Source organism: Typopeltis vanoorti, chromosome 13 (genome assembly GCF_054136105.1).
Source record: "Typopeltis vanoorti isolate ZY-2024b chromosome 13, IOZ_Tvanoo_1.0, whole genome shotgun sequence".
Lineage (NCBI taxonomy): Eukaryota > Metazoa > Arthropoda > Arachnida > Uropygi > Thelyphonidae > Typopeltis > Typopeltis vanoorti.
Genome location: NC_143561.1, coordinates 35,584,349 through 36,682,063, shown reverse-complemented (window position 1 = coordinate 36,682,063; position 1,097,715 = coordinate 35,584,349). Strand labels below are relative to the sequence as shown.

General features: G+C 35.3%; 3 protein-coding genes, 2 long non-coding RNA genes and 1 other non-coding gene across 13 annotated transcripts; 4 read left to right on the top strand and 2 right to left on the bottom strand.

The window, feature by feature from the left end:
* The first annotated feature begins 16,265 nt into the window (after positions 1-16,265).
* Positions 16,266-65,331, top strand: LOC150100051 (uncharacterized). Its single transcript, XM_090403204.1, has 9 exons — positions 16,266-16,315; positions 19,202-19,369; positions 26,849-27,005; positions 43,166-43,485; positions 49,186-49,219; positions 51,286-51,387; positions 52,166-52,341; positions 53,137-53,170; positions 65,162-65,331. The coding sequence occupies exons 2-9, from the start codon at positions 19,202-19,204 to the stop codon at positions 65,329-65,331; spliced, it is 1,161 nt and encodes a 386-aa protein (XP_090259330.1). The 5' UTR covers positions 16,266-16,315.
* Positions 65,332-171,077: 105,746 nt separating this feature from the next.
* On the bottom strand, positions 171,078-610,727 carry tgo (Aryl hydrocarbon receptor nuclear translocator homolog tgo). 5 transcript variants are annotated; one of them, XM_090402556.1, is made up of 16 exons: positions 610,579-610,727; positions 557,265-557,313; positions 364,753-364,833; positions 314,639-314,796; positions 287,140-287,219; positions 277,189-277,281; positions 264,500-264,617; positions 252,195-252,224; positions 231,967-232,161; positions 228,708-228,891; positions 218,625-218,731; positions 204,035-204,185; positions 195,612-195,823; positions 183,692-183,972; positions 180,559-180,664; positions 171,078-172,610 (listed from the first exon to the last, which is right to left on the bottom strand). In XM_090402556.1, the coding sequence occupies exons 1-16, from the start codon at positions 610,619-610,621 to the stop codon at positions 172,417-172,419; spliced, it is 2,082 nt and encodes a 693-aa protein (XP_090258682.1). In that variant the 5' UTR covers positions 610,622-610,727; the 3' UTR covers positions 171,078-172,416. The 5 variants fall into 5 exon arrangements, with proteins under 5 accessions (XP_090258682.1, XP_090258679.1, XP_090258680.1 ...); XM_090402553.1 differs by lacking the exons at positions 557,265-557,313; positions 610,579-610,727 and adding an exon at positions 449,611-449,833; XM_090402554.1 differs by lacking the exons at positions 557,265-557,313; positions 610,579-610,727 and adding an exon at positions 449,611-449,833 and having other exon boundaries at positions 195,612-195,820.
* Positions 450,403-504,744, top strand: LOC150100050 (uncharacterized). Its single transcript, XR_016549238.1, has 3 exons — positions 450,403-450,611; positions 498,235-498,434; positions 504,577-504,744. It is a non-coding gene; the product is annotated as an uncharacterized LOC150100050 (long non-coding RNA).
* A 128-nt stretch (positions 610,728-610,855) lies between the features above and the next one.
* homer (protein) lies at positions 610,856-1,061,661 on the top strand. 4 transcript variants are annotated; one of them, XM_090402481.1, is made up of 10 exons: positions 610,863-610,951; positions 771,490-771,540; positions 827,212-827,368; positions 835,413-835,544; positions 953,913-954,263; positions 1,017,905-1,018,026; positions 1,032,078-1,032,234; positions 1,053,756-1,053,875; positions 1,058,124-1,058,204; positions 1,060,521-1,061,661. In XM_090402481.1, exons 1-10 carry the CDS (start codon positions 610,926-610,928, stop codon positions 1,060,704-1,060,706), a joined length of 1,383 nt encoding a protein of 460 aa, XP_090258607.1. In that variant the 5' UTR covers positions 610,863-610,925; the 3' UTR covers positions 1,060,707-1,061,661. The 4 variants fall into 4 exon arrangements, with proteins under 4 accessions (XP_090258605.1, XP_090258607.1, XP_090258604.1 ...); XM_090402478.1 differs by having other exon boundaries at positions 835,413-835,643; XM_090402479.1 differs by lacking the exon at positions 771,490-771,540 and having other exon boundaries at positions 610,856-610,951; positions 835,413-835,643.
* On the bottom strand, positions 646,814-843,089 carry LOC150100047 (uncharacterized). Its single transcript, XR_016549236.1, has 3 exons — positions 842,965-843,089; positions 720,974-721,079; positions 646,814-647,279 (listed from the first exon to the last, which is right to left on the bottom strand). It is a non-coding gene; the product is annotated as an uncharacterized LOC150100047 (long non-coding RNA).
* Positions 780,741-780,932, top strand: LOC150100048 (U2 spliceosomal RNA). Its single transcript, XR_016549327.1, has one exon. It is a non-coding gene; the product is annotated as a U2 spliceosomal RNA (small nuclear RNA).
* Positions 1,061,662-1,097,715: the final 36,054 nt, after the last annotated feature.

Genomic DNA, 1,097,715 nt, shown 5'->3' with positions numbered 1-1,097,715 from the left:
GGTTTTTACTCCCGCAAGAAGGCAAACCGTGAACACACGCTTCGACAGGTATAGGATACCTCTAGGAATAAGGAATAACCCAAACTATTCCGTAGGATTTCGGTTCCGAATGCCTATACCGTAAAAGGTGTAGGTCTACGCGTGAGCGTAAATCAGGATCGTTATACTTGCTTTTGCTCTTGTTTTTTTTTTTTTTTTTTTTTTTACTCCGCTATAGATTTGTATATAGTTACTGTATTTGTTTATTTGATACCTTTTTGGGTTTTACGGTCCTTATATTCCAAGTTGCGATTTTCATTCTATATTTCTTCTTCCAGTTTCGTTTACCTTTGCCTGAATCGTGGTCGTTTCCCTGATAGCAGAGGCGCAGCTAGAAGGGGGGAGAGGAGGGGGAAGTCCTCCCCTGGCGACCCTTTGAACATTTTTGAACTTTTGCAGTTAATTCTAAACATACAGTCTCGAGAAGTCAGTTCCCATTATTGTCATACTACAGCGAATTTTCCTCACAATTGCTGTAAGTGTTGCTAGCTGTGAAAAAAGTTTTTCTAAATAAAACTGATTAAGAATCACCTACATCACTATGAAATAGACTTCGACGATTTTGCTAACAGAAAAGCAAGAAAAATAACATTTAAAAAAAAAAAAATCAGCTAACGCCTTTTTTTATTCCCGTATACGGGGAGTAGGCGAGGCCATTTAGCCCTATCTAACTTTTGGAGATTGAGTGGGCAGTTCAATCTCCACTGGTACCAATCAGAGATAGATGGCCCAAGGCTATCACTAATTAAGCGGTGCTCAGTGAAGAGAGACGGCTCAAATGTGCCGCCATCTCGTGGTCCCTAACCCTAACACAATATATTTAATGTCTGAAATAATGTGGGTTCTACGGTCGATTTTCTTGAGTTTACGGGACGAAAAACCCGAGTTTCCGGGACGAAAAACCCGAGTTTCCGGGAGGAAAAACCTGCTTGCCCGTGCCAGAGATCGACTAACTCGGGAACCGGTCGAAAAAAGGCTTAGAAAAATTTCCTCTAGTCGCCGACTAGACTCGAAACCAAGTCTTCCTTCGTGCGGCCAAGCGCCGTGGTTGGCAAACGCCACATCCACTGAGCTACACAGGCTCTTAAAAACATTTTAGAATGTTGAAATTAAAGTTTTATTTCAAAAATAAACACATAATGTTTTAATTTATTTCCATATACATCGTTTTGACTTTTTGTAGTATTTTTGATGTTATTGAGAGGGGCGACAAACTCAGGGACCGCCCCCGGCGGTAAATGCTCTAGCTACACCACTGCTTGATAGTCTTCTATATCAAATTTTCTCGGGACAAGTTACTAGCCTTTCGCTGGGTAAGTCCAGTGGTAGGGTTGGTGCCTAATACCTCTGAACAGGCAGTTCTAACAGCATTTGCCATGTTAGGATTATATCGCCAATACCTGGTCCCCAGTGCCTTGTTTGGAATTTTAGAACAAGGTGGATCATGAAAAGGTGAGGTTAACATTTGAGTGGGGAGAGGCTCCACACTTTCTCACCCCTGTTAGCAGAATTAAGAACGTGATTAGATACAGCAAGGGTTGTAATTCTTACACGCTTCTCTATCCTATCCTTCTCATCCGTCCTAGGACGGGTTGAGTCCCCTCCTAATGAGGGGTTACTGGCGTATTAATGCAGCCGGTTCACCACTCCTCTGCTGCATCCCCCTAAGGGCAATATTCATGACTGAAATCCGTGTATGTGTTTACGGGGCCGGTTTGCTTGCTTGAGGGATGAAAAACCTCAGATGAATTGGGGGGGAAAACCTTGCTGTCCAACCCCAAAACCGGCGAACTTGGCTATGGCTGAGGAAGGGCTCTTCATGTCGTCGACGAGGACATGAAGAGGACACTCCTTCCCCAGATTGCGAAGCGCATAACCACTAGGCTAACAGCGCCGATCTGCTTCTCCTAATACATACATTTTTTCGTCGGCATACTGCAATTATACCAAAGACGGTAAACGTCTAGATATTTTAAGCTGTCATATTTAGGTTTTGCTGTACCAAGCATGGAACATAGTTTGGTTAGAGGAGTGAAAGAAGTGTGGATCTGATATTTTTTGAGAATATTGGCTAACTTGGGTGAAATGGAGCCGATATACGAAAGAGATATAAAACCTTTTTTACATCATCTTTAATCATTATTCTCTTCAATACGGTGAGCAAGTGAATTAAACAGCAGCTTGTTAATAATAAATTGCTTACGATAATTTCTTTCATTGTTAAAAAGCAAAAATATAAAAATCTAATATACATATCAAAAACTGCAGAATTCAGTGAAGGATCATACAGACGAACTTACACCATATAATTCACAAAACTATTTCATGGTTAATTCAATACAATATCAAAACAATAATCGATTTTTTGAATGCCGAAATATCAGTATCATTGTTTGATTTTATTTTTATCTTAATTAAAATTCACTTTAATTTTAAGATTTAAAATGTTAAATAATAAGAAAATGTAGCGATAAACGTAATAATAAACGGTATTGCAGATACATCACCAAAGCGACAGCAAAATCTAGAAGATAGCAAATGAATAACTTGCACGTTTCACAGGCTTTACAGTTCATGTGATATCACTCCGCGACTCTTTCACAGAACTGCAAATGGATAGGATATTTGCACTTCAGCTGATATCAGACAGTCGAATCAAGAAATACGTGACCAAACTGTAAAATTTATTCTATTGGTATTGACGCATTCTTCAACAATAGATGCTCCTGTATTGACTGCAGATTACAGCAACATGTGCAGGCATGCATGTGAAAAGAACTTCTATTTTATTAGCAATTATACAGGTGAAGAGAGGAAAAAAAAAACTCGATTAATAGTTTAAAAGAAGTATAATAAAAAAATTGGTAACTTTTCACAGTAATTATCTTTCTGCAAGAAATAATCTAAAGAGGGCGCTTATTTATTTCTGTTTTATGATTTCGTCTGCAGATATGAAGTACAGTTTTAACATATCTAATTCTAATACTGTATTCTAAAAATTTAATTATAATTAAATAATTATTTAAATATATAATTATTTATTTATATATATAAATAATTATTTAAATAAATATTTTATAATTAAAATTATAAATTTTATTTATAATTTTATAATTAATATTTCTCAAACCCCTCATACACTTTAAATATTAAACGAATTATACGAATATATACAAATAAATAAATATATATTTGCTCCATTGAAGTTCATTAATAAAATTATTCATTCAATTAATATTCAAATGTCTACTTAAAAATACTTCTCTACTTATTACTGTCGATTAAGTCTGGATGTTTTGGAAATTAAAGATAAACAGCGTTCAATGTAATAATACTCTAAAAACAATTTCGCAGCTTCATACAAGTAGAAAAAGGTGAAATCAGCCATTTTCATTATGTTATTTCCTAAAATATCATACTCCACAAAGTAGTTATTGATTCACGAAGCCATACAAGTGTTATTTAGGTACTAAAAGGCTTCAATATTTTTTTGTTATTTTTTAATCTCATTAATAATGTATTGTCCTTATTCTCTTCTAAGATAACGTTGTATAAATATATTTTTGTTTCCATATTTTTTCTCTTTCGTTCTGGCATATTCTAGTATTTAATATATCGAATTATAAAAATAAAATAAAAAATTAATATATAAAAATAAAAAAATAATAGCAATATAATGATTTGCAGAACACGACTTTGGCTTGAATTATTTTGTATTGTACTTCTTAAAATTTGGAATTGATTTTAACTTCTTTTATGAGTTTTTTTAATTATCATTTTGCTAATTTGAGAATAAATATATTGTGAACCTGGAGAAATTACTATGCTATACTTCTTCTTCAAAATAGTTTCTCAAAGTCTTTTTTTTTTTCTATACTACATTTCGATTCAGAGGAGGAAGCATTTTGCTCCCAGAAATTCTCCCTCCTCTCAAAAGCGGTAAATGGGCTAGATAGAAAAATATACAATTAACCGACGCCATTCTCATATAGCCCTAGGCTATAATTCAAAATAGTCCAATAACTCTAAATTTCAATCTCCAATAAAGAAAGAATTCATTCCAATATTATGACAAGCAGGGATCAAGAATTTTCCTCTAAATATTATATTATTTAAAAATTACATTTTTATTTTATTTATTTATCTGGAAAAGTATACATGTGATGTAACTTGAAAGAAACATCTCATCCATTTACAAAAATCACCAAGTGATAGAGCTGTATTCGTGATATTCAAGAAAGAAGTACAGCCTACCATTAAAAAAATAATAATAAATAATTTATTTAAGTTAAGGGATATTACATCCCATATTGTTTCATAGCCGAATAAGAAACTCAAAGAGTTTCATGCCGAATATAGTAAATATATAAAGTTCGGCGAGTCCAAGCGTAAGCAAATACCTGGATAGTGTTACAACTGACCCTTTAGGGAGTGCAACACTGAGGCAACTCATGATAAGGGTGGAGCAAGCTCCGATCACTATTCTTGATATTGACACCTTCTTGGCAATTCTCATAGTAGGGTATATGTAAGTTCTGTTTGCTACAAACTTGGTATTTCTAGGTCTACCTACTCACTGATGAGACCTCAATAAAGGTTGAAACCGGTCTGGGTAGTGACCTTCTCTCATAATGTAGATGAGTAATACAGCTCCTAAGAGCTGGGTTTCACGTTATGGGGAAATATCAAGAATAGTGATCGGAGCTTGCACCACCCTTACCATGAGTTGCCTCAGTGTTGCACTCCCTAAAGGGTCAGTTGTAACACCAACCAGGTATTTGCTTACGCTTGGACTCACCAAACTTTATATATATATTCGTGATATTCAAGAAAGAAGTACAGCATGAAATATTCGGCATGAAACTCTTTGAGTTTCTTATTCGGCTATGAAACAATATGGGATGTAATATCCCTTAACTTAAATAAGTTTATATGTCGCCGAATTGAAGCTTTTGGCTCTTCATATAATAAATAAATAAACTAAATCAAGTGCAATATTCACAGTTAGTTTGTAACGAGTTACAGAACACTACATGTTACATATAAGATCGGATTCGTAAAAACTATATAGCTAAACAGAGTGTATAAGTTTTGTCACGACCTCTAGGAAATATTTTGGGTTTCCATATGGTCTCTGAGGATAAACAGAATTCTGAACTAGACAGATTCGAGTTCAAAACTGTTACATAGTAAAACAGTAATAACACTGGTGCATTACCGACAAGATTCGTTGCGAGGGCGAAGCAAACTCGTTATGCTTTCCGGAACTTTAGTTTACATAACGATTTCCCTTTTATAGGTAAGAATTATGGGTATTATACAGTATATATAGTTTTTAAATAAATAAGAATATTTAGTGAATAAGAAAGAATATTTGCAAGGGAATCGGTCAGTTTAACTTGATAAGAACATTGATAGAGAATTTGAAAATTTTGTTGGCTTAAAGACAGTTTGTAGGTCAAAGATCACCCAGTAAATCTTAAACTGGAGAAGGGCCAGTTATGATTTTCAATTATAGTTAATTGAAATTTCAATTATATCTAAAAATACTTATATTTTCGGATATTGAACCTTATTTTTATTTATGTGAGCTTTCGAAATCAGATGCAAATCAGCTTAGCGGTTTAAAAGCACCAAACGCTTCAGAACCATCGATAACAATCGTCAGGTTCGTAGGCTTTTTTTTCTGATATCAAACTTTGATTTCGGTTTGTGTTTTGGTTTATATTTGTCATTCTTTGATCGATGACAGACAGCGCGTACATGTTACAGCCTGTATTTGCACGATAGACGTCATCATCATCAATAACAATAACAAAAAAGATTGTAGCACGTGAGGTAACAATAAAAACGTCATTTATTCAATACAGTAAATGCAGCGAGCTAGCTTAAAATTCTGTTTATTCGATATGCTTTCAAATTCCTTTACCAATAACACGTTGTTGTTGTTGTTGTTGTCTTGTCCTTTGAAGAGTCTTAGATGTTTCCGTGCGCTCCTCGTACTGCTTTGGCTATGTCTGTGATTTTGTTTGTATAGAGCTGTTGTTCAGGATTAGGATCTATTTCTTGCAAGGCTGCTGTAATTGCTGGACAGGTAAAGATGTGAGTGGGTGTCAGTTCCGTATTGGGGCAGTTGTTGCAGTTTCTATATGTTCTCGTATCATCTGTATTGATCTTCATTCCTCTATAATGTCCTGTTCGTAGTCTTGCTATCGTAGTGGAGGTCCTTCTGTCAGCATTGATCTCGGGAATTTGATGTTGTATCACTGATTTCAATGGAATTAGTTTAGCTTTTGCTAGTGCATTGGCATCAGCAAGAGTTATCATATGAGTTTCTTGGTTGAGTTCTCTGGCCTCTTTTGCTAATTTATCAGCTGCTTCGTTGTGATCAATGCCTACATGAGCAGGAATCCATTGTAGAATGCAACTTTTACCTAAACACTTTAGATGATTTAAGAGTTTATGGATGTTATGGATCAATAACACGTTAATGATCCTTTTGGGGATAGAATGAGATTTAATACCGTTCACTATTAGCACAAAATCAGTCGGTAATCTAAAAAAGCTCTTCTATACCTATCTTGTAGTTGTTGTTTTTTTAATTCTTTATTATTTGAGAGCATCAAAATGAAAGGAATTTATTTAGCTAGATATGTGAGTAAACAAAAGGGGAAACGAATGAAAAATCCACGAAGAGATAACATCGAACAAAAATCTTAGCTTTATTAAAAAAGATATGAAGATGGCCAGTGAAGTATTGAAGCTACATAGATAACGGATGAAATCATGGGTGACCTACTTCGGATACGGAACAACTTTGCCGTCGAAGACATTCTACATATGCTCCTGATAGATTTCATTCAAGAAATAAAATTTACTTTTTTTTGTTTGTTTTAAAAAAAAATTGAGAGCTTCCTTAGTCAATTTCGACGACTTCATATGATTGGAAAGACCTGACTTCGAATCCTGTCTAGGACCCGAACAACTTTTATCCGTGCTTTTTATCTTCCTATCAGCACTTCTTCCTAGTGTTCTCCTAGATGTAAACTAAATTTGGGACAGATCTTTAGTATCCTCAAACATTAAGAAGCTGATGAAACTGTTCGCGAAGTTGATTGGGGTAAAAAAAAAAGGAATAATAACCAGTTTTCATTGGCATCGTAAAAATATAAAGTAACGAATAGTTGATTTTCTTTATCTGGGACTCTCTGACTTATGATTATATGTATTAAGCAGGCACATATTATTATTATAGCCAACTAAAAGTTTATCTGTTTTTATTAAGTTGAATATAAACTTCGTGTAAATGATTAGCAGGAAATGATAAGGTTGTTGCATTTTATTAGGAAAGCAAAACGCACTAGCAAAAATTTTAAATATCCTTTAGGGCAAAAGTGTAATGTTCGCTTTTATAAACACTCTCGAGCCAAAACATTATGACCACCTACCTAGTAACATGTTGGCATCCTTTGGCCGAGATTACCCTTTGCGCGCATCTTGGCATTTACTTCCCAAGACCACGGAAGGTGTCAGGTATTCTGGACTAATCAGATAGAATAGCATCCCGGAGGTTAGCGACCACGAAAGGTAGGTTCTTCGACCTGCGGATGCAGCGTTTCACGAGATTCCATGAATGTTCGATGAGATTCAAATCGGGAGAATCAATCCGTCAGGGTGTTTATATGGAATGCTTGGATATGCTCTTCGAACCATGCATACACAATGCAAGTCTTGTGACACTTGGTGTTGTCTTGCTGGAAGAGTTTCTGACTCATTGAGTCTGGTCCGAAGCAATTCCCAGGTAAGAATTAGCGCTGAAGGTGTACTCAGAGGAGATGAGAGGACCTAGTGATGTCCGTGAAAACAATCCTATAGTAGAATGCCACCATCACCACCGGCCAGTTTCTACTGACGGCAGTCTGGAGGGTCATAATGATTTGGTTCATGAGTGTATTTGTAGTTTAAAAGCCTAACCAGGCTTTTCATGTCACTCTTGAATACTACTTTTAATACTCGTATGTAGTTTCGCAGATAACCACCCCATGACAGTCATTTGATGAAAGCCTTGTCCCCTAAAAGAGCCAAAAGCTACATTTCGGAGATGTTAAAGAGATAAAAATTGGCTCTATTTTGATTTTTATAATTTACGCGCTGGCCGACAGTTCACTTATGACAAATGCGACCCTCTGACATTAGATTCCTTTGGTAATGAATGAGGGCTCTTTCCATCTTAAGATTTCTGGTTTCTGATGAGAACCAACTAGTTCACAACAGCTATCATGCCAATGAAACCTTTATCAAAAATCACTAAGAAAAAAAGACAACTATGAGGATACCTGGTCAGCGCTCGTGTCTTTTAAGTAGTTCAAGCTAAGGCAACTCTGATGCCGAGGATTATATTCTCATAATCTCTCTGATCAAATTTTAGGAAACTTTCGAAGTTTTTATTTTTTATTTTTTGATTCGACAATGACATAAGGATGGATTTTAAATATTCCATATTTACTTATATAGTATTTGAAATAATTTTTTTCTTTAAAATATTTAAAATTTATAATTTTTGTAACAAAAAACTTTTTGACTCACTTCATGTCACATCAGTTTATATTAGGTATTTTAATTTCTTTTCTTTAGTTTATTTTTTTTATTTTATTTGCTTTAATAACATCGACCTTTTGTAATATTTAAATTTCCATATGTTCGACAAAATCTAAGCAGCCTACAGATGATTAGAGCCATATTCTAATCGTGTGTAATTCCACTTTATAGTCAAGTCTTCCAAATTATGCGGCATAACCACTCAAAAACTTATTTATTTGTTTATTAATTTATTTTTTTTCCAGCCCTATACACAAAAGGCTGCAAGACCTCAAAAAATAATCTTTTAGATCAAAGTAATGTAACGTTAGATTTCAAATTTCCCTAATTGATATAATAATCATCTATGGTTTCATATGAACGATGACTCATGTTCAATGTAGGAATGATAATATTTGCATAGACTCTCTCTCTCTCTCTCTCTCTCTCTCTCTCTGAGTAGCTTCCGCCGTTCAGTGGATATCGACAATGTCTTTTTGTTGGAAAAGCCTGGGTTCGAATTCGGTCTATGGTCCGAGGAGTCGAGTCTCTAAAAATGTTTTTCGATTGAAAGTGAGTTAGCTGGACTTGTAAGGTGACAGTAGAGTTTTCCCCTCTCGGATTTTTCATCTGGGAAAAAGAGATTAGTGTTTTTTTTTTCTTTTACAAGAAACTTTTCCATATATTATTATTATTATTATTATTATTATTATTATTATTATTATTATTATTATTATTATTATTATTATTATATCCACTAATATCAATACCTGCACAAACTTGTCATATTATGCATTGAAGTCATGCACCGAAACTGACTCTAGCAGTCCATTCCACTCATTCCCTACTCTCCAAGCAAAAAATCTAGTCCAGACGCCTTTGTTGCTAACTTCACCGTTACTTAATTTCCAGGGATGATCCTTACTTTTCTCTACACTCGCTATGTACACACGAACTGATGATATCGTGGAGGCTGAAGAGATTTTGTGTGTAGTTTATTTTTAATATGATTATTTTTTGTTTATGCTTAACCGTTTTGCTCGTTTCTTTGTCATCTCTCTCTCTCTCTTTCATCCAAGTGCTAAGAATTGTACCTTTTTATTCTTTCCTAATGTAAAAAAAGAAATTTGTAAAAGATTGAAATTATGTAAATAATTATCATCTACATTCGAGTTGAGGCCTACTATTTCAGAAAGTTATCCCATTAAATTTAACAAGGAGAAGGAATTATTTATTATTTATTACATGCAGAATAGCTTGAATTGATGCTGTGCTGAAATAAGGTTATTATTATAGCAGAGATAATATATTTTTGATTATTTCTAAAGCGATGAAAATTGGAATGCGATCATTTGTGGTAAATAAGGCCTACCTAAGAAACTAACTACTTTGCTGATGGGGGTTAATAATACTTCATTTTTCATATCAAATTCTTGATACAGATTCTTCTATTATTCTCATATTCAGTTTTATTAGCATTTTTTTTATTTATAAATCAGTTGGTACAATAAGACTTGTACTCCAATCATCTTTAACTGAACCTTGTAACAAAGCCTTATTATTTATCAGCAGGTGTGCAAGTCTGATTACACACACACACACACACACACACACACACACACACTTGAAATCGGATCTGCACAAAGAAGGGCTGCAAGACTTATATTACACCATTATTATATTCGATTCGTGAAGTCAACTACCGTTTGCTCTAAAATCCTTAATAATAATATTCTGCGTTTCGACCTTTACATTAAATCGTCTTCAGGAAGATATAAATCTAAATGCATACTATACTACACTACAGCAATTAGCAACCATAGTAAGCTACATCACGTCTAAAAATTACTTAGATCTACTAGCTTAAATTCTTTGTGTGTGTGTGTGTGTGTGTGTGTGTGTGTGTGTGTGTGTGTGTGTGTGTGTGTGTGTGTGTGTGTGTGTGTGTGTGTGTGTGTGTGTGTGTGTGTGTGTGTGTGTGTGTGTGTGTGTGTGTGTGTGATTAAATCTGAAATATGCAGTCGTTTATATTTTACATGCTACTGTATATTTATTCTTTTCTCCAGTTTTCGAATAATAATAATAATAATAATAATAATGCCTTTTCCTCATACTCCTCCCATACATATGCCTAATGAAGTTTACTTTGTACCGATTATTGAGATGATCATGTGATTCAGTGTCAATCTTCTTAAGGAATAAGGGCGTTGCATTAGTTTCTCCATCTCCAACATTTCCCTTTAAATTTTACCATAATATTTGACACTGCTTCTCGCCCCATTTGTTTCAATTCTTAACAGTCATTTTACACACATTCCTATTCCTCTTCACACAAAAGGCAAACACTCTTTTGACATGTTTTATTCTTGCACACAGCAAGTCATTGACAGATCAAGGCATTCTTCACTGTACTATCCATCGCGGTTTTTCCTAACCACTTTCTCTTTTACTAGGCTCAACTATAATTATTTTTACTATTCCCCTTTATCTTCTAATCCTAATGAATCGCTTTTGCAATTTTTTACCTTCACTTTACATTTTCTACAACTGCTCTTTAAGTTCAAGAGCTTTCGTAGCTCGGTCTGTATGGCGTTCGAATTCCATTCAGAACGCGAAGAATCTTCATAAGAACTTTTCGACTGATTGTGTGTTGACAAGTCTCATACGGAGGTGGAGTTTTCCTCCGGAACTCTTTTATCATCCCGCAGACCGGTAAGCAGACTACACTTGATTTACATACAACATATGCATATACTATAGGCGCGTAACTAAATACTTTAAGGGACGAGTCGTTGATTGATTGCTTCCCCAACTTCCATAATTGCTTTATAACCGTTTCGCATTTCACTTCGATTATACGCTTACTCACCTCACATCCATTCAATTTATGCTCATATTCTTTTAGGCTTTGGTGCCGACAATGTCCTTCCCTTGGAAGGATTTGGTTCCGAAACCTGTTTAGGACACAAAGAATCTTTATAAAGTCTTTATTTTCAAATGAAATTGAATTAGCTGGTCTTATAATGCACAGGAAGGTTTTTAAAACCGGAAACCCGTTCAGACGAACGTACGCAGTCATAATGCATCGATGTTATACAATCATAGTACATCTAAAGGATGACAGTATCGGAGACATTATTACTTTCTAAATCCAGTGCCGGTTAAGCGAGCTACAGGCCAAAGCTACAGCTTATGGCCTCTCATTATAAGGTACTTCCGCTTCAGAACAGATAACTAAAATTTAACCCACTAGAGGGAAGGGGAGCGCTCTTAAAAGTTATAACTAAGGTCATAAACAATTTTAAATACGGTCCTACCTAAATCTCTTGATTCTTTTTTTCTTAATCCTACAAAAAAAAAAAAAAAAAAAAAGACAACCGGACCATAAAAAAAAAAAATGCAATTTACAGGCCTGATACATTGGACTCGTAACCTTAATTTCAAAACTTCTTTGGTCGTAATTCAAAACAAATCACCTATCCCCACCATTTTTTTTAATCATTATTCTAAACTGAATCGGTTGATTTGAAAGTACTATCGCCTCACTATTTATTTTTTACTCTTCCTAGAAACGAATGCTGCTATCTTAGCATATATGCGTAATAGAAGGTCTCAATATAAGCTGAACAGTTGGCCAATGGCATCTCCACAGCAGCGATGTGTTCAGAATTAACCAAATCATCATCAACGAAATTTAGAGGAAGAATAACTGGTGTACGATAAAATTTGTAATCGGAATTGAGAGACTAGAATTCGTTGATGGTTAAAGGCTGAATAGGCGACAAGGTCTAAATACCTCCGTCTGCCTTAAATGAGTCATCTGAACCAGAAGACAAAAAAAGGGAAGCGAGAGAGAGAGAGAGAGAGAGAGAGAGAGAGAGAGATGGTCACTGGAAACGTGTTATTAATCATATATTTCACGAACTTTTAATTTTAATAATAATAATAATTTAAATGGTTAATTCTCATATATGACGTGTAAAATCCGCTTCTTCGATTTCAAAAACGATGAACGCCAAAATCCAATTTCCTAATTATTGTTATCATATTAAATTTCAAATTTATTTATTTTATTTAGCGTATGGCTCACACATGAAAAGTACATTACAATAATCTTTAATATATATAAGCATTTAGTGAAAAATAGACAAAATACTCAAACACGATATAAAACGGTCCTAAAAGAGACACTCAAGAATAGACTTCAACTGAATGTCTAGGTTGATTATCCAATCAACTGCACTTGGTGTAGTGTGGATGAAGTCCAATCCAACAGTTTTCGATTGTTTTCTACTGTGATATGACTAAATGTCTGGCGGGGTGATCCACAGTCGCACATGGATGAGGCAATCATGCCCCATTTGTAAAGGTGGTCTGCACATCTGCCATGATTGATGCGGATTCTGTTAAGGGTAGACCAAGTTTGCCGAGGTAGGTCAAAACCCGAAGGTATCTGTGTTGGATCCACTAATTCATAGAAGTCCCCTATTGAAGTGCTACTCCAGGACTCTTTCCACTTCTCCTTCATGTTAATATTTGTCTCCGCAAGATTTTTCGCTGTTAGATATGGAAGATGCCTTGACTTTAGCCTATTTATTTCTAGGCGGGGAGATGTCTTCTTAGAACGGAAGGTCTTGGATTTCCCTAATTTTGCTGCATTCATGTAGAAGAAAGTTGGATCTGCAGAGGTGTGATGTTGCTTAGCACTGGGAGCCAATAGAACGGGCTTGATTTCACAGTTCTAGAAGTAAGGCGCATAAGGGTGTTAACCAGAGCATCAACCAAGTACACATGGGCGCTGTTCAGCCTTACGGGTGAACAGCGATGATGCCACGTGTTGAGCCGTCTCTCTTCACTGCGTGCCACTTAATTAGTGATAGCCTTGGGGCAGCTTTCTCTGATTGGCTGCCAGTGGGGATTGAACTGACCACTCAGTCTCCGAAGGTTAGATAGGGCTAAACGGGAATACAAAGGCGTTAGCTGATTTTTTTTTGATGATATATATATATATATATATATATATTATTGCATGGCAGCATTATTTATATATATGTAAAAGGTTTTTTACCTTGGGTATAATATATATTAAAGATGCCAAGTTATTTTAAACCTGGTTTTACTCCATTTCCCAAGTAAGCAAACAGACAAGTAAATCAAGTTTGCGCCTGCAAGTAGTGCAAGTCTGGGTGACCCTGCACGTAGTGCAAGTCTTAGGCAACTCATGGTAAAGATGGAATAAGCTCTGATCACTATTATTCGTATTTACCCTTAATGCAAAGCACATCTCCTTGAGGAGACGTATGATGCTATGAAAGGGGGACACGACCCAGACCGGTTTCGACCTTTATTGAGGTCTCATCAGTGGAAGCTAGGCTTAGAAATACCAAGGTTTTAGTAATACAGAGCTTATAAGTATTTTACCAAAACAAGTTACCATAAGGTGCTTTGACCTTATTAAATAAAAATCTCCAGATGAGAGATAAATGTAGAAAGTTTAAAACCAGGTTTATATTTAAAATAGCTTGGTATCTTTAATGTATATTATACCCAAGGTAAAAGACTTTCTACATCTATCTCTCATCCGGAGATTTTTATTTAATAAGGTCAAAGCACCTTATGGTAACTTGTTTTGGTAAAATACTTATAAGCTCTGTATTACTAAAACCTTGGTATTTCTAAGCCTAGCTTCCACTGATGAGACCTCAATAAAGGTCGAAAAACCGGTCTGGGTAGTGGCCCCCTTTCATAGCATCATACATCTCCTCAAGGAGATGTGCTTTGCATTAAGGGTAAATAAGAATAATAGTGATCAGATCTTGTTCCACCTTTACCACGAGTTGCTTAAGACTTGCACTACTTGCAGGCACAAACTTGACTTACTTGTCTGTTTGCTTACTGCACATCACGGCGCTTGGCCGCACGAAGGAAGACTTGGTTTCGAGTCTAGTCGGCGACTAGAGGAAATTTTTCTAAGCCTTTTTTCGACCGGTTCCCAAGTTAGTCGATCTTTGGCATGGGCAAGCGGGTTTTTCCTCCCGGAAACTCGGGTTTTTCGTTCCGTAAACTCAAGAAAATCGACCGTAGAACGCACATTATTTCAGACATTAAATATATTGTGTTAGGGTTAGGGACCACGAAATGGCGGCACATTTGAGCCGTCTCTCTTCACTGTGTACCGCTTAATTAGTGATAGCCTTGGGCCATCTATCTCTGATTGGTACCAGTGGAGATTGAACTGCCCACTCAGTCTCCAAAAGTTAGATAGGGCTAAATGGCCTCGCCTACTTCCCGTATACGGGAATAAAAGACGTTAGCTGGTTTTTTTTATTTTTATTTTGCACAAATTACAAAATACAAAAAGGGGCGAAGCAAGAATGCTTTTCATCTTCCCCGTTATCTGTAGAGGACAGTGTTGGGATAAAGTGTTATTCAGCAATTAAAGCTCTGATCATGGCAGGAGGGTAACAGCAATAGTCGAGCCTCAGTTAGAACTTCATTGGCTACAGCATTGCCATCCATTACCCTCCAAGGGTATTAATCACCGCATCTCACGGTCGATTAACTCTAAAACCTCAAAACATTACATGAAATTAATGATTTTGGTAATTATTTACTGTATACAATAAACTTAAAAGGTTTGCTATAGATTTTTATTAAATTTTCGGAAAAAATGCAAAAATTAAAAATATTCTTATTTCTTAAGATGATATCTTAAAGATAACAGGGAACTTTGTATCAATTTTTCTTTTCTTTTTAGGGTTGAAAAACCAAGTGTAAACATGTTTAACTTCGAAATTGGCATCAGATTATAACCGAAATAAGGGTTAAAACATTTACTCGAACACGATTTATATATGGAGAGTGGTAACCTATCTATAACGTTCAGTAAAAAAAAAAATAATAATAATATTACAAGTTGTAATGTTCTCTTCCCTATGGTAGTCTCAGAAAGTAGTAAAATCACTTAGCAAACAAGTACCGTCCTCAGAACCAAACGTCACCTGCTTAATCTTGTCAATGACTTGTAGATTTGATTGCGATTTGCAATAAGTACATTGCACTGACATCTACTGCCACATCAAAACGAACAAGAAAAAATAAATAATACTAAAAAGTAAAAATAAAACATTTATTTTAATAAATCATATCAGAAAGATATTTTAAATTGGAAAAAATAAAAAAAATAAATAAAAAAAAAACTTAGAACAAAAATCAAACAAATAAAAAAATTCTCTGTTATTTTATTCTCCAAAAGGAGTAGGCGGAAAACCTGGAACATTACATATTAATAATTTAAATTAAAGCACAATATTGAACCCTTTATACATTAACGTTAGGAAGAACTTGCAAATTGTAATAGAATTGAGGAAACCTGTAATACTAATCGATAAATTCTAAAAATGCTTGTTACATTGAAAATTGAAGTTTCTGCGTTATCTGAGGTAAATTCCCGTAGAAAAAGTGTATACGCGTGAGGTTATATTTGAAAAGAACACTCGCATTTCAAAAACATTAACGATTGGTTGTAAGTGATTTTAATTTTTGGTTTATGTATGACTTAAGATTACGTAGTTAATTGCAATGACAGTGGACACTATAAACAGTAGTTCAGTGCCACAATTTTCAGTTCTGTCCCCTGAATGGAAAGGGTACAGTGACTCATTGGTGAAAATAGCTTTAAAGGACGCTTGCTTTAAAAGTAAGTAGGGAGGTCGTATTTTATTTAAATAATTTCAACGTCAAAATAGCAGCAGACGATCATATTCGACTAACGAATAAAATTATCGTTCGTTGACTATTTACAACAAGAGATGCATTTAATATGTTTTAATCTTGAATCTATTCCTTGAAAATTAATACAGTGTGTGTGTGTATATATATATATATATATATATATATATATATATATATATATATATATATATATATATATATATATATATATATATATATATATATATTCCCTGATATATATATATATATCAGGGAATTCCTCCTTAATCCTGAACATTTAAACAGCAATTTGAGTTATAACATCCCTGATAGCCATACTGCAGTTGTTCAATACTGGCGCTCACGAGAACATGCAAACACGCATGCAACAAACAATAGCGCGTTAGATAGAACGACTTGAAAAATACGTTTTACAACGTTTTTGTGTCAATTATGTATTGCATTTTTTTTTTTTTTGCCTGTAATTCTCAGTTTTTTGTATCTTCAATTTTTATTACAGTGTTCTACCTTTAGTGGATACCTGAAGAAGGCTGTAAAAGGCTGAAACTAGTTGTATCATTATCATTAAATTTAATATTTTATCTCGGTTTAAAGTCATTTAAAATTTATTCTTTAAAAAAAAAAAATAAAATAAATATTTAAAAAAAAAATATATATATATACATACATATGCACACACTGTATTATATGAGATAGATAGATAGATAGATAGACAGAGAGAGAGAGAGAGAGAGAGATGTATAAAAATCTATAACATGTTAAAGTGATAAAAAGCACGAATCTATTGATATGTTCTTTAAACATCTGCCAGTTGTACCTCTAGAAACATTAGGATTAGGAAAGCCCGTTCCTAAGGGGGGGCACAGATAAATGAATGCATGAGAAGGACGAGAAATTGGTTCGATAGGTTTGAATCTGCATACAGCGAACTGATGTTTATCAGCAGCTACTAGTGCTTTACTGTGGAATGTGGAAGAATGATAGTGACCAGAAACCTATGACCCACAAAATAGCTATTGAAAAGATATAAGACACAAACAGAATGTCTATGAGAAAGTAATCAGAGAGAGAGAGAGAGAGAGAAAGAGATTGTTTGTATCTATATAAGAATTACGTAATGAATCAAAACGTTTTAATAATATCCAATTTTACTGTACCTTAAAAATATGACCTGTTTATATATAACACTATACACGAGATGAGATGCTGTACGAATATGAGATAAGAGGATACAAAAGATAACTCCTCCATTTATTTCTGTTTCGTTTTGATTCTAGCGAGGCAGTCGGCTTTACAGTTTCACTGGGTGCACAGTAACAGTATGTTGTTTCACCACAGTGAATGACGCTGCGATCGGCGCCATTCAAAATGGCGACTATTATAGATCCGTGCATGAAGCAGATAGTGATGACGGAATTTCTTATTGTGGTAGATGCGAATGGAAATTCATATCCTACTGAAAAATGCAGCATTTCTACTGATATGAACAAACATAGCTAGACGCTGAATGAGACATTATAAGAGTACCACTCCATGACAAAACCAAACCTCTCCATAATGTACTCACAAGGAATGGAACTGACTGATCTTTCCCATATTCCGGATAAGGCACCACCTGACTACAACCTGTTTGTGTCCAGCTGGAGAATGCATTTCAAGACTCCATTTTGAAGACCGAAACAAGCCGATCGCGAAGGGTTTCGATGTCAGAATAAAGACTTTTAAGTGGATGGCATATAACGTCTTACTCAGCATCGCAAAAGTATATCAAGAATGATGGCAACTTTATAGAAAAATGATAGGAATCATTGCTTTCATACAGCATCTCATAGATTAAGTCGAATTGGATTGCTAGAATTACTGGATTTTTTTACGCGTATTTACTGGATTATATCATTTTTGCTACAGAATTTTCGTTATTTATTATTAATAGTTAGTAACTATTATTAATTTATTGATAATTCTGTTGATGTTAATAATAATGTTTAATAAAGAGTTGAATGGTTTCTATGGAAGAAGTTAAATTAGTAGGATTTCCTCTATTCAAATATATACGTATCTACTCAATATTCAAAATTAGCTAGTCACCAATTAATATCAACCATCAGTAATATGTACCTTGAGAATGCATTCAAATTATTTATTATCCAAGACTAATATTACTTCATTTCGATATCTTTTGAAAGATCTTGATTTGAATTTTTGCGGTGTTCCAGAACGTGACAGATCACTTATTATTTCGATATTAATAGGTTCATTTATCTATGATTAAACCAAGTTAATTGAATTTATAGCATTATTCTGAGTTTCTTACTTCAAGTTTTATGATCTGTTTCCTATCGTAATACGTGGAGCGTACAACTTTGAAGGCAATGCGTATTACTTATCCGCCATCTATCGGGCATTTATTGAGAACATTTGAAAATTACAATAATACACTTGAAGTGTCGCACATTCACGCTTTCAACAACTTCACGGAGGTTAATTTTAATCATTTTGTCTAAATAATAATCACCGAGCTTTACGTCAAACGCTACAGAATTCGTTGTCATTATGGCTACCAGCAGCAAGTGATATATAAACTACTCATTAAAATAAAACTCATTAGTTTTAAAGAACATCTCACATTAAAAAAAAAATCACTTTCAACGTTGTTTATAAACTATCACCACGAAATTAATTTAGACTTTATAGAAGACGATGAAACACTACTGCGTGTTGTTAAATATATCATTCCAATTTATAATGTTGTGCAAATTTTCTCATAATTGAGGCAAAAAAAAAAAATAAAAAAATATATATATATATATATATATATATATATATATATCAGCAATTTTCTTCCTTGTAGATGCCGAAAACAAACTCAGAACTTCTAGAATTTCTACTACTGGCGCTTTTGTCCAATAAATACAAAGAAGGTCTGAAGATAGAAAGCCATTCGGAACCATCATTCTCTCTGACATGTTCCCATAAGGGAAGTTCAAAATGGCAAGAAAAAGATTGCCAAGTGTTTGTGGTGAGCATTTACTTAGCAAATAATTTTTATTATTAAGTTTGAAGATTATTCTTGTATAACAATGCAGAAGTATATTCCTACCTTTCGAGGTGGGGATTATCATAAAAGTAGAAAATCAAATAGATTAACGATACTCTATTCCAGCGCTTCCCAAACTGTGCGGCGCGGTCCCCCCTTTGGGGGCCGTTAGTTTTGTTGAGGGAGGGTCTGTGAAAGAATGAAAACAAATTTAAATGTTTTAAGACTAAGTAGATTTTTTTTTATCTTAAAAGAAACGTATTTAATTTTTATTATTTATTATTTCTTTTTTTTATTATTATTTTTTTATATTTTAATAGAAAAAATCCGACATTGGTGTTGGTTCACAAAATTTTGTTGGATTTTTTGCAATCAACAAAAACCAGCAATGAATTGAATGTACCAATATGTATGTATGTATTAACTGTGTATATGACTGTCTATTCTATCGAGTAGATTCCAAAAGAGGTTTCAAGATATATAGGCATAGCTCGCTCATCATACGCTACGTTCAAGACCACAGTCGTATAGCGAAATTTTTATTTTATTTCATTTCATTTTATTTATTATTATTATTATTATTTTAAACAACTGTAACAACAGCAGTGCGAGGTAAGTTTAGCCTACGGCGGATTCTCTTAGTGTTTGATACACCATCGTCAGTAAATTTAATAATTTTAATCTTAGTATTTTATGTAACAGGTTTACGGGTCTTCTTTATTTCAACGGAAGCAGCAAAACAATCAGCGCATCGGTTGATTCATGGCAGAATTATATCGCTAAAACCGTCGTATAAATGAGCATTGTCAAAATTGAAAAGCGTCGTATGAGCGAGTCGTCGTAAAGAAAAACGTCGTGAAGCGGGGTATTTCTGTATGTATATATATTTATATACTGTATATACATACAGAAACATATCTGTATGTATATAAATATATACATACAGAAACATATCTGTATGTATATATTTATATATATACATACAGATATGTATGTATATATATAAATGTATATATACATACAGATATATACATTTATATATATATATAAATATATGTATGTATATATATAAATGTGGCATCGCGTGCCCATTTCGGTTGGGTGTGATGGGTGTGTGTGTGTGGGTTATGCAACCCACGCTACAAATTTCACGCCAATTTGACCGTATGCATGAGCGTCCGCAGAAAATTTTTTCGGGGGGGGGGGGGACAAAGCTTGGAGACAAATAATTACATCAATAAATTTTTATAATTATTGATGTAATTAAATAATTACATCAATAAATGTCTTTCAGCATTTTTTTATATAATTATCTGTCAATTGAAAAAAAAGTATTCGAAATTAATACAGTTTTTAGTAAAATTTCATATATAAAAAAAATTTGACCAGCATATTTTATTAAAAATCAACTAATTAATTAATCCCCAAATCCTAAATTAAATTATTTCAGTTTAAAAGCAAAAAAAAAAAAAAATGATAAAATTAACAAGTAAAATAATATTAAATTACATATACTTACCTTTCAAAAAAACTGTATTTTTCTGTTTAAATTTGTTTCATTATAAATTTAAAATTTATAGTGAAAGATTTACAGACACAAAGGGCAAACGAACTGGTTGCTCTTCACAACAGTAATGAACATTTTTTTCACAAATCAGAAAAAGATGAACTGAAAACAGGAACACATGTTTTATTGCTGCAATGAAACACATGCTCTATGGCTACCCTGCTGTGGGCCAAAACAGGCCAACCCATAATAAAATTTTAAGACAGAAAAAGTGTCCCATGATCGAGGGTGTAAGGTGTATTTCAATGACTTTTACGATTATAATTTGTGGAATTTTTTACTCGATCCCGGAGGAGTGTCTCGTTTTCCCCTATGCATATGCACATGGCCATATAATTGCATTTTTATCGATGTATGAAAATTTTGAGAGTGCATAGCGTATCAACACTCATCTTAATTGGTCCAGTGCAATTAACTGCAAAATAACTTTGAATACTTTGCATAGAGTGGGGGAACAATCTGTTTTAGGATTTATTAAAAACAGCAACTAAGGAGAATGCTATATTTGGTTGGTATATTTGAAATACTCAAAGATTAAAAATGTGAACCATCATGTATAAGACATGTGAAAATAGGAATGAAAGGAAAGAATAAGTGTGAGTAGAAATACTTTCATTAATTATCATTATTATTCGTGAAACCTCCAAGGAGTCCAAAGACCCATCGCGGGAGGACACCCACTGTACAACTCTCTGTCCCCAGCATTACCGAACTGCCACTACCAATCAACTACATCAGCACCATCCACTGCCCACAACCACCACAAGTGTTTATTGTCTGAAAATTGCTTGTGTTCTGAAGGGCCGATTTGTCTGTATGCAAAATGAAAAACCCGAGTTTCTGGGAGAAAAACCCTGCTACCTCCATATGAGATCGGTTAACTCACCTTCAATCCATATAAAGTCCATATAAAGATTCCTACCATCACGACGGGAAGCAAACTCAGGCCTTTTCCAATCGAGGGGGCAATGGTAAACGGATTATTAATAATGGACATTTGTGATATGTGTGTGTCCTATAAGTTGCTGAGTAGAGCGAATAGCATGATCCTATAAAGTCTAAACATAAATAAGTGAATTTATGATGACATAATTTAAGAGAAAAAAACTTATGAAGAGAGAGAGAGAGAGAGAGAGAGAGAGAGAGAGAGAGAGAGAGAGAGAGAGAGAGAGAGAGAGAGAGTATTGCAGGAATAAATATGTGGTTTGATGGAACAGCAAATCATTTCGTAAAATTTGTTGCTCATGTTATGTGTATTTGTCTGGTTTGTGTATATTTTTTCGCTCCGTTTTCCAAGAATTTTTTTTTGTTTACTGAGACATCTGATCATTTTCGGAATTATTCACACTTTCAGGAATCCTACATTCATTAGTTTTTTTTTTTTAGTATCAGCAGTTCCTCGGTCTTATCAATCTCACATATGCTGGTATTTTTTTTGTAGATCAGCAACGTCTTATAATACACAGAATATTCATTTTTATTCAGGAATAGATATTTTTTACTGTCTGTTGTTTCCAAAGACTAGAATAAAATGTCTCTATACCATTAAAAAACTTTCCAAACTCAACAGATGCCATGCTGCACAAGCAAGAGAAACATTTATGTTTTTTTCTCTTAACATTCACTTTCAAATTTTCAGTTCCAGAAAACATGTGTAGCAGCTGTTTGTAATACAGCCATCAGATACAGAAAGCACTCAACTCATGACAAGTGACAACATTCAATTGGATTGGTTGATGCAATAACCAATCACAGCCGCTAGGTGCTGGGTGAGCTCTCAATGCGAGATCACCCGGCCTCGCCTTCCGAGCGGTTTAAAAATACTAGAACGCTAAGAATTTGACCTGCTGCACCCCCCTTTCCATCTTTTCAAAGAGCTCAAATATTGAATGTATGCACATTGAAAGCTATTAACGCGAATGTGACGCAATGTTTACGCATCGAAAAGTGCCCTCTTCATGAAGCACTAATGCTTCATTATCCTCGTGAAGAGGGCATTGAAGCATTAGTACATTGTGTTTAATTTTAGGAATCACGCAAAGCCTGCAAACAATTAGGGGAGACTTTAACGGAATAAATGCAAAAATATAATATCGGTGATACTAATATTTCGTGGATGAGCACTACACACCTAGCACACCCGGAATATTCGCTCCTGATATATATATTAAATAAATCAATATTTACGAAATGTTTAAAAAGCTACTGTTTAAGTAATATAGTTTACATACAATACTTTATACCCGTCATTTACTTACTCCTCTTCCTCTTTGTTGATCTGCTTCAAACCAGTTTTAAAAGAGACATTCCACTTAGAAAAGAACTTTGCTGCTAGAGAGTGTAAGAATGAGGAAATATAACGGATATTTGTGTCTCGGTGAATCTGTACATTTCGGACGAACCATGGAGCATTTAGTATCGTTCGTAAACATTTGTTTTGTACACGTTGTAATTCAAGTATATTAGCATTAGAGGTATGGCTCCAAGCTGGAGAGGGATAAGTAATTATAGGACGAATCACCATCTGGTGGAGTAGCAGTTTATTATTTCTGCTTAATTTGCTGCGTCTATTAATCAAGGGATAGAGTTGAGCGATAACTTTAGATACCTTTTTACATATGTTCCTAATATGGCTGTTGAAGCATACGCTTTTGTCTAGTAATATTCCGAGGTATTTAGCTACAGTTTTTCATGGAATTTTGGTATTAAACAGAACGATGTTCCCTGCCATAATGGACGACATTGGGGTTATGTGGGATATCTGCCATGTAGATAGAGAATAGAATCGGGGATAATAAGGATCCTTGTGAAACTCCAACCAAAACTCGACGTAGGGTTGAGACTGTATCATTTAGCTTGACTTGCATCTTTCTATTTGCGAGATATGATTTGATTAATTGTATCATCTTCAATGGTATGTTGTAGAGGATAAGTTTATAGATCAGTCCGTAGTGCCAATTTTTCTCAAAAGCCTCTGCGATGTCAAGGAATACAGTTGTTGATTTCTGTGATTTTTTCAGAACGTTCCTGACTGAGTTATTCAGTTTATTAATGATTTTTTTTGTCTTGAGGAGCGCGTGTGTTATGATATCTTTGCCTTGCTTTGTTTTTCTCTCTCATTAAATTCATGATATCCTCTGGAAGGCGATTGGGCTTGAGGGCTGCTGTAGTTGTGGTGACTGCTGTCAGACCTTTATTGATTTGATTTGTGAGATTTTTTTATTGTTATGTCAGCTTCTTCCATTGATCTTATACAGAGAACAGGACCAATATATTCCAGAAGTATTTTAGGTAATTTTTCCCAAGCTATGAGAGAGTGAGGGGGAGAATTGTTCTCGTTTTCTTAGATGAAGTAAAATGGAGTTATGACTGACGATAGTTCATTTAATATTTGGAGGCCGTACTGATATTTAATGTTCTGCTTAATGGCAATATCTAGGATGACAGCTGTGTCAGTAGGACTGTAATGAGTTGGCTCAGTGGGACCTGTCAAAGCAGCGTAGTTAAATCCTGTAACTGAAAAGGATGCGACCATTTTTGTTGGTAGTTTTAGTGTTCCAAGATGGATGCTTGGAATTCAGATCCCCAGCGATGATGATGGACTCCCTAACACCAAGGATGTCATCCAAATCAGAAAAATAGCAAATTGCTGGCCGGTTAGTTGTAGGCAGCGTACATTTTAAATTTTCCAGCTGTGTTGGTATGAACTTCAATGCCTGTAATCTCAAGATTAGTGGTTGGAGGGTTTGTTAATGAATGATGTTTAATGTAATTTTTGATAAAGATCGCAGTGTCACCGCCTCTGTAATCTAATCTGTCATTTCTATGGAGCAGGTATCCTTTCAGTTTAGGATTATCTGCAGGTCTTCGATGGGTTTCGTTTATATCTGGGTGATATCTCAGTGAGAATTCTTGGAGTTCTAAAATCTTGCTAGTTAGGCCGTTGGCATTCCAAGCTACAATCTGTAGAGAATCCGGAAGAAGTCTATTTCTGATCATTTGAGAGTGCTGTTAGAATAGAATGTGTTTCTTGAAGGAATCTTTTTGTAGAATGTAGTGATGGGTTGAATTTACTAAAGTCTTGAAGCATATTTGAGAGAGAAGCTGTAATGATTGCAGTTAGATTTGGATGTGATTGGTCCTGATCGTGGTGCGTTACCTTCATCGGGCGAGCCAAGTCGGTGTAGCTTCTTGTGAGAATGGTTATTCATCCCCTTAAAATAAAAGTGGTTATTCACCTCCCTTAAAAACCTCTGCCTGCGGTTGCGGAGATTCTGCTTTCTTGTGTTGAGCTTCGTGAGACTGGGAGACCGAAGCCTCCGATACCTGAATGTGAGAAAGAGAGGTGGAGTGATTATTTGTAGGTATCCTCATGTTTTTTGGATAGTAAATACGTCCTCTATAATTGGCTGGATGAGTGCCACTGCAGTTGGCACATTTGTCCGGAGTGGTTTTGGGCTTCGTGCAGGTGTTAGTGTGGTGGCCTTCAGCACATTTCAGGCATTTGTAGTCAGCTTTATAAAGCTTTTATGCATGACCATATTTCTGACATTTGTGGCACTGACCTTTTTTTCCTTAGAGGTTCAGATGTGATCTTGAGCCCACAGATTGATGTCAGATCGCAAGTATTTTTGGAGGAGTTTTGAATCTCCACAAGAACTAGTGTCATCGGGCTCTTGTCAGCTCGTAACATTCTGCTAATCTTAACTGGTGGTAGGTTGGTAGCAGAGATCTGCTGCTATCTCTTCGTGGTGATGTACGCTGAAACTCTTCAGAGCACTATCTTTAGGTTTTTTTTCAGAGCTGAGGGAGAATGTGTGGTATTGCATAGACCATCCATCGTTTCGGTTAGTTTACGATAATCTTCCACTGTGACGGACTGAACTTTATGCCATCGTTTACATTTTTCCCCCTGTGTAAGTTATTTACAGAAATGTCAGAGTGGACCTTAGAATTGTCCATTTGTGCTCTTCTCGAAGGACAATCGGAGGTACCTTCTCTTTGGGAGAAGTGAAGGAGTCAGTAATGGGGACGCCTTCCTCCAACAGTCGTCCCTGTGCGTTTCTGCTATTTGTGCACATGCTCCACTTTACAATCTGTGGGTGAGGAAATCATATAATGAATCAAGCAGATTTTTCTGAACCTATATTCCATGACACGGAAGGAAAACATACAACTACATGTCTAATTTTTCTTCCCCTGGAGTTGTATGTTCTCCTTCCGTGTCATGGAATATAGGTTCAGAAAACCCGGCCAATCGACATCGAATTTTTTCAACTTTTTCAGCCAATTTAATTTCAGTTTCCTATCTAGTGTTTCAATGAAATGATCGGAATGCATAATCACCTAAATATTTAGGTGATTCTTAGTTCGTATATATTTAGGTGATTCTTAGTTCGTATATGGTTTTGCTTAAACTGTGATAGTCCTAAATATAGTTGTTGTGAGAAGAAAAAACATTAGTGAATTCTCAGTTAAGTCAACAAATAGTCCTTATATAAAGACTATATAAAGACTATTTATAGACTTTTAGTGAAATTGATTGTATTGCTATATTCATATACAAAAAATTGAAAGGTGTTTTAATAAATTAAATTTTAATAAAAGAAAATTTAAGAATCTTAATATTTTACTTAAATATATCAATTAGATATTAGATGCAACATTATTTCAAAGCCGAATGTAGAAACTATGAGTTTCATAAGGTAAGTTGACGAGAGAGCTTATTGGAATACATTCCCGGGAATTCACGAGTTTTGAAGCCTTTTGTCTCTTTATTTTAGTAATTAATATTTAAAATTAATTCATTTTTAAAATATTACATTTTTTATAAGGAAGAGTTTACGTTGAATTTAATAATATATCCTTATTATAGAATATCGGTTTTCTTATAGGACTGGGACAAGAAGAGAGGAAAATGGCACCCAGCAAAGAAAAGTTATTTCATGGAAGCTCGACAACGGTTTTTGAACGCGTTAAGTAGAAGTCGATTCCTGGAAAAGTTAACTTCTACAGCTAACAAGAAGTGCTTTAAAATTCTGAAGCCTCCCCGTAAGTGTTCATAAATTTATAATTAACAATAATTCAAAAATAGTCGTTTGAAAACGTCTTTCAAAATTCAAATATTCTTTACTTCTTCTCAGCTAGATTCAAATCGCCGCTTGTTGGCTAGTAAATGGTTTAACTCTGACATCCAAGGCTACACGCTGGATGATTAGTAGATGATATTTGTTTTGAACTTTTTTAAGTTTCAGAAAAGAGCAGGCAAAACGCGCTTCATGCTGCTTTGAACAGTGATCACGTGCTTGCTTGTGCTGAGAAGCGTTTATAATCTTTCGAAACATAACGCGCTGCTTTTTATGATTTAAAAAAAAAACAAAAAAAAAAAAACTTTTTTTTTTTTTTTGACAAGAATGGCAAAACATACGTCATCTGAAGGATCATCAGTAAAGTTTGCAAGCATAAATATTCGAAGGAGAAAATAGGTGGCGCTTGTGCCTATGCAATCGGTTCGACTTTTTCCGATACTATAACACATTATCATATATTGTGTATATCATATATTGTGTATATATATCATATAACTCAAATCAGACAAAAACATAGTCATAATAAAAGCAGACAAAGGTAGTAGTAAAAAAAAGTAGACAGATATAAATATATATATATATATTCACAATATACACAATATTTATCATATATATTGTGTATATTGTGTATATACATCATATATACTTATTTAACAGAAACCTAAGCATTTTGTACAATTAATATTTATGTCTTTAGGGGTGAAGCAAAATGCTTTTCATATTCCCCGCTATCTGTTGCGGTTACAGTGAGGGTAAAATTTACGAGCAGATTGCTCGCCCTGAATGGGGATGGAGATTATGCATCGCTATAGGAGGTTAATATAGCTTTTGGTCTTCTATGTTTGAATATGTCCGTTGCCTCGTATGCTGCAGCTTGCTGAACCAAATCATTGGGGTGTATGGACGTCTTTAGGAAGAACTTAGATGCTAAGGACTGTAGGAAAGAGAAAATATAGGGAATATTTGTATCTCTATGAAGTTGATTGTTTCTAACATACCACGGGGCGTTCAGAATCACTCTCAAGCACTTGTTCTGTACTCGTTGTATCTTAATAATGTTAGTATTAGAGGTGTGGCGCCAGGCTGGAGAGGCATAGGTGATTATAGGACGAATCGTCATCTGGTATAGTTGCAATTTGATTCTGTTGCTGAGCTTGTTATTTCTATTAATTAGTGGATAGATCTGTGCGATGGCTTTAGATGCCTTTGCGCAGGTAAACTTGATGTGTTGGTTGAAAGATAGCTTTTTGTCGAGAATTACACCCAGGTATTTTGTTTCTGTCTGCCAGGGAATTTTAGTATTGAATAGTAACACATCTCCTGCAGGAGATATTGGCCTTTTCGAGAAAAGAATGGCTGAGCTTTTTGGGGGGGTTGACTTCTAATCTCCATTTGGAGAACCAACCCTCCAGCTTTAGAAGGTTTTCTTGAAGCTTTCTGGTAATGAAATGGGATCGGAGAGATTTGGTTAGTATTGCTGTGTCGTCCGCATACAGGGCCAAAATGGAAGTCATCGGATTGTGCGGGATGTCTGATATGTATACAGAAAATAGCAATGGAGCCAGTAGAGATCCCTGCGGCACTCCAGCAAAGACATGGCGCTGGGATGAGGTAGAACCGTTGATTTTGACTTGTATTGATCTGTTCTGAAGATATGAATGGATTTGACGAACCATGTTTAGTGAAGTACCGGCTGAGATAAGTTTGTGTAGCAGTCCAAAATGCCAGATTTTGTCAAATGCTTTGGATAGGTCTAGGAAAACAGCTTCTGTGCACTGGCTCCAGTTATAGCTGGAGCTGATGTATTCCACAATTCTGTGGATTTGCTGGATAGTACTGTGGTGTTGCCGAAAAACCAAACTGTTCTTTAGGGAGGATGTTTAGGTCATTTACTGAGGTTTGGAGTCGTGAGAGGATGACTTTCTTCGCAACCTTACCCAGATTGGAGATGAGACTGATTGGACGATAATTTTGCTGTAGGTGTGGGTCCTTACCTGGCTTATGTATAGGGATTACATCAGCCAGTTTCCAGGTGGAAGGAAAATAGTGAAGTATTAAGATTGCATTTATTATAATGGTCAGGTACACTACAGCTTTTCGAGGCAACAGCTTGATCACCCTATTCGAGATGCTGTCCGGTCCATGAGCTTTATTGTTTTTTAGTTTTTTAATAATATCATGTAATTCAACAGGTGATGTGGATGCAATATGGTCAGCACCGGTATCTGGGAGTTTTAATATGTGTCTGACCTGTCTGTGGATTTTGTATAACTGATTGAAATCTAAGTTGTTATATGAAGGTTTGAGCTGCACCTCTAGATTCTTTACTATGGCTCCTGTCTTATCTACATCTGTGTGAACTAGTCCCTGGTTAGAGATTATGGGGGGAGGGATCTGTTTTTATTTCTGATTTTTCTCAGTAACCCCCAGATAGAGTGATCAATAGGTGAGATAGAAGCTAACTTTCATCCCAAACTTGGTTTCTGTGAGTTTTAAGTGCGTCTTTCACTGCCCCATTCAATCTATTAAGAACTGTTTTGTCCTGAGGAACGCGAGTGTTACGAAATCTCTTCCTAGCTCTGTTCTTCTCTCTGATCAGGTCCATAATGTCCTCAGGCAGACGATCAGGCTTGGGAACAGGTTTGTGGAAGGTTGCAACCGTTATAGTGGACTTAATCTGTTGGGTGAGGCTAGTCACTGCAGATTCCACATCTTCTGGTGTGCATATGTGAGTGACGGGTCCTATTTGATCCCTAAGTGCTTTAGACAATCTGTCCCACGATATGCATGAGTGAGAGGGAGGAGACAGGTATTCTTGTTCTCCCAATTGCAGTAGAATTGGGTTGTGATCTGATGACAGCTCGTTTAGTGATTTAAGGCTGTACTGAAGTTTAATGTCTTGCAGGATAGCTATATCCAGGATGTCAGCAGTGCCAACCGTACTGAGCTGAGATGAGTTGGTTCGGTAGGTCCAGCCACAACAGCATAGTTTGATCCTGTGTAGCTGGAAAGGATGCATCCATTCTTGTTGGTGGTTCTACTATTCCAGGCAGGGTGATTGGAGTTTAAATCCCCAGCAATAAATAAAATAACTAACTCCTAAAATGGCATTTAGATCAGTGTGCAGCAGAGTTTTTAAGGGTGGATTGTAAGCTGAATAGATTTTCAATCTGCGGCAGAGCTGGCGAAAACTTCCACGCCTGTAATTTCAAGGTTAATGTTTGGTGGGTTGTTCACAGAATGGTGCTTAATGCAATTTTTAATGAAGATGGCAGTGCCACCACCTCTGTAGTTGGATCTGTCATTTCTGCATATGAGGTAACCCGGTATTTTGGGACTGTCAGAAGGTCTAAGGTTTGTTTCACTGATTCGTATAATATCAGGTTGGTATCTGTAAGTGAAATCTTGTAGCTCCAGAATTTTGTTCCTTAAGCCGTTCGCATGCCATGCAGTGATCTGAAGAGAGGCAGGAATGAGTTTGTTTTTATTCATTTATGATTGCTGTCAGGATGGCCTGTGTTTCCTGTAGGAATCTTTTAGTTGTGGTTGCTGAAGGGTTAGACAGGCTGAAATCTTGTAGCATGTTATCTAAAGAGGCTGTAATAACTACTGTCAGATTAGTAGGTGCTATTGACTGATTTTGTTCTGATATTGGTTTGTTAGTACGGGCGACATCAGCATAACTTCTTGTTTGCCTTTGGCTTCCACTGTCTTTGAAGGTCACCGACTGTTGCTGCCGAGGTCTCAGGCTGTGGAGCAGGGCCTCAGGTGATCTTTTGCTAGAGGAAGAGGGCGGTTTAGCTGTCTCCATCCCTCTGTTTTTTTGGGTGCTGAGTACATCCTTTGTAGTTTGCTGGATGAGGGCCACCACAGTTGGCACATTTTGCCGAGGTGGTTTTTGGCTTGGTGCAGGTGTTAGTGGGGTTGGTCTTAACATATTTCAGCGTTTATACTCTGCCTTGCAGAGTCTTTGAGCATGGCCAAACTTCTGGCATCTATGGCATTGACCAGTAAATGCCGTTTTATGGAGTGGCTCTGGGGTGATCCGGAGTCCACAAACAGATGTTAAATTATAGATGTTTTTATAGGCTTTGTGGATCTCCACCAAGACCAGAGGCAGAGGGGATTTTTCCGCTCTAGTCATTCTGCTGATCTTAATAGGTGACAGGTCCTGGTGGTGGAGGTCAGCCTCAATTTCATCTGTAGTTATATCCTCCGTGACACCCCGCAGTACTACCTTCAGATTTTTCTCCTAGCTAAGAGAAAAGGTGTGGTATTGAATATTGCTAGAGTCAAACAGTTTGTCAGTTTCCTGTAATCAGTCACTGTAGGCGGCTGAATTTTTATTCCATCATCAGTGTTCTTGGCTGAGAGATACTGTATCTGTGAGTTTATCATGGTGGACCTTAATTGTGTCCATCTTTCTCTTCCCGGAGGGCTATCGGTGGAACCCTCTCTTTCGTGGCGGTCGAGGGATTGGAACTTGGAGTATCCTCTTCCATACCAAAATCTACGGGAGGTTCTGTGTCAGTGGTTTTGCGCACATGAACTTCTTCAAAGTCTGAGGAAGACTGCAACTGAGTAATGAGCTCCTCACTTGTATCGTCCGAGTTATGATCTGTGACTGCAGAGGGTGGGAATGAGTCAAAAAGCTTAACTTTTCCCGGCCAACTATCACTCAGAAGTTTTCCTAATCTGAGGAATTCATTATAAACCTCCTCGAAAATGGTCTCGTTCATAGACCATTTTACATAGAAAATTCCGTTTTTCCATAAAAAATCCCGTAGACACAATCTGATGTTTTCCAGCAGTACGATATATAGTTTAGTATGATCTGTGATTAGGCTTAGAAGATGGTTTCCGACAGAACTAAAAATTGAAATTAAAGTATTTACTCACCTGTAACTTACAAAAACGTTTCGTAATCAAAATGCTTGATCAATACAAATGAACATAATACTCAACACGAAAGCATAAATCGCTAAAAAACATGTCAATCAAATTCGCAATTCACCATCAATAATACATGAACGAAACACTTATACGCGAGCCGCCATCTTCATCCCAAAACTGACAATTGTAATGAATCTACCGCATTACAATCCTTATAAGGACTGGCTTAAAGGGGCGAAGCAAGAATGCTTTTCATCTTCCCCGTTATCTGTAGAGGACAGTGTAGGGATAAGGTGTTATTGAGCAATTAAAGCTCTGATCGTGGCAGGAGGGTAATAGCAATAGCCGAGCCTCAGTTAGAACTTCATTGGCTACAACATTGCCATCCACTACCCTCCAAAGGTATTAATCACCGCATCTCACGGTCACTCTCTCTCTCTCTCTCTCCCCGCATTATATATATATACATACAATCTTAAAGTTCTTAAAAGAACTGGGCGATGGACTGAGTCCTTGACTCTTTATCCCGTCATCTGAATGAAGAAAATCTGTGTGGATGGGGTGTTATTGAGCTAAAAAGCTCTAGTCATGGCTGGGCAACGGCAATAGCAGAGCCTCAGTTAAAACTTCATTGGCTACAGCATTGCCATTCGTTACCCTGGAAGTCCTCATATATATATATACAATGTATTTACAATGTATTGATTATCTCACGGTCTTATAAGGACTGGCTTAAAGGGGCGAAGCAAGAATGCTTTTCATATTCCCCGTTATCTGTAGCGGACAGCGTAGGGATAAGGTGATATTGAGCTATTATTAAAGCTCTGATCATGGCAGGAGGGTAACAGCAATAGCCGAGCCTCAGTTAGAACTTCACTGGCTACAGCATTGCCATCCATTACCCTCCAAGGGTATTGGCCTGAATGAATCAATCACCGCATCTCACGGTCGATTGAATTTGATTATCAATTAAATCAAAGAGAAGTATGTCGAAATATTTGGAGTGTCTAAATGTAAACTAAATTCGTAATTCTAGTTTAATATCTGTTACATTTTTTCGCAGAAATTTCCTTGTAAAATACAAGAAACTATGATATTTTAAATAAAATATAATGATAAAGTGAGAGAAGAGTGCGCTGATTCCAATATTTTTCATACAAAAAGGATAGAAGAGCGAAAGAATACAAACAATTAACTCCATTAAAATTCTAATTTATCAAAATATTTTTTAATTTATCACATTAATTTGTTATTATATTAATTATATTTATTTATTATTAATTGTACTAATTTATTATATAAATTAAAATCGCTTTTAATTTATCAAATTACTTTTTATTATTTATTTTAGTTTAGTTTTAGTACAATGCTATAAGCTAGCTTTGAGTCTATATCTCTAAATCTTCACACAACTTTGGAAATATTTCGAACAGTTATGATTTCGTACTCCGTAATTAGTTTCGAGGGTCTAGGTCGAAAAATATGCTGCAGTGTCCACTAGCTACGATGAGTCCACTTACAGTGCACAACGATAGAAGGATATTAGTAGGAATATTCTAGGATCTATCATCTTCCCGTAGGATCTAACTGCAGATCTCTACGGGAAGATGATAGATTAGAAGAACTGATGAAGGAATTGGACCATATAAAATGGGACGTTGTGGGCCTTTCAGAGATAAGAAGGAAAGAAGAAACTCTCATGCGATTAAAAGATGGACATCTATTCTACCATTGCGAATGCGACAGAAACTCAACTGGTGGTGCAGGATTCTTAATAAATAAAACAATCAAGGACAATGTCCTGTTTGTTAATAAAATAACATCAAGAATAGCTGAACTAAGATTCTTCATAAATAAAGATACCAACTGAAAATTATACAAGTATATGCCCCAACTATGGACCATCCAGATGAAGAGATAGAAGATTTCTATGAAACATTAGAATCCACGTTCAAGAATTCTAAAGAATTCTACATAATTATAATGGGTGATTTTAATGCCAAAATTGGAAGCAGAGGTAACCATCTGAACTCCATCAGTAAATTTGGACAGAGGAATGAAAGAGGAGAAAGACTTATTGAATTTGCAGAAGAAAATAACCTCTTTATTATGAACAGCTTTTTCAAGAAGAAAATCAACCGAAGATGGACTTGGAGAAGCCCAAATGGACAAACTTACAATGAAATAGACTTCATTCTCTCCAACAGAAGATATATAATAAATAATACCGAAGTGTTTAATAGATTTAACACAGGAAGTGACCACAGACTAAGTAAGAATCGTTACCTAATTTTTATATTATGTAGTTTCCAACTCTCGGAGATTATGTGGACGTTTATTAAGTTTTTGTCGCATTTCATGGCTATCGTTTTCGATATTCTAAGCATTGTTTCGTTTCCCTGTATGTCTACTATTATGGCCTCGTCGATTTGTGGGGTCGATTCTATTGAGGGGCGTGGACAGCTATTTCTGTTTTTCGTGTATTTTTTATTCTGTTTTTTCTTTTGGTTGTTGCGTTTTTTTTTTTTTTTATTAATGTTTAAATGTTCTGGAAATGGGATGTTGCACTCACGGAAGTGTTCTTGTAGTCTTGCACATAAAGATCTGATAGTAGAACCCGTGTAGGTGACATTGCAATCTTGTTGGCAAGGAAAGTTGTAAACCACATTGCGGTGTTCTAGTATTTCTTTGTGTGTGTGTGGGGGGGGGGAGGCATGACGTAGCCTCCACTTCCCCCACGAGCTTCGAAGACGACGCACTGTCGAAACGGCTCACACCCCGTTCTCCCACCCCTGATCTTATCCCATAATATCCTTCTCCTTCCCCAAAAATGACTATGTTCACCCAAATCCCAAAGTATTTTCTGCCCACCTTTAATCATTTAAAAAATATAAAAAAAAAAAATCGGGTTTTAAAAAAAGTTGAAAAATATTCGCATACGTCTTGCCTCACCAATAATTCTCCCACATCTCTCAAACCCCACCTTTCCGACCCCCCCTTACGTTCAGTCATACTCCCTTCCTTCAACAATGAATATATATCGCCATACGCTGGGATGCCACCAAAAAAGAAGACAGCCAGCAACATCCCACAAAGGTATGTCCGTTTTTTCTTCCTATGTATTATTTTTTCTTCCTATATATTCTTCATATATCTGTCCATATAAAACATCAGCAATGCCCTACAATTTGAGTAAAAAATCAATGACATTATAAAAAAGGGGGTACTATTAAACAAAAATAGGCTAAATAACCATAAAAATAATATTTACTTAGAGCAGTGGATCTTAACCTTTTTAGTGATCGGCACCCCCTTGAATCTAAAAACAAGGTCTCGCACCCCCCTTGAAAAATGTGTTTCTATTTCTTTATTTAGGAAATTACATCTATTGCAAGATAATTTATTTATTGAAAAATAAACACAGACATTTACATATACATACAAAACAATATCTCAGTTTTTTAATGGCTATGTTGTTGTTTATTCATAATAATACTTTTGAAGCGAGGCTCCTTTTTTGAAAGAGCCACGCGTAAGTCATCACTTGCATTTAAGCGATTTCTGGCTTTTGTTTTTATGTGCAAAAGTGATGAAAATCCCATTTCACACAGGTAGGTGGTGGCAAACGGCAAAAGCATCTGCAATGCTGCTTTTGCCAGCTGTGGATAAGGTTCTAACTGTGTACACCAGAATTGTTCTAAGTTCAGTTTTTCAAATTCTATTTGAATACGTGCATTGGCTCGTATTTCAATAAGATCGTCTTTTATTAAATAGCTGTCGTCCATCGAATCTGGGTCAAAATTTAGAAACTTCTCTCGCACCCCCAGGCGTGCACACACACACACACACACACACACACACACACACACACACACACACACACACACACACACACACACACCAAGTTAAGAACCACTGACTTAGAGGAATGACATGGGAATATTCCCAAAAATAATACACATTTGAGGATAATTAATATAAAAATATAGAAACTGAATTTAAAAATAAGAATATATTTACATGATTTTTCTCTTCTCTAGCAATATCGATAACTTATGCAAACAGTAGCACACCATATTAATAATTCGATAAGCCAAACCTAAACCTTTAATATCTCACACAGAGTTTTGATATGAGTTTGTGTTTTGAGTCACTAAAGATATTTTAAGTCGCTGTTATCAGATTGTTATGTTATATACTATATATTTATATATCTACCGGTTTTATGATTATAAATCCGAAAGATTTCTAATCGAATAAAACATTGAAAAGAACAAATTAAATAAAATGCCGATAATTCGGGCGTAAACTCATTTCTGGTCATGCGCAAACCACACGCTGATTTGTATAATAATGTACGGAGATTAATTGTTTTTATAATCAGTTGTGTTTTGAAAATTTCTTTTAAGAATGCAATGATTTTGAAAACTATTGTTATTCATAGGAAGAACATGCTGTCTCATCTCTTAAGTTTAATGACAGTTGATGATGTTGTGTGTTGGCCTCTCTTGGAGTGGAATACACCGGTTTATCACTGTGCTCGAAAACTGAACACATCGAACATTAATTTAAATTTCCTTTTTTTTTTTTTTTTTAATCAAGCCATGCAAGAACTAAATGCAATTTTAATAGAATACTGAACCAAGAATTCCTGTGTCGATTTATCAAGATTTATTCTACTCGCATTCTTTTTTTTTTTTTTTTTTTCATCTATCCAGTTTTCTGAATCTTATAACTGCATGGTTTGATTTTTTTTTTTTAAAAAAGACCATTAAACTATAGATTTTACTAGTGATCCCAAATATCAAACTTCATTAAATTTTATCGAGCAGGAATTATTATTATCATATTAAATCACTTTGCTAAATACCGACCGAATTATAAAGAAAAAAAAATCTTAAGAAGCAAATAAAACAATTTGAGAATTTTTCAGAATTGAATTTTAGATATCTATATTTCAACTAATGTCATTCAAAGAACTCAGTCGACTAGTTCTACTTTTGTAAATCCACCACGTGTGTCAACGCGTTAATGACACACTTTCTGGCCTATGCACTGTGTGACTGTCGTTATTGATAATGCTCTTCGATTGAAAAACATCGAGTGTTCGAATTCTGTCTAGGGTACAAAGAATCTTTACGCGCCACCCCTTTGGGAAACAAAAATGCGTTATTGTTTTTAGTGATTTATTTATGAATAACTGTATTTCGAAATGGATCAATATAAATTAATTAAACAATTGAGTATACAGATGATAAAATTTAATCAGAATGCCTCTGAAAATATCGTCTTCAGAGATAAAAGGAAAGCGTTAAAACCTAAACTAATTAACTCTTTTAATTAACTATTATTATTATTATTATTATTATTATTATTACATCACACCTCCAGGGAGTCCAAAGACTCATCGAGGGAGGGCATCTACTCTACAACTCTTGATGTCACTACTCCATCAACCTTCATCACCTAACACCAACGCCATCTACCGCCGACTACCACCACCACCATTAGTTAAGGTGAACCAAGACAAACAAGAAAGTTTATATTAAATACGTAGCATCTCAGTACTCAGGACGTTACTGTTTCATAGGATAAAGCAAGATGCTTTTTATGATCCCCATTGTCTGATATCTAGGAAACAGTAAAGGTTAAAATTTATGAGCTATTAGCTCACCGTGTGAGGGCATGGGGGTTACGTATCTTCACCTGATATTAAGAAGGCTTTAGGTCTTTTTCATTGTAATTTACAGCTTGTTGTATCAGTTCATTAGGGTGTGTAGTCGTTTTCAAGAACTTTGCTGGTAAGGAGCGTGAGAAGGAGTAGATTTATGGGATATTTATGTCCCGATGAATCTGAACGTTTCTGACGTAACATGGAGCATTTAGAATCATTCGTAGACATTTGTTTTGCACTCGTTGCAATTTAAGAATATTAGTATTGGAGGTATGGCTCCGAGTTGGAGAAGCCTATGTAATTATAGGACGAATCAACAACTGGTAGAGAAGCAGTTTGTTTCTTGTGTTTAATTTGCTGTGTCTATTAATCAAGGGATAGAGTTGGACGATGGCTTAAGATATCTTTGCAAATATGTTCTTAATCTTTTGACTGGTAGTATTCTAAGATATTTGGCTTCTGTTTGCCATGGAATTTTAGTATTGAACAGAAAGATGTCACCTTTGGGAGATGCTAATCTTCTGGTGAAGAGCACACACAGCTACACTCTTCTGAGGGTTGACTTGTGATCTTCAGTCTGAGAACTATTGTTCTAGTTTTAGAATGTTTCCTTGAAGTTTTTTGGTTACAGGGTGTGGATGAAATCTAGCTAATACAGTCGTGTCATCTGCATTAGAGAGCCATGATGGATGACATGGGATTATGCGGGATATCTGCCATATAGATTGAAAACAGAATCGGGGCCAGTAAGGTTCCTTGTGGAATCCCAGCCAAAATACGAGGTTGGGTTGAAACAGTGCCGTTTATCTTGACCTGCATTGATCTGTCCATGGGATATGGGATATGATTTTATTAATAGTATCATTTTGAACAGAATGTTAGCAATAATGAGTTTATACAACAGTCCAGAATGCCAATTTTGTCAAAAACTTTGGCGATGTCCAGGAATACAACTCCAGTGTGTTGTTTCCAATTGTATCCGGTGGTAATATTGGCGAAATTGAAATTGTTCTTGTGGAATGATTTTAAGTTTGTCTACTGAATCTTGGAGTCTGGAGAGGATGATTTTTTCAACAATTTTTCCTAGATTTGATAGCAGGCTAATGGAACGATAATTTTGAGGTAGATGTGGATCTTTGCCCAGTTTGTGTATTGGGACTATGTCAACAATTTTCCAAGAGGGAGGAAAATATTGTATTCGGAGGATTACGTTCATTATGTTAGTAAGATGCACAACAGTCCTACGGAGCAATAATTAATGACTTTGTTTGTAATGCCATCAGGACCAGGAGCTTTTTTATTCTTAAGATTCTTTATGATGTCAATTATTTCCGCTGGTGAAGTAGACGTGATCAGGCTGAAACTGTTGTCAGAGAGTTTTAGTGTGCATCTAACATGGCATGTCAATGAATTCTGTTTATATTGTTGATGGTTAAGTTTTCATATGCTGATTTACACTGCTTTTCTAAATTCCTTGCTATGACTTCGGCTTTTTCTGCAACCGTATATGCAAGGTCAATATCTGATTGGAGAAGAGGAAGAGATTTACTCTTGTTTCTGAGATTCCTCAAGAGCTTCAAGAATGAATGATCAGCAGAGGGTGAAGGATGATAACTTATTTTCCCATAGTTGGTTTTTGTGATTTTTTGAGAGCAGTTTTGACTGAGCTATTCAGTTTATTAAGAGTCTTGAGGAGCACATGGGTTATGATATATTTTCCTTGCTTTGTTTTTCTTTCTTATTAAATCCATGTTATCTTCTGGAAGACGATTAGGCTTGAGGACAGCTGTAGTTTTGGTGACTGCTGCTAGAGCTTTATTGATTTGACTTGTGAGAATTTTTATTGCTATGTCAACTTCTTTCTTAGATCTTATACAGGGAACAATATATCCAGGAATTACTTTAGATAATTTTTCCCAAGCTATGAAAGAGTTGGAAGGGTGATAGTTGTTCTTGTTTTCTTACATGAGTAAAATGGGATTATGGTCTGACGATAGTCACATTTAACGTTATGAGCCTGTACTGATATTTAATGTTCTGTAGAACCACAATATCCAGGATGACATCTGTGCCAGTAGGACTGTAATGAGTTGACTCAGTGGAACCTGTCAAAACAACGTAGTTAAATCCTGTGTAACTGAAAAGGATGTGGCCATTTTTGGTGGTAGTTTTACTGTTTCAAGATAGATGTTTGGAATTTAGATCCCCAGCGATGATGATGTACTCCCTAACGCCAAGGATGGCATCCAAATCAGAAAATAGCAAAGTGCTTGCAGGTTAGTTTTTAGGCAGCGTAGATTTTAAGTTTTCCAGCTGTGTTGGTGTCAACTTCAATGCCTGTAATCTCAAGGTTAGCAGTTGGAGGATTGGTAATGAATTGTGTTTAATATAGTTTTGATGAAGATGGCAGCAGTGCCACCGCCTCTGTATTCTACTCTGTCATGTCTGTGGAGCAGGTATCCTTTCAGTTTAGGATTATCTTAGGTTTCACATGGATTTCATTTATTAAAATAATATCTGGGTGATATCTCTGTGTGAATTCTTGGAGTTCTAAAATATTGCTAGTTTGGCCGTTGGCATTCCAAGCTACAATCTCTATTGAATCCAGGAGATATGTTTCTGATGATTTGAGAGTGCTGTTGGAATAGAATGTGTTTCTTGAAGGAATCTTTGTGTAGAATTTAATGATGGGTTGGATTTACTAAAGACTTGAAGCATGTTAGCGAGAGAAGCTGTAATGATTGCAATCAGGTTTGGATGTGATTGTGATTGCTCTTGATCCTGGTGCGTTACCTTTATCGGGTGAATCACGTTGGCATAGGTCCTGCCCTGACGGTGTTTATTCACCCTCTTAAAAATCTCTACCTGCGGAGATTCTGCTTTCTTGTGTTGGGCTTCGTGAGACTGGGGAACCGAAGCTTCCGATGTCTGAATGCAAGAGAAAGAAGTGCACTGATCATTTGTAATTATATCCTTTTGTTTTTCATATAGTAAATACATCCTCTATAATTGGCCGGGTGTGGGCCACTGCAGTTGACACATTTTGCTGGAGTGATTTTTGGCTTGGTGCACTTGTTAGTGGGGTGGCCCACACCACATTTCAAACACTTGTAGTCAGCTTTACATAGCTTTTGAGCATATCCATATTTCTGACATCTGTGACATTGACCAGATGAAGCTTTTTTAATTAAAGGTTCGGGTGCGATCCTGAGCCCAGAGATTGATGTTATATCGTAAATATTTTGTAGGAGTTATGAGTCTACAAGAACTAGTGGCATCGGGCTCATGTTAGCAGGTAACATTCTGCTAACCTTAACTGGTGGTAAATAGTGGTAGCAGAGATCTGCTGCTATCTACTCCGTGGTGATGTCCTCTGACACTCCTCGGAGCACCACCTTTACGTTTTTCTCAGAGTTGAGGAAGAATGTGTGGGATTGCATGCCCGGCCATCCATCGTTTTGGTTAGTTTGCGAAAATCGTCTATTGTGGCGGGCTCGATCTTTATGCCATCCATATTTTTAGCCTCTGCGTAAGTTATTTGTAGATCTATGTGGATGTCATAAAGTTCTCTCGATCTTTATGCCATCCACAGTTTTAGGCCCTGCGTAAGTTATCTGTAGATCTATCATAGTAGACATTAGAGTCGTCCATCTGTGCTTTTTGACTATCGATTTTTTGAATAAGGACTATCGGAGGCACCTTCTCTCTAGGAGAGCTAGAAGGTCATCTTCAGGGACTTCATCTTCCATCCTGTCATCCCTCAGTATTTCTTCTGGTCTGCGCTTCTTGCGCGCGTGTACTTCCTTAAACTTTGTAGTTGGTGGGTAAACCACCAAATAAATGTTTTCCCCCCTCCGTTCTTATGTCTTACCCTTCACTACTTGTCATGGAATATAAATTTAAAAATTCTGGCGATTCCTCATCAAATCTTTTTAAGAGCTTTTTAAGTAGCTCAAAAGCAAGTTTCTTGTGAAGGCTTTGGATTATCTAGATTATTCATTTTAAGTGACTTACCCGTGAATCTTCTGATACTTCTTCCAGGTAGATAAAATTACCGCAATGTCACAGTTAATAAGAAAACTACTAAAATATCACAAGTCAAAATTCAATCCTCATCATACTATTCACAGTTCACTGGAACTACGCATTACATTTCTATGCCGAATACATAGCATGTATTTTATTATTATTATTATTATTATTATTATTTTGGGGGGAGATGGACCGAGTCCTTGACTCTTTATCCCTTCATCTGAATGAAGAAAATTTGTGTGGATGGGATGTTATTGAGCTAAAAGCTCTAGTCATCGTTGGGTAAGGCAATAGCCGAGCCTCAGTTAAAACTTCATTGGCAACAGCATTGCCATCTGTTACTCTGGGCGAGTCCAACTTCACGTCCATGTATTTTATCTTTATCTACTTTATCTATTCATCTATTCATATGTAGAAAATAAAATGGCGTTACAGAGACTTTTATAAATAACTAAAAATTTTAATTATTTTGAAAATAACTAATAATTAATAGGCTTTTATGTAATATAATTATTTTTTTTATTTCGTATGGTGATTCAACGGTAGTGAGCCCCTATTACGGGGAGCTACGGCACCACCTCATTCCACCTTATTTTTATCCTGGCTTGGGACCAGCATAGCTGACAATTCAGACCCATGGCTGAAGGGATCGTCTTAGGTATTTCTGATTGTATCCGTGTGTGTTCACGGGGCCGGTTTGCCTGTTTGCGGGATGAAAAACCCAGCTAAACTGGGGAAAAAACCCTGCTTTCCACACCCAAGACCAGCTAACTTGGCTATGGCTGAGGAAGATCCTCAAGCTCCTCATGTCGTCGACGGGAATCGAACCTAGGACACGTCTTCCCCAGGTATATGGTTGAAGCACAAAGCCACTAGGTTAACCGCGCAGACAATATAATTATACAATTATATCAAGAATTATATGGTTTATGTGAATTAAAGGAAGTTAAAAGTTGTAATGTTTTTAAATTATATTGTCATCTGTTGCATTGATTATGGAAAAAAAACAAGAAAATTTTATTCTGTCGTCCGCTTAAATAATCTACATTTTTCTGCATTTTATTTGAACAACAATTTACTTGAATATGCACTTTAAAATACTTAAATACTTAATTAAATATAATTCTTATATATAAAACATTTCATTTGCTGTTTACAATACCGAACATTCGGATTGATGCTTTTTTGATAGCACCATTAAATTACTGCGTGTCATTGTTGCTTGCGTATCATAAAATTTATTTGTAATTTGCAATATTTGTATCATTCCTCGCGCGTGGTATTAGGTGTGATGTTCCATACATGGAAAATAGTTCCCTCTTCTGTTTGTTAGAAATTGATTAGAATCTAATTAAAATTGTTAGTGACATGCTTTTTTTTTTTTGTGTGTGTGTGTGTGTGTGTGTGTGTGTGTGTGTGTGTGTGTGTGTGTGTGTGTGTGTGTGTGGGTGGGTGGGTGGGTGGGTGGGTTCATGTTTCTTGTCATGCATATAACCATATATTATAATGAATATCGTTTGCAGGTCCTTTGCACAAGTTGTTTTACCAGCTAAAGACTGGTCAGCTGACCAAGTCAGAACCATTATCTCCACCTACTTCTCCACCTCCACCGCATTCGCCAATAACGCCTCCAGTGGAAGAGATCCGTAAGGTACCGAGTTATTGCCCAAATATCTACACGTATAATATCTCTAACATAAACGACGGACATAATAACAACACTCCATGGACAAACACTAGTCTCGGATATGGCAACTCAGACTCTCTCACTTCTGAATATGAAGAACCATGGGTAAATCTCGATGCATCTAGAAGATATAATTCTTCAACACATTCCAGTGAGGTTAGTTCATTGCAAATCATTTTAGAAGATAATTTTGCTAGTTAATTTTTTTTGAAATGAATAAAATTAAAAGCAATCTGATGTGTAATGGATGCACAAAACTACCATTCAAAAATTATATTATATTCAAAAATACAAAAATTGAATTATTATATTTTTTCAGAAAAATTCTATGTCATTTGCATACGTTTATAGAACACAAATTTTTGAGAACAGAGAATTTGAATTTGCTGTTATTATTATTCTGGTTCCAAAAAAAATGGTTGTCATCCATACGAATGGCAACCCGCTAAGCCCACCAGTGGACTCTATTGCCTCTCCCACTTACTACCTTGCAAAACATCATCATCTTGCAAAACATCATCATCTCTCTCATCATTATCTTCGGAATCTCACTGACCACATTAGTTCTTATATTATTATTATTATTACTTGACACCTCCACGGAGTCCAACGACTCATCGAGGGAGGGCACCTACTCCACAGCTCTCTGTCTCCACCACTCAATCCACCAACCACAACGAACCGCAACGACACCAACGCCATCTTCTGTCTACTACCACTACTAATATTTTCACAGACAATCACAAACATCCATGCCCGCAGCGGAATTCGAACCTGCAGCCTTTTGGCTGGAGAGCTAATACGCTGACCACTCGGCCAACCAGGCCGGCTAAATAAATATTAAAATCAGTCTTGACTGTGAAGAGGAAAATAAAATATCTATATCTGTCTAATAACGAGATTATGGTTTCGTTTGATGTAGTCTTCCTATTCACCAACAAACCACTACAAGACATCAGTTTTTACAATCTGATTTCCCTGAAGACATTGTCAACCTGTTTAAATTCACCATCAACGCAGGCTATTTTACATGATATAATAAATTGTTCAAACAGATCGAAGGAACGGCAATGGGCAGTCCTATCTCACCAGCCTTAGCTGATTATTTTATGAAGCAACTAGAGAAATTCTTTGGCACTATATTCCCTCAGCCTCATATATGGTTACGTTTTGTTGATGATATATTTATTATTACTTAAGGAAATTACTTAAATTTCCTTAAAGGAACCTCGGAACAAATAACAAGGAGTCTTCCTAAATTCAACCTATAAGCTTTCTTCAAACCAGCTCGTAAACTGTCTTCCTTCCTACCATCAACAAAGGCTACATGACCAGCTTTTCCCTTACCAAGTGTTTATCAGATACTCTGCTCACGTCATCTTTGCTATTTTGAACAGACTAGTCGTTCTGCCAATTAGAATCGAAGAACATCAAGAGTATATTACATTTTTGGAATCCAAGAAGTCTGGCTTTTCTTCTGTTATTGACACTAGGCACAGAGTTCTTTAAGACCAGACAAAACTTCATCATTCCAGTAAGTTCAAATTTAAACGTTTTTGGCTTGAAACTTGTGAAACGCTATAAAATCGTTGGAACTTCAACCGCTCGGATTGCATGCAAATCTCTAAGTTTGGGGAAGTGATCACTATTAATTATTATTATTATCATTATTTTACGGCATCTCCATGGAGTCTGGAGACTCATTGCGGAAGACCCAAATCAACTATCATACACACAAATCCTATCATATCTCTCCTTGAATTCATTCAGCGTAAGGAAACCAAGAACCAATTCTGGCAATCCATTCCACTCACCACTCTGCACGCAAGAAATCTGGTCCGTGCACCGCTACTAACTACACTCTTATTTGTCTACACAATTTTACAATTGTTTCTTTGAACTTTAACAGTGTAATCATATGTTTCAACTGCGACCTTTATTGGATGCCGTATGACTGGTCTGTCTACCTTTCGATGTCCACATAATGTTCGATGAAATATGTTGGAGTTTTTTAAATAAAATTCTATTTATTTTTGGTACACGTGTAAGCCTTGAGATTTTTTTCTTTTAACTTAAGTTAGAGATTTTTTTTTGTTTATTTTTCATAATTTTTAATAATTTCAGTTGTACAAAAAATGCTAACTTGTATACACACATGCACACGTCACTGTAGCTTAACATATATGTACATTAGCCAATGCTAGATGGTTTAACGTTGTTGGTTCTAAGGGTGAAACCAGAGGCTTTCTACACTCCCTGCTATCTGATAGGGATACGGTGAGGGAAACGTTTATGAACTATATGCTCTCCCTGTGAGGGCATGGAGCTTATATGTCTATATTAGAAATTAATATAGCTATTGGTCTTTTACGTTTCGTTTCTAGAGGATCAGTTTCGCTGTAGTTTGTAGCTTGCTGTACCAGTTCGTTGGGGTGTTTGTAGACGTTTTTAGGAAATACTTTTTTGCTAAGGATTGCAAGAAAGCGAAGATATAAGGAATATTTGTGTCCCAATGAAGTTAAATATCTCTGACAAACTATGGAGCATTTAAAATCATATGAAGGCGTTTGTTTTGCGCTCGTTGCAATTTGAGAATATTAGTATTGGCAGTGTGACTCCAGGCTGGAGAAGCATATGTGATTATGGGACGAATCATCAGCTGGTAGAGAAGCAATTTGATCCTGGTGTTTAGTTTACTGTTCCTCTTAATTAAGGGGTAGAGCTGGGCGATGGCTTTAGATACCTTTGCACATGAGGCCTTGATGTGGTGGTTGAAGGTCAGTCTTCTATCCAGTAATAGACCAAGATATTTGACTTCTGTTTTCCAGGGAATCATGGTATTAAATAGGAAGATGTCCCCCTTTAGGAGATACCGTTCTTCTGGTGAAGTGCATAGATATGTTCTTCTGAGGGTTTATTTGTAATCTCATTTGGAGAACCATTGCTCTACTATTAGTAGGTTTTGTTGAAGTTTTTGGTGACAAGGCTGAAGAGATCTGGCTAGTATCTATCGTTGTATCATCTGCGTAAAAGGCTATGATTGATGACATTGGGTTGTGCGCAATGTCTGCCATACATATCGAGAAGAGAACTGGGGTCACTAAGGATCCTTGCGGAACTCCTGCCAGATTAGAACGCTGGGTGGATATCATTCCGTTTATCTTGACCTGCATCCATCTGTTACAGAGGTATGGTTTGATCAATTGCACCATTTCAATTGGTATGTGAGCAGCAATGGGTTTGTACAGTAATCTTTGATGCCAGATTTGGTCAAAAGTTTGGCTATATCTTTGAAAATTTGTATAGCCAAACATATAGCCAATATCTTTATGTTTGGAAATACAGCTCCGGTGTGTTGATGCCAATTATAGCCTGTAATGATATAGTCTGTCAGTCATTTGTTTGGTAGTGCTGTGAAATTGGCGAAATCCAAATTGTTCTTTTGGGAGTATGTTTAACTTGTTTACTTTTGCTTGGAATCTGGAGAGGATGACTTTTTCTGCATTTTTTCCTAAATTTGAGATCAGGCTGATAGGAAGATAATTTTGAGGCAGATGTGAACCTTCTGATTAAATCCATATTGGATTTAATCAGAAATAAAAATTGGGGGGCAGTTGTGGTAAAGTTGGTTTTGTTAAGGCTGCATTAATTTGTTTGTTGAGGTTTTTCACCGCTAATTCAAATTCATCTTTGGATTTGATATGAGGCACAGGGCCAATATGTTCTGGGAGTATCTTGGATAGCTTCTCCCAAGATGTGAAGGAGTGTGTGTGTGTGTGGGGGGGGGGAGATGCTCTAGTTTTCCCAGGTGAAAAAGAATTGAATTGTGGCCTGATGATTATTTGATGATTCATCCAGTGATCTAAGATTGAATAAAAGTTTGACATTCCGTAGTATAGCAACATCAAGAATGTCGGCAGTGCCAATGGAACTGTGATGAGTTGGTTCGGTTGGGCCTGCCACGACAGCGCAGCTTGATCCTGTGTAGTTGAAAAGGATATGGCTGTTTTTGTTGGTGGTTCTGCTGTTCCAGGTAGGATGCTTCGAGTTAAGATTTCCAGTGATAATGCTAGATGGTCATTATAGTCCTTATAAGGACTGGTTTAAAGGGCCAAAGCAAGAATGCTTTTCATCTTCACCGTTATCTGTAGAGGACAGTGTAGGGATAAGGTGTTATTGAGCTATTAAAGCTCTGATCATGGCAGGAGGGTAACAGCAATAGCCGAGCCTCAGTTAGAACTTCATTAGCTACAGCATTGCCATCCATTACCCTCCAAGGATATTGGATTGAATGAATCAATCACCGCATCTCACGGTCGATTGATTCATCCTGGATTGAATGGTGCAACAAATGCTGATGTTTATTTAAAATGGATTTATATAATGTAGTGGTGGCTTACCGTTTTTTAAAAAATCACAATCAACACAATGGTTTCCAACATAAAGTATTTTGTCAAATGTAATTAAATATCAGATTATTTGTTATTTGAAAGAGAGGTGTACTTTTTATTTAAGTGAATAACAAAGATAGTAATTTTTAAAAATTAAATAAATTTCTCAATAAAATGTATAAGGATTTTTTTAAACATTTTTATGGAAAATTTATTATTATTTTATATATATATATTTTTTTTTCAAATGGAGATTTGCTTCACTAGAAGAACCAACAAATACTTTACCTTTTCACTACATGTGGTGGCTAGTTGTTTGGACACCAGAGATATGATATTTCAGAGATATTTCTTTATATTGATAATAACAACTGCTACAGATACATGCTTTAAGTCGGAGTTTCTGGAACAAAAAAAATAATTAAAAATATAATAATAATAATAAAAATTAGCGAAACTAGTATAAAAATCAATAATTATTAATTTATTCTCATTCTACAGAACCGGTTAACTGCTACAGAAGTGATGCCTGATCTTGCATAGATTTAATTTTCGCATTGCCCAGTCTTCCCGTTGACATTAATAACACAAGAGAGCGCCACTGTCATCCTACAAGCACGCCACTGTCTTTGTTCTGAAGATGAGTTCATTACTTATCTTCGTTACGTTAATATGCTTGTGCTAATGCTAGCTTGAAATAACGAAACGTCGGGTTCTAAATAACTTAAGTTTAGTTAATAAATTATTTATTTGTATTCCAGTTTCAAGTAGTTTTGTTCTAGAAACTTCTACATGAATCATTGCAACAGGTATGGAAATTTGAACACGGGATACAATGCATACTATCTGATCCTATTTAGCATGTTAATATCAGGTGGATTTTTATTTTATTTTATTTTTTTTATTTTGAAATTTCCTTTCGTAGTCACATTACGATAACAGCTTGTGTGGCTATGAATCTTGCACATGTTATTTTGTTTTATTCACTAAAATAGTTCATATTATATTGTTATTGGCAAATCGGCCTTCAGAACAAAAGAAATTTACACAAAAAAAATACTGTTGGTGTTGATGGGCGGTAGATGGCGTTGATTGTAGTTGTGTGTAGCAGGTGAATTAAGTAGTAGGGAAAACGATTAGATGTATGTAGAGGAAGTAGAGTAGGATGCCCCCCCCCCCCCTCCTTCCCGCGATGACTCCTTGGACGTTTGGAGGTGTCACCTAATAATAATAATTTTTAAGTGGCACATATATCTTAATACATTTATCAGCCGTTAGCTTTTGTATCCAACTCATATAAGCAAATTCCGAATAATTTTTTAAAACAACATGAAAAAAACGAATCACAATCCTGCTCATAAACCCACAAATTTAATAAACGTGCACGAACTTTTATATTTAAAGTTCTTCATAACAGTGGATTAATTTTCAACGTTTTGTAATTATGTTTTCTTTACGTTTGCAGAACTTTGCTGTAGTTCTGTTTCCTGATTTACAAGGTAACTAATAATAATTATATTATTATTTCTATATTTTTTTTTATTAATAAAAAAATTAAGTGTATTCTTTTGTTGTTAAATATTAACATCTCACTATGATCTCCACTCAGCTGTTTATATATATATATATATATATATATATATATATATATATATATATATATATATATATATATATATATATATATATATATATATATATATATATATATATATATAAACAGTTGAGTTTATATAATTTCAAATCTCGCATTGAAAAGAACAACAGATAAGAAAGTTTTAAAAACAACTAAATACGGGTAGATTTCACTGGTGAATTGTATACTGTACACACAAATGTCTACAGTAATGTCTTTGAAAGACAGTAAAATGAAATAAACAGTAACAGAACAGGTACAGAAAACATTAAAGAATGAATACGATTACTTGAGGTAGACAAATCCATCAAAAACTTCAAGCATGCAAAGACAGCCAATGTAGGTGATATTCGACTAAGAATTCGGAGACAGTTTTTCAGTGGCTTCACAGCATAATATAGAAGTCATAATCTTAAGGAAGAATGCTAGATGATTGGTGTAAAGCTCTCATAGTCCCCATTTATGAAAAGAGGCAAAACGCTGAATGTGAGAATTCCAGAGGAATTTCCACTATGCAAGTTCAGAAAAGACAGAAAAGTTGTGGAAGGGAAACTTGGAGAAGAAAAAACTGGGTTCAGGCCAAATAGAGGTTGTCAGGATCATATTTTCACTTTTTAACAAATAAATGAGAAATCTTAGGAATATGACAAGGATCCGTACTTAAGTTTTGTAGATCTGGAAAAGGCATATGACAAGGTTCCAGAGTAAAGATTTTCAAAACTAGGGTAGATGGAACATTATACAGACTATACAAATTAAATATAGACTCAGTCTATATTTAATTTGTAAGTCGGCAGTCAGAGTTGAAGGAATTACAGAAAAGTGGTTTGAGGTAAAATCCCATGTTAGACAAAACCGTAATCTATAATCTACTTCTTCGTTTCGCTCTTCCATCATCTATGTGGATGATGATGAGGACGAATGAACTCTTTCCACTTCTGTCTGTCCCTGGAGAGTCCGAACAATTCTGTCCAGTTTGGTGTCGCTTGTTGTGATTTGGTTTTCAGGTCCTCTTTTATTTTTGTCTATCCATCTAATTCTGGACCGCTCTTTGGATATTTTACCTTCCATCGTTGTATATAGGGCTTTAGTTGGTCACATGGCCAAATCATTGCAGTCTTCTTTTTGGATTTTGTCTATTATTGTTATTTCTTGTTTTAGTCGTTTCCTTAGTATTACATGATGAATATCACGTAAGCGTAATATTCATCTCGTAATATCATAGTATCTTGTAACACAAGATACACACACACACACACACACACACACACACACACACACACACACACACACACACACACACACACACACACACACACACACACACACACACACACACACACACACACACACACACACACACACACACACACACACACACACACACACTTATCTAGGCATGTCCTATGATAAGCTAATTTGTATTTGTGCACTCTTGGCTGAGCTGGCATTTTCCCACACCCATCAGCTTAACGGACTCGAATCTGATGAAACCTCTATTGAGGTCTTTAAGTTTCCACACATTTATTGACCATACAGATACATACTTTCTACTCCTTTTTGGCAAATATAGTAGCGCGGAGCACGTGACGATAGGAATATACCAGTACACATCAGTGTTTTATAGTGTAACAGGAGAGTGTCAATATTTATTTCAGCTTAGTTTATAAACCTTTTATATCATGCCAACACAGTAAATTTAAATAACTTTTATAGATTTCTGTAAAGAGATTTATGTATAGAGAGATTTCAATATGGACTAAAGAATCACACCGATGTATAACAGAGACAGCAATACATCGACATACTTTGTTGTTTTGGTACTTTTAATCATTAACTTATTATTTTTAAATTAATTTTCCTAATACTTTTTAGTGCATTCTGCTCGGAAAAATGAAGCCAACTTATGTGTGATTTTTTTTTTTTTAGGAGTATCCCAACCGCCGCTGGCTCAGGATTTGTGCGATATGGATCAGGCTGGCACAGCCGAATCTTTCACAGACTTAAACAACTGTCTGAACAGTTGTTTAAGTCTGTGAAGGATTCGGCTGTGCCAGCCTGATCCATATCGCACAAATCCTGAGCCAGCGGCGGTTGGGATACTCCTAAAAAAAAAAAAATCACACATAAGTTGGCTTCATTTTTCCGAGCAGAATGCACTAAAAAGTATTAGGAAAATTAATTTAAAAATAATAAGTCAATGATTAAAAGTACCAAAACAACAAAGTATGTCGATGTATTGCTGTCTCTGTTATACATCGGTGTGATTCTTTAGTCCATACTGAAATCTCTCTATACATAAATCTCTTTACAGAAATCTATAAAAGTTATTTAAATTTACTGTGTTGGCATGATATAAAAGGTTTATAAACTAAGCTGAAATAAATATTGACACTCTCCTGTTACACTATAAAACACTGATGTGTACTGGTATATTCCTATCGTCACGTGCTCCGCGCTACTATATTTGCCAAAAAGGAGTAGAAAGTATGTATCTGTATGGTCAATAAATGTGTGGAAACTTAAAGACCTCAATAGAGGTTTCATCAGATTCGAGTCCGTTAAGCTGATGGGTGTGGGAAAATGCCAGCTCAGCCAAGAGTGCACAAATACAAATTAGCTTATCATAGGACATGCCTAGATAAGTGTGTGTGTGTGTGTGTGTGTGTGTGTGTGTGTGTGTGTGTGTGTGTGTGTGTGTGTGTGTGTGTGTGTAACTTATTATTTTTAAATTAATTTTCCTAATACTTTTTAGTGCATTCTGCTCGGAAAAATGAAGCCAACTTATGTGTGATTTTTTTTTTTTTAGGAGTATCCCAACCGCCGCTGGCTCAGGATTTGTGCGATATGGATCAGGCTGGCACAGCCGAATCCTTCACAGACTTAAACAACTGTTCAGACATTCATGGAATCTCTTTCCCTATCGATGACATTAAGCAAGAAAAGTGCGAATTGAATCCATGTGGATACTCTTATAGTGGAAACGTGAGTTATACCAAAGACTATGGTAGATTATCCTTCAATGAAATAAAATTGGAAAAACAAGAAGAGATCAGTTCCTGGAATACGATGGAACAGGTAGAGATTACGTTCGTTGGGATATTTGTATTACTTTTATCATATATTTGTTCGCAAAATTCATACTTTATTACTAAATTATGGATTTATTGTTTGGATAACGTCTAAAACTACACTCGATGACTCGTATGAGACTGGATCTTCTTAATGTCTATTAAGTACTTTAGACGCAGACTCGGGTTATTTATTATATTATGACAATATGATAAACAAAGGGCAACAATTAGTTATTATAATTTTGTAGGATTAATTGCACTATGAATTTATACTAGTGGAAAAAGAAAGGGACGTTTTTTCTCAAGCGACCCCCCCCCACACACACACACGCATTAGTGAAGTCTGTCGTCAATGTGGGAGTTTTACTTCACACATATTTTAAACTCCATATTTTAATTAAATATTCTGAAAAGCTACGAAAACTAATTTTTTGCTAGATAAACATGATCCCATTTATAAGAAAAGTACCGGCAATTAAAATTTTACAACGAAATGTAAGAATCATATTACAAATAAATTTTCGTCAAACTGATTCACTTTTCTTCTTTTTTAGCGTAACATTTCCAAGAAATTATTATTATTAAAAGTAGATTAAAATTTATAATTAAAACATTTGAACTGTTATTGATTTGTTATCAATAACTTAAACACATTATTTATTTATTTACTTTTTTTTTTTCATAATGGTTGTTATTATTTTAATAGGAAATGCATCCAGCGCCGCATTGTGAAGTCCAGTGTAAGTATTCTTTATTATCTGAAATTACCATGTGAATGATGATAATATAGTTGCCTATAATTGTAGTAAATGTAATAAGTCAAGGTGGTGGTCAGCTCCAAAAAGACAATCCAAGACTAGAATCTGCCTAATCCACATTCAAATATAACAGCCGCCATCACCTCTTCTCTTGCAAATATGCTGTAGGATTTCAGTTACTCAAATCCGTCACTAAATACTACTAAAAGATTTTTACAGCAAACCCAGTCCATTTTATCTGCACTCTCTGATGTATAAGAAAAAACTCACCCCAGATTTTCTAAAGATCATTGCTTGCTTGGAACGCAAATGGTCTCAAAAACAAAACACTAGAAATCCAAGAATTCAATTATAGATATAACCCGGATATATTATTAATTAATGAAACGCACCTGAGGCCTACTGACAACCCCAAAATCAGAGGGTACCAGATTTACAGAAATGACAAACTTGAATATAGAGGTGGTGGTACAGCCATCCTTATCAAAAACTACATCGGTCATCATTCTGTAGCCAACCCTTCAACCACTAAGCTCGAAATCACAGGTATTAATGTCATCACAAACTCAGCCAGAAACCTAAAAATCTACGCAGTCTACAACCCATCATCAAAAACATTGCTGACCTTAGATTTGGATGCCATCCTCGGAGTTGAAGGGTCGGTCATTAACGCCTGAGACTTAAATGCAAAACATCCTGCCTGGAGCAGTAAATCTATCAACAAGAATGGCCGCATCCTATTTAACTACTCAAGTTCCAATTGCGCAGCTGTGGCTGACCCCTCATTACCAACTCATCACAGTCCGATTGGCTCCTCCGACGTCCTGGATATAGTTGTCCTCCAGAATGTTAAATTATAGTACAACTTGGAATCACTAAATGAATTAACCTCTGACAACACCCCTATTCTGCTCCAACTGAGTAATCAGAAGGGACTTCCCCCTCTGCCTCACACCTTCATAATGGGAAAATTTATCCAAAATGCTCCCCAGACTGCATTGGCCCTATTCCTCATATTAACTCCAAAGAAGAAGGCGAATCTGCAGTCAATAAACGTACTCAACAAATCAATGCAGCCTTATCATCTATCACCTCAAATACAACTGCTTCTAAGCCTAACCGACTACCAGACGATATCATGAACTTAATCAGGGGGGGGAAAAAAGGCAAGAAAACGATACCATAACACTCCAAGACAAAAAGTTTCTCAACAAACTGAAACAGTGCAGTGAGAGATGCACTTAAAGCCCACGGAAACAAATTATGGGAAGAAAAATTAGCCTCCATATCACCCAGTGATCAAACCATCTGGAAACTGCTGAGAAATATCAAAAACGAAAATAGTTCTCTTTCCCCTCGCAAATCTGATCTAGGTATTGTTCACTCAAATGCTGAAAAAGAGGAAACTATAGTAAAAAATTTAGAAAAGTAGTGCAGCCCGTGGTCTATATTTATAAGCCTGGCAAGGATCAACAGCTGCCTCAAAGTTATCGTCCCATCAGTCTGATTTCTAATTTGGGCAAAATTGCAGAAAACGTTATCCTTTTCAGAATCCAAGTCTCTGTAAACAAGTCAAATATCCTTCCAAAAGAACAGTTTGGCTTTCGTCAGTTTCACAGCACTACTCAACAAATCCATAGACTGATTGAGTTTATTACCACCATCTACAATTGGCATCAATACACCAGAGCACTTTTTCTTGACTTAGAAAAGGCATTCGACAAGCTATGGCACTTTGGACTACTATACAATGATTTCAGCCGGAATTCCACTGGATCTGGTCCACCTTATAAAGTCATTTCTTTGTGGAAGACGAATATAAGTCAAATTAAATGGCACATTATCTACACAGCGACAGATCTTGGCAGGAGTGCCTCAAGGGTTCCTCCTGGCACCGATACTTTTCTCGATTTACATGACGGACACCCCGCACAATCCAATGTCATCTATCATAGCCCTCTACACTGACGACAGCAATACTAGCCAGATCTCTTAAACGCATCTTGTCACCAGCAGGGCCGAGCCGTGCGGTTGTGCAGATTGTGCACTGCACAAGGGTGCTTGAAGATAGGGGGCGCCATTTCACCACGGGAAATAATTTTAAAAAATATAAATTTTCTTATTCTTGAATTATATCGTTTGAAGTGAAACGTTATCAATATTACCGCAAATTTTATTTCACAGAGTAAGCATCGACTCAGCGAAAATTTTAGAAATATTCTCGATTGTTTATTATATCTTTAGTGGAAATTGTTAATTTAAGACTGACCACGAATTCATTCTTACGCTGTGCTTTGCCCAGTACCGTCGACAGGATGTAGCATAGAGGCAGCCTGCCTCACAGCGCTTCTTAATAAGGGCGCTCGCTCAGCCGTATTACGGCAACAAGATATTTTACAAAAATACAGCGTTTAGTTAACAAATAAAAAGGCGCCATTTCCCATTGACAGTTAAATATGTGTTAATTATGTTTTATTAATAAAAAAATTACAGTCATACATACTAAAACTAAACATTTTCGAACCCACTTATTAGATACTTAAGGAAACAACCCAAAAGTATCATACGATGTGAATTTCATAAACGTTTATAGTCTATATATAAATATATATCTACTCAAACTGGTAATTTTTGCTTGATATAATGGGAAAGAAGATGACTCTATTTGGGTAGATAACTTTGATTACACGCAAGGAAACTGCTCTCGAGGACAGAAGAAGTGATGGAGAATAGAAGCTTCTTGGTAAGTCATACCCATTTTCAGTTGTTGTTGTTTTTTCCTGAAAACTTTAGTTTCCGAAAATCCCCACATATATCTCGCAGCACGATTTTTTAGCTTTAATTTTGGGAAAAAAAGTGCGAGTTATAGTCCAGTAAATACGCTAATTTTTTTAGCTTTCAAATTGTTAAGTATGGATCATTGGTTAAAGACTGGATTTATAAAACGCACAAAAGAGAGCAATAATAGCAGATATAGAAATTAGCAATTTCACTCCTCTCATTGATGATAAATTATTTATATTAAGTAAAAATGATTAGTATCTTTATTAATTTTGTTCTATTAAAAATAATAATGTTTTTTTGTTTAAATGTACATCTAAATTCAAATAAAACACAGTTACAATGAAATATATTTTTATTTATTTATTTATTTATTTATTTATTATTATTATTATTATTATTATTATTATTATTATTATTATTATTATTATTATTATTATTATTATTATTTTGATAAGGGTATTTTGAAAAGGTCCTTGGTGATAATGAAAATTAAAGAAGGGTACACGGATATTTCTGAAGTTTCAGAAACACTGATCTATCCAAAAATATTTAGTCTGAAACATACATTACGATGTTCGTTTTCTTAAATTCCGCTTCGAATTTGAATAGACGAAATAGCGTCTATCCAAACACGCACTTACATGTTTTTCGGAGTCATTTCAATTTTGAATGTGAAACATAGTGAGCGTATTGTGTATTCTGAGTTTAAGTGACTTTGGACAATTTGACTTTGAATTTAATTGTACTTATTTTTAGATTTTTGATAGACAAATAAAATTTTAAAGATAATAGTTTATAAATTATAAATATATTAATCAGCTGAGGGACCTTAGCTAAAAATCCCGTATATATGCGGGATAGACTATCGGCGCAATCAGGCTGACGCGGCTCGAATTAAATTAATAAACATAGGTTATTTATGAGCTATAAAACCCTTTAGATGAGCTTTGTTTACATAAATTGGCCCTTTCTTGATAATTTTTGGTGTATTTCATTTTGTGCGCTACACTAACAGTGTTACTGTGCAGTTGCCTTTTGTTTTATAAAATATATTTATGGTTGTTTAGTAAATTTTTTGTGAATTTGGATCATTATTCACGTAACGTAAGTACATCTATTATATTTTTGCTAAGTTTGAAAATCAGTTAAATTGTTTAATTTTAGTTAATTATCTTATTTTGAAAACAAAAGATTTTTATGTTATGTTGGGTAGACGTCTAGAAAATAAATAATTTTCAATAAGAGTTTTATTTATATATTTGTTCTTGTTCTGGTTGGAAGACATTGAGGTTGGGGTCCTTTTACTAATTTCTTTAATAAATAATTTTAATATTCTAGAAATTTCTTAATTATTAAACAATTACCAGAATATAAAAAATATTGAATAAATATCACTGAGAAATCAATCGGTGCCTAATATCTCTACATGTTAATTTTCAAAAAATACCTAAAATGTAAGCATATTTATTATTCAAAACATCTGAAAAATCAAATTCTGTAATTAAAAAAAATAGTCAGTCTTTGGCCATTCACGCCTTAAAAATAATAGTCGGTTAAGGGGTTAAAAAATAAGTTGAAGGGAAAATTTCAGAAATTATTATTTATTTTGATGGACAATTTTTAATGCTCTTCTTATTTTAAACTCTAACCAAGTGTGTTAACCCTTAGATGTCGGAAAAAAAGCCAAAGAAGTTATTTGGTGCACAAAACAGGAAAAGACAATTGCTGCGAGTACAATTGGAACATAAACTGGCTGGTCGCTGAATAAATTTTTAACTTCAGGACCACATAAAAAACGAAGAACAGAAAGTTCTGACGAAGCAAGCACTCCGTGTAGCTCTACTCCAGAAAAAGAGAGGACACAAGATAACTATGAAGAAACAAATGTTACATGCGAAAATGAAACTGGACTGTCTACAGAAGTTGCAGCAGAATAAATATTGGATTCCGATTCAGCGAAACACGAAACTTCAAATTTTAATGTTAGTGATCCAGGTACTTGGCCGAATCATATAACTACCAAAGTTAGAGATTGTTTAGTTGAGCATTTCCCGCGTCAAGTAGTTAATAAAGAATTTCCCAAAGATGAATCTGGCCGCAAGTTTTCCGATTCATACTATTATCGAACTTTAGCAAATGGAGAAAAACTTTTACGAAGTTATTTAGTTTATTCAGAATCGCGAAATTCGGTTTTCTGTTATTATTGTAAAATATTTGGTAGTCAAAATTCCCAACTTACTAACGAATACGGTTGTAACGATTGGCAACATTTGAGTCATATACTAAAAATACACTAGACAAGTTCCGCGCACATTAAAAACTGTTCAAAATACAGCGAACTTAAAATGTCATTGATTAAGAAATGCACTACTGATTGCACACAACAAAGATTATACGAAACTGAGAAAAAATATTGGCAATCTGTTATAGAACGGTCAATCTACATAATACAACATTTATCAAGACATTGTATAGCTTTTAGAGGTTCTTCACGAAAACCTTTTGACAATGATAACGGCAATTTTTTAAAGTTAGTAGAAACTGTGCTAAATTTGATTCGATAATGGCAGAACACTTGCATCGCATCCAAACATCATAAAAAAACATTGCTTAAACATAAAGGAACATTGCTCATTATTTAGGTGATAAAATACAAAATGAAATCATCCGTATAATTTCTGAAGCTATAAAACAAAAAAATTTAGAAATGGTTAAAGAAGCGAAATATTATTCATTAATTCTTGACACTACTCCGGATATAAGCCACACAGAACAATTTTATCTATTGTTATTAGATTTGTTAATCAGAATAAAGATACAAATATAGCAGAAATTCATGAACATTTTTTGGGGTTTTCAATCTGTAGAAGATACCACTGGGCAAGGACTATTTCAATTTATAAAAAATTATTTAAAATTATTGAATATTAACATTTCGGATTTACGCAGCCAAGCTTATGTTAACTGCTCAAATATGCGAGATAAACATAATGGACTGCAGAAAAAAATCCTTGAAATAAATTCAAGGGCTTTTTTTTTATTCCGTGTGCTGCTCGTTCATTAAATTTGGTAGTTAATGATGCAGCTAAGATATCCTGTGAAACTGTAAATTTTTTTGGGCTAATGCAGGAATTATATAATTATTTTTCAATATCTGCGAAACGTTGGGCTATATTAAAAATAACATATTCGTGTTTTAAATTTGAAACCACTTTTTGCTACAAGGTGAGAAAGTAGAGTAGAAGCAATAAAGCCACTTAAAAATAATATCAAGGAAATTTACCAGGCTCTTTTTGATATTACAGAAGATGAAACTAAAGATATCGATTCTAGAGTTCAGGCAGACAACTTAATTTCAAAGATTTATTCGTTTAAATTTATTTGCTCTGTTCATGTTTGGTACGAAATCTTAAGTCTCGTAAATGTTGCAAGCAAAATAATGCAGAATCCGACTTTTGATATAGGAAAAATTACAGAAAATCCTGATTGTGTTATACAAGAATTAAATACTCGCCGAACAGACCAATATTTTGAAAATATTATTAGAACTGCAAAAGAAGTAGCAAGTAATCTTAATATTGATCCTATTTTTCCAGACATTCGCAAAAGAACAAAAACAAAAATGTTTGGTTACGAAGCATCAGATGAGACAACGCATGATCCTAAACAAAATTTTAAAATAAATTTTTTCTTCGCGATTTTAGACACGACAATAACTTCAGTCACGGAAAGATTCATACTCTTAAAACAACATAGCGAGGACTTTAAAGTTATAAGAGACATTAGCAAATTAAAAGATTGGAGCGATGAAGATTTAATGAAACATTGTAAAGATTTGCACTTAAAACTGAGCGACAATCAAGATTCCGACAATCGCGATGCTGATGGTATGACTTTATTTGAGAAATTAAAAACTTTGCAATGTTTTATTAAAAAAGAGTCGGCTCCTCAGGATGTTTTAAATCATATATAGGAAAATAAATTAACTGGCACGTTTCCGAATACTGAGATTGCGATGCGTATTTATTGAACATTACCAATATCCGTAGCATCAGGAGAAAGAAGTTTTTCAAAACTGAAACTAATAAAAAATTATTTGCGGTAAACAATGTCTGGAGAGCGTCTAACGGATTTATCAATTATATCAATTGAAAATAATATTATGGATTCATTAGACATTAAAGATATTATTAAAAATTTTGTGGCAGCCAAAGCAAGACGGATAAATATGTAAAATAAATCTATATTTATACTAATTGTTATATAGTTAAAAGCATGAATCCAAATTATCTTCGTTATGTAATATTTCTTTTTATATTAAAATAAAAGTAATTTATATATATATATATATATATATATATATATATATATATATATATATTGCGAAATATAAAATAAAATATAAAATTTCGAAAATAAAATTTTTCGCAAAAATTTTTCATGGAAACTTATTTTGTGGTGGGCGCTGAAAAAAACGTTTTGCACAAGGGCGCCCCTATCCACGGCGCGGCACTGGTCACCAGGAAACTGCAAGAAAACCTGCAGAGATTAGAGCACTGGTTCTCCAATTGGAGATTGCAAGTAAACCTTCAGAAGAGCACTGCCATGCTTTTCATTAAAAATTCAATATCTCCTAAAGAAGACATCTTCCTATTTAATATCAAAATTCCCTGGAAAGCAGAAGAAAAATATCTCGGTGTACTGCTGGGCAGAAAACTAACCTTCAGCCCACATACAAAAGCCTCATATGCAAAGACATCAAAAGTCATCGCACAGCTCTACCCTCTTATCAATAGGAATAGTCAACTAGATACCAAAATCAAATTGCTTCTCTACCAGTTGATGATTCGTCCCATTATTACTTATGCGTCCTCCGCCTGGAGCCACACTTCAATCACAAATATCCTTAAACTACAGAGAGTGCAAAATAAATGCTTACGCATGATTCTAAATGCGCCATGGTATCAGAGACGTTTAACTTCATCGAGACACAAATATCCCCTATATATACTTTTTCCTGCAATCTTTAGCAGTAAAGTTCTTCGCAAAATTGTCCACACACCCAAATGAATTAGCTCAACAAGCAACAAACTATGATGAATCGGATTTCCTCAGATATAGGAGACCAAAGGCCATCCTAGTTCCTAACGAGGATCTATAACTCGCACCCACTCGGGCAGAGCACTTAGCTCATAAACTTTCCCCTACACAGTAACCTTATCAGATAGCAGGGATTATAAAAGCATTTTGCTTCAACCTTATAAACAGTAAATGTTCTGCGTTCTACAGTATACATTTTGAGTCGACAGCTACATTCTGCAGTGTCGAGTAGTTAATATAATATAATAGTTAATATAATATATACTTTGATTAAAGATTTTGCGGTGGAGCGTGTAAGACGATTTTAAAAATTAATGTTATAATATGATATAATATAAGTGAGGGTACGCTAGGCTTAGAAAAAGTTCTTCTAGTCAGTGACTAGAACAAAACGTACGATCTTTCTTTGGGCGGTCTAGTGCTGCTTCATTGGTACAGGCTACTAGAATACCCTGAATGAGTACAACTTGTCCTCACAGAAGAAATAGAATTGAGCAATATATCCAGTGAAAAAAAGAAAAAAAAAAAAGACAAACATGCAGGAGAACAAGCATATTAACCAGTCATAATATTTTGGCCTCATGGCCTTAATAAATTAGTCCTCAATTACTTTAAACTCGTCGCGCACTTTTACATAAATAAGATGTAAAAGTAATATGCTGTAAGAATTCAAAAATAATTCAGTTTCTCACACCAAAGAAAGTTACTAATGTTAGATAGTAAGTTCATAGATAGTAATGTCACATAGTAAGTTAAAGTTACTAACTCCAAGGATGTCCATAATAATAATAATAATAATAATTTTTATTAAATAAAATTATCCTATGGAGTATTTAAACATAGTCAATTAAAACCTAGGATTTTACTTTCTGTTCAGTACAAAATGTAGAGTATAATTATATTTCTTTAAATATAAACATATATTTTTTTTTCAATATTACTATATCATAGTTTATTATCATACAGCGTATTTACATATACAGTACTGTATAAAATTAAAAACATCATTAATGTATTTTTATCATTACAAAAATTCAGTTTCAATTATTGAGTACATTCATTTTTGATAAGTAATGTGTGTGTGTGTGTGTGTGTGTGTGTGTGTGTGTGTGTGTGTGTGTGTGTGTGTGTGTGTGTGTGTGTGTGTGTGTGTGTGTGTGCGTGCGTGTGTGCGTGCGTGTGTGCGTGCGTGCGTGCGTGCGTGCGCGCATCGATTTCTGGCATAGGCAAGCGGGTTTTTAGTGCCGAAAACTCTAGTGTTTCGTCCCGTAAACTCAAGAAAATCGACCATAGAACCGACACTATTTTGAGACAGTAAATATAGTGTTAGGATTAGGGACCACGAGATGGCGGCACTTGTTGGTCGCCTCTCTTCACCGACGCCATGTATAATTAGTGATAGACTTAAGCCAGTATCTCTGATTGGCTACCGGTGGTGATGTGGAAAGTCGTCCAGGCCTGGGATCATCACCGACAGACGTTCTGCCCTTTTCAAAACGCTTAAACTAATCATAGCACTGCGTTTGGCTCATTCAGTCCTCCCAGTATGCTTGCTTAAGCAATTGAAATGTCTCAGCAAACTTTTTACCAAGTTTGCAGCCAAATGTCACACACACACACACACACGCGCGATGTTGTTCAAGCTCTTTCATCGTCAATTTGTCATTAATCCGATGAAGGGCTTGTGCACGTGCTCACTTCAGCGGATGTAACGCGACGAATAATGCTCATAGCATAACGGGGGAAATGGCATTTTGTTGTCAAAACCTACCGCTAGGTGCACTCAATAACCGCACTGCGCTCTCTGTGCCAGTTGGTGTGCTATTTAAAAAGTTCGGTCCTTTCTTGAACACTTGACGTACGAGGGTAGTCTGAAAAGTTCTCGACCTCGACCATAGATGGCAACACTATCGGCAAGATTTGTTTTTCCAAGTTGGTACATCTGACATAAGCATCCATGTGAATTGCAATTCATTCTATCAAGTAGTTTGTTTTTTACAGCTGTCAGAAGCAAATGTTGTGTGTATCCCTTGAAATGGATAAAATTGAGTATCGTGTGGTTAAAAAATTCTTTGTAAAAGAAGGTTTAACGCCAAACGAAATTCATTTGAAGTTCCTAACAGTTTACGGACACTCTTCTCCTTCGTTTTCGACAATTAAGAAATGAGCTGCCCAGATTAAACGTGGCCATACCAGCCTTGAAGATGATTCGCGTGAAGGATGTCCAAAAAGTGTAACAACACCAGAGATCATTGATCAAGTGCACAATATGGTATTGGATGGCCGGCGAGTCAGTGCGTGAAATTGCTGAGACTATAGGCATTTCAAAAGAACGTGTAGGATATATTTTGCATGAAGAATTGCAAATGAAAAAGCTTTGCGCAAGATGGGTGCTGCGCTTGCTTACAGCAGATCAAAAACGCACTCCCATGAAAATCTCTGAACAGCGCTTGGAGTGTTTTAACAAGAATAAAATCGATTTATTACTATCCTTAGTAATAAACTTGGATTCACAATTACACACCAGAATCCAAACAGCCGTCAAAACAGTGGACAGAAGCCGTCGTTTAGCACCAAAGAAGACAAAGTCGGTTCTAACATCAGGAAAGATCATGGCATCGGTGTTTCGGGATGCTAAAGACATTTTGTTTATGAGTTATCTTGAAAAGGATAAAACAATAACCAGTGAATATTATTCCGATCTTTTAACCAGACTAGACGAAAAAATTCGTGAGAAAAGACCCGGTTTGCAGGAAAAAAAATCTTTCATCAGGACAATGCACCTGCCCACAAAAGTGTTTTGGCAATGGGAAAATTAAGGGATCTGCACTATGAATTGTTGTAAAATCCGCCCTATTCCTATTCCCCATATTTAGCTCCCTCTGACTTCTATCTCTTCTCAAAACTAAACTCTTCCTAGCTAGTCAGCGTTTTTCTTCGAATCAACAGGTGATTGCAGCTGTAGAGGGGTATTTTGCAGATCTTACTGAGAACCACTACAGGGACGGGGTAATGGCGCTGGAGCATCGCTGGAATAAATGTATTAGTCTTACGGGAGATTATGTTCAAAAATTAAAATAATTTTGAAATTATAAATTCGTTTTTTTTTATTGTTTGGCCGATTACGTTTCAAACCACCCTCGTATATACGAGGGTGGTCTGAAAAGTTCTCGGTTCCGTATCTCTAACTCTCTCTCTCTCGTAGACAAGAGAGAAATAGAGATCATTGTATTGGTGGTTAACTGAGATTTCAAAGAATGATTGATATTAAGCAGAGTACTTAGATTTTTATTGCACATTTTCAATTATCAATATTTCGTTAAACTTGCTTGCACTATTCGGAAAAGCCTTACTCTCGGACTTTGCTGTAGCCCTGTTATTTAATAATTTTCTTCGTCGCGTTTTTAAGACTGATTCTTTGGTCCTTGCTTTGTGTGTGTGGGTGTGGGTGGGTATTTCATAAACCTATAGTTATATTCGTACCATGGGTGGGCTACAGATTTTTTTCCTTATTTTTATTAAATTTATGTATTTTTTTTGTATTTATCTTTTACATAGTGCATAAACTCTAATCTAGAGACCAAACATGCAACTTTATTTTGGGGACTTTGGTCTCACACTAGATAATGTAATTCATCTCTCACCTACAGCAGATTTCGAACCCACAGTCTGTTGGGTGGAGAGCGAATTACACTAACCACTCGGCCAACCAGGCCAGCATTTAAATAATAAGGCACTATCTGAAATGATTACATAAATGAAAATTAGTTAAAAATGCAGTATCTGAACCGAGTAAAAGAATGCTTAATCTACTATTCCTGTAAAGCATCAATGAATGCAGTTTTATATGCAAAATATTCAAATTGTTTTTAACGATGCATAAATTTTTTTTATGTAGAACTTATTAAACAATTAGTTTAACAAGTTATGCATAAAATAAATGATAATTACTCGTATTTACCTGTTTATTGTTATTATTATTATTATTATTATTATTATTTAGCAAACTTGTAACAATGCTATTCCGATAACATTTATTTGTGTAATCATATTTATTATTATTATTATTATTTTTTTTTTTTTTCACAGCATCTCCATGGGTCGAGCACGTAGTGGATGCTAGGCAATTTACTTACTTAACCAACAGCATACAAGAACCAAAATATGACGAAGGCTACTGGGATGGATCAGAATTAACAATCACTGAAGGAACTTCAACTAGTGATGTGATAGCAAATACATTGCAACATGTATATTGAACTTTTTTTTTTTTTTTTCAGTCTTAGAACTATGATGTCCTTATAACACCCCGATGTACATACAATGAAAATTTCGCATCCGGACATACGATTGACGTATTTAAGTTTTCTTTATTACAATGATTCCTCAGCCATTCAGTTGCCCTTTTGTTAGGAAATTTAAATTCGAATCCCGTCTAGGAACATCAAGAATCTTTCTAAGACTTAGGCGGAAACTTTATTAATTAAGCGCCGAAATACGCAGGAAGCAAAATTTGTGAACCAACACCAATGTGTGATTTTTTCCATTAAAATATAAAAAATTACAAAAAAGAAATAATAAATACTAAAAATGAAATACTTTTCTTTTAAGATAAAAAAAATCTAAATCTACTTAGTCTTAAAACATTTTTAATTTGTTTTCATTATTTCACGACCCCCCTCAACTAAACTTACGGCCACCAAGTGGGCCGCGGCCCACAGTTTGGGAAGCGCTGCCTTAGAAGAAATATAAGATCTGATAATGTTGGAGTCTTGACAAGTAACAGACTGATTTGGAGGAAAATTGTAGATAGGAAGTTAGTAATGATGTAAATTTTTCATGTAGTACTATCATATCCTGTACATCCTTTGAGGTTACATGTCAGGAATTTGATGATGATGATGACATTTTTGTTCTAGATGTTTATCAGAACTTTCCAGATCCCCCCCCCCCTCGTATTTAGCATACCGCTCTATTAACTTACTCATGTGAAAGGGTATTTCAGAAGTGATACCGAATCACTTGTGGGTCTGATGAGACCCAGAAGTGATTCGGTATCACTTCTGGGTCTCGTCAGTGGGCCCAGTCAGCTCCCACTGAGAAGACCTCAATAAAGGGTATTCGATATTTTTTTTTGTCACTTTAAAGTATCATATATGGTACAGAACAGTCAGACATTGAAACTGTGATATTATATACAACTAAAATAAACTTATTAACTTTTTTTTTTAAGTCAGGAGTTTCTAGCTTCTGATCTCAGCATATTATATGCAATTTAAAAATTGTAGGTTTGATATACTTTGGAAAAAGCTTTATGTTCATGTAAAAAATTTTACAGAATTTTGCGAGGCTTTAATGTTTTATTCTTAAATTTCGTTCACGATAATTAGTAATTATATAAATAAAGTGACACGAGGCTTCTCTAACTCATGGTTTTGAATTTGGACATATAGCTATTAAGTTGTCCATTAAGAAAATATGTTTTCACAATTAAAAAAACGTTCATGAAATATAAACATACTTCAGAATATGTGCAATGGTTATTGTGATATTTTGAAAATTATTCTTATTTATATATTTGATATTCGTATTTATATATTTTGATGCTGAAAATACTTTTCGTTGTTAATGTATACAACTGTCTTGTTACTACTCACATCTTGTTACTGTATTAACATAATTGCTTGTCATAAGCAAATTATTAAGATTGTTAAAATACGGGCAATCGCCATGGGATAAAAAAATTGTCTTTTTTATGTGTAATGAATAAAATACTTTACTGTAACATGCTCAAGTTTCTTAACATTTCTTGTATGAATATAGTATTTCTGTTTAAATAAACTGTTGTTGTTCCCTCTGGTGTTCATTTAATTATCACAATAAGCAGACTATTTTCTACTGGGCGCATGCGCCATCGCTTGTGCGTAACTTCGCATTGTGCTTTCAAGTAGTGTTTATCGTCTGCATAGAATATGGAATGTCGGGAAGACCTACACAGAAAAAGTGTTTCAAGTCAAAAATAATAAGAAACTGAAGATGATATTTATTATAAAGCTGCGCGTGGTATTGTAATGAAATATATATATGAACAAATTACATTCATTCCTCTTTATATGACTTACGGAACTTATCCTGAAAGAGCTACAAAAAATCCAACATATAAAAATTTTACTTACTGCTTATACGTCACTCGGAAGCGACCTAACAGTGGTAGTTTTTATTTTATTATTACGATGAACAGACCACTGATATCACTGAAACCTAAATCAGTTTTAAAAATAACAACAAATAAAAATACAGATTGATGATACAGGTTTTGATTATCATGAATTTCAAAATAACTAATAATTATTTTCTTCACTCGCATTTATAAAACGCGTGTGTCAGAGACAGTGTTGATAGTTCCACAGCGGCCGCATTCGCTTCCAGGCACCACTATACACGCGCAAATGATAGCAGCGACTTAATGACATCTCATTGGCGCTTGTTTCAGGGCAATTGTGCTGATTTGTTTACTTCTTAAAGTTAACTTGATTATGAACAATTGATCATGGAGCGTTTCCTGAATAGTGATAGAAATCTAGTGGTGGGAAAGAAGCTACTCGGAGTGTGAAAACAAGAAGGTATGATGAGAACTATTTATCACTAGGCTTTACGAAAACTGTAATCAATAATGAAGAACGCCCGCAATGTGTAATCTGTTTAAGTATTTTGGCTGCAGATAGTGTGAAACCTAACAAATTAAAGAAACATTTAAAACCAAACATTCTGAGTTTACAAATAAACCAAAAGATTTCTGGAAATACAAAAGAGACAACAAACAGCTATAGTGGAGACACCGAAGTATTCAAAATGAGTATGTTTTTCAATGTTTCTGAACGTGATATATACACTTTCCTAATATGTTTATCCTAATATATGAATATCACCTACTAGCCATGAATGACCCAACGGTCCATTTAGGACTACGGGAGAGAACAGAAGAATATGTTTATTACAAACATTAACTAATTTCTTTGCCGATTTAAAAAAAAAAAAAAAAGTTCATAATCCTTGAATTGGTGAACCAGTGTTAAACACCGACGTTGTTATCTAGTACTCTTATGTATATGATTTCATTAAAACAGCTTAAGATATTAAATAAAAGGGTGTATTGAAATAACTTTAAATTTTAAAAATGTGTTTCTTAAATTGAAAAAAAGCGAAACAAATTTTAAACTGTATTTAACATAGAAACTATATTTCATATAAATGGTTACTATAATTTCCATGTATATATAAACCAACCCTAAAAATTGAATTCACAACACATGGAAATCATACTGCACGCTTGTGCAAAGCTTAAATCAAAATATTTAGTAACCATTTATATGAAATATAGTTTCTATGTTAAATACAGTTTAAAATATTTTCGCTTTTTTTTTTCAATTTAAGAAAAAACATTTTTAAAATTTAAAGTTATTTCAATACACCTTTTATTTAATATCTTAAGCTGTTTTATTATATAAAATGCATGTTATCATTTTATGTAAACAGCTGTTAAAGTTCTGACCCAACAAATTAACGCAACCTTTACAGCAGTCACTACTTACACAACTACATGCCAGAAGATATCATGAACCTGATCCAGGAAAAAATAAGGCTAAAAAAAAGGTTTCATGATACCAACGCACCACAAGACAAACGAATCCTGAACAGTCTCAATTCTGCATTGAGATATGCCCTTAAAGCATATAGAAGTCAACTTTGGGAAGAAAGACTGACTTCTATCTCTGTTGACAATCGCTCCATTTGGAATCTAATCAGAAAGATCAAAAAAAAATCTCTTTCCCCCCCCCCCCTCTCCTAACAGATCTCGGCCTTATCCAAACCGATGCAGATAGAGGCGAAACAATAGCAGAAAACTTAGACAAGCAATGTAAACCTTCATATGAACATCCTGACTTCATTCACATCTAAAAGATCCATCGACATGTCGTGTTCATTAAAATCTGTAACCGGCTCCAATCAAATTGCACCCACATCACCAGCAGAATTATATGACATAATCAAGAAATTAAAAAAACAAAAAGGTTCCTGGACCTGACGGAATCACCAACAAGGTGATTACAGTTATTGTACATCTGACCAACATAATTAATTCCATCCTCTGTTTCAAACATTTCCCTTCCTGTTGGAAGGTGCCGGATATAATTCCAAATCAAAAGACCGGAAAATACCCGCACCTGCCTCAAAATTATCGGCCAATCAGCCTCATCTCAAATCTGGGTAAAATCGCAGAATCCGTACACAATTTAAACATTCTTCCTAAAGAGCAGTTTGGATTTCGTCAATTCCATAGTACCACCTAACAGACACATAGACTTAGTCGAATGCATCTCCATTGGATACAATTGGCATCAATGCACTGGGGCTATTTTCCTTGACATAGCCAATGCATTTGATAAAATTTGGCATTTCGGATTACTGCATAAACTAATCTCAACTGGAATACCATTGGAAATGGTTCACCTAATTAAATCATACCTTTTTGACAGGCGCATGCAAATCAACATCAAAGGTGCGGTTTCTGCACAGAAACGTATCTTGACTGGAGTCTCACAAGGATCCTTACTAGCACCGATTCTGTTTTCCATATCCATGTGTGATATCCCGCATTGTCGTCTATCATGGTCCTCTACGCGGAATGATACAGCAATATTAGCCAGATCTCTACAGCCGCATGTTGCCATCAGAAAACTAGAAGAAAACCTACTACTGATTGAAAAATGGTTCTCCAAATGGAGACTGCAGATGAGTCCCCAGAAAAGCATAGCTGATATTCACCAGAAGACCGATGCTTCCTAAAGGGAACATCTTCCTGTTTAACACAAAAATCCCGTGGCAATCAGAAGTCAAATACCTTGGTGTACTACTGAACAGACGGCTAACCTTCAGCTGCCATACCAAGGCTCTCTGTGCAAAGGCATTGCAAAAGCCATTGCTCAACTCTATCACCTAATAAACAGGAACAGTAAACTAAACACCAGAATCAAACTAATCATATATAAATTGATGGTTCGTCCAATACTCACCTACGCTTCTCCTGCTTGGAGCCATACCGCTGATACTAAATTCTCAAGTTACAACGAGTGCAAAATAAATGTCTACGTATGATCCTAAACGCTCCATGGTTCGTTAGAAATGTGCAACTCCATTGGGACACAGATGTCCCCTATATTTACACTTACCTGCAGACTATAGCAACAAAGTTCTTTTTAAAAGCATCTGTACACCCAACAAACTGGTTCAACTAGTTGCAAATTACGAAGCAACGGATTTCTTCAAACATAAAAGACCAAAATCCATCTTAAACTCCAATTCTGATGTTTAATCTCCAAATCCGCTCAGGGCGAGCAATTGGCTCATAAATTTTTCCACTCACTGTTTCCTTATCGTATAGCGGGGAGTATGAAAATCATTTTGCTTCACCCCTTAAATCAGAAATGTTACTCGTTAATCATTTTATGTAAGTGTTGGTTATGGCTTGTTCTTGCTCGTGGTGCTACAGGAAAAGATCGATCTTTTGTAAATGTGTTGGTTCTATGGAAGGAACACAGTAAGAAATTCAACTTATCTCTGTATACAGGGTAATATAAAGTTTAATATCTTTGTAAAATAAGCGCTATTATGATTGTTTTTTTTTTAAAGAAAACGACAAAAAAATCAGTTGGAAGTAATATGTGAAAATTTCTTTATTGTCGTGCAATTAAAGTGTAAATAAAATCCGCTCATTTAAGCATTAGTAATGCAATATAATATGCAGTATTTTTACGAAGGATAGAAGGGAGAAGAGGAAGAGAACTTGAAAATCCAGTTACAGTTGAGATCTGTGACTGCAATACCAGTAAACGTTTTTCATGTGGCGCCATCTGGTGTGAAGTGGAGACTCACAAGATGAAATACATAGTCGGGTGATGTTACAGACCTAGTGGATCGGTTACAAGTGATGAAGAAATGCATCACCAAATAGAAAAGATGAGCGCGAAAAGAATAATCAGAATGGGAGACTTAAATTATCCAAATATTGATTGGGTAGCATTAAAATCTCATGAGAAGAATGAAACTGAATTTACTGAGCAGTTGAGAGACAACTTTCTCAAGCCGTATGTGACAGAAGAAACTCGATGGAAAATATTGTTAGGTTTAATTATAGTGTCAGAGGGTGTTTCAATTAATGACGAAATTATTCTGCCTACGGTTGGTGACAGTGATCATGCGGTGCTCTCTTGGGAAGTGATTACGTTTATGAATGTTGCATTCAGAAAAGGTTACACGTTGAACTACAAAGCAGGAAATTATGAACAACTGAGGAGTATTCTGAGTTCAGTGGAATGGGATCGGTTGCTTGATGGAAAGAATAGCAACAAGGCATGGGAAGCATTTAAACAACACTTGAATGATGCAATATCAGAATGTGTCCCGAGAGTTCGAAGAATAAATAGGGTAGGAGTTAAATGGATGTGTAATCTTATTATTTTATTAAGAAAATGATGATATGGAAGGAATACCGCATGCATAAGGATGAAGTCCGTTATGAAAATTATAAGCAGCAAGCTAGAATAGTCACAACTGTTGTATGGAAAGTCTGAGTATGAAAAGAAACTGGCTCTGCATGCTAAAGACAATCCACAAGAATTCTATCGATATGCTGCACGTAAAAAAAAGAATGAATATGAAAGAATAACTCTTCTGAGTGCAGATGGTGTCAGGGTGACAGATTCAGAAGAGATTCTTGAACAATCTCTTCTGAATCTGTAAAATGAGTGTCCATTTTGCTAAAAGCTATCAATTTGGTGTATGCAGCATTGAGCTCACTGCTATCTCTTCACTGGCTTAAGAAACTCAGATTATGAAGACGAGGTATTTGAGCTGTTGCACAAATTGAATAACAATTCAGCAACAGGAACAGATTGGTCAATAGCACAGGTGCTAAAAGTGTTCAGATGAACTGGCTATTTCTATGACCAGGCTATACAATTTGAACCTCAGAACAGGGAAGATTCGGCAGGAGTGAAAAGAATTTATGGAAATTCCATTGCACAAGGGTGTTGTAAAGACCGACGTATTCAATTATCAACCAATCAGTATTTCAGCAGTGGTGGTGAAGATTTTTGAAACGGTGGTTAGAACTTGCATTCAAAAACGGGTTGACAGTGAATCTATCTACACTTTACAATGAACAGCATGGGTTTACTAAGGGAAGGTCATGTTGTAGCAACTTGCTGACATACTATAATAATGTTGCCATTGAACCAAATAAGGGGAATAGATATCCCATGATACTTTGGATTTTGCTAAGGCCTTTGACACAATACAGAATGGAAGACTGTTGCATAAATTGGAGAAAATGGGTTTGGATTATAGAATATTAGCACAGATAAGAGGATGGCTGACTGACAGATATCAAAAAGTGGTATACGGAGGATGTGAATCTGCAAGATTTAAGGTAACTAGTGGTGTACCAATTAGTCCACTGTTATTCAATCTATACATTAATGATTTTGGGAAGGATTTGACAAGCGACATACAGCTATTTGATGATGATGTAAAAATATGTAGGGTAATCAGGAATGCTGCTGACATGCAGTACTTGCAGAATGGTTTGAATAAGCAGGAATTGTGGGAATGTGAAAATCTATCATCTCAATGTCAATAAATGTAAAATCATTCACTTCGCCGTGATTAGATATCCAATGTCATATTTTATTGGTGGAAGTTTTCTAGAAAAAACTGATCAGGCTAGGGATCTTGGAGTGTTAATAGATAGGAAGTTGAAATTTGGGGATCATGTAGCAAAGATAGCAAATACAACTCAAAAGATAATTCCAATGTTGAAACGAACACTTTCACGTATAACGATAAAGATGTCACTTGGCCTCTTTACAAGGCCTTGATAAAACCTCACTTGGACTATTGTGCGCATGTCTGGTTTCCGTTGTGATTCTGATACAGTGGAGAGAGAGAGAGAGAGAGAGAGAGAGAGAGAGAGAGAGAGAGAGAGAGAGAGAGAGAGAAAGAACACAAAGGAGAGTGTTCAAAATGATATTTGGATTGTGGAATACTGATTATGTAGCCAGATTGAGAATTTACAGACTACAGACACTAGCGGGAAGGAGAAAGGGGGGGGGTGATATGATTGAGACTTACAAACTTCTGAAAGGGTCATACAGGATTTCAATTGATGGAATTTTTTCAATTTATGGAGGGTAGAAAAACGACGAGAGAGCATCCTTGGAAACTGAGAATGAATGCCTCTAAGATGTTTGTGTGGGGGAGGAGGGGGTGAAGGCTAGATTTTTCTTCTCTCCGAGGGTGGTGCGTGATTGGAATGGATTTGCTGTTGGATGTTGTGGGTGCAAGAAGTGTGAATGAATTCAAGAATAAGTATGATAGCAATTGCGTGTAGTATGTGGCCTCCCTCGATGAGTCCCTGACACCCTGGAGATCTCTCTTAATAATAATAATAATAATAATACTTGTTAATCTTCTGAAGAAAATGAACATTTCATATATTATATTTTATGAAGTTGCAAGGCATGTTCATTAGCATGCGAGAAAAAAATTCAAAGTGAATAGATTCCTTATAAATTTATGGATATATCGTTTTGTGTAAAATATTGTACTATTGATTGTATTTTTTAAATCTGATCCCCATTGACAAGTCGTTAAACTAATACGATATTATTATTAGTACTATGGATAAAGTAAGGTCAGATAATCCACTGCAGAGGCCAAACAGAAAAAAACTTCCATTAGCCACTTGATACATCCAAAAAACAAGATGGTGCTCGTATAGAATTCAAGGGTGAAAAGCGCTTATGTGAATCTAATACATAGTACATATTTAGATGGGCATGATATCTAATATCTATTGTATGTGCCGAATGGATAGCGAATCCGCTTTCCAAACATCAGTCTGTGGATTTGAATACCAAAGAGATGATATTCCCTACATTATAACAACCTTGTTGTTGTTGTTATTATTATTATTATTATCATCATCAACCTTTCCTCACACAAACGAACATTCTCCACTAGGTCCACGAGCAACCCAGTCGATGTGGTTCCCCACAGTAACAAAAGAACTATCACTGGCAATTCAACAAATTAACCCTAACAAAGGACCGGGGATAGACGGAATCAGACCAAAAGACACCAAGAAACACTTAACCAACCTACTTCCAGTTATACAAAAACTGTTAAATAAAATCTTCAAAACGGGACACATATCAGAAACACTAAAGACTGCATTAATCACACTATACAAACATGGAAAAAGAAACATAAGTAATTACCATCGTCACGTTCTCTCAAATAGAACACAAGTCACAAAAATAGGTACATGTCACAGTCGGAGTATACAAGTAAAACACGGTGTACCTCGAGGTGCCATATTATCACCCACTCTATTCAACATATACATTAACGATGTTCATATCATATCCATAAGAAGTCAAATATTTCAATCCGCAGATGACACTGCACTACTAGCAATCCACTCAGACATTAACACAGCTCTCTGCAAAGCACAACAAGACCTAAACGAAATCACAACATACTTCCACCAAAACGCAATTCTAATCAACGGCACCAAAACACAGATGTTGATAATACACAACCCAAGAATCATACGCCCCGCATCACTATCGATACATTGTCACACACACACACACCGCTGCATTAACAACAAAACTACCTGCCAATGTTCCGAAATTAAACCTGTAACACATGCAAAATACCTCGGTCTCTACATAGATTCCCACCTTAAATGGACCAACATATAGAATACCTACACACCAAACTCCGGATCATCGCAGCAAAACTCTTCCTAGTTAAAGACATTATTCCACCCAACATAAAAAAACTCCTATATCACGTATCTACGAATCCCTACTCAGATACGGAATAACAGTCTATACAAATACATCAAACAGCCACCTAACAAAATTAGAAACACTACACAAGAAAATCGTGTCAACAGTGATCTGGACACCTTACACGCAACAACTAATATCCGACAAGCACATGGCGATACACAGAATCTTCTGAGCATTAAAAACCTGAAACACTACATGACATTAACAAGGAATTACTTCAACATCACCTATCGAAACAACAGAGACGCATATCGTATAACACAACCCATAACAACCCTTTACATCCCCACGTCCTTCAACAACTCATACGGTTCTTTTGTGAGATCACATCAGATACCCACGCAACTCAACAACCTGCCAAGAAATTTAAAACACATAGATAACATTAAAAAATGAACTCTGGAAAATATACCAACAAAGTTAATACACCATTAACACTAATATACACATCACAAATCACCAGCATCCAATGCCAACATCCCATACATAAACAGCAGCATCAACATAAACAGTGAAGCCTAAATCCCACCCTCTTCACAAAAGCTGACCCAAGCTTCGAGTAGGTGGTATTAACTCGCCTCACTCAACCACACGTAATCCTTATAACCAGAGAAGCAGATTATGTAATAAAACAGTTAGTAAAGTATACAACAATAAAGAAGATACTGAATATATTGATGATAACATAATATCATTAATATAATACTCTTATGTAACATGAAAAAATAATGTAATAAATTATTCTTATAAACAAAAAAATTTATTATACTTCATTGTTAATATTAGAACATGTGTTGTAAATATATAATATAGAGGCAAAAAAATACTATTAAATATTTTAGTTGAAATCAATGTAGAAAATGCAGCACTTAGAGTTGATTTTGTAAAATTATAACTTGCAATGTCACACAAGGTGTTTATTGTATGTGTAAATATTTTAGCAATCAATAAATTACTATCACTAAAAAAAATTTTAAAAAAAATCATGAACTAACAGCAGGGTAGTGATCTCACATTGTTCGATTAAAAATTTCTATCACAAAGATTTGCAAATAGCAATTCGTTATCTAGTCTTATATACAGGGTGTTCGGGATAAATTTGACAGTTTCGTAAGGAAAAAGAAAATCTTCTTTGTATCTATTAAATTTAATGAATTGACAAAAAAAATTACAGGCAGAGTTAATTACAATACTATCAACAAGATTTACTCAAAATAACCACCATTAGCATCGATCACAGCTTCAATTCTGCTTCGGAACCTCGAACAAGCTGATGCTACAGTCTCCCTGGGAAGGGCCGCAAAAACTGTTTTAATTTTATCCATTAACTGGGCTTTTGTATTACTGGAAGTGCGATTGGTGTCTTTTTCAACTGCGCCCCATACAAAATAATCCATGGGGTTAAGGTCTGGGGAGTTTGGAGGCCAAACATTTGGACTGGTGAAGTCGTAGAAATTTTCAGACAACCATTTTTGACTTTTCCCAGAGGTGTGGCAAGGGGCCGAATCCTGCTGCCATACATACGGCCTACCATTGGCTACCCTTGTTATCCAGGGCTTGACTACAGTTAGCAACTCCACGAACAAAGCCCGAATTCCAATGCCAGGGTTCTTCAACGCCTGTTCCTGCAGATTTGCGAGGAAGTCTGCTGTACGAACGCAATCAGATCGTCTGCTAGGGATCTTTCTTCTTGCTACATCCTCGTAGTCACCATTGCAAGTCTCTAGTTCATGCCTGATTGTTTTTACTGTATTCAGGGAGCATTGGGCAGCAGTCGTAATATCCTTATTTTGATGGCGGGCACGAATCATCATGATACAAGTTATTCTCTTCCATGATTCAGGTGGGTTCCAGCTATCCATCCTTTCTGACATCTTGTATATGAATGAAGAAGGGTCCAAACTTTTAAATGAAGAGAAGTGTGTGTTAATACATGTAACTTACGGAAAAATATAATTAATTATAAATATGTCAAATTTATCCCGAACACCCTGTATAATGCTTATATAAAAGTGTTATAAATTACTCTATAATATTATGTATAACATAAAATAATACTCAAAATCCGCATAAGAAATTAAGTTTTAAAAATTCTGTTTTTTGTTTTCAAAAATTACTAACACACCATTTAATTTTATGAATTATAGGAATATATTTTTTATGGATATGTATCAAGTAACTAACGAGAGGAAATCCAATACCCTTGGAGGGTAATGGATGGCAATGCTGTAGTTAATGAAGTTTTAACTGAGGCTCGGCTATTGCTGTTACCCTCCTGCCATGATCAGAGCTTTAATAGCTCAATAACACCTTATCCCTACACTGTCCTCTACAGATAACGGGGAAGATGAAAAGCATTCTTGCTTCGCCCCTTTAAGCCAGTCCTTATTATATTATATAAAGTAACTAACGAGAGTAGAAAATGATGGCGGCTCGTGTGTTAGTGTTTAGTGTCGTGTATTATTGATGATGAATTATGAATTGGTTTGATATGTTTTTAGCGATTTATATTTATGCTTATTCATTAGTAATAGTAGTTAATTGCTTGCTACCATAAACAATCACTTTATATTCCATAGTGCTTTATCCAGGTAAGTCATTTGTAATTACAAGCGCGATTCGCTCGGCCTACATTGCTAGTAGACTAACTCAGTCTACAGGACATTTGCTGGCAGGCTTCAAGCCCTGCGGGATCATATATTGCTAGTAGTCCGTCTAGGTCTACAGGATACTTTGCTGGCGGACCCTTGGCCCTGCGGGATTATTATACTGCTTTTAACCCATCTCTGCTGGCAGGAAATCGCCACTTTGAGATGGACAACATCAAAGATCACATCCAGTTCCTTAACAAGGAGCAGTCTCTAGAAGTGCTCAAACTTATAATAAGCAAATTAGAAACTGACTGGTCAGGATTCATAAAAGAGTACATTCACTCTAATCATGGAGAAGAGGAGGAGGAGAATGAGATCTCACAAGAGGATCTCATTGCTGCTCTGTCACCAAAATCCCTCTGTCAAAACATCTCTCAAGGGGAGCACACTTACAAAAGAAGAAGAATCATAGAAGACCAGATGGATGAAGACACATGTATATTAGAAGTCCCAAAGAACACCGAAAAGGTTCCACCAGTAATACTTAGGGACAAGGACAAATGGACCACTGTCACCACAGCCCTTAGGGAACACAAAATTGTATATTCCTGGGCAAAAAATCAAGATGGAGTCAAAATCCAACCAGCCTCAGTCACTGACTACAGACAGCTAACAAGACTAATGGATAACAAAAGTCTCCTATATAATACTTTTACTTTACCCAGCGAGAAAAATCTCAAGGTTGTGCTTCGCGGAGTGACCGAGGGTGTCACCTGTGAAGAAGTCACCACTGATCTCATGAGTCGGAACCTAACACCAGTGAAAGTGAGCAGGATGCTCAGGGCAGATAAAAGACCAATGCCACTAATACTCGTAGAAATTGATAAGACGCAGAAAGAGATTTATGAATTAACAACGATATGTGGCCTCAGAATTTCTACTGAACCACTAAGGAAGAAGTCGATGGCTGGGCAGTGCCATAGGTGCCAAAGGTTTGGCCATGCCCAAAAACTCTGCAAGGCAAATTACAGATGTTTAAAATGTGGCGAGGGCCACCAGACAGTCATGTGCACAAAACCAAGATCCACTCCAGCTAAATGCGCAAATTGTGGAGGACCTCACCCTGCAAACTACAAGGGATGCATTACACACCCAAATAACCGAGGGTTACAAAAAACTAACCCTCCAACACAATTCAGCGATGCTCAAGCCAGCCGTGCTAATCACACCCCAGCCCAAACTATCAGTAGCCCAACAACTCAAGAAAGGAAACAAATTGCAGAGGTAGCGCGAACAAAGGCTGCTCCATCTCATGACCAAATAGGCTCAAATCTAACTTCAGTACTAACTGCCTCACTAGCTACCATGTTACAAGAATTCAGTTTGACGAATCCTTCACCGTCCTCCACGAAAAGATTCCTACAAGGTACCCACTCAATTCTGACAGCCCTCAACAATGAATAGAAGAAAATTCCATTCCAACTCGCTCATGATCACGGCATGGAATGCCAACGGACTCAGCAATAAAACCCTAGAACTACAAGAGTTTTCTCACAGGCATAATCCTGACATAATACTAGTAAACGAAACACATCTCAGGCCAGCTAATAATCCCAAATTACGGAACTATACTATGTACAAAACAGATAGACTAACCGAAAGTGGAGGAGGAACAGCTATATACATTAAAAACTATCTAAGCCACAATGTTCTGACCAATCCCCAAACCAAGAACCTAGAGATAGCAGGCATTGAAGTTAATACCAACAACGCTGGCAATATCAAAATCTATGCTGTATATAATCCACCCAGCATTCCATTGCTGGTATCCGATTTGGACCCAATTCTCGACATCTCCGACTCCATCATCATGGCTGGTGACTTTAATGCCAAACATACAGCCTGCCATAGCTCCACAATCAATGATAAAGGTCGAATTCTAAACCATTACGCAACGCAAAATTCTATTGTTGTAACCGGACCCACAGAGCCCACCCATCATAGCTGAACTGGAAGTTCAGATGTACTTGACATAGTTGTCCTCAAAAACATCAGATACCAATACCAGCTGGAAGGAATAAATGAACTTTCATCAGATCATAACCCTATTCTGCTTAAACTTGGTACACAAGAACAATTCTCCCCTCCCCCACTCTTTCATATCTTGGGACAAACTCACCAGAATCTTACCTGATCACATTGGCCCAGTCCCTACTATTCATACTAAAAAGGAGATATAAATGGCTGCAATCAACTTTACCAATCAAATAAAAAATGCAATAAAGGCAGTTACCCAAACCACAGTTTTTCACCCTAGTGGACGGATCCCCGAGGAAATTATGAATTTAATTAGACTGAAAAACAAAGCCAGAAAGCGGTATCATAACACAAGAGCTCCTCAAGATAAAGCAAATTTGAACAAATTAAACAGACAAGTACGTGAAGCCCTCCAGACACATCGAAACTAGGAGTGGGAATCTAAGCTAACAAAATTAAACCCTGAGGACAACTCCATATGGAAGTTTCTGCGAACCTTCCGCACCAAAAGACAACTTTTACCCCCAATTCAAACCTCGAAAGGAATAGCTCACAATGATGGGGAAAAAGCAGGGGCTCTAGCTGACAGCTTGGAAAGTCAATGCAACCCCTCATATGAAAATTTGAACATCAATCTTATCTACAAGATTCACCGCCGAGTTAGGCAGGCCATAACAGAACAAAAAGATGATCTAGAATCTCTCACACCCACTTCTCCAACAGAAGTTATAAAAATTATAACCCACCTGAACAACAATAAAGCTCCAGGCCCAGATGGAATTACTAACAGAATAATTAAACTTCTCCCCAGAAAAGCCATTGTACATCTAGTCACCATAATTAATACCATCCTCAGATTCCAGTATTTCCCTTTAACATGGAAAATAGCAGATGTCACACCAATCAAAAAGATGGTAAAAAACGCTCAACTCCCTGAAAACTATAGACCTAACAGTCTTCTGTCTAACCTTGGAAAGTTTGCAGAAAAAGTAGTCCTTACTAGACTTCAATCACAAACGAACCAACTACATATAATCCCAAATGAGCAATTTGGAATCAGAAAAAACCATTCTACCGTTCAGCAGATCCACAGGCTGATCGAATGCATTTACGAAGGCTTCAACCGGAATCTTCATACAGCTGCAGTCTTTTTAGATGCTGCAAAAGCTTTTGATAAGGTGTGGCATCAAGGTCTTCTCTACAAACTCATCACATTCAATATACCTATTAATCTAGTTAAAATAATTCACTCTTACCTCAGAGACAGATACATGCAAGTCAAAATAAATGAAACTATATCAACCAGACGCAAGGTTCTGGCGGGAGTACCGCAGGGCTCACTCTTGGCCCCCTTGCTGTTTTCTATCTATATTGCTGATATCGCTCAAAACCCAAGCTCAACAATCACTGCATTATATGCTGATGACACTGCATTATTAGCCAGATCTCTCAGCCCAAAACTGGCTACTAAGAGACTCCAAAGCAGCATTCACATGCTGGAAAGATGGTTTATGGACTGGAGAATTCAAACCAATCCACAGAAGAGCTCAGCCATACTGTTCACTAGAAAAAAGCCTCAAATCAAGGAAGATTATACATTTACTAGGTGTTAAAGTCCCATGGCAGAATACAGTCAAATATCTTGGAGTAATTCTGGATTAAAAACTACAATTCACCAACCATATAGAACACATAAGTTCAAAGACGTCTAAAGCAATAGCGCAGCTCTACCCCATGATCAACAGAAAAAGTAAATTAGATACTCAGAACAAACTGCTCATATACAAGATGGTAATACGCCCAGTCATAACTTATGCATCTCCTGCGTGGAGTCACACTTCGAAGACAAATATTCAGAAGCTGCAGAGAATACAAAACAAATGTCTGAGAATGAGTTTAGATGCTCCATGGTTTATTAGAAACTCCCAAATCCACAGAGACGTCAGCATTCCCTACATCACAACTCTTCTTCATGACCTTGCTGAAAAGTTCTTCAATAAGACAATTAATCATCCGAACCCACTGATCAAGCAAGCTTCAGACTATAATGAAGCAGATTTCTGCAAATACAAGAGACCCAAGTCAATTCTATGCTCAGCTGAACAGAGTTAACCTCACTGCTCTTTCAGGGCGAGCTTAAAGCTCAATAATTCTCCACCTAAAGAACTTTCCTTTTCAGATAGAGGTGGAATATGAAAAGCATTTATGCTTCACCCATCAAGTCAGTACCGTTATGCGTTATGCGTTAAGTAACTAACGAGAAAAATGGAGATTGAAAACAGTCCTTTTTAGGACTTTCAGGGTAACAAATGGCAATGCTGTAACCAATGAAGTTTTAACTGAGGCTCGGCTATTGCCGTTACCCAGCCATGACTAGAGCTTTTTAGCTCAATAACACTCCATCCACACAGATTTACTTCATTCAGATGACGGGATAAAGAGTCAAGGACTCAGTCCATCGCCCAGTTCTTTTAAGAACTTAAGTAACTAACGAGTATTAACAGTCTTCGTTTGTGTTCTTATGGACGTGGCATTAGGAGAAATATGATGATGATGTGCATTCGTACCGTAAGTTAGATGTTATTCAGTGGTGATATCTGGTCTTAGAGCAACCGTGGGAACTTGTAAAGACTTCGTTTCTCATGAGAATTCGCCGTAAAGTCTATATTTCCAAGTCGCGCTGTTCATTGTCATTCGAGTGTGTTTTGAGTGTTGATTGCGGTCTCACGATAGGCCTTTAGTGTGATGTATTTTGTGTTTATACGATATACGGAAGTCCTTGAGATCCAGCTCAGGTAAGCATATATTTGAATATTTCAAACGTGACCAGTTTAAGTCCCGATGACTTTATCCAATCGTTGGATAAGAAGCTGGCACTCGACCTCCTCAAAAAACTGTTGAAGCAATTTCAGGTAGAGTGGCCAGGGTTTCTAAACCTATATTCAGCGAAAGACGACTCCACAGAAGGGGACAACTCAACACCAGGGGAAGAAGGGAAGATGAACCTGATAAACTCTGCTCCCACTCCAAAACATGATACAGAAACCCATGCACGGAAAAAACGTACTCAGATAAACGAGGGGATGGAAGAAGATAATCCCAACACTGACCTCCCCACACCCAACAACGAAAAAGTTCTTCCAATTGTTCTACAGGATAAAGAACGTTGGACGGCCCTTAGGCCTATTATGCAAAACCACCAAATTGCCTATTCATGGGCAAAAAAACGTAGACGACGGAGTTAAAATCCAGCCTGCCACAGTAGGCGACTACATACCCCTCACAAAAACCATGGATGAGTCAAATATTAAATATCATACTTACTCACTGAAGTCGGAGAAAAACCTAAAAGTTATACTCAAGGGAGCAACAGAAAACATCTGCACAGATGAAATTACTGAAGACCTCTGCCTCCACGATCTCCCACCTGTCAAGGTTAGCAGAATGCTACGGGCTGAGAAGAGTCCAATGCCCCTAATACTTGTTGAGATACCCAAAACACACCAGAACATATACAACATAACAACGATCTGTGGTCTGAAAATCACAACAGAACCACTAAAGAAAAGAGCCTCGTCGGGACAGTGCTACAGATGTCAGAAGTACGGACACGCACAGAAACTCTGCAGGGCAGACTACAAATGCCTCAAATGTGGGAAAAACTACCCCACAACAACCTGCTCAAAACCTAGGCCCTCACCAGCCAAATGCTCGAACTGCGGGGGGACCCCATCCGGCAAACTACAGAGGCTGCAGTCACTACCCTATGAATAAAACAGACAACAAAAGGAAACAGATCTCTCAAACCTGCCCACAGGCACCAGAGGTGATGGCTCCCCAGTTGCCTGACACCCAACAAAAGACAACAAAATACCAGCTCTCACAAATTGAAAATACCAACAGTCTGGAAAGCCACCGTCGAAGCAGGACATACGCCGAAGTAGCCCGCTCATCCAAAGATATCCAGCAGGACCAAATTCTTCCAAACATGACAACAGTCATCACAGCCTCATTGGCAAACATGCTTCAAGACTTCAGTAAGTCAAATCCTTCACCAAACTCCACAAAAATATTTCTAAAAGAAACTCAAACCATATTATCAATGCTTGTTAATGAATAAAACTAGATTACTCACAGACTCACTACAGATCGCCAATGGCCTAAAAAACAAGACACTGGAGCTTCAAGAATTCTCTCACAGATACAACCCTGACATAATCCTAATTAATGAAACTCATCTAAGACCTGCAGACAACCCAAAACTGAGAGGCTACACACTATATAGAAATGACCGACTGGACTACAGAGGTGGTGGTATAGCCATATTTATCAGGAACTGCATCAGGCACAATGGAATACTCACCCCTCTAACCTCCAACATAGAACTCACCAGTGTCGAATCCACACAAACTCAACTGGAAGACTTAAAATCTACTCCGCCTACAACTCCCCTGCTAAAACCCTGCTATTTTCTGAGTCCCTCCTGGAACAGCAGAACCACAAATAAAAATGGCCGTATCCTCTTCAGCGACACAGGATTAAACAACACTGTCGTAACAGGACCCACTGAACCAACCCAGCCCAGCCCAACTGGCACAGCCGACATCCTAGACATCGCCATCCTACACAACATCAAATACCAGCACAGCATTCAAGCATTGAACGAATTATCATCTGACCACAACCCAATCTTACTTCACTTAGGGAACAAAGATCAATCACCCTCTCCCCAAACCTCCATTGTCTGGGAGAAACTTAGGAAAGTGCTACCAGAACACATTGGTCCGGTTCCCCATATAAAAGCCAAGGAAGAAATAGACACGGCAATAAAGAATCTCACTAATCAAATCAATAAAGCCATAACAGCAGCCACAGTATCCACGATTACCCACAAACAAAATCGTCTCCCGGAAGAAATCATGGACTTAATAAGGGAAAAAAACAGACAAAGAAAAAGATATCACAACACTCGTGCTCCCCAGGACAAAACAGCCCTCAAGAGATTAAACAAATCTGTCCGAGAAGCTCTTCAGAACCACAGGAACCAACAATGGGAAACAAGCTCACCTCCATCTCCACAGCAGATCATTCCATATGGAAATTCCTAAACAACCTTAGTAACAAGCGCAAATCCCTCCCCCTCTGCAAGCAGAACATTACCTTGCATACACAGATGCTGACAAAGCCGAAGCCATAGCAAGAAACCTAGAGAAACAATGCAGTCCTGCATATGAGAACCTAAACATCAGCCATGTATACAAGATCCATCGTAAAGCCAGGTTTACAGTAAATCGTCCCGATGTCAATCCAAGCCCTATAATGCCTACCTCAAGGGACTACCTCAACCAACTACCGAAATAACTGGCATCATCAACAATCTCAAGAACAAAAAAACCCCAGGTCCTGTTGGCATCACTAACCAAGTCATCAAGGCACTACCACGCTAAGCCATAGCACATCTGGCAAACATCATAAACTCCATCCTCAAATGGCAGCACTTCCCCAGTCATGGACAATAGCTGACATCATCCCAATTCACAAACCAGGGAAAGACCCACACCTACCTGAAAATTACCGTCCCATCAGCCTACTATCCAATTTAGGGAAAATAGCTAAGAAAATCATCCTCATCAGACTCCAAGATCAAGTCAACCAACTAAATATCATTCCACAAGAACAATTTGGCTTCCGTCAAAATCACAGCACCACCCAACAGATCCATAGACTGTAGAATACATCACCAGAGGATTTAATTGGAATCAACATACTGGAGCCGTCTTCCTAGACATCTCAAAGGCCTTCGATAAGATCTGGCACCAAGGCCTCCTCTACAAACTTATCATCGCTAACCTTCCACTAAACATGATACACCTGATCAAATCATACCTCTCCAACAGGAGGATGCAAGTCAAAATCAATGAAACAGTCTCAACCCAATGGAAAATCCTCGCTGGAGTTCCTCAAGGATCACTGTTATCTCCGATCCTGTTCAACATCTATATGGCAGACATCCCTCAAAATCCTCTCACATCCACCATTGCCCTTTATACTGATGACACAGCTATTCTAGCCAGATTTAGTCAACCATAACTCGTTACCAAAAAACTACAAGATACCATCCTGAATCTAGAAAAATGGTTTAAAGACTGGCGACTACAATTAAACCCTCAGAAAAGCAAATTAATACTCTTCACAAGAAGACGAACATCCCCAAAAGGAGACATCAGCCTGTTCAACTCCAAAATTCCCTGGAAAACTGAAGCAAAATACCTCGGAATAATTCTAGATAAGCGATTATGCTTCGACAGTCACATCAAGAGCACAGGCACCCAAGCTTCAAAAGTTATCGCCCAGCTATACCCCTTGATCAACAGACACAGCAAACTAAGCTCAAGAAACAAAATTCTATTGTACAAGACAGTGATCCGTCCCACAGTTATATATGCCTCCCCAGCCTGGAGCCATACCTCCAAGACAAACATCCTCAAAGATTACAGAACAAGTGCCTGCGAATGATACTGGACGCCCCGTGGTTCATCAGGAACGCGCAGATCAACGGGGACATAAATATCCCCTACATCTCTCCACTACTACGCTCCCTAGCAGAAAAATTCTTTATGAAGACATCTACGCATCCAAACCAACTAATTCAGCAAGCCGGAAACTATGACGGTAATGACCACTGGAAACATAAAAGACCGAAAGCCATCCTAACACCCAATGACGAGTAACCACATTCAGGGCGAGCTAAAATAGCTTACAAATCTCTCCCATCACTGCTCCCGAAACAGACAACAGGGAATATGAAAAGCGTCAAGCTTCACCCTCTGTGCCATATATGTCCTGCGTCCAAATAACTAACGGGAGGAATGTTTAATCAACCGTGAGATGCGGTGATTAATAACCTCGGAGGGTAATGGATGGCAATGCTGTAGCCAATGAAGTTCTCATTGAGGCTCGGTTATTGCTGTTACCCTCCTGCCATGATCAGAGCTTTAATAGCTCAATAACACCTTATTCCTACACTGTCCTCTACAGATAACGGGGAAGATGAAAAGCATTCTTGCTTCGCCCCTTTAGCCAGTTCATATAAGGAAATAACTAACCGTGATAGGTCTGTAGCTTTCGGGGAGCTGAGAGTTCTTTCTAACTTTTCTGATATCCGCCGTCTTCCATGTTAAGGGAAAATACTTGAATCTGAGGATAGCATTGATTATATTGACATGCACAATGGCTTTTCTGGGAAGTAGTTTGATTATTTTGTTTGTGATTATGTATGGACCTGGAGCCTTGTTGCTGTTTAAATGAGTTATGATATTTATAACTTCTGCTGGAGAATTGGGTGTGATATGTTCTGAGTTATCATTTTGTTGTGTTAGGCGGTTAATCTTGTAGATAAGATTGATGTTCAGATTTTCATAAGAGGGGTTACATTCAGTTTCCAAGCTGTCAACTGGAGCTTCTGCTTTTTCTTTGTCAATGTGGGCTACTCCCTTCTTGGTCTGAATTGGGGATATAAGTTGCCTTTTAGTGTAGATGGTTCTCAAGATTTTCCAGATGGAGTTATCCTCTGGGTTTAGATTCGACAGTTTGGTTTCCCAATTTTGGTTTCGATGTTTCTGTAGAGCTTCACGGACTTGTCTCTTCTGTCCAAGCTTGGAAAGGTTGCGGAAAAAGTCATCCTTATAAGGCTTCAATCAGCAACGGATAAATTAAGTATTATTCCTAATGAGCAGTTCGGATTCAAACACCATAGCACCGTACAACAGATACACCGACTGGTCGAATTTATCACTAACGGCAACTGAAACCTCCACACAGCTGCGGTCGTTATAGATGCTGCGAAGGTTTTTGATAAGATGTGCCATCAAGGTCTTCTCTACAAACTCATCAAATTCAATATACCAATTAATCTAGTAAAAATAATTAACACACACCTCAAAGACAGATTCATGCAAGTCAAAATAAATGAAACTCTATCAACCAGATGCAAGATCTTGGCAGGTGTGCCACAGGGCTCACTTCTATCCTCCCCCTTGCCATTTTTTATCTACATAGCTGATATCCCTCAAGTTCAACAATCACTGCGTTATATGCAGATGACACTGTTTTATTAGCAAGATCTCTCAGCCTCAAACTAGCTATCAGAGGACTCCAAAGCAGTATTCATACATTGGAGAAATAGCTGATGGACTGGAGGATCCAAGCAAAACCCACAGAAGAGTTCAACCATACTGTTCACTAAAAAGAAGTTTCAGGCCAAGGAAGACATACACCTGCTAGGAGTAAAGATTCCATGGCAGAGCGAAGTCAAATATCTCGGCGTGATGCTTGACAAAAAATTACAAATTAGTTTTAGTCATATAAAACACAAGCTCGAAGATATCCAAAGCAATCGCTCAGCTCTACCCCATGAACAACAGAAGAAGTAAACTGGATACCCGGAACAAACTACTCATATACAAGATGGTAATACGCCCACTCATCACTTATGCATCTCCTGCATGGAGCCATACCTCGAATATACAAATGCAGAGAATATAGAAAAAATGCCTGAGAATGATTCTGGATGCCCCGTGGTTTATTAGAAACTCACAGATTCACAGAGAAGTTCTCTACATCACATTCCTCCTCCATGACCTAGCAGAAAAGTTCTTCACCAAGACAAACAATCATCCAAACCCGCTGATTAAGCAAACTTCAGACTACAATGAAGCAGAATTCTGCAAATACAAAAGACCCAAGTCAATTCTATGCTCAGCTGAACACAGTTAATCTCACTGCCCTTCCAGGGCGAGCTTAAAGCTCAATAACTGTCCACTCAAAGAACTTTCCTCTCAGACAAAGGGGAATAAGAAAAGTATTTATGCTTCACCCATCAAATCAGCAACGTTCTGCGTTCTGCGAAATAACTAACTCTACAGGTGGGAACGTAACACAACCTGTCTCCCACCTCACACTCATTCACATCCTGGGAAAAATTAGCAAAAGCACTCCCAGAGTTCATTGGCCCTGTTCCTCGTATAAGGCCAAAGCAAGAAATTGAAACAGCAGTCAAAATTCAACTCACAAATTGATGCAGCCATAACTGCAGTCACCTCTTACACAACTCGCTCCAAAACAAATCGGTTACCGGAAGATATTATGAACCTGATCAGAGATAAAAATAAAGCTAGAAAAAGGTTTCACAATACTCGCGCGCCTCAAGACACAAGAATTCTTAACAGATTAAATGGAGCTGTGAGAGGCGCCCTCAAAGCTCACAGGGATCGACTATGGGGGGATAAGTTGGCTTCCTTCTCACCTGCGGATCAATCTATTTGGGGACTGTTAAGGAATTTCAGAAACAAAAACAAATCTCTTCTCCCTCTACAATCGGATTTGGGCCTTGTGCACACAGATGCAGAGAAGGCAGAAACCATTGCAAAAAATTTAGAAGGGCAGTGTCGACCTGCTTATGAAAACTTAAATTTCAACCACTTGTATAAAATTCATCTGATGCCTGTACTAATCAAATCACCCTACTTCACCAGCAGAAACCTACGAGATCGTTAGGAATGTTAAGAACAAAAAAGCTCCTGGTCCAGATGGCATCACCAATAAAGTTATTAAACTACTACCCCATAGAGTCACTGTGCACCTTACTAACATAATCAACGCGATTATCATATTCCGATATTTTCCTTCCCCGTGGAAAACTGCTTATATAATCCCCATTCATAAACCATGCAAAGACCCACATCTACCACAAAATTAGATCCTATTAGCCTGATTTCAAACCTGGGAAAGATCGCCGAAAAGGGTGAACCTCACCAGACTCCAATCCATAGTAAATAAGCTGAATATCCTCCCAAATGAACAATTTGGATTCCGTCAACATCATAGTACTACTCAACAGATCCATAGACTAACTGAATATAATACCACAATTGGCATAAACTTACTAAGCTGTCGCTGTTCTTTCTGGATATGGCCAAGGCCTTCGATAAGGTGTGACATTATGGTCTGCTCCACAAACTCATCGCCTTTAACATCCCGCTACAGATGATACAGTTGATCCAATCATACCTCAGCAACAGATTTATGCAGGTCAAGATAAACTACACTAGATCCTAAGCGCGCCCTTCTGGCCGGTGTCCTACAAGGATCATTGCTGGCCCCATTTCTGTTCTCGATATTTAATGCAGATATTCCACATAATGCAATGTCACCTATCTTGGTCTCTATGCCGATGACATAGAGATACTAATCAGATCTCTTCGCCCAAACCTAGTCACTAAAAAAACTACAAGAAAACCTACAAATATTAGAAAAATGGTTCTCCAATTGGAGATTACAAGATTACAAGTAAACCCCCTTGAAGAGCATAGCCGTGCTCTTCAAGGAGTTCAAACTGTTCCTGTACAAACTGATGATCCGTCCAATAATCACATATGCTTTATCAGCATGGAGCCACACCGCTGATGCCAGGGGCGCGCCGGCCATATGTGCAATGTGTGGGACGCACACAGGCGCCAAAGAGGAGGAAATACTTTTAAAAAAAAATCGTTTTTTTTAAAGTGATTTTTTATTGGAGGGGGGATAGGGCGCCAACTAAAGTTTTACACACAGGCGCAGGACACTACTGGCCCGTCCCTGGCTGATACTAATATCCTCAAAATGCAGCGAGTGCAAAGCAAGTGCCTTCGTATGATTCTGAACGTCCCATGGTTCAAAGTTGTTCGACTTCATCTGGACACAGACATCCCCTATATATAATCTTTCCTCCAGTCTCTTGCAGCAAAGTATATCCTAAAAACGTCTACACATTCCAATCCACTGGTGCCATAAGCTGCTGATTATGATGAAACGGATCGGTACAAACACAAAAGACCTAAAGCCATCCTGATTTCAAGAAATAATCTATAATCCCCTTGCCCTCTCAGGGCGAGCATATTGCTCGTAAACTTTTTTCTTCACTGTATCCATTCAGACAGCAGGGACTATGAAAAGCATCTTGCTTCACCCTTGGAGTAGGTAAAAGTTGAAGTTGAATTAACTAACCCATGTGATGGCCTGACTAAGAATAGCGCCGCTGTAACCCATGCATGTCGTAAGAGGCGACTAAAATGGGATGCAGCGTTTCGCTCTCTTAGGTTTCTTCCAGAATTTTGCTCCCAGTGAGGGGGAGGAGCTTAGAGTTTTGGGGGTTTGCCCTGAAAGAGCATTTTGAGTCTCTGTGGAGGGTATTCTCCAGCATGGCCCGTGAGGGGACCCTTGTCGGTGGACGCCTTTACCTGGAATATGAGATATTCTGCTCAGTGGTAGGGTGAGCCTGTCACTGAGTGGAACCAACGCTGAGTTGGACGATCCTTCGGTTACTCGTGAGGAGTGGTTCGTGGGATCGTCTTAATTTTTAGAAAGGGCTTTACTTACATACCAGTCCATGCATGTCGTACGAGGCAACTAAAATAGACAATGTCGTAGCCAATGAAGTTTTAACTGAGGCTCGGCTATTGCCGTTACCGTCCTGCAATGGTCAGAGATTATAGCTCAATAATAACCCATCCATACATTTTCTTCAACAGATAACGGGGAATATGAAAAGCATTCTTGCTTCACCCATCTAGCCAAAAAAAGAAGAAGAAGAAGTAACTTACTAGCTTCTGTCTGTAGAAATAATGTGTATAACTTCACAACCATTTTGCACTTGGTGAAATTTTTTTTTCTGTTAGAAAAACATTCACAAGATTGGCATATTCTTATAAAGCATCTATGTCAGCATTCCACAAACTGTTGCTACGACGGAACACTTCATAAATCCTGAAATTTTCTCTAATTAATAATTAATTGCTAATTTAGCTGATATTTTTTATTAATTAATATTTAATTAAACTTCAATTAAACATAAACATCATTAAACTAATTTGTGCTGATTTTCATTGACATATCCCATTCTGATCACCGAAAATTTATAATATTATTATAAGTACTTACGAGTGAATGCAGACTTTTTCTCCTGTGTGCCGGAAGTTTTCCCCTCCTTTTGTACATTATGGAGATCGCTTTGTAGGCTGGTGGTAGATGACTCACTATCTGTTGCATCACAAACACCTTCAATCAGAGATTTCTTAACACCAAAATTAAACTAAGTCCCTTGTCTCTTATTCATATTAAAATTTAAATCTGCAGGCCTATTACTTTTAAAAATCACGGCACTACTGCTTCGAAACTTTCACCTTACAATACGAACTTGCAAAGAAAGTATTCAGTATTACTAGATTTGAGAACCGGGATACAGACTACCTTGATCTTCAATTTTAGTTGAAAAATTTCTTTATACCGGGTGATTATAAAATAACGTCAAGTGTTCAGAGCCCTCTAGCGAGTAATGTCTTAGATGAAACACCCCAATATTCGGAAGACGTACACAGCGGACCATGGGGATTCGATTTAATGGAGGATAGTACCAAAAGTCGCCAACAGGGGAAATTTTGGCGCTGTTTACTGAGTAAAATGCATTAATTTGCATTGTCGTGTTTCTTGTGAGCGATCATGCAATAAAAGGAAAGCCTGTGAGATTTCTTATCATTGGTAGACGAACTGCTTTTCGATGCCTCTTACCTTACGTGAGCGTGCTTTGTTAGTCAAACTCTATTATCAGCGGAACAATAATGCAAGTGCTTGTCTTCGTGATTTTGCGTATGAAAAAATTACGAAAAGGACCGATTAGCGTAACAAACTTACGAAAACTGATTCGGCGATTTGATACTGGAACTCTAGCAGTGCAGGTAGGCAGGGGATGCAAATCAATCAATCACCAACGAGTTGAACAAGTTGTAACTGCTATTGTGGAACAGGAGATGACGAATGTGCAGGGTACCAGCAGTGCACGAGCAATATCCCGGCAAAAGGATATCGCATACACAACGGTGTGGAAAATCCTACATCAGATGTTGACGTTTTACCCCTATAAAATCAGTCATGTTCAAGAATTGCGCCCTGGTGATGCGACCACACGAATCGACTTATCTTTGAGATTTTTAGCGCGCATGGAAGTGGATGATGCATAGTCGTGGCAGATTTTATGGAGTGACGAAGCGCACTTTTATTTGAACGGCGATATCAACACACGCAACTGTCGCAGTTGGGCTGCAACTAATCCGCACGTGTGTCTGCAGATGTCTATCCACTCGCCCGAAGTCACAGTGTGGTGAGGATTTACGGCATCTTTTATCATCGGTCCATACTTTTACGAGGAAAATCGCCAAAATGGACCAGTGACCTGTTCCGTCAATGCTAACAGGTATGCCAATATGCTACAGAACTTTGTGGTTCCACAACTGCAGCAAAGAGGATGTCTCGATTCGACCATCTTCATGCAGGATGGTGCACCACCCCACATCGGACTTCAGGTACAGCGTGTTTTGCAACAACATTTCTCTGACAGAAAAATCATTAGTCGTGCATTTCCCACGCCATGGCCACCGAGATCGCCTGATCTCAATCCTTGTGACTTTTTGGCTGTGGGGATTTCTTAAAAGCATTGTGTATCAAGGACATGTACCCGATTTTTTTTTTTCGTTAAATCGAATCCCCATGTTCCACTGTGTACGAATATTAGCGAGTTTCGTCCAATACATTACTCGCTAGAGAGCTCTAAACACTTGACGTTATTTTATAATCACCCGGTACTTGCTTGCTGATTGGTCACTAACATTTGCAACACAGGGGTTATTTCTTTCAGTTTTGAGAACAGGGGATACGCCACCCATTGTTGTAATCGGCTTGCAGGCAATTTTTACGATCAGTCATAAACAGCGGTATTCTCTTTCCCGATTGTTGACAGATTTCGATGTGTGAAAATTAACGATAATTCATGAATATTTCATTGTTTAGAAATATGCCACTTGGTCACTGACATTTGCTACACAGATGTGAATTCCTTCAGTTTTTAGAACAGAGGATACGCCTCCCATTGTTATAATCCGCTTGCAGGCAATTTTTATGACCGGTCATAAACAGCGGTATTCCCTTTCCCAAATGTTGAAAGGTTGAGATATCTGAAAATTAACGATAACTCATGAATACTTCCACGTTTAAAAATACACGGTTTGGTCACTAAGCCGTGTATTTTTAATTGCTACGCAGATGTTATCAGACGTTCTGGGTCTGAGCTTTTCGACATATTCACGAATATTATTCTCCTCAGAATATTTCTACTATAAAATATTTATTAATGAAAAATGCTTAGGAAGCTAAAATGACAAATTCCATGAGAACTTCTCGCGGAACACCAGTGTTACGCGGAAGGTGAATAGAGGAATAAAGGTGAAAAGAACACAGTTTGGGAAACCCTGATCTATGTAATTAAGTATGTACCGATAACGTCTTCGCGTACTGAATGAAACCGAGACTAGATCTTTCCATCCAAGACATTACATTGATCCAAATTGAATTACATAGATTCTTAATAAGAATATGCCAATCTTGTGAATGTTTTTCTAACAGAAAAAACTTATTTCCATATATATATATATATATATATATATATATATATATATATATATATATATATATATATATATATATATATATATATATATGTGAAAGATACCAATATTTTAAACCTGGTTTTTACTCCATTTCCCAAGTAAGCAAATAGACAAGTAAGTCAAGTTTGTGCCTGCAAGTATTGCAAGTCAAGGCAACTCGTAGTAGAGGTGAATAAGCTCTGATCACTATTCTTAATATTTACCCTTAATGCAAAACACATCTCCTGGAGGATATGTATGATGCTATTTTATATATTATTATTATTATTATTATTATTATTATTATTATTATTATTATTATTATTATTATTATTATTATTATTATTATTATTTCATTATATATATACAGGGTGGCCATAAAACAACTTTCTCTCTTCAGAGGCATCTGTAGCTAAAACCAATAAACGGAATGAGATCAAATTTTATATTGAGACTTTTGAAGGCATGGGGAGATGATTTCCGTGAAAAAAAAAAAAGATTTAGTATCAAAAGTTGCCAATAGGGGAAATTTTGGCGCTGGAGGAGGCCGAAAACAAGCGGATAATTTCATTAAAGGCAGATAAAATGGAATAATAACAATTCGACGGTGTAAGCGACAGCCGCATCACGCATTCGAGCTGGATATGTGGCGCGTTACAATTATAATGATAATAATAATAATTAAACTAAAACAACAACTTGGGAGAGACAGAAATTAATGTATTGATTGAATTCACGGGAAATAACGTTTTATTCCTCAGAATCAGGGTCCCCTGGACCACGTACACGATTTTCAATGTGCTGACCTTTTTTGTGCACAACAAATTGCATCCGATGAGCGACATGCTCTTCATCTGAGTGAGTGGAAAGAGTCGGATTGGATGTTCATAACAGCCTGTTTTATGTTGTCTTTCAAGACACACAAGTTGGGACACATATTGAGCATAATTCGTCAGTCATTCGAATAACTGCTTGAAGTGAAATTGGTGGTGCTGCTGTCACGTATAAGCACAGTAAAACTTGCATAATCCTTTTCACCTGCGTTTACTGCAAATATTTGACTGCTTTCGGCTTCTCCAGCGCCAAAATTTCCCCTATCGGCGACTTTTAGTACTAAATCTTTTTTTTTTTCTTTCTTTTAATATAAAATTAAAAGAAATGGCTCTACAGACATTCCTGACTTCACGTTTCTTTATCAGCGACATCGCTACGACGTTCGCCTTTTTAATCTCGCGATATTTTTTTCCAGTCTGACAAAGGGAATTATAGTATTCAATCGTAAAGAAAAGAAGCAATTTGAGTAGAAATTTAACCGCAGTACGGAAGATAGTCGCCTATGAAATATTTGTGTTTTAACAGGGTTCTGTCGCTATGAATTTCTAAAGAATGAGATCAAGTTTATTTACTGTGCGACTAATCGCAAATGCATCCTTTTAGTTTTTAAATATTACCAAATATTGCTATAAAAATTTATTTAAAAGATAAGTTGATCTTAAAGTTTTATATTTTTTTTTACTATATCTAATCAAAATGCCTTTAAAATTATGAAATTACAAGTGACACCCTTTGAATTATATTTTAATGTTAAATGATATTTACTTGAATTTGGGTTAGGTAGTAATAGGTAGTAATTCTTTGTAATGAATTGCTATATTGCTATATACAAGTTTTTTTTAATATTTTTACTCTTGCTGCAATAAACAAGTCGAACTACGCCTGCACTAATCGACATAAATAACGGGAACGCTTAGTCACTGGTAGTTCCTGCTGTAAGGGAGATTTTAGGCAAAACACACACCAGAAGCTTCCTTTTGAAAGCTTCTGGTGTGTAAAACACACATAAGAGAGGGAGTTGTTCTTGCTAGTGTTCGCATGGGTTATCGTACACATTCAGGGCTGATGACCTGACTATGTGTGAAAAATGCAACACACGTCTTACCGTATGATCACATTCTAGAATCCAATTTTTACCAATCTAGTCAAACCATAGACACTCAGGCAGATGCTATCAGACTCAAATGGCATGACGTTTTTAACTTTTTACAATGAATTTATTATACAAACATTTGATTTTAAATTTTATTTATATAAACACCGCATTGATCAAATTCCTTACAAAATATATAGCAGAATCTTAAATAGCAAACTAACGAAATATTCCGAAAACTTTATTCTAGAGGTACAGAATGGATTTAGAACGGAAAAGGACGATCATGTATAGACCCGGCCTTTTGCCTAAAATTAATAATAGAGAAAAGAAGAGAATACAATTTAGAAACACATATTGCATTTATTGAATTTGAAAAAGCATTTGACAAAGTTAAAAGAAACATTTTATTTAACATATTAAAAGAAAGACAAATACCAAATAATATCCTAAAAGCTATCACAAGTATATATGAAAATAATCAAATACAAATAAGATTAAATCACGAGCTATCATATACGAGAGAGATAAACCAAGGGGTCCTACAGAGATGTCCCCTCTCAGCAACTCTTTTTAATATTTGGATATCTAAATGAGATATCCAAAGATTATGGTATGATAATATCAACAGAAAAATAAAAAACTATGGCCTTTAAAGGACAAGATCGCAAGAACTAAAATAGTAATAGATAACAAGATCTTAGAACAGGTGAATTCATTTAACTACCTAGGATGTACGATCACATATGAAAATGAAAAAGATATAAACGTAAAAATTGCAAAATATTTAAAAATAACAGGTGTAATTAACTCTATATTTAAACCAAACCTCGTTCATAAACAAACCAGGCTAAAAGTATACAATACATTAGCCCTACCGGTCTTAATGTATGGAAGCGAAATCTGGACAATAAAACAAACAAAGATTAACAACAGCAGAAATGAAGTTTATGGGAAAAACTGCAAAGTATACCCTACTTGATCACAAAAGAAATGAAGAAATTATGAAAGAATTAAACCAAGAACCAGTAATTGAAAAAATTAAAAAAATATAAACATAAATGGATGGAACACGTTCCAAGAATAAAAACAGAAAGATTACCAAAACAAGTTTTTTAAATTACAAACCATTAGGAAAAAGAAAATCAAGACGTCCTCTTAAAAGATTCAAGGCAGGAACAGGCCATGCTAGGCCTAAATCCTTGATACGCTTGATGATGATGACTGTTCTGAAAAAACAGTATTCTGGTTATACTATGCAATGAAGTTTACGTATGGTTTGTAATTTTTATAATTTTATACTATGTATTTGTTTCATAGTTTATGTTTTCTTAACTTATATGAATCACCCGAATTAAATAAAAAAAAAATGCTGGATATGCCATTGTTTATATAATAATAAAAAAAAAACGATTTCGGAACATAACCCCACTTTTTGTATGTGATCTGAGTTTCGCATAACGCGATTTATATAACGCGGCATTTCTATGGAACTTAACATCCGCGTTATACGAGGGTTACCTGTATACTTTAATATTGGTCAATCGTAAATTATCATGTGAATCCTTAGTTCACAGGAAGAACTTGTAGTTTTTGTCTGTTTTTGTCTTCCTTGCTTGGTATAAAAGATTTTTGGAGTGTGGAGTCCAGTGTTCAGATATATAGATTGGTATTGGAAGTTTCTTGTCAGTTAGGATCGATGTTGTCGGCCTTGTTTTCTTGCTTACTGCAAGAATGGAGTCTATAGGTTATTATTCATAACCTATAATCGTATACCAATAACATGTATACCAGTGATTTGTAAAACCATGGAGTGGCATTGTTCGATACTAAATATCGATACCTGCTGTGATTTATTCAGGGAAAATAAAAAATACACGTTGGCAACACTGACTTGTCTTAGACGGAGCGTATGTTCTGTTGTATGTTATTCAAAGCCCGTGGTTTAAATTTCATATTTTTTAAAATTTTAAGTCTTCTTTTTTTTTAAAGCTTTAAGTCTATCCTTGAGTGGTATGCGAGGGGGGGGGGGGGTTTCCTTCTTCGTCAGCCTATTCTAGGCGGGTTTTTCAATGTACAAAAAAGATGTTGCAGGACATCTAGTCTCTATAGACTGGAAGTTTGGGGGTAAAACCATCCACTTCCTCACTGTTTATGGCCCTAATAATATCCACCAGTGATGTAGGCTCTTCACGTCCGTAAAACCCTATTTTTATGGGGTTCAGTATATCATCTCGGGGGGGGGGGAACTAGAACTGTATCGTAGACACACGATATGACAAGGTGAGCGGTAACAATAATTCTGGTGTATCCCCACGTTGCTGTGGGGGCTCGTAAACGGTGTGGGGTCCATAGGGGCTCCGCTACAACTGATCAAAATAATATTGATTTAATCTTGAAAGAAAATTACAATCAAGCTTTTCTAAATTGTTTCCAAAAGATAGAAAAAAATGAATCAACTCAAAGAAATGAAAACTTTACATTAAATACTGTATTAATGATGATACATGATGATGATGATGATGTATCATCATACGATAATTATTATTAATTACTGTATTAATAAAATGTACCCTAGAGCCTGTGTGGCTCAGTGGATGTGGCGTTTACATACCACGGTGCTTGGCCACACGAAGGAAGACTTGGTTTCGAGTCTAGTCGGGGACTAGAGGAAATTTTTCTAAGCCTTTTTTCGACCGGTTCCCGAGTTAGTCGATCTCTGGCACGGGCAAGCGGATTTTTCCTCCCGGAAACTCGGGTTTTTCGTCCTGTAAACTCAAGAAAATCGACCGTAGAACCCACATTATTTCAGACATTAAATATATTGTGTTAGGGTTAGGGACCACGAGATGGCGGCACATTTGAGCCGTCTCTCTCTTCACTGCGTACCGCTTAATTAGTGATTGCCTTGGGCCATCTATCTCTGATTGGTACCAGTGGAGATTGAACTTCCCACTCAGTCTCCAAAAGTTAGATAGGGCTAAATGGCCTCGCCTACTCCCGTATACGGGAATAAAAAGACGTTAGATGATTTTTATTTTTAATATAATGTACCCATTAACAACTTAAAGTGCATAAACCATAGACAACAGGTTCACATTACAGTTTGTCTTTTAAAAGCTCATTTTCTGTCAGATGTCAGTTAGTAAAAAATTTCGACGCAACCTATGTATGTGTAATGTGTAGTGATGATCATTAATGCTGGAAAAATTGCCATCGATGTTCAATGACACAAAAACGATTGAACTTACTTACCATTATGGCAACTGAATACGACGTCTTGCAAAAGGTAGACTTGCAAGATATCCTGAAAGATCCACAAAAAACTGAGGTGAAATCTTTCAGGATATCTTGGAAGTCTTGAAGTTTTGTTCGTTTATTAAAATTAAAAATTCCTTACTTTTTTGTTAATAATCTTATGTAATATTGTTTAATAATATTTAATAATTATTGTTTGATAACGTAATATGTTTTTGTTTAATAATTGGTAATGTATGTTTTGTGTAATAAAACTGGTTTATTAAAATTGTTGGTTGGTAAAATTAAAAAAAGTATTAGGAGATAATTTGCGAGGGGGGGGAGGAAAGACTGCCTAGAAGCCTCCACAGAGTTTAATCCGTCACTGTGAGGAAGAGTTTCAACAAGACTTGATCGCGTTTACATTTCCAGCAACTTAGAGCCACAAGTTGCTGGAGTAACAGATCATAAAATGGTTCTGTTAACTATCGAACTACCATGATATATCCAAAGGACCTTGAAAACTTCCTCTAAACAAGGATTTACGACTGTGTGCGACAAATGGAAGAACACTCACTGGGACGCATGGACCACCTTTAAAAACGAGGTAAAACAGCTCTTTCAGAACTGCTCGAGAGAAAGGGCTTATTTATGTACAAAAGACAACGATGAGAGATCTTTAACGAGAACTAGGGTGGTACCGTGCGTAAAAAACGGTATTCCCAGAGATTCCCTAATTGTTCCTCCGTTATGGGAAACATCCTCGGCCGCGTTTTTAAATCGGCAGCGCATAGCAGCATTGAACGAGAAAACAATTCAACAAATCCAAGTTAACGGTGAAACCTTCAAGACCACGGGAGATATCCTGCAGCAATTTTTTTAATCATTATCCGAGAGCCTATTCCGATGATGATAGGCGACCTTAACGCCTGGAACATAACAAGTATGCCTGAACACCTACGAGTATGTGCAGTTCAAAATAGACCGATAACATCGGAAGAGGTTACTCGCGCTCACAAATAAGTAAAGCTCAGGAAAACCCCGGCCTAGATGGACTACGTGTTGAGTTTTATCGATGTATCTGGAATTTCAGCTTTCCTGTTTTGATCTCGATTTTCAATATTTTTATCTACCGAACACGTGCCTGCTGACTTTGTTAGTGGGTACACGGATTTTATCCCCCCCCCCAAAAAAAAGGGAAGAGACCTAAGCCCGGTTGTGAGTAGTAGAACCATCCACTGTCCAATACAGATTACAAGTTATTCATAAAAGGGTGTGCAATCGTCTGAAACGTTCGAACCATAATCATTGGCATCGAGTTATCCATCTGACAATCTAATTAAATACTTCATTGGATATTTACTGTTTTGTGACCATTGGCCGTGCTGGACCATGTGCGGAGATTTTGCGAGTTATACTATGCAATACATAAAACACTAAAAGATTTGTTACTTTCAGTTGTAATCTCTGATAAAGATTCTTCACCTCCTAGAGGGCATCCAAACCTAGATTTTTCCAACTGAATCGCATCGTCAAAACTGCTTTCCTGGCCACGAACACATTGTCTCTACAGTATCCTCAACCTCCAAGAAACTTGGGATCCTTTTTCGCTTAAATACTCGTTCTGTAAAAATTCCAAATTCACCTATCCTTAGAATACTGTACACACGTTTGGAGTTCTGTGTTAAACAAATTATAATAATATAGTATTAAGAAGAAACCGTGCATTTCAAGATGTTTTTTGCAAGATGGTAAGAAGAAAATTATGTAAAAAACCTGATAGGTCCGTACAGTCTTCATTTTAATACCCTTGAATTGAACTAGAGCATCCGCTACGGACAGGACCATTAGTCAAATTGGACGAAGAATTTTTCCCAATACCTGTTTTGTTGAAAAGTGTGATTAGGACTAAAGAAGGTTACATACGCTATTTGAAGTTAGTGAGGTTTAATTACTGTTTATTATGTACAAAGTTAACTTACCTCAGGATCAAACATCATAAATAATTAAAATACAAAGACAATTCTATTATATGCAGGAATTTCTAATCAATTTAAGGGAAAAAAAATCTTTGTTTTCACTTTTTTACAGACGAAAATGAAAGCAATCGAGAATCGAAAAAAAAATCGAGGCCTCACTAACAGTACATCAGGTTAAAGTATGTTTAAGGACCCGTTAATAATTCTATGAGCTCAGAATAACACACTGAATTATTTGAACTCATCCAATGTATCTCCATTCACCACAATGTCAAGCAATGCATTCCACTCATCAACCGCTCTCCATGCAAAGAACCTGCTTCTTATGTCCCTGCTCTGACCCGCCTATCTGATAGCCAGTCACCTATCCAACTTACTAGTCTGTTATCCAGTTCCATTTGCTTCAGTTTAGTGACCAACTTGTGGGGTGGCAATCTATCAAAAGCTTTTGCAAAATGTAAGTATACCACCGTGACTAAGACTAATGGAGGCTAAGACTGATGCTAGCTCCTCGGAACATTCTCTTAAAACACATGGTGATATGTCATCAAATCTTATTGCTTTATTGGTGAGTGAGCAAGAGATATATAAGAAGTTAAGTCTTCTCTCATTGAACACCACGACGAAGTCCTTTGCAGCAGTTATCAAAAAAAAAAAAAAAAAAAAAAAACTCGTGTGGATTTTTCTTGGAGTGATCATGCATCTGATTATCATCTTGTGTTGCCTTCAAAGTGCCTTCTCCAAGTTGTCTCCTCAGTTTGTCATAATCACCAGCCGTGTACTTCCGCATATGTCCTTTTCTCAGAGAAGTCTTCATGTGCTTCACCACAACCCAGGTGATCACTCTCACCAATTGGAGGAAAGTACAAAATCCCAATCACAAATACATCCGCTGATGAAATAATAAGATCTAAAACTCTCAATCTTCGCGTGCCTGCCCTCCTTTGCATACTGCCTGACATAATTGTCTCTGAAGAAATTTATTTTTCTTATTCCCAAATTAGCATCTGAAAAATAACTCTTTCTTCTAATCTCTACTACCGTAATTAGAATCGCCCATAATAATTACCCTCCACATGTTCATTAACCCAAGTTAATTATACATTTATTCACCTTTCTCCGCATTCCCTGGCCTATAGCAACATCCAACGAAAGATGTCTTTCTCTTTCATGTCTATTGAATGTGGACATACTTCCCATGATGTCATGAACAGCAGGACGTTATTTTTTGAGTTCGATTTTTTATTCCTTTTAAAAAATTAAACCTGAAATACAAATCCGTATAGAAAGGGTATTGTCACCTATTCTCTAAATTTTGTGTACTAACTTCCGGGACCTCCTTCACATTAAGCACCCAAATTGAAAAAAAAAAAAACAAAAAAAATATATTCACGATCTCCAATAACGAAAATATTTTTACATCATTGTTTCTGCGCATATTCTTTTGAGTACATAGAGGGCTATGACGTCATTATCGTCAGACAATAGCAAAATTGCAGTATAATAATAATAATAATAATACGTCATAAAAATTAACGCGGAACTTCCGATAAATTGAATATTTTAGGCATTATTACCTCACAATTATTACGTTGATTGTAGGAAAAGTATATAATACGGAATTTATTCCAGAATTTTGTAGCAGGTTGCACTTGTTACCCTTAGTGGAATGAATGCATTAGGTTGTGACTTTAGTATATATATACTACTGTACGGAGAAATACGGAAAGACTTTGTAACGTATGACGTATGCTGAAGGCAATTTAATCTTTCACAACAGAAAAATTTCTGGTTATACTCTAATTACAAGCGGAGAGGCGGGGGGCTGATATATGAATAACAACGATAATTAGTTAGTATTATCGTTGTTATTAATAAGTACTAATATTAACAGTAACGTTAATAATAAGATTCAGATTAAATTTTTTTAATTAAAATATTACTAGCGGTAATATTAATAACAATTAGGAAATTATCCTTAATATTAATAGTAATTGATAATATTAATAATCGGAGGCGTAATAAATGTAGAGAACCAGACTGTTTGTCGGCGGTGTGGTGTGGCAGTGGTTCTCACTAAGATGCGATGTTTCCGCCATCATTCGTAAACAAATGGCGGCTTGGAAAAAAGACATTTTCGGGAAGGGAGGGAAGGGGACCAACATTTCGAAACTTTTAATATACTATTGTTATTAAGATAATAAAAATATGTGTTATTAATAAACAGTCAGTATATATATTAGTAATTCTGTACAAAAAATTAATTAACCAATGCGGTGTTTATATAAATAAAATTTCATATCAAATGTTTGTATAATGAATTCATTGTAAAAAGTTAAAAACGTCAAGCAATTTGAGTCTGCCTGAGTGTCTATGGCTTGGCTAGATTGGTAAAAATGTCATTCCAGAATGTGATCAGATGGTAAGACGTGTGGTGCATTTTTCACACAGTCAGGTCATCAGCCCTGAGTAAATAAGAATGTTTACGATAACCTATGCAAAACTATCCAGGAACAACTCCCTCTCTTATGTTTCTAAGTTGAATAGACTACAAATGCTTAATTCCGGGCTTAAGATCATGTAATTTGTTTGTTAGTGCTTCCTGCCATGATCACTGCCATTGAGCAATTAGATTTGATCTTATAAACTGTGTAGTCTGTTTAGGGTTATGTGAACCAGTACGTGGAGAATGTATGCCAATCTAGCGGCTGCAGCCTCATTTCCCTTCATTGGATCTAAGAGGCCGTGATCAAGTGCTTACTGAATTGTCTTTCAATTACACTTATGTTACAAGAGTGACAGTATACATTGTGACGTTATCAAACCTAACCTAAGCTTTCACTGTAACCTCTCAAATGCTCTACTAGTGCAGACAATGCACTAATGACACGCCACTGTTAAGGAGCTAGCGTTCACTTTGGCAGTGTGACGAATCAACACTCTAAAGCAGTGTTTCCCAACGTTTTTTGGATCGTTCCGTGAACTTTTTTCTCGGAAAGTCAGGGTTGCAACATCGACAATTTATCGCCGACAATGGTAAGTTTTTTTTAGTATATTGGCGATGAGGTGAAGAATGCAACATCATTTGTTAACTGCCCCCCCCCCCCCCAAAAAAAATTCAAATTGCTGCCCTGTGGGGCGAAGCTTCACGATGGGAAACACTGTTCTAAAGGACAAGATGGTCTTCAATCCCACTTCGAAGACGGTACTCAACTCCTACAGTTTACAATAAAAAAAATAATAAAAAAAACATTCTAGAAATAACGAAGAGCATCTCAATGTTTCAAATAATCCTACTTTTAAATATTGTATGTCCATTGGAAACGAAAAAATTTGTTAACCACGAAGAGTAAGCGAGATCTTCGTCGCAATGCCATCGATTGTGAATTCTGTCTGTCATCCTGAATCTTTCGAGGCATACAAAAGCTCAACCCCCAGTGTCGTACCTATCGTACTGCGGACTGCCCTAACGCTACACTACTTTAGCCCCAGCAACCCAGCACTAGAGACCTGTCAGCAGCAAGGAAATAGCGTTTAATTTAGCGATGTATCGAATCAACCCGCGAAGTTTTGATGGTCTTACATCTGAATTCCACATGGTACTCTGTTCACTCCAGTCCATTAAAATATTTGTATAAGAGAATAATAAAAATGGGAGTTATTCAAAGTTTCAACTAAACCCGTAGAGAATTTAGTAGAGATAGAAGTGGATTGGTAAGAAGACGTAAGAAGACTGAAAGAAATTGACGATAGATTACCTTTGCTTACGGTTATGTTTGCAATTTCCAATCGCATGTGCTCCACCAGTATATGATCATGGTCCGAAAAGGAAAAAAAAAAAAAAACCGTTATACAAGGTAACCCATACAGCAAACAAATTCTATTAATGAAATAGAAAATCTTCCTTTTGGTCAATGGAATACGATGTGATGTCCTCATCTAAGATGATATCCAGAAAAAAACTTATGGAAATGGTTTTCCAGAGTGAAAGTTACCAAACTGGTTCTGGTTCTAAGAAATGTTCTTGTGGTGAAAAAAGTAAATATGCAACTTTTAACATGAAAACGTCTTTGCTATTATGGTATTTTTGCAAACCCTAAGCAAATTTCAATTTTACCTTTTATTCTTCGATAATCCGGGAGTTATCTTTAGGTTCTACATGACACGCGCAGTTAGAAATCTTAACTTCCCTGGATTTCAAACTTTAAAGCGAAATCGATCTCTCATCCTCCCTCCCATGGTGATATCTTTATTTTCATAAAAATAAACTAATCCATACGTTTACTATTAATAATAGAAAGGTTTAACTTCGAAATCTATTTAGATTAATGTTGCTTGGAGATTTATTTGTTTTATTGAGAGTAATTAAATCCGTTGATGATTATGTAATCGAATCATGTTGTTTCAGAAAACTGACACTGCAGAATAAAGAATAACTGAATACAAATTGAATGAATATTTCCTATATTTCGCTGTAGTGAAACTGTCATCTTCACGGATTAATACATTGGTATCAGTGTATATTAATCCGTGTGCAGGTAGGTACACTTCAGTAACAGAAATGGAACCGGAGAAATAGAGACAAGCCTAAAATCCCATAAAGACGCCTTCGTTTAGGATTTTAGTTATAGGAATATTCAACTAAAGCTACGGATGTAGAGTCTTTTTGGATAACTATTTAAAGATAGTTCTTTGGATATTGTAGTTAAAAAAACTCACATTTTATAGATAAAATAAAAACATCCCTATCTATGAAGAGGATATACTAGCAAGCCTAGATATTACATCTCTGTTTACAAACATTCCAGTGGTTGAAGTCATCAGCATCTCAGACAACTTGTTCCCAAGAAACATCACTACTTTGTTCAATCACTGTTTAACTTCTATTTTATTTAATAAAAAACTCTCTATAAACAACTCACCGGATTAGCCATGGGTAGCCCCCCTCTCCCCTCCTTGTGCTGACTTATTCATGGAAGATCTAGAAGAAAAAATCTTATCCCAGATCATTCCAAAACCGAAAATTTGGTACAGATATGTGGACGATATCTTGCTCATTTGGGATCATACGAAAGAAGAACTAATGGATTAACTTAACCAAATCAATAGTTTCCACCATACCATCAAATTCACATTAGAAATTGAAAAAGATGGAAAATTGCCATTCCTTGACATCCTAATAAAGAAACAAACCAATAATAGTATCAATCTATCTGTTTATAGAAAACCTACAAATACTGGACGTTACCTCCATTTCAACTCGTCTCATCATATAGCTCAGAAACTTAGCATTATCCATATGCTCAAGAAAAGAGCCATACAGTACACAACAGATATGAATGACCTACAAATGGAATTAACTACAACATCCAGAGAACTATCTTTAAATGGTTATACAAAAAGACACTATAACAAGCTTCTCTTTACTGATATACCACATAGACAACGTGAAGCTACGGATCTTTGGTTCAGTGTTTTTGGCCATTGGGTGAATGTCTGTAGATGAGGGTTTTACGTATGAGACGCAGTTTGATGCAACCATATTTGTTCGGGTTGGGACAGTTGGCGAGAGATGCCGCAGATTCGAGGAAAAGACTGAAATTTAAAACTATTTCCTTGGAGTAAGGTGGTTGGGTTTTTTCTAACGGATCCTGTGATGAGTGTCCAGGGCATGGTCCGCCATAGCACCACTTATGTATAAAAAAATACACAGCCATTTTAAGTCCGCTATACAAGATCTCACCCTCTAACACTAACCTAATGGTCAGTTTCGATGTCTCCTCCTTTTTCGCACACTTAAACACACCTTTGTTCTAATTCAAGCAAAATTCCCTCTTGACATCTTAGCCATCTTCCAGTTCACTATGAACTCGGGCTATATCGTTTCTTTATGCTTTTTTTTTCGCTATTCTACTCCTCTCAATCATATCATTTGACTGCGCTGCGCGGACGATGTGTTAGCCATCTGCAACATGGCAGACAACCTCAACACTTCCCTGTCCCATTTGAAGATCCTAGGATCCAATTCACAAAAGTAACAACATCCTGATCTTCCTAGACACCCTAGTTACAAGACAACCAAATGCATGTTTGTCCTTCATTGTCAACAAAAATTCCGTCCCCCCCATAGGTAAATATATTCATCAACAGCCGCATTACCTTCCCCATCACAACCCCAGAGATAATACAGCACTATAAAATCCTTAGTCCACAGAGCAAAATTAATTTGATTAGATACCATCGCACTCAGCCCGAACTCAACCACAGTTTTTCGCCAATGGTTACACCCAGTTAGTTAATTAAAACACTATCAGCCTGTATCCATACTCCCTTTCCCAGTCTAGACATAGATTAAAGAGAATCTATCCCCATTCGTGAATTCCCAGTCAAGGTGGCCGAGCACTTAAAAATACCAAACGCTTGTTGTCAGTTTCCTGAAACAGTATCACGTATGGGAATCAATTCAAAAGTCTAAACACGAGTATTGCTCTGAGTGATTGGTAGAAATAACCGATTAAATCCTCGCACATAACATTATGAAATACGAGGGTGGTCTGAAAAGTTCCCGGCCTAACAATGAAAAAACAAATTTATAATTTCAAAATCATTTTTATTTTTTAACATCATCTCCCTTAAGACTAATACATTTATTCCAGTGATGCTCCAGCGCCATTATCCCGTCCCTGCATTGCTTTTCAGTAAGATCTGCAAAATACCCCTCTACAACTACAATCACCTCCGGATTCGAAAAGAAACGGTGACCAGCGAGGAAGAGTCAGAGGGAGCCAAATCTGGGGAATAGGGTGGATGTTTCAACAATTCATAGTGCAGATCCCTTAATTTTCCCATTGCCAAAACACCTTTGTGGGCAGGTGCATTGTCCTGATGAAAGATGACTTTTTTTTTCTTCTGCAAACAGAGTCTTTTCTCACGAATCTTTTCATCTAGTCTGGTTAAAAGATCGGAATAATATTCCCTGGTTATTGTTTTATCCTTTTCAAGATAATAAATTCACAAAATGCCTTTAGCATCCCAAAACACAAATGCCATGACCTTTCCTGCTGATGGAACCGACTCTGACTTATTTTTCTTTGGCGTTGAACAACAAGCTTTTTTCCACTATTTTGACTGCTGTTTGGATTCTGGTGTGTAATGGTGAATCCAAGCCTCATCCATAGTAATCCATAGTAATGTTCTTGTTAAAACGCTCCAAGCACTGTTCAGAGATTTTCATGCGAGTGCGATTTTAATCTGCTGTGAGCAAGCGCGGCACCCATCTTGTGCAAAGCTTTTTCATTTGCAATTCTTCATGCAAAATTTATCCTACATGTTCTTTAGAAATGCCTGTAGTCTCAGCAATTTCACGCACTTTGACTCGCCGGTCATCCAATACCATATCGTGCACTTCACCAATGATTTCTGGTGTTGTTGTTGCACTTTTTGCACGTACTTCACGTCGATCATCTTCAAAGCTGGTACGGCCACATTTAATCTCGGCCGTTCCAACCATTTCTTAATTGTCGAAAACGAAGGAGAAGAGTGCCCAAAAACTTTTATGAACTTCGAATGAATTTCGTTTGGCGTTACACCTTCCTTTACAAAGAATTTTATAACCGCACGATACTGAATTTTATCAATTTCAAGGGATACAAACTACACTTTTGCTTCAGACAGCTGTATAAAACAAACTGCTCGATAGAATGACTTTCAATTTCACAGGGATGCTTATGACAGATGTTCCACCTTGGGAAAAAAAAATCTGGCCGATAGTGTTGCCATCTATGATCGAGTCCGAGATCTTTTCAGACCACTCTCGTATATTTTACTTAAATATTTTGGTAATATTTAAGTAAAATATACTTATTTTACTTAAATAAGTATATTTTACTCACTAAAAGTAAATATTGAGTGCGCTGTATTAGTTTGGCGTTTATTTATATAATTTCCGTTAAACTTAATTATTATAAATTTATGACTTAAATCATTAAAAATAGATGCATCAACGTTACCATTAGCATTTAATACTAATATAAACATTCAATTATAACATATTAGTAACTAATTAGGATTAATTATATTTAATAATTATTACATAGAATGAGATTAATAAAGATTAATTACTAATGATATTTCCAGAAATCTACTCACTTTATGCCGTATTTTGAAATGAAATGAACAGTGAGATGTGTACGTCATCAGCGGTCTTCACCTTTTGAACTTCAGCGTTTGTTTAACTGAGTCTATCGAACAAAATTGTTTTACTGATGACCAACAACGAAACATGAAACAATACACTTATTTTTATTCGAACGATTAAAGAAACAACTGATTTGAATTAGAATAATATGTTTCCTACCTAATAATTAGCGACGCTTGCAAAAGAAGGATCTGTAATGGCCGAAAAATGATATTCGAAAATAGCTCTCCCATTTCAAATATTATTTTTAATTTCGTATTTCATTATTTCATTATTTTTAATTTCTTATTTTCAACACTCACACCTTTCATTTCAATGTTTATTTTATTTTTATTTATTATTTTAAAAACTATTGGATAAATAGTTATTTTGATATAACAGTTGTACTAATATTCCTTTATTTTCGAAAAATGACCTAATAAGAACCGAAAGACTATAATCTCTTTGAAAATGTATTATTATTATATTATATTTATTTTATTTTTTTAATTTCGGAGTGCTGAATTTTCATGAAAATATTTCGTATTTACAGAAGTGTTTCGGATTTTTTTTTCTTTTTCTTTTTCAGAGTAAATAACGTAAAAAATCTCTTAGACAACCCATGATATACGAGTAAATATACCATGGTTGTAAATGAGCCTCCGTATCTTAATCGGTATAGATGAAGCCCTTTGGTCGGAAACATCATATTTAATGTTACTATGTTAAGACGAGAATGCTGGAGTGGGAAGATAGAATTAAATTTAGAAATATTCTGCACTTTGCTGGAATGACAGAATTCTCCACATAGATTGGGGTGGGCGGAAGGTGAACAAGAAGTTGGTGGTATGGGTAAGAAAGTAGCATTTTTACAGATAGGCAGAGTAGTCGACATTTTTTGGAAATCACGGAGTAAAAAAAAAAAAATTAAAAACTGTTTGTGTTCACTATATCTTACTTTGGGGTTTAAAGAACTATTTATTTATTTTTAATTTGTTAAGATGTGGAACACTGCTATCATACGTCACAGCCTCATCTGGTACCCACTAACGCAAAGCCTCAACACCTGGTGTTGTCAGAGTCAAGCAGTGATATTATAAAAGAGGTTTTTAGTAAGCCTCTGAAATACAGAATTATTTCGCATCTCAATGATGGATCGATTCCGATTCAGTCGGTATCGACAATCCTCTTTTGTTGGAGAGATTCCGGTGCGAATTCCGTCTAGTATGCGAAAAGCTTTTGATCTTTTATGAGGTTTCCTCATTTAAAGGTAAGTTAGTCGGTCACATAAGGAGGAAGTGTTTTATGCTCTTAGGGAGTCGGGTTTTTGTCACTTGTAAAACAGGCAAAAGGGGTCAGTGAATGCTTTACAACACATGAACATAGTGAAAAAGAACATGCTTGTATATACAAAAGTTCATTTTGAAAGTGACCATTCTTGATTCGATAAAAACTAAACCCTAAATGCGGCTATTATATATTTTAGTTACACCACTCCCATACATAAACATGAAAAAAGAAACAAGTAATTACAAGTAATTAGAGCGCATTGTGTATTGCAAAATCTTTACATACATTGAAAAATCTCAAATCATCCGCAAAACACACTATAGCTTATAAAAAAATAAACTAATAGCAACACTCCTGGAAGATTTCTTCTCTTCTGTAGTCCTAAATGGATCGTTGGGTCACTCATTGCTGGTAGGTGATATTCTTTGTTAGCCTCCTCCAATCATCGTAGTCTCTTCTTCTAGGTATCAGTGGAGAAAGGGATGAATTTGTCCATTTTAATCGAGGTCGACCCCAAACCCTTGATCCCAGAACGATTCCATCTAGTGCTTGATTGGGAATGCCATTAGCCCTCTCCACATGTCTGAACCATTTTACCTGGCTTCTTCTAATGACTGCCAGAATATTTTCCCCTTTTCTCCTGTCTATTTAATCAATCAGTTTTTGGATATTTTCATTGGCTTCTTGAGCAGTATAACGAATTCTCAAAAGACACCTGTAAGTTTTCATTTCAAAAGACAGGCGTCTCCTCTCCTCTTCCCTCAAAGTCCAGGCCTCACAACCAAACAAGAGGATAGAATTCACCAAGGTGTCAATTAATCTTATTCTGTTTGTGACTGCTATTCTGTTATCTCCCCACGATGATTTTAACCTTTGTAGGGCCACGGTTGCCTTTGCAATTCGGTATTTAATGTTGGTTTTTGAGCGATCATCTTGACTCAACATGCTTCCTAGATAAGTGAACTTGTTTACATTCTCTTGTTTACATTGGAAGATTTCACAGACCTAATAAACGCTGTGTTAGATAAAAACAGAATAGTATTAGTTGTTTTTATTATTAATCTAAAAAAAAAGCGTTTGACACATTAACACACAAAACCGTGTTGAACTAAACTTATTGGAATCGGAGGTTTTCTGCTCCAGTGGGTCAAAACATACATGAAAAACAGAAAGCACATCACACGTATAGGATCAGTGCACAGCAAACAGGTACCGATAACTTGTGGAATCTCCCATTCTGTTCAATGTGTACACACACACACACACACACACACACACACACACACACACACACACACACACACACACACACACACACACACACACACACACACACACACACACACACACACACACGATGCCATCTTCCCCTAAAAAGTAAAATCTTCCAATACACAGATGACACGGCCATAGTATCCATCCATAACGACGAAAATATCGCTTACACAAATATGCAACATGACATCAATCTGATCGCTAACTGGCTAACTAAAAATGACATATAAATCTTGAAAAAACAAAGCTAATGATATTCAAAACACCCCAGATTCTACCCATAGAAACTACCATACTTTTCGGACGATAAGATGCACCCCAAAGTTATGAGACAATTTTTAGAAAAAAAATATTCACAAACCTTAAATTTATCATAAATTGTACCAGCAGCATTCAGTGGGTTTTCACTAGTCTCGTTACTGTCACTTTTAATACTATTGTCTGCACTATTGTTATCACTCTCTTCAAAACCTAAGCCATCTTCACTACCATCCATCGCGTTACTTATGCTGCATTTTTTTAAAAGACTTAATCATCTTGTCCGTTCAAAACCGCATGTTACCCCACCAACTACTATTGATGCCGATCAAGTTTTTCATATGTAAATTGGGATTCCACATACACAGCGAGACAGGTGTTTGGCTCGCATCAAAAATGTGGGAATCCACAACTTACCCGGTATCACCTACCTTCAGACCATAGGACGTACCCCAATTATAAGTCGATTTCTCCACGTAAAAAGGTGCGTCTTATGGTCGGAAAAATATGGTAAATATCTCAGAATCCAACATCCATCCTCCTATACACAAAGCGCTGATCCTAAAACCACAACCATCACACAGGTGAAAACAACACGCTATCTTGCACTTCACTTCGATGCTGATCAAAGTTGGAATACCAAACAAATTATCTATACAACTCAGGATAATAGCAAGCAAACTATATCAATTAAAACACATTGCTCCGACACACAAAAATACTAATTTATAAAGTATTATGTGAAAACATTTTAAGATACACAATTACATCATACGGATTCTGCGCAGACTACAAACTGAACAGATTACAACTGTTGCAAAATAAAATGATAAAACTGATATTCTGGGAACAAACAGAACCAGAATATCAGTTTTACTTGTGCCCTTTTACTTGTCCGTGCTGCCCTTAGACACTTATAAGGGCAGCAAGGACAAAACACAAAATATTTCAGGTGAAGCCTTTATGCCACTACACAATCATGCTAAAACATTACTTCAGTCCAACCTGCAGAGTAACCTCAAGAACATATCAGATAACAAGACCACAGTGAAAAAACTACATAACATATAAATATAATAATCACTACGGAAAAGTCACGTGAAGCTTCTACATACCTGACTTGATCAACAAACTGCCATTCGACGAGAGAAACTTAGGTACCTACAGAGAGCTGGAACAGGCACTGTATAGACATTATAGCGAGACTAATATTACAAACAATGCATGAAGTTTGTTCCACAAAAAAAGCCCAAATGTCACTTTGTAAAGATCAAATTATTTTATTATTTAATAAACAATATTTTGTTTTATTAAAGACAAGAATATCTTTACAAAACACAGCACTTAATAATTTTAAACCACAATAAAATTTCTGACAGTAACACAACTATCCAAATCCAGTAAGTACATAATTTTTTTTTAAATGCTTCACATTTCATTTTGCCAAAATAACATCAATAATGGGCACATCGCAAGTGCCAATATACGTATTATGAAACCAAAACTAATAATGTATAACATAAACAATTTGTAAAAATATTCATAATTTTAAATTATGACTGCTTTCAAACTTCGTAATACAGGTTAACCCAGATACACGTCCGCACCTCATGTCCAGATTGGAGAATACGCGCTGCATGTAAAAAAGAAAGTCGGCAATGTAAGGCGCCTCCCTGTAACACGACGACCCGAGTCATTTAGGGCATATGTTATTAAATATCTCAGAATTATTATTATAATATATTTAGTAAATATCCACATTTAATAAACGCTAATATTAAAACGTGTTTTATTTTTTCTACTCACGTCTGCGTACCGTGTTACGCTGGCCCTGGGGAGTGAGCTGGAAGATCACCCTGACAGTTGACACAGCTTTTTTTGCTGAGCAAGATTTGTTACCATGTTCTTTACTACCACATCAGGCACAGGTGATAGAGCCATGCCAAGCAGTTTGAACATGTCTGTGTTTCTCACATTTATAGCATCTTAGGATTTCCTATCAGGATGTGTACCACAGGTGAGGCACATCCTGATAGGGATGGCATCATTGATGTTAATATCAGAATCTGGTATCATTATGTCTTAACTCACTCTCTTTACAAGATTCGAGTGTTTTATGAGTTATTATTATTATTATTATTATTACTACCCAAGACCTCATGGAGTCAAAGACGCATCTGGGAGGTCCTTTTATCACACACACACAGCTCATCATTATTATTATTTATTATTATTATTATTTTTTTTTTTTTTTTTTATTTCAGGCTATCCCAGGGAGTCCTTAGACTCATCGAGGGAGGCGCTAAACATCATGTCCACACAACTATTCGACATTCTCACAGTATCTATCATACCTTGCCTTGAACTCTCTCACTGTCATAGCACCCACAACAGACTCTGGCAGCTTATTCCACTCATTTACCACTCTAAAAGTAAAGAACCCAGCTCTACCACCTCTGCTAACCACACTCTTGCCCAGCTTCCATAGGTATCCCCTAGTTCTCCTACCACCAGTCCTGATCTCAAAAATATCCTTTGAATTAATCCTATAGAATCCTTTTAGCAATTTGAATGTCTCAATCATATCTTCCCTTATTAATGTTATTGATGTTATTTTGGCAAAATGAAATGTGAAGCATTTAAAAAAAAAATTATGTACTTACTGGATTTGGATAGTTGTGTTACTGTCAGAAATTTTATTGTGGTTTAAAATTATTAAGTGCTGTGTTTTGAAAAGATATTCTTGTCTTTAATAAAACAAAATATTGTTTTATTAAATAATAAAATAATGTAATCCTTACAAAGTGACATTTCGGCTTTTTTTGTGGAACAAACCTCATTCATTGTTTGTAATATTAGTCTCGCTATAATGTCTATACAGTGCGTGTTCCAGCTCTCTGTAGGTACCTAAGTTTCTCTCGTCGAATGGCAGTTTGTTGATCATGTCAGGCATGTAGAAGCTTCACGTGACTTTTCCGTAGTGATTATTATATTTATATGTTATGTAGTTTTCTCACTGTGGTCTTGTTATATTATTATTATCATTATTATTATTATTATTATTATTATTATTATTATTATTATTATTATTATTAGAAACCTTCAAGGAATCCAAAGACTCATCGAGGGAGAGGGTGCCAACAGAATCGAACGATTGGTCCCCTTCCAACTACTCTGATATGTTCTTGAGGTTACTCTGCAGGTTGGACTGAGGTAATGTTTTAGCATGATTGTGTAGTGGCATACAGGCTTCACCTGAAATATTTTGTGTTTTGTTCTTGCTGCCCTTATAAGTGTGGGTTGTTCTGCTTGTTCCCAGAATATCAGTTTAACCATTTTATTTTGCAACAGATGTAATCTGTTAAGTTTGTAGTCTGCGCAGAATGCGTATGATGTAATTGTGTATCTTAAAATGTTTTCACATAATACTTTATAAATTAGCATTTTTGTGTGTCGGAGCAATGTGTTTTAATTGATATAGTTTACTTGCTATTATTCTGAGTTGTATAGATAATTTGTTTGGCTGTTCCAACTTTGATCAGCATCGAAGTGAAGTGCAAGATAGAGTGTTGTTTTCACCTGTGTGATGGTTGTGGTTTTAGGATCAGCGCTTTGTGTACAGGAGGAAGGATGTTGGATTCTGAGATAATTACCATATTTTTCCGACCATAAGACGCACCTTTTTACGTGGAGAAATCGACTTAGGATTGGGGTGCGTCCTATGGTCTGAAGGTAGGTGATACCGGGTAAGTTGTGGATTCCCACATTTTTGATGCGAGCCAAACACCTGTCTCGCTGTATATGTGGAATCCCAATTTACTTATGAAAAACTTTATCGGCATCAATAGTAGTTGGTGGGCTAACATGCGGTTTTGAACGGACAAGATGATTAAGTCCTTTAAAAAATGCGGCATAAGTATCGCGATGGATGGTAGTGAAGATGGCTTAGGTTTTGAATAGAGTGATAACAATAGTGCAGACAATATATGAAAAGTGACAGTAATGAGACTAGTGAAAACCCACTGAATGCTGCTGGTACAAGTTATGGTAATAATAAACAAAATTTAAGTTTTGATAATATTTTTATATAATAATTTTTTTTTCTAAAAATTGTCTCGTGGGCTTGTCTAGCTCAGCAGAAGTGGCGTTTGCATTCTACAGCGCTTGGCCTCACGAAGAAAGGATTTGGAGGTTCAAATCTAGTCGTGGACTAGAGGAAATTTTTCAAAGCCTTTTTTCGGACGGTTTCCGAGTTAGTCGATCTCTGGCACGGGCTAGCGGCTCCCGGAAACTCGGGTTTTTCATGGCGTCAACTCAAGAAAATCAACCGTAGAAGCCACACTATTTTCAGACATAAAATATATTGTGTTAGGGTTAGAGACCACAACATGGCGGCACTAGTTTGCTGTCTTCTTCACTGCATACCGATGAATTAGTGATAGCCTTAGGCCAGTTATCTCTGATTGGCTACCAGTGGAGATTGAACTGCATACTAAGTCTCCAAAAGTTAGATAGGGTAAACGGCCACGCTTACTCGCTGCACGGGAACAACATAGGCGTAAGCTGATTTTTTTTTTTTTAATCGTCTCAACTTTTGGGTGCATCTTATAGTCCGGACCGTATTATCGTCAGAAAAATACGGTAGTTTTTATGGGTATTATGGGTACAATCTGGGGTGTTTTGAATATCATTAGCTTTGTTTTTTCAAGATTTATATAGACAGCGTTTTTAGTTAGCCAGCTAGCGATCAGATTGATATCATGTTGACATATTTGTGTGAGCGATATTTTGTTGAACAAGAGTTCAAATTTATTTCCTAAAGAAATTTGTATTTCTGATGGAATTAGTGTAAGATATGCAGTGACAAAATCACCTTGTAGTTGGAAAGAATTACCTGAAAGAGTTAAAAAACAGAATTCTTGGTTAATAAAATATAACCATCAGCTGAAGTGGGAAATTGGTTCACTAGCTTTGGACAAACTAAGAGCTTGGATGATAGAATCAACATGCAAATATCATATATTACTTGCCAAAGGAAAAGAAAAATCAAAAACATTAACGAAGCTAATAGGGAGGCCTGTTCTTGATTTAAATGAAATTGGATGCCCGAAACGTGAAAACATAACGTGTAGTTTTAAATGCTTTTGGAAACACAACAAAAGATTCTGTGCTTTTAATAATTCTCTGAAGTATACGTATTGGTTTCAAAGAAATAAATACACAACCCTTAATTTTACTACAGTAATAAATTCCCAACGAACGCCAAACGAAAAATTAACTTTCAGATGAGAGTCACATTGTCAAAACCATACGATGGCAATTCCACAACCATGGAAGAACCTTTGATGTATTTTTCAATTTATTTATTTTCCGTATTGTTAGATTCAGTAAATACAATTTGTAAATAATATTTCGTTCAATAAAATGTGTAAATTAAAATGAACAAATTGGGTGTCGTATACTGTATGTGTTATACAAATTTAAGAAGGAAGATAATTTTTTTTTTTTTTTTCCTTGTGAAATTTCATGCCACAAAGTAACCAGAGAATTTTTTTTTTGATTCATTGAATTAAAAGTCTTATTTGTTCGTTATCTACAAACAAGGTTAATGAATGAAAATTAACAGTGTGGGAAAATAATTCACAAATAAATTCTACTTACAGAAATAAGTTAAGAGCACAAGGAATCGAAGGTAAAATTAATAGTTATATTGGTAATTTCCCAACGGAAACCAAGAGTTCAAAACAAAACACACGATTTCTCACCTACGTACAACAAAAGGCGACCGGATAAGATAGATACCTTAAAAGGTAAGACTTAATCAGAAATATACAGTGTTGGAAATAAATTCTCATATACTTTATATATTTATTAATTCTGCTCAGTTATTCTGTTAGAATATGACCTGTAAAAGTAAAATACAGAAAATAACGAATCAATTGAAAAAAAAAAAAAAAAAAAAATTTCACTTGTCTGAATTCCATACTCTAACAGCAATCGGAATTCGAAACCGGAAATAACACTTACCCTAAACAAAACGGCGCATAGACTTTCCCAAGTGGGAAAGAATTAATACAGACAACCAATCGGATACTACTCTAAATTAAAATGAAATGTAAGCATTAATTTACAACACCAATGAATTCCGACGGTAACGAAGAATGAATAATTTAGGATATGTGTTATTCAAACATCTTGATACTAAGTCCTTAGTCATATGTAATTATTTGAGAAATATCCAAACTTGAGGAAATGCTACCTTTTGAACAATATCCAAATTTACGGATGTGACTCATGTCATCCCCTTTGAAGAAAACCGCTCGCTGGAGGATATTGCAAATGACGAAACCACAGCATGTACGGTCTGTAATCCAAAAGGACGAAGTAACTAGTTCAGGTTACAGTATTTACAGAAATTTCATTCTTTGTGGTTTTTGTGTTTGTATTGTGTGGTGGATATAAAATTGAACTATTTTGGAATATTCGTATTTAGAAGAGTCATCTGGAAAGCTGTAAGTACTTTTTTAACTTAAACATAACTGATCGCATGTTGTTTGGTAAGCGTAATTCTAATACTGAATAGTATTTTTTTTTTTCCCTTAAGAATAATCATAGGGTATATATTAGAGTATCAACATGGACACATTAGCGATTTTTATGTCTAATGTGCATGTGTGTGTGTGTGTGTGTGTGTGTGTGTGTTTAAGGACAGGTACTTTAAGTATATAATTAATTATTCAGAAAAGCTCGAAACATGAGAGCCATCACGACTTTCTCTAAGAATTCCCACACTTTAACAGGAAAGAAATACCCAAAATGTATTGGAAAATTAGTACAACCATCTATAGAAGAAAAAAAAACTGCATGTTTGTGTGACATAGAATATAGTTAAATTAAATTATCATTCCAAACTCAATAACAACAAACATTCACGTCACGAATCCTAATGTTATCTTGATCTTGATCTTGTCAGAAGTGTCCCACCAATCACGACACGATTACTTAATCACTAACTGCCGCCATCACGACTTACTCTAAGAATTCCCACCCTTTAACAGGAAACAAATACCCCAAATGTATTGGAAAATTAGTACAACCATCTATATAAAATAAAAATAAAAAAAACCGTATGTTTGAGTGACACCAGTATATAATTAATTATTCAGAAAAATCTAATCACATCCGCCATCACGACATACTCTAAGAATTCCCACAGACGACAATGACAGATCTGTGTGACATTTAACTTAAACATAATAACTGCTCGTATGTTTTTGGTAAGCGTAATTCTAATACTGAATAGTTTTGTTTTTTTTCCATAAGAATAATCATAGGGTATATATTAGAGTATCAACATGGATACATTAGCAATTTTTTATATCTAATATGTATATGTGTGTGTGTGTGTATGTGTGTTTAAGGACAGGTTTTTTAAGTATATAATTAATTATTCAGAAAAGCTCGAAACACGAGACCCATCACGTCTTTCTCTAAGAATTCCCACACTTTAACAGGAAAGAAATACCCAAAATGTATTGGAAAATTAGTACAACCATCTATAGAAGAAAAAAAAAAAAACTGTATGTTTGTGTGACATAGAATATAGTTAAATTAAATTATCATTCCAAACTCAATAACAACAAACATTCACGTCACGAATCCTTATCTTATCTTGATCTTGATCTTGTCAGAAGTGAGCACCAATCACGACACGATTTCTTATCCACTAATATCATCCTTTCCATCCAAAACAACAACATCACTTATTTACAAATAACAAATGACGACATTTATTTACAAATAACAAATGACGTCACTTATCTACATCTCATAACAACAAACATTCACGTCACGATTCCTTATCTTATCTTGATCTTCATCTTGTCACTAGTGCACCACCAATCACAACACGAATCCTTATCTCTACCATCACCCATAATCCCATACGCGAACCAAAACACAACAACTGAAGCCAGTGACACAGTTGCCCACAGGGAAATTCCAAACATTCCAGACCCATGAAGCCATGCACACAATGACGTCATCAACCAATCACGTCACGATTCCTTATCTTATCTTGATCTTGATCTTATCACTAGTGGCTCCCATACTACTAATGATGACCAGTGAGAAAGAATCAGAGGGAGTCGAATGTGGGGAATAGGGTTGATGTTTCAACAATTCATAGAGCAGATCCCTTAATTTTCCCATTGCCAAAACACCTTTGTGGGCAGGTGCATTGTCCTGATGAAAGATGATTTTTTCCTTCTGCAAACAGGGTCTTTTCTCACGAATCTTTTCATGTCATCTGGTTAAAAGATGGGAATAATATTCCCCGGTTATTGTTTTATCCTTTTGAAGATAATAATCACGCAAAATGCCTTTAGCATCCCAAAACACCAATGCCATGACCTCTCCTAGTGATGGAACCATATTTGTTCGGCTTTGTCTTTGTCTTCTTTGGCGTTGAAAAATCAGCTTTTATCCACTGTTTTGACTGCTGTTTGGATTCTGGTGTATAATGGTGAAACCAAGCCTCATCCATAGTAATAAATCGATTTTATTCTTGTTAAAACTCCTCAAGCAGTGTTCAGAGATTTTCATGCGAGTGCGTTTTTAATCTGCTGTGAGGAAGCACGGCACCCATCTTGCGCAAAGCTTTTTCATTTGCAAATCTTCATGCTAAATATATCCTACACGTTCTTTGAAATACCTATGGTCTCAGCAATTACACGCACTTTGACTCGCCGGTCATCCAATACCATATCGTGCACTTCATCAATGATTTCTGGTGTTGTTACACTTTTTTGCACGTACTTCACGTGGATCATCTTCAAAGCTGGTACGGCCACGTTTAAACTAGGCCTTTCCAACCATTTCTTAATTGTCGAAAACGAAGAAGAAGAGTGCCCATAAACTGTTATGAACTATGAATGAATTTCGTTTGGCGTTACACCTTCTTTTACAAAAAAATTTATAACCGCACGATACTCAATTTTACCAATTTTAAGGGATACACACAACACTTTTGCTTCAGACAGCTGTATGAAGCAAATTGTTTGATAAAATGACTTACAATTCCACAGGGATGCTTATGACAGACGTTCCACCTTAGAAAAAAAAATTTTGCCGACAGTGATGCCATCTATTCGAAGCCGAGATCTTTTCAGACCACCCTCGTATATTTTACTTAAATAGTTTGGTTATTCACTCACTAAAATTAAATATTGAGTGCGCTGTATTAGTTTGGCGTATTTATATAATTTCCGTTAAACTTAATTATTATAAATTTATGACTTAAATCATTAAGAATAGATGCATTAACGTTACCATTAGCATTTAATACTAATATAAACATTCAATTATAACATATTAGTAACTAATTAGGATTAATTATATTTAATCATTATTACATAGAATGAGATTAATAAAGATTAATTACTAATGATATTTCCAGAAATCTACTCACTTTATGCCGTATTTTGAAATGAAATGAACAGTGAGATGTATACGCCAACAGCGGTCTTCACCTTTTGAACTCCAGCGTTTGTTTAACTGTGTCTATTCGAACGAAATTGTTTTACTGATACCCAACAACGAAAAATCAAACAATACACTTATTTTTATTCAGATGATTAAAGAAGCAACTGATTTGAATTAAAATAATATGTTTCCTACGTAATAATTAGCAACGCTTGCAAAAGAAGAATCAGTAATGGCCGATAAATTATATTTATTCGAAAACAGCCCTCCCATTTCAAATATTATTTTTAATTTCGTATTTTCAACACTCACGCCTTTCATTTCAATGTTGTTGTTTTTTATTTATTATATAAAAACAATTGGATAAATGGTTATTTTGATATAACGGTTGTACTAATATTCCTTTATTTTCTAAAAATGACCTAATAGGAACCGAAAGACTATAATCTCTTTGAAAATTTATTATTATTATATTATATCTCTTTATTTTTTTAATTTCGGAGGGCTGAATTGTCTTGAAAATATTTCGTATTTACAGAGGTGTTTCGGATTTTTGTTCTTTTTCTTTTTCAGAGTAAATAACTTAAAAATCTCATAGACAACCCATGATATACGAGTAAATGTACCATGGTTGTAAATGAGCCTCGTATCTCAATCGGTATAGATGAAACCCTTTGGTCGGAAACATCATATTTGATGGGTGTTAAGACCAGAATGCTGGAGTGGGAATATAGAATTATCTTTAGAGATATTCTGCACTTTGCAGGGATGAGAGAATTCTCCACATAGATTGAGGTGGGCGGAAGTGAGCAAGAAGTTGGTGGTATGGATAAGAAAGTAGCATTTTTACAGATAGCAGAGTAGTCGACATTTTTGGAAAATTTAAAAACTGTTTGTGTACACCATATCTTACTTTGGGGTTTAAAGAACTATTTATTTATTTTTAATTTGTTAAGATGTTGTCAGAGTCAAGCAGTGATATTATAAAAGAGGTTTTTAGTAAGCCTCTGAAATACAGAATTATTTCGCATCTCAATCAATGATGGATCGATTCCGATTCAGTCGGTATCGACAATCCTCTTTTGTTGGAGAGATTCCGGTGCGAATTCCGTCTAGTATGCGAAAAGCTTTTGACCTTTTATGAGGTTTCCTCATTTAAAGGTAAATTAGTTGGGCACATAACAAGGAAGTGTTTTATTCTCTTAGGGACTTGGGTATTTTACGCTTGTAAAACAGGCAAAAGGGGTCAGTGAATGCTTTACAACAATTAACATAGTGAAAAAGAACAAGCTTGTATATACAAAAGCTCATTTTGAAAGTGACCATTCTTGATTCGATAAAAACTAAACCCTAAATATGGCTATTATATATTTTAGTTACACCACTCCCATACATAAACATGAAAAAAGAAACAAGTAATTACAGATTCATCCCCACATTGTCTGTAATCAACCAAATCATAGAGCGCATTGTATATTGCAAAATTCCAAATCATCTGCAAAACACAATATAGCTTTCAAAAAAATAAAAAAACAGCAACACTCCTGGAAGATTTCTCTTCTTTAGTCCTAAATGGATCGTTGGGTCACTCATGGCTGGTAGGTGATATTCTTTGTTAGCTTCCTTCAATCATCTTAGTCTTTTGTTCTTGATGTCAGTTGAGAAAGGAATGAATTTGTCTATTTTAATCGTGGTCGGCCCCTAACCCTTGATCCCAGAACGATTCCTTCTAGTGCTTGATTGGGAATGCCATCAGCCCTCTCCACATGTCTGAACTATTTCAATGATCTTCTTCTGATGACTGTCAGAATATTTTCACTTTTTCTCCTGTCTATTGAATCAATCAGTTTTCGGACATTTTCATTGGTTTCGTGAGCAGTATAGAAAATACTCAAGTCTTCTCTAAGTTTTCATTTCTAAAGACAGGCGTCTCCTCTCCACTTCCCTCAAAGTCTAGACCCCACAACCATACAAGAGGATAGAATTCACCAAGGTGTCAATTAATCTTAGTCTGGTTGTGATTGCTATTCTGTTATATCCCCACGATGGTATTAACTTCTGTAGAGCCACGGTTGCCTTAGCAATTCGGTATTTAATGTCGGTTTTGAGCGATCATTTGACTCAACATGCTTCCTAGATAAGTGAACTTGTTGACATTGGAAGATTTCACAGACCTAATAAACGCTGTGTTACATAAAAACAGAATAGTATTAGTCGTTTTTATTAATCTAATAAAAGCACAGTAGCACACAAAAGTGTGTTGAACTAAACATATTGGAATCGGAGGTTTTCTGCTCCTGGGTCAAAATGTACATGAAAAACAGAAAGCACATCACATGTAAAGGATCGGTGCAGAGCAAAGAGGTACCGATAACTTGTTGAATCTCCCATTCTGTTCACTGTGCACATACACACGACATAAGACATCTTCGACTAAAAAGTAAAATCTTCAAATACACAGATGACATGGCCATAGTATCCATCCACATATATTTAGCATGAAGATTTGCAAATGAAAAAGCTTTGCGCAAGATGGGTGCCGTGCTTCCTCACAGCAGATTAAAAACGCACTCGCATGAAAATCTCTGAACACTGCTTGAGGAGTTTTAACAAGAATAAAATCGATTTATTACTATGGATAAGGCTTGGTTTCACCATTATACACCAGAATCCAAACAGCAGTCAAAACAGTGGATAAAAGCTGATTTTTCAACGCCAAAGAAGACAAAGACAAAGCCGAACAAATATGGTTCCATCACTAGGAAAGGTCATGGCATTGGTGTTTTGGGATGCTAAAGGCATTTTGCGTGATTATTATCTTCAAAAGGATAAAACAATAACCGGGGAATATTATTCCCATCTTTTAACCAGATGACATGAAAGATTCGTGAGAAAAGACCCTGTTTGCAGAAGGAAAAAATCATCTTTCATCAGGACAATGCACCTGCCCACAAAGGTGTTTTGGCAATGGGAAAATTAAGGGATCTGCTCTATGAATTGTTGAAACATCAACCCTATTCCCCACATTCGACTCCCTCTGATTCTTTCTCACTGGTCATCATTAGTAGTATGGGAGCCACTAGTGACAAGATCAAGATCAAGATAAGATAAGGAATCGTGACGTGATTGGTTGATGACGTCATTGTGTGCATGGCTTCATGGGTCTGGAATGTTTGGAATTTCCCTGTGGGCAACTGTGTCACTGGCTTCAGTTGTTGTGTTTTGGTTCGCGTATGGGATTATGGGTGATGGTAGAGATAAGGATTCGTGTTGTGATTGGTGGTGCACTAGTGACAAGATGAAGATCAAGATAAGATAAGGAATCGTGACGTGAATGTTTGTTGTTATGAGATGTAGATAAGTGACGTCATTTGTTATTTGTAAATAAATGTCGTCATTTGTTATTTGTAAATAAGTGATGTTGTTGTTTTGGATGGAAAGGATGATATTAGTGGATAAGAAATCGTGTCGTGATTGGTGCTCACTTCTGACAAGATCAAGATCAAGATAAGATAAGGATTCGTGACGTGAATGTTTGTTGTTATTGAGTTTGGAATGATAATTTAATTTAACTATATTCTATGTCACACAAACATACAGTTTTTTTTTTTTTCTTCTATAGATGGTTGTACTAATTTTCCAATACATTTTGGGTATTTCTTTCCTGTTAAAGTGTGGGAATTCTTAGAGAAAGTCGTGATGGGTCTCGTGTTTCGAGCTTTTCTGAATAATTAATTATATACTTAAAAAACCTGTCCTTAAACACACATACACACACACATACATATTAGATATAAAAAATTGCTAATGTATCCATGTTGATACTCTAATATATACCCTATGATTATTCTTATGGAAAAAAAACAAAACTATTCAGTATTAGAATTACGCTTACCAAAAACATACGAGCAGTTATTATGTTTAAGTTAAATGTGACACAGATCTGTCATTGTCGTCTGTGGGAATTCTTAGAGTATGTCGTGATGGCGGATGTGATTAGATTTTTCTGAATAATTAATTATATACTGGTGTCACTCAAACATACGGTTTTTTTTATTTTATATAGATGGTTGTACTAATTTTCCAATACATTTGGGGTATTTGTTTCCCGTTAAAGGGTGGGAATTCTTAGAGTAAGTCGTGATGGCGGCAGTTAGTGATTAAGTAATCGTGTCGTGATTGGTGGGACACTTCTGACAAGATCAAGATCAAGATAACATTAGGATTCGTGACGTGAATGTTTGTTGTTATTGAGTTTGGAATGATAATTTAATTTAACTATATTCTATGTCACACAAACATGCAGTTTTTTTTTCTTCTATAGATGGTTGTACTAATTTTCCAATACATTTTGGGTATTTCTTTCCTGTTAAAGTGTGGGAATTCTTAGAGAAAGTCGTGATGGCTCTCGTGTTTCGAGCTTTTCTGAATAATTAATTATATACTTAAAGTACCTGTCCTTAAACACACACACACACATACATACACATTAGACATAAAAATCGCTAATGTGTCCATGTTGATACTCTAATATATACCCTATGATTATTCTTAAGGGAAAAAAAAAATACTATTCAGTATTAGAATTACGCTTACCAAACAACATGCGATCAGTTATGTTTAAGTTAAAAAAGTACTTACAGCTTTCCAGATGACTCTTCTAAATACGAATATTCCAAAATAGTTCAATTTTATATCCACCACACAATACAAACACAAAAACCACAAAGAATGAAATTTCTGTAAATACTGTAACCTGAACTAGTTACTTCGTCCTTTTGGATTACAGACCGTACATGCTGTGGTTTCGTCATTTGCAATATCCTCCAGCGAGCGGTTTTCTTCAAAAGGGATGACATGAGTCACATCCGTAAATTTGGATATTGTTCAAAAGGTAGCATTTCCTCAAGTTTGGATATTTCTCAAATAATTACATATGACTAAGGACTTAGTATCAAGATGTTTGAATAACACATATCCTAAATTATTCATTCTTCGTTACCGTCGGAATTCATTGGTGTTGTAAATTAATGCTTACATTTCATTTTAATTTAGAGTAGTATCCGATTGGTTGTCTGTATTAATTCTTTCCCACTTGGGAAAGTCTATGCGCCGTTTTGTTTAGGGTAAGTGTTATTTCCGGTTTCGAATTCCGATTGCTGTTAGAGTATGGAATTCAGACAAGTGAAATTTTTTTTTTTTTTTTTTTTTCAATTGATTCGTTATTTTCTGTATTTTACTTTTACAGGTCATATTCTAACAGAATAACTGAGCAGAATTAATAAATATAATAAAGTATATGAGAATTTATCTCCAACACTGTATATTTCTGATTAAGTCTTACCTTTTAAGGTATCTATCTTATCCGGTCGCCTTTTGTTGTACGTAGGTGAGAAATCGTGTGTTTTGTTTTGAACTCTTGGTTTCCGTTGGGAAATTACCAATATAACTATTAATTTTACCTTCGATTCCTTGTGCTCTTAACCTATTTCTGTAAGTAGAATTTATTTGTGAATTATTTTCCCACACTGTTAATTTTCATTCATTAACCTTGTTTGTAGATAACGAACAAATAAGACTTTTAATTCAATGAATCAAAAAAAAAAATTCTCTGGTTACTTTGTGGCATGAAATTTCACAAGGAAAAAAAAAAAAAAAATTATCTTCCTTCTTAAATTTGTATAACACATACAGTATATCACAGTATATCATTTTAATTTACACATTTTATTGAACGAAATATTATTTACAAATTGTATTTACTGAATCTAACAATACGGAAAATAAATAAATTGAAAAATACATCAAAGATTCTTCCATGGTTGTGGAATTGCCATCGTATGGTTTTGACAATGTGACTCTCATCTGAAAGTTAATTTTTCGTTTGGCGTTCGTTGGGAATTTATTACTGTAGTAAAATTAAGGGTTGTGTATTTATTTCTTTGAAACCAATACGTATACTTCAGAGAATTATTAAAAGCACAGAATCTTTTGTTGTGTTTCCAAAAGCATTTAAAACTACACGTTATGTTTTCACGTTTCGGGCATCCAATTTCATTTAAATCAAGAACAGGCCTCCCTATTAGCTTCGTTAATGTTTTTGATTTTTCTTTTCCTTTGGCAAGTAATATATGATATTTGCATGTTGATTCTATCATCCAAGCTCTTAGTTTGTCCAAAGCTAGTGAACCAATTTCCCACTTCAGCTGATGGTTATATTTTATTAACCAAGAATTCTGTTTTTTAACTCTTTCAGGTAATTCTTTCCAACTACAAGGTGATTTTGTCACTGCATATCTTACACTAATTCCATCAGAAATACAAATTTCTTTAGGAAATAAATTTGAACTCTTTTTCAACAAAAATTGTACATCAATTATCCGAATGATAACTGAAAATTCGTATTTTTCAACCACTGTCGATTTTTCATAATCGTTTTCCTTCATTCTTCTTCTTCGATTACTTCATATGGCACCACAAATAAATAGTTATTTATTATTATTTCACTGATTATTAGCTCTGATCGTATACTTTATGGTAACATTCGTTTACAAAATTCTAAACAATTAGAACTTTCACAAAGAAACTTTCAAAGAATTTGTGGCTCACCCATTATTTTTGCATTACCAAACACAAATCACAAAACAGCAGCTGCAGTAGTCCAAAGTCACTCGACTCTCTGGTATTTTCTTGTAGTACTGTTTACACTTAACATCCCCTACCCTGACCGTTCCTTCAAAAATGAACCTTTTGCGCAGATGACTCAACGACATGTTTTCACATGCTGTTTGATATACTGTTGGTGTGTTTTTATCTTACTTTGTGTAGGGAAAGGTAAAATTTGTATATGTGTTATCTGTAGAGTACAAACATTTTCTCTATGCCAAACTTTAAAGAAGTGTTAAACTCACGTTTCGTTGGTTTAATTAGGTGCTTCTCTCTCTCTCTCACTCTCTGTAAAAATAACCAAATTCTAACAGTTCGGATTTTCGATTATGTGAACGATTTGTTTTCAGATAACTCAAATAATGTCAATAGGTAGCATTAGACAATTTCTAAAATAATCAATACATGGATTTTCGTTTTCAACACCTTTTTTTTCCCTGTCCTGGCATTAATTTCACAGTTGTGATTTTTTTAAAATAATTAAACAGAATTGCATTAAGATATAAAGTTGTGGATTTAAATATCAAGATCTAATCAGAATAACTGAGTAAAAATTCACTGTGGAAAAACACGACAACAAAAACACACATCTTTGTTCATTTAAGTTTACAAATGCACATTTTATTTTGCTGAAATACTATTTAGAAAAAAATATTTGGAAAAGTACTATTTGGAAAAAATACTATTTGGAAAAATATTTGGAAAAAATATACTAAAAATACTATTTGGAAAAAAATAAAAAAACGCGTTTTTTTATTTTTTTCCAAAAAAGTTTTCATAAAAAATGCGTTTTTTTCCTAAAAAGTTATCATAAAAAACCAGTTTTTAAAATTTTTTTCCCAAAAAAGTTATCAGTATCAATTGAAGGTGACATCACTAAAAGATATCCGCAAATGATGAGCTCGCTCATCTCCACTAGGCTGAGCAGACATCTTCTGGAGGAGAGGGGGATGGTGAGAGACTAGGGTGATGGGGTTAGGTGGAGGAGCATTGCAGGGAAGACATCTGTCACCCTCTGTGATATCACAATATGAGAGACATATGTTCCCCAGAAATATCCAAACACATAACGACATTGTTGTCATGTTTTGTTTGGCTATGGAATTGTGGGTGATGTTTTTGAGATAAGATATCTTGGAATTTTCCCAGGGTGACACACATCCGTCATTGTCGTCATGGTTTATCCAACAACATGTAGAAACATGTCCGTGAATCATCTGCGAAAAAGTTTCATTTTGGAAGGAACGGTCAGGGTTAAGGTCAGGTAAACAGTACTATAAGGAAAAATAAAGGGATAATGGCGCTGGAGCATCCCTGGAATAAATGTATTAGTCTTAAGGGAGATGATGTTAAAAATAGAAATGATTTTGAAATTATAAATTTGTTTTTTCATTGTTAGAACTTTTCAGACCACCCTCGTATTTCATAATGTTACGTGCGAGGATTTAATCGGTAATTTCTACCAATCACGTAGAGGGATACTCGTGTTTAGACTTTTGCATTGATTTCCATACGTGATATTGTTTCAGGAAACTGACAACAAGCTTCTGATATTTTTAAGATCTCGGCCACCTTTACTGGGAATTCACGAATGGGAATATATTCTGTTTAATCTATGTCTAGACTGGTAAAGGGAGTATGGATACGGGCTGATAGTGTTCTCTTTAACTAACTGGGTGTAACCATTGACGATAAAATGTGGTTGAGTTCGTGCTGAGTGCGATGTTATCTAATCAAATTAATTTTGCTCTGTGGACTAAGGATTTTATAGTGCTGTATTATCTCTGGGGTTGTGATGGGGAAGGTAATGCGGCTGTTGATGAATATATTTACCTATGGGGGGGACGGAATTTTTGTTGACAATGAAGGACAAACATGCATTTGGTTTTCTTGTAACTAGGGTGTCTAGGAAGATCAGGATGTTGTTACTTTTGTGAATTGGATCCTTGGATCTTCAAATGGGACAGGTGTTGAGGTTGTCTGCCATGTTGCAAATGGCTAACACATCGTTCGCGTAGCGCAGTCAAATAATATCATTGAGAGGAGTAGAATACCGAAAAAAAAAGCATCAAGAAACTATATAGCCCGAGTTCATAGTGAACTGGAAGAAGGCTGAGATGTCAAGAAGTAATTTTGCTTCAATTAGAACAAAGGTGTGTTTAAGTGTGCGAAAAAGGAAGAGACATCGAAACTGACCATTAGGTCAGTGTTAAAGAGGGTGAGATCTGGTATAGTGGACTTAAAATGGCTGAATATTTTTTTCTATGTAAGTGTTGTTATGGAAGACCATGCCCTGAGCACTCATCACAGGATCTGTTAAACAACCCCAACACCTTGCTCCAAGGAAACAGTTTTAAATTTCAGTCTTTTCCTCGAATCTCCGGCATCTCTCACCGACTGTCCCAACCCGAACAAATATAATTGCATCGAACTGCGTCTCATACGGAAAACGCTCATCTACAGACATTCACCGAATGGCAAAAATACCATAACAGAAAAGACTTTTTCATGCTAAAAGTTGCATATTTACTTTTTTCACCACAAGAACATTTCTAAGAACCAGAAGCAATTTGGTAACTTTCACTCTGAAAAACCATTTCCATAAGTTTTTTTCTGGATATCATAATGGATGAGGACATCACATCGTATTCCATTGACCAAAAGGAAGATTTTCTATTTCATTAATAGAATTTGTTTTCTGTATGGGTTACCTTGTGTAACGGTTTTTTTTTTTTTTCCCTTTTCGGACCATGATCATACACTGGTGGAGCACATGCCATTGGAAATTGCAAACATAACCGTAAGCAAAGTAATCTATCGTGGATTTCTTTCAGTCTTCTTACGTCTTCTTACCAATCTACTTCTATCTCTACTAAATTCTCTACGGGTTTGGTTGAAACTTTGAATAACTCACATTTTTATTATTCCCTTATACAAATATTTTAATGGACTGGAGTGAACAGAGTACCATGTGGAATTCAGATGTAAGACCATCGAAACTTCGCGCGTTGATTCGCCACATCGCTAAATTAAACGCTATTTCCTTGCTGCTGACAGGTCTCTAGTGCTGGGTTGCTGGGGCTAAAGTAGTGTAGCGTTAGGGCAGTCTGCAGTACGATAGGTACGACACTGGGGGTTGAGCTTTTGTATGCTTCGAAAGATTCAGGATGACAGACAGAATTCACAATCGATGGCATTGCGACCTTGTACACCAAGTACACCTTGGTTAACAAATTTCTTCGTTTTCATTGGACATACAATATTTAAAAGCAGGTTTATTTGAAACATTGAGATGCTCTTCGTTATTTCTAGAATATTTTTATTTATTTATTTATTTTTTTTATTGTGAACTGTAGGAGTTGAGTACCGTCTTCGAAGTGAGATTGAAGACCATCCTGTCCTTTAGAACGGTGTTTCCCATCGTGGGGCTCGCCCCCACAGGGCAGCAATTTGAATTTTTTTTTTGGGGGGGGGGGACAGTTAACAAATGATGTTACATTCTTCACCTCATCGCCAATATACTAAAAAAACTTACCATTGTCGGCGATAAATTGTCGATATTGCAACCCTGACTTTCCGAGAAAAAAGTTCACGGAACGATCCAAAAAACGTTGGGAAACACTGCTTTAGAGTGTTGATTCGTCACACTGCCAAAGTGAACGCTAGCTCCTTAACAGTGGCGTGTCATTAGTGCATTCTCTGCACTAGTAGAGCATTTGAGAGGTTACAGTAAAAGCTTAGGTTAGGTTTGATAACGTCACGATATATACTGTCACTCTTGTAACATAAGTGTAATTGAAAGACAATTCAGTAAGCACTTGATCACGGCCTCTTAGATCCAATGAAGGGAAATGAGGCTGCAGCCGCTAGATCGGCATACATTCTCCACGTACTGTTTCACATAACCCTATACAGACTACACAGTTTATAAGATCAAATCTAATTGCTCAATGGCAGTGATCATGGCAGGAAGCACTAACAAACAAATTACATGATCTTAAGCCCGAAATTAAGCATTTGTACTCTATTCAACTTAGAAACATAAGAGAGGGAGTTGTTCTTGTTAGTTTTGCATAGGTTATCGTAAACATTCTTATTTACTCAGGGCTGATGACCTGACTATGTGTGAAAAATGCAACACACGTCTTACCATCTGATCACATTCTGGAATGACATTTTTATCAATCTAGCCAAGCCATAGACACTCAGGCAGACTCAAATTGCTTGACGTTTTTAACTTTTTACAACGAATTCATTATACAAACATTTGATATTAAATTTTATTTATATAAACACCGCATTGATTAATTTTTTGTACAGATTTACTAATATATATACTGACTGTTTATTAATAACACATATTTTTATTATCTTAATAACAATAGTATATTAAAAGTTTCGAAATGTTGGTCCCCTTCCCTCCCTTCCCGAAAATATCTTTTTTCCAAGCCGCCATTTGTTTACGAATGATGGCGGAAACATCGCATCTTAGTGAGAACCACTGCCACACCACACCGCCGACAAACAGTCTGGTTCTCTACATTTATTACGCCTCCGATTATTAATATTATCAATTACTATTAATATTAAGGATAATTTCCTAATTGTTATTAATATTACCGCTAGTAATATTTTAATTAAAAAAATTTAATCTGAATCTTATTATTAACGTTACTGTTAATATTAGTACTTATTAATAACAACGATAATACTAACTAATTATCGTTGTTATTCATATATCAGCCCCCCGCCTCTCCGCTTGTAATTAGAGTATAACCAGAAATTTTTCTGTTGTGAAAGATTAAATTGCCTTCAGCATACGTCATACGTTACAAAGTCTTTCCGTATTTCTCCGTACAGTAGTATATATATACTAAAGTCACAACCTTATGCATTCATCCCACTAAGGGTAACAAGTGCAACTTGCTACAAAATTCTGGAATAAATTCCGTATTATATACTTTTCCCACAGTCAACGTAATAATTGTGAGGTAACAATCTCTATAATATTCAATTTATCGGAAGTTTCGCGTTAATTTTTATTACGTATTATTATTATTATTATTATTATTATTATTATACTGCAATTTTGCTAATGTCTGACGACTATGACGTCATAAACGTCTATGAACTCTAAAATATTCAATTTATCGGAAGTTCCGCGTTAATTTTTATTACGTATTATTATTATTATTATTATTATTATTATTATTATTATTATTATTATACTGCAATTTTGCTATTGTCTGATGACAATGACATCATAGTGGCCTCAAGAAGTGAAAAGAATATGCGCAGAAACAATGATGTAAAAATATTTTCGTTATTGGAGAACGCGAATATATATATATTTTTTCCAATTTGGGTGCTTAATCTGAAGGAGGCCCCGGAAGTTAGTACACAAAATTTAGAGAATATGTGACAAATAACAATAAGTGTATACGCTTTCTATACGGATTTGTATTTCAGGTTTAATTTTTAAAAAAGAATAAAAAATCGAACTCAAAAAATAACGTCATGCTGTTGATGACAGCAGGGGAAGTATGTCCACATTCAATAGACATGAAAGAGAAAGACATTTCGTTGGATGTTGCTATAGGCCAGGGAATGTGGAGAAAGGCGATGGATTTTCAGATGCTAATTTGGGAATAAGAATAATAAATTTCTTGAGAAACAACTGTCTCAGGCAGTATGCAAAGGAGGGCAGGCACGCGAAGATTGAGAGTTTTAGATCTTATTATTTCATCAGCGGATGTATTTGTGATTGGGATTTTGTACTTTCCTCCAGTTGGTGAGAGTGATCACCTGGGTTGTGGTGAAGCACATGAAGACTTCTGTGAGAAAAGGACGTATCTGGAAGTACACGGCTGGTGATTCTGACAAACTGAGGAGTCAACTTGGAGAAGGCACTTTGGAGGCAACACAAGATGATAATCAGATGCATGATCACTCCAAGAAAAACCCACGGGAATTTTTTTTTTTTTTTTGATAACTGCTGCAAAGGACTTCGTCATAGTGTTCAATGAGGGCAGACTTAACTTCTCATATATCTCTTCCTCGCTCACCAATAAGGCAATAAGATTTGATGACATATCACCGTGTGTTTTAAGAGAATGTTCCAAGGCGCTAGCATCAGTCTTAGCCTACCTGTTTAACAAGAGTCATGCAACAGCATAAGTCCCAATGGAGTGGAAGGAAGGCAAAATTGTATCACTGGATCTGTATATCGTGTTGTAATTATGGTATCAGAGAGGTTGGCGTGATGGGATACAAAAATGGGTTGATAACATGGAATTATTCGTGCTTGTCAGTGGGTTTGTCAACTGTCCTGAGGTAAGTCAACTTTGTATATAATAAACAGTAATGAAACCTCACCAACTTCGAATGGCGTATGTAACCTTCTTTAGTCCTAATCACACTTTTCAACAAAACAGGTATTGGGGAAATTTCTTCGTCCAATATGACTAATGGTCCTGTCCGTAGCGGATGCTCTAGTTCAATCCAGGGGTATTCTTTTGGATTAACATCAAGACAGTGCCGACCTATCAGGTTTTTTACATAAGTTTCTTCTTACCATCTTGCAAAAAAACATCTCGAAATGTACGGTTTCTTCCTAATACTGTATTATTATAACCTGTTTAATACAGAACTCCAAACGTGAGTACAGTATTCAGGAATTTGGAATTTGAAATTTGGAATACAGTACACAGGTGAATTTGGAATTTTTACAGAATGAGTATTTAATCGAAAAAGGATCCCAAGTTTCTTGGAGGTTGAGGATACAATAGAAGCAATGTGTTCGTTGTCAGATAAGCAGTTTTGACAATGCGCTTTAGTTGGAAAAATCTAGGTTTCGATGCCCTCTAGGAGGTGAAGAACCTTTATCAGAGATTACAACTGAAAGTAACAAATCTTTTAGTGTTTTATGTATTACATAGTATAACTCGCATCATCTCCGCACATGGTCCAGCACGGCCAATGGTCACAAAACAGTAAATATCTAATGAAGTATTTAATTAGATTGTCAGATGGATAACTCGATGCCAATGATTATGGTTCGAACGTTTCAGACGATTAAACACCCTTTTATGAATAACTTGTAATCCGTATTGGACAGTGCATGGTTCTACTACTCGCAACCGGATCAGGTCTCTCCCCTTTCGGGGGGATAAAATCAGTGTATCCACTAACAAAGTCAGCAGGCACGTGTTCGGTAGATAAAAGCGTATTGAAAATCGAGATCAAAAAAGGAAAACTGAAATTCCAGACACATCGATAAAATTCGACACGTAGTCCATCTAGGTTGAGGTTTTCCTGAGCTTTACTTATTTGTGAGCGTGCGTAACCTCTTCCAATGTTGTCGGTCTATTTTGAACTGCACATACTCGTAGGTGTTCAGGCATACTTATGTTCCAGGTGTTAAGGTTGCCTGTCTTCATCGGAATAGGCTGTCGAATAATGATTAAACAATTGCTGCAGGATATCTCCCGTGGTCTTGAAGGTTGGATCGTTAACTTGGATTTCCCGAACTGTTTTCTATGCTGCTCTGCGCTGCCGATTTAATCCGTAAATAAGCCCTTTCTCTCGAGCAATTCTGAAAGAGCTGTTTTACCTCATTTTTGAAGGTAGTACATGCGTCCCAGTGAGTGTTCTTCCATTTCTCGCACAACAGTCGTAAATCCTTGTTTGGAGGAAGTTTTCAAGGTCCTTTGGATGTATCAACGACCTCTGGTAGTTCGATAGTTAGCAGAACCATTTTATGATCTGTTACTGAACATGCCAATCGCTTTATGCCTCCTTCCAGCAACTTGTGACTCTAAGTTGCTGGAAATGTAAACGCGATCAAGTCTTGTTGAAAATCTTCCTCTCAGTGACTTCTAGGCAGTCAAACTCTCTGCCCCCCCCCATCGCAAATTATCTCCTAATAAGTTTTTAATTTTACCAACCAACAATTTTAATAAACCAATTTAGACATTAGCAAAATTGCAGTATAATAATAATAATAATAATACGTAATAAAAATTAACGCGAAACTTCCGATAAATTGAATATTTTAGACATTGTTACCTCACAATTATTACGTTGATTGTAGGAAAAGTATATAATACGGAATTTATTCCAGAATTTTGTAGCAAGTTGCACTTGTTCCCCTTAGTGGGATGAATGCATTAGGTTGTGACTTTAGTATATATATACTACTGTACGGAGAAATACGGAAAGACTTTGTAACGTATGACGTATGCTGAAGGCAATTTAATCTTTCACAACAGAAAAATTTCTGGTTATACTCTAATTACAAGCGGAGAGGCGGGGGGCTGATATATGAATAACAACGATAATTAGTTAGTATTATCGTTGTTATTAATAAGTACTAATATTAACAGTAACGTTAATAATAAGATTCAGATTAAATTTTTTTAATTAAAATATTACTAGCGGTAATATTAATAACAATTAGGAAATTATCCTTAATATTAATAGTAATTGATAATATTAATAATCGGAGGCGTAATAAATGTAGAGAACCAGACTGTTTGTCGGCGGTGTGGTGTGGCAGTGGTTCTCACTAAGATGCGATGTTTCCGCCATCATTCGTAAACAAATGGCGGCTTGGAAAAAAGACATTTTCGGGAAGGGAGGGAAGGGGACCAACATTTCGAAACTTTTAATATCCTATTGTTATTAATATAATAAAATATATGTGTTATTAATAAACAGTCAGTATATATATTAGTAATTCTGTACAAAAAATTAATTAACCAATGCGGTGTTTATATAAATAAAATCTAAAATCAAATGTTTGTATAATGAATTCATTGTAAAAAGTTAAAAACGTCAAGCAATTTGAGTCTGCCTGAGTGTCTATGGCTTGGCTAGATTGGTAAAAATGTCATTCCAGAATGTGATCAGATGGTAAGACGTGTGTTGCATTTTTCATACATAGTCAGGTCATCAGCCCCGAGTAAATAAGAATGTGTACGATAACCTATGTAAAACTAACAAGAACAATCCCTCTCTTATGTTTCTAAGTTGAATAGACTACAAATGCTTAATTTCGGGCTTAAGATCATGTAATTTGTTTGTTAGTGCTTCCTGACATGATCACTGCCATTGAGCCATTAGATTTGATCTTATAAACTGTGTAGTCTGTATAGGGTTATGTGAAACAGTACGTGGAGAATGTATGCCGATCTAGCAGCTGCAGTCTCTTTTCCCTTCATTGGATCTAAGAGGCCGTGATCAAGTGCTTACTGAATTGTCGTTCAATTACACTTATGTTACAAGAGTGACAGTATACATTGTGACGTTATCAAACCTAACCAAACCTTTCACTGTAACCTCTCAAATGCTCTACTAGTGCAGATAATGCACTAATGACACGCCACTGTTAAGGAGCAATCGTTCACTTTGGCAGTGTGACGAATCAACACTCTAAAGCAGTGTTTCCCGACGTTTTTTGGATCGTGCCGTCAACTTTTTTCTCGGAAAGTCAGGGTTGCAACATCGTCAATTTATCGCCGACAACGGTAAGTTTTTTAGTATATTGGCGATGAGGTGACGAATGCAACATCATTTTGTAACTCCCCCCCCCCAAAAAAAAAAAAAAAAATTCCAATTGCTGCCCTGTGGGGCGAGTCCCACGATGGGAAACACTGTTCTAAAGGATAGGATGATCTTCAATCTCACTTCGAAGACGGTACTTAACTCCTACACTTCACAATAAAAAAATAATAATAATAAAAACATTCTACAAATAACGAAGAGCATCTCAGTGTTTCAAATAAGCCTACTTTTAAATATTGTATGTACAATGAAAACGAAGAAAGTTTGTTAACCACGAAGAGTGAGCGAGATCTCCGGCGGATGCCATCGATTGTGAATTCTGTCTGTCATCCTGAATCTTTCGAAGCTCAACAAAAGCACAACCCCCAGTGTCCTACCTATCAATACGGGCCGCCCTAACGCTACACTACTTCAGACCCAGCACTAGTGACCTGTCATCAGCAAGGAAATAGCGTTTAATTTAGCGGTGTGGCGAATCAACGCGCGAAGTTTTCGATGGTCTTTTACATCTGAATTCCACACGGTACTCTGTTCACTCCCGTCCATTAAAGTATTTGTATAAGGGAATAATAAAAATGGGAGTTATTCAAAGTTTCAACCAAACCCGTAGAGAATTTAGTAGAGATAGAAGTAGATTGGTAAGAAGACGTAAAAAGACTGAAAGAAATCGAGGATAGGTTACCTTTCCTTACGGTTTTGTTTCCAATTTCTAATGACATGTGCTCCACCAGTGTGTGATCATGGTCCGAAAAGGGGAAAAAAATAACCGTTACACAACGTAACACATACAGCAAACAAATTCTATTAATGAAATAGAAAATCTTCCTTGGTCAATGGAATACGATGTAATGTCCTCATCTATGATGATATCCAGAAAAAATCTTATGGAAATGGTTTTCCAGAGTGAAAGTTACCAAACTGGTTCTGTTTCTAAGAAATGTTCTCGTTGTGAAAAAAGTAAATATGCAACTTTTAACATGAAAAATTCTTTGCTATTATGGTATTTTTGCCATTCGGTGAATGTCTGTAGATGAAATTTTCCGTATGAGACGCAGTTCGATGCAACCATATTTGTTCGGGTTGGGACAGTTGGTTAGAGATGCCACAGATTCGAGGAATAGATTCTGAAATTTAAAACTGTTTCCTTGGAGCAAGGTGGCTGGTTTTTTTTTAACAGATCCTGTGATGAGTGTCAAGGGCATGGTCTGCCATAACACCACTTACATATAAAAAAATACTCAGCAATTTTCAGTCCACTATACAAATCTCATCCTCTTTAACACTGACCTAATGGTTAGTTTCGATGTCTCCTCCTTTTTCGCACACTTAAACACATCTTTGTTCTAATTGAAGCAAAATTTCTTCTTGACATCTCAGCCTTCTACCAGTTCACTATGAACTAGGGCTATATCGTTTATGCTTTTTTTTCGGTATTCTACTCCTCTCAATCATATTATTTAACTGCGCTGCGTGGACGATGTGTTAGCCATTTGCAACATGGCAGACAACCACAACACTTCCCTGTCCCATTTGAAGATCCAAGGATCCAATTCACAAAAGTAACAACATCCTAATCTTCCTAGACACCCTAGTTACAAGACAACCAAATGCATGTTTATCCTTCATCGTCAACAGAAATTCCTTCCCCATAGGTAAATATATTGATCAACAGCCGCATTACCTCCCCAACACAACTCCAGAGATAATACAGCACTATAAAATCCTTAGTCCACAGAGCAAAATTAATTTGCTCAGATACCATCGCACTCAGCCCGAACTCAACCACAGTTTTTCGCCAATAGTGTTTTCTTTAACTAACACCCAGTTAGTTAAAGAGAACACTATCAGCCCCTATCCATACTCCCTTTCCCAGTCTAGACATAGATTAAACAGAATCTATCCCCATTCGTGAATTCCCAGTAAAGCTGGCCGAGATCTTAAAAATATCATAAGCTTGTTGTCAGTTTCCTGAAACAATATCACGTATGGGAATCAATGCAAAAGTCTAAACCCGTGTATCACTCTACATGATTGGTAGAAATAACCGATTAAATCCTCGCACATAACATTATGAAATACGAGGGTGGTCTGAAAAGTTCCCGGCCTAACAATGAAAAAACAAATTTATAATTTCAAAATCATTTCTATTTTTTAACATCATCTCCCTTAAGACTAATACATTTATTCCAGTGATGCTCCAGCGACATTATCCCGTCCCTGCATTGCTTTTCAGTAAGGTCTGCAAAATATCCCTCTAAAACTATAATCACTTCTGGATTCGAAAATAAACGGTGACCAGCGAGGAAGATTCAGAGGGAGCCAAATCTGGGGACTAGGGTGGATGTTTCAACAATTCATAGAGCAGATCCCGTAAATTTTCCCATTTCCAAAACACCTTTGTCGGCAGGTGCATTGTCTTGATGAAAGATGATTTTTTTCTTCTGCAGAGTCTTTTCTCACGAATCTTTTCATCTAGTCTGGTTAAAGGATCGGAATAATATTCCCCGGTTATTATTTTATCCTTTTGAAGATAATAAACACGCAAAATGCCTTTAGCATCCCAAAACACCAATGCCATGACCTTTCCTGCTGATGGAAACTACTTTGACTTTGTCTTCTTTGGCGTTGAACAACCAGCTTTTATCCACTGTTTTGACTGCTGTTTGGATTCTGGTGAGTAATGGTGAATCCAAGCCTAATCTATAGTAATAAATCGATTTTATTCTTGTTAAAACTCCTCAAGAACTGTTCAGAAATTTTCATGCGAGTGCGTTTTTAATCTGCTGTGAGCAAGCACGGCACCCATCTTGTGCAAAGCTTTTTCATTTGCAAATCTTCATGCAATATATATCCTACACGAACTTTTGAAATGCCTATAGTCTCAGCAATTTCACGCACTTTCGCCGGTCATCCAAAACCATATCCTGCACTTGATCAATCATTTCTGGTGTTGTTACACTTTGCCCGTACTTCACGTGAATCATCTTCAAAGCTGGTACGGCCACGTTTAAACTGGGCCGTTCCACGCACTTTCTCCGGTCATCCAAAACCATATCCTGCACTTGATCAATCATTTCTGGTGTTGTTACACTTTTTTGCACGTACTTCACGTGGATCATCTTCAAAGCTGGTACGGTCACGTTTAAACTGGGCCGTTCCAACCATTTCTTAATTGTCGAAAACGAAGGAGAAGAGTGTCCGTAAACTGTTATGAACTTCAAATGAATTTCGTTTGTCGTTAAACCTTCTTTTACAAAGAATTTTATAACCGCACGATACTCAATTTTATCCATTTCAAGGGATACAGACAACACTTTTGCTTCAGACAGCTGTATTAAATAAACTATTTGATAAAATGACTTGTAATTTCACAGGGATACTTATGACAGATGTACCACCTCAGGAAAAAAAAAAATCTTGCCGATAGTGTTGCCATCTATGGTCGAGGTCGAGATCTTTTCAGACCACCCTCGTATATTTTACTTAAATATTTCGGTAATTTACTCACTAAAATGAAATATTTAGTGCGCTGCATTAGGTTAGCGTTTATTTATATAATTTACATTATACTTAATTATTATAAATTTATGACTTAAATCATTAAGAATAGATGCATTAACGTTACAATTAGCATTTAATACTAATGATATTTCCAGAAATCTACTCACTTTATGCCGTATTTTGAAATGAAATGAACAGTGAGATGTATACGCCAACAGCGGTCTTCATCTTTTGAACTCCAGCGTTTGATTAACTAAGATATCGAACAAAATTGTTTTACTGAGGACCAACAACGCAACATGAAACAATACACTTAATTTTATTCGAACGATTAAAGAAGCAACTGATTTGAATTAGAATAATATGTTTCCTACATAATAATTAGCGACGCTTGTAAAAGAAGGATCTGTAATGACCGAAAAATTATATGCGAAAACAGCCTTCCAATTTCAAATATTATTTTTAATTTCGTATTTTCAACACTCACGCCCTTCATTTCAATGTTGTTGTTTTTTATTTATTATTTTAAAAACAATTGTATAAATAGTTATTTTGATATAACAGTTGTACTAATATTCCTTTATTTTCTAAAAATGACCTAATAGGAACCGAAAGACTATAATCTCTTTGAAAATTTATTATTATTATATTATATATCTTACCAAAACAAGCCTTAAAGTACAAGCCATTAGGAAAAAGAAAACCAGGACGCCTTCTTAAACGATTCAACGATGACTTCTAAGGCCGCAACAGGCCATACTAGGCCTAAATCCTCGATACGCATGATGATGAATGATATTATATTTCTTTATTTTTTTAATTTCGGAGCGCTGAATTGTCTTGAAAATATTTCGTATTTACAGAGGTGTTTCGGATTTTTTTTTTCTTTTTCTTTTTCAGAGTAAATAACTTAAAAATCTCATAGACAACCCATGATATACGAGTAAATGTACCATGGTTGTAAATGAGCCTCCGTATCACAATCGGTATAGATGAAACCCTTTGGTCGGAAACATCATATTTGATGGGTGTTAAGACCAGAATGCTGGAGTGGGAAGATAGAATTATCTTTAGAGATATTCTGCACTTTGCAGGGATGACAGAATTCTCCACATAGATTGAGGTGGGCGGAAGCGAGCAAGAAGTTGGTGGTATGGATAAGAAAGTAGCATTTTTACAGATAGCAGAGTAGTCGACATTTTTGGAAAATTTAAAAACTGTTTGTGTTCACCATATCTTACTTTGGAGTTCAAAGAACTATTTATTTTTGATTTGTTAAGATGTGGAACACTGCTATCATACGTCACAGCCTCATCTGGTACCCACTAAAGCAAAGCCTCAACACCTGGTGTTGTCAGAGTCAAGCAGTGATATTATAAAAGAGGTTTTTAGTAAGCCTCTGAAATACAGAATTATTTCGCATCTCAATGATGGATCGATTCCGATTCAGTCGGTATCGACAATCCTCTTTTGTTGGAGAGATTTCCTCATGAGGTTTACTCATTTAAAGGTTAGTTAGTTGGTCAGCTAAGGAGGAAGTGTTTTATTCTCTTAGGGACTTGGGTTTTTTCGCTTGTAAAACAGGCCAAAGGGGTGGTCAGTGAATGGTTTACAACACATTAACATAGTGAAAAAGAACAAGCTTGTATATACAAAAGTTCATTTTGAAAGTGACCATTCTTAATTCGATAAAAACTAAACCCTAAATATGGCTATTATATATTTTAGTTACACCACTCCCATACATAAACATGAAAAAAGAAACAAGTAATTACAGATTCATCGCCACATTGTCTGTAATCAACCAAATCATAGAGCGCATTGTATATTGCAAAATTCGAAATCATCTGCAAAACACAATATAGCTTTCAAAAAAATAAAAGAACAGCAACACTCCTGGAAGATTTCTTCTCTTCTGTAGTCCTAAATGGATCATTGTTTCACTCATGTCTGGTAGGTGATATTCTATGTTAGCCTCCTTCAATCATCTTAGTCTCTTGTTCTTGATGTCAGTTGAGAAAGGAATGAATTTGTCTATTTTAATCGAGTTCGGCCTCTAACCCTTGATCCCAGAACGATTCCTTCTAGTGCTTGATTGGGAATGCCATCAGCCCTCTCCACATGTCTGAACCATTTCACCTGTCTCCTTCTGATGACTGTCAGAATATTTTCACTTTTTCTCCTGTACATTGAATCAATTAGTTTTCGGACATTTTCATTGCTTTCGTGAGCAGTATAGAAAATTCTCAAGTCTTCTCTACGTTTTTATTTCAAAACACAGGTGTCTCCTCTCATCTTCCTTCAAAGTCTAGGCCACACAACCATACAAGAGGATAGAATTCACTAAGGTGTCAATTAATCTTAGTCTGGTTGTGATTGCTATTCTGTTATATCCCCACGATGGTTTTAACTTCTGTAGAGCCACGGTTGCCTTAACAATTCGGTATTTAATGCCGGTTTTGAGCGACCATCTTGATTCAACATGCTTCCTAGATAAGTGAACTTGTTGACATTGGAAGATTTCACAGACCTATTAAACGCTGTGTTAGATAAAAACAGAATTGTATTAGTCGTTTTTATTAATCTAATAAAAGCACAATAACACAGAAAACCGTGTTGAACTAATTATATTGGAATCGGAGGTTTTCTGCTCCAGGGTCAAAACATACATGAAAAACAGAAAGCACATCACATGTAAAGGATCGGTGCACAGCAAAGAGGTACCGATAACTTGTGGAATCTCCCATTCTGTTCAATGTGCACATACTCACGACATAAGCCATCTTCGACTAAAATGTAAAATCTTCCAATATACAGATGTCATGGCCATAGTATCTATCCACAACGACGCAAATATCGCTAACACAAATATGCAACATGACATCAATCTGATCGCTAGCTGGGTAACTAAAAACGCTATATATATATATATATATATATATATATAAATCTTGAAAAAACAAAGCTAATGATATTCAAAACACCCCAGATTGTACCCATAGAAACTACCATATTTTTCGAACGATAAGACGGACCGGACTATAAGATGCACCCTAAAGTTGAGACAATTAAAAAAAAAAAATCAGCTAACGCCTATGTTGTGCCCCTGTAGGGAGTAGGCGGGGCCATTTACCCTATCTAACTTTGGGAGACTGAGTAGGCAGTTCAATCTCTACTGGTAGCCAATCAGAGATAGCAAGCCCAAGGCTATCACTAATTCATCGGTATGCAGTGAAGAAGGCGGCAAACTAGTGCCGCCATCTCGTGGTCTCTAACCCTAACACAATATTTTTAATGTCTGAAAATAGTGTGGGTTCTACGGTCGATTTTTTTGAGTTTACGGGATGAAAAACCCGAGTTTCCAGGAGCCACTAGCCAGTGCCAGAGATCGACTAACTCGGGAACCGTCCGAAAAAAGGCTTAGAAAAATTTCCTCTAGTCGGCGACTAAATTTGAACCTCCAAATCCTTTCTTCGTGCTGTCAAGCGAAGTAGAGTGCAAACGCCACCTCTACTGAGCTGCACAGGCTCTGGAGACAATTTTTAGAAAACCACAACCATCACACAGGTTGAAAACAACACGCTATCTTGCACTTCACTTTGATGCTGATCAAAGTTGGAATAGCCAAACAAATTATCTATACATCTCAGGATAATAGCAAGTAAACTATATCAATTAAAACACATTGCTCCGACACACAAAAATGCTAATTTGTAAAGTAATATATGAAAACATTTTTAGATACACAATTACATCATACGCATTTTGCGCAGACTACAAACTTAACAGATTACAACTGTTGCAAAATAAAATGGTAAAACTGATATTCTGGGAACAAACAGAACAACCCACACTTATAAGGGAAGCAAGGACAAAACACAAAATATTTCAGGTGAAGCCTGTATGCCACTACACAATCATGCTAAAACATTACTTCAGTCCAACCTGCCGAGTAACCTCAAGAACATATCAGAGTAGTTGGAAGGGGACCAATCGTTCGATTCTGTTGGCACACTCTCCCTCGATCAGTCTTTGGATTCCCTGGAGGTTTCTAATAATAATAATAATAATAATAATAATATAAAAAGACCACTGCGAAAAAAACTACATAACATATAAATATAATAATCACTACGGAAAAGTCACGTGAAGCTTCTACATACCTGACTTGATCAACAAACTGCCATTCGACGAGAGAAACTTAGGTACCTACAGAGAGCTGGAAAATAGGCACTGTATAGACATTATAGCGAGACTAATATTACAAACAATGCATGAGGTTTGTTCCACAAAAAAAGCCCAAATATCACTTTGTGAAGATTACATTATTTTATTATTTAATAAAACAATATTTTGTTTTATTTAAGACAAGAATATCTTTACAAAACACAGCACTTAATAATTTTTAACCACAATAAAATTTCTAACAGTAACACAACTATCCCAATCCAGTAAGTACATAATTTTTTTTTTAAATGCTTCACATTTCATTTTGCCAAAATAACATCAATAATGGACACATCGCAAGTGCCGACAATACTTATTATGAAACCAACACTAATAATGCATAACATAAACAATTTGTAAAAATATTCATAAGTTTAAATTATGATTGTTTTTACAACTTCGTAATAGAAGGTTAATCCTGTCGACTGGGCCATTTGTTATAAAGAGGGATTATTTATTAACTATTATCAATCCTCAATTGTTATGAGATTTTCTCCATAACGATTATTTCTATTTTCGAATGTTTTTATATATGCACATGGGTTTAATTCCGATTGGTGTAATGACTTTTAACTGTTTCTTTCAGAATCTGAAAAATCACTGACCCAAGACCGAATACAAAATATACACATTTAATAAAACAAAAACAATATATCCACTTCAAATAAAATTACACAAATAACTATAAAATTAACTGGATTCAAGGCCTTTTAAAATAAACTTACACTTTAGAGATTGCTCATTCTATTACTGGTCTGTTAACATATACTTAATCACGTCTACAAAACTAAATACCTTGTTTACACAATAACAAAATGCAGTCAGTTTCTTTGTTAAGACCTTTTTATGGAGATGTAAAATTCTCTTCTTTTCCATAGAATAATTTCTCATCACCCTTATGTAGCACACATTATTCCTCCATACTCCGAGGTATAGATATTCTGAATTCACCGAAGTATAAGTACTCTTACCTCATGCAGTCCAATTTTGTTAATTTTTGTACCACAAAAAGGTTTCTTCTACTGCTTTATCTAAGTTGCTAAATTCTGTCTCCTTTTCCAGTAGAAATAACAGATAGATCCGGTGTCCTTAAGACAGATGAAATTTTCCAACCAGCGTTTCCTCCAACGTTCCTATAGAAAGTCAATTGCAATATTTTCTTTTATTTACCCATACTTATTTACAGTCTTAACTCCTCCATTTTAAAGGCTCACAGTTCTACGATTTCTTTTACGGAATCTTCTATTAATATTCCTCCCACTGTCACATACAACTAAATAAACTTCGTAAGACAAAAGTCCTCTCTGCGTTCTTAAATTTCCAATAGCTCTCCCTTGTTTTTCCTCTGTTACCGATCGTTCTCTTGTTTTTCCCATAACCTCGATACTAAAAGCTCTCTCTGACAGCTGTCACGCATCAAATTCTTCGGCGAGCATGCGCACTGCATGAAGATGGAAAGCAAGAAGGTAAGTATAATTGCTGACGTGTGGTCTCCGTTAGCGTTACAAGAATATCTTTACAAAACACAGCACTTAATAATTTTAAACTACAATAAAATTTCTGAAAGTAATACAACTATCTCAATCCAGTAGGTACATAAATTTTTTAGATGCTTCACATTTCATTTTGCCAAAATAACATCAATAATGGGCACATCGCAAGTGCCGACAATACTTATTATGAAACCAAAACTAATAATGTATAACATAAACAATTTGTAAAAATATTCATAATTTTAAATTATGACTGCTTTCAAACTTCGTAATACAGAGTAAGCCAGATACACATCCTGATTGGAGAATACGCGCTGCATGTAAAATAGAAAGTCGGTAGTAAGGCGTCCCCCTGTGACATGACGTCCAGAGTCATTTCGGGCTTATGTTATTAAATGTCTCAGAATTATTATTATAATATATTTAATGAACATCCACATTTAATGAGCGCTAATATTAAATCGTGTTTTATTTTTTTTACTCACGTCTGCGTACCGTGTTAACTTGGCCCTGGGGAATGAGCTGGATGATCACCCTGACAGTTGACACAGCTTTTTTTTTGCTGAGCAAGATTTGTTACCATGTTCTTTACTACCACATCAGGCACAGGTGATAGAGCCATGCCAGGCAGTTTGAACATGTCTGTGTTTCTCACATTTATAGCATCTTAGGATTTCCTATCAGGATGTGTACCACAGGTGAGGCACATCCTGATAGGGATGGCATCATTGATGTTGATATCGGAATCTGGTATCATTATGTCTTTCCCATTCCGATATCACTCTCTTTACAAGATTCCAGTGTTTTATGAGATATTCTTCTTATTATTATCATTACTACCCAAGACCTCATGGAGTCAAAGATTCATCTGGGAGTTCCTTTTATCACACACACAGTTCATCATACAGTGCTTTGAACACATTCAAACTCCCTGCAGACACTACTCTCAGGCAAGGCATTCTAATCATTTACAACTCTGCATGAAAAAAAACCTGCCTCTCACTCCCCTATTCACACCTTCTTTATACAGTTTCCAGGGATGACCTCTGGTTCTCCCCGATCTCCCACTATTTTCTGTAGAACTTCTCCAGCACTGATCCTATAACAACTCCTTACCAACTTGAGGGTCTCTATTAATATCCCCCCCCCCTCTCTTCCTCCTGTCCACCAGACTCTGTAAATTGCATCTCCTCAATCGTTCCTCTTACTCGACATTCCAGAGGTCAGAAACTACCTTTGGAAAGGGTCCAAAGTCAGTTGTCTTTGGACCCTTTCCAACATCTCTTCATCCTTCTGAAAACCAGGTGACCAAATTTGGGTACAATAGTCCATGTGTGGCCTAATCAAAGCCTTATACAACGGAACAAGAATCTCTCTACTTCTACACGTCAGTGTCCTCCGCATCATTCCCAGAAGCCTTTGTGTTGTCTTCACAATTCTGGCTATGTGTCCCCTAAATTTCAGATCCTTATCCACTATCACCCCCAGATCTCTTATTTCTTCCACCTCCAACAATGTTATTACTGTAATTAGTAAGGGTTTAATACTGGCAGGGGACCTCCCAAAACCATTAAGAAACTACATTCTGTTGATATTCTTGTGGAAGTAAGTCAGCAACATACTGAGAAACTGATGAGAGTAATAGTTTTCCAGAGGTCCTAAACCCTTTTGAATAAAGAAGGATGACATTTTCCCTATTGGCTTTTTCACCTATTGCATGCAGGATCAGAAATATTGGTACATTTCTACTGGTATCATATTTTTTATTTCTTACTTGTTATCAAATGATGTATCTATATCATTACTTGGTTGGAACCTTGTAGGATTCCTGAAACATATGAGAATGAAGAATTGTCAGGGAGATCATCTAGCTTACTTCTCCCCAACCGCCACTGACCAGTAAGCAATGACAGTGCTCAGTAGTGGAAAGCCAGAGCTATCCTAGATGCCACACCAGCACTACAGTAAGTCTCTGGTGCAGATTCCGAGGTGAGAAACTTACTGCATCACCATTAACTGTTGCAGGCAAGCCCAATTGATCCTGGCAAGGCCACCAATTTTGCTGGAGCCAAAGGAATTCAAGACTATCAGGATCCCCCCTTCCAGTAGTCCATAGGTTACACTGCACAGCAGTATGACATTTGATCCCAGTGATGGCAGTGTAGAAGAAAGAATATTACAAAATCCTCAAAAGTAGCATGAAGTGTACAGGAAGGAAATCAGAAAGAGGATGAAACGGACAGTATCATCACTAGGAACAGGTGCTTCACAAGCTTATCAAAGAACTAAGGGACTTCTGGATCACCTGAAAACAAGAATTAGGATTGGTCATTCCATGACTGTAGAAACCTGGTCATGTGGTGTCCTGATAGCACTTTGATATGTTATCCATAGCTGCATGTCCTTTTTTTATCATGGATTTAGGTCAAGTGGGCTGTTCCATTGTATTTTTGTTGGAAAGGTAACCCCTTTCCAACAAAAATACAATGGAACTGCCAACTTTTTTTTTGGAAATTTCACCAACTAAATGAGGGGGACTTGAGTTTAATCATCTGGAAACCTTGCCTTATAAATATATGTCTGCCTAATCTTTTTGTCACCAATAAGATTCTTTTTGGAGTAATTTCAAAATTGTAGTAGTGCTGGAAAAAATATGCACTGCGATTTCTGGGCAGTACATTAGAATTTTATTTTAATAGTTTCTTTGTGTATCTTATGATTTCATAATGAAATCATAAGATACATGAAACTAGTTTAGAACCATTACAATAAGTTGTAGATGTGGAATAATTGCAATCATGTTATCGTAGGTTTAGCAGAAATGGGGAAATGGATGCCAATTCTGCTGAACAGCACCCATGGAAGTATCTGTAGAAACTTGCCATCTATGAGACAGTGGCTGGAGAGAAGAGTTATCGATTAACTTTTTAGAGTGATTTTTGGTACATATCCCAAATGTGAGAGTATTCTAAGATATTGCTATAATAAATTTAGTTTAATCCTTTATCTAAGTGTGAGCAAACAAAGTTTGCGCCTGAAAATATCTTCAGGACTGCAGAAAGGTAGTGCAACACCAGGCAACTCTGAGCAAAGGTGGACCAAGCTATCATCACTCCTATCTCAGTATCTCCCATAATGCAAAACACATCTCCTTGCGGATATGTATAACGTTATGCATTAAGGGAAGGGCCACTACCCAGACCAGTTTCGACCTTTGTGTAGGTGAAGCAGGCTCTAAAAATAAAACGATCCTGAAAGATCGCCCAACTCAGCATTGTTCCACTCAGTGACAGGCTCACCATATCACTGAGAAGAACTTCTCAGCATTGGCTCTACCCAGTGGCAGGCTTACCCCACCACCAAGCAGAGCCATAATCTCAGCAGTGACCACACTTGGAGACAGGCAAAAACCTAACAAGCAGAGCCTCTCAAATCATCAGAGCCAGGCCCAGAGGTGGAGATACCAAGGCAGAAGCAATGGAGAGGTCATCTTTACCTATAGGAGTTGCCAAAAGGTGTGCTACCTTATTATTAAATTACTCTGGATTTAGAGAAAGATGTTAAAAGTTTATTTTGCACTTGGTTAGACTATAATAAATTTAGTTTAATCCTTTATGTGAGTGAGCAAACAAACTTTGCACCTGAAAATACCTTCAGGACTGAGAAAAGGTAGTGCAACACGAGGCAACTCGGTGGACCAAGCTATCATCACTCCTATCTCAGTTTGGCCCTTCACTTAATTCATAACATTATACATATCTGCAAGGAGATGTGTTTTGCATTATGGAAGATACTGAGATAGGAGTGATGAGAGCTTGGTCCACCTTTGCTCTGAGTTGCCTGGTGTTACACTACCTTTCCTCAGTCCAGATGATATTTTCAGGTGCAAACTTTGTTTGCTCACACTTGGATAAAGGATTAAACTAAATTTATTATAGTTTAACCAAGTGCAAAATAAACTTTCAACAAGTAAGATATTGCTGTTGTCCCCTTTATAGAGATGGGTAAAACTTTCTGCTATATGCAACTCTTAATGATTGCAATACAAAAAATAAATAATAATAACACGAGGGCCACTAGTGGAATTAGCCACTGCTATTCTACTACAGTGATGCATAAAGCATTATGCAGTGCTCAGGATGAAAGAAGTGATGTCTACTGCTATCCACACATCATTGTAGTGGACAGTAGTAGCTAATTCCACTACAGTGAACAGCACTGCAATCATTCACATAAGCACAGCATACTAGTAATTCAAAATGGTGGCTATTATAGATGCATATATAAAGTATAGAGTAGTGATTCAACTCCTTATTATGGAATATGATACTGTTGACATGAGTGTGATCAGACACTGGATCAAACTCTTTGTGAAACCATGACAATGTCTGACCTCACACCAGTTTGAATATGAGATGCAATTGCAACATCTGGCTAGATCTGATGTTCCCATAGATATTTCCACAGTCCAAATCTGGCATCTACATGTGTAGCCCAATGAAGGATACACTCTGAGGGTGATATTTTATAGACAATAAAGGGCTGAAACGAGTTATGAAGTCAGAGGAAAGACTTTTATGGGCTGGCACATGATAACTCATGAGTAATGGGAAAGTGTATAATATAGAGAATAATGAAGATTTTGCTGAAAAATTGAAATAATGCACACAAAAGATGGGTTAATCCATGTAAAAGCTACTGTTGAATGAATTATATTTTCTGAGCAAAATATACAAGAGAGACATCACTTTTTTACTGACCCTTGTAATAATACTAAAAAAATCCATTGCAATGAATTTGATGTCTAAAACAGCCAATTTTGTATTTTTGCATCCTTGACAGGAGTTTTGAATCCAGGTCTTTCCAACTGGAGGGCTTTGTTTATACTGAGAGTTATGGAGAGTCTATTGTTTATTTATATAAAAGGGACTGCTGATAAAGATGAACAATAAGACAATTTGTTTGGAAAGCATGTAGCTAGTATAACTAATGAAATCTACTACAAGCAATAATGGAAAATTATGAGTTCATGCTGGAGGGTTAATGGAATATTATTAGCACTGAGAAAGGATTAAAACTAATTTTAATGCTTCCAATATTCCGTCTCAGTCACTGAGACATCTTCAGGGATTACAAATAACTTTTTGTAACGACTCACACAAATACAATACAATGATAAGTAAAAACACATGAGTGAAACTAAAGTCCTATCTAGGAGATGTGCCCTCTATGGGCATTTTCAGGTGGCCTAGGATGTAAAGAGGGATCGCTGATAATTAATGGTTCCCAAATTTTGGGAAGTTTTATGCGACCGTATTTTTTTTAAATTTGGTTGGTTCCTGAGTGCAGATACAGATTCAAAAAACAGTCATTCTTTTTTGAATTTACTATGAGGGAGCATGGTTTTTTTCCAGATCTTGTGGGTTGTATCCAAAACATGGTCTGCAAGGCCAGATTGACCATAATCATGATTTCAGATGTATGACTTGTGTTTTTCTAACTGGATGGTTGCTGATCTGCCTGTCTGTCTGAAGTAAGCCAGCTTACAGGAACAAGGTACTCTATATATTCCAAGCACTGAGAGAGCTGATCTTTGGTGGAACAGATAAGAGTAGTAAGCTTAAGGTAGAGCTTAAACTTACTACTCTTATCTGTTCCACTGTTCGCTGTATGGAGGTTGTACTTTTTAACGACCTGGCTATTTTTTCTGATGCCATGGATGCAAGGTATGGTGATGGAACTGTTTTTTTGAATATGCATCTGCACTCAGGAACCAACTAAATTTAAACAAATACGGTTGCATGAAACTTCCCAAAATTTGGGAAATATTGGAAGCATTAAAATTAGTTTTAATCCTTTCTCAGGGCTGATAATATTACATTAAACCTCCAATATGAATTACAAAGTGCTCAACGCACGAAAACTATGAGTCTTGAAAGCATGACTATGAGAATATTCATGATTGGTGATAACAGTGGGAGATAGTGTTCCTTAATGCTGCTTGTTTGAATTAATGAATACAGTTTTTTTTTTTTTTTTGGACGGTTCCACTCTTAGGACCTCAGTACAACCAAATCATGCTATGCTATTTGAACTCATGATTTCACATAAGCACTGCTTAAATTTCTATTTATTGTTATTATTTTTGTTCTTCTGTTCAAGTTCAGACTAGAAGATACTCTTTATAACTTGGCAAAATTTTATAATATATATTTCTTTTCTGCTTAAATAAGTTATCTGCATCCAAACTGTCATACATCAAAAGTATTCAAATGATATATTGATGTGTAAACACATCAAGGCTGGTTGGTGGTTAAAAGGTGTTTAATCATGTTACAAAACACAGCTTAAAAAAAAAAAAAGGGCAGAATTGTAATGCTGTAATTTGATAAACTAATGAAGTATATACTGTACTTTGAATATTTTATTAAATGCTACCCCAGGGTCAAAATAGGCAAAATCAATAAGATCTTTTTACTTCCAGTAATCTTAGTACAGAGGCATCCATTACACCAGTGGGAAAATTTAAACATAAGCATCTAATTTCTCATATAAAAAAAAAAAAAAAAAAAGTCAATATCTTAATCCACATCAGAAACCTTCATTACAACACCAGTTTATTTCTTAATTGCACACAGCAAACCACTGGAGAGAATTTTTTAAATTTTTATTTAAAAAATTAAGATATTTCATAATAATTTCTGCAAAAAAATATATCACATCACATGTCTTATTAAATTATAAATTCAAGATAAAATATTTCATTAAGAATTTCATTTTCTAGATGATGAAGGAGGGATGCGTACTGAAAGAACAATACTAAGTTTTCAAATATTTTTATATCAAAATGTTAGAAAGCAAGCACTACTTTGTCATGAAAATCACATTAAATTGTATTAATATTATTATTATTATTTATTATTTCTTGAGACTTCCAAGGAGTCTGAACAATCATTGAGGGAGGACTACATCACTACATCAAATCTCTACTACCATCATCATCTACATCAACACCATCTACTGCCCACCACCACCACTAGTATTTTTTGTCTGTAAATTACGTGCATTCTGAAGAGCTGATTTGTCTGTATGCAGGATGAAAAACCTGAGTTTCAGGAGAAAAAAACCATCCTGTTACCTTCAATGTGGATCTCCCCTGACTTTCCTGTCTGGTCTACATAACAAATGCTATAAGAGCAATGAATCTCATAAACACCTGCTTTTTTTCATGGGGTGATGTGGAGGTTTTGGTGAATGTAAGATTTTTTGAGTAAGGGAGTTGCAGGAGATGTATTAAGAATTTTTCTAATCATCTTGGGTTCATAACCATCAAGTGCGAGGTTGTCATTGATGTGCTTGCTATATTGGATGCCTTGTCTCATAAAGTTTTAATTATGACTATCTTTTGTAATGGATGGTGGTGGTGTGAAGCGGCATTTAAAAATCTTCCTGTTGTGGGAAGTTTTCTGTATATATGGGAAAGGATGGCCTGTAGTAGGCCTTTTTTCTTCTTCGTTTAGTTCGCCAAGGATATCATGGAACACTAATTTGTTGTGCTGTTCTAGTTCAAGAGTGAATTTATATTGGGATGTAAGTTGTTTAGATAATCTTTGAAAGTAATTAACTCATCCACTGTTCCTGACTAAATAACAAAAATATCATCGATGTAACATAACCAAATTTTTGGTTTCTTCTGATGCATTAGTTTCAAAATTTTCCATAAACAGGTTGGCTAAGGTTAGAGAAAAGGGGGTGAGGGACCCACCACATGTCCTTTTTGTTCCCAATATTTGTCCTGAACTATGAAAAGTGTTTTCCATACGTTTGAATAGTCCTGCAGTTCTGTATGAGTATCCCTGGTGATGTAAGTATTACGACTTAAGAAACTTGACGGGCTTTAATTGCTTATTTCTATTAAACTCTTTATTTACATGATAATGTGGTCTCAATACTGAAAACTTCTCACAGAACTGCTAAACCTCAGAAACTTATGTTTGCATCTACAAGTCTTATTAGCTTTTTTTTTTTTTTTTTTTACATTAGAAGTATTATAGCTGAAATTCATTATCCTTTAATAATGCTTGGGATTTTGATTTCTTCTTTTAGGCAATTTCTTCTTGAAAGTATATGTTGTTGTTTATGATTCAATTCATGGTATGAAAACTATAGCTATGATATCTCTCATATTTCTCTCTCTTTTTTTTTTTTTTCAGGAGGAAAACCTGGAGTTCCAGTTCCTGTGGGAGAAAACATTGCCACCCTTGAGATTTGCTAATCAGCCCTTGGATGAGAAAGATCCAACCAAAAAGTTCCTTGCTGGGTGAGACATATTTGAGTGATTAATAGTCTCTCTCTCTCTATTTTATTATCATGTCCTGTCTCACAGCTGACTACTGATGTTGGTTACATTCAAATGAGTCTTGCACTTAACATTCATGCATATTTAGTAACATTTTGTGTGAGGGGATTCATTCACGATGGAATGAATGCATTGACAGCATTTCAAAGCTCAAAATTTAAAACATATGTTAAAGAAATACAAATATATGTATTTCTCTTGGAAAGGCTTAGACGTTGGTTATGCATTTTTTACTAAGTAATTTAAGGAAATTACAATATCATTAGGATATATGTTAAAATAAATTTTAACATACTTCAATATTTCGGCAACGTCACATTGCCATTTTCAAGAAACTTAAGAACAAGACACGTGCACGCAGGCACAACAAACAGTAAATGAGGAAGAAGCAGGAAGCTATTATTTCTCCTAAATTCCTGATGGTATCCCCTAGCAGGCAATGTTGGTATTCTTGGGTGATTGAGCTGAAGGTCTTCTGATGTAGATTTCCCAAATTTGAGGCAGTCTCATGCAGCCAAATTTGTTGAGGTTCGGATTGTTTCTTAGGGCTGAAACTGATTCCATGAAAAGCCTTTCATACTTGTGTTTACTACGGTGTACTATCGTGGCTTTCTTCCACCGTATTCTATGGCAGGTATCCAGTGCATGGTCAGCAAGACCAGAGTGGCTGTACTGGTGAAACCGGATGTAGTCCTTGTGTTCTGAAATTCTGATATTGGCTGTCCTGTCTGTTTGGCCAAAGTAGGAAAGCTTACAGCTGCAAGGGACCTGGTATACACCAGGTAGGTCTAGGGGGGGGAGGTTGGTCTTTAGTAGAGCGGATAAGAGATGCCAATTTTTTATATGGTCTGTAACAAGAAGTTAAGTCATGTTTATAGAAAGGGGGGATGGTAAATCCCTTTATATTTTAATAGCTGGGTACGAAACTTGGATCGAAATCCATAGAGTTTCATGCCGAAAAAACTATCGGCAGGCCCCAGGTGTAAATGATCACTTGGGTAGTACAACACCAGGGCAACTCCATGCAAAGGTGGAGCAAGCTCCCTCACTAACTTTAATATTCTCTCATAATGTAAAAGCCAGCTCCTAAGAGATGTATATATATTGTCTTTCATTATGAGAAGAGGTCACTACCCAGACCGGTTTCGACCTTTTTTGAGGTCTCATCAGTGAGTAGGTAGACCTGGAATATCAAGATTTTAAGTGAACATGAACTTACATACCTCTACTATCTAATTGTTGAAGTGGTGTACTCCTATATTTAATGTTAATTACTAATTTAATAAGCCGAAAGGATATTTTACTGGCGAATATGTTAATAGAAAGGGGAATGATAAATCCCTTTATGTTTTAATATTTTAATAATTTTTTTCAACTGGTTCTTGAGTTAGATGATCTTCGGGCAGGTAAGTAAAGTATGGTTTCCCCCATCCAGATACTTGGATTGCAAATTTTACAATTTGGAAAAATTAACTGTAGAATTCAGTGCTATATCAGATAATAATAATAATAATACCAGTTTAGGTTAGAAGCATAAGTTGGAGGGAGCTGTCTCTCAGCTGTACTCTTATCACTTGTAAGTCTAGAAATCATCATTAGAGATGATCTTAACCATCTAATAATGACTAAGAGCAAAGGCTAGCTTCTGCCAATTTCTAAATGTCAAAACTAAAACTCTCTTTGATAAATGTTAGCAAAAACTGAGAGTATTTTTAATGGCAACTACAACTACATTAATTAATGAACCTACTAGTTTTGCTACTAAATCTTGTGACTTCTTCTGGGTAAATATATAAAAATAAAGTCAGCAAACATAAACTAAGACATTACTAAACAACGCTATGTAAGAACCATTATAATATAAATCACAGAAACACACAGAACATAGGAGGTAACACGAATTATCTGTTGTTCAGCATTATTTCAGATGGTTAGCTGAAAAGCAGAAGTCTGACGTGAAAAGATCTGATAAGTAATTTCCAAATATCAGACAGCATCACTTCTTGGTTTGTATTAAATATGCCATGTGAGAAAAAAAAAAAAAAAAAAACGACCATAGTAGATTATTTTAGGTTGCAAACAATGAAGTTGTCTTCTGTGTAAGACATAGAGCTCCTGTACCACTCAATGTCATGGTGTGTGTGTGTGTGTGTGTGTGTGTGGAGGGGGGGAATAATTGGACTTAACTACTGGACTCTATAATGTTCCACATTTTTGTGACCTTAACACGAAGTCTACAAGAACATGGAATTTTGTATACTCCAGGATGCCAGTAGAAGGGGTTGTGGTCTTTAGGAGAATGGAGTAAAATTCATATAGCATAGGTTTATAAGCCACCCTAATATTGTGAGCTTTGAGGAGACTAGCAATACAGATAGAAAGTCTATTGATGTAAGAAATGGAAACTTAGTCCCTATAGTGGATATCAGGATTTTGCTGTGGAGCTGGATTAGAGAATAGTAGTTTCTGTACAAGTTTTTTTTTTTTTTTTGGATATCCATTATGAACAAGTTGTTGGAGAAGATGTAGTAGTGAAACTAGTAGGTTCATTAATTACTGTAGCTATTTATGATGATTAAAAATATCCAGTTTTTTCTAGTCATGCTCAATAGTCAAACGTTTCCTGTCAAATAGGTGTTAGATTTATTATTTTATTATAGAAATCAGTTTCATTAAGCATTTCAAAAGTGTACTTAAGATAGTAGTCTTATGATATGAATGTAAGTCATTGTAGGTTGCTCGCTATCCAATTTAAATTATGTTCATTTGTTAAGTTTCTACAAAGGCTGCTTTGCTATCCAGTATATTTAGGAATACATGCTCATTGTATGGCTGTACAGATATACAAATCTGAATATGGTGAACTTCTGACAGAGTGTTTATAAAATTAGGAAAATATATTTTAATGTTATAAATAAAATATTAATATTCTAATGTTAAAAATATTATGCATATTCATTAAAATGCATAATACTGTACTATTATTTTTTATGTATATACACTATTTTTTAAATGCATATGGGATTAAGAAATCTGTGAATTTGCTATACCAAAAGACTTATCCTTAAACAATCTCAAAAACTAAGAGAAACAGTTATGGAAGTAGAAGTTAAATTATTCTTCAATCTTTATTTTATTTTTGCTTTATTTTTTATTTTTATTACAAATTTATTTAGAATAGACTAGTGAAATAAATGAAACCTATTAAAAATCAATAATTTGGTTTGAGCTAAGTGAAAATATATGTAACAAAAACTATTTTATTATATATAATATATATATATATAATACATATATATATATATATATATATATATTTTATTACTTTACATGCAGTGTAAGACCATGTTAAATGTTTATATACATGAAAAGAGAGTTTACTTAGGGATTCTGTAAATTTACATGCCTAAAAAAGAAAGAAAAAAAAATTGCTTATAACCGAACATGAATACAAACATTGTAAATAATTCCTGAAATTGTATTGAAAATAGCATCTATTTGCAGTTTTAGAGGATCATTCATTTTGCAAAAAAAACTATATTTTTTCTCTGACCAAGAAAATTTATGCAAAAAAAAAAAATAAAAAAATAATAATAATAAAATAAAATAAATAAAAAAAAAAATTGCTTATAACCCAATATGAATACAAACATTGTAAATAGTTCCTGAAATTGTATGTGAAAATGAGATCTATTTGCAGTTTTCTAAGATCAATCATTTTGCAAGGAGATGTTTAGATATACCTGTTAGAGCAATTTTTGGTATTTAAGTTCACGGAGTGGCTATTTCTCCATTCCATCCTCCCATTTGGAAAGATGGGAAAAAATGCAAAACAAAAAATATAGCTGTTTCTTGATTGTCACTTCCAATTCAGAGGTCTGGTGATCTCTGGAATTGAAGAAGAAGTCTAACATATTTTACTTGTCTTCAAATATCATGTTGTGTCGGAAAAAGTGCTGATTCACTTTTGATGAGTCATTCTTTTTCCGACCCAACATAGGGTTACCTCAGAAGGAGTGGATAAGGACATGCTTATGCCTCCAGATAGAAAATGTGTCTATTTATGACCCAAGAACATGTACAGATTCAGATTTTGTAAATTCTAAGTAATGTTAAAGTATCCCATATACTAAATGGAGAAGGTTTGTTAAATTAATTAAGGTATAAAATCATGTATAAATTCCAAAAGATGTGTACAAGCTAATACTAGTTTTAGGCCATGTCAAAGACAGTTCGTGGCCACAGTATCTAATCGGCAGCCGCTGTACATATGAAGACACCACTGAGTGAGGGCGCTGTTTTGTAGTATATAGGTTTCGGTGGGAATTTGAATCGCTCTCTTTTTCTTCTCGTTTCGTTGGTACCTGCTTTCCTGTGCGGAAAGCTGTATAGTTGTGAAAAGCTTGCCGCTATGCGTAGCAAGAATTTCCCCTTGCTATGTGTGCTACGTGGATCAAAGCTGCAGCTATAATGCGTCCAGTTTCCTAAGAAGAAAGGGCAACTGACGAATCAATGTCAATGTATAAATCAGTGTAAGAGTGTTTCGTGTCATGTGGAACTAAGGAATAGTGAAACCACCATTAAAGAAAGTACAATAAGGAGATCTGAATATCCAGAAAAAGCAAGAACGGTAAGCAGAAGTCTTTTCATATTAATATCAAAGTAACCGTGGAGTAAGGAGAACTGAATTTTAAGAAAATAGCCCATTTCCACAGTGTCACAAGAACGGTCTGCAATTTTGGACATTTTGTCTAAATCTTAGGAAAAGGAATTTTAGGCTTGAGCCGAGTAGGAGACCAAGGCTACGAACTGTTTGTGTCTAAAGGACAATAATGTTATGTTGTTAAAACCTAATAGAATGCTAATGAAAATTTTGGGGGAGGATTAAGTCTAAAAACTAAGAAGAAGCATTGCCTCAAGAAATCTATATCAGAGTTACAGAAGCGACTTGTATATATATGTAGTTTGCATGTGTGATAGTAAATAGGTAATTTAGTATATGTTGTCAGTCTGAGGATAGTTATATATATAGGAGTGAAGAATTTAGTGTCAGTATAAAGGATTACAGTGTAGAAATTTTGGATGTGTAAAATTAAGAAACGGGAGGGAACCTAGACTCTTTCAATTAAAGGTTTAACTAACATGTATATTTATGTTTTGTACTATAATAAATGTATTTCTTTATGTGTAATCAAATGAGCTTGTCATGTTTCTGCGGATTGAATTACCGCTTGGAAAAATCACGAACCGTGTATTAAAGGGGAATCCAATTGTAACATAAAAAACAGGGACCACGACCACACACTTCATAATTCCAGCATTTTCTTTATAAGTAATCTTGGATAGCATATCAGAATTCAGTTGCCGGCTGGTGTGGTCATTAAATAGTATAAATTTGTTGGCAAACAAATTAACTGATAATAAATAGTACTAAGTAAATAATAACTGATAAGGATAAGATAAAGTAAAGTAAAGACACAAAGAGATGATGATATACAAAGATATAACAATCACATCACTTTCAATGGAATTTGTCATCAATCATAATGGATCAATATCTTTATGAAATCCAGCAACAAGCTAAAGTAGAAGTGATAGGATAACCTGACTTACTGATTAGCATGTCATACATTAAACATGGTATACAATAAATCTTTTTCAGAGAAAATCTTGATGATGTGACTATAAAATGAAACAGATATATATGAAATATATATGTATATATTCTATTCCATCAGCCATATGGCTGGTGGGAGTTGCTATATGCTACCATACTAGGAATATGATTATGAGCAAGGTGGTTTCCCGTTGCCTTCCTTGCCGTACTATATCCTATGACTGTAGCCTGTGTGTTCATGGGGCTAGTTTGTGGGATGAAAAACCCCAGATAAACTGGTGGGAAAAACCCTGCTGTCTACACCCAAGACTGACTAACTTGGCTATGGCTGAGGACGTTGATGGGAATCGAACCCAGGATACGCTTTCCCTGGGCATATGGTTGCGAGGCAAATAGCCACTAGGCTAACCGTGCAGACATATATATATATATATATATATATATACTAATACAATTATACAGATTAAATGTCAAGAGTTTTAAATAAAAGAACTTGTGATATTAATAACTGTTGTGGCGTTTCAAATTTCCTCAAACTTTTTATCAACATTTAAAAATAAAAAGTGAAAACACCTTCTGGATGTAAAATGACTGGATACATCAGTGGAATTTAGATTTTTTTAATTAAAAAAAAAATTAGCAATTAACATGAACTTATTTATTTATATCATGATACAATAATAATAATAATAATAATAATCAGCTTCTACTAGCAGTGCCTCAGTATACTCATTTGTTGAAATATCTGAATGTTTAACAATATATTGAAAACTTTCAGCATGCATCCCTAATTCTGTAATTCAACTAATTAAACAAAAACATCTCTTTAAAATTGTTGATTTTTTTTTTTTATTTCATAAGAAATTTTATATAACATTTCTATTTTGATAAGAAATACTTTCAGAGGGATGGGGGGAAAAAAACTGCAATTTTTCTATTCTAAACAAAAAAATTTCCTTTATTCTATAATGTCTATACTTTATTTCTTTCTTTTAGAACTGATATAAAATACACAAAATCAATGGTAACTTGCAAATTTAAGTAAAATACTTTTTTTTTCCTTGAAAAGGAAAAAAAAAAGTACTATATTATTCAAAACAACCATACATAAATTATTTCAAGATTCTTTATTTACAGACAGCTTTCCAGTCAGAATTATATTCTTAACCATTTTTGACATCACTGAAACTAAATTATTGTCATAACCATAAGAAAACTATCTTCTGTAATCTCACAAAAAAAAAATAAAAATAATAAAAATCTGAACTTGAGGACATAAAAAATCAACAATAAATTTTCAGATATTATTTCAAGAATAATTAGAATTATGCTTAATTTATAGAATAAATTCTTTGCCTGATCAAAGCTTGCATACTATTATATGCAAGCTCTATCTTACCCTACACATATTAAATAAATAACCTACAGATATTCTTAACAAAATTCCATTTATATACATAAGAAAAATAAAATTGGTCTCAAGACTCTGAACTTATACACATGCATACACACATAAAAAAAAAAGTTTCTATTACTTCACATCAAATGCTAAGGCATTGTGTTTGGATTTTTTTCTTGCAGTTTTATAAATATATATCAAACTACTACCTTCAGAAAATCTCAAATAAATATGAATTTATATTTAAACAAAATTAAAAGTTAAATAATAAAACCTTATTTCAACTAATTAACTCAACTTTTGATTATAGAGAAAGCCTTATAAATTTACAAACAATTCATGTTGGAAAAAAATTGTATTTTCAAATATGCTTTTGAGGTAATGATGAATATAAGCACTTAATTTAAAGTTGCTATATTAAAACCCACATAGGGAGTGCCAGTTTCCACTAAAAGTTACTATATATTTTGAAATTATGTTCTGAAAACATTCAGGACATTTTTTTCCCCTTCAAATATACATTCTTTTTTTTTTTAAATGGACTCATGTTAACTTTTTTATTTACAAATATAAGTAAATGAAGATAAATTATGGAAATACTATGGCAATTATGAGACATTAATTGCATTTAGTTGCCAATTTATGCTACTTAAGTTGGGTTTGGGGATCTTGAGCCTCAAGCTGGTTGCTTATAACATAATGTAAATCTTTCCAGCAAAAATAACTTGCTATAATTTAATGATACTCTATCTGACAAATATAGAAAATGATTTGTCAATAAATTAATAAAAGTATAAGATTTCTGTTTATCAGAAATCCTATACTTTGATTAAAAGTTACATGACATATTCTATACAATTTCAGTGTATTTTATCATATATACTTATTGATCAATCCTGGAATTCACAAATGGTTCAGTGTTTCAATGGTTAACCAACAAGCCATAATCCTCATATGCAGAAAAGTGAGGCCAACGTGGATAGCACTTGCACAAAGAAGTGTTCAAACAGATGGTTTGAATAAATCACTGATTAATGGACACTTGGGAGACAAATGTTTAAAAATGAATTGATAAACACATATTTTGAAGAATAGCTTCTGGCTTCTATGAACATATTTTTGCTTTAAATTCATAGTAGCATGATTCACATTGTTACCTGAACTGTTCAAATTCATCCATTCCTGTTTACCACAGTGTGTAAATGTGGTTATCCTTTTCTTTCATGTTAGGATAAGATTTTTTTTTTTTTTTTTAATCCCTTCAAAGTGTCATTTTAGTATTAAGGTTGACCTACTAGTGACATTGTTTATATATGAAGAATATAAATGAAGAGCATTGGCTTTCTCGCTTGGTATATAAAAGGAATACACACACATTAGCCACCATTTTCATCACTAAAGATATTAAGTCATGTCTTTCCTTGCTGATAAAGAGAGAAAAAAAAGTAAGAAAGAAATCTTACAAATAAGACCAAATCTAATCAAAACTTTTACTTCAATACATAAATGAATGTCACTGACAGAATCACTTAATATAGTACAATATATTAATAATAATAATAAAAAGAGACAAGGTAAACACAAGAAAGATGTATACACAAAAGAACAGCTAAACTAGTCTCATCTTCTAGGACAAAAATATGTATGTATTCTAAAACAAGTCTGAAAGATGCTGAGCACAGAAGTGTGTGAATGCAAAGAATTCAATTCTTTGAATTCAGAAAGTTGCAGTCCCTATAAAGAAATTCTAACAATGAAGAGATATGCTCCACAAAAGCTGATATCATGTGTCGACAATCAGCACCATATACAGAATATCCTTATCTGATATACATATAATTTTATGAAATTGAAGCAAAAATATTAATAAAAGCTAGACGGTATGTGTTTATGACACGTTTGAATTTTTTTTCCCATAGTAATTTATCACTGAATGAAGCAAATAACTGACTTGCTGGCAGAGTGGGTAACAGCTTTACTTTTCAGTCAATAGATGTGAGTTTCAAATACCCTCCCCGATATGGATGTCTGTGAATCTTTAGGTGGCACATGGTTCCCGTGCATTAAGACCACAATCCTAAATACTTTGAAACATTACTGTATAGGAACTGGATGATGATAATGATGATATTGAAGGCTGGAAATGGCTTGAAAAAATTCTATGTTTGGTCTCTAGAACAGAGTTTCTGGATTATCTAAAAATTAATGAAAAATTACAAAAACATTATGAAAATTAATAAAAAAAAAAAGAAAAAATTATTAGTCCATGTATGCAACATTTCATTGATGGGAGTTACATAATATATATGTCTTAATAGCTCAGTCAGTATCAATGATATTCTTTGGTTGGAAAGATCTGGATTTGAAATCCCATCTAGGACATAAAGAACCTTTACCAGAGTTTTTTAACTGAAGGTGGGTTAGCTGGTCTCATACAGTAGCAGGATTTCCTTCCAACAAAACAGGCAAACTGGTTAGAAGTACACATGCAATTTACAGGCAACAGAAAATGCAGGTGGGATTAACTGCTCTATCATAAGCAGGTTTCTAATAAGACAAGTTACTTGGTTCTGACACAAAAGGAAAAGTGTAATATATGCCACATAGACTTTGCCAGCCAGAGAGTAGCTGAAGATTGGGCAAAGTGAATATTTTTTATTTAATAAAAAATAACTTTCTACACAAAATCTTTTTTTTTTTTTTTAACTTTAAGAAAACACAGAAGAATATGCATAATATAAAGGGCATTCTAGGAACAAAACTAATGTAAGAAATGTAACAATTCATGTAAGTTATTTAGTGACTTGCTTCTTGGAAGTTCTTACACAATGGAAATGCTCTCTAAACAGTGATACAACACCACTAATCAGTTTTTTGATATTCCCACTGACTTAATTGGGAGGAGATATCATCAAAAAAATTGGTGTGTGGTGCATATGGGGGGGGGGGGGCTTGGGTGAGTACATATTTTTTTTGATAAATAGGATTTTGCATAATTTGTCAATACTGGTGAACTACAAACAACGAACTTTTTTTTTTCCAAACTTGTTCATAACTCCACTTATCAGTGATGGTGGTGTCACATTTCATGATAAAATGTACCTAAACCTAAAGACATTTGCAAACATCCCACTCTCTACCTCATGGTATGTAAACCCACATCTGGTGGTAAGACAGTGAAGAATATACCCACTCTGACCCATACACTGGCATAAGAATAATGCCACTTACTTTTTTTTAAGAAGTGGTTCAGTTCATCCTGCTTAACATGAATAGAAACTTACTAACCAATTTTAATCATAGAAGGAATGTAGTCAATGTGGTGAAACAAGATAGTCTGAAGATTGGTGGGAGGAAAACAGAATATCTCTCACAAGGTGTTTTACACAGAGGTAGGATTTTAGCAATAATTCTTGAGCATGCTTTAAGTGCACTAATTACCGCTTCAAATCATTGTATAAGATCACTAAATCACAATATGAGTAAATGTTTGTGAACTGAAACTGTCTAGTATGGCATGTTAATATTTAAATCAAATAGAAATCCTTAACCTATATTAGAAAAACAAAATTTGTTGATCTGTGACCAACTTTTATATTTAAAATAAAAAGGGAAGCTTTTGCTTGACTCAATTAATTTCACTGTCTAGAAATCTTACAGTATACTAGAAGTAAACAGCTTGGGCTGATAAAAAGTGTAAATAAAATTTTTTTCATATGCAGTAGATGAAGAGAAAGGAGGTCAGGAAACAAAAGTTTCACATATGCCTCTTTGATTCCATTTTTATTCTTTTACCGATTAAAATGTGGGATTGTAGTGTTTTAAACCAATGCAATGCTTATCCATAGAAAATTGAATCTGAATTTTCTTACTTGCTATTGTAATCAGGATTTTCAAATAAGCCAATAAATGAGGTACTTAATGAATTACAGCTATTATGTGGCTATTTTCGTACAGTGTGAGACTGATCATGGTATGTCCATGCTAACCATTATTTGCACAATACCTATCATTATTAATTATTTTCTTATTTATTATTCTTCCTTATAATTTGTTATTTTTTCATTATAGCTGAACTTGGTATAGGCTGGTCTGATTTTCAGTGATTTTTTTATAGACATCTTTATGGTTACAAAAGCATGTTGATCCTCATTTATAAAAAAAACCCTGATAATTAATAATATTAAGATAGACATCTTGCTATCTGGTTGACAGCAAACTATATAATGCTGCAGCTTAACTAGAATATTGTTAAGGACTTGCTAAATTTAATGTTATTGTTGTGATTAATCAGCTTGAAAGGCTATTAACAACTAAATTCTTATACACAATGAAACTGTTTGAATAAAATTAAAACTCATCCTAAACTATATATAATTTTGTTCGAATGTTTCCTCTTATTTTTATTAGCATCATAGATAGAATTATCTTCTTTATGAAGATAAAGAACAAATTACCCAAACAAATTATATTAATGTTACCTGATTAAAAAAATATCTAGATCCTTCATAAAAATAAGATTTTATTTCATTCTTTATATGAAATGTAAAGGAAAAAAAATCTGAAACATAAGTGGAAGGTAATAATTTTTTGTCATTCAGGTTTTGTTGATAATTTTTTAAATTAATAAACTGCTTCTATAAAAATTCATCTTTCTTTTATTAACGACTACATTTCTGTGTTTCTTAACTAAAAGCCAAAATCGCAAATAATTTAAAATGCTTATATATATATATATATATATATTTCAAAAAATAGATTTAATGACTCCAAGACCGAGATAACATATAAAGATTTTAATGATAAATACTACTAGTTTCGGCATATAGCAGCCTTCTTCAGGTATTTATAAAGGAAAGGAATACTAATAAACATTGAATTATTTAAATAAACAAACTGGAAATTACAGGTACAAATTGCCTCACATAATCGATACATAAAAACGTTGTATTTTTCAAGTTGTTCCAACTGGCGTGCCATTGTTTGTTGCAATTGTGCGTGTAAGTTCACGTGAACGCCAATATTGAATAACTGCAGCATGGCTATCTGGGATGTTATAACTTAAATTATTATTTAAGTGGACCGGGTTCAGTAGGATTTCCCGTGATTCTACGATTTTTCTTTCAAACTCATCTTCACAGCGAAAAATATTTTCTGATCTATTCCAGCATACAGAGTGGCTTTGTTGGTCATCATTAGGATTATTTGAAAAAAGAACATGACTGGATAAAGCAGTTGCATGAGATCTTTTGTATGAGATGTCTCTCTTATGCTCTTCTATGCGTTGTTCAATAGATTTGTTAGTTTGACCAAAGTATGGGATATTGCAATCACACCACAATTTATATACTCCAGGGTACTTAAGGTTGTGATGAGTAGGTTTTGGATGGCTGATTAGAGAGCGGATTTTTGGAAGTGTGGTGAAGAAGGTCCTGATATTATATTTTTTAAGGACTTTAGCTATTTTCTTAGAGACTGTGCTAATGTATGGAATAGAGATGCTACCTTTAAAATTAATAGTCTCTGTTGTGCACTGCTTAGGATGGTTCAGAAGAAGTTTCTTAATTGTTTTTTCAGAGTATCCATTTTGTTTAAAAATAAGAGTGAGGTGATTCATTTCTTTTTGTAGTTCATCTTGTTCATTTAAGAGAGAACGTGCTCTGTGTCCTAAGGTAGATATAATTTCAAGTTTTTGTGGTGGAAAATGATGAGAAAGATTATGCAGATATCTATTGGTATGCGTAGGTTTTCTGTACATAGAGATTTTTAATCTTTCAGAGTATCGTGTAAGCATAACATCCAAAAAAGGTAAAGAGTTATTATTTTCTATATCAGCAGTAAATTTTATATTAGGATGTTGGATGTTTAGATGACGAAGAAAATCTGTGAGAGCTGTGTGCCCGTGATTCCAAATAATGAATATATCATCAACATATCTTTTCCAAACTTTTGGTTTAAATGAGAAGGAAGATATGGCTTTCTTTTCAAAGTCTTCAAGGAAGATGTTAGCTAGCACAGGGGACAAAGGGTTGCCCATTGCCAGGCCCTGTTTTTGTTGGTAAATGGAGTCCTTATATCTGAAGTAACCAGAATGAATGCAATGTTTTAATAAAGTGAACATTTTTTTGGATAATTTATCCTGTAGTAATGTAAGTACCTCGTCCGTAGGAACGTTAGTAAATAAAGATATAATGTCCAAACTAGCTAGAATATCATTATCATCGATGGGAATATCTTTAATATGAGAAACAAAATCTGTGGTGTTTTTGATGAAAGATGAAGATTTATTGGAGAAACACTTGAGGTACTTTGCTAAATATTTTGAAAGTTTATATGTAGGTGAATCAATTCCTTCCACAATTGGGCGAAGAGGGATGTTTTCTTTATGAATTTTTGGAACTCCATAGATGCGTGGGATAAGAGGATGTAGAGGGCGTAATGAGAGCCGAATATTATGAGGAAGTTCACTCGCAGTCTTTAACAAGTTGTTTGTACGGTTTTGTAATTCTCTTGTAGGATCTTCCTGAAGAATTGAATATATTGAACTATCTTCAAGTAATTGAAGCATTTTGTTGTGGTAATCTTCAGAGTTGAGGATGACCGTAGAGTTGCCTTTATCTGCAGGTAAAATAATAATGTTACTGTTCTGTTTTAGATTTTTTAGGGCTTTTCTTTCAGCCACTGAAATATTATCTGTTGGAGGTTTGGCATTGTTAATTATTATGTACATTATTATCATTTTTACTGATAAAAATAGTAACAGCATTCTTTAACAAATTCTGTTAGGATGACATCCAATATAAAACAATGAATGAAGAATGTAACATAGCAACAGATCCTATACATCAGCAGGTCTGTTAAGGTGGAAAGGAGAGTATCCAATTGTGCTACCTTTTCCTTTCTTTCTTTTTTTGTTTTTATTTTAACACACAGCTCTCACAGATTTTCTTCGTCATCTAAACATCCAACATCCTAATATAAAATTTACTGCTGATATAGAAAATAATAACTCTTTACCTTTTTTGGATGTTTCAAATAATCCAAAAAAAATGTTCACTTTATTAAAACATTGCATTCATTCTGGTTACTTCAGATATAAGGACTCCATTTACCAACAAAAACAGGGCCTGGCAATGGGCAACCCTTTGTCCCCTGTGCTAGCTAACATCTTCCTTGAAGACTTTGAAAAGAAAGCCATATCTTCCTTCTCATTTAAACCAAAAGTTTGGAAAAGATATGTTGATGATATATTCATTATTTGGAATCACGGGCACACAGCTCTCACAGATTTTCTTCGTCATCTAAACATCCAACATCCTAATATAAAATTTACTGCTGATATAGAAAATAATAACTCTTTACCTTTTTTGGATGTTATGCTTACACGATACTCTGAAAGATTAAAAATCTCTATGTACAGAAAACCTACGCATACCAATAGATATCTGCATAATCTTTCTCATCATTTTCCACCACAAAAACTTGGAATTATATCTACCTTAGGACACAGAGCACGTTCTCTCTTAAATGAACAAGATGAACTACAAAAAGAAATGAATCACCTCACTCTTATTTTTAAACAAAATGGATACTCTGAAAAAACAATTAAGAAACTTCTTCTGAACCATCCTAAGCAGTGCACAACAGAGACTATTAATTTTAAAGGTAGCATCTCTATTCCATACATTAGCACAGTCTCTAAGAAAATAGCTAAAGTCCTTAAAAAATATAATATCAGGACCTTCTTCACCACACTTCCAAAAATCCGCTCTCTAATCAGCCATCCAAAACCTACTCATCACAACCTTAAGTACCCTGGAGTATATAAATTGTGGTGTGATTGCAATATCCCATACTTTGGTCAAACTAACAAATCTATTGAACAACGCATAGAAGAGCATAAGAGAGACATCTCATACAAAAGATCTCATGCAACTGCTTTATCCAGTCATGTTCTTTTTTCAAATAATCCTAATGATGACCAACAAAGCCACTCTGTATGCTGGAATAGATCAGAAAATATTTTTCGCTGTGAAGATGAGTTTGAAAGAAAAATCGTAGAATCACGGGAAATCCTACTGAACCCGGTCCACTTAAATAATAATTTAAGTTATAACATCCCAGATAGCCATGCTGCAGTTATTCAATATTGGCGTTCACGTGAACTTACACGCACAATTGCAACAAACAATGGCACGCCAGTTGGAACAACTTGAAAAATACAACGTTTTTATGTATCGATTATGTGAGGCAATTTGTACCTGTAATTTCCAGTTTGTTTATTTAAATAATTCAATGTTTATTAGTATTCCTTTCCTTTATAAATACCTGAAGAAGGCTGCTATATGCCGAAACTAGTAGTATTTATCATTAAAATCTTTATATGTTATCTCGGTCTTGGAGTCATTAAATCTATTTTTTGAAATGTATAACAACCGAGTAAAAACTAATCGCCACATATATATATATATATATATATATTTTTTTTTTTTTAAAAAAGATAAGTCTAAACAAATATGCCTTCTGAATTTCTGACATCTTTAAACAGTAGTTTTCACTATGTTAATAAAATCTGGCATACTTAGAACAGTGTTACTGGAAACTGCTAATTCTGTTTTCCCATTCTGGTACTTTGAACACTATACAATTATTAAATGTAAAACTTAAATGTGAATATAATGCAAAATACAAATTTTGATACATTGAAACAATTTACAGAATGTGTTATTCACTGGTATTGTGGTAAAGCTGTAAACTAAGCTAATGGAAAATAATACCTTAAATTAAATAGTGGTTCTCAACTTTCATAGGATCATATGTTACTTATGTTTATCATAAATTTGTTTATATTTTCAGTCCATTTGAAAATAGGACAAGTTCCATGGCATGACAACACATTTGGAGATTTAAAAAAAATTAATAATAATAAAATATAAAACAAAATATGGCATACACATCGACCTACAGTAACTCTGCAAGTTGCATGTTGAGAACCACTATCCTCGCAGGTATTCGTAAATAATACTTTTAATGTTTATTTTACAAAATGAACTATTACTGGCTGAAGCATCTTTTTACTGATAAAAATAGTAACAGCATTCTTTAACAAATTCTGTTAGGATGACATCCAATATAAAACAATGAATGAAGAATGTAACATAGCAACAGATCCTATACATCAGCAGGTCTGTTAAGGTGGAAAGGAGAGTATCCAATTGTGCTACCTTTTCCTTTCTTTCTTTTTTTGTTTTTATTTTTTATTTATTGTACATTTGCAATATAGATAACTTACCCTTTCCCTTAGACATATGCTTCAGAACATGCCAGCTTTAACAGTTTTATTCGTATGATTGTCCATCATGTTCTTGATGCTTCTTCCTCTCCTAACCAGCAACAGACCCACACACTAAATTTTATAATGGAATGATATAAGTGACAAAACTGTTCATAGTTTTCTGTATATAAAAAGGTGCATTAAACATTACATTTCAAGATGCAAATTATGTTACACAGTTTTGAACTTCCTTTTGCAGACTTTAACTGAGTAACTTTTACATCGTTCACCATACTGATGACAGGCTAATGAGAAAATGCTACTTTTCCTTTGATGATGATGATGATAATGATGACAGTGATTATGATAATGATGATATGGCCATATGCCCTATCCTTCAGCAAAATCTGGAGAAAGGACATTACTGGAGATAACATGGATTAATGAGATTAAAAAAAAAAAAAAAGAAATATGGCATACAAACTAGGAAAAATTTCACACCTGTTCTGTAGAGCATGGTACCTAATGATGAACTGGTCTACTTGACATTCAAGTCTGTTCATTCAGAAAAGGTATTAAACATTGATAGATCTTCAAAGGAAGTTGCTCCCGATTGGTCTAACATCTGTAACATATCTGTTAACTCTTGTTGTGGTGCACCACTACTTGGGCCATGGGCAGTCTGATGATTTCCTGCACCTGAAGGGGCTGAGTTATCAGCTGGAGCCCCACCTTGCCATTGGCCCCACATACCTATGGAGGAATTAAGTTTAGGTAAAAGAAATGCAAGGACCAAGCAAAGTGCACAAAACTTTGTAATACACTGATTTTTTATTTATTTATTAAGAATCAAATATGATTAGGCATCTGGAAGTATTTAATAATACACATTTTTTTTTTAATTCATTAGCAGGGCTTGCAAAATGTGCTCATCCATGACAAGCAAGAAGATTAAGTTCACAACTTAAAAAAAAAAAACATAAGAGGAATTTAAACATTTAATTTACATAATATCTATTCTATGAAATGTTTTATGTCGTAAATATTTCATATTTTCACCTTACTTCTCACGCTTTTTGGGACACATGGTCATTGCCAACTGTTAACTTTTGCAGTTATTTCATTTATTATCACTGTTTTGTCATAATAGAATATGATGAATAACAGGAGAGGATAGCATCACAGAAATCTTTTAAAGAGCATGCATTGATAATGGGAAACAACCAGCCATTTGTAACATGGAAATGTTTTTTAAAAATTTAATTAAATGAATTAATTAATTTTATGGTAACTATCAAATAGAAATAAGTCAATTACTGATAGCAGTAATTGGCTTATTTTGTACGAAACAATGGAATGTGTAAAATTTTTAACAATTACAGCAAATCCCTCGATTAAAACAGGTGCATTAATCGAAAATGCACTAATCGAATATAATAACCTATGGGAAAATGTATAATTTGTTCCACAGATTTCATTTTTGACCCTTAATTTCATTTATAAAAGAATTAGGTTTTTGTCTCAGGGTCTAATTAAAGGAAAACCATGAAGCTGAAAGACAATAAAACATAATCAGAATATAAATTTATTATTCTACTTCTTAACAAAGAATTGAGCTGATGTAGTTTGGCGGGCATTCTGTTTCTTTTTTTCATACAACTGATGGTATGGCCCTATTGCCTCTTCTGCAAATTTTACTGGTTCTCTCTTCACCAGGGTTAGTTTCTAAGCATAGCTGCTTAAAAACTTCGATTGTACGAAAATTATTTTTAATTTGTTTCTGTGAAATCTCTTTTGCCTGACTATCAGTGGTTAAATTTTCTTAATATTCTTCGGGATCTTCCTGCTGTGTATCTAAATTTAACAGGTCGGAATCACTCAATTCTTCAGAATGAGATTTAATTAACTCATAGACATTATCACTGAAGGGGAGAAAGAAATGAAGGACGTATGAATTAGCCACCAACACTGAAATCACGTGCTTTATAGATAAAATTTCCCAACTGTTATAGAAGCAAAATAGTTACCACTTTAAAAACTACAATGATCATAAAAGAGAATTTAATTTTCCGATGTGTAATGATAAACAGCTCATCCCAGAAGACGGACTGATTACCCTATTATCGGAATTGATTTTGCTTTTTGTGACATACGCAGAAGTGTCGAAGGGTCTTGAATCTGTGGGCGTACTATAGCAGACGACATAAATTTTGGCGGTAAAAGGAACATACTAGTGTACATGGAAGTAGTGTAGTATGCCATTAAAAATATCTTTGTAAAATGTTTTAAATCGGTAACTAAATTATTTCATTCTGGCGAGTGATTTTTTAAAATAGTTAGCCATAAAATTGTATAGATAGAAAATTTTTAAAATCTGTAACATTTATTTTTAAGATGTATATAGGCACACTAATCGAATTTGGGTATTGAAAAAAAATGACGCACTAATCGGGAGCACATTAATCGAGGGATTACTGTACTAGTGTATGTTGAAACTTAGAAAGATGAGAACAAAGTATTGCAGTTTTTTTTTTTTTTTATATTTTTAAAAATATATATTCTCTTCATGGTTTTTTCCAAAGCCTTTGGAAAATGCTGTGAAACACTCAAATGAAACATCCCAATCTGCCTAAAAGAAAAATATTTGACAGTTTACTTTTGGTAATGACATATGGAAGTGAAATGTGAACTTTGACACAAAAATTGACCAACAAGTTGAGGACTACTAAGAAGAAAATGGAAAGATCATTACTTGGTATTACTATTCTAAACAGACAGCACAATAGTTGGATCACAGCTCAGACTAGGGTGAGAGACATTATAACTGCCATTAAAAGATTCAAATGGATAGGCAGGTCATATTGCAAGATATAACACTCAAAAATGGACAAAGTTGATATCTGAATGGTATCCCAGAGATGGAAAGAGAGCTGCAGGAAGACCAAAGAGAACGGTGGGAGGATGAGATGAAAGAGATGGGTGGAATTCAATGGCATAGAAATGCTAAAGATAGAAATGAATGGAGAACTTTGAGGGGGGGGGGGGGCACTCGTCCAGCAGTGGACAGAAAATGACTGATGATGGTGATGATATATTATCTTTAAATGAATTCTAAAAACATAACCTAAATGCTTTTTGAATTGCTATTTATTATCATTTGCGGTAGATAACCTCAAACGATAATAAATATCTACATGGTCAAAGACTTTCCAGTATCAGCTGATACTATCTATTTATAAAAAATACATGGGTATAGATATTAAAGACGATGGCATTATCATCAAATAGCAATTTTTATATTTTGCTATAAAACAGATAAGGATTGTTATCTAATTTTATGGGAATACTGAGTTTTAAAATTCATGATACTTCTTAAAATTACTTTCATCTCAATTCTATCTTTTGTGCAACCTAGAATACATTTCCCCTCCCTAATTTAACACATACAAATTTAAACCTTGAAAGGGTATATTAAGGAAATTCTATTCTAGTAATTCAGAAATGCATGAGCCCACCACATCATCATATCTGGGATATTATTCCTGTACACCTATTATTCAAGTGTTGTTGTGGCATCAAAATGACACCACATGTGAAAAAAAGCTAAAGCTAAAAAGCTTCAAGATAAGTTATATTCTCCATATAGTCTTCAAACCAGTTCCTTACAGCATAAGCTCCATCTCTGCACATGACTTACTATCTGTAGTTAGACCCATTAGTCAATAAACAACAAAGGCTCTAATTCTAATCAGTGAAACTTATTTCATTCCAGGCTGGAGGAGGTGAAGTGAAATTTCACCTCCTTCAGCCTGGTAGATGGAAGCCATGCATAAGGGGTTCATCTGCATGGCAGAAGGAACTGTTATTCATAGGTCCAGTCCACTCTTTTCCAAACACCATGCTGCTGACACAACAGTATCCACTTTCACAATGATCTTTGCAAGGAGAGGGTATATTATGGGACTTCTATTTTGGAAATTCATAAATGCATGAGTTCACCACATCATCATATCTGGGATATTATTCCTGCACACCTATTATTCATGTGTTGTATTGTGACAACAACTGTAGAAACATCTGTGGGCTGCATGCAACCAAAGTGGTTTAGATCTGTGACTCTTGAGCTCACAATGACCATGTCCTTTTTTAATTCTGTGATATTGTTACTTTTATTGTTTTTAAGCACATGTATCTTGTGTAACATTAATATATATAATTTTTCTGGATAACAAACACATTAAGGAAAATATTAAAGTTCGTTACAAAAATTTACAGCTAATATTTCTCTAGTGTCACATCCATAATCATAACGGGGACTAAGGGTAAACAATTCAAATCAGCTAAATAAGATGTTTAAAGTGACAGTGATAATAATAATATAAGGATATGAAATTTAATTATTTATTTATTTTTTGATAACTATTTTCCAAATATGGGAGACTGACATAGAATCAGCTTTACTGAGATTTGGCTTATGTAGAAAATTTTTTCAGGATCCCTTGAATAATTTCAAATTTTAAAACAATTGTGTGAAGTGTAATATCCTGCTATTTAATACAATCACCTGTAATATCAGTCACCTAATCCAAACATACCAAGTTGAAGTATATGGATCTAGTTCTGTTCTTTGTCTAACAGGTAAATGCTCAGTTTGACCAACATAGTTGAGGCTACACGAACAAAGAATGCATGCAATATACACCAGCAAGAGTCCAAGGATGAAGGGGGAAAAAAGTTTTAAAGTAGGGGAAAAATAAAAAAAAAAAAAGGCAGAGAATTTTAAAGGAACAGAAAACTGGAAATCCTTTTAATAGGATAGTTTTTTCTAGGTTTACAACCTTATCCAGTCCTGAAAAGTCGTAAACCAATAACACATTTGTATTGTGAGTAGCTAAGGATTTTTTTTTCTCTATTTTTATCAATGTTATATTTTTTTTTTGTATTTTCATGTAATTTTTTATATAATCTGGAAACCTCAACTCTAGAGACCAAACATGCAACTTTTCAAGCAATTTCAGGCCTCCAGTAAGGTAGGCAATGGTATTAATACAGGACAATTAAATTCATCTCTCATCTAAAGATAATCACAAAACATCTATGTCCATAGCAAGATTCAAACCTGCTGCTTGATAGTTGGAGAGCAGAGGTAAGCTAACCACGTGGCCAACCAGGCAGGCAAAATTGTTCTGTTAAAAAATATTTAAAAAAATTCACTCATGTTAAAATTTTTTTTTAGTTTCCTACATCCTTCTCTCCTGTTCAAAAAAAATCTCTTCCTTTTTTCCTATTTTAAAAGATAAAGTACTCCCTTGGTCTCTTCCTAGTCAAAATGGATGTTCAGCTGAGGTTATACATGAAGGACATGAAGTATATTTGTTTCTATGAATTTGGCATATTCATATTAGTCGACTATGGCATTAATATGATATTAAGTGGAAGGACGTGATACTCCACTGCAGTTCTTTAAAATTTGCAAGATTATTCAAAGAGTCCTGTAAAGGTGTTCTACATCAACCAAATCTCAATACAGCTGATTCCATGATGCACTCTCTCTCTCTCTCTTCCCCTCTCTATTTTATATGTGGGAAATAGTTATCTGAGAAATGAGCACCTAAATTTAACATCTTTCTGTTATTATTATTTAGCAAACAGATAATGTTGCTATCACTTTAAGTGTGATTTTTAACACTAACTCTAATGATGCTAGTGTGACACTAGATATATATTAGCTGTAAAGTTTTGTAAATAAACTTTAATTTTTTTCTCCTCAATGTGTTTGATATCCATAAAAGTATTTGTAATAATCATTACCTTTCCTGTGAATTTAACTTTCTGGCTTGTACAATCATATATGAATTTTCCAGTTCAAGAGTCTGAGTTGCAGAATGCTATACAGTGGAATGTACCAACATATCAGTTTCTAGTGGTGTGGTCATTTTAATTGATAATGAATGGAGAGAAAATGGAAAAATAGAAAACTGTGAAAAAGCATTAGAATGCTGCATCAATCACAATTAACAGATTACCTAAAAGAAGCCCAAATCAGTGAAGATATAGAAGAATGGAAAACATTAATCAAGATAATCCATAATAATGCTGCCTCTGAAGTTCTTGGAAAGAAAAACAAAATATTAAAAAGAAAAACGTTAAAAATCTGGAACACAGATATAGAAAATGCAATAAAAGAAAAACAACTAGCATACAAATCACTCCTTCAAAAATATACAAAGGAATCAAGAAATACAGCTAAAACCATAGTACAGAAAGCTCACCAAGATGCTTGGGACAGATTTATTAATAAAATAGAAGGCATACAGAAGATGAAGATATAGTTTACAAAATATTAAGGAAATTAAACGACAAAGAAAGAGATACAACACAAATCAACATAACAGAAAATAATAATGAAGAAATCAGTACTGATATACTGATACCTTTATTGCATCTTTTAGTTCTTCCAATTTTACTGGAAGAACTAAAAGATGCAATAAAGGTATCAAAAAATAGAAAATCAACCAGATTAGATGTCATAAATACAGAGTGTTGGAAATATGGTGGAGAATATTTACATCACAGATTCTTAAAATTAATAAATAACTGTTGGAGGAAATGTGAGGTTCCATCAGACTGGTTAAAAGCTAAGGTTATATATTTATATTTAAGAAAGGAAACAGAGATGATTGTGAAAATTACAGAGAAATAAATTTATTAAATATAGGTTACAAAATTTACAGTAACATCCTGAATAAAAGACTTAGAAATATTGCAAAATATCTATTCTCAGAAGTACAAAATGGTTTCAGACATGGAAGATCATGTATAGACAATATTTATGTATTAAAACAAATTATTGAAAAAAAAAGACGAGAATTTAATTTAGAGATTCACATGACCTTTATAGATTATGAGAAATCTTTTGATAAAATACACAGAGAAAAACTATGGAATATAATGAAAAAATGGATATCCATTATATTTGGTACAAGCTATACAAAGTTTATATAAAGATACAAAAATACAGTTACAGTTAGGTAATAAATCAACAGAAGAGACTGAAATAAATCAGGGCATCAGACAGGGATGTAACTTATCTTTAACTCTATTCAATATATATATATATATATTGATCAGATTATTAAAATATGGAAAACAACAATAAAACAAGATATCCAGTTAACCAGAAGAACTGTTATCAGTATAATGCTGTATGCAGACGATCAGATTCAAGACAATGAAGATGACCTTCAAAAATCAGTTTATGAATTAAACAAAATAAGCCAACAATATGATTTAAAAATTTCACAAAAGACATGGTATTTAAAAGTGAAGATCATATTAGATCAAAAATAGTTATAGAAAATAAAATAATAGAACAGATGACAGAGTTTAATTATTTAGGCTGCATAATAACATATCTAAAGGATAAAGATATAGATGAAAAAATAAAGAATTTCAGAAAATCTGTGGAACAATTAAAATGACACTGAATAAAAAAAAAAAAAAAAGACAAGAAACTCGATTAAAATTTTATAAAGTATGGCCACTCCCACTCTAATATATGGTTCAGAAACATGGACTTTTAAAAAGAAAGATGAAAGTAAAATACAAGCTGCAGAGATGAGATTTTTAGGAGCAATTAAAGGATGCACAAAACTGGACCATATAAGAAGTGAAAACATCAGAAAAGAACTAGATATTTACAATGTAAATGAAAAGATCCAGGAAATATATAGAGAAATGAGAAGAACATATATTTAGGATGGAAAGATATTGACTACCACAAGAGGTGGATAGATATAGACTGGGGTGGGGGGGGGGAGAGAAGACCAGCTGCAAGACCAATCAAGCTGAAACATGCAAATGCCTAATCCTTGAAGAGTAGAAGAAGACAATCATACATCCAACTATATTATGCTAGTAAGCATATCACAACATACACTTTATACAGCAATATACTGGGTCTGTTACACTCTGGATGACGGCAGTCATAACCCAATGTTATGTTAGCGTAGTGATCAGTAACATTTACTAGTTGCATATGTTTTCGGGCTAGTTGGTCTCTTCTGCAGAAGGAAAAAATTTGTTGTTGCAAGGGAAATCCTACTAACTACATCTAATACTGGAAATTTTAGCCTGGCCTGATAAAAGTCTAGAAATCTTCTATCTCAGATAGGATTTGAATCTGAGTCTTATTTTCTAGGCAAGACATAGACTGCTCTATGAGAATGTAGATAGTTTGAAGGAAGAAAGAAAGAATCCTTAATTCCTTTATAACATCAAAATGCAAGCTTCTTCTAAGATCAAGATGTAATTTTTTGCATAGCAAAGAAACCAACCTTTCTTCACCTTTATAAGAATGATTCAACTTAAACTCTTTTCTTTTTCTTTTTATAAACTTTGAGTTCCCTCCAACATTCCCTTCACTTTTTTAAAGTTACTCCCAGCTTGTGTGTGAGTAAGTAGACTACTAGTCACTCACACACATCTGTTCCATTAGTTTATTTCTCTTTTTATACATTACATGATTTTCAAAATTAACTGGGTTATTCGGATGCATATTCAATTTTAGTAATCAACAAGATACTAAGATATACAGAATGCAGAAGAAAAATGATAAGAAAGCCCATTACTTATGTGCAAGAATTTTTAACAGAATGAAAAAATGAAATCAAATTTTTATTTCTTAACACATATATCTTACCTCTAGACCCTGGAGTGGATCCTAATTGAGTATAAGTAGGACCAGAGGGACTACGGGCTGGGGAACTCATTGGACCATAACTTTGACTGAAGGCTTCTGAACTTGGCTGTATGAATATAAGAGCATAAGATAAATGCCTGAGAAACATAAAGATTAAAATGAACTAAAAGGGCAATTGATTAAAATAAATGTTTTTTTTTTTTTTTTTTTTTTTTTTTTTTTTAATACCATCAAAATAACACTATGCTAAAAGCTAAATACTCGATAGGGTTTGATTCTAGGGGGGGGGGGACCTTATAAAGATGAATCTCAATAGTATTTATTTGGAATCTAAGTTTATATATAAATATTATTTTTCAGGGAATTACGATGTATACTAAATATTAATTATAACTTTAATTAATAGAAGAATCTGTAGAAAGAAAAACTAGTTGTTGCAAGGGAAATCCTACTAACTACATCTGTAAAATTTAGCCTTGCCTGATAAAAGTCTAGAAAATTCCTCCTGTCTCAGATACGTTTATATATATTGTTGTTGTTGAAATTTTAGATTTACAGTTCAGCATCGTTATAGAAAAGTGTGGATTAAAAAAAAAACACCTTTAAAATAATCCATGATAAACTGGCTAGAATGCTTGGATTTTCAATGGGAAGTTATTTTTAACATACTAAAGTATTTTCCTTATGGGTAAGCCTTTCTCACCTAGTGTTCCTTGAGGATTACAACCATAAAAATAACTTGAATAAGTTCCTAATTCATTCTCAACCACTATCCCCCAATGTGCTATAGGTTGTGCAACCTTCAAGCAACAGACTGCTATATAGGCGTACCGAGAATGTGTAATAAGTGAAAGAGTTTGCATCAACAACATGGGTCAAAATCTCTCAACCACTGTTATAAGTTATGATGAAATGAAAAAGAGAAAAGTCAAAGAAATGTTTTTTAAATGAAAAAAAAAAAAAAAGTAAACTGTGACACAATGTACATAAATAATGGCTTGACATTGAAATTACCTGTAAAAGTGGCAGTGTATAACTGAATTAATTTTAAAACAGCATAAGTCGCTTTCTATATACTTTCATGATTGTTCTACATTACAGTACCACAGTCCATGACAAGTGGTAAGAGTTCATTGCATGTCTGCAGTTTTTTATAATATACCACATCCATTAAATACATCCCTGCAAGCAGAATTCAAAGGATGACAAGTTTGAATTCAGGGATATGGCCAAGCATGAAGTGGAAGTAGATGTAGTGGAAACAGAAAGATTTATCACTTCTTTGAAATTACTTATAACAATGATTAGGAGTGTTGATGGATTGCACATGAGTGGTTCACCCATCTCATGTGAGTTAGATCTCATCTGAAAACAAAATACATTTTGTAAGCTATTATTCTATCCATTATTATTAAGCTTTACTGTTTTCTCCAAATTTTACCAAAACATTTTTTTTATAAGTCTAGTATTCATTTTTACTATGCTACTGATGTGCTGTTTTGGCCCCCTTTGCAATATGCCTTCTAAACTTCAATTTCCTATCCTCAATGACCCCCAAGTTCCTTGTCTCATCAACATCTTTCAGTTAAATTCCATCAGTATAGTACACAGCATGTAATCTCATCCTCCCAAAGTGCATCACCATGCACTTGGCCACGTTAAACTGGCCGCCATTTACCTTTGTCCATACACCAGCATATTTAAGTCATCTTGCAAAATCACTACATCACCTTCATAGTCACCCAGTTTTGCATCATCAGTAAACAAGTGGATATTTTCCATCACATTATGTCCAATATCATTAATGTACAAATTAAACAATAGAGGACTAAGTACTGAGTCCTGAGGTACACCACTAGTCACCTGCCTTTTCCTGGCCTCAACTCTTCCATAAACCACTCTTTGACTATGCAGATATAATTAACTGCCCAGTCATAATTAAGTTTATATGAAGCCAAGTTTCTTTGCCATCATAGACCACTGAGCCTAACACATTATGGAAAAGGTAGATAGATAAATAATTAAAAGGCATGCAAAGCCTTCTGGTAACTTCCATAATACTAGGACTGCACAAGAAAAACCATTATAAGTTCAATTTTAGTAATCAACTAAAGAAACTTTCTCCTTTCAGATAATTTCAGCTGATCTTGATCATTTCCTCCAAGAAGAAACTCAGTTTTTCCCGAATCAACATTTTGATCAGCAGAATTTACCACCGAACATTGTCTCTTATCTAGTATGCCATGAGACTGCACCCAGCCTCGATAATGATGAGAGGTTGAGACCTGCTAGTGATTGATTTCCAAGAAGCTAAGAGCTAAAAGACTGGCACCTACTCCTTTTGAGGAAAGCAAGGTATTAATGGATGTGTGCATATGTGTGTGTGTGTGTATATATTACTTTTATATATGTAAATTATATATCCTACACACGAAAGCTGCAGAACCTATAATGCAATGGTGTGTGTGAGTGAGCGACAAGAGTTAAGAGAGATGATTACAGGAATAAATTTGTGCTAGAGACAGATATTTATATGCTTCATTCTTTATCCTAGTGGTGCTAAATATACTTGTAAAATCTCTTACAATGGATGGAATACAGATACTAGTGATGTGAGAACTCACATCCATTGTAGCTGAAATTTGAGAATGATGGCAGTAATTTTTTTTATTCCTTAAATTACTAATGCTAATGTTTGAGAAACACTGATACAGGACACTATACACTTTTTAAGCATGTGCTCTGCATTATGAAAACAAATGGTAATAAATATATTTCACATACAAACTTTTACTGTTTGCTTATGCCAAGATAAAATATAGATGAAACAAAATTTTTTCTTTTAAGCTTACACGGTGATCCGAATGCATTTTTGAAAATTATGGAGACAACTACCGTGTTTGAATAAAAACTTTAGTTTAAGATTTTAGTTATATTAAACTAAAAGTTTTTATTCAAACACGGTAGTTGTCTCCATAATTTTTAAAAATGCAAAAATATAATTTCTTGTTAAATGTAATGTTTAATAAATATCTTAAACAAACTGAATTAGGTATTTTCAAATTTTATTTATTTGTCTAAATGAAACTTTCTAATAAATTATAGAAGATAAACATTTTACAATTTATATTACCTGTCCCATATGTCTCTGTGTCCATGCAGCTTGAGGTGAAGAAGCTGATGATGTGGTAGCAGAAGGTTTACTTATGCGTGCTAGCACACCACCTGTTGCAACAGTCACAGCAGCTGATGGAGGTGTCTGAGCCATAGAGCCTGCTAAGCCACTTGCTGCTCCTCCTCCCCCGACACTGGTACTAGGGTAGGTTAAGGTTGTATGCGTTTGTGTTCCAGACTCATAGCCTCCATAAACTGGCTGGCCTGATCCTGGACGTCGTTCCTGTAAACCCTGAGTTCCTAGATAAACATGCAGAATGGTATTTTACATTGAAAATAAAATAAAATTATACAAATTTTCCTTTTTGCTAGTTTATTTATTTTGATATCAAACTTATTTCCAATTTCATAATAGTAAAATTAAGACTGTTACCATGCTGGAGTAATAACTTCAGCCATTTTGGTTTTCATATTAAAGTCATCATTTGAAGCGTGCACGCACACAAAAAATAGATTATAATTCATAACAGCACTATTAATCTGACTAGCTGTTGATCATAGCCTAATCTCTTGTGAAAAATAAATAAATTTAAATAAAATCAGCAAATAAATAACTGTGTGTGTGTTTTTTTTCTTCCAATAGTAACCCTACTAGAAGTAATTTATTTCCTACATGCTCCATTGCATATATCGCATGTAGCTTCTAAATAACTCATTAACATTTGTATTTATAGTTTTGTGTCAATGTTCATATTTATATTTATAGTTTTACATCTAAATGTACATATTTCAGATGTTAACATTCATATTTACATATTTTAAACTATATAATCCAAACATTATTAGTAGTTATATTAAATTACAATGATTGGAAGTTTATCCTATTGGCAAAATTAAATAATTTTGAGTAATGCTTTTGGATAAGTCTCTATTTTGAAACTGGCCACTAGTCAGTTTTTTCAGAATCTGAGATAATCAAAGACAATAACTCTATGTGTCATATTAGGGACATCCAGATGGAGTCTAGTAGCTGACAGTCATACAATAAGTGATCAACAGTCTGTTGAAAGTGTGGACATGGAAGGTATGTAAAAGTGCAGTGGAAAGAATATGCAATCTAATGAAATATTCTTATAACGCTGGTATCATATCATTAATAGTGACTATTGTACTTCGTGCTATATCAAATTATTTGTGTGTGTGTAAATGAGGGCTGTTCAATAAGTCCATGCAAAGTCTAAAAGATGGTGCCACCAGTATGTACTGAGGTTATTTTTAGTTGCCGGCAACTGTTGGAAGATCACACACTAAGTTTCTGTCAGATAGATCTATTATTCTGTGTTTGGCATTCATTTGAAACAATCAAGTATCACGATTTGTGGAAAAATGGATGAGAAAGAATTTCGTGTAGCGATTAAACATTACTTTTTGAAAGGCAAAACAGCTCAGGAAACCAAAGTTAAGCTTGATAAACATTATGGTGAGTCTGCACCTTCGATTAGAATGGTTTATAAGTGGTTTAGTAACTTTCGAAGTAGCCATATGAGCACACACCCTGTTGAGGTCACTACTCCAGAAATTATTGAAAAAATCCATGATATGGTGATGGATGATAGAAGAGTGAAGGTGAGTGAAATTGCTAAGGCTGTGGGCATCTCAAATGACCACATACATAATATTTTACATGAACATTTACATGTGAGAAAACTATCCGCAAGATGGATGCCACGTTTGCTCACACTGGATCAAAAGCGTCAACATGTGAACTGTTGCAAGGTCAGCTTGAAGCTGTTTCAACGGAATCCACAGGAATTTTTGCATTGTTTCGAAACATGGATTCATCACTACCAGCCTGAGACCAAGGAACAGTCAAAACAATGGGTTGCAAGCAGGGAATCTGCACCAAAGAAAGCGTTCCTTCAGCAGGAAAGGTTATGGCCGGGATGCTCGTGGCATCATCTTCATAAACTTCTTGAAAAAGGGCAAAACGATTACCGGAGTATATTATGCATGTTTGCTGGATCGTCTAAATAATGAAATCAAGGAAAAACGACCAGACTTGTCAAAAAAAGATTATTTTTCACCACGACAACGCACCCGCTCACTCTTCTGCAATTGTGACCGCAAAATTGTTCGCTTTATGCTACGAAGTCCTTTTGCCTCCCTTTCCCCCTCTCCAAATTTGGCTCCCTCAGACTACTATCTGTTTCCAAACATGAATAAATGGTTGGCAGGAAAGAGATTTTCATCAAACGATGAAGTGATTGCTGAAACAACTGCTTATTTTGAAGAGTTGGACAAATCATATTATATGGACGGGATCAAAAAACTTGAGCATCATTGGACTAAGTGTATAGACCTCAAAGGAAACTGTGTTGAAAAATAAAAAAATATTTGTCCCCAAAAAATTATGTTTTCTTCATTTTTGCATGGACTTATCGAACAACCCTCGTAAATTATATCAATAGCTATGAAGTTTAGTTTATTAAAGTTTGCTTATTTATTTATTTTGGTGGTAAAGTACAATTATACTTAGAGCATTGGAATCTTCACTAGTTTTAGTTTGAAAGGCAATTGCTTTGATGCCAGCGATATTCCTAGGCAGTGATGGCCTATGATTCTATTCTTCCTAAATATGGTATCTGATATATGAATTGAAATTCTTCTATATGGTGACTAGTGTGGAAAATACTGGTAACCTTAAGTGTTCATTTATGTTATTTGCAAATTACAAAAAAATCACTGTGTAACAATGTAGTAAAAGATTATTTCCATTTTTAACCATTACTTGTAAAATGTTAAAATAGTTATTATATAAAAAAATGAAAACACCCTCCCTAAAGGAAGAACGCAAAGACAAATATAAACATATAAAAAATATGATACATAGAAAGTGTAAAGAAGCAGAAGAACAATGGTATACAGAGAAATGTAAAGAAATAGAAGATCTAACAAAGACTGGGAGAATCGATAAAGCTTATAACATTACAAAAGGAATAAGCCAGCAAAACAAGACAAGAAGTACAATTATCAAAAATAAACTTATAGATAAGGAAGAATTTCAGAAAGATGGAAGGAGTACTTAGAAGATCTATATAGTGAAAAGATCTAGACACCAAAGCTATAGAAGATGAAACAAGACTTGATGTGGAAGAAATTGGTCCAACTATATTAAGAGATGAATTTGAATGGGCACTGAATGAATTGTCAACCAACAAGATACCAGGCATTGATAACGTTCCTTCAGAATTAATAAAATACTCAGGAAACATAACTAAGTCATACCTTTTCAAGATCATAAAGGATATTTATGAAATTGGAATCGTACCCAAATATTTTACACAATGCTCTATCACCATTCCTAAAGTAAATAATGCAAACAAGTGTGAAAATCATCGAACGATAAGCTTAGTATCACATGCTTCGAAAATTATACAAAAAAGATTTTGGAAGTTTATTTTGCACTTGGTTAGACTATAATAAATTTAGTTTAATCCTTTATCCAAGTGTAAGCAAACAAAGTTTGGGCCTGAAAATATCTTCAGGACTGAGATAAGGTGGTACATCCCTTGGCAACTCGTAGCAAAGGCAGACCAAGCTCTCATCACTCCTTGTCTCAGTATCTCCCATAATGCAAAGCACATCTCCTTGCAGACATGTACACTGCTATGCATTAAAGGAAGGGCCATTACCCAGACCGGTTTCGACCTTTACTGAGGTCTCGTCAGTGGGAGGCAAACCCTGAGTGGTGATACTAAGGCAGAAGCAATGGAGAGGTCATATTTACCTATATGAGTTACCAACCGGTGTACCACCTTATTTTTAATTACTCTGGATTTAGAGGAAGAAGTTGGAAGTTTACTTTGCACTTGGTTAGACTATAATAAATTTAGTTAAATCCTTTATCCAAGTGTAAGCAAACAAAGTTTGTGCCTGAAAATATCTTCAGGACTGAGGTAAGGTGGTACATCCCTTGGCAACTCGTAGCAAAGGTGGACCAAGCTCTCATCACTCTTTGAATCAGTATCTCAGATCTCAATAACGGTTGAAACTGGTCTGGGTAGTGGCCCTTCCCTTAATACTTGTTAAAGATACTGAGACACTTGTTAAACATTTTTACCAGTAAAGAACTTAGCATCCAGCTCAAAAAAGGCTAGTGAAAACATACATATGGAGCATTGCATTATATGGTTGTGGGGCCTGGACTCTAACAAAACAAGACATTAAAAAGTTGGAGGCATTTGAACTTTGGTGCTGGAGAAAGATGATGAAAATTAGTTGGACAGAAAGGAAAAGTAATGAGGAAGTTCTAAATATAACTCATGAAGAGCAGTCATTAATGACACACATCAATAAGAGAAGAAAAAGCCTAATTGGACACCATTTGAGGCATGGGGAAACTGATTACAGAAATAATGGAGGGGACTGAAGAAGGAAAGAGGCCACGAGGCAGACTAAGAATTTCATATATTATTATTATTATTATTAGACACCTCCAGGGAGTCCAAAGACTCATCGAGGGAGGGAGGGCACCTGTACTACAACTCTGTCTCAACCCCCTGAATCCACCAACTGACCACAACTACGCCAACGCCATCTACCGCCAACCACCAACACTAGTATTTCCGCAGACAACACAAATATCCATGCCCGTGGCAGGATTTGAACCTGCAGCCTTTTGGCTGGAGAGCGAATACGCTAACCACTCGGCCAGCCAGGCTGGCATATATAAATAACATAATAATGCTAACTGGCACTAAGAGTTATGAAGAGATAAAAAGGAGGTCACAAGACAGGATGTTATGATGTGCTGCTATAATTACCAATCTTCAGATTGATGCACCGAAGAAGAAGATAAAAAATGATATTATTTTGGACTAGTTCATTTCTTAAAATCTATTTGAGAATAAATAAATAAGGAATTAATATCCAATAAATTTTCATATGATCGTTTTATTTATGTCACTGCAGTAATGCCCAAGAGCATTCACAGAGTCAGCTGAAATGATGAAACACCCTCAACAGTGCAACGAGAAACAAGGGATGATTTTAAATCAAGTGATCTCTCATTAAACACAACATATATGGCTGCCAGCAGCTTGCAGAGGAACATGAATAAGCAAATATCTTCATAGCACATGGATATTTTCCTTTCTGTTATTCATGTTTTCAAATATTTCACAGTAAATGTTATCTATGTGTAATCTGATTTTTAATGTATTTTTTTTTGTTTATTCACTTATTTCTTCTAATGATGTGAAACATATGAATTTCACAATTCCAAAATAATAAACTATTTCAAATGCCAGTTGTTTCATGTATTATTTACCCTAAAATAAAATAGTCATCAACATCCCCAAGTTATCCCCTACTTGGTGATAACCAAAACTGAAACCTTTCAGTTTTGGTTATCACCAAGTAGGATCCCAACACTGGTTTTCATGGTCAATGTGGAGAAAGACCCTCAAAGAGTTCCTAAAGACATGGCATATTTTCTCCACATTCAAACAGCTTCTATGCTTCTTCAAGTGAAACCAGTTGGTAAATACACTCCAAAAATGGCTCAAATAACTCTACAAAATACTAAACAGGATGAGATCATCAAAGTTCTGAAAGTGGATAGAGGCAACACAATGGTTATTAAGAATTCTGCAGAATACAAAGAAAAAAATGCAAATTCTAATGAATGATGAGAACATCTATATTAAACTCAATCACAACCCAGTCATTCTCATAATAAAACAAATAATATGATCAAAGACATGCTACAATGGCCCAAAGATACCCAAAAACAGCTCATTTCAAGACATCCTGGTTCCAAAAGCAGGGTTGCCACTGAAACCCATTGTGGATGCAAGGTATTCTCCAATTTCATTGCCATCTAGAAATCTAGCAAACCTGCTAAGCTCTCATGTCAGCAAGACAACTTCTTTTATAAAGTACATGATGAATTTCACAGAATGCATCAAAGCCATTACAGTAGAACCTACTGATCTAATTGCAAGCCAAGGCATTATTGTTTAATGTTCCAAGAGCAGAAACCATACATTAGATGGAAGAAATTTTCACACAGTACAGCCTAAAAATTAATTATAAGAAAGCAAAATTATTAATTACTACAGGATCTATTTCCACCAAACACTGTAGATTTCCTCAAACGTATAAATAGCATTTTTTCAAATTCCAACAGGAATATTTTGAACAGAAGGAAGGACTGGCAATAAGTTCTTCCCTTTCTCCTCTGTTAACAAATTTGTTCATGGAGTGGCTTGAAGAGAAAGTCTTACAGTGGAAAACACGACCTAATGTTTAGTCCAGATGTGTTGACATATTCATTGTTTGGCATGGCTGTACTATCTAATTAGAAGAATTTGTATGTAGCTTAATAACATTCACCCTCATATTAAATTCAATTTGGAATTTCAAGTCAACAAGTCTTTACCATTTTTAGACACACTCGTAGAAGTGTCTGAGCAGAAAACACTCAATTTCTCAGCAGAAAGCCAGAAACATTGGACGAATAAGTTACTTGCATGCCATTCCCATCACTACCCATCACAAAAAAAAACAGTCAGATGAACATCAAATGCAAAATTTCAGAAGAACGATGATTCTCCCCTATATATACTAAGGTCAGCAGTCACAGATAAGATATCAAGGTTACTACAACAACAAAATATGACAGTTGCTTCTACCCCTCAACAAATTCTCCAATCTCCTAAAACTTCCCAAACCTTTCCATCTGCTAGTTAAAAAACTTGGTGTCTACAAGATCAACTGTATACCTGTGGGTTGTGTTACACTGGACAGACACAGACAAGGCAGGAGAGAAACACAAGTCTGAACACATCAAGGATGTGGAGAACAAAAGAAAATAAATATCAGGATTGGCAGCACACACAACCAAAACTATATACAACCCTCGTATAACACGGTACTTATACAACGAGTTTCGATATAACGTGGTCTACAAATGGTAGTAACCCTTGTTCAACGAGGTTTCGATAGAACGCGGTCTGCAATTTCTAGTAACCCTTTATTTTTTTTCATATATTTTTCACCACGGGACTTAAAAAAATCAAATTTTATCTTCGTTAAATTTGTGTCTGCCCATATCACGCAAGTAGTTATAAGTATCGAATTTAGTTTTATTGTATCCCTGAATAAGGTACTGTACAGAGGCTTTTGCAGTCTGTGTAATTCTCAACAAATAGTGCAATTAGAGACAGCTGGAATAAAAACAGCGCTAACTAATGAATCACATGTCCCCCTCTCACAGAAACTATGCTGTATGGACTCAAGCAAAACCATATGTTGCACTGAAACACAGTATCTAACTAAAAACTATTGTCCAATATTTCAATTATGAAATAAGTGTTTGTTTTATTGCATTTGAAATTCTCGATGTCATTATGACAGATCACAAAAGCTAACTTCAAATAAAATTCTACCAAGAATTGAAACATGCCATATAATGAGTGTGTGAGTTCGCCTACCATCTTAAATGCAAACAAGCAGCCATAAAATTCAACGAAGGGTCGAAACTTTGTGTGAGTTGAGCCAGTTGGTAATGAGAAGATCCGTCGGAACGATAAATTACACCCTGTCGTGAATGTGTTAAAACTAATAGTGAATGTTGTTATGACAGTTTCAGATGTTATGGAATTCGATTGAAGAGAATTGGCATTTCAACTCAACACTTGTCGGTTGCCTTTGTCTTTGGATCCCGCGATTTTTTGTTAATACTGCACCAATCATATGCACGTTTTATAGCTGCTCTCTCATGTAAAACAAAGTTCAACTTGTGCGTATTGTAATAATAAAAAAAAAGTTGAATAATTTATACGCATATAAAAGGATATCACCTGTAAATTGTTGATGTGCCACCTCTGGCACGAGTGCCATAGGTTCGCCATCTAGGGTTTACCGTAAAAGTGTTTATTGTTGAAAATTGTTTTTGTTTTCTGCCAGGAAAGCACATTAAAAATCATAAGTGTGTTATTCTCAAGCTGAGCAGTTTATTTTCTGGTGAGTTACATACATATGTAATGCTTTTTTTTTATGTAAAAGTTTATTTTTATTGTAATGGGCACTAAAACTGCAACAAAAGGGGAAAAAAACCAACATCGAAGAGGAAATTAATTTCTCTCGAAGAAAAAATTAAAATCTTGGATCGGTTGAAAATTGGAGAAAAACCAGGAATCGTTGCAAGGACTCTGAATTTAAATGAATCAACAATTCTAACAATCAAACAAAACGAACATAAAATCCAAGAAAGTGTTATTGCTGGGTCAACGGTAAGTGCAAAGCGTGTTGCTCGTGTATGCGATATTCTAATAGAAAAATTGGAGAAATCTTTAATGATTTGGATAGAAGATTACACTCAAAAGAAAATTCCTTTGGATGGACACCTTATTAAGGGAAAAGCTCTCAAAGTTTATAAACATTTAAAAGAACTTGATCAAGATTCTTCAGAAGAAATCTCTCAGCATGGATTTTGTGCCAGTAAGGGTTGGTTCGAAAACTTTAAAAAGCAGTTTTCTTTGTATAATCTTAGCACGTTCATTGCCAAGCTGAAAATTGGAATTTCATGTGGCGGCCAATTTTTTTTTATTTGATAGCGACATCCACGCGATAACGCATGATCGGCCAACGGGTGAGAACTTGTATCATGCGATATCGCGTGGTTATCAATGAACGTGTTCAAATCCAGGGAGAATCAGCATCAGCAGACATTGAAGCTGCCCGGAAATACTCAGCAGAACTTTAAAAAATCATTGAAGAAGGTGGTTATAGTGCAGATGAGGTGTTCAATCGGATGAATCTGGGTTATATTAGAAAAAATGCCAAAATGCACCTATATTTCGAAAAATGAAAGATCAGCTCCTGGATTCAAAGTTTCCAAAGATAGAATTACTCTACTGTTTTGTAGTAATGCATCAGGTGATTACATGACAAAACCAATGTTTATTAACCAATCCACAAATCCTCGTGCAATGAAAGAATACCTGTTTATTGTCAGGCCAACAAAAAGGCATGGGTTACAGCTAGCATGTTTGAAAATTTGTTTTTCAAATGTTTTTGTACCCGATGTGGAAAGTTACACAAAAAAAAGAATATGGACTTCAAAATTCTACTAATTTTAGATAACACACCAGACCACCCAACAAATTGAAGCCATCCAAATATTAAAATAACTTTTTTGCCGCCTAATATTACTTCATTTATTCAACCACTTGACCAAGGAATAATATCAACATTTAAGTCATATTATATTTGGCAAACATTCCAATTAATTTTGGAAAAAATGGAATCTAATCCAAATATGACACTGCCTCAAGTGGGGAAAGAGTTTTCAATATTGAATTGTGTGAAAATTATTTCTCTGTCCATTAAGGAATTACAACCCTCTACGCTGAATGCTTGCTGGAAAAAAATATGGCCTGAAGCGGTTCTGGAACAAAATTTTGTACCTCCAGTGGATGCCGAGCTAAGTTGTATAATAAACGTCGCACACATTTTTGGTGGAGAGGGCTTTTGCGATATAGTTGAAAACGAAATTAGTGAATTAATTGATGGAGAAATAGATTTAAATGAGGAGGAACTGATACAATTAATAGACGGCATCGAACCAAATGGCATGAAAAGTTCTGAAGATTCTGATTGTGATGAATCTGTTAAAGAATTCAGTTTAAAGAAATTAGCAGGATTGGACTTGGCAAGAAAGTTAGGAAGTTATTTTATGGATAATGATCCCTCAATGGAGCACTTGGGAAAAATCACGAGACAATTGGATATTTGTTTAGCGCCATATTATGAACTTAATAAAATATTGAAGCATAGTGGTAAGCAAAGTCTTATTACTGACTTCTTGATAACTAAACCAGCAGAAGTATGCAATGAGAATTATACAAATGATGTCCAAGAGATTTCCAGTGGTGACGACCTCTGGCCACTTAAAGAATATCTACAAAATGTTATTTCTGAAGACAGTGATGACGATTAAAATATGTGCTTTATTTTATTGTGTCTAAAACATTTATGCATTATGTGGAATGAAATTTATGATTTTTATATTTATATAGATTTGTATACATAAAAATTTATGATTTTTATATACACAATTTGTGATTTTTATAATTTTATACTATGTATTTGTCTCATAGTTTATGTTTTCTTAACTTACATGAATTACCTGAATTAAATAAAAATATTGTTTTTGTTGAATGTCATTGTTTATATAATTAAAAAAAAAAAAAGATTTCCAAACCTAACCCTACTTTTTCTATGTGATCTAAGTCTTGCATAACGCGATTTATATAACATGGCATTTCTATGGAACCTAACATACGCGTTATATGAGGGTTACCTGTATAAAGTACTATGGCAACAAACCAAAATGCTCCACATAGATTATTAATTCTTTTCAAGAGCATTCAAGAAGTCAGATGAAGTGATAAAAACCCTCAACAGTGTAACAAGGAACAAGGGATGATTTTACATCAAGTCCAGTTTTCTCTCATTAAAGATATGCAAGTGGCTGCCAACAGCTCACAGAGGACCAAGAATCGGCAAATACCTTCACAGCCAGCCTGGTTGGCCGAGTGGTTAGCATATCCGCTCTCTAGCCAAAAGGCTGTGGGTTCAAATCCTGCCATGGGCATGGATGTTTGCGATTGTCTGTGGAAACACCAGTGGTGGTCGACGGTAGATGGTTGGTGTAGTTGCAGTCAGTTGGTGATTGAATGATGAAGACGGAGTTGAAGAACAGGTATCCTCCCTCGATGAGTCCTTGGACTCCCTGGAGGTGTCAAATAATAATAATAATAATATTATTACTTAAATATAAAGAGTCAACAGGCTTCATTTCGGCGATATAAACATTATTTAAATTAAGGGGGATATTAAATCCCACATTGTTTTAAAACCGAATAAGAAACTCAAAGATTGGAATCAGAGAGTTTCATGTCAAAAATAGTATATTAAACTATAAAAGTATTGGCGATTACTAGCGTGAGCTAATGTAGTCCTAGTACGTAGCCCTAGTACTATGTACTAGGGCAACTCACAGCAAAGGTGGGTAAAGTTCTGATTGCTATTCTTGGTATTTTCCATAATGTAAAAACACATTTCCTAGGAAATGTATGCTGTTATTACATTATGGTGGGAGATCACTACCCAGATCAGTTTCAGCCTTTATTGAGGATTCATCAGTGAGTAGCTAGACCAAATTAATACCAAAGGGTATAGCGAAAAGAACTTATATACTCTGCTATACGAGTTGTCAAAAAAGGTGCCCCATTAAGTTACTTAAATATAAAGAGCCAACAGGCTTCATTTCAGTGATATAAACATTATTTTAATTAAGGGGATATTAAATCCCACATTGTTTTAAAATCGAATAAGAAACTCAAAGATTGGAATCAGACAGTTTCATGCCGAAAATAGTATATTAAACTATAAAAGTATCGGCAGTATAAAAAACTATAAAAGTATAAAAGTTTCGGCATGAAACTCTCCGATTCCAATCTTTGAGTTTCTTATTCGGTTTTAAAATAATGTGGGATTTAACATCTCCCTTAATTTAAATAATAATAATATTATTATTACAAGTTCCCTTTAATGGTAAGCACTGATGAAAAGAAAGTTTAATAATACGGTCAAAATTTTCTAACATTCAATACTGATGGAATATAAGAATTTTATTTCTCAAAATAATTTCTATACTAAGATGACTAAAGAAAAACAAAACAGAAAAAGTTTCTTGTTTTTTTTTTTAATTCTTATATGAGGGAAAATTATATACAAAGGATTTCTGTAAGTAAAAATGAAAAAAAAAAAAAAAAAAATACTATGATGCAATTATTTAGTAATTATGACCAGCATTTCATTTTCAGAAATTTAGTTTTCAACTTTTCAGAAATTTTTTAAAATATTACCTGGTAAATGTGCCCTTGGAACTACAGATGGATACACTTCCCCTGATCTAGGTATACTATAGTCTAACCCTTCAGGTTTTGCTTGAGAAGTAAGAAGCCCTCCAGGAGGCAATGGATGACCGTACTGGCTCATAGAGCCATCTCCTGCTCCCACACCTGGAGGTCCTTGCTCAGCAACTGATGGTGCAACATCTTGTTGATGATGGAGACTTCTGAAAGTAAAAAATACTAGCTATTATGTAATCCAATCCAATGTGATCAGGGTTTCGTTTAATATAAACGACATTAAAAATTTTCAATCTTATGATAATTAAAACAGTTTTTTTTCCCTTTTGAAACTATACTGATGTTAAATTCCAAAATACATTTGGATATTGCATATAATTAAACTTTATTTCAGCATTACTACTTATGTTAGAAAAGGGGAGTGATGTAAAATTGTGTGTGTATAAAAGTTGATATATATTATTATTATTCTTTTTGGTCAGGCAATTCATAGTTTATGGACTCATCATTTTCTACTTGTATATGGAAAATATATGATTTCTGCATTATTTAACCTTGGTATCTTCTTGAGTCTGGCTCCAAGTGATGACATTTTAATCAAGTTCATCTGGGAACTGTGATGAAGGGAGCCTCTTGTAGAACAGTAGGCTGGTATGGTGGTGGATGTTGCTTGCAGCTGTAGTGGGCTGAGGTTTGGCATAGTGTTTTGGGTGTAGCAAAGAGTTATATGAGTAAGTGATCTTTTCTAGGTCACTTATGAGTATTTGGAACCCTGAAGATACTGAACCAGTGAAATCCTTAATAAAGGTTGAAACTGTTCTGGGCAGTGACTCCTTAATGTTTTTGCATGGTATCTGATGTGAAATCAACAGCCTTTATATTGTTGTTGTTATGATCCATTGAATCGTTTCCGACTCCTGGCGACTCCACGAACATACACTCTTCATCCCGATCTGTCTCTGATCTTGTCTTTCAGAACCGCCAAGAGCACTCCAGTTGCTTCTTTAACTCCATCCACCCATCTAATTCTTGGTCTTCCTCTTCTCCTGCTTCCATCAACTTTAGCAAGCATCATCATCTTTTCCAGACTGTCATTTGCTCGCATAATATGTCCGAAGTATGACAATTTTTGCTTGATGATTATAGCTAGCTTCAAGGGAGCAATCTGGCTTTATTTTGTCTATCAGTGATTTATTGGTTTGCTTTGCAGTCCATGGTATTCTTAGTAAGCGTCTCCAAACACATAATTCAAATGCATCTATCTTCCTTCTTTCACATCCATACAGCACCACAGGGAATACCATTGCTTTCAGGTTTCTGATTTTTGTTGTGAGGCTAATATCTTTATCTTTAAAGATCTTGCTTAAATTTGTCATTGCTTTTTTTCCAAGTAATAATCTTCTTCTAACTTCTTCGGTACCATAACCATCTTTATCAATTCGGGATCCTAGGAACACAAAATTGTTAACTGCTTCCATTTTCTTCCCATCTACTTCAAAATCATTAAGTTCGCATGTTGCCATAACTTTTGTCTTTTTGAGGTTAAGTTTAAGACCATATTTAGTGCTTTCTTCTTTAACTTTCATAATAAGTTCCTTTAAATCTTCTTTGCATTCTGCTAGCAAGGTGATATCATCTGCATACCTCAAATTATCAATATTTTTTTCACCAATTTTAATTCCAACTGGAGACTCCTCCAGCCCTGCCATTCTTAAAATGCATTCACTGTACAAGTTAAACAGGTACAGAGATAAAATACATCCTTGTCACACCCCTTTACCTATTGCGAAATACTCAGGTTTATATATAAGTATATATATATATATAACCTTTATATATAAGTTGATTAATTGTGAAGTTACTTAATGTTCATGCTTACATTTGGATATCGGATCATATGTATGTTCTTACCTATAATACTAGGTAAGAACATAAGTTCTTATGTTCTTTGGCCTTTTCCTGTGATATTTTGACTATCTCACCATGCTGATTACTCTTTTTGCCAGTACTGCTTACACTGTTCATGAACCTGCCAATCATCTTTCACCTTATATACCCTTCCTAACATTTTCTTCTTTTGTGGCTTTTACTTAATGACACTACTCATCTATTTATTACTCCCACCTGATTTCTCTACCTAACCTTAGATATGCAATCAGATACTGCTTTGCTTAAATATCCATTGACCATTTCCCACATATTACTAATATTCTTTCTTTGCAGTTTCTTGAACATAACACTGCTAAAAGCTGCCTCCTGAGATTGTCATAATCACATTTTTGTAGTTCCTCATATACCACTTCTTAACTGACAATTCCATATGCTTAGTCCCTTCCCAGGTGAAGACTGCATGATCAGTCTCTGCAGGTTAGAGGCAAAGTGGTTATCTTGGTTATGAACAATTCTCTAGTGCCATCATCAGATCTGATACTATGAAACTCTTGGTACCTTCCACCAAATCACCTGTTTCAGGTGATTATCTCTCAACATCTGCATAAATTCCATTTCTTTCCATCCCCAGGTCCACTTTCTAATTGTTGTTCATATAGTTGAAGTTTCCTATAATGATTATTTACCCTGAGTCTCAATGTTCTAATTTGGAAATTATTTAACCTTTATACTTACCCATGGTATCCAGAAAAATAAATATAATAACTCACTTTTGTAGTTCATCTTTTGATATCAGAAATGTAACTAGAAAGAAAACTCAAAGAGCAAACCACTGTAAGAGAATGCTACAAACACACTCTGCTAAAATATATGCTATAGTGCTTTTGAACTATTCACCACAAATGAGTCTAAAATGTCTTTGTAATAATATTCTCCAGTTACAGTTTTCTTCTGAGATACTCAGTGTTAAAGAATTATGCCACTGGAGTTAAAAAAATAAAATTTCTTCAGTAGATGGGATATTTTTTCCCCTCAACACTTAATAACTGTCTGAGTTGGAATGGTATTCATTATAAGGTTTAATATAATGAGTACAGTACATATAAATAAATAATTAAACATAAGTTTAATCAATCCTATATTTCACCTCAATCACTGAGACATCATCAGGAAACAATATTAAAATTGTTAAAAACAATATTAAGTAATTAACATGTACAGTAAATAGTATATAAAAAAAAATCAAATTGGCATTCATTTTTTTTAATAATAAAAAAACAAATTTTTTAAAGTACATAGTTTAATACTCTTGCATACTTTTCAGAAGAATGTGTTTTTTTTAGTACTGTTTTTCCTTTCTGCACAAGATCATAAATATCATCATCACACTTCATTCCTTTGAAATGTGTTTTAATAATTATCGTTGATTTTATTGTGTCAATGTTCAACTGATTTTTCTCCTTGCTCAATAAAAAAAATTCTCTAAAGAGAAAACTCGTTCTACTGAAGAAATGAAACCAGATAGTGTCAAAATAAATTCAATAAGGATTTTCATATTCTCAAAATGAATGTTTTCATTATGAAAGTGTTGGAAAATGGTTGGAAATAAAAGAAAAAAAAGATAACATTTTGATAATAATGACTACAAGTTATCAGAATATAACAATGCTATTTATTTCTGCAATAGATGTTTGTTTTATGAAATTTACATGAAAACATTTCATCTTCAAAACTGAATATCAAAAAACAGGGCATACTAGCAAGCCAAAAGCATGTATGGAAACAGTAGGACAATTTTTTTGAAAGAGAACTGTCCCATTCAAAATGGAATAGATGAGCACCATAGCACTAGTACAGAGACACTATTCATTCAGTGAACAAAGCCAGCAAACCAAACTGGAGATCAGAGGTTATTTTTCTTTTCTGGAATGGTTAGAAGTTGAAATATCTTAGGATTTTCAAGACAAACTATAAAAAAACACAAATATAAAATTTATTACTTTTTTTTTTAATGTAAATCACACCCTCAAAACAAGGCTATAAGCCTATATTATTATAGTGTTCTGGACAGGCTAAAGGCTGTCTAGAGACCACACATGGAACTTTTTTTGAGGCACTTTTTGAACCCCTCTCTCTTGGGTTGATTTCAGACACTCTCTCTCTTTACAGGGCATGCTGGTGAACTTACACAGAATGGTTTCTTGAATCTCCAGGTCTGGAGTTGAATACCACAGGAGTTGAGGACTTAAAAAAAAACATGTAGGACCTCTTCTGGTCCTACATGTGAGACCATAGTATGAAGAACTGTTTTCAGTTAAAAAAGTTAAAAAATGATCTAACAGCAATAAAAATAAAATAATCTCCAATAAACAGGGTAATGATCTCACATCAGGCAATGATTCATAATTATATAAACAGTAATATATTTTCCATTACAATATAGAAGTATCATCAATGTTGATTGAAGAAATAGAAAAAGCTTTAAAAGAAATGCCAAATAATAAAAACCTGGTACTAGACTGCTGTATGGTGCAGAAACTTGGACCTTGAAGACAACATCAATAAAAAGACTTGAAGCCTTTGAAATGTGGTTATACAGACGAATGTTAAAAATCCCATGGACAGCAAAAACGTCCAATCAGGAAGTACTGAAACAAATGGGGAAATCACGTGAACTTTTAGATACCATAAAAAGAAGGAAAACTGCATATCTTGGTCACCTACTTCGTAATGAAAAATATAAGATACTTCAATTGATTATAAAAGGGAAGATAAATGGAAGAAGAGGACAAGGAAGATGAAGAAAATCTTGGCTGGCAGATATCAGACAGTGGACTGGTATGAACTCTGAGAGACTGCTCAAAATAGCTGAGAATCGCTCAAAATTTGCCAAGGTGGTCGCCAACCTCCGATAGGAGATGGCACTCAAAGAAGAAGATGATAAGACATGAAGGAAGAGAATTATTAAAAAATGTTCAAATGCTTGACAATATCTAAAATCCCAGATGACTGGGTTTGTCTTAATATACAAAAAAGAGATCATACAGATCTAAAAAAAATACAGACTAATCAGCCTGCTTTCACAATGTATAAATTGTTCACCAAAATACTAGCCAATAGGATGAAAAACAAAAGACCAAGCAGGATTCAGAAGTGGATATTCAACTAATGATCACCTCCAAACTATTAACCTGATAATAGAAAAAACAAATGAATACAATATGCCACTTTGTATGGCATTTATTGATTATGAAAAAGCATTTGATACAATAGAAAGAAAAGCAATAATAGAGACACTAAATAACCAAGGTATTGAAAAACCATACATACAACTAATACCAGAATGCAACAAGTAATACGCAATTAAATAATCTAAAAGCAAAAATTAAAATAGACAGAGGAATAAGACAATGAGATACAATGTCACCAATAATGGAATTGTTGGAGGAAGTAGGGGAGACAAGAGATCTGGGGTTGATGATTGATAGAAACCTGAAATTCAGGAGACATATTGCGAAGGTGGTGAAGGTAACCCAGAGGATTGCTGCAATACTGAGAAGGATGCTGATCTGCAGAGATAAAACAGTTATCATTCCATTGTATAAGACCCTGATCAGACCACACTTAGACTATTGTTCTCGGATTTGGTCCCCAGGATTTGAAGGGGGATAAATTAACTGTAGAAAGGGTACAGAGGCAGGTAACAAAGATGGTTTCAGGATTGTACAATGTTAGTTATGAGGATCGGCTGAGAGAATGTGGACTGCAGAGTTTGGTAGATAGAAGAAGGAGAGGTGATATGATTAAGACTTTTAAACTGTTGAGAGGTGGTTACAGGTTTGACAATAGATAGTTCTTCCACTTGGTTGAACAGCGGGAAGGAGTAATGACAAGGGGCCATCCCTGGAAGTTACAAAAGGAAGCTGTGAGCAAGAGGGTGAGGAGTAGTTTCTTTGCATGGAGGGTGGTTGAACCGTGGAATGCATTGCCTGATAGAGTGGTGAGAGCGAGAACGGTCAATGAGTTTAAGGAGTGGTATGATAGACTTTGTGTTTTCTAGGAAAGGACCTCCTGCAATGAGTCTTTTGACTCCATGGAGGCCTGAATAATAATATTCAATGCTTGCCCAAAAGAAATATTTAAAAATCTAAATTGAGGAAAAAAAAAAAGGTATCAGAATAAATGGTCAATATTTAAGCAATTTAAGATTTGTATATGACATTGTACTATTTTCTAAAATACCTGAAGAGTTAAAAGAAATGATTAAAGAATTAAGTACAGAAAGCAACAAGTCTGATCTCAACATAAATATTGATAAAACTAAAATAATGTACAACAAAAATACAAACTACAACAAAAGAGAGAAATAAATCACAAAGAAATAGAAAATGCAACTAAATTCAAATATCTAGGTCAAATAATTAACATAGATAAAAACTGGGAGCATGAAATAAAACAAAGAATAAACCAGGGATGGAGACAATTTGGAAAATACAACAAAATTTCTCAAGAAAACATATCTATCTGTCTAAAAAGAAAAAAAATTGAACAATGCATCACAAGACATATGGAGCAGAAACTTGGAGCATCACAAGAAGACTGGAAAATAAATTAGGAGCTGCATAGAGAAACATGGAAAGATCAATGTTAGATATAAAAAGAAAACAAAGTAAAAAACATAGATATCAGGAAAAAAACATGATTAAAAGACATCATTAAAGAAATTAAAAAAAAATGGAGATGGGCAGGACATCATTGCAAGACAGGGAAAAAACCAATGTACAAAAATTTGTACAGAATAGCAAGCACAAGAAGGTTCAAGAAAACTTGGTAGACCATCAACAAGTTGGATAGATGAACTACATCATTCAATGGGAAACAAATGGAGCTTATGGGCAAGAGACAGAGAAATGTGGAAAAATATGAAGAAGATCATCACCCAGCAGTGGATGGATAAGGATTGATTATGATGATGATGAATATATTCTCCACAAAGTAAAATGCAATCTTTTCTAATTAAGTGGAAGACGTTATTGCAAATATGCCAGAAACCTGGGTTAAATTATCCAAGGTCAATGGATGAATGACATATGCCTGTGGGGTTTAGATTCTTCCTTGGTGATAAAGATTAAGGTATTTTTTAAAATGAGAATCCAGTCCTAAACAGGTTATAAATCTATTACAATCATGTACATTAGAATCTATAAGAAGGTTAGAAGTTAGGAAATTCAGAGACCTTGCTCTAGATCTAGACCAAACATGGAACTTTTTCAAGCCACTTCACATTTTTTAAGCGGCATGGTATTGAAAGTTTTTTCACTTGGTTATATTATAAATTAAAGATGCCAAGCAATTATATTCTTGATTTCATCTTTTATCCAAATGTAAGCAAACAAAGTTTTCACGTGAAGTAACTTCTTGACTGGGCTACTTGTATATAGAATCTAATTACTTCACATCAATTGCTTTAGTATCCCATAATGCAACACACATATCTACACTTGAATAAAGGATAAAACCAAGAATATAATTTCTTGGCATCTTTAATTTATAATATAACCAAGTGAAAAAACTTTCAACATCTATCTCTAATCCAGAGTATTTTAGTAATAAGGTAAGACACATTTTGACTACTTGTATATGGAAACATGACTTCTGCATTTGGTATTGTATTGCTTCTGGATCTGGCTTCCAGTGATGACATTTATTAATGCTTATTTTTTATATACTTCTATAGGAATAGACAGGTTCCACTTGATGGTAGGTTTTTGCTTGTCACTGCTGAGTTTCCTGTCCTGGGGTGATTAAGGTCAGGAATGGCTTTAGGAGTAATGAGTTTGGTAGCAATCCTTAACTCTGAGTGATCTTGTAGATCACTCAGAGTTTTTGGAGAGGTATCCCTGCACTTAAACATACCTCAATAAAGGTAGAAACTGGTCCGGGTAGTGGCCATTCCCATAATGCATAGCATTATACATGTTCTTAAGGGTATGTGCATTGCATTATGGGATACTAAGGCAATTGATGTGAAGTCATTATCCTCTATATAGAAGTAGTTCAGTTATGAAGTTACTTCACGAGCAAACTTTGCTGGCTTACACCTAGATAAAGGATGAAACCAAGAATTTCTTGGCATCTTTAATTCAAAGCAGGATGGTGGTCTAACACTGGGTGACAAAGATCACCTACTAGCTAAGGACATTTATAAGCATCCACACATGAGGTGGGATTCAGACCCACAGGTTATGGGCAAATCTGCTCATAAACTCAATATCATAAAAAGATTCAACAGAACTAGTTTGAAATGTATTGAATGAAGTGTTTCCACAGTGCATGAAAAACTCAGGTTCATTTTAAAAATAATGGCAGATTTTATGAGTCAATGTTTGCATTAAAAGTTTATAACATGTCAAAGAGAAGGTTAAGAAAGAATAACATAGTATAACTAAATAAATACCATATACTGTCAGCTTTTTTGCTTTTTGACACAACTTTTAAAACCTGATCAAATTAAGAATGACACTTACTTGGCAGAGGTGTTTGTGCACACAATATATTCCACGTCATTTGTATATGGATTTAGAAAAGCAAAGCTGCTTGTCCTCAGCCATACCCATTCCCGATTCTTGGCACGAAAGCGATACATAACTGACATTACTTGACCTTTTAACTTCAGAACTGTTGGAATTACATGATATTACTTTAATTTTACATGTAGCTTTAATATAAAACAAAAATATATACAAAATTCAAATAAGATCCGTATAACATATTATAGTAATTAACTTTACTCGGTAATAATAAATTATGTTGAAAAATTTTAACTCTCCCAAATTTTAATCCAAATAATGAAATGTAACTAAAATACAAAAATATGGTTCTATAAAAAAGGTGCCCTCCATTACTTTGCATTTATATCATAAAGGTCATATTCCGTATACGTTTTAAATAAGTTCCAAGATACAATTTTTTTTTGTAACATGATACCTGAATATAATGCTATCTAAAGCAATTATTCTGCTTTTTAAAGAATAACTGAAACAGTTTTACAATGATTTTTGCATTATACACACATTTCATTTCTATCTATTATAAGTAAGTAGTTTGTTAGTTTTTCATTGTTTTGTATATATTTGCCTTCTGCCTAAATTATAAATAAATACCAACTAGACTGGTGTTTTAGAATAAACTGAGAGTAAAATATTTGTGTGTACTTTGTATACATATTCTATGGCTAATTTATCAAATTTATAGAAGAAAAACTAATCTAGGATTAATAGCAAAAAAATATTTTGCTGGTGATAGCATACTCCTCCTACTCATATGACAAGCCTTGCAGTGCTCTAACATCTCAAGCTTCATGATCATCTATAATAAGTACCCTGAATCTTTGATTAGTGTGAAAGCAATCTAGCCAACTTCAACGCTTCCAAAACACAGTTTTGCTTGTTTTCCCATAAAAAAGACCTCAGATCTCAGAAAAAGAACCCTTCTTACTTTTGATAATGCTAAACTTTTCTTGGACCGACTTTGACTCCAAACCTTTCCCGGCATAATCATATCACTTTTGTAGCATCATCAGCTTCCAAAAAACTTGGCATCCTTTTCTGGTCAAGATAGTACTTCTCTGCCGAGCAGCTACTTATTTTGTATAAATCTCAAATCCAACCAACATTGAAATACTGATCTCATGTATGGGGTGGTGCACTTAAGACCTCTCTAAAAATTCTTGATGCTGTTCATAAAAGGGAAGTCCAGTTGATAAATGACACTTCTCTTACAGGCCCCCTTTAGTCATTATCCATAGAAGATCAATTTCTGCACTGTGTCTCTTCTACAGATATTTCCATGGCTATCGTTCAACAGAACTAGCATCCATTATGCCTCCTATTTCTGCCAGATCTACAGAAATTCAGGCCACAGTCGAACTGCATACTAACAAAACCTGCTTACTCTGTCTTTCAATCTTTCCACCTCAATTCTGTGGAACAGAACTGAGGTGGAAAGAATGAAGAATTTCCAAAGGATTACAATCTTCAACAGTTCAAGAAGAATATCAACCAATTACTCTATTCCTGATGTGCCTTCACACATCATTTGTTTGCTATAGGCCCTTCTGCCTTTCATGTGTGGAAGAAATATATATATACACATACATATACTCATGTATATACGTGGTGTGTGTGTGTGTGTAAAAGAAATAAATAAAATAAAAAAAAAGTCATGCCTCTTCTTTCTGGAAAACTTAGATTTCTTTGTAACTTGTACTCAATTCAAAAGATTTTCACATTTTTGACAAACATTAACCAAAAAAAAAAAAAAGGTGGTCAAAATTCTAGCAAATTAGTTATATAGCAATAGGATTACTTCAAGAATTAATTGTTGCCTGCAGACCACTTCATTGGTTGTTTCCAAAACATTGGCATTGAACTTTATCACACAGACTAAATCTTTCCAACAGTTTCATACAAATAAAAATAAATAAAATAAAAACTGTTAAAAGAAGTGTCAATATCATTAAAGATATGGAATTTTTCAGTTTAAAAGAAACACAAGTCACCTTATAATGTTCTTGATTGCTAATAAGAAATACATTCTAAAGTCAGGATTACTGAGATTTAGTAATGAAAATGATGTGACAGCAGTACAACTTGTGGAAAGGAAAGAAATGAATTGAAAATTAATGGTATATAACAGTGTGACTGAATAATGCAGAGTAGTGAAACCGATAAACTGATTTCTCTGATAGTATTTCATGAATCAAACTCCATATGTTGAAGAAATTCCTCCTTCAGCCCATGGCCAACAATACATTAACTTCTTCAAAAATTAACTTGATGTGAAAAAGTAGGCAATGTGTAAGTGACATAAACTGTTTTTTTTAAAAAAAAAAACCCATCACTTTTGTTATTTGTGTAACTAAATTCATCATCTTATCTAAGTAGCAGTGCTTTGTTGAGTTCAACAGTGCATTTATGAAGTTAGCAAACTTAAGGGTATGTTTTTCACTCTAACGTACGCAGCCTTAACAGAGAATGCTATCTTATTTATTTTTTTTAATTATAATCCCACCCATAAAAGTCTGGAAAACTATAATGCATAAGTACCTACATTATGTAGGTACTTATGCATTTGAATTTGAATATGCAAATGCATTTGAATTCAGTTCTGTTAAAAAGGGTATTTCCATTACAATTATCATTTCCTAGAATGGTACATATGTACTTAAACTTGAATTTTGGGGAACTCCCCCTCAATGTTTTAAATATCAGGGATTACTCTATGCTACAGAATATAGACAATTGTGGCAACAACAAAAAAAAAATTTTTTTTGTAAATACAATTTCCCAAAATGAAGCAGACAGATGATTCGTTATATTCATTTGCTGTTGGTTCCTGGAAGCAGAAGGGTGCTAAGAAGGGTCCTCGAAGCAAAGTTGGTCCATTACGGGAGGCCTGCCTATATAAAGCTGCTTAGAAGAAGTTAAAATGTTTGCTAAACAATCATTTCTTGTTTACAATTTGAAATGTTTACACGTCTTGTGTTTTGTTCATGAAAGTTTTATTCGTGCAATAATTATACAGGTATGTATTAAATTTTGAATTTTTGTACAAGTAATATCAAATTAGTAAAATTAATTACTGATTATTTTCAGATACTTTCGTAACATTACCCTATTAATCACGATGCCAGATAATTCAGTTAGACAGAAGAAGAAAAGAAAAGCTATTGCTTTAGAAACTAAGATCTAAACTTAGAAAATTTGGCACCAAGTCATCATCATATACGAGAGACATTACAAAAGTGTTGAAAAGGCCCTAGTGATGTGGATAGAAGATCCGGCAGCTATGGAATGTCTTTCAAAACTGTCCAAAATTATTGAAAATGGTGGCTACACTTCTGATCAAGTTTGGAACATAGATGAGAACGGATTTTTTTTTTCGAAAAAAATGTCAAGTAGAACATATATAACAACTTATATAACAACATCACAAAAAAGTGTTGGTGACTTTAAAGCAGCTAAGGATCATGCAACTATGATTATTTTGCAGCAATTCTTCAAGAGATCGTATATTAAAAAAAATCAACCTTCAGAATTATTGCAAATTAGTTCCTTTTACTGAAGAAAATGTTTTCACACTGCAGTATGAACAGGATGGCCAAAGTGTTTCCAGTGATGGAAGTGATTTAATTCCAGTCTCACACAAAAGAATGCAGCAACTGTCCGAAATTGATGGCAAATAAAATTTAACTAATAACCACATGCACAGGTGTATTTGGGCCTTTTCGAATTTCTGTTTTATTAGTGACACACTACAGTATTGTCTTTAAGAAAGATATATATGTACGAGGGAAGTCCAGAAAGTAAGTTACGATGGACTGTCAGTGAAACAAAAATACGCTTACAAAAAAAAATTTATTGGAAATTAAAGTAGACATCTTTCAATACTTTTCTACACGATTTCCGCCATCATTCAGGCACTTATCATAATGGGACACCAAGAGTTGTATACCTTCATCGTTGCCACCTGTGATGCAAACCACGTATTGCCTCCTTCTTTGACCTTGTCATTGTCTTGAAACTGCCGGCCACCAAGGAAAGATTTCAGATATTTGAAAGGTGAAAAGTTGCTTGGCATAAGGTCAGGACTATATGGGGGATGATGGCAAGAAGTTGTGTTATATTGGCCATGTGTGGGTGGGAGTTATTATGAGTCAAAACAATGCCTGTGGTAATCATGCCACGTCGTTTATTCTGGATCGCACGACGCAGTTTCTTAAGGGTTTGGCAGTACATACTCGTGTTGATTGTGGAGCCCAAGAAGTCTACCAGCAAAATTCCTTGTCTGTCCCAAAACATAGTGCACATGATTTTCTGAGTGGAAACCGTTGTCTTCAATTTCGTCTTGACTGGTAATGAGGTGTGCCTCCACTCCATGGACTGTTGCTTGAATTCAGGGATTGTGTGTGAGACCCAAGTCTCGTCCCTGGTGACAAGTCTGCTCAGGAAAGCATCGCCATCCTCATGGTAGCATGTCAAGAATTCCAATGTACTGCCCATCCGATACACTTTGTGTTGTTCTATAAGCAACTTTGGCACCTAGTGTGCTGCACAGAATTTCCGTGCAGCACACTAATTCAGTTTCTCCAACACAATTTCATGAAGACATGAACGTAAAACTTCTGGAAATTGCAGAGCGAGTGACATCATAGTGAATCCCCTATTCTGTCGAATCTTCTCTTCAACTGAATGCACCAAATCATCAATCACTAAAGATAGTCGCCCGCTCCATTCATCATCATGCACACCTGTCCTTCCTTCATTAAAAAGTCTTACCCATCTTTGTACCATTGAATTACCCATTGCATGTTCTCCATAAATCTCAATAATTTGCCGATGAATTTCAGCTGCTTTAACTTTCCTTGCATTCAAGAAATGGATAACTGACCTAATTTCACGTGCGGTAGGCGATTCGATTTTCTTAGGCATTATAAACACACAAAAAGAAGCGTACGCACTGCGAGAATGTCTGAAAATGGCATCAACGCCTTGCTAACAAATCAACAAACTCAGCACGCATGCGCATCATTGCGATTGCAGTATTGCAGTGATAATATTTAAAAACATTCTTTTTAAATATTATCTTATTCTCTGGACGTTCTTTGTACATACTTATAAGTATTTAAAATAAAAAAAATATTCCATTAAAATTAAATAGAGTTTTTTTAAATGATTTTCATATGTTTTGTTTGAAAATAACTTATTGTTCGTATCGAGTTTTCACATCTTGAACCATTCTTCTATTTTTTCATATGCACTGTATTCTTTTTTACATGGTATTTTTCTGCAACCAATCTACCATGTAAATGGAGAATTGGGTGTATTTTTATTAAATTTTTGACCTGCTGCTTGTGATTATTGATGTGACATACACAATAAAACAAGAGCTTGAAATGATCCAAAAAATCATGCATTTTATGTATCAGTATGAACTGGAACCAGTAAATAGAAGGATGATTTTATTTCAATAGCTCACTGCCAGAAGTAAGCAACTGCTTTATTATTAGCAGATGATGTAATGCAAATATACTCTAAAACTTCTGCTAACACCAACAATTTACTATTATCTTTTATTTTTCATATATCAATCCTGAACAGGGCAATAATTACAAGAGTGCTATGAGCGAATTGTCAGAAAGAAAGAAATCTGCTGATGTGTTCCATGAAGTGGCTGCAGGTCATAGCTTATCAGGAAAACACTGTAAAGCAGGTAGTTTTCCAAAGAACAGCAATAGAAAGAATAAAAGAGGAGAATGAATGTTGACTAGCAGCTAGTCCTGTTTTTACATCTTGAAGAAACATGAAAGAATACGGGTTATAGTTCAATCAAGCAGTATCTGTGAACAAAATACAGGGTGTCTCAAAAAAATGTATACACACTTCAACAGCTGATAACTCACTTAATTTTTGTTATTTCGCAGATTTAACCAGACTAAGCTTTGAGGAAAGAAAATTTATCCTAAAATGCTACTGGAAGTATGAAAATGTAGTGGAAGTGCAAAGACAGTTTAGAAGAGAATTTCAATGAGATCCACCTAAGAGACTTACTATCACTTGAATTAGAGATAAATTTGAAGAAGATGGAACTGTTCAAAATGTCCATAAGCAAAGTTCAGGAAGACCATGAACAGCTACGAGGCCCGCAACTGATCAAAACGTATCGTCAAAGTTCAAGAAAAATCTGTGCGACAAGCGTCTCATGAGATAGGAGTATCAAAATCAAGTGTCCATTGCATGTTGAAGCGCAGTCATTGGAAAAGTTACATTCCAAGAAGAGTACATGCTCTCAATGAAGATGATCCAGATAGGAGAATGCAGTTTTGTGAGTGGTACTTGGAAACCATTGAGATGTGAGGGCCTATCTTGATGAGACTCTACCCAACAGATTGGAAGAAGAGGTTCTGTAGAATACCCCTCCCCCCATGTTCACCAGACCTCACACCAATGGACTTCTTCTTATGGGGATTTATCAAGGATAGAGTTACACTTCAAAACTGGCAACAGCTGACGACTTGAAAGCAGCAATCGAAAGAGAAGTTACAAGAAGAAATGATTCTCAGTGTTTGCAATTCCATTGCTGCATGCTGCATGTTATCAGCAGTGCCTGGACCAGGACGGTCATCAGTTTGAATACAGACATTGAGGGATGAAAAGTACATTTATGTAGTGTACTTTACAATGTGAAAGTTAACTGTATTATAATAAATACTAACTTTATGAGCATTCAAAGATTTGAAGAAGATGGAACTGTTCAAAATGCCCATAAGCAAAGTTCAGGAAGACCATGAACAGCTACGAGGCCCGCAACTGATCAAAACGTATCGTCAAAGTTCAAGAAAAATCTGTGCGACAAGCGTCTCATGAGATAGGAGTATCAAAATCAAGTGTCCATTGCATGTTGAAGCGCAGTCATTGGAAAAGTTACATTACAAGAAGAGTACATGCTCTCAATGAAGATGATCCAGATAGGAGAATGCAGTTTTGTGAGTGGTACTTGGAAACCATTGAGATGTGAGGGTCTATCTTGATGAGACTCTACCCAACAGATTGGAAGAAGAGGTTCTGTAGAAAAAAATGTGTATACATTTTTTTGAGACACTCTGTAGAAAAAATGTATTTTCTGAATTTTTTTCAGAACACAGATGCTCTGTTTCTGCATTCAGAAACAGAGCATCTATAAGAAGATTGGAGGAAGTCTGTGATGTAGGAGTTAGGAAAGTTACCTGTTAAGTACCAAGCATTCTTAAGGAGGTTTTTGGTGCACTATCCCAAATGTGAGAACAGTATTCTATTCTAAGGTTATGTAGATTTTGGTTTATACAGTGTCGGGAGTTGTACAAGCAAGAAGTGGAAGAAAATATCAAGATTTCTGGAGGCTGAGAAGGCTATAAAAGTGATGTGATTGTGCCAGGAAAGGAGGTATAAGCTCAAGAAGAGAAATCTGATATTGATTAGATAATTGAATATTATCAAAAGCAAGGCAGAGTGAGGTGAGATCTTTATTAAGAGAAATAGGATAGAACTGTGTTTTATTAACACTGAAGTTTGTTAGATTATCTTCATCCCACTGGAGAGTGATACAGAAATCAATATTTATGACAATGGTTATATGAGATCATGAAGTTTGAATCATTTGAGCATTGTAAAGTTTGTCAAATTAAGATGAGGACCGAAGTGTACTTTCCTCACCAAAACTATGGAAAGGATTTGAGGTTAGTGAGAGAAAGTCACTAATATACAAGAGAAAGAGTGGATGCAAAAGCCCAGGAGTACTTGGCACTAACAGACAAATCTAAGGAGAGAAAACCATCTAAAATGGTATGTATTAAACAACCAAACTGAAAACTGGTGACCAAATCACAAAGAACAGAAGGAAGACTATAAGATGGTAATTTGTTAAAGAGGTCTCTATGCCAAATCTGGTCAAATGCTCTGAAAATGTCAACAGCAACCAGATGAGTTTCTCCAAATCTTTCAAATGGCTTTGGTCAAAGGTGGTTGGAAAACATGCAGTGGAACAAGAGTGGCAGAATCCATACTGATCATTAATTAACTGGTGGGCTGCTAGGAAGCAAAGAAGTTGGTTGTTGATAATATCCATTGTTCTTGAGAAGAGGAGGAAATGGGATGATAATTTGATGGCTGACTCATATCTCTCTTTTCAGAGACAGGCTGGATATAAGCTTGCTTCCATGCTGACAGATGCCAGACAGCATAACAGCTTGTATAGGTGATAGAGAATGTTAATTCTGGAATAGGAAGATACCATGAGACAAGAAGAGTTATTGGTATTCAGAGTAATGAGGATCTTTCTGATGCCTTTCAAGAAAAAAGAAATATCACAAGAGGCACTCAGTGAGCTGCTCATATCGTGGGAGGAGACTTAACTTGGTCATCTACATGATAGTTCAAGGAGAAGACTGAAGTGGAAGCATGGAAGGGCATGAAAAGTTGCACCCAACAGCCTATTTGAGAAAGAGCAAGTTTTTGGTCCTTTTAAAAGTGTGATTTGGATTTTTAACAGATTTTTGTTATATAAATATGAATATATATACACACATATTCATATTTATGTGTTGCAATTGTTACGTAATGCTAACGCACTGTTCTGAATTTAACTGCATAATTTAGTCTTTGGTTAAATTGACAAAGAATCATTTATTAATACAACAAGTGAACCCAATTGGTCCTATTTAAACCAAAATTTAAATGACAAAATTTAATCAAGATCTAGAAAACCAGAGTTTATTATAAATTCTGCAATATTATTATAAATGATAGGTATTATTGAATATTGCACCTAAAAAGAAACTGTAATAATTAGTGCACAATTATTATACAATGCATAAAAATATATGTACAGTATATCCTCTACTTAATGGACTAACCGGAGAAGAGGGTGTCCATAAAATCAAAAAAGTCTGCTAAATCAAACCATCCATAAATTATATCTATATAAAACCAAAAATCTGCTAAATTTGAGGCAGAGCATGACCCTTGTTCATGTGCAAAACAACAAATTTCACTATATACAGTAATGGATTTATTATTTATTGCATAATAGCTATTTCATTAGGTGATATATAATCATAATATAAATTAATCACATTGCTTAACTTTTTTGCATGATCTTCATCATCATCATCATCATCATCAAATTCCTGCCATGTACCCTCACTCAAGGGGTGTACAGGATATGACAGTACTACATGAAAAATTTACATCATTACTAACTTCCTATCTACAATTTTCCTCCAAATCAGTCTGTTACTTGTCAAGACTCCAATATTATCAGATCTTATATTTCTATCGTCTAAGGCACTTTGTACCGTATCAATCCACCTATATCTTGGTCTTCCTCTGGGTCGTTTCCTGCCAATCTGGCAGAGAACACTTGTTTTGCTAATCTTTCCTCTCCCATTCTATTTAAGTGACCATACCACCTGAGATTAGCTCTGCTAACGCATTCCTGGATGCTGACAATGTCAAGTTCTTTCCTAATATCCTCATTTTTTAATATGATATTGCCATTGATGCCATCTGTTCACACCTCTAATCTTTCTCAGGACTCTCATATCTGTGGTCTCTAGTCTTTGGTCAAGTGTTTTACTTCTGACCCAGCACTCAGATCCATAAGTTAAAACTGGTTTGAACACTGTGTATACAGCTAATTTAGTGTTCCGACTAATTTCTCTCTTATTCCATATGAATTTATTCAATTGACTTCCCACCATACCAGCATTGCTGATTCTGTTGTCTATTTCTATATTTAATTTACCATCTTCAGTAAAAATCGTGCCTAAGTAGCTGAAATGTTTTACTTGTTCCACAGGTTCTCGATTCACAACACAGTTGACATTTTCAATGATTCTACCTATTTTCATTGTCTTTGTCTTGTTATTGCTATTCAATTTAGTCAGAGAATCTTGCAGACTTGTAGTGGATTTATTTAGAAGTATAACATCATCCGCATAAAGCAAAGAGCTGACATTAACATCTCCAATTTTGATATCAGGTTTAATACCACTTTCCTTCATAATGTGATCCATATAGATAATGAATAACAGAGGGGATAATGTACATACTTGTCTCACACCAGATTTAACATTAAACCATCTTCCTGTACTTCCTTCAATTCTAACTGCTGACTTACAACTCAAATAAAGACTAAGTATTGCTTGATATAATGCCCCATTGACACCATATAACTGCAGTGTATTGAATAGCTTCTCTCTTGGCACCTTGTCATATGCCTTTTCCAAATCGACAAAACTTAAATACAGATCTTTGTTATATTCCCATTCTTTCTCGACTATTTGTCGTAAAGTGAAGATCTGATCCTGACAGCCTCTATTTGGCCTGAATCCAGCTTGTTCTTCACCAAGCTTTTCTTCCACAATTCTTCTTAACTGTTTCTTAAGTATACTTGCATAGATCTTGCCAGGAACACTCAGTAGGGAAATACCTCTGTAATTCTCACATTCAGTTTTATTTCCCTTTTTATATATGGGTACTATGAGAGCTCTACTCCAATCATCGGGAATTCGTCCCTCTGTCCAGGCTTTCTGAACTATGCAGTGCAGCCACTGTAAGACTTTTATACCACCATACTTCAGCATTTCTGGTCGAATATCATCTACTCCTGCTGCCTTTCCACATTTCAAGCATGATCTTTGGTTTTGCAAATATCTGAAACAGCTTACCTCTGCACCATGTTCTTAAAAACACAGCAACAGATATCCCTGATTTTAATTTATTAATCAGTTCTAATTTCTGTTTTGCAGTCAAATGTTTTTTTTTCTTTTTATATCCATAATGATTAATTTTTTTAAAAAAAATTGTGATGTGGAACAAATTAAACACAGAATTTATAATTTACAGTTGCAGTACTGTGCCCAAGATGTTTACAGCAAAGAATCATAAATGAAAGATTAAGAGAAGAAGTTAATATTGCAAAATTAATGAATGTGGAATTTATTCTGAGGCAGATGATCGAAAAATGCATGGAAGGACAAAGGCCACTACATGTCGTTTTTATAGATCTAGAGAAGGCATGTGACACAGTACCTAGAAAAGAGATATGGAGGAGTTTAAGAGAAAAGAAAGTACCAGAAAAATATACTAGACTGATACAGGAAATATACAGAAATGTGCAAGCAACAGCAAGGTGTTAGTTTGGGAATAACACAGAGTTTTGAGGTAACAGTTGGTTTACATCAGGAATCGGCATTCAGTCATTTTCTCTTTAATGTAGTAATAGATACTTTGACAGAGCAAGTCAGAGAGAGAGAGCACCTTGGAGTATGTTATATGCAGACAATATTGTACTGTGCGTGGAAACAAGAGTGGAAGTGGAACAAAAGCTGATATGATGGAACAGAGTATTAGAAGAAAGAGGACTGAGAATTAGTAGAAGAAAAACTGAATATCTGGTGTGTGTGGTCAAAATGTTGACACTGAGGAAGATGTAGTGCTGAATGGAGAGGTCATCAAGAAAGTAGATAAATTCAAATATCTGGATTCAGTAGTGAATAGTAAAGATAAAAAGGAAAGGAAAGTCAATAAGAGAATTCAGGCAGGATGGAAGATTTGGAAAGTAATGTCAGGAATTTTGTGTGATAGAAAAGTTCCAGTGAAATTGAAATGAAAAATATACAGAACAGTAGTGAGACCTACAATGTTATATGGAATGGAGACACTGCCTATGAAGAAGTCCAATGAAAACAAGATTAGTGCTACAGAAATGAGAATGCTTCAATGGCTGTGTGGATTAACAAGGAAAATTCAGGTAAGGAATGAACACATCAGAGGTGACTGCAATTACAAACAAAATACAAGAAGCACAATTAAGATGGTATAGACTTGTAATGAGGCAAAATGAAAAATATGATGGATGAAGTATCATGATGATGATGGGAATAAAAGGAGAAAGAAGAAGAGGAAGACCAAAGAAGATGTGGAAAGATAATGTAGAGGAAGATCTGAATGAGAAAAACCTAGACAAAGATGCAGTCTACAATAGAAATCAGTGGAGATGACTCATCAGAAAAAGCAACTCCATATAGAAATGGGAGCAGCTGAAGAAGAAGTACTGTGCCTAAGATGCAAACCTACTCAATGCAACTTCATGTCTCCAAGAAGCATGGTGATTGTTGTACACCAGATAGCAAAATTCATCTACCACCTAAAGACATTTACAAACATTAATGCTTGCAATGGGATTTAAACCCACAAACACTCAACCAATGGCCTACCTCTTCTACTGTTGTTCTTACAGTGTAATAGTAGAAGAGGTAGGACATTGGTTGACAATCTGGTAACAATATATATATATATATATGGAATAGTTAGGCTATAGCTTTGTAACTGGGACTCCTGTTAGGATTTCTGGTAGTTTGCTATACTGAGTAAGTTTGTTATAATAGTATTTGCTACAGCAAACGTCAATTGTAACAGTTTTGTAGTTTCATACATAGGTTTACAGATGGTGCATGTTGTTAGATCTTGAATGGGGGACTCTTTCAACAAAAGAGTCACTTATACAGGATCTAACAGGAAGCACAAGACTGAATAAGAACATACTTGTGCTCCTAGCAATCAAGCTCATTTATCAGAAAACATGTCATGTTTAACATAGAAAGGGTAAAATAGAAAAACGAGATAATAAGTCTGAGATTTGAATCTGTCATCTGAAACGATGCTATTGAAATAATATGTTTGGATTATGTATAATATTTTAAACATTAGTATTAAAACCGTGTCCTATGCAAGAAAGTAAATGTACTGCCAACAAAAGTCCAAAGGTTGCGGGCTAACCACCATCGGTGACGTAATGCCCGAAGCTAGAGTATTTGTAGAAGGCGGACGGGGCACGCGTTCCCCAAAAGGAGCAGACACTGTAAGGCAGCGGAATGACATCACCTCGTCGGGACGAATAGGGAGGCTCCGGTGAATAAGTTTCCGGCATGGAAAGAGGGCACTAGAAAGGGGGATAAATACGGTTATGCAGATCTGGTATCCCCATGTTTTTTCTGTTCCTGTTTCCCTCGTGCAGACCAGTGATGACCAGTATCAACTCTCCCATGGCTGACTAACGTAAGTCCGGCAAGGCTATGCACAAGACGACGGCAGATCCCAAACGCGGGCCATCGGTGAAACGGTGCCGATGAAAGACAGTTTTTGAAGAAGGTAGGGAGCCATAGCGATCTATGTGTAAGTGAATGTTCAGCAAGAAAGAGTGGCCATTTCGAAACGAGCACGTGACCTCCACGTGGTAGCAGTTTGCAGCAGCAGTGATATCCCACCACTGCTGCAAACAGAGGATGGACAAAAGGTTCCCAACTTCAACACTGCAGAGTGGTAGAGTACTGTGACTTTTCTTGCTTTATAATGATAAAATTTTGTGAATGGGAAGGAATAAGAACCTGGCTGAAAGAAGGAGAACTTTAATGATAATACATCTTCAGGGGCTCTCTAATCTTATTAGACTAGTAGTCTGAGAACCCAAGTATCGTATGGTTCCAAGAATATTGTAAGGGGATTGTTAGTTAATAATTCATAAGTTCAGAACTAGAACAGTGTCTTGTACCATATACGTACCAAATTGTATGTGAATAATATGCTAATTATTTAGTAGATGAATTGTGTATAATAGTGAATTATATGCATAAAGTGTGAATGTTGTGATTTAGATCATTCCATTTAGTATTGCTTTGCTTGAGATAGAATACTAACTTCGTATTGTATCTAATTTATTGTAATCCTTTTAGCCACATAATAAATATGCTTTCTTATGTAAGCCTGTGTGTGATCAAAGCATGAGACTGACTTCACCAATCATTAAATTTCGGACCTATCTGTAGGGGAAATATACAAACAGTTTTAGAGTTAATATGCCATGACTGCAAAGTTAAGATATCTATAGCTTCCTAATTTACTTTACTAAATTACGTGGCACTTAATTCTGGTAAATTTCCCTAGGACAAGAAATTTCTGTTCTTAGGCTTTGGCTGGTGCAGCAAATCAAACAAATTTGTTAGAGTCCGAAAAGGGTAATGGCCCCCAGAGAACTAGTTTATAGATAATCTTAGAAGGCACTAGAGTGATAAAATAGATAAAAATAACTGAAAGTAACGACATAATAGTGTGAACAGAAAGCACATAAGATTATTACGAACAAACAGATTAATATAAGAAGATTATAAGCAGTTCCGAACAACATACATTGATAAAAGTTTTCTGTAAAAAAAATGGCACTTCATAATAATACAGAACAATGTCAATTTCTGTCAGCTAAACTAGGCATAACATAAGGAATTTATAACAGAGTCAATTTGGCAAACTTTTTTAAATTAAATAATCTGTACATGCGGTCTCAAGAATGGTAGATCAGATTATAGAACAATAAAATGTGTGGTGTGTTTTGACAAGTCTTGCTTCATAATAATAAATTATGAAGTAAAAAAAATGTTAATGTAATATGCAATAATAATAAAAACTGAAATTCTATATTTAACTAAATTAAGCAAAGCTTTGCATTTGACATCATACTAACCTTGTTCAAAGCTCTCTTTCATATGTGTTTGGTCTTCTGGATGAAAAAAATCAAAACATGTTTTCCCCAGTAATTCTTGAGGTTGATAACCAACAACGCCTTGCACCCTTAAAAAATAAACAGAATTTTTTAACCAGAAACATTTTAGTATCTTAAAAATTAATATGCTATTCACTGCTGTTATTTTATATATACTGGTCAATAATTTATAACTCAAGAGGCACATATACTTTTTATTGATAATATCTATAATAAACAGGATGTAATTCTGAGCTCTCAGAAACAAAACTTAATTCAATAATCAAGAAAGATAAGTAGCTGATGCCAACTCTCCATACAATGCTTCCTACAGTTCAAAGGTGGTTCAGTGGAAGGATCATGATCCTCACATAGGTTGGCATAGGAGTGTGAATCCTAACAGAGAAAATCATATTGCATATGAACAAAATGCTATGCATCGACTGCACTTAGTAAATGTCATTTGGTACCACTAAAGAGAATTCTTCTTCTTCTACTCCTATTCATCAAGGATTAGGTATTTGCTGTTCCAGCTTCATAGGTCTTTCCATCTTGTTTAGTAACTGCATATATCAGCTACCAAAAGCTGATATATGCAGTTACTAAACAAGTTTCGTCCTAAATGTTCTATTTTTTTTCCCCCTATATTCCTTGATCTTTTCATTTAAACTATAAAAACCAAACTCTCTTCTAATGGCTTTATTTTTCATATGGCATACACAATAATTTTTGTGCATAATTTAAATATTCTTAAAAATATCTTTTCTGATGATGTGATCTTTCTTTTCCACAGTCCATATTTCTGAACCATATAACAGACAGGATAATGGCATTACTTTATAAAATGTAAGCTGGATTTCTTGTCTGTTTTCTTTATTCAATGTCCTTTTAATTGTTCTGCAGATTGTCACCTGTTATTTTTTTTTTTTTGCATTTAAATGCCATGATGTTTGTTTTCTTTTGTGAAATCTTTAGAATGTACTGCTGGCTTATTTTACTTAATTCATAAACTGATTTAAAGGTCATCTTCATTATCTTGCAATATAATCTGATCATCTTCATATACAGCATTATGTTAACAACAGTTCTTGTTAACTGGTTATCTTGTTTTACTGTTGTCTTTTATATATTTTTTTTTCAATTTGATCAAATATATATATATATATACACACACACAGGGCTGGCCCTAGAAATTTTGTCGCCCAGTGCAATAGCATATTTTGATGCTCCTGCCTCCTAAAAAAACTCCTTTAATGATGTCTTAAAAGCCATGATGTTAAGCTAGGCTCCAACATGCCTGATCATAAACTATATTTTTTACTTAAAGAGAGAGAGAGAGAATTAACCCTTTAATGGTGGAATTTTGCTCTGAAAATGTGCATCTGATGTGTAATGAAAATCAAGCGAAGACGAGTATAATCGTCAAATGCAGAGTAAATGCACCGGCTGTGAATTTTAATTAAATTATAACAAAGTGGCAATCATTAAAAGTTACTTTATTTGAAAAATCAATAATTTTATTGCTCCAAAATTCATTAACAAATAAATTAACAAACAAATAATTTATAAAAATTTGAATTTGACTTGCTAAAAAACACTACAAATTAGAAGTATACTGCACAATCTATTTTAAAAGTTTTTCATATAGTTTTCATTATTTTCTGGAGAAAATTAGGCACCGTTTGCACAATTCTCACAAGAAATTATTTGAATTGCATGCAATGGTATTTTATTTGCTTCACATACAACATTATTTTCATAAAGTATAAAAAATCATTGATCATTAGATTCCTTTATAATAATAAGAGAAATAAATTTTTTAATTTTTACTAAAATTTTAATTTTTGTCACAAATGGTAATTTATTTTTTCACATGATGAGTATACTCGTCATTACCCAAAAAAGTGGTCATTTCTAAAAAATGCTGAGTATACTCGTCAAACACCTTTAAAAGGTTAAAAGAAAGAAAGAAAATAATGTATTACTATTAACTTACATGTAAGTAATGCTCATCATGTCATGTAGAATGAACTGCTAAATCACAAACACATAACTATGGTAAATATAATTTTTTTAGATTTCAGAACACATGCCATATCTTAACATAAGACATTGTCTTGACATTGTCAGCATCCAGGAATGCGTCAGCAGAGCTAATCTCAGATGGTATGGTCACTTAAATAGAATGGGAGAGGAAAGATTAGCAAAACAAGTGTTCTCTGCCAGGTTGGCAGGAAAACGACCCAGAGGAAGACCAAGATATAGGTGGATTGATACGGTACAAAGTGCCTTAGACGATAGAAATATAAGATCTGATAATGTTGGAGTTTTGACAAGTAACAGACTGATTTGGAGGAAAATTGTAGATAGGAAGTTAGTAATGATGTAATTTTTCATGTAGTACTGTCATATCCTGTACACCCCTTGAGGGTACATGGCAGGAATTTGATGATGATGATGATGATGATGAACTTACATTTTCACTGTAAAATGTAAACCTACTGTTTAAAACAAAACTTTTCTTGCTTTCATATTTGCAAAAATCACAAATAAGGCCAATATAGTCTAATTTCTGATCGATTTCATGTTCAATTGAAATCATGGCAAGACCTTCCAATCGAGTTTCGGCCATTGTAGAATGTAAATAAGTTTTAATAAGCTTTAGTTTTGAAAGAGTACACTTGCTACTTGGGAAAGAACACAGCCACATTAAAAGTTGAAGATTACTTCAGGACTGGCTACATTCCATGGGCTCACACCAATGTAAAACACTAAAAGACACAATCATCACATCATTGTTAACATTGCACCATAGACTGGTCGGATTCTCGCTCACAAATAAGAAACAATGGAAATCGCATATGAAGACAGGATAACGACCATTGTTATGTTATACAAGATTTCAAATTAATTCAATCATTCTGAAATTTTATATATAATATAATCTTGTAATTCTATATTCATTAAGAATATGTTACTGTACTTTCATTAAGCAATTTTGATAAATATGCATGTATTTTAACCTCAGGTCGAGGTCAACTCATGGACAACAATGAATCGGAAAATGCAACATAGAAGCTGTTATTAACAACTGACAGTGTGATATTAAATGCAACATAATACTACATTATTTTAAATGATTATGATTTTTAAAAAAATATACAGTACAATGAAGTTTTATTATGCAAAAATTTAACTAACGACATCTTGAAGTCTGATTTCAACAGAGAAGGAATAAATTACTTTTTTAAATTATTTTTCGTATAGTTTAGGCCAATTTTACCACCCCAAAAAACTTGTTACCCTGTGCTAATGCACGTGCTGCACCATCAGTAGAGCTGGTCCTATATATATATATTCAATAGTTTTAACACACACACACACATATATATATATATTGAAATATTGAATAGATATGGAGACAACTACATCCCCTGATTACATTCAGTCTCTTCTGTTAACTTAGTAACTTTATTTTTGTATCTTCTATTAAATCTTGTACAACTTATACTAAAAGTAATGGATATTCTTGTTTATTCATTATACTCTACAATTTTTTTTTTTGTATTTTATCAAAAGCTTTCTCATAATCTATAAAGATTATCATCTCCAAATTAAATCCTCATTTCTTTCCAATAATTTGTTTTAAGATATAAATATTATCTATACAAAATCTTCTGTGTCTAAAACCACTTTACTATATATTTCGTAACCTGTATTAAATAAGCTTATTCCTCTATAATTTCCACAATCATGTCTATCTTTTCTTAAATATAGATATAACCTTAGCTTTCAACCAATCTGATGGCACTGTCCTCCAACAGTTATTTATTAACTTTAAGAATCTCAAAGAAAGAGAATTCCAACAACAGAAATTGACTTTAAAAGGGTAATAAAGAATAATAACAAAATATCAATATCTATATAACAAACTATTTGAGATGAATTTTTAATGGAACCTGTGCATTGTAACATTTATTATACATGAGCCTGTGTAACTCAGTGGATGTGGCATTTGCACACCATGGCGCTTGGCTGCACGAAGGAAGACTTGATTTCGAGTCTAGTTGGCGACTAGAGGAATTTTTTTCTAAGCCTTTTTTCAACCGGTTCCAAGTTAGTTGATCTCTGGCATGGGCAAGTGGGTTTTTTCTCCCGGAAACTCGGGTTTTTCATCCCGTAAACTCAAGAAAATCGACTGTAGAACCCACATTATTTCAGACATTAAATACGAGTGTTAGGGTCGGACCACGAGATGGCGGCACTTGTTGAGCCGTCACTCTTCACTGCATGCTGCTTAATTAGTGATAGCCTTGGGCCAGCTATCTCTAATTGGGTACCAGTGGAGATTGAACTGCCCACTTAGTCTCCAAAAAGTTAGATAGGGCTAAAATCGGCCTCGCCTACTCCCTATATATACGGGAATAAAAATGCATTAGCTTAGCTTAGCTTAGAATTCACAAGAATATAGTAATTTTATTACTGCAAATATTTCAACTAGAAACTAATTGGTCATCATCAGTGCATCAGCATAATCACAAGGCACAGCTACAACAAAGAATTCTTTGTTCTTTATTGTAGTTTCACCTTGTGATTATGCTGATGACCTGTTAGTTTCTAGGTGAAATATTTACAGCAATAAAATTACTATATTCTTGTGAATATGAGTGTATAATAAACTATTTGAGAAGAAATATAATGAAAAATAAATAAATAATGACTTAAAATAATAATAATGCAAATTCTTCTTTTCACCGTGTAGGAAACAAATGTAGTTTACGTCTCCATTATCTTAGTATTTGACGATTACACAAGAAACACAATCTTCAAAAAGTCTGTGTGCTCATCTGTCTCTTTCATTAAAATATGTAAACAACTGTTGTGAGATGTAACATAATCCATTCACATACAAGAAGGTAGTTTGATAAAATTGGAGCTGAACAATGTGCACTGGTTGTCACCAAAAGTTGTTTGTGTTCTTTCATATCTAGAACAAAGTGGAGAAATGATTGCAAGAGCAGCTAGTTCACTGGAACAGCAGCCATGAAAATACATAGAAAAGGCATGATGCAGAAACAGAGCATCTATAAGAAAGCAACTGGAGGGAGTATGAGAGAGAGAGAGAGAGAGTCATCTGCTGAGCAGATTATCCTCTTCTGGATAGCATCAAGCACTACACTGCTTGGAAAGAAGTGAATGGACACCATTGTGTGAGGAACAAACAGACATACAACCAATGTTAATAACATGTAGGGCCTCCTTTTGCTGTGATGACTATAGCAATTCTGTAGGGCATACTTTCAACAAGCATGCAATAACGATCAATGGGAATTTTGCACCATTCTTCTTGTAGGCATACAAGGGAGTCCTGGACTGTTGTGGAGTGGGCGTCACTTGACCTCACCCAAAGTTCATCTTTGGGTTCTCCAGTTCATCCCACAGATATACAATAGGGTTGAGATCAGGACTTTGTGGAGGCCAGTAAAGTGTTGTGTCCACAAACTATGCAGTTACAGCAGGAGCCTTATGACATGGTGTATTGTCTCTAAAAGAGACAATGTGCAGTTCTGTAGAAATGCCACAAAGTAGGAAGCATTGCATTGTTCAGAATGTTTAGATACCTTTTGGAGGTCAATGTTCAGGGCACTATAAACAGAGGTCTGAGGCCAAACCAAGAAAAACAGGCATTATACCATCAAACTACCACCACCTAGAAATTTCATAGTTAGGGTTACGCACTCTGGTAAGAGACGTTCATTGGACACCCTCTACCAAGCAGATGGCCAGGTGTCCAAGTCCATCTGCTTGGTAGAGGGTGTAGTGTGATTCAGTGCTCCATAACACAACTTTCCAAATTTCCACGTCCCACTGTACATGCTCTGCACCACTGAAGATGAGGGTGCATGTTGGTTTGAGTAATGTGGGGCTTACATATTGCAGTTCTATCATGGAAACCCATGTTATTAGCCTCAGTTCTGATGTTTTTGTGCCCTGAACATTGACCTCCAGCAGCGGATGACTCACCACTGCAAGTAACACTTGAAGTTGACCCCCCCCAACTTCCATCTCAGAATGGTATCACTGATTGTTGACCTTGGATGACCCAATATGTCAACAATTTGCCAAACAGATAGACCTGCAACATGGCATCCTATCACAATGCCTCTTTTAAACTCCATCAGTTCCCTTCTCACAGCCATTTCACCCAGACACATTTGCTCTGACTTGGGAGCATCATATTCCTTGGATTTATACTGGCTACAAGCATGTGACTTGTTGTATGGCAAAGATGCACCTTGGCAATTGGGGTGTCCATTGATTTCTTTTCAAGCAGTGTATGTATGGTTTTTTTTTTTTTTTTTTTTTTTTTTTGCACCATCCCAAATGTAAGAACAGCAAAATAAAGTGTGGATTGATTTATGATTTATGTGGATTTATGATGTGTCAGGAGTTATGCAGGTGAGAAGTGTTTTTAAATGAAAGGCTAATGTGAAACTCAATCCAAGAAGAGAATTATGATCTTGACTAGAGATTGGAACGTTATCAAAACCAAGGAAAGGAATGACCACTAGAAAATGGTGAGAAGATCAGTATTTAAGTAGTTTAAACATTGATCTTTCCAGTCAGTAGATCTTGAAGTTTCAATCATTTGAGCTACAGGGTTTGTTGAATGAATGAATGAAAATGAAGGAAGGATGCTGTCATCAGCAAAACTATGGACAGGTTAACGAGAGAAAATCATTAAATATTAATTCAAATACTAATAGATTTTTTTTGGAACGGAAGAAAGCATGAGGTTAAAAAAAGAATATCTAAATCTCAAAACCAATCAAGGGGGTTTTTCTCACTTCCGAAATTAAACTGCCTATTCTACGCAAACACTCTCAAAACCACAGGGAAGGCCTTAAAATCTAACCATATTTCAAGATCCCTAATTAAATACTTTCTAAGGCATTTTCTCCCCTACTTTGGGGCCACGGGACATGCTGATCCCAGTGCAGAGGTTGTTCCAGAATGGTATTATCCATTATGCCAACAGCTTAAAAAATTTAAAACCGAAGGGAGGGAAATCCTAAAATTAAAGCCACAAGCAAGATATTGGGAGTTCTTTCAACTTTCCAGATGTGATATGCCAAATATAGAAACTAACATGGAAACGCTATTTCAAAATATCAGAAATAGCTGGGGACAGCCATTTCACCGGGACCTAGCATGGCAAATAGCCTATGGTCAGCTACCGGTGAAACTGGTTATGTCCCGATACAATTCAAGACCGTGCAACCCCTTCTGCGATGTCTGCCAGAGCGTTGAAACGGTGGGACATTTCTTTTACTTGTGCCCCTCCCCCCCACCCGACATGTCTGGCAGAGATTAAGCGTGGGAATCCAGCCACTTACACTAGAGGAGGTCTTGTACCTGCAATTTCCCCCACCAGTCAAAAAATTTCAGAAATTTACAATTTTCCTCATCAATGTAATCAAGTATCACATCTGGAAAGTGCAGAAAAAGTCTCAAATCAGCGATGAAAACAGTATACAAGCCAGAATACTCAGCGGGATCTATTTCTACCTCCCTAGGTTTTTCGCACAAGAAAGGCATATACCAGGGGATGGGAGGTTTGTAAATAAATGGTGCAAACCTCGTATCCTCTGTGTCCTGAGACAGGGCCTAATCATACCATGTCTGTTCCTTTAAAAAGTAACATCTGTTTTTCTTTTTCTTTCTCCACAGGTTCTTACAGTTCATATAGGAGGGGACAAATTTGAGAACCTGGGCTGCGAAGGCTTACAGCAAGGTGGTGCTGCTCCTTGGGAGCAGCATCTCTCGGGCCAGATTCTTCCCCCAAATCTTGTTTTGCCTGTGGTGTAAGGTTGGCCAGTTCTTTACTGCTTCTTTTATTAAAAAAAAAAATTTTAAATAAATAAAAATAAATAAATAAAAAAAGCAGCATCTCTCGGGCCAGATTCTTCCCCCAAATCTTGTTTTGCCTGTGGTGTAAGGTTGGCCAGTTCTTTACTGCTTCTTTTATTAAAAAAAAAAAAATTTAAATAAATAAAAATAAATAAATAAAAAAAACACTCATAACTTTTATGCTCTAATTCACGCAGAAATGTTTTCATTCCCGCAGTAATTTTATCTTTTGACTCCCGTAGCTAAGTGTTCATTTTTTATTTTTTATTTTTTTCCAAAAAAAAAAAAAAAATCCGGCTTAAGTTTTATACTAAAACAGGTGTTAGGAGATGACCTCCATAGACACCTGGTTAGTTAAATTGTTAATTATTTTACGGGCGCATATAAGAAAAGTTTATTTCAAAGTTTTTTTTAAAGAATAGGTGCAAGGAGAAGATGTTCACAGACCTTTTAGCCACAACCTCTGGGTTATACAGCTAAACAGGTTGACTTAGGCCTCTTTACTACCTCCAACTATCATACTCTACCTTTCGCTCTCTTCCCCTCTTACTACCAGCTGACTCTCAGCAATCTTTTATACTCCAAAGGCCGATGATGAAAGACATGAACTCCCATTCTACCAAGTAATTTTATATGAACTTGGTTTTTAACCCTATTTCCTAAGAAAGCAAAGACAAGAAAGTCAAGTTTGCGCCTGCAAGTACTGCAGGCGCAAACTTGAATATCCCCTTAGAGAAGAACTATGAAAACCAAGAAAGATGATCTCACTGCTTGGAGAATTAGAATGTAGAAAATCATCCTTAATAGATAAATTATCAGAAGTCAGTGCGGTGATTTGTGATAATTTATTTATGAAGATAAATATCAGAATTAGGAGAGTGATAAGAGGTAGCAAAAGTAAAGCAACAAAATATGTATATATATATTAGCACACACACAAATATATATATATATATATATATATATTTGCGTGTGTGCTAAGAAATATTGTTTTTCAACAATTTTCGTAGCATCTCCTTAAGAATTCTTGCAGAAATATTTCCTGGATAAGATGAAAGTTCCACTATCTAGCATTCAGTTTTGGTTTATGCAGCATAGCCACTGTAAAACATTTTATACCATTTATACTATATTTCAGAATTTCTCATCAAATATCATTTACTCCGGCTGCCTTTTAACATTTCAAGTTTCAGATAGTTCTTCCCTCCCACCACTTCTATTTACTGCTGTTCTATCATTGGCTACCTCATTTAATAGTTTTTTTTTTTTAACTCATTATTCTAGATACCTAAATATTCAGCAGGTATTTACCATTACTATTAATCCGTTTCCCCCCCCCCTCAAAATTTTTCTAGATTTCCTAAAATAGTCTAGGAAAATAGATTCCTAGATCACTAGGTCCGGTTTCAGCTACCCTCCTAATGCATATTTTACCAGGACTTGACAAATTATGCAAAATCCTACTCATCATGAAAAAAAAAGAAAAAAAGTACTTGTCTAAGACCCCACCACACACACTCTTCCTTTTTAATAACATGTCCCAATAAGTCAATAGCAGTTCCATAAAGTGATTAGTAGTGTTGTATCATGATTGGAGAAAATTTTCTTCATGTGAGAACAATTTCAAGAAGGAGCCATCAATATATAATAAGAAACAAGAATAGGAAGAACAGTAAAAAAAAAAGCATTGCTTTTTTTGGGGAAAATATAATTTGTTGCATTAATTTTTGTTACTAGAATGGCTCTTTATATTATCATGCATATTCTTCTATGATTTCTGAAAGTTAAAAAAAAAATAAAAAAAAAAAAGATTTTGTTTAGAAAGTTATTTATAAATTAAATAAAAAATATTCTATTTTGTCCAGTATGCCGTACTCCCCAGCTGCAAAATCTACTCACCACAGGCAAGTGGATGAGTGTATTTATTGAGCTGTGCACATCACAGTTACATATGCTAACCAATTTGAGGAATTAATTGAAGGTTTAGTTATTTGAAAGTCAAGATAAATGACAGGTCACTGTATATCAGTATCAAATGGAATAATATTTTTTTTAATTTTAAAGAATGAACTTTTGAAATGTTTACTACAAGATCAAGAGATTGTAATTAGACCAATAGAATTAAACTTAACAGCAGTTTAGAAATTGTGTTACCTTTGGTCAACAAAGGTGAATTTTCCTTCCATACTGTGTCGAGATATGAATTCATTGGATGAATTTGAACCCATCAAGTCACTGGTATTGGGTGTACTTGTAACTTGCAGACGTCCAATGGCAACAAGGCAACAATGACTACCACTATGAGCATCCTCAGGATCTAGTCGTTCTATTTGAACACCTATTATAAATAAATAATTAATCTCTGAAATAAGTAGGAAAAGAAAAGGAAAAGTTATTAAGAAATATAAAATTTTCATATCAAAACATTATGTGTATTTATGATTAAAGCAGAGAGAGAGAGAGAAAGAGAGAAAGAGGGTAATATTTTGAAGAGATAATCCAAACATTACTACTGACATTCTAAAAGTAATTTATGGACTTATTTCACAATATACAATATGATATTTTAAATACATTTTAAAAATTTATTTTTACCTAATGCAATACAACATAGCCCATCTTATCTCATCATATTTTCACCAATATATTAGACAAATGGCCTGTTATGATCAAGTAATTTGGTTTTCATTAACAGTCTTACACATCAAATCAGCTAGTTCACCTTCTATTGAAAAGTCTTCATAAATATTCCTTAAATTCTGTATAAGATTCAAAAGTCTTTCTAATCAAGGAAGGCATTTTTACAACTGGACTACAGAAGCCATTAATACAATTAATAACTTAATAAATTTCTAAAAAAATATAATTAAAATTCAATTAAGATATTAGTGTTTTTTTTAGTCCTCGTATGTGAGAAATAGAAGCACCTATAGCACATCAGTGCCGTGTGAAGTGCTGGTAAGGATTGAGAAAGAAGAAAGCTATTGAGCTGGAGGATGTATTTGGTGGAAAACACTTCAATAGGAAGGCTGTTCCAGTGGAGAGAGGTAGATAGAATAAATGAGGAAAAGTAGGTTCAACATGTTTGCAGCTGTACTGAAAAGAGATGCTGAGCAGCTGCATTCTTGTTTTAAGCCAAACAGAAAGTGAAGGAATGATGGCTGACAGTTCACTGGAGCAGTGACCATTGAATTATCTGTAGAAAAAACAAAGAGCCAAAACAGTATATCTACTAACATTAAGATAGACCTCTTGGCATCATTCTTCCCCTCCAATGCTTGGCAAATCTCCTCCCAATATTCCACAAACAATGCTCAACTTGCTTTCTCTGATCTTTCATGAGAAGGAAATTGAGAAAATACAATACTCAATAGCCATGATGATAATAAGTCTCCTGGTCTAGATTTTATCTTTTCAGTTGTGATAAAATCTTGTGATCCAGAATTAATAACCATCCTGTATCACCTATATAACCTGTCATACTCAACTGGCATCTGCCCAACAGTACAGAAGCAAGCCTTTGTTCAGCCATCAGTTAATTAATGATTGCCAATTTGGATTCTGCCATTCTTGTTCTAGAGCAGATCCTTGCATATTTGGAGAAACCTGTGGTCATTCTTGATATTTCCAAGGCATCTGTGCTGCCATTGTGTGGCTAGTTTAGGTCTCCTGTGATGAGTCTTTGGACTCTATGGAGGCGCCCGTAATAATAATAATAATCTTATTGTGTCTTGCAGTGAGATCTCCTTGCCGAGCTATCATCTTATGGTCTCTCTCTCTCTCTCCTGCCCTTTGTGATTGGACTGCCAGTTCCTCTCAACAGGTTTCTTTATCAATGATGGAGTACCTAAGAGTTTAATACTCTTACTTATGCTCTTTCTCTTATCACTGACCTACTCTCCTTCTCTCTCTCTCTCTCTCTCTCACTCTTTACCTCATAGTTTTGCTGGTAATGGTACTCTTCATTCCTCTTCTTCAGTTGAGAAATACTGTAGTACTCAAATGATCCAAGCTTCAAAATCTTCCATAACATGTCTTAAAACACTGATCACCTCACCATTCTCAAGTGGGGTTGAAGATAATCTAGTGAATTTCAATGTTATCAAAACACATTCCTCCTGTCTTATTACCTAGAAGAAAGAGTCTACTTCACTCCCTCTTACTTTTGAGAATGTTCTGATTTCCACTCAAAATCAGTTTTCTCTTGAAGGTGATGTCACTATGGGAAAGAGTAGGAAAGGCAGAAGGCCAACATCAAGGAACAACAGTGACTGAGGTGCACACTTGTTAAGCATAGTGTATGAGCATTACATGACTGCAAAACTATGTGTAGATCTGAATATGAATCATGAACATCTCATTGTCAATGATATTCTCCCCCTGTAAATAATAATTTACAATATCAGATGCAGGGCAGAATATCATAACCAATGTTGTTTTGCACAGGCTACCCATCACATTTTTAATGCCTATTTGCAGATTCAATAGTAATGCACTAAGACTGCCAAGTAGAAGGAATTCTATAATTTCATAGGTTATCCTTCAGTGTGTTTTTCACAAGTAGTGAATGCAATACAGCAAGAGAGAAAAGAAATATGTAGTATGCTTCACTGTTGCTGGAAGTTAAGCATGGGACTAGCCCTAGAGGTATGATGGTCTTGCACATACTGTGAAGTCTTCCACTGGCAGAGACATTGGTACTGAAGGGGGAAAAAAATCTATTTTCTTAGTATTTTATAGCAATGAGCATATTAAGATAGGCAGCAGAAATATAACAAATGACAGATAAAAAGTATAATGTAAGGAAGATGATGAGATGAGAATAAAAAACATAACTTAAAAAAAGGATGAACAAATCATTTAAGAAATACAGTCGAAGTTCATCATAGAGTCAGATACCAAACCCAGAAGTTTACCATTCCTTTGATATCTGTGAGTTAACTGTACTAAAAGGAATACAAGAGACTGAAATTAAGATGGAAGTGTGGCAGGTTAGATGGACATGCCTCAAAGAAGATGATGTGATATGACAATGATTATTTTCATTTTCAAGCCCAACATCAACAACCATCTTGCTTAGTAAAGGGCAGAAATGGCCAACGAACCATTTACTCTTCAGTAGGTTATTCTACTGAAGAGTATATTTATTTTAGTAAGTTTATTTATTTATTTTTAGGTTATCGTTAGTTCATCCTTGTATTAAGGCATTGGATGTTTTTAGGTTTTTATGAATCAGGTTAGAAAAAAAATTTTAATCTTAATTTGCCAAGCCATCTGAGCATGTTTTTAAAAAAAATGTTCCATTAAACATACATTGTTTTTTCATTGTGTCTTAGATCTTGTCTACAGATTGTATCCTATCAAAAAAAAAGAAAAAAAGATAAATATATGTACATAAACAAAAATGATTTACCTGAAGGTGGCCAATTTTTTATATACCCTGTACAGTGAACAACAGCATATGCATTTCCATCTGTTGAAGGTCCTAAACTATTTCTTTGCCTTATGCGATGCAAATGTCCAGGACACATAGCATCAGGTTGAACATTACCAATCTTCATTCTGCAAATAAATCCTCTCCGAGAGCCCATACATAATCTCATGGATGCTAATGGATAAAAGAGAAGATAGAATAATTTCTAATAAAAGTGAAAAAATTATATGATTCATGGATCTAAAATAGCTACAAGATATTAAATATAAAAATTAATCAAATATGAAATAAAAAAAATAGCTTCGCTTTTTTTGTATAATTAAATCAATATTTAATTTCATAACTTCAAAACAAAAAACAAAAAACATTATTGCATTTTTATTCCCACTATTATAGTTGACTCGCACTATAACAAACTACCAAAATATTCTTGAACAAAGTCCTATAAACTAAAGGAACTTCACTATAGCAAACTATTCATTGTAATAAACTGTTCCTGTAATCTCTATACATTTGCCAGAGGAGAGTAAACTGTAAAAAATATTCTTAGAACTGAACAGTGACATATACAAACTGTGAAGGTTGTATTCCCAGAAAATGTCATATTAAGCAAAAACTATATCAGAAAAACACAGTAACTTATCAAGTAAATTAAACAGTTAAGTCATGAATTGTGCCAATGGACATGATTGGGTGCTCACTATCATTGGAATGATGGGCTAAAGACAAGCATTTCCCAAATGCAGTTTTACACAACCAAATTTAGTGAAGTTAGGATACACTAAAGCAGAGACAGATTCAAGGAAGAGTCTTTAATCTTCTGCTGCTTTGAAAACCTATCATAACCTGATGAGGCCAGGGATTTGGGAGTGTGGTGGATAGGGAGTTGAAGTTTAGGGGGCACATTGCAAAAGTGGCCAAAACAGCTCATCAAATCACTTGGTTGCTGAAAAATACTTTAACAAGCAGAGACAAACAAGTCATTGTTCCTCTATATCGAGCCTTGATAAGACCCCATCTAGATTACTGTGCCCAGATATGGGCGTCAGGGTTTCTTCTTGATGGGGAGGAGGTGGAGAGGATCCAGAGACGAGTGACCAAGATGATAGCAGGTCTGTGGAATGAACCTTATGAGAACAGGTTGAAGATTTGTGGGTTACAAAAATTGGTTGATAGGCAGAAAAGGGGTGATATGATTGAGACATTCAAATTACTGAAGGGTTTCTATAGGATTAATCCAGAAGATATTTTTGAGAATAGGATTGGTGGTGGGAGGACTAGGGGCCATACATGGAAGCTGGGCAAGAGTGTAGTTAGCAGGGGTGTTAGAATTAGGTTTTTTACTTGGAGAGTGGTGAATGAGTTCAAGGCGAGGTATGATAGATACTGTGTGAATGTCGAATAGTTGCTCTTGACACGATGTTAGGGCCTCCCTCGATGAGTCTGTCAACTCCTTGGAGTTGCCCGAGATAATAATAACCTCATAAATTTGGATGCATAAAACTGCCACACATCTGAGAAATGCTCATGCTCAGGACATGAGTCCTATGTTAGACTTACAAGTGGTCAATCAAGTCCCCTAGGTGGTGCAATTTAGAACTTCAGGCCTTGCTCTGTTTGTTCACTTCAGTCTCACATACTTATACAGTACCAGAGTGCATGTATCTTACTTGTGCATTGTTCCATGATAATGCCATCTGACTTTGGTGAAATACAGTAAACAGTCATTAAATAATTTTAATTATATTATGTATGTTGTCATGTCCTTTATAAAAATACCAACAAGATTATATGCAGGACTTGAAAAAAAAGGCCTCATCTATTTAATTTTTCACTTGGTTAGACTATAATAAATTTAGTTTAATCCTTTATCCAAGTGTGAGCAAACAAAGTTTGCGCCTGAAAGTATCTTCTGGACTGAGGTAAGGTGGTACAACACTGGGCAACGAGTTGCCTGGTGTTGTACCACCTCACCCCAGTCCTGAAGATACTTTCAGGCGCAAACTTTGTTTGCTCACACTTGGATAAAGGATTAAACTAAATTTATTATTATTCCAGTAAGAAATGTACTAAGAATTTCAGTAAGAACCTGAAATTCTTAAGCATCTTCAGAATCCCTTTATCTTCACAGATTGAACTGTTTCTGAACTGCATGATAGATTCCATATGGTCAAGATGAGTTCTAATCAACAAGAACTAATTTGAGAGTTCCAATTTTACCAGTTACCCATTGAACTTAATGAATATATTTGGATTTTTTAAATTTTCACAAAGATTGAGAAAAATTTTGAAGTTCTTACTGATTTTTGGAAGAACTATAAAAAGGTTGATAAGAATATCATCTATTTTCAATGTATAAGGATTTCGATGAAGTGATTTTGATTTCTAACCAAGATTATGAATAAACAAAAAAGAAATGTTTTTAAAATTCAGACATATAAGATTCTTCAACAAAAAAAAAAAGGGGGGGGGGATGGGATGCATTATCAACTAAGCATAATTGGGCAAAATTAACCAAATGAAATTGATTCTGAAATCGCCTTTCCATTAGATAAAATATTTATGCACAGCAAATGATTACAATGATTTCCTATATCCACTGGTAAAAAAAATGGAAAAAAAATGCATTATCAATTAAGCATAATTGGGCAAAATTATTATTATTATATAAGCATGGAGTCTGAACACTCATTGCGGAAGACACAATCTATCCACACAGTCTATCACGCCTCTCTTTGAACTTATTAACAAACAAAAGCACTGACAAGTGACTCTGGCAACCAAATCCACTTATTTGCAACTCTCCAAGCAAAAAATCTAGTCCCCCCCCATACTAACCACACCTTTATTCAACTTCCAGAGATGATCCCTTGTTCTGGTCCCTCTAGCCAAGTGCTGAAATATTTCCCCCTGCATCAATCCTATAAAACCCTTTAAGCAACTTAAATCACATACTCTCTTTTTCTCCTATCAATCAACTTCTGCAATCCACAAACCTTCCACTTATCCCCATAGGGAACATTCCACAGGCCACTCACCTCTGAATCCTGTCTATTGCTTCCTTATCCCCAATAAACCCAGGGGACCAGACTTGAGCATATTAACAAAAGGAAATTGATTCTGACAACACTTTTCCATAAAATAATTTATGCAAAAAATTAGGGCCCCTGCTTTGTGAGCAGGTGCATTATCATGCTGATACAGAAAAGGGCCTATTCCAAACTGTTGCTACAGTGTGGGAAGAATGGAATTGTCCAAAATGTCATGGTACGCATTAACATTTAAAGATCCGTACACAGAAAAAAAACAATGGGCCTAATCCAAACCAGGGAAGAACAGCCCCACCCCATTATGCTACTGCCTCCAAATTTCATGGTCAATACAAGACATTTCTGTAAGTATTGTTCACCAGGTCCACACATGTCCATTGAATTGCCAGATCGTGTAAGAGGGTCCTGTGATTCATTGCTCCACAGGACCCTCTTCTATTTATCCACAGTCCAATGACAGTGTTGGTTGCACCATTCCAGATGCTAGGTATTGGCAGGTGTAATCAAGGGCTTGTAAGCTGCAGCATAACCACGAAACCCAAGGGAAAACACCTCCCGGCAAATAGTTCTGACACTGGCATCCATTTCAGAACTCACATAGAAGTTGTTTGTGAAGGTTGATAAAACTGACTGATGATTTACTGCGACAACATGCTTAAGAGTTCACCAGTCCTGATTTGTCAGTTTCTTGGGCTTATTAGTTTCGCAGGGGGGGGGGGGGGATTTGGTGATTCCATCATGTTTATACTTCACAATAACCCCACTGACAGTAGACTGGGACACATGCAATGTGGCAGAAATCTCTCGGATCAAATGACTGAACTTGTGGTCTTTGACTATCATATCACATTTGAATGGTCTCAACTCTTTTCATCCACTAATCCTGACGGCAAAGAATATCTACACGGCTAATGTCCACATACCTATGCTTATATAGTGACTTTTTGGCAACATAGTGTGTGTATATATATAGTATTTAATGCATTTGCTTCAATACTGAGGTAATTGCACAGGATAAAATTTAGTCATAGTATTAACAAAGACATAAATTGACCAGGTCCAGGATTGAATACACACAATGATGATACATTAGGCTACCATAGTTCTCCACTAGGCAGACACATGACTGTTGAGATATTTGCTTGACTAGTAAGCCAGAACAAACTGATCATATATACTGTATATATATATATATATATACACTTACAATTTTTTTGAGAAAGACTATCTTCTAAGATAATGATGGCTGTTCTTCATCATCATCATCAAATTCCTGATATATACCCACAAGGAGTGTACAGGATAAGATAACAGGATAACACTACATGAAAAATTACATCATTACTAACTTCCTATCTACAATTTTCCTCCAAATCAGTCTGTTACCTGTCATGACCTCCAACATTATCAGATCTTATATTTCTATCTGCTAAGGCACTTTTTACTGTATCAATCCACCTATATCTTGGTCTTCCTCTGGTTCTTTTTCTTGCCAACTGGCAGAGAACACTTGTTTTGCTAATCTTTCCTTTACTATTCTGTTTAAGTGACCATACCACCCGAGATTAGCTCTGCTAATGCATTCCTGGACTGACAAATGTCAAGTTCTTTCCTAATATCCTTGTTTTAATATGATATTGCCATTGATACCATCTGTTCATGCCCCTAATCTTTCGCAGGACTCATATCTGCAGTCTCTAGTCTTTGGTCAAGTGTTTTACTTCTGACCCAGCTCTCAGATCCATAAGTTAAAATTGGTTTGAATACTGTCTTGTATACAACTAAGTTAGTGTTTTGGCTAATTTCTCTCTTATTCCATATAATTTATTCAGTTGACTTCCTACCATACCAGCTTTGTTGATTCTGTTGTCTATTTCCATATTTAATTTACCATTTTCACTAAAAATAGTATCTAAGTAGTGAAAATCTTTTACTTGTTCCATAAGTTCTCCATTCACAATGCAGTTGATATTTTCATTGTCTTTGTCTTGTTATTGCTGACCTTCATACCATATCTATTACAACAGTTATTAATTTTAGTCAGGGAATCTTGCAGACTTGTAGCGGATTTATTTAGAAGTATAACATCATCCGCATAAAGCAAACAGCTGAGATTAATATCTTCAATTTTGATATCAGGTTTAATACCACTTTCCTTCATAATGTGATCCATACAGATAACAAATAACAGAGGGGATAATGCACATCCTTGTCTGCCACCAGATTTAACATTAAACCACCTTCCTGTACTTCCTTCAATTCTAACTGCTGACTTACAACTCCAATAAAGACTAAGTATTGTTTGATATAATGCTCCATTGACACCATATAAATGTAGCGTTTCGAATGGCTTCTCTCTTGCCACCTTGTCATATGCCTTTTCCAAATCTACAAAACCTAAGTATAGATCTTTGTTATATTCCCATGATTTATCAACTATCTGTCATAAAGTGAAAATCTGATCCTGACAGCCTCTATTTGGCCTGAATCCAGTTTGTTCTTCACCGAGCTTCTCTTCCACAATCCTTCTCAGCCGTTTCTCAAGTATACTTGCATAAATCTTACTAGGAACACTCAGTATAGAAATACCTCTGTAATTCCCACATTTAGTTTTATTTCCCTTTTTATATATGGGAGCTCTACTCCAATCATCGAATTTGTCCCTCTGTCCAGGCCTTCTGAATTATGCAATACAGCCACCATATGACTTGTATACCTCTATACTTGAGCATTTCTGGTCGAATATCATCTACTCCTGCTGCCTTTCCATTTCAGGCTTTTGATGGCTTTTTCTACTTCAAGTATGGATATGTATAGGAATACATATCCATAAATATCCTGACTGCACACCCGGTCAGTGTTTTTTACCACTGTGCTGTCGTCACTGCTTGTTTTACTTAGCAATTTTTTGAAGTAATTACTCCATACTTCAACGATATCTTTTTCTCATGTTTTCATTTCACCTTTATCATCTCTAATTCTCTTTACAGCACTCTTTCCTCCATTTCTGAGCTTCTTCAACAACCTCTAGAATACCTTGCCACCTTCTTGATATTTATTTTCTATGTTCTTATCAAAGTCTTCCCATGACTTCTGTTTAGCTAGTTTTACACAGTGTTTAGCTTTCTTACATTTGTCTCTGTATTCTCTGAGAGCACCAGCTGACTTATTTGCCAGGAATTTTTGATATGCTTTCTTCTTTTCCTTCACTGCCTCTTTAACTTCCTGTGTCCACCATGGAGTTCTGATTTTTCTATCTTTGCAGACAACCTCGCCACATGCCTCTCTGGCTGAATCAATCAGTGTTTTCTTCAGGGCATGCCACTGAATCTCCAAGGTTTGGTTGCTGTTCTCAAACTCTTTCATTTTTTCTTCAATCATGTTTGTGTATTTTAGTCTACAGTTCACATCTGAGAGTTAATATTGTTATTTGCAATTGTTTTCTTACCACGCAAGGTAAAGTTTATAAATAAAGAGAAGAAAGACATGCATTAATTCATTTTTTATCTGTACATTATAAGAGGTTTTTAACTTCAGTTTCTTTCAAGTTTATACTTTCACTATGAGAATAGTCTATTTGTAGCTTGGCTAAAATGCAACAGATAAACTATCCTTTCATGATCTCAAGATGGTAAACTTTCCTTAGAGAAAACTGATTCATATTTGCAGATATATAAGAAAGATCAAGGGATATTTGGATAACTTTCTCAACACTTCCAATATCCTTGATCTTTTCTTAACCAGTTCTCCTTTCCAGTGTACCATAGCGGCCACATCTCCTCTTGAATTTTCCAAGAGGAGAGGTAAATCTCACACAACACATCCTCTCTCCAGCCATTTCCAACTTCCTTTGACACTACAAAAGTACCGTGTGGGACAAGATTTGCACTTCTGCTCCTCATTTCCAGATAAACCACTGCTTCCATTCTTCTGATACAAATACCTGCTCAGTGCAAGTTAAAACAATTATCCTTGCTGGCACGTAGGCCTTTGTTCTCCACTCCATCCAAAATTCTGGCCCTCTTTTCAAGCCACAGTTTATCGAATTGTTTAACAAAGCAGTTAAAGTAAAGGATTTACTATCTGCAGGTGACTCATAAAAAGAACCCAAGTTCCATACTCAGCCTAAGCTGAGGCACATAATAAATGCAAAACTACAACAAATTGAAACCTGACTTCGTGAAAGCCAAATAACAGAAAAGTCACATCATGCTTTCTGGTCTCTTGCAAAGACCACGTTGTATCTTGCAGAGATACAACTTCTGTTCACATGCACTTCACCTTTTTCTCTCTCTCTCTCTTTCTCATCCAGACGGCAGTGATAAAACAATAAAAGTAGAGATCAGCTTTACCTTTACTGTTATATTACTTAAAGTAAAGCTGACCTCTTCACTATTCTCCAACTGCTGCAAAGGTGACCAAGGCAAATTGTCTCCTGCCATACCAGAAACAGTGCACCATGTGTCTCCCGCGATATCTTTCAGGAAAACGATATCAGAAGAATAATAAATAACTTAGATACTACAAAGACTTTTTGTCCAATGGCATCTTTCCAATTGTACTCATATATTGTAATCCGACTAACTAACTTCTTCTTCTTAAGCTTTTGATGAACCATTAAGGTTCTTAGCTGTGGATTTCACAACATTTCACTGGCCCTGTGAACACATGCATCTGCAGACATAGAACACACCAGGAGGCATAGAGCAAATACGTGTGTTCAGGGGGGAACAAAAAATCTGAGTTTCTGGGTGAAAAAAACCCCTACCACTGTATGAGACTGGCTAATTGACCTTTAGTTGAAAGAGACTAGATAAAGTTCCTCATATCTTGGATGGGAATCGAACCCAGGTGTTTCCGACCAAAGGGCTTATTCTATACCGACTAAGCTAAGGAGGCTTAATCCAACTAACGCCCGTCCTATATTATCTCTACAATATTTTATACTCAGCTGGTACATATCCCAATGCATGGAGGCAAGCATATATCCAATCTACTCAAAAAAGTGGAGATAAAAGTCTGCCATCCACCTACTGACCACCTGAATTCTCTCCAAAATCAACAGTTGACCTCTTCATTAGATAGAGGTCATCATGATGACCACCAGTATGAATTCTATCACTATAGATCAATAGTTGACCTTATAGCCTACAACAACCAATGCTGGACATGTACCAAAGAAAGATTTGGAGAAACATGTGTCACTCTTCACATTTCCAGTGCATCTGATTGGGTTTTGTAATGAGGCCTACTCAGTACACTGCTATTTTATTCGACATTTCACACTCTTAGTAACTGGGTAGTGAGTTTTCTCTCTGGCTATTTACTGCATGTCATGAGGGATGGCTCCCTCTCATTCTCCCTTTCAAACTTTTCCACCCAAGCAGGCTTACCTTGGGGACTCAGTTCTAACACTTATCCTCTTTCTCCTATATATATATATAATTACCTACTCTTGATCACTATTAATCCTTTTCACAACTGTACTAGGAACAGTACACTTCATTTATATTTATTCAACAAGCCATACAGGGCTAAAATATTTCAAGCTTCAAGATTGTCTACAACCAGTGCCTTAAATATCTCAATCCTTCAATGGTGGCAAGGATAATATAGTTGCTTTCAATGCTACAAAATGCACTCTTGTCTTTTATCTTGCAAAAGGGAACTGAGTTCATTTATCTGTACCCTCAGTAATATACCAGATCCGGTGCATTACTTGTTGGACTAATATTTATCCTCAACCTCTCCTGGCATAAATTTGTCAAAGGTTTGGAGAGTTGGTAGTTTCTAGGCATTCTTTTCTTCTCAAGATACTATTATTCATCCATCCATCCAACCACTAGCTCTGTACAAGTCTAGTTTCAATCGAGATTTTGAGGCATGTTATGAAATGTTAAGGGTGAGTTTGTATCATTAATTAATTGAACTCAATCTGAAGATAGTTGTCATTCTAAGCTAGTAATCATTGTCATCTGTAATATGTCTGATCTGATGAATAAATGTCTTTCATTTTATTAATCTAACAACTTGTCTGATTTTGATCTCTTTGCACCACTCATAAAAGTCAGAACCAATGCAGAAGTTAAGACATAAGAGTAGCTATGACTGCAATGAAATATAGGTTTTGTAAGATTTAAGTACTTAATGAACTTATCAAGGAATTAGTTAATAGTGTACAATTCTGAGTGTTAATTCTCTGATATTGAGTTATTCTTTTGTCTAGAATTTAGGATGGTGCAGCATCATAATATAAATTTTTCCTAACGAAAAGGGATCAGCACTAGAAACGAAACAAAGGAATTGGCGCTACCCAAAGGCAATCCCTTTGTCTTCCAAATTTTGCACACTCTTTATTCAATTAATTGGCGGCCTAGAATTGAAAGTGCGACTGCATATGATAACTAATGATAATATATATATACAAGCAGAAAATTATAACAAACAAGAGTAAGAAAATATTATACTCTTTTATTCTATCTTAGGAACAGCCTTCTTCATGAAGTGTTTCACCTGACACTTAAACTACCAACTCTCCAAGAAAAATGTCAATATTTTCCACCCCTCACCTGCACTACACAGAGCATTGATGTGCTATAGGTTCTTCTATGTATGGGATCAATATATATACAATGGAACCTTGGTTGTCGAACATAATTCATTCCTAAAGGCTGTTCGGAAACCGATTTGTTTGAAAACTGAAACCATTTTCCCATAAGAATTAATGTAAAACGGATTAATCCATTCCCGAACCCTGGATGATTGCTTATTTAAACCTTTGTAACAGTACTTCATGCATAAAATCATATTCAAAAACAATGAAAATGCGTAGAATCTTACACAAAAAGAATAAACACAATAAATAGATAAAATATAGACAAAAATTGATCGGCTCTTTATTTTTGAGTATTGTACAGATCGTTGATTTCGCCATATCGAACTGCATATAGCAAGATCTGAGACACGAATGCCATTTTCATGTTTGGATACGATTTCTTTTTTTCACCTCTATCTTGGTTCTAACAACTTTTCTTTTCGCTTTTCTTATCCTTCTTTGGCATGGTGGCTTATTTAATAATAATTTATAAAAAAAAAAAAAAAAAAAATCATAAAACACAAAGAAAATCAAGAAAAGGTACTGCAAATTCAAGAATGCAAATGAGTTTAAGGGGAAGTATGTGAATAATGGTTAGTATGCAATGTTGGGTTTCCTGCGATGAGTCTTTTGACTCCATGGAGGCACCTTATAATAATAATAATAATAATAATAATAATAATAATAATAATATACAATAGGTGTCTTAAATTAATCAATTCTCCAGAAATTCCAGCATGTGTCTGCTCTGAGCGTAGGCTACAGCATAACTGATGCTTTCCCGCTGTAATCTCAGCCTACAGAGCATGTGGTTGCCGGTTTGCCTGTTCGGGAACCGAGATTCTGTTTGGAAACTGGGGCGTTTGTTGTTCGGCAAATAAGTTCGGGAACCGATTTGTTTGAAATGAGAGTCGTTCGACAACTGAGGTTCCATTGTATAATATTGCTGTGAGAATTATCACATTACATATTTCAACAATCAAGTTGAAGAACAGAGATTTACCAAAATTGTTTATAAAAATATTCCTTGAAATATCATATTGGAAAGTTTTCCCACTCTCAGCTAATTTGTCTTTGTGGTTAAAAAATTCTCTCATATAAACATAATTCTCCAAGTTCCTTCAGATATTTGTCTTGGTAATCTGTGCCAAAACCTGTCTCACGGAAGGAAATGGACATGTGAAGGTCGCTGCTGCTTTAAGTTGGTTTTTATAGTGTGGTTTTAAGTTTCAATTAATTGCGAGTTATATATCTACATAAGCATAAACACATGCTCTATCATGCTAAAATATTAATTTTTTAAAGATATCAAGTTAGCTAAAGTTATTTCAAATTTTAAAAATTTCCTTTGTTATCACTACAAGGGTTCTAGGTATTAGTCATAAACATATCTTTGAATTTACCAAGCTATGGCCAGCAAGAGTTCAGCGGCCAGCATAGCAATAATGAGCATTGATGTTTCACTATAAGCAACAATCATCTACCCTGGCTCAGCAGGAGTTGTTCAACAGTCACAGGATTCCAACATCCAACGAAAGGATGCCAGCCTAACCCTACAGCAATGGACAAAGATCAATAGTTTCTCCTTCTTATGCAAATAGTTGCTTAAATAACCACATACATTTCCCAAAACAATGGAATAGTCATTTTTACTATTAAAAATACATTGTTGAAGCAATGTCTTGAATCTGTAGCGAAATAAGTTCCACCAAAAAATATTACTCATGTCTCAAGAGTTGCAGGCACTATACAAATGTATTTTAATAATACATCATGGTCCAAGGAATTAACATTGGTGCACACCCATATTAGTGTGTCACCTATTTCAAACATCCTGCCTGAAATCAGCCATATGGGGATTAGTATCCAAATACACAGCCTGCATACCTCTGCAACCAGGCCTGAGTTCTCCTACATTAAGAGCTTTTGAAGGCAGGCTTTGTTGCACTTTGGCATCAATACCGACTCCATAACAAAAATAATAAATATTGAAACTGACAGAGTAGCATACACATTTTACATTACTGTGGCTGTTCAATGTTTCTACTGCCATGAGAGAGTCACAAGGAAAGCAGCCCAGATATCTCCCCAAGAATGAGAAACCAGATGACAATACTACAAGTGCTAATGAATTAGAAAGCCAAGGGCCTGAATTAACATTCCCAAAAAACTGCAAACTACCTGTTAAAAAAAAAATATATATATATATATATATATATATAAAAAAAATTGAGGATTTAAAATCAAACACTGCTCACAAACTTCTGCTTTTGGCAGGCTGCCTACTTCCACCATCTAAAAGCAATTTCAGATAAAAGGAAGTGGACAACAGACAAATAGCAATAAAATCACATGAATTAAATAACAGAAACAAGAAAAGAACAGTACAATAAATGCAGGAAAACAGCTGCCCAAACAACCAAAGATGAATAACTGTGTTTACATTAATGAACCTCCCCATAGCCTATTGCGGTAGATGAGGAGATTGAGCTTCCTGAGTCCTCAGATAACAAAGACGAAACTGAAATTAAGTCTTCCTTGCACTGAAGGCCTGCTAACAACTGAGCAGCTCCGAGCTTCCTTAAGAGTTCGAGGCTGATCACAAAAACTGGTCACAGCATTTGACTACACTGTCGGCATCAATGGTCTAATTACTTAGCAAGAAGAATTAAAAACTTTCTGGCAAGAAAAACAAAAAGAACCACCAACCTCAGAAAAAAGAATATATTACCTGATCAATGAATCCTAGTAGCAGCATAACCATAAGTCTCAATCATATCTCCTTCCAGGTCTCAGAATAACCCAGAAATCATATTCCATTAACAATTCTGACATGACAGTTGCAAAATAAGCTTTCTCCACAGTACGTCCTCGAGCACTGCTGAGAAACAGTTATGCTGCAGAAAACTTCCACTCCATAAATAAAGCTTCAACCAGTGGAAGCATCAGCACCATGCTCTATACACCACTGTCTCACCATACAACTGGATCAGAAATGACCACTGGGATCTGCAATGAAAGCTCAGAAAGCCTACAAATCACTGATTTTTTTTTTGAATGATGTGCAATTTATGCTCTCATGACTCCCACCAGGAAGAAATTATACATAATCAATGTCTAAAAAACACAGAATGAACAGCTTGCAGTGCAGGTAATAGAATTCATTCAAAGCAACCTGATATTGCTAACAAAGACCACCAACTAGCTTTAGCTAAATATCTGCAGGATCAACAACTAATATCAATAACTTATATTCTGCTCTAATCAGAGCAGAATATCACAATAGCTTTTTTTTGAATGATGTGCAATTTATGTTCTCATGACTCCCACCAGGAAGAAATTATACATAATTAATGTCTACAAAACACAGAATGAACAGCTTGCAGTGCAGGTAATAGAATTCATTCAAAGCAATATTGCCTGATATTGCTAACAAAGACCACCATCTAGCTTTAGCTAAATATCTGCAGGATCAACAACTAATATCAATAACTTATATTCTGCTCTAATCAGAGCAGAATATCACAATAGCTTGAGAAACTGCACTTCTCTTCTAATCAAAGCCCATATCACAACTAATCATTGACCGGTGATCACGCTTCAAATCTAAAGTGAGATATTCACATAAAAGTACAGTCATTAACTGAACCTTAACAGCATTCAGCCTTACACTAACTGAACCAACAACAGCAAGCGGTTCACACAAATACCAATCCTTAGAAGCAGTAATAGTTTTGCATTTAGAACACCCTGCAAGATGGGCCTTAATAAGATCAGGATGCAGGCATCTTTGTGGGTGCATCTGTGAAGTTTCTAATTTTCATTAGAAAAATGTCAACAACCATCCAACAGCTTTCTGCCATAAAAGATAGATAAAGCATCACAGAGGATTCCAATGAAATTCTCTTATACACTCACCTTGCAGTACAGTACCATCAAGGCATATATAAAGCTAATGTAACATCTATTGATATCACCAACAAAATCCTATGTGATGCAAAAGGATTCTCATCTTTGATGTGCCACAAAACAGAGCTTCCCATTATACTACATGATTTGGAAGAAGCCAAGAATTCTCTACTGAGAGAAAAATCTGCAAGAATAGACAGACTAACTACTGAATTTATCAACCCCTTTTGGGAGTAGCTTCTTTTCTCCATAGAAGTGTGTGTTGAAGCATCTACTAACGGCTTCCCAAACATCAAGCATTAAGTTTATCCCAAAGAAAGGGGACCTTACAAAGCTTGAAAACAGGTAACGCATCTTGATTATAAGGTGAATGCAAAATAGTATTATCAAAAGTTCATTTCCAGCAGACTGAAACCTATTCTGATGAAATTAGAGGGGAGGCAGAGCTATTCCATTCTGGAAAGATCCATCTATGAAAACCTGTACTTTTTTAATGATATGGTAAGTAAATCTGGTAAAATGCTTATTCAGTTGCTCAAAGGCCCACAGTTTGGTTCTAGCATCATTCAAGCAATTTGAAATACTACAATGTAATGCTCACTATCAAATAAGACTATTGGATTGATGTAGCAAGTGAAAGACTGAGGTAGCACTCCTGTACAGGTAATGGTCTGCAGTGGGAAACAAATACTCCGGAATTCATCCATGTAGCACATCTTACATGAACAGGAACTGGATATATCAATTCAACATTTTAAGCAAGTACTAAGAAAATTGGCTGCAATATAAGCCTCTACATCCAAAAGAATGTAATAGTTATCCTTCAAATAGCTGCCAGTATCCCATAGTATACACAGACCCCCCCCAGAGCACTTTATTAAGCAAATGAAGACAATTTACCAGTTTATATGGAAACAAACTGTTTTTTTTTTTTTTACTTCATTTGGTGTTCTCTTCAAGAAGAAGGTCAAAACTTAATATCTACATAACACATAAGGACATACAACCATACCACTGAATATTTCTTCTGGTGATTAGTTTACGGGATTAACAATGCACATAAAGTATATTAATTAAAGGTAACTTTAATGAATAACTTCTATATTTCGGCAACATCACATTCCCATCTTCAGGAACATAAAGATATGGTATGTGCACACAGGCACTAACACAAAGCAAATGAGGAAGAAAGCAAGAAACTAATATTGTTCCTAAAGTCCTAATGGTGCTCTTTGGCGGGCTAATTTGGTAGTCTTGGCAATTTGGGCTGAAGTTCTCATAATGTAAGTCTCCCAAATTTGGGGTAGTTTCATGCACCCAAATTTGTTGAGGTTAGGAACGTTTTTTAGAGCTGCTGAAGATTCTTTGAATAATCTTTCGTATTTAAACTTGCTGCGATCAATTATTTTTGTTTTCTTCCAACGAATTTTATGGTGGGTATCTGAGGCATGGTCTGCCAGCTCAGAGCAGCTGTACTGGTGGAACCGGATGTAGTCTTTGTGTTCTGAAATCCTGATATTTGTTGTTCTGCCTGTTTGGCCAAAGTAGGACAATTTGCAGCTGCAAGGGACCTGGTATACACCAGGTAGATCTAGGGGAAGTGGTTGGTCTTTGGTAGAGCGGATAAGGGATGCCAACTTTTTATATGGTTTGTAACAGGAAGTAAGGTCATATTTTTTGAGGATATTGGTTATTTTCTCAGAGGTGCCCTGGATGTAGGGGATGGTGATAGACTTGGTGTAATCTTTATTGTGGAGGGGGTTGTGATTTACTGGTTTTAGAATTTTTTGGATTTTTTTGAGGTTATAGCCATTGGCTAAGAAAGTGTTGAGGATGTGGTTTAGTTCAGTAGTTAGGGCCTTGTCATCTGAGCAGATTAATTTTGCATGTTATATAGTGTTTTTATAACCCTATATTGTTGTGAGGGGAGGGGACTGCTAGTGAATGTATCTGCCAGTATGGGTGGGTTTTCTGTGAACAGAGAAAACCAAAGATCCATCAAGCTGGCGGGTGATTAAAGTGTCTAGGAAGGGGAGGGTGTTGTTTTCCTCTTTTTCTAAGGTGAACTGGACTCTGGGGTGTTGGTTGTTTAAGTGTGTTAGGAAGGAGTGGAGTGTGTCTGAACCATGTGGCCAAATAGCAAACACATCATCCACATAACAAAGCCAAATAGTGGGTTTTTGTGGGGCGGAGTTTAAGGCTTTCTCTTCAAATGTCTCCATAAAGAAATTGGCCAAGGGTGGGGAAAGCAGTGAACCCATGGCTGTCCCCTCTATCTGTTTGGAGAACTTTCCTTGCCAAACGAAATAGCCTGAGTTCATTGTGAACTGAAATAGGGCTGAGATATTGGGAGGAAACTTGGCTTGGATGAGCTCTAGGGTTTCTTTGAGTGGGACATTAGTGAATAGGGAGGAGACGTCAAAACTGACCATTATGTCAGTGTGTTGGAGTGCGAGAGGTTTTCTATACTGGCTTTAAAGTGGGCTGAGTTTTTTTATGTGTGATGGTGTGTTGCCAGTGTAGTGTGTGAGCGTTTTGGCTAAATGTTTGGCTAATTTATATGTGGGGGAATTAATGCCATCCACTATGGGACGCAATGGCACATTTTGTTTATGTATTTTGGGGAGTCCATATAATCGGGGGGGGTCTAGAGTTATAAGGTTTTAGTTTGTTGGTGACTTCCACAGGCCAAGAAGTGACCTTCTTAAGGAGTCTGTGGAGAGTTGTAATCTGAGAGCTGGTCGGATTATGTTCAATGGGGAGGTAAGTCGTACGGTCTAGTACTAAAGCAGTTAGCTTACCTTTGTAGTCTTTTTGATTGAGCACCACAGTGGCGTTTCCCTTATCCGCCTTGGTGATTACTATTTTTTTGTTGTTTTTCAATTCTTGTAGGGCAGCATATTTTTTTTTGGATAAGTCGGTTTTTGGAGGTTTGGCTTTAGTGAGAACACCGACTACATCCAGTCTAACGTTGTTGGGGATATGGTTAGGCAGGTTGCGAATCCCACGTTCTATCTGGATCATGATTTCTTCGGCAAGTATTCTTTTAGGAGCTAGGGCGAAATTGTGGCCACGTGAAAGTGTGGTGAGTGCTTCAGGCTTCGCCCTAGCTCCTAAAAGAATACCTGCCAAAGAAATCATGATCCAGATAGAACATGGGATTCGCAACCTGCCTAACCATATCGCCAACAACGTTAGACTGGATGTAGTCGGTGTTCTCACTAAAGCCAAACCTCCAAAAACCGACTTATCCAAAAAAAAATATGCTGCCCTACAAGAATTTAAAAACAACAAAAAAATAGTAATCACCAAGGCGGATAAGGGAAACGCCACTGTGGTGCTCAATCAAAAAGACTACAAAGGTAAGCTAACTGCTTTAGTACTAGACCGTACGACTTACCTCCCCATTGAATATAATCCGACCAGCTCTCAGATTAGAACTCTCCACAGACTCCTTAAGAAGGTCACTTCTTGGCCTGTGGAAGTCACCAACAAACTAAAACCTTATAACTCTAGACCCCCCCCCCCTGATTATATGGACTCCCAAAAATACATAAACAAAATGTGCCATTGCGTCCCATAGTGGATGGCATTAATTCCCCCACATATAAATTAGCCAAACATTTAGCCAAAACGCTCACACACTACACTGGCAACACACCATCACACATAAAAAACTCAGCCCACTTTAAAGCCAGTATAGAAAACCTCATACTCCAACACACTGACATAATGGTCAGTTTTGATGTCTCCTCCCTATTCACTAATGTCCCACTCAAAGAAACCCTAGAGCTCATCCAAGCCAAGTTTCCTCCCGATATCTCAGCCCTATTTCAGTTCACAATGAACTCAGGCTATTTCGTTTGGCAAGAAAAGTTCTCCAAACAGATAGAGGGGACAGCCATGGGTTCACCACTTTTCCCACCCTTGACCAATTTCTTTATGGAGACATTTGAAGAGAAAGCCTTAAACTCCGCCCCACAAAAACCCACTATTTGGCTTTGTTATGTGGATGATGTGTTTGCTATTTGGCCACATGGCTCAGACACACTCCACTCCTTCCTAACACACTTAAACAACCAACATCCCAGAGTCCAGTTTACCTTAGAAAAAGAGGAAAACAACACCCTCCCCTTCCTAGACACTTTAATCACCTGCCAGCTTGATGGATCTTTGGTTTTCTCTGTTCACAGAAAACCCACCCATACTGGCAGATACAGTCACCAGCAGTCCCCCCCCCCCTCACAACAATATGGGGTTATAAAAACACTATATAACAGGGCAAAATTAATCTGTTCAGATGACAAGGCCCTAACTACTGAACTAAACCACATCCTCAACACTTTCTTAGCCAATGGCTATAACCCCAAAAAAATCCAAAAAATACTAAAACCAGTAAACCACAACCCCCTCCACAATAAAGATTACACCAAGTCTATCACCATCTCCTACATCCAGGGTACCTCTGAGAAAATAACCAATATCCTCAAAAAATATGACCTTACTTCCTGTTACAAACCATATAAAAAGTTGGCATCCCTTATCCGCTCTACCAAAGACCAACCACTTCCCCTAGACCTACCTGGTGTATACCAGGTCACTTGCAGCTGCAAATTGTCCTACTTTGGCCAAACAGGCAGAATAACAAATATCAGGATTTCAGAACACAAAGACTACATCCGGTTCCACCAGTACAGCTGCTCTGGGCTGGCAGACCATGCCTTAGATACCCACCATAAAATTCATTGGAAGAAAACAAAAATAATTCATCGCAGCAAGTTTAAATACGAAAGATTATTCAAAGAATCTTCAGCAGCTCTAAAAAACGTTCCTAACCTCAACAAATTTGGGTGCATGAAACTACCCCAAATTTGGGAGACTTACATTATGAGAACTTCAGCCCAACTGCCAAGTCCACCAAATTAGCCCACCAGAGGGCACCATTAGGACTTTAGGAACAATATTAGTTTCTTGCTTTCTTCCTCATTTGCTTTGTGTTAGTGCCTGCATGCACATACCATATCTTTATGTTCCTGAAGATGGCAATGTGACGTTGCCGAAATATAGAAGTTATTCATTAAAGTTTCCTTTAATTAATATACTTTATGTGCATTGTTAATTCCGTAAACTAATCACCAGTTATATCTGACCAACGTATAAGCCTTGCTAATAGAATCTTGAATATTTCTTCATCACCACCACCACTAGCACCAGAGGTCTTTCTTTCTCTCTCTCTCTCTCTCCAATAACTTTAAGAATGAAGTTATCGTAAGTACCAATAAAACTAATTAATTTCTACAGAGATACTCTTCAAAAATCAAAGAACTTAAATTTGCATCACACTGTGAAGACTTTTTCCTGAGATCATTGTGGAACACATTTTCCACAATACAATGGCAAGAATAACAGAAAAATCATGAAGTATGATGGGAAGTTCTATTTTATAGTACATCAAGGATGACAGTCCTTTCACATCAGATAGGAATTTGCTGGTGATATCAGCAGATACTACATTATTTTTACATATGCATTGATATTACTGCAAGTTGGGTAAGCAGAATTTCATTCGCATCCTCTGTGATGTTTTCACTCCTCTCTTATATGGATGCAGAGGCTTATAGTGCAGCCAACTTCCTTAGTAATTGCTTAAAATGTTGAATTAGTATATTGTTTCTATTCATACAAGACAGTGTGTTACCTAGATGAATTCATTAAGAATTTGTTTCTTAGGTGATCTTTCCTGCATGGGGCTGGCAAGATCTTGGAATACTGGTAGTGGTGGTGGGGACATTCTTTCTCTGACCTTCATGCCATTTTCAAATTCTACCATGGGCATGGATGTTTGTGATTGATTTTAAATAAATTTCATGAAATTGGAACCTTGGGCAGTCATTCACAATATGAGTGATCTGGGCTATGGGGGAAGGGTCACAATAAGGATGGTCTGACAGTTTCCATTCGTGTAGTAGGTAGCCACATCTGCCTGGTTAGTTCTGATCCTGTTGACAGATGACCAAATCTTCCTAGGAAGAGTAAAACCAGGTTGCGGAGCATAGGGATCTTCTAACAGGAAGCCATTTGTTGGGAGAGTGTTAGGCCAGTGTTCTCTCCATGTGTTAGATGTTGATGGTAAGGCAGCTGAAGAGAGTTCGTCCATGAACCAGAAAGGGTTTCTTGATTTTAGGTGAAGACTAGGTGGATTTCATGGTAACCTCCAAGACATCCATGAGGTGATGGATGAAGCCCTGGATTGGCTTTCTGGACTAGACATTAACTTATAGCTGCATTGTATTCTTTTTCATCATAAGAATAAATAAATAAATGAATTTCATTGCCTGGTGTGAGAGACCACTATCCCACTTATTGAAGACCTGAAAGAGCTTCATGTTTGGTCCCTAGAGCAGGGTTTCTAGACTAGATAAAAAATAAATAAAAAATACAAAAATAAATAAATAAAAATAATTAAATGGTAAAAAAAAAAATCCTTATCTCGCCCATGGTGCTAATGTATCATATCCTTTGTGGGTAAGACACAAAACTTTACTATCTGAAGAAGATTGTACTGAAATTTTAGTTATAAAAGATAACATTTACTGTATAAATACAAAATCAGAAACTTGTCATTTGTTACATAACTTTCATATATTACTTACACTGATGTCCTTCTTTCTTCACTGTCCCAGCTGTAATAGAATTATAAAAAAAAAAGATAAAAATTAAATGCTTAATTCTGGAAAATTTCATATTAAAATTATTCACAGTTAATGGCTAAGGGTTAGTTTCAATAGATTATGAAATAAATGGATAATAAAGATGCTAGAAAACGTATGCACATGAGTGTACTATAATAATCCAACACAATTTCATTAATATTTTCCAATTAATAAACTGCTTCTGAATTTTGGTCATTTCTTGGCACTTTAAATGATTCATCATTTAAATGCATTCAATTCAGATATATTTATACAAGAAGATGATCATCACAAGTCACCATTAGGTATAAAATATTTACAATTCTTCTTCTTCAGCTTATCCCACTTAAGTATGATCACTGTTTTTAATTAGTCTCATCCACATCCTCCTGTCTTTGGCTGTAACCACATCTAAGCTCTTCATCCTCGGGTCCTCCTCCATCTCTTCTTTGGCAGCCTACACTTCCTCCTCCCCTGCACATCCATCTGCATGACCTTTCTTCTCACATACTCGTCCTCCCTCCTTGTCACATGACCAAACCATCTCAACCTTACCTCCTGTATTTTTGCTCCTAAGTTCATAACTTTCACCGTTCCCCCTACATAGTAATTTCTCAGATGATCCCTTCTGGTTACATCACACATCCACCTAAGCATTCTCATCTCTGCTATCTCCATCCTGCTGATGTTATTTTTCCTCAGGGCCACAGTTTCCATAACATACATCATAGCTGGTCTCACCACTGTCCTGTAGATTGACTGGCACCCTCTTATGACATAGCACCCCAGCCATCTCTCCCTCCAGTGCCTCCATCCAGCTTGTATCCTGCATCCCACTTCCTTCTTAGCCTCTCCATCCTCTTTCACTGATGAAAGAGGATGTAGATGAAAGTATCTAAAGTCACTAACCTTTCTGATGACATTTCCGTCCAGCTCCAGATTTACCTCTTGGCCATTTCCTTTGCAACACACGTACTCTGTCTTCCTTCTGCTCAGCCTCATCTCTCTCTCTTCCAGTAGTCTCCTCCATTTTTCCAATTTACCTGCCACTTCTTCTCTTCATTCTGCACACAGCATGATGTTTAGACAAGAGTTTGGAAATGCTCCCAGGCATTTCCAAATTCTTGTCTTCACATTTCTGTACATCTCCTGCATCAGCCTGACATATTTCTCTGGTACCTTCTTCTCCCTCAGACACCTCAGGACTTCTTGCCTTGGTACTCTATTGTACGCTTTTAAAAATATAGTATGTATACAAATATTTACAATGGCTATTGTTTATGTAAAAAATATATAGAGGTACTATACACACAGTACTTCTTGCCTTGAACTAATAACAATGATTCCAATAATAAACCAAACTATCTCTGAGAATTTTAAGGTAGGTGTGTTTGAAAGAACTGCATACAAGTGTAGTGTTTATTTTCACTGTTAAAAAAGAATGGTAGAGCTTATGCTATGCAAATTGCATCACAAAAATATTTTATGATGCAGTTTTCATAGCATAAGCTCCACCACTCTTTTATTAGATTCTAGTTTTTGGCGAATATGATGGATATAGCAAAAATATTCAAGCCAGGTATGAGAAACGGTATTTAACTATCTATCCTGAAGTTGGGAACACACTTTTCTGCATTAATCCATTATATATTATAAAAAAAGAACCATAATCTTATTATTACTATGCAGGCCCCTCTGCAAAAGCAAAGACTTATCAAGGGCAGAGCCTCTTCCAGATCACCTATAATCTAAATACCTATTATATTCCTATTTGAAAAACTTCACTAATGATGCACTCACAACACCCACTAGTAGCCCATTCATTCCAACATTCATTCACCAAATGCCAAGTGCCGAATGAGTGTTGAAAAGAATATGTACTGCTCATGCTTCCTAATCACACCCTTACTAAGCTTCTAGGAAAAAAAAGCTGAGTTTGTTCCTTACTGGCCACGAGCTCTAAAATCATACGTATTTATAAAACCCCATTACCAACTTGGATTTTTCTATCATTTCTTCTCTTTTCCATCTATTAATCCAACTTTACATACCATATTTCCTCATTCTCTACTCACCGCACAATTCCATAAGGCAGATATTATCTTGCTTACCCTAGATTTTTTTCCAATTGTCTCCTCTGAATCAAGGTAACCATATTGGAGCACTGTGTTGATGTTCCCTTCAACACTGCAGTGACTTTTTCAACTATCACCTCAGATTTTGGACAACCATATCTGAGTAAGTACAGCATTCAAGATTTGATCTTATCAAGGCACTGTAAATTGCAAGAATAACTTCCTTATTCCTATATGATTATTGGTAGTAATGAAGTAGACATCTTAGGAATGCAGCTAATGCATTTGCACCAAAGGAATCGACGATTCCTATTTTTGTGTGGCACGTACACTGAATTCCAAGAGGTATATGAACATTCTGGATAATGCAATGCTTCCTACTTTGTGGCATTTCTACAGAACTGTCTCTTTCAACAAGACAATGCACTGCGTCAGAAGGCTGCAGTAACAGCATGCTTTGTGGATACTGGTCTCCACAGAGCCTTGATATGAATCCTACCAAACATCCTTGGGATGAACTGGAGGTCGGATAAGGTCAAGGAATGTTCGCCCACAACAGGGGTCGGCAACCTTTTTTGGATTGAAGAGCCATTTTTAAAATTATATCTGTTAAAAAAAAATTTAGGGAGCCACACGCAGTCATGAGCAGCCAATGGTCCACAGGTTGCATGTGGTCCTCTCAGGTTTTTTGTGCGGTCCACGGTGTTCGTTTTGCAGTAGAATTAGTATATTTTAATTAAAAATTTATTTTATGAATGTTGATTTTTACATATGGATTTATTTGTGCAGGTTAAAAAATTAAAATATAGCTAAATAATCGAAAATAAATTAATATTTTCTTATCAAAGAAAAAGAAAATATTCTTTATGCAGATCGAACTGAGTATTTGATTTACTATTAAATTGCTCTTGTGTAGAGGCTTAAGTGCTGTGAGGACATTATGTTGGAGGTTTAATGGATTTTTTACAACACTCAAAAAAGAATTAAAATAGAATTTAATACTTCCTATATTTCGTCCTAGTCACTAGGACATCCACGGGGATTACAAAAACAATTAATGTAACATGCACACAAAAACTTACAATACTAAGCCCAACCACGTGGGTGACACTAAAGTCCTATCTAGGTGGAGCGCCCTCTAAGGGCGGTAGTAGGTGGCCTGGAATGTAAGGTGGGACCTCTGGTGATGAGTGTTTCCCAAATTTTCGAAAGCTTAATGCAACCGTATTTGTTAACATTTGGTTGGTTTCTGAGAGCTGCTGCTGCTGATTCTAAGAAAAGTCTCTCTTTCTTGAATTTGCTGTGGTAGAGCATGGTGGTTTTTGTCCATGATACTCTGTGGGTGGTGTCCAAAACATGGTCAGCCAAGCCTGAATGGCCATACTTGTGTTTAACGATATACGACTTGTGTTCCTCCAGGCGGATGGATGCTGATTTGCCTGTCTGTCCAAAGTACGCAAGCTTACAGGAACAGGGTACTTTGTAAACTCCAGGCAGAGAGAGAGGAGGGAGCTGATCTTTCGTAGAACGGATAAGGGTAGCAAGTTTGCAGTAGGGCTTATATACTGTGTGTAGGTTATACTTTTTTAGTATCTTGGCGCTATTTTTTCCGAAGTGCCACGGATGTAGGGTATGGTGATGGCATTTTTAAAATCTTGTTGACGAGAGGGACGGGGAATGGGGGAGGAATTGATTATTTTTTTGATACTGTGTTCACTGTAGCCATTGGAGAGGAAAGTTCTGTGTATGTGGTTAAGCTCATCAGTGAGGGCTGTTCTACTGGAACAAAGATTGTGGGCTCTCTTGGTAAGGGTTTTAATGATGCCATATTGTTGTAAGTGGTGGTGGTGGTGGGAGAGTTTGTGAATGTATCTGCCTGGGTGTGTGGGTTTTCTGTATGCAGTGAAGGCAAGTGTATCATTAGGCAGGCGCATGACTAAGGTGTCTAGGAAGGGTAAACAATTGTTCTTTTCCTTTTCCATAGTAAACTGGATTCTTGGATGTAGGCTATTGAGATGACCGAGGAAGGAGTCTAACGTGTCTGGGCCATGAGGCCAAATAGAGAACACATCATCTACATATCTTAGCCAGATAGAAGGTTTGAGTGGGGCTGAGTCTATGGCTCGTTTTTCGAAATCTTCCATATAGAAATTGGCAGGGGGGGGGTGAGAGGGGGGAACCCATGGTGGTTCCCTCTATCTGCTTGTAGATTTTTTTTTATTCCAAGAGAAATACCCAGAGTTGATGGCAAAGGAAAAGAGATCTAAGATGTCAGAGGGGAAAACGTTTTCTAAGAGAGATAAAGTGTCAGTTAAGGGAATATTGGTAAACAAAGAGGAGATATCAAAGCTTACTAATATGATACTTACTAATACGAAGATTTGGGAAACACTCATCACCAGAGGTCCCACCTTACATTCCAGGCCACCTACTACCGCCCTTAGAGGGCGCTCCACCTAGATAAGACTTTAGTGTCACCCACATGGTTGGGCTTAGTATTGTAAGTTTTTGTGTGCATGTTACATTAATTGTTTTTGTAATCCCCGTAGATGTTCTAGTGACTAAGACGAAATATAGGAAGTATTAAATTCTATTTTAATTCTTTTTGAGTGTTGTAAAAAATCCATTAAACCTCCAACATAATGTCCTCACAGCACTTAAGCCTCTACACAAGAATTCTAATCATCCATGGAGAAGATTTAGCACGTAAATCCAAGCAATACGGTAGGTCAAAACTACGACTATCTAGACAACTAAATAGGCTGGCCTTTTTAAAAAGATGTCGGGATACAAGAGTGATACGGAAATGTGTTAAAATGAAGACCAATTTCCATTCCAAAAAAGCACTCCGTATATATAAACATGCCAGCCTAGCATTACTATGCGAGCAAATCGCCTCTACTTGTGCCGCCCCCGCAGTGACGAACGCCGCCATTGGCTCCTTACATTCAGAGCTCTCCACCGTTCTTAACCCTGAACATTGGTCGATTCTCTCTGACATTTCGGAAACTTCCGCACAGAGAGAATTTCAAAAAATAAAAAACAAACACGTCAAGAAATACAGCAACCTGGTTAAAGACAAACCACAACCACAAATTCAACCGCTCCAGACAGTAATAAACCTCTCTTCCAAAAGGCTCAACGAGGCTGCCGTCAGCGCCCTTTGCCTCGGCCGTAATTTTGTCGTCGCCCTGAAAGAAGTGCCGGTGCTCGATGTAATGGTTAACGTCGAACGGGGGATCGGTCACTTACCGTCGGAGGTAGCCAACAACATCAGACTCGACGTAGCCAACATTCTCGTTCACTCTTCGCCTCCAAAAAGTAACTTATCTTATGCCCAACGCATGGCTCTCCAGAAACTACGCAAAGAAAAAAGTATCGTCATCACCAGAGCGGATAAGGGTAATGCCACAGTTGTTCTTAATACCAGCGAATACAATCGTAAAATGAACATTATCCTCATCGATCACGCTACCTACATCCCGCTAGAACACGACCCACAAAAACACAAGTTAAGAAATTAAAAATCTTACTTAAAAAAGTAACCCCCTGGCCCCCTGACGTCACGAAAAAACTTAAACCTTTCCGCTCCCCCCCCCGAATATACGGTTTACCAAAAATCCACAAACCCAATTCCCCACTCAGACCTATAGTAGATGCCACCAATGCACCTTGTTACAGACTGTCTAAACAGCTGGCCAACTATCTGTCCCCCCCTCACCGGAAATTCAGCTTCCTATATAAAAAACTCGACCCACTTTAAAGCCCTCACAGAAAATTTAACCTTGAATAATACAGACATATTAATAAGCTTTGGTATCTCCTCTTTGTTTACCAATATTCCCTTAACTGACACTTTATCTCTCTTAGAAAACGTTTTCCCCTCTGACATCTTAGATCTCTTTTCCTTTGCCATCAACTCTGGGTATTTCTCTTGGAATAAAAAAATCTACAAGCAGATAGAGGGAACAGCCATGGGTTCCCCCCTCTCACCCCCCCTTGCCAATTTCTATATGGAAGATTTCGAAAAACGAGCCATAGACTCAGCCCCACTCAACCCTTCTATCTGGCTAAGATATGTAGATGATGTGTTCTCTATTCGGCCTCATGGCCCAGACACGTTAGACTCCTTCCTCGGTCATCTCAATAGCCTACATCCAAGAATCCAGTTTACTATGGAAAAGGCAAAGAACAATTGTTTACCCTTCCTAGACACTTTAGTCAAGCGCCTGCCTAATGATACACTTGCCTTCACTGCATACAGAAAACCCACACACACAGGCAGATACATTCACAAACTCTCCCACCACCACCCCTCACAACAATATGGCATCATTAAAACCCTTACCAAGAGAGCCCACAATCTTTGTTCCAGTGGAACCGCCTTCACTAATGAGCTTAACCACATACACAGAACTTTCCTCTCCAATGGCTACAGCGAACACAGTATCAAAAAAATAATCAATTCCTCCCCCATTCCCCATCCCTCTCGTCAACAAGATTTTAAAAATGCCATCACCATACTCTACATCCGTGGCACTTTGGAAAAAATAGCCATGATACTAAAAAAGTATAACCTACACACAGCATATAAGCCCTACTGCAAACTTGCTACCCTTATCTGTTCTACGAAAGACCAGCTCCCTCCTCTCTCTCTGCCTGGAGTTTACAAAGTACCCTGTTCCTGTAAGCTTGCGTACTTTGGACAGACAGGCAACTCAGCATCTATCCGCCTGGAGGAACACAAGTCGTACATCGTTAAACACAAGTATGGCCATTCAGGCTTGGCTGACCATGTTTTGGACACCACCCACAGAGTATCATGGAAGAAAACCACCATGCTCCACCACAGCAAATTCAAGAAAGAGAGACTTTTCTTAGAAGCAGCAGCAGCAGTTCTCAGAAACCAACCAAATCTTAACAAATACGGTTGCATTAAGCTTCCGAAGATTTGGGAAACACTCATCACCAGAGGTCCCACCTTACATTCCAGGCCACCTACTACTGCCCTTAGAGGGCGCTCCACCTAGATAGGACTTTAGTGTCACCCACGTGGTTGGGCTTAGTATTGTAAGTTTTTGTGTGCATGTTACATTAATTGTTTTTGTAATCCCTGTAGATGTCCTAGTGACTAGGACGAAATATAGGAAGTATTAAATTCTATTTTAATTCTTTTTGAGTGTTGTAAAAAATCCATTAAACCTCCAACATAATATTTAATTGCTCATCACTGCTTTAAATTTAGAAACTACATAGAAAAATATTATAATTAAATTATTTATTCAGTTTTTTTTCTTTCTTTTTCTTTTTTTTTTTTTTTTTTTACAGTAACACATTATCATACTTGTAAAACACAGGGGTGGCATGTCACATGAAATTATATGATATTTTTAAATATTAAATAATAAAACAAAAGATTTGCTCCTCCTTACAAAAACGTGTATAAAATCCAATAACATACCTATTTCTTTAATTTAAAATATCTTCTTAGTGCGACTTTTGCTGTTAAAACTTCCTGGGATAGTGTCTCAATATGCGGCGAATACGCCGTAATTTTCATTTTCAAACATGACGAAAGACTCATGTTGTTTTGTATGTTTCTCAACTTACTTTTAATAAAATTCATATTAGAAAATATTTGCTCACAGAAATATGTTGATCGGAAAATCAATAGAAGTCCAAATGTGTATGTTTGAAAATACCCAAATGTAAGCGTCTGGTAAACAATTCCACGTGTCAAATACAATCTGATCATGCTTTTTAAGATCGTCTATTTCACACCATTTTTTTGTATTGCAAAGGTAGATTTTTGTCTTTCCAATTCCTCCAGGTCAGCTTTAAGATTTCTAAATTTTGAATTCCACAAATCCTGGGTTTTCAGGTCCTCTAACTGAAGTTGAAATGCAGCCTCATCAATTCCAGCAGAAAGTGAAAAATTTAATTCGGCAGGATTAATTTCAAGTGGTTGCAATAAAAATGACATAGTTGCCTTGTTATTTCTAAATTCCTCAAATCTCCCATTAAATGCAGATCGCATATTTACCACAATTTCTTTGAAAAAGGTTAAATTTATGGAATTATTATCAGCTTGTTATTGTTGATATTTCTTCAATGCAGGAAAATGTAATAATGTACCTTTCTCTAAGTCTGTCGCAAACAAATATAATTTTTGTTCAAATGAAATCACTTCTTCTAAAAGGAAAACTGCTGTATTTCCCTTTACCTGAAGTTTCTTATTTAGTGCGTTTAAATGGGAAGTCATATCCACCAAAAAGTAGAATTTTTGTAAAATGTAAATAGAATGTAAAGAAGGATTATCACGTATGATTTCAAAAAGTTCAAACATGAAAGTATTAATTTTTTCAGCATCGCATGTACTATTTTCGATTGTAAAACATCCTTGACTTAATGTAAAATGTCCTTAATTTATTGCAAATGCTAAATTTAGGGTTTTTAGTTTCTAATTTAATAAATAACATTCATTTTGCATTATTCAAAAATAGATTGTTTATTAACAAAAAGAGCCGCAATTATTCATTCAAAGAGCCGCAGGTTGCCGACCCCTGGTCTAGAACCTCATTATGTGTCTAGGATTGCTGCAGTCTTTGCAGCAAAAGGTGGTCCTTCATCATATTAAGGTAGGTGCCATAGCTGTTTGTTCCTCACACTATGGTGTCCATTGACTTCTTTTCAAGCAGTGTATATTCATTCCTGCTGCCTTTTTCTTATAGAATACGCTTTCTTTATCAGTCTCCCAGCTACAAATTTTGAAAGTTAAAACAAATATTAATCATTTTTGCAAGTTCATCTAATTCTTGAATGACCTTCAAATACTGTGTTATAGATGTTTAACCTTGTTGTGTCGGAAATAACTGGCCCACTATAAGTCGGCCATTTGTTTCAAACACAACATGAGAAAACGGTATCTTAACATGAAGACATGCTAAACTCTCAGGAGCAGAGGAAGAGAGGTAATAAATAACTTGTAATTGAAAGGTATAATAACTTAATTGATAATATTCTTATAGTGTAATCCAAATACTGTTTTAGAATCATACCCAATACAGGGAAAATTATGTTAACCAATTAGCGGAAGGCCTGATCACTATGCAATAGTCCATGACACGGCAGAAAATCCGAAAAGTCATCCGTAACCCCTGCAGTAACAGTTCCATCGAGAAAAGGACATGACCTCATCGTTATCTGACAAATCAAAGATGGCCGAGTGAGTGACGTAGACAGAGAGTGAGGGCGCTTGCCGTTGAGATATAAGGAGTGGCACGGACTTCAAATGCTTTCTTGTTTCTGCATCTTTCTGTGTTCCAGTTCGAAGGCCGTGAGGGCTGAGGAAGCTTGTCGTCGTTGTCCAGCAACTTTCCACGTTGCTGTGGGACCAGATGTCTAAGGACGTCCAACTGAACAACAGGGAACCAACAGACAGGGCCACTGGTGAGTTTGCCGCCAATGTAATGATAGCGAAGGAACCACACTTTGAAAAGAATGAATAGAGAAAGACAGCAGAGCGACAAGGAAATCTTGCCACGTCTGAAGGAGGACCAAATCTAAAACAAAGGAACCATTTCGCTATTCGCTAAGGAAAATAGCCCGCAAGGTGCATATCGTTTACCCTATATATATATATATATATATATATATATATATATATATATATATATATATATATATATATATCAAGCGCTGTAAAACCAGAGAAAGCAAAAAAAAAGGAGGAGAACCTTAAGCATAGCCCTGCTCGACCCAACTAGAAGATCCATTTTTGGACTGAACGTCTTGATAGGACCTTCCTGTTGTAATTTGTATTTTTGTGTTCGAGTGATACTATAGTGGGACAGTTAAGAGATGATTTATTATATGAAACACAATGAGTGAAGACACTGCTCTGTACATTAAGCCTGTGGCTTGTATAAGATTTATAGCAAGGAGTTTTTCTATTACAAAAATAGTAATTGATAAAATTGAGTGAACATATCATGTGTAATCTGATTAAATTTGTATTGCCAAAGCTTGCACTGGAGTATCATTTAATCTTAATGCAAACCACGGAAATAAGATTGATTAATTGATGCTCCTGGAATATAATTGTATGAGCCTGCAATTTAAGAAGTATGTGAGAGGGATTGAGTGAGCTTATTGCAGTTGCGTGAGCATTTGTGCATGAACTTATTTCTTTTATTTTATTATTACATGATTTCCTGTATATGATTTATTATTTTATTATTTATATTAAAATGTATATTATTTTAAATCAAAGTTTGTACGTTCTGTTGTTTGAGACTGACTTACCACTTATAAAAGTTCGAACCAGTGTAAGTGGGGGGGGAGACATTTGATGTAAGATAAAGAGAGGAGCCGCGACTGCACACCATGTGTTCCCAATGCAAAATAATATTGTCGAGATAGTTAGTAGAGTAGGCTTAAGTATCAGGAACTAGTTACCGGCTGGCGCAGTCGAACTAAAATAAATAAATTTGTCAGAAGCTAACTTCTGGTACAAGTAACCTTAAGATATAAAACTAAAGATAGAAGTAAAGACAAGGCAAAGACGTAACAACCTTTTATAGAAAAGCTATTAAAAAATAAATAAAAACAGAAAAATAACAGGACATAGGTAAAGAATGTCCGTTTAAGGAATCAAATGTCTGAACAGTCTAAACAATAAATGTATTATCTGAAGAATGCTTTCATAGTGATAACCCCCCCCCCAAAAAAAACCTATTCCAGTTGTTCATGAGAGGAACTTTCTATCCCTGGCCTTTCCTTCAGCTAGTTTCAGAGTCAGTCACTCTTTAGCACAACATGTAGGGTTTCCCTCACTGAAAATCAAGTTTTAACTGCACAGCTAGAAAAATCAACTGTACAACTCACACTACTGTATATAATTGTATATAGCACTTATCTGCTGTAATCTCTTCCAAGAAAGAATCTCAATTTGATGTTAGCCTCGAGATCAGTCATCAGTGATCGCTGAAGAACGGAGAATGGCTGCCCACCAATGTTTAAAAAACATTACTTAGGGCTAAAGAAGCTCCATCTACTCCTTTTGGCATAAAAGTCATCAGTTTTTTTGTTTTTTTTTAACGTATATAGTTTCTCTCTTTACTATCATTTTATTAGATATGTGTGAACTAATGAAGAAAATTTTCATCCTGATATTTAAAATGATTTTGTTTGTGATCAATTCAGGATATTTTACATTCCATTTTTTTTTAATGTATATAGTTTCTCTCTTTACTATCATTTTATTAGATATATCTGAACTACTGAAGAAAATTTTCATCCTGATATTTAAAATGGTTTTGATTGTGATCAATTCAGGATATTTTACATTCCAAACAAAATATTATTATCATTATTATATGGACACCTCCATGGAGTCCGAAGACTCATTGCAGGAGACCCAATCTATCCATACAAACTATCATGTCTCTCCTTGAATTCATTAACACACAAAACACTTACAACTGACTCTGGCAACCCATTCCACTCATTCACCACTCTCCAAGCAAAAAATCTAATTTTCACAACCCAACTAACCACACCTTTATTCAACTTCGAGATGAATCCTTATTCTAGTCCCTCTAAAGTGCTCAAACATTTCCCCTGCATCTATCCTATAAAATCCTTTTAAGCAGCCTTAAATGTTTGTATCATATCCCTCTTTTTCTCTGATCAACCAACTTCTGCAATCCATACACCTTTAATCTATCATTCAACAGGCCACTCACCATCTTGGTCACTTGCCTCTGAATCTTCTTCACTGCTTCTTCAACCCCAAGTATTTAAACAGTTAGATGATGTAGATAATATTTCATCAAAGTTTCAAACAATATAATCATACTTCTACCACTCCTTGTTCTTCAGTTGTGGTTATCTTATGTTGACAATATTTTTGCCATGTGGAATTCCTCATTAGTAGATTAGCAAGCATTCCTATATAGGATGAATTATTTCATCACAGAATTTCATTTAGAAGGGTGAATCTTCAAAAGGTAAATCTATTTTCTTATCCAACATTGTTAAACTAAGTAATATTGTTAATTTTAGTTATTAGGAATATAATTATCCTTTCTTAGTCTAATTCTTTCATGAGAAATTATCATATAAAAAAGAAACAAAATGTCAGTAGATGTGGTGTACATCAGATTAAGGGAATTTCATTCTACTACTTACTCTTTAAGTCTAAAATTCGACCTGCATTTGGCGATTCTTGTGTCGATAGTTGTTCTCGAATTTTCTCTACATCCTCAGGATGAATTAAATCATATACACAGGCATTAAACCAGTCTGACTGCAGGAAAAAAAAAAAATTATACATAGTATATCAATCCCCTCAAATATGCAGTTATTAGTTACGTACACAAATGTAATAAATGACTGATATTGATTATCTGAATAAAAGAAAACTCTTAATATATTTCATATGATAATTGTTATATTGACATCAATACTCTATCAATTGTCTTATTAAAGGCATAAGAAAGGGGAAGTATAAGTAGGCCATATCAAGAAATAATCATACCAAAAATGCTAGCAACAAAAGCAAAATGCAAGCAAGACTACAAGTATCTCTCACACAAAAAGTAATACAAAATAAAGTGAAACTTAGTAGCCTAGAGTCCTAACTAGGATGGATACCCTCTACGAGAATCAGAAGCCTGGGTTGTAACATGGGATCCCTAAGAATTAATGTTTCCCATATTTTGAAAAGTTGGTTTTTAAGGGCAGCTGTAGATTCTAAAAAAAAAAAAAATTTTCTTTCTTTCCCAAAATTCATCATAGTCCTTAAATCACAGTCATGATTTAAAGATGGTGGCTGATCTTCCAGTCATCTGCAGTAGGCCAACTTGCAGAAACAAGGAACTCTATCCACACTAGGAACTGAGAGTGGAAGGACAGTCCTTAGGAGAATAGATAAGGGTTGCCAATTTCAAGGCAGTGCACTTTTTTTTTTTTTTAATTCTGACTATTTTTTTGAATATATATTGGACATAGTTAATGGTAATAGTTACTATAATCTTTTAAGAGAAGGATTGGGTGAAGGATTAAGTATTGTTTTATTGTAGCCATGAAATAAGAAAGTATTATTATTATTTTTATGAGACCTCCAGTGAGTCAAGGACTCATAGTGGGGGAAATACATCACCTGCAACAGCCATCATGCTTTCTCTTAAATTCATTTACACTAGATGCACTCACCACTTCAACAGGCAAACTGTTCCACTCACTCAGTGCTCTGTGAGAGAAAAATCTAGCTCTTACCATTTTCTTAACTGCAAACAAACTTAACTTCAACTGATGCCCCCCTTATTCTCTCCCCACCTTCCACATAACAAAAAACTTCATCAGATGATACTCTATAACTTCCATTCAGAAGTTTATAAATCTCTATCATGTCACCACCAATCCTGTTAACCAGAGTGTGTAGTTCACATACTCTTAATCTGTCCTCATAATCTACATTCCATAATCCTGATATAATCTTTATAAATGTTCTTTGAATCCTTTCCACAGCTAGTTTATTCCCATGAAACCCAGGAGACCAAATCTCTACACGATAGTCCATACTTGGACTATCGTGTATTCCTTAATAAGGCCTTGTAAAGAGCCAAAAACGATTTCCTTATCCTTACATGTCACGGTTCATTTCAACATCATAATTATTCTCTGATTTATATTTCCAGGGGTGCTCAAGGATCAAAGCTGTATAACTGAGAGGAGATCTCCACATAGCCTTTAAAGGAATGAGGAGAACCGACCAGGGCTTCTGACCTAATGTCCAATCCTCACCTTCTCGTGGTGCAACCAGTTGGATATCTACCTGGATACTGGACAAACGAGGATGGGCTGGCAATTTGGGATTTAGCCAACCAAATTGTATTCTTATTGGCTTAAACCAATATACAAAATGATGGTACAACATGACCAAATTTCGTGCCACCTGGGGCGTCGCTTGGTTAAACAAGGCCCCCCCATTGTTATTGCAAGGGAACCAGGGCGAACAGCAAAAAGTTAGCTACTGGAACAAATCTGAAAGCACACCCCAACTCAACATCACCAGAGTTAAAGATCAGTACTATCAACATAAGAAGCCTCAATAGCAAAGAAATGGAGCTAGCTGAGGAATTAGATAAGTATCAGATCGACATAATGAGGTCTTTTTTTGTTTCAGTCATCCCTGAAACAAAAAAAGACAAAAACTGGTGAGATCTTTCTGAGCAATAAATACAAAATGTTATATTCAGGCAATGACAATCAAGGAAAAGAAGGAGTAGTCATAGTATTCAACACAAAATACGAGGCTAATCTTCTTGAATGGCAGGCAGTCTCAAGTAGAGTGATGTGGGCAAATATTAGAATGGGGAACTGGACAATGAGACTTATTTGTGCCTATGGTCCCACAGAAGGTTCTACTAAGGTAGAAGTGGAGGATTTTTTGAGGCTCTAGAGAAAGCTACTGACACAATGAAAAAGGAAAAGTTGGTCCTGGTTGGGGATCTAAATAGCAGAGTAGGAAGTGATTGTCAGACATACAAAAATGTTTTGGGAAAATTTGGAGAAAAGAGCAAAGCTAATATAACTGCAAATACCTGTTGGATTTCTGCTCAGGACATAGACTGGTTATTACTAACACCATGTTCCAACATAAAATTGTGCACAAATTCACATGGAGAGAAGAGGCAAGGAATTCAACTTCAACTCATCACTGTCAATAATAACCATGTTATTGTTAATAGTGATGTTTTCTCCCAGTGCAAGACACCAGAGTGTACAGAGGATTTGAAGTTGGAAGCGATCACTATTTAGTCCTGACCAGGATAAAATTGAATTTCCTATTGAAAAAAATGACATGTAAGAAAGTTTTAAAGCGAATCAAAGTTGAGGAGCTCTCAGATGTGAACTGTAGACTAAAATACACAAAGATTATTGAAAAAAAAATTAAAGAATTTGAGAACAAGAACCAAACCTTGAAGAAAACCCTGATTGATTTAGCCAGAGAGGCATCTGGCAAGGATAGAAAAATCAGAACTCCATGGAGGACACAGGAAGTTAAAGAGGCAGTGAAGGAAAACAAGAAAGCATATCAAAAGTTCCTGGCAAATAAGTCAGCTTGTGCTCTTAGAGAATACAGAGACAAATGTAAGAAAGCTAAACACTGTGTAAAACTAGCTAAACAAAAGTCATGGGAGGACTTTGGCAAGAACATAGAAAATAAATATCAAGAAGGTGGTAAGATATTCTGGAGGTTGTTGAAGAAGCTTAGAAATGGAGGAAAGAGTGCTGTAAAAGGAGTTAGAGATGATAAAGTTGACATGAATATGGGAGAAAAAGATATCCTTGAAGTATGGAGTAATTACTTCGAAAAATTGCTAAATGAAACAAGCAGTGATAGCACAGTGGAAAAAAAAATTAACGGGCATACAGTCAGGAATACATATCCATTCTTGAAGTAGAAAAAGCCATCAAAGACTTGAAATGTGTGGAAGGCAGCAGGAGTGGATGATATTCGACCAGAAATGCTGAAGTATGGTGGTATAAAAGTCTTACAGTGGCTGCACTGCATAGTTCAGAAGGCCTGGACAAAGGGACGAATTCCTGATGATTGGAGTAGAGCTCTAATAGTACCCATATATAAAAAGAGAAATAAAACTGAATGTGAGAATTACAGAGGTATTTCCCTACTGAGTGTTCCGAGCAAGATTTATGCCAGTATACTTGAGAAACGGTTGAGAAGAATTCTGGAAGAAAAGCTTGGTGAAGAACAAGCTGGATTCAGGCCAAATAGAGGCTGTCAGGATCAGATCTTCACCTTACAACAAATAGTGGAGAAATCATGGGAATATAACAAAGATCTGTATTTAAGTTTTGTCGATCTGGAAAAGGCATACGACAAGGTGACAAGAGAGAAGCTATTCAATACACTACAGTTATATGGTATCAATGGGGCGTTATATCAAGCAATACTTTGTCTTTATTTGAGTTACAAGTCAGCAGTGAGAATTGAAGGAAGTACAGGAAGATGGTTTAATGTTAAATCTGGTGTGAGACGAGGATGTACATTATCCCCTCTGTTATTCATTATCTATATGGATCACATTATGAAGGAAAGTAGTATTAAACATGATATCAGAATTGGAGATGTTGATGTCAGCTCTTTGCTTTATGTGGACGATGTTATACTTCTAAATAAATCCACTAAAAGTCTGCAAGCTTCTCTGACTAAATTGAATAACTGTTGTAATAGATATGGTATGAAGGTCAGCAATAAAAAGACAAAGACAATGAAAATAGATAGAATCATTGCAAATGTCAACTGTGTTTTGAATGGGGAATCTGTGGAACAAGTAAAACATTTCAGCTGCTTAGGCATGATTTTTAGTGAAGATGGTAAATTAAATATGGAAAGAGACAACAGAATCAACAAAGCTGGTATGGTAGGAAGTCAATTGAATAAATTCATATGGAATAAGAGAGAAATTAGTCGGAACACTAAATTAGCTGTATACAAGATAGTGTTCAAACCAGTTTTAACTTATGGATCTGTGAGCTGGGTCAGAAGTAAAACACTTGGATAAAGACTAGCGACCGCATATATGAGAGTCCTGAGAAAGAGAGAAAGATTAGAGGTGTGAACAGATGGCATCAATGCCAATATCACATTAAAAACGAGGATATTAGGAAAGAACTTGACATTGTCAACATCCAGGAATGCGTTAGCAGAGCTAATCTCAGGTGGTATGGTCACTTAAATAGAATGGGAGAGGAAAGATTAGCAAAACAAGTGTTCTTTGCCAGATTGACAGGAAAACGACCCAGAGGAAGACCAAGATATAAGTGGATTAAAAGGTACAAAGTGCCTTAGACGATAGAAATATAAGATTTGTTAATGTTGGAGTCTTGACAAGTAACAGACTGATTTAGAGGAAAATTGTAGATAGGAAGTTAGTAATGATGTAAATTTTTCATGTACTATCATATCCTGTACATCCCAGGAATTTGACTATGGTTATATTTCCAGTTTTTGCTATTTGATCTTTGAACTTTAAATGCCTATCCACCATAACACCAAGATTCCCAGTCTCATCAGTTTCTTGTAATATAACACTGCTAATATAATATAATATCCTGTTGGAAATCTCATCATATCAAATTAAATAACTTTACATTAATAACATTGAACTGAATGGCCATTATCATTTGCCCACATTTCCACCCAATTCGAATCGTTCTGTAAGTGCTGGATATCAGGATATCAGTATCTCTAGTGTGGTGGTGAAGATTTTAGAGAAGTTGGTAAGAATTTGCATACACAAATGAGTTGACAGACTGGCTATACTCTGCAATGAACAGCATGGGTTTACTAAAGGGAGCTCATGTTTTAGAAATTTGTTCATATTTTATAATAACGTCAATTGGATAAAGGGAACGGATATAATATGATACTGATGAATTTTGCTAAGGCATTTGATAGAATACCACACGAAAGGCTGTTGCATAAACTGGAGAATATGGGTTTGGAATATAGACTCTTGACTTGGATAAGTGGGTGGTTGACAGACAGGTATCAAAAAGGTGGTATACAGTGGGTGTAAATCTGCCAGATTTTGATGACCTGTGGTGTACATAACAACAATAGTCCTGGGACTGATCTCTGATGTACACCACAGGTCACCTAAAATCTGGCAGATTCACACCACCGTATACCACCTTTCTGATATCTGTCTGTCATGGTTACATGTTAAAATTACACTGCCAAAATTACACAAAGAAGAAATTACATATAGATAAAAATACACTAAGAAAAATTACACAAATTTGAATATTCAGACCAAAGTTTTTTACTTTAGAGTTTTTAAATTTTTTATGATGAATTTTATATTTATTTTCAGATAACAGTTCCGTTAATTTTGTAATACTTTATATGACCTACCAGTTGACTTTAATTCGATTAAAATATTATTGGTATTTTGTTGTCAAATTAAAAACATAAACTTTCTTAATATTGCAAAAATTACTTTTATTTTAAAAGATAATAAAAAACAAACGCTAAGTCATATAAGCTATGCAACGTAAAAAATCCAATCGTCTATTAGAGTCGTAATTTTGTACATTTAAAATACGTTGTTTTAACGAAATGTACCTACGATGTCCTGGGTTTCATTGACCAGTTAAATGCTACAAATAGTTTGTATGTTGTAAAGATAATTCTTTAACAATGTTATCCAAAAATTTTCAAACAGTTGGATGGGAACACTAAAAGAGCGACTGAAGTCCATAGTGCCATCCTTCGATACAATTTGTAGTTCTAGCTATAGAGTTGGCTGCAGAGTGTCTATGGTTCCAAGTAGAAATATTGAATAGAGGTTGTCTATAAGTGCCGTTCCTGAGCTGTCGACCTCGAATATATATACGTTAGAAGTAAAGGAGAACTTGCTCAATTTGTTCATTATATTCATCTAAATTAGAGAACAGATCAGCAACTTCTAAAAATGTTTCTACCATTTCTTCTTCTGGTAAAAGTGCAAGTAATTATAACATTTTAATGTGTACTAGAAATGACTGATTGGATTCATATAGAGATTTTAGTCCCCATTCATTTACTTTGCGTATAATAGATTGTGATAAGTAGAAAAAGCAACCACCAATTTCGAACATGGTACGGAAAGCATTCATTGCTGCTGTTTCAAAATCGGTCAAAATTTTTCATGGTCGAGCTTGAGAAATTTTCTCCAGTAACATGTTCAGCATCTTCACGTATATTTCTTCCTTTTTCCCTGGTAGAAGAGCCAGTAGACAAGGAAAAGCGATGCCTGAATCATATTGGACATAGATACTGTATAACTGATAATATATTTCTGGAACCACTTTAAATGTACCATCTGCTAGCCAAAAATCATTAACTACAGGTTATCTAGAAGAGTCTTGTGACCAATTAGTATTATACGTTCTGGATCTTCTTCCCCGGAATCATCAATAATCCATTTAGAGTACTTTCCTGGTATTTCAAAATTTTTGTTATCTGGATTTGATGGAACGTTTCCGATTGTTTTAGCTTTGGATCTATTTAATCGCCTCATCATGGAGCTCTTCTTCGGTAGGCACATTTTTAATCCATCTGATACAGTCACTAAACTGTTAGCTATAACTGCACGAGCCGTTGCGCCTGGATTCGACATTTTTTTTTCATTTGATTTGCAAGTTGATGAGCTTCAGATTCAAAAGTCCTATTAACATGACAGTGTTCTGAAGACTCACGGATAATCTTTTCTCTGGTATGGTGCAGCAATCGAGAATGTAAAGTTCTAAACTTTGCACAACACCAATGAATAGTTCTGATAGCAGTTTCACGGTGACGAACAAACTCAAATCCTTTGTAAATTATAATTTGATCACCTTTATTACTAACGTCGTACTCAAAATCAGCCATGGGTAAATTAAAAATTAATTTTAAAAAATTAATCACGAAATTTATTACGTTGCACGTTATACACTAGTTGTATTAAGAGTCACTAAACTGCTTAAATAAAAACTAAACTTAGCTTAAAAACTAAACTAAAGACAAAAATTTACTTATATACCTTCACCCAAACAATTCTTAGAAATTCTTGAGCAGTTTATGGTGATTAACAATTGTTGACTGGTTTGACCTTAGGAAATTATTCCTTGTAAATCTGGGGTAAGTACTAATTAGGGTAGCTAATCACTACATAATTTTGAGTTTCCAACTAAACCATCTCCTTAATCCCCTTGCCCAAATCTGCACTAGTGATTTATCCCTTGCTGGTTATAAATTTTGTACAATTTTTGGTAAATTTTATTTTATGTATAATTTCTTACTTGTGTATTTTTTTCCTTTTAATTTTTTTCTTAGTGTATTTTTATCTATGTGTAATTTTTGTTTGTGTAATTTTTACAGGGCAATTTTATCATGTGTAATTTGGTCTTGACACGGTCTGTCAACTACCCACTTATCCAAATTATTCCAAACCCATATTCTCCAGTTCATGCAACAGCCTTTTGTGTGGTATCCTACCAAATGCTTTAGCAAAATTCAACAGTATTATATTATATCTGTTCCCGTGAAACTGGAAATTAGGGATGCAAGATACAAGCAGGATGGAGGAGGAGAGAGATGGCTGGAGTGTGCTATGCGATAAGAGGGTACCGATCAATCTAAAAGGCAATCTATAGGACAGTAGTGAGACCAGCTATGACGTATGGAAACTGTGGCCTGAGGAAAAATGATATCAGCAGGATGGAGGTAGCATAGATGAGAATGCTTTGGTGGATGTGTGGTGTGACCAGAAAGGATTGTCTGAGAAATGACTATGTGAGGGGAAATGGTGAACGTTACGAACTTAGCAGTGAAGATACAGGAGGCAAGGTTGAGATGGTGTGGTCTGGGAGGACGAATATGTGGGGAAAAAAGGTCAAGCAGATGGATGTGCAGGTGAGGAGGAAGTGCAGACGGCCAAAGAAGAGATGGAGGGAGCTGGTTGAGGAGGACTTGAGGATGAAGAACTTGGATGTGGTTACAGCCCAAGACTGGAGGATGTGGAGGAGACTCACCACAAACAGTGACCATACTTAAGTGGGACTAGCTGCAGAAGAAGATTCATTGTCACAGGTCTATCGCAACATCCCACACTATATTTCATCCTGTTAGTCTCAAACTCACTGCTACATGGGACATTATTACCATTATTGCTTTCATGCGTTTCTACCCTAACTGGATTCAAGTCATCTAATATCATCAGTAGTGCTCCCCCCCACTCCTCTCTAATCTCTTCTATTATTCCTAAAATTACCATATCCTTCACACTTAATCCCAGGTACAATATGTGATTCTGATTGCCAGGTTTCACTAATGTCAACAATCTTAGGCCATAACATATTCAATAAAGCAACGAACTCAACCTCTTTGTTCCAAACCAATGCTTCTGGCATTTGTGCATAGACATAACAAATTACCACCTGGTTTTTTCTTATAGTGAGATCTTCAGTCTACTTGGTCCTATTGGACAATTTTCTTTTTCCTTCCCAGATACACTCAAAAGGTCAAACTCAAAGGATAGTACATTTCTTCCCCGTTGCCAGATGCATAACCACGCTCAATGGTATTTGTATCATTATCACATTTGCATACCATCAATGAGTTTACACACATTCTCACCATTAATCTGTTTGTCAATTTTTCTTTGCCAAGTAAAGTAACCTGTATACATACAGGGCTGTACTTACATGTTTCTCTAGGTGGGCAGAACCTGAGCTGCTAGAGTGCTCCAGGGACCCTCCCACATTGTTTGGAGTCCTTAAATTGTCCCAAATTTTTTGGGATCCCCTCCAGCTACATAAATAGCTGGAGGGGATCGTACTTATGTGCAAGATCCTCTTGCACATAAGTACGACCATGCATACATATACATTTGAATAATTCAAAGATATCACAGGAGAAGTTAGATTTTATTAAATTAAAGGGGGGGTCTGTTAGTGGTACATTAGTAAATAAAGAAGTGATATCGAAACTAACCTCTATGTCTAAATTATAAGGGTGTGATTTTTAACTAGTGATTTAAAATTAACAGAATTTTTTTTTATAAAAGTAGAGGAGTTATGAGTAACAGGACAAGCAACTTGCTAATTGTCCAGCAAGTTTATAAGTAGGACTGTCTATGCCATCAACTATAGGGCATGAGGAATATCAGATTTGTGGAGTTTAGGTACTGTATAAATACAGAGTATTTTAATATGAACAGGTTTTATTTTGCTAATGATTTCTTTATGCCGAGATGTCAATTTTTTTCAATAATTTATGAACTCTTTCTTTTGAGACATAGTGGAGACTTTATCTATGATTTGGTAAGTAGAACAGTCACTTAGAAGATTAGATTAATGTCAAAGCTGACCATTATATCAAAATTGTCAATTAAATTTAAATTAAATTAAATTAAATTGACAATTAAATTTTCGATAGAGGCTTTAAAATGCATAGAAATTTTAATGACAAAAGAGATATCATTAGTAAGTGAGTGTAAGAAATTTAGCAAACTGATTGGATAAGCTATAAGATGGGGAATCAATAGCATAATGGCCTAAGAAGTATATTAGGTTGTGGATTTTTTGTAAACTGTATATCTGGGGGATGGGACCTAATGGGTTTAAGTTGTTTAGTAATTACAGGAAAGAAGTTACTTTTTTGAGTAATTTTTTTAATGCCTTATTTCATATTTAGTGGAATCATAGTCTAATCTAATGGAATAGAAGACTTCGAACATAAATCCATTTTGCAATTATATTTACTAACATTGAGGATTACAGCAGCACTACCTATGTCTGCTCATGTTGATTATATTATCTCTTTGTAGACTCATGAGATCAGGAGTCTAGATCAGTGTTTCTCAAAGTGTGGTAACATACCCCCCTCCTCCTGGGGGGTATGCAAAAGATCTTCAGGTGGAACGTGACAATTTTCGGCTATGCATCATTAATGCATGGAATCATTATTAAGAAAAAAATAATTATTTTAAATGCATATATTTCTCAATAAATTATATATTATGTATGGATTTATAAAATGTAAAAAAGAGAGCAATATAGCAAATAGAAGTAGCTGTAAGCAACAAGAAATCATTGATATTGTATAAGGATCAAATGAAATTGATAAGGGTGTGTCATCTGACATCTCTAGAGAACCAACTAGGAAGAAGAAGAAAAATCTTCGTAAATATGATATGAATTACTTGAAATGTGGATTTTCATAGATGGGAAATGAAGAGGAAGACCTATTCCAAATTTTGTTCTATTAAAAATAAATCATATTTTTTGTTTACATGAACATATAAATTCAAATAAAATAGACATTTACAATGAAATATACTTTATTTATTTATTTATTATTTTTTGATAAGGGGATACTTGGTAATAATGAAAATTTAAGAAGGGATAAGCAGATATCTGAAGTTTGAGAAACACTGGTGTAGATGAAAGTTACATTTAGGGGACAAACCTCGATATAATAGTTGTGACATCAAGACTAATGCTGTTAGCAATATCTAGAGCCAAGTTGTGGGCACCATGCTAACATGAAACATTAGGTCTAATGTTGATACTTCTGTATGTGCTACAACAAAAATTGTGGCCAAGATGAAGGATGCTGACAGCTACTTCATTTAGCTTTTTTTTTTTGATGGTAGGTTGTTTACAACATGAAGAGGCTGAACTTTTGAATTAAAAAAAAAGGCTGTTATAACTTGCACGACTCTTTATGGGTGGAGGCATCAGAAATGTTTGAAAGAATAGTTCAGAGATAAGGTTCAAGAAGGGGTAAAACCTCAGATTGCAATGAGCTGTGAAACTGCATCAATTGCAGTTTCACAGGCTAGTACGAGTAGCAGTGATCTGTGGCTTAACAAAGCAACACTGGCATGCCCATAAATGAAGATTTATTTATTATTATTATATTTCAATGACACTTGATTTAAACTTAGTACACATTAGCAACTCTCCTATATCCCATTTTTTAAGGCAAACCAGCCAATTTAATTACTTATATAGATGAAGTTTCCTCTTACCATATTGTTTTGCTTCGCATGCTATGATTTCACCATGAATAATCAATAGTTGCATGTTTAGGCTTAAGTGCTACTGGGTAAAACCTCACATCAAAGACTTAGTGCCATGAAAGCAGCACAGAAAAAGAAGACCTAAACCAATGTTTAATGCTTCCAATATTTCATCTCAGTCACAGTAATATCATTAGGGAGTAGAAATCAGTCAATACTTGATGATCATTTAGTAAAAGTACTTGAACCTTCTGGAAATGGTATTGGTAAAGTTGATTTCCAGACATCCTCTTCCACTGCAGTGCTCCATGTAATAGTGCATGGAACCACTGCCAGAAGACACAGTATGTTTCCCTCAGTTTCCTGATGCTCTCATAGTTCAATGTCTCTCTCCTTTATTTCAGTGCAGAAACTGTGCCAAACTCACAAAGGCTGTGATAAAGACATGAGCTCAACAAATTATGCAAAAACCCTACTCACTATGAAAAAAATTGACTTGCCCATGACATCCATTTTTAATGATGTCCTAATAAATCTAGTAAAATCTGCATGTTATAGGCGAGTGTATCTGTTGAGCCCTGAACATTTCCATAATGAAAGTACATTATCAGGCAATTTGGTAAATTTGAATTCACTCTTCATTGCCCACACATGACTGAGAAATACTGAAACAAATAGCTGTTGGAAGTTTTTCCACTTAGTTACTATAAATTAAAGATGCCAAGAAATTACATTTTGGTTTAATCCTTTATCCAAGTGCAAGCAAACAAAGTTTGTACATGAAGTAATTTTAGGACTGGGCAACTTGTATATAGAAGATAATATATCTTCATATAACTTGTATATATCTTCTTGTGCTATAGAAGCAAATGTCATTCCCACAGAGCAACACAAGTGTGTGTGTGAATCATTAGGAAGATAGATAATTGAGATGTTTAGGATCTAGAAAATTACTGTTTCATTCTTTTTCTATGGCAAAATGTCTTTTGGGAAATGTTCAAATGTGCCTGATATGTTTGGGCCATGAGAACAATTGCAAACAGCTCATCACCAGTGTGCACAGTCAAATAGTGAGTGGGTGGTTGCAGTTGCAGATCTGGTTTTCTAAGTCAGTATAGAAATTAACATGGGGGTGGAGTAGAAAAAAATTACATTTTTATATGCACAGTCTAGCTAAGAAGCATAATTTATTGAGAAGAAAAGTTGTGCATAAGTTGTAAAAATTTGTTAATGTATGCAGTATTTTAAATATTTTTATTGATTGATACCTAAAAATAAAGCAAAGAACAAAAACAATACCTGAGCTTGGTTAAGTACAGGGGAAACAGAATCTGACACATAAATAATTCTTCCAGTATCACAAGCTATTACAAAAAGGAAGCCATCTGCAGCCTAAATTAAGAAATAGAAAGGAACACTTTTAATCATAATATATATACTGGTTAAAAAAAAAATTCTGTTGAATAGGATATTCATATACAAAAACTGGATGAAAAATAATGCCAGTTCTTACATAAAATTAGAAAAAAAAAACAAAAAAAAAAACGTGCGTGTGTGTGGGGGGGGGGGATAGTCCAATCAGATAGTCTGATTGGACTATCATGTCACATTCAGCTTATAGCCTAGGAAAGTTATTTATTTAATCTTCTGTAGACTCATTTCGACACTATTGGCTAACCAAATGTGGAAGTTTCATGGTCAGATTGGTGAACAGTACAGTTCAAGCATCACTGTGTAAGGTCATGATTTCAGGTTAAGCCCCCCCCCCCCCCCCCCCCCCCCGCACACACACACCACTGTAGGACCATCTTTGATGATAGCGTTACCTGGATTTATCTATAAAAAAGAATGTTTTCATTATCTCAAAAGATAGTCGCTGGGAGTCTTTCATCATTCACACGGAGTGGGAATGATGAACCAGGAAGGAGAGAGGGTTGTGGACTTTGCAGTAGCGTTTGATCTGGCAATTGTGAACTTGTTTTTCTACAAGAGGGAAGAACATTTAATAACATTTAGGAGTGGTAACAACAGCTCACAAATTGACTACATTTTGACTAGAAGAAAACATCTTAAGGTTGTGACAAATTGTAAAGTAATTCCAACAGATCAAGTAGCACAACAACACCGACTGCTGTGCGCAGACTTTAAAATAAGATCGAAGATAAGAACTTCTGGATGCCGTGGGATGAAGACAATTAAGTGGTTTCGCTTAAAAGAGGAGAGTGTGAGGAATCGTTTTAGGGAGAGGGTGTTAGAGAGGATTTCAGATGGACTGGAAAGTGTACAGGATTGGTGGAAACATAATTCAAAAGTAATCCTGAGTTGTGCAATCGAGGTGCTTGGTGAGACATCTGGAAAGTTTAGAGAGCAGAAGGAGGGTTGGTGGTGGAATAATGATGTGCAAGTGGCAGTGACAGCTAAGAGGAAGGCAAAGCAGAAGTGGGATGAGTCAAGAGTGGAAGAGGACAGAGAGGTGTACAAAGAGAGAAAGCAAGAAGCCAAGAGAGTTGTGGCACAGGGGAAGGCCATGGCATATCAAGATCTGTATGATCAATTAGAAATAAAGGAAGGACAGAGAAAAATTTACCAACTAGCGAAATGTAGAAATAAAGCAGCAAAGGACATCTTACATGTGAGGCAGATCAAAGATGCTGAAGGAAGAGTATTATGGAGGGATGTGGACATAAGAAACAGATGGAAAATATACTTTGAGGGACTTCTGAATGAGGAAAATGCAAGGACTCACAGAGGAGATGGGCAGCCTTCTGAGGGGATGGTGCAGAACATCAGTAGAATGGAAGTGACGGAGGCCATGAAGAGGATGAGGAATGGAAAAGCGATGGGCCCCGACAGAATTCCAGTGGAGGCATGGAAGGCACTGGGGGAAGAGGGAATTGACCTGCTGTGGGACCTGTTCATGAAAGTTTGCCAACAGGAAAATATACCCGAGGAATGGAGGGAGAGTACTCTTGTTCCCATCTACAAGGGTAAAGGGGATGCACAAGACTGTAAAAATTACAGAGGAATAAAGTTGATGTCCCACACAATGAAGATCATAGAAAGGGTTCTTGATGGTAGATTGAGGAAGGAGGTGGAGATTGCAAAGGAACAATTTGGCTTCATGCCTGGTAGATCAACAACAGATTCTATCTTTGGTTACGGCAGATGATGGAAAAATATCAAGAGAAATAAAGGGAGCTACATCTGGTATTTATTGATCTGGAGAAAGCATACGATAGAGTTCCAAGGCAAGAAGTCTGGAGGTGTCTGAGGGAGAAGAAGGTGCCGGAGAAATATGTCAGGTTGGTGCGGGAAATGTACAGAAATATGAAGACAAGTGTTCGGACCTATTTGGGACAGACAGAAAGTTTTCAAGTAACAGTTGACTTGCATCAAGGGTCAGCATTAAGTCCGTTTCTGTTTAATATTGTGATGGAGGTGGTAACAGAGGAAGGAAGAGAAGATGAGCCTTGGACAATGTTGTATGCAGATGACATCTTGTTGTGTGTAGATTCAAGAGAAGAAGCGGGAACTAAACTGGAAAGATGGAGAAAAGTACTGGAAGAGAGAGGTATGAGACTGAGCAGAGGTAAGACAGAGTATATGTGTTGCGCAGTGGGTGGCGGCCAGGAGACAGATCTGGAGCTGGAAGGAAATGTCATCAGGAAGGTGAGAGACTTTAGATACTTAGGTTCAACAGTGGAAGAAGATGGAGGAGCTGAGAAGGAAGTGGGATGCAGGATACAAGCGGGTTGGAGGAACTGGAGGGAGATGGCTGGAGTGTTATGCGATAAGAGGGTGCCGATCAATCTGAAAGGCAAAATTTATAGGACAGTAGTGAGGCCAGCTATGACATATGCTATAGAAACTGTGGCCCTGAGGAAAAATAATATCAGCAGGATGGAAGTAGCAGAGATGAGAATGCTTAGGTTGATGTGCGGTGTGACCAGAAAGGATTGTCTGAGAAATGACTATGTCAGGGGAACAGTGAAAGTTACAAACTTAGGAGCGAAAATACAGGAGGCAAGGTTGAGATGGTTTAGTCATGTGATGAGGAGGGAGGACGAATATGTGGGAAGAAGGGTCGTGCAGATGGATGTGCAAGGAAGGCGGAAGCGTGGGCGGCCAAAGAAGAGATGGAGGGAGCTGGTAGAAGAGGACTTGAAGATGAAGAACTTGGATGTGGTGACAGCCCAAGACAGGAAGGTGTGGAGGAGACTCATTACAAACAGTGACCCCACTTAAGTGGAAGCAGAAGAAGAAGATAGTCGCTGGGAGTCTTGCACCTGATTTGGAAAGTCTTGGTTTTCCAAGGCTTCTTTAAAACAAGAAGGGTTGTTTGCATTATGTTTGTAAAAGATCTTAGCAAATCAAATATCTCAACTCTTCTATCTCTATTTCTCTCTCTCTCTCTCCCTCTCTCTTGCAACTCAGTAATTTCTGCATCATATATGTTGAATATTTTCATCTCATACATATCTCTCCTTAAACAAATTCACTGGCAAAGCACTCACACAAATGCCTCTGGCAACTGTTCACTCATACAGCATATCTAAGAAACAATTCAGTCCTCATGCCCTCACTAACCATATAACACTTGAAAAATTTCTTCTGAATGAATCTTATAAAACCCTTTTACTAAGTTTAATTGCAAGGCAGAAAAGAGAAAGATATATATATAACAGAAACATGTTGAAAGTTTTTTCACTTGATTATACTATAAAATTAAAGATGCCAAGAAATATTCTTGGTTTCATTCTTTATCCAGGTGTAAATGAACAAAGTTTGTACCTTGGTCACTTCACAACTGGGATACTTGTACATAGGGCCTGATGACTTTGCATCACTTGCCTTAGTATCCCATAATGCAACACACATCCTTGCACACATGTATAATGCTATACATTATATACATACAGCCACTGCTCAGATCCAGAAGTGATACCAAGATTAGAGTAATGTAGAAGTCATATTTCCATATACAATCAGCCAAAAGGTGTCACACCTTATTACTAAAATGCTCTGAATCAGAGATAGATGGTGAAAGGTTTTTCACTTGGTTGTACTATAAATTAAAGATGCCAAGAAATTATATTCAAATCTGAAAACAAATCCCAACTCAACATCACCAGAGTTAAAGATCGGTACTATCAACGTAAGAAGCCTGAATGGCAAAGATATGGAGCTAGCTGAGGAATTAGATAAGTACCAGATCGACATAATAGGGGTGACTGAAACAAAAAAGACCAAAACTGGTGAGATCTTTCTGAGCAATAAATACAAAATGTTATATTCAGGCAATGACAATCAAGGAAAAGAAGGAGTAGCCATGGTATTCAACACAAAATACGAGGCTAATCTTCTTGAATTGCAGTCAGTCTCAAGTACAGTAATGTGGGCAAATATGACAATGGGGAACCGGACAATGAGACTTGTTTCTGCCTATGGTCCCATAGAAGGTTCTACTAAGGTAGACGTGGAGGAATTTTTTGAGGCTTTACAAAAAGCAACTGACACAATGAAAAAGGAAAAGTTGGTCCTTGTTGGGGATCTAAATAGCAGAGTAGGAAATGATTGTGAGACATACAAAAATATTTTGGGAAAATTTGGAGAAAAAAAATGCAAAGCTAATAATAATGGCAAATATCTGTTGAATTTCTGCTCAGGACATGGACTGGTTATTACTAACACCATGTTCCAACATAAAAATGTGCACAAATTCACATGGAGAGAAGAGGCAAGGAATAAGAAAAGTCTCATTGACTATGTTATTGTTGATAGTGATGTTTCCTCCCTGGTGCAGGACACCAGAGTGTACAGAGGATTTGAAATTGGAAGTGATCACTATTTAGTCTTGAGCAGGATAAAATTGAATTTCATATTGAAAAGAATAACATGTAAGAAAGTTTTAAAGCGAATAAAAGTTGAGCAGCTGTCAGATGTGAACTGTAGACTAAAATACAGAAATATTATTGAAAAGAAAATGAAAGAGTTTGAGAACAAGAATCAAACCTTGGAGATTCAGTGGCAAACTCTGAAAGAAACATTGATTGATTCTGCCAGAGAGGCATGTGGTGAGGTTGTGTGCAAGGATAAAAAAATCAGAACTCCCTGGTGGACACAGGAAGTTAAAGAGGCAGTGAAGGAAAAGAAGAAAGCATATCAAAAGTTCCTGGCAAATAAGTCAGCTTTTACTCTTACAGAATACAGAGACAAATGTAAGAAAGCTAAACAGTGTGTAAAACTAGCTAAACAAAAGTCATGGGAGGACTTTGGCAAGAATATAGAAAATAAATATCAAGAAGGTGGCAAAATATTCTGGAGGTTGTTGAAGAAGCTTAGGAATGGAGGAAAGAGTGCTGTAAAAGGAATTAGAGATGATAAAGGTGAAATGAAAACAGGAGAAAAAGATATCCTTGAAGTGTGGAGTAATTACTTTGAAAAACTGCTAAATGAAACAAGCAGTGATGACAGCACAGTGATAAAAAACACTGACCAGGCATGCAGTCAGGAATACATATCCATACTTGAAGTAGAAAAAGCCATCAAAGGCTTGAAATGTGGAAAGGCAGCTGGAGTAGATGATATTCGACCAGAAATGCTGAAGTATGGTGGTATAAGAGTCTTACAGTGGCTGCACTGCATAGTTCAGAAAGCCTGGACAGAGGGACGAATTCCCGATGATTGGAGTAGAGCTCTCATAGTACCCATATATAAAAAGGAAATAAAACTGAATGGGAGAATTACAGAGGTATTTCCCTACTGAGTGTTCCTGGCAAGATCTATGCAAGTATACTTGATAAACGGTTGAGAAGAATTGTGGAAGAAAAGCTTGGTGAAGAACAAGCTGCATTCAGGCCAAATAGAGGCTCTCAGGATCAGATCTTCACTTTACGACAAATAGTCGAGAAAGCATGGCAATATAACAAAGATCTGTATTTAAGTTTTGTCGATTTGGAAAAGGCATATGACAAGGTGCCAAGAGAGAAGCTATTCAATACGCTGCAGTTATATGGTGTCAATGGGGCATTATATCAAGCAATACTTAGTCTTTATTTGAGTTGTGAGTCAGCAGTTAGAACTGAAGGAAGTACAGGAAGATGGTTTAATGTTAAATCTGGTGTGAGACAAGGATGTCCATTATCCCCTCTGTTATTCATTATCTATATGGATCACATTATGAAGGAATGTGGTATTAAACCTGATATCAAAATTGGAGATGTTAATGTCAGCTCTTTGCTTTATGCGGATGATGTTATACTTCTAAATAAATCCGCTACAAGTCTGCAAGATTCTCTGACTAAATTGAATAGCTGTTGTAATAGATATGGTATGAAGGTCAGCAATAAAAAGACAAAGACAATGAAATTAGGCAGAATCACTGAAAATGTCAACTGTGTTGTGAATGGAGAACCTGTGGAACAAGTAAAACATTTCAGCTACTTAGGCACAATTTTTACTGAAGATGGTAAACTAAATATAGAAATAGACAACAGAATCAGCAAAGCTGGTATCGTGGGAAGTCAATTGAATAAATTCATATGGAATAAGAAAGAAATTAGTCGGAACACTAAATTAGCTGTATACAAGACTGTGTTCAAACCAATTTTAATTTATGGATCTGAGAGCTGGGTCAGAAGTAAAACACTTGACCAAAGACTAGAGACCGCAGATATGAGAGTCCTGAGAAAGATTAGAGGCGTGAACAGATGGCATCAATGGCAATATCATATTAAAAATGAGGATATTAGGAAAGAACTTGACATTGTCAGCATCCAGGAATGCGTTAGCAGAGCTAATCTCAGATGGTATGGTCACTTAAATAGAATGGGAGAGGAAAGATTAGCAAAACAAGTGTTCTCTGCCAGGTTGGCAGGAAAACGACCCAGAGGAAGACCAAGATATAGGTGGATTGATACGGTACAAAGTGCCTTAGACGATAGAAATATAAGATCTGATAATGTTGGAGTCTTGACAAGTAACAGACTGATTTGGAGGAAAATTGTAGATAGGAAGTTAGTAATGATGTAATTTTTTCATGTAGTACTGTCATATCCTGTACACCCCTTGAGGGTACATGGCAGGAATTTGATGATGATGATGATGATGATGAGAAATTATATTCTTGGTTTCATCCTTTACCCGAGCATAAGCAAAGTTTGTGTGTGAAGTCACTTCACAACTGGGTTAATGCACAGCATTATGGGATACTGAGGCAATTTATGTGAAGTCATCAGCCTCTATATACAAGTAGCCCAGTCACAAAGTTACTTCACGAGCAAACTTTGTTTGCTTACACTTGGATAAAGGATGAAACCAAGAATATAATTTCTTGGCATCTTTAATTTATAACAGAAACATGTAACGTGTTCAGCTATTCTCATAGAGAACATTTTATATACCTCTCATCACCACCACCACCGCAATGGTGTAATTCACTTCTGGATCCTGTCCACTATTTCCTTATCCTCTGAGAAACTTTGGTGATCAAATCTGTGTACAGAATTAAAATGCAACCTTATCAAAGCCTTATGAAGATGAAGAACTTCCTATCTCTGTTGTCAAAGGGTTCTTCAAGATTTGAGTGGTCTTTTGAAGTATTTTGTCCATTTTACCATATTTCCTCCAAACTTCAACTCTCTATCCATCACTGCGTCCAAATTCCTAGCCTTATCAAACCAGTTCCGTTAATATGATACACAGTTTCTAATCTTTTCATCCTAAAGTGATCTCATATTAAACTGATAACTGTTACCCTTTTACCACACTGTCAGCCAATTTAAATTCCCTGCTTATCCATCATCTTTAACCCTCCCAAATTTGCATCTGGGAGGGGTAAAAAGTACCTGTTCAACAAGCAATTGGATATTTCTCCTTAAATCATTTCCTATAGTATTCATGTGCAAATGAAATAGGACACCTATGTATTTAGACTTAGGTGTGGGCTGCAATTCATATTAAGATTTAATAGTTTGAATATTTATATTTTATCTCTGTCACAGTGACATCAATTGGAATCCCACCCATCCAATTCTTGTCCATCCAAAATGGGTTGATAAAAAAAAAAATGTAATAAACAATTTCATAATCGTTCTAAATCACATACACTTCTTTACATTATGTTTTATTAATTGTGTATTGTTTTTATCCTTAGTAATACATGCACTAACATTTAGATTAGCCATCACTTGCATATTACATTTCGTTTCTTTTGAATGTTCTCTTTCTTTTTGTACTTTACAATGATGATAACTATAATATAAGAGATGCATAGTGAAATATTTGTACATTATCATAATTTAAACTAATTACCATCCTCAATATAGTTATATGTAGTTCATTCCAGGGATCTAGAATCGAAAATCCAAAAAGTCTGCAAGATTGACTTTTATTTTGTTTATTTATTCATATATATATATATATATATACAGGGTGTTCGGGATAAATTTGACAGTTTCGTAAGGAAAAAGAAAATCTTCTTTGTATCTATTAAATTTAATGAATTGACAAAAAAACATTACAGGCAGAGTTAATTACAATACTATCAACAAGATTTACTCAAAATAACCACCATTAGCATCGATCACAGCTTCAATTCTGCTTCGGAACCTCGAACAAGCTGATGCTACAGTCTCCCTGGGAAGGGCCGCAAAAACTGTTTTAATTTTATCCATTAACTGGGCTTTTGTATTACTGGAAGTGCGATTGGTGTCTTTTTCAACTGCGCCCCATACAAAATAATCCATGGGGTTAAGGTCTGGGGAGTTTGGAGGCCAAACATTTGGACTGGTGAAGTTGTAGAAATTTTCAGACAACCATTTTTGACTTTTCCCAGAGGTGTGGCAAGGGGCCGAATCCTGCTGCCATACATACGGCCTACCATTGGCTACCCTTGTTATCCAGGGCTTGACTACAGTTAGCAACTCCACGAACAAAGCCCGAATTCCAATGCCAGGGTTCTTCAACACCTGTTCCTGCAGATTTGCGAGGAATTCTGCTGTACGAACGCAATCAGATCGTCTGCTAGGGATCTTTCTTCTTGCTACATCCTCGTAGTCACCATTGCAAGTCTCTAGTTCATGCCTGATTGTTTTTACTGTATTCAGGGAGCATTGGGCAGCAGTCGTAATATCCTTATTTTGATGGCGGGCACGAATCATCATGATACAAGTTATTCTCTTCCGTGATTCAGGTGGGTTCCAGCTATCCATCCTTTCTGACATCTTGTATATGAATGAAGAAGGGTCCAAACTTTTAAATGAAGAGAAGTGTGTGTTAATACATGTAACTTACGGAAAAATATAATTAATTATAAATATGTCAAATTTATCCCGAACACCCTGTATATATATATATATATATATATATATGAATAAATAAATTTTTTTTTAAAGTACCTGTCCAGTTAAATGAATTCTACTTGCATGATTTCATGTGGTTGTTTCTGACATGCTGATTTTTCCTGGAACAGATGCTGAAATTCATTCTAAAAGCTTTCAGCATTCAAGTAATTAGGAATAAACTAATTATCTAATTAGAATTAGAATTAAAATTAAATTATTAAACTATTAGTATTAAACAAGAGCTTTTGCACTCTTAAGGTTTTGCCTGGTCTCTGAGGAGAACCAACCAGTTCGAAACGGCTCTCAGGCCAGTGAAACCTTATCAAAATGCACCAATAGAATGGACAATGGATGCTTAGGCAGCAATCATGTCTCCTATAAGGTCCGTGCTAGGCCATCTCGTAAATGCCGGTGAGTGTATTCCTGTAAGCTCTCTGGTCAAATTTCGTACAAAATTTTCATAGTTTCTGCATCCGGCTTTGAAATAATACTGGATTTAATATCCACTTGATTTATATAAAACTAATTATATTTTTACTGTGTAAAGCATAGCAATATAGACAATTTCAGAGTCTGATATATCATTAAAGCTACACCATGATTGCACCTTTCAATAAGTAGATTAGAAAAAAAAAATGGAGTTGCAATTGTTAAGTGGTGGTGGTGGTACCTATTATCTAGTTTTCTCAATTATCTGTGATGCTGCACACCTCAGGGAGAGTAGATAATATGTAACTCACTGTACTTGTGTTTTATTATTAGTGCAGATTTTATAAAATAAAGCCAGAACAACTTCAGTAAATATTTCAAAGGTAAAATTTTTAAAAATTCACTTTGGGTATCAACCACTGTTAGCTGTTATATAATGAACATAAAATTTAAAAAAAAAAGTACAGGATAAACTTACTTCTAATATGAGATGTTTCAGCTCTTGGTCTGTAAGAAAAGAAGGCTTATATGTGCCATCACTGCTAGTGTTTCCTGTTCCTGCCAGAAATGAAATAAATTTTAGTTAAATGTAGATTCTGGAAGTAAGAAGATATTAACAGAAAATACTAAAATTATTATTAATTGCATAATAATTAATAATACTGTTCCTGCTTGTTTTAAAGCAAAGGCAATATTCCAACCTGGAAATATCAATCTCTAATTCAAGAATAAACATATGTAATTTATTCATTAACATATAAAAATATGACATGGAGGGAAAAAAAAAAAAAAATTAAAGTAGCTACCAGAACATGTTTTCAGAATTGGAGGAAATGGAAATTACAAAAGATGCAACTAAAGCTATGTCTGTCTATTAATTTGTGTTATCTTCACCTGCTTGATTAAGGCAAGAAGATTCATGTTTAAGGCACTGGCTTATTTAATAGAGATTACATCTATTAAATAAGATGTAATATCTCATATGTAATTTTCTCATACGAAGAGTGTGCATGAAACCACAGAGCCTTGTGTACTTTGACATGCAATATATGAAAAGAGAGGAAGCTAGTAATTGATTTACAAAGGGTGAGAGGAAAACAATAAGATGGCAGCTTGTCAAGAAGGCCAAGATGCTAGACTCGATGAAATGCTTGGAAATATCAAGAGTGCCACAAAATTTTTCTGTCCTGTATCCAAGGATAGATAAGGTTAGCAGGGGGGGGGTCTCTGCTATAGAATGGGGGATGCTAGAATCCGTATTGGTGATCACTATTAACTGACGGATCTGTAGGTAATAAATAAGCTGGTTGTTGATGACTTTCATCACTTTCATGAGCACTGAGGTAAGGGCAATGGGATGAGTGATGACTGACTTTTAACTCTGTTTTTTTTAGGAATAGGCTAGATAAAAGCCTGCTTTCATGTTGTTAGACAGATACCAGATGAGTATGTGACAGTTCTGGAGCATAATATCATATGGTATCTGAAGGGATATCATAAGTATTATGATATCCCTTCAGAGACTTATTAGTATGAAAACTAATGAGGATTTTTCTTGTATCATTCTGGCAAATGATCAGAGGAGGCATGCTATGAAAAGATCATGGTACTACAAGAAGTAATTTGCCTTGGCTGTCTATACAAGAGTTGGAAGAAAAACTGATACCAAAAGGTTTGTCTTATCTTTAGGAGATGTTACCATTGTTCCATCAAAATAAGAGAGAAATACAGTAAGGCATAGGAAAGAACTTCAGTCTGGCCAAGGGATCATGAGAACTGACTGCTATTTGAGGAGTATGCAAGCTTAACACATTTGGCTATTACAAAGTCTGCTTTGGATTTGTTGATGATTTTTTTGACATTGTTATGCACTGTAATTTAAGTTGAATGAGAAGTTGAAAATTTTAACTTGATAAAATCAGTATTGCAAACTGAAAATACTGCATTTTCAGCTTGGACTACTTTGGCACATAATAAGTGTTTAGTATTGGGTAGTTTGGCATGCAACACATGAAAAGAGAGGAAGCTAGTAGTCTATTCTCAACGGGTGAGAGGGAAACGATGACAGCTTAGCAAGAAGGCTGAGATGCTAGACTCAATGATATGTCTTTGAAATATCAAGAGCAACCTGATTCTTATCCAAGGCTTGGATAAGATTCTGGAATTTTGTGTGGAGTGGGGAATAAAGGCATAAATAATTTCAGTCATTATTTATGCCTTTCATAATAATTAGACTAGAGCAAAGGCCTGGATCAGAAGAGTAGCACAATAATCAGGCCATGAAAAAGAAGCACAAAAATTCCAGAGGTCACCTTATGTAGTATAATATATGAGGCTAAGTGATAAGGAGAAGGGCAATCTATAGGAAACATGGAGAAGGTTATGGTCAGAGTTGCCAAGAATAGTGCTAATGTCAACAGTATACTGGAAGAGAGAGCTGGGCAAGAAAAGATACTGATGGTGATAATTATCTGCTATTCTGGTTGGTAGATAGGTAGGTGAACAATTTATGTTAGATCATTTCTAGCGGCAATTAATTAACTTCTTTTCCAGCTTGATTTTTGAAGGTAGAAAAGGAGGAGCCAGTAGGAATTACAGATATTAAAATCTCCAAAGAAGATCATGTGACAACTTTAGAGATAAATAATTAAAAAACAATTGATATAGTCATCAGAATTAGAAGGAGTAGAGGCAGTAAAAGAATGCAACAAAATGAGGCTAAGAAATTTTGAGCCAAATAAATCATATAAAAGGAGATTCTATGTGCAATAAGTTTTGGAAAGGGATTTTATACCTGACAAAAACAAATATTCTGCCCTTCTCACAAAACCTATTAAGTTGATGTGAGCTCCAGTCATAGAGGATGACATTTGAACCAGAACAAAGCATATAAAAGAGATTCCAGGTCTGGTAACCTTTAGCATGGGGTATTAGACATGACAAAAACATATGCTCTGCCCTTCTTACAGGATGTGTGTTAAGCTAAGATGAACTGGAGTCATAGATGATGTCAGCTGAGTTTCAGTGATGCACATCACTAATATCAGTACTAAAACCTTAGCATTGGTAAATTCTGTGTGGAATTTTTTTTAACATGAAAAATCTGTTGTTTGGTTGGATTTTTTTTGGATGGTTTTATTGTTTTTTGCAATTTTCTTATTTCTTGAATTCTGTGGGGTTTTTGTGGAAGATTTCTTTTAACAGCAGTAACACCATAATTTTTATAGTGTCTTTTACAGTGCCTTTCTTTTTTATGCTCTCTTTGTTTATTCTATTGTCTGTTTCCATATTTAACATGGAATATTATGAAAATCTATAGAGCAGGAGAATGCAGCAGGAATTTTCAGAACTTGTGGACTCGCCCACACAGGAAGAGAGTCCAGACTCCAATCTTAGCATGGTTTCAACAGCGCCATCTGCAAGCTGCTATATTATTGTTTTATTGTTTTTTGCAATTTTCTTATTTCTTGAATTCTGTGGGGTTTTTGTGGGAGATTTCTTTTAACAGCAGTAACACCATAATTTTTATAGTGTCTTTTACAGTGCCTTTCTTTTTTATGCTCTCTTTGTTTATTCTATTGTCTGTTTCCATATTTAACATGGAATATTATGAAAATCTATAGAGCAGGAGAATGCAGCAGGAATTTTCAGAACTTGTGGACTCGCCCACACAGGAAGAGAGTCCAGACTCCAATCTTAGCATGGTTTCAACAGTGCCATCTGCAAGCTGCTATATTCAGACTCCTTTCAGACACAATCTTATAGTGAAAGCAGTAGGAAGATTATTTACCAACTGAAATGAGAAGCCTCCTAAACTGTTACCAACAGTTTGTCCAATGTATTCTTATTCTCTGGACGCTGGCCTGTGGAAACTACTACACTGCTCTAAACTTGAATTGAGAAGGTGCCTAGTTGAATAACTACAATGTGGAGGGTGTGTTCAAGGCCACCATGTGTACTTCATGTTAAAAAAAGGGAGAGAGAGGGGGGGAGGGGGGGAACAGAAGCTAGATTTTCTATTTCAGTGATGAAATATGGCAATAAACATTTAGTGTTATGACTAATTTCTCTCATATTGCATATAAATTTATTTTGGAGATTGTTATTGGATCATGTCCATTTAGTAAGGCTGTTTCTTTGGTAATTTCCAATTCTTGTTTTAGGAATTCTTCAGAAGAACAAATCTTGTGTGCTCTGGGATACTAAAGATTTTATGATGCCATATTTTTGAGATGGCTAATGAGCTGATGTATTATGGATATAACGACCTGAAAAAGTTGGTTTTTGGTAGACAGAAGTGGAAATGGATCCATCTTGTTTGCACTGGATGTGAAAGAAAAGATGTTAAGAAAGGAAATACCTTTTGATGATTCCTTTTCTAGTGTGAACTTGATATGAGGATTCAGGATGTTTTTTTGTAGAAATCAGTTGAGTTCTGGTTCTGTGTGACACTCCAAACTGCAAAGGCATCATTAACGTAGTGTAGTTGTTGGTTTTGGATCAAGAGCAAAAATTCTATCTTCTAGGTGTTCAAAAAAAAAAGTTGGCTAAGTTAGGTGATAAGAGTGAGGAATATATAAGTAACAGGAAGGAGCCCATTGCTGCTCCTTCCTGTTATTTATATATTTTAACTTTCCATGTCTGATGAAAATATTTGGGTTAACAATTCTATTGTTTCTTTGAAAGGGATATTAGTAAAGAGAGAGATAATGTCAAAGCTTACTAACATGTCTGTATCTGCTAGTTTAATGTTTTTTATCCTTGTATGAAATTCTATGTAATTTTTTTTTATCAAAGAGGTTGAGTGGCCAGTGAGGGGATGGAGAAGATTAGAAAGGAATCTTGATATTTTATATGTGGGACTGCCTATAGAATCCACAATAGGTCTGAATGGACAATTACTTTCATGTAATTTTGGTGAACTATATATTCTAGAAGGTCTTGAATGGTATATGTTTTCAGTTGATGGTTTCTTAATCTATTAATGTTGTTTCATCCAGTAACTTGTTGATTTTTTGAGCTGACTTTTGGTAGGATCGTTATTAAGCTGGGAGTAAGTATTACGATCATGAAGAAGTAAATTCATTTTGTGATCATATAATGTAGCATCTAAAACTACAGTGGTATTGCCTTTGTCAGCTTTGGTGATAATTATATTATTATTACGTTTTAGTGAATTCAGGGCTTTTAATTCTGTTGGTGGAATATTTAATTCTGATGGTTGGGCATCATAGATCACTTTGGCTATTTCAAAATGTAGTAGTCTATTAGCTCCAATACTAGACATATGACTGGTGCTCTTTTCAATGTTTTGTATGAAATCTACATATGGAATACATTTGGGTGAAATCACAAACTTATGACTTTGTGCTAGTACATTCAGCTCATCTTCAGTTAGAGGCCAGCCAGATAAGTTAACAACCTATTTGTCAGCAGGTAATTTAGTTGTATTTTTCTTAAATCATTCTAGCAATTAAGTTAAGTATTTTTTTATCGAGATTTATGATACTTTTTTTCAAATGCTTTGGTGCCTGCATTTTTTGAAATATTAATAACCATGTGTAGCAAGTCTTGATTTAATGTATGTAATGTAGCTTCCAATTCTGTTGTTTTTATATTTTAACAATTTTAACAACAAAAAAAAAAGCATAGGAACATACTGTGGGAGGACAAGACTCTACGACCTATTACCTATATACAGAACATGCAGTGTGTGTCCCTGCAACAGTGCTCCTTGCATAGCATTACACAACCTTACTTCAGGCATGATCTTGCTGCACTGCAGATGTCAGCAAGATTATTACTAGCTGATTGGGAAGTCTCCTAAATGCATTACTATCTGGTGTAGACACTTGTACACTATTCGCATCTAGTCTTCAGAACTGCTTTAGTGCTGTATCCTCAAAGATGGGAGAAGTTCTGGATCTCAACAATATGTTTGGCATGACCTTGAGGGGTATCACTCACACTGTATGTTGGAAAATGGGGGGGGGGAGGGCACAGAAACCAGAATCCATGATCTAGGAACCAAATAGGGCAAAAACTACTTCATGTCTCCTTCCACAATAACCAAGGTGGTGCTGGTATTTCACTGGGCAGTGAAGGTCATTTACCACTTACTGCAGGTGCTGCATTATTGAAATATATATGTAATTAACTGGATATTAATCATTCTTAGCATTAGTTTCCTAAAAACAACCATTTGAAATGATATTTTGTATATAAAAAAGTTTAAATGCATTGTTATATTAATCAAATACATTGCCTACTTATGCTTTATTCGTCATTATAATGTGAGTGGCCTACTGTAATGAGTAACTGGAATCCATGAAGGCGTTGTAATAAGGAATAATCCATCAATATTTTACAATAACAAAAATATTTCCTCTTGATTTTTAAGTAAAATACTTTTAAAATGGTTTTTAAACTATTAAATATAAAACTGGAGGTTTTTTTTTATATTTTTTTAAATTTTACTGTATAAGTGATATATGTGTACATTGACAGCCTTTTGTCTGAATTCATTTCGATAAAGTTATTGTATGGTGAAATCTTTATTTCGTTTTCCAAAAAGCGCGTCATGATGTATTTCGGGCTATTGCGCCATCTATCGACAAAACGAGACAAATTCAAATTATTGAATTTTCAGAAAACCTTTCGGTATTTCAAATTTTAATATTTTGAATTATTTTTAGTAATAAAGCATTTCGCCTCTATTTATCAAAGATTACAAAACTTTATTACGCCTATAACGTTTTAAATATTGATAAGTAAAATGACTCATTATTGATCCAATTTTTCTGAACTCTAAAAACATACGGTATCATTAACATATTATTGCACATTTTAATGAAATTACAAACATCTTTCTTTTTTTTATATATATTTTTCTTGCTTTTTTATCTCCCATTTATCTGTAAATTGGTGCACAGACTACAAAGACTTTACTAAATATTATTTACAGCTTCCATCATATCGAAATAAGAGATTCAATTTTCCAATAACATCGGTGCTCTTTTTCCCCCCTCTTTTTATATTTATTTATTTGTTCATGGGTGATAAGGTACTATTCATTTAGCTTCCAACATAAAATGAAGTTTATATTTAACGCGTGGCTACAATTTATTTTTGCTGTAATTTGAATACTCTTGTCCTCAATAGTTCACTCCAGAATTTTCCGCTCAATGTAACATGAAGCTGCCTAATGTGGCCTATGTTCATGAGTGAAATCCCCCATTCGCTCGTGCATACTAGGGGGAAAATGAAAGGGGACGGAATGCGTGTAATGGTCAGAGGCCACAAACTTCCCATTGCTTTTTACAGCAAGTCCCACTTCAATTAATCATTTCTTGTAATACCAGGGTTAAGGGAGTTTAGGGACAAGTTTCTCCGTCAACAGCCCGTCCGATCGCGAAAGGCTTCCTTTTCTTCAGCTATAGAACACCAAATAATTACCCACACAACCGTGCGCGCCTCAGTCTTGTTGTCATGGTGACGGGCTCAGCTCTGGCAGAAGATTGATGGGGCAGTCTGATAAAATCATTACCTCGACTATTTCTTCCTTTGTTATGAGCAGCAGCTATATCGCCGTTTAATGCTGCACTTATCCAACCTCATGGCAAGCCGTGTGCGCGTTTCCCAGCACAGGGAGAGTTGGCGCCCTGCTCACAAACACAATGTGGGTCGACAGACAAACTAACCGAGATAATAGCACTACAAGTTTGAACAACGCTGTATTTAGCGTTTCTTTATTCTTTTTTTTTTCTTACAAAAAGGGGAAAAAAAGTAATCTCCGAGTCTAATCCAGTGAGTATAATCGATTTCGTTGTGTTAGGAACATTATATTAGGAATCCAAGAAACCAATGAACTGGAAGTATTAAACAAGGCACTCTAGTAACTGTGGTTGTCTGATCACTTAAAACCAAACCTTTATGGAATAAATATTGTTAGTGTGGTTAGAAATAGACCAGCCCATCTTCAGGTTGCAAATATATGGCTGTCCACATTCCATACTTATTGAAAATACAATAACAATACTACGTTGAAGGTCAGCTTTTTAAACATATATGGTATTTTATATATGCACAGCCAATGCTTTAATATAAAACGATTGTGGATAATACGTTTTTGGACTTCACGAACATGCAGAAAGAAACTACACGCTTTGGTCCTGGTCGAATTCAGTTTAAAAGCACTTCGCTAGACTGTTGTGGTATTTTTAATTTGGTGAAAACATAAATCCTACTAGACGAATTCATCAAATTAACATTTGTACCAAATAGTAAACCAAATGCAAATTAGACCTTAAAAACGATGGAATTGTCTCAAACGACTGTATCTGTCGTTTTCCAAGCTATTCACTATCCTTTGTCACCAACAACGGATACTTGAATCCTAGTGTATGTGTGACACTTCACACATACACTACTGTGCATACTAGCTACAATTAAGTAAAGAAACTGCAGAAACTTGCATTTATTTAATTTATTTAAATTTATTAACAAACTTGCACGCCTATTAATAAAATTACAAGGAGTCTAACATGGCTAGTTCGCCGAGGGAAGGAAATATTCTCCCTCCGATTAAGGGGCTCACACAAAAATCTACATATCAGAAAACGCACCGCTTGCCTTCTCTCTCCATGGAGGTTCAGAAATTGCACACAACTCAGACATTTTATTTCCAACGGAAATGCAACGCTGGTAGTACATGCAACCCTCATGAAATAATTATGTATGTATATTTTTTGAACAAGATGAGACAAATACGCAGAATCACACAAAAGTTCTCAATTCCTTTAATACAAATGCATGCGAAAACACTATGAAACATGAACGGGAAGTTTAACTTCCCGTTCATGTTTCACAGTGTTTACACAATATTTCATCTTCTCCTACTTTTAATGGCTATGTTTAAAACGTCTCTTTTAACCCTTCCCCCGAAACTGCAGCTCCGTTCACCTCTAGCAAATCATAAAATTGGCAGTGGTCGGTTAAATTGTTTAATTTGTACAGAGAAACAAACAAAACAAAAGCACATTAATTAACTTTTGGGGGAATATAAAAGGTGGATAGGAATTGTACCTCAGAGATTGAACGCAAATAGAACAAAAACACATTTAAAAAAAAAACGACTTAAAGCAAGCGGTTATGCCCCCATACAACTACTAATCAACTGGTTTCACCAAAAGAAATTCTATATGTCAGACACTTCCATGTTATCGTTAGGAATCAGAAATCGTGCAGTTTGTTATGACACGATTGATCATTTAGTACGTATTAATGATATCATTAATATGCAAGTAATTATGCTTTCAGGTGTATGCTGATTCTGAAATCACGCTTCAGTTTGATTAGGGCATAATAAGTCATATGAACTGAAATGAGTGGTGTTACAAAACCAGAAAAGTAGATGTAACTGAAGTAATGAATGATGTAACATAATATATGTTCTACCCCTCCCGCCCTGAATGAATCAATAAAATGGACAAACTACATGAAATTTTGGTATTCAATTCTTATTACCGCTTTAGAGCCTCCGTAGCTCAGTCGGTATAGATGAAGCCCTTTGGTAGGAAAAACCCGGGTTCGATTCCCGTCCATGACGTGAGAAACCTTTATCTGGTCTTTTTGGACTAAAGGTGAGTTAGCTGGTCTCATACGGTGGTAGAGGGTTTTTTCACCTCCTGTGCTCACAGAAATGATCTTACTCTCATTCTTTTTAAAGAGCTACACGCTGTGGTTCTTTGGGAGAAAATGGGAGATGAACGAGAAGCAGGTTCGGTACGTGGAAACTGGATGCCACATAATTTTTGCAGAAAAAAATATTTCGCAAGAAAAATGAAAGGGTTATGGATGTCGATCCAGTTGAACAACGCCAAAGAATCAGCTACAAAAAGGCAAAATGTAGGCAAAGCCTCCCCTCTTTACATGTGATGTGAGTCACATGGGTAATTACCCAAGGATTTTCATGAAGTTTTTTGGTGCTTCATCTCAACTATAGAAAAGATGGATAAAGTGGGTTTGACAATTCTTTCTCCACCCACCACAAAAATAAAATTAAAAAAAAAAAGTCGATAATCTGGTCCATGCAGATTCTAGAATCGTAAGCCTAACCAAAGTCCAAAATCGAAAGCATGTTTAAAAAATATTCTCAGATTTAACATGTTTATATTTTATTGTAGCAACAGAAAACCCCAAATGACGTTAAGGCATCTCAAAAGGGCCTAACTCACATTTGAGAAACGATATAATGCTGAAAAACCCAAAAGTTCGCAACAGACCCATCGCAAGTTGGGGTGTGGGGGGGGGGGGCAGTCTGTGTATACAGTAAGCAGTTCAAAATCTGTTTCCTTGAATTATCCCAACATGAACGCTTCTGAAGCTTGCCTTCATGTTTAACCAAATGAGACCTTTCCGAGAATTAAAACGAGCGCTGTGAACGAGGTTATATGGCAGGAAATCTCCCAGAACGAATTTAATGACACCAGCGAGAAAACAAGGCTGGGGAGGGACATTGTCATGTACAATACTCTTATATTTTCTTTATCAATGCAATAATAAGGATTTTTTTATTCACCTCCTTTTCCCAATCCATTTTTGATATAGAATGGATCGTGCATATAACATTCATTCAACTTGCTTCTTTTGGTGATAACAAGTGGGTTTACTTTTGAAGAAAAATACGATCAAGGGCAACGAAATGGAGCAAATGAATCTCTTGAATTATTTGTAAAGGAAGGTCATTAAAAATATCAACAAAATGATCTCTCGTTTATAACTTTGGATGCATAGCCGCAAAAAAACCAATACAATGACGCAAATGCTAAAAGTTCTGCAGCAAGAAGTTGAGAAATTCATTCGCTGCCGAAAAATTTCTACGAGATTATTTTTTTATACAATAAACAGGCAGCAGCAACACAAGCCGAACTTTGGAAACGTGACATACCGACGATCACTTTTCGATGCATTAGTGGAGCGGCGAGCCTATAAATTATTGATCAAGCTTCTTATTCCACAATTCAGCAGGGTAACATTTAGCAGCCATAACCTAATGGTATTAAAACGGAATCGGCTATGATTTGCAGCCGCATGCCAAGCAGAAGGTAGCATTTCTACCATATTACGGTAGCGACCAGCACCTAATGTCGTCAAGCGCGCGCGCCACGCTCCGTATTACGTCGCCCATTATCTTCAATCATCTTGTGCCGCATCCTTCACAATATCGCTAACCATGTTACACCTTAGTCCTTTCCATCAAACAGACACTAAAGCACCCTTGGACGTTATTCCGAAATAAATTCCCAGGAATGAGCTCGCCAGATTTTTCGGTTAATATCGAACCGACGCCAGAAGTTAGCGCCCCCTAGGGAGTTGCGCCGTCATGCGGCAGCCATTAGAGCAAAATAGCAAAGCGGAGTGCCACTGCGTGCGCGAGCAAAATCCACACACTTCTGATGCCCAAAGGCCTGGCCGTCGCCGCCTCAAACTGCTGTGTGCGGCAGTCCATTTGATTATTCCGCTACGGGGCGGGATCGCATTCCGAGATGTATGGCATTAAATATTGACGGTCTAGAAGCTGGCATCTACTCCCTCTGATTTATACTCCTCGCCAAGACTTGGCGGCGGGGCAGGGCAGCACACCAGGCAGATTCCCCGCCCAATCACGACCGTGTACTGGTTCCCATGCCACGTCACTGCCTGTAATGAGTGAGCACATCAATAATTCCGGACGCCACTCTACGCTCGGGCGGCCAGACTTGCGGCAGGTGACCACAACACACCTGGGAAGTCCTGTTTAACGACCTGCGATTTCCTCCAGGCCAAATGTCAAACGGGCGAGTTTCAGATTTTTCGTTTTTATTTTCCCCTTCTGCATCTTCTTTTTGTTTATTTTTACTATCTAAAAACGTAGGAATTTCTTAAGAAATACCTTAGTTCCTTCCCAGAAGATTTAAACAAGTTCAAAGAAATCAGTAATTTCTTTAAAATCTTCAGGCTAGTAATATCAGCCAAACGATTGTTTTTAATCATGTAAGTGACAGCACTAATTGAGAGAAAGTGCAATAGAAAATCGCGCCTGTAACAACCTATACTTTGCAGACTAATGCATGATTGTTTTCATAATCCTCTTCACGGATATTCATACAGTTTCCTACTGTCAGAGATAAATTTTATACAATTCACCGAATCCTTATTCTAATTTTAATTTTTCTGTTATATTATCCAGATATATAAAAGTCTAATTAGCTTCTTTCATATATGTACACGTGGATCAGATATTAAAAAAAAATTTTTTTTTTCAGATAATCCTTACTAGTATTCATATACACAAAACTTGCCATAGAGCATTTTGTAATTTTTTTATAGTTAGGCTGAGCTTTCGGTTCTAGGTGGCGCTGGCTTCGTAAACAGTTTCTGTAATAACGGTTATTTTCGTACCAACTATGAAATTACCTATGATTACAGAAACTGCTCAGCAGTGTTTTATTTATACATTTTTTTAAATCACTTCACCTACCTGAGTGATTCCCTTCTCCCCCACTGGAATGCAACTTGAAAAGTCAAATAATAATAACTAAAATTACGATATAACATCAGTTTATTTTCTTTAATTAAGTGAAAATTAATAATAGGAGAGTACCAAACTCGGAATTCTTATGGCAGGACGCAATTATATGCTTTGTGCTCGGGAACCATTATAGATGTGTATGCTGTTGTGTATCGTTACTTAAATTTATTTGTACGTCCCAAAGTTCTGTGACTGCTTTAGTGCAACAAATGTTTGGATTTCATTTCATCAGCGAAAAGCTAGTCAGGTAAAAGGAAAATATGACGAGGGAAGATATTGCTTTGGTTTCTACGCTTTGACAGATTTAACCCTTAGTCTAGAAATCGGTTCTATTTTCTACACATGGCAGTTTTTCAAGCCACTTCGGTGTCCAGTAAGCATGGCGTTGGTGGCAACGATGACACACGCAATTAAGCGAGATAATATGCTGGCTTCATAGTCCTTCAGTTGCGGTTCCAACTAACCGACCGAGTGAATTAAAGCCACTCACCAATTATGAGGATATTTACAAACATTCATGCTACCGTCTGTTGGTTACAAAGCGTAGACGCTTCCGCTCGATTACTCACGCATTTTCTTGTAGTTCGGAAACATCAATTCAGAGTATAAAAGATAGAATACTCTTCAACCTATTGTTAATTTTTTTTGCCTGTTTTTTTTTCTCGGAATGATTATTTATATATTTTTAATGGGAGAGCCAATTATAGCTTTAGGGTACAGACTACAGAGATCAAAACTTGAAGGGGGGGGGGGGGCGGAATGCAGTGGCCAGATATTCTTTCTGATTATTGTTTTATGGTTTCGTGCAATAACATAATATAAACATCTGCGTATGCACATTTGGATTCATTCAGAAAACTATTTCAGTAGGACAACAGCCGGCAATAATATGCTATTTGTCCCAATTAAAAAAAAATAAAAAAATTTCAAATATAAATTCACAAAGTGTGGAAATTTGAAAGCTGCTCCAGATCATCGATATATATATATATATATTTTTAATGGGAGAGCCAATTATAGCTTTAGGGTACAGACTACAGAGATCAAAACTTGAAGGGGGGGGGGGCGGAATGCAGTGGCCAGATATTCTTTCTGATTATTGTTTTATGGTTTCGTGCAATAGCATAATATAAACATCTGCGTATGCACATTTGGATTCATTCAGAAAACTATTTCAGTAGGACAACAGCCGGCAATAATATGCTATTTGTCCCAATTAAAAAAAAAATAAAAAAATTTCAAATATAAATTCACAAAGTGTGGAAATTTGAAAGCTGCTCCAGATCATCGATTTCGTATATATATATATTTGGATAGGAAGGCTTTTTTAAAGACAAAACCGGAACCTAGAGAACTAGTGTTATAAATTTCACTATAACTGAGCGTAATAAACTTCTTATCGTGACTAAGTTCCACAATTGAGTTTCAAGACTTTGGAAGAAAAAAAAAGCTATATAAATTCAAAAACTAAAAGTATTATTTTGTTAAGTGTACTCATACGGGCTTACGTAATGTGCGAGACACAATAAAACAATATGGACACATATGCATTTATGATCTAAACGTCATATATATTACCAGCGGCTTTTTGGAAAACCATAGGTGCGGTACGCATTATTTACTAGAAGGGAATGATAGACAAAAATTTTACATTTTTGGTTTATATGGGTTCAATGATCAAATGAATGATCTCGATGATCACTGGCTTCAGAAAGTTTATGTTATTTTATTTATTTTTCTATTAGCGAATTACCTAGTTTTGAGCCACGCAACATTATAGTGCTCCAATAATACTATAATTGGAGTTTATCAAGATTACGTTATGATGGAAGCCATTTTCTAAATTAAATTTAAATTTTTGATCATGGCAGGAATTTCTGTGTACCAATAAAGTTCCTTCTGTTGAGATGGATAAGCACATTGTTTTAGTTTCTGTTTTAAAAAATCCACTTTTTTGTATGTAAAAGCTCACTGAAATTTTTAATTGTAATTGTAATTCTAATTGAAAGTTCTAATTTCTAACATGAGAAATCAGAACCACTATTACCAATTAAACTAATGAAACATAAGTTAAAATGAGAAAACTGCAATAATATTTTTCCGATAAGATAATGAGAGAGCGAGAGAGAGTAGGGGATTAGAGACAGGAAAAACTACTTATAATGAAACATCCGAACAATCCATTCACAAATGCAGGATTTGAACTTCCCGCGAAAAAGGCCAACTGTGGTAGAACGTTAAAAAAAAAAAAAACCTCTTATTCTCCCATATAAAAATAACAAATACAGGCAACTGTGTTATTCAATCGTTTTTTGAATAACGATAAATAGAGGGCTCACACTTACCAACCTTTCAGAGAAAGGCCAGAAACTTGCAAGAAAAGTCCTGCTGGGAGTTCCCTATCCTCACTCTGACGAGTAGGAAACCCAGGCCAAACCTCAGTTGCTGCTATAAAAAAGTGCAATTGTGACAGTATTAACAATTTGCAAAATGGCAACACAAACATGAAAAACTATGCATTAATATGCCCAATAAAATATTTATGGACACTGCATAATTGTGAAATATGTTTTGTATTACCCTTTGTACTGAGGACATCAGTAAAATATCGTGGACTCGATAATAAAAATTAGCCATTTAATAATTTTTTTTTTTTGTAATGAAGGAAAAAAAAAAGGTAGCAAGAACATCTCAAGAATGGTCAAATATACCATAAATTGAGAGAGAATTAATATTGCATAATACTATATTTTTAAGCAGACCATGGAATAACTAAAGATTTTCTATTTAAAAGTAAAATAAACTATTACCGTATAAGATTGGTTAACTCACACTCAACGAAAAAAAAAAAAAAAAAAAAAACTCGCGTCTAGAAACACCATAATTACTGATTCGCGCAACTCCGCTACTGGACGAGGGAAAAAAGCTCAGGCAAAAACTAATAAAAGCGATCATGAATCAACAAAAACTTTTAAAAGAGAATTAAGGTTGTAATTACACCATATTTTGATCGTAATAAAGCCATACTTTCCTACCATTTCTAATCTTAAAACAGTAACCTGTTGATTTTACATTGATCAAAATAACAGAAGTAAGAGAATCAAGACTTTCTTGTCCCATCTTTTAATTTCAGAGTAATTATTCTGCCATAGCCATCAACAGGCTAGTTTCGTGCAAGAACTTTGCTAATTTTTTTTTTTTTTTTTTACAATGAGCGAACTTTTGTTTCGTTAACAAAAATAAAGGAAGACACGCACTCTACGCGTACTGTCCAGTGAGTGCTACAGTAACCATCACAGTGGAATAAGGTGTTCCCATATGCTTTGATTTTAATTAACTCATTTTTTGTGTACTAGTCTTTAGACATTCAATGTTTTTCTTTCACAAAAAAGTACGTTGGTATGTGCGAAATGCAATTTGAAAATCTGATTTTTTTTCCATATTTTACTTTTTTTCACATTTTTTTTAATACGAACACTGTTGATTATATTCTTTGTTTCTAACTGTAGAGAGTAACTCATCTTGATAATTGGTGTGCCGACCAAATTCTTATCGCGCATGGAAGGAGAAAAAAATCTTTCCAGAATATAAATTTTGTCCCATTAGCAGTAGTGACAGCGAGGTTAAAATAAAAAAAAAACTACGGAAGAAATGAAAAAAGGTAAAAATATTTATGACGAAGTCAGACGAAAAGTAGAACGTTTCGGAAATAGCAGCTAGCAGATTACCACTGTGTTACTTAAGCCAAATCTGTTGTCATAGAAACATTACGCCAGATCCGCGTGGAGCAAACGAAACTTTGTCATCAACAGATAGAGTCTAACGTTTGGTCACGAGAATATATCAATAAGTATTTAGAATTTGAAATTTCAGTGTCTGAATTTTCTGAAATTTAAATATTATTTGAACATTTAAAAAAATGTTAATTTTGAATATTGCTTGCATTTCCTAAAATGAAATATTCTGCAAATTGATCACGATTTCAGTATAAAAACGATATATATATATATATATATATATATATATATATATATATATATATATATATATATATATATACGTTCCCTGCATCCAAAACTAAACATCCAAACGTATAAAAAACGTCACCAGTCCAGAAAGGGTTAAACTGATAATAAATCACATGTGAAAAGAGTATGGAAGTAGCAAGCTGAGAAGACATTACGACTAGTTGACGGGAGAATTTAAGGCTCTCCGAGGCAAGATTAACTGACCAACACAAACGGAGATTTTTAAGTGGCAGCGGGGTGGGTGCAGCGCAGTCATTTAATCTCCTTATCCTGAGCTGCACGAGAACTTTGAAACGCTGCAGAAAATGAAAGCAGTAGTTTGAGTACTTCCTTTCCTGCCTACCAAGAGTAATGTGTCAAAGAGTTTGAAACTAGTTTCGCAAAAATAAAATGAATGATATTGGAAGTTTCGTAATTTATAAAGAGTTAAGCAGTGGCGCACCCAGAGGGGGGGGGGCAAGGGGCCCGGGAACCCCCCAAAGAAAAGGAAAAAACACTAGAAAAATTTCCAAAAATCTTTTCCTAATTAAAATTCATTTTTTTTTATTTATGTTGTGTGCTACTTATGAATTAGCGATCACTGCCGATGCTCAGTTATAGGTCGTATGCGATGTGTAGTGTGTATTCGCAAAACGCCTACTCAACTCGCCCCCCACCCCCCAAAGGTTAAATCCTGAGCGCTCGGCCCCCTCCAAGATTAAATCCTGAGTGCGCCACTGGAGTTAAGTATAAGACTCATGGTATTCTTGATCTCGTGTTTTCTAATGATTGTGATGCTCAAGTTTTTTTCTTGGTGGGCCGCAATCATGTCTTCATAGGACTGTGGCCGCACATGCTTTCAGTTATGAAGTACAGTATAATCCTTCAGTGGTAAAAAAGAACATTGTGGTAGCTGACGTTAATAGTGATATATATTTCTAATAAGAATTTAAAGATCGAGGTATTCTGGCTATCACAATAGAAAAAGATCGTACAAGCTAGCTTATACATTTCTAGTGATTTTTTTTTTTTTTAACACCTAGTTACACGTGGAAAAGAATGTAACCATTAAAATTTCTTATCGAATCTTAATTTTTCAACAAAAATAATGTTTCCTAATGGCTGGGCAGTTCGGCTATATTTCAATGAAAAACAATAAGTAACATCAACAACAAATGCAGAAAACTGGTCGAGTAGGCAGCACGAGACTTTTAAAAAATGTTAACAAGAATTAAAATACAATGCATCAACATAAACCTCGGTAAAAGCAAACGAGAAGTGATGCTATAAAACTGATGTTCGTGAACTTATTTTATTTGATAACTGAAATGAATAAAAATAATAATAAGACTCACGCCAGCATGACATCGTTAAAGTAATCAGGAGTAAAAAGTATATACACGAAGGGGATGGACTAATTAAAATTAATAGGAGTTGCTGTTAAAATAAAAGAAAAAGAAAGAAAGAAAGAAAGAAACGGTTGCTGTAAATCCAAACCAGAATGGGATTCAGTCGTTTAAACCAAATTTGTAGCAGGTTTTGGTTCGTACTTTTTCATTTTATGAAGTTAACATAAACCTTAACAAATCTCCTCGTTGTTCTCACTGAACCAGATAATTGTGAGTGTGGGACAACCCAGTCCATGGAACGCCTTCTTTTTTGCCCCCTTCTTCAATCACTTTGCACAAAAGAGGACCTTATATCCTTCACAGAAAGAGCAGTTAATTGCGCAAGATTCTGGAGGAACATCTGACCATATTTATTGTATATAACTTATGCATAGTTTATTTTTCCTTCATATTTTACTTATTATTCCCTGTATAATGTACCTACTAAATGTAAGCTGTTCTCATTTGTAATGCATCCTAATTTGTTGTAAATAATGCTGTAGCACTTACTACTGTACCACTTGTGTTTGGATACGAAATCAACTGACAGCAGCACCCAAGTTCGCTATTAAGGTGGACCGGAATATTCTCCGGTTATTTTTAACAAAATGCAAAGAATCACCAGAAATTATGAAAGAAATAAAGGAAAAGAAAAAGAAATGCTCGTTTTATTGATTTATTTTACTAATTTGACTTAAAACTTCGAATCTGACGGTGTCTGTGTGCCCCGTTAACTACCTCTCAAATAAAAATAGCGAATGAGGGGTATTCAACTTAGAATCGTAGTTCTAGTATATTAAATTTATGCGCTAACGGTTCTTGTAATAAGCTGTAAGAGACTCGCTAAACAGTACCCGGATTAGTGTTACAACTCTTGACTTTCCCATATTGTAATTGTATAGTTTCTGTTTAAAACACATGTTAGAAGACTTTTCCCCCCCCTCCCCAATATCTGATTATGATAATAGCAATCCAGGCACAGATACCAAATGTTAAAATGGAGTGAATTAAAGCATAGTTATAAATCTAGGAGGGGTCATATAACTTACATTGTTTCTTCATGATTTTTTAAATCATGCATTTGGTTTACAATCATCCATGCTCTGTCATATTACCTTTGATTCCATAGCATTACGTTTATAAGAGCTTTTTAACCGAAGATGAGTTAGCCTATCTCAAACAACTGTAGGAGGTTTTTCCCTGCAACAAACTGGTTCCAACACACACACACACTACTTACAAATGTCAACCAGGACAACGACTGGCTAAAACTGATTTGTAACAAATACCAAGTACTACGTCGATCCCAACAAGGAAAAGACGAAAGAAAGCAAAGACTTATAATTAATCTACAGGACCTCCAAACACAGCATTTGTCTCTTCAACATTTATTTTTTCCCTTTAGGTTGGAGATAATTGCATAGCGCGATGTGAGACTACCAATCTGTTTACCGGAAACCTGAAGTGGATTGAAGAAGTGTCCATGTTTGGTCTCCGTAGAGCAAGGTTTGCAGATTATTTAACTCACCCAAGGTACCAAATACTAATGGACTATAGGTTAAATGGCTTTCGTGAATCGGATTTAAATTAAAAACTTTGTGAATTGAGATATTCATATCTTCCACGTACATAATCAATTAAGTTGGGCCTTTCTGGAAAACAATGTCATTCGTACACAATAAAAAAACAGTAGCGGTTCGAGTGTTCGTATTGAACGTCTTATACTGAGATACTGTATTACCAATCTGAACTACCATTTCCATCTTGGATTCGGATAACTTCTTAATTATCTTTCAACGCAAACCGCAAGATTCTTTTTTAACAGTGCAATCATATGCAATCAAATGCCCTGAAAAAGTCAACGCACAAAAGCGCAGAGATTCAGCGCAAGTTTTTTTTTTAACATAATTGCATCTATAATCACAGTTTGCGTTGATTTCCATAGTGATAATCAACGCTGTTCAATAGCAATTAAATGTCTTTTGACAATAGATTTCCGAATTCCGCTATGTATTAATTTCTTAGACCTGCGAAAAGACATTAATGAAATGGTCTTGCACTGTAGTAAATTTCGTGTAGACAACCACTCTTGTGTACCGGCACGATTTTGATGAGTTTTACTTTGTAAATAAAGATATCCTGTATCAATCAATGGACAAGTTGCAGATTCACAGTGAGGGGCTGCTTTATTTCCTCTTTTACTTTCTTAATTACAATAATGGAAATATCTATAACACAGGATGTATTACCTTTCATAGAGATTATAATCCGGCAGATTTTCAAGTTATGTAATGGGTTCTAGTTATAAATTGCTTTTAAGTTTCTGTTGGATAATTATAGTGTCGGTTGTAAGATTCCGTTGTGATTATTAGGGACTGAATTTTTTTTTTTAAGTTATTATAATGCCAACGTATACTTAATATCTGCAACGACAGCGTGGTGTTGTTTGTTCTGCCTAGACATAAGATTATTAAAGTATTTTCGCTTTGATTTATTGTTTTTGCCATTATATATGCCAAGTTTGGTTTCATAGTCAGTTTTGTTTACTCTCCTGAATTAATTTAGTAACAAATACAGTGATAAAATTAAACAAATAAAAGTCAAGAGTAATATGGATATATCTCCGCATTTTCTTGCTAACTGCTTGAATCTCGAAATATTTTGGTTGTTTTCAGCAGGCAGTGATAGTCAATTGGTGATCTGCGGTACATTTCTATCCGGTTTTAAAAAAGATTAGCGTTTTGTATAAAAATTTCTGTGGTTTTTCTTTTTTTCATTTCTTTCTTCTTCTAATAATTCGAAAATTAATTTTCTTGTTAAATGACTGGTTTGCACGTCTATTTTATAAGTAAAACTATGCAACAATATTTTTGATTATAAAAAAGAAAAAAAAATGTAAGTTATGACTTTTAATCGTTTCACTAATTCTGTGTATCATTTAAAAACAAACATATTTTGTTTTCAATAATACACGAAAATTAATTTGAATAATAAAAAGCAACTTAAAATAGGGGGATAACACGTTTAAAACACACCTATGACTGTAGTATTTATTTAAACAAAAAAATAATAATAATGTTTTTTTTTTACTTAATAACACTCGAAATCAAATACTGTTTTTTCTATGTAATGATGCTCATAATATGCATGGTACTGATCATCTTTTCATCCCTGTTAATATTAAAGATACAGTTCCATACAACCAAGTGAATACTGAGTCTGATTAACTTCGTACCATCAGGATTATCTAACCCAGTGGTCTCAAACTGGCGGCCCACATCCGGCCCCCGAAGCAATTTTACACGGCCCGCGAATACATTTCAATTATGTATTTGTTGTAAATACGGTGCTTATAGTTTTAGAGATATAGAGATATGGACTGAGCTTATGTGCGCATAAGCTCAGTCCATATCTACAATTTACAATCAGTAAATTTAGTTCTCTAGCCGACGGTTGGTGGCGCTTCAGTATTCTCGTGTTTCCGATGCACAGCTGCACAGTTCATATTGCAATATAGATGGAGACAAACTAACGTACGGCTTATAAAACCTGTTTATTTGTGCTTGTTTTTAGATCTACATTATATCAATACCTATCGTTTAGAATTGTGCATAACTTTTGAGTGTTGCTTTCATACGAAAATTCATCTTGTTGAATTAAAGTTGTAAATAAAATTATAATAGTGATTTTAATTAAGAGATTAAACTGCAAGCCATGTCTTTAACAAAGAGTAAAAGAAAAGTGGAAGAAGAAGGACGTGTTTTTCAAGATAAATGGGAAATTATGTACTTTTGTGGTGTTGTGCGCAATAAAATTGTATGTTTTATTTGTAATAAGGGAATATCAGTTCCAAAAGAATACAATTTACGTCACCATTACGAAACGAATCATGAAGAAAAATTTGAAATATTGGAAGGCAAATTGAGGGATGAAAAATTACAGTTTCTGAAATCTGGCTTACACCGACAACAAAATTTTTTTACTGAAGCAAATAAATCTAGTGAAGCAACAGTTCACGCAAGTTTTGCTCTCGCGCACATCATTGCAAAACGATCAAAACCATTTACTGATGACGAATTCCTTAAAGATTGTTTGATTAAGTGTGCTGAACTTCTTTGTCCTGACAAATAACAATTATTTAAAAATAGTAGTTTGTCAGCCAACACGAGAGCGGAACGTATTAACGAAATCGCTAGTGATTTACGATGTCAGTTAAAAGAAAAAAGTATAGAGTTTGCAGCATTCTCAATAGCAGTTGATGAGAGTACTGACACCACAGATATAGCACACCTTGCCGTTTTCGTACGAGGTGTTACTGATGAATTTGAAGTAATTGAGGAATTATTGGAAATAATTCATATGAAAGGAAAAACTGGTGCACAGGATATTTTTTCTGAAATAAAAACTGTAATACATAAATATAAATTAAGTTGGGATAAAATGGATTTGCAAGTGATGGTGCAGCTGCCATGGTTGGTAAAAAAAATGGAGTAGCGGTAAAATTAAGAAATATAGTGAAACAAGAAAAATTTCAGAATAAATTTTGCACTACACATTGCATTATTCATCAAAAAGCACTTTGTGCTAAAAATTTGCAGATGAATAATATTATGGAAACAGTAACTAAAACAGTAAACTTTATCCGTGGACGAGCTCCGAATTATCGAGAATTTGTTGCATTGCTTGAAGAAATTGAAAGTGACTACGGAGAAATGATTTATTATAATGAGGTGAGGTGGTTAAGTCGAGGAGCTGTATTAAAACGGTTTTTTTTTTATTTAATAAATGAAATCAAAATTTTCATGACACAAAAAAATGAAACCATCGACAAGCTACGTAATGATACATAGATAACAGATTTCGCATTTCTTGTTGACTTAACCGGCCATTTAAATATTCTCAATAAAGAGCTGCAAGGAAAGAATAAACTTATCACTGACATGTATGCTTGTATTGAAGCTTTTAAGTTAAATTGCAATTATGGGAAATACAACTGGAATCAAAAAATTTCGTACATTACCTACATTTTAAATCCTGCCCTATTATTTCAAATGAAAAATCTCAAGAATACGCAAGAAAAATAGCATTATTACGACAAGAATTTGAAGAAAGATTTTAATGATTTGGAGTCCGATTTTACATTATTTTTATTACATTAAAAACGAACGTGAATAACACACCAGAAAATCTACAAATGGAGCTAATTAATTTATAGTGTGATATAAATCTTATTCAAAGATTTGAAGATACAGATCTGATTAACTTTTATTCGTACTTGTCAAAAGATAAATACCCTCAGCTACGAATATTTGCAATAAGAATAATCGCCTTGTTTGGGAGTACATTTATATGTGAACAGTTTTTTTCGCAGTTGAAAATTAATAAGTCTAAGAAAAGAACCCGATTGACCGATGAGCATCTACAATCCGTGATGAAGATAGTTTCTAGTAATTTTTCTCCAAGGCTACAAACTTTATCAGAATCAAAACGCCATCAAGTGTCAAGTTGCAGTAAGAAATAAAGAAGTTTATAATTATTTACATGCAAACATATGTATTTTTTTCTGTATGTGTCGAAGAAAAATGTAATAAATAAAAGAAAGAGAATAGGTTGTCATTATTTGTTCTCAAGGGTTTCATAATTATAAAGGGGTGGTATCTATACATTAGGGGTAAGTACGGTTCAATATATATATTCACTCTCATTTTGTTAAAAAAAAAAAATTCCGGCCCGTCGGCTGCTTTCGCATCGTGCATTCGGCCCGCATGCAATTTGAGTTTGAGACCGATCTAACCCTTAGTCCACCATGGTGGTCAACATTCACAGTCTTTAATGGGTGGAATTCACATAGAAATAAATAAACAAGAAATCCGCTAACTTTTGGAGACCGAAGAGTAGTCAATCTGCACCCTTAGCCAAGCATAAAAATAAATAAGTAAATAAATAAATGATACATATTAAATCAGAAAATAAAAATTACACTTTATAGGGGATCGTCCTTAAATAATGTCCGATTTGTGGGGGAGAAGGAGGGATTAGCAATTTTTCAAAAATCTGTCATTCTGTGATTCAAAATGAGTTAATGCTGATATTGTTAGAATAAATACCAAAAGCAGAAATAATTCTAAACAAATGTAACGGATAAACTTAATGAATTGTTGCTCTCTTGCGATTTTTAAATATAGAAATTACCACATGTTGGATACTGTGTCTTCTATCATAACTAGATATAACTAGTTTTCAGTGATACTGTTAACGACCTTGCATGGTATACATACATGATTGCACGATGGTGTAAATACATATGGATGAACGAACAGGTCACTAATATGTTCAAGTCGAATTTGCTAGTAGCACCTGTTGCATGTCAAAAATTATTACTTACCTTGCAGTCTTTCTGGCTGAAATTTGAAACAGACCTGACTTGCCATTATTTCTCTGATGCTGGCTCAAAAAGAAAGAAAAAACATTTTTCGTCGTTCATTTTGTGGCAGGAAGATGGTTAGTTTTATACAACCACAGTAAACCACAAGGAAATTGTATTTTTTTTTTTTTTCATTGACCTCCCCGCTTCATTTTGAAAAGATGGTTAGCATTCCTACTGAATTCCAAATGGTATTAGAGGCAAAACGAAAAAAAAGATAAAATCACAAAACAATAATATTACAATTCGCAGATTATATTTTGATTAGTTGGGTCATTTGCATCTCGAAGGTTGTTGTTTCTGCAACAGCCAAAGGGGAAATGACCACTTAATTATTGATAACCAGAAATTTCAAAATGCTACTTCCTTCAAATATCGCGAAATATTAATTACTACAGATAATAATACAAACTAGAATACACGCAGTTTATTACTCACTATATCATTTATCATCTTTCAATATTCTCAATAAACAGAATTTTAAAAAAATAAAAGTATAAAATAAAATAATATTAATCCTCCTGTTTTATATGGAACAGAAACCGGAAACCTGTCAAACCAACCTGGAAAAAAATTGCAAATCTTTGAAAATGAAATCCATGGAAAAGTCTTTGTACCTATAAGAAATAACAGAACAGGAAAATGGAGGAAAAGACACAATGAACAGCTTTATCAAACTGCAGAGATCTCCGCTATTAACCGATCATATCAGAGCTTACACGCCGAGTTGGCCTGGAGATCTCTGTAAAGAATGGAAGAGGAGAGAATGGTTACAGAAGGCGATCTAGAAGAAGGTCATGATAACATCCGAAAACTTTGGACTTCATATGGCTAATGATAAAAAATAATAATATGGTCAGAATAAAAGTAATACAACTCCGTATTAACATTTTTAACTGACACCATTCATTAACAGTGGCCTCCCATATTTAATGAATTTGTGCGTATACAAGATATTGAATAAGATGCTGTACAAATTCATATACTGTACCAGCAACTTGTCATTATTTCTCTTATTCTGGCTCAATAAGAAAAAATTTCGTTGTTGATTTTGTGGCAAGAAGATGGCTGGCCTTATACAGTCACAGTAAACCACAACAAAGACACAAAATTTTTTCCGTTGATACCCAGAGCGTAGCATTATTAACATTATAATGGCTACTATAATGTTAGGACAAAATCAGGCACGTCGAGAATTTTAGCACAAGGAACTAAGGCTAAGAAGATAGCGTATCATGTCTGTTAATTGCATGTTTTTTTTTTTTTTTTTTTTTTGGGGGGGGGGGGGGTTCTGAAAATTCTGAAATCTCGAAATTCTGAGTTCTATGTTCTATAAAACAGTTCAGATGCTGTGTAAAAAGCCGACTACTACGGGATATACCACCATTGATTTTATTGAATTATTAAACATTCTTTTCAGAATCGTTTGCTGACTATCTTATGTCAATCCTATCCACAAAAGGCTGTAATTAATTCTAAACTGATTAACTTTTTCACACCACTCCAGGCCTCCAATAACGAAAACTGTGGGGCCACACAATCATCTACCACCTAAAGACTTTCCTAATCCATGTCACAAGGGGAATTTGCTACAGCCCAAGAATGGATACGCTATTCAGCCAACCAACCAGGCCAAAAGTCTACCTACTACTACATACCGCTCTTAGCAATGTGTATAGGTTACTTTACCACATAAAAAAGTGGTAAAGTTATGCGCTGCTGCTAACGGTCTAATGCAAAAATAAAAAAAGATGTCTGTTTCATTCTTAATACAATGCTATCCCATCGGTCTATCTGCCATCCTTTGGGTAGCGTAGCAAGCTTTCTCTATGGTCGTTCAATGCGTGTCATGGTGGATGAATCATTCTCTTCCAGCTTTGCCACCATCTACTGGTAAATGACCCATTCTCAATCACCACTAATGCTACCCACAGCTTTGATGATTATAGTACAATCCATTTATCCTACTTATTCGACAAGCCATGCACTGCTAAGACATTCCAGGCTTCAAAATCATCTGCAACCACCATCCTTAAATGGGACAAGAATAATTTGGTCACCGTAAATACTACCAAAACGCAATCATACATTTTCTCTAGTAAAAGGGATCTCAGCTCACTTACCCTCAGTAATACACAAATCATTAGACAGGTTCCTCTCCCTGGAATGATATTTACCTCCGGCCTCTACTGAAATAAACACATCGCATCAATAGCTTCCTACGGCTCTAAAAACACTACACATTCTTTTCCGCTGAAGGTGCTACTTGTCACCCGTCCACCTGCTAACTGTATAGAAATCGCAAATCTGCCCATCCTTAGAATACTGTTCACACGTTTGGGATGGTACATCTAAAACCTCCCTAAATAGTCTCTATGCTGTCCAGAGGAGAGCAGTTCGGTTCATGGATGATCCCGACCTCATTCACTCACGTCAACCTTATCTCAGATGGATTGTTTCCGCTCTATGCAAAGTAGTACATGTAGCTGCTTATAAAACTACCATCACAAAGACTGTGTAACACACTTCAGTTTAGCCCAAACTGTACAAAACATTTTTATGAGCAAAATCACCACTACTTAGACGAAGAATTAAAATTAGTGCAGTATAAGCAGATATTTGCGCAATGAAGCTAGAGATAGGAAGAAAATACGCTGTATATCAATATAAGGAACGCTCTTGTCTTCGAAGCAGAGAACTTCGCTTCTCACGGTGGCTTACAGGTGTGAGAAGCTATCAATGTTATTAACATACGTAGGCCATGCCAGAAAACTTGAACAGCCTATAATACCATAGAGAGTAATTTTTATTTCCTGAAAACCTTTAAGGGAATCCCTATATTCTCGTGTTTCTATCAATCTATTACTGATGTCTGAAACAATTCAATTTTCGAGATCTCTGTAAGACTAAACATGGTACAACAACAGCGCACAGAATTCCCACATAGTTGTTAAATATCCTTCCTTCGTGTGTATCTTTGTTATCCTATTTGGTAATAACCCAGGGCCACTTCCAGCACATAAAAATTATACCTTAAGCATACTGATTGTTCACAGGTTGATAAACCATGGTCCCCAATAGATTTTTTTGTTTAAGTAGTAATAATGACGGTGCTTTTCAAATAACATCTTTACACTGTTTGACCAACAGTGAAGAACCGTTTGTGGAGCTGTTTTCTTTAGCTACTTTATTTATCGAATGTTATCTCAAAGCCGAAAAGCCAGCAGAAGTGTAGAGCCTATTAGACACAATATGTCATGGGGAGATGGATTGGTCAGTTAACGAGTAATGCCAAATGTGGGAGGCAAGGTAATGTGATGTTCATTCCACCATGAGCTGTCACTCGATTTTTTACCATCGTACTCAAATACTTAAAAAACAAAATTCCACAACTGGCCTCAAGAGCAAGGATTCCGTATTATATAATTAATCTACACTGTTAATGTAAGATAGATTTTACATCTTTCGTGAATGAGACACACATAAAGAGAACAGCTGAAAAAAAATCGCTGGTAACTTGTTTTTTTAAAAAAAATAGCCAAAAACATAAATAAAAAAAGTAGAAATGATATAAGAATCTTGCTTACCTCGTAACGACTTCATATGTGCCACTGCCATTCGGAGGATGGTTAATTTATCTGGTTTCCGGGCAAGGGCGCTGCAGGTGGGAACCATGTCGGAGAGTTCTGTGATGTAGGCTGTCATTTTATTACGCCTCCTCCTCTCGATCTCGCTATGATTTTCCCTGCAAAAGAGAACAGGATAAACGTGTTGATAAAATTGGAAAATAGTCGAAATAAAAATATATTAACTGCAAAGCCACATTTTGTAATCTACTACAAAAACCAAAGACCATTAACTGATATGTCTGCCTACGAAAATAATACTTTTCAACATTTTATTCAGCAAATTACGCCAGCGCGCGCGCGCGCGCGCGCGCACGCACGCACGCACGCACGCACGCACGCACGCACGCACGCACGCACGCACGCACGCACGCACGCACGCACGCACACACACACACACACACACAGAGAGAGAGAGAGAGAGAGAGAGAGGAGTAATTTTAAATGAAAAAATTAGACTAAACCTTAAAGAGTTCTCTTTTCAATTATTGTGAAAGTTTCTAATTAAAAACATAATTTCATTTGGCATTTCAAGAAATTTACGGCCAATTTTTCATCCTGCATAAGTCTCAAACAAACCTACCGAAACACAAATCTACGACTAATATGTTACACACTCAATACATTTCAAAACTACGCTCATATTTTAATAGTTCAGTAATACAAACGTCGAGAAAATGCAAAATTAGAATACCTGGTTATTTGTTTCACATATGGAAAGGTAGGTAAAAAACAGCAAAGTGTGTTTAATCACAAATGAGACTAAACCTTGAAAATTCATCAGAAGGATGAAAACCAAATGGATCAGTCATACATAGAAGCCGGAGAAAATTAAGCAGCTATTACACAAACATGCATGGTAAAGTATCTTCAATAAGAGTTAATCTAAGGCATAATTCAGAATTGTCTGTCTATGTAACCGAATATACAACTTTGTACTTTTACCATGGGCATTTGTGAAAATGTTTAGGTGAGCTACTGTCTGCATCGACAGTAGCCCACCGGCGTGGATATTTTGTGAATGTATTTAGGAGTGAGATGAAGGTCAATGCCACTGTCTCGCTTGGGAAAAAAAAGTTCCTTGTTTGATCTCTAGATTAGGATACTGGATTATGTAACCCTTAACTAATAGACTATATAAATCTATGTATGAAGGATTCAGATATGTTTACTCTATCATCCACATAGCAGAATTTGTAGCTCGTTTGCTTCCTGGCTTTTTCAATGGAAAGGCATCAACAACACATTATCCGCAAAATAAAGAATACTAAAACTCCAGAGAATACTTGGATAACAGAATTTGAGCGGATTTCCCCAGTGCCATGTCATAAATCGAACAAATATTATTTTAATGGAACACAACTATCTGGAAATTTTGGTTAAAACAAATAAAACGCACACATGACATTCAATTCAACAGCATGCTATTACACGTGGTTTCCGTACTAATTACTACCCAAGGAATTTAATGACTCTATCATTAAATTCGCGTCGAACAAGTGAACGTTTCGGAAGAACGTGGTTTTGCTGCTAAATTGGCTTTATTGCATTTCGCTGGCATCGCTACGAAGTAATTAAAGCGATATTTTTAATGTGTTATTAATAATTAGTGAAACAAAATGTCCGCTTTCAAAATGTAATTTATACGGTTTTCGCATACAATCACGATAAATGATTTATAAAAAGAAATAATAATAATTACCAGATGATTCAATGATTTTATGGAGAGAAGAAACAAACGTTGAGAATGGACTATTTATAACATTTCCTAGAAGCTCCGTTTTATTATTATTATTACTACGTGATACCACCAAGAAGTTTAAGAGCTCATTGCGGGAAACACTCTCTACCCACAATCCATTCCACTCTACGCTACTTAACCTTCCACTACTTAATTTTCCTTTATTTTTGTTTTATTTTATTTAAAAATAAAAATAAAAAACAATGCAAATTCCACTCACGAAACGTAAACCTATAGTATTAGTACTGATGGTGTATATTGAGGATTATACAATCAATTAACCTAGTATAAGGAATCCAAACATGGAAATCTGTCAAACTACTTCTGGCTGCTACTAAGCAGGGGTAATGCTCTGGCAACGGACGATGATATTCAGCTGCCACTTAAATACATTTTACAGAAATTCATGGCTCAAATTCAGTCCATTAGTTGGAGAGTGGAGACGCCATCCAGTCGGCCAATCACGCTGGCAAATACTCATTTATCCCTTATATAGAGACTGAACTAGGGTGAAGAGAGAGTGGTGAATATCGCTCAGGGTGCAGGTTGATAAGGGAGGCGGGGATAAATGGGCACGGAGATCCAGCTATCAAATAGATAATCTAACATTATTAGAAAACTCCCGTATCTCCTGAGTAGAAGTGCAAATATCCTTCAAGCGATGATCTTTATCATTATTAAACTATATGAGTTCTTGATTCCTGTACGAACCTACTGACAGTGCAAAGAACGCAGTAATAATCAAGCAGAAGAGAATAAGGAACATGAGCAATTCTCTTCCGCGAGATGTCGCTGTGTATTAATTACAGCAGAAGTAACCAGTATATTATGTTTATTCGTTTGATTACCTTGCTCTGGTGGAAATTTCAAGAAAAATCCCACCTTCCCCGTATGAGTATGGTAGGTTTTTCTTGGAAAAGGAGGCTAAAATTTATTCAAACGCTGAGATGATGCTATAATCCGGACTTAGCACGATAGCCTTGGATTACATCAAAAGATAAGAACTAAGACAAATGAGAAATGGAGAAGAAAAAACAGAAAGAAGGAAAGAAAGAAAGAACAATGTTACTCCGCAAACTGTATTCAAATACAAATTGCATACAATATGGAAATTTCACACAGTCAAAAACCGTAGGAGTGCTCCTTGACACTTTTAATTGTTCTGCTTTTTGATTTATCAGTGTAAGGTGTTCTTTGCATCTTGCAATTAAGAGACCACATTAATTTTCTAATTTTTTTTTATATATGAAATTATATTCCATTGACCAAAACTGCTTATTGTTGCACCGTATTAAAAGGCGACAGTGAAATAATGTGTATTCAGTATACTTGATGATATCCAAAAGGCTATAAAATCTGATCTGAAATGAATAGTATTAAAATATTAGGCAGATGAAAGCAAAGTTAGAGATTTCAGAGCTATAAAAAGTATCTCTAGTCAACAGGGAGCAGGAGTTCAACATTGGTATTACCAATAGGAAATGTCTTTAATACAGTTACAAGGAGTTGGCTATCGGTTAACACATTTCGTAGAATCTTGCATATTTCATCTCCAGACAGACAGACAGAGCGCACTGGTTTCGAGCAGAGACCAGGACTCTTGAATATAACATCAATGGCGATAGGTAATAACAAGTCTACATTTGTCTTTTCCTACAGAAAGAAGAGCAACTAAATTTAAGCTATCTATAAACAAAATACAATAGTACACAGTATCCCAATAAGCACGGTACATCTCCAAATGAATAACATGACTCTTAAAAATTTTGAATACATCCATACACTAAACAACAAAACACTTTTTTCTAATAGTATGCTTAAATCGGGGTAAACATTTTGAACGAAGTCAATTCTTCATGTAATATGTCCATAAGTAAGTACAGCATTAACTTTAATAAATACCAATAAATACAAACATTTGATTACACAAAAAGACAACTAAACCTAACACTTCAATTGGATATAAGATGAAATGACGATCAGCTGAAATATGATCAATCAATTTGTATTACTCCAAAGAACCCTTTTTCCACTCTTAAATATACTAAACAGGTATGGAAATGACTGGAGACTCATAATAAGGTACGTTTCGCAACAGCCCCTTCTTGTACAGTGAAGATGTTTATTATCAGGGCAATTGACGTCCGAACTATTTCTGGATTCTGTTCTGTAGAATTGCTGTTACATATACTGTAATTTTATATCATTTCGAATCGTTTTATCTAATTTTTTTCCCACCGTAAGTCTAATTTAAACGAAAATTGAAATCTCTCGTATTATATATCTCAACTATTCGTAGAGATGGACAGACAAAATGAATCTATCAAAAGGTGCTTCCCCCATTTTTAATACTGACCTTAAAAATGACTTAGAATATTTAGAAAATTTAAAACACATTGACTGCTTTAAATTTTCAGACTGTCTATGGCAAATATAAGAAGCATAAGGATTCGAAGAGAAAGAAAATGGGCAGGAAATTAAAAAAAAAAAAAATGGACTACTCCAAATATGGAAATCATTTTAGTTCAATGACCGGATATCGAGCGTTACGGCCTATCGTTCGGCTAACTGGCTGCTCTGCGTACCCTTACTAGATGGAGAATACAACAACGTATCAATCAACCCAACGGAGTCTTCTCTTTTTTTTTTTTTTTTTTCTTTCCCTCTGACAATGCTACGTTTATCGCCACGGCTTGACAGGACTCTCTAAAAGTTATTTTTCCCGTCAGCACGTTATACTACACGCAATTCGCACATCATAAAAGCTGAAAACAGAAACGGTAATCAAATATACAAGTGACGCACAAAGCACTGTGAAGCTATTTTAGAGGCATTATTTTCGGTATGACATGCAAGTTTGAAACCAAAAAATTCTTACTACAAATATATTCAAGTTACATTTTTGCTGGTAACAGTCGTTCATGTTGTTATTTTTCCTTCAGCTCCTGGAGATATGAGCTATCTTCAATTGTTCTTTGAGATAAAGAACCAGAAAGACTGAAATGACTGGGGGAGGGTCTGCCCCACAAAAATAAACTGAATAAACCTTATGGGTAATGTTTGTTATACAAGGGAGGTGGAGGTTCATAAACACCTAGAACCAAAATGATATTAAAGCAACGGGTACAACCACAAGAAAGAACATACTAGTAGCAGAGTTATGAAGGTAACTTATGTTCTTTCTTGTGGTTATATGAGTTGCTTTAATATCATTTTGGTTCTAGGTGTTTATCAGAACTTTGCAGACGCCCTAGTATGTCCTTATCTATATTCGGGATTAAGTAAGTAACTATGAATCGCTTTTCCCAATGTTTTCTTCAACTGTACAAAGGTGATTTAGCCGGTCTCATATGGAATGATTTTTCACTCAGAAACTCGGGTTTTTCGTCCCTCAGAACAGGCAAACCGGCCTCGTGAACACACAGATTTACAGTCATAAAATGCACACATATATATATACACGTAATCCCTCATTAGGAGGGATTAGGTGTGTGTATATATATATATATATATATATATATATATATACACCTAATCCCTCCTAATGAGGAAACCCCATACGAATAAATAAATAAATGTTATCTTAGTTATTCAATTTACTGCAAAATCATTTACTGAGAACTTATCTATATCTTGTACACAATCCTGTTCTTTTCATTTATTGCTATCTTAGTAGAGCCTCCGTAGCTCAGTCGATATAGACGAAACCCTTTGGTCGGAAAGACCTTGGTTCGATTCCCGTCCATGACGTGAGGAACCTTTATCTGGTCTTTTTCGACTAAAGGTGAGTTAGCCGGTCTCATATGAAGGGTTTTTTCACTCGGAAACTCGGGTTTTTCGTCCCTCAGAACAGGCAAACCAGTCTCGTGAACACACAGAATTACAATAATAAAATACATATATATATACCTAATCCCTCATTAGGAGAGCTCAACCCCCCCCTCCTAATGAGAAGGGGAGAAAATCCCATACAAATAAATAAATAACTTAGTTATTCAATTTACTGCAAAATCGAAATGGCTCCAGTAAACTGTGTTTCAAGCATTCTGATATTACAAGAGATACACAGAAAAATGGATAATAATCTTTGAAACGAAATAAGGTAAGAACTAGAAAGAAGAAGGAAGTAGCTATTCAAACTTGTTCAAATCAACATTTGAAACGGTCGTATGGTGCGCAAGCAGTTGATTTTACCAACCGAAGCCACCAAAGTCGGCAAAAATTCGAAACATAATATTGTTATCAATGTGTGGAAAGAGATTAAATCTGGACATGGATAATTCGGGGGTGTGAGATCTTGATGTAAAAATCACGGCAAATTTAGGAATATTACTATGCTATCTCATACTAAATGAATTCCCACTCCCACCTCGAAGGTTGTACCACAGCAAAAAAATAAGATCACACTTTCAACTGATACCCACGTTTTTCAATCGAATGATTAACCCTCCTTTTTTCAGTCAGTAAATCTCAGAGATAAACCCTCGTGCATCTGTTCAACTCATAACCTTTCGATGGTCTCAGTCCTATATCATTGCCGATGATTTCATGACTTGCAATTCTGTGTGATCTCGGTCGGCTTTGGTGGATTACAATGTGTGGATTCTACGAGGGAAAAACCTCCCCATCTCCGTATAAAGTCGGTTGACACAGCTTTAGTTGAAAAGTCTTTATATTTCTCTCATACTATGACGAGAATAGAATCCAACTTTTTCCCACTTAAAGAGCGTTATCATTACTAAGCTAATAGACTGCATTGAGTCCTTCTCATTTATTTATCTCTTCAAAATATCTTATGATGGTGGTTTTTAACAACTGGGGCGTACTGCGATGTGCTTCCTGACTGGCAACATTTTCTTGGGAAACTTTTTTTTTAATATTTTAGAAACATGCACAGCATTTGAAAGGAGAACCTAGATGCGGTGGGATAGAATTAGTGATGGCCACAGGATAGGCAAATATTAGTTCTTTACGTTCCTTTATTACACAGTCGACTTTATTGTGGTGGTAACAATGTCTACTCATAGCGCACAACACGGCAATAAAAATTTTCCGATTCCAACACGCCTTGCCCCGAGTCATACCATATAATAGAGGTCTTTCCGCACTGCATACGTGCTACAGCAGATTACGCAAAGGGTCAGGAACACCATGTCACGGTTCGAATAATGGAGCAGGGGGTTCTTGTCACACGCCATGATGGAAGACGAACACAGTAGAATTCACGCATCGGCCCCGCAGACACTGGAGTTACTGCCATGATGCGGTTATGAGCGTTCATAATAATGTTCGGTACAGGTACGGTGACTCATGTGACATGGGAAGTAGCCGGTGGGTTTCGTGCACACCCTCTACCTTGGATGCACTTGCTAATCTTTCACACATGGTTTTTTATACGCTCGATTAAGTTTTTCCATTAATGCTAACGAAGCTTTACAAGTTTAAACGGAATGCAGCAAATTGAATCAAAGAAAATTTAAACACACAACACGCAAAAGTATTCCGATGAGTATCGCTACCTTGTACTCCTTACACTGCTCGTGGAAATAGTGTAGCTTTGGGATTTACAACAGACATGACAAATAATGATGCCAAAACACCGAATTTAGAAACCAAGTTTAACAGTCCAATAGTAACAGTTTTCGGATATATTTCCAAGATAATATTCTGTATAATAACTTGATATTAACTTAAGAATCCCAATGTAAAATATGTTTAAGATAGTTTACAATATTTGCTTTTAACAGCGGAAACTCTGAGGCTAGTTGAAACAGTATAACAATTATAATAAATGTAGCAAGCATAGGAACAGCATAATAGGTTGATTACAGACAGAGGTGGCTGAGTTTTCACAATCGAAAACTCTGATTTCTCATCCTGCAAAACAGGTTAATCGACCATAGAACACACGCAATTTACAGACATGATTGTGTCAGTTGCTTAGGCCATAATTTACAATAAACACAGTCAATCAATGCGATCAGAAGCATGATAGAGAAGAAATCTTAACAGGGGGAAGAATAAGATTATGGCTCTAGTATAGTCATCACAACAATCAGAAAAGACGCTATCTATTCCATGAAACATTTGACAGAAATAATGAAATACAATCGGAGCTTTTGGCTCTGATATTATAACAAAATTCTGAAAAGGGAACGCTTATCGAACAATTTACAAAAACTTTAGATGGTTATGTTACAAAAATTCTTTACAAAAGGGTTTTTGTTTTTGTAAAGGAATATAAATCTTAAACCTCTTTTTGTTATTCATTATATGCTTATTACATGCAGAGAGTACATGAAAAATCCATCGCTTTGAGGTATATTGATCTGTCCCGATACCGATTATTAAAAATGCACAAGTTCACATTACCGAAATTAGATTTTTGAGGACATAGATGCCAGGTTCCTTGCTACTGACAAGACCATGGTGTGTGTGTTTTCGTAATGAGTAATTTCATAGAATAAGGTAAACAATCCAAATCTGAATGCTTGTTATGTTAATTGAACGTTCGCAGCAGGACATATAGTATCTAATAGTACATTAATACCGTGGGTGAGCAGAAAATTGAGGAGAAAGTTATTAACACTGGATTTGACATCTAGTTTCTCATTGAATTTGAAATTAGATTAAAACTCAGTTCTTTCCATTCAGAGAAATGTACTGAAGTCTATATGAAAGCAATATTTGTCACATGCTTACATGCCAATTACTCAGCAGATTACGACAAGTCCATATATGACAATCTTCTTCTTCTTGCGTATATGCCTACTAAAAATGAGAGGTGCGGCAAGATTTATATCCCTTTTGTTATACAAAGTCTCTTGTACTTCCTTAAATAATTTTCATGAATTATGCATCATTAAGGTATTAGTAAATTTTTATTGTTGGCGACGTAAACCATCGTAAATTTTATGTGTGAGAGAGAGAAAGATAGAGGGGAGGGGTTGGCAAGATACTCCTTCTCTAAAAACCTTTTCAATTTATGTATCTAGACGAAATAGAAGAGGTGAACAATGAGAGAGTTTCTTAAAGGAGTCATAAAATTTATTTTATTAAGTCTACAATTAAGGGAAAAAAAACGGGAATGGCGTCCAGTTATAAATTCCGCTTTGAGCAGCTCTAAAAATGGAGTCAAAGCGAATAAATAGTGGAATCTATGTGAAATCCTTGATACTGTTTCCATTTGCACGCAAATGGAAACAGTATCAAGGATTTTAATCAAATTAAAAGACCAAGTATCTCACCAGTAATGTTGACTGTACAAAATACAGCGCTACAGAATCAAACATATAACTTAATTAGTAGAATCAGAATCGCGGTTTTCTTCCATTTGATTCCATTTTTGAACGGTCTCGAGCGAACTATTCTCAAACGAAAGAGAAGCGACTTTCATTAACCATCAAGGCTGCACTGAGTGGACAGACATGGTCTGCTGATTCCACTTATCTGCAAGAAATAAACGCAGTGTTGGAAGAACTTTCACACACCCATGGTCATGGAACATTAGAGAGTTAAAGCCTTCCTAATATTTCACATTTTCCACTACAACGCTTCGTTTGACCTGGTCGAAGAAAGGACTAAAACAGCCGCCAGGAAATTCGTAATTTTTTTTTTGTAGGGTTAGACGCAAAAATTCACCAATTGTAAAAGGCAAAAAAAAAAAAAAAAAAAGGAATAACGACTCCACCGATTCAGACCAAGCAAATACTAATTAACAGCACAAACGGAGTATGGTTTCGACTACAAAAATGAAATATCTTGGCGACCTACTTTTATCTGTAAATGGTATGCAAAAAAAATTCAAAGTGTTATTCAAATTCAGGACTGTAACACGGTTGAAATGTTGGCAGTAATCAGTTATAACTGTCAGCAATTACCGTAGTTTTGTAAGGTTATCTCACAATAGACATATAAGCCTTGTATATGGATGACAGATGCAGCCCGTTACTTGAAATCTTTAATTTTAAAAGAAACAAAAGAAACCCACCTAATACTAAACCTCGCGCTTCTTGGTGATAATTATGAAGTAAAAGAACAGAAAAAAAAAAAGGAAATATTTTAAAGTGCTTATTTCCCATTCATTTTAAGACAGCATTAGCATACAGAATTTGAGGTATTGTCCAATGGGATGATTAGATCAATTTTGGTGTAGGAAGGTGATATAGGTTACAGAAATTATTTACTCAATAATTATTTTTTGAACTATAATGTAAAAGAAATTACGCATAAAAGAAAGAATGAATTAAGGGTTTTTATTTATTTATTTTTTATTTGAATCGAAAGATGGTGGAATCTGCCTGTAAAATTGGGACAATAGACACGTTTTCAATTCCAAGAAAGAGCCCAAAGATGCGATCCAGAAATAATCACGAAAATAAAGTTTCTTAATCTGTATCGCAAATAAATTAAGGAATTATTGCGAGATAAAGCACACGATTAAGGTAAGAACAGTGACTACTGGTAAACGCAATAGTTATATATTCTCATGAGTAGTTGAACCTGATGTATATTTAGCGATAAAAAAATGCCACGATGTGCGCATTAATGATGCTATCGTGAAAATAGTAATTTCTATAATACAGACTAAATGGACTACTCGAAAATTTATTTTCTACAATAGTTCATTGCGTTTATTAACTCTAGTGCACGTCACCCTTCCGTTCAAGTACATCATCAGATGTAACTGCGTAAATAAACTTAACCCAATTTTAATTTATCTACTTCAAGGATCTTAGCAGCACAAACTTACAGTACTAGGATATACTGGAAAGACAGTATAATAGTATTCATTATGATACCGTTCCTTGCTTGTGAGTATAATCACAATTAATGCTATGTATGAATTTTATACAGCTGGTATATGCACATGTGCTCATTCCAAAGAAGTTGGAATGAGCACATGTGCATATACCAGCCTTGATAACACATGCTTCAGTCTTTATAAGACATTCTTGTTTCCTATAATTAGCACAACGAATCAAAGGGAACAAGTCGTATACTCCAATACACAAAGATTGCATTACAGATAGAATAAATTTCTTTTCCTTATTTCAGGTTCAAAATCTTGGGTTCTTCCAGTTCGCTTTCAGACCGGCCTCATTTGTCAGACCACTGATTCCATCACGCATTTTGCAGATAATGGAAGCTCAGAAAGCTCAAATAGAACTTCTTTTCTTCTGAAATAAACGGATCCTCTAATGAACATCACAAAACCTTACTGTGCCTTCATCTTGCGAGATCACTTACCCAGTATCAGACCACTTACTTTGTCGGTGAAGAAAAAGAATGACCTCCACAAATATATCTATTTTAGTCCAATTATTCTACAGAGTAAGAGAAAGGGGAGGGGCGGAACTCTGTTCCGTGGGTGCGTGATTCAGTCCTCTGTAGCTAGCTAAACTGGGGAAGTGAAAAACGGTATGAAGTCATTTGGGCTAAATCGACAGCATGCGGAAACGTTGGACGGATGAAATAAACAGAAGTACAATCAAAAATAATATTAGCTCTGTATTGCTTTGTTCTAACAACATTTAAGATGTATTTCTCTTTAATTCCTTGATTTATCTACTTTATTTATATGAAAGATTGCCAAAAAGTTCGCAGACGGACTTTTTTTTTTCTTTTTTGTAAATGCTGTTTACGTGTTTGCAATATCTTCTTTTCTCCCCAGCTGTTTCTTCCTGATTTCTACTTCATCCTAAGAAGGTATTTTGGATGTGACTTTTCTGATAAACCGTTATCCAAGTACATATTTCATATACCCGGGAACCATGTGAGTTTATGAATATACACCTACCACTGCTGTGATCAGTAAAACTATCAGGTACTCTAATGCCCCTTAGAATATTAACAGTCGACAGAAAAATTATGTAGCACAACAAAGAGTTGGTTGTGGATATACCGTCTACGAGACTTCCCACCTGGACAATTTCTTCAGCGAAACCACACACATTGATATAACCGTCTGCAATAAATTATGTCAAATGATGACAGAAAGTCGATATACAAGGGACGAACGAGTGTTACAGATGCAGATAAAGAGAAAACAAGGACAGAAAAAGGAACTTCGCAATGAAAGAGGCTTGACAATATGAAAGGGTTCTTCTGCGGTTGATAACTGTGTCATATCTCAACAGTTTAACCTTCTATTGTCAAAGAAATGGATGATGAAAACTTCTTTAGTCCCTTGCAATCGAGAAGTGTTTTAACATATATCCTTATTTTAAGCTATAAATGCATACAAACTGCTTGCATTGTGTGCAAGCAGTTTTTAGTTTTTGAGTACGTAATTTTTCCTGATAACGTCACAATGTATTTGTGCATTAGCATTGATTGTTATAATGGTTTTTCATGTACAACTTTTTTTTTTAAATCTTATGAAATCACATTTCATCCAGAGGATATCGTTACCATTTTCAGCAAGATACGTTCATGTATTCGAAGTTTGCAAGTTTCTTATAATGAATTCCCACAAGAATAATGAAGACCTAATTTCAGAAGCCAAAAGATACTACTGGTTACTGGTGCTAATTAGAATGGCCCCCTTTCCATCAGAGAAATCAGAGGGTCATTAACAGACCTTCTTCGTATAAATTTAATTATCTTTCGTCATTCTATCATTAGCTGCTAGTTACGACACTTCTTTGCTTAACTAGCCACAATGTTTATTCTACTTCAGAGAGATCCGAAGTTCAGGGAATCGTAAGAAGAAATGTGGACACTATCAATTACATGAAGACACACAACACGCCACAGGGGATGGTAGCATTTGAAATATATATGATGATCATTCGAGAACAGCGCGATACGATACGCTCTCTAGCATATCTGAAAACTCTTTCACATCTGATCGGTACAAAACGCCATAAATAACCCAACAAAGAAAACAAAAACATATAACAAGCTTTCAACTTCTTGATAATAAAAGAACAAAGCGGATTCAAAATGAACAATGCAATTTATCCCGAGTCTACACTTAAAATCACATTTTATCAGATTTCATGGAAGTATCGATACTACTATGCTCACTTTACATTCATACGAGGGATAGTCAAAAAACGGGGACCTTCAAGTTAAAAGTTTTGAGAAAATATATTATTCCGAACAAAGTTTTCAATCGTGTATTTAACCCGTAACTAACACGCAAGGCACACATCAAATCAATCCATTTTGATGTGTCTCTTCTTGTTAGTTTATCCAATTTTTTCACCTTTTAACTTCTTTTGCGGGTAAATATTATGATCGTACTTACAGATCTTTAAGACTCACGACCGGCCATGTATTCAACTTACGAACTATAAATTTTAACAGAATAAGGTGGTTAGCCTTATGCCTACTGAATATGTATTTTTGTACGTAAATGCATGCAGTTTCTAGGAGATGAAACCTCCGAATTTTCATGAGAAAGAACCTTGTCTCCTCCGTATGAAACGGCTAACTTACCTTCGCATGAAAAGTCCTTATGAAAAGATTCTTCGCGTTTTAGACAAGATTGGAATCCAGGTTTTCCCAATCGATGATAGCGAATGCTCAATGTCAGTAGAAAAACTATTGACATTGAGAACTATATATATATACACACACACCACGAAAGATTGGAAACTATGGTACATTAGTACAGTAGATAAGTTAATAAGTTACATAATTCGGAAACCTACGCGATAATCTAACATTAGGTGATGAGAATTACCATATAAAAGATGTTCACGAAAATCCATGCTACAATGGGATTCCAATCCCCATAAACTGTTGATTGGATAGTGACTCGGCTATACTTCGCCAGCGAGGGCAGTACAGTATTGCAACAGTTCATTATCTACCACTCGAAAAGTGGTAACAGCACTGAAGATTTTGTCATCAATTTCTAGAGAAAGTCAGATAAAGCTATGTTTAGATCACTGTAAAACGACCGATTATAAACAAACAAACAAACAAAAAATAAACATATACAGTCACTGATGAATTCTTCAATCTTTATTTTGAATAAAATAGCTTCACAGATACAGTTAATGCAATTGAGTTTACTGAACTCCTGGGAAAACAAACACGTATGTATTTTTTAAATGTGTTCGCATTATTCCTACTGCACTAGAAACGAGTCTACAGGTTATCACTAACTCTACAGGAATATTTATCTCCCCCCCCAAAAAAAAGAAAGAAAAGAGTTAATTAATGTCTGCAGAGTCGTTCTACTCCCTATATTCGTGCACTATCAGTTAAAGGCGCTTTTAACTGATAGCAGAAATGGGAAACTGTTATCTAACCATGGACTTTAATGGAAGAAATATAACATCCCAATCTTAGTGTTATCGATGCATGTGAAAATTCTAAAACAACTTGTTGTTTTGGGTGGTCTACTATGAAAGTGTTTATGGTAAAATGGGAAGGGGAAGTAAGAATCTCGATCAGAAACTTAGTGCATTAACCCAATCGTAACGAGTTCAGCAACCATGTGGTGCATCGCCTAGAAACACGCACGAAAGTATACCTGGGTTGGTCTGGAAGTGGAAATCCAGCAATGACTGAGTATACGCTTGCGTGTTTGTAGTCATGTACGTAGATACACATGTAGGTGCGTGTTAGATGCACTCTCTTTTTTCACATATGCAGGTCACACTTGTCCAATCTTATGATCTGTATGGAGGTGAAGTTATTTGTTTCCAACCGATTCGTTTGTTTTTCTACAAAACCAGTTACCAAATATAACGATGAGCACTCGAAAACGCTGACTTGTCTCAAGGAAGCCGGCTGTACTTGCGACATATGACCTTTTGAAATAAGTATGCAATTAGGAGTTCTAGATGGCGCAGGTTGTGGTTGCTTTGGTTTAACAATTTAGAAAAGTACTACGAACGAATACTAACAACGCATGATATATTCTAAAGCACATCTTGTGTCGTTCATACTTCTTTATGCGTCATTAATAAAATATTCAATGATACTCCTGAAGAAACATCTCACAACGAACATCAAACTTGGTAGATTTAATAAACATTTAATTTTTTTATTACTAATTCTGGCAAACACTGACATAAAATTCAAATCACAGACACTTAAAAGAGATAGGAATATTATGTCTGTTTACAGAATTCATGTTACCTGCGCCCATTAAGTTTCCCAACTGGAAGGAGCAGTGAGACAGAAGAAAGAGAGAGAAATACGAAAATTGTCAAATTTATAAGAGAAATTGGTGAATTTGTTCTTTAGAATTATCGTCGATGCAGTTAATACCACGACTTGTCAAAATATCAGTTGACATTCTTGAGACCGACTAACTTTAGCTTCATTTTAAAATGCCTATAAAATCCATTCAACATTTACGCTGTTGAGGAGTGAGTAATCGCTGAAAGCATTTGAAATACTTAAGAAGAGTTGTCTAAGCTTGAATTCTTCGGTTTCTCAGAGTCTAACTAATGTGTCTTTGTTGATGTCTCTCTTTGGAAAACAGCAAAATTATCCCCCCCCCCCTCCGATCAAATGGAAAATTTGAACTATACCAGTGCCAAGCCATCGAAAGCAATTTCAATGCAAAAATTAATAGTAAACTTTTTATTATTATATTAATCCCTTATAACAAGGATTAGTTAGCCTGGATGAAAACTGCTTCTCGCAATTTTAATTCCAAGAGTTGGTAAAGGTTGTGTAAAAAGTTTTTGTTTAAGACTTTATGTAGCTGAAAGAGAAAAAAAAATCTATGACCTGGAACTATTTTTACTATTCTTAGACAAGCTTGAATGTAAGCTAAACTGAGCTGCACTAAAATTAAAATCTTAATCCGCTGATGACCAATAATCGAATTCGAAGCCATCTCTATCGTCAGAGATGGCTTCGAAGTGATTTTCCCCCCCTTTCTACTATACTTAACAGATCCTTTAAAGATACAAGTGCTTCTTAGCAGTAGTTGAAACACGTAATCAAAAACACTAAGGAATTGCTATTATTATCTTAGATTTGAGGTGCTTCAGTATATTGGAAGGTATATACTCCTTGGTAGGGATTATTTGGAGTTATGGCGGAAGCAACTATGGAAGTTATAAGGTTGTATTTGTCTCTTAATTGAGTGTGTTCTTGTGGACCGTGTCTGTTTTGCGGGCTGAAAAACCAAAGTTTCGAGGGGGGAAGAGAACCCTTTCCCCCATCTCTTCCAATGCCATCAATGAAGCATTGGAAGAGGAATCCATGCCTTGCTAACAATGTTTTTACTGAGTCTATACCTTCGCTTGAAAGGTCCGGAAAAGGATCCTTCATGCCCTAGAAGGGATTTTTAATACTAAATTTTAATGAATTTTAATACCAAAATTCAGTAAAATCCGACAGATATAACTGTAGAATAACATGCGTATATGAATAGACGAACAAAACAATCGAATGGATGCATAAGCATTTTTGTTAAACACCGGTAAAAAAATGCACATTCATCCGCGCTATGCTACTCGTCCGCGTTTTTTTACAGACGTTATAAGAAACAACAAAACACACCTATACGAGTGCTTCGAAGCTTTACTATTAAGTAGCAGACATCTAAAGCACCTCTTTAAGTCAGAACTTATTCTTTCATCTGAAAAGAGCCACTTTGTACGACTAATGTAACATCGTACAGTTTTCACGCCAGCATGAGGGCGAATATTAACTGGGCCTAATTACACTTTAAAGGGAGAAACACTTGTAGTTTGCGTCATCAACATCACAAAGAAGGAATTACTATAGCAACAATTATCTTAGGGCTGAGGTGCTTCAGTATACTCGAAAGAATATGAACGTAAGTTGACCGCGTGCTTAGGGTTCATTTCCCTTTCTCAGTGAGCTTTTCTTAGAGTATATGCAGTGATAAAGCTATGTGAGATCAATACTAGTCTTGTCTTGCTTTTGGAACAAAACTGTATTACATACTGAATCTTGGTGATATATAATTTCAGTTTTTAAAGGAACTTCTTTCGAGTAAGTTAAGCCTAAATATGGAATAATTAATTACATGAAGTAAGATTTTCGATTTTCTCTCGATGAATGGGTAGACATTGATTTTCTGAGGAGCATAGGAGTGTCAAACTGCAATCAGTTAGGCAATTTCTCTAACTGCAACTTAAAGTCATTTGCCTTCTCTAATCTCCATACGGAGATGAGGAGTGTGCCGAGATCATGCCTGTAGTGATGATGGAAGGTGTGGCATCAGAGACATCTCAATTTCATCTGATGACTGTTCTTCAGTCGTGGATAGGCGTAACGATTTTCAGATAAGGTGGCAAAGCGTCTTACTAATGGTTTGATAGATTAGCACCCTTCACACCACACGTTTGTGGACGATCTGTCATCTCATCTTTTTATGATTTGCTTTCCTATATGGAGAGGAGAAAGAAAGTGAACTGACTGGACAATTTTACGATCCTTACATAATAAACAATAAATGAAATCCACGAAATTCGTCAAAAGCCAAATAAATAAAATACAATTTTTTACAAAAAAAATTCTCTACAACCTGAAATGAGTTAATCGTTGAGAAAGACTCTTACAGGTATGTCGAGGTGGGTAATTTTACATAATATCTCTTTTCACACTCTTCAGTGTTATATGCTTTGAATGTTCGAAAACTCTCTCTCTCTCTGTCTCTCACTCACACAACCATCCAACAATCCCCACACACATTACGTTTACATAGAAAAAATTCTTGACCTCAAATACTTGTAATCAGATCGACCCCTCTCCGATCAAATACAATAACGCAAAGATTTATTTTTCATATCTTCGAGACGTTTTCCGAATATGTCTCCAGAGTCTTATTTTAAGTGCAAAAAGTTAAAATAGAAATGCCTCTCGCGATTTCTAGAATTGGTCACTCTCCTGATAAGATCAGAATCTTGCCAATGCGGTTAAATTCCACTTACTCGAAGCAGGCCACTAATGTCTGCCTGTGCCATATCTGATGATCGTTCTACTCGGTTAGAAATCACAGAGGAAATCACAAAAAGCCACAAACCATCACCGGTAATGACTCCAATAGCTCACCAAGACATCAGCTGAAAGACGTGAAGGTTTATGAGGTCTCAGGGCCGAGCACCCATTGCTCGGCGGTCAGCAGAAAAAGCGCCGGTGCCCGTAAAATAGCAACTGGCCCTGCGCTTCGTCTCGATCGACCTCAAGTAGCTGTAGTCAGTGCTTAACGTCTCCCTGGAGATCCGGAACGTCTCACTCCACAACCACACAAGATAAGGGTAGAAGTTTCAATGTACTACACATCGTTAGGTGGCCAGACGCATTAACAGCAGAAAGCCTCAAGGCAACTTTCTAAGGAATTACAACCACCCCTTTAATGTTTAAAAAGCCTGTAAACTTACTTTGGAAAGGAAACATTCCTAGAAAACCAAACATAAAAAGGCACCTTTTCGAATGCTGTTCATACATACTCTTTCTCTTTGTGTCTTGCGTTCGCGCGCGCACACACACACACACACTACTAAGAGAGGATTCAGCTTCAGAAGTGATTATTCTATATAACTTAGCCGCATATACATGCTTTATTAAGACTACATAAAAAAAAGTAAATCGGCAATCACTATGAGAGGAAAGAATAAAAATAAAAACTCCACAGTTTAGCGTAAATACAATATTCCATTTGTATTAGAAGAGCAATTACTCCTACCGAACCCATTTCTCTTCCTCTTTTTTTATTTTTATTTTTAGGGATGGGGGAGAGGGTGGTTTAATGGAACAAAAGTGATAAAGATATAAAGATCCGCTCTTTAGTTTGCAAAATAAAAAGTGGATCGTTATATCTTCATCGATTCTGTTCAAAAATCATTGTATGTCCACTCTCAACACATGGACAGCAAAAAATACTTCGTGATCTTGAAGCAATTTCATTAAGAAAATTTAGAGATAAAAATGAAGTAATATTTTTTGAATCGCAGATACATGGCTCGCGTAACCCACTAAATAACAAAGCAATGTCTAATAAGTTTGGAGAGTGGCAAAAACCGGCAAATTTGTATCTCAGCAGTAAAAACAAGTTTTTTTTTTAATTTATTAATTATACATATTTATTGAATAGTTCTTGCCTAAGGGTAGTATATACGTTAATAATGCGCAGAGATTTCAAAGACCATAGAAACTGAACCTATAATATGTTTGAAGCAGGGAGAGTTGAACTTTTCATAATCTTGAACATAATAAAGTGCTTGAAGTTTACCGGGTACACTTCGATAAACAATATATAAGTATTGCTTATCAAAAAAAAAAAAAAAAAAAAAAAAAAAATTCAATAAAAATACTATTTATAAATACCATAAAATTTTCATTTGCTTGACTAAGATGGATGGAAGTGAAGTACTCTTTCGTGGTAACAACAGATTCTGTTTGCAGCAGTCGTTAAAGAACAGTTCGGAGCTTGGAAAGCATTCGACACTAGTTCCACGTTCCATCAAACTTATGCCACAAACATGCCGACTTCATTCTCAACTAGTGGGCGCGTTACAAAATAACAGAGAAGACCTTTGAAACTTCAAGTCCTTTCAAATGAGAGGAAAATGAAAGCAGGCTATATTTTAATTAATTATTAAAGAGAAAATCTGCTTCCCCTGATGTGTTTCCTTTTTCTGCTTGCACCTATAACTTGCGATGACAAATACATTATTGATAAGATATATTTCTTTAAACATGTTCGCAAATTGGTATGTATTCCCACAGCAGAGAAATAAAAAATAAGGATTAAATTGTAAACTAAAGTTAAAAAAAATAGAAAAAATACGGAATTTTATATGTGTATAAAGACTTATACGACTTTCATTTACCACTGAAGTATTTGCTATAAACGTTTTATCACACAACTCATTTGTGTGTTTAAAATAAGCATTATGCAGTTAAAATTGTTATACAATCTTAAACGAGTTCTTTTATTTATGCTTAAAGCATATGTATTATTATTTGCAGTTTCTCTTCCTTTCAATAAATGACATTTATAAATTTAAAATCAAGCTCCAGTAATCTACACTCTTTTTTTAAAAATTTTTAAGTGACTTTCCGTATTCTGATTTTCTTTCTGAGCACAAGCATCCTATTTTAGAACTATTTATATCCACGTCATTTATGTCCTCGCAATACGACCAAATAAGAATGTCAAACTCCATTCATTAAAATGAAAAATAAATATTTCTAAATAATAAATAAATATGAATAAGCACAGATTGAACAACCGCATCATTATATAAGATTGACATTTTCAAACTGATTATCTCTGGATTTATTGGGTGGAAGAAATAAAATACAAACACGCCACTCCTTGTATAAAATAACCACAATTTCATCTTTAAATATGTATTTTATTTACTCACGATTTATTTAGTCTAAGAAGGATTTCTTTTATACAAAGTAAAGTTTGAAGATTTCAATGTTTACAGAAAGGTTGCTATATTTCGTACTGAAATTTTCAACTGTCTTGAAATACTGCATGAAATATAGCTTCGTTTACCCAACTAGATTTTTTAATAGAATACAAGCACTAATTGCAACTAACCAATACCGCACTTCGAATAACCTTTCTGATTTACGCTAACGTAAACTCCACGCTTCATCGTGCAGGTATTCGGAACCAAATCTGACGGGATAGGTTGGTTACTCCTTATTCCCAAAGTGTCCTATGTCCATATATTGCGTGTCTTCTCCCAGCAGGTTTGCATGTTTTGAGGGAGGAAAAACGCAAGTTTCCGGGAGAAGAAACCCTCCGTATGCGATTGAAAATACCCGATAAAGGTTCCTCACTTCATTCATGATTCGACCTAGGTCTTTCCAACCAAAGGATTTGTCTATACCAAATGAGCTACCGAGGCTCTCGAAGAGCTATATCCAAGAAACTCTTACTTAGTGAAACATACCCACTAAACTCGAAGTATTCAATTCTCCGTATGCAACCATAATACCACTACTCACTAAAGGTTTTTAATTTTACATATCCAGCTTAAATAGCAACACATCTAACCACTAACATCTAGTCACTTAAATAGAACGGAGAAGAAAGATTAGCATATGCAAATACTGAAATATAAATGAGCCGATATTTTTAGGAATGCTCTACAAGTGTCTGCCTGTTTTGAGGGACGAAAAACCCGAAATATTTTTTTTCTTATCTAAATATCAAAATTATTACGACAGACAATGTTGTTAGAGAAAACATTTTATGAATATTATCATCCTCTGATTCAACATTAGACAAAAAGGTTGGTGATTTTTCTTTGAGAAACAGGATGTTGTCTTATTTCGGATAAAGTACTGTGTTAGATCTTGACTGATCGCTCTATCAAGAATAGAATTGCTCCATTCAAGATTCAACAAGAGAATAATATCAAGCAAAGCACACTTGTACTCTTGGCAAAGCAGACATAATATGTGAAGATGCAGATATTAACTTTGCTTAAAAGGGAATTAAAATATAAAAGAAGATGTTGAATCTTAAATTAAAATGAAATCGAAGGAGGAAATAAATATTAAATTGTACTATGTTTAAGGTTATTGTCTAAAATAGATGGAATCTTAATTTGTCAAAAAACATTAATGTTAAACTATGCCTTGTATAAAGTCGTGTATCATCGTGCGAACGAAAGTTCAAGGTTGCAGTTTGACCACACTACCAAAGATGACGTAACGAGCGATGGGTAGGCATTCGTGGAAGGCGCAAGAAATTCGCGTTCCCCGAAAAGAGCGATGCGCGTACAGCAAGGAGGTGACGTCACTCGGTGACAGCAAATGGGAGAGTGTCATAGACAAGTTTGGAATGTGCGGAAAGAGGACGCTATAATGGGGTTTAAAACGGAATTCACATCGTTGAGAGGGGCCTTTTTTCTTTTTTCTCAAGGTTCCTGTGGTGTTCCCTGGTCGCATGTGCCCTCCCCGTGGATCTCCTGCTCGAAGTTCCCGAGCGGATCAGCATATCTGATATCCAACAAGATGTGTGAAGACGGCAAAGCGGCAGCGTGTTTCCTGTTGCTGAGCGACGCGAATCGAAGAAAATATAGCACGAGATGACGGCAGTACTCGAGTTTTAGACCATTGGTGTGGATCTATCTGATGAGAAAGCAGCAAAGGATTCCTTTGAAGGTAAATCGTGTTAGAAGCAGATCGCGAAAAGTTAGCAAGCCCAGAAGAAACAAGTGGCTAATTTGGGACCAGCACCTGACTCCCACGTGGCGGCAATCCATCGTACAGAGGAACAAACCATCTAACAAGGTGGTAATGTACAAATCTTCCCTTTTATGTGCTATCTATTGGTGACGAAGGTGTAAAATGGACAGAGTTTAGAAAAGAAGAGAGAGAGATTTTTGAGACAATTTTCTGTGTTATGTTAATCGAATTGGACTGGTAATCTACGTTCATAAGTTGTCTAGACCAAGTTTAATGTATATGGGTCGTTAGCAGCAGTAATCTAGTTTAATACCGACATCCATGTCTGTGATATAGATGAACATAAGATTCTCATAGGTGTGTTTGAATAGCCTGTCTGTTTGATTATTATTACCCTGCTTTACTTGTACTTTAGTATTAACTTTGATTTGCTTGATTACATGTGTTGTTTAAATTGTAATGTTCTTAGATAAATAATAAAAATGTTTTCCCATGTATACCTGAGTTTGTCTGAGTAAGAGATTGAATTTTACCACTCACGAAAATATCGAACCTATGTTTAGGTTCGAGGAAAAAGGGGAATTTGAGATTGTCAAGGCCATGACTGTATACTGAGAACTCAACCTACCTAACTACTTAATCTATATAAGGTATTACTTGAATTCTGGGAAAGTTTCTTCGGATAAGAATTTCTATCCTAGAGTTCTGACTCGACTTTGAACGTGCATTTGAGAGCATAGATAGAAAGATTATATGAAAGTTAATCAAGCACTATGGAATTCTTCAGAAAATCATAAATATAACAAAAAAACTCATGAAAAATACAAAATCCAAATAATAAATAATGGCAAACTATCAGAACCATTTGCAATAAACATAGGAGTAAGACAAGGATGTATACTATCCCCGACCATCTTTCTGATTGTTATTGATTGGGTGATGAGGAAAACATCTGAAGAAAGAATTGGCATTCAATGGGGATGGTCAAATAAAATCTGTGACCTGGATTTTGCAGACGAAATAATGCCTTTTGGCACAAAAACATCAACACCTCCAAAAGAAAAGAGATAATTTAAACCAGGAAGCAAATAAATGTGGATTGAAAATAAATCATAACAAGACTAAAGTAATGAAGATAAACCCCAAACAAGAATTAGTCTTTGAAATACTAGGGAAAACAGTGGAACAGGTAGATAACTTTATCTACCTGGGATCAGTGATCAGCACACAAGGAAGAACCAAACAGGACATACAAAATAGAATCCAGAAAGCACATATTGCATTCAGTATGATGAAGAAAATTTGGGGGTCCAAAGAAATAAAATTAAAAACCAAAATTAGGCTCTTCAACACTAACGTTAAACCAGTTTTACTATACGGAGCTGAGACATGGTCACTAACAAAGGAAAACAAATAAAATACAGGTCTACATAAAGAAATGCTTGAGGAAGATACTAGGAATATAGTGGCCAAATAAAATAACAAACATAAAACTTTGGGAGAGAACAGGTCAAACCAGCATCAGAAATGAAATCACTAAAAGAAAATGGAATTGGAAAGGTCACACAATCAGGAACCCAGATAAAGAAATTGCAAAAATTGCACTAGAATGGAATCCCCAAGGCAAGAGGAAGACCCAGGGTAACATGGAGAAGAGAACTAGAAACAGAGGCGAGACAGCTGGGACATTCCTGGAAAGAGATAAAAAAAGAAGCATTGAATAGAGTCAGATGGAAGTCAATGGTTGAGGCCCTACTCTCCGCAGGGAGCGAAGAGGATAGGTAAGGCAAGGGGGTTCTGACTGGCGCAGCATAAACGAATAAATTTTGTCAGAGCTCGAAGAGAGAAACGGTCCCAGAAAGTCAGTTTAGAAGCCAGATCAGTAGGCACAAGAAGAACAATAGAGGTAAAATACGTAAGGAAAAACAACGACGTAACAACTGACTTCAATAGATTGTATAATGAAAATTGGATCTAAAAAAAAAGAATCAGACGAATAGAAAACAAAGGGAAAGAAACCATATTAAAAAATCAAATGAGAGGAGTGACGATTTGAATTGCTCGTACAGAAATATGTTTTACACACAGGATCATGAATTACTGCATTCAATGTGGTAGCCGGAATCACGAAAAATGTGCGGGTTCAGAATAGATGGGATGGATGTTGTTAGAAGTGTTCGAAATTAGTTTACAAAGACTTATTTAGAAATGAAATAAGAAATACATTTTTACCCATCTCCAATACACACACACTAGGGTTAAATAACTACTGAAATATTTATATATGGTTTCAGAAGTAATAATTTCTACACCTTCAAAAGATGAATTTAAGGTCTATTTTGTACCCGTGTAGAAGTCAAACTTCTGCGCTTTCATACACCGACTTATACGCAGGAATATACGTAACTGTTTAATTTTTACACGTTAATAGAATTTCAAAAATTCAGCAGTCATATTACAGTTGATCTGTATTAGAATGATCGTGTAAATTGCTATTTTATAGTAAGTAAAAAAAAAAAAATACTGGCACGTCACCTTTAATATTTGCTTTTCGCATAAACACAATAATTTTATAAATAAATTTGAAATTGGTTGGTTGAATTGGATTTATGACAGAAGCAACTCAGACTGTCTGTAAACTGCGTGTGCTCTAATGACTGGCTTGCCTGTTTTATAATTTATAGATTACTACTTTTGCTAATCTTTATTTTTTCTTATAGCTGAATTTAAACATCCTGTTATTTCATTAGCCATCATGGATCGCTCGGTTACTTCATTCTGTGTTATTTGTTCCAATAATTTTTTCCCTTAGTTCCAATAAGATCCAATTAATTTCAGAAAATAATCAAAAACAGGATTAATGAATATCTACAAGGATATCGAATTCCACATTTCAGAATTTAATACACAGATAACTCAGAAATCTAAGATATCAAACTGGAATTTTCCATTTTTTTTATGCGCTTCCCACCGACGAAAAGTTGTGTATCTACAGTATATTTATTGCAGGCCACTTCAGGACTCCAATAAATTTCATCCAATCACAAACATCCATGACCACGGCGGATTCGAACCCACAGATTGTTGGTTGGAGAGCTGCTACGCTAACAGCCAGCCAACTAGGCTGTATTTCCAAGATAATTTTATTTTCTTTCTAGATAATTATCAATTTATTACCACGATAATTAACAAGAAAATTAGGTACAAAAAGGAGTCTTTTAGAGTATAGGAATGCAAAACGCTATCACCCAGTCTTAGATAATAGTAGGTTAAGGATTAAATAACCCAGAAATGCTGTTCTGGTAGTCGACATTAACAAATATCCATGCTACAGTGGGATTCGAATCCGTGGTCAGTAGGCTGGATCTTATATATATATATATATATATATATATATAAGATCCAATCTACTATATATAGTCTTTAGGTCCTTCTTTCCAACTTGCCGTGGAAAATTCTGAATCCTACAACTCCCAGAAGTTAACGTATAACTCGCATTATTTCACATAACAATACGAACATTATTTCACATAGCAATACGTGTTGCTTTCGTCTATACACGTCGGTTAGAGATCGTATTAATATTTTGGAGATGATGAAAGTGAAGACTGTTTATCAATCGAATTTAAAATTTAAAAAAAAAATATAAGTAGTAGAAGGTTGGGAGGCGTAGAGAATTATTATTATTACTAAAAACAGAGTACTGTCACGAAACTATGTAGTTAAACTTATTACACAAAATGGGATTTTCGAATATCAGTAGCTGATGTTTTTCCTCAAAAACAAGTGATACTAATGGATACTACATTCCATATGTTCCTATCTTTTTTTCATAATGGATATTTTGTTTGTATGTGACGGTAACGAAGGTACAGCTGTAATATCAATTAAGACAGTGTATTCTCAAGTGCAGACCACATTTTAACTTCAATGGATTTAATGTTAAATTTGTATTATATATAACACTCGATGATGCCAATTCTGGAATTAAAAAAACAACGAGGTCTGCTGGTCATGAATTTTCGATCGAGAAACCACTGTGTTACATTTAACTGGTTAAATCTAACACATGGTCTTTTCATTAGATCAGAATGAGAATCTATATATTCAGAGAAATCCATTTAAGGTGGAGGTTGCGTCAAGATCGAAGAATACCCCCCCCCCTCCCACCAATGATTATGAGAAGTATACAGTACTTGGGAATGATATAACGAGGACATGCGTGAAAAGTGCAAGCAAAGCAAAACAGTGTTAAAAATGAAATAGCTTATTTATTTACTATGCCACAGATTATCATCACCAGTCAAAAAATCAATGAAACCATCACACGGACTGTGGGATTCTTGCGTGTGTCTTTGCAGCATCTGTCATTCTACTGAGCCATCAATCAGGCAACTAAATAAACCTGACAAGATCAAGTTACATGCCGTTCCGGATGAAATGGAGTTTGCTAGCCTCCAGGCGAAAAAGCATAATAGTCAGTGAACTAGACACGATAACGACGCCGAAATGTCTACTTAAGTTTTTTCTCCCCATTTTTTTTAAAGTAATATTCAGAAAAGTAAATATATTAGCACACTGAAGTCGAAACACGGGCTGTTTAGTTATTGATGGGACATATTTGACTTTTCACCAGATCATAAATTGCAGTAATTAATTAAAATTATTATTGCAATTCCTTCTTCGTTTTGGCCTAAACGTTTTAAAAATCTGTCCATCACTTAAAATTATCTGTAATAAATAAATACATTTATTTCAAATTTAGACACGTAAAATAAATATTTTGAATAAATTCACAACAAAAATGTTGCTGTACATATGGAGATGTGTGCGATACATTGTTCCCATATTCTGATTCTAAAAATACACCCAGGAAGTTTATAAATTGTGAATGTAGATAGATGCGGGTAAACATGAAGATTTTTCGAGATGCTCCTCCCCCCCCCCAAAAAAAAAACCTGCTACCAAGTTGAAACAACACGCGAAAGCACACAATCAAATTTAAAGGAAGTTCAAAGAAATTTAATTTGTCTCCAGGTTAAACTCCAATCTAAATAACCACCAAAGATTTAAAAGTCCACAACAATCTGGAAAACTATACTTAATAGAAAATATCCTCGACGTACGCTATTCAGATAACCGATACATAAGGGACCATAGAAGTCTCCAAATTACATTCCAATCTAAACAGGACCATGATTTAAAATCTCCACGACGATCTGGAAGACTATATGCAAACATAATAACGCAACTTTTGCGGAGGCACGCAATAGCGTATGCACGACAACGTATGTATATATGCTGTCGTTCTGCATGTATATTATACACACACATGTACACTGTTCCCGAAAGACCATCAAGCATGGGGCTACTTAATGAGTAAAGGACTCAAAATGACGCGGAGAGAAATAATAATAATAATAAATGATGGAAGAAATAGAGTGAGATACACCTTAAAAGCCACTGACGGGAATTAACAATTTGCTAATATATATATTTTTTAATTTTTGAAATATGAAGACTATATTCAGCCGAACCACTCCTATATATATATATATATATATATATTGGTGCTGTTGTGAATATGTTGATACAGTGAATACTATAATATGCACGCAATAAATCTACAGCTGGCAAGAGCATCCTACTTCAGCAGAACAAATATTTGGAGTGGTGTCCTACATATATCAATACATATTAAAGATAAAACACGTTCTTTTCAATATTTTAAGAAGGTAATATACATCTGTATTCAGATGTATACTACCTACGCCTTCTCCTCTTCTTGGATTTCTATTTTACACCCTTCTCGAACAACTCCCAAAACATTTTTAACGGCCAAGCGAAAAGACTCTTAGTGTCGAAAGGATTCGCCAGCTCTAAGGTTCCATTTCGAAGGTTATTTATTCAATAGAGAAAAAAAAATCTCCATATATCATGGAACTTATATGGACACTATACACAAGAAATTGTAAAATTTTAATAATGTGAGAACAAATACATATAACCATAAAATTTCTATTTTAACAGTGCAAATTTTACATGGGTTTTTCGCTCGGTTGAAAGATAAGAATTTTTATCCGATTTCGATAACATATATTTAGTTACATTCCCCAAACTTGAAGTCCTTTCAGACTTCTAGCATTGACGGAATTTTTGAATTCGAAATGCTCTATCTTATACGTGTAATGGATATCGATAAATAGTCTTAAAATCAGAAAGTGAACGTTTATGTTCAACTGACAAAAGCAGGTTGTTATTCATTTTGCATTGGCGAAACGACTGTTTTTCTCTGCGCCCAAAAATAAACTCCTCTCAACCAATAAGACGTTAAAAGTATCGAAAGCTGTTAACTTTGGACTGTAAGTAGGCATCGCAGACAACAGTATGAACATAAATGATTCGAACGCCTAAACCTTTTTTACCCCTCACTAACACACAGAATACCAAACGGTGTACGGATACATCATCCTTAGCTGAAACCATTTAATCGATAAGTTCCTGAAGTCGGAAGTTCTTCCAGTACATTAACTCGAATCAGAGGTCACTCTACAACAAGATCTCTTCAGAAACATTAAGCTAGGAAGTTTTAAGAAAAATCTTAACTCTGTTTCAACCTTTTTCGACTTTCTGAAATGCAATAAAACGGCAAATGTAAATATCCGAAAGACAAATTAAATCAGAATAATTATTTATGTCAATAGTTGCATGATAAGTACATTTAAACATCGGAAGCGATATTAAAACCACTTCTGCAATCTACGATTCGCAAGCAGAATAAATATTTATCTCATGACCGTGTAATATCCTAATGACACTGCATACCCATATTTGTGCATTTTAATAGCTTCCATAATACACCCGGATCCGGAGTTCTAGCCAGCGATTTCGGCTACGATTTGATGTGTAACGTTTCACGACAAAAAAACTAAGATGAATGGGCATTTCTTGACGAGACAAAATTTAAGGAAAGAGTAACGAATAAACTATAAAACAGAACTTAACAATCAGTGATGTAGTTTTATTATAGACTGAACACAAAGGTTTTTAATAGATAGCAATCCATGGACAAATATCTGAGGTATATCTTGCAATACGACATGTGGTGATGGTAATAATTCATGAAGGGGGGGGGGGGGTACTTTCCGAGATCGTATAGATGAGAAAGCAGATTGTTTTCAATGAAGACTTTATTAGCGTAAAATTATTGAGGACTGGAAGGGGGAGGAGGAATGAAGTAAGTACCTCATCTAGAGCGTAGTACCTTGTAGTACAGTAGTGTTGTCATCAGCGACTACCTAAGTAAAAAATGAACTTGACAAGCCACTCAAAATGTAGATAATTTCCTTACAATCTCTGCGCAATTATTATTGCTCAAGAGAAGGCATAGTTTAAGCACTAATCTCTTCTCTGTAGCATTTCTTAACCATTGCCATTTTAGAGTATTTCGGATCTTTTCTTCAAGCCTTCAAAGGAGAAAAATGTCGAGGTAAATGTTACCTTATACATAACCTTAGAAAATAATAATGCAATTACTTCAAAAAAATACTGTGTGAATCTCGATCAAAGGTATGCCACCTTGTGGCATTCTAAATGAACTGAAATTACTCATACTAATGCGCGGACTTCTGATAATGAATTATTTATGCGAACGTCAACCTATCGGTACACTGCAGATGAATAATATAACCCTCATAAATCCCATACTTGATTGTGCACCCACGTTTTCTGTCACTATTAGAAAACGAAATGCTCTTTTATAAATCTTAATTTTGCTTGATACTATCGAAATGCATGCTGACGCTATAAAGGCTGAGTCACCATTGGTCTACGCAGGTGAAAAGTCTCACACTTAGAATATAGACGGGAAATATTTATGCTTCATTATTCTACAATTAAACTTAACAAACATGCAGTAAAAAAGATAAGATATAAATATCCAATTACAGTAGACATGCTCAATTTAAAAATTTATATCATTACAAACTCTGCATTATAACCTAACAGCACCGTTCACTAGTTCTATGAGTACACCAAACATGGAACTTTTTTTTTAGCTACTTTGCATCTGCCAGTAGATGACATTCGAACTCATAACTTCTGTTGGAACATTTACTTTAACATGTCAGTTCAATGCATTAAAAACGGAGCCAATTTCTCAGAGATGGACACAGTATAAGACCCATATACTGTGTCCATCTCTGAGCATGTTTCATTTAAAACAAACAAAGCATGGCAGTGTTTGTTTTAAATGAAATGAAGATCTCATTCATCTGTTAAGATATTAATCTTCCCTAATGTTTTTCTATACCACGAAAACAATGAAATTTGCTTTGAGATAATCAACAGGATTTTAAACCAAGTAACTGTATAAAACTAGCAAAAAAAAAATTCCAGCGCTCAAAGTAAAATAAAATAGACTGAGCATAAAAGCCATGATTTAAAAAAAAAAAAAAAAAAAAAAAAAAAAAAACTTAATCGTCTTTTGATATCTTTAATCACGGTTTAGAAATGGGAAAACGGCTACATACTTTCTTGAAGGGCTGATTTTTTCAAAATTTGTTTCTGGCTGTGAAGTTTTTTCTGTCAGCATTAATAGACAAGAAACAGCTCTGCAAGGTAAAAATATGTTGCGTATGAGGATTGGAAGTGTTCAAGTCATGGGTTACTTGAGTACAATTACTAGAAATCAGAACACGGAATATTAGTAAAAGGATTATGACGTAAATAACCTTAATGATTTTTTTTCCCTTTTGGTACATTTACTTCTGACTTCACGAAGAACAGGCCAGTAACCATCTGTTATAGTTGCTTTATGTGTGTGTGCGTGCGTGCGCTCGCTCGCTCCGGTGAAAATTCATATTTTGCCCCAAAGTACTAAACTCATCAGTGCCATCGACTTCTGATGGACTCACACTGCACACTCTCTCTCTCTCTCTCACATACATGCTGGCAAACTAACGGTGCAACCAATTAGGAGTGGAGTACACTTGTGAGTTAAATTAGCCCAGACGGGCAGCAGGCAGGGCCGATTAGCTGCATGCAATGTGTCCATCAGACTGATTTTTTCCCACTTCCTCTCCGTATGGACGTGTGTCGCTGTTTCTAATCAATTCAGTCTCCATCCAATTGCACGCACGATGAATAACGCTAGCCGTTTTCAAAAGCGTGTGTGTATGTGTGAGTGTGCTGTATGCGTCTAAAATGCATGGGAGAATGCTTTCAGGTGGGACGACGCGGGGATTGTGTGCACAGCCCACTTTACCTACAGACTATTGTATATGGTTATGGGTGGCGGACCCGCCCCCCTTGTGCGGTCACATGCTGAGAGACATTCCAGGTTCACAGCATGGCTCATGGTGGCGTCAATAATCGCACGATCAATACACGCTGGACATATGAAAGAGGGGGGGGAATAGAGAGGGATGGTGAGGAAGAAAGAGGTCGTCAGAAAAGGTACATAGCGACGGAAACAAAACAAGAGTCATTTGTGAATAGACCGCCTGACAGGCCTTATTATGTTAGAACAAAACAAATATCCTGCACGTTTGAACACCGCCACTGTATCCGCTTCATCCATTATCTTTAAATGAAGTCAACGAATGCATAACTTGATTGTCTACCCAACTCTTATGAAAAGGCGGCACATCTGTATCCCTGATAAAGATCAGAGAGCGAGGATATAACTTCCCCCCTCTCCCTTCCACTACCCTGTAATTGCACAGGCGCTTACAGCGCAGAACAATACTGAGACTTCGTACTGACACAAGTAGCAAGTACGCACAAACTAGTAGCAGTTTGGTTGAGTCGATGGTTGCATCTGTAGGGAGGCACGAGAGTTGAGTGGATTCCGAATGCACTTTTCTAAAGTGCGTTCAGGAGCATCTTTAAGAAAGGATAATATGATCATCTTTAAAGTTTATTTATAATGAGGAAGTCGCTGAACATCTTCGTGATTAGATGAAATATCCAGATGCTAGCATAATAAATTCGACCGATTTTAAAATCGACTTTATATCTGTGTAAAAACAAAACAAACCTTGACTCTTTCGCCGACATTAACAAAATGTAGCACAGATTCATCAGATACAGGTTGAAAAGGTTAGATTACAACCGAGTATCGCAGACGTGACATCCCTTAGTGATGCCTTGTCTGTCATATCAGGCACAGTCCCGCTATGTGCACGCAGAGAGTTTTCAATAGTGCTCTTCATTTAGAACAACTTTTGCATGAAAAGAAGCAAGATTTTAGATGTTCTAGTGATATCCAGTCATGTAAACACTTTCGCTAAACAACACGGTGAAGCACACAATCAATCAAGAAGAAACTCCATGACTCGACATGTTTGGGAAGCAGCAGTCAGTCGCCAAAGATTCTGTTCGATCCTCTACATTTTGATCAATGGGAGATGTGATTATTTTCTTGTTAGACTTTTACTGACACGAAACCTTAAGGATAAATGCAATTGGTTACTATAGGAACCTCAAATTAGTACTTCTGCTGATAATCTCTCTCTCACACACACACAATGCAAAAAAAAAAAAAAAAAAAAAAAAAAAAAGCAGAAATTCGAGGAACTTATATTTTACTATTAACTACTGGGGGGGGTCTAAAAAACAGAACCCAACTCTAAAATGCTACAGGATGACAAAGCACAAGCAGAAATAGAATGTGAAATGGAAACAGACAGAACTAGGGGATAAGTCTACTCCGTGAAAAGAATATACAATATTCATAGACGTTCTTTATTATATAGGAATCATCTTATATAATAAAGAACGTCTATGAACATTGGATTTTATGTAAAGTAGAGATTCCGATCACAGTGATTTGAAAAGCATACAATAGCTGGAAAAGTTTCACACGTTTCCCTTTGGGAGAGTCGTGTAAAATTTTTACGAAATACAGTCTCATTAAGTCACCTACAAATAAAAAGTTCCTTCAGAATAAATGATCTTTCTACTATTAACTACTGATCGTATATAAATAACCAAGCTAATACACGAACAAATGCAGAATTAAAAGATGATTGGTATATTGCTGACACAAAAGTAAAATATAACTAACAATAGAGGAATTACTTTTTATAGAGGAGATTTACCGCTCTATACGAAGTAGTAGATCAAGCTGAACGTGAAGCGTTGTATTTTAGTAATGTTCCCAATACTAAATTTCATTATTGAATCTCATTACTATTTGAAAATTCAGGAAAATGTGATAATCTCTACAAAACCAGCATAAATTAAATAATATTGTAACGTGTCGTGTGTGTGTGTGTGTGTGTATATATAGCACATCACTTGGATAAAAAAATAAAATAAAATAAAAGATCAATATTGTACAAAAAACAAACCGAATAGAAATAATTCTGCTGATCTATCCATACAAGGATAGATAAACAGAAGAATGAATAATTGAGAATGCATACTACAGAAAATTGCCATCAATAACTAGTAATTCGCTGAGTTTTTAGTCGGGTTGTGTTTAACATACAAGGGAGGGAGAAAGATATTCGTTTGGATCCTCAAGTCTACCCCACAAAAAGTACAAAACTCAGTGCCTCGGCCCAAATTGAAATAATACACTAATCACCGAACATAAAGCAAAGAAAAAAAAATGCCGTGGAGCTAAATATAGAAGCGATTTGAAAGCATAAAGGTTGTAATTATTATATTACAGGCATGAACATCATCTGATCTCAATACGAATCTTAGTATACTTGACAGATTCATTAGCACGGCAACTTAACCTGTTTACAGATTACAGGTATACAATATATAACTGTACGTAATTTATTAACTGTCATATGTTATATGTATTTTTTTATCATTTCGAGTTCCTGTCTAATTTTGTCACTAAAATGGTCTGGTCGAAACTGGTGATTCGACAAAACTGAATAAAGATTTCAAATAATAAATGTCACTAATATTCTTCAGCCGGGGAATTGTCAATAACTAAGGATGTGAGCTGTTCGTCTTCTGAGGATATAGTGATAAATACAAGAATGAAAAAAAAAATATTCATATAAAATAGTATCGCCTAGTTATTTCTTGAAGTAGTGTATAACAGTTCATGTTTCTTACAAATGCAATCCCAACTTTTCATAAGAAAAGTAAAATGACAGAATCATTAAATGGAATTTATCGGGTATAAAGAATTTCAGTACAGATATGAAAAAAATAAAAATATCTTTCGCGTATATTCAGTAAAGAGAGGAAAAAAAAAAACTGAGTGAAAACTTCCGTACACCATTCAGGATATCTTTCTCATCACAGCTAACAATTGCAAAATAAAATAATAATAATAAAAATAAATCGAAAATATAAGCAACAAACTACACCTGATTTTTAATTAGAAAACATTCATTGTTTGAAATTGCTTCAAACATTTAAGGGTTTCTTTCTCTTTAGAAATCCCAAATACTTCTCATGTCGAGCTATTTTACAGTAGCGCAAATATCAGTCTCTGAAAAATTCTGATTAGTTAAGAATTACGACTACTTTTATTTTCCCTTACTTGGCTTAAAAAAAAAAAATTACTGGGATAAAACTTTTAACTTATTAAAATGAAGTCATGATATCGAAACCTAATTAGGAATTGCCAATTCACAATACAACTAACGTAGTTGTAACTGCTGAAACGAAGCTTACATATTCAAGAAAAAGATGGTGTAATTGTTCTTAAAATAGCATTTAAGCCCCCCCCCCCCCCCCCAAACGGATGAAGCCCGATTTCGGTTATCTTTTCCAAGCGAACCAAGTTAAAAAAAAATGTCTGAAAAAGCACTGACAGATTATTCAAACTACATTTTAAAAGCCTATACAACGGCCTGGAAGTTAAGTAAGAGAAACGCAACCCACTTCCGGTGATAAGCTACGACTTCAGTGCAACAACTTCAACTGCTCAAATTATATAACAATGGGTTTACACAGTGAGAGTCGACCTTACGTAAGTGGGAATCAAGATAATAAAACACATCCTGTTCGACAGCAATGTACCATATGTCCTTGGTCTACGGAACTGACATAGAGTCATTTTATTCCATTCAATTATGTATATTTAAATACATACATTTAACACACTACGAAATTTTTTATGTGGTAGTAAGCCCATGTTGTACATCCAACAAAGAAAACACAAAGTAAAATCATGTTCTTGGTACCAATACAAAACATGCAAATAGTAAAACGAGTGAGATGAGTAGATTTCTGCTCATTAGTTTCATAATAAGCAAATCAAGTTATTTACTAATGCCATTTTCCAATCTCTCTCTCTCTCTCTCTCATTTCAACTTTCCATATGCAGTGTCCTGAAGTGTTGATGTAATGATGAATGAATTGAGAATGGATGAAAAATTTTGTGTTAAAACGTAGGAAATCATCAACGAATGCAAAATTACAAAAATGCACAAGGGAATGGCACTCGAATTCCTTCAAATAGAATAAGCATTTTAAAGAAGATAAAAGCCTCCGTAGCTCAGTCAGTATAGACGAAGCCCTTTGATCGGAAAGACCTGGGTTCGATTCCCGTCAGTGACGTGAGGAATTCATCTAGTCTCTTTCCACTAAAGGTGAGAAGAGGTTTTTCGTTCCCCCAGAACGGACAACGGCCCCGTGAACACACGCATCTACAGACATACGACACTCCTGGAATAAGATTAACTGACCTATTCCGTGGAATTTCCGTAATAAGCCACGGATAAGTGGCTTATTCCGTAATTCGAAATAATAGGTATTGCAAACATGAAACAACGTTTCATGTTTGTTTGCAACACCTACTAAACTTACTAGACCTTAATCCCTCTGATTTCTCAATTTTTCCGAAAATGAAGTCTCAAGAGTTGACGACCCGCTGAAGTGACCATATACTGATCTATTCATCCAATGGAATCATCAGAAGCCTTTAATTTTTCACTTGGAAAAACAAGTCATTCTTGAAGGTCAAGGGAGAGAGGAAAAAAGGTACAGTTAACACAAAATAAACATCCAACTACCTTCTCGCTATGCTCCTCTCGAACAGCGGTATCTACAAGACGGCTGTAGATCATCATAAAGGTTTTATTGTAACCAGCGCAACCTCACTTAACCCAAGTAAGTGCAAGAGAATAAATTGTGCCTGAAACACTATAAAGCCATTATCTTTAACAGTCATAATAATAGAAGTAACCATTGAAAAGCACTTTATTCATATCATTACGGAGTATAAGACCGCATTCAGAAATACATTTAAAACTCAAAGCTAACTATTATCATTCTGGACAAACAAACAAACTTTCATTAACGTGTCTGAATCAATTAAACCAGTCACGTTTTCCCTTCCACGTTCTTCCATTAATTTCAAGATCGTCCCTTTTGACACGTCTTTAGCCTACCGCATTTCGAAAACAGACCTCTGGGTTGGTTGCACAGCAGAGTAGACAGGTGGATGTGTTGTTCATTCTCAGGCAGTATACGAATTTCCAGTTAAAAATTTATGAAGGAAAACAAATAAGGGCAGAAAGGGGTAATTGTTTTGGAACACACACGTTTAACGAAGTGAAGTGCTATTGGTTTTTACTATCAATTATGTTTGCATATCGCTTAAGGCGTTGTTAATGTGTCTCTCTATTTTCTTTTCCTACGTAAGATGCAAAAGAATGAAGTTTAGCGATAAACTGTTGGCAACAAAAGATACCGACACATTATCAAGCTTTTGCAAGGTTCCCGTGGAAAATGTTTCATCGAATGAATGTGAAAGAATTCGTGAAGAGAAATGCTTCTTTTTAAGTATGGCACGTACACCCTTCAGGATATCTTTCCTATCACAGATAACAATTCCAAAACTAAATAATAAAAAATAAATGGAAAATACAAGCAACAAGCTGTGTGATCCTGAAGCAAATTCCCACAAAACTACACCTGAGTGTAGTCTAGAATTTCTAATAATAAAGCAGGTATCTGTCCAAAGAAATGCGAATCAATTAATACCTTTCCAAAACTATATTTCCGTCAATTACACACACACACACACACACACACACACACACACACACACACACACACACACACACACACACACACACACACACACACACAATCTTGGTCTTACCTGTTGTTTATTATTAGTCAAAGCAACTATGAGGCAAGTATCTCCTGTTGATGACATGTTGGCCAGTTGTTTTACAGAAATAAAAATCCGCATTTTCTATAGTATACTACTACTGCCATGAAAGAATGGCTACCTCATTTTCTGTTCTTAGTCTTAGCTACTTCTAATTCGAATCTAATCACTAATCCGAAATAACTACACGATTCATAACTAAACTATACTAGCATTGTAACAGCAACAACAGAAGCACAATCAGCGAAGCCTACACGACAAACGTATTTAGTAACTTTTTGTCTTGAAGAGGAGGAAGAAAGTCTTAACTGAATGAATTATCGAATTAACGTCGAGGAAGCTTGGATTAGACAAGTCGGCATATCATGTTGGGTTGTGATACCAAGCAAACACAATCTCACTATCAAATCAACTAAGTTTGAGTTGGCCTGCCACAGTCGGTGGGGTATTTTTCTCTCGAATACACAAACGCTTAGTCTGACATATGGAATTACCTGCCAAGACAAAGTAATTCTCGATTAAAGAAAAATAACTAAACAAACAGCTCCAAAAGCGCCTGATGTGTTAAATCGACACGCAATAATAAAAAAAAACAACCTTAAAACGAGCTAGTGAGACCTGTCTCAACTATCAAGTGTTTAATTTTTATTTTCCGGTTAGTTTTTCTGATGGAATGAAATAACGAATCAGCATAATGCGCATGCTGGGCGAATATGAAGATATAGCAATTTCCACCTTCACGCCAGTTATACGTAAAAAACCTTGTGTTCTCGTTTGTTTCCGGTGTTCTTGCTCCACGAAAAAAAAGACTTCAAAATGGGTCGGACCAGAATATGACTCAAGTATATAGCACATTCTGCGTGACAATGCAAGACCTTTTCCCTCCCGTTCCATTTCCTGTTTCCCAAAATAACCACTCGACGAAAAATGTTTCACTATTATTGACGAAATTTCTGCTGATGTGATCGACTTAGCAAACACATCAATAAAAGGGATCTGCTGATAGGAATACAAAAATCATCCAAACGTTGAGCAGAAGAGATAAAGAATGGAAATTATACTGAAGGCCAATAAATGCATTTTGTTAAATAAATGTTTGGTTTAACAACAGGAGTACAGTGTACAGAACATTTTTAATGCTCTCCGAATATATGCTGGGAAGCAGCGTTTCCCAAGTAGCAACTAAAGACAATTCGTTACTTACCTTATATACTGCATGTGTGTGTGTGTGTGTGTGTATAAAATGTGAATCCTACCCAGGAATTGCTGGAAAGAAACCTCGTATATTAACACTAGGAATGGTCATGTAATTTATTTATGTATATGTATATATATATATGTATATATATATGTATATATATATATATATATATATATGTATATATATATATATATATATATATATATTAGGAAACTGACTGGTTTCCCACTTTCAGGACGAAAAACCCTGCCACCTTCATATGAGACCGGTGTTAATAACCTTCAGCTGACAAGTCCGAAGATTCTTCGCGCGTCGTAGACGGGATACGGACCCAGGTCTTTCCAACCAAAAGGCATTGTCTATACCGAATGAGCTATGGAAGCTCCTGTTTTATAATCAAATGGTTATATAATTCAAAAACTTTGCTCTAAGAGAAGCCAAACATAGAATTTTATTTTCGAGCTACTTGAGGCCTGTAATATGCAGGGTCGTGGTCTTAAACCGGTCCATGGAATTTATTTGCGTCCTGAACTGCTCAGAGAAGATCCCACTTCGCAAATAAACGAACGAGATAATCTGAACGAGGAAGCAATTATTATTAGCTTAATTACATAACCTATGGTCTACTTATATCAAAAGTTAATAATTTTCATAAATGCTTTTCAACTTTTTTTTTAAATGTGTGCGCCATTGGTTTATTAAAGGGAAAAAAAAGACAGAAAAATATACTGAAAATCAAACAGATAACCGATAGAGGATTCTGAGACAAATTAAGGGGAGTGAACAGATAACATTAATGACAGAAACATTAAAGATATCAAAAAGGAACTTGCCGTTAGCGTTCAAGAATGTATAAACAGAGCTAATCTACGATGGTCTGGTCACTTAAACAGGAGAGAAGAGGAAATGTTAACAAAACCGGTGTCTAGTGCCACAATGGCAGGAAAAAGACCCAGAGGAAGACCAAGATCTAGGTGGATCAAACAAATAAAGATTAATTTGGAACAAAACTATTGATAGGACATTGGTAACAATGTAAATTATGTAGTACCATCTTGATAGCAAGAATTTGATGATGGTCCAATGTATGTTACAATGTCAACAATAAAACCGGGAAACTAAGACGGGACACTGACTTCGAACTCAAAGCCTATAACACCACTACTTCACTTATACATGCACAATTTCCAGATTATGTGTTTTTTTTCTCCTTTACATTTATACTTCATACTTTTTTTTGGCATATTAAAAGGTCTTAAATGAAAATAATGAGATCTTAAACTAAACACTTTATCTACAGTGAGTTCAGAGGAGTTTAAAAACGGAGAAGTATAAATGATAAGTGCAGGAGGTGATTGATATTATGCAAAACCTCTGCAGCACATCGCTCGCATATATGTGAAGGTCACTAATTGGGATAGGCAGTAACACTTAGAGTTGATTGATTTCCAAAGGCAAGAAGACGAAGGGCTAATAGCAATACTAAATTTCCTACCAGTTCGGTCAGTATCATTTTCAGAGTGTCAGCTAAAGACAACCCCTTCACGCAGATTATATTTTGCAATTAATTAAATGGCGTGAATAAGTGAAACCCAGTAATTACACAGTTTCCACCTCTTTACTGGTGATTACACGCTGTCTCGGAGCTATCAAAATAATAAATCGGGGGGAGGGGGGAGAAGAGAAAATACATACAGGTGGTCAACGAGTTCCGGCTGGCTGATACACGGATTTGTTGAGGGACCCACCGCAAGCGACAATTAAGCTTCATGCAACTTGACTCGATATAAACGAAGAAAAATTGTAGACCGACTGTTTAAAATTCATTTATTTTATTTTATTTTATTTAAAATTTCTGAACACTTAAGAAGCATTCGGATTCTCTCACTGATATAAAGCTCCGGACTACAGAATGTGTTCCACCGATGACAAAAAACATCCATGGTTTTAAGAAAGAAGTTTGTTTTTCCACCAATTGAAATCTATTTAATTTTTTTTCCCTTATGCAAATGTTTTATCAGGCTGGATTGGAGGCGGCACCTTTAGATGATCAAAATGTGCCGTTAACTCAAATCATTAACGTAGGAACAGTATTTTTTTGTGTGAAATAAATGAACGTCTTTCCGTTTTGGACTAACAGATTGACAAGCAAGTGCACTGATTCTTTCTGAAGTTCACTAGGATATATTCAGAATTTCTTACCTAGTTAACGAGTAATTTATCACCGAACGACTGAAAATTAAAAGAGTTAATAATCTATATGATGACTGAAGAATCTGATGTGATGGACGAATAAGTGAGATATCGGTTCAATGTATAAAATTTGTACCTGGGACTACGATGGAACAGAACACAACGACTGATGGGAATGCAGTGCAAGGATTAGTTGAAAAAGCAAATAGATAAAGGAAAGATACTGATGGTTAAATGAATACTGAGGATGTCTGAAATAAGAAGGGCAAATAAAAAAGTGGTCGAAATGCTTTATAAGCTGATGAATGATCAGGCATGCGGATGGTTGTAAGGATCCATGGACGAATAACTTTAGTATTGAGGACAGGATGAGAGAATGCAAATTAAGGAGCTTGGCGACCAGCGGGAAAGGGGCGATGCAACTGTGATTTAAACTTTGTTCGTACTGGTATAACGTTGAATGAATTTAAAGCAAAGTTATGAAAATTACTCCGATGATCAGAACCTACTGCAATGAATCACGTGACTTTATTAAGAACAGAAGTAATGCAGTATGAGACGAGTATATAATAATTTTCCCTAGATAATGAGATATGACATATATCTTATACAATACAGAGCACTTATCAATATCAACCTGTAACATGCTACGAGAATTCGAAGACGATGGTTCATCTCCGAATGCAAATATCATCGATCTTGTATTAGATCTGGGGGGGGGGGAATGCTGCTAGGACTGTCAATAATGCCGTTCTGCCAATGGAATTTTGAATTACAAGATTTTTTTTTTTTTAGCAGAATCGATAGCATTACTAATCCAAGACATTAGCCCTAACGTTTGTCTCGGAGATTCCATGAACGCACCGCTACAAGAAGAGAATGAACCACTAACAACAGGAACAAAGCAGTTCTCTATTCATTTAGGAAGAAATATACGCCAAAATTTAAGATACAAAACTGCACACATCACAAATGGCCATCATTTCCAAGTTATCTTGCTTATATTCAAAATCTGTGTACGATCGATATTTGTCTTTTGACTGCATGTTACTTAGATAATATCCATGTTTTGTCACCACGCGTATCCTACTTATTGGGGGCCTGAAGTGGCTTAAACACAATACCATGTTTGATCTCTAGAGCAGTATTTTCGAAGTTACTTTGTAGCTGTTCCATAAAATAAACTTGTTTTTAATTATTTATTTTCAGCTTTATATATATATATATATATATATTTAAAAATTAATAACTATACTGACTAAGAACACCGAGAAAGGTAAGAAAACTTTAATATAACACGACTAGTTTCGTCGGAACGCCGACTTCTTCAGGTGTGTAAATAATAACAAAAAAAACAACAAGGTAAAAAACATAAGACTTCTCAAATTAACAAAATAGGAATGACAACCCTAATATTTAGTATTAAGGGTATACTAATAACGAAGATAATCACGAAATCTTATTCCAAGAGAGCGAAGGTGTTCTTTTTCAAGCCGCTTCCTTCCATAAAGCAAGGCGGTGATCGTATGCCAAACAACGATAATCATCTAAGGAATTTTTACAAACGTTCATGCAATAATGGGATTTGAACCGGCAGAATTTCTAGCAAAGGAGAATAGAGCTATCCATTCGGCTATATTGGTTGGCTATTAGATAAGCTTCATTCTGAAGATGATAAAACATAATTTAAAACTGTGATAGAAAAAGCAGATCAAGAGCCAACGTTGGGATTTTCGAACAGCGTATTATAGTTGCAAAATCAATGTTATCTCAGAGAACGATATTGCTTGTTTGATATCTATTTAAATGAAAAATAAAATGCATCGTTAAATAGACTATCTTTTGAATTTCCAAGAGAATGAAAATTTCGGTAGTTATAAATACAAAAAAATAAAGCTTACAGGACAACGCTAGGAAAGTTCCCACTCCCCCTTTTTTTTAAGACCGAATATAGAGATACAAAAGAAACAAAATGCATTTGGGAGAAAGAGTGAATAATGAAACAGGCAAAAATGCGGAAAACCACTTTTCTAGGTTGCCAACTGTGCAGTTCAAAGAGATTCCAATCCATGTAGTTAAGTTCTTGCTCTTGAATAGCATTAAGCAAACACTATACGAGGGCTATAACAAAACCCACAGGAGACCTCGATGTTCCAACCTATACACATACCAGGCTAGCATTTTATTGAAAACTGCAAACTTTTTTATAAACAAAAAAAACAAACAAAAAAAAAAAACCTTTCGAATCTTATTGGAATGCGCAGGCCTTCTGCTCTGATGTTGTTAAAAGGCAAATTCTTCGGAAACATGCCGCAGATAAAAACACCAAATAATGGCAACATAACCTCAGTCGGCTGATGATACGAAAATTCACTTTTTGTTTGCTGTAAACTTTCTGAGTGCTGATTGCTCCATTCGGTTTATCGCCTAATGTCACTGTATGCTGGGATAACATTCTTAACAGGAAGAGAAAATCACAATGGAATATTACCATTCGTTGCTAAACGTGACTCACATTTCGTGTATTAACTAAATCTTAAATGTACTAGGGTACTCTACATGATTTAATAGTATTCAGAGTTAAAAATTGCGAACTGATCAATCCTAAATGCTAACGAATATAGTAAAATAAATTTTTTTAAAAAAATGACAGTATTTAAACGAAGTAAATTTAAGCGACGAGTTTGGTATTCAAAGATCTTTCAGGATTTGGTTTGGATTGTTTAGAAAACAAATAACGTGACGCAATTAAAGCTATGAGAAACAACTCACGCCACCTTCCTCAGTGACGTGTGTTCACGAGCTAGTTTGTGTATTTTGCGGAGAAACAAAATGTTCTTCATAGTCTATATAACACTCAGCTTCAACTAGAAGGCCTTATAACGACTGAACTAGGATCTATCCACTACTCTACTTTTATATTTTGCACCAGGCAGGCAAAAAAACAGTAATTAATTAATAATTGGCATATGACAATACAATGGCCCTTTTAAGGGAGGGTATGGCAGCATCTTATGAAACCAGTTTTAAGTTATTGGTTATAAAACATAATTCTGTCTATAAATTGCGTGTGTTCATCTCGCCTGTTAGCCTGTTTTGAAGAACGAAAAAACCCTTTGTATGAGAGCGACTGACTTATCATTTGACTGAAAACACCGCATAAAGATATATATATATATATATATATATAACTAGGAAAACTAGTTACTCAGTCTGGGAAGCGAAGAACCTATATATCTGAATTATAAGCCAGTTTTATACGGAGATGGTAGCAGGGTTTTTCCTGCAGGAAAAACTAGTTTTTTTTTCCATTCCATAAAACAAACCAACCAGAAGAACACATGCAATTAACACGCGCGCGCGCGCACACGCACGCACACACACACGACAGTCCTTAATACAATTTATCACTAAACGCACTGTATTAGCTAAAAACTGGACTACTACCACTCCCACCTCACAATTAAAGATCTGAATGATATATTTTCATAATTTATCACATCCGTGTAAATTCATTTTCAGACATACCCGTTTTGAAATGTAAAAGTCATGTTTATTGTAACACAATGCTGACCGGGTTGGCTGAGTGGTCAACATACGCACTCTTCAACCAGCAGGCTGCATGTTCATATCCGCGGTGGGCATGGATGTTTGTGAATGCTTGGAGTATGAACGGTAATTGGAGGATAAAGTTCATCGCCCAGTGGGAAGCTATAGTCAACTTACTGGAGGCCTAAAGTGGCTTGAAAAAGTTCTGTGCGGTCTCTTGAGCAGGGTTTCAGAACTATGAAAAATATCAAAAAATAAATTAATTAAAAAATCTCTTCGTCGACACCCATGATACTAATGCACTATTTGATGTGTGTGGAAGTCATATAAAAATGTATTAACACACAAATGAAACCCAAAATGAAAGTCAAATGCTATATGTAAGTATTCTCATATTCCAAGCACAGCCTGTGTGGAAATCGAAGTAATTTAACACATTAAATCAGAGTGTCCGATACTAAATTAACACCAATTTTGAGCGTAGAATGCATGCACATTATTTACAATATTACAAATATTGTAATGTTTTCTTGCAAAAAAATATAATAAATAAATAAAAATAAAATAAATGATCTTTAGCGAATTTTATTTAATAATTCCCTATTTCTGCTTACAATATTTAGTAATAAAAAGGCTTACAAGACTTCTTCGATTTTTTTTCCCGATAATCATAAACCGCCACAACGAAAAGAAAAGTAGGTACAAATAATACATTCCAACTGCAATAATCACGATTATTGCATAACGATTACAGCCCCCATGTAACTGAATGTATTTTATTATCAATAACGTGTACTACCAGACCTAACTACATATTTATGCCTCAAGCCCACGATAAGTTTGAAACCTACAACCAGTACTATAAGTGGAAAGGATAAGGAATTCTTTTCATTATTTTATTCATTTTTACTCGTACATTACGAACAACCTACTCTGGAAATCAACCATGGCACTTCTTCAAGTGTCCAATAAGCGCAGCGATGATCTTACACACGATAATAAAATTCATCTCCCATCTAAAGACAATTACAAACATTCATGTCCACGGCATGATTCGAACCCGCAATCTGCCACCACTTCGAACGAGAGGTTTTCAAAGCAGGTACACTAACCGCAGACATATTTACCATATTGTGTGGACTTGATGTTCTATTTTTCTCACCACGAAGGAATGACCTGGCTGATTGAACTAAAAAACAGCCGTTATGAGCATGTGTGTGTGTATACCGACCATATGGTCGGAAAGACCTGGGTTTGATTCCGTTCCAAGACGTGAGGAACCTTTCAACTAAAGGTGAGTTAGCTGGTCTCGTAAGGAGATAGGTTTTTTTTTTTTAAATATATATATATAACTGGAGATGTTGGTGTAGTCCTCAACACACGTTCTAATGATTTTTCGAGGAGTTTTCTAAATATCAGATCGGAATATGTGCTTGCCAGTCTAACATTTGTACTCCATTTTTCACAAACCATATCGCCACAACCATGTCGATACTTGCCAAGAAGATTCCATAAAACCGCCACAGCGTAATTCTACACAATGTCCAGAATGTCAATACAGCGTTCAGTGATTTCTTCGGGTCCTACAAGGACGTTTAATTCTAACCTGATGAGGATAGAAGTTGGTTAACTCTAAACCACAACTCCACCTCCTAGTATTGTATGCAGCAGTCATTTAGAGTACATCCTTTGCTAATATTTACACCTTGCTGTGAGGTTTGTCAGTGATACGCAGTATTCAAGAACATCTCCATAAAACAGTCACGAGAATGACACAAAGTTTGTACTTCGGTCGAAAACAGTTGGCTTTGAATTTTATCCAAGATAGGAAGTGGTTCAGCAGAAGACGACATAACTGATCACACCAGAAGGAACAGGATTTGACTTGCAGTGAAATCAACAAAGTCAGAAAACACGCAATTAACAGATAACATGCTGTTCTCGTAGTTTTGATTGCCTTGTCGGTAATTCTAACCAACTGCCACAGAGGTATTCTAGGGGGGGGATGATAATAATAATAATAATAATACTAATCGGTATATTTCTGTAGCATCGTAGATAGGTTTTCCTCTTCCCGATGATAGCAAATGATATATGATTTCCGCAAAGTAAAGAATTTTTTTTTAAAATTATTAACAAATCATATTTTACGCGAAAGTAACAGCAATCTCGTAAAATCAAGAGAGTTGTTTTCGGTACTATAAGAAATTTTTACAACTGTTTAAGAGATCATAACTTAAACTAGGAGATCGTGTGATCTAGGAGACCACACGTGATCTTATGTAAACGTGCTGCCTACAAAAGCTATAGGATTTTTCTAAAAACAAAGAAAAAAAGTTTTTTTTTAAAATATTCATAACAAAATAAAAGTGTTATGTTTTAAATAAAAATGATTTTTTTAAAATTAAAAATCAAAATCGTTTTCCGAAAATAGAGCTAAACTCAAGTTTAGCTGTATTTTCGTACCCTTAAAGACCACCTACGTGTGAAAAGTAAAAATCAGGCAACCCTGGTCTAGCATTTTACGAACGGAAGTTCCAGAAGCTGACGCTAAAATAAATGGATCATCGTTTTACATGTTTGTACACATAAAGAAGGAAAAGTGTTGGTTTGAAAATTGCACAGAAATCCCCATGCCGCTCTCGTTACATCCAGAGAAAACATCCCCCTTAAATACGGCTCTACTTAGAAGGAAAACTCACTAATGAAGTGTAAAGTGTATAATTAGGGGTGGCGCTGGAGAAATTCAAAAGGTGTAAACATCATTACTGCGCTCATATCGTCACCAGGTGAACACTTGAGACTGTATTCACGTACTTATTAGCAAGAGGAAACACCTGCCATTTCTAACCTTGTAACCAACGAAGAACGATAATAAGACGTCGGACTTGCTACAGAGATGAGTTTGTTTACTCCATTAAGTTAAAAAAATAAATACATAAAAGGGGAAAAAAAGGTGAGTGAGATAAAAATCAGCAGATGGCGTGACTAAAATATAATCCCGACTAACTATCGTAAAATGATTCGTGCAGGGAACACATTTTATAGCTCAGAACAGGATTCGTCAATTATCCCTCCCACCCATTTTGTGTGGTAGGCCGTAGTGTGAGAAATCTAACTGGTTAGTAAATATTTTAATAACAATGACCGGGCAGTATTTTAAAACCGTTTTATTCCAAGAATTGCGAACTGCATTACAGTATCGGACTCTTTCGCTGAACTTCATTAGACTGATTTCTCATTCCACAGCATTTGGTGGATATTTATTTGCTGTCTCAACGATTATTCTGTGTAGATGGTTCTGAAATTTCCAGCGCTGTCAATCAATAGATTGACAAAAGTCCTCTCAGGAGGATTTTATAACTCGTATGCAACCGTAATATCGACTGCTATTTATATTTTAATTCTAGTCATAGTAATCCATATAGAAATGAAGACAGACATAAGTTATGCACCAGTTAATTTTACTTTTACTTCGAGCAAAAAAAAAAGGAAAGAGGTCACAAGGTAATTATCCAAACTCAAGTTATATATATGCAGCAAAGTCAGGCACGCGATCTGTAACTATGACAAATGACATTAAAACTGGCCTTTTAAGATTATAAAGACGCTAATCGACACGGTGTCTGGCTTCAAAATGTTCACATTTGTGTAGTATATTCACGTAGCAGCTATGCCGTAAAAGCTTGAGGGAAAAAAAACAAACAAACAAACAGTAATTTTGAGTAAACTGTGATAATTAAAAAAAAAGAGGGGAATGAATTTCGTATATTCCACTTGCAAAACAGCAAAATCGATCATCAATACATTTTTAACAGAAAAGCAAACATCGCTTTTATATAAGACAAATAATTTCCAAACTGCACTTTCTGCTCAGTGATTTAAAATCTGAACTACTCTGAGCCTAAGACATGGTCGTAAAGTACAAAATGGGTTTTTCAATTTATTTGTCAACTATTGCAAGCTAATTAAATCATTTTTTCAAATGCCAAAATCGGAGTGCTTAAAATGAAGGTCTCAGTCCCTCTGACTGAGTCGTTTTCGCATTACTTGCCGGGAAAAAATCGTCAAATCTTGTATGAGGTGCGAGGAACTTTTTAACCGGTTAACTCTTCAAGCTAACAGGTCTTTACATCTTTAACTTGAAGAGCTAAATTAGTCTTAATGGTTGCACCCAAATTTTTCTGTCAATAACTCGGATTGTTAGTACAAAACAAACCTCCACGTATACTCAAGACATGAGACCGGGCGCCTTAAATGGTACAAGCGTAGACAAAATGCAATCTCGGAATATTGCCAGGTTTTGTTCCAGTCAGATATAGGACCTAAAATTCAACGAACTACATAGAAAAAAAGAGGCAATTATTTGATATTATATCAAAAGTATTTTATTAAAAATTCCAAAGCAGCAGCTTTTTATTAGGCAAAAAAGTGCTGCATTTGATTTCAAAATGAAACGTGGAGTTGAAATTCAGTTACTCTCTGCAAAAAGGATAAAATTAACACCAATCATAATCCCAACAATGGGGAGAGAAACAGCCTTAATGGATGAGTATATTAAGTATGATTACCTCAGCTTAATTCGAATCAATATCGTACTAGACATATGTGGAATCATAAGCATAAAAAATGGACAGTTCCAAGAATAACAAAAAGGTGTTCATTTTATAAAATAATACTTTATTATCTTATAAAATTTCTTATGTTATTCTCTCTTACACGACCAAAAATGAACCAATATATTACTGTTATTATCCAACGATAAGTAAGAGTACTTATTGGAAAACCTGCTGTCTCCGAACTTGAATCGAGTTATATGGCCAACAAGATATCTAAGAATCACGACCTTACATCTTCGAGTAGTGCTTTTGCATTCTTAGGTTACTTGGTAGTTTATTGGCCGTTTCATTATAAAGTGATAGAAAAAAAAAAATATATATATATATATATATATGTGTAAAAAAATAGAATATCTGGGAAATAATACCAATTCTCACAATGATGCACTGCCGAGATAATATATCATTCAACAAGCTACAAACAACTTTGGATACTGCAATATTAGCATGGTTATCATTCGCACGTCATTTCGTACTACTGTTCATGAGTATTGGAACCGTTCCAATCAATCGATAGTACTGAAGGATGACAGAGTGTTAAAACAGGAAATGGATACAGCTTACAGTACCTATTAATTGTTTTGCCAATTTTTTTTCTCGCCCAATCAATCTATCAATGCTTCTACAGAAAGAGCATACGATTATCTATCCACAGTTTGTTTTTTACTTTCTCCTCACTTCTTGTTCTTTTTCCATTCTTTCAAAAGTCAATTATCATACTGTATCATGGCTTATATTCGTACTTTGCCAAGACTTCGCTTTACAAATACTTGGTAAGAAAATTGTGACTGGCTCTACCGTCATTCTATGAATAATGGTAAAAAAATATGGCCCCCACGATTTCTAGTTCCTCGGCACAAACAACGGGAAATAAGAAAAAAAAAAATATACGTCGGAACTAATCCCATCCTCCTTTCCTACATTAAGACATTCTTCGCCAAAATTGCAAAGTTAAAGCGCTTCATAAACGCAAATCTAGTCCCTTAAAGCTAATATCACAATCCTTTTCTTCCTGCACTTTTTATTATCCTGTAACTTGGAAGGTATTACATACAATCATTATTGAATTACGGTAGTTCCCAGAACCTATTCACACTGTTCATCAAATCCCTCCCGCTCAAGTTGTAGAAACTTAGTAAGAAACATATTCCAGTACTTCTAATCTTAGACTTACTGAAATTATGTTAAAAGCGACATGTCGCTGTTTCGCGAATATCTACACTGGCAACGAACAGTTTAACTGGCTCTCAAACTAAAAAGGAGAGGCGGATAGGAAGGAGTTGTTAGGTTATATATTTTATAAAGTACTACAGATAAAATGTGTTTGATTGATATTAATTTAATTTATGAATATAAAAAAAAATTCGAAAAGACCAAAAAAAAAATAATAAATAAATAAATATAATTAAAATAAATTCAACTCGAAAAATAGTGCTGGCGAAAATGTTTGAGAACCAGATTAAACTATTATGACATTAAGCTCCCCGAACGGTTTCAAATACTAAGGGACCACGCACTGCACAAGCGACATGGGTGTTGTCACCTGAAATACTGGGCTGGACTTACCTAGCAAACCTCTCTTTGTCTTGCATTGTGTCTTCGTCCATTCTACTGTATTTTGGACCCTGGTTATCTTCTTCATCAGAACTGCAGAATGAAACAAAAAGAAAACGGGGAAAATAAATTAGAATGGCCAGAATTTGACAAACAGCACTGGAACAAAATAAAAAAAAAAATACAAATACTAAAGTTTCTGACTAACACATTCACAGAAAAAAAAAAAAAAAAGAGCTAGGGTTCGTGCAGTCATGCTTTACATAATAGTGGGCTCAAGAACAGCAAGTAAAAAAAAAAAAAAAAAAAAAAAAAAAAAAAAAAAAAAAGGAACAAAAAAGCAAGGAAATTATTTTAACATATTCAAATAAAGCTGGCACGGTTTATTTATTTGAGCTTGTGGCAATTCGCTTCATTACCCCAGATATGGAAAACATAATTATCCTATGTAAATATCTAATAATACTCGTTAAAATTTCATTTAAAAGGAAGCAGTAATTAACTCAGATACATTAAAAAAAGGACATTTATAAACGAAATTCACAAGAACAGGTGCAAAGTGCATCGGTGAACACAGTACATTAATCTGCTAAGCAATTTTTCATTTGTAATTACTAAAGGTCTTTGTGAAATCTACATTAGGGTGCTAGAAGGCAAACCCTGTTACTAGGTCTTGCTCAAATAAGGCCTGTTAGAACTCCCTTAACACTTATCCTCAAAACGAAAACATATTCATTAATATAAACGATTCATGTAGCAATAAGGCAGTATAATGAGGCGATCCCAACCTTCACTGTCTTGTTTCCTTCCAATATGTGAGCATGGTCTTCAAGCTATGTTAAGCAAAAACAGATCGGCATGCGGAAAATTAAATCAAAAACACAAAACGAAGTTGATAAAAATACTGATTCAATTTCTTTGGTCTATTGATGGCAGCCTCCATAGCTCAGTTGGTAACAATTATTCCCTTTTGTTTGATTAGAAAAACATGGATTTGAATTCTGTCAAACACGAGGACTCTTTATAAGGTCTTGACAACTGAAGATGAGTTAGTCTCATACGGAAGAACACACATAGTTGCTTTGGTCGTAATTCAAAACACCCAACCCATACCACGTCAGTTGATAAGTATGAACCTCTGACGAAAGCATGATACAATAATATGCCAGTTATATTAGCAATTGAAAACAATCATCATTCAAAAAAGTTAATTATTGAAATTTTTAATGATATGTAAGATTAATTTGAGGCCTATATTTGCATACATAATGAAAGTTCAAAACTCAACCCACAATGAAACTCTTCAACTAACAAAGAAATCATGTTTTATTTTATTTGTTAATACAATAACATAAAAGACTCGCTTGGTAAGGACAGAAAAATTATAGTATGAGTAGCAGTTAGCTAATGCGGCTAAAAAAAAAAAATTCTAATTTGGATATGTGGCCAATAGAAGAAAGGCACTGGTTGGTAAAAATGATGGAATGAGAACCACGGCAGAGGATTTATAGTAGAGGTGTCTAATGAGCGATTCATAAAGGCATTGCATTCTTGTGAATGTGACATCATGCAGACTTGAATGAGTGGGAAGAGAGGAGGAGGAACTGTTAGTAAGCGAACAGAAGTATATAGGGAATTGAATTAAACTTCGTGTTAATAAAACTGTAGGACTTGGTAATATTGCACTACGCGTTTTGAGGGCATGTTCCGGGGAATTAACAATAGCTTTACATATCATTTTAACATGAGTCCTGCACTAGGCCAAGTTCTATGTGGAAAGAGTGAAAAATTATTTCGCTTTATAAAGGAGATGACATGACCTTGAATTATAGGCAAGTATGTGTGTCTGGAGGGTTGAAGTGCTAGAGAGGTCGGTTAGAAACAAGATTCAGAATTGTATTGACAACAGCAAAATACTCTTTGATAGTCGGTATGGCTCTGTTAAAGGAAAATCGTGTTTTAGCAATATGCTTATGTATTATAACATTTAGCATTATAACAATATGCTTATGTATTATTGTATATTACATATTATATTCTCCCTCGATGAGTCCTTGACTCCCTGGAGGTCTATCTCTTCTTCTTCTTGAGCTTCACGAACCCTTAAGGTTCTTAGCTGCGGTATCTCTCTCTTAATAATAATTATTATAACAGAGTGACAAATGCAATGGATAAGGGTGATACATGCAAAGTGGTATATTTTGATTTTGCAAAGGCCTTTGATAAATTGCCACATGACAAGCTGGTAATTAAATTTAGAACGGATGAGGTCAGACAGTATATTTGTGCAGTGGATTGGAGATTGACTGTCTGATAAGCATCAGAGAGTTTCCTATAGAGAAGCGATATCCCAGAAGAGAAAAGTCACTAGTAGTGTATCCCAAGGGTCTGTTTTGAGACCTTTGCTATTCAATGTGTATGTGGGAGAGGTCTGAATAGTGATATGCAATTGTTTGCAGATTTTGCAAAATTGGGGAGAACTATGAGGACTAGAGCGACTATTGTGGCTTTGCAAGAGAACTTGAATGCACTGGCTTAATGGGCAAGTGAGTGGGATTATCAATTAGTTGGCGAAGATGGGATGTAGAGTACACAATTAGTGTGCTATTTGCACCTTGATTGTGAATTTAACCTTAAATGCCGGGGCATATTGTTAAATTTGTGAGGACAACAATGGATAATGGGAATGATGCGAAGGACGCTGACTTGTAGAAGTAAGGATGCTAAGGTTCCATTGTGTAATGCTTTGGTCAGGCCACATATGGATTACTATGCAAATTTCATCACCTGGTTTTCAAAAAGATGTACTAGAAAATGTCCGGAGACAATTGAATAAGATGGTTTCTGGTCTTTGGAATGTTTAGTATGAAGAAAGACTGAGAAAATGCAATTTGCAGAAACTGGTGAATAGGAGGAGACAGGTTGAGATTGAGACATGTAAGGGGTTATTACCAGATTATTGTGGAGGTGATTTTGCATTTTGCATAGAATGGTTGAAGATAGGGAGGTGAAATTGGGAGCTGTATAAGGAGAATGTGAGCAAAGGGGTGCGGAGCAGATTTTTCTTTATGGAGAATGGTGAGTGATTGGAATGCGTGGAGAGTGTGGTGAGTGCGGAGACGGTTAATATATTTAAGGCAGGTATGATGAACTGTTTAGGTGTGTGTGTGTGTGACAGTGGTACCTCCCGCGATGAGTTTTTTCACTCCATGAATAATAATTCCAGCAACGAGAGCTTTCGTACTGCGAGCAGGCTAAGGATCTGATAATTCGGGAATTGAGAACCAAACATGATTCTTTTCATACCATTTCAGGCCTCTAATATTTAGTAGCAGTGATTTCGCAGTGGACAATAAAAATTTTACCACATTTTCGCAAACATCCATGTCATAATGAGATTTCACCCAACAGTTAGTTGATTGCAAAGCGAAAACGAAATATCGGATGAACATACATAACAGGACACGAAAATAATACACTCACTGAGGTGGTTGCGGTATGTTTGTCTGTTGTGTTTTATTCCTGCGAATAAGGAATAACTCAGTTGATAACTAGGTGACGAAGTCTATCTCAAAGAAGGAGGTTCAAATCTGTCTACCCAAACTTGGAAGGGAGAGATTCTGAACTAAAATGACATGAAATTAAACGATTGATGCAAATCTAAACCCCTGGTTGTTTATGAATCCCCCCCCCCCCAAAAAAAAAAGTCAAGAAGAGTATCACCGAGTAATTGCGATACCCATCAATGGAGAAATTTTTGTTGACGAATATCAGAAGTAGAATGTCTAGATTGTCAGAACAACCGCAGAAATTGTTTCTCAAAGTACAAAGCATGCAATTCGGGAAGATATATGATCGTCAGATAAATAAAAGGCTTCAAGAAAAGTACCATAATGCACAATTGAGTTTATCACCATCTTTGTGTGGAATCTAGAAGCAATCTAAAACAAAGAAGCAGAAAGTGAAATCACAACATCTTATTATCTTGATATCATTCATCAGTGCTCCACACAAATGGAACTGCTCTCTGAACTCACCTGATAAGATGATGTAAAATTGTGACAAACATCTTGGTTCAGAATAATATGAAAGTAAATATCATTCTTTGGTTCCCAAAACCACACGATAATAGTTCGAAGATCTTTCTCAATCTCTGAACAGTGAAGAAAGTTTTCAGTGGCTACTTTGAGATATGACTGAAAAAACAAAACTACGAGGCCAGTGTATTATGTACATTGCGTGTGTTCTTCTGGCCTGTTTGTATATTTTGCGGGATGATAAACCCTATAGTTTCTGACAGAAAATTCAACAATTACCACCGTGTGAAACTTCCCAGTAAACAAAGCACTTTATTATAACAAACATCGCGCTACGAAACGCTCCAATTACACTGATTAACTATTTACTAATCTATGGTTAATAGGTAAGACGATAGAAAGAAAAGATATATTCACCATCAGTTGATCTATTTTCTCCATAATATGGAGAATTTTTTTTTTAAAGAACAGACTCTGTCAATTAGTGAATGAGAATGATTGTAACAGAATTTGCAAAACACTGTTTGCATAATTAATGGCTTGACCAACCAAGAAATTACACGAAACGCACGCACGGTTTTGTAACTAGGACTAGTATATTCAAAAGATTATCAATCTCCGTTTTCCATTCCATTATTTCAGAATATTCCTTCACACTCATGCGATGATCAGCGGCAGTTGCGAATCATGCAAAGACATTCTTTTTAAAACTAAAGTCATATATATATAACATTTGTGAAAATGCTAACACAGTGAAACAGTGGAAAAATATAACTGAGGAGAAAGTGAAAACCAAAATTAGGATTATTGATTCTATAAATAACAGAGCTGATTTCTCATGATTTTGATATAGTCTGCTGTACAATGCATGGTCAGTATGTCCAAACTACGAATTGAGTTTATCACAGTGCAAACTGGATTCACAGTCGTTGATTTTTTTCCCCCCTGGATATTATTTACTATAACTTTATAACAATCTATTATCTTTCATTTGGATATCGATAACTGGTTTCTTTACAATAATGGCTCTAATAAGTTCTAATTGCCATATAACACGACTCTCAAATACTACAGAAAACCCCTCGAAATCATAGGTCGTCTTATACGGCGAGTATAAAAAGGGAAGCTTAATTTCTTGGATGAATATTTAGGTAGAGTTACAATACATCGTTATATAAGAAAATAGGCACTGTTTATAAACAAATCACATTAATTTTTTGTTACATAAATTTATTCAGAATATTACAATAGATGTAAGTCTTAAAAAACAAATAATAATTATTAACCTCAATTTTCATGTTAATTTTCTTCATCATCTGTTGAAAATAGTTCTTCAGATTCATCGTTTAAATGATCGTCATATGGATCCCAGTTCAAATCCGGTGAACTGATTTCGTTTTCATCATGATTTTATTACAGTCTCTACTTTTACTTTATTCCATGCTTTGATCACAAAATTGCACAACATGCCAAGTGATGCAGCGCGCATAGATCCACCGTTTGTAAATGATTTTTCACTAGTCAACATCCAATTATTCCGTTCTTCTCGCATGCGATCTTTAAATGGTTTGTTCAAGCAGACGTCTAGTGGGTTGCAATATAGAAGTTAAACCACCTGGTATAACAGCAATTTTTATTACTTTTTTTTTTCTAGAAGACACTTTCAGTATTCTCAGTTAAATGACTACGAAATATCCCATACTAATAAACTGTGTTTCTTCATATATAGGGTATGAAATTTATCCATAAATTCACACCATTTTCGTCCATCCATCCTTTTTCCTGAAAAGGTACAAAAACACCTGAAGGAAATTTTATCTTAGGTTTAGTTTTACGTTTGAAGATGGTCATTGGTTTTAACTTGGTTCCATCAGCCAAACATGACAACACAATCGTAAACCTTTTTTTTTTTTTTTTTTCATGACCGGTACTTCTAACTAGCACACTCTTACTACCTTTAGACTCCACTGTTTTATTGCTTATCATATCAAAGCTCATAGGAGTTTCATCCATATTTCTAATATTTGACAACAGAAATTTATGTTCTTGTCTCAACTGAATAATAAATTTATGGAAACTGATAAAGTGTGGTCAAGAGCTGCTGGTAGTTTTTTGAGCAATTTTCGTCTTTTGTCGTATTACCAGATTTGTCTGTTCATAAAACGATTACACCATCCTGAAGTAGCTTGAAATTCTATACTTTCATCCGGATTCAATCTTGACCATTTTAGTGCATATGCACTAATCATATTTCTTGCAACAAGGTAGCCATTGTGCCTTTGTTCGAATACCCAATCTGCACCGTGATTTTCCAGTTGCGGCCATCGGGCGATCCCCGTTCTCATCGAACATTTTTTATTTGGCAAATTTTTAAAAATATCTTCTTTCTTCCTCCATTCTCTTACCATCTTCTCGGTTATGTCAAACTTTCTTGCAGCAGCACAGCTATTAGTTTGCTTTGCCATTTCAATTACCCTTATTTAAAATCGAGCTTCATACTTTTTTTCGTTTTGTTGCTGGTTCCATGATTTTAAATGATAATAATTTTAATAATCCTAAAATTTAAAAAAATGCAAAATTAATAATTAATTAAAATTGGGGCTGATCACTTTTAATTAGGGTAATTCGCGTAAATACCAAATCTATGCTATGCAAAAAAAAAAAATAAAAAATAAAAAAAATAATGGATATGCATAGTATAAAAATAACGGATATAACAACGATACCTATGCATTAATACAAGAAAGGGGGAATTGGGGGGGGGGTCGTCTTATACAACTGACATAAGCTTAAAACCTAAAAATAGCCTAAAATTTAGGCCTCGTCCTATACGCCGACATATACGGTATATTAAAATCACTTTACACTTATCTTGGTTTCTAACAAGACGCACGGGATGTTCAAGACATGAATAAAGTACAAATATCGAATTTGCATACTCTTTTCTCCCTTATTAGCTTTATTTGTTGGAATCAGATCATCACTATTATTTCATTCAGGGTTGCTTCAAATGCTATAACCATTTAAAGAATACACCCAGATCCAACCTGCTATTTTTTAAAACTAAATTCGACTTAATGTTTAGACTGTCATTGTAAGGCAAAATTCTCCATCATGATTATTATAGAGTTAGTAGTTAAGCTTTTATTTTTCCCCCCCCTGGGCAACCTGCCTGGGTCATTATGAGTTACTTATTACGCACAGAAAGAATAAAGATTTACTGGTTTTGTTGTCTGGAAAGTGGTGCTGATCTAGCGAATGTCCTCAATTTCAAATTTTTTCCTCATCTTCCCTATCTACAATTTCAAACTCTCCCATACTTTCTCTTTTCTACAAACAATTCCTTTCTTTTTCTTTAATGTTAGACTGTCGTTGTAAGGCAAAATTCTCCATCATGATTATTCTGTTGATTACCGAATCAACAGAAAAACAAAAGTTCCGGCAAGACAATCAGCGCTTTTCAGACGATAAAAACCAAGAAAGCCATTATTCTTTCCAAGCCTAAGCAATATACAGAAACTCAAGAAAATACTCTGAAAAACCACAGTTCTGCTACCTACTTTAAACCCTTACAGAATAACTACTGATTGAACTACCTTCTTATGATTCCTCCTACCAGAAGGTTGATAACCTGTGCATATATTCAATCTGATATTGTAAGTCACAGAATGCCAAATATGGAGTCCCCATCTTTCTGATCTATGATTCAATATTTCTTTTCTCCGTTCGATCGTTTGCTGTATCTTCCATTATCAAACTTCTGACAAATTTTTTGTTCCAAAAAAGATCAATCCTCATCAATTCAGCTGTCAGTCACCAAGAATGAAGTTACCATTCATTCTTCTTCTCCTTGTTCTTCCCTCATTTCCTATCATGCTTTTTCTTCTTGAGAACAGCATGTGCTCTCAAGATATTCTCTTTTCGAATATAATGCAAAGGCTACCTCTCTTTCTCTCCTCTACGCTCACTCAGATCATATCCTTCTTCAAATTTCCTCTCTTACAGAACTTCCGCCCCCGAGTGGGACAAATTCAGTAGCTTCTAGTGTGCTTATACATGATCAGATTCCTACTCTCCAGATTCAAACACTTACTCCAATCGAGTTAATAATTATTACCGAAATGAAGGTTTATCCTTCCAATATTCTATCCACAAATCCCTAGCCCACTACCAGGACTAGATATTTCACTAAGTGGTTTTCCACCATGACAAGGGAAGTAAACTACTGACATACTAGAAGTGGCTCAAGCATAAAATTCTAGCGCTGCATTTGCAGCCTACAACGATGTCCCATACCGGCTGGAGAAAGAAATCTTAGTCGCTATGAAACTAACGACACGAGTTTTGAAGAGTTGACATTAATGCCATAATTATTGTCTTGGTTCAGTTATGTAGTTGACGGAGAAAGCAACATCTAAGCTACGAATAAGATCGGAAAAATAAAAAATGCTTTACAGAACCGAGTTATTTTAATTTCGAAGCACGTCATGAATTATCAACCACATGCATGAAAATAGCAGATGTCCTTTACTTTCATGTAAATAAGAGTAATTTTATATGTAAGTTTGTATAACTTAACAGTTTGGTGTGATAGAAAGTGAGTCTTGAGAAGCGCCATTAAATACGCATTTGGTATTCAGTTCGAAAAGGTTACCATCAAAAGAACGAGGTCATTCCTAAGTCAAATCGAACTACTCTTAACATTAAATGAAAATCTAACAGATCAACGTAGAACAGTCTGGGAAACTACTGGACGGAAATACAAATCTTCGCATAAAAAAGAAAGCCATCACTAGACATCATGGATTAACAAATGTGCTCCATTATGTGGCGTAGCAAGTGGCTGCCAAAAAGTTGAACTACTGTGCGTTGTTATGATAATCTCGTTTTACGGCATTCTTTTTGTTAACATAGGAACGCTCCACGCTATTCAAAACAGGGCGCAATGGCGAAGATATTATGCAACGATATATTTATGACGTCTGTCAGAATAGTGTGACAAATTTAGTGAAATCCCAGCATCTGCTTATAGTTGTGGCAGTCGGGAACAAGGCAACACATATCAACCTTGTAAAGTCTCATCTAGCTGGAGAATGTAGGTATCATATTATAAAGATGATATAATATGATAACATGATCCGGAGACAGAGGATTGTTTGCATCCATTGGAGAGAAAACAGTCTGTCTATTGTTGATTTTTTTTTCTCCTTTTGGATAGCTGTCTGCATTAAATGATCCTGTAAACTAAGCAGGTGACCCATCCTGTGATGGAAGAGAAGGAAAAGATCTAATGGTTGCACGTGTTCAGACTTCAACACATCTTTAATTCTGGATATTTTTTCATCCCCATCAATCATTCACAGTGATTCAAATGCGAAATCTACCAATAACTTGATCAACAGAAACGCGCTCAGAAAGCAATCAACATCATAAATTCCTGAGCCATACTCTCAAAGGAAGCGCAGACTGCTATGATAGTGTTGCATAATTAAGTTCACGTTATTTCTAGCTTCCTATTAAAGGAACCTTTATAAGGGAAATCAGTGTCTTCATTTAATGTAATATCTATACATCGAAGAATTACTTATTTTCCACTCAATATACAAACTATATTAGCGTATACAAAAAAGAAAGAAAGAAAAATTCCCACACTTAATTTCTTACTTGTAATCGAAAGAGTGATTTAGCCATTTTCCTCAGAATAATTATATAAACGTTGGTGTGAGTGATCTCTGAACAATCCCATTGTATTCGGTAACATAAGTATACCCATAATATCTCTTAAATCATAGTTTACTTCGCTTCTAAATGCACCCTTCGTGTCAAAATAACTGCTCATCATTAAGAGGTGTTTTACGAATAGCATTTTATTTCGTATTTTAGTTTTTATCTTTTTCGGACAGCAGTCAAGTTAGGTGCGCTTCTGATAACACTGATTTCATCAAAAACTGGCACTGTTAATCATACACTGCAATAAAGATAACTTAAGTCACTAAATGACCTTCTTAGTTCACTGTTATATCGCACTGACAGGTTTAATATAGTGTACAAATATAGAATATGGACTAAAAAAGCAAAATCTGCTCTTAACTGATTTCGACCAGTTCTCTGTCGTACTCTACTTCATCTAAAAATAATAATAAAGATAAATAAATTAAAAAAAAAAACGACATAGCTTAAACATCTCATAAGTGCTATTTTTTAATGTAAATCCCGCTCATAAACCAGTAAACTTATAATACCTGTAGGTAGGTATTAATAAATATATGTATTGAGAAATTCGCTGCAATTTAGAAGCCGCTACTTGGTTGATATTCTTATTTTGATTGTAGTGGATGAAAATGTGACTTTAAAATTTCAGCAATAACTAACAAAAATAGCTTTAATAGCTAAGATATATAGCATGCATTGAATAAACAGGTCAGGTTAGATATAATTTATCGAGTCGCTGTATCAATCAAGTTCGCTTGGTTTGAGAAGAAATCCTTCCACCATGGAATGAAACCCAACTTTAGCCGAGGGTGGGGATGGGGAGAGAAACTTGATAAAGGTTCTTTGCATCAAAGATGGAATTCGAACCCACCTAATGGCAAAGTCGCATTGTTCTTCCGACTGAACTATGGAATCGCTTTCTCCTCGGATGACTACAATAGATAAGTACACACCAAAAGTGCATCGCAGTAGGAAAAAGCACTCAATGAGTTTCAGTTGACTGGTTGATAAACAGCACTGAGACAGGTGATCGTTGAATGAATGAATGAATTAATATCTCGCTACAGTAAATAAGACATTATTACTGCGAGGCCTTTAAACTGGAAGAAATACTAGCAATAGTAAAAAAAAAAAGCTGTACGTCAGAAATTTAGATAAATAAAAATACTCAGCATACGTGCAAAAACAGCCTTTTTTCCGCTGGAAAGTAAATAACTGAATTTACAAACTATTGTTTCCATTGCAGGTTCACATGAAACAAAGCTTTTTCATTGTAATATAGAACGATAGCTGGCAATGCAGGAATTAGCCAAGAACAGTTAAAAGTGAGCAGAAGAAATCAATAAATTATAATACAACAATAAATTTTGTTGTATCATAATTTAAACTCCCCCAAACCTCAACAAATTTGGATGCATGAGACTGTCTCAAATATGGGAAGCTTGCATTCTTAAAACATCAGCCCAACAGCCAAGACTACTATCTAATTTAGCCCACTAGGTGGCACCTTTTAGGACTCTAGGACCGACTTCAGTTGTTGTCTTCAACCATATTTGTTCAGTGTTAGTGCCTGCCTGCACATATCGTTAATTTTATATTCCCTGGAGATGGTAATGTAACATTAAAATATAGGATGTATTAATTAAAGTTTCTTAATTAATATAACAGTATACGTTGTCTTTCCCTAAAAATTGCAGCAGTTACCATTATTCTATAGTCGTATAATGGTAAAGGAGGTCGTATATCTTATTCAACGTAAGTTAGAAATGTTTCATTCTAACTTCATGTGTACGTTCAAAACAAAACGTACACTTCATGTGTATCATACTCATTCACTTTTCAGGTAAACATGAACTGGGTGTATAATCACGCCTCAGACAGTCATGATACGGTTCAGGAAAGCATCATGATGCAGCTGTAGATGTGCATTTTACAATTGCGATTTCTCTGATGACAAGTAAATTCTCTCTCGCGATCATCACAGACTGCAGTTTCTGATGGCAGAACTGCAGTAGAAATCATCTGAATTTACCTATCGAAACCGTAATAAAACCATGCTATATACCACATAACGGAAAAGTGTTGTCATGTCTGCTTCTTATACAGACAATTCGAATTTAACTTCTACATGATTACTCGGTTTTATACTAACTATTAAATGATATTTAACACGTAAGTGCAATCTAAAAGTTTTAAAGTAACCGGAAGACAGCAATACCGATGTTAACACAAAATTAATGGCTCTATGACTGAAACGGCAAATACCGAGATATACAAGGCCAGTCGCGCAAGCAGTCAACATATCCTAAACAAATTTCTGTTAAGAAAAACACACATAAATTCAGTGTAGAAAAGCAACTGAATATTGAAGATTCAGAACGTTCAACAAGCATCACACAGCACCTTGTTGAAATGATTGACAGAGCTGAGGCCTTTCGGCGATTTTAATTCTGTCTCAAATCAAGACGATCTCATGACATCACCTCGATCCAGCAGAATACACTTAAGTAGATTGAATATAGAAGATCACAAGTAGACAATGACGGTATATATATATATATATATATATATCATTACAATCCCTTTTCGTACTATTACTTAATACTATTTGTCTGTTCTATTTTCATGGTCATCCAAGTTGTCTTTTAGTATATGGTTTCCATTTTTCTAAATTCTTTACAAATATATATAAAGTTCATCATCTCATTCTCATCTGTTCATTTTCCCACTTATCAAATTTTTCCGAGGGTTTTCAGTTCTATAGTAGCGTTTAATTGGATCGTAAATACTGCAGCTCTTGTTACAAAACGTAACTTAAAACTGGTCGTATTATACTTTTATATTTAGTCGTCTTACTTACAATATTTGAATTCATATTCTTTCATATTGTTGAGTTTAAACAACCAGAAATCCTGTTTGCTCTCTCTTTTTTTTTTTTTTTTTTTTTTTGTTATTCCTTCTGAATTAACCCGAATTCTTAAGTATGTCAGCCTGGTTGGCAGAGTGGTTAGCGTGCCCGCTCTGCAACCAACCGACTGCTGGTTCGAATCCCGCCATGGAGGCCTGAAGGGGCTTGAAAAAGTTTCAGGTTTGGTCTCTATAGTATATTCGAACCCTATAGAAAATAAGTTTTAAAAAAATCTGAAGATTTCATGATCACATCTCATACATTAAATTTAACAGGAAACAATTGAAATGAATATTTTGGAAATAAACCGTTCCAATTCGGATTCTGATAAATATGGATTTATTCAAGATGCAAGATTCTTACTTTTCTAAATAGCTGCACTGATTTACTTATCGCTAACTTTTGTATGCGAACTTATGAAAGTGTGAAATCGTAATTTCCAGAAGATCTAGTAAAAATATTAACATTTACTTTAGCGCATTAACTATTATATGGATTAAGACAAAGAAAAAGAGTTCAGATAAATCCAACATTCTTTAGATTTGAGGTGAAAGTAACAAATAAATCAAGAGGTAATGGAAGGAAGGTATCCTGTATTCAGAACGTGCGCAAAAAAGCACAAACACATCTGGATGGTTTTATATAAAGTCACAGGCACTAATCGAAAATGCCGGTCATGATACATTAATAAGTTATTACTTGTCTAAACTGCAGATTCGAATCCCATGTGAGGCTACGACTGATTGACTTTGGACCAGCTTGTATAGCTTCCTGAGTTTATAGCGAATAATCTTTAAAAATTACACTACTCTTCACTGGTAAAACCAAAAGCCACTAGGATATATAGCGTCTATAAAGGTTGATTAAAATATTACTGCAAATCAAACAATGATTCTAAAGCCATTATTATCAACTAACGCTGAGGGAATTTGGTTGAATGGGCAGAGTTAATGCTATTAGTACAATACCCCTCCCCCATTTCATTTTGCTAGTAGTACCCAGAGTTTGATGCAATTCGTTCACCACAATGTGCGACTGAAGTTAACAGAATTTAAGTGATTTGATAAAAATTGTATGTGATTAATAGATAAAGTGTCAAGAAAACAAGGTCGAGTAGAAGGAATAGGAAGCGTGATAAAAGTATACAAAGTTCAGAGGGAAGGAAGCAGAGTCCACGTAAACAAACAAATAATCCCAAACAATTCTCTGTTAAATTCGATAAAACCTTGACAAAGAAACTATGTATACTCTGTTCACTGAACAATGTAATAACCTTTGGGCTTCAGAATAATGTCTGCACTATAATAATATTTCGTGTCTTTATGCTTTCTTGAAGGGGGGGGGGGAATTCTGAGAATATTGTGACTCTGCCAAATACTAAACATATTATTTATTTATTATAATTAGAATTTCTAGTGAGGGGGGGGGGGAGCTTATAAGAACACAAGTCCATCTGCGGTATTTTCGAGTTTCGAGAATTCTAAAAATAGAGGTTTTAATTCGTTCTGGAAATCACCACAGCACATTCTGTACAAGGACAAGTTTAGTCATTAAAAATTTTAATAGAGAGAGCAGATGTAAATAATTATTCTATAAACTCCGCAACTGAGTAAATGATGGTAACTCTACCGTTGTATAGATAGTATACCAGAAGACCTGATTGGCTATAAGGCAAATAAAATACGGAAGTCACTTATGTTAGTAACACTATTCAATATGAGCAGAATTTTTGGTCTCTTTTCAAGACACAGTTAAAGAGACAAAATATAATGTCTAAAACTTACGCATCTATATTTCGTAATACGGCTGGCTCTAGTTTACAGAAATCGTCCCTAGTTTACACACACACACACACACACAAAAAAAAAAAAAAAAAAAAAAGGCACGGATAATTATGTGTACTTTATATTATCGTGTATCTAATATTGCAAAAATGACACGGACGTCACCATTTTCTACAAATACTACGTCCAAGAATGTACACTAAGTTATGTACAGTGCGAAAGTTTGGAAGATTTAGAATTAACAGACTCAATGAGGAGCTATCGCAGGCTAATTGCTGCATTAGCCATTTAATAAGTTCGGACGCTTACTGCACTTATATCATCCAACATGAACTGTGAAGGATGAAAGATGAAAATGTCACTGAAAATACACCCAAGAAACATTCAGGAAGAAGACATAATCGGATGAAAAGGAATAGCAGCATGCTCGGTAAGTTGTGAATTAGATTTTCTCAACGAGGAGATAAGAACGCAGGGTTCCAAAATATTACATATTTAACTCCAGTCTTGCCTTCAGTGGAAGACACTGCGTAGAAGCCAAACACACCAAACAATGGTCGACTGGACAACAGATCGTTAATAAGCTGCACTCTGGAATGGCAAATCATGTTATACACTCTTCACATTAGACAAGTTGGGTTTAGATCCTCCTTCCCCCGCTTGTTGCAATATCCATGACAATGAACCCTGAACGTTACATTGGCATTCCGAATAATTCAGTGTAGTGACACGGGTTAAGGGTTGGAGAATGCATAGGCAAGAAGGGTTACCACAAAACTTCGATACGAATTCCCGAGAGCAAGTTGAGGAAGATTTAAAACGTCAGAGTATACGTTCAATTTCATTACAGAAATGGCTGTCATTTTGGTGGAGCAAGAGAACAAATAGTTATATCCGTTTATCAACGTTTACTGGAAACTCTATCAAAACGGGAGGCCCTACGCTACGCAGGGAGTGAAGAGGACAAGTAAATAGCATCAACGGGAGTATGGTACTACCTGTAATTACGACCAAATGTGGCCAAATAGCGTGAGGTCTGCGAAACACTAGTCTCCGATAATTTCTGCAACTAGTACACTTTAGAGAAACAGGTACGATTCGCAACATCACTTTGTGATGTCTGAAGGTCGTACTTGACAAAAATAGATATAGCAATTCGCTGAATAATATCTTATTTTGTATATCTTTCCTCATTCATGGTTTTGATTAGCAATCTGATATCTATAAGCGATTAGTCTAAACTGGGCGGTTTCACGGAATAAAAAACCCTTTCTTCATCACAGCCAGTAATCAAAACCAGCAGCATGAGATTAAATTCAGAGGTTATAAAAGGTTAAAACAACGCAGTTTTTTAGAATCGATTTTCATTCTCTATAGGACTGTTTCGAAGAAACTGAGCACTTATTTTTTATATAAATGATTGGGCATAATCACAAGTGGTTCAATCCTGATCTTGCAAAAAGATATTGAACCATGGTATTTATGCAAGTATTTAAAAACATTGCCAATGAAAGTTTACAGAATTTTTTTGAACTTTTGTGGACGTTAAAAAGAGCAGAATAATTTACTACGATATACACTGTTTGAAAAGAAGTCAACGGTCACTCCGATGGGCAAGGATCATGCCATATAACGAGTCACGTATTTTTAGTCGGTATAAATTAGTGGAATATGATGCTCCTAAGGCAGTGCAACTGTGTCCGGGTGAAATGGCTGCGAGAAGGGAACTGACGGACTTTAAAACAGGCGTTGTGATAGGATGTCATGTTGCAGGCCTATCTGTTCGGTAATTTGTTGACAAATTGGGCCATCCGGTCAACAATCAGTTATACCATACTGTGATGAAAGCGCAGAGTCAACTACAAGAGCTATCTGCAGTGGCGATCCACCACACACATCGAACGTGACCGTAGAGCCCTACGAATGCTATGTAAAAACCTCCATTCGTCGGCCGACACGTTGAATACGGAGTATCGACTGAAACACTAATCTGCACTAAAACATTCAGAACCGAGGCTCACAACATGGGTTTGCTGTAAATTGGCGAATCAACATGCAGCACAGTGGTGCAAAGAGCATGTACAGTGGGACATGGAAGCTTGGAAAGCTATATTATGGAGTGACGAATCACACTAGACCCTCTACCGAGCAATGGATAGGTGTGGGTGTGGTGGATGTCCGGTGAACGTCTTTTACCAGATTGTGTAACCCAACTATGAAATTTAGAGTTTCTGGTGTGATGGCATGGTCCTGTTTTTCCTGGTTTCGCTTCTGACCTCTACGGTGCCATGAACACTGAACTCGGAGAGGTATATGAACATTCTAGACAATGCAATGCTTCCTACTTTGGGGCGTTTCTATGGAAATGATCATTGTCTCTTTCAGCAAGACATTGCACTGCGTCATAAATCTTGTGCAGTAACTGAGTGGTCTGTGGACATGAACGTTACACTTCACTGGCGTCCACAGAGCCCTGATCTCAACCCTATTGAACAACTGTGGTATGAACTGGAGTGGCGGGTGAGATCAAGGGACGTCCGCCCCACAATAGTCCAGGGCCTTATATGCCTACAGGATGGTCTAAAATCCCCATTGATCGCTATCATACGGTTGTGGAAAGTATGCGCCGTAGGATTGCTGCAGTCATCGCAGCGAAATGCGGTCCTACATCTTATTAAGGTGGGCGCCGTGTCTTTTTGTTCCTCACACTATGGTGTCCGTTGACTTCTTTCCAAGCAGTGTATATTATTGGTAGCTAGTTCAAAGAAGGAACATTGCAGCAGTGTTGCGATTTTATCGCTTCCAGCAAACATCGACGGCAAGTCAAACCCAATAAACTGCCAATGTTGACGGGTCAAATGAGTGAAGAATTAGAACACCATTTTGCATATTTCGTAAAGAAATACGGCTCAATTAATCTATATATGTTGAAAGTGGCATTTTTTCCCTGATCACCACTTGATCAATATACATCAGGTGCAGGTTAGAAATGAAAGGCAGATAAAGAGAACAATGTTATCATTTTGAAAAGTTCTCCTGAACAAAACAGACGAAGAAACAATCTAAAAAAAGAGAACGCTGGGAAACATTAATAGAAAATAAAAATAGGAACAAAAAAGAAATTGAGCCTACAAGCAGTGTCGGGGATAATAATGCAATTCGTGTCATATTTAAATGCACACATAATTTAAAAAAAGTGTCAGCAAACAATTTAGAGCATTTCATTAATTTTAATAAATCCTATCTATAAATAGCTCAGCATTTAAGCATTAATTTAGTATAAAAAAGTATAAGATAAACTTCAAGAATGAGAGAGAGAAAGAGAGAGAAATAAAAAAGGAACTAACCTTTGGTTGTCTTCTGACGTCCCTGAAACTGAACACAACAACATCGTCTACAAATTGGCTGTAACTGTTGTTTCTAGCAGATATTATAGACATAAGGATGTTATTTGTAAAATCTTTTTTTTTTTTTTCTCCTGTGGTTAATAGGAAAGAAGTTACAGCGATTGAAACTATCCCACAAAATCATAATGAGTTGTTAGTCTTATTACACACCGCATAATAACGCTTGGGTAAGTATAAAATCACAGAAAGCTGGAGCGAACAGCGAAGAATTTAACTGCTGCACGATTCAACATATCACTCCTGGATTACGATGGATAAACATCTTTAAACGCATCTGATCGGGTGAAATATACTTCTAATAATTCGAATATTTCAATGAGAACCCCCCCCCCCACAAAAAAAAAATAGAAACGAGAGGATACTGAATATACGAAGGTCTCACAAAAAGTTCGTAGTTACAATTTATTTCTTTCAGTATATGTTTACTTAATATTTTTGTTGTAAGAAATTGTAATACTTAAGAAAAGACATTCACTTGTTCATTCAGCTACTATTTCTTTTCTTTTATTATTTTTTTTCTTGCACCTTTTAGGAATACAGTCTACCAGAGTCATCATGATAGATGTTGAATTACATGATAATGAAAAAAATGTATATGAAACATCACTGTAACCGGTGCAACTGCTTTCAGGCGTTTCAGAGGAGATGTATATTCTGAAAGCCTTGAAGATGACGGCCTTCCACATCAATTAGGAAAGCTGGTCAGCGAAAAAGTGATTGGCGATTAGATCATACTCAACGATGATGCAGGTGTACATATTTTTTGTAAATATTTTGTACAGAAAACCAACTACAAGTAAGCATATGTAACGATATGCATGCCGTGACTTAACTACATCTTTGCAATGTCATACTCGCCAATCACTTTTTCGATGTGACTTCTAATTGTTCTCAAAAACGAAGTCTCACCTCAAGGGGCGATAACTGATCAAAAGATCAAGGCGACAAAAGTGAATTCCATAATTCCCCCCCCCCCGCCCCCGAGATCTCACAAAAAGTTCGTAGTCACAATTTCTTTCTTTCAGTATATGTTTACTTAATATTTTTGCTGTAAGAAATTGTAATAACAATTTCTTACAACAATTGTGTCATCAGAGACTAGAACTAATTTTCACTGTGCGCACACACACACGTCTAGGAACTTTTTGATAAACCTTTGTAACATTGACGATAGTTGTATGGGAAATATATAGATATTTGATTATAAACAGTGTGTATACGTCCTCCATACCTCCTTACATACACACAAAGTAATCTGTGTGTTTGTTATATATATATATATATGCAAACGAGGTACAGTAATGACAAACGGGTGGGAAGCCATCAGGTAGTAATGTTTTTTGCCTAACCACAATCCACCCAATGCCCGGTAGCAGATGGGTAATCAAAAACAGGTATAAGTAAGGCACTGAACCCTCTACATGCCTACAGACTGGATTCGGTGGTGCAGGTCGTGACAGAGTAGGAGTAATGACAGCTGGCGAAGGGAGAAAAAAATAAATAAGAAAAGAAAAAAGAACATTTTCCTTCTAGTCAAGAAAAAAAAACAATAATAACATAAAAAAAAAACAAAAAACTTGATATCTCTCCACCCATCATTCTGAGTGCCTGGCCGGCAGCATGTAACTCCACCGGCTTTTGTAGTTGAAATAGAGAGATAGATGCATTACGAATGTATCACAATAAAAACCTGTTCTTGAATACTTCGCTGTTACAAGCATACATCACATGAAGCGGTGAGCGATAAAGCCCTGTGGAATGTGAACACACGCCCAACCAACCACAAACTCAGGAAGTTGCCGCACTGGTTACTGTCCACCAGAGAGAGGAGACTACTCAGCCAAATGATGAAGGGGAATGTAACTCCATGGATGCATGGCTCTTTGGGATGCTATTCTGGCGAAAAAGGGTGGGAGGTTGTACGCTGCACTTGTGTGCGATTCACATTCGAATTAAAATTTCCCATTCATCCGGGTCAATGCAACATAAACATGTACTGGAATACGCATAAGGGATAGACGCTTGTTTAGCTGATGATTTATGGCGTCTTGCAAGAATAAATCAAAAACCTAAGAGTGCAAAAGAATAATTACAAGATTCCTCGCAAGTCAAGCAGTGAGGATAAACAATATTTCAGAGAGGCAGTCAGTGACTGCATCGATCATTTAGTTCTTAAATGATGACTAAACAATAAAACAGTAGCGAAATATGAGTTTAGCGGATTGCTGTTGCGAAAAATGTATTAGCAGAATTAGATCTAACGCATTAACAGCCGCAGGGGAAACAACTAGATATAACTTGACGGAAGTAATCAGGACATTCGTCATCGTCATATTTATTTTGGCTCTTAAAAAAACCGGGATTTTGTTTTTAAATAAACACACGTATTTCGAAGCAAACGAAACGCAACATAAAAAAATCATCATTCCTAAAGGTGGAGAGTGCAACTCTTCTGTTGGCAATCATTCTAGAAAAACGGTTAAGAGAATGAAATTTAAATACTTCGATCCAAGCAAAACACTACCCGTTTCTATAAACACCTCATTAACTTCGCAACTGATTTATTTCACGAATAAGAAAGAGGACTGACTTCTCTCGATATTTTTATTTCGTTCCGAACTGCCGTAGTGTTAAACGAATTCGCATCTTAACTTCCCCACGAAGTGAGTTCACGCAGTATCGGCACTAATTATACATGACAACTTGCCTCACGTCAGTAACGCCTTCTAATAGTCCATTCGAAAGGGGATAGTAGGGGGACGAAAGTTACGTGGTTGGAATTTTAAGCAAAGGAAGTAGAAAGTTGGGTTATCTACCTCTGATTAATACAAAGCCAGCACTTCTGACACCTGTATAGCGTGACACCTCGATATAAAAATAAGGAGAATTAAGCTGCAATAACTTTTCCAAGCCTAATCAGCAATTAAGATCTCGCTCGGTTGTATTGGTCAACGACTACAGAAATTCCTCACAATGAAGTTCTTAAGTTCTCCATCACGTCTATCCGCGTACCGGCAGTACCTAGTCATTACAGGCAGCCGATCTTCCAAAGATTTACAAGACTTCTTGATTAATTGAGAGCGGGCAGTAAAATGAAACTGGACACATAATGACAGGTGAGTTACTTTAAAAGTATATGTCTCGAGCTCGCTTTTTGACATATTCAGGCCAATCGTGTGACCTCAGTGTCAGGTCATATAAAACTGAGAAGCGTCACGAATGGAAGACTAATAAGCACTGTTATGACGACCTCTGACTGTTACGCGGTTTCTATCTACGAAACCAACCAAAGATAGACAGATAGGTGGGTTTAATAGAGGAGAATAAAACATTCGGTATGCTTAAGCAGGCTGAAATGTCTGGGATAAAACTGCGATTTCTCATTCGGCTTTTTTTTTTTTTTTTTTCACGGATACAGACCAGTAAGCAAGGGCAATGAACGCACATTTTGAACTAAGTCAGAATATGCCATCCATAATTAGTCTGGTAGAAACATGGCGATCAGGAAACCAGCTGACTGGATAGTATCAAGGCAACTTACGCCACAAGAGGTTCGAATGTCACTTTTATATTCTCAGTTCGGTTTGTTTGTGGAAAGAGGTAACCCTCCGCTTCCGTCTAGACTGGATGATTGAACCACAGTTAAAGACAGATTCGAATCGTTGTCGGATTCGAATCAGGGTCTTTCCAAACAAGAGACGTATGGCTACGCTAACACAGCATAGCCATTTTTTCTTTTAGGTTATTTGAAGGGAGTACATACCTTTCATGTTTACTGAACAACGGCGGTTCTTGAAAGTGTATTCAATCTCTTTATCTTTTTAGGTAACTCACATCCATTTGCAAGTGAGCAACGTCCCACTACACATGGTACATATAGAAGGATCGTATACATTCAGAAATCAATCAGTCTTTTGTGGTCACCATGACGAGTTCAGTTGGGTTGAGTTGTTTTAAATTATGGCCGAAACAACTAAGGCTATGAAACCAGTGTATTATGTCTACTAACTGACTGGTTTGCATGAATCCTTCCATCATCATATGAGACTAGCTAATCGATCTTTAATTGACAAGACAAATTAGCCTATGAAGGTCCCTCTCATGTAGGCGGAATTCAAAACTAGGCCTTCCCAACTGACATCGACTGAACCACGAAGGTTCATTGTGGCGAAAGTACGACACATTCTGCTGCCGCTATACTTTATGCTATGAATAGTTCAGAATAAGGGGGAGGAACCTCATTCTGAACCGTTTCATCGTATAGAAACTATCGTAAATGTAAATACCTGTTTAAATGTCGATAAACGAGACTGTCTAGCAGTGTCAAGTCGAACTGGAAGAACAGAGGTGACTCTCCAGTGCAAAGCGTGAGAGCGAGCATTGTTTTCAAATTCATCTCCAAGCCAATGACATTCGTCAGTAGTGTCAACATAGTCTGATAAGCAGTTCCGATGTTTATTTTCACCAGATGGGTAGAATCAGCCAGAATGACTCCATGTTCACGAAGTTGGCTGCCAGCTTTCCGACACTTGTTGATTTGAAGTTCTGATAAGAAGGGTGCCAGACGTCTATACGATTCCGCTTTAGACTCAAGATAGTAGAGGAACACCAAATTTCCGGTGATTATCCTATTCAAAGAGTCCGCCGTTTCGACGTTACAAGTTAGTGAGCAATGACCCATGAATGCTTTCTTGTGGCTGTTGGCCAATTTTTAGGTACCCATAAAAGTCACACGTCTGTATCTCGTTGCTGCATTGATATGCTAGATAATGTGACGAAAGTTCCTCTCCTCACTCGCTTCCAACTATTTCCATATTTGTGACCACTTCATATGCTGTATGATATGATACTGCCAAGTGTTCTCGAGGTCAGGGGGGCTCTCATGGTTTTTAGAAAGATTCGAATTCCGTCCAGGACGCAAAAGATCAATTGAAGGTAAATTATCCGATCTCTTACGAAAGTGGAAGGGTTTTCATCCACAAAAACAAGCAAACTAGCTGAGTGTGTGGGGGGGGGGGACACATGCAATTAAAAGTCATAACAAAGCCTCATAGCTTTAGTTGCTTTGGACGACTAAACCAAATTAAAAAGTACTTCTTTCGTACACGCATTCGGTAACATAACTACGATTACTTTTATGCAAGGCGGAATCTGAGCGGGATATCGCTGTCACTTAACGGCTAAACCATATAGCTTCCTATAATAGTTTGTTAGATGGGAATTTTTCCTGTTCACCTTACTTTATGACCTGTTTACCTTACTGTATTTTCAACCCAGAAAGCACAATAGGCCAATGTTAAGTAAGCAGGCTGAATCATAAGAGTTTTATCAACTATTCTTCACGTTTAACTCACAATATGTTGTTGTATTGAAAAATGATTGTAATTAATTCTAACTAAAGGATAATAACTGTGCCACACACACACACCGAGTTTAGGTTATAGATTGTTCACTTACACTAAACAAAGATAGCTGAGATTATACATTTTCTTCGTAAGAAAAATGTTGCCAGAAAGAATGTGAAAGGCATTTTATCCATTCTTATTCGTAATTTATAAATTGAGCATTATGTTTCGATTTAATTTATAGATTCGCAAAATAGGAGGAAATGCATATATTTGACACTCGCCTCCATAATGTACATTTATACATCTTGCATACATAATACACACGTGAAGAGATGATAGTTTTGACATCTTAACTGAAGAAACACAATGCACTAAAAAAAAAAAAATTAAATATTTTCACGTATTGTATTTGAGATCGCAATAATGATACAAATATTAACTGCAATAAGATGTTCATTTCTGCAATGTATTTATCTTCAAATTTATTATAATTTTTTCCCATTTTCAAAGCTATTAGTCAGAGCAAAATCAGAATAGGCAATTCTTGACTAATTTTCATGAAGCTGTGTGAACCGCAACAGTTTTCTAGATTATCTATTCCTAAGAAGTCTTTATGTGCTACCAAGCTTAGATAATGTTTCATTGTAAGATAAATGAAACAATAAATCAATCATTAAGCAGAAACCATAATTTTAATTACCCGTATATTTATTGACATGCCAATATTGAGAACACTTAAAAGGAAATACAGATGAAGTTCTGTGTCTATTCAGTTGCAAAAAATACAAATAGCAAATATAGGTTCAGTTAATAATGTAGACGGGGTTCAAGTAGAGTAAGAATAAATAGAACAGCAGAGTGCGATTTGTCCAGTTACAATCAAAAAATAACGAAGAGTATCTCAGCAGAGATTTGAAGGGAGATCTGTTAAATAATCCAGGGCAAGTATGAATTTTATCAATTCCAATGTAATTGAGGACCTACGGGCAGCGTATTTTAACACACAAAAGTCTAAGCGTGGCCATATATGCCATTCGACTGATCTATAATCGTTTTCAAGATCGCACTAACAACAGAATCACTAAAAAGATTCAGATACAAGACTAGTAATATACAGAGTGAAAAAAAATTACAAAGATACTTCGACTGGTGATACCAGAGGCAACAAATGGAGCGATGACTTCAATGCTTACTATGTTTCTTTAAGGAACGAGGTCTTAACAGGATTTTTTTTTTACAATAGATTAAATGAAATCTAAGTTCCAAATAGCTTTTTTCGGTATCCGGAGAGTTCATCGAAAGGGCAATTCATCGAAAGTGCAATTCATCGAAAAAACAGTTCACCGAAAACACTGAACCGTGCAGAGTGAGATAGCAATACTACTTTAATAGGAAAAAATTAGAGAACAATATGGTTTCTTATATCTGTTTATGATTTGCCTGTTTCCGGGAGGAAAAGCCCAGCCATCTTCGTATTATGCCTGCTAACTTACCTTTAGCTGAACAGGATTGATAAAAATTACGCGCGTCGTAAAAGGGATTCCAACTACCCAGATCTTTCTAACTAAACGGAACGGCTTCGTTTATACCAACCTAACTACGCAGGCTCCATTATTATTATTGTTGCTAGTAGTAATATGCGACTTCAATAATATAGCAATTATTATGTGATGAATTTTACTCAGATTCGCTATTTGAAACTTTTACAAGAAAATGTCGAACCGTTCCAGTTTTCAGTTCAGGTATATTCGGGACAACAAAGAAATAACGTGTCCAAATTATGTACTGTATTACAAAATCTCTTTGACTTAGCGGAATTAGTAGAAGTTGCCAGTACAAGAAGCTGTCTGCATGGTTCAGTTTTTGTTCTAAATGGATTACTTTTATCATAACTTTATCGAAAATTTAAAATGTTCGGTGAATTGTTTTTTCGATGAATTGCATTTTCGACGAATTGTCGTTCGATGAATTTTCATGGAACCCTTTTTTCCTGTACCAAAATACTAGATGGAGACCTAAAGAACGAAATGCAGTCAAGCACTTCAACAGCCGATTGTATTTCTAGAAGCACAACGATACCAATGAGGTTAAGCACACTTCACCTAAGGGAGAACGACGCGTCTTTTCTGTCTGAAAGCTGAGGATATATATCCGGACCTGTAATTACTATAAAATTTATCCGCTTATGAGGGTGAATGAAATAAAACAATGGGCCTTTAATCACACAAACGCTATTGGCATGCGTGACGGACAAAGGGCGAAACATGCGACCTTGAAACACGCCGCGAGTATAAGGCGATGACAAAAAAAAATTCGAAGTGTAACGTGGTGCACACTGCTTGGAGAATAAATTAGAAAAAGTCCAATTAGGTATGGAATAGCTGCAGGAAGGGGAAAGAAAAAGTTTATCCCATTATCATCTTGTTTTCATTATAAGGTAATGGGTGGAGTAATAGCAGGAAAAAGGAGGCACGAAAAAAACGTGTGTGTAATGGGCTAACCGAAATGACAATATTAAATGCACACGGATAATAAATTGAGAGGAAACCTCGACCTTATTTTCAACTTAACTTTTCGGACTTTACTTCGGCCTGAAACAAACGAACTAGGGGTCGATGCGAACTTGGAGCATTTTCGCCTAGGAACACGAAGCATTATCTAAAATTTAATTACACGCTAGGAAGAAAGCGAAAAGCATGCGCTGCAGTAAAAGAAAATATCTTGATAAAAACAGGTGCCTTCATACACCTGTCTTATTAATTACTGGGGTTATTAGGAGCGGCAGGTGCAGAGATGACTTCGCATTTCGGCGTGAACATACTAGTATGGGAAATACAACTGCGAATAAGAAGCATGACTAGTAATGGAGCGAGGAAGAAAAGAAGGATGACTGGGAAATTTTTTTAGGGGGGGAAAGGACGACAGGTGATTACTTAAAGTGCAGAGAAATTCGGCTCCCGGAACTGAAACCATATTTAAACAAGGCCACACACACACACTTTACAATATCAATAACCGAGCTCATTGATATACGAAGTTACGACTCCCGAAATACAATCCGTCGCAAAGGCTTTGGACTCATATGAAAATCATTGATGAAGCGGGGCGATGCTATTTTTAACGGAAATAAAACCCCAAAAAAACTCACTCTCATTAGATTTTTCGCGAACGCTGTGAACTGTGCTGGACTTCGACGGTTGTCCTATTATACTAATACATTTTAAAACCATTTGAAAGTGATTTAGTTTTCGATGTTGTATGGACATTGACGTCATCATTTCGCAACATTGTCCATTCGTGTTTTCCCACATCGAAAACTATCTACTCATGTATTCAACTCCAACTACTGTGCCAACATTAGATGATACACCACTTATGATAAAAAAGTAATAAAAATACAAAATTACCTGATGGTCAAGTAATTTGTTTCTGAAGTGTTCAGAAACAAATTCAGCAAATGAAGGTTCACTATTCAGAAATATCTCTTATTGTGATCTTAAGAAGCAAATACGACAAATTGCTGATCCTATTTAATTTTACGCCTATAAATACATGCAGAGATTTGGTTGGTTGATTTGGATTTACGGCTGAAGCAACTCAGGTTATGATGCCATTGCATATAGTACACTGCGTATGTTCTTCTGGTTGGTTTACCTGTTTGTGGATTAAAAACCCGAGTTTCCGCGTGGGAAAAACTCTGATAAGGGTTCTTTATGTTGCAGACGGAATTCGAACCCAGGTCTTCCCAAATAAAGAGCACCGTCGAGACTGACTGAGCTAGGAAGGAAAAATGCTGGAATATGTGTGATTAGGCAGAATTAACAAATACAGAAATATCTCTCTCAAATGCCATACATACTCACTCCCGATGTGCTCGTAATCGAAACTTTGTTATATTTTTAAGGCCATTTTTTTTTGAGGAATTTTGTCTTCTGTTTTCAGAACGTATGCAATAATAATAGTTTCGCAGTCTTTTATGCTCAAATTTAAAATAGCAGTAGTATAAATATGTGAGCATTGTGATTAAGTAACTAAAGATCAAACAATAAAAGTCTTCACTCTGGTATTATGTAGTTTAGTTCGTGAGAACAAAAATGAGCACAGAATCACAGGCTACTCATCTGATACATAACTCTTTTTTAATCCATAAATCTGGAAATGGTAGTTGTCCTCTAAGACGAATCAAGAAGAAACTGGTTTTTGAAGTTGGATGACGCTTTGAGCGAACTAAACTGAGACAATTTAGTAGAATGTTATTATAGAAATATTCTAATTCAATAATATGGTAAATTAAACACAATGCTAACATTTTGTTGTTGTTGTTTGTAGTTGTGTTCACAGTAAGTCAAAACATACACCATAAAATTAAAAAGAATAAAGTGTCAATACTCTGGTGTCTTAAAATTCTAATTTTTACGGAATAACTTAAAATGATGACTCATATCAACGGATAATAATGCCTAATATTGTGTGGATATAAGAACCACGAAAACTTCGTAGTTTAAATGTAAGTAACTCAGACTGTACCACCATTTCATACAATACAATACCAACCAGACAGTTAAGAATTGCTCATTATGCGTTCGGTATAAAATCCAATGCGTAATTCCAAGTAAGCTGATATTCATAAAATAGGATAATTAAATATATTACTCGTGATCTGTTATATCTGTCATTTTTTTTTTTTTAAATGTGAATGCCACTCATAAAAGATGCAAACCTAACATAAATACTGTGGATAAAATAAGTCAGATTGGAACCCGTTTTTGAGACTAAACGGTGAACGTTTTCAAGCCGCTTCGGGTTTCCAATAAGCATGATGGTGATCTCACACAGGGCAATGAAATTGCCACAGGTAGGATGGATATTAGCGAAAGTGTATATTCAAGAATTTGTCACATTTGCAGGAGGAAAAACCATTCAAAAAATCGTCTAAAACAAGCCTAAAAAAACGTCTTGCTTCGATAGTACTGAAGTAATTACGAAAGAGATGAAAATTTTGTATAACGTAAGGTCGTGTGCAAGAGATAACGATTCTATATGAAACTCATTTAAGGTTCAAAACTGCACCTTCAAGTAGGTTAATATGCAAATCAAAATAGTTAAAAACAAGCAGTTGGTCATATGTATGGGATGTTGGATTACCTGACGAAATTTTAAATGATTCTATTATGTTCAACAGTTAATATTTAGGTTATAGTGAACCCAATAAAATAAAATAAGCGGGAAGTGCCAGGATAGGAACTGTGACATAGTTCTGAGTGCAACTCTCCAAGTCTGATGACTTTTTATCCTCCACTATAAAGCTAATATATTATTTATCATCGGCTTCAGAGACAATGAAAGCACCCTAAATGGGATCCCTTTGTTGCGACGACTTGTTCTTCCAGATTTTTTATTTTTTATTTATTTTTTTTATATACTTCCTCTTGATTCTGATTGGGCCAGTCTCCATATGTCGTACCTATCGCAATCGTATCTGTCCAAGAAGTTAGAAACTGCAAATTTATGGATTAGATACCACGCCAAAGAGAACATCGAATGTACTTAACGTCAGTTGTTTCAGTTCAACTAGCACTATGCTGGGTAAGCAACTAACTTCGTCTCGGACACCTGTTTTTTCATCGCCACCGACGCTTTGACGGAACAAACAAAAACAAATAAAAAAAGCCCCACAATTTTCTAATAATGGCACTTTTCTAACTTTGCAACAATAAAACCGCTTACGACCCCAGTTGTGGCACTTTTCCTAGCAGCAGGTAGTACTAGTAGTCAATTCTGCTAAATTATTCTAACAGCCATAAAAGTTTTAAAACTACTACTCTGAAGATTCTTGTCAGTGCCGTGTAATAAATTTCCCTGATTCGCTTGGTTTTTCACTGGCAACCAACAACTTATATCAATCTGTTAGCGTTCCGTAAACCTGCTCGTCCAGTCATTTGAAGAATAAAAGTACTTGAGTAAAAGAATAGACACTCAAAAGTTCAAAATTTCGAGGCAAGACTGGAGAAATCTAACAACTGAATGCAGAGTGCATGAGTTCTATTTTTAAACTCGAGGATCAAATGTAAAAGGAAGTTAGTAATTCTGCGTAGAACAACCAACGATATCACTAGACCACTCACATTTCAGAGAGAGAGAGAGAGAGAGAGAGAGAGAGAGTGAAACTTGTAAAGAATAAAATGTATTTTACAGTGCGATACTTTATGTACACAGCAGGCTGTGAAATTTTGGCGATTTCAAAAATTCAACTAACTCTCCAATATCCTGAAATATCTATATTTCAGGACACTCCGGACGATATGACACGTTGATAAAAACAACCGATATTGTTGGAAGAATAGATGCTAATATAAAGATGACGCAGTTTCACGCAACCATAGAAAAGAATAAAAGATTGTCTGAATAGGGTTCACCTGCCTATAGCAAAACAACCCTATTAGTCACCTCATGGCAAATGCTGCCTACGTTCTCAGTGCCGACTTGTTATGGATGACGAAAGGAGCATAATTTACTGTAGTCCATTAATATTAGTGGCGACACGACTGTCATGAAGCTATGCACCGAAGGAAGTCTAAGCTAAATACTTTTTTTTATTATTTTTTTTTTTGTTTCCCCTTCTGCCATCGGTCGCTATCTGCCCGCTGGGATTTGAGTAATTTATTAGCAGTGGTTCCTTAGCCAGGTGTATGAAGTTAACATTGGTATTCACCGTGAAACCAGTATAATTCAGCAAGCAAAATTAGTGCATACACAACAGAAGCCTGCCGACAGGTTCTGTTTAAACTCGCTGCAAAAGGAAAGGAAGGAGCTGTATGTCTATGCAGTTCTGGTGTGCACTGATGTTATCAGCCTCTAAATCAGCGGAAGGGTGGAAACTTACTGCTCTTCCAACTTGCGTGATTACCGCCCAGTTTCCGGACCTGAATATACACCCCTGGCTACAAGGTTGTAATGTATTAGTATATAAAAGACGTCTGTGTTTGGCGCGTTTTCGAATCAGACATTAAGCACAATTTATTTTACTAAATGGGGTGAAATAGAAAAGAGCTAAACCGATCATTTTAAATTTAAAAAATATAGTATTTTTTTTTTATTCTGAAAGGAAAATTTGAATGTACTCGTACATGTATTAAAATGCAGTGCACGCAGAGTATTAATGATACCATTTATTTAGCTTCTGTATGATGAACAACGTAATTCAATTCATTTGTCCACTTAATAAATAATTAATTATATATAAGAAAATTGAAAATTAAAAAAAAAGTCTAATTTCAATAATTTTCCCAAATACCGAATTTCATCAAGATTCGTCTAGCTGGTTAGGCTTTAGAATAAAAATACAGATGGAGAGGAAAATCATCGCTAATAATTGCAACACCATAAACACATCCGTAAAAATATGAGGTCAAGAACAAAGAATAAGTTCTCACCAAAACAATTCACTTAATCTTCAAAGATGAGGAGATCAGTTTCTTGGGCATAAAATATTCTGAACCTTGATGTACTCGTATTCACGAGACATATAGACTCCCTAACGTCGTACTGGAATGATCCGTTCGTGCTAGGTTTCGTTTAAAGATTTGAGGGACAACTGTTCACTTTCCTACCATCAACGGACAGTTCTCTTTTATGCATCACTGCAACTGTAATCGGATTTTCTCTGAAATGAGATGTTCATATGTCGTACCAACAATGTGCTGCTGTTTGCAATTGCACTGTTCCTGCTGATATGGATGCCACTTGTCCCACACCCCAAGTTAAGGTGATATTTTTTGATTGAGATGGGCTCGTAATCATTCATTCTATTTTGCTGAGTATTTTTTTTTCTCGAGCCAGAATTATTTTCCAGTTATAATTCTGATTACCAACAGGTAGGATGAACGCAATGGTGACATCGCCTGTTTTCTTTCAATGCACTGGTTTTACATACACGAAATAATAACCCAATGGTAAAGTTAACAATATCGTCTTTCCTTCTCCATGTACAAATGATATTTATTTAGTTGTATAACAATTCATATACTGTAGTATACAACGCTCAGCCAAATAGTTGAGTGACTATTACTGAAGATAGATAAAGTCATTGCTTTTAATATCCAAGCACTGAAAAAACAACTAGTAACAGGCGATACGCCTAGAGACGGCGCAAGGGTCTTTGACGCCCGCATGCAATTTCTATCTAAGCGCCCCTGTAACGATAATATTAAATTTAAATTATTTGAAATTTCTTAAATAAATTTAAGAATAATAAAAATTTAAATTTGAAATTTTTAAAATAAATTTTGACAGAACAGCCACACGTTGGTTCGCTAAATGTAACGAACCGGGAGTGTTGACTAGGCAGGATAATCGTTAAAAACCAGTATATTCAAAAAATTCAAAAAAGTTAAAGCAAATTTTGATAAAGCCACTTCACTTTAATCGTTGATTATACTGATACAGGGATTATAGCCTTCTCACCGACCCGAATCGCTAACAAAATTAAAATGAATTTTAATTAAAGTTAAAATTTATTTGAACTAAAGTTTAAAAAATTCTTGCATTTTACAAGTTACTAAATTCTTAGTAACTTGTAATAATTTTTATAAGTGGAACTATCTTTTAGGAAATTAAAAGAAACTCAAGATAGATGAGAAAATAATAAAAGAATTCAGAAATAATTAGAACATTTAATATAAGTATTCAAAAAATAATATCTTTACAGAATAACAGAAAATAAATTAAATTACATAAATATACTTTAAATTTTTTTTATCAAAATTTTAAGGTTTTTGATTTCATATTCACAAAATTAGAAATAATGGTCTTAACGTCTAATTCCGCACATACAGTATATCATTTTCAATAGCTATTAACGCCAAACTAACAAGCCTTTTTTGTGACATATTTGTTCTTAAGTAGGTTTTAATCAATTTCCACTTGGAAAAGGAACGTTCACCGCTCGCTACACTAACAGTTAAGGTTAATAGTATTCTTAAAGCAATTGAAAAGTTACGGAAAGATAAATTATTGGACACAATAAAATTAAGAATATCGAAAGGGCATTTGAATATTTAAATTATCCATCCGAAAAATATCCCGGAAAGCACTAACTCGTCATATAGTTCTATTGTATTTACGTTTTTATTGTCGCAGTCCTTCAAGAGAATCTCTAAATCGTCACAAATTTTTCGTAAATCTTCGTTATTAATTTGTAGTAATCTATACAAGATATTGAAATTATCATATATTTTAGTTGTTCAAAACGTTCTATTAACGAACACATTGCAACGTCTAGAAGCGTATAAAACACATTCACTCTAAATTTATCTTCTGGCGATTGTGGCGTTTCGTCATGATGCTCGTAGTCAAATTGACGTGTCTTCCTTCGTCGTCGAACTTCCGTACCAGTTTTAAATTCTTGTTCTCCATCCACCTCTTTGCTCAGTTATTTTGCTGTTTTTAGAACTTCTTTAAAATTTGTATCTGATCGATACTCTTGTAAGAATATTTTTAAGTTTTCGATAGATTCTAAAGCAAGTGTAATGTTCATATTTTTGTCTTGAAGCATTTTACTCACAGGGTTTATTCTGTTAAGTAAATCATACCAAGTTATAAGACAGCAAATAAATTTGTAGTCCTTTATTTTAGCACATAATATTTGTGCTTCATGCTGAGTTTCTTTATTAAAATTTTCATTATTTAAAATTTGAAAAAGTGCATCATAAATTTCTCCTAACTGATATCGTAGAGGGCGGATTGCATTAATTTTACTATCCCATCGCGTTTCTGATGGCTGTTTCAATGTTAATTTTTTTTTTACGAACTTTTTTTTTAAAGGATTGCCCAACGTTTGTAAGAGAATGAAAAGAATTCTATATTTCTTGAATAATTGCACCTGCATTCACTTTGGCTGCATCGTTAATGATTAAATTTAGAGTATAAGCAGCACATGGCACGTAAAAAGCTAAAGGATTTTTGTTCAAAAGCAAATTTTGGAGCCCATATTTGCCCATTGTCATACCCTTCACCTCGCATATCTTCAATGGGAATGTTCCATTTTTCCAGTTGTTCCATTATTGTTGCACATAAACCACGTCCTGTGGAATCTGATATATCTGCAAAACCTAAATGGTTTTCCCTGATCTTGACAATTCCATTGTCAGAGGAAACAAAGCGAATAATAACGGTCATTTGTTCTGTTTTACTTGCATCAGGTGTGCAGTCTAAAATTATGGAATAATATTTAGATTTTAGAATTGATAATAAAATTGTATCCCTGATTGCGTTATTTAAAGTTTCCAATATTTCATTTTGACTGTCTTTACTCAAATAGTGTACTCCATTGTTTCGTTGTAGGGCCCTTTCAGCATGATTTTCCATAACGAAATCAAACTTCCCAAACAGTTCGACTAATTTTAAAAAATTGCCGTTATTTCTTTCATATAATTTATCAGATGATCCGCGAAAAGCTAAATTTCGGCTACCAAGGAATTTTATAATTTCAATCAAGCGTTCTAAAACACTCGTCCAATGTTTCTTTTCCATTTCATACATGCTTTGAGTCTGGAAATCAATAGTAGTTTTGTTTTTTTTAAATTTTTATCAAGTTCCTTCCATTTTAAGAAATTTTTCATGTGAGTTAAACTAGTCTCATGATGTAAAGTTGTACTTACATTTCTCCAATCGTTATGACCTTCTACAAGACTCAGTGGGTGATTCAGTAGGTGCGACAAGTTTGCAACAAAAGCAAAAAACAGAATTAAAAGTTTCGAATAAATGAGCCATGTTCTTGGCACGAACTCCCGTTTTCCATTTTTCTATTATAATACGTGTCACCAAATTTACGACCATATGTACCTCTGGAATATATTATATTTTTATTTTGAACAAGCCTCATTTCAATTAAAACAACTCGTAATTTTTCATCAATATTTCCCCGTTCACCTGGATCTTCTAAATTCACAGAGACTAACAATGTGTTAGTTTCGTGGTCAACTACAACTAAATCTTGTTGTAGTTGACTAAATCCTAACTATTTTTCACTTAAATCATGTTCAATAGTTGCAATAGTACCTTCAAGCAAACTGGATGATGTACATGGTTCTTCAACTCTGATTTCTGATGTATCGAGTTGGTTACAATCTGCATCAGAATGTTTTAATAAATTTATTAAGAACCTCAGTTTGTTTCTTAATATCTGCTTCTTTCGCAGCGTGACGCTTATGATTTTGTGCACTGGATAACTTTTTTTTTAAATTTTTGATTCCATTTCTATTTTATACCCACAAGAAATTATTATACAACATGACACAGAGACGAAATAATAGTCCGCACTGCACTACTGTCAGTAGCCTATTGCGATGCGTATCATATGACTGGTTAACTAGAAACAAATGTTTTGTACGAAAATTCGTTTCTGCGCCTAAAAACTGTTCACCGTTTCACTTTAGATAGACTGCAGTAGACAACATTCTGCAGGCAAGCATTTAGCCTGCTCTAGCTGCAAAATTGTATACAGCCGGCTGATCAAAGAGGCGCAATATACATTTTTTTTTAAATTTTTATTCAGTGTATACGGCCTCATTTATTTTAATATTGATCATTCTAAGAAATTTTTTGTTTTTATGATAAAAATTTTGTTTCTTAAAAATTAACTTATGAACCGTTCTCTGGCGGCGGCGCCCGCATGCCCGCTTCCGCCGGCCCTGGATACGCCTGATTATTTATGACGAACACTTCGATGTTTTGCTACTAATTACGGACTTCCTTTTTACTCATTTCTAAAATAAACATTCAGACTAAGTTGGTTACCATTGAGTACAAGAACGACCATATTCCTCAGGTGAACCAATTAATGAAAGAACTGTTTGTTCCAAAATATGACAACACTTATAAGGAAAAACGTAAATGCAATTTAAACTGATTTGATTTTCGAGTTCTTTTATGCTAATATTCGCTGTTCAATTTGGACTGACATGTTCTTTAATTTCCGTATTTTATTTTGTCTTTAGTTTTAACTTGTTTATCAGGTCGAAATTTCGAAATATGCTGACTGCCACTTCATAGACTGCAGACTTTGGGGTTGGCCATGTCTATTTTAGTACGCTCTGTACTGAGATCTCTGATTTCACATTTCAACAAAAATTGCAAGGCTCTCTAACCAGAGTCAATGATGAAAAAGAGATGAATGTTAAATGTACAACATGATATAATGGAATACACCACAAGTAGTGGGAATGTTATACTTAGCCACCAACGGGGCGCACGGTCTACCACCTTCCAGACAGAGCCACTACAGTATGGTGTCAGGTGTCCACAAACGACATGCGACCTTTGGATCAACCGACCTTAGGACGCTGAGTGCCGTATTTGGATCCAAAGTTAACCGTACATCAGACAAAGTCATAGGGATATTGAAGGTTTCACTTATACATACCAAACGTCATCTAAGATGAAAGGATTTTTTTTTTTTCGCTTTTTCGGCTTGTGATGCTATGAACGGCTCTGGGATTATTCGAAATAACGATTCCATGATTTTTATTTTATTTTATTAGCTTCGTCAGTATCAGTATCAATCCTGCCTAGCACTATAAACAACTTTGACATGAGTTTATCAAATGAAGGTGGGTCAACCATTCTCATGGAAATAGCCATATGAGACCGGCTTTTCCTCCTGGAAACTGTGGTTTTTTCATGCAGCAAAAACTAGTCTAATAGCTTTAGCCCTAATTCCAGACAACTGATTGAAGACAGAAAGCTCAGGTATTGGCGATCAGCATCTAATATGTCTTCTCCGTCCTGTTCCTCACAAAAAGCGAATGCGTCACTTTCAGAAATAAGCGTGTCAGTAATAACATACTTAAGTCTCATTTCTTAAGCTAGCAAGGATTTACCAGCAAGTTAAATGTATTGGTAACTACAGATATCATATGATTCACCTACACAGTTCCATGTTTATTTCTATTTATTTTGCGATGTTGATGATATGATCCACAATGCACTAATCTAATATTTTACTGGTATTTGATGTACTAAATAAGCTACAAACGGATCCTGATGTATGGAAGGATTGTGTTCGTGAGTAACTTATCGCAAATCGAAGCACAACTTCCATTATATAATGCAAGCTTAAGTTCCTGAGACGGCGGCGGGGGGGGGGGGGGGCTATTTTCATATATATAACAAAACCAGAATATCTGTTTGTCAAAAATTACGAGCACACATAAATAAAGTGTGTAATTAAATACCAGCACATCGCGATAATAGTCGAAACGGTAGTATTCGCCATTCTCGAGTTACAGATTGGTAGAGATAAGCATGTTTTTAGGGCATTGGGTGGTGAGTAATTATACTAAAATATAAGTTAGAATTATAATATATGCAGTTTGTGTAGCAATAAGTTTATCTTTAAAGCGACTGTCTTGATTAGACTGACAATTACTACCGAGTAATAGAAGAATAACAGCAAGAACTGACTATAAAATAGCTAAAAAATATTTACATTAACTATTATTTTGAAGAAATGTTACTTTAAAAATGAACGAAATTATATTTAATTTATTTTACCATTTCTTCTTTAATTATTGTTTAGGATTTAGCTCTGCTAACTGTGCAATAAGCCTTCTAATATTTTCACCGCAAAACAGCTGACTTGAATGTTTTGTATAATAAGTTTAGTTTAATCCTTTATCCAAGTGTGAGCAAACAAAGTTTGCGCCTGAAAGTATCTTCAGGACTGGGGCAAGGTAGTGCAACACCAGGCAACTCGTTGCAAAGGTGGAGAAAGTTCTCATCACTCCTATCTCAGTATCTCCCATAATGCAAAGCACATCTCCTTGCGGATATGTGTAATGCTATGCATTAAGGTAAGGGCCTCTCATTGCTTCTGCCTTTGTATCTCCACTACTGGGCCTGGCTCCCACTGACGCGACCTCAATAAAGGTCGAAACCGGTATGGGTAGTGGCCCTTGCCTTAATGCATAGCATTACACATATCCGCAAGGAGATGTGCTTTGTATTATGGGAGATACTGAGATAGGAGTGATGAGAGCTTTCTCCATCTTTGCAACGAGTTTCCTGGTGTTGCACTACCTTACCTCAGTCCTGAAGATACTTTCAGGCGCAAACTTTGTTTGCTCACACTTGGATAAAGGATTAAACTAAACTTATTATAGTCTAACCAAGTGAAAAATAAACCCTTGAATGTTTTGTGTTGATTGGGGGGGGGGGGGGGGGGGGAAGGAGTTTCTAGGGTATAAATACTGCTATATACGTACACGAACAGCTAACTCACTTTCAATTTTTTTTTTATTTTTTAAAAAACTCTTATAATAAAATGTTTCTCATGCTATCCAACCAAAGGGTGTATGCAGATTTTCTGGCTTTTCCACCTGGATTGCTTAGTAAAAAAAAAAAAAAAAAACTCTAGATTTGTTTTAAAGTTTTTCGTTTAATAAAGGTTCTTCGCGTCTGGGAGAGACGCCAGGAACCTTTATAAGGACCTTTCAACCAAAAGTGAGTTAGCCAGTCTCGTACAGAGTTTAAGAATAGATATAACAAATGGAACACAGTCAAAAATCCTTTCGAAATCGCTCAAGTAAATAAATAAAAAAGCGGTGTGATAACTAAGAACTATTCAACTGTGAACGAACTGTGCGATATCATTTATCTATACATTTCGTGTCGACAGTGTCTCTTAGCATGCATAGTGAAAAGTGCGTCAAACATGCAACGTAAAAAGGAGAATTACAAAGTCGGAATTATCCGAGCACATATCCTGTGTCGTTTCTCAAAAAAAAAAAAAAAAGTGCTTGTTAGAGTAGTCAATTATTGTATTCTGTTCGTCCAAGAAAAAAAGAAAAATAATCGAGAAAGTATTGATCGGACATACAAATTGGACAACTGAATTTCGACGAATAGGGTAGTAGAGGAAGTTCACGCCCAAAATATGTTCTCAATTCATTCGCACTTTTACGACGTAGAAAGGCACAGAAAAGTGCAATTTCAAAGGGCATTGCTTTCAGATGAATACGATATAAACTCGAGGTCACAAAGTTGCGACATGGAAAAAGGGAGGATATTCTGTCAAATGCTAAACGTTTCCTGGAAATGACGAAGAATGTCCTGAGCACGCAGCCAACAATTTTCATAAGCTTCCGTACGATTAAAAGAAGTTCACCCAAACTTTAGGTTTTGTACTCCTACGAAGCCTGAGGTCATGCTTACGTAACGTTTCTAGGAGATGTCTTGATACACAGCCAAAGGCCAAACGTGATTGTCATGATGATCGTTGCGTCTAAAACTTTGAATAATCAGGTTAGATATCTGAGGAATCCTATTTAATTCTGAGAAAACTGGTCGGGTGATATTCACGCAATAATAGGCTGAGTCTGATCCAAGATGTTCATGTCACACGCCCATGGCGAAATTAAAATGCTGAAAACACAATTAACGATATCTAGGCAATTTAAGAAAGGACTGTTTGACTAAGTATGATTTTTGATGCAATGCTTGATGTGTTAGAACGTGTTAATTATCAATAATTGTGCGATCGCTTTCTGATAGGGAAAACGATCCAACCATCTGCGAGTACGTAATCCAAAAGCACATGACCTAAATAGTAACAAATACTATCTTATCACGGTACTAAGAAACATAAAGATGAATATAAATTCAGTTTCGAAGATGAAATATCTCAGATGGCATTGAACAGCATCATAAGAACTCGATTTCTAGTAAATGAATGTGGACATCACTGCAAAGTAACTCTGCGAAACTATTCCATTGATTGACAAAAACTTATATTATTCACATAATCTGAAATGTAAAACCCTCTGAAGTCGTTCAAAAGGTCTCATTAGGATTTAAACAGATTCTAAACTGTGGTGAGTATGATCTCTGAAAGCAAGACATCACAACAAACCACACTGCAGCGTTTAAATGATAACAATTACCAAACTAAAGGAAAAGACTGTTTTAAAAATTATGTCCATTATTGCTCTCCGAAAATCACTGTCACGTATATGGCCTGAAGTCCTATAGAAATGCCTCACCTGGTTTCGTAGTGCCGGCATTAATCGATAATTTTTTTTTTTCTTTACACACATTACGATGTCACGCTCACCACACTGAATATGTTGAAATGAACCAGAAACAATCTCAACCGCAAGAAACTTGTGAATAAGCACCCATCCTTTATACAAATCTCTCTCTCTCTCTCTCACACACACAAATCTTTTCTCTATCTCTAATAATACGAAATCGTAAAGAAGTACACATTTTTCTACTAAAAAATAGCCTTAATTCGACATTTTCAAATGCATATATATATATACAGTATATGATAACATTAGCAGTATCCCCAAACCCAGACTGTCTTTCACTGCCAACAAAAGTTTTCATACTACTAACCGTTTAGAAATTAGCGATTGGGGTAAATGGTGGTGTCCCTAATCCCAAAGCCACACTAAAATTGCTCGCTCTTCTGAGAAAAAAGAAGAAAAAAAACGGTAGTCGGAGTAATCAGTTGTACACACAATCACCAATTTTATATGCTCGAAATTGTCTTTAAAATAACGTAAGCCAATTAACTAATTTGGTGGTATTAAGGCCATGAAGCACGTCAATTGTGTATGCTCTCAAGTTGATTTCTCGGTCTCATGGAAGAAAAATTCCAACCATCTTGGTCTAAGAAAGTTTCGCTGAGTCTTTTTTAGGCCCTTTCAAGTCCATTTATCTGTAACTTATTATTTAAATATTAATATATTTTTAAATAATAACTTCCAAATATTGTTGGCCTTACAATTAGTCTTATATTATTCGGATTAAGCATTTAAAACCGTTATTTCAATTCGCTAAATTAAAAATACATAAGTTCATTTATTAAAGTAGTTTTTTTTTTCCCCCCAAAAATTATGTAATGGAAATAAAGAAAGGCATAAGGTTTCTAAGATAACAAAGGGAAGTAACAATGCTCGAAGCTTGGGGGGAAGGCATCACATTACATGGCGTTTGGAAATTATTGTATCACGATGATTTAAACATGTGAGGGCAACGGATGAACATGAAAAGTATGGAAACAGAAGTAGCACTTTTATTAACACTCAACTTCTCATAGGAAAAAAAGTGAGTTACCATCGAAAAAATAACAATAAAAAGTAGGGAAAAAAAGTTTCGAGCAGCCTATTTTATTTTGACAACCTTCATCGTTTATCGTACCTTCATTTGAATAAGAATTCTGTCGTGGCTAATCAGTCACGCACGTGCAAAGGTAGCCGGTTCGATGCCGCATTTCGGGTTTCATCAACTGGTATACGGGTTAAAAAGCAGTTTAACGTTCAAGCCCACCGACTGGTAGTTTCTCGGCTCTACCTCCCTGCGGTGAGCACACGACAAGGGGCACGCGCCGCAGAGCATGTCACGTGACTCACAGCGAGACATCGCGCGCGGTCTTGTAGATCTGCCCTGCCGCCTGTCAACCCTTACTTCCAGCTTATTACCGAGGTTGAGGCAAACCTGTCATCGCAGGAACTCTGAAAGCCAATGTCGTGACCTGCTGATCAAGTCGGGGCCCCACCGAAAAGGGAGAGGGCCACTGAAGAGAAGCGGTCAATAGACTCGCGCAGCACAGATGAAAATCGCACGTGAAACGGAAAGCTTCGGATGGAATGCAACATTGATCGCCTAAGATTGCAAATATGTTTGTAGTGAAGCCAACTTGGAAAAAGAATTACATTTAAAAATAACTACATTGCTATCTTTTATACAATTATAGTAATATTACTGATATGATAATAACATTATTTATATTACTGATAGGCATAAACATCAGTTACTTGTGCGAAAATGTTTCAATACTGAAGGCTCCTCCCTCCCATTTCCTAACAAAAGTGATTCTGAGTACAGTCAAACATAAGTACATTCCCATTTAATATATATAAATGATACTGTATAATTTTATACTGTATAACATAAATACGTTAATTGATAACTTAGATATGATGAAATAATGAATATTTGAGACCTCAGTGGCTTTGGGAAGAGACAAAAAAAAAAAAAAAAAAAAAAACATATCTTACTCCGGAGACCCAACATGGAGCTTTCAGAAGTCACTTCAGGCCTCCAAAAAGTCTTACACTGAGAGATAAATTTTATTTCACACCTCGTAATGTTTAATGTCAATATGTCTTTCCAAATTTTTATTTATAAATAATTATTTATACTTTACATCCATTGTAAAGTATCAAATTTCATTCAAAAAGTTTTTTTTTTTTTTTGTAATTGTTTCGAAAAGAATATGCTAAAAATTGAAATATTTTCTTATTAGAGCAGAACTGAATAATCTTTATTAAATACCATAATGAAAGGAGAAATACTTCCATGCGTAGTAGGAAGCAATCTTCAAGGCAACTTCGCAAAGTGGATTGGTCCACATACCGAGCATTACTTGTGGCAATAAACCAAACTTAGTATTATAAACAAATATATGCAAATCCATTTTAATTCAAATTTCTTTATATCTCCTACTTAGTTGTTAAATATGGATCCAGTTCGATGTTTGTTCGGAACAATTCGCGAAATTATTCAAACGTGGCGAGTCGTGATGAAACTAGTATTAATTTTTATTTTATTATTTATTTATTCATTTTGTAAGAAAAATCTTTGCTGTGGAGACCAAATATGGAGCTTTCAGAAGTCACTTCAGGCCTCCAAAAAGTCTTACAGTAGGAAATAAATTTTATTTCCCCGTCTCGTTTCTCACAAGTAAACAACGGATACGCAACACAAGGCAAATTCGCATAAGAATTTTTGTAGCACTTTCTGCCGACTGCATACCGTACTACCATCCAACCTGAAGGTTGGATGGTACACAATGTTTTCCTCAAAAATAAGCTTCCCCCCCAAAAAAAAAAAGTACTATCGGTAATCGGAAGAGGAGCATCTAGAATAGATCGTTTCGAAGAAATATTATATTATGGGAGACGTGGTGGCACACACATATATGAACACAAATCGGCTGAGTACACATAACTGCGCAGAGAAGTCCACGAGTGCCATGCTTAGGGAAGGTAGACTTTCTGTTTTATGATTTGTTCCTATTTTTTACGTAAATTCCATCCAGATGTGTATTCGCCGGATTTGAGGAAGGGAAAAGCCGACTTTTCAGGAAACACCAAAACAATAATCACTAATTCCATCTGAGACGGCCTACCATAGTTTTCAGCTGTAGAAGCCCTAGATATTCGGAGGTAGAAGAGGGTTTTTGTTCCCGAAACTTGGATTTTTCGTCCCTCAGAACAGGCAAACTGGATATTAGAAACACGGGCAATTAACATACACAATACACTGATCTCAATGCCTGAGTTGCTTCTGCCGTAAATCTAAACAAATCAAACTAAACCAAATCCTAGATATTTGTACGTATCTGTTCTGTATATAAAAGTCCTTTTATATTGGGGATTGCCATTAGATCATCAGAACTGGAAACATGCGAGTTTCCTAAGAAAACTAAACGAATGAACGTAGGACGACGGGCCAATTTTTCATGAAATAAGAACTACGAGAGGAAGTTTCGGGGTGCTAAATCCAAATCTGTATCTGAGATTTCCAGTTTGGTACGCACCATTAATCATACGTTCAGTGTGGAAAACTGAAGACAAGCAAAGTTTGTGGAAGCATTTTTACAGCTGAAAGAAGACACTTCATCATGTTTAGCTGTGCATATGTATACCAGACAAACCAAGAACGAGGTGTGATATAAAAGGAGGAGGCAGATGCGTGCAGTGATAAATTATCTAACGTTCTCATCTGCCAATACCAAGAACGTGGATCTTCAGGAAAAGCGGCAGACTGCGACGAAGCCTGCTACAATCCCCGGGTCATTACGGCGTGGCTCCAAGCGATTTTTTTTCTTTTTCTTTTTTTTTTTCTTTCTTATTCTTCCTCTCATCGTTTTGTCGTGCGTCGGTCTACGATGTTGGGGCGCGATAAGAGTGCATGCAATTCAAAGCGAAAATCCTTAATGGCCAGCTTTCGGAGAGAGGAAACAATGGCCTGAGATTTAGCGTTATCCAGGGTCATTGAGGATATTTGCGCAACTAAAAAAGAAAAAAAAAAGGCAGTGAGAATTAAGAGACGAGTGGACAACCATCTCAAGTAGCTATCAGCAATAAACGACCACCTACAACAAACTGGGAACTGAAGAGATAAGGACCAACCGCTGGGCACAAAACCTCGATAATTCCACAGGCAATCCTGCCACTTTCGTGTCATTCATTTACAGAAAGAAAGAAAGAAAAGCGAAGAAAGGTCACTCAACAGCTGTCCGTGAAGAGTTAATTGATACGAACGTTGTCAAATAACTTCTTACGCTCTGCTTGGATTTACGAGCCATACTTTAAAGAAATGGACCCACAATAAGAACAGAAAGGTAAAACGAAAGCCCACACATGGCTTGTGTGGTCGATCAGCAGGCGCTTTAAGGTGTGTCTGAGGTACTCGAAATCGATTCGCGAGCCGTGCTGCAGTGCTACTGACCACTCGTTTTATTCCAGAATAGTAGACATTGCCCATGCTACCGATAGATTTCCTTATTAGTAACCATTGCTTGCACCTTTGCCGTCAACATGTATGCATTTTAGCATTTTGTTTGCACAGAAGTGATACGAAATTGTACTGTTAAGATGTTTTTTTTTTCATTCTATAAAGGAAAATTCTCTTTCGTTATATCTTCATCCCTCCCCTCTCAATTATGCAAGTAGGACAACCCCTATTGAGTAAATTTTGTGAGATGAGAATATTAATAAGAGGTACTTGCATTGTGCAACGGTTCAAAAGCATTTTTGCCATAATTTTCTTTATTCCTATTATGGCAATTGCAACCAACCCTTTATTTCCGAGAATATCACTACATCGTTATATTCTTATTTCCTTTTCAGCATGCGAACGTTTTATAAAATATGAAGCTCCCCCATTCAATGCTGTTTTGCATATTATTCTAGAACAATGATGCCCGTGGCGTCATGAAGACTGCACAAGCTGTCGAGATTTGTGACATCGCATTCTGCTAAATTTATCCCAATGTTTATCATTCCTTGTTTTATTATTAATTCTACGAACATGTTAATCAGAAATGTATTAAATATTACAAAGTTTCTTACTTGAATTCCCAACCAAGGTAATAGAGCAAGGTTTGGGTTGGATTATTTGGAATTACGATCGAAATGACTAAGACGGTGTCGGTAGTGTGTTAGGACTGTTAACTGCATGTGTTCTAGATGATTTTGCTGTTTAAGGAGATGGAAAAAATCTGCAAAATGGTTCTGAGTTTCAGAGAAGAAAATCGTCGGATTCTCCGTATGAGACACCAACTCAAAGGGTTTGTAAGGTAGACACGGTTTATAATCCACACATATATAGTAATAGAAGTGATTTTCTATCGCAGTAGTACTGAACTAACAGAATAAAATAACTGTCTTGAAATATTCCAAGTAAAAGCAGGCAAAGTAACAACTGACATTAACTTAATGTGTTTTCGAACGCAGCTTTTCAAAATGAAGTCTGTGTCACAAATACGTAAATCATATAAGTTTTTTCCTTTTATAAATTGATTAAAAAAAAAAGGCTTCATTATTTTGAAGTTTGTTTCTGCTGATAGTTACAGAGAGAAATAGGTCGTGTAATTTTACTCGATGGATCGGATTCGGCTTGTAAGTCTGACACTACTGTCCTTATTTCTTTCTGTGAACCAGAAGATGAACTTGACCTGTACCAAGTGAATATCGACATTTAATAAAATCTGTCGTTTTCTCTATGATTATAAAACAACTTCAGTGAGGTGCGGGATCCCGTTAAAAAATTATACAGTAACACTATTTGTGTGATTAGTTGGATTCAAAGATTTCTTTCAATTCTGAGTACAGGAACTGACCTTGTTTCTACATGAGTTATTCACTGGTACTATCAAGCAAATAAAGAAAATCTTTACTGTTAGGAGTGCTGATAAAAAATGTCTGCAACAAAACACTCTATAATTTATCCTGCATTAAAAGGGTTTCCAGAAACAAATGCAAACGAGAGGAAATGTACGAGTTTTATTTATTTACTTGTCATCATTTTTGAAAGACTAAACAAAGTGGAATGACTCTTCATATCTCTGTTCTTGTATATGACCCAGTTATGTGGAAAATTATGACCAAGTTATACGGTACCGTCCAATCTTCAATGCTAAGCTATTAAAGAAATCTAAAAATAAATTCATTGCTCAGTATTATTATTAAAAATAAATACTTAAAGGAAGATGTTATTATTGGGGCGAAGATATGTTATTATATCAATGTTTAATTATTCCCTAATACTATCTTTAATCAACCAAAATAATATCCCTTTTTAAGAAAAATTGATACAAACTGAGTTTTATATTGGCCGAAGGATTTTTAATTGATACTAAGTAAGAAATACCAACACGGTTCGCCAACTTAGCTGTTTGGCTTCTTCAGGGTGACTAAAAGAGATACCAAACTACTTAAACAGTTCACGAAGGAATGAACCGAATACAATTGTATTTTTTTTCTCCCACAAATACAAATTGATCCATACGATATTTTTCTGCGACCCCCAACAACAACAACAATTTGAGGAAATACGTTATAAATCCACCATCGCCATTCCTTATGCTGGGATAGTTTTTAAAAAGATTGCTACACTCCTCAAGCCACATTAAATACGAGTGACTTTTAAACCTTTAAAGACTATCCGCCATTTTTTAAGATCTCCGAAAGACAGTCATGCCTTCTTCAAATATGCCGGTGTCTATAACATCCCCTGTTCATGTAGATTAAATTACATTGGTCAGACCTCAAGAAGTTTGGAAATTTGGAAAAAAAAAAAAAAAAAAAGAACACGTAGGAGATGTAAACAATAACAGAGAAGACAATTCTGGGTTAGCCCTTCATTTCTCGAGGACAAACCATACCATCGAATGGGACAAAAGCTCCGTGCCCCTATTTAGAGGAAGATTTCCGCTCCCGATACATAAAAGAAGCCAAAACAGTCATCCGTTCTAAACACAACCTCAATAGAAACCAAGGATTAATTCTAGCTGATATTTGGAAGACCCTCATAAGATTATTAAGTACGCCAGAGTTAAATTTCGCTGCTAATTACAGAACGTTCCTGCATAACAACAGTTGACATCATACAAGCTCCATGCGTTTGATGTATGCGTTCTGTATTTGTAAAAAAAAAAAAAAAATAAATAAATAAAAATATATATATATATATATACATTCCTTCATGAACGGTTTAAGTTGTTTTGCTCTTTTAGTCACAGCTCTTTTAGTTCTGAAGAAGTCAAACAGCTAAGTTGGCGAAACGTGTTGGTATTTCTTACTTAGTATCATTTAAAATCCTTCGGCCAATATAAAACCCAGTTTATGTCAATTTTTCTTACGTTCAGATGGTCGAAAATAACATAGAATCAATATCCCTTTTAATCACGCTAAACATTTAAAATGGTGGTCTTTTTTCTCGAACTCTTCTATGAAGTGTGAAACAAATTTTTGAAACAAATAGAACTTATAGTTCTTAGAGAAAACTGTGTGAAGAAGACTATTGTAGGTATGAAAGAGTAGAAGGAAGAGGACGAGAAGATTTAGTATGTTTGGCTTATTATGAATTCTTCCATGGATTCATAATCCAAACCAACCGAACAGTGAACAGTAGTTCATTTTGGGATAATGACTGCATGATGACCAGTCTGTTCGGCGGAACAGAGCTAATGAACATATCTGTAGCAGAAGCACAGGAGGAAACACTTCGTCTATGAGGTGAACGGAGGGAGTTTGTCAAAGAAGGGTCACTAATCGATTGATGTACCACCTCATATGTGAGAACAATATTTAAGTCAGAGCGGATTTGGAAAACTGAGGCAAGACCTGTTTTAATGGCACCGAAGCTGAAATTGTTGTCCTCACCCCACTGAAATATAACAAGATCAGTGATTATGGTAGAGCTTGTAGCTTGGACTAAAATCATCACTGTATGATTTGTCGAATGAAAAGATGAATGGGGTTTAATGTCATCAACAAAACTGAACAGGATTTGAGCTTATCATAGATCATTTATGAAACGGAGAACGTGAAAGAAATGAAGAGCGCTGATGTAGCCTGGCACGCAATGAACAAGCAGAGAGAAAATTAGTAATCCAGTTGCAAAGGAGGTCTTTGTGCCATACACGATTAAAAGCACTGAACTAGACTGACCACAAGGGTTTCACTCAACCTTTCCAACACTTTGATCCATTAATGGGAGGTGTTTGGTAAGGAAATCTGCCATGGACAAAGAGTGACGGAATCCATACTGGTGGTCACCGATTAACTCGTTGACTTCTAGGTGAAAAAGTTGAATGGTAATAACTTTCTCGATAGAACTGAGGCGAGTGCAGTGATATGATAGGTGGATAGATGGCTTTTATCTCCTTTCTTCGAGACTGTTGGATAGTGACTAGTTTCGATGCTGAAGGGTGGGATCCCAAGTGAGTACGAAATATTGCAAACTTGATGTATATGAGTGTAGTTTAGGAAGCAAGTATTAAGCACAACTTAGGGGGGGGGTACATCAGGACCATAAGACTTGTTGGTATCCAAGCTATTCAGGATTATGATGAAAAAAACTAGAGAAAGCATGACCCGCGGTGTGCAGTTTGTGTCAATGTTAGTGGTACTTTGCCATGATTATCAATGTAGGAAGACACGAATGAATGATGTTAGGAGGTTTCTTTGGAGGGGGAGGGAATGTCGCAATGGTACCATCTGGATGTGGGAGAGGTGAAACATGAACGGATAGAAGTCGCACCCAGCAGCTTTTCCGAGAGACCAGAAGCTCAAGTCGTTTGGATAGGATGCAAGTTTATTACACCTGAACCTTTTAAAGCTGAGGCATGCTGCCTTGTAGTCTGAACGGAATGCTGGAGTTTTGGTTTCAAGCCACTGGCTATATGCAGAATTCTTTTCTTGAACTAGTTTGTAACACGTGTTCAAAAAAAAGCAAAGTTTAGAAGGTGATCTGGGCTTTCTGGGGAAATGGAAGATTTATTCCAGTAAAAATTATTTCAGTTATTCAGTTGGAGCAGGTGTGTGGATTAGAAGAACAAAAAGTGGCCAGCTTAAAGGAGTAAAAATCGTGCAGGTCATTCCAAATAATGACACTATTATGATGCCAAATGATGCGAATCTGAGAATAGCTGAATAAATGGCGTTCTGCAGTAAAGGAGACATAAGGTTATCCGAATTACCAAGAAGGGAATAAACATCTACCATATATTTATCAGGAGAACTGGAAGAGGGTATGGAGGATTATCAGGTATTCTGGTAGGTAGGTAGATAATTTGTGAAGGATTGTTGCTGACAACAAATACCCCGCAATTCTGCCAGCTTGATCAGTGGAATTAGAGAAGGGAAGCCATTCTAAGTGGTGAAAGAAAGGCGACCTCAGTGGGTGTTTGGACTGCAAATACGGTCAGGGTAGTTATTCGAATTTGAAGAAGGATTGATTTAGCAAATGAAAGACAGTTCAGCATGCATATCATTATACTCAGATTCCCTCCAAGTTAGCTGATCGGGAAATCTGATGATTTGCTATTGGGGTTGGTCTCGTGTGCTATTCAGCAGCCGGCCTGCTGGATAGTGTAGTACCCTCGAACTATGTGTGTGTGTGTGTGTGTGTGTGTTGGTGGTGGTGGGAGGGAATCATGGGTTCCTACAATATGCTTAGCATGTCCACGAGACTGTAACCCACGCTACATGTAAAAAGACGGGGCAAGACGGGTTAACCAATATGAAATCACCTATTATTTTTAGATTAACTGGACAAGTAGAATGATCAGCATGTGATGATCAAAGGAATTAAGCTTAAATCTCCTCGCCATCTAAGAAAATGTTAAAAAAATGGATTTTTTATTATTTATTTTTTTAATGCGGAACTCATTTAAGGAGTCATTTCCCTATGACATCAATAAATCGTGAGCCGTGATATGCGTATAACTGCTGGAACCATTCTGTCACCGATTCAAAATGAGCAAGAATATAAACATAATCGACAATAGGTTGCGCTATTGTACCTTCAGGCAACTAACGACGAAAAGCCATTCTGAAAGGTCATATCAAGGAGATGGGATCATTTATGTTTTGTCATACGACAATAATAGTCCAGAAGGTTCTGAAAGGAAAAGAAAATGACAGGAGTCGAAAACGCCTTGTATTTTACGAAGGATTTCTTTAAAATAATTTTTCTGAATATCAGTTATTTAACGACATGTAACTCGAAACATCTGTGTATTTGAATAACAATGATTCCATTAATCTTTTCCCAGCGGTGTGTCTGCACCTGCAGCTCGGTTAGCTAAAGTACCACCTTTCATTCGTGTAGAAACTCAGGTGATAGACTCCTGCAGCCTACTGCGCGTTCTGCACCTGTGGGTGGGTAGGGGGAGGCACACTTGTTGTCAGTACTCACGGAGTTCGTGACATTGCTGTTATACAAACGAAAGTGATTATTCGTTATCCCCATAATCCCAACGTAAATAACGCATCTAATGAATGTTTTCACTATAGTGTCTACAAAGAGGATGCTAATACAGCGGAACTATAGATTTTGCGCATATCACAAAAAAAAAAAAAATCAAGTTTGGGGTTAGTGAACTTTTTTTTCCATAAACAATAAGTTGCATCGCGATTTTCATCCATACTTTTGCGACGGAGGATATCATAGATAATATTACATTTAAGCACCAAAATATCATTTGCATACGATCAATACATAAAAACACATCAACATTCTGTTTAAGAGTTAAACTACAGATTTACAAGGCATGACGCCAAAGATTTATAAACAACAGGGTGATGACCGGCAACATGTGAAATATGAAACTTTTATGCAAATTATTTATCGATCCAAATGAAGTACTGTCTTTGCTGGTCATGTCTTATATTCAACCTTTCTCATGCTTATTGCTGTTCTGATAATTAGAAGTGATATTTGCAACTGTTGGTCTAATGCGCTCTGCTAGATAGAAAGACAAAACTATCAGGCTGTCTTGGTCTGAAATTGATGAAAATAGAAAAAGAAAAAAGTATACAAAATTTGAAACTATCGATGGCATTTTAAACATATCCTTTAGTGGACATTCTTTTAAGACAAATGTCGTATATATATTTCATGCAAGAACCAAGAAACTGATTGAGAGTTACAGCGTAGTACTACACTCGTTAAGGGTTTCCGTGCACCACAGTAATTCACGAATTGTTTCCAAGTATTTAAATATTTTTTCCACTGTTTTATAATTAATCTGAATAAAACCAGTGGTTCGAGAATAACAAAACACATTCGTATCAATGAAACTTCTATGGTTCATTGGCTATATGGGAAAAAAAGTATAAAATGCTAACGAATCCCACCCACCTGCCCCGAATTATCTCAAGCAAAACTCAAAATTCTGAGTGAAAAGCTAGTCAAAAATCTTTTAAGAAAATATTTACTCTTGATCATGGTCGTGACATTTTTCATTAAACACTTCAATTCCCTGCTCGTCAAAAAATTGGAACAGGAAGTTAGAACTACAAGTTATCTTAGTTTGGTGCCAGAAGGCTATCTGGGTGCAACTCATAGTTTGGTCACATAGAAGATTACCTTGGTTCGTCCAAAAACAGTGTGTGTGTTAGCAGTATTGTCATGGGTTAGACTACCGGATCTGGCATTGGCGAATTTACCTAGAGATTCAACATTTTTTGCCTTCTGGCGCCGCTGGAAGAAAAGAATTTTAATTGTATAGTTGCTAAAATGACACTGAGATGTATTGGTTTGTTTCAACATGGCTTAAACAGAAGGACACGAATGCAATTATGAAAGCCAACTGATTTCGTGATACAACCCCCATGCTTCGTCCGTCGCAACTAACAATATATGCAGATAACTGTCATTCTCAGGTGATTTCGGTGAGAGAAATTTCAGTTATTTTACTAGTAGTAGAAGTATGAAAACCGAATGAGGTAGCAAGTTTCAACATACTGGGACGAAAAGAATATTTTATATTATATTCAATCATTTTTGTATCGAGTATACTCAGGGGTGGGGGTTTCAGTAACTAAAATTCAACCATTAATTCAGGGGTTTCAAACTCAAAAGCAGCAAAGGGCCAGTCAATTAGATGTATATCAGACGCAGGTCGTATTCAATATTATTCTGTGAACCAAAACATTAACTAAAAAAAAGAAAGGCTCTAACAAAAGCCCTTTCATAAAACATTTAGAAGTTTGAATTTTTTTCTGTTTTAATCCCCGCAGGATGTTAGAAACATTGATTTTTAGAAAAGAAATCAGCCGCCAGTTTGCGACTCCTGCATTAATTGGTTCGATTCATTTTTTAATATCGCTCTTTTGTCACACGATGGCAAAATATTGTATTGATATCAATTCCTAGATTGTTGGGTCTAAATTTTATACTAACTGTTAAAAAAAAAAAAAAAAAAAAAAAAAAAAAAAAAAAAAATCGACTGCTAACCCAGTGAACCAGCTATTTCCATCCATCTTTTGTTTCATCTACTGTACTTGTGCTCTCTGGAGAAGTCTTCACTATGAAGTATTTCCCAGGAAGCATATCTTCCACTGTTCAAAAAGAACATTAACAGCATTCTCTCTCTTAATCTCTGTCTACACACAACATCAGTTTGCTATCAGTTATGAAAAGCTATCAGTTATTATAATCACCATGAAGGAATTTATGTCTTCTTATATATCCTAAAAGAAAAAGAACAAATCATTACAATTTGATGAAACAAGGGGGTTAAAGGGTTTTAAGATATGTTCTTTCTTGCAGTTATATCAGATGCGTTGATATCATTTTTGTTCTAGGTATTTATCAGAACTTTTCAGCTCAGCCCCACCTCTCGTATAACTTAGTAGGTGTATGTCAAATTTCCTCACAACTATATCTGTGAGAATTCAAACGTTAGCGATAACAGAGGATGATAATTTACATAGGACTAGCCGGGCTTTATTATATCTATGATGTTATAGTGTTTGAACATACATATCACTGAATAATTAACGTGGATGGTAAATTTGTTTTGAAATATAAATTCCATAACCGCTATCCTCCTTTGAGCTTGACTAGTGTCTCAAGATAAATGTCTCAAGCAGGTCTATTCTATATCCTATTATGAAACCAACGTCTCCATTATCAATAATTAGAGAAATTGTCGTCATTCATATGATGAAGAAGACTGTCTTTTCCATTTCCTGAAGACAGTTCACAATGCAGTTTGACAGTTGCACGTTTCAAGAAAATATATAAATCCCCCCCCCCCCTTTAGTATCTTCATTTTGCAAGAGATAATGTTGGAACTAAGAATGATGTGAACATGCAAAATTACCGACTGTTAGTAATTTTCTAGGCCTGACCAACTCTTCAATAATACCGTCCATGTCCAATCAATAGACATGTTCTAATACACCGAGAAGAGTACTCTAAATTCAGTATTATCTTCCGGTGATCGTTAACCAGACAATAGACGCTGATGTTATCAGGAAGTTCTTCTCCTTCTCAAGAAGGAGAAGAACCGGCTAATTGCCTGTTGCGGCCAGAGTCTTTCCTTGGCACACTGTGAGCAATTACGTTTACCGTCCTGATGGGTTAGTAGCCCAATAGTTCGGACTTATCGCAAAGTTTAATATTCCAAATATGAACCGACATTTGTATAGCGAAAATAAGCACGGCGCTTGTTATCATAAAATACAATGGAAATGCTGCAGCGCGTAATTGTGGAAAAGATTAAAGTAATAAAGCAATTTATTTAAGAATACGATGTGTGGGCCGAGAGACTCATAAAAGCAAATGTACAGCAAATAAAGTAGACATGCAAAGTTTAAAAAAAAAAAAAAAAGAAAGAAAGAAAGAAACAGCGATGTATTTTCAATGCTATTACATCATCTGCTCTGCCAGATAACATTCTAAAGAAATGGAAAATTTTGTTACAATAATCTTTCTCGATTACTGTTTAACTGAAAATCCAGTTTAACTCTACTTAAGAAATGCGAGTTACATAAAAACATTGTGTCCAAGCATGCCATCAATTTTACTAAGATGTTTTTCGCCAATACTTCCATACTTCATTAAAAACTGTGTGAATAGCATGAGTACTAATGACAATAAATACTTCGTTAAAAACATGGCAAAGCATACTCCATAAATAGAATATATTGAGCTATACAAAAAAAAAAAGCTCTCTTCAGGGTTAGTTTCAGATTTTCAATTTCGTTCGAAGTTGTTTACTATTAATGGGGAAAAAATGTATATGCTAAAGATCACTTTGTCGTGTGATCACACAAAACTTGAAAACGGCATCTTCACACGCATGACATTTGAATGCATTTACATAAATCGTACATCGTAAGTCAATATATCATGTTCAATACAAGTAGACGGTTAGCTGATAATCAAGGAAAGCTTAAAGACAGTGCGAGGCGCCAGTTACCATTAATGTCCTATTCCTACTTTGCTAACAGAAACGCACAAATGCAATCATTGATTATTTGCTACTTATTTGCCATTATATACGGACTGATCTATACAACAAGTAAATCATATTCATAAAAGAAATAAAGGGTATCTTTACCTCTTTTATAAATATGATAAATCGTTTTTAACACATGCATACGAACAACCCTCGATTTGAAATGATGAGAACTGAAGTCTCGATTTCATCTTGGATATTAGCCAATTCAATTTAAGGAGTTTCGAAATTCTTATGAATGTTTACAGTCCAACAGATAAAAAGAGAAAATTATATTATTCAGATAATCAGCAAGCAGTTGTTTGCTGGGAAAACATAAATTCCATTCTTTTTCCCCTTCTTTTTTTTTATTTAAAAAAAAAAAAAAACACTTCATCTTCACTTTGTTTTGACATATGCTATCACCTGAGGCTCAGGGCTCTGCATGGACCATAGTGATCAAGTAGCCAATACATTTTGTTTTCTGTGAACAGAAGGACTGAGACAATTGGTAATTGGATCTGTGCTTTTCTTTAAGTGCTATACAAGGTAGTGTAATTAAGAAGGAACGGTGTGTGTGTGTGTCTGTACATGGGGGTAAGGTAACCTATTTTACCTCCCGATCTCAAGTGCATTCCTCTGTTGATGACCTTGCTATACGACAGGTGAACCCGGCCGCCAACCTTTCGTTCTTGATCCTTAGAGCAGTAGGTTTCCCACACCCGTGCCAGAGAAAGTTATCTGCTTATCTGCAGCCGTTAGTTAGGGTCTGCTCTATTCCTCTGGTTGGTGATCCCGGAACTAGAGCGGAGGCGAAGGTGCCGCAGGGCCACAAAAAGGATCACGAGGCCAGTCGAACGGATGGTAACCCGCAGATCATCTTGTCCGCCAGCCAAGAAACCTGCCTTTGTCAGAACGAGACCGGCTTTTTAATAAAGAGAAATCCGAAAATTCCTGTCTGGGTAAGGCGAGAAAGAATAGAAATGAAGACAGAGAACTGCAAATTAACACCTTCAAAAGAATCAAAGGATTCGGTTTTTCCCTCGTCTCCGCAATGCCATCTTCATTTTCCATGCTTGGAAAATACAGATGGTGCATTGTGATGGTATACTATTTCGAAATGCATTGTGAAAATGCATTTCAAAAAAGTATACAAGATCAACGGTCGTTACATTGGTATTTAGAATTATATATGAACTTCATATAAGTAAAGCAAAAAAATATGACTACAGTTATAAATTCTATATATAAGGCACAGATATCGACTATTTTTTATTTTTTTTTCTATTAGAGCTGATCGTTTCTCCCAGTGAGTTTGCCAATTTCTCAATTAGTAAAAATTAGCTAACAAAAACACACAAATGAACTTCAAACGGTATCATTATTTGCCATTATATACGGACTGATCTATACAGCATGTAAATCATATTCATAAAAGAATGTATATAATTAAAAATAATTATAATAGTTAATTCTATATTTTGCTCCTTTACGGCGTTAATCTGAATAAAAATTCAAACATTATTCCTTTTGACTACTTCGCAAGAATAAACATATCATATACCTGTTACATGGTGTAGTAACTGGCGAGCGCGCGGACACACACACACACACGCATAACAAATTAACGTTAATGATCTGAGTATCAGAAAAACTACTTTTCTGAATAAGCGTAATTTCAACTGACCAGATTAAATCCATTTGACATGACGTATTTAAAAATCAACACAAATTACTAATGCGACAAGCTTCTAATTCATTCAAGAAGACTTCGAACTCCAACAGAGACTTTCCTCGAGACTTTTTTTTTTCTTGACGATTTTAATAGATTTACTACTGTTTGGGGGTACATCCATTTGTATGAATTTCGAAGTTTCTCTGTTACCTTTCAAAAACGTCTCTTCCACTCATTCTGCTTCGTTAGTTGCAGTTTCTTTGAACAAAGAAGTGTTCTGGGCTTTGATGCAAAATGCCCAGCGCAATAACGAGAATATTATTAAATACAACAGTTATTTATACCGTCACAAAGATAACCTGAACTAGTGAAACGTGCTGTGAAAGAAAACGAAGTATCTGTCATTAAATGCAGCACCAACGGATTTAATATGCATTGCACTCCAACCGTTGGAAATGAACTTCAAACGGTATCTGAATGCCGTTACTGGCAAAGAGAGTAGCATTAATGGTGCCTGTCTAAACAATCGAAAAGCATCGGGAAAGCAATGATTAATCCATTGCTTCCACTGAACTACAGTCTGCACGCAATCGGAAAAAGTATTTGGATGATCGTTCTCCTGTGATAGCTCGAACAACGTTCATCTATTTTTGCTTACAGGAGTTGGAATTAACCGGAATGAAATTTATTTACCAAAAGTAGTTATCCAGTGCCCAACAATAACATAATATTCAGACTAAAGAAATTTCTCGAAACTTGCAACAGTATGTAAGAAATAAAACATTTTATCAAATTGAGATTTTTATTCTTGACACACTTATTAATGAATCCATATTTATGAATAGCTTTAAAATGACATTCAGTGTCAACATATTCCATAATTCTTCAAACGGCGCTGTGTCTAAAACACTGAACGAAAGAGTGTTGTGAGCATTATATCTCCATTACTCCCACCTACTGTGCCGCGATTAGTACGACATCCAGCAGCAACAGGTTCAAGTAAACCCTAGGGCACTACACCCACTGCGAGGTCCCATCCAGTGCACACTCCCCATTCCAGTGATGAGACCTACTATGGTGTGCACCTCCCCCACTATCGGTGTCAAGAGCCGGTCTTCGACAGCAACTCGGCCAGACCAGTTTATCGGCTAGCTAAGGAAAAAAAAAAAAAAAAAAAGAAGCACTCTATTGTGTTCTGCATACGTGTCTAACATCTCGCCTGGTCTACCTCTCCCTGCTTACCTCACAATGAGGTGCAATTGGGACACGCATTTCAACCCTCGGCTTTTGGGGGCTGTAAACATTGACACTACTTTGGTAGTAGTTAACAAACGAATTACATTTTTTTTTCCCTTTAATTTTTATCAGGAGGTGACATTCTTCTCGTAAGCCATGACTGAATTCGCGTATTATGATTTTATTTACAATTTCATGAAAAGTGCAATTTAATTACGTATACTTCTGTTATTCTCGTATATTTTTTTTTATTATTTTTATCCAGAAATGCCACTCTAATATTAATTTATTTTTTTATTAATTTGTAATTTTCATCTAAAAGTGTTACTTCTCCCGACTAGTGAAGATTGTTAGACATTAACCTTGACCGTAGAATCTCTGGTCCGCTAGAAATTCAACAATTAAGGTTAATGGCTTTATTTAATTTAAATGACAAGTCCTAGTCTGTATCATGATTACTGTTATGCTAACGATAAAAAGTCTTGAATAACAGTAGTTTTTAAAGTGATAATTAATGACCGAATTCAAAAACAGATCTTCATTAGCATAACAACTGAATGCAACTTATACATAAATTGGTTCTGGTCGCCGAGGAGGATGACAAGTGGTGTGTGCCGCAGGGTTCTGTACTTGGGCCAATTTTTAACTTGTATTTTAATGATGCTGGGGAGGATCTGGCATTATGAGAAATGTAGTTGATACAGAACTCCTTGAAGGGTGGTTTAAACAGATTAGTTATGGGCAAATGATAATGAATTGAGAGTTAACTGCAGATAGTTAATTAAAATTTAGGGACCACGTTACTAAGGTGGTTAAGTCATCCTATCAGATAACTGCGCTGTTAAAGACAACACAAACTTATAGGAATAAGGAAGTTATTCTTCCACCTTAAAAGGCTTTGAGAAGCCCAATCTGGTTACTGTGTACAAAATATGCACCTAGGTTCCAAAGAGATGAGGAGATAATTGAAGCGATACGGCAGGTAGTAACCAAGATGATAACTAGCCTATGGAATCGTGCAATGAGAACAGATTGTAGTCATCAAAGCTCGAGAAATAGTTGGAGGAACATATTATCAAAACAAATTAATAAGAGGATCTTACATTAGACACATGCGAGATTCTGCAACTTCTGACTGGTGGAGGCAGAACTCAGGATCGTTCCTGGAGGTGTGGTTAGGAAATATGTGGGGAAATGGGCTACCGTCAGTCTTGAGTGCGACGTCGATGGATGTATTCAAGGAGAGATACGATGGGTATTAAAATATCTACATGGATCCTCCCAAGATGAGTCCTTGGACTCCCTGGAGGGAAACATTCATAATAATACATTTGAATGTCAATAGATGAATAAAAGCAAATGAAAACTAATCGAGGGATTATATCTTAGGTAAATATTCTTATGTCGCTCAATGAGCATTCTACCAACAAATTCAATGATAAAGGTCATTTTTATGAATGGAAATTATAAAACCGGCCTTCACTGATCTTTTCGTTTACACAGAAATAAAGCTTAACTTATTGTAAATAAATTTAAAAAAAAAAAGTAAAATTTTTGTGTTAGTTCTCGTCCAATAAATTGATGTATCCATTTGTAATTTTCATCGAGGAACAGTTTTCAAAAAAGACCATCACATAATTCGTAATGGAGCGTCGTTAACTTCTCTTCAAATACTGATGTGTTGTGTTTCAATTCTCATTTAACGAAATAGACAACTTTATTATAAAAAGCGAATCAAATGCATTTTCATAGTTGATTAATGCCAATGATTTCACCACTCTTTACAAAGACGTTAACTACTTTTGTAATATGATGATAGTCCACTAACAGGATAAATGCATTTGAAGCTTTGCTACGCAACAAAAACTCCGAATTTGAGATAGACAGACAGGCTCTAGAAAGACAGCTGTAGCCAACCGACACTAAACATTTATAATATAACATATTATTTAGAATAAAACGCTACACATGGAACATCGTACAAGGCGATTATGTCAATATCCTCCTCGGATTATTTATTTTTTATTATTTTTTTTTTATATATTCCTGAACCGTCTGCTCTACCATTAAGGTGAGGGGGAGAAGCTTTCCGGCTGTCCAATCGATCAGACGATAATTGCCAGTAATGGGGCAGGTGATGCGGTTCTGAGCCCTGAGGAATACCAGTAACACAAGGGACTGGAAGTGGCGCCCGTCTTCGTCGAGTGATGGGTAGTGATAAGGCTACAATGTAATAGTTCTGTCTCTTGCACCTTAGAAGATGTGGTGTATAGTTTAGAGTGGGTGGCCTCCTTCCAGCAATGTTTTATCTTCTTTCTATTTAACCCCCCCCCCGTTAAACAATTACACGTATTTCCCTTAACTGCTACTTTTGTAGCACAAAAATATGCATTTTCATTTAGGAAAAGAAGCAATGATTTAGTTCGTCGGTCTTTCGTCACACCTCCTTAATCAAGCTACTTCCACTCTTATGCCATTCACAAACAGAAGGTGGAAGAAGAATAGATTCGAAGAAGAAAAAAAAAAATCTCAATTACCTTGCAACCGTAAGCTGAGTGTGTGTGTGTGTGTGTGTGTGTGTGTGTGTGTGTGTGTGTGCGCGCGCGCGCGAGAAAGAGAAAACGGTAGACGGAGGGGAAAGGAAGAAGAAAAAAACAAAAAAAGAATGCGCAGCACGCTAAAGTCAACCTTAATTACAGTGGCGACCCACAGGATAATGGAAAGAAAATGAGTTTCGGCCGAAGTAATAAGGAATTTCTTACAGCAAAGAGAAGTCATTTAATTCTTTGGATCTGAAGAACAAGAACGTTCTTAGAGTTGCAAAAGAATAACGAAAACACCTTTATGAGCCCCCCCCCTTCCCTCTTTTTTAATTTTTTTTTATTCTTCTAATTTAAAAGAAAATTATGAGCTAAAATGACGGAAACTGCGGTATGTGACGTATCATTCTTATAATCTCAGATTGCCCGTGTACGACACACGGCAAATCCAATCAAGGAAAATGGAGCCAAGAATTGAGAATATTAGACTTTGGTTGGCAAGGTACTTGGCAAAGTTCACATTTTAAAAGTGTGCGACACAACTCCATTACCTGAAATGACTAAAAGTACTTATCAAAACTGACGTCATCTTGTTTATTTTATGTGCTGTTTGAGGAGCATAACCAGTTTGACGAAGGTCTGCTCCGAGGTCGGACGAGAAACTACTTGGCGTGTTGGTGATTTATTGTTTTTTTTTTGTTTTTTTTTTTTGTCGATAATTCCGCATTCCGTGTGAGACTGATGCTTATAAATCTTAAGGTCTCATCTCAAAAAAAAAAAAAAAAAAAAAAAAACATATTATATATTTCTGTTGGACTAAAAGCTTCGATTATTATTCGATATTAAAAAGGCAGAGACAAACACGTTTATGAATTTATATGACAGTTGATGGCTCTGACTTGTCAAATTATGCCAAAGCTGCGAGGCGAGTGTATTTATTCCGTAAATTGTTCTCTGTTCATTTAAATGTTATTATTATTATCATTATGTAACACCTCCAGGGAATCCAAGGACTCGTCGCAGGAGGAGTGTGCAGTATGAAAATTTAACTATTCTGAGGAACAATTTTGCTATATCCGTAAGAGAAACAGATAATTCACCTATTCTTATTCAATCGTTAGAAGTGTTCTACTCGCACTGTGATGGATTACGGAAATTATGAGAGAACGACAATACGGATGTCCATAGTGCATCACAAGATCGGAGAGAAGTTAATTGGCATTAACTACTCTCAAAAAATAAAATGATAAGGTACTCAAGGGCATGACACAAGTGTTCATTGTCTGTATTGCGTCGGCCTTCGATCACTTTTGTAGGTGGAAAAACCCAAGTTTTCGGTAAACAGTATGAGATCGACTAACTCAACTTCAGCTGAAAAGCTTACAAAAGCTCTTCGTGTCTTAAACGGAATTGGGACCTAGAACTTTCTAACTTAAGGGTACAGAAGTTTTGAACGAATTACAAAGGCTCTGCATTGAGACGGTTCTGGTTTGTGGTTTAGATATGGAATGTTTAGAATCAGCGTCGATACAACAAAAATCATGAGTGGAATATGTCTGTCAATCAAGTGTGTTCACTTTTCCTGGATTGAAAATACTAAGCTTGTAGAAAGGGGACGACGAGAATCTCCACTTTAAAATTCTTTCAAAATAAAACAGGAAAAAAAAAAAAAAAAATCAAACAGCAAGCTACTGTATATGAAAACACCACCTTACTGTAGAAAGTGGCAGCAATTAAGTTATTCCCATAAGTGCAAGATAATAAATGACTATTTATAGGAGATTTTATGGGTTTTTTTTATTAAAATGCTTTAAAAAAGTAAATCATATCATCGGCCAAACCATCATAGGCGTCAAGTAGTTTCGTGATACTTTAATGATACACAGAAATTGATTCTACGCATGGTTACACTGGGATAAATCCAATAGCTGCGAATTATAACGTCCAGCAGAAAATCATCATGAGTTATGTAAGAATATTCTATATTCCCAACAATTCGGTATGCAAAATCCTTAAGGAAAATCTTCTTAATGATATAGTTACCAGTTAGCATTTATGCTACGATCATGCAAAGATTCGTGATCACCAAAAAAATTCCTTCAACATTTCAACAAAACTACTTCTGGCACTTCCTTCTCGTATTTGAGAGTTTGTGCATCATGAACAGCTAATTTTGAAGGATCAACAGGCGCCAGTCAGTCCAGACCTATCCCTTCCAGATTTATTTAATGGAGTTTTAAAGATTACTGTATATACAAATTACCTTCACACTTAGAAGAGCTACCGATTCAAATCCACTCAGAAGCTAATGCCGTTTTGAGGAGCATTACAATAACTGTTCCTTAGCTTAACTGGAAACTGCTGTCAACAATATCGTCAGACATAAACCCAACTGTAGGCAATGTCTGTCTAAATGATTTATACAATGCATTTATACAATTTCGCTGTTGGTTGAGTTTCTGTATGAAGTACTGTAAAAATCAGCATTTATTTATAACAGAAATGATAGTGTACGCTACCGTCCTACATTTTATCCTACACTGTGAACGGCATTTTCAAATTTAAAGCAAACATCGCATTGTTTTGTAAAATGTTTGGAAGAATATATCTGGTTTATAGGGAATGAAATTATACATAATTTCAACGGGTTGAATCGTGTGTAGTTTCCTGTCGGAATATATCAGCTACCAGACGCTGCAGTCACCAACAGATCGTAGAGTGATAACACAAGCGAACGGAAAGAAGGCCACATGTATAGGTTTCGTTAAACACACATCGAGAAACAAAGGACTTCACAACATGAATGCTTACTGACGTCGAGGTTTAATAAAGACATCTTTATGAGACTCCGACTCGCCCTACAAGAGGCGACAGTTATCAGAATGATTAGAACTGGCAAGTCAAGGGATCACGTCTGTTGCGCGGAGACAAGCAGCAGCAATAAAATAAGCGACTGATTTGCAAAGCAACAGACGGGGTGTCACCAATTAACTGATTTGCCCAGTAAGGAAAAACGAGTTGTCCATCTTTAGCGCTAGATGTGACATGCAATAACTAACATGTGCTTCCTGTTAACTGATCCATAAACATATACATTTCTCGTTAAAAAAAAAAAAAAAAGTGCCGCTTCAGTGCTCGCTGTAGGATCAAGGTGGTCACACACTGGTTTCGTGAGTCACATTAATAGTGGTTAAACATATGGCGATAATGCTTTTTGAACCCGAACGCTCTCATAACCGAGAATAATTATATCTATGATGTTTTCGTACTATGGACACAGTGGAGCCGAGTAACTTCCCATGGTTGGGCACCTTCGGACTCCCAGTACTATCAAAATAATGGTATATATCTTGAAAACATCTGCGCCCCCACTATGAATGCGGTTCAATGATACTTGTAATAATACTGAATACAAGAATAACAGTAGACGATACAGTGATCATGTTAATTTTATATGCATGAGCTAAATTTTCCTGCGGATTCATTCTCCTAATCAATCAAAATATATACTGGGCAATGTGAACTTATTTGCTAACACATTTCGAAGGTGTATTATTTGGCTTGAAGATAAATGGAATGAATACATGAGAGAAATTTCCATTTCCAACTAACACATACGCAGCTGCCATAAATCATTGATAAAAATAAATAATACTAATAATAAAAAAAATAGACAAAAATGGATTGAGAAGATTAAAGGATACTGGAAACATTAGACATCAGAATCATTTCTTAAAAGATAAAACAACATATAACAGGTATGGAAATCTCTTGGATCAAATAGCACGTTTTGTGAGGAATGAGACCAATCACATGAATGGAACAGTCCTAGAAAGGTTTAGCAGAAGACGCAAGGACGATCATCCAATCATCTATCCGGATAAATAAGCTGTAAATGCAAACAGTAGATGTTTCTCACCAAAATCTGCACGTTCATCTATTTGTCTCGTCTCAATTAGGTTGGTATGTTTGTAATTAAGGCTAAAGCAAATAAGCCTAAGAGGCAAGTGTATTACGTTTCCCGACCTATTTGTGGGAGGTAAATATAAAGAAAAAATAATTTGTATTTGGTACGAAATAGAACGTCACCTCGGACTGACACTAGCATCATACTCGAAAGAAAGCTATTACGGATTAGTTTTAAAATGCATGGTTAACTTCCCAAGTTGACTATCGCCTTAACCGATGTCTTTTAATTATTAATCCACTTGAAACACGAAATATTAGCCACAGTACTTCATATACTTAGTATGTACGTACTGACGTTGGAAAACTTTTATTCTAAACAATACTTATTTACTGACATTTCCTTCTTCTTCTTTTTTTTTTTTTTATTATGTGCACGCGCGCGCGCGTAAACAACAAGTATCTTTATGTTTGCTTGCATTATCTCTTTTCATTTAATTTAAATACTTTCCAGACAGTTAAAAGCCTCTCAATTCCTCGCTTCCCAAAACCACCTGTAGTGAATATTTAAAAGTAAATATATTGTGTTATGAGAGTAGCCAGAAAGACCGAGTTTTGGAATTTCGTAGCTAATCCTTTGAATTCATTATAAGCACACAGCAGTGAGTGGGTCACGAATATGCTTGAGGGCAATCGTCTGAACGATCTGACGAACAATTAAAGTTCACTAACGAAACATCTGCTACCTCTATCAATTATGAACGTCTGTACAAAAATCGACTACTTACACAAGAGCACAGAGCAGACTCCTGTTTCGCTCTATGTTCCTGATGAAGTGGGGAACCAATTCGTCATCGTCACGGTGTCAGCTACAAGCCGAAAGCTGAGTATAATTATGATAATTGACCCGAGACGACTCGGAGATTCTGCTGGGGTGGTAGTGTGGTCTGAGGTTCGGTAGTGTCAGCTGCCAGTTAAGGTCAAGTCTAGACGTGACTCCGATGCTGTTATCGGGCTGACAAGCTGATATACGGAGAAAGTAACGGATGCAGCCCAAATCTTCCTCTTAAAAGAAAGAAAAAGCCAGTTAAAAGGGTCCAGTTTGCTAATAATACGTACAACCCGTTTACGATGTCCTGGCACCCTGAGAATACTCAGAGTAGGCAGAGCTAGTTGCCTGGAAATCCAGATATCTACTGTGCAACCGAGTGGTATGTTGAAATCAGTCAGTAAATAATTCTTAGTGTCCATGGTCCTAATCCTTTTCATTACACATCGATGGCCACATTATAACGAACATAAAAAACAAGTCGCATGGAAAAAAACACACAAAAAAAAAACTGATGCCTAGAATTAGAGGCGAATAGCAGCTATAACAGCAAATCCTTTTTCTAAACTGGTGGTAATGGTAACCATCTCCGGCAGTTTAGAAATACTACAAACAACAACAACAAATAGGTTTATATAAAATTCACATTATTATATATAAACTGAAAATTAGGAACCTTGTTCATTTGAATCAAAGTATTTTTTCAAAGAAATTTTATAAAATAATAGTCACCCTCGAGATCTTAATACAATCTGCATTAGCAAAAATAGGCAATCCAATTACTGACAGGTAAGAGCATCAACTTCGAGAATGGCTTGAGTGCAAACAACGACAGCAAGAATGATGAAAATCATCGGAGTGAGTCTAAAAAAAACTGTACAAAATAGTCATAAGAGAGGACTTTCCGATCACAAGAAGTTAGCTGATGTAAATGCAACTGAAGTCCAATGTCAATGCAGCTGAACTAGCCGATTTAACTAAGCTGGTTCGATTGAAAAAGGTCCTAAAGAACAAATCCTGATTTCGAATCCAAGCTTTCCAATCAAAGACAACTTTTAGGTGTAATCGTCCTTCTATCCAGTAAATAATTTATAGTTTCAAGTTATCCAGATCAATTCATACCGATCTGGACCATGTAGAGGGAAGGTTTAAACAAGGAAATAGTAAATGTAGCGTTTAGCCACTTTGGCTAAATCAGACGCAGTCAGCGGAATATGCATACAGTTCGGAACTTGATCAGTGAAGGATTGATAAAATGCTACCGTGTACTTGAATAATATTTCACATCACGTGCATTCTAAATGTTCTATTTTTACCCTAAAAGCGATAGCTACTTTCAAGGTAATAATATAATAACACACTTATCCATCAAGCAATGATTCCAGGAGCATGATGATAGTGAAATCCATCATCTTTCCTGTTCACCTTGGTCTTCGGATTTCAACGCAAATGAGAATCTGTGGAATATATTAGGGTGCACGTGTGGAGTCCGCTATCCTCAATACTAAAGGATCTAAAAGTATTACTACTACTATTACATGAGAGATTTCAAAGTATCTCTGATACCTTTCGAAAATTATGATCAAATATTAGAAGAATAATCCGAAATATTAAGATCAAAGAGTAGAAAACTATTTCAAATATTATCGCTACATTTGCAATTCGGACTTTATTTCAGTTCAATTTTAGATGTGCAAAATACGAAATATCAAACAACGCAGGAAGTACAAAAAAAAAAAAAAAAAAAAAAAAAAAAAAAAAAAAAACTAGCTTATTTTTTTAAATTTTCTTTCTTTGCACCAGGGAGAAAACTATACGTATACAAGGTACGCATTCCAATTCGTGAACGAGAGGGAGGAGTTAACAGAACTGAAAAGTATTTGGCTAATCTATAAGGCCAGCCTTGTTTGTGTGAAAATAATTTATGGGTGTAATTAAAATATTTTTATTAATAGTGCACGATTTTCCAATTCGGAAAATTAAAGACACCGATTTAGGTCAAACGTTAATCACAGAGATTAGCCCGATATTAATTACACCAGACTTGGAAGTCCTTGAAATATCTAAAGAACAACTCACGCAAAAATGCGCTATATTAATATCTTTGATTATTGTTTAAATGGAAGGAAGCGGCAACTGGTCTTAAGAAATTAGATCACCAGATACACTAAGAGATATTTTAATGCATCTTGACAGAGGGCTGAACGGTTAGCTTATAATGCCGAACACACGGATACCCAAAATGTAGCCCAGAAAATAGTTCAAAAAAAAAAAAAAAGCAAGTGAGAAACTGTATTATTCAACAATTTATTATTTTATTTTTTTAAAAAAAGTGGCATCAAAAGCCAAGTTAAAACAGCAACACAATATATGCACGTTTGTATTTTTCATTATATGTGTGTGTGTGTGTGTGTGTGTGTGTGTGTGTGTGTGTGTGTGTGAAAGTGGCATAAGAATCAGACCCACGAAAGGTAGTAAATCTATAGCAGATTAGCAACGGGAGTGAGCTAAGCAATAGTTAATTGAGACTAAGATCTAATGACAAACCATTATTTTTTTTTTTCAGGTCTTTAGGTCTCAAAAAGCAGAAGGTACTAGCATACCGATCGGTGAAAAGCTTCGCTATGTAACTAATATCGCTCTCTCTCTCGCGCGCACACACACACACACACTAAGAAATGGCCTCCAACCATAGGTAAGATATATAAATAAAATTTGGTAATTTTAAAGCTATGATGAGCGGACTACTTAATATTGTGATGGAGGTGGTAAGAAGACGCGTCTTGGACAATGTTGTATGCAGATGACATCTTGCTGTGTGCAGAGTCAAGAGAAGAAATGGCAGCTAAACTGGAAAGATGGAGGAAGTACTGAAAGAGAGAGAGGTATGAGATTGAACAGAAGTAAGACAGAGTATATGTGTTGCAAAGTGGACGGCGGCCAGAAGAAGGAAATGTCATCAGGAAGGTTAGGTACTTTAGATACTTAGGTTCAACAGTGGAAGAGGATAGAGAGGCTGAGAAGGAAGTGGGATGCAGGATACAAGCGGGATGGAGGAACTGGAGAGAGATGGCTGGAGTGCTATGCGATAAGAGGGTGCCGATCAATCTGAAAGGCAAAATCTATAGGATAGTAGTGACACCATCGATAACGTATGCTATGGAAACTGTGGCCCTGAAGAAAAATAGCAGGATGGAGGTAGCGGAGATGAGAATGCTTAGGTGGATGTGCGCTGTGACCAGAAAGGATCGGCTGAGAAATAACTATGTAAGGGGAACGGTGAAAGTTATGAACTTAGGAGAGAATATACAGGAGGCAAGGCTGAGATGGTTTGATCATGTGATGAGGAGGGGAGGACGAATATGTGAGAAGAAAGATCGTGCAGACGGGTGCGCAGGGGAAAAGGAAGCGCGGGCGGCCAAAGAAGAGATGGAGGGAGCTGGTGGAAGAAGACTTGAGGATGAAGAACTTGGATGTGGTTACAGAAAAAGAGAGACCCCACTTAAGTGGGACAAGGTGCAGACGAAGAAGATGATGAGTGGACTACTAATACTCAAATTTCGTTCCAAATGATTTAGTACAGACTGAGTACTAAATCAATCAAAGTATAGTAGTTTTTATGTAATTTCATTGCGCTTCATGCTGTTCCATTTCAAATTAGAATGTGCCTTTGTGAAGGAAATAATATATATACTGTATATATAAGCGATAGACAGCTATGATTACTACCGGTTTTTGCAATTCAATCATCCTAGATAATTTTATTTTTTTATTAAAAAAATTCTGTAAATGAATTGAAGAATTTTCATTAGTCTGCAGAATGGTGTTATACGATTTGGTCTCAATAGCTCTAAGGTTCCTATCTTCGGTTATTTAAAAATTGCTGCTATCAATATGTACCTCAATTCTGAACTGATGTAAATTTTCGAAATCTTTTCTGATACTAAAATTCATAAGTAATTTACATTTTTTTTTTTTTTTTTTTTTTTTGAAACACAAAAATCTTAATATGTTCTTTTGATTATTTAAAAAAAAAAAAAAGATTCAGCCAGTCTCTTCAAGTATCACGTTTGTGGCGTAGACAACTTAAGATGCTCTATTAGCACTCAGATGATGAAGAGAAATTAGGCAATAAATGTCACTGTTGCAAACAGGAAAGAAATAAAGGTTCCTCTTCACTTCGATTCTTTTCAAAGGTCTCCCCAAAGGTCCCCCATTTTCAGTCCTATCTTGAGCCTTTCTACGTCAGAGTTCCTGCCATCTCTTTAATCTCATCCTCCCACTGTCTCTTTGGTCTTCCTGTAGTTCTCTGAGTGTTACTCCTTGCAGTATGACCTGCCCATTATTATTTGGATATTTTAATGACAGTTATAATGTCTTTCAAGTCTGTCTGACCCAAGTATTGCGCTTTCTGTCTAGAATGGTAATACCGAGTAATGATCTTTCCATTTTACTCTGGCTAATCCTCAACTTGTTGGTCGATTTTTTTTTTGGTCAAAGTTCACGATTCACTTCCACATGTCATGACCGAAAGTACAAGTGTCGAATATTTATCTTTTAAGGCAGATCGAGATGTTTTATTTTTTAATTTCTTCTTTTACAGGCACCCTCTACTATGATCTTTTGTCCTTGGTAAACATAGGAGGTTTATCAATTTCCTGGTATTCCATTTACACTGGCTTTTTAGTAATGTATTTATTATACATTATTTTTTATTTGTCTTTGTTTATATTTAATCCTTCCTCTTTACTTTCCGTATTCACTTCAGTGATCATTTGTTGAAGTTCTGCAGACCTTACAAAAAAGAACAATGTCATCAGCAAATTGTAGGCGATTTAGCTCTTTCCCACTTACCATAATTACTGTTAATTTAGTAATAATGAATTAACAGTATTGCTTATAAACCAACACACACACACACACACACACAAAGGTTGCTGGTAAAAAAAATAAAAAAATCAACGAGAGAAGACCGTCTTTTCGCATTTTATTCTACTTACCAACTATTAACTGATATTGTTCTGGATAACGATTTATTAAAAATGCTTGGCAACAAAACCTCCCGGCACTTAAAGCATTTTTTAATTAGGGACGAAATAATTATTTTTTCCATTTAATTTGTTTTTCTGTAAAACGGAATTTAAATTTCGAATATATGCCTTATAATAGTAAATACTTGCTGGCTGTGTAGCAGAGGAGAGATAACATCTCAGATCTGCAACCAGCATGCTTTGGATTCGAATTCCACTTGTAAATACCTTTAAGCAATAGTTGAATTCCGTCGCTCAGTGTGACATCACACTCATTTATTAGAGACCTGAAAAAAGTGCCAAGTTTGTTCTCCAGAGCAGGGAATCCGGATTATTCAACTTCAGCCAACTCACGGTAATAAATATAGAATTGGATTACAACATTTCGTGGGTGGAATTCACATAATACAGGTAACCTTCGTATAACGCGGATGTTAGGTTCCGCAGAAATGCAGCGTTATATAAATCGCGTTATGCGAGTCTCAGATCACATAGAAAAAGTAGGGTTATGTTCCGAAATCGTTTTTTAATTCATGTAAGTTAAGAAAACAAACTATGAAACAAACACATAGCATAAAAGTATAAAAATTACAAATTGTACTTAAACTGCACATTGCACATAATGCATAAATGTTTTAGGCAAAATAAAATAGTGCATATTTTAATTTTTCATAGCACGAGGATTTGAGGATTGGCTAATAAACACTGGTTTTGTCATGTAATCACCTGATGCATTACTACAAAACAGTAGAGTAATTCTATCTTTGGAAACTTTGAATCCAGGAGCTGATCTTTCATTTTTCGAAATATAGGCGCGTTTTTGCACTTTTTTCCAATATAATCCGGATTCATCCACATTGAACACCTGGTCTGCACTATAAATGTTTATAAACTTTGAGAGTTTTTTGTTTAATAAGATTTCCATCCATAGGAATTTTCTTTTGAGGTGCAATCTTCTATCAAAATCATTAGAGATTTCTCTATTTTTCCATTAGAATATCGCGTACACGAGAAACGCGCTTTGCACTTATCGTTGACCCAGCAATAAACACTTTCTCGGATTTTTTGTTCATTTTGTTTGATTGTTCGAATTGTTGATTCATTTAAATTCAAAGTCCCTGCAAAAACTGCTGGTTTTTCTCCATTTTTCAACCGATCCAAGATTTTGAATATTTTTCTTCGAGAGAAATTAATTTTGTTTTCAATGTTGCAGTTTGTGGCCATTACTATAAAAATAATTTTTATACAAAAATGCAAGCATTACATATTGTATGTAACTCACCAGAAAATAAAGTGCTCAGCTTGAGATGAACACACTTATGATTTTTAATGCACTTTCCTGACAAAAAACGAGGCAATTTTCAACAATAAAAGTTTTATACGGTAAACTATTGAGGTACATGTGTGCAAAAAGGTATTTCCCCTAATATAAATTCGCTACTTATAATTACATGCGGGATACAGGCAGACACAAATTTAACGAAGATAAAATTTGATTTTTAAGTCGCGCGGTGAAAAACATATGAAAACAAAGGGTTACTACAATTTGTAGACCGTGTTGTATAAGTACCGCGTTATACGAGGGTTACCTGTATAGAGTTTAACTCTTAAGTACTAAGAAACAATAAAGAAAAAAAAAAGATTCTGTTTAGTCAACAACAAGCGTCTGATAATCGACACACTTTAACTGATTTAGTCAAAAAATGCTAATAATATGTAAAAATTCGCTTTAATTTGAAACTAGATTAAAATGTTGCTATTTACCGACGAAAAACTATAAATCAATTTTCATCAATTAGGTATAACTTGGGACAGTTGTGTATAATTTTAGAAGCATCGCATTCTAAAGAGCAGGGTAATAAAAGAGTGGTAGAACGAGGGGGGGGGACGATAAACTGTCATTACTGAAAATTAAATTAAGCTACAATATTTTAAAGATGGAAAACATTAACACGGAAAACTGGACACTAATGCAGCCAGCCTTTTAAGGTAAAGGGGATACAGTACAGGCTACATAGATCATTAAACGAATCAAATACTACTGCTACACCAAATGAGGCACATCTAATTGTAGTTGGAGGACAATGAAGAGGAGGAAATCCATGCCAGCGGAAGGGCACAGAATATCAATGGAACTGAGATAGCGTGGATAAGAAAAATAAAGTGTCATGAAAGGAAATGAGTAGTGGGACAAGAAACTATGATGAAGTAATAACCGAACAAAACACTCAAGAATATATTTACTTGTAGCCTGTGGCGATATGTCTGAAATAATTTCAGCAGTTTAGTGCACGGGAGAAGAAAATAACTCTTAGCATTAGCATCCATTTTCATTGCACTCTGAGAACGTAATGCTTGAAGGATGGCAAGGACTGAAACGGAACAATAACAACTCCACAAATGTGTGTTTCATGCAACTCTACCGTAGTTACAATATCATTCATGAAATTAGCTAGGGGAGAATGCTAATGGATAATGTGGCAGCCGTCATTTCGCATATCTGATCTAATATTCATATAATGCTTTGAATGCCCCCCCCAGGGGATTGCACCATATGCGTGCAGATACACAAGAAACTAATAACGATTATGAACATATATAGGAAGTAAATAACGATTTATATAGCTGCTATGAAAAGAGAAACGTGACAAGCCATTTAGATTAATTAGGCATTGAATTCATACTTTAACACAAGCTTGGATTCCAAAAGAACTACAATTTCTTTCTTTTTTTTTTTTTTTTCATGCATTCCAAAATCGATTTTCGTGTGTGGAAAACAAAATTTTATCAAAAATGACAACAAAACACTAAGCAATAGAGTGCTATTACAAAAATTTTATAAGCCATTTGTGAATAATCATTTGATACTATTGTAATTGTAAGGTTCAACCTTTTACCCTGAACAGATTACATTTAGTCAATCTACACCTGCGACGGTATCGTGATTTTAAAAAACTTCTAAAAGCTAAGAGATATCAAATATATGAGCAAAATACTAAATAACTGGCAAATATAATATATATAAGATTCACTTTTGAGAGATACACAGAATTAATCGGAACGCATTGGTATACACCGCAGAACATTATTAAATGAGATTCAGCTCGCAGCAATTTTAAAAATTATCGGAAAAAGAATGGCGCCCTATATAAGCACTGCTTTTTGCGTCGAATGTTAAAATCCATTGGCGTAATTGTGCACAATTCCAACATATCCTTTTTCAATTAATGAACAGTTAACGAAGCCAAACATAGTTATTTAATAACCGTTGTTAAATGCACCTCCAACAAGAGAACGTTGGTTAATTTAAGTTAATTATTGACCGAAGAAAGAAAGCGCAATGTACAGTAAAGAAGTAAACTTAAAACATAGGAACGACATTATGAAAAGATATAAGTGGATTGTGTCTGAAAATCCAATTTTATTTTATTCTTAAAATAAATATTTCGGATGGGAGATGAATTTCATCGCCAAATACGAAAACCATCCCCCGCTTACTGGAGGCTGAAGTATCAAGAAAAAGTTCCATGTTGTCTTTAGAGCAGGGTTTCGGAATTATGCAAAAATCAATAAAAAAAATAGGAAAAAAAATCCTTATCCCACTCACAGTACTAATATGCTATACGCTTACAACCTTTTGGAAGTAGGAGTGATAAAAAATATAGATGAATGAAACAAAAGCTCCTAAAATGAACAAACGAACGAAAAAAAAGAATTAAATTGTCCAGCATACAATAGAAGTTAAGAATTTTAAACACTTTAACAGCTAGGGCTAATACTGCTGAAGGTAAAACTGACAAGGATATAACACTTTTGACAAAGGCAATTACTGCGCTCAGAAGATTGAAATAAAATATGAAAATCATTCAAATAATATAATAAAACCAAAATAAGGATCTTCAATAGCAGTGTGAAGGCTTTGTTATTATATGAACCATAAGACATGGAAACAGGAAAGCTACAAAGTTTTTAAACGAAGTGTTTGCGTAAAATTTTAAAAATATTTTGGCCATAACCTATATAAAATAATGAGTTATATTATACAGAATGAAAAGGATTTTGAGAGTCCGTGGATTGTAATTTTCAGGAAATAAAAATGTTCCCTTAACAATTTTTGCTCATCAGTCTAATTCTAAAAATAAATAAAATCTCTTTCTTTGTTCTGAAATTGAACGTATGAAAAACGGCATTCCAGTGGTTTAGTTTACAAAATGTAAACTGTTCCGTTGCTACGAGAAAAAAAAGTCTTCAATACAAGAAAAAGCAACGCCTCCTAACTTGCAAATATATGACTAAAGCAAACCACCATTATTTCGTCGTTAGTCATTCGGAAAAACCTGCCACACGAAATCGAGAGAGAAAAAAAAAATTACCGTTAGGCAACATCGTATTATGAAAGTACTGTAAAAGTTATGAGTGATCCATATCCTGCTAAAGTAATGCATAATCTTTATTAATTTAAGAAAACCGAGCTCTTGAGGATCGACCAAGAACAAGTCAAACTAACACTCATAAATAGAAACGAAATGGAATGTTAAATCGTTCGTTCAGTGAGTTTTGCTGTTATATGATTAGTGGATCCTCACTAATAACCATTAACAGCATTGTTGTTGTTAATAATAAAATATAAACTCTTTACCGCAACATATTTTTATTTCTTCCATTTCCTCGGTTGTGAACATTTGTCAGTCAATATTGACTTTCTATTCAACGTAGATTAGGAGGAGACTGAGTTATTTAGAAATAATGCTTAAGCCATGAGGTGAGTTTTTGTCTGTCGACCGGGTGATCACTGGCCGATTTGTCCGCATTGTGGAGAAGAACAAAAGGATTTCCAGAAGAAAAACATCCGTTCCCAGTTTGGGAGTGGCTGTTAAGTTCGGTTGAAAAGACATGTTCCTCGCATCTATGACTAATTCAGTACTAAGGAATTTCAAACCAAAGGACACGTGTCGCTCATCGTTCCCACTGTTACTTAGCAATAAAGTGACTTGTTCGTGACGGCAGTGATTGAGTAATAACGACTATATCGGTTTAGAATTCACGACTTGCTTAATAATGAAGAATAAAAATGTTTTTCGACATCCCCAAGCTCCCTTCTCGCTGTCCTTTTCTTCTTCTTTTTGAAAATTTTCCAGTTGCTTACTTACTAATTCAATTTTAAATGAACAATTACTTTTATTAGTTATCTGGAAATCACGATCACTAATCATTTTAGCATTTCATTACTTTTATACCAAGTTCTCACTCCTTCATTTGTTGTATAGCGTTTTCTGAAGGCCATTTTCATTTCATGTGTGCCGTTCCAAGAAAAAGTTCATGAATAATGATAAGAATGTATTCGTGTGGAATTATTTATTGTTTTCTCTCTCTTTCACTCGCTTACTCACTGTATGACAGGGAGAGAGAGAGAGAGAGAGAGAGAGAGAGATTTTATCATTAAATAAATTAGATTTTGCTACTCGACTGCAATCAAGATTTACGATAGATCAGACACCTTGAATATCAGATAATGTTAATCAAAATGAATGTCTGCGTGTTTATCAAATTCATGTTACTTCACGACAAATTACTTTGCCATAATAATCACCGAATTCAATCGATAATTAACAATTTACCTTTCGAAAAATATATTTTTTGAAAACAGTGATGACCAAATGCAACACGCGTAACATTTGTAGCGACGTAAAAGCAGTAAATTTATTATTATTTCGCTCATATCAACTTTCCCACGAAGACTTCAAAACCTGCAATACACTAGATTTTCGAGAATTACCTAATAGCAACACCAGACAATGAAAATTAACTTCCAAGTTATTTTTTAACTTTAAAATGAACAAATCTCCAAAATGAAAAGATACAAAATTCGAATCCACAGACTCTCTGTAGTAAAACATAAAGACTTTGGTCGACCAGTGAAGCTTTCTACTACATTTATGTTATATATTTACACGTTATTTAATAATAAATTATTATTTTAATGAATATACATCCGAAGTCGATTACGCATTGTTTTTAAAAACAAATATATAATATTTAAAACAGATTTTTCATTAGAATCACTTCGATATTTTCTAAACTGTGGGTCGATTCCCCCCACCCCCCGGTTCTTGAAATTTGTGATGCTTGGGAATGCATACTTAAACTGACGATTTCATTTGGTGGCTACGTTACTAATTAAATATGTCATTTGCAGGACGCTATAAACCTTTTCCACTTCGATGCAGGCACTAGCAAATTTTCTTAAAGAAAATTCTGACCAACACTACCCAAACGAGTGGCAAACACTGTGCCACTCTTTAAGCTAAGAAGCACTTGGGTTCGAATCCCGAGTAGGACGCTAAGAACAGAAAACGATTATAAAGGCTTTTCAGCTGAAAATGAGATAACTGATCCAGATGTTGTTTGTCTCTGGGTCATGGTGATAAAGCCATGTTTCATCAACAATCACAATACGAGCCAAAAAATTTGCACCTGATTTCTCAAAATGACCCAAAATCCCTTGAGATGACAGCACACGCTCGTTTTGGTCGGCATTCAAATATTTGGGGGCCCACTTCGCTGAGATAAACATGCAGAGCTTCTGCATGTCCAGATGTTGGTGGATAATGACTCCAACTCATTCCCTAGATATCCCCAGATTCTTTGCAATGTTTTTGGCTAGTATTCGTCTATCATCAAGGATCATGACATGCACCGCATCGATGTTTTCAGGTGTGACCTGGGGGCATATGTTGTAAACTTGGTTTTAAACTTGGCTACCCATTTGGCAACTGTTGGATATGCTGGAGTACAGTCCTCTAAAGTCTTACACAAAGTTTGGTGAATCTCAGTTGCAGATTTTTCTCGCAGCACGAGAAACTTGATAATGGCCAACCATTCTGTGTCTTTGAATTTCTTCACCTCTGACATGTCTTCTTATATATGCTAAGAGAAAAAGAACAAATTATTACAATGAGATGAACCGTTGGGGATTGAAGGGTTTTAAGATGTTCTTTCTTGTGGTTATATTAGTTGCTTTAATATCATTTTTGTTCTAGGTGTTTATCAGAACTTTTAACTACCCGTCTCGTGTGTGTGTGGACAGGTGAAATGAAGCTTAGCTTGCGGGCCGCAATATGCCATTTGTTTTTTATGTTTTTTTCGCTAATTTAATATTTAAGGGGAATTTTTTTTATTTAAAATAAACTCATGGTACTTAATTTCACATGTCAGCATTATTCAGATTTTTTTTTGAAAAAAAATAAAAAATAAAAATAAAGATAAAATATGTATATATTTAAAAACTCAAATTATCAAATTAGTTCATGTGCCTTTATGCACTTACGAAAATATTACTTAAAAGCAATGCCAAAATAATAACCAAAAGATATCTATAATTCTTCCTAGAAGCAGTCTGTATTAAAAAAAAAGAAAAAAAGAAGAGGAGTACACAACAAAGATCCGAGATAAAAAAATTTGGAATATACAGTATATTCAAGAAACGTGTTACAGAATAAATACATTCGCGCGCGCGCGCGCATGCACACACAGAGGGTTCCGAAACTAATGTTTCCTTGACTGTGCATCAACGACCTTAAAAAGACTACCTCAATAAAAGATGCCAATAAAAGCCAAAAAGGAGACCGTTCTATATCCATTTATTGTGTTCGTTTCAGAAACTATTCAAGCTACCGAAATACTTCCTCTTTCTTATCCACAGATCATTAGATGAAATCATGAAAAAAGAGTACACATCGACAAATGGATGTCTTCTCCAGATCCTGGTTCCCAAAGTGCTCGATGTTCTTTAAGTTATCTCTTGGCTCGTTTTTCCTGCTGATTGGTTAGATCACTGCTTCGTTTTGAAAATAAAAACAGTCCAAGATAGAATTATTCACGAGCACAGTATCTTGCCTGGATAGATTGTTTTTGATGGTACAGTATACATACTACTAAATACCATATACAAACTGATTAGATGCAATATTTATTTATTATTTTTTGTGCTTTACTTACTGTTGAATGTTTAAACTGTCCAAGTTCATTGTTTGTCCTATCAGTAACAAACAGAAATGCTTGCTCAAAACCATCGTGTTCATCCATCCACATCACTATAAATAACTGCAATTAGTCTTCCGTTATGAAATTTGAATTAAAAAAAAAAAACGGGATATGACTTTTTCAAAAAAAAATAAGGATTACATCAGCACCATTAATTATCAATTTTTTAATTATTCAGAAATAAATAAGGAAAATAAATGGAAACAAAATTTTCTGCTCATTTCCTATTATTTGACAGCAAGGTAAGATGAACTTTGATTACAATCCAGTGCAGCAATTATGCTATAAAGTAGTGGTTTTATCATCACAGTGATTAATTTGATTTTAATGAGATTCGATGGAAATCATTATATTTAATCTTCTCTGCATACGTTTTTCGTCTCAGATTAACAAAATTTCATACCTTCAATGATCTGCAATATCCTCTATCTGGAGAGGATGAAGAGTGCAATAACGCATTTAACAAGTCACTCCCTTTACCTATTCAAAAAAAAAAAAAAAAACACGCCAAGTAAACAAAATTAAGGATTTGGTGTACTTCATTATGTCACAGTGATTTTGTTGCCACAGAAAAAAGGAACGGAACATTTTTTTTTCAGTGGCTACTGAGGCAGAATATTCTTACCGAAACACAAAGGTATTATTAATAAGATGAACTGGAAGAAACAGACAAGTAATTGTAATTAACGTTGTTAATAGGCGCAAAAAATCATGAGACCTAGGCATCAGATTTATCCATTAGCAGAGGCTAGGTTATTTTACGTAGATTCTAAAAATGAATTTAATGAAATGCTTTGTGTGTGAGAATAACTAGCACTCCAATTAAGATTTACACGGAGATTGTGCTATGCTATTTCTGAAAATGCACTGAAGAAAGAAAGAGTAGGATGAATGAACCATTTTGTAAACGAATTCTCTCCTGGTCCACGACGAATCTGTAATTATAATTACACCTATGCCAGGAACCCCTATTACTTCGCCAGTATTCCCTCTCATTCGATCCTCAGTTATATTTTAAGTTTTCGTAAAAGAAGAAAATATGAATCGATGATTTAACAACCAACTTCTTACTGCTAACATTACCGATAACACCAGCATCACTGGTCAACGGCTGAGTCATGGCTAACCATCCTTATTATCATTAAATTGAACGAGGGGGTAGGGCCGATCCCAAGAAACCAGCCTAGCTATTTGCAAACGTTCAGGTCCCAAAGTTAGTGTTATTCGGTCAATCTCACGAACTCAGTCACTGAGCCATTACGAACAATTACGTTCTAAGAGTTTTACCACCACCCCCCGCCCCTTCTCCCCAAATGTAAGCAGAGAAGTCAATGGAAATTTCGTTTGTGCAGAGAGAGAGAGAGAGAGAGAGAGAGAACTTCCCATCACTGACTTCTAATAGATGATACGACATTCGTATCAGATAGAGAATTCTTGAATCCTCTATCACCTAAAGCAGAGTTTTTTTTGTTTTTTTTAATGAAAAAAAAAATCTGATGTCTGTTACCAATCAACAAACCTTTGCTATGCTTGGAAGTAATAGACGAAGATTATAGCATTGTTTGCAGTGAAGAACAGATTAAACAGAACGAAATGACAATAAAGATATAGTAATCATCATCAGTCAAACAAGAGATGCGTATATTCCGTGTTTATTAAATGATCAGAATAAGATTCAAATGCAGAATTTTTCTAACACAGTAATTTATACGATAAACATCCATGAAGTTTTTACATCACGCTGCTTCCAAACATCTGAAAATGGAAAGCATTCTTATCTCACTTATCATTTAAAGGAAGTACTCATTAAAGATCGTTGATGACCGCAAGGAAAAGCGATCGTGCCTGGAAACCGGTAGTATAAATTGTGAAGCGTCAAGGGCTACAACAAGGAATGATTAAAATCATATCACTGAACGAACGTCAATAAACGTTTCGGATGACTACTTCTTAACCTTTCTCAAAAATTATACCACTTGCTAATTTGACAAGCGCCTTTTCAGCAGTATATGCTGGTGTTCTTAACCTGGGGGAATCTCTCTTCTCCTTCCCCCAGTGAAAAGGGAAGTATGAGGAATCAGATTACGTAATGTCATCTTACTGCCAACTGGCTGAAACACAAAGCAAGCTTGTCGGCTGAGCTATGCGTCGAACCCAAACAAAGAAACAGATAAGTATACATGTGGAAACCTGTTAAAATAAAATAAAATAATAATAATAATAATACGGTTTCAATTAGTCCAATCCAAATGTGAAGAATTGAAGATATCGGCCGAGGCATGACTTCAGTGGATATTCTACTGGTTATCTCGAAACAAAATAACGCAACAGTAAATTTATGAGGAAGAGACAAACTCTGAAATATATAGTAGAGAAGCTTAATGTAAATTGCCTTCCATCGACGGCTATAAGCAATGTTCCAGTCAGCAGGCAATGTACAACGTTACCCTTCTGAATACAAGTTGGATTAGAGCTAGTCAAATAAACCTTTGCATGTCAGAATACACTCAATCAATCTGTACAAATAAGAGCCAATCATGACACGATATGAAAATGCATTTTTAAACAAAAAACCATCACTGTTTATCGAAAACATTTTGTTTCACTACAAAAAAAAACAACATACAATCAGATAACCGCAAGCGAAAAAAAAGCATGTACTTATTTTCGAGTCTAATAATATACAGGATCCATTAGCTGAAAAGCATAATTTCGGAAGAGGTAAATATTTTCGAAGCGATACTAGTAATATCGAATCAATCCTGAAAATAACTGGTAAAACAAACGTGAACTGAAATGCTCGAAGCTGAAGCTTATGATTACGAATTATTAACTTCGCTGTTCACGTATCCTTCTATTGTACGTAAACAGGCATTTCAATTAAAGAATTTTTGGATTAATAGAAACTATTATGTAAAAAAGTTCATTTGTAAAAATTGCGCAAGCAAGAAAAATAAATAAATAAATAAGCGAAATTGCATATACTCTATATGCCATCGTCGTATTGAGATCAGCGTTTTCTCAAACTGTAGTATCCAAATGCAACTGAAATTTCACATTTTTTCCCAAGATAATCAAACCTTTTAAAAAAATACCTGTTCAAGATTGAGAATAACTGTTTAAAGTTAACATTATTATTAAATCACAAAAAATCAGGTATGCACTGTACTGGGGGGGGGGGAGATGGAAAATTTAACTCTACAGCACAAAAAAGGGGTGAGAAAATGAAGTAAGAATTACACACGCAGTTGAGTCTCGACTATGTAAAACGAACAGTTGATCGTTACCAGCTTTCATCCAAATCCATCCATAAAAATGCTTGTCATTTGCGCACAAAAACAGGAACACGGAAAAAACATTGTTACTATGGCTCTGCATATTCTGCAAAATTTATTAGCTGAAATCCGGGTAGAGGGACAGTAAACAAAAACCAAGTTCATTTTAGTATGCTGATGAGACAACTGTAGGCGAATACTAATTCTAACATGAAAGCTAAAGGTGTTGACTATATAAACAGCACTTTTTTCATAGATGCAAAATATGGGATATAAGTCATGATTCGTCAAGAAAATACATTTTACGAACACCATAAAAACCTGATCTTGGGTAATACTTTACGTAAAAGAGGACAATAAAGCTATTTGGATGCCATCCAGCTAACCATCCCCCCCCCCTTACTCTTCCCCACTGAGATTCAATAAGATGTTAAACCTGTTTCAGGTGGTTAATAATGGCGACATCCGATCTTTTCAAATGACAGTAAAGACTGGTACTAATGATTTCAATACAGTGTAGCAAGGGCATCATCTTTCTTTCTCCGTCACTACTATATTTGAATGTTACGTTGACAATATCAAAAGAAATTTATTTATTATTTTTAAATGTCTTAATTTAGGATAACCATCGAAGAAAAAATATATTTCTGTGGCTATTTCAGATGATTATACGCTTTTGACTTTGAGGTTTATCCTTTCTATTCCCTAGCCTCAAACGAGGTTCACGTTTGTGGGTAAGAAGTGGACATCTTAATGTGCATAAAGGTACGCATTGGACTTTTTTAATAAGTAAACGTAATATGAATTTATTTATTTATTTTACAGATATTTAATGCTTTCAAATGTAAACACAGAGTTAAGCGAGCATGCTGTTATATAATTCGTTAAGAATAGTAAATTTCAGAGTTTATACTCTTTCATTTAAAATTTTAAAGCAAATTCCTAGTTCCATCCACTTCGTATAACCAATTTAATAACACAAAAAAACGTTGAAGTACAAGGAAAAGTCTCAGCCTAATCATCGTATAAATAAAGTTTAATATTCATAAGAAATACTGCTCCCTTGCTTATAAAACTATAGATTAAAAACGTTAATGACCAGCTTAGACAGTTGTTTCTTATAGCATTTGCAAGGCAGCAGCACTGGGATCCTCTTTGTATCGTACGAACTTTTTTTATTTATTCATATGGAGTTCCTCCCTTTTTCTCCTCAAGTCCCTATTGGGGCGAGTTGAGCCCTCCTCATTGGGGGGGGGGGGGTAGTTAAGTATTTATGGCTGTAGATCCGTGTGTGTTCACGGGGCCGGTTTGCCTATTGCGGGATGAAAAACACCAGATAAACTGGCGCAAAAAACCCTACTGCCCGCGTCCAAGACCGGCTAACTTGAAGAAGATCCTCAAATTCCTCACGTCTTCGACGGGAATCGAACCTAGGACACTCCTTCCCCAGTCATATGGTTGCGAAGCGCACAGCCACTAGGCTAACAGCCCGGATCGTACGAACTAATTAGCAGTAACTACCCCATTGACACAATTTACGACAGAATAGACTCCTTTCTTGTTAAGTCACCCTATCTGATGTCACGTCCTAAATAAGAAAATAGTGACAAATTTGTAGGTTATCTTCTTGGTAGAATTCTAATAAAGGCATGAGGTGAAAATCACACACACACAGCTCGTTAATAGACATGTGTGTGTCGGCCGATGAGTGGAGTTAGTCTTATCATTCACATGGTGAATTAAAATATAATAAATTATAAATCATTTATTATGTATTTCAAGTTAGCATTACTCTTGTTTATATACAACTGACTATCACACATGGCAAAAATGTGACAACGTTGACGTTGGTTGACAGTGTTCAGCCGAAATAATAACTCTTATTGTATTTTAACATGAATTTAGAGATATGCATTGTCTTTATTTATACATTAAATTTTAAAAAAAATTAAAAAGCGATTACAGTCTGATGTATCCGAGAAATATTTTTAAAATTAACTATAACAATATGCGCATAACTTAACTAGCATCAGATCAGATAAATCCGATTCTTTCTTTGGAATGATTTCAAAAGAAATCTAAGCAAATTAGGGAACATCAAAAATATTTTTGATATCTTAAGATAACAGTTCAAATAAACAAAACTAAAACGGTCTTTATGATAAAAGTGTCACATAAGTGATCTCTAAAAAGGTTTATTGTTGGACTAACAAGCAAAACGGTGACCACTGCAAAAAGAAACAAAATCACTGGAGTGTGAAATTATCATTGAAAAAGTACACGAATAGACAAGCCAAAATATTACTAGAGGGACCAGATATGAAAGGGACAGGATATTACTGCAGAGAGATCACAGAGCTTTACAGGGAACTCGGACGTTAAATCTGTAATTCTATCAAGCAGCAGTTGACTGATACTGGAGTCAATTCATATCGACTTGAAGCATGAACAAGGGCAATCAAGCCTAATGATTTTTAGGTCCCATGATGAAACCAAAAAATCATTACCATTTCCGTAAAGCATTCGCGCCCGAAGAAAATAGAAACCTAGACCAAAGTCGTACTGTAGGGATGTGTTCAGCGTGAACTTGGGAATTGGTTTTGGGAAAAACACACACACACACAAACTTGCAGGAATGGTCCATGGGAACAAGCAAAACGTCACGGTCCTCTTATGTTCACATTCACTGTACAAGCAGCTTACGTGAAATAATGTAACAGAGAACTGTTTGCATATCACAGACTGGTTTCAGTAATATTTTGGACAGAAAGTCATGAAAGAAACCACATATGTGAACAATATTTCAAATCTCGTACATCCTGAAATGTCGCATTTCTTTTCTGAACTCTTTTCTAGATGAAATGTATTTGGTCCAGTGTGCCAGATCTGTCAATGGTCTGAAGCTATTTTACCACCAGGCTTCCTTACAATAACGACAGATCTGGCACGCTGGACAGGTGTATTATCATCTTGAAAGGAATTTTTTTTTGGGGGGGGGGGGATGGACGGTAACATTGCAAGACACGTGATCTGAAATATTGTTTAAACTTAATAAGTGATGGCATTTTGTCAAAAAAAAAAAAAAATCTAAACGAGTGTCTGAAAAATACTGGGAGTATTTCAGACAGCGAATTAAAGTCAAGTCAAATTTAAATTGTTATTAAGAGTCAAGAAGGTCCAACAATAATATTAAATACGACTTCAAATATTCTGACCGAGACGGCGCGCGCATTTATTGTGTTTTTTTTTTTTTTTTATAAAAAAACTCTTCATTTCCTCACTGATAAAAATTCTATTATTTTTTTCGAACTTGTACCGTCTCAGTTTAGCATTTAAATGTCAACTAGCCAGATATGAAACCACACACATACACACACACACAAAAAAAAAAAAAAAGAATTGCTCATCATCGGGGAAAAAAACAAAAAAAAATCCTTAGTGTATTTGGTTAGACAAGTAATCATAAGAAAACGTAGTTTTTGTAACCTGTCAGATATCTAATATCTAGAAAGCACCAGGCTTCGTTGCAATGTTGCTGATCTTTGGTCAATCTAGATAATGCGGTCCTAATCACTTTAGGTCCGAACTCCCAACCCCATTGCGTGTCGTCGTATGTCCAGTTTTTGTGGAAATGGCCTTGGAAATACATGGCGGATAGAAAATACAGAATCTGAGCAACTGATTGAACTCATTCTTGACATATTCGGAATATATCGACATTACAAAATTTCCATTCGTATTAACGATGTAAAACCTTTCAAGTATACCAATAGATTAATGAAATTTTATTCGATTGCACGACCAACTGCTATTATTATAAATCAAGTTAGTTAATATTATTTTGCATCGTGACTCAGAATATGAAAAATATATTATCAACGACCTAATAAGAAATTATGACTCAGTTTTCATAAAAAAATGATAGTCACGTGAAGAATTAAGTGCTAACCAAAAACACGGTTTAGGAAACAATACTTGCTTCCATTCTAATGGAAGCAAGTATTGTTTCTAATGTAATAACTATCAAAAGTTCATTCCTCATTTGCATTCTTGTCTCTTTTTATTCTTGATATATTAATAAATTTCAATTTCTTGACTGCTTGCATCTCCACTTTGAAGAAACATTAGCACTCAACTTTCTTAGGATTTCTTATTAAATGGTTTAATAAGAAAACTCCAAGTAAACCATTTCAATGCTTGTTGAATTTAATTAACGATTGTGAAATTGAAAGGAATCAGGAATTTCAATATGCAGTAAGGTCTAGAAGAATTAAATGGGTTTCTTTCCACTCTCTTCCTGCTCACATGTGTTCATAAGGGGGGGGGGGAGAGTGGGGAAGAAAGAATGTGACCAGTCCAGCTACCCTCGCCTTTAAGTACTATGAACAACAAAAATATAACTGTAAGCTACTGCTGCATTTAGACGGTGACAAATATTGCCAATAATAAAAGATGTATAATGTTACCAAGCTCAAATAAAATAAACAAATGCCAACGTACACGCTAAACGTTATCATACACATCATGCAACACATGCGGGCCCTAATGACCTGCCGAAGGCACATTAAAGATTAATCACAAAAACAAATACATGATGAAAGAGTGACTTACACAAATCTTCTTCTTTTTGAGTGAGGACTAGTCGTACCAGGAACCTGAGTAGCAGTTGGAGCAGGAGGCCCAATACCTCCCACAGTAGCCATACCCCCAACAGCGCCCATAGGAGCAACTGATGGAGCTATGTATGTTGTTGGGGGTGTATAGTGGGGAGGTCCAGCGTAAGTAAACATTGTCGACGGGGGTCACAGCGTCCTTGATATTGCACGAAAAAGTCTTCCCATAACAAGGAAGTCGGGTGATGCTGATGAACAGATCAGCTTCACCGGCACGTGGACCAAAGTACACGCGGTCACTTGACGATCGGATTGCTCCAGGTAAAACAAGGCTACGGCGTGAATTACGTCACCGGTTCTTCATGACATCGGCCGACGGCATCGAGAAACAGACAAAGCTTAACAGCGAGACGAAATCAAGCGTCAGTAACTCGCACGGGCTTCTGTGTTTTCTTTTTTACTTCGCATCCTTCGCACATGCATTCTGTGTGGAGCGAGAGTCTGACCGGGGGAAAACAGAGGCACTATCCTACTGAGAAAATCGGCACACCGACTTCGGTGAAGACACGACGCGCGCGCGCGCTGTTGGAACACTGGGCATCACCTGGCAGGAGGTACGTTTCGAAGGAGGGGGGGAGGAATACGACGATGGGCTGCGGGAACGAGCCCCGCCTCTAAGGCGGCGATGTAACCAATGAGGGCGGCGGCACCTGACCTGTCGCCGGCCTGCTGGCGCTGCGGTACGGAACCCGTCTAAAACGTTCAGTATGGCCAGGCGAGGCGTGTAAGTAGGGCTGACCTCGGGGGTCATTTACCACCTGTTTAAGAAGTAGCCGGACCAAGAACGGGCTTCTGTGGTAACTGAAATGAACAGTATAGAACTCGGTTGTTCTCATCCTAGCTTCTCATGTGAGTAACGATCCGGAAAACAGACAAAACTTTCGATTCTCGGTGCCATTTAAGGATAATCAGTTCTTAATGTTTCCCGCTGACGAACAGGTAAGAAAACAAGAATCATTCATCCTTCTGTATAAATTAAATCTCTAAGAAACGGCATGACGTGAAAAAATATAATAATAATTATTGTTTGTGAAATTAAGAACAGAAATGAAACTGTAGTGCACCAATAGAATTAGGCATAAAATGTTGTCAATAACCCGAAAATTAGTGTAAATTATACGAACATTTTTGTAATTCAAAAGTGGCGTCGTCAAGGTCGCGAATGTCGATGTTATTTTAAAGGAAATGAAACCACTTCAGAAGATGCCTTCTGAGTGCCGATTCATGGATGGTTTGTCAGCCTGGATGAAAATAATTTTGTTGATCATGGAAATAACATTCAATTAAAATCAATGCCTAACATCGGGGGGGGGTTGTACTAACGATTGGCGCTTCATTGACTTGACTATAAAGTCCATAAAAAAACGGAACTGCTCTTGTTAGACATTTATGAAGAACTTTACTCTTGGAGTTCAGAAAGAATAAGGAAGACAGATGATTAATAGAGCTGATAAATGAATGCTACTATGCAACATTTCGTATTTTTTAATTGTAATAAAAAAAAGAGGTTGACTGCACTTTTTGCTATAACTTTTGATCATCTCCAACGTACTTCCCTTTTCTGTCCTTCCGAAACGGATCAAACAATGCGAATTCTAACTTGTGCGTTTGAATTTCTAGAAACTATTCCGTTTTAGTTGAAGTCATACTTTGTCGTTAGATTTAGATATCGTATTTAGTCGGAAACATTACATATGTACATTCATTTATAAATACATTTTTGTGACTTGTAATTCACACAAGAAGTTAATTATGTTACACGTGGCTTTTGTAGATTTCCAATATACTCAATCACGTGTCTATAATAGATATGAATTCAGTATCACAAAATCATATATTTTACATTCGTACATGCATGAAAGTAAAGCCACAGAAGAAGGTGTTCTAAATATTTTTATTAAAATTAGCATGACGACAACAACAGGTAGTACACATGCATACTATCTTAAAAGTTCCCATTGTTTTGAGTACACTTGGCGACAGATAGGTAGCGTCTCCACCTCTACACTACTACCAGATAATCATTTGAATGTGCTTCCGAGTGGCCCCAAAAAAGGCACGGTTCTATAGCATCATCCTCCATACGGTCCAGCGCCCCAAAGAAGTCAAGTCTGGAGTGTACTTACAGTAGCCTACAATCAGGTTTGTAGTGATGGATCCACATTTGTCACCACTGAAAACGCCCTAAGAAAGAAGTAATTTTCTTCAAATATCGGTTCAAAAGACGATAGCAGATGCCTAAACTGCTATGCTTCTGTACGTCTGTGACCTATTTGGAATCCATCTTTCATAAACTTTATGGAAGTAAAGCTTACTGTAGATGGCTTCACAATGCAACCGTGGCTAAGCTGCACATGGTTTGCCACTTCAATGGCAATTACCCTCTGCTGTTGAGAAGAGGTTTGGGGCCACTTCAAAGTTCTCATCAATAAACGTGAAGGATATTTAGTTTTCCATCAGTGGCACTTGTTAGGAAGCTTTTGGATGTATGGATTCCCTTGAATAGGCGTCGTCAGAGCAAAATTGTCTCAATAGCAAGTCTTCAATGGATTTCTGCACCTACTACAACTTCAGCACTCTTATATGATACTCACACACACACCTTACAAGGCTGGTGTTCTACTACAATGTGCGTCGTTACGAGTTTTCTCTGCGGTGCTACTTTGCATCATTCCTCGATTGTCACTAATTTTTTTTTTTTATATATTATATATGCATGTTCAAATCAATACTGGGGACGTAACTGTTTTTGAATGAAATATACTGATAATGTGCACGTTTCATTGACACTACAGCACACATGTTCTATATTATCAATGACAAGGGAAGTAATTATCACGTGATGCCCTATTGGTGGCTTATCCGTTCGTGACGTTATTAAGACTACATCACCCTTTAGCTGACAAACGCGTAGGACTACCTACGCAGCTAACAACAATGGACTATAGGATCCTGAGAAGAATCGTATGAAAATCTCGACACCCGATGTGGAAATGGTGAACAAATCTATAGGAAAACGGTGCAAAATACCTGACTCATATTATCATCCTCTCTCTCTCTAAACCAAATGTTTGCAAGATATATTACTATGGATTTTGGACTGGAGACAATACAAACACAAAATTGTAGATTTTCGAGAAGAACAATGAAGTTCATGCAAGTGTGGAAAGAAAGATTCCTGTACAATAATGATTAGTATCATAAACACAGGCTTGCTTATAAGTGCCTGATTTGAGGAAAGCTAAAATTCCAAAGTAATAGACAGAATCATAATAAAGAGCACACGCTAAGAAGTTCCAAATGATGGGAAGTAAACAAATGAAAACGTTGCGCATGTTATACCTAGTTAAAGGCAAATTGAAGTTCCTACTACTAATTCTTAATTATAAGAGTGAATTTCATCTAATTTGCTATCTTATCTAAACGTGTAAGGTTAAGATCATCATTACCGATAACGCAGAACAAAAAAGAGGGATAGATACTTTACAATATCTTCTTCCGCTTCTCTCCATGAAGTTCAGGAATGTTGTTGCTTTTCATATTTCCAAATCATATGATGTGATAAGGTTCAAAAGTCTCTTGAGCAAATTTCCATCTTATTCCTTGCATTTTCTAAACTCTCTCTCTCTGGTAACTACCTACAACGGCGAGTTTTTTTTCTCCTCTTCAATTTCCATACACGTGCTGACTCTTTTGCCCAATCTCTTACTTCCGTAAAGAGGGGTAAAAGTGACAGATCTCCAACAAGCAAAATTATAAATACGAAATAAGTCAGATGAAGATCATTTACATACCGTCAACAGTTATTTACCAAAGAAAGTTTACGAAGAGTCAACTAATGAGATTAAAAAGATTCGTGCTTCTATTATATATGTATATATAATTCGATGCCATACGTATTAAAACGGAACCTTTCAGAAACTCTCTCCCGATCCTGGAAACAGCATATTTTTAAATTTTCAAGGTTATCTTTTCAGTTTTTTTTTTTTGTTTGTTCCTGAATTTTATATAGACCAATAAGGGAACCAAATATACTATCTAAATATGCTGTCTTACAATGTGGATAGATACAGTTGTCACTATATATACCACGAATTCATAAGGACCTCTTACAAAAGTGGATCACTTTTTCAATATAAATGGCTTACTAGAACAGGACTAAAGTGTGATATCAATTTATGCAATTACAAAAAAGAAAAAAAAAATATACAATTTTGCAAACAATTCTATCCAACTGTTATTGAAGTGCGATTCCATCTATCTTGCTAATATGAGTTGGCTATTTTACGGTTATTGATAGCAGCAATATTACCCACACATTAAATTTAAAAAAAAAAAGTACGAGTTTATGGAGAAAAAAACATCACATAAGGAATTTTATGCCATTATCAACAATATTTAACCTGCTCTTCGCAATTGAACTGGATTAATACAACTAGAAAATGAGGAGGGGGGGGGGAGAAAAGAATTTTGACTTTCTGTTACTAATTGATGGTATACTAATAAATAACAGTAAAAAAAATAAAATAAAATAATAATTTAAAGAGCGTTAGACTGTTCCTAAGGTGCTCGGATGTATTATGATATTCTTCTGAATTCTCCTCCTCCGGTAAATTAGACTCTATGGAGTCTCCCTGCAATCCCACATACAATTTTATGAAATTCCGTGCACATCATTAATAGAAAAATATTTGACGTATTTTTTGAAAATATAGTGGTTTTTTTTTTTTCAAGAAGATAATATACAATTTTTAACGCATAAGTGCAGTAACATTTAAAACAAGAGTTCTGTGATCACTAATTAGTAGGGTATAACGATATGAAATTGAAGGGTCACAAACTAAATTAAAAAAAAAAAAATCAAATTGTTGTCGATTTTTGTAATGGTAACAGTTTAAAAGAAACCCGTAGTCATTTAAAATCTTTTATGTATGCCAAAGGGAGGGGGAAATAAATTATTCGTTTACGAGGTCTTAAAAATCAATGAACAAACAGTAAAAAAATAAGTTCTTTTAACATCTTTTATTCCCAAAGGGAGTAGCAGAGATCCTTTTAGTCTCAACTCACGTTTTCTGAAGAAAAGTGAGCAGCTAATTTCCAGCCTTCACTGATAGTGAATCTAAGCTATGAATGAATCAAGGCTTTTCAAGAAAGAGTGAGAACGGCACCCAACTTCCGCCATCTCATGGTCCTATTCTATGTAACGTTATCTATACCAGTGTGAGTTCGTTCTACAACCGATTTTTGAGATGAGGTGTTAAAAAGTTAACCGCACCAAAGATCGACTAACTCTGGCCAAATGGTTCCTCTAGTCGGTAATTAGAATCGAACCTATAACGGTCTTTCTTCGGGAAACCTAGTACAATGGATGAAAACGCTATTTTCATAGAGCTACACAGGCACAGAAATGCGATGGAAAATCTAACAGAACGGAAAGAGGAATAAATTTTAAAACTTTATTTTATTTCTTATATCTATATTTATACAGTTCTTGTTCATCAGATTTATGCTGTTTTTAGTTTATTAGAGAGAGAGAGAGCAGGACGAGCCTAGACTACTAGTTAAATATTAAATAATTACGGAAAATCAAAAGCAAGGCTTACATGGAAGTTCCAATTCCAGGAAAAAAAGGACTTGTTGCAACAACTACACATTTGAATTAACTGAATGTTCGAGGAAAGAATAAAGATTATCTCATTAGTAAGCTTGTCAGTCTTGGAAGGATGTTCAAGACTTAATTTGTGAGAGATTCGATCAAAAGCACGTTTGCTAACTTTAGAATATCAAACTGTTCTGATATGTCTCTCTCTTTTAATAGGAAGAATACGAACATAAAACGAAAAGATCCAAAGAAGAATTTGACCTCAGAATCCATAGCAAACAAGTTTTAATTTTTTAAAAAAAACTGGATATAAATGGCGCATCTGAAATTTGTTCATTATGTTCTTTCTGATGGCCATTATGATAACATCCAAATGAACACATCCTGTTTCCACAAAAAAATTCCACCATAAAAAAAAAAAGTTTTCTTTTCCAAAAGATGAACAGTAAAGTACGTCAATTTAAGGCATTGAATGGTATACTTATTGTTTACTATGAGGCGATTATGTAATGATTTTAACATTCCCGATTTACAGATCCAGAAGATTTTTCGATTCGTTATTTCGAAAATTTGAGGCTAAAAATAAAAGTTTAATGGTTTATAAGAAATCAGCAAATAATATTGATAAATCTAAAGTGGTTCCAAATTAGATTTTAATTGAAGTCTCGGTTTAAAAACGTTCAAATAACTTTGATTTTGTCCATCCTTCAAGAGAAGTAGCGCACTGCAACTAAATCGTGAAGCACGCCATGAATAATCTTTTCCAACTGCAAAATCTCATCCTTTAACAAGATCTCCTAACGCTGCTCCTCTAAAGCTTTTTCCAAGTCTATTTTTGATCCATTCTGAAATTCTTTTTTGAAAGATTTAAAAAAAAAAACCCTGTTGTCGAACGACGTCGAGATTACGATCGAAGGTACTCCTTTCGGCTGGCTAAAGTAAGGAGAAGTACTATATGTTTAGTTTCTGTCCAATTCTCTTTAAACATTGTTACTCGTAATATCCACGCAGCTACAAAGAATCAGCACTGCAACTACTACAATAAACTTGAGTTCGAAGACCTCGCAATATAATCAACTTTCTTAAAACTGGAAGAAGGAACGATGTATACGCAATGAATTAAATTAGAATTTGTAATAATAAACCTCTTGTTTTGATAATTCTTTATTAAGCTGAGACTAACTTGGGTGGAGTCTGAAGGAACGATCTAAAATATGGGAAGTTAAGAACTATTTGGAATTTGTACAAAAGCAATATATGTACAGGAAAAATATAATCTAGAGTGGAAAAAAAAGTTCCATTGAATGACGCAACAACTATAAATTAACATAAGTAATGACTAACAAATCCATGGCGCCAACATACTATAAGTTGACCAAAGGAAAACTTGTGCATGGGATGAACATTGAAAAAAAAAAATAATAATAATAATAAATTGAAAACAGAACTTTAACTACTTCTATGTATACATTCGAAACAACTCGATCCAACTCAATCCAACCTGGAGATATACCATGAACCGAAGGTATATCTCCACGATCAAGCTAGTTAGTTTGACCAACCGCTGTAAAACAATCTGACAAGCTCTTATGAAATCTAAAGCTAAAATATAAATAAAAGCCTTAAAGATATCGCTGCACACGTGATGTGCTGGCAGGAAATAATCTATAGCTTAAACTGAGTTGCAAAAAATAATGCTATGGAGCATCTTCTTTCCGAAAGATGCTCCATAGCATTCATTTCAGGATTCAGGCCAGTCTAATCTGTACAGTCCATTTACTAAAAAAACATGTCATCAAATTCCTTGAAGTAGGAAACAGTGTATTATTGAACTGGTACTTAACTGGATCATTTCCATATGCTATACAGCATAAGAAGTACTAAATTGTTAAGAAAGATGACATTAAGTTGGGTGTTCATTTTTGCGAGCAACCAGACAAAATGTCCACGTCCAAACGAAAAGTACTCCTTTTCATTTGGCCTTCGCCACGTTTAACAGATAGTGCAGTGCACGATGATGAATAGCATTCCCTCTGGAAACCATCCTATGCACCCATATAATTTTAAGTGTGCGTATTAGTATTGGTCACTGTATTCCAGAACACTGCGAAATGAACCTCATGGCCTCAATAAAGACTCGAGTACGTACTGTAGAGTCAATTGCATACTATATTAGCACAAATTCTACAGCTGAGGAAAAGCCTTAAATTCCTAGTTGGAATCCGCTGATGCATGATGAGAGGTGACTTAAAACCCTTTCAGTATTATCCTATTCCTTTACGATTTTTGCGATTTCCTCCCACTTTTTCACGAGTTTCTCTTCACCTTCATATTTTCCTCTTTTAATCACGCCAGCTATAGATTTACATTTATCTTATTCCCGCTACACAGAATCGCTAACTTAAATTTGTTTACCGTAAAATATATTGATTTTTTTTTTTGTTTTGTGCTATTACAATCTTGAAGCAATATATATCAAATATCATAAAAATTCGGGGGAAAAAAGGTATCCACGTAATAATTTAAATCCATAATATTCTGATATCCTTTTTTTTTATATAAAAGTTAAAAACTATGATCACTTTAACCAAAATATGGATTTTTCTCTTAATTTGATATTTTCGATAAGGTATTTTTATTAGTGTGTTAAAAAAAAAAACCTAGCAGCTAACCCTATCCTAAAAAGAAAAACAGTTTTGTCTAGTGGAAATCTTGAACAAGATTAAGGAATATGGCATAAAGAAAATAAATAAAAATATAAAGATGAATAAATACGCTCATAAAGGCTGCAGAGCTGACTGTTCATTTAAGGCTCAAAAATCTATTCATAAGAGATTGATCAGGACATCAGTAAAAAAAAAAAAAAAAAAAAAAAACTTATACACGGAATGCAAGATGGTTAATAAACAAACTGTGATGAAATTTTACTCAATTCAATACGAAATAATTACCTTTCAAATATCGCAAAACACAAATTTGAAATGTATAGAATGTAAAACATTGCCTACACAGTTTGTACAATATTCTAATTTAGGCCATGTACCAATTTCTATTCAGCCATTCTCTCTTCGAACACCTACACTACCGCAGGCTTTGTATTCAAGAGGGCGGAGTAGCATAACTACAATTGGCCAAGAAGCCAACACTCAGGAACACGTTAGCCATCCTGGACGGTCTGAGGTAATTGGCTTTAATAGGGCCGTGCAGAGATACTCACAACTAGTTATTTAATTTGAGGTCAAGAATGATTTCATAAGGATTTTCAACGGTCTGGCAGTGCGCACCGAACTTAAAGTAAGGCAATTGATGTCAAAGGTCCGCTCACTTAATTATAACGACAAAAACGGGAAGTATCAAAGTAGAAGACAGAAAAAAAAGCAACTATTATTTATTGGTATTGTTCCAGTGTCAGGCGACTGTGACAAGGAAATGTCAGAGGATAACGTAATAACATAACGAGCAAAATGCCATTATTAATGGAAAGGACGACAGCACGAATTGAGGATTAAAAGCCACGGTTCGATATCATAAAAGCCGCAGAATAAGAATTTCGATGTGGTCGTGAAAGAATCACTTACCTGCAAGAAGAAATAGCGATGGAGGGTTTAAAGAGTTTTAAAGGAATGAAAACAGGATGAAAAGACAATTTACGGAAAGAGTATACACATTTCAAGTGGTGCTTTTAGTGGCAGGGAAAGTTAAGTAAAAGGTAATATGCTATTCTTTAGCATTCTGCAGTGGTTAAATTCTAAACGAATAAGCTCCAGAGCCGTTAAAATATTGATCATACTGAGGCTGCTGCTAGATTGTCGCACATTTTTTTTTTTATTTATTAATTAAATCTTCGTCCTAACAATATAATCAGTTGTATTTACCTTTGAATGCTATCCACTGGTCGAGTGTCCAGCAAGTCGGCAAATCTTTCCTTTCGTTCAATGTATTAATATTATCGCATTGCAACTGATGGGAATCCTGTTTCTGTGGATTCGTTACAGACTTCTTTCTCTTCAGAAACTACACACAAACTGTCATGTAGGCATAATTACCGTAAAGGGAGAAAAGTCACAAAACAGAAAAACGTTCCGGGGCCAGGCCCCAGATGAATTTAACCACTGGCATTCTGGCATGCGCAATAATTAGGAGATCAGATAATTATTGGAAAATGGTTGCAGTATAATCTAAACTGAGAAAAAATAAATAAATAAAGAAAGAAATGGAAACACATGCAACTGCTAATTTACGGTGCACAGAAGAAATCGCTGTTTAATAAAGTATAATTAAAATCAGTACTGCTATCTTTTCCGCATATGATTTCATTACGATCTCGGGAAGGAAGAAATCACTAGTTTAGAAGGTAGTACATTTGAGTACCATTTTAAAACTTAAGCTAATAAGTTTTTTTTTTTAATAATTTTATAATACTAAATGCACCCGACACTGAATCCATCTACTATAAGATTTATCATAACATGAGAAAGCCAATACATTCAAGTGTTTCAGAAAGAAGTATATATCCATTAGGCAGGACACACGCCTCTTGATTCGATTCATGTCAAGGATGCGAACTTCTATCCCTTCCATCCGAGACCAGCTAATTCATCTACGGGAGAAAAGCCCTAGTAAGGTTTCTCACGTTCTAGATGGGACTAGAAGTAAGGTCCTTCCCACCGAAGAGTAAACGTTGACAATTAAGAAATGGGCTGCCGAGTTTAAATGGCCGTACCCAGCCTTGAAGATGATCCACGTGAAGGACGTCCAAAAAATGTGTAACGACATCAGAAATCATTGATCAAGTGCACGATACAGTATTGGATGACCGGCGAGTCAAAGTGCATGAAATTGCTGAGACTATAGGCATTTCAAAAGAACATGTAGGATATATTTTGCATGAAGAATTGCAAATGAAAAAGCTTTGCGCAAGATGGATGCCGCGCTTGCTCACAGCAGATCAAAAACGCACTCGCATGAAAATCTCTGAACAGTGCTTGGAGCGTTTTAACAAGAATAAAACTGATTTTGTGCATCGATTTATTAATATGGATAAGACTTGGATTCACCATTACACACCAGAATCCAAACAGTGGACATAAGCTGGTTGTTCAACGCCAAAGAAGACAAAGTCGGTTCCATGAGCAGGAAAGATCATGGCATCGTGTTTCGGTATGCTAAAGGCATTTTGTTTATTAATTATCTTGAAAAGAGTAAAACAATAACCGGAGAATATTATTCCGCTGTTTTAACCAGACTAAACGAAAAAATTCGCGAGAAAATACCTGGTTTGCAGAAGAAAAAAAAACCATCTTTCATCAGGACAAAAAAAGTGTTTTGGCAATGGGAAAATTAAGGGATCTGCACTATGAATTGTTGGAACATCCACGCTATTCCCCAGATTTGGCCCCCTCTGACTTCTATCTCTTCTAAAAATCTACCTCGCTGGTCAGCGTTTTTTTTTTTCTTCGAATCAAGAGGTGATTGCAGCTGTAGAGGGGTATTTTTCAGATCTTACTGAGAACCACTGCAGGGACAGGATAATGGCGCTAGAGCATCACTAAAATAAATGTCTTAAGGGAGATTATGTTGAAAAATAGTTTTGAAATTATAAATTCCTTTTTTCGTTGTTAGGCCGAGAGCTTTTCAGACCATCCTCGTATTTCCATTCATCATAGGGATGTCTTTCATGGAATGACCATACATAAATGTGATTATATATCTAATACTATTTCAAATGAAAAATATGGATAGATGGGGAAGCATGGATACTTGTGTGCAGTAATTTGTTTCAATCGAAATTTTTTGAGAATTATGTCGCCTGTCCCAGATGGCTTTAGAGAAGCATATAAAAGAAAATAAGTGAATTTAATTTTCTAACACCTTTTTATTCGTCCTAAATTTTGGAAATCGGTGGATAACTACCCTTGATCTTTACAGGTAGTCGAGTACATGATTACCGACGGATTACAGTTACAACGAGAGTACGACAATTCCAGCAGATTCATGCTCCTAATTTTACTAGGATTGTGTGAATACTACGGCTGACTTCTCTGAACTGTGGAGTTAAAAATTCGAGTTTCTGGAAGAGTAAAGCCTAGAAAAAAATTTCTGTAGTTGCTGACTAGAATCGAACGCAAGACGGTGTCTCTTTTGCCAGTTTAGCGTAATGAAAGCACAAGTCTAATCAAGCAACCAGCTTATTTAATAAATGACGTAGGAGAATTAATGCTGTCTATCAAGAATTTTAATAGTAACATCGAGTTTGTGAATCTTGACTAAACGATATAATGAGAATAACAGGATGTTCGAATTCCATTCATTTCTAATTTATTACATTTAATAAAGTGGTGTCCAAATCCTAAGGATGAATACTATTTCTGAAGATTACAAAGCAAATTCAGACGAATCAACTGGTGGCAATTTGGATAACTGACGATTTCGAGTAGAAAGCGGGTATACACTCAAATTTTCGAATCGCGCGCAAAGCGGTCATGTTCCTCAAAAGGATGAAAGGCAAAAAGCTATGCTAAGTGAATTATGTTTGAAGAAAGCTCTTTTAGTGAAGGAAAGGGAGATTGTTGCAAAGTTGCAAACTTGGATGTCTTTTCTTTCAAAGACATCATCTAGATCAGGGGTTCTCAACCTTTTCCAGTGGCGTACCACTATATTTAATTCAAGGTATTAGATGTACCAGTAAGCAAATCTGTTTTCGTACCACCAGTGGTACGCATACCATAGGTTGAGAATCCCTGATCTAGATGATTTCATGCGGAGAATTATTGGAAAGCTTCAAATAGGTCGCAGAATTACTGATATTGCCAGAGTTTAGAATCGCACATAGCGTTGTATCCATGCTCTGGGCACCGTTTCAAACCAATGGATTGAAATTTCCAGACGTTTGCTAAGAGGTCGCCCTCGCTCTACCACCGAGCATTAAGACAGATTGTTGGTTGTAACAGCAAAACGTAATCGACCCACCACGACAGGTCAGCTTGTAAGTCGGCTCCATTCAAGCACCAGTATGGCATATCTCGACAAACTGTGGAAAGACGTCTGCGACAAGTAGGCCTATACGCCAGAAGGCCTGTAGTCATGTCACTTTATCCAGAATCGGAGGAAAGACTAATGTTCTCTTTACAGGTGAGAGTCGTTTTAGTCTTTCCTCCGATTCTGGACGACACTTGATCTAGCGTGAAAGTGGTACTGCTTACAATCGTGAGAATGTTCTTGAAAGAGATAGATAGTGTGTCTATTAAACATAATTAAACTATTAAGTATAATGTCTCAGCAGTGCTTGGAGACATTATGGACGCACCGAGCTACAAGTGCTGGAAAAAGGGACTATGACTGATGAACGATATTGCATCGAAGTTCTTCAACGTTACGTTCAATTGTTCCGTGGTGCTGTAGGCTAAGAATTTATTTTTATGGATGACAATGCCACACCACATCGTACACGAGCAGCAGAGATGCTTCTGGAGACCGAGGATATTAATCGAATCGGCTGGCCAGTACGCTCCCCAGATCTCAACTCCTCCCCCCCCATGAACACGTTTGGCGCAATTTTACTGCTCGAAATTTCCCTCCAGAAAATAAATAAGGTGTTATCCTTGCTCTGAAGGAAGGGTGGGCCAGTTTGCCTGAACTCCTGAATCACTTGGTGCTAAGCATCGCACGACGTCGTGAGAGCTGAATCGGAGTTTTGGGTGGACATGTTCCATACCGAAATGTCTCTCTCCGCATAAGTTTCTGTAAGCATTGTACATTAATTCCTTAACTACGCCCTTAGGACATTTGTAACTTTTGCCAAAAATATTGCAATTTCATTGTACGAAATTTATAACACATTTTTTGTATAATATAATTTATTAGCATCTTGGCGATAAATTTGTCCATATTTGGCTGTAGTCATGAACATTTTTTCATATAGAGGTAAAAATGTAGTTCGTCATTAGCTTTTGGACGCCAGTGTATGTAATTCAGGTGATGATTTCACCACTGTTATCGTCTACTGTGGAGATATATAATCGCCCGACTTCCTCTTTCGTATTAGGCTCAAGAGATTATAACTTGGATCTTTGAAACCTTAATACTGTTTATGGTAAAGGATTTAATATCTAAATTGTGAGCTATCTCTGCAATTTGCGTGTGTTCTTCTGGTCAGTTTGCCTATTTTGCAGGGTGGAAAACACGAGTTTCCGAAGGAAGGGTTTTCCTTCCTTCGGAAACTCTCGACCTCCGTATGAGATCGGCTAATTCACCTTCCCTTGAAGAAGCCCCGATAAAGGTTCTTTGCATCCTAGAAATGATTAGAACCCAGTTCTTTCCAACCGAAGGGCACTGTCGATACTAACTGAACTACGGGGGCTCCTACACACACACATGATGATTTGAGATCATCAACAATGCCAAGCTTAACACCAAGATCCAGAGATGAGTAGATTTCTTTATTGACAGAAGATACAAAATCCGATCCACATTCTTTGCACATGTGAATTACTGTACGTCGGCAAAATCCGACGCTTTCTCATTCCCGCAAAGTGTAAAACTGTGTGTCAACATCGTCCAGCCCCTGCATGTTTAGCGGACTATGCACTACACAATTAAGCCGACAATCTTTCTCCATTGTTCCAGGTGGTAATTCAACCAACCTTAAGAGGCACGGTAAGGTGAAAGGTGATTACTAATATGAATGAGGACTTCATTTGTGCAAGACATCTGGTGGAGAATTTTGGTTTCCAATGGTCCTGTATATAGATTAAACATTAACTATATACGCCAAACTGGCTTATCATCTATTGCATCTGACGAAGCATGCAATAACCGAAATGTTTTTCTCTGTATTATTAAACTCATCAATAACGAAATTGATTGAATGATATCTATGTCACCCGCAAATAGTTCAGTCTGTTAATGCGGATTAACATAGAAGTTAATATACCGTAATAGGTAAACGCCAAGGTTTTGAAAGAAAACAATAGTATTCAATGATAAGAAGCTTAAATATCAAAAAGCACTTAAATATAAAGAGCCAACAGGCTTCATTTCGGCGATATAAACATCATTCAAATTAAGGGGATATTAAATCCCAGATTGTTTTAAAACCGAATAAAAAACTCAAAGATTGGAATCAGAGAGTTTCATGCCGAATATAGTAAACTATAAAAGTATTGGCGGTTACTAGCGTGAGCTAATGCAAGTAGTCCTAGTCCGTAGTACAAGGCAACTCAGGCAACTCGTTGCCTGAGATTGTACTACGTACTAGGACTACTTGCATTAGCTCACGCTAGTAACCGCCGATACTTTTATAGTTGGCATGAAACTCTCCGATTCCAATCTTTGAGTTTTTTATTCGGTTTTAAAACAATGTGGGATTTAATATCCCCTTAATTTGAATAATCACAAAGCACAATTGCATTGCACATGTTACGATTAACAGTGATACAATCGGATAGTACAACAGATATCAATGAAGATTGTGCAAATACTAAAAAAAAAAATCTGTGAAATGTCAAGGATATTACTGACTTTTGTCTGCTTTATATAAACTGTAATCGATTTTGATAAATGTGTTAAATCTGATAAATATCATAACTGGAGTTTTTTCTGAGTTTTCTTAAAACCTCGGTTTAGTCATTATTTTCTTTTTACTTGCATTTTATAGAACAAGTGTTTAACCTTATTTATTTTATTTCACTATGATCTTGAGATATGCTTCTTCGTATACTTCTGATAGTCGGTTAGCTCAATGAAACGCGATTCTACGATGACAACGTAGAAACCAATGTTAGTTTGGCCATAAACAGTTCCGTGGGCATGCATAAAAGTATGCCGACACTTTATTTTATCCCACGAAACTTCTTTACCAACTGTCTTGTGCACGTTAAGTCAGAAAGGGACTATTAACAAATTTGGCGCAAATTTTAACCTAGCTTGATATTTTTTTTTTTTTTTTTTTTTTTTTTTTTTTGAGTTGTGGGAAAAAAAAAAAAAAAAAAAACCCGATAAGCTCAACTTGCACGATTGCGTGTGCCCCCTGTGGCCGGTTTGCCTCTTTTGCTGAATGAAAAAAAAAAAAAAAATTTCCGGTAGGAAAAATTCTCCATCATATGATGACCGGTCAAGTCACCCTTAGTTGAAAAGCCTTTAAAAGATTCTTAGTGCACCAGACGGAATTCAGAATTACGTTTTTCAAACAAACGGCATCAACGTTATCGACTAAGCTACCGAGGTTCCGCTGATATGTAAACCTAATATTAGTGTTAGGATAAAGAATAAGAAAGAGCAGCATTTTTTTTATCGTATTCCGTTACCACTCATCTAGCACACCGGCAGAAATGTACTCGGAGGTAGCGAAGGAAGGCGAGCCATCTACCGATTTCCAAAAATTAGAGCTAAAAGAATGCCGCCTATTTCTTTCGGATAATAAAAAGGAAATTAATAGGTAAATTATATCAATGGTAATTGATCACTGAAAACCTATTGAGATTTTTAATGAAAAACTGTTCTTACTGGAAGCACTGGTGAATACCGCACTGCCTATTAAAATTTCGATTTAGGCCTATCTGATCTAAACGAAATAAAATTTCTAACTTTAGAGACTGTGGAAAAGAGCAAGCTTCCTTCAAATCATAAGTTTATCGATGCCATAAAAACGAATCATATTTTATAAATAAAACTTTAATTTTTTAACTCTCCTATTTATATTTTCGCATTCAGAAGTCTACTGCACGATTCCTTTTTTGTAAAGTTCGGTAGCCGAAGACTCCTCGTGATGTTTGCATTTCAATGTATTATAAAATATAAACATGCAAAACTCAGCGTAATAGCTGTTCTAAGATTACAATTTGAGTGTCCATTTGATAGTGAATAACTATACGATTTGCAGATTTCTAGGAAATTGGATGGGAAATTATGAACAATAATTGTCCACTCAATCAAGAGCTGATAAAAACTGGGTTAGAAGCACACGATGTCGCCCTTCAGCTAAAGAAGTTTTTTTTTTTTTTTTTTTTAGTTGCAGTTGATTGTTGTTATACATGGTAGTTATTACTGGAAATCGCCGCGTATCATAGGAGATATAAGGCATATAATAATAAATGAACACAAAAACAGTGACGCCGTAACGGGAATTCGTAAGATCAGGCACATTTTTTTCAACTCAAGCAGTTGTAGTATTTAGCAATATGGCCAAATCAAATAAAGCTTTGAGGGCATTTTTATTTCTGTAAGTTAATCGTGTTCCTCTGATCGGTTTGTCTGTTTTGCAAGATGGGAAAAAAAAAATCTGTGTGTTCTAGACAGGGGAATCATCGATACTGGTTAAGCTATAGAGGTTTCTGCGGAGATGGAAGCTAAGATGAAGTGTGAATGTCGACATGAACTGAAGATTGCTTAAAAAATGAGGACTTAAACTCAAGTGCCCATCGATAAGTTTTAAGTTTATTTGTTCGTATTACACTCTCAAATGATGAAGACTAACACTTCATCAAGTGTTCTCAAATGATGAAGACGCATTTTTTGAGTCCCTTCATGTTCGAAGAGCGCATGGGCACTGCCGTTCAATAAGAGCCTCAGACGGGATCATCGTTGAGTATTCTAAACAGGTTCAATTTGTAATTTGTTTAAGGCTTATCTCCACTTCACCTCTTGCTTTCATCCAGAGTCAGAAGACATTCGTTGTTCAGTTAAGAACTGAGCACATTAGCAACTTAGCTACGAATTTTTCAACTCTGTCACCAAGTCAACTACTGTGTAAAATCAAATGGTTTAAAATATAAAACTGCGCAATAAGCGACAACAGAACTTAACTCGACAATCGACGTTCACGTGAAGAGATTTATATGCCACAGCACAAATTAGCGCCTTGTTATCTGGTTCGTAGGAAAGGAAAACTACATCACAATTTATCGTGGAAAAGGACATCACAGCTTTTTTTTCTCCCCAACCTTTCAAACAGCAGAGCGGAACTTACGGATGAATCTAGTATCTTTAGGGTTTTACAAATAACCTACGATTAGTAGACGCTACTTCGTAAGATCAGAATAAGTCTAGTAGTAAGGATATGATCTTTATATTTTTCAACAGGCGGTCGATTTTCTCATTCCTGTGACTCTTAACATATGAGATGGGATTATCTCAATCTTTAGAAAGTGACAAAAGGCACCAACTTTCTGACCGAGCGGAATGGTAATTGATTGAATGAAAAGCCTAGAAAACTAATCGGAAGTGATTCATTCGGGTACATAAAGCTTATAACATCGACGACGTTTGGATTAATATATTTATTGGGGAGAGCGGGTACATTTCATGACCTTTAATTCTTTCTTTGCTAAGGCATGAGTCCTATGCACAAAATTTTGATAAGAGTGACTGCAGTGATGACATTAATATCACAACTTATGGTGGATATTTTCGTACACCGAAAATTACATATGACTGTCTTAAAGGATATTGAGATCCAGAAAAGATCATCATTTTTAATTTCTAAAACTGCATTTTGGAATAAATAGCACTGATTATCTGAAGAAAACCTTTAAACCAAAGTTAAATTACTGCCAGTCAGCAAAAATATCATCCCCTTCAGAATGCAGATGGATTTTCATGAAAAAATGTTTTCATACTTTACCATGCAACTGGCCATTTTAGATTTTAGAGGAAAGCCTGCTAACAAGGAATTTCTCCCAAAATCTATATAAAAGATTTACAACGATTTATTGTGTAAAACTTGATACTGTAATAACTTGATTTTTTTTTTTCTTCTTAAGTACGAATCCCATCGATGAAAAGTTACGCAGTTCAGAAACACTACACTCGAGAGCAGTATGAAACTTTTTCAAAACTCTAATCTTACAATTTTTAACATTCTTTCTACAAAATAGAAAAACAGCCAGATGAACACACACACAATTAACAGACATAATACACTGGCCTTGTAGCATTAGATGCTTTGGTTGTAATTCCAAAACAGCAACAACATTAAGCCATCGATAAGTTGGGTGGTCTCAACACTGCAAGTACGCAAATAAACACGGTGGGCTTTTTAAATATATACATATACAGACGTGAAAAAAGAGACGTTCGTATGAACACATCCCATGGTTAATGTAAACAATAAGATAACCGAATAAATTACATCCTGCCTGAAGTTTCAAATAAAAAAAAAATTCTAGAACTAGAAAATCCAGTTTTGAAAAGAAATTATTACTTTTCTTCATATGAAGATTTTTAGTCAAAGTTGTATTTTTGTATTATCAACAGCTCCAGGCGTGTATCATTCTAGATATTTTTAGCTTTATACTAAGTTAAAAATGTAGGCATAATTAGTCGAACGCATTATTTTATTCAATGATTTTTTTTTTAAATGTCAACTCCACCCACGAAAAATTGCAAACCTTATTAGAATCATAATACTGCACATCAAATAACCAGGAAATCCAACTGTCAAACTTGGAACTTCTTCAGAGCACTTCAAGCCTCCGATATATTAGGAGAGTAGTGGTCACACACAAGGCGGTAAACTTCATCTATCAGCTAAAGACATTCACAAACATCGACATTACAGTGGGATACGAAAGCACGATTTACTGCTGAACAGCCTTCACGTAATTCTACTTCGGCTCGGCAACACAGAACTACACGAAAGAGCTGTGTTGCATACATAAAAATTAAACAATAATTCTTTTTTTATATATATATATAATTGTTCTTGTTTTATTACACATTTTTAAATTACGGCAGAAGCAGTTAAGGCTACGAAAGCCTTAACTGCTTCGAAGCCTGTCCGAAGTTTATATGTCTGTAAACGCTTCCATCTCCGTATGAGTTAACTTGAATTTAGTTGAACAATTCTCATAAAAGGTTCTCGCGTCCTAGACGTTATTCTCCAGGTTTTTCACACCCAATGGGCATGGTTGATGCCAACTGAGCAACGGAGGCTCCACATGTTTTGCCACTTTCTTAAACTGCGATGGTCACTTTCCCCTTGGTCCTTAATTAAAAGCACAAATGATCTCGCTCGAAAACAAGCAAACTACTTGTGTTTTTCATGTTATTTCAACTATGTAATAATTTCTAAGCATATTTCAATTGCATATTCAGAGGAGCCTTAAGTAGATATTGATATAATAAAATCCGAAAATTATTGGCGTTTTCATGAATAATTCCTTGGCCTTACACAAAGCAGATGCACAAATAAACAACGCAGTATATATATTAAAAAAAAAATCACAATTTTTACGATGTGCCACTTTAACACTGATTTTTTTTTTTAATATAAAAGTATAGACTCCTCATGAGTTTCTTTTTGAGGGGGGAGGATTTTTGCATGCCGAATTAATTCAATTCGTCATTATATAATTTTACGAGTGAATAAAACACTTTTTTTTTCTGCATTTAATTCGTTTATTTCTTTGCAAGACTTCGCTTCTAGAAGACTCTGATTTCCTCTTGATCACTGCCTGTCCGAAGTTCCTGGCATCTTCCAATGAAACCACTAAATAAACGGGGAGGGGGGGGGGGGAAGGATTTCAAAGTCCACAGTCCACACACTACAGCAGGTGTATCTGTCCACAAAGAGGTATGGAAGAACAAAGGTTTTCTAAGATCGGCCTTGTGCTACTTACGCAAGGTAGGGTAAACAAGCAGTTTCTAGTTTCAGATGCCACCTGCCGGTAGCCCTAACACATTCAGGCAGCTGGAGATGAGTTTGCTCTTCACCGGAAACTGATTTACTTACGTGTTATCACTGCACCAGTAGTCTTCGCGCATTCCGACATAATCGATCATTGTAATTAGAAAATTCGTTTTTAGGTTGTTGATTGTGTGCAAGATCACCAAATGAGAATTTTTAACTTTCAAAGTAATGATACATCTACAAAAAATCGATTTGTGTTGAAACAGAATACGTTTTACAAGTGACAGAAGATTTCGGTGATTTTCATATTTTAATTACCTCTCAGCATAGAATTCTGTAGATCACGATTATTTATTATTATTATTATTATTATTATATTTTATTCTTGAGAGGATGAATGGCTAGGCTAGATTCATTCTCAGTAGCCTGTCCGATGATTTAAAAAAATTGCATATACAGAAATAATTCTAAATTCTTGCTGGATTTATCCAAATCTCTCAAACTGGAAACCAATCTTCAAGAAACTTTGCAGGAATATCAAAGCACCAGAATCTACCTTTACCTACTGTTTGGATGTTTTTTTTAAATTTTTTTTTTATAACACTCATTAGGAATCAATTCAATTACAAGTAACGAGTGTTGAATATAAAGAGAAGTCTGTTTTAGGGGGATTTTGTACGCACACTATATGAATGTCCGCGCGGTTAGCCGAGTGGCTATGCGCTTTGCAACCATCATCATGTATATCAAGGATTTAGGCCTAGCATGGCCTGTTCCGGCCTTATGCCTGAGAAAGGAGTGCCCTAGGTTCGATTCCCGTCGACGACGTTAGGAGCTTAAGGATCTTCCTCAGCCATAACCAAGTTAGCCGGTCTTGGGCAAGGTTTTTTACCCCAGTTTATCCTGGGGAGTTTCCCTCCCGCAAAGCAGGCAAACCGGCCCCGTGAACACACGCTTCGACAGACATGGGATACTATCGGGAGGAATAAGGAGAAATCAACCTATTCCGCGGGATTATCGGTTACGGAAGTTCACCGGTAAAATGTGTAGGCCTGCGCGAAAGCGTAACATACGACGACTATATGAATATTTTCAGTTTGAATTAGATTATAATAAGCATAATTGGTCGTTTTCTCTAATTTTGCTAATGCAGACTCATTTGTTGTTAATTGTAAGATAAATAAGTGCATCATGTTTATTTTTGACTATTATCAGTTTTATTGATGGCGTTTGTTCATGTGTAAAGCATCAAACATAAACAATCCATTTTTCTTTGGTTTTTACAGACCATAAAAGACGTACGTACTAGGTTTCAGACAAGTTTAAGGATTATCCAGAAAAAAAAAAAATCCTTTGTTTTTACTTATAATAAAACCTACACTCTGAAGAACAAGAAAGCAACATTCGTAAATCAATAACAAAGGAAAGACCAACTAGGCATATAGTCCAACAGATGAAAGTTACAATGGCAGCAGCCAAAGAATAAACACTGGCTGACGGAGTAGTTGGCGCATCAGCTCTCCAACCAAATAAAGCCGTGAGTTCAAATCTCGCTGTGGACATGGATGTTTGTGATTGTAGGTGGGAGATGAATTTCATCGCCCACAGTCCTGTTTATTGCCCCCCCCCCCCCCCACAAAAGTAGCTTGAAAAATTTCCATGTTTGGTCTCTAGAGCAGGGCTTCTGGATTATGTAAAAAATACAATATATATATATATATATATATATATACACATACTATTTCAGTATATATATATATATACTGAAAAAATCCTTAGCCCACTCATCGAGCGATGTACTATAAGTATATAGAAGCCTTTCGTGGGTAGGATCCACATAATTTTTTTTTTTTTTTTTGGAATACACTTATTTGACTAAAGTGTCATTCGTTTTATAATCGCTTCGAACGCACCACTCGCATTTTCTGATTACCAAAACCTCCTTATCCAAATTATGACTCCCCTCTCCCCACACACAATGTGGGGAAAGGGTGGGAGTCGGGTGTTCTGTTTACACGTTACCTTCTCTATTTTCAGCCGATCAATATATCACTATTCACCACTTGAAGTCGGCAGTGAAAATAGGCGTGAATTCTAGGACAATCAAGAAATTTTTGTTTAATATATTTTTAATTAAATAATTTATTCAATTTTTACCGGTAATATTTTGGACTTTTAATTTTCGTTATAATTCAAAAAGTATATACATATACTTAGGTTTCTATTTGTTATTTACTTGAAAATTTACAATATTATTTTGCTGTGATTTATTGAACAGAATGAATTTATTGAATTGATAACCCTATTGCCTCTCCCTCCGATACACGCTGAAATTTGCAATTCCTAGGTTTTTCTTTAAATATTCTATGAAATGCATTTTGTAATAAGCGAAATATTTTATTTCGTTTAAAAATAAAAACGGGGAGTAAAAGGCTTACACTTGATTTGAGAAATCATACGTAATTTAAAGGATTTACTTTATGCAGCAAAGATAGTTAGGTCAAGTCGAGATTTGTTCTTTTTTGTTATAATTTATTTATTTTAATTTGGTAAACTCTTTCATTTTGATGAGTATGTAAGAACGACTGTAATTTATATTTATCTCTCCTCCATCCATTTCAGAATACGATAGGATAGTTTGGATTCTCAGGGAATGCAATTTGATGTTGTTTCTTATGGGAAATTAAACTTGGAATGACGTTTTTGAATAATATTCATATTTTCAGTAACGTGATCCCCGTGTTATTCAAAATACGGCAGTGTATACTAACTCAATCAAGGAGAAACGAACAGGATATACTCTGAACATTTATGTAAACAATCTGTAGGAAATGCAAGGATAATATTTACCTATTCACAACTTGAATGGGAAAAGAAAACTCTCCAAAGATTGAAAATGACATGGCTGATTAGGTGTACATTTAAAATAACAAAACAGGATTAAAAAAAAAAAAAAATACATTGGAACAGATATCTCAAAAAATACCAAGTTAAACGTTTCTTATTGCACATTAAATAAGTCGCTTAATATTAAGAATTAAAATGATTTGCTGATGTTCAGAATCACGGTCGAAGCAACTGTTGTAATGGGTGAAAAACACAAGTTTCCGAGGGGAAAAAAAAAAAAAAAAAACCTGCCATGTCCGTATGAGATCGCCCACTTCAACTAAGAGCCCATTTTAAAGATTTTTTCACTCTCTAGACGGAATTTGAATCCAGGTCTTTTCAAAGATCATCTAAAAGTCACTCACTTCCTATACGGGATGTTCATTGATATAAATAACATTTATTTTATTCATTGCTTCCTATTTCTTCAAACCACTTTGCTCAAACGTTTATGATCAATTGGTAGTATTCTCCAACGTTTCTTACTGATTTCTGGAATAACTGACTTTCTCTTCAATAAATAAACATCAAATTATGCACTTTCGTTTGTTAAAATATAAGGGAAAGTTAACTATCTCCATTCGGAGAAACGGAAAGCAGACTAATTTCATGCAAAGTTATTTTAGAAAGCATTGTTCGGAATTTTACAAAACTTTTGTGCCATATTGTAGTATAACCGGACTAAACAAGAATTCTCTGGCGTGTCTTTGTTTAATTTAAACGATGTTATTCATTCATAATCACACAACTTATTTTAAAAGAAATGTTTGGAAAGTATAATGAATTTATTTAATTTAAATATAATTTAAAGCAGCTGCTTGATATATAGGTATCTTGAGAGTACATATATATATATATATACACTCTCAAGAAGTGTACCATACGAACTAGTTTGAATTACACCTAACTATGGCTATCATGCCAGTGTATATGCCTGTTAATTGCATGCATTTCGCTATAGGGTTAGCCTGTTTGGTGGGATGAAAAGGGCAAATTTCAGGGAGGAAACTGTCACCTCCGTATGATACCAGCTGACTAACCTTCAATTGAAAGGTCCTGAATAAAGTTCTTTATATCCTACCAGATATTCGGAGAGCTAAATAAATTAATATTTTGAATAGTTCGTAATCGTGAAATTTCTTCTAAACGGGTCTGTTATTTGTCAATTCTTTGATATGATCAACCCTTACATTTCAACCTTCCAAAATGTTCCTAATTGCATCAACTCATCTATATTTCAGCTTAACCTCAATCTCCTGTAATTTTTTTCCGCAAGCATCCGTTTTGTTAATCTTTCATTTCCTATTATATTTAAGTGATAATACCAACTTAGATTACCCGGGCTTACTATCCTTGTTTTAAATATGATTTTTTCTATTGATGTCATTTGTTCACTCCCTTATTCCTCAGAATTCAAATATCTGTGATTTTCAATCTTTGATCGACGTCTTAATTCTAACCGAATTCTCAGAACAATAAAATAAAATTGTTCTGAATAGTTTGGAATATACTGTTAACTTGATACTTTTGGATTTATTTTTTGTTCAACATGTATGCCTAAATAGCTAAAAAGTGCAATTTCTATAAGTTCACTATTGAGGATACAATTGTTATTTCAGATTTTCCTGTCTATTTTTTTTATTTATTTTTTTTATCATATTCATATCCAATTTGTCACATTAATTACTTCTAAAAAATCTACGCGACTTGAAGCAGACTTACTTCATAACTTCATCTGCATAAAGAACCTGAGCTGAACATTTCCTATATTAATATCAGGTTTAATACTATTTTCTTAATAATGTGATCCACATATACTGTATGTGTTTCACATTATAGGATTTACCTTGTCTGAACAAGAACTGGATGAGAAGACGAGTGCTAAGCGATCTGATACACTTTTAGGGGATGTAGCCATTGTTCCATTAGGATGAGAGAGAGGTGTAAATATAATAGGGCAGAAGTTTTTCTGATTTTTTTCTCCCCCAGCTGATACAAGTAGTGTAAAATGAGTGAAGGACTGGAGTTTTTAACTTGGAAATGGATCAGGGATTTGGAGGAGGAGGAGGAATAAATGCATTTATCCTGGCAAAAACAATTTCAGTAATTTTATCAGAGAAAATGCTTAGATCAGGGAAACGAAAGCAATAATCAGACCATGGAAAAGAGGCACATAAATCACAGTCATTCCCACTGGCACCAGTGTAGCATCATAGGATACGATGCTGAGAATGGCTGAAAGGACGATCTGTGTAAAAGCTTGTATAAAAAGAATGATAAGGACTACCTGCAATTTTGGTAGGTGGGTTAACAATTTGCGCTAGATCATTATTGTCACCAAATAATTCAGCTTCTCTTCCATTTTGGTCTGTGAAGTCAGAGAAGAGTGAGCCAGTCGAAATTGTGAATGATGAAATCTCCAAGGAAGTTCATCTCGCTGTTTGGGTAATTAGACTACGCGTAGTTAATTTTCTCAAAATGAGAGCAACTAAGAAGAATAAATGAAGGAAGGCAAGAAAATCTTAAGCCAAAGCAAATAATATAAAGGAAATTAAGATCTAATTACCTTTATCATGGGATATCAGATCTGACAAAAGCGCATGTTCCACCTTTCGTAAGAAAGTCATCATGCACGATGCACAGGAGAAAGTTGAGTTGAGTTGAGTTGTTGTTGTAGTAGTAGAGGATACCCAGCTGAAGTCCAGTGATGAATGGCTGACCGAGTCTTAGATGTGCATGTGGTGACACGCATCGTTTATGATATTAAGTCTCCAATGTTTTGTTTAAGTCCGGAGGTAAATAGAAGTTTGTTTTCTTGGATTTTTGGGTATATTTTATTTTATTTGTAATTTTTGACATTTTTTGAAAACTTTTTGTACTTTTTTGTGAGTTTTTTTAACTGCAGTAATACCATAATTTTTATGCTGTTTTTCATGTTAGTACATTGGGAAAACTTACAGAACAGGCAGCAGTGATGTAGGATTTGTGCACATCAGCACTCCCACACAATGAGTGACCACACTCCAATCCAAATGAGACTTCGCCAGTGTTCTGCCCCCCCCAAAAAAAAAAAACAGTAATCAGGTTGAAAATAAACACTTATCAAAATATAAAATATAACCATTACTGAGCAAAGTTTTGAATTAGGAACTGACAAGATGGACAGCAGCCCAAGGCTGGCTCCGCGCTTAGCACAAAAATTTGTTTCAATGCATTTCAGATTAAGCAACAAATTACAGAGAAATCCTATTGTAGCAAATGAAGCAAGTAGTCTTAACCGTGGGTGTAATTTAAACAAACGAATTTCAGCTATCAGTTTGATTGAGTTTAGTCTGAATTAGGTTAGAAGCATTTAATTCGAAACTAAATTGGAAAGATTTAATTCGAAACTAAATCTTTCCAACCAAAAGGCAAGTACCCAGTCTACAGTAGTGAAGTGCAATTTACTAATACGTTAAGCAGTCATTTATCATCGTTTAATTTCTTTTACTCAAAGAACAGAATAACTTCATAGCATAATTTATTGTCGAAGTATTCAAACAATCTTTTGTGTCAGCATACGAAATGGATGTGAAGTATTTTCTCTATGTTGAAAGTAGAGTTCAATTACTAAACAAATGTTTACAATGCATTATTAAGGAAAATAATTTCTTTGTGAGTGACCAATTCATCACCAAACGGCGCGGTCTATAAAAACCACAAGTAATAATTACAATCGAGTAAGGACGACGACAAGAAGAGAGAGAAAAAAAACCATATTCTTCAAACATCTATTGACTGTTCAAAATATTATTCGATACTGTAAAGGATATATACCTCTCACACACACACACACACACACACACACACACACACACACACACACACACACACACACACACACACACACACACACACACACACACACACAGTTTACAGACTTATCAAAAGACATAGATGACCGCGGACTGAAAATCTTTGAGCTGTATTTAACAGAAATGCAGAATAGAAGATGCTCTTCCTCTCGAAAAGCTGGAAAGATTTCAGATAGTGCTGAGAATGATTTTCCCTTTCAGTCGTTTCCGACAGTAGGTGGCTTTGCCAACAAAATATTCCTGGTGAGATTTTTACAGGGTAGTTCACCATTGCTTTCTCCAACCCCCCAATTTTATCCGGGCTCGGGACCGGCATATGGCTGGGACGTATTCATGACTAATCCATGTGTGTTCACTGGGCCGGTTTGCCTGCTCTGGGGGGACGAAAAACCCTACCACCGTATGAGACTGGCTAACTCACCTTTCGCCGAAAAAGACCAGATAAAGGTTCTTCACGTCACTGACGGGAGTCGAACCCAGGTCTTCGTCTATACTGACTGAGCTACGGAGGCTCTAATAGTGTTGAGTGATTACTGCAAATTAACAAGTAAAAAAAAAAAAAAACGCACTCCTCAAATTGTAGACAAATGGAACACATCACTGCAGGCCGCTGATAAATCTGTGAATAATCAAATGTGTTCTAATGTGACCTAGAAACTAGCTCAGATTAGAACTAACTGTGACATCTTCAACATGTACCGACAGCGCTATAAATGTTTTTTTTTTTTTTTTTTTCTAAGTATCAATGCTCCTTTTAGATCACCAGACCGTGCAACTTTTACTACAGCGTCTATATAAAACACTAGGCTCCTCAAAATCTGCAGTCAAGATTATATATAAATTTTCGCTGGTGACCTATGGCGAATCTTTTCATTCTCGTCGTAAGTGAATAACATTACTTTTTTTTCCTTTAGGTTCATATCGATTTGACGCACAATAAAAAGATTTTTTAAAAGAAATTATAACGTGGAAATGGTAGATACTTATTTTCGAACATCTTTCTGTATATTTGACTCTTTCGCCCTCAACATTCTCCACGCATTCTCGTCCTCAACTGTTGGGCTGGAGGTTTTACAGTCGAGGGTTCCACCTTCCACAAATCTTTTCAATATCTTGGTTTCATCCTATTCCACCAACAGAAACTGAAACGCACTAATATACCTAGGAAAGTCGCTTTTAAATCAGCCTATCTTTCAACTCCTTAAAATGATATAAAGGGGGTGCTCCTTCCATAGATTTTCTAGATCTCACGTTTTAGTTTCCTGTGTACAAGACAACTACACGTGATACTAAATCCTATAGTTGACAATAACAGGAAAAATTCAAGCAGAAAATGCTTTATCATAGCTATTAAAATGCATTCATTTCAATGGCTATGTTTATACAGCTATTTATATTTTGAAGTAAATAAAATAAATAAAAGAGGAGCAAAAATGAAATAATTTCAGTTATGGGATGTACCACAAAAGATTGTTAGTGTGTATATTTCACTTATGAAGTTACACTCCATTTGAATATTATTAAGCCGATATGTATTACCTATTACCTTGCATCGAATTTTTTAAAGGAAAACAAACAAAAAACATCACGGCTATACAGTAGGATTTATGTTAGTATTTTACTGGCTTACTTCTTTTTTTTTTTTTTTTCTAATGAGGTTAACTATGTATGCGTTCTGCCGTCTGTAACATCCGATATATACATTCTAGCAATCCAGTGTGCACAATTCATACACAAGTTAATTCATAAGTAATTTTTGATCAACAACTTTCTTCCAAACGATCTATTATTTTCAAGTCTCTGATCTGATCAGATCTTACATTTCAAATTTCTAAAGTTCTGTCAACTCAACCCAACTATATCTTGATCTTCACCAGCTTCTTTTCCCTGCCATTTTTACTTCAAACACTTCATTTGCTAATCTTTCTTACTTTCTCTTTTTAGATCACCTCCAGCTACTCATTCTTGAATAGTAATCATGTCGTTTATATTCAAATATCTTCACATTTAATATAATTTTGCCACTGATGCCATCTGGTGGCTAATTTCGTTTAGAACCCTGATATCTGTGATTCCTAGTCTACGATCAACTGTTTAAATTCAATTCTGTGATCCACATGCTAAAACTGGCTTGAACATTGTCCGATATATAATGCTAGATCCATCTTTTGGTATTCAACCTAAATTTATTCAACTGATCTTCCACTATACCATCCTTAACTGTTTCCATAATTTAATTTGCTATCTTCACTCAAAATTGTGCACTGTTTTATACTTCACTACTGAGAATACGGCTGAAGTTATTTCTCATTCCTATTTTCATACCAAATATGTTAAATGCAGTTAAATATTCTGTAAATTTCATTCGCTTAAGACATCCGTTTTAGGGACATATCGGATGACATGTACAAACAATTCAATAGGAATTTCATAAAGTGATTAGTGGTGTTGCAGCGTGGTTGGAGAAGTTTTTTTTTTTTTAATGAATAAAAAATATTATATTTTTGTTCAAGCCCGCAGCTACTCGCCAGCCAGTAAAATCTGCTAGCCATGTGCGAATGGACGAGCGTACTTGTCAAGCTCTGATTTTTTGATGTTGGATTGCATTCGTTCAAATTGAACACACCAGTGAGGAGTAACGATTTTGAATTAGTATTCCCGTACATTAAAGTATACATATATTTAATTTACGGCTCACTTCTCAAAGCCGCTCAAATTTGATTCTTTTCAAAACTTGCGTACACATTATTCTTTTAATTGGGATACTCATTTGAACCTGGTAGAAACTAGATGGCGATCCCTTCTTATCTGAAATTCCCTGTATACTCTATCCTGCCTGAAACAATCTAAAGATTGGTTTAGGATATGAGGATCGCCAACAACAACAGAATAATCAAGACTTTCTCTGCGTATGTTCTCTAGATGTCAATTTATTCAGAGATTTATGGGCGAGCATACTATTAGTAATGACTATTCTATCCTGAGCAAAAATCCAGCAGATTCATACCATTAGTCCAATTTTTTTCTCTAAAATTTCCCCATAACATTTCTGCAAGTTTAAGATTCTTTCCTTACTCTGTTGTTCAGTTCTCCACCAAGAATTAGTTTTATGTCAGTCGCTCTCGCTCTTTAATGACTCCGCTATACAGTGGGAAGAAATCTGGTATGTGTCGGTTTGGCCACAGTCGTGATTATTCATGTAAAAATAATCCACGTACTGTTCGATTTTTTTTCCTTCAGTACTAAGTTAGTCGATCTATCGGGCTGTGAATTAGTTTTCTTCCAGGTATTCCGGTTTTCCTCACAAACAAAAAACTAACCTCGAACATACGATAGTGGTGCTGCACTGTACTATATACAGGGTGTTCGGGATAAATTTGACATATTTATAATTAATTATATTTTTCAGTAAGTTACATGTATTAACACACACTTCTCTTCATTTAAAAGTTTGGACCCTTCTTCATTCATATACAAGATGTCAGAAAGGATGGATAGCTGGAACCCACCTGAATCATGGAAGAGAATAACTTGTATCATGATGATTCGTGCCCGCCATCAAAATAAGGATATTACGACTGCTGCCCAATGCTCCCTGAATACAGTAAAAACAATCAGGCATGAACTAGAGACTTGCAATGGTGACTACGAGGATGTAGCAAGAAGAAAGATCCCTAGCAGACGATCTGATTGCGTTCGTACAGCAGAATTCCTCGCAAATCTGCAGGAACAGGTGTTGAAGAACCCTGGCATTGGAATTCGGGCTTTGTTCGTGGAGTTGCTAACTGTAGTCAAGCCCTGGATAACAAGGGTAGCCAATGGTAGGCCGTATGTATGGCAGCAGGATTCGGCCCCTTGCCACACCTCTGGGAAAAGTCAAAAATGGTTGTCTGAAAATTTCTACGACTTCACCAGTCCAAATGTTTGGCCTCCAAACTCCCCAGACCTTAACCCCATGGATTATTTTGTATGGGGCGCAGTTGAAAAAGACACCAATCGCACTTCCAGTAATACAAAAGCCCAGTTAATGGATAAAATTAAAACAGTTTTTGCGGCCCTTCCCAGGGAGACTGTAGCATCAGCTTGTTCGAGGTTCCGAAGCAGAATTGAAGCTGTGATCGATGCTAATGGTGGTTATTTCGAGTAAATCTTGTTGATAGTATTGTAATTAACTCTGCCTGTAATGTTTTTTTGTCAATTCATTAAATTTAATAGATACAAAGAAGATTTTCTTTTTCCTTACGAAACTGTCAAATTTATCCCGAACACCCTGTATATATATATATATATATATATATATATATATATAATGAAAAAGGCAGCTTAAAAATTTGCAAAATATACATTCAAATCCTAGCAAGCATAATATTTCGCAGAATCATCACATACTACGTCACGATGCAAAATACTAGGAAACAATTCCATAATATTAAGCTGGTTCTAATGTAACCGAAACAGCTAACCCTCTAAGTGGAAGATTACGCTGAACACAGCTCAGAATAATTGAGAATTAAAACTTGGAAAAAAGGGCAAAGAGTTTTCACTACTATGCCTTTCCCTCTCTGCAAGGTTAGTGGGACGATCTTTCTATTCCACTCGTTATAAGCAGAATGAAAGAACCATGTTTGAAAATGCGAGAAGTAAAAAAAATCACTTCCTAGATGGGCAGAATTAAATTATAAAACCTAAAACTCGGCAAATTTATAGCACCTGCAGTCAATGAAGAATCGTCATTCTTCCCCATGCTTATTGAAGGGCTTTTTCGTGAACGTAGTGTCAGAGGTTGCGATCGAGATCGATTATAAATCGCTTCGTCATCAATAGTATCCGGGGAAGAGATCACCGCTTCGGGCTTAAAGTGGAGACGGTTTCTGACGAGGGCGAAGCAAGAGACGTGAGAAAGGGCTTCGAAGAGATGACCTCAACCTGCATACCAGCGTGGAGGCCGTTATTAGCAGGTCTTTGCTCGCTTGTGCGGACCTCGGGTGTGCCCCGGAATGGTCACATCGTGAGTGGGGCTATGCCGGCAATCAGGGTTCGGACTGCATTATATCACAGTCTCCGCCTTTACATAACAAGGTTCCGCAGAAATGGCGGCAGCCATTTAAGTACTTTCGTATAAACACGGGTTACGGAGCACAAAGGGTTAATATTGGAAGGTGCGCTTGCATACGGTGATGACGTCTGAAACCGCAATTTATCGCATTCTCCACACATCCACGATTACCTAAATGTAATTAACACTTAACTTATCCACGACTTGTTAACAAATGCGTCCACTTTCTCTTCTGTCTGGACAACTAAGTCGAAATAGTTCTTTCTGAACGATAAAACTTTCGAGTCAATTTTTAGCGCCCAACTTACGGTGCGATGAATTAAGAATAATCTTTATTTTCCAATAGTGTGCGTAGTAGGCTGACCACACTCGCAAAAGTGTTTATTCTTGACATGTAAGGGGAAGAAATCATTTTAGTTCCAACACCATTTAAAAAGGAGCAAACAGAGTGAAATGAGTCGCTGTATTAAAAACTTCAAGCATTTTGATTAGTGGAAATAATAAATATAATAAAATAATATTTAATGGAACTTAAAAATACTCTAAAAAAGTTTAAGCCTGATCTCGTTGTCCCCCCCCCCCCTTAAGCATAAAGAATGCACTACGCAAAATGTATTTCGCTTTGGCTAAAAACTGATGAGCTGGGGCATTTGAGATCGTTATTCAAATTTGTCGAGTAACCTTATTTGGTTTCAACAGGGCCATTTTAAATGCTAAAATCTAGCAAAACAATTCGGAATAAACAATTTTCTTTCTGCGAAAGAATGAATAAAACTGTATATTCAGGATCTCTGCTACAAAAGTGTCATGCCATCTTAATTCTTCGATCAAACCCTTTTTAATGGCAGTATTCGAATCAGGCAAAACTTCACGCCAAAGAGTGGGCAGTAGTCGTCTCTAGTTCCACCAGTAGGTGGCGCTGTGCCCGATTACATGAGCACTCAGTAATTATAGATCTACGTACGAATGTATGGAATAGTTACTAAATTTCTTACTAGGAAGATGCGAACCCGATGGAAATTCGCCTACCTGAAAAATGTATACGGAGACGATATTGTTGACGTGAGCACAGCCACTGGGTGAAATATGTAATCATGCCTGCGGATTTTTTTTTTTTTTTTTGGCGAGGCATCATGTTCAATTCAGAACCATATGATTCTTCTCCATAACAATGCGGGACCTCACACCAGTTTGCGAACAAGAAAGAGGCAACTGCAACACTTTTCTGAAAACCGAACCCCATCCCGCTCACAGCTCAGATCTGATACCAACCTGTTTTCATTTTCTGAAGAGCTCAGATGCCGGAGTAAAGGGTTGCGCTCAGCGATGGCAAAGGTGTATACAATGACGGAAGTTTTGTTAAAATAACAGAATTAGTCGATATAAAAGCGAACGTTCAATAAAATTATACTTTCTGAGAAAAATAATAGGATGCTTTATCTTCGTATCCTTGCTAAGAATATGATATAGTATTATACTGCAGAGTTTATTAATTTAATGTAATTCTTATTTTTCTTTAATTATTGAGAATCGCTGATGTCTACAGTACCAGTCATGAAACAGCTACCACGGATTTTGAAAAACAAATGCATTAATAACAGTACGAGGTTACTTTTAGAAATTTGTTGTTTTGGATTTAAGGCCGAGGAAATTCGGGCTATGAGGCAATGTTACTAGGTTAAGTGTGTGTGTTCTTCTTCCCGGTTTGTGGGATGAAAAATCCGAGTTTATGGAGGTGGAGTAAAAACCCTTCTAACTTCGTATGAACTTTTAGAAAAGCCTACCAAAATTGTAGGAACAATTTTCTTTCTTTCTTTTCTTTTTTTTAAACTCAGGTGTTGTATGTAAGAGTCATGCATGTGAGAATTTACTCGATCCTGACAATGAGAATGAACTTGCATTTTCCAATTCAACTCCGAATAAAGTCTTGAGTATACTATTATGGTACTGCTTTCAACATTAAGGATAAATGTCCATAGCAACTCATGTTAAAAACGGAAACTGTTTCCTAAATCCAGCCAACTTTAGAATATTGTTCTATCATTTGGAGCGGTGCTCTAAAAAGTCCCTAAAAATGCTTGATGCTAGAAAAGGACAACTCGGTTGAAAGATGATTCTATCTTTCTCTCCATCTTACTTGTTCCAATCACTTTCCCACAGACGTTCAGTTCCGACTTTTGTTAAGTATTTTCCGAGAGCTATTCTGCTAACATGATCCCCCATTATTCCTCCACTTTATTTTAAGAGAATATAAACACGTGCATTCACAGTCGAACTTCAAATTCACTGAACGAAGTTCTCATCGTCCTTTTTCATTATATTTACATCTGTCCTCTAAATCAGTCCTATTCAAATTATTTTTCCAAAGGACAACTTCTAGATGTTCAAGAAATATCAATAGGTTTTCCCTAGTCTAATAATGTTAATGTATTTTAAAATTTCAAAAAAATTAAATAAAGAAAATAATGTACGCATTTGTTTATTTTGAGAGAAACTCTTTTATTTAAAAAAATGCATCAAAAGAAATATTGAAGCAATTATTTGGTGGCCGTATTTCTTAGATGAAAGTAATGACTGAATTATCACCAGTTATCGCTGTGCAACTTCTACGGAATTTGTACAGGACAACTAATCCGTCACGCTCTGTCTGCTTCTTGAGAAATTAGACAAATATGGCGTTCTGCAGCTCCTAACTTGGAAGCTCTTCCCCCCCCCTTCTTTAAAAATCTGTCATGTTCTAATGTAATGATTATTTTAATTAATTACCTATAAATCGAAATCAGTTATCGTTGTTAGTGTTGGTAGTTTTCTGGTTTCATTGCATAACTTTTCAGTGAAAAAGAATGAAAGTTAATTTATTTTGACAGATCACTTCTTTTTTTTTTTTTGTAGTAAACAATTTCATCACTTATCACCCTTCTATAAAAATTAATGTGAAAACTGTGTGAGGGACGTAACTCTGCAAGGCTGTACGTTAATTATGAACACTTAACACAATTAAAAAAAAAAAACTCAAGGATTAATTTCTTTCCAAACTAAAATTAAAGAATGGAGATCTCTTAAGTAGGATTGCCACATTCTCTCTCTGTCTTCATATACGAGGCGTGTTCAAAACAAGCCGAACTTTTTAAATAGTGCGCCAACGGCACTGAGAGCACCTAGCGGCGTATTTTGACAAAAAACTGCCATTTGCCTCGTTCTGCTATGTTCGTTAGTCGAGTTACATCCGTTGAAGTGAGCACGTGCACAAGCTGTCCGTCCGCTTAGTGACAATGAAAGAGCTTGAAGAACAACGTGTGTGTGTGTGTGTGAAATTTTGCTACAAACTTGGTAAAAATTTTACAGAGACATTTCAATTGCTCAACCAAGCATACGGGAGGCCTGTATGAACCGAACGCAGTGCTATGAGTGGTTTCAACATCGATGGATGAGTCGGTCAAAGATCAAGGTGATGTTGGTTGTGTTTTTTGATTGGAAAGGCATTGCCCATTATGAATTTGTACCACTAGGTCAGATGGTAAAAAGAGTTGTACCAGGAAGTTTCGGCGTTTGAGAGATGCTGTGCGCAGGAAGAGGCCTGAACTGTGAGAAAATTAGACTTGGATGTTGCACCACGACAATGGGCCGGCAAAACATCACACATCCATTGTGCCCCATCCACCCTATTCTCTGGACTTATCCCCAGCAGACTTTTCCTTGTTTTCTAAACTTAAAACCACTTTCATAGGGCCTCGTATCCAAACCATAGAGGAGATTCAGGAGAATGCGATAAGAGAACTGCGCGCCATCACAGAAAGTGCGTTCCAGGAAGTATTCCAACAATAAAAGAAACGTTGGGAACGGTGTATATCGCCAGTAGAGGGGGACTACTTTGAAGGGGACGTGCTTAAAATATTGTAAAATGAGCAATAAAGTCTTTATAGCAAAAATTCGTTTTTTTTATTATTATTTTTTATTTATTTATTTTTTTTTATGAACACGCCTTGTATATATTTGGAAGACGAGGAGAGGACTGGTATATGAAATCCTCAAGTTACTAGAAAATTTTAAAACAAGGGCGATAACATGTATTATTTCTTGCGCGAAAAATATCTGCACACAATTGTTTCATAACTGCAACACTAATTTCAATAAATATGTCGCATATATATTTTGATAAATATGGTGTACCATGTATGTGAATATTTGCAAATATTATATGATTAATTTTATTATTATAAAAACTTGGAGTCAAATAAAACGGATTTAAGAAAAAGAAATAAGAATAACAATACCCCCCCAGTGGGGAAAAAAGTTTATGCATCATTCTAGTGCTTTTCGAGAAAGCTGCAGGAGCGGGCTTCTTCTAAATACTTCTCCGTATTACATAGTAAAAAAAATATGATCAACGACCCTAACACTTGACGTCCATTTGCAAGAAGCAATCGAAGCAATGACTGCGGACAGCATACCAAAACAGCAAACAGTCTGGCGAAAACCAAACACAAACTAAATCCCTTAATCTGTTGCTAGCGGAACGCAATAGTCACATGAAAAGTTAACCACGCCTAGAATACTGGGAAACTTTAATCAACAACGTCAACGAACGTTAGTAAAATCTGCCAAGTAAGTCAGGTGCGGCTAATGGAAAATGAATAATTCCAACATGCTCTAAAAATTAAGATGTATATTCGTTCCATAACCAGTGCAGAGAAGCCTTACTCCCAAACAGGATACGTTACAGAATAGATTTTTGTGCTTCCAAACGGCACACAAAAAAATTCAACGCAATTTCGAAACGTGCAGAATTTTCGTATATATTTTAATACAAAAGAATCGAGCATCTCTTTTTTTTTTTTCTGTGGATGCGCTGGCATAGGTGACTGACGAAAAATCAGTACTGGAGAGAAAAGCATTCATGGGAATATTTTACTCCAGGGCCATTAGAAATTCTCTTATAGATTACTTCTCATTCTAATCTTCATCGCCGAGATGTAGTAGATCCAAAGATGGATCATTCTCTCCAAAATCTGCGTAGACCGCACTGGAGGTTTTTTTTTTTTTTTTTTTAAGAAGTCTGGTTGCGAATGTCCTTTAACCCCCCCCCCCCCAAATTCTCGAGAACATAAACATATTACAATAACAGTGAGTATTGTAAACATATTACAATAACAGTGACTTTTTATGCAATGTAAAATGGCGTATACTAAATACTAACAGTCGAGTACTGAAGTATTTAGAGCCGTTTTCCATCAACACATATTTATGTTACTATTTCTTCCAGCCACTTTAAAATCTGAATAAATTCAAAATACAGAAACGACCTGAATATTGCACCAGACCCACATCTGGAAAAAATAAATCTGTCAACAAAATCGACAACAATCATCTCATTGAATTCAATGTTTGCGATTTACATAGTAGATGCCGATATTGGCGTCTATTTTTTTTTTTTTTTTAAATTAAAATCCTATCCAGAAAAGGTTATAAACCAATAGTACGGAGTACACAGCAAGCATCACACCAAAAAAAATATTCGGTGTGACTTGCATGCAGAATTTGCCGTGATTAGAAAGTAAAAGGGTTTTATTTCGCCTCATTAGCAAATAGTTGAATATTTACTTTCAGGTTATTTCCAATATCATTTATGTACACATTAACCAGTAATGGTCCTATCACTGAACCTTGCGGCACATCACTAGTCACCTCCTGTGTCCAGTTAATAATCTTGTAGAACTAGAAAATACCACCGCGGAATGTATACACGCTACTATAATTGCTACTTTAAATTCATATGGATTTTCTGGTAACTATTTAAAAAATCATCTCATTGCATTTTGTTCTGATGGAGCTAGTGTAATGTTAGGAGACAAATCAGGTGTTGCAATCAAACTTCTACAAAAATTTCCCAACATTGTGATTTGGCACTGCATTGTTTACAACTAGCATTAGATGATTCGATAAAAAACATTAAAAGAAATAAATCATTTTGAAATATTTATGGATAAATTATATGCTTTTTATCATCAATCACCAAAAAATCAACGAGAATTAAATGCGATTGCAAAAAGACCTTGGTATCGAAATTTTAAAGATCGGCCGTGTGTTTGGTCGAACGATAAATATAAGGGCTTTTTAAACCAACATCTCAATTTGGAATTTTTAAAAGATCTAGCATTAATGATTGATATCCTAAAGGAATTATATCATATCTGTCAGAAGCTCGACGAAGTCGCGATATAGTATTATAAGGGCTAGTTAGCCCTTTTTTTTTTTCTCGACGATGCGAGCCCTTTGTTAAAATTTCCATAGCTCACCACTGTGTACACCCCTGAGGGTATATATCAGGAATTTGATTATGACGAAAGGGTTTTATAGGATTGATGCAGGGGAAATGCTTCAGCACTTGGCTAGAGGGGCCAGAACAAGAGGTCATCCCAGGAAGTTGAATAAAGGTGTAGCTAGTAGGGGTGTGAGAAGTAGATTTCCCTTCCCTTGGATGGTTGTGGAATGGGTTGCCAGAGTCAGTTGTGAGTGCTTTGCCTGTCGATGGATTCAAGGAGAGGTATGTTAGATTGTGTGGATAGTTTTGGTCTCCCGCAATGAGCTTTCGGACTCCATCGAGGCACCCGTACAATAATAATAAAGCCTTGGAAAGTTGTGATATGGGGTTGCAACACGATACACATTTTCCAAACCAGATTAGTGTGTTTGAGGTGGGCAGCTGCCAGAAGGACGTTTACAGGAGTGTCGTACCAACAGCGACCTAGGAAACTCGAGTTTTTCATCTCGCAAAACAGCTAGAAAAGCACACAACTTAGACATAATACACTGCCCATCACAACGTAGTTGCTTCGGCCGTAAATCTAAAACAAGCAACCATCAGCAACTTGTTTAGTTTAAGACAATCACAGAGAAGCGATATACTCCTGTAAGCAACATTCTCTGGTACTCGTCCAATCTAAATTCGTGTGCGAAATGTGGTGATGCTTTCTACTAGTTTGAATTAGAACTCGTAATGCTGCAAGGGAATTAAAACAGAACGTTTTATTGCCATTTCCGGACAATTCTGTCTTGAGTTGGGATTCTATGGAAACAAGGCTTGTGATGACATGATGTGAGGAAAAGGGATTGCATTTAGACCAACTCGCACTAATCTGAACCCGATAAAGTATCTTCCAGGAAGAGCCAGCACATCGGTTGAGGAAAAAACCTTCAAGTCCAGCTTTTCTACGGAACTTACTGATTTCATAGTGCAAAAAGGGACCTGTGTCCATTTATCAAAATGGGCACATTTTTCGGAAAGTCTACTCAGGGAATGGCATCCTGATCGCTATGAAAGATGAATTAATGATTTGCGAAACGCTCAGATGTCCGTATAATTTTTTTGTAATAATATAACTATAGATTCATCCTTCCTTCACATCTGGCGTTCCATGACCTTGTAACTTTTCATAATTGGTATTTTAGCTTTACATTTGATAATAATGATTCAGATTGTTTTGCAAAATCTTGTTAAACTAATCGGCATGAATCTTGAAGTGTTCTATAAATTAGAGTGCCATTAAACATACGGAATCTTCCATCTAAATAGATGGAATAAGAGTTGCAAAAAGACGGCTGGGTTGTTGTTTCAAAGTTAACGTTTAGAGACAGCTAAGATTCATGAGTTGTCATTTGTTGAGCTAACATCTGTGATATGCTAACTTAAATTCTGAAAAATTCCAGATCCTTGCTTGGCAGCGTTTCTGCAAATTTAATACCATTTTGTTTAGTATCAGACTATTTCAGAATTAAAAAAAAAAAAAAAAGAGGGGAAAGAGAAAAATAAAACAGTAGCGCAGCATTTGTCATATTCAGGATCGACGGTGGGTTTTTATTAGGGATTGATGTTATTGCTTTCAATTATTTTGTAATTGATCATAATCACAGACTTCATAAATAGTAATTATAAAAATTAAGAAAACTGTTCACGATTAATTTGAAAAAGAGATAAAGGTCTACGATCGGCTGGTTATCGACCCCTAAATTAAAATGTTTTCGTGAAATTTGCCACACGCTTTCTATCGACTGCTAGACAGTTGAGTCCCGAACTTGTATCCTCCCAAGGTGGGAAATGAGATCATTTTGTAAGCATGTTATATTTTTATTTGCAGTGCACGACGAACAATTTCTTAGTGATCTACTAATTAAAAAAAAAAAGAAAAGAGAAATTAGTAAACCTTCGAGCACCCTTTCTACTTAAGTAAAATAACAAAAACAGGCAGATGTTTTTTTTTTTTTTTTTTTTTTTTTTTTTTTTTGGATGGGAAGAGAATTTAGATAGGCCCTCGGCGTGTGAGAAATAATGCACTGAACGTCTACAAGAAAATAGTCGCCCACGTGAACTTCGGCAGCCTCAATGTGCCAGAGGATAATGGATTAATGGGCAGCCAGAGGTCACTCCATTGATGCATATTCGTTTCAAACGTCAAACACAATGGAAAATGACGGGGAAAGAACTTCAGATTAATCAGGTCACCGCGTTCAATACGAATAACCTGCCTGATAGCTATGAAGATAGGAAAGAGAAATATAAGATGACCAAAATTGCTATAATTTCCGTAACAAATATAACATCGATACTATTTAAGAAGTATTGCTCCCACCTTGGAGGGCAACAGAAAAAAAAAAAAAAAGAACAGCCATGCTATGAAGAATTAAATGTGGTTGATATTGCATCTTTATTTATAAGAATATATATATATATATATTTTATTATTTTTTTTAAAAATTCTATATGTTCTCCAAGGACATTCAATGTCTTTACTTTGTCGATTTTATCTCTTTTTTACTCCTCTGAACTAGCTGAATTGAAGGGAATATATCCCCTTTGATTATCGTTTAATTCTCTCTTTACCGACTAGATGACAATTTTATTGTCATAACAGTAAACTGAAATAGTAGTTGAACTACCATAGCTATCACTTCTAATTTTTTTTTTATCCTACAATTATTAAATGATTATACAAATTGCATCCCAGCACAGCTAAGCTATATGACAGACTATGAATCCATCTTTTTTTTCAAATTACTTTATCGATTATACATCTGAGAGATAGGGGAAGGAAAAGCGAATAAGTTTTCGCAAAACAACCACTGACATTCGATTTCATATCCGTCCAAACATTTGAACTTCGCATGAATATCCATCTTTGTGTGTCTCCAAAGGCAAGCCAGAATACATACGAATTTGCGCATCGAATTACACTGATGACAGCGCCTCTACACTACGCATAAAAGTTCGATAGAAGTCCTTAAGGCACGTATTCTATATGGAAAACTATTCACAACTGTTATCTCGAGTTTTTAGTTATAAACGTTGTCACTTTCTAGATGGCCACAAAAGGGCACTAGACCCTTCATATGCGAGTTTGACATTAAACACACACAAATAGAAAATGATGACTTGGTTAATGAATTAACTCAGGGTATATTCATGGGTTTTCACAGCTAACTGATCGGATCGAAACAATCCGCGCTGGTGAGTGAAATATTCCACAAGGCTCTGACATGTAAGACGATATCAGTTATCAATAAATGAAGTGCTTGTGAGTACGGCTGTCATTCATTCTTGAAAATGAAGCAATGTTAAGAATGTGATTGCACTTGTCAATATGCGATTGCCTTAGCTGGTTTGGGATGAAAATAAGGATTAAAAAATAAATAAATCCAAAAAATCTAAGTAACGAAAGGCTGCAAATCTCTCATATATTATATTAGTATTGGGATGGGCTAAGAGACCAAACATAATTTTTGTTCAAGCCATTTCACCTTCCAATATGAAAGTGGTGGTCTCACATCTGCGGTGAAAATCATCTGCCACCTAAATAAGTTGTCATTATTAACAACCCAAAAAAAAAAAAAAAAACACCAGATAAATAAATACAACGAGCTATTTGATAGTAGTTAACATAGCATATTAACAAAGTATTAATTTCAGTAAATTAAGGCGAGTTAATGTAATTGCCTTCATAGATGGAAGTCTCCTGATGGAAGATTGATTACATGTTGTTTTGTACTGGGTGCCTACGTAGACTAGCTGTCGATGAATCCAGATAAGCAAAAAGAAAGACCGTTATAGGATATTCTAGTCACCAAGCAGAGGAGCTTTATATAAGTCCCTTTTTTTTTTCTTTTTTTTTTTTCAGTCTGTTCTTGAGATTTTAATTCTGCAACTCATAAAAATCGACCGTAGAACTCGCGCTATTTCACATAGTAATACCAATTAGGATTAGGAAAGAAATGGTACAAGTATCTGTTGTATCCTCACGCGCTTTCGTCTATCTAGAGAAAGATCGCATCAATCTTTGGGCGGTGCTGAAGTTGGAGACTAGCGCTAACTCTTTTCCAAATAATAATAAAAAAAAAAAAGTTAAGTCCGAGAGCCACTACTCCTTTTGAGCAACAGAAGGATGTAGAGAAAGAGAATGCCTTGTATTTTGTTTGTATCAAGTTTCATGAGTAACAGCTTTAAAGTGCATAGAACAATAAAAGTTAAAAATCATTTTGGAGTAAAAATAAGAGTATTAAATTATTAAGAGTAAATAATTTAAACTTTCAGGCTTTATGCCAAAGAAGAATACGATTTCAAAATATAAAATTTCTAATCCGCGTATACTTGGAGGCTCGGAGAAATAAGCTATAACATTTTACTTGAATTTTTTCTGAGTTACTCGATTTCTGAAGAACAGTTTCAGTTAACACGGTACATATCTAGAGTGGCTCGCACTGGTTTTACATTCCGAGCATACAATAAAAAAGTACACATAAGCACATATTTCACTATTTTAAAAAATTATCATTATGGTTTTGTTTATCTATTTAATCAATCTTTTTTTAATAAAAAATAATTTTGTGTAAGTCATAATTTTATTGTTTTGATAAAAAAGTTTAATTTCAAATAATTTTATTTTATTATTTGCTTATCATAATAAGTAAATAATACATACCCACTTATAGGTCAAGATATTGTAGACGGACAAGCAAAGCAGAATTCCTTAAGAACAAATGAAGCTAAATAAATCATTGATAAAGAAGGGTGCAATTTAACTTTTGCCCGAGGCATTTATTTGTCACCGAGTTGATAATTCCAAAAAAAAAAAAAAAAAAGTGTTTAAAACCTGCTCTCTCTCTCTCTTTTTTTTTTTTTTACAATCATTCTAATTTTTCACTGGGAAATATTATTGCTCAACTTTGACCTACAACCTTTTCGCCGCATTTTTAAATACTACTGTGAATAAAGTTAGCTACTAAAAGCCATTTCAGATATTCCGACTGCAGTATAATTGTAATGCATTCGTATACCATTCTACCTTATAATTAACCACAATTATTTTACATTCGTTTCAATCCATTCTCATTGATATCAGGTAATGGCGACAAATTAGTCCCACTCGACCAGCACCAAATTAATAAAGAGCATCAGACAGTTTTATACTGGAGAAAATAGCTTAAAGATATAGTGACGTTATCCAGATATCGTAACTAAGCAAATTACATCCTGGTTGTATATACATATAAAGCACTGTAAAAGAAAACAATCTCTATTTATTGGGAATAGCATGAATTTTTAAATTCCTATTAAAAAAAAAAAAAAAAGAAGAAGACATCGTTTGAAAGAGAAATACAGAGATAACTATGGCATCTAAAAAAGTAGATAAATGCTGAAGGCTTGGTATGAATTAACATGGCTACAAGGCTTGATATTAAATTTTTCATTGTATGTATTATACAAAGTTTACTATCTCTCTCCCTCCCTCTACCTATGTTCATTCATTCATTTCGTATGGTGATTCAACGGCCGTGAGCCCCTTTTACGGGGAAGTACGGCACCACCTCAATCCCCTCTATTTTTATCCGGGCTCGGGACCGGCATAGCTGACAATTCAGACCTATTGCTGGAGGGATTGTTTTAAGTATTCCTGACTGTGTCCGTGTATGTTCACGAGACCGGTTTGCCTGCTTATGGGATGAAAAACCCCAGATAAACTGAGGGAAAAACCCTGCTGTCCACGCCCAAGACTGGCTAACTTGGCTATGGCTAAAGAAGATCCTTAAGCTCCTCACGTCGTCGACGGGAATCGAACTCAGGACACTCCTTCCTCAGGCATATGGTTGCGACGCGCATAGCCACTAGGCTAACCGCGCGGACTCTATCTGTGTGTTCGCGCGCGACGTTTGCCAATAAGGACGGATGTAATGTAAAGTTCCCACGACAACCATGTTTTCGCACTCAACAGGTGAGTGGTACGATATGCGCTTAGTGTCAAAAACTCTGCGTTCTACTTGCGTCACAAAATCTCTTTTGACTAGGAATAGAAAAGGAAAATAGGCGCTTTAGATAAGGGTGGATTAGCAATGTGACGAGCGTGATCTTCATGACGTTTGTATATAATATATACAAACGTCATGAAGATCACGCTCGTCTATTTAAGTTCTATCCACTGACGCATATGCTACATAAACTAAGCCTAAAAATGTGTTCATTACTCCAGAAAAATAAAGTAGCATATCGAAAATCAAAATACAATTATAAGCGAAGCACAGCAAAAGCACTATATACATAAACAGAATCAAACACACACACGTGACAGAATTAATTCCACAATCACGATATTTTACAAGCGTTTTAAAATAGTCTGCATGTTTTCGTTTTTTTTTTTTTTTGTTTTAAATATATTTAAAGGACATCATTTAGTTTTACAACAACTTCTTTTCCATTTAAACTCATGCAGCGTGAACGCACTTTTAGCACAAAAATGTCACCCGAACAAATTAAGTTGGCCGTCTGCTGTGTGCACTGCAAATGCGAAAATGAAAGTCTCCGAGATGCATACACAGCTGTCAAAATACCTTCGGTATTAATTTTGTACCTGAGGTTAAAATATGAGGTACCGCACACCGTACAAAAGCGACGGGAGAGAAGTAAATACGAGCACGCGGACACGCACGCGTGAAAACCGTATTGATCTGCCGAGCACTCACTCTAGTTACCTGCTTAACATGAGCGCCGCGATTTGGAATTAATCTTATCGTACTATATGCTGCGCGTGAGCTTGCATAAGGAACTACTCCTGTGAAACTCGAGTACAAGATTAGTTTTAACTGTATACGCAAGTGAATTTTCTGTTTTAACTTAAACCTGCCGTTTTTTTTGCTCTAGGAAATACGGCGGGTGATGTTCAAACAACTGAACTCCACAGTAACGTAGAACTGAATTCACTTGCTACGACAGTATTGCTCCCGCACCTATTCAGGTAACAAAACGCCGGGCTTCACCTCCGGGAAACTCGATATCCAGAAAATAATAATAATAAATTATTATTTTCTGGATATCGAACAGTGTATGTGTGCTCTTAGGGAACGTCGGTAGCAGGTCCGCTAATTTTTTGTGTTGTAAAAACAAGAAATTAATCTAATTTAGTCCGTTTACTCATATCGGTAAATAAAATTAATAAATACTCGCAGTGAAGAAACTTATATTAAAGAATTTTCACTGCGTCCTAATAACTGGTGAATCCACGTCCCCCTAACAACGACAGAAATCATACCGGCCACGTGCGTGCACAGACATCATTTCGGTAGACAGCATTTTCGCCATTCACATTTTTCAGAAATTGTACAAGTCATAAATGTCTATGTGCTCTAGGAAACCAACTCCTAAAAGTTTTGGTGAAACCCTAGGGTTCTGCGGATCACAGTGTAATAAACACCACTATAAACCACCACAGTATTTCACTATCTATTAATTGCGTATTCTCTGGCTGCTTTGCTGAGGAAAAACCCGGCTACCCCACCCCCAAATGAAAATGTCGCATAAAGATTTCTTGAGTCATGACGAAAATCGAACCCACTCATTCCACTCAACATTAAATTAGTTAAGAATTTTAATAAGCAAACGCGACATCTTTATTTAGTATCTAAACGTCCACATATAAAAGTCAGAAATTAAAGCAAAACAGCAGTCAAACAAAAAACATCAGTAGAAAATTCATCTTAATTTTCTTTCATACTGAATAACGAACAAAGCACACTTAAATGTTCAAGAGTCCGTATATTTATATGTGGTACTCGCTTTTGTGCACATACTTAAAACGGCGAAGCATTGAGAATAAGCTTCGCACTTAACACTGTGAAGTTCTTGTACTGTATACAGATCTTTAAGGAGCGTTTTGTATTATATTCAAAATAGAACCTACAAATTCTACACAGAATATATTAATAGGATTAAACAACAGTATTATGAAATAAACAGATAATTATAAAATATTTTTTAGCAAATAAGCTTGCTGAGGTAAAAGTAATTCCTTCATACACAACAATATAAAAAATGATGTACTAGAGCACTGAATGAAATAGATTAAAAAAAAAAAATTCAAATGCGCATGTGTTAATTTCAAGATCATTCAAGCATGAGATGAGCTTGAATGACATGAACGAGATTGACGTCAATTAGCAACTCGGGACTTAGCATTTTTGGTTGCTGCTTCACTAAAAGCGTTTAAACAATCACGAATGTTTGAGTGACATATCAAAATAAATCTAATCGAACTCGGTTTCGACCATTTAATCAAACAACTCCGCGTTTCTCGTTCGTTGTTCACACGATAATTAAGATGAGTCTCTCGTCATCAAAATTAAAGTATTTAAATTAGGTTTGGCGTAAGGGCGAGAACAATCATTAACTTTGAAACATTATGCAGAACTTGGCCACACCCGATACTACACAGGACTATTCTAGCCGCATCAGTTATAATATATACACCTCATTACGGAATTTATTCATAAAATATATTAATAGCCAATTACAGAGGCAAAGACTGCATTTTATGAAATATTAACTAAGGAAGCTTTATGACACAAACACGCAAGTCATTCGTTCTTCTTCTTTTTTTTCACTTGAACAATTCAGTTCCATTCTATTCAATGAATGTTAATGTCAAAACGCGCATATTTTATACTGTAAAACAGTAGAATAAATCCTAACAGAGGAGTCAGTAAACAAGTTTATAACAATGGAGTATATATATATACAGTATATAGCCTGCAATTAAAATTTTCACTACGACATAACTTCATTATTAAAATCTCTAAAACAGTGGCAACTATATCTGCAGATGTTACTACAGAAGGTACTTGAATCGCGACTTACTAATCGATCAGTAGACTACTTTCATAGCGGAGGAGAGAGCGAAAGGAATAAGGTCAGCTTCTTTTGTTTTCAGCTGATGATACAGGTGCTGCCATCTAGTCATTGTTCTAAGCGTTTCTAAACGATGCTTTACGACAATAAGCAGCAAATTCTATATATTTTAATGCATGGATACTTCAGTGTTCACTGCAAGAACATGAACTCGTGTTTAAGCAAAGTAGGTAGATCTTGACTTTTTTTGAGGGGAGGAAATGAAAAGTATTATTTTTAACACTTATTTTATTAATATAATTTATTTCAATTTTAAATTTGTATTCGAATTAAAAAAACATAATTGTGGAACTTAAAAGAGACCAAAACTCTTCAATTTGGTGTAAAGCTATTAGATAAAACATAGGTGGCCAACAGCAGGCCCGTAACGTGATTTTGTGCGGCCCGCGGCAGGATAAAAACTATATTCAATTATATGTATCAATTTAGCTATTAGTTTCGACCGCAAATTTTCTGATTGATATATTAGTTATATTCATTATTTCTGATGACGGAAACAATTTATATTCTCAACACGGAATCAAAATTGCATTAAAAAGATTACTCAATATGTGAATGCGGCTTCAGGATTTGTTACGAATATCGTCATCATCGTTGAAAATCGACTTTGATGAACTTGTTGCCGCACATGAACGCCCACAGTGTTCTCATTAAGTTATGTTACATGTAAAAAAAAAACAAAAAAAACCCCAGAAATATGTAATTAAATTTAATTTAACAACTTATATTTAAACCAATCAAGTATTTTATATTGTTCTCCCAGTAGTAAAATGATTTAACAAATATAGTAATTCAATACATACAACTATTGCCTTGAAAAAATGCAGAGTTTATTTTTATTTAAGTTCTGTCTAAAAGTGTGCGGCCCGTGACGCTACCACTCATCATATATTGGCCCTCGTATAGAATGAAGTTGGCCACGCTTGAGATAAAATATTAAATAATTTTTTCTTATGTAAGTTTCATCCGTTATTTAAATTTTATTATTTTGTTGTTCGCTTAAGTCTCGATTTTTAAATCTATTGGATGAAAGGATATTAAAAATACATTACTCTTTCATAGCCAGATATTTTGAAACAAAGGTTTCAAAGTTGACCACAGAGCTTCTAATAATACAACCTTTGGCATCGGGGTTGCCTTGGAGTTTTTGACTAATCTAGTCTTTTTTATTTATTTATTTATTTTTATTAGTGAAATTCCAATACAACGCAATCCGCTCTGTGGTCAATTTCGAAACTTTATATATTAAGCTTTAATTGAAATATTTAAATTACTATCTGACTGCATAATAATTCTATTTTTATAATTAACAAAGGAATCAGAACTCTTTGGTCAGAAGCCGGCCTGGTTGGCCGGGTGGTTATCGTATCCGATCTCCGAGGACATGGATGTTTGGAATCGTCCTACTAACGGCTTACCATTATGTACTGCTGTAACCTGTGTCCTGGACCATAAAAATCAAAAATAACTAACTTTGGTCAGAAAAAAAACCTGGGGTCGACTAAAATTCTTCAGGTAAGTTAGCCGGTCTCGTACGCGATGAGGAGTTTACTCTTGGAAACTCGGCTTTATCATCTCGCAATCAGAAAAACCAGCGACAACAACATATACAATTTACAGATGAGAATACATATTTGGGTATAAGATTAGCCTTATCCTAAAATTATGGTTACTGACAAAGACAATCTGTGGAAGTAGTGAGCATTAAGGTACATTAATATTATTACTAGCTAAAAATTTCCTCGATGTTTTTATGTGAGAAGCAATCGTTCATCTATCTTCCTTTCCTCTATATTTACCAACTTGAAAATGGGGGATTCGGCTGGGTGACGATACTGTTCACTTGTCAGCAGCGAGCAAGAATTCCCAGTGTTGATCGACTTGAAAGAGGGATCGATATTCTAAGGGACTGATTGGCAGATGATATTATGATAAATGTGATTTAAAAATACAACTATAAACATTGTCATGTAAATAAATCAGGCACACCTATTCTATTAAAAGAGACGTAACGTTCTGCGATTTTACGAGACTAACACAAGAGTTACCCTTTCGGATGAGGGGGATCAATGAGAGAGAAATGATTTTTTGAGGCGGGGGGTGGGTCGGCAGGTAAAAAGCTCAGAATTCCTGGTATAGAAAAAGACAGTAAATGTTTTGCATTTTCTTGTTTGCTTTCTCCTTGCTTTTCTTGAGATTTTCCCTGTAATTTTAGTAATTGTCATGGTCTCAAAAAGCGTTTTTTCTTTTTAGTTTTTTAAAAGTAATAAGTTGGGCTTACTGAATGATACTTAAGTTACAGTGACAAACTTATAAAAGCCGTACATACTAAAACAAAATCGGACTGCAATAAATAATATTAATTCTTTGGTAGGAAATTTAGCACGATTGGTATTTTTCATCTTCCACCATTAAACGTTTGTGTTGACCTCTTGGCTATATTTAGGATGAAGGATATTGAACACAAACCCAAAGGAGAAGATAATGGCAAATATTGTGATCACTTTTCAGTTCCAAAGCAAGTCTCACAGTTGCTCAAATTCTGATCGGACCAGATTTGTTTTGAAATTTGTAGCTCATAAATATGGATAATTAAATTACTTTTAGAGCACAATAATGTGTCAGAAACAAGCTCAAAATTAGTATCGCTATGCATACTACAGTTTTATAATGAAGTGAGTTTCGTATCAAAATCTCTCCTATGCAGTATTTTTGGCATGAGTGGGGTTTTCATTTATTCCTTACTACGGAGCTACATTCATTTAACTCACAGGTTGCGACAATTATTTAAACTCAGCAAACACGTAAATTTGGTATTTCATGGTTTTACAAATTTCTGGAAAGGAAAAGTTATGAGCAAATATTGTTAACTAAATATCAGATTCCCGCAATCGTTCTTCTAGATCAGTATAGTTTTTAAAGAAATATTTATTTATTTCGGTTGTAATGCTTTTGAAGTGATCTGCATTAAAAACTATAATCAATAGAGGAAAAACTTATTACAGTATTCTTGTTTATTAATTATAAAAAGAGTACTCAGACTTGTCAATCAAGCTGTCGATTTACAAAACTAAGTTTAAGCATAAATAAAGAAATAAAAGAAGGCTTTAAGATGCAAATACAAGTAGAAGTTTCTTGTAGCTCAAGCATTAAGCTGTTATATTTCAATCAATCAGCACTAAGTTCACATAATCGCTGCACACTTTATTGAAATCTTAAGCAGTGAATTGCCACTATAGTTAGCCAACCTGTTTCACTGAGGAGAGGAAGTCACAATTACTGTTGCCAAATGAAAATCACTAAAAACAGCTAAATCTTAAAGAGAGTTAAAAAGAGCTAAAAAAGGAGTTAAAAATAAAAATTTGAAGCTAAAATTTTAGAAGTAGTAGCTGATACTTTTTAGTTACTTTATTCAAGTTAAAGTCATACTTGCATATAAGTGACTAAAGGCATCTTCCAAAGTGGTCTTCTGTGCTTAATTCACCCACGTTCTCACTTAGATTTTCAGCTTTATTATACGTGGCCATCGTTCCAATATTACACAGTGTAGATGCTGGTAAATCTAAGTTGAGAACGTGGGTGAATTAAGCACAGAAGGCCACTTGGAAGATGCCTTTAGTCACTTATATGCAAGTATGACTTTAACTTGAATAAAGTAAGTAACTGTACAGCATTTGTTGTTACGCCTGAGGCCATACTTGACTGACAAAACAGCTGTCAGCATTAGCAATTCCATCTTGTTTCTTAATTCAGTTTTAACTATTGTACATTCATGGAACTAAAAATTCGTTCAATTTCCGCATTAGAATTTTGCAGTATTAATAAATTGACTGCACACTGAGCAATTTCTTTAAATGGATTCATTCCAGATGCACCTCTTTGTATTCTCGTACTTCAGTCCAGAATAGCTCAGTGTTTTCTATATTTGTCCATTTATTTAAGTGGATAGTAGTGTACTGGTATTCAGCAGCAGCAACATCTTTTTCTGTTTTCAGCATTCTTTCTAAGATGGGAGTAACAGGTTCTTTTATATGTTTTAGGATATTGTCAACAGAAAAAGAAGAGATCATTCTTAAAATATTCAAGTTTTGAGGCAACATTTGCTTAACACTTTCATTGCCAAGCTGAAAATTGGAATTTCGTGTGGTGGCCAATTTTTTTTTATTTTTTTATTTAGTTAGCGACGTCAACGCGATAACGCGTGATCGGCCGTTCGGTGAGAACTCGCATCGCGCGATATCGCGTGATTGGCAATGAACGTGTAGCTGTTTGAAGAGACCAAGAAGAAACTATTTTCTTTTGTATTATCGACTCTGAAATTTTTCTTTCCGATCTATAACCAAGATTTAGTTTGGGATCCAAATAGTCATCAATCTCTGACTCTAGAGGATCGACTGTGGATGATGGTAGCACTAACATATTAGAAATAGAGCGAATCAAACGAGAAAGGTTCTTCAAATAATCTCGTCTTATCCGCACGATTCGAAAATTTTGTTAACTTGCTGAACTTGAATAGGATGCAAAAATAAAAGGTACAACAGATTCCTTTCATCTTTGTACATCTCTCACAAAATTTGAGCTTTGTAAAATTTCTCAGTCACACTCGGACTTCAAAGTGAGTTTTTAATTCCAACCACTGGCTGAGAATTCTGTCTACTGCAGGTTCAATGGAGAGCCACCTCGTTGCACAGTTGCTTACAATTTTAAGAGGAGCATCGTTTTCGTTGACGAGAAATATAGCTGGATATATATAACAGAACTATAAGCGTAATATGTAATGCAGTGGAGGTGAAAGTGGGGAAGGAAAGTAGGATTTGAATGCATTGGTACAGCTCTTTGTATTCTACTTGTCTTGAAAAAGAATGTGAAAACCACTTATACGTTTCGGCAACTAAAAATTCTAATTTTTCTTGGGAGAGATTCTGCACAAGTGCGAGACATTGCCAGTTGCAATGAATGGCATACACATCTAATTAAAATTAAGGAGGGAATATATGCTTTCAGTTGTTCATAAACGCCATTATTGACACCAACCATAACACTGGCTTTGACTGTACCAATTGCAATGAGATTTTTCATGTCCAGTTTCTTGGCCAAGAGCTTTTTTTTTTTCAATGCAGTCACAATATCACTAGCATCACACTTTTCTAGAACCGCCATGCTCAGAAATGTGTGCATAATTTTGTTGAATTTCTTGCTATAATAAATGATGGCCATTCCTAAAATCTTAATTGTATTGTACATTTGGTGCGACTCGCACCAAATGTACAATACAATTCTTTATCAAATGCGAACAACTGGAAACTTTTAAAACAATTTTTTTTTTAAGAGTAGGTTATAAAAACGACTAAAAAGAGCTGAAACAAGTTCTGAAGGAGCTAGATGCTAGATTAAAATTTTTGGAGCTAGGAAAGAAAAAAAAACGCGAATTTAGCTCCAAAAGAGCTAAATTGGCAACACTAGTCACAATGCTCATAAACTATTTGGAACTCTACTAGCACAGATCATGTTAATTCCATTCCTAATAGTGGATGTCACTTAACTGCAATAAGATTCTATAGGGCAGATTTCCTAACAAGACTGTCGTGAACAAAGAATGAAGAAATATATCATGTGGACAACTTATATTAAAAAAGGATCGGAAATGCAATCCTTTGGCCCTTCACATTATGGCAGTTCATCTGCTGTTGTAATACCTGTTCTTCAGGAGATTACGTTTCAAATCTTTCACAGCATTATAAATATTCCTTGCATTTAAGCATTCTTTTAGAAATATCAAACACAAATGATCTCTTGACTAAAGCGATCGTTATTATGCAGTGCATGCCATCCATAAAGATTGTTAACCTTTATGACATGCATATAAAGATTGTACATTAGCACCGAGGGACTAAGCGTTATTATCTAGCCCTTGGAAGGATGGTGGTCTCACACAGGAAGAAAAAAATCATCTATCACTTAAAGGCATTGAGAAACAGACTGTTTCTCAACTGTTTCAAACAGTGCATGCAATGGGATTTGGCTGAAGAAAAGAGATGCCATCCACTTGGTAAACCAACCATCAAAGAAAGGACTTTTATTCAATTTTTTTTCCTGCACCTTCCTAACCAATAAAGTGCACGCAACCCTTCAGTTCTACGTTGTACATTACGTGGAATAATGTTAAGTTGGTAGGGAGGATGACAAGAAGGGAAATTATGGTGTATTTGAATAGACTTCAAATTCTCTAGCACAAAAAACGATATGTGAATGAGGTTTAATACAAGCTGATTTCTTTTTTTTTTTTTTAATAATAAACTCAAGGAACTATATACAAGTTCGTCCAGAGCGGACTATTATAAACATCCATGACCACGGAAGGATTTGAACCAGACCTGCTCTTAGACCTACTGAAGAGCAAGTCTGCTATCCACTCTACCAATGAGAAAGGCATTTTGAAATGTATAATTGGAAGGCTACGTACTTTGTTGCGAGAACCATGCTACTAAAGGTGAAGAAGACAAAGGATTTTAGGGATAACAGCACACGGTTTCGAAGTTTATGTTGCATATAATGCCTGTAAAGAGAACAGAGATCTGAAACAATTGGGAGATTGCATGAACAGTGGATGGAACAGACTTTTTAACACAAAACTTGTAGCAAGTACCTATAAGTGTACTTACACACACAAGTACTTATGTGTATATTTTATTGTGTTAAAATTAAAGCCTTATCAGAGACAGAATTCCGTAAATTATTTGTCTACATCAGTGGTAGAGTTTACAAGAGAGAGGCCAGTGGTTGACTGTATAGTGAGATTTTGAGAAAACACATTCTACCGATAACAAGAGCCTGTTGTTAGCACTGACTTTCGTGATTTAGAAAGGAAGTGGCAGGAAGAGATTGCATAACGGAGATAAATTACTTCTCAGTACAGATTCCACAGTAACCTATGCGAGGAAGTGACAGTTTTGCAAGTTCAGGATGTTAGATTTCATTTTTATGTTTCCAGAGATGAACAGCTGCATTACTTCTGGAATGGTTCAAGTAAACTAAATCACAGGTGTATTGGGGATGCTTTCCTTCACAGAAACTAAAAAAAAAAATTTCGAAAAGGGGAACTCTAACTAATGTTAGCAGATATCAGCATCCAATGATGAGCTTAAGGATGACTTGAACATAAAGGATGATAACATAACCAATTGAAGATTGAGGGAACCCTCTATTCTCTTAACTTATTATGCTTTTATTCCACTTTCGTATTGTAAGCGACTATTATACAGCGTGCGAAAATGTTATAAATAATAATAATAAAGGATGAATTCATGTAATTATTATTCATCTATCTCATAATATGTTCTGCAGTTCTTGTCATCTTTTCTTAGTGGCTGTATTCCAACCTTGGGAAGTTCTATTACAGCTACAAGGTTCTCATAATCTGATAAACATGCAAATGTTAGCTGTGCCCAGAGCCACTAATGGAAGGATTGCAGAATTCTGTAGGCAGTGAGAGTATGCAGAAGTTGTAACAGTATTTATGGCAAGAGTGTGTATACAAATATAACATAACTGCAAATAGCATCATAAAGCATATGTCACCTATAAAGTTTTAATGTGATTACTGTATTAATTTCTAATGTTAGTAACAAGTATCTTAACACTTTCATTTATATTTCAGATAATTTACTGATGGAAATGAAAGCAGTGGGAGAGAAAGTTAACAGTCCAGCAGAATTCAAGTGAATAACAGCTGTGAGAGAAGAAATTCTATTTTCAAATACATTAATAAGTTGGAAAGATGGTGGTTATATAACTTTTGGAAATAAACACAGTAATTTGTATGTCATTTATAGCTGGTGACTGTCTCTAGCACATGTAAATAACTTCTTTAAATTTAAAAGTGTTCAGACTGGCATAACCAGAATTATCATTATGCCAGCCTATAGATGTAACTACTACTCTTCAACAAATAAGCTGTCTAATGCCAGGTCAAATCCACTGTGAATTTAACCTGGCATGGACATCCAAGAAAGTTTTTAGACAGCAGACGATTTTCATTGTCCTGTGTGAATCACACTGCTTATTTTGGAGAGCTGAAATAAACTCCATGTTTTTTCTCTTTTGTGAATGAAATTCATATTAAAAAAATTCAGCTGGAAAATGTTGCTCAGCAGTGGCATAGCAACACTAACTGCAGAACAGTTGACAAGGACACCAGTATCAGAAGTATACCAGTGACAGGATATTTTACAATTATTGAAATTATCACACCAAAAAAAAAGGATAAATAGCTGCAAATTTGCCAAGGGCACTAAAAACCTAGCTAAGTTTCTGATGCTTAGCAACATAAGTACGATATGGATTACTAGCATAACCCTAGAAAAATCTGACTGCAGAGTACTACAAGAACTTGATGTCTGGAATGATGTTAAGTACCATCTGTTATATAAATATCGTACTCCTGTTTCAAAGAAATCACAAAATCTCTGGTTACGGTGGAACACAGAGAAACATGATTGGGGGGGGGGAAACATGAGCAATTCTGCATTTGTCTTGTCAGCACTAGAAGTAACCACATTACACAGTTTAATGAAAATGAATCCATGTCTTTCTGCTAACAAAAGAAGGCGGAGTAATAGTATGACAAGTTCAACATTACACCAAGGATTTTTTTTTTTTTATGTTTTGTACACAGCCAAGACCAATGGAACCTTTTCTTCAAAGTGATGATTATTCCTTTTCACTTTTCTCAAGTGACAGAATGCTATGATATTTTTCTGATGTTTTTCTTCGTGCTTCCCATACATGAAAGACTATAAATCTTAACACAGTGAGTTCTGCTGACCATAATTAAATGGGACCAACTAAAATATCATAGTAAGCAAATTTCATGATCAACAAGCAATGGGAACCATTTTTTTCTTTTCACCAAAAAGTCCTTAAATTGTTGCATTATGTTGTGATTATAAAGAGAAAATAGAAACCCAGATATATTCATAACCTTTCCTTTTCAAAGAAAACATATATGTAAAAATACACAACAGATCATTTGTAGCTCAATCAGTATAGTCAGAGTCCTTTGGTGCAAAGATCTGACTCTGAATCCCAACCTTGGATGCCAAGAACGATCAGGTCATCTCAATGAGTTAGCCAATTTCATATGGAGGTGGCAGAGTTTTCCCTCCCAGAAATTTGGTATTTCATTCTGCAAAACAAGCAAACTGTTTTGCAGAATGAACAGGCAAACTTCTATATGAAATGAACTTAAACTAAGTTCATTTCATATAGAAGCAAGAGTGTTCTCCCTTCAAGATTCTCAAGTTTTTTATCCTTCAAAATATGCAAGCAAACCAGGAATACCTGCAATTTGCAGATATAATACACTTGCTTCCACAGATAACCTTAGTCACTATGGCATAATTTAATTTCTCTATAATCTAACTCAGTCCTGGATAAAGATAAAAATCCAAACTGAGGGAATCATTGAATATTCTAGAGAGAATGCTACAAAAGTAACAATCTGCTATTCTTGGCAGACCTGTACATGATCCTCCTGGGCAAAATCACAACAAGCATCTGTACTCGCATTTTACATTAAATGACTTAATTGTGTCATTACAGGAAAAGGTAACTCAAACCCAGTATTATTTCCTTCTCTACTTGCTAGGTAAATATGTACATGTATATATATGTATGCATACAGGATGTGTTCTATGCACCAATTCAATTTATGCATATCCATTTTTATCAAGACCAAGACTGTATAACAAAGAGATAAATATATGTCTTATATATTTAAAAAAGACAGGTTGTTTCTTTCCATATATACCTCAAGGTAGCTCAATCAGTTTCAATGCTGCCCTTTTGCTAGTAAGACTTGAGTTCAAATCCTGTCTAGGACATCAAAAGTTTTATCAGGGCTTTTCAAACGAACTGAGTTAGCTGGTCTCATATGAAAGGGAGGGGTTTCCCCTCCTGGAAATTTGGGTTTTATATTCTGGAAAAAAACAAAACAAAACAAGCAAACCATTCAAAAAGAACAGGTGCGTGCATATGCACACACACAACCATAATGCACTGTGAAGATAGGATTAACCACCTTATCAGAGAAAATGATGTCTCAAAGAAGCCAAATTACTTGGCCATGAGAGGCCAATGAGCTTAACACAGAAGGAGAAATATATCTCTTTCATTTAAAAAGTCATTACAATTATGCCAAATATTGTTTGGTATTAAATTTGTGTGCTTATATTCTTACATCTGATGGCACCACACCCCTTTTCAACACATTTTTCACAATAATGAAAAAATGTTTCACTCGGTTATAAATTAAAGAAGCCAAGAAATTATGTTCTTGTTTAATCCTTTATCCAAGTGTAAGCAAAGTTTGCACATGAAGTTTCTTCACGACTAGCCTACTTGTATACAGTGGCTAATGACTTCATATTAATTAGTGTAGTATCCCATAATGCAAAGTGAGCGCACATGCACACCCTTTCAGGTGCGTATTATGAAAGGGCTACTACCCAGACTAGTTCCAACCTTTATTGAGTTGTTAAGATACTTCATGTACAAACTTTGTTTGCTTACACTTGGATAAAGAATTGATGGATGTTCCAACAATTCATAGTGTGAATCCCTTAATTTTCCCATTGCCAAAACATCGTTGTGGGCAGGTGCATTGTCCTGATGAAAGATGATTTTTTTATTCTGCAAACCAGGTCTTTTCTCACGAATTTTTTCTTCTAGTCTGGTTAAAACATTGGAATAATATTCCCTGGTTATTGTTTTACCCTTTTCAAGATAATTAATAAACAAAATGCCTTTAGCATCCCAAAACACCGATGCCATGACCCTTCCTGCTGATGGAACCGACTTTGTCTTCTTTGGCACTGAACAACCAGTTTCTGTCCACTGTTTTGACTGCTGTTTGGATTCTGGCGTGTAATGTTGAATCCAAGTCTCATCCATAGTAATAAATCGATGCACAAAATCAGTTTTATTCTTGTTAAAACGCTCCAAGCACTGTTCAGAGATTTTCATGTGAGTGTGTTTTTGATCTGCTGTGAGCAAGCACGGCACCCACCTTGCGCAAATCTTTTTCTTATGCAATTCTTCAGCAAAATATATCCTATACGTTCTTTTGAAATGCCTATAGTCTCAGCAATTTCATGCAATTTGACTCGCTGGCCATTCAATACCATATCATGCACTTGATCAATGATTTCTGGTGTTGTTGCGCTTTTTGGACATCCTTCACATGGATCATCTTAAAGCTGGTACGGCAACGTTTAAACTCGGCAGCTCATTTATTAATTGTCGAAAATGAAGGAGAAGAGTGCCCATAAACTTTTATGAACTTCTAATGAATTTCTTTTGCCGTTAAACCTTCTTTTACAAAGAATTTTATAACTGCAAGATACTCAATTTTATCCATTTCAAGGGATACAGACAACACTTTTGCTTCAGACAGCTGTATAAAATAAACTACTTGATAGAATGACTTGCAATTTCACATGGATGCTTATGACAGAAGTACCAACTTAGAAAAAAAAATCTTGCCCATAGTGTTGCAATCTATGGTCGAGGCTGAGAACTTTTTCGGACCACCTTCGTATATTAAAAATTATGGCTATAGAGAATATATTTCAAAACTTTTTTAATATATATTTAATTTATGTTTGAGATTTATCAAATGTGTCCTTGGTAGGTGAGAAAAGCAATGTGGAACCAGTGGATGACAAATACCTAAAGTGATGGTATCATCCTACATCTACCAAATTTTGAACAACATTTCCATTTAACTATGAATTTATCTTCCATCTAAAGACACAAGCTTCCCTGTCTGTGGGGAGGAGAAGAAAGAGAGAGAGAGAGAGATGTGCACATAAAAACTCATAACCCACTGGTTAGAGAAAGGAAGAGTGCTATTCTCTCAATCAATCACAAAAGCTTGTAACATAAGAGCCAATTTGTCTGCCCAAATTTTGTGTGCTTGCTCAATTTCAATATGGAAAGACAGCAGTCTCTGTATGGACACCAATTTAAAATCAGCATGAAAATCTTTTTTTTGACTACCTTGGGTAATTTACTTATCACCTCTCCTATTTAATTAGGTTTATTTTTTGGCTTTAACATAAAAGTTGCTTGCTTTAAAGGTAATTCTTTTATCTTGGTCAATATTTATTATCAATAAAGAATATATCAGAAAATAGAAAATTACTTCATGTGGATGCTTTTGTTATTTTCAAAATGGAATTCTAAATAATATATATATATTATAACATGACAGTTCCACAGAATCTTAGGACTCATCATTGGAAGGCCACTCCATACCACTATATACTTTGTGAATGCATAATTTGTATGGTTAATTTTTTTTTTCTTTCTCTCTCTCTCTGTGTGTGTGTGTGTGCGTGTGAAAATTAAAATTTTCTCATTGATATGAAAAATGGAATATGATACACAATATAAGTATTTGCATTCATCTTCATATTTTTTCATAAAAATTTCTTGAAAATTCAGGCAGGCACTGCTGTAGATTTTTTTTTTTTTTTTTTTTCAAAAAAAAATTTTATCCATTTCAAGATAAACGAAATCTTGTTTCGTTTGTTTTGAGAAACGAAATGAGAAGAATCAAACAAAACAAGCAAAGTAATTTTTGGTACTTTTTTGAAAAAGAATTAATTCCTGAAGAATTGCAAGACTTGAAAACTGAGCGTTAATTATATAAAAAAAAAAAGAAGACGTAACTAAATTAGGAATCTGAGCAATTTCAGGTTATTTGCTAGTAAAGTAAATTGCACATTATTTGGCTAGTGAATAGCTCGCACACTACAAACCAGAGATGATATCGCTGCATGACAGGTTTGTAGTGTGAACTCAGCACTAAGTTGTTAGTGAGTGGCCAGATAATGTGTAGTTTATTATATTATGTTATATATATAAGGGGTGAATATTCTAGGTGTGCAGTGCACATTCATGGAATATCAATATCACCAATATTATATTTTTGCATTTATTTCCGTTAAAGACTCCCCTAATTGTTTCCTGGCTTCATGTGATTCCTATAATTAAACATAATATACTAATGCTTCATGAAGAGGACACTTTTCGACATAAACATTGCATCACATTTGCATTAATAGCCTATGCGTGCATTCAAAATACATACACCTCTGAGCCCTTTGATCAGATGTAAAGATGGTACAGTGGGTCAAATTCTAATTCTAAAGCATTGCAATAGTTTTAAACTGCCCAGAAGGAAGCAGGATGAGTGCTGAGACAACAGCAACTAGAAATCCGTGGTTATTGATTGGTTATCGTATCAACGAATCCAACTGAATGTTCTCATTTGTCATGAGTTGCTGTTTTAGTTTCTGAATGTCATCTATTTTGTGTGTGTGAAGTGTGAACTGATGTGGTAAGCAAGTTTTTATATAATATAGACAATACAGATAATATATTGTCTATATTATAATTATAATATAGACACTTGTCAATATTATAAATATTATATACTATATTATAATATAAACACTTGTCTATATTAGAAAATTATATATAATATCGACAAGTGTTCATAGTATACCTTTTTTTTTTTGCCCATATTTACAGTGGAAAACAATGTTGACAATCTAATGAATGTTCCATTTTCTGCCAGAACTTTTGCGGATTGTATGACTGTGGTCAAAGGAGGTAAGCCTCGCCCTCCTCTCCCAACTTTACTGAACAAGCACAGTAAATTTGGGAGATGCAAAAACTGAGAACATGAAACATTTCTCTATTTCACAATACAATGCAGTAGAATGGTTAACTGGATGTGAAATGCAATCAAGACTTTTTTGTTGGCCTTGTTTATTATTCTCCAGACAGAAAGGCATTTGGAATATGAACGTATATTTCGATCTTAATCATTTAACAGCCGCAGTGCAAAAACATGAGTACTCCCAATCACGTGTTCAGTCATTTTTAAATCTTAAGGGATTTGGAAAACAAAGAATTGGTACTCTCATTGACAAGCAAAGAAAAATTGAAGTTATCCATCATAACAAACAGGTAAAGAAAAATAGAGGCATTTTATAAAGATTAATTGATGCTGTATGCTGTTTCACTAAGCAAGAGCTTTCTTTGATGATGAGTCTGAAGAATTGAGCTAATCAAGGAAATTATATAGATTTTTAAAGGCATTTAAAGGATTAGACTGTATTTCAAGGAACTTCTGCCACAGTTCAAAATGATATCATTAGTGCTCAATCTGGTGTCATCAAAGACATTATATGGCATGTTAGTTACACCTCTTTCAGTAGAATTTTATTTCTAAAATTAGCATTTGTTAAGTGTCTGGATGATATCGAATATCTCAAATGCAATTCAAACAGATTTATATATATATAAATCAGTTTGATAAATATTTTTTATTTATTTATATATATATATTTTGCTTTTCACAAATTGAGCGCATTCTGCATCCAATGACTGTATTATAAAACAGCTGTTGCAAATATTTCCTGTAACTGAAAGTTTGAAAGTGGATGTTAGGACAAATGTTTTAGTTAGCTGCTATATGTACTGCTACAATAAATTATTCTGTTTGCAATGATACAGCAGTCTGCAGGAGTAGAGTGTTTTTCCATATTAAGAGTGTCATTCAATCTGTCTCTAATTACACTAACTGTTCCTAAATATAGTACACAGATGTTAAATGTCTATTTTTTTTCCTTGTGAAGTTTAGCATCTATTGAGGTTGGAAAGTTTTTTTTAACAGTATAGGGACATATTTATTCTAGTCTTCGGAAACAAGACGTGGCAAAAATTTATTCATGAATAAAAGTGAAAAGTGAAACGGTGTATTATAAGCAGTTGTTTATTTACAACAAAATACTAGCATGCATGAGATATCTATTATTGATAAGACAGAAGAGCTGCTAACACTAAATAAAAAATAATAATAATAATAAAAACAACAACTAATGAATGCAGGATTCCCGAAAGTGTGGATAATTCTGATAATGATCAGATATTATGTATCGTATTATTATGTAAAATGTATACTTAGTCTCAGTAAACAAAGAAAATTCTTAGAAAACGAAGTGAAATACACATAAATCATAGAAAGACACATAATATCACAATAAATTTTATTTGCTGCTCCATCAAGCCACATGTATTCTTGCCATGCCTAAATGAATCACCTGATCAACATTAGTTTATTAGATTAGCCTCTCCCTATAGTTTTTAACTGAACTACAAAATATATATAGCAGCTGTTTATTATTGGTTCGTTATTTATACTTTGCAAACAAATCTTTTTCTCTCTCCTTGTAAGTTTTTTTTTTTTTTTTTTTTAATTATGCCTTATAAATTCACTCATTCGTGTCTAGACTTTATAGGATCACAAGCTATTTGCTCTATCCAGCAACTTATAGGACACACATATCACGAATGTTAATTATTAATAATTAGTTTTCCATTAATTAAAGCATTTTATTCTTTCCTTTAGATTTCCAATTCTCACATGGCTTATAAATGATGGTTCACATACTGCTCAAAACAATTAGGGGAATATTTTGATTTTCTTGTAAATTATATAGTTATAAAAATAATTTACAAATGCAATACATTTATTTTAAATTATTCTCAATATACAACAGTGTAGAACACACAACTGCATACAAAATCATGTTAAGACGTGTCTAAACGTTTCTTAACCATATTAGCATGTGGGGAGGGGGTTATAAAAGCATGGCTTGTTGCACTCACTTCCATGGTGCATAATTATCACTTCAATTGTAAACTTGTGTCACCTACCACCCATTATTTTTGTTAAAAATGGCAGAGCAACATGATATCCCGGAATCCATGGATTTGAGCGCCATTGGTGGATTAGAAGCTGGACAAACACAGCAAGTTGTCGCTCAAGCGCGTCATGTATCTCAAAGTGTAATTTTGTGACTTTGGAATCGCTTTCTGCAGACGGGAAATGTTTGCTGAAGGCAAGGTCAAGGTTGCCCATCTTCAACAACTCCAAAAGAAGATCAGCATTTGTCATTACTTGCCTGAAGAAATCGAACATTTCACGCAACACAACTTCGAAGCGAACTTGCCTCAGCAACAGAGAGGCTGGTATCGACACAGGCAGTACGAAATCATCTTCATGCCATAAGTTTATGTGCTTGAAGACCAATGGTTTGCATTCCACTTACTGCAAATCACAAAAGGTCCGGAGAATTTGGGAACATCGCAATTGGACAAATGAAGATTGGGCTCATGTACTTTTTAGTGACGAGTCCAGGTTCAGTCTGCAACCAGATAGCTGACATACCTTGATAATATGGCATGAAAGTGGAACAAGAAATAATCTACAGTTTGTTCATGAAAAACCCCAACATCAAGGTGGTAGTTTGATGGTATGGGCTGGAATAAGTATAGGTAGCCATACTGATCTCTATTTTATCAGAAACAGTTCCTTAACAGCCCAAAGGTATCGTGATGAGATTTTGGAACCTACAGTTCATCCATATGCTGCTTTATCTAGATGCGTTTCTGCTCAATGGTGCCACCATGATCGCTTCAAGAGCTCGAAATTGCTCTCACAGAAGAGTGGAGAAATATCCAATAAAAATTGTTTGATCATCTTATCCGATCCATGCAATCAAGATGTACCACTGTTTTGGCTGTTAATGGAGACCATATGCCCTATTAAAAATGAACAAAAGCGTTTTTGGCTAATCATGTTGTTATTCTTGTTAAAATTATTTCACGCTAAAATGTATAATTTGTTAAATTTGTAATAAATATCGATTATTTAAACAATATCTCATCAATTACACCCTATCCATAAATAAGAAATACTTACTCATGTATAAAGTACCCAATAGTTATAATTATTTGCAGAAATTTATAATTATCCAAAAGAAACTAAAATATCTCCTAATTGTTTTGAGCAGTGTACTTACACCTTTGAGTAATTCAAATATACCAACCAAACAAAGTATTCTCCTTCATTATTGTTTTCTAATATATCTTAAAACACACACACATTGTCCCTCACGCTATATAGATTTGACTACAATTAATTGATAAATTAAAGCATTCAAATTTATTCTACAATGAATTGCACAGGACCAATTAAAATGAGCGCTAATGCACCATGCACTCATAATTCATACATCAATAAAAATGCAATCAAATTGATGTGAATTTTGTAGCGTGGGTTGCATAGGCCACACGACAGCACACCCAACCGAAATGGGTACGTGATGCCACTAATATATATGTGTGTGTGCACTCAACTGGATGTTATATAACCACTCACTCGGTATTGAGGCTCATACCATAAACTTATTATAAGACCTCATGAATTTTTCAACAAAATGCTATAAGTCATCAGCAGGATAATTTTTTTTAATACCAATAAAAGCTCCATTAGGATTCTACAGTACTGCCTCTTATAATTTAAATTTAATTAATTACAAATTTCATTATAAATATCTTATAATTAAATAAATTAAAAGTTTCTATTAATTAGGAATATTAATTTTAATTATTCAACGAACTCTGCCTACTACTCCCTTTGCAGAATAAAAGGTATGAAAGGAACTATTTTGTTTTCTATGTAATTAAAAAATGTTAATAATATATAGTTATAATTTTAATAATTATTAATGGAAGAAGGGGATAACACAAGACCACTGATTCATGGTGGTGCCAGTTGATAAGTTTGAGAGGCTCTGTCCTTTGTGAAAATCACTTTGAATTTACCACCAAGGATCGTGAGGATTATCCTCGGTATCGCATCAGTGGTATAAATAATGCTTCATGATATATATATTATGGTAATACAAACACAAAAGACTGTTAGAATAAATAAAATGGCAACAGCAACAAGGATAGTATAGTTGCAGTTGGGCTGCAAACTGATGAGAATCAGTTCTCAATGAGCCTCAACAGTTCTGAAAGTGGCAATTACAGTTGCCATTTCCGAAGAGACAGGTTAGTTGGTGAGAATTACAGCCGAGGTAACTATGAGGACAGTATATAATGTCCATTAATTGTGCATGTTCTCTGGCTAGTCTATCTGTTTTGTGAGTTGAAAAACCTTGCCACCTCCATATGAGACAAAACCAACTCACCTTCAGTTAAAGTCCCTACAGAGGTCAGGGGCGCACCAGTAGTGTCCGGCACCTGTGTGCAAAACTTTAGTTGGTGCCTCTATACCCAATAGCATGCCAGCAGTGTCCGACGGCTGTGTGCAAAACTTTAGTTGGTGCCCCTATCCCCCCCCCCTCCAATAAAAAAATCACTTTAAAAAAAAAACGTTTTTTTTTAAGTATTTCCTTCTTTTTGGCACATTTACTATCCTGGTGCCTGTGTGCATTGCACACATTGCACATATGGCCGGCGTGCCCCTGATAGAGGTTCTTGACATCCTAGATGGGATCCAAACACCAATTCTGAAGGGCAATGAACATGAATACCCACAAAAAAAATGCAATCAAAAGAAACTCAATACCTGCAAGATAGAAAGCATTCATTGATTAACCGATTATTCTATTCAGAACAGAGAAAAAAAAAAAAAATTCCCCTGTGGAATACCTCCATGGAACAACTGTATAACACTATTCCCTATTATAAATTTAGTTTAATCCTTTATCCAAGTGTGTGCAAACAAAGTTTGTGTCTGAGAGTATCTTCAGGACTGGGGTAAAGTGGTACAACACTGGGCGACTCCTTGCAAAGGTGGAGCAAGCTACCAACACTCCTATCTCAGTATCTCCCATAATGCAAAACACATCTCCTTGGGGATATGTATAATGTTATGCTTTAAGGGAAGGGCCACTACCCTTATTGAGGTCTCTTCAGTGGGAGCCAGGCCCAAGTGGAGATACCAAGGCAGAAGCATTAGCAAGGTCATCTCCTCCTATAGAAGCTGCCAAGCAGTGTGCCACCTTTTTATTAAATTACTCTGGATTTAGAGAAAGATGTTGAAAGTTTATTTTTCACTTGGTCAGACTATAATAAATTTAGTTTAATTAATTTTAACTAATTAATTAATGCATAACATTATACATATCCCCAAGGAGATGTATTTTGCATTATGGGAGATACTGAGATAGGAGTGTTGGTAGCTTGCTCCACCTTTGCATGGAGTCGCCCGGTGTTGTACCACTTTACCCCAGTCTTGAAGATACTTTCAGGCGCAAACTTTGTTTGCACACACTTGGATAAAGGATTAAACTAAATTTATTATAGTCTGACCAAGTAAAAAATAAACTTTCAACATCTTTCTCTAAATCCAGAGTAATTTAATAAAAAGGTGGCACACCATTTGGCAGCTCCTATAGGAGGAGATGACCTTGCTAATGCTTCTGCCTTGGTATCTCCACTTGGGCCTGGCTCCCACTGAAGAGACCTCAATAAAGGTCAAAACTAGTCTGGGTAGTGGCCCTTCCCTTAATGCATAACATTATACATATCCTCAAGATGTTTTGCGTTATGGGAGATACTGAGATAGGAGTGTTGGTAGCTTGCTCCACCTTTGCAAGGAGTCGCCCAGTGTTGTACCACTTTACCCCAGTCCTGAAGATACTTTCAGGCGCAAACTTTGTTTGCGCACACTTGGATAAATGATTAAACTAAATTTATTATAGTCTGACCAAGTGAAAAATAAACTTTCAACTATTCCCTATTATAAAAACAGTTTCCAATTATTCTATTCAGAACAGAGAAAAAAAAAATTCCCCTGTGGAATACCTCCATGGAACAACTGTGTAACACTATTTCCTATTATAAAAACAGTTTATATAAAATAATATATATATATATATATATACACACACACATATATGTTAAAGATACCAAGTAATTTTATAACCTTGGTTTTAATCCATTTTCCCAAGTAAGCAAACAGACAAGTAAGTCAAGTTTGCATCTTAATGTGGTTCAAGACTTATGGGGTGGTGCAACACCATATATTACACCCAAGGTAAAATACTTTTCACATATACATATATAAAAGGTACTACCCAGAAGTTTGGGGAATTGAAATAATGTGTATGAACTAGCTGTAGTATGGCCTTCTGCTGCTACAAGGGGAAAACAGTGAATCAGTATGCAAACAGCTGGCAAAGCTGAGAAGCTGCATTCTTGGGTTATATGTGTTTCTGTAACGTCGTGTTTTAGGGCTCAGCAATTTTCTTCTCTAATTGAAATAGTGGATTTTAAGAAGCAAAAAATATGCATTTCGTATTGAAAAGAATAACATGTAAGAAAGTTTTAAAGCAAATAAAAGTTGAGCAGCTCTCAGATGTGAACTGTAGACTAAAATACACAAAAGTTATTGAAGAAAAAATGAAAGAGTTTGAGAACAGGAACCAAACCTTGGAGATTCAGTGGCAAGCCTTGAAGAAAACCCTGATTGATTCAGCCAGCCAGAGAGGCATGTGGTGAGGATGTCTGCAAGGATAGAAAAATCAGAACTCCATGGTGGACACAGGAAGTTAAAGAGTCAGCAAAGGAAAAGAAGAAAGCATATCAAAAGTATCTGGCAAATAAGTCAGTTTGTGCTCTTAGAGAATACAGAGACAAATGTAAGAAAGCTAAACACTGTGTAAAACTAGCTAAACAAAAGTCATGGGAGGACTTTGGCAAGAACATAGAAAATAAATATCAAGAAGGTGGTAAGATATTCTGGAGGTTGTTGAAGAAGCTTAGAAATGGAGGAAAGAGTGATGTAAAAGGAGATAGAGATGATAAAGGTTACATGAAAACAGAAGAAAAAGATATCCTTGAAGTATGGAGTAATTACTTCGAAAAATTGCTAAATGAAACAAGCAGTGATAGCACAGTGGTAAAAAACACACAATATGCATACAGTCAGGAATACATATCCATACTTGAAGTAGAAAAAGCCATCAAAGGCTTGAAATGTGGAAAGGCAGCAGGAGTAGATGATATTTGACCAGAAATGCTCAAATATGGTAGTATAAAAGTCTTACAGTGGCTGCACTGCATAGTTCAGAAAGCCTGGACAGAGGGACGAATTCCCGACTATTAGAGCTTTACTCCAATCATCGGGAATTCGTATATAATGGTACCCATATATAAAAAGGGAAATAAAACTGAATGTGAGAATTACAGAGGTATTTCCCTACTGAGTGTTCCTGGCAAAATCTATGCAAGCATACTTGAGAAATGGTTGAGAAGAATTGTGGAAGAAAAGCTTGGTGAAGAACAAGCTGGATTCAGGTCAAATAGAGGCTGTCAGGATCAGATCTTCACTTTACGACAAATAGTTGAGAAATCATGGGAATATAACAAAGATCTGTATTTCAGTTTTGTCGATCTGGAAAAGGCATATGACAAGGTGCCAAGAGAAAAGCTATTCAATATGCTACAGTTATATGGTTCAATGGGGCATTATATAAAGCAATACTTAGTCTGTATTTGAGTTGTAAGTCGGCAGTTAGAAATGAAGGAAGTACAGGAAGATGATTTAATGTTAAATCTGGTGTGAGACAAGGATGTACATTATCCCCTCTGTTATTCATTATCTATATGGATCACATTATGAAGGAAAGTAGTATTAAACATGATATCAGAATTGGAGATGTTAATGTCAGCTCTTTGCTTTATGCGGACAATGTTATACTTCTAAATAAATCCGCTACAAGTTTGCAAGAGTCCCTGACTAAATTGAACAACTGTTGTAATAGATATGGTATGAAGGTGAGCATTAAAAAGACAAAGACAATGAAAATAGGTAGAATCGTTGAAAATGTCAACTGTGTTTTGAATGGGGAACCTGTGGAACAAGTAAAACTTTCAGCTACTTAGGCATGATTTTTAATGAAGATGGTAAATTAAATATGGAAACAGACAACAGAATCAACAAAGCTGGTATGGTAGGAAGTCAATTGAATAAATTCATATGGAATAAAAGAGAAATTAGTCGGAACACTAAATTAGCTGTATACAAGACAGTGTTCAAACCAGTTTTAACTTATGGATCTGAGAGCTGGATCAGAAGTAAAACACTTGACCAAAGACTAGACACCGCAGATATGAGAGTCCTGAGAAAGATTAGAGGCGTGAATAGATGGCATCAATGGCAATATCATATTAAAAACAAGGATATTAGGAAAGAACTTGACATTGTCGGCATCCAGGAATGCATTAGCAGAGCTAATTTCAGGTGGTATGGTCACTTAAACAGAATGGGCAAGGAAAGATTAGCAAAGCAAGCGTTCTCTGCCAGGTTGGCAGGAAAACAACCCAGAGGAAGACCAAGATATAGGTGGAGTGATACGGTACAATGTGCCATAGACGATAGAAATATAAGATCTGGTAATGATAATACTGGAGTCTTGACAAGTGACAGACTGATTTGGAGGAAAATTGTACATAGGAAGTTAGTAATTACGTAAATTTTTCATGTAGTACTATCATATCCTGTACACCCCTTGAGGGTACATGTCAGGAATTTGATGATGATGATGATGAAAAATATGCATTAAATTTTGCTTCAACCTAAAAAAATTCCTGCAGAAACCCAACAAATCCTTAGGAAGCATTTGGTGATAATGCTATGAGCTAAAGCGAAATTTTTTGTAGTGCAAATACTTCAAGGACAGGTGAATACCAACAAGTGCAAAACTAGAAAACATCATAAAAGTGCAAGAGGCTATCACTGCAGATCAAAGGTGAACTATCCGTGATGATGGTGAGATCATAGGACTGTTCAATGCATTGCTACAAATGTTGTCTCACTGTTCGATAGTTCCTAGCTTCCAAAAATATGAGTCCTTCCCTATCTCCTCTATTTGCCTGACTTTTTCCTGTTCACCAAGATGAAATTCCAGCTGAAAGGCTGTTGCTTTGACAGGACTGAGAAGATCTAGGGAGAATTACCTCAACACAATCACACTTGAGAGCTTCCAGGGATGCAAGAAATCATTGAAAAACTGCTGGGATTGTTGTACATGTGCCCAAGTAGACTGCTTCAAAAGATATGGTGGAAACTAGGAGTTAGAGTAAGTAATTTTTTTCATGGTCAAATTCCACAAACTTTTCAGTAGCACCTCACCTCACCTAGTATATTTTTTTTATAAAATGTAACAAATAGCAGAATTAAATTTTATCAAAGTCTTAAGAAAAGCATTTGTTATTTTTAACAGTATAAACTCATAACATCATATTAGAACAAAATATCACATCCAGTGATGTTTCTTTGGGAATGCTGGAAGTACTAGGTGAGAAAACCATGAGAGTAACAACTGTGTACAGTGAAACTATTCAAATTGTTATGAAATTTCCATATATCTGAAGTATGATTTGTTTATGAAATGCAGAGTGTCAAATGAAAAATAATGTTTGACATTTATTCACCAAACCTGTAAATTGGATCAGCAATCAAATGAAGATGACTGATACAAGAAATATTAAATGAAAGAACATAATGAGGCAATCAAGCATCAACCTAAGTTAGAGGATAAAAATCTATTCACCATCTCAAGCAATGACAGAGAGAAATCTAATTACCTCACCATAAACTGCAGAAGGATCAAAAAATCAATGTCAATGAAGAGTTACTCAGAAGACAAGTAATCTGAAAGTTTACGTCACATTTGGTCAAAAATAATTATTACTCGCCCACTTTGAAAGTGAAGGACTATATGCTTACCAAGTGCTTCTAGAGTGCAATTAAAAGGATGACAGGACATTGGACCCTTCAACTGGAAAAGACCAGAGACTGATTTTCATTGTGACAAGAGGAATCTCTTTACAATAAAAAAAACCTCCAACCAGTTAAACCCAGTTTATATGTGTTTTTGTATATAATCAGTGGTCGAAAAGAACATTACAATGAAGAGGAATCTCTATATGGGCTATTTAAAATGAAGATCATTAGCCAATCTCACATAAAAATAGAAGGGCTTTTTTGTAAAAAAACACCAATCTGTTTTTTCATCCTGCATATAGGAATATTGGCTGAAAGCACCTGCAATTTACTGACAAACAATATCATTAGTGGGTGGAAGTACAGCATTGGTTATGGATGAAGGATAGTGATGTAGTTGTGGATGGAGTATTAAGTAGTGTAGATGGTTTTCTGTATGGAATGTGGAGTGTCTCCTGCAATGATTCTTTGCAGGTATCATGTAATGATAGCAAAGTAAAAGCAACATTTATCATCTAAGGAATTACTTTGGAATCTGATCCTAATAGATCCCCCCCCCCCCAATATCTCACTCACTCGCACACACGCACACAGCTCATGACACCATGCCTATTCTCCATGCAAAAAAACATGTTTCTCACTCCTTTACACACCCTCCTTATACAGCTTCCAGGAATGACTTATTGTTGTTCTACCATTTTGTGAAACCTCTTTAATGTCAATCCTATAACAATCCCTTACCAAGTTGTCTTTATCACTATTACCCCCCCCCTATCTACTAGACTGTAAATTGCATCTTCTCAACTTCTCTTCATTCTCAACATTCCAGAGACCATAAACTAACTTAGTCAAGTGCTTTTGGACCGTTCCAATATCTCTTCATCCTTTTGAAAACCAGGTGACCACATCTGTGGTCAGTAGTCAATATGTGGCATAATCAAGGCCTTATACAATGGAACCAGAATCTCTTTACTTCTGCAAGTCGTATCCTCTGCATTGTTGTCAGAATTTGTTGCATTATCCTCACAATTCTGGCAATGTGTACTCTAAATTTTAGGTCCTTATCCACAATCTATGAAGAATATTATTTAAGTTATTCACGATACTGAAGCTTTATTTGCAAATTCAAAATTAAATAACAATAACTGCAATGACATTTCTGCCTCATCGCACATCTTCATATCTAGTCTTTATGTTAGTGGCTTGTCATTTTACTTTTATATATTTATAGAAGATGCTTTCCTCTTATTCTGATTTTGTCCTTTTTTTTTGTTAAAAATGTTTAGTAATTATAATAATAATAATAAATATTATTCTAAGAGTATTCTAAAAGGTCTTCTATTTATGCATGTAATCACAAATTTAAAATGTTAGCTGTGTACAGTGTGACCAGCTCTCAGAGCATTTTAGCATATCACCCAGAGGAAAATATTTGCATACCTGTGATCTAGACAGTGAATGATAAAATTCAATAAAAATAATTATGGATTATTTTTATAAGGAGAAATAATTAGTTCGGTTGAACGTTATATTGCATTCTCACTAACATTTGGTCTTTAGAAGCAATTTTCCATGATACTCTCTCTCATCGCTAATTGATTTTTGTGTGGATATAAAGAAGAACACTGGTTGGATGGAATGCTAATGTTGTTGGAATAGACATGCTGTCTTTAAAAGTAGTTCTGTTTAATTCTGGGAATATATATATATAATACAGAACTTATGACGAAATTATCCTGTAAGAAGATATTTACTCAATACTTTATTTTGGGCATATCTGAATAGGCAGCTGAAATGAAGATAAAAGGATTCAAGATCATGATGTAGTTTCAAGTAGAGCTTTATCAATATTATTTAGTAATATTCTAACAACAGAATATTCTCCTAAAGCCAGGCATGTGCTTTCGCACTGTTAATAAGCAAAGAAAGAATAAAATCATGTGACACTCCCAAAAATTATAATATATGTTGTACTTTGCTAACTTTTGAGTTAGCAAATGTAGCCACATTTCTGCAATACCATATTTCACATTAAGGTGAGAATGTATAAATGAATGAGTTTCCAAAGAAAGTTTCATAATTTGTAATATTTTTTGTAAATAAATAATTCATATGCCTTTTCCTAAAAAGAATAAGAGTTCATATTTGGAAGTTTGCTGAATATTTAATACATCTCCTAACATTGCAAACCTATATGTCATATTAAGATTCTATATACTAGCAACTGTTCCAGGGAAAAAGCACATATACTCCTCACTAATTTCACAGAAGTTATCAGAATAAGATATATTCTTTTCAAGTAAGAAACAAAACAGACACATTAATAATAATAATAAATGAACAAAAAAAAAAAAAAAAAGGAGTAACAGAGGTTTTGTGGGGATGTAATGTACAATTATAAGAATTTGTGTTTTTGAACTACAAAATACATTAAATTATCCACATAAATGAAAATTCTTATAATGATACAAATAGTACTCAATAAGCATACATTATCCAAACACCAAAATCCAATTGTATTTGATACCTGTTAAATTCTCCAATGCCATATTATATATTTTTGCTACCAGCAAGTCAAATGATATTAACTCAGCAGTGTGATGCCAACTAAAATATGGTTATTTGTCAATGCAGCAATCTTCAAGTTATATGCTTTCTGATAATAAATGGGATGTAATATTTTGTGCTAAACAACATCATAGTGGATACAAGCTAAAATTCAGTTATAAGATATGTTTATATGAATAAAATAATTTTTTTCCAAATTTAATTAGTCCATAAATTATAAATGTAGTTCTATTTTCAGACTTAAATTATAATACAAAAAACACTATCCTGAATATTATAACATATGAATAAGAGCAAACATCTGATGTGCTACAAGGGATTTATCTAAAGAATAGTCAATAACAGATCATAAGAGGATAGGCTAACCCTTTGGAATGAATTCAACCAAACTGCACTGCAAATAGTGAAAAATCAACTACCCGATCACTGAAATTCAAAAGTACTAAAAGTGGATTCTATCAATGTGTAAAGTGGAAATAAATAGAGTTGGCATGGAAGAAATACCCAATAATAATCTCAACAGAAATTCAATGTTAACACCGATAGTGTAATAAAAAAAAAGAAGGGGGGGGGGATTCTTTTAAATCATAGAAAGGAATCAGTAGCCAAGGTATTTAACATCAAACTTTCTGAACAGAAATGGAAGACAATTTCAAGTAGAATGATCAGATAAATTTCAAAATGAAAAATAAATTTGTATGACTTATTTGAATTTGACTCCACAGAAGATTCCAGAAATGAAAATGTAAAGGAATTCATTGAGTAATTAGAAATGGCAGCTGGTGAATAAAAAGAAGAAACTGGTTCTTGTTGGGGACAAACAGAGTAGGAAATAAATCCCAGAAAATTAGGAGAAAAGGCTATGAGATTTCATCACCAGGCCTTTATGGAATATGGTGACAATACACATATGGCTCAATAATATCAACTCTCCTCTTTCACCTACTTACCAGATTCTGTGAATGGCATTCTCTCAATCTGTCCTCATACTCAACATTCCAGATACTGTATATGATAACCACAGCAATTAACTTTAATTAAATGAAAGCACAGATATTCATCATCATCATCATCATCAAATTCCTGCCATGTACCCTCAAGGGGTGTACAGGATATGACAGTACTACATGAAAAAATTACATCATTACTAACTTCCTATCTACAATTTTCCTCCAAATCAGTCTGTTACTTGTCAAGACTCCAACATTATCAGATCTTATATTTCTATCGTCTAAGGCACTTTGTACCGTATCAATCCACCTATATCTTGGTCTTCCTCTGGGTCGTTTTCCTGCCAACCTGGTAGAGAACACTTGTTTTGCTAATCTTTCCTCTCCCATTCTATTTAAGTGACCATACCATCTGAGATTAGCTCTGCTAACACATTCCTGGATGCTGACAATGTCAAGTTCTTTCCTAATATCCTCATTTTTAATATGATATTGCCATTGATGCCATCTGTTCACGCCTCTAATCTTTCTCAGGACTCTCATATCTGCGGTCTCTAGTCTTTGGTCAAGTGTTTTACTTCTGACCCAGCTCTCAGATCCATAAGTTAAAATTGGTTTGAACACAGTCTTGTATACAGCTAATTTAGTGTTCCGACTAATTTCTTTCTTATTCCATATGAATTTATTCAATTGACTTCCCACGATACCAGCTTTGCTGATTCTGTTGTCTATTTCTATATTTAGTTTACCATCTTCAGTAAAAATTGTGCCTAAGTAGCTGAAATGTTTTACTTGTTCCACAGGTTCTCCATTCACAACACAATTGACATTTTCAATGATTCTGCCTATTTTCATTGTCTTTGTCTTTTTATTGCTGACCTTCATACCATATCTATTACAACAGTTATTCAATTTAGTCAGAGAATCTTGCAGACTTGTAGCGGATTTATTTAGAAGTATAACATCATCCGCATAAAGCAAAGAGCTGACATTAACATCTCCAATTTTGATATCAGGTTTAATACCACATTCCTTCATAATGTGATCCATATAGATAATGAATAACAGAGGGGATAATGTACATCCTTGTCTCACACCAGATTTAACATTAAACCATCTTCCTGTACTTCCTTCAATTCTAACTGCTGACTCACAACTCAAATAAAGACTAAGTATTGCTTGATATAGTGCTCCATTGACACCATATAACTGCAGCGTATTGAATAGCTTCTCTCTTGGCACCTTGTCATATGTCTTTTCCAAATCAACAAAACTTAAATACAGATCTTTGTTATATTCCCATGCTTTCTCGACTATTTGTCGTAAAGTGAAGATCTGATCCTGACAGCCTCTATTTGGCCTGAATCCAGCTTGTTCTTCACCAAGCTTTTCTTCCACAATTCTTCTCAACCGTTTCTCAAGTATACTTGCATAGATCTTGCCAGGAACACTCAGTAGGGAAATACCTCTGTAATTCTCACATTCAGTTTTATTTCCCTTTTTATATATGGGTACTATGAGAGCTTTACTCCAATCATCGGGAATTCGTCCCTCTGTCCAGGCTTTCTGAACTATGCAGTGCAGCCACTGTAAGACTCTTATACCACCATACTTCAGCATTTCTGGTCGAATATCATCTACTCCTGCTGCCTTTCCACATTTCAAGCCTTTGATGGCTTTTTCTACTTCAAGTATGGATATGTATTCCTGACTGCATGCCTGGTCAGTGTTTTTTATCACTGTGCTGTCATCACTGCTTGTTTCATTTAGCAGTTTTTCAAAGTAATTACTCCATACTTCAAGGATATCTTTTTCTCCTGTTTTCATTTCACCTTTATCATCTCTAATTCCTTTTACAGCACTCTTTCCTCCATTCCTAAGCTTCTTCAACAACCTCCAGAATATTTTGCCACCTTCTTGATATTTATTTTCTATATTCTTGCCAAAGTCCTCCCATGACTTTTGTTTAGCTAGTTTTACACACTGTTTAGCTTTCTTACATTTGTCTCTGTATTCTGTAAGAGTAAAAGCTGACTTATTTGCCAGGAACTTTTGATATGCTTTCTTCTTTTCCTTCACTGCCTCTTTAACTTCCTGTGTCCACCAGGGAGTTCTGATTTTTTTATCCTTGCACACAACCTCACCACATGCCTCTCTGGCAGAATCAATCAATGTTTCCTTCAGAGTTTGCCACTGAATCTCCAAGGTTTGATTCCTGTTCTCAAACTCTTTCATTTTCTTTTCAATAATATTTCTGTATTTTAGTCTACAGTTCATATCTGAGAGCTGCTCAACTTTTATTCGCTTTAAAACTTTCTTACATGTTATTCTTTTCAATATGATATTTAATTTTATCCTGCTCAAGACTAAATAGTGATCACTTCCAATTTCAAATCCTCTGTACACTCTGGTGTCCTGCACCAGGGAGAAAACATCACTATCAACAATAACATAGTCAATGAGACTTTTCTTATTCCTAGCCTCTTCTCTCCATGTGAATTTGTGCACATTTTTATGTTGGAACATGGTGTTAGTAATAACCAGTCCATGTCCTGAGCAGAAATCCAACAGATATTTGCCATTATTATTAGCTTTGCTCTTTTCTCCAAATTTTCCCAAAATATTTTTGTATGTCTCACAATCATTTCCTACTCTACTATTTAGATCCCCAACAAGGACCAACTTTTCCTTTTTCATTGTGTCAGTTGCTTTTTCTAAAGCCTCAAAAAATTCCTCCACTTCTACCTTAGTAGAACCTTCTGTGGGACCATAGGCACAAATAAGTCTCATTGTCCAGTTCCCCATTCTCATATTTGCCCACATTACTCTACTTGAGACTGACTGCCATTCAAGAAGATTAGCCTCGTATTTTGTGTTGAATACTATGGCTACTCCTTCTTTTCCTTGATTGTCATTGCCTGAATATAACATTTTGTATTTATTGCTCAGAAAGATCTCACCAGTTTTGGTCTTTTTTGTTTCAGTCACCCCTATTATGTCGATCTGGTACTTATCTAATTCCTCAGCTAGCTCCATTTCTTTGCCATTCAGGCTTCTTACGTTGATAGTACCGATCTTTAACTCTGGTGATGTTGAGTTGGGGTTTGTTTTCAGATTTGTTCCAGTAGCTGACTTTTCGCTGTTCGCCCTGGTTCCCTGGCGAAAACAACGGGGGCCTTGTTTAACCGGGCGACGCCCCAGCCGGCATGAAATTTTGTCATGTTGTACCATCATTTTTTATTTTGGTTTAACCAATAAGAATACAATTTGGTCGGCTAAATCCCAAATTGCCAGCCCATCCTCGTTCGTTCAGTATCAAAGTAGATACCCAACAGGGTGCACCACGAGAAGGTGAGGATTGGACATTAGGTCAGAAGCCCTGGTCGGTTCTCCGCATTCCTTTAAAGGCTATGTGGAGGTCTCCTCTCAGTTATACAGCTTTGACCCTTAAGCACCCCAGCACAGATATTTCGTACTGAAAATAACAGTACATCATCAGTGAGTAGAAACAAGTAAATCAAAGAAACAGGAATACAAGGTACACACAGCAGTCAGTGGTGTGCCAATTAAAAACTGTTGTTGCATACTAGAAATTAATATTAATAAATAATATTATTAAAAACTGTTTTTAATGGTTACCTAAAATAAGAATCTCCCAAACTTTAAAAGGTCTTCCCAACTTTCTTTCAAAGAAAGTTGCAAAGCTCTTTTACATTGGTCAAATCTGAATCGGAACAATTCTCTCTCACTCAAAAGTTTGGAAGATTCTTATTTTATGTAACCATCAAAAATAGTTTTTAATAATATTATTTATTAATATTAATCTCTAGCACATGGCAATAGTTTTTAATCGGTAAACCACCGATTGCTGTATGTACCGTGTGTTCCCATTTCTTTGATTTGCTTGTTTCTACACACTGATGATGTACTGTTATTTTCAATACGAAATATCTGTACTTTAATTTCATTAAAGTTAATTACTGTGGTTATCGTGTAATTTATTGTTTATAGTCATGCCACAGGTAAATTTAAAGATTAGACTTATATTAGCCACTTTACTCTGGATAAATTCCAAAATCTCTTCACATCTCAAAAAAGATAATAGAAGTGCAGAAAAATTAGCAGAACTTGGTGTTAAGAAGACGTGGAAATCAATCACACTTGAAAAGAAGATGGAGATGATTCGAAGAATGGAAGATGGGCAGACACGTGCTAGTCTGTAGAAGTATGAACTTACCTCCATCAACTGTTACTACAATTATGAAAAATGAAGATAGAATAAAATAGTCTGCGCAACAATCTATGGCTGCACTAAATGCAAAACATGTACATTATAGCAGTAAACTTCATGAAAAAATGGAAAAATTATTATCATTATGGGTGGATAACTTGAATCAGAAAAACATTCCTCTGACGCAGGCTGTTATAAATGAGAAAGCAAAAACAATTTTTGAGGATCTTAAAAAGACAGATGGAGGCGAAGAAACGTTTTTAGGAAACAAAGGTTGGTTCATGAGATTTAAGTCTCGAAGTAAGTGCCACAGTGTCAAATTATGTGGTGAGGTGGCAAGTGCAGATGTTGCAGCAATGGCTACTTTTCCTAAAGAATTTCAAGACTGTGTAGAACAAGGAAGTTATTCTCCTGATCTCATTTTTAATGTTGATGAGACTCTCTACTGCAAAAAATTGTCATCACGCACCTTCATTTCCTGTGAAGAACATTCTGCTCCAGGTTTTAAAGCTGCAAAAGATAGACTTACGCTTTTGTTGGGTGCAAATGTCTCCGGAACTTTGAAGCTTAAACCAATGTTGGTGTACCATTCACAGACACCACGCACCTTCAAGGGTTTAAAAGCCATGCTGCCAGTTTATTGGAAATGGAACAAGAAAGCTTGGGTTACACAATTTGTGGTACACAAATTATTTTTGTCCTACCGTGCTTCGCTTCTGTAAAGAAAATGATTTTCCAGCCAAGGCATTGCTTCTCTTGGATAATACCCCTGGACATCCTCAAAACCTTGCTGAAGTAAGAACACCATTGGATGTCAAGGTTGTTTACATGCCCCCAAACACAACATTGCTTTTGCAACTGATGGATCAGGGGGGGATTATATCAATCTTCAAAGCCTATTACCTCCATATAACATTTATAAAAATGGTAAGAGCCTTGGACACTTCAGGAAAAACTATTAAAGACTATTGGTAGTCATTCGATATTTTGAAGGGCATTAACAGCATCGAGGTAGCTTGGAACAGCATGTCAGCAAAGTGTTTAAAAGGAGCATGGCAAAAACTTCTTCCAGTATTTATGCATGACTTCGAGGAATTAGAGCAAGAGAAGAATGTTACTGAAGATGTTACCAAGCTTGGCGAGAGGTGGGACTGTACAATATTACAGCTGAAGATGTGACAGAAGTCTTAGAGAGCCATGATAAGCTGCTTTCCAATGAAGACTTAAAAGAATTAGTCGAACAAAGTCAACATCCAAAGCAGGAGAAAGAAAACGAAGGTCCTCTGAGAGATATGAAAACGGCCGATTTACAGCATATCCTTGCAAGAATAGTGACATTGACTGATGAACTCTGTGAAATGAACCACGATTGGGAACGAAGTGCGAACGTAAAAAGGAGTGTAATCGCATCTGTTCAACCTTACACTAAAAACCTTAAAGAAAGAAAAAGAAAATCTAGGCAGTTAACACTGGATACTTTTTTTTAAAAAAATGCAGGTGATCTGAAACCAGGAACTTCAACACAGAAATATGTAATATCTTTTCGAAGTTTCATATTTTTGTATATAATTTTGTTTTGTTTTCATTATTCATAATTTTATTTTAACAAATATATATGTATGTATTATCAAAGCTTTAAATATAATAATGTTACACATACTTCATGTGCATATTTTTCGAGTGCGCAGAATATAACTTCATACCTCCCATTAAAATTGGGTTCGTTTTACGCCCGTTTTTTTCAGGAATGGAACTGAGGCGTAAACCAAGGGCTGCCTGTATTTTAGAGTTAGAGAGAATTAAATTACTACATATCTCAAGGAAAGATTTATGCAAGAACATCATCACTGAGGTCAACATGGTAAGAAAAATTGGTTGAAGAAGCCAGATAAACAATGATTGCTGGGACCTATAATTTATCTTCTGACAAATAAAAATGGAAATATAACTAGAATCTCTATCCAGATCTTACAGATTTTACAGATCTTGAAAGGACGTATGATTAAGATGCCAAAGGAAAACCTGTTGAAACACAATAAACAAAATCCACATATATAGTTTAGTAAGACATCAGTAATTAGAACCGAAGAATGTATATATCCAAAATCTAGGTTGTCATTCTGTTCTAGGTCATCACAATCTTCTTTAATTTGATATTTGCTACCAAAGCAGCATATTTTTGGCATTTTATCATTTGGCACTCGAAGGAAGTCTGCAGCAAGTAGTGGATAGAATCTAGGATGAACTGCCTTCAAGAAAGTGCCCTCCCTTCTAAGAATCACTAGCACTTACTGATTTTGATTTTGTCAAAAAATCAAAATGGTTCACTTTAATAGCATTACTTATGTAATTTTATCATTCTTCTTTTTTGTATTTTCTTGTACTTTGTATAAATGAAATACAACAGTATTTAATTATTTAATTTTAATGTTTATTCTTACCATGGGTCACATAGATAATGTCACTAAAGCTAACCTTGGTTATAGCCAAGTTTAAGAATTACTGTTACATTAGAAGACAATGAAATCTAAAAAAATATGTATCCCAGTTTGTATGGCTAAAATCTTTGAGATATTAACTTAATTAAATAACTACTATAACAAATTTGCTATGAAAATCAATAACAAAACGATGAAAAGATATTCAGGAAAACAGAAAATGTTAACTACATTATGTAAATATTAACTGCATTATAGTTTTCCATAGAAAACCATAATCATTCCTGCACAGAATAACAAAAAACATAACTGATGCATTCTATTAAACAAATATATTAATATCAATATCATTTTATTATCATTATGCTTCAGTATTTTTGCTACAAAATTAAGTGGTTTGTTTTGTTTTGAAAATTTCCTGCTATAATAGTAATTTTCAACTTCTGAAAATATATTACAGGGATATAAGGATCAATATACATAGTTATAGTAATATCTTTGCATGTCTTTCAATGAAGAATCACAGCATTATTTACTTTTTCTTACATATATGAATTAAATAACACAGCAAAAATTGCATTAAAAATATTTCATCAACTTAGAGAATCTCTCCATTTTCATAATAACAGTTCATAAAGAAGAAAAATTATCATAATATTTGAAAAAATTATCAATAATATCAATCAATATATATATATATATATATGACCACAGATGCAAGACCCGCCGACACTTCTGCGCAAGGCAGAAGGCGAATCCATTCCGATAATAGGGTAATCGATGAGTTTCGTGGGATAAGTGTTTATTATTATACGTCAGAAACTTAGCTTTTCTTTTATGAAAATTCTAGTTTTTAAAGTGGCTATTTTGCTCTTGTACAATGGTTGAAAAATTTTATGTGTAAAGCACATGATTTCGTGTGTTGGTGGCAAATTCGTACATCATCTTATTCCTTTCTCCCTTTCAACATGAATTGATTCTTCTTGGCAATCTCCCAGCAACAGCTCTCACTTCTGTGGTCGCACAATACACACACACACACACAGCAATTAAACAGTTGGAGAAATTTCGTAATTTCCAATAAATTGTTTGATGAAACAGTTTTACCAGGCTAAAATTGTTATTACTCATAAGTATGAATGTAATATTTTTAGACATTGTTCCTGTGAAGAACAGCACCAGAGACAGCTATATAAAGGTGTTTGCTTTGAAAAGTGAGGGTAGTAAGAAATTCTGAAAAAAAAAAAAAATAACAGATATAGAAGGGTTTAGTTTTATTTTACTGAGAGAGAAAGAGAGCATGTTTTAAGAGAAAAAAGAAAGAAATGTTCTAAATGATGTAGAATGATTACCAAATGAAGGAAGGGGAAAAATAAACAACAACTGAAGACAGACAGTGACATCAATTGATAACATAATACCATGATTTTTTAATTTTAATTTTGTGCGAGTTATATTTGAGTAAATATGATAATTTTTTTAGTTTTCAAATTCTTAAGTATGGATCATTGGTTGAAGATTGGATTTATAAAATCCACAAAAGAAAGCAATATAGCAAATACAAGCAGCTGTAAGCAACAAGAAAACATTGATTTTGCATCTGGATCAAATGAAATTGATAAGGGTGTGTCGTCTGACATCTCTAGAGAACCAACTAGGAAGAAGATGAAAAATCTTCGTAAGTATGATATGAATTACTTGAAATGTGGATTTTCGTGGACGGGAAATGAAGAGGAACTTATTCCAAATTTTGTTTGGAAAATTCAAATAAAATAGACATTTACAATGAAATATACTTTATTCACTTATTATTTGATAAGGGGATACTTGGTAATAATGAAAATTTAAGAAGGGGTACGCAGATATCTGAAGTTTGAGAAACACTGCTCTACATTATCTACTATAGCAACGTCCCACTAAATATCTGGTCTTCTTCATCTCACAACATACACTCTCAAGAGCTATCAGTCATTTCCCTCCTAGTTCGCTATTGTAAATGGCACAGCTCATTAGCTACCACAAGTTACAGTCCACCATCCCATTTCTCCTTCTTATCCTGCTCAAAAACATTATACCTTTCCGTTGCCATTCCCATCAAGACATCTTCCTCTATCAGCCTTTTTTCACTAATACCAATAACTTATGCACAGATTGTATCAAAGAATACAACTCATTACCTGATACTCCTGGAATTCGTATACACGAAAAACTGTGCATTGCAAGCTTTTCCCATATACACACTAGCTGTACCAGTATCTATTATTTTCCTCACAAGCCTCCACTGTACTCCCAAGATGTGCCATCTTTTAAACCACCCTTCCCATGAAGCCATCTCTGCCGTCCTCCAACCTACCAATTAGTTTTCTCTGCTCCAACACTCCCACTGTGTCAGAGAACAGAAACCTAAACCTCTCCGAACACCTGATTTATTTCATATTAAGATGTAATCTATTTGCATGCAGTTCACTTTTGCCATTAAGTGCACTCCAAAACATTCACATATTCAAAACCTTTTCCTGCACATCGTTGCTATCATGTCACACTTTTTTTGCTACACAATCTCTAACATTAATCTTAGATCTTTTGCTACATGATTATACTGCCTCTCAGGTCATCTGTACCAACCATCACTACCACATGATCCATATTTTGTTTCTCTCTTCATTGATATAGTCACCCTCTCATGCCCCCTGCACTCCCACCTGTAATATTCTAGTCTGTACACTCCAAATCATTGAATTTCCATAAAATTACATTCTTCATAACTTCATTTGCTCCTCTTCCCTCCCCTCCTGCACCTTCACTCTTTCTTCTCCCGCAGTCTCTCACATTGCTCACAAACTCATAACATCAATTCATTTCTCTTTACCTTACTACTGGCATCTTGGCATTTCCTCTCATTCCCCTATTTTCATTTTCTTGACCTTTTGTCCCATCCAATCTCCTTTTTGTTCCCTTGACTCGTGTTTGCTCTCTCACTTCTATTCTTGTTTTTCTTGCACTAACCTCATCTTAAGATTCTAAACTCTTTATTCACCATCTTCAACACAGTTCTCACCTTCTACCTCTTTACTGATCACCTCAATTTTCTTCTCCAAAGATTGGAACATAGACAGTCTAGAGCCAGAATCTGCAATAAAAATTTGAGAATTAATGACATAAGTACTGAATGGTTTACTACATTTTCCATTTCAGACCAGCCAGTGGAACAGAAATGAGGCTGTCAATAATCAAGTTCTAACACCAATTCTTTCACCTTGCAAGCATCTGGCTCTTTCCAAATGTCTTTCAGTGAAAATTGTCATCTGGAATGAGAGGCTCATCAAATGATACTAGGAAAGGCACATAGTTTGATATCCTGTATTATATTTTTAGTAAAATGACTACACAGGAGGACTCAACCAGAGAATAAGAAACCAATGCTCAAGTATCTTCTTGAGACCACAACACTATAAGGTGAATCTCAAGATCGACTAATCAAACAATGGCAGGGATTAGTATCTCGTCCCAGATGGCTCTATTTTGAATTAAGTACCCTCATGATTCTTCTATAGTCACCAAACCCCATACAAATGGAAGTGATGTCTGAGTTATACTGGATTGAGCAATGAGAACCTGAATTTGTTAATGATTTGGTAATAATAAACTCTGCCTCACTCCATGTGTCTGACACCAGCACAAGTAATTCTGGGGAATCAGGTTTTCTGCTTTCTGATGGCACTTTGATCCTCTGTGTCACTAAGAAATATTCTCGGAGGCTTCAAACTTATTTGTGGCACATCTGCTTTGCACTGTTGGTGAATCCCACTAAAAGACAAACCCCAAGTACTTAAGTTTTGTTGATTCTTATTCTCTTGTGTAATATCCAAAGTACTCTGATACTTACCTATGACATCTACTAAAGCACTACATTTTAGGTTTGCTGATATTTTTAGGAATGCAGAAAATTGATAGAATGAAACAATCACTTGACTGCAATACATAACGTTTACAATTGCTTTCAGATAAGCTTATTCCATGTCTTTAAGGATCACAATTAAATGTTTACTAAGATTTTCAAGAAATAAGTTGCAAAAGAGCAGATTACAGGCAGATAGCACCATTTCATGAGCCTTTAGGGTCAAGTCATCAAAGCTAACAAGAAAACAATTGAATGAAAAGTGTTAACATAGTGGCCAGGTGAGTATTCCATTTTAAATAAAGCAGCCGAGTTTAATGGATTAAAACTAGCTATTTATTTCATATACTTTCATCCAATCTTCTTTTAGCACAATAACAAAGCACTGAGAATCCTTGCCAGACTGCACCAATATTGTAATGCCCACTATAATTAAAGCAAGGTGACAGGGTCAAACACTAAAACCCAGAAACAATCATTGCAGTTAATTGAAATTACCCACCACATCCAAAGATACTTCTCATTAGTCAACAGCTCACACACACACACACACACACACACACACACACACACACACACACACACACACACACACACACACACACACACACACACACACACATCACACACATTAGAGAATACCACAAACTTTTCAAAGAATCACCAAACATGTATGCTGTGAAAAAATGCAACCTGTGACACATATATAAACCATAAGCAGACAACCACTGTATATATGAAAAAACAAGTGATTGATGAAATGATAACAAAAAAGCTGGATTTGGAAGTTGAGAGAGAAAGAAAACCATATCCAAACTCAATTCATTTCTGGTCCTTTACCACTAATTCATCTATTAATTAACTAAATATTTACAAATAATAATAATAATAAATAAATAAATAATCTCAAACTTTGAATATTCTAAACATGAGTTTTATGTAGTTCCCTAGATGTCAGATAATAAATAAAAGCTCAGTTTTATTGTCAATGGAGCTGCCCCTCTTTTTTTACAATCAGTAGGTTTTACATTTATAGGTTATTTAACATTTAAAGTTTAAATTTGAAAGAAAACGTACTGTGTCAATTGGAAAACTGATATTTCTGTTTCATCCAACGGCTGAGCGATGATATAAAATTCATCTATGACTTATCTATAAGAAGTTCACACTGGGTGACCACATTCTCATTCTCTACTAGTTACACATCTTAAGTTTTAATATGTTCAAATTGAATATGTGATTAATTTATTATAGTTTTTATGTGAATCCAGCCAAAGAAGGATTATAGACCTAGAGTGAATTAGTACGATGAGTGGGCTATGGATTACATTTTCCAGAAACCCTGCTCTAGAGCAAAAATGGTACTTTCTTCAATCCTCTTTAGGCCTCCAAAAAGCAAAATGATGATCTCACACTAGACAATGAACTTCATCCACTGCTTAAAGAAATTCACAAACACCCAGATGCTTGCATAGTATGTGAACCCACAATGTACATTGCAGATGTGCTATCTGCTATGCCAACCAACCTGTAAGTGTATTTATCATACATACACACTACTACTACAGTACATACACACACACACACGTGCGCACGCGCACACACACCATATACATATATATACTGTAGTCATGGCCAAGTGGTTAAAGTGAGGCAAACTGAAATCCACTGAAGTTTCCCCACATAGGCTTGAATCCTGTCTGCTGCAAAAATACCTTTGATATCTTTGTAATGTAACTAAAATGGTGATGTAATATTCTGCCCTTCTGGAAACGACCCGAGTTCGATTCTCATCATGATGAGAGTTTATATACGCTTTTTCATCAATTGAAGGCAAGTTAGCTAATCTCATACCGAGGAGAGGTTTCATCTCACATATTAGCAAATCAGTCAAGGCATTCACACAATTTATAGACAAGAAATTAGAAATACTACTGGTGAGCAGTATGGCATGTACTGATGGTGGTAAGTGTTACTGTGTGTAGATGCTAAATAGTGTGCCATTGTGTACAGATGGAGGAACAAGTAGTGGAGAAAGTGGTTGCATGGAGTTCAGTACCCTCTCATGATTAGTTCTTGAACTCCTTGGAGGAAGATTCATGTAATAATAATAATAATAATAATATGTATAATGGTTTTAAAATTCAAGATCCCACAAGCTCTCTGTGTTGTAACACTAATTAGTAATTTATACCTAAGTTAGAAAGGACAATCATATTGTGTTTGCTCAGCCAAATATAATAGGATCTGTTGAGCTGATTGATCATATGATAACTGTGTGCTATATTTATACTAACATGAATCAACTAGTTGATAAGGCAGTGCTCTCTTGACTGTGTGTAAAAATCTTTGCTGACCCCATTTTAAATAAGTGTGATTACCTGGAAAAGAAATACATCTAAATATATTGTATCCAACAAGAGGGAGGGGAAGAGAATGAAGGAGACCCATCCAGCTGGCAAGACTGGGTTTTCTGTTGAGTCTGTCAACAGTATGCTTTTAATTTTCAAAATAATAATCTCACCCACAAAGGGTGTGAGATACGTGTATTAGTGCTAGGTAAGCTAAAGTCTGATAATCTGGGAAATCTACTCCAGAGAATAGACATGGTAATTTTTCAAGACACTTCTATCTTGTAAGCAGAATGAAACCAGGCAATGAAAATCACTTATCACCTAAATAAAAAATATACAAAATAAAAAACAGACCTTCACTCACTCTGTACTGCACTCAAAATTAGAATGCACTGCTTGATGGCAGCAAAGAAGAGCTGGTATCCACTCAGCTCTCTAAGCTGACATAAATATGTAGCTTCAGTTCAATCTCATAGTGATAATTTGTATTTCTAAATACCAATGAATTATAGGATTAAAAAAAAAAACTTCTCTGTGATGTATGTGAAATCGTGCATTAAACAGAAGTGTTTTCTCTCTAACCTTACTGACAAAACTACTTACCTGGAATAGGATATATCAGCCAGCAAACAACAAAACAAGGGGGTATTTGATTTTTAGTTCCACCTGCCAGCTAAATAAGGCTCAAAAAACATTTATTTCAGCCATTCACAGAAATAGTTTGGGATAAAAGGCTTTAGTTGTGATTATGTTTGATTTATGGTAGAAAGACTACTACAGTATTTTTTTAATTCCTCAAAAAAAATTAAATATCATAAAGAATACTAAGTCATTAAAAAAATAAAAGGGTAGCATTCAATAAGCATTTTGCAAAATCAGCTGGTTTATGTTATGCTTGCTAAAGAGTAAAAAAAAAAGTTTAAAAATGCATTTTCCAGATGATATGCAAAGGATGTGGCTTTATTTGTGTTTACACACACTTATCAAATACTTTTAGTTTATCAAAAGAAATTGTCAATTATATATTACACTATGGTGTCCATTGACTTCTTTCCAAGCAGTGTGTGTGTATATATATTAACTAATGTAATAATATTATTATCTGCTTTCAGATGCATTACTAAACAGTACAGAGAATTATCTCATGACAGCTATAAATAATACCCCATCATTCCAATGATCAAGTGTAACAGAGTCAGCATGTCTGACGTTATTTATGATAAAAATAATTACTTTACATTAAACAAACTATGCATGTTTAACAGTCAAAATACAAAATTGACTCTCAATAAACCAATATTAAAAATATCATAACTGAAATGGATTAAAAATTAAAAAAAATGCTTATTGAGGGGTTTATGCTTAATAAATATTGCTATAAATTTAGTCCAAACCAGATAGATAAAGATCCATTTTTTTAACCACATCAGAGCAGCAAAAGGCTAAACTAAGAAACACTATAGGCAGTATATTATTCTCTTAGAACACAAGAACTTCTTACATTTCTGCTGCAAGTTTACTTAAACAATCATAAAAAGTGCAAAAATATGGTTCCCAAAAGAATATCATTCAAGCATATGGATAGATTACCAAGAAACTTGTAATAAAGCATACGTTACCCTACCATAAGCAAGGGTTCCTATTGCATACATATTAAATGCTATCAGAATCTTTGGTTTCTTAACACAAATACTCATTTAGCTTGACTTGGTTAAAAAATATAGATTACAATCTGTTGTTCCTTGGATATAACATAAAAGAGTAAGCTTCTGTCTGTTTCTCATACAGGGTAACACATAACATGTTTCTCAAAAAATTTACTTGGCAAATGTCACAAATATTATGTATCTGATGCTCAGTTCTTCAGAAAATATTTTTATATAACAAATTTTTTCCAAAAAAAAAATCTAACAACATTTTGAAGGCATATTACTAATGCTTGTAATGACTACAATATATGTCAGTGTCATGAAATAACTGAACAAATGCGACTCTCAAGTCCATGAGATTAGTATGTTCCTTCAATAAATCCTATGGAAAAAAAAAAAGTCGCAAGTTCACAGGATTAAGAGGAAATCAAAAATTCACAGTTTTGGCATTAAGGATAATGATGTGTGAGCTGAATATAAGGTGCAAAAATCCAACTTGGTATTTGCTGTATATGATGTGGTACTATTCCATACATAACTAGATATTCAAAGGCAGGTTAACTGCCTTGAGTTGCAATAACAAATCATTTTGCAGCTGGCTGAGTGATTACCATACCTACTCTCCATTCAATAGGCTGTGGGTTTGAATCTGACAGAGAGATGTTTTGTGAACGTCTTTAGGGGAGTGGAAGATTTTCTTCCCTGGTGCGAGACTCCTCCCTGGCTGATGGCCTGAAGTGACTTGAAAAGTTCTGTTTGGTCTCTACAGTAGATAATATTTTTGGATATCTAACCCTTGGTTCCACTCATAATACTAATTCTAATAAGTACCACAGGATAAAAGCTTTTTGCAGGTGTGATTCACCTGCAAAAATAATAAATAAATAGGTACTTGTGGGAATTCAGTTTTGCCCAAAAAGCACATTTTGAACCAAAAGTTCACAAGGCTATCCATATAGTCAACTTTCAAGTTGACTGTATGGATAGATCATGAATCTGTCAACTGCTAGGTTAGTTGGTTGGTTTATGGTTTATTGATGAAAGGACAGCAACTGTCATACTGCACAATAGCAAAGGCATGTATGTACAAAAATTAAGTTAAGCAAAGCAGTATTTACATATAAATAAAACTAATGATTGAATGTGTTTGTATAAATTCATGCAATCTGTCTAAGTCTGATAACATCTGTCTGAGTGTATATGGCTCTGCTAGATAGGTAAAAATTTCATTGCTCTCTCATATGAAGTACTGGCACTCCACTAGAATATGACAAATTGTAATATGCGTGTTGCATTTTTCACATGCAAGTGGGTCATTATCCCTCAGTAAATAAGAATGTGTAAGATGACTGTGACTTATGCAGAGCCTAGCAAAAACAACTTCCTCTCTTTTGTTTCTATACTGACTAGAGCGCCAATGGTTAATTTCATGCTTGAGATCATGTAATTTGTTTGTCAGTGCTTCCTGCTATGATAACTGCCATCTGCAGTCTCATTTCTCTTAATTCCAATGTGGCTTAGGATCCAGCACAATCAAACATCAAAATTAAGAGTCTTCATTTCATACAACAGGTGTAACATCTCACACAGCACTAGCATCTCACACAGCACTAACATCTCACACACAGGAGAGAACATATAGAGAACTCAATGACTGTATAAATCACACTTTTGATAGAAGTTCTTTTATATGCACAAGTGCAAGCTGCATGGCAAGTAAATCTGCAATTACTGCAATCACGTGGAATCTAAAATCTAACACAGCCAACAGATCTCTGTGATCTTGAACCATCAGTATAGATGGGCAAGAAATCAGATTGGGATTCTCTATGTGCATTAAATAATTGCAAGTAGACAGATAGGGTATGAGACTTCTATAGCTGACAAAGAGGTAGCATGTGCATGAATGTTGACATTCATGCAACAGCTTGAATAGTCGCTTCAACGCCACATACCAAAAGGATATACGGAAGTCTGATGTGTGATAGTGAGCTTCCCAATGCAAAGAAAAGAGACTAGTCCACACAAAATGCTCTGGAAGAGACTGTTTTATAAGGCATAATTAAGAGACAACTGTTCCCATCTAAGTGATAGTTAGTTCATTTGCTCAACATAAAGACTCTGAGTAGGCAATGTGCAAAAGGCATAAGTAGTTATTTGTATAGACTGAGGAGGAATGATGGGATCAAACCATTGCAGGTTATTCTGCCTTGCAGAACCATATACTTTAGATGATCGATAATCCAGCTTCGAGCATATAATTGCATGATAAAGATGAAGCTTAATCCACACCCCATTCAGTAGAGGATAAAGTGTGAAGGAGATTCAATGCACTCTTGCACTTTGTCATAGTTGATAGCAAGCAAGGAATGTAAGTTTTATGCCAAAAGATGAGTTCCAAGAACTTGACTTCTGTTGCTACTGAAATAATAGTTTGTCCCATTCTTAATTCAGGATCTGGGTGAAGAATTTTTTGAGAGAGGTAAACAGAGACTTTTTTTTTCTGAAAACCTGAACCCATTATTAAGAGCCCATATAGAGAAGTTGTTTTTGACTGCGCGGTTAGCCTAGTGGCTTTGCGCTTCGCAACCATATGCCTGGGGAAGGAGTTTCCCAGGTTCGATTCCCGTTCTAGACAGGAGGAATTTGAGGATCTTCCTCAGGCATAGCCAAGTTAGCCGGTCTTGGGCACGGTCAGTAGGGTTTTTTCCGCCAGTTTATCTGGCGTTTTTCATCCCGCAAGCAGGCAAACCGGCCCCGTGAACATACGCCTCTACAGTCAAAAATATATCCCCCCCCCCCAGCGGCAGACCAGGCGACGGGTCGGTTGGGAGTAGTACTAACAAGAAGTCGCATCTAAATAACACGCGGACCCTGCACAGGAAGCGGGAATAACGCGTAGAAGAAGAAGAAGATAGAGAAGTTGTTTTTCAATTAACCTCACATTACGAGAGCGACAGTAAATTGTGAAGTTATCAATATACAGAATATTGCCTACAGTGAAAGGAAGCTGTTCAGTGACTGAATTAACTTTGATAGGAAAAAGTGTCACACTTCAGATTAATCCTTGGGGAACACCCTGTTCTGCTCTTGATGATATGGCCGAGATAGCATACTTGCCACTTTTACTTGGAAAACTCGCCTGGACAGAATGTTTTTAATAAACATAAGGTTTCCTCTGAGACCTAGGTTATAGATCTCCTAATATGCCATATCTCCAGTCTCTGTCATAAGCTTTTTCCATGTCAAAGACCACTGAAATGAAATGAAATGAACTGAAATGAAATGTCTATAAAAGCCACACTGTGTATTGGAGAGAAGTTTGTTGCTTTATAAATAACAGAAAAGTCTGGCATTAACCATTTTCTGTAATATCTTATAAAGGCAGCTGATCAGAGTAATAAGTCGATAATTATTTGCTGGTCCTTTCCTGGTTTTGGGATAGCAATGACAACTGACTTATGCCAAGAATCCGGAAACTCTTCCTATGCAAGTATTCTGTTATATGTTACGAGAGAGATCCAGAGAACTGGATTTACAGTAGATGAGACAGTAAAAGAGATCTTTTTAGCTCCTCCTTAAAAATAGCTGATTGTATGGCTCAAACCCATTGGCAGAAAAATTTACAATTTTGTTTCTCTTGCTGCTGTTTCAATATTAAAAATTCAGGAAGATGTGAAGCTATTGCTGATATTCCAGCAAAGTTTTCTCCCAATGTCTGCAACAACAACACATCCATTATGGTCTAAGGTATACAAATTGTGTGTTCTCTATTTTCCTTTTATTTTGTTTGATAAATCGAGTAGGTAAACTGGATCCAAGATTGTGTTTGACTCTGACATTTCACATAATGTGTTTTGGCACAAGCATGCTTAAAAGATATTAAGTTTGATATGGTGGGGGGGGGGGTATCTACAAAATATACCCCATGCTCTATGTTGATCTTTTTTTGGATGCCTTAAACTCTGGGTTCAACCACGACTTTGGATAGAGTGGAGATGACGTTTTTGAAAATGAGGCTGTTGCTGCCTGGACAATGCAGTCTGTTACATACATACTGCTTCATTGATAGCTGCTCGACTGTATCAGCATTAAATTTTGCAAGATGGGAAAAATAATTCCAGTCAGTTTGATCTATTTTTCATATGAGAATTCATGTAGGAGAACATGGTTCATGTGAATACATTGTTCAAATACCAGAAAAATTATTACTTCTGCAGATGCTGTCTTCAAAATCCCACGTGAGCAGTGAAAAAATGGCAGGACGAGCAGATTGTAAAATCGACAGCAGAATATGAGCAGGTCGGCACATGAAAGAAAGTACTGAGTCTATTATCCAAAAGGCACCGTGGGCATGGATGTTTGTGATTGTCTGTGAAACTACTAGTGGTGATGGTCGGTGGTAGATGGCGTAGATGATGAAAGCAGTTGTGGTTGGTGGAGACGAAGAGTTGTAGAGTAGGAGTATAATAGAAATTTCCCTATATTTGTCTTAGTAATCAACATCATCATCATCATCATCATCAAATTCCTGCCATGTACCCTCAAGGGGTGTACAGGATATGACAGTACTACATGAAAAAATTACATCATTACTAACTTCCTATCTACAATTTTCCTCCAAATCAGTCTGTTACTTGTCAAGACTCCAACATTATCAGATCTTATATTTCTATCGTCCAAGGCACTTTGTACCGTATCAATCCATCTATATCTTGGTCTTCCTCTGGGTCGTTTTCCTGCCAACCTGGCAGAGAACACTTGTTTTGCTAATCTTTCCTCTCCCATTCTATTTAAGTGACCATACCATCTGAGATTAGCTCTGCTAACGCATTCCTGGATGCTGACAATGTCAAGTTCTTTCCTAATATCCTCATTTTTAATATGATATTGCCATTGATGCCATCTGTTCACGCCTCTAATCTTTCTCAGGACTCTCATATCTGCGGTCTCTAGTCTTTGGTCAAGTGTTTTACTTCTGACCCAGCTCTCAGATCCATAAGTTAATATTGGTTTGAACACAGTCTTGTATACAGCTAATTTAGTGTTCCGACTAATTTCTTTCTTATGCCATATGAATTTATTCAATTGACTGCCCACGATACCAGCTTTGCTGATTCTGTTGTCTATTTCTATATTTAGTTTACCATCTTCAGTAAAAATTGTGCCTAAGTAGCTGAAATGTTTTACTTGTTCCACAGGTTCTCCATTCACAACACAGTTGACATTTTCAATGATTCTGCCTATTTTCATTGTCTTTGTCTTTTTATTGCTGACCTTCATACCATATCTATTACAACAGCTATTCAATTTAGTCAGAGAATCTTGCAGACTTGTAGCAGATTTATTTAGATCAACATACAATTAATTAACCTTAATAAGAACAATGTTAAAACAAGATGGCAGATCAAAAGACAGGATGTACTATTACTACTATGGAAGGACGATCCAACATCAGTTTCTCAGAATAAGAGGATCTCGAAACAGGTGTAGTGGTTGCTAACTTCCTTTTTGCATCCTGACAATGTATTTTATTCTGTTTTAATTTTTTGTATTTCTTTTTTATCTTTCAACTTCTGATATGCATGGGGGTAAGCTGAATGAGCTCCCTGATAGTCGACACATTTACCTTTCTTCGGAGAGCAAAATTTGTTATCATGATCTTTACTACCACCGAGCACAGGTGGTACAGCCACAACAGGCAGTTTAGGCATGCTTATATTTTTGCCATTTATAGCATCTTAGTGGATTAGGAATGTACAATCTGATAGGACAATTGAGACACCCTGCTTTTAGAGAGTAAGCATGATGTTCCTGGTCAGAACTAGGTGACCACCCCTATGTATCAATATGCACCTCACACCTGTCACTACCTGATCTTTAAGCGCTGAATATATCTCCTTATAAAGAACATCAAGCAGAGTCCATTTTGATATCACTCCTCTACAAGAATTGAGTGTTTTGTTCAATTAAGGTGTTACTGTGTACTCAGCAGTTTCTCAGAATGTTGCTGACATTATGTTTCCACAAGGATATCACCAGAACATAGTTTCTTAACAGTTTTGGGAGATCCTGCCAGACATTCTAAACCCTTTTGAATAAAGAAGGGTGACATTTTCCCTACTGGCTTTACATGTGTTGCATGGATGCTGTATCTGTGGTGTCAGTACTGAGGGTTGAGACCTTGTTAGGGTCCCTGAAACATTTGAGGATGAAGAATTTGTGCTCAAGAGACTTTTGGTTCAACACCAGATCTCCCCACCTACCATGAACGCATACGTCAACACTCACTAACTTGCAAGCAATGACTGTGTTTGGGAGTCAAATTTTGGGAGGCTACCCTGGATGCTATACCAGCACTGCAGCATGCCTTGGGTCCTGATTCCAGACCATGGGATGAGAGACTTACTACAGCACTGTTGACCCTTGCAGGTAAGGCCACTAGCTGACTAATCCTGGCCAGGCCATCCAGGACTGCCTGTCTTGCCAAAGCAAAGGCTAAAATAGTGCAATTCCACCAGGATCCCCTTTTTTGGATGTCCACAGGTTGCATTGGACAGTAAACACAACAGCAAGGCATTGGATCCCAGTGATAGTGGTCTGGAAGAAAGGATAGTAAAAAGTGACTCAGGAGTAAAGCAAAGAATACAGGAGAAAAGCAAAGAAAAAGAGGAAGAATGAAAAGGGCCAGTATCATCACTGGGATGTCCCCTCCACCACAAACAGGTGCCACACAGGGAGGGGGTCTGCTAGGAATAAATGAAGTATACTATGCAGGTGTCCAATGAATTCCAAATAAAGTCTGCAATTTCCCCATACCAGTCATGTTATTTCTTTCTTTTGGCAAACAAAAGCATAACTTTCCTCTTCTGCTTGACTGTCCAAATGCATGTATTAGCCATTACTTTATTAAGTTAGAAGATTTAACATTTAATAAACTTTCATTTTAATTTGAAAATCATTTTATGTACCACCCTGCATTACTTAAAAGAAATTGAAATCAATAATATTTCAATGGATAAAACTTACAAAATTTTTTAGGAAAATGTTTGGCCAAGTCTCATAGTCACCATTTAAGGAAGCAAGAAAAGATCCCTGAACAAAAATGAAATGGGAAATTAAATTTAGATTGATGTATCATCATGTGGCATAAAGTTTCAACTGAGTATTTAATCTGATCTACCTTAATGTCCAACAGAACAAATATGGAAAAGGATAATTAAACATACTGTCAGAATGCAGAAAGATAAGGTAAAATAATTCATTGTTTCAGCTAGCACCAATGACCCAAAAGGTGAGAAGTATTATATAAGGGAGATGTGAAACAGTTACTGGAAGAAGCTCTTACATGGCAGCACTTACAGGTTTGTAAGTGCTGCCATGCTATGATACAGGGGAACTGAGGAGGAGAGCAACAACACTGGCCAACACAATTTTTGCTGACTTTTATATGAGACTTGTTTTTTACTAATTTGGGTGCGCTGATTTCAAATATCAAACCCATTTTTCTCTATCACGTCAGGTTTTTCCTCTATGGCATTTTCTTTTTGCTAATTTGTAAGTTTTTGATAGTTTTAAGGAGGCAGTACTATTTAGAGGATCAAAAAAATCGATTTTTAATATTATTTTCTGAAAGTACGTACTTTTAAAAATCTGTTCCTAACTTTTTATCAAGAAATTTGAAAAATTCCCGAAGATATAGCCTATCATTCAAAGCGGTGCGCAGATCAGAATTGGAGCGCTCACCGCTCTCGCTTGTTAGTAAACGTCCTTTATAAATTGGCATGGCTATTTCATTGGAATGAGCAACTGGCCGAATTGCTGAGTCGAGATTTGGATACACAATTTTTTTCTTATTCTTCTTATTATAACCAGAAGTCTGAACTAAACAAAAATAGTAATATCTACGTGATTTTTTGGTTCACGCCAAATCATTGGAATGCCAAAAGCTAATTTTTGGCGTTTTCCCTTGCTCCACTGTCATAAATTTTCTACACATGACTTACACACTTTATTTGGAGCCCATGACTTGTCCCGATCTACAATTTTTACGTCAAATTATGCAAAGTACACTTTCTTAACGAAATCAGTGATATTTATCCTTTGACTGGGAAGTAAAGCTGCCACAAATGTAGCAGAAGGAATCTACGCTATTGACACAATTTCGAGTAGTAGACATGATGTATTTTCTTCACTGCCGACTAACATGCAATTAACAAGACAAAAAAAACCAGAGACTTTATTGAAACGTTATAAGAGCTCATCATACTTTCATGATCGATTAATGATTGACTGATTTCGATCGTTCTTTGTCCGCTATGACGCATATAGCATTCATTTGTTTTAGGCAATTGTCATCACCTACTTTTCATCACCTAAATGTATTAGGTCAGTTATCGGCCTCTCTCGCATTCAAAGCGCCAGTATGTGCCGTTGCAGGTTCTTATGCATTTATTCGTTTACTAACAAGCGAGAGCGGTGAGCGCTCCAATTCTGATCTGCGCACCGCTTTGAATGATAGGCTATATCTTCGGGAATTTTTCGAATTTCTTGATAAAAAGTTAGGAACAGATTTTTAAAAGTACGTACTTTCAGAAAATAATATTAAAAAATCGATTTTTTTGATCCTCTAAATAGTACTGCCTCCTTAAAACTATCAAAAACTTACAAATTAGCAAAAAGAAAATGCCATAGAGGAAAAACCTGACATGATAGAGAAAAATGGGTTTGATATTTGAAATCAGCGCACCCAAATTAGTAAAAAACAAGTGTCAGATCATAATCAGCAGAAAAAAATTTTTTTTTTGTTGGCCAGTGTAATAGTTAATCAATCACTATGCAGGTTGCGTAGAAGGAATAATGTACAGTTTGTGGATTTATGGTCTGAGTTTGATAGATGGAAGGATGCGTATAATGTTGATGGACTGCACTTGAATGGATTTGGAGTTAGGCGTCTAGAGAGGTTTGTTCACCGAGAGTGTGGAAGTGCAAAGTCAGAGAAACTAAAGAAATTAGGGTGGATGCATGCAAGTGTGTGAATGAACGAAAAAAAAATGTGGAGTATAGTCGCTCATCAACAATATCAAATGTAGTAGTCAATTCAGTATGTAAAGGTAGTTGGAAGCCTAGGGAATGCTACAGTTTCTATCTACTAATGCTAGAAGTATCAGGAATAAGAGTCAGGAGTTTTTGGCATTGGTAACTTCACCAAGTGTTATCCAAAGTTATAGGATAGCACTTGGATAAGACTTAGATAACAGCAGATGGTATAGTTAAGAATAGAATGTGATAGGTTTAGGAGGATAGAGTAGATAGCATAGAGGTGGGATACTGTGATTATAAAAGATGAATTGCAGCTAACAAGAGTAGGAGTCAGTCAGGCAGATGGAAGTTCTTTTGAGGCAATCTGGTGTAATATTGAGGTCAATAGGACAAAATATCAAATTAGCTGCTGCTATAGGCCAGGGATGATGTGGAAGACATGCATCAGCAGATTAGTATGAGTGCAAGTTGAGTAATTATTATTGGAGACTTCAGAGACATAGACTGGAAGGAGGAAAGAACACATGGCAGCAAGAAACGGAATTTATACACTTACTGAGAGATAATTACTTGAAGCAGCATGTGATGGAGGGAACTGAGGGTATGAGAGTGTTGAATCTGGCACAGGATCAGAAAACCTGTTCATAACTAAGGTAGCAATATTTCCTCCAACTGGGGAGAGCAATCATGTGAACTTGACTTGGAAGGTAACGAAATGTGGAAATTTCAGTTAAGCAATATATCTGGAACTCAGTGGCATAGAAAAGCTCAAGAGAGACCTGAATGGAGGACTTTGGAGGAGGCCTTAGTTCAGCAGTGGGCAGAAAATGGCTAATGATGATGATGATGATGATGATATAGAATTATAAGGCAGGTGATCGGTACTGTCGATAGGATGTAGCATAGAGGCAGCTTGCCTGACGGTGCGGCTTAATAAGGGTGCTTGTTCAGCCATATTGTGGTAGGCACCATCGCTACACTAACAATTCCTGTTAGTGTAGCTAGTGCGGAAAGAAGTTCTTCCAATCTTAAACTGTTTAAAAATTATTTGCAAACAGCAATGACCCAAGAAAGATTGGTTGGTCTAGCAACTATATCGATAGAGGCAGACATAGCTCATAATTTAAATTTAGAAGAGCTTATAAACAGTTTTGTGTGATATCCCCATAGAGCAAACATTTAATTAATATTATTATGTAATCGTTTTGCATTAATGTTTCTCTTGTAATAAAAACAAAATATTAATTGGAGATTTTCTTATATTTTTGTCTTATAATCCATCAGGGGTGATATTTAATTGTTTGCCTCAGGGCACAATATAATCTGGCGACGGCCCTGCAGGTGATTACGACAAGCTTAGGAGACAGCTTAAGCAGTACCATGGTATAAAGATCTGCAAGGGAAGGATGTTCACAGTGCATAGTGAATAGTCAAGGGCTATCTGGAGGAAGCAATATCAGACAGTATACCCAAGGTCAAAAGAGTAAATCAGGTAGGAGTTAGACAGCTAAGTAGTATCATTAAGCATGAGCTGCAAAACATGTGGAGAATATACAAGGAGAAACATGACCAGCATGGCAAAAGGCAAAATCAGACTATGAGAAGAAATTAGCCAAGCAAGCCAAAGAAAATCTCAGAGTTCTTTCATTATAAAGCAAGCAGGAGAAAAAATGACTATGGAATGGGGTATATCATACAAGTGAGGATACTGATGTGGCAGAGGTGACAGAGACTGAGAATAGAAGTTGATGAATTGGAGGTACTTAGGATACTGAAGAATCTCAGTACAAATACAGCTGTGGAATTAAATGAGATATGTAAGAATGTGCAAGGATACTGGTGATGCCATTGACTTTCATTGCCATTGAAGTCTCATCTATAGCAAAGTCCCAAAGGAGGAGGAGGGCAAAAATAATTCCTTAGCATAAAGGAGGTTCTAAGTCTGTGGTAGCAAATTATAGACCAATCAGTATATCAGGAGTAGCAGTAAAAGTACTCAAAAAGTTGGTCAAAAAGAGAATTAAGGATCGGGTGAATAAAAATATTCTGTATGAGGTCAGTCAGACCGAACTATTTATAATAAAGATTTTCACAAGTGAAGAGCTGTTTGACTGTCAAAATGATTGAATATATGTACCAGATGGCCGCACAGCATGTGCCATAGCAACCAGGATTCAGAGAGGTCATCACCCTGTGTCAGTGATGGTCTGGTGGGGAGTGACGTATCGGGTGGTATTGCATTTCTGTGAGAAAGGGGGTCAAAATTTACACAACATTGTGTGACACATTGTGCTTGAACCTGTAGTATGGCCCCTGCACAACACCTTGTTTCACGATAGGCAGTGGACCTTCCAACAGTGGTTGGAGGCAAATGTGCTCGACCACACATCACCATTTGGAAGTCCTGATCTGAATCTAATGGACTTCAAATTGTGGTTGGAGCTTGAGAGAAGCCTGCAAGAAACAACACCTCAGTATTGCCAGTCTGAAGGTGGATTTGGAGTAAGCAGTGGCAACGTTTCTGTTAGATGTTGTGCATGAAGGCAAAAGGGGAACAACGTTTTCAACATTGAGTGTTGCTATATGCATGCTATACATGTGGTTTATATGTGTTGAAAGCTGTAATAAAAGATTTACTGATAGATTAAAGGCTTATGTGCTATTCAAGTTGTAACAGTATTTATGGCTAGACTATGTACAGTTCATCTCTAAAAGCTGCTCGACATTAATGCTTTTAAAACTTTCTTAGATATTTTCCTTTTCAATATGATACTTATTTTTCGTCATCATCATCCAATTCCTGATATGTACCTTCAAGGAGTGTACAGGATATGATAGTACTACATGAAAAACGAACATCGTTATTAACTTCCTATCTACAATTTTCATCCAAATCAATCTGTTACCTGTCAAGACTCCAACATTATCAGATCTTATATTTCTATCATCTAAGGCACTTTGTACCATATCAATCCACCTATATCTTGGTCTTCCTCTGGGTCATTTTATCACATTAACATTATTTAACATTATCAGATCTTATATTTCTGTCTTTATCTAGGTCTTTTTCATGCCAACCTGGCAGATAACATTGTTTTGCTAATCATTCCTTTCCCATTCTGCCATACCACCTGAGATTACCTCTGCTAACACATTCCTGGATACTAACAATGTTAAGTTCTTTCCTAATATCTTTGTTTTTAATATGATATTGCCACTGATGCCATCTGTTCTGTTCATGCCTCCAATCTTTCTCAGGACTCTCAATATCTGTGGTCTCTAGTCTTTGGTCAAGCATTTTATTTCTAACCGTGCTCTCAGATCCATAAGTTAAAATTGGTTTGAACACAGCTAATTTAATGTTTTGACTAATTTCTCTCTTATTCCATATAAATTTAATCATTGACTTCCTACCATACCAGCTTTATTGATTCTGTTGTCTATTTTCATACTAAATTTACCATTTTCACTAAAAATCATGCCTAAGTAGCTGAAATATATTACTTGCACTGTAGGTTCTCCATTTGCAATGCAGTTGATATTTTCAATGCTTCTATTTTCATTTCTGTCTTGTTATTGCTGACCTTCATACCAAATCTATTACAACACTTATTCAATTTAGTCATGATATCTTGCAGACTTGTACTGGATTTATTTAGAAGAATAACATCATCTGCATAAAGTAAAGAGCTGAGATTAACATCTCCAATTTTGATATCAGGTTTAATACCACTTTCCTTCATAATGTGATCCATATAGATAATTAATAACAGTGGGGAATAATGTACATCCTTGTCTGACACCAGATTTAACATAAAACCATCTTTCTGTACTTCCTTCAATTCTAACTGCTGACTTACAACTCAAATAAAGACGAAGTATTGCTTGATATAATACCCCACTGACATCATATAACTGTAGCATTTTGAATAGCTTTTCTCTTGCCTAGAAAACTTAAATACAGATATTTGTTATATTCCAATGGTTTCTCAACTATTTGTCAATCTGAATCCTGACAGCTTCTATTTGGCCTGAATCCAGCTTGTTCTTCACAAAGCTTCCCTTCCATAATCCTTCTCAACTGTTTCTCAAGTATACTTGCATAAATCTTACCAGGAACACTCAGTAGGGAAATACCTCTGTAATTGTCACATTCAGTTTTATTGCCCTTTTTATATATGGGTACTATGAGAGCTCTACTCCAATCATCTGGAATACATCCCTCTGTCCAGGCCTTCTGAACTATGAAGTGCAGTCACTGTAAGACTTTTATACCTCCATATTTGAGCATTTGTGGTTGAATATCATCTACTCCTGCTGCCTTCCCACATTTCAGACGTTTGATGGCTTTTTCTACATCAGGTATGGATATGTATTCTTGATTGTATGTCTGTTGAGTGTTTTTTTACTACTGCGCTGTCACTGATTGTTTCATTTAGGAATTTTTCAAAGTAATTATTCGATACATCAAGGATATCTTTTTCACCAATTTTCATGTGACCTTTATCATGTCTAATTCCTTTTACAGCACTCTTTCTTCCATTTTTGAGCTTTTCTAACAGCCTCCAGAATATCTTGCTACCTTCTTGATATTTATTTTCTATGTTCTTACTAAAGTCTTCCCATTATTTTTGTTTAGCTAGTTTTACACAGTGTTTAGTTTTCTTACATTTGTCTCTGTATTCTCTAAGAGCAGATGCTGACTTATTTGCCAGGAACTTTTGATATCCTTTCTTCTTTTACTTCACTGCCTGTTTAACTTACTGTGTCCACCATGGAGTTCTGATTTTCTATCCTTGCAGACAACCTCACCACATGCCTCTGGCTGAATCAATCGATGTTTTCTTCAGGATTTGCCACTGGATCTCCATGGTTTGGTTCCTGTTCTCAAACACTTTCCTTTTTTATTCAATAATCTTTGTGTATTTTAGTCTACAGAGAGCTACTCAAGTTTTATTCGCTTTAAAATTTTCTTAAATGTTCTTCTTTTCAATATGAAATTCAATTTTATCCTGCTCAAGACTAAATGGTGATCACTTCCAATTTTAAATCCTCTGTACACTTTGGTGTCCTGCACCAGGGAGAAAACATCACTATCAACAATAACATAGTCAATGAGACTCTTCTCTCCATGTGAACTTGTGCCCATTTTTATGTTGGAACATTGTGTTAGTAATAACCAGTTCATGTCCTGAGCAGAAATCCAACAGGTATTTGCCATTATTATTAGCTTTGCTCTTTTCTCCAAATTTTCCCAAAATATTTCTGTATGTCTGACAGTCATTTCCTACTCTGCTGTTTAGATCTACAACAAGGACCAACTTTTCCTTTCTCATTGTGTCAGTTGCTTTCTCTAAAGCCTCAAAAAAATTCCTCCACTTCTACCTTAGTAGAATCTTCTGTGGACTATAGGCACAAATAAGTCTCATTGTCCAGTTCCCCATTCTGATATCTGCCAACATCATTCTACTTGAGACCGTCTGCCATTCAAGAAGATTAGCCTCGTATTTAGTGTTGAATACTATGGCTACTCCTTTTCCTTGATTGTCATTGCCTGAATATAACATTTTGTATTTATTGCTCAGAAAGATCTCGCCTGTTTTTGCTCTTTTTTTTTTTTTCAGTCCCCCCTATTATGTTGATCTGGTACTCATCTAATTCTGCAGTTATTTCATCCATTTCTTTGCCATTCATGCTTCTTATGTTGATAGTACAATCTTGAACTCTGGTGATGTTAAGTTGGAGTGTGTTTCAATATTTGTTCCAGCAGCTGACTTTTAACTGTTTGCCCTGATTCCCTGGCAAAAAAAAAAACAGGGGTTTTGTTTAATTGGGCGACTCCCAAGCCAGGATAAAATTCTGTCATCTGGCACCTTCATTTTATATTCTGGTTTAAGCCAATAAGAATACAATTTGGTCAGCTAAATCCCAAATTGCCAGCCCATGCTCATTCATTCGATATCCAGGTAGATACTTAGCAGGGTGCACCACGTGAAGGTGAGGATTGGATATTAGGTCAGAAGCCCTGATCGGTTCTTCACATTCCTTTAAAGACTATGTGGAGGTCTCTCTCAGTTATACAGCTTTGACTCTTAAGCACACCTTCTGCTTAAAACTAGATGATAATCACTTCTAATTTCAAATATTCTGTAACTCTTGTATCCTGAACTAGCATGAAGATATCACTATCACAGTCAATAAAAGTTTTCATTTTTCTTGTGTCATCTCTCCATGTGAATATCTTTATGTTTAAACATGATTAATGATGACGAGTCCATATCCTGAATGGAAATCCAGCAAGCACTTACCATCATTATTAGCTTTGCTTTTTTATTCAAATTTTCCCAAAATATTTTTATATACCTGGGATTCATGTTTAGATCTCAAGGACCAGCTTTTCCATCAGCTGCCTTCTCAAATTACTCTAAAAATTCCTCTACTTCTTCTTTAGGAGTATCTTCTGTGGGACCATATGCACAAAGAATTTTAGAAGTCCAATTCTCCATTTCAAAATTTGCCCACATAACTCCATTTCAAACTATCTGCTAATCAAGAAGCTTAACTTTGTGTTTAATGTTGAATGCTATTGATACCCCCCCCACCCTGTCTCTGAATCACTCCTGCTTGAATATAACATCTTATAATTATTACTTAGAAGAAACTCACCTGTTTTCATATTCCTTGTCTCAACAACATGAACTATGTCCCATGAGGCACTTTTCTAGTTTTGCCAGTTTGATTTCCTTTCTGTCGATGCTTCTTATATTGATAGTGCCTATCTTCAGTTCTTCTGACATCGTATTTGTTCCAATAACTAACTTTTTGCTGATAATTTTGTTACTAGTTCCCTGATGAAAACTGTGGGATGTTGTTTAACTGGGTGATTTCACAGGCAGCATGAAATTTCATGTTATCCCATGATGTTTGTTTCTGATTTAAGCCAATACAGTTTGGTCAGCTAAGTCACAAATTGCGAGACCATCCTTGTTCATTCAGTAGCAGTGATACCCACTAAAAGTGCACCACATAAAGTGAGGACTAGACATTAGGCGAAAAGCTCCAGTTTGTTGTCCACATTCCCAAATGGTTATGTGGAGGTAGATATTCTTCCAGTTATCCGGCTTTGACACTTAAGTACTCAATGACAACTAAATTATACTTGACAAGAAATTATTTCTTGTCAAGTATATTCTTGTTTTCATCCTTATTTTACCCCTTAGTAGAAGCAAACAAAAGCTTGTACAATAAATATCTTTGCGACTAGACTTCATATCGAGTCATGTTCAGCATTCCACAATGACAATACACTCCTTTCTTAGGCATGTAAAATGCATAACATTATTCATATGTTATGGGATACAAAGAGTAACTTGACAGAAATCTCACTACTCAAGTAGCCTGGCTGCAAAGGATATTTCATGCAAGCTTCTGTTTGCTTTTGAATGCGTAAAGTGAGATGTATTTTCTTGAATATATATTTTTTTATGAATATATTTTATCATTTAGTATAAATTACTTCCCAACCCAGCAAAATGACTCGGTAAAATCAGACGTTAACAGGTGAAAATGAAAGAGTTTGCAAACAAGAACCAAACCTTGGAGTTTCGATGGAAAATTCTGAAGAAAATATTGACACCTACAAACTTGTTAAAACTACACTAGAGCAGGTGTCTTATAGACAGATCTGAGAAGGTTGAATTCCATTACATAAATGGAGTACTGTTTTTAAATACAAATTATTCTATTGTTATATTTTTGAGTGTTTAATTCTTTTTGATAGTGTATTCTTGATTTTAAAAAAATTGGGCAGGTGAAATTGTTAAAAATATTATCTTTATAGATGAGCAGAAAGGTGAGGAGAAAGAAAAAAAAAACTTGTTAAACTTGGATTTGTAGATTAGACTATACTCTACACAGGAAATACACAAGAGGTGCAAAACAGAAAAAAGAATAAATGTAAAGGAAGAAAAATTTATTCTCCAAGTCTGAAGTTGAACTGCAAAGGGGTGTTGAATAGCTGCTGAGCATGTTTAACAGATTTAGAAAAGAGTAGATGAATTAATGATGCCATTAATCAACTTGATGGCTCTCTTCTGTACTGAGTTGAGTGTTTTTAGGGAGCTCATAGAGGCTCTGCCTCAAATCTGAGAACAGTATTCAATGGTTGAATGAATTTATGATTTATAAGGAGGTAACAGAGGTAAAGCAATGTCTTGAGCAAAAGAGAAAACCTAATTTTGTGGGTGCTGGAGATGCAATGGTTTTAATATGTTTATGCCAAGAGAGATGTGGGTGTTGTCAAAAATAAGACTGGAAGAAAACTTTTTCTTTTATTTTTTGTGAAATAAAACAGACCTGAGTTTTACTAATAAAGAAATTAATTGGCACTAGTAACAAAAATTATCATAGTGGTTTTACTAGTAACAAAAATTATCATAGTTTAGGGCTGTAGAAGTTCATATTCTGGAAGTTTTTGTGATTTGTGTAGCATGAGGTTTGTCAAATTAGAAAGAGGGGTGCAAAGTGCAAAATGTCAGTGATATATCAAAGAAAGGGAGGTGACTTTTGTGGAATACCATGATTAATTGCAAAGTCAGAAGATAAGGATCCATCTGCCATCTTAGCTAAGTTACTGAATGTTTTAACAATGTACACTGATCTACCATTTATCTGACCTTCAGAACAATGATCCTTGCATGTCAACTAACTTCTGGTATAGCATGTAATTGTATGTCAATTATCAGAAAGGCAACTGCCTTCCCAGTGTGATCAGATAAACAGTACATTACTGTATTCTAAAATCAGTACCCAAATAAAAGATTTATTATTCTTTAATAATAAATACATGATGAATTTAGACACAATTATAATAATAAACTTTAACAGCATAAGATATGCTCATTGCATAAATGCTCACAATATGATATGCATGCATGTACGCACACAAAAACATACACTTTAAAACTTTATTTTTTTTAATAAAAGAAATTAATCTTAACAGAAAGTCTTAGCAATTATTTTAATTGATAAAAATATGAAATTAATGTATCTGCGATACTTCTGGAAACTGTTCTCTCTCACTTTTTCTTTACACCTGTTATCAAGATAGCCAAATTATCTACTTGTAACCTTGAATGTGATGGAACAAGATGAGACAATTTTACTGTATTAAGAATTTTTAAATTTATAAAAAATCATCTTGAATCTGTTTTTCATTTCAGTTTTTGTCAACATTACATTTTTGTGAATATAGCCTTACTACTACTTGTATTATATATATATTTTCTTTCTTAAAATTAACTTGGTTAACATTAAGAAATCAGGAGTTCTCGCCATTGTTCTAAACATACATTTTTCTTCGAAGAAACAAACAAGGAAATGTTTATACTACCAAAATGAGAGAGAGTGAACAGGGCATCATTTTCAAAAGAAAAATATTTAAAAAAAAACCTAATGCTGTTCACCTAAATGAACGCTCAACATTAAAAATGTTATTTTTACATATCATTTATACAAAATGAACAGATTTTTATAGTTACTGAAAATAATCACTTACTCTTTGAAGCCAGGTTTTCTTTTCTTAATTCCTTTACTTGCATCTGTTCCTATGTACACAAAAATAATATTTTAATATATATCATAAAAATGAAATTTGAGATACAAATTTACATACTAAGAAATAAACAAAGTAAAATGGCCATGCAAGTTTATTTCTGCCAAAGAAATAAACTTGCATGGCCATTAACTTTTATTAATAATTATTAATAAAAATTATTAACTTTTATTAATAATATGAAAGTATTTTAGTTCTATCAATAAAGTTTCTTTAAATTTAAAATAAACGTACACAATTAATAATTCATCTCATATACCTAAATCTGTTATGACAGTAGTGCAGTAAATTCTAATTTATCTGGCCTTTCATTATCTGGAAATCTTTCATACATAATTAGGAGAATACGTAATATCTAGAGTTACACTGGTATTTTTTTGACAAGACCAGCATAATTCACAAAAACTCTCACCACATCAGAAAAATATTTCAGATTGAGAGTTTATTTCTAATTTAAAAAAGAAAAGTATTTTTAAAAAAGGAGAAAATATGAGGACTACATATAAATAGCTGTCTTTGTAAGAAAGATTTTCTCTTATTAAAACTTCCTGAAAATGCTATCAAACAACAGACAGCAAAACATATAATCTTCTTTATTCATATTAAAAATATACAAATATATTCCCATTATCTAACTTCTTTAAAGAAGAATGTAATTACAGTGAAAGAGTTGTTAATTAACTAAAGCTAGTTAACTATGGATACAATGCAATGTTCTGAGTATAGTAGTCTCGCCTTATCCACAGGGGATATGTTACAAGACCACCCCCCCCCAATGGATGCCTGAAACTGAGGATGGTACCGAACCCTATATATACTGTTTTTTCTTATACATACATGCCTATGATAAAGTTTAATTTATAAATTAGACATAGTAAGAGATTAACAACAATAATTAATAGTACAATTATCAATATACTGTAATAAAAGTTATGCAAATGGAATCTTTTCAACCGCAGCATACGATATTTTTCTTTCCTTATGAAGTTGAGAACTTTCACCTATCAACTTAAAGGAAGCACTTTATGGCTTCTCTTCGGCATATTCGAATTGCCAGCATCACTACTCTTGCACTTTGGGGCCATATTAAGTAAAATAAAGGTTACTTGAACACAAGCACTGCGATACCATGACATTCGATCTGATAACCGATACGGCTACTAAGAGATTAATGGGCAGGTAGCATATAGAGTACAACGTGGATACACTGAACAAAGAGATGATTCACATCCTCATGGATGTGAATCATCCCTTTGTCCATGCAATTTAAAACTTATGAATTGTTTATTTCTGGAATTTTCCATTTAATATTTTTGGACTAGGGTTGACCGTGGGTAACTGAAACCACAATTTAGGTGTTTTTTTTCAAAAAAACATTGTCAGAAATGATTTTTTGAAAAAAAAAAAACATTTCTGACAATGTAAAAAACTAAGAACAATGAGAAAATCAAATGCAAGTGATAATAACTGCATGCTTAAGTATGGCTATCTTTTTAAATGAAGGGGAACATTAAGTTTAAAATAAAACACTATTAGAAACTAACTGATTGAACATTAAAAAAACTTATTTTCACACAATTAGATACTACAATTTTCAAACTTTGGGAATAGAAAGTTCATCTAAGTAATTAAGAACACTGCAATGTAATTAAGCTTAAGAGCTTTCTTTGAATAAATATTCATAGTGAAGATACTTTTGATGTATAGTTTGGAATTACACCAATGAATCCTATGCTGTAATTCAAAAACCAGACATGTAGTTTTATAATCTGAATATATTTTACTACATGTTGAAAAGAAACATGAGCATTAAACACAGTATAATTTTTTAAAATAACGACTTCAAGCATGTACTAAAAAATTACAACTTATTACTCCTATTTATTTCACCCAAATATTCTTATCTATTTCACTCAAATATTCATGAGCTTTATTCAGGGAGAAAGCAAAACTGGTAACAACATTTACAATTTACATGTAGATTTTCCTGAAGACATCATCAAACAAATTATTCAACTTTACTTTCAATGTGTCAGTTATTTTACTTGGTGTATTAAATTATTTCAGCATATTAAAGGTACTGTTGATGGATAGTCTTTATCACCTGCTTTGAGTGATTATTTTATGGGGCATTTAGAGGATCTAATTTCTAACACTATTTCTCCTCGACCTCATACTTGGCTACATTTTATGGATGACATCTTTGCAATCTGGTTTCACCCTGAAACAGAACTACTTCAATTTCTGGAAAAAATTAACTCCTTATAACTTGCATCAAGTTCACTATAAAACATGAATCTAACAACAGTCTCTCCCCTTTTTGGATACTTCAATAAAGCATGACTCTGCTGGTAATATTCAATTTTCTATCTACAGGAAGCCATCCTCTACGGGCAGATATATCCATGCATCTTCACATCATCATCCTTCACAAAAAATAGGTATTATGAAAAGTGTGCACTCCCTGTGCACTGAGCATGCAAAATTTGTTCTTCTAAGTTTATTAGAAGAATTAAGTAAAACTTACTCTATTACTTAATGGATACAGCGATACCTTGATACAGAAAATATTTGATAAGTATCATCACTCTTCCAGATTGCAATCTTTCATGTTAAAAGGATCAGCATACGCTACCTTAATGGAACATCTGAACAAAAAATTGCCAGCAAAGGTTGGTCAATTGGTAGAGCTCCGCTATCAGAGGCTCTACCAATTAGTTCTAAAATCTAGTTCTCAATCTTGTTTAATGAAGTTCTCAATCTTGTCTAATCAAGTTTCTAGTTGTCTAATCAAGTTCTCAAACGTTTAACTTTTTGCGTGAGCAAAAAGTTAAACAAGTTTGAGTGCAGTTAGTAGTTGGAAGAGGATCAATCGTTCGATGCTGTTGGCACACTCTCCCTCAATGAGTCTTTGGACTCCCTGGAGGTGTCACATAATAATAATAATAAATATCAAGGACCCTTCGCAGATATAATTTGTATACCACCTTCAAACCAGCTCGCAAGCTGTCATCTTTCTTACCACTTATCAAAGGTACATTATCACCTCAATCCTTGCCTGGTATTTATCAAATACCTTGTTCTTGTCATTTTTATTACTTTGCATAGACTGGCCATTCTGCTTCTATTAGAATCCAAGAACATCAAGATTATATAAGGTTTTTTGGAATCTGAAAGTTCAGGCCTTTCTCCTCATGCCATTGACACTAGACATAGAGTTCACTGGAATCATACCAAGATGTCACACTATAGTAGGTTACAAATTTGTTCATCTATTCTTCGAATTGTGTTAAGACCAATGCCAGTATCCTAATCTTATTCAAACAGACTGTATGAATATCTCTAATTTTTGGGAAGTGATTGCCTGTTAATTGTTTATAATTTTTTAGAACTAATTAATTATACATCTATAATCTCACTTACATCTCTGTACTTTAATAGTGTTTCCTCCTACTGTACAACTGTGACCAAGAGACATATGATACTATATGCATGCTGTAAATTCTTGTATTCAGAATTTAAATGTTATCAGTTCTGCTTTCTCCTTGAATAAAGCTCATGACATATGGAGTGAAATATATGAATAATAAATTCCATTTAGTTTTCTCTTACATGTGTAAAGCCATTATTTAAAAATTATACTAAATATATGCCAGCCTGTTGGCCAAATGGTTAGCATATCTGCTGTGGGTTCGAATCCCACCATGGGCATGGACGTTTTGTGATTGTCTGTGAAAATACTAGTGGTGTTGGTCGGCAGTAGATGGCGTTGGTGTAGATGATGAAAGTAGTTGTGGTTGGTGAAGATGGAGAGTTGTAGAGTAGGTGCCCTCTCTCTCTCGATGAGTCTTTGGACTCCCTGGAGTTGTCATGTAATAATAATAATATATTCTAATGTTCAGAGATCTTCTCAGATGAACAGCTGACTGAAGTAAGATGCATGAAACTTGATAAATACTTGGTAGAGACAAAGGACAACTGTTATCTATTCCTAAAGACATGTTTATCTTTAGGAGTAAGCAGCAGTATCAGTTGGAATTTCTTGAAAATCATGGCCACATATCAGGAGACACCTTTGACATAATGAATAGGGATTCTACAAATTTCATCCGATGAATAAGGAAAGAAATAATCAATTTTTTCTGAGTCACTTCAAGATTGCAGTCATTTAAAAATAGTGTTAATATAATATTTTGCTTTCTTTCCACTCACACGGGACCTTCTCTATTGTAGATTCTCATTACACAATCAGGTCAAGGGCACAGTCAATTTTTTTCTTTTTTTCACATGCCCTAAAAAATACAGTCACTCAGCTCTATAACCTTATTAACATTGGCCTACTGGATGTTACCAGGCATCATTCACACCGGTACAAAAAATCAACACAAAGTGCTTATTAAATAATTCCACTACATCTTCTATAGCAGTCATTTTGCTAGCATCATCATCTACCGGTGTCACCTTCCTCAATTACTCTTCCTCCCGCTTTCCACATATGAAAAATCTTTTCGTTTTCCTTTGGCCAAGCTTTTTACATATTATGCTTTATCTTTCTGTACCATGCTTTTCCAGCCTACATTTGGCCATTGATTGTCATTCTATACCTCTTCAATAAAGCTATCTATCATAGTACCTGCTTGATTTCAGTGTTAATCCATTTTGAATTTGCCTTATTTATCCACCTGGTTCTTATCTACAGTACACTCTGAGAACAAGTTGTACATACACCATTTGTTCTCAGATTTGTCATAACTCTTGTTTCCTAACAACTCACCCAGCTGTATTAATGCAAGCTGACTACAGGAATTATATTCTTGTTTAATCCTTTACCTAAAACTAAGATAACCAAATTTGCACATGAAATATCTTCACATGATACTGAGGCAATCAAAGTGAAGTCAACAAGTGGACTAGTCATGAAAACACTTCACATGCTTTGCTTGTTTATACTTGAAAAGGATTAAATAAGAATATAATTTCTTGTCAAGTACAATACAGTTTATAACCCAGCAAAAAACTTTCTACATCTCTAAATCCACAGTATTTAATAATATAGTGATATACCATACAGCAGAGATAGGCTGCAAGTAGTTTATAATATTATAAGAGTTGATTTGTCTTGATTGTCTCTATACAAGAATTGGAAGAACAGACTTATGCCAAGAGGTCTGTCTTATCTTTGGGTAATATTACTATGGTACAATCAGGATGTGAAAGATGGAAAAGTACTGGCAGAAGTTATGTCCCATGATACTGATACATACATACATACATACAACAGTCTTGTCAAGGGACCAAGATAACTCAACTACCACTTGAGCAGAAGGTAAACTTATTGCATCTGGCATTTATGGTTGTGGTAAAGACTGAGTGATGGTACAGTTTTTGACTTGAGTCAGTGAATATATGCTGTATTTTTTATGTATTTATTTTTTTTTTATGATCAAGTATTGCAAAGTTACATTTTTTAGAGAAACAGGACTTGAAAAGAAGGCTTGCAAGGGAGTGGAGAATAATGGCACACAATACAGTAGAGATTATTTCAGTTATTTGATCACATGTGTTTGGATTAGCAGAGTTTGGATTACTATTACGTGTAGCATTCCTGGAGGTTATACTGATACTGATATCAGTATAACCTCTAGGAATTCTTGTTGTATGTATGTATCAGTATCCAGTAGATACTGATACATACATACATACAACAGTCTTGTCAAGGGACCAAGATAACTCAACTACCACTTGAGCAGAAGGTAAAGTTATTGCATCTGGCATTTATGAAGTCTGCCTAGGATTCACTGATCATCATACACTTGTTTCAGGTTGTGTGTAAAGACTGAGTGATGGTACAGTTTTTGACTTGAGTCAGTAAATATATGCTGTATTTTTTATGTATTTATTTTTTTTTTTTATCAAGTATTGCAAAGTTACATTTTTTAGAGGAACAGGACTTGAAAAGAAGGCTTGCAGGGGAGTGGAGAATAATGGCACACAATCCAGTAGAGATTATTTCAGTTATTTGATCACATGTGTTTGGATTAGCAGAGGGAAAAACAGTAATGGATGAAAATGACATGTAGAATTCCTGGAGGTTATCCCACTTGACACTAGTGTAGCGCCATAGAGTATGAGGCTGCAACTGGCTGAAAGGAGATCAATCTGTAGAACAGAACAAATCGATAAGGTTGTCTGATTTGTGATGAGGAGAGCAAATATCTATAGTGTATCTGGAAGAACTACTTAAGAACTATCATACTTGTTCTTGAATTCATTCACACTGTTTGCACACTAAGTTCCTGCACTGTACCAAAACCTGGTTTGAAAGAAAATTCAAAGAAGCTTGTGAAATGCTGAAACATCCGCATTTCCCAAGCAGTAATAACAAATCTGAACAAAGTTGATGGATTAATTATTCCAAGAATGTGGAGGATCCATCTTCAACTCACATAGCAACCAGAACAACCCAAGAGGAGAAAATCTCAAAATGAAAGGACTGCAGAAATTGTTTAATGTAGTTCCATTTTTTTTTAAAAAAAAAAAAAAACTAGAGGTCAGGCTAGGATAAATCATTAACAAACTTTTAGATTCATTTTACTTTGTACAGTGCAGCAGCATGTAGCTTGTATATTGTACAAATCTATGTTTTCCTAATGATGAACTCAATACAGAGGTCGAAATGTCGATTGTTACTTGCTTAATGTTAAGTAAAGTAATTATTCTAGCACATATGTTGTGTCTCCATAAATTCTTCACTATCTATCCCAATGGCTTTAACAGGCCTTTAAGGCCCACAACCTTCCAAGCATGCTTGGATTTCGTAACCGAAATACGAGGATAAAATGGTCACTCCTATGCCTCAAGGTATTCTTGGCTGTATCCCTGTGTGTTCACGGGGCCGGTTTGCCTGCTTGCGGGATGAAAAACACCAGATAACCTGGCAGAAAAAACCCTACTGCCCGCGCCCAAGACCGGCTAACTTGGCTATGGCTGAGGAAGACCCTTCAGCTCCTCACGTCTCCGACGGGAATCGAACCTAGGACACTTCTTCCCCAGGCATATGGTTGCTAAGCGCACAGCCACTAGGCTAACCGCGCGGACACAAATTCTTCACTATGAACTCTAATTATAATGCTTACACAACTTTCATATCTCAATTCTATAAAGCAAAACCAAAACCTATTGTAGAGTTTAAACTGTTTTTAATGATATGTCTTTCCACATTTTCCATAATACTTGAACACTCCTGATGACATCCTCAATCTTCTACTTGCACCATTCCTCATTTCACCAATTATCAGATGCACAGCTACGAAGATGCAAGAGACTTGTTCTATAGTACATCCTTTAAGAATGACAAAGGACTCATTTTTTCACTATTTTCATTACCTTTGTTTTCTCAATACTGATATCAATCCTAATTGACTCCTAGCATCATCAACTGCAGCATCAAACGAATTTGTTTCTTTCACATTATTTATGAATAAGGCAGAATCATGAGCATAATATATTCAGATATTTTACAATTCATAGATAATCCCCAATAGGTCCCATGTGGAGTCTTGTTCATCAAAAAATCAATTACAAGACTAAATAGAAAAGGTGACAGGACATGTTTGTCAGGTATTACATAAGCTCTTACAATCTTCTATAAATTTTGCCTATAAACTGAATGAAAAGCCTTTTTGAAGCAAACAAAATACATGATCACAAGTTTCTGAAATTCCAAGTTTCTCAAGGATCTGTTTAAGTGAAAATATTTGATCCATGCGGTTTCTTCCCTTTCTGATCTACCTTGCTCATCTCTAAGCTGCTTTTCAATCAAGCCCTTCATCCTGTTAAGTATAATAATGAACAGGACTTTACCTGGAATAGACAATAAGTGGATTCCTCTATAATTCTCTCTCTCTCTCTCTCTCTCTCTCTCTCTCTCTCACACACACACTGTACAATCTTCTTTCTTAAAAATGGGCACTATTATACTTCTAGTGAAGTCTCAGGGAATTTTACCCTACTTTGATAGAAAATGTTCAAGATCTCAGTCATCCAAGTTACTGTCCCTCCGCCACCTCCTTTTAGCATTTCTGCAATAATCTTGCCAGTAATACTAATCAATATAATGCACGACCTCAGTCCTGACCACAACCCAATTTTATTCCAATGGGCTCCCAACATGAAAATATTCCAGATGAGCTCCCACCCATCAACTGTACAAAAACTAATGATTTTCTTTACCTTTGTTTTCTCAATACTGATATCAATCCTAATTGACTCCTAGCATCATCAAAGGAATTTGTTTCTTTCACATAAATAATGAAGAGCTTATTTATGTGAAAATCAAGAGCTTCGTCCAATGCACATTGGACGAAGCTCTTGGTCCACTTCTAACTATAGACTCAAAGAAAAAAGTGATTTCCAGCTCGGCAAAGCAGATAACAACTGCATTAATAGCTACCACCATGGATGTGCCATGCACAAACTCTGACTGACTTCCAGCAGATATTAAAAATGTCATCTGTGAAAGGACACAGCCAAGTGCCAATAATAAAGAACATTGGCTCCAGAACACCAACAAGCACATAACAACACCACAAACAAAGTTCAATATGTGCTTAAAAACTATCAAAATCAATAATGGGAGAAAAAACTTCAGTCCTTAAATACAGAGGACCAGATGCGCTGGAAAATAATCAAATCTCTATGCACTGACCATACACTTGTCCCTCCAAACCACGGTGAATGTGGTCTGATTGACCGTGATGCAGACAAAGTTGAAGCTTCTGCTGATAACCTAGAGAAACAGTGTAGAACTACACCTATGCCAATTAAGACTTACCTCAGTAAAATATATGCCACGCTGTGTTGTATGCTACAATGCACAGACTACCAAAACCCCATCCAATCGACACCTGCTACTGAGGTACACAAAATCATCACCAAACTTAAGAATAGGAAAGCACCAGGCCCCAGATGGGATTTGTAACAAAATCATCAAATGCCTGCTGCATAAAACCATAATGCACATTGTTGTTATTATAATATATTAATACCACACAATGGAAAGTAGCTGATGTAATCTTAATCCCAAACCATAAAAAGCAGTACAATTTTCCCCTAAAACTATTGCCTGATCAGCCTGCTCTCCTATCTAGGAAAAATTTCTACAGAAAGTCACCAAAGGACTAAATAAAATCCCTGATGAGTAATTTGGATTCAGCCAGAATTACTCCATCAAACAACAAGTTCTAAGGGTTATGGAACACATCAGCTTAGGATACCAGTGGAAGCAGTACACATGGTTGATCTTCCTGGACATTGCCGAAGCATTTAACAAAATATGACACAATTGGCTCCTTTTCAAACTCTGGGAGGCCAAATTTAAACTTACCAAATTCCACCTCAGTGATTACAAACTGAATGAAGCTGCAGGAAATCATATTGCCTGAATGCAAAATCACAGCAGGTGTCCTCCTCTCCCACCCAGAGCTCAATGTTATCACTTCTGTCCTTTGTCATCTATATTGCTGACATCTCATTCAAAGTTGTCACCACTGTGGCCCTATATACAGACACTAGGACTGTTGTAGTGGTAACTGTGCATGGTATGTCAGCAACTGAATTACCACCAGCCAAACACAATCTTAAAACTAGAACAATTATTCAAAAAATGGCAAACTGAGTTCAATGCAGTGCTATCAATAAGAAGACAAGCCTCACCCTCTGGGGATACAACCAGAAGCCAAATAATTAGGGATCCTGTCCTGCCAGGTGTCTTCTCCCTGCAGGAGATTGACTACCATGTGTCTCCACCATGTCACCTCTCTGCTGCATTCCTCATATGAGAGATAGGTCCAGTCTTTTATATTTTTCATCTACTCCAGTCTTTGTCTTCCTCTCCTTCTTTTTCCCTCAACAGTTCCTTCGAGAAGTGTCCTTTGTAAGCAGTTATGTCTCAGAATATGTCCGAAATAGATGACTTTTCTCTTTTTAATTTCTTTTATCAGGCTCCTGTTTATGCCTACCATCTCTAGTACCTCTTCATTTGTTTTTTGTCTTTCCATGATATTTTCATAATTCTTTGCAGCATCCACATTTCAAAAGCCTCCAGTTTTTCCACACTCAGATTAGAGAGTGTCCATGTCTCTACTCCGTATAATAATGTGGGCCATATGTAACATTTGCTTAGTCTTGTTTTCAGATTTAATTCTCTAAATGTCAGTAGATTTTTCATATTGTTGAAAGTTGACCTTGCAATTTCAATCCTTTTTCTAATTTCATCTTCTGTCCTGCCTTTCTCTGTGATCAAGTGTCCGAAGTATGTGTATGTTTGCACCTGTTGTAATTTATTTCCTTTCATACTGATGTATATTTCTGGTATTTCCTTTTCTCTTGAAACTATTATGATTTTTGTCTTTTTAAAGTTGAAACTGAGGCCATACTGTTCACTGTACTTGAGGGTTTCCTCTATAAGAGTCTTGAGGTCATATTTGTTTTCAGCTAGAAGAACAGTGTCATCTGCATTTCTTAGGTTATTAATATTTCTGTCCCCCTACAGTGATTCCTTCGAGGTCACTAATTTTATTAAATATTTCTTCTGTGTACAGGTTAAAGAGAATCGGAGACAGACACAGCCTTGTGTCACACCCTTCTGAACTGGAATTCTTATCAGGTCTTGCTATTTATTCTCAAAGATGCAGTCTGTTCCCAGTAAAGATTAGTTACTAGCCTAATGTCTTTTCCATCTATGCCTATTTTTGAAAGATTTCAATTAATTGCTCATGTTGAACATTGTCGAATGCCTTTTTTGTAATCTATGAAGAAGAGGTATACATCTTTTTTTTTTCTAGATATCTTTCTATGATGGTTCTGATGTTGAAAATACATTCTCTTGTATACCTATATTTTCCTTGAAGCCACTTTGTGTATCATTTATTTCTATGTTTATTTTTCTCTTATTTCTTTCAAGAATAGCATATAGGAGGACTTTTGATACTTGACCGATGAGGCTAATTGTCCTGAACTCTTCACATCTTGTAGCTTTTGTTTTCTTGGGAATTAGAATGAAAATTGAGTGATTAATATCTTTGGGTAGAAATCCAGTCTCGTATATCTTATCGCATAAATTTGTTAGAAATTTTAGTCCTACTTCATCGACAGCCCTCAACCATTCTGCCAAGATATTATCTATTCCTGCAGCTTTATGTGGTTTTAGTTTTCTGACAGCATTTTCAACTTCACAAAGTAAAATGAGTGATCCTTCTAAATCAGTCTGTTTGGGAATATTATTTCTTTGTTGCTCATATAATTTCCTTGTGTAATCAATCCGTCTTTCCATGATTTCTTTTTTATCCATTAGAATATGGTCTCTTGAGTCTCTAATGACACTTGCATGATTTACTGTATTTGTCTTGCTTGTCATTTCTCTGATCTTTTCATACATTTCTCTGCTTCTGTTTTTTCTATCAAGGTTTTCTATGTCTGTGCATTTATTCTTAATCCATTCCTCTTTAGCTTTCCTGCATTTTTTTTTTATTTCTTTATTCATGCTTTCATATTCAGGTTTGTTCTTTAACTTGTTTCTTTGTTCCATGAACTTTAATATTTTTTCATTTATCCAAGGTTTATTCACTTTCCTTTTTAATTGTAGAAGTGTATTTTTGGCTGCTTCGTTGATGCTGTTCTTGAATGTTTGCCAGTTCATGTTAATTTCATCAATTGGTGTTCTATTTTCTGTGTGAGTTGTGGTGTCAGACTTGTTAAGGGATTTTGTGAATTCTTTTATAAAGCAGTCTTTAACTTCTTAGTTGTTAAGTGAGTCTGAATTATAAGTTTCTCTTATGAATGGTTGGCTTGGTATCTTGAGTTTTATTTTGATTTTTGCAATTACTCGGTTGTGGTCTGATCCTATGCCTGCTCCAGGATATGTTTTTGCTTGTGTTATTGCATTTCGGAATCTTTTGCTTATTAGTAGAGGCTAAGGATTTGGGAGTGTTGGTGGATAGGGAGTTGAAGTTTAGGGGACACATTGAAAAATGTGGCTAAATCAGCTCATCAAATCACTTGGTTGCTGAAAAATACTTTCACAAGCAGAGACAAACAGGTTATTGTTCCTCTGTGTCGAGCCTTGATAAGACCCCATCTAGACTACTATGCCCAGATATGGGTGCCAGGGTTTCTTCTCGATGGGGAGGAGGTGGAGAGGATCCAGAGACGAGTGACCAAGATAATAGCAAGACTATGGAATGAACCTTATGAGAACAGGTTGAAGATTTGTGGGCTGCAGAAATTGGTTGATAGGCAAAAAAGGGGTGATATGATTGAGACATTCAAATTACTGAAGGGTTTCTATAAGATTAATTCAGAAGATATTTTTGAGAATAGGACTGGTAGTGGGAGGACTAGGGGCCAGCCATGGAAGCTTGGTAAGAGTGTGGTTAGTAAGGGTGTTAGAGCTAGGTTTTTTACTTGGAGAGTGGTAAATGAGTGAAATAAGCTGCCAGAGTTTGTTGTGGGTGCCATGACTGTAAATGAATTCAAAGTGAAGTATGATAGATACTGTGTGAATGTTGAATAGTTGTTCTTGACACGATGTTGGGCCTCCCTCGATGAGTCTAAGGATTCCTTGGAGCTGCCCGTAATTAATAATAATAAATTACAGTAAATTTGGTTTCTATAGATGTCCCCAGGGCTTTTCCATGTATATAGTCTTCTGGGAGGATGTTTAAATAGTGTGCTGTTGGCAATTATTAGGTCATTGGTTTCACAGAATTTAATTAATCTTTCCACCTCTTTCATTTCTGGTTTCAAGCCCTTGGTTTCCCATGCAAAATGAAATTTTTCCTGAGTCCACTTTTGTATTTAGGTCGCCCATCATTATAATAATATCATCTGACTTAGCACTAGAGATTGCAGTTTGGATGTCTTCATAAAATTGTTCCAACTCTTCATCTGGGTGGTCTTGGGTTGGTGCATATGCTTGGATAATATACAAATTAAATGGTTGTGTAGTTATTTTGGCTGTTATGATTCTGCCATTTATAGTGTGATTTACTTAGGGGTACAACTACATAAAAGGCTTCATGACTCGAGTCAATCATGTTTGCTCAGAAGCAAATAGGGCAATAGGACAACTTTATCCACTACTCAACTGGCATAGATGGCTAAGCAAGAAACTTAAGTTGCTCCAATACAAGATGCTGATCAGGCTCGTTCTGATGTATGGCTCACCAGCCTGGAGTCAAACAGCAGTTTGACTCCAGGCAGGTTTGTTAGAGTCAACATTAACAAACTAATAATCTAAAACAAATGTTTGTGAATAGTATTCAATGCACTATGGTTCTTAAGAAATGTACAGCTTCACCAAGAAGCCAGTATCCCTGAGATCAAAATTTTCCTATGCGAAAGGGCTGCAAAATTCTTTGCAAATGCTGCCACACACACAATGGAAAGTAGCTGATGTAATCTTAATGTTCAACCTAACCCATTAATCTGCCAAGCAATAGACTACATTCAGAATAACCCTGCAAAACACAATTGTCCCCAAACCATATCAAACAAGTTTTAACTCACTGGCAGAAGCCCAAGGACATGCCAAAGGCTCAATAATATCTCAAGTCCATTGTGGTAGACAACCTAGAGGCAGGCTGCAACAAATAAATATCTCGTGACAAATGTCCAAGAACAGCATCGAACAGGTAGTTTAAAAAATTTACTGCCACTAACCAAAAATGGGTAAGCCAAATGCTCATTATCCTTAATTCAACAATTTCTTTGAACATCTGATAAATGGATAAGAGACCACAGGTCCAATCAATCTATTGTGTCAAAATAGTTATCAGTTAACCTTATTATATTCCTGGGTGTAGGTATCTTCCCTTTCTTAATGCACAGCATCACTTACTCCAAAAGAAAGTGTGCTTTGCATTATATGATAATAAGGCAACTGATGTGAAGTCATCAGCTTCTATAACAAGCAGCCTAGTCATGTATATACATCATATGCAAATTTTGTTTGGTTACACTTACAGGATTAAACAAGAATATAATTTCTTGGCAAGTATAAAATAACTTTCTAACCAAGCAAATAAAATTTTCTATGACAATTACCTATTTTCCAAGTCCCTTCAGCAAAAGACATAAACCAACTGTCAACAACACATAGATGAATGTCAGCTGATGCTTCCTGAAGCAGTGGAGTCCAGGCACCTGCAATGACCTCTGCACCAAATTAGTCACCAGCTGATATTGTGCATCTTCTGTATCAGTCTACCCAAGTCAGGCAGCCCAAGCCAACAGAAGGACAAAAACAGCTTCTTTTTCACAAGGGTCTACCAGTGCAGTAGTGTTTATTCTAATTCAAATTAAAAACCATAATCAAATCCAGGTGGTTTAAATGGTCCAGTTCAATCCCTGTGAAGATGACTACTCCTCAGCAGGGTGTACTAATAGTACAGTGATACTTGGCATTTCCTTCCAAGTTGTTATGCTTATATCAGCAATACTTAGCTATCATAGTCAAGTTTTTGACAAGTCATAGAAGGCAGGTTTCACAAATGGCAGAGAGAGAGAGAGACTATATTATTTTGCACTCCATCTGTTGTAATTATCACTCTTCAAATTCCAAAAATCACTGTGATCTCTTCACCTTCTCCATGAAGCTTGGAATCCAATTATCCAAATAATGAAGTTATCTTCCTATATTAGCTTAATGTCCACAACTTTAACTGGTTCCCCATTTCCAACGCTCCGATCAAGGTAAATTTTAATATGAAGCTTTTGCTATAAGCAATGACTTAACACAAATTGCACATCTACCTACCCAAATTCCTGATAACTCTCCATTCTCCCTATAACAGATTTTTTTTTTAAATCAATTCTTCTTCCAGATCAGGGGCGAATGCTGGTTTTGAAATTCACGCTTGCTCTTGTTATCATTCAGGGAGTGAGAGGTGTGATTGAAGTCTAATTAGCAGAATAATGAATCACTGACCATTTAAAACTATATATTTAGAAATTTATATACATTTAATCATACAAATACAACATTTATTTTACAAATGATATTCTATCTTTTTCAATTTAGCTACTTGAATATAAATTCTACCCTATGAACTGGTCAATAACATCGTCATAAAAAGTTGGTTGTAACTTAATTTTCCCAAGCAACACGCACACTTGTAAAGGCTGGCTGAAGCTCACTGGGTAGAGCTACTTTGACGGCGTAATGGCCTGTGTTTAAGACAACGTGAAGGGAGCAGAAATGGCTATGCGCATGCAAGAAATCACAGTGCTGCAGCGAGGACCTGGAAGCTCTGACAACCAAGCAAGCATCAGCCTTTGATACACAATGCAAAGCTCAATTATTGCTGTGCAAGCTTAAGACATCTTCTGTCTACAAAAATAAAAGCCTAAATGGAATGTTTATAAATGCATGCATTTATTAACAAATAAATATTACTTCTTTCTCAAGTAATGAGCTTGTGCAGCAAGCATGGAGAATTCGTCCCTGTTCCAGATACACTATAAAGGTCACCTCTCCTCTTGGAAATCTTGTACAAGTTTCCACTCACACAGAATGCCTTCCCTTCAACTGCTCCTAACCTAGTTTCCTTTGACCAAGTGGAACTACCACTATTCTTTTTCGTCTTCTGACTACAGTATTGCTTCCACTCTTCCAATTCTGACACTTGAACTGAACAAGTCACAGAAATTATCCTCACTGGCATGAAGGTCTTCATCCTTCTATCCATAATGCTGTACGAAAGCAGCTGAAGATAAAAACTTAACTTAATGAAGGGGGGGGGGGCTTAAAACAAGAACCCCAGATGAAGAAGGCAGAATCCATGCAGGACTACCTTTTACAAAAGGCAGTCCTGCCTTAGTAATTTACATTTTATAAGTGACATCAGCTTTAGTGGCTATGCTATGTTACTATGACTCAGCAAAAGCATTTGACAGAATACTGTATGGAAAACTGCATAAGTGGAGCAACTAGGAATGGATATAAAGTAGATGACATAGATAAGTTGCTGACAGACACTAGAGAATAGCATAAGGTGGGGTGGAATCAAGGTGAATAGGAATGCCTGAAGTCTCTGTACTAGGACTGCTAATGTTTAATTTGTATATTAACAAAACTGAAAAAAGCAATAGTTGATAAAGGTGAGATAGGAATCCTGCAGGATTTAAATAAACTGGCAGTGTTGCAAAATATAAGATTATGCACTATGAGATGAAAATATTACATACTACTGGAGTGCACGATATTCACCAAGATAGGGATCTGGGAGTGATGGTGGACAAAGAGTTGAAGTTCAGAAGGTTTATTGCAAAAGTTGACAAAATAGCTCCAAGGATTACTTGGATGTTGAAGAACATACTGAAAAACAAAGATAGGGAGGTTATAACCCATCTTTATAAGGCTATGATACAGTTGCATCTTTAGCTAGTGTGCACATATTTGGTTATTTGGGTTTCGTGGGGATGAGTTGGTGATGGAAAAGATATAGAGACAAATAACCAAGTGGTGATAGTAATTAGAATACTCCCTGTGAGGATCGAGCGAAGCTGAGGGAGCATATGACAGGCAGAAAAGAGGGGACATGATAGAAGCTTATAAATTACTTAAGAGGCTCTATAAGATTGACACAAAAGAATTTTTTCCATAGATGACAGGTAGAGAGAGAGAGAGAGAACTTGGTGGGGGGGGGGGAGAGGAGGAGGAAGGTCTTATAACCACAGGCTAGTATGGGTGTGCAGACTAAATTTCTAAAATGGCTGCCAGAAGTCGCAGTTGCGTGTGCATGACAATAAATGAGCTTAAGGAGGGGTACGATAGGTATTATGTGAATAATGGTTAGTGTGGGGTCTCCGACAATGACTCTTCTAATTCCATAAAGATAATAATCATAATAACAATAATATCAGAATTGGATATTTTGTTTGGAGAGTGGAGAAAAGTGGAATGGGTTACTATTGCGGCTATGAACTGTAACGGCACTATGGTTGTAACTGCAACAAACAACTTTTCATCCATAATGATTACTTGTTTGGTACATCAGGGTAATTTGACACATTTCACCATCCTCAGCAACTGAAACACAAGGTTGATAGTAACACCCCACCATATATTTCATCCTATTAGTCTCCACTTATATCAGACAGCGTCAAACACACTGCTACATGAAACATTATTACTATTATTGTTTTCAGGAGACCTTAACTGAACACATACCATCAGCTATCATTAGTAGTATTCTCTCCTTCCTTAAAATACTATATCCTTTATGCTTGATTTTGGTTACTAAAGGACTCTGAGAGACATAATTATTAATGCCAATAATCTTAAGCAGTGTATTCAACAAAGCAACAAATTCAATCCCATTGTTCCTGATAATGCTGGCATTTGTGTATAGGACAAGTTACCTGCTGTTTTTGTATACTTACATCTGCAGTCTGCTTGAGCCAGCTGGGAAAAGTTTCCTTTTCCCAACACACTCAAAAAGTCTTAACCTAAAATATTAATTTCCACCCTCTCACCGGATTCATAACCATGCTCACTGACATTTATACCATTATCATGTTTGCATATCTTAGATGCACTTAGACACACACATTCTCACCATTCTTTCTATTACGATCTAGTTTCCCTCACTCTGTGTTAGGTCACTGACCTGGTTGGCCAAGTGGTTAAGTGTACCCACTCTCCAACCAATAGGTCACAGGTTTGAATCCCACTGTGGGCATGGATGTTTGCAGTTGTCTTTAGATGTAAGATGAATTCACTGCCCAGTGTGAGACCACCAGCCTGCTAATATATTGGAGGCAGAAGTAGCTTGAAAAAGTTCCATGTTTGGTCTCTAGAGCAGGGTTTCCAGACTATGTAAAAAGTAAATAAAAATATTACAAAAAAATATATATATATATAAAATTGATAAAAACGGGGAAAAAAAATCCGTAGCCCACCCATGATACAAATGCACTATAGGTTTCCTAATAACCTTTCAGGGGTGGGAACCACATAAAAAAATAAAAAAGTCTCACCCCAATAAATAGTTTCTCTAGACTTCTGAAACCAAATCCATTCAAAGCATAGGCCATCCTTAGACAAGTATTTTCTACAATAAAACTCACATCCATTTCTTCTACAAGACCCATACACTGAATTAATTTGATGTCATAGACAAGTCTCAATTTTTGTCATCATGAGTTGCTAGCAACAACATCAATGAAATATCAGCAATACCTAATAAACTTGTTTTACGTTTTTTGTTCTGGTGTTTACTATTAATTACTATTCCTTCTAAGAAGACTTGATAAGCAACAGGATTCCAACTTTTCTTCAGAACAACAGCAATCTTCAATGGCTGTTAATCATTTCTATATTATGTAGGTATGCCAATGACTCTGTGAAATAGCTTTTTTTTTAGGATGCAGGAAACAAAGCAAAATTATATATTGAATGAAATTTCACAAAACAATGCAATAGTTTCAGGATAATTTTTTTGTCTGGTATTTTTATTTTATTTTTGCCAATTTCTAAAAGATTCTGACATAATTTTAATGCTAAAGCATTACTTTTTATCAAGTTTGCTTGCTTGTTTCAGTCCATATGATATGTATATTTTGATTGAAAGTAATGCTTTAGTATTAAAATTATATCAGACTCTTTTAGAAATTGGCAAAAATAAAATAAAAATACAAAACATAATAAAAAAAATATCCTGAAACTATTGCATTGTTTTGTGAAATTTCACAAAATAAGCAAGTAAACTTGCATTTTTTAAAGATCCACTCTTCTTCAAATTCACCTATGTGGATTTGTTAATACTTAATAAATTAAGATCATGCTGCTGTATTCATTCATGTATCTCATTCTGTGGGACTGTTTCTTTTGTAAAACAAGCACTTTTTGTTTTCAAATATTTGTTTCAGTACATATCATTATCATCGTGTTGTACCATCATTTTATATTGTGGTGGTACAACATGTTGATATGCAAGCAAACTTGCTTGTTTATCTGGAAGAGTAAAATATTTGCATTTTTTAAGCAAGCTAGCAAAGTTTTTGAAGTTAATGGCACTAAAAGAATAATTAAAATTTGACAAAATTAAATGTTCAAATAAATAAAGTATCTGATGTATTCAACATATCTGATTATCCAGAGTAATTAATTAGCCATTTGGTATGAAAATTTGATTTTCGACAAATTTAACTTTTTATATTTCTTTTATAGGACAAACTGCTTTAACAGCAATTTGTATACAGAAGGAGAAAAGAATGAAACATTTAAGTCAGAAAAGTGAGATTTGGGAGGGGAAAAAAAAAAGATTACATATTCTGCTTCATGGAAATTTATGACTTTATCATTGCAAACTGTTTTATAAATAAATCAGAAAATCAGTACAGATAAGAGTAAATTCAGAGCAGATAGAAGGATATAGGATGGATTACAAGAGATACAAGTGTTTTTTTTTTTTTTTTGGCATTAAAAAAACAAGAGCATGTCATATTGACAAGAAATTATATCCTTGTTTCATCGATATTTTATCCAAGTAGAAAAATTTTCATGTTGAATATCTTACAACTAAGCTACTTAGCATCAAGAACATAGTATGAATTTTAAATTATATAGGCGAAAGAAACAACTGGTCACAGTCTAAAACAGTGTTTCTCAACCTATGGTCACCAACGATGGGACAAGTGGTCTGCAGGCAGACTTAAATTAATTAATTAAATATATATTTTTTAGTTATCAAAACAAATTAAAATTTAATAAGTAAGTAAAATTTATTGAAATCAAATGGAGACTTAAAAAAAACAACAACAACAAATAGCGTAAGAATGTTCAACGGCAGAAGCAATAAAAACTATATTGTTGTTCACTTAACTCCTCTTTTATTACTCGTCATTCTGGCACTACAATAATTTGTAACAGCAGAATGACGAATTATAAGAAGGGTGAAGTGAACAACGATATAGTTTTATTGTTTCTGCCTTCCCTTGCTGTTTTATCAGATTTCAAGTGAACATGTGTTATCCACATTTCAACCAATTGATTGTTGTTTATTGATTTTTATTACTGAAGATTTTCCTCCTTCAACCAAGGCTCAGTATACCTTCAGAAGTGCTAAATGATACTTGGACAAAGTGTGTCATGAGTTAATGCCAGTATTTATATATTTATATATTTTTGGAAACGTTTTTTAATAATGGAAAAGTGGCTTAGAACTAGGACTTTGAAAAGAAGAGCAAATGAAACAGGTGATGCTAACCCTAATTGTGATACACATGTTGTAACAGCAAGTAAATCTGATACTATTAAAGTAAAAGAAACAAGCAGTTCAAAGAAAAAATACAGTAGGAAATATAACAGTTCATATTTGGAATTCGGGTTTACTTGGTGTTTGCTGTTTTAAGGATTACTTGTGACATAAGACTGAATGATAAATGCACGTAAACACAAGAAAGATATTTAATTAATCAAATATTTCGGTCTGGAAATAGCAGATCATCTTCAGTGGTATCACAAGAACAGTTTTAAAAAATACAAGCTAGAATACTAACAATAGATCGTTAAAAATAGAACAAGCCACGTGATGTTATATCACTAAGTATTAAGTATAAAACGGAACATTTTGAAGTAGAGACATGATTGGAAAAAAAAAAAAAAATTTAATGAGTAATCTTGATTAGACTTTCCCAGATTTTTGATATAGATATACAGTCATTACAATTCAGGTTGGGACGATGGAGTAAGGCCCCACGCTTTCCTTGAACAAACGTTCAAGCCTATAACAGGATCTATGTAAGAGGTGAGTCCTGGGCCAAAAGATGCTGTGGTCAGTTTCAATCCCGTGTTGAGCCAATCCAGACTTTTCAGGTTTGTTGTGAAGAATGGAGGATTGATGTTCTTGGATTCTTTTTTCAAGAGAATGTCCAGTCTGTCCAAAATAGGAAAGATCACAGTTGCAAGGAATTTGATAAACTCAAGGAAGAGATAAAGTTGAGTGCTTGTCTTTAGGAGAAGGAAAATGAGATTACTTGGTGTGGAGATGAAAGTGAACAGAAACCTCAATGTGTTTTGTGTTATGAAGTGTTGTCGAACGAGTGCATGAAACCTGCGAAACTTCGACATTTAGAAAAAAAACATTGTGATGTGAAAAATAAGCAAATTGAAAAAAAAAAAAAAGAAAAAGAAAAAAAAGCCAATTTCAGTGATGCTTAGTGACATTAAATCATGTGAAAGATGTAGTTTCAGTCATGGGTTTGATTAATAGCAAGGCACAGGAAGCATCTATCGCTTAAGTTTGCACATATTGAAAACAGGGAAACCTCATTCTATTGGGAAAATTTACTACTTTCAGCTATAAAAGAAGTGGTAAAAACTATGTTCGGCAGCAATTTACTAAAAGATGTTGATTTGACTCCTCTTTCAATGACACTGTAGGTTGCAGAATTAATGATATGGCAGGTGACGTGGAATCTCAGTTAATCGAAAGAGTTAAGAAGAGCCCTTATTATGCATTACAAATAGACGCGACTACTGATGTTACAAATGATGCGCAGTTAATATACTACATAAGATATGCGCATGATAACAACATTCATGATGATATTCTGTTTTGTAGAACTTTGTCATTCCCAAACAACTAGAGTAGAAATATTTCACTCTCAATAATTACATAATACACAAAGGGATCCGGTGGGAAAATTACATGTGCTTCTGTTTGGATGGAGCTTGCACCCTTACAGGCAGGCATAGTTGGGGGTTGTTTCTATGGTCAAGGAAGTGGTTCCGAATTGGGTATATATTGTTTCATACATAGGGAAAGGTTGGCCTCCAAAGGAATGCCACCAGAATTTAAAACTGTGCTATACAACGCTGTAAAGCTAGTTAATTTTATTAACGCTCAACCGTTAAATAACAGGTTATTTTCAGTATTCTGCGATGAAATGGGTAGTGAATATATATACAACTTTTGCTTCATTCTGAAATTCGCCAGCTTTCCAGGGGCAAAGTACTAACAAGATTATTTCAATTAAGGCACAAAGTTTTATTGTTTATAAATGAATGTAATTCTAATTTTGCATCATTCCTTGTTGACGAAAAATGGTTATAAACATTTTTTTCGAAATTAAATGAACTAAATCTCTCCCTTCAGGGAAATTCTTTAACTGTTCTTGAGGCCTATGACAAAAATAAAGGCATACGAGGGAAAAAAAAAAAAAAAACTGGTGTTATGTAAAAGACAGATAATTTGCACCTTTTCCAACATTGGAATCCCTTTTAGTGGAAAATGTTCTTTTTGTTGATTCTGGGTTTCTGGAAAGGGTTTGTGACACCTCAAAATTCTGAAACAGAATTTTGAGACATATTTTCTGAATAAATTTTATAAGAAATTTCTGTGGATTCGAGACCTATTTCAGGCTTATAGTCACAAGAACGACATTTCATTGTCGAAAAAAGAACAGTAATTGAGCTTTCAAGTGACAGTGGCCTTAAAATGCAATTCCGTGATCTTGGTTTCGCTCAATTCTGGATCTCGCCTTCAGTGAGAAGTGCATTTCCTGAATTATCTGAAGAAGCACTGAAAATTGTCATGCAGATTTCTACAACCCATCTTTGTGAGAAAGGATTTTCATTGCTCCTTCAAATAAAATCAAAGTACAGAAATCGTTTTAGTGTGTGTGTCGATCTTCGACTGAAAGTTGACCAATATTGAGTCAGATATCCAGAAACTCTGCAAAGGCCGAGAAGCTGAACCATCTCATTAAAAATAAGCAATAACATAATTATATTGTTTATTTGGACTACAGTTTCCGATTATTCTCGTTACTGGTTTTGGAATTAATCCATTTCCAAAATCAGAAATGGATTAATTTTAAGGGATGAAACGAAGCCATGCAAAGTAATGTCACGGTGAGGCTCAGCTCTGCTCGCAAGGAGGATAGCTGCCCGAATCCCATTTAGCGAAGTTCTGTATCTTGTACGGTCACTTTTTCGTACGAGCACACTGAATCTGTCACATGCAGACAACAACAACATCCGTACGGTCATGGACTGTACAGAAACACACATCACAAGGTAACGAATACAAGCAGCACACAGGACAGCTATAAATAAAACCATCACACGGTTAATGAATCTGCCAGATTTACGATGACCACTGTTGTGCCTCTGGATAAAACAGCACGGATATAATTAAAACCACCATAATAACATGATTAGTAGAAATCACATGTATGGTATATACGGCATATGATCGCTGGCGGTAAAATACACCCAACCACATGGATGGCACACTGCAACTGACATCGTGGGTTGGACTGTTTATAGATATTGGGAAGGACCTCACATAACAGGATGTCTTAAATTTTTTGCTGGTCATGAAAACTGGTCGGGGAAATATGCGATTCGTATCAGCCAGAAGTCTGTGTGTGTGGATGGATGGATGGATTGGGGGGGGGGGGGGGGCATTAATGGCTTTGGGATATTCTAAGTGAAATTTTTGGGTATATGCAGGGGATGTCATCCATGATGGAATCCAAGGATGTCAAGTTCGTATTCAGTATTATGGTGAATGGAGTAAAATAAGAACAACATTTTCATTCATTTCACAATTCATTTAGCGAATGCAACTGTTTACATGTCGCAGGTCGAATCAGAGAGTGCGTGAAGATAATTGTTGTGGGGCTAGCTTCGTGAGTATGGGCAGATGAATGGGGATAACATATAAAATATAAAAGTTGCTGTACGTAGATGAATAGGAATTAAAGATAAACGTTGCTGTGGGCAGATGAATGAAGGTTTCAGAGGGATGGCACTGACATTCCCCATTCATTTTCCCATGGTAGCAACGGCACTAAAAACGTTGTGGGGGTGAGCTTAATGAGTGTGGATAGATGAATGGGGATAACACAAAATATAAAAGTTGTTGTGGGGATGTCAGCGGGACGGCGCTAACATACCCATTCATTTGCCTACAGCAAATCGGAAACTGATACCTTTATTTCTTTAATAAAAATTAAAACTTTGTTCAGTGATGATACATATGCTTTTAGATTTATGTTATTAAAGGCACAGTTTTTCCAAAATGTCAGTAATCCCCACATACATTGTAAAAAAAATTACATAACTTAGTGGGCCGTAAAATTGTTTCAGGCATTTTACTGGTCCTTGGGCTTAGAAAGGTTGAAAAACGCTGGTCTAAAATATATTAAAGGCCTAACTGCATAATTTTAAAATGAGATATTAAATCAAAAATATATAAATATATAAGCTAGTAGAAATGGTGGGCTGTATGAACTATTCCCCCATAAGAGAGATACCTGCAATAGGCCATTTCTGTTCAGATTCATTCACTGAAGCAAAGAGCTTTGCAACCTTGCTTTGTATGTTGCCATCTCTGTGAACAGTCAGTCATTTGAAATAAGACTAAATTTCTTCACAAAAGCAGTGTTTTCTTAGAACATTTATACAAAGAAAGTTATGAAACCTTGCTTCACTGACCAAATCTGAACAGAAATAATGGATCAAAGCTATTCTTCTTATAAAATCTTTAGTAGATTAATTATTTAATTAATTTAATTAGTTATTAAAGATTTAATAATATATCTCTTGTATAAAAATTATGCAGTTAGGACCTTAATACATAATCTGGTTGGGCACTCTCCAACAAACCGGCTGTGGATTTGAATCCCACTATCGACACGGATACTAGTGACTTTCTTACTAATTCTGTCTGTAAAGGGCATCTCAACTTATCATTTCTTCGAGCAAAGACATTACTCCAAAACCTTATGAGGATTGGGAGCGACTGTATGTAGTAGGACATCACTGTTACTGAAAGGAAAACTATCTGTAAGCAAGAATGTTTATTCATGTAATCATAAATTAAATCTAGCTTGATGTAATTTTTTTCTCCCACTAGAGGTCATGCTAGTGAGTAGCATGTGATCAAATCATTGTTTCTCTAGCTTTCAGTTTGAAATGTAACGCAGCTTGTCTTGTATATTTATGTATGCTCCAGATGATAATCTTGATAGGAATATCGAAACGTCGGGATAATAAAAAGAGTTATTTTAACACGATTGTAGAATCCATCGTTTCAAAAATGAATGCTGATCACCGTGTAACACTAAAAGAAAGGGAAAAAAAAATGAAAAATAAATGATTATGGAAGGATGACAATGATTGGAGAAAATGGTATAAGAACAACTGCTGCAGAGCATATAGTTGAGATATTTAATAAGAAGTTCATAAAGTTCTTTCATTCTTATGAATGTAGCATCATGGAGCAGATGATGAGGAGGAGAGACTAAATGTAAGTGAACAAGTGATGTTAATAAGGCTGTGAGATTAAGTCTGTGTGTCAGTTGTTGTAGTTAAAATGTTGGAGAAGCTAGTGAGAACCAGGATCCAGAATTGGGTTGACAACAGTGGTATTATCTTTTATGGACAGTATTAGACTAGTATATGGAAGTTTTTTCACTTGGCTAGGCTACCAATTATATATTGGGTTTGATCCGTTATCCAAGTGTAAGCAGACAAAGTTTGCACCTGAAGTCCTGAAAATACTAGGGCAACTCGTGGTAAAGCTGGTATAAGTTCTGATCACTTGCCTTAGTATCATAATGCAAAGCACATATCTTTATGGGTATGTATAATTCTATGCATTATGGAAAGGGTCACTATCCAGACCGGTTTTGACCTTTATTGAGGTCTTGTCAGTGGAAGCCAGACCCAGAGGTGGTGATACTATCTGGTGATATGACTTCTGCATTACTTCCACCTTCATATCACCACCTCTGGGTCTAGCTCCCACTGACGAGACCTCAATAAAGGTTAAAACCGGTCTGGGTAGTGACCCTTTCCATAATGCATAGAATTATACATACCCATAAAGATATGTGCTTTGCATTATGATACTAAGGCAAGTGATCAGAACTTATACCAGCTTTACCACGAGTTGCTCTAGTCCTGAAAATGCTTCAGGTGCAAACTTTGTTTGCTTACACTTGGATAAAGGATTAAACCAAATATATAGTTGTAGCATAGCCGAGTGAAAAAAATTCCATCAATTATCTCTAATGAAGAGAATTTTAATAATGTGTTGACACCTTTTCTCAAATGGTATATGGTGATATGACTTCTGCATTACTTCCACCTTAGTATCACCACCTCTGGGTCTGGGTCTCACTGACGACACTGGTCTGGGTAGTAACCCTTCCAATGCATAGCATTATACATATCCATAAGGATATGTGATTTGCATTATGGGATACTAAATCAAGCAATCAGAACTTATACCACCTTTACCACGAATTTCCCTAGTTCTAAAATACTTCAGGTGCAAACTTTGTTTGCACCTGAATAACTTAATAACCTGAACACTTGGATAAAGGATTAAACCAAATATATAATTAGACTAGTATATTTAATTGGAGATTGGCCTATTTGATAGGTATCAGTAAGTTGTGTCTAGGGGAGCAATATCCTGGAAGAAGAAGAAAGTCACTAGTGCTTCAGGGGGTGTGTTTAAGGGCCATTACTGTTTAATCTGAATGTAAATTCAGGTTAAACAGTAATGTTTAACCTGAATAAAAATGAAATCTAATCCCCATCCAAATCTTCCTCAATTAATATTGAGGAAGATTCGGATGGGGATATTCAGTTGTTTGCAGATGATGTAAAGTTGGAACGAACTATGAGGAGTAGAGCAGATGTTCTGGCCTTACAAGAAGAACTGAACAGATTGAGTGATTGGGCACGAGAGTGGAGACGTAGTTTAAGGTTGCAAAATGTAAGGTTTTAAAATTTGGGAAACAAAGATGGGATGTAGATTTACGTTTGGTGAGGATATATTGTTGGAGGTGGGGGAAAAAAGAGATCTTGGGGGTGAGGGTGGATAAGGATCTAAAATTTAAAGGACACATTGCCAAAATTGTGAGGACAACACAACAAATTCTGGGAATGATGCAGAGGACATGGACTTGTAGAAGTAATGAAATTCTTTTTCCATTGCATAATGCTCTGATTAGGCCACACATGGACTACTGTGCACAGATTTAGTCACCTGGTTTTCAAAAGGATGAGGAGATGTTGGAAAGGGTCCAGAGGCAACTGACTAAGGTAGTTTCTGATCTCTGGAATGTTGAATATGAGGAAGAGGTTGAGAAGATGCAATTTACAGAATCTAGTGGATAGGAGGAAGTGAGGTGATATGATAGAGACGTATAAGTTGGTAAGGGTTCGTTATAGGATCAATGATTAAGAGATTTTTCATACAATGGTGGGAGAACAAGAAGGAATCCTTGGAAGCTGTATAAGGAGAGTGTGAACAAGGGAGTGAGAAACAGATTTTTTTCATGCAGAGCAGTGAATGAATGGAATGGTTTGCCTGTGGGTGTGGTGTGTACAGAGAACTTGAATGTATTTAAGGCAAAATATGATAAGCTGAATGTATGATAAAGGAACCTCCTTCACGAGTCTTTGACTTCATGGGATCTTGGGATAATAACAATTCCATAGACCACTCACCATCTTGGTCACTTGCCTCTGAATACTCTCGACCACTTCCTGATCCTCAAGAAACCCAGGTGACCAGACCTGAATACAATAATCCAGATGTAATCATATCAAGGCTTTATAAAGAGGAATGATAATTCCCTTACATCTGCTTGTTAGTGTGTTCTTCACTGTCAGCTAGCCTGACTACTATTAGCAATATGCCCTCTAAACTTCAATTCTATCTTCTACTACCCCTAAATATATTAGAAATGATTTCTGACATCATAATAGCTCTCATATAAGAACAAATCTCAGTCCCACTGACAAGACCTAAATAATCATAGAATTCAGTCTAGGTAGTGACTCTTACCATGATGCATGCGTCTGGAGAAGGGATGTGGACTGAGCATTACTACATTACACATACAGCAAGTCGATGTGAAGCTAACTGCTCTTCTACATATAAAGGCTTAATCATGAAGACAGTTTTCTCTGCAAACTCCTGTTTCCTTAATATAAAATATGGATGAACACAACATCATTTCTTGTCAAGTATGATATACTTCCCAACTCAGTGAGAAAATTTTCTACCAAACAAGACTGCATTTGGTTGCAATGAAACTGGACAGAAGATTATATTCATCATAAATGACAAGATTGTTTATTAAGATACCACAAGGTTTATAAATACAAAGGAAGAATAAATTCTAATTACTATACAGAAGGTGGGCAGGTAGGTGAGAGAACAGAAACTTGGAACATTTTGGTATTAGTAGGAAAACCTGAAGAGAAGAAAGCCATCTACTATTGCACATGCTATACAATAGGCAAGGAAAATGCTAATTTGTTTGCAAACCAATAAAAAAAAAGTTGCTATGACAGACTGATCAAATGCCTATTAGGTGAATAAATCCGAGTGAGATTAATGGTTTTCCTCTTCATCTCTAGTTCATTACAAATATACACCTGCCAAATCTCTTTGGATATTATAGAAAGTGATAAGAGCCGAAAGGAGGTTTATTAGGAATTTCTTAAGGGAAGATGTTTACATCTTGAGACCAGGAGAAGTGGGATCTTGAATTTAAATCATCTTGCAAGATATCTACATCACCTTCATGAACTATTTTTCTTCTCATCTTTCCCTATGTCACTGATATAGAAATTAAAGAGTAGTGACCCCAGTACCAAAACCTAAGGTACTCCACAAGTCACCATCATTCTCCTAGACTCCAATCCACCATACAAGGGTGGTCTAAAAAAGTACTCGGCCTCGACCATAGATGGCAACACTATCGCAAGATTATTTTTTTCTTGTTGGTACATCTGACATAAGCATCCATGTGAAACTGCAAGTCATTCTATCAAGTAGTTTGTTTTAAACAGCTGTCAGAAGCAAAAGTGTAAAGTGTTGTCTGTATCCCTTGAAATGGATAAAATTGAGTATCGTGCAGTTATAAAATTCTTTGTAAAAGAAGGTTTGACGGCAAAAGAAATTCATTCGAAGTTCATAAAAGTTTATGAGCACTCTTCTCCTTTATTTTCGACAATTAAGAAATGAGCTGCAGTGTTTAAACGTGGCCATTCCAGCCTTGGAGATGATCCACGTGAAGGATGTCCAAAAAGTGTAACAACACCAGAAATCATTGATACAGTACACAATATGGTATTGGATGACCAGCGAGTCAAAGTACCTGAAATTGCTGAGACTATAGGCATTTCAAAAGAACGTAGGATATATTTTGCATGAAGAATTGCAAATGAAAAACCTTTGCGCAAGATGGGTGCCGTGCTTGCTCACGGCAAATCAAAAACGCACTCTCATGAAACTCTCTGAACAGTGTTTGGAGCATTTTAACAAGAATAAAACTGATTTTGTGCATCAATTTATTACTATGGATGAGACTTGGATTCACCATTACACACCAGAATCTAAACAGCAGTCAAAAGAATGGACAGAAGCCAGTTGTTCAGTGCCTAAAGAAGACAAAGTCGGTTTCATCAGCAGGAAAGTCAAGGCATCAATGTTTTGGGATGCTAAAGGCATTTTGTTTATTAATTATCTTGAAAAGGGTAAAACAATAACCAGGGAATATTATTCTGATCTTTTAACCAGACTAGACGAAAAAATTCATGAGAAAAGACCCGGCTTGCAGAAGAAAAAAATCATTAGGACAATGCACCTGCCCACAAAGGTATTTTGGCAATGGGAAAATTAAGGGATCTGCACTATGAATTGTTGGAACATCCACCCTATTCCCCAGATTTGGTTCCCTCTGACTTCTATCTCTTCCCAAAACTAAAACTCTTCCTTGCTGATCAGCATTTTTCTTCGAATCAAGAGGGTGATTGCAGCTGTAGAGGGATATTTTGCAAATCTTACTGAGAACCACTACAGGGACGGGATAAAGGCACTGGAGCATTGCTTAAATAAATGTATTAGTCTTAAGTGAGATTATGTTGAAAAAGAAAAATTATTTTGAAATTATATAGTCATTTTTCCATTGTTAGGCCAAGAACTTTTCAGACCATATACTACTCTCTGGTGTCTGTCCATCAGCCATCCCCCCTGTCCATACTACTCGCATCATATCCATTGTCACCTTCTCCAATTTTTGTAATAGTTTTCCATGAAGTATTCTGTCAAATGCCTTGGCAAAGTTGAGCAATATCATGGTGTAGCCATTACCTTTATCCAATTCTGCTATCACTTTATTATAAAATGTGAATAAGTTATTAAGACAGGACCTACCCTTTATAAAGCCATGCTGCCCACTATAGAGTATCGCATCCCTATCCACCCACTGTTGTATTTTACCTTTCACAGCTTTTCCAATACCGTAAAACTCCTGATATACTAAATAGTCTGTAGCTTGCTACCTCTGTCTTGGAGCAACCTTTATGCAATGGTACTATCTTACCCCTCTTTCCACTCGCTTAGAGCCTTGCCTGAGCTGAGACTTAGATTGATGAACAACTTCGTCAGTGGCAATATCAATTATCTTGCACATTCACACAGTACACAAAGTGATATGCCATCCAGTCCCACTGCTGCGTTCACATTCATATTTTTCAATATGCTGAACACCTCTTGTTCATCTACCTCAATGCTGATATGCATCTCAGTAACATCAGCAACTGTAATATCACCACTTGGATGATACACCTTTGCAAAATGATCACTCAGCAACTCAACTATTTCTTCTGGTTCCATCACATTCCTTGTATTAATGATTCTCTTTGTGGTTTTGTGCAGGGTTGTCATATCTTCATTGGTCAGTTTCCTATTAATATTCCTTAGAGCAACTCAAAAGGTTAGGACTATTATGGTGAGGAGATCTGATATCTGTTCCCAACCCCCCACTTGAAATCAATTGTTCAGATTTTATAATCCTTACCTTCAGTGATGCACAACGATGTGGTTCTTCTTCTCTTTTCAGAAAGATTATAATATTAGTGACAGGCTCTCTCTATTGTCGAGTTCCTCAAGAATGACTTCTACTTCTAAGACTTTGATGGTTTTGATAGGGCAATAAGTTGTTTGCAAGAACAACATGGTGCATTCCATCCACCTTCTTTTCCTGTAAAATCATTCATCAACTAACATCTCTAATGTTTTTCAGACAAATTTTAACAACAACATGGTGTTAAGATTTTTCTCTAGTTTGCAGTCTTTAACGGGTGGGGGAGGTAGCAAGAAACAAACTCAACAGTGTGGGCTAACTCAATTGGAGCAGAAAGTCCTAATCATCTCAGCACCAGTCACCTCTGTGATTTCAAATAAAAATCTTTCTGAAAACCCTGCAAACAGATGGAAAAAAAAAAAAAAAAACAGCTTTAAGCTGAACCCCACCACATGACTCTCCTACCCTCTTGCACTCTGTTTTACATTACTTTTAGGCCAATGATATGATCCTCTCCCTTTACGCTTTCATCTTTCTTTCTTGAGTGTCTCTATGTAATTGTGGTTATTAACACCATGAAAACTTAGATCTTTATCACTCTCTAACATCTTTTCTGGCTTGGTAAGTTGCTTCACTTTGTGATTACTTGAATAGTTACAGTGTCACAGATCAGGTGTCTTTTAAGCATTTTGTGCTCTTCCAGCTCCTCCCATCCTGGAGGTTGCTGGTAATTGCATGTTTACTCTCTCTCACTTCAGTTCACCTTCCAAGCAGAGAAAGGGAATTGGGGAACCATTCTTTGAGGGTTAATTCTCCCCTCTCTCTCTCTATCAGCTATACTTGTTGGATCATTCTTTGGTCAGGATTACTATTTCATACACAGGCAGTGGCATAGCTGGGGGGGGGGGGGGGTCCACCCTGGGTAGCACTTTGAACCTTACCTTATATGTCGATTTGTCTTTTTGTAGTATGTTTGGTGTGTATCGAGAGGGGCAGCAAACTCAAGGAATGCCCTAAGCAGCAAAAGCTCTAGCAACACAACTGTACGCAGGTAGTAATTTTTTTTTTTTAAATTCTGATGTGAACACTAATACTTAAGTACAGACTATCCTTTGCAGACAGGCACTAACTATAGTACAGGAATATTTTTCTTTCCTTGTGGGCAGTGACCTTATCTTTTGGTTTAAGCTAATGTGGAATACAATTTGACTGGCTAAACTCTAAATTGCCAGCTCATCCCCTTTTTGTTCAGTATCCAGATAAATACCTATTAATAGTATGTGCAATGAGAAGAAGAGGATGGACATTATATTAGGAGCTCCAATTGCTTTCCTGCATCCCTCAAAGGGAGTTTCTGCCTTGTTTTCTAAGTCTGACTCCTTAAGAAACAAAAATAAATACCAGATAATCCACATAATAACATAATCCTAATAGTGCCTTAACTTCCCTACCGGCCAAGGGGGATGAAATAATGAGGCCAAATTGCATTTCTTATCCATGCTATTCAATAGGTGTTATAGAATTCTATCTATATTTAGCTGGACGTCTATAGATGTCATGGCTGGCTGGGGGTGTTAACCAGCTTTCATTCCAAATACTCTGGATGCGTTTGTACTCCTTTGCAACTCCAACCATAAATAACCTTATCCATGTTGCCTTTTCTACAGATCAATCTTTTCTCCTAGCTAATTTCAGCCTTGTGCCTATGGGACCTTACTACAATACCTAAGTTGCCTCTGGTTGTCAAATGAGAAGACCACCAGGATTTCTACGCCTCTTTTTTATTGTATGATCACTATTTCTGCTGTCATGATCCAAACATTTGCACTAACAAAATAATTAAAATAATCCTTACTAGAATGAGGGCATTCATTCCTCATTCTACTCAAAACTTCCAACCATTATCCAAGTCCAGATTTTGCAACAAGTTTGCCAAAGAAGCCTAAGTTAAAAATGGAGCATACTTCAATGGCTCAGGATAAAAACAATAGCTTCTTCACCTACACTACACCCTAAAACAGCTGTAAGAAAATCAAAAAATCCAAAGCACGCTTTGTGAGGGCAAAATTCCAAAAGTTTGAATCATGATCAAATGGCAGTCAAGCTTTCAGCTCTCTCACTAAGGCTGTTGGGAGTAACTTCTGCCATTCCTTGTTTCCACCTCTCTCACATCCCAATAGTACCATCACCTAAAGATAAGGCAGACTTCTTTTGCATCAGTATTTTCCTTCAACCTATACAGATGACCAAGGCAAATCTCCTCCTATGCCACAAGCTATTCACAGCATATGTCCTCTGATTTTTTACCAGAAGACATCAAGAAAAACCTAAATATTAATAAATCTCTTGGACAAGATGGTACTCTTCTAAGTATAGTTAAAAGTTGCATTCCCAAATTAATACCCATCCTGTCTTGCCTACGAAAGCTGTCATACTTATCTGGCATTTACCTAACAACATGGAAACAACAAAAAGTTAGCAATCAACTATTGTTCCATTAACCTCACCTCAATATACTCTTGAAAGTAATGGTGGAAGTCATTAGTGATCAACTTTTTCACCACATGAGACCAATAAGTACCATGCTACAGTTTGGAGAAACTCCTGTGGTTGCCCTTGATATTCCCAAAACATTTGATCCAGTATGGCATTAAGGCCTTATAGTATTCTTATTGTCCTTTGTGAGTGGAGTGTGAGCTTCCTCTCTAGTCATTCGCTGTGTATCATGGTATTCAATGATTGAATTCCCCAGGGCTCTGTGCTCTTCCTTCTAAGCATCAATGACTTTCTCTCACTAACCTCAAATCTTCTCCATCATTTTTTGATGACCACACACTATTCCTCTTCCTATTTGAGAAACTTGTAGTGTTCAAATGATTCAAGCTTCAAGACCTTCCATAACCAATGTCTAAAATTCTGATCTAACTCAAGTAGGGTGAAGGGTAATCTACTGAATTCCTATGCTATCTTAACATAATACTATCTTATTTCTTGGAAGAAAGATCTTAGTTCACTCCCACTTAATTTTGGTGATGATCTTCAGATTGCTATAATAATTTTTTCTTCTTGGGTTGACTTTCACTTCTAGCATATTCTGGAATAAATGCATCACATCCACAGCCTCCAAAAAAATTGATATTTTTCACACAGAATAGTACTTATCTTCTGCACAACTAAAAATCTGTCAAATTTTCAGATGTTATTACCAAATCTTCCCTAAGTATGTCCAAGTGTATTCAAAAGTGAACAATCAAATTAATAAATGATCCCTCTCTCTCTCTCATAGACTCCCTCTAATTACTTTCTTACAGATGCTCTGTTTCTGCATTATATCTTTTTAAATCTGTGCAGAATTTAAAAATTCCTGTGAAGAAAAAAAAAATTCTGAGGACAATGTTATAAAAAAATGAAAGAAAAAAAAACAAGGAGAAAATATGAAATATGGCCATTAGGAATGTTTATTATAATAGACAAATTATATCCTTGTTTAATCCTCACCCAAGCATAAGCAAACAAAGTACTATTCTGTAGCAGAGACTGTTGACTTCACATCAATTGCTTTAGTATTCCATAATGCACAGTTTCTGACATGTCTATTGCTATGCATTATGGTAAGGGTCACTACCCAGTCCAGTTTTGCTATATAAGCATAGGAAATCATCTCTAAAAACTAGGTGATCCTCAGATCAAACTAACTGCAATGAGTGGAAGAAACTGAAAGAATTGCTCTAATTCATTACTCTTGACATGGATTACTCCAGGATATTCAGGGGTGGTGGTGGTGGTGGTGGTGGTTTTGCCAGATACACCTGCAGAAGCATTAGCTCCAGCCAATGACAGGCAAAAACCCTTCACCAAAGACCAGTCTCTGCAAACAGCCAACAAGAAAACTCAAAGGGTTCTGATCAAGTCCACTTCAGCAGGCACCATACCATATGCAAGCATCCAATAGAATGTAGTGATCAAGACCACTTCAAGGGGTGCCAGACACATGAAGATACCAAGATTAAATCATTAAAGTCATATATTTTCCAAACACAAATAGCAAAATGGTGTCTCATATTATCAAAATACTCTGGATCAGCAATATTTGTAGAAAGTTTTTTTTTTAGTTGGTTACAAAATAAACAGACAAGAAATTATATTCTTGTTCTAATCCATTTACCCCCAAGTGTAAACAAAGTTTGCGCATGAAATATCTTCACGATTACGCTACTGTATACAGATTATTGGAATACCAATATTATTCTCAGGGTATAGTGCAAACCATTGTTGAAGTCATGTCTCTGGAGAGTTTTTAGGTGGTTCAATGGTTGCTAGGAAGCTATGTCAGGATGTTAGTCTTTGGGGCACTGTAGTTTGGCCAAATAGTGGGTGGCACTCATGATTCATTTGTCTGCTTCTTTCATCAGCTGAGAATGCAGATCTTCGAATTGAAGGGGATGCAATCAGAGCCGGTGCTAGGGTCTTTGGCGCCCGCATGCAATTTCCATCTAAGCGCCCCTGTAACGATCCAGGAGAATGTGGTTCTTTTACGATAATAAAAATTATAATTATTTGAAATTTCTTAAATAAATTTTCACGGAACAGCCACACGTTGGTTCGCTAAATGTAATGACCGGGGGTGTTGGCTAGGCAGGATAATCATTAAAAACCAGAATATTCAAAAAATTCTCAAAAGTTAAAGCAAATTTTGACAAAGCAATTTACTTTAATCATTGAATATAATGATACAGGGATTATAGCCTTCTCACCGACCCGAATCGCTAACAAAATTAAAATGAATTTTAATTAAAGTTAAAATTTATTTGAACTAAAGTTTAAAATATTCTTGCATTTTACAAGTTATAAATTCTTAGTAACTTGTAAAATTTTTTGAATAATTTTTATAAGTGGAACTATCTTTTAGAAAAATAAAAGAAACTCAAAATAGATGAGAAAATAAGAAAAGAATTCAGAAATAATTAGAACATTTAATATAAGTATTCAAAAAATGACATCTTTACAGAATAACAGAAAATAAATTAAATTACATGAATATACTTGAAAATTTTTTTATTAAAATTTCAAGGTTTTTGATTTCATATTTACAAAATTAGAAATAATGGTGTTAACGTCTAATTCCGCACATATATCATTTTCAATAGCTATTAACGCCAAACTAGCAAGCCTTTTTTGTGACATACTTGTTCTTAAGTAGGTTTTAATCAATTTCAACTTGGAAAAGGAACGTTCACTGCTCGCTACACTAACAGGTAAAGTTAATTAGTATTCTTAAAACAATTGAAAAGTTAGGGAAAGATAAATTATTGGACACAATAAAATTAAGACTATCGAAAGGGCTTTTGAATATTTAAATTATCCTTCCGAAAAATATCCCAGAAAGCACATAACTCGTCATATAGTTCTATTGTATACGTTTTTATTGTCGCAGTCCTTCAAGAGAATCTCTATATCGTCACAATTGTTTCGTAAAACTTTGTTATTAATTTGTAGTAATCTATACAATAAACTGAAATTCTCATAATATGTTTTTAGTTGTTCAAAACGTTCTATTAACGAACACATTGCAACGTCTAGAAATGTATAAAACACATTCACTCTAAATTTATCTTCTGGCGATTGTGGTGTTTCATCATGATGCTCTTGGTCAAACTGTCGTGTCTTTTTTCGTCGTCGAACTTCTGTACCAGTTTTAAATTCTTGTTCTCCATCCACCTCTTCACGCAGTTCTTTTGCCGTTTTTAGAACTTCTTTAAAATTTGTATCTGATCGATACTCTTGTAAGAATATTTTAAAGTTTTCGATAGATTTTAAAGCAAGTGTAATGTTCATATTTTTGTCTGAAGCATTTTACTCACAGGGTTTATTCTGTTAAGTAAATCATGCCCAGTTATAAGAGAGCAAATAAATTTGTAGTCCTTTATTTTAGCACATAATGTTTGTGCTTCATGCTGAGTTTCTTTATTAAAATTTTCATTATTTAAAATTTCAAAAAGTGCATCATAAATTTCTCCTAACTGATATGGTAGAGGGCGGATTGCATTAATTTTACTTTCCCAATCGCGTTTCTGATGACTGTTTCAATGTTAGTTTTTTTTACGAACTTTAAAAGGATTGCCCAACGTTTGTAAGAGAATGAAAAGAAATTTTATATTTCTTGAATAATTGCAAAGAAACTAATTGTATCTGCATTCACTTTGGCTGCATCGTTAATGATTAAATTTAGAGTATGAGCAACACATGGCACGTAAAACGCTCGAGGAGTTTTGTTCAAAAGCAAATTCTGGAGCACATATTTTTTCCCTTTCATATTTGCCCCATTTTCATAGCCATTTATGGCTATGAAAATGAGGCAAATATGAAAGGGAAATGTTCCATTTTTCCAAATATAAAATGTTCCATTTTTCCAGTTGTTCCATTATTGTTGCACATAAACCACGTCTGTTCAAATCTGATATATCTGCAAAATCTAAAACGTTTTCCCTGATCTTGACAATTCCATTGTCACAGGAAACAAAGCCAATAATAATGGTCATTTGTTCTGTTTTACTTGCATCAGGTGTGCAGTCTAAAATTATGGAATAATATTTAGATTTTAGAATTTATAATAAAATTGTATCCCTGATTGCGTTACTTAAAGTTTCCAATATTTCATTTTGACTGTCTTTACTCAAATAGTGTACCCTATTGTATTCGTTGTAGGGCCCTTTCAACATGAGTTTCCATAATGGGATCAAACATAGCAAAAGAGTTCGACTAATTTTAAAAAACTGCCGTTACTCCTTTCATATAATTTATCAGATGATCCCCGAAAAGCTAAATTTCGACTACCAAGGAATTTTATAATTTCAATCAAGCGTTCTAAAACATTCATTCAATGTTTCTTTTCCATTTCATACATGCTTTGAGTCTGGAAATCAATAGTAGTTTTGTTTTTTTAAATTTTTATCAAGTTCCTTCCATTTAAAGAAATTTTTCATGTGAGTTAAACTAGTCTCATGTCTATGTAAAGTTGTACTTACATTTCTCCAATCGTTATAACCTTCAACAAGACTCAGTAGGTGATTCAGTTGATTTAGTAGGTGCAACAAGTTTGCAACAAAAGCAAAAAAACAGAATTTAAAGTTTCGGAATAAATGAGCCATGTTCTTGGCACGAGCTCCCGTTTTCCATTTTTCTATTATAATATGTGTTGCCCAATTTACGACCATATGTATCTCTGGGATATATTATATTTTTATTTTGAACAAGCTCCATTTTAATTAAAACAGCTCGTAATTTTTCATCAATATTTTCCCATTCACCTGGATCTTCTAAATTTACAGAGACTAGCAATGTGTTGGTTTCGTGGTCACCTACAACTAAATCTTGTTGTAGTTGACTAAATCCTAACTATTTTTCACTTAAATCATGTTCAATTATCTTGTTCAATAGTTGCAATAGTACCTTCAAGCAAACTGGATGATGTGCACGGTTCTTCAACTCTGATTTCTGATGTATCGAGTTGGTTACAATCTGCATCAGAATATTTTAATATTTTAACAAATTTATTAAGAGTCCCAGTTTGTTTCTTAATATCTGCTTCTTTCACAGCATGACGCTTACAATTTTGTGCACCGAATAACTTTTTTTAAAATTTTTGATTCCATTTCTATTTTATACCCACAAGAAATTATTACACAACACGACACAGAGACGAAATAATAGTCGGCACTGCGCTATTGTCAGTAGCCTACTGAGATGCGTACCATATGACTGGTCAACTAGCAACAAATGTTTTGTATGAAAATTTGTTTCTGCACATAAAAACTGTTCATCGTTACACTTTAGATAGATTGCAGTAGACAAAACATTCTGCAGGCAAGCATTTAGCCTACTCTAGCTGCAAATTGTAAACAGCCGGCTGATAAAGGTGGCAATATACATTTTTTTTTAAATTTTTATTCGGTGTATCCGGCCTTATTTATTTTAATATTGATCATTCTAAGAATTTTTTGTTTTTATGATAAAAATTTTGTTTCTTAAAAATTAACTTACGAACCGCTCCCTGGCGGCGGCGTCCCCATCATAGCGGTGCCCGCATGCTCTGCATGCCCGCTTCCACCGGCCCTGGATGCAATACTAATCAAAGTATACAGGTCTCTTAGTGGTGTTGGTTTCAGGCATTCTGTAATTAAGCTGCAGCTTTCTTTCAATGCTGAGTCAAGTTTTTCAGCATGGCAGGATCTGGACCATACAGGGCAGGCATATTCAGCAGAAGAATAGCAAAGGGCCAAGGCAGAAGATCTCAGTGTGGTAGGGACTGCACCCCATTTGGAGGAAGTAAACTTTCTTAGTATATTGTTTCTTGCATTAACTTTTGCCTTTGTTTTTTTTCTGTGTGTTTTATATGAAAGAGTGCGATCGAGTGTCACACCGAGGTAGACTCGGTTCAAGGAATGTTCTATATTAGAGCTTTCCCACGAAATCTGTAGCTTCCTATTGGCTTCCTTATTGTTAAGGTGGAAAAGGCCAGTCTGGATTTTCAAGGGGTTTGGTTTTAATTGATTACTGCAATAATATGTGGTTAGACTATTTAAGGCAAGTAACAGAGTAGTTTCAATGGATTTGAAATTTTTTGATTCAGTAGCTATGGCAAGGTCATCAGCATAGATAAAATTTCTAGTTCCTGGAAAGATGGAGAGATCGTTGATGTAGATGTTGAAAAGTAATGGTGATAACATATTTCCCTGGGGGGGGGGTGTTTTTTGTGGGGGGGATACCAGTGGCTCTTCCTACTCCCCCAGGTCCACAAAAAAAGTGTGTTTTCCAAGAGTGATTGGATCAGGAGGACAAGTGCGATTGAGAGTCACACCAAGGTAGACTGGGTTCCAGGAATGTTCTATATTAGAGCTTTCCCATGAAATCTGTAGCTGGTTTATGGTATCATATGCTGCAGTTAGGTCTACAAAGACTGCTCCTGTGGCTAGTTTTTGCTCATAACCATTTTCTATATATTGAGTGAGGTTGAGAATTTGTGATGTACAGGATTTGCCTGGTCTAAAACCAGCCTGCTCAGCAATAAGATGGGATTTGATTAACAGTTGTAGCATATTCAAAATAATCATTCATAGAGTTTAAAGAGATTGATGAGTAGTGATAGAGGTCTGTAATTTTTTGCTTAGATTGCAGTTTTCCCTGGCTTCACAAAGACCACCACTTAAGCATGCCTCTGGAGATAGTTGGTATCCTTAGGGTTCTGAGACAAGTGTTGTATAGGTTTAATAACCACTCTTTAGTCCTGGATTCAAAATGTTTAATTTGTTCATTATGGATATCATCAAGGCCTGCAGATTTTCTAGGTTTTAATAAGTTTATGGCAGTGTTGAGTTCAGTGATCTTGAAATCTGAGTTAATCATATTTTGTTATTCACTTGGGGTTCTAAATATCTTATTTTTTGGGTGCTTTATAGGGAATTTTCCATTCAGCAGCAGCTGGTGAGCAATCTGATTAGCTGTTACCTGTGGATGCTCATATGGTGTTCGTAATCAGGTGACTGTTGATATTGACTTTATATACACATTCAAAACCGTAAACAATATTATTGAATAATAACACAATAATGTAGGCATAATTACTGTAAAGGGTGAAAAGTCACAAAACACAAACATGTTCCTACAAAATAACCAATTGCATTTACCTTTGAATGCAATCCACTGGTCGAGTGTCAAGCAAGTCAGCAAATCTTTCCTTTCATTCAGCGTATTAATGTTATCGCATTGCAAATGATGGAAATTCTGTGTTTCTGTGGATTCATTACAGACTTCTTTCTCTTCAGAAACTACACATTACAAATTCGTTTTTATTATCACTGTCATCCAAGCTATTTTTCCTTTAAAGAAGGAACCAATGTACTTATCCATAGTTGAAATACTGTATTTACTCGAATATAACTCACCCTCACATATAACTCACACCCCTGATTTTACTTTTCGTAAAAAGAAATTAAAAAGTTTCACATATACCTCGCACATGAAAAAAGCTTAAACAAGTTCATGTCGGGGCGATAGTGACTTGCTCTGGCGGCAAGAAAAACAACTACCTTTATTATGTCAGTGAATAAAATACAAGCACTCCGTGTAATATATTTCTCAACAAATAGTGCAATTAGAGACAACTGGGATAAAAACAACACTAATGAATGAATCACATGTCACCTCATACAGAAATTATGCTGTATAGGCTCAAGCAAAATCATATGCTGCACCGGTAAACATAATATCTAACTAAAAACTATTGTTATTAATTAGATGTGTGTAAGTTTGTTCGCCGCAAAGCAGCAATAAAATTCAACCGAACGTATTAAAATTCGTAAATGTGTTAAAACTAAGAAATATATATATAGTGAATGTTGTTATGGCAGTTTCACATATTATTGGAATTTGGTTGAAGAGAGTTAGCATTTTGTGGGCTTGCTTTTATATTTCCATCACACAAACTTTTGTTAATACTGTATCAATCATATGCATGTCTTAATAACCTGCCATTGCTGTCTGTTTCGCATTAGGCTTAATTCCCGTAAAGGGAGAAAAGTCACAAAACAGAAAAATGTTTTGTGACTTTAACCGGCTGAATTTAACCACTGAAGGAGTGGTATGATAGACTTTGTGTTTCCTAGGAAGGACCTCCCACGATGAGTCTCTTGACTCCATGGAGGCCTGAATAATAATAATAATAATTTCAATACAGAAACTATTCTACTCATTCACTACTTTGTGGGACAAAAATGTAGCTTAACCCTTTATTAACTCTACATAAGCTTTGCTTTCACAAATGTTTTCTCCTTATCTTACATTCATTAACTGATATCCTGTCAGAAGTTTACAGAGATCTATCATATAACCCCTCTTTCTCCTGTCTACAAGCATGCAGTTTCTACATACTCTCAATCTGTTATCATAATCTCGATTCTATAATATCATCTTTGTAAATTTTTTTGTAGCCTTTCTACACTTCTTTATAGGCTCGATAAGTTTATATGTGATGTTAATAAATTATAAATTAATTATCATTTATCAAACATTTTTTCCTGTGCATATGTATTTTTTTTTTACTATACTTTCTATGGATGATGCTTATCTCTTCATCACTGAATGATAACTAATTTCAAACTAAAGTTCCAAACTTTACTTAGTGATAATCTCCATCTGAAATTAAATTCAATCAACATTAATTAAATTATTGTTGTTTATACTTGACAATTTCATGAACTGAATGAATGAGTTTGTTCTTTCAGATTTCTTTCCCTACCCACATATCCTCAGTGAAAGTTGCTAACATTATTATTAGTAGTATTACACAGCACTTCTGTGGAGTACAAGTGCTCATCGTGGAAGCTACTGTACAATACACAATTCTGCACTGTACTAACTCATTTCACAAATTTAGGTTGTCTGATAACTGTGTGTGTATTCCCTGGTCAGTCTGCTTGTTTAGTGAGAGAAAATGCTACTGCCTTTGTATGAGATCAGATATCCATCTTCAGCTGAAAAGCCTTATAAAGCTTCTTCCCATCTTGGTTATTTGAACTTTGGTATTTCCAGCTGAAGAGCATCTCTGCTACTGACTAAGCTACGGATAACAGTGTTTTTGATACTTTCTATGGTGTGGCTGGAGAGACTGAGAGTTGAAGTGTGTATGTATGTGCATATGTGTGTGTATGTATATCAGTGACATTGCATGTCAATTTTGGTTGGTGTGCTGTCGTGGCTTATGCAACCCACGCTACAAAATTTACGTCAGTTTGACAGTATGATTGCATTTTTATCGAAATGCAATCATACTGTATGAAAATTTTAGGAGTGTATAGCACATCAGTGCTAGTCTTAATTGGTTTAATGTAATAAATTGTAAGATAACTTTGAATACTTTAATTTATCAATTAAAAATGTAACCAAATCTGAGAGTGGGGGACAATGTGTTTGTTTTAAGATAATGTATATTAGAAAACAATAATGAAGGAGAATGCTATATTTAATTGGTATATTTGAATCACTCAATAAAGGTGTAAAGGTGGAAGAGGAGGACGAGGCTTATCTCCTTCGAATACAATACTATTTCCCATTGCAAATATCAGCATAAAAAGTTATAAATTTATCTAAAATTATATATTAAAAACTTGTCAATATTATATATAAAAACTTGCCTACCACATCGATTTACACTTCATGCATGCATGCAAAACAAATGAAAATCAGAAAACAAAAACAGCAACTCACGACAAATGACAATGTTCAACTGGATAGATTGACGCAATAACAAATCACAGCCTCTAGGAGCTATTGTCTCAGAGCTTTCAGCGATTTAAAACTACTAGAACGCTAAGAATTTGACCCGGCTGTGCCATCTGTTCATCTTTTCAAAGGTCTCAAAGGTATATGTATTTTGAATGCATACTAGGCTATTAACGCAAATGCAATGTCATGTTTATGTGTCGAAATGTGTCCTCTTCATGAAGCATTAGTATACTATGTTTCCTTTTAGAAATCACATGAAGTTAGGACACAAGGGGAATTTTTGCATTTATTTCCTCTAAAGGAAATAAATGCAAAAATATAATATCAGTAATATTGCTATTTGGTGGATGAGCACCACACACCCGGAATATTCACCCTGATGTATGTATGTATGTATGTATATGTGTGTGTGTGTGTGTGTGTGTGTGTGTGTGTGTGTGTGTGTGTGTGTGTGTGTGTGTGTGTGTGTGTGTGTGTGTAAACAGCAACCCCTCAATTAATGCACCTAATACGTTCTTTAAAACAGGCGCATTAATCGAAAATGCACTAATCGAATATAATAACCTATGGAAAAAAGTACAATTCGTTCTTCAAATTTCTTTTTTGACCCTTAATTTTTTTTATAAAAGAATTAGGATATAATCTCAGGGCCTAGCTAAAGGAAAACAGTGAAGCTGAAAGATAATAAAACATATTCAGAATATTATTTTATTATTCTACTTCTTAACAAAGAATTGAGCTAACGTAGTTTGGTGGGCATTCTGTTTCTTTTTTCATACAACTGACGGTATGGCCCTATTGCCTCATCTACTACTTCTGCAAATTTTACTGCTTTTCTCTTCATCAGGGTCAGCCTCCAAGCATTGCTGCCTGAAAACTTCAATAGTAAGAAAACTATTTTCAAATTGTTTCAGTGAAAACTCTTTGGGCTTGTCAGTGATTAAAAATTTTCTTCATATTCTTCAGGACCTTCCCGCTGTGCATCTAAATTTAGCAGCTCGGAATCATTCAATTTCTTAGATTGAGATTTAATTAACTTAGATTCATTTGAAAAGCTTCTAAAATCATTTGCACAATGTAGAAGAATATGCTTCCAAATGGCTCGCATGTTGCCAGCAGTAATTTCATTCAACTTTGCGACTTTATAACTAGACTGAGATTTCTCTGATTTGGCCAGAAAAGTCTTGGAAGGCATTTGCTTCCAAAAAAAAAGGCCGATTTCATCGACATTAAATATTTGTTGGTCACAATATAGCCCTCTTCTTCCACAATTTTCTTTAAAATCTCTGATTAATTTGTGGCCACCTCCTTATCTGCACTTGTCTCAGAACTTCACCTGTGATTAGAACATTATGTAGGCTATTTCTCTTTTTGAAATGCTCAAACCATCCAGAACTAGCATGGAATTCTTCTTTTCCATCACTGATAGCCCTTTCTTTCAAAGCTGCAAAGAGACTTAATGCTTTTGGTATAATAAGGTCAGTGCTTAGCAGGATCCGTCGAGTGCATACATGATGAACTTGAAGCAGCCTTACCTTTCTCTTTGTATTCAGTAGCTTTGCTTAAAATTGCTCATATAGTTTTATTCACCCAGTTTTATGTTCTTGTCCTATCTTTGCTCTGGACTCGCCTTGTTCATTTTTCTTTATTATTCCAATTTTTTCTTCCAATGAGATTACTTGTCGAATCATTTTCACACTTCCACTTTTTTTGCTCGGTAATTCTTTTACTCATGATGAAAGGTTAAGAAAATAATTTAAATTTTAGTGTTAATTTTGGAACATAGTGTACATGGAAATAGTGTAGTATGCCATTAAAAAAATAACTCTGTTAAATGTTTTAAATCGGTAACTAAATTATTTCCTCCTGGTGAGGTGATTTTTTAAAATAGTTAGCCATAAAAATGTATAGATAGAAAATTTTTAAAATCTGTAACATTTATTTTTAAGATGCATATAGGTGCACTAATCGAATTTGGGTATAGAAAAAAGATTATGCACTAATCGGAGGTACATTAATCAAGGGATTGTTGTATATATATACATATATATTATGAGAATTCATTTTTATTTGGTTGGAATATTATGGAAAAGCTTTAATGACTGTTACCGAGAGATAAAAAGATGACAAGATATATTTAAAAAAGATACTACTAGTTTACTAGTTTCGTTGAATAGATCAACATCCTCAGGTATCAAAGAAGTATATAAAAAATTACAGAGACTTAAAATTGTAATAACAGAACAAGTATAAAAAGACAGTAGCGTGTTTGAAAAACAAATGCGAGTATGAGTTCCAAACAAACATATACTACGCGCTGTCGCGAGTGCACCAGTACTGAACAGAAGCAACGTGTGCATCAGAGAGATTGTAACTCAGGCTGTTGTTGATATGAGAGGAATCTAGAGAAATTTCCCTGGATTCGACAATCTTTCTTTCGAGTTCATCGTAGCACACATGGATGTTAGAAGTTTGAGTCCAGTTTACAATGTGTTGGCGGCCTTCGTCTGAGTTAGCTGAAAAGAGAATGTGGCTATATCTCTATGGTGTTCATCCAAACGTAGAAGGATGGATTTAGCAGTCTGCCCATAGTATGGCTTTCCACAATCACACAAAATCTTGTACACTCCTGGAAACTGAGTAGGAAGATGTTTCTGTTTATGTTTGCTAAGTAATGAACAAAGTTTTGGAAGCATAGTGAAGCAAGTTTTGAAGTTAAATTTCTTGAGAATCCTGGCCAGTTTTGGTGAAAGAGAGCTGATGTAAGGCAAGGAGATGAAGGCTCTTGGGGAAGAGGGATCGTCAGAAGTAGTTGAGTGCCTGGGGGAAAGAAATTTGTCAATTTTCTTTGGAGAGAAACCATTGTTAATAAAAGTTTTCTTAAGAAAAAGGAGTTCATTTTCAATTTCTGTTTCTTCTGTAAGTAATGATTTGGCTCGGTGAGCTAAGGTGGAAATAATACCACATTTTTGTGATGGGAGGAAGCATGAAGGTATCTATCAGTATGAGTAGGCTTTCTAAAAATTGAGATTTTAATGCTCTCAGCACATCTGGTAAGTTTGTATATATATATATATATATATATATATATAGGGTGGTTCAAAATTCCACATACAAACTTTGAGGGGAGGTGAAGAACATCAAAATTAACCATATTCACATAGGAAAGCTGGACCAGAAAAGCCACCCGAAAGTGATAGGTGGCACTGTTCACCAGTGCTCCAGGTAAGCAATTGGGGTTTCCTCATTCAAGCTTTCGATGTCGTACGAAGAACATGCGTCGTTTTACGAACGCTGAGATGGCAGACATGCACCTCATTTACCATATTATGTATCCAACTACTACTGAACTGTTCAGTTATGCCTAATAAAGTTTTTTACGCTACTTACTGCCTTGTGTTATTTCTGTATCTTTGTGTCCCTGTTAGTACCTTCAGGTGGCATTTCCAGTCATGCTTTCCTATGCAAATATGTCAATTTTGATGTTCTCTACCTCCCCTCAAAGTTTGTTCATGGAATTTTGGACCACCTTGTATATATAAATATATATATATATATATATATAAATATTTTTTTTTAACCCAGCCACCGGGGAGGGCAAGTTACCCCCCCATCTCAGTGCCGGTCCCAAGCCCAGATAAATGGGAAGGGTTGGTGTCAGGAAGGGCATCCGGCCGTAAAAAACATGCCAAAACCAGGGATGAAATGTCGAATAACAGAGAAAGGACAAAGTCTAGGGCGTCCCCCGTAAGCGATGCATAGTTCTGTTGCCCGAGGACTGTGAGAAGTGGGCTTGGGCTACCGAACCAAGGACGGGTTCGGCTAAAGAAGCGAGTCCAACCGAAAGAGAGAGTGTGTAAAGTAAGAATTGGGTTGCTGAATGTGGATACAATGAATAAGAACAGTAGGAAGATAGTAGATATGATAAGAAGAAGGAAGCTAAAGATCTTTTGCGTGCAGGAGACAAGGTGAAAGGGCAATAAAGGAAAGGAGCGGCAGAAGGATATAAACTGTTTTACAGCAGGGTGAATGAGAATGGAAGAAACGGAGTTGGAATCATCATCGACAAGGAGCTGAAGGGTGGAGTCTGCGAGGTGTGCCGGAAGAACAATCGGATTATGAGTGTTAAACTTGAGATTGGAGGAAGCGTGGCTGTGATAGTGTGTGGATACGCTCCACAAGTAGGTTGTGATGATGAGGAGAAAGAGGCATTGTGGAGAGAACTAGACCAGGTAGTAATGGGAATCCCTGATGGTGAGAGAGTGATTGTCGGAGCAGACCTGAATGGGCAGTAGAAAGGCGATCAAGTGGTGAAGAAAGGGTGCACAGGGGTTGGAGTAGTGGTGATAGAAATGAAGAAGGTAAAAGAATCGTAGATCATGCTATGGCCTTCGACCTGGCTATAGCTAACACGTGGTTTAAGAAGAGAGTTGGACACATGATAACTTATAAGAGCGGGTATAGGATGAGTCAGACTGACTATATTATGTGCAGAAGGAAACATCTGAAGGAGGTGAAAAACTGTAAAGTGATTAATGGAGAAAGTGTAGCAGCACAGCACAGGTTGGTTGTGGTAGACTGTGATATAAAAGGGGAAAAGAAGAATAGACAGAAGTGGCGGAAAGATGAGACAATAAAGTGGTGGAAATTGGAAGAGGAAGGTCCAAGGAATAAGTTTAAAGAAAAGGTATTGGAAGGAATGAAGTTACCAGAGGATGTGGAAGAATGGTGGGACATAAATAGTTGGAATATCAGAAAAATTGGAGAAGAGGTGCTCGGTATAACATCAGGAAAGGGGCCACCCAAGGATAAGAGGCATGGTGGTGGAATGAAGAGGTGCAGTTGGAGATCAGGGACAAGAAAGAGGCAAAGAAAAAATGGGACATGACTGGAACCAGAGCCGACAAAGAGGCATATAGATTAGCGAAGAAAAGTGCAAAGAGAGCTGTGGCAAGGGCGAAGGCAGTTGAAGAGGTGTATGAAGTACTGGAGAGAAACAGTGGTGAAGCTAAGTTGTTGAAAATAGCGAAAGCTAGAGATAAGGCCTCGAAAGACATAACATCAGTTAAGCAGATAAAGGATGCCACAGAAGTAGTACTACAAGAGGAAGACAAAATCAGAGGAAGATGGGAAGAATATTTTCGTAATCTACTAAATGAGGAGAATCCAAGAGAGAGGTGTGAGGATGGAGAGGCAAACGAAGGATCGGTGCAGGACATAAGTAGAGAGGAAGTGTATTGGGCACTGAGAAAAACGAAGAATGGAAAGGCTGTTGGGGCGGACCAGATACCTAGAGGTGTGGAGAAGCTTGAGCAGCGAGGGCATAGACATGTTATGGGATCTGATGAGGAAAATAGCCCAACAGGAAAGGATACCAGAGGAATGGAGGAAAAGCATTCTCATCCCAATCTACAAGGAAAAGATGTTCAAGATTGTGGCAACTATAGAGGGATCAAGCTGATGTCACACACGTTGAAGATATGGGAAAGAGTAATTGAAGGAAGGATACGGCAGGAAACAAAAATTAGTGAGGAGCAGTTTGGATTTATGCCAGGAAGAGGGACAACGGATGCAATATTTGCGCTAAGGCGACTGATGGAGAAATATAGGGAGATGCAGGCAGAGCTGCATATGGTGTTTATAGACCTGGAAAAGGCATACAACAGAGTGGCCAGACAAAAGGTATGGAGGTGTATGAGGAAGAAGGGGGGTGTCGGAAAAGTACGTGAGGTTGGTGAAGGAGATGTATGATGGAGCAAAAACTCAGGTCAGGTCTAGTGTCGGAATGACAGAGGGGTTCCCCATTGTCATAGGGCTCCATCAGGGATCAACTCTGAGCCCCTACTGCTTTGATCTGGTCATGAATGTACTAGTGGAGGACGTCAAGAAGGAGGCGCCAGGGAGCATGATGTTTGCCGATGATATTGTTCTCTGTGAATCATCCCGAAAGAAACTTGAAAAGACCCTGGAAGAGTGGAGAAAGGTATTGGAGGAGAGAGGTATGAAAATTAACTGGGTAAAGACCGAATATATGTCAACAGGGAGTGATGAGCATATGATCATACGACTCCAGGATGAAAGGTTAACTTCAGGGAAGAAATTCAAGTACCTTGGTTGGGTCGGTCGTCAAGAGGAATGGTGACCTGGATGAGGAAATACAGCACTGAATAACATGCGGCTGGATGAACTGGAGGAAGATGAGTGGGGTCCTGTGCGACAAGAGAGCGAGTTATAAGATGAAAGGAAAGCTGTATAAGATGGTGATGAGGCCGGCGATGCACCATGGCACGGAGAAGTGGCCTATACAACAAAGGCACAGGAGAGGAAGATGGAGGTGGCAGAGATGCGGATGTTGAGATGGATGAGTGGAGTGACAAAGAAGGACAGGATAAGGAATGACTACATCAGAGGAACGGTCAAGGTGGGACTGATCAGTAAGAAGGGTACAAGAAAGCAGGCTGAGGTGGTTTGGTCATGTAGAGAGAAGGAGTGAGGAGTATGTTGGTAAACGAGTGGAGTATATGGAGGTGGAGGGAAGGAGGCAGGCACAAACTCAGATGGAGGAATAAGGTAGCAGAGGATCTTAGGGAGAAAGGATGGAGTCGGGAAAATGCCCTGGACCGGAGAATCTGGAAGAAGAAGATTAAAGATGTGAACGCTGACCCCGTTTAACACGGGATAAGGCATAGCGAAAGAAGAAGATATATATATATATATTTTTTCCCCCTCAGCATGTAACTTTTCTCCACTGCTGGGTAAAGGCATCTCCTACTGCAGGAGGGTTGGGTCTACTTCTCCTATGAAGATCCAGTCCATCATGGGTATTTATTTACTTGTATGAATAACTGCATAAAGATGGAAGATAATCACAAATATCCATGCCTAGGCAAGATTCGAACTGGCAGCCTTTCAGCTGGAAAGCGGATAAGCTAACCACTCGGCCAAATACACACACACACAAATTATATTGAGGAGTGGTAATAATCAATTCCATGAAAGAACAGGCAAGCATGTGAAAGTGAAGTATCAGCAGCTGTTAGTTAATGAAGCCAAAAAAGAATCCTAGGTAGTTCTTTTGATACGTAGTTAGCAAAAAAAAAAAAAAAAGAATGATTATGGGAGGATGAAACTGACTGGAGTAAATGGTATAAGAACAACTGCTGCAGAGGATATAGTTGAGATACTTAATGAACAGTTCATAAAGGTCATTCATTCTTGTAGAGCAGTTGATGATGATGAGGAGAGACTGAGTGTCAGTGAGCGAGAGGTATATGGGGAATTACTTATCAATGGCTCCAATAAAATTTACCTTTATAGAATTCTTGGCTAAGAATTCTGGGAATTGAGCAAACTTGATGCTAATAAGGCTGTGGGATTTGATAATATATCACCACATATTTTAAAGGAATGTACCAGAAAGATGGCATCTGCCTTGACATATTTGTTTAATATGAGTCTTGCACTGGGTTGAGTTCCAAAGTAGTGGAAATAGGACAAGATTGTGCTACTTTATAAGGGAGATAATAGAACTCAAGCATCAAATTGTAGGCTTATCTATGTGTCAGATGTTGTGGTTGAAGTACTGCAGAGGCTGGTGAGAACCAGGATCCAGAATTAGGTTGACAACAATGGTATCATCTTTGACGGACAGCATGGATTTGCTAAAGGGTGATCATGCTTTAGTAATCTACTTACTTATTACATTAAGGTGATGGCTTCATTGGACAGAGGAGAGGGATACACAATAGTATACTTATATTTTGCAAATCCTTTTGATAGATTACCACATGATAAGTTGATAATCAAACCAGAGCAGATGGAGTTGGATATTAGATTAGTGCATTGGATTGGAGATCAGCTTTCTGATATGTATCAGCAAGTTGTGTATGGGGGGAGCAATATCCTAGATGAGAAAAACCACTAGTGATGTGCTTCAGGGGTCTGTTTTAGAACCATTGCTGTTTAACCTGTATGTTAATGATATTGGCGAAGATTTGGATGGGGATATTCAGTTGTTTGCAGATGATGCAAACTATGAAGAATGGAGCAAATGTTGTGGCCTTACAAGAAGACTTGAATAAATTGAGTGAATGGGCACTGAAGTGTGGGATATAGAATTTATGCTTGGTGGGGATAAATTGTTGGAGGAATAACAGATTTTGGGGTGTGGGTGGATAAAGATCTAAAACTTTGAGGACACATTGCCAAAATTGTGAGGAGAACACAATGAATTCTACGAATGATACAGAGGACACTAACTTGTAGAAGTAAGGAGATTCTTGTTCCATTGTATAAGGGCTCTGATTAGGCCACACATGGACTACTGTGCACAGAATATGAATGTCGAATATGAGGAAAGGTTGAGAAAATGCAGTTTACAGATTCTAGTGGATAGAAGGAAGAGGGGGATGATATGATAAAGACCTACAAGTTAGTATGGGGTTGTTATAGGATCAATGTTGAAGAGGTTTTACAGGAAACAGTGGGAGATCAGGGGAGAACAAGAGGTCATCCATGGAAGCTATATAAGGAGGGTATGAACAAGGGAGTGAGAAGTAGATTTTTTTGCATGCAGAGTTGTGAATGATTGGAATGCCTTGCCTGACAGTGTGGTGTCTGCAGAGTGTGCTTAAGGCACAGTGTGATGAGCTATGTGTCTATGACAAAAGGACCTCCTAGATGAGTCTTTGACTCCATGGGGTGTTAGGATAATAATAATAATAATAATAATAATAATGAGGAAGGGATCTGGAAAGTTCTGATAAACACCTAGAACAAAAATGATATTAAAGCAACTGATAACCACAAGAAAGAACATACGAGGATATAAGAACATAAGTTACCTTCATTACTCTGCTACTAATTAGTATGTTCTTTCTTGTGGTTATATCAGTTGCTTTAATATCATGTTTTGTTCTAGGTGTTTATCAGAGCTTTCCATACCCCCCCCATATATATATGTGTGTGTGTATAATGTTGTTTTCACAGAATATATATATATATATATATTTTTTTTTTCACAGACATTCTTAGTAACGATTTTTTTTCACATTTATATATATATATATATATATATATATATATGCTGTTTTCACAGAATACACCAACAGACATTCTTAGTAATGATTTCCCCCCATTTATATATATATGCTGTTTTCACAGAATATAACGGACAGGCATCAGTAAAGATTTTTTTCCCCATTTTTTTTTAAAAAACTTCAAAATCACCTTACATGATAAACAATGCATAATAAAAGGAACAATCTGTTGAAAAACAAGTATAGGAGAAAGATTTATTCTTGGAATTCGATTCCTGACTTTCTTTAAATAAATTTTCTGTATTAGTTTTTGGTTTAATGGATGATGCACTAACCAATTCACTAGACAGAAAACCAGTTAGTTAAGATATCACGCTCAAGATCATTCTGTAAATAAAACAAAACTAATTCCCTGGAGACAGATCTGCTGCAAAGCAGAAAATAACCTCAGGAAAGCTACTTCCAATCGTTACATAACCATGTGTTCAATAATCTATAATACAAATCGTCAGGTGTAAATACCACGAATATAATGCGCAGTTTGAAAGTCATTATTCGTTCATATCTCAATATTTGTCATGAAGTCGCGGAGCAGTGTAATTTACAGATCATATGCTTACAAGCAAAAATTTAAATTAATATATGTAGCAAAGGAATGCTTCGGTGAGAATGGTTGTAACGGTATAGACCTTTTATACAAAAGTCATAAAATTCAAGTAGAATTTGGCCGATCATTAATTCAGGAATACTGAGATTTGTAATTCAAGATAACTTATTAAGATCGGTAACTGCTTAAATGTCATAATTCAACTTTTAAATAAAATGAACGCAAAAGTACAAAGGGACACAACGAGATCACAATATTCAAGACGCTCGAACGTATTTTTCGTCTGTACAGCAGAAATTCTATGCAAAGAAAAGAAAATCACATCTACACATGTAAGAGAAATTGATTAATTCAAGGTCAGCAGCATTCAGGATAAAAATTGTAAAACGGACCTCTTATGACCTCGGTAAGAACGTAAGCCTACCTGGGAGAGGTTGAGATGGTGTTGGAGCAGTGGTTGTAGCCATCACACTATTAATAATTAAATTTTGTATATCAGACTTGCACCCAGTTCAATCAAGAATGAGATACATCACTTCGGTATTACTTATAGCAATGAAAAATTAAGCCTGTCCAAAATCCTCGTTTTCTTGTCAACAACCCAAAACACACATGATGATCAAAAATCTCGTCTGCTGAACGAGATTGTCAAGGATTGAATAGAGCATGCGTAGCACATCGATTTCCGGTCCTCCCACATTGTTATGGCTCCCATGAAACGGGGAAGAGTAAACAGCCCCATCGCAAGTTAGAGTATAATCCCATGCATAAATGACTAAAGAAAGTGCCAAAATGGGGTAAGTTTGTTCAAAGTCCAGCCATTTAATTATATTCCTGCACCATGAGTTAAGCTTTAGATGGAATTTCAATAAAACTAGTTCGAAGAAATTGAAATTAGTAAATTCATTGTAACAACAACGATGCCCGGTTGATAGCTCATATATATATACATACATATATATATATCTAGAAGTGATTTTACTTAAACGTTTTATGCAGTCGCGATTATTATTAGGTTATTATTGGATGTATCAAGTAATTATCTTAAGCTTATTCTGTTATTACACGATAAAAAATATTACAAAAAATATTACCAGATAAATTTTAGGCTTTTATGACATCTAATCACAGCACACCTTTCGATTTGGTATGTAATGTATCTGTCTAGAATGCAAATATAAGAAATAATTAGTGCGTATTTCATAACTGAGTAGTTTCAAGACACAGTACTGTATATTTTATTCAAGAAATAGTTGGTCGAATTTGATCATAACGGGTTCGGTTTCGAAGTTACGTGTTTGTTGAAATGATTGAATATCATAAGTCATTTCTTCTTAATCTGTGAAATTCATTAAAAAAATAAAGTGCATACATTTAATTAATTTGCACATTTTACTTATAATGGTTAAAATAAAGCGTGTAAAAGAAGAAAGAGGGGAAAGGTATATGGACGAATAAATGAAACTTAGAAGATTACAAAAATGTTATGTATAGTTGAAAGAATTAAAGAAGCTACATATTTAAATTTTATTTTACAAGTACTTTGTTGGCCAATGTTGTATGCATATCATAAAATATAATGTATCTGAATGTGTTTTAATTTTTATGACATAATTTACAGTTTACAAAAAAAAAAAGCATTCAAAAAATCTATGCAATAAAATTTATAGAGGAAACATGCTTTTCTGTACCAGTTTGAAGCACATTAAGAAAGTACTGATCAACAACACTTAACATATGATACTATGACAGATGGTGCTATAAGATGATTCTAGGGTGGTTCATCATCATCTTGTGATTTAATAATGCTTTTTTGTTTATTTTTTCAAAAGAAGATCTAATGTTTTCAATAAAATAAAATCACTGATTAATGTATTGTGCATTTTTAATTGCATCTTAGGAAGTCAGATTACTCACGAGATTTTAGGTTAGCAATAGTTACTTTTTTGTCACTACTCTTAATTCTGTAAAATATATTTCTAATCCCATTTGTTCACTAAAGCCATTTTAATTAGCTTCTATTCTTCAAAAATATATAGAATGAGCTAATATCATTTGCAAAGGTTATCAAGAAGTCTAGATATCTCCACCATAAAAGATCAGTACACCAAAACTATAATTTAACCATATCATTTTTCAAATTTTATCATTGTATACTTAATTTTTGTTACCAGTTGGTAGCATTGTTTTGATAATTAGTATTGAAAAACTAAGTAAAATTGATCCTTGATCAGAGCAGTTGGATCTTCTCTCTAACTTAAGAAAATTCAGAGAAGACTGCTGTACAAAGCTAATATCATATCTGGATAAACCTTTTATCTGTATTATTGGAACACATCTAGAGATAACTGTACAGAATCAATACAGTAATCTTCAATTGTATATTGAATGCTTAATGTTACAAAAACTAAAAAAACAAGCTTTTGGCTAAGTCAGTGATGCTACTTCAATAAAAATTTATTACAAAGATTCTTTTGAATCCTAAGAATTAAATTCCTTTCAGTATACATATATAACATCCTTATCATCTTCAGGGATGATATCCCCAGTGTCTGTTACCACTCCATCTCCTACCACTACTTTTTGCCAAACATCATAAATCTGTTCTCAGTTCTAAAAGATTCGACCACAGATGAGAGAACCCTGAGCACCTGCACATGGCAGAAGGTGAATCTATTTTGACAATAGGGTAATCAATGTCTTGTGGGATGAGTTTGTTTATTATTATGTCAGAAAATTAGTTTTTCTTTTATAAACATTCTAATGTTTAAAGTGGTTAACTATTTTGCTTGTATAACAGTTGGAAAATTAGTACAGTGACAGACAAGAAAGCACGTGATTTTGTGTGTTGGTGATGAATTATCCTTTATCTCCTTCAACACGAATTGACTCTTCTTGGCACTCTGCCAGCTACAGTTCTCTCAACAGTGGGCAGACAGTACGCACCCTTAGTGTTGCACTACTTGTATTGCAATAGTCCTCAGGACTGTCTTCACCAGTTTTGTAATTTGTTCTCTTGAACTTCAACTCCCTATCCACCAGCACCCCATGATCTCTCACCGATGGAATAGAAAACTTTCAATCTGTTAATCCCAAAATTTTAAACCCTACAGCCATTCTCACTTATTCGCCTGCCTTTCCAGCTTATTTAAATCCTCCTGAAGAGCTGCTACATCAGTCATGATTCCTAATAACAACTCTTCATCATCCATAGACTAAATATCTTCCTGCAGTCATGGATTATAGTCCTGTCGCTCAGTACCATTTGAATCAGACTGTTCCATTTGGCTGAAGTGTTCTGCAGTGACTTGTACCTTCCATATGGAATGACGTTGATTTGAATCCTGTTAATTACTGCAGGAACTTTTTTCTAAGTTTTTTTTTATTTTTATATATTTAATATTCTACTTTTAAGTAGTAGTTTTTTTTTTAACTCACCTTACATATTACAAAATAGTGAACTTGCAATATACAGTATAATAATATGCATTACAGCTGAAATTGCCTTGTATTAATCCATTGGCATTACTGGAAACTTCCAGTAACACCATACTGTGAGACTTCTAGAATTTGTGAGGAAAGTAGGAAGGTCTCATGAAAAGTGCTCTGGACCTATGGATAATAAGTAATCTAGAGTTTTCTTGACACTGACAAATGTTACAAAAGACAATCATTGTCACTGAAGTGACCTTGAATAATAAAGCGGAATATAACTTTCTTTATTCTTCTTTGTTACACTATGAAATATGGATGATGGATTTCATGGGATTCACAAATAAGATAAATATCATTGCCTAAATCATTTCTCATTGTGAGATTGTCTAATAATACATGTGTGTCAGCTAGTCTGATTAGCTGAGTGGATGATGCTTCTTCTTTCCAACTAGTAAGCCATGAATTTGATTCTTACAGCAGACATAGATGTATGAATGCTTTAGGTGGTAGATAAATTTTATCCCAGTATGAGATCACTGCTCTGAAAATGATAAAAATAATAACATTGTAATGCCTTTTATTCTCACAGGGGGTAGGTGAGCTGCTTTATTCCTGCCTACTTTTTGAAGATCATTGAGCAGCTGGTCCTCACCCTTCTCTCATAATGGACAGCTGAGCCCAAGGCTTTTGTAAGGGGAGATTATGAGAAATAAGTGAGGAGGAGCACTGATGATGATGATGAGTGAACAGGAGATGTATGAAGAATTTAGTAAACTTAATGTTATAAGGCTGTAGGGCTTGATGGTACCTCACCGTGTGATTTGAGGGAATGTTCCAGGGAGTTGATAACAGTACTAACATACATTTTTAATATGAGCCTTAGATTGGGCCAAGTTCAAAGGAGTGGCAAGATGGCAAAATTGTTCTGCTAATAAGGGAGGTGATAAGACTAAGGTGTGAATTATAATCCATTCCATGTGTCTGGAATTGTGGTTAAAGTGTTAGTGAGGACCAAAATTCAGAATTAGGTTGACAACAGCAATATTCTCTTTGATGAACAGCATGGGTTTGCTAAAAGAAGAATCTGTTTTTGTCTTTCTATTATAACAAGATGACAAATGTATTGAGTTGACAAGGAAGATGCATATGCACAGTGGTATGTTTAAATTTTGAAAAGGCCTTAGATTCTTATATGACAAGCTGATATTTAAATTGAAATGGATGGGATTGGATAGCAGATTAGTGCAGTCATTTGAAGACTGGTTGTCTAATACCTGTCATCAGTGCTCTTTTGGGATGGTATGCAATGGTGGTGCATAGCTTTTCATTAAACTTTTTCTGCTAACAACAAATGCATATTGACACCTACTGTTTTCAAAAAAAAAAAAAAAAAACACTGGCTTAACGATATTGGATAAGGTTTGGTGATATGCAGTCATTTGCAGATTTGGGAATAGCTGTGAGGAGTTAGAGCAGATGTGGCTTTGGAAGAAGACTTGAATAGACTGGGTGAATGGCAAGTGAGTGAAGTTGCCAGTTCAGTGTTGCAAAGTATAAGGTTTTAAACTTTAGAAACAAAGATGAGGTGCAGAGTACATGGTTGGTGAAAGAGGAGGAGATGAAGGAACTAGGGTTGATGGTGGACAACAAGGACTTAAAATTCACATTGCTAAAATTGTGAGGACAGCGCAGAGTATAATACTCTGTGATACTGATATTAGTAGTAAAGATATTATGATTCCATTGTGCTCACCTAGTTTTCAAATTGATGAAGAGATATTGGAAAGGGGGTCAATCCAGAAATGATTGACTAAGGTAGTTTCTGGCCTCTGAAATATGGAGTATGATGACAGATTGAGGGAATGAAGTTTGCACAGTCTTTGGATAGGAGGTTTGAGTGTTTTAACTAATTCAGGTGACCAAAATACTTTAAAATATTAAAATGAAGTTTGCACAGTCTTTGGATAGGAGGTTTGAGTGTTTTAACTAATTCAGGTGACCAAAATATTAAAAACATTCCTTAATGTTTTTAATATTTTTCTAGGAATTAGTGAAGTCATAATCTAGTAGTTTATAAGTGGTGTGATCTCTATGCAACATGTTCATTTTCCACTTATAATCACTGGTTTTGAGGACCACAGTAATGTTTTCCTTATTGGCTCTTGTAATTATTCCCTTTTTTCTCTTTGCATAATTTATGGAGAGCTCAGAGTTGGCTGTAGGAGAGATTTCTTTTAAGTGGCATAGCCTGCTTCATTAGAATGTTGGTTACAGTGAGCCTAATGCTGCGATCTCATGGTCCTAAATACCTACAGGTACATATTATGTCTGAAATAGTGCGAGTTCTACAGTCAATTTTTTTTAAGCTGTAATGTTTAAAATTTTCCATGATGAGAAATCCTCTGTATCTCTGCCAAAGATGAGCTGACTCTTGAACCAACTAAAAGCAGGCCTAAATTCTTCTATGATGATCTAGCACTACGGAAGCAAAGGTCAATACCCCTGGAATTGACAGGCAGCCATAAAAATAATAAGGATAAATGACTCGATAAAGACCTAACAATCAGTTAAGTAATTGCAGAATATTTTTCTTTTCAATTTGAAATTTTATATTAGACTATATGGATATACACAGATGTTTGTGCACAGCAGTAATTTGTTATTGGTTCCCGTGGCACACCCAGAGGGAGGGGCCTGGCCCCCCAAAGAAAAAGGGAAAAAAAAACACGAAAAAATTTTCCAAAAATCTTTTCCTAATGAAAATTAATTTTTTAAAATTATGTTGTGTCGTGTCTTCTATTTCTATACTATTTATGAATTAGTGATCATTGCAGATGCTCAATCATAGGTCGTATGCGATGCGTAGTGTATATTCTCAAATCGTTGACTCAACTCGGCCCCACCCCTTCAAGATTAAATCCTGAGTGTGCTACTGATTGGTTCTGAAACCTCTTAAACAGGACTAACATTAAATAAAAGAGAAAGTTTTTAGAGGCCTAACTGTATCTGAAAAACTCCTTGATCTTCTGTGTTCATTTACTGTTCCTTTCTTAATGATTTTAAGCAGTAGATGAATTTTAGTGCCTGGGTCTGAAACCCAGGACCACCTGGAAGTGTGAAGTAGTTTTAAAAAGAAATGGAAAAATGTCCTTCAGATCCCATGTTTGGATCTGAAGGACATTTTTGAAGCATGATTTCTAGTTCTGATGTGGTTTATAACCATTTGCCAGTATGATTATCATAAAATAAGTTGTGAATAATTTAGGTTTCTCTACCCAAATCTTTTTTGCTTTCTAATATCTGTATAATTATCATTCATTTCATAATTTGACAAAATAATCAACATAGGCGTTTGGTATTAGAGAATTCATCTCTTTTGTAATTTTTTTTAATCTAAATGCTGAACCAACTCAGTTTTTTGACCCTAGGTTTTAAATGATTAGTAATAAAGATAAGAAATTATATCCCCAAAGAGCAATAATATATATATATATATATATATATATATTTAATTTAATTCCAAAGAAGAAATAGTATATCCGCACTGTTAGCCTATGGCTGTGCGCTTCGCAACCATATGCCTGGGGAAGGAGTGTCCTAGGTTCAATTCCCGTCGGTGACGTGAGGAGCTGAAGGATCTTCCTCAGCCATAGCAAATTAGCCGGTCTTGGGCGTGGACAGTAGGGTTTTTTCCCCCAGTTTATCCTGGGGTTTTTCATCCCGCAAAGCAGGCAAACCAGCATTGAGAACTTAACATTACGTAATGTTGAGTTCTGACCACCTTATCCTGTGAATTGTTTGAGGTCTGATGATTAACTAACCCTCGACACCGCAAGGTGAAAGAGAGAAAAGAAAGATGAGATGAAGAAGAAACCGCATGATGATTTTCACATGAATGATGTTAATTATGCATATAAAATTTTATAATGAAGCATTTTAACCTAGAATGCATTCTAAGGCTTAAGAGTAACAACTCATGAAACAAACTGAAGATGCATAATGATTAAACTGCACATCGCACACCCCAATATATTTCATTTAACATTATACAGTAGCATGCTGCAATGGCACTCAAGTTTTTATGTTGGGATAAAGGCTACCCCCCAATTTTCATGCACTCATTTAGCACGCTTGTTCTATTTACCAAAATGCACTCCTCCTAGACTTATCTGCTTTCATTAAAAAAACTGTAGGATTTTGTGATCATGCACAGGTCGATACCGGAAAGTATTATTTAACTCAGAAATGAAGACCGTTTTTCTTTCTACCTTCAATAAAATAATTTTGGTAAAAAAGACTAGGTTTTTCCAATTTGTGTTAGCACAACAAAGAAATTTATTTAGTTGTTTACTTGCTGCTATAAAATTATTTCAATATGTTTTTTGTTCTGTAAATTAAACTTTTAGCTAAGATGTTAAAAATTTATCTTTATGTGTTTATTATCAGTTAATTATCATTGAAAGAGAAAATCTCATCTATGCACTCCTGTTGCAATGATTAAGAGTGCAATCTTTCAGGCAGAGAAATTAACAGTTTTTTTTTTTTTTTTTTAAACTGTAATGAAATTGCATTTATGGATACGATACCATGTTCTTTAAGATCTGTAAATATTAATAGAAACACACAAGAGACATGACTGCACTTGTTTCATACGAAACTATTCATTTTACACTTGAATGGCATCTGATAATTAACCTAGATATATTTCAATTAGGATACACCATAAACTATGCTATTGTTTCGAAAAGCTGATGAGCTAATTTTATTGTGCCTTATTGTATCATTACATACATACATACAGTGGTTCATTAAACACCAATTAAGTATATATTGCTTAGGTTAGAAGTAATATCTCTAAAATTCAACTTGGAATATTTTAACATCACAATTAGTCTGCAGTAAGTTCACTTTCATTATGCTAATATTAAATGAGGACTACCTACAATTTTAGCAGATATTTTCAAAAAGCAATTTTAGAAGTGAAACCAAAACAGCAGAAGTTAAAAGAAAATGCACACAGAGTTTAACTTCTCAGAACTTAAAAGTAAAATTGGATGTCAGACAGGGTTATGCATTCTTTTCACTATTATTCATGGTTTTTATGGATCACATTATGAAGAAAATGGCATTGCATATATAGCAGCAGATTGATGCACTTAGAAAAATAAAATGTAAGATTGATATTTAATAAGTAATAGTAGATTAATTTAGAAGAAAATTTCACTAGACTAATTATATATATATTATTATTACCCAAGACCTCATGGAGTCAAAGACTCATCTGGGAGGTCCTTTTATCACACACACACACAGCTCATCATACCATGCTTTGAACACATTCAAACTCCCTGCAGACACCACACTCTCAGGCAAGGCATTCCAATCATTTACAACTCTGCATGAAACCTGCCCCTCACTCCCCTACTCACACCTTCTTTATACAGTTTCCAGGGATGACCTCTGGTTCTCCCCCCGATCTCCCACACTATTTTCTGTTGAACTTCTCCAGCATTGATCCTATAACAACCCCTTACCAACTTGTAGGTTTATATCGTATCTCCCCTGTTCCTCCTGTCCACCATACTCTGCAAATTGCATCTCTTCAATCATTCCTCATACTCGACATTCCAGAGGTCAGAAACTACCTTAGTCAGGGTCCAAAGGCAACCCTTTCCAATGTCTCTTCATCCTTCTCAAAACCAGGTGACCAAATCTGGACACAATAGTCCATGTGTGGCCTAATCAAAGCCTTATACAATGGAACAAGAATCTCCCTATTTCTACACGTCATTGTCCTTCGCATTATTCCCAGAAGCCTTTGTGTTGTCTTCACAATTTTGGCTATGTGTCCCCTAAATTTCAGATCCTTATCCACTATCACCCCCAGATCTGTTATTTCTTCCACCTCCAACAATGTATCTTCACCAAGCATAAATTCTGCATCCCATCTTTGTTTTCCAAATTTTAAAACCTTACATTTTGCAACATTGAACTTGCATCCCCATTTCCATGCCGAATCACTCAATTTATTCAAGTCTTCCTGCGAGGTTACAACATCCTCACTACTCTTCATGGTTTGTCCCAACTTTGCTTCATCTGCAAACAACTGAATATCTCGTCCAAATCTTCACCTATATCATTAACATACAAGTTAACATATTAACATATAGTTATCGTTGTATCCTGTACGTGCCTTGAGGGTACATAATAAGTGGTGAAGTATAGCCAGTGTCTACTGTTTTGCATGTTGCTACAGTAGGATGTACTGATTAGTGGAATGGAATAAATGCAACAAAATAGTAGATGAAGTATGGCAGTGTTTCTCAAAGTGTGGTACGTGTACCCCTGGGGGTGCGTGAAAGGTCTTCAGGGGGTACGTGGCAATTTTCGGTTATGCATCATTATCAATATCACCACGATTCACGTCCTGGGATAATAACTTGCTCCCTGCGGTAAACACCCCCCCCAACAGCGTCAATATACACTAGAAACACAAGTAGTTTTATTGTATCACTAAATAAGGTATAGAGACATTTGCAGTCTGTGTAATATATTTCTCAACAAATAGTGTAATTAGAGACAACTGTAATAAAAATGGCACCAACTAATGAATCACGTGTCCCCTTCCCACAGAAACTATGCTATTTAGACTCAAGCAAAGCCATATGTTACCGGTGCAACATATGGTTTTGCTTGACACCACCCAGTCTTGAACGTGTTAAAACTAAGAAATATATAGTGAATGTGTTTCAGATATTATGGAATTCGGTTGAAGAGAATTAGCATTTCATCTCAACTGTTGAAATGCTAATTTGTCTTTGGTTTGCGTGATCTTTTGCTAATACTGCACCAATTATATGCACTTCTTGATAGCTGCTCTACATATCTCCAGTCTTGTAAATTACTAGTGATTTTTGCTTGAAATAATGGGACAGAAGATAAAACTATTTGGGTAGATGACTTTGACGATGCACACAAGGAAACTGTTCTTGATGCCAAAAGTAGCGATAGCGAATAGGAACTTCTTGGTTAAGTCACACGATTGTCAGTTTTTTTCTGAAAAATTTAGTTTCTGAAAATCCCCACATATATCTCACACCACGATTTTTTAACTGTAATTTTGGGAGAAAGAGTGCGAGTTATATTCGAGTAAATACGGTAATTTTTTTAGCTTTCAAATTCTTAAGTATGGATTATTGGTTAAAGATTGGATTTAGCAAATGTAGCAGATACAAGTAGCTGTAAGCAACAAGAAAACATTCATATTGCATTTGGATGAAATGAAATTGATAAGGGTGTGTTTTCTGATGTCTCTAGAGAACCAATTATGAAGAAGATCAAAAATCTTTGTAAGTATGATATGATTTACTTGAAATGGATTTTCTTGGATGGGAAGTGAAGAGGAACCTATTCCAAATTTTGTTCTACTAAAAATAAATCATATTTTTTGTTTACACGAACATTTAAATTCAAATAAAATAGACATTTACAATGAAATATACTTTATTTATTTATTATTTGATAAGGGGGTACTTGGTAATAATGAAAATTTAAGAAGGGGTACGCAGATATCTAAAGTTTGCTGAAGTAAGGTGTTGGCATAATGATTTGTTTTCCGCCTTAGAATTTTATGCTACCTACTTGAAATAAGCACTAGTTGTCTATGCAGAAAATGGATATTGCATATGGTCTAGCTATGAGAAACTGAGACAGCAAATATTAAATACTTGTAGACATCTTATACATAACTGGATCAAAAAGAAAACAAAATAAGAATTTCAGAAATTCCATTCCCTTACTACTACATGTTGTTTCTTCTGCCGAATTCATACTGCTATAATTAAAATACCCCATACGATCAAACTTATCTCCCCAAAAACATTTCCTGTTCTTCATCATTCTCTGTGTTCACTGGCATATAGCAACACAGAGGATGATGAACAGGTGTATTCACTGACCTATAGTAACACCTAAGTATTACTATAGTTACCATGCCATTTCCTTCCAAATTCTCTGCTCTGAGAGGACTAGCTCATCACTTATCATTACACTCCACCACCACCTTTATTCTTCATATTCTGCTGAAATATGTTATATCCTTCTATTTTCATTCCTGAATAATATCTGCTGTCAACAGTTTCACCAATCCCAGTCGTCTTTGGACGGGCTGAAACTGTCAGTGGCATGAATTCATTCTTTATTCCTGATACTCCTGGCATTTGTATAAAGAAATACCAGTGTATCATCAGTATTTTTATATCCATTATTATTCCCTCCCATCTCCTAACAATTATCCCACCTCAGCAATTTAGCAGTTTAATTACATTTTATAAGGTGATAACATTGATGCAGGAGATGTACCATGTTATTTTCATATTTTAAAAGTCTTTGGACACGTGGATAGGCTTATGTGTTCGTCAGACATGTTGTAATAGATTTCACAGTATGATATGAACACAGATGGATAAGAAAATAACTATTTATTAACTTAGAAGCTAATATTTCGCTGGTATTATATCCAGCATCTTCAGGGCACACAACACAAAGTTTGTTACAAAAGCAAGACAACCACAATCCGGTGTAACAGTGGGGCTAGTATAAGTAATCGCAGCGTGCAACACAAGACTAAAGTCCTAATGTGGCACCATCTAGGTTTAAAAAATAAAAAAATTCAAAGTTTTGAAATAGTAGTTCAAATGATAGTCTTAGAAAGTTTTAAAAAATAAAATAAAATAAAACTATCATCATCATCAAATTCCTGCCATGTACCCTCAAGGGGTGTACAGGATATGATAGTACTACATAATAAAACTAAATTAAAACTTAGGATGACTGTCTCCCAAATCTTTGGCAGATTTATACAGCCATACTTGTTAAGGTTTGGAGTATGTTTTAAGGCTTCTGTTGATTCCAGGAACAACCTCTCTGACTTGTAGAAGCTTCTGTGCATTGCTTTTGTTTCTTTCCAATTGATCCTGTGTGCAGGGGTATCCAAAGCATGGTCTGCCAGACCCGACTTGCCATAGTGAAAGTGTTGGATATATTTTTGTGTTCACTGAGGCGGATGTCCACAGTTCTTCCTGTCTGTCTGTAGTAGGCTTGATGGCAAGAACAGGGCACTTCATAGATTCCTGGATGTGATAATGGTGCATTTGTCCTTAGGTGAACTGATGAGAGTTGCTAATTTTACATAAGGTTTGAATACTCTGCGTAGTTGGTGTTTGTTAAGCACCCCCCTAGATATCTTTTCAGATTGCCTTTAATGTATGGAATGTGATAGTTTTGTTGTAGTCTTTTGTGGTAGATAGAGGGAATTTCTGGGTAGCATTTAGTATGTTATCTATCTTATGGGGATTATAACCATAATCTCCATAAGATAGATAACATACTAAATAGTTAAGAAGGTGTGACATAGGTGAGAAAGTTCAGCAGTGAGAGCAATGTCATTGGAACAGATTGCTCTAGCTCTATGGGTTAGTATTTTTAAGATACCATATTGTTGAGAAGGGTGATGGTGTGATTGTTTGTGTAAATATCTCCCTGTATGTGTGGGTTTTCTATAAACTGAAAATGATAAGAAACCTTCTGGAAGATGTGTGATCAGTGTGTCCAGGAAGGGCAGGCAGTCAATTACTTATACTAGTCCCACTGTTACACCGGATTGTGGTTGTCTTGCTTTTGTAACCAACTTTGTGTTGTGTGCTCTGAAGATGCTGGATATAATACCAGTGAAATATTAGCTTCTAAGTTAATAAATAGTTATTTTCTTATCCATCTGTGTTCGTATCATAACGTGAAATCTATTACAAGTCTTTGGACAGATTGATTTTAGGTTTACATTATTGCAATGAACTGAATGCATTAAAACCTAAGTGTGTTAGTAACTTTAAAATTTATTAAGTCTAGGTAGTATAGCATAGCATCATCTGAACAAACACAGTGACAATAGACACAGTTAAGGAACAGTCAGGTATATAATTAATAATAGCAAAAATGTAAAGCAGCTTTTCACTCAAAAAAAAATTATATAATATGCAGGAATTCTTGAATCATCTGATTTACATTGGGGAAATCAATATTCTAGTTAGATAATTGAAGGTGCATTTCTATAACACCAGTAGAAGGTCAGTTAATGCATTGTTCCATTTGTAGGAATGATTATTTGAATTTTTGGTAATTAGTGTGTATGTAGAAGTTACTTTATATTTCCATATAAGTATATGCTTGCTCCTTTCTGCAATCACTGGGTTAGCTGTGATGATGCTAAAAAAAAATAAAAATAAAAAATCCAAATTCACCTCCTTTACCTTCAGTAATACCCAGATCTTCAGAGATCGGTCTTTCTCTCTTTGGGACCGACATTTACTTTTGTAGCTTTTGCTGGTATGAATACATCACACTCATAACTGCATCATCGTTCCAAAAATTTGGCATCCTTTTCTGCTCAAGCTGTTCTGACATCTGGGATGCGAATACTCCTTCACAGACTCATTCCAAATGCTATGTCACAGGTGATCAGTTTCTCTGCAGGTATATACATGGATGCTTTCCACTGAAATTGAATCCATTATTCCTTCACCATCCATCTGCAAGTCCTCCAAACCTGCTTTTGCCTCCTCTTTCATTTCAGCTACCTCTATTCTCTGGAACATCACAAGCTATTTCTGAATGACCAGAACCAACAGCTATTAAAAAAAAAAAAAAGTAGTTTCTGGAACTTGCATATAGAATTTATATTATTATTACAGTCAGGTATATAATTAATAATGGTGAAAATGTAAAGCAACTTTTCACTCAAAAAAAAAAAAAATTGTAATCTCATTCTAGGAGTGATTTTGTTAGCATTATCATACAGTTCTCAGCTTTCGCCAGCCTTCATAAACATGGCCACATGGATACACTAATGGTAAATGTCTGTGAGCCTCTGATCCTTGTTCCCAAATACTGTTTTGACTTTTTTTTTTTCTTTACCTCTCTATTACATCATAGTGATTCATTTGTGCATGAAAGTTAATCAGAATAAGTGTCAATCAATTTAAATGGAATAACTCTCAGTTTTCTCAATTCTAGGGACTGAATCTATTAGTTTAAAACCACTTGCAATCCAACAGCAATTATATCTAGTACACTGCTTGAAATGCCTGTTATGATACTTTTTATTTTATTTAAATTAAAATAAATACCTGTTCCACTTCATTTTACGTTATGTAACTTAACAAGAAAACGGCCTCAGTCATTCCATTTAAATTTGGCTTATGGAGCAGAGCTAAACTGAAGTTCTCTATTCATTATGGGAAATTATAGAGACAATTATTGTGTTGTAATGTTAATTTTATATAAACCGAGATAATAACCCAACACTTTGACCTTCATGTCAACATCATTTGGAGAACACCCACCCACATATATATACAAACTAGATTACAATCCACAGAAGAAACCCAAATACACTAATTTATCAACTGTTAACATTACTGTCCTGGTTCTTGGCGGGGGGGGGACATCGTACTGCAGTCATTATATATGGCTAAAGATCACTAACAGTTAAAATAAAAATAGCATGAGCAGTAGCCAAATCAATATTAAAGAGATGGAATTATTGCTTGGAGTCCTGCAGTATGTGATAATTCGAGATTGAATGTGTGACATCCATATTCTTGAGATTTTTAGGCCATCATTATTGTTTAGATTTCAATAGTAGATCATAGTTTCACAAGCATCTTTAAATTTGCATTCATACCAAGTTTTGGTATAAGTAACAGATTCCTCTATTCATTTCAGTGTAGCATCTTGCATGAACAGAAAGGCCCAATTTTCTATAATTATTAATGTGATGTGTCATTTGTTCTTTTTTTCTGGAATTGGAGTCATACATCTTGCTTATATGTGGCAAGTTATAGATACATTGGATTTGGTTACACCCAGGATACGCTGGAGGAAAGGAAATTCTTCAGTTTTGTAGGGGTTTAAAGGTGGCATTAAGGTTGTGTTTGTGTAGCATTCTATTTATTGTCTCTGATAGTTCTTTAATATATATAAAACGGCTATGGTTTTACCGTAATCTACGTTATTTTAAAGTGTAGGCTTGTGAAAGAATTTTTTGACAGTGTTTATAAAAGTACAATTAATAATTTGTAATTCATGTTGAAGCGCTTACTTATTGGAGCAAATTGTAACTTCTGTTTTTGAGGGTGTTAATGATTTCAAGTGTTTGTATTTGGCCAGGTGTGTGTGTGTGTGTGGACTTATAATAAATGAAGGATAGACATGCCAAGGGAAGATGCCTAACAAGTGTATCCAGAAATGGAAGTGTGTTCTGGTTTTCAATTACAGTGGCAAACAATACAAATGCATTCGGTTTATTTGTTTTATACATTTATTTATACATTTGTGTTGTTTAGACATCTTCCTCAGTCATCTGAACAAAGTTTGCAACCATGGAGCCAAATAACAAATTATAAACCTATCTGGTAATTAGTTTACGGAATTAACAACGCATATAAAGTATATTAATTAAAGGTAACTTTAATGAATAACTTCTATATTTCAGCAACGTCACATTGCCATCTTCAGGAACATAAAGATATGGTATGTGCACGCAGGCACTAACACAAAGCAAATGAGGAAGAAAGCAAGAAACTAATATTGTTCCTAAAGTCCTAATGGTGCCCTCTGGCCAGCAAATTTGGTAGTCTTGGCAGTTGGGCTGAAGTTCTCATAATGTAAGTCTCCCAAATTTGGGGTAGTTTCATGCACCCAAATTTGTTGAGGTTAGGAACGTTTTTTAGAGCTGCTGAAGATTCTTTGAATAATCTTTCGTATTTAAACTTGCTGCGATGAATTATTTTTGTTTTCTTCCAACGAATTTTATGGTGGGTATCTAAGGCATGGTCTGCCAGCCCAGAGCGGCTGTACTGGTGAAACCGGAGGTAGTCTTTGTGTTCTGAAATCCTGATATTTGTTGTTCTGCCTGTTTGGCCAAAGTAGCACAGTTTGCAGCTGCAAGGGACCTGGTATACACCAGGTAGGTCTAGGGGAAGTGGTTGGTCTTTGGTAGAGCGAATAAGGGATGCCAACTTTTTATATGGTCTGTAACAGGAAGTAAGGTCATATTTTTTGAGGATATTGGTTATTTTCTCAGAGGTGCCCTGGATGTAGGGGATAGTGATAGACTTGGTGTAATCTTTATTGTGGAGGGGGGGTTGTGGTTTACTGGTTTTAGTATTTTTTGGATTTTTTTGAGGTTATAGCCATTGGCTAAGAAAGTGCTGAGGATGTGGTTTAGTTCAGTAGTTGGGGCCTTGTCATCTGAGCAGATTAATTTTGCCCTGTTATATAGTGTTTTTATGACCCCATATTGCTGGTGAATGTATCTGCCAGTATGGGTGGGTTTTCTGTGAACAGAGAAAACCAAAGATCCATCAAGCTGGCAGGTGATTAAAGTGTCTAGGAAGGGGAGGGTGTTGTTTTCCTCTTTTTCTAAGGTGAACTGGACTCTGGGGTGGGGTGTTGGTTGTTTAAGTGTGTTAGGAAGGAATGCCTTAGATACCCACCATAAAATTTATTGGAAGAAAACAAAAATACTTCATCGCAGCAAGTTTAATACGAAAGATTATTCAAAGAATCTTCAGCAGCTCTAAAAAACGTTCCTAACCTCAACAAATTTGGGTGCATGAAACTACCCCAAATTTGGGAGACTTACCTTATGAGAACTTCAGCCCAACTGCCAAGACTACCAAATTAGCCTGCCGGAGGGCATCATTAGGACTTTAGGAACAATATTAGTTTCTTGCTTTCTTCCTCATTTGCTTTGTGTTAGTGCCTGCGTGCACATACCATATCTTTATGTTCCTGAAGATGGCAATGTGACGTTGCCGAAATATAGAAGTTATTCATTAAAGTTACCTTTAATTAATATACTTTATATGCGTTGTTAATTCCATAAACTAATTACCAGTTATGTCTGACCTACATATAAGCCTTGCTACTAGAATATAAACCTATCTGAACCAAACTTATGATTTAAAATAGAGGAATCTGGAGCACATTGCTCAAAAGCTTCCATGTAGAAAGTGGCAAGCCCATTGTTCTTTTTATTTCAAGTGTTTGTTATTATTATTATTATTATTTCATAACACCACGAGGGAGTCCAAAGACTCATTGAGGGAGGACACCTACTCTACAACACTCCGTCTCCACCAACTGCAACTACCTTCATTATCTACACCAACACCATCTACTGCCGACCACCACCAATAATAATTTCAGAGACAATCACAAACATCCATTCCCACGGTGGGATTCGAACCCACAGCCTTTTGGCTGGTGAGTGTAAAAGTGTTTGTTATGCTCTTGTTACTTTGTGTGATAATATGTGGGCTGTGATATCAGACAGAAATGTTTTATAAAACCAGCCAATACATGTAAGCACCTACTGCCACCCAGTACAAAAATTTGGAATCAGTAACACTGTCAAAAATAGAGCAATAACAATTTTCTCCAATAGGCAAACTCTAAAGCATGATTTAAAAATTCTTATTGTACCTCCAGGGATTCAAGGACTCTTCGAGAGAGGCCATACATCAACCACATCAACTGTCATACGTTCTCTTAAACTCACTCACACTGGATACACTCACTACATCCACAGGCAAACTTGTTTGGCATACTCACAATTCTGTGAGAGAAAAAGTTAGCTGTTATCCATTTCTTAACTGCATGTCTTCTCAAGTTTATAGACCTATATCATATCATCTATCTGTCTCTGTATAACAGTGTGTCTGCAGTCTACGTACTTTCAATCTGTCTTTGTAATCTACATTCCATAATCCTGATCTCATCTTTGGAACCTAGGAGATCAAATCTGTGCACAGAAGTCCAAGAGAAGTTGTGTCAAGGCCTTGTAAAGAGGCAAAATGACATCCGTATCGTTATATGTCAGTGTCCCAACATCTCGATTATCCTCTGAGTTGCATTCACAATTTTTGTTATGTGACCTTTGAGCTTTCTATCTACCATAACTCCAAGATCTCTTGTCTTGTCACATAATTTTACACTTACTAACACTGAATTGACAGTCATTGTTTGCTCAGGCTTCTAGCCTACTCATATCACCCTGTAAATGATCTATATGAATAGCATCTTAGATTGCCCTGCCTATCTTTGCATAATCAGCAAACAACTGATGATCTCCAGTCAGCCTTTTTCCAGTGTCATTAATGTAGATTAAACACCAATGGTCCAAAGACTGAACCCTGGGGCACCACTGGTCACCTTAAATCTGGCAGATTGAATACACCTATAAGTGGGTGTCCCATATTCTGTATTTTATGTAACAGACTTTCATATGGTATCCTGTCAAGTTCCTTAGCAAAGTACAATAGTATCATAGTGTATCCATTCTTTTTATCCAACTCAGACATGACTTCCTTTTAATAATACCGTGCTATTCCTTGCAAAGTATATCTTATTTATCCACCCATTTCTGTATGCAAGTTCTTACCAACTTTGCTAAAATCTTTACAATTACTCCACTGATATTGATAGTTAGACATATCAGTCTTTGCATCAAAATTGTGCAATGGGATTATCATACATTCCTGTTGGATCTTTCCTAAACTATGACTCAAATTATACAAACATGTCAAAGGCCTAACTAGTTTGGCTGCACATTCCATTAGCACACGTCTGATATCCCATCTGTCTAAATTGCCAAATTCTTATCCAGGTTATGCAGCAGTTTTAGAACCTTCTCATACATCACTATCTCTTCATCCAGTGTAGTAGTACTACTGTTCATTATGTTATATACACTAGGTTGATAGATATTGGTGAGGTGAGAACTCATTATTTGAACTACGTCATCTGCTTCTGATACAAAGGTATTGTCTACATTCAATAAAGCTATTATTCCGCATTCATTCTTTCTTGTACTTGTAGCATAACATTAAAATTTTTTGGATTGACTTTAGCCTGTGCAGCCAATTTCTTTTTCATACTCCAACTTAGCTTTCCATACAATACTCATAAACTTTTCTGGCCTGAGCTTTATATTTTTCATAACTTCTCTTACTCTTATTCTGATGATATTCTTTCTATATCATTTTCTTCTTATAGGCTCTTGTTTAATGAGATTGCACATCTATTTCACTCCCATTCTATTTGTTCTTTGAACTCTAGGGGACACATTCAGGTTCTGCATCATTTAAGCATGCTTTTAAAGCTTTCTTTGCACTTCTGCTATCCTTTTTATAGCTAATACCATGCAACCAATGATAGTATTCCCCTTATTGGAATATCCATATAGTTAGCTACTTCCCAGGTCATTATGGCATGATTACTATCAACAACTAGTGATCAAACAGTCACGAATTAAGAACTTTAGAAAGTTATGAATCTTAATTGAGACACTTTCTGATGCTGTGATCAAATCTAAAACTTTTTCTCCTTGAGTTGCTTCTTTCACATGTTGCTTGAGAAGTTGTCATGCAACAATTTAATAAATTCTTCTTTGTTCTCTCACAAGTTTTCTCTGCTAATCAATCAGTATTCAGATAGTTTAAAATCATTCTTAATAATTATTGTTTAGTACTCATCAGGATAATTTGGTGGTACATTTCTTCATCCCAACAACTAAATCTCTAGGTATGTAACACCATCCCACCATGGATTTCATCCTTTTAGCCACCACTTCACACCATATAGCCTCAAATTCATTGCTGTCATACATGAGACATTATTCCTTTCATGTGTTTCTATCCTAACTGGACTGAAGTCATCTGGTATCATTTGTAGTGCTTTTCCCTCCTCTCCCTTCTGTCATTCCTAAAAATATTATATCCTTGCACTCAGTTCCAATTATGACATCTGACTGACAGCCATCTTTCACTAATGCCAACAATTTTAGGCCACAGTGTATTCATCAGAACAACAAAGTCAATCACTTTGTTTGTAATGCTTCTGGCATTTGTGTATAGACATTACAAGTTGCGTCCTCACTTTTTCTAATACTTAAATCAATGGTCTGCTTGGCTCAGTTGGACAACTTTCTCTTTTCTATCCCCCCCCCCAACACACACAAAATTCCTAAATCGAAAGTATAGTCCATCCATTCAGCAGATTCAGAACCATGCTCATTGACATTAATTTCACTATTATGCCTACAAATCCTAGATGCATTTACATTCACTTCCTCAGTGTTCCTCCCATGATCTAGTTTCGTTGACTTCGCATTAGGTTTCATTCCAGTAAATAATTTTTCTAGGTACCTGATGCCAGATCCATTCAAGTGAAGGTCATCTCTCTTTGATACAAATCTTTTCTACTCACTCCACATGTCCAAAAAGTCACTCCTTTTTTCTAGTGCATTGAATCATTTACTATCATTGTCTCCTTATCTCATTACTCACCTACCTCGGTAATAAATTAACCATTTTTAATTCCTCACCTTTCTTTCTCGTTTCTTCCATCAAGCCTTTCATATACTCTCTCTCTCATGCTATATTTGTTATTAGTTCCAACTAATGTTACCATCTCTTTTATATTTCTTTTCTGTTTTACTGTTGCCTTTGTTATATTCTTTATATTAGCTCTCAGGAAGCTGAATGTAGTGACCCTTTTGTCAAGCACAAATTTAATTATTGAATCACCATATCATGTGGCTTCTTTTTTTATATAATATAACTATGTAAATCCAGAGTCCTTATGTTGAAAGTTTTTCCACTTGGTTATGCTTTAAATTAAAATTGCCAAGAAATTATATTCTTGGTTTAATCCTTTATCCGAGTGTAAGCAAACAAGGTTTGCGTGTGAAGTAACTTTATAACTGGGCAACTCATATAGAGGCTCATGACTTCACTTGCCTTAGTATCCCATTATGCAAAGCACATATCCATACGGACATGTATAATACTATTCATTATGGGAAGGGTAACTGCCCTTCCCATAATGTCCGTAAGGATATGTGCTTTGCATTGTGGGATGCTAAGGCAAGTGATGTGACGTCATGAGCCCCTATATATGAGTTGCCCAGTCCTGAAGTTACTTCATGTGCAAATTTTATTTACTTACACTTGGATGAGGGATTAAACCAAGAATATAATTTCTTGGCATTTTTAATTTATAGTATAACCTAACAAAGTGGAAAAACTTTAACATCTATCTCTAATCCAGAGTATTTTAGTAATAAGATGTGACACATTTTGGCTGCTTGTGTATGGAAATATGACTTCTGCATTACTTCAACCTTGGTATTACTTCTGGGTCTGACTCCCACTGATCAGACCTCAATAAAGGTCGAAACCAGTCTGGGTAGTGACCCTTCCCATAATGTATAGCATTATACATATCTAAGGATATGTGCTTTTCATTATGGAATACTAAAGTAAGTGATGTGAAGTCATGAGCCTCTATATATGAGTTGCCCAGTCGTGAAGTTACTCAACACGCAAACTTTGCTTACACTTAGATAAAGAATTAAACCAAGAATATAATTTCTTGGCATCTTTATTTCACACTCCTTATATTAAAAATGCTACAAAAATACAACTTGAATACCATCCCTGTATATCCCTTATTTATTATTTTTTTTTATGTTAATCCCATTCACAAAATGTTATTTTCAAAGCTATAGTACATTTGGTACTGTGAGTGGGCTAAGTTTTTTTTTTTTATTATATATTTTTTTGTATTTTTGATCTCTTTTTAAATAGTCTAGAAACCCTTCTCTAGAGACAAACATGGAACTTTTTAAGCCACTTCAAGCCTCCAGTAAGTGGGGTATTAGTCTCACATTGGGTGATGAAATTCATCTCCCACCTAATGATGTTCACAAACATCCATGCCCATGACAGGATTTGAACCTGCTGCCTGTTGGTTGGAGTGCAAATATGCTAATCACTCAACCATCCATGCAGGTAAGAATTGAACTTATTTAACTCCTCTAAGGGAACCTCTTTCCTCCCCTACTACCCACCCTGGGTGTACTGAATCTAATGCTCCTGTAACTTGTCATATATAGTTGAGACAGGACACTAGTCCAGTTCAAGAAAAAGAATAACACATCGAATTGATTGGCAAGGTACCTCTTCCTTACTTTATACCAAAACTTGTTATGAATGCAAATTTAAAGAAGCTTGTGAAATTCAAATTACATATCTTAATGGTTGACAAATAGTGACACTTTGACATACTGTGTGGGTTGTAATACAACTTGTCTCTTTGTATATATGTGTGTGTATGTATATATAGAAAATGTATGCAAGATGATAGCGAAAATTGGAGTTATAGAGTCAGAGTAATAACTTTTAATTTAATATAAACCAATAGCCTTGTTATCTCTTAATATTAAAGTTATAATTCTAACACATTTGTCTCCATAATTTACCTAACAAATGTCAATCGCCATATAACAATGAAAGAAAGCAACTTTTTCCACATTGCATTTGTGGAGATAGCATGCCAAGCAAGGTTTGTTTTTAACATCTTGCTTGGCTTTTCCCACTGATCTTCAAATTTCTCTATGCGATCGTATAACTGACTGTGTTTGACTGAAGTAAGTCATCAAGAGCAAGGTATCCGACATTCTCACATGAGATAATGGTTCCAGCTTGTTTTTTGTAGAACACTAGAAAGAAGATAACTTCAGTACATGGTAGAAGACTCTAATTCACAGTTTGGACACCATTCATTTTAACTTATAGAACCTAGCACAGAAGATGGATTTATTAACAGGTAAATCATTCCAATTTGAATAAACACACACACAAGTTGGATTATCTGTTTTGATTTTGTTAATCCCAGACATGAGATCTTGTTGTGTTTTTAATAGCTGACAGTTGTAATCCTCAAAGAACAAATAGCATTATTAGAAGTGTTTATAGGTCTCCATGGAATCAGAAGACTCATTGAAGTAGCCAAACTCTCTGTAGACTAATATATATCATACCTCACTTTGCAGACATTCAGCATTGGAGTATTTATCACTACTCACTCCAGTAATGCATTTCATTCATTTATTGCCCTCCATGCAAAAAATCTACTCTTCACTTTCTTGTTCACATGACACTTACATGGTTTCCAGGGGTTACCTTTCATTCTGCTACTACTATTACCCCTATAGTATTTCTCTTATATGTATCTTATAGGCTCACCAACTGAAGTCTCAATGTATCACCTCTTCTCTTATCTGCCAAATATTCAGCTGACCAGATTTTCACACAGAAATCCAGGCGTGGTGTAATTAGTGCCATATATAATGGTGCCATCCCTGCTTATCAATGTCCTTTGCATTGTGTCCCTGGACGTTATCTCTCTGTTGACTAGCACCACACTCTTCCACTTTCTGATGTGAGGTCTGTCACTGGAGTACAGTACAGTACACTTTTTTCTATCTTCATTGACTAAAATGCATGACTTATGACTTTATAATTAGCAACATTTAACAATACTGGTATTCGATTTCATTTGCCCAAAGTGCCAAGTATTCAAATTCTCTTGTATCAGTATTGCTGCATCAGAGCTCTGTCCTACATTTCTCTCTTTCTCATCATTTTGGTATCATCAGCATAAATTAAACAGTAGCAGACCTAGAACAGAATTCTCAAGTTATCTTACTTTTGAGCCATTGCAAACTACCCCCCCCTTCCACACACACACACACACACACACACACACTGCTGGGTTCGTCAATCTGTCACCCCTGTATAGGCAGACTACCAATTAACTATCTATCCCCATCCTGCTCAGTTTCAGCAGCAGTTCATCATGTGATATTCTATGAAATTCCTTTGCAAAAATCTATTAATATCACCATATAAAGCATCTCCTCTGCTGAATACAGTTGTCATATTTATAAATGTAATACTATTACTAAAGAAAGATGTACCCTTAGCAAACCCATGCCACTCAAGAAATTGGTTCTGTTTCCTCAAGCAAATTTTGTATTCTCTCTCTCTCTCTCTCTCTCTCTTTCTAACCAGAATGGACAGTGCCTTTATTACCCATTTAATACACAAACTTTCTACAGTTCATTGCCACTGACTTGTTGCCATACTTTTTTTGAAGAATCAAGTCAAGGGAATTGCACATTCCCTGGTGGTGGCATCCTTTTCAATTCCATAGCCATCTCCCAACAGGATTTATTCTTTGAGTATTTCTGCTGTATCTTCACAGATGTTGACCCACTTCTAACTGTAGTCACTTTTCCATATTTACCTTTTCTTTTACAAGCCACATAACTATAAATTTCTCTAGGATTTTGCTTTCTTTCTTTCTCAGCCAGTCTTCTTTCACTTGCCATTTTCTTCTTCCTCACTACACTTATCACCTTCCTAACCTCCACACCTTATACCCTTTATGCTGCTAACAGGTATCCTCTTCTTTTGTAGCTCCTGCATAATTTCATGTTTCATCTGTTCTGCCCTCACTCTACTTATCCTCCTAACTTTAGAAATACAATCTGATGCTATAAATAAGTTTCAGATTGCAATGACACAGTACAGTAAGAAGGTGAAGACTATTATGAAATGTAGGAATAATAACCACAATATTTCTTATTATGCAGCCATCTTAGTTAGCAACTCTCACTGTTAACTTGTCGTTTTTCTTTTTTTTTTTAATTATTTATTTTTGTATATAAATACATAAATGTCTCACAAAAAGAAGTTAACTATAGTGAACCAAAAAAAAATGTGATATGTCCAGATAAACTAAATCAGAAATATAAAATCAATTTTATGGTTCTGATGTAGAATATAATCAGACAGGATATGGAATAAGTATGAGAATATGACAAACTAAGGGAAACCAACTGGGAATCTATCATGGCATGATGCACTGAAAAGAAGGGAAATCAGTAGTGTCTGGGGACTTGGTCTGAAACTTATTTATAGCACATCAGATTGTATTTGTATTGATATGCAAGAATGGTGGCCTGTATTGTAAGGAAAGCCAAAACTAATTATGAGAAAGGCTAGCTGATGAAGCCAAAAGAAACCCTAAGGAGTATTGTTGCTATGTGGCAAGTAAAAGGAGGAATGACTGTGGAGACTTCAAAAAGTTCTTACAGTAAGAGGTAACAGAAGCATGCCAAGTACTAAGTGATCATTTTGCAAGGGTGTACTGTCTAGGTCAGGGATCAACATGTGGCTCTTTAACTTTCTGACATGTACGACAAGTAGGCACCGCAAACACTTCTCAGTTTAGTTTGTCTGTGCATATCAAGCAGAGCACTCATACTGCAAGGTATCAAAGGTTAATATTTTAATTTGTTGAAGGTTAACTCAATTTTATGTGACTTCACATTTAAATGTGTTAAATAAGAAATTTCAAGGAAAAGGTAACCTAGCAGGTATACTTTTGGAAGAAGTGCATTCATTTGTTTCATATTTTCAAAGGAGACATAGGAAGTGGCAAATTATTGCATTTTCTAATGTTAAAAAAAAATCAAGGAAGCATACTAAAAATCATCAAAATCCTATTGAATTGTAATTTTTTCAACAAACAATTGTCAAAATGTGTACTGAATTTTCAAGGACATGTAAAGTTCAGGACAAATGCGTTAAAGCTGAAATTGAGGATCTGGATAGGCAAAAGGCTGCCCTTGCAATTCTACACAAATCGAATCTGATAGATAGGTTGAAAAAAGCAAAACCACTTGTGTTCGAATAATGGGACTTACCAGGCACACACATAAATTTAAAAATATTTGCATTTGGACTTCTTTTCAGCTTTTGGTTTGATGTATTTCTGCAATCAAATATTTTCTATATTAAAAATAAATCAAGTAACCATCTGAGCAATGTGAATTTCTCAGCATGTTTAAAGATGGAATTTACGACATACTCGCGTGATGCTGAGAAACTCGCTCAAGAAATTCATTAGCAAAAGTAACATTACTTTTGCTATTTAGTTAATTTGTATCTAATTAAATATTTGTTATGTTTTTTCAGTATTAATAAATAGTATTTCAAAAAATATACTTTTAATAAATTCTTCCCACTCTACTCCATTTCTTAACCATCCCCTACTTCCTTCCAGCTTGAGCTGAGGTATGGCTCTTCAGATTTTTTGTTTCTTTTTTTTTTTTTTTTTAATTAGATCAAAAATGACTGTTTACTCAGGCTACCGATCCCTGATCCAGGTGTTAATATTGCAGTATTGGATGTGAATTACTTTGTCTAAAGGTAAATGAAGGGGCTTAGAATATTGTAGAACCTCAATGCAAACATGGCATATCAGCCTGTGTGTTGTGGGAATGTGGATGATAATTATCAGCTCCTCTGACCAAGCTATTTAACGTAAGCTTGAGTACTGGGAAGATGCCAATGGAGTAGAAAGTGGGCAAAATAGTCCTACTGCATAAAGGAGACTCCAAGACAGAAGTAACAAATTATAAGCCAATCAATATCTCAGGAGGTTAAAGTACTGGGGGAAATTGGTGGATAGAAATGTGATACTTTATAAGGAGAAACATGACTTGCTGAATTGTAGACCTTGCCTTAGTAATTTGCTTATTTTTTTTTTTTTTTTTTTTTAACATAATAAAGTGACAATGGAGTTAAATAAAGGAAATGGCTACTCGGTGATACTAATGGACTTTGCTAAGGCATTTGACAGGATTCCACATACAACTCTGCATAAATTGGAACAAATAGGGTTCGGTATGAATGTGTTGATTTGGATTATAGGGTGGCTGATGTATAGATATCAAATAGTGGTTTATAGAGGAGTTGAGTCCAAGAGAAAGTAGGTGACTAGTAGTGTCCCACAGAGCTCAGTACTTGGTCATACGTTGTTTAATTTGTATATCATTGATATAGGAAATGGTTTGATGGGAAATATTCAGTTGTTTGCTGATGATGCAAAACTGGAAAGAGTGATATTAAATGAAAGTGATGTATATTTGGCAAGAGTGGCCATGAGCTGATCACCTGTATGGCAGCCATCTGTATGTGGAACTACAAGGACTGTGATTATGAAAAACTTATAAGATAGCTTGGTGCTATATCATGGAATGGGGAGCACTGACATACCTGTTTGTTAACAAGTCTTGCAACAAGATGAGTCTCAGAAGTGAAAAGAGGGTAAAATCATTCCATTTCATGTGTGTGTGTGTGTGTTGGGGAGGGGAGTTATAAGACTAAGGCTTCAAATTAGGTTAGCCAGTGTGTCTGGAATTGTAGTGAAAGTGTTTGAGAAGCTGGTGAAGACTGGAAGAATTTGGTTGAGAACAGCGATATGCTGTATGATGGTGGTCAGCATAGGTTTTTTAAAGAGAAACTGTGTTTTCACAACTTATGTGTTAAAACAAGGTGACATTGTTCAAGAGAAATGCATGTTCATTAGTATATTTTGATTTTATGAAGGTCTTCATTAAATAGCTACATGACAACTTGCTAACTAAACTGGAACAAATGAGATTAGATAATAGATTTAGTGAATTGGATAGGCAAGTCACTAGTGGTGTGCTGCAGGTATTTGTTTTGGGATCATTGCTGTCCAAATATTATGAACTTGCATGTTAATAATATTGGAACAGGTTTATCTAGAGATTGACCTTATACTATGATATGAATGCAGTGCATGAGTAGGCAAGTAAGTGGAGCTGTCAGTTCAGTGATGTTACAGAGTAGATGATTTAGTAATTTGGTGGGCAAGGACAAGATACAAAGTATACAATTGATGGGAAAATTTTGAAGCTGGCACAGGGGATCAGGAATCAGATTAGTAGTCAATAGGCACCTGAAGTGCAGGGATCACATTGCTAAAATTGTGATTATATAACAATAAATTATGTCAATGGTGAGAATGACTTTAAAATGTAGAAATAAAGGTTAACTCCATAACTTCTTTACTTATACAGGATCTTTATCATGCCAAATAGATTATTTTACACATCTGGTCATCTGGTTTTCAAGCAGATAAGGATATATTGGAGAGGGTCCAGTAAAGATTTACTAAGATGATGTTGGATAAGAAGACAGATTAAGAGAAGTCAATTGTAGCCCCCTGAATTGGAGAAGCAGGGGAATGATATAATTGAGACATATAAGTTTTTAAGAGATTGATACCAGTTGAACATGGAAGAAATATTTCATAGAATGGAGAGGAAAAGGATAGAACAAGAGTCTGTCACCAGAACTCATATATGGGTTCCAGGGACATTCCACTCACTAAGCAATCTCCATGTAAAGAACCATCTCCTCGTCAATTCCCTGCTAACAGGAATGCATTTCCTCAGTATGATGAATGCAGAAACAATGTATTTAAGGCATAGTTTGATGAACATTGTGTGTATTGTGGTTTGGCTTCATAGAGGTAGAATGTTTATAAAAGTAATTATTAGCAACCTCCATAGTCATTCACTTCAAAGAGATACCTTAATGTCTCACTAAACAAGCAACATATCCATTATACTGTATCTTAAACTTGCCCACAACACACTCTGACACTGCATTTCACTTGTCTTGTACTTCATAAAAATATATTCTCTCTTTTTTTTTTTTTGCTGTACTCTTATACAACTTTTTCTCTCTCTCACACACACACTGTGTCTGTTAATCTGATAACCCTCCCCCTGTGAACAAGAGTATCATATCATTCCTAAGTATCCACTAAACTTTGAAATTTACATTTCTTCAGGTTCTTGATAACCATCATTCCAAATACCTGATGTTGTCCTAGTTATTTGTTTCTGGGAAACACACTTGAAACTTGGAAATGTTCCATGTTTTGTTTCTAGAACAGGTTTTCCAGATTATGTAAATTAAAAATACAAAAAAAAAAATCCTTAAACCACCCATAGTATTAAAATACCACAGGTTTACTACCTTTTACGAATTGTTGACAAACACTCTTCAAAACTATGATTTTAATTTACATATTCTTGCCATGTAATATTTTCAAAGTATGACCTCTTCCTATATTCAAGTTGCTTTCTTTTCAATTATACCAAGTCAGTTACTGCTATATGATCTCACACTCATCAACCCTCTGTCTTGCAAATTTAACCTTTAAATTGGTCGCCTCTCCAATCCAAGCCAAAGGTACAATACATTGATGGCATTGCCATATCTCATCACTTGGAAACTCTCCAAATTTTCTTTAATTCGGTCAGCTGCATCCATTTTAAAATTTCCTTTTCAAATAACTGGGACAAAATAGCTGCTTTTCTTTCTCATTTTTGTTATTAAAAACTGCATAACTCACTCAAGGTAATTTTAATACAAAAAAGAAAGATGTCTTACTCAACCAGGTTAAAAACTAGGTAAATTTTTAGCTGTGGTCATACTGGTGCTGAAGGGAGAAGTGAAAAGAAGCCGAGAAAAGAGAGAAACAAATTTTTTTAGAGGTATAGAAGCAAAAGGTGTAGAATTCGGATTCCTACAGAGAAGTTTTGTGAAGAGAGGATTGTCTTTTCATAGTCATTATGTTGTTGAACCAAAAGAATTGCTGAGTTAGCATAATCAATAACAACCTGGCTGAATAATTTTGGTTAAGACTTTTTTTCATCTTGCATTAAAATTAGATTAAAGTTAAAATTACATCAGGCAAACTGCTCTACTAAACAAAATAGTCACATCAGAGAGTACTGGCTTAATCAGTCAAAATTTTTAAGTTGTGTAGGAATTTTACCAAATGCAGTAAAATATCAAATTTCATTAAATTCTAGTCTTGAGCAACATAGTTATATGCATATAAATGTCCCCATCTATGAAGAAGGGACAGTTATTATCATCATCATCAACTGACCTCCATAGACTCTTCATCATGAGAGCCCACTCTCGCATGTGTAGCTCATCGCACCTCAACTCTGAAGAAAATGTTGACTAATTCAGCTCAGGAGTTATGTGGAGAAGTTAAGTACAAGGAATTCTAACCTTGTACAACACCAAGAACTTGGTGGACAAGATGCTAAAGAAGCAAGAAACCCTGGAAAGAAGAAAGCATACCAAATGTTCCTAGAAAATAAGTTGGCAGATAAAAGAATACAGATCAAAACATAGGAGAGTTAAACTATGTGTAATAGAAGATAAACAAAAGTAATCATCATTGTTATTATTATTATCAACAGACCTCCATGGAGTCAAGAGACTCATCGCAGGAAGTCCCACTCTCGCATGCACAGCTCATCTTGACTCAGATGCATTCACTGTCCCTGCACTCTCAGGCAATGCATTCCAACCACCCACCAATCTCCATGCAAAAAAAAATCTACTCCTCACCTCCCTTGCCCACACTCATCTTATACAGCTTTCAGGAATGATCTCTAGTTTTCCCCATTTCCAGATATTCTATGAAAAATCTCATCCATGCTTTCTCGTAATTACCCCTTACCAACTTATATATCTCAATCATGTCTTCTCTCTTCCTTCTATCCACTAGGCTCTAATTTGTATTTCTCAATCTGTCCTCATATTCCAGAGACCAGAAACCAATTTAGTCAATTGTCTCTGACCCCCTCTCCAACATCTCATCATCCTTTTGAAAACCAGGTGACCAAGTCTGTCCACTATAATTCATATGTGGTCTGATTATGGCCTTGTACAATGGAATCGAAACATCTTTACTTATACGTGTCAGTGTTCTCCATATCATTCCCATAATCTACTGTATTCTCATAATTTTAGCAAAATGTCCATGAAATTTCAAGTCCCTATTTACCATCACCCCTAGATCTTTCATCTCTTCCACTTTCTCTAAAATATCCCCACCAATCCTATACTTTGCTTCCCAAATTTTAAAACCTTGGCAACATTAAACTTATATCCCTACACACTCACACATTTAGACAGTCTATTTAGTTCCACTTGCAAAGCTACAACATCACTCTACTTCTCATAACGCTCCTCAACTTGCATACAACTGTATATCAACATTTCAGCCCTTTCCAATTTGATTTACTTACAAAATAAACAACAATAGTCCAAAAACACACTCATGGGGCATGGCACTACTGGCTTTCCTCTTCTGGGATGTCACCCCCCCCCCCAAGTAAATAACCTGCTGATCCTATCAGATAGCCAATCCAGCACACCAATCTACTATCCAACCTCATCTATTCCTTAACTACTAATTTGTTATGTGGCAATCTATCAAAAGTCTTTGGAAAATCTAAATATACTACTGTATATGCATCTCCCTTGTCCAATGTATTCATCATGTTGTTATAATAAGCAAGCAGATTGCTAAAACAAGAGCTTCCTTTAGCAAATCCATGTTGTGCTCATTAAAGAGATTTCTACTTCTGTCAACCCAGTACTGAGTCTTTGTCTTTACTAGCTTCTCCAAGACCTTGACTACAATGTTACCTCCATCAATGCCTTTTTCCAGACAAGCAGATTCACCTACAATTCGAAGCCTTAGTCTTACCACTCCCTTTATGAAGCAGAACAGTTTTATCTTTCCACCTCTTTGGAACCTGGGCCAATCTAAAAATGTAAGTAAAGCTGTTGTTAAATCCCTGGAACGTTCCTTCCAAGATGTGGTAATATACCATCAAGTCCCATGGCCTTGTTGACATCAGGTTTACTCAATTCCTCATACATCTCCTGTTCACTCACCATTGGTTCATCCCTCACTGCTCTCAAGTTCTGCATTATGTTACAATCACAAGGATGGAATACTTGAATGAACTGCTCATTAAACACCTCTACTATATCCTCCTCAATGTTTTTATCCTCCCATAGTCATTCTTCCTTCTACTAGCCACATATCGAACTCCCTAGGACATCTTTTAGTGTCATTTTTTAACTGTTGTTGTGATACCTTTTGCATAATCACCTGCCCTAAGTCACTTTCCTTGCTTGCTCTTTTACTCCTCATTTAACTGATTATCTCCACTCATCTTGTGCTGCCCCCACAACACCTTTTCTACCAGATTGCAGGCTTCACCCTTTAGTCATCCATTTTACACTTACCTTATTAAATATCCTGACCATTGGAATACACTCAGTCATTGCCTCTGCCAGATACTTCCTGAGTAGGGGCCAAGCAGCACTGATTTTTTTACCATGCAATGATATCATTGCAAGCCACCTCCTGAGTTTGCCATAATCACCTGCCCTATAGTTTTACATATAACCCTTTCTCACAAAAGTCCAAATATGGTTGGCCACCATCCATGGGATCACTTCATGGTCACTTTCACCAACTGGAGGAAAATGTGACACTTCATTTACAACAATGCCTTTTGATGAGATAATCAAATTCAAATACTCAATCCATATGTCCTCTGTTACATGTTACATACTGCTTGAAATAGTCAGCCCTTAAAATCTCAAATTCATTCTTTTTGTTTCCTGATACTATATAGTTGAAATCATCCATAATAATCATCCTTTTCTTATTAGCCAGACCAGAAAACTGGTCTGGCTAATAAGAAACTGCCTTCCTCATTACCAGGTCTATAGCAACACCCTACTAAATATTTCATCCTGTCCAACTCCACACCATACTGTTTCAGAACCACTGTCAGTGTTTGCTCCTTGCATCTCCACCCTAGATGGGCCAAACTCCTGTGACATCATCAATAACACTCCTCCTCCTCCTCCCTTTTTTGCTTTGTCTATCTTCACGAAAAACCACATATCCCTCTATCTCTATTCCTGTCAGAATGTTATCCTCATTCAACCATGTCTCACTTATACCAACAATTTTTGGGCATATGAACTCGATCAACACTACAGTTTCATTCTCCTTGTTTTGAGTACTTCTAGCATTTCTAAACATACACAGCTGGCTCATTTCTGTTTCTATAACAAGTCCCACTAACCCCGCTTCTCATATATGACTACTCCACACTTCCCTATGCCCATTCCTATCTATCATCACTGATATTAACCCCTCCCCAGATCATCTAAATCAGCGCTTCCCAAACTGTGGGCCCCGGCCCCCTTGGGGGCCGTGAAATAATGAAAACAAATTTAAAATGTTTTAAGACTAAGTAGATTTTTTTTTATTTTAAAAGAAACGTATTTAACTTTTATTATTTCTTTTTTTTTTTATTTTTTATATTTTAATGGAAAAATTCACACATTGGTGTTGGTTCACAAACTTTGCTTCCTGCGTATTTCGGCGCTTAACGAATATTAGTAAATATTGCTTATTCATATGTTTCATTTCAAAGCAGTGGTTAATTGTATTTACTTCGAATGCTCTCCAGGGAAGTTCCAAATCTTCTGTCCCTTTCATCACGCGCCGTTCGTAATCAGAGACTGTTGACACTGACTTTATATACATATCAAAACTCGTTTTATATTATCACTGTCATCGGAGCTAGTTTTCTGTTACCAATAAAAGTTTCGCATATACTTCACACATGAAAAAAAGCTTAAACAAGTTCATGTGGGGAGATAGTAACTCGCTTGCAGTGGTAAACAACACACCCTCCCTAAGAGCCACTATACTGCAGAGGCAATAAAAATAAGTACTTTTATTATGCCAGTGAATAAGGAGGAGTCTGTGTAATATATTTCTCAACAAATAGTGCAATTAGAGACAACTGGATAAAAACACACTAATTAATGAATCACATGTCCCCTTATACAGAAACTGCTGTATAGACTGAAACAAAACCATATGTTGCATGGGCAAACACAGTATCTAACTAAAAACTATTGTTATTAATTAGATGTATGTGAGTTCGATTTCCCAAGGCAGCAATAAAATTCAACCGAACGTGTTAAAATTCGTAAAAGTGTTAAAACTAAGTAATATATATATATATATATATATATATATATAATGAATGTTATGGCAGTTTCACATATGGAATTCGGTTGAAGAGAGTTAGCATTTCAACTCAATTGTCAGTTATGCTTTTATCTTTTGTTAATACCGCACCAATCATATGCACGTTTTAATAAACAGACTGCCTTTGCTGTCTGTTTCACGTTAGGCTTAATTACCGTAAAAGGAGAAAAGTCACAAAAGTGAAAAATGTTCCTGGTCTGGGGGATTCCCTTATTCAGGTAATATTCACTAATTTCATGTTATCAGTCTGTGGTGTGCCAGTATTGGTAAGTGGTGATATTATTTGATCTATTCTACGTTAAAAAATTTAACCCTGAGATGGATAAGTGGTTGATAAAAAATAAAAAATCCCGCGTACAATCAGAAGAAGCAGAAACAGACTAAAAAAAAAAGAGGACAGTATTTCATATTTTACCAGAACAGCCCGCATCGTCTTCAGAACCAAACGGTAAGAGGCAAAAAATGTAATATATGCATTTGATTTTTGCAATATTCGCTATGTATGTTTTGTATTGAATATAAATACAATAAATATTATAATATATCTCTATTACGATTTTTTTTCGAGGGGGGGGGGGCGTGAAATATTTTAATTTTTGCAAAGAGGGCCCTGACATCCAGAAGTTTGGGAAGCACTGATCTAAATCACCTTCACATCCTTGACTATCTTAATCCTTTCTTGTGCACTCACACATCTACTCCTGAAATCATCATCTATGCTTTACACAGTTAAAGTGTAGATGATGGTCTGATCACCATATGATCAAAAATATCTGGATGCCCACTCATTCCAACTCTCACATGAAAGACAGTAATATGGAGTTGGTCCACTCTTTACTGCTATAACAGCCTTCAATCTTTTGGGAAGGCTTTTATTGGATTTTGGCACGTTGCTGTGGTAATTCTCTTCCATTCTTATAGAATAGCATTCCATTTCATTCCACAGGGATTCAATACAGGAAAGAGCCTTCAGCAAACTGTTATCATAAAGTTGAAAGCACTGAACTGTCTACAATGTCATTATAGGCTGCATTGTTAAGATTCCTCATCATTAGAACTAGGAGGCCCAGCCCAAACCATGGGAAAAAGTCCCAGACCATGATCTCCTCCACCCCAGCTTCATAGTTGGTACACACATTCAAGTAGGTAGCATTCTCCTGGCATCTGCTAAACCCAAACTCCTCTGTCATACTTCCAGGTGGTGAAGTATGATTCATCACACTAGAGAATCTGTTTATACTTCTACTCCCTGATAGCAAGCTTTACAACTCCACCTGGACATGTAGCGTTGCTCTTGCTGATGTTAGACTTGTGTGAGGCCATGGATACTCATGTTTTTCAGCTCCTGACAAATAGTTGTAGTGTTGCTTGCAGTTTCATTTTGGAACTCAATAGTGATTGTTTCAATCAAAGACAGGCGATTTTTTTCATGCCACACACACACCTCATCACTCTGTGGTCTAACTCTGTGAATTTATATGGCCTATCATGTCATAATTGTGCTGTTGTTGCTCCCAGGCACTTTACAAATAACATCATTTACAGATGACGGGGGCAACTGCAGTAAGACAGCAATTTCCTAAACTGAATTGTTGCAAAGTTGGGAGCATCCTATGGTAGAACCTGAAAATCCTGCTGTAGAGACTAAATGTATTACATTTTTCAGGCCTCCAGTGAGCAGTCATGCACTCAGGCAATGAAATTTGTCATTCACATACATTCCGTCTACAACAGGATTCAGACCTATGACCTAGTGGTTGCAGGGTGGAAACAATCTCCTTCACTTGGTCAATTAAGCCAGCAAAATTGAAAATATATTAAATAAGGGAACACACCTAATCTAACCAGAACTATCATTTGGGAAGTAAGCTCACCTAATTTGACAGATCTAGATTTTTTTTAATTTTTTTTTTTTTTTAAAGAACATTTATATATAGAATGAAAAGAACTTAGTATGATTGTTTACAAAAACTTTTGCACAGAGAGTGATGAATGAATGGAAACAGTTGCCAGCGTCAGTTGTGTTTTGATATTCTATTAGATAGAATATCAAAATTATAGTAGATATTATGGCTAGTCAGTATTTCCTGCTATGAATCTTCAGACTCTGTTGAGGTGCCCATGTAATAATACAGTGAAAAGTGGAAAATTGATGATTCTATAGTTAGAACACTGATGCATTAAAATTTGAACCAACTGTATATCTTTCATGAAAATATTATATAAGTTGACTGATCTCAAAAAATACTAATAGATCATATCCCTAATAACAAAGAAATATAACATGAAAAATGAATCATAGGAAGACAATGTGGTTCTTTAATTGGCTGTTGTTTGTGTTTGAAACATGATAGATATTGTGTAAATTATACTTTTAGCTTGTTCTGCTTATCAAAAAGAAGAAAAAAATGTGGAAATAAGATTTTCATCATTTGCAAGATTTCATTTCATTTTTTATTGGGGGGGGGAGGGCATTTTCAGGAGACACATTACATTGGAATCAGCAGAAGCTTTAATAAAAAAGCTTTCATTTATTAATGGCAGGATATATTTTATCAACTTATTTATGTATTACAACAGAACTGATGAGAGGGAGAGATATATACAGTAATATGCCACTCCCTTTGCTTACACTTGGATAAAGGATTAAATTAAATATATAATTTTTACCCCTCCCTCTCATTTAGAAGGTAAATTTTAGCATAATAACATAGGATGGACAGGATGCACAACTGCACATAAATCACGATGTGTTATTGTAGCTTTATATCCTGGATTTTGCAAATGCCTTTAACATATGGCCATGTCACAAATTAGCGTTTTGTTATGGGAATTCCTAGAATGAAATTCCCAGGACATTTTCTAATCTTTCTTTTCTCGTGTCCCAGGAAAAAAACCTGAAGATTTAAGACCTTTCATAAATCTAAATTTACAAATCTGCAACAGAAAAGTATCTTATTTATTATAATTTTAGTAAAATGAGTATATCATATAGATTATAGATGATGATTAAAATTTTATTATTGAAATAATGAACCTGTTCAGTGACTTGAATAAATGTTATTCGTATTTTATACACAGATTTATATTTTCATGAAGTATAATATCATTATATGAATAATATGTTATAAATCAAGTGTAATGAAATAGCCACATGTAATAGACATGGCTATGTCATTGCACTTAGCTGCTCCGAGTCAGGTCATTCACAGAATTACTCCTCTTCCCAGGTAGTTCATTAGTTTAAAAAAAATATATATATCACTACCAGCACCCAACACACTTTTTATGCTGTAATTTATGGTGAAATTATTATTATTAATTTGGTAGCGTGTCAGCAAGATACAAATTATTTTATAATTTTGATTTTTACTAATTAAAATGACTAATTTTGTCATTTTAATATATAAAAATGAAGGATATTATGGATACATCCATATTTTATAATCAGATATACAAAGAAAATTAAAAAGTTTCGAAAATGACCAGAAAACGTTTGAGAATATAATCTTTCACATTCGAGTTGCCTTGGTTTGCCCTACTTAAAAAAACATCAGCTCTACCTGGCACATCTTGCATGTTTGCCTTTTATTAATACTTGAAATTGGTGTCACTGGCCTGACAGCTGTTTCAAACTACTAGTTCTCATCAGCAATAAGGCAGAGAGTGTAAAAATCTTCTCAATATCATAGTAGTCCTATATCAGAAAGTTAAATTCATCATAAGTGAACTATCAGTAAGTGCATAAATAGTTACTGAAAGGCTTCAATTTATTTCTGCCATACAATTGCTGCTGTTCTAAAGAGGGTTTTTGCTCTAGGTTTCTGCCCGATCTTTGATGAGAACTAATGGTTCAAAACAGTTGTCAGACCAGTGAAACCTAATTTAAAAATTAATAAAAGTAAAACATACAGGCTCCTCGCCAGAGCTTTTGTCTTTGGAGTGATGCAAACCCAGGCAACTCTGATGCCAAAGTTTGTATTCACATAAACGTTCACCTCAATTTTGAAACTTTTAAAGTTTCTTTTTTTATTTGACTATGAAATATGAATGGATCTATAATATCTTCTATTTTATATGGCAAATTAAAGATTTTCGGCTCTATGCCTGTGTAATTATAATTTCAATATTTGCACTTTAACTTCAAAATGAAAACAAAGCAATCCAAAGTTTGAAACACTTTAAGAAATGTAAAAATAAGGAAGCACCAGTGCAGTTATTGCTCAAAGCAGATTTCATATAAGAATAATTGAACACTAGTGAAATGATAAGACATTTAGAATGCATGTATGTATGAATCACACATTAAAACAAGGGCCGAGGAAAATACAGAACCTTTAGGTAGCTCAGAAGAATAACGACTGTTCAGTTAATTTTAAACTTTTGTAAAACAAAATTAAGTGCATTGTATCTAGACTGACCACCAAAGCAGTGCTATATGATTAAGTTTACATTATTATTATTAATCTCCTATCAACAATTTTCCTCCAAATTAGTCTGCTACTTGTCAGCACCTCCAATATTGTCATATCTAATCTTTTTTTAAGGCACTTCTGACTGAATCAATCCAGCTAGACCTTGGTCTCCCGCTTGGTCTCTTCCCTGGCATCAGTGAATTGTTTTGCTAATATTTCCTCATCCATTTTATTTAAGTGGCCATACCACCTTAGATTAGCTCTGCTCACATTCTTTAATAACAATGTTAGGTTTATTTCTAGTATCTTCATTTTTTATATGATTCTGTCATAGATGGCATCTGTTCAGGCTCCAAATTTTTTGAAGAATAGTCTTATGTGGTATTCTATGCTTTATTTCTAACCCAATTCTCTAGTTCATAACTTAAGACTGGTTTGAACATTGTCTTATATATTGCTAGTTTGCTGTTTTGGGCTTTTTTTTTTTTTCCCATATAAATTTATCCATCTGGCTTCCTGCCATACCAACTTTACTTATTCTGTTGTCTATTTACAAATTTATGTAAATTTGTGCCTAAATAGCCGAAATATTTCTCTTTCTCTATGGGTTCTCCATTGACAAAGCAGCTTAAGTTTTTGGTTTTTTTTATTGCTGGTTTTTCATGCTAAATTGGTCACCACTGTTATGCAGTTTACTTAGAGAATCCTGAAGACTTGTACTGGATGTGTTTAGGAGTACATCTGCATAAAGCAAAGAGCTAAGTTTGATATCACCAGTGCTAATATCAGGTCGTTGTCTTATTCTCATGAATTCTCAACTATTTATTGTAAAAGTAAAACTGATCTTGACTGCCTCTGTTTAGTCTGAAAACCTAGCTTGTTCTTCTCCAAGTTTCTATTCCATAATTTTTCTTAACGTCTTTTAAAGTATGCTTGCATAAATCTTACCTGAAACACTTCATAGAAAAATTCATCGATAATTCTCACATTCAATTTTTTTTCTCTCTTTTTTTATAAATGGGAACTGGGAGAACTCTACTCCAATCATCTGGAATTTGACCTTCTGTCCTACAGTGAACTATGCAGTGTAGCCACTGCAAAACTTTTATTCCTCTATATTTATACATTTCTGGTCGAATATCATCTATTTCAGCTGCCTTTCCACATTTAAAGATTTTGATGGCTTTTTCTACCTCAAGTATTGATACTTACTCCTGTTTGCATGCAAATTTTCCACTAATGTTCTGTCACCAATTATTTTGTTTAATGGTCTTTCAAAATAATTACTCCAGACATCTAAGATATCTTTATACTCAGTTTTCCTGTCATCTTTATCCTGTTTGATTCCTTTTACAGCACATTATTCTATTTCTAAACTTTTTCAGTACCTTCTAGAGCATTTGTACTACTTCCTAATATTTATTTTCTATATTCTTACCATAGTCTTCTCATGTTTTAGCAATCTGCTTACTTATTATAACAAGATGATGAATACATTGGACAAGAGTAGTATATTTAGATTTTGCAAAGGCTTTTGATAGATTGCCACATGACAAACTAGTAGTTAAATTGGAACAGATGAGGGGTTGGATAGTAGATTTAGATTATGCATTGAATTGGAGATTGGCTATCTGATAGGTATATCAGGAGATTGTGTATGGGGGAATGATATCCCAGAAGAGGAAAATCATTAGTGGTGTCCCCAAGGGTGATGACATTGAAAAGGGCTTAAATGATGACATTCGGTTGTTTGCAGATGGTGCAAAGTTGAGATGAGTTATGAGAAGTAGAGCAGATGTAGCTTTGAAAGTGGACCTAAATATGTGTATGCTGTCTGACTGAGCGAGTGTGTAGAGAGCTTAATCAGTTTAATGTAGCAAAGTGTAGGGTTTTAAAATTTGGGAGGACCAGATGGGATACAGAGTATAGAATTGGTGGGAATATTTTAGAGAGCATGAAGGAGAGAAAGATATGGTAGGTGATGGTGGATAGGGACTTGAAATTTTATGGACATTTTGTTGAATTGTGAGAACAACACAGCAGATTATGGGAATGATGCAGAGAACACTGATGTGTAGAAGTAAGGATGTTTTAATTCCATTGTACAAGGCCTTGATCAGGCCACATGGATTACAGTGGACAGATTTGTTGCCTGGTTTTCAAAAGGATGATGAGATGTTTTAGAGGGTTCAGAGACAGTTGAGAAAATGCAAATTACAGGGCCTAGTGGATAGAAGGAAGAGGGAAGACGTGATTGAGATATATAAGTTGGTAACGGATAATTACCAGATTAGTGTTGATGAGATTTTTCATAGAATATCAAGAGACGGGGAGAACTAGAGGCCATATCTGTAAGCTGTATAAGGTGGGGGTGAGGAGTAGATATTTTTCAGGGTGGGTGATTGGAATGCATTGCTTGGGAGTGTGGTGAGTGCAGGAGCAGTGAATGTGTTTGCGTCAAGGTATGATGAGCTGTGCATATGAAAGTTTTATCTCCCATGGTGAGTTTCTTGATTCCATGAAGGTTTGTTGATGATAATTATTATTATTATTATTAATTGTGATGTTGTACAAAATGGCAATGAGAGCGGTGATCAAAGAGAGAGGAGAGAGTGAAAGTAACTATACAGAGAGAGAAAATGGTTTAAACGATGAAAAAAATGAGGAATTATTTGTAAGGAATGAGATTGCTAGGTTATGCAGAGTAACTCACAGTGCACAGCGGCAGTTGGAGCACCTACAAAACTCTTTCCAGAGTGCTTCGGCTAACAGAAATAAACAAGAGTTTGAAAGGGGAAAATAACTTTAAGAGTGGGAGAGTTTCAGAAATGAAGGAAAGAGTGTTGTCTGGTGACTCGTTATTAAGAGGTTTGATAGATGTGAGCTTAACTAAATCATACTTACCGGTTGCAAAATTTAAGGATGTAAGTGAGAGTATTAGAAGGCAAAAACAGAGGATGAAAGAATTGATAGTTGTAGCGGGTACGAATGAATTGAAAGGAGATAAATTTTTTATGAGAGAGGACTTGAAAGTATTGTTAAAGGTAGTGAAAGAAAAGAGTGACAGAGTTAGGATGGTGAGTCTGTTGCCACGGTACGAAAGAGAGGAGTTTAGAAGGAGGGCCATAATTGCAAATGACTTTATGTGCAAGTTATGCAGATGGTGTGGTGTGGAATGAGTTTGATGGACGAAAGGATTTATACAAGATGGATGGCCTGCATTTGAATGGATTTGGTGTGCGGAAACTGGAGAAAGTGTTGCTGAATGAAGTGAAATTGGATGTGCAGAACCAGGGAAACTAGAACTACCAAGGAAGGTGGATATGTGGACATCAGCGAGACAGTTGAGCATAAGAATGTATATAATGTACTCGAGCCAGTACTAAGGACAAGAAATCGGAATGGGATAGTTAGAATAATGCATCAAGATAGGGGTGGGACAAAGGCACCTCTGCATTTCATGTATACTAATGCCAGGAGTATTAGGAACAAGAATTTTTGACCTCGGTTAGCTTTTCCTGGCCACAGGTTATTGGCATTAGTGAACCATGGCTGATAGAAGATGATATAGTTAGTGGGATAGAATGTGTAGGTTATAGTGTGTGTTTAGGAGAGACAGAGAGAATAAAATGGGGGGAGGAGTGTTATTGATGATAGCTGATGAACTGCAGCCAAGGAGAATTGAAGTTGTATTGCAGAATAGTGAAAAGAGCTCATTTGAGGCTATTTGGTGTGAGATTGAGACTAACGAAACAAATGTACAGTTGGGTGCTGCTATAGACCAGATGGTGGAGATAGTATGCATATATATAATAATTACCCTCCTTCCACTCATTTCATCAATTTGCACAGGCAAATTGATGAAATGAGTGGAAGGAGGGTAATTATTATGGGGGATTTCAACTATGGTAACATTGATTGGAAGGAAGAGAGGACACGTGAGGAAGGAAATGGATTTTAGTCAATTATTAAGGGATAACTATCTGAGACAGCATGTAATTGAAAATACTAGGGGTTTGAGAGTGCTTGACCTGGTAATAGCATCTGAGAATTTGACTGTAATGAATATGACCATGTTGCCACCTATTCGTGTGAGAGTGATGATAAGGTATCACCTGGGAGGTGGCTAAAGGTGTGGAATTTTCGATTAAAACAGGGTATATGTGGAATTGCCGTGCTGGCAAGTATGACAAGCTTAGGAGATTGCTTTGTTCAATGCCATGGCATGTAAAACTGCAAGGGCTGGATGTTGAGAGCATGGGAAGTGGTCAAGGAGCATTTACAGGCGGTTATGGCTGATTGTATACCCAGGGTCTGAATAGTAAAACAAGTAGGGATTAAATGAATGAATAACACCATTAAGCTTGAGCTGCAAAAAAAGAAACAACTGTGGGGGGGAATTTAAAGAGAAAGGTGACCTGCAGGCACACAAACGGTATAAAGCGCAGGCCAGAAAGGTAACGAGTGTGGTAAAAAAAGCAAAAAGCGGATTATGAAAGGAAACTAGCTATGCCAGCTAAAGAGAATCCCAAACACTTCTTTCAATATGCTGCAAGCAAAAAAAAAAAAAACTGTACACGGCAGAATGATTTTAAGGAATGCCGATGGTAAGGAGGTCACTGAATCAGTCGATATAGTGGAATTACTGAGCGAGCACTTTGCAAGAGTATATCATCCAGGTGGTGACATTAAAAAAAATGAAGGAACCATTAGTTTATATGGGAATTGTGATGAATGAAGTGGAGGTGAATAGTCTATTACAGAACCTTAATGTGAATACATCTGTGGGATTGGATGGTATACCGGCACGGGTCTTACGTGAAGCGGCTAAAGAATTATCAGTGCCCTTGACCATGTTGTTTAATTTGAGTCTTCGGTCTGGTTTAGTCCCGAAGATGTGGAAAGAGGGGAAAATAGTTCCACTGCATAAAGGAGGATCCAAGTCTATTGTTGCAAATTACCGACCAATCAGGAGTCGTTGTCAAGATCTTGGAGAAAGTAGTCAAGGAAAAAATACAGGAATGGATTGATGAAAATGAGATACTGTACGGGGGACAGCATGGCTTTGTGAAGCAGTAGATCATGCCTCAGTAACTTGCTCAAATTTTATAACACAGTGACGGCTGAACTGGATAAGGGAAATGGGTTTACAGTGATACTGCTGGACCTGGCTAAGGCATTTGACAGGATACCACATGGAATTCTAATCCGTAAACTGCAACATATGGGAATGGATATAGAGTTGGTGAGAGGGATAGGTGGGTTGTTGATGGAGAGATATCAGAGTTTATTCAGGAGTAGAGTCCAAAAAAGCGGCCTGTGACTAGTGGTGTGCCACAGGGTTCTGTTCATGGACCACTGCTTGTTATTTTATTCATTAACGATATAGGGAAGGATCTAAGAGGAACAGTTCATTTGTTCGCTGATGATGCAAAGTTGGTTAGGGCAATAGTGAATGCAGATGTCAAAATCTTGCAGGATGGTTTGGATAGATTGGAGTTCTGGGCTAAGGAGAATGGATGTCAATTTAATGTGACAAAATGTAAGGTTATGCATATTGGGGTGAAAAGATTAGCAGCAGTATACCACATTGATGGAACTGTACTCCAAGAGATTGATGAGGCCAGGGACTTGGGAGTGTTGGTGGACAGGAAGATGAAGTTTAGAGGGCACATTGCAAAAGTGGCTAAATCAGCTCATCAACTCACTTGGTTGTTGAAAAATACTTTGACAAGCAAGTTATTGTTCCTCTGTCCTGAGCCTTGATAAGACCTCATCTCGACTACTGTGCCCAGATTTGGTCACCTGGGTTTCTTCTTGATGGGGAGGAGGTGGAGAGGATCCAGAGGCGAGTGACCAAGATGATAGCAGGTCTATGGAATGAACCTTATGAGAACAGGTTGAAGATTTGTGGGTTGCAGAAATTGGTTGATAGGCGGAAAAGAGGTGATATGATTGAGACATTCAAATTGCTGAAGGGTTTCTATAGGATTAATTCAGAGGATATTTTTGAGATCAGGACTGGTGGTGAGAGAACTAGGGGACATCTATGGAAGCTGGGCAAGGGTGTTAGAGCTGGGCTCTTTACTTTTAGAGTGGTAAATGGGTGGAATAAGCTGCCAGAGTCTGTTGTGGGTGGTATGACGGTGAGTGAGTTCAAGGCAAGGTCATAATAATAATGACTTTTGTTTATCTTCTTTTACACGTAGCTTAACTCGTATGTTTTGCTCTGTATTCTTTTAGGCATCTACTGACTTTTTTTCTAGTAACTTTTGGTATGCGTTTTTCTTTTACAGGACTGCTTCTTTAACATCTTGTCTACCATGGTGTTCTTATTTTTATATCCTTGTACATAACCTCCTGAGCTGAATCAGTTAATGTTTTCTTCAAAGTTTGCCACTGAGACTCCAAGGTTTGTTTCTTGTTTTCAGATTGTTTCATTTTATTTCAATAATATTTGTATAATTGAGCCTACAGTTTAACTGTAAAAGCTGCTCGACTTTAATTCTTTTTAAAACATTCTTACATATTGTTCTTGTCAATGTGATGTTCAGTTTTATCCTACTTGAAACTAAATGATGGTCATTTCCAATTTCAAATCCTCTGTTCACTTTTTTATCTTGAACCAGCACAAAGATATCACTTACAACAATAAAACGTTTCTTATTTCTTGCGTTCTTCTCTCTGCATGAACTTGTGCGTGCACATCTTTGTGATGGAACATGGCAATAGTAATGACTAGTCCATATCCATATTCTTCTTTAGGAGAACCTTCTATGAGACCGTAATCACAAATAAGTTTCATTGCCCATTTCCTCATTTTGAATTTGCCCACATAACTCTACTTGAAACTTTTTTCCATTCAAGAAGTTTACCTTCATGTTTGGTGTTGAATTCTATCACTACTCCTTCCTTTTCTTCATCATTTTTACCTGTATATAACATTCTACACTTAATATGTAATAAGATCTCATCTACTTTTGTCTTCTTTCTCTTGGTAATGCCAATTATGTCCAAGTGTGGTATGTTTATCAGTTCTATTACCTTTCCATTAATACTCCTTTTGATAGTTCCAATCTTCAGCTATTAGTTATTTTAGACTTCTGTTGGATGGGGTGGTAAGCAAATTTTTTAAAAAAATTAATGAATTGGCAGAATTGGATAGCCATTTTAGTCTTACTTTGGATGAGTGAACCAGTATTGGAAATAAAATATATTCGGTTGAAAATTTACTATGGCTTAAGCCATAGTAAATTTTCAACCGAGCTTTCACATCCAAATTTCTGCATCCATCATGCAATTGTTGATGCACTTAATAAAAATGTGTTAGCACTTCATTATTTAAAAAAAAAATTTTAATGAGCAAAATAATATAGTCCTGGGAATTCCCAGAAAAAAATAGCTCAGATTCAAAAATGCTAAGTAGAAAGGATAGATAATAGATTAGTAAGTTGGATAGAAGACTGGCTATCTGATAAGCATCAACAAGTTATATATAATAGGGAAGCAATGTCTTAGAAGAGGAAGGTGAGTGGTAATGATACAACAGGGCTTGGCTTTAGAGAAATAAAATGGATATGAAGGAATTTGCAGATCATACAAAGCTAGGGAGAGCTATGAGAAGTGAAACTGTTATTATAGCTCTCCTCACCTTTGCATTATCTGCAAATACCTTCATATCCATTTTAATGTTGTGATTTTATAATTGGGAAGACAAAGAGTGTTATATTTCAGGGTTGGTAAAGAGAGAAGAGACTTGAGGTGATGAAAAAAAAAGGCTTAAATTTTGGGAATCAAAAAAAAAATCAGCTAACGCCTTTTTATTCCCGTATATACGGGAGTAGGCGAGGCCATTTAGCCCTATCTAACTTTTGGAGACTGAGTGGGCAGTTCAATCTCCACTGGTACCCAATCAGAGACAGATGGCCCAAGGCTATCACTAATTAAGCGGTGCGCAGTGAAGAGAGGCGGCTCAAATGTGCCGCCATCTCGTGGTCTCTAACCCTAACACAATATATTTAATGTCTGAAATAATGTGGGTTCTACGGTCGATTTTCTTGAATTTACAGGACGAAAAACCCGAGTTTCCGGGAGGAAAAACCTGCTTGCCCGTGCCAGAGATCGACTAACTCGGGAACCGGTCGAAAAAAGGCTTAGAAAAATTTCCTCTAGTCGCCGACTAGACTCGAAACCAAGACTTCCTTCGTGCGGCCTAGCGCGGTGATATGCAATATTCAGAATACATTCCCAAATTTTGGGAATGTATTCTGAAAATTATTTGGATTGCATCAGTGATGAGGAGGACACTTAGTTTTTAAAGAAGTTATATTTTTACTGTAATAGTTCCACGTCTTCAACAGGAGACATTTTGGCTGCCTGATTTTCAGAGTAATAGAGATATTAAAGACTTCACATCCAACATGAGTGTCCGATGTGAAATCTTTGGAATGGTGGGGTATTAAGACAGGTGAAGAAAATGTCATCTTTGTGTCTAATAGAGGAAAAGAGAATGGTATGAATCAGTGGATGTATGTGTGATGACATGACAGTTGGAACAAGCCATATGAAATATAGAAATCATTCATTAGGATTTGAGAAATATCAGAGCTTGCTGCTAATTTAAAAATAGCTGTTAACACTAACAGTCAATAACATCGAATGGACTTGATGCACAGCCACACATATAAGTAGCAGTATGTTGTTTATTAGATAAGATAATGCAAATGTAACTCTGACATTTGGATTGTATCAGTGATGAGTGAGGAGGACACTTAGGTTTTTAAACAAGTTATATTTTCACTGTTTGGGGGGAGGTATGATCATATCCCCCCCAAAAAAAAAGAAAAGAAAAAATGCATATATCAGTGAAAACAGAAGGTACACAAGCACCAAATGTAATTACAAACCTAAGTGGATATGTCAAAATAAAATGAATAATAAAACTAAATTTACAATAAAAATCTGAATAATTACAGAAAATATAATGTGAATGGAACATCTTTCAAATCATTTATAATCTCATTATTAACAAGTTAAATTATTCATAGTGATATAAATTTTTGCATATCTGATCACTTTAACTGACAACTAAATGCTATTAAATATGGGAGTAATAGGATTTTAAAAGATTGATATATATATATATATATATATATATTAGGGTTACCAAGTAATTTTATAAGCTTGGTTATTTAACTCCTAATCCCAAGTATGCAAACAATTAAGTTTGTGCCTGAAACAAAGTTCAAGTCTGAAGGCGCAAACTTAATTGTTTGCATACTTGGGATTAGGAGTTAAATAACCAAGCTTATAAAATTACTTGGTAACCCTAATATACAGTATCCCCAAGTTAAAAAATGAATTACACACACACATATATATATACAGGGTGTTCGGGATAAATTTGACATATTTATAATTAATTATATTTTTCCGTAAGTTACATGTATTAACACACACTTCTCTTCATTTAAAAGTTTGGACCCTTCTTCATTCATATACAAGATGTCAGAAAGGATGGATAGCTGGAACCCACCTGAATCATGGAAGAGAATAACTTGTATCATGATGATTCGTGCCCGCCATCAAAATAAGGATATTACGACTGCTGCCCAATGCTCCCTGAATACAGTAAAAACAATCAGGCATGAACTAGAGACTTGCAATGGTGACTACGAGGATGTAGCAAGAAGAAAGATCCCTAGCAGACGATCTGATTGCGTTCGTACAGCAGAATTCCTCGCAAATCTGCAGGAACAGGTGTTGAAGAACCATGGCATTGGAATTCGGGCTTTGTTCGTGGAGTTGCTAACTGTAGTCAAGCCCTGGATAACAAGGGTAGCCAATGGTAGGCCGTATGTATGGCAGCAGGATTCGGCCCCTTGCCACACCTCTGGGAAAAGTCAAAAATGGTTGTCTGAAAATTTCTACGACTTCACCAGTCCAAATGTTTGGCCTCCAAACTCCCCAGACCTTAACCCCATGGATTATTTTGTATGGGGCGCAGTTGAAAAAGACACCAATCGCACTTCCAGTAATACAAAAGCCCAGTTAATGGATAAAATTAAAACAGTTTTTGCGGCCCTTCCCAGGGAGACTGTAGCATCAGCTTGTTCGAGGTTCCGAAGCAGAATTGAAGCTGTGATCGATGCTAATGGTGGTTATTTTGAGTAAATCTTGTTGATAGTATTGTAATTAACTCTGCCTGTAATGTTTTTTTGTCAATTCATTAAATTTAATAGATACAAAGAAGATTTTCTTTTTCCTTACGAAACTGTCAAATTTATCCCGAACACCCTGTATATATATATATATATATATATATACTGTACACACGTTCTGTTGGATTGCTAGTAAATTAAAATATATTTGCACTTTTTCCTAAAGATTAAATAAGAGTAGACAATTCATTCATTCACTAATTTAAACAGTTTAATGTTTTGATGGTAAATTAAAAAGATAATGTGCTTATTACCATTATATATTTGCATTTTTAAGAGGCTTCTGATTTTGACAAATTGCGTTTTAGTTGTGGAAGACTGGGATAGGTGGATGTGTATTGTATTTAGTGCTATTATATATAGCATTTAATGTCATTGTGAAATAAATCCTGAAAAGTGAACAGACTCAATGTTGTTCTTGCATGCTTTTCAGTATCTGAAATGCAAATTAAAAGAACACAAAGTTTTTTTTTTTTATTTTAGGTAGTCACCATCTAGAAATTGTGAAATATAATTTTAGTAGGTTTATGCCATATGTTTGAAGTAGGATTGCGGGTAAGGCTTATACATTGACTATTGATAACTGTATTTGTTTTTTAAAAAAAAATTGTCCCAAATTTGGGAAGCACTTATCCTCCATATTTTAACACACTAGGGAGCACTACTTAGGGCTTTAATCTTACTTTTGGTTGCCGTGCTTCAGCCTAATTTACCCAGTGTAGTGTAGACATATATTGTAACGTGATTTTGACTTTGCAATAAAAATTAAATTTATTGTAATTAATTCTAGTCCACATTGTAATTTCCTTAAAACAAATAGTTGTTGAAATAGGAATATTCCATAAAAATATCCAAAAGCATATAGTTATGAAGAAATTGGTGAAAATTATATTCTGCCCTTTAAAATTTTTGCAGATGTTCTAAGGAACATTTGCCCTGCAGTGGGAAACACGTGGACTGAAATCTCATCAAGAATACAAGAAATCTGTATTATAGCTTTTCAACTGCACTTATTCTCCAACCAGCAGGCTGTGGATTTAAATCACAACATGGGCATGGATGCATTATGAATATCTTGAGGTGGTAGATGAATTTCATCACATGGTGTGAAACCACAATCCTACTTATAGGAGATATAAAGTGGCTGGGAAAATTACCATATATGATCTCTAGAGCAGGGTTTCCAAATTATTTAATCTTTAGCCCACCATTATACTAATACAGATGTATTATAAACTAATAGCCTTTCATAGGAAAGCCACTGTAGCTCTGTCAGTATCAGTGATGTCTTTTGGTTGGAAAGACCTGAGGTTGAATCCTGTCTAGGACACAAAGAACCTTTATAAGATCTTTTCAGCATAATATGCATTATCCAGTTTCTTATGGAGGTATCAGAGTTCCCATCTTGCCCAAGAATACACAATTTGTAGACAATACATTGGATTCATTGCTTTAGTTGCTTCAGCCATAATTTCAGACAACAATAGGAGCAGTTCGTGAATGGGATTCATGTTAGAGAGAGAGAGAGAGATTAGTTTTCATGTGGAAGTAGCAAGTTTTTTCTCCTAAAAAGCACATAATACACTTGCCTCATAACTTTAATTGCTTCAACTATAATTTCCAACAACCCAAACCCAGTGCTTAATTAAAAGAACAGGAGCCTTCGTAGCTCAGTCGATATAGACGAAGCCTTTTGGTCGGAAAGACCTGGGTTCGATTCCCGTCAGTGACGTGAGGAACCTCTATCTGGTCTCTTTTGAAAGGTGAGTTAGCTAGTCTCATACGGAGGTGGGGGTTCTCCCCCCCCCCCAGAACAGGCAAACCGGCCCCGTCAACACACACGGATTACAGTCAGGAATACTAAAGACGGTCCCTCCAGCCATAGGTCTGATTCATCAGTTGTGCTGGTCCTGATCCCGGATAAAAATGGGGGGGGGGGTTAGATGATGCCGTACCTCCCCGTGAAAGGGGCTCACGGCCGTTGTACGAAAAAAAAAAAAAATTATAAGAACGAAATGCTAAAGTTAGGAGGTTCAGTCCATAAATGATCGTTCTAACATCCCTGAAAGATACTAATCCTTTTCAAAAATATCCAAGTATTTATGAAATTTACTGTACATACGATAAACTGACTCAAGCTATCTATGAGAGAGAGAGAGAGATTACCGTACCTTATGACACGATTCACAAGGGACGAGAAATCAGATCTAACTGTATATTTTTCATCCTGTCTATCATTATATGGACTGGTTTGCAGCTTATGACACGATTCGCAAGGGACGAGAAATCAGATCTAACTGTATATTTTGCATCCTGTCTATCATTATATGGACTGGTTTGCAGCTTCATTACCTTATTTAGAACAAAATTTCTTGGTATGTCATGTCAGTAAATCAGATCTACAGACACAGTCTCCTAAATAGGAATCAAGTCATAATTCTGTACATGTGGAAATCCTAAGTAGATCCTGTAGTTAGTGTAGTACATCAGTTATTATAGGATTATGGAGTCTGTTAAGCTGTTGAAGTCAACTTTAATTCGACGTAAACGAAACTCATTTTCTACATTTTTACTTAAATATTAAGAACATGTGGAGCGCACACACACGTTTGTTTACTCTAGAAGTTCCAACAACCTACTTAGAAGAATCGTGGACTAAATTGGTGTGTGGATGAAGAACTCAAAACTGTACTGGAAACTTCAAGAAACCATAATGTGACAGACGTAATGAAATAAGCCACACCTTATTAAATATTGAGGCAATCTAAGTTATAAATCCCACATTATTTTAAAGCCGGATACGAAACTCGGAGATCGAAATCTAAGAGTTTCATGCCGAAGAACTATTGGCGAGTCCAAAAAAAAAAACCTCTTGGCCCTTTATCGTAATTGAGGCAGTCTATATACATCAAAAGTTGCAAATTTTTTCGTAAAACTCAGAAAAATTATATAGCTGCAAATAATTGACTTAAAGCTAGAATTATTTCTATATTCAAAAGAAGGAGAATGAATTTCTGGGAAAATCTGAAAAAGTCTTTGAACAGTGCATATAAAATTTAGTGCAATAATAGATTATTTAAATTGATTGTTTTACATGCTGTTATCAAAAGAACAAAACAGATTTGGTTACTTTTGCGCTAGTAATGTATGTAAAGATGTGTAGCCACATTATTAGAGCAGGGGGAAGTATGAAATTAAGGATATTCTAAACACCTTTTATATGCTATTCAAAATCTGAAGTATCTACCAACGAATGAAGATCATTTCAGATTTTGCTCTGATTCTTCTGGAAAAAATAACTTGTAATCGATGGATTTTAGTCAACTGAATCTTAGAATTTCTGTATTAATACAGTATTTTTTGCAGATGATCAAGCAAAACAGGAAAATTAAGATTTTAATTCCTAAAAAACTAAGACTTTTATTTGAAAATCCCAATTAGAACCACAATACAGTCATACCCCGACTTACGCGAATCCGGAGTTACGCGGTTTCTTATATGTACGTATTCCTGTCCCGCTTCACGCCTCGCCACTAGTCGTATCTTTCAGGCGCCGGCCGAATTCGCCAGTGTCGCACATGCTGTGAACAAGCACTGACGTGTTTCGCATGGTCTGCATTCATAGACGATTCTTATAGTCTAGAAACCTTGCGATTGTTTAATGTTATGTTCTTGATAAAAAATTTATCACAAAAAATAATAATGTCATCCAAAAGAAGCAAGTCCGGTTCTTCTACAGCTAGCAAGAAAAGAAAAACATTGACTTTGGAAACAAAACTCAACATTATTAAGGATTTTGAAGGCGGAATGAAAATTTGTGAGCTAGCAAAGAAGTTCGATCTACAGGAATCCACAGTAAGAACAATCATAAAAGAAAGGTTTGCAGATTTTGGAGGACATAGATTCTAACGAGGAACGAATTGTAACCACAAGGCAAGGAATGAAAAAATCATTAGCTTGCTATGAAGAAATTTTGCGTGACAAGAAAAAGACATCATGCCGTCAGACGAATCTATGAAATTTATAATCTATGGTTTCATAAAATCTAGATTTTATGAAACCATCGACATCGAAATAACTCTTTTTTTATGTACTACAATTATGATTATATTTCTTAAAAAAATATAGGTGTTTTTGTAAACCTTTGGTCCCAATTGTATGTTTGTATATATAAATTACATGCAAAAGTATACCCCGAGTTACGCGAATTCGACTTACGCGCTTTTTGTTGGTCCCGCCTACCGCGTAACTTCGAGGTTTTACTGTACTTAAAAACAATAGATTTCAGGACGTGTGTTGGTATAATACGAATTTTAAAAAGGTACTGTCCGACCACAGATGCGAGTCCCTTGGCTGGCAATGTACAAGGAAGAGTCAATTCATGTTAAAGGGGAAGAAAGGAATAGGGCGATGTACGAATTCGTTACCAACACGCGAAATCACGAACTTTTACGTTCTTTATACGTAAAAGTTTCCATCTGTTGTACAAGCAAAATAGTTACCACTTTAAAAACTAGAATTTTCATAAAAGAAATGCTAATTTTCCGACGTATAATAATAATAATAATCAATAAACACTCATCCCACGAAACGCATTGATTACCCTATTATCGGAATGGATTCGCCTTCTGCCATGCGCAGAATCGTCGAGGGGTCTCGCATCTGCGATCGCACAGCAAAACTATTCACCTTGAGAACAAAGTGGAAGAAGACGAAGCTAGTCACTCAGGTGAAGAGGCTTGAAAGAGATCATTGGATAGCAATTTTTTAAGAAGTTTTCATCTTATGTTTCCTTATGCCAGGTTGGATCTGATGATTTGGCGATATGATAGTTAATAGCTTCATTTCCTCCAAACCTTTCTGTTGAACATGTCCAGAGATGGATAACATACATAGAAACTTCCAATTAATTAAAAATGAAGAAAGAATATATAGAAATGGTGTTTATTAATTAGGTGATAGGTTTCTGGTTTAGTATAGAGATTTACGCGGATTTCTTTGCGGTTTTAGAAAGAAAGTGCGCAATTGGACAGTTTGATGTGAGGATTTTTTTTTAAGGATTAGCTTCTAAGTTATAAGTTAACTTCTGAGCCTTAAGATAGAAAAAAAGTGACAGTATATGACGTAATTCAAGGGAATTGGTTTGAGTAAGTTGGCAGGATGCTATTAGAATGAAATGTTTTGGTATTTAGGTGTGTCAAGATTCTACGGATCTGTGATTTATGTTTTGCCGTAACATGGTAATGAGAAAGGTGTGATATTTGCGCCTTAGTTTGAAAAACTTAGCTTTAAATTCTATTTAGGTTATGAGAAACTTTTATAATGGCATTTCATCTAAAGGAAAGTTAACCAGCCAGGGTGTTTCCTCCCTGCAAGACGCATAATACTGAGTTCCCTCGTCCCCCCCCCCAAGTGAAATCATGTGGTCACTGCACAAAATTGCAGAATAATTAAAAATCGGGTATCTTGTAGGTATTATTATACAAGAAGGCTGGAGAGAGATCGTTGAATGCAAAAATGTATGCATCGAGAGAAAAGACAAAGGTCTGATATTTTTTTAATTTAAAATAGTTGAGTGTAGAATATTTCTTTATTATAAGATTATGTGTTTGCATTTCAGAATTTAGGTTGCAATCCTGAACCCTTTCTTTGAGACAGTTTATCTTGAAGAACCAAACCTGACTTTTTTTAACTAGATGGGAAAGTTAAAAATCAGATATTGAAACAGGAGTTAACATAATGTAGTACAGTATATCAAAGTTACAACAATAATTTTATGATCATGCCCGCCAAAGGTTGGAAACTAATACTATGGATGCGCTAAGGTTAGATAATCTGGAAATCCTCCTCGACCAACCTCCAGTAAACAAGGTAGTGTTCTTGCACCAGATAATGAAAATCCTTTATAGAACAACTTGAAGAATTTCATAACCATGCTATAGCAGGATTCAAATCTAATCAATCTCTCTATTGGTTGCAAAGCAGAGCTGTCTATTCAGCCACCCAAGCCAGAAAATTAACGGTGAGATATGGAACAGTTCCTCCCCACCCAGACGAAAGAAAAACCAGAAAATTAAGTTGTAAAAATTTGGTCCCTCTGTGTTTGTTAATGAAGTCGGTGGACTTTTATAGCGGCAGCATTAAAATGCATACACTCAGAAAATTCATTCCCTTGCTGTTGATAAAATAGGCCAGAGATCATCAAATCTTTACATAATCTTGCAAGCAATGGGAATGATCTAAAGGAACATTAATTTTTTTTTTTCAAATAAAATTTTACAAATTGACAACTTGTTTTATTCATAATTTTAACTCATTCCACGAGAAATAAAAAGAATAACGAAAATGAAATTATTGAAGCCAGTAAATGACTTGAAAACTCAACTCCATCTTGATTCTTTATGAAGTATCAATATATCTTTTGCCTAAGCAAAGTTTATCCGTAAGGTATCTTCACGACTGGTCTTCTTGAATATTAGACTTGATTTCACATCATTTTCCTCAGATTCTATTATGGAAATAGTCCGTACCCATTACCGATTTCTCCCTTTATTTAAGCCTCATCAGTAGGAGCTGGACACAGGAAGGTCTAGCTCCCACTGATGAGCTCTCGATAAATGTCGACATCAGTCTGGATAATGAGCCTTTCCATAATATTTTTGCATTGTGGTCAACTGCCTCTCTATACAAATAGACTAGTTGTGAAGATACCGAACAAACTTTATTTGCGCTTGGATAAAGAATCAAGCGAAAAATTTTTCTACAGAGTTTATCAATAATTTTTATAATTATCAGATCAACTGTTCAGTAAGTAAACTAGCACAAAAAACACTTTCTTCGAGTCTTCTTCAAAGAAGACCTGGATAGAAAGCTTTTCAAATTTGGATATTAAGTTGAATACGTGGCATTGATAATTCAGTTTTAATAATGGGATTCATTAGGAGGTTTCTTAGTCTTAGTGACAATTTACCTTCATTAGTATTTTCGCTTCATTTTCTGTATAGAAGTTTGATAGACGTGGATGGTTAAAGGAGTGTACAGTGACCTTTCGTGATAATTTGCTGGTAGAAGATGAAGATATTAATAATCGTCCCCTTATCACCTGGTCATCATAGGAAACAATTTTTAATATCATACGTTAATTTTGCACCTTCATATGTCACAATTTCTTATTTGCTTTTATCTATTAAAAATAAATAAATTTTTATATGCCACGTTTATATTTTATTTTGCCATTCCGTTCTTTTTTTTTTTTTTTTCCAGTAATGTTTAATTTCGTTATGAACTCTTTTTAGTTTCGTTAATACATAAATCCAAGAAATTGTTCTTGTTTGATTGTAATAATATAACCCTTATTAATTAGATTTCCTTTCCTTAAAATTCCTCTGGAGTTTTGCCACACATGGACAATTTTTCCTTAGCAACATTACGTTACGATTCTGAAGAATTGGTCTCATGCACGCTTACATTCCAGAAATTTGCCTTCGTTTATGCTCAAAAACAGAAATAATAGCAGTCTGAATGAGAATGAACTTGTTTGCTGTAAGGCGATTTTCAGAGCAGTGCCCTTTTTATGACTAGGGGCACACTGTGATTATGGACGGCACTCTTTGCTTGTAAGAGTGTTCCATGTTTAGGTGCTTAAGCCTATTAACATTACATTTCTATCAGTAATGATGGTTGAAGTGTAGTTTATATGATAAAATTGTTTTTCCTTAACCTTTTATACTTCGCATTTTACAATGAAGTCGGCTAAAATTCGAACGATTCTTCATAATTGCCATGCATATTTACGTGGTTGTGTTTGTTATATGGATATCTATCATGGCACCCTTTGTTGATTAAATAACACACACACACAGAATAAGAATTTATTTATATTTTAAGTTTCATAATAAGGATGGCCAAAGAAAGAATTTTACCCGACCATGTCATCTCCTGTGATTAGTTGTCGTCCGTGATGGTGTGGAAGATTTACTACATATTCATGTATGTATAAACAAGGGACAGATAACGTAGCGAGATTGCCTTAAGAAATATCTATAAATGAAAAATCGCCTGTAATTTCGCGATTACCTTTAAAGTACACCGCATTTCGTGCTATGCACACACGAATTCCATCACGTATTTAAAAAAAAAAAAAAAATGCTGTAATTTCTGAATATCGTGAATATCTGAACTTGAAAATATTTATCAGGGCGATTTTTAATTTTAATAGCATTAAAAAAGTTACCCTTAAGTTCGGTAAGTTTCACATATAAAACAATTTTTGTACATTTTGGCATTTCTCAGTATTAGTAGTCACTATTTCGGTCTGCATTTTCTATGCTACTATTTTAATTAAGGCCTTTCGATTTGTCTTTATTCTCTTTATTATTATGGTAATCACAGGATTTTTGTTGACTTAGATTGGAAGATGTGCATGCAATCTCTTTGGAAAAATACGAGGCCAAAAAACAGCGGTAGAGGAATGAACGAAGAGATGACAAATTTAAATATATTAAATTTTGACAGATAAAAGGAGATCGGGAGAATTAGTGAGGCTAATTCTGAACAGTGACCGTAGAAAATGTTGAAATATGATCACTGCTCGTCAGTAGAAAAATGCAAGAACAGACACTGAATGTCTGTGTGAAAAAAGAGCAATGGTTTTATTTTATTTTATTTTTTAATGCCAATTTTATACTCGCACGTGAGCAGTTAGTCTCTATTCCATTAGTACTGTGGAACAGCGGTTAAGAGAGAAGGAATATATTAGTATCCCCCCCCCCCCCTTTAGAACGACGGTCTGTTTGTTCATGGGAAATACTTCATGAGGAGGGTTGGGGAATTGGTGAGGGGCGGATCATTAATCAACCTAATTACTCGCCTTTGCACTAAGTCAAGAATTTTTAATGAGGTGTTAGGTGCAGCGCGTAAAATGCGAGAACAGCAATGGTTGGACGAGTTGTGATTTGTTCGTTGGTGAAATATTTGGAGCGACGAAGAAAGTTCCAACAGGCAGTCCAACCAACCGTTCTACTAACTGATTTCAAGCATGTAGGAACAGCGGTTATCGATCCGCATGTATATAAACTTTGCTGCCTCTTTCAAGGTGTATTTGGAGTTAACCATTTAATGAATTGGAAATCGCTACTCCATTAAGTGAAGGAACTGGGTGCGCCCTTTCAGTTTTTTATAACAAGAACTCCGTCCCAAATATCAACCAGGAAAAACGAATTCTGAACGTATGGGTCTATCGTAACAATCCATACTAGTAGTACGTTAAAATCCATCGGAAACCGGCTTCTATTTTAAGATATACAAGAGTTTAAGCTGCGAAGATAATATTAATGATCTTCCTTGATGGCAGTCACTGTTAAAGGTGTTTCCATACGATGGTTTCATTTCTGAGTAAAAAGCAAACATTTCGTTTTAGATTATTAACATTCATTGCAGCTTGTACAGAGAAGATACGGTTATTGATTATCTCTTCTTCGTAGCCATGAACGTAATTCTTGCATTTACTTTTGTAATTGAACGCGCTTGCTAATTAAATTAAATAGACGTTTCTCTGTTTATGGAACCACCAGTTTTAATTTGCTGTATGTGCAATAGCGTAATTATAAAAAAAAAAAATATTTTGGAAGTAGCTTTACTGCTTGAACTTATTAAACTTAGAAGTTATTAAGATAATGTTATGAAAATCGGGTTTATATATATATAACCAGATTTAAAAAAAAAATCGCCCGAGATTTTTGAATCACGTGGACTTCCTGAAATATTTCGTGGAACTAATAACAGCATATATCCCTTTCCCCGCTCCAGTCTTCAAATTTGAAGACAAGCATGTATGGAATAAATGACTACCTCACTTGTCATCGTGAGCTCTAATCCATGCATAGATCTCCCAGCATAGCTTAGTATTTCTTACGTGAAATGATACTTTCAAATTGCCGAATAAATTGAGCATTTGCGAAAGCTGTTCCCGTTCGACCAAGTTTTTATTCTCTCATTTTTCCCGGAAGCTGCAAATTGGTATTATCACTAGTAATTTTACCAGTCATTTCACATGAGGAAATTTCAGTCATCCTGTGCTGGCCTTTAAGCAGCGATCAACGAAATCGAAAGAAAAGGGAAGGATCTTTATGGAAACGTTAATATTATAGAGATGAGTAGCAGTAGTAATAAACGATTACAAAAGGTATCGCTAAGGGGAGGGAGGAAAAAAAGAAAAAAACGGCACGCTTACAACTGAAAAGTATAAGTCCAATTCACTGGACAGTGACACAGCTAAGAATTTTGAATAATTATCTAAAAAAAACTATCTTTGGACAGTTATTCTATTTTATTTTTCATGCGAATAGGCAAGCTCCTTGCTCATATTCAGGCTTCTCCCATTAATATTTCTTCTTTTAAATGTGCTTTTTATTCTCTAAAGTTATAACTTACTTTACAAATTTGACTTTTGTTAAAATAAGGATGCTGATCGCTATTAATTGTGATAGAAATATTCAAGGGTAATAAAATACATAATAGAATGTATCTGTACTATTAGATCTGCAAATTGTGATTTCTCTTTCTCAAAAAACTTTTATCGTATTTTAGTTGCAGTTAAGTAGGTGTCTCCCCCCCCCCCAATGCCGAGAAGATACTCGAGTTCTTAAGTTTCCAGAATTCAGAAAAATCGACTTATTTAACGCGCACACGTACTTCGCATTAGTATCATGAGAAGTTGGCATTGTCTGCGTATCTCTTATCTTCCTGTCCACACCAACTTTGAACTCCGAATGACGTGATAGTTAGCCCTTCCGTTGTTGACAATTCTTTATGAAGAATATTCAGCTAAGGGGAAGAAAAAAAAAATATGCATGTAAAGGAAAGAAGTATTTCATCTGAAGATTTTACCTTCTCCGCAATCCCCATGGGCAAACTTGAAAAACTTTTTTTTTACTTGATATTTTCAAGGCATTTGGCACAAAGACTTTAACTAAGCTACCATCATAACGTATGCTTCCTGTCCATTGTGATTTGGTCTCCACTTTCCTTTATAGACGTTCATTGTGGATACTTTCGTTAGATTTCTCAGTCAGTGCTGTGGGGGGTTTCCCAGGGCCATTCATTCATCGACTCTTCTACTTATTCGAGAACTCTCGCATGTTCTAATGATTCGAGCTTCAAGATCCTCTGTAGCCAAGGCTTTCTGGAAGAAGAAGAAAAAAAGATTGTAAACCTATAGTACATTAGTGTCTCGGATAGGCTAAGGGGGTTTCTTTTATTTTTAAGTAATCCGGAAGCAATGCTCTAGGAGAGTGAACATGGAATGTAACTTTTCAAGATGCTTCAGTCCTCCAATAAGCTGGTTGGCGGTCTCAGATTAGTCTGTGAAATAGATCTCCCACCTGAGGACATTCAGAAACTTCCATACTAGTTGGATTCGAACCCCACGACCTATTCGATAGCTGAAACTGTAACCATTATAATTTCTCTTCTTAGATTGAGCTTCCCATCTAGCATATCTTAGCTTAAACACATCCATTGCCTCCTCAGTCTCCAAAACATTTGTCTTCTTTGGTCCAAAAAATCCTACTACTCCTACTCAACTCTTAATACTTCATAAATTCCAAATCTGCCCAACCTTAAAATAGTTTCCACATTTTGGATGGTACACTAAGAATTCTCGATGCTATCCAGAGAGGATAATGCATTTAATAAATGACTGCTCTCACAAGCTCCGTCAACGTGCTTTCTTCTAGACCCTCTGATTCTGCCTTATTTATTTTTATAGGTCCATGAGCTCCACTAAAATGATCATTCCTCTACTTTCCTCTAATCATATTAAAATACGAGCAACAACTAGTTAATGTCTAATTCACTTCGAAATTTATTGAAACAACTTCTCTTCTCCTTGTTGCATTCCTTGTACCTCTTTTCTTCGGGATAGCCTTTCCCATATCGTATTCTCCCAAAGGACACAACGTCCAACAAGTAAACCGTTGATTTTCTGTCTTCCTAATCACCTGCCCACACACACTGTGCTGTTTTGTGACCTCTCACAAGCTCGTGTGTGTTGGATTGATTTACTGATGAAGTGTGAATAACATTCAACAAGTTCTCTGTTTATACTGATCCCAAGATACAACTAGGTTGACTTAAAATGTATACTGACAAGAACTTGTGCTCTTTGAGAATACCGGTTACCTCGTCTTGCGAGCAGACACAAGTACACCGGTTTCCATAAATTAAGGAATTGAGAGAAAAATCACGATAACTCAATGGAATTTGGTCAAAAATAGTACGAGATAGATGCGAAAGAAATACCCACAATTGTAAATAAATAGTTTTTTTGTAACGAATTGACACATGAAAACAATGGTCAAAATGAGATTATCTCAAGGAATGTGGTCTCTTCTCAACAGTTCAGCGCTCACAACGATGTTTCATGCTGTTTCTAATGGTGTCTATGAGCTCAGTTGGTAATAACCATTGCTCCTGCAAAGCTCTCCTAGGTCACATGGTTTGGTAGAAAAGGAGGTTAAGAACAAGAATTCCTACCTAGAGCATCTCAGATATGCTCAATGGGATTAAGAAAAGGAGACCTGGTTAGCCATTCCATACATGCGATAGCCTCTTCTTGAAGATATCGGTCCACAAGCATTATCGTGTTGTAGGATAAATTTTTTTCCTGTTGCTCCCGCATACGGACGAACATACGGAGTTCAGCACCTCGTCTCTAACTTGTAGCATTCATGGTTCTGCTCGCATGTAGGTCGGAGTGTCCCCAAACAATCAAACTAGTTCCGCCATAAGGGTCCCTTTCACGGAGATTAATGAGATGCTTTCTTAGCGGAATCATGATTCCGCTAAGAAAGCTGCAGCTTTTTTTTTTTAGGGAGCATATAGAGACGTATGAGGGTGCATTAGGGGGGAAAAACATTTATCCTGTCCTATCCCTCTCGTCCTTCCTAGGGCGGGTTGAGTCCCCTCCTAATGAGGGGTTACTGGCGTGTTAATGTAGCCGGTTCTCCACTCCTCTGCTGTATCCCTTAAGGGCAGTATTCATGACTAATCCGTGTGTGTGTTCACGGGGCAGGTTTGCCTGCTTGTGGGATGAAAAACCCTGCTGTCCATGCTCAAGACCGGCTAACTTGGCTATGGCTGAGGAAGATCCTTGAGCGCCTCATGTCGACGGGAATCGAACCTAGGACACTCCTTCCCCAGGCATATGATTGCAAAGTGCATAGCCACTAGGCTAACCGTGCGGACACATTTATTCTACTAGACGATAACGCTTGTACTCATTGAGCGAAGCCGTAAACAATATTCTAGAAGAGATTGAGTATACTTGGACTGTCCAGCAAGGTATCCTGACCTTAATACTACTGAGCATGTCTTGGATGCTCTAGGTGTAGATGTGTTGCTGTTCTCAGCTCCACCCCCTTCCCATAACCTTGAGGGACTTTGAGAGAGAGCTTTGCAGGAGCAATGGTGATTACCAACTGAGCTCCTGAACACAGATATAAACAGTATGAAATATCGTTGTGTTGCTGTGAGGGACAACCACATTCCTTAGTGAGACACTCTGACAATCTCTTTTCGATCATTATGTATCCGTTAATTACTGAATTAAATTATAATTTCTGTGGATGGGTGTTTCATATCTCCTGTCATATTGCTTTTCCCCCGAATTGCATAAATCATCATACAGTTTTATGGAAACCAGTGTAGTTTCACTAAGCGTTTCTGCCGCATGTCACGCATTTTCTAACACCTACGAATATATATAGTCGATTAGCATCTACCAAAACATACACATCCTGGAGTTGAGCAGTGGAAATCTCTTGAGACTTCCATTGCGTGATGGACGTGTTCGGCAGAGAACATAGTTTACCAAGTGTGTTTGTACCAACGATCCGGTTTAGAAGTGATGTTATAATAATGTAGGGTTTCTTTTCGTGAATTAGATCCACTGGTCATAGTGTGAGGAATCATGACTGATAAGTGGTGCTCAAGAGTTCTGTGGTACGAGCCCTTACTTTCTACTGAAATTTTTCCACGTTTTGTACAAGGCAATTATTATAAACACGTCTTGAAGAGAATAATATCGGAGCATTGCGGCGGCATACATGGATTCCCATCCAGATTTTGACTCGAACTTCAAAGGAGCAGTGGAGCATAATACTATCAGATTTTATCAGAAATTAGGTATCGTGGGACTTATTGAGGCAGTTACCGAAGATGGTAACTTGTTAATTTTTGCCAATCAAGACATGTTTATATCTGTATGCCCTACATAGAGATTTAGTATTTCCAAACGTAATAGTCATATGTGAATTTTCTTTAGCATAGTAATTAGAAATTCGAATGGTGAACGTTGGCTCTCTCCAAATATTTGTTAAAAGCAATCTCTGAAATTAAACGCAACGTGGTTATGTCATGGTGCGATTAACTTCCATTCTAGCGTCATAATTTAAGTCTCATGAGCATTGAACCATAGCGTTTTAGAAACTGTTGAGTTAAATGTTATTCATGATTTTCCCAGTCGAAGTGTATAAAAATATCTGCATATATTTTTCTAGAGATGTGTAGCCTTGTGACATTGTTTCTGGTTCTGTAATAATACTAGAAGAAAGACTGTTAGAATGTTAATTCTAAAAGTTCCAAATTATTGCTTCATTTGAAACAAAGTTTCAATTTTTTGCAAATAATTTTTCGATATATTCGAAAGAGGTGCCCCTGTATCCTGGTGGTATCGTTTCTACCATAATAGACCTCCAGAAGACATATCGCTTTAGGTTCATTTCTAGTGGCCATCTAGAGGAACTTTATCTTACCATTGTTTTTATCTGGTTCCTAAACGGCTGCTTTGATGCATGCAAATAGCAGCGGTTTAGGAACTCGGATTTCTAAATCCACATTACACACAACAATGTGAGCGTTAGGGTTTACAATTACAAGATGGCGGCACTTGTATGCCGTACTGTCTCCCTTAATGCTTTGAAATTCGTGAATTAACGTGAGTTCTGCTGTTGACGATGGTTGAGAGAGTTTACAGCTGTAAATAGTCACTGCCGAAAAGAGATTGATATAAAAATGTATAGTGAATACTACACTCAAAATCTTAACTATATATTACGTTTTGAATTTTCAAAAAAAAAAAAAAAATTCGAAAGTAATCACACAGTATATACTTCAGCACAAACTCGAAACGCGAGGATGTTCTTCGCTCGCTAGTCAACTTTGTAATTTTTTTTTTATTCGTATACTGTTAGTTTTATTATTTTATATATGTATTTTAACGTTCAAAATACTGTCATTCCCTGTTTTTCCTAGTATTTGCGATATCAGCCGATAAAGCACAAAAACCATCAGTGTTATTTAAGTGTGGACCTGATTTGATTGTCTGAATTCATGGTTAACTATACGTGGCTACATCAAAAGGTGGATGAGAAAGAATTTGTCTATGCTTACATTTGCAAGAAAATCCAAAGTATTAATATGTAGTACATAAAGATACTTTGAATTTTCTTGCAAATGTAAGCACAGACAAATTCTTTCTCGTCCACCTTTTGATGTAGCCACGTATAGTTAACCATGAATTTGTCTTATAGTACTCGACGTATAAACACGATCAAAATCGTTGCTTACTGTATGCAATATACTTGTCGTTTTCAAAATCTTATACAATTTTATTATTATTATTATTATTATTATTAGAAAAGTAGTAAAATAAATGTACCGAAAATGTTCCTTCTTTGCGTTTACGTTTCAAAATTTGAGAATTAACAAAATTATTCAACATCGATTAAATTTGAAAATCGTTTATTTATTTTTAAAAAGAAGTTACCGAGTAAATACTGGGTACTTCAACTTCAAAATAGTCCATACTTATCACTTCTTCCACACTACTGTAATCCTTCCACATTCTGTGGACGGATTGTCTCAATTCATATTTCTATTTATCTCAATTACTCTTTTATTAGCCAAATCTAATGAACACCCTCAAACCTGTAGTGCAAAAAAAGAAACCAAATATCGCCAACAGATAACACGAATGCGTATTTTAATCTCATTGACTAAAAGCAGCTGGTAGTGCTTGCCGTCGTCCGTCTACGCTCCATTTCCGGGAATCATTCATATTTGCGCTTCATGGCGTCCTTGAACTTTGCTTGCCTAGTACTTCCCGATGACCTCTCAATCACAACTTCCCTATTACCACCCGGCATTATACTACATCATATCCTTAAAGCTGCCCTCATCCCACCGGGCATTCTGCTATTAGGAGAGAGAGCTACAGTGATCGGAAGTGGTGTTATGCGTGTCACATAAACCGGGAGCGTTTATTTTATCGTTAACTCCTGCTCTTCGAGGTGTTTTCTGTATACTGGTTAACCAATGCTTTTATGGAAGTTCATTTACTCCAAGATGGAGATTATTACGATCTGCTGCAAGAATTATATGATAGTCTGTTGTGTGTTTTATTATTATTCATTGTTGATAAGCTAAAATGGAACCATATCCATTGTACATATTACGTATCATTAATAGCCTATGAAATATTTGTTTCACGTTAATATTATGATTTCTTCACTACAGCATTGGTACTGAGATCACGTACCTGTCCATACGATCTCTTTGCCGTTGTATGCAATTTCTTTTCCCCATCCTTTCATGATTACTGCAGGCTTCCCCTCCCGCGTGTTTTTGAGGACATTGCCATGGGTAGACCAATTTAGATAAACTGGAATCGCCCGTTTTTTTCAGAGACTTCGTGTCACTTTCTGTCTAGTAAGCAAATTGTTGTAGAAGGCGATGAAAGGTATTTTTCGCGAACATATCGTGTTGAACCGGTATTTTTGAGAACGGACGTTATCCAGTGCCTATTTTGGCATCTCCCGACACGATCAATATTATTAAGCTTCTAATTCTAAAACTTCCAAACTGCAAATTTCACTGGGATAGAAATCTTTCCATGACTTCAAATCACAATTAGTATACACTAATTGCAAAAAAATAAAGACAGCGGTGTTTCACCAACCTCAATACACCTTTGGCACACCTCTATTGGATAGACTTCCAATAAAACTTGCAACCAGACTTGGACTTTTAGTCCCCTACAATGAAACTCTTCATTATGTAATAGTACACACGTCGGGCTTGTCAATTCTTAAAACTTTGTCATCGCAGTCCTTTAATATGTTCAGTTCGAATCTCACTGAGGCATACATTTTTGTGAAAGTCATTAGGCAGTAGATGATGTTCGTCGCTAGTGTGAGACTACCAACCCGGCTGGTGGTATGAAATGACTTGGAAAAAAAAGTTTTCTGTTCAGTCTCTTAAACAAGGTTTTTGGATTAACTAATTCTTAGTCAAAATTCGGTATTAACGTACAGTAAATTTACTTCATTTTATGGTCGGTGCTGATTGAGATAAATATAAAGGCATCTCCCAACGTCTAAGTAACTTCTGCCCTAAACATGTTGTAAAGTCATGGGTATAAATAATTAAAAAAAAAAAAAGAGAGAGAGAGAGAGATAGAGATTGGGTAGTTAAAGGATGACATCATTGTAAAACAATAGCTTTCCATGATTCAAATCCAAGCAAAAAAGATAACAGATTATGACTTACTGACGATTTACGTGTAGGCTGTTATTATTTACAGTTGATGCTAATTTATCCCCGTCTAATGAGAAAGTTTTTCAAGAAGCTTGATTTTGGGAGCAAAATCAAACTTATTACACACACACACACACACACACGATCTCAGTTACTTCTGAACGAACGAAAAAAAAAAGTTGCGACACTGAACTGACCAGACTTTGTCTCCAACATTTTTTTAACTTTTTTTAAAGATAAAGTTTTGTCACGAACGGGGATGATTTAAATGCCGAATCTGTTGTAGATGTGGTGTTATGCATAATTCATATTTTACTTATAGCCTGTAATTAACTAAAATATTTCCTAAAGTTAGAAAAATATATAAACGTTCCATATTATATCGCTTCAATTAGGAAAATTCAACAGTCCGAACTATTAGCAGTCAAATTGCGATCTGCATCCAGAGACCCCGTAGGCATATATAAAAACATTAGTTGCGTACTCTCGCATCTGTCAAAACCAGAAAATATTTATTACTGTAACTCATGGGTTAATATCAGGGGAACAGACCAACTCATTTTCATTTGAAAATATGATAGTGGCAATAACAAAATATAGAATTCAGTCAGTTCGACATTCTCTTAGCATATTTTATCTTCGCATGTTATTCGATAAGCATTAACAAAATTATTATTAAAAGCGTTTTGAATATATTAACTATTTCAAACATTACTAGATTGGCTCTCTCTCTCAAGAACTGAATTGTCATTGAGATAGATTGTTGCCGTGATTTTTAAGTTGATAAAGTAGGATTTAACGTCGCGATGCCTGTACATTTTCGTGTAGGTTTCGACACCTTAACGACTTGACGTTAGGTATCTACTATCCCCATAATTGCGCCGCCCTGTCTGTTGTTTTGCTCTTTTCATTGTCGTATAAAGGAAGTTCCTGGAAGAAATGTTTTACGACCCTCCTAGTTTGACCTCCTTGAAAGAGACACGCGTCACCTCCTCCTCCTGTCTTTTTCGTTTCCGCATAGGGTATTATGTGTGAATTCGGAGAATCTAAACCTGTAACATGAAGCGATGTCATTTTATGCTTGTGCTGGGGAAATTTCGCCTTTGTTTTATTTCGTATTACATGTGTACATTTTTTAATATTTATTATTCACAAATTCACTCGATTTGCAGCATAATATATAAAATGTCTTTCACGTCTGATGTCTAAAAATAGCTCTGGATTAAGATTTATATATTTTCTAACATTTTATTATTATTATTATTTATTTGACACCTCCAGGGAGTCCAGAGACTCATCGAGGGAGGGCACCCACTCTACAACCGTTTCCACCACTCAATCCACCAACTGACCACAACTACACCAACGCCATCTACCGCCCACCACCACTTCCAAAGACAATCACAAAGATCCATGCCCACGGCGGGATTCGAACCCGCAGTCTTTTGGCTGGAGAGCGGATACGCTAACCACTCGGCTATTTGTTTTTAACATTTTCAGCACAACAAATTTTGTTGTGCCGCAAATGGATCTAAAACACCCGCAATTACAGATAATACTAAGACTATACAAAAATGCCACGAGTTGGACCATCGATTTCTGTTAAGTGAAGCTTTCCGGTATCCTTAGTTTGCTGTTAATATGGAGAGCTTCTACTTGACTTGCTCCTTTTGAGATTAAAAGAAGTGTTCAAACACTTCTGCTTCAAATGCTTTTGCACAATCGTTTATTACTTTCTTGGTGTATTTGTACTAGAGGGCTGGAGATAATTATAGAATTTTGTTCTTTTTTTTTTTCTCTCTTCCCAACATGAGGCTTTTCTGTAAAATGTATCTTGCATAATATAATGAACACTAAATTAAGTAGAAACGTTTTAAATATATCAAATGATATTAGTTTTATTTCATTAAACATTCAACTTTATTCATCACATCTCATTGAAATTACTGTTTTTAAAAATATCGTAATTGATATGACGTTTAAATATTATTTTAATTAGCCTGTTCTTGTGTTCGTTTTGCCTATTACGCGTTAAGGGTTTTATTTTATTATTATTATTTTTGTTTTTAAATATATGTATCATTATTTTTTTTTTCTTTTCGGGTAGCTGTAGCAAGTAGGGCACCGCTGTTTTCAGATATTCGTGCAAGTTCGAGAATTCCTGCATAGATGGCAGCACCAAATGCTGTCGCATCCGATTTACCGCGTCTCTTCACAGCACATTTTTACAGCAATCATTTAATGCTCGCCTTTCATTTTGTTCCTAAACATCGCTATTCCTAGGCTATTAACAACCTTTCGTTGACTTTGTTTGGATTCACAAACACACACACACTGCCCACTTTTACCGTGCTGTAATTAATTCGATATTCTGTTCAGTAGCTACACTCCAAGGTTTAGTGACAGACCGCCAGTTGTGAAGGGCCACCAGAGGGCAATCTGCGCAATTAAAGGTGATAGAAGCGACATCTCGGTTATTTCCCGTGTGACCTGAGTGGCAGCATTAGAGATGAGCTATGGAGGGAGTTGTCGCAATTTTATAGAATGGCTTTCTTGTGAGAACGTTAAACTAAGATCATCCAGTTTTTATCGGCTTTGTCTTGTACCTTAAAAAAACTTTGGGCATACCATCAATAAATATTTATGCTTTAACTAACACATTATGTGAAATTTTTGTGCTCCATCAACTCTACATCGGTATTATTTACGTGACTTATAATTATCTTTAAATTTACTTAAAAGTCGATGTTAATATATATATATTTATTATTACTATTATTATTATTTGTTTATAAGTTCGACCTGGGTTATATTATGCACAGTCACTTCGGGGATTTGCAATCGGAATTTCACTATCTCCATGAAAATGTTTACAATGGAAACCCCACGTCTTCCGCATGCTACTAGTTAGCATTTAAATGCTTCAATCGAAACACCCATCATTTCAGTAATATTTGAATCCGTCTTCATATTAGCGAACAAATCAGCTGTCAGCGGATAGGATTAGCTTTAACAAATTGTTTGACATAATTTATTTAACATATTAACCGATAAACAACTATGATTGGTTCATAAGAGTGAAGGAAATGCAGATATCGTAATATTCATGAAATGGGCCTCTTAAAAACAAACAAAAAGTGAATTTCACCAGGTTTACTGGTAAATGGCATTGGGGAAAACATGCTTTTAGTGTTAATTTGAGTAATGTTTTGTATGCTGTTCAACTTGATCTACTGTTTTAATGGTTGGAATATCGGTCGTGTAAGCCAGCGCTTCCCAAACTATGGGCCGTAGGGTTTTTTTGTTTGTTTGTTTGTTTTTTTTTGAGGGGTCCATGAAATAATGAAAACAAATTTAAAATATTTTAAGATTTATTTATTTATTTATTGATTATTTCTTTTTTTGTTATTTTTATATTTTAATGTAAAAAATCCCACATTGGTGTTGGTTCACAAATTTGCTTCCTGCGTATTTCGGCGCTTAATGAATATTAGTATAGTTCTCCCACCATTTGTAGGTCTCTGCTTGGCGTCTTTCCAAGAATAGTCGATTCATGCTGAAGGGGAGAAAGAAATGAAGGACGTCCGAATTGGTCGCTAACACACGCGAAATCACGTGCTTTATAGGTAACATTTTCCAAATGTTACACAAGCAACATAGTCAACTACAATGATCATAAAAGAGAAGTTAATTTTCTGACCGGTAATAATAAACAACTCATTCCACAATACGGACTGATTACCCTATTATCGGAATGGATTCTCCTTTTTCTGAGATGCGCAGAAATGTCGAAGGATCTCTAATCGGTGGGCGAACTAATAAATATATGCTTATTCCTATAAGTTTCATTTCAAAGCAGAAATCTAAGAATTGCAGTTTCAAATATTTCACCTGATATTAGTGTAGCAGTATTGAAACACATCCATCACATTAAATTGTTGTTTTTAATTCTTTCTTTATTACTAATCGTTTTACGTTTCATGTGCTCATACTGCAAATGTACAATAACAATAGATCTATCTATATAAAAATGTGAGATAATGTGGCATGTCAAATGTGTATGTAAGATGCTAAAAATGTAATATTTGCATTTGATTTTTGCGATATTCCCGGTGTATGTTTTGTATTGAATATAAATACAATAAATCTTATAATAATATATGTCTAGATTACGATTTTGTTCGAGGGGGACCGTGAAATATTTTTATTTTTCCAAAGGGGGTCCTGACATTCAGAAATTTGGGAAGCATTGGTGTAAGCAGCTGCCTTACATATAGGTTAAGAAAGAGATTTGAAAGTTCTTTTAAATTTTAAGATTAAAATTCTGTAGTTGCAAGTATGCTTTGGTAAATGTTGAAGTAGAAATCGAGATGGAAAACTAAATTCGTCTAGTTTACACACACAATACTGAGAACTATTGTGTGTGTGTGATTCAATGCAATGATGGACATCGTGTGTTTGAAACCCTAACCAGTCCGTTTACGTGAATTGAAAAAAAAAAAAAAAAAAAGAGAGAGAGAGAGAGAAGTGGTGGCAAACATGATTTTGTATATTAGGATTTCGTGTATAACAGTGGCATCATAAAACTGAAATATTTTATTAATTAGTAATCCAAATAAAGTGAACCACATTTAAAAACAAAGTGCTAGACGGTACTATCTGAAGTACTCTAATCTCACGATAAAAATGTCAATCTCATTGTGATTTAACTTATTATTTACATTTCAGAATATATTGATTTTGATAATATTTTACGTAAACGAAATATGCCAACCTCATTTGTTAAACTTCTGGTATTTCAATGATATTTCTGACAATGTCTGACATCTCAATGATATATTGACATTAAAAAAAAAAAAATGTCTATGCCCAAACGATGAACGTTAAGATGTTAAATCGCTAGCACACGAATTAAATATCAACACATAGGATTAATTTTCGCTCGAACATTGTTCGCGTTCTTTTCTCTCTTTTACTTTCTTCCACATTTAATCCCATTTGAGCCGCTGTTGGAGGGATTAAATGTCGAAACAAAGTGCTCTATTGAGTTCAAGAGATTAACTATCTTTAGACATCAGCAATGCTTTTTCGTAACGAAATATGCGTCTCGTGTGTCAAAAGTAACTTCATTGGACTGGGTGGAGGAGTGCGGTGAAGGATGTGCCCTTCCTGTTTCCGAAGCGCAAAGCCAATTGCCGTCTTGTCGCGAACGTTTTTCTTTGCTAGATGAAGTATATCTTCCTGTCACGCGACTTCTAACTTACCCTGGCACCGGCGGAGAGCGCGCTTTTGACAAATGTATCTTCAAACCGTTCCCTTTTTCAAAAATCGTACATGTAATGCACTCGTCCATGACGACTTATTATCGGATCAGGCATATTCTATTCTCGTTCTTTTTACCAGCTGTAAGCTGTTGCAACACTTTGTTTTTTTTTCTTTTATTCTTAAGATGTTGGAAATTTTTCAAGGATGAAAAGGATTGCAGTGTGTTGACGACGAATTCACTTCTTTATCTCTCCAGTGAGTTGAACTTCGGGATTTCTTGTTTCGTAATACAATAAATAAAGTCTTTATCAATCTGCGATTATCGTACGCAGCGTTGCAATACTTAAGTTTGTTCGTAAGCGACACGCTTGAGGAAGCCGTGTAAAAGTCGAAAAATAGTCAAATTCCTCACAATGGGGTTGGTACAATCGCGCCTGTCCTTCAAGTATGCCTGCTATTATTTTTTTTTGTTTGTTTGTTTGTTTGTTTTTAGTGTAGTCGCAGACATTTCATACGTAAACAAATCTTCCATATACGTGGGGAATACCTTCATGTATGATCAGAATATCTAACATCGCTCAAAACTGAGTGAATATTATAAAAGAAAAAATAAAATAAAGAACAGATTGAAGACAGTCAAATGTAAGATGCGTTTCGAAATCGGATTCTTCAATAATAAAACCTTCGTTGGAAGTTTTTTTTTTTTTTCCATGGTTACACTATAATAAATTTATTAAAGCCTTCGTTATCATATCGGTTGAACCTACAGCCAATTCTGGCATTATTAGCCACACAAAGTGGAATTATTGCGATATATAATTTCGACATTTAAAAAAGAATAAAATAAAATTTATATCAAATGGAATGGATTAGCTCCACAGATTTCTGTTTTATCTACTCATGAGTGGGTTGTAAACCTACATTTATTTCTTGTAATTTTTTTTAACATAATCCGGACACCTTAAACTATTTAAGCCACTTGAGCCCCCCCCCCCCCTCTCAGTAGCAGTAGTAGTCTCACTCCGGTGCGATGAAACTACTCGTATCCGAAGAAGTTTACAATCAGCCCATGTCCGCGGTCTAATTCAAACCTGTAGCCTGTTTGGTAGGTTCACTACCTGAAAAGAATTTATTCGCGTAAGCAAATCACAGAGAAATGTTGTCACATGTTGAGACTGTATTAGGTTTTTTTTTTTTTTTTTAAATCTATATGTGATGTTGAAGCAGAAAGATAATTCTCTAAACTAAAATTGATTTGCTTATTTTTCATTAAAATTAGTATCAAATAAATCGAGCATTTAACGAAATCCTGAACTTTCCATTGTAGTTTAGGATTTCGGCAAGACTCATGGGTTTCGTAATATTAGCTTGCTTTAGTTCTCTGCTTAGATTTAAAAAAAAAAAAAAAATCTTTGATATGGCACTATTGATTCGGCGATAATTATTGAATTTATGTAATAAAGTTGTTGGTTAGTGAGATGGACTGTTGTGTTACCATGGTAACACTAATTTAAGCCCTAGAATACGAAAAAAAAACTAACGTATTTCGATTCTTTGTTTCAAGTTCTATCACAAACGTGCACTCTCCTAGTTGGAAGAAATACCATCTGAGTGGTAGATGACTTTCAACACTAGATGAAACACCGCCGCCCTGCTTTTTGGAGAGATGAAGTGGCTACTGTCGTATTTCGTTTCGAAGGTAGGGGGGGGTCTCTGGTTTCTTCACTGCTTTCGGTCACGATCTAACATAAACTGCTTGCCTGCTAACCAGAATAACAGATAATCCTCATCTTTCCAACACTGTACCCTTTCTTCAGCATTTCTCTCTCTCCAAATATACTCTCATCTTATCAATTCTGATCATAATCTTATCGTTGTCTTCTTTTCTGCAGATCAATCTTCCAGCTAATTCCAACCTCGCCCTATGGTACTGTAACGATGCCAAAAAGGATGACTTCGGAGAATCCGCTTTTGTATGGTCTGATTACTGCTTACACTTTCCCGGTACAAAATCCAATTCTGACCAAGTAATTGAAATAACTCTTATCGAAATGCGACCTTAACACCCACTGTATATCCTTCTATGCCAGCTCTGGGTCTCAGTAAATAAATAAATAGACATTGCCGTCTGTGATTAAAAATGTAAATAAATAAAAATACACACAGCATATATTTTGTGACTCAAATCAAAAACCAGCTTTTCACTCGGACTACACCACAGTCCTAACAAGTAAATATATATAAAATAAAGAAATCCAAAGAATTCGTAAGAGCCAAATACCATTATATAAGCTTGCTTCCTATTCAGCTGACAGTCAAGTCTTGTGGTTCCCTTGCTAAGGCTGTTGGGAATAACTTTAGCCGTTCCTTGTTACCACCACTTTTCACGTCCTTTTGTTACCATGGTAACATCACCCAAGATAGAGCACAATTCTTGGCATTAGTATTTTCCTCCAAGTCTGTATAGATGACCAAGGGATAAATCCACTCGTGCAATACCACAAACTGCTCACAGCATGCTTCCTCTGATCTTGTGCCAGAAGGCCATCAGAAAAATAATTATTCCTAATACTAATGTCGCACATCAAAACTTCTGCTCCAACATCAGCAACCTTCCTATGTAAGCTGTCAAGCAAATGTAGTGGATGACATATACCATCATAAGTATTCCAACAAACTATCCCACTGTCCTCGCCATAATATTTTCGTGATGGTGATCATCAATATGAATTCCGTCATCCTCTTTCTATAGCAAAACTTGCTAACCTTACCTATCTTTGGACATAGGTATAGAAGCTTTTGGAGAAACTTATGTAGTCGCTCTTGAATTTCAGAAGCATTTGACGTGTAGCTAGCATTGTGGCTACGCCAAGCTACCTTCCATCTTATGGTCTCACTTCTACCCTTTGTGATTGGATTGTCGGTTTCCAATGGTCTTCCATCTCTTACCAATGGCTTCCTTTCATCCCCTTTCTTTTTTACGGTACCGCAGGGTTCTCTTCTTTCGCTGACACTGCCTCCTATACATTAATGACCTGCTTTATTTAACATCATATCCTATCCTTAGCTTTGAGGATGACGGTGGCACTTGTACTGAAGCAATTGAAGTTTCACGATCTTCCATTGTCTTGAACATCGATCTCGTTGCCGTTCTCAAGTAAAGAAAATTAGGAATTCCAATGCTATCAAAACATTTGTCTTATTACCCAAAAGAACGATCCTACATCACTTCATGTTACTTTTGACAATATTTCGATTTTTATTATAGATCAGTTTTCGTTTCTTGGCTTGACTTTAATATGTAGCTTATCCTGGCATAAATATGTTACATTCATATCCCTCAGCCTCCAAAAAAAAACTCGGTATTCACTTTCAAACATTTCTTCTTTCTTGTTGAACTGATAGTTTATAAATCTCAAATACGACCAACATTAGATTATAATTAGGGTTGTGCACGAAAACTTTTCATAAGTATTCTTAAATACAAAAGAAGGCGGTCTGCTTAATAGATGATCCCTCCCCTCCCTGCAAATACAAATGTATGTATAGCAGAAATCACAAATTCTGTTGCATGTTAAACAAAATTAAAAGTTAATGATGTATACATTTAGGACTTCATATCGACTGCATGAGCTATGAACCAAACGACAGTTAAATATTCGTTTCATATTTCAGTTCATGCATAAAAAAAAAAAAAAACTTCACCAGTACTTTTCATTTTTATTTTTTATCTTAATATGCAGATGTCAGAATTCAAGTAAATATTTATCATATTCCAGTTTTCTTTGCTAGGTGGCGCATGTTTATTTTTAATATTCTGTGCGATCTTATTCGTTAATGGATGCAATATTCTGCAGTCCATGCTTGGCTTAACAAACACGAACTTCTCTTTGCACTTTACCGAAATAGCTTTTCAGTGTAATACATAACGGCAATTAATTATTTGCAAATTTTAAAGTGATTCCATTAATTAAATATAGCTACCGCGAGACGCACTTAATGGTTTGTCGATTTTAATATTTCCCAAATCAATCCACGTGTAATCAATTAGTGTTCAGAGTAGCCATCAGATGTCAGCACTAGACAACCTTCAGCTATTCTTATTCTGTTGTAATGTTTGCAATTTATTATCAGTAGGGTATCGTAAAAGGGAAAAAAAAATACAATATCGGCTTTATGGCTTTGCGGAGAAATATGGATAGCAAGATTTAATATTTTTCTTTGTAATTTATGTTGAAAGTTAAACTTTATCTTCCAGTATTCTTATTTGACTATTAAAAATTAACAACTTTCTACACGTTTGAGAATAAACGGCTACCCCATCTTTCTTGAATCTGTTTTTAATGAATGCATGTGCAGCTGATTTAGTTAACTTTAGCAACATTCACCGCAGATAAGAGTTCCAAATCCACTTAGGCCTACTTTGTGAATTCAGCTAGCAAACAGAATAGTTTTCCTTTGATATTTGTTTATTCATCGTAACCAAATCTTGTGTGTTTGTGTGTGTCACATATATAGTGTAAGCAATGTTGACATTCACAACGATATGATTTATTGTTAACGAATCCTTTTACAGTAGAAATTTGTTCATGTGTCAGTTACTATAAAAGATTTCGAATATTTTTGCACAATTTAAAATGAGTTTTTATTTATTTATTTTTTTTTAAAAACTACCTTCAGATGGCGAACGGATTTACTGATTTCGTTATTTAAATGTACTTTGACATTATTAGCTCATTTCGTAGGGATGTTCGTAAAATTTTCAACAAAGGCCGAGTGAGAAGGGAGTTGGGAACCAATAAAAGTTACTGTTGTCATCCATTTATAGAAGGAAGTAGTCGTGACATTTATTAGGTCGCCTTCATCTGCACTGTCAGATGTGATCATTTCACAGTGACACGTCTATCGCAGACACAGACCTTATGGTTTCTTTTGACATCACCATCCCTCACGTATGGCCCTACCGCTGACATTTTCAGTGAGAAAATAAATGAATACACTGAATAATGTTTAAAATAAATGAATCTTTTGTGGGAGCAGAACCCTCGAGACTATTTTTAAGACTTGAAATGATTGATAACTCTTTAGATCATTTAGCTCGTCTCTTTGGATATTTTTAGAAACATTACATGAATGAAGATTCATGCTAGTTTGAAGTGTAGAATAATGAGACGAAAATGATTAGCAGCTTCATGTGTGTATTGTAGAGGGTGTTCGGAAATGCAACCCATAGGCAGTGTACCTATTATTAAAACCCATAGCTTTCCTCAGAATTGATTTAAGTATAAAAATAATACTGAACAGCAGTATGGTGCAGAAAGGGATCCTCGAACAAGTCAAACGCCTCCATAGTAGGGCTGTTTCTGATACAAGAGAAAGACCAAAAGTGCTTGCTAAAAACAAACTTGTGGACAGTTTTCCTTCAATAATTAGTCAATAGTCTCAAAAAGTTTACACAAACTTCTCGAATATGAACTTCAGAAGCATGGTTTCAACAAGACAATCGGATTGCTCACGTTTTGCGCACTTTGCTTGCGGTCATGGCTATAGCAAATGCGAGACCCAGTTGAGATCAGTTTGTTGGGGGTGGGGGGGGGGTTGATTTAAGGTAATTAGATATCAGAATATATGCTGTCAAACAATATTTAAAAAACAATATATGTATTGATTATAATTTACAAAACAAAAATAAAGCTAATTATAAAGAAAATAAAAATAAAGCTAATTATAAAGTTTTTTTTTTGCTTTCTATTCAGCGAAATCGTCCACAGTTTTACAAATGCGAGACTTGAAGACAACTGCTAATTTTAATTTCTTGGTAAGAAAATTGAAGGCCGACTCTCCTTTCTAGAGTTACGTACAGTTTGTTTCATGAGTAGCTGATTGCAAATACATTATATATATATATATATATCAAGAAGTTTATATATTTGATGTGTAGTGGACCGCATATCAAATAAAATAAGTAGAAATGTGTTCAATAACTGCATTCGTTGTTATCTTCAAATAAAAAAAAATTTGCACATATAATATTCTTTGATTTGACTTTCTAGATGTGCAATTTTTCTCTTTGGAGATATACGAAAGGGCGCTAGTGTGATCAGTTTACAAGATGTTTGTTTTTCGAATTGAGTAATATTTGTAGCGAACCTGTTCTACCACACGGTGAAAATTAACAACCTATACCAACATCAGGCTATCAAATATTCTTTTTAATATGCATATTCTGTTGCGGTTTTATTTATTTTGATAACAGCTATGAAAAGAATCGACACAATCATAATAGTAATTTCTAGGATATTCGGAAAGCGATTGCCCAAGTATCAATCCTATGCTTGTCAGTACTGTTCACTACACCTATTTCAACTTGGTAATACAGGGTGTTCGGGATAAATTTGACAGTTTCGTAAGGAAAAAGAAAATCTTCTTTGTATCTATTAAATTTAATGAATTGACAAAAAAACATTACAGGCAGAGTTAATTACAATACTATCAACAAGATTTACTCAAAATAACCACCATTAGCATCGATCACAGCTTCAATTCTGCTTCGGAACCTCGAACAAGCTGATGCTACAGTCTCCCTGGGAAGGGCCGCAAAAACTGTTTTAATTTTATCCATTAACTGGGCTTTTGTATTACTGGAAGTGCGATTGGTGTCTTTTTCAACTGCGCCCCATACAAAATAATCCATGGGGTTAAGGTCTGGGGAGTTTGGAGGCCAAACATTTGGACTGGTGAAGTCGTAGAAATTTTCAGACAACCATTTTTGACTTTTCCCAGAGGTGTGGCAAGGGGCCGAATCCTGCTGCCATACATACGGCCTACCATTGGCTACCCTTGTTATCCAGGGCTTGACTACAGTTAGCAACTCCACGAACAAAGCCCGAATTCCAATGCCAGGGTTCTTCAACACCTGTTCCTGCAGATTTGCGAGGAATTCTGCTGTACGAACGCAATCAGATCGTCTGCTAGGGATCTTTCTTCTTGCTACATCCTCGTAGTCACCATTGCAAATCTCTAGTTCATGCCTGATTGTTTTTACTGTATTCAGGGAGCATTGGGCAGCAGTCGTAATATCCTTATTTTGATGGCGGGCACGAATCATCATGATACAAGTTATTCTCTTCCGTGATTCAGGTGGGTTCCAGCTATCCATCCTTTCTGACATCTTGTATATGAATGAAGAAGGGTCCAAACTTTTAAATGAAGAGAAGTGTGTGTTAATACATGTAACTTACGGAAAAATATAATTAATTATAAATATGTCAAATTTATCCCGAACACCCTGTAGTATTCCGTGCTGAAATAAATTTAAGATTTAGATCGAGGTATTAAGTTTTCCAGCTAATTACAATTTTGTGAATAAAACAAGAAAATCTAACTTTACTAATGTCAAGAAAAATGGCGAGATGTTTATGCCCAGATGGGATAGGAATTTAAATTATTCTAATGTTGAATAATTTAAACGAACTGGAAATATATAATTTAAAGGGTAATAAACACGAATACTATTGAACATACTCTAGTTAAACCTAACATATTTCTAGTGCAAGATTAGTGTCTTCAGAACTTACGACTATCGAAGACGTTAAGGAACAAATCAAGTCACGTGACACGTGACTTGAATAGCTAATCGTGACACGCACACAGATTAGCTATTCATTTCTCTGAGGACACCTCCAAGGAGCCAGAACTTGACGGTAACCATTTCTTGTTCAGGTTTGACAGGTAAACAAGTAAAACTCCCAAGATTCTTTGAATATTCTTGAAAATTTATAGAAACTATGACAAACTAATGTCTTGATATTTCATGTTTAAAATGTTTTTTTATCTCGCTTTATGAGATCGACAAGTTTTATGGTAATTAAGTTACTGTAGTAAAGAACTCTAAATACTAGATAGGGAACAGGAATGTTTTATATCCTTTGTGGAAGGAAAGGAGAAAGGTATTTTTTTTAACTGGAAAGAAAGAACGAACCGGAATAACTGAATTGTGTAGGGCATGAATGTTGTTTCAGTAACATCTTTTACATATGGGAATGGCTCATTGTTTTTCTGCATTCAGAAACCTTTTGTCCCAGCATATGTTTTAGTAATAGTAGATGTATCATACTCGTTAGATGATTAGAAGAAAGTTCGGTTAAGCGTTCAGTAGACAAGGATTTTTATATCAAGTTTCTAGGTAGATGGCCGATGGGAATTCACTTGGATCGACTTTCTGTAAACTGAAAAGTTTAATAAATCACAAAGATAATGTGCTAGAGATGGTCTGTAAAGTTAGTTTGTTTTCTCACTATAAAATATTCATACGGAGGTAGCTGGGTTTCCCATCCCTCAAAACAGGCACGCTGGTTAGAAGAACACTCGCAATATACCAACATAATTCCTCACCTTCATGGCCTTAGTTTCGTCGGCTGTAATTTTAAAATAATGCGGGTTAGTTTCATACATCAACTGTGACTCCTTGGTAACTGAAGGACTCCAAATCTTTCTAGGAAAGAACTGAAGTCCCTCAGGGCTAGGCCATGTAGTAAATACATCAAGCCGACGACAAAAGTGAGTTCGGGAGAATTTATTTCAAAACAATTATTCATGAAGATGAATCAGAAAATTCCGGAATTCTGTAAAATAAGACGGACGTTGTTCCCATTAATAAATCATTTATCTGCATGTGAAACCTATTATTATTTTTTTTTCTGTAATGGTGTATTTGTGAACAAGAATGTTTATAATTCAGAAAATTCACTTCTGTTCTCAGTGATTGCTATATTGGGAATGATTATCAGTCTGTAGGTAAGCCACCCATCTTTCAGCTTCCATCTTATCAATCTCAACATCCAGGTTCCTCCTTGATGACAGCATTTGTCCTTTTCTGGAGATCCACTTTACCCCAGTCTTTATTGACGATGTTCTTATTTTTGGAAATATGTGGGTTTGAATCCCGCCTCGGACCAGAACCTTTATTGGCACCTTTCAAATTTAGTTAGCTGGTCTTATACAGAGGTAGAGCATTATTATTATTACCTGAATCTCCAAGCGTCTAGGGAGCCATTGCAGAAAGGCATTCGATTCCACAATTATGTATACGGTATTTAATATTCCATCTGCACACATTTTTCCCCCTGTAAATTTTTTTTTTTTTTGGCCAATTTGTCGGTATGTGGATGAAAAACTCGAATTTCTGGGAGGAAACCCCTCTTGTCTTCGTATGAGATTGAGCGACACTTTCATTTGGGAAAAATAAAAGATTCCTTTCATCACAACGATCCTCGGTCTTTTCCAGTCGAAAAGCATGATGTCCCGTCGTCTTTCCAGTTGCGCTACGGAGTAGCCTCGCTATGAATACATGGACTCCTTTAAGTAGATGCCGTCTCTCTCTCTCTCTCTCTTCAAACCACACAAGTTTTGGGTTCGAATCTCGCTTTAGATGGTTGTTCATGAATTTTTTAGATTTTCATCACTGGCAGGGAGACCACTATCCTGCTTATTAGACGCCTAAGGCGGCTTCAAAAGACGTACAATGTCCATGTTTGGTGTCTAGAACAAGACTTGCGATGTTTTTAAACGGCTCGATATATATGTAACCTTCGCGATAGGCTTGTTTCCCTTTAAAAATATAGCAGATATAATACATGGGCGTTCAATATCCTTAGTTGCTGCTGCAAGGACAATCTCGGTATCAATATAGGTTGTCTTGATTGATTTGTGCAACCCTTTGAATCCTGGTCGCGGATCGTCCGACCACACAAAATTAGTTTGTTGCCCTAGGGCACTTCACGAAGCCAATAGATTTCTCAATATTTATAGTTAGTTATACTTTTTTATGCCGATTTCTTTATTTTTCAGTGTAGGAATGAATGAAAGTGAGGAATCCAGTTCTTGACTTCAGTGAGAAGAGAATCGATTCCAAGTCTTTACAACCGCAAGACAGAATACGCTGATTTTCCGACTTGTGCTACAGACATATCTGAACTCAAATGTACTACTGATTATTCCCTCCAGAGGTGTCGAGTTATATCTATAATTTATGCTGCTCTGGTGCGCCAAAGATATATAGTATTTGCCCTTCGGTTGCAGCGAACCTGGTGCTGTTTTTCGTTATAAGGACTTTCAATTGAAATCGCGTTGTTTGATCTCATACGGAAGTTATAATTTCTGTCATTCTGCAGGTAGGCAACGAATCTGGCCGACGCGCACGTGCAATTTACACACATAACATATCACCATCATCAACAAGTTCCTTCAGTCCCCTGCTGGACGAATGTATCTTCGTGCTTCTACCATCTTAGATCTTGTACATCTTTCCACCATAAATATCCATAACATCTTATCTCCTCGTTCCGCCTTACCACTGGTTTTCGATAACTTCTTGGTGTCCATTCTGTTCTCTTTGTCCATCTGTTGTCAGACATTCTCATCACACGCCCTACTTAGCGCCATTTGTTGCCTTTTATTGCTAATGCAATGTCCATTACCTTTGTTCGCCGCCTTGTCCAAATACGCTGGTGTCCAAAACCAAAGGACGAACATTATTTCTGAAGATTACAACCGCAAATTCAGATGAATCGGCTTGTGACGATTTTTGTATAACTGACGGTTTCCCAATAGAAAGCGGGTACACATTCCGATTTTCGAATCGTGCTCAAAGGGTCATGTAGTATCACTCAATAGGACAAAAGGTTGCGCTAAAAGGCAAGTTGGCTCCATCCAAACGCAGGTACGCGGATATTTCGGCAAACTGGTCTCAGACAAATAGGCCTATACATCCGAAGGCCTGTACTCTGTCCCTTTATCCACACTTTATCATAGAGCACGTTTTTAGTGTAGTTGTATCCAGAAAAATTGGACAATGGACTAATGTACTCTTTAGTACATTAGTTTTGTCTTCCCTCCGATTCTAGACTACACTTCATCTGGCATGACAGTGGTACTGCTTACGATCGCGAGAATATTCGTGAAAGGGATAGATACGGTAGTGCTGGGGGTCATGGTGTGGGGCGCATTATGCTTGATGGACGCACCCAGCTACAAGTGCTGGAGAAAGGACTATGACTGGTGTTGATATTGCCAGGAAGTTCTTCAACGTCATGTGTTCGATTGTTCTGTGGTTCTATAGACGAAGATTTAATTATTATCGATGACAGTCCCACACCATATCGAACACGGGCAGTGGAGATATTCCTGGAGACCGAGGATATCTAATCGTGTGGCCAGCACGCTCCCCAGATCTCAACCCCCGCCCCCCCCCCCCCATAGAACATGTTTGGGATGCAATAGGGAGATGCATTGCTGCTCATAATTCCCCTCCAGAAAACGAAGCTTTATCCATGCTCTGAAGGAGAAGTGGGCCGGTTTGCCTCAAGAACTCCTGAATCACTTGATGCTAATCATAGTACGACGTTGTGAGAGCTGCATCACAGTTTGGGGTGAACATATTCGGTACTGAAATCTCTCTTTGCATGGTTTTCTGTAAGCCCTGTACATTAATTCCTTAACTACGTTCTTAGGAAATGTGTAACCTTTGCCAAAAACGTATTGCAATTTAATTTGTACGAAATTCATAACATGTTTTATCCATAGTCGTCCATATCTATGGGAACGCTTTCGACATTTCTAATTTAAACGTTCACCCTCATGCATATGGGATTTAGCTTCATTTGGAATTGGAAAATCTCTCTCGTCCTTGATCATATCCGTTGCACAGACTTCACCCTTTGGACCCTTGAATTCAGCTATAATTTATATTTGAAACATTTATAGTAAACATATATGTATAAGGGAAACATTATATAAATTTCGTGAAGTTCTACTGTATAAATATAATCGGTTTGCAACCTTATCGTGAAAGTTACTGCAAGGTGTCAGAGAAATATTTGCTTTCTAGGTATTGTCAAAACAATAAAAGTATCCCATGTTCGCATGGATTATTCAGCAAGCAAAAAGCAGCAGATCTGATTGGAACTCAGTCCGTTGTACATTTGAAAGAATTGCTTTTTATTTGAGCTTTCAGAAGGCCCATAAAAGAAAGAAAAATAAAGTTTACAACCGAAATTCGAGATTGCTGGATTTTATTGGAAACCGGAACAAGTGAATGATTTTTTGTTACCTTCATAACTCTTACGATCGATGAAGAAATTTAGGAAGAGATGACCCTGGGTAGCTGCTTCTGGAAGCAGTTTGCATTGTACTTACAAGCGGGTAACGTGAAATCTCAATTGAAGGTAGCGCGATGTTTTTATATCGGCTGGGATCTAAACATGTAACGTGCTATACAGGACGAGAAGAAACTGAATATTGAGAAGAGATGACAGTAGGTTATCACGAATGTCGCATATCGGCTTTTGTGGATAGACTATGTAAATACGAAATATTTCATGCCAGCAGTGTGGATATTAAAATTAGGATAAGTTATATTTGTTAAAGTTGTGAAATCTATTGCTCGGAATGCTCACTGAAGTCGTCGAAAAACTTTGAGGACCTAAATGCGTTTTCTGTTTTAATTTTTTGAAACGAAAGATATCTGCTACCTCCCTACTAGGTCTATCCCGTCCCCGAAAAAGAAACGACGAACACACAATTGAGGGTGAAAATACCCCTGATAACTCTAGCTATCTTTATACACCAACACATAAACAATAACCCTCATTGATCACATTTCTGCCTGTTCGTGGTACTGGTGTTCCATAGGTTGAACATACTCTTGGCAACGGGATCAGATTTCACAAACTTTAGCTATCAAGACAGACCAACGGAAGGCAAAATACCCGTGAATAGTTTCATTAGCACTTCTTTGGTGGTATTTGCTAGCCTCGAAATTGATTTCACTCACATACTACACATAATAGGTCGTAGTGAGCCATGTGGTAGACGAAACAACCAGCATGCTGCCATAATTATCTCCAAGAATTTCGCTTTCTAAATACAAAGATTAGTTTGCCTTGGTAATAAAATTACCATCCTAGTCGTTTTTAAGTTTTTGAACAAAATGATAGCTATTTTGTTGGTCTGAAATAAATTGGTTTGGTATAGAACTTTAAATATAAGTACATTAGATTTAGAACAAAAAAAAAACCAACAAGTGAATGGGACATTTAAAATAGTTCTTAGGTAATTCTTTAAAATCCATACTGTGACCATTTTTTAAGGGTACGTTCAAGGATAATTGCTAAGTAGCAATTTTTAGACTAAGTCCCCTTCTTAAACATGATTATTTTAAAGTTACTAATTAATTATGCATTCTACAGTTTTTAACCAGATGAGTGACTAATTGTCTTACATTATAACTCAAATGAAACGTTAAGCCTCGCGTAATCGGATACAGAGAAGGAATTTAATTAGGTAGTTTAAAATAAAACACCGAAATAGCTAAGCCGTAAAGTGAACTTGTTTTTATTACAACAGAATTTTCTTTGGAAAAACCAAACATCACATCTAAGAATGGCTAATTCGCCTTCATTTAAAATAGACTATAAAATTAGGAAATGTGTCTTGGGGATGGATCTTCTTGGCTTCTGAGAATTAAAGAAATATTTCTTATAGTTCGATGTTAATGGACTTACGGACGCTCAAGATGGAGATGGTTATGTGAATGCGATTAATTATCCCACTACGATTATGTTTCAGAATGCTTGACAGAATTTTATAATTTTATTTTATTTTTAACCTGAAAAGTTGTCATTATTCAGTAGATGTCTCTAGAGATTGTTATGGGGGAAAAACGTCAGAACTCAGACATCGTTTTATCACCATCAAGTACATTTGTAAGCTTGGATTTATCATTAATAACTTCTGAATTTATAGAAGAGATTAGGACACAAGAAAGATTATAATCATGTCACGTCATAATCACCTTTTCAAATTGGCTGCGTCTTTCAAAACTATAAATTCGCCACAGCTTACACACCTCATGAATTAACTCGAACTCCTCTTTCCACCAAATTACATCTTCATTATTTATTCATGTGAGACAGGATAAAGGTTGCAGCTCTTAAATTTACTTCCTTCTTCTGCTGACTTCATTTTTCTTTAATGAAAATTTTAAAAATCACCCTTCCCTAAATCCTTTGCTAAATAACAAAAGTTAAAAGTTCGGAATACAAAAACGAAAGCTGGAGATAAATTGGTAAGGGCAGACTTCTGCTATTTTATTTCTGTTAATCCTCTTAATATATACAAGAAAATCGTGATGGATCAATAAGTCAGGCAAGTAATCTCCCAACGTGATCTTATATTTATGGCGCTATTGTTCGTTGTGTTTCTCTTGATAAGTCACTCATTTTAAAGCAGCCAACTCAATGATTATTTGCAATGTCGTGTTTTGTTTTCGTTGGCGAGGATACGTATTTAATATCTGCTCTTAGATAAACTTTTTTTTTTTTTTTTCATTCACATCATGAGGGTTTTATATGCTATACTCAAAATTCTCCATTAGCAAGTGAAATAAGTACTCTAATAAAAAATTCTCTAAGTGTTTTGGTAACACCACTCCGCGATAATATTTTAGGCTATTACTTATTCAGTGTTTACCTTGTTGGTAAATTTTGGGATCCTGTTTATAATTTTCTTGTGAAAATCGAAAAAGAATTTTATTCATATTCATAATATCGAAAGAAATATGATCTGCTTCCCATAGTGGAAATGTTTGAGCGAAATTTTAATAAATTTTCATAATGGTATTTTCGTATGTGAAATAGTTAATAAAATGTCCATTATGCATATCGATATAATCTTGTAATATACTGTATATGGCGCTAACTATTTACCTTGTCGTATACAGCACATAGGTGGCGCTACTAGATCTATACCTCATCACTGTAATACGGTTATTATTACGTTATGTTTATTGGAAATTTCAGAATATGTATGCAATATATTTGATTATGTGGTTTTTTATGATGCATATAATATCAGAAGTAGATTTTTTTTACTGCTATTTTTAGCTGAAACATACTAGCAAATAGGCTCATTTTTGCTTCGAGTATAGCGGACGAACTAGATTATTTTTGGTTAACATTTTTATTTTCAAATTTTAGAAAGAATGCGCAACTATATAGTAAAATCTTTCAACACCGGTAAGACGTGCATTTCTGAGGTTCAGAAACGATAGTAGAAATGTCGGTTATATTTTAGACTAATCGAATCCATCCGTTTTGCAGCCTCTATAATATGAAAGGATCAAACGTATATAAATAAATAAAATGTATGCGATTTTATTTGTGAATAAATAAAATATTTATTTTATGAATAAAATATTTATTTTTTTTCAATGAATATTGTTGTCACATAAAAAAAAAACTATGATGGAATTAGGTTGTTTTTTTTAGGCTCGCTCTTTTTTTCTGAGACCCAAGTTGCTTATGAATTCTCTGATGTCATTATACATGTTAGGGGGGGGGGAAACACGAATGACTTCTATGCAAACGTATGGCACGTATTACTGCATACTTTGACTTTCTGATTGTACAGTCAGTATGGGGCATTTTTTGAGGGGGGGGGGATGTGTCGAACTCAAACTCATTTCTGAATTTTCGTACGTGATGGTTTCAATTAGGCAGTTTCTTTCCCATTGCATTTGACTGAATACCTGCTACAACAAATTTCGTTAGGAAATCATTAGTACACAGATATTTTTATGAAAACATATGAGAAAAAAGCATCAAATTGAAGCAAACTAAATACGGAAGTGTACACACAGACAGGGATCGACAAATATGCTTACCCACTCGCACTAGGAAAGTAGATTGTGCCAGCTGGCGAGACTGAACAAAATATGTTTTTTTTTTTTAATTTAATTAAAAAAAAACTGTAAACAAAATCGCTAAGACATTAAAAATGGGAGGGTCTTAGGGAAATACAGTTTTGCAAGCAGAATTTGTATATAATAGAAGAACAAGTCTAGTATGGTGGTAGTTAACTAAATAAAAATTATATGGCGTAAAAGGGAAATTTAAACAAAAGGCCAAAACGAGCGGTTTATAAGATAGTATTCGAACCAATTTTAACTTATGGATCTGTAAGTTGGGTTAGAAATAAAAACAGTTGATCAGAGTAGACATCACAGATGGGAAAATTCTGAGGAAAATTAGGAGAGGTCAACAGATGACATCGAATGGCAAATGTATTATAAAATAAAGATAGAAAGAAATGACATTATTAGTATTCAAGGCAAATAGACATCATTGGTTAGTTAAACTGAATGGGTGATGAAGGATTAGCACAACAGGTTTCTGAAGAGATGGGGGGGGGGGTTGTAAAACGATCCGGAAGTACGATCAAGATATAGATTAGTCGATGCCATTAGGACTAGGTCACGACAAATAATAAAACGATCTGGAAAGTAATTGTCGATGGTGAAGATAGTAAAAACAATACCTTAATTGTTTTGGGGTTCTTATAATATGTTTTACGATCCCTTGATGATTATGTCAGGAAATGAATAGAGAATGCCAAACTTTCGGAACTTTATATGAATGAAAGCTGCTTCTAATTGGTAATCAAGAAATGTTCTTCGCTTTTTTTTTTTTTTTCGTGTGTGTGGGGGGAGGGGGGGTCATTTTGCGTGTCCCGCATTCTGATATTGGATTGGCCATTGATATGGAAATACTGGTATCCAGAACCTAAGGACGAACACTATTTCTGAAGAAATTGAGACGAATCAGCTTGTGCCAATTTATATAACTGACAATTTCCAGTAGAAAGCGATTACACATTCAAATTTTCGAACTACGCACAAAGAGGTGATGTGGTAGCACTTAACGAGATAAAAGGCAAAAGGGAGCCGCATCGCAGTTCGGGGTAGACATATTTTGCCGAATTCCATACTATCCATACTGAAGTGACCCTCGTCCTAGTTTTCTGTAAGCACTGTACATTAATTCCTTAACTACTTCCTTAGGAAATTTGTAACCTTTTGCCAAAATCGTATTGCAATTTGTACGAAATTTATAACACATTTTTGGTGTAATATGATTTATTAGTATGCTCGCAATAAATTAATGTCCACGTTTGGCTGCGAACATGATTTTTTTTTTTTTTTTCGTATACTGTACAAGTAAAATTGTTGTTCGTCCTTAGCTTTTGGACACTAGTGTATGTCTCTATTGTGAAGTAGCTTGCTTTGCCTAACTGTAATACTCCGATGCCCAAAGAATAAACACATCATCATCAGAAAGTCTCTCCCTTTGTTGCTGTTACTAGCTCATGTCACCTGCAAGTTGTACTGGTAAAATTACACATCTTTCCCTGTAGTGTAACTTTAAAATCAGGCAATTTGGGAGATGTATTCAGTGTTCTTCAGTTCTTCAAACTTGGACAAATATTTGGTGTACATGGTTGATGTCTTCAGAAATATGCATCAACTTTTTTTTTTTTTTAATTCTGGTCCCAGCAATCTTTTTATCATTATTTCATCTTCATAATTTCAACGTTAGTTTAACCTTTTAATCCCCCCCCTCACTACCGCCACAAAAAAAAAAAAAAAAAAAAAAAAAAAAAAGTTTAACTAATATATGTATCCGGCTTTGTTTGGATCTCGGTCAGTAAAATATATTCCACAGAGTTAATTAATTTTGCGCCCAACTACAACTTAAGAATTTTCACACAAACTGCTGCAGTCTTCTTTGCTACTGTTCAAACCCTAAGAAATCATAATATCAATTTTTTAAACCCTTAACATTTCTACAAACATTAATACCAAATACAATGTCGTAGTTATTTGACAGATGAAATTTCACACCAGTGTGGTTATATTTTATTTTTTATGACAAACGGAACCGTCGTGGCTCAGTCGGTAAACACGATGGCCTTGGATTGGAAAGTCTTGAGTTCGAATCCCATCCAAATGAGAAGACCTTTAAAAGGGCTTTTCAACTGAAAGCGAATTAGCTACTTTCATACGGAGGTGACAAGGTTTTTCCTCCCAAAATGTATGGTTTTTCATCGTCCAAAGCAGGCCACAACATTTACAATGTTTTGTAGCCTTAATTGAAATGGATCCGATTGAATATTATATACTAAAACAACGATGGCGTGTGTGTCACACTGTTTAACACTTTGATTAATGTACTGCAGTTTAGTAACTGTCGCTATTTTAAAACTTAATTCATCATATACATTTTATACTTTTCGTAGCTTGGCCTCTCTGAAGAAACGCAAAGTTAAGGAAGTTTGTTGTAAAAGTTTTATTTTCTGTTTTTTTGTTCTAGCGTGATCCTCAGACGCAGTTTTATGCTTTTATTAAAACTTTAATCCTCCATAGCGTAGTCGGTATAGACGAGGCTTTGGTTGGAAAGATCCGGGTTTTCGAATACTTGTTTGGTCTACGCAAACAGGAAGGCTGTCATTATGCAAATAGTAAAGTCTACTTAATATAACCGATACGTTAATAAAAACATCAGTGATTAATAATAGTTTCTATGTAAACGTTACTCTTATCTGTTGCTTATTTTTACATTTAAATAGTTTTAAACAGTTTGACACACTTCCTATGGCTCTTAATGTTTTTAATTTCATGGGATATTTTGTTCGGAAACTTTGTGTAAATCCAATAAACTGCTAAAGTTGGTTTGTGATCCTCCAGCGAGATATGTGATGAAGTTGTCATGTTAAGTGCCACCGAATCCAAATAGTGTTTTAAAAAAATCTAATTTGTCTGATAGTTTTTAAAACGGAATTGGAAGGAGAGAAAGACATTAGTGGGTAATTTTTAAAATCATTTTTGTTACCCTCTTTATAGACTGGTATTAATCATAGCCTTCTTAACCGATGGAAACATGATAGTCATCAGAGATAAGTTAAAAATGTAAAATAAGGATTCCGTTATGTGTATATACTGGACATTGTTCGTAAACTCTGATTGATATTATTGTTCGAAACAACATGAACTCTGTGGTTAATTTTTATGATTTTGTGGAATAAAAAATAAGTTTTCGGGAGAAAAATTTATTGTTCTTGCTGAAGGTCGACTAACTTAGGGACTGGTTATTAAAAAAATGATGGAAACATAAACGTTGCCACAGGTTCACTTTTATAATCACACACTACTTAGACAAAACTATAATTCATTTAAAGAATATCAGTTTATTTGTAAAAAAAAATAAAATAAAATAAAATAAACGGAAAATGACAGTGTATTTACAAGCTTCGCAAACGAACTGCAGTTGGCTACTTTTTATTTCTTTTTTTTTTTAATAAAAAAGAAAGGAGTTGGATTGGAATTTGTTATGCATAATACGAGGTGATCTTTGGATGTTCTTAGATCAAAGATAATTCGTGTAGCAAATATGCAATGCAAATTTCGATGTACAATGTCCAAGAAACCCAAATTACTGGTGCGAATTGCTTATTCTTACAGCTCGCTGCTTGGGAAATTGCATAGTCCATGACCGACTTTATGAGAGTTGCAGTCGTAAACAGAAGATAATGTTTCCTATTAAAATAATTTACGTGAGAATGGAGTAAGAAAACCATTAACATGGAGAGAAATTTGTTGTCAGGAACATCTGATGTTGGATTGGACTTAAGATGACTCCTTATCAAAGAAAAACAAAAACGCCTATAAGATAAAGGGTAAAGCTGTGTTATATTGTCTTTTCGATACGAAAACAGCTGTACGTGATATTTGTAGCTAATGATGCAATAGAGAAAATTAGCTCTGTCTATCATTTGCTCCATCCCGTGTTCGTAATATTCTGCAATGATTTCTCGCCCCTGGGGGCTCTCAACATTGAATGAATATATCTATGTCAGCTGAATGCAGACCTTGAAGAGGCCAATACAATATTCTTTGTTGTCCACACGTCTCTACAAAACAACACATCGGTATCTCAATGCGTTGCTTCCTTTATGGCGACCGGTAGAGATGCCGTTGTCAAGGAAACGGGAATGTATTCTTCGGATGGATAGCAAGCGCTGGTTTAAGCGGAAAATTAAATGGCTTTTCATTCACACAAAATACAGAAAAAGAATCGGCATGCGAAAGATGAAGTTTAGTCCATATTTAAAAGCGCATTTTCGGCAAAAAAAAATGCTCGAGTGTATAAGTCAGCTAAAAACTCGAGATGCATTCCTTTTAATATCACTTGAAAGCGTTGGCTGTTGGTTTTCGAACTTAATCGAAATATTATGCGAACATCCTACGGGAACCGTTACTTTTATTCTATTGCGGATCGAAATGTGCGTTTTGTTTTTATTTTAATATTCAAACTGGCGAAGAAAAGGACTCATTGCCTCCGCTATTGAGTTCATGTTCGACGCACGTGAACTTCTTGCTCCCTCCTTATCCAGATGAAAATGTTACTTTTAATAAATGGCTTGGAAAAGTTTATCTCAACGAAGTTCATCATTGAAATAATCAGTATTGATGTACTTTCACTGGATACCTACCAACGACACGAAAATTAATTGTTAGTGACTTTGGCTGACACGGTGCCAAACACACAAAGAAAATCTAGAACAGTTAGTCTATCCAATGGCTTATTAACCAACAGTTGTTTTTTTCTTGCCAAGGAGTTTGCTGGTATGCGGTACGAAAAAACAAACAAAAAAAATAGATTTGATAAGTCTCTGTTACTTCTCTATCGTACGAAGTCTAGTAAAGCGAGAAACAGCAACCCAAGAAAGAAAATAAAACTTATCAGATGAATGGTTTGCTGAACATCTACCAACGGGCATTTTTCACCTTAACTCCATCACTTGCTATGGGAACAACGCGTTTCTTGTAGATAACAGTTTTTGTGACAGTATCTGATTGTACCCAGTAAAGGAAACAATCTGTCATGGCCCTGTCACTTTTCCCAGTTAGCTTCACTTTTCTTTTCTATTTGCTAGCCGTTTCGATTATAGATTGTTCGCTGGTGTGCTCTATTTAGTTAAATATCTCCACCTTCGTTGATTCTTGTTAGAGTGCGTTATGTTCGCGAATTTTCTTTTAAATCGTTTTAATGCGTTCGTTTATGAAAGAAAAAGATGGCTAACACTTAAGAAGGATTTTCTGATCGTCAAAATTACCTCTCCTTGTGTCTGCTTGCAAACATGCAGTCTGGGTTTAATCGCAGATGTTTGATGACCGTTATAAAGTTATTACCACTCTCGACTATGTTTTCCGTGCATAATACATGAGATGACAGTGTTATCTCTCTCTCCTTCTCTGTTATGTGCGTTAGAATATTTGCGTTAGAGAAAGAGTATTTTCATTAGTTCATAATTATCGCGTAATTAATCACCTCTGCTTGATCCCATGGGGAAAATGAAAGCATTTCTCTCCACCGCTTGGCCCATTTAGTAATCTGCATCTGTAAAGAGCAGATTTCATCTTGGAATTGGGAATTAATGTCTTGGTTCTCCATCAAATTAGAACTCAGGGATGGCTTTGTCTTTTGGGGATACAAATTCACACCAAAATTTCTCTAATTTGCATTTCACTACTGGGTAAAAGCCCGGATTAGAACAAATAGTTATCATCCCCAAGAACGTAAGAGTCAAGAATGGGCAAAAATAGCTTTTTTCCCCTTTAATTCGTGCGAATTATTGTATCTGAATTTAAAATAAAAAGCCATAATAAATATCCATTATTATTTTTAACATTCCGGGAGTTGTCTTAGTAATTACGTTACTTAGACAAGAATTCTACCGAAGAGTGTATATTTTTTTATTAATGCATTTAGTTTTCACCAGCCTGAGAGCTATTTCAAACTCCAGTATTCTGTAAGAATTGAACAAGCTTTGGAATCCATGCCATTGCCAACCTAGATTGACCACTATCTTCTAGTGAAGGTATCGGCCCTTCCATCAAGAAATCCCCAAGGTGGATTTACGTCTTTTGATGGATGGGCCAGATAGTTACAGATCAATTATAATTAACCTGTCCTCCAGCCATAATAATTACCCAATACTTTCTTACGGTTACATAATCTCACTGCCTATATAACTCATTCTTGAAAGTCATTCCATATATTTGTATCCCCCCCCCCAACAGTAAAAAATTAATTTGATATGCTCTATTTGTACTATTTTAATCACTATCTTTTTATTATGTCCTAAGGTAGTCTAGGTCAGCAAATCCCTACTATCTATCTTACTTATGCTTTGAATACACTTACAAAGTTCAATTACATTTCCTGTTCCTGGATATCCTTGAGTTTTTCGGGATCTGTTAAACAATAAGGATCCTAATCAAACCCTTAATTCTGGGACATTTGGCCCCTAGCCACCTGGCTTTTAAAAGGCTCCCCCTTTAAACTCTACTTCCGGTCATCTATCAACCAGTTTTCTACCCATCTAATTAGATGATCGTAAATATCTTTTTCTTCGCTCTAATTTATATAGTATTAGTTGGTATCTCGGTATGGATCTACGTGTAAGCGTAAAACAGAACAGCTGGTATATAAAGGATTCCTTTACAAGAAGCGAAAATACTAGAATTGCTAGAGACCTTTTTTTTTTCCCCCCAGAAGTTTAATAGGAAATCTTCAGAAGTTTTTATAAAGAAAATCAGTTGGTTCGCTCGGAATTCATTTCGATCTTGTATGCCGAACGATGAGTACACAGAAAAAGTTCTTGAAAGGGAAATGCCTGTACGTGTTACTGCATAGCAGTTGAGCAATTCCAAGCCACAGAGCAACACCGATTCCATGATACGACCAAGTAGGACTAAAATATTAACAAGGGCCAACGCTTATTTAGAGGGCTGGTTACCAGATAACGCTCCATGATAGCCTTCCATGTCACTAAGCAATGATTGCACACACGTGATTTTGAAGAAAATAGCATCAGAGCATTGCTGTTGTCAGCGTACACCTAATAGAACATCTGTGGGATGAACTAGGAACATAATCAGTACGACGTTAAAAAATAAAATAAAAAAGACAGCATATAACAAGAACTTTTCTATAAGAAATTAGAATATCTTTCACGATGCATTGGAGTGTACGACCAAATGTGGCTCAATGTTCATTTTGGTCAGTAAAGGCTTGTGTTATTGCGTTTATCACGTGGCTTTTGATAGAATAGCGTAAAACAAAAAAGGTTATTGAATACGCTTGAGCTTCAGTATCAAAATGAAGTCTTTTAGATTCATTTTTTCCCCTCAATTCTGAAATATTTTTTTTATATACCCTATATTAAAATTCTCATGAAATACATCAGGGAAGAAAAGTCTAAAATTTTGTTAAAAGTCCAGTAACAAGATTAAAATCTTGTAAAAAAAAAAACATTGTTTGGTCTCACCAGCAATATAAAGGAATTCAATCCATGACATTGATGATACACGCTACCAAATACAGCATTCCCTCGATTAATGCGCCCCCCGATTAATGCGTCCTTTTTTTTCGATAGCCGAATTCGATTAGTGCGCCTATATACATCTTAAAAATAAATGTTACAGATTTTTAAAATTTTCGATCTATACATTTTTTATGGATAACTATTTAAAAAATCACTCACCAGGATGAAATAATTTAGTTACCGATTTGAAACCTTTTACAAAGTTATTTTTTAATGGCATACTACACTATTTCCATGTACACTAGGTTCCAAATTTTCCGCAAAAATTTATGTCGTCTGCTTTACACAGCATTTTACTGATCATATCTCGTGCAATTGTTTTATTTTAAATTATTTTCCTAACCTTTTAATCATGACTAAAAGAATTAGTGAGCAAAAAACAGAAGTGTGAAAATGATTCGAAAAGTAATCTGATTGGAAGAAAAACTTGAAATAATAAAGAAAAATGGACAAGGCGAGTCCAGAGCAAAGATAGGACAAGAACACAAAAATGGATGAATCAACTGCTGAATACAAAGAGAAAGGTAAGGCTGTTGAAATTCATCATGCATGCACTGAAAATCCAAGTATTATAATGATTGAATTAGAGAGACTTCTTTTTACATGGATCGAAGATTATAACCAAAAACGGATCCCGCTAAACACTGGCCTTATTAAATCAAAAGCATTAAACTCTTTGCAAACCTTGAAAGGAAGGGCTTTCAATGATGGAAAAGAAGAAGAATTCCACGTTAGTGCTGGGTGATTTGAGCGTTTCAAAAAAGAGAAATAGCCTACATAATGTTCTAATCACAGGAGAAGTTGCAAGTGCAGATAAGGAGATATCCAGATATTTTGAAGAAAATTGTGTAAGAAGGAGGGAGACTATTGTGATCAACAAATATTCAATGTCGATGAAAACCGACCTTTTTTTTGGAAGCAAATGACTTCCAAGACTTCTTAGCCAAATCAGAGAAATCTCAGCCTGGTTATAAAGTTGCAAAGTCGAATGAAATTACTGCTGGCAACATGCGAGCCGTTTGGAAGCACATTCTTCCACATTGTGCAAATGATCTTAAAGGCTTTTCAAATGAATCTAAGTTAATTGAATCTCATTCTGAGAAGTTGAGTGATTCCAACCTGCTAAATTTAGATGCACAGCGGGTAGATCCTGAAGAATATGAAGAAAATTTAATCACTGACAAGTCCAAAGGGGTTTCACAGAAACAATTTGAAAATAGTTTTCGTAAAATCGAAGTTTTTAAGCAGCAATGCTTAGAGGCTAACCCAGATGAAGAGAGAGGCTGTAAAATTTGCAGAAGAGGTCCCATCAGTTGTATGAAAAAAAGAAACAATGGCCGCCAATCTACGTTAGCTCAATTCTTTGTTAAGAAGTAGAATAATAAATTTATATTCTGAATATGTTTTATTGTCTTTCAACTTCATGGTCCTGAGACATACCTTAATTCTTATATAAAAAAATTAAGGTTCAAAAAAGAAATTTGAGGAACGAATTATGCTTTTTCCCATTATTATATTCGATTAGTGCGCCTGTTTTAAAGAACGCATTAATCGAGGGATTGCTGTACCACAATTTAAACCTTTTTTTTTTTAACTCAATGCTCTCCGCATTTCTCTAAATGGTCTTCAATTATTGATGTGCTATGCAAACTCCTATTAACGTCAAATTAATTATAACCATCCATTATAACAATTATTATTCATTCACCTTGTCAGTTGACTACATGTTTTTAACTGGTCAAAAGTCGATTAAATACTCCAGCATAATGTTATGTACTCAAAAATGTTTCTGTAAAGCACACCTAAAAAGGGGGAGGGACGAGTATATCACGTAAAGAACATGTTAGGATTTTAATGCTTTATGAATTAATATTAGAATTAAAAAAAAATAGTTTATAGGCGAGACACATTTATAAAGATTAGTCTTTATACGAGGGTGGAATGCATTTTCCCTTCCAGGAATCCCGAGATTTTTTTGTGGTTTTCTTTTTCCAAACATAACATCAAGTATGCTGAAAATACACTTGTTTACAGGCATAATACACTATTTCGCCGAAGCCTTTGTTGCCTTAATGAAATCTAAACAACCAAAGGACATCTTTTACCTTTTATAACACACTCACGAAGAGAGTTAACGCTATTTTGGGGAGGATAGTCAAATATTAAATAGTAGTAGTACTAAATAGATGCTCGCGAGGACCTTGAGCCAATTGTCCTTTGTTTGGAAAGATCCAGTCTCATCTAACAAGTGAAGAACTTTATATAAGAACATTTCATACACTGATTAGCCAGAATATTATATAAAATCCATATAAAAATACTTTCGCTATGACGAGAATTTATTATTTTATTTACTTATTTTACATAATCCAGAAGCTCTTCTCTTAGAGACCAAACATGGAACTTTGGGAGGGGGGGGGATCCGATAAGCGCGGAATGTGATTGCACACCGGAAGATGAAACTTATCTCCCACCTAAAGACATTCACGATCATCTATACCTTGGCAGGATTCGATCTCGGAGTCATTCAGTCAACCATCCCAGTGACATATAACGTATTCGTTTATTTTGAAATTATTTCGACATTATTATTTCTTGTTTTGTTTCTCCTGCTTATGTATTATATAGTGTATCTTTATAAAAACTATACTTATCATCGTAATCCCAAGCAATGAATCCATACTAGAATTCATTTGTGGCACCATAAGATTAAAAATTAGTTTGATTTAAATATTGATTAAATTACTGAGTCCTATCGTTTATATATTCATAAGGAAAATCTTAAAAGTTCTGTATGCGAAACATTGGACGCATCTCTCCAATCTTAATTTTTGTTATAACCCGTTCCACTGTTGTATACCAAGTAAGTCGCAGAGAATTTAAACTCTCCGGTCCCAGACGTCATTAGTGCATACTTTTAGATTCACTGTGATCTGCAACATCTTTAAGTGAAAAACATAATCAAAATGAATGAAGTAAAGCTTATGGTTCCAGGTAACCAAGACACCAAAAAACAAATCCATCTACGCATAAAGTCAGCGTTGTGTTCGGTGCTTCAAAGCCAAAAGGTCCCCAAGCATCCCGGGAACCATCACTAATCCCATTATCATGAATCCTTCTGTATTCTAGATTCATTTGCGATGAATTACACTCTCCTGTTTATTTTCCTTATTGTTATTATCTCTTTCCTAGAAGAAAGAGGGGAGGGGGCCTCTCTTCAGGAGCTTAATATAATCTTCCCTAATGTACGTTGCTATGACAATGGCTGCAACTGTAGAGCTATTTTTTATTGGTCGAAATTTTACAGCATATTTCCTTTTTGGAAATAAAGCCAAGTATTTTAAAAATATAAATCAATTATTTGTTTTGATTTAGTGACTTAATCGAAAGTAATATTCCTTTAGTTTTGTTAAAGTAAGGGAGAATTTACGAGATAAAGAAACAAATATTTTTGAATGTCAAGATTTCTTAGTAAAATCGGGAAAGATTTTCAAATCATATAATTGGATTAAACCAATAGAATACGGAAGCATTCGTATTTATTGTATTCGTTTATTTTTAATAAATAATGTGATATGTAGATCAGCTTCACATTTAATTTATTTAGCTGTTTTCCTGAATAATATCCGGATTTTAAAGCTGTTTTCTTGAACAAAAAAAAAATTGAATAACAATAAACTCCAGAAGTAAGACAAGAATAACCGTTTGGTTAGAAAGACTGGAGTGTTTTTCCAATGAAGCGAATTGACAGGGTTTTCTTCCGTGAATCTCGGGTTTTTTATCCAAAAAAAAAAAAAAAAGAATTTTTTTTTTACTAGCCGTAAAAAGTTATTTTTTTTACTAGCCGTAGAACACGGCTAGTAAAAAAATTATTTCATTAATGCTAGCAAAAAAAATGCATTAAAAAAATAAATATAATTATTTCATTAGTGAAATTTCGATGTGTAAGACACCCGAAAAATTGTCTGTGATTTTGCCAACTTGTGAGGAAAAAAGATTGCCATCTCACTGTGTTCCCCAGAATTAATGTAAAAGAAAGTAATGCAAGCTGGCTTGCATCTCCTATCTGTATCCTCTTGCTCTCCTAAGGGTAGAGCCTCCGTAGCCCAGTCAGTATAGACGAAGCCCTTGGTTCGGAAAGACCTGGGTTCGATTCCCGTGCATGAGCCTGTATTACAGTCATGAATACTTACAAACAATATGTAGAAGAGATAAGGTCCTCACCACATGTCGTTACGCCCGTAATCAAGCATGAGTCACATAATGGTAGCCAACCTCCTAGATAGGAGATGACACAAGGATGGGGGGGGGGGGGGAATCTAGCTAATCTGCCTGCTTGTGGGGAAGGAAAACCCTAGTATCCGAATACTCGTTGCAACCAATGTCCTCCCTTAACATGATTTATGCATACTTCTATAGGAAACATAATGCGACTATTTTCGGCTATCTACAATATTGCGAATAGTTTAAATATGCAGTATATTTATTAATAGTGGCAAAAATTCATAAATAAACTAAGAAAACGTATCAATTTCTTTATCTTTCTTTCTGTCTCTCTCTCTCTCTCTGCCTCTCATTAATGTTACGATGGCCTTTATGATCTTTTAGTAGCATATGAGAATGGAGCTTTTGTATATTTTCAATCAGTCTATAAAAACTTTTTCCGTATTTTTTAATAAAGATTAGTGCTTAAATATATTTGCAAATCTGTTTCATTCTTAATATAACTGCATTTTCTTTCTTCGTGATAGGTGATTCTACTGCCCAATGGGTAACGCCAGGGAGTGTATTGAAAATGCTCTACGAGATGAGATAGCTAGTTAGAAAAAGAAACCGGAATCAATCATTATTTACGTTGAGTTTAGCAGCTGTCAAAAGCTGTTATAAGTTAGAAACAAGTTTTCCGAGATTTTGAAACATAAAAGAGTATAGTTGGAGCAGATATTTAGATAATACACAATGCTTTTAAAAAAATCTAGATGTGGTAACCCTCTATCAATCACAGGAAAAAAGAAAACACACACAAGAATATCTTAGTCACATTAACGATTATCGTGTTTGATTTAAACCGCCCTGTGGTGCGGTTGGTATGTCGCACGCCTTTTGGTTAGAAATCCTGATTTACCTAGCAACTAATTCCAACAGACTGTAATTAATATAATTTCGATTCCATCTCAGTCTAATTAATCCGCTGAATTAAAGTTGTTTGATAAAACAGATAAATTTTCATCGAGTCCTGTTCATTTTCTTGTTTCCGTTTTTATCTCCCAACAAGGCGATAGGTTAAGGGTTCTTCCAGTTCGTCTACTGAGGCAACAGTAATAAGAACTGTAACAGAAACTCGATATGCGAGCATTTCCACTTATCAATCATCAGTAGGCGTAGAGTGTATTGAAAACCCAGGTATAAATTTCCATATAAAAGCAATTCTTCGTTTGCATTTTACCACACAAATAAATATTATTCAGGCAGTATAAATTTTGGAAATTCTACCTGTCACTCCACCTGCCTTAACTACTGACAGGACCTTCCTACCGAGAATTTATCTTATAAACATTGCTTTAATATTTCCTCAATCTCTAGGGGCATATATTAGAAAATACTTGCGAATCTTTACTTTCCTATCCGATTGGGAGTGTAGTTATTTCGTTGGTGGAGAAATGTTGCCACTTTCCTAGTGTAATAATTCACCCTTCACTTTGCGTTCAGAAATATATGTATATAAAGTGCAGAATTGCAATCTATTATCTAAATGAAGGGAGTCAGAAATTCTTCCACGCAAACGTGGAGCTTACTGGCAGTGCATGCTTATTAATATTTTTAAAACTATTACGAATGAAAGAGGTTATCAACTTCATACTGCCTTATATCTAATACATTCTGATGCTATTCCTGCCTGAATAGCATCGTGAATGTCTTTGAATGATTTTTTTTTCTTACTCAAATTCCACACATCAACATATCTTTGATATGTACTTTCATGGGATGCACGGAATACTTATGACAGTACTACACATGAAAGATTGTATCATTACTAACTTCCTATCTGCAGTTTTCCCTCCAAATTAATCTGTTATCTGTCAATATTCCAATATTAGTAGATCTTATATTTTTATCTACTAAGGCAGTGCTTCCCAAACTTATGGATGCAAAGGCCTCTTAGAAAAAAATTAAAATATTTCACGGCTCCCGTCGAAAAATAAAAATGTAATAATGGCATATATTATTATTATATTTATCGTATTTATGTTCAATACAAAACATACACGGCGAATATTGCAAAAATCGAATGCAAATATTACATTTTTAGCATCTTACACACACACACATTTGACATGCACACTTAAGTCTTAAAACATTTAAAATTTGTTTTCATTATTTCACAGCCCTCCCTCAAAAAAACTAACGGCCCCTAGTTTGGGAAGCGCCGTTCTAAGGCACTTTTTACCGTATCAATCCACCTATGCCTTGGTCTTCCTCTGGGTCTTTTCCTAGCAACCTGACAGAGAACACTTGTTTTGCTAATCTTTGTTCGCCCATTCTGTTTGAGTGACCATACCACCTGAGGTTAGCTCTGCTAATGCATTCCTGGATGCTGACAATGTCAAGTTCTTTCTTAATATCAGATTAAGAAAGAACTTGACATAAAGATTAATAACAGATGGCATCAATAAAGATTAATAACAGATAAGACTATAAAGATTAATAACAGATGGCATCAATGGCAATGATATTGCCACTGATGCCATCTGTTCGCGTCCCTAATCTTTCTCAGGACTATCATATTGGCAGTCTCTAGTCTTTGGTCAAGTGTTTTATTTCTATCGCAGCTCCCATAAGACCGGTTTGAACACCGTCTTGTATACAACTAATTTAGTGTTTTGACTAATTTCTCTCCTATTCCATATAAATTCATTCAGTTGACTTCCTACCAAAGCAGAATTAGCTTTGCTAATTCTGCTTTCTGTTTCCGCACATATGATATCTATATCATTTTTTTAATTAAAAGGATGTATAAGAGGCTCCACTCAGTACAGTTGCAAGTTTTCCGCTAATAATAATAATAATAATAATAATAATAATAATACATATGATTTTTATTTAGAATTAAACAAGTAAGTGTAATATTTTTACCTGCAGTAAGTGGCTATTTTTTACATCCTTGAGCAATTGAAAATGAACCAATGGAAAAGAAAAGAAAGAAAGATCCACACTGCATCAAATGAATTTTGTGATTAAAAAAAAACAAACATAAAAATTTGAAGTATTGCTAACTACTTGTTCTTACTATAAGCTAAACTCAGCTTGGATTCTAGCGTCATCCCACCCTTCATAAAATGAGAATGGGACGACCACGTTTCCCCTCGAATTAGCATTAGTTAACAGTTGATCCAAATACTGCATTATCCTACAGGGAGTAATTATAATGGATTCAAAATTAATTTGGATACAAATATAATTTAAAGCCTTTCAAAATTGAAATGAAAATGTCGTGCAAAATTTGGTGGTATGTCTAAAGAGTTCTCGAGTTATAAACCCCAAACTTCACGAAACACAAGAATAACTACTTATTGGAAAAGTGGAGATTAACATACGCAAAACATAGTTTTGAAAATCAGCATGAAAAACGTTAAAATGTCAGCGCCGGATTAAAAAGCTGTGTTCGGAAGTTATTTTTAATGTCATTACCACTCACAAAAAGTTATAAACGTATAGTATATTTCTAGAAAATTAGACCATACATAATCCGGAATTAAATTATGCTTTATTTTATTATATCTAAACGTGGTAGTTTTAATAGCATTATTCTGTAAATTGAAGTAGAAATATGAAAATATTACATAAAATTTCATGATGATATGTATTTTCTTTTAAAATCACGAAGAATGTTAATTATAATAATAATATCCAGTTCAGTAAATATTATTAGAATTTTAAAATGGTGTATATTAAATACTGAAGTACATAGCCGAAAAGCTATAATTTGACAAAAAAATAAGTAAAAATAATGGAGGATATTATGGATCCATTCATATTTTATACGTTCAATTTGATTCACTCATTGCCGTTGTAATTTATGAAGACAGTTTAACTCTAGCGAGAACTCCCATTCCATATCATTTTCCCATGATGCAACGCTATATGAGCCTTTCATTTAACAAACAACTCGGAAATGCACATCCAAGTCAAATACTTTAATGAGAAAAACATAAGACTTAATCGTTATCTTGTCAGAAACCATTTATCAATACTCTGCTATCGAGAAAATTTATGAAATCAAAAGATTAAAGTTCACCAAAGGACTCCTTTTTCGAACCACATTTGCTTATATTTTAATGTGCACTTAAACCTACAGATGATTAAATTTTCTCTTGGAGAATAATCAAAATTCGAGCGAAAGGATTTGCATGCCTTTTTCGCTTTTGCATGCTACATCAGCAACTTTACCCATTTTCAAATGTAAACAACTCTTAAAATGTAATTCAACTATTATTAAGCGAATGAGACTGTCAGATCCACCAACTCTAATGTAATAGGATTGTGGATTTCTGATTATGCGCACATCGGTTTCGCGTTACTATGGCAACAACACTTTGTTCTTTTTTTTTTTTTTTTCTAGTTATGTATTGATTACTATTGTGTATGTTTTCCTCATTAGCCTTTCTCATCTCTAAAGTCTTTCTGTGTGGTTCACACGCTCGTGCTCCTTCCTGTATTGTTGATCTGATGATGAAGATTAACATACAGTAATGGGAGAAAACGAGGATGAAAATTAGCTTTCTGTGCTGTCCTGAGAATTTCTTTTCAAGAGGCCAAGAATTTGATGCGGGAAAATCGATCCACTTCCTTCTAATTGAGATTTTCCTTTTCAGAACTTTGTGCATTCTTTGGAGCTGATATGAATATTCATTGAACAGTGCAGCTAAGTTTAAAAAGTTAAGAAGTTATTTAGAAAGCATTAACTTTAAATTAGAATTGTTTAAAACGTAAAAATTAAACGGTAATCTTCGGAAAGCTGTTTAACTAAAGTGAGTAATGGATGTTAAATTCTCTTACTCTCTCGCTAATGATTCTCGTTAATGAAAATATGCACAAAACAGATTGAATTACACTGGAGATTTGAATTCTTCTTTCCTTAAGATATTGTTTGTCCAGAAAAGAAAGTGACAAACTTCAAACAACACACGGGAATTAGTTTAATAATAAAATTGACAATTTGCTTTAAAGGCAGCCATCATTAAACCGATGAAGTATTTTGCATCTGTCACCGGATTTATACAAGTAAGCTAAGCCTATTTTAGATGGGAAATGAGGCTTGACTGAATTGAAGGGAAAAGTTTTACTAGAATGTCAATATTTTCAAGTACATTTGAGTTCCGTGCCACGGATGAAAGGGGAGATTTTAATTTAAATGAATTTTAAATTTCACAAAAGTTTACGTGAAATTGAAAACTACAAAAGCCCTAAGCCTTTGACCACTTATGAACAATATATATTTAACATTTATGTTTTTTTTTTTTTTTCAAAATGCTTGCATAATATTTTTTTATAAACCTCGCAATTTTTCAGTTTTAATTTTAAAAATATATGCGATGCTTTTTAAACTTGATTCTATGTTTTGAATGAAATGTTTGTGGATTTTTTGAATTAAAATGTTAGAAAACAGAATTCTACGAAATAATTATCTCATATTTTTATATATATTTCTATTTATAGAGATATATATTTATTTATATTTCATAGATTTTGTAACAAATTGTATTTATACTGATTAACTTAATATACAGAATGTTTTAAAAGAATTTTTTTTCCATAAAATCTTTCATTTTTATGCCAAGTGATTAACTCTTTTTTTTTTATTACTGAGAAAATACTGAATGCCTATTTTATAAATTAAATCAAATTAAATTCATTTTAAAATGTAATATAAATTCAAAACACCAAAATTCTGCTTCTAAATATGAAATACTTAAATAAATAAATAAATTATAATATATATAAATAGAAGAGTCCGTTATATTGACAATGGAATAGAAAAATGTGTGAATTTGGCGATGAGGAAAAATAGATTTTATAATTTATGCCAGTTATGCAGAGCAAGTTTTTTTTTTTTTTTTTAACGAATTACTAGAAAAAAAAACAAAAAAACTAACGCCTTTTGTTCCCCTATAGCAGTGCTTCCCAAACTTCTGGATGTCAGCCCCCCCCCCTTGGAAAATTTAAAATATTTCACAGCCCCCCCCTCGAAAAAATATTGTAATGCAGACATATTATTATAATATTTATTGTATTTATATTCAATACAAAACATACACAGCGAATATTGCAAAAATCGAATGCAAATATTACATTTTTAGCATCTTACATACACATTTGACATGGCACATTATCTCATATTTTTATATAGGGTAGATATATTGTTTTTGTACATTTGCAGTACGAGCACATGAAACGTAAAACGATTAGTAATAAAGAAAGAATTAAAAACATAAAAGAAGTTTAATAACAATTTAATGTGATGGATGTGTTTCAATACCGTTAAACAAATAGTCAGTATCAGGTGAAATATTTGAAACTGCAATTCTTAGATTTCTGCTTTGAAAGGAAACGTATATGAATAAGCATACATTTACTAAGATTCATTAAGCGCCGAAATACGCAGGAAGCAAATTTGTGAACCAACAGCAATGTGGGATTTTATCCCATTAAAATATGAAAAATAACAAAAAAGAAATAATAAATACTAAAAATTCAATACGTTTCTTTTAAGATAAAAAAATCTACTTAGTCTTAAAACATTTTGCATTTTGTTTTCATTATTTCACGGCTCCCCTCAACAAAACCTACGGCCCACAGAAGCGCTGCCTTACAGAGAGTAGGCGAGGCCATTTTTGTCCTAACTTTTAGACTGATGGTTAGGCTTAACTTCGAATTTTCGAGCATTGCGTCATATGCCAGGTTGATATCTTAGAAATCTTAGAAAATAGATTGGGAAAAACAGAGGAGAGCATCCTTATTGATATTTAGAATGGTTGGCCACTCTTATGAAGAAAGTAGTCGAAGGTTATGTTGCAAACCCTTAGAGATGAGACCAAGAAGCAAACGCTTGATTTTATATTTTCCCATGAATTACGAACTAGAAGGACATAGTTTTGAACTCATAAAAAGTTGCTCTAGCTTAAACTTAACAAAATATTATTTTAGTGAAAGAGTCGCCAGCAATTGCAATTAACTTCTGGAATATGTTTATAGCGGGTACCTTAAATTAATGAGGCTCTTAGAGAAGTATTTGTACTTAGGTGTACTATTTTTATCTTTAATTAGAAATTAGGTTTTTATTTACTTTTATATAGAGAGAATTTTCATAAATAAAATTGTATATACATACTAAATGCGAGTATAATCTAAAATGTATTCTTTAAGTATTTAAATCAGTTATTGAGAAATTTTAAATTTTCACCTAACTCATCCCATACACCTTTTAGAAATATGCACGTGAATTGTTGAAGAGGAATTTTACCCAGTGTGTCTTCGTTCTTTTAAATGTTTGGAAAAATCATCCCTTGGCAGAACTCTACCAAATATCTAGGAGTTCATCTTGAGAAACGCCTAAGCTTCAAGACACACATAAATACTATCTCCACTAAAGCAAGTCAGACTATAGCTCAGCTATATCCACTTTTGAATAGGAACAGCTTCCTAAATAAACACAACAAAATTCTTCTCTATAAATCAGTCATAAGACCCCAGCTAACTTACGCCTCACCAACCTGGGCACACACAGCTCAAAGCAACATCAACAGATTGCAGACGATCCAGAACAAATGCCTCAGAATGGCATTTAATGCCCCTTGGTTCATGAGAAACCTCCAGTTACACCAAGAAGCTAACCTTCCAGATATCAAGACGTACATGACAGGCATAACAGAAAAATTCTTCGCACTCACAGATAATCACCCAAATCAGCTAATTCGACAGGCAGCGGACTACGAACCCCCAGATCAATTCAAACACAAAAAACCAAAATCCGCCATTGCAAAAGACAGCTAATACAATTTACCCGCTCAATGCTCACAATGAGCGGGTAAATTACCCACAATAATCCTCTCACACACAAGCCAAAATCAGATGAAGGGATAAAGAGTCAAGGACTCGGTCCATCTCCCAAAGAAGTTCAAAGTGTCTTCGTTCTTATTACCAGTTTTGATTCTAGGTAGCTATCGCGGATTAGGAGTTAAGATTAGCTGAGTCGTATATAAAGGTCTAGCGAATCTAATATCGTTTAGTTTGACGAATAATGTCTGTTGAGTTTTGGTTTAGATTCGCAATCAAGTAGCAAAAGTATGTATAAATGAAGTTTTTTGGTAAGTAGTTTTGTTCAGAAAACTTTTAAGTGCAAAATTTTGCTACCCATGCTGGTAGATCGATTTGATCTACGGATATTTACATTGGGCTCTAGGACCCATGTCTCAAACTTTATTCTAACAGAGTTATTACCTCCTATCAAACATGTCAAAACCTCTCAATGAACGAATATTCGAAGAAGTTTACAGAGAATTTCTAAGTCTACAAATTTACAGAGTTGTCGAACATATAACCCAAGGGGTATGAATGGCACCAACACTCTGGTGCAGTTTTCCTGGACATCACTCAGGCATTTGATGGAGTGTGGCATCACGGACTAATTTTTAAACTACACGAAGTTGGTATTCCATTACCACTAGTTCTACTTATCAAATCATATCTAAATAACAGAAAATTGAAAAACTCAGCGGTATCAGATCCACAAAGAGGAGAATCACGGCCGGAGTAACTCAAGGCTCTCTGCTATCTCCCTACTCTTCTCCATATACATGGCTGATCTCCCCAAACTGTCTCTAGCTATCACCGCTCTGTATGCCGACGACACAATCATTATAGCCAGATCCTTCCGTCCACACCTGGCCACAATCAAGCTGCAGAGAGCAGTCAATGAATTGGAGGATTGGTACACCAAATGACATATCGCAATCAATCCAAACAAAAGCTCTGCAGTACTTTTCACCAGACGTAAAGCAGGACCGAATACAAGCATACATGTGTTTGGTAAAATCATCCCTTGGCACAATTCTACCAAATATCTAGGAGTTCATCTTGATAGACGTCTAAACTTCAAGTCACATATGGATAGTGTTGCCACTAAGGCAAGTCAGACTATAGCACAGCTATATCCACTTTTGAATAAGAACAGCTTCCTAAGCATAAGCAACAAAATCCTCCTTTTCAAATCGGTAATCAGACCGCAACTAACTTATGCCTCTCCAACCTGGGGTCACACGACTAAAAGCAACATCAACAGACTTCAGATAATACAAAATAAATGCCTAAGAATGGCATTTAATGCCCCATGGTTCATCAGAAACATCCAGTTACATCAAGAAGCCAATCTTCCAGACCTATACGACAGACATTGCAGAGAAATTCTTCACAATCACGGATAATCACCCAAATCAACTAGTTCGACAAGCAGCGGACTACAAACCCTCAGATCGTTTCAAACATAAAAAACCGAAATCCTCCATCGCAAGAGAAAGCTGATACAGCCTCAGTGCTCACAATGAGCGGGTAAATTACCCACAATAATCTCATCACCCACAATCTAAAATCCAGATGAAGGGATAAAGAGTCAAGGAGTCGGTCCATCAACCAATTAAGTTCAAAGTGTCTTCGTTCTTTCAGCATATTGTTATAGGTCTAAATTTTGAGTCATTTCTCTATATGCCGAAAATACAGTAGCCCCCCCGTATCTGCGATTTCACTTATCCGTGGTTCGAAAAAAGCGCGCGAAACGGTCGAGCACCGCGCCAGTTGAGACATGCATACGCGTAGGCTGAAAACCTGTCGAAACACGCTCGTTTTGCTAGGCGCATGGACTTAAACCTGCGTGTTTGTTCATGTTTAGTTTTACTCGAATTGTCGAAGAAAGCAGTCAATTGTCTGTCATTGCAATTAAAAAAATTGCGTTTAAATTCAAGCAACTAAATTGTGAAATTTTTAAAAATGGCTTCAAAACCGAAGAGAAGACGTGATGTGCTCAGTATTAGTGAAAAATCAAAGATTTTCAATATGATTGAAGTAGAAAAAAAAAAAGGCAATTGCAACCGTTGCCAAGATCCATAATAAAAACGAATCTTCGATACGTGAAGTGTTGAAGAACAAAGAAAAAATCCGTGCCAGTCTTTCCATTGCGCCCAAATCTGCAAAAGTTACGGGTACAGTGCGTGATAAGACGTTACTCAAGGTAGAGAAAGCTTTGAATTTGTGGGTGGAAGACATGACAAGAAAAAAGCATTTAAGGACAGATTGACGCCGGTACTTTGTGGGAACGCAGCTGGTCATATAATTAAACGTAGCCTTGTTTACCGAGCACAGAATCCACGTGCCCTTAAAAACAAAAACAAAAGTTGTCTGCCTGTTTTTTGGCAATCAAATCCGAAAGCGTGGGTCACGGTCGTGTTATTTACGGAATGGTTCCATCGATGTGTTTATTTCTGAGGTGAAAAAATACTTGGAGAGGGAAGGATTACCATTTAAAGTTTTATTGATAATAGACAACGTTCCGGGGCACCCTGAGTCACTAATCACCGAAGATGAAAATGTTCAAGTGGTTTTCTTCCCACCTAATACGACCTCATTGCTTCAGCCACTCGATCAAGGTGTCATGAGATGCTTCAAAGCCTCGTATGCTCGGCAGGTTTACGATATGATTCGTGCAATGGTTGAGGATTCTGCTGATGTTGGAGTCATAGAATGCTGGAAATCATTCACAATTGCAGATGTAATTGTATTCGTCGAGGAAGCAATGGACGAATTGAAACCAGAAACGGTAACTGCATGCTGGAAGAATTTGTGAAGTGACGCCGTTCATAATTCCCAAGACGTCGCTGATATTAACTCGCAGATAACAACGATAATTAACACAACACGGAAAATAGGTGGAGAGGGATTTGACGACATGACGGAAGAAGGATTGAATGATTACATAAATGGACATCATGAGGTACTCACTAACGAGGAGTTGAAAGATCTTGCCAAATCTTCTACAGAAGAAGATGAGGATGAAAGTGAACAAGAACCACCAGCGTGGACACTCGAAAAATTGGCCACGATATTTCGAACGGCTCAAACCTTAAAGGAGCAGATAATGGATTGTGATTCAATGATGGAGCGCAGCATAAAAATTACTCGCCCAATAACAGAAGCGTTTGGAACCTTTGAAGAACCTGTTTACTGAATTGAAGAGACAAAAACGGCAGCTTCCAACAACGTTTTTTTTTAAAAAAGTCGACAAAGCTTCTACTATCGATGATCCTCAGCCGTGCACATCATTTGCTCAGTAGGCAAACAAGCAGTCGACTGCCAAAGATTCGGAAGATGAATAAATATGTAGCTGAACACAACAAGTTGTTCCGATCGCAGTCAATTCCTCCTAATAAGAATAAAAATGTTAAGATTTTATTAACAATTGCATTTTCATTGGCCTGTTTTTCTCATTTTGTTCTACATAATTATTATGTGGGTTAAATTTTATTTGTCTAAAGACGAAGTTTTACTGGATCAGGCAATTTTTTTGGTTTGCCACTTCACCAACACTACTCAGGGGTGCTTTGATTTCATCGGAAGACGATGAAATCAAACCCTCGCGGATATGGGGGCCTTACTGTAGTTACTTTTGTTATGTTTAATTGTTTTTAATATTTTTTCTTACTCGTATATATCTATTTAAATTTTGTATATTTTAATTGTTAAAACGAACCTTAAATGGAGATATAACTTATAATAATAATAACAGATGGATTGATGTACTATTTACCTTGGGTGCGTCGCTTAGCTAGTCTCTTTACGGAGGCAGCAGTGTTTTTCCTACCGCAAAACAGTCAGAGTGGACAGAAGAACACACGCAACGACAGAAAATAAATCTGAAAATAAAAACACGATTTTGCAGATATCGTTTACTCCATCTGAGGAACTGTTCTCATTTTAAGATTTATTGTTAGTTTTTATATAATATATGATACCTCGTGCAAATATATAAGGGTTCGACTCGGACATAATTATAATATAGTCCTTATGATAGATAGCATTTCCCAGATGGAACTGCTTACTCTGTCGAAATCCCTTTATTTTTCGTTTATTGTTGCTTTGCAAAAGGCAGAGAATTGAATTCGAGACTCGATCTTCCATTAAATGAACGCTAGTAAGAGCTGTGTTAAAAGAATATGGATTAACCGTTCAGCATTAATTATCTCTCTGGATGCTAATTAGTCTTGACAATTATCATCAGTTTTCGCTACTTGAAACTGTTTGCTCATTTCCTCTGTGTTTTCACTTGCTTTTAAATATATTTTTAGTTGTCAAATAAAACCGAACCTTGAAAATTAGTTGCTTGTGTTAGGGACGTTTCTCCGAAGGGAACAGATGCACGGAGTGAAGTCGTAGACTTTATTTATATTTTCGTCATCTCTCAATGTTTTCCATTAAGTTCCTAAAACTCTTGTTTAATTATTAATACCCAATTACGAAATACATTTTTCATCGCATCAGATTTTAAAAGGACGCTAATTTACTTTATCATTAGAATTCCTGTGAGTTTTTCCAGTTTTATGTCTTCCGCGTCTTAAAATGCGAAATTTGTTTTCTTTGAATGTCATAAAATTAATTTTCGAATCTTTAAAACAAGTTGAAAGATAATTAGGTCGTTTGCTAATCAACTATTTTTTTTTCTCGAATTTTTATAATTATTTCCCTTCGACTTCGATTGTCTTAGAACAGTAATTGTCATTTACTTTTCTTTGCGATTAATATAAAACTACAACAATAATAAATTAAAATATTACTTTTGTGTGCAAAATATTGAGTTAAGCACGGACTAAATGTTAACAAAGTACTTGTGGCGATATTCGTATTGGCAGGATTTTTCTGGCGACATTCACGTAATAAAAATTGCTTATTTTTCTGTTAAAAATAAATAAATAAACATCTTTTTGGCAACGTTCAAGTAATAAAGATGAATTATTTTTATCTTTAAAAGAAATCAATCGTGATACTTCCGGCGACGTTTACATAATAAAAATTGATTATATTTTGTGGTCGAATGAAATCAACCAGTTTTCGATTTCTTTTATAATTGAATACATTTCCAATTTTTCAGAGATAAAGCAAGTCCAAAGAATATATTTTTGAAGCATTAAGAAATATTTTTTTTCTAAAATTAAAATATTTACTTAAAATATAAAGTACACGCGAATTTCCAATGACTTATTCTCTCGTTAAATTGATCTTATAGAATTCCTGCTTCATCTGCCCAAAATTTTAAAACCACCGAATATTTTTGTTGCCTGTCTCATCTCTTAATGACAAAATTCTTTTGGTTTTCTGGGTGTTTACTAGATTGTGGCTTATCTTATTGGAAATAATTGGAAGTTCCGCTTTTATTCGTGAAATCAAATATTATGAGTCGAACAGTCCAGACTTGCTGAAGTGTCATATCTCAAAAGCATCGAGTTCACTGGAATAAGACAAGAATCCTTCATAAATGCCAGTTTCTTGTGAAATGCCTTTATAAAGAAACTTGTCAAACGTTATTCTATTGTCCAGCTTAAATAGAATGTAGGTTTCTAAAATCCCCTTAATGGTAATCCTTCTAATTCTCTTTGCATTTCAAGTGACATGGGGATCTTTTATCTTTGAAATGGTCTAGAGAAAACGTTAGCTGATACAGGAGGAACAGGTTACCAGTTTCCAGTGCTGTAGATATATCAGCTCTCGGTTTATTTGAAGATATCGGCAGAATAACTTCCTCAGATAGAGAAAGTCCCTGAATTGCGACTTTCTTTGACTTCCTTTTCTCCACAGCGGTAGGATATTGCGATGGTATCGCGACTATATTTTCCGTTTTTTCGTAGCGTCCGACTGACCATTAACTTTCTTTCTTGAATTCATTCACACGTGTGTGCCACATTTCCCCCAGATCTCTTAAGTCCTCGTTTTCCTGTCTCTCTTCTTTGCTTTGAGGAGACATTTTGCGTCACTTGACTGCTGCGCAGGTCACCACTTACGATTTTGTTGGGTGCTTATTTCGAAAATCTTTTCTTAAAGAGAAAACTCTTTAAGGAATTGGCACACAAAAAGAAAGAAAGAAAGCCGCATTTCACACAAAAACTGTTATTAATACAGCGTGTGTATAAATTCCAGTCAAAAAGTATGAGAGGACAATCGACCTCTAAAGGCTATCATTTTTAAACAAATATTTCATGATCTAAACATGAAATATTTGCAAACAATGAACTGTGTTAATTTATCTTGCATAAGAAAAACATTTTTTAACTATCAAAATATAATAAGAATGAAATCTTTTATTCTTTTATGAAACATTTGCTTGGCTACTGGTTTTACTATACGATTGACTACCAGAAGGGAGAAAGGTAAAGATAGCGCATGCGCTTATTTTATTTTCAAACTTGGGCGCATTCTTTATAGAGCAGGGATGTTCAACCCCGTCGATCGCGGAGCGATTTTTGGTCGATCTCTTGTGTATTCCTCCTTACTTACAAATTTAATTAAAACTGAAAACATAATATTTTATTTATCATTATTTTGTATTATTTTTAATTCGCTTTAAGTGTATTGCTATTTATTTATTTTTCGTTAAAATTGTCAAATCAGTAATTTTCTTATAAGTCCTGGTAAATGAATTAATTTGGATCAGTGGAAGTCAAACAGCGAGCCGAGTGAATACGATTATAAGCAAAGTGTAAAAACTCGATTGTAGCTTAAATATTAAATATTCCAAAGCACATTACATCGATTTTTTACTTAGGTAAGTCCCATGTGAATATTGTAAAAAAATAAACTTTGTTTGTCTCGGTATAGTTTGTATTAGATGTTTTTGTAAATAACTCTTTTGAAGCTAACTGTATACACTGCTTTAATAAGAATATGTTAGAGTGTTAAAAATAAAGGCAGTGTTTTTGTGGCCGAAGCTGTACATGGCGGCATTAGAAAGATTGTTATTGAAACTTGTACGTATGAGAAAGGCTTGCAGGCTCTAATGTAAACATCTCCGAAGTCAGTCAGAAAGAGTTCAAACAACTTTCCGATGGCTGGCAACTTACAATCAAAAGAAAGCGGAGGAGAACAAAAGGCGTGCCGAACTTGAAACTTAAGATGAAAGACTCATACTGATTCTTTGGGAGTTGCCAAACTTCATAGGTTCAGAGGAGGCCTAATAAAAAGGGACTAAAACAAGCAGAGGGGGGTTACGGTTTCAGAATTGAAAGTCGCCGTCAGAGCCCGGATCCACTTTGCTTGAGAGAGAAGCTTCTCGGTTCGAGACGTCGCTAGAGAGAAGACTACTTCTAGGCCGCTGACAAGGTTTCAAATTGCCGAAAGGAAGAGTTCCAATTGCTGGAGAAAAGTTTCCAGGCCAGGTTAATGTCAGACATTCACCAGTGTGTGCGTTTTCGTTACAATTTGATGAATCAAACGACTTTACTGATATTGCTCAGTTAATGGTATTTCAAGATTATTCAAATAAAGAAGAACTTTTGAAAATTATACCATTATTGGGAAGGACTAGGGGAGAGGACATTTTTTTTGGCATTTGATGAATTTGTGAAACAACACAAACTTCCGCCTTTTAAACTTGTGTCTATTACTACTGATGGTGCTCCTGCAATGATAGGTAATAAATCAGGCTTCATTTCATTATGTAAAAACGATGACAAATATCCAGATTTTTTAACGTACCACTGTATTATTCACCAACAAGTACTGTGTAGTAAAAGATTAAACACAAAAGTTGTTTTGGATATTACATTTAAAATTGTAAATTCTGTTCGAGGAAAAGCCCTGCAACGGGGATTATTTAAATTACAGGCAGATGATGATAGGGAACTTCTGTTGTACAATAATGTTCGCTGGCTCTGCAGAAGTCAATTTTTAGAAAGATTTCTTGTATTAATTAACGATATAAAAATTTTTCTTGATGAAAAAGGAGATATTTATCCACAACTGAGTGATAAAAGATGGTTGTTACACTTATCATTTTTAGTAGATTTCTGTACCAAATTAAGCAATTTAAATTTAGAGTTACAAGGTAGAGATAAAAATTTAATTGACATGTTAAGTTCAATAAAAACTTTCCAACAATACTTACTTTTATTAAAGAAAAATATAAATGACCGCGAATTTAGACATCTCCCATATTTATTAAACTTTTTTGAACAAAATCGAGAAATGCTTCGCTATGATTTAAAAGAATTTATTCGTGAAATAGAATTAGTTGAGGAAGAAATAAATTCAAGATTTAAAGATTTTAATAAAACTGAAATGATTGCATCTTTTATCAATAATCCATTTCAATAAAACTTGAACATCACAGAAATTTCAAATAAAATTAATGGGGTGTTTGATATAAACCAAGCTGAAGTAGAACTTGAGATAATAAGCATTCAGAATAGTTTATATTTAAAATCGATAAACAATGAAGTCATTTGGAACAATGCACATGAAAAATTCCCAATATTAACTGATATTGCGCGAAAAATTCTGTCGTGTTTCGGATCGACATACTTGTCAGAATCCGCTTTTTCAAATATGAACGTCATAAAAAATCAATTAAGAAACCAAATTACAAAAGATCATTTGGATGATTGTCTGCGATTGGCCACGTCTTCATATCAACTTGACTATGAAAATAATGCGAGATCCAAACAATGCCAAATTTCACATTAACTTTTTTTTTTTTTTTTAAATCAACCAGCATTTCCTGTAACTTGTGAGTTTGTAATCAATCTATTGTTTTTTCTAACTTTGGTTTTCCTAAATAGAGAAATAAATATTTTATTCCAATATATATATATATATATATATTTTGTATTAAAATAATTAAAAGTGATAAATAAATTTTTAAATACACAAATAAAGTTTTTAGTTGTTTATTTGTGCGTAATCAGATATCAGGTTTGTGGGAACGTGATCTATATAAGAGAGTAGATCGCCGAATAACTTTTTATAGAAAAGTAGCTCGCGTAGCAAAAAAAGTTGAACACCCACTGTTATAGAGGATTTGAAACAATAATTCCAAATAATCTATACACTGCCGAATAGACTAATTTTTGTTAGGTTACCGTATGAGTTTGTCGCTTAATGTTTAAAAAAAAATTTTTTTTTTGAAAAAATAAAAAAGTAAACAAGAAGAACAAGGGGCTCGCAAATTTCAGAAAAATTTAACAAAAGGCTCGCGCGAGCCCCTTATAGCTCACCACTGGGTGTAATTAGCGAAACTATGGAAAACAGTAAGCTCTTTTGCAAAGGGGAAAAGTCTTAGTAATCCGCTGACATGTAATAATAAAATGATAGAATTCCGAACGATAAGTTATTAAATGACTTAGAATGATCAGCAATGGGTAACAAAGTGATAGCATAGATAAAAGAGTGGCTGTGTGATGTATCGAAGATTAGCGCATAGAGAAAACGAAGGCGAGTGCATTGTTTCTTGAATTGTTTTTGTTTAATTCGTATATTAACGATATTGTGAATGGTTTGGGAGGGAGATATTACTGTTTGCTGGATGACCCAGGTTAGAAAGAGCGATAAACATAATGATAACGTAAAGATTTGCATTTGGGGCTTAAGAAAATGCAAATAATATCTTATATGGGTGGGAGTGCACTTAAACAGAATTACGAAGCTGAGAATATTTATACCTAACATGTCGTTAGGTATAAATATCGGAAGTTTTCTGTTTAATGGAGCGTCCTCCAAAAAAGGTAGGCCATAGCCTACCTTTTTTGGATGTTCCATTAAAGAGAATGCTCGCTATTGATGTTTATGTTTAGTACCTTTGAAGAGCAACACGAACCTGAGGTTCAGAAAACTTGTAAAATGATATTAGGATTGTAGAATTTTGAATACGAGGGGATATTATGGGAGAGTGGACATTTCAACGAATAGGCAGAAAACGGGGAATATTATAAGCAGATTGATCGATGAGATGCTAGTGGAATAGGAAACTTAAATACATGACAGAAAGGGAGAGTGGCACTGTAATCGTGGCCAGTGGTGATTTGTGATAAACTGCTTAAATTTAGCGTTCCTAACTTTCAGATATCTTTACAATTTTTGCAGCATAGTGAAAATGAAACCAGCTATTTTTAATTTAGGAACGCTAAATTTAAGCCATAGAATTAAATCATTAATTTAGTTATGTATACGAGAGAGATCCGGAAAATTCTGATAAACACCAAGAACCAAAATGATATTAAAGCAATTGATATAACCACAAGAAAGAACATACTAGTAGCAGAGTTATGAAGGTAACTTATGTTCTTTCTTGTAGTTATATCAGTTGCTTTAATATCATTTTGGTTCTAGGTGTTTATCAGAATTTTCCAGACCTCCCCTCGTACACTTTTATCATTCATTTTTTTTTTTTTTTAACTACTGCATACTGAAAATTCTTAAGTTAATTAGTCACGTTAGGATACACTGATGCTCATCTGGAGTTAAAAATTATAGTAATGCAACAGTTATCTCCATTTGATGGTAAAGTTCAGTGTATTTGTGTGCTTTTTATTTATTATTTTCTTCTCTTTAGAACCGGTATGGATGATTTCCCTTTGGTCAACATTTGCAGATCTGGAAAGCACATGCTAAAGCTCCTTATAATCTGCTACCGATCGTTCTGTTTTGATCTGTTTTGTTTTCTGCTAGTTATGGCAACGTGCTCAAAAGTTGGTTTCTCCACTTTTTTTTTTTTTTTTTTTTTTTTACTTTGTCCTTTTTTTCAGAAAGCTGATGAATTGAAGATAAAGGAGTGACTTGAACAGAAGTATACTGCTCTTCTAGGGTATTTAATTTTCTGGAGATTGTCCCAAGTCGTGTGTGTCTCTCTCTCTTATATTCCACAATTCTTAAGTAGTTGTCTTGAGTTTTATCGTCTGTTCAATGGACTAGTCGTTGTCATTGAAGTCATCGATAAGCCAATAACATTTCTCGAAAAATGCCATTTTTTTTTAGAGATTCTCAAAAACCATTATCATGGCTGTGAATAAAATTTCGACAAATACTTTGTAAGAAATTGAAATATCAGTAATTGCGAATGGTGTTGAGTACTATCTACCAACTCAACAATGGAATTTGCAGGTGTCTAATAATGCGAGGTTGCTTGGATTAGGTCCATTAGCTTTATTGTACATGGAATTATGACTTCAAAGTCCCACGTTGACGTTCTGGACAATGGAGGGCATGTCCTGATTTGTGAAAGTTTTGTGGTAATGACCCTTATCTCTTCCTACACGAGTTCTCTTCCCCCCCCCCCCCCATGCAATATCATCAACTACAGTACCTGTTTACAACACGTTTGAAGAGAATAACATCGAAAGGTTGCAGTAGTTAGTACAGAGCCCATCCTAAGTATGGTAAATCCAGAGGCGTGGCTCGCGCATAGGCATTGCGGAACTGAAGCACCCCCAATTTTTCTCGATATATAAATATATTTATTAATTTATTTATATTTGCTTGTAATTTTATTAATTATCAACAATCTTTAATTTTATTATCAACAATCCTATACAATTCTCTTATTTTGTATAAAAAATAATAAAAATCCATCTTGTAGTATTTAGGAGGAAGAAGGACGCTAGCAGCACTGTGTTTACCAGTGTCATATTGCTACGCGCGCAAGCATATGCACGTCATAGTGAGATGCGAGCTATTAGCGTAATGCGGCACTGTCTGTCGGGCAGTTCCACTGTTGTTTATATTATATGCAGTTTGCGCCAGTAGTAGAGTGTTCTTAGTGCTTATCTTGTTTAATCCGTCTCTTTAAATATTTGGACATTACAATTAAAGACAACATTTGTTATAGTTTATATTTTAGAACATTATTGGGGTTATTGACAATTATTGACCTCAGAAATGCAACCTCAGGAAATAAGTTCTGTGACAGTAGTGACTATAAGTGAACTACAAATTCTTCAACAGTCGCACAAACATCAAGGAAAAAGTTATTGACCTTTTCGCTCGAAACAAAACAAGAAGAATGGATTTTATTTTTAAGTGATTTTGAATTATACTAAATTGTATAATTTTATCGATAATAAACAACATTTTTCATGTTTAATTTTTTTTTTAATTTTTTTACCATCATTTTGATATTTTATCCAAACACGTATACACTGTACTTACTAGTGTGTATGAATATTTCGAAAGTTGCGGCACCCCCACGATTTCAAGCCACGAGCCGCCACTGGGTAAATATGTGGGATGAACTGGTTGAAACGGAAAATTAAGGCGCACTTTCAAGACGGACCTCTTTATGTTATGAAACTTACCAATGATTTAAAGGAAGAGTGTCACACAATACCACCAACCTGTATTAAAAGTAATTATGCAGTAATAGTTACTAAAAAGAAATTCCGAAATATATCACTGATTTGCGATTTTTTTTTTTAACTATATAATTTCTTGTATTATCAAAGAACAACATCTTCGGGAAGTTAAGAAAATTAGAGAAAATGTGCAATAAAGATTCTAGGAACTCCCGTAGACAATTATTTTTTAAAAAAAATATAACATTATAGTGCAGATTACTCAAGTGGGATACATAAAATTAGTTTCATTTCTCGCATTTTAGCAGGACGTTATAAAATAACCATCCACCTCCATACCATACGAGGGTTGTTTGAAAAGTTTGGCAAAAAAAAAATAATAATAAATAAGTTGAACACATTTTTTTTTTTTTTTTGAAAAAATCACCTTCATTTCTCATTTCTAGTCTAAATCGAAGTCTACACATTTGGTCCGGCAAGTTTTCAATTTTCTCATCCCATCTAAAAAATAGGATTTGTCAAATTGTGCAAAACGGTCATTGACAGCCTTGATGACATCCTTGTTCGAAGAAAATTTTTTCCCATCGAGCCAAATTTTTAAGTTTGGGAACAAGAAGTGGTCACACGGGGCCATGTCCGGAGAATACGGTGGATGTGAAACCAATTCGAACCTCAGTTCGTGCAATTTTGTCATAATTGTCTTGATGAAAGAGCACTTTTTTGTGCGCCAATCATGGCCGTTTTTTCCTCAGTTCTTTTAAACGGTCCAACAATGACGCATAATAGACTCGTGTTATTGTCTCACCCTTTTCCAAATAGTCTATCGTGATAATTCCTTGGGAATCCCCCCCAAAAAAGCGACAATCATCTCCCCAGCTGACAAAACGGTCTTCGTTTTTTTTTTCCGGTGCTATTTCACCGGGCATTGTCCACTGTTTTGACTGCTGCTTGGATTCAGGTGTGTAGTGGTGGATCCAAGTTTCGTCTACACTCACGAATCGACTCAAAAAAATCCTGCGAATTGCTATTAAACATCGCCAAACACTTCGTTGAAAGGTCGCATGCGTTTTTGATCGACAATCGCGGCACCCATCGCGCACATAGCTTTTTCATGTGCCATTTTTCGTGCAGGATAATATACTCCCGTTCAGTTGAGATGCCCAGAATCTCAGCAATTTCACGCACTTTCACTCGGTGGTCTTCCATAACGATACCATGGATTTTGTCAGTCATTTCTTTGTTGTGACTTCAAGAGCGTGCGTCATCTTCGATGGACTTATGACCACGTTTAAACTCTTTTATCCAAAAATAAATAGTCTTTAATGCTAGTACAGAGTTCCCACGAACTGCATCTAAGTCGGCTTTGATCTGATTCAAATGAAAGCGTTTTATCACTGCACGAAACTTTTTATTTTTTATTTTCACTTTTATGAAAAATGCGAACACGGTCATTTCAAATGTTTGCCAAACGAGAACTACGCATCGTACATGGCTAACATTTTGTCAGGGGTCATGAAAAAGATGATACGTGTCGACACTGTTATGAATGAACGAATTGTGTCGCCGTCTATTGGAAATTTACCAAACTTTTCAAACAACCCTCATATTTAGAAGATGACAGCCTATTGTTAAGGGCCTTCAAAGACTATCAAGACACATAGAACAAGAAACCAGAGCTCATCCTACATGACATCTGGAAACTTATTGTAACATACCAAACCTCCATTCATTCACGTCACCATCCAAAAGTCATTTTGGATTCCAAAATAAATAACTGTTAGGCGTTCCCAGAGCTTTTATCGTACAATTTCCCTGGTCTTGTTAACTTCTTCAATATGATATTAATGATAATATGTCGAAATCTGTAGGAGTTTGTTTTCAGTTAAATTCGTAATTGGTCTTAAGATGGAGTTTATCAGTTTTCTTCCACTGAGGTTTTTATAGCTGAAGAAGGTCTGCGCTGTAGACTTTATTGTCATTCTCATTTTAATAGATACCGCGTTGCGAATAATATTTTCCAATTCATCCTCATATAACCGGATTCAGTCTGAATTATTATTTTTTGGTTTAACATCGTAATTCTAATAGAGAAAAGCAGACAGACGTACAACGCCATCTATGCCATTTTTTTTCGTATTTTAATATTTTTTATTTATTTATTTTTAATCGACAGAGAAACAGTAACGGGATCCTCCCCCGTCCCTTTCGAATTCGCTTTGTTTTAACTTATTCTTTTGTAGACCAAAATTTTGCGAATAGAATAACGTCAAATAGGAAGCTTAATTAAAAAAAAAAAAAAGGGTTGAAATTTCAAGCATTTTTCTATTCCCAATGCAGTCTTGAAAGTATTTTTTTTTTTAGGTTCCTTTAATAGAATCTTAACCCCTTTTCACTAATAATCAAAAAGAATAAGGTTTAGGGATGAAAGTTTGATAAGCAAATGATATGTGTGTGTGTGTGTGCCTTCCCTCGACACGCACACAAACACACACCCTATTTGAATTCTCCTTTATGATCCACATAACTCAAGTGGATGTAAAATTTCTGAAATTCCTAGTTCTATTGTTTTCTTTTGTTGGACCAAGACTACGTACAAGTGGCCTTCTTAATGACATTCTCTTAGCATGCTGTGATGCTTAAATTTTTGAAGACAGACTATAGTGGAAGCTATTGTGTGCCAAGATACTAGATAGCTTCTCCTTCTTAATGACATTTTCCAGCTCGTTCCATTTAGCTGCTATCACAGAGTTCTGTTATAGTGGAAACCAAGTACCACGAAAGTACAGTATTCTGTTTTTCGCAGACCCCAAACTATCTTTGTTAATGGAGTGTAGCACGATTTTGAGTCTCCATTTGATACTTGCTCGTTTGGGTGCTTCCTTTCTGGTAAATTCATTGAATGGAATGTTCAACCTTTTGAATATAAACCAACCGATCTGTTGCTTGTTGGAAATATTTACAACAATAACTTGGATTTATGTTTTGATAAATTTTTATAGCAGTTTCATATGCAAAAGATTGTAAAACTTGTAGCACTAGAACAATATGTACAGCACATTTTGCTTCATGTTTTATTTAAATTTTCCTAAAGATAAAAATATATTGAAGACGAAACAGTAATATGAATAATAATGTGTATTGTCACGCATAAACTTTCGCTAAACTGGTAAGATTAAACAGATTATTGTATAACAAACCTACTACCAGATTTCATACTAGTTTAATTTAGTTAAATAAAAAAAAATAATAATTTTCGTATAGAACTTTATGTTATTTCTTATTAATTTTAGGATTTTATTATTAAAATTCTATTATAGGTGATTTTTTTTTTAAATTTAATCATTAAGCTCGCAACACCTATTTGTTTTCTTTACCTGTACCTAATATATTCGTTAGATTGTTTTTTTTTTTTTTTTTTCAAGCGCACCCATAGCTCAGATCTATCCGCTAATTAATAGAAATAGCAAGTTCAGCAACAGAATCAAATTGCAACTATACCAGATGACAATTCGTCCTATAGACACCTATGCCTCTCCGATCTGGAGCCACACCTCTAATGCTAACATTATCAAAATACAGTGAGTGCAGAACAAGTGCTTGAGAATGATTCTGAACGCCCCGTGGTATGTTAGAAACAATTAACTCCACAGAGACACAAATATTCCCTATATTTTCTCTTTTCTACAATCCTTAGCAACCAAGTTTTTCCTAAAGACGTCCACACATCCCAACGATTTGGTTCAGCAAGCTGCAGCATACGATCCAACGAACATATTCAAATATAGAAGACCAAAAGCTATATTATCCTCCTGTGGCGATGCATAATCTCCATGCCAATTCAGGGCGAGCAAACTGCTTATAAATTTTATCTTCACTGTAACCACAACAGATAGCGGGGAATATGAAAAGCATCTTGCTTCACCCCTAAAGACATAAATGTCAATTGTCAATTTTAAGCGCATATGCGAGAATGTGAAGAAGAGTCCTTTTTAGGACTTCCAGGGTAACGAATGGCAATGCTGTAGCCAATGAAGTTTTAACTGAGGCTCGGCTATTGCCGTTACTCAACCATAACTAGAGCTTTTAGCTCAATAACACTCCATCCACAGATTTTCTTCATTCAGATGACGGGATAAAGAGTCAAGGACTCAGTCCATCTCTCAGTTCTTTTAAGCGCATGGATCTTCATGGGAATCGACCATCAGAAACGATGATTAATACCCTTGGAGGGTAATGGATGGCACTGCTGTAGCCAATGAAGTTCTAACTGAGGTTCGGCTATTGCTGTTACCCTCCTGCCATGATCAGAGCTCAATCTTTTAATAGCTCAATAACATCTTATCCCTACACTGTCCTCTACAGATAACGGGGAAGATGAAAAGCATTCTTGCTTCGCCCCTTTAAGCCAGTCCTTTAAGGACTATAAGGATTTAAGCGCATGGTTAAAAGACTAGTTGTCTTTGTAATACTTTAAAAAAGTTTTGAACTTTGTTCATTTTTACGGTTTTTACTTAACTTTTTTTAAAAAAAAAATACTACCCGTGGCAATGCTACTTTCAATTTATGGTGTTTTTTATTACAAAAAAAATAGACTTACTAAACAGAAAAAAAGAAGCAAACGGGCAGAGATGACGAGGAATAATTAAACTCTTATGTTAAAAGAACCTTTTTTATATACTTTGACTTAAAAGTAATTTTTAGCACTTTTCCCCTTAACTTTCTGCATTTTTCATGTTAAGGAGTTTCCTATCTTCGTTTAACGGTTGATAGTTTAAAAAAAAATGAAAAAATCAAGTTCATTCTGGCTTAATCACAACAAAGCTCTTCACATCTCTGTTTATATTTTCACTTAGCTTAAAAGTCATCCATAAATGGCAATAAAATAAATTATTCAGATGGGTAGCATTTTATAGGGAACGTATTAGTTACCTAACAATAAAAATTAAAAAAAAAAACAGCGAGATTTTTTATATTTAATAATATTTTAATAGTATTGGACAAAGAGACAAAAGTACTCAATTGTAATAAGATAAGTATCACGTTTTACACAGCGGATTTAGATAGGTTCTTAATCTAAATGTTTCCATTCCTCTAAAATTGATATAGGATGCATTAATAATGCTTGATTTATCTTAGAAAAGCCAAGAAAATCAAGATAGGCAGGCGTCGTCACGATTTAAGATTCTTAGCGATCATCTCTTGGTTTTTCCGATATTCTTACCAAACATGACAGCCATGGAAAAGCTATCCATAAAGAGATTTCTCGTTTCTTTTTTTTTCGATTCGGCGATCCTCCTTCAGTATCTTGACACATTATACAAATTGCTCATTTTACAGTTCTCTCACAAACTGATTTGCATCTCAATACTTGGAATGTGGGATCGAAGCTTAATAAATTATATAGGAATTTATATGGACATCAAGAAAGGTTTGAAGTCTTTTTTATACCCTTTGATACGATAAAGAGTCTAGTTTAAATGTTTGATGCCATTATTCTGAAAGATATTTTTGATAAAATTTCGACTATCTAAATTTCTTATAAATATCCAGTAAACTTGAACGTGCATTTATCGGCCAAATGCCAACTTGGCTGTCAATTTTTGTCCCGGTTTGCAATTCCTTATTATAACTAGATATTTATTTTAGAAAACGTGTTTTTCATTTTTTTTTTCTTTTAGAATAAATGTTAGTAAAAATGAGCTTACAACCGAAACTTTGCTACTTGTTTCTTAGCTGTTCTGAGTGCGTTTATTGAATTAGGGAGCCTGGAAAACTCGGCTCTTATATCTAGATGTGCTAGACTTTTAAACTTCAAGCATTGTGGCCCTTCCATGTAAAATTCATTGTTTATTGTGATCTAAAATGTAAACAAACAAACAAAAAAAAAAAAAAAAAAAAAACTTCTTTCCCGAGAATTTTGATAGGCTTATAAAATTGAGCAGTGGAGTGAAAAGTTCGCTATAATTTTCTCACTCGAGGAAATGCTGACCAAATATTGGACAAACTCCAAGTACTCTATTTAAATTTTGGGTAAAACTAAGCTCACTTGGGACTCGCTATGCTATTTCATACTAGATTTTAGAATGCGATGCTGTGCATGGTAAAGAAACCATAATTAAACTTATGGGATACTTTGAAAACTTTTTTTTTCATCTTCTTTATGGTATTTTTATAACGCATACTACCCATTTCGTCTTATCGTGTGTTATAATATGTAAAAAGAAATAAAAACACCAATTCTTCGGGTTTGGAAAATGTATTTTTCAGTATCCCCCCCCCCCCTCATAATATCGCTTAGATTGACTTAAATTCTGAGCCACTGACGCCAGATGTTAACTTCATTTCATTTGAAATTGTAGTGTCTCACTAAATATGAAATTCGGAGCCTATTTGCTGTAAAATATGCGCTGGGTGGAATACCGATCGGGGTAGTACTAAGTATATTTAGCAGCATCTATTCTCGTTTTACGTCATATTCTTTTTTGCAAAATGTTCCGGTATGTCTAGATTTGATATTCAGAAAAAAAAATTTGTTATCTCCGAAATTTTATTTTTACATCGCTTATATATTCTGTGAAGCCTAGTTTTAGTAATAAAAAAAAAAAAAAGAGGAGATTTATTTAGTGAGTAAAGTACTTTTATTAGTCCTGTATCTACGCAATATTTTTCAGTACCAGAGTATTTCCTATTTTATTTGTTATTTTAACAAACTAGAAAGTACAAGGATATGTATACTATTGGAAGGACCTTTTACATTAGGCAAAAGAAGTATTTATGAAGAAATAAAATGAAGAATTGAACTAGGATGGACGGCTTTGGGCAAACTAGGACAAAAAATCTGATGCATTAAAATAAAACCAGAAAATAGAAACTTTTTAACCCAGTTATGACATATGGATCGGAGTCATGACCAATAACCAAACGAATATTGGACAGAATGAGGAAAACCAACTTAAAATGGACAGAGTCAAGCTACGTGTTGTAATGGAAGAGATTTTAAAATTGAAATAAAGATGGGCAACAGTGGCGCACTCATTTTTAATCTTTTTTTGGGGGGGAGGGGACTTAAGGTTTAATCTTGGGGAGCGAGTTAAGGAGACGATTTGAGAATACACGTTGCACACGACCTATGACTGAGCATCTGCAATGATCGCTAATTCATAAGCAGTATAGAAATAGAAGACACGACACAACATAAAAAAAAAAAAAAAGAATTTTAATTAGGAAAAGCTTTTTGGAAAATTTTGTACTGTTTTTTTCTTTTTTCTTTTTTTTTGGGGGGTGGGGGGGAGGCCAAGATAAATTATGCAGTAGGATTACTCTTTTGTCTGTTTATCGGTAGGAGGTAATGATTGAAATAGCTCCGATATGATTAGGTGGGACAAAACATGATTAGACAGTTTGCTATGATAACTTTTGGTTGACATTAATATGAAGTTGCAATGATTACTGAAAAAAAATTCGATTTATTTTTATTGTCCATTTACCATTTGAGATTGTTGCCGACAGTCGCGTATTCTCTGTTTTGGCAAATGGCAAAATGTTATTGCATAAAATATCCACTAAAATTTGCTGCAACGCTTCGGATTTAATTAGATCTTTTATTTAATGACAAAATTAGATGACGATTCAAAGGACTACAGAATTGTTATGTTGAATGATGTCCGTATGTAACAATGTTATTACCAATGCATATTTTTTTTTTATCTTGGATCGTTTTGGATTCAAGATAAAATGAACTATTTCCCCTTCTTGGATCAGTTCGGGATCGTTGCCATTCTTATTGGTTTGTTTATTTGTTTTTGCTGGGTTACTTATCATGAAAAATCCATTAACTTATGAATTAAAAAAGAAAATATCTTCTATGTTTCTGTCTTTACTGATATTGACTGTAATTCGCGTTGTTGTTTGTTATGAACGACAGGAAGTATTAAGTATTCATATTTCTTAATTATTATGCAGACAATCTGTTTTCATTTTTTCATGCTTCATTATGCCAAAAATTATTATTTTTAACTTAAGAAAAATTTTATAAAACAAAAGACTGGGATACATTTGAATAATTCCATCGCATGGCATTTTGCCATGAAGATTTTGGGGTATCAGGTGGAAAGCAAACAATGGAAAAAAATAAAAAAAGATTTAAGTGTTTTTTTTTTTTTTTTTTTTTTTTTTTTTCCTTGAGTTAGCCGGTCTTATGTGGAGGTAGGTTACCATTCGGCAATGTAAAGAAATGAGTCTTAAGGACGCAAAAATTTACATACATAATAGACACTGGTTTCATAGCATGGAATCTTGTTTGCTAATTCCATAAATCCGAAGCCAGCTAATCAAGCTTTTGTAACCTTTCAGAACCCCTGATCTAACGGAAACTGAATAGCAGTGAAAGAAATTTTGAAGTTGCAGTTTTTGTGCATGAAAAAAAAAAAATAATAATAAAGAAATAAAAATAAAGAAAAAGAAATAACTCTCAATTGATAGAACGGTTAACAGTTTGTACTGCATATATATCAAATGTCGCCACTCATAAAAATATCTGGAAAATGACACACGAAGATACTTATATATACAGTACTTAATTTTACAATTCTGCACACGTTTCTATCTTGCCTTTTTTTTTATTTTTCCACCTCATCATCTTAAATGTATATTCCCAAACAAGCGAATGGCTTTTGCCATTTGTTCAAACTGCCTTTTATTTGGAACCCGTGGTGATACCCAATATTTCTTCCCCGACCGCTTTATTATTCTCTTTGCGAATGCTTGCTTGGGAAACCGCCCAAACAAGGGATTTAGTTCGGTAAAATGTAGATGTGGACGAAAGAAAACATGTTTTTTTTTTTTTTTTAAGATAATCGTCTCGAATGTTTCTTACATTAGAATTACGCTTTTTATTATAATTAATGTTTCATTTTTTATCTTTATTTGTGCAACATACATAAATGGATTAGTTAAACTTCAGCCTGCGATGAGCCTTGCATTATGACCGAGTTGGCTTGTAATGCTATTAAAAAGCTAATGAAATTGATTTAAGCGTGTTAGGGTCTCAGTATTTATTTATTTTTAATGTTTACTCCTTTTAGCTTTTCCTAAAGGTTTGAATTCTTTGAAACTAAAAGATAATACCGTTAAAAAACGCTCTTAGTTTTTTCAACCCTAGCTAGCGTTGCCCCCCCCCCAAAAAAAATAATAAATCGCTATCTGATTAAAAATATAAAATATTTTATCTTCAAATGTGTTTTCCGAATGCACACTACGAGATAATGAAATAATTATTAATTTGTTTTCCATTTATTCCGACCAAAGAAGTTCAATGGTTTGTAATAGCCGATTGTGACCTGACCAAAGATAGCTGTTAAATAAAAATTAACATCACATCAATTCTGCAACAAACATGTTTGCGAGACAAAAATAACATTGGGAAACTTAAGTGCCTAACAGCAGCAAAGCATTTGATTATTTATTGTAGATCAAAAGATTTTCATAGCAGACAATTGCAACCATCTCGTGATCCTAACCCTAAGTAGCATATTATTGCCTATGGCCAATTTCAGAAAATGATATGCTGGTTATGGTTTAAGATCGCGGGATGTTGCAGTTGTTCACCTTTTGGCTTGATAAGTTCTATTTTTGGGCACTCTATAGAGGAGAGTTTCGGATTATTTAACTGTTATGACATCCGGGTTACTAATGTACTCTTGGCTAAAGTCAATGGGTGAGTGGAATCACACTTAAATAACAATCGAATAAAGTCCATGTAACTGGGTTTCCCATTTCTAGCATTAGATAAAATTGTAATCGAAGTTCTTTCTTTTCGAACCTGCCGTAGAACACATGAAATTCTTGTAATCTTACAAGAGCTATAACTTATTGGGGGGGTAAGCGGAAAAACTGAGTCGTCGTTTTCCGATATGTAGAGTTGGTATCTCCAAGCAACTTGTGGCTGATTCGCTGTTGAATAATCTTCCTTTTGCACGCGAGACTTGCTTTGCGTTCCATCAACGTGATGAGATTCTGTTTGTGAGTGACGTACAATATCTTCTGCGCGTTTTCACAAGCGCTGAGATATTCTTATGTTAGTTTATGTTCCTCTTTGAAATCATAAAACTCGACTAAGTGTATTGACTTTCAAGAACACTAGATGGAACCAAATTATTAAAATTTCGCCATTTTTATATGTACGTATTGGCAAATTTTGTGTTAAACTTGGGAAATGAACGAAATATTACTAAACTTCTGTACTTTTTTTTTTTTTATTGGAAATACGATAGGATACTAGATGAAACCATCAAGGATATTTTGCTTGAGAATTCTGTTTGTGTTCTGACGTACTTGTTGCAAAGGTTGTGCTTTTTTTCATCGAATTTAATAATATTATACACCACATTAAAAACACTGAAAAACAGATTCTAGAATGTGACTGCAGCTTTATAAACTTGTTTTATGGAGATTAAGAGTTTTAAAGAAAATAGGAACAGTCTTACAAATGAAGGAAATGAGAAAGCCATGTTAAAACCGTCTTTAGGTACGTTTCACAAAATGTATGAGCACTCATGGGATACGTTACTTTCAGTTAGATTGAACCTAGAACCCTCTTTGTACTTGTTTTGCAGACATAACATGTGAACTTCAGAACTCCTTTTCTTCGTAGGGAGAGAGCATAATATTAGTAACCAACCAAAATTTGCAACTAAAGCGGATAAATGCTATTGCGAAATTCAGTTTTTTTTTTTTTTTCAATTAATTTGTCTAAGATAATTTCCGTGCTTGTTAAAGGATAATTCATCCCCTCCTCAATCTTTTGTTTTACATGCAGTTCGTTCAAAATGTACCGCAATCCATCTTGTGTCCTCGGAATTCATACAACGTGCTCGGAATTTTAAATTTCTGAAATGACAGGAGAGCATATTCCTTCTCCCCCCCCCTCCTCTTTTGTTGGTTGTCATGGCAACCTCGTCAATTAATTATTTTTAACTCGCTATTTTTTTGCCAAACGTAGGTCAGCTCTACTAAGACCATGGATTACAGAAACTGCAGTTGTCCACTAAAGAACAGACCAATCGATATTTCAGCCGAGAATGAATTGTTTAGTTAGCTATCTGGAGTCTATTAAAAAAAAGAAAACCAGCTATCTCTGCGTCTTCTTTTTCTTCTCATGAGAACAAGAAAAGTGATTTTTCTTTCTTTTACTTCAATTTTCTTAAGAAAATCGATGTGCTCCAAGACGCAAAAAAATAGACATTAATCATTAATTGAAGTAATGAGTCCGTGTTTATTGCTGTTCTTCGTAAGTGGGGTTTTAAATCCTACTTAAGCTGCACAAGTAATTTAATGTGTTGATTATGTAGGGATGAGGTAGCATCGAACTCAACGATTACCCAACACATTAATAAAGCTTGCTTTGACGTCAACGGTGCCGAACAAATCGTCAATTTTACACACACTGTTAGCTTTCCAAACTGACTACTCTAGTGAGAGTTCTTATCTGTTAAAGTTAAATATACTTACTGTAGTGAGACGAGGCTTTTTGTTATCCTGTTTGGCGAGATTCTTCTATCTGTAAAGTACCTGCTTTCCCTCCATTTTCATTTTTCTAGGACTTTCCTACTTCCAAAATCATATAATTGAAATAACTGCCCGGTTACTGAAATTTTTCGAAGCTCTTACTGGCAACCGATGTTTAAATTTAATTTCTACTTAACAGTAATCCTGAATGTATTTATAATTTCTGTCCTTCACCTTCGAGTGAAACGTCTACCATTGTGTTCGATCAGGCTGAACAATATCTTAGATACTATCAAATACGATACGTCAGACAAAAACTGAAGTCTAAATAGTTGTTTTACTATACATTACAGTCAGCCAAGTAATCATACCATTGACTGAATAGTTCAATATACTGTATTCTATTGATCAATGGGTAATTGATTTTTTTCTTCTCTACCTCTCTCTTTCTCATACATTTTTTCTGAATGAATTTAGTACAATACAACAGTTTCTTTCTCTCTTCACTTTATACTGATTGGACTAGCTGAAAAAAATTTCGTTAAAACCTCTAAATAAGAGCATGAATTTCTTCGGAGATCAAAATAAAAAGGATAAATGTGAAGCTAAAACAATGAAGACATTCTAATTAGCTTACAAAAACCGATAATTAGTAAAGTCATCAATTTTACTAATTTGGAAAATTAGTAAAAGTAGAAAGATCCTGAATGGTTTCCTTGAAATTCTTTGGTAATTACGCTAATAATACTATTAAGGAAATATTATATCCAAAATGTTAAAAACGAACAAAGAAACGTTAAAAACGTATTTCCATTCTTGTTGTCAAGAAGTATAGTCCTTATAAGGACTGGCTTAAAGGGACGAAGCAAGAATGCTTTTCATCTTCCCCGTTATCTGTAGAGGACAGTGTAGGGATGAGGTGTTATTGAGCTATTAAAGCTCTGATCATGGCAGGAGGGTAATAGCAATAGCCCAGCCTCAGTTAGAACTTCATTGGCTACAGCATTGCCATCCATTACCCTCCAAGGGTAATAATCATCGCATCTCTGGATTGTTGTTCAACTCGAGAAGGTACTTACAGAACTAAACATCATTAAAAAATAAAGGTGTTTAATTTATAATAATTATTATTTTTAGTTTTTTAAATTATTATATTTGTTTATAAGTCTTTTATTCATTCACTCATCAGATACAGAAATTCGAATTTTTTTTTTTCTTCAAATATGTAAACGTTCTAAATGTATTGCACATCGCTACTACAAACAGATTCTACATTAGCGGTACTGATTAACAGATCAACGTTAGCTTAGATGCACCTTGTTCCATTCTCGATGGTACGTTTTCCCCAAGTTATTCGCGAAGTCGTCACAAACCACAAAACACTGCATGTGTTGAAAACGAAAGATATTTGCCGCCTTTTATCGATTTTTTTTTTTAGACATTTATGCAGTTTCCCCCATCTTTTATGTTCCTCTGTCGGCATAGCGTCTTTTCTGCCTTCTTTTATTGCCCTATCGGATCGCATATCGCAATGATGACGAAGACACGTGAATTCCTAAACTCGATTTATTTTCCTTCGCATTTTATTAACGACAACTCGCCCGATAGTCCCTTGACAGTAGAATTAATCGGCTTTCATATGGGCGGTCAGGAAAACTGACGGTTCTGGTAGTGAAATAGTCGAGTTCTTTCAGAAATACAGAGTTCGTACAGCAGTATTTATAAATGGGGGGGGGGGGTTGGTATCGATTTCCAATTCCTCCCCATCATTATTACGTGCGCAGACTCCCTTCACGGTTTTCCAAAGAACACGTGACGATTTAAATGCTAATCCCTTGTTTGTGAGTATTAAAATTTTCCAAAGAACACGTGACGATTTAAATGCTAATCCCTTGTTTGTGAGTATTAAAATATATATATACGCGTTTATCCTCCTCTCCTCGCACTTTTAACACGAATGAGAAATGGTAGACGTATTGCAGTACTTCTAGTCTTCCAATGATGTGATAGTAGAGATGAGAGAAAATGGTTCTTTTACTTATGGCAGATAGCCAAATATACTTTTGCTAGCTTTATCTTCAAAAGGTGTATTTGAGCTGTAGTTGTTTTGTTTTTCTTTTCTGTAAGAAATAGCGCCAGGAAAGAAGAAGAAGAAAAAGATTTTGAAGTACTTCAAGGTTTTATATTCCATTCTTCTCCTGGGGGTTAGCATTTTAAGAAAAAATAAACAAAAATAAGATAGTAGCACTCTCCATCTCATCTTACGCTATATGGTCGGTCTAAATTCTTGTGCATAATACTGTGTAGTGCCTTTACAATTGAATGAATCTGCTGTAACCAGCTGTCTTTGAATACCTTGGGAAAGATAAATGGCGATAATAAGACATATATGAGAAGGAAAAAGAGAATATGTGCATGTGGTATTGGATACCATCACATACCACACATTTTTTCTTTCAGATTTCATATTTTTGAAGACTCGGATGCATTTGTTTCTAAATGACTGTCAAATTAACTGAACATTTCTAAACAGTAAAGAATTCGTCACCATAGAAACCAGTTGGCTCTGTTTACGTAAATATTAGTTATTTCATTGTAGCGTAATCTGACTTCTTTATCAAAGGTGTTGGATTTCAAAATTAGCACACCTCTTGCTGTAGCATAACAGCTCCCCATCCAACGGACTGAGGATTTGAATCCATCTGTAGCATGGATGTTGGTTGAATATCTTAGGTGGGAGATGAATTGCATCGGTCTGCTCAATTTGGAGACCTGGAGTATCTTTAAAAAAAAAAGTTCCGTTTTAGGAACTTTTTTAAGATTTTTTTTTTTTAATTGAAATTACCTAGGTTCGAATCCTAAATGTGAGGACCATATAGGATGGTTCCCTTTTCGATAACTCGAATTTCTCCATCCCCACAAATACACGAAAAATGAATATGCAATTAAGATGGATAACAAACTTGTTTCTTCACTTTACTTGGCTTTCGTAATTTAAAATAATAATAATAATAAAGCTCCGACCCAATGATAAAGTTTTTCTATCATCAGTTTTTTTTTATCTGCTTTTGTTTCACAAACAGAGCAACTTTATTGTGTAAGTGACCTGAAAAAACTTAGTTAACTTTAAAAAAAAAAAAATTAAATAAATAAACACAATTAAGTGGTTAATACGCTCAGAATATGAATTCTTGGATATACTAAGTATATCGCAAAAAGACATATATTTAACACAGGATAGTCACGTGGTTTCACAGCTCCAACAGTAATCAGACAATATAACCAGATACTTCTCTCTCTCTCGTGCCATTTTACTCAAATTATAACCTTTATGACTTCATTGTAAAATTCAAGGCAGTGCTTGAATTCTAAAGTGTGGCAATTCAAGCCAAAAATTCTATACAAAGAGCGTGGCCGTTGTGTGATATCTTGTATAGACTCATCTATAAACTATGGTCCATGTTTTCTTTATTATCAAGGCGAAAGCCACCAGTGACGCTTAGGATATAAAATGCAGTGTTTCGATCTCATAACTATACTGGGTAAACACCTTCGTTCCTGTCTTGTGCCTTCAGTCCACGTATCGTTAAAATAGCTAATAAACTGAAAGGTTTATCTCGTCTGAAGAGGAAAATAAGGTCTTGGGAGTTTTACATCGCATTGGGCGTTGGCTGTAAGTACCTGTCATTGATCAAAGATTCTCTTTTTAAGGCTCTCTTGGTTTATTTAACTTGTCACGGAAAATAACTGTGAAACAGTGTTCAACGTCCCCTGAGAATTATTGTTTTTTTTTTTTTTTTCATCAACATATTTTATTCTGTAGAAATTGCTCCGCGGAAAAAGATACAAATAATCGGAATACACATTTCCGTCCTTTCCATGCTGAATTTCGTATTTCAGTGTATGGCGAAAACATGTAGGCATATTTCGAGTCAGCTTATGAGTGGAGAACCCCGTGAGTTGGTACATAATCATCTTTTTTGACACATCCTCTCATTCTTGGTAATATATGAGGTATGCAGATTATTAATATGGTAAAAATAATAATATAAAATACTGTATAAAGTACGAGGCGTAGTTTGTATACGCTGATGTACTAGTAAACTAAAGAAAAATCTTCCATAATTTCAGAGTTTAGTTTAAAATGGTTCTTGAAACTGTTATCTATTTTTTTAAGACAAAATGCGTCCATGGACTCCATAAACCCTTGTTCATATTGATTTAGCAACTTCGAATGTGAGCAGTACTTCACGCATCGTGTATACTAGCTTTCACTGTGACACGAGTGCCACCTGGCGGGTTGAATGGCTGTTGAAATAACGTGGGATGGTCATTGTTGAGTGGACTGTGAAAGGATTTCAAGAGGAGACCATAAAATCATTTGTAGTAGAAGTATAGATGTTCGGGATGCATAGAAGAAAGGGACGATCCCTTCTTAGCAAATAAATTGTCTGAAAGAATATTGTTATATCTCTTAAAAACCATTTTCCTTAATGATTTCTAAGCACGCTCCAAGGATGTGCACACGCTTTTGTAATTTTTTTTTTTTTTTTTTAAATAAAAATTGCAAAATATTACAATAAGGAAAATAATCTGCGCTAAAGTTTGGAAGTCGATTTTCTTCTTAAACCATAATCAGCATAAAATGTCTATTGATGTGCTTCCAAATAGGCAAGCACGTTCTGCATATTAAAAAAAAAAAAAAAAAAAAAAAAACTCGATAGAAACTCGTGAAGGGTACTGCGACTGTTTTAAGATGAACATTAAACCCTCTCGTATTTTGCTGTGGAGGAAGGAAGACAAGAGAAAGAGATTCTTAAAACTTTTGGAATGAGGGAAAAAAAGAAAAAAAAAAGCTTACCGTACTTTGTTCTGCATTTTTTTTTTTTTTCGAATTGGACAGAAAATTTGAACTTCTACTTAACACACTTGCATATCTAATAGTTTATTCGGCAACCCCAAAGTAGATTTTAATGTTCTCCAAATTCAGTTCTGCTTTCGACTAGAGAGCGCGGTACAGCGAGACACGCACGCGCGTAATCCCCCCCCCCCCCTTCCTGCTTTAATCAAAGACCTCTCATCCCCACCGAGTTCACGGACATAGTGGAGAGAGTAGCATCGGTCTGTCTTGCCGCCTCGAGGCTCCACGCTGTCGGTCGCCAGCGTCTGCTCTCCCCCATTCTTTCTCTCTCTCTCTCTCTCTCTCTCTCTCTCTCTCTCTTCTATCTATCTCTCCTTTTCACTGAGACTTCTGGATGTTTACAGCGTCTCTTCCAAGTGCTCTGTCGCCTGTCCCGCTTAGCACGTGTTTCGACTGTCCCCTCTCTGTCGACCAGAGGGTTGTCACTGACAAATGGCAAGATCGGGAGAGGGTGTTGCTTCACTGCTTGCTCTACATCCGATCATTGTTCGCAAAACGGAGGATATCCACAGGAATAACCCTTTCATTTCGTTCGGTTCGTACATCGCTCGTCGTTTTCATCTTCCGAATATGTGCTGGTGGTAACTCCCGTATGTTGACGTCATCGCTGCATGTGCGGGGGGGGACAGAAATGAATAGCCATTTCGGTAATCCTCTTGGGAATAGTCGTATTGACGCGTGTTTCAAATTTTACCAGGTGCAAATGTGTATTTGCTACTGTTATACCGATAAATAGACTTCGTTTGAGCATGCGCACAGCTGTTTGTTTTAGTGTAGTCGCCATATCTCCTCCAACATCTGGCCAACGTGTCATGGGTTTTCGTCGATGAAATGTTTGTGAATAAAAGGAAAGCTATGCTCGCCACCTCTTATCCGGTAAGAATCTATAATTCGTTTCAATCATGGGCGGATGAGGAGAATACAAGAGTTTGGAGCGGTGGGATGCTACATAACATGTGAACGGAAGGCGACAACTCAGGTGACGTGCGTTTTTGGAAGTACTAATAGTTAAGTAGTGCAATAGAAACCGGAGTTTCCTCTTTCTGCCTTTGAGGTCAAAGGTTACTTGCGAAAATAAATACTTTGTTATCGTCCTTATTTGCTTAGAGGCATATTTCTGATGTCTTTATTACATATCTGAACTACAAGTTTGATAATTATTAAAGGAGCCATTTGCCATCGTTTATCCTGCCAGTAAATGTTAAACGACGTAGAAATGAGCTTTATTATTTCGAGATATATCATCATTTTCCACAAGATGATAAAGGATGATGATTTTTTTTTGTATTTTTTAACATCTACTAACGTTGTAAGAGATTAGGAAAGTATTTCTAACTTGCCTTGCTAGAGCGTTCTCTCTTTGATGTACAATTAAAAAAAAAGAACTTTTGTCGAAGATGCATTAACCCCCCCCCCCCCCCACTAAAAAAAAAGAAAGTTTCAGGAATGGTATGAGATAAGAGGAGCTTGGATGGTGGTGAAAAAAAAAAAAGTGAAGATTGGTGTCCGGTATGTGTTGTGTGCGTTCCACTGACTTGCGCTAGTAATGCCGTGATGTGGCCTTACACACAAACGAGGAACCGAAGCCATTCGTTGCTCTTGTCTCAAGATCGTTGGCATGTCGCCAATCTTCCGCTGAGTATATTGGACTCTTCTTTTTCGTTTCCGCTTTCCCCCGAAGGACGACCTCTGGCCTGCAGGCTGTGGACGACGCCCCTGCGCGAGAAACCGCTAAAAGTGCACGCCGTATAAAGCGTTGTTATGGATGCTCGACCGGAATCGCGATGAATATCTACGACCGGAGTGTGTGTGCGGAAGATGGACCGATGTACGGTAGGCGAGGGAGAGACCTCCTCTGGAACACGTGCTCTGTCTCTCCACTGTGTGCGTGACTCGGTCCGACTAGGGTTGCCGTACACGCAGCGTCAAAGCAGTTGCGACTATCTGTCACACGGAGTCATCTAGAAGGATAACTGCTGGGAAAGGATAGGATACGGGACAACGTAGAACTCTGCGTGCGCTTTGTGTGTTCCTTTACTTTGCCTTGGATGGGTGTCTCGTTAGCACCCTGCATGTTGTTTCAGTGGAAATGGAGAAGTGCAATCCAGCGTGTGATTTGGGGATATTCCATCCACCAGAAAGTGTTGTGATGGGAACTAGTTGACCCATAATATGGCCGGTGAATTGACCACCGCTCAACTTCAACAGCTGTACTTATGCAGTCTGCTGGTCGGTCAGAAAAGGCAGGTCCATGTCTTTCTTTAATCTTAATGTTCTGCTAAAAATTTCCTAAAGTTAATTAGAATATTCTGGAATTACTGAAGTATTTTAACTACTAATATAGCATCTTTCCTCATTATAAGAATATTAAATTATCATCCGTCATTTTTGACCGGTATAAAAATAAAAGAATACTCAATAAATTCAATTTTCTTTAAAAATATGTCTGCCCTCTTTTTTTCTTAACGTGCTATATTGTAATATATCTAATTAGTGGAATTATTTATTATGTCATATTTGCTCTTAATCATTTCTATAATATACAGATAATTTGACAATAATTATGGATGATCACATGATTTTAATGTGCCTGGCTTAAACTGTGGTATTTAGAATACAATCAGTATAAACAAAACGTATGCCTTTAAGTAAGAGTAAAAAAAATTGCAATTACAATATTATGTCGAATGTAAATTCTCTGTAATTATTAAACCTATAAGACTAGTCATGCTTTTTAAAAATTACTTACGGTTTGATTTCTTTTCATTATGCAAACAAAATATCAATATTATAAACTGAGATTTTATACTGCTTGACGACATTTGCTAGAATATGGAATTATTCGAAAAAAAATGGAAACTATACAGCGCACAACGTAATTCCTAAAAACATCGTTTGATTTTCGGCAAACAGTGAAAGCGCCCTCTCACCAAAGAGCTGTTAAAACGTCAGGAAAAAAAAAAAGGAAATATTAAATATTCGCGTAGAAATATATTAATATTAGCAACATTTTGTTTGCGTATCTCTTTAAAAAATAATGTAATTCAAGTTTGTCCTTATGCAAAGGGGTGTTTGGTAGTACAGTATATATATATATATATATATATATATATATACTAGATAGTTCTAAATAAACTAGACTTCTAGATGTGGCAAGTCAAAACTAGATTAAGACTCTCGAATAATTTGTCTTTTAGTAGAGAATATCATTGACTCACCTAAGATCTTTATTCCATTATTATCTGAAATGTCGCGGAAACCGCTTGAAGACAACTAGCATATATGAAACGGGAATAAAGTGTCCAAATGGTGCTAGCTAAATGAAGTGTTAATGGAACGGGATCCCTGGGCAATTTCAAATCGTAATTAATACTCTCTGATATAAACATATTCGTCTCTAATAGCGTCTAACAGTTAGCATGCGTAGCAGTCCCGTCATAGATTCATTAAGTGATGAATGAACATACTGTTTCGCCATATTAATTCCTGGTTTATCTTCTAAAAGCGCTAAAACATCAAACTTCTCACAGTATTTAATGACAGCCTTAATAACTTACCTATAATTTATTGCATCCTCGTTCGTATCTGCTGAGCAGATTGCTTCCGAACTCCACGCAGTGTGTTTGGAAGCTCACAGTACATTAATGATCTTATGTTTATAAAAGTCCAATAAAGTTGCATTTGTTTTGAAGTTCTCTTTTGCGACTTAATCCATGTGCTTTCATATTTCATAGATATTCGATGTCCTTAGCGACTTAATCCATGTGCTTTCATATTTCATAGATATTCGATGAATTTTGTCATAGAATAATTGTTATATTACGATATAAACTTTATAAAGGTGTATATACTATTTTTAGAATTTCCCAAAATATTTTAATTATTTAAAGTAATAAATTATAATTAATAAGTAAAATATAAGTCACATTATTATTTCTAAGGAAAAATAAATATATTTTGTTAGTAAACTCTATGGATTATGTTGTACAATTTCGAACAAACAACTTCCATTGCTTTGTCTTTGTTTAAACGTTACATTACTATTAGAAATTGATTTTTTTGTTGTTTGTTTTTTTAAGAAAAATTTTTTTATGATATGATTAATAAAATAGTGAAGTAGCCTTTATACATGGAGTTTTCGGATCCTTTCTGTTTTTTTTTTTTTTTTTAAATTTAACTTTTGAGTTTTATTAACCTGTCGAATTCCAAAGTCAAAATATATTGCACAACTCGTAAAATATTTTACGAGTTGTATCAGTCAGAACAATATTCTCTTGCAGAGCATTTCGATATAATATCTATACTGTCAGTTTAAATTTTTATATTTATTTATACATTTTTGTTGCAAGCTTTAAATTATAAAAAAATTCTTGCGTGATCAATATAGTTTTCTTGATTACTCAAGCAAATATATGATATGAAATTATGCACCATTTTGATTCACGAATCCTAGGACATTACCATATCCATTTCCTTTTGTTTTATTTTTGTGTTATATTTTATTTCTAGTCGTATATTTTCGAAATGCCATTTAGTGAGATTAAACCTCTAAGGTATATTTTATATATATATATATATATATATATATATATATAGAAATATGTTTTAAATTTTTTATAATTTAAAGCTTGCAACAAAAAAAGTATAAATAAATATAAATATTTAAACTGACAGTATAGATATTATACCGAAATGCTTTGCAAGAGAATATTGTTCTGACTGATACAACATTCCAGAATTAACACAAGAGAAATATGTTTTAAAAGTTATCGCTATGCAACTATTGTTAGTAATTTAAATAATAAAAATATCTAAGATTTCTTTATGATTGTTAAGTATTAAAAACGAAAAACAACTTTTTTTTTATCAACACAATATTCATTCATATTTCATTGATATTATGAATTGTTTAAAATATTACTAGAGAGTCCTCTTACAGAAAACATAGTCAAAATCTGTATTTTCTGTTCATGGTCAATTGTTGAAAGTCGTATCGATTCCACCCAGCCGTTTTTGAATAATGGAACGAAAGAATAAATGAACCGCATTTTCATTAATCTCGTAATATAGTTTTTTTTTTTTTTTGTGATACACGGCGCCAGTTTCAAATTACGATGAGCGACTTCCAAGCAAGCCGGCTCCTTCAAGCGATAGTCATTTATGTCCTTGATTTATGTCTTTGTGGTCGGGCGATTACTAGTCTAGGGAGGTCATATTTGTCATAAACGCCTGTCTATCATTACTCACTATGCTGCGCAGTGTGCACCTTTGTAAATTGTTCTTTAACTCCTTTTAAGTCGATCCTAGCTTATCCTTTTCCCTCTATCGGCTCCACTATTTAATCATCATAACAATACTTCCACGCTCCATTTTACTAAAATCCTTTGAAATTATCGGTAATTTATCTTGAATGCGTCTGTAGAATTTGACTTGTCCCAAAGAAAAGTACTCTATCAACATCTCTAGTGTTATGCATAAATGACTTCAGGAATTCTCGAACTTAATGAGATTTGGCGAGATGCAATATTTATTATTATGGTGACATTTTTATCTATTTGTTATTCGGAACAGTGCACAGCATCATGTTAAAGAGTTTTTATTTATACTACTTCATCTGCATATTAATACTATTTTTCTCACACTTCAATAATTCTCAATTCCATGCGATATTGTATTTACTCAGCATCATTTTTAATCTTGTTGAGACTATGTTTCCTGAAAGCAAAGTCAGCTAAGCGTATGTTAGTTAAATATTATGTTTAATGACGAAACTACTTGAAATAATTGCAATCATACGCTAGTTTCGTTTTAATAAAAGAAATTTCGGCTTGATTGAACAGGTGAAAAATATTTCTTTTTGGTATTCTACGTTCGCTAGTCAACAAATAAACAACAACAACAACAAAAAAAAGTATTTGTTTCTCCAATGCAGTTAAAGATTGCCTTCTCTCTCTCTCTCATCCTTTTACCACCGGGTATTGTCTCATACCGTAACCTCTTACATGGCATCATTTTCATTAAGATCCTACCAAAGCTTTAGTAAAAGAAGTACCTGTTCTTACCTGTATTATAGCTATTGGCTGCCGGCTAGAAACAGGTCTAAACAGGATTAGTGGAAGAATGCTCAGCCATCCGCACATTTGGAGCAGCTGTGATGTTAATTACGTTTCCAAGGCATTCACGTTTCAGCATTTGTTCGGTTAGCTACCCTTCTGATTTCGTTACTTCAACCAGACATTTGTTCTTCAGCAAGACCTCCTTTTCTCTATACGTTTGCGTATGAATTGTAGCTTTTCCTAAGGCTTGCCTAGAAGCGTGTTTTAGCTGTTGCTTATAAGTTTGAACACTAAGAATGTGTTCTTAGCAAAATTTTATGTATTTCTTATATTTTTCTCATACATTTACCCGATTTTAATGCTATCCTGAGTCTCTCACTTGAGTCTGTTTACGCAGTACTTCAAAGCATTGCAGTGAAGACACTTATGTAGACTCTAGAGGCAAGAGACAGTGAAGATGTTGAAGTATAATAAGCGCAACTCTATACCTTGCCGATATTTTACCGTCATCATAACATAATTAGGGTATCCGAACTACGTACATATTATCCAGTTCTTTTATCGGGTTATTTCCCCTCGTTATATGTAAAATTTTAAATTGAAAGTATATTATTATAGAACACATAGAATATTTTAAATAAATATAATATTTAATATGAGTATTAAATTTTATATATTATACTTTTTATGTTTTTATTTTATGCTGATAACACTAAAATAAATAAATTAATTTCTTTATTTACAAAAAAAAATAGTATATTACAAAGAGACACCAATTTTTTTTCAACATATTCCTACAATGAATTATTTATATATTGCTTTCTATAAAAATAAAAAAATAAAAATTAGGAGGAAGTGATACCCTTGGAGGGTAATGGATGGCAATGCTGTAGCCAATGAAGTTCTGAGGCTCGGCTATTGCTGTTACCCTCCTGCCATGATCAGAGCTTTAATACCTCAATAACACCTTATCCCTACACTCTACAGATAATGGGGAAGATGAAAAGCATTCTTGCTTCGTCCCTTTAAGCCAGTCCTTATAAGGATAAGGACTATATAAAATTATTCATATATGAATCATTTATTTATGAATTAATTATTGTTCTGCGAATTCGTATAAAATTATTTTATGAATAATTTTATACGAAAATATAAAATGATTCATATATGAATAATTTATATAAAATTATTCATATACGAATAATTTATTTATGAATTAATTATTATTCTACGAATTCGTATGTAATTATGAATTGAAAAAACTTATTAAGGAGAAACATGACGAAGAACAAATGAGAAGTCATAATTTATTTAAAAATCTTCTGAAACAGAACAGACTAATACTGAATTTTAATAAAAAAAATTGTTTATTATAGAAAAAATATATTAAAATCGCAAAATAAGGTATGATTCTGGTGGAGGAATATATTAAATTCTGAATTAATAACACTTACTGAAGCATTTATCAAGATTTCATATTTGAGGATATACGTGCGCTAGTAGATATTCTCTTTTCCTTATATTCCATTCAGTCGTGAATAGTTTATTTTTATGTAGTGATCATCTAAGAAAATAAATATGCTAAAAACTCTTGCATATTTATTAACTATTATCAGTTAATAAGTTTGCGTAATAATTTATGGGCATACAAAATTTGGTAAACATTTCGTACGTACTTTGTATGTGAATAAAATGGGGACTTTGAAATATATATATATATATAAATTAATTCTTCAGTAAATCTTTATATTCTAGTTCTCGATTCATATTCGGTTGCGCAATTGCCAGAAGCTGTTAGCTCCTTTTTGAAAAGACAGAATGAACTGAATGCGTTCAATATTTCTCCTATAGAAGAGATAATATTCACAAAACATGTTCTTTCTAATAAAGCTAGGAAACATAACATTGTGTGGATACCGTACATAGAAGATGTCATTCTCAACCATTATTTCATCATTTAGCGTATATAGAAACTGCAATCATTTCTGTGTAATCTCTGTGGTTTTTTTCAACAGAATTTCCGACTGTCGACACTCCTCTTTTTGATGTACATTTATCTGTGCAGCGTCCCATTTCATCCACCTCCGGGCCACAATTTGGTAAGGCGTTGGTCTCATTAATCATGCAATATTAAATGGCTTATCTTTCGTCCTGACAGCATATCAAAAACCGTTTACTTTGAACATTAAGGTATAATTTGTCCAAGTTTCTAACCGATGAGTTGGAGAGTAGAAGAAAAGGGTAATTTGGATGATACTGCTGCTCAGGCAAACTTCCAAATATAGGCAGACTCGTTCTTCACATAATAAGTCTGGAAAATGTCTTGATTTCTCCAAGTTTGGTGTTGCTAATCACCATTTTATGTGTGGTCTTAGTTTAGGCTTCTGATTGAACGTCACAGATAAGATATTTCATGATAATTGGAAGTTGATTCTAGGAGGATCTTTGTTTTCTTCTAAATTTTAACAGGATTGTTTGTTAGGAGGTTCGTATGTCATAAGATGCAGAAATGTAAGTAGTTATTGCCAGTAAATATTGTGGTGTCTGAAAAATAGTTTAAAAATTATAGCAGTCAGAGGTAAATATATGTAAGATTAGGCTAAAGATTGAGAAGACAGATGGAATTTATTGCGTTTTTTTTTTTTAACTTTAATGCTTAGGGGATACATTTCAGAGAAATATTTTAAAGAAAACCCCGCATGAAAGAAAAATAAATATGGTTCGATGGTTTTGAAATGACTCTGCTCAAGAATAGGGACCATCTGTGACGAATGCCAGTTCCGTAGAGCTGCGTCTTGTGGGGGGGGGGGGGGGTAATAAATCGGTAGAAAAAAGGAATGATATCAGTTAACTGGACTGCTATCTTCTTCTGAATAAAATTTTCCGAAGGTTTTGGTGCATTCGTGATATAATATTCTAAAAACAATATGGAGTGAATAATATTCAATTTTAATTCGAGAGCAGTTATCGTTTGTGAGATCTAGTATCATCCAATGTTGCATCTTGCCGATCTGATATAATACCAGATCGGCATGTGATGATATTGAAGTTGACTAGATGGCCATCCTCTCCCATAGAATATTAATATATCAATACGAACACTCTTTTTACACAATAATCTTAAAGATCTCAAAATATAAACCTCAAATGATCATGAGGGAGGAATTTTTCCTTAATTATAAAAATACAGGGACCTCCGTAGCTCAGTCAGTATAGACCAAGCCCTTTTGAAAGACTTGGGTTCGATTCCCGTCCATGACGTGCAGAACCTTTATCTGGTCTCTTTCGACTAAAGGTGAGTTTGTCGGTCTCATACGAAGGTAGGGTTTTTTCCCACCCGGAAACTCCAGTTTTTTGTCCCTCAGAACAGGCAAACCGGCCTCGTGAACACACGCATCTACAGACATAGGACACTCTAGGTATAAGGATCGACCGACTTATTCCGTGGGGTTTCCGGTTTTTAATCGTAATAGGCCACTAGGCCTAATACGTAAAGGAAGAAGAAAATATAAAAATATAGATAACAATTATAAATCGACTTAAGAGGAATTCAAGTTGTGGTACCTTTTGAATCTAAGATCAAAATAAATCTTTATTCTTAGCTTTATAACTAAAGTTGTGAGTCCAATATGTTAGGAGTGTGTTCTGCGGCCGATTTTTAGCTTTAGAATTTAATTTACAGCCTCTAAATTTTTGAACTCATTCTGGTGTATCCTCTCTGATACATGTAGGCGTTACTGTTATATTCCTATGTAAAATGGCAATATATTCCTTTCACTTACATACCTTGTATAAAAAAAATATGGAAACTGTTGATAAAGTTAAGTTGGCTATTAGTTTATGTGCTGTTTGTAATTAATTTTTCTGTTGGAAGTTATGCATTTAGATTCCCATTTAGTTAAATGTATGTTTGGAAACATGTAAAGAATTTAAACAGATAATATTTTTGTGATTACATTTTTAGTTAGCAGCCTTCCTTAATCTAATTCGATTCAGTAAAGTAAGAATCAAGCTCACCAATACCTCACTTAATAGCCATATCAGAACTCTAGATTTGTATGAAATGCTACACATTATATTCCCAGCACGTCTGACCTGCGCTGATCTCTGTAACCAGATACCATCCGACAAGGAAAATTCCAGTTCTCTTTGTGACCGTGTCACATTTCCCCAAGACCGCGTTTCATCACACTAAAAGTGCACCTTGGTATTTTTTTAAAGGACTCAGCAGAAATAAACGTCAGCAGAAACTAGCGGAAGCTCTGACTTGTATAAATCAACTTAAGGCCAATCTAATAAAGTCTGTCAACTAGAGTCGTATATTAATGAGTGTGTTTACACAGGTCATTTTTCAAGATTGCTATAATGAACTTGCTCCAGGCACGCGATTTAAAGATTCTTAGCACGCTTCGTGGCCGAGAAAGATTTCCTGCATTTCCTTTTTCACACTATTTGTAAGAAAATGAATAATTTAATAGAGGAAATGAAAATTAATCACTGAAAGTTGCCTTAAGGGAATAGATAAAGAGCTGTGGGTTTCTTTTTATAAATGCGTCATTATAAGCATTTAAAAGCTGTTGTTGAAAAGGCGTCTCATACTTCTAATGGGTATTTCTTTTTCTTTATTCGCATATAAACTGAAGCTATACTGATGCTCACTAGAGCGAAAATTTTGTTAATAACATCAATGTGTCAAATTTTGTTGATTTATGTTAATTGACATGAAAATCCTTATAAGGGCTGGCTTAAAGGGGGGAAGCAAGAATGTTTTCATCTTCCCCGTTATCAGTAGAGGACAGTGTAGAGATAAGGTGTTATTGAGCTATTAATGCTCTGATCATGGCAGAAGGGTAAGAGCAATAGCCAAGCCTCAGTTAGAACTTCATTGGCTGCAGCATTGCTATCCATTACATTACCCTCCAAAGGTTTTAATCACCACACCTCACGGTCAATTTTCTTAAGACATGAAAACTCTTGGCCATAATTTTATTTTGATTTCAGGATATTCAAAATATAAAGGTGTATTTAAACTTTTTAGAATTTTAGAAAGTATTTTAGGTGATTTAAAATATTAATTAATGTATTATAAGTAAAATATAGGTTACATTATTATTTTTATTATCGATATTTGCTTATTAGAATTGCTGGAAGTTTTTTGTCATAATTGTATTCAACCTACAATGCGTATCTAAAATATTATTTTATAAGCAAATTATTTATATATATATTTTAAATAATATATAAATATAATTTAATAAGTATTTTAAAATTGTTATTAAAATACAATTCCTATAATAATTATATGTATATATTAAATTTAAAAAATAAGTATTATTATTATTATGAGAATTGCTGGAAGTTGCTTATAATTTAATCGTATTTCAACTTGCAATGACGTATTTAAAATTTATAGAAAAATATATTTTAAAGATGCTTATATTTTATTATGTATATATTACATTTATTATATTTTACGATTAATTATTTTATTGAATTATATTTTTTATCATTCGCTATTCTGAAGCTATGTTCAATCTATAAAGGTGTGTTTGATATATTTAAAAATTTAGAATAATATTTTAAGTAATTTAAAATATTATTTTACGCATTTAATTCAGGATAAATGAGACGAAAAGCGCACATTGGTGTTATCTATCTGATGGAGTTCACATGACACTAGGTGGGATTCTCCGTCTAAGGCATTATCAAAAGGAAACCTATCGTATACATGCTCTCAACCGATGGCCAGTTACCTTAACAATGCACTCTGGAAACCCAATAATACAGACATCATGATAGTCTGCTTTTGTTACGTAGAAAGTTATACTTGACTAAAAAGCCTCATACAGTTCCCTGTTAAGTTTTGAAAGTACCTATTTTGCGAAGTAAATTTGGCTTCCCTTTTGTCGACAGTTTGCTGAGTTAAATTGGTCTTCCGATCTGTTATTGATGTCATGGCGCTATTTTAATCTAGTCGAGATTCATCGATTTGGTAATCGTAATTGTTCGTTTCTTTAGGGCCAGATTCCACCAGCTGTTTCGCAATTAAATTTCCTCATGGAAGACTAGCGTATTATACTTTATTAATAAGAATTTTATTGGCTTCCACCATGTTATAATTAACATTTATATCCGGTTCAGTACACTGTTAAATAGTGATTATAGCGTAAACTGGTCAGAACATTAAACCATTATAGTTATATCAAATGAATACATTTCTCTTTCCAATTTTTGTTTTAGCGAAAATAAGATATAATAACAGCAACTTATTTCACTAAAATATAAATAAAAAAGTAAAGGAAAATTTAAGAAATATCGATTAAAAAACATTCTCATTACCTTTCACTTCATAACGTTATTATGAAATAAAATTTTTGGTGTCATTTTAGGATGTATATTATTTCTTTTTTTTTTTTTAAATAAAAAAAAATTCTTCACTATTTTTTTATATTTTTGTTTATTTACTGCTAGCTAATTAATTAATTATCATTTGATTAAATCAGTGAACTGTTCAATAATAAGCAGATTAGACAGGTAAGGAAAAGATTTAAGAGCGGAATAGCAGCGCCCCTAAACGAGAGTTCTGTATTTTTGTTTAATTGCATTAACAAAAATGCTATGTTACATAATAAATATTTTCTGCTTATTAGTCTGATCTGCCTATTTTGAATAGCAGAGTGAGTTAATCCATACTAATTAATTAATGATATAGATAACAAGAATGTAATTAAAGGCTTCGAAAAAAATGAAATATAGGATTAAAATGGAAAACATTATTAGTATACTAAACACCTTAAAAAAGTTGAGAAAATGTATATATAAAAGGATAGACAAACGGGTAACGCAGATTTCGGGGGGGGGTTGATTGGTTGGGAGAATCAATCGACCGTGAGATGCGGTGATTGATTCATTCAATCCAATACCCTTGGAGGGTAATGGATGGCAATGCTGTAGCCAATGAAGTTCTAACTGAGGTTAGGCTATTGCTGTTATCCTCCTGCCATGATCAGAGCTTTAATAGCTCAATAACACCTTATCCCTACACTGTCCTCTACAGATAACGGGGAAGATGAAAAGCATTCTTGCTTCGCCCCTTTAAGCCAGTCCTTATAAGGACTAACGCAGATTTCTCAGGCGGCTTGATAATAGTCCTCAGTATTTAATTGCAAACGGCCTATTAACAATACTAGGAATTCCTTTCCTAGCGACCCCAGTGTTGCAAAAACAAAACTTAATAGAAATTTGTCGCGAAAAACTCAAACCCTTTAATCCGAACTACTTATCATTCGAAGGTAGAGCGACAGTTATCAAAACAGTCCTAAAACCGATGTTAATGCACACCATTAACCTCACAGACACACAAGACAACGCCATTCACAAACACATCACTAATTTTTTCTGGAACAACAGGAAGCACGAGGTGCGCAGGGCCTTTCTCCATCTTCCCCCCACACAAGGGGGATTCGCCCTGCCAATCTTCAAATACTGCAAACTAACCAACACTTCTCAGACCATACGGAAAGCACTGGCATCAAATCACCCTTCAGGCAATCTGATTAAATATTTCATAGGATTTTTCCTACCCTACTTCGGGATCACTGGCCACGCCGGACCATGTGCGGAGACGGTGCCAGAGTGGTGCTACACAATATGTAAACTTTTCAAAAAAATGGCAACGGATGGAGTTCGAGTGCTTCAGCTCAACCCAAACAAGCTGTACTGGAAAATTTTTGACAACTTTGACTGGGAAAAGCCCAATCTGGGCACAAACGAAGAGGTGCTGTTCACCAACATAAAAAACAGCTGGGGACAACCATTTCACCGGGACTTAGCCTGGAGAATCGCCTATGGCAGACTCCCGGTGAAACTTTTTAAATCAGCCTACAGCTCGCGACCGTGAAACCCCTTCTGCGACGTCTGCGGCGCGGTAGAAACCATAGGGCACCTCTTCTTTCACTGCCCGCCAGTACAGCATGTTTGGCACAGACTGGTTGAGGTGCTTGCGATCCCAGAGCTCACATTGGCCGAAATAGTCTTTCTACAGTTTCCTCCCCCAGTAACCAAAAACAAGAAACGCCTGATTTTCCTAATAAATGTGATTAAACATCACATTTGAAAAATCGGGAAAAAACACCTTCTTAACGAGGAGGATCGCATCTATCTCCGTGTAAAGAACTGTCTCTCCGCCGCTTCCCGGAGCAGGAAAGGTACTTACGAGGTGAAGAGCGGTTCCTGAGGAGATGGTGCGACCCACCAACCATCTGCCAGATCGTACAGAGGGGAATCCGGTTGTGTCTCCACCTATAACACCTTCAAGTTGTAGGTGTTGACGCTATCTTGATCTTCCTTCCTGATCAGCGTTTAACCCACAGGTATGTCTAGTCCTTTCACAGTTGAAAGTTTTTCTGTCCCCAGGTTGGGGTTGACCTGAACAAACCCGGACTGCGAAGGCCAACATCGAGATGATCCCAAGCCCTTTTCAGGGCGGGGTCTTCCAGGCCAGGTCATCTCCCTTCTTTTTCCTGGTTATACTGTTCTGGGTTTGCTCGGCAAACTCATACCTCTCTAGAACTGTCTTCCACAAAGTCTTTAGATATATTTACACTTGTTAAATTTGCTTAGTCTCTCCTTTTTTTTTTTTCCTTTTCGGGATTTTTCCTTTTCAAAAGTGAAAAATCAACGACCGTTTTAGAAGCACCCCCTGGGGGGTCAACAGCTAAAACAGGTCAGCTGAGGCCTCTTTCATCTACTCTACCACTATGCACTCTATCTTTATTTCCTCTCCTACTATCTGCTGAATCTCAGCCTATCTTACTCCACAGGCCAATGATGAGATACGTTGAACTCACAAATTATTATTATTATTGCACCTTGAGCTTTACTAGCTTTTTAATACCCTTTTTTTTTTTTCACTTTAATTGCTGATGTTTCTTTTCTCCTGTGTATCTATCTAAATCCGATGGGTATGACGTCATGATGTCATGCCTCCATATTCCCGTAGAAACAATAGATTCGGTTTGTGTATATCATCAGAAAGCTATCATAAGAAAATATTATTATTTTTTAAAATCGTTTAGTTCTTTGATACTGGAAGGTTTTATTTATTTCATTTTCTTTATTATTATTACAAGGAAATTAAGTAATTCATTCTGTAATTGGCGTTATTGGATAATATGGTTTGCGAGTCTTACTGCTCAAAATTTCAGTCTGGGGAAAGTTCCTATTGCCTTTGAGTGAATAAATGCGTATAGCTGTCTTTATTCAGCAATAAAAAATAAATAAATAAAAGTGTTAATATCGGTTTCCGACAGGGAAAAAAATCTTGCCACCTCTACATGAGATGTTCATGTGAAAGACGTTATAAATATTACTTATCACGGGATTCGAACCCAGGTGTTGTGTTTCCATTTAAAAGGTAAAGACTTCAGTATAGTTGTTATAACGTAGTCTATGATGGTATGCAGAGGACGCTTTTCATACCAAACCGCGTAAATGATGGTAACTGGAAAATCTAATCTCTGCTATACAATATATTTTTGTAGGGGGAGGAAAGATATTTTCCACCACGCTTGTAGCGCTGATTCTTTCACAACATTGCTCTTTTGATCTAGCATTGTTGCAACGTATGTAATTTTCTTCATCTACCAAGGACAAATTCTGTAAGATTAAATACTGATTTCTCACACAATTCGCCAGATTGTTTTGATCAGGATCATGCTACTGTGATATTCTTTAATAAAAATACCGAACAGATAAGGAAGCAAAGTGTCATTTTTACAATTTCTTTTGTCGCAAGCTGTGTTCTTGTCAGTAGTGTCAGAGCCTTGAGAAACGATGTTACAAATACTGCTGCTAACAATTGGAGAAAGATTCATTTCTCAGAATATCTCAGAAATTGTCAATACAACGTGGCTTTCATTTCACTTGGATTGATCTTCTGTTAACCACATTCTTCGGTAGCATTATCGAAAACAAATTAAAAAAAAAAAATGGTGCATATTACGACGCACAATATAGTTTTCCATTCTTAAGTATACTGGACTTTTTTTTTAATTTTTTAATTTCATTTGTTTTGTTTGGAGACAGATAATAAATGAAATTATCTTAATAGCTTTTGGGTGATTTAACCCACTTGTTCATTTTCCAAACACTTCAAGCGTTTCTGTACACTTATTTTCTATTAGTTTAAGGGGGAATGTTATCCTTGCTATCAATGGACATCGTATCATTATCGTGTACTTCTAATTAACAGCGACCTCATGCACGATATTACCGGTTAGATAAGTTCGTTTTATTAAGAAAACGTTCTAGCGACTAGATTAACTTGCGACGTTCCACAAGGCTGAAGAAGAGATGTCGTTGGTTCACGAGGATAAAGAGACAAGGATGAAATCGATTGTTGGATTTTCTTCTTCCTGCTTCTGGAGTGTGGAACACATATTTGGCAGGCCCTATATTGTTTATCACCTTTTTTTTTTTTTTTTAAGTTAGAAAATGATCTCGGTAGAATTCACTTTAATCTTGACACTTGCGTAGAAAATTCTACTTACGACAAAGAATTTTGCTTGGTTAAAAAATATGTGTGTGTGTGTGTTCATTCTTTCATCCCATGGTGTAAGGAAATGAAAGGACTCACAGAAACAATTATAAAAACCATCTGTTCAGATATCTTCGTTGGTTTCCTTCGTAAAGTTTGCTAAATTACCAGAGATTTGGCTAAGAGCAAAAGTTCTGTTCTTTCTGGACGGATTTTATTGAAATTTTTTGGATCTTTACTGAAATGTGTGGAATCATCTTAATTTTGTTTTAATTATTTTTAAAACTTTTTTACTTAATTTTGTCATTTATTTTATTTATTTATGTGAAAAAAAAATTTTTAAGTGGAATAAATGAAGCCAGAGAATTCGAAACAGTTCATAAATATATGTACGCTATGACTATTTATTATCTGCAATCTACATTATATCAGATTATTGTGATATTGACATCATTATACCAAAAGGCTGCGAAACTCAGTTTTGTTAAATTGCTACTCAATAATGGCATTGATTTCTAAATAATAGAGGGCGTTGTTTAAATAATTAGCTAACATCAGTATATAGTCAGAAAGGCTTCAATTTAGAAAATGAAGAAATATCTAATGATCTAATGGATCTAATAAAGATCCATCATCTTTTTATAGCTCAATAAAATTAAGCTCTAAAAGTTTTGAATTTCATTTTTATTAAGTTATAAAAAGATAAAGCATCTTTAATATTCTGCTTAGGTATTAATTGTTAACGCTTATTAGAGATAACCCTATCGCTACACATATTTTTGAAAAGGAACGGATTTAAATTTAATGACATAATGATAATTTCCTATATTTTATTAAAACATTTAAGTTATCAAATTAAAATAATACAGAAATAAAAGAAATCTTGAACAAGAAATCAGGCATTTAAAATAATGTTTCAAGAACACCATTTATTTAGAAAGATAAAGGATCTCTAATACTACTGGATGATTAATTTATTCAATCCAATATCCTTGGAGGGTAATGGATGGCAATGCTGTAGCCAAAGAAGTTCTAACTGAGGTAACAGCAATTGGCTATTGCTGTTACCCTCCTGCCATGATCAGAGCTTTAATTGCTCAATAACACCCTATCCCTACACTGTCCTCTACAGATAACGGGGAAGATGAAAAGCATTCCTGCTTCGCCCCTTTAAGCCAGTCCTTATAAGGACTATAAGGAGGGTAATGGATAGGTATGGGAGGGGGTGAAGGATGAATCAATCGACCGTGAAATGCGGTGATTGATTCATTCAATCCAATACCCCTGGAGGGTAATGGATGGCAATGCTGTAGCCAGTGAAGTAACTGAGGCTCGGCTATTGCTGTTACCCTCCTGCCATGATCAGAGCTTTAATAGCTCAATAACACCCTATCCTCTACAGTTAACAGGGAAGATGAAAAGCATTCTTGCTTCGCCCCTTTAAGCCAGTCCTTATAAGGAATTATAGGATAAAGAGATTTATATGTTTTTATCTCGTTTTAACCACTAAAACATAATTTTATGCTCACCATTGCTAAAAAGAAGAGTGATCTAACCTAATTTATTACTAGTTTTCGGCCTTCGATGTTGCTAACAGCACTTATATCCCAAACCAATATTTTTTTTCAATATTATTATCGATATTGTCTATTTATATTATGATTGGGAAACGTTTAATGAAATGCCAAGTAAAATCATTTTATTGCTACGATTTATTCTATTTTCACAAGAAAAAAATTATATTTTTTTCTTGTAAAAATATGATAGGTTTTAGAATTAAGATTTGAAGATGATAAAGTATATTACCACATAGTAAGAGATGTTTTTATTTACAGATTATTGAATTTGGATCTTATTACAACGAAGTAGCCTGAACACTTCTTTAGGCCATTTCGACCTTATGTATACGACTCCCTGACTAGAAAATCAAAAATTTCATTCCATCGAAGTGTTTTAATAAAATTTATGCAAATGAAGGTGGATTCGAATTCCACTGCGGTATAGATGTTATAAATGTTTGAGTTGGTAGGCAGATTGTAAGTCTGCCACTTTGTTTACTGGCAGTTAAAATGGTGTTTGGGCTCTACAGTAATATTCCTAAATCATTCCCTAATTACATACTGAATACCGTATTCTAATCAAGCAAATTAATATTAATTAAATATTTAAGTTCATTCATAGCAGCTATTACAAGTGTATGACGAGTACAGAAATGATCTGAGGTAATCAACCGGAAATAAAAAAAAAAACTCCACCCAATTTTCAACTTACATGATGGAAATATTTATTTGGTGTCTTTGGTAACATAATTTTATATTAAATTTAATTTTATTATATTATTATATTACTATGCAGTTTTATATTATATTATATTTGTAATATAATTTTATATAGCTTCAAATTATTTTGGCAATAAACAATGAACACATTGAAATCAAAATTGCTATCACGCGAATCGAATGTTTGTTTTTTTTAATTTTGAAACAAAACATCTAAAAAAATGATCTATTTGTGTTAACAATAGCAGCAAAATAACGGAAACAGACTTCTAGCTTTAATCGCTTTTTTTTTTTTTTAAACTTTCAGCAGTTCACTACTCTCGACTTAGGCCTAAATAAGTATTTATGGAACCTCATCTCTAAGAAACAGTGAGGGGAAAACTCCACGTTGAATGATGACGTGAATTCGGTGTGATACAGCTCCCTCTAGTGAGCGAAGGGGCGCAGCTGTTACCTACTTAGAACGCATCGTACACGTTCCCAACAGTAAATCCTTCTATCAGAGACGCTCTTTCTTACCACCTCCCCCCCACACACACACAGCTATCCCCCCCTACACGCGTACAATCACTTTGAAAAATCTGTCCATTTTTTTTTTTTTATTCCTTTCCTCCCCAAATTCCACTCAGAGAAGTTTCTCGATTTTTCAAACGCCTGCAAAAAAAAAAAAAAAAGAGAGAGAAAAATTGTACTTCGCTATGTGCTTGTGAGGATGGAAAGCTGTGATTGATAGGAAGGCTTACAAAGACGGACGTGATTTTGATTGACGCACAGCTGAAGTGATAGTTTTGGTCGCAAATGCAATTCGTTTTACGGCTACTAACCTCCCAGACCCAAGAGGGTTGACTTGTCTTTTAAAAACTCCACTGGGTTTTAAGTTTACGTCCGTATGGGTATTGGATAGAATCGCAAACTAGGCTCACGTTCTTTGAGATCGCACTTTTTACTAGAGATAAAGTTACAGTACCGTTTATATCATTTAACTTCTTGTATTCTGTGTCAGAAATTTGATATGGTGATAAATGCTGACACAAAGTCTGTGTAGCTCTTACTCTGCATGCAAGTTAACTCAGTAGAATTAATTGTGTTGTATACTTTATTTTAAATATATCCATGTTCATTTCGGATATAAAGTAGTGATTGGCAGTTTAAAATCACATGATCTTTTTGAACCAATGAGAAATAAGAAAACTCTTCGCTAGCTGGTTGCATTAAATGGGATAATTGCTAGAGGTTTATTTTACACTTGGTTAGACTATAATGAATTTAGTTTACTCCTTTATCCAATTCCTGAAGATATTTTCCTCAGTCCTGAAGATATTTTCAGGCGCAAACTTTATTTGCTTACACTTGGATAAAGGATTAAACTAAATTCATTATGGGATAATTGCTAATTTAATCTTGAAATTACGGAGAAAATACTATTTAAAAAAACGAAGTTGAATTATTGATTCCTCTATAATTTGCGTATCCCATTTATTGTTTTATAAAAAGTAGAAGACTAATATATTTCTAAAACAGATACTACACTTCAGTCTCAGCCTCTAAATCCCCATTTGCATGGCCAAGATAGAAATGTAGTATCTGTTCCTACCGGCAAGCGTGCTTGATCGAAGCGCCCTCTTGCTGATTTCTAAATTTTGGCATTTTGCAAAATTAACATTGCTTATAAGATTAAATGAAAAATTATATTTAATAGATCCACATTTCTCAGAATAGATTAATTACAAAGTCTATAATTTTCTTTATTTTCATCTGAGGGTTATCTATATATATCATACTCTCTGAACATTTAAGTTTTGTTTTTACTTCCAGAAAAATTTAAAATAAATAAATGCATTTTAAAAGCCAACTATAGACTATTTTCGAATTGGTCCTTTTGAATTATTATTATGGTAAGATACAATAATTCTGTAACATAATTCATGTCTTTTGTTATAAAAAAAAAAATTGAAAAAATATATATTGAATTAAATTTCCCCTTTCACGTGCTTCTATTCGATTTTTAACGTTTTTAAATTCCGAAAAATAAATAAATATTTTAGTCATTGTTTAAATTTTGTTGTATCATTAACCACACCAGTTAAAAGGTTAGTTGAGTTGACACAAGATATATTATTATTAAAAGAAATGGAATAGAAGAGCAGTAACAAATGGGGAGATATCGATTGTTTCACGTTTTTATTATTTTTTTTTAATTTCTTGAAATGTAAAAGAAACACAGCAAACATTATTCAAAATACCATATTATTTCTTAGCCTAATAAGAAACTCATAATGTAGAACAGCAATACATCTCCTAGGAGCTGTGTTTTACATTATGGGAAAATACTAAGAACAGTGATCGGAGCTTACTCCACCTTTACTACGAGTCGCCCTAGCATTGCACTACCAGGTGTTGGCTCACGCTTGGGCTCGCCGATCTTTATATAGTTTTCTATATTCGGCATGAAACTCTTAGATTAGATTTCCTATCTTTGAGTTTCTTATTCGGCTAAGAAATAATGTGGTATTCAATATCCACTTAATTTTGAATAATTTTACTTCGCCGAAGTGAAGTCTGTTGGCTCTGTTTTCAGTAACAGCAAATATTGTTTATAAACAAATGATTTTTTTTCTTTATTTATATAAACCAGCAGTGTGTGAGGGCATTTATTTTATTTTATTTTTTTTTATTTTAACTCGGGTTTTCATTCTCAAAGCAAGCAAACCTGTTAGAAGACACAAGCAATAGACCGACATAGGACACCACGAGAATAAGGATTAACCAGCACTCTGTCGGATTTGATTTCGAATGCCTGCATGGTAAAGTGTGGATGTACGCTTGTGCAATCTAGTTCTTTAAGTCCCACTCAGTACATCAACAACATCATAATCAATGTACTAATATGACAGCACTATGATTACGTTTACATTATTATTAATCTCCTATGAAATCTCGAATTTCTATCTTTGAGGGCACTTCTGACTATATCAATCCACCTAGATTTTTTCTTTTTCCTGCCATCTTAGCATCAAACACCGTTTTGCTTTATCTTCTCCAATTTAAGTGACATATCATCTTAGATTAGCTCTCCACTCAAAGATTCTTGAATGTTAACAAAATCGAGTTCCTTCTAGGCTAAAATCTTCATTTTTTTTTTTTTTTTTTGATATGGTTGTGTCACTAATGTCATATGTGTGGTCTCCAATTTTTGATCAAGTGTTTTATTTCCAGCCCAACTCTTTGATCCATGAGTTAAAATTGGTTTGATTGCTGTCTTGTATGAAGTTAATTTAGTGTTTTGACTAATTTCTCTTTTATTCTCTAGTAATTTAATCAACGGTGTTTCCACCATACTAGCTTTGCTTATTCTGTTATCTATTTCCAACTTTAATTAGCCGTTCATTAAAAATGTGTCTAAATAACTGAAATATTTACTTTGAAGTTCATAGGTTCAGGATGAGCTGATGTAATTTTCATGCATATTTTCATAGTATTTGCCATCTTGCTGAGTTTCATGCCCAGATATGTTAGAGTAATTATCCATCTTACCGGCCATTATGGATCAAATACGCATCCTCATGCGCTTCGTATCCATCATATATTTCAATGTAATATCAATGGTAGTACAATTTTAATATGCACTTCGCATCCATGATAAACTTGACGTCTATAGACGTCTTGGCCGGTCGCGTGGATTTATTCAATCTAGTCAGATAATCATGACGACCTCTCAATGGGTTTATTTAGGAACATGGCATCATCTGCATAGAGTAAAAAGCTAAGTTGAATATATATATCCAATTTTAATATTAGGTTTGATGCCATTTTCTTTCATGATGTGATCCATATAGATGACAATAAGATTGCAAATAGTATACATCATTGTCTCGCACATGATTTTACATCAAACCATCTTTCTGTACCTCCTTCAATTCTAACTGCTAACTTACAACTTAAGTATAGACTGTGTTGCTGGATATCATGTCCCATTTACCTCGGTATGATTTTTGCGTTGCGAAAAACTTTTCTCTTGGTACCTTGTCATATGCTTTTTCACAGATCTGCAAAACATAAATACAGATCTGTGTTATATTCCTATGAACTAAAAAGTAAAATCGGTCTTGAAAGTAAAATCTGAACTCGGAAACCACTATTTGGTCTGAACCCAGCCTGTTCTTCTCCAACTTTTTTTTTCCCCATAGTTTTTCTTAGCCTCTTCCAAAATATGTTTGCATAAAGTTTAGCTCAAATACTCAGTAGGGAAATTCCTTTGTAATTCTTAGATTTAGCTTTATCTCTTTTATAGATGAGGACTATCAGAACTCTATTCCAATCATCTAGAATTCTACCTTCAAACATGACTTCTAAATCATGTATTGCAATTACACCTCCATGTTTGAGCATCTTTGGTCGAATCTCATCTACTCCAGTTGCTTGTCTACAATTTCAGACGGTGTCTGATGGCTTTTTTTACGTCAAGTACCAATATGTATTTTTGATTGCATTGTTCCCCTTGAATATTTTTTACCACTGTTCCGTTACTGTCCATTTCGTTCAACTATCTTTCAAAAATAATTACTCCTTACATCCAGAATCTGTTTATCTTCAGTTTTTATATCACTTTTTATTAACGTCGTCTGTGGTGCATTTTACAGTATTTCCCTCCTCATTTCTAAGCATTTTTACCAGCTTCTATAACATTCTATCTTCTGAATTCTTATATTAGGAATAATATTCTTATTCCGAAGTCTTCCCATAACTTCAATACAATTTCTTTGTATTCTTTCCAGCTTCTGCTGACATATTTGACAGGGACTTGTACATTCGCCATCTTTTTCTTTTTTCATTTTCCTCCCCTTCAGAACTTTCTTTTAACTTCTGGATTCTTACGTGGTGTTCTGATTTTTGTATCCTTGCAGACAGCCTCACCACATGCCTTTCTGGTCGAATCAACCAATGTTTTCTTCTGAGCTTGCCACTGACACTCCAAAGTTTGGTTCTTGTTTTCAAACTAAGTCATACTTTCTACAAATATTTGTATAATGTTTCTACAGGTCACTCTCGAATTTTATTATTTTTAAAAAAGTTCTTAAATATTTTATTTTTTTCAGTATGATGATAGCGATGTAAACCAAATGAACACTTCCTATTTCAAATTTCCTTTATACTATTGTCTTGAACCATCAGAAAGATATCTATCAACAATAACATGGTCGGTTAGATTTTTCTTATTTCTTGTCTTCCATCCATGTTAATTTGCGCACATCTTTATGTTAGAAAATGGTGTTAGTGATGACTAGTTCATCTCATAAGCAGAAAACCAACAAATATTACCATTATTGTTAGCCTTGCTCTTTTCTCCAAACTTTCCCCGCATGCTGTTATATATCTGGTGTTCAATTTTTACAGTGGTGACAGAGGCCTTGTTTAACCAGGAGATGTCCCAACCAACATGATATTTCATCTGTTATCATGTTTATTTTGGCTGCATACTAACCATCTTCATTTGGTTAGTATCCAAACCCGAAGGTAAAGATTGAACATTACGTCAGACGCTCCAGTCGATTCTTCGCATTTCTTAAAAGCTATGCGGAGATGTCCTACAATTATCTAGTTTTGACCTTTAAGTGACTTGTTCACTCAGTGCGTATCAATAAATTGTTTTTGAATGTTCGTTTGGTTTTACTCTTTGCATTTGTTCATCCTGTATCACAAAAAAATGCCCACTTCGTTCACCCATAGTGATGAATGGAAACTTTTACAAATTATACAATGTTTTCTTATATTTTAAGATCTAAAGAAACGCATTAAAGCAAAATGCTTCCAAATCATGATAAATGGTTTAAAACAAATGATTGCAAAAAATATGACAATGATCGGTTGTCTCGTTAATAAAATTTTATCTTCGTAAACCCGCACCCCATTTACCAATTTGATGATGTGGAACTAAATTCACATTGCTGAGAATTTAAGTCATTTTACTTGGTTGAAAACTTTGACATATAATCTGTTTCCTTACACTTTAACCGAGCAGTCTTTTCTATGACTTACTTTAATCCAAAGAGCAATGGAAAAACTTAGTTCTATTAACTTTAAGACACAGAGTTGTGATTGAGGATGAGGGTTGTTAATTAAGGGACAATAACAATCAGAATAAATAAAGCTGCTCAAGAACGAAGAGTTAGGTTGGAGTTTGAACGTGCCTTCATTTTATAAACTCTTGTTCATTTGCCAACTTTAATTGAAGTAGCCACGATTTATTAGCCTTTGTTGAACGGAAGCAATCGTCTCTTGGCATTTCTCTAAGCCCTTGTGGAATACTAACCCTCGCTACAGCAAAGGGAACCTCATCTGGAAAGTCTTTAATAATTAACTAAAGTTCGTCATTATAATTATTCAAGATTAAGATTTATGCGATCAATCGAGGAGACAGTACTCTTTTATTTGCAGTTAATTTCCAGAAATTTGATTTACTGGACGAAATGGAATCTTCGCTAGAGGGCGCAACTAACTGTTTCGGTTTAAACTTGTAGTTTTCTTTATTTTTATTATTATTATTATTTTTCCCTTGTTCTGCTGTCAGGAAAGGTAAGTTTAAAGTAAGCAGAAGCGTATATATTCAAATCTGAACATATCGTATTTGTTGATATATCCTTTCAAAAAAAAATTTCCCTTATTTTTCAACTTAATCTACTTCAATTTTTCCTTTTAGTTGCTCTATAAACTTCTGCTGCTGCTGTTGCTGCAGTCTGCCAAATGGGGGGTAAGAGAATTTTTTCCTATTATTCTCTGCACAATATTTTCCTCTTTTTTTTTTTTCTTTTTTTAGGCCTTTAAAATTCCCCCCACTCCCTCGTCTATCTTACATTGTTTAAATGCGCACCCTTTGTAATTTTCGGATCAGTTTGAAACCCTCCACAGGAACCCTTAGCCCTTTCTAAATTCTTATTGTCAATCGGTCTTTTTTATGAGCCTCCTCTTTTGCTTTTGTCTATACGCATCTTACTTGTATGTTAATTTATTAAATCTGCCTCGATATCTGCAACAAAGCACGCACGTAAGTATGCCTTTCTTTAAACGCTTAAATGTGAAAAGGCTAACATTTCAAAGACCAATTACTACAGCTTTAAAAGTAGTCTAAGGGAAGACAAACGCATTAAGGCTAACTGCAGCTGTATCTTAGGGAGTTAGCCTAAGACTATTTTTTTGACTAGCGGGAATTGACATCACTTAGCTTTGGAGTGTTAGCCTTTCATTTAGAGTGTCCGCAAATACATTGTGTACTACAATTGTCTACACCCCCTGTCCAAGAAGAAACCGAACTTTTTTAAAATGGAAACTAGTGGCGCCACCTGCTGTATCTTTTTGTTGTCGAAAGCGGCAGCCTTCAATAGTGTTGTGTCAACTGTTTATGACATTTGTTTCATTAGAAGCCAAGTTATAGTGCCAGGAGTGACAGTGTGTTGTTTTGACGAACGGTCGGAAAATGAGTTTCAAACAGAGAGCTGCGATTGAACTTTTGAAACTTGGTAAACGTTTTACCAAAACGCATCAAATGCTTCAAAAAAGCATACGGTGATGAATGTTTATCCCGTACTCAAGTTTACGAGGGGTTTAAGCGATTTCAAAGTGGTCGTGAGACGATTGAAGACGACGAAAATCCGGGCCGTCCAAAAACTGAACTGAGCAATGTTAACATCCAAAAAGTACGTGATTTCATCAAAGAAAACCCGAAATCGTCCCTGAGATTGACTGAAGATGAATTGGGGATTCCAAATCAACTGTGGACAACAATTTGACCGAGAGTTTGGGCCTTCGTAAATTTAATTCACGATTTTTTCTCGACGACCAAAAAATGTATCGAATTGAACACTGCAAGGACCTTATTAAAACCGCTCGTAAGGACTCAAACTTCCTTGAAACGATCGTTATTGGTGACGAAACGTGGTGTTTTGAGTATGAGCCCGAAACAAAGCGTCAGAGTGCTGAGTGGAGACCACCAGAAGAGGGGCATCCGAAAAAAAAGTCGCTTGGAGAAGTGAAAAGTAAAAACAATGCTGATTGTTTCTACGATTCCAAGGGCATTATCCACAAATCGCATTATTCACTTCTCCAAAAGTCGCTTGGAGAAGTGAAAAGTAAAAACAATGCTGATTGTTTCTACGATTCCAAGGGCATTATCCACAAGAAATTCGTTCCGCCTGGCCAAATGGTCAATGGTGAGTTTTATCTCGAAGTTTTGAAGCGATTGATAGCGAGAATTCGTCGCGTACGGCATGAATATCGTGACGACCGACCGTTCGTCAAAACATACTGTCATTCTTGGCACTATAACTCTGCTTCTAATGAAACAAATGTCATAAACAGTTGACAACACTAAGGAAGGTTGCCGCTTTCGAAAACAAAAAGATACGACAGGTGGCGCCACTAGTTTCTTCTATTTTCGAAAAGTTCGGTTTCTTTTTAGATAGAGGGTGTACATCTAGAAATCTAAAAATATTCGAAAGTTTGGAACCCAAAGGTTTCAAATGGGAGAATTACAATGGGTATAGTTGGGCTGAATGATAATTCTTTGTCATTCCTAAACTAAAGACAAAGTATCCACTTGTGCCAACTGTTTGTCTTTTGATGAGATACTAATGATTATTTGAAACAACTCCACAACTGCAAGCTGTTTCAAATAATATGAATATAATCAGAAATAATTGCTGTAGGACCTCGAAGATTGGTTCTTCTGAAATCTGTTTAAGAAGGGCTGATTTCTTAGGTCCTCCTCGAGCAATCCTTTGCACATCCCAAGTAGTGCGAAAAAAGCTAAGGGCTGTCTTTAGCTTGTGGTCTGACAAATATTTCTCATCCATGCAAGGAACTATAATTAAAAATATATTTAGAGATCTAGATTGTATATCCACCTAAGAGCTCCTCTGCTTCTATTAAGTGTTTTCTCTTCTTTCTTGCCAGCCTCGATGTTGTACCAGTTTTCTTTTATGTGTGCTTACGTGTTTGTAGAGTATGTATAATTATTTATATTCCTTTTATAGTTGTCACTTAATAATACTCTGAGTAAACATTTATAAAGGCAGTTTACGAAATATCTTATATTTAACTTCAGTGTGGTCAGTTCTATTGGCAGATATGAGTAGAAAAAGTGTTTTTCCCGTGACAGCATCCTTATTATTATATATCGGAAGACTTCAGCTTTTTTATTATTATTATTATGTAAGGTGCCTCCATGGAGTCAAAAGACTCATCGCGGGAGACCCAACATTGACATACTAGCCGTTATTCACACAATAGCTGTCATACTTCCCCTTAAACTCATTCACAGATGAAGCATTCACAACCACCTCTGGCAACGCATTCCACCCATTCACAACCCTCCAAGCAAAAAATCTAGTTCTAACACCCTTGTTAACCACACTCTTACACGATCTCCAGGGATGACCCTTCGTTCTCTCCCTTCCTTCGCTGGTCTTAAAAAGGTTATCAGTGGGACAATCACTTCTTTATCCCTACTTGTCAGTGTGTTCCTCAATAACCATGGAATCTGATGTGAAGTTGGCAACCTTTGCAATATGCCCTCGAAACTTAAGTTCTCTGTCCACGATAACTGCCAAGTCCCTAACCTCATCAACCTCCTGCAGTTCAGTTCCATCAATATAGTAAACAGCATGTGATCTCATCCTCCCGAAGTGCATCACCTTACACTTGGCCACATTAAACTGGCAGCCATTAAGCAACAACATTTTATAAATATAAAGAAGAGAAGAAAATGATATAAAATTACCATAAAGGTGCATTTTTTTTCATAATATTCGTGTATAATGTCAGAATTCATTATGGCACATTGAAACGAGAACTGTGTTATAGACGTGTGTGCTGTAAACACATCAGTTTGCTTTAGCCTATTTCACTATTAGAAATGATCCCATAGAAATACATGAATATGTTTCTGTATACATCCAAAGTAGTGTATTAACTGAATTAAATTTTTTTTTCGCCGATGCGAATGGTCTGACTGAGATAATCAGCCAGAATCCAGGCATAACATTCTGGCAGACGTGTGTGTGTGTGTTATATGTGATGTGTGTAATATAGACTAATTTATATCGTGTACTGTTCAACAGCTTGATGCCAATTTTTACTTGTATCTCTGGCTTTGACTCTAAAATAAACGATTTGAAGGCACTAATAGTGCTCTTTATGTATCTCCTGCTCTTAAGTGTGTCTGAACGTATGTAATAAGATTAAAAGTCACCACCGTTTCAACATTCTTCATTTTAATTTTATTTTGAAATATTTCCTCACTATACGTTGGATATAACTACCTTATTTATAACAATTATTTAACAAACATGACACAGTATAATAACCGAAATGGACTGTCTATACTTTACGTAACCTCGAACTTGATTAGGAAAGGGAGGCTAAATGCCTCTCTGATGTTTCTTGATTTCAGAGAAATGCTTGCGTTTGTCCTTGAGCTATAAATTAAATGAATCTACTTTAAGACGCAGTTCATTATTTCTAGTTAAGTCTTTTTCTCGATTAAAAGATTAAAGATTAAAATAGACCAACGATATATTCGTGGAACGTCTCTCTCTCAAGGATCGACGGCTGTCTCTACATGATACATTGGAAGTTGCACTTATTGGTTTGGGTACGCCACTCTTAAAGAATCGTAACATTAAAAGTTTTCAGTCTTATGTGCTAACTGTTGACAGTTCTCTCACCTATACTTCATCATGATCAACTCGAAATCTTGGAGATAAATTTAAAGCACTCTTATAGCAGTGCTCCCAGAATACTTTCGTTGGCGCATGTGTCAAACCGATTGATTTATATGTATTAAAAAAAAAAAAAAACTGTACAATAAAAGACATTTATGTGAAAATAATTGAAGTTAAGTGGATATCCATACAGCTGTCAAAAACCAAGAGTGGTTTTTTTTTTTTTTGTATTGTTTTCATGGTAACACTTTAAAACGAAAAGTGGAATGTGGGTATTCTTGTATAGTACGATCAGAGGCGGCTCGTGCATAGGCACTACGGAACTGCAGCACCCCCAATTTTTCTCGATATATAAATATATTTATTAATTTATTTATATTTGCTTGTAATGTTTAATTTTATCATCAACAATCCTCTACAATTCTCATGTTTTGTATAAAAAAATAATAAAAATCCATCTTGTAGCACTTAGGAGGGCGAAGGACGCTAGCGACACTGTGTTTTCCACAGTGTCATATTGCTACGCGCGCAAGCATACACGTCATAGTGAGCTGCGAGCTATTAGCGTAATGCGGCACTGTCCGTCGCGCAGTTCCACTGTTGTTTATATGCAGTCTGCGCCAGTAGTAGAGTGTTCGTAGTGCTTATCGTGTTTACTCCATCTCTTTAAATATTTGGACATTACAATTAAAAACATAACATTTGTTATAATAATTTTTAAGTAATTTTGAATTATACCAAACTGTATAATTTTATCGATAATAAACAATATTTTTTTCATGTTTATTTGTTTTAATTTTTACCATAAATTTGATATTTTATCCAAACACGTATACACTGTACTTACAGTGTGTATATATATTTAGAAAGTTGCAGCACCCCCCTCGATTTCAAGCCACGAGCCGCCACTGAGTACGATTCTAATTTCATGTATTGATTACTCTTGTTAAGACGGTTTTCCTAATCCGAAGGAGAGAATTACATCAAGGACGTAACAACAACACATAAATTAGAATTCTTTGTGTTGTTTTCGCTACCAATGTACCACCTTAATTGGAGAAAACACACAAAGCTAGTTAGGATACTAATAATGAGCTTTCTGGTCGATACGATCCAGTCTTAGAGAAAAACGAAGTGTTTCTTGGTCAGGCACCAGTTGCTTCCATCAACCGCTTAAATCTCTTCCGTTCTTCAGTTCCCTAATTGCTTTCAACCTGCAACGAGTCGGATTAATATTCGCCTCGCTTGCGTTTTTTTCACCTTCTTTCTACTTAATGGACCAAAGAGAACATCTGGAGGCTTTATGCAATCTCTGTGCTACTAATGATGCCGACAAGATTCGTGGAATTGGAAAAGAGTTATTGTTTACCAAAAGACTAATTTATTTTCTAATAAATCTTCGAGGCATTAAAGAAACTTTCATATCACGTGTTTTATGAAAGATATGGTCCATTATAACAACAGTTCTCTTTTTAAATTGTGCATTTAAATACATTATTTTTTTAAGAGCACTTAAAATTATATTGCATTTATTTAATGTTGAGTCGTTCTTTTGAGTTTTATGCTTTATTGTTATTATTTTTAATTAGCATTATTTGAGTTTTCCCCGTTATTAGAAGCCTAAATAGCTTGAAAAAAAAAATGCTATATATTTGGTCTTTTCTCCGAATTATATAATAAAAAAAATCTTATAATAAAATCTTATCACACGGGACTATAGATTTACAGCCTTTGTATGTGAGAATCATATAAAAAATAATAAAATAAATGTTTAAAAGTTTGGAGGTCATTCACCTTTTGGCGAGAAATAATGCGAATTTATAGAAAAACTACATAGTATTAGTTTTAATACTATGTAGAAAATTACAACTGTCATCTGAATTATAAATTTATTTCATTTAGTAGCGCGTGTACATCCTTACGATATTGCTCAAAGCTCCACTCCGCGGAAGCAATGATAGTTAAGAAAATTATAAATATATATTTGTAATTTGATTACAGTTGCATTTTTACATGTACTTTTGCAGTTCGGCTGCAGGGCTTTAACTGTTGATTGGTTTTCTTGTTCAACGAGTTAAACGGAGCATGCGCATTTATTCTTTATGTATTGGATCGTTGCCTATAGCAACATGTTCTAATTAAAAATGATATTTCTTTATCTGTTGAATCACGTGATCGTATTGTACTGTATCTGGATAGGTGAATAGATCAAAATTACGAAATACTTGATTTATTATTTCCTCAATTCACAATAAAAGTGTGATTTTGAACCAACATTTTTTTTTGAAACTTGCATAGAGACATAAATTCTGTTTTAATTACGCACGTTGGTATATGTTGCTTTATTTAGTTGAATGTTTGTAATAGTTCCTCCGTGTCATTTGTTTCATGTTTTCCGACATCTCTCTGAGAACATAGTGATACAAAATAAAGGGTTACAAAAATAGATCCTCGAATATAGATATTAAAACTAGCTAAATAGCTGCTTTTTAATATCCGCGTGAAAATATTTCTCTGCATCCTGTCTAATTCCAGATTTTAACTATTAAATTGAAACAGCATACTGTACTCTGACTTCCGTATTTTAGACTATTACTAATTTCTATTTCTGTATTATGCTAATTTCTATATACAAGGAGTTAGATGAAAACACAAAAACCGTTTTAGTAGGAAGCACTATTGTAAGTGAAAATTCTCTGAGAAAATTAAAGTTATTTAAAAAAAAAAAAAAATGTATATAGGATACGCAATTTTTTTTTGTCTGACCCACGTCCAAGGTTGTAAATTTCTAACATATTAGTACTATGGATAAGCTAAATGTTAAATAATTTGGAAAACTGTTCAAATAGACTAAATACTCTAGGTTTTTTTTTTTTTTTTTTTTAATAACTACAGGTTTCCCAGTAAGTCGAGTGGTCACATCTACTATCTAAAGGTACTCACATTGTCAGTGTAATATATCATATTTTTAAGAGAGTTAAAGTAGGTTCATATAATATCAATTCCAAACGATATTTAGAGTTGGTAATTAGGATGCCTAATTAAAAATACACGGTGTACCCTTAGTTTATTATTGATAACAATAAAAAAAACAATCTCTTACCCTAAAACGCGAAATATACAGACATATATAAGTATGTAATATACAGTTCGAGTCTCCCTTAGATATGCTTTAGAGTTTTAGAGAGATCAGGGTCTCCCAAAACGTCCTTTGGCTATTTCAAGTTTCTACAAAAAAAAAAAAAAAAAAAAAATTGACTCCTGAGAGACAAAAAAAAAAAAAAAAAAAAGCAATGATAGCGGCTTGTAGTTCGTATATCGCATCCTCTGATATGGCCTTTCTCTTGTAATACCACTGCATCATCGATCACCTTAATCCTACATTTTCTGGACAGTGATTTTCTACTCAACAATCCAAACACGATCGAATATTGCTCCAGTTTTAACACATTTTTTCTTGTTCCTTCAGTGAGGATTTGGCATGGCCTGGAGATTGTAAACTATCCTTTGTTTCACATAGATATATGTATTTCAATGTGTGATTAGCTGTATACAGAATAGAATAGGGTACTGTGATTTAAATAGGACAAGACATGAAAGTATAATAGCGTGTTTTCAAGACAAAAGAAAAAAGAAAAAAAGTTCTTACTTTAATATAAAAATTCCTGTTCATTTGAATCTAGAAATGGTCCCTTTTCAAATAATCTCCTATCCATGACAATATACACTTATTCTTACCCTATAGTCAGTTCTTTCAACTGAAACAGCCCATTTGGAGGTAGAAGCTCTTTAAGATAGCCTCCGGTGGAACTAGGAGAACGACATTCTTTTGAAAGCTTTTTTTTTTTTTTTTTTTTTTTTTTTTTTTTTTTTTTTTTGAGAGGAAGTCATACTGCCAAATCAGTACTCTAAGGAAATGTTGTGCACTAGTTTTTTTTTTTTTTTTTTCATTATGACTGCGAGAAATTGTGTGATGGCAACATACATGATTAAAAGTATGTCCAACTTTGAACAGTCATGGTAATATCTTTGCTATTTTTTTTTATTTACTTTGAATTTATACTAAAAAGAAAACGGCTGTTATAATGCACGTTTCCCAAATGCACTGAAACGAAAATTAAAATAATAATAATAATGAGAAAGTCATCTAATTTTCGCATGTCACTTTTTCTCAATAGGTAGCGCTGAGGATAGATGAGAAAGTGAAATGTGTGTTATTTTGCTATATCAAATTTACATTTTGTTACATCGGTTCGAGATAGATTCACATAGACGAAGGAACAAGCGATTACACTCTTCCACGAGACCTGATGTTAGGTTAAACAACAAAGATGCACCTATATACGTAATGTTTTAAGTTATAATTAAAATTTTATAATGAATGTTATTAATCAAAATTTGAACCATGTTATATTAAAAAAATCACGCTGTTTAATATTTGTCAATATTCCCCCTCCCAAGATCACAGTATGATTTCAGTACATGATTATTAGCATTTGATTATAAAAAAACTAAGCCTATCTCAGTTTTACTAGTATTAAATACGTACTAAGAGTAAATTTAGTAATTTAAATTAAATTAAACGTAATTTAGAGCAACGATCTAAAGATTAATATCTTTAGATCGTAATCAAGATCTTTAAATTAATGAAAATAGAGAATCAGCTCGTTCCAATCATATACCATTACATATAAAAATCAGAGAGCTGTCGCTTGGGATCTTTGAAATAAAAAATATATATTTCTCATTTATAATATTTGAATTTAATAGTTACATTAAGAATTTTAAATACAATATTATTTTAGACGAATTTAATAATACAGATTTACTTTCAAGAGAATTATACTATACTCGCTAAGAATCTCATAAAATGTGTCTTGCAATTCTGAATTTTTATAATTACAGTGATGTCATCATTCAATGATCGAAGCTATCAAGATGACATCTCGAGTGCAATATGTACAATTATTTATGGTTTGGCGAGACGAAGTCTGTAATTAAAATTCAGCAACTCTTTAAAAGAAATGAACTGAAACCAGTTCAAACTTTTCTGACAGCTACCCACAACAACAACAAAGTACATTTTACATCTCGATTCAGCACACACACACAGTGTATAGGCAACTACGCGGAAAAGATGGAGTAAGTCCCAAAGCACTTCACCGCCATCGAAAACTGTATATCTTTGTGTCCCGTATCAGATATTAAGCCGATAAGAACAGGTTATACACTGATATCTTAGACTAATGACCGATAAGAAAAAAAAGTGTAGCATCTATTATTATTATTAGTTTAATATCTCATACGGTCTCCACATTTACACCCAAATATTAAACTGATTTCTGGAATAACAATGTGTGTAGCTTCCTCCACCTTTACTACGAGTTGCCTGGTGTTGCAATACTACAAGGTCAGCTCTCTTCATCTCGGAGGTTAGGTGAGGTTGTTTGGGTTTACTGCCAAAGCTACTCAGGCTATGAGCCCAGTGTATTATATCTGTTAATTGCGTCGGTTTTTATGGCCGGTTTTCTTGTTTTGCGGATGAAAAACCCGAGTTTCCGGGTCATTAGGAAGAAACAAGAAAAAGAAAAACACAAAATTTTTATTTAATTTCACGAGTGTAGTTTCTTTTATTTTTTATTATTATTACGTGACACCTCCAGAAGTCCAAAAGAGTCATCGAGGGAGGACTCCACAACTCTCTGTTCTCTACCACTCAATCCACCAACTACAACGAACCACAACTACACCAACTCCATCTACTGCTTACCACCACCACTCGTTGCCATAAAACATAGAAGGATTCGTTCTTATTCATAGGAATAACAAATTCTGTTTACTACGCCTGTTCTTTTGGAAGACAATGAAAAGTCCATGTATAGTGCTAAATATCCCATTCCCCAAGATGTCATACTGCATTGATAGAAAAATAAATAGCTTTCTTGCACCACTAGATACAGCACGGACCACACAGTGTTAATTGGCCTCCAGGGAATGAAACGTCCTGCATAATGATATACAACCCCCCCCCCCCCTCCACAGACACTATACTAATTTTACAGTTAAAATTAAATCGAAAACATTCAAACTAACATGCTGTATATATTTAAACCTTTTTAAACATATGCTCGCTCAACGCAGGACATAATATACTGTCAAGGGCGTTCCTTCTTGAAGGGAAATGAGGGGTGTGACATCGCCTTATATGAACATGTTAAAGCTACGAAATTTATGAGATAAAAAACTGCCACAAATCCCTGTAGTTTAGTGAGAATCTCTATGACACTAGATCAGCGAAAGAAAGAGGTTTGTAGTCGTTGCCTTCAGGGCCTCCTTATCTATTGGGCTAAATGGACTATAGCCCAGGGGCCCATTGATCCAAGGGCGCTTATAACCGGATATGTTGAATTTTAATTCAACATATCCGGTTATAAGCGCCCTTTTCTTGCAATGAAAGTTATTTACTTAATTATATGTATTATTTAATTATTGCTCAATCCAATGTGATTAAGACTCCAATTTGTTTAGCCCAGGGCGCTCAAACTTGCTAAGATGGCCCTGGTCGCCTTAAAGAACGTTTTATTTATTTATTTAATTTTTTTTTTCAGCTGTTAATCTTTAACAAACAGACAGGTAGGTTTTCTATAAAAAAAAAAAAAAAATCGAAAATTTTTTCCTCAACTTAAAAAATTCGACCCTTTATACTCACCAAATTTTATCTAGTAATGCTCATTAAAAAAAAAACTCCATTCGCGTGCCTACATATAGTAAATACGCGTTGCTATATTTAAGTACAAGTGCGCAACTTTCTTGGTACACACTAGGAAATAATACTATGTTAGAAGCATGAGATGATAGTTGCAGTCTACCACTCTCTCATCACAAGTCCAATCCATCGGTAATAAATAACAAGAGGTGACAATTAAGCATGACTATCAGCTGCCTATTAATTTCTAAAAATAATCGCTAAAAACGAATTTGGCATGAATATAATTTTATTGAAATTATAAAATTGGAAAAAAACATTTATTCAAGATAATAACAAAATAAATTATATACACAATAAGTTATGCCATCAAAGAATGCAATTAAAAAAAAAAAAAAAGAAAAAGAAATTTTGCAGACATGATATTTTAGATGCATTAGCGAATAACAGAGGGCGCGCAGCTCTGATGCTGTATGGATAGGTCATAATAATAATAAGAACCTGATATAATTAAAAGAAAATAATAAACTTATAATTTCATTTTACCATATCTTCTTCCTTAACAGAAAAAAAAACAAAGATAATTTTAAGAAGAAATGTTTATTTTATTGTTATCATCCATTATGTTTTATTTATATTTTTCACATCAAACGCATTTCCTGTAATTATTAGTAACACTATCGATTATCTATCACAAAATTTAATATAGAATGTACAAAAATAAAATTCCTCCAAGTAAGTAGCTTTCTATAGTAGTTGAAAAAGAACATTGTAGTTATCATTAATAAACAGCATTGCATTAGTCCTTATAAGGACTGGCTTAAAGGGGAGAAACAAGAATGCTTTTCATCTTTCCCCGTTATCTGTAGAGGACAGTGTAGGATAAGGTGCTATTGAGCTATTACAGCTCTGATCATGGCAGGAGGGTAACAGCAATAGCCGAGCCTCAGTTAGAACTTCATTGGCTACAGCATTGCCATCCATTACCCTCCAAGGGCATTGGATTGAATGAATGAATCACCGACTATGTAAGTAAAGGTGACATCTCAAAAAATCGGACGATCTCTAGGCCACTCCATAGTGGGCGAAAGACCGTCCTAATCTCAGCGTTGGTTCCACTCAGTGACGGGCTCCCCGACCACTGAGCAGAACCGCTCAAATTCCGAAGAAAATAATTTAATTCACCGACAAAGCCCCTCAGCGGGCCGTGCCGGAGAACACTTTCCCCGGGAACTCAAAGTGCTCCCTTAAGGCAAAAACCTTAAGAGAGCGAACTCAAAAACTCATCGCCCAAGGGGGTAACAGCAACAGCCGAACCTCAGTTAAACTTCATTGGTACAGCATTGCATTGTTGCCATCCGTTACCTCCAAGGGCATTAATGAACCAATCGACCGCATCTCACGGTCGATTGTTCCACCAACAATATTTATCCATTTTGTCATTGCATTAGATTTGAAAAGGACTTCCTATAATAATAAAGTATTCTATTTTCATTATGGTGTATTCTTACAGAATGAATTTTCTCGCCGATCTCACAGATTACCAAAAAAATTAATTTAATTTTCAATGCAAATATTATTGAAAAATAAAAAAGATTAGAAATGAAGTGACTTTAGGAAGTTTCGCTTGGAGACTCTTTTAATATTTATATCAAGCAGGATAAACATTCTATTTTAAAACATCAAAAGTAAAACACGGTTGCGCTGAATTAAAAAAAAAAAAAAAAAAAAGAGGAAGCGTCAGCCTCCGGTAGATAGCGCTTCACCTATATCCTAACTACTAATCTTTTTTTTTATTATTTTTTTATAATAGATCCAGCTTTTTAACCTCTCTCTTTGCAAAGCAGTTTCTATTTATATGTTTGATGAATTAGTTGCGAAATAAATGGAGTCTGGCTTATGTCAGAGGTCTCAGATGAAATGGATAATACATGAACGATGTTTTTATTTTATTTTAATTTTTTTGTGCTACTTCCTCATGAACTTACCAATTCAAACCAATTGTGTAATTAATATATATATATAAAAAAAAAGACTGATTCAGTTTCCACAATTTATTTTGCACTCTCTGTGGTTATTAACGAGATCGGTCGGTTTAACTTCATTTATGATTAAACAAGGGGGTTTCATATGAATTTAATTTTTTTTTCATAAAAAAATACAAAATTTTTTTCCACTCCGATAGTTAGATCTCTTTGGTTCAGAATGTTTAGAAAAATAAGCATACATGCCGAGAATTCCAATAAGTACTCATTATATACTTAATAAATCTTTAAAAACATATATGTTTTTTGTATTGTATATTGTATGGATTTTTTTTTTTTTTTTGGCTTGATGGGTGAAGCAAGTGCTCTTTTCATATTCCCCGTTATCTGTAGAAGAAAATGGATGGATGGGGTAATATAGAGCTATAAGCTCTGATCATGACAGGAGGGTAACAGCAATAGCCGAGCCTCAGAACTTCATTGGCTACAGCATTGTCATCCATTACCCTCCCTAGGTACCCATTTTAGTCCCCTCGTACGACATGCATGGGCTACAGGGGATGGTATGTAAGTAAAGCCCTTTCTAAAAATTAGGTTATCCCCCCCCCCTCTGACCACTCCCTACGAGTGGCCGAAAGATCGTTCAACTCAGGGTTGTTTCCACTCAGTGACGGCCACCCCACCACCACCGAGCAGAACCGCTCATATTCGAGGGAAAAGCATCCACCGACAAGGCCACACCGGAGAACACCCTCCCCAGAGACTCAAAATGCTCTCTCAGGGCAAACTCCCCCGAAATCTAAGCCTCCCCCTCACCAGGAGCAAAATTCCGGAAGAAACCTAAGAGAACGAAACTCTCATACCTCTGCGTCCCATTTTAGTCGCCTCTTACGACATGCATGGGTTACAGTAGCGCTATTATTATCCCGGCCACCACACAGGGTATATTGTATATATTGTATACAATTAATTAACTTTCGTTTCTTGAATATTATGTTTGCATATCTTTTATATAATAATAATAAGAAGAAGAAGAAAAAAAATTAATGCTAATCTACTTAGAAATTAGTTACGTATGTTTGCTACCTGTTAAGTTTTTCTTAAAGTAAAATTATATATTAAACTAATCCGAAATTTTAATTTCGGATTATTAAAATAATCAGCATATCGAAACTTTTTTTTTACATTTTATTTACAAAATAACGATTGCAATATTTTCTTTTTTTATTTAGTTATTTTTTATTGTACTTTATTATATTGCTCTGATTGGCTGAAGTGTTTTCCCTCTATTTGTGGTTAAATTTAAATTTCACTTTCTTTTGGAGCATCTGCTGAATAGCTTTTTTTTCTCCCCTTCTCTGAGATGTAGTTGACAAACGCTAAACGAACTATGAAAAAGAATGCGCTTTCCCTCAAATGGTACGGTCCCCTGCGCTCGGCACATCTGCAAAATGCAGCTGTTACAATATCCATCAAAACGAAACATGGGATGCTACAGATGTGCTATCTTCGTCTGGTATGCGCACCCAAGTCAACGATGGTTATCTAGAAATATCATACTCGTGCAGAATAAATCAATTGACATATGCATTTCCTTACCCAGTAGCGAATAGAACACCTCATGGATTTACTTGACTGTGACTAGTAGTTTTGTGCACTGCATTATTCAGCGCGTTTGGCAAGACGTAAAAAAGCAGAACTCTTGAATATATGCAGATTGATTGTACAGACAGCAACAATCAAACTGTCACTCCACCAAGTTATTTCTATAGTACGCCTACGGAATATGAAAAAAAGAATGTCTTCGTATGATCAGTTAATCTGATTGGTTCTTTCAGTTGTTATTCGTACGGTTTTAGATTAGCAAACATCAAATTGAGGTTGGAATTAACATTGATAAACCGCAAGGTATTCTGGGAATAAACTCATAACGTTCGTATAGTTTATGAACAAACCAGAACTTTATATATATATATATATATATATATATATATATATATATATATATATATATATATATATATATATATATATATATATATATGAATGATTTTCTTCGGAATATGAGCGGAATATATATATATATATATATATAAGAAAAAGATTATTTTAATTTGAAAATAGTTGGTCTTTCTTGATTTTCTGAAAATTTGGTTTAATATCCTAAAATCACTAAACACACCTTTTCAAATCTAGAATTATTTTTATATTTTTGAATATGCTAGTTGGCCATCCATCACCCTGCGAGGGTAATGAATGATGGACGGCCATGCTGTACCAATGAAGTTTAACTGAGGTTCGGCATGTTGCTGTTATCCTCCAGGGGCGCTGAGATTCGAGAGTTATGAGTTCGCTCTCTTAAGGTTTTTGTCTTAAGGGAGAAATTTGAGTCTCCGGAGAAAGTGTTCTCCGGCACGGCCCGCTGAGGGGCTTTGTCGGTGAATGATTTTCTTCGGAATAAATATATGAGCGGTTCTGCTCGGTGGTGGTGTGCGGGTGGAAGGCCATCACTGATCACTGAGATGGACGGTCTTTCGGCCGCTATTGAATGGCCTAGGGATCGTCCGAATTTTTAGAGACGCCTTTACCTAAGGCCCTAACTGAGGCTCGGCTACTGCTGTTACCCTCTTGCCATGATCAGTGCTTTAATAGCTCAATAACACCTTATCCTTACACTGTCCTATATATACAGATAACGGGGAAGATGAAAAGCATTCTTGCTTCACCCCTTTAAGCCAGTCCTTATAAGGATATTGAAATTATGTATTATGTAACGTGGTGGCTTAAAATGAAAAAACCCTTTGGAATACGAGACTGAAACAAAATATCAGTTGACGTTTAAAAAAAAAAATGAAGTAAAATTGGAGTGAGTAACGATAATATACGCATTTTTACAAATTGTAAATTTTCTCAACATAGTAGTACGGTATTTTTTTTTTTTTAATTTCTTCTAAAATATGTTTCCAAATGATGATAAAACTTCAGTTTCATAGAAGTAACCAATGATCTATATATACCTAAGCAATATGACATGAACGGATGTAAATATTCCTCTTTTGAAATATGAAAAGTACCACCATTTTTCACTCCGATTTTTCGACAGTAAAATCTACCACAAGAGCCGTATTGGTATATTTGCATATGGCTAGATCCGAATTTGATTATGAATTCCAAAGCTCATAGGCTCGTCTTGGTTCCCACATAAAGCACGCCTTCTTCACAATGCAACGAATGCCATTGTTAGCTTGGTGACAACTCCAATCTCTTTCAGCTCTCGTTCCACATTTGTAATCTTGCTTGTCACAAACTATCAGCTCTGCTATCCATCAACTTATTCTCGTAATATCCGCGCACGTCAGTTTAAATAGAGTTCCTAATGAAATCTTCTCTTCTTGGATTATCAAAAATCAGAAATTCATGAGATTGATTTTCTTGAAGAATGTCACTGATAGGGGGCGCTAACAACGCAACTTAAATGTTAACGTTTTGGTTTCGTGTTTGTTCCTTATATGTAAGGACTGGCCTCTACTGTTAGTTTTTGTACTCAAGTTGTTTAACAATTATTATGGTGTATTAAACAGTTTCTGTGTTGGAAACCATTTCATTAAACAGCAGGTGAAATTTCCTATTTTTTTTGTTCGCTTTTTATTATTTTCTTTAGCTTTATTAATTCATTCTCCCTCCCTCGGCACTGTTAGTTAATTTTGTTGTCTAAAAATAAAAGGAATATCAATTTTCCTTTTTTTTTTCATTTTCTTTGAATTCTATATCTGTGAACAGCATCCTGTTTTTATTTCATTCACTCTAGGGAGAATATCGGACATTCTTAATAATGAAGCACTCTTTATCTGCGGTTTTTTTTTTCTTTTTGTTGCGCTTTTTTTAATTAAAGTGTGTTTCATTGTTTATAAACATAAGGGAAAAAACATTCTGTTCTTCTGATAGCAAACAAAACGACTCTCATAAAAAAGAAAAGTTCTTGTATTACATTATAATTAAACACTTTAAATTCATTAAAAAAAGAGCGTGGTTTGTCATTATTTTTAAATAAAAGTAAGAACATTTTCTCATTTACTAAGAAGAGCATATTTTATATTTTATCATTCAGATTAAATATTTCGTTATTCAAAGGAAATACAATTTCTATTTCATTAAACCAATGAGAAAGTTTTATCAGACAATTAATTTGTGATTTCATTTAATCTGGAAGATTATATTTCATCTTTATACTAAAATTTCAAAGAATTTTATCAGAAAACCCTTCCTCCCCTCCAAAAACAGGTAATTAATAATATCTATACATATTTTTCACTATACAAAAATGTGTAATCTATACGTATTAAAATTACTGTATATATGAATTAAAAAATGTTAATCGCCATTTATTGAGTCAACTGCTGTACTCATATGTTTTAATTTTTGTACTCAGATAAGTTAATTTAATATATATATATATATATATATATATATATATATATATATATATATATATATATAAACTACCAGGAATCAGCAAACATGACACGTGGACTTCGCTACACAGACTATAATAATCTGAATGGAAGCAAATAATAAATTTTATCAATTCTTTTCGATTACAAGGCTATATCTTCGCTGTCAGTATTAAAAAAAAAAATCATGAAAAAAATAGTTGAAAAAATATCCACATATCTAGAGAAATTCGATATGATATTCAACGCGAACTTCATAAAAATAAAGGAACCAATATCTTATTGGGTGATCTTTGACATAATCAACTCATCCCTAGACAAAAATCGCACTGTGTTTTCACCACCTGCTAACTTCTCTAAAGTTTTGACACAATTTTGACAAAAAAAAAAAAAAAGTTGGCATAAGAGGAATATTCCACAACTGACTAGTTGGTAGACTTTCTGAAAATCAGAGCCAACGTTACAAAAATAAATCGCACCTACAGCAACAAAACTGAGATTAATTGTGACATTTCGAAGGGACAATTCTGTCATCATGCCTTTCTAATATTTATGTAAACGATCTATCCAACCTACAGCCATACATAAAGACTCATCAATAGGCTTACAACATTCGCTAACAGATTTCAACATAATCACTGATTGGCTCGTGCGTAATCCTGTTGCAATAAATAGCAATGATTATCAACTCATCATATTTAGAAGCCCTAAGTATGGCTATAGATCTCTCTCACACATATCACTGAACTGTTATACTTCACATTGCCCAAAGAGAGAGAGAAAAAAAAAATTGCGCATATTATTGTATGAAATACATTACTTACAATACATACCAGAAAAATCATACAGATCCCTAGGTGAGTCTATACTGAGAAATTGAATATCTTGCATGATTCTTCACCGCAATACTTAATGCAAAACGCATTACAAAACAAACCAATGTAAACAGTAACTCTGGAGTGCTTAAATAGATCCCCTCTTTTTCATCCATCAACATATACCAACAATAGAATTATGACTATAACAGATCTTAGTCATTACACTATCATGGTAAAACACTACTTTTCCAGAAAATATCGAAAAACACCGTAACAACTCCATATCAAATCAAACATCAGTATACAATATATATTACAAGTAATTATAATAATGCATATGAAAAAACAACCCATCATTTCTATGGACCAGATTTATTAAATAAGCTAACATACAGTATGAAGAACCTAACTTCATATGTTGTCCTAAAACTTATGGTTCCTATGCTCAACATGCGGTAGTAACAATGTTTAACATTAAAGTAACCGCATGAAAAAAAAAAAAAAAAAAAAAAATCGTTTTATTGGACTAGTGAAATTACCCATTATAAAGTATACCTGTTATTAAAAATAAATAAATAAAATAGCCTAATCATATGCTCTAATGACACCTAAAAACAAATGCTGACTTCGAAAGATGTGAAACAAAATAATAGATTACTGCTAAAAAATTGTAATCTATTATTATTATTATTATTACGTATAGTTAAAATGGATGTCCTTAGCATTGTGCAAGAAATGTATCAAAAATGTAATAATTATAATATCTTAATTGTACACATATCAGTACTTTTGCACACATAATAACAATTAATAATAGTGTTAAACACAAAGTATATCTACTATACAATTAGTAGTGGTCTAATTATATACTGCAATAGCAGTTTTCTATCTATTGTATATTATTTAGATATTAAGAGAGCTTTATTGTGGAATATAATTTTCATATTATGATATGTTAATTTCGATATTCAGAGACAACTTTATTATTATATATTTATTTTTTACGTAACTCCCAGCCACGAAAAATTGTATACCTATAATACGTTAGTACTCTGTGTTGGATGAGGTTTAATTTTCTATCTATTTTATAAATTTTACACAATACACAAAGTAAAACCCCCACTCTAGAGAATACCAAATATGAAAGTTTCCCAATTCACTTTTAAATGCTGTGTGGTGTGATTTTAGAAAGTACATTTTATTTAAATCTTGAATTATAAGTTACACTTAAATATAACTTCCCGTTATTATAAAAATATAAAAGTGCTATATATTAAGAGAGATATAATAATGATAAAATAAATTCGAACCGATTGTTTTCAATTAACTTAAAATTATTATAATAATTACTAATAAACTAAAACACCTAAAAGTAATTTTCATACGCTATTTAGGCTTTCGTTCAGATTGTTGTCATTTGCTATTTGTACCTGATGGTGAAGATGTGAACATATGAACAAAATTTGGTTGGTTGAAATCGTTCATCGTAACTTTAATAACGAAATTTATTGAGAAACAAATATTGACAAAAAAAAAAGGCCAAAAATCAATAGTCCAGTGAGTATGCGGTTGGATTGTTATCCATTTTTAGTAGATCATCTGTATTATTAGTTTTCAGAAATATGTGAAAAATAAGGCATTGAAGAATAGAGACATTGTGCCTCATTCCTGTCTTGTTTTACGTGCACGTTGTCGATAACGTGTAACGTCATCGCGATTCTATATATATTTACTTTAACTACGAATATAGCAGCGCGAGAAAGACTTAATCCCGTTGTTATTATACCACGTGTCCATTGTTGTGTACAAATGTTACTGCAGGTGAGTGTCAAATGTTTATTTACGTATTTCTGAAGCAAACCGCTAGGACGATCTAAAAACGAATATAAATTGGAAAAAAATTTTTTTTTTCTTTGTTTCCAAAGAATATTTAAATTTACAAACTCTAAATCTCTTTCATTCTTCTTACACCAATATATTTAAATATATCGAGTACATTGAAAAGTCTTTTGTAGTTCACTATTGTTAGTTAGTCCCGAGGAAACTTTTTTTTTTCATCCAAAAAATCGTTCGATTTATAACTCTTGACGGTTTTGAACGATTTTTCACTTTTCTAAAAAGAAACAACCAAAAAAAAAAAAAAAAAAAGGCATTTCTTTGGATCAATATCTCAACAGACTCTGGAACTCCAAAAACAGATTGTGTTTGTGCATCGAGTCAGAGTGTAGCCGGATGGAGATAGAAGTTATTCTGCATTGCTTGATCAATCATCGGAGTTTATGACTTGGAAATATGTGGGGGGGGGGGTGTATTTTTAAAAAAGATTAAAAAAAACAGGACTACGAACTTAAATATATATTTTAATAAATTGGATAAAAGCTTAAAAAATCGTTTGGAAGTCGCGTGCACGTTTATTTCATTGTTATGTATCTCACTGAAGTAAAGGAAGTACATTTCTAATGTCAGATGACTTCCTGTATGGTCGTCTGCTTTTCCAGTATCGTAATGAAGTACATTGGAGTGTAGTCTTCTTATAAAGTATTGAATGACTCTTTTTTATGTAAAAAAAAAAGAAAAGAAAAGAAAAGCTATCTTTCTTTTCTAGGGAAATATGAACGTACACTAAACTTAAAGATATCCACAATTCCGACGGAGAAAGCGCGGCGGGAAGGTGGGGGGGGGGGATACTATCATAAACGTGACAGTTGCAGTAGGTTATCCGACTTTTCTATCTGTTGGGGATATATTTTGTCGTTGATGACATTCCATGTTTCCTTATGGGAAGGAAAAGATACGATCATCAAATGAGAGGGCATTTCTTCAAAAAAGTTACTCTCCATCTAAGAAATCTTTAGATCATGTTTCTTCGTTGTCGAGCGAAGAAAAAAAAAATCGGGAACGAAGGTAATTTTTGCAGATTTTTTTTATTTTTGAGATTCAATCCCGAATTCATTTTTAATTCAGAATAAATATTAAAATTCAGAAGATTAAAAGAAGGCAGTCATAAAGATATGTCTTGTTAATATTAACATCTTTAAAGAAGATAAGACTGAATACAAACGATCGGACGGGAGAATTGGAATTCTCTGTCTAAGTATTAAAAAAAAAAAAAAAAAAAAAAACGGTACCCCACACACACATTCAATATCAAAAATCTGAAGTTTATAACTTCCTTTACTGGTGGACCTCCGATTGGCCTCGGGATATTTGAATTTCCGAAGATTCTTAAGCCTTTCAGAAACTGTAGAATATTGCTTGAATATCCCACACATGCGCAGTTCTTTGCTTGTGGTATATTTTCTATGAAGAGCAAACGAATGCTGGAAGTTGTCTGCATTTGTGCAAAATAAGTAAAACTAGCGTAATATTCCTGTTTTATCAATAATAATGAATAAATATTATTCATGAGTATAAGTTTAATAATAATTATCTAAATAGTTATAAAAAATAAATAATTATGTAATTATTACACTAATGAAAATCTGTAAGAAATGAATCTTCACAATTCAAACATTACAGACACAAAATATCGCTTGCTAATCTCGCGCATGCTCTCTGAATTCTAATTGTAATTCTAATTCGACTGCCAAGAATGGAAAGTATACAGACATAAATATATATATTTTTTTCTTATTTATATAATTATATAAATAATAAATGTATTTATATTATATAATTATAATATAATTATATAAATACAAATATCTTCATAAGAATATTAAATATGCATATAAATTAACGAAGTTACCTTATACTTTTATTATTATGCAGCAAAGTTTCAAGTTTATATTTGCTTCTGTTTTTTTTTTTTTTTCATCATATTTGCCGTACTTCCCAACTTGAACAACATTAGAGTATTAAAGATGTCTACATGGTAATCATATAGATTAGTTCTGTATGTGGCACGCGCCACTAGAAGTTCTTATTTCGCCCTTCTTTCTCTTGTATACTTCGCTATCTGTCTTGACGATATTTAATTGGTTTATGCGACTGGGGTGTGCCTTTAGCTAGCAGCCCATAAATAGCGAAGCTCTCGATTCACAAGTCAGAGAAAAGTCGTTTGTATTCTCGGACGTAATATTTGATACCAGGGTGGTGGTGGAGGGGGGATTAGACTAAGGTTTATGTGTTGACTTAAAGATGTTTTATTTTAATAGCCGGTATGGGTGTGGTTTTCTCCGAGTTTTATCTTTTTTTGTTTTTCTGAACTACCCGTACACTTCTTTCATATTTGATACGCTGTCATCCGCCCTGCTTGTCTACCTCATTTTAGAAATAATTACAAATCCACAGTGGATTGTACACACGAAGATCCTAATCCAACTCTGTAATTAACTGAGAAATAGATAGCTACGCTGTTTGCGTTTGTTGAAAACAAATATATAAAAAAGAAGCTACCAAGAACGTTATTTATTTAGTACTACATCGAGTTGACGTGTATTTAACACACTGCTTGTCTTATCATTTTGTAAACGTTTGTTCACTTGCATTAACAGCTTTTTTTATTTCTCTATTTATTTTATCTTATTAATCCGCCTTTGCTATTTATTGTTTATCTTAGCCGATTTGTTTTATTTTTTTTCTCTCTGAAGATTCTTACACTTTCAATTATTACATGTCAGTCTTCCGTTTGTTTGTTTAAATTCATTATTACATCAAGAGTGCACTTATTTTTGTATGTATAAAAAGTTGGATAGATGTATCATCATATATAATTCTGTACAGTTTACTTAAATATTTTTATCAATATTTATTTTAGAAATAATATTGTACCTTATATAATACCTGTAATTTATTAACTTTCTTTGAAATAATTTGAATTATATCAAAATTTTTTTTGTAAATATTTCGCACACTTCTAAATATTCCATATCATAATATTTGAAATTTTAAAAAGTCATAATGTTTCGTATTTTTGCTTATCTTTTTATATATCTTTTTATATATAGAATTGTAACGATATACAATGACAAGTACTGAGATAATGAAATTTATTGCATAAATATTTAAAAATATAAAATTAATTTTATAGAAAAATCATTTTTATAATAAAACAGCGGGTAATTAATAAAATATTTTCCACTACTATTGTAATGTTTCGTGATTTATTGATTTTTCTATCATGCGGTGTTATGAGAAACTGTAGCACAAACTACTGTAATTTAGTGGATGGTTATCTTGCGTCAATGACCCATGAAATGAGAAGTCTTCATGCATAGCATCGTTCAGTGGGGGATTTCGAAGGTTATTATTCTAGCAACATTTGATGTTGGGGTCAACGACAATGTACATATAAAAATAGAGTTTCTCTTGTTCATTTTCGTAAGATTTCGAAGTTAAGTTTAGAAAACAAAGCAAAAAAATAAAAATAAAAGTAGAGTTTGTCGACTGTGTGTTGTGTGCGTGTGTGTGAGAGAGAGGGGAAGAAAACAGGTACAGAAATATAAAAGTTAAAAAGTAATCACAATTTTTTTTTTTTTAAAGTGCCTCGTATCCTTTAAAGATTTTTCACTTAGTCCTGAAGATATCACATTTTGGGAAACGCAGCTTTATAGGAAGCGAAATTCCGACATCCACAGTCTCAGTGTGGGTGGCACCATTTCTCCAAGTTTGAGGTAGGGTTCAAGGTGACCCACATTTACAACGCCCTCCCATTTCCAACCAAATTGCTAAGATTACTGCCTGTACAAAAGCGTGGGAACTGGTCGCGGTGGGGGGGGGGGGAAGGATTTCTCTCGTGCGATGTCTTGGATTTAATGCGCGAATTTTGTACGTAGAAGATCGCCGTATGGTGTGTTCTTTCTATCATCTGGCCACCATTTACATTCGCTGTCTCCTTCTCATAGACCTTTACCAGCAGTCACGAGCTTCTCGTCCTCTCGCAAATTGGAATTCTATACATGGAGGTTGTTTCTTTTTTTAATAAATGGTTTTACTTCGATCTGTTACCGGGTTTCCAAATTTCCTGTCACATGTCAATCCGTGTATATTCTGTTGTCTGAGTGAGTCAATCTTTATATTCTCCACAAGCACAGTTATCAGCACCACTTTTTGAAGTCGTTCCGCTCAACTATAACAATGTTGGCAGTACTTTCTTTTTCAGACGTTGTGGAGCAATAAAAAAAAATAGAAAAGCAAAGAAAAGAGAATAAATAGAGATATTATGAATAACTCGGAAAGAGAAAGAAAAATGGATAGAGGGAAGGAGAAAGAGAAGAGACACGTTGAGATCTGCAATGCAAACAGGAAAAAATCATTTATTTAATTCTCTCCGGGACGTTTACAAATGCATGTTTAAACTTGAAATTAAAAAAAAAAAAAAGTTACGTTACATCGATTAGACGTCATCTGTCTATATGTATTTTCCCATAAAAGCTTATTTTGTAAACAACCAATCAAATTTCTTGCTATGTGATATAGAGGGCAGCATTGTAACAACTTAACTAGTAAGAATCGACATCGGTATTTAGCGATTTTTTGTTTTTACGGAATACGAAGAAGCGAAAATGTTTAAGAGCGCCCCCTATGGTTTCAAACCGGACCTCTTCTGGTACGCAAATAAACCGCATCGTATACTCTGTGATATATATATAAAAAAAAAAAAAAAAAAAAAAAAAAAAAAATTCTTAGGATAAAATCACGCCCTTTCACCTTTTAGCTAACTCGACCATCTTGCTATTTCGTCTGTCAAGTTCCTGACAGCAAGACAAGTTTCCAGTCTGTTGCAGTGATTTCATCTTTTCCACACTGACTAACGAGCGTTCAGGCAGACTCTCTCTCTCTCTCTCTCTCTCTCTCTCCTCCCCCCTCGTCTTTACTCTCTTTATGGAATCCACAGTCTCCAAGTCTGCATCATGACGGAGATCGTGTGTGAAAAATGACAGGTTCGGGAACCGAGGAAAAGAAAACGCTGTGGTTATAATTAGACACAGGTTCTGCATCTAAGTCACCATCGATCCAAACTAAACGGATAGACAACTGCAGGCAATTATTTTGTGACAACAGGACACAGATGGCAAGGATTTAAATCCTTTACTAGCGCTTCTAAGTTTAAAATAACAAGCGATTAAATATTTCGTTAATAATTATTGAAATCATCGGTCTGGAAAATGAAAGAATAAAAATGAATTTATTGTTGTTAGACAAGCAATCAAAAAAGAAGTTATACAATTAGTATTAGACAAAAATGAAATCGTATTGATAGTTACGTACCTTTATTAGTACTTATTATTTAATCAATCCTATGTCATAAATGTGTAATGAAAAATGATGTTTATTGTTGATTAATAACAATAAAAGAATTTATTGGTACCTAAATGAAACAACTCGCATCATAAACTAACAATTAACAGCTTCGTATTTTGTTATCTCAGCAGATCGTCTGCTTTATTAATTCATTCTCGTATTCTATTGTGATTTTTCCCTTCTGATTGAATTGCAAATACTTCAGTCAATTTCAAATCCTAATCATATTAGCATTAATTAATAAATAATATATTCAGAGGACACCAATATCTGTAATCCAAACATCTCTTATATCAACAAAAATATTTCTTTGAAGTTTTTTTTCCCCTTTTTTTATTACCATATCAAATGCTTGATACTACACGAACTAAAAGGATTGAATATTTTAATTTTGTACATTCAACAGCTAACAGATGGCGCTTCATTTTTAGCATATTTCTATTTGGTTTTTATTAAACCTTCTCCGAACAGATGGAAGAAATCAGACAACTTGTATAAATATTGTGATACATAAATTTCGTATGCAAATTGATGCGTATTGATTTATTTAGGGAGAGTGACAGATGGCCTTGAAGAAACTGCGAGTCTTCCCAGCGAGGAATGCCTTTACAGTGGCTTATGGTAGGATTTGGGGAAGCTTTATATGGTATGCCAAACTGGTGATAAGCGTCAGTAAATGTGTGTGCACGCAGAGAATATACCGCTTGAATTCTAAATGTAAATCATTAGATTTTCTGCCACGTAAATTCCTGTAAGCGTAAACAGCTCAGGAGTATTCTTCAGGGGTGTTTAATAATCAAGTTAGGCTCCCTTATTTCTGTTATTATTCAAGATTTTGAATATTTAATATGATACAAAGACACATTGATTACCATTAAATATTTTTAAAGTGTAAGTCTGTTATTTATTTATTTATTTGTCGTTCATATAATTCTGCTCTGAGTAAACAGATTTTTATGAAATTTGGTATATGGGATTTTTATTTAAATTTTTAGTGACAAAATTAGGCAAAAATATATTATATATTTACTGTTCAATTTGTGTCACTGTACAAGTTTTCTTCTGATTGGATTAATGCTACAGTGCGAGTAACTAAAATCACGTGACTAGTATGTTAGTTTGGTTATCTGAATTTTTTCATTGATGCATGAGTATATGATTAAATGTATATAAAACAATATAATTCGAATGCTTATATAAAACATTATAATTCGAATATAGAACTGCAAGCATTATAGAAATTTTCCTGTAATTTTAACGGAAAAGCTTATCAAAAATTGTGCACGTTATACACCATAATTGAAAAATAATAAGAAGAATTGAATTGCAAACTTTTACGGTTAGCTTTTTGGTAATAGTATGTATTCTCCTGGACTTTTCTGATAGTTTTATCTCACTTGAATAATGAGGAGGAAATTTATATTTATTATATTTATATCCGAACAGGCGACGTAATAACAGTGTTCTCATTATTATAATGAATGAAAGGGTTGCTTTTAAATTCATTTCATCTGGAGATTTCACCAAAAATATTAAAACAAACACAAGTTTAACCTATAATACATTAGCACCGTCCTTATGCTAAGAATTTTATTTTTATTAATTATATTTTTGTATTTATTTTTTACATAATTCAGAAGCCCTGTTCTAGAAACCAAACATGGACTTTTCCATCTACTTCAGTAACTGGAACCCTGGTCCCATCTCCCACGTAAAGACAATCGCAAACATCCATGCCCACAGTGGGATTAGAACTCGCAATTTTGGCGAGAGAACAGATACGTTAACCAACCCACCGAATTGTTGCATCACTGAAACTTACAGTTAACAAATGATACCAGATACGTACTACATGTTTTGGAACTCATATTTAGAAGTAGGTATATTTTTCTTCATTCTTTGAAAGAAATAACCCCTCCGCCCTTGACTCTCGCAAGTCCCATGATCTCTAGTAGTATGGGTATCACTTTGAACAGGATCAACATAAGATAAAATAAGGATTCGGGACGTCATTGATCAGATGAGAGTGTGTGTGACGTCATGAGTGGAATGCTTGGAATTTCCCTGGGGAACGCATCTCTCTGTGACTTCACGTTGCATCTTTTGGTTTGCGTATGGAATTATGGGTATACTCTTAACATTTTCCAAAGAGTTCAATAAAGAAAATGTTCGTTATTCACTGTTTCTTGATTACATTACATCAAAATAGCTGGTCACGCAAAAGAGTCTTAAGAATGAACACCATAGGAAGCACAGTTCCATACATCTGATAAGGTGTTAGCCTGGATATGACACTGTGCCTTCCTAAATTTTCCATGTATTCTTTTTGTCACCAGACATACACAAGCAGTCTTCATATAGTGTTCGTAAATGTCTCAAAGTAAAGAATCTTTATCGAATTGAATAAAGTCTTGAAGGTCTAATTTAATCATCGATGAATTTAAATGGGTTGCAATAATTCTTCCCATGATATGAATAGCTGGTAATTCAGTTTCCAAAATAGTAAATAATTATCAATATCATACAACTTTGGTGAAAATCTCAGCTTCTTCACAACTAACAGAGAAAACGTTACTTCCACCATCTCCTGTATCATCAACCATTAGTTTCCCATCTAGGTATTTGGGAATCTAACAATTTCCTATGTCCAATCCGTAGTCTACTCTTCTTTGCAAGTAGGTGAGGATATCAGACCACTTCCGGCATAACTTTTCCCAAGTGCTCCTGGATAAGCACATCACAATGTACGTATCTAAAATAATAATCGGTTGCATCCTTTTAGAGGTATGTGGAGAGTTTTGTCTCGTGCTATTTTCCTGAAGAAAGAAAATTTCAAAGGCTTTTGTGGCTCACCCATTATTTTATTTTACCAGACACAAAACACCACAATGCAATACGATAGCTGCACTGCATGAACGAATTGCAGTAACTGAAAAGGCAATCGATTGTTATTCCTTATAGGACTATTTACCGTAATGTTTCTTCAAAAATGTAACATTCGCGCAGTTCACTCATGGACATGTTTTTACATGCAAGTGGATATGATGTTGATGTGATTTTATCTTACCTTGTGACATCATAGTGCAAAGCTTATCTCTGTTCCTCGAATGGTTTTCTATATTATTTAACCTTATTATGTTAAGTATTTTTTCCCAACACAAATAAAGTAATTATTTATTGTTGTTTCAACTGAACATTAGATCTGATACTGTACTTTTCATATTTTTTCATATTCATATGCTACAAGTTCCAAACAAGATAATCTTATCTGAGATACAACAGTCAACTGTGTCTAAAAGAAATGAATCAAAGAAGGGAGCGGTCTTCTTTCCCTTGTTTGCCGTATTCTTGTTAGTAAAGTGCTGTCTCTCCTTTAAAATCACCGTTAAACTTGTTTGCGGGGTTCTGTTAATTTGTGAACAGATGGCACTACGACTTGGTAATTTGCAATTTAAAAAAAAAAAAATTCGCATCGGAGGTAAAATTAATAGCCAGAAGAGACAAGTTCATCCTCATAGTTTTGCAATCAAAAGCAGTTTCTATAGGTCAACGAAGGATACATGAAAAAAGTAGATTTTGAAAAGCATATTTTGAATTTTTTTAGTCTGTTAATACATAATAAAGGATTATTGGAAACATAAAAAGTTCTGTTTAATTGTGCATGCGAAATAATAATAACTATTCTTAGAAGTTGATATATCAATTCATAATTTTATCCCTTAATACAATTCTGGCACTAAGAACCAAATAGGAGTGAGGGTAAATAAAGGAGTGGGGGTGGAATGTCACTGTTATTCCTGTCTGTTCTTATCAGATGTAAATATGAAATATCACACACACTAAAATCACCAAATCATACTTCCATGAAAGAAAAAAAATGTGTATGTGTGTTTGAGGGAACACACCACTGACAGCCAGTAATTAATTATTTAGAAAACGTATGACTGGTGACGCCATCTCTTGACTCTAAACTAAAAATTCCCATAATCAAAATTAGGAATGAAATCTCACACACTTATATTGGAAAATTCGCGCTGCCACCTATAGACAAATATTTTCCCACAGTTCCACCGAGCCAAAGACCCAAACACTTGACCAAATATCCTCCCAGAATTCCAATCTTTAATCATTACCCATAGTCACATAGATGGGATCCTTATCTTATCTCTAACCATCACCCAGAATTCCATACGCGAACCAAAAGACACAACGTGATCACAGAGAAATGTGTCCCCAGGGAAATTCCAAACATTCCATACTCATGACACGAATCCTTATCTTATCTTGATCTTGTTCAAAGTACTACCACTATCTCTTTAGTATCACTGGTGAAAGTAGATTTAAATGAGCGAAACATTGTGGTCAGTTACCCTTTGGAATATTTCTCTGTAAATATTACGTGTGTTCTTTCGGCTGCTTTACCTCTTTACAAGGATGAAAAACCCGAGTTTATATTGAGGGGAGGATCCTCCTCTTCCATATGTTTTTTTTTTTTTACTTGGTTTTAATCCTTTTCCCAAGTAAACAAAACAAAGTCTTTCGCATGTAATATATTCACGTCTGAGCTACTTATATATAGAGACTAATGACTTCATATCACTTGCCTTAGTATATATATCGTATAATGCAAAGCACACCCCCTTTCAGGCTTTATAATGCAATCCGTAATGGGAAGGACCACTACCCAGACCGGTTTTGACCTCTATTGAGGTCTCTTCAGCGGGACCCGGTTGAAGTAATGCAGAAGTCAAATATATCTCATATACAAATAGAAAAAACTTTCTACATATTTCTCTCATCCAGAGATTTTTATTAAGAACATCAAGCACCTTTTTGTCTACTAAAGGTCGAAACCGATCTGGGTAGTGGCCCTTTCCATTATGCATTGCATTACACACGCCTGAAAGCGATGTGCTTTGCATTATGGGATACAAACTAAAGCAAGTGATACGAAGTCATCAAGCCTGTATATGCAAGTAGCTCTAAGGTGAATATATTTCAGGCGCAAAAGTTTGTTTTGCTTACTGGAGAAAAGGATTAAAACGAAGTATAAAATTTCTTGGTATCTTTAACATATATATAACTCAAAAAGTTTTAAAAAGAAACAATAGTTTCAAGGTCCATTTTGATCGTAACATTGATCATAAGAGGCGAGGTTGTTTGCTTATCCTATGCCCACTAACCAAGGAATATATTCATTTATTGTTTGTTTGTTTATCTAAATTGTTACTTACGAAGCCAGCAAGCACAATTAGCCAAAGGCAAATTTAAGTACAGAATCTAACGATAGAGAATTTCCTGAATGAGAGAGGTCTATGCAGTTTTCTCCTTACACTCCGCTACGAACGCTCGGTGGAATTCACAAGAAGGTGATTAAGACCTCGCATATTGTACCGCCTAAGGCATCATTAGCAAGCAAAAGAAAGCACTACCTTAATTAAAGGCAGGGAGTTTTTATGGAGCAAGACAATGTTTCGCCAAACGCGTATGGGTCTCAAGCAAGTTGCTTTACGAGCTCGGTCCAGTTTTCGAAGGGTCCTTTACTGAAGTCGTAAAAGACGCGATAGTGGCAGTTTGGTGACATTAACTTCGACGCCAACCTCCCATCTGCTACATCAGGGTGGTCGCATGTTATAATCATTGGTTGCTTTCCAAGAAACATTGCACCTGTTCGCGACGTTCATCGAAAGGGGATGCTGTTTTGGTTCAAGAATTTGAACCAAAATAGCATCCCCTTCGATGAACGTCGTTTTATGGTGTTCTTGCTTTTAGCGACTTTACAGGCACTTTTCGCACGCGATTTGCGCAATCCTGAAATTGCACTGACCGTTTTCTATCCCAGTTACGCTTTTCGTCATGAAAAATAGATCTTTTTTCTTTTGTATAATCGAATTTAAAAGTTCTTGAATTGTATTCAAAGTATGATCATTTGCTTCATTGGTTTAATGCGTTATAACTATGAAGTCTCTGTGTGTGTGTATGTGTGTGTGTGTGGATCGTACGAACAAAGTTCAAATCCCGTTTGAAGATTATATAATAGGTCCATGTTAAACACATCAGAATTATCAAACAGCATATAATATTGGGGGGGGGGGGGCAATCATTTGATTTTTATTGGAGATCAGCCGAAGATCTTGATGTCTTCGCTGAAATCTTACTAACAAGCATCATTGGCCTGCAATCAGTAATGTATTAAGAAATGGGGAGAATAAATTTATTTATTTATTTCACTGAATGAATGGCCAAGTGCATTTCACTGAATGAATGGAACTGGCGGCTCGTGGCTTGAAATCGTGAGGGATGCTGCAACTTTCGAAATATATATACACACTGTAAGTACAGTGTATACGTGTTTGGATAAAATATCAAAATTATGGTAAAAATTTAAAAAAAAATTAAAAATGAAAAAATATTGATTATAATCGATAAAATTATACAGTTTAGTATAATTCAAAATCACTTAAAAATAAAATCCATTATCATAACCCCAATAATGTTCTAAAATAAAAACTATAACAAATGTTATGTCTTTAATTGTAATGTCCAAATATTTAAAGAGGCGGAGTAAACACGATAAGCACTACGAACACTCTATTACTGGCGCAAACTGCATATAAACAACAGTGGAACTGCGCGACGGACAGTGCCGCATTACGCTAATAGCTCGTATCTCACTATGACGTGGATATGCTTGCGCGCGTAGCAATATGACGCTGTGGCAAACACAGTGCTGCTTGCATCCTTCGCCCTCCTAAGTGCTACAAGATGGATTTTTATTATTTTTTATACAAAATAAGAGAATTGTATAGGATTGTTGATGATAAAATTAAATATTACAAGGAAATATAAATAAATATATTTAAATATCGAGAAAAATTGGGGGTGCTGCAGTTCCGTAGTGCCTATGCACGAGCCGCCCTTGTTCGTATTATTAAGTCATGTCACTAACTGATTTTATATACTAGCCTATCGGCACTATTAAAAAAAAGTCAATAATTAAATTACAAGTCCATTGGACTCCATAATAAATGTGATATCTACTGAGATATCAATCAAGTCATTTAATTTATTTCTTAAAAATAATAATTAAATTTATATTCTATCTCTAAATTTTTTTGGTATTAATTTAAATCTTCAACTTTTTTTCTAAATTTCTAAAATTCAATTGTACACCTTTAAATTTTTTTATTCATGATATTACAATAGAACAGTGCAATTATATGAATGCGGATATCCTGTAAATGTAAATATTTATATAAATATTTATTTTCTGCTGCTAAAGTCCATTTCTATGTAGCGAAAAATTAATCCGAACACTCACATTTTAAAGAAAATTTTTAATTTCGTAAGAAAAATAAATACAAAAATTAAAAATTCCTTACCTTACACAATAATTTACACACTTCTCTGTTCATTAATTCTCTTAGACATGGACTCTGCCAACTTTGAACATATTTTTCTTATTACTGCATCTCGAAACCGTACTTTTATAATGGATTATATTAAGTTATCATTTGTATCATAATTCAGTTTTCCAATTCTATTTTGCACTATGGACCACACATTTTATATTGAGTGATGTCAGTAATGCCAATGAATGTAGCCAACACTACATTCATTGGCAATTTGTCTTTCCATCGTGGATGTGTACTGAGAAAGAAGTACATGAATGCTTTCTTGAAGATGTATCCATTTTATAGCAAACACGAAATAAATAAAACACCGTCAACTTGTTTACACTATTCAAACTGCATAACACTATTAATAAATATCGTAGAGACAAAACAGTTAAAACGCAGCACTCAACGAAAATGGTGAACCAAAACATAAACCAAAAATTTGACGAAAGTTCGGATTAATTTGTTCACCACTGTATATTGTGAGTGTTTGTTTTGTTTTTCGATTTATTTATTCAATTACAGATTGAACGGTTATCAAAGAAATCACTTGTCGCATCTGACTATGGCGCACATTATTTCAAGCTCTCCTGTTGTCTATAAATGATATTGGTTAGTGAGTATCGTGTAATTAGAATGTTCTTAGAACAGTCATTACACGACATTTGCTAACCTATAGAATGATTTACTTTAGATTCAATAGGGTGGTCTGAATTAATAGTGCTAGAGAATGATTTTATTTATTGTGTATAGAAAGATATATGGGTTAATTAGATTTAGTAATGACATACATTTGTCATATATAATCATCTGTTTGTCATAAATCAATGTGCCCATCCTTCCTCCCTCTCTCTCTCTCTCTCTCTCTCTCTCTTGATGCTCGCATAATTGCAAGTGTGCCGTTTGCTAATGACTTTTCTGCAGTTAGTATCACAAATCCAGAACCTTTTCCCTGTGGAATACAAATGAACTACCTTTCAACTGACATTCGCTATTACAGCAGAAAATAACACTGCAGAATGAATGAAGTAGAATCAAGAAACGAAGAGTTCGATTGGTTGTAAGCGAAGTATACGATTAGCAAGGAAAAAAAAAAAAAAAATTAAAGAACCATCGCAATCTTCACTTGATCTTCCTAAAAAACTCTTTTCTCTCATCCTTGGATAATCATGTTCATGTCCAAGAGGATTCCTTCTCCATGGAATCCTTTTCTTGTGATCTGCTGTTGACCTTTAATCTCTGAGCATTGGAAAGAAATCGTCTTACTATAAGTCAAGTTTTATCCTACTGTGAAGGAGTACTAAGACATCGATTCAGATGGTTGACTCGTGTTTGCCTGTGTGTCGTTATGTTGCATTCTCAACACAGTTCCTGTCTTTTGCAAAAAAGTGGACCACTGCTGCTTGTCAGAAGTCTTTCGTGATCTTTTCTTGTTGTAGTGTGTTATTAACGATTACTTCTTTGTGCTATGCACACGGTGGTTACATACTCCAGACTATCCTAAAGGATGCCCTAGAGGAAATTTTTTATTTTTATTCTATTCTAAATTCTAAAGTGAGTTTTTTTATGACCATGTGTATCGGGAAAACATTCCGCTTCATATATAGGAAATAGGAAACAAAAATCTCCTTATACACACATAAAATTGCATTTTCGAGTTATATTTAATTTAATATTGATTAAATTTCGTTTTCATAAAATAGTAATATAATGATATGGAAAATTTAAAGGTTTATATCACCTTTTTTCATAAATTTAATCAATTCGTAAATTATTCAAAATATTAAAAGATATTTTTAAGTAAAATATAAGTTACATTATTATTTCTAAAAGAAATAGAATAAATTATATAAAAGTATGGATATTGTTGAATCCTTCTCATGTAAGCAAGCAAATATACATATATGTATATATACAATAAAAATGAGATAAATAAAAAAACTCGAAATACATGGTTTCTACAAAAAAAAAAAAAAAGCTGCAATTTTAATGTCAGTATTTTTCAAATCAAATTGTTAATTTTTACCTAACTTATAAGAATATGATAAACCTAATACGTCTGATAATATTGTATTGGTGACTTATGAAAGATGTATGAAGAGGGTACAAAGCTGTTCTGCTTATCTGCATGACGACAAATCTGTCAAGCAGTGATATAATCAGTTTAAAGAAATGTCCTGTGCTGGATAGGATATTTAGGAATATGTGACGCAAAAAAACCAAGTTTTATCTTCCTTCCCTGATATTTTTATTTGTTTATTTTCGTAATAAAGTCTATGAACACAAAATTTGTACTACCGTTACACACGCGCACACACTACGCCACCTAGCGTCCACCAATAGCATTTTGGTTTAATTGCGTGTGTTCTCCGAGAGATTTTCCCGTATGCGGATCAATATTTAAAATGAAAATTTATTCAAATTACTGGGTTCCATTACTATATGATCGTATAGAATTACAATAACAATTTAATAACTACAATAATATTAACTATTAGCAAATCCTTTTATCATCATTAAATTAAATATATATTTAGTTTTCTAGAATCATGATATTTAAATAACATTATTCTTTTTCAAACTTGGTCACATGGAAAGTTACTTTTATGTAACAATTGAGAATATAATTTGTGACAGTTTATGATCAAAGGAGGGACTTCTAAAATCCTTATGAAAAAGCCCTAGTACTTAAAAGTCCTTAGGTATCGTCGTTTATGTATCAGTTGAGTGCGTTCTAAGGTTGGTTTGTCTCGTTCACGAGAAAAAAAAACGCATTGTTGATATCAAACTCCTCTCACTGCTGTCTGAAGCTATTTAATTCTGTCCTGGAAAAAGTTGTCGGCATTAAATCCGTTTTTTAGTCGAAGAACTTACAACGTATCGACTGCATCACAAAAACTTAAAGGGGGTGGATGAAAATACGTGATTTTATCACACTAATAGGACAAATGACGTGTGTATACAGTTTGTTGGTCTGATGAACTTCGTAATGTCACGAAAAAAAGGAGTAAATCGACCTCACAACTGTTCTTGGTGACACTGAACTTGTGCACACCTCAAATTGCCCCTCGTTACTCGTTTCCGACACTGCGCTACCTTTCGCTCCATTAATCCGTTCTCGCTTCTTTGGTCCTTCGAACTTTTTTTTTTTTTTTTTTTTTCACGAGCGGTTTACCTTCTTTAATTGTGTTACGCTTCTTTGGGCATCTCCAAGTGCCCTTCCTCGTAGCCCAAGACGCTTTGTTTTATGGCTTCATCGATCGGATGCACTTTGACGTAATGGTTCTTTTCCCTAATGTCGTGTGGCCTCATGAAGCAAGTAACGGCATGTCTTCTACGTCAACCAGTGCACAGTACGGTAATCAGACATGACTCCGTAGACGCGAAAAGATACCCTCTTTGCGGTACAGGTATCGCCATGCAGCAGATGTTTCTACATTCAGGTCAACTTGCTATTACTAGCGAAAGGGATTCTCCCATTACCGAGAACGAAAAAAAAAATCATCTGAGCTATTAATAAAGAGAATATTATAGTGTTTAATTGAGGAAACTCAATGGGGATTTTACTTGATGGTTTTTGCCAAGAATATCGTCCATTTGTTACAACAGATTAATTACTTTTTTTTTTATTTTTATTTATTTATTTTTTTTTGTTACATTATATATAAAGAAAATATCTTTATAAGGACTGGCTTAAAGGAGCGAAGCAAGAATGCTTTTCATCTTCCCCGTTATCTGTAGAGGACAGTGTAGGGATAAGGTGTTATTGAGCAATTAAAGCTCTGATCATGGCAGGAGGGTAACAGCAATGGCCGAGCCTCAGTTAGAACTTCATTGGCTACAGCATTGCCATCCATTACCCTCCAAGGGTATTGGATTAAATCAATCAATCACCGCATCTCACGGTCGATTGATTCATTCGATCTCTTCCAGCCCATAAAGAAAATAAAGACTAAGGATTATCAAAAATATATACAATATGTAAAAAAAAAATAAGGTGTGAAAAAATTGTCTTATTAATTAAATTATAATTCTTGCTTGTTTGATTGTAATAAAGAACTCTAATTTCGCATTGTTAAATGTGCGATGAATCTGTTTATTGGATTCTCTGGGAGGAGATGGACTTCCCCTTTATGACGATCGAATGCGTCCAATATTTTTTTCATTCCTGAGTACTTGTTCCTATTGGTGGTATTTATTCATACCAAAATACGTAATAGGTGGCCTGTTTGCTTTAAGATAAGTAAATTATTTTACGTGATATAATGAAAAAAAAATTCATATGATATTATACTCCTAAATAAATTCAGATTCAGAAATGCGTTAGCAGAGCTAATCTTAGATGGTGGGGTCACTTAAACTGAGTGAGAAAGGAATGTTAACAAAACAGATGTTTGATGGCAGGAAAAAGAGGAAGACCAAGATCTAGTGGATTGAATGCATTTAGCAGTACTATAGAAGACAGAAATGTGAGTTATGAGCTTATTAGAGTTCTGAAAAATAATAGACTAATTTGAATGAATATTGTTGACAGGAGATTGGTATTAATGTTACTTTAACCATATACTACCAGTACTACTATTACTATGGTGTTTGTACATTGAGGGTGTATATAACAAGAATTTGATGCTCATAAAAAATCATATTTCCTGAATATATCAGTATATATTATTTAATTTTAAGTGTTCTCATTTTATAATAAAAACTTAGTTTATAGGAGGAAAAGTACTCTTAATAAAATCCTGTGCATATGATGCTGCTATAACAATGGGATGCGGGGGGGGGATGCCACTCTTGGAGAGAATAAAAACCTAGTGTGATTATTACAGTATTTGCCTGTCTGATTCAAAAAGTAACAGAAATGTGATCAAAATATATATATATATATATATATATATATATATATATATATATATATATATATATATATATATAAATAAACGCCTAATTAAATAAATATAATTTATAAATAAACATCTAAAACAGAATAACCATTGACGTTACTGACAGGATGGGTGAAGCACAAGTGCTTTTCATATTCCCCTTTATCTGTAATGAGAGTTATTTGGGAATGGGAGATTTGTGAGCAATTAAGCTCGCCCTCTGAGGGCAGTAGTGTTAGCTATGATCAGTTGAGAGAAGAATAGCCTTCGGTCTTTTGTGTTTGTAGTAATCAGTCTCATTGTAATTGACAGCTTGCACGATTAGTGGGTTTGAATGTGAACTTGACTTCACGAAGAATTATTCTGCAAGATCACGAAGAAAGGAGGAGATGTATGGAGTGCCGGTTTCTCGGTGAATTTGTGAATTTCTGATGAACCACGGTGCATCCAGGATCATCCTAAGGCATTTGTTTTGGATTCTCTGTAATTTTGAAATGTTTGATCTTGAAGTGTAAAACAGAATAAGTCCTTATAAGGACTGGCTTAAAGGGGCGAAGCAAGAATGCTTTTCATCTTCCCCGCTATCTGTAGAGGACGGTGTATGGTAAGGTGTTATTGAGCAATTGAAGCTCTGATCATGGCAGGAGGGTAACAGCAATAGCCGAGCCTCAGTTAGAACCTCATTGGCTACAGCATTGCCATCAATTACCCTCCAAGGGTATTGGATTGAATGAATCAATCACCGCATCTCACGGTCGATTGATTCTCCATATTATCAAAACAGAATGAAAATAAAGGATTATCAAAAATGTATACAATATATAAAAAATATTAAGGTGTAAGCAATTTGTCTTATTAATTAAATTATAATTAAATATTATTAGAAAAATTAATTAGCACAATTATTTCTTAATTATTGTGTAATTAATCATATAAGATAATTAACATATTTCATTTTTCATATTCCGGATTGTTTACAAATTTGGTTTCATAAACTATTATTTGATTCCGGAGAAAATTCTTGACATATGTTGCAATACTTCCATATGATATTAATGTATTATTATCATATTATAATTTACTTCGTCAAATATAAAGTTTCCTGATCTTTCCTTAATATCTTTGAATGTTCTACGAACTTTGAACTTCTCGCTCTTACAAGGCTAGTTTTATTTGATGACGTTGTCAAAGAGACATTCGTGTGAATAAATGATCCACGAAATAAATGAATTAAACTGTCCAAGAACATTTATCGATGCTAATGTCTTGAATAGCTTATTTAGAAATGCGAAGCATTGCGCTACTCAACGTAAAATTCATTAACAGTTAATATTATGCAACCTCTTGATACTTTTAAATTGATAAACTAAATGCTAATTTCGGTAAAGTGCAGTGTTACGTATTTGCGCCATCTATCGGTCAAAAGTTTATTGGGAGCAAATATATATAATATATCATTTCAATTAATATTAAAATTATATCAATATATATATTAAATGAAATAAGTGAATTATATGAATAAAAATGGATTGATCTTTTGAAATAAGAATTTATTTACATTTAGATTATTTGTATCATAATAATAATATTCCACCACCATTACAAAGAACAGTTAATGAGCTATGATAATACTTTCGGAGGCTGCTAATAAATATGTTGGTTCGTAAACAAATGTTATGCAATCCTTTCAATAACTTAGTGTACTTGACTAAGAACTTGATGCGTGTTTCTGCTGTGTGGTGTTGGACTGTTTACTCTCTTTGAAATAGCTATAGAGGAATTCTTAATCGTTCAGGCATTTTGGAAACATTGAATATGTCGACTTGGTTTACTCACTGGATAATATCCGTGCTCTTCAAATAACATATGGAAAGAGATAGAGGGATTTAATGATTGTACGAAAGCTTCGTTTTCTGCTTCTATAATTGCGTCATGAATCTCAGTGTTAAGGCTTTAGTTTCAAGTTTAAATGTCAAGTGTATACGTGCGGTAGTGTATCGTATGTAGAATGTGAGAAGTTTGTTACCCGGATGTTCATGTAATTTCATACATTTTTCATAACTTATTATTATTATGTATTATATTTATTATGTATTGCTTTATTTAATTCCAGCTAAAGTTGACGTGGGTGCAAAAATTTTAATAACTATAATAAGTTTTCAAAATTGAATTTTATCAAAATGCGTCCAGTCGGATATTGTTGTTGTTATCCAAATATGATCGAATTATTTCTTAAACAATAAGAGATGCTTAGAAATATACGGAAATCTTTCAGATATATTTGAATATATCCGAATATATAAAATATTACAAATATATTAAGTTGCAATTGTATATTACTTTAAAAAAAATCAAAATAAGCGTCCTTATAAGGACTGGCTTAAAGGGGCGAAGCAAGAATGCTTTTCATCTTCCCCGTTATCTGTAGAGGACAGTGTAGGGATAAGGTGTTATTGAGCTATTAAAGCTCTGATCATGGCAGGAGGGTAACAGCAATAGCCGAGTCTCAGAACTGCATTGGCTACAGCATTGCCATCCATTACCCTCCAAGGGTATTAATCACCGCATCTCACGGTCGATTTCACTCACATCCTGCTTCAATTATCAAAATAAGCGTATTTTATAAATAAAAGAATTGAAATATGCAAGTACGTAAAATAAAAAGGTGTACTAAAAAAATAAAATACAAGAGTATATAAACGATTTTTAAATCAGCAAGTTTATCAAAATTTTTAAAAAATGTTTTAAAAATATTTGATTATATTATCAAATATTATTTAAAATGGCAGGAATATTTCATATATAACTGATTATATACTAATGGTCAAAAATGACTCGATATATGCAATATAACAAAAATATTTTAACTATATAAATCAGAATCTATTTCCTCGATCAAAATATATGCGATGTAGTGAAAAGTATATCAAAACTCCAGTATATTTGTATATACTCAGATGTACTTTTTTGCTAACAAACAATAGTAAAAAAAAAAAAAAAAAATCCAAACCAGAATAAATAAACAAAACTATATTTAACTTTAAATTAAAGGGATAAAAATTCCCTTAATTTAATTAACTTCGCCAGAAAACAAAATAGCCGTTTGGCTTTTCACCTTAGGTATATATTCAACTTTTATTATTATTATATGTATTAGCCCATCAAAATTATTCTTTTCACAAACTGCACGTCTTGTATCCCATTTTAAGATTAGTACGCAGGTATAAATGTGCTTCCCCATTCCGAAACCTTTATCTTACAGTAACCATTCTTGAAGAAGAAAGGAAATATACTTCCTTGCGGTTGAGGGATGATCTATTTGGAGGGCCACGGAAGTTTAGCCAATCGGAAGTACGTCTAATTATTAGTGCTGATTGGCAAAGCCCTGGTCACCACGGGGGTTGTCTGGTTATCTCACTCCCGTCATCAATAACACGTCACCTGCTGAACAGACTCCATTGATGTTCGCTCGAAGGGGAATGCGAAAAGATCAAACGCCATGTGCCGCTAGCTTTTACGTAAACAATCTCGAGGCCTCATTTAAACGTTCCTTTAATGAACAAACTGTAATTAAAAGTTCTAATTAATAACAGGGTGGTGTTTGGAAGATAACGATCGTTATGGATAATGTTCCGACCAAATGACATCGATGAAAATGGGCATTCAGATTCCAAAACTCTTCTACCAGTGGTGAGGGCAATGCCTGCTCGAGGCTAGCGAACCAACGTTTGTAATCCGCTGTTTTTCATCCAACGCATCCCTTGACTGGATGCAACCATCAATGAGATTACCACGGCTCACGTAAAGTATTCATTTACAGTTTAGCGTAACGTATCAAGAGATTAAATCCGTGGTGAGTTGTTGGTTGTGTTAATTATGCAAAATGGCAACGTGGATCGGAATTCTAACTGGAAAGACAGATTCAAATGATAGGATTAAGTATAGAAGGCTAACGGAGTTTACTTTCATTTAATGTGATAAATTTGTACGGATCACAGAGTATCGTACTGTCAGGCCATGATTATTGACAGGGAAGACGAAACGAAAATTTTCCTTTCTATAGTATCAGAACAACACGATTTGGTTTGTGAATATGAAAAAATTAAATGCTCAACAGGACTTTTTATAACTACATAGCTTAGTCTATCTCATATGGATGTGACAGAGATTTTTTCATCCCGCATACAGACAAATCGGCTAACGAACACACGCCACTTTTAATACAAAATACTGTTAGTAGGCGATAGATGGCGTGATGTTGGTGGGTTGTATGGTTTCGAGTGCCCTTGAGTGATTAGTTCTTGGAGGTGTCACATAATAAGATGACAGGTCACTGTTCACAAGAGCATTTCGCGGGAAATAACTGGAAGGAAAATCGTGAAGAGACCAATTCAGGCATCATTTATACAAAGATTTAAACAAAATTTATAGCAATATATATCTTTAGTTCTATCGAAAAGTCTTTAGTTCGGTTTGGATTATGAACTATTTCTTTAGTTCGGTTGTGATTATGAACTATTTCTTTAGTTTAGTTGGAATTATGAACTATTTCTTTAGTTCGGCTTGGATTATGAACTATTTCTTTAGTTTAGTTGGAATTATGAACTATTTCTTTAGTTCGACTTGTGTTATGAACTTTCTTTAGTTTGGCTTGGATTATGAACTATTTCTTTAGTTCTATTTGGTTATAAACTATTTCTTTAGTTCGGTTTGGATTATGAACTATTTCTTTAGTTCGGCTTGGATTATGAACTATTTCTTTAGTTCGGCTTGGATTATGAACTATTTCTTTAGTTTAGTTGGAACTACGAACTATTTCTTTAGTTCGGCTTGGATTATGAACTATTTCTTTAGTTCTGTTTGGTTATAAACTATTTCTTTAGTTCGGTTTGGATTATGAACTTTCTTTACTTCAGTTTGAATCATAAACTATTTCTTTAGTTTAACTTGGATTATGAACTATTTCTTCAGTTCGGTTGTGATTATGAACTATTTCTTTAGTTTAGTTGGAATTATGAACTATTTCTTTAGTTCGGCTTGGATTATGAACTATTTCTTTAGTTTAGTTGGAATTATGAACTATTTCTTTAGTTCGTTTTAATTATGAACCATTTCTTTAGATCAAATTTGGATTATGAACTGTTTCACGCAACAGCGCAAAATATTTCATATTTTACAGTGTAAACTGTTTTGAACTAATGGCTCATAACCATACGTCTGTAATTTGGGAGATTGGAAGTTTGCTTCAACAGATCAGAACGAATTTGTAATTTAAAAAAAAATAAAATCAAATGATAACATATCAGAAATCATATAAAAATAAAAAACTCTTCGAAGTCAATGCTAAACGCTGTTTTTAGATTTATAATAGCTGTTTGTCATTGACCGTTGTTTGGAGTATTCATGAAAGAGACCTCCTTGAAGTCTTATGAGAGAGTTGTGCTGCAATGCTTCCACCCCCAAGCAAGGTTAATGGTACTCATTTATTTGTAAAACTGCGTCATCGTTCTAACTTATATATAGATAAGGCTTAGTAACATGCTGTTGCAGATTCCAGCGTATGAATATTTTATAAGCAGTGTTTCTTTTGACCACACGAAGAACAATTTAAATATATATATATATATGAAAATGCATGCAAGTTCAGTGGAAGTCGGTTTCTCAAATGTATAAAATCCGAAATACGCTAAAAATGCGATTCTAGTTGTGCTTTCTCGCCATTCTTGCAATTTTAGTTCCCATGTGGGTCATGTGAACAAAAACAAGACACATCAACGTCATCTCTATCTGTTATAATATTCTGAAACGCCACCTACAATAACGAGTCTTACTTTACTCATTTAGCAGTGGCGTGTGCTTTTGAATATTTTAATGTCGGAAGCAACCATTGAATTGTACATCGTGTAGACTGCGAACATCAAATGTTTCTTATTATGTCCCCACCGAATCTCTATACTAACGGCCCTTAATGTGCCCAGTAATGGCCCACTTTAGTTGGAATTTTAGGCACGTTTTCATACTGGTAATGATTATTCGCATCTACCCTTTGGTTACTCTTCTAGCTTTAGCCATAAATGTGTCGTTGAAATGGGGAGAAAAAAAAATCAATTGAATCAGGACCGTGTTTTCATTTAAGTGCTTTGGATATGAGTCATAGTTGGGCATCAATGCGACTATTTATGTTTCACAAATCCTTTTATAGTGTTTGAACTTCGTATTATTGGTGAAAGCGAATTATTTTCAGCTCTGTGATCTAACTAATTAGTTGCTTTTATGAGAATTTGGGACACACATGATTCACATAATGACCGCATGGTGTCACTGATAACTAACTGTGGATAAACCAATATTTCAAAGATATTTTTATGCAATTCTTGACTATCTGTCGTACTCGAGAATTGCATAGTGTAGCCAAAAATAATCGTAGATTATTTTTGGCTACACCGGCCAAGATAATTGTTCTTTCTTGTGTATTTTCTAAAAAAAAAAAATAATAATAATAATAAATAAATAAAACGATAAAAATCCATTGGAATTCCATGTTGCTTTCTGTAACACGTGGTTAAATTAGCGTTCTTGATTGACAGAAACATTAGTCTGCAATTTAGCGTGCCATCCCTTGCCTTTATCCCTTCCTCTTCCACGTGGTTTGCCACAAGGAGTAAAAAAATAAAAATAAAAAAATAGTCCCATGATTTTTATGATTCAGAAAATCAATTCAAAGCTGTCTGGTAATTTTTTTTAAAATGATTTTCTCAACCGTCTGCATTTATTTGGTTCAATAAAAATAAGAGTCTAAAATTTGGCTCAATAAAAAATAAGAATCTAAAGACACGCAGGTAAACATAACGGCCAATAGTTAGTAGGTTGTGGCACTTGTGTTAAATACGCACTTTAGTAGGTAACCTTCAGACACCAAAGTAATTTGCTTAATTATTCTTAATCTGGGTGACAGTTCAGCTAATTGGTGAAACTATCGCAATCATATTAAGAGAAAACGTAATTAAACCTAATTACAGAGACGCAAAAAGAATAATGAGTCTCTGGAGAAAACGAAATGAGAGGGAGCCACTAGCTTAACAAACGTAACAATATAAGAATCCTTGTAGGCTTCGAAGAATAACATTTCATAATGTTTTCTGCGCCGTTAACTCTTGCGAGGGTTAATTACTCATGAAATTGGTATTTAATACGAGGATTATTTCTCTGCATTATTTCTTTTTATATTCTACTTTGTGTTAAGAATGCAATCCGACTGAATTCAAGGATGTTTTCAATGCGCAAAGACCTTCCCATGCCAAATATTTTTTTTGGTTTTTGTCTCGCGATATGTTGTGCAGCGTTGCAGCTAAAAAAATTATATTTATAATTAGATTTTATTAAATATAAGATCCCTGGGTTCTCATAATTAAATTATATATCAAGTTTATCTGAATAACATACATTTTTATATATTAAGTTTATATTAAAATAATTGTGGGAAATATTTATAATGAACCTTTTTAAATTATAATTTAGATTTTTGTTAATATAAAATGAAACTAATTATAAAACATTTTATAGACTACGATACAGGATGTCAAAAGATTTAGATTTATTACTTTTTTTAGATTTATGCTAAATTTTTGTTTCTTTTTAATATTCACTTTAAGTTAAAAAATGTTTAGTTCATAGCAAAGTTTCAAATTGTCAGATGGCGCTGTCATCTGTTAAATAAACAAAGCCCATTATCACTTCGAAATCACACCCGATAAATAAAGGTCTTTTATTTATTTCATGTTAGTTTGTTTGAAGGCTTTATAACACCGACGGCTCTTCAACTTTTTTTTTTACTGGTGTCCAAAACCCTTGTCCGTTAGCTTTTTTCGCAATAAAAGCACAAATATACAAAATACTGGAAAAGCCAATATTACGTAGATGTTAGTATATCTCCATCTTCTTTTTTGTGTTACACTCAATGGTCTGTCATGGCCAAAATACTGCTTACAATCAAGCAATTATATCTGCACTGTCTACTATTATAAATTATGTGTGTGTTCTTGCCTGTTTCCTGTTTATTAAGATTAACATAACCCTTCCTCCCTATACCAGACCGGCTAACTCACCTTTAGGTGAAAATCCCTGATAAAGATTTTTCATATGCTAGATGGGATTTGATCCAGCCTACAGAAGCTTAATGTTACAGTCTAATTTTACCAATTCAATGGCCTGTGCATCTTATGTCGGGGACTCCTTAGTTTTGAAAAGATAGTGTGATATGATAGCTAAGAGTTATGTATTTGAAAGGATCTTTAGCATTAACATCCTTTTTTATTTATAATATCCTATGATATTACTATCACAGCAGCTAAAAATTATACCGAGCAAAAATTACGTGAAATGATATTATCAAACGTAATGCAATAAAGTTTCCCTCTTTCGCTATAAACTTTACTTTGCCTCTGAACAACTATTAATTTCTTACACATCAGAAATAATTCAAAAATGGAATACTGTTCTCACATTTTGGGTGACACAGCTAAGAGTTCCCTAAGTAATTGACTTGGGACCAGTGGCGGCTCGTTGCTTGAAATCTTGGGGGTGCTGCAACTATCGAAATATACATACACACTGTAAGTACAGTGTATACGTGTTTTGGATAAAATATCAAAATTGTAGTGAAAATTAAATATGAAAAAATATTGTTTATTATCGATGAAATCATACAGTTTGGTATAATTCAAAATTACTTAAAAATAAAATCCATTGTCATAACCCCAATAATGTTCTAAAATGAAAACTATAACAAATGTTGTCTTTAATTGTAATGTTCCAATATTTAAAGAGACGAAGTAAACACGATAAGCACTACGAACACTCTACTACTGGCGCAAATTGCATATAAACAACAGTGGAACTGTGCGACGGACAGTGCCGCATTACGCTAATAGCTCGCATCTCACTATGACGTGCATATGCTTGCGCGCGTAGCAATATGACGCTGTGGTAAACACACAGTGCTGCTACGTCCTTCGCCCTCCTAAGTGCTACAAGATGGATTTTTATTATTTTTCATGCAAAATAAGAGAATTGTATAGGATCGTTGATGATAAAATGAAATATTACAAGCAAATATAAATAAATTAATAAATATATTTATATATCGAGAAAAATTGGGGGTGCTGCAGTTCCGCAGTGCCTATGCACGAGCTTTGCAAAAAATACAAATTTGCAAAAAATTTGCATTTTTTGCAAATTTTTCAATTAGTCATTGTTAATTGAAACTGACACCATTAATCCCTTTTTCTTCTTCTTTCTAAATATGTGAATACACTTATAGATTTATAGAACAAAATTTTTCGTCTTCTTTCTCCTCAACGTTCTGTCTATTCACGATACTAATAATCTATAGGTAGAACAACCTCTTGCGTATGGGGTTTTGAAGGATATTTTTATAGTAATCCTGATCCTTAATATCCTTGGTATCTATAATAACCTAAGACAGTACATTTTCACTGTACAGTGGTAGTTAAAATTCAGTCCTAAAATTATCACCCTTTAATTTCCTAAATGCCTTGTAATACTGAAATAAAATATATCCTTTAAAATTAGCCTTATTAACTTAATATCATTCAGATGTTAAATCTGTAAAGATAAAGGGTAGAGAATTTTTTTTTAATTATCCTTAAAATCTTTTAGAATTTTGAAACGATTAGCCTGTTTCATATGTTATCTGGCATGTCGATTGCAAATACTTCTCTGTGATTGGATGGAATAGTGCCACGTGATCTCATGAAGACATGGCACGTCATAGCTAACAAAAACGAGAGGCCGTGTGTGGTTTTTATTATTTTATTTTATTTATTTTTTGACTTCGACAACTCAACCAGCAAATTTTCATCTGGATATTAACGCTCACTGCACAACAACAAAACGTAATTTTAATTTTATGCAAAGCGGTATTAAGATCCAGTCGTTAAACATGCATTTACCGGGATATTGCTCGTCCATCAACCGGGGCAACAGTTAACATGGCATCACCAGCTGCCCAAGCCACATGTATGCTTATTAAGATAGATCCTTCAGATCACAGCACCTCGTGCATCATCCCATCGCTTGTAATCAATACTACATCCTCCTTTGGGATGTCTGGTAATTAGGTTGTTAGCTAGCGCTTGCAGTGTTCCAGACAACTAGGGTAATAACATTTTCCTTTCAACGATGGTACGAGACCATAATGATAATACCATATTCAATGCGAAGGGGGTATCCCTTGAGAAATAGTACCAATTAAGAAACATAGATGGCAGCACCTGAGACACACAAGCTCCTCTTTGAATGAAGACCAGACGTAAGATCTGTACTTACCAAAACGGAAAATATATCTATTCCCCAATGAGGTTTTTTTTTATTTATTTTTTAACGTGGAACTGCATAGAATTGAACGAGAATTAACAATAATCTGCTAAAGGAAGGATGGAAAACAGAAAAAGAAAGTTATTTTCTACAGTCCGTCAATGATTCTATTTTGATGATCATACAACAAAAGTTAAGACGTATCTCAGAGCGGCAAACTCCCTTAGGAATCAGTTGATATCCGCTGCAAATTCCCTTCGTAGCTTTTATAGTCATTGCATGCATTAAAAAGCGACTTTGTGTTTGGTCGTACAACCGAGTTGGATAACCCTGCGGGAAAGCTAGCCAATGCGCTGCAGAACAAACAAATAGACTTACATGTCCCGGGGGGAGTTGTTGGAGGTAATGAAAACGGAATTGAAGGCTTCTGGATATTCTTTCTTGTCTTTGTGCACACGAGTATACTTGATCAGTTTGGATATTTTTCACCTTCTTATTGCAAAACTGTTGTTTCTTGTATTTATCTTCCACTTAAGGCTATTCCCTGTGCGAGCATATATCACCCAATTCTAATTTCTGCGCGATTTTTTTTTTTTTAAGTAAACTTGGAGGAAGAAAGTACATTAACCTTCCCTTTCAACTCGGCATGAGATTTTTTCGAAAAAATAATGTTATTTGGTATTTTAATCATTCGTAGATCTGCCAACTAGAATGGAATTCTAAATGTTGTAACGAAGTTTAAATTTTAAGCTTTTTTTTTTTAATTTTAAGTTTGCAAATTACAAAGTTGAAGTTTTGTGAGATAAAAATTTGAAATTGTAAATTTTGCAATCTCATTTATGTGGTTTTTCAAATTGAAATTAAAAAAAAAATTAATTTCATCCTCTCAAACCGTAATTGTTATTCTTTGGCATTTTTGGTTTATTTATTTTTTTTTTAAATGAAAATGTAAACCTGAAAGGATGTAAAAAAGAGAAACTAAATATAAATTAAAAACTTCAGCTTTAAAGTGTGCTCTAAAAATTTTATTCATAAAAAATAGTTTAAGTTTATATTAGTTTAAATTTATACTGAGTAATATATGAAAGTTTAAATTTTTAAGAATATTTTTATTTTTCAAATTTCTATTCAACTGTTTATTGCATTATTTTAAATTTTAACATTTTATTCGACTTTTAAAAACATTTAATTTCGTTTATTGTAATTTTTCTATTGACACTGCAGATCATATTTTTTTAAAAAAATTGTTGATTGTAAATTATCAAAATTTATATTTTGACTCTAAAATTAAAAATTTGAAAAATAATTTACAAATCTAAAAAAAATAATCTGAAAACTTATTTTTTTCTAAGATTAAAAAAATTAAATCTTAACATTATTTAATTACGTTTTTAAAATATTAAGAATTCTTGATTGTAGTTTTTTTTTTTAAATTAAACTTTCTGTATTGTATTGTTTTATATTTTATTTGTCGATTTTTTTTTTTAGCATTTTAAACTTTGTATTTTTTTTTTTTTTTACATTTGAAGTTTGCAAATTACAAAATTTGCAAACTTCAAAGTTTAGTGAGATAAAAATTTTAAATTATAAATTTTATAATCTCATTTATGTGGTTTTTCAAATTTAAATGGAGTCCAAAGACTCATCGAGAGAGGGCACTTACTTTACAACTCTCCATCTTCACCATTCAATCCACCAACTACAGCGAACCGCATCATCTACACCGACGCCATCTGCTGCCCATTTTTTTACTATTTTTGGTTACTATCGTTCAATTAACGTCATGTGTGTTTGTGTTCTTCATTAAGCGTTGAATGTCATTCACCCACTTTTTTGCATCATTTATTATTTTGTTCCTTCATTCGGCTGCATTTATTTTTCAAGCCCGGCTCTTGTTTATTGATCCTTTCCCTACTAGTTCTCCCCTCTGTTACCAGAATATTACCTTTCTACCTTAAGGAACATGGCTGAGTTTCCAAAGTCGCTAAACCACGTTTAAATGTAAGTGTACAGTGTATTGATTTTTCGCATCCAACTAGCTTTGTGGCGCCATCTATGATTGTTTTAGCGAAACCTCTGAGCACGTATATGAAATTCCTTAATAAAAACATGGCTTATACTAATATATACCGAAGGCAAGCCAGGTCTTCTTTCCTATGTTAATAAATAAATAAATAAAATAATAATAAAAAAAACGAAGTGGATTTGATTATTGTAATGTCCTTATAAGGTTCTCTTGAGAAACTTTTAAATTCTAAACTTTAAACTCTAAAATTTGAAAACTTTTAAATAAAACTCGGAGGACAGCTAGCTGATGCCTGAATTTCAAAAGGGTTCCCTACTTAACTGCAATGATCCTAATCTAGTTAAGTGGTTAATGTCATAGGAAACGTGTTCTGAATCTTACTTATAAATTATAAGTACCCGTAAGATTTTTAAAGTGAAGCGAAACTGGAAATTATTCATTTTTTAGCTGTCTACGTTTATACCCCAATGTTTGATGTTTATGCATCCCCCAAATACTTTCTTTAAGTCATGTGAACACCTGAGTCTCACCATCGAGACCCACAACACAAACGCCATACTCCAATCTGATGCTTTTAGGCAACGTTTGATCCACATGTTACTTGCTATGAATAAAACATTAGTCGAGAACCAGAACAAGGAAATAAATTAATTCCTCAAGGTTTTTTTACGGCTTCCTTGAAGAAGTATGAAGTCCAAGAAAGGCCGTTGACCTTTTCTCAGTTTAAGGTGATATATAAAATCTGTATCAAATTCATCTTCGTTGTCGTGGTCATGTTTTATTCAGAGAATTTGTTAGAATTAATGATAATGTTGTGGGAACGAAATAACCCTTGACGTTGTAGATTTTAATCACTCGTTCTTGCTTCAAATTAATGAGTAAATATGTTAATAAGAAAATAAATATGTTGGGAAATTAACTTGGTTTTATAAGGTGCTTTTTTTTTAGTGTTGATTGCCTTTAGGAAAATAAACTAATAACATTTGAAACTGTGTTTAAACATCCTATACAGCAATTGTCGAGATCGTCACTAGAGGGCATCTCAACAATGTGTCACAGTTCTGGAAGTCAGTGACATAAGGGCTTTGTACGCATGCGTGGTCTTCTTACGCTTTTATAGTTGGAATTTAATGAAATTTCATTTACGCATAAAAGTGATATAGGAGAAGGCGCATGTATACTCCTCCCTACTTTAATTTGGAATGATTAGTGTTAACTCATATTTATCTTGCTTATTTGCAGAATATTCACATCCATTTGGCATATTACAAAGTCCCTTTTTTTAGCCGGTTGCCAAATTAGTAGGTTAAGGATATATATATATTTTTTTAATCCTCCACTAACGCTAAGGATGAACACTAGATGGCGACTCTTTCATCTATGCACCAGCTAGAGATCTCAGCAATACAACTAATCATGATGGCAATCCATATATAGACAGACCTAGAATAGAACTAAAAAAAAATCCATGAAAATAAGCTTTTTCTTTATACCGATTTTCTCTTTCAAAAGCATGTATTGATTAGTAGTAATCACTGGGATTGTATCGCATTTCATTTTTTTTTTCTTACTTCGTTTCTCGATTTTTAATTTTTTTTTTTTTTTATGATTACTTTTAGCACAATGTGAAGTATTAGTTTTCATCCCGCTAGTGGATTTTGAATGATAAGTATTTGTAAAGAAACTTCGCTAACAAATTATTGATATATGATATTTTCTAAAATCAAAAATTACCGACTTCTTTTGCATTGTTGATATACGCTAAGATCTCCGAGTCATCTCTTCTGTGTACTTTTTTTTTTTTCATTACGTGACGAAGACGAGTCGTGATTACCGATAAACAACATAGTAGCCGAATGAAAAAGTACAAAATCAATTACATCGCTCTGAAAAAAAAAAAAAAAAAAGCTTCCGTTGAGAAATGATAGAAACAGTCTAACTACAAACAGATCGTCGTATTGCTCTTACGCCAGCAATTGACACGCACTATTGTAAATATTTATTTCCAGAACAAGTGAATGAATCCCTGTACGGTATTTAGTCCAAGATGAATCGAGTTTGTTGTCATCGAAGACCATGTTACAATCACAGGGCTTCTAAATCACCACTGATCCCGGTACATCTCTTTAACGAGGCAAAAGTTGCACGGCCGGAGTATACATCATGGCTCTGTGACTAAACAGGCACTAAATTAATGAATATTGCTCTAAGCTTATCGCCCTAGTCTTAATTGGCTCGTTTAAAAATTCTAATAATGCTAAGCCTCACGTACACCGATTAAAACTTCTAAATTGTTAGTGTTGATATTTTAATAGGAAGTGTATGAATTATGGGAGCATTTTTCACGCCCAATAGGGTCCAATATCAAGACGAAACGTGGATGATAAACGAGGCTTTAACCATATATCTACATACTACATTTTGAAGCATGGGACCAATCAACGTGCTCTTTGGCATATTTTCCATCCACTTCCGGGATTACAATGATCCCTGCTCATAGAATGATTTGCAGAAGGCTTGGGGAAAATCCTTTATAGGACATAATAGCATTATATTTTGAAACTTACTTTACATTTTGAAATAAGATTAAAATAAGATTAAAACACATTTAAAATTTTTTTTTTTTAATGTGTCACTTAATATACTTCAAACGAACTTTTGCGAATGCACAAAGTAAGTTAAAAAATATCTTTTAAATCAGTATTTCTGATGCTTATTGAGTGTGCAAAGTCTGTATAGAAATATTTCTTTTTCTGGGGGATTCCTATGAAAATTTTCATAAAAAATAACGGAAAGGGATTATAATAAAAATGATAATAAAACGTTACCTACAAAATATTTCACTCAGGGAAGCATATACGAGGTGTTACCCAAAATTTTGGAGAATTTGACCGTTAAAAAAAAAAAAACACTTATCCTAACTCGTAGTTTCCACTATCTCCTTCAAAGTAGTCCCGTTTGGACATGTATACAGCGATCTCAGCGTTTTCCCCATGATTTCATGCATCCCTGGAAGTCCGCAAGTGTGACTGTGTTGGGCACTCCTGCGATTCTGACTGGATCTCCTCACTCGTGTCAAAACGACGCCCTCTCAGTTGGAATTTCATTGTGGGGAACAGGAAAACGTCGCATGAAGAATTACGGCTTTTTTTTTTTTTTTTTTTTTTTTTTTTTTTTTTTTTTGAAAGCCATGAAGTGTTGAACCACGAGCGATGTATAGGTGGCATTTTATGTATCATGTTGAAAACGTTTTGATAAAATGCATTGAATGGTCCCTTATGACGGTCATGCAATCTTACATTCGCCTACGATCTGCAAGTATAGCCTCCGGCATTTTTTGCAATGTTTTCCAGCGTTGTACTTGAAGACGGTCGTCCAGAACACTCATCGTCGTCGACAGACTTTCGTCCATCCTTGAAGCATTTGTATCACCACAAGTTTTGGCTTTGGCTCATAGCATTATCACCAAATGCTTCCATTAATAGTTTTTTGAGGTTAAAGAAGTTTATGCAGATTCTTTTCTCCTTAAAATTTGCCGCTTCAGTTGGAGAAAAAAAATCTCCAAGCCATTAAAACATTATGTTACAAAAACACACATAACTCAAGAACGCAGCCTCTTAGCCTGTTGGTTGTTGGTATACTGATTCACAAAGGGTACTGCTCGCGCCTTATAGCGGCAAAAGACCGTACTACAACCGCTTCGCACGCGCTGTTCAATTTCATATTACTGAATAAAGAATATAAATTATGACTGGATCATAATATCCTGCATTTTGATATAATAAATATAATTCAAAATATCGGTATTATTTGGGAATTCCTAGAGGTTTTTGCAGGACCCTAAGGTTCGGTGGAAAATAGTTTCACAAACACTATTTTAAATGATAGTTTTAATATAGTTTTCGTTTTTAAATGCTTTATTATTAATTAATGCTGCTATTATAAATGTATCTAAAATAACATTCACATTTTCTCAGGCCTTATTTTTAAAATTCACTAAAATATCCTTTAAAGTACAGCAGGAGTTTAAAAAAAATAACGAAAAAAATCTTTAATTGTGAGAAAATGCTTTTGAAAAATATCAAAATGCTGCATAATTAAAAAAAACCCTTAAAAGTGCGTGAAATATTCTTATAATGCTAGCAATTACTGTATTTCAAAGCTTTAAAGGAATTAGATATTTTTCGGAAACAATTTACTTAAAATTTTTCAGTAATGAAACACAAATGTACATCCAGCCTCTTAAGAGATTAAAAGTAATCCACTAAAGAATACTTCAAGTGCTTAAAATATACTTGAAATACTACGAGAAATAACTATATAATGAAAGTTTGATCCCCCCCGCCCCTTTTTTTAAAAAAAAAAAATCTGCAACAGTTTAAAATAATATCATCTAAGTATGAAAAAATGTTTGGAAAATATTTTTATAATGCCAAAAGATCCCTTAAAATGTCAGAAGTATAGAAAATCACGCAAACAATAATAAGAAATTCTAACCGTAGTTTCATCGAAGCAACTTGTGCTGCCCTCTAGTGTTGTAAATAGAAACGAACTCGTGCATGTTATTTCGTGCTAATATTCGCGTTGGAATACAATTCTTGTAATTGACTCCGTTTATAACATTCGTTAATTTTTAATATTAGTGGAAAAGTTCTTTGTTATTAGACGATTGTGAATATTGAGAAGATTATTAATTTATCTTTCGTTCAAGCTTTTCCTTTTTAACCCGAGTTTGTCACGTTTATAAATTAGTCACTAGTGGTAGTCTCAGTAGGGAACTACTACGGGGGGGGGGGGAAGACGATCCCTTACAGTAATGAAACACAGAAAGCGTCTCCCACGCACTTGGACAAGCGCTTTCATCTCATTTCCATATTATTCGCTCACAAGTCTAACCGAATCAATTACTGTTACAATGTCCCTCTTAAGGTTATTGAATATTTTATTACTTTTAATCTCAGCGGTGCTTAGTCATTATTGAAAACATCAATTTGTCGGTTCGTGTTGACACAGAGCACTAATGCTTCATGTTATGATGAATAACTTATCATGTAAATTCTGACTCTTTTTTTTTTTTTTTTGAACGTTGATAATTTGCTTTCATTAGCGATGTAGTCTCAGAAGAAAGTAAAAATAACAATTATTTTTTTCAAATTCATTCCAAAAATCGTTTTCGTCTCAAAAAAGTTTCTTTAAAAATAAAAATTGGACATTAATTTTGTAACTGTAGTAACTACGTCAATTCCAAGTTTTTGAATTATATTCTTTTAATATTTAAAACGTCTAGTGTAACCATAGTAACCACAATATTCCATAACTATGGCAACCGTTGTCCATTTCATTGTTTCATGTCACGGCTTAGTTCTTGTTACTATGGTAACCAATTGCTATTTTACACATTTTTTTTTTTTTTTGTTAATTATGTTGTACGTTTTATTGTCTTTATGCGTGAGTGTTTTGAAATGTTGCAAAACATTCGCAAAACGGAATTGCCTGCATATTTTAGCTCATATTTAAAATCTTTTTGGATGGCTAATCTTATCAGTGATTAAGGGAGATTAAAATACTACACATAGCAGGAAAATCACAGAAAGATAAGTTTATCTAACCAGGTCACGCAGTAACTAAATCGTAACAGGTGCGATTTAATCTTTTGCAACTCATCGGTGAAAGTCGAGTATAAAATTTTAGCTACTTCTAGAAGAAAATGTAAGTTATACTCTACTAAAATTGTTCGTATTTTGTAAAAACACCGAAAAAGATATTATGTATCATATTTTACTAAATCTAAACAAGTATTGTTCTCTTACAAGTGGCAGTTTTTTTTAACAATTTACTTGATTTTTCTCTCTCTTTAGGGAGCAACCCATCTTCACCACCAAAGCACATGTCTTCCACATTGATCCTAAGACCAAGCGGTCCTGGGTTCCGGCCAGTTCACAAGCAGTTAACGTCAGCTTTTTCTTTGACTCCACCCGTAACTTGTACCGCATTATAAGCGTCGAGGGCACCAAGGTAAGACTTTTTTTTCTTTTTTTTTTTTTTAGTTGAATAGTAACCCTGTCCTTATTTGTAAGAAGCATTTTGTTGATAACGTGTTGGAAAGAAGAATAGGTTGGCTTATAGTTTTAAAAATAATTTCAAAACTATGCAGTAAGCGTATGATTGTTAGTAAGCAGTACATTTTAAGTTCACACTCTGTACAAATTGTGAGCCGATAATGACTCTTTTTTAAAATTTTATTTATTTAAATTATAATGCAGAGATAGGTAGGAAGAAAATTTGCACATTAATTAGAATTGGATGGAATTGTGGGCATGTGAAAATGGCTATCAGTTCATTGTTAGTAAATGTAACACTGTATGGACTTTAGAAAAGCTATTTAAGTTTAAAGTTAATGCTGTTGGAGATTTCATTGCGACATGATTGCCAGTCAGATTAAAAGTTCTTACTGAACATTAGAGGTTGATTGGCACAAACAAGTGTAACTCATTTGCTCTGCTTGACGGAGGATTCTCGTACATACATTGCTATTCTGTTTTCGTTATTATATACAAACCGTCCACTATGGATTAGAAGCTTTCATTTTACGTATAGGCATGAGAGTGCCAATACCGATCCTACGATTTTGAATTTTAAACTGGGAATATAACTTATACAGTGCAAAGTAATAACCAGTTGCTACTCATATTCTATTTTTCAGTACATGATAGAATATTATGTATATTATATTTCTAAATACATAATTATATATTATATTTGAAAGCTAACATTGTATATTTCAAATATATTTATTTCAAATTTCAAATATATATATATATATATTTATATATTTCAAAAGTATAATATCCTTATAGTCCTTATAAGGACTGGCTTAAAGGGGGGGAAGTAAGAATGCTTTTCATCTTCCCCGCTATCTGTAGAGGACAGTGTAGGGATAAGGTGTTATTGAGCTATTAAAGCTCCGATCATGGCAGGAGGGTAACATCAATAGCCGAGCCTCAGTTAGAACTTCATTGGCTACAGCATTGCCATCCATTACCCTCCAAGGGTATTGGATTGAATTGGATTGGATTGAATGAATCAATCGACCGCATCTCACGGTTGATTGATTCCCAATCTATCTCCCATCTCTAGAATAAAAGTATAATTTGAAAGCTACTCCATTATTATTTACGTAGATATGTTAAAAATTTCGGTGTAAGATATCTAAGAAAGAACTATTCCTTCGAATTTGATAAATATTGGAAAAAAAAATTTTTTTTTAATGTATAATATAGCAGAAATATATATTATATTTCTGCTATATATGTTTAGTTCCATAGTTTTAAGAATTTCAAATATTTCTTCAAAAAACTGTATAAATGTTTATTATGCCAATTTACTTCATTTGAAGCATAAAAAACATGTTTATATTTAACTGAAAATAAATAAATCAGAAATCTAAGTTCTTTATATAAAAACATGTAAAATGAAATAAACTAAACTACTATTTAATTTAAAATATGTGATTATTTTTAATTTAAGAAATTTTAAACAATTCCCAAATTACCATATTTCTAATTAGATATTCAGAAGACTTATTTTCATTTTAAAATCGTTGGCAATAGAGGAATCAATCGACCGTGAGATGCGGTGATTGATTCATTCAATCCAATACCCTTGGAGGGTAATGGATGGCAATACTGTAGCCAATGAAGTTCTCACTGAGGCTCGGCTATTGCTGCTACCCTTCTGCCATGATCAGAACTTTAATAGCTCAATAACACCTTATCCCTACACTGTCCTCTACAGATAACGGGGAAGATGAAAAGCATTCTTGCTTCGCCCCTTTAAGCCAGTCCTTATAAGTTGGCAATTTATGAATGAGAGGATACTGAATATAGTCCTTTTTAGGACTTCCAGGATAACGAATGGCAATGCTGTAGCCAATGAAGTTTTAACTGAGGCTCGGCTATTGCCGTTACCCAGCCATGACTAGAGCTTTTTAGCTCAATAAAACTCCATCCACACAGATTTTCTTCATTCAGATGACGGGATAAAGAGTCAAGGACTCAGTCCATCGCCCAGTGCTTTTAAGAACTTGGCAATTTATGGTAGGGGCTGATGAGAAAAAAAAAAGTCCTTTTTAGGACTGCCAGAGTAACAAATGGCAATGCTGTAGCCAATGAAGTTTTAACTGAGGCTCGGCTATTGCCATTACCCAGCCATGACTGGAGCTTTTAGCTCGATAATACTCCGTCCACACAGATTCTCTTCATTCAGATGACGGGATAAAGAGTCAAGGACTCAGTCCATCGCCCAGTGCTTTTAAGAACTTGGCAATTTATGGTAGGGGCTGATGAGAAAAAAAAAAGTCCTTTTTAGGACTGCCAGAGTAACAAATGGCAATGCTGTAGCCAATGAAGTTTTAACTGAGGCTCGGCTATTGCCGTTACCCAGCCATGACTGGAGCTTTTAGCTCGATAATACTCCGTCCACACAGATTCTCTTCATTCAGATGACGGGATAAAAAGTCAAGGACTCAGTCCATCGCCCAGTTCTTTTAAGAACTACTTTTATTCATTCAGGGACGCGGAAATGGGAGATCGACCGTGAGTTGCGGTGATTAATACCCTTGGAGGGTAATGGATGGCCAATGAAGTTCTGACTAAGGCTCGGCTACGGCTATTACCCTCTTGCCATCATCAGAGCTTTAATAGCTCAATAACACCTTATCCTTACACTGTCGTCTACAGATAACGTGTGAGATGAAAAGCATTCTTGCTTCGCCCCTTTAAGCCAGTCCTCATAAGGACTATATAAGTTGGAGATTTAAGACAATCGACCGTGAGATGCGGTGATTAATATTAATACACTGTGATGGTAATGGATGGCAATGGTGTAGTCAATGAAGTTCTAACTGAGGCTCGGCTATTGCTGTTACCCTCTTGTCATGATCAGAGCTTTAATAGCTCAATAACACCTAATCTCTACAGTGTCCTCTACAGATAACGGGGAAGATGAAAAGCATTCTTGCTTCGCCTCTTTAAGCCAGTCCTTATAAGGATATATAAGGGCCGGAGATTTAAACGGAAAACATCACGCCTGGAGCAGTAGGTCTATAAATAGGAATGGCTGCATCCTCTTTAACTACATAAGCTCAAAATGCCCAGCTGTGGCTGGCCCCTCTGTGCCAACTCACCACATTCCGACTGACTCATCCGACGTCTTGGATATAGCTGTCCTTCAGAATGTCATCCTGCAGTACACCCTGGAATCATTGAATGAATTATCATCAGACCACAATCCTATTCTGCTTCAAGTCAGTTATCCTGTGAAAAACTGTTCAAAATACTTCCAAACTACACTGATCCCGTCCCTCATATTAATTCCAAGGAAGAAATTGATTCTGCAGTCAAGAAACTTACTGATCAAATCAACACAGCCATAGCATCTATCATCTTAAATTCAATTGCTTTTCAGCCTAAACGACTACCAGATCACATAATGAACATAATCAGGGGAAAAAATAAAGCAAGAAAAAGATACAACACCACCAGAGCACCCCAAGACAAAAAATATCTCAACAAAATGAACAGTGCAGTGAGAGATGCACTTAAACAAACACAGAAACCCACAGAAACAAACTATGGGAAGACAAATTAGCCTCCATATCAATTGCTGGTGATCAAACCGTCTGGAAGTTCCTGAGAAACATCAAAATCAAAAACAAATCTCTTCCTCCTCTCAAATCTGACCTGAACATTGTTTACACAGATGCAGAAAAAGCCGAAACTATAGCTAAAAATTTAGAAAAACAGTGTAGCCCTTCACTCGATAACCTAAATTTCAATCATATTTATAAAATTCACCACCACGTCAAACACGTGTTGAAACGGCCTGATACCTGTACCAGCCAACTCACACCTACTTCTCTAGTTGAAATTTATGACAGTATACAGAATTTAAAGAATAAAAAAGCTCCAGGGTATGACGGCATCTCCAACAAAGTTATTAAACTGCTACCCCGAAAGGCCATCGCACATCTTACAACAATTATAAATGCTATGTTCAGGTTTAAATACTTTCCCTCTGCATGGAAGTTGGCAGACGTAGTTCATATATACAAGCCTGGCAAGGATTCACAGCAGCCTCAAAGTTATCGTCCCATAAGTCTGATTTCTAATTTGGGCAAAATAGCAGAAAAAGCTATCCTTTCCAGAATTCGACTTTCAGTAAAAAAATTAAACATCCTTCCTTCAGAACGGTTTGGTTTTCGCCAATTTCACAGTACCACCCAACAAATTCATAGACTAATCGAATTCATTACCACAAGTTACAATTGGCATCAATATACCGGAGCAGTTTTTCTTGATTTAGAAAAGGCGTTCGACAAATTATGGCACTTTGGACTGCTATACAAGTTGATTTTGGCTGGCATTCCATTAGATCTAGTCCAAATCATAAAGTCATTTCTTAGTGACAGACGAATGCAAGTCAAACTAAATGATATATTATCTACCCAGCGACGCATCTTGGCAGAAGTTCCTCAAGGGTCCCTACTGGCACCGATACTTTTCACGATTTTCATGGCGGACATTCCGCACAATCCAATGTCATCTATCATTGCCCTATACGCAGACGACACAGCTATACTAGCCAGATCTATTAAACCGCACCTTGTCACCAAGAAACTGCAAGGAAATCTGCAGATATTAGAGCTCTGGTTCTCGGAATGGAGATTGCAAGTAAACCCTCAGAAGAGTATCGCCATGCTCTTCACTAAAAACTCATATCTCCCAAAGATGACATTTCCTATTTAATACCAAGATTCCCTGGAAAGCAGAAGCCAAGTATCTGGGTGTACTGCTGGACAGAAAACTAACCTTCAGTCCACATATAAAAGCCTCATCTACAAAGGCATCAAAAGTCATAGCACAGCTTTACCCTCTTATCAATAGGAATAGTAAGCTGAATACCAAAATCAAATTGCTCTATCAGTTCATGATTCGTCCCATTATTACTTATGCGTCCCCAGCCTGGAGCCACACTTCAAACACAAATATCCTCAAACTACAAAGAGTGCAAAACAAATGTCTCCGCATGATCTTAAACGCACCATGGTATGTCAGAAATGTCCAACTCCACCGGGATACAAATATCCCCTACATCTACTCTTTCCTGCAGTCTTCAGCAGTAAAGTTCTTCTCAGCATCCTCTTCACATCCAAATGAATTAGTGCAACAAGCAGCAAATTACGATGAAACAGACTTCTCAAAATACAGGAGCCCCCAAGGCCATCCTACTTCCAAATGAAGATCTTTAAATCGCACCCACTCAGGCAGAGCATTTAGCTCATAAACCTTTCCCTAAACAGCAGGGATTATAAAAGCATTTTGCTTTAACCTTATAGACAGCAACGTCTTGCGTGTTACTTTTAGGTGGTAATCGACCGTGAGATGCGGTGATTAATATTAATACCCTGTGATGGTAATGGATAGCAATGCTGTAGCCAATGAAGTTCTAACTGAGGCTCGGCTACTGCTCTACAGCCATGATCAGAGCTTTATATAGCTCAATAACACCTTATCCTTACACCTCTACAGATAACGGGGAAGATGAAAAGCATTCTTGCTTCGCCCCTTTAAGCCAGTCCTTTTAAGGATTAAGTGTTACTTTTAATCTTGATATAATGAATGTATTAAGACATTCATCCGGTCAGTAAGTAAAAACGAGGGTAATTGATAAGATCAAAAGAAAATAATGATTTTTAACAGCCCATCTAGTTAAAAATTAAGTGGGAAAAAAAATTTAGTTCTGATTATTATTATTATTTTATCATACTTGCATATTTTCTAAAATCTGCTTATCGATGAGTTAGTCACTCCCTCTATTTCCTGTACCTGAACTTCTTTTTTATGTAGTTCCTCTTAACGAGGTCTCTTCCTCACAGGTCTTCCTGCCATGTTATCGTTTCAAGCTACTGTCCGAGTGTGTATCACAGTTTCCTGCTCTTTAGTTCCATATGTATCTCTTCCCCAGGTAATTGTTTAAATATATGCTGCCCTTAGGCAAGCACTATTTCCTGTCTCTAAATTCAAAAAAAAAAAAAAAAAACGGTGTTTTCCTGGTTGAGATACAATTTCGACACTGTAGGCTTTGCTTTAGTCGCTTAATGGGTTACGACCACTCTTTTCTTCCCAAGAGAAATCTTCACATGCTGAGTGTTTCTATCTAATGACAACATGGCTTCTCTCTCTCCACCCGAAAGTAGATGGACATCTTATTTGTATCTTTCTTTGTTTGTTTTTGGATTTACGGCCGAAAGAACTAAGACTTTATTTCGACACCTGTGGTCGAAATAAAGTCTTCCATTTATAGTTCTTTAATGCTTGTATTTCACGACACATACGAATTCAAATTATTTTGAGGATCTTTTACACAAGCAACATGTCTTTACAATTCATTATGTAGCAAAGAGTGTTCTCATTATATGTGACGTATATTAAATATATGTCTCATTATATGTGAAATAAATCCGGCAACCATTGTTGCCGGATTTATTTCAAGGTCAAGCATTGGTGCACAGTGCTTGACCTTGTTTTTTATTTTGTTTAACATAGCAGTAATCATTTTAGACAAGAACTATCATTTGCTGACATCCACTGTTTCCAATATTGTTCCTAATAAAAACAGAAACATATGTCAATGCCTACAGTTTATTTTGGTGATGCAATAAGCAACCTGTTTTACGAGGGTGGTCTGAAAAGTTCTCGGCCTCGACCATAGATGGCAGCACATCGTCAAGATTTTTCCCCTTGGTTGTTACATCTGTCATAAGCATCCCTGTGAAATTGCAAGTCATTTTATCAAACAGTTTGCTTTATACAGCTGTCTGAAGCAAAAGTGTTGTCTGTATCCCTTGAAATGGATAAAATTGAGTATCGTGCGTTTATAAAATTCTTTGTAAAAGAAGGTTTAACGCCAAACGAAATTCATAAAAGTTTATGGGCACTCTTCTCCTTCGTTTTCGACAATTAAGAAATGGGCTGCCGAGTTTAAACGTGGCCGTACCAGCCTTGAAGATGATCCACGTGAAGGGCGTCCAAAAAAGTGTAACAACACCAGACATAATTGATCAACTGCACGATATGGTATTGGATGACCGGCGAGTCAAAGTACGTGAAATTGCTGAGACTATAGGCATTTCAAAAGAACGTGTAGGATATATTTCGCATGAAGAATTGCAAATGAAAAGCCTTTGCGCAAGATGGGTGCCATACTTGCTCACGGCAAATCAAAAACGCACTCACATGAAACTCTCTGAACAGTGCTTGGGGCGTTTTAACAAGAATAAAACTGATTTTGTGCTTCTATTGATTACTATGGATGAAACTTCATCATTACACACCAGAATCAAAACAGTGGGAAGAAGCCAGTTGTTCAGCACCAAAGAAAACAAAGTCGGTTTCATCAGCTGGAAAGGTCATGGCATCGGTGTTTTGGGATGGTAAAGGCATTTTGTTTATTAATTATCTTGAAAAGGGTAAAACAATAACTATGGAATATTATTCTGATCTTTTAACCAGACTAGACGAAAAAATTCATGAGAAAAGACCCGGCTTGCAGAAGAAAAAAATCATTAGGACAATGCACCTGCCCACAAAGGTATTTTGGCAATGGGAAAATTAAGGGATCTGCACTATGAATTGTTGGAACATCCACCCTATTCCCCAGATTTGGTTCCCTCTGACTTCTATCTCTTCCCAAAACTAAAACTCTTCCTTGCTGGTCAGTGTTTTTCTTCAAATCAAGAGGTGGTTGCAGCTGTAGAGGGATATTTTGCAGATCTTACTGAGAACCAGTACAGGGATGGGATAATAGCGCTGGAATAAATGTATTAGTTTTAAGGGAGATTATGTTGGAAAAATAATTTCGAAATTATAAATTCGTTTTTTTTTTTTTTTTTTCATTGTTAGGCCGAGAGCTTTTCCGATCACCCTCGTGTTTAAATATTCTTTGATCCTTCATTAGATAAAATTCATCTTTCTTTCTCTTTCTCTCTCTTTCTGAATAGGCAGTCATCAATAGCACCATCACTCCCAATATGACCTTCACGAAAACATCTCAGAAATTTGGCCAGTGGTCAGATATCAGGGCCAATACGGTTTACGGGCTAGGCTTTGCTTCTGAACCCGAACTGAACAAGGTAGGTGATACATTCAATCTTTCTCTTGATCGTCTTACATCCGAAGATGTCAACATAGCCTACGGAATGGGGTTTGTCTGTGAACAAGAACTAGACAAGGTAGGTTTGTTGCCTTCCAACAATTTTATTATAAGTATGCCTGTTGTTTAGAACCCTGAATAATGTAAAATGCAGTACGAACAAAAGAAGAATATACACCTTACTTTATTGTGAACGAATTATTATTATTATTATTTTAGTAGCAGCCGGTAATTTTCGGGATTCATTTTGTTTGCATGATGATTTGTCGACTATAAATGATCTTTAATCGTCAAGTCTCTCAATTATAATTCTTTAATGCATGTATTTCACGAAACTTACAAATTAAAATCATTTTGATGATCTTTTCGACAAGAAACACGTCTTTACAATTCATTATGCAACAAAGAACAATCTGAGTTTTATTATTGATTAGTCGTAATTAGTTCTACTCCTCTTAATGGTATGCAAATGATGTAAAAATGAAAATCCTAAGTACTTAGTTTTATCGGATTATAATATGTCTTTTAAGGGATCGCACGCCATACCAGGAAAAAAAAAAATCATTGAGCAATCTAATAAGATTATAACAACGCTGTAATGAATCAACTTTGTCTGCTGCCACGGCTGAATAAATCTTCTATAAAAGGTGTACGTTAGGATTTTTTATTTTATTTTATTTTTTTTAATTTCGCTTCACAACGTATGTTGAACAAAGATTTGGTCGTAATAAAGCTCTTTACTTTCATAACATTGGATTTAAAGAAGTTGGAGCTGGCAGCAAGATTTCAAGGTAATCCACCAGTTAAAAACCTAAAAGCATATGTTTAGTAAGTCGAAACAATGCAAACGTAAATCTTTCTTCAAGGGTTTTTCAGCTTACGCAATACTAAAATCAATTTCCTCATGCTTAATAATGGCTTACATTACTGTTCCAATGTGATAATTTTATTTAGAATTGTTTTCTAAACTGAGATCGGTTTTAGTAATCGAAAGTTTTCAGTATTTTTTCAATTAGCAAACGACAGAATAACAAATATGGAAACAGTTAATTTTCAAATATCTTTGACACCCGTAGTCACAATAAATTGTCCGCCATCTTATCTCACATGACATAAATAACCCCTGCACATGAATAGAATAACTGCATTGCAGTCTATTCGACTCATATTTTTATCTTCAGATTTCGTTAAATGAGCTATCTATCGTCTCGATAAATATTTCATTACTGATGAAGCTAGCGAGAGAGAGACGTCAGTAATGTAACCTTTCATTGAGATTTTTGCATCACTGCTAGATTACTCAGGCAAAATAAGATAACAGATATTCTCTTATTAACGGCTCCTATATAATAATTTCCCCTTGTTTCCATATTTGGACACGAGGTGGCAGCACATGTCACATTTGGATCGTTATTTGCAATAGTATTAGATGACTGGTTTATATTTTATGGACTTTCTGTGTTTGTCTTTCATTAGAATTTGGCGTAATGTAAACATATACCTGCATTCCTTAATACGCCTACAGCAATTTATGTAATTTTTGTTTCCATCTGTAATTTTCGTGTGGAATGTAAGCACAATCTTAATTGGCCTTGGTTATTCAAATATACAGCTCGGGAGTATGTTGTTACAATGAAATTTGATGGAATTTGTAAAGCATTCCTGAGTGTGATGGAAACTTCCTTTTTAAAACAATTGTACCTTCTCTTCCTTGGTTCGTTTAGTATTCTTTCGGATCACATTTCCAACCTTTTCTGTTGGTTTTGCCTTTCGTAGAAATTATTAGCCCTAATTTTAACCCAATAAATAAAAATAAATAATTGTAATATTATGATAATAAAGATATAAAGGTATATGCTATGTTTTTAGAATTTCTAAAAAGGAATTAAATTTAAAAAAATTTTGAATGACAAATTTTAAGTCAAATATAAAATGCATTATTATTTCTAACAGAAAATAAATAAATCATATTAATAAATCTTTTAAATGTATAAACCACCATTCAACTTCTTAAAAAAGTCGATAATTCTAGTGATGAAAATAGGCTTGCTCTATTGTAAGAAAAACTAGTAAATGGAAAGATGTGCTAATGATTAAATCATTACACCAAAAAAACAGGCACAGTTTTTATCGACTTTTGAACTATCATTCATCTAGTGTCCTATATCATGGAATAAAGGAAGAGTGTGAAAGTGTTCGCCCTTAGGATTCTCAGAACGGGACTGTTTAAATCGATATCCAAGACCACTAAATTTTCATCGCATTAGTCTCTGTCATTAAGTTTTTTTTTCTCCAAACTGTCTCATCCCATTTCTCATAAAATTAAAAAAAAATATGAAGTCTGTTTAAATATATTAACTGTTATTATTATTTTTTAATTTTGAAATTAACACAGAAATATTGATTTTATTAATTTAGACACCATAGTTATGATCTCTTATATCATATATATAAAAATATATATCAGGAATCAGGAAGGAGAGAGTAGGAGGCAATCCCATACCCTTGAAGGGTAATGGATGGCAATGCTGTAGCCAATGGAGTTACCCTCCTGCCATGATCAGAGCTTTAATTTAATAGCTCAATAATACCTTATCCCTACACTGTCCTCTACAGATAACGGGGAAGATGAAAAGCATTCTTGCTTCGCCCCTTTAAGCCAGGCCTTATAAGGATAATTTAATATATATTTCGTTTAGGGATATTCAGTGACTCAATCGACAGTGAGATGCGGTGACCCCTGGAGGGTAATGGATAGCAATGCTGTAGCCAATGAAGCTCTAACTGAGGCTCGGCTATTGCTGGTACCCTGCTGCCATGATCAGAGCTTTAATAGCTCAATAACATTATCCCTACACTGTCCTCTACAGATAACGGGGAAGATGAAAAGCATTCTTGCTTCGCCCCTTTAAGCCAGTCCTTATAAGGACTATAAGGATATTTCGTTTATTGAATTCTTATAATTGAAAGAACAGAGCCGTTAGTTATGATCCCTTATATATATATATATCTACTCTTTCCTGCATTCTCTCGCAGTAAAGTGCTATTCAAAATCGTCCTCACATCGAAATGAACTAGTTCAACAAGCAGCAAATTATGATGAATCGGAATTATTCAAATATAGACGACCTAAGACCATCCTAGTTCCCTTCCAAGATCTATAATTTGCCCAACTCGGGCCGAGCACATAGCTCATAAATTTTTCCCTACACAGTAACCTATCAGATAGCAGGGATTAAAAGCATTATGCTTCACCCTTATAGATAGTAGCATTCTGTGTTAGTTATGATGCATAATTTGGCAACGGAATATGGTTTTAATTATAGTACAAATCATTAAAAATATAAATCATGTTAACAAGCCTAATTTAAGGGGGATTTACCATCTCCCTTAAACTTAATAAATCATCACGATTATTAAAAATCTAAGTACATTTCTGTTCGTTAAAATAATTTTGATGAAGATGAATGTCACGCTATGTTTTTGAGTTTCCATGGAAACAGTGAGGTCTACTTGGGTCCACTAGGCAGATTATTAGGGTTGGTCATTGTCGGTAGCAGTCTTCATTACATGTTGTTATTACATCATCAACAATGATATTAAAAATAGTCTACAATGCTAAAAATAGCTCTTAGAATATTAAATAAAAAAGCAAAAAAAAAAAAAATATATATATATATATATATATATATATATATATATATATATATTAGGCCTTCTAACAGGCGTCTCGAGAGACCCAGCTTTAATAATAACGATAATCTGGTCTTACAGGTCTTTAAGGCTCACGATCAGTCCATATTGACTTACGTAACCATAATTTTAAGATAAAATGGTTAGTTTTATGTCTTAATATACTTGTATATAAGGTACGTGTCTTCTCCTGTGGTTTGATGGAGGTGAAAATCCTCTAGTTTACTGGAGGAAAACCTACCACCTCCGTATGAGACCTACCTTACTTTTATTTGAAAAGCTATGATAAAGGTTCTTGACTTCTAGTTATTGAGTCAGTGGATTAAGAGTGATTTGTAGATTTCTTTTAAAAGTAAGCTGTGGGATTTCATTGTCCACATTGGCATATGGTGGCTAAACTTAGTCCTCGATTTTAATAAAAAATAAATAAAATAAAAATAAAAAAGTTAATGGAGAAAAGTATTTTGGCAATTAAAACAGAAACAGAGTGAAAAAAAAAAAAGTGGACGCTTTAAATATATGGCAAATATTGTTAATGTTCTGTTGGCACGCTATCCTTGCAGATGTAAAAGACAGTTACAAGCCTTTCAGATCTATTAAGAGATATAACGCATTCACCATCTTCATATCAGCTCAAACACCTAATGAATTGCCATTATGTAAATACTAAAAATGATCAGATTTAAACCAAAACGACGCGGTAGATTTTAGTGGAGATATTTATACTGTATTTAATGTTATTGCATTTAATCAAAACCCGCAGAGAGGAATTAGTGCTCAGTTTAAAGCGATCTTATTTTGGAAGACATCGAAGAATGTATAAGATGCATAATAAAATATAATTAGCATAATTTATTGTATCGCATGTTTTCTATATTTTTAATATACGATATTAGAAAACAATATAAAACCCCGAGATAAAAATCATCATATAAAACTGGACACCCATTCTTTCTTTTGCTTCTATAAAAATAGAGGGCGCACTTTCTGAACACATTCCTTCCACCATTGATGCGTAGTGATTGGTAGAAGAAATGTGTTAAAAAAGTGCGCCCTCTATTTTTATTTTTTTTTGGATGGTTTCCAACTGTTTTCATATCCCATCACAAAGGCTCGGTTTCCATAGGTTTTGATTTGAAAACGTGTTTAAAATCTCTCCTCCTTCAAGCAAGATTATTGATTTTAGTTTCCCACAGTTAAAACAAGAATCTAAATAATTGTTTTCATTTTCATTTTAAAACAGTTTAATGTTAAATTAATAAATAATTATGCAATTAATTATTAGACATAATTATGTAATTAATTATTAAAAATAATTATAATTAAATACATAATTAATATTTTAAAATAATTTTGAAACAATTTACAATATTTGAATACTATATATTCAACAATATTCTAAAACTCAACAAAACAAACTATGAATTCTCATACTATTACTGAATAGTTTCTCACACCCCAAAAAAGCTTATATAACTGACTTTTATGTAACTGCCTTTTCACTGATTGCATTCAGGTGAGGATTGATTCATTCAATCCAATACCCTTGGAGGGTAATGGATGGCAATGCTGTAGCCAATGAAGTTCTAACTGAGGCTCGGCTATTGCTGTTACCCTCCTGCCATGATCAGAGCTTTAATTTAATAGCTCAATAACACCTTATCCCTACATTGTCCTCTACAGATAACGGGGAAGATGAAAAGCATTCTTGCTTCGCCCCTTTAAGCCAGTCCTTATATAAGGACTATAAGGATTTGCATTCAAGAAGGGTGATGATGCCAAAAGTCCTTTTTAGGACTTCCCGGGTAACAAATGGTAATGCTGTAGCCAATGAAGTTTTAACTGAGGCTCGGCTATTGCCGTTACCCAGCCATGACTAGAGCTTTTTAGCTCAATAACACTCTATATCTACACAGATTTTCTTCATTCAGATGACGGGATAAAGAGTCAAGGACTCAGTCCATCGCCCAGTTCTTATTATAAGAACTATAAGAATTTGCATTCAAGGATAATGAATCAGGTCAGGAATCAATCGACCGTGAGATGCGGTCGATTGGTTCATTAATGCCCTTGGGGGTAACGGATGGCAACAATGCAATGCTGTACCAATGAAGTTTAACTGAGGTTCAGCTGTTGCTGTTACCCCCTTGGGCGATGAGTTTTTGAGTTCGCTCTCTTAAGGTTTTTGCCTTAAGGGAGCACTTTGAGCCTCCGGGGAAGGTGTTCTCCGGCACGGCCCGCTGAGGGGCTTTGTCGGTGAATTATTTTCTTCGGAATATGAGCGGTTCTGCTCAGTGGTCGGGGAGCCCGTCACTGAGTGGAACCAACGCTGAGATTAGGACGGTCTTTCGCCCACTATGGAGTGGCCTAGAGATCGTCCGTATTTTTGAGATTTCACCTTTACTTATACTTACATAGTCGGTGATTGATTCATTCAATCCAATACCCTTGGAGGGTAATGGATGGCAATGCTGTAGCCAATGAAGTTCTAACTGAGGTTCGGCTATTGCTGTTACCCTCCTGCCATGATCAGAGCTTTAATAGCTCAATAACACCTTATCCATACACTGTCCTCTACAGATAACGGGGAGATGAAAAGCATTCTTGCTTCGCCCCTTTAAGCCAGTCCTTATAAGACTATTTGCATTCAATTAAAGGTGTCATTTTAATTAGTATGTATACAGTTATAAAATATAAAATATCCATTTACTGAACGAGAATGGTTAGAATATAGAATAAATTTAATGATGATTTTATTTTTTATAGAATAAATTTGATGATGATTTTATTTTATACATAATTTTTGATTATGTTTAAAATGTAAGATGCCATTATTACGATAAATTTACTCTCATATAATATTTTATGTATAATTTTTGAATATGTTTAAAATGTAAGATGCCATTATTATGATAAATTTACTCTAATATAATATATTATATTAGAGTATATTTATGCCATTATTAGATGTCATTATTAGAGCAGTGCTTCCCAAACTTCTTGATGTCAGGGCCCCCCTTTGGAAAAATTTCAACATTTCACGGCCCCCCTCCATAATATAGACATATATTATTATAATATTTATTGTATTTATATTCAATACAAAACGTACACAGCGAATATTGCAAAAATCAAATGCAAATATTACATTTTTAGCATCTTACATACACATTTGACATGCCACATTTTCTCATATTTTTATATAAATAAATATATTGTTATTGCACATTTGCAGTACGAGCACATGAAACGTAAAACGATTAGTAATAAAGAAAGAATTAAAAACATAAAAGAAGTTTAATAACAATTTAATGTGATGGATGTGTTTCAATACTGCTACACAAAATGTCAATATCAGGTGAGTGAAATATTTGAAACTTTGTGAACACCCACCAATGTGCGATTTTTTTCCCATTAAAATATAAAAAATAACAAAAAAGAAATAATAAAAATTAAATACCTTTCTATTAAGATAAAAAAAAAATCTACTTAGTCTTAAAAGATTTTCAATTTGTTTTCATTATTTCACGGCCCCCCCCCCTCCCCTCAACAAAACCTACGGCCCCCCAAGGAGGCCGCGGCCCACAGTTTGGGAAGCGCTGTATTAGAGTAATAATGGTATCTTACATTTTAAACATATTCAAAAAATTAATTCAGTTTGTAGCAACTAAAGAAAGATAAAACAATTACAACTGAAACTTAAATACCTCTGAACATGTTGTTTGTTGCCTCAAGCCAAGATGGCTATCGATAGACACTTCCGTTCCTCGCGGAGAAAACAATACGTAGCTTAATAGCACTAAACATAAGTTATTGTAAGACTCCAATTGCCACTACTATATCCAATATGTCTTCAAGTGAAGTTCTGGTTAAGAGAGAAGCAGGCGATAAACTTTGACCTCTAAATGTTGATGCTCACTTGAGAAGGAAAAGATAAACCTAATTTGATAAGTAAGCATAGAGTGCAACTGTGACTGGTAAATTATTTGTTTTAGTACACAGGAAAAGGAAGGACAGATGGGAGAACTCATTTCACGTTGAAAGGTTTCAATTCCTGGAACTAACAATTAATCTTAGAAATAAATATTTGTATGAGGGTAGCACCTTAAAAATATTCTGCATGGGTAGTTACATGTATTTATCTTTGAATATAAATCATTCTGAAAGGAATAAAGCATGAGGAATGTGTTTAAGAATTAAAGAATGTTTATCCTGCAATGGAAGTTATCCTTAATCCTTAAAGGAGTTAAGCAGGCAGACTGAACGCAGTAAGAACATAAATTATCCTTTAAAAGCTGAAATATTTCAAATGTATCGTATACAGGAACTGTCACGTATCCAAGTATCGATATTATCTTTAATATAGGCTCTAATATTTGGAAATCGGTGGGTAGTCGGTCTCCGCCTTAGTCATCATTAATAGCTGGGTTCATAGCTACCAATGATTTTTAGTGCATCGGAGAGAGGGTATATGAACACAAATGTGCATCCTTTTTGTGATCCTAAACCCTTACTGATATATTAATGACACTATTTGTGACAATAATGTAGTGTGAGTGCTATAATCAATTTTTTCTGAGTTACTAAAAACCGTAGTTTCCAAGAATAAAAAAATCCTACTCACCTGCACAAGAGATCGATTAGCTCAGGAATCACCTTTAAAAAGGCTTAGAAAAAGTTCCTTTTGTCTGAATGGAATGAAATTTAGTTAAAATAAAATAATAAAATAAATTGGACCGTTCGGTTAATGTTTATTGGATAACCATTCAACGAGCATTATGATAAAATCCAATAAAGTTTGTTTATTTATTTCATACTGCAGTGAAATATGGTTGTGTGTTGGTACACGCCTCTAAACATCATCTACAGTGGCCGTTTGATAGTTGGCCAATCTAAATTTACTTAAAATATCTGTTATCCAATTTGTGAAAGCAAAACCGAAGCTACAGTTGTCATGGTAACAATCAGAATAATCGTGATAGCGTCTGCTTGCAACAGGTAAATATATTGGGAGCCATTGTTCTTGTCTATCTGTTATGAGCGTCAGGAGACTTGTGATATGCAGGGTTGGGCTAGCGTGCATGTCACGTGATTGACCAAATAAAAGACATTTTGTCATTCTTCGCGTTCCTAGCAAGACTATCGAACGCCTTCACGGTTTCCTACATTCGTTTAAGCTACGGGGGTGATGTATGAACCCCGTTTGTCCAGTCTTCGGTACGGGTCATGGGGTCGCCACTCAATAGCGAAACAACCTTATTTTTTTTTGCGTCCGTCCCGGGAATCGGAAAATGTGGCGGCATTCGCTATTGCCCCGAGGATTTAGTGCGGCAACAAAATGAACGCAGTTCTCCCGCCGAAACAAACTTAGCTGCGTTTGCCAGCTGTTGAAATGCGGTTACTAGCTTCGCCTCGCTAGTTGCACCAGCCGCAAGGGCCGTATTTATGGGCGTTTGCGGAGCGATTGCTTGTCGTAATGTGTGGCGCGATGAAGGAGAAAATGGACAGACGTGCTTTTAGGCGTGCCATAAATCTAACTGGTTCCGAGCTCGTTCTGGGTCCTCTTTGAGCCGTAAAACTGTCTGCTAAACTTTTTTTTTTTTTTTATGCATTTTATTTCTCCCGACTTCGTTTCCGGCGAGTTGAAGGTTACCCATACGTTGTCTATTGAACTGTTTTTTAAAGTTGAATCTCCATGTTTGCACGACATCCATCTACTGTCGTCAGTTCTCTTTTCTCTTACTCTAATTTTCTGTCTTTTCTTCGGGACTTTTATAGTCTTCTTTTCTTCCACACGAAACAGACAAACCAACCAGAGAGCACACAGAATTAAGAGATGCAATCATCTCATCGCATGGCCTTGGGTAAGGCCTTCTAGATTTTCTCACCATCATTCATAAATTTCTTGATATGTACCCTAAGGGGGGGGGTATTCACACTACTATGAAGAACTACATGATTAACTTTACATTATTATTAATCTGCTATCCATAATTTTCCTCGAATTGAGTCTCCTACTTGTGAGCACTCCAGTATTATCGTATCTAACATTTCGTGCTTCTAAGGCACTTCTGACAAAATCAACCCACCTAGACTTTGATCTTCCTCTGCATCACTTTCCTGCCACCTTGGCATCAAACCCTGTTTTGTTAACCTTTCCTCTCCCATTCTATTTAAACAGCCATACCACCTTAAATCAGCACTACTTACATAGTCTGGAATGCCAACAATGCCAAGTTCCTTTCTAACTTCTTCATTTTTAATATGATTCTGTCATTGACGTCTTCTGATCACCCTCCTAATTTTTCTAAGAACCCTCATATCTGTGGTCTGTAGTTCTTTGATCAAGTGTTTTATTTCTAACCCAACTCTCAGAGCCCATAACTTAAAATGGTCCGAACCCTGTCTTGTATACTGATAGTTTGGTGTTTTGACGAATTTCTATCATATTCCATATAAATTTCCAGGTTCAACCTGCCCATCTTCCCTGAAAACTTTACTTGGATACCTGAAATATTTTACTTCTTCTATAGGTTCTCCATTCAGAATAGTTAATGTGTTCAAAGTTTCTGCCTATTTTTAGGATTTTGGTCTTTTTTATTGCTGATATTCATGCCAAATTTGTTATGCCATACTGTAAATCCTTTTACAGTATTCTTTCCTCTCTTTCTAAGCTTTTTAATAGTCTCCGAAACATTTTGCCACCTTCTATATTTTCAATGTAATATCCATTTTTATCCTGCTTCACTTCCAATTTCAAATCCTCTATACACTCTTGAATCTCGAATCAGCACGAAGAAATCACTATCAACAATAACGTAGTGGTCAACGAGGCTTCTAATTTTGTTATAAACGACTAAACAAACTGTTGGAAACACTCGATTTTGAATCCTATCTAAAACAAGATAATTAATAAATGCTTTTCAACTAAAGCCATTTTGTCTCATTTGATAATGGTAAGTTTTCCCTTTTGGAAACTGGTTTTTGTTCGTTCAAAAAGACAAACCCGCTACAGGACACACGTCGTTATCATCTTGGTCAAAAGAATCGATCAGCATGCGGCGTATTTATCCATGAGAGTCAAATTAAAAGATTGATTTTAAAAAATGCATGAAAACAAACGTTAATGCCACTTTTGGTTGTATTATAATTCTTACCAACATTACTGCTTCACTGGTTATATTAGGAACATTAGAAATATAACAGATTCCAATCTTAAATGTGGAATTATGATTCCAAATCTTAAATGTGGAAATGATCTTGAAATTTCTAAACATTATCATGAATATATATGAAGGTATCTCGGTAAAGCAAGCGACTGTTTTGCCACCAGTTGGTGATAGTGATCATGCCACACTGACCTGGGAAGTAGTCTACTATATGGATGTTCCAATCGGGACAGATTATACGCTGAACTACAAATATGGAAATTACACAAACTCGCATTTTACACAAAGACAAGGACAAAGTTAAAAGAAGCATTTTATTTAACATATTAAAATAAAGATAAATACCAAATAAAATCCTAAAAGCTATCATAAGTATATATGAAAATAATCAAATACAAATAAGATTAAATCATGAGCTACAGTATCATATACGAGAGAGAGATAAACCAAGGAGTCCATCAGAGATGTCCCCCTCTTAGCAACTCTTTTTAATATTTACCTAAATGAAATAATAATAAAATGAAATAAAAATTTCCATCAAGGTATTCAACTTTCTCCTACTGTGAACTTAAACACTCTCCTTTTTGCCGATGACTAAATAATAATTACAAATTCTGAAGATAAACTACAGAAAGATATTTTACATTTTAATGAGATAGCCAAAGTTATGGTATGATAATATCAATGGAAAAATCAAAAACAATGGCCTTTAAAGGACAAGATCCAGCAAGAACTAAAATAGTATTAGATAACAAGATCTTAGAACAGGTGAATTCATTTAACTACCTAGGATGTATGATCGCTTATGAAAATGAAAAAGATATAAACGTAAAAATTGCAAAATATTTTAAAATAACAGGTGTAATTAACTCTATATTTAAACCAAACCTAGTTCAAAAACAAACCAGGCTAAAAGTATACAATACATTAGCCCTACCAGTCTTAATGTATGGAAGCGAAATCTGGACAATAAAACAAAAAGACAAACAAAGATTAACAACAGCAGAAATGACGTTTATGAGAAAAACTGCAAAATATACTCTATTTGATCACAAAAGAAACGAAGAAATTATGAGAGTATTAAACCAGGAATCAGTAATAGAAAAGATTAAAAAAATATAAACATAGATGGATGGAACACGTTCAAAGAATGAAAACAGAAAGATTACCAAAACAAGCCTTAAAGTACAAGCCATTAGGAAAAAGAAAACCAGGACGTCCTCTTAAACGATTCAACGATGACTTCTAAGGCCAGAAAAGGACACGCTAGGCCTAAATCCTTGATACACATGATGATGATAAACTCGGGAAATGCTAATTTTGGTTCCATGGTATCAGTTGCTAAATGGGAAGACTATCAGCTGTGCATGGGAAGCTTTGAAAACATACTTAAATGGAAAGGTATCTGAGTGTCACTAGAATTTGAAGAACAAACAGAATTGGAGTGAAATGGAGATGCAACCTCATTAACACAAGAGATGATGTCAAAAGAACATCCTGAGAAAAAGAGTGAAAGGAGCTCAGCCAGTAAAGTTACGCGTATTGTACGGAAAGCTAAGTTGGATTATGAAAAGAAATTGCTACATAGCTAAGTCAACTCAAAAAAAAAATTATCTTTTTGGCTGCAAGTAAAAGAAATAAAGAATGTGGAAGAGTAACTTTGTTGAATGTAGACGGCCCCTAGTATCAAAAGCAGATGAATTAGTTCAAACAATGAGTGCTCGCTTCACCAAGATCGATCTACCTAGTGGATGTAATATTGCTACCTCTACACTGGATGAAGAAATGTAGGTGCGTGACAAGGAGGTTCTACAGCTGTTGCATAACCTGGATAAGAATTCGGCAATTGGGACAGATGGGATATCAGCACTTGGACCAAAGAAATGTCCAGCCAAATTGGCTAGTCCCTTGACATGTTTGTATAATTTGAGTCTCAACCCAGGAAAGATCCCACAGGAATATAAAGAATGTACGATAATCTCATTGCATAAAAGGTGGTGCCAAGACTGATTTGTCTAACTATCAGCATCTCTGAGTAATTGTAAAGATTTTAGAGAAGTTAGAACTCGCGTATATAAAAAGGTGGACAATCAAAATCTACTTTGCATGAAACAGCAGAGGTTTACTAAAGGGAGGTCATATAAGTGGGTGGGTGACGGACAGGGATCAGCAGGTGGTAAATGGAGGATGTGAATCTGCCAGATTTAAGTTAAGTGACCAGTGGTGTGTCCCGGGGATCAGTCCTTGGACACCACTGTTGTTTAATCTATACTTTAGTATAGGAAAGGGGCTGACAAAAGATATCGTTTTGATTTGATATTGTCTTATTCTGTTTCTCCTCGATCCGTTCGTTGTTCAGTCGTTGTGGTTATTACTTCCGTTTCCTCTACTCTCCCTCCCCTCTTGGGCAGCTGGTGATGGTTACCAGTCTTCAGCTATGTCGGTAGATTTTGTTTGTATTTTGCAGTAACCACTCTGCATAAAAAGTACTTCTTACTCACGCACTGTACGCAACATTACGTACTGGATGAGATATTATATAGTGTGAGTTCAAGTCTCTCGTGATTGGCCTTTTGAAACGTCATGAAATCAACGATATTAGGAACCGTTCTTCATCCAAAAGGTATCTTTCCTGCTCCAGAAATCGAGGGAGATAGGCTGAGAAGCACTTCCTAATAGATTCTCTCTTCCTCAGTGAGGAGATGTTTTTTACGTATTTTCCGTATGTAATATTTTAGAACGTTGATGAGAAAATTTTGATATGTTTTGTTTTTCCTCATCGGGGGGGGGGACTGCAATAATACCGCCTCAGAAAAAGTTGGAACTAGGATCCTAAGCACTTCAGCCTGCCTACCTTCACCAAATGCGTCTCACTGGTAGAAGAAGTATCCTACGGTTTCAGTTGCATGGCATACTTCGCAAAAATCGTCCCCGTCTCAAAACCGTCTCAATATCTCAATAAAAAGGTTGTCCTTTTCACCGGAATTTGTGCGCAGATGAGGCGTTTCAAAACCAAAGACATTGAAAAGTTTCCAATACAGCTGCTTTGGACTAATCTGAAGCACCCTAACCCCTGTCACAAATCCTTTTAGTGTTTTACATATTGTATAGTGCTACTGTGGCACCATCTCCGCACATTGTCCAGCATGGCCAGCGGTCCCAAAACAAGATAGGAAACATTTAATTAGATTGCCAGTTGGGTGATTTGATGCCAATGTTACGGTTCGAACAGTGTTACTGAAATAATATTTCAAGATCGGCAAGAGCAAACCTTCCTTGCATGGTGGAGGCGGGGGGGGGGGGATGGAGAAAACACCGGCGTACTTCGTGTTTCCTGTTGTTCCCAGTAGAAGTCGATGAGCTGTCTGTAAATAACTCAATCTTGTGCGTCTGTGATGTTTGTTAAGTTGATTATGTGGAATAGCATTGATACTATGATGGTTCGGATGACCGCTACAATTGAAAGATAACTTGAGTTGAAAGGGGCCAGTTTGTCACGACAGGAATTCAGCATGTTTTGTGTGGGTTACACAGGTACTGGCCCGGTTAATGGTGTCAAAAAATGCTCAATAATTTGGCAGATCGGCAGAGCCGAATTTTCCAAAAATTAAAATTTTTGTTTTGTCTTGGTTATCACAAAGACCACTGAGCACGTTAAACTGTCGCACTACACCGAAGAACATGTAAATTGAATCGAAATCCGAAGGGTTCCGACAATATCATCAGCATATACGATAGTCTTGCTCTGTGGGCCGTGGTATTTGTCAATTTTCTTTTAAGAAGGTTCTGGTAGTAGAAAATGAAGATAGTAGCCTCTGTATATGTGAAAGGGTTTAGGAAGAAACCCATTTATGGCGATAGATGTCTTTGATTATTTCCGTTACGCAAGAAGCCACACCGACGGATTCTAAAACTTTATTCCAGACTAACTGTTACCATTTATTTCATATTCCCCGTTATCCGTAGAGGACAATGTAAGGATAGAGTGTTATTGAGCTATTAATGTTCTGATCATGGCAGGAAGGTAGCAGCAATAGCTGAGCCTCAGTTAGAACTTCATCGACTATAGCATTGTCATCCATTACTCTCCCTGGGTGCCCATTTTAGTTGCCTCGTACGACATGCATGGGCTGCAGTGGAGTTATTCTTATCCCGGCCACAACACGGTGTTCATACTTTACTCGCAAGACGTTACTGTCTATAAAGGTTAAGCAAAAATGCTTTTATAATCCCTGCTATCTGGTAAGGTTACTGTGTAGGAGAACGTTTATGAGCTAAGTGCTCTGCCCGGGTGGGTGCGAGTTAAAGATCTTCGTTAGGAATTAGGATGGCCTTAGATCTCCTATATTTGGAGAAGTCTGTTTCGTCATAATTTGCTGCTTGTTGCACTAATTCATTTGGATGTAAAGACGATGTTGAGAAGAACTTTACTACTAAAGATTGCAGGAAAGAGTAGATGTAGGGGATATTTGTATCCCGGTGAAGGTGGACATTTCCGATATACCATGGCGCATCTAAGATCATGCGTAGGCATTTGTTTTGCACTCTCTGTAGTTTAACGATATTTGTGCTTGATGGTTGGCTCCAGGCTTGGTACGCATACGTAATAATGGGTCGAATCATCAACTGATAAAGGAGCAGTTTGATTTTGGTAGTACTTTACTCTTTCTCTGGCAGAATTTATAAGTAATTTTGTTACATTTTCAGATAGGTGTCTAAGATTTGTTTCTTTTATAAAAGTAATTTTTAGTTTCTAGGATTTATTTTTATTGTAATTTTTTTTTTCTTCTTTTAATTCTCTTTAGAAAAACTTTACTAAATATTTTTATTTTCATCATGTTGCTCATTTTATATTCAGCTCAGACGTAAATGTCATCTTGTATTTTAGAACTTTTGTGGCGCCTAAAGATGTCACTATATAATCGTTATGTGTGTGTGTCTAGAGAAGAAATTTTGTCTTTACTAAAGATCTTTCGTTTTTATTTAATAATTACAAATTCTTACATAATAAATAAATTTGACAATGCAATTAATTGAAAACTATTCAGTAAATTGGGAAATGGACAATATCTTACAAGTATACAAGAAATCTCTTAATACACCATACAGAAAAATTTATTTCATGCTATAAATTAAGCTATACAAGACACGATGAGCTGTAAGCCAAAAGTCCTTTTTAGGACTTCCAGGGAAACAAATGGCAATGCTGTAGCCAATGAAGTTTTAATTGAGGCTCGGCTATTGCCGTTACCCAGCCATGACCAGAGCTTTTTAGCTCAATAATACTCCATCCTCACAGATCTTCTTCATTCAGATGACAGGATAAAGAGTCAAGGACTCAGTCCATCGCCCAGTTCTTTTAAGAACTATGAGCTGTGGTGAGAGGTTGATCGAACGTGAGATGCGGTGATTGATTCATTCAATCCAATACCCTTAGAGGGTAATGAATGGCAATGCTGTAGCCAATGAAGTCCTAACTGAGGCTCGGCTATTTTTGTTACCCTCCTGCCATGATCAGAGCTTTAATAGCTCAATAACACCTTATTCCTACACTGTCCTCTACAGATAACGGGGAAGATGAAAAGCATTCTTGCTTCGCCCCTTTAAGCCAGTCCTTATAAGGACTATGAGCTGTTTATGATCATGCAGATCGATAAAACTCATTTCAGCTGTTAGGGTCCGGCTATTACTGAAACCATTAAATAATCTTATTAAAACTATAAAATAAAATAAACCAAATATTTCAGAGACAGCAATAAACTGGTTTGAACCTGCAAAACAAATTCTTTCATATACACAGCATATAGTCGCTGACGTTGTACAATATCCAGGGCAATGCAAAGGTGGAGCACACGCCAAGCATTTCTCTGCCTTCCAAAAATGTTTAATATCGCATGGCTTGTATCACATATTAAGCTTCTAAGAACAGATACTACACTCTTATCTTAGACAAAAGGTCGGGAGGACAAAAGTGTGGTAAAGGCTGCATTGGCCCCTACGATATTAAACTGATTATTGGAATTTGCCAAAGTGCTTCCAGCTTATTCCACCTTTAATCCGAGTTGCCTGGTGTTGCACTACCTCTACGGTCAGCGGTCTCTATAAGATTTGAAATCTGTGTGTGTGTAATACGTGTATAATAAATACTTTTACACATAATAAAATAAAATTGAAACCTAACAAACTTAATATCAAATACGAATTTTGTTAACAATTAAATTAAAAAAAAATGAAGCAAAACGCGAAATGGGATGTGTCACCGCCTAGCGCGAACGTGTTAAAGGTACGAAAACTGAGACACACTCTTATATTTTCTTTTATATTTCATTTTTAAACAAAAATGCTGTTCGCGACTTGCTAAACTGATCTCACGACCTACTGAGTAGTAGCCACCTGCAGTTTAAAAAATACTGGTACAGACGACGTCCAGTCCGGGACGCCAAGAATCTTTATCGGGACATTTCATCTGAACATGAGTTAACTGTTCTCATACGGATGTGACAGCGTTTTTTCCCCCCACCGGAAACTCATCAAACAAATCAGCACCGTGAACTCATATATCTACAAACATTAACGTTAGAGGGATGCCAAACGAACCTTTAAGAAAATGTTTTCAATTAAGGTGAGTAAAGGTGGAAAAGTCATGCCTCCGGAAACTCCGGTTTTTTTTCAACCAACGAAACACAATGTACAGACACGATACGCTAACCTCATAGTTGCTCCGTTCATAATCTAAACAACAACAGAACCACACAAAAATCTTACGCAACCAATGCAAAACTGATTAAAAATCATAAACCGGGACCACCATTCAACAAATTGATTGAAATCATATAATAAACCTTAACTACGCAGCGAACACTACTACTAAAAACAAAATAAAGTGGGGGGGGAAGAGGGGTTTGAAGAAACTGTGACATCTGATATTCAAATAATGTGGCAGTGTCATCTCGTCATTCAACACTTAATCAGAATCCATTAGGTTTATATTACTCTCTCTATCAATCTATCTCTCGGCAAACAAAAGAATATGTTCTTCCTCTACCCATTCTTTGCATACTTTTTTTTTAAAGCATTTCTGTTCCCACTTTTTTCTCACCATAAGCTTTTAGCTTCGAACTGTTTTTAATTCATCGCATTTCCTACGCGTGCACTTGAAGGATTGTCCAAAGAGAGTCTGTTTTTTTACAAACAGACAGGAGATACTCGTTTCTTGTTTTTCTTTCAGTTGCAAGAAGCTTATTTCAGTTGACTTTTCTCCCAGCCAGTGAAAACAAGCACCGAGTTGATCTACACTTTACGCTGCATTAACTCAAGAGTTATACCGAAGACCCCCCGCAGCTATTACGGCTCACCTTCTGACTAATGGATTTTCCGTGTTCTTCATATCTCCCCGCAATTGTAAAAGTGACGTCAAGTTATCCCGCTCAGTCTCTAGCTATCTTCTTTGTTTTCGGTAATCTTTTCACTTTTGACAGAAGCACAGGTCTCAGGAGAACCACTAGTTGCATCTGTATATTCCGATCTTCTTATTCAGAAAACAAGATTCTTAAGAAATTGGATTTCTCGCATGCTATTTAAGTAATGTTATAACAAAATTTAAGTCTTCCTGTTTCGGACTTCATATTTTAATTGCATGTTGTCCCTTTTATTAGTTGTTGAAAGTTTTCCCACTTAGCTATATCATAAATTAAAGATGACAAGAAATTATATTCATAGTTTCATCCTTTATCCAAGTGTGAAGACCAAATTAGCCTCCATTTAGCCTCTATATACGAGTTGCCCAGTCATGAAGTTACTTCACGCGCAAACTTTGTTTGCTTACGCTTGGATAAAAGAGAAGACTAAGAATATAATTTTTTGGCATGTTTAATTTGTAGTATAATCAAGTGGAAAACCTTTTAAGAACTCTCTCTACTCCAGAGTGTTTTAATAATAAGGTGTGACACCTTTTGATTACTTTTATATGGAAATATGGCTTCTGCATTACGTTAGTTTTGACAGGTCCTTTTTAGGACTTCCAGGGTAACAAATGGTAATGCTGTAGCCAATGAAGTTTTAACTGAGGCTCGACTATTGCCGTTACCCAGCCATGACCAGAGCTTTTTAGCTCAATAATACTCCATCCTCACAGATCTTCTTCATTCAGATGACAGGATAAAGAGTCAAGGACTCAGTCCATCGCCCAGTTCTTATAAGAACTTCAGAGTTTCAGGTTTCAGAGGAAGATCGACCGTGAGATGCGGTGATTAATGCACTTTCGGCTATTGCTGGTGCTTTCCTGCCATGATCAGAGCTTTATATTTGTATTTATATTTATATTCAGAGTTTTTTTTGATCTGTTAAGGTTTATGCCTTGGGGAGCTTTTGAGCATCCAAGGATTTGGATCCATTGGGGAGACCTGTATTAGGGCTTCCTTGGCTGATGCTTTTCCCTGGAATAGGAGCAGTTCTGCTTGGTGGTAGGGTGAGCCTAGTTAAATGGTCGCTCATTGTTACCTCTTTAAAAACACTCGTGTTTTAGAGAGGTAACCCCAGCACATAAACAGGGAAACCGGTCTGGGTGGTGGCCCTTCCCATAATGCATAGCATTATACATGTCGGCAAGGCGATGTGCTTTGCATTATTGTGCTCACAAAAATCCCATAATGCGAAGCACAAGGGAAAATAATGCACATCTTTGTTATTTTCATAATGCAAAGATATGCTTTGCATTATGCACTATCCCATAATGCAATTCATGTGGTCATCAGCCTCTATACACAGTACAAGTAAATCAGTTATTAAGTTACTACCTTCATGCACAAACTTTCTTTGCTTACACCTGGGTGAAACCAAGACTATAATTTCTCGGCATCATTGAGTTCGTTCATTAGTACTATCCAGATATATTACTCTGGATAATCTCTTGCTGATTTCTACAACAATTATAAAATTTCAGTTTATATTTTAAGTCACCCCTATTTATTTATAAATATTCTTATATAATGCGCCAGCAAAGGTTGGTCGATTGGTAGAGCCTCTGCTACTAATGACTCACACAAAAAGTTAAGCAAGTTTGAGCGCGGTTAGTAGTTGGAAGGGTGCCGATCGTTCGATGCTGTTGGCACACTCTCCCCCAATGAGTCTTTCGACTCCATGAAGGTGTCACATAATAATAATAAATCATAACGTACAGCCACAATGTTATATTAGTTTTAGTTATATCCAGTAGATGGCGTGATGCGAATCTTCAAGACAGAGCAGGAAGAATAAAACAAACTTGTTTATTTATTTTTATTTTTTTTTTAAAGTCGAGTATTTGGATATGCATTACTCAGAACCGCCTTTCATGATATGACATATTTAAGGAATCGTATATATGACACTTATATATGATTTTAATTTCTTAAATTATTTGAATGAAAAATAAAAACAAACAAACGTTAAAATTACATAAGCAAGTCACTGGTGGCAGTATTTTCTTTTGTTATATCGGTTACCTCTCTAATACAAACCCGTAGCAACCAATAGATGAAATTCCGATAAATATTTATTGATCAAGCAGTGAAATACAAAAAATACACAAGTAAAACAAAAACCTGTTGTGTTTGCATCTGATGCGAAAGCATTTGAAAATTGTATAAGCACTCATTAGAGATTGTCCAATGGCAGAGCCGGGACTATTTCCTTAATGTTACTTGCAAGTTCCAAATACAAGTGCTTTTATGATTGATTAGATGACCTGCGTGTTGAGTACGTGATCATATTCCATTGTTGCAATCCATTGTGCTTGTTTTGTATTTCGTTATTTCCTTCTGCTTTCTTAAAACACACACACACAAAAAAAGCATCTTTCTTTTCCTCTTTACTTTTGTTTTGAAAATTTTGTATAAATTTTTGTGAATGTCACAAATACTAAATATGGCAGGCAAACATACCTCTTTATTGCATACATATGGATTAATATTAAACTGTTGCCAACCTTCAAAAGAATAACAGAAGGAATCGACCGTGAGATACGGTGATTAATGATTAATACCCTTGGAGGGTAAAGGATGGCAATGCTGTAAACCATTGCTGTTACCCTCCTGCCATGATCAGAGCTTTAATAGCTCAATAACACCTTATCCCTACACTGTCCTGTTCAGATAACGTGGAATATGAAAAGCATTCTTGCTTTGCCCCTTTAAGCCTGTCTCTATAAGGAAAAGAATAACAAAAAAAAAAATAAAAATACCGTTTTCAAATGCCAAATTTCATCACAATCAGTCGAGCGGTTATTTTTGCATTATATTTGTTAACAGATGAAAGGATATACTCTCGTTTGAGGTCGTGATTGTGACTACCTATTTAACTCAAGGAATATAAGAACAAACGAAAGTTGACTGTTGATTGCGTCCAGTGCATGGCGGTGTTTAATCTTCGACACACACACACACACACACACACACACACACACACACACACACACACACACACACACACACACACACTTTACAACGCTATTAAATTAATTAGCAAGTTACTCACGTTCGCTAAGAATTTCTACGTAGCAAGAAGATTTTTAGTTCATCATGTTTAAGAGGAAGAAAGTGGGGGATACTTAGATAATGAAAGCACGAAACTATTAATTAATATAATGTATTACAGTATCCATAACACTAGGATTATTAACACGCTCCGAGCTGCTTGACATTTACGTTATTCTACGCACTTCTCTGATTACAAACAGATCTAACCCCCCTGCATCTCCCAGGTGTGCTTATTACAATGATTCTATTTGAGATTTGTTCCACTTGTTTTAATAGTAAACATTATCAATCGATGACTTTCGTAAACATAAACTGAAGTAGTTGATTAAAAATAATGAATAAAAGTTCTAACTAACACCTTAAAATAATTAACAGCAAGACATGCACTGCCTGGAAAATCAAATGGCTTCCATGACTCGATAATCGCGTTAAGATTATATGATTCAATCCAGTATTGCTGTTGTGATCTCTAAGCAGATTGCTATTGGACCATCCTTAAAATAAGCCTTAAAATATCTTTCATATTTCTGCTAGTGTTATGCCAAGAATAATCAAAGAGAAAAGATATTCCAAACGTTTCATTAGCAAGTATATGAACTTTCTCATCTGTCTGATCCTCATTTGCTTTATATATTAAATTTATTTTTTTCTCAAATAAATAAATACAAGTTACTCGTATTATGATATTATTAAACACAAGAATGATATTCAGATAGGTTAGTTCTCCGACCGGAATGATTTCGAACAACCCAAACCTAATAGGTATTCGCAAGATATGAACAACATGATGAACAACAGTTTAGCTTTCGATGTTTTATTGATACTATTATGAGATTATTAGTCATGTTATTATGACTTTGGGATTAATTAAAAATTAAAAAAAAAAACAGAAAAAAAAAAGAGAATGCGCTGTATATTCCGTTTACGAAGTATGCTTTGCCTTCTTGTTTGTTTGCTTGTGATGGTTTAATTCATTGTATATCTTAAGCATTGCTGGATGTTTCACTGCTGGCTAGTATACTGTGCTAGACAGAGACCTAATATATTCCTCAGGCAGTCTATAAATGCCATTTTGACAGCTCTTAGACGATGGACAAGAAGTCGGCAATGTGCGCCGATGTCGTGTCTCATAGCAACACCAGTCGCTCAAGTCGGGATGCATTGAATTCTATGAAATGGGGGGGGGGGGCAGTAGTTTTCGCCTAAACACCCAAAGCGTTTCTATCGCCATGGAGTTTGACGTAGTTGCGTTTGGCTGACCGGAAACATCGGCCAGGAGTGACACATCGCATTGATGTTTGGAAAAGCTGTCACGTGACTCAGTTTTCCCATTGACCGTTACGGATGTTGATTCTCGCCGGCGATGAAAACTGCCTTTTGTAGAGACCTCATGCCACCCGCCTCGTCGGGCTGGAGTTAACCAAGTTGCGGGTGAAAGGATTGCATACAGAGTCGGCTCACTGAGCATGACACACGTAGCGTCAGTTGACGGCCCAGTTCAAAGATTTTCTGCTGGTAGGCGGAGGAAGATGGTATACAAAGTGAGATGGCTTGTATGTGTGTGATCTGTTTCTGTACTTTTTTTTTTTTTTTTTCAATGTATGAATCACGCACATGGTCCGTTGCATACTTGAAGTTGGTGTTTGTATTTTTTTTTTTTTAAAAGTCCGACTTATATTTGAATATTTTACTCGCCTTTTAAAATCTGTGATGGATCTACACTATTCAGTCCTACATTGCTTCACTAGAAGCAGATGAAATAGCGAAGATTTCACTCAAACTTTCTCTTCATTTTTTTTTTCCCTCTTATGGTTGACACGTGACCTCACGGATTCCTTCAGAAGTCCTGAAAAGAATAAATGGATAAAATATAAATTTAACTCATAAAGTAACACTATTAATCTTGTATTTTATTTTACTTTCTTCTCCATCCTATAATCACATCTTTTCTGAGATCTTCCTGCACATCACCAAAATATCTTTTCGGTGGTTCTTATACACTCCTTTCTCGTCTTAATTTTCGCATCTTTGAAATTTAAGTTTGATGGCATTCGAGTGATTTTTGATTAATTCTTGTTCTTCACTTTCTGTCTTCCTTTATCAGCCAGTGTATTCTCAGAGTCTTTCATTCGCACATATGGATCTTTCATGCAAGATTCATATATTGTTATAATACTTCAATAGGCTATTTGATTTTCAGATCAAGATGCTTTTGTTCATATTCTGTTAGACATGGTAGTTTCTATTAACAACAGAAAGTCTCACCTTTATTCCCACGATTGTTTTCTTTATATGTTATTGATGATCCCATAAAGATGGCAGCAGACAACTACTGCCATCTTGTGATCCTAACCCTAACGCTCGTTATCTGAAATATTATGAGTTATATGTCCTTTTTTTTTTTCTAGTTACAAAGTTAAAAATCGAATTTATCGGAGAAAAATTCGTACTTTCCTGTGCTAAAGATGGACTATTTCCGAAAGCGCTGGAAAAGTTCTCCTAGTTGACCACTAAAAACTATGGTCTTTCTTCTAGCAGTCGATCGTTATGAAACATTGCCACCAGACTACACAGTTATTTTTTATTTGATTTATTGCAGAAAAAAATTTCTGCATTAATTACATTAATTTAATTATGAATGTGCATCTAATGAAGGAAGAAAGTTTGAACTGTAGTTAGTGTTACATCTGAAATTGCAACTTTTTTTTCTCTCCTACGTTGTAAAAAAAAAAATTTTTAAGAAGTAAAAATTGTCCCTTTTACACCTACATTTGTTTACTATTGTTTCCAATCTGGTTCAGAGCACCATTCGAATAATTTCCATGTCTACAAGCTCTTCAAGCAACTAACAGTCTTGGAGGTTGACCAAAACTTCCTACTTCAGATGTGTCTGTCTTCTGAGCATGCGCTGTTGCTGCTTCATGCCACCGACCCAGCATCATCTTATTGACCAATCAAATTTTCTTCATTTTGACAACATGGCCGAATCATCGTAGTCTTTATATATGATAATGCTAAAAGGTCACTGATCACTCCTCCGAGCAAAGTTCAACCATCTTACTCCTGAAATACCGTTGATAATAAACAGCGTCTCCAATTATCATTCTTACAATGTTCATGTCTCAGCTCAGTAAGGCAAAACAAAGAGAATCACATAAGTTACTTTTATTTGTAATCCCCAAATAAAAACAAATCTCCCATCTAGATTTCGGTAGGCATGGACGTTCGTATATTTCGTATTAATCGCAGCGTTCCCTACATTCATCTTGCTTTCTGTAAGCCATAAGAAGTTATAGATTCAAAAGAGTAGAGGATCATATTTTCCACCCATTTGCGAAAACGTATAAGGGAAGAATATATAATCGAAGAATGAGCGAGAGAAGGTGATGCCTACCAAAACAAAAAAAAAAGCACTGAATTATTTTCACCTTCAGGTGTGACGGCACATTATACAGAAAGAAAACGAAGGAGTTTCTTATGTCCTTTTTTCATTTTTTTTTACAAAAAAAAAAGAAAGAAAAGAAATGGCAAGTGGCCAAATAACAGACAAGTCTGCCTTAACATACACGCAGAATTCATTCGAACAGTTGGTTTCATTGCAAATGCTAAGGATCAATAAAAGACCTTCACTACCAACTAGTTATCTCCAAATCACTCACTCAAGTTTACTGTGAACCTCTGATTGACCTTGGTCTTCATTAATACCTTAAGAACGCTAAGGAGAAAACGTAAGCCTAACAAATGGAAAGGATGTAAGTAGTCCAAATGCTTCGAAGAACTAACTCACTCCTCTTCCATATACACACACACACACGTAGCTAAGGCAACCCAATCAATGAAGCCATAAAGAAACTTTCTACCTGCACTACAAAGGATTGGTGATTAAGGAGTACGCTATTGGCTGGACATTGCTACGTTTATGGTACATTTTGATTAGTCACGACTCTTTGAGTATTCCCAGGTGTCTCTTGGCAACCACATTTACTGCGAAATAGGATTAATCTCATGCCATCTTTCCGAGAGGCTGCAACAATTGGTACCTTGCTTTAATAATGATGGGGCTCGATGGGAATACACCTCCAGGTCGACATGAAACATGAATTTCAGGAAAAAGGTCACAAAATGTCACGTTTCTAGTAATAATAATAATAAATCGGCAAAGTGATTCTAGTTTAGAGGCTGTTCTTTTTGGTTGACTGTAGCTTTGTGCGTATGTTATATTCATATATGCATATATACAGTAGCGAACAAATGAATCTGAACACTCACATTTTAAAGAAAAATTTTAATTTCGCAAGAAAATAAGTATAAAAATTAAACTTGAACTTTACCTAATATTTTATCTGTGCTCCTCTCTTCCTAATAAGTTCATTAATTCGCCTAGGCATGGACTCACCAACGTAAAACACATTTTTCTTATTTCTGCATCTCGAAACCGTACTTTTATAATGGATTGTATTAAGTTACTCTTTGTATCATAATTTAATTTTTTTAAGTCTCTTTTTCACTCTGGCCCCCACGAAGTTTCTATCGGGTTAATGTCAGGAGAGTATCCTGGCCGCTGAAGCAATTGGATGTTGGGATTTTTGAGGAACTCTTTCACTTTTTTTGAAGTGTGGCATGGAGCGAGATCCTATTGGAAGATGAGTTCATTCTTTTTCTGGATCTGTGAGACCATTCTTTTCTCCAATATATTTATATATTGGTCACTTTTTCATCGTACGATCAACAAGCACCAGTGATCCTGGACCGTCATGTGTAAAACAGCTCTAGAACATCATTTCAGTTTTAGGAGCTTTTTGAAGGTGGGCGACAGAAGTCTTCTCAGTCGCTGATTTGCGAACATAGGGTACTCGCTCTCCTTGAACAAGGAGATGGCTCTCATCTGAGAATACGATCTTCTTCCACTTCTCAACAGTCAATCTTTGTACATTTTTTGCCCACTGGAGCCTCTTTTTCTGCATAATCTTCATTTTTGGTCTGTGGACAGTCCTTCCTGCTTCCAGAAATCTTCAACGGACTGTCATGTCAGAAACATGAATCCCACTAGATGCCAAGTCTCTATTTACCAGCAGACAATTCTTGGATTCATTTTATCTTTCCTAACTAGTAAAGGTTCTTGAGTAAGTGTAGTTTCCTTTTCTGCCAGGAGAAAAGGGACCTGTCTCCCTAAACCTCTTTAAAATTGCAATTAACAGTACCCAAACCAACACCACACTCATTGGCAATTTGTCTTTATGAATGGTATGCAGATGTATGCTGAGAAAGAGTACATAGTTTTGAATGCTTTCTTGGAGATGTATCCATTTTATAGCTGCACAAAACGAATAAAACACTGCTAATGTCAACTTGTTCACATTGTTAAACACGCAGCACTCAACCAAAATAGTGAACTGAAACACTTGACGAAAATTCGGCTTGTTCGGATTAATTTGTTCGCTACTGTATATGAGTAGTTAATCAACGAACAAACTCGTCCTCCATACTGTTGTATGAAAACATTTTAATTTTCATTATACTTTGCATTTCATTATATTATTATATTCAATTTTAACTTTATTGAACAGGAAACAAATACAATGGCAAATAATTTATTCCTCAAGTGGCTGTGTTATGTGGAGGAAAAAAACATAATTACTAGATAAAAATATCAATCTTTAAAATAAGCCACGAATACATAAACTTTTTTAATATTCGATTATATAAATTGAAAAAGAAATTTACTTTTTTTATATTTTTATTCCACAATTAAAATCAGTTTTTCTTTAAACACCTCTTTTTTTTTATATTTACTTAGAGTATTAATAAATTCACTGTCATTAATTCATATTATATTATATACTATCGGGGGAATCAATCGGCCGTGAGATGCGGTGATTGATTCATTCAGTCCAATACCCTTGGAGGGTAATGGATGGCAGTGCTGTAGCCAATGAAGTTCTGAGGCTCGGCTATTGCTGTTACCCTCCTGCCATAATCAGAGCTTTAATTGCTCAATAACACCTTATCCTTACACTGTCCTCTACAGATAACGGGGAATATGAAAAGCATTCTTGCTTCGCCCCTTTAAGCCAGTCCTTATAAGGACTATTAAAAAAAAAAAAAATCATACTATATACCATATACATACAGCTGTACCCTATGATCAACAGACAAAGTAAACTGGACACGCAAACAAAATTAACAATTCACGTACAAGATGGTAATTCGACCGGTTATCACTTACTCATCCCCAGCGTGGAGCCACACCGCAAATTCAAACATTCTGAAACTTCAGAGATTACAGAATAAGTGCCTGAGAATGATTCTGAATGCCCCTTGGTTTATAAGAAACACCCAGATCCATACAGAAGTTGATATCCCTTATATCTCTTCCTTTCTCATAAATCTAGCTGCGAAGTTCCTTACCAAGACAAGTAACCATCCAAACCCGTTAATCAAGGAAGTCTCGGAATATAATGAAGAAGAAATCAACAAATATAAAAGACCAAAGTCTATCTTAAGTTCAGCTGAACACAACTAACTTCACTGCCCTCAATGGGCGATCAACAAACACTCCATTCAAAGTTCTTTCATTGCAAGACGAAGGGGAATATGAAAAGCAATTTTGCTTCACCCATCTAGCCAGAAATGTTAATGTTATATTAAAAATGTATCCTATTCAGAAATGCTTTTCAGAAAAAAGGAGGGGTGGACATTATAACCTGTCATCCAGGGTAACGGATGACAATGCTGTAGCCAATGAAGTTTTAACAGGCTCGGCTATTGCCGTTACCCCACTATGATCAGAGCTTGTCTTCTACAGATAACGGGGAATATGAAAATCATTCGTGCTTCCCCCATCTAGCCGAAAAAAATACTACCAGCAAAGGTGATAAAATCATTAATTCTTTATTATCGTTATACAAACGCCTCTTGGAGTCAAAGGAGGCAATAGTAAGATGCATTCTAACAGAGATAATGTTAATCATACCTCGTGTTAAATTGGTTCAATGTTTTTGCACTCACCGCCTCGTTTGGCAATAAATTCCGGTCTCCGTTAAAAAAAAAGAAAAAAAGTCATGCTTCACTTATTATGCAACTTCGAAGAATGATCTTTTGTCTCTATCCCCTTCCCCTCCTCAACCTTTTGAAAAATATCCTGGATATCTATTTGATAAGTACCCCTTAACAATTTACGTTTCCATCATATCGTCCCTTCTTCCGCCTGTTGACTAGAATCGGTAGTTAACTTTCTCTCAACCAGGTTTCCTAGTCAGTATTCCACAACCCTTTTGTTATTCGCCTCTGAACTTTTTCCAGGGCTTGCTTCTTGCCTATGAACCCAGGTGACCTAATCGATACGTACGCAGCAGTCCAGATGTGGTCTAATCAAAACTTAGTACAACGGAATGACCACGTTCTTATCTCTACTTGTCAGTGTTCTTTTTAATAGCATTTCTATGTGCTGTTTCTATCACTTTTGCAATACGTTCCTTGAACTTTAATTATTTATCCACCAAGATCCTTCGCTTCCTCCACCTCCTCTACAACATCTCCAATATGATACGCAGCTTTACATTTTTGAGATCCAAAGTGGAAATCCTTACATTTACTGGTGCTAAATTGACATTCCCCACTAGTGTAATATTTGAATAAAGTGGCTAGCCTACCTAGCCACGTGATTCAAATCACTCTGAAGCACCGTACGTCTTTATCATTCCTAATAATTTGTCCCAGGTTAGCATCATCCGTAAACAGCTGCATCAGCTTGCAAACCACTCCCAATATCATTAACAAACAAATTAAACAGCGGTGGTCTTCTAACAGAAGCCTGTTGGACTCCATTGGTAACTATCCTCCTGACAGACACCTCTATACACCACCATTTGATATCAATTAGAGAGCCAGTTTGCCATCCAATCAACCAACTGATTTTCCAATCCCATTTGCTGTAACTTATACGCCAGTTTATCATGTGATAATCTGTCAAATACCTTAGCAAAATCCAGAAGTATCACTGTATATGAATCACCGCTGTCCAGAACTGTAGTCACCTTATAAAATGTAAGCAAAGTTGTAAAGATCTCCCTCTTGAAAATATCAACCTTTTAAAATAAACTATATCAATTTTTTAATATTTGTTTATATAAAAATATAGACTCTGAACCTTTTTTTTTTTAAATGTTTTTTTTTTTTTTTTTTTTTTTTTTTAATGAGCAGTTAAAATCAGTGTTTCTTTAAACACCTCTTTCTTTTATATTTACCGAGAATATTAATTGATTCACTTTCACTTTTACCAGTAACAAACGTATTAAAACCGTTAGTTCTAGAAACACGAAAATGTTTTTCTCAACATACCAAACCTTAATAAATAAAATTTAATAAAATAAATAAATAAAATTTAGAACCCTTTTATACCTCACACAGAGAAATAGTAGGCTTCTCTTTTAATAACTTTTTTTTTTTTTTTTTGAAAACTATATGGCTCTCAGTGACCTATCTCAACAGACTCAATGCACCTTTTCGATTAACGTAAACGCCATCTTCTGTTTCTAATCCTAACTGATATTGTATAGCTATGTAATCGTATGTGTTCTGCAGTGGATTTTTCTGAGGTGCAGATGAGAAATTCAAGTTTTCCTGAGCCTACACAAAATACTGACTAAATGTGGAATTAGCTCTAAAAAAATTAGTCACCTTTCATCATCTTCACAGATTGAGCGCGGTTTTTTTTTTTATGAAGACAACGAAAATACGCAAACTTCCGCCATTACGCGTTCCTAATCCTAACTATTATTACACATACATAGCGCTGTTTTTTTTTTTTTATTATTATTTTGAACTGTTTTGAAATTCCAACGTTGTTTTTGAGCCTTAGCTAAATATCGACCAACTCAGAAATTAGCTGGAAAAAAAAAAGTTCTTTCAGTCGGTTACTAAAAACCATCTTTTATCCTGCGAAATTAATGTCACTGAAGTCATTACAGGGCTGTAGTTGGCCAAATAAGCAGGGAATACATTTTAATAAATTCTACAGGAGCTGACATTTTTTATTTATTTTCCAATCTAAGACAATTTCGATGAGTGCAAACTTCTACTTCATTGATTATTTTTCGATAAGTTTGTTGCAAAAATAGCGATTTTTCACAACAATTGTCTCGAGATAAACCATTGTTGTATACTCGTCGAAAATCAGGATCGTTCGAAGAACAACAATCTCAATTCAATAGGATTGCAAAGTTTGTTTATGGAACTATAAATAGTACATCGTATTGAGGTCAGTGGATATCCACAAATCTATCTTCCGATTGAATGGGTGTACACTGTTGAAAATTCTATCCAATTAAATACCCGTGTTTATTGAATTCTTTTTTTTTTTCTATCTGTAGTCTGTTCTCGTTTTATCATTGAGCGCAATGTTTGTTGAAAGAACTTACTTGTGTTTTGTTAATATCCTAACTCCAATTGAATGTTTCCGAAATGAATTGAAGCTCTTACAAAATGAAGAAAGTCCTATCCTTTTCCTCTCCTTTCCTTGAAGATGCTCCAGTAACCTTACAATAGTCGAATTGTTTCTCTCTTGTGTGCATACCTTCTTTGTTTAACCTCGCATTCACTTGAGCCATCTCCGTGTGCAATATGTAGGAAAAGGGGGGCGCGCAGTTAAAAGAATTCTAAAACCAGTGCTCGCTGTCTGAATAGCTGCGTGGAAGTCTCCGTTTTCATACGGAACAGAGAGAGAGAGAAAGAAAGAGAGAGGATTCTCTGTTAGAAATGTTCGTTTGCTTTCTCCGACTAGGCAGTTTTATGTTCAGGATTTGATACTCTCTCTCTCTCTCTGTCTAAAACTTTCCTGGAATGCTTTACCGATTGAAGCTTTATAAAAACAAATTAGAAAAAGAAATCATAATAATAATTAAATATTTAATTAAATAATAATCGATGATAGATGAAATGATTTCTAAAAAATTGCTTTTTTGGTTTGAACATATTTATGCTGTATTCAATCCAGCATAAATGTTTTATTTATTTTATTTTTATTATTTTATTTTTTATTTATTTTATTTCTTAAAACTGTTCGTGTGGTTTGAGGACGTGTGCTGTACTGTATACACACTATTTTATTTTATTATATAATATTATTTTTACGCCTATTTCGTCTGCTTTCGTTTAGGAGTGCCCCTTTTTTGTGTAATTGGCTTTTTACTAAAAATTCTGAGGGCATTACTGATGTATTACAAAGACAAATATATGCAGAATAATAGATTAAGAAATTTCAGACATACCTTGCTTGGATGTTGTTGGTTGTTTTTTCTTTTCATGCATACTTCTGCTGTTAGGTGTTAACGGAAGGTTTTTTTTTGTTTCTGCCTTTGCAGTGCTTGTGTTATTGTCTATTGGTCTGAAGAAAGCATTTCATCTATAACAAGCACTCCAAAGGCAGAAACACCAAGCCGATATGACATAGCATCCCCCCCCCCAATGTTTTCCGAAGATGACGAACGGTCGAAACTACTCGCAGCCCATTAACCCCATCCCCTGACGGCTTTTCTAATAAACCCTTCCCCTTCCTCAAAAACACAATTTCTATTTTCAGCCCCTTTTTCCAACTCTTCCCCCTCCAAAAAGTGCTCCGCCCACCCTTAATAACAATATTATATATGTATATTATATAAAAAAACGGGTTTTTTTCAAATTAATTCTTACACATTGTTTCACCCCCCCCAACCCCACTTTTTCCAAAAACCCCTTCCTTTAACAGCCTAACAGCAAAAGTATGCACATCACGGAAAGAAGAAAGCCAACAACATCCAAGCAAGGTATGTCCGAAATTTCTTCCTCTATTATTCTGCATATATTTGTCTCTGTAATACATCAGTAATGCCCTCAGAATTTTTGAGTAGAAAGCCAATGACACAAAAAAAAGTAATAGTTTTTAAGAGGAGTAACATGGGAATTTTCCCAGAAATAATACCTATATTATTTAATGAATAATAATGATGTGTGTGTGTGTGTGTGTGTGCGCGTGCGCTAAGTCGCCCGAAGGAAGATAATTTGAAATTCACTCTTAATCGCCGAGTAGAGAAACTTCTACGCATTTCTTCAACAGGTTCCCGATTTATTCGATATCTAGTAGGGACAAGTAGGTTTTTTTTGCTTTCGGAAACGCGGGAATTTTTTAATCTGCCACAACTAAAAATCGCTCATGGAATTCACGTTATTTCAGACAATAATATAGTGATAGGGTGCGCGAGATAACGGCAGTTGTGTGCCACAGTCTCTTCCCTGGATTCAATTAAAATCACTGGTAGTCTTATGCCAGCTATCTATTGCCTAAGAATGGAAATTGGCTACCTACCTCGCTTCAAAAAGTTAGGTCTAAAACGGCTGCGCCTACTTATTCTTGCGAATAAAATGTCTTATCAGATTTGTTTCAAATTTATATATAACAATAATATATGGGATTTGTGGTGTACATTAGAATATATATACGTAATTCAGCTTTGGTTTTAACTGAATCCTTTTTAATATATTTTGTGATCTCTGTGATCATTTTCTTACATTTTTATTATTAATTCAGCTAGATTTTTTCTGAAAAGAAGGATGCCGTTGAAGATCGCTGTATTTCAATGTAAAAAAAAAGGGGGGGTGGTTCCTAATGTTGTCATAGCGCTTACGCACAAGGATGTACAACCATTAAGTGGCCCTCGGTTGTGATGTTCAAAACATTAAGTCACTTACAGCTCGTGTAAGAAGCATAATTTTTCTCCACTTTTCCTCGAGCGAAACCGTTTCATGGGAGTGATTAGAAGTCTCGCCAGGTATTGTTGACGTCCAAGGTCTCCATTAGCGGGACTTAGTTTTAAGCATCTTATTCTTTTAATTAAGGGAACTCCTCTTGCGTGCCAAAATAACAGCGCGCGAGATTAAATAGGCCCGTTTGCCTTAAAAACGACACCTTTCGTTAACGGTTGAATGTAACAGTTTTATCATGGAGAGTAACTCGAACCGAACTCACCCTTTCTACTGTTAATGAAACATCAAAATAATTGAATAAAAACTAAATGTGGTGGCTAATAGTCAACGTTGAATCCTTAAGTCTAGACGAGTAATCAACGCAAAACTGCACGCGTCTTTCCACTTGCGAGGCTTGTAATGAAAGCACCGCCATTTTAACCAAATAATTAAAAGCGCCAGTTCGAATAAAATTGTTAAAATCTCGCACGCGTTGAAGTTGGACATTTACGTCCAAATGACTCAATAATTACAACCATTTAGAGAAATGGGTTTGCAAATGTCTCGACTGCTGTGCTTATTGTTAAATCTACTTAAGGGAATTTTAGTAAGGACCACAGTTTCTTGACAGAAATGCGCAACGATGCATGGTTCACATTAAAGTCGTTCAGGAGTGGTTTAGTTTGGTTAGTCCAAATTAACGGTTGAAGAAGTGAGGTTACAAAACCAGCGTATTATATTTGTTAATTGCAATGTATTCTTCTGGTGTTTGTTTTAAGGGATGAAAAAAAAAAAACCGATGGGAGGGGAAAATACATCCTTCCTTCCTATTTAAGTGTAGACCCACACTGTGTATGTGCTACCAAATTTGGGGGACGAAAAACCCTAGTTCCGGGCGAAAAGCCCTGCTACCTCCGTATCAGATCTAAGCCAAAGAGATTCCCTGATAAAGATTATTTGTTGCCTATACGGGATTTGAACCCAGGTCGGAAAGACCTGGGTTCAAATCGTCAAAATCGACTGAGCTAAGCAGGCTTTGAAAAACCCATAAAGAAAGCAATTCAAATTAATCCCCATTTCTTCTTGATAGTTAAAATTAATAAAAATAATTAGAATAGAACGAATGGAAATATTTTTCTTCTTAAGTGGAAAAATTGGAGTCAGTCATAAAATATGGGGGGAAAACAACTTTCGAATTCTGTGTAGGACGCAAATCCCCCAAAATAGATAAACCGGCAAGAGAACACATTTGAAGTTATAGGGTTGATGAATGTTCTTAGAGTATTGCCTTTATTGTGATAGATCTTCTCCTAAAAGATTATGTGTGTGTGTGTGTGTGTGTGAAATAAAAAAACCAAAGATAATTTGAAGTTTAGTATTATCTTCATACACGAAGTTAATTTTCTCTGTCGTTTAAAAAGTTGTCGGAACTATTCTCTTACCTTTACTTTGACTTATTCGTGAGTGTCAAAAATGGATACCTTTGTGATGTTTTTTATCAGTTTAGGAAATAATCAGAAGTCCGATAGAGCCAAGTCTAAACTGTAGGGAGGATGTGTCACACCTTTCTTCACTTTAATGACCATCGAAGGCATTGGATTTGAAATTGTGGACCATCCCCTATATCCAACCAAGATTTGGGTGCATTGGAGAGCCTCCGTAGCTCAGTCATTATAGACAAAGCCCTTTAGTCGGAAAGACCTGGGTTCGATTCCCGTCAGTGACGTGAGGTCGACTAAAGGTGAGTCAGTCGGTCTCAGACGGAGGTTTTTTTCACCCACAAACTCTGGTTTTTCGTCCCCCCCAGAACAGGCAAACCAGCCCGTGAACACACATGGATTACGGTCATGAATACGTCCCAGCCATGTGCCGGTCCCGAGCATGGATAAAATTGCGGGGTTAGGGAAAGCAATGGTGAACTACCCTGTAAAAATCTCACCGGAATACTTCGTGGGCAATGCCTACGAAGTCACCTACGATCGGAAACAAGTGAAAAGGAAAAACCAGGGGCATTGGTCTTTAAGTATTTTCTAAATACCTAGCACATAAATATTCTTCATATATATATATATATATAACACAGCCTGCGCGCGCCTTTTTCCTGGAGAAAAATTAAGAGGAAAAATATTGTTTTTCTTCTTCAAAAATATAAAAAAGAATCCACACAAATAAATCAAGAATGTCTTATTTTAATGTGAGGATCATTGCTGACCTTTAGTTGCTATTTCATACTTCGTCATGGATCATGAAAATGATGTATGAAATATGTTGAAGAAATGGCAGTCATGGCCCACTGGGAGTCATCATTCTTTGCAATAACCCTTAGGACTATTCTCGAAATGCGAGAAGGTAAATTGGTAGAAAATCCATGTCTTTTACTTGACTTGTCTCTTGGATCCACAACTTATTTTCTCCTAGTATTTAATGCTCCCAAGAGAGAGAACTCCGTAAAATGTGGGAAATAAGGCTACAGGATTGTTGTTGTTTTAAATAAAAAAAAATATATATATATATATATATATATTTTATCTTGTTCATCATCTTGCTGTTGATTTTTTTTTTTTAATAAAAACCAAAAGATCTTTTACATTTTCCCATTGACAAAAACGAATACGATGTAGACTCAATCAGTATGAGGTTAATTGTGTATTTGCTAGAACTCATTACAAAAGGCAATTAATACTGGATTTAGAAAACAAACAAAAAGAAAATAAGTTTTCGCAGAAGCGATCAATATTCTTTAATGTTATCTACCAGTGGTTCGTGAGTGTCTTAGAGCAAGGATAATAATATAGAAACACTTATCAGTTTGGGAGCGCTCATGAAAGAAGAAACGGTACACAATGATAGCATCACTTTGGAAACATCTGTCTCATTCTCACGCTTGTCACTCTCAACCAGTAACTGTGTAGTGACCGCGTCGACGGCTGTGATTTTCTTAAGCCTACGTTCAGCCAGGGTTTTCTCTGTTATTTACACTATTTCCCGTCTTTTACCCCAATCGTTTAGCTACAGTCTCGTGGAGTCTTACTGACTGGTGTGAGTCGATGTCATTGTGATTTGTTTTACAGAAAGAACTAGACTGAAAGATGGTGGTTATTAAGTTTTGGGCTCCGTCTGCATACTAGAAATACAGTAATCGCATCTCTCTCCTATAGTATTTTTTTAAATTAAAACTTAAATTAAATTAAAAGAAAAAACTATTAGAGATGGCCACGGTTTTATAGTTCTAACGTAATGTCCTTATCCTTATAAGGACTGGCTTAAAGGGGCGAAACAAGAATGCTTTTCATATTCCCCGTTATCTGTAGCGGACAGTGTAGGGATAAAGTTATTGAGCTATTATTAAAGTTCTGATTATGGCAGGAGAGTAACAGCAATAGCCGAGCCTCAGTTAGAGCTTCATTAGCTACAGCATTGCTAACCATTACCCTGATTAGTAAGTAAAGGGTAAAATCTCAAAAAAATCGGATCGGACGATCTCTAGGCCACTCCATAGTGGGCGAAAGACCGTCCATGTCTCAGCGTTGGTTCCACTCATTGACGGCCGCCCCGTCCAAGCACCCCGACGGGCTCCCCGTTTAAGCAGAACCGCTCAGCGTTGGTTCCACTCAGTGTCGGCCGCCCCGTTCAAGCACCCCAACGGGCTCCCCGACTCCTGAGCAGAACCGCTCAAATTCCGAGGAAAATAATTCACCGACAAGAACCCCTCAGCGGGCCCTGCCGGAGAACACCTTCCCCGGAGACTCAAGGTGCTCCCTTAAGGCAAAAACCCTAAGGGAGCAAACTCAAAAACTCACACCCAGGATAACAGCAACAGCCGAACCTCAGTTTACTTCCTCGGTTCAGCATTGCTATTTGTTACCCTCCAAGGGTATTGGATTTCTTTCACATCTCTAACGCAATGTTCATTCGCATAACATAATTGAAATATTATGATATAGAACACGCAAAGGTGTATTATATAATTCTATGTTTTTGAATTTTAGAATGTCGTTTTAAAGAATATTATATAAAATTTATAACTGAAATATAACTTAAATTACTATTTCTTAGAAATAAAGGTAAATTTTATTAATAAAGTGCATACATTAAAATTTATGTTGTTCATTTAATTTCTATGAAGCCCTTTCGTTTTAAATTCTTGGATTCGAATCCTTTATAGAACTCAGATAATCTGTTATAAATAGTAGCATGCATAATCCCTGAAATTTATGTAATTATTGGTTGACATAATATCATATAAATAAGAAAATCTTATACTTTCTTCTACTACTTGATTATTATGCTGTTAAAAATTAAGATTTACAAATATCGAAAGAAAAATAATCTGAAATAAAAATTAAGATTTACAAATATCGAAAGAAAAATAATCTGAAATAAAAATTAAGATTTACAAATATCGAAAGAAAAATAATCTGAAATAAAAATTAAGATTTACAAATATCGAAAGAAAAATAATCTGAAATAAAAATTAAGATTTACAAATATCGAAAGAAAAATAATCTGAAATAGCCCTTATAAGGACTGGCTTAAAGGGGCGAAGCAAGCATGCTTTTCATATTCCCCGTTATCTGTAGAGGACAGTGTATGGATAAGGTGTTATAGAATGGCTACAGCATTGCCATCCATTACCCTCCGAGGGTAATGAATGGCAATGCTGTAGCCATCCATCGTGAGATGCGGTGATCCAATCTTTCCTCCCAATATTACATTTTACATTTTTTATTACATTTACAATTCTAATCTGAAATTTATTACTTTAATTAAAATAAGGAAATAAGATAAAGAAAAATATTTGGTGTGTATATATTATTTAAGAATAAAGATAAGAAAACAATTATTTTATTATTATTAATTAAAATTTTTTGATAGATTAATTTTAGAATATTATTTTTATATTTATTATATATATATTGAAAGTAAAAAATTATATTAGAATATTTATTAAGAAATTATATTAAAATATAAATTTTTTAAAAATATATTAAATATTAATTAAATACATTAAAGTAATATAAAATATTTATAAAAAAGAATATTAAGGAAAATAAAAAAATTGTGTATTTTTATTAAAAAGATTGATATTTTCTTATATTAAATGCAACTATTTTGCATTTAAAATACTTCTTATTAAGTAAGAGGGAAAGAGGCTTTTTCGTATGTTTACTAATGTATGATTAAAATAAATATATTACAATAAATATATAAGATTAAATAAAATATCATGTTGTTTAAAATTTGTGTGAAGGTACGACTCAACACAAAATTCATAATTTTGTGTTTGGTCGTACCTTCTGTTTATAGTTTCTCTGTAATAATAATATTCTTATTATTATTATTGCCTTAATTTTGATAATACATGCATTATTAATCAGATAACACATTGGTGCCTTTGCACACCTCTTCTCAAGAATAGATCTTTTGTTTATGAAAATGCATTGTCCCTCTCTCTCTCTCCTAGTTGGGAGGTTTCTTTTAGCTATTTTATTTTAAAGTGAAAGCCAAAGCTACAAGAAAGAAATAACACAAAGTTAAGACTCTTCAGATAACAGTAGGCAAGCATCTGTTTCTATGGAAACCGACGTAAAAGATTGCTAATCCACTGCGTAGAATGGCACGCGTAGCAAGGTAGATGCAAAAATCCAGAGAGATGAAGAAAGTTGAATATCTCACTATCCAACACTCCCTCTTTCTATGGTGTGATCTTTATTTCTTTCTGTTGCGCTGCGAAAGAGGGAAAGCCATAGACCTTTTTTTTGTTTGTTTGTTTATTCTTGAGAATTAATAGACTTTTATAATCCTAAGATGCTGAGTGGAGTGATGACCTGCAATTTCATGCGGTATTCATCTTTTTTTTTTTTTTTTTTTTTTTTTGAGAAAGATAGATTATGTTAGAGGAGGAAAAGGAGGTTTTCTTTCCCTCCTATTTTTCTTCCAGTATAATTTATTTCTTATAAATTTTGCTTCACTGCTATAATCTACATTTCTTCAAATGCATGATTCTCTCTCGTAATGTTTATAATATATAAACCAATTGAAAGATGTCCGTTATGCGTCATTTATTAAGTTTTTAAAATGCCTTAGTATTAAATCATTCTGTTGATGGAACTTGGTGGTTTTTTTTTTTTTTTTTTTTTTTTTTTTTTAGTGAAAGTAGTTAGACGAGAATAACTGGGGGGGAAAAAAGTAAAAGAAAAATGTTTATCATTTTATGTCTTAGAATTATAACGATGAGTGAGAAAAGTGAACTTAATGAAAACAAAAACCTTGAGATTGTAAAGAAGTATTTTCTTCATACATTTATGTAAGTGGATTCCAAAAGCTATTAGATCCTCGTGTGTAATAGCTTATTATGTAAGAGAGTTTACGCACAAGAATAATTTAAACAGAAAACAAATGTTTAAACAACTAATATAATTGCATGTAATTTAGAGTGAATGGAAAGATTTTTTCTTTCTTTCTTCGAGTAATCCCAATAACAGAAGGGTTTGTGGATTAGTCTACCCAGAATATTAATTTAATATTTACGTCTTTTCATGAGTAGGATTTATTTAAAAAAAAATAAATAAAAAATCTTATATACCATTTGGTCGTGACTAAAAATGCCAAGTGCATACATTAACTTAGAAAAACTCATTTAGCGGAAAGTCTGCTCAGCAGAGCAGACTTTCCACTAAATGAGGGGGGGGATGAAAAAGTCTCGTTCACACCTTCATACTTCGCCCTTCTAATGGGAGTAGTGTATGAAAGTGTAGGCATTTTGATCGCAATCACACTACCCCTTTGCATTCCATTTCCTCAAACCACAATCATCGTTTACAGTAGTATGTGGTACATTATCATCACTATATTCACGTGAGTCGTTCCCACAAAATTGTCACAGCGTAAGTGACATAGAATTGTTCAGAATTCAAATATGATATTTGGTATTGATCTTCCACGAAAGTACGTCAAAAAGTCCTAGTTTCAAACCAAGAAACTAGGACATTTTTCGGACGATATACTCTGGTAAAGATGTTTCTCCGGGTAGCCTCCATGCCCGCCTGATTTGAGTGTGTATCGCCATATTTCACTCCATGGTACCAATGGTCTGCTGCTTAATCACAGTGCGGTAAAGTTGTAACCCGAAAGTTCGTGACATAATGTCTAGGATAAACCACTTCAGTCGATCACTTTCTTGAAAGAATGCACTGATGAAAAACATAGAACATTATGCGTAGTGTACACAGACTAAATTAGAGACTGCGCAATACATGATTTTTTTTTTTTTTTTTGACAATCTGCTTATATGACCTGTCTACTGACATCATGCATTATCATGCCTTACTCAAAGGTATAGAATAGAAACATGAAAGATATGAAAGAATGGGAGTTCATGTCGCTCATCATCGGCCTTTGGAGTGCTGAGGGTCAGCAGGTAGTAAGAGGGGAAGAGAACGAAAGGTAGAGTATGATAGTAAGAGATAATAAAGAGGCCTCAGTCAACCTGTTTAGCTATGTAACCAAGAGGTTGTGGCTAAACGGCCCGTACACGTCACCTGTTCTAAATTCTACATTCAAAACAATGGATCAAAGGGATCCATTGTTTTGAAGGTAGGCTGAGGAGGGAAAAAAAAAAAAAACACCTGAGAACGGAGATTTGGGGGAAGAACCTGGCCCGAGTGATGCAGCTCACGAGGAGCCGCACCGTCTCGACGCCTTCGCAGCTCGGGTTCTCAGGCCGACCCCCCCTCCTGTTTGTTGAACTGTAAGCCCTGCGGATTACCTTATAGGAAGAGACAGGGTTTTATTTGCCTCTGTATAAGGAAACATATTATGGATGGTTTGCACCATTTGTTTACAAATTTGTAATCTCCTAGGACAGTGATGGCGAACCTATGACACGCGTGTCAGCACTGACACACTTGAGGGTTTGTGACACACCTTGGATGTTGAAAAATATTGGTATTCTGATGAAAAAACTAATTTCAATAATTTCAGTTTATTAAATTAATTGTATAATATGAATTCATAGATTGTATATCAATGTCCTATTAAATAAATAGCCTAATATGATATGCATAAGTCACCATCTATGATTAAGTAGTTAAATTTATAATGCATGTATGCAAGTGGCACATCAACAACGTCAATATTTAAAAAAAAAAAAAAAAAAAAAGATGTTTGACACACCTGGGTAAAAAGGTTCGCCATCACTGTCCTAGGAGATGCCTTTCTTGGGCTAGAAACTTTGGCAGATAGAAGTCGAGCCCGCTTAGGACTCTTGCGTAGATTACGCTTTCGTCCCGTATCTGGGACTTTTTCCGCACTTTCCAGATATGATACTTGATCACGTTGATCAGAAAAATTATGTATTTTTTTGGATTTTTCTGACCGGAGGGGGAATTGCAGATGTACTACCTCCTCCAGTGTCAGCATTGGGGTTCCCAACACTGTACTTAGTCTTTGCCAGACACGTTGGGAGGGGGGACAAAAGTAAAAGAAGTGTCCCACCGTTTCAACGCTCTGGCAGACGTCACAGAAGGGGTCGCACAGACTTGGTCTATAGAGGGACTTTACCAGTTTCACAGGGAGTTGTCCATAGGCTATTTGTCATGCCTGTGAAACGCTGTCCCCAGCTATTCCTGATGTTTTGGAATAGGATTTCCATATTTGTATCTAAAATTGGAGTATCGCATCTGGAAAGCTGGAAAAATTCCCAGTATACTGCTTGTGATTTTAATTTATCTATTCCCTCTGTTTTAATTTTTTTTTTTTTATTTGGTTACTAAGTGAATAATACGGCACAACCTCCGCGCAGGGACGAGCATGACCCCGAAGTAGGGAAGGAAATGTCCTAAAAAGTATTTAATTAAGTTGCATATGGTTAGACTTTAAAGCTTCCGTATGGTTTTAAGACTATTTGCATAAAATAAACATTTAAAACTGGGAAGTGAGAATCCCCCTTGAATGCTTTTTAAATTGCTCTTCCGTAAAATGAGAAATAATTTGGTTTCAAAAGTTTTCGTTTTTCCGCGCAGGCTTCCAGTAGTTTTGAGACGGGCCGTACTAGAGTCGCGGGAAAGGGAACGCCAAGTACTGTAAGAGACTAAGTTTGCGGTGTTAAACCATAGGGAAGGCACGTATTATGGAAATCTCCAAAAATTTTAATGTTTTGGGGGTTTACGTGGAGACCACTGATCATGCTGAATTTTGCAAAATGCCGAAATAGATGTAGATGGACTCAGAGTCTCTGAGAGTAGCCAGTACATCATTTTGCTCTGTCTGGAGACTAGAAGTAACGGGATTCCTCTAATTGCTGGGATATTATCAATTTTCCGGATAAGGGGTTCCAGCGCTAATGAAAAAAAGGAGAGGACCTAGATATTATGGGAGTTCATATCTTTCATCATCGGCCTATGGAGTAAAAAGAGTGCTGAGAGTTAGCAGATTCCTAAGAGAACGTGTACTAGTCACATCTCCTTAGTTCTTTATTCCTTATAAGGACTGGCTTAAAAGGGCAAAGCAAGGATGCTTTTCATCTTCCCCGTTATCTGTAGAGGACGGTGTAGGGATAAGGTGTTATTGAGCAATTAAAGCTCTAATCATGGCAGGAGGGTAACAGCAATAGCCGAGCCTCAGTTAGAACTTCGTTAGCTACAGCACTGCCATCCATTACCCTCCAAGGGTATTGGACTCTTCAAAATCCTCTAATTCTTTATAGTCCTTATAAGGACTGGCTTAAAGGGGCGAAGCAAGAATGCTTTTCATCTTCCCCGTTATCTGTAGAGGACAGTGTAGGGATAAGCTGTTATTGAGCAATTAAAGCTCTGATCATGGCTGGAGGATAACAGCAATAGCCGAGCCTCAGTTAGAACTTCATTGGCTACAGCATTGCCATCCATTACCCTCCAAGGGTATTGGATTGAATGAATCAATCACCGCATCTCACGGTATGTTTAAGTAAAGGTGATATCTCAAAAATATCGGACGATCTCTAGGCCACTCATTCGTGGGCGAAAGACCGTCCAAATCTCCGCGTTGGTTCTACTCAGTGAAACTCGACCACCGAGCAGAACCGCTCATTCCGAAAAAAATAATTCACCGGCAAGTACCCCTCAGCGGGCAGTGCCGGAGAACACTTTCCCCGGTAACTCAATTGCTCCCTTAGGGCAAAACCTAAGAGAGCGAACTCATTAACCCAGGATAACAGCAACAGCCGAACCTCAGTTAAACTTCATTGGTTCAGCATTGGCATCCGTTACCCTATATGGGCATCTTATATAAAATCAATCACAGCATCTCACGGTCGATTGATTCCTATTCCATCTCCGAACACCAGGTGTTAATTTTTTCTTATCCTTATAAGGACTGGCTTAAAGGGGCGAAGCAAGAATGCTTTTTATCTTCCCTGTTATCTGTAGAGGACAGTGTAGGAATAAGGTGTTATTGAGCTATTAAAGCTCTGATCATGGCAGGAGGGTAACAGCAATAGCCGAGCCTCAGTTAGAACTTCATTGGCTACAGCATTGCCATCCATTACCCTCCAAGGGTATTGAATTGAATGAAACAATCACCGCATATCACGGTCGATTGATCTAGGTGTTAATTATCCTTATATCCTTATAAGGACTGGCTTAAAGGGGCGAAGCAAGAATGCTTTTCATCTTCCCCGTTATCTGTAGAGGAAAGTGTAGGGATAAGGTGTTATTGAGCTATTAAAGCTCTGATCATGGCAGGAGGGTAACAGCAATAGCGGAGCCTCAGTTAGAACTTCATTGGCTACAGCATTGCAGTCCGTTACCCTCCAAGGATATTGGATTGAATGAATCAATCACCGCATCTCACGGTCGATTGATTCAATCAATAGGTGTTAATTATGCGCTACATAATTTTTAATTAGTACCTATATTTGATAAAAATTATGGTGTTTTTGCATCTTCTGTAAAGTAATGATTAAAAATATTAATTTGCCATTTTCACATCAAAATTTTATTTGTTGATTTATCTTCCATTAATATATATATATTAATGGAATTCCATTAATATATAAATATATATATATAAACTTTCCTTAAAAATAATATGCTATTTACGAATTTTGTCCGAGTTGATACTTATATATATATATATATATATATATATATATATATATATATATATATATATATATATATATATATATATATATATATATAATTATACATGTATATTTCTTGCGTTCAGTTTCCATCTCATTGACCAATTGGAATCTTCTATCTTAAAGCCATTAACAATATCTTTTAACTCACGTCTTTTAAAACATTACTGCAAAAGTTTCTTAAATATCTACGGCTAATAAACGGTGTATTGTTTGGGTTTCCAAGGTTGTTTTAAGCTATATGAACATTCTACCATAAACATTAAACCATGAAAAGCGTACTTAACATGGAAGTCATGACCGACGGCCACCTTTATCCTATTTGGAATTCTCTCTTGTTTTCTGTAGCTGACGAATAGAGCCCTTCACTGCCTGTCTTCCGGTCCTGTTTGTGTGCTCTGTTATTGTTGGTTTTCTTCTTCCACCAAATACGTATCGGTCAACTCTTTTGAAGCTAATTGCAATTCCAATCACTGCTAATTGTTTTATCTCCAGTGCAACACCTTCCTTCAGTACTTTTGTCATCTAATTTTCTATTTAACGACTATCTCCCCTTCAACCTTTGTCCACTTTCATTTCCTTCAGCTCGCCAAGCAGTAGATTTACTTAGAACTTGACTCTTCCCAGTTTGTCCTAGTTAGCCGACTGCCACTGTCTGTTATCGATATGTTCCTGTTCGGACTCACTGGCGTCTGTCTGGATGTTACTTATTAGCGTGATGATTTTTTATACGCTTGCATGAATACGGAACACGTTCCAATGTACGAATAAGTAAATCTTTCTGCTTCGGGTACTGTTTTTAAGTCGTACCGCAAGTTCAGATGTAAGGCGCCTCCAGTCGACACTTTTCATCGCTTATCAAGTTAGCGAGTTTGTTAATGAGGCCTTTGATACTTCTTTCTTTGGGGGCGGGGGGGGCGTAAAGGGAAACAGTGGATGACTGTCTTTTATATATGCATAACTATTCTAGTTTAGACTGAATGTCATAATTTGATCACAGTAACTAGTCGCTAAAATTCAATATCAATCTAAATAAATATCACTGTTTGAATTTTAGAATTGGTGATGGTTGTAACCACTAATATAGCTTTTATATGAGACTCGCCAAGAAAATTTATTTAACTTTTATTTGAAATAATATTGTAACTTATATGCCATTTAAAATTTTTGAAAAATAATTTTGTGATCTAAAATACTTTTATAAAATTTTAGAAATATCTCATACACCTTTAATTTTTGAGATTTAAAATATTACAACAATGAGGAATTTATATGTAACGGTGGTAATCAGAATGGTGTTTACTTCCTTTCAGCAAAAATCTTTAATTTTCCTGATAAAATACTTGATAAAAGTGTTTCAAGTATCGCGGGGAAAAAAAAAAAAGGCTGTATGTATGTATGTATTTGTTTGTTTCTATTAGAATCGTCCTAGAAAGTCAAATAAAATAATATGCAGTGTTCGGCTTTACATCATTCCAAACGCAAATGTATCCCCCCCCCCCCCCCCCAACACACACACATGGATAAAGGATAGCAAGTTGAAAAGAGTATGATATCATTCTCAAAATCTTTTTCCGAAAAAAAAAAAAGTTCTTGACATTCTTTAAATAAAATTTGAACATTCGTAGAAAAATCCACTGCATGAATATGAATACCACTGAAAGGGGAAAAAATACGTTAAAAATTGGGAGTTGATATAAATAAAAATGGCAAAAACGTATACAGAATGTGAAAAATGATCTGTTGGCAATCAGTAGCATAATAATGCAAAGAAATCACATACTCGATTGGAATCAAGAACCTTTAGTGACGTCTAGTGCACATAAGAATAGTTAAGCTAACGTGATAATCACAAATAAATAAATTTAGTCAACCAGATAATCACAAATTATCTAGTCAATATAGGATAGAAAAGAAATTATTAAATAAAAAATATCATTAACTAAAACCTGCAAATGTTTAATATATTTGTAAAAATCTTGATCGTAAAATGAGTGGAATTTTAAAATTCCACATTTTATCCATCTACCGGATAGGAGTAATTTTTAGCATGTGTATATTTTAGTATTATTGTTATTATTATTTAGTATGATATTATTATATCGTTTTATCTATATTATTATTATTATGTATAACGTATATTTTATTATTGCATTAATTATTATTAATACAATTTATTCATTATATTACAAATATATAATTTATGATATTATTTTGTATGTATGTATTTAGTGCCGCGTATAAATTAAAGATTTTTATTAATAGCATTTTAGATTGTTGTATATTGTGTAATCATTTTAATTCCGTGTTGGTATAGTCTAACAGTTTATTATTATTAAATAATAATTTTGCTTAGCTTCGCATGTATAGATCAAAATTTTTTATTAATACTGAATATTAATGTAAAGTTCTAAGATAGGAGATGTTTTTCTTAGGATCGACCGTGAGATGCGGTGATTAATACCCTTGGAGGGTAATGGATGGCAATGCTGTAGCCAGTGAAGTTCTAACTGAGGCTCAGCTATTGCTGTTACCCTCTTGCCATGATCAGAGCTTTAATAACTCAATAACACCTTATCCCTACACTGTCCTCTACAGATAACGGAGAAGATGAAAAGCATTCTTGCTTCGCCTCTTTAAGCCAGTCCTTATATAAGGACTAAGAAGTTTTTCTTGGCTACGTTGTTGTTGCTGGTTGGAAAAAAGTGGCAATATTGATTCGATAAAATTTTACACCTTGCTAATTTTGCCAAAAATGACAAATATTTTCTGTCATTTGATCCATTGCTATCTAAAAATTGATTTTCTGATTAGCTCGTATCATTCTCTACTACATTCATTTAGTTCTCGGTACACTATGAAGGAGATGATAGGATAATAGACAGACGAGCTGTCTATCCAGCTCTTTACATAACTAGTGCTTTATTACTTGATCAATCAATAAATCTTCCTAATCTCACTCTTTTCCTTCATAGGGAACAATCAATAAACATTTTTCAGTAATGATGTGTGGGATTTTATTTGGTAATTTTGATATTCTCAATTTAATCTGTCTTGAAATATGAATACCTATTGTGGATATTGTTATACATGTTTAAATTTGCACTAGCTTTTAAATAAATGTAGTCGCTCTTTTTTACATAAAATAAAATAAACTTTACAGAGTTTTGATACATTGGTTTAGTGTCCTTGGATGTCGCTACATTCTAGATGTAGCGACATCTAGAATTGTTTGTTTCTTTCATTTTGTATATTTTAAATAATTGATATATTGCTGTGTTTTAAATAAATCGGTAACTCTTTCTTACAAATAGGCATGCGCTACAAGAGTGACTATAGCGACATCTAGAATTGTTTGTTTCTTTCATTTTGTATATTTTAAATAATTGATATATTGCTGTGTTTTAAATAAATCAGTAACTCTTTCTTACAAATAGGCATGCGCTACAAGAGTGACTATAGCGACATCTAGAATTGTTTGTTTCTTTCATTTTGCATATTTTAAATAATGTTTAAAGCTATGTTGTTTCCGCTGTTTTCTTTCTTACAACTGCACAAGGTATTCAATCTTTATTTCCTGGAATTTTTTCACCTTTTTGTTTTATCTTACATATGACGGATCAATATTTTCAGAAGAAAATACAAACCCAGATGTTTCGAGGCAACATATCCCTGAAGGTATCTTGCTTTTTTTTTTATTATTTAAAAAAAAAAAAAACGAACCTGATGGTTGTGGCATCTCTGTAGTGACTTGACGGCATCAAACAGCTTCCCAGTGGGACGAGCTGTCATCCAGACTGATACCCGAGATACGAAGTCGTTGTTTTTTATGTGGGGGGGAGGAGAAAAAGGGTTGTGAATTTGACAGGTTTTTTTTTTTTTTTTTTTTGAATACTGTCATAGACAATTAAGACTCTGTTGCTTCTTCTTCTTAAAGATTTGGCTATTCATATAATTAATTGACTTCAGAACCTCCCGGATAAACTGTACAAGTTAACATTCTACTTAAGGTAAATCTTCTATTTTGCTCATTAATTTATAATTAAATACGTGTATCGAATTAACCATCTTATAACTGCTTGGAGTTCACAAATACTGCTTTTTTAAGTTAGTAAAACTTTATTAACTAACTATCCATCATTATTTGTTTTAAATCGCTGCACTATTCATAACCTGATTGCGCATCGTTTCTGTTATAAAATGACATACGTAGTTTTAAGGTCGTTCTCCGTAAAAAATGTGTGAGGAGGACACATGAAATTAATGGTACAATGACCTCACAGCTTGTCGACCTTAATTCAAAACACCCACACTACCAGCCAAGGAAAAATTTCATTTCCTGTTTTTAATATTATGGAGAAATAAATTAGTAACTCTGGCATACGAATAGGCATGCGCTACAAGAGTGACTGTAGCGACATCTAGAATTGTTTGTTTGTTTCTTTTATTTTGCATATTTTAAATAACTGATGTATTGTTTGTGTTAGTTTTGTATGAAGCTTATTGCATAGTTAATAAGATGGTCCTCTTCGGACACTTCTACAATACTTCTACAATACTTCTTCAAAAGGGATTCTTCACACTGCAGATGTACTTTTGCAGTTTTTTTAAGACCTTAGAGTCAAAATATAGTCCTTTATCGCACGTTTAATTAGTGCAATACTGAGACGACTCACGTCAAAATTAATTGACAGTATGCTATTATAAGGCCAACACTCAGAATTTCCAAAAAATTCTTTGTATTGAATGTTTGTAAATTTAAAATTAAAAAAAAAAATGAATTCATTTCATATTGAATCCTTTAAATTTGGAACCCTTAAGCTTATTCGAAAAGATATCAATGATAATTAAAATCTAACAGCTTCTTAGTGTATTTAGTTAGATTCTACAGGTAATATTCCAAGTTCAAAATAATCTTTACAAATTCAATAGCTTCTCTTGCTCGAGCAACAGAGGAACAGAATTATTCAATTCTGTTCCTCTCAGGTTATATATTAATGATATATTATATATATATATATATATATTAATGATATATTATATATATATATATATATATATATATATATATATATATATATATATATATATATATATATATATTAATGATATATTATATATATATATATATATATATATATATATATATATATATATATATATATATAAATATATAAACTAATGATATAATATTTTTATATATTAATGATACAAATATTTCCGAATACAGTATGTGTAAATATGTAAACTATGTAATGATTTTATTTCTCCTTATCCTTCATGTATTATTTATATGATTTAACATTAAATGTTATTTTGGTGTATCGATATTATGATCTGATTTTTAGTTAATTAATACATCAGGGTAGTTCTTAAAAAAAACAGATACACGTTTAAATTATCTTTTTTTATATATTTATTTAATATTTATCGAAAATAAAAATTACGAAACTTTTAATAGCCTTTTACGATAACAAAACCATTTAGCTAAGAGGCATGTAGAAGATTATTTGGAGAAGAAAAACTAAACAATGTACATCAAGTAACCAATGGATGAGCTGTTAAGAGTTTCGTTTAGAAAGTCCACTTTAAGCCTGTGGCTATACGAACAATAATATTTCCATATTCATGTTTGGTATTCTTTCATGTCTCTCTTAGCAAGGTTTTACTCGTATTGTAGTGAAGAACTTCGCCATATTCTTTACATCCTAACAACGTACACCTTGAGGTGTTATGGATATGTATTCTATTCACGACGTACTAAAAGATTCGCGTTCCTTATGACTTTGTAATAAGGTACCTATTTAAACACTTTCACGGGAGAACCTTAGCTCCGAGTAAAATTTGTGAAGAAGTGTGGATCTTTCCTTTTGGCAAAAAAGGAAAAAAAAACAACAAGTGTACACTTGAAGTAGATTCACGTAGTTTCACTGCCTTTGGACCGTGGGTGGTGATCAAAAGAAAAACATTTTCACTACCGATGCATCCTTTTCTGTATCCTACCAAACAAGAAAACTTATTAATAGTCGAGGACTGGTGTGATATGCGTTCACATAAACATAAACAATACCTTTCGCGTCGACACTCTGCCTGTCATACGTTTTTGTGTCAAAGCCGGAGAAAGCATTTTGGTTCCATCGTTTTTCCTGTCACGTTCATCCGAAAACGGCGTCCGATTCCATTACGTCGACCCCTGGTGTCACACAGAACACTTAACACCACCATAACCTAATTCCACCCTTTCTGAGACTTTGCCAGCGTTCGTCTCTTGTTGGATACGTGAAACAATGGTCCAAATGAGTTTTAGGTACTTGCACAGAATATTGCGTAGATCTTGCTTTCTCGCCGTCTTTAGGCAGGGGGCGCTGTAGATACAATTACTTGAGTAATGAGTTGTTCGGGAAATTCGGTTAGCGAAGAGAAAAAAATATAAAAAATAACAAAAGAAAAGATATTCTTAGCTAATCTTGGTTGATATTTTTTAAGTTTGCCAATTATTTAAAAATTGTCAGTCAGATAGTTAGCAACACCTTTTATTTTTTTACAATGATATGATACTTATATTTTATTGAATGCTAATGTTCAACAATACCCTTGGAGGGTAATGGATGGCAATGCTGTAGCTAATGAAGTTCTAACTGAGGCTCAGCTATTGCTGTTACCCTCCTGCCATGATCAGAGCTTTAATAATAATAGCTCAATAACACCTTATCCCTACACTGTCCTCTACAGATAACGGGGAAGATGAAAAGCATTCTTGCTTCGCCCCTTTAAGCCAGTCCTTATAAGGACTAATAAATGTTCAACAAGGCTTGGCTATTTATTATGCATTGATAACTATAAAATTAAGATGCTCTTTGAAATTATTACGTCGAGTCAAAATAAGCACTTCAAACATTTAATTGTCTTTCATATCAAAATCCTGTCTAAAACCGATGTTTCGATCTCAAAAGTTTGAAACGGAATTATTCAAAATTAGCATCTTGGAATCGTGTTTTAAAATGAAGATTTTACATTCCGATTGTAAAATCCTGCTTAAAGGAAACTCAAAATTGTTTGGAGCCCACAACGTAATAGAAGGTAAATTCTAAATACTTCTTGATCCAAAACATTGACAACTCAGCCTGTTTCCAGTCATCGCGGTTGGCCAGAACACAAGCCCTTGATAGTGGTGGTATTTTGGGTATGGTGTTCTCAATGAGAACACCATACCCAAGATATCCTACCATGACCGTTAATTCTTACCTGGGGATCGTCCTATCTGGATTTTCCCATCAAGACAGCGCCACTTTTCACAAGACTCGTATTATGCGAGCATAGTTCGAAGAGTATCCAAGCATTGCCTTGTGTTTTTATGTCCGTCTAATACCACAGGACAACTTCCCTGGTTTTCTGCAGTCAATGTGAATATGAGTGCAAGTGGTTATCTCGGAGAAAGGAGACCCAACACACCGTTGGTCGTAATATTTTGGCTTATGAGTGTATATTGTTGAAATTATTAATGTTTATTGTATGAATATGGATTACTATTGATGTTAATAGTAAAATTTAGATATTCCTGGGAAATCTTCTTCCAAAACTGGAAGAGGAAATTCTTAACAACATTTTGTGTCTTTTTTTTTCTTCTCGTTATTATTATTTTGCACCAGCTCCTACTCCTTTAAGAACACAAATATCCAATACCAGTACAGTTTAAGTAGTTCATGAAGAGACCTGATATTCGGTTGGAACTGCCTAAGGGACAAGACATATTTAATTCAATTTTGTCTTCTCCGAGCTTTCAACTCGGTATGATGCGTGACGATATTGTTTTCGCATGTTACCATGGCAACAAACACCATCAGAAGCTGAATTCTGTCGTAGAGGAACCGATGCAACGACAAGATGTTGAATAATTTAATTCACGGCTTCCAGATGTCATACAGAACGCGGGGAAAATCACTAAAGTTACATCCTGTAGGGCACTCCCATCTTGAATCGTCTGTTTAGATAATTAGGGAGGTGGCTCGGAATGGCATCTGTTGCCAGTTAAATATATACGTACAACTGTTAGATTCTGTCTCTCAGAACATCCTCCATGGTCACGACTTTTCTTAGGCCATGATATATAGTTCATTATTCAACAATACTCATCAGAAACCGGTGAGAAACATAAGGTAGTTGCATACATAGCCTGTTAATGCTTATTTGGTATATACGGTCTAGACTTAGACAGAAAGATAATTTGTCAACGTAGAATAATAGTATTCGCACTATAATATATCTAAGTTGCAATCATGTTAATGGCTTCTTGGGTTGATATTGAACCAAAACTAGCTCCAGTTTCTGATATCACTCTGGGCAATCCATCTATCTCCTCGACTGAGGGTTTAAATTAATTATCAATGATTCTACTACTGTCGCGATGCACATTGGTCAGTGGCCACTTCTTACTTACCGTGCTGTCTAAACTAGGAGTGCTAACAATAGCTCCAATGCTTCCCATTCCTAGCTCCTGCTAATAGTACCGTTACAAGTAACACCAATTATTGATAAACTTCCATTTCAAAGGTTTTTTTCTTTCTTCCTGTGTATGGTTACTATTTTTAAAACTCCGTTCTTACTCTCTTTTTTATGGGGATGTTGCCTTGCGTCAGGGTTATTCTTAGCATTTTTACGGGCATACTTCATGGTTGTTCGTCAATTTATAGAATGATTTTTTTTTGTTTTTTTTTTTAAGAATTTTATTCCCTAAATTTCTAAATCCGCTGTTATGTTTCTTTTTTGTTGGTTCAATACCATGTTTGGAATATATAGACATTAGTCCGATCCTTTTGGTCTGTGTGTACACCTATTACAACACTTACAATTGTAAATAGATTGACCACTTTGCATATTTCCAATCAACGGGAAGTGACGTCATCAAACGTGAGTTGTGTTGCATCCTGTTGTTAATTTCAAACACGATGATTTGTGCTATTCATTACATTCAAGTTAATGTTAACCATGCATTGAACAATGGTAGTTGGATTTTGTACATCGATTCATTCAACAGATAATTAAAAGCATTTCTGATTTTTGGTTCTGTTCAATAGAATGCGACTAACTTTATCCCTTTGTTCGCATGCAAGTTGTAAAGAGAATTCAGTACGATCTTTGTTACGTTAAAAAAAAAAAAGATTTTTTTAACTTACTTTTTCTACACTATAGTGGATTACAAAAATACTGAATGCAAAATACACTCTTTCAGCTGTTGCAAAAGACTCGGCCCTTTTCGAATTCGTTCTTGTAGCTAAAGATAAACAGAAAGGTTCAATTGATTCTTGATTGAGACGCAAACTCCAGGATCATACGCCTTCTCCCTACGTCTAGCTAAAAAAAGAAAAAAACCGACTGACGATATATTTTTTTTTTTTTTACTCCTTACATCGTTAGATGCCTAGAATGCCGTCAAGTCAACCTAGCATTGTTTCACTGACTTTCCCCAGCGACTAAAAAGAGTCAGGCCGCTCTCTCTCGGCAACTAAGGGTGTCCGAAGAGTATTGCGTAAGTTCACAGAGACGCGCTATAAACAAAATGGGAACGCATGAGGTATTTTTCCAATTTCGACGGAGCGTTGTACCGTAAAAGAGGAGAGGGTGGGGGGAAGACAGAAACGAAGGGGGGTAGAAATCGCCCGAGAATCTGATGAATATTAATATATGGTGGCGGCCTGACTCCGACTCAAGCAAACGTAGGATGGTGGGATTTGTGCGTGAAGGGGGAGCTTGCAGCCAATCGATTTCCTGCCTCTCATTCTTCCCTGAGCGGCTATGGTGCTACTCTCTCGTCTCGCACACGCACAAGCCATCGCGTCCGACAATCCGCCACTAGTCGCGTGCGTGTACTCACCTCTGGCTGCTCCGGTACCCTTTTCGCTCTCCTCGTCTGGTGAGTTGGTGTTTGTCTCCCGCATCTGTCATGACCCCCTAGTCGGCCGGTGATTCCGTAAGATCGCTTTCGGAGCTAATGTAAGTCATGTGATATGTTGCCGATTGGTGGTGTGGTGCCGTCCACGACTTGTATTTTGTTCAAGTGTTCCTCCCGGTTCGGGCGTTTGACATCGTCCGAACCCAGCATGTGAGAGGCTGGCCCGAGCCGTGCATGGCATTATTTTATCTTTCTTCAGCAGGCAAGGTAAACATGGATTTTTTTTTTTCTTTGCTTCTCTCATATACGATTTGCTTCTAGGAGACTTTGGAACTTCTGTAATTACAGGTAGGATATTTGTTTCTACTGTATTTCTCTTTAAGATGTGTCTTCCAAATAAAAGCTGATTCATCCACCCATCCCTCAGCGTGTTCTAAGTTAGTTTATCTACTTTACAGTCTCTAGGCATGGCTGACAAATATCGATGCATATAGTAGATTGGAGATTGTTTTTCAAAATTAGCACTTCCGGTAAGGATATGTGTGAAAATTACGCTAAGGTTTCCCAGATGGCAGACACCTGTTGGCAGACACTTTTTTTTTTCTTTTTCATTCTACCCGTTCATTTGAGAGCTACTCTTCAATTACAGGACATCTGCTGTTTATTTTCTATTATTTTAATATACTCGTAATATCACTTTTATCGCTTTCATCGTTACTGACAATGTAAAATGTATCCAAATCTGTTAACGTCTTAAGTTTCCAATCCCCACCAGTGGGATGATGTAATAGTTTCTACTTTTACATGCATGTACATTAGCTTAACTTGGATATCTGACAACATAAATTACTACTAATTGAGAATTGTTGAATTTCAGTAATATATCTGTGATCTCATAGATTTTTAATCTGTCGTACACTTTTGTTTATATTCTGTATTTTTTTTTCATAAAAAATAAGCGATTTTTTATTAAATATTTTGACGTATGTAAACAATTTTTTTGTTTCGGGAATTTATAAGAAAAAAAAATCTGTTGAGTCATTTCATGGGTTTTTAAGATTTCGTCTTAATAAGTCATGAGGTTATTTCATTAAATGGATTTTGGGAATATCTATTTGAATAAATGTTGAAGATATATCATGTGACTAGATATTGAGGATGTGCCATACTACAAAGCCCTTATGTCGTCGACAGTTTTGGCTTCTAGAAAATTCGGGTTTTTCGCCCTACAAAACAACCAAATCAGCTGCAGAACACAAGCAATTTACAGACCTTTATCATCACCTGAAGATACAATAGTTGTTTAAATCTGTTTAAAAAGTTCTGCACGCTGCGCATGCGTGACCAGTAGGATGATGTAATAGTTTCTACTTTGACGTCATAAACCAGATTGGCTAATTCATCATACTCGTTTTATGTGTTTTTGTGTTCTTCCAAGAAATAAAACTTCAAGATGGAAGAGGAATCTGACTTAGATCGAATATTGTGCCTTTTTTGCACGACATTGTGAGATCACATATTTCATACCAAATATCTGATCCTATGGAAAAGTATAGAGGGTAAGTGCTTTCTCCTCCCTCATATAGTCCTAACATGAAAACCCCAGACTTCGATCTGTTTCCTAAGTTAAAAGAACCACTACGTGGAAAATATTTTACCATGGAAGATTTCTACTGAAGTGAACCGACTTATAAAACACACCACAAAAAAAGATTTGCTGACATGACCAGTGGGAATTATATTGAATAGCTGTAAATGTATTTTGTTAAATAAATGCTTGGTTTAGCGACAGATTTATGATTTTTTAGGTTAGACCCATACACAAGAAGTTGGTTTGGTCAACCTATAATACAGTACGTTACTACCATCTATAGACGAAGTGCACAATGTACAGAAGTTTTGAAATGACCTTCGTCATTTGTATATTCAATTAAATAAAGTTGGAATTTCTGTGTACAATTCTGTACAGATCATCAATTAAGTTTTTCCAAACAGCAGAAATTTGTTTCCACTGATTTATTTGCAGAACATTAACTTGTTTAGAATCAGTTTTGTATAAATTTTCCACTGTCATCCGCGCACCGGAAAACTGTTACAATTCGTCTGTGTAATGACTCTCCAGGTGACTGATTTTAATTAGACTAGTGTTTCATTGACATCCTTTGTTCCCAAGCGAATCAACAACCACCATAGAAAACAGCTATCCCAGTCCACCTTGTTCTAATGACAAAGAATATCGTTTTCTTTATTTTTTTTCTTTCTATTTCCTAACTTGTTGCCATCTTTGGATGGAAAAATGTGCAGCTCATTTACTAATGCAGCAACCACGGAGTTGACATCTTTGAGGCTGAGAATTAATCCAAGTAATACCATGAAGTGTTTTCTTTAAACGAATCACTTAAAAAGGCACGAATACTGTAGGTAATTTTGGAATAAAACTGTATAAAGGGTCTTGAGTAGAATGGATTTTTCAATGGATTCTTGTTCTTTATAGAGTTGACATGTTTTGCCCTTCTCTAGAAAGGAAGCCGTTAACAGCTACTTGTCAAAAACTCAAGTGTGTGCTTTAAATTGAAGTCATTTAATGGGTTGAAAATGATTTCAATACTTTGTATGCATGTATGCTAATTTATTGTTATTATTTAAGAACAGGGAATCTATCGCAGTCAGCGTTTTGTTGATGGTATTTTGATCGTTTAGATAATTTGCCAGCCTGGTTGGTTTAGTGGTTTAGCGATTAATGTCCCCCTCTGCAACAAAGAGGCTGCGGTTTGAATCTGGACTAGGGTCTTTGTGATTGTCTTTAGGTAGAAGAAGAACTTCACCGTCCGGTGTAAGCCTACCACATCGCGTACTGGAAGCCTAAAGTGGCTTGGGAAAGTTCCATGTTTGGTTCTAAAGCAGGGTATCCGGCCAGGTAAAAAATAATTATAAAATTAATAAAAAAAATCCTTAGCCCACCTAGTATTAATGTACTTTCTTTGGTGAGAGTCGCATAAAAAAATCTTAGCTACTGTATTTTTCTTTGGCATTTTTTTAAGAGTTTCTTTTGATTTATATTGGATTAGATTGATTATTTCATAGTTTATTTAAGAATCAATCGGAACAATAGGATTAAACCTTCTAGATTCACTTTCGCTTCGTTGCTACTTAAAATAGATTGTTAATTCAAAATTAACTATCTGCTTTAATTATTTGTATAAATTAATAGTTAATTTTGAATATATTCCCTGCCGAAAATTCTGGTTTTTGCCTATCTGAAACCTATTAGGAGTAGCTCAAGAATGGTTTTAATCCTGTCTCTGTTTTTCGTTTATCTCTCTCTTTTTTTTTCTCCCATCTTTTGCACTCTCAGTCCTTTAGCCACAAATAAATTTAATGAGATTCTCATTACTGACGGATTAGGCGAACCTTGTTTGCTCGTTCTCTTCCTAATAATGTCACTTCTTAGATAACATTCATAAAGATAGGCACTATTTCGTTGTTTATAACGTTACTCAATCGCATCATCTGAAACTTTCTGTCTCTCTTTCTGTTTATAAAAGATGACAAATAACAAAGCGGCTTAAAATTCATCATCAAATATAAAATTTGTGTCATATTCATCTGATTTACTGCGTTTTATTTTCTCCTTACGGTAAACAATTTATAAATTGTTTTTTTTTTTTAAATCCATTTACTTAATGAGTTTTCATTTCTAAACCTATATGCGTCAGAGTTTGAGCAGCATTTTAAAATAAAATTATTATTATTTTCTCCAAATAATTCCAGATTGCATTATTAACTCTGATATTTTACTTTTTTTGTCTGTTTGTGAACGAGACTGGAGGCTGTAAAATTGAAAAGGACATCATGACATTTGATTCCGTATTTTTATTCTCATTATTATTTTTTCATAATTTACGGATTCTTTCGTTGAATAGAAATCTATTGAAAAAAAAAATAAAAATAAGGAACAGAAACGGTACAGAGGTATATCGAAGATGAAAGATGCATTAGACTTGCTTTGTGTGCTCGATCCATAGGAGAAAAATTCTAAGGAGATGTCGTAATGCATTCTTCTCTTCTAATGAAAATACACGGTCGTGAGCAAAACAGATAATTAATCTTTTAAAGTGAACACAACCTATTAGTCATCCAGCGCAATACAACATTTTCTCTCCAACATACACACACAGAATGAGTGCGTATGGACTCCAGTCATATCAATCTCCCAACAATAAGCTTTTTTTTTTCTTTTTTTTCTTTTTTTTTTCTCTCGTTCAATAGACCAATGAGGATTCTATGGGGCAGGATAACATAAGGAGGTAGAAAGTAGTGAGATGAGCTTCTATTAGCACTATTTGCCTTTACTAAACCAGCTGACGGTGAATTTTAACGTGTACGTACAGGGTGATCCGTACGACACAAAGGGGTTAAAATATTTAATAACGTTTTACGTAGAATAACAATGCTTGTTCAAAGTTGACTAGAAGGCCTGCAATAAAATCAATAAAAAGTTTAAAAAAATTAATCATACTAAAAACTACCGTAAAGCTAAATCTGCTAGAAGATCTGGTCTGAAATGTAATCCGAGTTAACGAATTAAAAAAGAAATGAAATGTTGGCCGAGTTAACATTCCTACTTTCAAACAGGATGCGGGTTTGAATCCCGTTGTAGGCACAGATGTTTGTGATTGCCTTTAGATGCGAAATGAATTTTACCTCTGGGTGTGAGACCATATTTATTAAAATAAATTAAAAAATACAAAATAAAAATGTATAAAACTAAGAAATACTGGTGTGCTATAAGTTTACGACCATTTATTTATAAAAATAAAATGCTTGATACATAATTAACGAATTCATCAATATCCTGATGGATTCGCTGATGGTGTCAACAGAGAATCAGACTTTATATCAGCAAAAACAAACAAACAAACAAAAAATTCATTAGTCCCAAATGCACCACTTTTTTATTCCCACCACAGAAATCATCATACTACCGTTTGCATGTTTTCATGGTAGCCTCGTCCTGGATAATATTTCTTTTTTTTTTTTTTTTTAAATCATATCTACTTATTGCTCTACTGAAAACTGTGGATTTTTTCTTAATGAGGTCTTTTGAGGTTTTTTCTTTTGTTTATTTATATTAAGAACTTCTTGTAAATGCGTCTACACAAACACTCTCCTAAACCTTGTTCTTGAACTCGGTTTAAAAGGGAAAAAAAAGACTTTTCGTGTACTCTAATTCCCTCTTGGTACTAAGCAATTTTGAACTGTCTTTGAAATTTATTCCCAGTTTGTCCATCACATCTTCAAATAACAGCTGTTTGGTTTCCAGAGAGTTATGAAATTGGTAGTCTTGCCTTGTTTAAGTCCTAACCTTTGCCTTACATCTGCTAGTGTTACGTCTAAGCTTACAATGCGTTATTTGTTTTTTGGTTTTTTTTTCCTGTGTGGCGCCTTCTTGAATTCTTAAAACTTTCCTTTACTTTTTTTAAATCTCTTCGGGGAATTGAAAATGCCAACTTCTATGGCAAACGAAATCCTCTTAAACCTGCAAGGTGTATTTGTGATAGTTAAAACCGCAGATATCTTTCATTTAACTACCTCGTTTGTTGTTTATAAGCCTCGTCAACAGAGAACTGAATTTTAATGTGTAATCTTCAGCAAATATCTTTAAAAAAATGCTTTGAGAGTATTTTTACGAACATTTTATATTTATCGTGCTGTTTACATTATGTTGAATGCATTAGTTCTGTTTTTCGAGCATATGAAGTATTTGATAATAATTAATTCAAAACCTTATTTGACTTAAATTATTAATCGGATATATTGTACTAGAATGATTTCTTTTTTTAATTAGGATGTATTTTTATAATAACAATCAACTAATTTTCTTCGATGACGAAATAAGAATAGTCCTTATAGTCCTTATAAGGACTGGCTTAAAGGGGCGAAGCAAGAATGCTTTTCATCTTCCCCGTTATCTGTAGAGGACAGTGTAGGGATAAGGTGTTATTGAGCTATTAAAGCTCTGATCATGGCAGGAGGGTAACAGCAATAGCCGAGCCTCAGTTAGAACTTCATTGGCTACAGCTACATTGCATTCCATCACCCTCCAAGGGTATTGGATTCCCCCCGTGTTTCAACGAAATAAGAATAATACCACTTAATTATTGTTATTAAAAACATTGGAAGAAAAATTTATGGTTTACTTACATAATTCATTATAATTTTATATCTTATTAAAATATATATATTATGATTAAGAATATTTTGATATTATTTCAGTTCAAAATTATTTATATACTTAATTTTTAAATAATTTGCATACTTTTCAAATACTTTTTTCAATAATGCATAAGCAAATATTTGAATCACTTCCTGTCACGTGATTATAACAGCATGCTGATTGGACAGTATCTGATTAAACTCAGCGTTCAGGATGTTATTAAAAATTATTCAGCCATTTCAATTGTGGTGTAAATCGAATAATTGTTGTTTAAATAATGGGAATCTTTTATGAAATATTATGCTATGCTGCCATAGCAGACTGCTGTGACGTTTAGTAATCTAACTGCTGCGATAACGACATTAATTCATTATCATAACAAATGACGTTGAGATTATAAGACCTCATTCATTATCATGGCAATTGCACTCTCAGTGCAATATTGACAGACTAGTAAACGAAGTGGCTTCATTATCATTACTACAATTAGGATATTAATAATATTAATACTAATAGTCAGTGTCGTTTTCACTATTATTGTGCGCTGTGGTTTAATACTAGCTCATTAATGTTAAGCTAATTCAGCACTGTTCAATGAGACTGGAAACTGAATGAGAATTAGAATTCTCCTGATGATTCGCTTGGCTTACATCCATGCTATTATTGTATACTACTACTACGTAGACTCTCTGTCCAAAAAGAAACCGAACTTTTCGAAAATAGAAGAAACTAGTGGCGCTACCTGTTGTATCTTTTTGTTGTCGAAAGCGGCAACCTTCGTTAGTGATGTATCAACTGTTTATGACATTTGTTTCATTAGAAGCCGAGTTATAGTGCCAAGAGTGACGGTGCGTTTTGACGAACGGTTGGAAAATGAGTTTCAAACAGAGAGCTGCGATTGACTTTTGTGTTAAACTTGGTAAACTTTTAACACAAAAAACGTAAATGCTTCAAAAAGCATGCGGTGATGAATGTTTATCCCGTACTCGAGTTTACGAGTGGTTTAAGCGATTTCAAAGTAGTCGTGAGACGCTTGAGGACGACGAAAAGCCGGGCCGTCCAAAAACTGGACTGAGCGAAGTTAACATCCAAAAAGTGCGTGATTTCATCAAAGAAACCCCAAATCGTCCGTGACATTGATTGAAGATGAACTGGGGATTCCAAAATCGACTGTGCTCAACATTTTGACCGAGAGTTTGGGCCTTCGTAAATTGAATTCGCGATTTGTTCCCCACAAGTTGACCGACGACCAAAAAATGTATCGAATTGAACACTGCAAGGACCTCATTAAAACTGCTCGTAAGGACTTAAACTTCCTTGAAATGATAACGATCGTTTACTGGTGAAGAAATGTGGTGTGTTGAGTATGAGCCTGAAACAGAGTGCTGAGTGGAGACCACCAGAAGAGGGGCATCCGAAAAAAAAAAAAAAGTCGTTTGGAGAAGTCAAAAGTAAAGACAATGTTGACTTGTTTCTACGATTCCAAGGACATTATCCACAAAGAATTCATTCCGCTCGGCCAAACGGTCAATGATGAGTTTTATCTCGAAGTTTTGAAGCGATTGATAGCGATAATTCGTCGCGTACGGCATGAATATCGTGACGACCGACCGTTCGTCAAAACACACTGTCACTCTTGGCACTATAACTCGACTTCTAATGAAACAAATGTCACAAACAGTTGACACAACACCAATGAAGGTTGCCGCTTTCGACAACAAAAAGATAAACAGGTGGCGCCACTAGTTTCTTCTATTTTCGAAAAGTTCGGTTTCTTTTTGGACAGAGGGTGTAAATAAACCCATTATTGTTTATATGTTTCTTTGGTTTTTCAATTTTATTTTAGTTAACTATCCTAACTCACTTGACTAGAAAATATTTAGTGATTCAGTGACTGACTTTCAGATAATGATTTATATTTTTGTATTCCCGTGTGTAAATAATTAAAAGTAGCAAAATGCACAGTCATGAGCACATGGAATTAATACTAGTTAGGGTTAGGACCATCGCTTTCCTGCTCTAGCACGCAGTAGAACACCAAATTGTAGCAACGATGAAAGAAGACAGAAATAGAGTCCAGATATTGAGGAAAGGATGTGCAGAAGGAATAACGACATCTATTTTCTCCCCAGTCGTTTTTGAACTTTTTTTATTTATTTATGTTTCTCATCCATTTTGGCGTGCGTTTCAGATTCTACTCTTTTCCTTATCTTGTCTTCCTCTTATATTTTCACGAATAACCTTTCATCTAATTTCATTCTGTCTAATCCCATGATGCCTCAGTGAAAGGGTTCTTGTTCATTGACTCTCCTTTTGACTATAACATCTCATTATAACTGGAGAATAGAGATAGACCTCGATTTCCATACAAACCAATGAATAGTATTTAAAAACTAAATATGTTCGCAATAGTCTTTTATCTACAGTATTCTGGACGTTTCTATTTATAATAATACCGACTGGAATGAATGGTAGCCACTGCATTTAAATAAATAAATTACAGACTGCGTGTTTGCTGATGTATTAAGATGTCATTTGTAATTGAAAGACGATGTCCCATAGGAAATTACTGGGTTGGAATAAATTCGACGAATACGCGCGTATCTTCCAAAATTCTTAGGGATATTAATATTTTTAAGCATTGATCAATAGCAGTAAAGTCGGTGTTTTACAAGGATTTTTTTTTTCCCCCATAAGGTTTTAACTACATTTAGAAACACTGCATTTTTTTTTTTTTTTTTTTTTAGCTAGCTGCATCTAATACTCGCTGTAACAAAAGTTATAATGTGTGTTATTAAAATTTGGTCTTAAAATAGTAAAGCAATTTATAATAAAAATCCTGTCAGTACTTTTATTTCAGAGTTTTTTGTATCGTTTTAATATTACTGCATTGTCAGACATTGTGTTTATTATGCTGATTTTTTTATAATTTTATCAACATTATTTCTCTATATCTAGGGAAAAAAACAAGAAAGATATAAATAAACATATGGTAGTGGGAAATATATAGTTGCAAAAATGATGTACATCGTAATAGATAAAACGATTATCATTATGAATGTGTGTGTGGTATGGAAATGAGGACATAAAAACTACTTGGAAGTCTGGGAAAGAGGAAGAGAGTCCTATTTTTTTTTTTTTTTTTTTTCTTGAAGGTAGAATAAGGCATAAGAGATATACTAAGGAGGATTGTATTTAAGATGACATACCTACGTTAATAGAGGAAGATGAGCCACTCTACAAGACGATATAAGAGGGGAAGTGGTCTCACGTCTGACAAGCAAATTAAATCCCACTTAAATAATTAAGCACGGGCCTTTAAGTTAAACTATAACCATCTATAACCTAGAATTGTTTAAATGAAGGACTTGATGGAGAACGTGTAGCTTTGGGGCTGTTATTCATTTTCTGAACATTATGCCATCTTAAATAAAAATCACAGTCTGAGTAGTTTAGTGGGTTTTCGACGATGCCCATCTTCGGTTCGAAAAGCCTGGGTTCGAATCCGGTCTAAGATGTGAAGACGTTTATCGGGGATTTTCATCTGAAGGTGAGTTAGCCGATCTCATACTTAGGTGGTAGAATTTTTCTCCGGAAACTTGAAATTTTTGTCTCTAAAAATAGGAAAACCGGCTAGAAGAACTCCCTATGAAAATTGCGGTAGGTTGTGCTGGACCTATTTTCGTCCGGCACAACCTACCATTTTGGTCCTTAAAAAAGGAAATAAAATCACATGATCACGAAGTTCAAAAAAATCTTTAACCAAGTTTCGAATTCCTTCTACAACGGGGAACTTTCAAGGTGAGTCTCATACGAACTGCCAGAATTTTTCTTCTCGGAAACTTGAGTTTTTAATCCTGCAAAATACTGTATTTACTCGAATATAACTCGCCTTCGCGTATATCTCGCATCCCTGATTTTACTTTACGAAAATAGAAATTGAGAAGTTTCGCATATAATTCGCCCACGAAAAAAAGTTTAAAACTTTAAGAAATAGATAGTGTGAATGTTGTTATGGAAGTTCCAGATATTTTGGAATTCGGTTGAACAGAATCAGCATTTCAATTCAATAATCGTCGGCTTGCCTTTGTCATTGAGTCGCACGATCTTTTGTTAATACGGCACCAACCATATGCATAGAGATGGAAGCAACCAGTAGAGGAAATGTGGGAGTGAGGGCATTGATTTCTTCGATCTTGGATTGCGTGGGGGTGGATTAAGATTAAGAGATCATCATTAGAACTGTTGTGCAACTGGATTTTGAGAACTTGGAACACGATTTCGCCAGAAATAATTTAATTACAGAAGCATATCGCTAAAAGATTCAAATATATCACGTGATGAAGGTGAGAGGCCGATGGCGTCAATAACATTGAAGATTAAAATTTAAATGCATTCATTTGTAAATAATGCGAGCAATTATAAATTATAATGAATACTGAGGATTTAATTATAAGCATCAATTTAATTTTTTCCTGAAAAACTTTAGTTTCCGAAAATCCCCGCATATATCTCGCATCCCAATTTTTTTAATTTTAATTTTGGAGAAAAAAGTGCGAGATATATTTCAGTAAATACGGTAGGCAAACCACCAGAAACATACACATAAATAAACACTATCGTCACAGCCTTAGTTGCCATTGCCATAAATCCAAAACTACACCTAAAACCTCTATAACTCTGTCATTCACGACTATATGCCCTTTGGTTATAACGACCCAGGTTCGAATTGCGTCTAGAACTGAAGAGATTTTTATGAGTGCTTTTCCAGCTGAAGATAAGTCAGCTAGTTCGTGGAATGGTGGAAGTTTTTTTTTTTTTTTTTTACTACGAAGGTTGGGATATTTTAGCCTCAAAATAAGGCTAACCAGTCCGAAGAGACGACGCAGTCAACGGAAATAATATATTAGCCTCCGTAGAGTCTTAATTGCTTCGGACGTTACTTCTGTCAAATACCTTAGGCAGCTTTCCCTAATGGTATGTAGCGGGATATCTCGGTAAGAGAATCCCCTTTAATCCAAAGTGGGGGATTTTGACTTTGGATTTTGAAAATGAATTAGAGGAAGTTATCAGACGTAAATAAGGGGTTAGATTGCAAAAGGAGGCAGAAAAGTAACTTTAAATTGTCGAATTTTTTGGCAAGTGGATTGGAACTCCAACTGGGAATATAAAAGGCAAATATCGTATGAAGCACTACATGGTTTCAGACTCCCTCGGACGAGAGTTTGTTCGGGGGTAGGAGGATAAGGGGAGGTAGAAAATAAACATCTATCGAATTCTGTAGTTCGTCTTTCGGTCGGAAACTGCTTCCAGATGGACGTAGCCTTCTAGGTTGTTCTCAGATTACTCATGCTCATCGATTGGTTTCCAAGCAGCGGGAAAAGAAAGAAGCTGTATGCGATTTTTTTACCCCCCTCTTTGCTTCACGAGAGATAAAAAATGGAAAGGGTAGAAACCACATACCGTACACTGGACTTACTATTTTTATTCTGCTGCTGAGAAGGGAGCCATTCAAGAAAAGAAAAAAAAAAAAACCTCCTTAAACAAGTTTTCCGAAAATACACCCTCCCTTCACTGTCCTTTTGATTGCTCTTTTTTCCCCTTTTTTTTTTCTAAGGGGGTCTCTTAATTTACATCCTCAAAATACCTCTAGATTATACCTGCAAGAAGACACTTTCCAACAGCTCACTCTCTCTCGCTCTGTTATTTTTATTTCAGCTATTATACTGAAATATGTTATTCTTTCTTTTCTATTATTTTTGCACTTATTGTATTATTTTTTTATTTATCTTATGTTTGATTTATTAATGCTCTTAACTTATTATTAAATGTACAAATGTAATATAAGTAATGGTTTTCTGATATCGATATCTGGTTGTCGAATAATTTAGAAATGAACAATAATTCGTTCAAAATTTTTAACTTGCAATTATATGTTTACAGTCTTCAGGGCATTTTGTTTTAATTATGATATCTGCTGTAAGCATTATCCATGACTAAAGTTTTTCATCTCTTCAGTAATTTACAAAAAGGATTTAAAAATTATAATTCATATTAAATTTTTTTATGAATTCTTGTGAATAAGTTAAGCTTTTAAAATGTTAAAGAAATGTTAATTTTTCTCTAGTTATTTAAAATAAGTGATAGACACCTTTTATTTATTTCAATAGATTTAATTTATTAGTTCTTGTGCTTCGAGTTATAGGAAAGAGAACAGGATGTGATCTTGATTAATCGACCATTTGATTCATTAAAATATCCTTGGAGGGTAATGGATGGCAATGCTGTATCAATAAAGTTTAACTGAGGTTCGGCTGTTGCTGTTACCCCCTTGGGCGATGAGATTCGAGAGTTTTTGAGTTCGCTCTCTTAAGGTTTTTGCCTTAAGGGAGCAATTTGAGTCTCCGGGGAAGGTGTTTTCCGGCACGGCCCGCTGAGGAGCTTTGTCGGTGAATTATTTTCTTCGGAATTTGAGCGGTTGTGCTCGGTGATTGGGGAGCCCGTTATTGAGTGGAACTAACGCTGAGATATGGACGGTCTTTCGCCCACTATGGCCTAGAGATCGTCCGATTTTTTGAGATTTCACCTTTATTTACTTACATAGTCGGTGATTAATACCCTTGGAGGGTAATGCTGTAGCCAAAGAAGTTCTAACTGAGGCTCGGCTATTGCTGTTACCCTTCTGCCATGATCAGAGCTTTAATGGCTCAATAACACCTTATCCCTACACTGTCCTCTACAGATAACGGGGAAGATGAAAAGCATTCTTGCTTCGCCCCTTTAAGCCAGTCCTTATAAGGACTATAGGAAATAGGAAAGGGTGAAAAGTTGCCAAGTTAATAACGACCATAGTTATCTTTATTAATAGCTGATGGTTATCTTTAACTTTCATGATTAATAATTAATAGGGATGACATCGAACAGATAATAAGGAATACGGTACGATTCTGAAAATGTATTTTATTTTTTTTAAAGCTGTCCTCTCGGAAGAAATTATTTTTTATCCGAATGTTTATATTTTAACTGATTCGAAGTTACACTATTATAATACTATTTATGCTAGTGTATACTATTAAATTTCTTTGTGCATTCTGAAAAACAGGAGAGAATTAACTATCCTAATCTCTACTTGGTTTTTTCGTAATTGGAACTCGATAGATTTTTTTCGATCGGGTTTGATACGTGATTTGAATCATGAGTTTCAGTATGACTTGCCCTTTTTGAGTACTATTTTTTCATAAATGATTATGAATCAGCAAGTATGGAAATAATCCAAGAGATTAAAAAATGAGGTTTGTTAGTCTATTTCTGTTTGTGACACCTCTCTCTCTCTCTAGTTAGGGATTGTTCATAGCTTTAAAACGTGTTATGTTGTAGTGTTGGTTACATATGATGACTGCCCACAATCATCCTATTTATAAACTGCTGCGATACTTGCGAAACTTGAGATTAACATAGTCTTCAGTTCAGTGGATTTTAATGGTATTATTGTGCACGACTTTATTCATTATCACAAGAATGGAATGTTTTATTGTCATTTATTATTATTTTTTCATTGATTTGTATAACACTATCATATGCTTTCGTTTCATTTTGTATAATTTAAGTATTGTTCAATAAAACGAAAACTGAACTGAGGAGACAAATTATAAAGAAATCCCAAATAGGATATTTCATCAAACTTTGGAGACTGGAAACCAAATGGCAAAATGTAACTAGAGATGCAGGTGAAATAACAGCTAAGATTCGGGTTATATGCTTGCTTGTATTTAGTGATTCGTTGTAAAGAACTATCTGAGCGATCAGACATCTCCTGTAGGAGATTTAATAGCGTTAACATCATTTGCGAATAGATCATTTCTAAGACAATTCGGTAAATATTATTTGTGTTGGTAGAGGGATTAAGTATTGTTTGTAATCAGTGAGATAACGCTACATAATAATTCTTTATTAGTTTCCGAATTACCCACTTCTTCATTATATCTGTATGCTATGCATTACACTGATATCAAATGTGTTATCACACATTCTGGAAAACAGGAGTACCCGGAGGAAAATTGACCTCACTGCCTGTGACTGACTAATTCAGTTCTGGAAACACTGAGTAAACCTAACTGAGTATATGGTTCAGCTGTCTTTCGTTTTTTTTAATGTTTTTTTTTTTTTTTTTTTTTTTTTTTTTACAGAACTGAGTAGTCTCGGACGGTGAGATTAGTTTTCGTCTCCGGGTGCTCCGGTTCCCCTACAAAAATAATAGACAAAAATTTTTGTCTATTATTTTTGCGCACATTCACGCAAAACACTTAACAATATCGATGTATTCAACTGTATACTAAATTAGATACTCACTATACATACATTTTTAATTAATCTATCCTAAAGCTAGGAAAACAATTTTTCTTCGAGTTGCATACAGTTGCTGCTTCTGTTAACTGATTTTACTTTTCTTCAGAATATATTATTCTGTTTACAATAAGATTTGGAAAACAACAAAAATATGTTGTCATATATTAAGTCAATATACTCGCATGTCTTAATATATTTCCAAAAATTATTTGTGTACTCATGAACTCAAAATTATCTTTTTGAGTGCATGAATGGTACAACAAGCCTTGAAAAGCATGATGATGAATGGTAATCTACTGTACTCTGCACTTCAACAAAATCTAATCAGTCTTATTATTATTATTTAAAAATTGTATATACCATAATATAACGTTAGGGGACGGAATCATTGTATAGAAATACTCGTTCTGTTTTTTTTATTTTTTTTTTTTGATCCCTCGAATACTGTTCTATGTTAAACAAGAAGTTTGCGATTTAAATTATGAGTAGGATTATGAATTTTAGAATCATGCGGGAAATGTGTTTATTTATTTATTTCTCCCCCACACATACACACCCACCCGTACTTTGTAGATTGAAAATATACATAGAAAGAAGGAAGGAAGCAAATCTGCATATGCTTTCTTGTAATCAAATAGGGAAGTCATGAAAAATCGGACAATAGATTCAACTGTACGAATCAACACACGCACAGCGAAGGCATTTTTTGTATTTTTCATAAGGATTTGTTTGTACAATTGCGAAGTAATGGCAATATATTTCATCGCAGAAAATTTTCCAATAAAGCAGAATTTTATTGGTTGATGTCAAGACTGCTCCATTTTAAAGTGATTGTGTGTTTACACAGTGTCGTGCAACTTCGGTTCTTCTTTAATTCTTTCTTAAGAAAACATTTCTCATGTTCTTCGTGAAAGACAAGTCGGTGTTCGTTTTGATAATCCTGTCCGCTTTGCTGAGTTGTTAAATGCTATCGATCGCTACGTGATGCAATTAAAAAAAAAAGATTCGATTTGGAACGTGCTGAGAAGTTCCTCGCCCCTCCCCCTTGTCCCATAAAACTCTTTCTTTCGTGTTTCTTTGTATTTATATTAATGTCTTCCTGTTCTTCTTTCTAGTATTTCTTATTTCTTTTCCTCTTTTTAAAAGTCGTTTTGTTACTAGTGACCTTATGACCTTTTCAAAGGTCATAAATGTATAACATTTTCAACTTCTTGATGTCTTGTAACTGTGTGTGTTTGTCAACGCAGCGCCTATGCAATGATCAAGGAATTTCGCATACGAGAAGTTCATGCAAAAAATCTAACGCATACTAAGACAGAACACAACCAATCAGAAGGGAGAACAGTTGCGATCAGTAGATCTTGTTGTTGCTGTTTGTTTTTATAATATATACAATGCAGTGTATTATATCTGTTAATTCTGGCTAGTTTATTTGCTTTTGGGTATGAAAAACACAAGATATTGAGGGGGAACTGACTACCTCACTCGGAGGTGAAAATACCCTCACGGAGGTACTTCGCGTCCAATCAAAGGACCTCATCTTTACCAAATGAATATAAACTGTACACTCAGTGTATGGTTCCCTTAGAAAATGTCTTTTAAGTCTGTATGATATCCTTTTGTGCCCTTTCGGCGACTTTCCTGTCTTTTTTTTTTTTTTTTTATCCCGAATATATTTATTTATGTTTACTATCATTTTTTGTTTGATTTTAAAATGCAAAACGCGTATCTTGAGATAAAATCAATAATTCTCATTTCCAGTCAACGTTATAACACATTTGTGTCCAACAAAACAAAGAATGACTTTTCTTTGCAGAAATATTTGGCCATGATAATCCTTTCGCGCAGTTTGCGGTCTCCTTGCCGCCATATTTATCACCTTATTCTCCCTTTTGAAACATGCGAATTCATACATATATATCAAGTTCAAAATATCTAATTATATTTTTTTCTATCTAATCTGGTATAGGCGGACTTTTCCCTGAGAGAAGAAATAATGATGACCTTTAGCTCATTTTATCTCCCATCCCCTGTTTCGGTAATGAAAATCATTTGAGTGAATTTTACGTTATTGAGAATTTTGTCATAATTATGCAGTTGTACATAAAGTTTCAGCTTGGAATCATGAATGCTTCTATTTATATTTTCATATTTTAAAACAATAAATTCATTGCCAAAATATCTGGTAGGAAAAAAAAAGTATGCTCTGTTGTTGACCAGAATTCTGATTACACTTGGAGTTTTGTTAAGTGCTTTTTTATATACCGGTTCTACCCAGACTGGCCGCTAGAGGGCGCATACAGATGCCAATCTGACTTTACCTTGCCAGATATTGTATTGCTTTATTATGTGTCAGTCTCTTGGAGGGTCGCCATTTTTGTCTGCAATTTTATTTTCTCTTTTTTATTTCTTTTTTGTCCCCCCCCACCTTGTGTATTTTGTAGTTTTTATAAGGAATGTGAAAGAGAGCTACTTTGAATAAGTTTGCTCAGAATAAATTCGATTTATTCCTAAAAACCTAACCGACATTATTATTTTACGCCTTAGAAGAGTTCTGTGTGTTTGGATAGTTAACACTTGGTGACCAGAATTTACTCATGTTTTCGAGCATGGGTTAAAGTGGATGGATTATAGCGGACAGTTCATTGAAAGAGAGCGTCCATGAAAATACCTGAAGAAGCGGTATTAAAGTGAAAACAGTACATCTATGAAATAGTGAATGGACTGAGGTTGTGAGTGAGGGATCAGCGATGTTCTTGGTAACGTCAAGCAGTTTTTTAGATTGGTCTCTGATTGGTCTCTGATTCCATATTCCAGTTGCTTCATGATAATCACCGGGGTACAATGCAACAGAGTTTGCGCAAAAACCACGAATACATCAACTTTACCTTTCTATTCGGTTGTGCAAACAAACAAATTGAAAATAACAGACCAAATCCCAGTAACGTAAGCCTATATGACGACATTAATACCTTGCACCGTCGTGTAATGAAAACTCTTTAAAATGAAGTAACAAGAAATTGAATCCACCATTGACAGAGCCAACGACTAAAAAGACACACATCCTCTTGTGTATGTGTGTGTGTGTGTGTGTGTGTGTGCGTGCGCGCTCACACGTGCTAGTAATAAGACACTGAATCTGATGTCTTTCACTCTTAGCTTCAACAGATGGTTTCTTCGCTCGCTTCATTAAAAGTAGGACCGTGTAGAACTTCGTTGCTGTGTGTTGATTGTCAAGCGCATGGCTACCCATGCAACAATCCCCCGAAGGCCATCGTTGCAGAAGAGACTCTGACGAGGTGTGAAATCTGTCCAATTGCTTTTCCGGGAACAGTTATCAAAACTTATGACTTTCTCGGGAAGTCTATCTCTAGTTCGTCTTACTCAGATAGTTTTTTTTTTTTTTTTTTTTTTTTTTTCTGTTCCAAAACTGCTTCCAGGCGCTGGATTATTTCTTATTCCCCCTATTTTCCTTAGTATTTCACTCTATTAATGAAAAGACTGATTGGAAGACTTCTTTTATGTCGTTTGTTGGTTGTTTAAATAAATCACAAAATAATGTGATTTATTAAAGAAAAAATGAGACAAAATCCTAACGTATTCTTTACATCCATCTCCTATTGTTGACATCTACATGTAAGGTCTTTTACATTGAAATATTACAGGGGGAAAAAAATTATGTGACTAAAAAAAGGCTCTTTTAAACTCTTTGATAAATACGACACTCAGGTGTTGTGCGCAAGAAAGCGTGTTTGGTATGCAGAAACCACATAAATAGAAAATACTGGAAAAAATCTAGAATTTCAGTCTCTATTTGTGTAGAAGTCGGCCTACATGTGCAAACAGAATACGAGTTAAAAATATGTTGTAACACAGCTTGTTGAATATCAAAAGAATAAGATTATTCATAATTAACTTAGATTTAGTATACAACTAATTGGCAACTGTTATTTTACTTGTAATAAATATAAAATAATAAATTTTATTTAAAATTCATCAATTTTTTTAAAGTTGTTTTGTAATACCTTTTTTTTTTCCATTATTGTTCATCTTGATATATATATAAAAGAAATATACAAAACGAGATGTTCGGACCATCTATGGTTGTATGGTTGGTTTTATGGTCAGTAATTCGAATTATACTCCGAAACGTTAATGCGAATAGTTATTGACTGAAAAATGGTACAATTGAACCAGAATTTTCAGAACCACTTGGGAAAAAAAAAAAAAAGATATCATGACTGCCAGTTGTAATATTTCTCCATTGCTATCTTTGTGAGGATCTTCCACGACGTCGTATTATGCCTTACTTTTCCCTGATAGGATTGTTAGACTTCGTGCGTAGAATTCTAGCAAACTTTCAATGAAACCTCTAAACACACACACGCACGCACAAAAGAGAAACGTCATTTTTCATTTGAAAGATGATTTCGTTGTTAGTGTAAGTCTGAATTCTAGTAGAAACATTTCTTACTGGATATTTCATATGGCTATTGAACGGACGAAATTTCTTTAAATGGCTTGGCGTTGTTATTCTTATCAATAGTTGTACTGACATGACGATACGTGTTGTTCAGGTTATCAGTTTTTTTTTCTTTTTTAAGTGAGAAAAATAAAAGAAATAGTAATATATAAAGATATTTTTTTTTTATCCATGTTACCACAATATCAGTCCATCCATTGTGAAATCAAATATAGATATATATATAAAGATTTTTTTTTATCCATGTCCATCCATTGTGAAACAAATCATCTCAACTACTCTATCCATTATATATGTATAGTAGTGCATTTAATTATCTATAGGTAGATATATATGTAACCACAATATTTTTGACAATTAGTAACTAAGTTTTTTTCTTATATTATATTTTTAAACTAAATATAAGTTGCATCATTATTTTTAATAAATAAATAAATTACTTATGCAAATAGTATTGATGGTATCAATTTCGTGTATATGGAGCTCTATCCTATTTGTTTTCATTAATAATATCTCGGTCATAATATGATTGGAATATTATAGAGGCATGTATATCTCTGGATAATGAAATGTAATATTTTTGGATAAAAAAAATCATCAGAATCCATGTTTAAAAATAATTTATTAACTCAAATATTAACCATCATAATAAAATTGTAATATAAGTTATTACACATAAGTTGAGACATACACTGTTTGAGAAGAAGTCAACGGACCCCCCCCCCCCCCCCCTATGGGCAAGGTACATCGTGCCATGTAACGTGATGCTCCCAACTCAGTGCAACTTTGTCCTGGCAAAATGACTGCGAGAATGGAACTGACGGAATTTGAAAGAGGCGTTGTGATGGGATGTCATATTGCAGACCTATCTGTTTGGCAAAATTGTTCACAGATTGGACCATTCCCAAGTCAACAATCAGTGATACCACACTGAGATGGAAGCGCAGTGAGTCAGCTGCACACTCAACGAAAGTGACCATAGGATGCTACCAGGAAAATATGTAAAAACCGCCATTTGTCGGCAAACATGTTGAACGTAAGTTCTGGACATCGACTGGAACACGAATTTGCACAAAAATATTCAGAACTGAGGCTCACAACATGGATTTCCATGGTAGGACCGCAATATGCAAGCCCCACAATACCCGAACCAACATGTAGTGTCGTCCATCTTCATTGGTGCAAAGAGCGTGTACAATGGAAGGTTGGAAAGCTGTGCTATGGAGCGACGAATCAGGCCACATCCTCTACCGAGTGGGTGTGGCGGATGCCCGGTTAACGTCTCTTACCAGAGGGCGTTTCCCCAACTATGATAATTCGGAGGTGGCGGTGTGATGGTATGGTGCTGTTTTGGCCTCATACTTCTGTTCGTGGTGCCACGAACATTGCACTCTGAGAGATACCTGAACATTCAGGACAATTCAATGCTTCCTACTTTGTGGCGTAGCCACAAAGTAGGAAGCATTGAATTGTCTTTATGACAATGCACCGTGTCATAAAGCTGCTGCTACTGTAACTGTGTGGTTTGTGGACTTGAACGTTACCACACTTGACTGGCCTCCACAGACCCATGTTCTCAGTCCTGTTGAACATGCCTGCAGGAAGAATGGTCCAAAATTGCCATTAATCGCTATCGTACACTTGTGGAAAGTATGCCCACTTGCAGTAATCGCAGCGAAAGGAGGTCCTACATCTTATTAAGGTGGGCGTCACGACTGTTTGTTACTTACACTATGGTGTCCGTTGACTACTTTCCAAGCAGTGCTATGCTCGGGACCGGCATAGCTGACAATTCAGACCTATGGCTGGAGGGATTGTCTTAGGTATTCCTGACTGTATGTGTGTTTTCATGGGGCCGGTTTGCCTGCGTGCGGGATGAAAAACCCCACATAAACGGGGAATAACCCTGCTGTACATGTCCAAGACCGGCTAACTTGGCTGTGGCTGAGGAAGATCCTTAAGCGCCTCACGTCGTCGACCGACGGGAATCGAACTTAGGAGACTCCTTCCCCAGGCATATAGTTGCGAAGCGCACAGCCACTAGGCTAACCGCGCGGACAGGCTCGGTATGATAAACTGTATGGGGAAAAGTGGGACCTCCCGCGACACTCACTCTCCATGGAGGTTTGATAATATTAATATTAAGAGTAGGAACATTAATGGTATGAGCTTCGTTTTTGAACTTTATTTTTATATCTGTATGTTTGACGAAGAACTAAACAATAAGAGATTTTTTTATTATACGATAAGAGATATTATTACTTCAAGCAATAAGAGATATTATTACTGCTTGAACAAAACTCAAGGGAAACCCATAATGCGTTTTGTGCATATTATTATTACTTCAAAATATATATTCTTTTCAAAAATGATTATCATTAGTAAAAAATGTGGTGAAACATCCACAAAATTAACAATCCTTATGATCGTTAATACATAAATATGTAACTCGAATTAACTTCTTTATAGTCCTTATAAGGACTGGCTTAAAGGGACGACGCAAGAATGCTTTTCATCTTCCCCGTTATCTGTAGAGGACAGTGTAGGGATAAGGTGTTATTGAGCTATTAAAGCTCTGATGAAGGCAAGAGGGTAACAGCAATAGCCGAGCCTCAGTTAGAACTTCATTGGCTACAGCATTGCCATCCATTACCCTCCCAGGGTTTCATCCTTCCTTCTTGAATTAACTGATTAGTAGTGAAAATTATATTTGAGATGATTTTTTTTTACATAAAGGTCGAAAATCTATTCCAGATATCTTTAATTTAAGCTATTCATTTCAGTGTTACAAAAAATAATGAAATTACTATATTATTTTATACATATTGATTAAAATGGGAATTTATTTGGATACGTAATTTTAATCTTAATGACTTTTATATATCCATAAAAATAACACTGAAAAATAAGCCTTACATGTGAGTGTGAATTTGTAATAAAGAGAAAATTGTGTACGATGAAAATGATTAATTCAGTGTGAAGTTATTGAGTTGTATTGACATATGTAAATTGAAACGAAAAATCATCGGAAATTCTCTTTAATTTCTGCATGATATATTCGCAGTTCGTATCTCATTGCGTAAGCTGTGCATTTGCTCGAGTAGGCACTCGAATATGGTTGTTTATTATGTTGAAATCGTCTAGTGTGATGGTTTCCCCTCGTGATCATTTAAATATCACGAAGTAGCGCACATGCTGTTAATATGTAAGTTATTATGTGATTCCTGTAAATTTGTTATGCGCATACTGATTATTTTGGGAGTCGAAGATGGAAAATAAATTTTATAGTAAGCGGTATAAATATGAGAAATGACATCGAATTCCAAAAAGTTAGTTTCGGTGATAGGGTGAATGTTACTCAAGAGATCGCACCTAAATCTTGACGAAACTCGGGCGATAGATACGAAAACCTTCAACTAATAGGTGCAGCACTGTCACACTTCGAGAAAGGGACGTACACTTGACCAGCTGACGTTAGGATTAGATGTTTTTTGTTATCTTAATTGCCATCTTGTTATCTTGGCAGACACGGTCACTGCGGAAAAGAAAAAGAATCGAAGTTACGTGACCCTTTTTTTTTCTTCTTCTTCTTTTTGTAATGCTTAAATTCCTAGGCTTATAACGTCTTAAATTCATACTTGCAACATAATAAATATAAATATAAGAACCTTTTATATAAACTCCTAGGCTTATTAACGTCTTAAATTCATACTTGCAGCATAATAAATATAAATATAAGAACCTTTTATATATATATATATATAAACTCCTAGGCTTATATATAAGAATCTTTTATATATATAATATTATAATAACGTCTTAAATTCATACTTGCAACATAATAAATAAGAACCTTTTATACGAATTTGATTTCAAAAAAACACATTAATCACAATTTACATGAGTACTTGTATTTCACTTTTATTTATGAACACAATGCGTTGAAACATTAGAAATATATCACATTTGTAAAATAAAAAGGTGTACTGGTAAATTATTTCAATTACAAGATATATTTCTAATTTTAGTTTGATCTGGGAGAATTTTTCAATAATATATTATACTAGAAGCAAGATTCTTTTATAATACGCCAAAACACAACGTTTACTTAGAAACTGCATAATTAAAAGTTCAGTTCGTTGTATCTATGGTCTCTCTCTTGGGACAAACAGAAGTTGCATATTAACAGAACATATTAACAGAATGTTTGTGAGAAAGTGTAGAAAACAAATGGAATTAAAAGGAAAAGTGGCGAGTTAGAAAGATTAAGAAAAAAGTAAGAAAGGGAGCGGTAGTAACGAAGAAATCTCTCAAAGTATTTTTCGTTCGTAATAACGCCTTTATTAACGTTCCTGAGTCACGTGCTTTTGAATGTAGAATCGACACCAGGGAGTGCCACCTGCATTCAACAAGAAAATAAATGAAATAAAAATATAAGCTAGATAGCATGCACTGCGATGATGTCTGACATAATTCTTTTTTTTATTTTCCATGTTCCACATAGAGAATAAGATGTGTTTAAGATGATGGAATTAATTCGTTTCTCAAAAAACTTAGTTGTATAGATGTGTTTACTTTGTCTCACAAGCGCAGTAATATATATATAAGTGAAAGTGAGTGAATATCTCTATAATATATATATCAGCGAAAGTGATTGAATTACAAATAAAAAAATAAAAAATAAACAAAGAAACAACATATATAAATATAAATTTTTTCCAAAGCACAATTTCCTGAAATCAAAAAACGTCTTAACTACATTCGGTAAATCCTGGACATCCTTATCCTTATAAGGACTGGCTTAAAGGGGCGAAGCAAGAATGCTTTTCATATTCCCCGTTATCTGTAGAGGACAGTGTAGGGATAAGGTATTATTGAGCAATTAAAGCTCTGATCATGGCAGGAGGGTAACAGCAATAGCCGAGCCTCAGTTAGAACTTCATTGGCTACAGCATTGCCATCCATTACCCTCCAAGAGTATTGGATTGAATGAATCAATCGACTATGTAAGTAAAGGTTCAATCTCAAAAATATCGGACGATCTCTTGGCCACTCATTCGTGGGCGAAAGACCGTCCAAATCTCAGCGTTGGTTCTACTCAGTGAAACTCGATTACCGAGCAGAACCGCTCAAATTCCGAGGAAAATAATTCACCGACAAAGCCCCTCAGCGGGCCGTGCTGGAGAACACCTTCCCCGGAGACTCAAAGTGCTCCCTTAAGGCAAAAACCTTAAGAGAGCGAACTCAAAAACTCATCGCCCAAGTGGGTAACAGCAACAGCCGAACCTCAGTTAAACTTCATTGGTACAGCTTTGCGTTGCTATCCATCACCCCCAAGGGCATTAATGAATCAATCACCGTATGTGTAAGTAAAGGTGATATCTCAAAAATATCGGACGATCTCTAGGCCACTCATTCGTGGGCGAAAGACCGTCCAAATCTCAGCGTTGGTTCTACTCAGTGAAACTCGAGTACCGAGCAGAACCGCTCATATTCCGAGGAAAATAATTCACCGGCAAGTACCCCTCAGCGGGCCGTGCCGGAGAACACTTTCCCCGGTAACTCAATTGCTCCCTTAGGGCAAAACCTAAGAGAGCGAACTCATTTACCCAGGATAACAGCAACAGCCGAACCTCAGTTAAACTTCATTGGTTCAGCATTGCCATCCGTTACCCTATATGGACATCTCATATAAAATCAATCACCGACTATGTAAGTAAAGGTGAAATCTCAAAAATACGGACGATCTCTAGGCCACTCCATAGTGGGCGAAAGACCGTCCTAGTCTCAGCGTTGGTTCCACTCAGTGACGGGCTCCCCGACCACTGAGCAGAACCGCTCATATTCCGAGGAAAATAATTCACCGGCAAGTACCCCTCAGCGGACCGTGCCGGAGAACACTTTCCCCGGAAACTCAAAGTGCTCCCTTAGGACAAAACCTAAGAGAGCGAACTCATTAACCCAGGATAACAGCAACAGCCGAACCTCAGTTAAACTTCATTGGTTCAGCATTGCCATCCGTTACCCTATATATGGGCATCTCATATAAAATCAATCACCGCATCTCACGGTCGATTGATTCGCTCCCCTCCTGGACATCCTTATAAAGTCCTTATAAGTAAGGACTGGCTTAAAGGGGCGAAGCAAGAATGCTTTTCATATTCCCCGTTATCTGTAGAGGACAGTGTAGGGATAAAGTGTTATTGAGCAATTAAAGCTCTGATCATGGCAGGAGGGTAACAGCAATAGCTGATCCTCAGTTAGAACTTCATTGGCTACAGAATTGCCATCCATTACCCTCCAAGGATATTGGATTGAATGAATCAATCACCGACTATGTAAGTAAAGGTGAAATCGCAAAAATACGGACGATCTCTAGGCCACGCCATAGTGGGCGAAAGCCCGTCCTAATCTCAGCGTTGGTTCCACTCAGTGACGGGCTCCCCGACCACTGAGCAGAACCGCTCAAATTCCGAGGAAAATAATTCACCGACAAAGCCCCTCAGCGGGCCGTGCCGGAAAACACCTGCCCCGGAGACTCAAAGTGCTCCCTTAAGGCAAAAACCCTAAGAGAGCGAACTCAAAAACTCATCGCCCAAGTGGGTAAGAGCAACAGCCGAACCTCAGTTAAACTTCATTGGTACAGCTTTGCGTTGCTATCCATCACCCCCAAGGGCATTAATGAACCAATCGACTATGTAAGTAAAGGTTCAATCTCAAAAATATCGGACGATCTCTAGGCCACTCATTCGTGGGCGAAAGACCGTCCAAATCTCAGCGTTGGTTCTACTCAGTGAAACTCGATTACCGAGCAGAACCACTCATATTCCGAGGAAAATAATTCACCGACAAAGCCCCTCAGCGGGCCGTGCCGGAGAACACTTTCCCCGGAGACTCAAAGTGCTCCCTTAAGGTAAAAACCTTAAGAGAGCGGACTCAAAAACTCCTCGCCCAAAGGGGTAGCAGCAACAGCCGAACCTCAGTTAAACTTCATTGGTACAGCTTTGCGTTGCTATCCATCACCCCCAAGGGCATTAATGAACCAATCGACCATGTAAGTAAAGGTTCGATCTCAAAAATATCGGACGATCTCTAGGCCACTCATTCGTGGGCGAAAGACCGTCGAAATCTCAGCGTTGGTTCTACTCAGTGAAACTCGATTACCGAGCAGAACCGCTCAAATTCCGAGGAAAATAATTCACCGACAAAGCCCCTCAGCGGGCCGTGCCGGAGAACACCTTCCCCGGAGACTCAAAGTGCTCCCTTAAGGCAAAAACCCTAAGAGAGCGAACTCAAAAACTCGTCGCCCAAGGGGATAAGAGCAACAGCCGAACCTCAGTTAAACTTCATTGGTACAGCTTTGCGTTGCTATCCATCACCCCCAAGGGCATTAATGAACCAATCGACCGCATCTCACGGTCGATTGATTCCTCTATCCTCCTGGACATCCTTATCCTTATAAGGACTGGCTTAAAGGGGCGAAGCAAGAATGCTTTTCATATTCCCCGTTATCTGTAGAGGACAGTGTAGGGATAAGGTGTTATTAAGCTATTAAAGCTCTGATCATGGCAGGAGGGTAACAGCAATAGCCGAGCCTCAGTTAGAACTTCATTGGCTACAGCATTGCCATCCATTACCCTCCAAGGGTATTGGATTGAATGAATCAATCACCGCATCTCACGGTCGATTGATTAGTCCTCTTTCACTGTTTTCATTATATTTAAAAGTTATTAAAAATAAGAAAAGGTATCTTTATGAATTTGCATTTTAAATGAAAGATATTAAATAAATGAAAATGTAAGACAACAAATATATAAATATAAATAGAAATGTACTGTATTCAATAATATTAAGTTATTATTGTGCCACTGTGTTTAAGACACCACAGCATAAATATCGCTTGGTAATTCACTTCACTAAATAAATGCTCACCTATATAATTATTTAGAAAGAAAATATTTTAAATATTTTCTTTCAAAAAATATTTAAAATATTTCAATAAACTTAGTAATTAAATGTAATAATTTGGAAATAATAATAAAAAAAAAATATTCAGCTGTTTTCAAATACGTATTTGTTGTCTATTAAATATTACTTTCCAAAGCAGACACTTTTTAATATACATTTAGAAAGAAAAAGTGTAAAAAAATTGTAAATATATAAACAGACGATTTTAACTAAAATATATTTTAATTTTTTTTTTTCAAATGCAATTCTGATAGGCTTATTTTGTCCTTTATTTTGTATATTTTTCTCTTATTTTGTATATGTGCTTTCAACGCAGATTTTAGTCATACATGACGTCACTGATGACGTAAATGAGTCTGTTATGCTTAGAATTTGAAAGACCACAATTCTGCGCTTTCAATATCTCGGTTCGCTAAAAATAATTTCCCCCCTTTCACGGTTTGCAATATCGTCAGCAAACGACATCCGTCATCTGCGTTTTTCTAAACAACCAAAGTATTTGCAAAAAAATGTAGTCTTGATTTGTCGATTTGTGCGCACCTAAATCGAGCATATTTTTGCTGGTGACAGAGTTCCATGTAGCTCGATATCTGAGCTAACTCATTACGAAAAGTTCACCTTCTATGTCTTCATATTGGTGTCTTTAATGAATTGTCATGACAGGCCTGGTTGACAACTGTCATGTAGCTAATGGACCTGTCTTTCGATACATTAGCGAATTCTCTTCGCTTCTCTCTTTCCCTCCCCTACCTCCACGTTCTATCTCGATCTCATCCTCAGTATATCTGCGAGCTGTCTTACATTTATCTCCCCAGCTAGATTATGAAGGCGAGTGTGTGATATTCTTTTTGATAGTACATTATTTGTGCATTATATCTTTCTGGAAGGCCGCCTTTTTTTTTCTTTTTTTATATTTCTTTTATACCATTCTTTTTGTTTACTTGGATATATGAATGTTTGCTTAATACCGGAGCAGAAAAATATAACTTAAAAAAAAATAAGATGCGTGTTTTTTTTTTAGTACACGAACTACATATAACTGAGTCGACAGAAAGTTGACAGCTGAAACCAATAAATAATATGCATCCCTTATTGGATTTTGAAATTAAGTGACGTAATAACAGTGATATCAAAAAAAAAAAAAAAAAAAAAAAATTATTTACTCTATTATTTCTCTCTCGACTTCATTCCTTATTCATATAGTGAAAATCGTTAATTTTAAAACAATAGACACTACTCCATTATTTTATTTAAGATCTTATAAGGACTGGTTTAACACTTTCATTGCCAAGCTGAAAATTGGAATTTCGTGTGGTGGCCAAATTTTTTTTATTTTTTTTTATTTAGTTAGCGACGTCAACGCGATAACGCGTGATCGGCCGTTTGGTGAGCACTCGCATCGCGTGATTGGCAATGAACGTGTTAAAGGGGCGAAGCAAGAATGCTTTTCATCTTCCCCGTTGTCTGTAGAGGACAGTGTAGGGATAAGGTGTTATTGAGCTATTAAAGCTCTGATCATGGCAGGAGGGTAACAGCAATAGCCGAGCCTCAGTTAGGACTTCATTGGCTACAGCATTGCCATCCATTACCCTTCCTGGGTACCCATTTTAGTCGCCTCGTACGACATGCATGAGCTACATTGGTACTTTTTTTTAAGTAAAGCCGACTCTAAAAATTAGGACGATCTCTAGACCACTCCATAGTGGCCGAAAGACCGTCACAGTTCATCATAAACGTTTTCTATCATTGTTTAAGATAATTTTTAAACAGACAACACTGATTTTTGTGAACAGTGTACCCTCATTGTCCATTGAGCAATGGTCTTGGGTTGAGAGGACGCGCTCTGTTTGAGCGTGTAGATTGGTACATGGTTTTGTTAGAGACAAGCAATCACTTGAAAGTATCTCTCTCTCTCTCTCCCCAGAAATCTTTTGATGATAAAAAAAAACAAGATTTTTTTTCTATGTTTGGAAACAACCACTTAGATAAATAATTGATCTTTCACATTAGCGAGATTAGCGCAATGAAAACAGAGCCTAACTTGTTTTTTCTTTGTTGTGGCAGGCTCAGCAGAGCTACAAACGATTTTGTTTGGGTTTGTTTGTCTTGCAGTTCATTAGCTCAGCGGGGAAAGTGAGTGTGAACAGTTATTAAGGACTTTTCTAGACCACTTCGCCAATGACGTCACTCCAGTTTGCCATCCTAATTCCGGAAGGACTGGAGCTTGTCGAAACTTGCTAATTACTTTCTTGGGTACTTTCCCGCTGCTGGGGAGCATTTGCGTGTCTGTGTCCGCCTCTCTGGATAGCTCCGGTTATGGCGCCTGTAGCCGGTTAAACGCTCGGCTACATCCGTCGTTACCATAGCAACTGTGACTTCCTGGTAAGGTTTACAGTAATTTACCAGGGGCCGGCTATAGATTTGAGAACAGAGCGCTGTGGGCTTGTAATCTGTCAGCGTTGCTGGTAGGTAGAAAAAGACTTTTTCTACAAAAGAGATAGCCTAAAACGGAAGGATATTCCCTGCTTGTTTTCATCCAGCCTGGCCTTGTGATCACCTTAATTACCGTGCAAACTTCTCTCACGCCCGTTAGTGGCAAAGTCCCGGACACACGTCTGCAGAGTTAACTAATGAAAGCAGTAACTAATAGTGACAGTATCCGGAGTTGAGCATTGCAAGAAGGCATCAACTCTTTAAGTCTCCAACAAACCGCCAACATGGTTACGAATCCGAAACATCTTGCGTGCTTTGCAGTTAACGTGATTGAACTCCGTCATGTCGAACTGCTTGCTTAGTAATTATCCATTGTATGATCTCTCACTCTCATCAAGTCAGAAAGTCTTTATTAGATGTGCTGATGAGTCTCGAAAGAAAAATACTTGCGTGAATTAACTATAGGCGATAATGCAACATGTTTTATTGATGTTGGTGATGATAGCCATAATGTATGTTGGCCACACTATCGTACTGTTCTTGATATGATCTTAGCCACAATGCGGCTAAGATCATATCAACTATTTTTGTTTTGTTGCTGCTAATGGTCTTCGTCATAATACAACGTGTCAATTGTCTGATGATCTTAGCAAGAATGTATTCTAGTCGCAATGCAATATATTGTTGGTAGTCTTCGCCATTATGCAACATGCCTTATGCTAATGAGTCACAATACTATTTGTTCTGAAGATCATGTTTTGCTCATGATCTTCATCGACATTGGAATAATTGAACAAATCCAACTAAAAATAATATGTAAATTTTGTTTTAACAAGTGGTTGTTGTTGTTTTTAAGCAACTAAAGAGCGGCAAGTTTGGAGGGCTAACAACAACCGAGAAAATTGTATTTTAACCATAAAATACTTTATTTTATTTTTTCCATATTTTCTTGAATTTAGGGGGAGGGTGAAAAATAGCGCTCGCCTAGCCGGGCGTATACCCGAACAACGAACCTGTGAGACATCATTTACAACTAGAAGTTATCGTTTCCCAAACATTAAACTATTTTTAATAATGTGTAATATATCCCTGTCATTTTATAACACTGTGTACTAATCCATTATACCCTGTGTGTCACATAAGGAAGTTATTGGGTTAAGTCTCATGCGAGCATGTCAACTGAAACCATGTGCTCACTTGCTTTAGTTATGGATATGTTTGTTTACTTGACAAGACAGATATGATATAACGTTATTGCATGTTGCCATGGTAACAGTGGGCCGCTTGCTTCAAGTCATGTGACGGATGACGTTGTCAAGGACGAAATAGGCGACGTCGACTGTCATTTGATAAGATGCATGTCGTTATTCAAAGATTTTGACTTAGAGTCGAACTTACCTAACAGATATGTGAACTTTTAAGAATGAAATCGTATATTCTATCGCTTCAACGTCCCGTATTATGCAAGAAGAGGTTTGACTTCAAAATAATGTTGCTGCATGGCCTTTTTTTTTTAAATAAAATGTCGACTTTTTTATTTTAACAATCCAATTATCTCATAGAATCTTTGTATAGGAGCGCTAATTACAAACCACAAGCTGCAACTGAAGTTCCAAGGGAAGTATAAATTTGCTGCTCACCTAGTTCTCCTCTCCTGAGTATTTTCTTAATATCATTTAACAAATATGTTTCATATTAATTTCAATTTAGTTGGTAGTGTAAGTCTGGAGATTTTTTTTTTTTTTTTTGTGTGTGTGAGCGCATTGATAAAGCACTGAAAGATTAATCTATGGCTGTCCAGAACAGATACTACATTTCGATTGTAGCCATATCAGAGTAGTTTCACTCTACAGCTAACACTAAAATGTAGTAGCTGTTCTTGAAAACGGAATTTAGTTTTAGGGCACACAAAATCTGAAGAATTTGTACCACTTTAACGTTGACCATTTCCTCAGTCAACACGAACTAGTTGTTCATCTCTTTCTCTGCTTGCATCAATATTTTTCTGTAGTCCTACAAGATGGAAATGCGCACCACCTGCTCCCACAATGCGAAACTCAGTATTCATGTACTTTGAAAAAAAAAAAAAAAAAATTCTCCCCCCCCCCGCACACATCAGTTATTCCGACCGTGAACAGCAGAGAAATGTTCTCCGAGTAAGTTGGATGCGTAGAAAGATTTTGAAATTGGCACATTTCGAAAGGCTCCTGTTTGCTATTAAGTTATGACGTATTTGCCCTCATGTGGCCTAGAATTTAGCAGGTGTGTGAGTGTATGCACTCTCCGTTAACAATGTTGTGTTTGAAGGGAGGGATTTGCTATATGGCAAAGGGAGCTGAATAGATGAAAACATCGTCGTTTTCTTTGTTCTCCTGTTCCTTTTTTTATGTATATACATTTTCGTCTCTATCTCCTCCATTCCTTGCTTTATTCTCTCCATCTCTCTCTGTCGTTAGATTTGGAATAATCATACCATCATCCCAAACTTCCTCCTCCCGTTTTTTTTTTTTTTTTTTTAACCAATCTGGGTTCCAATTCTGCCAAAATTTACGAACATTTCTATCTACACCTTTACAAACGAACGACTTCCATGGTTAGTGTACATCCCAATTGGCATCAGTAATTCTCAATGCTCTCTGCATCTGTAACGCATGCATTAGTTATTCAATACCTTTTCTATATTTCAAATAACAGAACGAATTTTTCTTGACGTTAATTCATTCTTTCTCTCTGTCTCGACTCTAAGTCGTTAGTGTTAACAAGTTTCTTCTCAACTTTCTCTGAACGTCTAGAGTGTTAATGATGCTATAGACGGAGCAACCTTTGCGCGTGCAGATGAGATTACCATAAAAAATGACGTCGAATTAAACCATTCTCGGAGAAAGGAGGTAGACAGCATTTCGTCTCATTAATGTTACTATCGTTCTGCGATAAATAACTCCACCTATTCTTCTTTCTCCCCCCCCCCTCACTGTGCCGTACAAAGGCACGCTTCATTATTTTTTTATTATTTCATCTTCCCCTGTGATATTTAAATAATGCTTATTACCAAAATTCTAACTGTTATATGTCGTATTCATCTCCTTCGTAAAATTCCCAGTACCTCTCACCAGTTGACTCCAAATACTCCTATCGAGATGCAGTTCTCATGTTATCCGTACGCTGCACATCAAATATTAACACAACCTCGTCTCTAAGCAACCGCACAGCTTTCTGAGCGACCCAACGAACAGAATAGCTTTTCCATACATGACCGTAGCAACAAAGCAGACATCCTTATACTAGGGTGTGTTCAGTCGCATTTATTAGGTTTCATTTAGAAGCGTTTGATAGATTCGCTTTCCATTTCTTCTTCCCCCCCTTCCCCCCCGTCTCCTTAAGGGAACAGAATGCTGATAAAATAAGGCAAAAGCAAATGTGACTGCACCAATCTCACAGATTGGATTATCATCGATTACCGGAACCTTAATCGATCAAGAGATGCTCTCCGGTGAATTGTGTGCTAGTCTGCAGACATGTTTCTATTTATAGCCATCTTATTCTAGTTGGTTACCCTTGCTTCATTCCCCTTAACACTCCCCCTAATCTAACACGAGTCTTATTTGAGAACCTGCCTTGCAAATTTGCCGGTACTCTCGTATCACGATCCAATTTGCAGTTCCTCAAATTCTTGTAAGAGAAACTAGCAGATTTTCATTCTATGGGTTTGGATGATAAGAGAGATTCTTCTCAACCTCTCCCCAACTATCCCCCCCCCCACCAAACAGTTTTTATTGTTATTCAAGTTTTCTCAATCTACAATGTCTTGGAATTTTAATATCCGAAATATATATTTCTATGTTCTCGAAAAGCAATAAATATGAAAATCTAGAATAGCACCATTTTATCTCTTGTCTATTATCATACAGTGGTTATTGTGATGTTACTGCATTTCCAAAAAAATGCATTACAAGTAGCTTGTTTCGTGTAATATGTGTTTGTCTTGAAGAAAACAAATTCAGCTGTAAAAATAACAAGTGAAAAGAAACAATGAAAAATTGCATTTTAGGAAATTTGTATTTATTTATTCATCCTCCATTCCCGAAAAATTCCTGGCAAAAAAAATGTATTACAAACGATAAGAGTATAGGAAATCATTGCTTAGATAGACAGATAGAGAGAGAGAGAGGCTTAAAACCAATTATTGAGAAGCCTTAAAGCAGCCAAGTGTACTAAGTACTTCATAATAAAGGGACAAACGAATTACCTTAGTTTGTGGAGTTTGTTAATGAAAGCTATAGTTATGATATGAATATACAACTTCAAGGAACCCTTAATGGTTCGACAGTTTTAGGAGTTCGCAACAAGTTATAGAGAGGAAATGGTCTAGTAATTATTGCCGTCATTCAAGAAGACTCATTAATTAAAGGCGACTACAAAAGATGGTCATAAAGTAGCCTGTAACGTTAAATATAAATGGTGGCTCGTAGCGTATAAAAGGTATTCTTTTTTTGTTTGAGAAATACCAGCAGATTAAATAAAAAAAATATTCGTTTAAACAGACGAAACAGTTTGTGAGACGATAAACGGAAACTTGCTATAGGCAGTTATTTTCAGTTTTTGTATTTTTTTTTTTTTTTAATCCTAGACAGTCTCCTATTGGTTATATCCAAAAGGCGTCTGCCTATCAGTAGTTAAATTTAAAAAAAGGAAAGACAGACAAATGTTTTGATGTGTCCTTCTATTTATATTTATTTTATTTTATTTTTATTTATTTATTTTTTTTGTAGATATCTCAGTCATGTGCACACACACACACACACACATGCACACCTGTTTTCTCTTTTGAAAGTTTAAATTACTTGTTTTTTTTCCTATGTTCCGAGCTAGCTGGGGGTTCTGTTCTCATTAACCCAACTGCATTGTGCTCCTGGTGCGTGAAACTCTCCCATTAATCCATTTCTGCAATCTCTTCATGTCCGCTTCGCTAAACAAATCTTCCTTTTAGGGGATTAAGACCGCCCGCGTTCCTCTTGCACTCCTGCTGATTAAAGAGCTTCGAAGGAAAGTGCGCATGAAGTTTGATTGATGTGGTCATTGAAAACTACCCAACTCTTACTCCCCGTCCCCCAATGTTTTCTATCGTCCCACCCCTTTCTTAATGATTACCTGTGACGTGTGAATGAGACTAAAACCAGTTGCACTGTTTGTCTAGTTTTTCTTTTGTATTTTATGGATAATACCCTCAATTTGTCTCCGAATATCCTGACTTATTGAAAGTTTCACTCGAGGTGTTGTAAATTAAGTCTCGGCCTAGATACACGCTACCGTGCATATTTTAAATTAAGTTTAATCAGAACATTTCGTTTAGAGTATAAATCAACTGCAAATTAGAGAATCTACGAAGTGAAAATGTTCAAAAATAGATCATGACTGTGATTGGTTACCATCACATTACATGAAAAATTATATATTTTACTAAATATTATGTCTTCTGAAAATAGGATTAAAAACGTTTTTTATTTTTGTATTTTATAAATGTGATTTTGCATTTAATTTAGTATTCTAACTCAAAAAAAAAAAAAAAAATCTTATTCTCGTATTGATAAAATGACCAAAACTGTTAAATTCATGAACATCGCTTGCTTACTTCACAGCACGTGATATTTCATTACATTTTTAACATCGTTTGGTTTGCATCGACTTTGAAATATGAAATATTTTATGCTTCGATTGCTTTGATATTTTAACAGCAGCAAATAAAAATATTGAATTAACCTATTTTTTTTTTTTTTCATATTTGAAAACAGATTAAAATCCATGTTCTATTCTTAATTTTTTATATGTAATTTAGTATTTTAAATCATTTTTTAACAAAAACTAAAAACAGTAAATTTATTCGAAGCCAAATGTAAACATTCGTCATCGACAATTCTGTGTTCAAAATTTCTTTCGTATATTCTTCGAATGGACCTAGTAAGTGTCTTTGGTCGTCTGCCCCTTTTGATTACTTTATTTTTAATCGTTTTAATATATATTTTAATATAATTTTTAATATATATCTTTCAACTTGCACAGCAAGACATAACGCATTGGCTTTTTCTTAAAAATAACATATTCTCTTTCATAGATCCTTGGAAATGATAATTTATGACTTTGGGATTGAGTAACTTTCGCTGGCTGTTGTAGAAATTACGTGAACTTCTACTGCAGTCATAAGCTAAAGAAGGAATAAAGTAACATATCGTCTGCAGGAGAGGGTGACGTTGCTTTTGCATTTTCTTCTTGTTTGCCAGCTTCTTACTGTGGTGATGAACAGTGTTTACAGTTCCGTACTCCAGGTTTGTCCTCGTTTCGTGATCCCGCAACAACACACACTCTACTTGGCCTGTCAACAGCTCACTAAAGCATTTACTTTATGTCCCTTAGACATCATTTGCTAGAGACCGTCTGACGTTCATTAGCCTCGGGTCACGTCATCATTCATCTGGCTGCTTAAGAAGCTTCTGTTGGTGATCTTGACGATACATCTGAAATTATATCGAAAAGTAGCGCTGCCATGACAACCATCACTAGGGAAAAAAAATCACAATGTATACAAAGAATAAAAAAATTAATGGAACAAAATACTATTAATCTAACTGTAGAAAGAAATACTTTAGGTGGTTATAACATTTAAAAAAGCTGCTGCTACAGAAGATTCCTGCTCATTTTGGGCCCGTATATTCTTTTATTTACTTATTTGCATAATCCCTCATCCAATATACATTCCACAATGGCAGGTTAGCATTATTTTGAGAAGGAATCACAAAACGAAGTATTTGTCATTACTTGTAGCGCCTTCTAGTGTCTGTAGTGAACATTATTTTCCGTATATTTACATCTGCTTCTCATTTTACCTGTCATTATAAATCAGCGTTGTGTGTGTGTTCTCATTATGTAAGATGTCAAATGATAGGACTTACAATGACATGCTTTGCTTCAGCAGTGATGTAGATTAACAGGGGCAAAAAAAAACTTGAATTATTCAGTGGAACTTCTCTAGAATGGTATTATTAATAAATCACCGAGTGATTTTGTGATTGGAATTTTGTCATTCACATACCATTTGGTTTTTTTCATTAAATGGGTCGATGTAATGCTGGAGAGACAATTAATTCTTTTAATTTCATAACAACATATTGGCAGCAACTGGAAGTAGAGTTGTGAGATTGCTTTATTAAAGGGGAAATTCGCTCTCTCGCGCTCTCTCTCTCTCTCTCTCACACACACACACACACACACACACACACACACACACACACACACACACACACACACACACACACACACACACACACACACAAAAAAAAAAAAAAAAGATTAACGTCATAGCAATCGTAACTTAAAAAAATAATAATAAATAAAAATAAAATTATTATATAATCTCAGAACTGTTTTACTGAATTTTAAATCTCTCTGCAGTGTAGTCGGAATTTTTTAGGGGGCATTCTGTGTCAATATTCTCTCTTAAGCTGTGCGCACAGCGGTCAAACAAGAAGCAGAATTTTTGAACGTACTAGAGGTTGTAGGTTCCTCATCCTAGCTCTAAGTAAATCGCTTGGACTTTTTTTTTTTAATGCTAGAAAACTAGCAACGCAGGAAAAGTGATGTATTATCGATATTGTATTTCCCCATGAGCTAAATAAAAAGCGTAATTTGCAATATTAACAGTGAATTTCAAATGAAAGGTACAAAAATTTCATTTGAAAGTCACTAATATACAAATATTTAATTTTAAAAGCACCTTCTACTAAAAAGTTTAGCGTCATTTGGTCGTGATTGCAAAATAAAGTATTTATCATTACTTGTGGCGCCTCCTGGTGTTCAACACTGATTTATTGTTTATGTTATTCCCTAGGTGTGCATGCGTCATTCTTCTCATATTCCACTAGAGAAAAAGTAAACCACTTCAGCGGCTCTCATTACCAATGAGCTCATAGAACCAGTCATTCAACTGTCAATAAACGCTGGGTGCCTTGTCCTGGGGGAAAGGGGGTGGAATACGCTGTCACTCCTGTCCTCGAGTGTGGTCTAATTGTGAGTGGAACAGGATAAGTAATAGATACTTGGGTCAGTGGTAATAAATGACAGCTACTGCAGATGTTGACTTTTTTTCTTGGACAACGAAGCTGAGAAAGGCGGGTCTTACGACCGCTTCGTAACCATTAATCCCCTGTCGCTCTTCAGCTTGTGTCAGTATTCAGAAATAACGGATGTTGTTCAATCACATTGCAGAAACTTTTTTTTTTGGATCGAAATATTCTACTAGTAGCGGATGTCTTTAATTGTTCACGATATTTTCTGCTTTTCTATTAATTGAACTCATTTATCTTCAGAAAGTGTCTTCTTTTGGTTGGTGTCTAATCAATACAAGCGAGATTGCATGTGAACATTGCCTAATCTTTGTGTTTTCGAAATTAAAACTTCAAAGATGTAATCAGTAGATTTTATTGTATAATACGAAACTCACGGATATTTTTCACTGAAGTCGTTTAACTGTTATCTGAATTTCAAACTTGCAAGTTGCTATTACTGATTTTCTGTGTCATTCATGACGTCATTGATTTGTATTTCCAATCATATGTCTCAAACTATTGTGCCTATCAACGTATCTCTCTATACTCCATATTTCTATGACAGAATATGACTTGGCGCTATGCTAAAGTATAGCACTAAAATTCTTCAATTAGCATAAACAAAGCATTAGAATAGAGGATATTATGGATCCATCCATATTTTATAACTAAGTAAAGAAAAAGCTTAAACGTTTCGAAAGGTTTCAGTTTCTTTCTATATTCCACATAATCAGTAATTTATATTTATTATAAATTGCACCTAATTTAGAGGAATGGTAAACAGGGGAGGGAGACAACGTGTTGATCAGATAGCATATATACAGCATATAGAAATTACTGATTGTGTGGAATATAGAAAGAAACTGAACATTTTCGAAACTTCTAAGTTTTTTCTTTATTTAGTTATAAAATGTGAATGGATCTATAATATCATCTATTTTAATGCTTTGTTTATGCCAAATTGAAGCATTTTATTGCTATACTTTAGTATAGCACTAAAATGCTATACTAAAGTATAGCATTTTAGCACTGTCTTACAATTTAAAAAAAAAATAATATAAGAAAAATTAGTTCTTGGAATTGTTTTTCTGTCACTGTTTTAAAATTCATTCTCTGCCACTTTCATCCGTATTTTTAACTGCGAAAATTATTATTATCCCCCGCCCCCGCTCCAACACGTCAACTTAGTGTGTATGTTTCATTCGCATACTGAAACTAATTAATCGATGGTGCAGTTTGAATGCAGATGAATAATATCAATTCTTTTATATTTGGATACATCTGAAATTGAAATATTCCTACACATAATCTATGTCCTTATTATTGTTGTGTCGTCCTATCTAGCTAACTGTTCCATTTATGTTGATTATTTATTCTTATCTTTGACTCTTTAAATTCCGTTTTTATTCATTAGTTGTCGATTGATGCTCATCTCAATATAAAGAAATTTATATTATATTGCGCCACCCTATATTCAGATTAGTCTAAATAATATAGAGGAATCAATCATCAACTATACTTATTTTATCTCCTTTATCTTCAGGCCGATGCTATTACTAATATTTAAGGCTTCCGCAAAGGTCCGAATAATTTTATGAGCGGTGCAATGAAAGAAAATCAGGCAAACACCAAGTTTAACTCGACAAAAGAAAACATTCAGTGTGGAAAAGTACAATATTTACATTTAAGTTTAACTATCTGCAAAAAGTTATTCATTAAAATATTATAAGAATTCACATTCATACATTAATAACTCCTCAATTAGGTTTGAGGATCATGACTAATGTTAACAATCGTTAATTCACAAAGCATTAGTATTTCTCTGACCCCAATTGGATGTATCATATCACAAATATATTAGCTCAGTTTAAAGTATTCAGAATAATTACAATTCCATACATTATCAAACATTCATTTATCAGTTCTTTATGTTCAGTCAATCAAGTTGAAAATAGTTCTTAAAAGTTCGACCTTCCAGATGTTATAATAATTAATCTTATGACAGGCTACACTTTATTCTTTCTCAGTCAGCTAACATCTAACAGAAGGTCGAACTTCGGTTCTGCACTATTCTTCCACTAACCATTTGGAAAATATTGTAGTATCAGAACTCCCATAGAAGTAATTCACGGTGCCTATTAATTCCCGGTCCTTTCGTAGTCGATTTACGGCATATATCAACTCTCCCCCCCCACTTCTGTTACACACAACCGATCTCTATGCTGTCTCTAAAGCTTCTCCCTTACTTACTTTCGTTTTCCAATCAACTACGCTCCTTCCCGCCAAAATCCGGTGCTAACCAGTTCAGCTTATAATCTTTGCTTCTCTGTTTATACACAGTAGCTCACGTTCTCAGCACGAGCTAATTAAAATAAACTCCGTTTTTCCTTCAGCAGCCAATCAAATCCAATCAGAAGAATTACATAAAATCACTCGTAAATACAGAAATAAAAAGGATATATCACAATTTATATAATATACATTTAAATTTACATACATCCAGTCTTATAATAAATTTTACAGAATAAACTAAATAAAATGAATAACATGTTTATATGGAGTTTTTTTTTTATTACTATTACATATTCTAAGATTAAATAATTAATTAATAACAAACAAAACTCAAAGCATTTATATGAATAATATATTACAAGCAAGAGACTAACAACAAATAATATTTACTAGTCTTGCTTATGACATGTGAGTTATGTTAAATGTGAATGAAGTATTAAAACATAAAATATCTTCACAATTTATACATCTAAAATTGAAATATTCCTGCACATAATCTATGTCCTTATTATTCTTACTGAAAAGCCCTAATAATTGCGAATTAGCTTGAGGATATTCCATTTGAAGTATCTCATTCAAAGGTAAATATTTTCGTAACAGGAATCAGCTGTGCTTTTTTCATTTCTCAAATCATGTTAAAATGTTCTGTCTCATTTCACTTTCCGAGTTTAAACTATTGTTTTTATCTAGTTAGAATATAATAAAGAACAGAAATAAAAACTCGATTCATTCGGTGCATTTTTAAACTACAAAATTAGTTCTTGTATTTTATGGAAATCTTAGATGCTATCGCCCGAATAAGAAAGCATTTTATGCAGTGTTGAATGCCATTTCAGTAGAAAACACTCATTAAATTTTATTTTATCCATTTTGTATGCCCTGATAACAGTCGTATTTGATGTTGTTCAGATCCGATAATATCATTTAAATGAGCGTCTACGTTGCTATGCAATATTCTTCCTATTCCTTACATCGTATATTATTTTGAAACTATATGCTGCATCTCGATAACTTCAAAGAACTAAGTGCATATATAGACACTTGAAAAAGTTGAAAGATTTTTTTTAAATAAAAAAAAGCAAAAGGGAAGACATTTTTTCTTTCTTTTCCAAGTACGTTATTTTCTTAGAACACATTAAGTAATAGATTTATGTTTATCATCGTCTGCGCCTGGCAGTTGGCATTTTGCCAAGTAGTAGAATGTTTGAGAGTTCCATATTGACACTGTATTTTCCATTTTTTTAAAGTTGAACTGTATTGTATTATGAGCTAAAAATAGTCACCTCTTGGAACGAAATGTTGCTTATATTTAAATAAATAAAAGCTAGTAATGTGCATCACCTCTTCTGTCAGGGTACTCTTCATTAATAAAAGATAAAAAAAGATGGAACTGTTAATTAAAGATGGCGTCACCAATGTTATTATAAATATCACTTTAAAGTGCTCTCTTCACTTAAGTGCTGCAAATAATGTATCTAACAAGTATTGGCAAAAAGCTTGCATTAAATACTTGTTATTTTGTTGCAAGGTGCTTGCATGATGGATTGGCGTCATCATGATGGGTGGTTGCAGTAGATGAGATTTTTAATAGCGTTTCGTCAGGACATTTGCTAGCGTCTTATAAATGGAGCCCAAAAAAGTAATGGCAGGCCGTCATATTAAACTTCCATAATATATTGAAGCTATTTTTCTTCTCACTATAAATCCACAGATTATGAAATTAAACAAATTTATGACATCATTGAGAGCAGGGGGGAGAAGAAAAAAAAACTGAACGGGATACACTTAAAGCAATATTTTTAAAGTTATTGTAAAATTTTAAGACTTCAGTTTTAAAAAGGAACCAAATTACAATAAAGAGGAAAGGAAAAACTGCCTTTCTTTATTATTAATTAAATAGTAATATTGTATATTTTCCTCAAACGAATTATTAATTTAGTTTTAGCTATTATAACCATTAATAAAAAAAAATCGAAGAAAAAATTTTGAAAATAACAGCTTTAAACACTTCTATTCATTGTGACACCCCAATGTTTTATGAAATAATATCTTCAATCCGGGTATACAACAGAAAAGACAAACAATAGCTATATCTGGTATTAGCAATAATATTAGTAGCGTCATATTTAATGGACTCATTCTTAATTATCAGGAGTTAACTAATGTGTGAACGAAATCATAAATTAAACAATAATTAACCTCCCAGCATACAAATTAAAACAAATGAAATTCAAGTCATAGAATAAATTAGAAAAGTTATTATAATTAATTTCAGATTACATTATATTTCGTTCATTAACATCTGTCATTTCCTCATTGGGTATGCATTTCGGAAGTGTCTAGACCACCAATAAATATTATTCTTAGTCCTTATAAGGACTGGCTTAAAGGGGCGAAGCAAGAATGCTTTTCATCTTCCCCGTTATCTGTAGAGGACAGTGTAGGGATAAGGTGTTATTGAGCTATTAAAGCTCTGATCATGGCAGAAGAGTAACAGCAATAGCCGAGCCTCAGTTAAAACTTCATTGGCCACAGCATTGCCATATGTTAAGATAAAGCCGTCTCTAAAAATTCGGACGATCCCTAGGCCACTCATTCGTGGGCGAAAGACCGTCCATCTCAGCGTTATCTCCATTCAGTGATGGCCTTCCCCATACCACCACCGTGCAGAACCGCTCATATTCCGAAGAAAAGCATTCACCGACAAAGCCCCTCACCGGAGACTCAAATTGCTCCCTTAAGGAGAGCGAACTCAAACTCTCTCAGGGTTTCGTATTCTGGAATATTATTCTTAAACATTTATATTCAACATTATTGAATAAAGAAAGAGGTGTCTAAAGAATTTCATTCGATAAGTATTTACTTTGCAAAGAACATCCACTTAAAAGTAATAATGACGGAACAAAAAAAGTAATAAAATATTATTCTTATTATTCTTAAATTATTCTTAAACATTGATATTCAACATTATTGAATAAAGAAAGAGGTGTCTAAAGAATTTCATCGCAACAAATTTTATTCGATAAGTATTTACTTTCCAAAGAACATCCACTTAGAAGTAATAATGACGGACAAAAAAAGTAATAAAATACAGAGGGAATATTGAATGCAAAGCAAAATTAATACTCAGTATTCATTCTTTCCCCCCCCCCCCAAGTTTTCTATAGTGGTGAAAGAAAGCATCCTGTTAATTTTAGTCTCGTGCTCCTTTCAGATAGCATTCGATCAAGTAGTCATTATAGATATGCCTGTCCATTTCTATGGAATTTAGTTGTGGTATTCTGCGAAGTTATGTTAATAATAATTAACAATACTAATATTTATTTAACCGTGCTGGTTGCATATTGCCAACTTACTACGTCTCATAATAACAAATTATAATTAACAATAGTACCGTACTTATGATAAGTGGTTACTAATCATTAATCACTATGGTAATAACAACTTTAATTTATAATATTCAGCAATAGCAATTAGTAATAACAATATCAACACATTCAACAATATAATAATTACTTATATTAACCATCGCGTCGCGCATTTATTATTATTATTATTATTATTATAAAAAAATATTAAGAGGGACCTCCAGGGAGTCATGGACTCATCGAGAGAGGCCACATACTACACGCACCAGCTATCATACTTATTCTTGAATTCATTCACACTGCTCGCACTCACAACATCCAATGGCAATCCGTTCCATTCACGCGCCCCCTATGAGAGAAAAATCTAGCCCTCACCCCTTCTTAGCGGTATTCATTCTTAGCTTCCAAGGATGTCATCTCGTCCTATCCCCACCCTCCATAAATTGAAAAATTCCATCAATTGAAATCCTGTATGACCCTTTCAGAAGTTTGTAAGTCTCAATCATATCAACTGTCTTTCTCCTGTTTGCTAGTGTCTGCAGTCTACAGTTTCTCAATCTGTCTTCATAATCCGTATTCCACAATCTCCTGATATCATTTTTAATACTCTCCTTTGTACTCTCTCCAATATATCAGAATCACAATGGACACCAGGACACCAGACCTGCGCACAATAGTCCAAGTGAGGTCTTATCAAGGCCTTGTAAACAGGCAAAATGACATCCGTATCTTTACACTTGAAAATTCGTTTCAGGATTGCAATTATCTTTTGAATTGTATTTGTAGCTTTGTTACAAGGCCCCTGAACTTCAACTTCCTATCTACTAACACTCCAAGATTCCTAGTCTGATTAGGTTCTTCAAGCATAATCCCACCAACAGAATACGATTGGATATCTAATCAATCAGAGTGCATGACTTTACATTTATTAACACTGAAATGACAGCTATTTGCGCATGCTCACAATTCCAGCCTATTCAAATCATTCTGCAAGTGCTGCATATCAGCCATTTCTAATTATCCTATCTGTCTTTGCAGCAACAGCAAATAGCTGCATGTCATATGTCAAATCCTTCCCAATATCATTAATGTACAGATTGAATAACAATAGACCAATGAGGCACACCACTGGTTACCTTGAATCTTGCAGATTCACATCCACTGTTCTACTTTTTCGTCAGCCATCCTTATCCATGCCAACAGTTTATAATTCAATCCCATATTTTCCAATTTATGCAACAGTATTCCATGCTGTATTCTATGAAAAGTCTTAGCAAAATCCAAAAGTATCATGGCGTATCCATTCCTCTTGTCTAGTTCAATGCTAACATTATTATAGAATGTGAGCAAGTTGCTACAACACGACTTTCCCTTACTGATTGGTGTGATAGTTGAATACATCGGTCTTTACACCACCCTTATGCAATGGGATCATTGGCGTATCCAGAGGTGAGGCCAAAAGGCCTGCCTCCCCCCCCCCCAAAGAAAAAGAAAAAAAAACACTAAAAAAATTCCCAAAAATCTTTTCCTAATTAAAATTCATTTCTTTTTATTTATGTTGTGTCTTGTCTTCTATTTCTATGCTACTTATGAATTAGCGATCATTGCAGATGCTCAGTCATAGGTCGTATGCGATGCGTAGTGTATATATTCTCAAATCGTCTACTCATCCCCCCCCCCCAAGATTAAATCCTGAGTATGCTACTGAATGGAATTACCATACATTCTTTCCATTCCTGCGTAATCTTCCATTTTCTAGTCAAGGGAATAGCCAGTTCAGCTGAACACTCTTTTAGCACCCGTGCCAATGTCCCATAATTTCCCTATTGCTGAATTATTATTCAGTTTGTGCAACAGCTCAAATACCTCCTCTTCATACACCTGAGTTTCTTCATCCAGTGAAAAGATGCAGTGAACTCAAGGTTGCATGCACCAGGTCGATAGCTTTTATCAAAATGGGCACTCATTTGTTGAAGAACCTCTTCTGCATCTGTCATCATCCACATACCATCTGCATTCGTAGAGTTCATTCTTTCTTTTATTTGCAGCATAACGATAGAGTTCTTTTGGGTTGTCTTTAACTTACAGAGCTAGTTTCTTTTCATATTCAAACAGCTTTCTTTACAAGAGTCACAAGTCGTTTGGCCTGCTCTTATAATCATCATAACTAACATCCTTCTTATGCATACGATATTCCTTCCACATGATCTTTTTCTTACGTATCTCTCTTGCTTAATTAGATTGCACACTATTTCACTCCTATCCTTCGAACTCTCGGGACACATTCTGATATTGCATGATTTAAGTATATTTGAAATGTTTATTTGAAACGCCCTCTGAATCTATAATCAGATTGAACACTCTTTGACCTCGAATTCATTCCATCACATGCTGCTAGAGGAAGTTGTCTCACAACAGCTCAGTAAATTCATTTTCATTCTTCTCATGAGATTCTACTGCTACCCAATCAACGTTCGCATAATTAAAGTCACCCATTATGATTACCCTTTTCGCACCCATCGTATTTATTTGTTGATGTATTTGTTTGTCACTAGCAACCGATCCACCAGGTCTGTAACAACACCCCCACTGTGTATTTAATCTTGTTAGACTCCGCCTCGCACCAGATGGCTTCAAACACACTGCCACATGAAAAATTGTTACTGGTATTGCAGTCATAGGTCTCAACTCTAACTGGATTCAAGTCATCTGATATCATGAGCAGCACACTGTCTATTCTTCCTAAAAATACTGGACTCTTTTTACACTCGATATCAGTTAGTACGTCTGCTTCTGATATCCAAGTCTCATTAATGCCTACATGAGGTCTCACTATATTGACCAAGGCAACGCACTCTATCCCTTTATTTCTGATACTCCTAGCATTCGTGAATAGACATAAGAAATTGCTTTCATGTTCTTTTGCATACACTTGTCTGTGGTCTGCACGACACAGTTGGACAACTTCCAGATCTCTCTTCTTATCTAGTTCCTTACTTATGCAGAGATAGGTCCGAACCGGACGAACACAAAATCGTTCTCTCTTCGTAATCATTTCCATATCAATTAATAATGTTTCAAGACTCCTGACGCCAAACGTATTCAAGTGTAGGCCGTCCCTCTTATACAAATTCAGTCCTCCCTCAAAACTCACTCCACACATCCAAAAACTCACATCCATTCCTTCTACACAGCCTACCGAATGTTTTGCCATTATAGTCCTTCTTAATTCATTTTTATCATATCGAGGTAATACATTTTCTCACTCTTTACTCTCGCCTCTTCCAACAACCCTTTCATGTCCTTTCTCATACTAAACTTATCACTAGTTAAGTTCTTAGTGCCTACTACAATTACGGATATACTAAATTATTTATGAATATACTAAAACGTTGATCTAAATGGAATTAATTTCAAAATATCCAAATCCTCATAGTCATTTATTTTGTATGCATCTAAATCCGTCTCCTTTATCATAATCACATTTTTCCTTATTAAAATTTCCTAAAGAGAGCTTAGGTCATCTGAATAACTGATTACTGTTCTCAGTTAAATATAATCAGGAGAGAGATTTTGCTTTTAATATTAATGAATCTATTAAACAAAAAGGACCCTAAAGCCAACGCCCAATACAATGCTCCTAATCACCTCATCCCCTGTAAGTCTCCCTTCTGAACACTTCGTTGTGTTTACTTGTCAGCCAATTCCTTATCCGTCTTGTTAAAGACGTCAATACACAATTATCGCATTTAATGAGTAGCTTATATTGTGTACATGATAAAAATACACGTTTATAATTATTAGTTTGTAATAGTTTCTTTTCTTTTTTTTCAAACTTGTATGCGGTTGTAATATCTTTCTCGTGGTCTTGTAGGGTAATATATTTCTTTTCTTCTGTCAACGAAAATATTCTTTTCGACAACATGCCTCGACACGTAACATTTCCTCCTTTCTCATTGTTTCAGTGTCTCGTAATATGTTTCCTCTTAATAACAACAAGAAAAAAAGTTGCCTTTAATTTTATCCCATGTTGTCAGCAGATAACTATTGCCCTTTGATAACAGAGAACGTTTTTGTCATTCCATGTTGTCCTATATCAAAAAGAACATTTTGTAATTCAATTTGCTTCGTTTTTCAACAGATAATGTTATTTTTCTATTAACAGCAGAGAACCTTCTTTTTTTTCCCTCATTCCATGTTGTCCTTTGTCAACAAAGAGACGGTTGTTTTTTCTGTCAGTTGTCCTTTAAGAGCAGAGCCTTTTTCATTTCCATGTTGTCCTTTATCAACAAAGAGACTGTTGTTGTTTTTTCTGTCAGTTGTCCTTTAAGAGCAGAGCCTTTTTCATTTCCATGTTGTCCTTTATCAACAAAGAGACTGTTGTTGTTTTTTCTGTCAGTTGTCCTTTAAGAGCAGAGCCTTTTTCATTTCCATGTTGTCCTTTGTCAACAAAGAGACTGTTTTTTTTTTCTGTCAGTTGTCCTTTAAGAGCAGAGCCTTTTTCATTTCCATGTTGTCGACAACATTTCCTTTGTCAACAAAGAGACTGTTGTTTTTTTCTGTCAGTTGTCCTTTAAGAGCAGAGCCTTTTTCATTTCCATGTTGTCCTTTGTCAACAAAGAGACTGTTGTTTTTTCTGTCAGTTGTCCTTTAAGAGCAGAGTCTTTTTCATATCCATGTTGTCCTTTGTCAACAAAGAGACTGTTGTTTTTTTTCTGTCAGTTGTCCTTTAAGAGCAGAGCCTTTTTCATTTCCATGTTGTCCTTTGTCAACAAAGAGACTGTTTTTTTTTCTGTCAGTTGTCCTTTAAGAGCAGAGCCTTTTTCATTTCCATGTTGTCCTTTGTCAACAAAGAGACTGTTGTTTTTTTCTGTCAGTTTTCCTTTAAGAGCAGAGCCTTTTTCATTTCCATGTTGTCGACAACATTTCCTTTGTCAACTGTTGTTTTTTTCTGTCAGTTGGTCTTTAAGAGCAGAGCCTTTTTCATTTCCATGTTGTCCTTTGTCAACAAAGAGACTTGTTTTTTTTCTGTCAGTTGTCCTTTAAGAGCAGAGCCTTTTTCATTTCCATGTTGTCGACAACATTTCCTTTGTCAACAAAGAGACTGTTGTTTTTTTCTGTCAGTTGTCCTTTAAGAGCAGAGCCTTTTTCATTTCCATGTTGTCCTTTGTTAAAAGAGCAACTTTTTTTCGTCCCATGTTGTCTGTTAACAATAGAAACGTTGTTGTTGTTTTTTCATATTATCATTTAGCAACATTTTTCTCATTACATGTTGTCTTTTGTCAACGGAGGGCATCGTTTTTTTTTTTTTCGTTCCATTGTCCTTTGAGGTGCCATGTCTCCTCTCCAGTAAGAAAAACTGTCTTTTTTGCATACTTCCACGTAGTCTAAGGACAAGGGGGGGAAAAAAAGAAAAATATATGACATCAACTAGAAAACCCTTCAAGTTTCCTGATTCTGCTACTCGTCTAGAACTGGACAAAACACAGCTTTGTTCATGTTCGAAGTGTCCACTGTAAAATATCCTTTAAATGTCATGGCTCTGTTTCCACTGGCAGGAGTGAAAATGTCAGAGGCTACAAGCACGACACAAACAGGTCATTACACACACACAGACACTGCGAACATTAATCATATGTGTCACTTGGTATGACTACGGTATTCTCGCCTGAACATCACTTCATGCAATTGTGCTTCGTAACTCAATCTTGTCTGAAATTTGTACAACATACTTTAGGAAATATATCAAAGTTCAGTTAGACTGTTTATAATGACTGTGTATGTGTCCACTATCTCCCAAACATTAATTTACTGCACCTGCTAGCGGATAATTTTTCAGTTTTGCTTTTGTTTACGAGAAAGAGAACGAAAACAAAGGATAGCATTCTCTCTATTTTTAACCCTCCAATTAAATGCTAGGTGATAAATTCCGAGGCTGTTGGCCCCTGTGAATTCGATCTCTTTTATCGGAAATTTCTTTCCCATGTTGACGAATGTTCCTGAGAGAAAATTGACTAACTATTTATTTTCTTCGTCGTTCGCACACAAATTGAGTACCAAATTGTTCAAATTTCTCCTGTTGTTTGGGAAGAGAAGATAATTTATGAAGATATTTGGTGTAATGACAGCCCTGCCAGTCTCCATTTCGTATGAACATCAAAGCTTCTGATTTAGAGCAAACAATCTTCGAGAGAGATCCATGGATGGTTAAGAAAAATAGTTCAAGTTCTTACTGAATTAAAAAAAAAAAAAAAACGAGTCTATCTTCTGTAAACTAATAGATAATAACAAATGCACAAATCACAAACAAGATACAGCGACATCTGGTGTTCTTTCCTTTGCTCTTTTTTGTTAGCATTGTAAACTGTTTGAATCCGAGAAAAAAAAAAGGTGCATGTTTTCTTACTTTTAGCAGTCCCTGTTGCCAATCCTCCAATTTATCTTTACTGTTTTTGATTAATTCTTAGTGTCTATTAATAGAATTGCATCTTTATCAGTAGCCCTTAGCTTTTCATTATAGCCTCTTATCTTCTTTCTCTGTTCCCATTTGTCTTTACTTTGCTGCCCCCCCCCGTCCTTATCGGATTCATTCTCTCTTGTGTGACCTTCTTCCAATGTGCCGAGACGAACCTGTACAGATGAAGCATTTTGCTGACACTTAATCTTTGTTGATAAGCAGCCATTTTGTTTTTTCTTCACAATCAAAATAGATCCCTTGAGAGTGTCCTGTTACTTTTCCCCAAGTATGATTAAATCTCCTCAATGTTAGCCATGTTTCCTTTTCTTTCGATCTCTCTCTGTTATCTGCGACATTAACTCCTTTCATTCCCCCCCCGCTTCGTTTCCCCCCATATCAAAAACGTTCCCGAAGTCTTCCATGTTAGAGTTATTGCCTCAGGTGGGGAACTACTTACCGCTTCTTTTTCTTTTATTTTTTTCATTTGAGCTCGAAGATTTTACTGCGAACGAAGAATAAAAAGCACTATTTTGAATGATACAAGTCAACTGGTTCAGATGGTGAACCTACTAAAAAAATATAAAAAACATAAAACGGGCTCAGGTGTCCTTACGAGATTAACAACGACATTCTAGTGAACTAGTGCTTTATATAAACAGCTTAATTTATTAGTAATAAAATTCTGCAAAAGTTTTAATTTAATATACATATATTTGTGGAAAGAATTGCTGGTGTGTGTGTGCGAGTGAGCGAAGTGGAGTGAAGACTGCATCTTGTAGTAGGTGAAGTTTAACATGAAGATTATCTGTCACACTTGGAATTTTTTGGCTATTATGTTTTAGCGTACAATTTTTCATTTACAAACTTTGTTGATTAAGATCTTGAGAGACAAATGTTTATCTATCAATAATTCATAAGGATAATATTCCTTCCTTATCCTTATAAGGACTGGCTTAAAGGGGCGAAGCAAGAATGCTTTTCATCTTCCCCGTTATCTGTAGAGGACAGTGTATGGATAAGGTGTTATTGAGCATTTAAAGCTCTGATCATGGCAGGAGGGTAACAGCAATAGCCGAGCCTCAGTTAGAACTTCATTGGCTACAGCATTACCCCCCAAGGGTATTGGATTGAATGAATCAATCCCCCAATATCCCTTATAAGGATAAGGACTGCCTTAAAGGGGCGAAGCAAGAATGCTTTTCATCTTCCCCGTTATCTGTAGAGGACAGTGTAGGGATAAGTTGTTATTAAGCTATTAAAGCTCTGATCATGGCAGGAGGGTAACAGCAATAGCCAAACCTCAGAACTTCATTGGCTACAACATTGCCATCCATTACCCTCCAAGGGTAATAATTTCTTTTCCATCATCATTCCCCCCCAATATCCCGCTCTCACAATTTAATATTATAGCATTCCTCATATAATTAAAAAAAAGGTGTATATCCTATATTTTATTTATTATTTAAAATAGAATAAACATTTTAAGTGTGTGTGTGTGTGTGCAGTTATTTAATGCAGACAAGGAAATCACTAGAGAAATAGTACGTGTACACACACACCCAAATAGGGTACAGATCTCAGTTTTTCATAATTCTAGGTTAATAGTTTGCTAGTCTTACACACACACACACACACAAAGTATTATTTACATACAACGTAATGTAGTATGTTATGTTCCCGCTATAACCTACAATATAAAGTGTATGAAAATTCTCTATATTTATGCTATAAATTTATTACTATATCAGTACATAAAGTGCTATGTATATACATATGGAAGATATCATACTACCAATACATCTTTGGTACCATGGCAACTCCTAGTCTGTAATCCTATGAGAACGATAGAGAGAAGAATGTAGGGTGAATACAAATACAGTTTCTAAGAAATACTTTGAGTAAGGAAAAGAATATAAACCAAAGGATTGATGGATGGTAAAGAAAACGTACTCATCAAATTTTCAAAGTATTTGGTAACAAAAAAAAAAAGAGATAAATCTTACCTGTCAATGGTTTTGTTTTGGAATATTGAAAAATTCTTCGATGAAATATGTGTTTTAAAAGGTTTGTCTGCAGATGACTCATGCCATGATTTAAACAACACTCAGATGTAAGTCACTCATTCCGGATATTGACAGTATCGATCCGCGACACTTTATAGTAGCTGAAGCAACCATAACGAACAGCTCTTAAAAGAGAATTTAAACTGATATTTGCTTTGTAGCATCAGGAGAAAGTGCAAGAACAAGAAAGTAGCAAGAACATCCAAGATATTCATAATAAAGACTCATATGCTTATAATCTATCATTAGCTTGTAACGATAGATTAAACGCATAGGATCTATCATTACCTTTGTAATATAAACTGGCTGTTGCACCTACAAATACCGGGCCACCGATTTAGAAACCTTTATGCAGATGTATGTAAACATCACCTTACGCAGCGTATATGCAAAATACTTGGTCATGTGCGTCACCACGTGTTTTAGGCAACTATTTAAGAATACTGCTGATCAGTAATCGTGAATAGTATTTGATCACAATTGGGAAAAACAAAGGATCTTTCGGGGTTCGATAAAGGACTTAGTGTGGGTACCTGTCTGGCGAAAGCCACCATTTTGAAAATGGTGGCTCTCGCAGAGCAGACTGGTTTCTCAAAAGAAGAGAATATTCAGAGTGTTTAATCAGTGGAAAAACAACGCACATTGCTTGTCTAAGAGGCGTGTGGTCCTAAGAACGAGAAGGCTTGTTCAGAGAAAACTTCCTGTGTGCCGAAGCATTTAATGAAGGCTGTTCCCGACCAAGTTTTCAGGTCTTCTTTTATTTTGTCTATCCATCTAATTCTGGACCGCCCTTTGGATCTTTTACCTTCCATCGTTGTATTCAGGGCTTTAGTTGGTAATCTTTGTGTTCCCATTCTGGTCACATGGCCAAACCATCGCAGTCTTCTTTCTTGGATTTTGTTTATTATTGTTATTTCTTGTACCTCACCAGACTATGCACTGGGAATTGAAGAAAATCGGTATTTGCACTCATTAAAGGAGGTCCAACACAGTATTGAATAAAAGGTTTTAATTCAGTGGCCATAATGTGTACATCGAATACCTAGTAGGTACTATTTATAATACTTTTTTTTATGATTATTGCTATATTGCAGTTATTTATTATTTCTATCCACGTCTAAATATTCAGTTCTGAAATAGCACCGTTTATTGATGGGGGTATTTTTTCACTGAGTGCATTTTATCGAACGATTGTAGTTGTTTTTAATTTTATGAATCCGTCATCATTTTTCTTACTCTATACGAGCTGTTTAGACTCAATATTAGGTTTAAATTCTCTGTACAAAATCCCATTCGCGTATTTTTCTCTAACTTATGTCCGTGATAGCCAGCCAGGTAACTGTCTTCAACCGTGACTTCATGTACTTTCAAATATCATAAATACAACGTTTAATAATTCGTGTATAGTGTCTAGTTATGAGCACACTATTTCAAATTATCGGTAAAAAGAGAAATACGATCGAACTCGCTTGGCTGTTTCCCATAAAGTCACAGCAACTACACCGAAATTCATTGGCTGCCTTCCTAGCATGTTATTGGCCTTAGTGACGCAATTTAATACGACTTTTGGAAGTAAGTGGACACCCTCCCCCTCTTTTATACTCCTCTCTGCTATCTTTCCTACTTAGAGACGCAACCTAATGACGAGGGGTGGGGGAAGAGATAGGGAAAGGAAGACATGTTATTAATATCTCCAAGAGGAGAGAGTGTTTCATTAGCTTTGGGCTAGAGTCTCTTTCCTTCACCTGCAAGCTCATAATCAATTCTCCCAAATGGAGAGACTTCGAGGTGTCCATTACTTGTCTATAAATGCATAACTAAAGTCGTAAGCCATAACATAAACTTCGTTTTAATTGATCAATAAATAATTATTCCACTATTTATCCTCGACTGTGTATGTGCACTCTTTAAATATCTCTGGCTGTTTGAATCATCTCTCTTCATTTTACACTAGTTCATTTATTACGTGTGTGTGTGTGCGCGCGCGCGCGCTACGTATAGGCTTCGTTTATAATGGTCTTTACTCTTTAAGTAATTGCGAACAACTCTTAATGAGATTATTTGAAAAATTGTACTGGATTTTTATGGCTTCAAGTGAGTATTGCATTTAATTTCATAAAGATTAGCATTGCAATGTGTAGTGTAATAATAATAAAGAATATCCGGAAGATAATATGTAGTTCATATATAGATTATACTTTGCTCTCTTGTTTAAAATCCAATCTCTTTCCTTATAGAATTTTTATTTTGCCATCCCATTGGTGTTCTGTTTTACAAAAGATAGCTACGTGCATTCATATTTGAACTAGTATATCTTGTTAATATTAATGTGCTCGCATTCCTTTTATCTATTGGGATATTATATATTCATGAGATTCTCTCTCTCTCTCTCTCTCTCTCTCTCTCTCTCTTTCTCTCTTGGCATTTGAGAACCAAGAGCATCTATCCTGATTTTATGTGTATCTTTGATCTAAAAGTTACCAAAATAATTCTTAAACATATCTCAGCTAAACTTTATCTACATCTCATATATTATTGCCTTAACCTAATGCTATACATTTAAGCATCCCAGGTTTAGTTTCATGGAAATTTTTACCGATATAATGAAAGCACCTATTCATCTATGTCAGGGAAAACGATCGATGATTCTTTTTTTTTTTTTTAGGTTACCATTTGGAGCAAACGTGTAATATCGCTGAAGCTGAACAGATATTTGATCATAAAAAATAATCCAATGCATCTCGTAGACTCTTTAACAGAATTGTTTATCTTTAACGCACAAAAAACTTCCAATGAGGAGAACATTTTTTTAAAGCATTCTTGTATATATCATGAACAATTCTTAAAGCCATTGTTATATTCTAATATACATTCATGCTTTAAATTTCGGACTGGTGTAAGAATATCACGCTGTTTACTGGTTTATTAGAGCATTAAAATGGTCTGAGAAGATTCATATTTCTAACTTATCTAACTATCCACGATATTAAATATATAAGAACCTTTTACAATGTGATTCACATAAAAAATAACAATAGACTTCAAATCACGGCTCAAATGTTTGAACTTGTTCATTTTCAGAATGTGTCCCATTAAAATTAATAACACTAGTCATTTTTTTTTCAACTTTTCATACAAAAAATGATTTATAGGCGATCTTATTTTTTTCTTTTCAACAGACTGGCCACATTTCAGATAAAACTGAAAGTATCCTAAAACTGTTATGATACGAATGCAAATTATATACAAAATTCTCTTTATCATTCAGAATAGTGTTTGATTTTATTTATTTATTTATTTTTGTCATGAATTTTTAAGATTTAAATAATAATAAACTAAGTTTTTTGCTATGATATGCATGAATCCTGTACTTAAGTAGCCTTTTGGAAAGTTTAAATCGTTTTATGTCTTTTATGAAGTCAAAAGAGGTTTTGATAATTACACTGGTTTCCATAAATTAAGGAAAAAAGAAAAATCACGATAATTCAAAAACTGTATGTAATTCGGTGAAAAGCAGGATGATATGAGATGTGAAAGAAATACCCACAAAAATTGTAAATAAATAGTTTTATTCAGTAACAAATGGGTGCATGAAGACAATGGTTAAAACTGTAGAAGAGGTCAAAATGAGATTGGCTAAGTACCTCAATGTGAGCAATACAACGCTCACAACGCTGTTTCATACTGTTCATGATAGCTTTCAGGTGCTCAGTAATAACAGCCATTGTTCTGCAAAGCTCTCCTAAGTCCTTCAAGTACGTGTCTCTAGTTCTCCTGGAGCACGTCTGGTATCGCTTTGCAACTAAATCGGGATTCGTCTGTAAACATTGGTCTTGGATCCAGTTGACGTGGAGCCAGGCCCATTTCAAACATTCTCAACTGTGGCATGGGGATAGGCACAAGAAGATTACGAGTCGCCTAGCATACAGACTTATAAGTTTATAAGTTATAAGAAAAATAATAAAATATAATAAAATATTAAAATAAGATATTAAAATAAAAATAAAATATTAAAAAATAAAAATAAGTATAAAAATAAAAAGAAACATAACTTATTTTTATTCATGCCAAAAACAGTGTAAACCACGGGTCGCCAAACTTCTTTGACCGTCGACCCCTTCAAGAGTTTCTTGACTTTTTATCGACCCCCTCTATTTCACTATTACGTAATTATAATAGGACAAGCAAAAAAGACGCTTATGTGAGTTTTTAGATTGTTTATTTTATACTTACAGTGTTTCTTGTATGTATAATATAGTATATATTATTATATTGGCTTAACGTCAAAGGGATACGTTTTTGTTTTTGATGTCCTTCTTAACATTACATATTTGATAGAGGGATGAATAATATATAAAATATAAAATTTAATTTAGATAACAATAATACAATCTTCCTATAGGTATATATAGGATGTACAAAACTACCAGCCCTGCTCAACTCTTCAACATATTTAGTTCGTGAATGAATAACGATTGAATTATAATATGTATGTTGATGAATTTTAGAACATTAACGCTCACTTGTATGTCGATGCGCAAAAATGAGACTGGGATCGAATACATGTAGGTATAAGTAAATAAGCAACCACGCACGTGTTGCAATCTCTACCGACATCCATTTATTGGTAAATACGTCATTTTGGCCTACATGATTGGCTTCCGTAACTATTTTCATGACCTTGCTCCATCTTACAGGTCCTATTCATGTCACTGTTCCCACGATTCACTCTTAATTGCGTTGTCATTCAGGATGGAGGTAATCCAAGTTAACCGAATTAAATGTTACCCGTACAATGATGTCTTACATTTTTCTATCGACCCCTAACAATGTTATATCGACCACTTTGGCGACCACTGGTGTAAACAATCGCATTAAACGGCTTTGAGTTTCTTAATACAGATATCGTTTTCTGTATTTCGTCCGAAACATCTTATTTATATTAAATTAATCATTAAATGTCTAACCTTTTACAGCTTTTTCATGATAAATTTGGAAATGGAACAGCATTTAAAAAAAAAAAAAAAAACTTTGATAATAAAAAAAAATCAGATGGCGCCAGGTTCGTTCAAAATGGCGGATGCCCTTGCAATATAATATCTTAATACTAGATATTTATCTGTCATTTCTGTGACATCGCATGTTACTTCAATAAAAGCATTGTTGTTGGTAACACATAAGAGACTGTGAAAAGTAGTTTATTCTTTGAACTCAAACATGTAACAACATTTCCAAATCTATCTTTATTTTTATTTGGAATATCTTTCGTTTTTACATTCATATAACTAGAAACAAATAGAAACTTTATGCCAGTTTGTTACCTTATTATTATTTTTTTAATTGTTTTGACGGTATGTATTACATTTTTGCATTATAGAAGATAATTTTAGTCTAGGAACATGTATTCTACTTTGAGGATTTTTTTTCGCGGATATAATTTCAACTCTTAATATATACGAAAGGCCTGCGTTTAGAGATACCGTCACAAATAGCGGATTTTTATTCAGGCAATTTAGGTTGTTATACGAAAAACAAAAACTTGTCTTCTTATAAAATATTTTTCTTTCCTTCCACGTTATTTCCCCTTTCTAATTTTCTCTCTTTCCGTTCTTCTTCCATGTCTGCACACACTGCCCGTGTAAATTGCACTCATCAACAAACGCCAAGTTTTCTCCGTCAGCATTCCTGACGGGCAAAATAGCGAAGGTTCTCCCACTGATGAAATTATCACGGACCGATGTACAAAAATTAAGGGCCTTCTTCATCGTCAAATTCTGAAGAATTAGTGTACCGTTAAGACAAATAGTCCCCCTCATAATTTCTGGTCTTAATCGTCTTCTGGCTTCTTGGCCTAATTTAATACTAACGCGACGGGACTAACCTAATAAGATTTCCGCATGTTACCTCTTGCGACTCTTATCTTTAAACACAGCTTTTGGAGCTTTTACGTTTGTCTGCTGGCAAATAGAATAACGGTAAGAAGATGACTCAGTGTTTGCTCTGAGGGACGTTCTTTCCACATATAATAAGAATCCAGTTCTAAGATTCCTTTCAGCAAGAAACTCTTTTAAAAATCTAAATTCTTCATCCATCGACAAGTTTATTAGATTTTCGTACAAAACTCTGGCAAGAACGACATTTTTATTCCAACATGTAATAATAAGTAAATGCCAGACAACATAATTAAATTGCTTTTTTCTAGACCCTTTTTTTTTTTTTTTTTAAATTCACATCACGATAGTTAACAAGACAGGTACAGTGTGAATAGTAGTAAAGGTCCGTCTTCTTCAGTAAAATATGAAAATGAATGCCAAATATGTGAAAGATAACTTCGACCGCGCGCACACACATACATACAACTGAAACCGAAAGTAACGACTGTTTTAGGTACCAGAAATTAAAAACTAAATAATAGAATAATGATACCTGTACGTGTGTATCAATATTGTTGAATGTGAGACTTGACTATGTCAAAAAAAAAAAAAAAAAAAAAAAAAAGCCTAAAAAATGAAAATGTGCGTTGCTTCCATACCTATCCACCAGATGGCCCCGCTTTATCGGAGGCCTGAAGTGGCTTGGAAAGTTACATGTTTGATCTTGAGTAGGTTTTCTGGACAATATAAAAGATTTATAAAACAATAAATACTTATATATAATATTAATAAAAACAGAAAAAAATCCTCAACTCCCCTATTGTATGACATAGGTTTACATAAACCTTCGTGGGTAAGAATTACATAAAAAAAAAAAAAAGACCATCTGCTGTGTGACCATATAAGAGTACAAACAGCCATAGACGATCATACATACTTCCATTTATTTTTATTATTATTTTTAAATTAGTTTTAATGAAAATATCTTGTTACGTTGCTGTCTCTTCAATATCATTGTGGTCCTCTTTTATTCTTGTAAATTAAGTACTTATAAGTACATCCAAACATTATACTAAACGGAAAAAAAAAAGATGATGAATGAAGTATGAATAAAAGTATTTACTTCTTTTTTTTTTTTTATCTATAGCTGCTAATGAAACTTGTAAGACTAGCTGAAGGTGTTAACTAAAATTTCTTGGCACACGGCCAGGAAATGCACGTTAATAAACAGGAGTGCTTCTATTGCACGGGTGCATTGCCTAAATGTGCTTCTCTTAAAGTTTAACATGTCTTATTACCTGCGAGTACTTGTTATCTATTTTTATAACATTTCTACACTAGTTAAAAACATCGGAATGCCCTACTGAATATTCTTAAAACTGAGACTATCGTCACAAGGTGTGAAATATTTATGCACATTTTATGAATCTCTGAGTGCATTTCGACAGCGTAATTCGGTATCATTTTTCTTTAAATTACTCAAGTTGTTCGACTCTGTAGATGTAGTTGGAATAGTCCAAACACGAACTATTAAAATGGCCTCTTTTAGTTTCGATAGAGTCAGCAGATGAATGATGGTAGCGTGGGCTTAGCGACGACCAGTTTTTAGCTGGATAACTTCCAGCAAGTTACTTTTACTACTTAATATATTTTTTTATAGTAATATTGATTTATTCGGATGTATCGATCATCTATTTTGACATTAAGAATACTTCCTAACTGCCACACGGAAGAACCTCAGTTACACATACAAAATTGGTCTTGCCGAAGTCAATTTTAATGCTGACTCTTATAATAATAATAAAAAAAAGGCACTTATTTGAAAATATTACAGACATGCTGTTTTTATCTGTCTAAATTCATTCCTTTAAAGGATTGCAGTAACTGCAGAACCATTCTGAAGTGGTTTTTACATCATGCCCTCTTTAAATACTAGATCCCGCATCTTTTGTTTGTCTATTTTGCGGTGTAACTAGCTCCTACGGCCTGTTCGCCCATCTGATTAGAACTTCTATTCCCTTTGAGAGCTCTTGAAGAAGGACTGATGTTTCTTATTTCTTTCTTACGTTCTTTTTTTTTTCTTTTTCACCCTTACCTGTGTGTGTGTGTGTGTGTGTGTGTGTGTGTGTGTGTGTGTGTGTGTGTGTGTGTGTGTGTGTGTGTGTGTGTGTGTGTGTGTGTGATGGCGTTGTCATGGCAACCTAAATAGGTCGCCGAGGTAGCCAACGCTAGTTATTTGAGTGTGCAAAAAAGATAGAATAGCTTGCATCCTTACAATTTCCTTTTGGCACATACACCCTCTTTTAGCTAAAGACAGCAGCTGCTATTTCGTGAAAAGAAACGCCTTCAAAGCAGTTGGAATTAATAAGGATAAATTTCACGCGACCCACTCGAATCTTCCAATGAATAAGGCCTACTTGAAGATTTAATCTTCATCTGCTGCATGTTGCTTTTTCTGTTTTTAAATTTTATTTCTCGTCTACTTTCCTCCGTTTTTATGTAGAAAAACAGCATCCAATATCTAATAAATCTCCATCGTGCGAAAGAATGGGAATGAATCTGTTTTTTTTTCAGCTTTTAAAGGTCACCTGTCATCGGCAATGGAATTTGACCATCGAGTTACCAATTGGCTGGTTTCAAAGAATACCTTACACCTTCCATTCATCAGAGACACTTAATGGCAATATGATTAGGTAATTATTAATCGTGAACTCAGCAGTTTTATTAATAAATATTTGATTAGGTCCACTGTGAGCTAATGACATGACTTAAGATCCAGATGGAAAGCCTGTTGGCTATATCGTTACAGAGGTAATATATAATTGCTAAATGATTAGATTCCTGCTTTGTTTTCCAGTATGCAAATGGTTAATTAGGGATTTGGGGAGATTCTGTAGTTGATGTCATTATCGAAACGGGTGTTAGCAGTGTGTGCGTTTTGTGTTTTGCTGTCTTTGCAAGTTGGTTGTTAAGTAGTGTTCTTTCTGCTGCAAAATGCGGCACACTTTTATAACTACATTTCCGTAATTGGATACTTGTATAAAGCTCTCCTATCGATCTGAATTCAAAATCAAATCCTTCTGTTCCTCTAACAGTTTGCATTGAACTTAACGATTAATCCTTTCTATTCATCGTTTTAATTATTTTTATTATTATTTTATTACCATGTTTTATTTTAACCCAGAATTAAATTTTGATGAATTTAATCAAAATTAAGTACGTGCATGCACCTACTAGGTGGCAGAGCAGTCAATGTATATTTCCGCTGTCAACAGCAAATTCCTCAATAAATATATTGACGATATATTTATTGACATGTGGAATTTACATGAATCAATACAAGTTGGAACAGCGCGTTAGGGTTCACGTTGCATTCGAAATCTTTCGCCCCCTGGTGCCCAAACTGTGTATTAATTTTGCTGATGTTACCAAGACGAAACACTAAATCCTAAGAAACACTGGATAATCTCTCTAGTTACAGTTATCATCATTACAATCAGCGTTATGTAGGTTTAAGAAACATAAGTAGGTTGCCAAGTTGTTTTTGCCGCGTGAATAACTCTCCATCTCTACTCCCTGTTCTTAGCTATGGGTTTGAATTCCACTGAGAGCATGCGTCTTTGTAAACATCGTTTAGATGTTACCCGATGAGACCAGGATCCTGGAGGCCTGAAGTGACTTCGAAAAAAATGTACCCTTAGAGTAGGTTTTCCAGATCTAATTATTGACCTACCTGCGGTATTAATGAATTCACATTCAAACTACAAAAAGTACGATTTTTTTATTCGCTATACCAATGAAAGACAGAAGAGCTTTTTTGTTACAAAGATTTTCAATCGAGAATGGATAAATTGTATATCTGAAGATGATCAACAGAATTGTCTCGAAACGTTGTACATTATATGTTCTAGGGAGACCAGCACTTACCTAATCTCAGTAAAAACATTTCATGTTGTTCGTTGCTTTTTTTTTTTTTTTGTTTGTTTTTCTTCACTCATGGGGCTTCTGTTTTTTCTCCACTGTTCTCTTTTTCTACGAGGTACTTTATGTTTAACGTGGTCTTTGTCCTCTGCTAACCCATTTCCACTCTGTGTTTCCCCGACCGCACTTTGACCTCTGCTGTTTGATCATAAAAATCTCAGATCGGCTTACCTGTAATTACGTTACTGCCACTCGGACTCTTTTTCTACTGTCTCCTTCAGAGCAGAGAGAGTAAATCTAAGGATGCACTACAGAAAGAAAGCTAAGTAAGCTTACTTTCATCTATCTAAGTTAAAGACGGTAAAAAAAAGCTGGATAAAAAGCTAATCTTTTTTTTTTGTGTATGTGTGTGTGTACAGCGGACACGGCAAAGAGTTTTGTTGAAATCGGCATTTCTGTTTCTTTCCAAACATTAATCTAAAAAAAAAAAAAAGATTTATAAGTACTTTGAAAATAATACAAAATACTTCTAGATTGTACAATTAATGTTGCACCACCTAGTGTCTAAACTCTGCACTAATTTCGATGATTGTTATTTTTTGCATTAGATTATACTGTATATGAAATATTATGAGCTCTGGGCATAAAGTAACGATACTGATTTTGCTGAAGTTGTATATTTTAGCAAATTCATTTGTTTGTCGTGTCCTTTGCAATTACAACTCCATCAAAAAATTGCAGATTTCAAAGAATGCTTGCGCAAATTGGTCTACTTTAAATCATATCGAAATTTTCCTATTTGATTGCGTCAACGATCAAGCCTACAGGAAGAGCAATTTGACTTTTATTTTTAATTTCGCTCCACATCTGAAACCTGTTTTCTTTTTCCCCAACAAACTCAGGATAGCACTGAAAAACAGGTTTAATGACCTCATCTTTTTTTTTTCCAAAAAAGCACGCCTTTTTAAAAAAAATTAAAATAGCAGAATAGTGTTATTCAACTTGTTCTTCAATTTAACTCCAAATGGCTTGTACAAAGCCATTATATCATATGTTTACTAAATAAAAATATTTTAAATAATAAAAAATATAATTTTTGGTTTGTTGTTAAAATCTAACATCAATATTTTACAATTATATATTGAAATATATTTTCGCACCATTTTTTTATTTGTATGTGAGAAATATGACAAATATACGACACTACTGTTATGTACAATTTTGCCAGTAGTTGGCGTAAGCTGCAATGAACGTGTTACGTATGTTGGTTCAACTTCAATTATATCTTGCGCCAACTAGTGGCTAAGTTGTACATTAATTACGGTGACGTCACTGGTGAAATAACGATCTCTTGTAATAACACTAATTAGTTTACCCATCGAAAGATTTCTCTAATTGGGTCTTTGTACCAGAGTCACTAGCTTGTCCTCGAACTCAGAAAGGGGGTCCTTATGTATATACTGTCATTGGTTTTATTGAATTTTGTAATGAAATTCTATTCAAGAGATTTCGACAATCTAATCTTAGGATTGCACATGTTCGCATTTGTAATGTTCTTTCTAATCCCGTAGTTTTCGGGAGAGATTTCGACGCTACTTTAGTGATAACTAGCGGTTGCTTAATACAACGAAATGCACAACGAAAAGAGTTGTGCTTCTCGACAACTCTAATCCCAATACGCTGCATTTACTAATCTGTAATAACTATGTGTGAACATTTCTAGAAGGACTTCAAAGAGAAATGCGTCTTGATAGATTGAAAATGCGCTTAACCACAAAGAAAAATGAAACTAATGGAGAGATTCTCCGAAGGAAGTTTGTTTCCAGTCTATTGATAAATTTCGACTGGGGGTTAAGTTTGGCAATAAATGTGAATACCCGCAATTTGGTATGGATAAGCCTAGTTACCGCTCTTATGGAAATGAGAATTTGTGGTCGAACTCGTATATGGGGGGGGGGGATAGTGATTAAGAACAACCTTTTTAGAATTTATTTATTTTTCACTGTATTTATTGCAAATCTGGTTATTCGGAATTTAAATTACTAGATGAATGGCTATAATAATTATAAATTATTATTATTATTAGTTTTCTGGTGTTATTTCTGGATAGAAATAACAATATATGACTCTCTCTTCGCATAATAAATACTTCAATAAATGGACAATGATTTTTAAATGTGTTTCTAAGCCTTTTTTCAAGTATTAAGTTATGTAGTATTGATTAGTAGTTGTTGGTTGACGCGTACATACAAAATGTTCAATATGCCCGATCACAGATGCGAGAACCTTGGCTGGCGATGTGTCAAGAAAAGTCAATTCATGTTGAAGGAGAGGAAGGAATAAGGCAATGTACAAATTCGTTATCAACACGCGAAATCACGTGCTTTATACATAAATTTTCTAACTATTGCACAAGCAAAATAGTCGCTTTAAAAACTAGAATTTTTATTAAAAAAAACAGCTAATTTTTCGACGTATAATAATAACACTCATCCCACGAAACACATTGTTTACCCTGTTATCGGAATGGATTCGCCTTCTTCTGCCATGCATAGAATTGTCGAGGGGTCTCGCATCTGTGGTCGCACAGTACATGGTAACATCAATTTCCTCTAACCTCGTAGCTTTCGAGATTTATACTAGTCTTAGAGTGTATTTATAAAAGATAGATTATAGCTTTCCAAGACCTTGTTTAAGTTTGTTGTTACCCTCTGTTTTTTTAACAGTTCATCGAAAAATTCCAGGAGGTGAAGGAAGCAACTCGCCAAGCGGCTCAGCAGAAAGCCCAAGCCCAGACCAATGGAAGTGCATCTACACCAGTGACCTCAGCCAGCGCGTCCCCAAGCAGCACTAGAGGCCCACCCTTACAGCAGCAAATACAACCACCACAATCTACCACCCCTCAACCGATAGAAATCTCCGAAGAAATCACTGTGAACGCCTTAGCTAATCAGGTGGATCACATTGGGGTTTCGAATACGTTGCCGGGCAACGTGAATGATATCGCCAATAGTCTGAAGTCCTCTCTGGTTGCCCATCAAAGAAGTCAAAGTCTGTCCGGGTTACAGGCGAGCAAAGTGAGTATCAATAATGCTTAAACTTGACTATGCACATAACTGTTTAAGCCCAAGAAAACCTTCTTAATTAACTAAATGGACCATCTTGGGGTTTCATTACCAAGCAACTTAAATATCAGGTCGAAGTTGGCCCTGAAGAGAATCCAAAGTGTCACCACAATAGAAGAGTTTAAAGTGAGTATCCCCTTCTGAACCCAGATGAGATGAAAAAAAAAAAAATTTCAGTTTACCATCTCATTAAAATGTATGTAAATATACTTTAATATCATTTTAGTGCTGTGTGCAAATCTCAGATCTTTGGTGAGCATTCCAGCATACATCCCACTAATCTGGATAGAACAGTCGTCGTAAATGTATATTGAATTCAGATATATTTGGCGATTTTCTTAATCCCATTCTATTTCACAACCCCCTATGATAATTGATTGAATCCTTGTCGAACATCCCAATAATTATGTCGATTTAAATTTATCAAACATTCCTTGGTTCCTGAGGTTTAATTAATAAAAAAACAAACAAAAATTACTTTGCCCTAACAATAGATAGTACTTCATGTCCAACCTATATATTCATAATTAAAACCTTTTTTTTTTTTTTTTCCCAGTTCGAATAGTTAGATCCTATATCATATTGTGCTCTTCGTGGACACCAATGGTTAAATAATCTAAATTCTCTTCTCTGAAGAGCAAAAGTGGTTTTCCATGTCAAATCAAGTATAATTTTTTAAGACTTAATTTTCTATTTTATTTTGATTCTGTAGTTTCATTTAAAATGCTTTTGCAACTGTGTTCATGATCATAAGCGATGTCATACATAATTGTATACATAAATTTAATCCAACTGTGCGTGAAAACAGCAAGTTAAGAAATAATTTGTTTACGGAAATATTGTGAATATTCAATTAGGAATGTCTACGTCAGTATTCACGTGATACGATTATAGTCTACTATGCAAAGCCCGTAAATGTCTGCTTTATGGATTTAGATAAAATTGATAAAACTCACAGAAAACAAATCTTCGTTTATTTCAGAAAATGTTTTTTCAGTTTCAGATTTTAAAGAATGTTAATTTCTAGTTTAGCTAGCAATGGTTGGTCGATTGCTACTAATGGCTCATGCAAAAAAGTTAAGCAAGTTTGAGCCCGGTTAGTGGATGGAAGGGAACAGTCGTTCGATGTTGTTGGCACACACTCTTCCTCGATGAGTCTGGGACTCTCTGGAGGTGTCACATAATAATAATTTAATTTATAGTTAGAATTAGAGATCCCTTTTATATTCTTAACCATCCAAGTTTTTTTTTTTTTGAAGTCTGAAATAGAAGTGAGGTCACTCGTATTATTTTTACTTATTTTTGGATGTTTTTTATTTTTCTCTGAAATAATAATGTAACTTATATTTCATCTATTTATTTTTCATTAAACTCAAAATTAAAGATTTTCTTTTTTAATATTCTACAATAATTTTATATACCTTTAAATCTATTATATTATAATATTACAATTAATTCCGCAAGACTTTTTTTTTCGTGGAATTTTTGTAAAATAATTTGTTAAAAAAGTGTGCAAAATTTTTTGGCATTATTGGTCGTTTTTTTTTTTTTTTCATTTTTTATCTCACTCGTAGTTATTAAATAGACTTACACAATCAACCTACCAATTTTGTATTCTGATTTATACTTTAATCTTTGTAACCCATCAAAGAAGAAAGAATACATTTGGAACACTTCCACCAAGTGGTTGTTCTTATAACCCCATTAAACCAACCGTATTTTTATTAAAAATTGCTCTGCCCATTTGGGGCTAACCACTACAGGAGTAGTTAATCCTAAATTATGCTTCCCTTCCACAGTTCGTTTGTGGTCTCTTTATAATCTTCCTGAATAGCAAATTGGTAACCATAGAAACTGCTTTCACTGAATTTGCGCTGATGAGACTTGAATGCCAGCTAAAGACTCGAAGATTCTGATGAAAGTGTTGGTAGTCAAAACTCGTTGCTTTTATATACGTATATATCAAAGTAATAATGGTTATCAGTTTGGTTATTAATTGGCTTGGGGAATGAAAATTACTCGGTGATTTAGAAAGAGATGAGTTTCACGTTGCATTCCAAATAATGACTTGATCGTTATATTGGCAAGAAAATGAAAGATAGAAAATGATAATTCAGAGGCTTTCGCGGTTGTTCCCCTTCTCCGACTTTAAATTATAATGTTTTTGTTTCAGTGTTGTATTTCGTTTTCTTCATTATTTAGAAAATAAACTAAAATATATTTTTTTAAAAAATAAACAATATGAATACTAACGAACTGGACTCTATCATCAAAGAAAATTTTCGACCTCTGAAGTTCGTTTCAATTTGGAGGGGAGTGCAGAAAATCGAAAAACAAAACAAAACTCCTGAAAGCCAACCCTGGAAATGATATTTTTGATCTTTTTCTGTCAAATATGGCACTCGAATGAAGTAGAAGACAGTTAATACAACTCAGAAATCAACAATTGAAATATAAATGCGTATTTCAAACTTCGAAATGAAAATCTTTTTACATCTTTCTGCTGATTTAACGTGTAAAACATAATCTGAGAAGAATGTCGCCACTTATTCTGAAAATTATCTGTAAATTGGTAATAAAACAACTGTTTTATTGCATCCAGTGTCTCGTGTTTATGCTTTAGTAACTTTTATCGCTTGTAATACGAAAGTGTCTGCACGCTCTTAAAGTAAGCTAGTAAAGATGGTGAAATCGATATGCAATTCATGGAAATTAATTTTGTACATTTTTAGAAGTTTAACAAGTAGGAAGTGCAAAATCCTTGAATATTTACTCACCACCAGATGGAGCAAAGTTCATAATTTTACAGTAGATGTTCATAAAACGATGTTCATTAAATTCAGTAGATAGATGGCACTAGAGTAGCTTGCATTATTTCCAACTGAAACAAGTGATATTTGAAACTATTTGATAAATTTTTAAGCTGTTTTCTATATTTTGCTATAAAATATGGATGGATTTATAATAATCTTGATTTTGTTTTCTTATTTATTCCAAATTAAGCTTTTTGGCTCTATATTTCAATAGAGAAACTTCGAGTGTACGGAATACCATTTTGTGCATAAAATGGTATTTTATATTACCCAGAGGTCCTCTAGTTGTTATTTGAGGTTTTATTATGCAACAAGTGCAGATTAAGAAAAGTAATTTGTGTCTTAGTGGGGAAAAAGAGCTATGTTAACATGCATTCAAACACGTTATCTAATTAATGTTGTCGTACGTGTTCAGTGACACAAAAGGTTCGTCGCTGACAGGTGTGTACTGCTTTCATACACCACTTTAGCAACCGTGGTGACAGATAATCAATTTATATTCTCAATTCAAGCTTACTGAGAAACGTGTGCAGTACCACCCAACTAATATCGCAGTTAAGAGAAAGCACTTGATAAACTGACAAAGCTTTTCAAGTCGCTCGGAAGATGAACAGCCACAACCCATCCTCATGTGTGGGAATTTTTTCGTGGGTCCAGATGTGTGGGCCCTTTGCCAGCAATACAAATTATTGTCTGTTGGACTTTGGAAGCGTTACTCCTTGACGTAGGAAAGTCTCCAGTCTCTTTGTTAGGAAAGTTTAACGATCATTTATTCAACATTGTTATGAATTGTGTCCATGGTGTAACAGCCAATTAAATTCCACCAATATATGTAAAGAGGATTCATTCACAGAGCTATTAATTTAAACAGTTTAAATTTTACTTCGGAAAATACATTCGTTATTTTCCGAAGAATAACCTTTTAAATTATAGTCTGTTTCGAATATTTACTGTCGTTATTGAGACATATAATTTCTTCGAATATAGTTTTGATTGATTCATGCAGAGAGAAGCTTTTCAGATCTGCGTGTTATAATAATAATAATAATAATTATTATTATTATTATTATTGGCTCAGTCACATGGTCTCTACTGTCTGAGAGGGCTCGGTAGTAAACTCATCCTGATGAAAGTTTCCACTTTCTGCTTCTAGAGGGCGTTAACCTTCTACTGCGAACTTAAAATATTACTATATATATATTAACTAAAATTCAAAGTTCATGGCAAAATAGAACTTATAAAATTCACTTAATGAATTGGTTAAAAACAAAACGGAATTTAAAAAATATGTATATAAATTTCTGTTGATCTAAAAGGATATACTTAATAGGAAAACTAATAAAGATGTAAAACAGTATAACGTAGTTTGTTTATCTCTTCGATGTTTTTTAAAAGGAAATGGACAAAAATTAGTAGTTGTTTTAATGGTTACAAAATCCCAAAGATTAAAAAGAGTTCAAATTTAAGCTGCGATATTTTTAATTAATTTCTTTAGATTTTACTTTTTTATATAAAAAATATAGAAATTATTATTTCTATATTATTATTATTATAGAATATATAATAATATAGTATATATATATATATATATATATATATATATATATATATATATATATATATATATATATATATATATATATATATATATAGTATATAGTATATGATTATTATAATAATATAGTATATTATTATTATAACTATTATTACTATTAGCTTTTTAACTTTTACAAATTATTATTATATTATCTTTAATAATATTATTAACACCTTTTATAATTATCAATATAATTGACTGAAATAATCATTTCCACTTTAACTAATGGGGTGAGTGAGTGAATCGACCGTGAGATGTGGTGATTGATTCAGTTAATCCAAAATACCCTTGGAGGGTAATGGATGGCAATGCTGTAGCCAATGAAGTTCTAACTGAGGTTCGGCTATTGCTGTTACCCTCCTGCCATGATCAGAGCTTTCATAGCTCAATAACACCTTATCCCTACACTGTCCTCTACAGATAACGGGGAATATGAAAAGCATTCTTGCTTCGCCCCTTTAAGCCAGTCCTTATAAGGACTATAAATAAACTAATGTTGTGTCCAGGAGTCGGTAATTAATATCCTTGGAGGGTAATGGCAACTGAGGCCTCTTTCACCTACTCTACCACTATGCACTCTATCTTTATTTCCTCTCCTACTATCTGCTGACTCTCAGCCTATCTTACTCTACAGGCCGATGATGAAGATTTGTTGAACTCACAAATTATTATTATTAATGGAAGGCAATGCTGTAGCCAATGAAGTCTAGCTGAGGCTCGGCTATTGCTGTTACCCTCCTGCCATGATCAGAGCTTTAATAGCTTAATAACACCTTATCCCTACACTGTCCTCTACAGATAACGGGGAAGATGAAAAGCATTGTTGCTTCGCCCCTTTAAGCCAGTCCTTATAAGGATAAGGACCAATGTTGTTTTTGAAAGAATAGGAATTAAGTTGTTTTTGATGGGCAACTTAAGATTGGTAATAATAGAAGACCAAATTAACATGCAGATATAAAGAAGTTATTATTCCTCTTTATAAGGTGTTGATACATACACATCTCGATTACCGTGCTCAGGTCTGGTCGCCTGGATTCCTTGGAGATGAGGAAGTGGTAGAAAAGATGCTGCTTACATTGATAGATTGAGGGTTACAGACGTTGGTTGATAGGCGGAGAAGATGGTTTATATAAGATTGATGCAGAGGAAAGGTGACAGAACAAAAGGTCATCCTTGGAAATTAAGTAAGAGTGGTTAACAAGGGTGCGAAGACTAGATTTTTCACTTGGAGAGTGGTGAATGAATGGAATGCGTTGCCTAACTCAGATGTCAGTGCTTTGTCTGTCAGTGAGTTTAAGGATAGGTATGACAGATATTGTGTTGATAGTTTGGGTCTTCCGAGATGAGCCTTCGGACCCTATGGAGATGTCAGTATGATAAAAATAATAAGCATTATTCCTGGTAGTTTTTTTTTTTTACTTTTATAAATTATCATTTTATGATTATTAGCATTTTAACTTGTATAAATTATTTTATAATGTTTAATAATATTATTAAGCATTATAAAATAATTTGTAAAACAGTTTTTGTTATTATCAATAGAAATAGATGAAATATTTCCTTGCTCCCCCCCCCCTTTTTTTTTTTCATTTTTGAATCTTTTGATACTTTTACTTCTCAAACTTCTTGTCATTTTTGTACCATGTGTTGAATGTTCTGAATTCCTTGTGATTTATTCCTTCTAGCTAATTATTCTGTTCTCTCTGCTAATGTACCTGTAGCTACTAGTTTTCATAAATGTCAGATTCACTGCACAAAAATATTTTTCCTGATGTTTACAAAAGAATTTAAGAGAATTCACTTAGCTGGAAACTTCATCAAAGGTTAATACATGCCCATGTTTATTTTGTACAAAATATTCCAATCATGCTTGTCTTTCAAACGAATAAAGTTTCGAAAGTAATTGGGAGTTTAAAAGTTATTAAAATTCTAAAAGCAAAATAACACCAAGGCAACTCATGCAGAAGGTATGAGTTGCCTTGATATTTTCATTTGCTATTTTCAGTCAAAAGCACCAGTAAAAGAAGAAAAAAGACAGTGAGAGAGAGAGAGAGAGAGAGAGAGAGAGAGAGATAAGATAGTAGAGATTGGGGGGGGGGGAGCTGCGGGAAAATCAGCAGCCTATTTCAAGACATTTCATTGATTGCCAGCATTCGAAGAGTTGGGGCTGATTCTGCTACCGGTTTTACAGGCAAAAACTTGAGGAAGTTCAGGTTGGTTCATCACAACCTCTACGTTCCAGTTTAAAAAAAAAAAAAAAAAATCGACTACGATCAGAACCGAATCTCTCTCTCTCTGGGGATGAAGAGGAAAATGATGAAGAACGAACTGCAGTTTTATACGAACATCTCTTCGTATCAAGAACACTTATAAGCGCATTGAAAAGTGGGCTATCGATCATTTCCCCGTTGGTCTTGGAGAATAAGATGGATCAAATGTTTATTTCCTCTTCTGATAGCGTTCGTCAAAAAAAAAGTGCACGGGATGCCCACTTCGTGATGCTGCACTGAAAATCTTCATTTCTTTTCTCTTTCCTTTAGATGAAAACATTTCTATGGGTCAACAACAACAGCCTTGAAAGTAAAAACGCCCTTTTTGTTCTTACTTTTATATTTTCTATAGAATAACAATAAATTATTACACAATTTCTTTCTGTTGTTGAGATTTGAATGATTACTGTTTAACTTTCTTCATCAATTCTTTCATTTTTATCATTCTAATCCCCCCCCTCTCATCCCCCTTATGAATGTCATCTTGGCCACCTGTCACAACGGACGCTGGTAGGATTTAATACCGATTCAGAAGCCTTTTCTTGTTGCCTTCCTTCCATCACATCTTTCTTTCCGCACTCAGACAGCTGCTATGGTCAGACAACGGAAGTTGATTGTCATTTTCTATAGACCTTCGGAAATACAGTCTCTAACACGTTGTCCGGATTCTGATCCGTCCATGCACAAGAGGATATTGTTGGTGGTTGGGAACGTCTTCCACTGCCAATAGTCGTGTGCCTGATTGATAAAGTATTGCAGGATGAGATAGTGTACTTTCTCATAAATATTGAAATACAGCCTATTATTTATTACGAATTGATGATTTTTTTCCCCTTCTCTTCTGTAATGTTCTGTTGATTTTCGTAGAGATGTTTGAACGACGTAGATATTATCAAGTAATAACTGCTGTAATTCTTTTTATATCTATACTAGGGGCTCTGACGCCTACGCCCCCCTCCCCGAGTTCCGGACTGGTAGGCCGGTTCTCCTTGAATTCTGATGACTCGAAAGGGGGGGGGGTTCCGCCCCCCCGGCGCCTATGGCGTCCAATCCCCCTGTGTTTCGGACTGGTAGGCCTGTTCTCCTTGAATTCTGATGATTCGACACTCATGGTAGCCCTGAGTTTCAAAACATTTCAAATAACTTGACAAAAAACGTGACACAAAAACGTTACAAAAAAAGGCTTATCATTTTAGGGTAGATATGGTAATTATAATAATTCTTCTAATCTTGCTGTTTTGTTAGCTTCAGAAGGAAGTAATATCATGGGTATTTTACAAGGTATATCGATGTAATTTAATTTATTTTTCTTAGAAATAATAAAGTAATATATTTCTTTAAATTTTTTAATAATTAAAAAATTGAAATTGAAAAATATTTTTAATAAAAAATTCAATTATCATTTAAAATTTCAAATAAAAATTCTAAATAAATTAAATACACTTTTAAATTTTCCATATCAAAATTATACAATTATCTTATGGCTGCTTGCATTGTATTATGAGGTACAGGGTGATTGATTCATCCAATACCCTTGGAGGGTAATGGATGGCAATGCTGTAGTCAACGAAGTTCTAACTGAGGCTCGGCTATTACTGTTACCCTCCTGCCATGATCAGAGCTTTACTAGCTCAATAACACCTTATCTCCCTACACTGTCCTCTACAGATAACGGGGAATATGAAAAGCATTCTTGCTTCGCCCCTTTAAGCCAGTCCTTATAAGGATCGTTGGGGGTGCTCCATCACCTCACCGAGTGGAGCCAACACCGAGTTGGACGGTCTTTCGGCCATTATCCAGTGGTCTAGAGATCGTCCTAATTTTTAGAGTCGGCTTTACTTAAAAAAAACAAAAAAACACCAATGTACCTCATGCATGTCGTACGAGGCGACTAAAATGGGTACCCAGGGAGGGTAATGGATGGCAATGCTGTAGCCAATAAAGTTCTAACTGAGGCTCGGCTACTGCTGTTACCCTCTTGCCATGATCAGAGCTTTATAGCTCAATAACACCTTATGCTTAGTGTCCTCTACAGACAACGGAGAAGATGAAAAGCATTCTTGCTTCGCCCCTTTAAGCCAGTCCTTATAAGGACTTTAAAAAGCATTACTTTCCTATTTTAGTGGAGGAGCCTTAACAAACATTTATCGTACAATTATAAGAAAATTATGTATTCGTGTTTTATAACAGTGATCTTTCAAAATATAATATAATAATACATTTTGTAATATAACAATTCTCAGTGCATTATGCTTGTAGACGTTCCATATTTCTTTGACGTCGAAGTATATCAATAGAAGTATGTCAACCATAGTAGTGTTAATATGTTGGGAAAGAAGACTTGCTGGTGCTTCTTGATGAGATATAAAGATTTTTATCGACGTATAGCGACCGACTTTGCGAAGGGCTTACAGAAAATGAAAATGCTATGCTCAGGATGTAGGTCACGGAAATGCAAGCACTTGAAGTGCATATTTTCCTTTATCTGCATATGGATGCGTGGGTTACTTGAATAGACTTTGGAGGTTCTTTTTTTTTTAGCAGTAAATTCAAATGTGTTATTTTAAAAGAAGTGTTTAATTTTTATTGTACTTGAACGTGGAAGCCAACAAAGGTTTATTTTCTAAAATAAAAAAAAAATGGTTGTTTATTAAGTTAATTTTCGCATCTTTAATATCCCAATTTATTCAGAAATAGCTTTTAACTTTTAAGATGTCCGGATTTTTAAGATACTAAAAGTCGTATAGGCCTATATATGTTGCACACGTGGTGTAAAATGGATGGGAAAACTTTCAGTGATAGCAAGAATGTCTGTCACATATATCATGCATTTTTGCACTACAGCTCAGATTAATAATATCTGTCTTGCACGCTTTAAGTTATTCTGAATAATGCTGTAAAAGTGAATTTTACAGAATAGGTGACATTTTCTTTCATCTGCATATATAAATGACATACCTGCCCTCTTACTTCGTGCAGTATTGACGTCCTTTTCAATTTTACATGTTAATTTTAGCTCTGGGTCATCGATTTGTTCATAAGTGAAGATACTAGATGACATTCGTCTCGCCAAATATCTTTGACAGTTTGCTTGAATTCGAAGAATGATAAATAATCAGAGCCAGAAGATATGACAGATAAGTGGATTGCATTTGTCCATGCTTTAACCTGAATAAGATGTCACTTGTCGCCGGAATTTAGGTGATCATAGAGTAGACAAAGTGTGGTTTTTTGTTAATCCTGTCAATTTTTACTAATAACCTGAGTTTCCCTGATCATTTTATAGGGCTTTGTGTGACTATGGCATGGTTCATTGTGATGTACATTTAGGTTATTTTCTCTGTATTAAGCAAAACAGACAAACTACTCAGAGAACACACACATACACATTTGGAGGGGGGGGGGTTTGGATGCTGTCACTGGATGAGTTGAAACTTAATTGATGTACCATGTAAAAATAGCAATTACAGAGTTCGCTATCTCTTCATAAATTTCGCTAATTAAGAATTAACAATAAAATCGCGATAATTATTATAAGTTTTATTATTAATCCAACAGCTTATATTTGTGCTTTTCCTATTATTATTATTATTATTATTATTATTTAATTAGTCGTAGTTTTGCTTCTTTGGACGTTGTAATGTAAACAACCAACCTATGTTATGCTCCTGATCGTGTAATTAGTTTTTGGGACCTCTATTTATATATTATGATCCAAAATCTAAGTCTTTATCACTCATATTTGATTTATTGAGCACAATACATTAAGAGGAAGGGTTTTAATATGATTCATGTCTTTTCCATTGTCCACATACATTGCTGAATATTGACTTCATTATCTTCTTCACCTTAGGGTTGTTGAATTTCCGTTTTTCTCGTCTGATTTTGTGGATAGGTTTTCGTCTCGTTTAGCTTCGAACTTAACCTAACTCCATGAGTTTTCTTGTGTGTTGAAGTGGCCATTTGCTACAAGTAATATTTCCTCTGCATGTGTTGTGATTTTTTCTTCTCACAGGATTCGTTTCCTAAAAAGTAGTCGGGAAGCAAACATAACCTCTAGGACGAATTACCTTTATCCACCCTATCTTGCCACTGTCATTCCGCAGATAGATGCACGACTTTAATAGGAAAGCTGCAGTCATAAACACGTGAACATTTGCGGCACTCCACGAGAAAAGAGTAGCTTTTCATCTACTAGAAAAAATGTAAATACGTTGAATAATTTGAGCTGAGAACATGATGGATCTCATTTTTCACTCCCATTTTCATGCATTTCTGAAAGTGCAATTCGTTTCTGAGCAAGTACACCCTCAAGAACGGGCGTTTGATGTTTTCTCCGCATACACTATGACATACAACGTCGTTTGGTTGGCTTGGAAAGGTCGAAGCATTTTAAACTTCTCCGAATGCCAGTAATGTAAATACAACTAAGAAACATCTATACCGCCATAATTTTATATAAATTTTATACAAATATTAAATTGGTGTTAATAATAAATACTAAATTAAAATAATCAAATAATGAAAACATTAAATTAATAAATACATTTAATATTAATAATGAAATAAATATTAAAATTATTTTCTTATCTTGAGATAAATAATTTCCCTTCCTGAGAAAAACTTAAAAATACTGTAATACATGGCAGGCATTAATCTTCTTCCCCACTTGAACATGGCTTCTCTACGTTAAATGAAAGTACTCAGGCTAATTAAGTAAAATTCCTGAAATTCCTTTTACGATGCTCAAAGTTTTACTAAAAGGATACATTCTTCAAATGTCTCCCACAAGTGAAAATTCGTTAAGTGAATTTTATTTTCTTATCGACATCCACTGTATGCACTACGATTCAACAATTACAGTGAACATGAATTAAAAATACGAAAAAAATTATACTTCACTTGCAAAGAATCCAACTATACACGTACATCGTTTGTTAGTTCTTAAAAGAACTGGGAGATGGACTGAGTCCTTTACTCTTTATCTGAAAGACCCATCATCTGAATGAGGAAAATCTGTATCTGTATGGATGGAGTGTTATTGAGCTAAAAGCTCTAGTCATGGCTGGAAAACGGCAATAGCCGAGCCTCAGTTAAAACTTCATTGGCTACAGCATTTTTAGGACTTCCGTTATCCTGGAAGTCCTAAAAATGACTTCCAAACTAACGGATAAAATTCACGAACCTCGTTTGTAATTAATTAACAGTAAAGTTCAATAATTTATTTATATTTTAAAACACTGGGTGTGTTTAGAATATTTTCATTATCTAATTGTAATTTTAGGTTATAGAATTTTTATTAAAAATATTTAAATGTTTATTTTATTTAATAATAATATTATTATTAATATTTTTAAAGTGACTAATATAATATTATAACTGATGTAGTAATATTAATAATAACAGTTATAGTTTCATACTTAAACCAAATTACATTTTTGTCTGAAGAAAAATTAATACAACGGAGCATTTACCTGTTGGAATTATTTGCATAAAATTTCGCCAATTATGATCAAGAGCATCTTCAGTACGAATTTAAAATTTTAAACAAGACACCAGTATGTTCTGAGTCTTTTCAATTAGCCTAATTGAAAAGACTCAAGTGCTACATAAAAGATAATAGACGAACTATTAGAGACAATGATCACAAATGAGTATAAAGGTGTGATGTCATGACAGAATTGGAAAAATCATGAAATGCACACTAACTTTATAGCACAGAGGCAGAAATACGCTAGTATTAGGATACGGTTTTCACGATATAATATTGAAACATAGTTTTTATTGACTGGAAAATTGTACTGCATTCATCCTAGATATCGTGTTCAAGTAGTGTATATCAATTGATTTATGGTCAACCTTAATATCATAACATTCACCACGACATTCAGTCATTCGCTTTAATAATAATATTTCAAGTGAAAAATTACACTTTTCTCAAAACCAAATATTCTTAACATAGCTTAGGTTACTTTTTTACTCGAAAAATTCACATATTGATTTTTTTTTTTACCAAATTTTCTTCCTCATTTTTCACGTACTATTCTTACCCTCTGGCATCTTAGCTCGCTGCTATAACGTAGTATCATTGGTAGAAGAGCATTGCCCAAGATAGTTGTTTTCGTGTGCGTTCACTTCCGATTGCTTTTTTTTCCCTCCCTTTCTCCTGGCCTTACGGCAAAAAGATAACGATTTCTTGCCAGTTGGATGATAAAACTTCTAGCACTTATAGTGTTGGAGAATAGCGTAACCATCTTTCTAGTGTGTGTGTTATAACCTTGGGAACTGTAGCCTGATATGTTGGGAATAGCATCAAGTGTTAAATTATGTGTTTTTATATAGTAAAGTCTGGGTTGCATGATATTGAAACATTTGCTGTCTTTTCTGGGTACCTTGAGGCTAAGTTTAACGTTATTTCAGCATTCAGATTAGTACATTCAGCCTCTGTAGTTCACTGTGTTCCGAAAACTCTGGTTGGAAACATCCGAGTTCTAATCCCGTTCGTTTTTTAGTTGAAGGTGAGTTGTCCAGTCTCATTCAGAGGGGGAGGTCTTGGTGATTTTCAATTCGCAATCAATCCAACCAAAGGAACACACAGTTATGTATTTAGGCATAAGACTAGTTGATTCATCTTAAAAATCATGGTTATTACGAAAGTCAATCTGGATACGTCGTGCACGTTAAGGACCTATAGGTACTATAGATTAATGTACATTCAAGGTATTGTTCAAATCCTACGTGACTCAGATTTGGGACCTACGAGCATTTGTTCTTGAGATGTGCTATTATAATATTCATATAATATCGCTATTATATCCTATTAAAGGCACTTCTATTGTCGTATTGCTTATTTTTTACACTTTGTACTTTTTTTTTACTCTTTTATAAAACTAGAACTTCTATCTACCTACTAATGTCAACAACCCCCATTTTAAAAAAATGTTTAAATGGGTTAAAAACTTGCACTGCTTCAGCACTTCACTCATAGATGGCTTAATTTTTGTCCTGGACTGTAATGTGTATGCGAAGGAAATGTGTGATAATTCGATATATCACTTTTTTTTCACTATATTAAAGATATTACTATTATTATTATTACCTGACACCTCCAGGGAGTCCAGAGACTCATAGAAGGAGAGCACCAACTCTACATCTCTCTGTCTCCACCACTCAATCCACCAACTACAACTAACCTCAACCACTTCAACGCCATCTACCTCCCGCCATCACCAGTATTTCCACAGACAATCACAAACATCCATGCCCATGGCAGGAGTCGAACTCGCAACCTTTTGGCTCGAGAGCGGATTCTCTAACTACTCGGCCAACCAGGCCGGCTATATCTTTGTAGAACTTTGTAGAATTAAAGATATCTTTGCAGTACCAATGCTTTTTCACTGAATTAACATAGATTTCATCAGCCCTAACTTTAGTCTTTAGTGTCTTTAGATGGGAGATGAATTACATAGCCTAGTGTGTGATCATCTTTGCCTATTGAAGGTTTGAAGTGACTTCAAAAGTGCTGCGTTTGGTCTCTAAGAGCAGGATTTTCTGATTATTTAAAAAAAATACAAAAAATAATTTTAAAATATATAAATAAAAGAAAAATATCTTAGTCCCTCGCCTAATGTGGGAGTCATTAAAAAAAAAAAAAAAAAAAAAAAACACTGCCGACGGACAAACAGACAAAGTGATCACATTAGATATGCAGTGTTACAAACATTCACTGAAATTATTCTGCCATAAGACAGGCTCAAAAATCTCAAGTATCTAAAAGCACACAAGAGAAAGCGAATTTAAATAAAGGCAATGGAACTGGAATCATAAATCCATCGTGTCCATTCTTATATTGGAAGCGATCCATCAGACTTAATTGGCTGTGTATGCGAAGCTATCCTTCTAAAGCTCTGACTTTTGAATATCATTTTAAATCGAAACATATCGCGCTGTACTTATTAATATCAATTGCTTTTCTATAGGAATTCAATTTTATCCTTCGCAGATACTTTTAATCATCCTTAGAGGGGATTCTTGTGTCTATTGTTTCAAGTGCTGGCTTTTCCTGATCCTAAGCGAAGAAACATCTATCATAATTTGCTTGGTTTCACTTCGTCTGTGGGCAGAGCATCTCCATCACTGTAATATTCAGCGAGGAATTTTCAGCACCTCCCAAGATGTGTAGTTGCACAACGAAGCTGCTATTTGATCGATGGTGAATGCACTTAACCCTGCTTAAATTAAGTCTGTTTGATTTATGAGTTTCTTCACTGTTCGCTACCTCCTTTGCCACCTAAAATACCCATTGCTTCTCGCCTCAGTTGAGATTTGTTGTCTAGACTAGTTTGCGCTTTCCATTTATAAGACAAAGATATTAAAACCGATTCCTAATGTCGGTCTTCTCAATTTAGGATTGAAAAATGTAACCATCAGTATTTTAATACTTTTATTTAAAATTTTTCCTAACCAATGAGCATTTTATTATTTACCATATACCATTTTTTGTATATTTTTATTTATTTTTTTTTTTTTTTTATTTCGTATAACCTACCGAGAGCGTCCGTAACTCAGTCGGTTTTAACGATTCCATTGGATTTTTTTTTTCTCTTTTCGAAAGCCTACATAGTACAGTGTGAGTATATCATCTGCTGTCTGTCTGTTCTGTTTTTCATCTCTGGTTTTTTTTTTTTTTTTTTTTGCATCATTCTGGTTACACGATGTCAATCAAGTACATGTTTTTTTTTTTTTTTTTTTTTTTTAAATTTTCATTTTTAATATGTGTCAATCTATCCACCGGAGAGATTGGTGGACACATTCATTCTAACTACGCGCAGCCAGTTTTAAATTTCTGATATAGAATACATTTTAAAATATAAATCCTTTTTCCTGTCTCCCCTATAACGTCCCTATAAATAAGAAACAGGGCTTGCAATGTTCTATGTTTAAAGAGTATACTTCTTCCATGTTTATTTTACTAGGCGTTAAGGTAAAACTGATGGGAATTCCACGGTTTGTTCAGCTGTGTTTGCAGTATAATTTTCATTCTCTACTTTGATCCTATTCTACAAACCAAAACCCAGTTTATCCTGTTTCGTAAACAATCCTTTTTTTTGCACTTCATCAACCGAGAGGCTATTTAAATATCACAGAACATATTACTGCCTATTTGTTTACGCAGATTCGAAGCATTTACTGCCTTCTACGCCCCTTCTTGATTCTTTTTCCATGTAAAAGACTTTATTTTGTCTTGAGCTAGATATCTGATCCGGGAATTTTTGCCTTTTTCACAAGACTGAGTATTCATCGTGGTATTTGGGCTCACACGACTTTTATAGCCTCATCTCGCGAGGCTTAAGGACAAAGGAAAGAATATCTTTGTTTCTTTTATCGTGTTAGAAGACTATAAAAGTCTTATTTACAACGTCACTCTAGAGACAATCATAGCTTGAGATTATCATTGAAAATGCGATCGATTCACGGTGCTGGAACTCTACTATTGGATGATGTTTGGGATTTTGCATGACCGGAGCATTGTTTTTGACTAGGTTTATATTAGTACATTAAAAGGAAGAAACAGTCGGGTTAATTAGCAAAAGAAAAGTATCCCAATGTTTGCTAGAAAATTACGCTAAATTAACTCTATATAATCGGAATTATTTGAAGTTCTTCAGTCAACAGGGAAAGGAAAAAAAAAACCAAATGGTTTAAAAAGATCTTTACTGGAATCTTTAATTATTTTACGAAAAACATTCTTCGTTTCTTTACAAACAAGAGGACTCTAGTCTTGTGGAGTTTTTCAAATAATTCTATGTCATTCTCATTAGCTTCTGATCTTTAGTGATTATTTTGTCCTTCTGTAATTAGCCTGGTATTGTTTGCTACTGTCTTGAGTCATTAGTAAGTATCTTTTGCTAGCCCTTTCACTGTTTGTGTAAAATAAAGATAGAAAAAACAAAATGCTACTTTCTTTGTATAGCGTCTTCATCTTTTCTCTGTTGTCGGCGGCATCTAAAATACTCGACACGCGTGCAAGTTTGTATTTAATTAGTTCGTGTGTGGGTGGGTGAGTGTATTTGTTCATATAAGACCATGTTGAATAACAATTTGTTTCTTAAAATCGAGGGCAGTTATTTTCCCAGCAATTAGTGTGATTTGTAACAAACGAAATATCCTCTAGCTGTATTTTAAACTGGTTCTTTTATGGTTGGTTGGATTCGTTGATAAAACTGGACGAAAATAACTGGAAGAACAAATAACGGATAATGGACTTTCCATAGGATTATTTACTGATAAGAATGGTAAAAGTCGACTATACTCTGTTAGCATTGCTATTTAATTAAATATATATATTTTTAAATAAATGAAAGATTGGACCTTATGAAAAATAACTCTAAAGGACTAAATCTCAAGGGTGTCGGCTTCGGAATTTTCTCTTCCATAAATTTCTTATAATTGAGAATAAATGGAAGGTCTGAACAAAACTCACATTTGAACAACAGTCAAAGATTTAGATTCCTAAAATTACAAAACGTGTTTTCTGTTGCTAAGTTATTATTATATGAACAGAAAGAGATGGTCAAGTAATGGACTTGGTTGGAGTTCCGGCAACTCTCGCGAATGCGTTAATATTTTAAGTGTTCTTAATGATGGGTTTCGCTTTTGTAAGTCTCGTTTTTTTTTTCCTTTTGTAATAAATCTTTCAACGCATAAAGATTTTTTGTAAGGGAAGAATCATGGGGGTGGGGGGGGGGGAGATGGAGAGATGTCAGTTAAGATTGATTATCTGCAATCAACGGCATCCTCATGATAATTTTTTCTTTCTTTTTTGATCAAAACATCGTGTAAAGTGGAAAAACGTATTTGAAAACATCAACCAATTCGGTACAACCCAAACATCACGTAGCAGATAATGAATTAAACGTTGTTTTATCGATCAAATTCCCAATAAAGCCAAAGGTCATCTTTCGGAGAATAATAACCTTCAATCGAGATAATTTGTTGGCATACTTGAACGTATTTCGATGGATTACTAAGAGGATATTTCCAGTGTTCATCGATGGATGAACAAGAGTCAAGCAATCATCTTACACATAGCAAAGCTCAATACTAACTAGCCGCTCCTAAACTATTCTGACTATCCCGTATGCAGTAATTGAGTTCCTTTGAGCCATGGCTTTGGAAACGAATATCGGCTTCGGTGACGAATTCCTAATGTTGCGAAAGGCGTGAATTTTGCAATTTACTATCGACGTTGATAAGAAGAAATGAAATTGAAGACACGACCATGCGAAATGTCACGGCTCTCTCTCGCACGCCGCTCACTAAACGGTAAATACTCGGGTATTTATTAACACCGACGACCCGTAGCCTCCCCCCCCCCTCCATCCACACACGTTGTTCAAATGGTGAATGGTAACATACTTGCGCCCATTATCGGTAACTGCATCTCTCAGTCTTTCTGTGTGAGTTCAGTTTTCTGAAAATACTCGCTGATAGGTGGTAATTGATGTTGGAACCAGCGGTGAGAGTCTCAGCTAGCCGGGCAATCAATCATAGTCGATGTCAGTCAGAGATTCCTAGTGAGAATGTATTTCCCCCTCCCTCCTCTTTTCCTGTCTGTTATCGGTTGGAAAGCGTGCAACCTTCCTTCACTGATCTTTTTCTTTCCCCCCCCCCACTTCTCCCTTACACGCCTTATCCCCTCCCCCTTTTCATCGTAGTTTTACTGGGAAGGGTTACAAATAACAAATTTCGTTGTTTTCCTGTACAAAAGACCGACTGTTTATTTCGCCGGCGCCAACGCGACTTTTTTTTACACTTCCCTAGATGGATGTTGTCGTGATGATGTACACATTTTAACACGAGACTTCTCCCTTTCCAATATAGCTCACATGGGATTTAATTAATGCATTTGAAATAGCTTAATTGATGATTCTTTAGGATTAAATACGAAACGAAATTGAAATCTGCTTGGTGAAATTTAATTTGGAATAAATTCTGAATTAAAAAAAAAAAAAAAAAAAAATTGAGTAACAAATGCTCACCACAGAATATCAAAACTAAAATTACGTCAAAAAGTAAACTAACATTAGAATTTTTTTAAAATATATATATTTAAATTGTTTTAATGAAAATAATCTCCGTAATTACATAAATGTTATTTGATTAAAATAACATTTCAAGCCAGCTGTTGCAAATAAGAAAAAAAAATCGAATTAAAACAGCTCAGAAGCTATTTAAAATACTTGATTCGGTCTTTCTGTAGAACATTATCAGGCTCTAGTAAATATTTTCATTATTTCCGGCCCATTCAAATCTTTCCTATCTATCTCGATTTGTTCATCAGCTTATAATACAGACAAGTAGGTTATTTCAATATCTTTCTAGATAAACAACTAAATGGAATGTTTATTAAATGTTTTGTTAATACTTTGAACGTTTTCAATTGGTTAACAATTCACGTCAATATTGGCCATATTGTCATGGCAACGGTATTTCTGATAAAATCGTCTGCATTGTGATTTTCCCAAATGAAATAAAAATTGCTTCATAAAATGGCAATTTTTATTATTTTTTATTTTTTGAGCGCGCGCGCTTGTGTGTGTGTCTTATAATAAAGATGAAATTATTTTTCTTATCTTACCATATCTCAAAGAAGTTTCTTTGTACACAAAAAAGAATAGTGGAAATTAATTAAAGATGGTCTTTGTATTACGAATGATAGTAAAAACATAGCGTTTGTTTTAATTAATTCTTTTTTTTTAAGATTAATGTTGTGTGTCTCGGTTTATTGATAGCAAAAAAATGTGCGATTTTCATGATTTTGACTAAGGAATAAAAACAAAGCTTTTTTTTTTTTTTTTTACACATATAAAAAAAGTGGGGATTCTTCGATATAAGATCGTCAGCGCAAATGCATTCTCTACCAACCAGAAACTTCTAATTAAAAGAATAATAATGATAAAAAAAATCAGATACCCACATTTGTCGTCCGTTAGTATAAAGCAAGTGCAGTATAACCCATCTTCTTCGTTGTATCGATGCATACAGTTGTTAGAAAGCTTTGAATACAACCCTCCATGCTGTCGATGTCTTTAGATAGGCTCTCCAGATAGCTCTCGCGATCGATTTTGTGATGTTCCATCTTGGTGCTGTCTGTAATTCGTTTTCCGTATTGATTTTGTGTCTACGATTATACAAGCGGTCTGCCTAATGAATACAGTAATTGATTTTGAACACAGAATTTGCTACTTTACCTGCACTACTCTGCTTGGTTGAACATAGAGACTTATAGCGGTGAATTATATCTTTAGATTTTTTTTTTATTCTTCTTCTTATTATTATTATTAGCCCTCGTTCTAAAATCCCTTGCGACTTGGAAGATGAATGGAAGAAATTAACAGTATTCAATTGAAAAATGATATCACAATGAACAAGTATTCGCCGTTTTAAATTGGATTACGGACTTCCTAGAGTAATCTTCGAAATTCTTATAGAGCTGTTAAGAAGTGGTGAGTTACTGTTACTTGTATGAAGTGCACACAATAATTGGTAAAAACTTTTCACTGGATTTGGTACCCATTACTGTCGGCTAATAAAACTTGTCTGCAACCGAAATGGAAATTTCGTAGTGTAGTAGATTTATGTTGTAAAAAAAAAAAAAAAATTAGGGAACATTATTTTATTTTTTCAGTTATTTTTAACGATTTTCGAACAATAAAAAAAAAAATAATTTCAGACGCTATTCAGCTGGATCTGGTACTTTTTACTTAAAATTATCATTGCTTGTAGCACACTTTAATTTAATTATGGGTCCTAATAAAATATTTTTGCCTCAATTTATGTCGATTTAACTCTTTTTCATCTCATTCGCTAACATGCAAATTTTAATTAAAGGAATGATTTTTATACGCTTGCTAAAATACGATGCATACAGTTAACCCATGAGAATTCGTTAACCAGAATACGTATCTAATTATTATAACCATTATTTAATTAAATGCGAAATTTAATTTTATTTTCATTTTTTCGAAACTCTATGTATTATTTTACGACTATACAATGACTGGATATATGTGGCCTCTCTCACAGACAGTTTTATCGACCGTATCACAAAATAAACGGTACTTTCACTGTACTCCTGTAGAATTCGCAGTTTGCAGTAAATTCAGACAGCAGTGTATATCCACGTTCTGGTAATACAATAGAAGTTCTTCAACACGCGCGTAATAAGATCACGTAGGAAGAATGCCCACGATCCTATTAGCGTCCCGTCTTTAAATTTTTGTAAGTATTCATGCGTTTATAATGAGAAGAAGCAAATGACTCAACAAATGCGTTTGTTTAGTCTTTGCTGACGTACTTGAGCAGCTTTCATTATGAATTAAATTTAAAATACGCGATTGTTTGTCGAAATTTGATACTAAGAACCGAAAGTATTTTCACAAGGACTGGAGATTTTTAAATTTTTAAGGAGTAATACATGATTTATGTTTAATAAAGGATTCTAGAATGTTCAAGAACTTTTCTATGCCGAAAGCTGTACATAGAAAACTTATATGGCTGTTAACATTATGATTATGATACTCGGCATTTCAAATTAGCTTTCTTTCTTTCTGATTTTAATGTTAAGACATGCTCCGCTTAATAATACATAAATGATGGCGTATGATGTTGTCGCTAATAATATTGAGGGCCTGACATAATAGTAAGCGACAGCTTTGCCCCCTGAGGATTGTGGTGCTTCAAAAAATCCTTTTAAATTGATTTTATTGACGAACATACTGTAGACCATTTGGTTGTTCTGCATTACGGCCGAAGCATAGACTGTGAGCACCAATGTATTGCACCTGGTATTTGCGTATGTTCTTCTGTCCGGTACGCTGTTTTGCGGGATGGGAAAAAAAAAATCGAGATTCCTGAAAGAAAAATCCCGCACATAGGACTGTCTTGCATTTATCTGTACACTTACTAACCTTTACAAGTTCAGTAGAACCATCCTGGACGACAATACTGGAATTACAATTCTCAAATTTCCCCCAACATGTTTTATGGACTTATAAGTGCTTTCACTGAATCTCCCCCCCCCCCTACTAAGAGCACTTTCCATCCATAGTGAGAATGTCAGACAAACTCATTTATAAACTTTTTTCTATAAAATAATTCATCTCCGTAATATATTAAGAAACAAAACAAAAAAAAAGTAAATAATGAAGCAAAACACATTCAAAATATCTACTTATTTTTGCGTTTGAATGACAAATACCATTACTTAATGTTCTTTGCTTAGGGACCAGCAGAAATATGCAATTGGAAACATGCACTCACAGTTCAGACCTTTATGTATTTCCATTTATCCTTCCGTATTTACCTAACACAGTTTATTACTTTTTAGGTCGTGAAATGCTCCCAGCCTTTCTGCAATGGCGTATCGTTGTATAGACTTGCCCGCCAGGGTAATTTGTCTCTCCAAATGGCATTGTCATGCTAATGCACACACCCAGTATCCTTCTTTGTACTCCCTTCGCGAACCACTGCATACGAAATTCGCAGATCTCGTTTACTGGACAACAAAACAATGTTTGTTTTGTTTTTTTACTTTTTTTTTTTTTTTTTTGAAAATGAGAATTTCTTTTCAATTGCATAGGTGACTAGCTACTTCGATCTGCTCTGCTTCTACATGTTTCATGATATTTTAAGGACATCAAAAGAATGAATTGGTGTTGGAATGAACAGACTCAAATTAATTTTCTTTTTTAGGAATTTCTAAGTCGTAAATAAAATTTAATAGGGAATTTTTCTCTCTCTCTCTTTTTATATATATATATATATATATATATAGGGAAGGAAGCGAAATAAATAAATAAAATACGATCTAATCGGCTATCGTCAATCTTTCGAGAAAGATTATCATAAAGTTGGCGAATTCTTCATACTTTCTACCAACATGAACAGAAAAGGGGAATGTAAACGATACAGTTGTATGAATCTGTCAGGTTTCAACTGGAAAATCTCTCTGCTTATCAACCTGGTGAAATATTATAGCATGGTGAAATGCACAGACAAATAACTTTTCTCTAGAAAGCCTTTAGATATAGCAACGAGACCGATCAGAAAGTTTTCAGGTAACTCTGATGTCAATATTTTCACCTCGGAAATAAGCCATAAATCAGTCGAAGTCAAGTTAAAAATGTGTCGCTCTGATGTTCAAAGTTCCTACAAAACCAAACCTTATTTTTAATGTGAATTTAACTATTTCACTATTAACAGTGTTATTAAACCTCCATATTCTTACCTTTTTTTTATAATTATTGTTGATCGCATGGACTATTGGACAATTTGTGCAAAAATAGTACCCGGCAGTCACATGATCAATTGTACATTTACGGAAAAAAATTAAATTTACAGAATAGAACAAAAATAAATTATAAAATATACACATCTACAACAAAAATTGTAAATATACAAATCTACAACAAATTATAAAATATACCAATCTACAGAAATTGCAAAATATACCAATCTACAACAAAATTAGAAAATATACCAATCTACTACAAAATTAGAAAATATATCAATCTACAAAAATTATAAAATATACAGATCTACAACAAAAATTATAAATGTACACATCTACAACAAAATTATACCAATCTACAAAAATTGTAAAATATACAGCTCTACAACAAATTATAAAATATGCAAATCTACAAAAATTGTAAATATATAAATCTACAAAAATTGTAAAATAGACATCATCAACAACAAAATTGTAAAATATACAAATCTACAACAAATATTTTGTAACTTCAGAAATCTACAACAAAAAATTCAGTACTCTCAACTATCTTTAATGCAAACGGGAAAATGTATGAAACATTTCTCCGTTTGAATACAATCTGCACAATCATTCAGCCTCTTAGAGTTTCAAAATAAATTTAGAAACTCTAAGCATGCAAATAAATTATTGCGAGATATGTTTGCTGATTTATCCCATTAAGACGCGATTTTGGTAATAATATTAAAGAAATTAACTTTTTCTCATTTGTTTAATAAACTGCCCCCCCCCCCCCATTCACTCTTGAGTTGCCATTAATATTCAGACCTGTTTTTGAATGATTTTTTTGACTTCCTATTACAACACAGAAAATTAAACTGGTTACTTTTTGCCTATGACGACATCAAAAATGATAATGAATCTCTCTGAACCCTCCACTTACAAAATTAAGACTAAAGTACGTCTTCTAAGTACCAGGGTAATTACTGCGCTGTTTTTTTTCACACTCCATAAAGCTCACACAAGTAAAGCTGATGTTAAATTATCGTTCTTGTTTTTCTTGGCCTTTTTTTTTTTTTTTTTTTTTTTTTTGCCTTTATTTCGTTATGACATGTTTTTCTAGAAAACTTCAACACTGTTAAGTACTTTAATTTTTTTTTTAAACATTTTTTTTTAATCTGTAATGTTCTAGCCGTATCTTCTACTTTGGAAGTTAATCTGGTAGAACGACCCTTCTATTGAGAATGTGTGAGATGGGTCGCGACCAAGGGAATCTGTCGGGTCAGGCGCAATATTGATGAAAGATTAAAGTTGATCACTCTCGTGGGCTGCGTTTATCCAACTTGGTAGATGAAACTGGCAACGATTTGTAACGAATGAAAGTACAACTTTTATTTGTAATATTTGTGGATATCTAATGAAATAAATTTCTTTTTTAGTGCTTTTATTATACAATAGAGTTTACAGTCTTAGTCTCGAAAAGTGTGTGTGTGTGTGTGTGTGTGTGTGTGTGTGTGTGTGTGTGTGTGTGTGTGTGTGTGTGTGTGTGTGTGTGTGCACGTGCGCGCGTGTGAAATGTCCAAGATTATTTCAAGAACATAAAATTTCATCCATTTTAATTTTCCTCATTTACATTACTCCTCAATCATTAACTTTAAATATAATAATTGAATTAAAATCCAGTTAGCTTGGTCGTGATTTAAATTAATAATTTGTTTGAAGGAGGGTAAAATTATTCATATAATTACAGTAGCAATTCGATGACGGGTAACCTTTCATGCTGATATTATTATTATTATTATTATTATTATTATTATTATTAGATGAGCTCCATGAAGTCTGAGGACTCATCGCTGGAGATAACACTAGACGATCCTTCCATCTACATCACATAAGCATTGTCTGCACTACACCACCACCCAATATAGTATACTTGTATGTAAACAGCATGTTTTTTTTTTTTTTCTGTATAGATCAAAGATAGCATCTTTTAAAACTACTTCAGGAGGTCCTGCTTACGTCGTCAAGAATGAAATAGATGATGGTTGTAACCTAGTGTTAAAATACTCTTCTTTGATTCCATTTGTTCGAGTCTAACTTGCCTTCACAAGCATTTATAAAGGTCTATAAACGGGATTTTCCATCTAGAAATTTAGGTTTTTTTTTTTTTTTTTTTTTTTTTTTTTTTTTATTTCCCATACAGACAAACTAGTCATGGGGCACAGCATTGAGAGAGCAAAATGTGGTAATTGTCATCTCCTAGCAAAAATTAGGTTTAAGAAAACATATTTGATACTCTGTTCCCATTAAAAGTATATTAACTAAATTAAATATAATAATAATAACCATGTTTGTTCTCCAACAGGTATATCCAGCCAAACCTCGCTTATGTTAGTAATCTATTGATAATAATAATAATAAATCCCCTAAAAAAAAAAAAAACTTGACTGTAGTTATCATTACTATTAGTAATCTATCGATTCCAGGTTTTCATTGGTAGAACAATAATAATAATAATAATAAATCTCCCCCCCCCCCCCCCAAAAAAAGCTTGACTAGCTTTAGTTATCATTACTATTATTAAAATTGTAGTGACTTATGACCAAGTAACTTGGCTTCAAAGACACCTAATTAATACGACAATGCAGTTTGTATTTCTGTTAATTTTGTGTCTTCTCGCCAGTTTAGCGCTTTTTTTTTTTTTTTTTTTTTTCAGGTGACTGTATTTTTCGGAAGAAAAAGCGTTTAACCCTCCGTATGAAACTGGCTAACTCACCCACAGTTGAAAAAATCCTTATAAACGAGATTCAAAAAGGAAGCTCCAGCTAAACGACTAAGCTATAGTTGCTCTTTTAAACAAATATATGACTTTATTATGCAATGAATTCAACAACAGAAGATAAATATATAAGAACATTGTGCAATGCTAATAGGAACACTCATGTCATTCATTTAGTATTGAGTTACATTTACATACTTAATTGGAAATGGATGATGTTACGAATCTGTTTTCGTTAACAATCTCTTGTGAATTGTTTAAAAAAACTGTTGGATCTTGTTATGCATTTTTCAATAAATTTCCATTTGCTTTTAGTAGCTCGCTCTGGCGTTCATAATAGATAAAAGAGGACTCTCTCTCTCTCTCTCCACTCCTCAGCTCTTCTAATATAATCTCGATGTTTGTGGTGTTTTGTACACACTATGCATAACATCCCTCGGTCACTAGTGGATTACGTTTTTTTCCTTGTTCGCAATAGCCCTCGGCGTGTTCACAGATGTATAAAATTGAGACTACAGTACGTGATCGCTCGACTACTCTTTCCACTACATCAGCAACACTCAAACCCGAACTATCTATTGAATGTAAACTTTACTTTTTTTTTTTTTTTTTACTGGAAAAAATGGATGAGAGAATCCATGCGCAATCTTTTGTTCAAGAAAGAAACAACCTTTACCTTCACAGGTTACGAAGATTTTAAAAGAAGTAGTTTCCGAATGTAAGCTACCGGATTAGACGCATGGGATAATTGCATAAAAGGAGTCGTTTGCTGTAAACCAAAGGTCTCATATAAAGGATCTTTCGGAGTTCGATAAAGGGCTAAATCATGGGTGCCTGTCTGGCTGGAACACCTATTTTGAAACCAGCAGAGCTGTTTTCAAACAACCAGGATATTTCAGAGGTGATATATCTTGGGTGTTTAATCAGTAGAAAAATAACCCACATTGCTTGTTTAAGAGGCATAACTGTGGTCTTAAGACAAGTCTGAGAAGGCTTGTTCAGACAAACAGAACTTCTTATGTACAGTAATTAACCAAAGCATTTAATGAAGGCTGTTCCAGACCTATATCTAACCGAACTGTGCGCAGGGTATATTGAAGAGGATCGGTATTGGCAGCCGCATGCTTATATGGAATATATATATATATATATATATATCGTGGATGAGCACTGCACACCTAGCACTCCCGGAATATTCATCCGTGATATATATATATATATATATATATATATATATATATATATATATATATATATATATATATATATATATATATATATATATAAGAAAAAACATGCTTTGAACTCACTGATGATAGTTAATTTTTTTTTTCTAACCATTTCAAGTAAGGTCGGGTAATCAGATCTCAGGAGATGAAAATTCTTTACCTTCGGATATTTCTGATTTTTTTCCATTTCGAAAAGGATGAAATTATTAATTGTTACTTACTTTGAAGTATCGGATTGATTGTATGGATAAGTTGCATAGAACAGTCGTTTTTTACGATCCAAAAATCTTGGTGAAGAAGAAACACTTTTTTAATGATGAACTATGGATCTTTCCTATTATTATTATTATAAAAGAAAAAAAAAGCATGCTTATTTCGAATCTCGTTAGAAATGTTAGAATTTCCTAGACCAATTTCAACAAGGCCAAGTCATCGAGTCTCAGGAGTGACAGTACAGGTAATCCTCGTATAACACGGTACTTATACTACGCAGTTTCGCTATAACGCGGTCTACAAATTGCAATAATCCTTTATCTTTTCATATATTTTTCACCGGGCGACTTAAAAATCAAATTTTATCTTCGGTAAATTTGTGTCGGCCCGTATCGCGTATGTTGTGATAAGTAGCGAATTTATTTTAGGGGAAATACTCTTCAGCACGCATGTACGTCAATTGTTTACCATATAAAGTGTTAATTATTGTTGAACATTGTCTTCGTTTTCTGACAGGAAAGCGCATTAAAAATCATAAAGCCAAAAATTCTGATTGTGATGAATCCATTAAAAAATTCAGTTTAAAGAAATTTGTAGTAGGATTGGAGTTGGCCAAAAAGTTAGGAAGCTATTTTATGGATAATGATCCCTCAATGGAGCGCTCCGGAAAATTCACGAGACAATTGAAAATGTTTAGCTCCATATTATAAACTTAATAAAAATTGTAGCATCGTGGTAAGTAAGGTCTTATTACTGATTTCTTGATAACTAAACCAGCCGAAGTATGCACTGAGAAATATACAAATGATGTCCTAGAGATTTCAAGTGATGACGACTTCCAGCCACTCGTAAATAAAGAACATCTACGAAATGTTCGTTTTGAAGACAGTGATGACGATTAAGATATGCACTTTATTATGTGCAGTGAAGTTTATGTACAATATGTAATTTGAAATAGTTTATATGTTTTCATAACTTATATGAATTACAAGAATTAAAAATAAAAATATTTTTTGGTGGGTATGCCATTGTTGTTTATATATATTTAAAAAAAAAAAAAACATTTCGGAACATAAACCTACTTTTTCTATGTGATCTGAGTCTCGCATATCGCGATTTATATAACGCGGCATTTTATTTTATTTGTATTAAAACTCTTCATATTCTATCAGTGGAATCGTTCCAATCTTAACTATACAGGCTGCTAAACATCTGCTATCGAAAATGCCTTTAGTTCAACACTGACCGATTACCCATGATTCCATGCGGTTATCGAGCATCTCCTTTCATTAAACTTTGAAAGAGTATCCCTAGGAAAGTCCTATCAATATCATTTATTATACCGCTCGCCCGGTCCAGCTAATTTAATTGTTCTGTACATTGACATAGAGTTTGCGGTTTGTGTCGAGGTCATACAGCTTTCGCATCAAAAGCGCAGTGTCCTTCTTTTATTTATCATTTATTGCAGCGCCCTCTATTAAAATAATGATTACTAAGCCAAAGCGCGCATGCGCTAAATTCTCCTAATATATAGTCAACGTACTCTTTGTCATTATTCGTTGAGTAATATAATATTTAAACTTTTTCTATATTTTCTATAAAATATGAATGGATCCCTAATATCCTCTATTTTATTAAAAAAGAAATATCTAATTGAAGGTAGAAATTTAAATATCATATTTAATAGTTTTTACTTGCAATTTCTAGATTAATGTGCTAAAAAAAGTTTTGCTAATAGATGCCATGAAAAATTACAGAAAGAAATTCCAAGCAGTATAATTCATGATTCTTGATTATTCTTTTTAAATGCGCACTTTGGTCTGTTTCAGATACTACATTTTATTACAACAAATGTAATCGTTCCTTGAATTTTATTTATTTTTTTTAGAGCTCTCTACATTCCCGTTTTTATCGGAGAATTGAGTCCGTGCATTTTAATTTCCTTTTTAAAATGCAAGAAAGATATATATCCTAGATTGTTTCGCTTACAGAACTATGCAGGGAATCTCGTAAGCAAGGTTTAAATTTGAATTAAGAGGCGTTTGCCTTTACAACATTACTTGTGAATTCAAGTTATGAGGATCTGTTATTTAAGAGATTCTCGATGCACTAGCAATCAAATGTTGAGTATTTAAGTGTATTGATTTTGTTTTATTATTTATTTTATTATTATTATTATTCAGCTAGACTTAGAACATATTCTGACTAGAGAAATTTAATCCTAATTCCAGCTTTGGAAAAGTGCTGAAACTGAATTTTTAAATGCTATAGAACCAAAAGACTATTTGGCACAATAAAGATATTTAAATAGAGGATATTATAGATCCATCCGTATTTTATATAAATAGATTCAAGTTTCTTTCTATATTCGGATAGTTCCATATTAATCTCTATTTTAATATCTAAATTTTTAATAAATCTTGCAAGCAGTTAGAGCCTAGCGGTCATTTCTGGAACTAGAGGAATGTATACGAATCTATGTCAAAAAAAAAAAGAAAAAAAAAGCCTGCTGTATCGTAGAAAGGCCTGAATAAGATACTGTAGAAGTATTTAGACAAATATGACGCATCAGAGAAGGGTTTTTGAAAAACATCTTAGAAAGATAGGATATTATCAATAATAATTTATCCTTCTTAGAATGATTCTATAGAAACATAACTCATCGCAGAAGGATCTTTGACAAATTTGATGCATCAAAGAATTAAGTTGACTTCAAAGACTGTCTCTGAGTGTGCTAAAAAAAAGTCCATATTGTTAAAACAGTTCAGTCGACCATTTTGCTTCGCTCTGTAGGATTTTCACATAATAAGAACAGAGTGGATTCTTTTATTAGATAAGAATTCCCGTATTCTTTGAACCAAAAGAAAAGCAAACTAGAACACGCAGGAAAATACAATTTAATAAAGTGATCTTGAAATTTTTCGATATAATATCATAAAAATAAAAGAAAAAGAAAATCAATCTGTGTAGTCTTATTTTCCAATCTCCAGCTTATTAATGTCGATTGTTGTATTTTTTTTTTAACATATTCATTTGACATCTCGCAACCAACAGGAGTGTAGATAACAAATGAGATTGTCTATCTACCAATGACATTGTTTTGTATAATGCCGTTAAGCGCTTTTGTTTTGTAGCTTGTACAGCAACCTCTCAACAACTAGCTAGTTTAATGCTTCTGTTTCCTGAATAAAATTTCGGTTCATAATTCTGTTCTTATTAACCTCCCCCAAATGAAATTAGTTTATACATGTTTCCTTTTTTTAAATCTCATATATTTTTTCTCTCTTTAATTTTGCAGCGTTTTCGGATAATGAGAGTTATAAAAAAAAAAAAAAAAAAAGGTTCTCTTGCAGCTGTAACCTTCCTCAGCTGGGTAGCTTGCCAATTAATTTTAAAAGGATTTTCTGGAACGGCCTGTCTCCCAATAGCGCATCCTCTTTGCTGATACCGTAGAAGATAATAAACGGTACAGTGGAATGGGAGCCTTCACTCTTCATTCCATTTTCTAATTAATTGCCGTGTCATTTTGCTGCCTATGAGGCTCCAGCATTGATATTCTCAGTTTTGTTTGCACCTTTTTTGTGGAGTGGGGGAGGCAGCAAATCATTTAAGCCTTGTTGAACATACTCGTTACGCATAATTTCTCTTTGTGTCTCTTTTTCATTCTCCTTTTCATCTCTGTGTGTGGGGGGAGGGGGATGTTTAACATTCTTCCCTTCCTTATTGCATTATATTTAGGTTTTTCTATTTTGTCATTCCTTCTTCATAGCCTCACTTTGCCTTTCTTCTTCTTCTTCTTATAATTTTTTTTCCTATTCTATTGCTTTCTCTCTTTTATCTGTTTCATCAGAGCCTCAGTTGGTATGGACGAAGTCCTTGGGTCGGAAAGACCTAGGTCCAATTCCCGTCCACGAAGTGAGGAACCTTTATATGGCCACTTTCGACTAAAGGTGAGTTAGTTGGTCTCATTACGGACCTGGTTGGCTAAGTGGTTAGCTTATACGCTCTCCAGCCAAAAGGCTGCGGGTTCGAATCCCGCCCTGGGCATGGATGCTTGTGATTGTCTGTGGAAATACTAGTGGTGGAGAGTAGATGCCGTTGTGTTTAGATGATGCGATTGATGGATGACCGGTGGATGAGGTTAAGTGGTGGAGATAGAGTAGGTACCCTCCTTCTACGAGTCTTGGACTCCCTTGAGGTGTCAAATAATAATAATAATAATACGGAGGTACAGGTTTTTTTCACCCGGAAACTTGGGGTTTTCTTCCCTCAGAACAGATAAACCAGGCCTCACGAACACACACGGATCTACAGTCATAAAGTATACTTAGTCCCTTATTAGGAGGGCTCAACCTGTCCTAAGGGAGGGGGGAGGATAGGCGGGACCCCATACGAAATAAATCTGTTTCATCTACTGGCTCATTATATCTCCTTTCTCTATTCGCACTTTTCTCGATTATGTTTTAGCCCTTTTCTGTCTCTTGTCTCTTTCTTTCTCTTTATTCTAATTTCTTCTCTCTCTCTCTCTCTCTGCTTAATCTTTTCGCTCCTATCGTTCTCTTATTTCTCCTGTTTTCTGTTTTTTTTCCCTCTCTTGCTTCATTCCTACTATATTCTGTCTGCGTTTTTCTTTCGCTTTATCTTCTTCGTGATATTTTTTTTCCATTCTATTTTATATCTCCAACTCCCTTTTTCGTACCTATCCTTATATTCTCTCTCTCTCTCTCTCTCTCTCTCTCTCTCTCTCTCTCTAATATTCCCAATGTTCTCTCCTCGCTGTTTCATGGAAAAGCGAAAAATAAACTGTATATTTAAAGAAAAAAAAATATGTGCAATGTACAGTATCTGTACGTACTGAGTAGCACAAGATATTCTTTTCATTGGCCAGTCAGTGTTTCTTCTATCTAAAGATTTTTTTTTTTTTTTTTCGGTCACTATTTTATTTCCAACGTTTCGGAGGTAAGGTTTTGATAGCTGTCACGTGACTGACTGCTTTATCTCAGCCTTCACTGTAGTACGAAGCAGATCATTTGGCTTCACTCCAACCTTTAATGTATCTCTTGCCTCCACACCCAAGAATAATACGAGAAGGAATTTCGGCTCTATAATGCCGTAAAAGAGACGTAAAACCTGTATCAATACCCCGTTATTACGCTGCTGAGTCTGGGAGTAGTTTACTCACACTGCAAGTGATTGGCACTGTGTCCAAAGAAAGAAGTTTTATTCTGTCCTGTTTTATTCGTATTGTTCAAGCATCCTGTCGAAGTTAGGGAGAAGGGGAGGAGTTGCGAAGAAACGGGTTGTGTATTATTGTGTAGTAAATCAACAGAATAAAAGTTACACCACTGCCAGAAACATTAAATAATACTTTTACAGAGACTTACTTTTATTTCAGATGCTTAACGTAATCTTGTATTAAACCGATACCGAAAGATTCTCTGAATGTGTGTGAGGAAGAGGATGGTCCCTATATTCTAGTAGTAGCGGTTAGTATACAAAACTAGTAGCGGTTGTTTCTTTAGAGGACAAGATGGCATCAGACACCTGGGAGGATTCTGTTGGATGATCTTTGGCAATTGGCTTTTTTTCCCAACATGTTTTAACGTGTTCAAGCATCGCATTGGGAAACCATTTTAAGTGAGCTTGTTAAACTTGAACTGCAATAGGATTTCTTTTTTAAATAAAACAAAACAAAGACGCATAGATTCAAGTTTAAGGTAGGCATATGGTCACCATGGATAACAATCCCTAAAATTCCTGAAGGAATTATGTAAGAGACACAATAGCCGAGACCTACGGTGTAGTTGATATTGTGGATATAAGACCCTGTAAAATATGGTGTTGGAGTAAACTGTATTGCACTAAAAACAAAACAAAAGTGACCAGGAGAATAATCCCTTGACAATTATTCTTTTTGTGACAAAAAGCAACACCAGATCCCTACCTAGCGCTTCGGCGAAGAATAAATGATCCAAGAAACTTGACACTTACGTATTATCCTTCTTGATCCCAGTTTCTAAGAGCGCCATAACACCATGACCCATTTCCGGTGTTCGCTTTCTTATGTCTACAAAGAACTATAAATGTCCTCCCAGTTTGAGGTTATACTTGGCAATCTAAAAGAATGGAGTTGGATGCTTCGTATTTCCCAAACGGGATAACTTTAGTAGTGTTCCTTCTGGACCAATAAAAATCACAATGATAGCTATTTCTACTGTAATGATTTACTTTTCTGGCCATTTGTTTTCTCTTTGTGAAAACAATTGGATATCCCACAGAGAAACATAAAAAAGAAAATGGGATCTGAATCTTAGCCTTTTAACTGTGTTAACGGAGTCGTTCGATTGTGTTCGAGAAAAGAAATCTTTCATTGAGACAATGAAAGGTTTATTTTTATTTTAATTTTTTATTCTTGAAGATAGATTGGAGCAAACAACATTTCTTTGTATTTTTAAAATTTTTTTTTTTTATTTTAAACACTTGGGTATTATCCATATTTAGATTTTGTTGTTTTGATGCATCTCGCATTCTTTTTTTTTTTTTTTTTGGCCTTCCCATCATTCAAGCAATATTATATTTTTACTTCTTTGCAGCCAAACACTTGCAAACATTTTTTGTGCTTAGCTTTACTGTTGTCATGTGTATAAAACAGCATTGAATCTTTTGTAATACGAGAGATACAAAAATAGCATCTTTTTCATTTCCAAGCATTTCTGGTATCTGCTCATAGTTCTCAGTCATTTGTAGAAGGTATTGAAGTATTTCTTCTCTCGCATGGGGTCTACTTTAGGTACTTTAAGCTACAGAACAACAGACAGACTCTTTTATTGTGAGTTATGGTCGAATCTCAGGGCGCCAACTAAATAGCAGGGCATTTGCCTTTACTTACACTTTGTACCTTCGGTATTGATTTTTTCTTTTATTTATTTTTAGGAATAAGAAGGAAATGAATGTGTTCCATAGAAAATCTCTTTCATTCAACCTATTTCTTACTATCTAAACTTTTCTCTCTCATTTCTCTCAATCTTCATTACTTGACATTTTCTCTCCATTATTTTCTCATCTTTTTATATCTTTTTTTTTCTCTCTCTCTCTCTCTCTCTGACACTCATAAATTCCATCGGATTATGATCTTTTCATCTTTCTCTCAATCCTTTAATACCTTCACCTCTCCTATTTCCCAATTTCTGTGCTAATTCTATCTCCATATTTCCCAATATTTCTATCCTTCTTTCTCTCGATCTTTTAATCTTGATGTAGACCAGTCTTTCGCTCTCTCTCTTTTTCATCTTGACACTTTCTTATCGCAGTAAAGAGGGTGATGCAATGGTATTTCTCTCTGGATAGAAAAACCTAGGTTCGAATTCCATTTAGAACAAAAGAAACCTTTATAAATGCTGTTTTTTTTTTTTTTTTTTTTTTTAATGGAAGGTAAGATAGTAGAGATTTTCTCTTCCAAAACAGTCAAACTGGCGCCAGAACAATTTACAAAAATAATATAGTGGCCGCTTCTATCTTTTTTTCTTAGCTTCGGGAACTCAATCTGTTTTTATATCTTCATATTTCGGGTCATCGTTTAATCCCTATGCCTCTCCTAATCCAGTCTCCATTTCAATACTTAGATCTATCACCATCAGTTTTTCAATATTTCCATCCATCTCTCTATTTCAATTCTTTATAAATCTCAATTAGTCTTTAAGCTTAGTGGGTATCGTGGAAATAACATTATCCCGGTTGGAATACGAGTCAACTTTATAAGGGCTTTTTTTTTTTTTTTTTTTTTCAGCTCAAGGCAAGTTATCCTTTCTCATATAGAAGCATCAGGGTTTTTCCTCTGGAAACATCTTCCGCATCAGGCAAAACAGCAAGAGGAATGACCCTTCGTATCTCATTCGGTATAGACGAAACCCTTTGGTCTGAAAGACCTGGGTTCGATTCCCATCTATGACGTGAAGAATCGAACTCTGGTCTCTTTCGACTAAAGGTGAGTTGGCCGGTCTCATACGGTGGTGGAGGGTTTTTTTTTTTTCACCCGGAAACTCGGGTTTTTCGTTCCTCAGGACAGGCAAACCGACCTCGTGAACACACACATACACGGACCTACACTCATAAAATACATACTTAATTTGGAAGTTCTAAAGGAACAGTTCCCGGTTCTAATTGATGGCTGAGGAAGGGGGGGGGGGGACCCCACACGAATAAAAAAAAGCAACAAGAATGCCACGCACTTAACAGACATAATAATCATATTATCTTAGCTGTTTCAGCCATAATTCCGGAGATCTGAGAAATCGATATGAATCAGCCTTTCATTTCTCTCTCTCTCTCTCTTTGTGTGTGTGTGTGTGTGTGTGTGTGTGTGTGTGTGTGTGTGTGTGTGTGTGTGTGTGTGTGTGTGTGTGTGTGTTTTCACCTCTTCATTCTTCTGCCTATTTTATTCATTCTTAAGCATATGTTTACTTGATTAGGCTTTATCAAATTCCACTCTTTGCAACAACTATCCTAAATTTTCCTACATTGCTTTTCGTCTATAACTTTATTCACTGCCTTCCTTTGGAAGTCAATCGTTTCCTATGCAAGATGCCAAGATGAAAATCTATCGTAGTCGACATTTAAATCTCTCTCTCTCTCTCTCTCTCTCTCTCTCACACACACACACACACACACACACAAACATGTGCGCGCGCATTAGCTTTCATGAATTCCTGGAAGCTATCCGTCTAATGCGGTCTGCCGATATGACATCAAATGTAATTAGCTAATTAATTGGTTCTTTTGAAGGATTAGCCGAGTCTTTTCTAAGCCTCCAATAAGATCTCCAGCAGGTCTGATTGGAGTTCGTAAAAGTTCTTAGAGGGGGTTGCTCCAATGTAACACTCGAGGCATTTTGCTTAATGAAACAAACCTATTGGCTTATAAAGGATTCCTCTTCTCTTTGGACTTTGCTTAAATGTTACTTTTGGATTAGAACTCTGCTGTGTTTACGCATGGGTAGAGATAATCAATGACCCCCCCCTGCTAGAAAGGACTTTTAACGAAACAGAATCATCCATCATTATGAAAAGTTGGAAATCGTATCTTAATTATATATATGCACACGCGGTATGGCGTAAAAATAGTACTGAACTTCGACCCCTCTTCAGTACACATAAAAAGCATTCGCGAAGACCACGAACTGTTAACACAAATGAGAATCACGGGCGTGTGATGGAGCAATTATTACAGTCCCCGAAACGCAGTCAATTAACGCCAAACAGCGCTAAAACTTGGGATACCGAGACGCCTTAAGGAGCTGGTTGCCTTTTCGTACGTCATTGAGGTGGGTCAGTGTTTAAACAGCAACGGATTACGCTGCACTACGGGAATACTGTACACGCGTGCTGGCCAATGTCTATGAAGATCTGTCCTTCCTCCATAATATCTAGTTCTGGAACAAAGTGCATTTTCGTCTTAAGCAGTCTTGCAAACAGACGAAACTGTTTGCAAGACTGCTCAGTCTTACAAACTCAGTCCTATTCCAACAGGACTGAGCTACCTGTCACACATCACGTGGTTCTAGAGCATATTTATCAGACCATTTCCCAGGGAGGCTCATTTCTAGGTTTACAGCATTCCCTTGAAGTTCTCTTGATCTCGCATCACTTGATACCTTCATATGGGGCATGTTGAAGGAATGGATATTCCACCATGACCCGTCTTCAAACCTTGATGAACTAAGGAATAAAATTACACGATCTGTCCAGCAGATGTCCCAACCCTTGTTTCTCCAACATGACAGAGAACCTTCGCATGCGCTACGAAACCTGTCTTGAAAGACAAGGCCGATTCCGAGCACGTAATCTACCGTCGTTAATGCTTTATTCGACAAAGATATATGTTATGGAGTAAACGGGTTTATTAACAAAGAAATACGTTTACACAATAACATATATGCTTGTATTCAGAATATTCCGGGTGTGCTCATCCACCGAATACCAATATCACCGATATTATATTTTTGCATTTATTCCAGTTAAAGACTCCCTTAATTGTTTGCACACTTCGAGTGATTCCTAAAAGTAAACACCGTACGCTAATGCTTCATGTAGAGGATTTTCGGTGCGTAAACATTGCATTACATTCGCGTTAATAGCCCGAGTGTGCGTTGATTAATACATACACCTTTGTCCTTTGAAAAGATGTACAGATGGGCCAGCGGGTTCAAATTCATAGCGTTCTAGCAGTTTTAAACCGCTCAGAAGGCGAGGCGGGTTGAGCCTCTGAGACAAATAGCACCTAGAGACTGCGATTGGTTATTGTGTCAACCAATTCAATTGAACGTCATGAGTAGCTGTTTTTGATTTCTGAGTTTCATCTGTTATTACCCTATGATAGGTAAGTTTCTAAGAAACGAAGTTACTTGGCCGTGATAGGCAAATGTTCTTGTCACAAAGTGTTCCTAGTGAGATTTTTACAGGGTAGTTCACCATTGCTTTCCTTAACCTTTCCCCCCCCCCCCCCAATTTTATACTACTTGGGACCGGCATATAGCTGACGAATCAGGGCTATGGCTAGGTCGTAAGTATTCATGACTGTAAATCCGTGTGTGTTCACGAGGCCGTTTTTGAAGGACGAAAAATCGGATTTTTCCGGTGGTGAAAAACCTTCCTCCATATGCGACCAGCTACCTCACCTCTAGTCGAAAGAGACCAGTTAAAGGTTCCTCACGTCCAACCCATGTCTTTCCGACTGAAGTGCTTCGTCTATACCGACTGAGTTACGGAAGCTCTCACTGATAGTTAGTTCAAGTCTTTTAATGAATCCAGACTTTCAAGGGGAGAGATTACAGACGTCATCTTGTAGTTCTAAGTGCTTACAGATTAATATTACGTCTAAAATGGTGTGTTTTATGGTCACTTTTGAGATGTAGGGTTTAAAAAAACCAGAGTTTTTTTTTTTTGGGGGGGGGGCAACCCTAGTTTTCTCTGCCAAATATCGAGTTACTCCGGAACTGGCTGAAGAAAGATTGAGAAAAATATGTCTCTAACAGTCTTTCTTTGAACAGTTTAACGCTATGAAAGCAAAATTTCCACAGAGCTACACAGCATACTGCATAAAGACAATTATATATATTAATTCGATCTTTTCATCGAAGATAACAGTAATGATTGCTAAGAAAGACAGTCTAAACCTTACGTAGTCAAGAATTCTCACGCCTTTGTCTCCATTGGTTTATTCCATTCTTTCCGTTTGAATTTCGTCACCATAAAGTTCTTTTTTTTTAGCAAGCGAAAAACGTATAATATACTCATAATAAAAAATAATAATATTTTTTATTTTGTTTTATTTATTTATTTTTATTATTTTATAGTCAAAACTAGTTAATTGTTCTCTCAGAAAAAAACAATCAGGTGGTGTGATACTAAAAGAGATTTAAAATTTCCCAATGCTTTCTTGCTTCACGTCTTCCTGGTTTTATATATTTGTAATCACAGATTAAACTATTACGTTGTATTTTCCCACTATCGGAGCTGGTATAGAAAAGCGTGTTTTATCTTTCCTTGTTTTTTTTTTCCCACCGCTTATCCCAGTTTTCCCAATTAACTTTAAGCAGGGATTTTCTGGTATTGAGAAGGTGCTAATTGGCTTTGTTTTTTTTTTTTCTTCTTTTTTTTGCTTCTAAGCGAACAAAAAAAAAAAGTACTCGAGTTTTTACAGCATATCGGTAGATGCTAATCCTGTTTACTTGAAATGGAGTTTCCTGTTGCATGTCATGTCTAACTGGATTAAAAAGACATCTGTTATCATTTGCTATGTATAGCTTACAGAAAGAGATGACACTTTTTCTTTTTCCAAGTCGAAGAGATATTTCTACCAAGTGTTTCTTTGGTGTGTTACAGAACACCTTCGAATATCAGCTAATGGAAGGAGAGGAAATGTATCGTTAATTGAAAAACATAAATAATCCGAAATGTATTGACTTTCACAAATATAATAAGTTATTCTAACTTCAGTGGTTATTTTACATTGGTACACATTGTCTCGTTAGATATTTAAGTTTTGCCTGTTTTTCTGACATTTTCGGGGGTTGTAAATTCTAAAAAAAAAATAAAATAAAATAAAAATTACGTTTCGTTATTATTCCTTAAGAAATGAATGTATCGATCGCTTTCCTTAGCTGGACATAGACTGAGAAACGTGTCGTTCTCGCATTGCTCAATCTTTGTGTGCTATTGTGGTCGCTAGCAGGTGATTCACACCGAAATGTATCTGTTCGTGAACTAAATATTTTGTGCAAGTCAGTGACAACAATCATGCATTGGAAAATAATATAAAATGATATAAATCACCCATCGTCATTTCAGTGGATATCTGCAGATGCCGTACGGTCATACCTCGGTGATGTGCCCAATGAATTCTCTCTAATTGATCCTATTGTAGGCTTTTTCTTGAGGTTTCAACTCACCCGAAGACCAGTCACTCTAGACACATCACCCATCCATCTGAATAAGGGTCTACCACTTTTTCTTTTCTAGGAACTTTACCAGGGGCGACTCGTGCATGGGCACTGCGGATTTTTCTCGATATATAAATATATTTATTAATTTATTTATATTTGCTTGTAATATTTAATTTTTTTATCAACAATCCTATGCAATTCTCTTATTTTGTATAAATAATAATAAAAATCCATCTTGTAGCACTTGGAGGACGAAGAACTCTAGCAGCACTGTGTCATATTGCTACGCGCGCAAGCATATGCACGTCATAGTGAGATGCGAGGTATTAGCGTAATGCGACACTGTCCGTCACGCAGTTCCACTGTTGTTTATATGCAGTTTGTGCCAGTAGTAGTGTTCGTAGTGCTTATCGTGTTTACTCCATCTCTTTAAATGGTTGGACATTACAATTAAAGGATTTAATGTAATGTCCAAAAATTATAAATCCATTCCTTTAATTACGATTAAAGGAATGGATTTTATTTTTAAGTAATTTTGAATTATACCAAACTGTATAATTTTATTATCCATAATAAACAATATTTTATCATGTTTAATTTTTTTTTTAATTTTTACCATAATTTTGATATTTTATCCAAACACGTCTTTACATCTACTTACAGTACATGTACTTATGTACTTACTGTGTGTATGTATATTTCGAAAGTTGCAGCACCCCCCCCCCCCACGATTTCAACCCACGAGCCGCCACTGAACTTTACACTTTGTTACTGTTCTTTACATAGCAACGGGTATTTATGCTGAAACTTACTTGTTGCTCGGGTGTTCAGTATCGATTTTGACCTCCAAGAGCCTGTGTAGCTCAGTGGATGTGGCGTTTGCACACCGCCGCGCTTGGCCGCACGAAGGAGACTTGGTTTCGAGTCTAGTCGGCGACTAGAGGAAATTTTTCTAAGCCTTTTTTCGACCGGTTCCCGAGTTAGTCGATCTCTGGCACGGGCAAGCAGGTTTTTCCTCCCAGAAACTCGGGTTTTTCGTCCTGTAAACTCAAGAAAATCGACCGTAGAACCCACATTATTTCAGACATTAAATATATTGTGTTAGGGTTAGGGACCACGAGATGGCGGCACATTTGAGCCGTCTCTCTTCACTGCGTACCGCTTAATTAGTGATAGCCTTGGGCCATCTGTCTCTGATTGGGTACCAGTGGAGATTGAACTGCCCACTCAGTCTCCAAAAGTTAGATAGGGCTAAATGGCCTCGCCTACTCCCCGTATACCGGAATAAAAAGGCGTTAGCTGATTTTTTTTTTTTTTTTTTTTTTACTATTTAGAATAGTTTTTGGTAAAATGGTAGTTATATAGTTATTTCGTATCTCTACCTTCTTGTGTAGTGGTATGAAATCAATGAGGTACTAAACTAAATATATTTAACCTAAAAATATATAAAATAATCTCAAATATTTCTTTTATCTTAATGATTGCGTCTAAACTAAACCCTTTTATTACTAGAAGTGAACCAAAGATAGATTACCCTTCCCTGATATACGTTAATAAATGAATTCTTGTAACTGTAATCCTAATTACCCCTAGGATACTCCAGGGATCGTATTTACTACCAGGGGAACATATAACTTAGTGGTATTACTTCTCTTATCACAAACTTGCTCCTTCCCACAGGAATAACACTCACTTCGCTCTGTTGTTGACTAATAGAAATAGCAGATGGGCTAAATTCTCGGTAAATTGTTGCGTCTGGCTTTCTTCATCGACTGCACCATTAGCTCTAACGAAACCCGTGTCAAAACTGTCTCCTATTTAGCCAGTTCCTATGATGCTGGCCATAGCACCAGCCACCAGTTCGGTCATTACTAGCAATGCTTAAACTGCGTGGGATTTGTAGCTACGAAAGTGAGACGCAATTAGATGATTGCTTTCGCTAATCTAATTACAGAGAAGATGAGTACCGATCTTTGCAGCGTTGGCTGGCCCAGCGAGACTTACTGTGTTAACCGCCACTGAGTTATATGAAACTAAAACGGTTTTTGAGCCACTAATTTGCGACGTAATTGAGCATTTTTTTTGCTTTTTTTTTATCTTGTTCTTATTTTGGTTTTCATTAGCAATCCCTTGTCATTGGACACGTGCTACTAATCATACTATTTACTTCTATATCACATTAACTTAGGTTAATAGTGGTATGCTAAATTAATACTTCCTGGTTGCAAATAAAATTATAGTTCTTGTCTCCACTTCTCAGTTGGCAAGCCTAAGAAGTGTGAAAAAAAAATTCAGAATTTATTTACTTGCTATAGTAAGAAAAAAATGAATATAAATAAATAAATTACAATTTTTTCCTTTCTGTGAAAGAAATTATTAAGTTTATTCTGATTTTCTGAGAATTCACACTGTTTTGTAAAATGATCACTGAAAGTTTTAGAGTGCATGCCGCTGAAATAATGAAATAGTCAAAAACATACATCTAAATAGAATGATAAATGCACGTAAACACAAGAAAGATATTTAATTAACATAATTCGGTCTGGAAATAGCAGACCATCCTCAGTGGTATTACAAGAACAGTTATAAAAAAATACAAGCTCGAATATTAACAATAGATCGTTTAAAATAGAACAAACCACGTGATGTTATATCACTAAGTATGAAACGGAATATTTTGAAGTAGAGACATGATTAAAAAAAAATAATAATAATGAGTAATCTTGATTAGAAGTGGCCCCTTGCCTTTAATACAAAACATCATACATCCCCTTCTTGGAGATGTGTTTTGGCATTAAGGGTAAATATTAAGATTAGTGATCAGAGCTTGCTCCATTTTTACCACGAGTTGCCTTGGTCTTGCACTACCTGTGGGATCAGCTAGTCTTGATAAATTGCAGGCGCAAACTTGACATTTTGTTTGTTTGCTTACTTGGAAAAAATGGAGTAAAACCAGGTTTAAAATTGCTTGGTATCTTTAACATAACTATACCCAAGTTAAAAATACTTTCTACAATCTTGATTAGACTTTCCCAGATTTTTGATATCGATATACAGTCATTACGATTCAGGTTGGGACGATGGAGCTAGGCCTCCACGCTTTCCTTGAACAAACGTTCGAACCTATAACGGGATCTATGTAAGAGGCGAGTCCTGGACCAAAGGATGTTGTGGTCAGTTTCAATCCCTTGCTGAGCCGATCCAGACTTTTCAGGTTTGTTGTGAAGAATGGAGGATTGATGTTCTTGGATTCTTTTTTCAAGAGAACGTCCAGTCTGTCCAAAATAGGATAGATCACAGTTGCACGGAATTTGATAAACTCCGGGAAGAGATAAAGTTGAGCGTTTGTCTTTAGGAGAAGGAAAATGAGAAGACAATTTGTTAATAGGTGAATTTAAATCATATTTCTTTAAAATTCTTGCGATAGGTTCTGAAATACCGGAGATATAAGGAATTGGCACTCGACGTATTGAAACTTTGTTGTTTTGTAGAGGATTATAAGACTTGAGAAGATGTTGAGTACTTTTTTCAGAAAAGCCATCGAGTTTCATGTGTTGTTGGATAGGAAAAAGTTCTTTCTGTAGATAATCAAAGGTAGAACAATTAGTTTTTGCTCTTCTGATGAGGCATTTTATAATTCCCGTTTTTTTGACATGGATGATGGGCTGATTCTTTAAGAATATAACGTCCTGTGAACGTTGGTTTCCTGTATACTGTAGATGTAAGCATATTTGAAGGTGACCGGATTCTAAAAAAGATAACTGGTTGTTTTCTTCTATTTCCATAGTAAACTTTATACGAGGATGCAAGGAATTGATACTGTTTTAAAAAAAGGTAATTAACCGAAATATCTGGTTAATTAAATATCTTTCTTGTGTTTACGTGCATTTATCATTCAGTCTTATGTCACAAGTATCCTTAAAACAGCAAATACATCCAAATAAATGACACCATTATTGTAACACTATTGGGCGAAATGCTATGACGTCATTTATTAATATCTGCCAGCTATATTATTTTTTCATGAAGCTACGTCAGGTATGTTAAAGTTTATTTATTTTTTGCATGTTTTATATTTTATTTTTTATGATTGTGATCTTTAATATTTAATTCATTTAGTTTTAAATTTTATTGTTCAACATTCTTTCCCGAAATATCTAAATACAGTAAATGATTTAAATGATTGATCATACACTCTATAACATTGACACCATTATTGTAACTCTATTGGGTGAAATGCTATGACGTCATTTATTAATATTCGCCACCTATATTATTATTTCATGTGGCTATGTCAGTTATGTTAAAGTTTATTTATTTTTTGCATGTTTTACATTTTATTTTTTATGATTGTGATCTTTAATATTTAATTCATCTAGCGTTAAATTTGATTGTTCAAAATTATTTTCCAAAAGAAAAGAAGTAGGCGGTTAACCGACAAGCAAACCCGGGTAAAATTGATGCCAGAAGACATTTGATCAACAATAATTTTCTTTGGTCAACAACCAAAGAAAATTATTTTCACTTTATTAATACGTCTGTAATTTGTGCAGTTCTTTGATTTTTAATACTAAAATATTAAAATAAAACTTTATCTTAGTTTTTATTTAATCTTTTAATTTATGTAAAATAGTTGCCAAAATTCTTAAGAATATAAATAAACCTTTAGTTATCTCATATAGTAATATTACAAATAATTTGAGAAAGAAATAAGATTCCCGTGGTGGGAAGATTCAATCCAATACCCTTGGATGGTAACGGATAGCAATGCTGTAGCTAATGAAGCTCTAACTGAGGCTCGGCTATTGCTGTTACCCTCCTGCCATGATCAGAGCTTTAATTGCTCAAAAACACCTTATCCCTACACTGTCCGCTACAGATAACGCGGAATATGAAAAGCATTCTTGCTTCGCCCCTTTAAGCCAGTCCTTATAAGGCCTTAATAAGATTCCCGTGGGCTATCGATATTGAGATTCATATTGACTCAGTCCATCGCCCAGTTCTTATAAGAACTATAAGAAGATTCCCGTGTCATTATGCTGGAAGGCCAATACCCTTGGAGGGTAATGGATGGCAATGCTGTAGCCAATGAAGCTCTAACTAAGGCTCGGCTATTGCTGTTACCCTCCTGCCATGATCAGAGCTTTAATTGCTCAATAACACCTTATCCCTACACTGTCCTCTACAGATAACGGGGATTATGAAAAGCATTCTTGCTTCACCCCTTTAAGCCAGTCCTTATAAGGACTAAGATTCCCCTGTGAGGATCAATCGACCGTGAGATGCGGTGATTGATTCATTCAATCCAATACCTTTGGAGGGTAATGGATAGCAATGCTGTAGCCAATGAAGCTCTAACTGAGGCTCGGCTATTGCTGTTACCCTCCTGCCATGATCAGAGCTTTAATTGCTCAATAACACCTTATCCCTACACTGTCCTCTACAGATAACGGGGAAGATGAAAAAGCATTCTTGCTTCGCCCCTTTAAGCCAGTCCTTATAAGGACTATAAGGATAAGATTCCCGTGTGGTGGCTGGGATAAGAATAGCCTCAATATAGCTCATGCATGTCGTATGAGGCGACTAATTTGGGTACCCTAGAGGGTAATGGATGGCAATGCTGTAGCCTATGAAGTTCTAACTGAGGCTCGGCTATTTCTGTTACCGTTCCGCCATGATCAGAGCTTTATATAGCTCAATAACATGTTATCCTTACATTGTCCTCTACAGATAACGGGGAAGATATAAAGCATTCTTGCTTCGCCCTTTTAAGCCAGTCCTTATAAGGATTATAAGGAAGCATAAGTATATGAAATGCACAGAATAATGTGAAAGCAAGGTACTGTCATTAATAAGTTTGTTATTCTAAAAGTAATTAAAAAAAAAAATCAAATGATCAGAAGAGTAAAAGGTACTTTAAGATTATTTTACCGAAATACTCTTAAGTCTTCACTAAAAAACAAACAAAAAACAGACAAGTTTTCTTATCTTCTGTCTCTTTTGTTTTCGAAAATATTGACATAAAAAAAAGTAGCGTATATCGGCTAATGGAGGGCGGGGGGGGAGAAAAGAGGGACTAATGGATTCGATTAGCTTGAGTGAACTGCTATTGTTGCTTTAATTCCTTGTGTGAAGCGTTGGCATACTTAGAGTACAGGAAAATACTTGCAAAAAATCGTTTACCATGAAAAAAATCTACACGAAGAACATGTATGGATTTAAGTAAATAAAATGTGCTTTGTCAAGAATAACTTACTCTGATACATGCTGACATTTCCAATGAAAAAGATTGAGTATCTCATATAAAGCGGTTATAATCTAAGCGTGTATATTCGTATGTGGAGATTTCTCACGTGATATAATAACTTTGTTGAAATTCTTCGTCATCAAAAATGACTTAAATACGTGTTTAAAAGGATATTGGTTATTTATTTTTCGTGCGTGTATATTCTTAGGAGGAATTCAAAAATAAAACTTTTTTTTTTTTATATGCATCGGCGCATACAAAATATTTCAAAAATAATTTCAATTATTCTATATTTTAGTGAGAAGTTATTGAGAAATCTTCCACGCTGGAAAATTTCTGAATAACATTAAAATATATCTTAATGACCTTTAATTTTCACGCCATTTGGATACCATAATTTAATTATATTTGAATACGATAATATAATGACAGAAAACTGTCATGACAGTTGTAGCATTTGTTACCATAATTGTTACGATAATTTATGAAAATTTAATGATATTTTGAATTTAATAATGAACATAAAATGTACAATCGAAAAAATAATTGTTTGTTGTTTAGTGTTTTGTAAACCGAGAATAACATCAAGTTGATGACAGGTTTAGAAGAATCCTTGATCCTGTGCTAGGAAAAAAAAAAAAAGGATTTAAAAGTATTCACGAATCATGTTTTGACCTGGATCGCAGCCAAATGATTAACTGTGTCACTCCAAACACTCCCAGTAAGTGAAATCTACGCTTTTACACCACATAGATGGCGCTGCTCGTAATAGTTTAATGCAAAATGTCCTAATGTATTGCAGAAGTACTTAAGTCGTTCAAAACTTTTAGTCAGAAGTGACATTAAATACCGTGTCAGTTATGATCTATTTAGCAGGCAGTTCCTGCTTTTATACGCTGGAATAGCTAACGTTATTTCGTTGCCCAACTCGGCTAATGTACTTGTACATACAACATCATTTGCGTTGAGTTCTTCCTTAGTTTCCTTTCCTTGATTGTTTCACATAAAAGTAAAGTTATAAAAAATATATATATATAAAGGAACTGCAGAATAGAAAAAGAAAAAAAATTCTTTGTAAACTTTTAGATTTTAATCATTTCTTAAATTGAATTTTGCAATGTGTATAATTCTTGTTATATTTCGTTTGGGTTTAAATGTTTTTTTTACGCAAATGATACTAGAAATATTTTTAAAAAATGGTTTTTAATATGTTGTGGTTTTAATTTTGTTCCTTAGATAGTTTTGTGTAATCTTAGAAAGCTAAGGGGCACATCTTGAAGAAGTGCATTAATATATGCACCATCAAAACTCAAATGGAAACGATTGGAGATGAAATTTTGCATACATATTGAATTCGATTTTGCATTTAATCCGAATAGGGAAATATTCTCACACAGTAATCTGAATTTGACGGGTTTTGCCATCTTCATAGGCCATGAAAAGTGACGCATCCAATTTTAAGACTATTTGAAATTCTCTGGCAAACATTGTGTATGGAATTACCCATGGAAATATTGATTAAGCTGTCATTACCTATTGTTTCAAATCTGAATGTTTCATGTATGATCACACACCGTTTTATCTAATTCATTCTCAACAAATTATTCTCGCGTTTACAGTACAGTACAAGTCCAACCTAACGTCCAGTGTTTTTTTTTTTTTCCAATTTGTGATCACTCTAAATAATAATGTTATATATATATATATATATATATATATATACGCCTGAGCTAGTTGTATATAGAGGATAATGACTTCGTATCACTTGCCTTAGTATGTATCCCATAATGTAAAGCACGTCCCCTTTCAGGCGTGTACAATACAATGCATAATGGGAATGGACACTACCCAGACCGGTTTCGACCTTTATTCAGATCTCTTCAATGGGAGCCAGACCCGGGAGAGGTACCAAAGGTTTTTTTTTTTTTTTTTTTTGGCTAGATGAGTGAAGCAAGAATGGTTTTCATATTCCCCTTTATCTGTAGAAGAAAATGTATGGATGGAGTGTTATTGAGCTATAGGCTCTGGTCATGGCGGGGTAACCGCAATCGCCGAGCGTTAGTTAAAATTTCATTGGCTACTGTAGAAGTAAAGCCATCTCTAAAAATTAGGACGATCTCTAGACCCTCCACATTGTGCCGAGAGACCGTCCAACTCAGCGTTGGCTCCACCGCTCATATTCCAGGGAAAAGCATCCACCGACACATTCCTCACCGGTCCATGCCGGAGACTCAAAATGCTCTCTCAGGGCAACCCCCCCCCCCCTACCGGGAGAAAAATTTCGGATGAAATCTAAGAGAGCGAAACTTTATGTCCCAAGGTAACGGCAATAGCCGAGTCTCAGTTATAATTTCATTGGTTACAGCATTGCCATCTATATTATTATTATTATTATTATTATTATTATTATTATCTAGAATACTCCAGTTCTCAGCGATTCGATACCAAGGTCCTTGTAAGGACTGGTTTAAAGGGGCAAAGCAAGAATGCTTTTCATCTTCCCCGTTATCAGTAGAGGACAGTGTAAGGATAAGGTGTTATTGAGCTATTAAAGCTCTGATCATGGCAGGAGGGTAACAGCAACAGCCGAGCCTCAGAACTTCATTGGCGATGTGTAAGTAAAGCCAACTCTAAAAATTTTAGACGATCCCTAGACCATAGTGGTCGAAAGACCGTCTCACTCAGCGTTGGTTCCACTCAGTGCTGGCCTTCACCCCCCCCCCCTCACCACCACCACCAAGCAGAACCGCTCATATTCCGAAGAAAAGCATTCACCGACAAAGTCCCTCACCGGGCCGTGCCGGAAAACACTTACCCCGGAGACTCAAATTTCTCCCTTAAGGCAAAAACCTTAAGAGAGCGAACTCAAAACTCTCGATTCTCAGCGCTCCAGGGGATAACAGCAACAGCCGAGCCTCAGTTAAACTTCATTGGCTACAGTATTGCCATCCATTACCCTCCAAGGTTCTCGAAACCAAGGTCGCAGGACGCTGAACATATATGGCGCAGAGGGTGAAGCTTGACGCTTTTCATATTCCCTGTTGTCTGTTTCGGGAGCAGTGATGGGAGAGATTTGTGAGCTATTTTAGCTCGCCCTGAGTGGGCAGAAGTGGTTATTCGTCGTTGGGTGTTAGGATGGCTTTCGGTCTTTTATGTTTCCAGTAGTCATTACCGTCATAGTTTCCGGCTTGCTGTATTAGTTGGTTTGGATGCGTAGATGTCTTCATAAAGAATTTTTCTGCTAAGGAGCGTAGTAGTGCAGAGATGTAGGGGATATTTATGTCCGGGTGGATCTGGGCATTCCTGATGAACCACGGGGCGTCCAGTATCATTCGCAGACACTTGTTCTGTAGTCTTTGTAGCTTGAGGTATGGCTCCAGGCTGGGGAGGCGTATATAACTGTGGGACGGATCACTGTCTTGTACAGTAGAATTTTGTTTCTTGAGCTTAGTTTGCTGTGTCTGTTGATCAAGGGGTATAGCTGGGCGATAACTTTTGAAGCTTTGGTGCATGTGTTCTTGATGTGGCTGTTGAAGCATAATCGCATATGGAGAATTATTCCGAGGTATTTTACTTCCGTTTTCCAGGGAATTTTGGAGTTGACAGGGTGATGTCTTCTTTGGGGGATGCTCGTCTTCTTGTGAAGAGTATCGTTGTACTTTTCTGGGGGTTTAATTGTAGTCGCCAGTCTTTAAACCATTTTTCTAGATTCAGGATGGTGTCTTGTAGTTTTTTGGTAACGAGATGTGGTTGGCGGGATCTGGCTAGAATAGCCGTGTCATCTGCATAAAGGGCGATGGTGGATGTGAGAGGATTTTGAGGGATGTCTGCCATATAGATGTTGATCAGGATCGGGGCTAGCACTGATCCTTGAGGAACGCCAGCGAGGATTTTCCATTGGGTTGAGACTGTTTCATTGATTTTGACTTGCATCCTCCTGTTGGAGAGGTATGATTTGATCAGGTGTATCATGCTTAGTGGAAGGTTAGCGATGATAAGTTTGTAGAGGAGGCCTTGGTGCCAGATCTTATCGAAGGCCTTTGAGATGTCTAGGAAGATGGCTCCAGTGTGTGGATTCCAATTAAATCCTGTGGTAATGTATTCTACCAGTCTATGGATCTGTTGGGTGGTGCTGTGATTTTGACGGAAACCAAATTGTTCTTGTGGAATGATATTTAGTTGGGTGACATGATCTTGGAGTCTGATGAGGATGATTTTCTCAGCTATTTTCCCTAAGTTGGATAGCAGGCTGATGGGACGGTAATTTTCAGGTAGGTGTGGGTCTTTGCCTGGTTTGTGAATTGGGATGATGCCAGCTATTTTCCATGACTGGGGGAAGTGCTTCCATTCGAGGATGGAGTTTATGATGGTTGCCAAATGTGCTATGGCTTTGCGTGGTAGTGCCTTGATGACTTGGTTAGTGATGCCGTCAGGACCTGGGGCTTTTTTGATCTTCAGATGGTTGATGATGCCGATTATTTCGGTAGGTGAGGTAGGCATTATAGGGCTTGGATTGACATCGGGACGATTTACTGTGAACCTGACTTTACGATGGATCTTGTATACATGGCTGATGTTTAGGTTCTCATATGCAGGACTGCATTGTTTCTCTAGGTTTCTTGCTATGGCTTCGGCTTTGTCAGCATCTGTGTATGCAAGGTGCTGTTCTGCTTGCAGAGGGGGGGGGGATTTGCGCTTGTTCCTGAGGTTGTTTAGGAATTTCCGTATGGAATAATCTGCTGTGGAGATGGAGGTGAGTTTGTTGTCCCATTGTTGGTTCTGGAGAGCTTCTCGGACAGATTTGTTTAATCTGTTGAGGGCTGTTTTGTCCTGGGGAGCACGAGTGTTGTGATATCTTTTTCTTTGTCTGTTTTTTTCCCTCATTAAGTCCATGATTTCTTCCGGGAGATGATTTTGTTTGTGGGTAATCGTGGATACTGTGGCTGCTGTTATGGATTTATTGATTTGATTGGTCAGGTTCTTTATTGCCGTGTCTATTTCTTCCTTGGCTTTTATATGGGGAACCGGACCAGTGTGTTCTGGTAACACTTTCCTAAGTTTCTCCCAGACAATGGAGGATTTTTGGGGGGGGGGGGAGGTGACTGGTCTTTGTTCCCTAAGTGAAGTAGGATTGGGTTGTGGTCTGATGATAATTCGTTCAGTGCTTGAATGATGTGCTGGTATTTGATGTTGTGTAGGATGGCGATGTCTAGGATGTCGGCTGTGCCAGTTGGGCTGTGGTGGGTTGGTTCACTGGGTTCTGTTACGACAGCGTTGTTTAATCCTGTGTAGCTGAAGAGGATACGGCCATTTTTATTTGTGGTTCTGCTGTTCCAGGAGGGATGTTTGGAGTTTAAGTCCTCAGCGACGATGATGGATTCATTTATGCCTAGTACAGCATCCAAGTCGGAAAATTGCAGGGTCTTAGCGGGAGAGTTGTAGGCGGCGTAGATTTTAAGTCTTCCAGTTGAGTTTGTGTGGGCTTCGACACCAGTGAGTTCTAGGTTAGAGGTTGGGGGGGTGAGTATTCCTTGTGCCTGATGCAGTTCCAGATAAATATGGCTGTACCACCACCTCTATAGTCCAGTCGGTCATTTCTATATAGTGTGTAGCCTCTCAGTTTTGGATTGTCTGCAAGTCTTAGATGAGTTTCATTAATTAGGATTATGTCAGGGTTGTACCTGTGAGAGAATTCTTGAAGCTCCAGTGTCTTGTTTTTTAGGCCACTGGCGTTCCAAGCGACGATCTGCAGTGAGTCTGGGAGTAATCTAGTTTTATTCATTAACAAGCATTGATAATATGGTTTGAATTTCTTTTCGAAATCTTTTTCTGGAGTTTGGTGAAGGGTTTGACTTACTGAAGTCTTGAAGCATGTTTGCCAATGAGGCTGTGATGACTGTTGTCATGTTTGGAAGAATTTGGTTCTGCTGGATATCTTTGGACGAGCGGGCTACTTCGGCGTATGTCCTGCTTCGATGGTGGCTTTCCAGACTGTTGGTATTTTCCATTTGTGAGAGCTGGTATTTTGTTGGGTGTCAGGCAACTGGGGAGCCGCCAACTCTGGTGCCTGTGGGCAGGGTTGAGAGATCTGTTTCCTTTTGTTGTCTGTTTTATACTTAGGGTGGTGACTGCAGTCTGTGTAGTTTGCCGGGTGGGGGCCCCGCAGTTCGTGCATTTGGGTGGTGAGGTCCTGGGTTTTGAGCAGCTTGCTGTGGAGTGGTTTTGCCCACATTTGAGGCATTTGTGGTCTGCTCTGCAGAGTTTCTGTGCGTGTCCGTACTTCTGACATCTGTAGCACTGGCCCGACGAGGTTCTTTTCTTTTAGTGGTTCTGTTGTGATTTTCAGACCACAGATCGTTATTATGTTGTATATGTTCTTGTGTGTTTTGGGCATCTCAACGAGTACTAGGGCCATTGGACTCTTGTCAGCCCGTAGCATTCTGTAACCTTGACGGGTGGGTGATCGTGGAGGCAGAAGTCTTCAGTAATTTCATCTGTGCAGATGTTTTCCGTTGCTCCCCTGAGTACAACTTTTATGTTTTTCTCCGACTTCAGTGAGTAAGTATGATATTTAATATTTGACTCATCCATGGTTTTTGTGAGGAGTCGGTAGTCACCTACTGTGGCAGGTTGGATTTTAACTCCGTCGTCTACGTTTTTTGCCCATGAATAGGCAATTTGGTGATTTTGCATAATAGGCCTAAGGGCCGTCCGACGTTCTTTTTCCCGTAGAACAATTGGAAGAATTTTTTCGTTATTGGATGTTGGGAGGTCAGTGTTGGGGTTATCTTCTTCCATCCCCTCGTTTATCTGAGTCTCCGCTGTTTTACGTTTTTTTCCGAGCATGGGTTTCTGTATCGTGTTTTGGAGTGAGAACAGAGATTATCAGGTTCGTCTTCCCTTCTTCCCCTTCTGTGGAGTCGTCTGTCGCTGAATATAGGTTTAGAAACCCTGGCTACTCTACCTCAAATTTCTTCAACAGTTTTTTGAGGAGGTGAGCGCCAGCTTCTTATCCAACGATGGATTAATCATCGGGACTTAAATTGTTCATGTTTAAAATATTCAAATATATGCTTACCTGAGCTGGATCTCAAGGACTTCCGTATATCGTATGAACACAAGATACATCACACTAAAGGACTATCGTGAGACCGCAATCAACACTCAAAACACACTCGAATGACAATGAACAGCGCGAGTTGGAAATATAGACTTTACGGCGAATTCTCATGAGAAACAAGTCTTTACAAGTTCCCACGGTAGCTCTAGGATCAGATATCACCACTGAATAACATCTAACTTCATGATTGATTACTAGATCGATCAATACTCTAAAACCAACCTGTCAAAGCCTTATAAGGACTGGCTTAAAAGGATAAGGTGTTATTGAGCAATTAAAGCTCTGATCATGCCAGGAGGGTAACAGCAATAGCCGAGCTTCAGTTAGAACTTCATTGGCTACCGCATTGCCATTCATTATCCTCCAAGGATATTGGATTGAATGAATCAATCCTATTCTTCCTGTCAAAGTCCTTATAAAGACTGGCTTAAAGGGGCGAAGCAAGAATGCTTTTTATCTTCCCCGTTATCTGTAGAGGACAGTGTAGGGATAAGGTGTTATTGAGCTATTATTAAAGCTCTGATCATGGCAGGAGGGTAACAGCAATAGCCGAGCCTCAGTTAGAATTTCATTGGCTACAGCATTGCCATCCATTACCCTCCAAGGGTATGGTGGTTCAAAGTCGAAGTAATGCAGAATTCATATATTTCTCATATACAAGTATACAAAAGGTGCTTGATCTACTTAATAAAAATCTCTGGATGAGAGAAAGATGTAGAAATTTCTTTTAACTCGATTGTAAAATACTTAAAGATACCAAGGAATTTTATACTTTGTTTTAATCCTTTTTGCGCGTGAAATATATTCACATCTGTGCTACTTGCATATAGAGGCTAATGACTTCATATCACTTGCCTTAGTATGTATGTATCCCATAATGCAAAGCACACCCCCTTTTAGGCGTATATAATGCAATGCATAATGGAATGCGATGCAATGTATAATGCAATGCACACACACACACACACACACACACATATATATATATATATATAGAGAGAGAGAGAGAGAGATGCTTTTAACTCTATTTGAACTTTCTTTCTGACCATGAACAGTGTGGATTATCCACCATGCCACTGTGGCGCGAATCTCTGTACCGAATGTTGCATTGAAAGAGTCAAAAAAAACTATCTGGAATGCTTGTATTCATCTTTGACTGCTGTGTTTATAAAATAAAGAAAAAACGAACTGTGGTCTGTAACTCGATCACACTTCGTGTTCACTAATGAAAATAACTTGACTCACTTCGAGATCTCTTTTTGTTGTGACTGCAGTGCATCTACCCCATACTAAGCGAAGGAGTCGGTTTATCTCTTTATGTTTCCTCCTACTTTAATAAGAGTCTGCGTCTAATGTAAACAACTTTCTTATTACTAGTGATGAAAACGAGCTGTAGTCTTGCTTCCAGCTATGTCTTCTTTTTTTTTTCTCCTTTTTTTTTTTTTTTTTTTTTTTTTTTTCCCTGGTGCTTGCCATAATTGGAAAGTGAAGACTTGTGGCATCTCTATCTCTCTCTTGACGTCATTGTACACGCTAACATACCATGGGATTCGCTTAAGCCAATGAAAATGCAGTGACGTGTTTAGATACAAAAATGTCACCGAATAAATTAATTTCAATTCTCAAAGCGAATCGAATAAGTATATTCATAAATTTCACACAAAAATAAATAAAATTATTAATTAAATTAAACGAACAAAATATATATAAAAAAATAAAGAAAAATAAGTGTATGGTAATGTATGAGTATAGGTTACGTTCTCTGGCTACCTTGAATTGTTGAAAAAGTGAATAGGCTTCCCTATTGAAGAGAATTAACAGAATTAAATATCTTTTATTTATCATAGGGAGTTTTTTTCATTTATTATTAATTTATTTGCATACTCCTTGTCACGAATCGTGACGAAAACAGAAGTCTTAGCTCTCTATATTAAGCACATAATTTATAATTGCAGCTAAGATCTTATGCAGGTAGCAACATCCCAAGATCGTAATTAACTCTTGGAGTGACTTAGCTTGTTGTGCGTGACAGAAGTGAGCTACTAGATGAGAAGGTATTAGAAATTGCTCTCTGCCTAAATGACTTTGAGCTGACAGGGAAAACGCATTAAGCTCCATATATTACTTGGAGCTCAAAGGTTAATAACTGGGATGTCTAAAAATATGTACAGTAATCGTTTTAGGGATAAAAATAAGACTCGGGTAACTCATATCAAATTAATTTATAGAATGATTTTAGATTGGGCATAGAGTACGACCTAATAGAAGATAGTTCTATCCTTTCTGTTATAAATTATAAACGAAAAATGAACAGAAAAGTAAAGTATTTTATTAGATGTACTTAACCCTTTAACCCACATGATGTTCGACACATATTCTTTCCCCACCATCCCTCTAAGATGAAACGACTCTGCCTCTAAAAACATCTGCTCCCATTACACCATCCCGACATATAGCAGCTTGCATTTTATGGCGGGGTTATATGACCGTGTTTATTGAGTCTTCCGTAAAAGACTGGCCAAGCTGTTGCCATGCTTGGTATGTTCGCCAATTCCTATCAGACAAATACAGTTTGGGTCATAAAAAATGGTCTTTGAAAGAAGCGCATCCTCTTATGACAAAGAATAAATGGGGTACACTAAAACGGATCTGTACCCTCATGTAGTTTACTCGTAAGGCTCATAGAGATAAAGTTACTTTTTCTAAGGTAACACTAAGATAGAGCAAGGGGAAGAGAATAAGAAGAGGTAGGCTTCTACGTTCAAATTTCCAATCACTGAAAATAAATAATGCGTTTCTTTCACGACCAAACCATCACTGAATATTTTATTTTACAAAAAAAAAAAAAAAGAGAGAGATAAAGTCGTCCTTATAAGGACTGGCTTAAAGGAGCGAAGCAAGAATGTTTTTCATCTTCCCAGTTATCTGTAGAGGACAGTGTAGGGATAAGGTGTTATTGAGCTATTAAAGCTCTGATCATGGCAGGAGGGTAACAGCATTGCCATCCATTACCCTCCAAGGGATTGGATTGAATGAATCAATCACCGCATTTCACGGTCGATTCCTTCCCAGATAAAGTCGTGTTATGCTGTCCCTATATATATAGTCCTTATAAGGATTCTTATAACAACTTCATTGGCTACAGCATTGCCATCCATTACCCTCCAAGGGATTATTTCACTCACAATCATCACCCTGTGGTCACGGGAATCTTTCTTATAGTCCTTAGGAGTTTAAGGACTGGCTTAAAGGGGTGAAGCAAGAATGCTTTTCGTCTTCCCCGTTATCTGTAGAAGATAGTGTAAGGATAAGTGTTATTGAGCTATTAAAGCTCTGATCATGGCAGGAAGGTAACAGCAATAGCCGAGCCTCAGTTAGAACTTCATTGACTACAGCATTGCCATCCATTACCCTCCAAGGGTATTGGATTGAATGAATCAATCACCGCATCTCATATATGATATGAAAGATTTACAGATGTATCATATTTTTGTTTGAATTTTAGAAGACATTTTAAATGATTCAAGTTATAATCATAAATTTTAATATATATTTAAGTTCCATTATTATTTGATAAATGATATAAAAATTTTCCTTTGTTCAACTATTTATATTAAATAAGTGGTAGTGCATATGATGCCACATCTCAAATGGTTTAAACATTTGTATAAATACTGTATTAGATAAGTGTCGTAGATAATGATACAAGGTACAATATATGCAAGATAAGAATATCGTATACAAAATACAGTATTCATTTTATACAATGCAATCAAAATATGTTACGTAGGTTATGTTTCTCTCTTACGTACTAAGTACGAATGACAAGTGGGTCTTAACAAATGCTTAGTTCAAATACAGAGTGAGATAGTTTTTTCATGTCTAAATTTAAAAATTGTATAGTTTTAAGTTTTTCTATAATAAATAAGAAAAATCGTTCAATACATAAAAAGGATAAAATGCCATGCATGGATATAGTTCCATGATATTTTAAGAAGCCTGCAATTAATATTGGCTTGGTAGTAAATTATTTTTAAAACATTCTATAATATATTTTTCCGTTTTTTTTAAAATATCTGAGAAAGTGGCAAAATACAGAAAACAAATATCCCTTTGGAAATGACATTTATATCCATAGTGCAAAACAAAAAACCGTTTTAATTTCCATTCTTGTCGCCTCTTTCTAAACCTTTCTTCCAAATTTAGTCAATATCCTGTATTAGCAAGCGGAGTTTCTATCGTCAACTCTGGTTTATAACCCCGCAACTCAAGAAAAAAAATTGACTTATGCTATTTCAAACAATAATATACATCGTTAGCATCAGAGACCACGAGATGGCGACATTTGTCATTCGTACTCTCCTTCGCGGTTAATAATAAAAAAAATTGATGTCTTAGGCTAGCCATCATGATTGGCCATGATTGTGGTCAGCCATCATGAAGATTGGCATCTCCTGTTTCCAAAAATTGAGGTTCGTCCTGACTAGAACTGTAAAACAAAATTAAATCTAATTGGATTGAAAGAGAAAAAGTTAATGTCATAATTTATTTAGGATTAAAACTTGATTGTAATTTAATTTGGGCATCACAAATCATCGATGTATTGTCAGTGAAAAGGGTTATGCTAAGAACTTGTTTTTATTAGATTTGACATGGATTTAAATCAGTATACTGTATGGAATCTAAATCGGGAAGGAAATATTACTACACTGAACCTCTTATTTTCTGTTCAAAATGAAACTTAGATATCAGTAAGTACAGGAGTATTGAAACATATATCATATAGAACAATGAGTAAACTTTCTTTGTATTAAACCTGCACACGATTAAGCAAGATTAATTATATACACAAATATATAGCAACATTAAGTTGCGTATTTATTTTATTGTTTTACAACATCGATTGTGGTTTGATACACATATAATAATTCTTATTTACTTGTTTTTTGGAATGAAAACTTTCTGATGTCGCTAGAAAAGTAGGAAATGGTAAACTTTGTAAAAAATAAAAGAATAAAATAATTTGCAAAACAAAAATTGTAATATAGTGTTTGAAAAGAAAAATATGTAATGTAACGTAATATTTCAAAAATAAAAGAAAAAATATTTGTTATAATAATAATTGTAATATAATAATGTAAAAAATGATATTATTATTATTATTACTATAAACATCGCTAGAAATCAAATACTGTACTCATATTATAGAAGAATATAGTAAATAATGTAACAATAAATTATATAAAGTGATAAAATATATATAAATAACAAATGAATAAAAATAGCAATGCATGAATATAAATATAATAAATAATGAAGTATATTATTCTTCTGTTATGTATGATATGTTAATAAAGTACATACATAACAGAAGAATATTTATTATAATATATTAAATAACAATACATATTATAAATGCAATAATAATTAATCAATCCACTGATTTGCTATAGGCTGCAAAGCCTATAATCATTGTTTGGATACTGGCGGGAATTGTGAACCGAGAGGAATAGAATATAATATAAAATTAAATATAAAATATAATAAAATAAATAACAAAACATTCAGAATTATTATTAATAATAACAATAGTATAATAAGAAGAAATAATTATGTACACCATGAATAGGATAAAACAGTACGGCGCTATGATTAAATGTACCTCAAAGAAATTGTCATTTTGGTCAATGTTACGAAATTGCTATTTCTAGATAGAGTTCATAATCCCAGACTTAATTTTTTTTCCCCTTTCTTCGCTTTAAATTCCAACTATTGTAGGGATTCACGTAACAGAGATGCGTCTGGGGACTTGTTGATGTTAATATAATCCTCGCGTCAACATCGTCTGCTGAGCTCCTCCAAAGCCTAACGCTATTGTGACGGTTTATTGAAAAATTCCTTTTCTCGCACACTTAATAGCGGAGAGTTTGCATTGCATGGTTACCCCCGTCCTCCTGCAGTCCTAAAAGAGAAAGACGACTCTTGTTTATTTTTTTACGTAGCATTTTCTCGACTCCAGAGAATTTATTGAACGGTCAGTGAGGTTTGAAATGTATACACATAGAGAAAGAAGAGGGGGGGGGGACTTTTTATATGAGGCCGCTTGCCAAGAGCACCTGTTTTCTCTATTGTGTATTCCATTTCTACTATATTCAATTTTTTTCATGACCTAATGACTTCTCCAACTTTCGCTCCCACTTAAAATTTTAAAACAATAGACAAATTACTTCAGTCTTTTTTCAGTCTTAGTGGACTTGATTGTCAAAAGTTTAGCATGTAATCATCGATTATCTCCACATCAATATTATCGACACTATCTCTTCCATGAAATGTTCTTCATCGATATAATTATTGGGATTTTGTGCCACTAGTCTTAAGCTGGCGGGTTATAAATTATTTTCGATATTTTTGTCTTCTCCGTTGTATATTAAATAAAAAAAAAACGTAATTACGATGATTGAGTTTATTTCGATATCTATTTCAGCTTGCTCTCGCATAATTACAACAATAGTGGATTTTTAGGTCATTTTTCTAAAATTATTTAGAAAAAGGATTTCATTTTTCTAAATAATGATTTAAACTAAATGATAAATCATTTTTATTATTTAGAAATAATAATATTATTTATAATATTGTTATTATTAATATTATAACTAAAATTATTATTTAGACAAAATAATCTTTTTCTACATTACGAACTGGTATCACTTGTTTGTTATTTTATGGCAAACCAATCATGATCTTGTAGTTAGCACACCCTATAGTAGTTTTGACGTTTACATGTAGTATTATTTCTCTTTAATAAATAAAATATTTTTAATTAGTTGCGTACTTAGTCATATAATATAAAGGAAATAAAAATATAAAAATAATTATTTAACTTTACAGTAAATTTTATAATTAAATTTATTATTTAAATTAAATTGACTATTACTATAAAATAAAAGTAATTTTGTAACAGTAAACATATTTTTCTATAATTAATTTATAACTAAACTTTACGAGTATTTATATTTATAACTCCCGTGTGGTGGCCGGGATAAGAATAATCCCAATGTAGCTCATGCATGTCGTACGAGGCAACAAAAATGGATACCCAGGGATGATAATGGATGGCAATGCTGTAGCCAATGAAGTTCTAACTGAGGCTCGGCTATTGCCATGATCAGAGCTTTATTGCTCAATACACCTTATCCTTACACCGTCCTCTACAGACAACGGGGAATTTGAAAAGCATTCTTGCTTGGCCCGTTAAGCCAGTCCTTATAAGACTATGTTTATAAAAATTATAAATATAAATAAACTTGAATATATATATTCAGTGCTCGAAGTGTCTCTGTAGAAATTATAGTAATTAAAACAAAAAATCGTTACTCCTCACTGATCTGTGAAACTAAACAATCAAGATGCTTTTTGAAACAAAGACATAAGTATGTAAGAATAAATTATCATCACCTCGATTTTAGTGCAAATACTATTTGAATTTAAATCGCTTCAGGTGTGTGTATACATAGAATCTGTCAGTTTCATACGGTATTGATAATGTCGATATTTCTGTTTTTTTTTTTTTTTTTTTTTTTTTGGTGGGGTGGTGTTGGGGGTGGGGTTTCTAGCCGAGACCAGTTAACTGCAGTTAGTTTAAGATTTGAACTTTGAGCAAGTAGATAACAGATAATCACGGAGTTCACTTTTATCCACCGGTGAAACCAAATAGCTGTTATTGACGTATGGAACATCGTCAGCTAACAACACTCAAAGCTTCCTTTTTGAAGAAATGTCACGCATGTGTTTACTTTTTTTTTTTTTCTTCTTCTTTACTAGTGATCATGTTTTGTTCATACTCGGTGTATTACGATAACTGTGTATGTAGATCACCATTCTATTTTCGTCTTCTGCTTATACTAGTTTAGTGAAATTGAACATTTTTTTTTTTTTGACTTTTGACGGTTGCGTAGCAACAAAGCCTGACTATTCGTATTTCGAAAGTGGTTTTCTGAGATCGTTATCCTGTGACAGTAAGAATACATTTAACTTAAAAGTATTCTAGTACGTACTTTAAAGTTATATGTATCTTCCAATTGCTTGTATTATTTAAGAAATGCTGCCTTCCCCCCCCCCCTTTCTCATCTTTTAAATTGCATTAATATGGATTTCTCAGCGACATACAACAGAAAACAACTGTAGAAAGGCACTGCTACAGAAAATCACAGGGAAAAAAAGTATTTATTTATAATATATTTATAAAATAATGACCATTTGTGATAAAGTATACAATATTGGAACGTCTTCCTGATTGCGGGATTGTGTAAAAAAACTATCTTAATCCACTAATCCAGATCTTAATCCACTAACTTAAACCATTCGTATATTGTATTACAAAATTAAATTGCCATGAATTGTGTACTAATAATTGTATTAAGTAACCTGCAAATGTAAATTATAATAAGATTTTTAAAAAAAAAATCCTTCTATTGCTACACACTTCCGGCCTTTGCAACTGGAATCAATAGACAGGTTCTTTCATGAATTGAGATTTTTATCTCGAAGGTTATATCTTTTTTTTTTTTTTTTTTTTTTTCCCTTTTTCCACGACTACATAAAGATGGTCTGTGTGCTGTATATTTATGCAATAGAATATGTACATATTGTGTAAAGGCCCGCCTCTCTTTTTTTTTTTTTTTTTCTCCCTTCAATTCAATCATCTCTTTTTCTATTACCTGGTTTGGCAAGATCTGTTAATCGAATCCGAGGTTTTTGGCATAAAAAAAAAAAACTGCGTGGGATTCTATTAAATACAAATCCTTATTCATGAGCATACCTATTGATCGATAAATAATAATAAAAAATAAAAAATAAATAGAAAATGTATCTCTCAATGACAAATTTGAACAACCAGTTTCACGCTTAAGGGGATGCGATTGCGAGAATTTCCTTTGTTAAAGCTCAAGGTCTTTTGTATGTTTTTTTTTTTTTTTTTTTTTTTTTTTTTTTGCGTATATTTGTTTGCCTGAGTGATTGTAGTAAACTCTGTATCAGTGGTTCTGAGCTTTAGTGTAGTTACAGGAGTGGCAGGAACTGCAATAGAAGATTTAGATGTTGTACTTTCAATACCATAATTCATTTATGGCTACTTTTAGTTCTAAAAAACAGAATTTTGATGTAGGAATAGAAGCGAATAGAACTAGTTTAGCGTTTTCATTTCCAAATGGATTGAATCACATAAAGGTAAGGTTTGTTCAAAACTTAATAAATTTGTTCATCGTTATTATAACAAGTGCGTTTTAGATTAGTTAGGACACCTGAATACAAAGTTTAGAGCATTAAAAAAATATTTTTACATTTAAATAATATGAACTTAGCAATGATAATATAGTCTATATTTGGTCTTAAGATTCTTGAATAAGAAATTCTGCTTATATAAGTCTCTGATGGTTGGGTAGGAAATGGAATGATGAAACAAGAGAGGGGCGGGGGAGAAACTTGGTAAAAAATGCAAGAAAATGAACAGAAGGAGAAAATTAATCGAAAAATATTGAGAGAGTGAGAGACAAGGATCCTAGCCCATGTGGACGTGATTGTAGTTATCCAATATTGGCCTTCGGAATCTGCCGTGAGTGTTCATGTTACCTTATCCCGCCAATTGTCAATTCGATTAAGATCCGGGTTACCGAGCAAGCGATTTGATTATGGCAAATTCATTGTTCTTGAAAACAAAGAACGAATCGATCTGTGCCCTGTGACATGGTGGATTATCTTGTTGAAAGTGATCGTAACCGGATGGAATGTTGAAGTAGATTTTGTCATTCATACATCATTTCGCTACTCTTAGGGAACATAACATATGCAAAGGAAACATTTACCACACCAGCATACAATGCCACCATCTGGCACATTGGTTATTAATTCACAATACTGTACTCATGTCCTAGCTTTAACATTAGTGTGGATTCATTGAGCCAGATTACCATTTGTTAAGATGCTCAGTTGTACCCCTGTATATTTTCCCGTATTTCGATGTTTTTATCTGACAGGAGTAAAACTTAGTGAGGTCTTCTGCATCTATTCCCCCTATCAGGGTCATTGGATTCTGTAATCCGAGATCTCTCTACATTAACGCTCCATCCTCTTTTGAGGAAGAAGGCGTTTTTCGTAGACGTATTGCTAGTGGGTTGTTCCTAATAAAATTGCCACTCAGTGTGTGTGTGTGTGTGTGTGTGTGTGTGTGTGTTCCATTGGTCATTTGTAGATCAAGCGTTCAATGGATGTAATTCTGTTTGACAGTGCTAATTGCGCTACTTGGACAACCAGTAAATGGATTTGAATTAACAAGAATTAGCCCTTCGTACTATATGCTAACACTGTCATGTCATTTAACACTTGTCTGCAAATACAGATAGTATTAGCGAGACCGGGATGTGACACAAACTCCCTAGTCGAGTAAGCTGTTAAGTCGATTACACTTCGGCTGTTCGCGTTGTTAAATTTCAATTGAAAGGAAGGAACCATCTTGGCTTACTTTTCTGTTCTTTTGCATGATAGTTCAATAGAAATATACATTTTCTTTTAGATAAGGATCAATGATTTCCATATTCGTTATGTTTTTTCTTTTGTAGGCTACAGATAGCCCCAAACATCAAGCAAAAGATAAAACTTCAGTGGCTAGTCTGCCTCAGTCCACTGTTGAAGCTCAACTGAGGTATGAGAATGACCGTCTCAAACTTGCTCTTGCCCAAAGGTAAGATGTTGTGCATCCTTATTTTCTTTCTAGAATATATATATTGCATGCAGAATTCTTTTCTAGGTTGTACCTCATTTGATCGCAATAGTTTTAAAATATTCCTATTTTAAAATAAAATATAAACTTTAGATCAGTGTTTCTCAAACTTTTTTCGACTACGGAACACTTCACAGATCCTGAAATTTTGACGGAACACCTTGGTTATTTTGTAATGTATTAATTAATAATTAATTAAACAACAATTAAACCATCATTAAATTAACTTGTGCTGACAAATTAATTCAAAAATTACAAATTACAAAACTTCTCGCGGAACACCGGTTAAGAACCAATGCTTATCCTTATAAGGATTGGCTTAAAGGGGCGAAGCAAGAATGCTTTTCATCCTCCCCGTTATCTCCGTAGAGGACAGTGTAGGGTTAAGGTGTTATTGAGCTATTAAAGCTCTGATCATCACAGGAGGGTAACAGCAATAGCCGAACCTCAATTAGGACTTCATTGGCTACAGCATTGCCATCCATTACCCTCCAAGGGTATTAATCACCGCATCTCACGGTCAATTAATCACCTCTTCGTCCAGCCACTGTTCTTATAAGAACTGGGCGATGGACTGAGTCTTTGTCTCTTTATCCCGTCATCTGAATGAAGAAAATCTGTGCGGATGGAGTGTTGTTGAGCTAAAAAGCTCTAGTCATGGCTGGGTAACAGCAATAGCCGAGCCTCAGTTAGAACTTCATTGGCTACAGCATTGCCATTTGTTATCCTGGAAGTCCTAAAAAGGACTATATATATCTTATCTTATCTTACTCATCCAGCCACTGTTCTTAAAATAACTGGGAGATGGACTGAGTCCATGACTCTTTATCCCGCCATCTGAATGAAGAAAATCTGTGTGGATGAGGTATTATTGAGCTAAAAGCCCTGATTAGTAAGTAAAGGGTAAAATCTCAAAAAATCGGACGATCTCTAGGCCACTCCATAGTGGGCGAAAGACCGTCCATGTCTCAGCGTTGGTTCCACTCATTGACGGCCGCCCCGTCCAAGCACCCCGTTTAAGCAGAACCGCTCAGCGTTGGTTCCACTCAGTGTCGGCCGCCCCATCCTAGCACCCCGATGGGCTCCCCGACTCCTGAGCAGAACCGCTCAAATTCCGAGGAAAATAATTCACCGACAAGAACCCCTCAGCGGGCCCTGCCGGAGAACACCTTCCCCGGAGACTCAAGGTGCTCCCTTAAGGCAAAAACCCTAAGGGAGCGAACTCAAAAACTCACACCCAGGATAACAGCAACAGCCGAACCTCAGTTTACTTCCTCGGTTCAGCATTGCTATTTGTTACCCTGGAAGTCCTAAAAAGGACTATATATATCTTATCTTACTCATCCAGCCACTGTTCTTAAAATAACTGGGAGATGGACTGAGTCCATGACTCTTTATCCCGCCATCTGAATGAAGAAAATCTGTGTGGATGAGGTATTATTGAGCTAAAAGCCCTAGTCATGGTTGGGTAACGGCAATAGCCAAGCCTCAATTAAAACTTCAATGGCGACATTGTTACTTAATTGTAATATTTTGATGTAGAATATTTAAAGGTGTTTTTGTGATTTTAAAATTTTAAGAAAATATTTGAAATTTTGTAATAATATTATTCTTAAATTAAAGGTAAAATATAAATTGCATTATTATTTCTTAGATAAATAAAATAATTTTTAATAATAAATCTTGTAAAAGTAGTATAAATTATGTCACTTCCGTCTCAACATATATTTATAGACAGATTATACTGCGCTGTAGCAGAATTAGGTTGAATAATCAAGTATAATCCCAGTATGGATTCACCAATAGTTACTTCTTTCTATCATTCAGTTCAGTTTCTATGCAGGAATTGGCAATTAGTTTATCGGATGCCGAATTGTTTCGTAGGCTTGCACCGGTTACTGTAAAAGGTAATTTTTCCTTGCGCTATTCCTAGGAGGATTTTGATAATAGAATTCTTAATACATGCAGGAAATCGCGCATGCGCACAAAGTAAACACGTTAAAGTGGGGGGGGGGTAGAGACAATACCATTGTCTTCTGCCTTCATAATCTAATTCAAAACAACATTGAAGCTGCATACGTTATGATAGGAACGATAGAAATTCGACTACCGTATTTCGGATAATTCATCGACTTACTCAGTAGTAGCGAAACAGGATTTCATTTTCTATCTCTGGCTTGATCGAAATCTTCGTGCATTTCCAGCTCACTGCTTAGTTAGAAGCCATATTTCCATCTTACGAAACAGATAAACAAATCAGTATTAGAAGTCACGCAGATACCCGAATCACTTCTATAATTTTTCAGATTATATTTGAATCTTGTTTTTTTTTATTTTTTTTTATTTTTACGAACACAATTACAAAATTTCTTTGCTATTATTTATTTATTTATTTTGCATAACTTCACATTTCAAAAATTTGGTGCAATAATGTAATATGATGTAATAATCACATCGCTTTCTCCCAATCCACTCAACCTTTTCAATCTCTATATCTGTCCACGTGTTTGACATTGTGAATTTTGTCTCCAACCAGCAAAATGGGAGTTCAAATCCTGTTGTGATGAATATTTATGCAATCAATACAGTAGATGATTATCATTTTCCCGTGTGAGGTCACCAAGCTGCATCCTGGAGATTTGAACTCACGTGAACAAGCTCATGTCTGGTCTATCTAGAGCCTGTTGGTGTAGATACGACCGGAATCTTTGAGGCAAGTACAGGGGGTTATCAAAATAATGGAGGCACCTAAAATTTTTTTTGGAGAATTTTTTTTATTAATAAACTGTAGGACCCATCTCGGACTATTAGAACACCAAATTTCGACTCGGAATAGACTGATACAAGCATAAGGTAATGGAATTTATTATTATTATTACGTGACACCTCCAGGGAGTCCAAGACTCATCGAAGGAGGGCACCTACTTTACAACTCTCCGTCTCCACCACGCCACCAACCGCCACTACCTTCATCATCTACACCAATGCCATCTACCGCCGACCACCACCACTAGTATTTTCACAGACATCCATGACCACGGCGGGATTCGAACCCGCAGCCTTTTGGCCGGAGAGCGGATACGACAACCCCTTGGCTAACCAGGCTGGCCATTCTTCCTGTAAAATATGTCCCAACTGTGCCAATAATGTTCCGGGCGGAAAATATGATTGAACCGATTGGAGACAACGCCTTGTTCGCTTCCATACCTTGTCATAATCTTCGATACTGTGGCTCGTTACACACCTACGATTTCTGCCGTTTTGATTACGGCAGCCTGCAATTCGCACTCCAATCGTTTCCGGCGTATAATAATAAACACTGATCCCACGAAACGCATTGATTACCCTAATATCGGAATGGATTCTCCTTCGTCTGACATGCGCAGAAGCGTCGAAGGGTCTCGCATTTGTGGGCGTACAGTATGTATGTGACTTGTATCAGTCTATTCCACATCGAATTCGTGGTGTAGGCCCACTTCGAATTCCCGAGGTGGGTCTACAGCTTATTAAAAAAAAAAAAAAAAATTGTCCAAAAATCTGTAGGTGTTTCCATTATTTTGATACCCCCCCCCCCCACCGTGTATCAACTTTGTCATGTGCAAGATGTTCCAGCTGCTTTACCGTTAGTTGAAAAGTCCGAAAATCCTGCCAACCAAACATCTCTTAGCTGATTTATTTGATCTTCACGTATTCTATAAGAGATTCAAATTCAAGTCTTTCAAAGCATAATTACGACTGATTTTAAATCAAGATTCCTGGATTATGTATATGTAATCCTTAGCCTGTCCATGGCGCATAGAATTGCCATTAAAAAAATAAATAAACATTTCTTTTGTTACTCCTCTTGATTTCTCTCTCTCTCTCTCTCCATTTTTTTTCTCTCTAGCTTTCTTTATCGTTCATTCTTTTTTTTTTAACCAATTTCCTTTCCCCTTGGGTAATATCTTTAAAAAGCAAATAGCTCCCATTCGTTTATATTCTATCCTTCTAGCAAACTCCAGTTTAAACCTACTGCATCGATATTTTGTAAGATTTTTCGAGGCGGCACGTTAGTTTTCGCGTAATGGGAATTGATTGCTGAATGCGTCTAGTGTTATTGATCTGGCGATGCATTAAACATTAATGACTCGATGTTATCGAGGATCTAACTGATGCACATGTTTAGAAAAGGTGCGTTGCTTTCACCTGCCATCAAGGGAGACAAGATTTAGTCAGATGGAATCTTTTTTTCCTTTTTTTTTTTTTTTTGCCTCGGCAAAGAGATAAAACTAATACAGATCTGTAAACAGAAGTGATAGCACAACATTAATCGCAAGTCATTTTTGAATAATATATTTGTATATTATAATTACGATGTAAAGTAAATCTCACAGATACACAAATAAACCTTATTTTTAAACAGGAAGTCTTTTTTTTTTTTTTTTTTTCTTGTAAGATAATGCAATGTCTTGTCTGGCAACTACTAATCAAGTAGCCCCTTATCATCCACCTTCTGCGTGACAGACTCGGCACACTAGTCTGGCCTTTTGCCAACGAGGTTAGAAGAAATGGTGCGTGGTTGACTGCCCACTTTAAGTGACTTACCAGTCTGTTAAAGGACTGTCTGGACTCCTGTGGTTCTGTAACGTTGTTTCCAGCGGCTTTCTAAGATGGATCACAACTATGAAAAATTTCGTTGTTGGTTATTTAAATGATGGTGAATTTTATTAAAATAATTAATTCTTGCTACGTTTGTGTAGTAAAAGGAATTTGTGATCAACTGTAATTGAAAATATTATATGGGATAACAGATTTTATTAATCGTATAATTTGTTTGAAAAGGTATCCTTTATTGAATAATAATAATAATTATTAAAATAATTCTTATTCGGCTTTGAAATAATGTGGGATTTAATATCCCCTTAATTTTAATAATTTTTACGTCGCCGAATTGAAGCCTTTTAGCTCTTTATTTTAAATAATAATAATAAAAAAAACTGTATTTAGAAAGGATAGTTCACTTACTTGACGTAAGAGGGCATTATGGTAGATCGTATATAACAAAAACAAATTAAATTTCTTCATTAAAATTAATATGCTATATAAAAAAGGCTAGCAAAATTAATTACATGTTAAATAAAATTATGAAAGAAATTTATACTTTTAAAAATTGCTAAATATTTAATGTTTGAAAATACACCTTTTGGTTTTTTGATTCTTAATATAACATTTTTTATATTCATGGTTTGTGTTTTATTGTTGACACATAGGATCAATTAAAGGAATACGTGTAAAACACTACCCTTATTAACTCAAGGAGCTATACAAGCTTCTCCAGAGCAGGTTTTTACAAACATTTATGCCCAAGGCGGGATTCGAATCCACGACCTGTTGGTTAGAGATCGGGTATGTTATCCACTCGGTCAACTAGGCCGGCATTTTATTTATTTTTTTGCATAATCCAGAGATGCCACTTCAGGCCTCCCATTAACTGAATAGTGATGATGTCACATGGGTGATGAAAGTCATCTCCTACCTAAAAGACAATCATCAAAATATAACATGCTGAAGGCGGGATTCGAACCAGGCGGAAAAAATTATTTATTTTTTATGTTTTGAGTTTTTATTTTAATATAGCCGTCGTAATGCTACTAATAGAAAGAATGCTTTTTTTGTATATACAATAAATAAATAAATTTAGTTCTTTATTTTAAAATATAATAAATTCCGTTACTTTTTTATATCCCCCACGCAACTGACTAGTTATACATTAGTTTAATTACCATTTATTATAAACATTGCGTAATGTTTCTATGGTTACATCTTTAACTATATGATGCATGAAAATCTATTTTACCACACTTAGCACTAAGTGCCCTTTTAGCTAACAAATAACTAAAGCAGCATTAAAATACAATCTTCAGATTTTTAATAATGATTTCCTGTTTCTATTGAGCAATATCGAACAGTGCCTTGCAATTTAAAATACGATAATGATCCGCGTATTATATACTCGTAAAAGAAACCTAAAGAAAGATGTCAGAATTTTTTTTTTCTTCCTAATTCCATCTAATTATATTGCTTCCCATTGGCTGTTCACATTAGTCTAACTTTTTGCATTCAAATTGTAAACACTCATGGAGATATTCCATTATCAATGCGCATCTATGATTGATGCCAGTGGAGAAAAATAACCTTCTAGCAGAGGACAAAACAAGTATGGATCATAGAAAGGTCGTATTATGAAGCCTATTAAAGTAAAATAAAAGTAGCATAATGTAAATATTATCTAGATAACATGAGAAAAGAAAAAAATCGTATCGTATACAAATACCTATGTGTTCAGGACCTCGCCTCTATAAACTGCAGCTCGTATTCAGCTAGGACTAGGTGACTGTCTTCCATCATATGAAACCAGCATAGGATTTTCCACTGTATGAAAACAGATTTCTATGATATTCGTAGAAAATAAACGAATGAGAAAAAGAGAGTGAGGAAGATTACGTGGTTATATTGAAGTCGTTCATAACAAGTTCTTTGGAAATGTCTATGCAAATTATATCCGGTATTTAGATAGTTTGGATACGTCAATTTGGAAAATCATCATGTTTAATCTCTAAGACAGAGTATCATCACCCACGAAAGGTGTCCAACATCTAGTGGGTGATTAATAATAAACCGAGATTTACACTCTAAAAAAAGTTGAAAGCCTCTGATATGTCCTATAAACATAAACATAACATAAACTATAGACGTTGGTCACTTTTTTGTCGAAAAAAACTAATGTCAATACTGTATACATACAATATATACAATATTGCAAATTTTTGAGCTATCTTTTTTTTAAATCTTTAAAATTTAATATTCAAATCTTTTATTGGTATTTAAACATACTTTTAGAAAAAAAGTGGTAACTCATAAATACTTCATTTTTAAATAGTTATACAAATATAAAATTTAGAATGCGAGCAGATAATAAATAAAATTCTTATCAAAGAGGGAGAGAGAGAGAGAGAGAGAGAAAGAGAGAGATTACAAAGATCCATTTGTAAAATATGCTAGTGTTTGTTCTCATGTAAAATTGGCATTCACTATCTTAAAAATATTTGAATAATAAAAAAAAAAATAGAAAAACTGTTGTTAGGTAATATTTTAATTTGCACTCCATCGTTTAGATTACGCATCGTTACAAACTCCTCTCAGTTCCTCCGAAACAGTATATAATTTATAATCCAACCCTTAATTTTATATAATTGTTAATTTTATATAATATTAAATAAGCAAAATCTTAATATGTTAACAGGGGCCATGAAACAGTACAAAATTAGCATACAGTAGTCTTACACCTAACTGCATCAAATAAATTTTTTATCTAAAAAAATTTATAATTTATAAAGATAATTTATGATAATTTAGAGAAGCTGTTATATGCTTTAGTGAAAGACAAATGCCTACTTAAGAAACGCACCAGAACTTTCTTTTTTTTTTTTTTTTTTTCGATCGCAAAACTTTTGTTGGAGAGTGAAGACCATTTTATCGACATAACTGTTCACCGCTGTGATCTTTAAAATTTCTTCATTGACAAGTATAAAAATGTCGATCTTCTGTTTCGATTAATTGTCAATAGACGGAAGGAAAATTAAGGATGCGTTAATTGGATTTTTTTATTTATTTTTTATTTTTTATTGTTCCTTTCATCGATTAGTCCCAGATGAAGTGAATATGCCGAGTTCTGTAATGAGATTTTACCACCCGTAGTAGCAAGCAAAGTCTTGGTTTTTCTCTCTTTAGTGTTTGCTCTTCTCTTTGCTTTAATGAGATTATTTTTTTATTATTGCTTCAACTTACAATTTCATTGAAAACTTTGGATATAACTCCCATTGGAAATGGTAGCAAGAAAAATTTGTCTGGAACTTTTTTTTTATTTTGTTTTGTTTATTAATTAGGTTTACTCCTGTGAATTTTTCTGATGTTGGACGCATTAATTAGCACTTTTCTACTTAATGTAAATTTATAAACGAAAATTATTAAATATGAATTGCATTTTCGTTTTATTAAAGATTAGGATATAAAAATGAAATAAACTGATTTGATTCGAGTTGTTGCCATGGTTACATTGAAATCGAAATATTTTGGTTGTAATTACTTTTTTTTCCCATGTTAATAAAAGAAGTACGAAATATACATTTAACAAAATGGAAAATTTCGTTGCCATGGCAAAGTGTCGTCAGTATTTGCGCTATGGCAATATGTAACGTGTAAAAATATACGTGCTGTGGTTGTCATGGCAATAAAATCAGTAAAGCTGACGAAATTTACAAATTTCAAGTAAGCCTGGTTTGTGATAGTCATGGCAACAAGAACAACAAAAGTGATTAAGTATTATTTTGATTATTATTATTAAAGATTATTATCGACAAATATGAGAAAATGTTGTTGTTGTTGCCGTGGTAATATAGCAATAAACACCATGATATACAATTTAAGTTTAGTATTATTTCTATTGCCATATGATAAAAAAATAATAAATTCATATCGCTTGAAATGTTGCTTTCTTTTACTGACTCGCAGAGTTTATCTTTAAAATAGTGCAAATCTAAGCAACTGCAATGATGAGTCTTTGACTCCATGGAACACTGAAAATAATAATAATATTTTCATAAGCTCTCTGGTAAATTTATAAATTTTATTTCTATATTTGGTTATAAAATATGGATGGATCCATAATATCCTCCACTTTTTTCTCTTACTTATGCCAAATTGAAGGCAATGGGCTCTATACTTTAGCATTTTCTTTCATTCTTTTTTAACTTGATTTTTTTATTTTTTTAGGAAGGAAACAAAATGGTGTTTCGTTGAACGTTTTTATAAATTAGGAGGAAAGATTTCAAAACTGACATAGTTTTAAATTAAAATAATGAAAAATGCAGTACAATTGAAAAATAAAGAATAATGAAATAACATATTTAAGTTTAAAAAATTAAATAATGATTTGTTTAAAAACAAGAAAAATGATGAAGTATATATGAGTCAAGTATTATTGCTGTTGCCATGATAACATAAATGACGAAATCTGCTAATTTTATTATGGTAATTGTTCGTTTCCATAGTAATAAAAGCAGTCAAGCGTAGAATTGCTATTGTTTCTGTATTAATAAAGCCACTTGAAAATGCAGAAAGTCACAAATTAAGATATTGGTGGTGTTGTCGTGATACTTCAAACTTAATGCAGAAATCAAGGCTCATTAAATGCAGGTAAATATCTCAATTTGACAGTATAGATCATTAAACGAGTCATTTTCACTTAAAAAAAAATTTATAACTTTACAATCGCGTGCATAAGTTGAGCATTTTAAGCAACTACTTATCGGGTTCTGCAAAAGACGTTCAAATGCACATCCATGTAATACGAAATCTTAACTTTGGCGCTGTTAATTAAATCGATGTCCATACGAAACACACTTCAGTAACCACTTTTATTAGACCATCGTTCTGTCGTAGTTATGAATTTATCTAACATCAAATGGGCAGCGAGGCAAGCTTTGCTCGGCTACGTAGCAGTGATAACATTACCGTACTTTAATTGCATCCTTCCTCAACGCACCTGCTACGTTGGTTCATTGCGCGTGACCAAACTATGGAGTTTAGCGAGAAGCATGCGCTGGAAAACAAACGCCCGAGGTCCAGGTATTAAGGTTAATTGGTTGTTGGTGGGTTAGTTTATTTTCCACCGGAACTGGTGTGGATTAACCCAACATGCGATTCACTTAGGGAGAGAAGTTTGGTAAAATTTTCCTGGTCTATCTCTCCAAGGGACCGTGTGTAGTCTTCCGTAAAGTTTGTAGTGAACAGAGGAGATAAAAGTAGGCTTAACATGGTCTGTTGTTCGATGACTTTCGAAAGAATCACAAAGTTCGATGCGTATCTGCTTTATGATTGTGGATGAGGATTAGGAAACAAGCCGATCATGATTTTCTTTTGTTAGATTCGAATTGTCTTCAGATAGTTTAAGACAGCTTCCTAAATTGAGAAGTCCAATTCTTCTCCTTCCAGTCGGGTCAAAAGTTGTTTTTTTTTTTTAATTAAATTTTGCATAACTCGGAAACCTTACTCTGGTGACCAAATATAGAACTAAGATATGCAATTCATCTCCGACCAGAAGACAACAAACATTTGTGCTTGAACTTCAAACCGACGGTCTGGATCATGGTACATTATATATTCAGATAGTCCATCTGGCTAAGTTATATACAATCCCACTTATTGGAGGCCTAAAGCTTGGGAAGAAAAATTTCCTTGTTTGATTCCTAAAGCAGTGTTTTCGGACTACGTAAAAAAAACCTATAAAATATGAAATCATTATGAAAATTAATACAAAAATATAGCAAAAAATCCTTAGTACTCTCATGGTACTAATGCACTATAAGTTCACAAGGTTTCCTGAATGAGTCACATAAAAAAATTAAATTGATTATACCACACCATCACTTAACACCAAGTTCATTTTGCTGGTAAATTTGGCTAAATTCTCGTTACATTCTAAGCCGAGCCAATTTCTGTATATCGAAAAATACACTTAGAATTACTGTTGCCATTTTGAGACAATTAGAATAGACGATACTCATGCGCACAAAACTCTTCGAGTAGACAAACAGTCGCCAGATAACAGCTAACAATATTTACATTAAATCCTCCGACATGAATTAAGGATTTTAATTATACTGTATATATATTTTTATAAGCTTAATGAGAGTGTCAAGGATGAAACATGTTTTATGAGCGGTGACTCATTTATGTCGGCTAAACTACTGCTGTGTTTTTCCAACATATGATGGCCTATTCACCAAAATTTGTTAAAAATAACAAGAAATTGATAACAAAAAATAACCTGTTAATTTAATTATAAGCAAATCTTGGTTAAAAGCATTTTAAAATTAACAGGATGATAATTTTCACATATGACATACGGACGGAAAACTTTGTCCGTATGTCATATGTTTGATCATGGCAGGAGGGTAACAGCAATAGCCGAGCCTCAGTTAGAACTTCATTGGCTACAGCATTGTCATCCATTACCCTCCAAGGGTATTGGATTGAATGAATCAATCACCGACTATCTAAGTAAATAAAGGTGAAATCTCAAAAAATCGGACGATCTCTAGGCCACTCCATAGTGGGTGAAAGACCGTCCTAATCTCAGCGTTGGTTCCACTCAGTGACTGGCTCCCCGACCACCGAGCAGAACCGCTCAAATTCCGAAGAAAATAATTCACCGACAAAGCCCCTCACCGGGCCGTGCCGGAGAACACTTTCTCCGGAGACTCAAATTGCTCCCTTAAGGCAAAAAGACCTTAAGAGAACAAACTCTCGAAACTCATCACCCAAGGGGGTAACAGCAACAGCCGAACCTCAGTTAAACTTCATTGGTTCAGCATTGCCATCCATTACCCTCCAAGGGTATTAATTAATCAATCACCGACTGTTTAAGTAAAGGTGATATCTCAAAAAATCGGACGATCTCTAGGCCACTCATTCGTGGGCGAAAGACCGTCCAAATCTCCGCGTTGGTTCTACTCAGTGAAACTCGACCACCGAGCAGAACCGCTCATTCCGAAGAAAATATTTCACCGGCAAGTACCCCTCAGCGGGCCGTGCCGGAGAACACTTTCCCCGGAGACTCAAATTGCTTCCTTAGGACAAAACCTAAGAGAGCGAACTCATCACCCAGGATAACAGCAACAGCCGAACCTCAGTTAAACTTTATTGGTTCAGCATTGCCATCCGTTACCCTATATGGGCATCTCATATAAAATCAACCACCGACTATGTAAGTAAAGGTGAAATCTCAAAAAATACGGACGATCTCTAGGCCACTCCATAGTGGGCGAAAGACCGTCCTAATCTCAGCGTTGGTTCCACTCAGTGACGGGCTCCCCGACCACTGAGCAGAACCGCTCATATTCCGAGGAAAATAATTCACCGGCAAGTACCCCTCAGCGGGCCGTGCCGAAGAACACCTTCCCCGGAGACTCAAAGTGCTCCCTTAAGGCAAAAACCTTAAGAGAGCGAACTCAAAAACTCATCGCCCAAGGGGGTAACAGCAACAGCCGAACCTCAGTTAAACTTCATTGGTACAGCACTGCATTGTTGCCATCCGTTACCCCAAGGGCATTAAGAAACCAATCGACCGCATCTCACGGTCGATTGATTCACCTATCTTTACTGTCTACTCTTTCTTTTAGTCCTTATAAGGACTGGCTTAAAGGGGCGAAGCAAGAATGCTTTTCATATTCCCCGTTATCTGTAGAGGACAGTGTAGGGATAAGGTGTTATTGAGCTATTAAAGCTCTGATCATGGCAGGAGGGTAACAGCAATAGCGGAGCCTCAGTTAGAACTTCATTGGCTACAGCATTGCCATCCGTTACCCTCAAAGGGTATTGGATTGAATGAATCAATCACCGCATCTCACGGTCGATTGATTCAATACTCTACTAAATGAAAATATATTTGTTATTCCCTTATATAAGCAAAATAAAAGTGTTTTTTGCATCTTAAATTCTTTGGTCTCTGTTTATCAACTATAAATTACTATTTAAGATTTAGAATTGAAATTTTGAATGCTAAAATAATATAAATAAATTTAATTTAAAATAATTGAATTGATTAAGAAATAAAATAGATACATTAATTGAGTTAAGAACAAGAGCATTACATTTTATTCACAAAACAATCAGTTGACTTGATGAATTTGATTAAATTTGGTAGGTAGAATAACTGTTAAAATCGTCATTTCGGTTGAATATTTTAATAGCAGAGTTAATAAAAGTCGAAACTGTCTACAGTATATAAGCTAAAAAGTACACTAAATCCAAATGATATCATGACCTGAGTTCGATTCTCATCTTCTCGAGAGAAACCTTTATCTAAGCTTTTTCCATGAATGGTGAGTTAGCTGTTCTCATATGAAAATAGCAGGATTTTCTCTCCCTGCAACTGGGGTTTTCATCCTGCATACAGATATAGACAAATCGACCTGAGTACACCACAATTTACAAACAAACAAAAAAAAAAAAAAAAAAAAAAAACCACTAGTAGGCGATGGCGTTGTGTGTTGATGGATTTGTATGGTTTGTAAATAGGACGGTGCAAGTTAATGGAAGATTTAGTATGAACAGTGGGTTGTGTGGCGTACCACTGCCACGATACTTTCTTGTAGTATTCATGAAATAATAATAATAATCACTATACAAGAATACAATTACGAAATAATTTTTTATATAAAGGAGAGTTTGACTTTGCGACTTCCATCACCCTACTCATTTATAGGATTAGGAGAGTGGGGAGGGTATGTCTAGGGCTGAACTATTCAAGATTGATGCATCACCTGACTCATTTCTATTACTTTTTTTATTATAAAAACACGTATTAAGAATAGATAGTTTAATATATCCTATGTCGTGTAAAATGTTAAGTTTTTTTGGTATTTTTTCACCTCATTTTTAACTCCTATTCGCGTAGTGTATTACGGTTGTCAATTGCGTATGTTCTTCTGGCCGGTTTACCTGTTTTGTGGGTTGAAAAACCCGAGGTTCCAGGGAGGAAAGCTCTGCCACCTGTATGAGGCCAGCTACCTTCAGGTGAATCCTATAATTCGAACCCAAGTCTTTCCAATCAGAAGTTATTGTCGAAATCGACTGAGTTACGAAGGCTTTCTGTTTAGTTATGGTACCTGGCTAAAACTGGAGTTGTCTGTTTCTGTACATCCTGCAATCAACAAAGAAACATCATACTATAGTACTTTCAAATCGGAAATATAATGCTGAATTTTACTGAAGAAGGTCAGTGGAATGGAGTCGAAACGTCTTCTTTTAATATCTACGAAATAAACTTCTTTAAAAAATAAAATTATAGATTTATAGTTTTAGTATCATTGGCAATGCATAACTTGCATGCAAACCTTTTTTTTTTTTTCATCCCCTGTTTAATGATTGATTTATAAACTAAAAAAAAAACCTGTCTTTTCCTCTTGCAGTTCTGCCAATGCCAAGAAATGGGAAGTTGAGCTACAAACATTAAAAAACAACAACGCGAGACTTACTAGCGCTCTACAAGAAAGTACTGCCAATGTGGAAGAGTGGAAGAGGCAATTGCAAGCTCTAAAAGAAGAAAACACAAAAATGAAGTCAAGAGTATGTGATTTTTTATTTATTTATTTTTGTTTTTTTTAACTCTTGGTCTGCATACAAATTGCTAATAGAACACTCTCTCTCTCTCTCTCTCTCTCTCTCTCTCTCTCTCTCTCTCTCTCTCTCTCTCTCTCAATTCAAAATTGAATAATCTCTGCAATAGCTGAAGACGAGGTAAAATTGCATAAGAGATATCTTAAAAATGTATGAAATTAATTTTAGGTTCTCGTAATATTTGATGTGGAGAATGTTTCTAATTATGTTTCAAAAATACTGGAAGAGTTTGGCAGGAAAAAGATGAACAACAACAACAACAAAAAAAAATTAAATACGTTAATCTTAAGCAAAAGGAAATTGTCTATTTATTTGGGACAAATAACATTCTTAAATAACCGATGTTAAAAAAGTCATTTTTTTCATCTTCGTAATATTAAGTAGTTTATTTTATTCTTTGAATGAATTTTAATATTGTATTCATTGAAAACTCACTAAAGCTTTTTGCATTTTATTTTCTTACAAACAAATCCATAAAAAATCATTAAGTTGAAAATTTTGATCACTTGCAGTGCAATCTAAAATTTCTTGTTGTCTGGACACCAGGGGGAGCTACGTACAGCTTGCCTCTGTTAGGTATTGTTGTATTGCTTCATTACTAGTTAATCCGTTGGTGTCTCTGTTGTAGCTTGTGCTGTTTCTAGGGAAACGCGATATGAAAATGGTTCAGTTGTTTATTGTGTTCTTTGATTTTTCAAATGAATGTACAAGCAAAAAATTTTACATTTATGTTTTGTAGGTAAAATCTTCAATTCAAAGGTTCATTTCAATAGCTTCGTTTATCTGAAATGTTCCTTGAAAATGTAGGAAAAAGATTTTCGTTCCAACAAGTCCATTATGGTTGCTTTCTTTAAGCGAGAATACAGTGTCATTTAAGGAGGACACTATATTCGTTGGTAAGTCAAATTAAGTTAACCCTACACTTTGTTTTATCCAATCTGAAACTTTTGGACAGCTCACTGTACGACTTTACCATCTGGACTAAGTTACGTTGTGAAATTTGTCCTTCGGGTTCTCTGGATTTTTTCTCCTAACTATTCAACACATTAAAACTGAATAATGAGATTATTTTCATCAGTGCTCTATTGCTTTTTTCCCAAGCAAACCAAATCGATTCCCTCATGTACAGTGACATCCCTCCTGGGTTTTTTTTTTTTAAATTTTTCTTTTTGTTTTTTTCAACTCATTTTTTCCCCTCTTCTCATTTTTAGGCTAATTGTGCTTATTTTCCTACAAAATTAGCGTAGTTTCTTTGACTCACCAGAGTTTAAAATCTAAGTTTTGCATCTAAGTTGATATAAGAATAAAATCCAACTTTTATTCTTATATCAACAACCCCCCCCCTCCTTCAGGAAAATAAAGATCGTAAAAATTGGAACCAAAGCGACTACACTAAATTATAGCATCAAAGATAAAGAAAAACCTGTCGTGTTTATCAAAGAAAATTGTGGAAAATTTGTCTTGGTTTTCTTAGACCACCCATATTTTTTTTCTCCCTCATCTGACAGCGTAAGTGCATCTTGTCAACACCATTGTGCTTAGTTTCATTTTATTTTGGAAACACGTGAGGGGTTCGTAGCCGCTTCATCGTTTCTAAATAGACGAAGCCTTATCTTACGCGTATCAAAGCACTTACTAAAAGGCAAAATATCGGTTTATAGTGGACAGTGTAATCACATCTTACAACCCACTTGTTCCTCCGATAATTTCGCTGTCTTCCTACCTACCTAAATTCCTGCTAAAATGAATGTGCGCCTATCCCGGGAATGTCGAGGAAACACTTGCTTTGTGATTGCACTGTTGACGGCTGTTGGGGGCTCCGTGATTGATCACCGAGAAATATTATTTCTAAACCCACCCAAGTTCCCGATATGCACCAAGAAAGAATTTCATTATACAACCTATGAAGCCAGTAGGAACCTGATTAAAAAAAAAAAAAAAAGCAAAGAAAGCAGGGGCGGCTCGTGCATAGGCACTACGGAACTGCAGCACCCCCAGTTTTTCTCGATATATAAATATATTTATTAATTTATTTATATTTGCTTGTAATATTTAATTTTATCCTCAACAATCCTATACAATTCTCTTATTTTGTAAATAAATAAATAAAAATCCATCTTGTAGCGCTTAGGAGGGTGAAGGACGCTAGCAGCACTGTGTTTACCACAGTGTCATATTGCTACGCGCGCAGCATATGCACATCATAGTGAGATGCGAGCTATTAGCGTAATGCGGCACTGTTGTTTATATGCAGTTTGCGCCAGTAGTAGGGTGTTCGTAGTGCTTATCGTGTTTACTCCGTCTGTTTAAATATTTGGACATTACAATTAAAGGATTGAATTGTAACGCCCAAAAATTGTAAATCCATTCCTTTAATTACAATTAATGGAATGGATTTTATATTTAAGTAATTTTGAATTACACTAAACTTTACAATTTTATCGATAATGAACAATATTTTTTCCATGTTTATTTTTTTTTAAAATTTTTACCATAATTTTGATATTTTATCCAAACACGTATACATTGTACTTACAGTGTGTATGTATATTTCGAAAGTTGCAGCAACCCCATGATTTCAAGCCACGAGCCGCCAATGAAAGAATGTAAAAGAAAAACATCTCTCCCACATACATACATATACAGCGAAATCTTTGCATTCTTTCTTGAAGTTTATTTTTTTATTATTTGCACGGTCGTTTCTCAGATTAATCAGTTAAAGTAATAGAGAAGGCAAGGGCCTAAATGATATTACAAAATGGGAAAAAATATATATTCATTACCTCTTCTCAATTGCAAACGTAAGGACATTAATCCCAAAGATCAATTATGGTAATTGTTAGCAGTTAGGTTTACGTTTAAAAAAAAAAAAAAAAAAAACATTTACAAAAATAATTTCTTTCTTTAAACTTTGGCGGTAATAAAGTCCATCATGTATGCCACCAGGCTTCCGGCATTTTTTTTTTTCCCGCTCTCATAATTATACCTCCGAAGGCTAAACAAATAACTTTGTTGTTGTCACACTAAGTTAATCTAACTTCCCTCATGGGCTGAAGTGCATTAGGGAGAACAGAGGGGGAAAAAAAAAAAGAAGACCAAACAAGGAAGTCCTGGAAGTAGATAAAATATTCTATTCATGTTATGGGAATATTTAAAGTACGGTCCATGAATTATTGAAAGTTTCGATCCATGTTAGCATTGCATTCAAAGTCACGACTCAGTAAACAGAAAATTTGAAGGGAGGAAAAAAAAAAGTATTATATTTTATCTTATAAACTCCCAGAAACATCAGCCAATTGCAGTTTGCCTTAATCTTAAAACAAAGCTGATTTCCTGGGCTTTGAATTTGAAGAAGATTAATAAAGTAACTGAAATTTCTTTTTTCTTCATTTAGATTCAATTGGAATTTCATTTATAAGCTTGTGATTAACGATTTTACGTTTGTCAAGTTTGTTATAAAGTAAGTGATGTTGTGTGTGTGTGTGTGTGTGTGTGTGTGTGTGTGTGTGTGTGTGTGTGTGTGTGTGTGTGTGATGGAATTACATTTAATGATGATGATGGAATCTCATCAGTGTTTAGTGGTGTAGAACATGGTCACAAAATCAATGCTCATTAATTAATTAATACTGAGATCACGTGGGATCGTATTACATGTGTTTGATGTAAACTACCATGTACTACTAGTCTACAGATAAGGAAGTCATGATATTCAAATCAATGTTTTTTTTTTCAAAAATTCTCTATTATTTTGGTTCATTGCTGGATAGACATTGAAATATAAATACGAAATATATAAGTCCGCTAACATTTTTTTTAAAATTTATTTATTTACCAAAGAGAGTATGTGAGGCCGTTTAAATCTACCTTAGGAGGGAGAGCTAGTAACTACCTGCCAATTAAATGGTCATCGGAAGACTATATCAATGATTTTAAACGGCATCTACGAAAGAGAGTAAGGCGGACAACTGCCACCATCTTGTGATCCCTAACCCTAACATCATATATATATATATATATATATATATATATATATATATTGTTGCACAAGCCAATTAAAAGAAGCAGTGTTAAATTATGCATTTCAGTTATTAAAACGTTTATTCCAAATTTAAAACTAAAATAATTAAATTAAAATTTTCTAAACTACTTTAACTACTTTGTAATCATCACGTTTGACGAAAATCGTATCGGTATAAGCTTGTAAAATTTTCCGTCAATATGAAGTCAGCAGGAAAAATCTAATAAACTAGAAAAGCAAAATACCTTTTCTAAACTCTTTCTTTGGATGGTTTTGCCTTCATAAGTAGAATACAATGAAGAAAATATCCAAATTAAGGTTATCCCAAGTGGAAAAAAAAAATATCTTGTCGAAGACTGTACCAAGTGTGAAATCATATGAATTGGTGGTATGCATGGGATTTTGTTGAAGAATCGTCCTAAAAATCTGAAATTGATTGGAGTCTCCTGCAGGTAATGGAAGATATATTTGGGATATTGATTATGACCATTCGTCTGTAAAATAAATGCATTTGGATTTCCTTTTCATCCAGCTGTTTCGTTGCCCGTCTGTGCCAAGAATGATCGGGCGCGCGCGCGCGCGCGCGCGCGCACACACACACACACACACACACACACACACACACACACACACACACACACACACACACACACACACACACACACACACACACATTCATATAAATCGATAATCACAAAATTTGGCCGCTTTTCAATCGTTTGTGTTTTATTTTTTTTTATTTTATTTTTTATAAAAATTGCCTTCCATTGTTATCGACCGTCTTAAATCTAAACTAGGAAAATTGATGGATTCTGTATGTATCGCCGTTAAGAAGGACGGAGAAAACTTTGATGAATTTTAAATCGGGTTATTAAATTCGGAAACTTTTAACTCCAACAGTAGCTTTCCAAAGGCCTCTATTTTCACTACAGTATTGTTTCAAGTTAGAACCACTCACTTGGCTGACGTTCATTGCCCTCTAACAACACACATTTTTCCACTTGTCTCTTTCCGATCCCCACACGACTAGCCAATAATACGCTAGATCGTAGTAAAATGCAACTTAGTATCGTCTACAAGTACCATGGATCATTATTTTATATAATTGATTTAAAACTTTTCTGCATTAACTCGATTGAATTATAAGAATGCATTTTGATATATAAATGAATTTTTAAAATAGATTTAAAGAATTTGTAATGAATTTTTCAAATAAACACCAACTTTGTTTAATATATTTAAAAATAGGCACAAAAAATAGAACACACAGGAAAGTGACAGAAAAAGGAAAAAAACAAAACAAAAACACGAACACTGTGAAATTCACAACAATCAAAATACTCTTAAATTAATAAAATGGAACATGGAAAATTGGTAAAAACATGAAAACACTGTGCTATTGGTTGCAAAGTTGCTATGGTAACCACTTGGCCAAACCACGTCAGCGTATTGGATAGTAATGAACAACAGAACTTTTAAATCTCTTCTTCTTACAAATACAAGACAAAAATGGTTATAATTTTTTATCAGCTTTTGTTTTCAAAAAATCAACAGCACGTGCTAGCTCGGGCAAGCTAATTGTTAATCAATTTATTGCTGTTATTAATTATTAAGTCGGTTATATAAACTAGAATTCTGTAGCAATTACCTACTGTGTTTCCGTCAGAATCGATTTGATTGCATATCAACCTTTCTCTAAGTGAAAGAACTGATTTTAGAATGCATATTTGCAAGAAATGTGTTTTCATAGAGAGTCTCCATTATTAAGACGATGCTTTTCTATTGGAAACGCCCGAGTTCTAATTCTTCCAGAACTCAAGGAATATTTACTAGAGTTGGAAAATTAAGGCCAGACTGTTTTTCAAACATCTAAAGATAATCACAAACATCTAAAACATCCACAGCAGGATTCGAATCTCGGCATCGCTAATTGGTTGCAAAGTTGCTATGGTAACCACTCGGCCAACCAGGTCAGCGTATTGAATAGTAATGTCATATTTACACATTCCTCAGATTCAGGGCTCGACAAATTATGTAAAAGTCTACTTTTACATAAGTTTAAGTTTTTTACCTTGGGTATATACTGTGTTAAAGATACCAAGCAATTTTATAAGCTAGGTTTTTTAATCCTTTTTCCCAAGTAAGTCAAGTTTGCGCCTGCACGTAGTGTGCAAGTCTGAGGCAACTCGTGGTAAAAGTGGAGTAAGTTCCGATCACTTTCCTTAGGTCTGGCTCCCACTGACGAGACCTCAATAAAGGTCGAAACCGGTCGTGGTTTCGACCTTTATTTATAGTGGCCTTTGCCTTTAATGCATAAGCATCATACATCTCTGCAAAGGGATGTGATTTGCATTAAGGGAAAATACTAAGGAAAGTGATCTGAGCTTACTCCACCTTTATCACGAGTTGCCTCAGATTTGCAGTATGTGCAGGCGCAAACTTGACTTACTTGTCTGTTTGCTTACTTGAGAAAAAGGATTAAAACCTAGCTTATAAAATTGCCTGGTATCTTTAGCATATGTATATATATATATATATATTTTTTTTCTTCCAAATATCATCCCATGATCACGCACATACGCCACTATAAAATGGATGACATTCTACCATTCTGGTTGTGCTCAATGTCACTTCAGGAACCTTGAAGATCCTCTGGGTAACAAACCATTTTAGATCCAATTCCAGTTTACTCATTACGAGTAATGGATATCTCTATAAGGAGAGAAATTATCCCATTGGATTTTTTTTAGTACTTTTGCGAATGACATCATCACTATTTTAAACCTACAGTCATAAGAACATTCTCATTTTTATATGCCTTCGGTTTTCTCTTGCACTTTAATAGCACACACAAAAAAAAGATTTTGAAGGAGACATCGGCAATGAATTGCTAGCATTTGTCACTGAGAACATTCGTGCTCCGTAACAGCAATACTTCCTTCCCGTTTTCAATCCTTTTAAGTGGTCTAGTGGCACAAATTCAGGAGACTATAATCGTCTCTTTGAGAAAATCACCTACAGCTGGCTGTCTAGGTGTGCTGAAACAGAGGCATTAGATGACTGCAGTTTACTCTCTTGGGAGAGATGTTACCTGATGAATTACCTCTGGTTCAGACACCTTTACAGAGGTAATAATTTCTCGCCTTTCCTTTTCAAGTCGTTTCTCTAAAATCGAGTTGGAAAAGCGGTTGGTTAATAGCCTGAGTAAGCCTTTTCACGTCAAACTTGGTGACTTGAAAAATTAATACGAAAAAAAAACCAAAGGAATTATTGGAAACTCAAAGCTTCTCCATAAATCTGAATTTTTTTTAAAAAAAAGATTTCTTCGTTTATTTTACGTATGACTAAAAATATTTGATAGAAAAGTACTGTTTACAACGCCATATTCGTAAAATTTGTTTTAAAAAAGGAGATAATACATGTATATTCTCTCCTTATATGTAGAATATACATTGCATGCTGTCCCTATTCATATATTGTTTAAATATTCATATTTTAGTTTACTTTTTTGCATATTTTCTTTCGTCGAAAAGGTTTAATACGCTTTCCCATGTTGAAAATTTCTAATTTCCAGGATTCTAATAAATTCATAAATATCAAACTTGTGGTAAATGCATCGTATTCATTTTTAAGACTTACTGTTTCTGTATAACTATCCTGTTTATCTTAAAGACTATCTACATTGTCGTTGTTTGTACAACTCCACGCTCTGTAAGTCTAAAGAATGAATATCTTCAGGCAGTTGATTTAAACAATAACAATCATTTTCCATTTGTAAAGTTCTTGAGATGCATTCGCGAACTAAAGGCAGTTAATGTTTATAGATCGTGTGTTTACTTTAAAGATAATTATCAGTTGCTGTTGTCTTCATCTCTCCCATTAGGTACTTAATGGCATTGTCAGAACTAGTACAGTGACAATATTTTGAAGCTAAACTCACTTATTGAGATAAGAATAAGATTGTTATGTTTAAAACAATTGTCTTTCACGTACTTGATGTTCATCATGTTATATTTTTAATACTTGTTTGCATATAATCCCATTTTAGAACCGGATTGCTTTATTGCTCCAGCAATTACATTAACGCCATTGTTACTTTAAATATTCTAACTTCCTTTATAGTCAGTTATAATAGTTGTAATGTTGTTTTGTCCTGCCATATTTACTCTTTTGCATTTGCTTACGTCGCTGTTTTTTTTTCTCTCCTAATTTCCAGATATCTACCTGTGTGTCCTATATACACCTTTTCGTATGAACACTTACTGATACAAGATCCTAAATATTTATCAAAGGTTTGCTCATTTTCTCGAGAAAGTAGAACTCTCTCTCTCTCTCTTTCATTTTATCTGCTGCATATGTTTTTTTTTTTTTTTTTTTCTCCGAGGACTAGCAGTGCATGTAGAGACATTTCGGACGTGTGTAAAAACTGTTAGATCTTTATATATTACTGTCGTGTTGCACAACATTACCTAGTTTTGTTTTATTTATTTTTATTATTTATTATTATTATTTATTTTACCATATCCATTAAGAATTAGCTAGTGAAAGAACTGCAGTTTTTTATATGTTCCTGTGGTGAAGGTGCAACTATTTGTTAATATACATACTAATGATGTTTTTTTTTTTTCTGTCAGAGGATGATAAGAATATGATTAATCAAAGACCGCAGACTCTTTTTTTCATTCAAAAAATAGTCTTGTTTTATGCACTTTAAGCTTAGTCAGACAACTGTATGTTGATCTTGCTATATCAAATCACAAACAGGCAATTTTGAAGGGTGACCTCATGTATTTTCATTATGAAAGAAAATACACTGAGGAGGGGACACTTTATTAGAAACACTTCCCCATTTATCAAAATAGATAGCGTATGAAATCGATCACAGTTTCTTACTTCATACGTAATGTATCATTCAACAAACTTAAGTTGCTCCTTTGAAATTTGGGAACGTGATAAATATCACGTCATGCTTTTGTGGTTTATACAGAAGCAGGGGCGGCTCAGACGTGGTTTTCCCGGCGTCATACCGAGGCCCCCGCTCAGAGGGACCCTGCACTGTCAAATTTCTAAGAAAATTTGATAATAGAATTTTTGATGTTTCAGAGATGTATTATGGGAAATATTTTAGTATATAACTATATGTATTTAATGTTTGTAAATTATGTTTAATAAAATTATATGATTTTTCGATATAAAAAAATATTTTTCGCAAATATTTTGGGACCTCACTAATAACTTTTTCCCGAGGCTCCGCAAAAGCTCCAGCTCGGCCCTGTATAGAAGAGCAGACTTGCGCCGTCAGATATTCTTGGGATACAACTCCACTACATACTCTTCATAATATCATACTCTTGACTGTATCCAAGCACACTGTGGTTGATTCTTTATTAAATGTCAGTTGGAAGATCATCTAAGTGCTATGTTAGGTTGATCAAGGATCAGATATTATCAGTAGATTTGAATATGCGGAATCTGCTACTTAAATTACGAAAGGGTAAAATAATTTACTGATTAATAATATATCTAGATTTCCAGAATAGATTTTCGTACGTACTAAATTTCACCAGAATTAGTCCAGCGGTTTTGGACTTGATACATGTTCACAAACGCATTTTTATAGTGAGAAACCACAGAAAGCTGAGTTGCTGAGGAATAATCTCTTGAGATATAAAACGTATTACATTAACAAATACGTCCTTGTAACAAATATAAACTTGATCACATAGAACTCATGGACAACGAGCAGACATATTCGCATTAAGCTTATTATTTATCTACTAATTATTATATATATATATTTTTCTTTTTAAAGGCGTCTATATTCATCCTATGTAGTATTTGTGATTTACTAAAACGTTTACAGACCGAAAAATAAAACTAATAACTTTTTTTTTTATCTTAGCGGGCTCCAAGAGAACGATTGGGGCTCAGATGATACACGTTATGACACATTACAACATAGCTAATATATTCTGTGCAAGCTATTTATTCTGGGAAGTTAAAGAAGTAGTTCTGAGCTTCGTTTTCCCTCCAAACTTTATCCTGTGTACTATAATGATTCATTGCTTCGCTTACTCCCGAACCACACTTTACGCATTCCACTTTCGACGACGCTTTCAAACTTTTCTAAGATATTGCCTTCTTTATCATTTGCCGACAACACGCCAGCAAATCTCCGAGGTTTTCTCTGGGTCTAAACGCATCGCCAAATAGGCCATAATGTTTGCATTTGGAACAAAAGTCATGGGTAAGAAAGTGAAGACAGAAAATTCCATGATTGCTTTTCAGACTCTCCCTCGGTTGAAAGGGAGTTTTATCTCTCGCAAATCCAGCTGGAGTGTTCTGCAAACTGTCAGCATCGTGATTGATGTGGGAAAGAGAAAATCTGCCAAGAGTCTGCTTCCACACGCTAGCCTTTGAGTGGTCGGCTAAGATTTTTGTGAGACTACATAAAATGCTGTCGCCTTTTTTTTTTTTTTATACGGTGGACAGCGGCTAAGAAATTGATGAATTCGCAGATTTGAAATGACCACAAAGTAAATATTTTTATAATTTATTAGTGTGTGCGAGATAGTATGGCCACAGTTTCTTTTTCAGAGGTGTATTCGGTGGGAAAGATGCTTATATGGCACCATCTTGTAGTTGTTTACACACCCTGGTCTTATGTATTAAATGCAAGTATGAATTTTTTTTTTTTTGTTGAAAAAAAAAAAACAGTTAGCGCCTTTGATTCCCTTACGGAGTAGGCGAGGCCGTTTTAGTCCTGTCCAATTTTCTGGAGACTGAGAGAAGCAGTTCAGCCTCCACCGGAGGCCAATTAAGCAAAGACTATTACTAACATTACTAACAGTATCCTACATTCAGCGAAGAGAAGCGGCTGACAAACGCCGCCATCTCGTGGTCCCTCCTAACATTATATATATATTGTCTGAGGTATTGTGGGTTCTAGGTCAATTTTCTTGAGTTTACGGGACAAAACCCGAGTTTCGTGGAGGAAAAAAAAAAAAAAAACGCTTGCCCGTGCCAGAAATCGACTTTTTTTTTTTTTTTTTTTTTTTTTTTGAGACCGGAATGTATTTTGTCCGTTTTTAATGTTTCAAATTTCGTTTCAAATTGATGAGAAATAAACAAACTATTTTGTTTACTTTTTTTCCTCCGTATTTTTTGATAGATTGTATATTTACTTGGTTACTTTTGAAAAGTAGTTACTATTAATAAAAAGCTCTTATCCCCCTATCAGATATTATGATATCAATCCTATATAAGGTTGAGGAAATTATAAAATTTGCTTCAGAACCAAGCAGTTCCTTTTTCCAACCACAAGTTTGGTGTTGCAAGTTACAAAGATGCCATCAGTGGAAAAACGATGAACGAAAGGACTTGTTTTTTGGATTACATTTGTGATAACGTAGTTCAATAGCAAATTCGAAGGTCCTAAACGTTCTCTCTCTCTCTCTCTCTCTCTGTGTGTGTGTGTGTGTGTGTGTGTGTGTGTGTGTGTGTGTGTGTGTGTGTGTGTGTGTGTGTGTGTGTGTGTAATCTAATATTAATACTATATTATATTAACTGACATGAGACTCTTTTTAACCCTAAATAGAATAAAGTTATTTCCTTAGCTTTTTTTTTTTTTTTTTTTTTTGTGTGTGGGGGGGAGAATCTTTGTCAAGTATTGTCAGGAGTTTGTTCCAACGCTGACTTACGTACCTGTTAATCCTTCCAGCTCGAAGATTACTACCAAATAAATTTCAGGCATCGATTTTTTTTTTTTTTTTTCCCAGTTAATTAACTTGCATGTCGGTCTGGAATATAACAGCGAATAATCACATTTCGTCGTAGAAAGCTAAGAGGATTTTGTTCGACGTTTTCCGAGTTGTTGAATTTTAGCGTCGACAATTCTTGTTAGTGATTTGCTAAAAAAATTAAAAAAAAAATAAAAAAATAAATGCAAGGTCGGGATTTTTTTTTTTTTTTTTTTTTTTTTTTTTTTCAGATTGCTTCCTATGCAATTTTGGTGTGTTTTATATATTGATTGAGTAGACTTGTATAGACAAAAGGTCTTCAACCTGGTTGCTAATAAAAGTTACTTTTTTTTTTTAAAAAAAAGACATTTTTAAGTGTTCTCATGGTGTAAACCACCTTTGGACACGATCCTCCAACCAGAACGTGTTTTCTACTTCTCGCTTGGGTACCTTCAAAGAGACTGTCGCCACTGTGAAAAGAAATCTTGTATTTCATTCCCGTAAGACGTACCGAAGACGTGTTGTCAGAAATAAGAAATCTGTTCTAGTTTGATGATTTTTTTTTACATCATTTCAAACGCACGAAAATAATGATTTTGATTTTTGACACCCCCTCCCTTTCAAATACATTTATTTTCTCTATCTTCTCCCAACCCAACTTTAATTTCTTTCTCTATATATGTGAAACATAAATGGATGGAACACGTTCAAAGAATGAAAACAGAAAGATTACCAAAACAAGCCTCAAAGTACAAGCCATTAGGAAAAAGAAAACCAGGACGGCCTCTTAAACGATTCAACGATGACTTCTAAGGCCGGAACAGGCCATACTAGGCCTAAATCCTTGATACGCCTGATGATGATGATGATGATATATGTGAAATCATACCGTTAATGAATATTTCATGTTTTATGTGGATTTCTGAAATGAATAAATAAATATAAATAAAAAATAAATAAAACAATAAATAATGAAATCAAAATGAAATGTAAAAAAATAAATAAATATGCAAAATTAATAAAAATAGAAATAATTCTTATTCCGGCACCGGTACGAATGTGCTACAGGTTTACAAAACACATACAAAATTACATAAAACAATTTTCCGGAATTTTGTACCCTCCCTACTTTTGTACAAACGTATACATAATGATTATCTTACTCTGAGGTTATTAAAACGAAATAGATGTTATCAAATCTTGATTTCAAAAAGTTTTATATTTTGCTATCTTTACTTTCGTTATAGCGTTTTATTGCTTTTATCCATAGAATCTGTAAATCATCATTTAATGAATATAGTACGATCAGAATAGCGATGATATCGAATTCATTTCACAAAATTCGTTTACTTATTATATATATATATATATATATATATATATATACTAGGGGGACTACGCCCCTGGCGCCTACGGCGCCCAATCCCCCGTGTTCCGGACTGGTAGGCTGGTTCTCCTTGAATTCTGATGACTCGAATTTCGAAGACTCGAAAGGGGGTTCCTCCCCCCCTGACGCCCAAGAGTTCCGGACTGGTAGGCCGGTTCTCCTTGAATTCTGATGACGCGACATTCAGGGTAGCCCCTGAGTTTCAAAAAACGTGACATGAAAAGACTTATTATATATATATATATATATATATATAGGGTAGATATATAATTTTTTTTTGGGGGGGGGAATGAACTGAGTCCTTGCCTCTTTATCCCTTCATCTGATTGAAGAAAATGTGTGGATGGGGTGTTATTGAGCTATACACTCTAGTCATGGCTGGATAGCGGCAGTAGCCGAGCTTCAGTTAAAACTTCATTGGTTACAGCATTGAGATCCGTTACCCTGAGTTTCGGCCATTTACTATTGCTAAAGTCCTAAAAAGGACTAGGAGATGAACTGAGTCCTTGACTCTTTATCCCTTGCTGGCTAACGGCAATAGCCGAGCCTCATTAAAACTTCATTGGCTACAGCATTGCCATCCGTTACCCTGGAAGTCCTAAAAAGGCTAATTCTTCCGAATATCTCTCACTTACTTATACTTATTTAAAGTCCTTAAAAGGACTGGCTACATGGGCGAAGCAAGAATGCTTTTCATCGTCCCCGTTATCTGTAGAGGAGAGTGTAGGGATAAGGTGTTATTGAGCTATGAAAGCTCTGATCATGGCAAGAGAGTAACAGCAATAGCCGAGCCTCAGTTAGAACTTCATTGGCTACAGCATTGCCATTCATTGCCCTCCAAGGGTATTAATCACCGCATTGCCAAATGTAAAGGTAAAGCCGTCTCTGAAAATTCGGACGATCCCTAGGCTACTCAATCGTGGGCGAAAGACCGTCCATCTCAGCGTTGGCTACACTCAGTGATGGTCTTTCACCCACACACCACCACCGAGCAGAACCGCTCATATTCCGAAGAATACTATTCATCAATAAAACCCCTCAGCGGGCCGTGCCGGAGAACACTTTCCCCGGAGATTCAAATTGCTCCCTTAAGGCAAAAATCTTAAGAGAGCGAACTCAAACACTCGAATCTCTGCTCCCCAGGGGGTAACAGCAACAGCCGGACCTCAGTTAAGCTTCATTGGTACAGCATAGCATTGCCATCCATTATCCTCCAAGGGTATTAATCAACGCATCTCACGGTCGATTAACCTGCTATATATATATATATATATATATATATATATATATATATATATATATATATATATATATATATATATATATATATATATATATATATATATAAAACACCATATATATATATATATATATGGTGTTTTTCAAAAATCTATCATTTTATTATGAAATATTGAATAACAATTTAATTACTTATAGTAATTGCCATATTAGATTAAACTTGCAAATAAAAACTCAAATATCGAAATTATGAAAATATGTTCAAATATAAAGTTAAAAAAAATAGGACAATTTCAGCTATAAAAATATTAACTATCAAATAAGGAACAGAAAATCATGAAAAGCCTTTTTTTTTTTTTTTTGCCTGAACTTTTTATCAATACACACGGGTGTGGGTGATCTGCCAAAAGATTAATTGATTACAATAGAGATAAAAAAAAAAAATGAAAATTTATAAATAAAAAAAAAATCTTCGGATCTTCCAGTCATAGCCTAAAGAAACGATTTTTGATTAATTATTACGTTGGAAAGCAAAACTATTGTAGAGGGCGCTAAAAATGTGTGAAATCCACAAGTAACGCTTTAAAGTTCTGAAGCATCAGGATCATCTGAAGTAAAAGGAGTGGAATATTAGCAAATTAGCAACATACGACTAATTAAAATAATTGATCTTCAAATAATTACAAAGTAAACACACATCTAATGTATTACGGGCGGGTTGTGAAAAAACAACTTTGAATTCAGGACATGATTGTAAGGTTCGCATATTTCCATATTAATGACACTTGCCGGCAGAAAAATTTCTTTTGATGGTTTTATGTTCCATTATGAGCTTAAGAAATCACACTGTTATTAGTTCGTAATGAGTAATTAAGACTTTTTGATTAATTAAATGTACGTAATTATGAATGTTTAATGTATATTAATTGCCTTAATTTGCTTATGCGAGAAGGAAAAATTGGGTATTTAAAAAAATCATAAAAAAATGATTTTCGTCGTTGTATTGACACGATCCTAATTATTGTTAAGATAATGTACTTTGGGCTACAAAAATAGAATAGGTTTAATGGACTGAGAAATGAATAACTGATTTTTAATGAAGAGGCTACGGAAGAATAATCTCATTTTTAGAGTATAAAATTCAAAACTGTAGCATTGTAAACAGAATGGGCTCGTTATTAATTTATTTTCATCCCAACTTGAAAGAAATGATTTTTTTCCCCATATAATCTTCTGTTTAAAAAATAGATTTAAATTTAACAAATTTATATTTGCTTCGCAATTATATTTGATTTAAAAATAAAAATAAAAAATCAGGAACGGAATCCTGTCATATGTCTAGGACTAACTGTATATTTAACTATTGACATTAAGGGGTTTAGGGGTGAAGCAAGATGCTTTTCACATTCCCCGCTATCTGTTACGGCTACAGTGAGGGTAAAATTTTATTAGCAGTTTGCTCGCCCTGAATGGGCATGGAGATTATGCATCGCTACAGGAAATTAAAATGGCTTTTGGTCTTTTATGTTTGAATATATATCCGTCGCCTCGTAGCTTGCTGAACTAGATCGTTTGGGGTGCATGGACGTTTTTAGGAAAACTGTTGCTAAAGATTGTAGAAAGAGAAGAGATAAGGAATATTTGTATCTCGATGAAGTTGATTGTTTCTGACGAACCATGGGTGGTTTAGAATCATTCGCAGGTACTTGTTTTATATACGTTGCAGTTTGAGAATGTTAGTATTGGAGGTGTGGCTCCAGGCTAGACAAGCATAAGTGACAATGGGACGAATCGTCAGCTGGCATAAAAGCAATTTGATTCTGATGTTTAGGTTGCTGTTCCTGTTAATTGGGGGATAGATCTGGGCGATGGCTTTAGATGCTTTTGCACACGTAGTCTGATGTGATGGTTAAAAGTTAATTTTTTGTCGAGCACGACACCAAGGTATTTTGTTTCGGTCTGCCAGGGAATTTTAGTATTGAATAGTAAGGCCTCTCCTGCAAGAGATATCGATCTTTTCCTGAAGAGAATGGCTGAGCTTTTTTGGGGATTCACTTGTAGTCTCCATTTAGAGAATCATTTCTCTAACTTTAGAAGGTTTTCTTGAATCAGGGATCCCTGCAGTACTTCGGTCAAGATATGGCGCTGGGATGAGGTAATACCATTGATTTTCACTTGCATGCTTCTGTTCTGTAGATATGATCTAACTAGGTGTACCATTTTCAGTGAGTTACCGGCTGAGATAAGTTTATGTAGCAATCCGAAGTGTCATATTTTGTCAAATGCTTTGGATAGATCAAGCTCCAGTGTATTGACTCCAGTTGTAGCTGGTGGTAATATATTCAACTATTCTGAGGATTTGATGAGTAGTGCAATGTGTTGCTGAAAACGGAATTGCTCTTTAGGAAGGATGTTTAGTTCATTTACTGATGCTTGAAGTCGTGAGACCTTCTCTGCAATCTTACCCAAATTGCAGATGAGGCTGATAGGACGATAATTGTGAGCAGGTGCGTGTTTTTTTTTTTTTTTTTTTTTTTTGCCTGGCTTATGAATTGGGATTACATCAGCCTGTTTCCAGGTGGGAGGAAAATAGTGAAACCTTAAGATTGCATTTATTATTATGGTCAGGTGCAGTACAGCTTTTCGGGGCAGCAGCTTGATCATCATATTTGTGATGCCATCTGGACGGACCAGGAGCTTTTTTTTATGTTCCTTAAATTCTTTATAATATCATATATTTCAGCAGGTGATGTGGGTGCAATATGATCAGCACCGATATCAAGCAGTTTTAATGAGTGTCTGACCCGTCTGTGAATTTTATACAAGTGATTGAAGTCTAAGTTTTCATATGAAGGAAAGTGTAGGGGAAGGGATCTGCCTTTGTTTCTGATATTTCTCAGTAGTTCCCAGATAGAGTGACCAGTAGGTGAGAACTTAACTTTTCCTTCCCATAATTGATCTCTGTAATTTTTGAGTGCATCTCTCACTGTCCCATTTAGCCTATTAAGAACTGTTTTGTCTTGTGACGTGCGAGTGTTGTGAAATCTTTTCCTTACTCTGTTTTTTTTTCTCTGATCAAGTTCATAATATCTTCGGGTAGACGACCAGGCTTGGGTACAGATTTGTAGGAGGTGGCTGCCATTATAGTGGAGTTAATTTGTTGGATGAGGCTTGTGACTGCGGTTTCGACATCTTATTTTGAATTTATTTGAGGAACAGGCCCGATGTAATCCCGGAGTACGTTTGACAATCTTTCCCACGATTTAAATGAGTGAGAGGGAGGAGACTCTTGTTTTCCTCAGCTGTAGTAGAATTGGGTTATGATCAGATGACAACTCGTTCAATGATTTTAGGCTGTACTGAAGTTTAATATTTTGCAGGATAGCTATATCCAGGATGTTCCAAACGTACTAAGATGAGTTGGTTCGGTGGGGCCTGCCATAACAGTGTAGTTTGATCCTATGTAGATGGAAAGGATGCAGCCATTCTTGTTGGTGGTTCTGCAATTCCAGGCAGGGTGCTTGTAGTTTAAGTCTCCGGCAATAATGGTGGACTCTCTAGCGCCTAAGATGGCATTTAGATCAGAATGCAGAAGAGTTTTTAAGAATGGGTTGTAAGCTGAGTAGATTTTGTAAGCTGAGTAGATTCATCAGCCGAGCTAGTGAATACTTCCACGCCTGTAACCTCAAGGTTAGTGGAATTTATAGTTTGAAATTTATATCAAATGGTGTTTGATATAAATTTTATATCAAACACCATTGGTGTTTGAAATGAAGATGGCAGTGCCGTTACCTCTATAGTTTAACCTGTCGGTTCTGTATAGGAGTAACCCCTTATTTTATGGCTGTCCAAGGGTCTTAGACGTGTCTCGCTTATTAGAATAATATTTGGTTGATATCTCTGGGTAAAATCTTGGAGCTCCAAAATTTTGTCTCTGAGGCCATTTACATTCCATGCAACTATCTGAAGAGAGGCTGGAATTAGTTTGTTTCTATTCATCTATAAGTGCTGTGAGGATGACCTGTGTTTCGCGTAGGAATCTTTTAGTGGAGGTTGCTGAAGGGTTTGACTGGCTGAAGTCTTGTAGCATGTTTGCTAGAGAGGCAGTAATAACAGCTGTCAGGTTTCTAGGCGCTGTTCACTGATTCTGATCTGGTGTTGACTTTTTTTGTACGGGCCACATCTGCATAGCTTCTTGTTTGCCTTTGGCACCCTTTATCTTTGAAGGCCTCTGACTGTGGCCGCCGAGCCTCCGGTGTTCTTGTACTAGAGGAGGAGGACTGTTTAGCTGTCTCCATCCGTCTGTTCTTCGGGTGCTGAGTCAACCCCTTATAGTTGGCTGGATGAGGGCCACTGCAGTTGGCACATTTAGCTGAGGTAGTTTTCGGCTTTTTGCAGATATTGGTTGGGTGGCTATCCTCACATTTCAGACATTTAAACTCAGCTTTACATAGTTTCTGGGCATGGCCAGACTTTTGGCACCTGTGGCATTGCCCAGAAGATGCCCTTTTCCGGAGTGGTTCTGGTGTGACGATGAGCCCGCAGATTGATTTTAAGTTATAAATATTTTTGTATATGTTGTGGATCTCTACAAGGACTAACGGCATGGGAGTCTTGTCAGATCTATACATTCTGCTGACCTTAATAGGAGGCAGATCCTGTAAGTTAAGATCAGCAACTATCTCTTCTGGATCAATGTCTTCACAGACGACCACTTTAAATTTTTTTCTGAACTGAGTGAGAAGGTATGGTACTGAATTCCTCTGACGTCCATTTCCTTTGTTAATTTTCTGTAATCTGTCATCGTGACAGGTTGTATCTTGATACCCTTATCCACATTTTTGGATTTTGTGTAATCCATTTGTAAACTGGACATTGTAGATCTTAGAGCTGACCATCGGTGCTTTTCCCTTAGAATGATCGGAGGCACCTTTTCTTTGGGAGAAGCAGTGGAGTCCGAAACTGGACCGTCTTGTTCCATCACTGTAAAAAATGGATAACTGGCATAAAAGAAATACGCCGTCTACTTAAAGTTCTTAAAAGAACTGGGCGATGGACTGAGTCCTTGACTCTTTATCCCGTCATCTGAATGAAGATAATCTGTCTGATGGAGTGTTATTGAGCTAAAAAGCTCTAGTCATGGCTGGGTAACGGCAATAGCCAAGCCTCAGTTAAAACTTCATTGGCTACAGCATTGCCATTTGTTACCCTGATTAGTAAGTAAAGGGTAAAATCTCAAAAAATCGGACGATCTCTAGGCCACTTCATAGTGGGCGAAAGACCGTCCATATCTCAGCGTTGGTTCCACTCAGTGACGGACTCCCCGACCACTGAGCAGAACCGCTCAAATTCCGAGGAAAATAATTCACCGGCAAGAACCCCTCAGCGGGCCGTGCCGGAGAACACCATCCCCGGAGACTCAAAGTGCTCCCTTAAGGCAAAAACCCTAAGGGAGCGAACTCAAAAACTCACACCCAGGATAACAGCAACAGCCGAACCTCAGTTTACTTCCTCGGTTCAGCATTGCTAATTGTTACCCTGATTAGTAAGTAAAGGGTAAAATCTCAAAAAATCGGACGATCTCTAGGCCACTTCTTAGAGGGCGAAAGACCGTCCATATCTCAGCGTTGGTTCCACTCAGTGACGGGCTCCCCGACCACTGAGCAGAACCGCTCAAATTCCGAGGAAAATAATTCACCGGCAAGAACCCCTCAGCGGGCCGTGCCGGAGAACACCTTCCCCGGAGACTCAAAGTGCTCCCTTAAGGCAAAAACCCTAAGGGAGCGAACTCAAAAACTCATCACCCAGGATAACAGCAACAGCCGAACCTCAGTTTACTTCCTCGGTTCAGCATTGCTAATTGTTACCCTGGAAGTCCTAAAAAGGACTTAATAATCGTTCTACGCCGTCTACTTATCCTTATAAGGACTGGCTTAAAGGGGCGAAGCAAGAATGCTTTTCATCTTCCCCGTTATCTGTAGAGGACAGTGTAGGAATAAGGTGTTATTGAGCTATTAAAGCTCTGATCATGGCAGGAGGGTAATAGCAATAGCCGAGCCTCAGTTAAAACTTCATTGGCTACAGCATTGCCATCCATTACCCTCCAAGGGTATTGGATGAATGAATCAATCACCCTCGCCGTCTACTCCTTATATCCTTATAAGGACTGGCTTAAAGGGGCGAAGCAAGAATGCTTTTCATCTTCCCCGTTATCTGTAGAGGACAGTGTAGGGATAAGGTGTTATTAAGCTATTAAAGCTCTGATCATGGCAGGAGGGTAACAGCAATAGCCGAGCCTCAGTTAGAACTTCATTAGCTACAGCATTGCCATCCATTACCCTCCAAGGGTATTGGACTGAATGAATCAATCACCGCATCTCACGGTCGATTGATTCCAATCTCGCCGTTTACTGAAATTACAATTCCTGTATTATTTAGCATTATTTAAAATATTTAATGGTGTTTTTAAAAAAGAAAAATTTAATTTATAAACTATTTCGAAATGAATCATTATAAATTATTCTTTCAAAGGTATTTAATACATTTCATGATATTTCTAAAAATAAAAAAAATTTAACGTAATTTTTGAATATTTAATAGTAGATAACTCATCCTGCTCTAAACAAGCCTGCATTTCATTGACGATTAGCTGCAGCAGAACTATTTGTTAAAAACCTCATGATTATTCACAGTCGCACGGATTTTGTGTGTTAATGAGTTGACTGCTATTAATAGAATCACTCACGCCCAGTGGGACATGCAGCGACACTACATTAATTCAATATTTTTCTTCTCCCAGTACACCAGCCTATCCAAATTGATTCTTGTTTAAACATTCTTTATGTTAATTATCTAATTTCATTACGTAACACACACAGACAACGTGGATTTATTTTTCTTTTTGTGATTTCATGTTTCATGTAACGAGAGAGCACAAATTTGTCACAACACTTGCTAACAAAAATGAATCTTTCTGCCATCGGAACTATTCATTCAGAACAGCTCATAATGAGTTTTTTTTTTTTTTATGTTGCTATCTTTTATTTCTTGTGACTGCTTCTTCTAATGTTTACACTATCTTCTGTAGGTTTTAGAACTAGAAGCGAGTCATGGCAACCCAGAAGCCATAGCAGAGTTAAGAAAGGAGATTGGTACTTTGCGCAACAAGGCCGAACTGTTGGAAGATGAGGTGAAGCAGAAAGATAAGGTGAGTAGACAGTTTGCCACGTCCAGACAGTTCTTCTCTTTTATGGGCCCAACAGGGGCAGTTTATCATTACGGCCTTTTAGTGATGTGTTTCGGTACCGCTTATATATTTAACAACCAACTTGGAGTTCGTATGAATCTTAAGCTCTCGGGATTTTGTTTCTCATTTTTTAATTTTTTTTTTTTAAACTGGTTACTTATGGGTTATTTATGGTTATTTATGGGTTTCTAAAAGATTTTTTTTTGTTTAAAAATCGAATTATCAGTATTTTTAATAAAAAAGAAACCTCATCTGGTCTATTTAAAAACCTTATTCTTGGACTATAGATAATAATAACAAAATAATAATAGTTAAACATATAATTACTGAAATAGCAAAATACTTCATTTTAGTATTAAAGGGGGGGTTGGACTGAGTCCTTGACTCTTTATCCCTTCATCTGATTGAAGAAAATGTATGGATGGGGTGTTATTGAGCTATAAGCTCTGGTCATGGCTGGAGAACGGCAATAGCCGAGCCTCAGTTAAAACTTCATTGGCTACAGCTTTGCCATCCGTTACCCTCATCCTAAAAAGGACTGGGAGATGGACCGAGTCCTTGACTCTTTATCCCATCATCGGAATGAAAAAAATCTGTGTGGATGGTGTATTATTGAGCTAAAAGCTCTAATCATATCTGAGTAACGGCAATAGCCGAGCCTCAGTTAAAACTTCATTGGCTACAGCATTGCCATCCATTACCCTCCCTGGGTACCCATTTTAGTCGCCTCGTACGACATGCATGGGCTACATTGGGGCTATTGTTATCCCGATCACCACACGGGGTGCCTGATCCCTCATCCTTATAGTCCTTATAAGGACTGGCTTAAAGGGGCGAAGCAAGAATGCTTTTCATCTTCCCCGTTATCTGTAGAGGACAGTGTAGGGTTAAGGTGGTATTGAGCAATTAAAGCTCTGATCATGGCAGGAGGGTAACAGCAATAGTTGAGCCTCAGTTAGAACTTCACTGGCTACAGCATTGCCATCCATTACCCTCCAAGGGTATTGGATTGAATGAAATCCTTCATATTTCTGATCCCTCATTAGTCCTTATAAGGACTGGCTTAAAGGGGCGAAGCAAGAATGCTTTTCATCTTCCCCGTTATCTGTAGAGGACAGTGTAGGGATAAGGTGTTATTGAGCTATTAAAGCTCTGATCATGGCAGAAGGGTAGCAGCAATAGCCGAGCCTCAGTTAGAACTTCATTGGCTACAGTATTGCCATCCATTACCCTCCAAGGGTATTGGATTGAATCTGATCCCTCATTCTTAAAAGAACTGGGCGATGGACTGAGTCCTTGACTCTTTATCCCGTCATCTGAATGAAGAAAATCTGTGTGGATGAGATGTTATTTAGCTAAAAAGCTAGTCATGGCTGGGTAACGGCAATAGCCGAGCCTCAGTTAAAACTTCATTGGCTACAGCATTGCCATTTGTTACCTGAAAGTCCTAAAAAGGACTCTCCATCTCCTTCTCCTCTGATCCCTCATTTTTTTTTTTTTTTTTTTAGTCCTTATAAGGACTGGCTTAAAAGGGCGAAGCAAGAATGCTTTTCATATTCCCCGTTATCTGCACAGGACAATGTAGGGATAAGGTGTTATTGAGCAATTAAAGCTCTGATCATGGCAGGAGGGTAACAGCAATAGCCGAGCCTCAGTTTGAACTTCATTGGCTACAGCATTGCCATCCATTAACCTCCAAGGGTATTGGATTGAATGAATCAATCACCGCATCTCACGGTCGATTGATTCAAACGAATCTCTGATCCCTCATGCAAGGTAACTTACTTATATATATAATAAACATATAAATTACATTTTACTGTCTTTCAAAAGATTTCTTGAAAAAAATTAATAATATTATGTTGATGCGAATAATACCCTTAATCTATTCTCAATAATATTTTCAAATATATTTTATGCTTAAATTTTAAAATATTTTAATTTTTTAAAATATGTTTGAGAACGAACGAGTAACGATATGACAGGATGGGTTTAGGTATGATGGCCTTTTGATTCACATATACGCCTACGCCCAGGTACTTTGTTCCTTTTCCCCAGGTTATTGTGGAGTTGAATGTTTTTACGTTATCTTCAGGAGCGGTATATATTGATTCTCCATTTTCAGAATCAGGTTTCTAGTGTGGAGATAGTATCTTGTAGGCCAGGGATTCCCAACCTTTTTGTTTCCTAGAGCACATTCTAAAATACCGATAGAGTGACGGGCGCCATCTATTTTTCCGGAATTGCAACGCTACTATTGCACAACAAACAAACACAATTATCTTTAAAATTAACGAAACAATATGTTTCCTCCCAGTCAATGTTAAAATTAAGTTGTCTTTTACTTGATTCACTCATTTTAGGATTAAAAATCAAAATATTTCAAAAATTTAAGTACAAGACACCGTTAAAATTATGCGCATATAACTAGCAACAGATAATGAACAACTTCGAATGCCCATCTACTTTACATTGTATGCATTTAATACTCTTCATGTGTGTCATTAACGCATGCGTCATAGCATGCCATGAATTGTTGTGTGATGTGCACGTGATTATTTCAAACTATACGGCACACGGTCGAACAGCGGCGGGCACACACAAAATGGTCGACGGGCGCCATGGTGCCCGCGGGCATGGGGTTGGGAACGCCTGTTGTAGGCGTTCGGTGGCTAGGTATGGGCGCAGTGATCTTGTCAAGTTGACAGTGTCGTCTGCATATAATGCCGTGATGATTGCGGGATTTTTATGCCACAAATGAGTATTAGATGCCATTGATCTTGACTTGTAAATTTCTGATGTTGGTGTAGGATTTTATGAGTTGGACCATACTGGTTGGGAATTTTTCTTTGATAAGTTTGTGGAGGAGACGGGAGAGACCATATCTTGTCAAAGATCTAGAAAGACTGATCCCGTATGCTGTCTCCAGTTGTGATATACTCAGCAATTCTTTGGGTCTTCTGTATTGTGCTGTGCCCTTATTGGACATCGAATTGTACCTTGGGTATGATATTTTCTTTTTCTCTCTTGTTTCTTTCATTTTTTTTTTTCAGTCTCCTTAGGATGACCTTTTCTGCTACTTTACCTAGGTTGTAGAGGAGGCTGATTAGTCGATAGTTTTGTGAAAATTCCTTTGAGTATTGTTTTTTCCCTAATGATGGTGACTAGATGCTTGATGGCCTGGTGCGGGACAACTCTGATGATTTTGTTTGTTATGCCGTTTGGTCCCGGTGCGGTTTTTTTTTTTTTTTTTTTTCTTCTTCTCTGTTGAGGATTTTGATGATGGTGGCAATTTCTGCTGGAGAGGTGGAGTCCATCTCCTCTGTGAGTTTGGGGATGGGAGAGAGTGATTCAAAGCTCGGTGAACGTGTAGGTGGATTTTCTGCACGAAGTTTGGGCCGATGTGTTCGTAGTTTGGTTGGCACTGGTTTTCAAGGTTGTCTGTGAGTGTTTCTGTCTTGTTTGTGTCGGTAGACTATTCCTTGTAATCCAAGTATCTGTTCTTGTCCCGGATGAGTTGTATTATCTCTTCAGGTGTCGGGTTGGATTTGTGCTGGTAGCTGTCATGGTGACTGTTGCTTTTATTTGTTTTTCAAGGTTGGTATTGCATCGTCTATGTCTTCATTTCAGTTGATTGGGATTCGACCGTGTTGTGGAGGATGTCTGGGAGGGGGATTATATCAGGATTGTGGCTGGTGGAGAAATCTTGCAGTTCAAAGATCTTGGTATCTGATAGTTGACGTTCCAGAAGGCGATCTGTAATAATTTGGATGTAATTGGGTTTTTAGTTATCACTGAGAGACGTTAATACTGCTTATGTTCATTTAAAAATTAATTTTTGATTATCTAGAAATAAATAACTATTTATCATAAACAAGTCTGCTATGGAAATTCGAGATTTAAAATTCAACGATATTTTTATGAAAGAAATAGATTTTAAAAGTTATAATGAAATTTATTGGTCGAAAATGAGAGTGATTATGATTGGTTAATATGGTATGCACATTTATTATATTGCGCATGCTCCATGTGTGACTCAAATCCAAATTTATTATGCGAGAAATACCAGTATGTGAAAATAGACTTTAATTTTTCGCATTAGTTAAAGCGAACGTTAGCTAATCCCGACTTTACCTACACTGCTTTTGACAAAGGTATTTAAAGATAATCACATAAATCGATTTGATGCATTTTTTTTTATCTTTCTAGGAAGTGGAATCTTTTAAAAAACGAATAGATGACCATCAACATGTGCAGTCAGCTAGCCAAAAAGTAGAAGATAAATTGAAGGTACGTGCACCAGCTATAAACATTGGGCTTTTGAATATTAACTCTCCAATTATTCTCCGATAACTGCGCACAGCTTCTATGACACATATACGAAGAATATAAATCCGGATTGTAGGTATAGTCATAACGAGTTAATAAAAAGGTAGTAATAATTTGTGAAAGATTTAAAAGTTGATAATACCTGCGTTGCGAACATCTGTAATCCCACAAATTTTTGAAAATAAGATAGCTCTTTCTTATATCACAAAATGTAAACTTATATTTTACTTAAAATATCTTGGTAGATTTTTTGATAGTTTGAAATATTTTATAAAATTATAAAAAACGTCAAGGACACCTTTTAAAATTGTACATACTAATTTGATAATAGCATTATAAATTAGTTTCCTGTCGTAAGATAAACCCATGTTTTATCATCGTGGCTTTTTCGTTATTGAATTTAACTTATGGAGATAAGTGGCTTATTTATTCGCGTTTGATACCGTCCTGAACCTAAAATGTTAAATACTCTGATTCCGTTAAAAAAAATAAAAAAAAATGAGGCGATATTTTAAGAGAATTGATTGAATGCTATTTTTATGAACAAAATGCACTTCGTCATTTTTTTTTAATCTTTATCCAGATTTAATTGAATATAATTTTATTTTGGAACTGCCTGCATTATTGGGAAAGGCTAATGAAATGTAAAAATTTCATATATAATCACAGAAGTAGCACAGTATTTGAAATCATAATAAATAATTCGGTATCCCCAGAACGATTTCGAATATATAGTCGCATTTTCGTCTGAGTAGTTTTTGGCATATTGTTCACTATGATTGTATTGTCAGTGAAGTTTTATATTGTGAGTTCAAATCTCTTATCATTGGCCTTTTGAATATAAAAGTGGCGCTGAGATTGTAGAGAGGGGGGGGGGGGTGAAATAGTGATAGATGAGAGAAAGAGGCTTCTGTTGACCCACCGGATACTTCTAAGATGGGCGTTTGACTTTTCACTCATTAAAGGGAAGGAAATAAATAAAAAAAAACAACTAATGAACGGATAAAAAACACGTGAGCAAATGAATGGTGGTATCATGAAATATTATAAATAATATTAATAATAAAAAAACCTAATAAACCTATAAAAAAAACACGTGAACAAAAAAAGGTTCATGAAATAAAAACATTTGTTCATTTCAGCTAATCTTAAAGTTCTTAAAAGAACTGGGCGATCGACTGAGTCCTTGACTCTTTATCCCATCATAATGAAGATAATCTGTGTGGATAGAGTGTTATTGAGCTAAAAAGCTCTAGTCATGGCTAGGTAACGGCAATAGCCGAGCCTCAGTTAAAACTTCATTGGCAACAGCATTGCCATTCGTTACCCTGGAAGTCCTGATTAGTAAGTAAAGGGTAAAATCTCAAAAAATCGGAAGATCTCTAGGCCACTCCATAGTGGGCGAAAGACCGTCCATATCTCAGCGTTGGTTCCACTGAGCAGAACCGCTCAAATTCCGAGGAAAATAATTCACCGACAAGAACCCCTCAGCGGGCCGTGCCGGAGAACACCTTCCCCGGAGACTCAAGGTGCTCCCTTAAGGCAAAAACCCTAAGGGAGCTAACTCAAAAACTCACACCCAGGATAACAACAACAGCCGAACCTCAGTTTACTTCCTCGGTTCAGCATTGCTAATTGTTACCCTGGAAGTCCTAAAAAGGACTTTTTTTTTCTCGTTCACTGGTTCACAACATTTCAGCTAATCTTAAGTTCTTAAAAGAACTGGGCGATGGACTGAGTCCTTGACTCTTTATCCCGTCATCTGAATGAAGAAAATCTGTGTGGATGGAGTGTTATTGAGCTAAAAAGCTCTAGTCATGGCCGGGTAGCGGCAATAGCTGAGCTTCAGTTAAAACTTCATTTGCTACAGCATTGCCATTTGCTACCCTGGAAGTCCTAAAAAGGACTGTAGTAATCGAAATTCACCATTTCAGCTAATTTCTTAATGAATTCATTTATAATGTTAAGATACATAGAAAATATAAAAGTGTATATCTTATTTTTAAACTTTTAGAATAATTTAAGAATTATAAATGTTATAATTTAAAATTTTTAAGTAAAATATAAGTTACATTATTATTTCTTAAAAAATATAAATTTTATCCATATTGTGTAAAGGTATGCGCACATGACATCACATCAATTTAAAATCATCAGTTCATTTTTTTTCAAAAAGAGATATAGAGGAGATAAATTCGTATAATTCCTATTCATAATTTATCAGTGATATTTTATTCGATGTTTTTTTATTCATGTGTGTGTAATGTTTATTTTCAGGCATTATTAGCAGACAACGAAGGGCTTCGTAACAGCGTCAGTAGGCTCCAAGAACAGCTGGATACTACTAAATCGACGAACAAGGCAAAGAAGGGAGCTTTAGAACAATTAAACCAGCAATTAGCTCAAAAGATCCAAGAACTGAAGGACATTCAACAGGAAATCTCCAGCTTATTGAATTCCTGATATCACCTGCTGCCCTCTGGTGGTGGTCGTTGGCCTACAGCCGATAGACGTGTTTTAATGGGTGTTGCTGCCACTCTCCCCATGAGTGGAATCCAAAGGGGCGTGGATTCCACAGTTTTAGTGTGTTTTTGTGTGTCTGTGGGAGTTGATTTTAATTACGTATCGGAATGGAGACCTGAAATCAAAATGCACCAGTGAGGTGGACTTTGCGGTATGTCTCACCCACCAGATCGGGTATATATATCATGTGCAATCTTGAGTCAACAAAACAAACCTGATTTGTTATGACCTGCAGCTAACCCGTTGGTTTAATTTTGATTGCTGTTGATTGATGATACAATTTTAGGCAAATTGTTTACAGTTTTATCAATTTTTATACAAATCCACACTTTTTTGGAGATAGCCTGTAAGATACTGTAGTCCTCACACAATTTGTGTAATATACTAGCCACTTGCTCAGATCTCTTTGTTTCCTAAAACTCCCTAAACTACGAAACAGACGGGGAATGGTTTTGTTAGGATCACCAAGCCACCATTTCCCATAATTCTCAACTCTTGTATAGTGCAACTGTGCTCTGTATGCTAAACCTTATTCAGCTAGGTTAGTGATTTCGACTCATTTGTCAGGAACTCTCGAAGAATCTGTATGTTCAATACTCATGTCTGTTTCTCATGGACCTCAATATCGTTTGAGGGGTTATAATCAGTATTATAGTGTCGAAGTGGCTGAGTCCTAGCAGTATTTGTGCTGCCTTCTACTGCCTTTCAATTGTAAAGTTCAATTTGTTGACACTCCTCCAATTGACAACAGACTTTGATTTTCAAACACTTTGATCAAAATAATTATTTTATAAGTTTATGTTTTTTTTCGTGGAAATAGTAGATATTCTAAGGATAACCTTGACTGTATTATAAATACCATGAAGCGACAAATAAATGTCACATGTTACCTCAATTTATTCTACTGTATTATTTATTGTATTTTATTTTCACCTAATTAATAATATAAGATGAATTACAAGAGCCATACTGGATTCAAAGTCAACGATTTTAATTCAACTGTTAAAAACAGATATTCTGTCTTATAATGAAATTCAACAGTGTTTTCTTCCTATTTTTTTAAATTAAATATGTCATAAAAATGCTTCCATTCTTTGCATCATGCATATATTTGCAAATGAACGTTTTTCAAATTGATAAGCAATGAAGATCTCAAAATAACCAATTTTTACTTTTAATTCCAACTGCAAATGATCGTTGAAAATTTTGCAACAAATTACAAAAACAACACTTGCTCCAATAATCTTGTTTTCCATTAAAACAGTAACAACTTGTAAAAATATTTCAAAAAAAAAAGTTTCAATATTAATTTTTGACTTTGTGTTTTTGTTCACATAAAAATATACATTCAAATTGCCTATAAGAAGAACTCTGATATTAAGTGAGACTCCTTGTTTGAAATATAATAAATAAATAAAACAGAAAGCATTCAACCAAATGCTAATATACATGAAGATGGAATGTCCTAAAAAGAATACAAAACATACTGAAGTAAACTTAACGGACATCTGCCAAATATGGCTTAAAATATTTAAAATATTTTATTTTTCACGTAATCCGTACATAATTATTATATCACAATAAATTATATATTAATTAAATCGTCATATTAAAAATGCATTCACATTTGTATCGAAATTTATTCACTCCTTATAAGGACTGGCTTAAAGGTGCGAATCAAGAATGTTTTTCATCTTCCCCGTTATCTGTAGAGGACAGTGTAGGGATAAGGTGTTATTGAGCTATTAAATTAAAGCTCTGATCATGGCAGGAGGGTAACAGCAATAGCCGAGCCTCAGTTAGAACTTCATTGGCTACAGCATTGCCATCCATTGCCCTCCAAGGGTATATCGTGTTCTGAAAACCAATCAATTTATTCACTCAGTATGATATCTCATGCTTTATATGGAATAGAGTCGATGACGTCACCGTTACGTCGTAATTGTGGTTGATTGGTTCATTATTTAATTGTAGTATGTATCATGCACAAAATATTACTGTAAGCAGTTTAAATCAAATGAAATTTAATTTTAAATTTAAACTAACATTTACCGATAAAAACTATATAGGAATTTAAAAAAAAAATTAGTAAATTAAATATACAGGAGATTTAACTATCCAAGTTAAAAAAAAAAAAAAAAAAAAAAAAAAAAAAAAAAAAAAAAAAACTCGATTTTTAACTGGCTCAGATAGCTATATTATTACCGGGATACATAATTTTGATAAAATGACGATGATTTGATGAGATTAATCGACTGTGAGATGCGGTGATTAATACCCTTGGAGGGTAATGGATGGCAATGCTGTAGCCAATGAAGTTCTAACTGATTCTAAATGAAGTTCTAACTAACTAACAATGGAGTTCAAACTCGGCCATTGCTGTTACCCTCTTGTCATGATCAGAGCTTTAATAGCTCAATAACACCTTATCACTACACTGTCCTCTACAGATAACGGGGAAGATGAAAAACATTCTTGCTTCGCCCCTTTAAGCCAGTCCTTATAAGGACTTAGACACGTGACCTCTAAGGACGGGAGGGGGGGTGTTGAATTAAATTTCAGATAAACATTATATTATGGTGTAAACAAGAAAAATAAATTTTATATATATATATATATGTATATATATATATATATGTATATATATATATATATATGTATATATATATATATATGTATATATATATATATATATATATATATATATACATATATATATATATATATATATATATATATATATATGTATATATATATATATATATATATATATATATATATATATATATACATATATATACATATATATATATATATATATATATACATATATATATATATATATATATATATACATATATATATATATATATATATATACATATATATATATATATATATATATACATATATATATATATATATATATATACATATATATATATATATATATATATATATATATTAGGATAACCAAGCAATTTTATATATGCTTGGTTATTTTAGCTCCTAATCCCAAGTATGCAAACAATTAAGTTTGCGCCTGAAACAAAGTTCAAGTCTAAAGATGGTACAACACCAGGGCAACTCATTGTAAAGGTGGTTAAAGCTTTGATCACTATTCTTAGTATTTTCCCATAATGTAAAGCACATCTCACTAGAAGATGTATACTGCAATGCATTATGGGTGGGGTCACTACCCAGACCGGTTTCGACCTTATTTGAGGTCTCCTCAGTGAGTAGCTAGACCCTAAATACCAAGGTTTTAGTAATACAAAGCCTTATCAACTTTACCTATATAAGTTGCAACAAGGTGTATTAAGTTTTAATAAAAATCTCTGGAGGAGATATTGATGGGAATAAATTTTTAACTTGGGTATATTGTATATTAGGATAACCAAGCAATTTTATATGCTTGGTTATTTTAGCTCCTAATCCCAAGTATGCAAACAATTAAGTTTGCGCCTGAAACAAAGTTCAAGTCTAAAGATGGTACAACACCAGGGCAACTCATTGTAAAGGTGGTTAAAGCTTTGATCACTATTCTTAGTATTTTCCCATAATGTAAAGCACATCTCACTAGAAGATGTATACTGCAATGCATTATGGGTGGGGTCACTACCCAGACCGGTTTCGACCTTATTTGAGGTCTCCTCAGTGAGTAGCTAGACCCTGAATACCAAGGTTTTAGTAATACAAAGCCTTATCAACTTTACCTATATAAGTTGCAACAAGGTGTATTAAGTTTTAATAAAAATCTCTGGAGGAGATATTGATGTTATTTAGGGTATTTAGGGTCTAGCTACTCACTGAGGAGACCTCAAATAAGGTCGAAACCGGTCTGGGTAGTGACCCCACCCATAATGCATTGCAGTATACATCTTCTAGTGAGATGTGCTTTACATTATGGGAAAATACTAAGAATAGTGATCAAAGCTTTAACCACCTTTACAATGAGTTGCCCTGGTGTTGTACCATCTTTAGACTTGAACTTTGTTTCAGGCGCAAACTTAATTGTTTGCATACTTGGGATTAGGAGCTAAAATAACCAAGCATATAAAATTGCTTGGTTATCCTAATATACAATATACCCAAGTTAAAAATTTATTCCCATATATATATATATATATATATATATATATATATATATATCATAATAAAATATCAATAATAATATATTGTTAAATTCATTTGACAAAGCAGCACTAATCTCCTAGTTTATGATACATATTGAAATAATTAATGGAAATGTAATATATTATGGGATGAGATAAACAAATCATTGATTTTTAAGAAGAGGCAACCGCAAACTTTCAGATAATATGGACACCCGAAGAAATTGGTAATATAATATAAAAGGTAAGCCTTGTCGCTTGTGCCAAGTGGCGTATAGTTTTTCGAAGCGTGGTAGCGAGTGAGTAACTAACTAAACACACCCGATAACAGACTGCAGGAATCAAACTCACATGTGTAAAGCCTGTAGATTTTTTTTTTTTTTTTTTTTACTTCATGCGCCAACTATTTTTGATATTTATAAATATCATTACAAACTTAAAAGATGCACAAAAAAAAAAAAATAAATAAATAAATTACATAAGGCGTTTGTAAATTATTTTTTGCAGTTAGAGAATGAGACACACAAGGGCTCTTTTTGTCTTCCACTCAGGGGGATGTGGATGTGCTTCCATTATAAAAATATTTCTGCTTTAATAACACGGTTCGACAGGGTTCGAACCGTGGTTGTGTACGGTCACTTAGGATTCCGATACGAAATTTTTCTCTGATGATTCATAGGTTTTTTTTTTTTTTTTTTTTTTTAAATGATGAGGAGAAAACCAGAAACTCTTAATTTTTTTCATTAATTTATTTAAGTATCATATCTGTAAGTACAGAAAATACATAGGCTCAAGAGAATAGAATTTTCCATAGAATTAAGAACTGTTTTTTTTTTCCCGCCTATTTTCCTCTTTTCCTGGAGAATAAATAAATAAAAAACTACTATCCTAAGCGAAGAATGGTTCTTCCCTAATGATATGTAGAATCGAAAAGGGGAAAAGATAGGTATTTTTCTTATAAACGCCACAGATTTTATAATTTTTTTTTTTTTAATGTCAGCACAACATTCATTGAGTTTCCATTACACATTATTTGATTTTTATATGAAAGTATGACGACGTTTGCCTGAATAATGCTAACATTCAAGCGGTCTCCACCATGCTGACGGGATGTCCATGCAGGCCAGTCTTCCTTCCTCCAATTTATTTCTTTATTTTATAGTGATTTTCCCCCATTATTAGTCTGTTCTATGCACTAGTTTTTATTCTACATTATGCTGTTATTTTATACAAGCATTTTTTTTTTTTATTTTACTACGTTTATTCTCTTTAAGATTTTCAGTAGGTCAGTAGGCGTCCGTAGCTCAATGGATTTCGATGATGTTATTAGAAAACACTTTGGTTTAAATCCCATCTACAACTTGAACTTAATCACAGCTGCTTATACTCTAAAGGCCAATGATGAGAGACTTGAACATCCCCCCCCCCAAAAAAAAAGAAAGAAACTGAAAAAAAGAAAAAGAAACATATATAACAAATACATCTGTAAAAATTATATAGTCAGGGTATTAATATTCTCCTCCTCCTTCTCGTATTAAGGCCTAGTGGCCTGTTTACGTTCGTATTAGGGCTTGGCCTATTACGATTTGAAACCGCGACCGCCTGGAGGATAAGATAAGGTGATTGGCGCTATGCCTCCCGGTGTGTTCTATGTCTGTAGATGCGTGTGTTCACGAGGCCGGTTTGCATGTGCTAGGGGATGAAAAACCCGAGTTTCAAAGTGGAAAAACCCCTACCTTTGTATGAGATCGGCTAACTCACCTTGAGTCGTAAGAAACCAGATAAAGGTTCCTCACATCTTGGACAAGAATCGAACCCAGGCCTTTCCGACCAAAGAGTTTCACCTACACTGAGCTACGGAGGCTCTGGGTTTGTGTTAATATAATTAACACAAATTATATTAACACACACATACATGTATATATTTTAAAGTTTTTTTTTTTTTTTAACTTGGTTCTACTACAAATTAAAGATGCAAGAATTTATGAACATGCCAAACATTTTTTTTTCTTTTTTTTCTTTTCTTTTTTTTTTGTCTGTTACCACACTCGACTGGCCTTCACAGAGTCTTAACCAAAATCCTATTGAACATCTGTGGGATGAACTGGGTGAGATCAAGGGACGTCTGCCCCACAACAGTCCAGGACCTCATTATATGCCTACTGGAAGAATGATCCAAAATTCCCATTGATTGATTGATTGCTCGCGGAAAGTGTGTCCGCAGTAATGCTGCATCATGGCAGCAAAAGGAAGGCGAGCTCCATGGCTGTTTGTTCCTCAAACTACGGTGTCCGTTGGCTTTTTTCCAAGCAGTGTGTATTAGAATATAACGGTTTTGTAGTCTAATGTTATTGGAACTAGGCTTCGTGAATTGTCTGCAAGATAGAATACACATCGTATGTTGCTTTTTTTTTTAATTTAATAATACACTTAATTTGATTAAAATTTTCCCAACGTAATAATAAATAACCAAATGGAAAAATATAGTACACAAATGAAGTATATAAGCGTTATTTTCTATATTATATAAGGATTTATAGCTTACTGGAAATTTAGCCTTCTTTTTTGGAGGAGTTGATAGCATATGCTCTCCAACGAGCAAGTTCGATTCCCATCACGTGTGAATGTTTGTAACCATCTTGCTAATTCTGTGTGGGAAAGGTAGCCGTGACCTATCACTTCCTCCAGGGATAGATTTCACTCCCCAAAACACTGAGGTATGGAAATGCCCATACATCAAATGTAAACATCTAACAAACTACTGAAAATGCTACACCATCTTTGAATGGCTTAGTTTAAGAGATGAGTGTTACAAATCTTTTCAAAATTCAATCTATGCAATGCTATTTAAACAAAACATAGCACTATATGTGTGCCCCTGTTCAAATGACGCTTTCCTCCATAGTATTTAACTCCCATCGATGACTAGAGGCACATTTCATCTAAGCCTTTTTCAGTCGGTTTCCCCGTTTGCCAATCTTTAATATAGTCAAGTTGGGTTTCCGCCTTCCAGAAACTCGGGCTTTTAACTAAGCAAACTCAGAAATCGATTGTAGAAGTTTAAAACCACGAGATGATGTCTGCCATACTTTATTCCCTAATACCTATGAAATCATTGATAGATTTGGGCTTAGCTATCATTGACAACTTTTGGTAGAAACTGACTCCCACCCTCCCATCATTCAAAGATGTATTTTTTAAATAAAAGATGGCAGACATAATACATACACTACGCTTTTTTTGATAGATTTTTGAATTATTATTTTTATTATATGTTTGATTGATCATGGAAGACAATAAATTAATTTTGTTTTCAAAGAATGTGCACGTCTTTGGGATATCAGTATTTTAGACGGGAGGGTAGTTGGAGATTCATTGTTTGGAATACCTCACGGGATTACTCTATTTTCCAAATATCCTCAAGGCTTCAAAACGAGATTTAAAACGAACTTCATTACAAGTACAGTTCCATACTAAGTTCTCTTTCCTATTACTAATACTAAACACACCCAGTTTGGTCATAATTAAATTGTCGGTCCACTGAATATATTTCTTGTGTACTTTTCTACATATACGCTGTGGGCCTCGAGACTCCCTAGTTTCTTATTAAGATCGATATCAAAATATTTTCTACCGTTGTCTTTTCTACAAACCTTCAGGCTTACTTCAACCCATCTCATCCCCTTACTTCATCAACTGCTGCTATCTTAGCATCACTCAGTAAAAATCTTTCTCCGAAGTTTTGTTCAAAAATCGATTTCAGAGAAAATTAAAAGAAAACAATGGTCGATGTAGGAAACATCTGTTTTATCTCAGAGAGTTTGATGCGGTTGCTAAAGGTGTGAGTCATTAAACCAGAGAAAGCAATAACTATCTATTTAATGGCTCCCAAAAACAGGTTACCAGCAAGACTACAAATATCTACGATGATGTTCATGCTTCCAAATTATTCGCAGAATACGGATAAAAAATGCAAGGCACCAAATATATGAGTATGAAAATATGCAATAACTATAATATGTTTTAGATCTAGGATTGGAGAGGGTGTCAACACCTCGATTAACTTCTTTACCTGTTTTTTTTTTTTTGGGGGGGGGGGGTGAATAAATTACTTTCCTTGAGTTCCAGAGAATTGAAGTTTTCAAAATCCAACTCACCTATGATGATTTCCGTTTTTTTTTTTTCTTCTTTAACTACATTTGTCTCATTGTCTGTGTGCCTGAGTTTCCTTCAAACAGAATGGTTCAGTTGATTTGAGAAGATTATTTGCAATTATAATCTCGTATCGTGCATTGTTTGTCTCGAGCCATCCATGCAGAATGGAAATTTTTTTTTTTTTTTCTGAAGTCCGGATAACAGAATCAATCCTTTAATTACTTCCTTTTATGTGTTTCTAGTGGCCTAATGAGTTGCAAAAACACAAAAGAGGAAGTAATTTCAATGTAGTAATAAGACATTTGATAAATTCCGATTAGTTTCTTGTTGAACCGCTTGGGGGCGCTGCTTGTTGATCACATCTTTTATTATTGTTATTCATTTACTGACCTTACGCCATTAAAATTAAGATTGTTCTCGAACTATAACTCTCTCTCTAAGAAGCTTTTGATGGAACTTTTATTTGTATAGGGAAAAAAAAAAAAAAAGAAATCAAGGAACTAAATCTTTCCGGCTAAGTATCGAATTTAGTAAGACAATCCACTTATTCCTAAAGTATTTTTCAGCGACTCGACTTTTATTTTTTTTTATTTATTTCCCTCCGCTCAAATTACAGTAAATTCACTTTACGTCCAGATTTCCCAATGTTGCTCGAATCTCATTAAGCTACTGACTTTCTTTTTTCCTTCAGAAGATTGTTTTATCGGTTTAAAATTTGCTAAACGCCATCGCAATTTTAGACAGGCACCAATGATTTCAAAGAAGAAACAACAAAATGACAAATCACAACGTGGATATAATACTACTTTTTATGTAGTAGTTTTATTCAAAATAATGTAGTTTAATTACACTATGTACACTAATTTATAATAATTTATTTTTAAAATAATTCATTAAAAATAAACCGTATTTAAAGGGCATGTGTGTATACGAAAATAAATAACCACATACATAAATACATACATATACATGTGGTTATTTATTTTCGAAAATAAAAATACGAAAATAAATAACCACATACATAAATACCTACAATATACATATGGTTATTTATTTTCGTATTTTATGTATATCTTTTGCATTGTTTGTTAATACATGATATTAGTTATATTTTACCTAAAATTAATATTCACATTTTATTTTAATTATTATTTATAGTTTATTATTTCAAATTATTTAAATTATTTTAGAAAATAATAAAAATACAGTAAACACCTTAAAAGAATTTATATCATTCTAATACAATATGATTTCCTACATGGCATTTGTTCATGGCAAAATCAATCAGTTAATCCGCTGTTTGCATGTTTCGCAAACTTTCATTGTTTTTTGGGGTTTCCTAGGCATTTTAGGAATTCATTTCTGTAGTGTTCGCTTTTAATTTATGGTGTATTAGATTTCTATAGTACTTGAAACTTTATCTCGAATGTTTACATAGCGTCTGATTTCCTGTGTAATACAGGGCTTTGTTTCTTGTATTGTATATTTTATTGTTTAATATCGCAATAAATTTTTGATACGAGGTATCAATATTTGTTTTCGTCGTTATCTCTTCCCAAGAGACAATGCTCAAGTTACGTTTCAATGCTCTGGAATCAATTGTTGTGTATGGGATGTTTTGGGTTGTACTTTCAAATCCACTTTGATACCAATTTGAAAGTGATCCGCTAGAGGTTGGCGCAGAACTGCAGCTTGCATTTTGTTTCCACTTAAAATTCTCCCGAATACATGATCTAGGTGCGTTCTACCACCATGGAATTCTCTTGTGGGGACATGAATATGTTGTTCGAGTCTATGCATGGTGAGTAAATCCAGATAATTTCGAATGGAGCCGCTATTCCTCAACAAGTCAATATTTACATCCCCATTTATGAGAACATTGTCACTTCTGATTTCATATAGGCTACACTCGAGTTTTTGTATAAAGTTGGACTCTGTGTAGCACTGCGACCAATATACAGCCATTATTATCATTATTACGGGCAACGCCAAGGAGTCGACAGACTCATCGAGGGAGGCCCTAACATCATGTCAAGAACAACTATTCGACATTCACACAGTATCTATCATACTTCATAATAAGTTTAGTTTAATCCTTTATCCAAGTGTGAGCAAACAAAGTTTGCACCTGGAAGTATCTTCAGGACTGAGGTAAGGTAGTACAACACTGGGTAACTCGCTGCAAAGGTGGAGAAAGCTCTCTCATCACTCCTATCTCAGTATCTCCCATAATGCAAAGCACATCTCCTTGCGGATATGTGTAATGCTATGCCTACTTCGCTTTGAACTCATTTACAGTCATGGCACCCACAACAAACTCTGGCAGCTTATTCCACTCATTCAACACTTTCAAAGTGAAAAACCTAGCTCTAACACCCTTGCTGACCACAGTCTTCCAGCTTCTATGTATGACCCCTAGTCCTCCCACCACCAGTCCTATTCTCAAAAATATCTTCTGAATTAATCTTATAGAAACCCTTCAGTAATTTGAATGTCTCAATCATATCACCCCCTTTCTGCCTATCAACCAATTTCTACAACCCACAAATCTTCAACCTGTTCTCATAAGGTTCATTCCATAAACCTGCTATCATCTTGGTCACTCGTCTCTGGATCCTCTCCACCTCCCCCATCCAGAAGAAACCCTGGTGCCCATATCTGGGCACAGTAGTCTAGATGGGGTCTTATCAAGGCTCGATACAGAGGAACAATAACCTGTTTGTCTCTGCTTGTTAAGGTATTTTTCAGCAACCAAGTGATTTGATGAGCTGATTTAGCCACTTTTGCGATGTGCCCCCTAAACTGCAACTCCCTATCCACCAACACTCCCAAATCCCTGCCCTCGTCAATCTCCTGGAGTACAGTTCGACCAATATGATATACTGCTGCTAATCTTTTCACCCCAAAATGCATAACCTTACACTTTGCCACATTAAACTGACATCCGTTCTGCTTAGCCCAGTCCTCCAAACTATCCAAATCATCCTGCAAAATTTTGACATCCTGTGCACTCACAATTGCTCTACCCAACTTTGCATCATTAGCAAACAAATGAACACTTCCTCTCAGATCCTTTCCTATATCGTTAATGAACAAATTGAACAGTAGTGGTCCAAGAACAGAACCCTGCGGCACACCACTAGTCACGGGCCGTCTTTTAAACACTACTCCTGAATAAACCACTCTCTGATATCTCTTCATCAACCACCCTCCTATCTATCTCACCAACCCTATATCTATCCCCATATGCTGCAGTTTACTGATTAGAATTCCATGTGATATCCTATCAAAGACCTTATCAAGGTCCTGTAAAATCACTGTAAACCCATTACCCTTATCCAGTTCAGCCGTCACTGTGTTATAAAACATGAGCAAGTTACTGAGGCATGATCTACCCTTCACAAAACCATGTTGTCCCCCATACAGTATCCCATTTTCATCTATCCAATCCTGTATTTTTCTCTTGACTAATTTCTCCAAGCGATTCCTGATATACTAATTGGTTGGTAATTTACAACAGTAATTTACAACAGTAGTCTTAGAACCTCCTTTATGCAGTGGAACTATTTTCCCCTCTTTCACCCCCTTGGGACTAACCCAGACCAGTGACTCAAATTAAACAAAATGGTCAAGGGCACTGACAATTCTTTAGCCGCTTCATGTATGACACGAGCTGGTATACCATCCAATCCCACAGATGTATTGACATTGAGGTTTTGTAAGAGACTACTCGCCTTCACTTCATTCACCACAATTCCCGTATAAGCTGTTGGTTCTTTCATTCCCAATGTCACCACCTGGATGATATACTCTTGCAAAGTGCTCGCTCGGTAATTCAACTATATCAACTGATTCAGTTACCTCCCTACCATCGGCATTCTTTAAAATCATTCTGCCATATACATTTTTTCTTTTACTTGCAACATATTGAAAAAACTGTTTGGGATTCTCTTTAGCTTGCATGCCTAATTTCCTTTCATAATCCACTTTTGCTTTTCTTACCACACCCGTTACCCTTCTAGCCTGCGCTTTATACCGTTCATGTGCCTGTAGGTCACCTTTCTCTTTAAATTCCCTCCACAGTTGTTTCTTTTTTTGCAGCTCAAGCTTAATGGTGTTATCATCCATTTAACCCCTACTTGATTTATTATTCGGACTCTAGGTATACAGTCCGCCATTGCCTCCTGCAAACACTTCTTAACCACCTCCCATGCACTATCAACATTGCTGTTTTATTATAAATTAACATTTTCGGCTGTTTTCATTTTTATGTTAGTAATGTTATTAACAGATATGGAATTTCGAATAAAGATAATTACACCTTCAGATTGGCTATAATTTCTACATCGAGAATAATTTTTAAATTCGTTTAAAGGTACAAATCAATTTCTTTGTTTTTAATCCAGATTTCCGTTAATATCAAAACAATCAAGCCAATAGTTTAAATTGTCGGTAGTAATTCCATGTGTTCTCATTTATTTCGAATACTTGTTATATTTATATGCAAAATATTCAAAGTACTTACAGTGTCTTAGGATAAAAAGTTTTTTAATTCTATCGAATCATGACATATTACACATTTATGAAAAGTGACATCACAGTTATTCTCATCTGCCATTATTGTTCGTGAGCCAGTTATTACTCTTGCTATTTTCTCGGAGTTTACACAAGTTTTCGTCGCATCTGATTCGCCATATTTTAAATGTATCGTCTCTTCTCATGAAGAGTTTGTCCTGTTTGACCCAGAGATATTTGTTGTGGACTTCTTCTTTACGTTTCTTGGCAATAAACAGTAGATATTTTTGGTTTCCAGTCAAGTGCTTGTTTAGATATATTTTGCTAGCCTTAAAATTGTCACATATCAGTTGTGCTTAGCCTATATTTCAGTTTTGTTTCCACCTGGCTGTTTGTCTTTGATCGCTTTGCTTTTGAATTTTATAAGGATAGGCATTCGTCTGTTTTTCTGCCCACTAGGAACACGATGTATAGCCCCAATATTATCTTCATTATAGTTGATCTTGATCTTATGTACAATTTTCTTTACTATTTTATGCATATTTTCGCGAGGCTCATGAGGAACACCAATAATTGCCAAGTTTGAGCTAACTGCCTGTTGATTCAGGTCATTCACTGTTTTCATGAATTTTTTTTAGTTCCCTACGCAGCTCCATATTTGCATTTTCTGGTTCAAAGTTCTTTGTTTTAAGTTCTTTAACGTCTTGTGTCAGGCCAGCAATGATAACCAGAAAGTCATCTATTTTGTTCGAAGTGCCGGTATATTCTGTCGAACTTCTTAAGTCGTTAACGTCTTTTTTTTTTTTTTTTTAAATTCTTTCATTATCCCCATTAAATCTGTAATACATATATTGTCCATCTGGAATGCATGAGTCATCACCCCTGGGAGAAGTTGCCGGCAGGCGTTGGCTAACACTGGAACGGCGTCCATCGTGGAACAAAAGAGTTGGAACATTGAGCTGGTCTTTGTTGTTCGGCGAATTTGCACGAAGCACATTTCCAGTTTTCTTTCCTGTCTTTGGAGAGTTTTTTTTTTTTTTTTTTTAATTGGCTTTTGCTGAAACCAGCACAATAAAAATAACCACTCTTGCACACTTCATAACAGATGTAACGTTAATACATGTCTCTTCACAAACTTTGCAGCGGACTGCCATTATGTTGAATAAAGTTTGATATAATGTATAAATAAAAAATCAGACTGACAATCACATTAAAAAAATCGCAGTTCTAAAAGGTGTACATAGAATGGAATTTGCTGGCTCATTGTCGTTCCATAAACTGGCGAACTACAAGGAATTGCGTGTGCTACAAATTTCTGTATTAAACTACGGAAAAAGAAAAATCCCTTCAGGAAGTCAATCTTATGTTATAGAAGAAATAATGGCCTGAATATCCGTCGATTGTTATCCAATCTGAGGCATCCTACTCTGAATAATAACAATAATAATGGAACTGTGTATCATGCCTATACGGAGGAATCAAAAAGGAGATCAGCATTTAAAAAAAAAAAAAAAAAAAAACAGTTTTTAAAAATTAAAATTAAAATAACGTTTACTGTAACACAAAAAATAAAAAAAAAAATTCCTTTTTTTTTTTTTTTTTTTGTAGGTTTTTCTGTAGTCTGATGTTATCAATTCAGTATACTAACCAAATTTCAAATACTCCCCGTATATGGAAACTGTCTGAGTCAATGTTTGTCACTGTTACAAGTCTCTTTACATCTGTAGTCAACCATAATAAAGGCGTTTCTTCTCTAAAATCTCCGTATAAAAAGTTTTCGCTTTTATACGGAGATTTCGTGTACTTTAATAAATAAAATAGGGAACGTTTGCTGTAAAAGTGTCAGACGTTTGTTACATTTTCCATAGCCCTAACTATGACTATTTCGTTCAAATAGAATCGAACTATTTATTTTATTTTATTTATTTTTTTTTTTTTTATCCTGCTTCACTGGCTGACAGGAATTTTGCGTGCAAGCAGTCAAATCCTTCACTAGTCGTTCGGTTGAGGTGTTGAAAATATTTTCTCTTTTTTTTTATTTGTAGCGTTTTTAGCCTCTGTCAGATAACTCTGATAGAAACGTAAGTTCCCTATTGTAGGGGTTTTTGTAAATCTTTTGTGACAGGAGCGGTCACTTTTGTTATACAAAAAAGAAGTCAATAAATCAATACAACTAACTTCAAAGGAAAAATCATCAAACTCCAATCTCCACCGATTGCATTCGTCTTAGCAGTCTAATTCTACAATGTAAAAGCGATGTTAGCCTCTCTTTACATATACGAAAATCCTATCGTCGAGTATGGAAAAAATTGTTTCTGTTGTGTATTATCAACGTACACATTTTGAACTTCTAACCGTTTTTTTCTGTCTATTATTATTCTTGATCTATTCATTTCGTGTTTCCTTTATTCTTTTTCTGTTTCTTTTCTTGTTAGCTTTGCTACCCAATAAGCCGTAGATTCGAATCCTTGGGAGAGGGGATTAGGAAATTCTATCGGTAATGAATGATTATTATCGCTGGATGTGACGACAGCATCATCTCGATAATTGAAAACTTAAAGCAGGATTTGAAAATTCGTTTGGTTCCGATGAATGTTAAATGTTGGAATGTCATAAAAATGAAAATGCATCTCACTTTCACTCACTCACTCATTCTCTATCTCCCAACCATCTGATATTTCTACTCTCCCAGTTATCCCTTTAACTCTCTCTCTCTCATTTTTGGTTGTCGTAAGAGAACACTTAAAATACAGAAATACTGCTAAAAGCGACATCTTTCGGATGTTAACTCTTTTTTTACTTCCCTCTCCTTTGATTTATTTCTTGATCCTTGCTGCGGTGAAGACTTCGGTTTAGAAATTTAAGTGGTCTAAATGTGTACAATTTCAGCAATCTTTCCCAACAAATACCTAGAAAGAGATGGTGGGAGAGACAGAGACAGACAGAGAGAGAGAGAGCTTTGTTTGAGCGCAAGTAAGTCGACCTAAAGAGTGAAATCTTTTTTTTTTTCACTCTCCTGCTGCATCGTTTGATATACCGAAGAAGTAGAAGTTGTTTTTCCGTGAGATTTCGCAAGTGTTCCTTTATTGATTCCCCCAGCGTTCAAACGCGGAAAGGCACACGCTATCTTTGGTGAATTTTCTTTGCCGATCTCTTTTGGGAAAAGTTTACGTTTGATCACGACGCCAACATCTTGATGGATATCCTCCTTTGTGTGTGTGTGTGTGTGTGTGTGTGTGTGCGTGCGTGTGCGTGCGTGCGTGTGTGTGTGTGTGTGTGTGTGTGTGTGTGTGTGTGTGTGTGTGTGTGTGTGTGTGTGTGTGTGTGTGTGTGTGTGTGTGTGTGTGTGTGTGTGTGTGTGTTGCTAAGTGGCCCCTTCGTATTATTAATAATACAGCTCTGCTTGGTCCCCCTCCTAGCGAATTCAGTCGCCTGGGAATACGGTGATGTATGAAGCCCATTATTAAAATATATCACCGCTAGATTAGTTTTTATCAGAGCTCACGAGTGTTGCAAGACTCCTGTGGTTACTGCAGAAAGGATAATGTATGAACGAGAGACAAGCGCGTGTTTAGAATTCATCTTTCTCACCTGGTATTGGTGAAAAATAACACCTCAAATTCCTCCGAGAGAAGAGAGCGAAGAGAAACATTATAAGAGAAAGAAGAATTAAGGAAAGATATAGATAATTATTGGGATGGAGAGAGAGAGTGAGAAAGGCATGGAAAGAGAAAAGAAAGAAGTAAGAGTAAAAAATAGAAAGAAGTAAAAGAAAAACAGAGAGATCCCCCTTAGTTCAGTTGGTAGAGTCGAAGTCCTTGGATTACAAATAACTGGATTCAAATCCCGTTTAGGACACGAAGAAACTTTAACAGGGCTGTTCAACTGAAGGCGAGTCTAGCCAGTCCCATACAGAAGGGGTTTTCTTCCTGAAAACTCGGGTTTTCATTTCGCAATCAAGTAGATCGGGCAGCAGGACACACGCAATTTACATAGAACGAATACTTACAGGCTTAGAGATGCCCACCTTATCCTGGAATTATGGTGACGAAATCCAAGGATACTTGGAAGATTGTGGGCACTTAACTGTGCTTGTTAGAAGCACTGATGATGTCGGAGAAACTGAAAGACGAGGTTTGACCAAAGCAAATAAGGATTCGGAGTTCGTTTATTATATCTGTTAATCGCATTTGTTCTTTTCGTCCGTTTCCTGTTTTGTGGGTTGAAAAACCCGACTTTTAGGGAAGAAAAATCCTGACGAAATCGCTTACATCTAATTTTCTGTTATAATGGTTCGTCAATTTGTAGATGAAATTCGAACGTAACCAATGAGCAATATCGAGATCGATGAGATTGAAATTGCTAAGCAGCATCAAAATGGGAGAAGGGAGAAAATACATTCAAAACGCAGGAGCAAAAAAAAAAAAAAAAAAAAAAAGATTTAAGAGAGAGAATACGCTCATTATACCCACATCGAAAAAAAAAAAAATAAATAAAATGAATAAATAAATAAGTACCCTAATATCCAAAACATCCCCAAGTCATTTATTTATTTAGTGTCCACTAGGGTAGCGATTAGCGATACCGTACAGGGAGACTGCATGCACCGTATTAAAAACAGGCTCTTAAAAGAGAATGACGTCGACTCGATCTTGCAGAGCACCATTGATTTCCCTGGAGGATACGTAAAAAAAAAAAAAAAAAAAAAAAAAAAAGGTCGTGTTGTTTGACGATGTCTCCTATCGCCAGCTGATCATTGTGACTGACCAGAAGGACTGCAATAACTTAGTGATAATCCCACTCTGTCGCAAAATGACAGCGGGTTTCAGAGAGCGCTTTCTCGCCAGTTCCTTCCATCAAACAAGACGCTGTTATTTCCCTCGCGACACGCGTGGATCTTTGTAACTTATGACAGCGTTTCTTATTTGTTAAAGGAATCTCCGTTCTCGTCCTCATCTAACTGTTGTTGTTCGGTGATGGACTATTGCTTCATCGGCTAACAATGCACCGAGAGCAAAACAGGAAAAAAAAAAAAAAAAAGAAGTGAGTCAAAAATAGGCAGTAAAGCAACAGAAGAGGGTAAAAAAAAAAACTGTCACACGACTCCATTTCATCGTAAGATGACGTCACCAAAATTGTTGGATAATCATATGATCTTTTTCAAAAGCAGACATAACTCAGCGCAGCTAATTTCAATAAGTTCCCTCATCTGCCGCTTGTGGCGTTGGCTTCATCAATTCAAAAATATGAGCCTGTCTACTGCTGGACTATGGCTTTTTTTGAACTTATCTTGATAATTATTTTTCTCTAAGATCTCTGGATAAAAAAAAAAAAAATTCTTTGTTTGTCAGAATGTTTCACTTAAAGATTATTTATATACTTCCCGATTACCAGCGAATTTTTAATGTATTTTCAGAAATTTTATGATTTGAAGTCGGCAAATGGGACTTGGGTATTTTAGAGAGAGAGAGAGAGAGAAAGAGAATAAAGAATTAAAAACCGTGCCATTTTAAACTAGAAATTCGTGCATAAACTTGATGTCATGAGCAGGAGAATTATCACGGTGGTGAGAGTAATCTTACTATTGGTTTACAATTTGACTTTCAATTTCAAATTTGTATTGTTCAATTCTCTTGGAAACCAATCAAATTTTCATTTATTAATTTTTCGTATAATTAATTTTTATCGAGGGGGCACTCGAAAAGAGTACAACATAAATCACAATTATGCGATACTTCTCAACAAAGGCAGGTAGACTCTTATAATAAAAGGCACATTCTGCTCTGCTTACATCCATTAAAGAAGATTTGCACTTAGCGTCATCTGGCGGCCAATCTCAAAAAACGATCATACCTTTCATTTCCAACAGAACTCTGAGTGAAAACAATTCATCTTGAGCATATTAAATTCTTTAGAACGATAAAAGAAAATCTTCATTTCCTTCTGATCATTTTCTATAGAACTGTTCATGAAGGATTTTAGAACTTTTCTTTGATTCCAGAGAAAGATAAATTTCTCTTCTAGGTAAAAATCCACTTTAAAAAGTCGCTTTGTTGACACCGGATAAACGAAATAATTTATTTATTTTTTAAAAATATTTTTCTCAATTATTTTCTATTCTTCTGTTGCGCTTTATCCTTTTCTAAAAAAAATTCTTTTCCAATTTTTCCTCTAGAGGCAGAAGGTGTATTGAAAGAAAATCGGATTTTCTGCTAGTTAATAAGACGATATTTCACTAATATATAATTGCCGTCGTATAGATTAAGATCTAACTTATTTCTGATTCAAGGAGCTTCTCCAAAAAATGGAAATTGTGATTTACGATGGGTTTCTCAATGAAAATAAAAATAAAATAATAATAAATAAAAACATCCCACCTTTATTGGAGAACTAATGCTTGAATATCGGAGTAAGAAGCAATATAATAAAATTCATCCTTTTGGAAAATGTACTTGTTTTTAAAACATAATTTAATTATCTTTTCCAGAAGACAGATAGTGATTTCTACTTCGTGTAAAGAATATTACAAAATCAAAACATTTTGTGAAAAAAAAAAAAATCCATTTTTGGCCGTGCACAGGAATCATTTATTAACACTATGGAGTTCTTAAAGATAAAGATTTGTAACTCTGTAATTCAAAAATGCACTTTAAAATATTACGTACCAATTATTTCGAAGTTAATGACAATAGTTATCCTTATAAGGACAGGCTTAAAGGGGCGAAGCAAGAATGCTTTTCATCTTCCCCGTTATCTGTAGAGGACAGTAAAGGGATAAGGTGTTATTGAGCTATTAAAGCTCTGATCATGTAAGGAGGGTAACAGCAATTGCCGAGCCTCAGTTAGGACTTCATTTCATTGGCTACAACATTGCCATCCATTACCCTCCAAGGGTATTAATTAATCACCGCATCTCACGGTCAGCCATTCTACCTCAGTATTAATCATCCTTATAAGGACTGGCTTAAAGGGGCGAAGCAAAAATGCTTTTCATCTTCCCCGTTATCTGTAGAGGACAGTGTAGGGATAAGGTGTTATTGAGCTATTAATTAACTTAAAGCTCTGATCATGGCAGGAGGGTAACAGCAATAGCCGAGCCTCAGTTAGAACTTCATTGGCGATGCGTAAGTAAAGCTAACTCTAAAAATTCGGACGATCCCTAGGCCACTCAATCGTGGGCGAAAGACCGTCCATCTCAGCTGTGGCTCCACTCAGTGATGGCCTTCCACCCACACACCACCACCGAGCAGAACCGCTCATATTCCGAAGAAAATCATTCACCGACACAACCCTTCAGCGGGCCGTGCCGGAGAACACTTTCTCCGGAGATTCAAATTTTGCTCCCTTAAGGCAAAAACCTTAAGAGAGCGAACTCAAAACTCTCGAATCTCTGTCTCTGCGTCCCAGGGGGTAACAGCAACAGCCGAGCCTCAGTTAAACTTCATTGGTACAGCATTGCAATCCATCACCCTCCAAGGGTATTCCAGTATTGTGAAGCAGTAGATCTTATGATTTGCAACTATATAAATTACTAAATGGTGTGCTATTTGAAATTGATTGAATTTAGTTTGTTTTGCAGAAACACATTAATTAACTGAAATAAATAAATAAATAAATAAATAATAATAATAATAATAATAATAATAATAATAATAATAATAATAATATGCGCCGGAGTCCATGGACTCATCAATAACGGCCACTAACATTTCACCAAACACTAACCCATCATTCACTCAAGTTTTGTCAACTAATTTTTTTTTGGAAACTATTAGGTGCCGGTACGCATTCTTCGCTAGGAGAAGTGGAGAAATAGAGAAATATTTCTTCCAAGAAACTTAGGTTTGTATCATCTCCACCAACAGACAAAAATGCCGGAGAACACAGTAAATAAGCCATCTAGACCACTCTCAAGGACATTGCTACATTTACCGAAGGGTAAATGTAGCAGTGTGCACATTTACTACACTGTCTAAGTGAGTATTGCACACATTGAAAGATTTAAACACCTCGGAATCATAAATTGGCATTCACCTAGAAAGAACCGGATATTAGTTGAGAAACACGAACTAGACCTGCGGAAACAACAGTCTTTCATTCGACTGTTATTCTGCACCAATGAATTACTGTAGCTATAGAGCACATTGCGAAATAGTCACTGTTAATTAAAAGCCAATATTGCATTTAGAGAAATGATTAATAAAATTTTCCACTTCAAACATCGTACAGACAAAGTCTCGAAAATCCTTCCGGTTTAATATACATGCGAATGTGGACATTAGTGGAACACCACAAAATCTAATTACAAGAGTTTTGCCACTATATATTAAATAATCATTTATTTGCTTCCTGAAAATGAATTATGTGGCATGCGTTGACAGTATATGGCATTGTGCCAAAATTTCAATCTTCGACAATAACTATGGAACAGACATTCAATTTATTTTCTTGTAACTGATTTTGAATAATAGACAATGACAAGGATTGCAAAATTAATTTGGTTTATATTTGTGACTATTAAATGGAGATGAAGTATATGGATGAAACACGCCCTTTTAGATAAAAAAAAAAAAGCCTGAATATAGTTCACACACTGTGAAATTGCTCGGATACTTACTTGAATTTGCTCCAATTCCATTTCATTATAATGTAATAAAACTTTTTTCTTCTTTAAGTTCCATTTAAAAATACTTTAATATATATATAAAATGAGTAAATTAAAAACCAGTCGTATTTCCTTAAAAGGTCCTTTTAATCAAAAATAAACTTCATATATTTAAGAAAAAATCAAATACACCTTAATGTTTAAAATATAGCAATGTATGTATAGGGCCTATATTCCTTTATGAGTTAACTTATCATGGTTTAGAAGAATCAATCGACCGTGAGATGCGGTCCTTGGGGGTGATGGATAGCAACGCAAAGCTGTACCAATGAAGTTTAACTGAGGTTCGGCTGTTGCTCTTACCCCCTTGGGCGATGAGTTTTTGAGTTCGCTCTCTTGGGGTTTTTGGCTTAAGGGAGCACTTTGAGTCTCCGGGAGGGGTGTTCTCCGGCACGGCCCGCTGAGGGGCTTTGTCGGTGAATTAAATTAAATTAAATTATATTTTCCTCGGAATCGGAATTTGAGCGGTTCTGCTCAGTGGTCGGAGAGTCCGTCACTGAGTGGAACCAACGCTGAGATTAGGACGGTCTTTCGCCCACTATGGAGTGGCCTAGAGATCGTCCGTATTTTTGAGATTTCACCTTTACTTACATAGTCGGTGATTGATTTTATATGAGATGCCCATATAGGGTAACGGATGGCAATGCTGAACCAATGAAGTTTAACTGAGGTTCGGCTGTTGCTGTTATCCTGGGTAAATGAGTTCGCTCTCTTAGGTTTTGCCCTAAGGGAGCACTTTGAGTCTCCGGGGAAAGTGTTTTCCGGCACGGCCCGCTGAGGGGTACTTGTCGGTGAATTATTTTCCTCGGAATATGAGTGGTTCTGCTCGGTAATCGAGTTTCACTGAGTAGAACCAACGCTGAGATTTGGACGGTCTTTCGCCCACGAATGAGTGGCCTAGAGATCGTCCGATATTTTTGAGATATCACCTTTACTTACACATTCGGTGATTGATTCATTAATGCCCTTGGGGGTGATGGATAGCAACGCAAAGCTGTACCAATGAAGTTTAACTGAGGTTCGGCTGTTGCTCTTACCCACTTGGGCGATGAGTTTTTGAGTTCGCTCTCTTAAGGTTTTTGCCTTAAGGGAGCACTTTGAGTCTCCGGGGAAGGTGTTCTCCGGCACGGCCCGCTGAGGGGCTTTGTCGGTGAATTATTTTCCTCGGAATTTGAGCGGTTCTGCTCAGTGGTCGGGGAGCCCGTCACTGAGTGGAACCAACGCTGAGATTAGGACGGTCTTTCGCCCACTATGGAGTGGCCTAGAGATCGTCCGTATTTTTGAGATTTCACCTTTACTTACATAGTCGGTGATTGATTCATTCAATCCAATACCCTTGGAGGGTAATGTATATAGCAATGCTGTAGCCAATGAAGTTCTAACTGAGGCTCGGCTATTGCTGTTACCCTCCTGCCATGATCAGAGCTTTAATAGCTCAATAACACCTTATCCCTACATTGTCCTCTACAGATAACGGGGAAGATGAAAAGCATTCTTGCTTCGCCCCTTTAAGCCAGTCCTTATAAGGACTATAAGGACTATGAGTTAACTTAGGAAAATAATGGGAATCAATCGATCGTGAGATGCGGTCCTTGATTTCATATGAGATGCCCATACATATAGGGTAACGGATGGCAATGCTGAACCAATGAAGTTTAACTGAGGTTCGGCTGTTGCTGTTATCCTGGGTAAATGAGTTCGCTCCCTTAGGTTTTGCCCTAAGGGAGCACTTTGAGTCTCTCGGGAAAGTGTTCTCCGGCACGGCCCGCTGAGGGGTACTTGCCGGTGATTTATGAATTATTTTCCTCGGAATGTGAGCGGTTCTGCTCGGTACTCGAGGTTCACTGAGTAGAACCAACGCTGAGATTTGGACGGTCTTTCGCCCACGAATGAGTGGCCTAGAGATCGTCCGATATTTTTGAGATATCACCTTTACTTACACATTACGGTCCTTGATTTCATATGAGATGCCCATATATAGGGTAACGGATGGCAATGCTGAACCAATGAAGTTTAACTGAGGTTCGGCTGTTGCTGTTATCCTGGGTAAATGAGTTCGCTCTCTTAGGTTTTGCCCTAAGGGAGCACTTTGAGTCTCCGGGGAAAGTGTTCTCCGGTACGGCCTGCTGAGGGGTACTTGCCGGTGAATTATTTTCCTCGGAATGTGAGCGGTTCTGCTCGGTACTCGAGTTTCACTGAGTAGAACCAACGCTGAGATTTGGACGGTCTTTCGCCCACGAATGAGTGGCCTAGAGATCGTCCGATATTTTTGAGATATCACCTTTACTTACACATACGGTGATTGATTTTATATGAGATGCCCATACATATAGGGTAACGGATGGCAATGCTGAACCAATGAAGTTTAACTGAGGTTCGGCTGTTGCTGTTATCCTGGGTAAATGAGTTCGCTCTCTTAGGTTTTGCCCTAAGGGAGCACTTTGAGTCTCCGGGGAAAGTGTTCTCCGGTACGGCCCGCTGAGGGGTACTTGCCGGTGAATTATTTTCCTCGGAATCTGAGCGGTTCTGCTCGGTACTCGAGTTTCACTGAGTAGAACCAACGCTGAGATTTGGACGGTCTTTCGCCCACGAATGAGTGGCCTAGAGATCGTCCGATATTTTTGAGATTATCACCTTTACTTACACATATGGTGATTGATTTCATATGAGATGCCCATATAGGGTAACGGATGGCAATGCTGAACCAGTGAAGTTTAACTGAGGTTCGGCTGTTGCTGTTATCCTGGGTAAATGAGTTCGCTCTCTTAGGTTTTGCCCTAAGGGAGCACTTTGAGTTACCGGGGAAAGTGTTCTCCGGCACGGCCTGCTGAGGGGTACTTGCCGGTGAATTATATTCTTCGGAATGAGCGGTTATGCTCGGTACTCGAGTGTCACTGAGTAGAACCAACGCTGAGATTTGGACGGTCTTTCGCCCACGAATGAGTGGCCTAGAGATCGTCCGATATTTTTGAGATATCACCTTTACTTACACATTATGGTGATTGATTCATTAATGCCCTTGGGGGTGATCGATAGCAACGCAAAGCTGTACCAATGAAGTTTAACTGAGGTTCGGCTGTTGCTGTTACCCCCTTGGGCGACGAGTTTTTGAGTTCGCTCTCTTAGGGTTTTTGCCTTAAGGGAGCACTTTGAGTCTCCGGGGAAGGTGTTCTCCGGCACGGCCCGCTGAGGGGCTTTGTCGGTGAATTATTTTCCTCGGAATTTGAGCGGTTCTGCTCAGTGGTCGGGGAGCCCGTCACTGAGTGGAACCAACGCTGAGATTAGGACGGTCTTTCGCCCACTATGGAGTGGCCTAGAGATCGTCCGTATTTTTGAGATTTCACCTTTACTTACATAGTCGGTGATTGATTTTATATGAGATGCCCATATAGGGTAACGGATGGCAATGCTGAACCAATGAAGTTTAACTGAGGTTCGGCTGTTGCTGTTATCCTGGGTAAATGAGTTCGCTCTCTTAGGTTTTGACCTATGGGAGCACTTTGAGTCTCCGGGGAAAGTGTTCTCCGGCACGGCCCGCTGAGGGGTACTTGCCGGTGAATTATTTTCCTCGGAATGTGAGCGGTTCTGCTCGGTACTCGAGTTTCACTGAGCAGAACCAACGCTGAGATTTGGACGGTCTTTCGCCCACGAATGAGTGGCCTAGAGATAGTCCGATATTTTTGAGATATCACCTTTACTTACACATACGGTCGATTGGTTCATTAATGCCCTTGGGGGTGATGGATAGCAACGCAAAGCTGTACCAATGAAGTTTAACTGAGGTTCGGCTGTTGCTCTTACCCCCTTGGGCGACGAGTTTTTGAGTTCGCTCTCTTAGGGTTTTTGCCTTAAGGGAGCACTTTGAGTCTCCGGGGGGGGTGTTCTCCGGCACGGCCCGCTGAGGGGCTTTGTCGGTGAATTAAATTATATTTTCCTCGGAATCGGAATTTGAGCGGTTCTGCTCAGTGGTCGGAGAGTCCGTCACTGAGTGGAACCAACGCTGAGATTAGGACGGTCTTTCGCCCACTATGGAGTGGCCTAGAGATCGTCCGTATTTTTGAGATTTCACCTTTACTTACATAGTCGGTGATTGATTTTATATGAGATGCCCATATAGGGTAACGGATGGCAATGCTGAACCAATGAAGTTTAACTGAGGTTCGGCTGTTGCTGTTATCCTGGGTAAATGAGTTCGCTCTCTTAGGTTTTGCCCTAAGGGAGCACTTTGAGTCTCCGGGGAAAGTGTTTTCCGGCACGGCCCGCTGAGGGGTACTTGTCGGTGAATTATTTTCCTCGGAATATGAGTGGTTCTGCTCGGTAATCGAGTTTCACTGAGTAGAACCAACGCTGAGATTTGGACGGTCTTTCGCCCACGAATGAGTGGCCTAGAGATCGTCCGATATTTTTGAGATATCACCTTTACTTACACATTCGGTGATTGATTCATTAATGCCCTTGGGGGTGATGGATAGCAACGCAAAGCTGTACCAATGAAGTTTAACTGAGGTTCGGCTGTTGCTCTTACCCACTTGGGCGATGAGTTTTTGAGTTCGCTCTCTTAAGGTTTTTGCCTTAAGGGAGCACTTTGAGTCTCCGGGGAAGGTGTTCTCCGGCACGGCCCGCTGAGGGGCTTTGTCGGTGAATTATTTTCCTCGGAATTTGAGCGGTTCTGCTCAGTGGTCGGGGAGCCCGTCACTGAGTGGAACCAACGCTGAGATTAGGACGGTCTTTCGCCCACTATGGAGTGGCCTAGAGATCGTCCGTATTTTTGAGATTTCACCTTTACTTACATAGTCGGTGATTGATTCATTCAATCCAATACCCTTGGAGGGTAATGTATATAGCAATGCTGTAGCCAATGAAGTTCTAACTGAGGCTCGGCTATTGCTGTTACCCTCCTGCCATGATCAGAGCTTTAATAGCTCAATAACACCTTATCCCTACATTGTCCTCTACAGATAACGGGGAAGATGAAAAGCATTCTTGCTTCGCCCCTTTAAGCCAGTCCTTATAAGGACTATAAGGACTATGAGTTAACTTAGGAAAATAATGGGAATCAATCGATCGTGAGATGCGGTCCTTGATTTCATATGAGATGCCCATACATATAGGGTAACGGATGGCAATGCTGAACCAATGAAGTTTAACTGAGGTTCGGCTGTTGCTGTTATCCTGGGTAAATGAGTTCGCTCCCTTAGGTTTTGCCCTAAGGGAGCACTTTGAGTCTCTCGGGAAAGTGTTCTCCGGCACGGCCCGCTGAGGGGTACTTGCCGGTGATTTATGAATTATTTTCCTCGGAATGTGAGCGGTTCTGCTCGGTACTCGAGGTTCACTGAGTAGAACCAACGCTGAGATTTGGACGGTCTTTCGCCCACGAATGAGTGGCCTAGAGATCGTCCGATATTTTTGAGATATCACCTTTACTTACACATTACGGTCCTTGATTTCATATGAGATGCCCATATATAGGGTAACGGATGGCAATGCTGAACCAATGAAGTTTAACTGAGGTTCGGCTGTTGCTGTTATCCTGGGTAAATGAGTTCGCTCTCTTAGGTTTTGCCCTAAGGGAGCACTTTGAGTCTCCGGGGAAAGTGTTCTCCGGTACGGCCTGCTGAGGGGTACTTGCCGGTGAATTATTTTCCTCGGAATGTGAGCGGTTCTGCTCGGTACTCGAGTTTCACTGAGTAGAACCAACGCTGAGATTTGGACGGTCTTTCGCCCACGAATGAGTGGCCTAGAGATCGTCCGATATTTTTGAGATATCACCTTTACTTACACATACGGTGATTGATTTTATATGAGATGCCCATACATATAGGGTAACGGATGGCAATGCTGAACCAATGAAGTTTAACTGAGGTTCGGCTGTTGCTGTTATCCTGGGTAAATGAGTTCGCTCTCTTAGGTTTTGCCCTAAGGGAGCACTTTGAGTCTCCGGGGAAAGTGTTCTCCGGTACGGCCCGCTGAGGGGTACTTGCCGGTGAATTATTTTCCTCGGAATCTGAGCGGTTCTGCTCGGTACTCGAGTTTCACTGAGTAGAACCAACGCTGAGATTTGGACGGTCTTTCGCCCACGAATGAGTGGCCTAGAGATCGTCCGATATTTTTGAGATTATCACCTTTACTTACACATATGGTGATTGATTTCATATGAGATGCCCATATAGGGTAACGGATGGCAATGCTGAACCAGTGAAGTTTAACTGAGGTTCGGCTGTTGCTGTTATCCTGGGTAAATGAGTTCGCTCTCTTAGGTTTTGCCCTAAGGGAGCACTTTGAGTTACCGGGGAAAGTGTTCTCCGGCACGGCCTGCTGAGGGGTACTTGCCGGTGAATTATATTCTTCGGAATGAGCGGTTATGCTCGGTACTCGAGTGTCACTGAGTAGAACCAACGCTGAGATTTGGACGGTCTTTCGCCCACGAATGAGTGGCCTAGAGATCGTCCGATATTTTTGAGATATCACCTTTACTTACACATTATGGTGATTGATTCATTAATGCCCTTGGGGGTGATCGATAGCAACGCAAAGCTGTACCAATGAAGTTTAACTGAGGTTCGGCTGTTGCTGTTACCCCCTTGGGCGACGAGTTTTTGAGTTCGCTCTCTTAGGGTTTTTGCCTTAAGGGAGCACTTTGAGTCTCCGGGGAAGGTGTTCTCCGGCACGGCCCGCTGAGGGGCTTTGTCGGTGAATTATTTTCCTCGGAATTTGAGCGGTTCTGCTCAGTGGTCGGGGAGCCCGTCACTGAGTGGAACCAACGCTGAGATTAGGACGGTCTTTCGCCCACTATGGAGTGGCCTAGAGATCGTCCGTATTTTTGAGATTTCACCTTTACTTACATAGTCGGTGATTGATTTTATATGAGATGCCCATATAGGGTAACGGATGGCAATGCTGAACCAATGAAGTTTAACTGAGGTTCGGCTGTTGCTGTTATCCTGGGTAAATGAGTTCGCTCTCTTAGGTTTTGACCTATGGGAGCACTTTGAGTCTCCGGGGAAAGTGTTCTCCGGCACGGCCCGCTGAGGGGTACTTGCCGGTGAATTATTTTCCTCGGAATGTGAGCGGTTCTGCTCGGTACTCGAGTTTCACTGAGCAGAACCAACGCTGAGATTTGGACGGTCTTTCGCCCACGAATGAGTGGCCTAGAGATAGTCCGATATTTTTGAGATATCACCTTTACTTACACATACGGTCGATTGGTTCATTAATGCCCTTGGGGGTGATGGATAGCAACGCAAAGCTGTACCAATGAAGTTTAACTGAGGTTCGGCTGTTGCTCTTACCCCCTTGGGCGACGAGTTTTTGAGTTCGCTCTCTTAGGGTTTTTGCCTTAAGGGAGCACTTTGAGTCTCCGGGGGGGGTGTTCTCCGGCACGGCCCGCTGAGGGGCTTTGTCGGTGAATTAAATTATATTTTCCTCGGAATCGGAATTTGAGCGGTTCTGCTCAGTGGTCGGAGAGTCCGTCACTGAGTGGAACCAACGCTGAGATTAGGACGGTCTTTCGCCCACTATGGAGTGGCCTAGAGATCGTCCGTATTTTTGAGATTTCACCTTTACTTACATAGTCGGTGATTGATTTTATATGAGATGCCCATATAGGGTAACGGATGGCAATGCTGAACCAATGAAGTTTAACTGAGGTTCGGCTGTTGCTGTTATCCTGGGTAAATGAGTTCGCTCTCTTAGGTTTTGACCTATGGGAGCACTTTGAGTCTCCGGGGAAAGTGTTCTCCGGCACGGCCCGCTGAGGGGTACTTGCCGGTGAATTATTTTCCTCGGAATGTGAGCGGTTCTGCTCGGTACTCGAGTTTCACTGAGCAGAACCAACGCTGAGATTTGGACGGTCTTTCGCCCACGAATGAGTGGCCTAGAGATAGTCCGATATTTTTGAGATATCACCTTTACTTACACATACGGTCGATTGGTTCATTAATGCCCTTGGGGGTGATGGATAGCAACGCAAAGCTGTACCAATGAAGTTTAACTGAGGTTCGGCTGTTGCTCTTACCCCCTTGGGCGACGAGTTTTTGAGTTCGCTCTCTTAGGGTTTTGCCTTAAGGGAGCACTTTGAGTCTCCGGGGAAGGTGTTCTCCCGCACGGCCCGCTGAGGGGCTTTGTAGGTGAATTATTTTCCTCGGAATTTGCGCGGTTCTGCTCGGTAATCGAGTTTCACTGAGTAGAACCAACGCTGAGATTTGGACGGTCTTTCGCCCACGAATGAGTGGCTTAGAGATCGTCCGATATTTTTGAGATATATCACCTTTACTTACACATACGGTGATTGATTCATTAATGCCCTTGGGGGTAACGGATGGCAACAATGCAATGCAATGCTGTACCAATTAAGTTTAACTGAGGTTCGGTTGTTGCTGTTACCCCCTTGGGCGATGAGTTTTTGAGTTCGCTCTCTTAAGGTTTTTGCCTTAAGGGAGCACTTTGAGTCTCCGGGGAAAGTGTTCTCCGGCACGGCCCGCTGAGGGGCTTTGTCGGTGAATTATTTTCCTCGGAATTTGAGCGGTTCTGCTCAGTGGTCGGGGAGCCCGTCACTGAGTGGAACCAATGCTGAGATTAGGACGGTCTTTCGCCCACTATGGAGTGGCCTAGAGATCGTCCGGATTTTTGAGATTTCACCTTTACTTACATAGTCGGTGATTGATTGATTCACTCAATCCAATACCTTTGGAGGGTAATGGATGGCAATGCTGTAGCCAGTGAAGTTCTAACTGAGGCTCGGCTATTGCTATTACCCTCCTGCCATGATCAGAGCTTTAATAGCTCAATAACACCTTATCCCTACACTGTCCTCTACAGATAACGGGGAAGATAAAAAGCATTCTTGCTTCGCCCCTTTAAGCCAGTCCTTATAAGGACTATGAGTTAATTTAAAAAATGTTTTTTAAAACTGAACAAGTACTAAAAAACAAACCTGAGAAGTTTTGTTAGACTAACATCTTCATAGGTAAAGAGATCTAAAAGTTTAAAGTACGAACAATAAGAAATTACGAAAAAGGAGTTCATTTGTTGGTATGAACATCAAGAAAGGTCATTAAATAACCGAATAGCAGATCTATACAACCGTTAATGCGTGTTAGCTGGAAACAATGTTATTTGATGTCACGTTCTGTGGTTCACGTTCACTCTCTTCGAGGTCTTAATTGCGTAAATTTTTAATAAACACTGACCAAACTTGATTTAAAATCAAACCCTGATTTTTGTTGCATTGCGTAGGAATTTTAATCATATTTGCTGCTTCTTTGAATTTTCTTGTGAAACAGTTTTTATCAATGTAGGACATGTTTGTTCTGTCCCAGAGTACATCGTGACCAGTAGAATCTGTGTGAAATGTCAAGCCAGACTTATGTTCTGTCTTTTTTTGTACGTCCTTTTGATGTTCGCTCATGAGGATTTTTCCGATCTCCTCGTCAGGCCTACGTAGCAGATGTCACAGGAACAGTGAATATTAACACGTTCTTCCTTTACCAAGACAAACTCTGGGAACAAAAAGAAGGACTAGCAATGGGTTCACCTCTTTCACCAGCTCTAGCAAACCTCTACATGGAAAATTTTGAAAATAATGTTCTACGAAACTGGCACAAACTAAAAATTTGGCTCCGCTATGTGGACGATATCTTCATCATTTGGCCAGAAACAGCACTAGAACTCCTAGACATTCTTATAGAAATAAATGAAAGAAAAAAACAGATTAATTATCGTTCTCCATTTATAGAAAACCAACAAACACAGGAAGATTCCTTCATGCTACCTCACACCACCCCAAGCAAAAAATAGGCCTAATACAAACCTTAAGGGATAAAGCATACAGCATCCCCAGTACAGAAGAAAAGCCGAAAGAAGAAATACAATATTTAACACAGATCCTACAAACGAATGGTTTCAAAACTAAGACAATTAAGAAAATTCTCAATACAGCACCTACAAGAAACTTAAATAAACAAGACTTCAAGAACGCAGTCACCCTTCCTTATATCAAGAATGTAACACATAAATTAGCCAAACTTATCTACAAGTACAACATAAAAGTGACTTTCCTGCCACTTGAAAAAATATCAAAATCTCTTCATTCTCCGAAACCTCCACATCACCCAATAAAAAATCCAGAGGTTTATAATATTCACTGTTCTTGTGGCATCTGCTATGTGGGCCAGACTGGGAGATCGGGAGAAATCCGCATGAGCGGACATCAAAAGGACGTACAAAAAAAGAGAGAACATAAGTCTGGCTTGGCATTTCACACAGCTTCTACTGGTCACGATGTACTCTGGGACAGAACAAACATGTCCTACATTGATAAAAACTGCTTCACAAGAAAATTCAAAGAAGCAGCTTATATGATTAAAATTCCTACGCAATGCAACAAAAATCAGGGTTTGATTTTAAATCAAGTTTGGTCAGTGTTTATTAAAAATTTACCCAGTTCAGACCTCGGACAGAGTGAACGTGAACCACAGAACGCGACATCAAATAGCATTGTTGCCAGCTAACACGCATTAACGGTTGTATAGATCTGCTATTCGGTTTTTTAACGAACTTTCTTGCTGTTCATAATACCAACAAATGAACTATTCGTCGTAATTTCTTGTAGTTTGTGCTTTAAACTTTTAGTTCTCTTTACCCCTAAAGATGTTAATCTGACGACTAACGAAACTTGTCGGGTTTGTGTTTTAGTACTTGAATTTTTCATTTATTAGCCAAATGGCCAGGAACAGCACTAAAAATTTTTTTTTTAAAACTAAAAACAATGTACTCTGTTTTTAGTTTTAAAAACACACTTTTTAGTTTTTAAAAAAAAAACAGTTTTTTTTAATAAACAAGTGGTCACAAAACTGGAATAATTCGATTGAGCTTCTTAACCACAGAAACCTCTGCGTGATTAAATTAGTTAAATTAATAAATTAATAATTATAATCATAATTTGATAATTATGATTATAATTATAATAATTATAATAATAATTATGATTATAATTCGGATGCCTACGGTAATCCGAAAACGTTACCTTAAATACGTATTTCTTCGCCGGTATTTTTGGCCTTGCTAAAGTTGTTTTTGAGACTGATTTGACTAAGCAAATCTAAGCCTTACAATAATCAATGAAACTCGAAGAATCAATTATAGTTACTCATATAATAAATCATATCAATAAAGTCTATTGATAATTTATTTAATTAAATCATTATAATAAAAAATATTATACTTTAAAAAAATTTTAAATATTTAAAAGAATTTAAAATTTTTGTTTAAAAATTGCTCAGATATTTCAAACACCTTTCAGAAATTAACTTAATAATTTTACAAATTAAGATGCCTATAACATAATAATTATAATTATGATTATAATTATTGTTACTTCAATTCAAGACTGGATTAGTTTGATTAAACTAAAAATTTTTAGGGGTCAGTTCTGATCTAATTTTTGGATTCAATATCTCAGATAACAGTTTTTGTATTTGACAGGAATACATTTTGACTTACAAATTTTGAATACAAATTGACAGGAATACAACTGCTAAAGCAGTTGTATTCCTGTCAAATGGTGAACTACTCTGATGAGTGAATTTGGAACGTAATCATGTTCAACTGTACTTTTAAGGTTAACCTTGCAGTATTTCTTTGTTGTTTGTGAGAGAGAGAGAGAGCTGGATGGTAATCTCACCCGCATCTTTGAGACCTTTTGTGCTGTCAGAGCAGCTGTTTTAATCCACTAACAGAAGACGTGTAGGTTACCTTTTCTCCTACTACTACTTCGGTTTATTTAGTACTTCGCGTTCACATTTCTTACTCATAATGAGGTGGTTGTCTTCAGGGATTGTATTACTTATTAAAATCTGCTTGTTCTACAGAACTTTTGACTTTATATATATATATATATATATATATATATATATATATATATATATATATATATATATTTTTTTTTTTTTTTTCCATTTTTGTCAAAGGTGTAATTTTTCTATCTTTTTCATCTTACTATGGATACCAGCGGACTGGATGAATACTTGTTCTTGACTTTCATCATTCTTTAAATCCATATTGCAACCATTTACACTATTATTTTTGTGATTTTGACAGCTACAATTTTTCTCGATGTATCAAAGTACATCGGCAAGACTGACACAAATGCTTGCACAATTTAATCTGTCGTTTTACAGGATAATGTGCTAAGGGTTTGGCATTTAATCCTTAAACCTGGTGGATTAACAGAAAAAGTGACATTTTAAAAATTAGTTTCTTAATCTAAAATTCAACGAGAATTGAAGTATGTAAAAAGTTTATCAAAACCTTTAAAATGTCTAAATATTACTCGTGAAAGATTTTTTTACATTGATGTGAATAGACTGAAAATTGCAATATATTAAACACGGAAATACACCTGACTTAAAAAAAAAAAACCGAACTTCTAGTTCAGTGCTTCCCAAACTTCTGGATGTCAGGGCCCCCTTTGCAAAAATTAAAATATTTCACGGTCCCCCTCGAAACAAAATCGTAATAGAGAGATATATTATTATAATATTTATTGTATTTATATTCAATACAAAACATACACAGCAAATATTGCAAAAATCAAATGCATATATTACATTTTTTGCCTCTTACCGTTTGGTTCTGAAGACGATACGGGCTGTTCTGGTAAAATATGAAATACTGTCCTTTTTTTTTTAATCTGTTTCTGCTTCTTCTGATTGTTCGCGGGAATTTTTTTTATATTTTTTTTATCAGCCACTTATCCATCTCAGGGTTAAATTTTTTTAACGTAGAATAATATCACCACTTACCGATACTGGCACACCACTGACTGATAACATGAAATTAGTGAATATTACCTGAATAAGGGAATCCCTGGACCAGGAACATTTTTCACTTTTGTGACTTTTCTCCTTTTACGGCAATTAAGCCTAACGCGAAACAGACAGCAAAGGCAGTCTGTTTATTAAAACGTGCATAGGATTGGTGCGGTATTAACAAAAGATCGCGCAACCGAAAGATAAAAGCATAGCTGACAATTGAGTTGAAATGCTAACTCTCTTCAACCGAATTCCATATGTGAAACTGCCATAACATTCATTATATATATATATATTACTTGGTTTTAGCACTTTTACGAATTTTAACACGTTCGGTTGAATTTTATTGCTGCCTTGGGAAATCGAACTCACACACATCTAATTAATACCAATAGTTTTTAGTTAGTACTGTGTTTACCCATGCAACATATGGTTTTGTTTCAGTCTATACAGCATAGTTTCTCTATGAGGGCACATGTGATTCATTAATTAGTGTGTTTTTATCCCAGTTGTCTCTAATTGCACTGTTTGTTGAGAAATATATTACACAGACTCCTCATACCTTATTCACTGGCATAATAAAAGTACTTATTTTTATTGCCTCTGCAGTATAGTGGCTGTTAGGGAGAGAGAGTGTTGTTTACCACTGCAAGCGAGTTACTATCTCCGCACATGAACTTGTTTAAGCTTTTTTTCATGTGTGAAGTATATGCGAAACTTTTATTGGTAACAGAAAACTAGCTCGGATGACAGTGATAATATAAAACGAGTTTTGATATGTATATAAAGTCAATATCAACAGTCCCTGATTACGAACGCGTTATGAAAGGGACAGAAAGATTTGGAGCTTCCCTGGAGAGCATTCGAAGTAAATACAATTAACCACTGCTTTGAAATGAAACATATGAATAAGCAATATTTACTAATATTCGTTAAGCGCCGAAATACGCAGGAAGCAAAGTTTGTGACCCAACACCAATGTGTGAATTTTTCCATTAAAATATAAAAAATAACAAAAAATAAATAATAAAAGTTAAATACGTTTCTTTTAAAATAAAAAAATATACTTAGTCTTAAAACATTTTAAATTTGTTTTCATTATTTCACGGCCCCCCTCAACAAAACCTACGGCCCCCAAGGGGGCCTCGGCCCACAGTTTGGGAAGCGCTGTTCTAGGACACCAACACTGCTACACTGGCCTAATGATATTTTCCGTTGCAGGGGTTTCGGGTTTAACGACCAGATCAGACACAGACTTAATGTTGTATATCTCCCGTTGCTGCTAACACATTTTCACCAGCATTAATAGCATTTGACTCTTATCTGTTCTGTATATTCCGCTTAGTTTGATGGAATTTTAAACCACGACTATTATGATCTCATCGGGTACTGACTGTGTGACGCCTTTGCAACATCACTCTTTATTTTTTTCTCTCGCTTCTGAGCACAAAAAAGTATGATATGAAACACCGCTGCCATCTAAAAATTTAGTGAGCCTACGGTAATCCGAAAACGTTACCTTAAATACGTATTTCTTCGCCGGTATTTTTGGCCTTGCTAAAGTTGTTTTTGAGACTGATTTGACTAACCAAATCTAAGCCTTAGAATAATCAATGAAACTCGAAGAATCAAGTGAAAAATGTATCAGTTTTGACTGGTATCACTGATAATAAAGGTTCAAGATGAATGAAGCCAGTATAAGCACAATAGTTTATATATTTATGAAGACTGAATAACAATAGATTATACATACACAAATCAAAATGAAAACACAAAAAACAGGCAATTGTATGTTATTTATTTAATTATCTCATGAAATTATACATTCTTTATTGAATTATCATAATTTCTAATATAATGTTGATCTTTAAATTGCATAAAAATTCTATTGAAAATAACGCGCGCACACACACACACACACACTTGAATTCTGCAGGTTCTTATTAAGGCAGTAAAACATTAAAATAAACAAATATATTCGAACCAATTAAATCTAATTTAATGAAAAGCTTTTGGAATAAACATTACACAAAAGATGAATATTTTAATTGCATGAATATAAAAGTAGATGAATATATGATACTATCCCTATATTATAACAATTGTCTACACCGAAAACAAATAAAACATAACGCTGAAATTTATAACAATGCATGCCTTTTTGTAAGCAGCGTTATACTAATAAAAAAAATGAATAATTCATTCTAAACATACTGATGTGAGATGCACAGTATAAATTGTCATTTGAACAATACCAGTTTCCTTTATCAAATAAACACCTTTCATCTATTCAACGTTAATTACTTTTTTGAACTAGGAAAGGAAGTGTAGTGCAAAAAAAAAAAAAAAAAAAGCGTTCTAGGCGCCCTCTGACGTGAAGAAACTGGAGTTGTACAAATATCAATTACATTCTTTGAACATTCGTGTCTAATATCCATATGAAATTTTATTTGGTGTGTGTGCATGTAATGAAATATATTACATGCTATAATTTATTATTTAAATTATAATTACTTTATTTATTTTTAAAGAATTTAATTTTATGTTTAGGAAAAATATTTTTTAAATTCGAACTAATTAAAACACCTTTATGCATTACAGATAATACTTTTATAATAAATTTTTGCAGGGTGCTTTAACATATTGGGATTTGATATGAAGGTCAGGATTGATTGATTCATTCAATCCGA

Coding starts and splice junctions, on each gene's coding strand:
- LOC150100051 (XM_090403204.1), top strand. CDS start 19,202: ATGCCGAAAACAAACTCAGAACTTCTAGAATTTCTACTACTGGCGCTT. Junction 19,370..26,848: donor AAGATTGCCAAGTGTTTGTG/GTGAGCATTTAC, acceptor GTTTTCTTATAG/GACTGGGACAAGAAGAGAGG. Junction 52,342..53,136: donor GATACTCTTATAGTGGAAAC/GTGAGTTATACC, acceptor TTATTTTAATAG/GAAATGCATCCAGCGCCGCA.
- tgo (XM_090402553.1), bottom strand. CDS start 449,789: ATGTTTACTTACGCTGGACCTCCCCACTATACACCCCCAACAACATAC. Junction 252,225..264,499: donor TCGAATTTTAGACTTAAAGA/GTAAGTAGTAGA, acceptor ATTCTATTACAG/CTGGGACAGTGAAGAAAGAA. Junction 228,892..231,966: donor AAAAAATTGGCCACCTTCAG/GTAAATCATTTT, acceptor TATTTATAATAG/GTGTTCAAATAGAACGACTA.
- homer (XM_090402478.1), top strand. CDS start 610,926: ATGACTAAAGAAAGTGCCAAAATGGG. Junction 954,264..1,017,904: donor CCGGGTTACAGGCGAGCAAA/GTGAGTATCAAT, acceptor TTTCTTTTGTAG/GCTACAGATAGCCCCAAACA. Junction 1,058,205..1,060,520: donor AAGTAGAAGATAAATTGAAG/GTACGTGCACCA, acceptor GTTTATTTTCAG/GCATTATTAGCAGACAACGA.